Source organism: Schistocerca americana, chromosome 7 (genome assembly GCF_021461395.2).
Source record: "Schistocerca americana isolate TAMUIC-IGC-003095 chromosome 7, iqSchAmer2.1, whole genome shotgun sequence".
Lineage (NCBI taxonomy): Eukaryota > Metazoa > Arthropoda > Insecta > Orthoptera > Acrididae > Schistocerca > Schistocerca americana.
In genome coordinates this window covers 425,708,673-426,773,873 of record NC_060125.1, presented here as the reverse complement: position 1 = coordinate 426,773,873, position 1,065,201 = coordinate 425,708,673, and the positions used below count along the sequence as shown (strand labels likewise).

Genomic DNA, 1,065,201 nt, shown 5'->3' with positions numbered 1-1,065,201 from the left:
GTATATGACATGTCATTTCACAGGTGGCTCTCCCTTTGATAGAACATCTTTGCCAGTTACAGGGCTGTTATAAGCGGTGGTAGGAGGGTGCATAGGGCACATCTTGCAGTGGGGATGGTCACAGGGGTATGAGCCTTAGGGTAGGGAAGACGGGTGCTGTGAGGTGCGCAAAATCTCAGAGAGAATGGATCTCATTTCAGGGCATGATTTTAAAAAGTCATGGCCATGTAGAAGTAGCTGTTTAATACATTCCAGACCAGGATAATACTGAGTGAGGATTGGAAGTGATGGCCCGGGAAATCTGCTTTTGGAGAGTATTGCTGTAAAGACTCTGCATCCGAACAAATACACTTGCCTCGGATGCCAAGGCTGTATGGGAGGGAATGTTTGACATGGAAAGAATGGCAACTGTCAAAATGTGAGTACTGTTGTTTGTTAGTAGGTTTAACATGGACAGAAGTGTGTAGCTGACCCTCGATGAGGATGAGATCAACATCAAGGAAATCTACCTCTTTTCCTAGACCTCTTCACTTCTTTTTCCTTTGCCCCTCTTCCTCCCCCTTCTACCTGAAGGAGGAGCCACTGGCTCCAAAACCTTGCTTAATTATAACATTCTTTTGTGCATGTGGTCTGCTACTGTGTGGTGAGTAGATTTTTGTTCATCTATTTAATTTATCTCATAAATAATATTGTTTGGTAATATACAAAGCCAATAAGCCAAATTAAACCATTTGTAAATTGATTAAAAGTCATAATATCACAGGAACAGATTATTTGAAAGACTGGAGAAATTCATACTTCAAAATAAAAAATAATCAGTTGACCTCAACTGGCTTTTCTGGTGTTATTATGGAAATTATTTTGACTTTGAGCATAGTGGTTGTGAATTCCACAGTACATCAGCTATTTGCTTTTATTATTAAACACAAATGCCATTACAGAAGACGAAACACATAAGTGTAAGAATTCCAAAGTATCCTGGAGAGTCTCCTACAAAATGTTCAGCCGTTCGCTTTACATACTATTCTTACTGCATTATTCTACAGAGCCGATATGCGTTTGGTGTTGACTGTATTTCTCAAGAAGATCATGCTGTGAACAGTTCTGAGTTAAAGTCCCCCACCAATCCCTTTGCAAGTCAACATAGTGTGAGAGAGAGTTGTAAGTGCAAAGCAGCCAATACTGAGCTTTTCAGTTAACTTATCCATGTACTTCCAGTGTATGCTCAATGATCTCTACTCCTGATACCTTCATACTCGATTGAGTCAGCACAAGATTTTAGAGCTTTTTTTGAAATACCATAATATCCACAGTAGTCATCATTTTTCAGTGTCCTAATGATTTTTGTGATTTCTCTAACAGTTGTAAATGAAAAGCACAATGTTTTGTATGTTCTACAGCATTTATTTTACTAACCAGTTTCGAGCTTACAAAGCCATCATCAAACTTTAATTATCATTGTCAAAGAGAGAGAAATACTCGTGAACAACACTGAAAAAATATTATGCTTCGAGAGTGAGGTATGAACTCGAAGTTGAAGTCATCTTTAACAATGCAGTGCTAATGCAATTATGCATGTCAAAGTTAAACAATAAATGGATGTCAAGGGAACAAACCAGAAAACATTAACACTAAATTCAAAATATGTATGCCTTGTTAACAATTTAAATTAAACTAACCAGAATAAAGTCAACGTATGCCAAGAATAATGAAGAAAAGAGGTATTATATATGAAAAGAGATACAGAAATGGAATAAAAGAATTGACAATCATAATAAAATAAAGAAATTACAGGAAAAATGGGGGAACAGAATGGAACCCTGTGTGGGAGGTGTTGGAAAACTGTGAAGTTTAGAAGAGGGGAAGTATTAAGATGTGTTTGGTCATTTAATGTAAAGTCAGTACTGTGGGCGAGATGTTTCTTGATTTTCAGGGCTTTCAACAGATTTAAGTTTTTGGTCTTCGTGCTCAGTACATTTGGTGAGCAATTACTGAGCTATAGCTTAAACAATGAATCTATACTGATGTGAAAAGCACTTACACCATTGAAACAACATTAGTATCTAAATAAGAGGATAGATTACTACTGCTATACATGTGAGCTATCAGCCAAAGGCACCTCCTCGTAATGTAGAGAAAACACACGCAAAAAAAAACCATAGCCTCTGGCCACTGAGGCTAGACTGCGAATAACTGCGCCTGATGGGTGGTGGGGGTAAGGAGGCGGCTGGCGTGGGGGCAGTTGTTAGTGCTGCTTGTGATGGGGCCAGGGTATGGCTGCTAGGTGCCGTCAGGAAGTTTGCAGGAGATGGAGGTGGGAAATGGAGAAGGAAAGGAGTGGAAAAAGAGAGAGGCTAGTGGGTACATTGGTGAGATGGAAGGCTGTGTATTGCTGGAGATGGAGCAGGGAAGGGGACATGTGGGTAAAGGCTGTGGACTAGTGAAGGTTGAGGCCAGAATGTTATGGGAACATAGGATATATTTCAGGGAGAGTTCCCACCTGCACAATTCACGGTAGGAAGGATCCAAATGGCATAGGATGTGAAGTAGTCATTGAAGTGAAGAATGTCATGTTGGACAGTTGGCCAAGGTTTGTTGGCAGCCATTCATGTGGATGGACAACTTATTGATTGTCACATCCATGTAGAATGCAGCACTTTCATTGGAGCTTAGTTTGTAGATCACATGTTTGGTTTATAGGTAACTCTGCCTTGATAGGGTAGGTGAAGCTTGTGACCAGAGCCATGCATCATGCCAAATTTAGCCACCCAAACCCAGCTGCTGCCGACCGGTCAATCCTGCTGCCTCCACTGTGGGTAGCTGAGCTCAAGTGTACCAGTAACGAGGGGTGTGGGCCACGATGTGCCATCGAGGCCCATGGCTCATCAGATACCTGGCCAAGCCCGGGTGTCAACAAGGCTATGCAACCGGGAAACAGGAAGCGATGGGAAGGTGGGATTGACTGGTCACGCACATGTGGAATTGCTTTCTGAATCATGTGCACCCCTTAGAGAATCATGAAGGTTTGATATGCTAGGAACAGGACATTCTTGATCCTTTACAAAGAAAAATTACATGTAATATAAAATGATGGATGTTATACAAAAAAAGTATGTACCATAACATGGTAGTAATTGAATTCAAAGCAGATGGTTAGACTAAGCTTATCCATTATGGATGTTACAAAACCCGCGACTGTTTATCGAATATAAATACATAAAACTGCAACCAGCAACTTTTCTGAAATAGTTATTTATTCATTCCACGAAATGTTTTTCGAACTGTTTCAGGCTCATCTTCAGATGGTGTACAGGACATTACATTGCTATTTCAACCATAATACTGGATGCTGCCTCTGTGGCAAGAAGGTGGAACATGCTGTAATGCGTCGATATAAGTTTGGTTAAAAAATTTAGTTTTTTATTTACTGTGACAGTAAGGGCAGCTTTTGTCGGTACCAACCAGTCATCATGATGGAAGCAGACAGTTGGATATTAATGACAAAAACCTCACATACCGTCACAGTTAGTACAAAACTAAATTTTGGAACCAAATTGGCAGATAAACAATACTCATAGCAGTGCATGAAAGCATGTTCCGTCTTCTTTTCACAGAGTCAGCGCCCAGCATTATGCTTGAAATATCTATGTAACGTTCTGTACACCATCTGAAGATGAGCCTGAAAAGATTCGAAAACCAGTTCATGGAATGAGTAAATAACTATTTCTTAAAAGTGACAGCTTGCAGTTTTATGTATTTACCGATGGTTTAGCCCTAACGTTTTTATAATGCTTTACATTTCACATGTACCACACCAAAAGAAGAAGCTTTTGCACAATAGGTGGGTCAAGAATGCAATATTAAAATATTTTACACTTTTCTGTTAATCTAACTGGCTCAACCCTTCCTCGGAATTCGTTGAGGAGGATGCACCTGCTTTGCATGTGACATAACTGTGAAATCAGGAACCTCCAAACGTAAAGACAGTCTCAGATTGCTTTTGCTGTAAAGTTTGTTCCTTGATTTATTTTTTATGTATTCATAAGAAGGAAAAGCCTTTCTGCTCAGATATGTGGATGAGATAGGTAATAAACTTATTACCACTTTATGTGATAGCAATGGAAAATGTGTCTTTAAATTTAACCAGAAACTTATTGGTGATGCCCTAAGGGGCCCAGCATTTGTTTACTGAGCACGGGCTTGGTGACCCTGGGGTTCCTGAGCTGGGGACTGGAACGCGCCACCAGTCTTCTGTCACCAAAAGCTCTGGGCATGCTTCAGCGACCACCATGCGGCACGGTGGTGTAATCTTGTCTGTCTCAGGGAATGGGGATCTTGGCTTGACCACCTGGATCGCAAGGACAGAATAAACCTCAAAAAAAAAACCCTCAATCTCAAGGTCTGCTGTGCACTGATGAGACGCATGGCTGTTGAGGTGGAACAGTCTTTGGCGGGCACCTCTGTAGAACCTGCCACACCTCAGTTGTATAAGGCTTACTCAGCTGTGCGGGACTCTGAGTGGGCCCTTATTTCCCTAGCTGCTCGTGGGACAAAAATGGATCCTCCAAAATTTTCTTTACCCCTTCCCAGTGGAAAGGGTGGCCATGTAGCCAGTCCTGATTCAGTCACTAGTAACAGAATGCATGCTGTTTTGCATGATGTGTTTCTTATAGTTAAAAGAAGAGCAGAGATTTGGAAAAGTTTCTCCATTTAACATACAGAAAGACTTAGAAGGCATTGCTGGCCTCTTAAAATCTGTTAAGCACTTGGGCAATGGGACCCTGTTAGTTGAAACATCTAGCCCCCAACAAGCCAAGAACCTTCAGAAAGCTTAATGCCTCAGGGAGTATGCGATAGGAACTGAAATGCACACCACCTTCAACTACAGCAAAGGTGTTGTGATTTGCAGGGATCTAGTTGACATTCCCTGAGAAGAACTGAAAGCCGAATGGTCCCAGGAAAGCATTATTAGCATGCAACACATTATGCAACAGGTGGATAGCAATCTCATAAAATCAGACTCGTTTATCCTCACTTTTAACAGCAGCAAACTACCAGAGCATGTGAAGGCAGGTTTCCTATGCCTCAGTGTACGACATTATTACGCAAATCCTCTGCAGTGTTTTAAATGCCAGCACTTTGGGCACACTACTCTAGGCTATAAAGGAGAAACTTTTTGCGGGAAATGTGGTAAAGCCGCCCATGAGGGAGTTGGTTACCCCTCTCCTCCTGCTCTGGGGATCACCCTGCGTTGAGCAGGGACTGCAGAGTTTTCCTCGAGGAGCAGAAGATCCAGGAGATCAATATGACAAAACGTATCCTGTATGGTGAAGTCAAGAAGTTACACAAATCCATACAGCCACCCAAGCTCACTGCATCCTTTTCTTCCATTCTGAAACAGCCAGTTCTGAAAACTGATGCCACTAAAAAAATGATGGTTGCTACTATCAGCACTCGTAGTGCTTCAAGAATTTTGGAGTAAATTCTAGTACCACTCGGCCTTCCACTGCTTTAAACATCCGATATTTTAGAGGTGAGTGGGAGAAACGAATATGCCCTACTGTGCATTGCCTATTTGTATGTGCAGGTAAAAAAAAAAAAAAAAAAAAAAAAAAAACAGTTACGAGAAAAAGATGGACCTGGCAGCCAAATGGCGGCAGACGAGTACCTGCTGTACGCTCCACATAGTCTCCGTGTACAGGTAGAGAACAACAAGGAAACTTTATGTAGTATTCTGGGCTCTTTAGCGTCTCTGTTGATTGTAAAAAGACGAATGAACAATTGAATATAGATTTCTATGTTCATTCGTGTATTGGACTCGTTTGAGACTAGAGACTTTTGAATTACTTCAAGTCTTGGCTATGAACGAAGCAAGACACATGTATGCTATTTGAATATGTGTAAATGAGACTAATGTTTAAGGAATAAGTTAGCTTGCAGATGTTATTGTCTGTGAAAGTTGAAAATATATAGTGACTGAACTGAAAAGTACTTTACGAATATCATAATTATTTCAAGGATAGAGAAGTATTTTAATAAATTCCTTTAACCAGCTATAGTCTTTGGAGAAGAAGCTTTTGGGACATTGACGTAGCTGATTACCCAGAGAAGAGGATTGGCTACACACAACGTGCAAGTTAACTGAACTGAGAGACATGTGTGCTTTGCAACCCAGTACCACACAGTACAAGAGTTGTCAGTTCACGAGTAGATAATATAGGATGAAGTTTTGAAGGGAAAATAGCCAACTTTGACATTATAAATGTAAGTTGTTTGGTGGAACCATTTGAACTAATTAAAGATTGAGAAATTATCGAGAGTATAATTTCCGGAAACATTTCGACAGTTGCTTTTTCCGAACTTAATGATGCAAGCAGGGTTATGGACGACTTGTGCGAAGAATTCAAACTTGTCCATAACAAAGTAGAAAATAGAATAACTTTACCTACTGTTCTGTTTCCTAGTAAAGTGACAATTATTTTGTTGTGGGGAGGCTTTCACACAAAATTTAACGAGAAGTTTTGGTCCATAAGTACGAGGTGCATTCAAGTTCTAAGGCCTCCGATTTTTTTTCTCCGGACTGGAAAGAGATAGAAACATGCGCATTGCTTTAAAATTAGGCCGCGTTCATTGTCAATACGTCCCAGAGATGGCAGCACCATATGGCAGATAGAATTTTACCGCCAGCGGCGAGAATGAGAACTGTTTTAAATACTTAAAATGGCGACGTTTTCCTTACTTGAACAGCGTGCAATCATTCGTTTTCTGAATTTGCGTGGTGTGAAACCAATTGAAATTCATCGACAGTTGAAGGAGACATGTGGTGATGGAGTTATGGATGTGTCGAAAGTGCGTTCGTGGGTGCGACAGTTTAATGAAGGCAGAACATCGTGTGACAACAAACCGAAACAACCTCGGGCTCGCACAAGCCGGTCTGACGACATGATCGAGAAAGTGGAGAGAATTTTTTTGGGGGATCGCTGAATGACTGTTGAACAGATCACCTCCAGAGTTGGCATTTCTGTTGGTTCTGTGGACACAATCCTGCATGACGACCTGAAAATGTGAAAAGTGTCATTCAGCTGGGTGCCACGAATGCTGACGGACGACCACATGGCTTCCCGTGTGGCATGTTGCCAAGCAATGTTGACGCGCAAAGACAGCATGAATGGGACTTTCTTTTTGTCGGTTGTGACAATGGATGAGACGTGGATGCCATTTTTCAATCCAGAAACAAAGCGCCAGTCAGCTCAATGGAAGCACACAGATTCACCGCCACCAAAAAAATTTCGGGTAACCGCCAGTGCTGAAAAAATGATGGTGTCCATGTTCTGGGACAGCGAGGGCGTAATCCTTACCCATTGCGTTCCAAAGGGCACTACGGTAACAGGTGCATCCTACGAAAATGTTTTGAAGAACAAATTCCTTCCTGCACTGCAACAAAAACGTCCGGGAAGGGCTGCGCGTGTGCTGTTTCACCAAGACAACGCACTCGCACATCGAGCTAATGTTATGCAACAGTTTCTTCGTGGTAACAACTTTGAAGTGATTCCTCATGCTCCCTACTCACCTGATCTGGCTCCTAGTGACTTTTGGCTTTTTCCAACAATGAAAGACACTCTCCGTGGCCGCACATTCACCAGCCGTGCTGCTATTGCCTCAGCGATTTTCCAGTGGTCAAAACAGGCTCCTAAAGAAGCCTTCGCCGCTGCCATGGAATCATGGCATCTGCGTTGTGAAAAATGTGTACGTCTGCCGGGCGATTACGTCGAGACGTATCGCCAGTATCATCGATTTCGGGTGATTAGTTAATTAGAAAAAAAATCGGAGGCCTTAGAACTTGAATGCACCTCATAATCGAGTGAGGTTAATGTCAGATCCATTGGATCCAGGCGGATTCACATTTGTCACCCAAGGTCATTAACATTCTGTGTTAACTGGCGGAGTGAATGACCACTGGATCCCTAGTTGTTTTCGGTGTTTCTTCTGTACTATTTTTCCTACACTGAATTCCCTTCAAATCTTAAACTATTCTGTAATCTATTCTTGAATTCTTATACTGTCCTATTATCCACCTTTAGAGAGACATGTAAGTTGATCAGTTTTCTCTTGCTACTGCATCCTTGTCTTTACTTGGCTGACAAGAAATGGCTACTGCAAATCATTGATATCAATGCCATTCTGCTTCTTGTAGTAATGGCAATAAGTGATCTTATCACTATTCATGGTATCAAATGGGTTATGTGGGCTTCTGTTCCATGCTAAATTTTGTTGTTATATCGAGTCAGGACTGAAGCACCTATTACTGTTTTTGTAATATGCTCCTTAGATGCAGTTGGATTCCGATTTGATATATCTGCAATTACATCCACAACAGTCTGTGTTCTCAGTAGTCAGCTGTCAGTGCCCAATAAGTATTTAAGTCATCTTCATGGTCTGCCCTAGTCAGCGGTGGTCTCGAATCCTGGCATCAGCGTATAGTTAGGTCTTATTTTTGCCTAAGCTATTCTTTTAAAGTATTCTCTTATATAGTTAATCTATGTAAACTTGGGTGAAGATTAATAAACTGCAAATAATATTAGATTAATAGAAAATGGAATTTTATATGAATTATTATATAATTGATATCAATATAATAGAGGGAAACATTCCATGTGGGAAAAATTATATATAAAAACAAAGATGAGGTGACTTACCGAACGAAAGCGCTGGCAGGTCGATAGACACACAAACAAACACAAGCATACACACAAAATTCAAGCTTTCGCAACAAACTATTGCCTCATCAGGAAAGAGGGAAGGAGAGGGAAAGACGAAAGGAAGTGGGTTTTAAGGGAGAGGGTAAGGAGTCATTCCAATCCCGGGAGCGGTAAGACTTACCTTAGGGGGAAAAAAGGACAGGTATACACTCGCACACACACACATATCCATCCACACATACCTTGGTCTTTAAATATGTCTGCTTGTGTCTGTATGTGTGGATGGATATGTGTGTGTGTGCGAGTGTATACCTGTCCTTTTTTCCCCCTAAGGTAAGTCTTACCGCTCCCGGGATTGGAATGACTCCTTACCCTCTCCCTTAAAACCCACTTCCTTTCGTCTTTCCCTCTCCTTCCCTCTTTCCTGATGAGGCAACAGTTTGTTGCGAAAGCTTGAATTTTGTGTGTATGCTTGTGTTTGTTTGTGTGTCTATCGACCTGCCAGCGCTTTCGTTCAGTAAGTCACCTCATCTTTGTTTTTATATACAATTATTATATAATTGTGATGTTGTTGTTGTTGTTGTTGTTGTGGTCTTCAGCCCTGAGACTGGTTTGATGCAGCTCTCCATGCTACCCTATCCTGTGCAAGCTCCTTCATCTCCCAGTACTTACTGCAACCTACATCCTTCTGAATCTGCTTAGTGTATTCATCTTTTGGTCTCCCTCTATGATTTTTACCCTCCACGCTGCCCTACAATGCTAAATTTGTGATACCTTGATGCCTCAGAACATGTCCTACTAACTGGTCCCTTCTTTTTGTCAAGTTGTGCCACAAACTCCTCTTCTCCCCAATTCTATTCAATACTTCATCATTAGTTATGTGATCTACCCATCTAATCTTCAGCATTCTTCTGTAGCACCACACTTCGAAAGCTTCTATTCTCTTCTTGTCCAAACTATTTATCGTCCATGTTTCACTTCCATACATGGCTTCACTCCATACAAATACTTTCAGAAACGACTTCCTGACACTTAAATCTATACTCGATGTTAACAAATTCCTCTTCTTCAGAAACGCTTTCCTTGCCATTGCCAGTCTACATTTTATATCTTCTCTACTTCGACCATCATCAGTTATTTTGCTCCCCAAATAGCAAAACTCCTTTACTACTTTAAGTGTCGCATTTCCTAATCTAATTCCCTCAGCATCACCCGACTTAATTCAATACATTCCATTATCCTTGTTTTGCTTTTGTTGATGTTCATCTTATATCCTCCTTTCAAGACACTGTCCATTCCGTTCAACTGCTCTTCCAAGTCCTTTGCTGTCTCTGATAGAATTACAATGTCATCGGCAAACCTCAAAGTTTTTATTTCTTCTCCATGGATTTTAATACCTATTCGAAACTTATCTTTTGTTTCCTTTACTGCTTGCTCAATATATAGATTGAATAACATCGGGGAGAGGCTACAACCCTGTCTCACTCCCTTCCCAACCACTGCTTCCCTTTCATGCCCCTCGACTCTTATAATTGCCATCTGGTTTCTGTACAAATTGTTAATAGCCTTTCGCTCCCTGTATTTTATCCCTGCCACCTTCAGAATTTGAAAGAGGGTATTCCAGTCAACATTGTCAAAAGCTTTCTCTAAGTCTACAAATGCTAGAAATGTAGGTTTGCCTTTCCTTAATCTTTCTTCTAAGATAAGTTGTAAGGTCAGTATTGCCTCACGCGTTCCAATTTTTCTACGGAATCCAAACTGATCTTCCCCGAGGTCAGCTTCTACCAGTTTTTCCATTCGCCTGTAAAGAATTTGCGTTAGTATTTTGCAGCTGTGACTTATTAAACTGATAGTTCGGTAATTTTCACATCTGTCAACACCTGCTTTCTTTGGGATTGGAATTATTATATTCTTCTTGAAGTCTGAGGGCATTTCGCCTGTCTCATACATCTTGCTCACCAGATGGTAGAGTTTTGTGGTACCATGATGTATAATTTTACCTTTCTGATGTGATTTGTAGGGGAGGTTTTGTATTAGTTTTGGAAGGGGTGGGTAGTGTAAGTACAAACATGGCTGACAGAACGCACACCACACCTTCCAAACGACACTCACAGACAAGTGTGACTGGTTCTTCACCATTTGCCGTTCCATAGGGGTTGCTAAGATTTTTCTTTGGGGACTTCAAAGGTGAAGTAGTTGACATTTAACATCATACCTGCTCCTGCTCCTCTCTCAAGTACTGGCGAGTAGGGATCCTGGGGAAGGGGGGTGGGACAGGTTTCCTGTCTTTGGGGCTATCTTCTTTCTCTTCTTCGATCTTAGCAACCATTTCTACTTTTTCCTTTCTTACTTCTCATCTGAGAACCGATCTCTCTCTCCCTCTTTACACATGCATATACTTCTATCTCTGAAGTCCTTTTTATTTTCCATGGTTTCCAATAACCTTGAACTTATTTCATACAAGTAGGCCAAAGAATCAGGCTACACAAGCACACACACCATAACATGAAGATGCAAACAATGAAAATACAGATTAAAAGGATGTGAGAACCGCCAAGTGTTGTAGGGGGAAAGAATGTGCACATAGAGCAATATGCACTTATGATTGTTCATTGTGACGGTTCTATATTGTCTAGTTAGGGGGAAAGAATGTGCACATAGAGAAATAAGCACTTATGGTTTTTCATTGTGAAAGTTCTACATCGTCAAAAAACTATGATGTTGATAAGGAGCATAACTAATGAGCATAAGTCAGGGAGGAACTAATTGTGATAATTATTAAGGAATGTCTGTCTAACAAATATTCTAATGATTTGTAGTTTAGTGGGAGTCTAATAACCTAAGTAAACATATTATGTATTGAATGGTGTATAGAAACGTAGTATATACCAAGTATGTATAAGTCGAAAAGTAGGGGAGGACTCCGGGGACTAAATGAAGTAGCAAGAAGTGGAATTGAGGTGTGAAATAGACTTGTAACTTTACCAGAAAACATTTAATTGTAGTGTTCATAAAGACGCATACTAGAAAAAATGAACCATGAGGCCTACTCATAAAGGATAAGGGGGGCGCACTCAGCATATATTGGTTGAAAAGGGTAGATATCAGACCTAAGAATGGCTGACCTATATTGTACAGACAGGGGCGCCAAGAAGGGGATTGACGTGCACCATAGGAAAATAAAAACGGAAGGAGAAAGGGTACTCATAGGATCGACCTGTATGTGAGATATAGGTACTGTTTCTAGAGGGGAAAGGACAGTATCGTGTCAAAAGTCACAAAATTTTGTAGAAATTATTCTGGTAAGTTTGAATTCTATACTTCACCAGCATTATTATGTTTTATGAGTGGTAATAGGAACACTTTTATTTTGCCCAGAGTTCCTCCAGACTACAAAAAGTTTATAAATAATAAGACCATTGCGTACTAAAGAAGCAGTGCAAAGAATTGCAATAAAAAATATAAAGTACTCAAGTCTTAGGAACACCTGGAGTTTGCAGTTGGAAATTGAGACAGAATCCTAACGAATCCTAAATATTAGAAAAACTTACCAGATCACGATGGAATATTCGAGATTGATTTCAAAATATAGTGAGAGTAGAATATGTGAAAGATTAGCTAGAGTTTATTCTAACTGAGTATAAAGATCTATGTTGGAGTGTATATTGCTAGAATTGTATTTGATATAAATTTATGTAATGATTGCATAAAATATTGCATGTTCAATTTAAGGGGGGGAATATGTAGTGCTTCGAGAATTTCGGAGTAAATTCTAGAACCACTTGGCCTTCCACTGTTTTGAACACCTGATATTTTAGAGGTGAGTGGGAGAAACTAATAGGCACTATACTGCGCATCGCCTGTTTGTATGTGCAGGTCAGACAACAACAAAAAAAATAGTTCCAAGAAAAAGATGGGACCCGGCGGCTGAATGGTGGCAGACAAGTACTTGCTGTACAGTTCACAGACTCTGTGTATGGGTCGAGAAGAATAAGGAAACTTTATGTAATATTCAGTGCTCTTTAGTGTCTCTGTTGATTGTAAAAAGACTAATAAACAATTGAATATAGATTTCTATGTTAAGTCATGTACTGGATTTGTTTGAGACTAGAGACTTTTGAATTACTTCAAATCTTGGCTATGAACAAAGCAAGACACATGTATGCTATTTGAATAAGTGTAAATGGGTCTAATGTTTAAGGAATAAGTTAGCTTGCAGAAGTTATTGTCTGTAAAAGTTGAAAATATATAGTGATTGAACTGAAAAGTATTTTATGAGTACCGAAATTATTTCAAGGATAGAGAAGCATTTTAATAAATTCCATTAACCAGCTATAGTCTTCGGGGAAGAAGCTTTTGGGAGATCGACATAGCTGTTTACCCGGAGAAGAGGATCGGCTACACACAATGTGCAAGTTAACTGAATTGAGGGATGTTTGTGCCTTGCAACCCAATACCACACTGTCTCTTGTCGTCCGAAAAACGTGAGACACTAGCTCCTGTGTTTGTCAGTGCACTTGTATGTGCTGCTCCAGTTCCTTTGAAGCCTGCTCCCCCCCCCCCCCCCTGTCTTGTGCACCGCCCAGTGCTGCCACACCCCTCCACCACTTCTGAGGTAGTGGCTCCAAAGCTGCCTCAGACCAAAAAATCAAAGTCAAAACCACTCTGATAGATGGCTCCCATTATACAGTGGAACATGAATGGATTCAGGACACACATGGAGGAACTGAAAATCCCAGCACAGCAACACCCCCTGCACTTGTGTTTACAGAAAACAATTTAAAAGCATCTGATGCTCCTGTACTATGGCGCTATGGGCTATATCGCAAGGATGACCTGACTGGGAAAGGGCAAAAGGAGGGGTCGCCGTGTTTGTCAGCAATAGGCACCACTCCTCTGCTCTCCCCCTCGATACTGACTTGCAAGCAGTTGCATCTGAAATTCATACACATCAGAGGCTTACAGTTTGTTCTCTTTATTTACCCCCACCGTATGCAGCAGACTCTGAGGCTCTCACAGAACTTATGGAACAAGTCCCCCAACCATTTCTGTCCTGGGAGACTTCAATGCCCATTATGTCCTGTTGGGCTCAACCTCTACTTGCCCTTGGGGTCGAGTTTTGGAGAGCCTCCTGACATTTCGAGTCCTGCGCATCCTAAACATTGGTACTCTGACTCATTTCCATGCTGCTACTGGGTCATTCTCAGCCATCGACCTATCTCTCTGCTCTCCAGCCCTCACTGACTACGTTCACTGGGAAGTTATTGACAACCTTCCCATCTACATTCACCTACAGGATAGTGTGTTTCTGGAACATAAGCCACCAACACAGATGTTCGGAAGGGCTAACTGGACGCTGTTCAGCCAGGTGGCTGTGTTTGAGCACCATGACAGCATCCAGGAGTAGGTGGATCACGTCATGCATGTGATCCATCATGCATACCAAAGTCTTTCAATCCTCTTAAGAGGCGATCTTCACCTTGGTGGACAGACGAGTGCCTTTCAACCATCCAGGACAGGAGTCCAGTTCTTCGAAGGTTTAAATACTGCCCGACAATGGACAATCTGATCGCGTTTTGAATCGCAAGAGCCAAGGCTTGCCATGTCATTAAAGAGAGAAAAAACGGCCATGGAAAGAGTTCCTGTACTCCATCAACCATTCCAGGTGTTCCACAGAAGTATGGGAAGCATATCTGGAGGATTTCCAATACACAGAGCTGTTTACCGATAGCAGCAGTGCTGATATAGGAGTGCCTCCAAACAACACCCAGAGACATTGCTAAGACACTGGCCAAACATTTTGCACAGACTACTGCCAACGCAAGCCAGGATCCGGTGTTTTGTTGCTACAGTGTGACTGTAGAGAGAGAATTGTTGGACTTCAGGTCCAACAGTTCTGAGACCTACAACTCCCCTTTCGCCATGTGGGAGCTTGAATTGGCACTGAGTGAGACTTATGACACTGCACCCAGTCGTGACCCCATCCAGTACTGCATGCTTTGACATTTGCCAGCAGCATCTGAGGAAATCCTCCTCGAATGTTTTAATCTAATATGGCAGACAGGCAGCTTCCCCAACTCATGGAGGGAGGCAATTTTGATCCTTCCCTCATATCAGGGAAGGACCACCCATGTCCCAGTAGTTAACGGAACATCGCCTTAAAGGAAAGGCCATGGAGTGAATGGTTAACCATTACCTGGTCTGGTTGTTAGAGACCAGGCAACTCCTTAGGTGCTCTCAGTGTGGATTCCGAAGATTTCGGTCCACTGTCAACAATTGGCATTTTCTTCGATATCAGTAAGGTATACAGTACTACTTGGAGACACTGTATTCTCATACAACTGCATCAATGGGGCTTTCATGGTCACCTAACCATCTTCATACAATCTTTCCTGTCTCTGCGGTTTTTAGGACCTGAGTTGATGATGTGCTGTCTGATCAATTTGAGTAGGAGAATGTTATCCCTCAGGGCAGTGCTTTAAGTGTTACCCTCCTTGCCATAGCCATCAACAGTATCATGCCTACAGTAAGAAGTCCTGTACAGTGCTCCTTGTTTGTGGATGATTTTGCTGTTTTCTGTTCCTCCTCCAGTGTTGGAATGGCGAGCTGTCCATTGTAACTTACATCGCGGAGGTTAGAGAAGTGGGCTGCAAAGACGGGTGTTCAGTTTTCTGCGGATAAATGTGTGAGTGTTCATTTTAATCATTCTCATCGTGTTTTTAATTTGCCTCCCTTGAATATGGGGGACACCATCCTACATTTTAGAGACATAGTGCAGTTTCTGGACCTCATTTTTTACTCCATATTGTCATGGTTTGTGCACCTGTGAGATCTGAAAGCCAGAACCATGAAGGCACTATACATCATCAAGTGCCTTAGCCACAGGTCTTGAGGAGTGGACAGGGCACGTCTCCTCCAGTTTTATTGGGCTTTCGTGCATTCACAGCTGGACTATGAGTGCACAGTGTATGGGTCAGCGAGGCCTTCTTATTTGCGGATTTTTGACTCTGTCCACCATTAGGGGATTTGGCTGGCCATGGGTGTTCATCAGACCAGTCCTGTACCCAGCCTCTGTGTTGAGGTGGGGGATCTGCCACTTACCATCTGGTGCCAGCTCCTCATGGCGAGTCAGGTGTGTAAGTTCCTTGCAGCTCCAACTTCACCTGCACACCATACTGTTGCTTGTCCATGTCTGGAGCACCTTTTCTCCAACCATTCACAATCCACGAGGCCATTTGGGATCTGTGTGCAGCATGTGCTGGAGTCACTCGGTGTGGAGCCAGTATGACCCCAAATCCAGTGTTTTAACTGTCTGCCACCCTTGTTACTGGAGAGGCCCAGAGTGATTTTATGAGGTTCATTCAAATGAAACCTGTTAGTGTGTCTACCTTTGCCTTACATGTAAGGTGGTCCCACGTAACTATGGGTATGGTGATGCCATCTATTGGTAGAGAGACTGATGTGTGCACTGTTTGATGTTGCGTAGTGCCAGTGTGGTTTCATGCCAAAGAGAATGTGGTCACACAAGTTATCGTCCACTACCGAACATGCAGGGAGTAAGCAGGAACAACAAGGAGTGATTCAATTTTTGGCAGTGGAGGGAGTTGGAGGCTGTGAAATGTATCAACGGATGAAGGCTGTGTACTGTGCATACAGTCTGATTCATTCAAGTGTTGTGGAATGGTGCAAATGACTCACTGAGGGGCGCAAGTCATTGGAAGATGATGCTCATCCTGGATAGGCTCATTGTGTCATCACACCGGAAATGGTTGTGTAAGTGAATGCTTTGGTCTTGTATAACTGCAGAGTAGGCACCACCCACACCATAGTGCATCAACATTTGAACTTTCAAAAAATCTGTGCGCAGTGGGTTCTCCACCAACTGACCGCCGAACAGTATAATACTCGAATGGCACTGTCTTTGAATCATCTGCAACAGTATCATAAGGAGGAATACGACTTTCTGTCATGTATTGTCACAGGTGACGAAACATGGTGTCACCATTTTGAACCGGAAAGCAAGCGTCAGAGCAAGCAATGGAAACATATGCGACTTCACCATCTACAAATAAATCAAAGGCCATGCACACCAATTCTGGTAAGGTTACGATGTTTTTTTTTTTTTTTTTTTTTTCTTTTGACCACAAGGGCACACTGCTAGTTGAGTTTCTGGAACAGGGAATCAACATCAATGCCCAGCGTTATCAAGCCACTTTACAGAACCTCAGACGAGCCATCAAGCCAAATAGCCGAGGCATGTTGTCCAATGGTGTTATCCTCACGCATGATAATGCCCACCCACACACAGACAATACGGTGAAGATGACATTGCAGCAGTTTCGATGGGAAGCACTGGAACATCTACTGTACAGTCCCAACCTTTCACCATGTGACTTTCATCTGTTTGGACCTCTACAACAAGCTATTCACAGACATCGCTTCGCAACGGGTGACGAAGTGTGTGACTGGGTCCAGGCTTTGATCTGACAAAAGCCTACTAGCTTCTTCAAGGATGTAATTGACTGGCTAGTGTCACAGTGGGATAAATGTGCCAACAGTTTTGGCGACTATTTTTGAGTATGTGTACTGTGTATAACAACACTTTTTAGTTAATAAAATCATTACCATTACTTTACAGTAGTGACTGGGTTTCATTTGAATGCCCCTTATAGATCTGGTGCAGTGCAGGAGAGGGAGCACTCCTTCTTCCATTTTTAATGTGATATTTTCTAACATTTTATCTGAGCATCACAACTGTGTAGCTGTGTTTACGGATGAGTCTAAGCAGGGGTACTCCGTTAGTCACTCTGTTATCTTCCCGGATCATGTGCTCAAAGGTTAGACTGCCTCCAGAATTTACTGTCTTCGCTGTCTTCAATGCAGAATTATATGCAATCTTGCGGGCACTGGAACAGATGAGACATTCTCCCAGTGTCAGATTTCTCATCTGTTCAGATTCTCTGAGTGCCCTTCATTCTCTCCAACGTTTGTACCCAGCAGATAAAGAAACCCAGAATATCTAGGATACGCTCCTCCAATTATGACAACTGGGGAAGGAGGTGTCCTTCTGTTGGGTACCAGGGCACGTGAGAAATGTGGGGAATGAAAGGGCAGATCGAGCAGCCAAGGAGGCATGTCATGACCCTTAGGTATTTCGTTGTGCTATCCCCATGCATACTGTTACCTTGCTGTTGAGGTATAAAGTCCTGTGTCAATGGGAAGATGAGTAGCTGGAAGTGAGTGACAACAAGCTCCGTGTCATAAAGCCCACAACTCGGCCATGGAGTACTTCCTTCCAGTCACGTCGATGGGATGAGGTCCTCCTTACTCATGATGCTTCTGGCCTGCAGATCGCGGTGCGCCACATTTTATTGGACTGCATTTTATTTGTGGATCAGCAGACTGTGGCGGAGTTACTGGTGGACCTACAGTCCATATAATGATCAAACAAATGTGGTTCAAGTTTTAATGTTTTGCTAATTGTCCAACATTTTTAACAGAATGTCAGGGAGATGTTTTTAATGTGTCAACAGGGTGGCTGTCTCACCCAGGTTTTTTTGTAAATGGTCAGCCAGTCACATTTCTCTGTACTTTTCTTTTAGCTCATCTATGGTTTGTTCTCTCTGTGTTTTAATTTCTTGATTATCTATCTTCCCTCATAACTGGTTGTACTGCGTGTGTGAGTGCATGTGAGATAGAGTGAGTGTGTGGTCATTTTGAGTGCATGCATGTACAACAGTTTTAGTTCATCTCCACATTCATTTGTCTTAATAAGTGCACAGGCTATGCAGGATCGTTGCACACCTCTGTTTGTGACCAGATAGGACTAGATAGTGGTAGGAGGATGAATGGGACAGGTCTTGCATCTAGGTCTATTGAGGATGTGAGCCATGAGCAAGGAAGTTGGCAGTGGGATGGAATAGGGATTGACTAGGATCCAGTGTAGGTTCAGTGGACAGCAGAATACCCATGTGGAAGGAATGGGAAGGTAATTGAGTAGGATTTTCCTTGTTTCAGGGCATGATGAGAGACAGTCAAAACCCTGGCAGAGAATGTGACTCAGTTGCTTCAGTCCTGAGTGGCACTGAGTCAAGAGGGGAGTGCTCCCTAATGCCTGTAAGGTGGGAATGTGGTAGATGGTAGCTGAATGGAGAGACATGGTGCTGGGGATCTGTTTCTAAGGTTGGGAGGATAATTTTGGTCTGTGAAGTACTCAGTGAGACCCTTTAAATGTGAATTAATTGTGCATGAGGAAATAGTTGGTCATTGTGACATGGAAGAAGATTGTCGGTTTGGAATCAATTGGGTGTTCGAATAGGTAGTGTTCAATAGTGGCAAGGCCTTGGACATTAGCAATGTCAGGGTAGAAGGAGTTGGCATCAATAGTGATGACCAGGGCATCATGGTAAAGGAAAAGGAACTGTGGAGGGTTGATGATGTTGTATCTCAGATGGTCACAACAGTAATTCGTAGACTAGGAAATAGGAGACAGACCAGGGTGGCTGGGAACATTACAGAATATCTGAAGACAATCTCTAGCAAGATCCTCTCCTGGGAATGCAGAATCTGTAGTAGAAATAAGCTGATAGAGGAGGAGGAGCATAAGATCTGTGCCCTTCAGGTGCAGTTGCAACGCGCAAAGGAGGAACTAGATAAGTTGAGGAGGTTGAAGGGTGGTGGAGAATGGGAACTGGCAGTTGGCAAGAAGGCAGTTAGGAAGAGGAGGAGGAGGTATTCAGATAGTTACACTTAGCGTACATGCTATAGAGTGGCCAACTCTCAGAGCTGAGTGGAGAGGAGCTTCTTGTAGCTGTAGACGTAGGGAACATGCAGCAGTCCTCAGCAGTTAGGAGGCCTATGTCAGTTGCTAAGTCTAACAGAAAGAAGAAGGTTCTGCTGCTAGGTAGTTCACATGGTAGAGGTGTGGGCCAGCAGTTGCAGGAAGTGTTGGGGAGTGAGTACCAGGTCACCAGCAGGGCAGGGTTGGCTCAGGTGACTGACAGCGTAGAGGAGTTATGTAGAAATTTTACGAAGGAGAATCAGGTAGTGGTAATGGGTGGAGCAGGGAACAGTCTTGATGGGGATGGGGAATATGATGTAGGTGGTGACCTGGTAAAGATAGCTACTCAAACTGATGTGAATAAGGTGCATTTTGTGCAACTGTTTCAGTGTCATGATCGGCCTCATCTTAATGCAGCTGTTAGGTGTGTGAACATGGGGCTGGAGACGGCACTGATGGCAGAGGGCATGGGTAATATTTCAGTGGTGCCAGTTGGGTCTATCAGTAGGTCAGATTTCCCTAGGCATGGCCTGCACCTCAATAGGTATGGGAAGGGGAGGCTGGCAAAGCTTATAGATGACAATGTAGTGGGTGGTAGTAGGATTACTCATGGAACAATTCATGTGGTAGTTGGTGTTAGAACTGCACCTTTTTTAGATTGAAGTCAGCCGATAGTTATACCTGCTTAAAAGAAGTCCCTCTAACTAAGGGATCACCTTCAGAGGATGTCATGTTTCCAAGTAGAGAAGGAATTAACATGTTTCATCAAAATATAAGAGGTATTGGAGATAAAGTTAGTGAACTGCTTATAGATGTTGACTCTGAAATTATTGGTATATCGGAGCACCACTTAAATAATTTGACAGTTCAGAGGCTTCCTTTACCAGGATACAGATTAGCTGGCTGTTTTTCAAGGAGTTCCTTGCAGAGTGAGGGAGTGGCTATGTACGAGAAAAACAGAATTCCATTTGAGTCCATAGACGTATCGCGACACTGCACTGAACAGATATTTGAATGTTGTGCAGAGGCAGTTGATTTTAGTGAAACTAAACTTATAATTGTTGTTGTTTATAGGTCCCCTAACTCTGACTTCAGAGCATTTTTGCTCAAGCTAGAGGGGGTTCTTGATTAACTTTGTAAGAAGTACCAGAAATTACTCATACGTGGGGACTTCGGTATAAAGAAAAAGGATGTTAGTAGATCTCCTAAATTCATATGATCTGATGCAGACTGTGTTTTTTCCATCCATGGTGCAGGGAAACAGTAGTACAGCCATAGACAATATTTTTATTCATTCTTCATTACTAGATGGGCATTCTGTCAGTAAAAGGGTAAATGGCCTTTCAGACCATGCTGCACAAATTTTTACACTAAAAGGCTTTTGTACTAAAAAAAAAAATCACATACAATTACAAAATATGTAGGAAAGTTAATCCAACAGCAATAGAGAGTTTTTTAAGTCTTGTCAAGGAACAAGAGTGGCAGGATGTTTATAGTGCCGATAACATAGATGATAAATATAATGCTTTTCTTAACACATTTCCCATGCTCTTTGAAAATTGCTTTCCATTAGAACATTCTAAATGGGGTACTAACAGTAATAGGCAGCCCAGGTGGCTGACTAGTGGGATAAGGATATCATGTAGAACAAAGTGGGAATTACATCAAAATGTCAGAAGTAGTCACAATCAAGTTACAGTAGCCCATTACAAACAGTATTGTAAAATGCTTAACACTTTGCTGTCCACACACCTCATACAAATGTACTCTCACTTGGCGCTGGCAGTGCTAATTCAGATTACTTGACATTATTGGGACATTATAATATAAGTTTCACTAATCTCCTTGTTAGTTCTCATAAGTTCAAAGCCCTGTTCCCCTACTTTCATAAAATTTTGAAGATATACATATGTAAATAAACACAAAAATTTTTCGTTTCATATATTTGTTTATTTGCATTGTCTTTGGTACTTAGTACTTCTGTTTAGTATGATAAGCAGCTTAACAGTCTCCAAGATGTAATGAAACTCCACAATACTTGCACATTAAGTTTGTTGTTCTCCTTTTTCTGTTTTTGGAAAATACATGGCAGTTCTTTCATTTTCATTTATTTGTTTCAGAAATAAGTATTAGCTGGTATTGCTTTCTGTGACCGGTAAGTCTGTCAACCGGATCATGATGAGGTGTACGTGATGTAGTGGAAACCAAGTTTTGCTCAGAAGCAGGTACATGGTCTTTTATCCATGAATCAGACACTTTCAATAAAAAATCGTGAACTCGGAGACTCTTGTGGTCTGTATTGAAATATTGCCATATATGGAAAGCATTAAATAAGGTGCAATTAAAGAGGTACATGCAAACCTAATTTGACCAAATTATAGTTTTTCTGTATATAGGGTAATAACTCAAATAATGGTCTGCCCGATCCACTCCTTTCATGTATTTGTTGTAGTCTAATACACTTTCAGGTATTTTTATTGTGTAATTGGTTTTTCTACATTTTATTTGAGTGTCAGTCAAAGTGGCATGATGTATTGTAGAGATCATTCATATCATTTTAGTTTTTGAAGCTCTCCATACCTGCAGTTGTGAAATCGTCCAATACCATGGAAGCATCCCCATCTCCATCTCCTACAGCAGCGCAAAAAGCCACCAAATCTTCACCCTTGGTGGCAAAATCACCTGCTACACAATTGGCAGGCCAGAAAGAACAAAAGGAACTCTCCTGCGGAGACATTTTACATCCCTTCCACCAACAAACATCTGAGTCTCCATCTACCAACTGTAAAGGCAATAAGAAATCTTCCCCTTCCCTGACTTACAGATCATCTCCAACAGCGTTGCTGTGTGATTCCCTCACCGGCTGACCTCCATTTCACTGGTGTATGCCACCTAGTTTCTTTTGCCCTGTAGTCTGCAGGCCAGCCCAGACAGACTGCTGGTGCCTCCGTAGATTTCATGTAACTGGATCCTCCAGCCTGTAGAAGTGAGTCTTTGAAGGCTGGCACTCGCCAGCTGCTGAGGTGACTGTCATATGTTTGTTCCCTTCTCCTCATTCCCCATTATGCATCTCCTCCAATGGAATGTTCATTGCATTGGATCCAAAATTTAGGAATTATGGCTGCTCTTGGAATGACAGTGTCCAGTTGTTTTCTGCCTCCAAATAATGAACTTATGTCCTTGCGGCCACTTTGACCTCTCGTGTTTCCTTCAGCCCATTTTGACCTTCTCCCTGAGGACAGCGTTCCATCTCATTGGTGATGATATCCACAGCCAAATCATCTCACTGAACACCTGGCAGCAAGCTGTTCCGGTCCACATTTTCCTTCCTCATTTCACCTTTTCTCTTTGTAATATCCACATCCCCATGTCATTCACTGTCATCAGGGCAGACTTACTCCAGTTCATTGGTCAGCTCACTCACCTCTTTTTGCTGCTTGGTGACTTTAATGCCAACCATCCCCTTTGGAGCTCTTTGAGAACCTGTCCAAGAGCTTCCCTCTTGTCTGACCTTCTCAATCACCTCTGTGTCATCTTCATAACAGTGGAGCACCCACGTTCCTTTCAGACTCCAAGCACCTTTTGTTCTGTACTTCCCAGCTTGTCCATCACCTTGAGTGGTCAGTCTCTCTGACATGTACCTGAGCAAGCATTTCTACATCTACATTTATACTCCGCAAGCCACCCAACGGTGTGTGGCGGAGGGCACTTTACGTGCCACTGTCATTACCTCCCTTTCCTGTTCCAGTCGCGTATGGTTCGCGGGAAGAACGACTGTCTGAAAGCCTCCGTGCGCGCTCTAATCTCTCTAATTTTACATTCGTGATCTCCTCGGGAGGTATAAGTAGGGGGAAGCAATATATTCGATACCTCATGCAGAAATGCACCCTCTCAAAACCTGGCGAGCAATCTACACCGCGATGCAGAGTGCCTCTCTTGCAGAGTCTGCCACTTGAGTTTATTAAACATCTCCGTAACGCTATCACGGTTACCAAATAGCCCTGTGACGAAACGCGCCGCTCTTCTTTGGATCTTCTCTATCTCCTCCGTCAAACCGATCTGGTACGGATCCCACACTGATGAGCAATACTCAAGTATAGGTCGAACGAGTGTTTTGTAAGCCACCTCCTTTGTTGATGGACTACATTTTCTAAGCACTCTCCCAATGAATCTCAACCTGGTACCCACCTTACCAACAATTAATTTTATATGATCATTCCACTTCAAATCGTTCCGCACGCATACTCCCAGATATTTTACAGAAGTAACTGCTACCAGTGTTTGTTCCGCTATCACATAATCATACAATAAAGGATCCTTCTTTCTATGTATTCGCAATACATTACATTTGTCTATGTTAAGGGACAGTTGCCACTCGCTGCACCAAGTGCCTATCCGCTGCAGATCTTCCTGCATTTTGCTACAATTTTCTAATGCTCCAACTTCTCTGTATACTACAGCATCATCCGCGAAAAGCCGCATGGAACTTCCGACACTATCTACTAGGTCATTTATATATATTGTGAAAAGCAATGGCCCCATAACACTCCCCTGTGGCACGCCAGAGGTTACTTTAACGTCTGTAGACGTCTCTCCATTGATAACAACATGCTGTGTTCTGTTTGCTAAAAACTCTTCAATCCAGCAACACAGCTGGTCTGATATTCCGTAGGCTCTTACTTTGTTTATCAGGCGACAGTGCGGAACTGTATCGAACGCCTTCCGGAAGTCAAGAAAAATAGCATCTACCTGGGAGCCTGTATCTAATATTTTCTGGGTCTCATGAACAAATAAAGCGAGTTGGGTCTCACACGATCGCTGTTTCCGGGATCCATGTTGATTCCTACATAGTAGATTCTGGGTTTCCAAAAACGACATGATACTCGAGCAAAAAACATGTTCTAAAATTCTACAACAGATCGACGTCAGAGATATAGGTCTATAGTTTTGTGCATCTGCTCGACGACCCTTCTTGAAGACTGGGACTACCTGTGCTCTTTTCCAATCATTTGGAACCCTCCGTTCCTCTAGAGACTTGCGGTACACGGCTGTTAGAAGGGGGGCAAGTTCTTTCGCGTACTCTGTGTGGAATCGAATTGGTATCCCATCAGGTCCTGTGGACTTTCCTCTATTGAGTGATTCCAGTTGCTTTTCTATTCCTTGGACACTTATTTCGATGTCAGCCATTTTTTCGTTTGTGTGAGGATTTAGAGAAGGAACTGCAGTGCGGTCTTCCTCTGTGAAACAGCTTTGGAAAAAGGTGTTTAGTATTTCAGCTTTACGCGTGTCATCCTCTGTTTCAATGCCATCATCATCCCAGAGTGTCTGGATATGCTGTTTCGAGCCACTTACTGATTTAACGTAAGACCAGAACTTACTAGGATTTTCTGTCAAGTCGGTACATAGAATTTTACTTTCGAATTCACTGAACGCTTCACGCATAGCCCTCCTTACGCTAACTTTGACATCGTTTAGCTTCTGTTTGTCTGAGAGGTTTTGGCTGCGTTTAAACTTGGAGTGAAGCTCTCTTTGCTTTCGCAGTAGTTTCCTAACTTTGTTGTTGTACCACGGTGGGTTTTTCCCGTCCCTCACAGTTTTACTCGGCACGTACCTGTCTAAAACGCATTTTACGATTGCCTTGAACTTTTTCCATAAACACTCAACATTGTCAGTGTCAGAACAGAAATTTTCATTTTGATCTGTTAGGTAGTCTGAAATCTGCCTTCTATTACTCTTGCTAAACAGATAGACCTTCCTCCCTTTTTTTATATTCCTATTAACTTCCATATTCAGGGATGCTGCAACGGCCTTATGATCACTGATTCCCTGTTCTGCACTTAAAGAGTCGAAAAGTTCGGGTCTGTTTGTTATCAGTAGGTCCAAGATGTTATCTCCACGAGTCGGTTCTCTGTTTAATTGCTCGAGGTAATTTTCAGATAGTGCACTCAGTATAATGTCACTCGATGCTCTGTCCCTACCACCCGTCCTAAACATCTGAGTGTCCCAGTCTATATCTGGTAAATTGAAATCTCCACCTAAGACTATAACATGCTGAGGAAATTTATGTGAAATGTATTCCAAATTTTCTCTCAGTTGTTCTGCCACTAATGCTGCTGAGTCGGGAGGTCGGTAAAAGGAGCCAATTATTAAGCTAGCTCGGTTGTTGAGTGTAACCTCCACCCATAATAATTCACAGGAACTATCCACTTCTACATCACTACAGGATAAACTACTACTAACAGTGACGAACACTCCACCACCAGTTGCATGCAATCTATCCTTTCTAAACACCGTCTGTACCTTTGTAAAAATTTCGGCAGAATTTATCTCTAGCTTAAGCCAGCTTTCTGTACCTATAACGACTTCAGCTTCGGTGCTTTCTATCAGCGCTTGAAGTTCTGGTACTTTACCAACGCAGCTTCGACAGTTGATAATTACAATACTGATTGCTGCTTGGTCCCCGCATGTCCCGACTTTGCCCCGCACCCGTTGAGGCTGTTGCCCTTTCTGTACTTGCCCAAGGCCATCTAACCTAAAAAACTGCCCAGCCCACGCCACACAACCCCTGCTATCCGTGTAGCCGCTTGTTGCGTGTAGTGGACTCCTGACCTATCCAGCGGAACCCGAAACCCCACCACCCTATGGCGCAAGTCGAGGAATCTGCAGCCCACACGGTCGCAGAACCGTCTCAGCCTCTGATTCAGACCCTCCACTCGGCTCTGTACCAAAGGTCCGCAGTCAGTCCTGTCGACGACGCTTAAGATGGTGAGCTCTGCTTTCATCCCGCTAGCGAGACCGGCAGTCTTCACCAAATCAGATATCCGCCGGAAGCCAGAGAGGATTTCCTCCGATCCATAGCGACACACATCATTGGTGCCGACATGAGCGACTACCTGCAGATGGGTGCACCCTGTACCCTTCATGGCATCCGGAAGGACTCTTTCCACATCTGGAATGACTCCCCCCGGTATGCACACGGAGTGCACATTGTTTTTCTTCCCCTCTCTTGCTGCCATTTCCCTAAGGGGCCCCATTACGCGCCTGACGTTGGAGCTCCCAACTACCAGTAAGCCCACCCTCTGCGACCACCCGGATCTTGCAGACTGAGGGGCAACCTCTGGAACACGATAAGCAGCCATGTCAGGCCGAAGATCAGTATCAGCCTGAGACAGAGCCTGAAACCGGTTCGTCAGACAAACTGGAGAGGCCTTCCGTTCAGCCCTCCGGAATGTCTTTCGCCCCCTGCCACACCTTGAGACGACCTCCCACTCTACCACAGGTGAGGGATCAGCCTCAATGCAGGCAGTATCCTGGGCAACCACAGTCGTAGTCCGATCGGGGGATGCGTGGGACGAGCTGGCCGTCCCCGACAAACCCCCATCCGGACCCCCACAGTGATGCCCATTGGCAACAGCCTCAAGCTGTGTGACCGAAGCCAACACTGCCTGAAGCTGGGAGCGAAGGGATGCCAACTCAGCCTGCATCCGAACACAGCAGTTGCAGTCCCTATCCATGCTAAAAACTGATTTGCAAAGAACGTCTGAACTAATCTACAGAGAGCGCAAACAAATCAACAAAATTTAAACGGTTATTAAAATACAAGATTGCCTAGTAAATGCAGTAATGCTGCTACTTGCGCACTGCTGACACTGCTCGGCGGCAGAAGGAGACTACGCGAATTTGCACTATTCAGGTACTAAAACGCGATGCTACAACTCTCAAATACTATAATATGCCCAAAATTTATGAATTAAGCAATGCAAGTACCAAAAATACGCAAAGAAATTAAGAATTAAACTATGTAACAAATGAGTGAGCTAGGAGTATACGACTTGCTGCTGCAGCTGCTTATCCAACGGCGGCAGGGAGCACACTAACTGTGACCAACCGACACTGGCCGTTCAAAACAAAAACAGAAGACAAATGACTACGCAAATTTACACTATTCAGGTACTAAAATGCGATGCTACAACTCTCAAATACTATAATACGCCCAAAATTTATAAATTAAACAATGCAAGTACCAAAAACACGCAAAGAAATTAAGAATTAAACTATGTAACAAATGAGTGAGCTAGGAGTATACGACTTGCTGCTGCAGCTGCTTATCCAACGGCGGCAGGGAGCACACTGCTGGCTATCTGTTTGCTGACTCACATCCTGCCTGTGTGTAAACCCAACTGGTAGATTTCTAAGGGTGACAGGAGGTTTAACTCCTCCCTGGCTACATTCAACGAACAACATTTCACCAGCTGTGATGACCGGGTAGAGTACCTTATGAATGTTATCCTTACCAATGCAAACTGTTCCATGCCTTGCACTTCTTCTTTCATCTACATCCATACTCAGCAAGCCACCTGACGGTGTGTGGCGGAGGGTACCTTGAGTACCTCTATCAGTTCTCCCTTCTATTCCCGTCTCGTATTGTTCATGGAAAGAAAGATTGTTGGTATGCCTCTGTGTGGGCTCTAATGTCACTGATTTTATCCTCATGGTCTCTTTGTGAGATATATGTAAGAGAGAGCAAGATAATGCTTGACTCCTCTGTGAAGGTATGTTCTTGAATCTTCAACAAAAGCCCGTACCAAGCTACTTAGCATCTCTCTTGCAGAGTCTTCCACTGGAGTTTATCTATCATCTCCGTAATGCTTTTGTGATTACTAAATGATCCTGTAATGAAACATGTTGTTCTCCATTGGATCTTCTCTATCTCTTCTATCAACCCTATCTGGTACGGATCCCACAATGGTGAGCAGTTTTCAAGCAGTGGGCGAACAAGTGTACTGTGACCTACTTCATTTGTTTTCGAACTGCATTTCCTTAGGATCCTTCCAATGAATCTCAGTGTGGCATCTGCTTCACCAGTGATTGATTTTATATGGTTATTCAATTTAATGCCTACTCTCAGATAATTTATGGAATTAACAGCTTCCAGTTGCTGACCTGCTACATTGTAGCTAAATGATAAAGGATCTTTCTTTCTATGTATTCGCAGCACATTACACTTGTCTACATTGAGATTCAATTGCCATTCCCTGCACCAAGCATTAACTCGTTGCAGATCCTCCTGCATTTCAGTACAATTTTCCGTTGTTACAACTTCTTGATATACTACAGCTGTTGTTGTTGTTGTTGTGGTCTTCAGTCTTGAGACTGGTTTGATGCAGCTCTCCATGCTACTCTAACCTGTGCAAGCTTTTTCATCTCCCAGTACCTACTGCAACCTACATCCTTCTGTATCTGTTTAGTGTATTCATCTCTTCGTCTCCCTCTACGATTTTTACCCTCCATGCTACCCTCATATACTAAATTGGTAATCCCTTGATGCCTCAGAACATGTCCTACCAACCGATTACTTCTTCTAGTCAAGTTGTGCCACAAACTTCTCTTCTCCCCAATCCTATTCAATACTTCCTCATTAGTTATATGATCTACCAAGCTAATCTTCAGCATTCTTCTGTAGCACCACATTTCGAAAGCTTCTATTCTCTTCCTGTCCATACTAGTTATCGTCCATGTTTCACTTCCATACATGGCTACACTCCATACAAATACTTTCAGAAACGACTTCCTGACACTTAAATCTATACTCGATGTTAACAAATTTCTCTTCTTCAGAAACGCTTTCCTCGCCATTGCCAGTCTACATTTTATAGCCTCTCTACTTCGACCATCATCAGTTATTTTTCTCCCCAAATAGCAAAACTCCTTTACTACTTCAAGTGTCTCATTTCCTAATCTAATTCCCTCAGCATCACCCGATTTTATTCGACTACATTCCATTATCCTCATTTTGCTTTTGTTGATGTTCATCTTATATCCTCCTTTCAAGACACTATCCATTCCATTCAACTGCTCTTCCAAGTCCTTTGCTCTCTCTGACAGAATTACAATGTCATCAGTGAACCTCAAAATTTTATTTCTTGTCCATGGATTTTAATACCTACTCCAAATTTTTCTTTTGTTTTCTTCACTGCTTGTTCAATATACAGATTGAATAACATTGGGGAGAGGCTACAACCCTGTCTCACTCCCTTCCCAACCACTGCTTCCCTTTCATGTCCCTCGACTCTTATAACTGCCATCTGGTTTCTATACAAATTGTAAATATTCTTTCGCTCCCTGTATTTAACCCGTGCCACCTTCAGAATTTGAAAGAGAGTATTCCAGTCAACATTGTCAAAAGCTTTCTCTAAGTCTACAAATGCTAGAAATGTAGGTTTGCCTTTCCTTAATCTAGCTTCTAAGATAAGTCGTAGGGTCAGTATTGCCTCATGTGTTCCAATATTTCTATGGAATCCAAACTGATCTTCTCTGACGTCGGCTTCTACCAGTTTTTCCATTCATCTGTAAATAATTCACGTTAGTATTTTGCAGCTGTGACTTATTAAATTGATAGTTCGGTAATTTTCACATCTGTCAACACCTGCTTTCTTTGGGATTGAAATTATTATATTCTTCTTGAAGTCTGAGGATATTTCGCCTGTCTCATACATCTTGCTCACCAGATGGTAGAGTTTTGTCAGGTCTGGCTCTCTCATGGCCGTCAGTAGTTCTAATGGAATGTTGTCTACTCCTGGGGCCTTGTTTCAACTCAAGTCTTTCAGTGCTCTGTCAAACTCTTCACACGGTCTCGTATCTCCCATTTCATCTTCATCTACATCCTCTTCCATTTCCATAATATTGTCCTCAAGTACATCGCCCTTGTATAGGCCCTCTGTATACTCCTTCCACCTTTCTGCTTTCCCTTCTTTGCTTAGTACTGGGTTTCCATTTGAGCTCTTGATATTCATACAAGTGGTTCTATTTTCTCCAAAGGTCTCTTTAATTTTCCTGTAGGCAGTATCTATCTTACCCCTAGTGAGATAAGCCTCTACATCCTTGCATTTGTCCTCTAGCCATCCCTGCTTAGTCATTTTGTACTTCCTGTCGATCTCATTTTTGAGACCTTTGTATTTCTTTTTGCCTGCTTCATTTACTGCATTTTTATATTATCTCCTTTCATCAATTAAATTCAATATTTCTTCTGTTAGCCAAGGATTTCTACTAGCCCTCGTCTTTTTACCTACTTGATTCTCTGCTGCCTTCACTACTTCATCCCTCAAAGCTACCCATTCTTCTTCTACTGTATTTCTTTCCCCCATTCCTGTCAATTGTTCCCTTATGCTGTCCCTGAAACTCTGTACAACCTCTGGTTTAGTCAGTTTATTCAAGTCCCATCTCCTTAAATTCCCACCTTTTTGCAGTTTCTTCAGTTTTAATCTACAGTTCATAGCCAATAGATTGCGGTCAGAGTCCACATCTGCCCCTGGAAATGTCTTACAATTTAAAATCTGGTTCCTAAATCTCTTTCTTACCATTATATAGTCTACTGATACCTTCTAGTATCTCCAGGATTCTTCCATGTATACAACCTTCTTTTATGATTCTTGAACCAAGTGTTAGCTATGATACATAATAATAAGTTATGCTCTGTGCATAATTCTACCAGACAGCTTCCTCTTTCATTTCTTACCCCCAATCCATATTCACCTACTATGTTTCCTTCTCTCCCTTTTCTTACTACCAAATTCCAGTCCCCCATGACTATTAAATTTTCATCTCCCTTCACTATCTGAATAATTTCTTTTATTTCATCATACATTTCTTCAATTTCTTCATCATCTGCAGAGCTAGTTGGCATATAAACTTGTACTACTGTAGTAGGCGTTGGCTTCGTGTCTATCTTGGCCACAATAGGGCATTCACTATGCTATTTGTAGTAGCTTATCCGCACTCCTATTTTTTTATTCATTATTAAACTGACTCCTGCATTCCCCCTATTTGATTTTGTATTTATAACCCTGTATTCGCCTGACAAAAAGTCTTGTTCCTCCTGCCACCGAACTTCACTACAGCATCATCTGCAAAAAGCCTCAGTGAACTTCCGATGTTATCCACAAGGTCATTTATATATATTGTGAATAGCAAAAGTCCTACGACACTCTCCTGCGGCACACCTGAAATCACTCTTACTTTGGAAGACTTCTCACCACTGAGAATGACATGCTGCATTCTGTTATCTAGAAACTCTTCAGTCCCCATGCTGATTTCTACAGGGTAGATTTCTAGTCTCCAGAAAAGTCATTGTACTCGAACATAATACGTGTTCCAAAATTCTACAACTGATCGACATTAGAGATATAGGTCTATAGTTCGTCACATCTGTTCGACATCCCTTCTAGAAAACGGGGATGACCTGTGCCCTTTTCCAATATTTTGGAACGCTACACTCTTCTAGAGACTTATGGTACACCACTACAAGAAGGGGGGGCAAGTTCCTTCATGTACTCTGTGTACAATGAAACTGGTATCCCTTCAGGTCCAGTGGCCTTTCCTTTTATGAGCGATTTTAATTGTTTTTCTATCCCTCTGTCATCTATTTCGATATCTACCATTTTGTCATCTGTGTGACAATCTAGAGAAGGAACTACAGTGCAGTCTTCCTCTGTGAAACAGCTTTGGAAAAAGACATTTAGTATTTCGGCCTTTAGTCTTCTTTACCCTGCATTGTCCCAAACCCTAGTGCACTGTGGCATGCTGCGTGATTCACATGTGGAAACGTGCTCTCTGCACTTTGAAGCATCATCCTACAATGGCAAACTGTACTTGTTGTAAACAGTTGCGTGCGCAGCATCATTGCATTCCTTGGAATAGCAGAAAAGCTAGCTGGATTTCCTTTACTAATTCTTTTAACAGTTTAACTCCCTATTCCATTGTGTGGGGCAGCCTTCATCAGCTCTGTGGGGCCAAGGTATATTCCCTGATTTCCAGCCTGACCATAGCAAATGATGTCATTGTGGACCCTATTGCTATCTCCAAACATTTGGGCCATAATTTTGCAGAGATTTCAAGCTCCACCCACTAATCACCCTCCCAACCTCCCTCAGAAATGAGTGGAGTAGACTCAGATGATTCCCTTCTCCTCTCAGAATCATTAATGCTACAATACCGTCTTTACAACAACGAAGCTTGACCATGCCTCACCTCATCCTGATCTTCTGCTTCAGGGCTGGACGATGTTCACATTCAGATGTTGCAGCCCTTTTCTCTTGCACGCAAGCACTTTCTTCTTCATATTTACTGTTGCATTTGGGCAGACAGCACATTTCTCAGATGCTGGTGTGAAGCTACTGTCGTACCCATTCCTAAACTCTGGAAGGACAAACACCTTCCTTCTAGCTACCACCCCATTTCTCTCACCAGCTGTGTTTGCAAGGTGATGGAACATATAATTCATGGTTGGGTGGTATGGTAAGTCTCACAGTCTACTAACATGTACACAATGTTGATTTTGTGTGCATCGTTCTGCAGTTGACCATCTTGTTACTTTGTCAACCCATGTCATGAATAGTTTTCTACAGAGATACCAGACAATGACCATGTTTTTTGATTTGGAGAAAGCCTATGATGCCTGATGGATGACTGGTATCTGTATTTTATACTCATGGGACTTCCAGTGCCCCCTATTCGATTTCCTTCAGTAGATCTTAAAAGATCAAATTTCCAAGGCACATGTGTGTTTGGCCTTGTCGTAATCTTTACCCAAAAGAACAGAGTGCTTCACAGCTCCATCCTAAGCATCATCCTCTATTCTGTTGCCATTAAACCTATCCTGGACTATTTCTCACCAGGCACCTCCAGCTCCCTTTTCATCGAGGACTTTGTGACTTATTGTGGTTCTCTATTGACTTGTCTCCTTGAGTGGCATCCTCAGTGATGTTTCTGTAGTCTTTACTGATGGAGTATCGACAAAGATTTTTGCTTGTCCACTGACAAAACCGTTTGTATAAATTTCTGACAGCACAATGGATTTCTTCCAACATACTTACATCTTATGGCTGTTGCTCTACCATTCATTGGATCTACAAAATTCCTGGGGCTTATGCTTGATAGGAAACTTTTTTGGACCTCCAATGTGTCATATCTGGCTGCATGCTGTGTCTGGTCCCTCAGTGTCCTAAGTGATACATACTGGGGAGCAGATCAGACTACCCTCCTCCATTTACACCAGTCCCTTGTTCCTTCAAAACTAGACTATTGGTGTTTCGTTTACTCCTCTGCACATCTATCCATCTTATGCCATCTTAATAAAACCTACCGTCACTGAATATGTTTAGCCATTGGTGCCTGTTACACTAGCCTGGGTGAGAGTCTCTACGCAAAAGCTGCCAAATTACCACTGTCATACTGTTGTGCTGTCTTCCTTAGTGGATACTCATGTTGTTTGTCTTCCATGCCCGGCCATCCATCCTATGCCCCAATTTTCAATGACTACCTTGACTGCCAGTATGGGGCACACTCTTCTTCTTCTCTATTACTTCCTGAAGTTTGCCTCTGGCTATTGCTGCAGCAGCTTAACCTCATGCTACCTACCAAGTTCCGAATGGGTGTGAACCCTTCACCACCTTGGCTTCGTGTGGTGGCCAATACTCATCCTGGACTTCATTTGCTTCCCAAGGACACTACTTCAGATTTGATCTATTGCTGTAAGTTTCTCGATCTACACACACAACTTAGCAGTAGTACCTTCATGTACACTGGTGGCTCTAAGACTGACCTTGGTGTCATTGGCACTGACCATTTTTGGCATCAGCTTACAAACACTGCTCAGTTTTTACAGGAGAGCTCTTCAATCTCTATTAGGCCACCCTGTAAGTTGAGTGACACAGGCATTGTAATTATGTCGCATGCTCCATTCTCTCAGTGCCCTTCAGAGCCTCTGTGTGCTGTACACAGTCCTTCCCTCAGTGCAACAGGTTCAAAAAAAAAATTCCACTTGATCGCTGTTGAGGGAGCCACCATCATGGTCATGTTGGTTCCTGATGATGGGAGTCGGCAGGAAATGAGTCTGCTGATGCTGCTGCCAAGGTTGCAGTCCTTGTACTTCAGCCTACTAGCTCTTCCATTCCCTTGGATGATTTCCATGTTGCCACCTGTCAGCAGGTGGTGCCACTTTGGCATCACCTCTGGTCTTCTCTTCACAGGAACAATCTCCATCGAGTTAAACCTCTCACAATTTCTTGGCTAAACTTCTCTCAGTCCTCTCATCGCAAGATCATTTTAGCTAGACTGTGTATTGGTCACTGCCATTTTAGCCATTATCATTTGTTATTTGGTGATCCATCACCACTTTGTATTCATTGTCATCAACCTTTCTACGGTTCACCATTTCCTGATCCAATGCCATTTTTTAAAATGATTATTTCCTGTGTATGTTTGCCATCTGAGTTAATAGCCATTTTAATGAATGATGATGGACTGTCGATCACCTTTTACGTTTTGTCCATTGAAGCAATATGGCACAGGACATTTAACCTTTGATTAGGGATCTCTACTGTCTCTACAGCATATTTTGTGGACCTTTCTCCAACACTATGTCATTGCTTTTAGCTGTCTTTCCTTCCATTGACTGGGCTTAACATGTAGTTGCTTTTAACTTTTTTACTTATTGGCATTCTATGGTTATGATATCAGTGTTTATGACCTCAGTTGTTTTTGAAGAAAAAAATATTCCACATACAATAACATCAAATTATTAGTATCCTCCCAAATCAATTTTATTATACCACAATCTCAATTGCACCATATTTCTGTTAATTCACATCCTGCTGAGATTCCTTCTTTAAATTGTTGCCCAGGTGGCAAAAAACAGATTTAAAAATAAGTAACTGCAGGATAGAAAAAGAGCAATCACTTAACACTGACTGAGCCTGGTGCCAATCCTATACGATTCCACGAAGAGTATATAACATAACACTGTATGATTATCCTACTTATCAATATTATTATTATTATTTTCTTTTTCCTTTTCTGATCTCCCTCATTACTTGTACTGTATATGATAGTTACATGAAATAACTATTTTCTTTTTCGAGAATGTTTCTTAAACTTCATTATTCACTGTATAAAATTTAATGATTGCCAATGATAATTCTACATTTTATCTATATGAAAATATTTTACTTAAATAAGTATTCATGATTTTCTGCACCTGCAAACCATGGGATGTTAAATTTAATGCTGGTAAAAATTATTTGTTTTGGGGTTGACATTCTTCTTATTTCAACAAACATCTTACTTTTCATGAGACCACAATATTTCAAAAATTCTTTGTATTAAAAATTTTTGTGTTTTGAAAATGTTTAAACCTTAAAATGTAATTATTTTCAAAGTCTGGTGGCACAGTTATGTGGTCTTGATTTTTCAGTTTCCTGTTAGTTTATGAATTATCCCAACTAAAAATTTCACTTTCTACAAAATTTTTGGCAAACTTAGGGAATCTCCAAGCACATTAAACTGCTCTCACATAAAAGAGTACTGATAATTTTGTAATTTTCTAGTAATACAGCTGTTAGATAAGAAAACTTACTTCATTGCCATTTGAACCTTTGTGCCATTTAAATTTCCTACCTCTGTAAGTCTCAGTTGGAGTAAAGGTCAACTTGTGTCTGCCAATGGATATTGTGGTGGAAGAGCCATTGAAATCAACACTGAATGTTTTATCGTGGAATGCCAATACCATGTATGGACTATCATATGGTGCTGGAGAGGTTTTTGAATGGCATCATGTTGGACAAAACCTGTTTTTGGGATTGTAGCCATAGAAAAAGAATAGACACGGGGTAGAATATTCTTTTGAAATGTGGCTTGCAAATCTGTGAGCAAAGTTGTTGCAGAAAGTCCAAGCTTTAATAATACCATTTTATTTGTTAGTAAAGAACTCTTGTAGTACTCAGAGTCTGTGTCCATACCCTAATTCAGCTGTTGTTGCATTCATATCTTCTCTGATAGCTGTCTGGAGGCCTCGTAGGACAATAGGGAGGCTATCGGTCCAGTGCTCTGTGTGAAGCCTTTAATTGTCAGTAGAGCCATTCCACAAGACCATTAGTGGAAGGGTGGTAGGCACAGGTTCAAATATAGTTCATATCAAGAAATGCTGGGAGTACTTTAAAGATATAAGACTTGAACTGTTTGCCCTGATTGGTAGCGACGTGGAGAGAAATGCCAAAATGTGGAGTCCACTGAAAAGAAGATCATGGCTGCAGTTGCTGCCATTGCATCTTTCATAGGACAGATTTCAGGCCAGTGAAAGAAATTGTCTACTGCTGTCAGCCATTATGGTATCCCCCTGATGTAGATGCTCCTTACAGCCTTACAGTTACATATTGTAATTAATCACACAAGTTGTGCTGAATAAATGAATTTTATTTACGCGTGACATTTCATGACTCCGAGTTTCCAAACCATGTTCCAGAACAATAGCATTGCATGCTGGAAAAACTGAATATTGCACAGGAACAATAAAACATGTTTTATGTATGTTTCCACATCAACCACACTATGTGGAACCACTCATGAACAGAGTGGCAGTTAGGCAGCAACAACCACCCTGTGAAAATGGATACACCATTGGGAATCGGTGGTGACAGTGACTGATTTCAAACCAGACAGCCATCAACCATTTGTAACAGAGCACTTTACCAAACTACAGTTTCTCATTGGTAAAAGATCTGACATCTCAGCTTCTCCTTGTCATCTTGCACAGTGGACTACTGATGGCAATTACCTGTATACTGTAATGCATCCTTCATCAAGACTTATCTTACATGACTAACCTTACATCAAAACTTCAATTTTTGATATGAATTCATATGGAGATTCATTTTTGCTGATGTGAGGTACCCAAATGCAGGAGCAGATTTGTTATTATTTACAGCCTCCTACCAGATCTTCATAATCGACCCTTGGTTGACATTACAACACAGTTGTTAAGTCATTGGCACTTATGGCATAAAATTGATCACAGGTGATTCACCATTCAATGACCCACTTCACCAATCCTCTTAAGTCACCTGTCTGTTATCTGCTCTAGCACTGGTAAGAAGCTCAGTGGTACATCACATTGTCACCACACCAGGACTGCCAGTTCACACATTGCCTCATCATCTGCATCGAGAAAAACTAAAAACGGCAAGCCAAGAGTTCTCTTTTATGTTAACACAATGGATCTGTTGCCCATCAAATAGTCCCTAAGAGGAGTAATGGGTTGCACCAATGTGTCGACTACCATCAGCTTGATGTCAGAACAATACATGATCATTATCCTGTGCCACATATTGAAGACTTTGGTACGCGCATTCATGGTAAGTTTGTTTTCTCCACAACTGACCTCATCCATTCTTTTTATCATCTACCAACTGCACTGGAAGATATACCAAAAACAGCTGTTTGCACTCCATTCAGACTTTACAAATTTATTCAAATGCCATTTGGAGTGTGCAGTGGCACCCAGACTCTTCTATGAGTCATGGGTGAAGTAATTAAATACTTGGATTTTGTTATGTCTACGTCGGTAACCTAATTGTAATGTCATCCAATGAGGCAGATCATCTAACACTTCTACAGCAACTGTTCACTAGACTAAAAGAACATGGGTTAGTGATTAATCTGTAAAAATAGTCTTTGGAGCAATAGAAATAAAATTCTTGGGATACCTCATCGCTGCTGAAGGAATTCTGTCACCGCAAGACAGAGTAGAAGCTATTTCTGTTTCCCTAGCCCACTACAATATGAGAATCACACTTTTTCTTGGGCTTGGCAAATTTTTATGACATCTTGTGCACAATCATGCATTGTTGGCAGCACCTCTCTACAAAATGCTGAAAGGTTCACCGAAACCTGGAGACACACAGTACAGTGGTTCGGTGAAAAGAAAACATCCTCAGCCAGATTGAAAGCTGCTGTTGCGGAGGTTGCGCTGTTAGCTCATCCTCTTCCTGACACATCTGTTGCATTTGTGATGTAAACATCATCAACAGCAATTGGAGCTGTTACAAGGACATGTGCAACATAACTGGAAATGTTTAGCTTTCTTCAGCAAAAAAATTTCAACTTCACAATCAAATTGGCCACTGTATGATCACAGGCTCTGTGTGGCTTAAGCATGAATCAATGGGTTGAGCCACATGCTCATAGGTAGACATTTTATACTTCTCACAGACCATAAGCCACTTGTGTTCACTTTCCGTCAGAATGCATATAAGGCATCATCATACAGTTGTGTCATTTAGACTTCATTGCACAATTTACTATGTTGATGGTGAGCAGAATGAACCAGCAGGTGCACTATCTGCATTGACACCACTGTGAACGAACTTTATTTCATAGCACTTGCTGACAACCAGCAAGGAGACAGCAAATTGAAGGTGCACCCTGAAACATTATCAGGATTACAGCTCCAATGCATTTTGAACACCTGCCTTGAATGTAGCACTATACTACAACATATCAATGTCACAAGCATGACAATTTATTACAGCAGATTTTCTCAAACAAGCAATTTCCTCTCTTCACAGACGCTCTCATCCATGAGTAAGGGCTAATGTATGACTAGTTGAATAGTGAAGAGGGCCAGACTCCAGTCACTCTGGCCAGAGGTAGGGGTCATGTGTGCAAGAGGTGCGCTTGCTTGTGTGAATGTGTGTCCACTTCTGTTTTCTGAAGAAGGCTTTGGCTGTAAACTAATGTGTAACAGTGTTTTCATTGTGCCTGTTTGCAACTCAATGTGTTAGCTTTACAGTGAGTAACAATCTCCTTTTCACAATACTGCTATTAATCTTTCTTTTAAAAAGGCAAAAATTGCTGCCTGGGCTGTCTTTGGGACATTTATTTATTTAAAAAGGCTGTGGTGACACAAGTAATCAAAAACTAAAAGACAATCACAGAATGAGAACAGCATGTTATGTATTCTGTACTGCTGTTCTTTGCTCACTCTCTCTGTTTCCCATCCATGTGTCAGTGTTACTATATTGTTCTTGTAATTTGTTTGCCTTCACAAGAATTCAATAATAAATTGCTTTATTTCACCAGTATCAGTTAAACACTGTGTTTATTGTGGATAATGTTTCCACAAGTGGTGACCCCCATAAAAACAACAAATAGCAAGAAGCACATCAAGTGTGAACCTACAACACTGGTTACAATGGATGCCATTTCATTGGAACAGTAAGTGAGTGAATTGAATGGCATGACTACCAGTCTCCACTCTCAAATGTATCTGAACAGTGGAAATTTGTCAGGAATATGAAATTTAGTACAGCCAACATGCATTTCACTGTTTGGCTGCATTGCATCATCTGCACTGCATAGCAAAGTCATGATTCCACCACATATGCCACTATGGCCAGTCCCGTGTTTCAAAGTGCTGGAAGTTTCATTTGCTGCTTATGGTGTTTGTGGTGACAATATAGTTTTAACTTACCATTGATGCATAGGATGCTCAAACTCTTTTATTAGTATCAGACATTATTCACGTCACCCCCGCTGCATGTAAATATCAACATCAACGAGCATGTGCTTCAAATGCTTATAAACCATAGGACCTATGCATACAAGTTTTATATAATGACACTATTGGTGACATATTGCCCTTTGAGTTTTGGTGTCACCTTCGAATGTTAGTTATGGAAGATGAAGTTTCTGATGCAACCCTGTGCCAAGTGTGCCTTAACCAACTACTATTTACTATCAAAAGTGCAGTGATTTTCAGTAACAGCAATGACATGACTTCACAGTTGATTATTGCTGACAAAATGCACGGCATTTCACAAAATGGCAATATGTGTGTGGCATCTCAAACAGGTAACTGCATTGCAGTGATAAGTCTCACCAGACTCTACAAGAGAGCAGCAGCATCTGCTAGCAGAACAGATCTGCACACTCCAGCAAGTCTTAGGAATTCTCCAGTTGCAAAACAAAGAAGCTCATCCCACAAGGATGACTTGCAACAGCTGAAGGAGAAACAATCAATGGAGCACATGTGGAAGTGTCAACAACCAGTCACAGACTTGGTGTTGGTACCATTTATGCTTCAGGCAGTAGGCAAGGAATTGCACCTTCCTATGTGGTTACCCAAACAGCAACAGCAACCAGGTTTAGGTGTGACTGGATCCTCTGAGAAGAAGCAGCTATCTACCATCATTTACAGAGGAAATATTTACAGATCATCGAAAGTTTCCACTGCTTTCAACACTAGTTGCAACCAACCAATGGTCATCAGCAAGTCAGCCAAGGGATCTGTCTTCGTGCCCAGCATTGGCAATGTATATGTACATGAAGTCCTGGCACAACACAATGTCCTCTGTATTTTTTGTGTGCCATACCGGTTTTATGCTACAGACACTCATTCTTCACACACTTACCTCTTTCAGTCAGGATCAGATGTGAGTGCACTGCCAATGAACCAGGACAAACAGCTTTAGCTAATACCTGGCTTATAACTGCTGTTAACTCCACAATTCTTATCTTTGGTGAATGGACCATGGTTTTGGATCTAGGCTTCAAGAAACCATTATTTTCGTGCTAGCTGACATCACAGAGCCCCTTCTAGGTGCCAGTTTCTTGCACCTCTATAATACTAACATTTCCTTGCATCAGGCACATATCTGTATGGGTTTTAAATCTGATAACAAATTTCTTGGAAAAATAAACGTCTATTATACCTGGCGTTACACTTTGCCATGTGGCGAATCACAACACAATGATGTCCACAGGGCTTCAGCACCAGATGCCATAATGACAAATATGGATTCTAGTGGCTCTGGTCCTCACACCCACAACTACGCATTGGAAGATCTTCAAATTTTAGAGTGTGCTTACCATCCCTAAGGGAATGGTGAAAAAAGTGATATGTACCAAATTATGCACAAAATCTAAGAAACTGGAGGTTGCCCAAACTGAATCACAGAACTTGCAAGAAAATTTTCCTCCACTTCACCTTGCATCAACCGCCCGAGTAACTCAGGCCACAACTTTAATTAACAATCTCTGCTACCAAACAAATTACAAAATATTATATTCAGACTAATCCCAGTCCTCCTGGTGCCCTCAAGACTCACAGACTAACACTGGACAAAGCTGCAGCAAGCAATACTGAGTTTTATGAATTATTAACTGCAGAACTAATCTACCATTCTAACAGACCTTGGACATTGCCTGTACATTGCATTAAAAAGAAAGATGGCTCTTGGAGTCCATGTAGATATTATGCATGCAGGGCTAATTTGAAAAGATTTTTCCACACAAGTGACTTATCATTTGATGCCCAAACACCCCACCCTCTTCTGCTCCTTCTTCTTCTCCCTTGTACACTTTTGCCAGTATCAGTTTTTGCTACTAATTCGAATATGAATTGTATACAAACCTTGCTCTTGAGTGCACCTCTCAGTCTGGTGCCCCAAGAGACCACTAGTAATTGTGATACATCCTGTATAGTAATCTCACATTTGTAGTGCCCTTTGCATCCCTCTCAGCTTGGTGTTCCATGCAGTGGCTTGCACCACTTGGGCTAAAAAACCAGCCCTGTACATACATTACATGCACACACTATCTCAGACTGTTGCCCAGTGCCTAACACACAAGATTTCATTAGTGTGTTAGCACATGCGACGGACCTGGGTTTTAGACTGGCCCTGTACATGTGTTAAATGCACACACTATCCCAGACTATTTTCCAATGCCTAACACACAAGATTTCATTAGAGTATTAACAGGTGCAATGGAACTCATTGTGATTGTTTTAAAAAAAAGCATACCACCAGATTCTCATGGAATGCTTGGACATTCCTAAAATGGCTGTCATCTTTCCCTTTGAACTGTTCAAATACTAATGTTTACTGTTCAGCCTCAAGAACAAAACTCAAATGTGGTATTGCTTTGCAGACGAGATGTTACATGGACTACTTTTTCTTCTTGCATATTTAGATGATGCACTGGTGCTTTTGAAGGCATCCCTTGAATCCAAAAAGCATTCATACTTACTTTTTGATAGACTCTTGGAGTATCAGTTGCTGATTAATGAAGACAAGTGTATGCTCTAACAACAGAAGGTACAATTACTGGGACATTTGATCTCTTCATCTGGCATCATGCTACTGCAACATAAGGTTGATGCAATACAATCAGTACTACGGCCAGAAGATTTCCAGCAGCAATGCCATTTTCTGGAAAAGGTGCCAAGCAAGTGCCTCTCACCACTACACTATCAGGACATAATTCTAGTGCATGATAACCACTTACTTGGACCACAGAAATGCTAGAGGCTTTTGACAAGGTAAAGGCCTGCTTAAATGATGCTGTCCTCTTTGTGCACACATTCTGTATCTCTTCCCATTATAGTGGATGGCAGCCAAGTTGTGACAGGGGTAGCATTTCATCAACAAATCCAGGGTTTATGGCAGCCACTGTTATGTTGTTGTTGTTGTTGTTGTGGTCTTCAGTCCTGGGACAGATTTGATGCAGCTCTCCATGCTAATCTATCCTGCGCAAGCTCCTTCATCTCCCAGTACCTACTGCAACCTACATCCTTCTGAATCTGTTTAGTGTATTCATCTCTTGGTCTCCATCTACGATTTTTACCCTCCACGCTGCCCTCCAATGCTAAATTTGTGATCCCTTGATGCCTCAGACAAATGTCCTACCAACCGATCCCTTCTTCTAGTCAAGTTGTGCCACAAACTTCTCTTCTCCCCAATCCTATTCAATACCACCTCATTAGTTACGTGATCCACCCACCTAATCTTCAACATTCTTCTGTAGCACCACATTTCGAAAGCTTCTATTCTCTTCTTGTCCAAACTATTTATTTTCCATGTTTCACTTCCATACATGGCTACACTCCATACAAATACTTTCAGAAATGACTTCCTGACACTTAAATCTATACTCGATGTTAACAAATTCCTCTTCTTCAGAAACGCTTTCCTTGCCATTGCCAATCTACATTTTATATCTTCTCTACTTCAACCATCGTCAGTTATTTTACTCCCCAAGTAGCAAAACTCATCTACTACTTTAAGTGACCCATTTCCTAACCTAATTACCTCAGCATTACCCGACTTAATTCGACTACATTCCATTATCCTCATTTTACTTTTGTTGATGTTTATCTTATATCCTCCTTTCAAGACACTGTCCATTCCGTTCAACTGCTCTTCCAAGTCCTTTGCTGTCTCCGACAGAATTACAATGTCATCGGCGAACCTCAAAGTTTTTATTTCTTCTCCATGGATTTTAATACCTACTCCAAATTTTTCTTTTGTTTCCTTTACTGCTTGCTCAATATACAGATTGAATAACATTGGGGACAGGCTACAACCCTGTCTCACCCCCTTCCCAACCACTGCTTCCCTTTAATGCCCCTCGACTCTTATAACTGCCATCTGCTTTCTGTACAAATTGTAAATAGCCTTTCGCTCCCTGTATTTTACCCCTGCCACCTTTAGAATTTGAAAGAGAGTATTCCAGTCAACATTTTCAAAAGCTTTCTCTAAGTCTACAAATGCTAGAAACGTAGGTTTGCCTTTCCTTAATCTTTCTTCTAAGATACGTCGTAAGGTCAATATTGCCTCACATGTTCCAACATTTCTACGGAATCCAAACTGATCTTCCCCGAGGTTTGCTTCTACCAGTTTTTCCATTCATCTGTAAATAATTCGCGTTAGTATTTTGCAGCTGTGACTTATTAAACTGATAGTTCGGTAATTTTCACATCTGTCAACACCTGCTTTCTTTGGGATTGGAATTATTATATTCTTCTTGAAGTCTGAGGGTATTTCGCCTGTCTTGTACATCTTGCTCACCAGATGGTAGAGTTTTGTCAGGACTGGCTCTCCCAAGGCCATCAGTAGTTCTAATGGAATGTTGTCTACTCCCGGGGCCTTTTTTCGACTCAGGTCTTTCAGTACTCTGTCAAACTCTTCACGCAGTATCATATCTCCCATTTCATCTTCATCTACATCCTCTTCCATTTCCATAATATTGTCCTCAAGTAAATCGCCCTTGTATAGACCCTCTATATACTCCTTCCACCTTTCTGCTTTCCCCTCTTTGCTTAGACCTGGGTTTCCATCTGAGCTCTTGATATTCATACAAGTGGTTCTCTTTTCTCCAAATATCTCTTTAATTTTCCTGTAGGCAGTATCTATCTTACCCCTAGTGAGACAAGCCTCTACATCCTTACATTTGTCCTCTAGCCATCCCTGCTTAGCCATTTTGCACTTCCTGTCGATCTCATTTTTGAGACATTTGTATTCCTTTTTGCCTGCTTCATTTACTGCATTTTTATATTTTCTCCTTTCATCAATTAAATTCAATATTTCTTCTGTTACCCAAGGATTTCTACTAGCCCTCGTCTTTTTACCTACTTGATCCTCTGCTGCCTTCACTACTTCATCCCTCAGAGCTACCCATTCGTCTTCTACTGTATTTCTTTCCCCCATTCCTGTCAATTGTTCCCTTATGCTGTCCCTGAAACTCTGTATAACCTCTGGTTTAGTCAGTTTATACAAGTCCCATCTTCTTAAATTCACACCTTTTTGCTATTACAAACATTAAAAAAAAAGTCGATGAAAATTGTAGAAAAACTTCAGTAATTGCGCTAAAAATGGTTTTCTGCCTGTAAACTTCCTGATTCCATGTGTCACACCCTCATAATGATTTTATTGGATTTCTGTGGCTTGATGATGTGTAGTGTAGATCCAACCTATCCCTTTAAGGTTTGTTACATTATATTAGTTTTTAATGTAAAAGTTGTAAAAAAATCTTTTGTAATGGTATCAAAAAATGTTTTTATAATTTTATGTAACTGTAAATTTTGATGAAGATGAAGTGTATGGACATTTAATAATGTACCTATCATGCTGTTTGTTATGAGCCAGATTATTCCTGGTTGTTTCATCTCTAAGTAAGGGTCTTGTTATACGAATGGAGTTTTGGTCTGTGTGGTCATTTTTCACTTATGTAACTCATGTGATGGTGCACAAATCGTGGTATACTTTACTAGAAGTAAGAATGCCAATTAATGATTTTCCAGTGTTTTTCTGTAAGAATATCAAGTATCGATATGTGCATACATACACCACCTGTTGACTGTTCGTGTAACAGCTCGCTCTGCCATAGGCTGCTGGCCCTCTCAGTTTTTCCTGCGATGTACTTGGGCTATGATTGCACTTTCTATTTTGTTCACCTCCACTCTTGGTCACACAGTTAGTGCAATGGATATTTCGTATATTCTTTTTTATGTGGCTAACAAGTCAACATGGTGTCATTTCCCTAGGTGAGGCAAGTATTCTCATTGTATTGGTGGCACACATGCATGTTAATAAAAAATTTCCAAAGGTGTGTAAACTGATACTTACTACTTCTCATCAGTAATATACAGATTTGTGTAAAGTAATAAATTCTCTTTGTAGTGGCTTTACTTTTGGTACACTGTAGATCCAATGATGACAGCAAGATTCTGTCCAAATTGTGAAATAAAAATGCCAAGTGATCTTGGCTGCAGAAGATTTTCCTATTTAATTTGAATTTACAAGATGCATTAATCCTTTTCACATAGACACTTCTGCCAACTGGAATTTATCAGCCAGTTTTCAACAGACATTTTCCATATAAAAGGGGCAGACAATGTAGTAGCAGATCATTTTTCTAGGATCAATACTATAACTGTTGACATCAATTACAAACTACTCGTGGCACCACAGGGCACAAACATCCAATTGCAGAAACTTATCAGCAGCTAAAACATTGGGTTGGAACTAAAATGGTTACCTGTGGATAGATCCAAGACATTGTAGTGGTGGGACGTTTCCAAAAACTGTCCTCTCCTTTTTGTACCTCCTGCTTTTTGGAGACAAGTTTATGATTCTGTTCATGGACTCATGCACTTTGGGGGAAATTGTACTGTTTGTACAGTCACTGACAGATATTTGTGGCCGTGCTTTATGCGTAACTCTTGCTCACGGAGCTGAATCTGGCATGCCAAAAGGTTAAAGTGGGCTGCCATGTACAAATAAGCAGATATATTCAGTGAACTGACACAACATTTCAAGCATGTACACTTTGATTTTGGAGAACCTCCAGCTCTGGCAAAGGGCTTCAGATACATATTTATGGCTTCAATCATTATACATGCTGGGCAGAAACTGTGGCTATTTTCTGCGTCTCAGTGGAAACCGTGGTGCAAACTTCTTTCACCACATGGATTTTCTACTTTGGACGTCCCACCTACAAGACTATTGTCCAAGGATGATAATTTGAATTGGTTTTGCTCAATAAACTAGCCAATCTCTGTGGTTTCAAACACCATTATACTATCAGCTATCATCCAGCCAGCAATGGGGTGGTTGAAAGGTGGCATCATAATCTGAAATCTTATATAATCTGTCACAGCACTTTGTATGGATATCTATTGTACTTTTAGTGCTATTGGGACTACACATGGATGTTAAACCAGACACTAGAACTTCTGCTATGAAATTCGTTTATGGTGAACCCCTCTGACTTCAATTGGAGTTCATCATAGGGTACCCCATAGTAAACTATCATTTTTTCTTCAAAAAGTAAAGCTTTGTTCGTCTCTAAATTTCGCCACCATTTGCACCTTGGCATATGGACATGAACGTTTCTCATACATACGGATCTATGTGCATGTTCTCATGTTATGTCATGTACAAATACAGTCAGGGCACTTGTAAAAACCCCATACACTGGCCCATACCCCGTCTTGGTGCAAGATGAGCAAACGTAGAAGATCCTACTAAATGGTAAGCATGCCTACCTGCTGCCAGAAACATTACTATGGACCTGAATTACAACCATTATCCAACACCTACTCTGGAAGATGTGGGTGAGGCCAAGATGTCACCTTCATCTGAACATATGTAAAGGTTTTTTTTAAATTACCTCTACCAGTCACAAACTTTTTCAACTATTGTATTACTTATTTATTTCGAGGTAAACCTCATCTTCAGGCTTTTTAGCCATCTTTAGAACAAAATACATCACTGATTCTGCATATCAGGGATCTGATAGTTTGTTGGTATGTTTGTAGCAATTGATGTCTATGTCCATGTCATGTAATTCACATAAATAATGGGCTGCTGATTGTACACAGTGATGGCATCCCATTGTGACCCAGATGGGTTCCATAGGATTTACACCAGATGAATTTGGTTGCCTAGATATTATTGTGAGTTCACTATAATGCTGCTCAAACCACTGTAGCACAGCTCTGGCTCCAAGATGTGGATAATTATACTGATGAAATACAACATTGCCATCAAGGAAGACATCAAGCATGAAAGGATGCAGTATGTTTTCTATTACTACCACAGGTCCTTTGCAAGAGCAGGAGGATGTCTCCCACAGCGTAATACCACTCCCACCAGCCTGCATCTATGGCGTACTGCACGTTCCAAGCCACCATTCACCTTGATGACAGTGTTTGCAGAGACAACCATCGACCTAGTGTAACAGAAGTGTGATTCACCCAAAGAGCCTACATGTTTCCATTGATCAACAGTCGAACCCTGATAGTCCCGTGCCCACTGCAGTTGTAATTGATGACCTCATTGGATCAACAAGTTGCTGCACCACAAATAAGTACAGATGTGGATTTGGAGAATTCTTGTAAATTTCGAGCAGCTATAGCTGGAAGGTAGTAGTTAGGGGACCAACTGTCACATTGTATGGCATGTGCGGGCCATGTAGATATATAGCAAATGATTCTGCGAGGCAGGTTTGCAACACCACTTGCAGGCAAGAAGCCACATCCCAGTGGGTACTGTACACAAGTATGATGTAATCAGGGCAGCAAAGGGCACTGACATGGTGTGAAGAACCATGTGTTGCAGTTACAACAGCACCTAGTGACCTGAGTGTAGGGGCCAAAGTGGGCTGAGAAAAGCTGATGTAATTATTAAAGGGCACTCTACTTGTCATCTCCAGAGGAACTACATCAGAGGATAGGAGAAAGCCTGGAGGCTCAAATTAGGCAGACGTGTCACCAATCTGTCCACATCTAGAACTGAATAGAATAATGATTGTTTAAGTTGCAGACCAGTCACAACGAACTATGGTGATGGATATCAGTGGCCAATGGGCCCACTGAAACTACCACAAACCTCCACTGCACAGATGCAGCACACCTGTGGTGGGGCGGGCTGCACCTTGGAGCTGCATCAGCATGAGTTGCAAGAAGGCTGCTGGCCTCCATCTCTGGGTGACATCATCTGGCAGACTGCAAGCTGCCATCCACAGGGGCATGGCCGAGGCACAAGTTCATGGCCTCCGGGGTGCAAAGCTGTCTGTGGTCACTGAACAAGCTGCCCTGGGCAGATGTCTGCAGCTGATAAGGCTCACTACAGTGACAATGGGTGGCTGTTCCCCTTCGGCACTCTACATGGGAGTCCACGAGTTGTGCTTGTGTGCTTGAGAGAGCAGTCAGCCATGTCGTGGACTACCAGTGCAGCCAACACATGCAGAGACCACTTAGCTGTGGTGTGAGTGGGGGCTCTACATCTGCAGGGGTGTGTGACTAGATGCCAATGCAGCAGATACCAACATTGCCATTGGTACTGACCCACACACGCATGCCATGTGGCACCATCACCAGAATCAGTGAAAGGCTGGCTGTGTACATTTGGTGCAATAAAGTCAGTGACAGACTTCCTGGTGTTTCTCTGCATGCTAAGGCATGAGTCACTGCTCTCTCCCAAACCACACCTCTCAGTTGTTCTGACATATTACAAGCACTGAGTGGTTGTGGTTGTAACAATCTGCTGTAAGGAGGTGATTATTTTGCTTTCCAGCATAATAGATTGTTTTCATCCACATCCAACTCTATGTTTTGGTGAGAGAGTTGAGTGAGCCATAAGCCAAAACGTCGATGCAGCACAATTGAGAGGAAAATTACAGCATTGGCAGGGAGACGACAGGGTTGCATTGGAGAAATTGCTTTTGACATTCAGCAATTTATTCGGAATGGAGGGTACATTACTGGCAACACCAATTATGAAGCATCACATACCAATGGAGGGTAATACACCAGTGTTTAGGAAACCGTATAGGGTAGCAAGTCATATGCAACCGCTACTAGAGGAGTATATAGAACAACTACTACAGGATAGAATCATAGAGCATAGTGATAGTCCATATTCAAGCAATGTAGTTCTCGTACCTAAGAAGTCCATGGATGGTACAAGGAAATATAGGTTTTGTTGTGATTATAGGTTTCTAAATGCGAAAACTATTTCGGGTGCATATTCGATCCCGAATATCACGGACACATTGGGTAATCTGGGACAATGTAAGTATTTTACGATGATGGATTTATGGAGTGGATACCACCAGTTGGAAATAGCATCAGAGGATAGGGCAAAGACAGCTTTTAATATTCCTGGGGGGCGCTATCAGTATATACGCATGCCATTCGGGTTGAAGAATGCACCAGCAACTTTTCAGCAATTATTAGATGGGATTTTAAGGGGATAGAAACCAAAGACATGTATGGGGTACCTAGGTGACATTATAGTATTTTCGAAGGATATACCAGAACATGTATTACGTTTAAGAGAAGTCCTTAGAAGATTGCGGTCGACATGGTTAACATTAAGTTTAGAAAAATGTAATTTTGTGCAGACACAGGTCAAATATTTAGGTCATGTAATCAGTGTACAAGGGGTTCAAACCAATCCTCAGTTAACAGAGGCATTTCAAAATTTTCTGACATCACATACAATGAAGCAATTACAATCGTATATTGGGTTATGTTCATATTATTGTAAATTTGTAAATGATTTTGCTAAGATAGCCAAGCCGTTCACAAAGCTTTTAAAGAAAGGGGTTAAATTTCAATGGATGGAGGAATGCCAGCAAGCTTTCAAAGAATTAAAAATGAGAGTAGTTTCTGGTCCGGTGTTCGTGTTTCTGAATTTTGAAGAAGACTTCATCTTATCATGTGGCGCTTCAAATGGTTCAGTAGGACGTGTTCTGGGGCAAATGGTAAAGGAACAGGAGCATCCAGTGGTGTATGCTCCCAGACAGTTAAATAGGGCAAAGTGGAATTATTCCACAATGGAAAAGGAGATGTTGGCTGTAATATATGGAGTAATGTATTTTCGTTCTTACCTCCATGGTAGGAATTTTAAGGTCATGACAGATCATACAGCATTGAGATGGTTACTGGGACTCAAGGATCCTTTTAGTCAGTTAACACTGGGCTCTAAAATTAAGCGAGTTTGACTTTGAAGTAATTCATAAGCCAGGGAAGAAATATGGGAGTGCAGATGCAGTAAGTCGCAAGTCAGACGCATTAGAAGTAATGGGTAAGAGTGTCGTGTGAATGGCAAAGGACACAAGCAGAGGATGAGGAGTGCCAGAGTTTTAGAACTCAACCACATTCATTGTGGAGGGAAATTTGTTATGTAGAGTTACCAGATGTGGCCCAGGGGTAGTGGTACCAAAGAGTTTGAGAGAGGAAGTCTTAAAGCAGGCCCGTGATCATGTTCTTTCAGGGCATGGGGGTCATCGAGCAACAGAAAGACGAGTAGCAGAACATTTTGGTGGTGCACTCGGAGAAGGGATGTGGAACAATACATACCAAATTGCGTACCATGTGTGTAGCAAGTGGATGTGATGTGCAGAAGAATTCCATTGCGATGGTTACCAGAGGCTTCAAAACCTTTCGAATTTATCGGGCTCACCGTCTGCATGCCATATAAAAAAACACCAGCATGGAATCGTTATGTTTTAACTATAATTGATCACTTTTCATAGTTTCTAGCCATGGTCACAATATCAGACCAATAGGCAAGTATCTTAGCACAAGCTTTAGTCAATAATTGGTTATTGAAGTTTGGGGTGCCTGATACCACAATTACGGATCAGGGAACGAACTTCATGTCCGAATTAATGTCACAGTTGTGTCGGTTATTGAGAATCAAAAAATTACCGACCAGTCCATTTCATCCACAGGCGAATGGGAGAACAGAGTGAGTACATAAGACAATTTCAAAAATGCTAAGTTATTATGTGAATGGAAACCATGATAACTGGAACATTTATCTTCCGTACGTGGTATCGAGTTATAACACATTCGGGGATCGGAATGTCACCATTCGAGGTGGTCTATGGAAGAAAGATGCCATCACCGTTTGACATTCTATGTCTGAAATTGGGAGCTGGAGTGGACTTTTGCATGGACAATACGGGAAGTCTGAAAGATGGTACAGAAGGCCAATATGAAAGTGTTGGAAAGGCAGGAAGAACAGAATAAGTGGTTGAGACCTTCACCACAGTACAGGGTAGGTCACTGGGTACTGATCACGAATCCATATACATCCAAGGGAAAGACGAAAAAATTCTTGACAAAGTACCACGGACCATACCAGGTCGTGGAGATGATTTCGACTGTAAATGTTAAAATGCAGCTGCGAACAAAAACATCCATTATCCACATAAGTAGAGTAAAGCCTTTTAAAGGAATGGTGGATGGATTACCTCAATTACAATGAATTGACTCAATTGCAGAGGCTATGCAAAGCAAACAGAAGAAGGAGGTCGTGGCGGAGGGACAACAGCAGACGCATAATGTTCCATATGCGTTACAGTCACAGAGGGAGTAAATTATTATATGTGTAATAATGTATGGCATGTTACTATTTTTTTTTTTTTAATGGGTCAGATAATAGTTGCGTTTTTCTTGTTTGATTGTATGGAGGGAGATATTTTTTTTTTGTTTCTCAGAGAATTCGATAGGGGCAGAGTGAACTATTGGGAATTTTTGAGGATGTCCTATGATGTCGTAGTGACTTGTAGTGGGAAGGTGTTCTGGAGATATTACCAATGCAGAATGTTACATATTTGAGCTCCACATTACACCCAGAGTTTTTGTAAACATTGCATTCCTTTATTAATGCATGGCAAGGATCTACCATGGTACTAAAGTATTGGGACACATTCGAATGTTACAACAGCATCACATCAACAGAATAATGACAGCGAACAATTCAGCCACAGGGTGTGCTGTTTTTCTATTTTTCTTGAGTATAGCTTTGTGGAGAGTGTGGAAACGTGCACCATTAGAGGAGGTGCCAACACATCAGTTGCCTACAGCATGGGTAACAAGTGCAAACAGTGTATAGATGTAGAGTTAGTTTTAGTCTTCAGAATGTATATTTGTGAACAAGGTATGTTTACGCAGCCACAGGCCACATCTGTTATATTTCGATTTTGGGTGAATCTTGTCGAAAGGAGGGAGGTGTGCTGCACTAGGATTAGTCTTAGTCATAGAAAAGGGGATTTTTTTTTAATTCAGTAAAGGCACAGTTGGGTGATGAAGTCTGGGGCCTCTGGCAGTGTGTGGTAATAATCGGCAGCCAGTAGGCCAGGAAGGGTGAACATGGTGGCGTATTGCACATACGATTTGTTTGGTGTGGAGCAACAGTGAGGCAGGGAAACGTAAAGTTGCTTGAAGTTATTACGATGTATGAGGTGGAGCATTAGGCCAGAGCCAGGAGGGAGATGTGTCAATGGCTGACATATGGGAATTTATCCCTGCCATAGTTCCTGTCTTTCTCTTGACACTACATCAGAAGTGAAGGGAAAAGCAGTATAAATAGTCAGGCACTTTTAGCTGGAGGGGTGTGCCAGGTCAGTTGAGAATCAGGTTGGACCTGTGCTGGTCTACGCTTATAGGGGCCAGTCTGGCTACGATGTTGTAAATATTCTGTGTAATCTGTACTTTGTTTCCACGTACTTGTTTGGGCTGCATTCCACCTCCAGGGACACAATACCAGGGAGGGACAGAATGGCAGCCAGGTAATCGGAGACTGCATGGTCTGCCTGAAGGAGGGCAGTGACAATGGTCTGCAGCGGGTCCAGGATGGGCCATGTTCACTTCCCACTTGGCGTACCGGGATCGGGGCGAGGCGTACACTGTGGGAGGCACAGCAGCGCTGCGACAACATTAGGGACAGTGGCGGGTGTTGCCATCCGGCAAGCACCACTAGCGGAAACCTGCGACACAGCATCCAGGAGGACATGGGTTCGAGTTTGGTCCTGTCATGGGAACAGCAGCAACCCGAGGGCCATGGGTGACCAATGCATCCACCTTCATCTCATGGTCAGACAGAGCAGGCCAAACAGGGCAGAGGGTGGCAGCGACCGGGGACTGTAGCAGTCTCTGGAATCGCAAGCAACTACGTGACGCAAGACAAGATGCCTTGGCAATACGTGACGCAACGGCGGGCAACCAGGCAGAGAGTGGCTGACTCCCAGCTGAGTGGCCTTGATGATGGAGAGGCAACGTTGGTGTACCAGGAGTTGCTGAGCTGGCTGGACTCACGGAACAGCATTGCAGGCAGCATGCCAACACTGCTGCACCCATCGAAGTACTGTAAATTATGTGAATAAAGCAATGCTACTGAATACCACTGTATCATTCTGCACTGCCCCTCAATGCTCTTGAACTTGCTTGGCCTACTGACGAAATGTGGCACGGTGGGTCCTGGCTTCAGCTCGGCTATCTGTAGTCCCGGGTTCGACCATCCACACCCCACAACATAATGTATATGCCCTGTGAATATGAACATCCTATCTAATTGTTCCAGGTATATCAATTTTTCTGAACATTAGTGTAATAGTAACCTCACACTTTTCACAGATAATGCTGTTATCTATAATGAATTACTATCTGAAACATGCTGCACAAATATGCAGTCAGAGCTTGATAAGATTTCAAAGTGGTGCAGAGATAGGCAACTAGCTTTAAATGTAATGTAAAATTGCACACTTCACAAAACTTTGTAGGGATAGGCTCAGTCATGGGTAAAGCAGGTGGCAGACTTTGGTTTATTGCTAGAATACTGGGAAAATGCAATCAGTCTGCTAATGAGATCACTTACAAATCAGTTGTGTCACCCATCCTAGTTCACATCCTCAGTTGTGTGGAATCCATACCAAACAGGGCTAATGGGGGATATCAAATGTATACAGAGAAGTACAGCATGAATGGTCACAGTTTTGTTTGACCTGTGGGAGAGCGTTACAGAGGTACTGAAGAAACTGAATGGGCAGACTCTTGAAGACAGATGTAAACTATAGCAAGAAAGTCTACTTACAGAGTTTCAAGAACAGCTTTAAATGATGAGTCTAGAAATAAACTACAACATTCTATGTATTGCTCCCTAGAGATCGTCTGACAAGATTAGATTAATTACAGCATGCATGGAGGCATTTAAACAATCATTCTTCCCACACTCCAGACATGAATGGAATGGGGATAAGTCCTAATTACTGGTATGATGAGATGTACACTGTGCTGCACATTTCACAGTGGTTTGCAGAGTGTAGAGGTAGATATACATTACTGACCCCCGAACCTTTGGAAGTGGTAAGCTCACTGGTCAGTGTTATTGAAACACTGTATTCTTTCCCCATCTGCATCTTCTCAGAGGTGCATTAGGAGCTGGCTTCATGTTTATGGATGACAGCACATGATTACATCAAACTATGCAAGTGGAAGAGATCTTGGAATGAGATGATATTCAGTGAATGGACTGGCTTGCCCAAGCCGCTGATTTAAATCCCATGTAGCACCCATGGGATGAGGTGGGGGACGTATTGCAGTACGTCCACATGTATCGGTAACCATTCAACAGTTGTCAGCCACACAGGTGGAGGAATGGTATGCCCTGTCACAGGAATTCATTACCAATATTGTGGCCAGTATGAGAGCATGTTGTGGGAACATGTTGCAGAGTGTGCATTGCCATCCATGGTCACCATACCCCTTTTAAAAACCATGTCCTGCCATTTGTCATGTCCAGGGGCTATCATTATAGTCTAGTGAGTTCAGACTGATAACATTGATGTTACTAACAGGATATGAATTACAAACACTAAATTTAGTAATGTCCTATTATCTATTAAGAAAATTGGTGGAGGCTGCAGCATCAATACACTACTGAGAATGAAACTGTTAACATTACTTACAATTATTTTTATAATATGAATTCTAGAAAGTAAAGTTGCTTTCAGGTAAATTGTTATGTAGAGCATACCACCTTAAAGCAGTCTCCAGCAATCAGGCTTTTCTTCTCATCCCGTCTGGTAAGTCTCCCCTGATCTGGGTTCTGGGTGACTTTTCTAAACTGTGCCCCTTGATACTATGCTTATCAGAATTTCAGCATGTTGCTCTATCACCCACAAAAAGACAATGATATCATGAAGTTATACCAAACATATTGTCAATTTCAATGTCCACAGTAATAGATCCACAAACTACTGAAAAGTTTTGGATGCACTTCTCAAACCAAAAGCCATTCTAAGAAACTTCTATAATCCAGAAGGTACTAGTCTGAGAATCTGATGAGAGCCTGATATCTGTCTAGGGTGGGTTAAACATATAATTATATAAAATGTAATAACTTCAGAAATAATTGAGATTTTCATTGATGATGTATTTCGACAGTTATGGTAACTCAAATGTTTTTTTAGATACCTAATATGTCTTTGTATGTGTACTGTTACTGGCACAACAGACATCTAACCTGCATTCCACTTCTCTCCAAGTGTTTTGCAGCATTTCTGGCATAACATTTGCAGTAACTGCATGAATGTGACGGTACAGACCTGGCACACTTGATCCTTGATAAATCCCCACAGAAGAGAATCAAGTTATGTAACGTCTGAGCTTCTAGTAACCAAGCAATTGATGGACTACCTCTCACAATCCAGCCTGGGTTTCTAGTGGACCAAGCAATCGATAGCCTATCCATCTCAATCCAGCAATCTGGAAAGAAATCCCTCAAAAAGTTCTCAAAATTGCTTGGTGCACCATTTTTATTGAAAGATCACATCATGAGGCAGTTGTGGCACAGCATACAGCTCCAGTAGATCTGTATATGGTTTTTCATTAACTGTAGGCTCCATGAAGAAGAATGGGTCTACAACCCTATTCTTCAACAATTCACACCACACATTCACTTTCAGAAAGTCACATTCACACTATCAATACATGAAGAGGGGTGCTAAGAGGCAATTGTGCTTGTTTACTGTGCTGAAATGCAAAGTGCAGCCTCATCCAAGAAACAGACAAAATTGAGGAATGCCTCATTTTCATCCCTTTTTGCCAGAATGCCATCTCCCATGGCCTGTCCTCAGGCTTCATTCTGTGATGAGTTGCAGTTTGTATGCATGTAGGTGCACAATTTTGTATGGACTACATCATGTACTGTCGAATGAGGTAATTATAACTGCTTACTATTTCCTTGTCAGATTGACTTATAAGGGCTCTGCTGGAAGGATGCACTGATTAATTCAACAGTAGTCTCTGGAACTGCATGCTTGGTATAGTGGGATGACATCAAAAGCAAACTCCCAGTTTCCTGAAGCCACTTATCCCATTTCTTGATTGTTATGTAAGTAAGAACATCATCAGTTGGTCGCAATCCAGACTCATGGCGAAAACGACATTGCATCAGCGTAACAGACTATGCTTATGCTTCACGAGAGAAAGCACGTACAGAACACCTTCTGCTGTGGAGTCCACATGGCTGCTGATGCACATTTACATGAACAAACAACTACATGCGTATGGATGTAGTACCAACTGCCGCAAGCAGTTACTTAACTTGCAGAAGCAAAGAGCCAATAAATACCTCAATTCCATTTCAAGTTATTACATTTTATGTTATTAAGGGGCTCCAGAACGCCCTATACTTGCAATTTTAAAATAACGCTTATAAATTACATCTTTCCTCACAAAGTATTTGCGCTAGGGAGTTGAACTTTTTACAGATTATTTATTGGAATATGGGCTACAACTTAACACAGGGATTTTACAGAATTTTAGTTCAGTTATTAAAGTTGATTTTTTTTTCAATTGTAATGAAAATTCACAACATTTTTTTGCAATTTTTTATTTATACATTCAAAAATATACAGTTTTTTGGAAAAAGGCTGTGTTAAATTATGCGGAAGGTACTGTGTAACATTTACTGAAAGTTTGAAACAAATATGTTTGGAAGATCCTTAGAAAACATGTAATTAGGCCTAGTATGAGAAAATAAAAGTTTTGGGAATCGAGCGACAAAGATTGGATTAACTTTTTAGTGCATTCCAGGTCCATAGGATGGATTATCTTCATCCTCTGCAAACTCCTCCTCCAGCTTCCTCTTGTTCCTCCTCCTGTTTACTCTTGCTTGTATTTCTAGACTCTTTACAGCCCTGTCTGCAGCCCGAAGGCGTTCCTTGTCTAAAGCAAGCATCGCTCGTACCATGTTAGAACCTATCTTCATTCCCATATTTCTAAATACCTTGCACCTTACAATGTTGCCATCATTGAAAGTCGCAACAGCATCATACACACCAAAGTGAAGTGTTTCTATTCCAACAAATACAGTCTTGGGGATTCTCGACCATATAACACTATTTACACTTTCATTGGGGTTTTGAGTTTTTCCGTGAATACACTTTTTCAACAGTTCAGGTGCTGCTAAATCTCTGAAAATAGGTTTTATCACCTCCATTATTGCATGAGGCAGACTATGCTTATGAGTGTACACTTCACCAGTTAGCAATCCTATGTTATATTTACACCAACTGTCTTCTTCTTTGGGACACAAGCTATGTTGGGGATTTTCATCGGTTGAAGAAGTATGAAAAAAAAAAGAGCCCAAACAGCCTTCTTCATTTCGTCGACACTTTGTGTATTTTGCCTAATAGCCATTCCATAATAGTTCTGTATTTTGTCAATTACACTGTCAGTTAACCTTCCCTTCCCATCCAACCCTTTACCATCAGTGAGTTTTTGTTTTTTGTACGAAGCTTTCAGTTGCCGAAGTCTTGTTCCCATTCGCTTCTGTACATGTCCAATACACTCAAATTTCTGCACTACAACATCATCACCATAGGGCTTCAGTCCTTGAACATGTTTGAAACTTTTAGAATCACCGTCACCAAGGTAATTAACATATCGCACTTTATCACACGCCTCAGAACGCTGGAATATACTGGCAACACCAGCCACTTCCATTCCTCCACTACTGCCACTATAGTTAGCTTTGCAATTATTTTCATGTGTACCTTTATATTTTTGTGGACATCTACAATACTTTGATATTACTGCTACGTCTAAAACTTTCCCTGTATACATACTGGTGGCAGATACTACACCATGAAGAGAAGTGTGTCCCCGTTTATGCCAGGTACCATCGAACGCTGCAGTCAAATCTCTGTTACCATTATTTTCCATTACTGCCTCTTCCACAGCGTTCTTCATAGATTCTATACAAACATCTTCTACTTTAGACCCTATTAATTTATTATAGGTCGTAAACTTGGTTGGGAGATTTGGAAGATTCATGATGCCACAGAAAATTGCACCTGAAGTAGCACCCTTACCAACTGAACGCAAGGAATAAACAAATCTAATGTTGTGTTCGCAGATTTTGCTACCATTTTCTTCAGTTACAGTTACTGCAACACTGTTCCAAAAGGTGGTCATGTATGAACACTTATCACATTTCAGTTGTATTTCACTAGCAAGTCCTACGTGCTTTATTATGGAGAGTTCCAGACCAACTTCACTACAATGAATACATCTTACACAGTTTGAAAAAATTCCTTTGAGAACCGACATATCAAATATTTCATTCACATCCGATTCGCCCATAAAACATTCATAGCTTTCACTCATTGAACCAAGCTTCTTCTGTGAAGTATTTTCTTTCCCACTTTGACTGCTACGGGCAGGTGTACTTGAGAGGTTAGGTTCACTCACTTGGTTATCGTCTTTATTGTTTACAGTAATAACACATACCTTTGGCTTTCCAACATTTCTCCTTTTCTTAAAAGCCTTCAGAGGATTTCTAATAACTTTACTTTTACTCATTATTATACTTCAACAAAACAGAGACTCAAGAAACAGAATTAATTACGAATATTTTCGAGGTAACGACAGAGTAAATAAACATGAAACAATCGACAATCACACCAGCGATGTATATTGAACCATCACAGGTTAGCCACAACACATACTTTATCTCACATCACTAAAATGTACCTGATGAACACGGACGTTAATAATAACACCATTTCACAGCAGTTTAACAGCGCCACAGTGGGTCACGCCCATGTAGAAAACATTTCAAAAAAAATTTAAAAATAGTTGTAGTCTTCGGAATTGAATAAATTATATATCTATTAAAAGGTAATAGTCTGCAGATTCAGAAAACGCAAAAAAGTAAAAATTGAACTTTTCATGATTTTGAGCCTTTCGGGAGCCCCTTAAATGATTAATGCATATACCCTGTACTTGCAGTTTCCTAATTCATTGAATGTTGCATCAAAATGAGGCAGCAATCAGGGATAGTCACCCAGTTCAATGCTCACGTGTTGACACATACATTGGGTTTCCTTACAATTAATGTTTTTCTTGGACACAAAAACTATAGGAGGAACCAAAGGGCTAGAGCAGTGTTGAATTATCCTAGCATCCAGTTGCTGTCGAACACTTTCTCCAACTACTGATTATACATTATATGAAATTCTATTAGGCTTTTGCACCACCAACGACACACTCCCTGCCAGAATTTCGTACTGTGTTAAATCTGCGGCTGGTAAATACTGTCTTTCTTCAAACAGTCACATGAATTCCTCCAACATTGAATACAGTAGGATTCTCTCCAGTTCAGATAAATGTATTAATTTTTTCCAGCTGGTTTCTAAGGAGTGGCATGATTACATACTCTTCTTGGATTGGCAATGACTTGTGATTCTTTGCAGGGTGTTTGCTGCATCACTTCAAACCATTCAGAAATTGAGTTTCTCCCATCAGAGACCATTAATTCCCCGTTATTTTATGTAAAGTGGCCAGCACTGTTCCATGACGAACTACAACATTGTTTCCTCCAAAATTATCCAGGTAAATGGGGACACAAATTTTTCCATTCATGGTCTCTGCGTTAAAGAGACATCATCTTTTCTCAATCAAGAAGTGATCTGAAACTTTATACTGGCTGAGTGGGTCAATGAGAAAGATATCTTGGTAGCCTCTTGAATTTTGGTTGCCACCCAGAGAACTCTTCCCATTCCACCAAGCATGGTTTCAGGTGCACTGGCTTTCAAACCTATGATATGTGGTTTAGTGTATCTCATAGAATAGGCATCTTCCTGTGAGATACACTACTGGCCATTAAAATTTTACACCAAGAAGAAATGCAGATGATAAATGGGTGTTCATTGGACAAATATATTATACTAGAACTGACATGTGATTACATTTTCACACAATTTGGGTGCATAGATCCTGAGAAATCAGTACCCAGAACAACCATCTCTGGCCATAATAACGGCCTTGATATGTCTGGGCATTGAGTCAAACAGAGCTTGGATGGCATGTACAGGTACAGCTGCCCATGCAGCTTCAACTCGATACCACAGTTCATCAAGAGGAGTGGCTGGCGTATTGTGACAAGCCAGTTGCTCGGCCACCATTGACCAGACATTTTCAGTTGGTGAGAGATCTGGAGAATGTGCTGGCCAGGGCAGCAGTCAAACATTTTCTGTAATCAGAAAGGCCCGTACAGGACCTGCAACACGTGGTCGTGCATTATCCTGCTGAAATGTAGGGTTTCGCAGGGATCGAATGAAGGGTAGAGCCACGGGTCGTAACACATCTGAAATGTTCAAATGTTCCACTGTTCAAAGTGCCATCAATGCAAACAAGAGGTGACCGAGACGTGTAACCAATGACACCCCATACCATCAAGCTGGGTGATACACCAATATGGCGATGACGAATACATGCTTCCAATGTGCATTCACCGTGATGTAAACAGAACCTGGATTCATCCGAAAAAATGACGTTTTGCCATTCGTGCACCCAGGTTTGTCAATGAGTACACCATCGCAGGCGCTCCTGTCTGTGATGCAGTGTCAAGGGTAACCGCAGACATGGTCTCTGAGCTGATAATCCATGCAGCTGCAAACGTTGTCGAACTGTTCATGCAGATGGTTGTGGTCTTGCAAACGTCCCCATGTGTTGACTCAGGGATCGAGATGTGGCTGCACGATCTGTTACAGCCATGCAGATAAGATGCTAGTGATACGAGGCTGTTGGGATCCAGCACAGCATTCCGTATTACCCTCCTGAACCCACTGATTCCATATTCTGCTAACAGTCATTGGATCTCGACCAACGCGAGCAGCAATGTCACGATATGATAAACCACAATCGTGATAGGCTACAATCCGACCTTTATCAAAGTTTGAAATATGATGGTACGCATTTCTCCTCCTTACACGAGGCATTACAACAATGTTTCACCAGGCAATGCTGGTCAACTGCTGTTTGTATATGAGAAATCGGTTGGAAACTTTCCTCATGTCAGCACGTTGTAGGTGCCGTCACCGGTGCCAACCTTGTGTGAATGCTCTGAAAAGCTGATCATTTGCATATCACAGCATCTTCTTCCTGTCGGTTAAATTTCACATCTGTAGCACGTCATCTTTGTGGTGTAGCAATTTTAATGGCCAGTAGTGTACACGCATCTTTACACTGATATCACCTACAAATCAGTGTACAGGACCACCAAACTGGACTGTTTGTGGCATGAAGTCAATGATGCCCCGAGAGTGGCTGAGGAAATCACAGGAATACATCAAAATCCTGTCCCCTTTTTCGTAGTGCCGTAAAACTGGGCAAGTTTGTGATCGAAGTACTACTCTGTGACATCAACACATATGCATAACTACTGGTAAAGCAAAGAAAATACTCTACAAACTCACAAGCACAAACACAAGTGACAAAAGATGTAGGGCGTATAACTTTTTCCCAGACATCTGGGAATGTTTATGGGTGAATCATGCCAATTCCAGCCATGGCATGGTTTATTTCCTGAATGGGCATGGCCTATATTCAGCGCTTCTCACTTTCTGTGGATGGCAATTGCCAATGTGGTGAACATGGATCTCCTGAACACATCACACTGTACTGTGAGTGGTAGTCACATGAATTGTGAAAAATAACAAAAACCACAACAGAAGCACTACAACACACACTCAGGGGCTCACAAAACGAGGGCAAATAAATGAACTAGCAGACTACATCTGCAAGACAGACACACCATCTATAAACAAAGAAGACCTTACAGGCATTGTAGCAGATGTCAAAGAGACAACTGGGTTAGTTAGGATGAGGACTCCAGTACTATGGACTCTTCCAACAACAACACAGGGGACACAACACATGAAGAAGAATGTGTAGGCATCCAAATACAGGAACATTAAATGTAGATTGAACCAGAGAGACATATCTGCACTACTATATAAAGACAAGCCATTGTTTAACATTGTAACCAAAAATCTCAAAAAGCTCTGGGCTGATTTTCTTCAGATTTTTACACTTTACTCTAGTAAATGTTCAGGTAGACATAGGCTACACATTTTTTTAAATATACTCGGTATATAAATATATACTATATAAAGAGGACAGATGTCAAACTGAACTCCAACTGAGATATGGCAGTGCACAAATTGCCTCTATTTATATGATTTTAAACAATTACTGACATTGTTACTTATTAAATTTCTAGGTTTAACAATTAAAATTTTCACATACATCTTCCCAAATTATACAGAAATTTACATGAAATAAAAGTGGATAATTTCACAGAAAGACAGGAAAGAATCTGTTTCCATTAAGACCATAAATCACATGTTTTATCATTGCATCACTATATTTCATTAATTTCCATATATCATCTTACATACTTAAAGGATAATCATCCTATCATTTTCACATAAACAGAGGAATTAGTGTTATTGAATGAAACACCTAGTTTCAATTAATTAAATTTTGTATGAGTAAATTTTACATTTCTATATAGTCATAATTACAATCCCATTAACTAACACCAATTAAAATATAAGTATGCTTAATTCTGACTCAAAAATTATCATGTCATATTTCTATTACGGATAATATTTGTTTTCTTTAGTTTGAAAACATAAAAATATCCGTCTTTCAGTGATTAGAAATCTGAGACCTTTAATCATTAATTACTCCATAATTACAATAGCAATTTTATTCCTACAATGTGCCTGAAGTTTGTATAAAGTACAAATTGTGATGGTACAATAATTTTTAATCTAACATGTTTCCTTTCAGGAGGATTACCGGGTTGGTTGCACCAATAATCACACTCATTTAGCAACAGTTCATTTATTAACCTTAAGACATACAAGGATCACAAAGAACTGAACTGCTTAGAGTCCAAAGATGAACGCATACCGATGTTGGTGTCGACTTCATCTGCGCCACATAGCCCCCCCCCCCCCACCCCCCACCCCCACTGCATTACAGAGTACTCTCGAGAGGCGGGAGGGGGGGGGGGGGTGACTATGGCGTCGGCAGGAGTGGTCCACAGGAGCTGGACCACGGTCAGCTCGACAGCATCATCAGGGAGCTGTGTGGGTAGATGTCGTGAAGGAAGGTTCGGCCACCGAACCTGGAAGTTGTTGAAGCGAGCCGACCGTTGTACTGGGCATGCTGATCGTGCGGTGACAGGTAGGTTGGCGGTTTGCGGGTGGAACGGAGCGATGATGACGATGTCTCCAGTGGGTGTGGCAAACACATAGCATATCCAGGTCGAAATCGGACGGCAGGGGAACACATTTCTCCAGGTGACAGTGAATGGCGGAGGTTGTGTCATGAGCACTGGATGAAGAGGAACACACAATGAACAGCTCGACGTGGGGAGCATGTGGTCACCCGACAGAGTGCGTGAGACCGGAGTAGAGGGCGAGGTCGGAGGATGGAGGAGAGCTCGACAATTGGAACTGGAAATCACTCGATCGAGTGTGTAAGTCTGATGTGGAGGGAGCGGTCGGAGCGTTGTGAGCCATGACAGTGAGTGGCATGGTTGTGGCCTGAAGGGGGGTAGAAGAAGGCTCGACATGAGCAGGCTTAAGTCTGTTGAGAGAGACTGTAACAGCTGAATCTTTCATCTGGATGTCATAGGTGTTGTTTGACCACCAGAAAACTTGGTACGGGCCAGTATATGGAGGCTGGAGGGGAGCACGGAAAGTGTCATCTCAGAGCATGACGTACTCGCAACTGTACAGAGATTTCAGGATGTGAACCTTAGGGCGGGAATGGGTAGAGGATTGAGGGATATGGAGTTTGATGAAGTGTGCGGAGGGATATGGAGTTTGATGAAATGGCGTCTGACATGGTCCACGAAGGAAAGTAAGTCAGACTGAGGGAGAGAAGCAGAAGGGCTCACAAGTTCACCAGGGAGAACAATGTTCTGGCCGCATACGAACTCGGCTATTGTGCCTTTGAGGTCTTCCTTTTAGATCGCACGAATGTTGAGCAGTACAAGGGGAAGGGCCTCCATCCACAGAGAGTCATGGCATTGAAGAGCCGCCTTTAATTTCGTTAAACAGGTACATTGAATTTACAGTTCCAAACAGGTTTTAATTTTGTCTTTGTTTTGATACAGATATGTAATTCTTTGGTAATTTTATAGTTTTGTGTGGTGTAAGTTGTCCAAGATGTCGTAAAAGTTGGCCTGCCTTGTGCAGTTTAAGAAGTCCACACAGTTTAGGAGCTGCTGGGTTCATGTTGATCAAATACTTAGCTTCATACTCAGGTGATACGCTTTGCAGGTATTGGTTAAGTTTTTAATTTCTTCATTGTAGGTTTTGGGGTGATCTTTTGGTAGGAATTAGGTCTGAGGAGTTGTTTCACTTTCTTAAGATATCACTTTTGTCCATGAGAACCTAAGTACTACTACTACCTGCTTATGTAAGAATTTTCTTACTTTCGGTAATTTTTTTCTTTAGGTTCTTCAGTGTGTTCTGGTCCTCATATTGTGATGTTGGAATATGTAACTGGAGCCATTTTTGTATATCACGGCATACTATATACTTGATTGCAATATCATTCCTTACACTGTGTTCTATATCAACTTTTAAAACATGTAACTATTGTTTGGAAGGTTTATGTGAAGGGACATAATTGAAACCTTTTGCTAGCAATTCCATTTCTTTTGCCGAAAGAACTGTTTAAGGTAAATTTACTACTCATTCTGAAAAGTTTAGTTTGGTTTTTCTGGTTACGGCTGCCCTATGATCGCATAGGCTGTCTATTTTGTGCTTTCGGCATAAGTACATATCTTGGATTATGATACACACGTGTTCACGCATTTCGTTATCAAAAACGTCTAATTCATATGGGCTTGGAATATGTACGATTCACATGTGTATTACTTTAAGATGTGTACTCTCATTGTCCCTGATGCTGTACCGGTTTTCAGTTTCTTTCTTTATCCATGTAGACACTACGACCTTCATTGATTTTTTTTGCCACAGGAGACGCACTTCGTAACTTGATGCACACATATTTCAGTGTAATAATTAGTTTTTAATACTGTTTATTCAACCAAACATGTTGTGTTACCTTCACTTTTTGCTTGAGTAACCCGTTGTATATGATGGATAAAAGCCTTGTATCAGTGCCATTAATCTTATTTATGAATATTTTCCCTTTAGTTCATGGTAGGACAAATTAAATATTTAATACTAGCCCGTTACTTTGCGGGTGATATGCTGTGGTATGGATGCGCCAGATGCTGCAAATGTTACAAATCCTGTTGAACAGGGCCGACTCAGATTGTCTGCCCTGGTCAGTCATGATGATAGCTGGACATCCGAAACACGATACCCATGACTCGATGAAAGCTCAAGCAACGGTTTCTGCCGTAATACTGGGGAGGGGGACAGCCTCGACCCAGAGAGTTGTTCAGTCGATAGACCAGGAACGTAATGAAAGCCGTTAGAGGGGGAGAGAGGGCCAACAATGTCAATATGAATATGCTGGAAATGCCCAGGAGGGATTGAAAAGGCACCGAGGGGGGTGGAAGTGTGCTTGTATACTTTGCAGCATTGGTGCATGATGCAGGAGCGTGCCCATTGCTGGCAGTCCTTGTTGACATTTCTCCACACAAAGCGCTCCGCTACGAGACAGGCGGACGCATGAACACCGGGGTGGGCTAAATTATGCAATGTGTTGAAGACAACTCGACGGAGCGTGGTTGGGATGAGGGGGCATAACATGCCCGTACTGTCGTCACACCAGATCTCACCAGAAATGCAAGGGACGGTGGTGCGGACGAAGTGTAGTGAAGAAGTAGAGTCTGAAATCAGGTTTTGTGTTTCCTCGTCGGTGGGTTTGAGGTTAGGCAGTTCAGAGAGGTCTAACAGCGAATGGATGCCGTCGACTCGTGAAAGGAAATCAGCAACTATATTGTCAGCACCCTTTATGTGTCTGACATCGGTGGTGAACTGAGATATGAAGTCCATGTATCTGAAGCGGCGAGGAGGCAGGTCAGCTGGCGGGTTTGTAATGGCCGCAGCCAGGGGTTTGTGGTCTGTTAAAACGTAGAAAGGGTGTCCCTCAACGTCAGTCTTAACATGCTTAATCACTTCGTAGACTGCGAGCAACTCCCTGTCAAATACAGAATATTTCCATTGTGCATTGGTGAGCTTGCACGAGAAGAACTGCAGAGGCAAAGTTTGGCCGTCGATTGTCTGGCTAAGGACAGCACCGATGGCAGTATCACTCGCATCTGTGGTGATGAAAAGCTGCGCATTGGGATGAAGATGCGTGATGGTGCAGGCCTCGGCAAGAAGATTTTTGAGGGCAGTGAAAGAGTCAGTCATAGCAGGGGTCCATGGAACGGGCCGAGATCCAGAAGTGTTGGTGCCTGTCAAGGCATCCGTCAGTGGAGCCTGAATCTCTGAGGTAGATGTCAGCGATAATAATTAACCGTCCCCAGAAAGCACAGGAGCTCTTTGAATGATGAAGGTCTCGGTAGGTTTAGTATTGTTTGTACGTTCTCAGGGGGCGGTGAAATGCCATCAGCAGAGACCTGAAAACCAAGAAAAGTGACAATGGGTTGACGTAGCTGCAATTTGTCCTGGTTGGTCTCAATGCCTGCTGCTGTGAGAGTGTTCATAACAGTTTGCACATGTCGAATGTTGTCCTCGGTGGAGGAGCTGAACACCAGAATGTCATCAAGATATGCAAAGCAGAATTTTAGGCTGAATAGCACTTCGTTGATGAAGTGTTGCCAGGTCTGGGTTGTATTTTTCAGACCGAAGGGCATGAATCGAAACTGAAATAACCCTATCAGGGTGGTGATTGCTGTCTTCTCGATGTCTTCAGGTGCCATGGGGATCTGGTGGTAGGCCCATTTGCAATCAATGACATAGAACGTGGTCGCACCTGTGAAGGAACTGGTAAAGTCGGCAATGTTGGGTATGGGGTAGGTGTCCATAATCGTTCATGCGTTTAGTCGATGGTAGTCTCTGCACATGCGCCAGGACCCGTCTTTCTTGGGTGTCATATGTATGGGCATAGACCGGCTACTGACAGAGGGTTCAATGACGCCAGAGCTTAGTAGTTCAGAAATCTGATTTTTAAGGTCGGAGAGACACATGGGACAAAGTCGAAGTGGTTTACTGGAGATCGGGGGACCTGGCGGGGGGTGCTGTCTGCAAGGGGTGGGGTAGCAGCCGTCAGTTCAGGAACACGTGACGCTCATTGTGCATGCGCGCTTGTGTCCAGCCGAGTGTCAAACGCTGCCGTGTTAGGAGGGTGTGGCCCTGCGGAACTGTCAGTACGCATTATGGCAGTCTTGATAGCACAGTTGCGAGGGGTAGTGGGAGGTAAACACACAGAGGCTCGATTGCTGGGATTGCAAGCAGATTCGGCACACTTACTGACCTTGCTTTGTCCTTGTTGTAGTGTCTGTAATTCCTTTGCTGCATCGGAGAGCTGGAACTGTGTTTTGTGGAGCCGGAGGGAGAGCTCAAAGTTTTCCTTGCATAGGCGAGTGACATGTTCAAGCTTGATAAAGCACTTGTGTGTGGTTTCTTGTAACGTCATCGACAGAGACGAGCATGTACGGATGTACGGATGAGATGAGCCCAGACCGATGTGTCACAGGGGGTGGGGCGTTGGGGGGGGGGGGGTGCTCGACGGAGCACAAGGGAAGCGAGGTGAGTCTTGGATGGATGAAGAAACACGGTGTTTCACACTAGGTCCGGTGAAGGTTTGTGGTCTCGCAAGAAGTCAATGCCTAGTATAGGTTCGTCAATTTCACACACTAAAAAAGTTCACTCGAGTTTACAGTTTGTGGAGAGTGAGACGACGTGGGAAGTTGAACCCAGTTGAACCCGAGCACTGTAGTTTAGTTGAATTCATGGCTTTCAGTGAAGTATGATGAGGGTGGATGTTCGATGACGCTAAGAATGTAGGCAGCAGCAAAATATCGGTGCCTGTGTCCACTAGGAAAAGGTATCCCGACGAAATGTCTTTAATGCAAAGTCGTCCACAATTATGCGGTTGTTCCTGGACAGAATGGAGCACTGGGGGATGCCTGTCATATTGTGTGCAGGAGGCGGCACCTGGACCTACCTGTGATTGGCGTTTGGGAAGTAGCAGGGTGGTCTGCAGTTCCGTGCTGCCTCACCAAACCATGTGTGGAAGTAACAGTATGGGTAGTGCGGTTGCATTTCCTGTGGAAGGTTTGTTGCCAGTGGCGGTGGCCAATGTTCGGTGGCCGCAGCAGGTTCGGTTGCAGGAGGGGGTGTGACCATTGGCGGAGCCGGTGACATCCCAGATGCTTCTTTACTGCTTCCCGGACCGAGCAGAACGGTCGGCACACTATGGCCCCGGCCGCATCTGGATGCAGGGCGATGAGCCTGAACCTGAGACTTGTCAGGTAGGCAGTGGCTGGCGAAATAGAGCAGTGATGCATCGTGTAGCTTGTCAGAAATTGTCATTCTTTGCTTGACAGGTTCAGGAGACCTTTGAGCCAGAGCAAAGCGGATGCGAGGAGACAGTTTATCTGACCAGATGGCGAGGAGAGCTGTGTCAGAGAGTAGGTCGGCGCTGACCAGGGCATGTAGCCGTCTCCAGAGCTGGGAAGGTTTGTCACTGCCTAGTTGCTCGACGTGGAGCACTTGCTGTATTGCTGCCTCAGTTGAGCGTGCAAGCCAACGTAGAACTGTCATTTTGACTAGAGCGTACCGGGTAGATGAGTACAGGGCGTCGACCGGATCAGCAATCAAGTCCTCCTGGTCGTGCAGGTGGGTGATGAGGCACAGAAACCTGGTTGACTCATCGAGTTTGAAATGGTCGAAAACTTCATCCAAAATTTTGAACCAGGTTGTTGCTCTGTCGGGATTAAATGGCGGCAGCGTCAGTAAGCGTTGTAGAATGTTCGGAAGAACAGGTTGAGTTGAGTTCATCAGCGCACTGCCTGAATTGAGCTGTGGTTGCTGTAGTATTCCAGGAGAGTGTGCCTCCAGGAGATGTGGCAATGATGGCTGTTTGGGTGGCAGCACGAAGGTGACACATTGTGGTTGAGTGTGACCTGTTGAAACGCGGGAGGCCGACGCAGGTGAGACACCGTAATGCGTCAATTGTGGTTGTGGAAGCTCAAAACATTGCGGGTGTGTTTGGATTGGCACATCGCGGAAGACCGACGCAGATGAGGCACCGAGATGTGCCGAGAACAGTGGTGGAAGCTCGACTGGAGCCGGTGCGGGGGCGACAAGGGAAAAAAGTTCAAAGATTGAGAATGCGTGTTAGTCTGCAGAAAGCTCGACATATGATCAGAGCCAGGGCCACCTGTGTTGTAGGGAGGCTGCGGAGGTGCGGGCTGTCCTGAAGCACAGTGTGGGAAATGATGTCAAACGTGGGACGGAATGTGTGAATGTTCACTGTTCATAGTCACTCCACTCAAAATGGTGTGTGGATAAGGTGAGTGTTGTGGCACAAAACACTGAGGCGTAGCAGTGGTACGGAGGTGGAGGTCAGGTATTTGATAGCCGGAGTCATGCACACTCCTAACCTCACTTATTGTTGCAGGCTCAAAAACGTCTAGTGAAATCGGTGGAATCATCGAGTGAGAGGCATCATGTTGCAGTCCTGGTGGGTGTACATCGCCTGCACAATGATGCATGTATTACAAAATCCGGCGTTAGGCTCTGCTGGCTCTCCAGCAGGGATACAACTTCCTCAAATTCTGTCCTGAAATGAGATCCATCCTTCATGAAATCCTCCCCACTCCACCAAGAGGGTCTTTCTGCCATCCACCTAACCTTCATAACCTCTTGGTTCATCCCTATGAAATCCCCAAACTACCTTCCCTATCTTCTGGCTCCTACCCTTGTAACTGCCCCCAGTGTAAAACCTGTCCCATGCACCCTCCCACCACCACCTAATCCAGTCCTGTAACCCAGAAGGTGTACACGATCAAAAGCAGAGCCACGTGTGAAAGCACCCACGTTATATACCAACTGACCTGCCTACACTGTGAAGCTTTCTATGTGAGAATGACCAGCAACAAACTGTCCATTCACATGAATGGACACAGGCAGACAGTGTTTGTTAGTAATGAGGATCACCCTGTGGCTAAACATGCCTTGTTGCATGGCCAGCACATCTTGGCACAGTGTTACACCGTCCGGGTTATCTGGATACTTCCCACTAACACCAACCTGTCAGAACTCCGGAGATGGGAACTTGCCCTTCAGTATATCCTCTCTTCCCATTATCCACCAGGCCTCAACCTCCGCTAATTTCAAGTTGCCGCTGCTCATACCATTCAACAACATCTTTGCCTCTGTACTTCCGCCTCGACTGACATCTCTGCCCAAACTCTTTGCCTTTACAAATGTCTGCTTGTGTCTGTATATGTGTGGATGGATATGTGTGTGTGTAGCGAGTGTATACCTGTCCTTTTTCCCCCTAAGGTAAGTCTTTCCACTCCCGGGATTGGAATGACTCCTTACTCTCTCCCTTAAAACCCACATCCTTTCGTCTTTCCCTCTCCTTCCCTCTTTCCTGATGAAGCAACGGTTGGTTGCGAAAGCTTGAATTTTGTGTGTGTGGATGAATGCTAACAACCAGTATAGAAAACATGACATGTAAGCATATAAAGAACCAAATGTAGGTAAAAGTACAAAGCATAATGCAGATCAGAGTAATACACTTGACATACTGAAACATAGCTTAAGCTCCAAGTGTAATTGGTGTGTTAAAGAAACGGTTGCTGTCCAGCTGGAGCATCCAACCAAAGTATCTCCTATCTGACTTATGCCTTCCACAGACTAATCAGCCAACACTTATATTTCATCAAGACTGTGGTCATCAGTAACCATGCAGCCAAAAATCCACTAATAATACTATTGTCTCCCTAGGACAACAGCAAGCAAAATACTCCTGAATCTTATTAATCAAAAGCTTTCAAAGACAACACCAGATTTACTGCAGAGCAATGGAATTCATTAGAGTCAAGATAAAGTAAATAATAAGTAAATCATTGTAATTCATAGAATCTGTGTCATGTGTAAACTTCAAATAACGCGCTAAGTATATGCAATGTAATTTGTTGCTAAAAGTCTCCATAATAATCATACTGAACATTCAATCATATATGTATGAGGTATCTGAGATTTACATATCACTGAATAATTGTAATATCATAAATATGTGAAATAATACCAAATGTTATGCAAGTGACCAAGTTATACCATAGTTCCTGCTGATCAACTAGAGTATTAAGTAGACAAATACATGTGTATTATCCAGTTGGCTGTACTTCTCTTTAAAATTCATATTGTTGTCAGTTCCTGCCAGTATAGATGAGATAGATGCTATTTTCAAATCTGCCAAATCACTTCTTATACCTAGAGTTGATTTAAACATGTGACAAGACACTAAGTGTAAATGGTGCAAATAAGGAATGTAATACCTACGTATAAAGATGTTTAAGCAAATACTACATTAGCTGGGGCCCTTGTGCTGGCCAGACACATAGTACATGCAGAGAGTATTCCCCCCACCCCCCCTACCCCCCCCACCCCACCCCGAAGGTTGATCATATTCGTATATATGGCTTCCGTTGTGTGATGTTTCTTAAACCAATTAGCTTATGTGACTTTGGATAAATTAGCCTGAATGCATTTGGATGTGGTATCTCTAAGATTTCAAATGGTCCAATGTATATATCAAAGAATTTTTTTTTTTTTTTTTTTTGATAATTGCTTTTGACTTTTCATAACTTTTAGTCAACACGAGGTCTCCTACTTTAAATTGTGTAACTTTAAGATTTTTGTCATTTTTCTTCTTCCTCTTACTATGATATGCCTCCATTTTTTTTTTCACCACCTCTTCCCTCTCATCAGCAGTCAACTCTGCACCGGTTGGAAACTCAATCAATTCACTTAGTAAGTTAGTAGGTTTCTGATTGAAATGAACTTCATATGGTGTGAATCGAGTTGTAGTGTGTTGCAAGCTATTTAGAATGACTTCAAACTGACTTGGAACAGTATGTTCTGCACAGTCTACCAGTTTCCCTCATATACCTCTCTATAGGATTGTGTGATGGTGAATACACTGATATTAAAATGTGTTTGATGTTCTCATTGTTAATAAATTCCTTCCACACATGAGATGTGAACTGGCTTAACGTTCCTAAAATAGTCATTAGTAAAACACTGAATAATTTTTTTACTTGTAGCTCTTTTCAAAGAATACAGCTTTACCTGTTTTGAAAACAAGGTGACAGTAACAAACAAATATGTGTAGCCTTCTTTAATGCAGGGAAGTTGACCAAATAAGTCAATTCCCACTAGTTCTGACTTACCTGTGGAATTATGCTCTGCATGAAACCTTTATGCTTCTAGTTGGCAACTTTTACTGCCTACATCGAACACAAAAATTCAAACACTTCCTGACTCTCTTGGAGATATTAATCAAAGTAAACATTTCCCTGCATCTTTTGGATACACTTCATGGATCCACAATGGCCATAACTCTTATGTATATAGTTAATCAAAGTGTTAGTATATTGTCTGGGCCAACAAACCTTCCACTTATCTGAATCAGGATTACTTGTTTTAAATAAATTCCTTTAAACACTTGGTAATATTAAATTATCACATCCTCTCTTACCTAAGTAGCTCTTAACTAGTTTCCATGTTTCATCCTGATTTTGATTACATCTCAGTTGTCTACAGATTCTCGTAGTTTCTTTCTCTTCTTTAATTCCTTGAATGTGTTTGATCCTAAAGATCCTATTCTCTTGAATATTCTCACTAGCCAGGTTACCACCTACTGGTAATCTAGACAGAGCATCAGTGACTACACTCGGATCACCTCTAATGTACTGGATTGAATAGTCAAATTTCTGTAAGAAAACTGCCCACCTGGTAATCCTACTGTGAAATAGTTTGCACTCCTGAATGTAGCACAAAGCTTTGTGATCTGTGTATACAATGACTGTGTCCTACTAAACAATTTTGAAATTTTTTTAAACCCCCAAACAATGGCTAAAAGTTCCTTCTCAGTGACTGTATAATTTTTGTCATTCTTTTGTAAACTTCTTCTGGCAAAACTAATAACACAGTGCATCATCTCTCCCTCAACTTCCTTCTGTTGAAGTAAACTAACTCCTAAGCCATAATCATACCCATCTGTCATTATACAAAATGGTAAAGTTAAGTCTGGTCTATGTAAGATTTCACTATCGACAAGTTGTCTTTTAATCTCATCAAAAGCTGCTTGACATTCATCAGTACATTTCCAAATACTGTTCTTTTTTAAAAGTACAAGAAGACATAAAACATTTAAAGCTTGTGTCCTTATATATTTCCCATAGAACTTGATTAAACCATAAAATGACCTAAATTCCTTCTTTGATCTTGGCTTGGGGAAATCTGCAATGGCCAACAATTTGTCTTTATCAGGCAGAATTCCTTCCTTATTAATAATGTGTCCCAGAAACTTCACCTCTTTTACTCCAAATTTACATTTTTCCAATTTTAATGTCATACCTCCCTGCCTAAATTTTATTGCAATAGCTTTCAGAATTTCAATATGTCCGTCCACAGTTTTACTGACTACCAGAATGGCATCCACATAAATGATTAGTTTTGAAAGTAACACACTTCCCAGAACAAATCCAAAGCCCTGATAAATTCAGCAACTGATAAGTTTAACCCAAAAGATAATACACAGTACTGAAAACATTTCCCATAATAAAAAATGCAGTATATGGCTTAGAATTAGGTTCTAAAGTAATCTAATGAAATCCTGATGCCAAATCCAAACTTGTAAAATAATTTGCATCTTGGAATTTATATAACAATTCCTCCATTGATTCTGATTGGTCAGTTTCCTTTTCCAAAAATTTCCTGTTTAAATGTTGAGAGTCAAGTACTATTCTAATGCCACCATCTTTCTTAGATACTACAATCATAGGATTGCATTACTGACTGCTACTCCTTTCTATTATCCCTCCAACTCTGCAATTTCTCTAACTCCTTTATAACAACCTTCCTCTTACAAATAGGTACTCCATATGGCCTAATAAAAAATGCTTCATGTGGTCTCAGTTTTAACTTCCACATATAATCTTTCACCCTTCCTGGCCTGTCACTGAAAATGCTATTATATTCCCACAAGGATCTCTCCAAGTCACTTTTTTCATCCGTATTTAAATTGTCTGTTGAGTTAAGTTTGTCCAATACTAATTGAGAAAAGTATTCACTAACCACTTGGTTATCAAAATACTCATTATCATCATCTAAATAATTTCTGTCATCAAATACCTCCAATCCTCTTAAATTATTGCTATAATTTTCATCGAACATTATGTATAATTTAGTTTCACCATGAACACCAGATTTTGGATCAACAAAATTTAGCTTCATATGTAACCAATCAAACCTAGCATTATCTTTCAGTATCCAATCCAGCCCTAATAACATGTGTTCATTCAGGTCAATTATTACTAGATATCCTTGTTCCTACAGACTCCTCATTCTCTTCCAATACTTTCATTATCTTATCACTAATTAGCTTATTTTGATCCTCCTTATTGTAGCAATCATGTAATATCTTACTGACTTCAGTGGGTATCAACTGATTTTCACATACCTGTTTTTCCAGCTCCAAATCATCATATCCTATCATTCCATTTCTCATATCATTCTCTAGTACTTCCACATAGACCACACCATCTAATTTATCATAAAATTCAACATCAGTGTCAGCATCAGTAGTCTCAAAATACTCATTTGCAACATCATTTGCATCTACATGAGCCTCAACTTTAACTACACATGTTTCCACATTACAATCATTATCAAAAGTATCAGAACTTGTGTCAACGGGCACATAAACATAATTCAACTTAGGTATATGATCCTTGCTTTCTTTCACATATTTTTCAGACAACATTGAAGATTCATTTTCACAAAATAAGCTAACTAAACCATACTAATCAGCATCATCATAAATGTTACTAGTACTAAACACACAACCATCATCAAATGAGTGAGTCAAATCATCTGTACTAAGATTAAATTTATTTTCTACTTTACTAGTGTCTTCACCCATTTCCATCAGCATGTCCCAAAATGCCTTACCATAATCAACTCTGTTTATCTGATAATGATAGTGTCTATTGTGATGTGTGTGACCTGAACTTTGCCTTCCTCTTCTACCTCTAGCCTGATTCCTGCAACTGTTCTTCACCTCAAACTGACAGACATGCAATGAGGTGCTTACCTGTTTTCCTGATTATTATTTTCATAAGATCTGTTACAATTTCTCCTTTGATTACCCCTGCCATGCTCATTTCAATTATTATTATTATTACTCTGGTTGTGATAGTTGTTACCAAAACTATTATTACTTCCATTACCACATATCTGTTAATATTGTTCCTGTTGTTATATTGGTGATCGAGTGATGACCCCCCATTCTGAAAATTGTTCTCCCAAGTACAATCCAATTCATCTACATATTTCAGAAATTCCTCAATAGTGTCATCTGGTCCAAAAACAAGACTACATTGAACACAGCCAGGTAAACGCCATCTTGTGTAATCTGAGGTGTTGCTTCTTAATGCTGTAGTAGGTTCATCTTGATGTTACTGCATCGCCCCTCAGGAATAATGAAGTGGTAGAAATATGCTCCAGGAATTCATGTTCACAAAAGAGTTTTATTTTGCACGCTAGGTGTTCAGCAGCGAACTAAGACTGATCTCAAACTGCACTGAGCTGAATTAAGACTGAGATATGGCGGTGCTCAAATCGCCTCTATTTATATGATTTTAAACAATTACTGACATTGTTACGTTGTCACATCCTGAGCGTGGGTATTGCGAGGGATTGAGTGACATGGTTCGTGAAAGGGATTTAGACGGTTGACCTTAGTGGGTGGGAGACTTTCTGATCTGGCTAAGATGTGTAAATCCCCGGTGTGAAGGTACAAGGCTAGGAAGTGGGTAGAATTAAAGTCTTGCTCCCTTTAACAAATTGCAATTTATTCCGAATAATTACAGCTCACCCTAACTGCATGGTGATTGCATTCACAGGAAGGTCAAGTCTAATACAGAGATGGTGACTGATTCCACCATTCTGACTGTTTACTAGAAGCTCTGCAATACTTCCTACCGCCCTATGTCAGAGTCCCGCTGCTACGCCCTAACGCTCTTCAGCGACTATCTCCGGCTGCCTGCCTACAGCTCGTTCCTCAGCCCAAGTCAGCTGCTGCTATCATGCTGACTACTGTTGCTACCTGGAGCCCAACATCGAGAGACGAAGAACTACAAGACCGCAGAGCTGCGTGCTCCCGAGTTTTGTTAGCGTTCCCCCTTCGACCCTACCAGTGCTTGGCATGACGTAGCGTCGTTGGCAACTTGTCCTTATTTGGTGTAGTTAAAGTATTATTGTTGTTATTGTTCTTCAGAGGCTGGGTGGAGGGATAGGTGCATCTCCATATATGGTCACGCACTGTGTCTTGAGCCCTTCATTGGCTCCTTATGACATAGTGCTGTCCCCACCAAGGGCCCTCTTTCTTTCTCTCTCCAATCCCAGACCTCTCCCTCTAGCCAGGAATGCCTTCTGTTGATACTCTTAATTGATTGCTTATCATGAATCCCTGCACAGATCTTCATTTGTATCTGTTGGCTGTTGCTTTCTTATCAAGTGCCACTGCCTGACAGTTTGAACTTCAGCCTCGACTGACCCCTCGGCCATGCCCAGCGTCCAGCACTACAATTTTAACTCCTTCCTACATACTATTCTCGGTGTACTGCCTGAAAATGACTGTAATTAGACTTGGATTGTTCCTGCGGTTACAACACCTCCCCCGCCAGGGAAATTGGCATTACTCCTCAGAGTAGTGTCAATTGTGACTCTCTCATTTTATTTGGGTTACTTGCTTACATTTTCTTTGTTACATCAACACTTGAAAGGTTATTTTCTTTCATATACATTTGGTACACTTAATTCCATTAAGTTCTTCATTAGACACAATTATTTTATACATAGATAACATTTATAAAACATACATTTATCAAGGTACATTTTTTTTACAGAGCATTGATACAAACTACTATTTATCAAACATTCATTTATAAAGGTACAATTTCACAAAGCATTGATATAAAATACCATTTTCATTCAATGTTGGTAATTACAATTACATAGTAGGTATAGTTTCATAAAACATGGACAAAACACTAAACATTGACTACACCTTTTTATAAGACATTTTTAATACCTTTGGTATACATACCATTTATCTTTTGCTTTTACTTAGTGCTTGTTTCTGAACAGAACTGACTCTTCTTGGTTTTTCCCACATCTTTCATGTATTACCACATCTCCAGTTTCTTTATTAGTTTGTCTTCTACTTAAGCTAGTCTCTGGGTACTGATTTACAATGGTGTTTCTTATACATACTTTACCACAACAGTCACTGTCGCCAAAGTATTTCCATATGCTTTTGAAGCATTCTTTATAACATCTACAGTTTTTACAGCAACATGTTATTATAATAAAAATGACTACTGCTATAGCTACATATGTAGTTACTGAGTAATGTGTAAAATATCTGGAATATTTGAGTTCTTCCTCCTGCCTTTCTGCCATTCGCTGGACATCATCCAGTCTTTTCCCAGCGACTTTCAAATCGTCAAATTGTGTTATTACCTGATCCAATGGTAATTCTAATGTTATCATTGAGACATTTTTCTTTTCTTCATTTACAACACAACAATCAAATTCTAAATTAATCTGCTGTATTATATCTTTCTTTGCTACATTGCTATGAATTTGTTACAGTTTAGATGGGTCCAAATGCTCTGATTCAATGCGACTATTTTTCTCATACAATCTTCCAGAATTTCTCTTACCGGTTGTAACAATTTGGCTTCGCACTCCTCATGGTCGAATGTCAATAGCAATGTGAATGACTGTCTGCACAGTCACCTATTCTTACTCAGTTCCTTACATTTTAGGTCATCCGCAGAAAGTTTCGTGTACTGCCTTTTGGATTCATCTATCAGTATAAATTCTTTCTCTGGCTGTATGTATATGTATCTTCCCTTCATATCTGGGATCTCTTTTGGTAATGGGAGAACTCTGTACAGATTAAAATTGTTATTATCTATTAAAGGAATGTTAATTACGTACCTTAGTATACTACCGGAGATGAAAACATCTAAATCAATTATTCTCAATAAGAGGTAGCCTGAAGACTACGCGATAGGAACAGGAAACTTCACATCTTTTAGTTCATCCCATATTAAACTTAGATATTTCACAATTTGGACTGGATTAATGATGTGAGGCTGCAGTACTCCCTTTTGAGCATTTAAATGGCATTTATCATCTGCTCGTATTCCTCTTTGATTTGGCCAAACACTGCCGCTAGTTGTAATACTTGTTCTGTTACCGTGGCAAAAGATGCTACTCGTTTAAAACCCATATCTGTTTCCTTCATGTATTCCTTCATGAACCTTTCTAGTCTTTGCATGCCTGTCTTTAGAATGTGTTCATTTGACTCTAGTGTATATACTGTTCTTTTTACTCCTGCCAATGTGGCCCTTACCACTGCCACCTGTTCCTTAGTTGACCTCAGCATAGCGTCTATTCTTTCTTTATAGTACGCTGCGTCCACTTTGTTCCACGTTCTGAACACTATCTTACTTACCTGTCCGACAAAGTTGAATACTCCTCTCTTTCTTCTGGTTTCGTCTTTTGTGAGTTGTTGTACTAGTTGCTGCAGACCTGTGATCTTTTCCATGTGATGTGTAACTTGCTGATCTAGTACTCTACATTCTATTAATCCTACGTTTAGTTGTTTCAATGTTTCTCAGCACCTCTGTACTGCTGCCTTACCGTGCCTCTCTGCTTTCTGAAATCTTTCTGTTATTACATCTAGATTTACATATGTGACTATTCTCCATGTGGTACTGTATATTTCTACTTGTCCTATGTTATCGTAATATAGTCCTGATGAGCTTGGAGTTGGGGTCACTTTGAAATCATTCATTTCATACCCTGATGCAGCAAAGCTGTACGTTGTTACCACTATGATGAGTTGCACAACTTGCCATTGAGTGCCATACCTGAAATTTAAAAGAACTGTTTCAGCCTGTTGGCATGTACTTTGGTTTCCTTATTTCTCTTAACTCTTATTACTACATTAGGACCTTCACTTTTAACACTTCAAATGGACCTCTCCATTGTGAATCTAGTTTCCGAGATCTACCACGTCTCACTGACTTGTTGTGCAATAACACTTTGTCTCCTACATTGAATTATTTTGGGTTCTGTTTCAGATCATATTGTCCTTTACTGATTACCTTATTCCTTATAATCGAATCCCTAGCCACTCTGTGGGCTTCCTGCATTCTTGCACTTAGCTTATTGACATACAAATCATAATCGTAACTTACCTGCGGTGTTTCTTGCTACAATACTCCTGGTACATTACCCTTCCTTCCGTAGAGTAACTCAAATGGTGTATAACTTGTGCTTTTGTGTGGTGTAGTGTTGAACACAAAAATTGCATACGGCACCCATTTGTCCCATGAACTTTGATTGCCTGTTACAAAGTGTCTGAGATATTCTACAATTGTTCTATGGTGCCTTTCTAGTGCACCATTTGACTCAGGGTGGTACGCTGTGGTATTTATACATTTAATCTTCAACAATTTACATACTCTTTTAAACATGTCACTCAGAAACTTCGATCCTTGGTCTGTTAACAAAACTGATGGAATCCCATATCTTAGTACTATGTTTTCTACAAATGCTTCTGCTACTGTTTCAGCGTCTTGCTTGTCAATCGGGACTGCTAAGGTGAATTTGCTCAGGTCATCTTGGAATGTTAACATGTATCTTTTCCCTGTACTAGATACATCTAGTGGACCCACTATATCCATTGCGCATTTTGCAAATACCGTTTCTGCTGTGTCCTTAATTTCTAAGGGCATCCTGGTTTTCCTCTGTGTGTTTTTGTTCTTTTGACATGATGGGTACTTCCTAATGTAATTTTCAATGTCCCGCTTCATTCCACACCACTGCTTGTATGCTTTTATCCTTTCGAGTGCCCTATGCATTCCTTGGTGCCCTCCCAAGGGATTATTGTGCATCTCTTTTAATATATTCTCCTTTTCTTCGGGGCTAATTTCCTCACTGCTATTCGTTTCCTGGTCTATCTCACACGACACTTGCCCTTGCCACACGTTTACAGAACTCTGTTCCGCCTTTGCTTCTGCTACGGAGGTTCTTTCTGCCTCCACATTTCGCTTTGGACCTATCTCTTCCCTTCCTTCACGCCTTATCCGGCTTAACGCGTCCGCATTACTGTTTAGCTTTTCTGGCTTATATACTACCTCGTAGTCGTACTCTTCGAGCTTCAGACTCCACTTTAGGAGCCTCGAACTCAGATCCTTCACACTAAATATCCATGTTAGTGGCTTATGGTCTGTCACCACAGTGAATTTTCAGCCATACACGTATGGTCTAAACTGCTTTACCGCGTACGCTATAGCCAACAACTCTTTTTCCGTTGCACTATAGTTTTGTTCTGCTTTGTTTAGTGCTCTGGATGCATATGCAATGGGCAAGTCTTCACCAATCTTCTTCCCTTGTGATAACATGGCACCCAACACTATGTTACTCGTGTCCATTGTGATTATAAATGGTTTCGTAAAGTCAGGGTACTGAAGTAAAGGAGGATTTATTAATTTCTCTTTCAGCTCTTCGAACGCATTGTTCTGTCATTCTCCCCATCGATATTCTACTCCTTTCTTTAAGAGCTCATGGAGAGGTTTCACAATATTGCTGAAATTTGCAATGAAACATCGGTAATACCCTATCAATCCTAGAAACCCTTTTAGTTCTTTCGTTGTTCTCGGCTGCGGGAAGAACTTCACCTTCTCCCCCTTTGCCATATCTGGTGATATTCCCTTGTCAGTGATACAATGACCTAGGAAGATTACTTCCTTCCTCAAGAATTCACACTTGTCTGGTTGCAGCTTCAAATTGTGCTCTCGCAACCTGTTAAATATTTCCTGGAGTTTTTCATTACGCTCCTGCAGGTTTTTCCTGTAACATACTATGTCATCCAAATAGACAAAGCATTTCACACCTTGGAAAACTGCCAAGACTGTGTTCATCAGTCTCTGGAAACATCCTGGGGCTCCCTTCAGCCCCATCGGCATTCCTTTGTATTCGTAGTGTTGATAGTTGGAGCTGAATGCCGTTTTCTCTCTGTCCTTCTCGTCTGTCAATATTTGATGGTACCCGCTTGTGAGGTCAAGTGTCGAGAAGTACTTGGCTTGCCCTAATTGATCCAGGATTTCGGAGATATTCGGTAGTGGAAATGCATCGCCTACCATGATGTCATTTAATTGTCTGTAGCCCACTACGATTCTCCATTTCTGCTTGCCACTGGCATCTAGCTTCTTTGGAACTAACAGTAACAGTGCATTCCTTGTGCTCTTGCTTTTGACAATTATGTCATCCTTGAGCATCTATTCTATTTGCTCTTTTAGCACTTCCTTTTGCGCTTCAGGGATCCTGTATGGTCTAGCATTCACTACCTTCCCCGCGTGCTCTGGCTCAATCGGTATTCTGTGTTTCACTGCAGAAGTATAGGACAATTTGTCCCCTGGTAGATGAAACACATCTCCAAACTCCATGCAGCCTCTGTTAGAGTGCTCTTTTCTTTGATGTTCAAATGATCCATTCTGAGTTGCCTTCACAACACACTAACACGACTTTCTGTCTTACCTACGACATCAGTGCTACATTTTACTTCACGTACTTTCACGATTCTTTCTAATTCTTCCATTATTAACCTGACATTTCCTAGTCAAACTCTGTCCTCTGACACGTTCAACACACATGAGGGGGTACCCGTGGTCTAGGGGTAGCGTCTTTGATTCATAATCAAAATGTCTTCGGTCCCAGGTTCGATCCCCGCCACTGCCTAAATTTTGATAAATAATCAGCATTGGCGGCCGAAGACTTCCGGCATAAGAAGTCAACCTCATTCTGCCAACGGCCCTGTCAAAGAGGGCGGAGGAGTGGATAGAGGTTCAGGGCACTCTCTTGTCCTAGGGGTGGGAAATTGCCCCTAAAGGCGGAAGAATCAGCAATGATCAACAACATGAGGATGCAGAAGGCAATGGAAACCACTGCATTAAAGACACGTAATGTGTATCCACAGGACATGTGGCCTGTAATTGAAGAAGTGTCATGATGATCTCTCCATTGGCAAAAGATTCCGGAATAGTCCCCCATTCGGATCTCCGGGAGGGGACTGCCAAGGGAGAGGTTACCATGAGAAAAAGATTGAATAATCTACGAAAGGATAAAGTTCTGTGAGTCAGGGCGTGGAATGTCAGAAGCTTGAACCTGGTAGGGAAACTAGAAAATCTGAAAAGGGAAATGCAAAGGCTCAATCTAGATATAGTAGCGGTCAGTGAAGTGAAGTGGAAGGAAGGCAAGGATTTCTGGTCAGATGAGTATCGGGTAATATCAGCAGCAGCAGAAAATGGTATAACAGGTGTAGGATTCGTTATGAATAGGAAAGTAGGGCAGAGGGTGTGTTACTGTGAACAGTTCAGTGACGGGGTTGTTCTAATCAGAATCAACAGCAGACCAACACCGACAACGATAGTTCAGGTATACATGCCGACGTCGCAAGCTGAAGATGAACAGATAGAAAAAATGTATGAGGATATTGAAAGGGTAATGCAGTATGTAAAGGGGGACGAAAATCTAATAGTCATGGGCGACTGGAATGCAGTTGTAGGGGAAGGAGTAGAAGAAAAGGTTACAGGAGAATACGGGCTTGGGACAAGGAATGAAAGAGGAGAAAGACTAATTGAGTTCTGTAACAAGTTTCAGCTAGTAATAGCGAATACCTTGTTCAAGAATCACAAGAGGAGGAGGTATACTTGGAAAAGGCTGGGAGATACGGGAAGATTTCAATTAGATTACATCATGGTCAGACAGAGATTCCGAAATCATATGCTGGATTGTAAGGTGTACCCAGGAGCAGATATAGACTCAGATCACAATATAGTAGTGATGAAGAGTAGGCTGAAGTTCAAGACATTAGTCAGGAAGAAGCAATATGCAAAGAAGTGGGATACGGAAGTACTAAGGAATGACGAGATACGTTTGAAGTTCTCTAACGCTATAGATACAGCAATAAGGAATAGCGCAGTAGGCAGTACAGTGGAAGAGGAATGGACATCTCTAAAAAGGGCCATCACAGAAGTTGGGAAGGAAAACATAGGTACAAAGAAGGTAGCTGCGAAGAAACCATGGGTAACAGAAGAAATACGTCAGCTGATTGATGAAAGGAGGAAGTACAAACATGTTCCGGGAAAATCAGGAATACAGAAATGCAAGTCGCTGAGGAATGAAACAAATAGGAAGTGCAGGGAAGCTAAGACGAAATGGCTGCAGGAAAAATGTGAAGACATCGAAAAAGATATGATTGTCGGGAGGACAGACTCAGCATTCAGGAAAGTCAAAACAACCTTTGGTGACATTAAAAGCAACGGTGGTAACATTAAGAGTGCAACGGGAATTCCACTGTTAAATGTGGAGGAGAGAGCAGATAGGTGGAAAGAATACATTGAAAGCCTCTATGAGGGTGAAGATTTGTCTGATGTGATAGAAGAAGAAACAGGAGTCGATTTAGAAGAGATAGGAGATCAAGTATTAGAATCAGAATTTAAAAGAGCTTTGGAGGGCTTACGGTCAAATAAGGCAGAAGGGATAGATAACATTCCATCAGAATTTCTAAAATCATTGGGGGAAGTGGCAACAAAATGACTATTCACATTGGTGTGTAGAATATATGAGTCTGGCGATATATCATCTGACTTTCGGAAAAGCATCATCCACACAATTCCGAAGACAGCAAGAGCTGACAAGAGCGAGAATTATCGCACAATCAGCTTAACAGCTCGTGCATTGAAGCTGCTTACAAGAATAATATACAGAAGAATGGAAAAGAAAATTGAGAATGCGCTAGGTGACAATCAGTTTGGCTTTAGGAAAAGTAAATGGACGAGAGAGGCAATTCTGACATTACGGCTAATAATGGAAGCAAGGCTAAAGAAAAATCAAGACACTTCATAGGATTTGTCGACCTGGAAAAAGCGTTCGACAATAGAAAATGGTGCAAGCTGTTCGAGATTCTGAAAAAAGTAGGGGTAAGCTATAGGGAGAGACGGGTCATATACAATATGTACAACAACCAAGAGGGAATAATAAGAGTGGACGATCAAGAACGAAGTGCTCGTATTAAGAAGGGTGTAAGACAAGGCTGTAGCCTTTCGCCCCTGCTCTTCAATCTGTACATCGAGGAAGCAATGATGGAAATAAAATAAAGGTTCAGGAGTGGAATTAAAATACAAGGTGAAAGGATATCAATGATACGATTCGCTGATGACATTGCTATCCTGAGTGAAAGTGAAGAAGAATTAAATGATCTGCTGAACGGAATGAACAGTCTAATGAGTACACAGCATGGTTTGAGAGTAAATCAGAGAAAGACAAAGGTAATGAGAAGTAGTAGAAATGAGAACAGTGAGAAACTTAACATCAGGATTGATGGTCACGAAATCGAAGAAGTTAAGGAATTCTGCTACCTAGGCAGTAAAATAACCAATGACGGACGGAGCAAGGAGGACATCAAAAGCAGACTCGCTATGGCAAAAAAGGCATTTCTGGCCAAGAGAAGTCTACTACTATCAAATACTGGCCTTAATTTGAGGAAGAAATTTCTGAGGATGTACGTCTGGAGTACTGCATTGTATGGTAGTGAAACATGGACTGTGGGAAAACCGGAACAGAAGAGAATCGAAGAATTTGAGATGTGGTGCTATAGACGAATGTTGAAAATTAGGTAGACTGATAAGGTAAGGAATGAGGAGGTTCTACGCAGAATCGGAGAGGAAAGGAATATGTGGAAAACACTGATAAGGAGAAGGGACAGGATGATAGGACATCTGTTAAGACATGAGGGAATGAATTCCATGGTACTAGAGGGAGCTGTAGAGGGCAAAAACTGTAGAGAAAGACAGAGATTGGAATACGTCAAGCAAATAATTGAGGACGTAGGTTGCAAGTGCTACTCTGAGATGAAGAGGTTAGCACAGGAAAGGAATTCGTGGTGGGCTGCATCAAACCAGTCAGTAGACTGATGAAAAAAAAAAAAAAAAAAAAATTCCCATTTCGCACTTTTACTAAGGACTCAGGTATTTGTACCCCTTGTGCTATCTCCTGCCTTGGTATGACCATTTCTTTTTTGATTCCCCGTGGTACGTTTCCGTCCACTTTCAACAACATTATTCTTTCTTCTTGGAGCCCTATCTCCCCGCCTATTGCTGAATCTGCTTCTATCTCCTGTCCCTTTGGTTCTTCCTCTACTACTAAGGGTATATCTCACCCTTTTAGCCATATTACTTTACCGGCATAGTCATGCTTGTCTCTATGCTCTGCTAAGAAATTTCTTCCTACCAGGTCATTGTATGGAATGTCTAGTCCTCTGCTGTACACGTGAAATTTCTGTCTCACTTTTTTGGAGTTGTCTATGCTTAAGTGTATTTGTACCATGCCTATTGTGCTAATGGCTTCACTGGTTACACCTTATAACCGAAGCCTTTCTGCTTCATTGATTCTAAGCGTACTCTTTACCGGAATACTTGTTCTCTTGAGCTAAGACAATTGTGCTCCAGTGTCTATTAGTAGCTTCAAATACTTTTTTAACTCTACGCAGTACAATACTATCACATCGTCTTCTGTTGCACAGTTGATTACCCTAACTGTGGGTTTACCTATCGCAACAAGGCCCAACTGCGCAGCCTTCCCGGCTCTTAGTTTCTCTGTACCACCTTGCCGGTTTTACTCGATACTGGTACCCTGCCTTTTCTCCAGGCGTGCCAGGGCCCTTTGTGGCAATCTTCTGCATAGTGGCCCTGCCGCTTACACTTAAAACAGGCTACATCCTTTACTCTCGTACGCGGAACTCTGCAGTTCCCTGGTAGATTACACAGTGGGAATTTCCACTCTTGTAACCCTCCATCGGTTTCTCTGTGATTTCCTCTAAATTCCCTTACATCTATCAGATGTACTTTCTTAATCGCACCCAGCATTCCATGTCTGTGTGTCCCCACTTGTCGCACCCATAGCAAAAGTTTGTAAACTCTTTGTCCGTCATTGCTCGTACTCTACCCTCTGGCCTGTTTTTCCTACACTTGCTTGCTATGTGGCCTCTCAACCCACAGTTGAAACATTTCAATTCTTTAGTTTCTCTTGCACTTTTTACCACTTCCTTACTTTGGGTGAACATTACCCTCGGTGCTATCCCCGCTCTTTCATGGACAGTATTGCACTCTCTTCTTGCAGTGCCAGCTCCACTGCTGCTGCTAACGTAATTTCATCACCTCTGCTTCTCACTATTGTTTGTACTCTATCGTTGCTCAACCCCTGTATAAAGCAGGCTCTTCCTAAGGAATCAACCACTTCTATGGCACCCTTCAAGTTTTCTCTAGCCATAACTCTGTTTACTGCTTCTCTAAAATCTCTCTGCATTTCATCTATTTGGCTTGCCCACATTGCAATTGGTTCTCCCTGTCCCTGTCTTGCTTGGAAAATCTTACATGCGTAGCGGTCTATGGTATGCTTACTTGCATAGTTTTCTTCTAGAATGCGTTTCACCTCCTGCCACGTCCTGGTGCACTCACGCACCTGCAGTCTCGATCTGGCCTCACCGGTTATTTTTGCTTTAACGAACTTCAGTAACGTTTCATGTTCCTCTGGCTTTACTAGTTCAAATGCCACATCTACATTTTCGATAAATTCCCTTAAATCCTTTTTATTCCCTTTGAACACTTTTTAAACAATACATAAGGCTTCCTTCACTGTCATCTTACTGTTAGTGGAGGATGACAAAACTTCATTACTTTGGGGCATCTTAACTATGTTAACTCTCAACACTATAAAGATACAATATTCTTAAGACAATTTTATAAGTACCGCTTCTCTTGTGGTGCACCATCTGTTCTGTTGATCCGCTTTGTTCCGCGCTGCTCCACACTGTCCCGCACTGTCTATGTGCCCACACTGTTCCCTGCTGCTGTGATGCGTCGGCCCCTGTTCTGCTGGGCATTGTCAACCCCGTCACTCTCCTTGGCTGCCACTGCTATGGCTGCTGCTGCTTCTGCTGCTGCTCGTCTCAGACCCTCGTTCTCAAAAGCTGGCTGCTTAGGCACCTCTGTGCCTCGTCGCTCTGCATCGCGCTGCCACTGTCCTGTGTTGCCCTCCACCCACGAGGACTACCTTTCTGGACTCTGCCGTAGTGGGGTCGAGTCGTCACAACTTCCTGCCAATTGCCACAGTCACTGTAGCAAAATCTACTGGCTCCTACCTCCTATTTGCCTATACGCATTTGTGGTTCCCCACACCTGGCACCAAAAGTTTTATTTATGTCGCATCCCAAGCATGGGTATTGCAAGGGATTGAGTGACATGGTTCATGAAAGGGATGTAGCTGGTTGACCTTAGTGAGAGGGAGACTTTTTGATCTGGCTAAGATGTGGAAATCCCCGGTGTGAAGGTACAAGGCTAGGAAGTGGGTAGAATTAAAGTCTTGCTCCCTTTAACAAATTGCAATTTATTCCGAATAATTACAGCTCACCCTAACTGCATGGTGATTGCATTCACAGGAAGGTCAAGTCTAATACAGAGATGGTGGCTGATTCCACCATTCTGACTGTTTACTAGAAGCTCTGCAATACTTCCTACCGCCCTATGTCAGAGTCCCGCTGCTACGCCCTAACGCTCTTCAGCGACTATCTCCGGCTGCCTGCCTACAGCCCGTTCCTCAGCCCAAGTCAGCTGCTGCTATCATGCTGACTACTGTTGCTACCTGGAGCCTAACATCGAGAGACAAAGAACTACAAGACCGCAGAGTGGCGTGCTCCCGAGTTTTGTTAGCGTTCCCCCTTCGACCCCGCCAGCACTTGGCATGATGTAGCATTGAAGGCAACTTGTCCTTATTTGGTATTGTTAAAGTATTATTGTTCTTCAGAGGCTGGGTGGAGTGACAGAGGTGCCTCTCCCTACATGGTCACGCACTGTGTCCTGAGCCCTTTATTGGCTTCTCATGACGTAGTGCTGTCCCCACCAAGAGCCCTCTTTCTTTCTCTCTCCACTCCCAGACCTCTCTCTCTAGCCAGGAATGCTTTCTGTTGATACTCTTAATTGATTGCTTATCATGAGTCCCAGCACAGAGCTTCATTTGTATCTGTTGGCTGTTTGCTTTCTTATCAAGCGCCGCTGCCCGACAGTTTGAACTTCCGCCTCGGCTGACCCCTCGGCCACGCCCAGCATCCAGTGCTACAATTTTAACTCCTTCATACATACTATTCTCGGTGTACTGCCTGAAAATGACTGTAATTAGACTTGGCTTGTTCCTGCGGTTACAACAACATATTGAATTTTTAGTTTTAGCAATTAAAACTTTTTCATACATCTTCCCAGATTACATACAAATTTACATGAAATAAGAAGACAGTACATGGTAGTCTGATTTTCTTGTGTTAAGCAATGATACACATCCCAAACTTCATCGCACTAAAACATTTTTGCCATGTTATATTACAATCAGGACATGACATTCAGATTTACAGATCTGTGGAACATTCTGTCACAAGCCAATTGATACAAAATCAAAACTACAAGACTGCAACACTAAACTAGAGAAATAAATACAGAGACATTGTATATTACTAGAATTAAAAATTGTAAGTTTACATCCATAAAGTCACAGCTTCAAAATTTTCAAAAGAGATCAGGAAAAATTCAGAGCCTAAGTGTACAACGAGTGAGCTGACCCAAAAACTCACAAAATCAATCAGCCACATAAACCTAAGTATTTAAGGATATGTTGACTCATGAAAGGACAAAATAATTTTAAAAAAATTAGGGCTTAAGCTTACAATGTGGGGACTGTCCCACCTGAAACCAAACCACACCGGGTACAAACCAGCGAAAAATGTTTCGACAGAACAAAATTAATAAAGTTCATATCATATCAACAAGTTCAATTGTATGTAAACAGTAATTATAAGAAGCATCTAGCGCCAATCAACAGTTGTACGCTCTCCTTGAGTATACACACACACAGAGTCGCGATGACCAGGGGTGCCCAAAACAGAGTTAAGCATGAATCTGCCCACAACTCAGGTTCCAGTCAGATAGAATATTGCAGTACTCAGGATAAACAGAGTCATAAATAGCTTTGAATGATGACATAATCGAGTACCTTGGGGACCAGAATCAGTGTATGGAAGAAGACCTGTATACATCTTGTTATATTGTATATACTAGCAAATGTCTTCCACACTATTTGCTAAGTGTCCATACAAACTAAACAACCCTGTCTTTGTTAGTCTTGGCTAACATGATGTAAATGACAGAGGCTTGAGTACATTACCCAGCACCTATGAACTCTTGTAAGTTGACTGGTTCAGCAGGGTACTGTCATACAGCAGCGTGGAGAGTGGATCCACCCACATATTTCGTTTCCCTCCCTAGAATTCTTATCACATGCTCCAATGGATAGGTAACTTCCTGTCTAGCATTCACATCAAATCCTGAAACATTGTTTTGTGTACTAAATAAGCTGTTCAATACCTTCTTCACATCACACGGCATATGCTCTCATTACTTATATTGCAAAAGCAATTATGTAGGATTTACATCAGATGAGCTTAAAAAGTGTTCACATATGAAACTTTAATAAAAAGCATTAAATGCAATGGAAAAAAAGAACTAACAAGGTGATACACACAGATACATTAAGAGATACTATTCCTAATTTTTACAGTACAAATTATGAACATTGTCGCATTTCAAAACTGCAAAGGGATCTACTCATTTAGTCTCATGGCATATATGTTCCAAATTCTAAAGCACAAATCTATTACAAAACATAATTATATAGTGTATCACAGATTTAAACTCAGTCAATAGCTAATGCAGAACTTTAAAAATCACATCATCTTACATACTACATTCCTGACAAACAAAACAGAATTATATAGCCTTATGGATCTTCAAATGTAGTGTATATTTTCTTCCAGACTAGGGGTCATTATGCATCCATGTTCAAAGGTCTTGTCCTCTATACTAAAAATTAACAGTGCTTGGCATTTTACATACTTGCTTTGCTTACCAGTAGCTCATCTTATCTTAACACATACAATGAACATTTCCACAAAATTCTTACTATACTGGACCTTGTCTCTAAAGTGTTCAGATATACCACAAAGGCTGCCCTGTATCAATCAAACAGTTTCCTTCCCACTGATCAATCTTAATCTTAATGTAAGGACACCCAAAATCTGAATCATCATCTCTGTTATTAGACACTTCATGTTAAAGATCACCTTCCTTTTAGTTTCATCAAATGCTACATCCACACTGTTTTTACTGGGTTTTATCAGCTTCACTGGTATCATAGCATTACTTTGGTTACTCATGATTCTAGATATAGAAGGAACAGAATGAATGGATTACGTAGCACAACTAACATCACTTATTACAGAAGGAACACAAAATATGTTGCTGTCAAATTATACCTCCTGCTTAGATCTTCTTTCACTTCACTCTACCAATTTGGATACAAATTTTGACTAACCACAGCTAATTTATCCCAGAATGCGCATTTATCTATGTTATCATCAATCTGGCCCCAAACAAACTTCGAAAAGTTTTCACCTTTATTGTGTACGCTTACAGATAACTCACTTTTACTGTTTGGATCATTACTCTGCATGACATTAATGAAAAACTGCTTTGACTGGATTGGTATACCATGACTCTCACTCATGTCATCACATACATCACTTACCTTAACAGTATTGTCAACATCATTCAAAAATAACTCTGGAACTTCATTATTCTTAAATTCCACAAGTACCAGATACTCATCATCATTATCATCATCATATTCTTCCAAAATCACTTCATCAACAACATCATTAACAACACAAGTCTCATATCCTATATTCTTTTGCAGTAAGCTACCAGTCTCAGACTTACTAACCTCAGTTATTTTACAGCACTCATTCACATCCACATAAAAAGTACCACCTAATTCAGATCCAAGACAGCCATCACTTGATTTACATACATCATAAAACTGTTTTTTGACCAAGAGAAGAAATCATTAGTACATACTACATCAAAATTCTTATTACTCTCACATTCAGGTTTGTGATTAGTACCTACATCACCATAAGTAAACATGGTATCCCAAAGCTTTAGATCAAAACATAAATGAGAAATCTGATATTCCTTCTGTTCAACTTCAGACACCTGTGCCATATCATTAACACTGTTATTATTGTCTAATTGCAAGTGTAAATTGGGGCCCCTGTTCTTGTTGTGTTTCTTCGGCCCAAAACTGTGGACCTTCACTGAGGTGGACTACCATTTCACAAGTAGTTACCCCTATGATTATTTTTTCTATTAAATTGCCTGTAGTTATCCCCATTATTCTTATTCTGCTGATGTTCAAAATTTCTCTCTCTATTAACATTTTGACCCTGATAGAAGTTACCATTATCTCTGTTTCTGTACTTATTCCCATTGTGATTTCTATCATTTTGATTATTATGGTACATACTTCTTTCTACTGCCCTATCCAGCCTGTCAACATATCATAAAAACTACTCAAGACAAACATCAGGTCCATGTACCAAATCCCACTACAACCTTTTTCGTAATCTCCTTTTAAGTGCATCAATCAATGTCATTTTGTCAAATAGTTTGTCAAGGTGTGCTAATTTCTTAAGTTGATTCTTACAAAACTCTCTCAGAGTACTGACCCCATTTCTATAAGTAGGACCATTCAAAATTCATTTTTAATTCTCCCCTGTTCAGCTTCTGACCAATATTTATTTAAAATACTTTGATACATTTCCCAATGACTTAAATTTAAATTTACCCGAGACGAAACTTGTGAAAAAGTGGTTCCAGTCATATCTAAAAAATAGAAGACAGATAACTGAAATCTCACATATTTCAAGTTGCTCAAACTATATTGTAAAGTATACTTCAGACCCAAATTATGTAAATATAGGTGTCCCACAGGGTAGTGTCCTTGACCCAGTACTATTCCTCATTCACATAAATGGCTTCCCACAGAGCGTCAAGCATGGACAAACAATATTGTTTGCAGATGACTCAAATGTTCTAATCAGTGACAAATCACCAGATGCAGTGAAAGAAAAAGCCGAACAAACACTAAACAGTGTACGTGAGTGGGCATCCAATAATTAAAAAAAAAAAAAAATGCTGTTAACTTCTATGTCTGCAAAAAACCACACTATAACAACTTTAAGTTAAACGATGAAACTATAGAATGTGTAGACTACACAAAATTTCTTGGTATGCACTTTGACAGTCAGTTAAAGTGGGAAGAACATATTAAAACACTTAGTAACAGAATCGCTACTGCATGCTATGCTCTTAGAATTCTGACTGCAGTATGTGATACTACATGTGTCAGATCTGTATATTTTTCTTATATCCATTCTGTTATTACCTATGGAATAATATTTTGGGGAGTCAACTGTAAAAATATTCAAATAGTTTTCAAATTACAGAAAAGAGCAATTCGTATAATAACCAAGAGTGACAGTAGGGCTCACTGCCTTGAACATTTCCAAAAGCTGGAAATCGTAACTGTCCCCTGTGAATATATTTCTCAAAGTATTATGTATATAAAAAAAAGTATTGACTGCTATGTTAAAAATTCTTTAGTACACAGCTATGAAACTAGAAACCAATACAATCTGCACCTAGAGAGGAAAAATAAAGTTAAAACTCAGCAGAGCTTGTTGTACAATGCCGTTAAATTATATAATAAATTACTCCAAAATATAAAAGATATTGACACAATTGGAAAGTTCAAAACAAAACTAAAAAAATTTTTATTAAATAAAAGTTATTACACAGTAATGGACTATCTGAATTAAAACACATAGTGTAATTAAGCTGCATTGTAATACATAAGGAAAAAATTATAATATGAAATCCAGAATTGTGCAGTACTATAAGAAAATTACATAAGGATATAAAACTAATGTAAGATACCTTAAAAATGTGTGTAAATATTAATTTTATGTGTATAAATTGTAGGTATATTGTATTGTATATGATTTTGCTGACAAAATCCACACAATGTAAATTGTTACATGGATTAATAAAGAAATCAATCAATCAATCAGATCTTCACCTTCACGACATCTTTTAACAAATGTAGTTTTTTGATTGTCACTCATCCTTAACACATAACTATCTCTACAGTGGTGCAGAAAATCCACTGGATGTAAATTGTCTGATGGAAAACATGATAGGAATGTTGGCCCACACAATACCGGTACTACTGTTTGAATACTGATTTTTCTGAATGCAATTTTCCTGAACTGCTGAAATTTTTTCATCCAAAATATTTACATTAGTTTGCATATTGTTTTCATCATTTAAATTTTTTTGATCTAAACTGCTAAAGTTTTGTTCCATTTTTTCCGGTACAGCTTTCTGTTCAACACTGATGTCATTAACATACTTCGACTGTCTTGCAGATATGACAATTAACTCATTTTCCAAAACAATAAATTTATTTTCAAAGACATTAACTTTTTCATTCACACTTTTTAAACCTCTGACAATCCATTTTTTAGCTCCGAAACCTGATTACTAAGTTGGTCCATTTGCTCTTTCACCCTGTCCACTTTACTATTGTTTGCAGTTCTTATTTCAGTTAACTGATCGTTAACTGCACTAAATTTCCTATTGTTATCAGTCTTCATTTCCTTGGTGCACAGCAAGATGGCTCTGACATCTGTTTCATGGCAGGGCTTTCCATGAAAAGATATCATCCTCCCTTACAGACTTAATGATGGGAGATCTCACTTCTGATACTAGTTTATGCTGGTGTCAGCAAGTTTGTGAGGATATCTGAGCTTCCAAAGAAAACAGCAACAAGACAGATGGCTTAAGAGGTAAAAAGACACCCATAGTCTCCACTTCAGAGTGCAACTGAGCATGCCCTTTGGTCAGTGAATAAGCCACTATCCAGTCAAAAGAGAGATGGGTCATAGGGTCATGGTAGTCAATCAGTGATGGAACAGAGTCTGGAAATAGGTAGCAGGCAAAGAATAAGAGAGAGAGAGAGAGAGAGAGAGAGAGAGAGAGAGAGAGAGAGAGAGAGAGAAGAGGGAGATGGAGAGGGAGAGGGAGAGGGGAGACATCATGCTATGCTGAGACATGGGGCAAGTGAACAAAAGCCTCTCAATTGAGGGTTCACTTACATCCCTGCAGCCAGCATATGATACCTCCCCCATTCATTTCACTGGTCACTCAGATGCCACATGGAGAAACATTGTCAGCATCCTTAACAAGAACAAACTACTTTTATGATGAAGGGATGGTTGGATTAGGGCATGAGAAATTGGGAAATAGTACTAAAGTATTGGCTGTGAATTTAAATGTGAAGAAAAATTTTTCAATTAGCAATAAAATAATCCCAGTGGCTGGTGGTGGCTTGCAAACTTTGGCACCCTGCATCCAACCAGTGCACTTTCCATGCCAGTCACCAGTTGAGTGTGCAGCTAAGCCACTACATCTATCAGCTAGCCCTCATAGTTCCACACTTCGAACTGGATCTGGCAAAGCAAAGCCAACCAGTGGATGCCATTGCCATACATTCCAGCCAGAAACTGAGGATCCTCAGTTTGAGCCACATTGCCTGGATGTTCCTGCCAGAAGCATCAGGTTTCAGATGATGGCCATCATCCCAGCTGCTTAGCTTCACTGTATCACTGAGCTGACACATGACTCTCATCAGCAAAGGCACAACACTTCCAGCTGCTGAGATGCTGCCTTAGCATTCCACTGGAGACATCACTCACTTAATGTAGCCTCACCAGGTTGCTGGGCCACTTTTATCAGAGTGCTGTATGAGAGGCACTTAATAATAAAGAATGTTTTTGCTGAGTAAGCATTCTTTGCTCTGTGCCTACCATGGTACTGGAGAATCCACCCCTGCATGTGCAACACTGGCGTCAGAAGAGCCAGTACTTAGGAGTGACATTGCGAAACAACAACCTTCACCTTCACCTTAACAAAGTGAGTTGAAATGAGCAGTTTTGCAAGTGTTAGGATCCAGTGCACAGTGTCTAACTGCTTGAATAGGAATGTTGAACATTGCATCGGGGAATGCCCATGGTTAGCACTCAGAAGTAAGCATTACAAGGGTTCTGTAGCAGGATATATGACTGTGGCACTGGTGCTGGTTCCTTTCTCTTTACTTTTTTTATTATTATCCTACACACTAGTACTACTACCCTAGTCTCTCTCTCTTCCTTTTTTTTTGGGGGGGGGGGGGGCAGGGGGGGGGGGGGGGGGTAAGTGACATCCAAACATCTGCCACCCACAAATTTACTAAATGTTATCATGACTCAAACTGTCCTCCCAAACCTTGCTTTTACAATGAACTTGTTCAAGTTAATATTCTTTAACTTCTTTAATAAGTGAAGAACAGAGGGGTCAGTTTAGAAATAGTAAAATTGAAAAGCAATATTCTGACTTATCTTGTTTCTTGAAGCTCTATCCTTTTGTCAGCACAGCAGTATTGAGTTCCATTAGATTCCTGATTGGTGAAAAAATGATAGTGGATTCATGTAATGTTGAGTATTAACAAGAAAAATAAAGTCACAGATGTTCACATTCACTGTTGACCAATTTATTCTATATTTTCCAAATGACTGTCCCTCTAATAAACAATTACAGACACAATACAACATGTGCATAATACAAAACAAAGTTTCACGTCTCTCATCTTCCCAGCATGCACCTTTCAACTTCTTGCCAAAAAATACGAAGATAATACATTTATCAAAGAAACATTTTTATGTAGCAGATGAATTATTTATCAATAATCTTTTCAAAAGTTATTTTGAAGGATTATATTTAATAATTATAATGTCAATGACTTCAAATGAAATTAAAAATGGATAATCAAATTTTGAAATAACTCCAATACATGTAAAATAATTAAGTTTAAAAAAGATAATGAATCCAATATTATTCATGTTTGAACACATATTCTGGGTATATGTGTACAAAACAGCACTTTTGGTCTTGTCAGGATTTTATCGGTGCTAGTGTATGCTGTTTGGACTGAAAAATACACTCACTGGACATAATTCAACACCTCATACATGCCATATTGTGTGTATTAAAATATAGACTATCTAGATGACACATTTGTCTTTGCTAAGAACATGGAAGAGCATGCTTAGCCAATAAGTGGTTGTGAGTGGCATCAGCATATTCCATTGCAGAGGTTATCAGAGGCCAGAAGACTGTTTGAGATGATTAGTTTGGACATCTTACATACTTTTGGTCATATTCCAGCAGGGAATCACTATATATTAACAATAATAGGTCACTTTTAGTCATGATAGCTATTCCATATCAAGAAGACAACAAAGTGGCACAAGCCATGGTTAATAATTGGTTGTTGAAGTTCAGAATTCCAGAGACATTGTTTTTAGGCCAAAGAACTGACTTCATTTTGAAATTGTTTATGAATTCATAAATTAAGAACAATTGCATGACACCAACAAACAAATTGCAGAACGAACAGGGCACATTCCACTGCAGAGTGAAAATTTCATTCTGAAAACATCCCCTAGGCTGTGGCTAAGCCACATCTACGACAGTCACAGGCATGGTTAAACCAGGTGCTAGTTTCAAAGAAGTGATGAAAAACATCGTAAAATATAACTATGACAAGCAGGACAGTGTTGTAATCTGCGCTGGAGCTAAAGACATTTACGAAAACAATGCTATGAAAATGTATAAACAGCTCTTGAGTCTTTTGCTAGTACTGTCAAATACAATCATTTTACTGGTGAACTTTACCCACAGGCATGATTTACCTGAATGGTCATGTGTGAATAAGGAAATTCACAGAATTAATGCAAAACTTAAAAGTAGTTGTAGGCTATTCAGCAATGTGAAATTAATTGACTCAAGCACACTTGATAGAGAATGTTTTACGAAACATGGGCTTCACCTTAACAGAAACGGGAAGGCCAGGTTAGGAAACTTAATAAGGGAAGCAATTAAATGCAATTACAAAGTGACAGCCACTGAACTGGGATGGTATAAATCTGCAATAGCAGAAACACCAGCACAAACAGGAGCAGCATGCAAATGAACCATCCAAAAAACAGTAGCAACAGAGGAACCTACTACTGAACCAACATTAGCAGCAGCAGAACTAACAACAGAAGCAATAGTTACAGCATCAAAAACCAACCAACCAGAATCATTAGCAGTCACAGCAATGTCAGAAGCAGTAGTTCCAACATCAATAACCAAGCAACCAGAATCACTGGAATTCACTGCAACAGCACACAGCAGCAGCAGTGGTAATAGGAGCAGTCATCACACCAGAAGAAGGCAGCCACCCTTGAGAAGCCAGGATTTTTGCTGGGGCAAGACAGTGAACAACAGCACATAACAGGGAAACAGGTAAATGCTTGCAAGCAGAGGAATCTACAACAAGGTATGAAGTCTTGTAACAGTGTAATAGAAAATCCATCAACAGAGTATAAAGTCACAGGTCAGTCGGATTGTTCAAATCAGCTAAGAATTTTGAGTCTGAACATTCAGTGTCTTAAAAACAAGTACCTTGAACTTGAGGTGGCAGCAAATAGTGACCATATTGATTGTTTATGTGTTATGGAACATTGGTGCAGGGACAGTGAACTAAACAGCATAAACTTAAGCCAATATAAACTTGCCAGTCAGTACTGTAGGCAAAATGCCAAAGGTGGTGGTGTGTGCATTTATCTAAATCCCAAGCTTAAATTTAAGTTAAGATACAAGGCTAAACCATTAATCATAGAAAAGGATTTTGAGGCAGTAGCCATTCAGTTATATAGTTTAAAGAAGAAAATAATTGTTGCAGCAATTTACAGGTCACCATCTGGAGATACTGAAGTCTTTCTTAAGAATTTGGAAGAAATGCTCAACATTTTCTCAAATGAGAACTCTACATAATTCTTTGTGGTGACTTTAATATTAATCTATTGGTCCAGAGTCCAGTAAAAAACAAGTTTTTAGGCATACTAAAAAGCTTCAACATGTTCCCCCACATATCAGCTCCCACTAGAACAACAGATTCCAGTGAAAACCTAATAGATAACATCTTCTCAAATGTGGTCACACATGAAGTTGCGGTTACAAATGTGAATATAGGATTATCAGATCATAATGCACTAACCTTTAATCTCACTGCAACTCCCAAGGAGGAGGAAAATAAAAAGGAGTACAAACGATTTTTCTCTACTGAAAATTGTAATCAGCTCAAAATAATTTTAAAAATGCAGTTTGGTCAGAGGTCTTGGCACAAACAAACACAAATGATGCTTATAATATATTTTCTTCCACTTTTATGACATACTTTGAAATGTGTTTCCCAAAAGAGCTTTTGAGTTATAGATCATCTGGATCCAAAGGGACCTGGATTACACCCACAATTAAAAAGTCAAGTGAAACCATGAAATTACCAAGTTTAAAGTTAAAAACATGTCATGATCAGCAGTTTGTTGAGTATGTGAGGACATACAAAAAGACTTACCGCAAAGTAATAGCAAAAGCAAAATTATTAAGTAATGATAGATCAATAAGGCAGGCTACTAACAAGTCCAGAATGATGTGGAAAATGGTAAAAAAAGAAACTGGAGGTCAAACTAAAGAACAGGAAATCAATCTTAAAAATAATGAAAATGTTCCCATATAAAAAGATGCCATGGCAAACTATGTAAACAATTATTTTGTAAATATTCCCCTTACTTTAAGTAGTAAATTTAAGCAACAACCAACAGTGACGACTCCAATGGTAAATACCAGCATGATGGCAATCCCAACAGATGAGCATGAAGTTCTAAAAGTCATTAAATGCTTGAAATCCAAAATGTCCTCTGGGTTGGATGATGTACCTGTATCAATAATTAAGAAAATTGCTCCAGGTGTTGTCAAACCTACAGTGCACATAGCAAACTTGTCCCTTAGTGAAGGGGTATTTCCGGATAAACTTAAAATCTCTAAAGTGATACCTCTATACAAAAATGGTGACAGACATAAAATAGAAAATTACCGACCTATATCTCTCCTCCCAGCCTTCTCCAAAATACTTGAGGAATTAATGAAAATCAGGGTTACAAAATATCTAGAAAAACATAAACTAATAAATAACAGTCAACATGGCTTTCGAGCAGGGCACAGTACAGAAACAGCCATATTGGACTACACAACAGAAATAGTAAGAAATCTGGAGTCAAATAAACAGGTTGTTGGAATTAATCTAGATTTATCCAAAGCCTTCGATACTGTGAACCATGTAATATTACTAGAGAAACTTGAAGCAATAGGCATCAGGGGCACTGTTAAAAAATGGTTTGAATCTTATCTGCAAAACAGGTCACAAGTTGTTGAGCTGAGGTCACCCAACAATCTTCACAACTTTAAACTCATATCTGAACCGAAACAAATTGAAATAGGTGTTCCACAGGGCAGCATTCTGGGCCCATCGTTATTTCTAATTTATATTAATGATATACAGGCTCCAGACAGCTCAGCAAAAATTCTACTATTTGCAGATGACACGAGTATCATAATTAGTGATATAAAAGAATCATTGTGTACTACAGCAGAAAAAATGCTCTCATACATACAGTCATGGTTTTATTCAAATAAGCTGACATTAAACACAAAGAAAACAAACTTTATACAGTATGGAAGCAAGTGTCAAGGGGAAAATATGTGCCTTATGCTGGATAGCAAACAAATAGAAAAAGTGTGCACCACAAAGTTTCTGGGAATGCGAACTGACCAAGATTTAAACTGGAATGAACACAGTGTATATCTTACTCAGAAACTTAGCTCAGCATGTTTCGCCTTAAGAATAATATCCAAGGTAAGTAGCAAAGAATGTATTAGAGCGGTGTACTTTAGTTATTTCCAATCAGTTGCAAGCTATGGCATAAGTTTTTGGGGAAAAACCAGGTCAAGACTAAATGACATTTTTATTATGCAAAAAAGAGCTATTTGTATCATGACACACAGCCCACCACAAACTCACTGTAGACCCTTATTCAAACAACTAAAGATACTTACAACACCATCAATATATATTTTTAAATGCCTGGAAATGATCAGTAAAAGTAACTGCGATCTCCAAACCAACTCAAGCTACCATGATCACAATACAAGGCATTGTAAAGACTTCCACATTCCCTATGTAGCAAAAACTAGAAGTCAGAAACATGTTAGCCATTTAGGAATAAAGCTTTTAAATGCACTTCCATCTCAAATTAAGGAATTGAAAGGCAAAAATTATTTCCAGTGTGAAGTAAAAAGTTACTTGATGGAAAATGCTACTACAGTGTAAATGAATACCTGTCTCAGAGTGTGGATTGAAACCTGTACTTACTTTTTAAAAAAATTCAATCTAATTTAATTATGTTTTCAACTTCATAATTATGGTATTTAGGAACAATCTGTTAAATATCTGTAATACGTTTTGTGTATAAGACGTAGTTCATGATCTATAATTGTTTATCATGAGCACGTACTTTTGTTTTTGGGTAATAAGTTCTTGTACACTACTTATGTACTATGTGTATGTAATTTGTTTGCTGTTTGTATATGTTTGTCAATTTATTATGTGTATGTGTTGTTATGTGTTACGTGTAATCAAATGACAAATCCTATATCACATGTGTGATCTATTGGATGCTAAAATAAATAAATAAATAAATATACTTTGCAGGGCAATAATGAAGATATTGAGTCACTGTTACCTTACTGGGGTATCCTATTACCTTACACAGTAGCAGAGTACAATCCAGAAGTGCATGAGAGTGAGGGATTACCACCATATGAGGTTGTACATGAATGAAAGATGGCATCACCATTTCAGATAGTGAAATCCAGAGTAGGGAAAGACCATGGATCAGTGCAGAATCTTGTGAAATCTTTCTGGACATTACTGCACCACTCGCAAAAAGCAAACAAAAAGGTCACAGAGGAGTTGCAGGGGCAAATGGAACAATGGAATGCTAAGTTTCCTACATACTGTGTAGGGCAGTGAGTGAAAACTTACATTGAAAGGGGAAAAATTAAATAATTTTATGCTTGTTACCATGGTCCATACCAAGCAGTCAAATGACCTTATGGTAAATGTAAATTTGCAACTCTTTACTCGAATGACAGTCATCCATGTTGGGCACATTCGACCCTTTTCCAGGGACATTGGAGGCTTTACCTTCATTATCCGTGTCTGTCTCTCAAAAAAGGAGGAACCAGGTAAGAACAAAAAAGTGGATGACAAAGTGAGCAAGCCACTCTCACACAGTCTGTACATACCTATCTGTATGCACTAAGATCAAAAGACAGACAATCATTGAGAAGAGAGAAGGTTAATTAGATGGCAAGACCTACAGCAGATGCTAATGTTATGTGTACACCTATATCTGGTCCAACAGGGGGACTTCAACTAAATTTGTTCATCTTAAAGTAAAGGAGATCCTGTTAATTTAGTTAATTTATGCTGGACAGAAAGACTTTTGCATTGATGCCAGCAGAAGAACTGTGCCGATGTCAGAGAGAGCAGATTACAGTATGCCCCTGTCACAGAACACCCTCTGAAGAGCATATGCATATGAAATATTGTCAAACATTTGAAATGTTGCAATTTGGTACCAATTACTACGTGAATTACACAACAGTTAACATGGAAGTTCTGATTAGAAACCAAATAGACAGCTCATGACTACATCAGATTCAAGTATACTTAATACCCAGACTCTGTGATTGGTAGGAATATTTTTTGTTAACAATGAAGTCACTAATTAGCTAAACTAAACAATGGAAAATCCAGGCTGGAATGTAATGTTGTGGGACTAGTTGTATTTACTTAATTGCAAAATAAAAACACACTGTAACTCATACAACTCCTTTACTAGAAAATTAAACAACTGAACAGCATAAAAACAAATGAGGAAATGTAAGTCAGAGGCTGCGTCAGAGATAATAATTACAAATGGCAATCACTCGCACACAGCATTACACTGCATGTAACACTGCACTTCACCATGCAACAGTAATAATATAATGAAAGGTATAGCTGCTACTCACCATACAGCGGAGATGCTGAGTCACAGACTTTCTGCCACTCAGCACCTCTGTTATATGGTGAGTAGCAACTATCCTTTTCATTTAATTCTTTAATGACTACCAATGTTCACATTCTCACTGTATGCATTATTTCATCAAAGTTTGCAGTATAATAGACCAAGAATGTAAAATACTAGCAATATCATTTGTAATTAAAGAGAAATTGTGCAGACCTTTATTACAAATGAAAGCATATACTGATTTTCAGCAATATCATTTACTACTACTTATTTAATGAAAGAATATTTAATTTGTAACTCCAGTTTATGTTAGGAAAAGATGCAACTTATATTTTGTATCAGGAAGTGCCTAAATTACACAGTCCAAAGTTTATCTCTGTGCATTAATTTTCTATTGTAATTTTGTAAATTTGCATCTTAAAGAATGCTGCTGATTGTAACTAAAAGTATAAACAGGTGCAACAGCATTGTCATTATGCAAATTGTAGTCAGCTTTCAGAGAGTCAAGATGTAGTCAGTTTGTAACACCAATTGTTCATTGCTGCACACCACCTATGCAGCACTAAAGAATTCATTGCAACTCCTTAAGTTTCATTGATGATTTCCATGATGTGGCAAGATCGCTACAATTTCTGACAGCAACATATTATGGACAACAGGACATCAGCAGCAATGCAGATATGATCTAAAAGTTGAGTATTAAATTCTACCACCAAGTTTACATATCCAAGAATTTTGTTGACATTTTCATTCTTACTAGTTTCAATTAAAATTTTTGGTACCATCACATTGTGTTCTGTCCTTCATGGATGAACTTCTTTTATTATTCATTTTTGGTGATATTACTCAAAGAGGTTTCAAAGTGAAAATTACTATTTAGCAGTTTCAAATAACTGTACTTACTCACATTCCCCAGCAGTAATGTTACTTTCCTCTGTAGTGGTTACTGCCATTGGGATATGTGAAATTGAACTCTTCCTCCTGGGAACAGGTATGAGTGGATCCCCATGAGACATCCTTACAATACACCCATATTTTCAGAAAGTAGGATCTTACTGGGAGTATTCAGTGTATGACTCACTTGTAGGTGTCACCACCCCCTGCAAGGAGGGAAGACCAAGAGGAACTGAATGACTGGAGTTACAGAACAGTGGGGTATTTTAAATGGTACTCAATATGATACCTTGGGACTAAGATTTTGGCTGTCAACAGTAATAAAAGGGATTATGGCTCTGAACATAATGTATCCTCTGCCGTATCCATCTGATAATCCTTTAAAAATCCAGCCAGTGAAGAACCTAACTGCCTGAACATCATTGTTTATCTCACAGACTTAGCTCCCATAACCAGGTGTTAGCAGCAAAGTATGGGTGCCACAGTGCAGAACAGTTGTTCCAGCAGGTGCAACAGCACCACAGTGGATACCAGCTCTGAGTCATGGTAAGAAGAATGTCACTCTCAGTACTTACTTAGTCTTCCTCTGAAATTTTCGTCCTACAGCAAAGTATGCACGGATATGAAACTTCTTGGCAGGTTAAAACTTTGTGATCAACTGAGACTTGAACTCAAGACTTTTGCCTTTCATAGGTAATTGCTCTACCAACTGAGCTACCCAAGCATGACTTACGACCCATCCCCACAGCTCTACTTCCACCACTACCTTGTCTTGCACCTTCCAAGTTTCACAAACATTCTCCTGTGAAAGTTATGGGTCTAGCACTCCTGGAAGAAAGGATATTGCAGAGACATGGCTTAGCCACAGCATGGGGGATGTTTCCAGAATGAAATTTTTTACTCTGCATTGGAGTGTGTATGAATATGTAACTTCCTGGCAGATTAAAACTGATTGCCATACCGAGACTAGAGCTCGGGACCTTTGCCCTTCACAGGCAAGTGCTCTACCAATTAAGCCACTCAAGCACAACTCATAACGCATCCTCACAGCTCTGTTTATGCTGGTACCTTGTCTACTACCTTCCAAACTTCACAGAAGTTCTCCTGTGAAACTTGGAGGACTAGTGCTCCTGGAAGAAAGCATGTTGTAGAGACATGGCCCAGCCACGGCCTGGGGCATGTTTCCAGAATGAAATTTTCACTCTGCAGTGGAGTGTTCACTGATATGAAACTTCCCGGGAATGTTCCCGAGCTTGAGTCTCAGTCTTGCACATAGTTTTAATCTGCTAAGAAGATTCATATCAGTGCACAATCCACTGAAGAGTGAAAATTTCATTCTGGAACATCCACCAGGCTGTGGCTAAGCCATGTCTCTGCAATATCCTTTCCTCCAGGAATGCTGGTCCTGCAAATTTTGCAGGAGAACTTCTGTGAAGTTTGGAAGGTAGGAGACCAGGTACTGGCATAAGTAGAGCTGCGAGGATGGGTCATCAGTCGTGCTTGGGTAGTCCAGTTGGTAGAATACTTGCCTACAAAAGGCAAAGGTTCTGAGTTCGAGTCTCAATATGGCACAGAGTTTTAATCTGCCAGGAAGTTTCTTAATCTTAGTCACCACTTGTGTGACCCAGGTCCATCATCAGCAATGAGCCATCTGCCTACCCGTATCTCTCTTTGCATTACCTGCCAATCTAATGGATTCACTATAAAGTTTTCATAAATGTTGAAACAGTCTTGATGTGATCATCACCATATACCATGTGATGGAGAGTCTGTGGAGAAGGACAGACAACATTTGAAATGTAAATAATGATGCAAGAGAGAGTCCACTGCAGAGGCAGTGGGCAAAATGTAGATGCAATAGTATCGTGATGTTCATAAGTTCAGCAGCAGCCTGGAAATTGGAGGATGGAAGTGTCTCAGGGGGGAAGTGGTGGTGGTGGTGGGGTGGGGGGTGTGGGGGAGAAATGTTGTGACATCAGCTTCAGATAAGCCTTTGCAGTCAACCAAGGAGAATGTGCAGGCCAGCTGGCAGCTGGACACTGCAGTAGTGCTAGCACAGCACCCTGAAATGTTACAGTCTACTGTCTGTGGTAGACTGGATTATTTATTTATTTATTTATTACATGTGATCTGATGGTACACAGTGTGTTGCAGATGTTGGATAATATCCTTTAACATTGTTAACATATATTAACATAGGCCTATAGTATCCTAAGGTATTATATTGCTCAATGTTTTCAATTTAACACAAACAGCAAGATTACTGTTCTAAGTATTCATTTACAGAGTAAAAACAGTGACACAACAAATACGACTTCATGGCTTTGCTAAATTTTATGTTGTCTTCAATGGACTTAATACTAGTGGGAAGATTGTTGAACAGTTGGAGGCCCATATGGAAAGCTCCCTTTTTACACAGTTGAGTGATTGTATGTATAACATGCAGGTTTGTGTTTTTCCTGGTGTTGTGTTCATGTATTTCATTATTTTTTATGACTCTGGGGTCAGTTGGCACTATGTGGTTTCTGAAAAATTTTAGAGTCTCAAGAATGGAGAGGCAAGGCAGTGTAAGGATTTCCAACTTCCTGAAGATGGGTTTGCAAGAGTCTCTGGATTTGCTCCCAGTAATAATCCTCATTGCTCTCTACTGGATTCTGAATGTGCTCAGAGCAGTTGGAGAATTTCCCCAGAATATTACACCATATTTTAGGTGGGCTTGTATGTAAGCGTAGTATGCACTGGTTAATGTTTTCAGGCTAGCACATGTTTTCAGTACACTCAATGCATAACAGCCAGTACAAATCCTGGCATTTACCTTTCCTGTATGTGTATTCCATTTCAGGTTATCTTGAGATTACTACCTGTTGCAACACAACCCAGTGTTTCTACAGCCAGCTATATAAAAGGAGCCTAGCTCCTGTCAAAACACACCCAGCCAAAGCAAATGTAAGTGCTGCAAGCTCTTTCAGCAGCACATTTCTTTGATATCATGCATTCAGATTGTGCAGTCTCCATGCTATACATTGGTCAAATGTGTCGCTGAGCTATTCCAGCTGGCAGCAAACCCTGATGGTTCTGAGCTTTGAAGTGGATCTGCCTAGTTGTGGCTGCTCAGTGGGCAAAATCACCTGAAATTCCCGTCGGTCTCTGAGGGTCCCGAGTTAACTTGGGGCACCCAGATTTTCCTCCCAGAAGGCTCAGTCTACAGATGATGTTTGCCAGCTCAGTTGCTCAGTCCTGCAGCATCACAAAGCTGTCACATGACTCACACCAGCAAGACATGATGCTGTAAGCTGCTGTTGTGCTGCCTCAGCATTCCGCTGGGCACATCACCCACTGCTATTAGCCTCAATTGGCTTCTGAGATGCTGTATGTGTGGCTTGCGGAGTATGGATGTAGATGTATATGTATGTCAGAATGCTGTTTGTGGACCATTGAATAATAGAGAATGTTTCTGTTGAGTAAGTAAACTCAGTATTATCCACATCAACAAACATTGCCAGAGGTAAAAGAAGTGACAAGTAACATCTAAAAATCCTTGGATTGGACAGGTACTGAACCGAGACCTTTGGATCTGTAGTTATCACTGGGCCACTGAGCCACATCTAAAATAGTTTAATTTGTTGTGGATGAAGTCATTTTAAATTCTCTCTCTCTCTCTCTCTTAATGTAGGTAGGATGTCAAACAGGCCAACTTGGGGCAAGAGATTCATAAAACTTTAGTCAGCATGACCAGGATGGATTCAGGATTCACACTCATAGCAGTGGAAGTTCAAAATCATAACAAAATAAATTTTTTTACATGCGAAATTTCACCTTTTTTCACTTACTATTGGCTGCATTTGTTGTTATAGGTACACTTTTCTTCATAAGTAAGAGAGGTTCTGTGATGAATTTTGCACAGCATACAAACCATACTTACAGATGTGTGAAACTAGAATTTTCCAAATCTATTAAAAACTGTGGTAAAAATTGAGATAATTAACTATAAAATTTGAGTTTTTTCTAAACATGAAGTTTAAAATGTAACAGCTCATTCATTTTTTCATAAATTAAGTAAATTCTAGAGTAGCATGAATTAGTTTAAGGAAGCTATGGGAAACAAAATCTAAATGGACATATTTTACATCTACAGACATCAGAGCCTCCATCCTCAGCTTATCCAGAGTCTTCTGCAATGGAATAAGATGTTAATAAGTTGTATTAAGAAGAAAAATCAATTTATCATTTCATCAGAGCTGAGGGAAATCAGAGCATATTAAGTGTATTTTTGTTGAACCTTGCCAAGTTTTGTTCTTTGTTTTTGGTTAAATGTATAAATTTTATTTTTTATGTTACCTGGTTATTTATGATTGATAGTAGCAATTGTGCTGCATCCCATTTGTGATTTGATGGGAATATTTATGAAGGGAATTTCCTTGTGATGTTGCTTTACTGTTAGTTTGCAGTAGGGATACTGGCTAATTGGAGCAGTGGAAGTTGGTCTTTGGGTTGGTGTATCATGTAATTATATTTTAGCCTGTGATGGGAACCAGCAGATGACAAGTATTCTGTTACAGTACAATACTGAAAGTAAGTTATTTCATAATGTAACAGCCTAATGCTACAATGTTAATTTACGTTAGTGATCAGAAACAGAGTGAGTACAAGTCCAATGTTGAGAGTTGCATACATTAGAAATCAACCCCAGCTGACATGTCAGTGGTATACTGACTTACTTCCCTCCCAGTCTAGTTCTGTCAGTATAACAAGTCTGAGCATTGTGGCGCTGCACTCATGTCCTACTCATCAACTCATTTCCTCTTACTAAAGAACGCAGGAGTATTGGGATATTGCTATTGTAGTGGAACAGTGACAGCATGAAAATGACATAATCTTTCTCTCTCTTACATATATATGTATGTATTAAAACATAACAACATTCACTGCCAACTGCCTTATCAATATATTTATAAATAATAACTGTCATGCCCAACAGTTGTGTGACAATGCTGTAGCCCTCTGTTATACTTACAAACTCATGTACTCACTCCCCTTTCTACATTTGTATAGTTTGCTTGTGCCCAACAATAGACTCAAACAACAAGTTTTCAGTTAAATACACTGATGGCAACTACAAGTTGAGTATTCATGTGTATGGAGACAGTGAGTTCAGAAGTGATGTCATAGGATCCATTGATGAGTTTAAAGTGAATATATGGACCTCATTTCTGATCTGGAATTCATTTATCAACACTTGCACCTGCACACACTGTACACAAACAACATGAGGATCATGATGTGTGGTTTCCTTTTTTTTTGTAACACAATGTTTCATTAGTTTGCCTGAAAAACCGTCAGCATCCCTCCATAACATGTGAGACTTTGAGATCAGAAAAAAGTAAAATGATTTTTCACCAAAACCCTACTCCATGTTATCTAAGTAATCCTTCACTTTATAAATGTATAGCTTAACAGATACCTTTTATTTCTTGGTAAAAAATGTCCTTTTAAGCTTTAGATTTACTCCATCTCGGTAAATGTAATTTCAGTATAGATCTTGCTGTACAGTCATAGACAAAGCAATTTATGCAGAAATTATCAAGGTTTTTGATGTTTATAACTGTTTGGTAAATATACTCAGACGGTGTACAAGAGACATTCAAAAAGTAAGCGTATAAAGTGTATTTAAAAATTCCAGGATATTGTTGGTACACTTGTTGACAATTTTTCCATATCACTGTCATCCCGTTCAATGCACAAGCTATGGCACAAGTTCTTTATGTCTTCTTCCAAAAACTCTCCGGCCAGCTCCTTCCCCCACCTCAGAATCTATTGGTTGAAAATTTAATTATACTCACATGTGCCTTCAGGGAGCTGAAAAGATGATAACCTGAAGGTGCCAAGTCAGAGGAATAGGGAGGGTGGAGGGTGGTTCAAAATATCACAACCAAATGAATCTAAGAGCATCTTGGTGGCTAAGGCTATGTGAGGATGGGCAGTGTGGTGCTACAAGCACACTCCTCTTATCAGTGTTCCCCTCCTTTTGTTTTGAATGATCCTTTTATGCTTTTTAAGGGTCTCACAATATCATTGTGCACTGATAGTCTCCCTCTGAGGCAGAAATTTGACCAAAATGATGCCTTTTCAGTACCAAAACACTGAGGCCAGGTTTTTTTTTGCCCAAAATTGTGGTTTTGAATTTTTTGGCAAATGGGGAATTGGTGTGATGTCACTGCCATGACTGTCTTTTTGTCAAGGTGTGTAATGAGCCACCCAAGTTTCATTTGTCACAACAGAACTCAGAAAATCCTCACCTTCCAATACAAGTTGCTCAATAGTCTCGCAGGTGCTAATGGCCCAATTTTTCTTGTGCTGCTCTGTCAGTTGTTTTGGGACCCATATTGCATACAGTTTCTGGTATCTGAGTTCTTCTGTAAGTGTGTCATCTAAAATAGTTCTGAAAAGTTGTGGACACATCACAGAAACCTCACCCGCTGTCAGTCAACATCTTCACAAAGTTTCCTCATGTTTTGCACCAATTCATCACTCAAAATTGGTCTTCCACACCACTTTTTGTCATGAACATCTGTTCTGCCTCCACTAAACTCCCTATGCCATTTATACACTTGTTCTGTTCATTCCCCTTTCACTGTAAACCAATTTGATTTGTGAAAAAAATTTGGTAGTTGTCATCCACAAGTAGGAAGCAGATCACGGCACATGGCTCGCTTGGTGGGATTTCTTATGAACATACTTCATGCAGTCACACACTACAAAATGAGTTTACATACTACCGTGTTCCTATGTTGCTCACTCTGGTCAGGAGAATCCCCTGTACCCCTCAGTTTTGGCATCCCTCTTTCTTCAGACCTATAATTTACACATACACTCACATACATTCATTCTCACACTTACACCTGCACCACTATTCACAGCCTGGACAATGCGACCAAACAGAACTACGTGTACTCTATAGCTCTGTAGAAGGATTCACCCAAAAGCTAGCAACATTCTGAGCCTTGTTTATGTGCTTGTCGATCACTCAGTGCCCCAATTACTCCTTAACTTATTTATATATACTTTCATTAAGTATGATGGGTTTGGACCACATAAATGGTACCACATTCACAAAGAATACAAAGGCAATCTGATTTGAATGCTGTCTTTTACAAGGCATACATATTCCATAATCATGGATGGGGCAGGAACGGCAGACTCAACCCACACATCTGGAGAGTGTCTTATCTTGTGAGTCATCATGCTGCACCCTGAAGAAATGATGATGTCACAAAGTGTCGTTTACTAACTATATCTGAATATATGTGCAATATGCCATAACTATTGTTCTTGAACACATATAATTTAATGATAATTAATACATTCTCCACAGACAAATAAAAGATTTTTGTGGAGCCAGCTATATGCCGAATATCCATATGACCTACAGCTGTTATTTGTTTAGTCCAATGAAAGTCAAAAATACACTATAACCCCCTACATATCACTCACTTAGGGATCCTGAAGATAAGATTAGAATAACTACTGCACACACTGAGGCATTCAAACAATCATTCTTCCCATGCCCCATATATGAACGGAACAGGAAGAAACCCTAATAACTGGTATAGTAGGACATCCCCTCTGCCATGCACCTCACAGAGGTTTGCAGAGAATAAATGTAGGTGTAAACATATGTTCAGTGGGTGCATCGAAGCCAACAACTACAGGACAGCTAGGATGATTGGGTTTGTGGATCTTAGGAAGAAGGTAAAAGGTGGAGGTGCATAGTTTGAGTGGGAAAATACATTCTATGGATTGAGGTGTTAGTCCCCATAAGGGGCCTGAGGTTTTAAGGAGGCACTGCATGTCAGTTTTAATCACAGGGATGGGATCTTGACGGTAGATACTGTATGTAGCAGTGTCATACAGCTGGCATTGACCTTCACTAACATACTCCTGTTGGTCAAGTACTGCAGTGGTATATCATTAGTCTGCTGGTAATGATACCATCATTTGACCAATGGACAGACTCCCATATGGGCAACACAGTAATAAACATCCTGGTGCAGAGAAACAACTGAAAGACTTGAAAGCAAATAAGTCACCAGGTTCGGATGGAATCCTAATTCAATTTTACAGAGTACTCTAAGGCATTGACCCCTTACTTGGCTTGCACTTATCCTGAATATTTCGGCCAGCACATTGTCCCAAGTGAATGGAAAAAAGTGCAGGTGGCTCCAGTACATAACAAAAGGTAAAAGAACGGACCTGCAAAATTACAGACCAATATCCCTAACTTCAGTTTTCAACAGAATCCTTGAACATATTCTCAGTTTGATTATAATAAACTTTCTTGAGATTGAGAAGCTTATGTCCATGAAACAGCATGGTTTAAGAAAGCACTGCTCATGTGAAACTCAGCTTGCCCTTTTCCCACATGATATTCTACAAACTATGGATAAAAGGGAACAGGCAGATTCCATATTTCTAGATTTCTGGAAACCACATGACACACTGTTCCATTGCAGGCTGTTAATGAAGGTACAAACATATGGAGTAAGTTCACAGATGCATGAGTGGCTTGAAGACTTTTTAAGTAATAGACTGCAATTTGTTGTCCTCGACAGCGAATGTTCATCAGAGACAAGGGTATTGTCAAGAGTGCCCACGGAAGCGTGATAGGACCGCTGTTGTTGTCTATATACATAAAAGATTTGGCAGAGTGGACAGCAATTTATGGTTGTATGCTGATGACGCTGTGATGTAAGGTGAGGTGTCAAATTCGAGTGTCTGTAGGAAGAAACAAGATGGCTTACACAAAATTTCTAGTTGGCATGATGAATGGCAGCTGGCTCCAAATGTGGAAAAATGTAAGTTAATGAAGATGAGTAGGAAGAACAAATTTGTAATGTTTGGTTTCAGTACTACTAGAGTCCTGCTTGACACAGGGAAGCCGTTTAAATACCTGTGCGAAGCGATACAAGATGGAATGAGCTTATGAGAACTGTGGTAGGAAAGGCGATTGATCAATTGTGGTTTAGTGGGAGAATTTTAGAAAAGAATGGTCCACCTGTAGAAGAGACTACATATAGGATGCTGGTGCAACCTATTCTTGAGTACTGCTGCACCAGATCGGATTGAAGGAAGACATCAAACCAATTCAGAGGTGGGCTGCTAGATTTGTTACTGGTAGGTCTGAACAACACGTAAGTGTTATGAAGTTGTTTTGGGAACTAAAATGGAAATTCCTGGAGGGAAGGCGACGTTGCTTTTGAGAAATGCTGTTGAGAAAGAGACCCACCATTTGAAGTTGACTGCCGAACAGTTCTACTACCACCAACATACATTGCGCCTGAGGACCACAAAGATTACATTCAAGAAATTAGGGCTCTTACCGAGGCATATAGACATTGTTTTCTCTCGCTCTATTTGCGTGTGGCACAGGAAAGGACATAACTAGTACTGGTACAGGGTACTCTCCGCTATGCACCATATGGTGGCAAGCAGAGTATCCAAGTAGATGTAGAAGCAGAGGTATGATCTTCTTTGCTAGAAATCTGCATTACAAATGGTAGTTTGTGCTAGTTTTGAATGCAGTCTTGCCAAGAATGAAACAGTGTCAAATCTGAACAAAGTCTGTAACAAATGTATTTCCCTACATGTGTAGCAGCTGGAAGTGTATATGACATTGTTCTCCAATTTCTTAAGACTATAGCCTTTGGTTTACCAGGAGAACGTCTAGACTAAATATCCTGACCTTCAGGTTGAGGATTCTGCAGGAAGTGTTTACATGTATGGCACACCATTTTATATGTGCAATTGCCTCTAAAATGCACGTGCTGGTGGGTTTGTATACTGTTTTGAACTGAAGGACTGTGACTTTGTTAGTATCTTTCCTTGTGTCAGAATTAGGATTTATGAAATAGAGTGTGTTTGTTTGAAGTTTGTTTCATTGTTTCAGTACCCACGCCTACATTATACTCAGCAGGCCACCTCACAGTTTGTGTTGAAGGCTGCTTCTGGTACTACTAACTGTTTCTCCCTGCCTTGTTACAATCGTGAATGGAGCATGGGAAGAATGATTGTTGATAAGTCTCTGTGTTGGCCCTAACTTCTTGAATTTTCTCATTGTGGTCATAACAGAAAATTTTTGTGGGAGGATGTAATACGTTGCCCAACTCTTCCCAGAAAGCACTCTAAAAATTTTGCTAGTAAACTGCTCCGTGATGCACACTGCATCTCCTGTAATGTCTGCCAATGGAGTTTGTTGAGCATCTTGGTAATGTTCTCACGCGGACTAAAGGATCCTGGATGAAACTTGTCACTATTCGTTGGATCTTCTCTCTCTCTTCTATTAGTCCTATCTCGTAAGAACCCATATTGATGAACAATACACAAAAATCGGTCTAGTAAGCGCCTTATAAGCCACTTCTTTCATGGATGAGTTACAGTTGCTTAAGATTCTTCCTATGAATCTCAGTGTGGCATTGTTTTTCCTGCTGTTTGTTTTATGTGCTCATTCCACTTAAGGTTGGTCAGCATAGTTAGTCCCAGACGTTTTACGGCAGATTCTGTTTCCAGCAGTCTCATCAATAATGTAGTTGTAGTACCATAGTGACTTCATTTTCCCACATATATGCAATGAGTTACATTTATTTATGTTCAGCGTCAATTGCCAGAGTCTGCACCATTCGCCAATCCACTGCAGGCCATTCTGCAAATCGATACTGTCTTCTGGCATTGCTACTTTGTTATAGACAATTGCATCATCTGCACACAGTCTTACAGATCAACACTTTCTGCTAGATCATTTACACACACTGTAAAGTCAAATGAAGCAATGGAAACTCCAGGTAGGAATATCAACCATGTAGGAAAAGACAGATTGCCACTTACTGTACAGAAGACACATCAAGTTGCAGACAGGCATGATTAAAAACCACTCACATATAGCTTTGGGCCACAGCCTTTAACAGCAAACACACACACACACACACATTCCGGCACGAGATGCTGGAGTTGGTGGTTGTGTCTACGTGAAGTGTGTATCGTGTCTGCTGCAACTTGACTTGTCTTCTTTACAGTAAGTAGCAATCAATCTTTTCCTACATTATTGAAAGTACAATAAAGGATAGATTTTGAAAACTGAATTGACAGTTTACTATCACAAGAGTGAATTTGGTGGAATGTTGCATAAGGCATGAATGAAAGCACGGGGCAAAACTAATATTAATTGTTACTAGCTTCATTTTTCTATATCAGATGCATATGCTGGAGTAAAAAAATAACTGAGTACATAAATACATCCACAACGAAGAAATTCTGTTGGTGCTCTACCACTCTCCAAAAAGTGCAAGAGAAATGACATTAATGAGGACAGGATTTACTAGATTCTAGAAATAAAACTAGTACTAAATTTAACGGCCTTGCTGTGCTGGTACTGCGAACAGCTGAAAGAAAGGGGAAACTACAGCCATAATTTTTCCCGAGGGCATGCAGCTTTACTGTATGATTAAATGATGATGACGTCCTCTTGGGTAAAATATTCCGGAGGTAAAATAGTCCCCCATTTGGATCTCCGGGTGGGGACTACTCAAGAGGACGAAGTTACCAGGAGAAAGAAAACTGGCGTTCTACGGATCGGAGTGTGGAATGTCAGATCCCTTAATCGGGCAGGTGGGTCAGAAAATTTAAAAAGGGAAATGGACAGGTTAAAGTTAGATATAGTGGGAATTAGTGAAGTTCAGTGGCAGGAGGAACAAGACTTTCGGTCAGGTGAATACAGGGTTATAAATACAAAATCAAATAGGGGTAATGCAGGAGTAGGTTTAATAACAAATTAAAAAATAGGAGTGCGGGTAGGCTACTATAAACAGCATAGTGAACACATTATTTTGGCCAAGATAGACACGAAGCCCACGCCTACTACAGTAGTACAAGTTTATATGCCAACTAGCTCTGCAGATGATATAGAAATTGATGAAATGTATGATGAGATAAAAGACATTATTCATATAGTAAAGGGAGACGAAAATTTAATAGTCATGGGTGACTGAAATTCGAGAGGAGGAAAAGGAAGAGAAGGAAACATAGTAGGTGAATATGGATTGGGGGTAAGAAATGAAAGAGGAAGCTGTCTGGTAGAATTATGCACAGAGCATAACTTAATCATAGCTAACACTTGGTTCAAGAATCATAAAAGAAGGTTGTATACGTGGAAGAATCCTGAAGATACTAGAAGGTATCAGATAGATTATATAATGGTAAGACAGAGATTTAGAAACCAGGTTTTAAATTGTAAGGCATTTCCAGGGGCAGATGTGGACTCTGACCACAATCTATTGGCTATCAACTGTAGATTAAAACTAAAGAAACTGCAGAAAGGTGGGAATTTAAGGAGATGGGACCTGGATAAACTGACTAAACCAGAGGTTGTACAGAGTTTCAGGGAGAGCATAAGGGAACAATTGACAGGAATGGGGGAAAGAAATACAGTAGAAGAAGAATGAGTAGCTCTCAGGGATGAAGTAGTGAAGGCAGCAGAGGATCAAGTAGGTAAAAAGATGAGGGCTAGTAGAAATCCTTGGGTAACAGAAGAAATATTGAATTTAATTTATGAAAGGAGAAAATATAAAAATGCAGTAAATGAAGCGGGCAAAAAGGAATACAAATGTCTCAAAAATAAGATCGACAGAAAGTGCAAAATGGCTAAGCAGGGATGTAGAGGCTTATCTCACTAGGGGTAAGATAGATACTGCCTACAGGAAAATTAAAGAGACCTCTGGAGAAAAGAGAACCACTTGTATGAATATCAAGAGCTCAGATGGAAACCCAGTTCTAAGCAAAGAAGGGAAAACAGAAAGGTGGAAGGAGTATATACAGGGTCTATACAGGGGCGATGTACTTGAGGACAATATTATGGAAATGGAAGAGGATGTAGATGAAGTTGAAATGGGAGATACGATACTGCGTGAAGAGTTTTGACAGAGCAGTGAAAGACCTGAGTCGAAACAAGGCCCCGGGAGTAGACAACATTCCATTAGAACTACTGACGGCCTCGGAAGAGCCAGTCCTGACAAAACTCTACCATCTGGTGAGCAAGATGTATTAGACAGGCGAAATACCCTCAGACTTCAAGAAGAATACAATAATTCCAATCCCAAAGAAAGCTGGTGTTGACAGATGTGAAAATTACTGAACTATCTGTTTAATAAGTCACAGCTGCAAAATACTAACACGAATTCTTAACAGACGAATGGAAAAACTGGTAGAAGCCAACCTTGGGGAAGATCAGTTTGGATTCCAGAGAAATATTGGAACACGTGAGGCAATACTGGGCTTACGACGTATCTTAGAAGAAAGATTAAGGAAAGGCAAACCTACGTTTCTAGCATTTGTAGACTTAGAGAAAGCTTTTGGCAATGTTGACTGGAATACTCTCTTTCAAATTATAAGGGTGGCAGGGGTGAAATACAGGGAGCAAATGGCTATTTACAATTTGTACAAAAATCAGATGGCAGTTATGAGAGTGGAGGGGCATGAAAGGGAAGCAGTGGTTGGGAAGGGAGTGAGACAGGGTTGTAGCCTCTCCCTGATGTTACTCAATCTGTATATTGAGCAAGCAGTAAAGGAAACAAAAGAAAAATTCGGAGTAGGTATTAAAATCCATGGAGAAGAAATAAAAAGTTTGAGGTTCGCCGATGACATTGTAATTCTGTCAGAGACAGCAAAGGACCTGGAAGAGCAGTTGAACGGAATGGACAGTGTCTTGAAAGGAGGATATAAGATGAACATCAATAAAAGCAAAATGAGGATAATGGAATGTAGTTGAATTAAGTCAGGTGATGCCGAGGGAATTATATTAGGAAATGAGACACTTAAAGTAGTAAATGAGTTTTGCTATTTGGGGAGCAAAATAACTGATGATGGTCGAAGTAGAGAGGATATAAAATGTAGACTGGCAATGGCAAGGAAAGCGTTTCTGAAGAAGAGAAATTTGTTAACATCGAATATAGATTTAAGTGTCAGGAAGTCGTTTCTGAAATTATTTGTATGGAGTGTAGCCATGTATGGAAGTGGAAAATGGACGATAAATAGTTTGGACAAGAGAGAATAGAAGTTTTAGAAATGTGGTGCTCCAGAGGAATGCTGAAGATTAGATGGGTAGATCACATAACTAATGAGGAGGTATTGAATAGAATTGGGGGGAAGAGGTGTTTGTGGCACAACTTGACAAGAAGAGGGGACCAGTTGGTAGGACATGTTCTGAGGCATCAAGGGATCACAAATTTAGCACTGGAGGGCAGTGTGGAGGGTAAAAATCGTAGAGGGAGACCAAGAGATGAATACACTAAGCAGATTCAGAAGGATGTAGGCTGCAGTAGGTACTGGGAGATAAAGAAGCTTGCACAGGATAGAGTAGGATTGAGAGCTGCATCAAACCAGTCTCAGGACTGAAGACCACAACAACAGCAACTAAAATTAATAACCATAGGACTCCAGAAAACAGATGCTATGATATGAAGAGGAGTAAAATGGTTTCGCTACAGAGGCCACGCATCAACAGTTTATCTTTCCTCTTCTATTAAAGGACTTGTTTTGCATATCCCCATTCTCTCTTAAAAAGTCAGCAACAATCTGCTCTGTTTCCAGACAATCACTGTAAAATATTGCTACTGTTACATAATCTCCATACAGTCCCCATTGTGCACACAGAAGTTGCACCCAATGTGCCCAAATTACTCCTGATCCAGTATCTTTTATCACTGACCAGGCTGTTGGCTGCTTCTTTATTTGCCCCAAACCCTCATTATTCAAATTCTTAGTTAGTACTGTGATACCTCCTATCACTTGGTAATTACTGGCACTAGATTTCATAATGTGGGTGAATGAGCTATAACAAGTCTCGTGACTGCTTCCCAGGAAGAACTGTTGGATACATCCACCTTGCTGCCTGGTGCTCTTCTCTACACTCATTTTGATCTAACAGGTCATATTTCATTTTCATACTAAAGGAGCACTTTCAGATTGTACCCTATTTGTCCTTTCCCAGTCCCCTGCAACCAGCCCCCCCCCCCCCCCCACCCCTCCCCCTTCAAATATGATCTTGTTCTTATTTTGTGGCTCCATGTTCTGCTTGTGATATTTTCTGTCTTCCTGAAATTTTTACGTGCCTATGGGGAAGTCCAATTAAGAATTCCTGCTTACATCCTACATGAAATCAAACAATCCCTGTCCGACCAGGCTATAGCAGCTTCTATATTTATTGGGCAGACAGAGATAAATTAGTAAAAATAAACCACACTATAAGAGCACGCATTCAAAAATTGCCCCTACAAGACTCATAATTTACTCTCCCTTGTAAAGAATTACAAAATAATTAAACTTTTACCTGCTTATGATTTAATTCAAACAGCCAGATACTTGTAAACATCTTATTTCAAAATATTTTGCTCCACAAACAGAGCTGATTGAATTTACAATGTTAACTATACTTGACCTAAAATAACTAGGTTGATGTATCAGAGTGTCCAGTGGTAAAGGCCAGGCATCAGCCAGTAGTGGCTCTTCCTACAGCTCCACATGCTTGCTGTGTGGTATGTTTTATAAGCTACATGCAAGAACCTTACTGTGAAACTGAAGTTACAGCTGGTGAAGGGGGGAACGTAACTGGTGACACTTCCTGCCTCCATCCAGCCCTCTGGCCACTCATGTTTCTCAGTCACAAAGTTATTTGATACATGGTAAAGAAAGTTATGGTAGAATATAAATAATTTAGGAGTAAAGGAGAAAACTCACCAGATAATGGAAGTGTTGAGGCATTGAAAGGTACACTGATCAGAATGAAAACTTCGCTGGTCTTTGGAAAAATCCTCTAATGAGCAAGACCTCTCTCTCTCTCACACACACACACACACACACACACACACACACACACACACACACACCTGTACCACAACATTGTGCTGGCTGTGCAAAGAATGACTGCAGTTCAGCAAGTAGACTGGGGTGAGGAGTTATGTTGGGTGGGGTGGATAGAGAGGAAAAAGAGGTGGAGGGAGGGTCTGGAATAGGTGGTTAATGGCTCAAAGGGTGCCAGCAGTTGTGCAGGATAGGAATGCAGGAGGGAGAGGCAACAGGTGTATGGGCTACGGATGTGATGCACCAGAACCGAAGCCAATGAGTTCATACTGCGCACATTAACCACAATTTGGAGGAGTGGGTTGGGACGAGATACAGAAGACAGTAGGAGAAACTGTTGGGTAGACGGTGCAAATGCAATGTGTTAGTGGAGACTAAGGCCAGGAGGATTACGGGAGTGAAGGATGTTTTTAAGGATAATCCCATCTACGTAGTTCACAAAAACTGGTGTTGGGAGGAAGAACCAAGATGACTCTGTTTGTGAAGAAGTCATAGAACTTGAGCAATTTTGTGTGTGGTCACTGTTATTGGCCAGGCTCACATAAAATGTTGTGCAAGCTGGTATATGACATGGCTAGAGTAGGATGTGCTGGGTGGCTGATTTGGACAGGTTTTACAGTAGGGTCTTCCACAGGGATATGAGCCCTGTGGCAAATAGTTGGGAGTGGGAATGGCATAGGGGTGGATTAAGGTGTTGTGTAGTTTGGGTGGGTGTCAGAATATGACTTTAGGAAGCCTGCGAAGGTTTGTGGATAGGATGTCCCTTCTCTCCGGGCATGACAACAGTCAAAGCCTTTACTAAATCATCACACCCCCTAATCCTCCCACCACCACAAGAACGAGCTGCAAAGGAGTACCCCCCCCCCCCCTCCCCCATCACTCAGTATCATCCTGGAATGCAGCAACTTAACCATGTGTTTCATCAGGGCTTTGACGTTGTGCCCACAAATAAGGGACATTCTACACATAGCCCTCACACCTTTCCTAAAGTGGTATTCCGCCACCTACCCAACACCCTGGTCCATACCTATGCCACTTCCAAGACCTACTCGATTCATCCATCCAGCACATCCTAATCCGGTCCTGTTACAGATTTATCCTATCTCGTCAGAGGCTGGGTCACCTGTGAAAGCAGGTGCAACCCAACAGCCTCCCCTCTGCCATCCTGCACCTCCTTCCAATCCAATCCTCCACATCACCACTGTGCACTTCATGAACTCATCAGCTCCAGTTCATGCCCATCATACCCCTACCCCTGACACCTGCTGCCTCTACCTCCTGCATTCCTATCCCGCACAACTGCTGCCCCCCTCTGAGCCATTAGCCATTTCTCCCTAAGCCTCCCTCCCACCTATTTCTTCCCGCTACCCACCCCACATGACACAACCCCTCACCTCAGTCTACCCATTGCCATTGTGTGTTCAGCCAGCACAAGTGTATATGTATGTATGTGTACCTCAGCTCGTTAAAGCATTCATCCAAAAGCTAAGAAAGTTTTCATTCATTTTTTTTTGTGCACGTCAACAATTCAACACTCGTACTATCTGGTGCTTTGTCTCCTTTAGTCCCAAACTATTTACAAAGTTATTTGATTTGACATAAAGTACAATTCCTTTAATATAACACAGTAAGACAAATCTTCAATACAGTTTCATTCACTATGAGCACTGAATATATGTGAAGCAGTTTTAAAGATCCTACATGTTAAGGATGGTGAATTTTCTATACAGGTGCCAGAATGAAATTTTAAAGATCTTACATGTTAAGGATGGTGAATTTTGTATACAGGTGCCAGAATGAAATTTTCTTTCTGCAGTGGAGTGTACAGTGATATTAAACTTTCTCACAGACTAAAACTGTGTGCTATGCCAAGCCTCAAGCTCATTCTGGAAATATTCCCTAGGCTGTGGCTAAACCATCTCTGCTATATACTTTCTTCCAGGGGTGCCAGTCTGGCAAGTTTCGCAAGAGAACTTCTGTGGAGTTTAGAAGGTACGAGACGAGGTAATGGCAGAAGTAAAGCTGCGAGGACAGGTTGCGAGTTGTCCTGGGTAGCTCCGTTGGTAGAGCACTTGCTTGTGAAAGGCAAATGTCCAAGTTCAAGTCTGAGTCCAGGACACAGTTTTAATCTGTCGGGCAATTGAATATTTAGTCTACACCATTGTTAAACTATTTTTCAGTATCATTTCAAAAATATAGTTTTTACATTATATATTTAGAGATTGAATTTAATGGTTGGATGTACTTAGTTACCACTTGTATAATGAATAATTAACTGTGGAAAGTTCTCATGAATTTTAACTGACTTTTCTTTGTCAGTCTCTCTTTCTCTCTAGGGGTCAGCTGCCTAATGCCACTATTTATCTAAGTATTGTCTGCATTCATTAGGAGTTTGGAATGGTATGGGTACAATATTAATGTTTTTCTTTCAAATTTTTCCTACAGTTAGTGACATGAAAATATTTTTGTTTCTTGCACTGTTGCTTCATTTTTGTTTGAGGTATACAGTTTCTACTGTGCATGCGCCATTACACAATCCTCCTTAATTCTACATGAGTGCAAAAGATGACTGAGAACAGTGATTTGATGTCTGTACAATATTTGGAAAACCAATTACATTGGCAGAAAACTTAATTACACTGATTGACTGTTCTGTTGGATCTTGGTGGAATATTTTATAAATTGTGAACAAAAATACACAAGAAACTTGTGTAATATTCTACAATATTTGTTATTTATTTTAAAAACTGGTTTTCAGCTGTTACTCCATCATCAGCTTTGTACTTAATGATGCCATAATAGCTGAAAACCAATTTGTAAAATAAATAATAAATACTATAGAATATACACACTTGTCATGTGTTTTCATTCAAAAAAGATTGTTATGCCATATCCAAGACTTGGAAAGCTACTGTGTTACTTGTTAATAGTGTTGTAAGACATACTGAACTGAAATTTTGTTTACAAAGATATTCAGATTTGTGTAAACATGGAGCTTTGGTAATTTCTTTTGTAGAATGGAAGTCTTAACATTTCATTTCTTTGTTTGGGTTCCCAGAATCTTCCAATTATTGTGATCCACCTATGAAATAGCTATACAAAAGCCAAGACCCTGTATAGAGGATGCCCTGGGATGAATGCACAGTGTTTTGGGAGATGTTTTTAATAAACATAATAGTTAAATTAGCTAGTGGCATATCCTGAATGGTAGCTAAGACTTTAGTTGTATAAAAAGACTATCAAATATGACATCTGTTTTGATAAATTACTGTTCCTAATAAAAAATATGCTCAGGGGGGCAATCAAGAACCTCAAAGGCAATCTGAGAAACTTTGCACATTCATAGGTGATTTCATCATGCAACTTGGTAGAATTTTAATCAAACTGGGAACATACAGAAATATTTGTTCCGACCTTTCTCCCAAATATATGACTTGCTAGTACTAGTAGACAGATTGTTTGTAAAAGCTACATATACTTTGACAGAATTTGGAGCTGAAGTACTGACTCTCCATGAAGATAAGTAGTCTCTCTGGGAATTCCAGAAGGTGTAAGACTGATGGTGAATTAGAGGAGTGCTAGTTCTGCAAGGTTCGCAGGAGAGCTTCTGTAAAGTTTGGAAGGTAGGAGAAGAGATACTGGCAGAAGTAAAGCTGTGAGTACCGGGCGTGAGTCATGCTTCGGTAGCTCAGATGGTAGAGCACTTGCCCGCGAAAGGCAAAGGTCCCGAGTTCGAGTCTCGGTCGGGCACACAGTTTTAATCTGCCAGGAAGTTTCATATCAGCGCACACTCCGCTGCAGAGTGAAAATCTCATTCTGGAACTTCAGTTTATTTCTCCTTATGGCAATTAAGTATGATGACACTGCATCATGTTTCCTGCCTTACACCGTGTTATCACATTCTGGTGCACACTGTGGCAGTAATATTGCGATTGTAGGATTGCCAACATGTATGTATGCCAGTTAGCTTCTTGGATGTAACTAATATGCTCTGTCCATAAACCACAGAGTAATGTTTAATGGGAATGGAAAATTTAAAATCCAGAACTTACATGCAAATATGAAGTAATTAGATACAACACACTGAATGCCAGGATACCTTATGGCAACCCCTTGTCAGCATGTTCATACTTGACTAAATGTTACATTATGCTCATTAAATGCAATAAAACAAGATACTTGAAGAATATGGTTTATTAAAATGGTATTATCAAATGCCCATTTTCGAAAAGAACAAAACTTTCTGTACAATTTGTACTATTTTCATAGTCAGTTCGGTAAAATAGTACCACTTTAAATTTCTCGTATCAGAGATTAAAAGGCCAAGTGTTCTATCACAAACTTGAAACATGAGAATGAATACCATTTCACAATTAAATCTTTCACAAAAGTAATATTAAGTAGTTCCTACTGAAACACTCATTTAACTAATACTTACAATAATACATTACAAATACATTTCCAAAATCGGTCATTCTTTACATCATTTGCAAACACTGCTAAAAAATAAAGAGAGGTATTTGCTAATAAACTGTGTTTTGGCATTTCACACACTTTAAAAACTTGTTACATGTCGTGATTGTGATTTACAAGCCATTGTTGTACTGTGTAGCTAAGAGTAGAAATGTATGTGTATATGGTGATACACTTATACCTCTCCAACCAACTCCAACCAGTCATTACTTGATATATTATCAGTGCATTCTGTTGAAACAAATATAAACTCTAAGTACAAGTAATTGCAATCAGTTTTACAAGATGTGAATACACCGATGAAAGGACTCAATACACAAGTCGTTTCCAGGTATATTTATGACTGGATGCATTAAATTAATAACTCTTTCAAGGATTTAAACTGGCCTTCAAAAATGAACCCCAGTTTAAAACAGTTTCTTAACTTAAACTTCTGTTTTTCTGCGTGGTTGTTGAAAAGACGGACACTAAACATTAAATTGAAACAAATGGAACAGAAGCTATTAACAGCTGTAGCATGGTTCAACAAATGCTGCACAATACTTTGAGTGAGTTATGAACAGTCTTCATCTCTCTGCATTTTGAGAAAATGATTTTATTTTGTGTGTTCCCCCTCCACCCTCCCCCCACCACCCAAACATCTAATCACTGTTTAATTAAAATGGAAAAAAATGATATTTGGAAGAAATATCTTGAATTTCAGTCTCATGTGGAACATGTGAGATAAAATTAGCAGCTCAGTACCCAATAAATAAACTGTTTTCAGTGTGAACAAAATGGTGCCACTAATAATAGCAATAATGATAATGGTGGCTATGAAAATGATAATGATTATGATGATGATGATAACAACAACAATGGTACCAACAACAACAATAACAACACATACAAAACAAGTGCTCGTAATTGTGAAGAACTCTTATTCTAACAATAATATGGAACACATTCTTAAAAAATACTGCATTTTATTCATATTAAACAGAGTTCATCACTGAACATTGAATTCGCTATGCGGTATCCGTGAGAACAAAATTTATTTTATTTTGAAATACTTAACATATTGCACATCAGTATACTCACATAGCAAAATCAGTTGTTTACATCAAGATAACAGAAAACCTTTACTGATTTTGCAACATTTTAGCACACAACACAAATTAAAAAGCTGAATAAATGCAAATAAACGGTGGGAAAAAATTCATAATGCAATATAAGCCCATTAATATGGGACTATATAAATAAATATTCTAACATACTGGGTATACTGGCTTAAGGTCCATTAATGTTGTTATGTACTTTCATTTGTCTGATGTTAATGGATTGATATTGCATCTAGAAAGTTTGGTTAGATATTTTGAACGATAACAATGAACAATTTAAGAAATAAATGTTAGGTGTGTTTTGAATTTGAATTCTCTCAGTATGATGCATCATGCAAAAGCATGTTAACTTGTAACTGGTGAGCCTTAGTTCTGCTTCTGCCGCTTTTTATAATTTGCTGGACACATGTGTAAATCCACAATACAATTTATGCTTGATGTATCTACTTAATTACATTTGGTTTAAGACTCAGATTTAAATCAGTGACAAAAGAGATTTTGGCTGATATTAATTCTACAAACTGATCTAAGAGACAAAAAAGATGCTCCAGAATGGCAGAGAAAACAGCCATACATCGAACAACAACTGATTACTATTATAACATCTATGAGCATTTTCGTAGGTGTAAGTTCATTACTCACAATATGGAGAAATAAAGGAAGAAGTTATGGAGCACTATGATAAGACACAATACAAAAACAAGACACTGTACCTTGGTGTCTGTAGCACAGAGAATTTGGAGTATTTTTGACAAGTTAAAACTATGTGAGATATCAAGATTCAAAGCAAAGTATCTGCCTTTTATGGGCAGTGAACTACCAACTGTACTGTTAGAGGATGCCTCACAGTCCAGCTTGGAGAGGGCAATTGGAGTGCACTGATGGCATCAAGGTCAAATACTAGTCTGACACACAGTTTCAACTTCTTACCAATGTTTATTGCAGCATATACTGTGCAAAACAACACAAATATTTCACCTCTGTCACATTCTGATGACAGTCTGAATAATATTAAATATGTGATTTGCTGTTTTCACCTTGCATGGTTTAAAAGCCAGCTGTGTTTCCCAAGGAGCACCAGAGAGCCTGCAAAATTTGTAACTTACTGAACACAGTTGTCTTTTGTTTTAAAAAAATTAGCCAAGTCTCCCTACAAAATTAGGAACAAACTAAGATCAAGATATACACTATTGCAGTGCAGCAGGAAATGTACTTTGTTAACAGATGTATTTAGTTTATGCATTTTACTTTCCGTTATCAGTTTTGTTTATGAGGCTAATAGTCATTTACTTTCTCCCTAAGATAATGTTTGTTTTGTACTTTTTTTGGGCATTTTTAATATCATGTTATTTACTGGCATATCAGTGCCATATCAACATATATCATCGGGAAGGGATCAGACACAAGACAGAAAGAGAGAGAGAGAGAGAGAGAGAGAGAGAGAGAGAGAGAGAGAAGGGAAAAATGGGAAGTACAACATGCATTTTTTTTCCACTGGCTTCTCTCTCTTTTCAATCTTGGTCATATTTTATATTACATTTTAAATTCTTTAAGTAGAAACTTTCTCTTCTCAGTGCCACCAGTACATCATTTGACAAAATAATTTCATGAAAAAAACCTGACTGAGACTCAAACATTTTAATGTCATGTGACTAAACAGATGAAGCAATTCTTTACATGTAATAATGCTCAAAGTATAACAACCCACTAATTGTAAACCTGTGTTCCACTGCAACCATTCCCTATGTGTAACTGTCATACTTAATTAAAAATACAAGAAAAATTATATTATATACTGCACAGTGGATGTTTATTATATGTTAAAGACACCCACTGAAGTAGTGTAAGATGCATCACATACCAAGTAAACAAAAAAACTCTGTAATTTAAGAAATTACAGACAATCAAATTAGTGCCAAAGGCACTCAATAAAAGGCCAAGGCTGAAACAACTTTAATCATTTATTCAATGTCTGTTTTTCTGCAGGAATAAACAGAACAGATTAAACAAAAAGCACACACAACATAAATACTTAAACTTTCTATCAATTGCCAGTTTTTGTCAGCATGTCCTGTTTACTGCAAGTAACCCCATCAGTCAAGCAGTTCTGTATGCTTATTTTTCTCAAATCGCAGGATATCAAATGACTATTCTACATTGCATTACACATTTTTTAATTCAATTAACGAACTGATCTCTCATGTAAATTTGTATACCTTTACAATTTCCTTAGTGAGTTACATTCCATTCACAACTAAACTCTTCCTGATGTCTTTGGAGCATGGTTTCCTTCCTTTATACTAAATTTATAATCAGAATGAGGGGCAATTACACTCACATTAGAGAAAAAAAGGGTGGAAAAATGACACAAAAAGTTAGTATTCAGCATGAAAAAGCAATAGGTTTTAAGAAATGTTAAATGTAATAAGGGTGGAAGATTATAAATTCTGCTTTAAGGGAAAACTATTCTGTAAGTAATAACTGCTTCCATTTTTCACATATTAAATTTTTTATAGTCTGAAACATCAATTTTAAATTCTGACACACATATATGTTTGTTCACAACTGTTGAATCATTTTATGTGTACCAACTACAGCTCAAATAAATGTTCCATGTTATGACTGGACTCAATGAAGAAACTGTGTTTACAGCCCAGTAATCAATGAAATTAACACTGTAATATTTTGGACACAGATGAAATACTCTTTTCTTTTTTGTAACTATCAAAAATGCTCCTTTCACTTACTGGTTTTAAACAGTTACAACAAATAATACAATTTTCTTAACAATTATTAGGCCTATCATATCACCAGTAGGCTTTACAGTACTCAAGGACACTTTAATGAAAACTTATCACAGGTGTATTTACTACACAGTACAATTAACAATGATGAAACATATCCGGGAACAAAATGTCACATTTCATGACAAACATTAGCTTGGAATTTATCTTCATTGTATAATGTACAAGTATTATTTCAAAATGTTTGAATACTGGAGCATGGAAAAAAACCAAAGGATTTTAAAACTCAGTAAACATTTGACATCACAATAATCTTTGGGAGTTCTGAATAAAAAATCTTGTGAAATATAAGAGAACAGGTTGACATTGGGCAACTTCCTTTCAGAGGTGCACTGCTCCCACAAGAAGAAGAAGAAGAAGAAGAAGAAGAAGAAGAAGGGATGAAAGTAAGGGTGGCTGCAGTAAACTGTAGGTGTATTTTTGTAAAAATTCAATGAAATTTGTTGTATAACAACAATATGTAAATACTAAATAGGGTTCCTGAGAAATTGATGTTTTTAAATGAAATTTCTATTAAGTACATATCTGAATCAGTTACAAATGGACACCTCACATCCAGTGAACACAGTAAAATTGTGATGCATGCTAAATGAAAATGTGAGATCATTATTATAAGGTGACATAACTAAACTTGTTAAATCATAGTAACAAATTTTAAACAATAAATTGCAACTGCAACAATAACATTTTCAACCATTATCTTTTTTACAGAAAGAGACAACACACAACAAATTACACATAAAAAGTTACGCTACCATAAACTGAAACACAACAGTGTATGATACAAAATAGAAAACAAAAACAAGATAAAAAGCAGTCTAATCACAATTATTAATCAAGTTCCTCATGTCATTCATGTAAAGTAATGTGAGATTGCTTTTTTAACAGGTGGCATTCCATAATGACACTGTATTACATACAGAAGAAGAAAATGCTGTTACACAAACGCTGCTGCATTTTTTTACGAACTACTCACTCTCACCAGACAGAGTGAAGCATCTTAACTGCCTCTGTCAGGAGTCTGATAACAATTCACTGTTACTTCTGCTGTCTGGTGAGAAAAAAAGCAATCTTCATCAAGATATATACTGTAACTTTCAATGTATGCCCTCAACTTGGTGTCTTCCTTAGCAGGTACTGCCAATCTTGTCATCAAATTTTTCATATAAAAGCTAAAAGTGTGATGAAATGGGGAATGCACTATTAAAAAACCAGTTACAGCAATATGGTACTACATGCATTTGATTGCTGCAATCACAGTGATTAAAGATACCACAGTTCAAGAGTGCTGTTGATGCAGTACATACTGAATACCGTTACACATAACAGTGACTGATGCACTGTTTTCATATGCTCCACAGAACCCTAACTTATAGAGAGTGGTAAAATACTCTCTAATTTCATCGGAACACACGCAATAATTACTGCTTTGCAGTACTGCTACCACTCAAAAAAATACTTCAGGGAGCAGAGAATTACATCAAAACTCCTGTGAAACTCACATAAAGGCATTCACACAGTACTAAAGCTGATAAATATCAGCTACAGGAATAACCATCCTTAGTTACACACTTTTATTCAGCTCTTTTCTATTCTATTTGGCATCACTGTATAATCACCACAGTCACATACTAAGTACGTGTTACAGATGCCCATGTTATAGTGAAACTACATGCAGCCATGGTTGACTGATGATGTGTTTCCAGGTACTAGACTCCTTCATCCATGAATGGCTGCTGTCAGGAGGGGGCAAAGAATTCCTGCAGCTTGCGAACTGTGCTTCGGTCCAATGTACAGAGATCAAAATCAAAAGTCTTCTTTGTTATCTCATACTGGCCTGTTTCTGCAATAACCTGTTATGGGAAAAGAAAATTACTACTTGCATTCTTCACATAATATCTCAAAAATTTTTTAAAATGTTACAAAATGAAATTCATGATAAAACAGAGTGTATGAATCCTTCTTGTCTGATGGCCCCTGCGTTTTACGTTGGTGCATAAGTTCGTAGCGTTATTGTTCTGCACGTTGGTATGCCAGATGCTCTGTATTTATTTATTGATTGTAATCTTTTCTTTGTAGTTTACTGATGCTATTTGAGTTTACATACTGCTATTCTGTCATTTGGAGATAAAGTGACTAGAGCTGTGGACGCTAGAAGATGGACGCCCAAGTGAAGAAATTGGAACATTTCCGACATATTCTTTTGCTTGAGCTCAAAAGAAGGGTGACAGCAGTGTAGGAAGCCAGAAACACTTGTGCCATGTATGGGCATAATGCCACTGGGCAGAGCACAGCAAGAAACTGGTTTTCACATTTTAAGGAGGATCATTTTGGAATTAGTGACTCTCCATGCTCAAGAGGACTTCTAGGGTGTGATGAAGATCATGTGAGTGCATTAATCCACAATGATCCATACTAGTGTACTCAAGAACTGGTAAATGTGATAAACTGTGTAATCATTCCACAATCATGTGGCATTTGCATGCAATGAGAAAAGTTCAAAAATCGAGTGTATGGGTACTAGGGCTGTTGATATTTTTAAAAGTACTGGGAATCTAATATATCGATATTTTAGACATCATCATTATCAGCTCTCCACATATCGACAAAAGGTATTGTGACATATTGGCCTAAAAAAATATCGGCTGCACAATGCAAATATATTGCCGGTTTTATAGCTGTATATTTAAGTATTGATTTATTATTAGATATTCTGTACATCAATGTGCTGACAGCCTGCCTATACCCCTTAGAGCAAGAGTTGAGAGAAAAACATTTAATCTGAAAATCTGTAGGTTAATAATGGGACTCTTTACAGATAAAAACTTGTATTACAATATTTTTTTGGTCAACTGTTGTGTTGTTAATTAACAACTGTGTACATTGTGCATTGTCATGCAATATTTCATTTCAGGTAACCTCTCATACCTTATTTTCTTAATCTGTCATTGGCTACATGTTGAAATGATACTCTTAAATTAAACTGTGTGGTAAAGGTAAATGTTGCGGTTTCTGTTATTAGTGCCAAGCACCAATCACATCAGCATTTCCCCTCACATGTCCCCACTACCGCAAAGGCCAATCTTGTCATTTAGATTTTTGTTCGTCATTTTCAGCAACTGTTTTTTAAAGAATGCTGATGTGAAAAAATAGCAAACAAGTTGGATTCAAAATTGTTTTTTAATGCAACTGGTGTGCTATTTCATCACATAGAAAAAAATCTTGTTATTCCATTCACACAGCTAAGCACCCCCCCCCCCCCCCCATACAATTGGACTACTTCTTTTGTGCCACCTATATTTGCTTCAAACAGTCAAAGAGGAAGACTAGACATGATGAAAACTCAACATAAAATAAAAATATCGGCACTCAATATTGTCATATTGATGTCGACATATTGGGAAAGAACATTTCACTGACATATATCGATATTTTCTGGGGGAAATATCAATACATCCATATTTTATAAACAGTCCTAATGTGCACCGCATGCTCTAAGCCAAAATAAAAAAAATCAGCAGAGTGGCCATATGTGCATTTCTGCATGCTCATCATCAATTGGCTCGTGAACAACATTGACTGTTTCTAATCTGTATTGTTACTGGTGACGAGAAATGGTGTCTTTAGGCTAATATAAGGAAAAGAAAGGAACGGTTCAGCCCAAACAAAGCAGCAAATCCTCATACAAAAGCCACAAAAGATAATGTTATGCATTTGGTAGAACAGCAATGGTGTGGTGTACTAAAAATTACTCCCCCACATTGTAACCATCAATGCTGCCATTTATTGTCAACGACTGAGGTGTCGTGCTCATGCAATCCAAGAACAACAACCAGGAACAGTGTGTGAAGTGATGCTTCTCAACAATAACACCTGCCTGCATTCTGATAGACTGACAAAAAGCAATATACGGGAAATGAGTTGGGAAGTCATTTGGCACACACCTTATTCACCTGATTTCACACCCTCAGATTTTCATCTTTTCTGCTCTCTATTGAACAACCTTCAAGCAACATTTTTTCTGGATAAAAAAGCACTCCGAACATAGCTCAACAAGTTCACTGCCTCAAAACCACATGATGTCGACAGTCAAGGAACCAAAAAGTTAGTCCAGCACTGACAGACTGTTGTACATAGTGAAGGAGAATATATTGTTATGAGTGTCTGTTGTGTTTATTAAATTTATGGAAAAACACTATGAACTTATTCACCAACCTAATACTTTTACACGAGGCAGGCAATTAAGAGTGTTTAGGTTTCATCATGTCACTTACAGCATCTATAATATGTAACCAGCATAAAATTATAATTGTAGGTGATATTAATATAGATATATGGCCAAAGAGAAAAAATGTGATTCATTTGGTTTATTCTCTGAAGTTATTAAACTATTATTGTCTCAATGAAAAGCCCACCAGACTAAATGTGTTTCTGGATAATATAATTACTAATGTACAAGAGACACTCTTGAATGCAGATGTTACAGAACTGTAAATATCAGGGCAGTGGCTTCGATTGGAAAGCTCAACTCTCTATATTGCTGAAAGACATGTGAATATTGACTTCAGTGTAAACAATTATGACAGATCAGTCAAAAGAAATGGACTGGTCCCATATAATGCATAATAATAAAACAACTGATAAATGATTTTCCATTTTCCTAATAGAGATTAAGCACTTAGCAGAAAAGATGTGCCCCACTGTAATCAAAAGATATTACACTTAAGCATAATCAAACCAACAGTGGTACACCTCAAAGCTTAATACACTCAGGTAACTACTATTCATTATGAAAGATAAGTCTCACGCAACTGACTGGGACAGAAAAAATAAAAATAAAATAAAATAAAAAAACTGCTTAGTACAGTGCAAATGAAGTTTACATTAAATAAATTAAAGCAGTGTGGAATGTCATTAAAATGGAAATTAATAATACAAATAAGGAAAGCAGTACCTCTATTGACTGTGTTACACTCAATGAATATTTCTTGAATTCCACACTGCACATGGAAGCCCTGCTCACTCATGCCAAACAAACAAGTAAGAAATTTACTCAGAACCTAATCATTTTAAATAACATTCACAGATTGATACACAAAACAAGCAGTTCAAATAGAAGATTATTTTGATTTAGTAATTTCAAAACAAAGTGTGTAGCAAAGGAAATCAAAGTGCCATTTCTCTTACTGTGGAAGTACTAGATTAAGGAATTTTCCCAGAACATCATGTGCTCAAAACGTTACATTACCTATCTAAAAAAAACACCATCTGCAGACCCATTTCAATAGCACTTGTCATAGCCAAGATAATAAAAAATTGTATGCATAAATAGTAGAATGCAACAAAATTTTAAATGAACAACAGCTTGGATTCAGGTATCACCTGCCAACTATAAAAGGAATTGAAGCTTTGGTGAATAATGTTTATCCAGGGTACAGAAAAGGGTATCTATGTCTGGCACCCTTATCGATTTAAGCAAAGCATCTGCCTTAGTGTCACATGACATAATCTTCAAAAAGTTAAAATATTGTGGCATAGATGATAAATCACTCAGTCTATTCAATCTTATTTCAGCAAAGGGTTGACAGCTTATGTATGCATATATGCAAAGAACAGCAATACTCCCAATAAAAAGAGATTCTGTTATTGGACATTTCCTGTTTATTACCTACATTAATGAGTTCTCAAGTTACATACCGTGTATGTCTCATGACTCCACATGTAACACAACAAAAGAATCATACAGAAGGTGCAACATATGTGAGGTCTCACCTCACCCAAAACAAAATAGTGCGGGTGAGACAGTGCTTATAGAGGCTCAAGTCACCGGAAGACTAAGCGATGGAGACTGTTCTGTGTGCACACTTCCTACTTCCAATCTCTAGTGGCCAGCCTACAATGATACAGTTACAGTTGATTTAAGTACACATGCGTGGTGACACTATGCTTGGCATACTCACTCTTACACGCAATGGTGCAATCACTAGCAGCAGGATACAGAACAGCTCTCCCTTGTGCAAAGAGGGCACCCAGGCGACGAAGGAGAAGCTGGTGGCCTGATGAGACACACACCCATTGGATCAAGAGCAGCGGCAGCCGGTGCTGACAGAACGAAATGCCAGGTGGACACCGCAGCATAGAGCTGGAATGCGCAGAGACATGGGCATGTACAAGGGCACTGCACCCGTGTGGTGCTTGCACCTGCGAACCGGTAGCTTCCAGCTGTGAGTGTGGGCGCAACTGATCAAAGTGGCACTCCAGTAGCCTGTCGGCTGTACTGACGTCACAAAGATGGCACTCCGGTGGCAGACAAATATGACCGGTACCCACTTCGACCAGCGACCAAACCCTTCTGTCCACACCGGTGATCCCGGCGTGAAGCAGTTGGACGAACCCGACCGTGGCATGTGGGGCAAAGGTTGCTGTTAATGGTGTAGTGTTCTTGGCTGCCAGCCATGAAGCAACACAGCCGGGCCTCTGCTGCACCATAGGCATGAAGCAATGGCTTAGCAGAAAATGGATACAGGTGTCGTCTGGAGAAGAATCCACAAAAAAATTTTTCATTTGGGACTTGAACGTAGGCACTAGTCTTTCCAACTCAACATTTGATTGAGGGTGGAATGGCGAAGCCATAACAAGATGAATGTCGTAATGGGAACAAAACAATTGAAAGGTGTGTGAAACGAACTAGGACCAAATATTGTACACTAAGATACAGGGCAAGCCCTCAACAGAAGAACCCTCAAAAGCATATAAATTGTTATCGAAGCTGATGTTTGCACACACTGGAGTATGTAAGGAAACTGGGAAAATGCATCCATAACCAAGAGCCAATAGGTATTCAGTAAGGGACCTGCAAAGTCTACATGAATGCATTCCCATGGCTGGTGTGGAGTGGGCCACGGGAACAGACACACCATGGGAGCTGCCTGTTATTGGGTACACTGCTCAGAAGCCGTGAGAAAACAGACAATTTTGCCATCACCCTGGCCAAAAAATATGTCTCCTAGCTAACTGTTTAATGTGTGAAGCTCCCCAATGGCTCTGATGGAGAAGGTGTCTCGTATGAATTGTGAGGTTGAGACAAGAAAACCAAGGGTTTATGGTAAGTAATAAGGTGAAACTTGGAGCAGTACAAAAAAACATGAAATTTCTGGGAAGCACAGACTATGGGAAAAGGCAAATGCAACAAGTTATTCACAGCCGTCGGTATATCATTGCACTGGGACCGCGTCGAAACCGCTCTGTGAGGTGTTAGGCCCAAAACTATGTGCTGGTTCAGAGAGAATGTAGCTACACAAGGGGCCAAGAGTAGTTTGGATTTCAACATCTGAAAAGCACGTTCACAATCTGGGCTCCAGCAAGAAGGTACATTCTTGTGTAACAAGTCGTGTAACGGTTGGATCAATGTGGCCACCCCTGGCAGGAATTTGCAGTAGTAGGTTATCTTCCCTAGGAAGGCCTGAAGCTCCTTCAAGGATGACAGCCAAAGCATAGGTTTAGCAGTAGAGGTGTGGTCAGACAGAGGGCGAACCCCATCCCATGAGACCTCAAACTCCAAATAAACATAAGAAGATAGGAAAAACTGAAATTTCGTGAGGTTAGACTGTATGCCTGCTGACCATAAGGCAGAAAACAATGTGCAAAAATTTTTCAGGTCATTTTCCGTGGAGGAGCGCATGACAGCAATATCATCCAGATAATTAATGCAACCTGGGTTGAGCATAGTCAGTTGATCTAAAAATTACTGAAAAATAGCAGGGGCGTTAGCCACACCAAAAGGAAGGTGTAAATATTGATAGAGACAAAGAGGATCACTCAAAACCAGAACTTGCCGAGGCCCTTCATCCACAGGAACATGCAGAAACACTTCAGACAAATCAATTTTAGAAAAGTATGGCCAATCAATATTTTCACCAACAGTTCCTCCTGATGTGAGAGAGGATACATATCCACGATCGACTTTGCATTGACAATAGTATTGAAGTTTCCACAGGAGCAAAGTTTCTCTGACGGTTCTGAGTTACAACCTGTGGAGAAGACAATTCACTAGCCATAACAGGTTGCACGTACCACCACTAGAGATTGAAGCTGTGGCAAACCTAAACTCACATAGGTTTGAGAATTCAATTACATAACTGCGGCACCTGTGTCCACCTGTAGCCACACTTCGTGAAAAACACGTAGCTCGTTAAACAACTTGGGAGAAGTCACAAGCATTGGAGTCACACAATAACGTCCATGTCCACATCCTGAACAACTTTCAGCGAACAACACATTGAGAAAATGTGGCCTTTCTTTTGGCAAGCATTACAAGTGGCCCAGCGCTTACGGCATGCCGAACATTCATGCTGGACAAAATGGATTATGGAAACAGAGAATGCTGAGCTGGCACTGAGGTGGTTCAGGCTGCTTGGACCAAACTTGGGCTGCTTGGTGCCAGGCCACATGTTAACCACTGCCATTGCCACTTCCTCGTGCAGGCTATCTGTCATCCTAGTGTGTGCACTTGTGACACTACTCCCACATTGCCCCACACTTCAGTTGAGAAACTTCAAAAGACTGTCCTATTTGCAAAACTTCAACCTACGAGGAGTTTCACAGAGTAGAGCTTTCTGGTGCACTTCCTTGTCCGGAGCTAAACAGATAATTGTCATGCACCAATGAATCTGCATCAGAGTCATTATGAGCATCAGAAACAAACTGACACTTTTGACTACAGCCCTAAAATTCGGCTGGACAGTTCCTGTACGACTGGTTTGGTTTCTTACAGCATTGGCAGGCTTCAGTTCATGCTGCTATGACACGCGTTCATATCCAATCGTAGTTGAACAATAAACTGCACATATGATCAAAAGTAAGAGCTATCAGTTTTTGTAAATGGGCAAGCTGATACAGTAATTGATACACTTTAGGTGGAATCCACAAGAGGGATAAGACTGCACAAATTCGAGTCTGTCACAATGACCGCCAAAAAAATGCTGTATGAATCTTTTTCATAAGCTTCCCAATCCTCAGCTGAATCGTCATACGGAGGAAAAGTGGATGGATAGACCAGTGGAGTGGTATCCCATCTGTTAACTGAAAGTGACAAAGTGATCTCTGCTGAAGTAAGCTGTTCAATCACGGCCAGCAGCATGGCGTCCACAATGACTGAAACTGATGAAACTGCACTTAAAGACTGCACATACAGAAACCATCCCATCCTCTGCGCCAATTGTGTAGTAACCAAGAAATACATGAAACCGATCCAAGTAACACAAATATGGCTTTATTCATAAGTCTCTGAACAATAACAGAATTAATCCTCTTGTGCTTCCACATGTAACAAGACACAAGAATCATACAGAAGGTGCAACGTAAGTGATATGCAGAACAACTGAGATGAATGGTACAAACTAAAAGAACATAGTGATAGTGAGTCAGTGCTACTTCGTGTGTATATAGGCGGAAGTTGCTGGTATACGGGGCGGCAGAGACCGTGCTGTGAGTACGCTTCCTACGGCCCACGCTGATACAGTTGTTGGTTAACTTAAGTACACATGCGTGGTGACATGCACTCAGTGCACTCAGTCTCTCACGCACCAGTAGCAGGATACAGCAGTAAGAGTATACTACATACTGACGACATGACACTAATAATCACAGGTGAGGATTTACAAAGTATACTAACAATAGAGAAACAATCCAAATGACTAATTACTCATACGAATAAACCAGATAAAAGCAGAAGGAATCAGTTTTAATCCAAAGATAACTTAAAAACTCTCTTTGAAAGAACACACTAATTATCATAGTAGCAAACAGTTGTTAATACACTCATATTTTGCTTCCTTCCATTCCCATTTGCAATATGGAATGCTGCTCTGGGGTAATTCCCCAGGAGCTAAATATATTTTCAGAGGGCAGAAAAAGACTATCAGGTGTTTTATTATGATAAGCACCTATACAGTCCAGCAGAAATTGCTTCAAATGTCTTGGCATAATGACAATACCTACCCTGCATATTTGTAAATGCTTAATATATGCTTGCCGTTGGTGGGGAGGCTTGCATGCCTCAGTGGTACAGATAGCCGTACCATAGGTGCAACCACAATGGTGGCCAGACAAACGTGTGGTTCCTGAAGAGGGGTAGCAGCATTTTCAGTAGTTGCAGGGGCAACTATCTGGATGATTGACTGATCTGGCATTGTAACACTAACCAAAACAGCCTTTCTGTGCTGTTACTGTGAATGGTTGAAAGCAAGGGGAAACTACAGCCATCATTTTTCCCAAGGGCATGCAACTTTACTGTATGGTTAAATGATGATGGCGTCCTCTTGGGTAAAATAATCTGGAGGTAAAATAGTCCGCCATTCGGATCTTCGGGTGGGGACTGCTCAGGAGGTCGTTGATATCAGGAGAAAGAAAACTGGCAATCTATGGATCGGAGTGTGGAATGTCAGATCCCTTAATCGGACAGGTAGGTTAGAAAATTTAAAAAGGGAAATGTATAGGTTAAAGTTAGATATAGTGGGAATTAGTAAAGTTCGGTGGCAGGAGAAACAAGACTTCTGGTCAGGTGACTACAGGGTTATGAATACAAAATCAAACAGAGGTAATGCAGGAGTAGGTTTAATAAGCTACTACAAACAGCATAGTGTATGCATTATTGTGGCCAAGATATATACGAAGCCCACACCTAGCACAGTAGTATAAGTTTATATGCCAACTAGCTCTGCAGATGACGAAGAGATTGATGAAATGTATGATGCGATAAAAGAAATTGTTCAGATAGTGAAGGGAGACAAAAATTTAACAGTCATTGGTGACTGGAACTCGATAGTAGGAAAAGGAAGAAAAGGAAACATAGTAGGTGAATATGGAATGGGAGTAAGGAATGAAAGAGGAAGCCGCCTGGTAGAATTTTGCACAGAGATAACACTTGGTTCAGGAACCATAAAAGAAGGTTGTATACATGGAAGAAGCCTGGAGATACTGACAGGTTTCAGATAGACTATATAATGGTAAAACAGAGATTTAAGAACCAGGTTTTACATTGTAAGACATTTCCAGGGGCAGATGTGGACTCTGACCACAATCTATTGGTTATGAACTGTAGATTAAAACTGAAGAAACTGCAAAAAGGTGGGAATTTAAGGAGATGGGACTTGGATAAACTGAAAGAACCAGAGGTTGTAGAGAGCTTCAGGGAGAGCAATAGGGAACGATTGACAAGAATGGGGGAAAGAAATACAGTAGAAGAAGAATGGGTAGCTTTGAGAGATGAAATAGTGAAAGTAGCAGAGGATCAAGTAAGTAAAAAGACGAGGGCTAATAGAAATCCTTGGTTAACAGAAAAGATATTGAATTTAATTTATGAAAGGTGAAAATATAAATATGCATTAAATGAAGCGGGCAAAAAGGAATACAAACGTTTCAAAAATGAGATTGACAGGAAGTGCAAAATGGCTAAGCAGGGACGGCTAGAGGACAAATGTAAGGATGTAGAGGTACATATCAGTAGGGGTAAGATAGATACTGCTTACAGGAAAATTAAAGAGACCTTTGGAGAAAAGAAAACCACTTGCATGAATATAAAGAGCTCAGATGGAAACCCAGTTCTGAGCAAAGAAGGGAAAGCAGAAAGGTGGGAGAAGTATATAGAGGGACTACACAAGGCGATGTTCTTGAGGACAATATTATAGAAATAGAAAAGAATGTAGATGAAGATGAAATAGGAGATATGATATTGCGTGAAGAGTTTGACAGAGCACTGAAAGACCTAAGTCGAAACAAGGCCCCGGGAGTAGACAACATTCCATTAGAACTACAGATGGCCTTGGGAGAGCCAGTCCTGAAAAAAACTCTACCATCTGGTGAGCAAGATGTACCAGACAGGCGAAATACCCTCAGACTTCAAGAAGAATATAATAATTCCAATCCCAAAGAAAGCAGGTGTTGACAGATGTGAAAATTACCGAACTATCAGTTTAATAAGTCACAGCTGCAAAATACTAACGCGAATTATTAACAGACGAATGGAAAAACTGGTAGAAGCCAACCTCGGGGAAGATCAGTTTGGATTCCGTAGAAATGTTGGAACATGTGAGGCAATATTGACCTTACGACTTATGTTAGAAGAAAGATTAAGGAAAGACAAACCTACATTTCTAGCATTTGTAGACTTAGAGAAAGCTTTTGACAATGTTGACTGGAATACTCTCTTTCAAATTCTAAAGGTGGCAGGGGTAAAATACAGGGAGCGAAAGGCTATTTACAATTTGTACAGAAAGCAGATGGAAGTTATAAGAGTCGAGGGGCATGAAAGGGAAGCAGTGGTTGGGAAGGGAGTGAGACAGGGTTGTAGCCTCTCCCTGATGTTACTCAATCTGTATATTGAGCAAGCAGTAAAGGAAACAAAAGAAAAATTCGGAGTAGGTATTAAAATCCATGGAGAAGAAATAAAAAGTTTGACGTTCGCCGATGACATTGTGATTCCGTCAGAGACAGCAAAGGACCTAGAAAAGGAGTTGAACAGAATAGACAGTGTCTTGAAAGGAGGATATAAGATGAACATCAAAAGCAAAACGAGGATAATGGAATGTAGTCTAATTAAATCGGGTGATGCTGAGGGAATTAGATTAGGAAATGAGACACTTAAAGTAGTAAATGAGTTTTGCTATTTGGGGAGCAAAATAACTGATGGTGGTTGAAGTAGAGAGGATATAAAATGTAGACTGGCAATGGCAAAGAAAGCGTTTCTGAAGAAGAGAAATTTGTTAGCATCGAGTATAGATTTAAGTGTCAGAAAGTCTGTTTCCAAAAGTATCTGTATGGAAGTGAAACATGGATGATAAATAGTTTAGACAAGAAGAGAATAGAAACTTTCGAAATGTGGTGCTACAGAAGAATGCTGAAGATTAGATGGGTAGATCACATAACTAATGAGGAGGTATTGAATAGAATTGGAGAGAAGTGAAATTTGTGGCACAACTTGACTAGCAGTAGGGATTGGTTGGTAAGGCATATTCTGAGGCATCAAGGGATCACCAATTTAGTATTGGAGGGCAGCATGGAAGGTAAAAATCAGAGAGGGAGACCAAGAGATGAATACACTAAGCAGATTCAGAAGGATGTTGATTGCTGTAGGTACTGGGAGATGAAGAAGCTTGCACAGGATAGAATAGGATGGAAAGCTGCATCAAACCAGTCTCTGGACTGAAGACCACAACAACAACAATATATGCTAGGGAAAACCTGGAAATATTCAACACTTGATGTGAGGTGCATGTACACAATACCAGAAACAGTCACTTGTTGAATCTGCATTCCTCAAGATTTACTACAGTCTGTAATAACTATATACTTGAGCACGAAATTTTTCAATAAGTTACTTTACTCAACTCGTATATTACGACTACATAACTACAAGAGCGTATTACACACATGGCAAAATACAGTGAATTCTACTGAAATGAAGAGTTCCTAGAAGCTATCATTAAAATTTTTACAGTGTCAAAGTGCTGGAACAAATATGCATGAAAAGGTCATGCATAGAATTGAGACTGGGGGATGGGCGTTCTTGGTACTTGGTTCCTATCTGAGCTAGGAACATGAGGGTACAAATTTTTTGGTTTAACCCTGAATGGCAGCCATTTGTATAGCCATTCGAACATCTATTTTACTGTGTCTACGTTACAGTATATCACACTAGGTTTGGACAATGAACCAGAGCTGGCACCCACATAAATTGTGCAAATTGATTAATTCTTTTTGCAAAAGATTTCAGCTGAGCTGAAATTAATGCTTCACCAGTGGTGCCCTTTGTATGTGCACTGTTCCGATTTTATGTGCATAAACATGCAAATAAACACTTTTCCAGGCTGGTTTTGGCATGCGCTGCTTCTATATTTTAAACTTGTACGCATCAATTCAAACTTTGCATGAAGCCAAAACGAAATTTTTTCATCCAATAATCTTTATTCATTGTCAAGATATGACGTTTTAAAGTTGATCTAAATGTAGCACATAAAATTTATTCTTATACGAAATGAAAGTGCGGAAAAGGGTTAAAGTGAATCAAATAAATAAAAAAATGTGTTCTTACAATAAAACTGAAAACTCGCTTTCAAGAATCGGCTTCATTCAATTTTTCACCCATTTTTCTGGGATTTTTTTGAAGCCCCCCACTTCCACACTTTAAACTTGTATGAATCAGTTCAAACTTTGCACAAATATACATAAATGGCTAGAGTAAAAAAGAATTTTTAATCCCATAATCTTTATCTATTATCAAGATATGAGGGTTTAAAGTCAAGCTAAATTTAACATGTAGCATGTTTCCTAATGTAACTGAATGTGCAGAAACAGTTTTAAATAAATCAAAAAAATAAAAAATGCAATCCTGTGATAAAACTGAAGACTCATTTTCAAAAATCTAGCTGCATTCAGTTTTTATGTGAAAAAAAAAAAAAAAAAAAGTGAACATTCTTATCCATGCCACTTCTGTGTTCCAAATTTGAGAGAATTGGTTCAAATTTTGTAAGAACATACAAAAATACATGTAATTAATGGTCGTCTTGTTGTTTTGTGAAAGCTTTATCTATAGCTACAATATAAGTAACAAGATTAAAAAGACAATAACAAAACCCTCAATTGTTGCCCTAGTCAATAAAAATCTACACTGGTTGCCAACTTATGGTGGTCTAATGTCAAAATTATGAACAAAAATGAAAATGTTGCTACCATGTTACACAAAAAGTCTAATGCCTCCAGGGCAGAACCAGGGATGTAAAAGAAGGAACTAGACTACCAACTTATCTGGCAGCTTCAAAGACATTTAAATCAAAACATCTCAATACATTCACACTTTTTTATGAGTTTAGTCCTACTTCCGCAGTGTAGTGAGCTCTTTTAGCTACAAGGTGTTGGCACACATGTATCTGTCAATTTATATGCTAAAATCCCTGATCCTACAACCAAAATCTAAAAATTTGCTATTCATAGTACACATGACATGAAGGCATGTGTCATGTTATATGAATGATATCATAAAAGAAGGTTGTACACATGGAAGAATCCTGGAAATACTAGAAGGTATCAGATAGATTATATAATGGTAAGACAGAGATTTAGGAACCAAGTATTAAATTGTAAGACATTTCCAGGGGCAGATGTGGACTCTGACCACAATCTATTGGTTATGAGCTGTAGATTAAAACTGAAGAAACTGCAAAAAGGTGGGAATCTAAGGAGATGGGACCTGGACAAACTGATAAAACCAGAGGTTGTACAGAGTTTCAGGGAGAGCATAAGGGAACAATTGACAGGAATGGGGGAAAGAAATACAGTAGAAGAAGAATGGGTAGCTTGAGGGATGAAGTAGTGAAGGCAGCAGAGGATCAAGTAGGTAAAAAGATGAGGGCTAGTAGAAATCCTTGGGTAACAGAAGAAATATTGAATTTAATTGATGAAAGGAGAAAATATAAAAATGCAGTAAATGAAGCAGGCAAAAAGGAATACAAACATCTCAAAACTGAGATTGAGAGGAAGTGCAAAATGGCTAAGCAGGGATGGCTAGAGGACAAATGTAAGGATGTAGAGGCTTATCTCACTAGGGGTAAGATAGATACTGCCTACAGGAAAATTAAAGAGACCTTTGGAGAAAAGAGAACCACTTGTATGAATATCAAGAGCTCAGATGGAAGCACAGAAGGGAAAGCAGATAGGTGGAAGGAGTATATAGAGGGTCTATACAAGGGCGATGTACTTGAGGACAATATTCTGGAAATGGAAGAGAATGTAGATGAAGATGAAATAGGAGATAAAATACTGCGTGAAGAATTTGACAGAGCACTGAAAGACGTGAGTCGAAACAAGGCCCCGGGAGTAGACAACATTCCTTTAGAACTACTGGCGGCCTTGGGAGAACCAGTCCTGAAAAAAACTGTACCATCTGGTGAGCAAGATGTATGAGACAGGCAAAATACCCTTAGACGCCAAGAAGAATATAACAATTTCAATCCCAAAGAAAGCTGGTGTTGACAGATGTGAAAATTACCGAACTATTAGTTTAATAAGCCACAGCTGCATAATACTAACGCGAATTCTTTACAGACGAATGGAAAAGCTAGTAGAGGCCAACCTTGGGGAAGATCAGTTTGGATTCCGGAGAAATACTGGAACACGTGAGGCAATACTGACCTTATGACTTATCTTAGAAGAAAGATTAAGGAAAGGCAAACCTACGTTTCTAGCATTTGTAGACTTAGAGAAAGCTTTTGACAATGTTGTCTGGAATACTCTCTTTCAAGTTCTGAAGGTGGCAGGGGTAAAATACAGGGAGCGAAAGTCTATTTACAATTTGTACAGAAACCAGATGGAAGTTATAAGAGTCGAGGGACATGAAAGGGAAGCAGTGGTTGGGAAGGGAGTGAGACAGGGTTGTAGCCTCTCCCCAATGCTATTCAATCTGTATATTGAGCAAGCAGTAAAGGAAACAAAAGAAAAGTTCAGAGTAGGTATTAAAATCCATGGAGAAGAAATAAAAACTTTGAGGTTCGCTGATGACATTGTAATTCTGTCAGAGACAGCAAAGGACCTGGAAGAGCAGTTAAACGGAATGGACAGTGTCTTGAAAGAAGGATATAAGATGAACATCAACAAAAATAAAACGAGGATAATGGAATGTAGTCAAATTAACTCGGGTGATGCTGAGGGAATTAGGTTAGGAAATGACACACTTGAAGTAGTAAAGGAGTTTTGCTATTTGGGGAGCAAAATAACTGTTGATGGTCGAAGTAGAGAGGATATAAAATGTCGACTGGCAATGGCAAGGAAAGCGTTTCTGAAGAAGAGAAATTGGTTAACATCGAGTATAGATTTAAGTGTCAGGAAGTCGTTTCTGAAATTATTTGCATGGAGTGCAGCCATGTTTGGAAGTGAAACATGGATGATAAATAGTTTGGACAAGAAGAGAATAGAAGCTTTTGAAATGTGGTGCTATAGAAGAATGCTGAAGATTAGATGAGTAGATCACATAACTAATTGGTATTGAATAGGATTGGGGAGAAGAGGAGTTCTTGGCACAACTTGACAAGAAGAAGGGACCGGTTGGTAGGACATGTTCTGAGGCATCAAGGGATCACAAATTTAGCATTGGAGGGCAGCTTGGAGGGTAAAAATCGTAGAGGGAGACCAAGAAATGAATACACTAAGCAGATTCAGAAGGATGTAGGTTGCAGTAAGTACTGGGAGATGAAGAAACTTGCACAGGATAGGGTAGCATGGAGAGCTGCATCAAACCAGTCTCACGACTGAAGACAACAACAACACAATCGTCTATCGTGTTAATTTACTTGACGTGATGCATTACATTACAGGACTTGGGTATTAATACTAAAAAGTAAAAAAAAAGTAGGAATTTGTCAAGCTGATTAGATTTAAACGTCTCTGAAGCTGCCAGATAAATCAAGATGTTAGTTCCCTTCTTTTAGATCCCTAACTCTGCCCAGTACACATTTGACTTTTTTGTGCTAAGATAGGAATGTTTTTCGTTTTGGTTCTATATGTTTTTCCTAAGAGATAAATAAAATCTTTTAGTTCTCGAATAAGCTAGTTATTTTCTGTGTTATCCTTTGTGTATGTGATTCATTAGTATACAAACTTGAGTTCACTGCAAACTTTAACGAAGCCAATTGTATAAAAAAAAATCTGAAAAGTGGATAAAACATTCTAGTCTATAAAGAGCACAAAAACACTAATATATCAAATATGCTTTCAACCCATTCATCTACTGTGAATAGTTTATTTACAATACATCCCTCAAATTTTATAAAAGGGAGACGTAAAGTAATACAGGGTCTCTCAATCCCGTAAGGAAACAATTACAATGAGATTCCCATCTAATAATGCAAAAGATCTTTTTCTTTCCTATGTGTTGGCACAATGCACAGTTCAATCACCAAACAACTAAGTAAATTGTAACAATCATCAAAACACAATGGTCACTATCAAAATAGCTGTGTCATTGCACTGCTTTTACTCAGTGTCCTAAGGTGATACCAGTATTACACCTACTTCAGACAAATAATAAAAAAAAGATAGGTATCTGATGATCATGATGATGAATACATGTGATGATAATCAAGCAGCAAGTGCTCAATGTTTCAACACTATTATATTGACTACTGCTAGAGTCTGAAGCAAGGTAACAGTAGAGAGAGTAACATTCTTTACATTCAAACTTTTATCCAAACTCAACTCTACTTTCAAATGTTTTCAGCATATCTTGCTTGATAATTAATAATAATCTGGCTTTGATGCTAAACAATGTTTTTAAGTTCTTGTTCTTGATGTCTTGTTTACAATTGTTCATTATTTTGTTAGTAACTTACTAGCACATTTCATGAAACATTTTGCAAGCTATTATGTAAATCTGTCAGTAGGTTAAATAAAATACATTTCCAATAAAATTTTTCTGGGTTTATGACTGCATTGTCAATATATATAAAACTATCGATGCTTCGGTCCCTGATACAAGTGACTTTCTTCAGGGTGTATTTGTTTACTTCTACATATATTGACAATGCGGTCAACAAACACAGAAAATTTTTATTGAATGTGACAATGGCTGCAGAAGCCCAAGTTTATAAAATACATTTCCTCTATAAAAATATGGCTTCATGCTGGCCATTTACAAAATTGGATTTTTACTTTAATCTTATTGTACAATAATACTTAATAAATGCACCCCAACTGCATATAGATATTATTTACTCAGAAATGAATTTAACCATAACATCCCGTCGATCACTGAAGAAAGCTCAGGTCTCACCCAACTACAATAAGGACAGCAGATGCTATCCACAAAATGAGTGTCCAATATCCTTGACATTTATTTAATATCCTTGACATCTATTTGTTAGGACATATTTCAAGTTCAAATGTAATGAGGAATCTTGAGCAGAATGATCTCCTAAATGACTACCAGCATGAATTTAAAAAACAGCCAACTCGTGTTTTTCTCATATGACACCATTAAAGCAGTAAATCACAGCATCAGGTAGGTGCAGTATCTCTTTACTTTCGAAACAAATTTTATCAATTACCACAGCTACTCTTATTAACAAATATACAATTGCATGACATATCAAGTGAAATTTGCGACTGGGTTGAGAATATCTTAGTAGGGAGGATATAGCATGTTATCTTTGATGAAGAGTCATTGACAAAAGCAGAAGCAACTTCAGGAGTGCCCCAGGGAAGAGTACTGAGATCATCGTTGTTCATGTTGTATGTTAATGACCTTGCAGAAAATACTAACAGTAACCTCAGACTTTTCGCAACTGAGGTATCAGTGATCAATAAGGTTGTGATAGCAACTATGGTCATGGATTGTGCAAGGAATGTTAAGAAAGGTAGGAAAATATTTTTGGTTAGCAAGGGTGACAGGATAAAAATTGCAGAATATCTGAGTAGTTAGCATTAAGTATTCAGTGCCGAGGACAAAGATGTGGAGCGCATATGTGAGAAATTCAAAAGCATTGTTCAATATTCCTTAGACAAGTATGTTATGAGTAAGGTCTTAAGAGATGCAAAAGACCCACTACGGTTTAATAACTGTGGTAGGAAACTTTGAACATAAAATTTTGTCACAAATCTTAGTAAAAAACCATATGTCCATACTGGCACCAAAACGAAAAATAATAGACAGATAGCTAAAATACTGCTTCACCGTGAAAGATTGTAACATGGTTCCTCCTTTCAGTCATCGTATGAACGTCAAAATGGCAGATATTGAGATAACTGATCGCCAAACATAAAAGCAACTACACTGTTTAGTAGTGTGTAACGATACAAGTATCATTACAATACAACAGATAGTTCCAGGCCATGCAGTAAATCTTTGTCATAACTTTATTTATCATGATTGTTCACCAGGTATCAGATGATGCTCAAATATAGCTGGTAGTGAGGTAACAGTGAGCACCTAGCACAGCCATCTCTATCTAGTGGCTGAAGTATAGAACTACACACTGAATACAAGTGGATGAAGGGTGCTGCCACCTAAACAAAACAGAACAATCTAATCATTTACGACTATTTAGAAATGATATTGTTTAAATACTCAATTGTTTAACGAGTAATACATTTCATAAAATAGTTTTTCTATTTTTAAATATATTGTGACTATGTGAACAATTATGCGAGTGTTCATGGCTTTAATACTAAGTTATGAAGTCGAGGGGAATGAGTCAAAAGTAGCTACCAATGCCACTACAGTGTGTTTAGAGAAGCACAAATCCAAGTAAAAAGAAGTGGCTATATTTATTTTCCAATTTGGAAATAGTATGTACTGACTTGCTTACATACTACGCAACCACAAGAAACATTATACTGGCCCACACAGTAACAGTAAATACTACAATTGTGGAACCACTATTACTTGCTGCAAATTATTCTTTGGGTAGCATTACACGTATGGGATGATAAACTGAGCTCATCACCAAGTAAAAGACTCAAGTATAATTTCATTTGTGAAGTTTAATGTACCATGTAATAAGGGATAGGAATCCATCTTGTGAAAGCCATGATCAGTGACGAAATGTAAAAGTTAAGTAAGATATTTTTTGACATTTATACAAAGCTAAATGGCTTTAACAATTTACTAATTTCACTGAAAACTTTGAGTGAACCAATAATTCTTTCCTAAACTGTATAACTATAGCAGAACAATTTTCAAATAAATTAGCTGGTTCAATTATAGCACTGATTATTTATGGTGAATACATGGAGTAAAAACAAAAACAAATAACAAAAGATACGTGAAGACACTGTGTAGTAGATAAAGTCAACAAAAAGTTTGTGAATAATTTTGTATTAAGGAAAGTAACTACTGTAGTGGATACTGAAGCTACACACAAAATTCTATGAGAGATTTTTGCATGTGACGACCTTTGCTCTCAAAGCTATAAGTGCAGGCTAAAGGGTGTTGTGACTCGCCGATATTTCAAAGTGCCGCCACGCAGTTAAGCGCGTCCTCTACATGCGGCGCTGTCTGCCAGCCATGCAGCAGCCGCGCCACCTAAGCGGCCAGCCAGCCAGCGGCCGCTAGACTTGGACTCAGTGCTGATTTGACTGTTACAGTGTACACACGTCTTCCTTTGTTTACTTGATCTGTGACTTACACGTATTGTGTCGTCCAAGAAATATATTTGTTCAACTTGACGTTATAACAATTGGCGACGAGGTAGTGAATTTTTCTTTTTCATCATTGACCCACAGGTTTCCATGGCTATTTTAGAACAACTATTGCAAGGTCTCATTGAACAGCAAATGCTTCTCACATCTGCGATTCATGATTTTGTCGCAGCATCCAATGCGGGGCGTCTCTCATCGTCTCTACCTCCTTTTCCTCCTTACGATGAGACGGCAGAAGAATGGTCTGATTACGAAAAACATCTTCGACAGCACTCCTTGGCATTCCATGTCGCGGACGACCAAACATGTAAGTCTCTGTTCCTTTAATGGATTTCACCTCAAATGTATCGGTTGTTGTCGCAATTGGATTCTTTGAAAGATCCTGCGTCTTTGTCCTTTGCTGAAATGTGCTCACTTCTGTCCGTTTATTTTCAAAAGCATACGCATGTGGTAGCCACTCGTGTTGCCTTTTATCGTTGTCAAAAACAACCGAATCAATCCTATCGCGCTTGGGCTGCTGAATTTCACGGCCTCAGTAGAAAGTGTCAATTTGTTACTGAAGGTCACAAAGAATCCTACGCCGATTCCATGGTACGGGATTCTATTATCCGATCGGCGCCCGACAAAGAAGTTAGGCAATGTGCCCTTCAGTTGGCAAATCCGACTCTAGATGAAGTCCTATCTATCGCTCAGTCTTTTGAAATTTCTCGCGCAAATAGAGGCATGGGGCGACGTCGGGGAAATACAACCTCTGTGCGATGTTGACGAATCGTGTGGCATGTCCCTGACAGCCGACGTGGCTGCAGCGCGCTCCCAAGTGCAGCCTCGGCCTAACCATAAACAAACCTCTAAGAAACTGCAGCAAAACTCACGGCAACTTCCGCCATGTCCGCAGAGTTTTACGGAACATTCACGGGAGGATTGTCCCCAACATTGGGCCATGTGTTACAAATGCAAAAAGAAGGGTCATGTGTCATCTGTTTGCAAGTCCGACCGCATACCTGACATTCATGAACATGATGTTGATTCTGCTTCTGTGTTGTCCGTCAATGGTACTTCTTCCCTTTCTGGGAAGTTATTCCTCACTGTCCAAGTCCTTGGTCGGGATGTTCGCATGCAGGTGGATACTGGTTCTGCTGCCACCATCATCAATTCTCAGACATATCATCAGTTGGGTTCTCCAATCCTATCACTTGTCACTGGGCAATTACGGACGTACAATAAACAGAAGATTTCTCTCTTGGGACAATTTAATGCTGAGGTATCTTACAAATCCGTCGTTCGCACTGTTCCCGTATTTGTGGTCGACCATAGTAACACGGAGAATCTTTTTTGTTTTGATGCCTTTCGTGTTTTTGGGTTCTCCATAGATGACTCTGTCAATATCGTCTCTGATGCTATTCCTTATGCTCAATTTGATTCCTTGTCAATGACATTTTTGTCCCCTTTTTTCCCGTGCAAACGACTTTGAAGCTCATATCATGCTCAAACTCACTGTTCAGCCTAAGTTTTTTCGGGCTCAGACCATTCCTGTGGCCCTTCGTGATCGGGTCAAACGGGAGCTGGATCGTCTCACTGCTTCAGGGGTCTTGCTCCCTGTCACTTCCAGTGAGTGGTCCCCTCCTGTCGTTGTCGTTGCTAACCCCAATGGTGATATTCGTCTCTGTGGCAATTTCAAAGCCACTGTAAGCGCTCAATGCCTCATCGACACTTACCCTATGCGCCGACCTGAAGAATTGTTCACTGAACTTGCTTGAGGCCAGTATTTTTCTAAACTTGACCTGTCAGAAGCTTATCATCAACTTCCTCTCGACGCTGCTTCCTGGCAGTTTCTGGTCCTTAACACACCTTTCGGCCTCTATCAATACCAACGATTGTCATTCGGGGTTGCCAGCACCCCTGCTCTCTTTCAGCGATTCTTGGAACAATTATTGCTCCCTGTCCCTGGATGTATAAATTACATGAACGACATTGTTGGCACTGGCTCCACCACTGAAGAACATCTTCAGATTCTCCACACACTTTTTCATGTCTTACGGACTGCCGGTCTTAAGTGTAATCTTCAGAAATCAAAATTTTTTCAGGCATCTATCGCGTACTTGATGTTTCAACTCTCTCGGGATGGTATTCATCCGCTTCAGCAAACTGTCGCTGCGATCGATGCCCTTCCTCGCCCTACATCTGTTAAGAAACTGCAGGCCTTCATGGGGAAAATAGAATACTATGACAGGTTTTTACCATCTGCGGATTCGGTGGCTCAGCCGTTGCATCGCCTGTTGCATAATAACGTGCCTTTTCACTGGTCCGCGTCGTGCAATGCCGCTTTCCAGAAATTGAAGACTATACTGAAACTGGCCCCGTGCCTGGCCAACATCTTGTTATTGCCACGGACGCCTCTCAATACGGGGTTGGTGCAGTCTTTGCGCACCATTTCTCTGACGGTTATGAACAACCCATTGCTTATGCCTCCAAAAAGCTCACGGATGCCCAATGAAAATATTCTCAAATTGAAAAAGAAGCTTTGGCCATTATTTATGCCATTCATAAGTTTGGTGTTTTTCTCTATGGAACCAAATTTCGTCTTGTTACAGACCACAAACCACTTGTTTCCTTGTTTCATCCATCAACGTCGCTTCCCGACAAGGCTGCACACTGCCTCCAGCGTTGGGCTCTTCACTTATTTCGTTTCAATTATGAGAGTCTTTTCCGGCCGATGGCTCAACATGCGAATGCTGATGCACTGTCTCGCCTTCCCATGGGTCCTGATCTGGCATTCGATAGGGATGAACTTTTGTGTTTCCACATGGATGTAGCCGAGCAGCGGCTTGTGGACGGGTTCCCCGTCGTCGGGGACCAGCTGGCGGCTGCTACGGGTTCTGATCCTACCCTCTACCAGGTTTTACGCTGTATTCAGAAGGGTTGGCCAGATCGTCCGTCCGCTAAGACTTCTGATCCGTTGCGAAACTACTACGCTTTGCGTTACTGCTTCATGGTTAAGGATGGTGCTATCCTCCTGTCCACCAACATTGCTTCGCCGCATGTTGTGGTACCTGCGTCTCTGCATGCTTCGGTCTTGCGCCTCCTTCACCAAGGGCACTGGGGTGTCTCTCGCACAAAATCTCTGGCGCGCCATCATGTGTACTGGCCCGGCATCGACTCTGAAATCGCACACATGGTCGCTGCCTGCGGCCTTTGTGCGTCACAGGCCGCCGCCCGAAAGTCATCTTGGTCACCGTGGCCTTCGCCTGAGAAGCCCTGGGAGCATATTCATGCTGATTTCGAGGGACCTTTTTTAGGTACTTATTGGCTTCTCGTTATTGAAGCCTACTCTAACTTTTCTTTCATTGTCCGTTGCACGTTGCCTACCACCGCGGCAACCACCAATGCTCTAGCTCGCATTTTCTCTTTGGAAGGCCTTCCCTCTACTCTTGTTACTGATAATGGTCCGTAATTTGCCTCTTTCAATTTTGCGGATTTTTGTGCCCGTCACAACGTCATGCATGTCTCATCCCCTCCGTTCCATCCACAGTCAAACGGTGAGGCTGAACGACTGGGCTGCACATTTAAGGTTCAGATGAGGAAACTCCTGACTTCTTCTGCTGCTGATAATGCGCTTCTCCAATTTCTGGCTTCTGACCGTTTCACCCCCATGGGCGACCACAGCCCGGCTGAGCTCTTACATGGCCGACAGCCCCCCACGCTACTTCATCTTCTGCGGCCTTCCACCTCACGGCTGCGGGTGCCTTCGCTTGGCTGGTTCACTGCCGGCGACCTTGTATGGGTACGGGGATATGGCAGGCAGCCAAAATGGAGTCCTGGCCGCATCTTACGACACCATGGCTGACACCTGTATGAAATCCAGACGGACACGGGTGTTGCAGTGCGTCATTCGGACCAGCTTCGACCTCGTGTGCCTGCAACGCCTGTTCCGAATGCCGCTACACCACCTTCGGCTCTACCTGACACTCGGGATACTGGAATCTCTCATTACTCACAACACAATCCTATCACCTTCATCTCGGTGCCAGCACAAGAACTGACACCACCAGGAGACATGCCCATGCAGGAACCAGATGACCATCATTGGTCGGAGCAACTCTACTCTCCTCCTTCTCCTACAGGTGCCGACAAATCGCCCATGTCTCCTGTTATAATAACCGGACTTGCCGCAACAGGCAGATTGGGGCATGGGGCCCCAGCAGATTCGACCCCCATGTCTCCTGTCATCTCGACCCGTTATCATCGGGGACACTTCCGTCTGTACGGGAAGCCTTCTCCTCAAAACTTTACGGTCAGTCAAACAACACCTATGAACATTAGCAATCTACAGGCCACTTCCATCAAGACCAGTGCAAAAAATTCAAAGGGAGGAAAGTGTTGTGACTCGCCGATCTTTCAAAGTGCCGCCACGCAGTTACGCGCATCCTCTACATGCGGCGCTGTCTGCCAGCCATGCAGCAGCCGCGCCACCCAAGCAGCCAGCCAGCCAGTGGCCGCTAGACTTGGACTCAGTGCTGATTTGACTGTTACAGTGTACACACGTCTTACTTTGTTTACTTGCTCTGTGACTTACATGTATTGTGTTGTTCAAGAAATAAATTTGTTCAACTTGATGTTATCACAAAGGGATTGTATTTCTCAAAAGTGTAACTGCTTCAATACTGGTTATCTATTGCATAAAAGATCATGTCTGACTAGTTAGTGAAAATTGCCTTAAACTAATATAAGCAAATTCTATCAAGTTTACATCCAACATTGCAGACTTATCAAAACTTACCACCACAGTGGCTAAGCATCTTCAGTGCTTAGCAGGTTTTTATATTACGTAATACTGCAGTGTATGTTTGCATGATTAATGTAGTTTATCATCGAATATGTTTTGTTGCTTACGTCAGTGCTGAAATTTTTGCTGGGTGTTTTATAATTGTTGCTCATCCATAGTCACCAAACTAAATGTCATCATCTCAAAATTGGTTACAAGTAGTAAGTAGTTGTGCATACATCTTTTCTTTTATGGTATTGACTTTACTACAGTATATAAAAAATAGAAAGAAACATTCCGGATGGGAAAAATATATTCAAAAAAGATGCTGTGACTTTCCAAACGACAAAGTGCTGGTAGATAGAAACAATAAAAAACACACAAACACACACAAAATTCAAGCTTTCGCAACCCATGGTTGCTTCATCAGGAAAGAGGGAAGGAGAGAGAAAGATGAAATGATGTGGGTTTTAAGGGAGAGGGTAAGGAGTCATTCCAATCCCGGGAGCGGAAAGACTTACCTTAGGGGGAAAAATGGACAGGTATACACTCGCGCACACACACACATATCCATCCGCTCATATACAGACACAAGCAGACATATGTAAAGGCAAAGAGTTTGGGCAGAGATGTCAGTCGAGGCGGAAGTACAGAGGGAAAGATGTTGTTGAGTGACAAGTGATGTACGAGGGACGGCAACTAGAAATTAGCGGAGGTTGAGGCCTGGTGGGTAACGGGAAGAGAGGATATATTGAAGGGCAAGTTCCCATCTCCGGAGTTCTGATAGGTTGGTGTCAGTGGGAAGTATCCAGATAACCCGGACAGTGTAACACTGTGCCAAGATGTGCTGGCTATGAACCAAGGCATGTTTGGCCACAGGGTAATCCTCATTACCAACAAACACTGTCTGCCTGTGTCCGTTCATGCCAATGGACAGTTTGTTGCTGGTCATTCCCACATAGAAAGCTTCACAGTGTAGGCAGGTCAGTTGGTATATAACGTGGGTGCTTTCACACGTGGCTCTGCCTTTGATTGTGTACACCTTCCGGGTTACAGGACTGGAGTAGGTGGTGGTGGTGGTGGTGGAAGGGTGCATGGGACAGGTTTTACACCGGGGGCGGTTACAAGGGTAGGAGCCAGAGGGTAGGGAAGGTGGTTTGGGGATTTCATAGGGATGAACCAAGAGGTTACGAAGGTTAGGCGGCCGGCGGAAAGACACTCTGGGTGGAGTGTGAAGGATGGATCTCATTTCAGGGCAGGATTTGAGGAAGTCATATCCCTGCTGGAGACCCACATTCAGAGTCTGATTAAGTCCTGGAAAGTATCCTGTCACAAGTAGGGCACTTTTGGGGTTCTTCTGTGGGAGGTTCTGGGTTTGAGGGGATGAGGAAGTGGCTCTGGTTATTTGCTTCTGTACCAGGTTGGGACGGTAGTTGCGGGATGCGAAAGCTGTTTTCAGGTTGTTGGTGTAATGGTTCAGGGATTCGGGATTGGAGCAGACACCCTCGTACGCCAATCTATTTATAGATTGGCGTGCGAGGGGGCCATCCTGGTGCCCATGGCTGTTCCCTTTAATTGTTGGTATGTCTGGCCTTCGAAAGTGAAGAAGTTGTGGGTCAGGATGAAGCTGGCTAAGGTAATGAGGAAAGAGGTTTTAAATAGGTTGGCAGGTGATCGGCGTGAAAGGAAGTGCTTCAGCGCAGCGAGGCCCTGGACGTGCGGGATATTTGTGTATAGGGAAGTGGCCTCAATGGTTACAAGGATGGTTTCCGGGAGTAACAGATTGGGTAAGGATTCCAGGCGTTCGAGAAAGTGGTTGGTGTCTTTGATGAAGGATGGGAGACTGCAAGTAATGGGTTGAAGGTGTTGATCTCAGTAGGCAGAGATACGTTCTGTGGGGGCAAGGTAACCAGCTACAATGGGGCGGCCGGGATGTTTGGGTTTGTAAATATTAGGAAGTAGGCAGAAGGTAGGGGTGTGGGGTGTCGGTGGGGTCAGGAGGTTGATGGAGTCAGGTGAAAGGTTTTGTAGGGGGCCTAAGGTTCTGAGGATTCCTTGAAACTCTGCCTGGACATCAGGAATGGGATTACCTTGGCAAACTTTGTATATAGTGTTGTCTGAAAGCTGACGCAGTCCCTCCTCAGCCACGTACTCCTGACGATCAAGTACTACGGTCGTGGAACCCTTGTCAGCCGGAAGAATGACAATGGATCGGTCAGCTTACAGATCACGGATAGCCTGGGCTTCAGCTGTGGTGATGTTGGAAGCAGGATTAAGGTTTTTCAAGAAAGATTGAGAGGCAAGGCTGGAAGTGAGAAATTGCTGGAAGGTTTGGAGAGGGTGATTTTGAGGAAGAGGAGGTGGGTCCCGCTGTGATGGAGGACGGAACTGTTCCAGGCAGGAGCATTTTTGTAGTGTGTGTTTTTTATTGTTTCTATCTACCAGCACTTTCTCGTTTGGTAAGTCACAGCATCTTTTTTGATATATAAAAACAAAGATGCTGTAATTTACCAAACGAAAGAGTTGGTATGTTGATAGAGACAATAAAAAACACACACACAAATTTCAAGCTTTCATAACCCAAGGTTGCTTCATCAGGAAAGAGGGAAGGAGAGGGAAAGACGAAAGGATGTGGGTTTTAAGGGAGACATATGTCTGCCTGTGTCTGTATATGTGCGGGTGGATATGTGTGTGTGTGTGTGTGCGTGTGTGTGTGTGTGTGTGTGCAAGTGTATACCTGTCCTTTTTTCCCCCTAAGGTCAGTCTTTCCGCTCCCAGGATTGGATACTTCCCACTGACACCAACCTATCAGAACTCGGGAGATGGGAACTTGCCCTGCAATATATCCTCTCTTGCCGTTCCCCACCAGGCCTCAACCTCCGCTAATTTCAAGTTGCCACCGCTCATACCTCACCTGTCATTCAAAAACATCTTTGCCTCTATACTTCCGCCTCGACTAACATCTCTGACCAAACTCTTGGCCTTTACATATGTCTGCTTGTGTCTGTATATGTGCGGATGGATATGTGTGTGTGTGTGTGTGTGTGCGCGAGTGTATACCTGTCGCTTTTTCCCCCTAAGGTAAGTCTTTCCGCTCCCGGGATTAGAATGACTCCTTAACCTCTCCCTTAAAACCCACATCCTTTCGTCTTTCCCTCTCCTTCCCTCTTTCCTGATGAAGCAACCGTGGGTTGCGAAAGCTTGAATTTTGTGTGTGTGTGTTTGTGTTTGTGTTTGTTAGTGTCTCTATCAACATACCAACGCTTTCACTTGGTAACCACTTGGTGAGTAGATTTTTTTAGGTTTCCATTTACACTATATTAACAATAACTGATTATGTTCATTGTTATACAAGTAAAGGACTTGTGTATCAAGTTTGGTTGAAACCGCTCCAGTAGTTTAGGAGGAGATGTGGAATACATACACGCACACACACACACACACACACACACATGTTTATAATATGTATGGATTCATTATTTGTTGTTTCTAGAATTTTACTGAAATATCTCATGTTTGCAATGTCTGTATAAATGGCAGCATTCTGGAATATTTGACATTTGTATAAAGACCAAGTAAACAAGAGAAAGCAGCCATGAATGTTGACCCCATACATCAGGAGGTAAAAGAGAAGACTGAAGTTGTAGTGTAGTGATCTTAGGTAGCAGTCTATGCCAATAGTCGAACATGCCATGAAGAATGGATTCTGCCATCTCAAATTTATGCCACAACCATCAAATGATAACCCAGCATCTGACCAATGCAGGTACAACCAACTGCTCCACCAAGTACAACACCTAAAAAAAGTGACATTTTGGAAGACGGAGAGAAACACATCGGTAGTTTTCACTGGGGGCGCCCTGACATGTTGTATGTTACTTCACAGAGAGAGGACCAATGCCCGACAACTATTATGCTACATGACATCAACCACCACAACATTCCTGTTGACCCAGTCAACTGCAGATGATTACAGTTGATCTGTGGAACAAAGCCCATCAATGTATTCTGGGCAAGGTCCGTCTCCCACATACCATAGCTGTTCCCTATTATTGTACAGAGCTAGTAGCCACTCACCTAGCTGCCGAATTCAGGGAAACTACACGAGATGACCACCTATGGAGGTGAGGCTGCCACATACCATAGACAGACAACCTATCCAGTCACTAGTAGATTCAGGGGATTCTTTTTCCGTAATGTTGAATGGTTATCATCGGCAGCCAATGAAGACACTGTTCCATGATACAAAAGCAGTTGTGCTGAAAATTTCATGAGGAAAGTACATCCAATCAACAGGACCATGTACTGTAAGAATAAATATCAACAACAGAATGCAGCCTTTCAAATCTGTCATTTTATCAGAATGTAGCCATTATAAGCCATCACAGATTGTGGAAGATTAAAGGACCTTGGAAGATTAAAGGACTGTGAAAGATCAGAGCTCCAGATTGACAAAACTAGTCCAACAAGCACACATGACAAAGACTGCACTGAGTGATTGTTTGCTGTTGATCACATAGTTAGCTTATAATCTTCAATAATTCGAGTTCTAGTCATCAGAAAAAATGCTCAATTAAACTGTGGAGCTTTTCTGTCAAGATGCTCAGTTAAACTGTGAAGCTTTATTTATTGCAAAAAGCTTCTCATGCCCACAACAGAAATCTACGTGCCACCAACAGTTATAAGCACTGTAGGTTGGTTGGTTTAAAAGGGAGGGGGAAGGGGGTGGGGGTGGGGGTAGGGGAAGGGATCAAACTGTGAGGTCATCGGTCTCAGCACTGTAGGTGGTCAAGGAGAACTTTTGGATGACTGACTGTCATGAACAGCTACAACTAATTCCTATACCAGTCTCGGAGGGCAGCTTAGTCTCAACAACAAAGAATCGTGCTTTGCTACACATATACACACAAGGGGTGATGCTATAATTTATAGGATCTTATCTGATTAAGGAAAAAAATTGAGAGAGTATGAGATTTTCTGTTATTTTATAGGTATGAATCTAAAAAATAACACCATTTGATTAACAGGAAAATCCTGTACTAGCTTGATGAACAAGTGTACACTGTTGTGTGTTTTAGTAAAATTGAGTAGAAGGGTCATTTTGAGAATTAGAACTAGCTTTATTTTGCAAATGAAAGAAAAACAGCCCTCGGTCACTACTTTTAACAAATTAACTGGGTTTCAACACTGCTAGGAGTGTCTTCCTCAGAATTTAAATCAAAGAATGGTCTATAACATGTTATAGACCATTCTTTGATTTAAATTCTGAGAAAAAAAAATTAGCTTTATTTTGTATGAAGGTCTATTATGGAACACAGTCTTTTGCAGCTGTTCTATTCATTTGGCTGAGGTATTCTTAATGGGCTTCGTGTGGCGACAAGAGCTGTAGTGCTGTGCTTGATGTCATTGCAAGTGCAGCAAAGTGACTGCTGTGCCATATGTAGCTCCAAGGAATATCAACAACTCAAACATGATATACTGCAACAATGTCAACATACACAGAATCTTTTTGTAATAGCATTTTGTTTCGTTGGAGGAATGTCAGATTCTGAACTGAATGTAACCCCAACATAAAGAAACACAGAAATGACTAACTTCTTGCTTGATTCATTGTCAACATATAATAAATTCTTATTGTAATTCCAAGTTGTTGGAATACTGATTTACTAGACGTCGGCATCAAATCAAGATCTAAGAGGATTTCAATTAGTCAAGAGTTCAATGACTACTACTGAGCACACGTGTAGACTATTAGTAACACATATAATGTCAATTTTAGTACAATGTTTTCAAATCAGGAGTGGACAAAAGACAGAACCCTGTACCAACACTGGAGATCATCCACCAATTAGTTAGTACTTGCATATGGTACCACCAGCTGAAAGACAAATAATACAGGAATGAGTAGAGAAGGTGCTGCAAAGATGACATCACTAAATCTTCAAACATATGATGGACAATCTGCTTCAATACCTTAAATGGATGACGTGTCTTTGCTATCTGGATGACATTTTCATTTTTTCAAAGACAGTTAAAGAAAACCCAAGCCACTTGGAAATGTGCTGACCTGTATTCAGACTGCATCCAAGAAACTGCCGTTTTTTCACACAAGAAATAAAAATCTTGGAGCACCTAGGGAATGGCGATGGAGTCTGGCCCGATACAGAGAAAATAAGAGCAGTCACTCATTTTCGGTTCCTCAGCACACTCGTGATACGAGAAGTTTTTTTGGAATGTTCTGGCACTACCGGTGCTTCATACAGGACTTCTGAACCAAGGCACGACCCCTACAAGAACTACTGCAGGGAGCCACCAAATTTTCCTGGTACAAGGCACATGAATGATCTGGCCTTGCCCCTAAGGAGGTGCTAAATTATTCTTCATTTTCTAGCATTTTATGATGAGAATGCTGAGACACAATTTCATACATATGCTAGCAGTTTTAGAAGAGGGGCAGCTCTAGTACAAATTCAGGAAGGCGCTGAAAATTTGACAGTTTATGCTTCCAGAGTACTCTCCAAGTCCAAGATGAATTACCCCACAACGGAGAAAGAGTGCCTTGCAGTTCTGGCTGTATTTATTTGGCAAACCAAACATCACTGTGACAGACCAACATTCTATCTGTTGGCTGACTAGCCTGAAGAATCTGTTGGGTTGACAGGTGACATGGCTACTGAGCCTTAGCAGCATGACATCAGAGTGATGCACAAAAGCAGATGCAAACAGAAGGATGTCAATGACATTTCACAGAATCTTTTGGCAGAACGCAGCAGTGTGGACGAAATCTCAGTCATTGCTACATTAAATGACATTGTTTCTGAATTGTGGGAAGTCCAGCACTGCTGAAAACCACAGAAGTCTTGAAGGAGGAAGAATGGATCAAAGGGGAAATGGATCATTGTATAGAAGGAACTATGACCCAATTGGGCATGAATGGCTGCTTTTCATCCCGGCTCATCTACAGCCACCTATACTGAAGTTTTTCCATGATGCTCCAACACCTGGTTACCTGGGATTCATCAAGACTGTACATGGAATCAGATGTAGGTATAACTAGCCACATCTCTACTGATCTGTTACGACACTATGCGAGTCACTGTAAGGAATGCCAAAGACAGAAGCACAGACTGCAATTACCTCCAGGTCATCTAGTACCAATCCTGCTTGCAACACCATTCCACCGAACTAGAACTGACTTTTTATAGAGGTTCCCGAAGTCGACAAATGGGAAGAAATGGTTAATACTCTGCACTGCATACTTCATCTGCTATGCTATCACTGAAGCTGTGCCGACTATTGAAGCTAAGGAAATTGCGCAGTTCCTTGTAGAAGAAATAATTTTTGAAACATGGAGGACCCCATGTGCTGATATATGACTTTGGAAAAGTTTTCCAGCCAAAAGTAGCAGAAGAGGTAATTTATGGTCGCAACATCATCTACAGGATGAGGGCTGCCTACCTCATCTGCAGATGAATGTCCTCACAGAACTTTAACAAGACAGTAGCAAACATTCTCTCAATGTGCACTGATTCCAACCAGTTAGACTGAGATACAATATTGCCCGTTGTGATATTTAAATAGAATACAGTAAAATAAGACACTACAGGCTTCTCAACATTCTTCCTGCATCAGCCGCGAAGCTGAAATGACAAAGGATATTTTTTTTTCCATTTCAGATGGATGATACTCATCATGACTACATGAAACACTTCATCACCAGAACTGAAGCAGGAAACTGGCTTGCATATGGACTCTGCATGGCTTGCATATGGACCCTGCACACCAGGAGAAAGACAGAGCTCCACAATGCCAAGAACAAACCAGTGACATACAAGCCAGAAGAACTAATTTGGATTCTTACATCTGTATGGTAAGTAGGGCTACCAGGAGTGTTACCAAAGAGCTACTTTGGGTTGTATCATAGCCTTCATAACTTGTCAGATGTCACATTATAAGGCCGAGGATTATGACCGCTCGTCCAGAAGACAAAAGTATATAGACATCATCCATGTCATCCATATGTAGCCCTACTATGGCCCAGAAGTGCAGATCAACAATGGGAAGTTAAAGGAAACTGAAGACTCCCTAGATAATTGCGATGCTTCAATGGGAGGGGCTACCTTCAATGCTTATAACAGTGAAGAGGATGTAACAATATCACCAGAAAATGAGAATCCGTTATTCCTGCCATTCACAAGACCATTAACAAGACCTAAATCCATGATGCTGTAGCTGAAGCCAATGAGGATTTCTGAAATGGTGGGTCACTGTTTCCCCAGGAGAAGGAGCAATGCTGCGAGCTATGATGCACACAGGTGGCGTAGTGGTGGGTGCAGCGGGGATTGCCATTTCAAAACTGACCACTAGCAATTATTTGTTATTTAGTATTTATCGTTTCTGGAATTTCTTGAAATAGCTTATGTTAGTAGACTCTGGAAAATTTGATGTTTGTATAAATACTGGTATTATAGAATAGTTGGTGTTTGCATAAATAGCTGCACATTCTGTCCAGGAGTTCATTTCTGTTGTGGCTATATGATGGTGTACCGGCCACTGTGGCCAAGCGATTCTAGGTGCTTCAGTCCGGAACCACGCGACTGCTACAGTCGCAGGTTCGAATCCTGCCTCGAGCATGGATGCGAGTGATGTCCTTAGATTAGTTAGGTTTAAGTAGTTCTAAGTTCTAGGGGACTGATGATCTCACATGTTAAGTCCCATAGTGCTCAGAGCCATTTGAACCATTTGTATGATGGTGTCACTAATAAAAATGCTTTCAGTTCCAAGTCCTACAGATTTCTGAGTTGGTATATTAGTGATGTACCATGATCCACAAAGTATTTATCCCAGAACTGAATGAAAAAATTCAACATGGTGTGTCTACCAGCAGGTGTGAAATTCTGCTTAGTCATTTTCCGGTTTTTTAGTCAAGTTCAGTGGCACGCTCATAGTTGATACAAAGCAGCCTCAGATCGAATGTGGAGCCATTAACTAACTGGTACCAGGGTTTAATAAAAGAGATGGAAAGTTGTAACTGAAACAAAAAAAAAAAAAAAAAACATTTGTTTATGAGGAAAATTGAAGCTTGGTGCTTTTATGTAACTTTTTGACCTATTGAGATTTTGTCGTAGTAGAGAGTATCAGTAGGAGTTGCTGGGAACCAGCTGGAGAAAGTGTAGTGATTCTCAATGGATATATTTCCCAATCCTTTGGTCAGATCTCAGAATCATTCTGAAGGCAGTCAGACAGCTATAGTGTATTAATAATTGGTTCTGCAACAGTGACAAAGTCAACCCTGTCTCACATTGCAAAGCAAAGCAGGTGTCTCTAATTTAGACTGATTTTATAACTTTAGCAGTGATATGAATTTCTCCAGGTCCACCAATACACATTCTGGTAGTTAGTCTTTGCCAATAAATGCTTTGGTAGTTTGTATTTGGAGTAATACATCATATAATTGTTCTTGTTCACCAAGAGCATGTGGATTTTGGTTGTAAGACTTTGCATGACACCACGAACTCCCTAAGGACATGATGGAAGAATGTTTTGCCATGTCTACTTATTAAAAGATACATCTGTCATCAACCCGAAGATTGTTTTGAACAATAATGTGGTTTCTTGGAATGGTGCTATGAGAAGCAGCATGCCCTCAATTTTCCCCCGACATTTCAACTGCTTTACCCTGCCAATTATAGGGAGATCTTCAGGTTAGTGTGGACTTCCAAACATGGCACAGCTCAGCACTTTTCACATTAACAAACACTGTCAAAGGCGAAATAAATGATAAGAGACAGACAAAAATCCTTGGACTGACATAGGGCTGAACCCACATCTTTGGGCACATAATCTGGCAATTAACCACTGAACTCTGAATAATTAAATTTTCCTAATTTTTTCCTGACATGCACAACTGTAATGTACAGAAGGAAAATCTTACTGTTATTTTACTTACTGTTTTACAACAAAAGCTATGTGTTGTTACGTCACACAAAATGAATGGATTAGTATATCATGAAGTGTGGATTTTTTTATCCTTTGTTATATATACCTGCACAACTTTCTGAAGCTCAGCATTGTCTTCAAGGGTCATTATCTTTCGTTGGAGGTCACGCAGTTGAGAGACATACTCCGCTGTAAGAACACGTTCACTAGACTGTGTTTCTGGAGACACTATTTTGTCTTCAGGTGTTACACAAGGCTCAGGTTCTGGCGAATCCTGTCTTGGTAATTTCGGAGGTGGAGGTTGTGAAGTCTCTTCTGCAGTTGAAGCACTTGTGCTACTATGCCTTTTGCGCTTACGTTCTTTGCCCTCTTTTGGTTGTTTATCTTTTGCTTTTTTTGCAGCAGAGCGCTCACCCTTCTCCTTTGTGGCACGGTTTGAACCTGATTTTGCTGTAATAGCAGGGTCAGTTACTGCAGGAGAACTCTGTTTTGGTGAACCCGAGGATGGTGAGCTCTGATGTGGAGGAGGTGGTGGAAGTGGCGGTGGAGGAGGAGGTGGTGGTGGTGCAGCTACAACTTGCCGAGGTGGTGGTAAGACATCTTCTACCTCAGACAGATCAGATAAGGAGTCATTGCCCTCCATTTCTTGTATCAATGCATTCAATGGGCGCTTTGATGGAGCTGGCTGGGACGATGCAGTGTGATTCTGGACCTCAGCTTCTCCACTGTAGTTGTTGTTCCACTATGAAATAAAAAGACAACAATGTTAATTTCTTAAGTCAAATAAAAAATGTTTATTAAGTAACATGTAAAAGAAAGCATTTGACAAAGTTGAGAACCCTTTTAGGCAAAAGATTTACTCCAAATGACAATGATCTTTGTTTTAACAATCCTAAGTTTTGATCTGATGATTGCAGGGCCAAAGTGCCATGAGACATTTAAATGTATTAAGCAATTCATAAAGATTTATCCATACCCAAGTCCCTCCCGCTCCCCACACACACTGAGGGGTTACGGGGGGGAAGAGAATGGAGGTGAGTTAACAGTTTCCTGTAGTTGCAGGATGATTGCTGGAACTGTTTATGACAGCATGGAATAAGAGATTCAACATGCTCCTCTGAAGGGAACAATATGAAGGGCAGTCAAACAAAAATCGAACACCAGCCACACTGAGACCATGAAACGGTTCCATTCAAAAGTAATCAGCAAACGTGTTAAGATATTTATCCCACTAGAGACGAAATTAGCAACTCCTGTTTCGTAGAATGCAGTCAGCCGCTGATGGATCCACAACCACAACCATTCTTGCACTTCCTCGTCTGACTGAAACCTACGTCCACGCATGTCTTTCTTCAGGTTGCTAAAGATAATAAAATCCCATGGTGACAGATTCAAGCTGTATGAAGGATGCTGCAGCATTTCTCAAACAAATCACTGAAGCATAGCCTTTGTCCAATTGGCAGTGCAGGGCCAGGATTTATCGTGCAACAGGATGATTCCACTCAACAATGTTCCTGGGAGTTTCGACTTCAAGGCATGTCGCAATTTCTGCAAAATGTCTCCATAGTGCTGCACACTGATTGTGGTTCCATGTTCGAGGAACTCAATGAGCTGAGGGGTAGAGGAGGTCATCATGACCCAACTTCTGAGAACAACTTTGGATTTCTTTGGCAGGACAGAAGTAGGATGTTTCCAGTGCTGACTTTGAAATTTGCCCTCAAGGTGTTGGATGGAACCATGCTGTTGCACAATAATGACTGCCCCCACACAGCCAATTGGATGAAGGCTATGCTTCAGCATTTGGTTGGGAAACACAGCAAAATCCTCCATACAGCCCAGATCTATCACCATGCGATTCTTACATCTTTGGTGACCTGAAAAATGACATGCACAGACTTCAGTTTCAGTCAAACAAGGGAGTGCAAGAATGAGTGTAGTTGTGGATCTGTCTGCGGCCAACTGCGTTCTATGAAATAGGAATTGATTGTCTCATCTCACAGAGGGCTAAATGTCTTAACGCATGCGGTGATTACTTTTGAATGGAAACATTCCATGGTCCCGCACTGACAGGTATTCGGTTTTCATTTGACTGCCCCTTACGCAATCAGTCAAATTCAGACTAATCCAAGCACTACACTCCTCAACAAATGATAGCACTTGTGGGTAAGTTGTTTCAATATGTTGCAACGAGTCTCAGTCAAAATCACAGCTAGCTTCAACTTACTGCTGTGATTAGTTGCATAGTTATTGTGGTCAAAATGGAACCATGTGAGGGAAACTCATCTCTGTAATTAAAGTAGTATGCTGTAACTGAAGTAGATGTTAAGCCAATGGACCTGCAAAATGGAACTGTGTGACAAACAAAGTATTATATGACATTTGTCAGCAACAATGAGTTAGAAACTATGAGTTGACTACATGATTAAGGAGAACTGGTACATGACTTAGTAGGAAATTGCTGGCAGATGTGAAATATCACAACAGGGTTCACATTATCACATAAGTCAGAGCTCAGTGATTTGTATGGTTGTTCTTGCCTAAAATAAAAGCAACTGAAAGTGAAGATTTTTTTCAACAACACTGTGACTTTGAATGAAGCATGAGTTCACCTTGATAAAACTTTAAAGAAATACAATCAGCAGTGTGAACTGTGTGACGATGAACTCCATCTTCTGGAAACAGAAGATGGAGTTCTTCTGTCACATCTTAATGAAATTTGTTTATGATAGGCAAACGTATATCCAATCACCTGACTACTATGCTGAAAAATGAAAACAGTGCAATTAAAGAGGAAATCCTATGGAATTTTTCTGTGTTTCACTTAATAATCCGGCAAACACTTATAGTGTCCATACATCGGCATATTTTGCGATGGAACCAGAACATGAATTCACACATTTTTCTCGTGAATGATATACCAATATCAAATGGCATATGTTCAACAAGATGAGCAACTAGCACATACAAACTGTAACACCAATGAAACAGTTAGACAGCAATAAAGAACATTTTCAAATCGACTACACAAGCATGTTATAATCTTGGGAGAAAATCAAAACAAAAGATGATGATGCAGTACAGTAAAACTTAAAAACATACCGTCTTAGATGATGTGTTCTCTGGTGAAGGACTGCTGGAATCTTGTTTGGGACTGCTAGAATCCTGTTTTATAACATCAACAGCTGTTTCTGGCAGATTCTGTGTCACTACTTCAGTCTTTTCACGTTCTTTTACTTTACTTTTTATCTCTTTTTGTTTTTCTCTGTCTCTGTCTTTTGTGCTCTTATCTTTTTTCTTGTGCTTGTGCCTTTTCTCCTTATCATTACTTTCACTGTGCTTTGACTTTTCTCTTTCCTTCTCCTTTTCTCCTGATGGTTTACTAACAGGGTCTTTGGTAGGAATATGTTCTTTGTCCTTCTTCTTTGTATCTGTGGCCTCTTTATCCTTGTGTTCTTTCTGCACCTTATCAGTTGATGGCTTCTCACTACTTCCCTTACTGGCAGACTCATGTTTATTGGAATGTTTCTCCTTCTTTGGTTTTTCATCACGATTTTTCTTGTCCTTCTTTTTCTTTTCTGATTTGTTACTTTCTGTTGCTGATTTGGCATCTGATTTTGATTTTGTTTCTTCTACTGCTAAAGATGACGGCTTTTTTAGAGTTGTGTCATCTTTTAAACTCTTATGAGATGAAGAGGATGATTTTGTTGCTGCAGGTGCTGCACCAGGTATTTTTGGTGGTGTACTTGATGATGAGGAAGAGGGCTGCTTTTGAGAACCAGGAACTTGAGCAGGGTGGGATGAGGATTTTGAAGATGGTGATGAAGGTGGAGGAACTTTTGGTGACGTGTGATGGGATTTGCTACCATCTTTCCGATCTTTTCCTTCTTTCTTTTCCTTGTCCTTATCCTTATCCTTTTCCTTACTGCCTCGACTTTCCGATGAATGTTTTCCAGATTTTGAATGATGTGGTAGTTGTTTTCCACCCGTTGAACCCGGAACAGTTTTGGAACTTGGTGATATTTTGGGTGATGGAGCACTAGATGATGATTTTTTGGTCCCATCTGGAGAAACTTTACTGGAACTGGGTTTAATAGGATCTCCAAAAATATTGGAAAACTTCTCAGGGGGACGCAGATCCTGAAAACAAATTCAGAATGCATTATTGGATTAATCCATTAGGGAAGAAAAACACACACACAAAATTCGCAGTGTAATACTGAAATCAAATTTTACTACTACAAGTGGCTACTTCTGTGTATGTAAACATTCCAATACAGAGAGTTTATGATGTGAGGAAAAACATGAATGCACAAGGGAAAAGTGTTAATATTATACATTAAGAAATAAAATTTCTACAAAAATTTGGTGAGTGCATATTTGACTAAATTTAAGAACTGTCACCAATTAATTCACAGTTTGTCATTCAATCTTGACATGGATAAAAAATGAGTTATTTATTAGTTGAAAACACTGTCTGAAACAATGTACATGACATATAAAGAAAGAAATGCTGGTGATATACAAATGATAAATAACTATAGAGGAAACCATTAAAATAACAGTTCAGCGTGTTTCATGTACAGTGTTTCATTTAATTTTCCAGTAACAATAGTGCCCAAGTTGAGTATAGTGACCTGTTAACTTCATCAAAATCGAGGGTGTGGAGATTTGGTCCAGCAGGCAAAGAGAAAAGGAGGAGGGAGGGGGATTTGTTGTGGACTTGTCAAAAGTATACCAATATCTGCTTGCTATGATACAGGAAACCTACAGAAACTAGAAACATCTGATGTAGAAATGTTAGCCTATTAAGACACGATAAACTTCATAAGTTTTGAAAACAACCAGAACACATCTTTTACACAATTTGAAAAAAATCACCTACAGAAATGTGGAAAAGCAAAACCTCATCTGGGTGGGATGAAAGAAACACCTCTGCAATAAAGGGTGTGTATGATATCATTGCACTACCACTGTCGATTATTACACCCCAGTCTTTTGAGGTGGGATGTTCTCCAAATGTGTTGAAATATGCTGAGCTAAAATTGTGGTGTCACCGCCAGACACCACACTTGCTAGGTGGTAGCCTTTAAATCGGCCGCGGTCCATTAGTATACGTCGGACCCGTGTGTCACCACTATCAGTGATTGCAGACCGAGCGCCGCCACACGGAAGGTCTAGAGAGACTTCCTAGCACTCGCCCCAGTTAGACAGCCGACTTTGCTATCGATGGTTCACTGACAAATTATGCTCTCATTTGCCGAGAAGATAGTTAGCATAGCCTTCAGCTAAGTCATTTGCTACGACCTAGCAAGGCGCCATTACCAGTTACTATTGATGCTGTAAAACATGTACCGTCAAGAACGATGTTCACCAATTATGGATTAAAGTTAAGTATTCCAACAGATACGTACTATTTTTGCTAGTCTCATATCCCTGACCTGTTCCAGACTTCACGCCAGCCTACGTGAGCTTAAACGCGTGCCTTTCGGCTTCCTCCTAGTGGATTGGCTGTCTTGCCAGTCCACAACAAAAATCATTTCTCAAAAGTTGATCAACAGAAGATATGGGGAATTACTATCTTATCTCTCTTCTTCCAGTCTTGTGTAGAGTATTTGAAAACACTGAAGCAAAACAAAATCTAAATTTCTTACTGTAAATGGCACAATTTTCACAAACCAATTTGGATTGCAACAAGGGAAATGCGCTGTCAATACCATCAATAAGTTTACTCAGAAGATATGCTCCACATTAAATAAGATTAAGAAGCTCATAGGAGGTGACAAATGTATTTGATTCAGTGAGCTGCTCCATACTTATCCACAAATTACAAATGTACGGAACCAGGGACATTGCTTTACAATGGTTCAACTGTAATTTAATTGACAGGAAACAGAGTAATTGTAGTTCCAAATTCAAGCAATTATTCTACAAACTAGAAAACAATTTCCCAAGGACTCCCACAATGTTTGATATTGGATCCCTATCTGTTCCTTTCCTACATAAATGGTCTACCACTTGCTACAGATGCTCATTTAGCTTTATCTGCTGATGATACATCAGCTCTAATTGAAAACAAGATGTCTGAATGAATTCCAGAAAGTGTCAAAAATACTTCAGAAAATAATGAATCTTAGGTCCAGCAAAACTAAATGTTGCTAAAACCAAAAGTATGCAATCTGAAACCAAATCATTAGAATGGGGTGAAATAAAAATAAATTGCAATGATCAAGATATCACAGAAGCAAACCACACAGAGTTCTTAGGCAAAATCTTGATAAGGATTTAAACTGAGAGGTACACATTGACAACTCAGCATGAAAACTGAATAGTTAAGTTTTTGCAATATGTATTTTATCATGTGCCACAAACACAGACGCCAGAAAAATAGTCTATCACTGCTACTTTGAGTCGGTTATTTCTAATGGAATAATCTTCTGGGGAAATTCAGCAATTCTGATGGGAAAATTTTGCTATCATATTGAATAATTTATTGAGCACAGTTTTGTAGTTTGGAAAAGAGAATCACATAATTACTTTTTGAGTATGAAAACTACAGGATGTATCTGTGCAGTTGTATCTCAGAAATGTATACAAAATAGTGTCAACTTTTTTATTTCTCCAAAAAATGTTCTTATTGTAAAATGTGACATTTACTGTTAAATGTTACACGTCTCCTCTACATGAAAGCAAATTGTTTGAAAACTGTTCATAACAAGATTAATTAATCACATTCCACATCTATACTTTAGTGTGGCCAGTTGGAAAACTGAAAGCCAGTTATCTTGTTAAAGAGTCCAGTGCCTTAATCACCATTCCATCTTGCTTGGTCACCCACTCCCTTTTACCACTGAGCCTGATAAGGAAAGGAAAACACTCACACATTTGTAAGTGCAACACCTCTTGTTTGTCATAAAATCTTGAAAATACAGGAGAAAAATAGTAACCATACACTACAGTTTTATATCTGCGAAACATATCCATTATCATGTGGAGTGATGTAATGGAGTACATCGTGGAACAGTAAGTGTTTTTTTTCTTTTTTTTTTTCAATATTACATGCTAAAAATTGGAGTATAAAACCCATTAATATCAAATCCCCGAAAATTATGATAAACAACTTTCATGGTGTAGTTTAATACATTTAAACTACACAAAAAGCACATCTAATTAAACAAGAGTGGAAGTACTGAATTAGCACGATTATTAAATCACAGAAAAGAAATGAGAAAGAATTAATATATATCTACAAAAAATAATGTTTCTTGGGAATACAAAATTACATATCATACACGGCAGCATTAGTAAATAGTAAATGTGGACACTTCACATGTTCCCAGGTTACTCCACAGATGGAAAAAAATGTCCTGGTCTCCATAACTGTTTTGACCTAAGAAGAAACTTGGCAGTAACCATGTATACTCATGTCTAGAAACTTATGAATGCTCAAGATTTGGTGGCATAACAACTACAGCATTTTGAGATATTTTTTATTGCAGACTGAAGACTTTCACTGTTATTATATGTAAACCAATTACTTCTGTAGTATTAGTAGCTTGAGTAAAATGATATGATGGAGACACACATGCTAAAACTACACCACTATTAGCAGAAGCATACATATACACATATGAAACATGACTGACATTCAAAAAATTGCAAATTAAAAGCCACACAAGTGAATGGTTAATCACAAAAATACTTTGGGCGTAAAGGAGACCACTCACAAAAAATCAGAAGCACCAAGTTGTTGACAGGCATAAACAAAAGAAAAAGACAGAACTTGCTAGTTTTTGCAACACACACACACACACACACACACACACACACAAACACACACACACGCGAGCGCGCGCATACGTAAGTATGTACGCACACACACACCTGTGCCCCTACATGGAGGATGCACAATGCCAGAAGTACAGTTTGGCAGATGGACTAAGGTAAGGTGGGAGTTGTGTTGGGTAGTTGGTTGTTTTTGGGGGAAGGAGACCAGACAGCGCGGTCATCGGTCTCATCGGATTAGGGAAGGAAGTCGGCCATGCCCTTTGAAAGGAACCATCCCGGCATTTGCCTGGAGCGATTTAGGGAAATCACGGAAAACCTAAATCAGGATGGCCGGACGCGGGATTGAACCGTCGTCCTTCCGAATGCGAGTCCATGTTGGGTAGTGTGGGTAGAGGGAGAGAAAGGCAGGAGACAGGAAGAGGGGCTGGGGATGGGTAACTAGTGGCTTGCCCACTCGTGGACGACACATCTGCAATGACGCCAAATCCCTTGCTCAGTTTGCCAAATGTCTCCTGAGGGCCTTCACAGACAGGAACTAACCTCCAAACCCAGTCCACAAAAAGATTATTACAGGCCACATCTTTGCACACCCTAATCCTCCCATCACCCTCAACAATCAGCTAAAAAGGAACATCCCTCATCTCCAAATATCAACCTGGACTGGAAAGCTGAATCATATCCTTTGTCAGGTTATTGATATTCTAACATCATGCCCTGAAATGAGGGATACCTTACCCAAGATCCTTCCTACCCTTCCTAACATGGTGTTCTGCCATCCACCCAAACTATATAACATCCTAGTCCATCCCTACTCCCAGCCCTTGTCACAGATTTACTGTCCTGCACCCGTACTCTCTGCTGGAAATATCACTTTGCCACGAAGAAAAATGATCCTAATCCTACTCCTAATGGTCCAACTCCCCAAGACACTATCTAAATTGAACCCTGCCTGGAACAGTTCCGTCCTCCGTCACAGCGGGACCCACCTCCTCTTCCTCAAAATCACCCTCTCCAAACTTTCCAGGAATTTCTGACTTCCAGCCTTGCCTCTCAATCCTTCTTAAAAAGCCTTAATCCTACTCCCAACATCACCACTGCTGAAGCCCAGGCTATCCGTGATCTGAAGGCTGACCGATCCATCGTCATTCTTCCGGCGGACAAGGGTTCCATAACCCCGTGGTACTTGATTGTCGGGAGTATGTGGCTGAGGGACTGCGACAGATTTCAGACAAAACTACATACAAAGTTTCCCAAGGTAATTCCATTCCTGATGTCCAGGCGGAGCTTCAAGGAATCCTCAGAACCTTAGGCCCCCTACAAAACCTTTCACCTGACTCCATCAACCTCCTGACCCCACCAACACCCCGCACCCCTACCTTCTACCTTCTTCCTAAAATTCACAAACCCAAACATCCCGGCCGCCCCATTGTAGCTGGTTACCTTGCCCCCACAGAACGTATCTCTGCCTACGTAGATCAACACCTTCAACCCATCACATGCAGTCTCCCATCCTTCATCAAAGACACCAACCACTTTCTCGAACGCCTGGAATCCCTACCCAGTCTGTTACCCCCGGAAACCATCCTTGTAACCATTGATGCCACTTCCTTATACACAAATATTCCGCACATCCAGGGCTTCGCTGCGATGGAGCACTTCCTTTCACGCCGATCACCTGCCACCCTACCAAAAACCTCTTTCCTCATTACCTTAGCCAGCTTCATTCTGACCCACAACTTCTTCACTTTCGAAGGCCAGACATACCAACAATTAAAGGGAACAGCCATGGGCACGAGGATGGCCCCCTCGTACGCCAACCTATTCATGGGTCGCTTAGAGGAAGCCTTCTTGGTTACCCAGGCCTGCCAACCCAAAGTTTGGTACAGATTTATTGATGACATCTTCATGATCTGGACTCACAGTGAAGAAGAACTCCAGAATTTCCTCTCCAACCTCAACTCCTTTGGTTCCATCAGATTCACCTGGTCCTACTCCAAATCCCATGCCACTTTCCTTGACGTTGACCTACACCTGTCCAATGGCCAGCTTCACACGTCCGTCCACATCAAACTCACCAACAAGCAACAGTACCTCCATTATGACAGCTGCCACCCATTCCACATCAAACGGTCCCTTCCCTACAGCTTAGGTCTTCGTGGCAAACAAATCTGCTCCAGTCCGGAATCCCTGAACCATTACACCAACAACCTGAAAACAGCTTTCGCATCCCGCAACTACCCTCCCGACCTGGTACAGAAGCAAATAACCAGAGCCACTTCCTCATCTCCTCAAACCCAGAACCTCCCACAGAAGAACCCCAAAAGTGCCCCACTTGTGACAGGATACTTTCCGGGACTGGATCAGACTCTGAATGTGGCTCTCCAGCAGGGATACAACTTCCTCAAATCCTGCCCTGAAATGAGATCCATCCTTCATGAAATCCTTCCCACTCCACCAAGAGTGTCTTTCCGCCGTCCACCTAACCTTCGTAACCTCTTAGTTCATCCCTATGAAATCCCCAAACCACCTTCCCTACCCTCTGGCTCCTACCCTTGTAACCGCCCCCGATGTAAAACCTGTCCCATGCACCCTCCCACCACCACCTACTCCAGTCCTGTAACCCGGAAGGTGTACACGATCAAAGGCAGAGCCACGTGTGAAAGCACCCACGTGATTTATCAACTGACCTGCCTACACTGTGAAGCTTTCTATGTGGGAATGACCAACAACAAACTGTCCATTCACATGAATGGACACAGGCAGACAGTGTTTGTTGGTAATGAGGATCACCCTGTGGCTAAACATGCCTTGGTGCACGACCAGCACATCTTGGCACAGTGTTACACCGTCCGGGTTATCTGGATACTTCCCACTAACACCAACCTGTCAGAACTCCGGAGATGGGAACTTGCCCTTCAGTATATCCTCTCTTCTCGTTATCCGCCAGGCCTCAATCTCCGCTAATTTCAATTTGCCGCCGCTTATACCTCACCTGTCTTTCAACAACATCTTTGCCTCTGTACTTCCGCCTCGACTGACATCTCTACCCAAACTCTTTGCCTTTACAAATGTCTGCTTGTGTCTGTGTACGTGCGGATGGATATGTGTGTGTGTGCGAGTGTATACCTGTCCTTTTTTCCCCCTAAGGTAAGTCTTTCCGCTCCCGGGATTGGAATGACTCCTTACCCTCTCCCTTAAAACCCACATCCTTTCGTCTTTCCCTCTCCTTCCCTCTTTCCTGATGAGGCAACAGTCTGTTGCGAAAGCTTGAATTTCATGTGTATGTTTGTGTTTGTTTGTGTGTCTATCGACCCGCCAGCACTTTCGTTCGGTAAGTCACATCATCTGTGTTTTTAGATATATTTTTCCCACGTGGAATGTTTCCCTCTATTATATATATATATAATAGAGAGAAACATTCCACGTGGGAATGTAAGGTGTCTGTATATGTGCGGATGGATATATATATGTGTGTGTGTGTGTGTGTATGTGTATGTATGTGTGTGTGTGTGTGTGTGTGTGTGTGTGTGTGTGTGTGTGTGTGTGTGTGTGTGCACGTGCGCGCGAGTGTGTACCTGTCCCTTTTTCCCCCTAAGGTAAGTCTTTCCGCTCCCGGGATTGGAATGACTCCTTACCCTCTCCCTTAAAACCCACATCCTTTCGTCTTTCCCTCTCCTTCCCTCTTTCCTGATGAGGCAACAGTCTGTTGCGAAAGCTTGAATTTCATGTGTATGTTTGTGTTTGTTTGTGTGTCTATCGACCCGCCAGCACTTTCGTTCGGTAAGTCACATCATCTGTGTTTTTAGATATATTTTTCCCACGTGGAATGTTTCCCTCTATTATATATATATATAATAGAGAGAAACATTCCACGTGGGAATGTAAGGTGTCTGTATATGTGCGGATGGATATATATATGTGTGTGTGTGTGTGTGTGTGTGTGTGTGTGTGTGTGTGTGTGTGTGTGTGTGTGTGTGTGCGCGCGCGCGCGAGTGTGTACCTGTCCCTTTTTCCCCCTAAGGTAAGTCTTTCCGCTCCCGGGATTGGAATGACTCCTTACCCTCTCCATTAAAACCCACATCCTTTCGTCTTTCCCTCTCCTTCCCTCTTTCCTGATGAAGCAACCGTGGGTTGCGAAAGCTTGAATTTTGTGTGTGTGTGTTTGTGTTTATTTGTGTGTCTATCAACATACCAACGCTTTCGTTTGGTAAGTTACATCATGTATTATCATGTACATGTATATTCTTTAGCTCAAGAAAGGATGTACAGTTTATCCACATCATGACTATATGGGCCTCCATACTATCTAGCCTACTTAGCTAATATCATAATGACAACTCTCCATGATAAAATGAGAATCAATACCGGTTATTTGAATGCCACACAATCCTGAAATGCAAGTATCGTCCTTTACATATCTGCTTCTACATTGTGGTAGCCAGTTACATCATTCTGTGTTTCACATTATCGAATTTAATGAGATATTATGCCTACATTTCATAATGAAGAAATTGAATAGCTATTCTAGGCCCCAAAATGTAGCAGTACGTCTGTCAGAACTCATATTGTAAGGTATCCATCTGTTGTGTAGGTATGAAATGAAGCTAACCTTAATAACGCAAACAACACATTCTAAATCAGTATTGGCATTTGCACTGATAAGACAAACTTCATTCTAGTAGAGCAACTATAGTTTAACGGTGATAGAACATGCCCAATAGCAGTGCTAGGAACCTGTTCATATTCATACTGCTAAGTGAAGAACCAATGAGTAACATTACCCAATATCAAAACAAACACATTCAGTATTTCTAGGAGAGATGTAAGTTAAAATTGAATTGTCTGCTCTCTGACTTGATGGTAACATAATGGTCATCACAACATAGATGCAAATAATAATGTCATAGAAGTTATTGTGGTCTTCACTTCGAACAATTGTTTGATGCAGCTCTTCACATAAGGCTATCCTCCACAAGTGTTATCATCTTTGAATAACTAATGTAACCTACATCCTTCTGAACTGTAATCAAATCATTGGCTCCCCCTACATTTACCCTCCCTCCTCCAAACACACACACATTTCTCTTCATTACCAAATTGACAATTTCTTGATGCCCCAGAATATGTCCAGTCAACTGATCCCTTCTTTTAGTCAAGTTCTGTCACAAATTTCTTTTCTAACAAATTCTATTCAGTACTTCGTCATTAGTTATCTGACCTACACAACTAATCTTCAGCATTTTTCCATAACACCACATTTGAAAAGCTTCTACTCTCTTCTTTTCTGAACTGTTTACAGACTACGTTTTACTTCTGTACAAGGCCACACTCCAAAGCTTAAGACTTCCTAATACACAAATCTGTATTAGACGCTCAGAAATTTCTCTTTTTCAGAAATCGAACAATGGAAAATCCAAGATGAAATAACGACAGTATTATGCAATGGATAGACTGCTACTCATCATATAGAGGAAACGAGTTGCAAAGAGGTACAATAAAAAGATAGCTATACATTTGAGCTTTTGGTTTTAAGGCTGCCTTCTAAAATAGCACAACATACACACACATGACCGGTGTCTCTGACTACTGAGGCCAGACTGTGTATGGCCAACTGCTCCTAATGGGAGAAGCAACCATGGGTGGTGAGGGTAAGGAGGAGGGGGTTGGGGAGGGGGAGAGCAGGGGCGTGAGGGGATGGGAGGAGGTGGTCTGCTGCTTGTGAGAGCAGGATACGGCAACAACAGAGTAGGGGTGCTAAGTAGGGGAGGGGCGGTGGTGGTAAAGAAGAGAAGTAGAAGAGTGGGGGAAAGACTATGTGGTGCACTGGTGGAATAGAAGGCTGTGTAGTGATGGATTGGGACATTTAAGGGGATAGGTAGGTACATGACAGGAAGTAGGGAAGGTTGAGTCCAGGGGGGTTATGGGAATGTAGGATATACTGTAGGGAGAGTTCCCACCTCTACAGTTCAGAAAAACTTGTTGGTAGAAAGGTTCCAGACAGCACAGGCTGTGACGCAGTCATTGAAGTGAAGGAGATTGCGCTAGCAGCAAGTTCAGCAACTGGGTTGTCCTGCTGTCTCTTGACCTCAGCTTTTCGGTGCCCACTGAAGTGGATAGACAGCTTGTTGGTTGTCATGCGCATGTAGAAGGCAGTACAATGGTTGCAGCTTATTAAGTAGATCACATAACTGCTTTCACAGGTAGCTCTGCCACTGACACGACAGGAGACACCTGTTGGCAGACTGGAGTAGATGTTGATGGAAGGATGTATGGGACACGTCTTACATCTAGGTCTATTGCAGGGATATGAGCCATGAAGCAAGGACTTTGTAGCAGCAGTGTACTAAGGATAAACAAGGATACTGTGTAAGTTTGGAGGGCAGCGGAATAACACAGTGGGAAGAGTGGGAAGTATAGTGGGAAAGATAGTCCTTATTTCAGGGCACAACAAGATGTAGTCAAAACCCAGGCAGAGAATGTGATTCAGTTACTCCAATCCTGGGTGATACTGAGCCATGAGGAGTGTGCTCCTTTGTGTGTGGAATGTGGGAGTTGGTAGGTTTCTGGCGGGACATGGCATGGGACATCTATTTCTGTACAAAGTTAGGAGAGTAATTTTGGTCTATGAAGGCCTCAGTGAGGCCCTTGGTTTTCTGGAGAGGGACTGCTGTCACTACAGATGTGACAGCCATGGGTAGCTAGAGTGTATGGAAGGGACTCCTGATATGGAATGGGTGGCAGCTGTTGAAGTGGAGGTATTGCGGGTGATCGGTAGGTTTTATATGGACGGAGGTACTGATGTAGCCATCTTTGAGGAGGTCAATATCGAGGAAGGTGGTTTGTTGGGTTGACGAGGACCAGGTGAAGTGAATGGAGGGGGAAGGGGGGGGGGGCGGAGAGGAGAAGGTGTTGAGGTTCTGGTGGAATGTGGATGGGATGTCCTCACCCCCAGTCCATATCAAGAAGATGTCATCAATAAATCTGAACCAGGTGATGGGTTTGGATTCTGTTTTTAGAAAGGATTCCACTAGATGGCCCATGAGTAGGTTGGCATAAGATGGTGCCATGTGGGTGCTCACTGCTGTAACATAGATTTATTTGTACGTGATGTTATCAAAGGTAAAGTAATTGTGGGCACTCCAGCACTAAAACTAGCACTACATCTTGCCTCACCGCTACCTTAGTATCCCTCACCTCCTCACCCCAGCCTCCCACACCACTCACAGATTGCTATTCCCATGAGGCGCAGTTGGCTATACGCTGTCCAGTCTCTGCATCCAGACGTAGTGGTTTGTGTGTGTGTGTTTTCTACTTTAGAAGAAGGTCTTTTGGCTGGAAGCTCAAATGTATGGATGTCTTTTTGTTGTGCCTACCTGCAAGTAAATGCCTCCTCTATATGGTAAATAACAGTCCATCCTTTTCATGATAATGTCTGTTTCAGAAATGCTTTTCTTGCTATTGTCTGTTTGCATTTTATACCCGCTCTACTTCTGCCAATATCAGTTATTTTGCTGCCCAAACAGCAAAACTCATTTACTACTTTTAGTGCCACATTTAATCCTATTACATTCTGCAGCCCTTGATTCACTTTAGAAAATAATAAAGCTTCGAATAAAGAATGGCAGCTGGTCTCAAACTGAAATGGTGAAGGCTTGGCTGTTTCAAAATGGAATAAATTTCTCCTTTTTGAAAAGAACACAGTAGCTGGCTACACCCTGTCTTTTCTACTTCTTTGGCATAACAATGTCACAACTAGTACTCGCATTACACGAGATTCATTTTAGTTGGATTAGAAGGCATGACTTGCATTTTATAAATACTTAATGCCAAAAGAAATTTAAAAAGTCTTTGAATTAAATGTTTAAAGTGCAGATATGCACACAGCAACTCCTACTGCAATACTCTGCTGTATGAATAAAGTATTACTTTCTAAAAGCTGTCAGTAACAATGAAACCAAGTAAAATATTTACTTGATTAGGATCATCATTTTCATATTATATGTTATCCCTTATGTTCCATCATCATCTGCTCTTCTGCAAAGCACAATAAACATTAAACAGTTTGTAGTGGTATATGTAACTCACAGTAGTTCTAAAATCAGCCCAACGATACCACCGATTTATAGATCATTTCTAAGCTATGTTATGCCAGGTATTTCATTTGCTTTCAATTTAGGTGGTAACCACTTCCATAAAGTTCTTAGATGATACCATGTATTCAGCAAGTTGCATCTGCATTGTAGAGACTTTACTTGCACTTGTTTCAAATTTGATTTTATAAGTTTTCTTTGTTATGATGTGCTCACAATATGAGACCACAATGACTTATCTTGGGCAACATTCCACAAAAATATTTAGCACGCTGCCATGTTTTCTGATTTTCAACTGAGTGCTTTTAAAGAGACCTTTTTTAAACCTTGATACATTATTATTGTTGTTGTTGATGATGATGATGATGAGGATGGTGATGGTGATGAAATGTCATGTAGATATTAAGATCTCAACTGTACTGCATTTTAATTTTCACTGGATTGAGAAAGAACTGTTTGTAAGTTATCAAACTGATCAGCAATATCTTATAGAATTATAGGTTTTATATGTGCATATTCATATGTGTCAAGTGAGCATGGTGGTTAAGAGGGCAAGCCATTGGAGTTAACTTCTGGAGGAGTGATGTTCAAATCCTGTACAGTCATCCCAATTTAGGTTTCCATTGTTTTTCCCAAAATCACACACACACACACACACACACACACACACACACACACACACAAAGTCAGTTTCATTCGATGTGGCACTCCAGGTGATATTCATGTCGTCTTGAGGATGTTCTTACCTATTTAAGCACACAATTCTGACATAGAGGTCTGACTATTATATAGCTGGTTTGCTGTACCAATTTGTATGGACCAAAGACATGCCCTTGGCTATATCAATTGCAAAATCATTAGCTTGAAACTTCACATTCCTATCCTGTAACTTGTAGGTCATTATACATGCATTTTTCAGTTTCCTCTATTGATGTGTAAGCTAACATTGCCAAGACATTCCTTAACAAAAATCCAGCTACTATTTCCGTTAGATTAGTATAGGTCCATTTGACCAGGAGATCACATGCTTTTCTTCTTATGATCAACACTGTGCACCATCCACCCAGAATGTTCCAAACTGATTTTATTCCTGGTGTATAAGTGACATCAGTGCTGTCATTAAGGTAGCAGTTTGAACTAATATCTGCATTCAATCAGTAAGTTGTGAACAGGCAGTGCAGTCACAGTGTGTCAACACAATTGCGTCACAAACCGCAATGGATGGAACAGTTCCACATCAAGTGTTCAAGATATTCCCAAGAAAGTTTTAAAGACAAGAAAAGTGTGCAAAGTTTGTCACACACATCCTGACTCAGGAATAAAAAAACAATGATGCGTGGACACTTGCCATTACTTAACTGAAACGAAAAATGGAAGCATCTCTTTTCTGAGAAAAATAGTCATGGATGACAAGACTTTGTGTTATCAATACAAACTTGTCACAAAACAACAAAGTGAAGACTAGATCTCTGATGGTTTGCCCCGACTGAAGAAGGTGAACTGTAATGCGTGAGTTGAACATCACCAAGAAAGACTTTTATGACAGTTTTGCTTGGTTGTATGAACATTTTTGAGCATTGTACTCATATCGGGGGATGCTACATAGAACAGCTGGAGCATTAAAATTACCGTCTTAACTTTCCTCTATGTTTTTATTAATCCAGTTTTGAAACTTTTTGCTCTAATGAAGTACACCATCTTCTCGTCACTTTTCGTGATCTCAGTACAAGATAATCATTCAGATCTGTTGTGTACCAAGCAAGATGTATCAACAAGTACTGTGAGAGGCTGCCACCACACAGGCACAACTACTCGCCTGGTATCTCTCAGCACTGCGCAGCAGTTTCCATATGGCGTTTACAAACGACGACATCTTCTGCTTCCACACCACTTTCTCTGGCACACTGTATGTTCACTGACAGTGGGAACAGCCAATAGGGTACAAGGTCATCAGCGGACTACTTTACTTCAACCTTGTACTGATGGGCTGATGGTCTCCAAACACGATGTGCATCTGTCACTCATCAGTTTCACACCAACAGTTTGAAAGCTCACATCAGTGTCCGCAGTTAGCTCAGACAGTATTCCCTACCTTCCGATTTAGCAGGAGCTATTTATGGATAACTATGGCCAGCAACAGTGTGTCTGCGAGCCTTAATATCAGTGAGACTTACAATATTACAGACTGCCAAGAGACTCATAGTTAGATATCATTGTATAAGGTTTAGCGAAACAAGTGGCAAGCATCAAAGTGTATCATAGTTAAGTACCATTTCATAATGTTCCCAATAAATATTATTTGTGCGCTCCAGTATTAGGAAAAGGATAGATTGCTACTCACCATACAGTGGAGGGTTGAGTCACAGAATGGCACACCAAAAAGACTGCTAAAACAAGTAAGCTTATAGGCAAAAGGTCTTCTTCTGAATTAGGCAACATACACACACACTCACACAAACAGAACTCACACACACATGCCCACTGTCTCTGGGTGCCGAGACCAGACTGCGAGCAACAGTGCATGATAGGAGAGGCAATCTGGTTGGTGGGGGTAGGAAGGAAGCTGGGCTGCAGAGGGATAGCAGGGTAGGGGTGGTGGCTACTGCCACCCACCCCTACCCTACTATCCCTCTCCCTCCCCACCCCAGCCTGATTCCTACCTACCCAACCAAGAGTGCCTCTCTCATCACGCGCTGTTACTTGCGGTCTGGCCTCGGCAGCCAGAGACACTGGTCATGTGTGTGCAAGTTGTGTGTGTGTGTGTGTGTGTGTGTGTGTGTGTGTGTGTGTGTGTGTGTGCGTGTGTGTGTGTGTGTATGTGTGTGTGTGTTGCCTAATTCAGGAGAAGGCCTTTTGGCCAAAAGCTTACTTGTTTAGCAGTCATTTTGGTGCGCCTGTCAGCAACTCAACACTCCACTATTCAGTGAGTAGCAATCTATCCTTTTCATAACATTGCCATTATTCCATCCTGGATTTTCCATTATTGGTTAGTTTCTACTGTGTTGCCACATCTTTGTTGTAACATGCACTGTCACGGCAAATGTTCACTTATCACACCATGCAACAACCACTGTTAAGGAACTGTAAGAAAACATTTCTTCTGTTACTGTGGACGTTTGTGCTGAGTTAAGATTAGCATTCAGTTCCTACATTCATAACAATATCATTAGGTTTGCCAATTCCGCTCCACTTGACCACCACATGAATGTCCAACCTTTTATCGTTCACAATTGCCAAGCATTTGTAGTTACCTCCTGGTGGGTAAAGAAAAATTTTATGAGGGATACAACAAAAAATTGATTCTGGTTTGGTCATGACACTTTATTTAAAACAATCCTCACTATTAGGAGCATTTCAATTTAACTCTAATATTTATTTATAAGTAACCAATAATTGCCTAAAATTTTTGAATAAAAGAATTACTGCACAAAAGAATGCTGTGGCTGCCACAAATTCTGTAAGAAAAATATGATTGGTTGCTTGGTTGATTTGGGGAAGGGGACCAAAAAGTGAAGTCATCAGTCCCATCGGATGAGGGAAGGATGGGGAAGGAAATCGGCTGCCCCTTCAAAGGAACCATCCCATCATTTGCCTGAAGCAATTTAGGAAATCACAGAAAACCTAAATCAGAATGGCCAAAAATATGAATTACATTGTTTGAAATTTGCATGTAGTTAGTGATGATACCAAATTATCATAACCATCTACTTGCTAAGCATGGTGCATCTAGTAGTCTGACAGAGTTATTGCCTTACTATCTGATCACTGCTTCATCAGCATGCTTGCCAACCAAGTGGATAGACACATGTAATGTGAAGTGCATGTAAAACTGGTGTCAAGAATTTTGCTAACTTCTCAATTCATTTTGGAATTTCTTACATGAAATGGAAGTTGATGAGAGGCATATTTTTCTGTTTAGGTGATTTGCATCTGGCAAGAAATCGGCAACTTACAGCATTGTATTTCCTTTATCACAGGATGAAAATATCTGATAACTTATATCAATAAACACAGTCATGACTGCATGCTAATTGTGTATTTTTATTTTTGATGGCCAGCTTTAATCTTCTAAGAGATCATCTTCAGATCTTACATTCCTTGATGAGAGTAGGAACTACTGGCATGAAGCAGATATATCTGTGCAGGCATGGAGAAAACTGCAGCAGTGAGCAATGTTCTCCATGCCTGCACAGATGGACCTGCTTCACGCCAATGGTTCTTATTGTCATCAAGGAATGTCAGATCTGAAGATGATATCTTAGAAGATCGAAACCAGTTATCTAAAAATAAAAATACACAAGTTAAATGTGATAATGATTGTGTTCATTGTTACACGTTATAATCTTAATAAATTGCTGTTTTTCCTGGAACAATGCTCCAAAAAAATTATATCTGAGTTGGTAGATTGTACAACTAGTAGACATTTACTTGTTCTCGATCCACTTGACAGAGAGGGCAGTTGTGGGAATTGGGTATAGACTGTCATATGTCAGCAGCTAGTACACTCATTGCAAATGCCGGTGGAGAGCCCAGCCTGCACTCTGTGCCTATGAGAGTACACAATATAGCTTCAAGAATTTCAAGAGAATATACAACTGATTGTTTTGTGCATATTTCTGTTAGTGTCATCACAGTGATACCCCATATCTCTTCATCTCAAAGTGTGAGCATTGATAAAATTGTATTTCAGTTTATTTTAAATGAAACTCTTTACTGCGGTGTGTTAATAACAGTACATAATCTAGACTTGGCTCTTTCCAGACATTGTATCAGACACACATACACTTTCCTGATACATACCTCCCGGTTTATGAGAACATTGAAATACAAAATGCATATGACTCGATGCACCTTATAGCCAGAATGAAAAGTTCTTGCCTTTCAGGGGCAATGCTCTCCCAACTGAATACTGCTCGCAGAAGGTAATGATTTAGGTTTGTCATGCTATGGCAAGCAGTTTTAATTCTGCCACACAGGTCTATTCTGGCACACACTGTTTTACATCTATCATGAAAATTTACATTTCCTGGTGTAATATTCTAAACATGGGCTTCTCATTGAATTTCTCTTGAGTTACTATGCAAAAAGGCTGATGCTTTGATTACCGGAGAAGGAAATGTGCAACAGGTAGCAATTTGAAAGCATATTTTCCTAAAGGTGTTTCTTCTACAGTTATATCGATCTAAAACAGAAAATTATTTTGCATGAAACGTGAAGCTGTTGACTGCTACAACTTTTCCAAGGTTAACAATGTTTATCAAAGGCAACAGACTCAACTCTGTCACACAATTTTAACACATTATGAAGATATACCACAGTTTTAATGACAAATCAATTGGCAGCCTGAAGACCAAAGAAAAACTGTGGTGCATTTACAGTACTTTCGACTGCAGTCTGAAGTTGCTCTCCAGGACTATCTTATCAGGGCTCTACCCTGGCTTCAGTGCTGTTTTAAGCAGTTTCAGACTTGCTTGGAAGACAGCACTACCTACTAACAAATAAACAGCCAATATTTAATAGTCTTTTAACTTTTTTAATGGTAAATAATCAATAGCAAGGATGGCATTAATTTATAAATCAGCTAATTAATTTTTTAAAGTACCGCATGCGACTGAGAAGCTCTGATGCCTGCTAAGGTTGTGCATCTATATGTTAGACACTATCATTTGCTTCAGCATGCTCTATTGATTGCTCACACTTTCATTTGCGTGTGAACAGTACTATAGTACTATATACTCCTTCACTAAGTATATCATTCATATTGATTGAGAATTATTTGAAACTTGCCTGACCATTAAAAATAAGAATTAAAAAAAAAATTACATCCAAGTAGTTTCAAAAAATATAATGCCTGTGACTGTAAGCATGCAGAATAGGTAAGAATGGAATGAGGTAAAAAAATGTATTGCCAAAGGGAGCAAATCCATAAGCATTTCTGTTGGCCTCATAAACAAGCCTTCAACTGAAGGTATTACCTCCAAGCAGAAAACACTTAATGCTACGTAGTGCACAACTCATAACTGCTGGAAACATGCTAAATTCATTAAGTTTTATTAATGAGCTCTGGATGAATTATGTTTGCACACTTACACACAATGCTTTACACATAAGATGTGACAGAGTAACTTACTTTAACCTTGTGCTTCTTTGTTGCATCCCATCCAAGCTTGGATTTGCTGCCTAATGAAGGGGCTGCAGAGGACTGTTCGTCCCCTCCACAGGCAGGAAGTTTTTCTAATTGGGATCCAGGCTCCGTCCCTACACCTACCTGCAACCATCAGTTGTATCTCTACTTCCTATCTCAGATTAATCCTTCTGACCAGGTGCAAGGATTAGAGGCATGAGACAAAAGTGATGGGTTTCAAATTAAAACAGAAAATATATCTGTTTCAAATTAAGATAAGAAGACTTGAAAAATCTTAATCAAAATTATTCTAAGTGCTGTTATGACACATTTGCATATCATTTTAAGTGCTGTTATGTCACATTTGCATTAAGTATTGGATGCACCAAAAAGCAGCACTAAGTTCTTTGTCTTCTTATTACTACATCAAACCAAAAAATAATGATTACTATATGTGACTTTTGCAAGATATTAAAGGACTTGCAAGTCTCTAAAAATCAACTACTCTTGAGTCTTCTGGAACAATTAACAAAAAAAGCTAATTGTTTGCTTGTTTAATTGAAGAGGGAAAGACTGAAAATATCTGAAGTTTTATTACTGTTCAGCAGCAGACAGTTACGTAATATGATAAAATTTAGCTCTCACATAATTATACCCTATGCAGAATATGATTAATGGCATGAATGCTTCACATTAAAAACAGACTTTCACAACAATACATCTATCTTGTTAATAGCTCAAACAAAACACCCAGTAGCCACCCATAAATACTGAGTTTCATCAAACTAGAGATAGTGTCCTTTCTTCTTTAAATATTTTTCTCACTTGAAAGACTATAAATTTTAGTATATTCGGCACCCTGCATCTTGAACAGCACCTGCCAATACTCAGATAATAAGGAAAGTCTATTTTTGTCTGCAGTTTTGGACGATGGGCTCTAGCTTGAGTACCAGCAGAATACAAATATATAGAAACTGAATACTGGTTTTAAAATGCATGTAAAAATATTCTTACTATCACCTGGATATGCCAATTTCTTAACAATACATTCAATGGCAATTTTTCCTTCTTCAAAATATAAAATTCTACATCTGGATAGTTTCCTGGTTTTTCAAAACATCATAAGTAATGTAAGTGAAATGCAATAACTTATGTCCAACTTAACATATTCACATTTACAGGTAGTTTAATAATGTGCATCTTTAATCTCGGTTTTATTTCTAATGGACATCTGCTGCCATGCTACAGAGGAGACATGTAGAGTGTGCTATGATTTATGTACACGTTCACTCTGTATTTTTCAGCTGCTTTAGCATTTGCCAATTCAAGACATACTTCAAATCAGTTACGTAACAAGAAAAGTAGAATGAAAGACGGTATTTAGAATGTTAAAAACAGGTGGTCACTAAAATAATAGAATACATGAATGAATTCTGGATCACTTTTAGCCTAGTGTCTACTGCAATTACCTTTCAAATGCATATATAAAATTTGTGAATTGTTTCCAAAGCTACTTTTAAGCATTTGTTATACAGTGTAACACTTTGTTCTCTTGGTGGAAATGGAAGAGGAAACCTGTGTTGGGTTTCCTACTCCAAAACCAACCACAAAAGCTTGACGATGTTCATGTGCAATGATTGGAAAGGAAGTAGACTTGTGAGCTTTCCAATTCCATCTGTATATTTGTCCAACCAGAAGAAAGCTACCAATGTGACTTTGAGAGTAATGTTATCTTGGAATGCGGGACCTTTTTATGGAACAAATTTGTAGCATGGAATGCACTGATCACATAATCCATCCAAACAGTACATTTTTGTGAGAGTAACAACGTGATCATAGTAATAACATGAAGATGTGGTATGCAATAATTGTTACAAAATAATGGGACACATGAATGAAAGAATTAATGAATTACAGTGTTTCCTCAGTTGATGGACATGATTTTCCAATGTTTTTGGTCTACAAAAAGCAGACACTCTATGGTAAACAACAATCTCAATCAAAACTGCAAAATTTAATAATTTTTCAATGAACCAGTATTTTCTGCAGCAAATAGTTGTCTAGTTGTTGTTGCTTAACATACTCATCAGTGAAAGATTTATATCCTGAGGAAGTAGCATGTTTCAAGCAGAACCAATGTTCCACAAAAATTTCAATATTGGAACAAACATGGTTTGAAATACACAACTATAGTAAGTTGTCCTTGAATGGTTTACTTCCACCTCAGATCCCATTCTTACCAAAAACATATGTGTTGAAATGAAATGGATTATATGAGGGAATTGGTAAGATCCCGCCCTGAGGGCCCGAGAAAACTTTTGGTAGGCCATTCCAGCTGCCATAAAAGAAAGGAATTTATTGAGCACTTATTAAACTTTGTTCTTTCCAGGATGAAAATGAATAAAAATGAAAGTCTTGGACGAAGTACTTGTTGATGATACTACATGTTGTACCCTTTAGATGGCCAAAATACCTGAATACGATCTCTGATCTCTTTGCTCAATTAGGTTTATAGTTTGACAGAAATTATTTAAAAGAAAAAGCTTGAAGCATAGGTTAAACCAAATACTGCTGTTATGTGACACCATTCCAGCTTGTCAGATAACTCACTTAGCCACTAAGACACCAACATTATTTCGGACACTCCAATATCTGGACAGTTCTCCCCATTATTTTGACCTGACTCCACCGCATCACACTGAGTGTCTTTTCTAGATCAGAAATAACAGGTTTCTTTGTGTTTTCTATAAGATGTCAGGCATTTCAGAGGCAGCGGGCATGTGGATAACAAAGATGATGTGACTTACCAAACGAAAGTGCTGGCAGGTCGATAGACACACAAACATACACACAAAATTCAAGCTATCCCAACCAACGGTTGCTTCGTCTTCCCTCTTTCCTAACGAAGCAACCGTTGGTTGCGAAAGCTTGAATTTTGTGTGTATGTTTGTGTGTCTATCGACCTGCCAGCACTTTCGTTTGGTACGTCACACACACACACACACACACACACACACACACACAAATATCAAGCTTTCGCAACCCACGGTTGCTTCATCGGGAAAGAGGGAAGGAGAGGGAAAGACAAAAGGATGTGGGTTTTAAGGGAGAGGGTAAGGAGTCATTCCAGTCCCGGGAACGGAAAGACTTACCTTAGGGGGAAAAAGGGACAGGCATACACTCGCACACACACACACATATCCATCGGCACATATACCACGATATATCTCCTATCAACATACCAACGCTTTCGACTCGCACACACACACACACACACACACACACACACACACACATATCCATCGGCACATATACCACGATATATCTCCTATCAACATACCAACGCTTTCGTTTGGTAAGTTACAGCATCTTTGTTTTTATTTTGCACGTGTGTGTGTGTGTGTGTGTGTTGTCTACTTTAGAAGAACCTCAAAATTCACTTGTTTAGCAATCTTTTTATCACGCCTGTCTGCGACTCAAAATCTCCAACATATGATGAGTAGCATCCAATCCTTTTTGTAATATTGTCAATGTTAGAGTTAGTAAGAGCTGATATTTTTCAAGTTATCAAGATAAGTGTTCTTATGTATTTTTAAAATAATTAAAAAAATACCATTAAATTGTCTTGATCACAAAAAATACATTATTTTCCAATTCACTACTAGTTTCGGTTCCCAACAACTATCTTCGTATACATAAAAGTAATGCGAAACAGAAAACTGCCTTATGTTAAACTGACTTTAACAATCTTCAAGAAATTATTTCAAAGTAATGAAAAGTTAACAGTAATAAGATATCACTTATGGTAACAACCCTCTACGGAAACCGTAGGGTAGAATGCTGGTATCTGGTAGTATAACTTGCCACGATGTGAATAAATGCAAAATACCTATCACATCAATGTGAACAATGAAAAATTTTAAGACTTTGTTGGAATATAAATAGTAAAAACATACCATGCTCACTAATGAGCCAGATTTCAATACACTGTTAGTTATACCAACAAAGTTACAAAGTCCAATACTGAACCTATGAGGAAAGCAAAGCATATTCCTTCATCAGAAATAAGGGCAACAGACCAGCTTAAAAAGATTACTTAATTTAAAAACAGACGGATACGTGAAATGTAAAATATAAGAAAACATACCATGCTTGCTGAGAAATGTATCAGAGTACAAAGCATACACATACCCATTTCTACTTGTAAATATTGAAAATGTTAAATACAAAAGTACAAAAACTTGATCAAGTCTATTACCATTTGAAATCATTAGAACACTAAATTCTGTTTGTGCTTGTGACACCGTTAAAAAATTGGCAAAAATTACACTCAGACATACTTCTTAATAAGCACAGTATGTTTCTTTATATTTTACATTTCTCGTGTTCATTTGTTTTTAAATTAATTTATGCTTTTAATTTGTTCTAGTGCCTTCATTTTTAAGAAAAGATTATGTTCCGTTTTCCTCAAAGATTCACAATTACACTCTGCAGCTTCAGATATAGCCAACAGTTTTTAATCCGGCTTATCAGTGAGTATGATATGTTTTTATTATTTCTTTTTGCTTTTTTCTACAATATAATGAAATTGTTTATTATTCATATTGACCTGATACGTATTTTCCATTTATTTTTATATTGCTGAGATATTTTATTAGATGATGCCGTTCGGACCTACAATGTGGGCAGACAGACTTGACCACGGGTGATACGTTACAGCATTTAATGTTCATTACTCCAAAATAATGTATGTTTTTGAAGATTGTTGAAGTCAGTTTAACCTAGGACAATTTTCTGTTTCTTGTTACTCTCAATGATCTGAACATTGTTGTTTAGCAACCAAAACTAACAGTCAAATGTAAAGTAATGTGTTTTCTACGATGAAGAGAGTTAACATTTTTTATAATTTTTTTAAAAAGTTTTAGAAAATCCTTATCAGTTGCACCAAGAGCCTCTGCATGATGTAAAAACATGAGTGCAGTGCACAGTCATAGCAAGACAAATAATTAGACAGGTTTTTTCCATCAAACCATACCTGCTGAAAGGTATGTAAACAATATACTGCAACCATATTTCAAGGAACTAACAGCTAACGAAAAGACCTGGATTTATTCCATGCACACCAATGTGTCTATGACAGTATTACGGAGTGTTTTTGCTGATAGCACAGCTGTGAGAGCTGATACTAATTACACACCACTCTGAAGTGCTACATGGCGCAATGATTTTCTCAGCTTTCTTTCCAAGGCAACTTCAAACTTATCAAGTTCATTCTGGCAAACTGTCTGAAGAACAGGGTTGAGCATCACGTGGTAACTGCAGCTTGCCTACAGGGCATTGGTTCCCATACAACACTAGAGACAGCAGGTACAAAACACCCTGAATTCAAATGTCTGTTAACCAAGAGAGAAATTTTTAAATTAGTACTATCCTATTAAGAATTTTTTCTCTTTTCTTTTACCAAGTTCAACTTAAACTATCACTTCCCCATTTTAATTTCTGTGATACATTAAATTCCAATGTTCCCATTTTCTTAAGCAAAAATGTCTATGTTGTTGTTGTGGTCTTCAGTCCTGAGACTGGTTTGATGCAGCTATCCATGCTACTCTATCCAGCGCAAGCCTCTTCATTTCCCAGTACCTGCTGCAGCCTACATCCTTCTGAATCTGCTTAGTGTATTCATCTCTTGGTCTCCCTCTACAATTTTTACCCTCCATGCTGCCCTCCAGTACTAAATTGCTGATCCCTTGATGCCTCAAAACATGTCCTACCAACCGATCCCTTCTTCTGGTCAAGTTGTGCCAAAAACTCCTCTTCTCCCCAATTCTATTCAATACCTCCTCATTAGTTATGTGATCTACCCATCTAATCTTTAGCATTCTTCTGTAGCACCACATTTCGAAAGCTTCTATTCTCTTCTTGTCTACACTATTTATCGTCCATGTTTCACATCCATACATGGCTACACTCCATACAAATACTTTCAGAAACGACTTCCTGACACTTAAATCGATATTCGATGTTAACAAATTTCTCTTCTTCAGAAACGCTTTCCTTGCGATTGCCAGTCTACATTTTATATCTTCTCTACTTCGACCATCATCAGTTATTTTGCTCCCCAAATAGCAAAACTCCTTTAGTACTTTAAGTGTCTCATTTCCTAATCTAATTCCCTCAGCATCACCCGACTTAATTTGACTACGTTCCATTATCCTCATTTTGCTTTTGTTGATGTTCATCTTATACCCTCCTTTCAAGACATTGTCCATTCTGTTCAACTGCTCTTCCAAGTCCTTTGCTGTCTCTGACAGAATCACAATGTCATTGGCGAACCTCAAAAGTTTTTATTTCTTCTCCATGGATTTTAATACTTACTCTGAACTTTTCTTTCGTTTCCTTTACTGCTTGCTCAATATACAGATTGAATAGCATTGGGGAGAGGCTACAACCCTGTCTCACTCCCTTCCTAACCACTGCTTCCCTTTCATGTCCCTCGACTCTTATAACTGCCATCTGGTTTCTGTACAAATTGTAAATAGACTTTTGCTCCATGTATTTTACTCCTGCCACCTTCAGAACTTGAAAGAGAGTATTCCAGTCAACATTGTCAAAAGCTTTCTCTAAGTCTACAAATGCTAGAAACGTAGGTTTGCCTTTCCTTAATCTTTCTTCTAAGATAAGTCGTAGGGTCAGTACTGCCTCACGTGTTAGAACATTTCTACGGAATCCAAACTGATCTTCCCCGAGGTTGGCTTCTATCAGTTTTTCCATTCGTCTGTAAGGAATTCACGTTAGTATTCTGCAGCTGTGATTTATTAAACTGATAGTTCGGTAATTTTCGTATCTGTCAACACATGCTTTCTTTGGGAGATTTAAAAGCGAAAATTTAAACATTGTTACAAATAAATAACACTTATGTACAATAACAACTGCTGAATGAAGTGGCAGGGGGAGAGTTGCAAGTCGATTTCTCTACTATAGCTGTGAATACTAAATAAATAACAAAAGATGCTCAAGATGAAGTGTGCATCAATTGCAGGGCACAACCACTGCATTATACAGCAGCAGGAACGTGAAGCAACCTCAGTATGCCATTTTAAAAATAGCAATCAGGAATTTCATTACTAAAACTTGACTTTTGTAGGTCTTTGGAACAGAATGAGTTAAGAGAACCATTCACTATACATAAGAAGGAGTCAAAAACTGTTGAACTTACATTCTTTTTCAGAGAATAACAAAGCACAGGAGGGAATGAGATACTGCACATGAGTGTGCAAAGTGCATGTCATGCTATTAGAGGGGGTAGGAGCAGGCTGAGTACAATGCTCAACTCCTTCTTCCAGAAAAACAGATTGTTTTGTCTGTCAAGGTTGTTTTAATTTTCTTATTGAAATTAGTGATTTTCGTTCACCCAAAACATTCTCAGATTAATAGATAAAAATACAATAACTGATGAACATATACTCTACGATATGCAACACTGATATTATTCCAACTGTGCCAATCGAATTACATATTTTTGTGACTTTTTATAACGTTTTTATTCCTAACAAACCACACACTGTAATAAAGATTTCCCAAGAACAGAATTATCAACAAAGAAAAAATATGATCTATTAATTTTATAAATTTAGTTTTTATTCATATGTGGCACAAGTACCAGGTGCCACCTGCTGGTAGTTGACTTGTGTGCTATAAGTACAATGTAGATTTTATGTATGTATTTGAGTGGTGTCTTTTCTTTCAGATATGTCTGACAGAACAGACACCACTTATGATGATGTGTCTGGTGCATATATTTATATGAAATAGAGGACAGGGAAAGAAAGGGAAAGGGTGGGTAGGAATTCATGATTTCCAGCCACACGGAGCATTGTGGTGAAAGTTAAAAACTTGTGCTGGCTTTGAGTCCTGGTCTGGCACAAATTTTAAACTTAAGGCATTGCATTACAACAATATCCTGTGCGGCTGAAAGTCAAGTATTCCCACCCATCATTTTTTTCCCCAGCCTCTATTTCGTATAAATGTAGATTCTACAAGGCCACTATTTCATCCTATGAGGTAGCATGTAAATTTTTGCTGATATAAGACCTAGAAAGAAAGAAATGCCTCCTACTTTTTTCACCTTTCATTTATTTGGTAATGCACTTATCAAGAATTTTGCACACTTCCATAAACCACCTTCTGCAGCCCACTCCAGTAACAACATTCTACATCAATAGATGGTAGCATTGTATAAGATTAGAAAATGGCTCACACTGATGTATGTAGAGTCTGCATTGGATATGGTGGTAGATGTGCAGTAACCAATTTTTGTCGGAAGCACTTGATGAGTTCATTCGTTTGTTTAGAAGGGGAGGCCAACATCATTTGACTGCTTTCAACTGGTCAGCAACAACAGAATTGACATGCATGACCTATATCTTTCATGAACAATTTTACAGAAACTATAACGTAAAAAAATTCATTATTGCATTACTAGTATCTTTATAGCGCAGCTCCACAATGGCGCACCCATCATTTCATTAATGGTCATAGTTCTCATGATATTTTTCAATTTAAGTAAGACACTGTGCGAAATTCAAAAAAGTTTGCAATGAAACACAGGGGTTGCTATAATTTTGCATGTAGTGTATATTACATAAAACATTGCTGTGCATGAAATTTATATAACATCTTGAATTTTTCTTTAGACTTGGATGGAGGTCACTGTCACCAAACTTGAGAAAACCAATCTGATGTAGCACACTCATTTCTGATTGCGTGGGCCTGTGATAAAACTAGAATGAAATATCCACAACATCCCTCATATTTAATAAACTATTTGAGATATCAAAATAGGATTTTGGCAAACAACAGCATGGAAACAGGAGAGTATTTTGCCATTGGATTATATGCAAAACTTCATTATCGACTGTGTTAATCAAACTAACTACAGACTTTTTTGATGAACAAATATAATTTTTACAGGCCATAACTGGTGAAACAAGAAATGTAGTGAGATTTGGAACAGCATAAGTGAGGACATTACAAGTTTATTTTATTTATTTATTTATTTTTTAAACCAAGGATGTGCTTTTTCATAAGCTATTTTCCTTACTAGTCCTGAGTTTCTCACTTATCACAACTGCATCTGCACAGCATGTTAGTGAGGTGTTGTTGTTGTTGTGGTCTTCAGTCCAGAGACTGGTTTGATGTAGCCCTCCATGCTACTCTATCCTGTGCAAGCCTCTTCATGTCTGAGTAATTACTGCAACCTACATCCTTTTGAATCTGCTTAGTGTATTCATCTCTTGGTCTTCCTTTATGAGTTTTACCCTCCAAGCTTCCCTACAATACTAAATTGGTGATCCCTTGCTGCCTCAGAATGACTCCTACCAACTGATCCCTCCTTCTAGACAAGTTGTGCCACAAATTCCTCTTCTCCCCCGCATTCTACTCAGTATCTCCTCATTAGTTACATGATCTACCCATCTAATCTTCAACATTCTTCTGTAGCACCATATATGGAAAGCTTCTATTCAGTTCTTGGCTAAATCATGTGTTGTCCATGTTTCACTTCCATACATGGCTACACTCCATAAAAATACTTTCAGAAAAGACTTCCTGACACTTAAATCTATACTCGGTGTTAACAAATTTCTCTTCTTCAAAAACGCTTTCCTTGCCATAGCCAGTCTACATTTTATATCCTCTCTACTTCGAACATAATCAGTAATTTTGTTCCCCAAATAGCAAAACTCATCTACTACTTCATGTGTCACATTTCCTAATCTAATTCTCTCAGCATCACCAGATTTCATTCAACTACATTCCATTATCCTTGTTTTGCTTTTGTTGATGTTCATTTTATATCCTCCTTTCACTGACTGAATTACAATGTCACTGGAAAACCTCAAAGTTTTTATTTCTTCTTCGTGGATTTTAATTCCTACTCCCAATTTTTCTTTTGTTTCCTTTACTACTTGCTCAAAATATAGATTGAATAACATTGGGGATAGGCTACAACCCTGTCTCACTCCTTTATCAATCACTGCTTCCCTTTCTTGCCCCTCGACTGTTGTAACTGCCATCTGGTTCCTGTACAAATTGTAAACAGCCTTTCACTCCCTGTACTTTGCACCTACCACCTTTAGAATTTGAAAGAGAGTATTCCAGTCAACATTGTCAAAAGCTTTACCTAAGTCTACAAATGCTAGAAACATATGTTTGCCCTTTCTTAACGTATCTTCTAAGATAAGTCGTAGGGTCAGTGTTGCCTTGCGTGTTTCGTCATTTCTACAGAATCCAAACTGCTGTTTCCCGAGGTCTGCTTCTACCAGTTTTTCCATTCATTTGTAAAGAATTCGTGTTAGTATTTTGCAACCATGACTTATTAAACAGATGATATGATATCTGTACAATGTTTGGTTCTTGTGCAATAAATAACTGAAAGTGTTCTTGGACTCTATGTACACCCTGTACAATCTATCTGAAACTTTACAGTGTCTCCAGGCCTCCTCGACATATACAACATTCTTTCATGATTCTTAAATGAAATGTTAGCTATGATTAAGTTGTGCTCTGTGCAAAATTCTATCAGGTGGCTTCCTCTTTCATTCCTTACCCCCTGTCCATATTCACCTACTACTTTTACTTCTCTTCCTTTTCCTTCTATTGGATTCCAGTCCAACATGGCTATTAAATTTTCATTTCCCTTAACTATCTTAATAATTTCTTTTATTGCATCATACATTTCTTCAATCTCTTCAGAATCTGCGGAGCTAGTTGGCATATATATTTGTACTACTGTGGTAGGCATGGGCTTTTTGTCTATCTAGGCTACAGTAATGCATTCAGTATGCTGTTTGTAGTAGCTTATCCACTTTCCTATTTCTTTTAATTCATTATAAACCTACTCCTTCATTTACCCATATTTGATTTTGTATTTATAGCCCTGTATTCAACTGACCAGAAATCTTGTTCCTCCTTCCACCGAACTTCACTAATTCCCATAATATCTAATTTTAACCTATCCATTTCCCTTTTTAAATTTTCTAATGTACCTGTCTGGTTAAGGGATCTGACACTCCGCACTGCGATCCTTAGAAATCCAATTTTGTTTCTCCTATAACGATGACCTCCTGAGTAGTCCCTGCCCAAAGATCCGAATGGGGGACTATTTTACCTCCGCAATATTTTAGCCAAGACACTATCATCATTTAACCACACTGTAAAGCTGTGTGCTCTCGGGGAAAATTATAGCTTTAGTTTCTCCTTGCTTTCAGTCGTTCACAGTACCAGCACAGAAAGGCCGCTTTGGTTGATGTTACAAGGCCAGATCAGTCAATCAGACTATTGCCCCTACAACTACTGAAAAGGTTCCTGCCCCTCTTCAGGAACCACATTTTGTCTGGCCTCTCAACAGATGCCCCTCTATTGTGGTTGCACCTACGGTATGGCTATATGTGTTGCTGAGGCACGCAAGCCTCCCAACCAATGGCAAGATCCATGGTCTGTGGGGAGGTGACATTGTATAAATTCCACTGTGTTTTGGCAAAACGCTTCTCTGAAAGTTACAAATGTTAACAAGTCAGGTGAAAATAACTCGTTGTTTTTGTTGCACTTTCAGCGGTTTCTTTTTAGATACTAACCAAAACAGATACGACAGTAGATCTTTTTTCAATGGTCAACATGCAAGTGTGGGCATGGAGGGGCTCCACTTAATATTTACAAAAGGGCTTCAGTTTAGCAGTTTAGAATGGCACTCCCCTTCCAGCACTTGGCATTTTCCCTACAGCACCTGCCCGTAACTGCCACCACTACCACTTTCCCTATACGTGCCCTGCCGACTGCACATCTACCAGGCATGTTATTCTGTGTGTACTATATAAGACAGCATTTTATGACTGAATTCCATACTGCAGAAGATGAACTGCCCCATCACATTCAAGAAAGGCTGAAGAAGGTGCATGGAAATGCTACCGTGGACATCAGCAGCATTAGACAGTCAGTTCATCACTGTAGAAAAGCTGAAGAATGAACACATTTGGCTGATGCAACATAGAGTGGCTGACAAGTGACAGCAGTGCAACAGGATACACAATATACTACCCACTACATGAAAAACCTCAAGCACTTGAAAGCATGTCTTCATAGCTTTCACCCACCAAAAATTATGGAAAATGTTCTTCTTTTGCCTGACAATGCAAGACCCCACACCATTCTCATTACACCACTAGCATATTGAAAAAACTGGCTGGGAAGTCTTGCCCTGACCTAGCAACAACAGACTTTCATCTGTTCATCCCAATCCAAGATGTTCATTGGGGGTATCACTCTGAAGATTTAGAGACCTCGAAAAGTTTTGTGCACCAGTGGCTGAGGAGTAGGACTAATGACACTTACTGCACAGTTATACAAGCCCTTGTTTCAAAGTGGAAAAAAGTGCTGACAGATATGGTGACAAATTAATTGTGAACTTTGGAGTGGTTATCTTATGTGTATGGGATTTTCTCTCCTTGTAAAACATAAACAAAAAAACTGGAGACATTACTTTCTGACTGACCCTCGTAATTTGGATAGGTTACTCTGGTAACCGATGCAATCATACACATTCTGGTACATTTGATTTTAGATCTGATATAATAGCAGTGTTGCATATCATACAGTATATTATGGTTACTCATTTAATTTTTATCAATAGACAAAATGTACCACATTCAATATGCATTCACAAGGGAGCATTGTAGAGAGTTTTGTATCTTTGCATAGTCTCCTATATGGGGGACATAGTAATAGGCATCCTGGGGTGGAGAAGCAATTGAGAGTTGGAAACAAACAAGTTGTCAGGTCCCAATGGAGTCCAATCTGTTTTACACATAGTACCTTTTGGCGTTAACTCCTTACTTAGCTTGCATTCATTAAGAATCTCTTGTCAACCACTAAGTCCCAAGTGACTGGAAAAAGTGTAGGTGACTCCTGTATATAAGAAGGGTAAAATAATGGATGTATAAAATTATAGCCCAATGTCCCTAACATTGGTTTGATATACAATTCTTGAGCACATTTAAAGTTCAAATATAATAAATTCCCTTGAGAAAGAGAAACTTCTCTCTGTAAATCAGCACAGCTTAAGAAAGCATGCTTATGTGAAACTTAGCTTGACTTTTCCTCGTACAGTAGCCTGAAAACCATGGATAAAGGCCAACAGCAGATCCCATATTCCTCGATTGCCAGAAAGCATTGACACATGCAATAGTGCTGACTGTTAACGAACATCCAACCATATGGAATATGTTCTCAGATATATGAATAGCTTGAAGAGTTCTTAGGTAAGTATGTTGTCCTGGACAGTGACAAGAACATCAACAGGAATGCCCCAGGGAACTATGATAGGACCACTCATGTTTTTTATGTACATAAATATTTGAGGAATAAGGTGAACAGGAATCTGTAAAGATTGTTGATGATACTGGAGTGTGCGAGAAAGTGTTGTTGAGCGACTGCACGAAGATGATATAGATAGAATTTATATTTGGTGAGGTGACTTGCAGCTTGCTTTACACGTAGAAAAATCTTATTCAGTCTGATTGAATAGGAATACAATATTCGTGGTGTGCTGCTTGACGCACTCACATCAGTTAAATAACAATGCATAAAGTTGTAAAATGATATGAAATCAAATGAGCATGTGAGACTGACAAAATGGAAAGCAAATAGTTGACTTGGGTTTATTGGGAGAAATCTAGGAAAGTGTAGGTCATCTATTAAGGGGACAGCATTTAGAAAACTAGTATTACTTATTTCTGAGCACTCCACAAATGTTTGGGATCCAAACCAGGTCACATTAAAGGAAAACACTGAAGCAACTCAGAGGATACTGCTAGATTTGTTACAGGTAAAACCGTTCAACATGTGAGTATCATGAAGACGCTTTTTTAACTTCCTTAAACCGAATCCTTCGAAAACTTAAATAAGCGCTTTCCACCTTCAATCTTGGCAAGCAAAGTGAAAGCTCAGTCTTTTCTGGAATAATATCACACTGGAACACACAGATAAACCAACCTATCTGGATGTGATGTTGGATAGATCCCTGACATATAAACCCCACTGTGAAAAGATCCATCAGAATGTGGCCTTAAGAAACAATATTTTGGGGGAAGTCGTCACAGCAAATAGGGAGCAAAACCTATTATCCTGAGAACAACCTCCCAAGCACTATGTTCTCTACAGTTGAATACACCTGTCCGGTATGGCGACGAGATCCACCCACGCGAAGAAGGTCGACATGAGCCTTAATGAAACATGTCAAATCACAACAGTGTGTATGAAACCCAAGGCCCTAGCAAAGCTTTACAGATTTGCTAGTCCTGCGAGTCCCAGCTCTTGAAGAACATCTCAGGAATTCAGAGAGAGGCCCAGACAAACCACCAATCATCAACATCCTCTCTCTGGCACAGAATATGAGCCTGGGCGACTGAGATCCCAAAAAAGGTTCTAAAACAAGGTCAATGAAGAACAACCACCTGACTATCCACCAGCACTGGTAGTGACTGGAAGTTTCACACAAACTGGAAAACTTGTAGGACCCTGAACCGCGTATGAACAGGAGTGGCCCCAGTGAAAACAAACATTACCAATTGGACCCATGATAACATGGATGACACCAGCAGAGGTGGCTGAGTGGTTCTAGCCGCTACAGTCTGGAAGCGGGCGGCCACTACGGTCGCAGGTTCGAATCCTGCCTCGGACATGGACGTGTGTGATGTCCCTAGGTTAGTTAGGTTTAAGTAGTTCTAAGTTCTAGGCGACTGATGACCTCAGAAGTTAAGTCCCATAGTGCTCAGAGCCATTTGAACCATAACACGGATGACGCTAAGTGAGACTGTGGTGCTGTGCAAGACATGGAACACCTCCTGGCCTGTTAAAACTGTCCCTACAGAAGCAACCTCATTGATTTGTGGCTAGACAAGAAAGGAACTCTGGACACGACTCAATACTGGACTACTGAGAAATCAGCATTTGCGGATAATTGCAGAATGACTCTACTGCTGCCAACATACATAAGGACCACAAAGACAAGAGAAGAGAAATTAGGGATCATATAGAGAGATACAGAAGTCATTTTTCCCTCAGTCCATTTACGTATAGAATGGGAAAGAGAATAACCTGAAATAGTAAAAGACACCCTCCGCCATGCACTGTATTGTGACTTTCGGATTACAAACTGAGACATAGATGTAGGCTTGAGGATGGTTCAGGTGCAGTGAAACTGGTCATATTGAGAAGGAAATAAAAGCAATTGAGACAGACAACAAAATCTGTTTTACAACATGAATATGAAATTAGGTGAGAAGAGAGTGACATAAGGTTTTATCCCATCCCTGATGTTATTTGACTGTACAATGAGCAAGCAGTAAAGGAAACAAATGAGAAATTTGGAAAAGGAATTAAAAATCAGGAAGAATAAATAAAACCTTCAAGACTTGTCAATGACACTGTAATTTTGTCAATGATGGTAAAGGACTTGGAAGATCAGTTGAATCGAATTGATAATTTATTAAAAAAGGAGATTACAAGATGAACATCAACAAAAATAAAACAAGGGTAAGGCAATGTAGTCAAATTACATGAGTTAATGCTGATTAGGTACGGAGACACTACGAGTAATCCAGGCAGCAAAATAACTGATGATGGCTGAAATAGAGAGGATGTGAAATGCAGGCTGGCAATAATAAGGAAAGCATTTCTGGGTAAGGGTAAGCTGGTAATACCAAATAAAAATGTAAATGCTTAGGAGTATTATCTGTAGGAATTTGCTGGGGCAAGCCTTGTTCAGAAGTGGAATAAGAACAATAAACAGTACAGACAAGAGAATAGAAGCTTTCAAAATGTGGTACCACAAAAGAATGCTGAGGATTAGATGGACTGATCGGAACTATGAGAAGGTACTGAATCAAACTGGGAAGAAAAGAAATTTATAGCACACTTGACTAAAAGAAAGGATTGGTTGTTAACAGAGCACATCCTGAGACTCAAGGAATTGTCGATTTGGTACTGGAGAGATGTGTTGGAGGTAAAAATTGTACAGGGAGAGGAAGGTTTGAGTTCAATATGCAGGTTTAAGTGAGTGTAAGTGGAAGTAGTTATGCAGAGAAGAGGCTTGTGCTGACAAGCTAGTGTGGAGAGCTATATCAAACTAGTCTTCGGACTAAAGATTATGATGTTGAACATTAAGTTCATTTTTGGAAAAAAAAGTGAGATGAAAATTATTTGGACTTGTAATATATGCCAAGATTAAATGTCTCTTATGCTTTGTTTCACAATCAAATGCCCGAATCCCTGACCAGTGAGCACTCTTCACTCCAGCAAATTTTAGCTGTACAGTCTTGGAACTATACAGGTTATTTTACATAATTTGCAAGCACAGAAGACTTTTAAAGCTATTCTAGCTGACTGTGGTGAAGTGTTATGTTGGTTGGGGTGAGTCGAAAAGAAGATGGGGTTGGATGGATGGATGGATGGCTGACAGTTGGGAGGCAGACCAGCATGCAAATGATATAGGAACAAGGCACCAGTGATATTCCTCTGGCAAAACTAAGAAGATTTGCACAAAATGCACAGAGAGGTAAAGGAATGGACTGGGGGGAAAGACGGAACAGAAGGAGAAGAAGACCACAAGGAAGAGGGTGTGAGTGTAGAATGAGTTAAGTGGGTGCATGGGACAGAGGTGGACATTGGGTATGAGTGTGGGACAGGGGCTAGCAGATACTGAGGCTGAGAGGACTGCAGGATCAAAAGACAAGTTGTAAGGGCAAATCTCATCTACATCATTCAGAGATGCTTTCTCTGGGGGTGAGTGGAAGGGGGGGGAGGAGCAGGGGGAAGGACGGGGAGCTGACAATTCAGATAACATGGGTTAGTTAGCAGCCAGCTTGGTGCTGTGTTCAGTCACTAGGTTGGTAACTCTACTCTACGTCACAGTTTGGCGGTGACCACTCATTGGGGTTGACATGTGGTTGATTATAACACCTGCTTAGAAGGTTGTGCTAAAGTTACAGCATACTTGGAATACAGTCTGACTACTCTCACCCCATCCACCTGTAGAAGGCTCAGTGCAAGACTTGTCCTACTCACCCACCCAAAGCATTATATTACAGTCCTGTCACAAGTATATCATATCAGAAGCAGATGAAGCAGTGTAGGCAGACACACCACAAACTAGCTCTGTTGTAACTCAGAGAGGATATTAGCAAATTGTCAAGCAGATTAGATGGCCACTGTCACACTATGGAGAAGAGCAGAGTTCGCCACCTAGCCTCTTTCAATTATTTCAGTATTTGTCTGGTCTCAGTTGGGACAGATATTTTTTGTTTTTACTAATAACTAGATAAAAAATCAGTAAATCAATTTGCTACAATAATGGCACTGCAGTTTTTTTAAATGAGTAATGTTTATTTCTAAAATTTCCATTCCTTTGAAATATTGGCTTATTATTCAAAATAGGAAAAGCAATCAGTGCTATTTCAATAAAAATTTTGACAGTTAGAAATGAGCAACAAGCACAGGATATAAGAATTTGTACAACTGCTGCTGTGTGGCATGGCCTATTAGACAACACGTGTGCACACCTAGTCTATCATTACTGAGACAATAAGTCATTCATACTTTATAATAAAAATAGTACGTAGCTGATGTGTTACCAGCATCTACATAGTATGCCCTTACCTCCTTTTAGCCTTTGGAAGCTGACAACTTCAAAAAATGTTCTTCAACCTAAGTTTTCATCCTTTAGCACTATCACTAATCCCCAAACAGTGGTACAATTCTCAATCATAACATGATTGAGAATTGTACTGTCGTACTGTTTGTACAAAAATTGTATAAAAATGCTATAACGTTTGCAAAAGTCACCAGTTGGTGACTATATGCAAAAAAAGATAATATATAAATAAATAAATAAAAACAGAGTTACACAAATATTAGAATCAATAAGAGAATACTGGTGATTTTTTTGTAGTTTTCAACCTCTCATAATTTCTCGAGAAAAGCATCAAACGATAGACAAAGTTTTATTTTGTTTACCTATTTTATCTGATATTTTTATTCTACATATGTTGAAATGATAATGCAAGAATCTGTGAGAGTCCTAGAATTTTTCAGTCTTTGTTTGAAGTCAACATTTAATTATTGGAAATAATAGCAATAAAAAATTGAAAATTGGTTATTTCAGAAACCAGTTATTTTGAGCGGTTTCAAAAGTCGGATTAGATTGGATATGAAAAAAATTGTACAATCGAAAACCAGCTGTTTCAGCATTGACTGCCACCCCTAGTTCAATCCATACTTTTCCTACTCTTTAATCTCCTCTAGGCCCTGTCCTACACACACCTCCACTATTGTACCCACCCACATCCCCACTTTACCCAGATTACATTCACATAATCCTCCCCACAGTCTCTCTATTTTTCTGTTCCATTTTCATCTCTCACTTTATTCCTCTACTTCATTTAATGCTACATAAAATTTGCCCTGCCTGTGGCTATCCTATCTGCTTGCTACCATCCTTTCCATCTGTCAGTCTTCCCAGCATCGCTCCCTCCACACATCCTTCCTACCATCACCTAGTCCACCTAACACCCCCCTCCCCGCTTCCTGCCATTGTCAAGCTGTAGCACTAGTAGAATGTGTGTGTGTGTGTGTGTGTGTGTGTGTGTGTGTGTTTTACACTAGGGAACTCTGATGGAGGGCATCATTTAAAAGCTTAGCAACTTTTCCAGTCTTGTTTCCATAGTTACTGACTACTCAAAACCCAACACCTCAGGCAGTAATTACTTTTATTACTTCCAGTACTTATATTCCATCCATGACTTGCCAGTATCATAAAAAACAGCAACTATTATGTAAAAATAAATAAGAACTATATTATTCACAATCTGCACTACATCTACTCATGTAAATTGGATGCCTGATAATATTATGTGACACTGTTCATTCACAGTTTTTCCCCACAGTAGTGATTGGGGAGAATTCTTTGGAGAACACAACCACTGGTGTTGTGTACACACATAAAGCAGCTTCAAGCTTCAAAAATGTTTCAATATGTAGATTTGCATTAGACAACTGAAACCATGTGAATTTTAAAATTTTCCTGGCGAATTGTCTGTTCAAACAAATTTCGGGCCTGCAGCTGGTCGTCGTTCAATTCCTCACACGATATTTCAACTGGGCACCTGCCAGTCATCTTCAGGTGAGCCATCGCAGACTGGTGAAAACGTCCTCTGTTCCGCAACGCAGAGGGCGACTGAGTGCCGCTATTCCACCAGCAAGGGCACTGCCGGCGGGCAGTGTGGTTCATCTATCAAGTTTTCGACGCATGCACAGAATAGTTATAGTGCGCTATATATTGTGGAACAGAGGACGTTTTCGCCAGTCTGCGACGACTCACCTGAAGATGAACTGGCAGGTGCCCAGTTGAAATATTGTGCGAGGAATTGAACGACGACCGGCTGCAACCCCGAAATTTGTTTGAACAACTGCAAGCATTTTTATCTGTGCTGATACCTATATGAAACATGTTAAGCTGTTCCATGTACTGTATTTTAATAATTCTATTTTTTAGTATTTTCTCATGATATTTCTGCCATGTTCTACACCAGTTTTTAAATATTGTGTATGGATGATGAGGCCAGGCATTCTGTTTCTGATGATGTACAAAGGTAACACTATAATACACACAAAGATATTACCTGCAGCTGCTGAGTATGTCAGCAGTCACAAAGCCAAGTTAGTGAATACAAACGACAAACCGTCAAAAAAACTATATTACACGTAACAAAAATATGTACAGTAAACCCTGTATGTTACACTTCTATGATTATAAATATCAAAGATGCAGTATATACAACTGTACAGATGATAATCATCAGTACAATTACATATGAGTTCATATTCATCTGCTGCTATACTTCCTCTTGCTCTACTCCTCCAAATTGATACAGCACTAAAAACTGCTCAAAAAAGAGAAAGTAATGTGACAATAATGTAAAAGGCATCAGCAAAATTCTGAAATTTGAGCATACTGTCATAGAGCACCTTCTCTAATAGTTCTGTGGTTGTGGTAAGGAAATATAAGGGATGCAGAAAAATAGTGCAGCATACTGAAATGATAAAAAATAAGAAAATATTGGTATGGGTAACCCTTTAGTCATCGTATCATATTTAAATTTTGAAATTTGAGAAATACTCTTGGAATGTTGTTCTTCATATAATGTGTACAATAAAACTCAAATACAAGCCCCTACAATGGAAGGGGTTAATAGAGAACTCAAAATGTCATAAAACATCACAAATCAACTTCAAATCAAGATTGATATGTGCACAAAGAAACAGTTAATGCTACCAGGAAGGGCGTAAAACATGACGACATGACACAGAGGTTTAATTGGAACTGGTAAAGAAAAAGAAGTTTCCATGTACAGTCTGATTTATCCATGTTAGGAGTAAACCGTACAGCAGACATACTGAAAGTGTTAAAAATACTGCATCTGTATACATTTACAAGTGTAGTACCACAGGAATTAGTCATTTCACACAAATGCTTGTGGGTAAACAAGCTTTCGACAAGCGTATTTAATAGTATTTATTGAACTGGTACTCAGTTTTGTGCTAGTTTGCAAAAGGCTGCACCAATACGAGAGAGCAAGAATAAGAATAGCACCAATGGTTGCATGTTTGCTGACATACAAGAAAACAATACTGAAATTCTGCCGAGTTCTAAAGTGGTATACATTAATACAAATGGCCACTGAATATGTGGGGGAGAGAAAATTAAGTCTTAAAAGAGAGCTCAGGGAATATTTTGCATGTACCTTCATACCCACTGGCATTGGTATTGTGAAGATATGATTGCAGGGAGACTTAATGTTACACAGAAACAAATGAACAGTTTCTCTTTACATGTTCCATCTTTGAATGTAAATGTAAAAAACATTTTGCAGCCCGAATTCCTTATGAGCTTCCCTTCCCAAAATGTTTCCATAACTTTATAACATTCAAAATATCTGTCATCAATGAATCTTATGAAGGATCCCTCTCGGTAACAGTATTTGGTTCTAGATGACACAACTATGATATTATTCACCATACATTACAAGAAGTAACAAAAACTTGTTTCAATGCGTATTCACTACTCACTGCCTCCAGTATACGATTAGTTGTCAGATTTACTCAGTCTATTAAGTATATTACAGCTAGAATTTTCTAATTTGTAAAGTACGTCATTTTTACAATAACATGTGACCTGGAAACTCATAATAATCACTTAATAACACTTACACCACCACCCTTTATAAGCCTCCTTCGTAGTTCTTCACCAGGGTTTGGAAATGTGAATGGGTGTGTCAAGACCTTGTGGATGGGAGGACCTGCTGGTTGAAGGTGCAGATCATATTCATACCGGAATTTTTTTGGCTCTTCAGTGGTCTTGAAATAAATCTCAATTGGCAGTGTAAAGCCTGCATAGCCAGATTCCTTGACAGTGAATGGTGGTTCTTTCACGACTGCAAAAGGAAAACATCACTTGGATTGAAATGTACACAGATAATTCAAAAACTATAATGTAATAATTTTAAATTAAGTTCCTTTTTTTACATGTGTTTGAGCAGTCACTTGTTCACTTCGACAGAAGATAATTTTCCCTTCAGCTAATGTCAATAAATACAAATTAAGAAAAACATTGGTTCAAAGTGGACAGAAGTGTGTAGCTGGCCTACAACAAACAACAGTACTTAGAATCTGACAGTAGTCTTCCTTTCCATGTCAAACGTTCCCTCGCATACAGCCTTGTGATTCAAGGCAAATGTACTTGTTCAATACAGACTTCCTACAGCAATACACCATCACTCTCACCTTACCCTTCACTGGATGTAATTACCCCACTGGCCTAGTTCAAAAGCAGATTTCCTGGGCTGTTATGTCGAATTCTGGTGCTGCCTATCCTCCCAAAAACAACTTCGGAGCACACCACTTGTCATTTAGTATTGTCCTGGTATGGAAGGTATTAATTTGCTACTTTGACAAGGCCATGGCAAAATCATGCCCAGAAATGAGATCCATTCTATCTGAGATTTTGCCTACCCACCTACAAAACTGGCGATTTATCTGGTAACAGATATGCAACCTGTCGCTTTTTTATGATTTATTCAACCATGAACATTTTTTCGAGCCACTACAGGGTCATCATCAGATGGAGATGTTACAAGAACATTATGTTGTGGACCAAGTGTAGCTAGATGTAGTGCTGGTGAGTACACTGCCTTATGTTATCCATATCAGCTTTCTTCTTATAACATACATTATTAAGCTATGTACATGAATATACACAGTATTTAGCTACACTTCATTTTACCCTGCATCTAGATACAATTGGTCCATAACATAATGTTCTTGTAACACCTCCATCTCATGATGAGCCTGCAGTGGCTCAAAAACATGTTCATGGTTGAATAAATCATAAAAAGGCAACTCGTTGCATATCTATTATCAGATAAATCGCCAATTTAAATCACAGTCGCAGTTCATCATCCACAATGGTTATACTCGGTGGACATAGAATAGTTTTTTATCACCCTCCGAGTCTCTGTAATATTCTAATCAGACCCTATGCTCCTTCTATACCTATCTCCCTACCCTGCGTCTCCTACCCCTGTGACTGTCCCCACTGCAAGACTTACCCTCCTCCATATCTATACCAGCCCATAACTGGCAAAACAAATACTATCAAAGGGAGAGCTACCTGTCATGCTCTACAACATGACAGTCATGAACTCGGTGCCTCTTTCACCATATGTGTCACCTGGTTTCTTCCCCCCAGACAGCATTTTCCCAGAACTCTGCATGTGAGAACTAGCACTACATGTCCTTGATTCTCGCCACCCACGTCCACCACGTGGATTTAATTTACATTAATTTCTTCTATGTAATTATTCCTTTCTTCACTTCATTTTAGTTTTCTACATCTTTCATTTCCTTACCTGTCTATTTTTCACTGTCCCCCATCCCACCTGTGTTATGTACAGAGCACTTAGCTTTTCACTCTTTTTAACTCATACATGATGTTTTAGCAGCAATCACTGTCCTGCATATTAACCTGTCTTCCACCTTTAAGCTCTCAGGTTTTCAAATCTCATCCAGTGCAGTTCCCAACAATCAGTCTTTCCTTCTCATCCCTTCCCATAAGTCACCCCCCCCCCCCCCCCCGACCTTCAGCTCTGGGTGACTTACCTGAAATCTACTCCTTTTCCTAGACTTCTCCAGTCCTTTTCCTTCACCCCTCTTCATTCCCCTTCAATCCTTATGCCTGAAGAAGCAGCCGCTGGCTCCGAAAGCTTGCCTACTTATAACCTTCTTTTATGTGTGTGTTCTATCACCTTTTGGGTAGTAGATTTTTTTATCTAATTACACTGCATTGTCAAAAATTGAGTGTTTTTTCTTATTAAATTAGGGAAAAGAATATATACAAAAAGGAAATTCATGTGAGTAAAATAAAATTACATCATAGAATGGCTGTCAAGTGTTTACCTCCAGGAGGCAAAATCTCAGTACTGATGACACGTACATAGGGGCAAAAAAGCTTTAATCTAGCTTTGAGAACTAGGGGATTTGACGACATGCTCTTCCTTTCAAACCTTTCTCAGTGTATCTCTCTTCTGTTCCGAAAACTAGGATTTTTTTTCTTCAACTTTTAGTATTGTCTATCAGCAGTACTGGAATTTTGCCTCCCCAAAATCTAATATATTTAGTCACAAAGGTCCTACTCATTTCTGTTACCTATTGTGACAGTAGATAACCAACTGACATGAAAGTTACACTACTGAGCTGAATGACTGTTTTGTGGGGATCATAGGACATTTTATTGCAGCAACAAGAGCAAGACATAACATCTTTTCTTTTTGTCTTGTAATCTCACCAAACAAAACGTACAAGTGTCTGAGTAAAAGCTCAATGAACAGAAAAAAACAGTTAGTGATGTAATTCAAATAGCTACCTCAAGAGCGAAAGTGCAAGAGAATTTTAAGTGAAATGTTTCCATTCATTAGTCAATATACAAACATACAATAATGCTTTTGTTCTCATAGAAATAACTTAGCATTATTTACTGAAGATTTGTCTGGGTACTTTCCCCATGATTCCCATATATTCGTATGTTCTAGTGGAGTATTTAACTACTTAAAACTGGATAGATAGAAGATCTACTCACCAAGCATGGCAGAAAACACTCATAAAAGCCGGTCATAATTGGCAAGCTTTGGGAGCCAGTGGCTCCTTCTTCAGGCAGAAGGGTTGAAGGGGAAGAAAGAGAGGTGAAAGAAAAGAAATGGAGAGGGAAAGTTGCCCAGAACCACTGGTGATGGAGGACTTAACGTAGGGGATGAGAAGGAAAGACTGATTGTTGGGTACTGCATTGGATGAGATTTGAAAACCTGAGAGCTTAAAGGTGGAAGACAGAGTAATATGTAGACAGAGATTACTGCTTCGACATCATGCATGAGTTAATATGAGTGAAAATCTAAGTGCATTGTACATAACAGAGGTGGGAAGGGGATGGTGAAAAGTAGGCAGAAAGACAATGAAAGATGTAGAAAATTAAAATGGAGTGAAGCAAAGACTAGTTACAGTGAAGAAATGCTGAGACAGAAGAAATTAACATAAATTAAGGCCCGATGAGTGGTGAGAACCAAGGACCTCTTGTAGTGCTATTTCCCATCCATGGAGTTCTGAGAAAGTTGTATCTGGGAGAAGAATCCAAATGGTGCGTGTGGTGAAACAGGTGCCGAGGTCACAAATGTCATGTTGTAGAGCATGCTCCGCATCAGGATATTATGACTTGCCAATATACACCCTCTGCCTATGCCCATTCATCCTAATTGATAATTTGGTGGTAGTCATGCCAATGTAGCAGGCCGAACATTGTTTACATAACAGCTGGTATATGACATGTCGTTTCACAGATGGCTCTCCCTTTGATAGTATATGTTTTGTCAGTTACAGGGCTATTACAGCTGGTGGTAGGAGGGCGCATAGGGCGTCTTGCAGCAGGAACGGTCACAGGGATAGGAGCCGTAGGGTATGAAGACAGGTGCAGAAGGAGCATAGGGTCTGACAGGAATATTGCAGAGATTAGGAGGGCGATGGAAAGCTATTCTAGGTGTAGCAGGCAAAATCTGAAAGAATGGATCTCATTTCAGGGCATGATTTTAGGAAGTCATTGCCCTCCCATAGTAGCTAATTAACACATTCCAGACCATGATAATACTGAGTCATCAATGGTGTGCTCCGAAGCTGTTTTGGAGGCATCAGCAGTACCAGGATTGGATGTGATGGCCCGGGAAATCTGCTTTTTAACTAGGCTGGTGTGGTAATTACATGCAGTGAAGGCTGAAGTGAGAACAGTGATGTTTTGCTGTAAAGAGTCTGTATCCGAACAAATACATTTGCCTTGGATGCCAAAGCTTCATGAGATGGAACTTTTGACATGGAAAGAATGACAACTGTCAAAATGTAAATACTGTTGTTTGTTGGTCCATTTAATGTGTATGGAAGTGTGTAGTTGCCATTTTGTGAGGATGAGATCAACATCAAGGAAAGTGGCAGGGGATATGGAAAAGGACCATGTGAAATTTAATTGGGAGAAGATATTTAGAGATGAGGAATTTTAGCACATCAGCCTTACCATGAGTCCATATAGTAAAGATGTCATCAATGTATCTAAACAAAACTAGGGGTTGAAGACGGTCCAATAACAATGAATAATGTGCACCTGTAATAGTTTTACCCTTTTCCAGGTAGTTGATGAAGATTATCCCTTGCGCATCCCAGGAAAGCCACTCCAAGTGACCTGTGAAAAGGTTGGCACAGGAAGAAGCCATCCTGGTTCCCATGGACTTACCTCCGATCTGTTGGTATGTCCGTCCCTCAAAGGTGAAGTAGTTGTTGGTAAGTATTAAGTTGAATGAGGTGAGTAGGAGGAATGTCATAAGTTTGGATTCAAGTGGAGCCTGACTGAGGAAACATTCAGTGGCAGACAGACTACGTACATGGAGGATGTTGGTATAGAGGGAGGTGGCATCCATGGTTACAAGCAAGGTGTATGGTGGGAGTGGGATGGGCACTGATTTCAGACGATTTAGGAAATTGTTGGTATCTTTGATGTAGGAGGGGAATCTTTGTACAATGGGTTGCAGGTGTTGATTTACTACGGAACATATACATTCGGTGGTTGTTCTGAAGCCAGCAACTTTAGGAAGGCCAGGATGATTGGGTTTATAAATCTTAGGAAGAAGGTAAAAGGCATTGTTTGGGTGGGGTGAGAAGTTCACTGTATGTAGAGGTGTCAGACAGCTGGCGTGGACCTTCACTAACATACAAGGGGTGTTTGAAAAGTCCGTGCAAAGTCCAAGAGATGACACCTTATGTTTAGTTAGTAGCATCTTTGGAAAGAACACACACCAAGTTTCAGCCATATTGGTCTATTTCTTTGTGTTAGGCATTTGTGTGAGTCAGTGAAGTCGAGTGTTGTCAAAAAATGGACGAAAAAGAATTTCGTGTGATGACTAAACATTACTTTATGAAAGGCAAAATGCCTCAGGAGACTAAAGAGAAGCTTGATAAACATTACGGTGACTCTGCATCTTCGATTAGAACAGTTTATAAGTGGTTTCAAAATTTTCGGAGTGGCCATATGAGCACAAGAGATGCTCAACGTTCTGGACGCCCTATGGAGGTTATGACTCCAGAAATCATAGATAAAATCCATGATATGGTGATGGAAGACAGAAGAGTTAAGGTGCGTGAGATTGCTAGTGCTGTGAGAATCTCGAATGAATGGTTACATAATATTTTGCATAAACATTTGGACATGAGAAAGTTATCCGCAAGATGGGTTCCGTGATTGCTCAAGCTTGGCCAAAAACGGAATCGTATGAAGCGTTGCAAGGATGATTTGCAGTTGTTCAGGAAGAATCCGCAGGTCTCCAAGTGTCATTTCATCACTGTGGATGAAACATGGATACATTACTATACTCTTGAGACCAAACAAGTCTAAATAATGGGTTACCAAGGGAGAATCTGCACCAAAAATGGCGAAGACCTTTCCTTCAGCCGGAAAGGTTATGGCGAGTGCCTTTTGGGATGCGCAAGGGATAATCTTCATCGACTACCTGGAAAAGGGTAAAACTATTACAGGTGCACATTATTCATTGTTATTGGACCATCTGAAAACCGAGTTGCAAGAAAAACGCCGGCGATTGTACCGCAAAAAAGTCCTTTTCCATCATGAAAATGCACTAGCACACACCTCAGCAGTTGTGGTCACAAAATTAATGGAAATAGGATTCCAATTCCTTTAACATCCCCCCTATTTTCCAGAGTTGGCTCCCTCGGACTACTATTTGTTCCCCAATTTGAAGAAATGGCTGGAGGGACAAAGATTTTATTCAAGCGAGGAGGTGATTGCAGCAATTAATAGCTATTTTGCATACTTGGACAATTCCTATTATTTGGAAGGGATCAACAAATTCGAACAGCATTGGACGAAGTGTGTAAGTCTCAAAGGAGACTACATCGAAAAATAAAAAAAGGTTTACCACAAACATGTAAGTATTTTTTATTTTTGCACTGATTTTTCAAACACCTCTTGTACTCATTTCAGTCAAGTACCACACTGGTAGATTCTTTGTTTGCTGGATAATGATGGAGTCATCAGCTTGTAGAGAATGTAGAGCCTGGAGTTCTGCAGAGGACAGGTTAGGGTCTTGTTGTAGAGACCTGAGGAAGGGTTGTGAAGCAATGCTGGATGGGAGGCATTCTTGGAAGGCCTCTAAGGGATGATTTTGAGGTAGTGGTGGTGGATTAAGTTGGGATTTGGCCTGAACTGTCAGAGGCATGGTTCAATGTCAGGTTTGCTGTTGGAAGGGTTTTGGGATTGAGTTGTAAAGTGATATTTTCCACGAATATTACGTTTGAAGGAAAGTAGGTCCACCAAAGCAGCATGATCAAATGCAGGTTTAAGGCTGAAAGTGAGGCCCTTAGATAATACAAATAATTCAGGAGGGGAGATTGCTTTAGATGAGAGGTTAGAGACACTGTACTGTTGTGACTCATTCTTGGAATTAGGGGTTATTCTTGGTATCGGATGCAGTGGTGAAGGCTGTGGGATGTTTAGGAGGTTGGGCAAGCTTGGTTTGTAGGAGAGTAGTGATGGTTGGTGGTGTGGCTGTTTAGGTAGCTGCAGAGGGACAGGAAGGGAAACACCACTGTTCAGGTAATTCAGGAGAAGGTGGGATAGCTTTTTGAGGTGAAGTCTGGCATGTTGTAGCAGCTCGAAGTTGGCTTGGCAGATGATACCATTCAAGGAAACATGCAGATAACTGCAGAATTTTACAGAAGAAGAAATGTGGGCTAGAGTGGAAATTTGCTGATGAGGCATATATGTCACAGATTAGCCAGGTAAGAGCAAGAGATTATTGTATTTGAAACTGTAAGAGAGCCTGGTCCATCCAGAAACAGAGACTTTCAATGTTAGACCTTTTGGAGTAACTCCAAGGGACAAAGCCGTTTTCAAGAAACAGAATGTGGGATCTTCATTTTGATAGTGCAAGGGCATGTTTTCAGAAAGAACAGATATAAAATGAAACAACTTATGGTAATTCAGCCACTGGCGGAGTGTACTCCCGCCGAAATATCGGCAGTTGCTGTAAATATTACCTAGCTGAATTACTGTAAGTTGTTTGAAAATTGTATACGCCAGGAGAAACTCAGGTTTCACAGGGATATAAAATGAGATGGGATTCATTACGGCAAGAGAGGACAGTTTGGAGAGTTAGAAATCGTGGGGGTGGCAATAAGTAAATAAATAAATAAATATGCAGAGGATGGAAAAGACAGAAAAATGGAAGAAAAGCAAGGAAAAAAGTCGAAAAAATTAGAAAAATTCATAAGGAAATCATCAATAAGATGTAATGAGTGGGTGATCTATATGATACGAAAAAAGGTGATTGAAATAGAAAAAAGGAAAAATTCAATTTGAAAGTCAAGAAAACAAATTAAATTTTAAAAATTATATATATTATTTTTAGATATTTAACATCATCTAGGCATGCATAAGCCTGAACAGCTACATTCTTTCAGCTGAATATAATATATTGTGATGGTCCTGTATCTCGACAGTCATGGAAGGTTGTGTTACGAGAAGTGGGTGAGGTGAGAAAGGCAGCAGGGAAGTGGAGGGATAGGTTTGGGGAAGCCTGGCTGACAGCTGAGAGAGAGAGAGAGAGAGAGAGAGAGAGAGAGAGAGAGAGAGAGAGAGAGAGAGAGGAGGGGGGGGGGGGGGCGCAACAGGTTGATGGAGCATAGGAATGTGGCAATGATGAGCTTGTTCTGGATGCACGGATGTGGAGCAGTCAAAGCTGCTTGTCAAGAGGGGGTTCATTTTCATAAAAATGAGCATCTACTAGCCAAGGCGGCAAAGATACCCTCAGAGCCTGAGAAATATGACAACTTCAGAGTATATCCCAGGACTGTTTGAGACAGCCAAGCCTCTAGTTAAAAACTATCAAGAACAATACTTTCTCTGAAGAGACCACACATGTAGCAGACAAACATAAGTAACCAATTATTGGAAGACAAAAGACATAGTGGTCGAGACGAAAAAAACCTCGACATGAAATTAAACAGTAGATGAGTGTGGGCACTTCTCAAGATCCTCAGAGGTGATCCCACAAAACCTAAAAGCAACGTTTCAGAAATGACTGCAGATCAAATGTCCGGCCAACTGATGCTGAAAAGAAAAACTCATCAGGACTCGAGAAAACATTTTATGGGACATGGCAAGCAAAAACCATTTCCGCAAAGAAGAATTTTCACAAGTGTGTTTGAAATGGATTTCTCCAGCACTGAGCCCAACACGGCATTTAGTGTATTCAAACAGGAGGGTTCTGTACCTTGGAACGATAACACTGAAATGACTCTTGGACATGACGAATATCTGTGACGACAACTTGCAAATGCTGAAGATATGGAGGAGGGCAGTGGTGTCACTCTGCTGAAACCATTAAGAAAACCAAATGAGCCAATGATTTTCTCATGTGTATCATTACCGTGCTTTTAAAGGCCTTAAAATGAGTGACGGTCCACCACATCACAAACATCTTGGAAGAAAACTTCTTTTGCAAACAAGCTGATTTCAGACCCCGGAAATTGTGTACTGCCCAAGTCTCAAACCACACACAAAATACAAAGAATGGTTCGGAGGAAGAAGATTATGGAAGGGCCTACATTGATCTGACAGCTGCATTTGGCACCATCGACTACAGTAAGTGACTGATTAAGTTGTATGGTCATATGGCCTTTTGTCTGTTACGCCTGGCTGGCCCAAGTGATTCTACATCAGTTTCTGCAAATAAGGCAACAAGTGGAGGACTCAAGAATAGTATAATGTGTTCACAAATGACAAGTCAATGTCAAATCATATCAAGTAATTGTTACACCTCCCAGTACAGAAAAGATAAAAGAGAAACTGGTGCAGACTCTGAATTTAGTCAGACAGTTTTATGATGCTAACCATTTGCAGTTACACTCCAGCATGACACAGTTCTGACCTACCCGTCGACATCCCAGACATAGTGTGAATGGTGAGGTGAAACCTAAAGCACTGTACACAGTTCACAGATACAGACATGATTTTCCCAACATATGAGCTGCACTATATCAACAAAAAAATCTGAAATCTGTACCAGAAACATTACCTTTACTTTCCTGATGAGCAGGACATGGAGTGCCAATTCATAAAGGCATACGTCTGTTACAGCCGTGTGTGTGTGTGTGTGTGTGTGTGTGTGTGTGTGTGTGTCAGCTGTTGACTAAGCCTCTACATGGGAAGAAAATGAAGACTGCAATACATGAATCAGTGTGGATTGGTATAGGATACCTGAAGCTAATTATGGTGCAGCAGATGCCCTATGCCATATTTGAAAGGAAGAAAGGGACAGTGAAAGGAGGAAAGGTAAGGATTGGAACTTGGAATGTGAGGACACTACTGCAAGCAGGAAAATGCAAAACAGGAGATGAAAAGGAACAGATTAGATGCCCTTGGTTTGTGTAAAATGAGATGGGGAGAGAATGGGGAGATAGAAAGTGGAGCTGTTTTACTCAGGGGAAATCAAGAGTGGTGAAAACGGAGCAGGAATATTGATAGGGCAAAAGTTATAAGGTAATGAAGGTACAATATATTGATGGAAGACTGACGATGGTGTTAATACAGGTATATATGTCTACCAGCCAGCATAGAGATGAGGAAGTGGAAGAATATTATGAGAAAATACAAGAACTCATCGAGAAAGAAAATAGAAATGCCTGCGTTATCATCATGGGGGACTGGAACGCAGTGGTGGGTGAAGGAAGAGATGAAGATGAAGTAGGAAAATTTGGATTAGGAATAAGAAATGAGAGAGGTGAACTAGTAAAGAAAATTCACTAGCAGTAGGTAACACATTATTTGAACACCACAAAAGGAGACGTTACACAGGGATATCAAATTTGAATAGGGAAAGATATCAGTTGGACTACAACCTGATACAAAAAAGGTTTAGGAACTGTTTGCAGAATGCTAAAGCTTATCCAGGAGCAGATATAAATTCAGACCACAACCTAGTAATGGGAGAAATACAAGTGGTGAAGTTGAAAAAAGTCTGGAGAGGTAAAGCAAAGGAAAGACTAAAGATAGAAAGACTCAAAGACATAGGAAAGGCATCAGATTTGGAGAACAGATTTATGGAAAAATGGCAAAGAGGTAGTGCTGATGAAAGTGTTAATGACAAATGGATAAAATTAGGGAAGGACTCATGGACTCTGCCAAAGAAGAACTAGGAGTTACGAGTATCCGAAAGCACCAGGAAAGAACGGATAACAGAAAGCATGTTGAAAAAGATCGAAGAGCACAGAAAATGGAAAAGTGTAGAAACTGAAAAAGGCAAAAACAGGTACAGGAAACTGAATAATGAATTAAGAAGAGAAACCGAAGAAGCAAGGAAAAAATGGATGAAACAGAAATGCGACAAAACAGAGAAAATGGCGAAAGAGGGAAAGTGTGAAATGATGTATAGACTGGCTAGTGAGATAGTTTTTTAACATAAAAGAAAGAGGAATAACATGGAAATAGAAAGAGCAGATGGTACTCTAGCAGAAGAACCACAGGAGGTTTTGAACAGATGGCAAGAATATATTGAATGTCTGAATAAGGGGGATGAAATGCAAAGCAAAATTAAGGTTGAAGAGGAGCAATATGTGCCGGGGATTCACCACCTTGGAAGCAGAAGTAGAAAAGGTGTTGAAGAAGATGAAGAATAGGAAGGCATGTGGAATTGATGATTTGCCAGCAGAACTGTTGAAGAGTCCGGGAAACAAGGCAAGAAAAGAAACAGTCTACATCTGTAACAAGATATATGACAAAGGGGAATGGCCTGAGGACTTTCTTGCAACAGTTATGATACAATAGAGAAAAAGAGAAACACTAAAAAATGTGAAGAGCATCAGACCATCAGTCTAATTTCTCATGCAGCTGAAGTCTTGCTGAGAGTGTTGAATAGAAGGCTATATGGCAAGCTGGATAGAGGCAATGCAGAGGAACAGTTTGGATTTAGAAGAGGAAAAGGAACAAGAGATGCTATTGGCCTGTTCAGAACTGTAGGGGAAAGATATACGGAAAAAGGTAGAGAAATATTTGCTGTTTTTTTAGATTTAGAAAAGGCTTTTGACAGAGTTCAGTGGAACAAGTTGATGGATATTTTGAAGAGGAAAGGAGTAGATTGTACAGAGAGACGACTGATACAGACTCTATATTTACACCAGAAAGTAAGGATAAGGATTGGAAATGAAATGTCAGAAGGAAGCAGCATTGGATGAGGTGTTAGACAAGGTTGATGCCTTTCCCCACTGTTGTTTAATGCATACCTTGAAGAGATTATTGCGAAAGGCTTAGGTGGGAAAAGAGGAATGCGTATTGGTGGAAAGAGAATAGAATGTATAAGATTTGCGGAGGACATGGTGTTAGTGGCAGAAAGTGAGCGGAAAGTGAATAACATGCTCAAAGATCTGAATGAAGCTTGTGTGGAATATGGGACGCAAATAAACACAGAAAAAACAAAGAGTATGGTCATCAGTACAAGACACAGACTGTCTAATATTAAAATAGGACAATCTACCATTAGCCAAGTAAGTGCATTTAAATATCTTGGAAGCACAATAACTGAAGACTTGAGATGTCACCAGGAGGTGAATACTCGAATTGCCATAGTGAAGGAGGCATTCAACAGAAAGAGGAGACTCTTATGTGACAAATTAGATAAAGATCTAAGGAAAAGGGTTGGCAAATGTTTTGTCTGGAGTGTGGCACTATATGGGGCAGAAACATGGACGCTGAGACAAGAGGATGAAAAAAGGTTAGAAGCATTTGAGATGTGGATGTGGAGAAGAATGGAGAGGATAAGTTGGTGGAAAGAGTGAGTAATGAAACAGTATTGGAAAGTGTTGGTGAGACAAGATGTCTGCTGAAGGTTGTAAGAGAAAGGAAAAAGAACTGGTTGGGACATTCACTGAGAAGGGAGTGCTTGCTAGTAGATGCTTTGGAAGGATTGGTTTGTGGGAGAAGACTGAGAGGAAGAAGGCGATACAAGATGATAGACGACATAAATGGAAGAGGAAATTATGCAGACCTCAAGAGGATGGCAGAAGACTGGACAGCCTGGAGAACTACCATGTGAATACCTGCCTTTTGGCAGAACACTGATGATGATGATGAGATGCCCTACATGGTCTTCACAATGGACCTCCTCATGTGTGCACAGACATGAGGAGAGAACCCTCTAACAATGCGTGGCTCACAGCCATGAAAATATTTTGTGTGTGCGTGTGTGAGGATGAGGGAGTGTGGGGGATGGGGGGGACTGGGGGGGGGGGGGGGGGAGGAGAGGTGGAGGAGGAGGAGGAGGAGGTGTGAGTGAGTGAACTGGAGAATCTAATGCTTTCTTTAGGCAGAAGATATGAACCGATCACATTTGTTTTCTATATAGTGTGTGCCAGAATAACTTTCACTCATCTGGCTATTATGAATTTAAGTCTGCTCACTGATATTCGTATTTATTTAGTGAACGTAAAAAAACTAGACATTCTGGCAGATTTGTATGTAGCAAACCCAAAGCTTAAGCTAGGCTGTAATGAGACAATTTGGTTGTAAGTTGGCGAAGCCAAAAAATGTTAATGGAAGAAAACTAGGTGCTCTGAGGCTGACATGTAGTATAGCCCTATGTCTATGTTAGGGTAGAATGTAACAGTTTGGTAGTGAGTGGCAGAAAACTAGTTATGCTGACAGACTAGCCTGTAGCACAGCCCAACATCTATGTTAGGTTGGAATGTGACAATCTGTGTGTGAGTTGACACAGCTAGCGAATCTCAATGCAAAAATATGATTGCTGTAATACACCGATGTGCAACGTAGCCCAAGCTGCCAGAGATGGTGGTCATGTCTGCATGAGGTCTGCCTGCTTGTGTGTGTGTGTGTGTGTGTGTGTGTGTGTGTGTGTGTGTGTGTGTGAGAGAGAGAGAGAGAGAGAGAGAGAGAGAGAGAGAGAGAGAGAGAGAGAGAGATTTTCCTGCTCTGAAGAAGGCTTTGGCTGAACACTAATGTGTAAGCGTCTTTTCATTGTGGCTGTCTGAAACTCAATCTATCCTTTCCTTAAATTGCTGATATTCCAACCTGGAGCTTCCATTGTTTTATTTCCAATTTTGAAGAAAACTGTGTCAATGTGTTTGCATTCTAACCAAATGGAACAAAATACCAGCTAATTTATTTACAAACAATACAAAATTACAAACGAGTCTTCTGATTCACTACTGACAACCAAATCATGGTTCACTGTATTCAGTTCCCATCGTATCATGCAAATTATTACTAAGATCGACACCAACACAACAGCTGCTGCTATTGTGCATGCAGTTTTACACAGAGAGATAGATAGATAGATAGATAGAGAGAGAGAGAGAGAGAGAGAGAGAGAGAGAGAGAGATACATATATTATTTAAGTTACTGGCTCACCATTATGATAAAAATGTCATCCAATTCACTTTTCGATACAAGTATCGGAGAATAAAGTATAAACAAATTTGAGATCACATTAATACTAAATAATTATGTAAAGACACTTACCACGGATAGGTTTAGGAAACGTTTCATGCAAATGGAACACTACTTTTTCCACAAAATGCTGTATCTCAGCATTATCTGTACCTCGCACAAACACTTTCCAATCATGAGTGAAGCCTTCTGGTGTGCGTTTTGCACGAATGGATGCCTCATGGCCAATGTCAAATGATACTCGCACACACTGCTGACAAAAAGGAAATAATGTCTCATTAATGGGAAAAAGAGGTACGCCTTGTATACCACACTACATTGTCTCTCAGAAAATACTGACTGGTAGTGATGAAGGTACTGGCAGAAGAAAGTGCTGACCCTCAGTTTACTAAGGATTACTCTGACAAACAAACTGTCGTATTTTAGAATTCCCCACATGCTGGTAACAAATACCTCTCCATATGTACCACTAGAAGGCATTGTCTATTGTATAAATGGTTTAGTCCTTTTGTATTGATGTTATTGTCCTTGAATTTGATCAAACATGTAACATGCAAATAACCCAAAATATGTTCTTGTGGATTAGCACTTTCTTCCGTTGACTCTTTCAATTGTTCTTGGTAATCACATCAGATACAACTGTGGAACAAATATAATTTTTTAGTTACTACTAAGGGAAGTGCCCATGAATATCAATATAAATGAGAATTTATTAAATAGCTGTATTACATCAGTGTACATATAGATCATATGTTCATATAACTCACAGTGTGTTCTTTCTACTAGTCTGATGTCTAATAAATTGCAAAGTCTAGTAGGGTAGTCTTTACAGACTGCCTACTATCACAGGATAGATAATCTCTATTTCATAATTTGACTAATGTTGGGTTAGTAATGTGTGTGTTGGAAACAAAAAGGTCACAGGATCACTGTGAAAACAGAATATTTCAGTCAGCCTTTAATCTAGCTTCACCTCTAAATGATGTGAAAATTCATCAGGAATGACAGATGGTTTCAGCTTCAAGATTAAACTGCAGACTCCTATTTTATTACTGGGGTAGAGTATGCACACAAAAGATGGCAAAGCGGTGTCCAGATAGAAGATTTGCACCTGGCAACTGTGCCACATGGAATTATCATTATTATTATTACCTGTCTACTGGCTTTCTAATTGAAGGGGCATTAAACCATAAATTTTCCTTCCTGTATTCTATGTCATAAAATTATTTCATCAAGCAAGAAGCAATAGGCATAACTGTTTTGAAGTTTCGCTGATAGAGTGTTCCATAGACAGAAAAAAAGTCTTTGAAGCTAGTATTTTTATTTAAAAAATGCAGGGCTTTACAACATTACTGGTATGTAAGTTCTCTCACGAAAAACCTTGGCAAATAAAGTAATAAGAAGAGTACTAGAGTTAAACTGTAGCCTCAACTGATGATGATATCTGGAAGATAATTTGGAATGCTCATTACATTACTTTGAAGGCTTACTTTCAAAGTGACATGCTACAAAATGGGTGAAGTATTTTGTTATGTGCACAAAATTAAGGAATGGAGAATTTATAAGAAAAGTCATGTATGGATATGACTGTTACATTAGCATACATTACATGACAGGTTTCATGGTTTGCATACAAATGTGTCAGATGCTGTAAGTGATTTCTCACATGATTACTTAGCAAAAGCATTCACTTTGTCCATAACTTTATCCACATAATAATGGGGGTTTGTATCAGGCCTCTTTTAAGATACACGTTTTTGAAGGCCAAGCTAAAGAACAAATTTGTAACACAATTTCAAACCATTGGAGGTTACACAAAATACTTTACTGAAAGTTTAATGTTCTTAACTGACAATTTTAAGCTCTGGGATCCTCATCTGCATTGCACAGTGTTATCAATACAACACAACTGTTGCTTAAAATAACACATAGGCTACACAAGATCAAAGAACTTTCATTTTAAGCGACAATTCTACTGGTAATATTATGCCCTCCAAATGACTACCCCTGTGATCAAGACTAGCAATCAACATCTATGTCGCAGGTATTTGGTAGTTCAAGGTGTCATTTTTAAAATATATAATAGCCATGGAGTACTACTTAAAACAAATTAAGAAAAGGAGGAAGAGTACTGTTACTAAATGATAGTACAATGAAAACTGGAAGAGCCAAACAGAAGCTGCTATACATAATAAAAGAAGAACACAGTCCAAGGCTTAGGTCCTAATGTAAAGCATATAAATAGCTTCTCGGAATACTGTAACACATTAGAGAATGTTTCTGTATGTCCATCCTTTTGCCTGAAGGTCTGGGGGACTACAGCTGTTCATTATTGTAAGAAAATGGAACACCTACAGCCATCCTTATGATGTCCTCCATGTGTTGCTACAGTTTCGGCACCTCAATGCACCATCTCCAGGCATTAGTTCCTGAAGATGGTACGCTGAAGCTGGTAACTACACAATAAACATCTTCAGGCATTAGTTCCTGAAGATGGTATGCTGAAGCTGGTAACTACACAATAAAGGGCATCATAAGGATGGCTGTAGATGTTTCATTTTCTTACAGTAGAGAATATGTGAATATGAAGAATATCAGAACTAACAATCTACAGTCACCAACAGGAAAGGTTTTAAACTTTACCAAGTAACTGGCACACAGTAAAATTGGGTCAGTTGAACCTATTGAGAGGGGTTTTGATTTTTAACATAATAATACTGCAGCATGTGACATCATATGTGTGCGAACATAGATGGAACAGTACACTGGCAATTTTTGTTTCGCTTCTACAGTATTTTTTGGGATGTTCATTGTGTTTACAGATTTACTGGTAGTGTAGTTTGAGGTTTAGGTTAAGTACGAAGGTGATAGTTTGCTTGTTAGATGGTGTAGCTGATGAACAACTCTAATTCTTGGTATTGCAAATTTTGGATTTCAAGTAGTGGTTAATATTTGTTTTGATGATATCAAGGGTCAAACTTTTTTGAAAAGAACTAAATCAAACAAAAAATGAAAATGGCTATATTTTATTGAGTATTAAACATACTGTACAATAAGCCCCACTGGTATTTTGCAAACCTAAAGCACTAATGAACAGCAATTGATTATAGAATGGTAAGATGCAGAGCAAAAATAATTATAGTACTTGAAAGAAAATAGCTCATCAAGCTGAAAGTCAGAGCTATAGATTAAAAAAGAATTTAATTAATAATAATAATAATAATAATTTTATTGGCAATCAGCCTTTACAGCAGTAGATAACATCACACAGTCTTACAGTTAAACTTAATTATTCTAAACTTAAGATGGCACTAGGGAATGAAAAATGGGAACCAGTGTACAATGCAACTGAAGTGAATGAAAAATGGGAATATTTCTATAAGTTATTCAGTAACAGTTTAAATGAAACCTGTCCTTTAGTTAAAAAAGTAAATAAAGCTGTAAACCATTAAGCCGAGAACCTCCCTTCTGAAATTATTGAACTGAGGGAGAAAATGAAAGATTGCTATACACTTTTTAGAGATGCTAAACTACAATATTTCTCAACAAAATATAAACTGCTCAGAAAAAACATACAGAGTCCTTGACTAACCTAAAAGCACAGAAATATACCTCTGAAATAAGGAACTCTAGCTGTATCAGTAAAACTGCCTGAAAATAATGCATAAAGAAAGTGGGAAACAAAATTACTATGAACACAGCAACATAACATTAAAAGAAAATGGTGAAGAAATAAATGACCCAAAAGAAGTGTGTGAGAAATTTATACAAAAGCTCAGTACAGTTGGTACAAATGAAGATCATGTCAAGCCACAAAATTTTAGTCTTGGAAAATCCAGCCAGTCCTTTTATATCCACGGCATTACTGAGAGGGACGTCCTGGCAATCATATCAGCACTTTGACCAAAAATGTCTTGTGGCTGGGATGACATTTCACCTAAACTGCTAAAGGAATGCAGGTATGAATTGGTGAAACCCCTGACTCACTTGATAAATACCTCCCTCAGAAATTGAGTATTCCCTGATCTTTTGAAAATTACTGAAATCAGGGATTAAAAACTGACACTAAAAACTACAGGCCAATATCATTAACCTCAGAACTAGGTAAATTGTTAGAGAGAGTAATACTAAATCAAGTTGAATCATATTTCACCAAACACAATCTGTTTAACAACCTACAACATGGATTTAGAAAGGGGAGATTTACTACAACAGCAGTAGCATCTTTTATACATGAAATATTAAATAAGCTGGACAAAAGTGACAAGGTAATAGGCACTTTCCTAGATATGAGTAAAGCCTTTGATACTGTGAATCATACCATTCTTCTGTGTAAGCTAGAAGAGTGCGGGTTGAGAAGACTAGCCTAGAAACTACTTACCTCCTATTTGAAAGACAGGAAACAGTGTGTAAAGCTAACTTATCAAAATAATGAGCAGCTCCTAACAACCAAATCAAACTTCAGGACACTTCAATGTGGCATGCCTCAAGGAAGCACACTAGGGCCTTTTCTGTTCCTTGTATATGTAAATAACTTATTTGAACCCCAAAATTGCATGGTCGTAAGCTATGCTGATGACATATCCTTCATCAGCTCTGGCAGTGATATGCAGTCTGCAGCTAACAGTACAGAGATCAGTTTCAATACTCTGTCCGCATACCTTACAGCAAACAAGCTTCTTGTAAATAAAGACAAAACGGTAATAATGAAGTTCATTCACAGTTATAATGCTGCCATAACTGATACTGTATTTACATCCCCATTGGGTCTTCCATATGCAAATTCACATAAATTTTTTGGCACCATTGTTGATGAACACTTATTATGGAAAGAACATGTAGATAATATTTGCAAGAAAATCATTAGAAATGTGTATCTACTGAAGCGGGTCTCAGCCTTCTTGGGCCATTATACTTTAAGGCAAATATATTTTGGGTTAATTCATCTTCACCTTCAATACGGTATTGAGATATGGGGTGGGGCATCAACAGTTCACATAGATAGACTTTTTAGATTACAAAAAAAGGCAGTAAGAATAGTAGCCAAGGTAAAGAAGAGAGAGCCTTGTAGAGACATCTTTAGAAAATATGAAATTCTTACGGTGTACTCCGTGAAACAAAATCCTGAAGTTAATATGAGAAACAGTAATGTACAAAACTATGATACACGGGGAAGGGAAAATTTTCATAGAATTGTGACCAATAAAAAGGCAACAGACCACAGCTCACAGAGAAAGAGAGCAATTTTTTACAATGTACTACTCTGTGAACTCAAGAAAGTAAATCTAAATATGCTAAAGAGTAGACTGAAGCAATTATTAATAGAGAAGTGCTGTTACTCTATAGAGGACTTTTAAGGTGTCATGCCATCTTGGAAAACAGTGTATATAGACAATGTCTCCAATCTATCAGTGGTATGAAAGAATGTAATTATACACTGTATTGTGTGTACTGTACTATTGTAAGTATAAGCTAAATTGTGTTACACTATAGAGGAATCTACTTGTAGTGCCCTTTTGAAAAATAATGTGTACAGACATGTGTCTGATCCATATGTTGTTATGAAAGAATGTAAATATTTTACTATATATGTGTAATGTAATCTAAATTTTCCTGACAATGTCCAAAAACTCTTTGTTATATGGACAGAAAATAAATAAATAAATAAATAAATAAAAAGTATTTGTTTGAATGCTTGTTCAGGTAATTCTTGTACTGAATGTGCTACCTTATTAAATAAGTTGTGCCCCATAAGTTCACAGCTGTTCAGCGATTTTGATAGTCTGTGATATGGAGTATAAATACAACTCTCCCTCCTGTGTTGTAACAATGTACATTTTCTCTACATTTTGCTTCCTGTAACTTCTTTTTTGTTTAAATTAAAACATAGTATATGTGTAAGTTTGTTACAGTCACGATTTTTTTGTGCCTTATACTAAGAACCAGTAATTGTTCTAACAGCTTCCTTCTGCAGCATAAAGATAATGTACACACAACTAGAGCTCCCCCATAAAATAATACCATATGTCAGTATGCTTTCACAGAAGCAAAAATAGGCCCTTCTAACATACTTTTTGGGTACACAGTCCATAAGTCGCCTAAACATAAAAATTACTCTTAACAGCTCACCACTAATGTATTGTACATGATGACCCCAAGATAATTTATTGTCTAAATATATTCCCAAAAACTTACCATAACTAGAATCATCTGATGGATGCTTGCCTTTCAGACTAAAAACCATGTGCTGTGTTTTGTTATCACTGTACCGGACATTCTGAATGATGGCAAATCATTTATCATTGTAAGGAACAAAAAAAGGGCCCAGTATGGTCCTTGTGGAACACCTACCGTAACTTGTTCTGTACTTGACATATTCTTGTCAACACAGACAACTTGCCTACGGTTCTGTAGATATGATTTTAATAGTTAAGGGTGTTGCCTTCAGTACCATAGCATTCCATTTTTCCAGAAGTGGTATGTGCTCTACAGAGTCAAAGGCTTTAATTAGATCACAAAAAATGACTTGAGCAAAGGCTTTATCTTCTGACACTCGATGTATGTATTTCAGTACATAGTCTCCAGCATAAATAGTTGACAAGTTTTTCCTAAAATTATACTGTGATTCACTAATTATTCCTAGATTTTCAAAGTAAACAGGTAACTGTTGATAAATAACACATTACAGTTCTTTAGAAAAAGTTGGGACTACAGAAACTGGCCTGTAACTTGAAGGTGAGTCAGTACCTCCTTTTTCATACAGTGAAACTACCCTAGACAGTTTCAGCTCATGAGGAAAATATCCCTCAAATATAGGACTGTTTATACAATATGTTAAAGGATACATAGTACAATCTACTACTTTCTTTGATATATTGCAAGATATGTCACATATATCTACTCTGTCTAAAGGTTTTCACTGTTTTACTATTCTTGGGACGAGACTAGGTGAGACCTCGTAGTAAACAGACATAGCTGATGATTTGGCAACAGCATTTCTTACTTCTTCAACTGATTTAATACAATAATCATTGAATGTTTGGGGAAATACATTAATTTTCTTGTTTCTTTCATCTTTAGCAAAAGTATTTATTAGTTTCCAATACTGCTGAAACTGTGTGTTTTTTTGGCTTCCACAATGGCTTTTTCTATGATAGATTCCTATACTTAACATGGACTAATCTGGCATCTAACAGAAACTCCAGTTTTTCTAGAAATACACTGGTGATACCCTTAGGTGACCTGTACCAGGACATTGTCAATAACTTAAAACTATCAATAACTATACCAGTAGCTTTAAAATTCTATTCGTCCCACAAATACTCTAGATCCAACTTATTAATGGAGCAATTGAGTTACTCTTTCATATAGATTGCTACACCACCTCTTATATGCAAGTTCCCTCTCGATAGCCCACTGTTCATTCAAGGAAAAAATATCAAATTCTCTTGTCCAAAATTATTCACCAAAAATTCTTTCTTTTTTACTCCTTGAATGTTCAGGAAGCAAATCTTAATCTCAAAACTGTTATTCCCTTCAGACCGAATGTTTTGGCAAGAAGCTATAGTATCTTTCACACTACTTATCTTATGGGCTTCTTCATCTTGCTGCATCCCACTAAAAAAACTCATTTAGGCAGAGAGGAGACACTGTTTTCCACTTACCAGCAACACTTGACCTTGGTTCTACATAGTAAGATATGGCACTTAAAATTTAGCAGCACGATCAGTATGTCCTGTCACAGATTATACAAATAAAGAGGGAATTACATAACGAATGTATGAATGTACAAACCAAAAACTGTTGTGTGTATGAAGAAATCAAAAGCAAAATGTAAATGGAAATAAACAACTATTAAAGAGATGGTGGAAATCTCAAACAAATAATAACAGAAAGGTGATAGAAAATGCTGAATTACATAAAATTATTCAGATATGTCTTTGAAGGGACATGAGCAGGTACAAAGCAAAATGTGGCAAGAGAAAGAATTGGTAACGAGAGTATTAAGAAAATAGAACATAAACTTATATTGGACAGACATCATATTTCAACAGCTGAGAGAGAGAAAACAGGACAAGCATTCAAAGTTTTCTTTAAATGTTTATATAGTTCAAGGGACAACTTTGAAGCACAGACAGTTAATATACAGAAAATAACAATCTGGATATTATGTCAGAGGAGGTTGCACAGCCATTCAAGCTAGAAGGAAAGGAAAGACCCTTGGGGACGATTGTATTGGCACAGAAATACTTGAAGTTGGAGGCAAAATAATGTACAAGACCCTTGCAAAATTGTTTACAGAATGTCTGTGGACAAAGGTAAATCGACAAAACAATAAACAATGCTGTAACTGTTCTACATCACAAGAACGCATATTAAACATTTCATCCTTCTTTCCATAAAGTACAAGACTCTTATTACAAACATCAACAAATCTGTAAAAAATGTCACTGGACTTTACTGAAGCAAAGGAAAAAGCTACTGATGCTGAAATACATCTCACAGCTGTTACAGTTATATAACCATTACTTTGAAGAAAAGTACCAGTACTGTCTACACTAAAATTAAATTTAAACCAACAGACACACATAGACCAGTAACCAGGGTATTCTGTGCAGTTCCCTTCATTGCTTTATTGTTTATTCTCATTGGACAATATGTCATCTCCAAACTCTTGATCAATTTATTCCCACCTACCTATATCCATGATGTAATTAAAAAACACTGTTCAGTATAAACAAGTGAAGGGAACTGCACAGAATATACTGCTTACTGGCCTGTGTGTTTGTTGGTTGTATGCTTAATTTTAGTGTAGACAGTACTGGTACTTTGCTCAACGCAATGGTTGGATAACTGTACCAGTCGGGAGGTGTATTTCTGCATCATTACCTAGCCTTGAGAGTTTTAATGAAAGGTGATCTGCTGTCACTAGTTCACATCTCCAGTGCGGCAAGTTACATGTTTATAACAACAAAAATAATCAATTATATTACGTTTCTTATTTAGCTTTTCCTGTGTTTTACTAGTACCATATTTCTTAATTTTTGTGCGTGTTTTTCCATTTAAGAGGTTTAGTCTCAAATTTTGGAAGTGTAATTTCATTCAGTCTGTAGCACAGTATTTGCTCTCTTATTTTGTTTTGAAGACAAGTGTCCATTTCCTGTGTAAGCCAGTCAGTCAGGCCCTTTTTTAACTCTATGGATAAATTCAGGCGCTCTGTAGAGTAGTTTCATTTTTTCTGAACAGCCAGCCACACATCTTATTAAGGCTCAGCTTCCATTAGCGACACATTGAGACTGTAGCAAGTTACATATCTAAGTTTCTGTCTGCTTTTGTAGTTTACTTCTTCAGTCAGTGCTGCTGGCACGGGTAGGATGTGTGTACACTGTGTGTGGATGCAGGAAGAGCTGACACTGTTCACGAATAGAAGAATGCTAAGGTCAGCCATCTTCAGGCAGTGCTCTCTGGGTGTAGTGGTGGCAGAGAATTTGGCGCGTCACATGAAACACCCCAGGAGTTGGTTGGTTCGCCCGTGGGCTCTGCTGTCTAGGGCCTCCTAGTGTACCCGATGCATTGTATCCACTCTCACAGCCGGATAAATGGTCTGTAGTAATGCATTCGCATCCCTTGAGGTGGATGGCAAACGTGGCGGCTGACCTTATGGATTTGTCTATTTGACCTGTGAGTGAACATGTGGCTGTTTCCTCAGAGGGGGCTGAGCAGGCTCACATGGGCAGAGGGGTGCTAGTTTTCCGGAGCTCCAACATAAGGCAAGTTATGGAGCTCCTTAGGAAGATAGCATTCAGAAAGCCAGTGTGCACTTGGTATGCCTGCTGGGGGAGTGGGCTCATACGAGAGCATCCTTGACTATGGCTATCGAGCGTGCAGGGTGCAGTCATCTGCAAGTTGTGAGTCATGTCGATATCAACAACGCCTGTCACATGGCTTCTGACCCCATCCTCAGTTAGTGCAGGTGGCTGGTGGAGTGATGAGGCTGCTGGCCTCACACATGATGTCCACGTAGAGCTTGCAATTTGCAGCATTGTTCCCATAGTTGATTGGGGTCCTTTGGTTTGGAACCAAGTGGAGGGTCTCAATCAATAGCTTCGTCCAATCTGTGACAGTATTGGGTGCAGATATCTAGACCTGCTTTATCAGGTGGGGATTTGTAGTACTCCCTTTGACAGGTCAGGGGTGCACTACAAAATGAAGCAGCTACTTGGGTAGCACACTACTTGTGGAGTACACATGGGGTTACTTAGGCTGTGCGGTAGTTTGAGGTACTCTAATGAACACTCACATTTGACATGCAGAAAGGGAAGTCAGACCACATTCAGGGTAAAACACTTTAACTGTTAAAACTTTATCAGTAAATTGTCGCAGCATTCATAACAGAGTTCTCGAATTTGCTGCCCTCCAGGAAAGTTCTCTCACTCAAGACATTCTTGGGACCGAACATGAAGTACAAAGCTCTTGAGATATATAGCAAGCCATAGAATGTGTATCAGAAAGACACATTAGATTTCATAGGATGGGGAGTGTTCATTGTTGTTGACAAAAATATTGTCTCCATTAAGGTCAAAGTCGAATGTTACAGTCAAGTTATCTGGGCACATATAAACAGTCAATACGATACCAAATTAATTGTTGGATGTTTTTACTGGCCACCAAAACAACTGTGACAATTTTACAATCATTCAAAGAAATTCTATGGTCAGCAGCACATAAATACTCAGATCATGTAATAACAGTTGGAGGTGACTTTAACCTACCGAGTATTGGATGGAATATCTATGTATTCATTGCGGGGGAGGAGTCCGTAGCCAACAGACAGTCAGTCCTCAGAAGTTCTTTTGAACACATTTTCTGAAAACAGTCCTCCGCAGCTAGTTCGGCAACTCACATATAATGCAAATATGTTAGACAGTCTTGCAGCTACAAACGGGCTGGACTTTATTGACAGCATATGTATGGAGATGGGGATTAGTGAGGAAGCAAAGGCTGTGGCACTCTTGGTTCAAAATAGAACACACAAATGATGAAATGGAAATTTTAGCAGAGATTTGTGTGTCTGTGAAAAGTTCTATGTACAAAGCATACCACCGTCATACTTGGCAAAAGATCTGACCAAGAACCTGAGGAAATTCTGGTCCTATGTAAAATTGCTAAGTGGGTCTAAGGCTTCCATCATGTCACTTGTTGACAAATCCGGTGTGGCTGTTAAGACAGTAATATGAAAGCTGAAGTTTTAAATTTCACATTTAAGAAATTGTTCATGCAGGAGAATCGTGCAAACATATTGTCATTTGACATCGAACAGACTCTCACATAGAAGACACAGTAATATGCATCCCTAGAATACAGAAACAATGGAATAGTTGAAAACAAATAAGTCACCAGGTCTAGATGGAATCCCAATTTGGTTTAACAGAGAGTACTCTATGGCATTGGTTCCGTACTCGGCTTGCTTTTATTGTGAATCTCTCACCCAGCACAAAATCCCAAGTGACTGGAAAAAAGTGCAGATGACTCCTGTATATAAGAAGGGTAAAATTACAGAACCGCCAAATTACAGACAAATATCCCTAAGATTGGGATTGCTGTAGAATTCTTGAATGTATTCTCAGTTGTAATCTACTTAATTTTCTTGAGGCTGAGAAGCTTATATCCACAAATCAGTTTGGTTTTAGAAAGCCTCACTTGTGCAAAATTCATCTTGTCCTTTTCTCTTGATATACTGCAAACTATTGATGAAGGGCAAAAGGTAGATTCCATATCTCCAGATTTCTGTAAAGTGTCTGACATGATGCGACACTGCGGATTCTTAATGAAGGTACAATCATATGGAATAGGTTCCCAGATATGTGAGCAACTCGGAGGCTTCTTAAGTAATACAACTTCAGCATGTTGTCCTTGACAACCAGTGTTCATCACAGGCAAGTATACTGCCAGGAGTGCCCCAGGGAAGTATGATAAGGCATTTATTATTTCAAATATACCTAAATGATTCAACAGAGAGGAATCAGTGGTTGTTTGCTGATGATGCTGTGGCATATGGGAAGTTGTTGAAGCTGAGTGACTGTAGGAGGACACAAGACGACTTACATAAAATTTCTAGTTGGTGTGATGAATGACAGCCAGCTCTAAATGTAATAAAATGTGAATCATTAGGAAAATATAACCCAAAATGTTGAAATACATCATTAGTAGTGTCCCATTTGATAAAGTCACGTCATTTAAATATCTTGGCATTACACTGCAAAGCGATATGAAATGGACTGAGCAAGTGAGGATTGTGGTAGGGGAAGGCGACTGGTCGGCCTTCAGTTTACTGGGAGAACGTTGGGAAAGTGTGGTTCATCTGTAAAGGTAACTGCACGTAGGATGCTAGCAAGAATTATTCTTTAGTACTGCTTCAGTGTTTGTGATCCTTGCCAGGTCAGATTAAAGGAAGATATTGAAGCAATACAGAGATAGCTGCTAGATTTGTTACCAGTAGGTTTGAACAATATGCAAGTGTTAGGGAGAGGCTTTGGGAACTCAACTGGGATCCCTGGAGGGATGGCAACATCCTTTTTTACGAACACTGTTGAGAAAATATAGAGAACTGGCATTTGAAGCTAACTGTAGAAAGATACTACAGCTGCCCACATAAATTCAACCTAAGGACCACAAAGATAAAGATACGAGAAATTAGGGCTCATTTGAAGACTTAAAGACAGTCATTCTTCCCTTGATTTATTTTCAAGTGGAACAGAAAAGGAAATAACAACTAGAGGTACACGGTAAAATCTGCCAAGCACTGTATGGTGGCCTGTGGTATATGTAGCAGATGTATAAGGTGGGTAGATGACTTTAAAAAACACGTTTACCACAGAATACTGTAGTACATGGAAAGGTCTAGGGAAGGTGCTTATAGAGCAGTGAATGTGAAATTGCTCTTAATTTATAATTCAGTCACCCATTCATAAATTTTTATTCAAACTGATTTCATCTACATGTTTATTGCTTTCTGGAAACATGCCCTCTTGCATATCTAAAGCACGTCATATGCATTGACAACAATAATAGAAACAATTAAGTCGTGCATTGCAAGCATTTGACACACACTCATATCCACATATTAATTCAGATAAATGAAATTCACATACTACCGAAAAATGAAAATTCAACTGTGATTTTTATAAGTGTCACTGTCACTTCTTCTTCACTTTTCATGTTGTGACAACTGCTATGGAAAACTTCTCAATGGTAAACACTATTAATTTTTTACATTCACCTATATAATCTACAAAGTGAAATTCACTGTTTTACAGATACATGCCATTCCATAATAATAAACATATATCTTAAGGCTTGTATGTGTCTTGCATAATATGTGCATTTTGAATATAGCACAGAGAAACTAAAGCCTGTAAATTATTTCCAGTTCATTCTGAAAGTGACTGATCGTGATCTTTACATAAGCAATGTTCTGGTAAATGTAAATTATGTGGGAATAAAACTGTGCTTGTCAATTATTCAGTGTTTCTACTATTCAGTGAGTGCTCTCTTTAACTCCTAAATTATTTACATAATACCACAAATTCCCAAGTTCTCAGGAATTAAATGTGTGACCAAGTGAGGTATATTATGTCATGTTTGTGTAAAACTGACAAGAAGAAGGATAGGCCTAATTAGAGAAAAATGAGTGAAGATATCTTTCCTGTTACATTCCAAAAGATTTACAGAAGAAAAATGCAGATGACCTTGCTGCTGAAGAAATGCCTCCTGGTATGTTGAATGTCTATAATGTCTATTATTTTTTATTTCACTTAGTGGAGCACAGTAGGCTTTTTTCCCACAATAGAACTTTCCTGCTTGGATTAAATTATCAACTTGCTCAACTGTGAGCAGTATCCATAAAAATTGTCATCTTTCTCTTTGTTATGATGTCACTACTCATCCACTTCTCCTTCACCAAAAGAATAGTGTATACATATAATTAACCTATTGAAAAGAAGCGATAAATGCAAATTGTTATTATGCTATCCACTATGTTCCGAATGTTTTAATGATGTCCTGTGATCCAGTGTTGGTTGAAAATATATACCACTGCTCATCTAAAATACGAATGGCGAAAAAAAAAACAAAAAAATCAAAATTAGTTGTCACCATTAGATCTGAACTAATAGTATTTCGCGCACACATTTTTTTTTCATTGCTTTAGTCTACCAAAATGTGGTGGGGGATGCGTTATGGCTCAAAACACGGTTCTGAACAGACGGCCTGAATAAAAACTGAAACTCTGAACAACATGAAAATCATTTCCTTTTCAAAGTTTTTTTGTGTCACTGTGTAACTCTATCGCATACAAATTACACTGTCAGGTCGACTCTAAAGCAATCGCTATTCACAAGGCTCTTCTGCGGAACATAGTTGTCGCTGTGTTGCCTTTTACACCTAAAAACTGAAGAATTACTTTTATTGTGCCATACTTAACTAAACTGCCCCACTATTGTGCGATTCTGTCAGTACTGGGATTTAAAAGAGTCAATACGTAATTAATTTTTTTTTTACATTACTTAGGGCTGACGGGTCAAAAATGTAAAATCGTTACGACTTTTTTTGACAATATCTAGGAACTAATTCTTAATGTGAAGCTGTGCATGTATTTACCCGAAAAAGTGCCAGAATATAGTACAGGAAAAATCCAATCACGTGTATTCAAATTTAAATTTACGTAAAAGTAATTTTTATATTTCTAAACGCACCGAATATGCCATATCCTGTTTACACTGTTACTGAAAAGATCATTCTTGGCAGTCTTTGTATCCCTTGGTGAAAATTTCATGTAACAATTCATTACACCGTTGTTACAATCACATTGCACTTTTACTAACTAAAAATATTTACATCCTGCCGCCTGCAATAGGCAAGGAAATCATAACAACAACATCAACACGTAATACACAAACAAACCTCCCTACAACACAGAGCCGTTTTACTCGATTAAAATTTGGAGCGATAGTCTGTTGTCAACAGGTACGTCAAAGCTTCTCAAACAATCAACAAATGCTGCTCAGCTGTCTTGCGACGGTAGCACAGATCTTTGAGATATTAAAACTTTGAAATAACAAAGGAGAGTCGGTATTCGGTAAACTTCGGTCGGCGATATTTGGGAAAGAAGAGTTGTGTGGTGTTGCAGTAACCCATATTAAAGGTGTAAATAAATGACAGTATACAGAAGTGAGTCACTGGAGGCTGAAAATATTGTGAGACAAGAAGGTATAACGGTGCTTCATAAGCTGTCGTGTTGACTAAATTAGATTAAGCGAGTGTGTTGTGCAATATGGGTGTAAACTTAAAAGATGAAGAAGAAGTGAAGCAATACTTACATAATTTAGGCATTGAATATCGTTTTGGTTGCTATCAAGAAAAGAAACCAGAGGTATGTCATTTGTTGGGGGATTACTTAGAAGCCATCAAGAAGGATTTTGATAAAGCAGCGAAAGTGTATAAAACTAACTGTGATGACTATAATTTTGGTAAAAGCTGTCAGAAATTTGGAAATTATTCATTTGTTGGGAAGGGAAACACCACTAAAGATACAGAAGTTGCATTTAAGTATTATAAAAAGGCATGTGACCTGGGTGAAACAAAAGCTTGCTTTAATGTTGGCGTTTTAAACATTCTAGATACTAAAAACAGTAGGAAAGAGAAGGACTATGCTTTAGGGGTAGCTTCACTACACAAATGTTGTGATGATAACGACGCGCACTGTTGCTTTTATGTCAGTACTATGTTTTTACAGGGTCTGAAAAATGGTTTCATTGAGAAAGATATGGCTAAAGCTTATTCATTTTCATTAAAAGCTTGTGATCTAGGTAGCATGCAGGCCTGTGCAAATGTAAGTCAGATGTATCAGAGGGGTGATGGTGTTGACAAAAATGAAGATTTAGCCGAGAAATATAAGAAAAAAGCACTGGAATTGCAGCAACAGACATTCAAACAGCAGCAGCTGGAGTTTCAGCAAGGGACAGAGCGTGTGTAATTGAATGTTATGTAGAAGCAAAGCAGATATTTATCGAAATCAAGTACATACTTAATAAATAGGCATGCTGTTTCAAAACTTCCTAGCAGGACATTGTAGCACCTGTGTGATTGGGTTGCATATTGCTGGGCAGAATAAAACACAGAATTACTTTTGGAATATGCATTAAAAATGGACTACTCATGCTTATGGCAATTTGAGATGTACAGACAATAATTGTCAATAGATAGTATTCTTATCACAATATATTATCAGCTCTTTGTAGTTTCATGAAAACGAACTGAATGTAAAACATTTGTACTGCCTGTAAAATGTGGATTATTCGCTCTGGTGAATTTGTTTTGGGTTTCAGTAAGACTGTAGGAAACACAGTACCGCAACAACAGGACACATCTCTCTTTGTGTACTAATAATTGAGCATATTTGTTCTGTGTTGACTGTAACTATTGTCAACAGAGCATTATTCTAGACTGTCATGTATAAGATCTCTCTTTACACATCTGAATATCAAAAATGGATTATTTTTATGTTGGTGGCAAAAAAGAACAGAAAAATGTCTAGACCACACGTATTAGAATGTCAATGGAGGGTTAGGTATTGGATCTTGGTTGTGAGTGGATTTTTACTTATGATGGGAAAAAAGGTTTGTTTTGTTGCTGAATGATAGTGACAGGCTATCTACATGCACAGGTACATCAGTAGCCCTTGTAACTGTGACTCTTTGTATATCACTGCCAGCCATACACTGAGGCATGGTATGTTATTGTTCTTGCTAATTTCTCACAAGTGTTGAAATGCTATGCTCAGTCTTAGCAGTTTGTATCCCATATCACACTGCATTTGTACAGTTTTAATAGTGCTTTTCTTTTTTATTATTATTTTATCAAATTGCCATATTCAAGTGGTTCACATACTTTTCTTTTGTCTATTAACATATTATTTTGTGTCTTTGAAGCAGTGTGCTGCTTTTACAGAGGAAGCTTTAAATATGCATTTTGTAGTGAATCTATCATTCTAGTTTTGGATAATATGATATGACATTTACCTCCACCACCATTTGTTTCAAATCGTATTTTGATATTTACCTCAGTAAAGTTGTTATATTAATTATTAACATTTGGACATACTGTAGGCCTACAGAAATTGATTGCCGTTTTTGTTCATTTTTGGTTTGGTCTGTAATGGACCATGAAATGCTGGCTTCAAACTCTGAAGTCCAACTTCAGGAAAGATGTGGTTTACATTCAACTCTGTGGTTATTAATGGGATTTAATTTTCTGTTGGTCTCTGAACTTATTGGAATTAACAAAATAGTTATAGAGGAAGTAGTATATTAATTAAATAATAATTATGGTAGTTGGTGTTTGAGAGACTAAACTTTTTTGTCATTAGTCACTTTGAATGAAACCATCATCAGCATTCAACTTCAGTTCTTGAGGGAGGTAGCATGCCTATTTTACATGCCATTGACAGAAGAGTCCTGTCCAAATGAATTAGAATGTTATTGAAGAGAATATTGATTTCTTAGTTTCATATCTGTGTGAAAATAGAAAGTAGTGACAAAGACAGTGCGGGCTGAAATCAGTTTCATTGGAAGTATTTGCAGTATATTGATTGCCAACTGCATTTTTCCATAATTTCATTTTAGATTGATTGTGGGCTATCTTTAGAACATTTCTTCCTCTTTTATGATACTTTGCAATTAGATAACTGTTATCCTTTACCTGTAAAAGATGTAAGGGTGTTTGTTTAGAGTATGCTGACAAGAGTGTTTGTTTAGAGTATGTTGACAGTGCAACTTGTTCTTTGCTGTTGGAAACATGTAATTTGTTGTATTGACCTGTGTTTACATTTCATGTATTAGTCCAAAGCAGTCTGTATTTCCTACACTATGAAAGATAGTTGTGTATGAAATTAGAATACAATAAATCTATAAAGGCACCATTTCACTAGCAGGCAGCAGTATCAGATGTACAAAATGGTGAAGCCACACGAGCTTTCTGAATTTACTTTTCTTGGATCTGAAAAAAAGGGGTGAGGTGAGAAAAGGTGATTAGGAGCTTTTGAAGACTAAGGAGAAAAACATCCAGGAGCATGGATTGAGAAAATGACAGTGGGCAGGAAGAAATGAAATTTGTCAATAAAATGCCAACAAAACATTATATTTGAATGAATATATAAAAAGCTAAAAATGAGAGAGAAGATAATTAGAAAATCAAGATTGGACGTTATGGGGGCCACATGTTTTTTTAATTATGGCAGGCAAGAACAATGACAGCATTCTTCGTGCAAGAAGCTATGCATTGTCAATGTAGTAGACTTTTGTTAAAACTCGTTCATTCTTATTAGCAGTGGCCCACTTCTTGTTTTCTCTTCCCTATGTTTTTCTCAGTGTGGGAGCAGCACACTTCAAAAGCATGCAGGAGTGAGGACATTTGCGTATACCTGTTGATCTGAGTTCAGTGTTTTAATTATTTTTTTTTTAAGATATTACATTACCATAATGGGGTGACACTCACTGCAGGCTTTGATTGTACTTGTACATTTACATTCTGCAAAAACTAGTGAAGTGCTTGTCAGAGGGTGCTTATATTTTGTTAAATATTCCAACTAACCGTTTTTAACTGTCAGTCAAAATGTCATTAATATTGGTGTTGACATAATCAACAGTTAAACTGGAGATTGGCTTTAAGTTTTCTCACTTTAGGCTAATTGCAAATTATTTATTTCTTGATGACTACAGAATTATTATGCTGTTTTGTCTGAGCTGATTGTTATTTGAATCATTTCACTGTGACAGGTGTCAGAGCTTACGGATTGTGTGATAACTGTAATTGTATTGATATGCCTAAAATTTGTTGCAAAGACTTATAGACTTATGAACCTCTTAACTTCCATTTCTGTATTATTTGATTCTTACTCTTATATAAATTTCTTACACTTATGTTATTATTATAACATTAAACTGCTGATTTCTGTTGTATTTGTTCTGTCCTGTGAGTTTTTCTTCAGGGACTCTATTTGTACCATATCTGTGAGGGGCTGATGGGAATGTGTTACCTGTATGTTCCAGTTCACTGATTTAGCTAGCATAATTTTGAAGCAGGAAATAAAATGTAATTAAAGGACACACAGTTCAAAATGACCTATGTAAATGTATATTTATATAACTACCAAAGATTGTGGGTTGCTGTTTCACTTGTTGTTATACATGAGAATATACTTTTTTAGTCAGAAGATTGATTTTTTTGGAATAAAGATCATTCACAAAAGGAACTGCCTCATCTTTATGTACTACCTGATGGGTTCCAGTCCATTGCCCCATCCACTACCTAAAGTTATAAATAAAATATTTAATTAATCATGTTTATTGAGAAACATAGTCTACGTGATGCAAAACCAGAGCAAAAGCTTTAGGCACTAAAAAACACTGAACCACAGTAGACTGTGAAGAATAAGAAATACTATGACTCCATAACAATTCTGTAAGTTTAAGGAAAGAAAGAATGAAACAGAAGGGTGTCAAGAGCTGATAAAAGATGTTATAGGTTATGAGTTGACTCTGAAAACTTACACTCTAGGAGGTGTGCAACGACAAATTAGGGATTCTGTCATCTTCTCTCTTACATATAGGGAAATGAGTAATTCTGAAATCTGAAAGTTTTGATCACACAGAAATGTAAATACATTGCTCCTTTAAGTTATTTGACTAAATGTTGTAAGTGCAGGAGGAGAAATCAGATATTTCCCGGAATTTACTTCTTTATGACATAAGCAGTAAGGTAGAAATTTGATACCTGAACCACTGTTGTCATGATTTACATTTTTAAATACCACTAAATGAATTGATATAGGTATTATCAGCTGTTCACAATAAAAATAAAAGTAGATGTACTTGAAACAAAACCTGTCATATAGATATGAAGTTGTCATTCTTTTAGAATAATTTAAGGATAATTTTAAGAAGCTAAAAAATGAAATACATTTAATAGACACTATATTGAGTTACTGGATAGTGGAAGGAGTGGTTCTCAAACATATGGTAAACTACTAATCTTCTAAGACTGTTTTAGTGGTGCCATTATGGAAAAAGATATGTTAAAAGCCAATAGTCTTCATGCAAAAAGGGGGGGGGGGGCAGGGGCTAGTGTAGATAAGTGTGAAAGTTACCAGTCATCTTTGTTTGAAATGATGTGCTGAGTATGGCATAGATCAGTATAAACACAGAACATTTTAGAAATAATATTTTTCTAAAAGAAACCACAAATTTGATGTTGGAAATAAAATCCCGATGAAAAAGAGAATGCATTCAAAACACAAAAATAAACAAATAAATTTTTAAGGGGAAGTGTTGAATGAGATTCACTTGGAAAAATTAAAACAATTAACAGTCAAGATTTACATATGAGGAGTGTGCAGAAGTAGGTGAAATACGAAGATGGATGCAGACAATAGGCAGAAAAGATAGCTTTCATTGAAGATTGACAATGCTGTGCTAACCTTTAGGTTATGTTTGCAGTTGTAATGATGCTGAGTACCACATGCTGCTGTGGATGCTGCATGGTTGCTTTTTGGGGAACTGTGACCACAGTAACTGTGCCAATGAACACCTAAAATATGTATTATGTGGGTATCCTATCAATCAGCTTGACCAGTCGGTTGTAAAGGAACCTGCAGTTTAATTTGGAATGTGACTTGTTTCTACATTTTAAAGCTATACTATAGCTGAAAGTCACATTATCAAGAATAGGCCACAGATCAGGTGTATTTCTAACCTAATACTTTTCGATATTTGTCTTTAAGTAAGAGAAACTTCATTTCTTAACATGTGAAAGCGGGAAAAGGTAACAATCTGATGGACTTATATGTAATGCAAACACTGTGGCAATTAAGCTAACTATAATTACACTTCTTTTAAACCAAAACTCCATTTCAACGAGATAAAATAAAATAAAATCAATCTATTGTAGTGTGAAATGAAAAGTGATTTGAATTCATTTATTTTTTGCATGCAAAAAATAGAAACATTTTTAATGACACTGCAGTTACCTTGTAAGTGCAACAGATGATAATCATTGCCTGTAAGTGTATCACAAGAAATCCTATTTGTCATGTAGAATATCAGTCAAGTATATAACTCTTTCCAGCATTTACTGCCCTTCTCCATGACAGGTCCGTACCCATAAAGTAAGCAATCATTTTTCAGGTCTGTTTAGTGGTAGCCTTTTTTACTGTTATCCTCTAACTCATGAAAGCTGATTTTTCCAAATTGTGTCATTGAGTAACTATTTTTTACACACCATGCTGTGTTTTGATTGGCATTACGTCCTATGAAGTTGATCCTTTTAGTACTTTGGGGGGGGGGGGGACATTTAGCTGTAGAATTGTCAGATCTGGATTGTGCTTCAGGTATACTATAATTAGTTGTGGTTTGCTCATAATTCAATATTGACTGAAGATGTAAAAGAATTGTCATATGTAGCTAGATCACAGAAACAGTGAAAATAGTACCTTCATAGTTTTACATAGAATTGAGATCAAGCACTGTTGCTTTGGAAGTCTCAGTTTTCAGTGTGTTTATAAATAATAACTGATACCTTACAGACAGATATGTAGGTACTAGAAGGAAAAAGATAGTCGCATACTGAAACAGTTTGAGAAACATAACTTTTTTTCAGATGGTGCTTCGTTTCACCAACAAAAAATGGTCAGTGCAAAAATCTTCTCTTAGCTATTACTTTTCAGTAATTTGCAGACAGGAACGTTTGCTTTAATATTGATGCAGCTCTGCAGTCATCTTGCTTCCAGTTAGTTAACTTGTCCCAATAATCTTTCAGACAAGCCTTGCACAATTTTTTTTTATTTTATTTTTTTTTTTTAAATTTTTTTTATATATTTTTTTTTTTTTGTCTAAGATTTAATCCTTATGTTCTGAGCACCCTTTTATTCTCAGTGACCACTAATTTTTATGTCCTTAATTTATGAAACACCACAAAAAAAACGTAGTTTCATTTAGAATATATTATAATCGAAGGCTATATAAATCCTGTTATTGTGGGGCATGTAATCTTTTGCTACACACTGAAATGAAATTCATTATAAATAATCCATTACAACTTGAGAAGAACAGTGATGTCCATACTTACAACACTAGAGGGGAAAATACATGTATTACCTGTTATTAAAGCTGTCAGTGGTTCAGAAAGGAGCTCAATATGCAGCAACAAAAATCTTTCATCACCTGCTCAGTAACGTAAAATCTACATCATTTCAATAAATGAATCATTCAAATGATCTATGGAACATGTAACTAACTAATTGAGATAGGTACCACTATGCTCTAAATTGTAGGAGTGAGCAAGGTGGTGCGTAGGTTACCATACAACAGTCTCATTCTGATGGAGCAGGTTTCGTGTCTTCAACCGGACGTCTGGTAGATTTTTTCTGTGGTTTTTATAAATCGATTAAGTTGGATGCTGTGGTTATTCCTTGGGGGGGGGGGGGGGGGGGGCAGTCAACTTACTTTCCCACCCTTGAATGATGCAGACTTGTGTTATGTTTCTAAGTACCTCATCTACAGCAGAACATTAAACTTTAAACCTCCTTCCTTTTTTTATTAGTCAGTGATAAGTGGTTTATCTAAATCACTAAAGGTATTTTCCAGAGTGGCTCCACTGAAAAGGATCTTCCCAATCCATGTTCAGTCAGTCTCTAATTGTCATTGATGGAATGTTAAACTCTTACTGTTCTCAAATTGTGGCTGATTGTCACAATGAGTTGTTGTATTTGAGGTCTCATGTATATTTGTGTGGGACACATATATTTGTCACACATATTTGAGGTAGATTGGAATACATTTAACACAGTGTTCAAGTGACTTTTCATTTTGTTGGTATACTTCTGTACTCTCATTTATTATCGCTTTTCAAGTGTAACAGTTGAACAGCAGCAAACTTTTAACTCATTAGTAGATCCTTAATTGATACCCGTGCAGCTGAGAAATTAAAAAGTGAACAACATTGAAATTAAAATCTTGGTCATTGGGTTTTTCAGGCATCTGAGATATATAAGCAGGTTTTGTGACACAACTTACTGCACTATCTTTAATTATTTCCTCGTACATCATAATGAGAGAGTCTGTGTTAACATTTGAAGGCTGGAGCTAATAGTTAAACCCTGAGGCATGTTCAAGTGGCTGAGGTAATGAAACATTGTCAATAAAAGCCAGAGATTTGAATTCTGTGTATGTCTGGATATAGTTGTAATCTATTCACTGTACCAGTTTTAAATCTGTTCATTCATAATCTGTTCATTTGTAAAAAAAAAAAAAAAAAAAAAAAAAAAAAAAAATCTCCTCTGAAGACACAGATATACATGTATGAAATAGTACTAGAACCAAAGTAACAATAATTTATTTGTATTTTGTTTTTAGGAATTTGATGCAAGATGAGGTTAGTTAATGCAGAGAAATTGTCTCAGTTGCAAACAAAAACTGATCACATACGCAATATATGTATCATTGCACATGTAGATCATGGGAAAACAACATTAGCAGACTCACTAGTTGCTAGTAATGGGATAATCTCACCGAAGATGGTAGGAAAACTCAGGTATGTTACTTTTTTTTGAGAGATGAAGACATTTTTTTCGCGTAGAGTTCTACAGTTCAGATATCATTCATATCTTTATACTACCTACACAGTAAAGTATTTATTCTGCAAAATACAGTCAGTATTACTTGATAACAGTTTATATGTATAATAATAATTTACCACCATAACTATCATCAAAGTAAAATAGAAACAAAGTACAAAGAATGATAATAGGCAACCAATCATATGCACATGAATGGTGCACAGTAGCCAGACTTCAAAAACATACAGTTATGCAAATTACAATACACTCTCTAAGCAAAAAATATTGTTACATGCTAACAGTTTACAAGATTGTCTTGAGCTACTTTTTTTTACATAGAATGATTTATGCATAATTATGTTCAGTCAATCTGTTTATACTCTTCTTTTACATACATTGACTCTCTCTCTCTCTCTCTCTCTCTCTCTCTCTCTCTCTCTCTCTCTCTCTCTCTCTCTCTCTCTACACACACCATGTTAATTATAAATTAATAATTTATTTAATGAAGTAGAAACAGTAATTAAAAAGATGTCATTTGAGTTTGTGTTTGAAGTTAATAAGTATGTATTAAATTCTTTACATCGCTGGGTAGATGGTCAGTCATTTTTATGTCTGAATACCTCATTCTTAATGGAGTATATATATTACGAACTGTTTTCAGTATGTCCAACTATTTAAAGAGTTGTCTATAAGAGTGGACACCACTTTTTATCCTTATTACATGTACAACAAACACTTATTTCCTCAACGATGAGTTAACCCAGAATTTGATGCCAAATGGCATTAATAAATAAACATAGAAGCAAATAAATTTTTAAAATTTTCATCTCCAAAATTTGCAATACTTGCAGAGTTTAACACATAAAATAAAGGAAAGGCAACAACTCACCTATAGCTGACTGATGTGTGGTGCTGCCAAAGTATTCACAACAAAGTGCTAGAGTTTGAAGTGTTCATGAAAAGCAGTGAAGCTCATGTAATACTAGTTACAAAAAGCTCGTTGAAACCTGAAATTGATAGCAGTGAGGTTTTTGTGGAAAATTTGGGTGTATATCAGAAGGATAGGCCAATGGGAAATGAAAATGGTGTATGTGTCACTGCAGACAAGAAACTCAAATCCACTGAGATCAATATTAAAGCTACATACGAGATTGTTTGGACAAGACTCAGGGGTAGGTGTAAAATTATACTTGGATCCTTCTATCCCACCAGTCTCATTTCCGATGTAACTGAAAATTTCAGAAAAAACTCAGTACACTTGTATGTAAGTTCCCATCATACTGCAGTCATCAGGGGAGACTTTAATCATCTAAAAATTAATTGGGAAAATTACGGTTTTGTTAGCGGTGGGCATGATAAGACATCGTGTGAAATAAATGCCTTCTCTGAAAACTACCTAGAACAGGTAGTTATGAACCCCTCTCATGATGAGAATGTATTGGATCTAATGACAACAAATAGACCTGATGTCTTTGATGATGTCCACATTGAAACTGATGTCAGTGACCATGACGCAGTTGTGGCAGCAGTGACTACCGAAATACAAGGGACAACTACAAACGAACAGAAAGATGTAAATGTACAGTAAACTAGATAAAAAATCAGTGAGGAACTTGAAACTTTCAATACGAGACAGGAGCATGTAGAGGAACTGTGGCTCAAGTTTAAAAGAGTAGTTGACCATTCTCTAGATATGAAACTTCCTGGCAGATTAAAACTGTGTGCCTGACCGAGACTCAAACTCGGGACCTTTGCCTTTCGCGGGCAAGTGCTCTACCATCTGAGCTACCGAAGCATGACTCACGCCTGGTACTCACAGCTTTACTTCTGCCAGTATCTCGTCTCCTACCTTCCAAACTTTACAGAAGCTCTCCTGCGAAGGTAGAGACGAGATACTGGCAGAAGTAAAGCTGTGAGTACCGGGCGTGAGTCGTGCTTCGGTAGCTCAGATGGTAGAGCACTTGCCCGCGAAAGGCAAAGGTCCCGAGTTCGAGTCTCGGTCAGGCACACAGTTTTAATCTGCCAGGAAGTTTCATATCAGCGCACACTCCACTGCAGGGTGAAAATCTCATTCTGGATGATCTAGATAGATATGTACCCAGTAGAACAGTTCATAATAGGAGGGTCCCTCCATGATATTCAATCACTGTAAAGAAACAAAGATTGCTGCATAATAAGTGCAAAACAGAGCATAGGCTATAGTCTGAGAGATGCTAAATGAAACACATTCGGCTGTCAGGAGAGCAATGCGTGATGCCTCCAGTGACTGAAATACTTAACTCTGTTTTCAAATCTCCTTTATGAAGGAAAACCCATGAGAACTGCCCCAACTTAATCTTAGTACCATTGAAAAGATGAATGAAAAAGGTGTTAGTGTCAGTGGTGTTGAGAAACAGCTGAAATCAATAGATTACTGAAAATTTTATACGCAGATTTGCATCTGAATTAGTCCTTCTTGTAATTGTAATCTGTCTTAGATCCCTTGAACAAGAAACTGTGCCCAGTTCTTGAAAAAAAGCACAGGTCACACCCGTCAACAAGGGTAGCAGAAGTGATACACAAAACTACCGTCCAATATCCTTGACATCAGTTTGTTATAGCATCTTAGAACATATTCTGAGCTAAAACATAATGAGATATCTTGAACAGAATGACCTCCTCAATGCTAATCAGCATAGATTCTGCAACCATCAATCATGTGAAAACCTACTTGCAGTTTTCTCACATTACATACTGAAAGCTTTGGATTGAGACAGTCGGGTAGATGCAAAATTTCTTTATTTCCAAAAAGTGTTTGACTCGATACCATACCTGCACTTATTGTCAAAAGGATGATCAAATGGGGCATCAAGTGAAATTTGTGACTGGATTAAGGACTTTTTGGTAGGGATGGTGCAGCATGTTATCTTGGATAGTCATTTTTAACTTGATTTATTTATTCATCCAGGAACCAAAATGACTTAAGATTTGTGACGCTAATACAACAAAAATGCAAAGCTCAAAATATACATACATACAGAATGTATAAGTATACTTTTATGAGGATGGTTCTGGTGGTTAGCTGTGACCTTGATGAGGGAGTGTTGATTATATATGTTACCTGCCGGCATTAAAACTGTTAAAGCACCATGTTCAGGTAGCATACAACATTTATTTTACAAGAGCAAGGTATAACTAACTACTATGAACATGGAATAAACGTATGTCAGTGAACATTTAGCCGAACTTAAACACATTGAGGACTGTGTGATGTCACTATAATCACTGAAATGTATGATCACTCCACCACTAATGTCAAAGATACTTGGTATTGAAACAGACTTATTTCCCTGCTTGCAGTTTACTTGCTTCATGCAGTCCATTGCAGTATTTTGTGGACTGCTGTGAGCTGCATCTTGTGGCATTGTCGCATCTGCTACAGCACCCGTAAGTTTGGTTTCTGCTGAGTGTTGTGGCTGGTTGATTGTAGCTGAAGGTGACGCCATATTTTCAGTAGGTGGAGTAGCTGCATTGCCCATACTGATGGGGGGCAGCAAAATGTGGGCTTGAGGCGATCCATGGAGACTGTGGTGGAAGTGCCCATAATATTGATCTTAAACATCTTTTTCTTCCCTGCTGACCACTGCATAAGCTTCATAATATGGGGGTTGAAGTGGCTTGCACACCGCTTCGTACCAGACAAAAACTTGGTCATACATTGCTAGAGCCTTGAAAATAAAAGGGTGACGACTGAGGTTGGCCACATGGTGCGACAGGGCAGAGTTGTGGCCGCAGCTTCGAGACAATGTCAGATGCACCAACGCAGTCATTAGATTTGTGCTCAAGGAATTCACTTGCTTGCCATATTGTTTGGCTGTATACAAGATCAGCTACTGTAGCCCAGATATCTTCGTTGATGGATGCTTGAAGGCTTAGAAGCACAATGGATAATGTCTCTGTCCAGTGTTGCAAATTGTGGCATCTTAATGTTCCTTTCAGTGTCGTTCCATGAGTCCCTTAGCTGCAGAGTGGCACCCTAGTGTGGATAGACTTCATGTTTGGCAAGGTAACGGGTGCTTGAAACAAATAACACTCAAATTGTCAACTTTGATATGTGGCAGGTACAAAGAGGCATGCTGAAATCGGCAGTCCATCATCAAAAGAATGTGGTTACTGCAGTTTCAGTGGTTATATTACCCATAGGGAGTGCCTCTGACTGAAGCAGAAAGAGGTCAATGGCCGTAAGGCAGTAGTGAAACTCCCAGATGATGGCAACAGCTGAATTATGTCTAAATGGATGGTTGGTTGGTTGGTTTGGGGAAGGAGACCAGACAGTGTGGTCATCGGTCTCATCGGATTAGGGAAGGATGAGGAAGGAAGTCGGCCGTGCCCTTTCAGAGGAACCATCCCGGCATTTGCCTGGAGTGATCTAAATGGATGTGCAGAAATCATTGCTTATGTGGTAGAAGTGAGCCAGTTGCCACATTGACATATCAAGTCATTTTATTCCTCTGGCAAGTCGTGCACAGACGATTTGCAATCACCGAGCAATGTGGTGCAGTGGTTAGCACACTGCACTCGCATTCAGGAGGACTTTGGTTCAGTCCCATGTCTGCCTGTCCTGATTTAGGTTTTCTGTGATTTCCCTAAATCACCTCAGGCAAATACCAGGATGGTTCCTTTGAAAGGGCTTGGCTGACTTCCTTCCCCTTCCTTCCCTAATCTGATGAGACTGATGACCTCGCATTCTGGTCTCTTCCCCCAAATCAACCTCATCCCCCAATCCAACAATTTGCAAGATTCAGTGTACCATGGACACCTGGATGTGCCAACTTTTTTAATGACACGGTGGTTTGGTGTTGAAATTGCAGAAGGACAGATGATCACATCTTCACTACTGAAACTTCACAATGCATCCATATGTTCAGTAGTGGTACTAGAATGTGGTGGACATGCAGGCTGGTTGGTCGCTCCAGTAATGCGCATAACTCTGGATCAAGATGTTGTGACTTAGTGAGAGCTTTGTGGTCAATTGTGGTGTTAAACATCTTGATGTGAGAGAGGCATCTGCTGGAACATTCAAATAATCCTGAACACAAATAACATATGTCATAAATTTTCCAATGTAATCCAAGTTTTGCATCTGCCGTGGTGATGCCTTGTCTGGCATTTGATAAAAGGGAATTGACATTAGTTTGTACTTGGTGACTAAAGTAAACTGCTGGCCTTCAAGCATGTGGTAAAACGTTTTTATGGCAGCATACATTGTGTACAGCTTGCGATCGTATGTCAGCCATCCTTGTTGTGCTTGTGAAAGCTTCTGGCTGTCAACACTGTTCTATTTACTACTGTAGTATAGGGCTCATTGCTGTTACTGATGTGTCTACCATTAAAGTGAGGGGAGGCGGGAGGGAGGGGGCTAGGTGACAGAATGTGCTAACGGCATAGTTTCAGTGATGATAGTTTTCACTTTGGTGAAACCTGTCTCTGTGTTGCTACACAAGATTTGATCCTCTGGTTTTGGAACACCTCGTAACAAGTCATTTATTGTAGCTGTCAACAATGCATGGTTGTGCAGAAAATGGCAATAGAAATTTATTAAGCCTCTCATATTCTGACTGGCTCTGGGTATTTGACTGTGGCTTCATTTTTCTCTTGCGGCAGCTTTCAACTTTCTCTTGCGGTGGCTGAATTCCTTGGGTGTTGATGATGTACCCAAGGAATTGCACCTGTCACTCTGAATACACACTTCAAAGGGACTCATAAAAGATGTGCAGAGTGACGCATCTCCTGTGGTTTGTTTCACCTGCGTAGGACGGTCAGTGCAACGTGACATGGTTGTTTCCAGTCTTATTGCATGTTCAGATCACGCCGTGATCACCAAAAATGTTGTTTATTAGAGTCACCCTCAGGCAGTAATACTGTTAAAGAACCATACCAAAGTGGCATAAAACTTTTATTTTAAAAGAGCAAGGAATAACTAACCACTACAAAATGAAGAATAAACATATGTCAGTGAATGTATTACCCAATGTAAATACTTTGAACACTGTCTGATGTCGCTATAAATGTCGCAGCAACATACAATCACTACGGAACCATTCTGGCATTTGCCTGAAATGATTTAAGGAAACCACAGAGAACCTAAATCAGGATCACCAGATAAAGCGAACTCCATCCTGCTGAATATGAGGTTGTAATGTAATTGGGTAGATAAAAAATCTGATCACTAAAAGGTGACAGTACACACACAGTGATTACTGCTGAAACATTGTGCACGATTTAATAAGAGTGAGCCCTCATACTCAGGTATAAGAAGTTCTTCTTAGAGCAGTTGGGAAGGCAACAGTGGCATGATAACTAAGGTGGTGTGAGGTACCGATGACAGATGGTTTGTTAGGTACGGATATCTTGAGAAAGACCGCCTAAATTGTGGTCCTTCTCCATGATTGGCTGCTGCATTCGATAGTTGTGCACCAAAATGGTTATCTTCTATTATTAATATTTGAAAAATTAAACAACATATTTACTTGAATTTCAAATTGAAGCATATCTCAATAGTGTGCTGTCATTCCATTATTTCACAAATATTAATAATGAGCAGAATAATAAACAACTGCTAAACGAAAAGACAGATGAAGCACTTTGGAGATCTTCGGATCACTTCTAACTTCGATGATGGGCGAAGTGGTTTGGCTGGAAGATCAGAGTTGGTTCGGCAGTCTTGGCGGACGGCCATGTTGTCTGCTGCAGTGTCAGTTAAGACTTAATTTGCAATGTGCCATTTGTAAATGTGAGAGCTGGTTGGGAAGCCTCAGAGGACAGACATGTTGTCTACATGTTGTCTGCCGTGGTCAGTGTTAATTAAGACTTTATTAGCAAAATATGGTTATTTGGAACTTATAATTGAGAACAGTGTGGTGTGGTAGTAACTATGAAAATGCGCTGTTTGTTATTTTGTTGAAGAAGGAAAGTTATTTGTGACTCCAAAGTGGATTATAATTGTGCAGTTTCTTGTGTTCTGCTAATAAAGCTGAGTGGCATCTCGTATAAACAAACTGATTGAAAAATTAATTATTTCTAAAATAACAGTTCCTTGCTTAGAGTTTCTTACAGCCTTAAGATAACAGATTCACAACCTATGAGCTGTTTTCTGCACACTGTAGAAGACTGCAGCTTTGAGATGATTTGTTAGAACTTATGCCTTCAACTCAGGGTGGTGGAAGCAAATAGGCATCTCGCGTGTACTGCTATCTTAGTACAAATGAGATCAATGACACGTCATGTGTGGTAACACAGAGGAGGTATGAAAGAGAAATATTTTTGAGGGAAGGGTTTATCATATGCACGTGTTTATCTCTCCCTCTTCCCCTCTCTTTTTCAACTTGCTGTACAGAGACGGCAAAAAATAGACAGGTCAGAATATGAAAGATGTAGCAAACTAAAATGGAGTGAAGAAAGGAGCATTTACTATGAAGAAATGCTGAGACTCAGAAATAAACATAAATTAAGGCCGGTTGGGTGGTGAGAACGAAGGACATGTCGTATCATTGTTTTCTATCTACGGAGTTCTGAGAAACTGGTGTAATCTCTGTCTTGGATATTACCCTCTTCCTTCCCCTTCTGCTAGAAGTAGGAGCCACTGGCTCTGAAAACTTGCATAAGTATAACATTCTTTTATATGCATGTTCTGTCACCACTTGGTATGTAGATTTTTTATCCATCCAAATACATTATATTGTCAAAAATTGATTATTTTCGTTGAATATGAGGTTAATGTCTTAACAACTACACTGCCTCATTTGGCCAATCCTTTTTGGACAATGTTGTTTGATTTAAACACAATTTGCTCCAAATAATTTGTATTATAAAACACAGTTTTGTACTTCAGACTTCACATGCTAAGGACACCCACTGGTGACTTCTGGCCTATGAGTGTGCTGCTACGCCCCTTGTGCTAACACTAGTCTGTTCAGAAAATTCACTCTAAGCCCATAAACATGCAACTATGCCCCATGCATGTCTTCATGTTTTTCCCTCAGTCCACCCGAAAAACTGAGGCAGCATCCCATCATGATAAGTCAGATGTTGAGCTCAGGAGAATGACAAGAAATCACCATCATGGACTATGGATTTTAGCACATAATTTTTTGTGAAGCCATACTCTGTGGTCATGTATAACAATGTGACAGGTTGTTGTAGTTATTCCCTTTCATTACTAACCACTACACTGAGTCTTCTAGGTAATCTTTAATTGTGTAGTATTCAAGCAGTCACAAAAGTCTCAACAATTTGTACCACTTAATTGACCTTCCAGTAATTTTAACCCCTTAACTTAATGATTTTCCAAAATAATAATTTTTTTTATTAGTGGAAAACATTCTGTAATGAATGAAATTACGTGTAAACATATAAAATGGCTTTTAAGTCTCAAAATAATGAGTTACAAAATTTCAAAATCACCAATAATAAAATCCCAAGTATACTTGTGCACTGGACTTTGACTAAAATATCCTGAAACTTGAAGTCATTTTTTAGTTTCTGTGTAACTATGAAGTCTAAACCATGTATTTCACAATGGTTTCCTGTGAATATAAATATAGATGGCTTTTAAAGTTCAAAAGAATGAGTTACAAAAGTTTGAAGATCACCAATAATAAAATCCTGAGTATACTCATGAGCTAGACTTTGACTAAAGTGTCCTGAAACTTGAAGTCATTTTGTACTTTCTGTGTAGCTTTGAAGTCTGACCATGGATTTCACAGTGATTTCCTGTGATCATAAATCTTGGAGGAGCTGGCTGGAGCACAGTGGATGTATTGATCTTGTACCACTGGTGAGCACTTGTTGCTCAGCTGACGAACTGTCATCATTTTCAGTCTCTAATGAAACAACTTCACCATCTTCTTCACTTTCTGAACCCAATGTTAAATTCAGGATCATTATAGTAATCCTTCATTGAGAACATTTCCTAAATAACAAGAGAGGAGAAAGTCTGAAACCGCTTGTTTTCTTGTTGAATATCCGAAGATGCACACAATAAAGACGTTATGTAGTGGCAACCACCTCAACCAAAACACAACAGCCAGGTTACAAATGTAGTACCAGATGCTGTCTAGCAGCCAAACTCGTAACCGTAAGTGCTGAAATGGATATAAGCTGGGTTTTGTTATTTCGAGGGTCTCTTCTTAAGTTGCTCAAGTATACTCGGGATTTTAAGCTTTCATTAAAATAATAAAAATGAGACAACTCGGGGCTTTATGTCAGGGTTAAAGAATTTTTCAAGATGAAAAATTGTGTGGAATGTATTTGGGGTACACCTGGATAAAAACCTAAAATAGAATCAAAACACAGAGTGCTGGTGCATTTTCCACTCTTTAGGTTACAGATTTATAAAAAAAAGTATACATTCATCTAAAGTGAGCAGTAAATACTCTGTGTAAATGAGACAACTGCACATCGTTGCAGAGGCCACTTCAAAAACATTTTGCATTCTTACCTCCTTAACTGTGGCTGACTGCTATGGCAGTCCCATGCTGACCTGCTCCAGATGTTCTCAGCTGCTGTAGAAGTTATGATTCAAACTTGTTTACCATTTTCATCTCTATACTTTGACTGAAGCTCTTATTGGTGTACTTCCACAAGACTATGTCATTGACCTTAAATTCAGTAGTCAGTATTGAAACTTGTGGTATTGAAAGCTCATCAGATTTTAATTCTTTGCTTAAACTGGTTTGTGCATCTACTATTATGATTTATGTAGTTGAAACTGTTTATCAAGTTAAAGCATCTCACTCAAGAATGTAAATAAATATTTCCCACCTTTCCTAGTGCTCGTCCAAAGCACAGAATAAGAATGTATTGCATGATGGTAGTATTCAACACCCAGGGAGCAATAGTGCAGCATCCAAGGCTTGGCCGAAATGTCTCACTTGTTGCAGAAAAAGCAATAGCAGTATTTCTTGATGTTCATAAAAATCACTTTTGATTCACACAGGCATAATACCACAGAGAAATATAATTTTTCATATATTCCTTTCAAGGGATCTGAATGTTGAAGTAGATCTTGGTTGTTCTCATAAGCATCTTCTTTGTAAACAATCTCAAAGTGTTACAAATAAAGTGGTCTAGTTTTTTAGCAGGTGTGAACAACAGAAGTTTCCCCACAGTTTCTATGGACTGCACATTAACATTAATTCATAACCCTCCACATGGAACAACTTACTAGTTTCTTCTTGGCATGAACTGGTGCTGTCTTCTGTTAATGTATGAGATTTTAAAAATCTGATGTTATGTTGAGACATGGTAGTTTTTAGCTGTGTTGCATCATTCCATACATATCATTTCAAAGACTTTTGCTGTTAAATGTTTTTAACTGTTAAGAGTTTTAAAACAGTAATTGGAACATATTCAGCTATGTATATGACAACATAGTTTTTCAGCAGGTAGACGTGTCTGTTTTGATTATGAAACAGATATGGAAATCACTTGACTTGCTACTGAATTTCAGAGGGGGTAGGGAGGGGGTAGGGGGTGGGGGGGGGGGGGGGGGGGGGATTTTCTGTGGAAAGTTTTAAAAGCTTGATGTATGGCATCAGAAGTGAGCTTGAATTTTGTGTGTATGTTTATGTTTGTTTGTGTGTCTATCGACATGCCAGCGCTTTCGTTTGGTAAGTTACATCATCTTTGTTTTTATATATATAAACAAAGATGATGTAACTTACCAACCGAAAGCGCTGGCATGTTGATAGACACACAAACAAACACAAACACACACAAAATTCAAGCTTTCGCAACCAATGGTTGCTTCATCAGGAAAGAGGGAAGGAGAGGTAAAGACGAAAGGATGTCACTCGCACACACACACATATCCATCATTTTGAAATGAGATCCATCCTTCATGAAATCCTCCCCATTCCACCAAGAGCGTCTTTCCGCCGTCCATCTAACCTTCGTAACCTCTTGGTTCATCCCTATGAAATCCCCAAACCACCTTCCCTACCCTCTGGCTCCTACCCTTGTAACCGCCCCCAGTGTAAAACCTGTCCCATGCACCCTCCCACCACCACCTACTCCAGTCCTGTAACCTGGAAGGTGTACACGATCAAAGGCAGAGCCACGTGTGAAAGCACCCATGTGATTTACCAACTGACCTGCCTACACTGTGAAGCTTTCTATGTGGGAATGACCAGCAACAAACTGTCCATTCGCATGAATGGACACAGGCAGACAGTGTTTGTTGGTAATGAGGATCACCCTGTGGCTAAACATGCCTTGGTGCACAGCCAGCACATCTTGGCACAGTGTTACACCGTCCGGGTTATCTGGATACTTCCCACTAACACCAACCTGTCAGAACTCCGGAGATGCGAACTTGCCCTTCAGTATATCCTCTCTTCCCGTTATCCACCAGGCCTCAACCTCCGCTAATTTCAAGTTGCCGCCACTCATACCTCACCTGTCATTCAACAATATCTTTGCCTCTGTACTTCCACCTTGACTGACATCTCTACCCAAACTCTATGCCTAACAAATGTCTGCTTGTGTCTGTGTCTGTGCGGATGGATATGTGTGTGTGTGCGAGTGTATACCTGTCCTTTTTTCCCCCTAAGGTAAGTCTTTCCGCTCCCAGGATTGGAATGACTACTTACCCTCTCCCTAAAAACCCACATCCTTTCATCTTTTCCTCTCCTTCCCTCTTTCCTGATGAAGCAACCGTTGGTTGTGAAAGCTTGAATTTTGTGTGTATGTTTGTGTTTGTTTGTGTGTCTATCAACATGCCAGGGCTTTCGTTTGGTAAGTTACATCATCTTTGTTTTGCTAATAGAATTTTTGTATTCTTATTTGTTCCTCCTGTGTAGTCATCATCCTCCACTTTTTGAAACTTAGCTTTAACATTACAGCTAGAAAACTGAAATTTAGTGACTGGTTAACGTATTTTCAGTTAAATGTGAATGACACCACACCAAGTAGTAGAAATATCTTTCTGGGATATTGAACAATGGAAAATCCAGGGTGGAATGTAACAATATTGTAAAAAGGAAAGTTGCTACTCACTATATAGCAGAGATGCTGTGTCGCAAATAGGCTCAACAAAAAGACTGTCACAAATATAGCTTTCAACCAGTAAAGCCTTCGTCTTAGATGACAAACACACACATACACACTCATGCAAACACAATTCACACACACTTGACTGCAGTTTCAGGCAACCGAGGCCACACTGAGGCAGAGAGAGAGAGAGAGAGAGAGAGAGAGAGAGAGTGAGAGAGTGAGTGTGTGTGTGTGTGTGTGTGGGGGGGGGGGGGGGGGGCGCGCGCGACTCAGCCACCTCCGCTATGTGGTGAGTAGCAACTTTCCTTTTCACAATATTGTTTCTGGGAATTGATATGATGCTCATGTAAGAATTTCTTTTATTTTAGTGACTTATGTAACACAAATAATGAAAAAGAATGATGTTATATCACTCTCATGAGAGCATTTATACTTGCAGGTACATGGACAGTCGTAAAGATGAGCAGGAGAGGGGAATTACAATGAAGAGTAGCTCCATTGCTCTCCTGTATACTATAGGTAAGAACTACAATGTACTTGCATTTTTTCTGACACCACCTTGTTTATTATACGGAATAGTAGTACTGTATTAAAAAAAGAGAAAAGAATGAGTAGGTCAGCATTTAGGTTGCTATAATCGTTTATGCACCTGTGGCCTAGGTGTAGCATCTTTGATTAGTAATCAAAACGTCCTCAGTCTCAGGTTTGAAACCCACCACCACTTAAATTTTGATTAATAATTAGCACTGGCGGCCAAAGACTTCTGGCATAAGAAGTCACCCTCATTCTGCCAATAGCCTTGTCAAGGAGGGCGGGGGAGGTTCATGGCACTCTCTTGTCCTTGCAATGGGAAATTGCTCCTAAAGGTGGAAGAATCAGATGCAGAAGGGCAATGGAAAATCTTTCATTAAAGAGACATAGTGTGTATTCACAGGACATGTGGCCTGTAACTGAAAAAAAATGTCATGATGATCTCTCCATTGGCAAAAGATTCTGGAATAGTCTCCCATTCAGATCTACTGGAGAGGACTGCCAAGGGGGAGGTGACTGTGAGAAAAAAATTGAATAACCAATGATAGGACAATGTTCTACGAGCCAGGGCGTGGACTGCCAGAAGCTTGAACATGGTAATGGAGCTAGAATATCTGAAAAGGGAAATGCAAAGGCTCAGTCTAGATATAGTAGGGGTCAGTGAAGTGAAATAGAAAGAAGACGAGGATTTCTGGTCAGATGAGTATAGGACAATATCAACAGCAGCAGAAAATGCTATAACGGGAGTAGGATTTGTCATGAATATGAAGGTAGGGCAGAGAGTCTGTTACTGTGAACAGTTCAGTGATCAGGTTGTTCTTATCAGAATCGACAGCAAACCAACACTGACAGTGATAGTTCAGACTGTAGAGGAAGATGTGACAACATTGCAAGGTGAAGATAAAGAGATAAGAAAGTATATAAGGATATTGAAAGGGTAATACAGTACGTAAAGGGAGATGAAAATCTAATTGTCGAGGGGACTGGAAAGTAGTTGTAGGAGGAGGAGTAGAAGAAAAGGTTACAGGAGAAAATGGGCTTAAGACAAAGAATGAGAGAAGAGAAAGACTAAGTGAGTTCCGTAATAAATTTCAGCTATTAATTGCAAATACTGTGTTCAAGAATCACAAGAGGTGGAGTTATACTTGGAAAAGGCCAGGTGATACAGAAGGCGTACCCATGAACAGATATAGACTCAGATCACAATGTAGTGCTGATGAAGGGTAGGCTGAAGCTTAGGAGATTAGTCAGGAAGAATCAATACGCAAAAAAGTGGGATACAGAAGTACTAAGGAAAGACAAGATATGCTTGAAGTTCTCTAAGGCTATAGATACAGCGATAATGAATAGCTCAGTAGGCAGTACTGTTGAAGAGGAATGGACATCTATAAAAAGGGCAGTCACAGAAACTGGAAAGAAAAACATACGTACAAAGAAGAGAGGAATTTAGGAATGCAGAGATACTAGGCACTGAGGAATGAAATAAATAAGAAGTGCAGGGAAGCTAAGATGAAATGGCTGCGTGAAAAATGTGAAGAAATAAAAGAAGAAATGAGTGGCGGAGGACTGACTCAGCATATAGGAAAGTCAAAGCAACCTTCGGTGAAATAAAAAGCAAGGGTGCTAACATTAAGAGTGTAATGGGAATTCCACTATTAAATGCAGAGGAGAGAACAAATAGGTGGAGAGAGTACATGAGAGCCTCTATGAAGGCAAAGATTTGTCTGAGGTGATAGAAGAAGAAACAGGAGTCAATTTATAAGAGATAGGGGATCCAGCATTAGAATCAGAATATGAGAGAGCTTTGGAGGACTTAAGATCAAGTTAGACAGAAGAGATAGGTAACATTTCATCAGAATCTCTAAAATAATTGTAGGAAGTGGCAACAAACTGACTGTTCAGGTTGGTGTGTAGAATTTATGAGTCGATGACATACCATCTGACTCTCAGAAAAATATCATCCACTCAATTCGAAAGGCTGCAAGAGCTGACAAGTGCAAGAATAACAGTCATATTCTTAAAAAAACGTAATAATTTCTTTCAAGTACACTTACCGACACAGCTTTAAACTTCTTAGCCCTCCATGTAGCAATCATTGAAATGTGGCTGATGCATTCATCAAACAAATGGTCATTCTCTGATGTTGGTAACGGCATCAAGGGACTGTGAACACAGTCTTTTGCTGCTCCTCCAGCACTACCTCCACTCTTCATGTCTGTCATGGAAAAGTATTTACACTGACCCAAGTTGTCCAGGATCTCTGTAATATTTGCTATCGGATATGGATCTGTAATCATCTTAGCATTCATGTAACAATAAGTACGAAAGAACGTGTACTTTCTTGTCCTGTCTGAGGATTTTTTGGGTTCAATGACTACCAGTGCTCACCAGGGACTATTATGTTCTTCTACTGTACTAATTAATAAACTTTCCATTGTTGTTGTTGTTGTGGTCTTCAGTCCTGAGACTGGTTTGATGCAGCTCTCCATGCTACTCTATCCTGTGCAAGCTTCTTCATCTCCCAGTACCTACTGCAACCTACATCCTTCTGAATCTGCTTAGTGTATTCATCTCTTGGTCTCCCTCTACGATTTGTAACCTCCACGCTGCCCTCCAATACTAAATTGGTGATCCCTTGATGCCTCAGAACATGTCCTACCAACCGATCCCTCCTTCTGGGCAAGCTGTGCCACAAACTCCTCTTCTCCCCAATCCTATTCAATATTTCCTCATTAGTTATGTGATCCACCCATCTAATCTTCAGCATTCTTCTGTAGCACCACATTTCGAAAGCTTCTATTCTCTTCTTGTCCAAACTATTTATCGTCCATGTTTCACTTCCATACATGGCTACACTCCATACAAATACTTTCAGAAATGACTTCCTGACACTTAAATCTATACCCGATGTTAACAAATTTCTCTTCTTCAGAAACGCTTTCCTTGCCATTGCCAGTCTACATTTGATATCCTCTCTACTTTGACCATCATCAGTTATTTTGCTCCCCAAATAGCAAAACTCCTTTACTACTTTAAGTGTTACATTTCCTAATCTAATTCCCTCAGCATCACCTGACTTAATTCGACTACTTTCCATTATCCTCGTTTTGCTTTTGTTGATGTTCATCTTATATCCTCCTTTCAAGACGCTATCCATTCCATTCAACTGCTCTTCCAAGTCCTTTGCTGTCTCTGACAGAATTACAATGTGATCGGCGAACCTCAAAGTTTTTATTTCTTCTCCATGGATTTTAATACCTACTCCAAATTTTTCTTTTGTTTCCTTTACTGCTTGTTCAATATACAGAGGCTACAACCCTGTCTTACTCCCTTCCCAACAACTGCTTCCCTTTCATGTCCCTCGACTCTTATAACTGCCATCTGCTTTCTGTACAAATTGTAAGTAGCCTTCCGCTCCCTGTATTTTACCCCTGCCACCTTCAAAATTTGAAAGAGAGTATTCCAGTCAACATTGTCAAAAGCTTTCTCTAAGTCTACAAATGCTAGAAACGTAGGTTTGCCTTTCCTTAATCTTTCTTCTAAGATAAGTCTTAAGGTCAGTATTGCCTCACGTGTTCCAGTATTTCTATGGAATCCAAACTGATCTTCCCCGAGGTCGGCTTCTACTAGTTTTTCCATTCGTCTGTAAAGAATTCGTGTTAGTATTTTGCAGCTGTGGCTTATTAAACTGATTGTTCGGTAATTTTCACATCTGTCAACACCTGCTTTCTTTGGGATTGGAATTATTATATTCTTCTTGAAGTCTGAGGGTATTTCGCCTGTTTCATACATCTTGCTTACCAGATGGTAGAGTTTTGTCAGGACTGGCTCTCCCAAGGCCGTCAGTAGTTCCAATGGAATGTTATCTACTCCGGGGACCTTGTTTCGACTCAGGTCTTTCAGTGCTCTGTCAAACTCTTCACCCAGTATCGTATCTCCCATTTCATCTTCATCTACATCCTCTTCCATTTCCATAATATTGTCCTCAAGTACATTGCCCTTGTATAGACCCTCTATATACTCCTTCCACCTTTCTGCTCTCCCTTCTTTGCTTAGAACTGGGTTTACATCTGAGCTCTTGATGTTCATACAAGTGGTTCTCTTATCTCCAAAGGTCTCTTTAATTTTCGTGTAGGCGGTATCTATCTTACCCCTAGTGAGATAAGCCTCTACATCCTTACATTTGTCCTCTAGCCATCCCTGCTTAGCCATTTTGCACTTCCTCTCGATCTCATTTTTGAGACGTTTGTATTCCTTTTTGCCTGCTTCATTTACTGCATTTTTATATTTTCTCCTTTGGTCAATTAAGTTCAATATTTCTTCTGTTACCCAAGGAGTTCTATTAGCCCTAGTCTTTTTACCTACTTGATCCTTTGCTGCCTTCACTACTTCATCCCTCAGAGCTACCCATTCTTCTTCTACTGTATTTCTTTCCCCCATTCCTGTCGATTGTTCCCTTTTGCTCTCCCTGAAACTCTGTACAACCTGTAGTTCTTTCAGTTTATCCAGGTCCCATCTCCTTAAGTTCCCACGTTTTTGCAGTTTCTTCAGTTTTAATCTACAGGTCATAACCAATAGATTGTGGTCAGAGTCCACATCTGCCGCTGGAAATGTCTTACAATTTAAAACCTGGTTCCTAAATCTCTGTCTTACCATTATATAATCTATCTGGTACCTTTTAGTATCTCCACGGTTCTTCCATGTATACAACCTTCTTTCATGATTCTTAAACCAAGTGTTAGCTATGATTAAGTTATGCTCTGTGCAAAATTCTACCGGACGGCTTCCTCTTTCATTTCTTAGCCCCAATCCATATTCACCTACTACGTTTCCTTCTCTCCCTTTTCCAACTACCGAATTCCAGTCACCCATGACTATTAAATTTTCGTCACCCTTCACTATCTGAATAATTTCTTTTATATCATCATACATCTCTTCAATTTCTTCATCATCTGCAGAGCTAGTTGGCATATAAACTTGTACTACTGTAGTAGGTGTGGGCTTTGTATCTATCTTGGTCACAATAATGTGTTCACTATGCTGTTTGTAGTAGCTTACCCGCATTCCTATTTTCCTATTCATTATTAAACCTACTCCTGCATTACCCCTATTTGATGATGTGTTTATAACCCTGTAGTCACCTGACCAGAAGTCTTGTTCCTCCTGCCACCGAACTTCACTAATTCCCACTATATCTAACTTTAACCTATCCATTTCCCTTTTTAAATTTTCTAACCTACCTGCCCGATTAAGTGATCTGACATTCCATGCTCCGATCCATAGAATGCCAGTTTTCTTTTTCCTGATAACGACATCCTCTTGAGTAGTCCCCGCCCGGAGATCCGAATGGGGGACTATTTTACCTCCAGAATATTCAGTAAGACTGTACTTATGCATACTGAAAGCAACTTCCCTGTACCCTGTGGCACTTATCATGCAAACTGAGTTTTAATGCCTCTGTATGCAGTGTAATTGGCTCTTCCCTCATGAGAGGAGAACATTGCAGTGTTGCATCATTGACAGCAGCATCCATTTCCATTATTGGCTGTAAATGGTAGGCTATTCTATACGGCTTCTATTACAAAGCAGATTTGTCCCCAGTTGGAATCCTATGCTGTGTTATGGGTGTTGCCAGCAGTGGCCCATGAGGATTGAATAAACCCATGAACTCCATAAATAATTTCTGCAAAGCTATCCTGTCTTCCTCCTCAAAATCCTCAATTTTGGCATGTAATGCAGCTGTATCAACAATTTACTTATGGCTGAAGTCCACACATCATCTGTCCAAACAGTCCTCACCCAAAACATCCAAACTGACAAGTAGCAGTTCTTTTCCCAAAGTCACTTCATAGGTGTCAAAATTATCAACACTGGTAGGAACCACATATTTGTTACCTACTTCCCATATGCACACAATACTCCACCATATGAAACATTGTGATACATCTAATTCATCATTGGTTTTTAATGGCTGCACCACATATAAGATATTTTTCAGTAAGTCTGTACTTATGCGTACTGAAAGCAACTTCTCTGTACCCTGTGGCACTTATCATGCAAACTGAGTTTTAATGCCTCTGTATGCAGTTTAATTGGCTCTTCCCTCATGAGTGGAGAACATTGCAGTGTTGCATCATTGACAGCAGCATCCCTCAGATGAAAAAATGCTCTGCCGAGTTCCACAGTGCGCTACAAAAGATCAATTTTTTCCTGACATTTTGTTAAGAAATCTAACCCCAAGATTGTGCAGTACCCCATAGCCTCTTGGGTCAAAACTTTCACAATTTCTCTCTATTTGTTCCCACCTGAAAATTTAGTTCTGCTGAACCTAACGATTCCACATTGCTATCCCTAACCAGAGTAACCTATAACATGGAGTGTCAATCTTCTCATACACAGGAAGACCAGACTCGCCACAGACATGTGACCCCTGTGACGAATAAGCTCTTATGCTCTTTACCATTTGTTATGCCAACTATACAACACTCTGCCTCTGCAAACGTCTTCGTAGCATTGAAACTTATTGAGAACACCATCCAGCAGATTTAGAATCCAGGTTGGTGTTCACCAAGCAATTGCTATGTCCTTGCCCATTCTGCTTTTTTTTCTCTCTCTCTCTCTCTCTCTACAATCTTGCTCATGGTGCCCAACCATTCCATACTTATAACATTGTGATTGGTGATGTTGTTTCTGAATGTGGCCCACTGACCCACATTTATAGCATATTATGACCCTCGTCGTTGTGTCATGTGACTAGGGCCTCCCATCAGGTAGACCGTTCGCCTGGTGCAAGTCTTTCAATTTGATGCCACTTCGGCGACTTGCGCATTGATATTATGTCCCTAAAGAAGACACCTTTTTTAGTCCCACATCCCTGTCACCACAACCACTTTTTCTGACTGTGCTGCTACTCTGATGGCAGCACACACATTCTTGTGGTTTTCTGTATGCACCTTCCTTGAAATATTGGGTGGAAGACCCGTTAGAAAAACACCCAATGCTCCATGCTCTGTTTTCTGAAGAATAACTCTGTTTTCTTTGTCACTCTCCATCACACCATCATGTGGTAGGTCTGAATATTTATCTTCCTTATCATATCAGGAAAACTCTCCACCGATTCATTCTGCCTCTGAGATATGCCACTCAGCTGCTCATGAAAGAACCTTGTAATATTTTGCTTCATCAGCTAGTAGTTGGTGATGACTTAGAATGAATGCCTAAATTTTGTGGTATATATGATAGCCTGATCCACTGCTGTTTCTGCAACAGACATTTTGGCCCCTAAGCCAAGGCATGAAGCTCAGCCATTGAGTAACCATGATATCATGCTCCAATTCTTCCATCATATCAGCAACTTCGCAACTCTCCTCTCTGAAGTCTGTCTGTCTGGTTTCCACATTGTCAGCTTGCTACATACTGGTTCTTGCATACTGAATGCATGCTCTTGCCACAGGGCATCTAGTTGCAGAGTTGCCTGAAATGCCCTCCTTATGATGTTATTTTCCTGAGTCGTCATGAGCCATTTGCTTTGCTAGGCAGAATCATGGTGCAGCAGTAATGAAATGTGAAAATGTGCTCCTTTACGTTGGAGTACCATATGATATCCATAACTGAGGTTGTGATACACTGATATGAAGTGAATAGCTGTAAAAAGGAAAAAAAAGGTCATATCTTCAGGCAGCTGATACCGAGTTAATATGGAGTGTGAGAGGTGTCATTCTGATAAACTAACTATCTCTTTCTTCTCCCCCCCCCCCTCCCCCTCTCGCTCTGTTATGAGGTGTTTAGATGACTTACATGTTGCATGTTGGTGATTGTGAAATGATGATGATGACAACACAACTCCCATTCCCCAATCGGAGAAAATCTGTGACCTGGCAAGGAAGTGAACCTAGCTCCCTTTGGTTGACATCCAGCCACGCTGATCCTCACAGCTACCAAGGTGGACGATAGACTGACTAAGCAGTGAATATATATGACGAGAGCTGAACATACTCTGCCTGGTGACTGGGGGATAGGGGGAATGTAGAAGGGAAGGAGGAAACAAAATGAAATTTCACAGATTGAGAGGGTATGTGATGTTGTTTCAGTATTTACAAAAATCTAGTAAAAAAAACAAAAAAAAAAAAAAAAAAAAAAAACCTTGGCAATATGAGCCCACTTATTAGTATGATTTCCCACCCCCTGTGGCTGTGATGCTTGCACTGATTCAGTTGGGTAGTGTGTCATAAAGCCATTGTGTACTTCCCTAGGGCACACTGGCCCACAACTGTTGTAACTGGTCATTGACACACTTGATACTGGCGCTCGGATGTAGGTGATACCTGAGCTGGTCCTTCACATGTTGTACTGGGGATCTTGGTGGCTACGGTAGCATCAGTATCTAGCCTCGATATACTTCTTTCCCACATCCCTTCACTCTGTAGTAGCAGATACATGCTATGCAGTGTAAAGCAGCGTTGATGAAACCACTACCTAATACCTACCACAAAGAGGCCACGTAACTCGAGTTTAAAGTCAGTTCCTGAAAGTTCATTTTTAAAAAATTGGGTGTTCGGAGGATGCAGTCCACTTGCAGAAAGTATTTAAAATTAAATTGAATCTGCTTTTTATTCATATGGAAACACATGAAATGGCTATCAAGTCCGTATTTAATATGGTAATGCGCTATCATTCAAAGTTCACTGTCTGTACAACATAATTTCATTCGGGAAGGAGCCAGAATTTTTGCAAGTCTGGCCCAACTAATTATCGCATTCTAACAGTCACAGACCCACATCTATTCATGACTTAAACATTCAGTTGTTTCAGTGGTCTTCTTAGTAAGAAGTGCTAGCCAAAGTATTCCGTACAGAGCACAAAACATGCCACGCGAAATTGTTACTACAACCAGAAAGTTCACACACTCGTAACTTTCAAACTATTTAATTTAAAAACACCAAACTTTCATTAAAATGTTCGTACTCCAGTCACTTTAGTCATGAGGTATTTGAACTGCAATTAACTCACTATTCTTCATTTCCCAGAGTATTTTTATGGAGCTATCTAACATGGTGTTATCTGTAGGCTGGTTAGCAAGCGACTATCTTGAACTATTCTACTCACTGCCCCACTGCCCACTGCACTATATTCATGCGAGATTGGCTGTTGATCTAAATGACCAATCAGAATGTTCCTTTCAGATCATTCTCATGGCAAAACTTGACTTATCCAATCAATAATCTGATAGTAATTAATGTCATTAAAATTTCAATTCCTAGTATATTGTTTAATCAAAATAAGTGAAGTATAAATTATTCTCCAAATTGATAAATAAACCTATTCTGCCTCTAACTTTTATTCTGGCTACTTTTATACAAAAGCAAGCTCACACCGACATACTTCATCTGAATCATGGTTGCACCATAACTTTCCCTCAGTCTATTTGTACAATGTTTTATGAAAACTGACATATAAGTTTTAACGTATGTCCCACATACACTCTCTCAATCATTCTTACGCACTCACACAACAAAAAATAATCAAATAATAATTTTGACCGATTTTTGTATTATATAATGCACAGTGACTACGGTATTAAAAATAAAGTTCTAATTAATTGACTTTATGCACTGCTAAATTTGTAATGGCTTCAAATGATAATGAAAGTCAATCTGTATTTATTTCTGACTTGGTTTTAAAAAACAAGTGTCGGTTTTAGGACTTTTAGGTAATTTTCTCTGCCTCCGGAACTATAATAAATAAAAATCTGAAATTTTGACAGCACCGTTCCATTAATAACAAAAGGCTGTGTACCAAATTTGAACGAAATTAGATAATAACTAATATTGATTATTTGGATTTGTAGAGGGTATGACTCTTCGTATTGACCGACTGTTATGCTCTGCAGTTCTCATGGCAGGCAGCATCAGCTGCACTTGAGCAAAGTGAAAAAAAATCATAGCCATCCTGCAGCCACCATACCAAATGGCTGTGCACCTTACTGCAATGAATGTCATCTAATAATAACTTGCTACGTTACAATGATTCTGTCATGTGAGGGGTAATACATGGGGAAACATTACATACACTCCTGGAAATGGAAAAAAGAACACATTGACACCGGTGTGTCAGACCCACCATACTTGCTCCGGACACTGCGAGAGGGCTGTACAAGCAATGATCACACGCACGGCACAGCGGACACACCAGGAACCGCGGTGTTGGCCGTCGAATGGCGCTAGCTGCGCAGCATTTGTGCACCGCTGCCGTCAGTGTCAGCCAGTTTGCCTTGGCATACGGAGCTCCATCATAGTCTTTAACACTGGTAGCATGCCGCGACAGCGTGGACGTGAACCGTATGTGCAGTTGACGGACTTTGAGCGTGGGCGTATAGTGGGCATGCGGGAGGCCGGGTGGACGTACCGCCGAATTGCTCAACACGTGGGGCGTGAGGTCTCCAAAGTACATCGATGTTGTCGCCAGTGGTCGGCGGAAGGTGCACGTGCCCGTCGACCTGGGACCGACCGCAGCGACGCACGGATGCACGCCAAGACCGTAGGATCCTACGCAGTGCCGTAGGGGACCGCACCGCCACTTCCCAGCAAATTAGGGACACTGTTGCTCCTGGGGTATCGGCGAGGACCATTCGCAACCGTCTCCATGAAGCTGGGCTACGGTCCCGCACACCGTTAGGCCGTCTTCCGCTCACGCCCCAACATCGTGCAACCCGCTTCCAGTGGTGTCGCGACAGGCGTGAATGGAGGGACGAATGGAGACGTGTCGTCTTCAGCGATGAGAGTCACTTCTGCCTTGGTGCCAATGATGGTCGTATGCATGTTTGGCGCCGTGCAGGTGAGCGCCACAATCAGGACTGCATACGACCGAGGCACACAGGGCCAACACCCGGCATCATGGTGTAGGGAGCGATCTCCTACACTGGCCGTACACCACTGGTGATCGTCGAGGGGACACTGAATAGTGCACGGTACATCCAAACCGTCATCGAACCCATCGTTCTACCATTCCTAGACCGGCAAGGGAACTTGCTGTTCCAACAGGACAATGCACGTCCGCATGTATCCCGTGCCACCCAACGTGCTCTAGAAGGTGTAAGTCAACTACCCTGGCCAGCAAGATCTCCGGATCTGTCCCCCATTGAGCATGTTTGGGACTGGATGAAGCGGCGTCTCACGCGGTCTGCACGTCCAGCACGAATGCTGGTCCAACTGAGGTGCCAGGTGGAAAATGGCATGGCAAGCCGTTCCACAGGACTACATCCAGCATCTCTACGATCGTCTCCATGGGAGAATAGCAGCCTGCATTGCTGCGAAAGGTGGATATACACTGTACTAGTGCCGACATTGTGCATGCTCTGTTGCCTGTGTCTATGTGCCTGTGGTTCTGTCAGTGTGATCATGTGATGTATCCGACCCCAGGAATGTGTCAATAAAGTTTCCCCTTCCTGGGACAATGAATTCACGGTGTTCTTATTTCAATTTCCAGGAGTGTATATGTTGTACATTGTGTCATCAGAATTCCCTTAATCAGTATGGGCTTGACATGAAGTCATACCGAATAGCACCCCACACCGTGAACAACACTGCTTTGCCTCTCCAAAAACTGGAAGAAGAGACCTATCCCCAGCTCGCCACCATACTTGCCAACGATTGTCATCCAGGGTAGTGCAGATCCACGATTCATCACTGAAAACAGTACAACGCTATTTACCAGCAGTCCCGTCTTCCTAGTCATGATACCATTCAAACATAGTCATTTGTTCCATGGTACTAACAGCAGCGTAGGCATGGGACGATAATTCCCGTCTGGCTGCTGCTCGTTTTCATCCAGTGGTGCAGCAGGACACAGAATGTTGCAGGGAGTCCATTGCTTGATCTCAGATGGCAGACACAGATGTGTAGGAGCTACAGTGTTCGTGGTGCACAGTACATTGGTACTTCTGTGTGGTTGTCAGATGTGGCCAACTGAACCTTTACAATGAGTATGTGTGCCCTCATTTCCCATGCGATCCAGCACTGGGCCACTGTCACATCCAAATTCCCAAAAAAACTGGATGTTGCACAATTCAACCAACTGGCTAATTTGAGACTTGCAACGGGGCCCCTTTGAGCCTCTATCAGATGTCAATAACTCTGTCTCACACGAGAAGGTGGCCTCTCTGTGTCCTTTTCAGTGGTCTCTCAATATCTGACTCTGTTCACAGCCATTCTATACCCTAGTAGGCTTGGTAAAATCACTAAACATAAACAACACTAATGCAATGTGGTGACCATTCTATCTGTCAAAGAAAATTGCAGCTCTAATCATTTACATATCTGCCAGTGGTGTGTATGTGTATGAAGTTACATTGGCATCTGACCATGTCTTCTAGGTGCTTTAATTTTTTTATCATGAAGTGTATTTGTCATTCTTGAATTGTTGGGTATACAGTAAGATATCGTCATCTTCCTTGCATGATATTTCACTGACATGACTTTTGCCTTCGTCAAGTGCTACCTGAGACCAGTCGTCGATGCAACATGTCTGTAATTTGTAGCTTCTACCTTCCCATTCTGAGGACTTCTCATGCAGGAGCTGCAATCGGATGTCTGAACCATCTGACATTCCAGTTTCTGTCTGTGCCTATAGGCGCCACCCTTGAGTCTTCTGTTTTTGGTCCAAGCCAACTACTCATATTCCGTGTGCAATCTGTTCCCATTTGGGTTGTCCTGGGACATTCCATTGTTTTTAATAGATGTAGTGCAGGATATCACACTTAACTGAGCCGGTAGTCTGTGTCCCGATTGGTAAGACTCTCGGTCAGTCGAATATCGATAGACTTCCTCACTCTGCTGCCCCAGTACCTGGGCATCTGGGCCAGGATTCTCATCTCTTCATAGCTCATGAAATTATCACGTCCCAATCAGTGTTCAGCAATGGTTGACTTTGTTGCTTGTCACAAATGAGTTTGTGTTGTTATTCTTGTCATCTTATGTCAATAGTTCTTGTACTACATCTTTGGATTTAACTGATGGCTAAGTGCATGTTAAACTGCAATAATACCTTTTCATCAGGAATTTTCAAACATAACTGTGACTGACTGGTGATGTGCCATATTCTGCAATAGCAATGTACACATTTCCCATTTGATAATATCTGCAATCAATAGCCAGTATTGGAGCATCAACCTTGTGTTTCAGTATGGTGTATGATAATATGTTTATGTTCAGTGTTACTAAAATCCATATATTGAATAATATTTGAATGAAGCTGCAAATGAAAGTAGGTGGTTCATTGCATTTTCCTATATTTATATTTCCTGTATACTGATGCTTTAATCTTGTATGTAATGGAATTCTTGTGAGTTATTTGTCAGTTTTCTTATAATTTGTGCTCATAATTTACTAATGTTAATATTCTGTTGTTCAGATTGTCTTGAACTCATTTTATCTGTAATGAATCATTTTAAATCTGAGCAAAATTTATTTTTCTAGGTAAAGAAGAATTTCTTGTGAATTTGATTGATTCACCTGGCCATGTGGATTTTTCCCTGGAGGTTTCAACAGCTGTTCGGTTATGTGATGGAGCTATAGTTGTTGTTGATGTAGTTGAGGGAGTTTGTCCTCAAACAAGGGTATAAAAATTATTTTAGTCATAATTATTTAATATCACGTCATTTCTGTAGATGTTAACTTCCATTATTTGTAAGACTTTGGTCATATCGGTATCTTTCTACCTGTTGCAACATACACATAATTACCATTGCTGTTAGGATGTAAATGGCACATTGTCTTACTTCTTTGTGTTTCAAGACTAATTTAGTAGAATGGCATTCTTACAGAAGAATATAAAATGAATAATAATTAAATTTGTCAGAGAAGAAACTGTGGCAACTGGAGCAGAGCTGACACACACATTCCCTGTTTAACTATCTTTGTAATACATCTGTGACTCAAGGCATATGACGTGCTTTGTGACTTTGTCAAAGGCTTTGATTATGTTGACTATAAAATCATAGAGGTAAACTGCACTATTTATGGATTAAAGGCATCTCTCTTGCACTGGCAGAATCTTACCTTAAAAAGACAGAGAGAGAAGAAAAAACAATTACATTGGCAATCTGCGTCACAAAAGTGAGGCTAAACACAGGATGGCTGAACATAAAATTGTCTAATCAGAGGTCCACTCCTGTTCTTAAAACAAGTAATTGAACTCCCAGTAACTTTCAAGAAATGTCCCATGACTTTCATGTTACTTGGTAATGCAAACATACTAATTAAAGTCCCAAACTCAACCACAATTGGCACATCCCAGATGAAGGCTGAACAGCCCTATGAATGATTTACAGCAAACAACTTTGTTATTCAGTTTTAAATGAATAAAGATAAATTATTGGTAATGGAAATATACATTGATGTACAGGACTGCTGAGACAGTCATGCTCGGATGCCTAATCTGTGTACCTGCAACTCCTCCCTCATGCATTTCTAGTTGGAAAATCAGCTGCCTCTCTCTGAGCCGTTAGCCACCAACTCCCAGTCACTGTGCCAATCTCCCACCTCTCTCACCCTCTATCCATCCCATCCAAAACTACCCCCACCACAACCTACCCCACCTACCAAAATTCAGCACTGGCACTGTCTGTCCAGCCGTCACCGTGTGTGTGTAATAACCACAACAGAGACACATAACAGAGACTTTAGTTTTCAATAACATATTCTTTTTCACTATTTACAGGAGTCTGCCAACACTGGGATAACTTTTTGATTCCGTGATTGTAGAAATCATGTAGTTTGTGGCAAAGAACTCATCAAGCCATGTTAGGAGCACATTTTCACCTGGAAAGGAAGTTCTTTGAAATTTTTTCAATAGAGAGTCAAAATGGTGAAAATGTGAGGGTGCAAGGTCAGTTGGATAAGGTGGTTGTGGAATGACTTCCCAACCCATCTTCTGTATAGCACTTTTTGTCAGTCCAGAAGAATAAGAACAAGCGTTATCAAGGATAAGCATCACTTCATTCAGTTTTCCTGGTTGTTGTTCTTGGATTGCATCTGCAAGACGTCTTAGTTGTTGACAATAAATGTCAGCGGTGATGGGCTCATCTTGGGGAAGCAATTTGTAGTACACCACATCATTTCTGTTCCACCATATGCATAACACTATCTCTTGCGGCTCTTTGTAGGGGGATAGCTGCTTTGTTTGGGCTCAACCACGCCTTTCTATTCCTTAAGTTAGTGTAAAGAGATCATTTCTCATCCCAGTAATGATACAGGGTAGGAATGATTAGCGTTTTTCATGAGCAAATTGATGACAAGCAGGCAAAGATGCACATACGACCACTGCCAGTTTCTATGATTTTGACATAGAGCATATGGTACCCATGCACCTAATTTTTGAACCTTCTCCAATGCATGCAAATGTTGCACAATGGTGGAATGATCACAATGCATCACATTTGCCAGTTATTGAGTATGCTGATGAGGATCATTGTGGATAAATGTGTTTAAACAATCTTCATCAAACCCTGAAGGTCATCCTGAACATGGAGAGTCATTAATGTCAACACAATCCTCCTTAAAACGAGAAAACCATTTTCGTGCCATGCTTTGTCCAGTGATGTTATCCACACCCTATGGCACAAATGTTTCTGGTGGCCACCCCTGCTGTGCCTCCTCTATTGAACTCAAACAGAAGAATATGAGTATGTTGGAAATGTTCCAATATCTCCACTTGGCAATTTTTTTCTAGTGTCCACAGCTCCATTGTCTCCAAATGACAAATTGACAATATGTAAACTCAAATAGCAACAGTGAACTACAAATAAAAAATGCTAATTGATAAATAAACTCATAGCAACCAGAATACCCACATAGAAGACAGAAACACAATGAACGAATGCACCAGCCTAATACTTGGAAACAAAAATTCTCAGACAGCTCCATGGAATGCTACCTGCTTTTACTGTCCATCCTATCACAATTTTTTTAGATACCACATTAGGGAAGTTATGTCTGACAGATTTGAGCAGGAGAATGTTGTCCCTGTTGTGACTCGCCGATCTTTCAAAGTGCCGCCGCACAGTTACGCGCATCCTCTACATGCAGCGCTGTCTGCCAGCCATGCAGCAGCAGCGCCACCTAAGCGGCCAGCCAGCCAGTGGTCGCTAGACTTGGACTCAGTTATGATTTGACTGGTAAAGTGTACACACGTCTTACTCTGTTTACTTGATCTGTGACTTTCGCATATTACATCTTCCTTGAAATATATTTGTTCAACTTGAAGTTATAAAAGTCCTCCTAGGCAGTATTTCAAAGCTGGACCAATAAAAAATCAGTCAGTCAATCAATCAATCAATCAATCGTTCAGTGGTAAAACTGAACCAATAAGGAGCCCTGTGCAGTGTTTCATACATGTGTATGATTTTGCAGTCTTTTTGTTCCTCTCTCAGTCCTGCTACAGCAACTTGTCAGTACAAGTTCTGTGCGGTTCCAGATTCACTACAATCCAAACTGCCACTTGCTTTCCAATAGAAGCAGTTATTGCAGATAATCTGTGAGCAGTGGCGTCTGTTGGGATCTGTGCAAAGCAATATCTTGTGGCACATGTTGTGGGTCAAATACTAACATTCACCCTGGTTTGGAGTCAATTGATACCGTCAATATCTTGTGGCACATGGTGTGGGACAAATACTAACATTCACACAGGTTTGGAGTCAATTGACTCTTTGGCTACTGAAGAGGTCCAGAATAGTTTTAGACTTGGTATGGCATGTGAATAATAGCACTCCTGCCTATGTTTGTAATTCAATTTTTAATGAAATTTTAAATGAACACCTCAACTATGTAGCTGCAGTTATGGATTCCTCTAGGCAGGGGGATTGTCTTGGCTGCTCGGTGGTTATTTTCATGGGGATGTCCTCTAGAATTGTTTACAAAATAACTTTAATGTCTTTGATTCAGAGTGCAGAATTGCTTACAATTTTGAGGGTAGTGGTGCAGATGGGACATATTCGTGCTGAAAAATTTGTCATATATTCCAGCTGCCTAAGTGCTCTTCAATCTATTCAATGAAAATACCCAGCAGACAGATATGACCAGGACATCCAGGACTTACTTCTCTGCCTGCAAAGGCTGGGAAGGAGGAGCATTCTGTTGGGTGCCAAGGCACAACAAAATTCAGGGAAATAAATCAGTAGATGTGATAGTGAAGGAAGTGTGTCTTCTAAATCAGGTGGATCAATGCACTGTCACCCTACATACTATATCCTCAGAGTTGAGGTACAGGGTCATGCATCGGTGGGAAGAAGAGTTACAGGAAGTGACACTCAGTAAAACCAGCCACCAGGCAATGGTGTCCCTCCTTCTGGCCCTGACATGACTATAACCATGAAATGATCTGATATGACATGAAGTCCTCAGTTGTCATTGGGTAGAGCAAAGTCCAATGATGCATGGCTTCCTATTCTGGCAGGGGGACCCTACAGTGTGTAGTGCTTGTGGTGTACAAATTGCAGTACACCATGTTTTAACTTAATGTGTTTTATATTTAGACGAGAGGGTAGACGTTCTTTTACCAGCTGTTTTTCCCTTGATTTTAGGTAACAATGAGATGAATGTGGTACAACTTGTATGATTTTGTGAGATGTTTGACTTGCTCTCTAAACTTTCAAGAAGGAGGTTTTGGTGTGGTACTGGTATGCATGCTCATCTGGCCTTTGTAAGTGATCAGTCAGTAACATTTTCCGTGGTTTCTCTTCACTTTTGTTCTATAACTCAAACATAGTTTTAATAACACATTTTTAACATTGACTAATTTAAAAATTTCTTCATGATAGGGTATGAATGGGTAGGTGAATGTGAATGAAAATGGGAGATAGTGATGATAATGGTAAGTGATATTATATTTTAGGCATTTTTAGTCTGAAGTGTTTTAACAACCTTCCTAACACATTTTGTTTTCAAAAGGGCACTAATAACTTTGCTCTTGAGGACCTTAATTCACTCTCTGTCTCGGCTTACACAACTTCCTGTTGCTTACCTGTGGACTTTCAAACTGTTTTGAATTTGTTGTTGGCAGCAGGTATGTTCAGCCTGTGATTGGGCACCTTTATCTGGCTGTAATGCTTGCTTCAGGTGGTCAGGATGCAAGCCCATGTACATGTGCAAGAAACTAAAAAAAAAAAAGCTTATAATTTTCTAGAATTCCTTCTCATTTTTGAGACGCTTAGTTCTCATGTTACTTTTTTTCAAAAAGTTAGTTGAGATATTTGAAAATTATGTAGGCACTGTACAGTCATGTTAAAGTGACCGGCACCTATGTATGAAGTCAGTGTGCAGTAACCACTCACAAATGGCAGGTGGCAGCATTAGCAGTGGAGTGTGTATAAACAGTGCCAGGGGATGCAGATGGCAGTGCACTCATCGTTGTAATGCGGAAACTGTCTGATTTATCTGATGTCCAAAAGGGCATGAGCGTTGGCTTTCAGGCCAAGGGTGGAACCATTTTCCAAATAGCTAAGTCTGTTAACTGTCAGCATACTTCCTTGGTTAAACTATACCATGTGTGGCAAAATGATGCAATCCAAAACCAGTGCCGAGACAACTGTGGTGCACCATGGATCATAAATGACAGGTACGACATTGCAGTGCCTGTGTCATTTTGAATTATGCATGCATGTCCAAAGTAACAACTACTGCGGTGAGTGCAGCCATTATGAAATACATTAATGTATTTGCAATTGTGAAGATGGATAACTAGTTCTGGAGGGGACACGGACAACAGTGCAGTTGTTATTGTTGTCCAAAAGGGGCATGATCATTGGCTTTCGAGCCAGGGGTGGAACCACTTCATGTCCAAAAGAACAGGCACTGCGGTGACTATAGCCATTATGAAATACATTAAATGTATTTGCAGTTGTGAATATGGCTAACCATCAGCTTTAGAATGGTATGAGAACAATGAAAATTTGTGTCAGACCAGGACTCGAGCCTGGATTTCCTGCTTATTGCGAGCAGTCACCTTACCACTTGGTAAGCCAAATGGTAAGGTGACCACTCATGATAAGTGGGAAATCCAGCTTACCACTTGGTAAGCCAAATGGTAAGGTGACCACTCATGATAAGTGGGAAATCCAGGTTTGAGTACTGGTCTGGCACAAATTTTCATTGTCATCATCTCATTCTACAGCTGATGGTTACCCATATTCACATTTGCGAATACATTTAATGTGTAAATGACAAGGGCAAATGACAGCTGTGGAGAAGTGTATGGGTGAATGGATGTGCAGCTGTTGAGCAACTGACCACCAAGGTGAACCAAAGAGCTACCAACAGTATCTCCTCAATGACCATTCAGTGACTGTTGCTGCATTAGGGCCTTTGCAGCGTGTGCCTCGTTCATGCACCCATGCTGACTGCTATTCATCAGTGATGAAGGTTGGAATTTGCCTGTCAATAACACAACTGGAGATCAGCTGATTGGTGACAGGCGGCATTTTTGGATGAATCAAGGGCTATGCTCCATCGGACAGATGATCTTTGGCGTGTGCAAAGTGAAACTTCTGAGAGCAAATACCGTGCAACAATTATCAGAAGTGTTCGGACTGGGGAGAATTTGTGGATGATATCATGATTCTGGAAGGCATAATCTACATCTACATTTATACTCCACAAGCCACCCAATGGTGTGTGGTGGAGGACACTTTTCGTGCCACTGTCATTACCTCCCTTTCCTGTTCCAGTCGCGTATGGTTCGTGGGAAGAACGACTGCCGGAAAGCCTCTGTGCATGCTTGAATCTCTATGATTTTACATTTGTGACCTCCTTGGGAGGTATAAGTAGGGGGAAACAATATATTCGATACCTCATCCAGAAACGCACTCTCTCAAAACCTGGACAGCAAGCTACTCCGCGATGCAGAGTGCCTCTCTTGCAGAGTCTGCCACTTGAGTTTGCTAAATATCTCAGTCACGCTTACCAAATAACCCTGTGACGAAATGCGCCGCTCTTCTTTGGATCTTCTTTATCCCCTCTGTCAACCCAACCTTGTACAGATCCCACACTGATGAGCAATACTCAAGCTAAAAACTCTTCAATCCGGCCACACAGCTGGTCTGATATTCTGTAGGCTCTTACTTTGTTTATCAGGCGACAGTGTGGAACTGTATCAAATGCCTTCCAGAAGTCAAGGATAATGGCATATACCTGGGAGCCTGTATCTAATATTTTCTGGGTCTCATGAACAAATAAAGTGAGTTGGGTTTCACACGATCACTGTTTCCGGAATCCATGTTGATTCCTACAGAGTAGATTCTGTGTTTCCAGAAATAACATGATACGCGAGCAAAAAACATGTTCTAAAATTCTACAACAGATCGATGTCAGAGATATGGGCCTATAGTTTTGTGCATCTGCTCGACGACCCTTCTTGAAAATTGGAACTAACTGTGCTCTTTTACAATCATTTGGAACCTTCCATTCCTCTAGAGACTTGCGGTACACGGCTGTTAGAAGGGGGGCAAGTTCTTTCTCGTACTCTGTGTAGAATCGAATTGGTATCTCGTCAGGTCCAGTGGACTTTCCTCTGTTGAGTGATTTCAGTTGCTTTTCTAGTCCTTGGACACTTATTTCGATGTCAGCCATTTTTTCGTTCATGCGAGGTAATGTAGCAACACACACCTGCTTCTGTACTTGGGGAGCATGTTCATTGTTTTTATGGTTTGCTAAGTACTAGGATGAGTTTGCCATACTCCCCTGACCACCAAACTCCCCAGACTTAAACCCAACTGAGAATCAGTGGGACTGCCTTGATTGGACTGTTCACACTCTAGTTACTCAACCAAGAAATGTAATGCCACTGGCCATGGCACTGGAGTCAGCTTGGCTCCACATTCTTGTCTGTAACTTCCAGAACCTCACTGACTCTCTTGAAATATATGTTTTTGAACATTACAGCAGGAAGTTTTTACCTGTTGTCTCACATCCTCAGACTTCCACTCCTTTCTGTTTTGATTTATTTCTTGCATTATCGTTCCTCTTCTGTTCTTATAAATATACTTGCCTCATTATTTCATTTTGTTTGCTTGCAAATATACACTGGATCATCCAAAACATTATGAACATTTGCTTAATAATGTGTTAGTCCACCTTTGTAACACAATACCACAGCGATTCTATGTGACATGGATTTAACCATGTGTCATGGCTTTAACCATTCATCAGTTGGTTCCCAGAGGTACGTGAAGTTGCTGTCTACATGTGGGTCATGCTGTTCCTGTAAATTACGGCCAGTGGTTTGTGGATGTGGACCTTACGCCCAGTACCATCCCAGATCTGTTCCGTTGGTTGCAGATGAGGTGAATTTGTTGTCCAAGACATCAGCGTGAGTTCACTATCATGCTTCTCAATCTATTATAGCACCATTCTGGTGTTTTGACATGGGCAGTAAACCTGCTGAAAGATGCCATCACCATTGGGGAAGAAATCAAGCATGAAGAGATGCCTTTGGTCCACAGTAATGTTTACGTAGTCCATATCTGTCAAGGTGCCATCAGTTAGTACTACAGATCCCATAGAAGCCCAGGTGAATGTTCCTCACAGCATAATACTGCCCCCATCAACTTGTGTCCATTGTGCGGTGCATGTTTTTGATCAGCTTTTTGCCAGGATGATGCTGTATCTAGACATGGCCATTGACCTAGTGTAACAAGAAATGTGATTCACCTAACCAGGCAATACATTTCCATTCATCCACTTTCCAGACTTGATGACATTGTGCACACTGCAATCATAATTGATAATATCATTGGGTCAACAAGAGAACACATATGGGTAATCTGCGGAGGAGCATCATATTCTACAATGTGCTCTGAATGATGTGCTCCAAAACACTTGTCTGCATCATCTTTGTTCTCTTCATTAGATCTGCTGCAAATTGGCCCTTTTCCTGCTCTACAGAGCTGGTAAACCATCAACCTCTGTGTGCTGTGATGATGCATGGAGATCCAACACTTCATGGTCTACTTGTGGTTCACTGTCTTTCAACCATTTTCCATGACAGTAACCTGCAAACAGCTGACAAGCTCTGCCATTTCTAAGATGCTTGATCTGGATAACATATTATAATATCCTGTCCTTTATCAAAGTCACTTAGATCAGTGTGTTTCCCTATTTGTGACCCATGTCATTGTTGGAATGATTTCTCAATAATTTGTGCTCTGCTTATATACCTTTCTTATCATGTCACGTCTCTCTCTCTCTCTCTCTCTCTCTCTCTCTCTCTTTCTCTCTATCTATCTATCTATCTATCTCTACCTCTCTCTACACTTCTGTTTACTTTTTTTGCCCCATTTGACTCACTTACTTTTTTTTTCTTTTTTCCCCTTTTAACAATGTGATTTATATTTTTATTAATCTGTTGAAACTTCATGGTAAATTAAAACTGTGTGCTTGACCACGACTCAAACCTGCGACTTTGTGTTTCATGGTCAAGTGTCTACTGGGTGGCTTGTGAGGTGTGCTTGGGTTTTCAAATCAGTACACACTCCACTGCAAAGTGAAAATTCATTTTGGGAATTATTGTATTGTTTGCAGTTGCCATTCGTACTACTTTCTTTGTTGTGCTCAGTTAGTGCATTTAAACTTGATGTGAATAAACTATGTTTTTCCTTCCAGTTTTCTGACCATTCGTGCCAGTGTTATTTTTTGGCTTGTCCATCAATTTGTACTTTGTTACTAATGTTGAACAGGGTGGATGATCTGTTGTTTCATTTTTTTAATGTATTACTTTTGTACCTTTTTCTTTTGTGTTTGACTTTAATCTTTGACTTAGTGTCCATCTCTTTCTTATTGTCAAGGATGTTCTGAAATTTGAATCAGAACTTTTTATTTTTTATGACTTCATAATCTATTCCTGTAGCCTATTTTTCCTTTTTTTGTATCCCACCTTCATGCTTTGGAACTGATTTTCCAAATTTTCTCTAAATGAATATGTAAAGCACTTTCTTTGTGAGGTAAAGGTAAAGTTACACAGTCTGTTGATAGATAAAAGGCAATAAGTGTGTAATTGTTTGAAATATGGGTTAAGTAACACAACAAATTCTGGGATTTGATGCTGTCACAAACAAAATTTTTCTTTCTTAGGTTGCTTTGAGACAAGCATGGCTCGAAAATATTATTCCAGTTTTGGTGCTGAATAAGATTGATCGACTCATTCTGGAGATGAAGTTGTCTCCATTAGATGCTTATGTGCATCTGACACAAGTACTTGAGCAGGTATGTAATATTGTTACTAGCTTAACAAATGCTTAAGATATTAAAGAAAGTAAATTATGAGAACAAGCACTCAACCTTCAAGTAATATATGTACTAATTAATAGCAGATATAGTAATCTGCTTTTCCCATTGGTATTTATTCCCAAAGACTTCCTGTTCCTGGCCTTGGCACTATTTGGGGTAACCTAGGATGATAGGTAGGGGAAGAGTGGGTGAAGTGTTATGGGTGCAGTGCATGGTGTCAACATGGAAAATGTGATGGGAATAATTGCAACCTGGTGAAGTGAGAGGAGGTAGTGATGTGTTGTATGTGTAAGTTTAAGGAGCCGGAAGGAATTTGGGGGGAGGGGGGGTGGTAGTGAAAGAGTGGTAGACATTCCTCCACAATGTGGATGAGGCAGCAGTGAAACTAAATAGGGTGGAGAGATTGAGGTACAGGTGGATAGTCTATAGTAAGACTCTGAGGGGTGGAAGGGGGGGGGGGATAAATAGAATAGGGACTCACTTGGAGAGATAAGTATTGCATGAAATGTAGTCCCAGTAGATAAAACAGACAACCATAAACTGTAAAATGGAATGATGACAATGAAAATTTGTGCCATACTGGGTCTCAAACCCAAATTTCACACTTAAGCCTGGTGTCGCAAATAAATACAATCTTGCACTGCCTTTGTCATCAACAAGTACTATGCAACATTCCTTTGGGGAGGCATACTCCAGTTAAAATGTCTTCCCCCTGTGCGGGAATTACATAATGTATACGATTGCAGGTTGTGGCTCATAAACGATGATATATGGAAGTTTTGAGTCTGGCTGTGAGTCGTGCGTGCATAGCAAAAGTGGTTAAGGCAATCGCTCATCTGATGAGAGAAACCTGGATTCAAGTCCCAGTCCAGCACATATTTCCATTGTCGTCATTCCATTATCCAGCTGAAGGTGGTTTGTATTTGTAACTGCAAATATATTTCCTGTTTTTCATGGTGGCTGTATTTGCCGCTGTGCCTGTTCCTTTGGACTAGCGTGTATGTCCTAAGGAACACTGTGTAGTACTTCTTAACAACATGCACTGTATATTGCAAATAAGTATTGGACAGGGACTAGTGAAAGTAAGTCAGTTGATTTTAACACCAGAGGATATGTTTGAAGGCAGTTCTTATGTATGTAATTTAAAGAAACTGATGACCTATGTGTGTGTTCATGGTCAAACTGTGGCGAAGGACAGATTTGGCAACTGAATTATAGAAGAGTGCACATGGCCAACTTCAGTGCCTGCTTTACAAACCCACTTGTCTGGATCTCCCTCTCAAATTCTATGAATTGTGTAGGTAGGATCTATTCCATTTCTTGTTTCTGCATCTGTACACCACATAGTGGAGAGCTATCTTGACTCATTTCATTGTTTGTATTCCACCAAGGATTATCCAGTATGATCTTTATGAATGATAAATGCAAAAATATAAAGGAGAAATAATGGGGGATTAGTGCTAAAGGACATGGAATGAAAATGCTGTGATAGAGCCAGATATGGAAAAGCATGTGGTGTGTTGTTAGCAATGACGCATTGTAAAACAGTTTTATGTCAACAGCCCAGAAACTGAAGGACAAATTGAAGCAACTTAGGTTTACACAAGAAGACAGTATTTGCTGTTCTCAAGCAGAACAAGGTAATTGACTAGATAATGCTGTACAGACTCAGTATGTAATTTCATTGTTATTTGGAAGCATCGTACCAAAACATTTGTGTAGGATGTTGACCAATGTATGTTAAAGATTTCAGAAATATGAAATTTGTGTAGCTAAAAATTTTCGATAAACAGGAGCTTCATATATGAAGTCTCGATGTTAAAATACACTCCTGGAAATTGAAATAAGAACACCGTGAATTCATTGTCCCAGGAAGGGGAAACTTTATTGACACATTCCTGGGGTCAGATACATCACATGATCACACTGACAGAACCACAGGCACATAGACACAGGCAACAGAGCATGCACAATGTCGGCACTAGTACAGTGTATATCCACCTTTCGCAGCAATGCAGGCTGCTATTCTCCCATGGAGACGATCGTAGAGATGCTGGATGTAGTCCTGTGGAACGGCTTGCCGTGCCATTTTCCACCTGGCACCTCAGTTGGACCAGCATTCATGCTGGACGTGCAGACCGCGTGAGACGCCGCTTCATCCAGTCCCAAACATGCTCAATGGGGGACAGATCCGGAGATCTTGCTGGCCAGGGTAGTTGACTTACACCTTCTAGAGCACGTTGGGTGGCACGGGATACATGCGGACGTGCATTGTCCTGTTAGAACAGCAAGTTCCCTTGCCGGTCTAGGAATGGTAGAACGATGGGTTCGATGATGGTTTGGATGTACCGTGCACTATTCAGTGTCCCCTCGACGATCACCAGTGGTGTACGGCCAGTGTAGGAGATCGCTCCCCACACCATGATGCCGGGTGTTGGCCCTGTGTGCCTCGGTCGTATGCAGTCCTGATTGTGGCGCTCACCTGCACGGCGCCAAACACGCATACGACCATCATTGGCACCAAGGCAGAAGTGACTCTCATCGCTGAAGACGACACGTCTCCATTCGTCCCTCCATTCACGCCTGTCGTGACACCGCTGGAGGCGGGCTGCACGATGTTGGGGCGTGAGCGGAAGACGGCCTAACGGTGTGCGGGACCGTAGCCCAGCTTCATGGAGACGGTTGCGAATGGTCCTCGCCGATACCCCAGGAGCAACAGTGTCCCTAATTTGCTGGGAAGTGGCGGTGCGGTCCCCTACGGCACTGCGTAGGATCCTACGGTCTTGGCGTGCATCCGTGCGTCGCTGCGGTCCGGTCCCAGGTCGACGGGCACGTGCACCTTCCGCCGACCACTGGCGACAACATCGATGTACTGTGGAGACCTCACGCCCCACGTGTTGAGCAATTCGGCGGTACGTCCACCCGGCCTCCCGCATGCCCACTATACGCCCTCGCTCAAAGTCCGTCAACTGCACATACGGTTCACGTCCACGCTGTCGCGGCATGCTACCAGTGTTAAAGACTGCGATGGAGCTCCGTATGCCAAGGCAAACTGGCTGACACTGACGGCGGCGGTGCACAAATGCTGCGCAGCTAGCGCCATTCGACGGCCAACACCGCGGTTCCTGGTGTGTCCGCTGTGCCGTGCGTGTGATCATTGCTTGTACAGCCCTCTCGCAGTGTCCGGAGCAAGTATGGTGGGTCTGACACACCGGTGTCAATGTGTTCTTTTTTCCATTTCCAGGAGTGTAAATATTCTACAAGAGATAATTATAAAGCTTTAATTATCATCTCAAAAGACCAGTCTGCAATGATGAAACTTGGCAATGGTGTTAGTCCTCAGCATATTCACTCTTAAATGAAAATCATTTTTCCCAACAATGGAGAAACCTCATTGTCGAACTTGGCATTTTGGTTATCCAGGAAATGATTCAGCTCAGTAATCACCTTGGTGCCTTTCTGAAAATGCGTCATACAATGGTTCCTTCAACCAAAGAAAGAGGTAGCAGACACTGGGTGTTATGTAAGGAGAATATGAGGATGGAGTAGAGGGTGGAGGGTGAGACAAAATTTGATAGAGAATCGTCATGTATGACTGTTCTGGCACAATGCGCTGGAGTATTGTTGTGAAGCAGAAGCATGTCCTTTGACAGCTTCCCATGACATTTCGTGTGGACATCCTCCAGCAACTTCATTAGGTCATTTCAGTAGTATGCTCCTGTGATGGTTTCTCCCTCATGAGCATAATGTGTTAACAGTACTCCATGACAATCACAAAACACACTCAGCATCAATAACTTGCCAAGTGATGGTTGTGTCTTCACCTTATGGGTGCTGATGAATCCATGTTTCCACTACTTGCTTTGGTCCATTGCTTTGGGGTTGCAGTGGTACACCCAGCACTCATACGAGATGACAGGCATCAAAAGAAGTCATGTGTCTTGTTCTGCTGCAACATTTCTGCTGCTGTCTTAATCTTTGAACACCGGGGCCTCTGTTTCCCTAGCAATTCCTTGTTCTTCACATTGAGTTGGTTTGGCACTTCATATTTTGTCATCCAGACTTGGTTAACAACTCTGAAAGCATCTGCACCACCTAGCCTGTGCTCATAGGATGGTGCATTGTTGCTGTATGCCCTCACCAACTCAGCATTTTTGCTGCATTGTTCTTCACCTTCAAATGCAGAAAATGAATTATTGCATGATACTCTACTTTATCAAAGTGCTGCACCATTTTGTTACAGCTCTTCTGATGGTGTTGTGGCAAGGGGATTTCCATGTGTACAAGGACTGCAGATATGTTCCTGCTAACAAACATCAAATTAATTACATCATTTTGTTTTTTCAAGGTGGTTATTAAAACATTATGACAAGCCCTCATACAGTCAATTTATCCAACTTTTCACATCTGTGAGATGACTCCAAATAGTTATGAAGTGGTCACATAAATGCTTAAATCAATGATATTCTCTGTAATTTGAATGATTACTGCATTTTAATATTTTAAAGCAAGCAGAATACATAGTATAAAGCAGTTTGTCTTATTTGTATTATGACCCTCCCAGGTGAATGCAGTGGTGGCACAGTTGTTTACAACAGAAATCCTTGGAAAATCTGCATCAGATTCATCTTCTGTAACTATTGGAGGCCTCTATGACTGGACTACAGGTCTGGAAGATATTGATGACTCAAATATTTATTTTTCACCAGAGAAAGGGAATGTTGTCTTTGCAAGTGCAATTGATGGATGGGGCTTCAGGTGGGTATTTGGAAATGATGACAAAACATATTCACTGTTAAACTGTTGTTTACAGTAACAACAAAGTAAGTTACATGTTACATGAAACAGGAAAATCATATAATGTAATTAAGTAATTTGATTAATTTAACAATTTAAAAATATTGTGTTATTGTACTGCTCCTAATCCAGTAAAATGACCATTATGGAAAAGTGTAGGAAATGTACGCACTCTTCACTTGTAGCAAAAAAAAAGTGTGTGTTTGTTTTAGATTGATGTGTACTTGGCTAAAAAATTCACTTACTTTTTCATGTAGTTCCCTTTGAGGTCAGTGCACTTTGTGTGGTATTTTTACATGGATTAGTTCCATCCTTGAAGTGCAATTCTGCAAAATATCCACTTATGCATGTTGTATACCCTAAATTCCATTCGGACTTTTTCCATTGATAAATTTCTGTATGTTTGTGAGCAGGTTATGTGGGAATGGGAGTATTTCATTTGTAGTACATTGTGACACAGTTGGTAATAAATGTGGTGTTAACTTCTGTGTGCTCAGTCTATCTGGTTGTTCTGTCAGTAGGGGTAAGCTATAGGGAGAGACGGGTCATATACAATATGTACAAAAACCAAGAGGGAATAATAAGAGTGGACGATCAAGAACGAAGTGCTCGTATTAAGATGGGTGTAAGACAAGGCTGTAGCCTTTCGCCCCTACTCTTCAATCTGTACATTGAGGAAGCAATGACGGAAATAAAAGAAAGGTTCAGGAGTGGAATTAAAATACAAGGTGAAAGGATATCAATGATACGATTTGCTGATGACATTGCTATCCTGAGTGAAAGTGAAGAAGAATTAAATGATCTGCTGAACGGAATGAACAGTCTAATGGGTACACAGTATGGTTTGAGAGTGAATCAGAGAAAGACAAAGGTAATGAGAAGTAGTAGAAATGAGAACAGTGAGAAACTTAACATCAGGATTGATGGTCACGAAGTCGAAGTAGTTAAGGAATTCTGCTACCTAGGCAGTAAAATAACCAGTGACGGACGGAGCAAGGAGGACATCAAAAGCAGACTCGGTATGGCAAAAAAGGCATTTCTGGCCAAGAGAAGTCTACTACTATCAAATACTGGCCTTAATTTGAGGAAGAAATTTCTGAGGATGTACGTCTGGAGTACTGCATTGTATGGTAGTGAAACATGGACTGTGGGAAAACCGGAACAGAAGAGAATCGAAGCATTTGAGATGTGGTGCTATAGACGAATGTTGAAAATTAGGTGGACTGATAAGGTAAGGAATGAGGAGGTTCTACGCAGAATCAGAGAGGAAAGGAATATGTGGAAAACACTGATAAGGAGAAGGGACAGGATGATAGGACATCTGCTAAGACATGAGCGAATGACTTCCATGGTACTAGAGGGAGCTGTAGAGGGCAAAAACTGTAGAGGAAGACAGAGATTGGAATACGTCAAGCAAATAATTGAGGACGTAGGTTGCAAGTGCTACTCTGAGATGAAGAGGTTAGCACAGGAAAGGAATTCGTGGCGGGCCGCATCAAACCAGTCAGTAGACTGATGACAAAAAAAAAAAAAGTACATGGGATGGCTATTCAAATTGCTATAATCGTGTACATTATACCTGGATATGCACTGCAGCACCAGGTTGCTGGTATGCTACACTCAATTACTCACGCCAGCATCTGTGTGGGTTGGCCACTGAAGGCCACTCACGACTTATGCACATAGTGCAGCACCTGCTGCACCACGCACCAGTGCTGTCGTCTATATAAGGGCAGTGTGACAGTGCCCATGCTCAGATTGTGCTCTGGTGCCTGTTGTGCTGTTATAGTGTTGGTGTTTACTTGACTGTGGGTACATAAACTCTTGTTCTTGTGACCATACTGTTGTTTGTGTCTGGCATTGTGACACAGTTGGTAATAAGTGGGGTGTTAACTTCTGTGTGCTCAGTCTATCTGGTTGTTCTGTCAGTTCTCATGTCCATGGAGGCAGTGCTCAAATCTCTCCTTGAGCAGCAGTAGGCTCTTACAGTTACTATCATGAACTTTTCAGCCTTTTGATGGTGAAGGCTTCCATGCTGTTGGTGTACTTGTCGTCTTTTCCCCCTTACAATGAAGTGACCGAAGACTGGAAGGCTTACAAGATGCAGCTTTGGCAACCTTTTCTTGCTTTTAATGTCACTGATACAAACATGAGTAAGGCCGTGTTCTTTTCTTTAACTTCTCCTTGGATCTAACAGCTGTTGTGCCAGTTAGCATCAGTCAAGGAACCTGGGTCAGTTTTGTTCGACGAAATGTGTAGGTTGTCGTCAAATTATCATTGTAAATGTGTGCATGTGACTACAGCATGTATAAAGTTCTGTCAATGTCATGAATACCTCCAACACTCCTACTGGGCTCAAGTGGCCAAACTTCACAGCCTCAGTCGCAAATGTGAATTTGTTACTGATACTTGTCATGATTTCTGTGCTGTTTGTATGGTCTGTGATGCCATTGAAGGTGCATCAGTGTGTACTACGGTGTGAGAATCTATCTTTGGCTGAAATGTTGCATATTTCACAGTCTTTTGAAGTATCTCACGCTGCTGGTGATCAGATTGAGGCTTGGTGTGACATTGCCATGGTGGCTCCTGTTACTGGTTGTCAGGTATCAGTTAGTTGTCAGGGGGAGGACAACATAGCAGCCATACAACTGTGGCCTCTGCCTTGCACTGGACAACATTGTGTCAAACAACAACCACCTCAGCTCTCAGCACTCCTGTTTTGCCTACATGTTTCATGCAACATTACAGGGTCATGTGCTCTAAACACTGGGCGACTTGTAACAATGGCAGGAAAAAAGGACGTATAGCCCCTGTCTGTCACTCCCAGCCCTCTCCTGCAGATATGGACAGGGATGTCCATTGCTTCGAGTAAAAACAAACGTTTAAAATTTTGAACATGGGTGCACTCCAGCAATTGTGCATGCAAGAGCTTCAGTGGATTGGGAATAACAGCCAGCCAGTCGCAAAATACAGTTTTATTAAACCTTGACCATGCTATTGACAGTTTTTAAAACTGTCTTCTTCGGAACATATTGTGTTTATTAACAGGTATCGCAACATTGTAAGCAGAACAGATATGGTATCATTACAATAAACAAAATTACAGGAAATGCTTACAAATCATCTTAGTGAAACATACTCATATAGAATCACATTATATGTATCCAATGTGGAAGTTGATGACTGTCTAGTACAGGTAGTATCAACCATTTAATCATCATTTAAAGTACATGATCAAAAGTAGTTGCTTTCTACTGTAGAGCTTGGTCTTAAAATTTTAAAAATTTCACACATTTGACATTGGATCCAACAACATGTAGTGTGCTACTTGAAAAATTTGTATGTACAGGATGTTCAATTTATGTGAATGCATTGAAATATCTTGAACACAACACATTGGATCCAAAAAATACACTTTTTTTCATTATCTGACAGATGGCACTCTAATCCGAAAAATCAAAATGGGTAGAAAATCGTGTGTTTCTAAATGCTATTCAGTGACATTTAAATTAACATCTCACCTCCACAGTGTGAGGGTCAGACAGACAATTATATCATAATTTTTAATGGGACTACTCTGCCTGTTATAATAAGTTGTAGTTCAATAGACAGCTAAAATGGCATATCGAGCAGTCCCCTTTTCATTGTTCAGAGGAATACAGCATTGCGAATGGGGTTTCCCATTAAAAATTATGAAATAACTGCCTGTCCTACCCTCAAAGCATGGAGATGGGTCATTGGATAGCATTTTGAAACAATGGTTTTCTACTCATTTTGATTTTTCCGATTATAGCCACATCTGTCGTGAAAGAAAAAAAGTGTTCCAGATAAATTACATATTATTTTTGTAGAATCTGATTCTGCAACAGAAAATGGGGGTTCCCATTTAAGATTTCAAAGTTACCTCCCCACCCCCACACATGCAGTGGGGCGGCAGTCAAGTTTGGTATCATTGGACGACCCCCTCACAGATAGACATATTTCAACTGTAAATTGTTTGGATCTGAATCTTAGTTTTAGGGCTATTTCAATATCTTCAGACGAATTGAACATCCTGTATATATAACATTAAATAAAAAATATGGCTTCGATTCGTGTAGCGTGTGAGTGTCCCACGAACAGAATTAGTGACGTGCACCAACTGGCTGAAGAGTAGAGGCACTAGTTTTTGGTTGCCTCTGATGCATATAGCTGGAATGAGCAGCGTGTTTGATATCATAATTACATTTTCTTTACTAGAATTAACATATTAACTGAAAATTTTGAAAAGGGTGAGGGGAGGGAGTAAAAAAGTGTATTACTAAAGTCATGTGGCTACTATCAGAAATGCTGAGGATGCATTCTTAGACTCAAGCATTTACAAAATGATCTGCAGTGGCAGTCCCAGTTACTATAGTAGACAAACTGGTGGCGCAATCAAGGTGAGATATAAAGAATATCTTTTTGGGGAAGAAAGGTAATAATGTACACTATCCCATCTTTGAAGACCATTTACATGTTTCTGATCGTACTCTGAAGGTTTTAGAGGATACTGTAATCTTACACAAAGAAGTGAAACATTGTAGATTAGATTTATGGGGAGAGCTCGAAATTTTAAAACACTTAAATGAAAATTATGGCTACATCCTAAACAATCAACTTCTGCTTTCAAGTAGACATTTCCTAGAAGGCTTTAAACCTCTACTTCTGATCAAGTAGCCAAGTTTACTGTTCAGTGCTGGCCTCCATGTGGTGTTTGTTTTCCTCAGAATTCTATTTTCACTAAGAGTACATCTTTTATTTTGTTATTTTACAACATACAATTTATCATCCATAGTTACGTGGCTGTTCAACATTTTACCAATCATCCATATTAGAACTACCCACTTTTTTTTAATTTTTAGTGTGTTTTATTCTGCCTATAGCTGATTTCTAGCCATAGGTACACTACTTAGTGGCCTTTGTTTATTCATTATTTGAGCGTATTTTACAACACTCCCCCCCCCCCCCCCCCCCCCCTAGTGAGTGTATTTGTTCATACAGAATACTTTTTTAGTACAACCACTTTGTTTAACACGATGCTTCATGAGCAATGATCTAGCACTGCCCCCCCCTCCCCCCCCCCCCCCCATTCTCCTTCACCAATCTTTATTGTCTTTTAATATTTGCTGTTTGCCTATCACAGTTTGTACTTTTACAGTGTTCCCTTGTGTCTGGGGTCAAATTAATATTTCAGTATTGGATACATCGATAATATTTCCTAGGAGCATTTTTGCTTCGACACTCACACTTGTTGCAGTTGTGTATTCAAACACAAATGCTTGTCGTACGTTTTCATGATATTGACCTGAGCCTATGAGCTCTTTGTTAGCCACATGATTTTAATGGCACTCTTTGCTCCCCCTCTTCTCTCCTCTTCCAATCGTTTTGATTAATATGTTAATTCAAGTAATGAATATGGACTTTTGATATCACACATACTGCTCATTGCAGCTGCACTCATACAGGACACTCATGAATGCCATCTATCAGAGGCAACCTGAAAGTACTGCCTCTACTCTTTAGCCTGTTGGCACTTGTCAGCTTGTCATTAGTTCTGTATGTGGTACACAATTTGTCAAGTGGCACACTACATGTAGTTAGATCCAACATCAAATGTGTGATATTTCAAAAATTTTAAGACAAATCTGTCCAGTAGAGCACTACTACTTTTAAAGCATGCATTTTAAATGGTGATTAAGTGGATGACATATACATGTACTACACGGAGTCAGTGACTCCCACATTATCCAACGTGATGCTATGTGAGTATGTTTCACTAAAATTATTTGTTAACATTTCCTGTAATTTTGTTTATTGTAATAATACCATATCTGTTCTACACACAATGTCATAATATTTGTTAATAGGTATAATACCTTCTGAAGAAGACAGTTTTAATATAACAAAAACTGTTTACTGAAGTGTGAGTGATGGACAAAGTTCTCAGACTACAGGTGGATGTGGGTGTAGCTTTGACACTGCTGAACCCACAAACTTGTGTGGATTTGGGGACTCTGTCATTGTTTTCAGTTACTCAATGTTTGATGATTTACAACAAGGAGCATATCCCAATTTTAGGTCAATTTATGGCTCCCATCATATATAGATCTGTGATTTGATCCTTGAGCTTTATGGTAGCGGATGATTCTGGCATTGACAATTTGTTCAGTCTGGATGCTTTTTGTGCTTTTGTTTTTTCATTGCTGATGCAGTACACCTTGTTCCCTTATCACCAGTCAGAATCTCTGTGTTCTGAGTTTTTTTTTTTTTTAATTGTGTTGTGTCACTAATTTTATGGCCCATTTTACCTTGAAACATACAGCACAGCCACATTTTTTCTGTGTGCACTCTATTCCAGTGGCACTGCGCAATCAAGTAAAATCAGAATTGGACAAGCTGATGTCTTTGGAGTCATACAACCCATTATGTCCTGTGAGTGATCTACCCTCCTCATGATTGTTAAAGAACTGAATGGTCAGATTTTTCTCTGCGGTGGTTTTAAAGTTTCCATTGATGCTCAATCTATCATTCACGCCCACCCTTTGCTCTGTCAGGACAAGTTATTAGCCAAACTTGCTTGAGGCCAGTTTTACATCAAAATCGATTTATCTGATGTCTATTTATAAGTTGCATTGGATGAGGATTAGAAACAGCTCCCTGCAATTAATCGGTCCTTTGCGTTGTATTAATATCAGGGCCTCCTGTTCAGTGTGGCTAACACTTCTGCAATTTCTCAGCATTTTAAAGAACAATTGATGATATTCATTCCAGGGTGCATCAACTTTCTTAATAACGTCATCATAATAGATGCATCATGAACTTTTTCACGGTCATATATAGTGAAAGGTTGAAGTGCATCTTGACTAAGTTCCACTTTTTCAGTCATCCATTGAGTATTCGTGATTTGATGTTTCTTAGGATGGTGCAAAGTGCCTCACCCTTCCAAAGTCAAAGAACTCCAAGTATTTTTTAGGAAAATTGCCTACTATCCCAGGTTCATTCTGGATGCAGCCATGCTGGTCCATCCTCTCCATTAATTCCTTCACAAGGACATTTCCTTTCGCTAGATAGTGGCTTGTAAGTGTGCTTTCATGCTTTTGAAATCTAAATTGCATTCTATTCCTTGTTTGGCTAGCTTCCATCCTGCCCACCACCTCATCTTGGCTACACACGCCTCTCAGTATGGCCTCAAGGCCATTCTTGTATGTCACTATGAAGATGGTTCCGAATGTCTGATAGCATACACATCAAAAAAAGCTCAACTCCACTCAGCAGCGCTACTTCAAAGTTGAAAAGGAAGCGCTTGCCATAATCTGTGCCCTAAAAAAGTTTCGTGTATTCTTGTATGGGTCAAAGTTCCTTCTCATTACGGACCACAAGCCCTTGGTTTTGTTGTTTATTCCTTCTGCTACATTACCCAACAAAGCAACACATCACTTCCAGTGTTGGACCTTGCTCCCATCTTGCTACAACTATAAAATACATTTTCTGCCTACCACGCAGCATGGCTATGCTGATGCATGGTCCTGTCTTGTGATGGGGCCAGATCCTCTTGTGATCACAATGAGCCCTTTGTTTTCACTTAGATATTGAGGTGCAACATACAGTGGATACAATGGAAGTATTTGCTATTATGGGCTCCCAGATCACAACTACTGTTGCTGTTGATCTGATTTTGCACCAAGTAGTTCACTGTGTTCAGCTTGTTGGTTGGATCAACCAATTGACAGAGATTCCGATCATTTCTATAACTGCTTTACTGTCCATCACCACCTTTTGGCATTTGATGGTGGTATTGCCTTAGCTACAGATGGGTTGTTGCCCAGAGTTGTGATCATAGCCACCCTACGGCAAGATGTGCTTCAACTCCTACATGTGGGACATTGGAAGATCTCTCATATCAAGTTGTTGGCTCATTTACACGTATTTAGGCCTATCATCAAAGGTGACATTGTGTGTGTTGTTATGGCCTGCTCTCAGTGGACTCAACAACAGTGGACTTAACAACAGTTGGTACCATGGGTGATGCTCCCTCTGGGATCTGCACAGCAGAGCCCGTGGTAACCCGTCCATTTTGATTTTGCAGGCCCCTTCCTAAATTATTATTAGTTGTTGGTTGCCAATATTTTCTCTAAATTTCCATACATTATCTGCTGTCCTTCCATATCAGCTGTGGCTAAAGTAAGTTCAGTACCTCTAAAAAAAAAAATTCTGCAAAGGATTGTGACAGATAGTGGTCCACAGTTTGTGTCTCAGACCTATGATGATTTTTGCACTCGTCAAGGCATTCACCATGTGGCTGCTCCTCCTTTTCACCCCCTACCTAACATGAGGTGGAATAAAACGTCTGCTTCTTGAAGGTTCAAATGAGGAAATATCTCACAAACTCTTCCATGAATGACGCCTTGATGCACTCCACCAGCGAGACCCACATTGCGGTTCACCTCTGTCTCCATGGTCTGCCTCTGGGGTTTGACTGCTGAACAAAGTGGATTCCAGCTATGGTCCACAGCTGCTGCGGTTGCTGCCTCTTAAAGGTGGGCACCAGCAAAGGGCTGGTGGCATGCCACCACAATCAGCTGCATCCTTAAAGCATGGCAAGGACCAAGGGCCCACTGCCCCCTCCTTCACATCCTCCCTCAGTGCCTGTCCAGGCCTTGTGGGGTGCTCCTGCTGCAGAGGCAGACCTGCCCACCTTGAGGGTGTTGCTGCCTCCTGCCTCTCCTCTGGGGTCCAGTGCCCTGATGCATACTGCCAGCCCATCCCATGGTGCTTCGCTGCCACCTGCATTTACACTATCACCTGGGCTGACGCCTTTGGGTCCTTCACCATGGATGTACCTGACAACACTGTGTGAGTGACCAACACCTTCACCATCAGCACAGCTCCACCATGTTGAGGACCTGGACATTAAGATGCTATCTGTGCCCTTTTTGCTGGTTCTCCTTTATGGCACTTTGCAGGGAAATAGCCACTGCATATGTCTGCAGCTGCACGACGTGTCCCCTATTAATTAGTTTCAGGTCAGAATCTCCTTCTGCTGCTGCCATCACAAGCACTGACAGTTACAGATGCCAAGGATGTGTCATCAGTCACTCCAATACCCTTTCCACAAGGAGGTAGGGGTGCTATAAGCCTGTATGTCATACCTGAGTATGTGCCAAGTCCATAGTCCGACAACGTGCTACACACCTGTACTCCACTAGTGGCATCTACACAGGTTGGCCACCAGAGGCTTGTGCACACAGTCCGAAACCTGGTGCACCATCTACTGGAGCTCTCCTCTATATAAAAACAGCTTGGCTCGGCACACCACTGCACCACATGGCTTAGCTCAGCTCGGCGTGGCTCAGCACACCTGAGTTCCAAGGAGCACTGAATAGAGTGGTGGGTGTGGTGGATCGCAGTTTGGCTGAGCCTGCTTGGTCGATGGCCCCAGCCGGCCCCCCACTTCCAATGACTGGAGTGCTGGTGTGGCAGACCACCATGTGTATGAGCTTGCTCACATGATGGCCCCATCTGACCCGCTGCCTAGAACAACCTGGCCACCATCCATGGACCTTGACTTGAACGATGATTCCGGTGAGGATGACTTTATAGTGCATGGTGTACTCCCGGCCAACAAGAGGGCGCAAAGGATGACGGCCTGAGCACTGCAGCACCCAGATGGTGAGTGGCGCTAATGACCAATCTCCGCAGCATCAACTGGCACCAAAAAGGCACCCAAGAGGAAGAGGCAGCTCACTGTATCAATTTCCGGCGGCAGAAGATGCGCCACACCAGATGACAGTGTGGCAGGTGCAACCTGGACTACCGTCACATCTCGGCAGGCGGCCAGACCCAGGGCGACACCTTCCCCGCCGCCCAATGCTACTGCTAACCGCTACGGTGCGCTAGCAGACAAGGAGAAGTTGGAGCAGCCAACAGCACCCAAACAGACGGAGACCATGGCCGCTGCCCACACTGGCCACTCTGCAGAAGAAGAAGTAACCGCCTCCCCATTGGACACCACTTCTGGATGGTCACAGCGATGCCTGCTGCCCATAGTCTTCAAGGTGGCCAAAGACTACAAAGGTTTCCTGCAGCTTGTGAAGCAGTGGACGACTGCAGACTGCACAGTGCGAGCGGCAGCAGGAAACCTCTTGCGTCTGCAAGTCGCAAACACGGAGGATTTCATCAAGGTGATGAGCGAGGTGTCGAACCAAGGCTTGCACTGGTAGATGCACACCGTCATCCCCGAGAGGCTCTTAAAGATCACCATCAAGGACTTCCGCAAGGTGGTGGAACCTGAACTCCTGAGATACAAACTGGCAGAGCTTTACTTTAGCATGCACAATGTGAAGTGGGACAAGTCTCACATCACACACAAGGAGTCGCCGTCTCTGCTGGTGATTCCACTGACACATCGGAGAACAGGCAGCTCTACAAGCTAAAATGGGCAGCCAACACCATGGTCACCATGGAAAACATTAAGCAGAAGAGGGGCTTGCTGCAGTGCTTCCACTGCCAGGGGACAGGCCATGTGGCTCACCACTGCTCCTTCCCTGAGGAGTGCGTGAAGTGTTCAGGCGCCCATGTAAGCAGAAACTGTCCACTCCCAAGGATGCAAAAACCGTGGCTGAGCAGTAATTAGTCGCAGTTGCTTTCCAACAGGGGCAGCAGTTGCAGAAGACTGCTGACCACTCCCTCCACTGCTGTCTGTACCCAGGTGCAAGCTGCGAGGCAGCCAGCAACCACGAGGATGATGCCGGCAGCTGATGCTGTCACTTCCAGCCCCACTGAAGGGGGCAAAAGAAGACAATGTGCCCACACCAGAAAACATGCTTGCAAGATTAGTGCTTTGATCCCCCAGGGGAAAATCGTGCAAAGAGGAGGCCACATCGGCGGGTGGTGGCATGAGTGGCAACACACCAGCCATCAATTGCAACCCAACTGCACCCAGCCACAGCACTGCGTACACAGTGCATGAAGGAGAGCTGACAGCAATAGTCTCCACACTCTTTGCAGTGATCGAAAATGACTTGCACCTGGCCGATATGCTGCAGAGAGTTGCTGAGACAGTACTGTCCGCCACATCAGTGGCTGCCCAGCAGACGTCACAGTAAGGCACTCGCTATGCCGTCCGTGCCAGGAACAGCGAAGTAGGCCTGTAATGGGTTGCCACAGCTGACTGCCACACAGGCAGCATAGAAGAAAATAAATCCTGAGAAGGACAATGTGAAGACAACAAGACAACGAGAAGAAAACACCACACACCATTCCACAGAAGATCTGGAGGCAAATTTGGGACAGTCTACTAGGACTCTGCCTACCCAGGGGTCGGGTTGCCCCTGATAAAGCCTGGACATCCCACCACATCACCTATCCTCAGATTGTGCTGTACTGCTTATTGTACTGTTTCTGTGTTTTTTGTTTACTTGATTGTGGATAAATAAACTATCTTTCTTTGTGACCACACTATTGTTTATGTCTAACATTGCAACAGAGATAATCTGCACTTCAAATTTCGTGGTTCCCCCACCACAAAAGTGCCTTTAAGGTGAAAGGCAATGTGTTGAAGAAAGATACCTCTTTTTCCTTTTACATCCAGAACAATGTTTCCTCCAGTAATACCAGTTTCCTTGCATGAAATTTATACCAGTTAGTGTTGCTTTCCTTTGTAATATAAGTAAGATGAATTCATTTTGCATTTCTTATAAGCTTTTCGGCAGATACTTTATTAAAATTTGGTTAATAATTTATATATTTTTTATTTTAATTTTTTAAAAACAGGATTCTACTTTCTGATTTGATAACTTGTTTCATTTCTGAAGTGTTATGCACATTATAGCACAAACTCAATTATACTCTTTTTTTAAAAATGTTGAAACATTGCTTAGAAATGATATATTTGTACCACTTATTAAGACTTCTTATTATTCCATTCATAAATAATATATAACATGAATTATTGATGGCATGCCTCTGAGTGCACTGTAATTAGTGTAATCATGCTTTTGCAGTCCCTGCAGGAGAATAAGTGGGATTTTGTAACACATTCACAGATTACTCACTTGGGTAGTTGGCATTTCTCTTGAAGCGTGTGCTATTTCAGATTTGTCAGCATCTCTGTGCCACTCTCCCATGAGTCAGACAAATCTGTGACTATACTTACTATTCTTCTTTGTAGATACTTAACATCCCCTAGCAGTTCTGTTTGGTATGGGTCCCACACATTAGAGCAGTATTCTAGGATGAGTTGTACAAGTCTCTTGTAAGCAGTGTAGAATGATGACATTTTCCATTTCCTATGAATCAGTCAAAGTCTGCTTTACCTACTACGGAACCTGTATGATTATTCCAGTTCCTATTCCTAGAAACTGTTACAACCAGATATTTGTGTGAGTCAGATGATTCCAGTTGTAATTCACTGATGTTCTGTTTTTTGTTTGTGTTGTGAAGTACACAGTTACATGTACATTTAATCTTTGCACCATTTTGAAACCATATGAAGAGCTGACATTGTTTAAAGTTTAATAAGGAGTCAACAGTTAATGAAAGTGAGAAATGGTAAATGAAATGCATTTGGCTGTCGAGAAAGCAATGTGTGAAGCCTGTATTGTTCACTGTGGAGAAACCTTATCAGAAGACCTCTCATAAAATCCAAAGAAATTCCGGTCGTATGCAAGGGCTGGCAGTTTTACGACTCTACAACTGCTGTATAATCTTAAAATATAAATAGAACTTAAGTGCTATGAAGTATCTTGAACAGAATGACCTCCTCCACATCAACCAGCATGGATTTCTAAAACATTAATCATGCGAAATCCAACTCGCACATCTTTCACAACATCCTGAAAGCTGGGAATCAAGATTGACAGACAGATGCAGTATTTGTGGATTTATGAAAAGCTTTAATTCAACATCACTCGAGTGCTTAACAATGAAAGTAATATCAAATGGAGTATCAAGTGAAATTTGTGACTAGTAAGTGGTGTAAGTAGTGTCTGTTCTGTCAGACGAGTCTCACAGAACAGGCATCACTTGTAGATCATGCAGCTGGTGCAAATATTTATATGAAATAGAGGATGGGGAAAGAAAGATAAAGGATGGGTGGGATACCGGTGACTTCCACCCACACAGTGTGTTGTGATAATGCAGTGGCAAAAACAGAAACTTGTGCCAGACTGGAAAGTTTTCAACTTTCGCCATTGCATTACCACAGTGCCCTGTAAGGCTGGAAGACATGAGTTTTCGACCCATCCTCTCCCTTTCTTCTCCATTCTCTGTTCTGTCAGACATGTCCAGTATAACAGAAACCACACAGCTAAGTACATTTCTGTAAAAGTGCAGCAGTTCCTTGATGTTTGTTTCAGTGTAGATGCACTAATATCATCTGAACTCCTTCGGGATCAATAATTTGTGAGTAGGGATTTGGTGGATCAGGGGCACTGCATTGCATCATGTGATAAGTTGGAAATTTGAGTCAGTCGGGGTCTGCTTTTGGGTGACCGAAGCTGTTAAGACAACCACTTATGAGAAGTAATAAATCCCGGTTCAATTCCCGGTCTGGCACAAGTTTTCAATTTTCACCATTGGATTACCACAATGCCTAAGTGGCTGGAAGTCATGAGTCTCCCATCCATCCTTTCCCTATCTTTCCCCATCCTCTATTTCATATAAATTTGTCACTTGATTGAGGGTGTTTTCTTTTTTTTTTTTAAGTAGGGAAGATACAGTGTGTTATATTGCATGGAGAGTCATTGACAATACAGTTGTAACTTCAAGTGAATTCCAGGCAAATGTGAGGACCCTTGCTGTTGGTGTTGTATCTTGGTGACCTATGAGACAATATTAATCATAATTCAGACTCTTTGCAGATGTTGCAGTTATCTATAATGAAGTACCCTGTGAAAAGAGCTGCACAAACATTCCTTCAGATTTTGATAATATTTCAAATACGACTAACAAGGAATGTTGAACATATATAAAGGAGAGTAATGTGTATGGTCACAGGTTTGTTTGATCCATCAAAGAGCAAGTTCCACTCTTCAATAAATACTCTGAAGATGAAACTGATAAATGTCAGGCTCACAAAAAGAATGCTCAGTAAAGTGAAATGACTTTAGTGGATTAGTTTTCCTCTGTTTGTTTTATTTTTGAACCTGTTTGTTTTATTTTTGAAGCTTAACAAATAATAGGCATATTTTAAACAATGGAAAATCCAGAATGGAATAATGAGAGTATCATGAAAAGGATGGTTGCTACTCACTATAAAGCTGAGATGTTGAGTTGCAGATAGGCACAACAAAAAGACTGTCAGAAACTAAGCTTTTGACCACAACGCCTTCATTGGAAATAGACAAAGCCTAAACACACACACACACACACACACACACACACACACACACACACACACAAAATGACCACAGTCTCTGGCTGCTGCTGAGGCCAGAGACTGTGATCTCGTGTGTGTGTCCGCTATATGGTGAGTAACAACTACCCTTTTCACGATAGCCATATTTTTGTATACATTTTACAAGAAGTAATTTATTTTTAATATCTCACTGTATAATTTACTTGCTTTCTTCTGTACTGAGAATTATGTGAATTATCTGTTGCAGTTTACATGACTTTGCATCTTTGTATGCAAAAAAACTGGAAATTTCTGAGGATGAACTACTGAACTGTCTTTGGGGAGACTACTACCTCCATGGTAAAACACGTAAACTGATGCCTGGAGCTCAGGAGAAAGCAAAAAAACCTATTTTTGTGCAGTTTGTGTTGGAGAATATTTGGTCATTGTATGACACTATTATTGTAAGAAAGGTGAGTGATAGTTTTGTGTTTGCTGAATTAGTAATTTCTTTGAAGATATTTCACTACCTACATGAAGGCAAGGATGAATATTTTTGGGTGTTCAGTGTGATAATGAAAAGTTCCATAAGATTTTTCTGTATAGGTGTGTTTCTCACAGTCTTCAGGGAGCAGTCATTAGTTTCTTCACATATATTAGTTTCTTCATTCTTTCAGTCATTTATTCAGCATGTTCCATAAACCCCACCGAAGGGAGAACTCTCAGAAATGTGGAGTTTCTCCTCCTTGATGGGATCTGCTGAACACAGTGAATGAATGAATGAATGAATGAACTGTAATGTGTGAAGAAACTCTGATGGCTTTGGGAATGCGTCCACCCTAGGTGAAAGACTTTAAGTACTGTCTGATAATTCAAGATTAAACTTTTATGCAACTTGTCATTATCATACACACAAGAATTTTCATCCATCCTACCCTGCTGTAGAGACACTTCTTATAAAGTCTTTGAATATGTTCGCTCCTAATTAGGAAACCTACAACTTCCTTCTTTGTCACCATGACCAACTGTATCCTCATCCACAATTATTTGTCCTGTGAGGGCATCACCTACAAGCAAACCCGTGGTACAGCCAGGGTCACCTGTGTGGCACCACCCTGTGCTACCCTGTTCGTGGGCCATTTAAAGGAATCCTTCATAATCAACCAGAAGCCCAAAACTCCCGTGTAATTCAGATTCATTCGCGCCATCTTCATGATATGGACTGAGGATGAGGACAACCTACAGACATTCCTCCAAAGAAATACTTGCAGTCATACACCTGATTAGGACAGAAACCTGTGACATGCAGTGAGCCAGACAGTGGAGCATGGGGTTCTGTGCTGAACAGTCACAGACATTTGAAAAACTAGTGAACTAGTACCCAGTCTGATGAACAGAACTACACTGAACCATTTTGCCACACAACAATCACAGCACCAGCCTTTAAGCTGTTCTATGCCTTGAAGAGATCTGCCACCACATTGACACACACACACACACACACACACACACACACACACACACAGTGCACTCTGTCTGCCACCTGCAGCACACTGAGAAATTACAGTTTTCAACTTTTCCTTGGACTGACATGAGAAGACAAGGAAAATACAAAAATATGAATAAATTTTTATGACTCTTCTTATTATTACACTAGACACAGTCTTAAAAAAAAACTTTCATGAAATTTGGTAACCCTTATATTCTTCTATTACTATCACATAGTAGGTTATTTGTCTTTCCTAGAATCCAGCTCATATTAATATGGTACTGGAAAGTCCTGGGTGGAATACAGATAATGGAACAAGTTACAGGGCTAACAAAAACTACGCAAAGGGCTATATTGTTCTGACTGACTACATTGTTTTTGCCAGATGTATGCCTGTTGTGGCTCACAGTAAAGGAGTAAAAATATTAACCCAGTCACATGAAATGATGAGCTGTAATCGCAGAGAAAAAAGAAATGAAAGTGCATGGCTGTGCAGAAACTGTGGTGTTGTCCTACATGTAGAAGACTACCCAAACATCATATTAGCTAATACTAACTGATATTAATTAAATCTGATTTCACAGCAAGCAGTTGAGTATTTAAAATTGATGTCACTGGGTTAAGTGTATTTTGATCTTGTACACTACATGAATACCTTATGGAGTAGATAAATCGTAATTAATGTCTTAAGTGTGTGTAATTTTTTATTCCTTTCTTTCGTTTCCATCATTTGAATGGCTTAATGTTTACTGACATTAAGGTTACTATAGACAAGTGGACAAATTTAGTCAGTATTTTGAGGTGATGTGATAAAATACATAAAAGGTGTACAACTTTGCTTCTGCTGTTTTTTCCCCAACATTTGAGGCTTTAATGAAACAAATTGATTGCACATGTATCATTCAAAGTATTTTTCATCACTGGCCACTACTTTCTCCCATCTTTCGAGCAGTGTATGAATCCTGTGTCGAAAAAATTGTTCATCTTTTGAAGTGATCCATGAATCGACTCAATTTGTGACTTCTTCATGAGATTGTAAGTGTTGATCAGCCAGGTTATGTGCCATTTATCTAGGTGGGGTAGGACTTCCCATTTTAATGTTTCCAAGTACGTTTTGACCTCTTTTGCAACGTGGGGTCAAGCGTTGTCGTGGTGCAAAATCACTTTATCGTACCTCACGCTGTATTGTGGCCATTTGTCTTTTAATGGTCTGCTCAAACGCATTATTTGTATTTGATAACGAGCACCTGTGATTGTTTCACTTGGTTTTAACACCTCATAGTACACGACACCGAGCAGGTCCCACCAAATGCAGAGCATGATCTAGGAGCCGCGAATGTTCAGTTTGGCCGTCGACGTGGAAGCATGGCTTGGATATCCCCATGATTTTTTGCATTTAGGCTTATCATAATGAACCCATTTTTCGTCCCCAGTCACAATGCAATGCAGAAATCCCTTCCATTTTTGCCTCTGAAGCAACTGTTCACAAACACACAATCGCCATTTAATGTCTCTTGGTTTCGGCTCACATGAGACCCAAGTTCCTTCTTTCTGAATCATGCCCATAGCCGTGAGACATTTTGAAATGGCTTGCTGTGTCACTCCCACTAATCGTGCCAATTCTTCTTGAATTTGATGTGAGTCTGCACTCAGCAATGTCTCCAATTCTGCATCTTTGAAAACATTCTCTCTTCCACCACTATGCTGGTCTACGCCATTAAAATCACCGTTCTTGAAGCATTGAAACAACTCACAACACATTATTTCACTAATAGCATCCTTACCATATGTACTTGAGAGCATTCGTTGAGACTCAGCCGCTTTCTTCATATGGAAACAAAACAGTAAAACCTCCTGCAAATGACGAGAATTAGGCTTGTAAACTGACATTTTCAATCAAGAATAACTTTATGAAGCAGAAACAAATTGACTAATGTTTGAATGAGGTTATGTTGACAGAGGTCCAAACTAACTGCCTGACGTCTGCAATCTGTTTCTTTCGACCGCTACTTACTGTTGTCGCCACCTATCAGCAAACAGTGCAAGCAAAGTTGTACACCTTGTATAATTTTAAAAATAATTTATTTTCTGAATTTATTCAGCAGATTTTTCTTTTTCTTCCAGGATAAGGAACGACTGCAGAAGATTTGTGAGAGTTTGAATGTCAAATTAACGACTAGAGACTTGCGTCATACAGATGGCAAGGTACAGCTACAAGCAGTCTGCTCTCAGTGGTTACCTCTCTCTTCAGCTATTCTTGGTAATATAAATATTGAAATTCAAGCAGTTATCTGTAACATTATAATTCTTTTTCAAAGTAACAAACTTCTTGAAATTGCATTTGTGAGAAATTCCTTTCTTTTTCTACCATACATGATGATGAACAGTTGCAAAAAGGTGTAATTTTGGTTTAATAATCAGCTTCATACTGTACAACAGCTTACTGCAGTTGTTGGTTTGTGTGATACATAATGTTTTATTACACAACTGATATTCTTCAAGGTTATGAGGAAAAAATAGTGGCAAGTTTTATTTATATCATCTATATGTAGCCACATTTTTGTTGTCTCATTTGTATGTAGGAAATATGGTTACATATCTTACAGATTGCAGTGATATAACTCATTGTTATGTCCATAGTGTATTACAGTACTTTAATTACTAAGTCATTTAACACCGAATATTCATTTTTAGCCCAAGGATCTCATCCAGTTTCCTAGACTCATCACACTTTAGGCTTCAGGTTATGGAGTTTATTTGTATTAATATGTTTCTTTCACTCTTTCTTTTCTTAAAAAAATGATGTATATGTAATTAATTTCTTGTAATATGGAATTGCTGGCTAGTGCTTGTAGTGCTTACCTTCAGAAGGCAAAATGTGTAGTACTGCCAATAGATACACATAAAAGTAAAAGAGACACACTTTCTAGCTTAAAAAAGAATGGCAGACCACTCAGCCCCCAGAAGGAGGGAGAAGAGCGAACTACTTGTGGCGAAGAGGAGGTTCACCAAAGATGATGGATGAGGTGTCAGAACAGCTGGTCAGAGTGGTACATTGGTAAGCATTGTGTCAGAGATAAGGAAAGAGTGAGGAGTAAGGATGTATAATTATTTGTTTATTGTGACTTTTTTTTTTCTGTCCTGACTCTTAATTACACTATTCATCTCTTTTCCGCCCAATCTGTGTTTACTTCTCACTCTGTCCTTATATCTGGACTGGAGTTGGTACATTGCTTACTAATGTACCATCTCTGATCTGTTATCTCTGACACCTCCTCTTTCATCTTTGTCCAACTACTCCCTGACTACAGGTAGGTGTATCTCATTCAGGAGCTTGAGTGATCTGCCCTTCCTTTATAACCTTCCCAAACCTAGTCCTCTCTCATCACTGATGGAGGAGTGATTAGTTCTAAAAGCTAGGTAGTATGTCTCTTGTATTTGTATATGTGTCTACTGGCAGTACTACACATTTGGCTTCCTGAAAATGAATACTTATTTGATAGAATTAGTTACTCATCGAATGATAACATCTAGATGTTTTTGTATCATTAGTAATTGTACTGAAAATGTCCTAAATGCAGAATATATTAGAACTGATTAAACAAAAATTAACTTTTGCTTTGGGGAATAACTGTGCAACATATTTTTTGTTAAAATAAATAGAATATTTATTTACAAAATATGTTCTCTTTTATGAATTCTAACAAAGAGGGCCATCATAGCTTGATAGAAATACTTGTGTTTAGAAAAGCTGTCTACATAGTTGGATCTCATACCTCATCTAGTGTTGAGTGCTGAATGTTTGGGAACATAACCATGGCCTTACAGTGTTGGAGATGTTCCAGGATGTACCCACGTACAAAAATAAATTTTGTTAACAGCCTGCAAGAAGTCTTGTCCAACATAATGACAAAATGTACTGGAAAAGCTCCATTAAGTAACCTAAGTTTTCATTGAAGATGTAGGGCTAGGTAGGAAAGATACATCACACTATACTCTCATACAGAGACACATTGCAAGACATGCTAGCAATTTTGCTGGACAGAACATGCAAGAGACGGCTTCTGAATCATGTCATTATGTCACATGCGAAGTTACTGTTATGTAACTACGTGAAGAGAATGTAAGCAGTTCATGTTAAAATGTGAAATGCAATGGACTGAAATATGATTAGAAGAGTTATAAGTACCAAATAAATAATAAACAGCAGGTGTAGACCAATACAGGCCAGCAAAAAAGAAACAGATGCATGTAAAAAATGCAAAATGAAATGAAAAAAGAGAGATGCTTTCATGAGTCAGAATAACCATTGATGTGTACACTCTCCACAAAACTACAACCATTGTTTCAGTATAATTGTCATGTGAATTGGAGCTGTACCAAATGTTATTCTTGTGTTATGAGAAATAAGCTGAAGCTCCAGCTCAGATTTTTTTTGTAGTTATCCTAAGGGACTTCCTGCAGACTTTGAGTAGAGTTCTTTAAGAATATCACAACTGCTTATACTGCCATCTTTGAAAAGTTTAGCTAGTGCCTCTTTTTTTTATAGTCTCACAAATCAGTTGACCTATACAAGCATCTGTGTGTTTTACCTCTAAACATAAATCCCTGTCCATTTATTTTTGCTGATGGCACATCTGTACTTGTAAGTACTAGGCTACTTAGAACACTAGTTTAAGCTAATTGAATTAAAAGAAATATGATGAAAAACATTGAACATGGTTTGAAACTACACAATAAAAATTAAAACAGACTTTCAAATTACTCTTGGGTATGAATTTATGGAAGATTATTGTGTTATATCCCTGAGAATACTTCTGGGGAAAAACATTCATGTTCTTCTTGCATATACCATCCATCAAACAAATTAAACTGTACTAACTATACTGTTTGGTGTAATCAACAGTCATGAGATAGCTATAAAATTATGAGGCAGAATAAATAGTAGCTTGTTTCCAAAACCTACTATTTTAGCTTATACAAATTTTATAACAGGGGCACAATTGCATACCACATCACTAAAAATAGCAGGTTCAAGAGAAAAACTTGAATTTTATGGAGTAGCTTTAGCATCATATTGTAGGAATCGCCGATGAATGTTCTCACTGTTGAATTCACAAGGTGATAATGCAAAGAGTAACATTTATCTATATCTGCATCCATACTCTGGTGTGTGACGGGGGTACCATTTACCCTCTGAGTCATTTCCTTTTCTGTTCCACTTGCAAATAGAATGAAGGAAAACGACTATCTACATGCCTCCATATGAGCTGTAATCTCTGTAATGTGGAATGAATAATTTATAACCAAAAATCAACCATTTCAAAAATAGCAGGTTTTGGAGACAAGCTAAATTATTGCTGGTCATAACTTATCTTTTTTTGCTGCACTTACCATGGTCCCATTATATACCATTTGATCTTGTTTATCTCCTCTTGAAACTCCACTAACTTCTCTTTGGTTCCTAAAGTTAACAGTTTATTGCAGCCAAATAAAATTTGTAGTTAGTTAATTCTGAAAATATACAAACAGATGGCCTTTTAGTCTCTTAGTTAGTTGATTCCATGTTCTGTATACTATATTCACAGTAAACATTATAGCGTGGAACCCCCTAATTCTCTGACTATTCCAAGGGGTCAGCTACTTCATCAGCCAATATCATACCAGATTGGAACAACTGAACCAAATCTTTCACTGGGGCTTTACTATTTATCATTGTACCTGGGCATGAGACACATGCTACACACAATCCTTCCAACCTGTCTCAAAGTTTTTACCCTACTGCCTGTCCAAATTATGAAATATCTTGGTCCATTCTTACACTACATCTACTGCCAAATTCATCATAGCCCTTTGGAAGACGCAGCTGGAAGATCTGTCCGATACACCTTCCTACCACAGATTAGATTAGATTAGATTATTACTTTAGTACTTGTTCCATAGATCATGAGGTGTCTATAAAAGATATTAATTACACAAAATATTACATGACACTTAAAAAAATAAAAATAAATACACACACACACACACACACACACACACACACACACACACAAAATGCTTCCAACCTGACTCAAAGTTTTTACTCTACTGTATATATATACTACAGTGAAAATCCCTAGCTCTTTAAATAAGTTGTCTACAGGATGATCTTGGATGAGGTCCAGCAGTTATTCTGATTACATGCTTTTGTGCAATGAACACTTTTTTACTCAATGATGAGTTACTCCAGAATGTGATGCCATATGAAAGCAGAGAATGAAAATGGGCGTGGTAAGCTAATTTACTGAGTTGTATATCACCAAAATTTGCAATGACCCTAATAGTATAAATAGCTGAACTCAAATGTTTCAGCAGATCTTCAGTGTGTTTTTTCCAATTCAACCCCTCATCAATGCATACACCTAGAAATTTTGAATATTCTACCTTATCTACCAATTTCTGATTGAAGTCTATATTTATTATGGTATCATTCCATTTACTGTGTGGAACTGTATATACTGTGTTTAATGAGAACCCATTTGCAGAGACCCACTTAATGATTTTCTGAAAAACATTTTTTACAATTTCATCAGTTAATTCTTGTCTGTTGGGTGTGATAGCTATACTTTTATCACCAGCAAATGGTACCAGCTTTGCATCGTCATGAATATAGAATGGCAAGTCATTAATATATATGAAGAACAGCAGAGTACCCAAGACCGAACCTTGCGGCACCCCATTCTTGGTTTTTCCCCAGTTTGAGAGATCACCAGTTTTTTGCATATTATGTGAACTGCTTATTTCAACTTTCTGCACTCTTCCAGTTAGGTATGATTTAAACCATTTGAGTGCTGCCCATTCATACCACAGTACTTGAGCTTCCATCTAGAACTATTCCATGATTTACACAGTCAATAGCCTTTAAGAGATCATAAAAAATCCCAACGGGTGAGTTCTGTTTATTCAGAGCATTTAATATTTCATTAGTGAAAGTATATATACCATTTTCCATTGAAAAACCTTTCTGGAAACCAAACTGACATTTTGTTAAAACTTTATTTTTACAAAGGTGTGAAGCTACTGTACAATACATTACATTTTCAAGAATTATGGATAAGCCAGTCAGAAGAGAGACTGGGCGGTAGTTGTTGACATCAGACGTATCCCCCCCGCCCCCTCCCCTTTTTTTTTCAGTGGTTTAACAGTGGCATACTTCAGTCTATCTGAGAAAATACCCTGCTTCAGAGAGCTATTACATATGTGGCTAAGAATCCCACTTATCTCTTGGGAACAAGCTCTTATTATCCTGATGGAAATGCCATCAATTCCATGTGAGCTTTTATTCTTGAGAGAGTTTATTATCTTCCTAATTTCAGAAAGAGAGGTGGGTGGAATTTCAATTGTATCAAATTGTGTGGGTAAGGCCTCTTCCATTAACTGCCTTGCTTCTTCTAATGAACATTTAGCTCCTATTTTCTCTACAACATTTAAAAAATGATTATTCAAAATGTTTTCGACTTCCAGCTTGTTGTTTGTCAAGTTTCCATTCGCTTTGATGGTAATGCCATCATCCTGTACTCTTGGTTGCCCTTCCTCCCTTGTAATAATATTCCAAATTGATTTGATTTTGTTATCAGAGGCATTAATCTCAGACATGATGCACATGCTTCTGGACTTTTTAATAACCTTTCTTAATGTAGCACAGTAGTTTTTATGATATTTGACTGTTTCTGGGTCATTACCCTTTCTTGTTGTTAGATACAGTTCCCTTTTGTGGTTACAAGATATTTTTATTCCTTTAGTAAGCCAAGGTTTTTTGCATGTTTTCTTATAATTAGATTTAACTAGTTTCTAGGGGAAACAATTTTTAAATTCTCTTACAAGTGTATCATGAAATAAGTTTTATTTTAACTTAGCATTGGGTTCCTGGTACACCTTATCCCAACCTAACTGCTGAAGATTTTCCCTGAAAGTTCTAATTGTTGAGTCATTAACTGAACACACAACTTTGGAGGGTAGTTTTGATTTACAGAATGGAGCTATGTCATATACTGTAACTAGCTGAGCACCATGATCAGAAAGGCCATTCTCAACAGGACAAGAATTTATTTTTTTGAAACTTATCTTGGTCTATAAAAGTGTTATCTATCAATGTGCTGCTGTCCTTTACTACCTGAGTAGGAAAATCAATGACAGATGTCAAATTGAAAGAACCAAGCAAGACTTCCAGGTCATTCTTCACATTTCACTCTTTCAGTGAATCAACATTGAAGTCCCTACAAATAATAATTTGCTTTCCCCTATCTGACAGATAGCACAACAAGGCATCCAAGTTCTCCAGGAATAAATGAAAGTTTCCTTAAGGGGACCTATATACTGTTACAATTATAAAAGAGCCCTCCTTCAGTTTAAGTTGACAGGCACATGCTTCTATATGTTGCTCCAGACAAAACTTTTTTGTATCTAAGCTTTTTACACAGTGCTAACTTTTGACATATATGCCAACTCCTCCTCTCAACTTACTCTCTGTACTCATATGTGCAATTAGTTTATAACCACTGATATTTACCCTTTCCGTATCAGACACAATATGATGCTCAGACAGGCATAGTATATCTATTACATTATCAGATTCAGTGTCATCTAAACAAACCAGGAGCTCATCTACTTTTTTCTTTAATCCACCAATATTTTGGTTAAATATGGTAACATTATTATTTACTTTACTGTTGTGAGAATCTTGTGAGTTTTGGACCTCTTTAGCACCTGCCTGCCTGAACTTCTCATTGGACTCTGATATTAGTCTAAAAAAGAGGTACATCCATGAGTACTAGTGTCCCCCCTTATGTATTTCGCTAACTATCCTGCCAGTTTACCCTTCCCTTTCCTATTGAGGTGTAGGCCATGCCTTGTGAAATCCCCCCCGATCGATAGCCTCAACAGGAACCAATCCAATGTCTGACAGAGTGGCCACCCTATGTAACTGATCCAATTCCATATTTACCCTCCTGACAAAGCGGTTCAACTGGTGCTGATCATGCTGCATGAAAGGAGGCACCAACCCAACATTGGTATGGGTCGTTGCAGAGGCTAATTTCACCAGCTCACACTCAATACTGTAGCCCTGATCACTTCCAATACTGTTTCCCACTGCACCCACTATCATCACATGATCCTCCTTTGAGAAACCCTTTCACAAGGAACGTATACCCTCTACCACCTGGCTAAGACATGCACTTGGCTTGAAAAAGTTTGTGGCCTGGTACCTGTCACCTAATTTTTCCTGCAAAATCTGGCCCACACCTCTTCCATGGCTGCTACCTAGCAACAGAACTTTCCCCTTACTTTCTACTTTTTTTGAAACAGTTGGTTTCCTAGTGAGATTCTGTTGCATCTTAACTACAGCTACTTCTACTGGAGCCTCTTCCTCACTTAACTGTGGTAGCAAGGCAAGTCTATTGGTTGTGCCAATTGGGAAACTGTCATACACTGTTCTCTTTCTGTAGCCCCTGTTCCCAGCTACCACTTCCCACCGCTGTTTACCCTCTTCCCTCCTTAACCTTTTCAGGTCCTCCCTCGCTCTGTCCAAATCAGCCTGAAGGGCTCTACTTTTCTCCTCCTGTTCAGCTATTATCCTATCTCTCGAGCAAACCCTGCAAAAGAATGGAAGAGTCTCATTTGCTTCCCCAATTCCCACACTGCTACAATTTCCCTAATGAAACCACCTGTCACAACAGTTGCACAAAACCCCTGAACTAACTTTCCTCACACACTTAGTATCCATGGTAGTTTGGAAATTAGTTAAGAGATTTACTAAGTGATAATGGTAGTATATTAAATACAGAAGTAAAAGGACACTAAATATGTTGTGAAAACTAATATGTAAGTAAACTATTAGCAAATGCACTTAAATTTGTGGTATAACGCTAAAGATGCACATTCAAAAATTAGGCCCAAAGAGCCGAATGTAACCAAAACAAACTTTTTGCGATAACTGGAAGAATATGCAAATAAAAGAAAAACCTTTAATGGCAAGCTTGAAGAGCACACTTTTGTTGTTGTTATTTTCAGTCTAGAGACTGGTTTGATACAGCTCTCCATGCTACTCTATCCTGTGCAAGCTTCTTCATCTCCCAGTACCTACTGCAGCCTACACCCTTCTGAATCTGCTTAGTGTTTTCATCTCTTGGTCTCCCTCTATGATTTTTACCCTCCATGCTGCCCTCCAGTACTAAATTAGTGATCCCTTGATGCCTCAGAACATGTCCTACCAATCAATCCCTTCTTCTGGTGAAGTTGTGCCACAAAATCCTCTTCTCCCCAATTCTATTCAATACCTCCTCATTAGTTATGTGATCTACCCATCTAATCTTCAGCATTCTTCTGTAGCACCACATTTCGAAAGCTTCTATTCTCTTCTTGTCTAAACTATTTATCGTCCATATTTCACTTCCATACATGGCTACACTCCACACAAATACTTTCAGAAACCACTTCCTGACACTTAAATCTGTACTCGATGTTAACAAATTTCTCTTCTTCAGGAACAGTTTCCTTGCCATTGCCAGTCTACATTTTATATCCTCTCTACTTCGACCATCATCAGTTATTTTGCTCCCCAAATAGCAAAACTCTTTTACTACTTTAAGTGTCTCATTTCCTAATCTAATTCCCTCAGCATCACCTGACTTAATTCGACTACATTCCATTATCATCGTTTTGCTTTTGTTGATGTTCATCTTATACCCTCCTTTCAAGACACTGTCCATTCCGTTCAACTGCTCTTCCAAGTCCTTTACTGTCTCTGACAGAATTACAATGCCATCAGCGAACCTCAAAGTTTTTATTTCTTCTCCATGGATTTTAATACCTACTCCAAACTTTTTTTTTGTTTCCTTTACTGCTTGCTCAATATACGGATCAGATAGCATTGGGGAGAGGCTACAACCCTGTCTCACTCCCCTCCCAACCACTGCTTCCCTTTCATGTCCCTCGACTCTTATAACTGCCATCTGCTTTCTATACAAATTGTAAGTAGCCTTCCGCTCCCTGTATTTTACCCCTGCCACCTTCAAAATTTGAAAGAGAGTATTCTAGTCAACATTGTCAAAAGCTTTCTCTAAGTCTACAAATGCTAGAAACATAGGTTTGTCTTTCCTTAATCTTTCTTCTAAGATAAGTCATAAGGTCAGTATTGCCTCACGTGTTCCAACATTTCTACGGAATCCAAACTGATCTTCCCAGAGGTCGGCTTCTACCAGTTTTTCCATTCGTCTGTAAAGAATTTGCGTTAGTATTTTGCAGCTGTGACTTATTAAACTAATAGTTCGGTAATTTTCACATCTGTCAACACCTGCTTTCTTTGGGATTGGAATTATTATATTCTTCTTGAAGTCTGAGGGAATTTCGCCTGTCTCATACATCTTGCTCACCAGATGGTAGAGTTTTGTCAGGACTGGCTCTCCCAAGGCTGTCAGTAGTTCTAATGGAATGTTTTCCTGTAGGCAGTATCTATCTTACCCCTCATGAGATAAGCCTCTACATCCTTACATTTGTCCTCTAGCCACCCCTGCTTAGCCATTTTACGCTTCCTGTCGATCTCATTTTTGAGACGTTTGTATTCCTTTTTGCCTGCTTCACTTACTGCATTTTTGTATTTTCTCATTTCATCAATTAAATTCAGTATCTCTTCTGTTACCCAAGAATTTCTATTAGCCCTTGTCTTTTTACCTACTTGAGGCTCTGCTGCCTTCACTATTTCATTCCTCAAAGCTACCCATTCTTCTTCTACTGTATTTCTTTCCCTCATTCTTGTCAATTGTTCCCTTATGCTCTCCCTGAAACTCCATACAACCTCTGGTTCATTCAGTTTATCCAGGTCCCATCTCCTTACACTCCCACCTTTTTGCAGTTTCTTCAGTTTTAATCTACAGTTCATAACCAATAGATTGTGGTCAAAGTCTACATCTGCCCCTGGAAATGTCTTGCAATTTAAAATCTGGTTCCTAAATCTCTGTCTTACCATTATATAATCTATCTGAAACCTTCTAGTATCTCCAGGATTCTTCCATGTGTACAACCTTCTTTCATGATTCTTGAACCAAGTGTTAGCTATGATTAAGTTATGCTCTGTGCAAAATTCTATCAGGCGGCTTCCTCTTTCATTTCTTAGCCCCAATCCATATTCACCTACTATGTTTCCTTCTCTTCCTTTTCCTACTGTCGAATTCCAGTCACCCATGACTATTAAATTTTTGTCTCCCTTCACTACCTGAATAATTTCTTTTATCTCATCATACATTTCATCAATTTCTTCATCATCTGCAGAGCTAGTTGGCATATAAACTTGTACTACTGTAGTAGCCATGGGCTTTGTTTCTATCTTGGCCACAGTAATGCGTTCACTATGCTGTTTGTAGTAGCTTACCCACACTCCTATTTTTTTAATTCATTATTAAACCTACTCGTGCATTACCACTTTTTGATTTTGTATTCATAACCCTGTATTTACCTGCCCAAAAGTCTTGTTCCTCCTGCCACCGAACTTCACTATTCCCACTATATCTAACTTTAACCTATCCATTTCCCTTTTTAAATTTTCTAACCTACTTGCCCGATTAAGGGATCTGACATTCCACGCTCCGATCCTTAGAACGCCAGTTTTCTTTGTCCTGATAACGACGTCCTCCTGAGTAGTCCCCACCCGGAGATCCGAATGGAGGACTATTTTACCTCCGGAATATTTTACCCAAGAGGACACAATCATCGTTTAACCATACAGTAAAGCTGCATGCCCTTGGGAAAAATTACGGCTGTAGTTTCCCCTTGCTTTTAGCCGTTCGCATTACCAGCACAGCAAGGCCGTTTTGGTTAGTGTTACAAGGCCAGGTCAGTCAATCATCCAGACTGTTGCCCCTGCAACTACTGAAAAGGCTGCTGCCCCTCTTCAGGAACCACATGTTTGTCTGGCCTCTCAACAGATACCCCTCCGGCTATCTGTATCGTTGAGGCACGCAAGCCTCCCCATCAACGGTATGGTCCATGGTTCATGGGGAGGAAGAGCACACTAATGAATGTATTTAATCAGTTAATCTATAGCAAATGCACTAACATTGCAGTATAACACTAAGTATGCTCACTTGGAAAGTAAGGCAAATTCACGAAATGTAAACAAAATGAACTTTTCGCGATTACTAGAACAGTACACAAATAAAAGAAAAACCTTTAATGGTGAGCTTGAAAAGCCCCTAATGAACATATTTAATCAGCGGTATAATGCTAAAAATGCGCACTCGAAAAATTAGGCCTAAGCAGCAATAAGTAAAAAAACAAACTTTACCTACTCCAGTTTGGCCTCGGGGTTGTCCTTCATATCACAAGATCAAACCAGTCATATAATATACCAGATTTGCTGTAATTTCTGCACAGCATTTTATTTGAGCATGACTACCAACTAGCTGTCTAACCGAATGAATGATTCTTGCCAAGCTATGGCCAGGAGCAGAACTGACCACTCAGTAGCAAAATAGTTTAGTACATCTTTAATTTCAGTGGCTACTTCTCATCTAGTGCCATGAGATTTCTTCTCCACAACTTCAGCTTCTGTGGTTTATTTAGATGGGGTTTATGCTTGCAACACATTCTTTGATCCTTTAATCCTCCTGGCCTCAATCTCTGCTAGGCCTAGGCAGACTTTTTTTTAAGTGTAGTTCCATGAGTAGGACTAAAATAGTAATGTATTCACCGGTGTTAACACTAACCATGTACACATAGCCTGTGGACTGACTTGTTTCACATCATTTCAATAAATGAATCTTTCAGATGATCTATGGAACATGTAACTAACTAGCTAGCATCACACCCACCTCCACCCTTGCTCCATGACCCACTTCACCTGTCCTGCACCCACATCCACTTCTCCACATTGTGCCTCTTCCTGTATCTTCCCCTTTCAGTCCATCAGTCCACTACTCCGTGCACAATTGTGTGTGTGTGTGTGTGTGTGTGTGTGTGTGTGTGTGTGTGTGTGTGTGGGCGCGCGCGCGAGCGTGCGCTCATTTGTACATCCGTTTGTTTTTATCTATATTTTTGCTGTAATTTCAAAATACGGTTGTGTGAACTGCTGAAGTTCTGAAAAATGCTTTTAGTGTAGATGGATGCACATTGGGTGCTTAAAACATACAAACTGAACTAGTTCTGCCCACAGTTTTTATTAAGTTTTTGTTCATGTTTACAGATATGGTCTGCACGAAGTTACCTTCACCATCTCATCTTTCTCAGGAAAAAGCAGAAAAACTTATGTGTTCACACACACAGAGGTTTGACACACTTCCTGTGCCAACACAAGCCCTACGCTCTGCTTTTATGGACTGTAACAGCAGCAAGGAAGCCCCACTTATTGTTTTCGTGTCAAAAATGTTCCCTGTAAGTAGTCCCTTTTTTTCGTTGTCTTATTTATTTATTTATTTTTTTATTTGCTTTTTTGTGCATTACTAGTAGTGTTCATCTGCATATTGATTTTGCTGCTGAGCTGTAAAAATAAGAATAGCTCTGTTGTTGTCATTCTGTTAACAGCACTACTGTGTTTTTGTGAGTAGAGTGGGGTAAATTTTGTGCCAGTTCTGTTAGGTTTATCAATTAGTTCAAAATTGTTTGCATTTATTCTCTAAAAGTGCTGTGCACAAACAGTTTTGTGAAACATGGATGTAGTATTCTTATCCCTGGATCTTATTTTTGTTAGTAACAGAAGACCAAAGGTCTTTTGCACAAGAATCCAATATGTCATGAATCCTTCTTTGTCCTAAACAATCATTATGTTTATAGTAATGCAGTAATATTTTTTTGATGGTGCTATACATTTGAAACTTTAAAGAATTTGACTTCAATGAGCCATCTGGATCCTCCTCCCCACCACCAGCTTTTCTGAACTGCACAGATGGGAGCTATCCTTACAACACATTCTCTTCTTCCAGAATGATACTGACCTCAACCAATGGTAACCTACTGCCCCACACCCTCCACCCAACAGTTTCCACCCCCTTTGTCCTATTATCTCATCCTTATTCTCATTCTCTCACCATCTTTGTGTGCCGCCATTTGCCAACGCACCTGCCTGTCTTTTCCCTTCCCATTCCTCTCTTTTTTTGCTCTTTTTACCAATCCATCAGTTTAATAAGTCATGGTTGCAAAATACTGACATAAATTATTCACAGAAGAATGGAAAAACTGGTATGAGCGAACCTCAGAAAGGATCATTTTGGGTTCTAGAGAAATGTAGATGCTCAAGAGGCAATATTGACCCTGTGATGTATCTTAGAAGAAAGACTGAAGAAAAACATTTGCAGATTGAGAGAAAGTTTTTGACTATCTTGATTAGAAAAACCTCTTTGGCATTATGAATGTAGCAGGGACAAAATAAAGATTGCTGAAATTTATCTACAACTTGTACAGATCCAGGCTGCAGTCATAAAGAGTTGGAGGATATGAAAGAGAAGCAGTAGTTGAGAAGGCAGTGACACACAGTTGTACCCCCTGCCAACATTGATTAGTCAGTACATTGAGCAATTAGGGGAAACCAAGGAAATATTTGGAAAGGAAATTTAAGTTCAGGCAGAAGAAATAAAAACTTTTAAGGTTTTCCAGTGACAGTTTATCCTGTCAGAAATGGCAAAGGACTTGAAAGATTAGGTGAATGGAATGGATGAAGTGTTGAAAAGAAGTTGTAAGATGGCTGTCAACAAAGGCAAAACAAAGTGGAATTTAGTTAAATTAAATTAGGTGATGTCGACAAAATTAGATTAGGTAATGAGACACTGAAAGTAGTCAATGATTTTTACTATTTGGGCAGCAAACTAACAGTAGCTGAAGTAGAGAGGATACAAAATGCAGACTGACAGTAACAATAAAAGAATTTCAAAAAAAGATAAAGTTGTTAACAGCGAATACCATATTTACTCGAATCTAAGCTGCACTTCAAGGAAAAAAAAATTTCCCGAATCTAAGCCGCACCTGAAATTTGAGACTCGAAATTCAAGGGGAGACAAAAGCTTTAGCCCGCCCCTCCAAATCGAAACAGAGTTGGTCCATTGTAATATGAGACACAATTTAGGTCGAATGAAGTAGTTTGGTTGGAGTCGTAATCTTAGCAGTTAAGCTTTACCAGATAACCATTGCTATGCGTCAGGCGCTCTGTCCGTATTTATACAGGTACCATCCTTTTTCACGTGCTTCATCTGGTTTGAATAGATTGCTTATTTTTCTTTGATCTGATAAGTGCCATTCTCTTTGTTATAGGTGTTTAGGTCACTCTAAGCTGAAAATGCATTACTGTACTGTGTCATGCATTGTTGTCGCATTCTGATAATGAATGTTTACGGCCTGTCGCCGCTCGCGGCATGACTTGCTTTTGTGCACGCTACTGCCGCTTACAAAAAAAAAAAAAAAAAAAAAAAAAAAAAAAAAAAAAAAAAAAAAAAAAAAAAAAAAAAAAAAAAAAGAGAAGAATCATCTCATTAGTGAAACAATGGCAAGAGATTGCTATTTGTTGTTACTTACACCGCTGCTTTCTTTGATAATGATCAACAAGAACCAAATAATAGACTGCGTGTGGTAGATGATGTTCTGAATGAGAGTTTAGCGAAAATTTTTCTCCATTTGAAAATCTTTGCAGACACCTCTTTGGTATATTACATTCTGCACTGAAATTAGAATCATCTTAGATTTAAAAATCTAGTCAATTGTCGTGCTTCATTTCTGACTGTATCACTATTAGGCATAAGAATAATACGAATATAAACATAACATGATACATATATTCTTCCGCATTTGCTGTTGGCTCACTCCAGTTTTGAAGTTTATTAGGCAGACAGGATTTAAATGAGATAGCAGCAAACATGAAAGAATACATGGAAAAATGTTTATATTCGTATTATTCTTATGGTGAAGAGAATACTGCGTGTGATTCACAATTCATAAAAGTTCCTGTTAACAACCATCTCTTCTCACAGGTAGGAAAATATTCAGAACATAGAGTTGCCCATGTTGGCAAACATCCCAGTCTTGCCAGTCGGGTTTTCATAGTACATTGAATTGCTGCTACATTTGAAGATGAACAATATGGAATTTGTATTTACTTCGTTGGATAATGTATGAAAAGGCAGCGGTCGAAACTCGGGGCAGAGGAAAAAGCTCGTCTTCCACCTTTTTTGTTTTTAATTTATTTGCTGTCGCAGAAGTTTTGGCACCAGTATTTATTTGTGTGCCTGCATAGCATGCCTATGTAGTGCTTCATATATTCAACAGCAGAAGTTAGTTGTGGCGGCACCTACCAACATTTTTCAGAACTTCGGCTTAATTTGCACTCAATTCAAAGCCGAAGGCGGTTTTTTGGATTACAAAAACCGGAAAAAAAGTGCGGCTTAGATTCGAGTAAATACGGTACAAATTTAACTGTCTTTTATGTAGGTACTTGTGTGGAGTGTAACCTTTTAGGGAAATGAATCATGGACCATAAACAGTTCAGACACAAAGAGAATATGGTGCTACAGGAGAATGCTGAAGATTACATGGCTAGATCAAATACTGGCGAATAGGTACTAAACTGAATTAGTGAAAAGAGAGAGTGTTTCACAAGTTAACTAAAAAAAAAGGGATCATTTGATTGAACACATCCGGAGACATCAAGGAATTAGATTAGGAAATGAGAAGGAACAAGTTTGTTTGCGTGGCCATCTTCCGCAGCAAGGATATAAATACTTCGCATTTCGCCTTATCTTGTTCTGAGGCATCATCAGTGGGATTTATAAGGATACAGTTTTGTTAGTTTCAGATTATGAAACAGTTCACATCATGATCTTTTTGTAAGAAAGTAATTACTTATGATTTGCTGATCTGTGTTTCCTCACATCTGGTCTGGAGATCGCAATACCACTTTTATTACTGCCATATAAGCACAACTTTGCGTTCTGACCTCCTGCACACTGTTCACCATGTTTCTCATTCTTTCCTGTGGTGTACTATATTCTTTTGCCACTCAAAAATAACTATTTTGCCCGACACTGCTTCTCACAATGTAAATATTGTGACTCAATTATGTGTTTCTCCTCTTTGGCATGTTTACTTACTTGTTGCCAACCTAACAAAGTACGAAGTACATGTTCAAGACTAACTTCTATTCATGAGGTTTATACGAGGGCAGTTCAATAAGTAATGCAACACATTTTTTTTTCTGAAACAGGGGTTGTTTTATTCAGCATTGAAATACACCAGGTTATTCCCCAATCTTTTAGCTACACAACACTATTTTTCAACGTAATCTCCATTCAATGCTACGGCCTTACGCCACCTTGAAATGAGGGCCTGTATGCCTGCACGGTACCATTCCACTGGTCGATGTCGGAGCCAACGTCGTACTGCATCAATAACTTCTTCATCATCCGCGTAGTGCCTCCCACGGATTGCGTCCTTCATTGGGCCAAACATATGGAAATCCGACGGTGCGAGATCGGGGCTGTAGGGTGCATGAGGAAGAACAGTCCACTGAAGTTTTGTGAGCTCCTCTCGGGTGCGAAGACTTGTGTGAGGTCTTGCATTGTCATGAAGAAGGAGAAGTTCGTTCAGATTTTTGTGCCTACGAACACGCTGAAGTCGTTTCTTCAATTTCTGAAGATTAGCACAATACACTTCAGAGTTGATCGTTTGACCATGGGGAAGGACATTGAACAGAATAACCCCTTCAGCGTCCCAGAAGACTGTAACCATGACTTTACCGGCTGAGGGTATGGCTTTAAACTTTTTCTTGGTAGGGGAGTGGGTGTGGCGCCACTCCATTGATTGCTGTTTTGTTTCAGGTTCGAAGTGATGAACTCATGTTTCATCGCCTGTAACAATCTTTGACAAGAAATTGTCACCCTCAGCCACATGACAAGCAAGCAATTCCACACAGATGGTTCTCCTTTGCTCTTTATGGTGTTCGGTTAGACAACGAGGGACCCAGCGGGAACAAACCTTTGAATATCCCAACTGGTGAACAATTGTGACAGCACTACCAACAGAGATGTCAAGTTGAGCACTGAGTTGCTTGATGGTGATCCGTTGATCATCTCGAACGAGTGTGTTCGCACGCTCCGCCATTGCAGGAGTCACAGCTGTGCACGGCCGGCCCGCACGCGGGAGATCAGACAGTTTTGCTTGACTTCGCGGCGATGATGACACACGCTTTGCCCAACGACTCACCATGCTTTTGTCCACTGCCAGATCACCGTAGACATTCTGCAAGCGCCTATGAATATCTGAGATGCCCTGGTTTTCCGCCAAAAGAAACTCGATCACTGCCCGTTGTTTGCAACGCACATCCGTTACAGACGCCATATTAACAGCTCCGTACAGCGCTGCCACCTGTCGGAAGTCAATGAAACTATACGAGATGAAGCGGGAATGTTTGAAAATATTCCACAAGAAATTTCCGGTTTTTTCAACCAAAATTGGCCGAGAAAAAAAATGTGTTGCATTACTTATTGAACTGCCCTCGTACATTGTGTGTGTGTGTGTGTGTGTGTGTGTATGAGAGAGAGAGAGAGAGAGAGAGAGAGAGAGAGAGAGAGAGAGAGAGACTGTGAGGCCAGTACTGGATTTCAGAAAATCCCCCATGTATAAGCTTGCAGGATACATGTTAAAATTAGTCTGAAAATTTCAAAGTACAAGAAGACAGAACCATTAAAAACACTACACTGCTAATATAACAAATAAAATATATGAAAATCCCAGGCACAGCAACACTCTTCTCATTTGATATAGAAAGGATGTATTCCAACATACCAGTACCCAAAACAATAGAAATCATAGATAAGAACCTGAAAACTTATAGTCAACTCCCCGATGTACAGATTAAGGAAATACACACATTAATACATCTACATCTATACTCCGCGAGCCACCTTACGGTGTGTGGCGGAGGGTACTTATTGTACCACTATCTGATCTCCCCTTCCCTGTTCCATTCACGAATTGTGCGTGGGAAGAACGACTGCTTGTAAGTCTCCGTATTTGCTCTAATTTCTCGGATCTTTTCGTTGTGATCATTACGCGAGATATATGTGGGCGGTAGTAATATGTTGCCCATCTCTTCCCGGAATGTGCTCTCTCATAATTTCGATAATAAACCTCTCCGTATTGCGTAACGCCTTTCTTGAAGTGTCCGCCACTGGAGCTTGTTCAGCATCTCCGTAACGCTCTCGCGCTGACTAAATGTTCCCATGACGAATCGCGCTGCTTTTCGCTGGATCATGTCTATCTCTTCTATTAATCCAACCTGGTAAGGGTCCCATACTGATGAGCAATACTCAAGAATCGGACGAACAAGCGTTTTGTAAGCTACTTCTTTCGTCGATGAGTCACATTTTCTTAGAATTCTTCCTATGAATCTCAACCTGGCGCCTGCTTTTCCCACTATTTGTTTTATGTGATCATTCCACTTCAGATCGCTCCGGATAGTAACTCCTAAGTATTTTACGGTCGTTACCGCTTCCAATGATTTACCACCTATGGCATAATCGTACTGGAATGGATTTCTGCCCCTATGTATGCGCATTATATTACATTTATCTACGTTTAGGGAAAGCTGCCAGCTGTCGCACCATGCATTAATCCTCTGCAGGTCCTCCTGGAGTACGTACGAGTCTTCTGATGTTGCTACTTTCTTGTAGACAACCGTGTCATCTGCAAATAGCCTCACGGAGCTACCGATGTTGTCAACTAAGTCATTTATGTATATTGTAAACAATAAAGGTCCTATCACGCTTCCCTGCGGTACTCCCGAAATTACCTCTACATCTGCAGATTTTGAACCGTTAAGAATGACATGTTGTGTTCTTTCTTCTAGGAAATCCTGAATCCAATCACAAACCTGGTCCGATATTCCGTAAGCTCGTATTTTTTTCACTAAACGTAAGTGCGGAACCGTATCAAATGCCTTCCTGAAGTCCAGGAATACGGCATCAATCTGCTCGCCAGTGTCTACGGCACTGTGAATTTCTTGGGCAAATAGGGCGAGCTGAGTTTCACATGATCTCTGTTTGCGGAATCCATGTTGGTTATGATGAAGGAGATTTGTATTATCTAAGAACGTCATAATACGAGAACACAAAACATGTTCCATTATTCTACAACAGATTGACGTAAGCAAAATAGGCCTATAATTATTCGCATCTGATTTATGACCCTTCTTGAAAATGGGAACGACCTGCACTTTCTTCCAGTCGCTAGGTACTTTACGTTCTTCCAGCGATCTACGATAAATTGCTGATAGAAAGGGGGCAAGTTCTTCAGCATAATCACTGTAGAATCTTAAGGGTATCTCGTGTGGTCCGGATGCTTTTCCGCTACTAAGTGATAGCAGTTGTTTTTCAATTCCGATACCGTTTATTTCAATATTTTCCATTTTGGCGTCCGTGCAACGGCTGAAGTCAGGGACCGTGTTACGATTTTCCGCAGTGAAACAGTTTCGGAACACTGCATTCAGTATTTCTGCCTTTCTTCGGTCGTCCTCTGTTTTGGTGCCATCGTGGTCAACGAGTGACTGAATAGGGGATTTAGATCCGCTTACCGATTTTACATATGACCAAAACTTTTTAGGGTTCTTGTTTAGATTGTTTGCCAATGTTTTATGTTCGAATTCGTTGAATGCTTCTCTCATTGCTCTCTTTACACTCTTTTTCGCTTCGTTCAGCTTTTCCTTATCAGCTATGATTCAACTACTCTTAAACCTATGATGAAGCTTTCTTTGTTTCCGTAGTACCTTTCGTACATGATTGTTATACCACGGTGGATCTTTCCCCTCGCTTTGGACCTTAGTCGGTACGAACGTATCTAAGGCGTACTGGACGATGTTTCTGAATTTTTTCCATTTTTGTTCCACATCCTCTTCCTCAGAAATGAACGTTTGATGGTGGTCACTCAGATATTCTGCGATTTGTGCCCTATCACTCTTGTTAAGCAAATATATTTTCCTTCCTTTCTTGGCATTTCTTATTACACTTGTAGTCATTGATGCAACCACTGACTTATGATCACTGATACCCTCTTCTACATTCACGGAGTCGATAAGTTCCGGTCTATTTGTTGCTATGAGGTCTAAAACGTTAGCTTCACGAGTTGGTTCTCTAACTATCTGCTCGAAGTAATTCTCGGACAAGGCAGTCAGGATAATGTCACAAGAGTCTCTGTCCCTGGCTCCAGTTCTGATTGTGTGACTATCCCATTCTATACCTGGTAGATTGAAGTCTCCCCCTATTACAATAGTATGATCACGAAACTTCTTCATGACGTTCTGCAGGTTCTCTCTGAGGCGCTCAACTACTACGGTTGCTGATGCAGGTGGTCTATAGAAGCATCCGACTATCATATCTGACCCACCTTTGATACTTAACTTAACCCAGATTATTTCACATTCGCATTCGCTAATAACTTCACTGGATATTATTGAATTCTTTACTGCTATAAATACTCCTCCACCATTGGCGTTTATCCTATCCTTGCGGTATATATTCCATTCTGTGTCTAGGATTTCGTTACTGTTCACTTCCGGTTTTAACCAACTTTCCGTTCCTAATACTATATGCGCACTATTTCCTTCAATAAGAGATACTAATTCAGGAACCTTGCCCTGGATACTCCTGCAGTTTACCAATATTACGTTAACTTTTCCTGTTTTTGGTCTCTGAGGACGGACGTTCTTTATCAACGATGATAATGTCCTCTCTGGTAAGCTCATTACAGAACAAAATTACTTCCAATTCAATAATGAATTTTATTTACAAGAAGATGGATTACCAGTTGGGTCCCCGGTTTCAGAGGCCTTAGCAAATATTTTTGTAAACCACATTGAACTGATCATTTTCACAAAAATAGTAGCAAAAGAATACAACATATTATATTGGTTCAGGTATATGGATGACATCTTTTGCTTAATAGGTTAACCACAAACAAAAATTGAAAAACTACATACTGACATCAACAAGATACATAAAAATATAAAATTCACAGTTGAAAGAGAGCAGAACAACCAAATTAACTTCCTGGATATAACAATAAAAAACATAACAATAACCATATGTTTGAAATTTACCATAAACCCACAGCAACAGACATTATCATTCCCCAATCCTCAAACCACCCATACTGACAAAAGCAAGCAGCACTTCGACAAATGCTCCATAGACTCAACACAGTACCACTCACCAAAGAAAGCTACCAAAAAGAGCTGGACATAATAATGCAGATAGCACAAAATAGTGGTTGCAATAATCATACAGTCACAAAGCTAAACAATGAAATTAAAAATAAGATAAAAGCTGAAAGCACCAAACCACAGACAACAACACAACAGAACCAAAAACAAACAAGCAGTCCCATAACAACTACACATGATAATCAGAAAAAAAATGAAAGAAAACACAAGATGGTATACAATGACATCAAACACAAACTCACCCACAAAATCACCAACATTTTCAAAAGACAGGGAATAAACGTAGCATACACAACAGACAATTCTATACAAAAATACACTCCAAAACTGTCAATAAACAGATACATATACCAGAAAGCAGCTATATATCAACTACAGTGTAACACTTGTGAAGGCGTATACATGGGACAAACAGGTAGAACTTTTGATGTCAGATACAAAGAACACATGAGAGCCTGGAAATATGGGACAAACCACTCCACATTTGCAGAACACTTAAGAGAACATGACCACAAACCAACCACTACAGAAGATGACATGAAAATAATTAGGATCGCACCTACTAACCCTGCAAGAAAATCAACACATACAGAAAACCAAAGCAGAAAGAAAAACCCTGTTGAATGACCAAGTATACATGCCAATCGATTCATTATTTACACTGATAGATAAAATAATAGAACAACACTCCCAAAGAGAATCAATATAATAATACTGTCCAATGTAATAATAATACCACCCAACATTTTTACACTCATTTATCCAGAAACCCCTCCACAGAATATTGAAACGAAAAATCAAGTCCGCTGTCACCAAAGTTTTCAACCACTTGCTAACAGCTAGCGCAACACCATAAAATACAAACATACAAACCACCAACCTTCCCCATCCCCCTAAAAAAAAGGGGGGGGAGGGCACTTGTCGGCTTTCTCTCTCTCTATCTCTCATACACACACACAAGGTATAAACCTCATGAATAGAAGTTAGTCTTGAACATATACTTCGTACTTTGTTAGGTTGGCAACAAGTAGGTAAACATGCCAAAGAGGAAAACACATAATTGTGTCACAATATTTACATTGTGAAAAGCAGTGTCCAGCAAAATAGTTATTTTCGAGTGGCAAAAGAACATAGTACACCACAGGAAAGAATGAGAAACATGGTGAACAGTGTGAAGAAGGTCAGAACGCAAAGCTGTGCTTATATGGCAGTAATAAAAGTGGTAGTGTGACCTCCAGACCAGATGTGAGGAAACACAGATCAGTAAATTGTAAGTAATTACTTTCTTACAAAAAGATCGCAATGTGAACTGTTTCATAATCTAAAACTAACAAAACTGCATCCTTATAGATTCTACTGATGATGCCTTAGAACAAGATTAGGCGAAACGCGTATGGGAAGTAATGAGAAGGATGTTTGGGGGATAAACATTGTAGAGGAAGACTCAGGCCTGAGTGTGTGTATGGGAGGGGGGGCAGTGGGGGGGTGGGTGGGAGAGAGAGAGAGAGAGAGAGAGAGAGAGAGAGAGAGAGAGAGAGAGAGAGAGAGAGAGAGTGATTTCGTTTTTGAATCATAAGGTTTTTTTTACAGGTTTGGTGCCGCCTGCTACGAATTCCTCGCCTGTGCCAGTCTTTTCACCTCACAGTACCACTTGCAACCTATGTCCTTAATTATTTGCTAGACGTATTCCTCTCTCTGTCTTCCTCTATGGTTTTTACCATTTGCAGCTCCCTCTAGTACCATTCCGTGATGTCTTAACTGATGTCCTACCATCCTGTCTCTTCTTCATGTCAGTGTTTTCCGTATATTCCTTTCCTCATTGATTCTACAAAGAACCTCCTCATTCTTTACTTGTCAGTATCCACTATTTTCAACAGTCTTCTGCAGTACCACATTTCAAAAGCTTCTATTCTCTGTTCTGGTTTTCCCACAATATATATCTTACTGTCATACAATGCTGTATTCCAAATGTACATTCTCAGAAATTTCTTCCTAAGTTTGACACTAAGAGACTTATCTTGTCTATGAATCTCCATAAAGCAGTGCTAATCTGATTTTTATGTCCTCCTTGCTCTGTTCATCATGGATTATTTTGCTCCTAGGTAGCAGAATTCTTTAACTTCATCTACTTTGTGATCACTAATTCTGATGTTAAGTTTCCCACTGTTCTCATTCATGCTACTTCTCTTACTTTTGTCTTTCTACAATTTACTCTCAGTCCATAGTCTGTACTCATTAGACTGTTCATTCCGTTCAGCGGATCTTGTAATTCTTCTTCGCTTTCACTGGAATAGCAATGTCATCAACAAATCTTGCCACTTATCTCCTTTTACCTAGAATTTTAATCCCATTCATGAACCTTTCTTTTATTTCCAACATTGTTTCTTCGATGTATAATTGAATGTTAGGGGCAAAAGACTACATCTCCGTCTTACACCTTTTTTTAATCTGTGCACTTGTTGTTCCCTCTTGGTTGTTGTACATATTGTATATTACCCACCTTTCTCTGTGGCTTATGCCTATTTTTCTCAGGATTTTGAACATCTTGCACCATTTTACATTGTCAAACACTTTTTGCAGGTTGACTAATCCTATGAAATTTCTTGGCTTTCGGTCTGTGTTACTTCCATTATCAACCGCAATGTCAGAGATGCTTTTCTAGTGCATTTAACTTTCCTAAAGCCTGACTTATCATCATCTAACAAATCCTCAGTTATCCTTTCCAGTCTCCTGTGTATTTTTCTTGTCAACAACTTGGATGCATGAGCTGTTAAGCTGATTATGTGATAATTCTCATGCCTGTCAGCTCTTTCAATTTTTGGAATTGTGTGGATGAAAGTCTGATAGAATATTGCCAGTTTCGTACATTCTACACACAAAAGTGAATAGTCTATTTTGTTACCACTTCCCCCAATGATTTTAGCTCTTTTAAATTCTTATTTTAATACTGGATCACCCATCACTTCCCTCGTCATCAGACAAGTCCTTCCTCCTTAATTAGGCCTTCAGTCTACTCTTTCCATCTACCTGCTCTCTCCTGTGCATTTGAGAGGAATTCCCATTGCATTATTTATGTTACTGCCCTTGCTTTTAATTTTGACAAAGGTTGTTTTGACTTTTCTGTATACTGAGTCATTACTTGCAACAACCATTTCTACTTCGATTTCTTCGCATTCTCCATGTAGTCACTTTGTGTTAGCCACCATGCACTTCCTATTTATTTCATTCCTAAGTGACATGTATCTCTGTAATTCTAAATTTCCCTGGACATTTTTATACTTCCTTTTTTTGTCGATCAACTGAAGTATTTCTTCTGTTGCCCATGGTTTCTTCACAGTTACATTCCTTGCACCTATGTTTTTGTTTCCTACTTGTGTGAATGCCTTTAAAAATGTTCATTCCTCTTAAACTCTACTGCCTACTGAGGTATTCAATATCGTACTATCTATAGCTTCAGAGAGCTTTAAGCATATCTTCATTTCATAGTATTTCCGTATCCCATTTCTTTACACATTGAGCCTTCCTGACTAGTCTCTTAAACTACAGCCTACTCATCATTGTTACTAAATTGCGATCTGAGTCTATATCCGCTCCTGCATGTGCCTTACAGTCCAACATCTGATTTTGGAATCTGTGCCCAACCATGATGTAACCTAACTGAAATCTCCAAGTTTTGTCCACATATAACACTTCCACTTATAATTCTTGAACAGACTATTTGTTATTACTATCTGAAATTTGTCGCAGAACTCAATTAGCCTTTCAGCTCTCACATTCCTGCTACCAATCCCTAGCTCTTTCTTCTGTTCCTTCCCCTACAACTGAATTCCAGTCCCTCATGATTATTAGTTTTTCATCTCCCTTTATATACTGAATTACCCTTTCAATATCCTCATACACTTTTTGTATCTTTTCATCTTCAGCTTGTGGCATTGTCATGTATACCTGAACTATCATCATCGGTGTTGGTTTGCTGTCCATTCCGATGAGAACAATCCTATTACTGAACTGTTCACAGTAACTCACTCTATGCCTTATCTTCCAATTCATAATGAATCCTATTCCTGTTATACCATTTTCTGCTGCTGTTAATATTAACCTGTACTCACCTGACAAGAAATCCTTGCCTTCTTTCTGTTTCACTTCACTGACTCCAACTCTATCTAGATAAAGCCTTAACATTTCCCTTCCAGATTTTCTAGCCTCCCTAACAAGTTCAAACTTTGGACATTCCATGCCCAATTTGTAGAATATTAACCTTTTATTGGTTACTCAATCTTTTTCTCATGGTCGCCTCCCCCTTGGCAGTCTCCTCCTGAAAATCTGAATGGAGGATTAGCCCTGAATCATTCGCCAATGGAGAGATCATCATAACACTTTTTCAATGACAATGTGTCCTGTTGATACCCAAGCTCGGTCTGGCACACAGTTTTAATCTGCCAGGAAGTTTCATATCAGTGCACAATCCGCTCCAGAATAAAAATCTCATTCTGCAAACATCCCCTAAGCTGTAGCTAAGCCATGTCTCCGCAATATCCTTTCTTTCAGGGGTGCTAGTTCTGCAAGGTTTGCAGGAGAGCTTCTGTAAAGTTTGGAAGGTAGTAGACGATATACTGGCAGAAGTAAAGCTGTGAGGACAGGGCTTGAGTCATGCTTGGGTAGCTCAGTTGGTAGAGCACTTGCCCACGAAAGGCAAAGGTCCCGAGTTTGAGTCTTGGTCCGGCACACAGTTTTAATCTGCCAGGAATATCAGTGCACACTCCGCTGCAGAGTGAAAATCTCATTCTGGAAATATGGGATATAGTTAAGTCGGAGACAAGTAGATCAGAAATGAGGAGGAACAAATAGCTCTAAAAATAAATGAAGCCCTGGTAATAAATGCATGTTGTGTTGCAAACCATTTAAACAAGTATTTTGTCTCTGTTACTGTTAGCATGGGGTTGTCAGGTTCAGTAAATAATGCAATGGAATATCTGAGACCAATGCACACAAGCAATCTCAGTAAAATGGAATTGACACATACTTCACCCAAAGAAATAGACTCCATCATAAAAACCTTGAAGTCAAAGCATTCTAGTGGTTATGATTACATATCAACAAAGTTAATAAAAGAGTGTTCATGTGAGCTTAGTCATATCTTAAGTTATTTGTGTAATAAATCACTTATCACAGGAACATTCTCGGACTGGCTTAAATATGCTGAAGTTATACCTCTCCACAAGAAAGGGGACAAAGAAATGCCGTCAAATTACCAACCGATCTCACTTTTGTCAGCTTTTTCAAAAATCTTTGAAAAGGTTATGTTCAAGCGTCTACTTAAGCACCTTAGTGAAAATACTGTCAGACTCACAGTTTGGGCTTCTTAAGGGTTCTGATATTGAGAAGGTTATTTACACTTACAGTGAAGATGTCCTTAACTTGCTAGACAACAAATTAGAGGCAACTGGCATATTCTGTGACCTGTCAAAGGCTTTCGGCTGTGTGAATCACAGCATTCTTTTAAGTAAATTAAAAAAGTAAAATAAAATAGTATGGCATCACTGGTAGCGCTGTAAAGTGGTTTCAGTCATATCGTACTAATAGAAAACAAAGGGTGTCATTACGTAACACTTCAGCAGTAGGCAGTCAGACATCATCTGACTGGGAAGAAATTACATGTGGTGTTCCCCAATGTTCCATACTAGGTTCACTACTTTCTCCTGTTTGTATTAATGACATGTTACATGTTACATTACCAGATGCCAAGTTTGTCTTATTTGCAGATGATACAAACATTGCAATCAAATATAACTTTAGAAAGGGCAGCTAGTCAAATTTGTACTGACATTAATAAGAGGTTCATAGCCAAGTCACTGTCATTAAACTTTGAAAAGACCCACTATATGCAGTTCAGAACTTCCTAGTGTGTGTATAAAATATGACGACATGGAAATAGGAGAAGTTGAGAGTGTTAAATTCTTGGGATTACAACTTGATAATAAATTCAGTTGGGAGCAACATACTAACAAACTGCTATAGTGCTTAAACAAGTCTGTGTTTGCAATGTGAATGATGTCAGACATAGGAGATATAAATATAAGAAACTGGCATATTTCGCTTATTTTCACTCCATTATGTCATATGGTATCATATTTTGGGGTAACTCCACAAACTGAGAAAACATTTTTAGAGTACAGAAGCATACAATAAGAGCAATGTGTAGTGTAAATCCAAGAACATCATGTCGAAACCTATTCAAAGAATTGGGCATACTAACTGCAGCTTCTCAGTATATTTATTCCTTAATGAAGTTTGTTGTAAATAATACATCTCTTTTTCCAACTAACTGCTTGGTACACAGTATCAATATTAGGAATAAGAACAATATACATAAAGATTTAAAATCACTTACTCTTGCCCAGAAAGGAGTCCAGTATTCAGCAACGCATGTTTTCAATAAGTTACCAGCAACCATTAAGAGCTTAGTTTCAGACAAGGCACAATTTAAACATAATTTAAAAGAATTTTTGGTGACCAACTCCTTCTATTCCATCCATGAATTTCTCAACAAGTGCAGTTGACCATTTTAACGAAAATTTATTATACTTTAAGTTTTGACAATACTTGGTAGTAACAGCCAAATAACCACATACTGTGTGAATGGTGGGTGTATGGAAATCATGTGTAAGCCTTAAGTCTGTAAATAGTGGAAGTTTAATTTTAAATCTTGTACATAATTTGGCTGTTCTTAACTGAGGATCATTGAAATGAATAATTTATTTTAATTTTTGACAATACTTGGTTGTAATAGCCAAGAAACTAGCAAATGTCTGAATGATGGATTTAATGAAAACAGATGTAGGTATTAAACCTGTAAATATTTGAAGTTTAATTTTAATTCATGTACTTAATTTTAATGTTTATTGACTGAGGATAATTAAAATTAATGAAACTCAAATTTTTCTGCTTACATTTTTGTAATGTGTTTATCTGGCATATTCCACACCCAGGAGGATCCCCTCTTTTGTGGGTCTATGGAATGAATAATTAATCCAATCTAATCTAACCTAATCACCGAAGAATGCCCCACAACATCATACAATGGTAGACCAGAAGACTTCTTGCTGGTGACTCACATAGATTATATAAATACCCTGGATGTTTATTTCTAAAGTTTTATATTATATATATTGTTATCTAAATTCTATGTTTTTTCAGTCATATAGTGAATAAAAATAAATTGTTTTAAATGAAATATTAGTTACCATAATGTTTTCTTGACATTCTAGGTTTGTATCCGTGATTCTAATGACCCTTTTTTGTAATCTGAAAGTACTGGTGATTTCATCTGAGTCTTTTCAAAATATGACTCCATATTTAAATTGAGAACAAAAGTAAGCATGATAAACACTATTTACTGTTTTGTCACTGTACAGAATAGGTGTCAGATTTTGCTTAATTTTGCATTCAAATGTTCTGTGCACATATTTCAATTGAAATTCCCATGTAACAATAATCCCAAGACTTTAGTGTTTTACTGTAACTGACTGTTTCAAATGTAAGCTGAAAAATTGTGGTTAATTTAAATAATTCAAAATATAAACTTTTTAGGTAATAACACTATTAATTACAGGTGGAGAGGAAAAATCTTCCTGAAAACCAAGCAAGACCTTTGACTGCAGAGGAAATAGCACAACGTCGTGAACAAGCAAGACATAGACATGCTCAAAAATCACTTGCAGGTACAGCTACCTCATAATAAAACAGTTTCAAAATTTCAGAATCCTTGTTAGTGCTAACATCATACTTTAATAACTATGTATATTTCAGATTTGCACATTAGAAGGTTAATAATGTCCCAGAAAGTCTTTCAGAATTTTTGAACTGCTTTCTGATAGTCAAACTGATTTTCATGTAAGAGTGCCTAGACTTTCTTTTCAGTAGTTCGGTGTATTATTCTTGTCGGCAACTTGGATGCATGAGATATTAAGTTTATTGTGTGAAATTTCTCACACTTATCTGCTCTTACTGTTGTAGGAATTGTGTGGATCATCTTTTTGTGAAAGTCTTGATGGTACGTCTCCAGTCTCATAGATACAGCACACCAGCTTGAATCATTGTCTGGTTGCCGCTCCCCCGAGTGATTTTAAAAATTCGAAAGGATTGTTATCATGGCTTTACTCAATTGCAAGTCTTCCAAAGCTCTGTTAAACTCTGACTTCAACACTGGAACCCTTATATATTCCACATCAAATCCCATTTCTTCTTCCATCCTGTCATCAGATAAATCCTCCCTCTGGTAAATGCCTTGTGTGTACACTTTCCACCTGTCTCCTCTTTCTCCTCTATGTTAAACTGTGCAATTTCCATTGCACTCTTAATATTAATGTTTTTGCTTTTAATTACACTGAAGATTGTTTTGACTTCTCTGTATACTGAATCAGTCCTTCTGATCAGTATTTATTTTTTGAATTCTTCACATTTTTCCTGCAGTCATTTCACCCTGACTTTCCTGCACTTCCTATTTATTTAACTCCTTGGTGACTTTTATTGCCATATTTCTGTTTTTCCCAGGACATTTTTGCATTTCCATCCTTTTTCAGTCATTAAAGTATTTCTTGCATTATCTAAGGGTTCTTTGCAGTACCTTTCTTCTAGCTATGTTTGTCCAACTTCTGTGATTGCCTTGTTAGACATATCCTCTTCAACTGAGCTGCCTACTGTAGTATTCACTATCACAGTATCTGCTGCCTCAGAGCAATTCAAATGTGTTTCATCATTCTTCAATACTTCAGTATCTCATTTCTTTCCACATTTATTCTTCCAGATCCAAATGACTTAAACTTATCTACACTTCATCATTATTAAATTGTGATCTGAGTCTATATCTGTTCCTGGATATGGCTTACATTCCCATATACGATTTTGGAATCTCTGGAATTTTACCATGTTTGTGGGCCTTTTCCAAGTATATCTCATCCATTTGTGTTTTTTGAACAGTGTATTTGGTGCAAATACTCTCCCATAACTCTGTAATGTATTTCTTCTCCTATTGCTGCATTCCACTCCTCATGATTATTAAATCATTCTTGTCCTTTACGTGCTAAATTACCCATTCAGTATCCTCAGATATTTTCTCTGTCTCTCTGTCTTCTGCTTGTGATGTCAGCATGTATACCTGTAGCATTGCTGTTGGTAGTGGTTTGATGTCTGTTCTGATGAGAACAATTGTGTCACTGAATTGTTCACAGTAACTCATTCTCTGCCCCACCTTCCTGTTTGTAATGAATATCCTCCTGTTATACCATCTTCTGTTGCTGTTGATATTGCCCAACAATTGTATGAACATAAATCCTTCTCTTATTTTCATTTCACTTCACTGTCCCTCACTACAATTAGATTGAGCCTTTCCATTTCCTTTTCAAATTTTCTAGCTTCCCCACCACAGTCTTACTTCTGACATTCCATGCACAGACTTGTAGAATGCAACTTTTTGTTGGTTAGTTATTCTTTTCCTCATGGTTATTTCTTCCATGGCAGTCCTGTCTCAAAAATCTGAATGGGACCTAGTCCAGAATCTTTTGGCAATGGAGAGATCATCATTATACTTTCCCAATTACAGATGCCATGTTCCACCTTTTATGCAATGCTTTCCATTGCCTTGTGAATCCTTGTGCTATTGGTCATCGCTGATTCTTCTGCCTTTTAGGTGCAGTTTCCTGTCCCAAGGGCAAGAGGTTGCCATGAAACCCTGTCTGCTCCTCTGCCCTCTTTGCCAAGGCCATTGGCAGAATGAGAATGACTTGTTGTATGGAATGTCTTTGCCTGCCATTGATTGTGTTTTTATTCAGAATTTAAGCAGTGGCATGTTTCGAACTCAGGACCCAGTGTGTTTTGCTTACTAATCAAAGACCCTACCCCTAGACCATGGTCATTACCTAAGAGGAATATATACAGTCATGTCTATGCCGTAGCCGTGAACATCTGCATCGCACCCTCCTACCAACCAGTTTGTGGGCTACCTAGAGGAAACTCTTCTAGTGACCAATAGTCCCCAACGCCCTGTTTGTTCCTGGTCTAGATTCATTTGTGATATCTTCATGATCTGGATGCTGGGTGAAGACATTCTCAACTCATTCATGCACAGCCTCAACACCTTCTCCCCCATTTGCTTCACCTGGTCCTCCTCAGTCCGATTTGTTGCCATCATGAATGTTGACCTCCACATCTGTCTTTATGAAGCCCACTACCTGTCAACAGTAACTGCAATTTGATAGCTGTCAACCTTCCACACTAAAAAGTCTCTCTCATATAGTCTGGTCAGTTGTGGATGGCACATCTGCAGTGGCAAACTATCCCTCTTCCAGTATGCTGAAGGTCTTATTAAGGCCTCCAGTGATAAATTTTACCACCCAAACCTAGTCCACAGACAGATTTCCCATGCCATATGTACCCATATGGGCCCCAAATTCTCTAACCATTCCCAGCATCCCACAGCCATGGCTTTTACTTATCATTATGCCTCAAAATGAGGAATGCCCTACCCACAGTTATTCCCACCCCTTCCAAAGTGGTATTCCACTGACTATCCAATCTACATAATATACTAGCCTATACTGTGATTGTACTTACTGCCATTGCATTATCACATCAGTCATAGCCCTTTGGAAGACCCAGGTGCAAGACCTTACCTATATACCCACCCGGAACATCCTATTCTGGTCCCCTCACGGGCTTATCCTGTCCTATCCTATACAGTCAGATGCAAGGCCACATGTGAGAACTGTCATATTATATACTTCCTCTGTTGTAATTTTTACACAGCATTTTATCGGGGTATGGCCACCATCTAATTGTTCTCCCGAATAAATGGAAATCGCCAAACTGATGAGGAGCAGAGTTGGCCACCTAGTGGCAGAAGGTATTGCTGAGCACAGCATGCTCAATGAACAGGAAAACAAAATTTTGATCTTATGTATTTCTCATTTTTTCAGAGCATTATTTTCACTATATTTTTACTTATTTTTGCCTTTTAAACATAGATTTTTGTTGTTGATTGTTTCATGGCCTGAAGTAATACTGTACGTTATTTTATGATTTTTGTTGCAACGGTATTATTTTGTGAAGAGCAAAGCAGAGTCAGTTGAGGGATTACTGCTAGTGGTGTCTATCATACTCTCATGACTCAAGTATGTCCTCCCAATGCCTTTGTCCATTCCTAGGTGTTGTATAGAAATATATATATTTTCTCCTTTGCTTTGACTTCACTAAATCTGCCACAAAAGGGTTTTATATGTTACATGTTCCATATGCAGAACATTCTGACTAAATTGTTGTTCTTCACCGTTGTAACAGTCATGCTGTAGTAGTTATGAGACGGGATTCACATCCAAGGAGACTTGAATTTGATGAAATTTTTGCAAACACAATATTTCCTCAAAGAAAGCATAGCACACCAATAGTTACAGTCACTATAAAGATCTGTATGGTTCCTGCTATACTAGTTTGCCATCATCATTGTGCAGAGTATCTGGGGAGATAATTAAAAAGTCCTTGCAGTGCAGCCTAAAGTTATTTCCAGTGTGAGCATTCCATATCAAGAGAATCTAAGTATGTAGAAAAGAAGTCCAGTTGTTTATAGAGCAGCAAGGAGAAAATCAGAACAATTCACAACAGACAATGAACTGCATGAACTTGCTGGTACATCCACTTATAAATTGGTCTGCAGACCAACAGCCAAGGAAAAGCTACTATGATGTTCTGTCATGTGTACTCATTGCTCACTTGAATCATCACTTGTATGAACATTGGTGGACATGAATGCAATTTCTGTTGGCACTGCACTGTCTATGGCCAGTTGAAGGAATTTGTAAGACAGCCAAAATGTTTTGTGCTGACTGGAATACTTATGGGTTAAAATCCATTTCTGGCCATTTTAGAGCAAAGCTGAAGAGAAATTAATCTATAAGGACATAAAACTAAGGATTTGATAATGGGAAGTTCTGGTAGAATGTAAGTAATTTGGGACTGAAGGTGCCAACTCACTGAATATTAGAGATGAGTTCTTGACAGCTACACAAACAAGACTGAAAACATGCTAGGTTGTGGAAGGATCCTTTTCTGAGCTAGATTACACATACACAAACATGCATACTCACACACAGACACACACCTATATTGCTAAATTGTGCCAGCTGGCAACTCAGTCTCAGGACTGTAGTTCTGTTGTTTGACTGGTGTGAGGAATTGAAATGAAATGAAATGATCGTATGGCATTGTTGGCCAGGAAGCCCCGTGCTGGGGAGTTCAGCCACCGTATTGCAAGTCCTTTTTAGTCTATGCTACTTTGGCGACTTATGGGTCAATGATGATGAAAATGATGATGGAGGACACACAACACCCAGTCCCCTGCCAAGAATCAATCCCGGGCCCCTTGTGTGGTAGGCGGTGTGAGGAATTGTGTTGGGTGTAGTGAGCTAGGGGAGAAAGTCAGGGAGTAGGATAGAGGGTTGGTGAGGTATAGTTAGGATGTGGGAGTGAGAGACAGCAGGAGCATGGGATGGGAATGTGATATGGCCACTGACACTAGTGAGCTCATGTAGCACATAATGATGATGATGTGGAGGAATGAATTGGCAGAGAGTGACTGAACAGAGGAAGGAGAGACTGTAGGGAAGAGGGCTTAGGTGCAGGATAAGTGAAATTAGGATTCTGCGGCAGGGGATTTCCAGATGTTGAGCCCTGGACTATTACAAGAGTGAAGGATGTGTTGCAAGGACAATTCACATCTATGCAATTCAGAGGAGCTGCTGTTGGAGGGAAGGATCCAGATGGCATGGATTGTAAAGTAGCCATTGAAGTATGTTGTCCTCCTCAGTGTGTTCCCCCATTGGATGGTCAACTCCTTTTAGCCACAGTTTAGATGTGGCCATTCATGTGGGTGACAAGTGTCTGGTAGTCATTCCCACAAAAATGCTGTGCAGAAATTGCAACAGAGCTGATATATGACATGAGTGCTTTCGCAGGTGACCCACTCTGTGATAGGATAGGATAACTTGTGAAAGGACCAGAATACGATGTGCTGGCTGGGCATATCAGATATTCCTTGCACCTGGATCTTCTATGTGGATATGACCCATGTGACAATGAGACGAGAGTGGGTGTGGCATGAGGATGAACCAGGATATTGTGGAAATTGGGTGGGCAATGGAACAGCACTTTGAGAGGGGTGGATAGGACTGTGGGTAGCATATTCCTCATTTTTTAAATATAATGGTAAGTAGTCAAAGCTCCAGCTTAGAATGGGGTTCAATTGTTACAGTCCAGGGTGATACTGATGATGATTGGAGTGCTCCTTTGCAGCTGGTCCTTGGAAGTGGTTGAGCGATTAGAGGATATGGCATGGAAAATCTTTCAGTGACCTGGGCTCAGTGGACAATGCCTGTCTGTGCAGATCTTAGTGAGACCTTCAACATTTTTGGGTAAGAGAATTCTTATCACTGCACTCAATGGATGGCCAGAATATATGAAAGTGTCTTTTGACATTGAAGGAACGACAGCTATCAAAATGTAGGTGTACTGTTAATATGGACATAAATGTGACAACATCCAGTATGGTGACACATTGGACTGAGGAGGGCCACAGGAAGCAAATGGGGGAGAAGTGTTCAGGCTGTGGAGGAATGAGGATAGTGTTTCTTGACTCTGGACCTTGATCAGGAAAACATTGTCAATGAACATGAACAAGACAAGGGGGTTTGGAGTTTTTGGGGCAAGGAATGTTTTCTCTTGAGAGCCCACAGAAAAATTGGTGTAAGTCAGTGGTATGTGGGTGCCCATGGCCATTTGTTTGTATATCTTCCCCTTAAAGGAGAAGCAGTGTGTGTGAGGATCTAATTAGATATATAAGGAATGAAGTGCTATTCAGTTTCAATGGCTTGATTTGAAATGTTGCTTTATGATCTGTGCCATCTGTATCCTTCTCACCAAATCAGTTTTTCTGAACTGCTTTGATGAGAGCTGTCCTTGCATTGTATCTTTCATTCCTGTCCACAGTTTCCACTACACACCTGCCCCAAACCCACCCCTACCCTGCTTGACTCATTCTGCATCCACACCCGAATCTCCTCCCTCTCGCCCTCCAGTCTCGACATTCTCTGTTCTGACACCTCCTCCAAATCCACTATGTTGCCATTGTTGCACAAACTCAGTAGTGTTGGTACCCATGTCATATTCCTATCCTGCGCAAGTGCTATCACTTCTTCCTGCTTCCCACTCTGTGCACTTGCTGCCTCCCTTCCAGCCATCTACCACATCACAAACTTCGCTTCTATTTTGCACCTCCCTTCTCCCCTAAACAATCTAGGATTAATTACTATAATTATCAGTTTGATAGGATTCATACTAGTCATAATCTGTTGCTAATATACTTTACAGAAGTAACCAGCAGTGGTTGCTACTGCTTGTTATTGTGTAACTTGACTCATCCCACATCCCCAAAGGCTCTCTTTTATGATGGGTTTGATGGCAAAAAGAAAGGACACTCCATCACCTGACACAACCACCTCCCACCCCAGTCAAGCTGCAGAGCTGCATTCCTGGCACTGTGCCTTCAGCTGGCATTCTGTAACTATACAGAGAGAGAGAAAGAGAGAGAGAGAAGAGAGAGAGAGAGAGAGAGAATGTGTGCGTGTGTAAAAATGATTTATTTGTAACCTGGCAAAGTTTTCAGTCCTGTTTATGTGCCTTATGCTAACCCAATTGATTATTTCCTCATGCACAAAAATGTTATATATTATCCTATAAAATTGTGGTGGGAAAATTCAAAACTGATATCAGATTAGTTTACTTACATCCATTGTAGTGTACTGTTTCTCATTTGTTCCTCTTTCTTATGAGAATAAGTGAGGTGGTTCATAACCTGGAGTAGAATTTCACAGGTTTATCTCAGTGCATCTCTGTTGAACCATTTGTAAACTTTTAATGTTTTTGTGTGCCTATAATCCCTATTGTCTACATCTGAACATATGGAGATTCCCCTTCCTTACTATTTACTAGTGTACTAAATGCTTTGTATTCATAGATTTGTAGGACATAAATGCAGGTTAACTTCAGTGTCAATCTGTGTCATTTACTGAAGCTGCAGGCAACAGACTTTACTTCCAGTTACTTTTGCATTATGCTATCATTGGAATCACATTTTACAGTTTTTGTTTAGAACGAGTTTAACAGATCACTCTGTAGTCACCAGATTTGAACATACCTTTCCTTCTGTTATATAGCTAGAGAAGGCCGAAATGCACGCTACTAGCTCACGCAGGATGGCGTGAGGTCTGAAACAGGATACGTAATGAATGCTATAAAGAAAAGTACGTAGCTTCTGGAATACTTAACTTTAATCCATCATTTGTATACATCGTTCTTGATGAGACATGCTTCATACGATAACTATCAATTACTATGGCACCTTGCTAGGTCGTAGCCATTGACTTAGCTGAAGGCTATTCTAACTATCTTCTCTGCAAATAAGCGAGGCTTCGTCAGTGTTGCATCGCTAGCTAAGTCGTCCGTACAACTGGGGCGAGTGTCAGTAAGTCTCTCGAGACCTGCCATGTGGTGGCGCTCGGTCTGCGATCACTGACAGTGGCGACACGCGGGTCCGACATGTACTAATGGTCCGCGGCCGATTTAAAGCCACCACCTAGCAAGTGTGGTGTCTGGCGGTGACACCACACCTTCCCTTCCTCCTTCCAGTACCCATTACCCAGCCAACACCATATCAAGACTGGTATGATCCTTTTTCAACTTCACAGAGAACCAATCATCCCTTATTTAGGTTATTATGATGGCATCACCACTCCCAAAAGTATTTTAAAAATGCTGCCGACTCCATCTCTGGAAGTAATCTGTGTACCCCTTGTGCCTGCAATTAGTGTAATCTCATGGTCAGATGTGGGATTGCTTCTTAAAGTGTTAGCGTGTCGTATCTCTGAGGCGGGACATGAGAACCAGTCTAGTACATACCTAGGTGGATGTGGAAAACTGCTTATAAACCACATCACGTTAATCTGTAAGGTAGATTCTGGTGTGCCTCCCCATGTCGTGGAAGTGAGTACTTCAACATGCTTGGCTATCCGGGCGAGTTTCAACGTACCTTTATAAATATGTATTATACCACTAAATATAGCCATAATTTTATCATCTCCCATGCATTCACCAAGATGTTTTCGTAAGTTGGAAAGTTGTTTATTAGTATCCTCCCTGAAAAATATTTTTCAGTTCCTTCTTCCTTCCCTCTCTCTATCATTTCTAACTTCACTGTTAACTTCGTACCATGTTTCTTATCATTTCATGTAGTTTTGTGAACACTTAGACTTTTCTTCATAGTCTTTACACGTTTCATATTCTTTTATTGTGCTCCCTCCAATGTCATTGTCATCAACCTAAGGCCAAATACCAATCTTGCTTCCTTTATTTATTTGCTTTGCATATTATTTCCTGACTTCTGATCAAAGTTGTTGCATTACATTTTAATCTTACCTTTCTTGTTTCTGTAGTTTGTTGATTTTATATTTCTTTGCACAGAATTTGTTATGACTTAAAGTTTCTTTGACAATGAAGTCAGTAGATGAAGCAATGACTCATATGGGCCAAAAATAGGGAACATTAAATGGCAATGGTGTTTTGAATTTAACTGAATCTTTGATCCTGTGATGTTGTGTACAGTAAACATAGGTGTAATATAGAACATGTCAAAACAGAAAAGTTCATTATTATTTCCAAAGGACCAACCATTTTGATTACACCCTCTAACACAATTAATTAATGAAAAACAATATACACAAATTTAAATTTGTAGATACTCTATAACATCATAAAATTCATTTTGCTCCTGATAGTATTTGAATTGTTTTGGAAAGTTAGCATATTGTTTTGGAAAGTTAGTGTCATGTTACTATCATGCAGGTTTCTAGGCAGACTTCTTAGTAGCTTAATACCTGGTACTGTTTCAAACACTGTCAGATGGCAGGGTATACTTCATATATTGTTCTTTGTCTGTGTGTTATGAGTGTTTACATGTGTTGTGGGTGTTTACACTTGCATTTGTAGTCCACTCTGAGCTGTCTTTTGTGATGTATGCTATTATTTTATGTATGTACAAAGACATCTTACTGTCTAAATTGATATATGTGAACTGTGGAAACGTAAATCAATATGGGAAGTCATTTGAATTTCCTCCTTTTGTCTTAACTGCTGCTGTTGTGACTCGCCGATTATTTAAAGTGCCGCCGCGCAATTACGCACGTCCTCTACGTGCGGCGCTGTCTGCCAGCCATGCAGCAGCTGCGCCACCTAAGTGGCCAGCTGAGCAGCGGCCGCTAGACTGAGACTCAGTGTTTAATGAAATGCCGACTTGTACACAGGTCAACTTACTCTGTGACTTACATGTGTTGTTGTGTCGTTCCTAAATATATGTGTTAAACTTGAAGTTCTAACAATTGGCGACGAGGTAGTGGATTTCTCCTTTTCACCGTTGTCTCACAGGGTTCCATGGCTACTGTCGAGCAACTCTTGCAAAATCTCCTTGAACAGCAAACGCTTCTAACGGCGGCGATTCGCCATCAGCAAACGCTTCTAACAGCGGCGATTCGCGATTTCGTCGCGGCATCAAATGCGGGGCGTTTCTCGTTGTTGGCTGTACCTCCTTTTCTACCTTACGACGAGACGGCGGAAGACTGGTCTGATTATGAAAAACGTCTTCGACAGCACTTCTTGGCATTTCATGTCACGGACGAACAACCATATAAGTCTCTGTTCCTGTCCTGGATTTCACCTCAAATGTATCGGTTGTTGTCGCAATTGGCTCCTTTGAAGGATCCTGTGTCTTTGTCTGTTGCTGAAATGTGCTCACTTCTGTCTGTCTATTTTCAAAAGCAAACGCATGTGGTAGCCTCACGTGTTGCCTTTTATCGTTGTCAAAAACAACCGAATCAATCCTATCGCGCTTGGGCTGCTGAACTTCACGGCCTCAGTCGAAAGTGTCAATTTGTTACTGACGTTCACAAAGAATCCTATGCCGATTCCATGGTCCGGGATGCTATTATCCGGTCGGCGCCCGACAAAGAAGTTCGGCAACGTGCCCTTCTGTTGGCGAATCCGACTCTAGATGAAGTTCTCTCCATTGCGCAGTCTTTTGAAATTTCTCGCGCCGCTGGGGCACAAATAGAAGCATGGGGTGACGTCGGGGAAATACAACCTCTGTGCGCTGTTGACGACGTGTGCGGCGCATCCCAGCCGGCCGACGTGGCCGCAGTAGGCTCCCACGCGCGGCATCGGCCTAGCCGTATACAACCCACTACGAAACTGCAGCACAATCCCCGGCAACTTCCTTCATGTCCGCGGTGTTTTACGAAACATTCACACGAGGATTGTCCCCAACGTTGGGCTGTGTGTCACAATTGCAAAAAGAAAGGTCATGTGTCTTCCGTTTGTAAATCTGACCGCATACATGATGTTCATGAACATGACACTGTTTCTGATTCTGTGTTGTCTGTCAAATGCACTTCTTCCCTTTCAGGGAAGTTATTCCTCACTGTCCAAATCCTTGGTCGAGATGTTCGCATGCAAGTGGATACCGGTTCTGCCGCCACTATAATTAATTCTCAGACGTATCTTCAGCTGGGTTCTCCACTCCTGTCCCCTGTCACTCGGCAATTACGGACGTACAATAAACAGAAGATTTCTCTCTTGGGACAGTTTAATGCTGAGGTATCTTACAAGTCCGTCGTTCGCACTGTTCCCACATTTGTGGTCGACCAGAGAAACGCAGAAAATCTTTTTGGTTTCGATGCCTTTCGCGTTTTTGGCTTCTCCATAGATGACTCTGTCAATATTGTCTCTGACGCTATTCCTTATGCTCAACTGGATTCCTTGTTGACTACATTTTCGTCTCTTTTTTCTCCTGGGTTAGGCCGTGCGACCGACTTTGAAGCTCATGTCACGCTCAAACCCACTGCTCGGCCTAAGTTTTTTCGGGCTCGGCCCATTCCTGTGGCCCTTCGTGATCGGGTAAAATGGGAGTTGGATCATCTCACTGCGTCAGGGGTCTTGCTTCCTGTCACTTCCAGTGAGTGGTCCTCTCCTGTCGTCGTCGTTGCTAAGCCCAAGGGTGATATTCGTCTCTGTGGCGATTTCAAAGCCACTGTAAATGCTCAATGCCTCATCGACACCTACCCTATGCCCCGTCCTGAAGAACTGTTCACTAAACTCGCTGGAGGACAGTATTTTTCTAAAATTGACCTGTCAGAAGCTTATCATCAACTTCCTCTCGACGCTGCTTCCCGGCAGTTTCTGGTCCTTAACACGCCTTTCGGCCTCTATCAATACCAACGCTTGCCATTCGGGGTTGCTAGCGCCCCTGCTGTCTTTCAGCGATTCTTGGAACAATTATTGCTCCCTGTCCCTGGGTGTATCAATTTACATGGATGACATTGTTGTCACTGGCTCCACCACTGAAGAACATCTTCAAAATCTCTGCACACTTTTTAGTGTCTTACAGACTGCCGGTCTTAAGTGTAATCTTCAGAAATCAAAATTTTTTCAGGCATTTATCACGTACTTGGGGTTTCAACTCTCTCGGGATGGTATTCGTCCGCTTCAACACGCTGTCGCTGCGATCGATGCCCTTCCTCGACCTACATCTGTTAAGGAACTGCAGGCCTTCTTGGGGAAAATAGCATACTATCACAAGTTTTTACCGTCTGCGGCGTCGGTGGCTCAGCCGTTGCATCGCCTGTTGCATAAAAACGTGCCTTATCACTGGTCCGCGTCATGTGATGTGGCTTTCCGGAAATTAAAGACTATGCTGAAACAGGCCCCGTGCCTGGCCACTTATCGACCTGGCCAACATCTTGTTCTTGCCACAGATGCCTCTCAATACGGGGTCGGTGCAGTCCTTGCGCACCGTTTTTCTGATGGTTCGGAACAGCCCATCGCTTATGCCTCCAAAACGCTCACGGATGCCCAACAAAAGTATTCTCAAATTGAGAAAGAAGCTTTGGCCATCATTTATGCTCTTCATAAGTTTGGTATTTTTCTCTATGGCTCAAAATTTCATCTTGTTACGGATCACAAACCACTTGTTTCCTTGTTTCATCCATCAACGTCACTTCCCGACAAGGCTGCACACCGCCTCCAGCGTTGGGCTCTTTACTTGACCCGTTTCAATTATGAGATTCATTTCCGGCCGATGGCTCAACATGCGAATGCTGATGCTTTGTCTCGCCTTCCCATGGGTCCTGATCAGGCATTCGATAGGGACGAACTTTTGTGTTTCCACCTGGATGTTGCTGAGCAGCAGGTTGTGGACGGGTTCCCCATCACTGGGGACAGGCTGGCGGCTGCTACGGGTTCTGAACCTACCCCCTCCCGGGTTTTACGCTGTATTCGGAAGGGTTGGCCAGATCGCCCGTCCGCTAAGACTTCTGATCCGTTGCGGAACTACTACCCTTTGCGCTACCACCTCACGGGTAGGGATGGTGTTATCCTCCTTTCCACTGACACTGCTTCTCCGCGTGTTGTGGTACCTGCGTCTTTGCGTGCTTCGGTCTTGCGCCTCCTTCACCAGGGGCACTGGGGTGTGTCTCGCACAAAATCTCTGGCGCGCCGTCATGTGTACTGGCCTGGCATCGACTCTGAAATAGCACACATGGTCGCTGCCTGCGGCCCTTGTGCGTCACAGGCCGCTGCCCCGAAGTCTTCTTTGTCACCGTGGCCTTCGTCTGAGAAGCCCTGGGAGCGCATTCATGCTGACTTTGCGGGACCCTTTTTAGGTACTTATTGGCTCCTCGTAATTGACGCCTACTCTAACTTTCCTTTCATTGTCCGTTGCACGTCACCTACCACCGCAGCAACCACCAGTGCTCTCGCCCGCATTTTTTCTTTGAAAGGCCTCCCCTCTACTCTTGTTACTGATAATGGTCCACAATTTGCCTCTTCCGACTTTGCGGATTTTTGTGCTCGTCACGGCGTTACGCATGTCACGGCCCCGCTGTTCCATCCACAATCCAACGGTGAGGCTGAACGACTGGTCCGCACATTTGAGGCTCAGATGCGGAAACTTCTGACTTCTTCTGCTGCTGATGATGCACTTCTCCAGTTCCTGGCGTCCTACCATTTCACCCCCATGGGCGATCACAGCCCGGCTGAGCTCTTACATGGCCGACAACCCCGCATGCTACTTCATCTTCTGCGGCCTCCCACCTCACGGCCGCGGGTGCCTTCACTTGGTCGGTTCACCGCCGATGACGTCGTCTGGGTACGGGGATATGGCAGGCGGCCAAAATGGAGCCCGGGCCGCATCTTACGACACTGTGGCAGACGCCTGTATGAAATCCAGACAGACACGGGTGTTGCAGTGTGTCATTCGGACCAGCTTCGGCCTCGGGTGCCAGCAACGCCTGTTCCGAATGCCACCACACCACCTTTGGCTCTACCTGATGCTCGGGATCTTGGCATCTCTCAATATTCACAACGCAGCCCTCTCACCGTCATCGCGATGCCAGCACCAGACCGGACGCCAGCAGGAGACGTGCCCATGCAGGAACCGGAGGATCATCCTCTGTCAGAGTACATCTCCTCGCCTCCTCCTCCAACGGACGCTGATACATCGCCCACGTCTCCTGTCATCTCGACCCGTTATCATCGGGGACACTTCCGTCCGTACGGGAAGCCTCCTCCTCGAGACTTTACGGCGAGTCAAACACCGCCTATGGATGTTAGCCATCTCCAGGACACCTCCATCACGACCAGTGCAACAATTTCAAAGGGGGGAAAAGTGTTGTGACTCGCCGATTATTTAAAGTGCCGCCGCGCAATTACGCACGTCCTCTACGTGCGGCGCTGTCTGCCAGCCATGCAGCAGCTGCGCCACCTAAGTGGCCAGCCGACCAGCGGCCGCTAGACTGAGACTCAGTGTTTAATCGAATGCCGACTTGTACACAGGTCAACTTACTCTGTGACTTATATGTGCTGTTGTGTCGTTCCTAAATATATGTGTTAAACTTGAAGTTCTAACAGCTGCACCATCTGTTTCCATTGCATATGTCATATATGTTTAATTATCAGTGAAAATATGTATTTTCTGCATATTAGCATTGACTTAAAATTGTATCTGCTTGTTAGTGCTTCTTCAGTTTCTGGCTCTCATCTGCAGTATCAATGTCTGCCCATTTTCCTCTGTTATTCTGTTGAAAACTGGCTTGGTTATGTGACTCCTGAGTAAAATTTACAGTGTTGTTGTATACTCTGCAGAAAATTTCTGCTCTGTTACACAGCAAATTTCTTAAATTTGGTTTAGAGCTTGAGTTGTGTGATTTTCTTTCTAGAAGTGGATTCAGAAGGAATGAGGCTGCTAAGTGACACTGAAGCACAACAAACAAAGAACAAAGAGGGTACAGAGGACATTAAAGTTGAAGACACTAAACCTGGTGGGCAAGAAAGTGAAGATGTATTTATGGCATTTGCAAGGGTATATAGTGGTACATTAAAAGTTGGAGAAGATGTCTTTGTCTTGGGACCCAAGCACAACCCACAGGCAGCACTAGAAAAGGTGAGGAATATGTTGCTCTTTTTAAAAATATAAGCTATAATTTTTCCTTTAGGTTAAGTTCTTGTTTTTTTTCACATTTCTGAAATAAATACATTTTTAAACAACTGAGTTGGTGATAACTGTTGTGTTGGAGAGAGAGTGCCGCTGTTAGCATGGTGGATGAAGTAGTTCAGTGTGCTGTGGGGATGAAATGTTAGCAAACTTGTTATTGGCCAGATGCTTGGCAGTAGCAGTGGATAGAAGGGCCACAGTGTAGCAAATCACCAGCATTTCATTGCTTGACAAGAATAGTCTGTCAGCAACTATACCATCCAAGCCATCTTCAAGGTGTAGCATACAGAAGATGCTGACCCCCATCCCTTGCATGTACCTGTGCTCATTAGATACCAAAGAGCACAAGAATTAGAAACAGTGCAGAATCACAATTATTGGATGTGCATAACATGAAACAAGATAATATAGTCAGATAACTTAGTGTACATGTTGGTAGACATTGATGTCAGTGTACTCTGGCAGTACATTGCTCTCATGTGATTGCAAAGGAGATGTAATCACAGGATAAAATGCGGGCTCTGACATGTCAGCCATCATCATTCACCATTGAAGACAGGAACCTACAGCCTGATCATTTGCATCCATTTGTTTCTCTTCAGTATCACATAGACAATTGATATCCTCACCAGTTGGTGAACTGAGCTAGAATTATTTGAGAAACAGCCAAGGGTTGTTACATGTTCCTCAGACTCACTTGATCTTAGCCCTATTAAGCACATCTAGGATACCATCAAGTGGGATGAGAGTGCTATGAAGTCCCTCTGATCGATCTCTGTGAATTGTGATTGGTCAGTTGAACTGTCATGGATCATGATGGGTACCCAGTGTTTTTGGTGTCTAAAGGAGTTTGTGCTATGACATATTGTTGCTGCCATCAGAGTGGAAGGGAGTGGTACATGTTGGTGGATGGATGTGTCTAATTCAATTCTACATGCATATAATAACTTACATTTATTTTACTTGCATTTAATATATCCACATAACAAAGTGTACTTTTATAAAAACACTCAAAAAAAAAAAGCTTTATTTTAAAGAAGATACCAAAACAGACTACTCAACTCTCCAGAACTGGTACTCCCTGTCTATAAACCCAGCCACCTTTCTATTTATTCATTTGTTATTGTTTGACCATTTGTATGGAATTTTATCTTTATTTTTTTAAGTAAAAAGGTCACAGGAGGTGTAACCATGTGGTGTTACACAGTCCTATGTATCAGAGTGTCAAAGAGAAGTGATACTGCATACCTGTCCCATTTTTTTTATTTCTGAGTGCATTGCTAATATGCATTAAACTGATGAAGGTATATAGACTGTGGAACTTGACCATGTCTATAAATTTTCTTTACAATATTGTAGATCTATGGTAATCAGATTCAGAAGGATGTAAGTTGCATTAGTTATTCGAAGATGTAGAGGCTTACGTATTATAGAGTAGCATGGAGAATGGAGAACTACATAAACCAGTCTTTAATCACGTAGGTCTATAGTATCCAGGTTCAGAAGGATGTAAGTTGCATTAGTTATTCAAAGATGCAGAGGCTTACATAGGACAGAGTAGTATGGAGAATGGAAAACTACATAAACCAGTCTTCAGACTGAAGACCATGGCAAGAACAACAGATCTTTGAGAATAGAGTGACAATTTTAAGCATTGTTGTAAACAGTTTTATAAATTTTGACTTCACCTGTTTTGTAATATTTTAGTATGGGTACTAAGGAGTCCAGTTTTGAGTATCCTACAAAAAAATATGATCATCATCACCGTAATAGTTGACTATCAAGAAACAGATCAACTAAGACAGGGTACTATTCACACTTCTCAAAACTGAATGTAACACATCTCATATGTAATAAGAGGGAAAAAATGTGGAACTTTCAGAACACATTGAATATATTATGTGAGAAAATATAACTATTTAAATGGATGAAAGTACTTCATCTCTTAATTCTAGAAGAAAGAGAAAAACAAAGAAATAACATAAAAAGATAAAGTCTTCATATCCAGATTTCACAGCATTTGTGAACATGCTGACTCTTTGCTGTCTTCTGTGACTTTTATTATGCTTAATACCATATTTACCTCTATATGTATCTGAACAACTAGTTTTCATTGAAAAAGATGCAGGAGAAGTTTGCAAGATCAGGAGGTTAAACAATGCACTTATTGTTCAATGAAGTTCCACTTTAGGCCAGTTCACTTCATCTAATACTTTTCCTTGTAGAAATAACATCTTAGAAACTGCAGTGGCTGAAATGAAATCAATAATCTTGACACGGTTCAGTTGCTTTTTCATTATCTTATTTTATGGTAACCATTTTCAGCTGTGCTCTCTTCAGACCAGAATGTTATTTTGGTGGCAACAAAGGCAGCAATGAAGTAGCAGTTTCTGTATTAGGCACCAGGGGACTGTGTCAACTTGTCTTGTTTACACAGCTGACTAATATCCAGTACAGCAGACCACTATTTCGTTGGTGCCTGCACTGCCACTGCAACAACAATCTGGTCTGATGGTGGCATGGCTAAAACTAGTTACCAGAAAATAAAATAATAAAAAAGTGACTTTGTGTCAAATTGCTAATATTTATACAGTGAGTGTATTCCATCACAGAAGTATGATTCTGGAAAGTCTGTACACATCGTCACTGAATTCAAAACATTTTCAATCAGAAATTTCTTTGCATATGGGAATAAGAGGGGTTCAGTGTGTACCAAATCTAGTGTATTGGTTGTAAGTCCCAACATTTTGTATTTCAAATTCTTTTTTCTGAAGAGAGTCAGATTAGGCCTCTTCTGATGTAGTTTTTCATTGAAGTAACCCAGAAGACTTATGTAAGTCATCAATATGAAGAGTTGCTTTTGCACCTCTAGGAAACATTTGTTGTTTTCATACTTGATAAAATCAACTCAGGCATTTTTGGTGCTGGGACACTGGCCTCCATCAGTAGTGTAAGCATTACATGTACTAAAGTACATTTGGTATATTTGCCTCCATTGAATGTGGCTGAAGAGTTGGTGGTGGGGACAGTTTACTGCTAATAATGTGGTCCACACCAGATTTGCATTCACACATTTTAATTGCACTTAGATGTTGATTGAACTGCAGTTTATGGCAAATTGAATTTCATCTGTTTAAATTATGTACAGCTAAATAGCTACATACAGCTAAACAGCTACATACTACACTTGTTTGATGTCCTGTTATGCGATTGTTAATGTGCAATAACCTAACATGGGAGTGACTCGAAAGTTCACATGTGACAAGGTATGTGTAACACAGTCACTGTACAAAGTTCTTAAATCACTGTCCTTGAAGTCATAACAGTTATATTGATACAAAGATAATGTGCACAGCAAATGTAACTATTGGAAATAACACTGTTCACATTCTGATCGTGTTGTCACAATAAGCATTGGCCATTATTAGAAGATTAACACAGTTCATGAAATTAATTGCTGGTTCACAGTCAGTCACTATACTATGGAGCAAACTCACGGACATGAAATTTGGATAAATCGTCATACATGTTCTGATTTGTTACCTGTACTAAATCGTCTGCAGTACACTATCCTGTATTTTTGGGCCTATATTTTACTCCATTCAAACTCACCATGAACTAGCCTAAAATAGCTTCCAAACTGCCTCTTATATATATTTGCAGTAATTAAAACTAAAGCTGGCTGTTATTGATTGTTGCATTTTCTTAATTTACAGTTAAAGATTTATGTTTCTGCGTAACTGTATAGTGGATGGTGTAGCAGTAATTTTTAAGTTGATTAAAAGATGCACTGTCTAGCTGCTAGATAGTGATAACATCTGTGACAATGACCAAAGATAGTGAGACCAAAGATGATTATTAATGAGCAGTACACTGTGCGCTAATTAATTGGTAACTGACTGTCTGTGTTGAGATCTGAAAGAGACCAGATGCATATGATGGCCTGTGTAAATAATGTACACATGCCAAATATTATTAACCTTGTGAATGTATTAAAAAAAGTTGTGTGTGAAAATATAGTCAGCACAGTTTTGAAAATTACATCATAAAAGTACATTATAATAAATGCTTGGATGATTGCGAGGACCTGCAAGGATGCCAGTAATAATAGAGGGAAACACCAACATGCCACCACAGTGTCAAAGAGGTATAAGAAATCGTTTGAAGAAAGAACATAAGAACATTATAATTTTTATATCTATGAATTCACAACAAATTATTATAGTTCAGTTTTTTTCTTCATTAGTTTCAGTGACTATTCAGATATCCAAAACCCCTTCTTTATCCAATAATATATTCAAGAATAATCTTAAAAAATAATTTAACCCTTAAAATAATGTTTCCCTTGCCATTTCCAAATCCTTTTCTCATAATTTTACAATAGATATTAGTTTAAACTAGTACTTTTATATATTATAGTAATTTCTGTAGAATTACTCTGGCTAGTTTGCCTAAAAATTGGATTATATTTCAGTAAAAATATTTTAACTAAGTATGTTGTTATTACAGAATTAAATGAGCATGAATGGTATTAACATATTTTTGTAATTAACTGTACAAACATGATATTTACATGCATTTTTCATCTACTCTAACGGGAACTTAGTAATCATGTATACGTTCACTAATGGACAATGACAAGGAAAATAACCAAAGGAATGTGATAAATGATAAAGTAAGGGTTGAAGCCCTGAGTCAATATTTGGTATCTTTATATACTGTGGACATGTCATCTAGATGACCATATCAAAAATATCACAAAATTTGGAAAAAAATAGTACTAATTTGGAATGGGAGGGGAGGGGAGGGGTGGCATTGGGAGGGGAGGGGAAGGGGGAAAGAAAAAGGATCCTCTTGCTTTGTTGCACATTCATTTACTGTTCGTTTCTAGTATGAAACTGATACGCAAAATAAGATGGTTTCTTTAAAACTGATTCTAACATTGACAATAAATTTGTTTTAGCATTTGCTTTTGATCAGCAGCATTTTTGCATAAAACTGTGCCATAGTTAATTCGTAATTTTCACACTATTTTGTATGATATATCTGTTATGCTCAAACAAATTTCTGGCTTCCAGCCTGTCATTGTTTAATTCATTGCACAATATCTCGACTGAGCACCCACCAGTCAAAATATTGTACAATGCATTAAATGAGAACTGGCTGGAAGCCCGAAATTTGTTTAAACATTCAATTTGTTGGGAAAATTTTAAAATGCCAATGCCACATTGGGCACTTTTTTGATGGCTCAACACTGGAGACAGTTTTGGAACATCCTGCGCATGGATCATATTCAAATCTAGTTGTCTTCTTTTGAAAATGAAAGAGCAGATGATTTAGAAATCTCCACTAACTTTTGATTAACCTTGATTGATAATAAACTGTCCAGAACAAATAATCTTATGATAGTTTGTTAGGTTAGTTTATTCATTTCAGTGAAACATCCAGTGTAGGTACTTTGGTAAGCAATAGCAACAAAATTATCTGGAGATCAAGTTAACACTTGATTTGGTTATTATATATCATATATCAAAATAATAAAAACAGAATTTTGTTAACATCAGTGTCATCTCTGAGAAATTTTATTTTTGCCCTTATGGCTATAAAATATCCTTGAAATATAAGTACACATTTTTATATCTTTTCCTACATAATTTCTTTTATATTAGAAAACAGCTGCATTATACATCCAATTCTGTAGCTGTGCTCTGTGTATTCTGTATGTACTATTCACATTTTTGCCTTCATTCTGATTTCACAACTTCCAACATAACAATATTCTGAAATAAATTACAAGTTGGTATCTGTAGTTTTTTTCATATGTTGCTGACAGGAAGAAAACAAGGAAGAAGTGGATCCTAGTCTCACCTTGAAGGATTTGAAACCTGGGCAGCACTTAACAAGAGCTCAGATTGGTCAGCTGTACATTCTCATGGGGCGAGAGTTAATGCCTGTAACAGAAGCACCTGCAGGAAATGTAATAGGTATATGTTCTGGCTTCCAGGCTAATGGTTTCTTTACACACTTACTTTAGTACCTAGATTTCTCTTAATTTCGTTTATCAAGCTGTTGTATTCTTTTGTCTGCAAGGAGTATTATAAAGTCAGGATCAGTTTTTAGATGGTGGACTGCAGTTCCTTCTGTGGATGTAAGGTTAGTTTGCGTGTTTGAGGGATTTGGGGAATGGTGGTGTGGCAAGGTTTGAGGTTAAAAAATTATGGAAAGTTAACAGGAGGCGGTTTGGGGGCAATGGGGGTGAATTATGGTTGGATGGAGGAATGAACTGAGTCAGGCAAGGTTCAATATTGGTCTTTGGTTGAGTCTGTATACTTTGTCCGCAGGTAGGATTATAAGGTCAGGATTAGTTTTTAAACGGTAGACTGCAGTTCTTTCTGTGGATGTAAGGTTAGTTGGCAGATTGAGGGTGATGTTATACTCATTTGTGTGCTGTGAATTTTTCCTTTTTTTCTGTCCCTTTCTTTACTGTACTTTACTTGCGGAAGTATATAGTAACACCATTACCCATATGGTAGTACATGATTTTCCATAACGTTAACCTGATGGATAGACTGTAACCATGCAAAGCCTTTCGTATCCATTTTTTGTAGCTCATTTTTGGCCACAAGATTGCTAAATTTCTTTAGACTCAAAATGCAGGTCATACCTCTACATACATAAAGACAGTATGTGATGTATGAAAATAGATTTTTCTGATACTGGGAAGTCATGAATGAAGCACAAATAATAAGGATATATAAGTACCCACTCATCATACTATCAACTGAAAGGTTGGTGGTTCGAGCCCACCCGGGGTCGCCACCAACCATCTGCAGCATTGTCGACAGGACTGACTGCGGACCTTTGGTACAGAGCCAAGTGGAGGGTCTGAATCAGAGGCCGAGACAGTTCTGCGACCGTGTGGGCTGCAGATTCCTCGACTTGTGCCATAGGGTGGTGGGGTTTCGGGTTCTGCTGGATAGGTCAGGAGCCCACTACACCCAACAGGTGGCTACACGGGTAGCAGGGGTTGTGTGGTGTGGACTGGGTGGTTTTTTAGGTTAGATGGCCTTGGGCAAGTACAGAAAGGGCAACAGCCTCAAAGGGTGTATGGCAAAGTCAGGACATGCAGGGACCAAGCAGCAGTCGGTATTGTAATTGTAAATTGTCGAAGGTGCATTGGTAAAGAACCGGAACTTCAAGCTCTGATAAAAAGCACCGAAGCTGAAATCGTTATAGGTACGGAAAGCTGGCTGAAGCCAGAGATAAATTCCGCTGAAATTTTTACAAAGGCACAGACGGTGTTTAGAAAGGATAGATTGCATGCAACCAGTGGTGGCATGTTTGTCGATGTTGTAGTAGTTTATCCTGTAGTGAAATAGAAGTGGATAGTTCCTGTGAATTATTATGAGTGGAGATTATACTCAACAACCGAGCTAGCTTAATAATTGGCTCCTTTTACCGGCCTCCCGACTCAGCAGCATTAGTGGCGGAACAACTGAGAGAAAATCTGGAATACATTCACATCAACTTCCTCAGCATGTTATAGTCTTAGGTGGAGATTTCAATTTACCAGATATAGACTGGGACACTCAGATGTTTAGGACGGGTGGTAGGGACAGAGCATCGAGTGACATTATACTGAGTGCGCTATCCGAAAATTACCTCAAGCAATTAAACAGAGAACCGACTCATAGAGATGACATCTTGGATCTAATGGCAACAAACAGACCCGAACTTTTTGACTCTGTAAGTGCAGAACAGGGAATCAGTGATCATAAGGCCATTGCAGCGTCCCTGAAAATGGAAGTAAATAGGATTATAAAAAAAGGGAGGAAGGTTTATCTGTTTAGCAAGAGTAATATGAGGCAGATTTCAGACTACCTAACAGATCAAAACGAAAATTTCTGTTCCGACACTGACAATGTTGAGTGTTTATGGAAAAAGTTCAAGGCAATCGTAAAATGCGTTTTAGACAGGTATGTGCCGAGTAAAACTGTGAGGGACAGGAGAAACCCAGTGTGGTTCCAAAACAAAGTAAGGAAACTACTGCGAAAGCAAAGAGAGCTTCACTGCAAGTTTAAACACAGCCAAAACCTCTCAGACAAACAGAAGCTAAACGATGTCAAAGTTAGCGTAAGGAGGGCTATACATGAAGCGTTCAGTGAATTTGAAAGTAAAATTCTATGTACTGCCTTGACAGAAAATCCTAGGAAGTTCTGGTCTTACGTTAAATCAGTAAGTGGATCGAAACAGCATATCCAGACACTCTGGGATGATAATGGCATTGAAACAGAGGATGACACGCGTAAAGCTGAAATACTAAACACCTTTTTCCAAAGCTGTTTCACAGAGGAAGACCGCACTGCAGTTCCTTTTCTAAATCACCACACAAATGGAAAAATGGTTGACATCGAAATAAGTGTCCAAGGAATAGAAAAGCAACTGAAATCACTCAACAGAGGAAAGTCCACTGGACGTGACGGGATACCAGTTCGATTCTACACAGAGTTCGCGAAAGAACTTGCCCCCCTTCTAGCAGCCACGTACCGCAAGTCTCTAGAGGTATGGAAGGTTCCAAATGATTGGAAAAGAGCACAGGTAGTCCCAGTTTTCAAGAAGGGTCATCAAGCAGTTGCGCAAAACTATAGGCCTATATCTCTGACATCGATCTGTTGTAGAATTTTAGAACTTGTTTTTTGCTCGCCTATCGTGTCATTTCTGGAAACCCAGAATCTACTATGTAGGAATCAACATGGATCCTGGAAACAGCGATCGTGTGAGACCCAACTCGTTTTATTTGTTCATGAAACTGAGAAAATATTAGATACAGGCTCCCAGGTAGATGCCATTTTCCTTGACTTCCGGAAGGCGTTTGATACAGTTCCGCACTGTCACCTGATAAACAAAGTAAGAGCCTACGGAATATCAGACAAGCGGTGTGGCTGGATTGAAGAGTTTTTAGCAAACAGAACACAGCATGTTGTTCTCAATGGAGAGACATCTACAGACATTAAAGTAACCTCTGGCATGCCACAGGTTAGTGTTATGGGACCATTGCTTTTCACAATATATATAAATGACCTAGTAGATAGAGTCGGAAGTTCCATGCAGCTTTTCATGGTTGATGCTGTAGTATACAGAGAAGTTGCAGCATTAGAAAATTGCAGCGAAATGCAGGAAGATCTGCAGCGGATAGGCACTTGGTGCAGGGAGTGCAAATGACCCTTAACATAGACAAATATAATGTATTGCGAATACATAGAAAGAAGGATCCTTTATTGTATGATTATATGATAGCGGCAAAATCACTGGTAGCAGTTACTTCTGTAAAATATCTGGGAGTATGTGTATGGAACAATTTGAAGTGGAGTGATCACATAAAATTAATTGTTGATAAGGCAGGTGCCAGGTTGAGATTCATTGGGAGAGTCCTTAGAAAATATAGTTCATCAACAAAGGAGGTGGCTTACAAAACACTCGTTCGACCCATACTTGAGTATTGCCCATCAGTATGGGATCCATACTAGGTCGGGTTGACCGAGGAGATGGAGAAGATCCAAAGAAGAGCTGTGTGTTTCGGCACAGCGTTATTTGGTAAGCATGATAGCGTTACGGAGATGTTTAGCAGACTCAAGTGGCAGACTCTGAAAGAGAGGCGCTCTGCATCGTGGTGTAGCTTGCTGTCCAGGTTTCGAGAGGGTGCATTTCTGGATGAGGTATCGAATATATTGCTTCCCCTTACTTATACCTCCCGAGGAGATCACGAATGTAAAATTAGAGATATTCGAGCGTGCATGGAGGCTTTCCGGCAGTCGTTCTTCCCGCAAACCATACGCGGCTGGAACAGAAAAGGGAGGTAATGACAGTGGCATGTAAAGTGCCCTCTGCCACACACCGTTGGGTAGTTTGCAGAGTGTAAATGTAGATGTAGAGGTAGAAACAGTTCACAGGCATCTAGACAAGATTGAAATCCCATGAAATTTCATATGAATTTCCAGATGTCAGTAACTTACTGCACTACATTTTGGCACAGAGTCTTCTAGCCATCTTTAGGTGTATACTGATGAAAGTACACTAAGTTCCCCTATTTAAGACCTGGAGTGTACACAGTTGTCACTGCACATTTGTTGATAGAGCACATGCGCTTCTACTGCAAGTTCGTGTGTTGCCATGGTGAGAGCTTGCCTCATCAATATCACATGAATCATCTTCACATGGTCAAACTACAGAATGACACAGCTTTACAGAGCATGAAACTTTTCTATAACATGATTTGATGCATTATGTAACTAGAAACCACCGTCCCAACTGATAAGGGCCTCAGATAGTAATTTCCTCTGACTCGTTCATAACAGATTTTCAAAAGTATGAAGCTTAGATCTCAATTTTTGTTTAATTGTATTTCATCAAACACCCAGTAGAAATACAGTGTTTGTGATAGCAGATTTGCTAGCTTAGAGGATGTGAGTATGCTGCTGGTGTTCCACAACGTGCTCCTAAACAGCATGTGTCATTTGCTCTATATATGATTTGCTGCACTTACACAAAATCTAATAGACATCTGCCTCATGCAGATCTTGTCTTTGACTGATTCTAAAAGTTCCACGATTTTTAACCTCTTGTTTTCTTAGTACTCTGCCTATTTTCGTGAGAACATTTCCGATGTATAGTAGCTAGGTTCTTGTCTTGAAGGCATTATCCTCTTCCTTCTTGTGCTGTTTGCGTGTTTGTAACACCCTTTGTCTGCTGAGATGAATATCCACTTTCAAATAACACAGTTTTGAGGTTTTCCAGTTCAGCTTGCAGGTTATTTACATCTAAGATGCTATGGGCACAGTGAATCAAGGTATATAGAATCCCATGTTTGCTGGATGTTAACAGTTAATTGCCTGTAAATGCAAGTGTGTCTGAGTAGGCTTTCAAAATGCCAAATGTTCGAATGTACCATCACTCTTATGGTCAGCAAGATGCCTAAAATGGAAACAGCCTTCTTTCTGCACCTTCATAGTAAATTTTGCATTTTCATGTGTGGATTTTAGATGTTGAAGAAACTCTTGGAGACATTCCAGACCATGAGGGCCAACCTGCCGCCGTTGGATAAGCAGCTGCCAGCAGCAAGTTGTATACTCTTAGCTTACTTACTTGTTACATAGTTCAGTTCTTAATTTCTTTGCGTGTTTTTGGGTACTTGCATTGTTTAATTCATAAATTTCGGGCGTATTATAGTATTTGAGAGTTGTAGCATCGCGCTTTAGTGTTTGCTTCGTAGATTCTAACTTAAATTGCATGTGAGTTTCGTATAGGAGGTGTAATTTTGAGTTTTAGTTACTGTAATTGTAAATTCAGGCAGATTGTAGCGCAGTCGTTAGGCATTTGTACACTTTAGTTCATACATTCTTTGCGTGTTTCCCTTGCGTTTTCTAGGCACCGACTCGTGTTTCAGTAACTGTTGTTCAACATCGATTAGAATGGACAGGGACTGTGATTGCTGTGTTTGGATGAGGGCTGACTGCAAGCGGCGCTGACTTCGGTCGCGCAGCTTGAGGCTGTTGCCAGTAGGCACCACTGTGGGGAGCCGGACTTGGGTATCACGGGGATGTCAACCTCGTCCCGTCTGTCCCCAGATCGGTCTGCCGCTGTGGTTGCCCCGGTTGCTGCCCGCAGTGGGGCTGAGCCCTCGCCTGTGGTTGATTGGGAGGTCGTTCCAAGGCGTGGCAGGCAGCAAAAGACGTCCCCGGAGGCTGATCAGAAAGCCTCCCCGGAGCGTCTGACAAACAGGTTTCAGGCACTGTCTCTGGCTGAGCCAGATGCAGCTGCCTGCCCTGTTTCAGAGGATCATTCTCAGCCTTCAAGGTCCGGGCAATCGCAGAGGGTGGGCTTATTGGTAGTTCAGAGCTCCAATGTTAGGTGCGTAATGGGGCCCCTTAGGGATATGGCGGCTAAGGAGGGGAAGAAATCCAGTGTGCACTCCATGTGCATTCTGGGTGGAGTCATTCCTGATGTGGAAAGGGTCCTTCCGGATGCCATGAAGAGCACAGAGTGCAGCCAGCTGCAGGTGGTGGCACATGTTGGCACTAATGACGTGTGTCACTTTGGACCTGAGGAAATTCTCTCTGGATTCCAGCGGCTATCTGATTTGGTGAAGGCTGCCGGTCTTGCTTACGAGATGATGGCAGAGCTCACCATCTGCAGCATCGTTGGCAGAACCGACTGCAGACCTTTGGTGCAGAGTCGGGTGGAGGGTCTGAATCAGAGGCTGCGACGGTTTTGCGACCGTGTTGGCTGCAGATTCCTTGACTTGCGCCATAGGGTGGTGGGGTTTCGGGTCCCGCTGAATAGGTCAGGAGTTCACTACACTCAGCTGGCGGCTACACGGGTAGCGGAGGCTCTGTGGCGTGGACTGAGCCATTTTTTAGGTTAGAAGGCCTCGAGAAAGTACAGGGTGGGCTGCAATCTCAAAGGCTGCGTGGCAAATACAGGACGTGCTTGGATCAAGGAACAGTCGGAATTGTAGTTGTAAATTGTTGTAGTTGTGCTGGGAAAGTCCCTGAGCTACCAAGTGCTAATAGAAAGCACAGAAGCTGAAATCGTTATAGGCACAGAAAGCTGGCTAAAGCCTGAAATAAGTTCTGCAGAAATTTTTACAAAGTCTCAGACGGTGTTCAGGAAATATAGATTAGGCAGAATTGGTGGTGGAGTGTTTGTGTCTGTCAGTAGTGGTTTATCTTGTAGTGAAGTCGAAGTAGATACTCAGTGCGAATTGGTATGGGTGGAGGTTATACTTAACAGCCAAACTAAGTTAATAATTGGCTCCTTCTACCGACCCCCAGACTCCGATGATATAGTTGCTGAACAGTTCAGAGAAAATTTGAGTCTCGTAACAAATAAATACCCCACTCATACGGTTATAGTTGGTGGGGACTTCAACCTTCCCTCGATATGTTGGCAAAAATACTTGTTCAAAACCGGTGGTAGGCAGAAAACATCTTCCGAGATTGTCCTAAATGCTTTCTCCGAAAATTATTTCGAGCAGTTAGTCCACGAACCCATGCGAATTGTAAATGGTTGCGAAAACGCACTTGACCTCTTAGCCAGAAACAATCCAGAGCTAATAGAGAGCATCATGACTGATACAGGGATTAGTGATCACGCGGTCATTGTAGCTAGGCTCAATACCGTTTCTTCCAAATCCACCAGAAACAAACGCAAAATAATTTTATTTAAAAAAGCGGATAAAGCGTCACTAGAAGCCTTCCTAAGAGACAATCTCCATACCTTCCGAAATAACTATGCAAATGTAGACGAGATGTGGCTCAAATTCAAAGATATAGTAGCAACAGCAATTGAGAGATTCATACCTCATAAATTGGTAAGAGATGGAACTGATCCCCCATGGTACACAAAACAGGTCCGAACGCTGTTGCAGAGGCAATGGAAAAAGCATGCGAAGTTCAGAAGAAAGCGAAATCCCGAACATTGGCTAAAATTTACAGACGCGCGAAATTTGGCACGGACTTCAATGCAAGATGCCTTTAATAGGTTCCACAACGAAATATTGTCTCAAAATTTGGTAGAAAATCCGAAGAAATTCTGGTTGAATGTAAAGTACACAAGTGGCAAGACGCAGTCAATACCTTCACTGCGCAGTGCCGATGGTACTGTTACCGACGACTGTGCCCTTAAAGCGGAGTTATTGAATGCAGTTTTCTGAAATTCCTTCACCAGGGAAGACGAATGGAATATTCCAGAATTTGAAACACGAACAGCTGCTAGCATGAGTTTCTTAGAAGTAGATACCTTAGGGGTTGCGAAGCAACTCAAATCGCTTGATACGGGAAAGTCTTCAGGTCCAGATTGTATACCGATTAGGTTTCTTTCAGATTACGCTGATACAATAGCTCCCTACTTAGCAATCATATACAACGGCTCGTTCACCGATAGATCTGTACCTACAGATTGGAAAATTGCGCAGGTCACACCAGTGTTTAAGAAGGGTAGTAGGAGTAATCCAATGAACTGCAGACCTATATCATTGACGTTGGTTTGCAGTAGGGTTTTGGAGCATATACTGTATTCAAACATTATGAATCACCTCGAAGGGAACGATCTATTGATACGTAATCAGCATGGTTTCAGAAAACATCATTCTTATGCAATGCAGCTAGCTCTTTATTCGCACGAAATAATGGCCGCTATCGACAGGGGATCTCAGGTTGATTCCATATTTCTGGATTTCCAGAAAGCTTTTGACACCGTTCCTCACAAGCAGCTTCTAATCAAGCTGCGGGCCTATGGGTCAGTTGTGCGACTGGATTCGTGATTTCCTGTCCGGAAGGTCGCAGTTCGTGGTAATAGACGGCAAATCATCGAGTAAAACTGAAGTGATATCAGGTGTTCCCCAGGGAAGTGTCCTGGGACATCTGCTGTTCCTGATCTATATAAATGACCTGGGTGACAATCTGAGCAGTTCTCTTAGGTTGTTCGCAGATGATGCTGTAATTTACCGTCTAGTAAGGTCATCCAAAGACCAGTATCAGTTGCAAAGCGATTTAGAAAAGATTGCTATATGGTGTGGCAGGTGGCAGTTGACGCTAAATAACGAAAAGGTGAGGTGATCCACATGAGTTCCAAAAGAAATCCGTTGGAATTCGATTACTCGATAAATAGTACAATTCTCAGGGCTGTCAATTCAACTAAGTAACTGGGTGTTTAAATCACGAACAACTTCATTTGGAAAGACCACATAGATAATATTGTGGGGAAGGTGAGCCAAAGGTTGCGTTTCATTGGCAGGGCACTTAGAAGATGCAACAAGTCCACTAAAGGGACAGCTTACACTACACTCGTTCGTCCTCTGTTAGAATATTGCTGCGCTGTGTGGGATCATTACCAGGTAGGATTGACGAAGGACATCGAAAGGATGCAAAAAAAGGCAGCTTGTTTTGTATTATCACGTAATAGGGGAGAGAGTGTGGCAGATATGATATGCGAGTTGGGATGGAAGTCATTAAAGCAAAGACATTTTTCGTCGCGGCAAGATCTATTTATGAAATTTCAGTCACCAACTTTCTCTTCCGAATGCGAAAATATTTTGTTGAGCCCAACCTACATAGGTAGGAATGATCATCAAAATAAAATAAGAGAAATCAGGGTTCGAACAGAAAGGTTTAGGTGTTCGTTTCTCCCGCGCGCTGTTCGGGAGTGGAATGGTAGAGAGATAGTATGATTGTGGTTCGATGAACCCTCTGCCAAGCACTTAAATGTGAATTGCAGAGTAGTCATGTAGATGTAGATATAGATATAAAAGTATCATCAGTGTATCGCCAAAATACTGTTACTTTTAAAACTGCTGAGTCAAGTGCCCTCTCCTTAAAATCTTCCATAGGAAGGTTGGCTACCAGGAGAGACAAAGGATTCTCCATGGTGACACCATCAGATCATTTATGAAACTTGTTGTTAAATAAAATGTATGTCAAGGAGAAAGTGTCCTCAGATAATGCTGTTATGTCAACATAAAACCTGTTCCTAATGTAATGTAACAAATGAATCAACATACAAAACTTACCAATAAGTAATAGCTTCCCAGCTTAATTGACTTAAATCTGCTGTGTTTTAATGACCACCTCTGATTAGGTGCAAGAGTGATGGTACACTTCGACATTCGGTATTTTGAAAATCCATTCCTATAGATCCCTATTTACAGGTAATAGATGCCACTATCTGGCCCGAATGATGGGTGTTCTGAAGGCCTTAATTCATGGAGCCCTTACCACCTCAGCTGCTGGTATATTCCAAACAGAACAGGAATAACTCCATACTTTGGAGCAGGAAAATGGATATCTCAACAGATACAGAGTCATGCTAATGACACAAAAACGAAGAGTGCAAGGCCCTCGAAATAACAGCCTATATTGTAAACACATAAAATGTATCCACAGTTCTGAATATCAACTGCCTCTATCTGTATAATGGAATAAAAACAGTGAAAATTTGTGCCAAACTGGGACTCAAACCTGGGTTTCTCACTTCACCTAATAAATGGTCACCTTAACGGCGTCAGCTACTTGATCATGACTCAGAGCCAAACCCAGATTTCCATACATTATCAGCTGTGTGACATACCTGTACTAGAACATCCGATTAATTTTATTCCCATACAGGGAGGCATTTTATTTCTAAGTCACAGGCCCAGTATTGGCTGATAAATATGAAATTGCAGTGCCTGTGTTGTGAAGAAGTACGGTACAATGTTCCTTCATAAATGCGTGTTCGAAGGCAATTTTGTATTCATATATTGGTGTGCGATCAGCGCCGGTGAACAGCATGGGCGCCGGCAGCATTGAAGGTTGGTTTCAGCGTCGATGCTGGTGAACGGATTAGTAGGCAGCACCAATGAGCAGCAGCTGGCTCCATTCGCATTGGTTGCTGGTTACGACGTCCACACCCCCACAATGTATGTAGGGTTACTTACCCTCCACACTGGATTTTTGTCATCAAATAGATCTCGTCATAACTCCTCTTAGTCTAAACTGTTCAGATTTTCCTTATGTCTCCTCTTCTATGTTATTTATTAATTTTCACCCTTTTTACTGTTTATGCAAAATCCAACTCTGCGAAACAATTTCCCTGTCTTGTTGCTATGGCAACTCACAATATCTTCTTATCTTGATTTCCTTTCAAAATTCCTCTTTCTTCAAGTCCTGATCACGTTGGTCTCCACGTTCTAATGGTTTCGGGGACAAGAGAAGTAGTGGAAAACTGGATTGCGAACTTCACACTTCTCTTACTACAGTTGACTTACTTGAAATGTTTAGCTGATCCTCTTCTCTGGGCCCGCAGTTGCGCTGATCTCCACAACTTCTTCTCTGAAGAAATAATGCTGGTTATAGGGATTATAAAAGACTCTCTCTCTCTCTCTCTCTCTCTCTCTCTCTCTCTCTCTCTCTCTCTTAAAATAACTTGGTACCCTCATAATACTTTCAGTTCAATTCAGAGTTATTTTCATTTCCACAAGTTTCATGACCCATGGACCTTGCCTTTGGTGGGGAGGCTTGCGTGCCTCAGCGATACAGATGGCCATACCGTAGGTGCAACCACAATGGAGGGGTATCTGTTGAGAGGCCAGACAGACGTGTGGTTCCTGAAGAGGGGCAGCAGCCTTTTCAGTAGTTGCAGGGGCAAGAGTCTGGATGATTGACTGATCTGGCCTTGTAACACTAACCAAAATGGCCTTGCTGTGCTGGTACTGCGAACGGCTGAAAGCAAGGGGAAACTACGGCCATAATTTTTCCCGAGGGCATGCAGCTTTACTGTATGGTTAAACAATGATTGCGTCCTCTTGGGTAAAATATTCCGGAGGTAAAATAGTCCCCCATTCGGATCTCAGGGCGGGGACTACTCAAGAGGAGTTATCAGGAGAAAGAAAACTGGTGTCCTACGGATCGGAGCGTGGAATGTCAGATCCCTTAATCGAGCAGGTAGGTTAGAAAATTTTAAAAGGGGAATGGGTAGGTTAAAGTTAGGTATGGTGGGAATTAGTGAAGTTCAGTGGCAGGAGGAACAAGACTTTTGGTCAGGTGAATACAGGGTTATAAATACAAAATCAAATAGGGCTAATGCAGGAGTAGGTTTAATAATGAATAAAAAAATAGGAGTACAGGTAAGCTACTACAAACAGCATAGTGAACGCATTATTGTGGCCAAGTTGGACATGAAGCCCATGCACACTACAGTAGTACAAGTTCATATGACAACTAGCTCTGCAGATGATGAAGAAATTGATGAAATGTATGATGAGATAAAAGACATTATTCAGATAGTGAAGGGGGACGAAAATTTAATAGTCATGGGTGACTGAAATTCGAGTGTAGGAAAAGGGAGCGACGGAAACATAGTAGGTGAATATGGATTGGAGCTAAGAAATGAAAGAGCAAGCCGTCTGGTAGAATTTTGCACAGAGCATAACTTAATCATAGCTAACACTTGGTTCAAGAATCATAAAAGAAAGTTGTATACATGGAAGAATCCTGGAGATACTAAAAGGTATCAGATAGATTAGATAATGGTAAGTCAGAGATTTAGGAACCAGGTTTTAAATTGTAAGACATTTCCAGGGGCAGATGTGGACTCTGACCACAATCTACTGGTTATGAACTGCCGATTAAAATTGAAGAAACTGCAGAAAGGTGGGAATTTAATGAGATGGGACCGGGATAAACTGACTAAATCAGAGGTTGTACAGAGTTTCAGGGAGAGCATAAGGGAACAATTGGCAGCAGTGGGGGAGAGAAGTACAGTAGAAGAAGAATGGGTAGCTTTGAGGGATGAAGTATTGAAGGCAGCAGAGGATCAAGTAGGTAAAAAGATGAGGGCTAGTAGAAACCCTTGGGTAACAGAAAAAATATTGAATTTAATTGATGAAAGGAGAAAATATAGAAATGCAGTAAATGAAGCAGGCAAAAAGGAATACACACGTCTCAAAAATGAGATCGACAGGAAGTGCAAAATGGCTAAGCAGGGATGGCTAGAGGACAAATGTAAGGATGCAGAGGCTTATCTCACTAGGCGTAATATAGATACTGCCTACAGGAAAATTAAAGAGACCTTTGGAGAAAAGAGAACCACTTGTATGAACATCAAGAGCTCAGATGGAAACCCAGTTCTAACCAAAGAAGGGAAAGCAGAAAGGTGGAAGGAGTATATAGAGGGTCTATACAAGGGCAATGTACTTGAGGACAATATTATGGAAATGGAAGAGAATGTAGATGAAGATGAAATGGGAGATATGATACTGCGTGAAGAGTTTGACAGAGCAGTGAAAGACCTGAGCCGAAACAAGGCCCCTGGAGTAGACAACATGAGCAAGATGTATGAGACAGGTGAAGTACCCTCAGACTTCAAGAAGAATATAATAATTCCAATATCAAAGAAAGCAGGTGTTGACAGATGTGAAAATACAGAACTATCAGTTTAATAAGTCACAGCTGCAAAATACTAACACAAATTCTTTACAGACAAATGGAAAAACTGGTAGAAGCCGACCTCGGGGAAGATCAGTTTGGATTCTGTAGAAATATTGGAACACGTGAGTCAATACTGACCTTACGACTTATCTTAGAAGAAAGATTAAGGAAAGGCAAACCTACATTTCTAGCATTTGTAGACTTAGAGAAAGCTTTTGACATTGTTGACTGGAATACTCTCTTTCAAATTCTAAAGATGGCAGGGGTAAAATACAGGGAGCGAAAGGCTATTTACAATTTGTACAGAAACAGAAACCACATGGCAGTTATAAGAGTCGAGGGGCATGAAAGGGATGCAGTGGTTGGGAAGGGAGTGAGACCGGGTTGTAGCCTCTCCCCGATGTTATTCAATCTGTATATTGAGCAAGCAATAAAGGAAACAAAAGAAAAGTTCGGAGTAGGTATTAAAATCCATGGAGAAGAAATAAAAACTTTGAGGATCGCTGATGACATTGTAATTCTGTCAAAGACAGCAAAGAACTTGGAAGAGCAGTTGAACGGAATGGACAGTGTCTTGAAAGGAGGGTATAAGATGAACATCAACAAAAGCAAAACGAGGATAATGGAATGTAGTCGAATTAAGTCAGGTGATGCTGAGGGAATTAGATTAGGAAATGAGACACTTTAAGTAGTAAAGGAGTTTTGCTATTTGGGGAGCAAAATAACTGATGATGGTCAAAATAGAGAAGATATAAAATGTAGACTGGCAATGGCAAGAAAAGCGTTTTTGAAGAAGATAAATTTGTTAACATCGGGTATAGATTTAAGTGTCAGGAAGTCGTTTCTGAAAGTATTTGTATGGAGTGTAGCCATGTATGGAAGTGAAACATGGATGATAAATAGTTTGGACAGGAAGAGAATAGAAGCTTTCGAAATGTGGTGCTACAGAAGAATGGTGAAGATTAGATGGGTAGATCGCATAACTAATGAGGAGGTATTGAATAGAATTGGGGAGAAGAGAAGTTTGTGGCACAACTTGACCAGAAGAAGGGACCGGTTGGTAGGACATGTTCTGAGGCATCAAGGGATCACCAATTCAGTATTGGAGGGCAGCGTGGAGGGTAAAAATCATAGAGGGAGACCAAGAGATGAATACACTAAGCAGATTCAGAAGGATGTAGGTTGCAGTAGGTACTGGGAGATGAAGAAATTTTCACAGGATAGGGTAACATGGAGAGCTGCATCAAACCAGTCTTAGGACTGAAGACCAAAACACAACACATATTGGAAATGTTTCTTCAGAAATAGGCAGAGTACAAAAATCTTGGCACCTTTGTGATCAACCTAAGATGACTTTATTGGACCCGTATATGGCAGGTGTTAATAAGAGTCCATGTGGATGTGGCTGATCATATACAGGGCAAATGACATATCCTGTTCAACAGCACATCATGGAACACTATAGTTCAACCCGTGAATGATGCCAGTTTGTGCATGCCAAGGCAAGGACGGGAATGGCGTCTTTGACAATTACAAACGACAGTTGCGGTACATGCACGTGCTTGCTTTCCTCTTGAAGGAAGCATATATCCTGCAAATTGTCTCTCTTGCTTGTTTTTGCAGGATTTATCACTTACCGTCACCATCAGCAATGACAGCTTGCAACAAACGAAATAGAAAGTCACTCAACAACTCGCTACGATCACATTTAATGCTCGCATCAGCTGCAGCATTCAGAGCAGAGTGCTCAGAACACTACTGAATTCTCATTGGCTGTCAGAGTACGTGTGATGTAGGCTATGACCTGTACTTCAAACATAGTAGACTATTTTATGAATGAATCACAGGAAATACGACTCCCTGAGACCCTTATGTTTCGAGTTAGCTATTCCCTGTTAAATAACACATGGAATCCTGTTATAGAAAAGCTTTGTGCTCTGTGTATCTAGCATCATTCTTTAATTTTACCACATGAAGATGATGGATCTTATATCAAAGAGGCGAGATTTCACCACAAAGAGTGCTCACAGCAGTGCACAGACTTGCAGCAGAAGGACATATCCTTTAGCGATACATGTGTAGTGACGACTGGGTACGACATGCACACTCCAGGAAGGTCTTAAATAGCAGAACTTGGTGCACTTTCATCAGTACACACTGAAGATGGCTGAAGACTCTGTACTGAAATATAGTGGCACAAAGATAATGAGGTCTGTCAGTTTGCCTGATATTTTGTGGAAGAACCTATACACTGGGAAAGTTTTAAATTTCATAAGACTGAAGTTGTTTCTAAGCTTTTGGATACTCCTCAGAGCTAACAATTGCTATGTGATTCTTGAGTTTCTCCCAGCGTATTTGATAATCAAAATATCCACGGGTGTACTGCCAGTCTACAGTGCCCAACAGGCACAATATTTCGGCGATCATACATGTCGCCATCATCAGGTGAACTGACGGACTGAGCTCCTGTGCTGGTACAGAGATCCGTACACTATGGCTGCTCAGGGGGAACTGGGTTCTGTCGCGGCGGTGGCCGATTTAAATACCCTCCGCCCGCGGCGCACTCCCTCCACCGTCTGTGCCCCGCGCCACCGTCGCTAGGTGGAACAGATTGCGACAGCGTCTGAGATGACGTCGGTGTGATGGCTCTGTCCGCCATCGTTGTCACAACAATACGTTTGCTCGATTTAGTCTTGATTAACCCAATTGCTGGTTCCCAGTCACAGTTTATGAGATCATCATTGGTGCGAATTTCGATGGCCTCTCTAACAACTCTGACCCAGTATTGCGATGTCTGTACCAGAATCCTCGTGCGTTCATACTCCATAGCATGATTTTCCGACAAACAATGTTCAGTGACCGCCGACTTGCTCAGATACATCAGTCGAGTGTGCCTCTGGTGTTCACGGCATCGATCCTCAACGGTACGCATCATCTGACCAATATACGACTTGCCACATTGACACAGAACAAACCAAGGTCATCTTTGGCGCTCCCCACCAGTGCACGAGTTTTATTCGGAGGGCGAAACACAGTTCCGACCCGGTGTTTCTTCCAAATTCGGGCGATTTTCCCCGAGAGTGCGCCTGTATGTGGAATAAATGCAGTGCCTACCTCCTCCCTTGTGATTTCATCCATCTCTACAGGTTGTGCTGCAGTGGTTGGGCGGAGAGCACGTTGAATCTGCCGCTCTGAGTGCCCATTTTTTTGAAATACAGGTCTCAGATGTTCAAATTCCTGGGGTAGACACTCTGCGTCAGAGACAGCGCACGCCCTATGTACTATAATTATAAGTACCCCATTCCACTGTGAAGGGTGGTGGCAGCTGTCTGCATGCAAATACAGATCAGTGTGCATTGTCTTCCGATACACCCCATGACCTACAGTGCCGTCAGACCTTCTCTTGGCCAAGACGTCAAGGAAAGGTAATTTACCCTCCGTTTCATTCTCCAGAATGAATTTGATGTTGGGGTGTATGGAGTTTAGATGTGTAAGGAAGTCAAGGAGTTTATCCATACCATGTGGCCAGACGATGAACGTGTCGTCCATGTAACGGAAAAACCAAGTAGGTTTCCATTAGGACGACGACAGGGCTTCCTCCTCAAAGTTCTCCATGTAGAAATTTGCTACCACCGGTGAGAGTGGGCTACCCATGGCGACTCCCTCCGTTTGTTCGTAGTATTCTTCATTAAAAAGAAAATACGTGGAAGTCAAGACATGCCTAAAGAGTTCAATGGTCTTCTCGTCAAACTTCTGACTAATCAATTCTAGTGACTCTCGCAGGGGTACCCTTGTAAACAAGGAAATGACGTCAAAACTCACCATGATATCTGACTCATCCAACCTGAAGCTATCAAGGTGTTTAACAAAATCCACGGAATTACGGATGTGATGAGGGGATTTACCCACATAAGGACTTAATACTCCTGTCAGGTATTTGGCCAACAAATATGTAGGTGCCCTGATGTTGCTGACAATGGGGTGTAATGGTACCCCCTCTTTGTGAACCTTCGGGAGTCCACATAGTCTAGGCGGGTACCGGACCTTGGGGTCACCCTCCGGTAAATCTGCGTCCTTGAGAAGCGACCTCGTCTTGTTCTCCACCTTCTTTGTAGGGTCAACGCTGATCTTCCGGTAGGAATTGTCATGTAGCAGGCTCTGCATCTTATCAGTGTAGTCCTTATGGGAGACAACAACTGTAGCATTGCCTTTGTCAGCCAGTAAGACAACAATTTCAGAGCACTACCTCAGATCACGAATAGCCGCCCTCTCTTTACTGGTGATATTTGACTTCATCGGCTTGGATTTCGTCAACGCACGACAAGTTTCACGACGTATTTCCTCAGCTGATTCAGGCGGAAGTTGAACTGCAACCTGTTCAACAGCACTAACAATTTCTGTGACCGGAGTGAACTTGGGGCTGGGAGCGAAGTTGAGACCTTTCTGCAAAACCGAGACTGCATCATCACTCAACACCATGCCACTCAAATTGATGACAGTCTTGCACGGAACCTGCAGAGATGGTTTGTCAAGGAGACGTGAGAACTTAGCTGTTTGACGTCCTGTTGCCTTCTTATGAGCGGAATCAGCTGCATCCCAGGTGACACCATCAATCCAATCCCAGGAAGTGAAATTACTAGCCAGTTGCAAATGTAGTTTGCATTCTGTGCTGTCAAGTAAGTCTTGGATAGCATAGTCCAGGGTCATTAAACTAGCCCAAGTTTCCTGCAGTCACCTGTTAACGTATTCTGTCTCATTTTTGGGCATGGAGTGATCAAACAAATTTATTTGATTAACAAAGCATATAATATTGGACCACTGTGTTCCTCATTTTTGTTTTAATTTAGAAAATCAGTCAACTTTTTCAGTATTTGTGCTCATGTGTAGTTGTAATTGTAGTGTCGCTAAAATCTGAGCCACAGATGATGGCGGTTCATGCAGCTCTAGACAGGGATGGTAACTGCAGAGTTGCCACTTCCAAGCAACAGTTGTGGTAAGCACAAGCATGTGCTCCACATTTGACGGAAGTGTTTATATAGCAAATTATGTCTCTTCATGCTTGTGCAGAATTTATCGCTTACCACCATCATCAGCCATGATAACTCTCAGCAAATGGAATAAAAATTCACTTGACAGCTTGCTAGGATCACGTTTAGTGCTTGTGTTGGCTATGAAACTCACAGTAGAGCACTGAGGACACTACTGAATGCTCATTGGTTGCTGGAGGATGCGTGATGTAGATGCACAGAACAAGCCTAAACTTGACCACCATTGTTCATGTCTCCAGCTGAGACAGATGACAGTCCTTGACAAGTTTTAATGTTATAGTTTCTTGCTAGAGTTCAGCTGTGCACTTGCTGTGTAATCAAATTATTCTTCCATCTTCTGCTCAGGTATTACTCTGACAGCTAATGTACAAGCAGTAAACTGATACAACAAATGGAGGTAAGCTGAAGGTCTCGATGGGTATAGGATTTAGCCGAGTGCGAGTGTTAGACATTACACGTGTACACGTGAAGAAATTCTGCCATGAATTCACCCCAAATAGATGTCAGTCCTCTTGAAGTTTTGTAGATAACCAGAGAGTCCAAATGTTCTGTTTGTGTCACTTTTTCCAGGGTTTCAGCACCAGAAAATGTGTAGGAACAATTAGAAGGCGATTGTAATGTCAATTAACAAACAATTTTGTACAGAACTTATATATGATGGAAGTTACATATTAGCTTTCATTACAAAGCAGAGATACAATACAACTTAGAGGCCTCATATACCGATTCTCCCTTGTGAAGGTATAATAAGGGGAGATATCACTACAGACATACACTGTAGTTACAGAACTTAATATGTTGTCCTCGATAGTGAGTGTTCATCAGAGACAAGGGTATTGTCTGGGGCGTGATAGAACTGCTATTATTCTCTACATAAACTATGTGATCGAAAGTATCCAGACATCCTCAAAAACATATGTTTTTCATATTAGGTGCAGTGTGCTGCCATCTACTGCTAGGTACTCCATATCAGTGACCCAGTAGTCATTAGATATTGTGAGAGAGCAAAATGGGGCACTCCGCAGAACTCACGGACTTCGAATGTGGTCTGGTGATTGGGTGTCACTCATATCATACATCTGTACACGAGATTTCCACACTCCTAAACATCCCTAGGTCCTCTGTTTCCAATGTGATAGTGAAGTGGAAACATGAAGGGACACGTACAGCACAAAAACGTACCGGCCGACCTCGTATGTTGACTGACAGATACCGCCGACAGGTGAAGAAGGTCGTAATGTGTAATAGGCAGACATCTATCCAGACTGTCACACAGGAATTCCACGCTGCATCAGGATCCACAGCAAGTACTATGACAGTTAGGTGGTAGTCAAGAAAACATGGATTTCATGGTTGAGCGGCTGCTCATAAGCCACATCACACCAGTAAATGCCAAACGATGCCTCGCTTGGTGTAAGGAGCGTAAACATAGGACGATTGAACAGTGGAAAAACATTATGTAGAGTGACGAATCACAGTACACAATGTGGTGATCCGATGGCAGGGTGTGGGTATGGTGAATAACCAGTGAACATCATCTGCCAGTGTGTGTAGTGCCAACAGTAAAATTCTGAGGTGGTGGTGTTATGGTGTGGTCATGTTCTTCTTGGAGGGGCCTTACACCCCTTGTTGTTTTGCATTGCACTATTAGAGCACAGGCCTACATTGATGTTTTAAGTACCTTCTTGCTTCCCACTATTGAAGAGTAATTCAGTGATGGCGATTGCATCTTTCAACACAATCGAGCACCTGTTCATAATGCACAGCCTGTGGCAGAGTGGTTACACTTCAATAACATCCCTGTAATGGACGGGCCTGCACAGAGTCCTGACCTGAATCCTACAGAACACCTTTGGGATATTTTGGAATGCCAACTTCGTGCCAGGCCTCATCAATGGACTTCGACACCTCTCCTCAGTGTAGCACTCCGGTGAAGAAATGGCCTGCCATCTCCCAAGAAACCTTCCAGCACCTGATTGAATATATGCTTGCGAGGGTGGAAGCTGTCATCAAGGCTAAGGGTGGGTCAACACCATTCTGAATTCCAGCATTACCAATGGAGGGCGCCACGTACTTGTAAGTCATTTTCAGCCAGGTGTCTGGATACTTTTGATCATTGTTGTTGTTGTGGTCCTCAGTCCAGAGACTGGTTTGATGCAGCTCTCCATGCTACTCAATCCTGTGCAAGCTTCTTCATCTCCCAGTACCTACTGCAACCTACATCCTTCTGAATCTGTTTAGTGTATTCATGTCTTGGTCTCCCTCTACGATTTTTGCCCTCCAAGCTGCCCTCCAATACTAAATTGGTGATACCTTGATGCCTCAGAATATGTCCTACCAACCAATCCCTTCTTCTAGTCAAGTTGTGCCACATACTCCTCTTCTCCCCAATTCTGTTCAGTACCTCCTCATTAATTATATGATCTACCCATGTAATCTTCAGCATTCTTCTGTAGCACCACATTTCGAAAGGTTCTATTCTCTTCTTGTCTAAACTATTTATCGTCCACATTTCACTTCCATACATGGCCACACTGCATACAAATACTTTCAGAAACGACTTCCTGACATTTAAATCTATACTCGATGTTAACAAATTTCACTTCTTCAGAAATGCTTTCCTTGCCATTGCCAGTCTACATTTTATATTCTCTCTACTTCGACCATCGTGAGTTATTTTGTTCCCACTACTTTAAGCGTCTCATTTCCTAATCTAATTTCCACAGCATCACCTGATTTAATTCGACTACATTCCATTATCCTCATTTTGCTTTTGTTGAAGTTCATCTTATATCCTCCTTTCAAGACACTGTTCATTCTGTTCAGCTGCTCTTCCAAGTCCTTTGCTGTCTTTGACAGAATTACAATGTCATCAGCGAACCTCAAAGTTTTTATTTCTTCTCCATGGATTTTAATTCCTAAACTGAATTTTTCTTTTGCTTCCTTTACTGCTTGCTCAATATACAGAATGAATAACATCGGGGATAGGCTACAACCCTGTCTCACTCCCTTCCCAACCACTGCTTCCCTTTCATGCCCCTCGACTCTTATAACTGCCATGTGGTTTCTGTTTCTGTACAAATTGTAAATAGCCTTTCGCTCCCTGTATTTTACCCTTGCCACCTTCAGAATACGAAAGAGAGTATTCCAATCAACATTGTCAAAAGCTTCCTCTAAGTCTACAAATGCTAGAAACGTAGGTTTGCCTTTCCTTAATCTTTCTTCTAAGATAAGTCGTAAGGTCAGTATTGCCTCACGTGCTCCAGTATTTCTACGGAATCCAAACTGATCTTCCCCGAGGTCGGCTTCTACTAGTTTTTCCATTCGTCTGTAAAGAATTCGTGTTAGTATTTTGCAGCTGTGGCTTATTAAACTGATTGTTCGGTAATTTTCACATCTGTCAACACCTGCTTTCTTTGGGATTGGAATTATTATATTCTTCTTGAAGTCTGAGAGTATTTCGCCTGTTTCATACATCTTGCTTACCAGATGGTAGAGTTTTGTCAGGACTGGCTCTCCCAAGGCCGTCAGTAGTTCCAATGGAATGTTATCTACTCCGGGGACCTTGTTTCGACTCAGGTCTTTCAGTGCTCTGTCAAACTCTTCACACAGTATCATATCTCCCATTTCATCTTCATCTACATCCTCTTCCATTTCCATAATATTGTCCTCAAGTACATCGCCCCTGTATAGACCCTGTATATACTCCTTCCACCTTTCTGTTTTCCCTTCTTTGCTTAGAACTGGGTTTCCATCTGAGCTCTTGATATTCATGCAAGTGGTTCTCTTTTCTCCAAAGGTCTCTTTAATTTTCCTGTAGGCAGTATCTATCTTACCCCTCATGAGATAAACCTGTACAACCTTACATTTGTCCTCTAGCCATACCTGCCTTGCCATCTGTCGATGTCATTTTTGAAACATTTGTATTCCTTTTTGCCTGCTTCACTTACTGCATTTTTGTATTTTCTCATTTCATCAATTAAATTCAGTATCTCTTCTGTTACCCAAGGATTTCTATTAGCCCTTGTCTTTTTACCTACTTGAGGCTCTGCTGCCTTCACTATTTCATTCCTCAAAGCTACCCATTCTTCTTCTACTGTATTACTTTCCCCCATTCCTGTCAATTGTTCCCTTATGCTCTCCCTGAAACTCTGTACAACCTCTGGTTCTTTCAGTTTATCCAGGTCCCATCTCCTTAAATTCCCACCTTTTTGCAGTTTCTTCAGTTTTAATCTACAGGTCATAACCAATAGATTGTGGTCAGAGTCCACATCTGCCCCTGGAAATGTCTTACAATTTAAAACCTGGTTCCTAAATCTCTGTCTTACCATTATATAATCTATCTGAAACCTTCTAATATCTCCAGGGTTCTTCCATGTATACAACCTTCTTTCATGATTCTTGAACCAAGTTTTAGCTATGATTAAGTTTTGCTCTGTGCAAAATTCTACCAGACAGCTTCGTCTTTCATTTCTTAGCCCCAATCCATATTCACCTACTATGTTTCCTTCTCTTCCTTTTCCTACTGTCGAATTCCAGTCACCCATGACTATTAAATTTTTGTCTCCCTTCACTACCTGAATAATGTCTTTTATCTCATCATACATTTCATCAATATCTTCATCATGTGCAGAGCTAGTTGGCATACAAACTTGTACTATTGTACTAGCCGTGGGCATCGTGTCTATCTTGGCCACAATAATACGTTCACTACGCTGTTTGTAGTAGCTTACCCACACTCCTATTTTTTTTATTCATTATTAAACCTACTCCTTCATTACCCCTATTTGATTTTGTATTTATAACCCTGTATTCACCTGACCAAAAGTCATGTTCCTCCTGCCACTGAACTTCACTTATTCCCACTATATCTAACTTTAAACTATCCATTTCCCTTTTTAAATTTTCTAACCTACCTGTCCGATTAAGGGATCTGACATTCCACGCTCCGATCCGTAAAATGCCAGTTTTCTTTCTCCTGATAGCTCCTCTTGAGTAGTCCCCGCCCTGAGATCCAAATGGGGGACTATTAATCATACAGTGAAGCTGCATGCCCTCGTGAAAAATTACGGCTGTAGTTTCCCCTTGCTTTCAACCATTCGCAGTACCTGCACAGCAAGGCCGTTTTGGTTAGTTACAAGGCCAGATCAGTCAATCATCCAGACTGTTGCCCCTGCAACTACTGCAAAGGCTGCTGCCCCTCTTCAGGAACCACATGTTTGTCTGGCCTCTCAACAGATACCCCTCCGTTGTGGTTGCACCTACGGTACGGCTATCTGTATCACTGAGGCACGCAAGCCTCCCCATCAACGGCAAGGTCCATGGTTCATGGGGGGAGGATTTGTTAAATAGAGCTAACATAATCTGCGCATGACAGTATAAAAAGAAAGGTTAACTGATAAAACCAGAGCATGTTATTAAAGGTTCTATGTTAATAAATTGCTAAATAAAAATGGAAGTAAGATGGAAAATTATTCATCTGACTCACTGCCCTATAAGAATATTGAAATAATAATGAGAATAATGCACTACATTGGTATTGGAAGTATGAGAGTTGAACAGAAAATTTATAATTAGTACTAAAAGTAGACCTAAAGAAACAAATGATAACAATACAAAACTCTTTAAGAAAATTGCATTATTTTAAGTGTGAGAACTGAACAGAAAATTTATAATTACTATTAAAAGTAAACCTAAACAGGCAAATGGTAATAACATGAAACTATTTTAAGGAAAGTGCTGCAAAAAATAAATTGTTTCTCTGCAAAATAAAGACACAAAAATAAACACACAAACAAAAGATGCAAAAGAGTCAGCTTCTCGTCCAAGCCCAAAGTGGACAGAGGGCACATTGGTTCCACATGTTAGTGGTGGTACCTCGATAGCGTCTGTTCCACATGTTCGTGGTGGCTGAGTCAGTAATATTTCAGGCTAACAACGTGGTCTTATTTTGGAAATTCAAAGGTGAGCGTAGATTTCCTGCACTCTACAATTCACAACTTCAAATCTCAAAATGGAGAGTTTGCACAATGGATGCACTACCCCAAGTCATAACTTTGATGAGAATCTGCCATTGCATCTTGTAATGCATTGAGACTGAGGATTCCACAAAGTTCTACATTTGCAGTGGTGATGAAATGCACTGTACTGAAAAGCGCTCTAAGCTTAAGTTAAAAAAGAAGTACTACTTTGGAATGTTAAATGTAAATTCTCTTTTGAAAATTGGGTGACAGAATTAGTTGGAATTATTTCTAGAGAAGAACCATATACAAATTTTAGCAGTGCAGGAAACAAGATTCATAGATGAGAATGTAGTTGAATTGGCCACAGTGGGCAGGGGGGGGGGGGGGGGGGGGGGGTTGTGAACAGTGAAAGTAAAGAAAGAACTGTGAAACGCAATTGTGCCACTGCCGGCTACATCATCTACACTAGTCAGTGTTGGAGTTCCAACCCTCATTTTTTAGTCAATATAACAATGCAGTATGTCGACACTCAGGACCATCAATGAAGAAATAAAGCAGGCGAACATCTTACACTGTCTCAGCAAAGAGGGAATCAGGCCCAGTGATTGGAATGTCACTGCAATAGATTCCTTATCCCACCCAACGAACTTACCTGAGTTACAGGTGGTTTGGGCAGAATCATTATTATTCCGAATTCTTACCCCATATGGCCCTAATTCTGCAGTCCCTCATCAGTTCCATAAAAAGGACGTGCCTTACAACTGGACCACTGCTTGTGACCAGACTTTTACCCAACTGGAAACCTTGCTGAAATCTGCCCCTTGCCTCACGCCATTCTCTTCCAATTGCCCATTGGTTGTGGGCACCAAAGCATCTGCCTATGTTATTGGGCCAGTCTTAACACACAGGAATGAGGATGACTCCGAAGAATCTATAGCATACATGTCCAAGACATTGACACCCACACAGTGAAACTATTCCTACTGAAAAGGAGGTATTGCCAATAGTGTTTGCCATTAAAAAGTTTCATGTCTACCATTCTGGTATAAATTCTCTCTAATAAAGGATCACAAGAAGTTGATGGCATTATTCGGGCCACATTCCAGCCTTCCAGTGCAAACAGCCAATGCCTCCAACACTGGGTATTGTTCCTGAGTGCATACAATTATACCATCAATTATAAGCCCATGGAATAGCAGTCCAACACCAGTGCATTGTCATATCTACCATCTGGTCCAGACCCTGATTTTCACCAACAGAGATCCTCTGCTTCTACATTGATTCTGATCAGAAACAAACATTGGATGGTTTCCCCATTATGGTCGCTTGTGTAGCCACTGTGCTGTGCGACCGCACGCTGTGGCGGGCCCTCCTCCACATTACTGATGGCTGGCCAACTTACCTTATCCACCAGTTGATGACCAAGGTCATCACCTGGAAATATATTTCTCATAGGCTGTTGGTTGTAGATGATATAATTGTTTAGAACATTGAGACTGATGTGCATTAGGTGGTCACCTGGCAGAGTTGCACCAACAGATGTTAGCTTGCTGCACTGGGGACACTGGGGGATGTTCTACATGAAGGCGTTAGCTCGCTGACATGTTTGCAAGGCAGGGATAAGCAACAACATTGAAACTGTGGTCCATGGCTGCACAACATGTGCCCAATGCCAGGCAGCACCCCCAAAATCTGGCATTCCCTATCCTACCACACCTCCTCCCCCCGCCACCTCCTCTGGGAACACATCGATCTTGATTATGTAGGCTTGTTATTGGGATCAATGTGGTTGCTCATTTTGGATGCTTATGTTGTATACATGGCATCCACCATGACCAAACCCACCCTCACTACCTTGGCCCAGATTTTGGCCATCGAAGGATTGCTTTGCACGTTAGTCTCCAATAAAGGGCCACAGTTCATGGCGTCCACCTTCAGAGATTTCTGTGAGGCTAATGGCATAAAAAATATTTACAGCTGTCAAATCCTCTGCCACTGATTGACCCTCACCCTGTTTTTGAGCGTACAGTGAACCATGCCGATTATCAATTGTAGTGTCATTGAGCTACTCCACAGGTGGGAATTGTGGTCCCTGCTTCATCTTCTGATGCTGTGACCTTCAGAGCCATCCCAACATTACGCGCCAAGTGTGGTTATGTAGGCTCACCCCAATGCGAGTACTGAGGACTGGATGCTGTGATGGGAGTAAAGGCGCAGAGGCAGCGAGCTACTTTTGTCCAAACACAGAAGGGACCTGAGCACTGGGACCACAACCAGCTCTAGCCTCAAGTACAGACATTGAATCTGTCACCACCTCCTTCACCACCTTCTGGTGACAGTGTGATGCCATGGGTGGTATTCCTGGTGGTTGCCTGTGACTCCCCACAGTTCCACTGATAATACATTCTGCAACTTTGTGGATCTATGGAACCCCTGGCACACACATCACCAGTGATGTCCTGATGGATGCCACTGGCCACCCTCTCTTCCTGCAGTGGGCATTCAGTGGGAGCGGGTCTTCACCCTTATTGCTGTCCAGGGCATATTCTCCCATACACGCCTGTTTTTGGGGAAGAATCTGGTATCGAGCCCTGTGGTAGTTGAATGCCTGCCAGAGGGAATGGACCTAGATGGCTTAGTATTGCCACAGAGCTACTCTTGTCACATGGATACATTGGCCAATAGTATTCCTCGTGGGAAGTATAAATACAGCCTCCCAGCGAATGGGTAGTTGCTTCTGTACTCACGTCTGATATTATCAGTTACTATTATCACTGTACTACAGACTATTTTATAACAACCTCCTGTGGCAGTTGGTTCTTTTCTCTGATTACATTTTTGATTCTTCTCTCTTTGTTCTTGGCCACAGACATTGTTGAGGTAAAAGTTTTTGCTTTGCACCTCTTTGATGCATATGTTGCTTTAAGATTGTCCTAGTTTTGTCTGTTTCATCTGCTGTGTTCAGGTCAACTACCAAATGGTATCATGTTCTCTTCTGCAGGCAGCCCTTCCGCTTTGTGGCTTCACCCGTTTCTCTCCTAGGCTTTGACGTGCATGCTGATATCTGCCTGTTCACAGATATAGCAGTGATGGCCTATCACATCAATTTATACAAGAGCACAGTGTCTCTCAAGGAAGCAGTTTGAATCTGAATCTGTTTTTGATTGATATAGATAATATTATTTCTGTGATAAGGAACCCATTCAATGGTCCTTGTTTATGGATGATTTTTTTAAATTTATGGCTCTTCTTCCATCCTCAGTAACCACAAACAATCATATCCAACAGTTAAGATACTAGAGGAATGAGCAGAAAGCACATTTTAAATTTTCTAGTGAGATATCTGTATCTACTTTTTTAAAAAATCATTGACATAATGCTTTTAATGTAGCTGAATTGTGTGCAAGAGGCACTGTTTTAAATTCCAACAAATCAGTGAGATTTTAGAGCCTAATTCCTGATAAAAAGAGCTACCAATAAATTTTTTTTTTACAGGTATCAGTGGTTTAGAGGAACACATCCTGAAGTCAGCAACATTAAGTTCCACTGTTGCTTGTCCTGCATTTACAGAGCTGTTAGTGAGTGCTGCACCTATTCTCCGAGTTGCTGTAGAGCCAGCACACCCACAGGTGAAACCAATATACACTTCCCAAGTCTATACCTACATTATTTTTGTTCAAGGTAATTTTAAATTAGAACTGTGCAATTAAGACATGTCAGGTCACAGACAGTCACGATTAAAAGACACTCACATATAGCTTTCGGCCACATCCTTTGTCAGTACACACACACAAGCAAGCACACTTCACACACACATGACTGCCAACTCCAGCATCTTGGGCCAGAATGCAACATCATGTGGGATGCAAGAAGGGGAAGGGATAGTAGTGTATGAGTGGGGGGAGAGACGAACGCTGTCTGGTGGAGTATGCACGGACTTGATGTGAGTTGCATTTGTGTGTGTGTGTGTGTGTGTGTGTGTGTGTGTGTGTGTGTGTTTTGTCTAATTTTGACAAAGGCCTTGTTGGCCGAAAGCTAATTGTGTGACAGTCTTTTTGTATTGTCTTTTTGCGACTGCATCTCCGCTATATGGTGAATATCCTTTTCATTTTAAAGTGTAAAATTTGGGATTTAAAAATACATAATTAAACCATTCTTTCTAGGTCAAAAATTATATTAAATAAAGCATGGTTGTATTGTAAATTTAAAAAAAAATGTGAGAGGTACAATTAGTTAGTTAGTTTCATGTTCCATGGATCATTTCTTTGATATACAGGGTGTTTCAAAATGAACATCCCGGTTTTAAGGCGTTGTAGCATTTATTACGTTCAGCTTACAATTGTAAATTATACACCAACTGAAAGAGCAACTCAAACAGTTTTGTTTGTGTACCTGTGCGCAATGGGAAGAGAGTGGAATGACAGAGTGAGACTGAAAAACGTGTTTAACGAGTGTGAGTCTTTCACGCTTAGCCTCAAGAAATATCCCCGCGGAAAGTTTATGGGCCTTTCTTTTTCGGTGAATAAACTGTAACTGATGTTTCTTGTCTTCATGTGCTACAGCCGTGGCCCGTGCCTCAATGGGAAGAAGCTGAACAACACATTTTTATTTCTGAGCAAGATGGTGCTTCTCTTCACTGTTGTAACTCAGTACGCGACTGATTAAACGACGTTGTATCCGACCTGTGGATTGGGCGCAAGGGTCCAGTTGACACAGCATTTTATGCATGACCTCTACGTTCCACACGATCTGACGCTATCATGTGTATGTGCCTCCGATACTAGCTGACCTATCCGACTTTAGAAACAGTGTTATTGCAACAGTTACTCCTGACACATTGATCAAGGTTTCGGAACAACTCACCTATCGACTCGATGTGTGATCTGTGTTCACATTGAATAATTGTAAGAAAAACTGTTTGTGTTTCTCTTTCATTTGGTGTACTATTTATGATTGTAAGATGGATGTGATATATGCTACAAAGGCTATAAACCCGTGTATTCATTTTGAAACACCCTGTATTGTAATGATGTGGAATGTTATTCTGTTTCCCCAGAACATTTTTCCATATGACATTACTAAATGAAAATGTGTCAGCTTATGAATCCGCAATTTGCAATGATTCTAAGTGCAAATGTGGCTGAGCTAAGTTTTTGTAGGAGTTTCAAAATGTGCTTTTCACAGTTTCAATTTTCATCAATAAAGACATATAAGAATTTTAAAGATTCCACCCTATTTATTGTTCCGTCATCATGTGTTATACTTACCATTGACGTAGTACCTCTGGTCATGCAGAACTAAATGTGGTGTGTCTTTTTAAAACTGAGAGAGAGATCATTCACAGACAACCAGTCAGTGATACTTTTAAGAGCATTGTTTTTTATTTCTTCTGTTGCTGTATGTATACTCGAACTGATTACAATACATGTGGCATCTGCAAAAGGAATCACTTCTGCTTGTTGTATATTAGACAAGAAGATTGCTTACATACATGAGGAAGAATAGCAGACCTAAGTTTGACCCATGGGAAATCCCATATGTTATTTCTCCCTAATCAGAATAACCTCCACTGACTTCATTGGCTGAGTATCTAATTTTTTTTCATTAGATATTATGTTATCCATCTTAGGTAAGTCAAAGAAAATATCAGCTGGCATTATTTAATGTGTTAATGGTTTTCTCAGTGCAGAAACTTTTCTGAAATCCGAACTGTCATTTACAGAGGATATTATTGTTGCTCAGATGAGATAATGTTTTAGAATACATCACCTTCTCAAAAATTTTGGAAAATTATGTGAGTTGTAAAACAGGTCAGTAGTTATTGACAACTCTCTTATCATACTTCTTAGAGAGGTGTTTTACACTGGCGTATTTCAGTCTCTGTGGAAAAATGACTTGAATTAGTGATACACTATACATTTCAGATAAGGTGGCCTATTATTAGTATTTTATCCATCTTATTTAGCAACTGCAGTTGTATATCTCAAAATAATCAGCAACCATTTGCATAAAAGAAATTTAATTTCTTAAGTGGTTTGCATGTAAAGGAGGAGCTGCAGACAGAGAAGTGTTCTGATGAAGAGGTCCCAGTATGGGACTTTTAATTGTGTGAGAAGGATGAAATATTGTAGCATGAGTAGGAAATGTAGTCCCCTTAGGCATTAGATTGGGAAAGATGTGTAGATGGGAGACACAGTTTATTGAGACTTACTGTACAGAGTTTAATTACACTGGAAAGGTTACTAACCAAGAGGGTACAGGGCCGTTTGCTTCATATGCTAAACAAATGCAAACATTTAGGTGCTATAATATTAAGGATGAACTAATGTTCTTTAGAAATAAATGAAGTAATGTTATTATTAATAGGTTAAAACATATTTTTATAGGCCTAACATTAGAGTTGAACAGATAATGAACAAAACCAGGCATCTAAGAAATTCTTTGAGGAACAGGTGTCTGTGGAAACATCACAGCAATATGCTGTGTGCATCATACTCTTGACACTCACAAATAATGTGATAGTTATAACCTTCTGAAGAAGTTCTGAAGAAGAACACTAAGTACCTGAACCTGGTTAAGAAATTTAATGTAACTGGTTGCTGATTATTTCACTATATGACCTGTTATATAGGAACAAATATTTATTAGTCTGTTGGAAACACCATTAAATCCTGTTGAGCTTTTATTTGTGAGAGAATATATAATATTCTTCATTTCAGAAAGAGAAATTGGTGATACATTCATATGATTGAATTTTATGAGAGTTACTTTTCAACGTATTGCTGTGATATTTCTCTTGAACTGTTTATATTTTCTATTGCATTTAAGGAATTATTATTAAACATATTTTCTACTTGTCACTTATCATTTATAGCCCTCCCATTTAATTCGATAATGATATTATCCTGTTCTGTAGTGATTGTGCTGTCGTTCATTTCACTACATTCCAAATAGCCTTAAGTCTGTTGTCATGTTTGCTGATTTTTGACATAATGTGCATGTTCCTTGATTTTAATCACTTTTCTTATAAAATTTTGAGGTGAGTAAGTGACTCCATTAAGAGAAAACAACAATCTCAGAAATTGCCTCTTTCTGATGTCAAAAAGAAGATAGATAGATAGAAATCCTTGTACTTTTCATTCCACACATCCATAATAGCAACCCTCAGGGACATAGAACATTTCTTAAAAACAAAAATATATAATACATATTTACAAAAGAAGTGCTCGTGGTATCAAAGGAAAATTCTGTTGAGAAAAGTAATAAATTCTGAGACAGAATTTCTGGCGTAGAATTCATTGCAGGTGGTATGGACAGACAGTTTTGTGAACTAGTTCTGAAAACACTTTCTGAAAACTGAAAGCTATTTTGACAACCCCACACAGTGGAAATATTTTAGATGTATAGCTACATACAGGCCTAACCGTATCAACATTGCCACAATAGAGACAGGATTAAGTGATCATGATGTCATCAGAGGGAGGATAGTTACTTAAGTTCATAAACCCATCAACAAGGGCAGGAGAGTGTTCACTCTGGAAAGAACAGAAAAGGAGTTGTAAGCATTCTACTTGACAATGTATGGGCATCATTTGGTTCAAATACGATAGACATAGAGGGATTATAAGCAAAGTTTAAACTTCGAACACTGTTCACTGAATAATATATCTTGACTAGGAGTGATGGGTACACCTATGGCCTTTTAACATTGTTGCACCTGATGATGTGACTTTAGACTGCAAAACCAGATGTGTATCAATAAAACAAGGATTTGACTACCTGTCAGCAGATTCTTTTTAACACCATACCTTTCAACAGCTGTGAATGCACAGAATATAAAAAATAAAAAAAATCTTTGTAATAGTTTGAACTGATTGTAAATTGCACTCTGTACTGAGAAAGTATATTAAAAACAGAAAAGATGTACTGTGATTAAATAACAAAATTTTGAAAATGCTGAGGAAGCAGAGATTGTTGCACTCTTCGTTCAAAGAAAAGGATGTAGAAACCTCAACAGGCAACAATTACTAGAAATTCATGCATCTATAAGAAGTTTGATGTGCAGAGCACATAACAATTTCCATCGTTATAGCTAGCAAAAGATCTTGCTGAGAACCTGAGAAAATTCTGTTCCTATGTAAAATCACTATGTGGAGCAAACATTTCTAACCAGTCACTCAAAGACCAGTATGTTTTGGCAACAAAAGAGAGCAAAAGAAAAGTTGAAATTTTAAATTTCACAGTTAAAATCAATCACACAGGAGGTTTGTACAGACATATGATTTTTTGACTATATAAGTCACCACTTCTCGATGGAATCCCAGTTCCGTTTTGTGGAGAATACTCTTCAGCATTGGCCTCTTACTTAGCTTGCATTTATCAAAATCCTACCCAGTACAAAGAGAAATGATAGTTAAATGGACACTCTAGCTGCAAACAGGCGTTGATGTACTTCATTGGGTACATGTTGAAAACATGTGCCCCGACCAGGACTCGAACCCGGGATCTCCTGTTTACATGGCAGACACTCTATCCATCTGAGCCACCGAGGGCACAGAGGATAGTACGCCTGCAGGGACTTGTCACTTGCACGCTCTCCGTGAGACCCATATTCCCAACATGTCCACACCTCTACATTCGTAGTGCGCCTAATAGATGTTAGCCCGTCATACCCATTACTCGTGGCAGATTAATCTACCAAGTCCTGTATGAGTTCGAGAATAGCACGTGTGTTCGCACAAGAAGGTCAATGGCCGTGAAGCCATATTTTAACTATATATGACGGTAGTATCTGTCATTTCTAGCAAAGCTGCATGGTCATCTACGGTAACTGTTCTTTTGGGAACAGATACTACCGTCAAATATAACCAGTAAAAAGTCACAAGTGATGGGAAATTTTCTGGAACTCCCTTATTTAAGAAGGGTAAAATGATGGACCCACAAAATTACAGACCAATACCCTTAACATTGATTTGGTGCAGAATTATTTTGCGTATCCTGTTTTAATGTAATAAATTTCTGTGAGGCAGAATAACTTTGTCCACAAATTAGTATGGATTTTAAAAGCGCTATTCATGCGAAACCCAGCTTGCTCTTTTCTTACACGATTCCTGTGAGCCATGGATGATTGACAGCTGGCAGATTCCATATTCCTGGATTTCTGGAAAGTATTTGACACAGTGCCCCATTGCAGAACGTTAGCAAAGGACCAAGCATTTGGAATAGGTTCCCAAGTATGTGAATGGTTTGAGGACCTCTTAAGTAGCAGACCCAGTATGTTGTCCTAGATGGCAAGTGTTTCTTCAGAGACAAGAGTACTGGGGTTAGTAGTATTCTGGGAAATGTGATAGCACTGCTCTTGTTCATGTACACATAAATGAACTAGCTGATACGGCTGACAACACTGTAACGTATGGGAAAGTGTCATCATGGTACATGGTACTTTCCACCATGCACCTTATGTCAGCTTGCATAGTGTAGGGACACCCACTACCAAGTTGCTGAACATGCTGTACATCTTAACTCAAGGCACCTGAATGCCTGCAACACCACACTTGCTATTTGGATCCTCCTACCTGATACTAATTTCGTTGAACTCTGGGGAAGAGAGATTGTCCTCAACACATTGTCACCTACCATTTATCATATATATTTTTTTATTTATTGGACCTCATTATTTTCTTTAATGCTTTTATTTTTTATTTCTTTCTGTTTATTCTCCTCCCTCCCCTCCTTTTGTCTCTCTCCTTTTCCGCTGTCCTACTTCATTTCTTTAAGTCCTACCTATTTGTATTTCTCACTTTGTACTTATCATCTGTGGACTAAAGCTGGTGCAGTATGCAGCAGAGTACCATGTCAAACCTCCAGCTCTCTGTGACACCTCCCCATTCATCTTTGTCTACCCTCATTCTAACTACAGGTGTCCAGGTGTCCTGGGGTCTGAGTGACATGCAACTTTTTTTTAACCTTCCACAACGTATGCCTCTCTCCTCCCAAGGATGAAATTAGTAATTCCAAAAGCTAGGATTGTGTCATCACTTTTGTTCTTATATTCTATATTTCTATCAGCAGTACTAAACATTCTCTCTCCTGAAGGTAAGTCTTAGGGGACATCAAAACAAGCCTTAAGAAGATCCCAGCAGAGAGAAGAAACATTGAATATCTTAGAATTTTGATGAGGAACATGATGAAACCTAACATCTCAGAAGATTTTACCTTCAATTAATAGTCAATGTCTTTCACAAACACTCTTGATGTTGGATAATTTGGTTGCAGTGACTTACTACTACCTCCACATCCTGACCCTAGTCAACCTTTCTTTGCAGAGCTAGCCAATGTGTCATATGCTGTCTGTGGTATAATTCAGATGTGGCACCGGCGGAGGGGGGGGGGGGGGGCGAGGTACGGGATAGGCATGATGCTTTCCCATTTGTTGTTAGTTTTGCAGATCTTGGAGCTGTTACTTCTCATTGAAATAGCTCCTTATTTGGTGGTATCATGAGGCTGATTACACCTTGTTCCAGTCTTCCCACCCAGGAAAAATCCCAGGTGGTACTGGGAATTTAACCTGGATGCTCTGCTTTACAATCAGAAATGCTGACCACTCAGCTGCAAAGGCAGTGAGTTAATAGAAAGAATAAATGCCAAAAGAAGTCTGTGAAAAACCCCCTTACCAAATGAAGGGACAGTTGCTAAGGCAACCAGGAGTAGTTCACTTGGCACAAAAAAGGTGTTAGATGGGGAAAATTGTGCCGCTGACAAAGCTTAAGGCATATAACACTTAATTTTAACTGCATTATGTACAGTTAGTCTGTAGTTGTGTAAAAATCAGTACAAATGGAACTTAATATCACACTAGTAGAAAATCTGGTGACTGTTAAAGAAATGCACATTGAAATGCCACTTGCATGATTGTATATTTTGAATGTATAAAAATTTTTTCCAGGACATGCCAGCTCTAGTCAATGGCTTGAAGCTGTTGAATCAAGCTGATGCATGTGTTCAGGTATTTGTGCAGGAAACAGGTGAACATGTGCTAGCCACTGCTGGAGAAGTTCATTTAGACAGGTGCATAAATGATCTCAGAGAAAGGTGAGCCTCTTTTATGTATTATGTTTATCATGCTTAATATTTGTTCTAAATGATTAAAGGAAAATCTCATATATTAAAAAAATGCTGTGACTTACCAAGCGAGAAAGCGCTGGTAGATAGACACAATAAAAAACACACAAACAAATCTCAAGCTTTCGCAACCCACGGTTGCTTCATCAGGAAAGAGGGAAGGAGAGGGAAAGCCAAAAGGATGTGCATTTTAAGGGAGAGGGTAAGGAGTCATTCCAATCCCGGGAGCGTCTATCTACCAGCGCTTTCTCGCTTGGTAAGTCACAGCATTTTTTAAATATATTTTTCCCATGTGGAATGTTTCTTTCTGTGTGTGTGTGTGTGTGTGTGTGTGTGTGTGTGTGTGTGTGTGGTGGCTGGGTAAAAAAGAAGAAACACTGTGTTTGCTCAAGGTGGAACCTATACAGAAACAAATGTATTCATAAATAAATATGGACTCAAGAGTGAACTTCATTCTCAAGACTACAATTTAGTTTTCCCTCACGACTATATTTCACTTATGTGTGGCAAGAACTGAACTTCCATCTCTAATACAATCAAATCAAAGGGAATAAGAATTTTTTTATACATGATTGCCTGTGCTTTCCTACATTTCTTAATTAAAAGGTCTGTTTGCTGACAGAAAAAAGTAGCATCAGAAGCAGGAAAAAAGTTGAATCTCAACATTTAATAAGGCAAATGTCTTACTTCTGGAATTGTGATGTATGATGTGGAAAAAGAGAAGAAAAGAATTATTAAATAGAAAGATCGTGGAGATCCCACATCAAAGTGGGATGAAAACTACTACTATTATTGCCCTTTTTGGTGAAGATAAAGACATCATGTATTTGTCTTTAGACCTTTTAAAAATTTCTGGAATGTGTACACTTTTTTCACATTCCAAATATTAAATGCATTTGAGAAAATCTATTACACAACACACATTTAGTAGCATGCAAGCACTGAATCGTATAAAAGAATTTTTAGTGTTTAACAACAATGTGGAAAGGATAGACTGCTGTTCATCACATAGAGGAGGCACTGAATCCTAGAAAGGCTCAAAGAAAAAGAATACATCCTGTTTGTTTGTGCCTGTCCGCTTATGAGTGCCTTCTCTATGTGGTGAGTAACAATCTACACTACAGGTCAAAATTTTTCATCAACTTTCACAACAATATATTTTTGGTTAAAACATGGATTTTGTTTTGAAAATCATATTAAATCCCCATTCTGATAATAAAACAAATATAAACATGTAAATATTAAGTGCCTCTGTTGTGTATTTGACTGGTTGTTTGCATAGAGAGGTGCTAATGGGTATATACGACAACAGTGATATGCCTTTACCTAAGATGATTCCTTTCACATAGGATTCAGTCCTCCAGCTGTCTGTGCAGCAGTCAGTTCCCATTAGGTTACAGTACACTTTGTGCATCTATCACTGGTTTTGTATACCTAATCATGTTCTTACCATATTACTCCCTAATGAAACAGAAGCAGGAGACTGGAATTGAAAAAGAAGTTCTAATTGTAGCTTTGCATCAGGATGGCTGTACTAGTAGGACAATAGCAACAAAAATTGGCATAGCTCAATCTGCCATGGTGTATACAGTACAATGGTTCAAGCAAATTGGTGCCAATGCAAGTGTTTTGTGATATTGTAGACCCCAAGTAAGATCGTACAGAGACGATCGGTTCATATGTGTGTAGAGTAAACATCAGACAACTTGTACTGCAACACAAATATGCTATGTAGTAAATAGTGTGTGAGCAGCTCCAATCTCTGTCTCAACAGTGCAATGCCATCTTCACCAAGAAGGTTTAAAATGGTACACAGCCGCCAAAAAGCTTTTATTATCCAAACAAAATAAGATGAAAATATTGAAATGGGAACAGAAACATAAAGCCTGGAGTGTGCAGCAATTGTCCAAGGTGTTATAAAGAGATGAATCTAAGTTTGAAGTATTTGGAAGCCATTGTTGAATGTTTGTTTGTCGACTTTGTGGAGAATGCGTGAAGACTCAGTGTGTGACACTAATGGTCAAGCGTGGTGGCGGGTTGGTCATGATGTGGGGATGTTTTGTGGGTGATAAAGTCAGTGATATAGTGAGAATTAATGAGACATTAAAGAAGGAAGGATGTCATAGGATATTGATCAATGATTCAGTTCCATCTGGCAAGAGACTTATTGGTTGTGGATTTGTTCTGCATCAGGACAATGATCCAAAACATTTTTCTAAATTGTGCAGTTGGCATGTAAATAGAAAAGACATATGTGAAGAACTGAAGAATATGGTCTTACCAAGTCAGACACCTGACTTAAGTCCCATTGAACTCTTACGAGATGAAGTTGATAGGGAAGTCAGAAAACTGAGGTCATCAAATCTGGAGATCTGTGGAATAATTTACAGATGTGTTGGACTGCAGCATCTGCAAAAGCACTACAAAAACATATCTCCTGAATGCCAGGCATTTGTACAGCTTTCCTGATGGCAAAGAGTGGATACTTTGAAGAGGGTAAAATTTAAACCACATTTTATTGTACTTAATGATAGAGGGATAAAATATTCATTTTGATCATCAATTTGGTGTGTATGGTATGTTTGTACACTGAAATAAATTACATAATTTTTATAACAGGTGATCGAAAACTTTTGACTGGTAGTGTATCCTCTCCAGTAGTGTATCCTCCCTGTATTGTTGTCATTGCAGCACAGACTTTCCATTGTTACATTTTTTGATTTTGATATATACATAAATGGTACGTACATCCAGCAGCATTACAAATTTTTATGTTGGGATTAAACTGAGAGTTATTAGAGAACTACTTCAGTGGGTGTGCAAGCAAAAATTAGGTGTGACAGGTAGGCAGTGGACAACAGAAACTGTGTCAAAAATTGATCATTGGTGAATTACATAAATTTACATTTTGCATACATACATGGATGGAAATGCATACACCATACTCATTAGTGGCTCACACGCTGATATCCTGTTCATGAACCTGATGGTGTTGTTTGCCATTTACATTGTTTGGCTTGTTGATGAAGTATCAAGTGTGTATCTTCGTCATGTGAATGGCCGCAATGAATAATTATGAAATCTAGTATTTGGTCTGTGTCATGCTGTTGAGCACTGAAAGAAAAGAAAGGAAATGTAGGTAACTATAACATACAAGAGCAGGGCCTCAAGCCTTCACACTGTGGTGCAGCTGAATAATGGAAAATATGGGGTGTGGTTTTGTTTAAATAGCTGCTTTGTGCTTAATTAATCAGTTTCCATACTTAGCAGAGTGAGTAGTTTAGCACTAGTCTTAATTTATTGTTGTTCTAATGTACACAGCGAGCGAGGTGGCACAGTGGCACACTGGACTCGCATTCAGGCGGATGACGGTTCAAACCCATCTCTGGCCATCCTGATTTAGGTTTTCCATCATTTCCCTAAATCATTTCAGGCAAATGCTGCAGTGGTTCCTATGAAAGAGCATGGCCGATTTCCTTCCCCATCCTTCCCTAATCTGAGCGTGTGTTCCGTCTCTAATGACCTCGTTGTCGACGGGATGTTAAACACTAGTCTCCTCCTCCTCCTCCTCCTCCTCCTCCTCCTCCTCTAATGTACAGATGGAGCCTGCAGTTGCTGTTTCTACCAGTTACTACTGTATAACTTGACTTGATCCACATCACTGGTGACTCTCCTTCATGAAATGTTTTATGGGAAATGATGTGTGAATGAATGAATGAAAGTTCTGAATTCCATACATAACATTAGCACACATTCTGATGAATAGAATTTGTCCAATTTACTATTATGAAAATCCAACACTGTATTTCTACCATAAATTAGTGACCAAAGTCACAGTGGTAAGGAACTCACAGGAAGGATAATAGGAATATAAATAATATCAATATTTTTAAAAACTTTCAGAATGAAATGATGGTTCAGTTGGCTTTGTCAGTCCGCTGTTTCAAGTACTAGAATGGACTGGAAAGTGTAGGGATAAAATTGCAAGAAATAGCCGTTCCCTGTTTTGTTAAATTCCATAGTGTGAAAGGTATTTCACAAGTAGTTTTGTGGAATAACAAATCATTTGATATGAGGTGAAGATTTATGGTATTTGTATCAGTTATCCTAGGATTTGATGTCCACATGCTGTTAACATACACTAAAGTGAGATAGGGAGAAGCTTTAGAGCTCAAGCACAGTGTGAACTGGGTACCATGTGATCTATGTTTCTCTTACCTTGATTTATAATTTTTTTTACTCTACATAATAGCTTCAACTGTGAAACTAATTTAAATTGCTATATAACACAAAATATGAAAGGTACATACACTGCCCAATGTCCTAGATCATTTATCATTACTTTGGTACGTAAAGTCCATCCAGCCACAATTTCGTTCTTAATTCTAAAACTAAGGTTTTGTTCTCATCTCAAAATAATCTTAGTTTGCATTGACTGTGAACTAAAATTGAAGCTCTGAGAACATGGAGCATCATGAATTCAGAACTTTCTCACAGGCCAGGGTTAAAGGATTTTTAGGACACTTATACCAGATGATGCCAGTATTGGTTTTCTTACATTAGAAGCTCACTCTGTAAATGCACGGAAATTATCCAGTCCTCTTCAATGTCCAGGGGTGATCATGATGCATTCTATTCATTCTTTGATGGATTTGATTTTTTATAGGTATGCAAAAGTGGAAATAAGTGTCTCTGAACCAATAGTTCCTTTCCGTGAAACTGTTGTGGAACCACCAACAGTTGACATGGTGAATGAGGCCATAATAGAGCAAAGTAGTGCTTCTACGAAAGAAGTTGGTGCTGTAAGTAATTTCTGTTTATTGCTGTAGATCTACATTTTAATCAACTTTAATATTATGAAAAAGAAAAATTACTACACACCATACAGAGGAGATGTTGGGTCACAGACAGCCACAACAAAAGGCCTTTTACCTGAAAGCTCTATATGTATGGCAGTCTGTTTGTTGTGTCTGTCTGTGAATCAACATCTCCTCTGTATAGTGAGTATCAATCTTTTAGTTTTCATAATATTGTCAGTATATCATCCTGGATTTTCCATTGTTTGATTTTAGTCAACTTTGACTTTTTATTGGTTGCATCTGGAGAATACATCGATTTGTTCTATAGTAAAATAATGTTAGCTACAGCACTGTTTTTTAGTACATTCTGTGTAGGAGCTCAGCAAAGTCCAGTTTTTACTCACACATTCCTGACATCATTCCCATGCACTCAGTGCCGCCTTCTGTATCCCTACTAACCTCCGTAATATCCTTGTCAAGTTATAATGTTCACAGACCACCATCTCTACACCAATATTCCTATGCCTGCAATTTTTCGCTCTGTAAAACCTGTCCCATGCAAGTGCTCACAACCATTTACTCCAGCATCACCACTGAAAAAACCTACAATATCAAAGGCAGAGAAACGTATGAAAACACTAACATGTCCTGTTGGGGAACAGTTACAACTGAGCATCATAATAGATGTGGAAGTCACTGCTTCAGTTGTAAGCCTTTATTTTTAAATTCATGACTGGGTTTGAGCTAACAAATACTTATCATCAGGTGCAATTACTGAAAATAAACAACAGAAGTGTGCTAAAAAATAATCTTTATATCTGTATATGCATAAAATAAAGTGAATGAGGACTATCACATATAAAATTCTAACAGTGGTCAGGCTAGATACACTAGAAAGTGAGAAAGGAATACATCACAGTACCATGGCAACAACTAATAATAAAACAGAGAAACCACCTACGTGTAGATGCATGGAATAAGGTAAGTATTCTGGTTCTTGATGATGGGCATTTGTTAGCCAGAAACCAACTGTGACTTTAAAAATAAAATCCTAACAACTCAAGCAGTGATTTTCATGTCTATGACTACATGTGTTCACTGTAAGGCTTTTTATGCAGGGATGGCCTCTACTAAATTGAATGAGTGCTTGAATGAACACAGAAGATCTATATACCTTGGGGACCTACATACAATACCCAGTTGATGAACATGCTCTACAACATGACTCAAAATTACCTGAGCCAAAGAATGCAGTACAAGTTTCTCTGAATTCTGGAGAGGGAAAACTTGCTCTCAAACATACCCTCACAGCCCACCATGCTCATAGACTTAATCCTTGGTAACTGCTCCCTCCCCCTTTTTTCATTGATAGAATTTAATTATTTACTTATTTATTTTCATCTTTCCCTTTCTATATCTGTTTCTGGTTTTATTGTCATTTATTTTCCACGTGTCTCTTAGTTCTTAATTGCACTATTCATTTCAATTCTCATTTCTCACAATTCATCTTTACTCCTCACTTTGCCCTTGTATCATGTCTGAACTAAAACTGGCACAGTACTCATCATAGTGTATCTTCGACTTCCTATTCTGTCTGACACCTCCCTAATCATCTTTGTTTCTCCTCATCCTCACAACACATGGTCTCTCTCTCAACATGAGATCTCCTGAGGTCTAAATGTCTGAACCCTTCTTTACAAACTTTCTTTAACCTATTCCTCTTTCCTCTTTATGGAAGGAACTAACAGTTTCAAATGCAAGGTATAATTTTCATACTTTTAAATTTTGTACCTTCAGTACTTGAAATTTTGTCTCTTGAAGGTAGGTACTGAGCAGTCATTCTGTGTCCTCAAAATTTTGCAGTTTTATCAAATGAATACAATTAAATAAATATTTGTAAGGATATAATATAATATATTGAAAAAATACATGTATAGCAAATTAAACCCTTTTTAAAAGGAAGTTGCAACTATGTGAAAAAAATAACAGTAGCTTTTTTAGATTACTTACATTCCTGTGTAATGGGCTGTAAATTAATGAAGTTTTAATGCTGTATGCCATTCGAGAAACTTCCAAAATAGTTTCTGCTGCAATAGCCACATTCTTGAATTGTGATTAGTATGAAGCCAGAGTCATTTTACTGTTTCAGAATGAAGACGGATCTGTGGTAATCACAACAGCAAATAAACAGTGTACAGTGAAAATCAAAGCTGCACCACTACCAACTGAAGTGACACAATTACTAGAGGAAAACTCAGAGTTGCTCCGAGCTATGGACCATAGCTTAGCTGCAGGAACTTTATCAGGGCGGACCATTGAAACAATAAAACTTTTACGTAAGAGGCTGGAAGATGCTTGGAACAAGAAGGTTTGTGTTTTACTGTTAATGAATTCTTTACAGTAGTTTTGAGCACTGAAAATACTTGGATATTTCACAAGGAGATTTATGGTATGAAAATATTACAACAGGTGCATCAGTTATAATGTTTTTCTTTATTTTTTTTGAAATTTTTATTTGAAAATGCACTATTTTAAATCTCTGGTTCCTATAGTCCCATGTCTTCCAGAAATCTTTGTACATATTGGATCCAGTGTACTTTTGTTCTCCTGTTCACAAGAAACTGTATTATTTGTTATCCAACCTCCATGCTATATCCAATACTCCAGAGATAACTAGCATGGAAAGTCAGGTAGCACTTAACACATTTATTGACAACTGACACTGTCTCATGAATACAGAGTAACTTTATAACAACAGAAACATGACTTAAGTTCAATGGAGAATTGCAGAAATGAATTACACAACATAAGGTTTCTTCTTGACTTAAACATAATGTCCAAGAACACTCTTCTGAAAAGTAGCTTGTAAATTTCATCCCGCTTCTCCATGGTATTAGTCCCTATGGAATATGGAATTAAGTCCTGCTGAGAAAGCAGTGAAATATTTGTAAGTTTGAAATAGAGTTTCTACAGCCTGGACAAAGTATCGAACAGACACCAATTACAGCTCTTCAGGGAGCTGATCAGAATGCTGTCACGGATCCATGAAGAGAGCTGATTACCAGAGCTGCGAAGTCCCAATCGGTGTCATTGATGATCTTGGGTCATAGACTGTGGAGGTGATTACCAGAGCTGCGAAGTCCCAATCGGTGCCATTGATGATCTTGGGTCATAGACTGTGATGATCGTGACTTCAAGGGCCACTATGCTGAACTAAATAGACCACAATGTAGAGCTGCAAGTTTTTAATTGGCTGCCCTTGCAGCTTCAGTAGAACAAGATAGTTCCACATGCACACATCTTGTAGGATGCACACATCAGCGAATGTCCTGGATGGCTTGAAGCTACTACCCTCTGTTGGTCAGTCCTTTGAGATGCCACAGTGTGGCTGCAGCTGCATGGAGTGTGTTAGCTCGTGAGGTGTCATTGATGTGGCATAGCTGTCACATCATGACACTCCACTGGTCCATACTAGGGATGTGTCCAAAGAAACTGCTCCTTCTTTTCCTGGTGATATCCAAGATTTTACCTATCTGGTTACAGAGATCGTCATTTGCTTATATTCTATATTGACTGTCTCCTGTTCTTCGAGACTCCAATATCCTCTTGAGGATCCTTGATTCCACAAGTTTTAGTTTCTTAAATACTCTTACTAGGTTCATACTTTCTGCTCCATATAAGGCTTCATGGAGGATCACTTTCTGCATTGATAAAAATAAGCTTCTTATTGTAGTTGTACATACTTTGTATGCTAAATTCATTTTCTTTATTTGTGCTCCCATTGCTTCTGTTTCTGTCAGACCAGTTTTTATCCATCCTCCTAAGTTTTTAAATCTCCTCTCCTACTAAATTTTCCCTCCTCCTATTGTTGTCCATCTAGGAAATGCCTCAAAGTTTTGTCATATACACTGTCTTTTCGAAAGACTTAAGCCACTTGTCTCTGTAGTTGTGTGGTTTGGTTAACCATCTCTTCTAATATTACAATAAAAATATTACAGTATCATCTGCGAATGCCAGACAATTTACCCATATTCCTGTCTTCTTGCATCCCACTCATTTTCCACCCATTCCTCTCATTTCTCATTGCTATTACCTGATCATGTTATCAAGTACATATTTAAACAGCAAAGGAGAGAGTCCACCTACCTGTATGGTTCTGGTTTTGATCTTGAAGGTCTCCGAAAGCTTTCCTCTGAACTTGACCTTGGATGTTGTGTTGCTTAAGGTCTGGATTTTCCATCAAAATTCATCACCTCCAAAATAGTCTACTGCCTCGTAGGCTTTTTTGAAGTCTATGGATGCAACCACAAAAATTTTGTTGGAGGCTGTTATTCTTCCCAAATTTTACTTATAATATGTGTCCATTTGATTATCGTATTCTCATCAGCATACTTCAAGATTTCTGCAATGATCTCATCTTTCTCAGTGCCTTTATTATTCTTCAGTATACATGACACTCCTAACCTCTTCTACAGTTTGCACTTCTGAGTCAGGATTTGGTTATTTGTGGTTGTGGCTGAATAACTCAAATGACACTTCATTGTTTTGGAGCTCTATATTACTCTTGAATGTTCTATAAAAGTCTTTCATATTGTTCATTTGTAAGTCCGATTGCATTTGAGTTAAGTATTCCTTTTCATATTTTCTGTTGAGATTCCTGATAGTTTTGGCAGTGTTTGTCCTTACTAGATGGAAGTTCTGTAGATTTTCTGGTGTTTTCTGAGAGCATGAACCAATTTTATTTATTTACTTTTTGGCCACTACGTGTTTTGGCAGTTATACTATCATCATCTGGTGGAAGACTTCCTGTATATGGCTATTTGTACTGGAGAGTATTGAACAGTTTATTCCAGTGGCATGTCAGCTATCCAGGAGGTTATGTTGTGTCTGGTATATGCAAGATGTACAGAGTATGTGCTTCTGATGTGGAAAATTACATTGGCTTTTCATTCTACATTAACTGACAACCATGAATTTGTATCACTTATCAAATTATAATCAATAGTAATGGCTTTTAAATATGTTACATGCAGGTATTGTTGAAGGGTTTTGCATTATTAGCAATATAAAATCTGAATGTGAAGTGATTAACTCCACTCAACTGAAACAATGATAGAACGAACACTTGCTGCTCAAATATGTTTTAAATATGATGAAACTGACTGGTTTTGATTGCTAAGCAGTCATCATCAGAACTTTGTCTGGCTTGTTAGAAAGTAAAATGTCACAGTCATGGTGTGTAAATCTCTAAATTTCTAACTGACCATATAGAGGAGACATTGAGTTGCAGACAGGCACGATGAAAAGACTGCTATACGTCTAAGCCTCAGTGACCATAGGCAGTGGTCATGTGTGTGAGAGTTGTGCTTGTATGAATGTGTGTGTTTTCTAACGCAGAAGAAGGGCTTTTGACTGAAAGCTTAAATGTATAGCAGTCTTTTCATTGTGCCTATCTATGATTGAATATCTGCTTTGTATGGCAGGCACGATGGAAAGGCTGCTATGTGTTTAAGCCTCAGTGGCCAGAGGCGGTGGTCATGTGTGTGAGAGTTGTGCTTATTTGAATGTGTGTGTTTTCTAACTAAGAAGAAGGGCTTTTGACTGAAATCTTAAATGTATAGCAGTCTTTTCATGGTGCCTGTCTGTGATTGAATATCTGCTTGGTATGATAAATAGCAATCTACCCTTTTAATAATATTGTTGTTATTCCATCCTGGACTTTCCATTGTTTGTTCATTCCTGGTTCTGCATTATGTCTATAGGAGTAGAGTTAACACTATCAATAGGGGACATAGAAGCATGCTTCTACACACTCCAATATGAATAATACTAACACTAACAACAGAAGAAGCAGAAGCATGCTCAGCTTACACTTGTACATTTCTACACACATCTGTATACGAAGCACACTTCTGTGTCCTTTTTATTGATAGAAGTAGTCTTATTCCTACAGGTATGACATAAAAGCATGAACAGCAGTTCATATTATGTGACCAAGTTGTACACAGCATTGTTAATGTTATCGTGTAACAATCTGAATATTTCCTTGTATCAATAGTACAAAAATGTTCACAAAAACATGTGTGATTCAGTGTTTTGGTGAGGTACAGGTCTTACACAGAACATTGTAATCTACATGACTACCACAACAACTTACTTTATTATGAGGCCTTATTTGCATGAGGTAACTTCATAAACTTACATAAACACTTGTTGCTAATCATCAACATAAATTTGGACTTAATGTGTGATACAGTATCAATTACTTCCACTTGATCAGCCTATATGAGCTACCCTGATGATAAATGACTGCAGTTGACCTTCTTGCGAAACAAGCTGCCTGTATTGTTAGAAAATGTGGCCTTAGGAATTTTCCACACCACGTGGTTCGTTCATGGATGGGTTCCATCATACTTCAGTTTGGCCATATACCTGTTTGTCAATAAAACCTTCCCAAAATTTTGGTTAAGGCATTGAGTTGCGTGTGATATGCCCATTAATCATGTCAAGAAACAGGTCACCGTAACCCTATCCCTTTTGCAAGTATTTGTCAGGCCCTTGCTATAATTAAATTGCTTTGCATGCATTGGTGCTTGTAGCAGACATTTTGAGTGTCTCCTGTGACATGGGCAATGTACATCCTGCAACGCTGCAGCATGCAACTCAGCAACACTGTGTTGTAGAGCAACACTTACAGAAAAATTTTGTCTTGCTTTGACCCAAAGATCCTCCTCTAACATTTGTTGAAAATGTTAAGAAACACCCTTTATAGAAGGTAAAATATTCTAAAGCCAAGATCACATAACTTTCTCTTGGCAAACTTCGCTGTCATCTTGTGTTGTTTTGTGTTGTGGTCTTCAGTCCAGAGACTGATGCAGCTCTCCATGCTACTCTATCCTGTGCAAGCTTCTTCGTCTCCCAGTACCTACTGCAACCTACATCCTTCTGAATCTGCTTAGTGTATTCATCTCTTGGTCTCCCTCTACGATTTTTACCCTCCATGCTGCCCTCCAATGCTAAATTGGTGATCCCTTGATGCCTCAGAGCATGTCCTACCAACCGATCCCTTCTTCTAGTCAAGGTGTCCCACAAATTTCTCTTCTTCCTAATTCTATTCAATACCCCCTCATTAGTTATGCGATCTACCTATCTAATCTTAAGCAATCTTCTGTAGCACCGCATTTCGAAAGTTTATATTCTCTTCTTGTCTAAACTATTTATTGTCTACGTTTCACTTCCATACATGGCCACACTGCATACAAATACTTTCAGAATGGACTTCCTGACACTTAAATCTATACTCGATGTTAACAAATTTCTCTTCTTCAGAAACGCTTTCCTTGCCATTGCCAGTCTACATTTTATATCCTCTCTACTTCGACCATCATCAGTTATTTTGCTACCCAAATAGCAATACTCAGTTTCTACTTTAAGCATCTCATTTCCTAATCTAATTCCCTCAGCATCACCCGACTAAATTTGACTACGTTCCATTATCCTTGTTTTGCTTTTGTTGATGTTCATCTTATACCCTCCGTTCATGACACTGTTCATTCCGTTCAACTGCTCTTCCAATCCCTTTGCTGTCTCTGACAGAATTACAATGTCATCAGCGAACCTCAAAGTTTTTATTTCTTCTCCATGGATTTTAATACATTCTCCGAATTTTGCTTTTGTTTCCTTTACTGCTTGCTCAATATACAGAATGAATAACATCGGGGATAGGCTACAACCCTGTCTCACTCCCTTCCCAACCACTGCTTCCCTTTCATGCCCCTCGACTCTTATAACTGCCATGTGGTTTCTGTTTCTGTACAAATTGTAAATAGCCTTTCGCTCCCTGTATTTTACCCTTGCCACCTTCAGAATACGAAAGAGAGTATTCCAATCAACATTGTCAAAAGCTTCCTCTAAGTCTACAAATGCTAGAAACGTAGGTTTGCCTTTCCTTAATCTTTCTTCTAAGATAAGTCGTAAGGTCAGTATTGCCTCACGTGCTCCAGTATTTCTACGGAATCCAAACTGATCTTCCCCGAGGTCGGCTTCTACTAGTTTTTCCATTCGTCTGTAAAGAATTCGTGTTAGTATTTTGCAGCTGTGGCTTATTAAACTGATTGTTCGGTAATTTTCACATCTGTCAACACCTGCTTTCTTTGGGATTGGAATTATTATATTCTTCTTGAAGTCTGAGAGTATTTCGCCTGTTTCATACATCTTGCTCACCAGATGGTAGAGTTTTGTCAGGACTGGCTCTCCCAAGGTTGTCATTAGTTCTAATGGAATGTTGTCTACTCCCGGGGCCTTGTTTCAGCTTAGGTCTTTCGGTGCTCTGTCAAACTCTTCACGCAGTATCATATCTCCCATTTCATCTTCATCTACAACCTCTTCCATTTCCATAATATTGCCCTGAAGTACATCGCTCTTGTATAGACACTTTATATACTCCTTCCATCCTTCTGCTTTCCCTTCTTTGCCTAGAACTGAGTTTCCATCTGAGCTCCTGATTTTCATGCAAGTGGTTCTCTTTTCTCCAATGGTCTCTTTAATTTTCCTGTAGGCAGTATGTATCTTACCCCTAGTCAGATAAGCCTCTACACCCTTACATTTGCCCTCTAGCCACGCCTGCTTAGCCATTTTGCACTTCCTGTCGATCTCATTTTTGAGACGTTTGTATTCCTTTTTGCCTGCTTCATTTACTGCACTTTTATATTTTCTCCTTTCATCAATTAAATTCAATATTTCTTCTGTTATCCAAGGATTTCTACTAGCCGTCGTCTTTTTACCTGCTTGATCCTCTGCTGCCTTCACTACTTCATCCCTCAAAGCTACCCATTCTTCTTCTACTGTATTTCTTTTCTCCTATTCCTGTCAATCATTCTCTAATGTTCTCCCTGGAACTCTCTACAACCTCTGGTTCTGTCAGTTTATCCAGATCCCATCTCCTTAAATTCCCACCTTTTTGCAGTTTCTGAGTTTTAATCTATAGTTCATAACCAATAGATTGTGATCAGAGTCCACATCTGCCCCTGGAAATTCTTACAACTTAAAACCTGGTTCCTAAATCTCCGTCTTACCATTACATAATCTATCTGAAACCCTCGAGTATCTCCAGGCCTCTTCCATGTATACAGCCTTCTTTTATGATTCTTGAACCAAGTGTTAGCTATGTTTTGTTATGCTCTGTGCAAAATTTTACCAGGCAGCTTCCTCTTTCATTTCTCACCCCAATTCCCTATTCACCTAATACGTTTCCTTCTCTTCCTTTTCCTACTGTTGGATTCCAGTCACCCATGACTATTAAATTTTTGCTTCTCCTCACTATCTGAATATTTTCTTTTTATCTCATAATCTTATCTTATTTTATGTTATATTATGGTCTTCAAAAATTTATGTTATGAAACATAGTCATTTTGAGTTGGACCTCATGTCCAGTTGTCATGTGTAGATAAAAGTGTCGAGTGTAGATAAAATGTAGCACATAATATAAATGTTTGTCATAAATAAAATATTTACCATGTTTTACAGGCTGTAAGGCAATTTGAACTATAAGATACACGTTGATTTGTAATTAATATTTTTTTTTTTAAAATAATATTTTTACCATTTTTTAAATTAGATTGCATAGCCAGATTTTTTTTTAAAAAAAAAGAAAAAAAAACTTTATTTTATAAAACTGAACTGAACTATAACATCACTGAAAATTGTGATCAGAACTTTCTTCTTCTTCTTCTTCTTCTTCTTCTTCTTCAGCCTTGTCATCCTCTTCACATGTAATATGGTCTTCATTGCCATTGAGAGCTTTACTTATGCTGCATTTCTTGAAAGGTTAAACAATAATGTCTCCTCTCATTTCAGACCACGACTGTTTTATCCACTGACACACTTGTTTGATTGTAGGTCGTTTTAAAGCTCCCTTCATCATGAATTCGTGGTGGGTTTCATCCATCATCCATTTTTTCCATTCCTCTCTCATATGTACTTTAAATGGTTTATTCATCGAGACATCAAGAGGTTGCAATTGTGAAGTAAGTCTTCCCGGAATAACAGCAAGCTCTGTGTTTCCTTGTCTCAATTTCTCTAAACATGTGTGTCTGTTGACCTGCCAGCACTTTCATTTGGTAAGTCACATCATCTTTGTTTTTTTTATATATATATATATATATATATATATATATATATATATATATATATATATATATATATATATATATATATATATATATATATATATATATATATATATATATATATATATATATATATATATATATATATATAAACCTTTCCTTCTCTTCTACACTCTGTTAATCTATAATTTCATAACTCGTCCATCCTACCCTCGTCATGTATGTGAACAGCAACAACAACAACGGGTGGCATTTCAGAAAGTTTTGACTTTGTTTTGCTCTTGAAAATGATCATTAGACTATGTTTAGTACCATCAGCACAACATACAAGGGCAATAGAGTAGTGCATTTTTTCATGTCCACTTGTTTTTGTAGTTACAGTTTAAGCACCATTTATGGTAACAGTTCTGTTACTTGGCGCATCAGATGTCAGAGGAGTTTCGTCCATGTTTGCTATTTGGCTTAGTTCCACACTGGTTTTCATTTGATGTTGAGCAATAAAATGATGCAAAGATAATATTTTCTCTTCGTGCTCTTGTGGCATTTTCTGAGATATTTCGGTTTTGGTTCACAGGCTAAGTCCGTGACACTTCATGAACCTGTAGCACCAACCAACTCCACCATTAAAGTCTGTTAAGTTCCACAGTAGCGCTAGCTTATGAGCGTGTATTTGAATCATTTTTGTATTGATTCCAGTGCTGTTTTGACAGTGTCCTCGAATACGTTTCAATATGTCATCTTCTAGTTTTGGCCACTTTGCACTCAGTCTTCTGCACATTTAGTCTTCCTCATTGTTTTCAGTTCTTCTTGGGAAGCATGCCAATCGTGAATGGCTTTCTGTGTTCGAGGAAGGCCAAAATGCCACTCAGCTGCTCTGTTTCCATGTTCTTCTGCATATACTATTACTTTCAATTTATAGCCTGCATCATATCAATACCTTTTTTTTTTTTTTTCCATTACGAAAATTGCTACTAACAAAAATATTGTACTGGTACTGATAACACAAATCACTTTCACTTCAAGTTCACTTGCACTGTGGACTACAATGACGTGTTCTGGTTTGTGATGGCCTGGTAGGAAGGAGACAGTGTTAGCAAGCTTGTGGATCCCCACAACTCGTGTTCATCGCATCAGTGCACTGCTGCTGTCAGTTGAATCCAATGTTGCCAGATAGAGAGAGGTTTCCCGTGGCACTGAATATATGGTCATTTTTATGACTGGCAGGAATTTGAATCAAACACTGGACGTTTTTATATTAATTTTGAGAGTAAGATGCACCTGAATTTTGAAGGAAATTTTTCAAAGGAAAAGGGCGCTTCTTATAGCCCATAAAATATTGTAAAATCAAGAAGCACCTTCTGCACAACGCCATGTCCGTATACATATCGCTCGTTAATGATTGCTCCATCCTAAAAACCACAGAGCAGCACATCTATTAACATTGGCTAGAAATGTTTTAATCGCTGAAGCTCCATCATAGATGGTGTATGAGGTACCTTATATACACTCTAAGGTAGATCTTCAATGATTAGAACATGTCAAGCTAATGTTAACAGATGCACTACCATATGTTGTATTGTATACTGTGTTTTTTATGATGTAACAGTTATCTGTGTGTGCTACGTATATGGACATGGCCATGTGCACAAGGTGCTTCTTGATTTCAAATGTTTTATCTATCACAAGCCTTTATATTAATGTGCTACATTTTACTGGATGTCAACTTGGCATGAGGTCTAACCTTCAGAGGTGATATCTAAAAAGAACCCATTTCATAAAATAAATTTTTGAAGATCTGAAGATGATAGCAAAGTCGGTCAAAACCGGGTGTTTGTAAACAGAAATATTTATGTGCCTCAGGTTTGGAAAGTTTTTAGCTTCTATAAAGGATGTTTCTAAACGTTTTCAACAAATGTTACATGAGGATCATCTTGAGTGAAAACAATACAAAGTTTTCTTTCTGATTTTTGTGTGCCTGTTAGTGACTCAATGCTTCTGGTGTTCTGTGATTGGTCTCCTTTCTCCTAAAATACTTACGTTCTCCCAGTAGTTTACTACTATAGCCAATGAATTGGGCTACTGCTTTGTGTAAATGTGTAAGTACTATATAATTTACTTCTTCCAGTCTGTTGATTCTGTGTGGAGCCTTGGTCCCCGTCGCTGTGGTCCAAATGTCCTTCTGAACTGTGTTGCTGGCTACAACCACACTTCTATTTGGGATCCTACACCACCTTCAGAGGTGATATCTTCAGAGTCATACTCCAGGTCAGAACATGAGAGCAGTTTTGTTAATGGATTCCAAATGGCAACTTTAGCAGGTCCTCTCTGTGAAGAACCTATGATGGGGGTCTGCTTTGAAATTCTGGAATGGAGTATAAAGGCTTCTCCAGTAAGGTAAGTGTTATCTTATTACTAAATCACTTTGGATAAATTTGAGGTGATTTCTTCAGGCAGGAAAGTGACAATATTGTGATCCTTCCTTGTCCAACCAAGTCATTGCTTCATCTCTTATGACCCTGATGTTGAGAGGACATCGAACTGTAATGTTCCTTGAAACTTCCTGGCAGATTAAAACTGTGTGCCCGACCGAGACTCGAACTCGGGACCCCTGCCTTTAGTGGGCAAGTGCTCTACCATCTGAGCTACCGAAGCACGACTCATGCCCGGTCCTCACAGCTTTACTTCTGCCAGTATCTTGTCTCCTACCTTCTAAACTTTACAGAAGCTCTCCTGCGAAACTTGCAGAACTAGCACTCCAGAAAGAAAGGATACTGCGGAGACATGGCTTAGCCACAGCCTGGGGGATGTTTCCAGAATGAGATTTTCACTCTGCAGTGGAGTGTGCACACCTCCGGAAATTTTACCCAAGAGGATGCCATCATCATTAGCCATACAGTAAAGCTGTATGCCCTCAGGAAAAATTACGGCTGTAGTTTCCCCTTGCTTTCAATTGTTTGCAGTCCCAGCACAGCAAGGCTGTTTTGGTTAGTGTTGCAAGGCCAGATCAGTCAATCATCCAGACTGTTGCTCCTGCAACTACTGAAAAGGCTGCTGCCCCTCTTCGGGAACCACACATTTGTCTGGCCTCTCAACAGATACCCCTCCGTTGTGGTTGCACCTACGGTACAGCTATCTTTATCGCTGAAGCACGCAAGCCTCCCTACCAACGGCAAGGTCCATGGTTCATTGGGGGGCATGTTAGCTATGGTTAAATTATTCTCTGTGCAAAATTCTACCAGTTGGCTTCCTCTTTCATTCATTTTCCCCAGTCCATATTCACCTACCATTTTTCCTTCTCTTCCTTTTCCTACTATCAAATTACAGTCCCCCTTGACTATTAAATCTTCATCTCTCTTAACTATCTGAATAATTTCTTTTATTTCATTGTAGATTTCTTCAATCTCTTCATCATCTGCAGAGCTAGTTGGCATATAAACTTATACTATTGTGGTAGGTGTGGGCTTTGTGTCTATCTTGGCTATAATAATGCATTACCTATGCTATTATTAGTAGCATATCCATATTCCTATTTTTAATTCATTATTAAACCTACTCCTTTATTACCCCTATTTGATTTTATATTTATAACCCTTTATTCACCTGACCAGAAGTCCTGTTCTTCTGTCACCAAACTGCACTAACTCCCACTGTACCAAACTTCAACCTATCCAGTTCTCTTTTTAAATTTTCTAACCTACCTGTCCAATTAAGGAATCTGACATTTTACACTCCAATCCGTAGAAGGCCAGTTTTGTTTCTCTTGATAACAATATCCTCTTGATAGAACAAGAGAGATTAACTGTGAAATGCTAGGAGTAGATGATATTAAAAGCTTGAGAAGGCAGTAGTGATGAAAGGGGCAGCTGACAGGTCACAGACAGGGAGTAGAAGTCAGCATATTTTGGTCTCACGTTGGCTTCTGTTTTCTGAAAGCATGTGTTTTTGTAATCACCTGTGAATGTTTATCTAAGCAGCTATTTGATGAGTATAAACGTCATCATATACATTTGATGTAAGTTATATTTTGAAGAATATTATCCTTTAAACAAATCTAGTGCCCTCAGACAAAGAAATCTCTCACTTTTATGCAGTAAAAACTTAGTGACATGACAGGTCTCTGTTGTCTGTGAATACGACTAGAACGAGTAATAGAGTACTAAAATTGAATCATAAAACATGCTATAACACTGCTTTCCATGAAATATATAATCTGTAAGAAGTGGAGAAAGCACAACTGTTTTATTGATGTAGCAGCTGCATTACATACCAGTTTTATAGAATATAAATCAATTACAAAACAGATGTTTGTGCAGTTATACTTATTGCAATTTTTTCTTAATAGCTCAGATGTAACACAACCCTTTGGTCCATTTTCTGGTCAGTTAATGTCAGCAGTGAAGGAAGGCTGCAGAAAGGCATTTCAAGCCCAACCTCAGAGGCTAATGGCTGCTATGTACAAATGTTCCATACAAGCAAATGCAGAAGTGCTGGGTGAGTAGAATGAGTTCTATGTATACTGTTGCCCAACTAATCTTTAATATGAATTTTTGGTGTAAAGCAGATATTTCATAAGTTTTCTGTTCATCTCAAAGTATTGATGACTTGTTCACATTTGGAGCTTGCAAAATTTGTTATTTGCTTAATTTGCTATTCTTTTTAATGTCTGACTAGTTACTACAACTGAATTATAATTTAGTGTCAACTCTTTGATTTCTGTAGCTGTCAGAGTGTGCTTTCCCTAAGTGCAGTTGACTGCTACAGCACTTCAGTGTCAAAGTGCCCATGGCAGTCAGCCATTGTAAAAGTTTTGAGGTATACACTTGTATATCATGTAGCTGTGATGAAATAAGAGGTCCATTAACCACTACTGGTACACTCTCACCATTCACTTAATACCCACCAGTTGGTGATTCAGTTTACATTACATGACTTTGTTATCAGTTCAGTATCAGCAATTTCAGTGGACCCACATCAAACATTAGTTTGTTGTAAATCCAACAGATGGCATTTCAGTGTATATCCTGTAACTTCAGTCAAGTCTGCATTTATGTACTTTGCTATGAAACTGTATCATTGTTACAGACTGCAGTAAAGTGTGTAAACATTTTAACTAAATACTCCTAAACGGTCCCAGTTGAAAGCCTGGAACAGTTAAAGAATTGAGAAATGGTGAACACTTCGGAAATATTCATCACTGACCAAATGACAATGTAACACCTGAATTACTGTCACCAGATCTTACCTGTCACAGGCAGTGGGTAAAAGCCTTGTGGGAACAGGGAACAAGAATGAGTTGCAAATTAATAGAAATTAATTAAACATAAATAAATATAAATACTGCAACTACATAATATATCATCTCTCTCTCTCTCTCTCTCTCTCTCTCTCTCTCTCTCTCTATCTCTCTGCCTTTCTTTCTCTTACACACACACACACACACACACACACACACACACACACACACACACATACATTATGGAACAGTACTTTATAATAATTCCAAACTATCAAGGTGTAATGAATAATCTAATATAAGGTGTATATACAAAAAAAATGGCAATATGAAAAAACTGATTTAGAACAAACCAGTTATCAGTATTACAGTTTTTCTTACAAATTTAGCACAACATTGGCTACGCATATATTAGGTATATTACATGATATGTGTGTGACCAATAATATAGTTACTAACAAGGAAAACAGGCTATTTTTTATTCATTGTAATATCTAGCAATTATAAGTTGAATATTTCAGTTCATCAAAGATGTAAAAGTCTCTACACTCGTTTGTTGTTGTGATAATAACACATATTTAGAAAACTCTGTACTAATTATTCTGATATAAATAAGTTGATCAGTACTGGTTATAACTATTAATCACTGTAAAACTCCTAGGAATTTCCACTGACATTTGTGTACTGATGTACCATTACATCAGATTCACTATACTTCTCTGCTGGACTATTTGGTTAATCTCTAAATATCTTACATTGTGAATGAGGAACCTTGTGGAAATTTTCATATTGACAGAACATCCATAACAAATGGTGTTACTATAATTATCTTCTGGACATTAACACTAGCTCCAATTGAATTTTTAGGAGTCCATCACTTTCCTGCACATATTACGCAGCATGTTGATTGTGAAGGTGATTGTGGTGTCCTGTATGGTTATTACATTGTGACCACCAGGGCAGGTGTTGAGTTCAGCACAGCATAAAAACTGCCCAAAGAAGTCTCTCAGTTTTTCCATGTCATCCTTTCCATTAATCTTTCGACTTCATGCCAAGGGAAAGGTTTGATGTGCCGTACAAATCCTGAAATACCATTGCTGCTTGTTAACATCTGTATACAAGAGCGATCATGAAACAATTATATTTTATTTTGCTAATTCCACAAAATGTTGGCACGCATACATTAATTTATGTGATAATCATCATTAGTTCTTAACATTTACAGCACCTGCTCTTGTGAAATACTTGGGATTAACAGTAATGAAAAATGCCCTTACTCTGTATTTAAGCTTCTAGGAAGATGAAATGTTGATGGCAGTGAATAAAATTTCAGGCAAGAAACAATTATTAGGTCATCAGCACTCACTTTATTTCATTCTTGTCAGATACTGGCTTGTAATGCTTATGGAAGGTGGAATGGGCAAAGTAAGTCATTCTCAAATTACCAATAAACCCTTTACTAGTGGAAAGAAAAAAAAAGTGAAGAAAGTATCAGGAGGAAAACAGGGCGAAACTGCTTAGGTGACATCTGTCAATTATGTTAGTTATGGCAAGAATTGTAATGAGTTTCAATTTTGAGAATGCATATACAGATTAAGACACAAAGAAATTGCAGACAGTGGCTGCAAGTGGGCACTGATTTAAATCAGTGAGGAAAGTTATGGCTTCTTGGTCAGAGCATCAGCATAGTTAGCTGGAGACCCAACTTTGAAACATCTGTAGGACTAACTCTGCTTTTGGACATAGACTGTGTTGTCTCCTGCCAGAAAAATCTTAGGTGTTTACTGGAAATCAAAATCTGTTTGACTCGGCTTTTACTTTATCTCTAACGATCTGAACACTCATGGGACATTACATCCTAAACTCCCTTCCTTACTTCTTTCAAAACACAATAGCTTCTAAATGTATTACTACATCATAATGAAAACCTTTTTTATAAAAATAGATATGATTGTAGTGAATTGGCACCAACCAAAATAATAGTTATTTAATTCAGTACTATTAAGTTGTTCATTGGGCACCCTCAGCATTCTTTAAAGTTTAGTGATCAAAAATGAGACACAAAGATACTAGTATAGAATTATCTCTTCAGAACTACCTCACAGGTAGCACTGAAGAATGAACAGGCACAAATACAGCAGGAATCAGTTCTGCTGATGTTTAGAAAACCTGAAGATGTTGACCAGATGGAGTTCTTTAATATTTAGTCAGAACGCCTATATAACCCAGCTACATATACATCAAAAATGTGATCGGTTAATAGAATGCTGACTAATTGGCTGATGCCAGTTGTGTAGCAGTTATAGCTTACAACAATTGTGTTCTTTTCATAGTTGAATACAAACTGTCATTTAGTGAGGAGACAATAAGTTCATGGTTCAAGTGAAGCAGAACAGCTGACATTCATAATAGAAATAATTACAAAATTCATATATTTTACACTTGTTTGCATAACTGGTAAGGAGAGAGAGAGAGAGAGAGAGAGAGAGAGAGAGAGAGAGAGAGAGAGAGAGAGCAATGAATGATTGCCACAGATGTTTTTGTGTGTGTGTGTGTGTGTGTGTGTGTGTGTGTGTGTGTGTGTGTGTGTGTGTGTGTCGGGGGGGGGGGGGGGGGGGGGGGAAATTAATCAGTAATTTATCGGAAATTTAAGTTAATCATGTGGAGACCACTTCTTACCTTGACTCCAGCAATCCCAAGTGGTTGTTCAGATATATCAGTTGGTCTTGTTTTCTCAGTTACAATGCATGAACCCATTATTGGTTATTGTTGTTGAGGGCTCATGATAGCTGTTTGTTGAGTTATTTCAAGGATATCACGTATTTTCCTTTTGATGGCATTAGTCTGTTGTATTTATTTCAATGTTCTACCACTGCTTATGTGATATGCTTTTTGAGGTGTATGTAATGCTTATATTCTGGTAGATGTGTGCTGGTGGTGATTTTATCTCAGTGATGTAGATTAAGCTGCATTTGCACTATTCAGATACAGTATAACTGGTGTGCTGCTTGACACTGTCACATCTATTAAATATTTGGGCTTAACGCTGCAAAACAATATGAAATGGAATGAGCACAAGAAGCCCATAGTAGGGAAGGTGACATCAGTTTAATTGGAGGATTCTAGAGAAGTGTAGCTCATCTACAAAGGAGACCATGTATAGAACACTTGCATTACCCATTCTTGAGTACTGCTTGAGTGTTTGGAATCCCCATCAAGTCAGATTAAAGGATAACATCAAAGCAATTCAGAGGTGTACTGATAGATTAGTTACCAGTAGGGTTGATCAGTATGCAAGTATTATTCAAATGTTCTGTGAAATCAAATGGAAATTCATGGAGAAAAGACAATATTGTTTTTCAGAAAAACTACTGAGAAAGTTTAGAGAACCAAGATTTGTGATAAAGTGCACAACGATAAGGCTCCTACAGGGGCATATGGATAGTCCTGTATCCCTCAAATTTGTGAGTGGAACAGGAAAGGGAATGACTAGAAGTGGTTCAAGATATCCTCTGCCATGCACCCTCCTTTTAAGGAGCCCAACAGATCTGTGATGTTTTTACTGCCATGTTAGAGTGACATGCCGGCTATTTCACAGAGAATTTTTCTCAGAGTACATGCTGGTAAAAACATGCTACATCATTGTTCCACCTCTATTCTTTCTGTGGACATTGTTTGTTTTGGATGATTTCTGTATTATTACATACCTTCACACTGAGAAAAAAGCAACGCTGTGTCCTATTGTAGTTCCATTGTAAGGTGGAGTTTGTGTGCCGCTGTCTAAGATGTTGAGGGAAATAGTGGACTTATTCCTCCAGTTGATGCCAAATGGAAGTTTGCTAATAGCAAGGCAGTGAGTAATTTGTGTGCACTGACGTAGATTGAAAACTAGTTCCTCTAATGCACCTGATAAGCAGATATATTTTGTAAAGCAAGAATTGCTTCTGGCCATGTAAGAAACTGTTCTGTAATCGTAATGCATGACTTGTGTCCTTCTAAATGGTAATGGAGTCATGTTCAAGTTTCTTATATGTGGGATCACTGAATAGTTCTCGTTTTCTCCAATCATTGGCTGAAACAAGTAGGACAACGATTTTGCCCTTGCTTCTTGTATGGTAAATATCTTGCAGTTGTTTTCTCAGTTCTGCAGTAGTTCAAAGATAATCCTTGCAAATATTTTCTTCCAGCAGTTTTACACACACCAAAATTACCACAAATTCTGTACTGACTTTCTCTGCCTCAACTTGTGGCAGATGACATAGCCCTGTTTTCATTGATTCTATGATTTCTTCTTTTGAGTGACACTTAGATGTTGCTGTTCCTGTGGTGTTCAGTCTGAAGGGTGGTTTGATGAATCTCCCCACACTACCCCATCCTGAGCAAGCTTCTTCGTCTCTGCATAACTATCACAACATATATCCATTTGTGCCCACTTACTATATTCAAGTGTTAGTCTCCCTGTATAGTTTTTACCCCCTCCTCCCACCCTTCCTCCACACACATACACATTTCCTTCCAATGCAAGACTGACAATTCGTTGATGTCTCATTATCCTATCAACCTATTCCTGTGTCCAATAACTTTCTTTTCTTCGTAGTTTGATTCAGTACCTGCTACTTAGTTATGTGATCTGCACATCTACTCTTGAGCAGTTTATAGTACTGAATTTCAAACGTTTCTACTCTCTTCTTGTCTGAACTGCTTATCATCCACATTTCACTTCTGTACAAGGCTGTGCTCCAGATAAACATCTTCTGCAAAGACTTCCTAACCCTTAGATTGATATTAGTTGTTAATAAATTCCTCTTTTTTTGGCTGTGCTTTTCTTGCTGTTGCCAGTCTGAATTTTACATTCTCTCTACTTCTGACACTGTCAGTTATTTTACTGCTCAAATAGCAAAACTACTACTTTTAGTTTCTTATTTCCTAATTCCTTTAACATTGCCTAATTAAATTTGGCTATATTCCAGTATCCTTTTTTTGCTTTTGTTGATGGTCATCTTGTATCCTCCTTTCGAGATGCTGTCCATTCTGTTCACCTGCTCTTCCAAGTCCTTTGCTGTGTCTGACAGAATTACAATTTCATTCGCAAATCTCTAAGTTTGTGTTTCTTCTCTCTGAACTTTAATTCCTTCTACAAATTTGTCTTTGGTTTCATTTATTGCTTGCTCATTGTGCAGACTGAATAACATTGGGGGTAGGCCGCAACCCTGTCCCACTCCCTTCACGACCTCTGCTTACTTTTCATGCCCTTAAACTGCCATCTGATTGCTGTACAAGTTGTAGATAATCTTTCATTCCCTATATTTTATCTCTGCTATCTTCAGGATTTTGAAGTGTGTAACCTAATCAACACTGACAAAAACTTTCCCTAAATCTACAAGTGCTATAAACATAAGTTTAGTTTTCTTCAGTCTGTCTTCTAGGATAAATTGTAGGATCTGTATTGTGTCAGGTATTCTGAAATTTCTTGTGAACACAAACTGACCATTCGTAAGATTGGAGATTGGCTTCTATCTGTTATTTCACTCTTCTGTAAATAATTTAAGCCAGTATTTTGCGACCATGATTTATTAAACCAATGGTTTGGTAGTATTCATACTTGTCAGTGCCAGCCTTCCTTGCAATTGAAATTTTTACAGTCTTCCTGAAGTTTGAAGGGACGTTGCCTATTTCATATATCTTGCACTGCAGGTGGAGTAATGTCATCATTGCTGGCTCTCAGTAGTTCTGAGGGAATGCTGTCTGTCTCAAGGAGTATGTTTTCTCGTAGGTCTTTCAGTGCTGTGTCAAATTCTTCTTGCAGTATCATATCTCCTATCTCATCTTCTCCTACTTTCTGGTCTTTTTGTATAACATTGTCCTCAATTTTGTTCCCCATTTATAGACCCTCCATGTACTCCTCCCACCTTTATTGCTTGCACTTCTTTGCTTGGTAGTGGTTTGCCATCTCAGCATGTGATATTGATGCAGTTGCTTCTCTTTTCTCCAAAGAACTCTTTAATTTTTCTGTAGACGGCATCTATCCTTTCTCTAGTTATGTTTGCTTTTACAGCCTTGCATTTGTCCTCTAGAAATTCCTGTTTGGCCATTTTGCACTTGCTGTCAGTCTTATTTTTGTGTCCATTTTGCCTGCATCATTTTCTACATTTTTATATTTGCTTTTGACAAATAAATTTGATATCTCCTTTATTATCAAGGAATCTCTACCAGACTTTGTCTCTTTACCTATATGACCTGTTGCTGCCTTCTCTCTTTCATCTCTCAAAGCTACTCATTTGTCTTCTGTTGTATTCATTTCCCTTGTATTAGTCCAACATTGACTGATGCTCCCTCTGAAACATATGGTCCCTTCAATTTATACAGGTCACACCTCAATTTCCTCCCTTTATGAAATTTCTTCAGTGTCAGTTTGCAAGTCATAATCGTTAAATTATGGTCAGAGTCTTCATCTGGGCCCTGGAAATGTCTTACAGTTTAAAATCTGGTTTTGAAATCTCTGCTTTGCTATTATTTAATCAATCTCAAACCTTTTAGTTTCCCCATGTCTCTTCCACATACACAATCTTCTTCATGGCTCTTAAACCAAGTGTTAGTGATGATTAAATTATGCTCTTCACAAAATTGTACCAGGTGGCTTCTTCTTTCATGCTTTTCCCTCAGTCCACCTTCTCCTACAATGTTTTCTTCTTTTTTTCTTTCCCTATTAATGAACTTCAGTCACCCATCACAATTAACTTTTCATCTTCCTTAGCTATCTGAACAGTCTCTCTGTCATTTGTGGCACTAGTTGGCATATAAACTTGTACTACTGTTTTGGGTATTGGCTTCATGTCTATCTTTGCTCCAGTAATGTTTCAGTATGCTATTCATAGCAGCTTACATACATTCTTATTTTCTTATTCATTAGTAGACCTACTACTGCATTACACCTATTTGATTTTGTGCTCATATCCCTATACTGATAAGACTGGAAGTTTTTTTCTTCCTACCAGCACACCTCACAAATCCTCATTGTATCTACTTTCAACTTCTCTATATCCCTTTCGAAATTCACTAATCTACCTACCCTTTGAGGATATCTAACATTCTACACTCCAAGCTGTAGAATGCCAGTTTTATTTTTCTTCGTGAAAACTTCCTTCCAAGTAGTCTCCATCCAGAGATCTGAATGGACGACTATTTTATCTATAGCATATTTTACCCAAAAGGATGCTATCATCATTAAGCCGTGCCCTCAAGAAAAAAGTAACAATTGTAGTTACCCCTTACTTTCAGCCATTTGGAGTACAGTCGAAGCAAGATCATGTTGGCTGATGTTACAAGGCCAGATCACGCAGTCATCTAGACTGTTGCCTCAGTCACTGCTGAAAAGTCTGCTGCTCCTCTTCAGGAACCATAGGTTAATCTGGCTTCTCCACAGATACCCCTCTATTGTGGCTGCACTGGTGGTATGGCTATCTGTATCGTTGAGGCACATAAGCCTCCCCATCTCTGCAAGGCATTTAGGTATCACTTTTGAATTTCAGTTCCTTAGATAAAATTGCAACAGTTGCTTCATCGAGTGTGTTGATAAAAAGTTAATCTCAGTGTGTGGTCTGCCCATCTTGGGTTCATTGTTATTATTTTTGCTACTTTTCTTGAACTTTTCATTTTAAGCTGTCTGCAGTCACTCTTACTTTATTTATTTATTGTCTTTGTTGTTACTAAATGCAAGCAGAATTGCCAGAAACATCACCATTTGAACTGAAGTTTCTGTTAACCTGAAAACCACATGAAATACAACCTGGTGTTTGTACCTTTGCATTAAATTTTGGTGTCCACATATATTCCAAATGAAGTTATTCTGGAAGTAGTGTATCGGATTAAAAATGTTGTTTATGTTGATGAAAACTTGCAGCTGGTTGGCAACATTAAAATACCGCAACATTTTGATTAATGTCATACTCAATGTCTTCTGGTGAGATGTGAAAGATGTTCGTCAGTAATAAATGCTGAATAAGTCTGCATTCACATTAAGCTGTGCTAACATCATAATTAAATTATAAGAATTTGATTAACAACTGGTGAGACTATTTGAACTTACCTGTAGATCTTCTAAAACGCATTGGTCTACCACGGCGCCCGACTTCCTGTGCACAAGTCATCCCATATACTCTTATTCCAGGGACACTTGCGTATGTGGGCTGTTCATGTGGTACAGGACCCTCTGAAATTTGAAAATTGCAGATTGATTTAGCCTCATTTCTTTATATACAACCCTTGACTTCAAGTTTTTTGTACATGAGTGAATAAAAATTGGTCACACTAATGAAGAATTATCTTAAATCAGCATCTTCTTTTATTTTTTGGTATAATTAACAAATTTTTCAATATTTCAACAAGTTGTAAAACAGTTTTCCATTGTCTGGTGACAGCAAATGGCAGCCTGTGTGTTGGGAATAATCACACATAAGAAAAAGCTGGGCTCATTGTTGAACAGTTGTGTTAAGATCCAGTGCTGCTGTCTAATATTATGTCACATGATATCAGTAACAGGCCCATAATGAATATACTGCAGTGTGAATGCAATCATCGTTGTTACAACTGTAACCATCCTAAATGCTACATATTTTATTTGTTCATTTCATTCACATATTTTGTTCTGTAAAACTACAGGTGACTTCTTCTTTGTAGTCTAACAAACCATTCCTAATGCTAATCTACCAGGTAATTAGGGGTAATATTTTTAGATTATATTTTTTAAATCATTATGAATGAAGACCAGTCTTTAAATATGTCTGCTTGTGTCTGTATGTGTGGATGGATATGTGCATGTGTGCGAGTGTATACCTGTCCTTTTTTCCCCCTAAGGTAAGTCTTTCCGCTCCCGGGATTGGAATGACTCCTTACCCTCTCCCTTAAAACCCACTTCCTTTCGTCTTCCCCTCTCCTTCCCTCTTTCCTGATGAGGCAACAGTTTGTTGCGAAAGCTTGAATTTTGTGTGTGTGTGTTTGTGTTTGTTTGTGTGTCTATCGACCTGCCAGCGCTTTTGTTCGGTAAGTCACCTCATCTTTGTTTTTTTATACATATATATATATATATATATATATGAGGTGACTTACCGAACAAAAGCGCTGGCAGGTCTTTAGACACACAAACAAACACAAACACACACACAAAATTCAAGCTTTCGCAACAAACTGTTGCCTCATCAGGAAAGAGGGAAGGAGAGGGGAAGACGAAAGGAAGTGGGTTTTAAGGGAGAGGGTAAGGAGTCATTCCAATCCCGGGAGCGGAAAGACTTACCTTAGGGGGAAAAAAGGACAGGTATAATTTTTCCCACGTGGAATGTTTCCTTCCATTACATATATATATATATATATATATATATATATATATATATAATGGAAGGAAACATTCCACGTGGGAAAAATTATATATAAAAACAAAGATGAGGTGACTTACCGAACAAAAGCGCTGGCAGGTCGATAGATACACAAACAAACACAAACACACACACACACACACACACACACACACACAAACACAAACACATGTTTGTTTGTGTATCTATCGACCTGCCAGCGCTTTTGTTCGGTAAGTCACCTCATCTTTGTTTATATATATATATATATATATATATATATATATATATATATATATATACACACTCTCTCTCTCTCTCTCTCTCTCTCTCTCTCTCTCTCTCTCTCTCTCTCTCTCTAGATATCAACACCGAAGTAACAAAATTCATTAATATTGGCAAGTTCAAATATCTGAACTTAACCCCAAGATTACATTTGTTTGAAACTTCTTTACTATGTGGAAGGGTGGACATTAAAAGTAAACACATCAACAAAATGGAAATTTTTGAGATGTGGATATCCCACAGAGTGCACTGGAAATGAAACATTATTAAGTCTTTAAGAATGTCAGCAAAGGTTATTTAGAACTAGGCAGTATAATTAAGAAGAGAAAGATGTCATATTTAGAACATATGATTCTCCATGACAAATAAAAATTCTATCAAACTATTATTGAAGGCAGGATAGGGATTGGAAGAAAGAGTACATTTTAGCTGTGAAAATTAAGCAGTGGATGCAACTACATAATTTTCAGTCACTGATGCACACAGCAAGCAAATGGAGAATCAATGGAAAATGTGATTGTAAATGTTAATCAGTGAATATGCATTAGGCTGCTTCAACTTCATGCAGCCATATCTTCAACATTTCAGCACACCCTGCCCATCCTTTTGTAGAACTACAGCCATTGTGCTCACTCCTCAAGATTATGACCATAGATGCCAATTGTCTTTGTTTTGGAAGCAGAGCTGTTATCATCTAAAAGCAATATATGTGGCACATTATATTCTTAGTTCAAGTACATTTTTGTAATTGTTAATCTTTTTACTGTGTATGATGAATGCATAGATTATCTTGTTGGTGTAATGTCATTGTTGCACAGAATGTTACTTACCAAGCTTAGCTGGATCAGGGCAGCGACAGACCACTAAATAATGTGATTTTCCTGTCCTCACATTCTGCAATGCTAGCAATGCCCAGTCTCTAGGTGGCCGGCAGAGACGAATCTGACGAACTGGTTCACATGTCTTTGCTAGTGTGAGTGCTTTACGCTGCAATAAATTCATATGAGAATTGCATGATACTTCTACTACATCAATAAATATTTGTCAGTTTATTATATATAACAGGCCAGTTAACAGATTTTCTTTAGCACTGTAATAGCAACAATGATATTGCAAAATAAATAAAATGGGTTTCCATCATCTAACAAATAGTACAAAAGATACATGTACATGTGCTTAAGAATGTGGTTCTGATAAAAACTAGTAAAACTTCCATGTTTTAGAAAGGCTTGTGTGGTTTCTAAATGATATCTTAGCATTATACTGTTGTGAGGAGTTTAAATCTATTGAAGATGAAAACCTAATTCTACTGCAAATTGTGTGTGCAAAGGTGATGCTGATATTGCTGATATTTTTGCCCTGAATAGTTTTAAGACACTACATATGAGTCTAACTGAGATTAAGCATTTTAGATTGCTGGTCGGTACTTCAACTGTAACTATATCCATTCTGTGCCTCGTGGCATCATAGATGTTGAAACCAGACACATTGAAACTTTGTAAATCAGTTCGATTGGGTGGATGCTGATTTGCTTAGACTGAATGCATCTGCCAATTAGCTGTGTAAGCACTTTCTTCCCAAAAGCATTCAGTGCAGACCATGCTACATACGGTGAAACTGAGTGATGATGATACACCACTGAGTGAAAGTGCCTTTTTCCTGGATAATCCTACGAGCTGCACATTAACATATTCTGTTGAGCATTTTCTCAAACAAGTAATGAAAAGATGAAAATATATCAGGATGTACGGGATGCATAGGGGAAAATATCAGAATGTTTTGAAAATTTGATGGTACTCAGCATAACATAAAGATAATTCAAACGTTATGTATGGGGATGATACGAAATATTATTATATATTTATTTTGGTTTCTGCATTTCATGAAGTCTAACTTAGTGGTCATTACAATACTGGGAAGGGTATGACACAAAAGCAAAACACAAAAGGAAAAAGTTTCCTGTGGAAGGAAGTGTCATCAGTTTTCATTTACACCATGAAGAAAAATAACCAGAAAAAATTATAAAAGCAGAGAATCTGCAGCACTGCAGACAAAAATTAATGATAAACAGTAAGATATAATCAGTAAATCGCAAGTTGAAGTGATTTGTTTCATATTGCAGAAATTAACTAGTAATTAATCAGATCAATGTTTAAGTATGCTCAGAGGTAGTGGATGTAAAATGTATTAGGAAAGGAATGAAAAGCAGGAGAGTCACTTAATCCCTTAAAAAAGAGTAGTGTTACATATAAATAAAAGTAATATAAAGGTGGAATCCAAAATTTTCAGGACTGGTGCTGCCATCTGGAAAGTAGGAGTAGTAGATCTTTGCACCGCTAGGTCGTGAGAGCTGCATATCTGATGAGTCAGTGTGCAGAGTGGCATTCAACTGGGAGGACATGTTGCGTTTTCGCAGTGATTTCCTTAATACTCTGTGTTTGGTGTGTGGTGATTTTACGATGGGTCCACAAACAGATCAGCGCGTGAGTATAAAATTCTGTGCGAATCTCGGGAAATGTGCTACGGAGACCCTTGCAATAAATCAACAGGTGTTTGGGGGCAGATCATGCATGTACGACAAAGCAACAATCATCCCAGTGGAAGAGCCCGGGCTTTCCAAGACCCAAAAAAGCGAGATAGGTGAAGAGCATGATCATTGTTTTCTTTGATACCAAGGAAATTGTGCACAAAGAATTTGCTCCATCCAACCAAACAGTGAATTCCGCCTACTACTGTGACTTTTGGACAGCTCCATAAAAACGTGTGGCGACGATGGCCCGAACATTGGCATCAAGGGAACTGGCTGCTGCATCACGACAACATGCCCTGTCACACTACCTTGCTCATCTGGAACTTTTTGGCATAAAACAACATGGTGGTTGTACCCCACCCACCGTACTCACCAGATTTGGCACCTTACGACTTCCCGCTATTCCCAAAACTGAAATTCAAGTTGAAAGGCCATCAGTTCGACACTCTAGAGAGGATTCAAGAAGCATCAATGGCAGTGATAAACAGCTTCCAAGAACAGGATTTCCAGAAATCTTTTGACCAGTGGCAGAAGCCCTGGGACCGGTGTGTACATGTGGATGGGAACTACTTCGAGGGTGACCTGTATTTTTTTTTTAAGTTAAGGAAATGCTATCAGCAATACAATAAGAATCAGCTTAATTTTTCAAGGAACTCCTCGACAGAATAGAAGGAGTGACCCATGAGGAAACTCTTCAGTCTCTATTTGAAAGTGCGTGGATTACAGCTAAGATCTTTGAATTCGAGTGGCAGCTTATTGAAAAAGGATGCAGCAGTATACTGCACACCTTTTTGCATAAGAGTTAAGGAAGTCCGATCCAAATGCATGTTTGATTTCTGTGCTGAGAATTAACTGAGTGAAAGCTGCTTATTCTTGGGAATAAATTAATATTGGTAACAAGAAATGACAGTAAGGAATATACATATTGAGAGGCAAATGTCAAATTACCCAGACTTGTGAACAGAGGTTGACAAGAGGTTTGTGAACTCACACCACTTATTGCCCGAACCACCCGTTTCTGAGCCAAAAATATCCTTGGAGAATGGGAAGAGTTACCCCAAAATAAAATACCATATGACATAAGTGAATGAAAATAAGCAAACTAGACTATTTACGTGTCGAAGTATCACTCACTTTTGATACCATTCGAATAGTAAAAATGGCAGTATTAAGTCTTTGAACAAGATCCTGAACGTGGGCTTTCCACGACAGCTTACTATCTATCTGAACACCTAGAAATTTGAACTGTTCAGTTTCACTAATCATATGCCCATTCTGTGAGATTAAAAGTCAGGTTTTGTTGAATTGTGTGTTAGAAACTGTAAAAACTGAGTCTTACTGTGATTTAACGTTAGTTTATTTTCCACAAGCCATGAACTGAGGTCGTGTACTGCACTATTTGAAACTGAGTCTATGTTGCACACTACATCCTATACTATCAACCTAGGGTCATCAGCAAACAGAAATATTTTAGTGTTACCCATAATACTAGAGGGCATATCATTTATATAAATAAGGAACAGGAGTGGCCCCAACACTGATCCCTGGGGCACCCCCCCATTTGACAGTACCCCACTCAGATCCCACATCACAGTCGTTATCAACATTGCCAATAATGACCTTTTGCTGCTTGTTGCTAAAGTAAGAGGTGAACCAATTGTGAGCTACTCCCCGTATTCCATAATGGTCCAACTTCTGGAGTAATATTTTGTGATCAACACAGTCAGATGCGTTAGTTAAATCAAAAAATACGCCAGGCGTTCGAAAATTTTTGTTTAGTCCATCCAGTGCCTCACAGAGAAAAGAGAATATAGAATTTTCAGTTGTTAAATGACTTCTAAAGCCAAACTGTACATTTGATAGGAAATTGTGTGATGTAAAAAGGTCAGTTAACCTTACATACACAGCCTTTTCAATAACTTTTGCAAACACTGATGGCATAGAAATAGGTCTAAAATTATCTACATTATGCCTTTCTCCCTTTTTATAAAGCGGCTGAGTACTTTAATCGCTCAGGAAACTGACCATTCCTAAAGGAAAAATTACAAATATGGCTAAATACAGGGCTAACATGTTCAGCACAGTACTTTAATGTTCTGCTGGACACTCCATCATGATGGTGACCATTAGTCCAAAGATAAGGTTTTCAATTGATGACAGCACCAGTCCCAAAAATTTTGGATAGCACCTCATACATGTAAATAAAATTACAGATCTCACAAATTTACCTAAAAAAGTTTTGTATAATTTATATTTTTGTGTCTAATTGGTTAAAAATGCCCTCTCATCTCATTTTACATATAGTAATCTCTCATGTTTTATAACTATAAAGTTATGCAATACATTGGCTGATCAATGGGAAACAGTAGAGCCTCATTGGAGAGGATATTTCATCACAGGCAACATATTTTACAAAGAACTTTTTCATAGGTGCCATCTTACCTGTCCATTTTCGTCAACACTTATAAGTGGTGTTGTGTGCTGGTCATCTTCTTCAAGGCTGGCTGAGCAAGGTTCTGTAGGACATGCGCATAATGGCTGTGTCATCTTCAGGCGAACAAACACAGCATTGCATACCTACAAGCAAATTAAATTATTTCTATACAATACTTCCACAATTTTCCCCCTGTTTGTTTAGTGTAGCATCTGCAACAAATAACAAAATAATAAATATCAGAGGTCAATGTAGACATGATCTTAAGTGTGGAACCTATAAGGCACATTCTTTGTAATGATGTAGATGCTCCTCAGAACTTCAAAATACTATGGTTGGTGCATAATTTTGATAGTCAGAGGTCTAAACAATATGGTAAAAATTCTGACAGTTTTTCCTGAAATGTTAGTACATTAGAAGTTAAAAGCTTTTATTGTAAGCATATAAAAGTCATTGTAACCATTTCTGTAGAGACATGCCAGTATCTACATAAGTTCAGGTGAGAGCTCTTTGCTTCAGAAGCTGCATAAAACTCAAGTAAGGATTCAAAATATACCATTACACCATAATTATTAGCGGCAGTTGTCAACAAAATAAGTTACATGTATACCAGCTTCTGCATATCTTCATCCTTGTAGTCCATACACTTTATACCTAAAATGGCATGAATACTATCTGGCAGTTCTGTTGCCAGCCTAGATCCATTTTCCAGAGAGAGCACTGCTTAAAAGTAAACTATCCTGATGAGTGCTGAGGAAGGTAAACTGGATGCTGTGCAGTTGACGTGTTACAGCTGAACATTACGACAGCATTCAGGAGTAGATGGATTATGTCACCAACATGATCCACCACACTGCTGAAGCACCGACAACAAAGTTTTCATTGCAACTAATGAAGGCAGTCTATACCATGATGGAGTGACGAATGCCACTGTGCAGTCGTAGATTTGTGGATCTGAGTAGGTTCAACAACTGACCAATTGCAGAGCACTTTGCAACCTTGCAGATGGGGAGAGGTGACTGATACCCAGTTTCTGCTATAATGTGAAGTGGAAGCCCCAGACCAGCTTTTGAGACATGATCCAGATAACGACAGAATATTTTGCCATAGTTACCATCCATGCCAGTCAAGACATGTTCGCTGAGATAGGTGATTAGGCCTTCAAGGTTGCCCGTGCTGAAGTGCACCTGACCCTTCTACTTATGGAATTTGTATATAGGAATGTCTGTGACATGTGATACAGTGTGTTAACTGTAATGCGGCAGAGTTGCGAGGGGAGTGCGGGGAGAGGAGGAAGCAAGCATTGGCTGGCGGGGGGGGAGAGGAGCCGTTGGGGGGGGGGGCAAGGCATACGTACCAGTTGCAGTGCTGGCACTACAAATTGCACGTCATGCTTACACGAAAGCAGACGAAAGGCTTGGAAGTAAAACTCGCTTTAAATGTTGTTCGTAAACGAAACTGAAGTCGTCATGTGCATTAAAATATTCCCTTTTGCAGCATTCAATCACACGCAATATAATTTTGCGAGCATTGCTACGTAATACTGGTTTCCTTCTAACCGTAGGCCTATCGGTAGGGGTTGTTGGCGACTCTCGAGATGGGCCAGCAACTGCCTCTTCACTCATTTTGATAATATTTAGCACACTGCACAATAAAAACACGCAGAACAGTACAGCGCAAAACAATAATGAAGCAGACCACAATGGCTACCTTGTACAACACAGTCCGGTATGTAATGTTGGCAGCAGTTGAAACTGCTTGCCTACTGAAGCCTCCCGATTTCTACCGATTCAGGACTAGGGAGAGGTCTGACATCTAAAAGTTTACACACTGTGCACCACCTGGCGTTGGTAGAAACCAGAACAGCATATTTGCAACACCTCTCAGGTTTAGTTTATCTGGGAGGCAGGGTAATTTCCTGACTCATGGAGACAAGAGATACTACTGTGCCTCTTAAAAGCTGGGAAGGACTGTATGTACCAATGTAGCTATCATATAAATGCCTTCAACTACTGTGTAGGAAAGATCTTGGGCAGATGGACAACTGCTGCCCAGACATATTTCTTGTTGGATTCCATCTCAAGATCTTTGGCCAACTTTTGTATAATGGTGAAATGACACAATTTCAGAGACTGTACTGGTCTCATACAGTTATGATTTTGTATATATAGACAGAAGCAGTGAGTGAAAATTTGTAACATGGGCAGGAATCAAATCCAGGTCTCCTGTGTCTAGGCAGGTGCATTTGCCAGTAAGGCACATTGGCACACCAATTCACATAACTGCACGGATTACCCTGCAACACTCCCTCCTCGATCTAAATTCTCACTGCGGCCCCAGTTTACTTTAAATTCAGCCTTACACACAAACGGAATTGCCGAGGAATAGCACCTTGACATCGAACTAAATGGGGGATCCAGGCTGAAACCCAGGTGCAGGTACTTACACAAATGAAATGACATGATTTGAGAGACTGTACTGGTCTCATACAGATATGATTTTATTTATATAGACTGAAGCAGCAGGTGAAAATTTGTACCAAGGTTGGTAATCGATGCTGTGTCTCATGCATACTAGGCAGGTAGAGTAGCCAATAAGCAACCTTGGCACGATGGTTCAGCCTTGGCAATTCTGTTCATGTGCAATTGGGATTTAAAGCAGACTGGGACGGCAGGGAGAATATGGATTGAGGAAGGAGGCGTTCCTGGGTAATTTGTGCAATTGTGTGAACTGCTGTGCCAAGGTGCCTTAGTGGCTAATACATCTGCCTAGTAAGCAGGAGGCCCACATTAGATTTCCAACATTAGTACAAATTTTCGCTTTCCGCTGCAGTCTGTATACACAAAATCTTATCTGTATGAGACAAGTGCAGTCTCTGAAATAGTGTCATTTCATTTTTATAAGTACATGCACCTGGGTTTCACACTAAATCCCCCATTACATGTGATGCTGAGGTACTTTTCCACAACAGGGAGAGTCTCAGAAATTCTGTTGGTGTGTAAGGACGGCAGTAAGAATTTGGATAGTGGAGGGAGGCATTCCAGGGTAATCCTTGCAGTTGTGTGGACCACTGTGCCAAGGTGGCTTACTGGCTAACGTACCTGCCTAGTAAGCAGGAGACCTAGGTTTGATTCCTGGCATTGAGTACAAATTTTCACTTGTTGCAATACTCTACCATTGATAACCTATCCATTCTCATGTGACTTTATGTATAAGAAGCCTTTCTGCATTAGTATTGTTTTATAGGTTTTATGATTTATTTTTATATTGGGAAGGCTAGCAGTACTATTTGGAGATGTAATGTCTGGGGATAACTCTGTGAATGAGGCTTTTGAGGATGTCTTCCCATTTTTATACAGCCCTTCTCCCCTCCACATTATCTGAAATATCTCCTTGGTGATGTTCTGTCTGATCTCCTTGAATAAGAGATTAAGTCCCTCAATACAGTGTTTCAAGTGTGACTCTCTTTGCTGTAGTTGTTAATCTGTGTGTTATTTTAAATATTGTATTGGTGATGTCCATTTGATCTTTTTGAACAAGAGAACAGTCCCCTCAAGATACTGTGTTAAACGTCTCTCTCTCTCTCTCTCTCTCTCTCTCTCTCTCTCTCTCTCTCTGTTGTCTTAGTTTCTCTGCCTTTACTGCACCTATTAACAGTATAATGTCCTGTCCAGTGTTCTTTATTTGTAGATGAGTTCTCCATCTTCTATTATTTCTCTAGCCCTTCAATAACAACCTGCCAGCAAAAGCAATTATGAGATTGGAAGACTTAATAGAGAACAAAAAGTTTTTAAATTTTTTTGATTAGAAATCTATTTATATCCTTTTAACTGTCAGTGATCTGTTTTTAATTTAACTGAACTGCAGATGAAGGGCATTGTTTGAATTCTGAGGTTTTTGCATCTCACATTTAGTTTTAAGCTTACCTAGTTGGCACACCTTAGGAATCTGAAGGAATGGTCCCTCAGAGCATTGAATATTTAAAATGCAAACAAATAGAATTAGTTCTTAACAATTGCCAGCTAGCAACCTGCAGTTCTTATCTGTATGTTACACAGTAGTTGGGACAGGTCACCATCACAACTTCTATAGAGGCCCAGAATTGTTAAAGATATGATAGATGAAGAAAAGAAATTCTCTACATTTAACTTCTGAGTTCTACTTCACAGTAGTTTAAGTTAGTACTACGATTTTGTTGTAGCATGCAGAAGTGTAAAAAAGTAAGAAAACTGTATAGGCTGTTTAATCGTTTTCTCACATTGTTTTAAAGATTTGTCTGCCTAACAAATTTAGTGTTTATAATGCAGACTTATAGGCAATCATGAAGACAGTGAAGTACTTCAGGCCTTATTGTAGTAAGGAATTTCTCTCATGATTCTATTCTTTTAGTACCCTACAAATGCTGTAACAGCTGTACCCAGCAGACAAAGTGACACAAATGAACCAATACTCCATTACCCTTTCAAAGCAAGAAGATAAACCTGTATCATTCTGATAAATGCCAGGAATGTAAGGAAGTTGACAAACTGACACAGTAGCCCAAGAAGCTTGCAGATAGTATGGTATCTGACACAATGTGTGGTCCCCCCCTGCAAACTATCATATCCCTGTTCAGTATCTATGCATATACGGAAGGTGAAGTAGCTGGCAGTGAGAGATATAAGCCATGTATACATAGCTTCACACCCCATTAAGAGGTTTGCCTAGGATGTGGTGCTTGCAGCATAAAAAATAATGGTTCCTCCAAATTTTAACAGAATGCATATTACTTTTGACAAGAGGGCAGGGAGCCTACTGCCTATTTTAGCCTATGACAGTTATGGAAATTCCAGAAAGGAAGCAGTATATAAAATAACGGAAAGGCAATCACTCACTTACAGTGGATTGTTGTGTGAAGCACAGAAACACATAACAGAAAGCAGCATACACAGTAGCTTTTGAGCACAAGCTGTTTTTGTAGCAGAAAGTACACACATTCACACACACAACTAGACTGATAGCAAAATGCACACTCCCATGACCATGGCAAGACTCATACCATGGCCACATGAGTGTGTATTTGGGTGTCTGTGTGGTTGTGTGTGAATGTGTGTACTTTTGCTATATAAAGAGCTAGTGCTTGAAAACTAGTGCGTGTGCCATTTTCAGTTATTTGTTTCTTTACTCCACACATCAATCCACAGTAGATGGGGGTTGCCTTTTCCTTATTTTACGTATTAGCCTATGAAAATTATTGGAAAAAAATTATGGTATTGTACATTGTCCAGACTCCGTGTTTTTGAAGGTGAGATTTTAATATGTTTTGAGTGCACTTTTGAGTCTATAATAATCCAGTCCCATATTTCTGTTGTAATGTTTTCGATCCTTTTCTGTTCTGTTTCTCTTGAAACTGGCATTTAACATGATTTTGTGTGTGTGTGTGTGTGTGTGTGTGTGTGTGTGTGTGTGTGTGTGTGTGTGTGGTTTTTAGATAATATCATATTTTAGTTCCAGTGGCTTTTTTTAACTTTTAGAGTTTAGAATGGGCCCTACAGATGTCATTGTGCCCCAGCACATCACCATCATTATCATCTCCTTTCACAATCTCCCAAGATGAAACTTGTCACTTCCTTCCCATATCTCTATAGAGATACTGCAATTATTAATGAATGCAATCAGAGCATATATGTATGGTCCTGTGATTATGAGACCATATGAAGCATATAATTTTCATTATACATGAATGAAACATCATGTATGTGGCTTTTATTTGTATGGTTTTTTTGTGTAGAACATTTCTACGGGTTGCTTATTTTTTATATTTTCCACTTGCATATTTGTTTCAGTTTCATTCCATTATTGACCCTCTTTCACAATTTTTATTGCGATTCACTGGCAAAGCAAAATTTTGTACTTTCACTTTCATTTACAAGCATTTGTAAATGCATACATATAAGCTTCATATCAGATGCATGAAGAACCTTAACCACAAATCATTTCTGTGCTTAGTGAGCTTAGAAAATGAAAGTCATCTTTAGTGCTGCTCTGTTGGGGGCCATTGCTTAGCCTGCAGTCACAGTGTCATTGATGGTGGTGGATTCTACCGATGTCCAATGTCAACTGATCTTTTCAAATCAGTAAGACAGTACATGTGCAGTCACAATGCAGCTGCTCTCATTGCCCAAATGTACAGACTTTGGATGAGAATTGGTGAAATTCATCTGTATGTGAACACACTTTTACAACACAACTGTTTATTACAATAACTAAACAAAGTATATTTTTGAGAGAGAATATCTTAACAGCTTGATAACTGAAAACTGTCTGTCCTGTACAATATCTTGAGGAGCAGAGAAAAAGAGTTTGGCACAGCCATGCAAGATGAGGAGTTCATAGAGAGCCTCGGGTAACCACAGTGAAGTGGTGCCTTGTGAGCAGTGGTTGGAAGTGCAGTGGCATATGTGGCTCATGTCATAGATGGAACAACAACTCAGCAGGCAGTGAAAGTGACAGAGTCATGGCAAGTGGGGTCTGTTATGGAGACTTGAAGCAGTTCTTGATCTTCTGGAGTCTGGGATGTGTCTGGCATCCTCCAGACAGAGTATGGACCTTTGTAGCTGCCTTTTAGAAAAATAGATTGTGGTACCATGTAAGCACATGACCATGTGAACGTAAAATAGTGCCCACCAATCGCAGTGCTGCATGCTGCGACTCAGACATCACTTAGTGGTGGAGCTGGCATCCCGGAAGTTACAGCAGCTGTTGATGGCATCACTTTATACAGTGCCTTCTCTTGCCCATTTACTAAAAACCTCTTAGGTGGTGCAGGGGCGTTACCTGACCCACTAAAGATAGATGGAAGTGTGGTGGTCTAACTATGCTGGGGACATTTCCTGTTGAGAATTAAAATTTTACTCCCATACAGAGCTTCAGGATTCATCACCATGTTTTAATGTCTAGTCTTTGTGTATGTGGATATGCATCTTTGTTGTAAACGGCATGTGTTCTTACATACGCTCGCTTGAATTTTTGTAATCGAGTTATCACTGTTTCCTCTATTAGCCTTGTTTGTTCTATGACCTCACCAAAACACTGGAAGCAACTGACCATTTCAGTAAATGAGTTGCAAAAGCTAAGCAAGAGATGTTGTCATCTTTGTCCACTGAAGCAAAATAGGTTTTGAGAGATTTATATTTTTTTAGTTCTTTCTCCATTCCATAGGGACTTTGTCCAAGATGAGACTGAAGTGAATGGTGACAGTCCATGTTATTGGTGAACACCTGCTTTAATTTCAAAGGATTCTAATATTTCGTACATAAATTACACTTAGGACCTTGTGTGTGTGAGTGTTTAATTAATGAGGCTTACTGTCTTTTGGTCTAGTCCCTGCCCTTATAGGCTATCATACAGAGGCTATTGGTCAATCAAGTCATATCTTCTTGAAGTTGACAAAAGTATAAATGATTGATCAGTATCAAGTTGCCATATTATTTCAGTATTGTTTTTAGCTTGAAAATTTATTCTAGCCACGAGCAGCCTAGTAGAAAATTCGCATGGTATTCAAAATGGCTCTGAGCACTATGGGACTTAACAGCTGAGGTCATCAGTCCCCCATGGTATTCACTGATGTTTGTTTGTACTATGCTTGTTCTGTTTGAAGTAAACATGCTGAGACCGTCTTGCATGTGATTTAAAAAGGAGTGTTCCACCTGTAGTTATTTACATCTGTCCTGTTATCTTTCTTGTAGAGTGGGTGGATGATTGCATACTTCCGATCTCCTGTCAGTTTTTCTATGTGCCAAATATCTGTAATGATTTGTGTAAGTTCCTGAAGTGTGTTTTGCTGTAAGTTTGAACTGTTGACAATTAACAGACCCTACCCTTTTGTGTTTGACTTGCCTTGACAAGAGACAAAGCCGGCTTCCCAACAGATGAAGAGAGTCTGAGTGGCTAAATTTCAGTGAAGGACACCATCTCAAACTCATTTGTTAGAGGAATGGATATAATGTCCTCAGTTCTCCTTTGGTTCTGTCTCCCCTGTACAGTACAACTAGACCTAACACTGACACACTCTCACTGTCAAGTGGATTAGAAGTGACAGAGTCAGTAATTCGTACAGAACAGACAGAACCTACAGGGGAGGATAGTGCGGCTCAGACTGCTGTTGCAGAAGCAACGAAAAAACCATGCCAAATTTTAAAGAACGCAAAATCCCCAAGAATGGCAAAGTTTTGCAGAAGTTCAAAATATAGCTCGTACTTTAATGTGAGATGCTTATAATAATTTCCACAATGAAACTCTGTCTCGGAACCTGGCAGAAAACCCAAAGAGATTCTGGTCATATATAAAACACACCAGTGGCAAGATACAATCAATGCCTTCACTGCATGATAACAACAGCGAAGTCACTGATGACAGTGCCACAAAAGCAGAGTTATTAAACATGGTTTTCCGAAACTCCTTCACCAAAGAATACAAAGTAAATATTCCAGAATTCCAATCAAGAACAACTTCCAAGATGAGAAACATAGAAGAAGATATCCTCGGTGAAGCAAGCAACTTGAATCACTTAATAAAGGCAAGGCCTTCGGTCCTTTATACCAGTCAGGTTTCTTTCAGAGTATGCCAATACAATAGCTCCGTATTTAGCAATTATATATCACTGCTCGCTCACATAAAGATCTGCACCTAAAGACTGGAAAATTGCTCAAGTCACACCAATACCCAAAGAGGGAAATAGGAGTAATCCATTGAATTACAGGCCCATATCACTAACGTCGATTGGCAGTAGGATTTTGGAACATATACTGTATTTGGACAGCAAGGATTCAGAAAACATTGTTCTTGTGAAACACAACTATCTCTTTATACTCGTGAAGTAATGAATGCTATCAACAGGGGATGTCAAATTGATTCCACCTTTTTAGATTTATAGAAGGCTTTGGATGCCGCTCCTCCCAACCGTCTTCTAACCAAACTGCTTGCCTATGGAACATTGCCTCAGTTGTGCGACTGCATTTGTGATTTCCTGTCAGAAAGGTCACAGTTTGTAGTAATAGATGGAAAGTCATCGAGTAAAACATAAGTAATATCCGGTGTTCCCCAAGGAAGTGTTTTAGGCCCTCTATTGTTCCTGATCTATATTAACGACACAGGAGATAATCTGAGTAGCCCTCTTAGATTGTTTGCAGATGATGCTGTCATTTACCATCTTGTCAAGTCATCAGATGACCAAAATGAATTCCAAAATGATGTAGATATGATATCAGTTTGGTGTGAAAAAAGTGGCAATTGACCCTGAATAAAGGAAAGTGTGAAGTTATTCACATGATTACTAAAAGAAATCTGCTAAATTTTGATTACGAGGTAGGTCATGCAAACCTGAAGGCTATAAATTCAACTAAATACTTACGGATTACAATTACAAATAACCTAAATTGGAATGATCACATAGATAGTGTTGTGGGTCGAGCCAACCAAAGACTGTGATTCATTGGCAGAGCACTTAAAAGGTGCAACAGGTCTACTAAAGAGACTGCTTACACCATGCTTGTCTGCCCTATTCTGGACTGCTGCTGTGCGGTATGGGATCCGCATCAGGTGGGAATGATGGATGACATCAAAAAAAGTTCAAAGAAGGGCAGCTCATTTTGTATTATCTTCAAATAGGGGAGATAGTGCCATAGACATACGTGAATTGGAGTGGCAATCAGTAAAATGAAGACTTTTTCATTGCCACGGGATCTTCTCATGAAATTTCAATCATCAGTTTTCTCCTCCAAAGGTGAAAACATTCTGTTGGCACCCATATCATCACAATAAAATAAGAGAAATCTGCTTGCACAGAAAAATTTAAGTGCTTGTTTTTCCCGCATGCCATTCGAGAGTGGAACAGTAGAGAGACAGCTTGAAGGTGGTTCATTGAACCATCTACCAGGCACTTTATTTTGAATAGCAGAGCAATCACACAGGTGTAGATGTTGATGTAGAAACTTGAGGTGCTTTTGATAACTGTGATACACAACTCTCAAATGAGTTTGTTTTCTTTGCTCGAATTGGACAACATTCTCAGGCACATAATATGGACCATGAGAAACTGATAAGTCCAAGAAAGGAGGAGTTTTTGTCATCCTGAGGATGAAAATTAACATAGTCAGCATATAGCTCAGAATCAGTGGACTGTAACTGCATCTTTATTGGAAACTGCAAACTGGCAAAATCTTTATTGAAGTTTTAAGTGTAAATTATAACCTAAAAAAATAATTTATTCAATTGACAAGGGTAGTGTATCTTATGCTTAAAGTTTCTATAGTGGATCTTTTTTGGATTGTGGTAGGTGGGCATTAGCTGTTGTTGTTATTACAGCTTACTAGTATTTTATGCCAGTAAGGTGGTGATTCTGTTATACTAGGTGGTTTGCAAATATGGCATATGTGTTTCCATTTTCTTTGGGTATTAACAGTATCTTATTCTAAAATTTATGTTTGTGTTTCACACACATGCTGTGTGACTGTCAATGAAGTTTAATCAACATATGTCTGTTTTGCTGAATTTTTTTAAAGTTGTGCATCAACAAATAGAATGTTCTTTATCTTATATATTCATAAAACTTGTCTGGTTGTTCCATTAACTGAAGAAAGAGTTTACATTACTTGACATGTTCCTTTCACGACAGATATAGCTCATTCAAATGCCTTCAGCTTCTTTTTAATAGCGAAAGGCACAATGCAGCACTTTTCTTCAAGCACAGAAGCAGTGTGGCCTCCATCCTGCCCAAGGAGTTTAAAATACATTCTAACCTCATTTTGACCTAACTTAAAACTCCTTGATCCGGCCAGAAACTGATGGAGAGAACAGACTTGCTGTGACCAAGCTGTCAGCTGATGTTATTGGTTGGCCTATGGCAACTGCATCTGTTGACCGTTGTCTGTGCTGCTCTGAACCCAGCTGTAGGAGTTCAACAATTGAGTAGTGAACAAACCTGTTGTGTGGCACATTCTGGCAACAAGTAGACGTGTTGGTTATGTGGGTAATAGTGATACTTGGTGGGCTTCCCACTGCTGGTCCCTGACACCACCTGGAACACACACAGTATGATTTTAACTCTTAGCTTCAAGATAGTAGTAGCAAACATATTTTTCTATTATAAACTTCAAACAAGACCTTAAAAGTCAGCATACAATGAAGAAAGCAATAGAGAAGACGGGAAAAGAACAGAAATGCAAATGCTTCTAGGAAGGATAGGACACTTTTAAGACAGTGTATCAAGCATATCAAACAATGGAAGTCCAGAATGGAATAACACAAATATATTGAAAAGAATAGATTGCTATTCACCACAGATAGGAGGTATTGAGTTGCAGTCAGCCACAATGAAAAGATGGCTAAACATTTAAGTTTTTGCACAAAAAAGTTCTTCTTCAGAAATAGAAAATACATATGCATCCACACATGCTCAACTAACACACACATGACCACTGCCTCTGACTGCTGTGGCCCGACTGCCACATTCTGGTCACACCAGACAGCCTAGTATTTGCCTAAATGAGTGACAAGCCACCTAAAAATCACACTCAGACTGGCTGGTTTACCTGACAAACAGTAGGTAACTCACTGCGCAAATATTATCCAGGTCTGGCTCACGTCCCTTCCTCATAAGGTATAGGAGCAGATTCACTTTCTTCTTAACTGTTACCAGAAAAGGTGCTTGTACATTTTATTTATTTTTTTTTCCAGAATTTGGCTTAACCTGTGACTGTGTCTGCTGTGTGGATTTTGCTGCTTAGACAGGGTGAAATGTTATAGCCTTTAGATTGCTTTATAGTGTGTTTGCCCAGCACTTTCTTAGTTAACTCTAGGACCATTTTTCTTGAATTGCATTGTGTTGTCTTATGCTCTGCAAACCTTTGTATATTTTACTCACTTTTTCCCATCTTGATTAATGTAATACCAGTGTTCTGATATATCATAATTTGAAACATGGCCCAATCTAGTGACAGCAGGTGCTCTTTGAAAATCTCCGTTTCTGGCACATTTAGCCAAGTTTTCCTCCATTGTAGCAACTCTACTTTCAATGCCAAGGAATGAGATGAATGACAGTGTGATAGATTTTTTTTTTAAATTTCAAATGGTATTTTCTTTGGCAGTCAAAGACTAGTTTGATTGCCACTTGCCACTGACTGAAGGTCTTTTCTTGGTTCAGTAAAGCTACATGCAGTAACTTTTTTCCCAAAAGTATTTCTCAACTACGAACCATGTAGCATGGAAATGCTGTACTTGAGAGATGAAGTCATCAAATTTTACTTATTTAATTGTGCCAAGCCACTGGTTCCTTCATGGGACCATTATACACTGAAGAACCAAAGAAACTGGTGCACCTGCCTAATATCATGTAGGTCCCATGCGAGCACACAGAAGTGCCCCATCATGACATGGCACGGATTCGACTAATTCTGAAGTAGTGCTGGAAGGAACTGATACCACAGATCCTGCAGGGCTGTCCATAAATCTGTAAGAGTACGAGGGGATGGCGATCTCCTGAGCACAGCACGTTGAAAGGCATCCCATGTATGCTCAATAAAGTTCATGCCCGGGGAGTTTGACGATCATCGGAAGTGTTCAAGCTCAGAGGAGTATTTCTGGAGCCACTCTGTGTGAATTCTGGTCTTGTGGGGTGTTGCATTGTCCTGCTGGAATTGCCCAAGTCCGTCTGAATTCACAGTGAGCTTGAATGGTTGCAGGTTATCAGACAGGATGCCCACATAGGTGTCACCTACCAGAGTCGTATCCAGATGTATCAGGGGTCCCATATCACTGCATCTGCGCATGCCCCACATCATTAGAGAGGCTTCACCAGCTTGAACAGTACCCTGCTGACATGCAGCGTCCATGGATTCATGAGGTTGTCTCCATACATGTACATGTCCATCCGCTCAATACAATTTGAAATGAGACTCGTCTGACCAGGCAACATGTTTCCAGTCATCAACAGTCCAATGTTGGTGTTGTCGGATCCAGGCGAGGCCTAAAGCTTTGTGCCGTGCAGTCATCAAGAGTACACGAGTGGGCCTTCGGCTCTGAAAGCCCAAATCGATGATGTTTTGTTGAATGGTGTGCATGCTGACAGTTGTTGATGGCCTAGGATTAAAATCTGCAGCAATCTGCAGAAGGGTTGTACTTCTGTCATGTTGAACAGTTCTCTTCAGTCACTGGTCATCCGATTCTTGCAGGATCTTTTGCTGGCCACAGTGATGTCAGAGATTTCATGTTTTACCGGATTCCTGATATTCACAGTACTCTCGTGAAATGATCGTATTGGAAAATCCCCACTTCATAGCTACCTCAGAGGTGCTGTGTCCCATCACTCATGCGTTCATGATAACACCACATTCAAACTCACTTAAATCTTGATAATCTGATTTTATAGCTCCAGTAACCGATCTAACAACTGTGCCAGGCACTTGTCGTCTTATATATTGTTGTCTCTGTATTTGAATACGCATGTCTATACCAGTTCCTTTGGCGCTTCAGTGTACACTTCACTTCATCTGCAGCAAAGGTTATGGCCATTATTTTACAAAATTTTGCTTGTTCCATGCATACAAATAGTAAGTGAAACATTAATCACACTGCACTTCAGCAGCATCAGATCAGTGTGTTGCAGAAATATCATGTAATTACTCTGTTTCCTTTGAACCATTCAATTTGAAAACACTTCAAGGATTTACGTTCCCTCCAAAGAGCTGCATTGCGTTTTTTTTTATCGGGAACTTGTAGGACTTTGACAGAAGCCAATATATTTATGAAATTGAAACATAATGTTATTATTTAATCTACAATTGTTGCTCCATATGATTCACTTATGGTGAACTATTACTTTTGTGTACATGAAATAGACTGTGTATTTTTACTTCTTAAGTATTTTCAGATCACTGTAATTTTAATTTTTTTTTTTTTTTTTTTAAAAGCAGTAAATACAAATCTGTTATTCTGTGCACAAGAGTAATGGGCCATTAGCATGGTGCATGACAATACACAAGTTATTCATTAGTGGCCATGTGCCATTTTGTAGTTGGTATTCTATATTTTTAGAGTAAAGTTGAGACCACAGCTTGTAGCCACTGTAAGTGTTTGAGTTCACGCCATTATGGTGCTGTATTTTTAATACTTCCCGACTCTGAACAGCCTTAATGGTTTGTTAACTATTTAGTGGATTGTAATAGATGCTGTGAAATTTGTAGTTGGATTGGTACTATTTGATTCAGCAGATGATTACCACAATAGAAGCACAAAGCATATAAGGCTTGAGCTCACTTCGACGTGGTCATAACAGGGGCTGTCAGTATACTGAGTAGGGTTGGAGGAAGCTGTAATTTCTTGTCTTAGTGAAGTTATTGGATCACATATAAGCATTACTATTTTATACATATATAAAAATAAGTTACAGCTATTACATGTGTGTGTATGGTGAAAATGTATGTTAATTTTTCCAATGCAGGGTTGTAATGTTAATTACACAAATGAGAGTTGCTCAATTTTCTGGTGGGCAGAAATTAAAAAAATTGAGACTAGTCACCACAAATAAATAAATCATATAAATAAATAAATATTGGATGCAACTGTGATATGGGAAAAAGTTAGAACCCAGTGTAATGGAAGTGGTGTCTATGTGGGAGGAAGGAAGGAACAGTGGTTTATAATTTAACCTTCTCCATTTCAAATGTAATTAGAGTTGGCCCACAAATATGGGTTTGATAAGGATAGGGGGGGAAATCAGGAAAAGTGCATATGCCTACTGTGCATCTTACAAAAATCAGCATTATGGGAACATATTTTGAGCCTTGAGGAATTTTTAATCAAATGGGTCTATCTCTTGCTCTAATAGTAGGAACTTTCGAGAAATGTTCAATCATATTGCTGAATAGTTTTATTTTTTATTTTAGTGCTTACCATGTTTTTAATTTGCCTCGGGGTGTACCAATACTGCAATTGAAACTTACAGAGCTCCTTTTCATTGAGGGCATAAATCTTCCTTTGCTGCAAATGGTTGATTATATAGCAGCCAAAAAATTCTCTGTCTCTTAGATTAACAAATGACTTTCTAAAGAAGGCAAATAAACACACATAGAACTAAACTGATTAATTGTAATTTAATGCCAACTTTTAAAAAGGATTCCACGTGCAATTTATAAATGTTGATATTCAGTGTTGTCAAAAGAATTCGAGGGCAGTTCTTGTTTCATTTTTATCAGGTCTGTAAGTAGTGAAGCTGTTTCCACTCTGTGCCTAGGACAGCGATATTATGTTGATGAAATATTGAATTAACTGTGTGAATATCAGTCATTCATATTGTCCAGTGTTAATTTTGAGGTTCTTTTGGCAATGTTCAAGTTCCTTTTTCCTTTCATGCCTATTGCAGGTACTTGCTTGTGATCAGCAGACAACTCATATATCTGCATCCATATTCCACATATCACAATGAAATGCAGGGAGACAGTATTTCCCACAATATCAGGTACCGTATTAGGAAGCATAGGAAGAATACTGCTTCTGTGTGCAGCGAATTAGGATGGGTCGCACAAGAATATTTTAAGTAATTTCCTTTGTAGTCTGTCTGTATTTTCGCCAATATCCTACTACTGAACTGAAATCAGCCGCTTGCTTTACTTACCACTAAGCTTAGGTGATCATTCTACTTTATATCCCCAAATGTTTATATGAGTTGACTGATTTCAGTTGTAACTCATTGATGATGTTGTGATGTATTTACATTTTGTGAAGTGATGTGTACAATTTTACATTAGTGAACATTTAAATCTTGTTGCCAGTCATTGCACCACTTTGAAATCTTGCCAGTATCTGACTAAATATTTGTGCAGCTGTTATTTCCTCGATAGTACTTCATTGTAGATAACTGTACGATCAGCAAAAAAACTTAGTTTATTGACACAGAATACAGATCATTAATACAAAGCATGAAGAGTACGGGTCCCGACACACGTTTCTGGGGCACGCCTTAAGTTACTTGCAACTCTGTCGACGACTCTCTGTCTTGAGACAACATTCAGAAACCTCCCTACCAATAAATCGTCAGTCCAGTCACAAATTTTCTTGTGATGCCCATATGGTCGAACTTTTTTTTAATATGCTTTGATGCGGCATTGAGTCAAATGCTTTTCGGAAGTCAAGAAATTCTGCATCTAGCTGACTGCCTCGATCCGTCGCTTTCATGATATCATGTGAGAAAAGCGCGAGTGGGGTTTCGGTTGACCGACGTTTTCGCAATCCATGGTGTACGCTAAAGTTTCGATCGTCTCTCGTGTAAGTTTACTCGTGCCCAACAGTCATCAAACTTTCCTCTCGCTGACCCAGTGCCGGTTAGCGCGTGCCACACTGACCCGGGTCGCAGGTCGAGCTTGCGGCCTGCCCGGAATAGCAAACGAGCAGCGCCTCTGTAGGTCAGCCGCGGAAACTCCTGCGGGGATCCGTGTTAGCATGCTAACTAATGTTCTGTTTCTGGAATCTTATAGTGCAAGACCCGTTAAAATCAAATACCAATGCCGACGTCTCACAGCAAATGTCACAAGCATGCGCGGCTCTGTGTAAGAAAGTGGAAACTAGAGTTTCGTTATGTGATTGCAGTTTTTTCAATACTACTTGACAACAGAAACTCGCAGTGTACTCTTTCGTCATCCTTTTTACCTTGAGTCATTTACGTCTTCATCACCTGCAGTTCGCTGCAGTAACAAACAACAATCCCAATGCGCAAATTATAAAATTACAAATGTTACTTCTATAGCAAAAAGCTACGTTAGAAACATAGATGCATCTAATATTTCGATAGCCGTATGTATTTTCCACCTCATAAGAAGTCTCTTCTGCACATGGGTTTCTTTAATTCCGAGGCGTTTGCTCAGTACATTTCCTAACATTGATTTATTTATTACCTTTGATGAGAGTAACCGCGCGTCAACTGTATTGAGAGGGTGAGGGCACTATTGGTGGTGAGGGTGGGGCAATGGCTAATGGAGTAGGAGCGAGGGAAAGGGTGCGAGATAAGGTTTCTGCCCTCCTCCCGCCAAATTCACTTGAAGATGAATACAATCTACGGGCTGCGCAATCGAAAAATATTATGGTGCACGTCAGCAAATATGCTGTTAGTGTCGTGGCTGACGGCAATGTTTGCTTGCATATGTCGCATCCTTACAGTTAAACAACGTTAAACTCCAACCACATTCCGCCCTGTTCTTCTCAGTCTCTCCCCCTTCGTCTTATTTTTCAGTCCGTGCCGTGCTCCCTGCCCCCCCCCCCCCCCCCCCAATACAGAAAAGTGCTAATGGGTGCAAGCTGTGTCAGTATACGTAATCATTTCCGGATATTGCTTTTGTGTAAACGTATGAACAGTGGTTAAGACTGGTCGAGTCTGTTGTGTAGGCGAACTACGCAATATCCGCCTAGCGTGCCCCATTTTAGAGAACGCACGTCAAACAGACAAATATCCTAAAACATTCAACAAATTGGTTTTTTGTCCTGACCTGCATGAGTACTATACTGCCCAAAATAAGTTTTGCAAATATATTTTTATGGCAAAAATGTCACTCTCTGCACGTTTATGCACACAGAAAGGCCCTGCTTTTTGGTTTCATAAGGCTTACTGTTTCATATCCTATAGACGACTGAAATTATGATCTACAGAAAATCTGAACGCCAGGTCGTAAGTGGTCTCTTTTTCCAAATTAAAAGAAATTATTTCCCAGAATCTGGAAATTAGGCCCACATTTACTACTTTTAATATTAATGAAATGTTTCTCTTTGTAGAACAACAATGCAGTGACTGCCTAATGGCCCAGTAAGGGGTACTTTTTGCTTGCAAAAATCGAGATAGAATTTTTTTATCTGCTGTATGTAGTTGGAAGTATGTTGAATCCAAATTTTCGACTTCAAAATCCCTCGGGACAACTTTTTGTGACCAAAAAACCAAGAAATTCTGGCACTTGTTTCAGGTTTTCGCCAATTACTTGGAAACTAAGCATTCTACTGAAGTTTTTATCGTTGCCAAAATGAAAGAGCATTAAATTTTGCGTCGAATGACCTATTTAAATGTCAAAATCGGTGCAGCAATCAGTTGTCAAAAGTTCGTTCATTTTATCAGCTTGGCTAAAAAGTCGGCTCCAACGCCTGTGCGCTACGGTCGCAGGTTCGAATCCTGCCTCGGGCATGGATGTGCGTGATGTCCTTAGGTTAGTTAGGTTTAAGTAGTTCTAAGTTCTGGGAGACTGATGACCTCAGATGTTAAGTCCCATAGTGCTCAGAGCCAATCCAACGCCTGTAACTAAAAAACGGCTACTCCAAATGAAAAATGTCAAGTTATCAAAGGTGTAGAACATGTAATTTAAAGTTACAAAATCATCTATTTTTCCTCTCTTTGGCACTGTTAAGCGTTCATACACTGTAATGCCAAAGTAATTCCATGTTGTTTTTCTTTCACGTCAAAGTCATAAATGAAATGAAATTTCCAGTAGGAAGACTGCTCTCTAATGAGCACATACGTGTTCTTTATGTATATCTTTTTAATTTTCTTGATTCATGTGTATTTATAAGTTTTATCCATGCCTTAATTGGAAAGAATGGGTTGCTAAACTGAAAACAAAGTAATGGTATGGTCAACATGTAATGACATATTTACGTAAGAGTAATATAAAGATTTGTACAAATGAACAAATAAAAGGGCATGTCAGCATCAAAAGAACAATGTAAATAACAGAGATTAACATTTTTCAAATTTCTATTCCGTCGAGGTCGTTTGGGAGACTGCTGCAGGTCCCGGTCCAGCATCCGATCCGTCCTGGAACATACTCAGATCTCTTCCTCATCCTCGTCGAATCCAATTTCTGGGCCGTTCTTGAAATATAAGCCACAATAGTGTTTGCACGCCGAGGAGCAGTTCAGTCCATATTTGCGACATTTACGTACTGCTGTGCATCCTGTTTCGCATGTGCCGGAAACCATCTTCAGTAGTGTGTGTGGTGCCGCATCTTTCGTCATCATTACGGGAAACAAGTTTGATAAGTTTTTCTTCCAGCCCCACTGTCATGGATCAATTTTCTTCCCAGCCAAGATTGCACCTGATGGCAGGGTCGCAAATTTGGCACCTTGCTGCTTCCGATGCTGGCGGTAGCCTTTCATGTTTGAAAGATGTTCTCGGGGCAGACTTCACAAAAAGCTCGTACCTGAGCTCGCCGAAAGTCGCGCAGCTGGATTTCCCATACGGTGCTGACATTAGCTGTTCTCCTGCGTGTGCTGTTAAGTCATGAGGGACTGAGGGTTTAACAAACTCAGCAGCTTGAAGTTCGAGGCGTGGCTGTTGCTCCACAAGATTTAGTAATTTGCTTTTACCGTGTCAGACTAAGCAACAATTTCCACAATTAAGAAATCCACACCTTCTTCTGCCTGTAGCACTTGAGTACCTCCATCCTTAAATTTCCTCATGAGCATGAACATCAAGTAGTTGCGAGAAACTTCTCCTGTGCGACTACAGCATCTGTATCTTCATCGAAAAAGATATCTGATGAAGAACTTGGCGTCTTTAAACGACGAGATCCTTCAGAAGACTTTGTTCCCCTTTGCGAAGCATCCCTTGGGTAGACAAACATTCGGAAGTTGAAAGTCTTCTCTCCCGATCAGTGTTCTTGTCAGACTCCATAGCTGTGCAGGGAGAGACTGCCGTGATTCCTCCCATGGAACGGAAAGTATTCAAACCGCCAGTCGTGCAGATGATAAAATCGGCCTTATCAGAGATGAGCTGGATGAATCCTTCACTGGGAATGTTAGGATGCTCAGGTCGTGCCATCGTCTCAAATGTGGAAGCTTCCATATATTGAACTACTGATCCAATTGCACTAAGAACGTCGACAACAAATCTTGATCCGAATCTTTTGTACGTGAATGTACTGAGCCCAATCAATAATGAAGATAGAAATGACGGTGGTGTTACGGCAGAAATCACTGCATGTGACAAACCAACGCACATTTTTCCCATTTATCTAGAGTTAATCGTGTATTGTGTTTCCAAAATCAACTACTCAGAGAAATGGAGAAATGATTCAGGGATTTATGGTCCTTACTTTCCCCTCTCAGTCATTCGTGATTTGATCCTTTAACTCCTGCGAATTAAACTGGCACTCTTCCGATTGTTCGATGTATGAAGAAGTCATTTCCATTGTTTAATCTATCTGTGTGGATCCAAGGCTTCCCTGTTTTCCTCCACCCCTGATTGGCCGATAAAAATCCCTCTGACAAAATCTCTGACATTAAGCGTCTTTAGTACAAAGGCCCTCACCACGGCTATGTTCCAACAATTCGCGAGCCCAGTCACCACCTCATGTTTCAGCTACCCCAATAGCAGTATCCGTTAATTCGAGTTTCATCACTTTACGAACAGTATTCTGCTTTGCGTAGGGAAGTCTGCTAAATTTCTCCCAATTAGCAATAATTTTCTCGCCACAATGAAATCAGCGTTTATTAAAATCAAATACCTTCATGTATGATCGAAGATTGGACGCCGATGGTGCAGGACCTTTCGCCAAAGACGATCTAATCAGTTTTGGGCTGCTGTACTTCTTCTGACAGGCGCTGTGCACTCCAGCTTCAGCTAGACCAGTTAATAACTTACGACGTGCTGCGATTTTCTATCTTTACTGGATTGTAGTAGCGTTTCCAGTCCTTTCTGTTTCACTTTAACCACGTTACCATCTGCCATACATACCTCCATACGATTCGGAGCACTCATTTCAAATGAATTTACCGCACAGAAAAAGTAAACTCGAACGAGGGACGAGAGTTTTGCAAGACTCAAGGAGTTTTGAACGCGTCGCTCGCACTACACGGGAAGTAAGACTGGGCTTGGCTAATGATGGATACAATAACAAAGGAACGGAGTGGATGCCTGCCTCGGCTGTTTACGACATTTCAATCGTTGGTTGGTTGGATGATTGGTTGATATAGGGAAGGGGACCAAACAGCGAGGTCATCGCTCACATCGGATTAGGGAAGGATGGCGAAGAAAGTCGACCGTGCCCTTTCAATGAACCACCCCGGCATTTGCCTGAAGCGATTTAGGGAAATCACAGAACGCCTAAATCAGGATGTTTTCGGACGCGGGGTTGAGCTGTTGTCCTCCCGAAAGCGAGTCCAGTATGCTAACCAGTGCGCCAGCTCGCTCGGTCATGAAAATCTTGGGAGATCTATAGCTACCTCTATACCCGAAGTTGGGGCAGATTTATGTCTTCCTATTGGAAATTTAATTTCATTGGATAACTTTGACTTACAAAGAAACAACCGAATGGAATTACTTTGACTTTCAAGTGTATGAGCGCTTAATAGTGCTTAAAAATGAAAAACTAGATGATTTTGTAACATTAAATGTCATGCTCTAAACCGTTGATAGACTGACATTTTTCATGTGGAGTAACCGTTTTGAGTTACAGGCGTTGGAGTCGACTTTTTAGCCAAGTTGGTAAAAATGAACGAACTTTGACAACTGATTGCGGCCAAACGGCTGCACCGATTTTGACATTTATATAGGTCATTCGGCGCAAAATTTAATTCTCTTTCATTTTGGTAATTTCAGTAGGGTGCATGATTTCCGAGTAATGGAGAAAACCTGAAAAAGTGCCAAAACTTCTTGGTGTTTTGGCTACAAAAAGTTGTCACGAGGGATTTGGAGGACGAAAACTTATCTTTATAATTCACGTTAGACAAAATGAATGAACTGATTGGCTGCCCCCCCCCCCCCTCCCACTCGAAGCACACAGACTGAAAAAATAGCTTCGAGATTTGCTCTTCATTGGCGTGTCTGGGTTGCGAGGAGCACTGCTTGACACGCACAGCTTTTCTTTACGAAATTTGTATCGTGCGCACGAGTGTTTCCATAAGAACTCACTGAGGCAGCGACGAACAGTTGAAGTCGTGTTTTACGCATTTTTCTGTGCCTGTCTTGCTTAAAATCGCAACGAAAAATTTGCGGTTATTCTTTTTCCATCTAACACACTGTCTACCGTAAGTTAATGATCCTTGCCGATTACAACCGAAGTTTATAATTTGTTTGATCCTGAGCTATTTGCAACTTTTCATGTTCATGGGGAAGCTTGAAGCTCCACTCGTTGGACTCAAATATCTTAGAGTAGAAACATGGTTATTATAAAAGGATAGATGACGTTGGACTGTGAATTCAACTCCAGCTCAAAAGCCTCTGCCTAATGTTTAACCAATAGCAACAATTCGATGCAAGAATGCTTCACGTTCAAAGGCGACTAACTGTTTCATCAAGTCAGCGACGGCTATCCTTTTAAGTTTTTGTTCAGCAGTAAGTTTCTCGCCTGTCACACGATGACATTCTTCTTGAGCATTTGTCAAATATTAGCTTCGTTTTTCTGTTGACGTTTTCGGCCCTCCTGGTTACTTTAGTAATTACGATTTGTCACCATGACGCGCGATTTTTACAATTATTCTTATGGTCTTGGATAGTTGTTTATGCAGACTCACGCGACCACGTGAGAAACTGCACTACGATCCACCATTAACTTACCCCAAAAGCACGATCTATCCGAGACCCGTGCAGGCTCCATTTTTAGATTGTGTTACTTATAAACAGAGGACGCTAAGGATGAAACAAAGTAATTGTTGCTTCCGTGAAACTCCAGCCATTGCTAAAACAGCTCATGCCGCTTATGGAAACTTATTTGTCGTTCAGTTGATGGGTGGACAGTGTAAATGGCTCATGGGGAAAAAATGTCAATTTTTCTTCATTGAATTTTTCATTCAAGACTTTATTATCGCTAAGACGATATCGTGTTGCACGATCTAGAGGTAAGGAAGGTTGTATAAAAATATAAAAAATACTAACACATTTTTCGAAATCGAGTCATTGAATTATAGGGTGAAGTTAAGAAATGGTTATCGTTGCCGAGCAGACACAAATGGACATCCGTTAGGACTGACAAAAGTCACTGCGGAAATTTATGATAAAATAGTGACTTTTTGTGTTCATGACACGAACTTACTACCTCTTTTTATGCAATTAACAATGCTAGTAACGATATGCCCATCAATAAAGTGCAAAGAAATGTTTGGCGCTTTGCTGAAAAAGGAAGAATTTTACGGCAAGCGACCACTGAATCTATCCGGTAAATATTTGTCACCGAAAAGGTTTGACAGCGAGGTGTTAGGAGTAAGAAGAAAATAAAAGCCAAATAATGTGCCATACATTTTTAATTTTCTTCTGCATTTAACACCTAAAGGAATAAAAGAGAGAAATCCACCATTTCAGAGAAATATACGTTTAGTGTCCTCATACTGTGAATTTTAAAACGTGTGTATCTGTCTTTTTATCGACATGAGTGTAAAGGAAAATATATAAGAAAAAGTTTAAACCACTTCAACAAATAGTTTCATTCCATCTGATATTCCGTTTCGCGAAAATTGGATTTGTCTTGGATAAAAATCTGGCAATAGGCTCTGTTAGGAAATATACTAACACAGATATTTTCCGTGTATTCGAGATGGAGGCGGGTTCTCAGGTCCAAAACCCGATGAGCAGCTAAGATTTTGAGGGGAGTAAATATAAATATTATCTAGTGCTCACTACAATCGAGTTCTCAACAAATGTTTTCCAGTATATTCCGATTATTGTCTTAATATTGTTTCGGTATCTATACTTTATAGATTTAGTTAAATCCATAAAACTTGAACGCCTATTTTGTGTAAATTCACGGCGTGATGAGTAGAAGTGGATGTTATTTCTGAGACTAACATAAAAAAAGTATTTTACACTTGCTTTTGAGGAATCGTCTGGATGACATTGTACTAGAAATAAATTCAAAAATAGTTGTAATTCCCCCGTTCCGACCAAGGTCCCCGGGAGATTTCCCTTGGATGTAAGGCAAATGTTGGAAGAGTGCTAATCTCCTGCCATTTGTTCCCTCCTGGGAACCGCTCTGTGCCTGGTACATTGCCGTAAAGAACCGCGACTCTATAATGGGCAGGATGTCAAACAGCCCGCGCTAACACTTTGAGCGTCTGTAAAAATGTTCGTGGCAGGAAAACGTTGTTGAGTCCAATGACAGGTTATGAAAGTTGTTTGGGGAACTATAAAAATGGTTCAAATGGCTCTGAGCACTATGGGACTCAACTGCTGTGGTCATCAGTCTCCTAGAACTTAAAACTACTTAAACCTAACTAACCTAAGGGCATCACACACATCCATGCCCGAGGCAGGATTCGAACCTGCGACCGTAGCGGTCGCGCGGTTTCAGACTGAAGCGCCTAGAACCGCTCGGCCACACCGGCCGGCTGGGGAGCTATATTTTGCCACAGATCGGGCACAGTTTGATTCACTGGTAACGGTTACCTTGTGAGAAGCGAGCATCAAGCAGATAATCATCGCCCTGGTGGCAGTACGTTACGAGGTTAAAAGCACCGCTTGGTACCACAGTCACACACTGAGTGGTGTGAGCACAGAGCGGTGCTTTTAACCCCGAGACCTGTTGCCACCAGAGCAGTGATTATCAGCTTCATGCTCTTTATATGACGAGCGAAAGCGGTCAGATTATCTGTTCGTTTTATGATAAACTACAGCCTAGTGGCTGATTGCAGTAGCTGTTTTGACAGTAGTCGAATGTTCTCGATCGGTGTTGATGGCATTTTCGACGCAGTCAGCGTGTAATCTTGTATACTGTTCTAATGTTCTGTGTAGACTGTACTTGTAAACCTGCACAAATATTCAATTGTCTATCCGAAGCTTTTGAAACTGTTGTTACAGAGCATACAAAAGAACACTTTATTGCTAATTTAGAAACAAAGTCATTAATATGAATTTAATAGGGAATAACTCAAATGTGTACCAACGGCGATTTATCTTTGCTTATTGTGTCACCAGTAGGATTTTTATAGCATACTGCCCCCGTGTATCCTGAGTTTCATTTTCGTCTTGTTTACTCGTTTCAGTAAGCTGTGGATGTAAACCGTGTTTTGCGTCGGAATCTGCCCTTCGTTAAGCCTGTGTAACTTCGGATCAGGGTACGACTTAACTAATTATATTCTGCATTGTCAAAACAAACTGTAGCATAACATTTGAGTGTTGAGATGGCTCTATGGGTACGTTCCGAAAGCCAATAAATAAAAAAATAAGCTATAGTCAACTATAACAGACGACAATGTGTTCAGCGTCTACGTACTTGTAAAGAAACGCCGACTTAACACACAGCGTTAGAGCCGGAAGTAGTATGTGCAACTGAATTCGTAATGGTTTAAATTTGTTGATACGTTGCGCACTGTATTGAAAGCTGCGATTGACAGCTACCGGAGAAAAGTGAATATCGGTCCGGAGTCATACACCTTCCTTGTTTTATCGAAAGAGCTGCTATCCTCAGCCACCGCGCCAAAACTGTTCTTAGAGTGAAAATTAACAGGGAATCAAATTGTGCGCGACCTATAACCAGCTGTTTTATCTGGATATTAAGCAGTGTCTGCGTTTACTTGTTAGTTGGCTATTTTTGAGACTTTCACTCAAAGAGTGTGATCTGATCAATGGAGAAACGTCGATCAAACAATACGGTTACATGTATCTCTGTGTAAAAATACACTGCCGGTAAAAAATTAGTACATTGTTTTAGAGATTTTCAATACACACAGTATTTATTGTTGCATCAGCGCGTATGGAGTACATGAAATGATTGCATTTACAGATGAATAGCGCAAGTAGTTCTGAGGCACCAGATATCGAGCCATGCTGAAACACCAGTATTGACACGTGGTGTAGCCTCCACCGATGGCAAAGTAGACGCTGAATCTGGAATCCAGTCGATCGTACAGACCTGTTGGAACAACACATCTCTTTCCTGTCGCGAGAACGGCCACGGCAAAATAACAGGCCTAAGAACATTCTGCACGTACCGAGCGCTGGACACCAGAAACACAAAAGTTGAACGAGAGTTGAAGACCGTAAGGCGTGGGGTATGGCCAGAATGTCTTGGACGAATGCACTGTACGAGTCAGCGCTCACCAGGTCTACGTTTTAAGCGCAAACGACCATTACTTGGGTGCAGGTAGAATCTGCTTTCATCTCTTTAGACCACAGCGAGCCATTCCACCTTCCAGGTGATCCTGTGACGGCACCAGTCGAGCCGTGTACGTCGATGCTGTGGCATGAATGGAAGAGGGGGTAGAGATATACGTGTGCATAGTCCCACTGCTAATACCATTTCACAACAGTTACTGTTGACACATTTTGGCTCACAAACCCTCTTATCTGTGCTGTGGTAGCTGTACGATCCGCCCTTGCTACCCTTACAATACGACGATCTTGGCGGGCATGTATGCTGCGTGAATGTCCAGAAGCTCATCTACGGGTGTGGGGATGTTCACGTGCCCAATGATACCAGACTCGTTGCACAGTTGACACAGCACGCCCAACTTGTGTTGCAGTTCTCCGAAAGGAGGACCGTCCTGCCACTCGTAAGGCCACAATTTGACCCCTTTCGCTTGATTGACTGTAGGAAGCACAAATGCGTCTCCGTGGCGTGGTTGCCTCCTTGCTTCACACATTTGCATTCCATTGAGCCTTCTGGCTGTGAGCATTCCCTATCAAAGGGTAGACACAGATGGCGCTCTGGTAGCTATGCCACTACGCTGTCTGCTGCCGGACGACGTTGAAACCACTATCAGCACATCTGCTATCCCTCAGGTGGCATATACCGTCATTGGAACGAAATCGCCTTTCCAGGTGTACTATATCCCTCCCCCCCCTCCAGCCCCCAGGCACTTTACACGCAGTTTTTACTTTTAATGTCAGGTAGACGAATTTATACCTCGCACACGTAGTTTTTGGAGAAGTACAGAAAAGACTGCGTTTGGCGCAGCTGCGTGAGTGGGTCGCGTGTGACCATGTAGCGGATCAGAAGGCGGTGTGCGCCAGCCAGTACGTGTATTGTTTGTGCGGGGGAGGCTTGCCCTAGCAAAGCAGTCGCGTAGCCACAGCCGCGGGCCAGCGCGCGCCGCGCCACTACGTGCGCGTGTACGCTGTGCCACTGCCCTACCTTAGAGAGGCCCTACTGTGTACAGAGATGTACAGAGTGAACCAGAACTCCACCTACAGCTTGATCAGAGTTATTTACTGAGTATTTTGGAATAAGAAACCCGTGCTCTCCGGTGCCTCGACGCAGAGTGATCGTTAAATTTCTCACGCTCATTTCTCTTTGTATTTGTATTACACCGGAAATATCTGCACAATAGTGCAAATAGCGACAGTGTTCCTTTCACAACAGTGATAAGCGCTTTATTTCTCACCTTCAAGCTTCCATGCAGTTCTGCTCGGCACGACGACGCTAAGCTGAACTGTTCCCACAGCGTTGGCAACATCGCATTACTACTGTGTCCGTACGTGGGTTGCTGTTGCAGTGCTCAGTATTTTGTTGTACGTTTTATTCTCTCACACTTGTTTTGGAGCGTGTGTGGCATATTTTCTAGATCTCTGTGTATGAAAAATGCAGTACATCTGTACAAAGTAATGGGTACTATTGTTTTACGCCTACGTTATCACATGGAGGCCTTCACTAATCAGCCAGAGCATTATGACCCCCTACGCAATAGCCCGTATGTCCACCTTCGGTGGCTGAGTGGTTCTAGGCGCTTCAGTGTGGAACCGCGCGACCGCTATGGACGTAGGTTCGAATACTGCCCCGGGCGTGGATGTGTATGATGTCCTTAGGTTAGTTAGGTTTCAGTAGTTCTGAGTTCTAGGGGACTGTTGACCTCAGATGTTAAGTCCCATAGTGCTCAGAGCCATTTGAACCGTTTGAACACACCTTCGGCGCGGATAACAGCAGCGATGCGTCGTGTTGTGGAACGAATGAGACCTTGATAGGTTGCTGGAGAGAGTTGGCACCACGTCTGCACACACGTCCCCTAATTCCCGTAAATTCCGGTGAGGGGGCGATGTGTTCTGACGCCAAGTTCAATCACATCCCAGATGTGTTCGATCGGGTTTAGATCTGGCGAGATGGTGGTCCCAGCACATCAATCGGCATTCGCCACTGTGTTTCTCGAACCGCTCCATCTCACTCCTGGCCTTATGACATGGTGCATTGTCTTGTTGAAAAATGCCACTGCCGTCGGGAAACATAATCGTCATGAAGGGGTGTACTTGATCTGCAACCAGTATACGAGACTTATTGGCCGTCTTGGTGCCTTGCACGAGCTGCACTGGACCCATGGATGCCCATGTGAACGTTCCCCAGAGCATAATGGAGCCACTGTCAGCTTGTCTCCGTCCTGCAATATAGGTGTCAAGGAGCTGATCCCCTGGAAGACTACGGATTCGTGCCCTCCCATCGATATGATGAAGCCGTTTATTCTGCCTGTCACTAAAGTCTGATGTTAGTTCTGCCACAGTTCTCCGCCTGTCCAGTTTACCAGTTTGCCCAGCCTACGACGTCCGACTCCTCGAACACACGGCAAGTCGTGCAATTTGTGAAATGCTCGTGCCGAGACTCCGGGTGCCTTAGGTCATAATCAGAGACGGAATGACAATTATTTAACTATATGAAATAAAATCGTCAGAACTTCTGAACGGTTTGCGTTAGCACGTCCAAACTGCATGGGTGGCCGCAGGGCGTGACGGAAATTACTATGCGCGTGTATGGTTTGTTTTAGCGACGAAGTCCACTTTCATTTGGATGGGTCGTCAATAAGCAAAATTGGCGCATTTGGGGTTTCGCGATCGAAAAGTCTCTTCGCCCTCGATGGCTGACTGTGAACTGTTCAATGTCCAGTCGCGGAATAATCGGTGCGATATTCCTTGATGGCACGGTGACTACCGAACGCTACGGATTTGGAAGATGATTTCGTCCTCATTATCCCAAATGGCCCTTATTTCGACAAGTTGTGGTTCACGCAAGACAGAGCTCGACCCCATAGAAGCAGGAGAGTGTTTGATGTTCTGGAGGAGCACTTTGGAGACCACATTCTGGCTCTGGGGTACCCAGAGGCCACTGGCATGGTCCTCGATTGGCCGTCATATTCTCCGGATTCAACAGATAGTCTCCTTTTTGTGGGGCTGTATTAAAGACAAGGTGTACAGCAATAACCCCAAAACCATTGTTGAGCTGAAAACAGCCATTCAGGAGGTCATCGACAACATCGATGTTCCGACCTTCAAAGGGTCATGCAGAATTTCGCAATTCGTCTGTGCCACGTCATTGCCAATGATGGCAGGCATATCGAACATGTCGTAATCGAAATACGAATTTCTGTAGTGACGTATACGTGTTGAATAAAGTGTGTGCCCGCCGTAGTTTGTACTAATTTACTTTTTTTAAAAAAAGTTCAGTAATTGTCATCCTGTAGGTCGTACGCCTTCCCCATTCTATATACGGACAGCGCGCTCACTAATATTATATGCACTGTACTTGTGTGTGACTAGCAGTCATTTCTCGCCAGGTGACGCTGCTATTGCCTGGACGGGTTTGTATGATAGTAGGTCTGACTGATCAATGTACACTAACACAGATGTTTTCCGTATATTCGGGTTGAAGGTGGGTCCTCAGATACAAAACTCGAAGAGCAGTTAAAATGTCGAGGATATTAATTATTAATATTATCTAATGAATACTGCAACAGAGTTCTTAATAACAAATGTTTTAGAATATATTCCGATTATTGTCTTAATATTGTTTCAGTATCTATAGTGTATGGATTTGCTAAAATCCTTAAAACTTAAACGTCTATTTTGTATAAATTCAGAACGTATTAAATAAAAGTGGATGCCATCTCTGATATTAACATAAAAAATATTTTACACATGAAGAGAGAAAAATAATTTTATGTTTTGCAAAACGCTAATGCGTGAAAAGCGAATTTGCTTCTTTTCTGCTTGGACGTCTGCCGATTGACATATCCTAAATAGTTAATTATTCATCCCGTTGGTCCCGCTTAGGACCTGCAGGCCATCTTTAACATTAAAACATACGCTTTGAACTTCGTAATATAGTTGTAAGTTCTGTGATCTTGTCGGTACTGTAGTCTCGTGATTTCGAATAAAATTCTCGAGTTTTCGACTGCTGTTACCGTCGTCGTTTGTTCCACGTCATTGATCATTATATCGCAACATAACGATGGATTTTACAGTTTGGGGTGGGCTGGGGGGCGGATGTATGAAACACACAAGTAATTTCTATCGGGTAGGAAATTATTGGAGCTGGATTTTATGCTTTTACAATCGGAACGAGGTAGAACTTGTATGTGTACTTTCGGACTCCGCTGTTAAAATAAAGAAATTCGCACTAGCTGGAAATGAGGGAATCGATTATTTATTACCGCGTCCATATTTATGGTTAGAACTGTCTTCAACTGTAAAAGTTTAAAAAAGAGCTTATGGCCGTTTCCGACTTCAAGTTGCTGTCAGTGCTTCCCCAGTGGTACAGTACTCATCAGCAGGGAGATACCTATTCCTACAACGATAGTTTAACTCAGGCGGCCTGCTGGGGTGGCCGAGCGGTTCTAGGCGCTACAGTCTGGAACCGCGCGACCGATACGGTCGCGGGTTCGAATCCTGCCTCGGGCATGGATGTGTGTGGTGTCCTTAGGTTAGTTAGGTTTAAGTAGTTCTAAGTTCTAGGGGACTGATGACCTTAGAAGTTAAGTCCCATAGTGCTCAGAGCCATTTGAACCATTTTTTTTTTTTAACTCAGGCAGGCGGTAGGTGCATCTTCCAACTTGCATGTTTACTATTGCAGTGAAACATTTTCTTCGCACTCATTATCAAAGCCGGTCGTGCCCAATAAATTAAACTTTTGCAGTTGTGGTTGGCCTTCTTGTTTCACTTTTAATACACCATGAAATTTCAAAGTTCATTCACTCGCGCCAGTGGAGCGTTACATTATTTATTTACATTAGCGTTCACAAAAGACGTCGTTCACTAATAATATTTTTTGAATCTCTTTGACCTACAGGGGGCAGGGACTTGACGCCAATCAAATGACACTGTGTATTTCAGAGCACGCTTTGTTCATTTATGAACATTTAGTAATTAGCGTAGACTTCCTATCTTTAGAATCTAACTGGGGTCTTACACGCAGTAAACGTTAATTATTTCTTTACATTGCCATTGTTGTTTTTACTACAACATTCACTGACTTTTTACGGATGGCAATGGCCCATGTCACCGCCCACAATTGTTCGCGATTGGTTTGAAGAGCAGTCTGGACAATTCGAGCGAATGATTTGGCCACCCAGATCGCTCGACACGGGTCATAATTGAGAGGTCAAATCGTGCACAAACTCTTTGCACAGTCAACGCTTTCGCAATTGTGGGCAGCTATAGAGGCAACATGGCTCAGTATTTCTGCAGTGAATTCCAGCGACTTGTTGAGTCTCTGCCAAGTCGATTACTGCACTACGCTGGGAAAAAGGAGGTCGGACACGATATTAAGAGGTATCCCATGACTTCTGTCACCTCAGTGTATGCTTAGGCGCCCTCTCATGGGACATGAAAACTTTTATGGACGGGGACCTGGTGATGTCATAGTGTGGAATTTCACACTCCACTGTATTACGGAATACGAAAGGAAGAATCTGCCATCTTTGAGTTTTGTCTCGTTGAGAGTAGTTGTGCTTTTCGTCACAGGCACAACTTACGAGATCCCACTCTTGTATTAAGTCATATATAGTTTAAGTCGTTTGGTGGTTTTTATCCTATAGCGTACTTGATATGAATATTATCGGTTTCAGAGTACCAGTACATTAAGGATCTCTCGAAGACGCGTCGTTTTAGGTACTACTTGTTATAATTAAATGACAGGACAGTATGCAGGAGCAACTTGAGGCTTTTTCTATTTGATGTTTTTCGTGTTATAACTTGCGTGCTACGAAAGTATTATACATTGGCGAAGTATCATTAGCGCGCCGTTTTCGGTACACTCCGTCATAGTTTAATATCAAATAAAGACATTTTTAGTTACAGCTTTTTGGCATTGTATATCATGTAAATAATACGTCTGTCTCATACTGAAGCCGTAAGGTAGTTGATAGCGTCGTAAACTATCAAAATAAAGGTAGCACTTTCACGTCTGGTTATTTAAAAGAAAAAAAATAACCTTTTCTTTTCTTAAAAACTCTGTGCCTTTCTTACTGATTTATAGAAATGTTATCAGCAACAGTCGATGTTATTTATTATAAAAACGTATCTTCTGCAGTTCTTGATGCATATACCAACGATTGGAATATGTCCCCATTGGCGAGAAATCTTAATGTGAGTGCTAGTCTATGTCAGGAAGTAAACACTAGTTACACACTAGAAGTTTTTGTTAATTATGAAACTTCGTGTAAAAGATATAGCCTATAGTAGTCGACCACAATGTTATTGCACCTGAGAGTGAGGGCGCGTCGGTCGACTTGAGTTTTTATCGAGATATTTCACGAGGACACATTGAACCACTTGATTCTATACGCACGCCTGTCTTGAAGTCATTCAGAGTGCGATACAATTTCCGTTGTCACCACTGTCTTGCCGGCCAGTGTGGCCGAGCAGTTCTAGGCGCTTCAGTGTGGAACCGCGCGACCGCCACCGTCGCAGGTTAGAATCCTGCCTCGGGCATGGATGTGTGTGATGTACTTACGTTAGTTGGTTTAAGTAGTTCTAAGTTCTAGGGGACTGATGACCTCATATGTTAATTCCTATAGTGCTCAGAGCCATTTGGACCATTTTGAACCACTGTCTTGTTTACTGCAACGTCATCACGTATTTACGATAACGGCCATGAGAGGCCAAGACGATTAATATGTGGTCAGGTAGTACCTATATCTTGGTGTTATGGACTGTCTCATATTTGTATGTTGCTAGTAAAATACCTTTTACAGTGATGGTAAGCAGCTAAAAAAAAACCCTCCTCTTTCCTTGAAATGAAATTACAAAATTAACCTCGACCTTGAAACCTATGTGATGAAGTACATTACTTCGGTGTGATGGTAGACAGTACAATATCGGACTATGGAGATGCATGCACAAACTGACATTAGACACTCTATTTTCATTATATTGAATTTAAGACCGAAAATGTGATGGAGGTTGAGTTACCGAATAATTGCTGCTATTGCGTATCTCATATCGTTGTGTAGCGTGTGAAGTGTTCCTCTACCAGCAATTCGCCATCGACGAGCCGAGAAACTTCTTCGTGATTTTCTCCGCCCTTCTTCGACAATCGCTAACAGAGTTAATGCAGTTATTTTACACACGTCCATCTTCCAGTTGCAGAGCCGAGAACTGCCGCTGGTCAGCGCTGCTTCGCAAACCATGATGAGGAGAACGTTCCGTGAGATGTAGCATGCGGGACGTGGTTCCCGTCGTGGTTGCTGCACGCTCTGAAACGACCCGCTGCCTCTCATGGGAGATGCACCTCAACGTGATTTGTGACCTCAGTGCTCTCCAGCGGCAGTCTGCGGCATCTGGCGCGTACATCTCACAGTTTCTTTACGAAAATGGACGCACATGAAATAGCTGATTTAACTTTGTCCAGAGAAAAGCGGAGGAACTCGCGAAGAAGATTGTCGGCTCGTCGATGGCTTGAGCAGCGAACAATGCTGTACAGCGATCTGACATCCGTACTAGTAGAAGTTATTTCTTAACTCAATTGAATCTTCATCCCATTTTCAGTTTTAAATTGAACATAGTTTAAGTATAGTGTCTAGTGTCAATTTGCGCATGCGTAGTATCCACTTTCTCGAAGTTGCATTGACTACCATCACGCTGAAATAACGTACTTCAACACACAGAATTCAAGATCGAGATTCACTTTGTAATTTAATTTGATGGAAGAGGAGATTTTGTCGAAGCTGCTCATCATAACTGAAAAAGGTATTTACCGACAAGATACAAACATGAGACAATCCATAAAAGCAAGAGATAGGTATATATATCTAACACACAGTTCGTAATGGCAAAAGCTTCCAGCGTATAACTTGTGTTTAGTTTCTGACAAAGACTGGCTGTTATGTTAAGATTTCTGGCTTCTGGAGAGAGCAGTCCATGGCTTTTACAACAGGAACTACAGCGAATACATTATTTATAGTAAAATTAATAAGAAAGGCCTAGAATCTTTTAAAATACGAAAGGGGGAAAAATCCTGGAAGGAGGTGGACGCGAATTTGCTACCTTTTGGTTCACAGCTCGCGCAGTCCGGAACCGCGCGACTGCTACGGTCGCAGGTTCGAATCCTGCCTCGGGCATGGATGTGTGTGATGTCCTTAGGTTAGTTGGGTTTAAGTAGTTCTAAGTTCTAGGGGACTGATGACCACAGCTGTTAAGTCCCATAGTGCTCTGAGCCATTTGAACCATTTTTTTTTTTTTGCTTCACAGCTCACGACGTTATCATCTGAACTACGGCTTGAGTGTGTTACAGAGGCCTCCGTGTATGGTATATACTGCCTAAATACGGTATCTACTACTGACATTATTTGCTATTTAATTGTGACAAATTCCATCAAAACGACGCGCTTTTGTTGGATCATCACTGTGCCGTAGCACTGAAACGGTAAACTTTCATAGTACACGAGTTATAAAACTAAAAACATCAAATAAAGGAAACCTTTATCTGCTGGCATGTAATTATACGCCACTTTATTATAACGAATCGTAGCTGAAATGACGTGTTTTCATGAGATCCTCAGTTTGCTGATGTTTTGAAACAGCTTGTGTTCATACCAAGCACTGTACGATAAAATAACCCCACCAAATACGAATAATATATGGCGGCTCCTTAGTTCTGTTTGCAAGATGAAAACGATATCGCATCTGATTGACCACGTTCCTCTCCACGCGGCAAAAATCTGACATACCAGATTCCTCGTTCCACGCTCCCTAGTGTAATGGAAAGTGGAATACCACTCTGTGACGTCACCATCACCTCATCCACATACGTTTTCACGCCCCGTGAAGAACGAATTGGGCCCCAAGCAAACACACTGTGCCTCTCTGCAGTGGAGAGGATTGAATTGCCGTCCACTGGCATGAACCGTGGCGTGCGCGCCACTGAAATACCGTATCCCGTAGTAACGCACAGGGGTTAATTGCGCCGCGGTCGTGTTCTTCGGACTGCCTCTCTGCCGGTATTAAGAAAGAAAGCGGGGGAGGCGGGGAGAGCGAGAGGCAAATGAAGCAGCCGACTTGTAAAGTAGGCAAGTGAGTCGCACCGGAACGGCGGAGCATAACGGCTGGGCCGAATGCGGGCGGCGCCGTCTGCGGGGCTCGATTCCCAGTTCCGGGCAGCTGCGTAGTCCGGTCACCGGCTACAGTGTCAGGTGCTTGGGTACAGCTGTCGCCAATCCCAGCTTGAATACCACAATGGTTAACGGTATGCCCTCGCCTTCCTCTGACTTTTGAACTGGCGCACTCAGCCAGTTGCACGAGGACCTACAGTTTAACGTGAACCTCATCTCAAGGCACGGCTTGGCATTTTTCACAGTAACAAACATTGTCAGAGGTTCAAGACCTGATAAAAAATAAAAAAATAAAAAAAAATCAACAACACTGAAATCCTAGAACGGCCTAGGGACCGAATCGGGGATTAGCCTGGCACTTAACCACTTTATTTTAATCAAATAAAACTATATGGTTCCAGAGGCCTTTTCAAGACTCAAACATCTGTGATACATATATGCAGACTGAAAATTTCTACCGAGGTTGGGATTCGAACCTTGGTCTCGTGCTCACTAGACAGATGCGCTAGCCACTACGCCACCCTGGCACAGTGACTTTGTACAGCTGCACAGACTTCCCTAGCACACATCCATCTTCAATCCAAATTCCCATTCACACCTCAGCTCCCGTGATATTCCCTCTAAACTGGAACAACAATGCAGAAGCTCTCTAACAGTACTGGAATAGCACCCCATGCCAGGGTGGCGTAGTGGTTAGCGTATCTGTGTAGTAAGCACGAGAGACAGTTTAGAATCCTGACCTTGCTACAAATTTTAATTCGTCGTGTCGATCTGCATATATACTCCATTTTATTTTTACTGTATAAAACAGGTATAATTTCTGTTTTCCCACAGCAAAAAGTTGTATAGCTTTATAATAAGAATCAATGTTCAATCCACATTTTGTACAAATAATTACGAAACACACTGAACTGTCAGATCTGAGATATCGAAATATTATGTATCCCTGTTGGGTCTCGGCCCTTGAATCAGTAGTTGAGGAGACCAATGCGTTATCCATTATCCTTTTTTCTGACTTATTCATTATGGTTTTCTAACACATTTACATACTCTATCGAAACTAGGGTAAAAATGAAATAATTTCCAAAGTTTAGATCTCCGTATATGTAGACAGTTTTGGAGGAGCTGGAATATGAACCCAGGATTTTCTGCGTGTGAAGTAGCGTCTACTTCTCTTGCATCTTTTTGCGGTAGAACCTATACGATTTTAATGGAGTATGAAAATTAAAGACTTTCTTCTTAATGAAATGCTTAAATGTTTCTCCATAAAAATCGGTTTAGCTTTCTTTTACTTTTCATTTCACCACTCCAGCTTTCTCAAAATCTATTTCTAACAAGTTACCGATGTTTAGTTTTCAGACTACCATATTGGTGTCTTTGCCAGAATGCTATCTCTATGTACACTGGGAAATCGACTATTGATTACAGAGTTCTCATAATTTCTGAGTAATCACTTCATTGTGGTTTTATTTTGGTCGAGTAAAATTATGCATCTTGGCGTAGTTGGATCTCCATAGTAATTTTTTTTTGACACTTTTCATGAGCAGCGCTGATCTATTTCGCACCTATTTCCAGTTGTTGTTCTGTCCACGACAATCTATGGAGTACTGTATCTGTTAGCTCACATTTTAAACACTGGCCGCTTTCGCCCGTTCCTATGCGATACAATATTTCATATGTTGGTATCCTGTTGCTGACAACTGTATACCATACTGAGACATTAGATCTATGTGAATTCTGATGCTAAGACTGACCCATACTGATTGAGGGATAATTAATTTAATTGTTGACGGGCTCTCTGACTTCTGCCACGTTTCCATCAATCTTCTTCTTGTTAACTGAGTTTTTTGTGTGTTTCCTCCAATGTTACGTATTTCCAGGTAAAATTCTTTGATATGCTTTATCTTAAAATTCAGTTTGCTGACATTAATAGGGCTATTCGGAAGTTATGTTAACTATGTAATCAATAGTCGATTTCCCTGTGTGCATGGAGATAGCATTTTGGCAAAGACACCAATATGGTAATCTGGAAACTTAACTTCGGTAACTTGTTAGAAATATAATTTGAGGAAGCCAGGGTGGGATAATGAAAAATAAAAGAAAGGTAAAGCGATTTTTATGGAGCTAACAGCATGAAAAGAGGAGCGCAGCAACGAATTGCGTAATGTAATTTACAGTGAAACTTTTGTGATAAAGAGGCAAATAATGTGCTGCGTGAAGACTAAGGCTGCCATCATTGTACAGACTCCGCGGCGTATCCGACGTTTACTTAGCGTTGTTACCTGAACGGTGCAGAGTTGTTCTTCTGACCACGTCTTCAGCATTTTCCCTGCTTATTTAACCGAAAAAAATCGCATTTGATAGTAACAAGCTACATACTACCGTTCGCTGTTTCGACGGACTATTAAGTCGGCATAAAGTACATACGAGGACGTGTTGATAGTGATGATGATGATGATGATGATGATGATGTCCCATACACCGAGGAGCGTAGGGGACGATGCGGGAGACCCGCACCGCCGATTAGGCAAGGTCCTTGAGGAGGTGGTTTGCCATTGCCTTCCTCCGACCGTAATGCGGATGAATGATGATGAAGACGACACAACAATACCCAGTCATCTCGAGGCAGGGAAAATCCATAACCCCGTCGGGAATCGAACTCGATACCCCGTGCGCGGGAAGCGAGAACGCTACCGCAAGACCACGAGCTGCGGACGGTTGAAAGTAATGCCTCCGAATTTATTGCGTGAAAATCTTCAAACTTTTCGAATAAAACGAAAGTTATTAACATTCTGCATCTTTATACTTCATGTATACATATTTATTTCTCAACGTGTCACCCTGGCGACGAACAACAAACCATTTTGTTGAACCCTTCACTAGGGAATGTTTGACTTTGTTCACGGAGCCACAACTTCATCTCTGCTTGCATCGCATCATCACTATCAGAGTGATGACTTTAATGACCTCTGATGCGTCGTAAAGAAAAAAATTATTAATTAACTTGCTGTTTGACTTTGTCTCTGACAAAGATAAGACAGGTATTCCATTTAAAACTCTCTTTTGATTCTTTCTCCTAGATGCATACATTATAAAAATTTTATCTGTTTAATACAAACAATCTGTGAAAAAAATTTGACTATAGATGAACGTTTTTTCTTCGTGGCTGCTCTAGGGAGAGAACGGGTTAGGCACAGGATGAATTGGCGGTCTGAGGTTTCCGCTTCTCCGGTTCTCAGAGAAAAGTCGGAGAAAACTGCTACAACTCGCAATGAAGCCACCGTCTGCCTTAGCAGCTACAATATTCACAGTCGCCGTAAGATTTTATTTTCTGCAAACACTCAGACTGATAAGGTTGAACAACAGTGGCAGTATGTTATCTTCTAACAAACGGTCGCTTAGGGACCGTGTTGAACATACAAGCTGATGACGAAATATTGCGCGTTGTTCGGACCCTGCCAGCAGCAGATTCGCCCAGTATTGTTAGTTCGCGAAGGAATCACTATGCACTGTCATGCTAAACACACTAATAGTTTTTATGAAGGTCCGAGGATCCAACATCGAATAAAGGCTCGTAAACGATATTTACCTTCTTTTTTCCACAAATTCAATTTTTATTCTTGATAATCGCGATTACATGTTGACCTGTGTACTTCAAATTACTTCTATATTCAAACTTATTTCCAACAATTACAAGAAAACATAGATGCTCCTCTTTTTTTTCAGCAAAGAGCGCTGTCGTCAGAACAAAGAGCGTTGTCGTATCAAATTACGGTAGCGCTTCATCGCCGGTACACGTAGTCTGAATATTACGATCACATTACATTACGTAGTGACATTACAGGACTTCGAAGGTGTGCTGTAAGTTTTGTTAAGAGATGAATTTCGGATGGGGCCAAGTGTTGATGATATGGAGGATGGTCGATGACAGCGAACCCAAGGCGTCGGATAGTTGCAGATATCGAAGCGCTTGTGTGTGTGGTACCCCATGTGTGGACGAACTCTGCGAATTCGAAACTCGATTACAGCGCACTGTTTCTCACATAGTTATGTTCCGCTCAGTCATGTTACACACTAGATTCCGGAGCCCTCTAGCGGCAGAGGGTTGCAAATTGCGTCTGCGAAGTGGGAAGTCGACCGAGTAATATGCATGACGTGTAATACCTCAACCGATGCTGAGAAGAGAATAAAATATTCGGAGGCATTACTTTTCAGCATTCCCTTGTACGTCCAACCAATAAACGTAACTGCTTCAATATCTGGATGAGTTAAAAGTTTACGAATATTGACCTTGCAGAAAAATTCATTTTTTTCCCCTAAAAGCTGTTTCGACATCTTCCACTGTTACGATAAATACTTGAATACTGTTCCACTGTATTATGGGACACATTTCCTGCCGGACTATGGGGCATCTACAAAAGAATTTGAATGGAGATATAGTGAAGTAGAAATGCTGAGAAACCTGAGCTGGCTGGCCCTTGACACCGTACATCTTGCAAGAACCTGCTCAGTAAACGTCATGAATCGTCTCTCATGGTACAAACTATGAATATTCTTCCGTCTTTTCAGGTGCGCACTCCCATGCAGCTCGCTCAGTCAAAATTAGCAAATAATAGCTCACCCTGAAGCGTACAAGCAATTACGCTTCCTATGCTCACTCCGTGGACAGAAGGGGAAGAAACTTAAATGCATGATACGATAAAATGCTTTTTTTTTTTTTTCACGACGCAATTCATTGTGGTTCCTAAAGTGCGGGTGTAAATGTAAGCGAATAATGTGTATGACTCGCGAAAACACTCTCCAGACAAGTGGGTTTGTGTTCATTCGTTGGCGCAATTTATGAACCATCGAGATGGTAATGTTTCGATAACGGATCAGGGCGCGAATCGCGCCATTGTAATTTATCACCGTGATGGCGACATGAAAGACGAACATCGGCTATGAAGCTTATGTGATTGCTAATACAAAAAGTGTCAACTCACTCATCAATAGGCTACTTATAGTTTTATCGGCAGCAAGAGGAGGCCGCAAGAAATGTTTTGATGTCAAAATTCGACCTCTGTCGATTGATGAATATTTAAATCTTTTCCAATGAGCCCATTTGCATCACTGTGCGGTAGACTTTGCCGTGCCACGCTAAAAACATATCGGGCAGTATGGGAGCATTCTTGGAAGAACGCACGTTGTTACGGGCAGTGGTTAGTGGCCCCTGGTATTGTTTAGTGACAATGTCAGAGGCCACTTGTCCACGTGGAAAGTATCCTCGACCCCAGTGATCTTTGCTGATTATCATTGTAACTTGAACTCTTCTGTTGGCCCGTGTCTACGTAAAACGGTGTGGGATTGTGGGTCCACCGTGATGCAAATACTTTTTGTTTACTTGCTTCCCCAAACTAGTTTCAGCGGAATACCGCCATTATCTGTGGGTTTCTTTTTTCTAAAAACATGCAATACATTAAGAAAAAGCTTAATTACATTGTACTGTTTGGTTTCAGATATTGTGTGAATAATTTTATAGTAAATTTTTACTTTAAAGTCATTGCATACTTCGTAAGTTTGTTCCGTTTTTTCGGCGTACACATCTCATCTGCAAAGATATGAACGGCTGTTATTAACAAATATGAAAATGTGAACTTACAAACATCTGTGTGTTACAAATCTATAGTTGCTCTGAAGACACATAAAAAGCGTTAGTTTTTACCTTGGCAGTAGTTCATATATTACGCCATCTTACTGTTGAGATGCGTGTCCCGAGACATATCGCGTTCCCAGAGAAAATTTTGGAAGTTGTTGGGGGAATTCTGATGTCGTCTGTTTCTTACGGAAGTCTCTGTATGGGATGGGGGAGGGTGTGGGGAGTAATCATGCCTTCGAGTGTGTAAGTGTGTGTGAGTTCTTTGGGTTCTGTGTCCTACGTCAGTTCTTAAAGGAGTAAAGAGTATGTTGCTGCAGTGTTTTGTGTGTTCATTTATTACTTTTTTGCCTTACTCTATAGCCTTTTATAAGTGATAATTTTCTTCTAACGTTAATTTCTGGTGTAAGCTGTTGCTGTGTTTCAGGATGTGTAGATTAGTTTCGAGATCTGTGGGGCCGTGGTTTCCACTTTGTAAATGTCCAGGGAAACTGGAATTTGTGGTGTCACTTTTTAGAGCTCTCATAATTTGTCTGTACTTTGTTGGGAAGTTTCTACAAGTTTTTTCTATTTATCAAAAGTGTCCGAAGTTACATGTGAGTTGGTATATTCCTGCATGAGTTGCTGAATTTGTCTAGAATTCTTTCGTCTGACCTTACTCCTTTTTGTATTGTTTGTTCTGGAAGTTATTGGGATTCCTTGCTTCTTCATTATATTTACAATTCTATGTACCATTTTATTATATGTATGTTAATGTGTTCCATTTATTTCTTTTTTCTGACGCGGTGTGGTCTGCCGTGCTATCTGTGTGTTCTGCAATGTTTTTTTCAGTCACTTCGGTTGTGCACTTGCGTGGGTGGCCACTTTCATTACCTTTCATTTTTAATTTGTTTTTGAGCTTGTTTAACAGCAATTTTTTTGGTTATTTCTTGTTCGTATGTGTTGTTTTGAAGCACTGAGAGGTGTTCTGTTGCACCTGTGGAGCATGCATATGAAGCTAGCACATTTATGAACTGTCATGTGGTTGGATATGTTATTGATAACAGAGCTTGTGGATGTAGTATTTCAGTAGATGGAAAATTCATGTTGGTTGTTGTTTCTTGTTAGTGTGTGGTCCAGGGAAATTTGTTGTCTTCAGCTTCCATTGCGATGGGTGTATTATGTTGATGAATAGTGTATCTGTTCTATCCTAGTTTGCTAAGCCATTAAGGAATGACTTTCATCGCACTTGAGGGAACTTAAGAGGTTAAAACCTGTAGAGGAAGACATAAACTTGGATATATCCAACAAATAACCGAGGTCGTTGAATGCAACTGATACTCTGAGATGACGAGGCTGGCACTGAATTAGTGGAGGTCGCGTCAAACCAGTCAGAATACAGATTAAAAAGAAAGAAAGAAACGTCCCAGGAAAGTAGAGGCAGACGACAGGCTCCTGCTACCACCTCCCGGTACACTCACTCGGTGTCAGTCCCGTGCTTCCGCCAGCTTGTGGTGCAGGTGTGGCAGTAACTGTCGCGAGAGAGGCGAAATGTGGTTCTGCCGCGTAACGGTGAGGATCGCAGAGTTCAGCGCGCAGGAAGCCAGATCCTATCTGGTGATTCATGCGCCGTAATACCGCCGTTTGCGGCATTGTCCGATTACAGGGGAATAAATCCGAGCTATGAGATACGCAACTGCCCAGTAACCGGGCTGCATACACTTTCGTGAACGGTAGGTAGTTCACCTCAGCTACATCTTAACCATCCTCCTTTTCAAGCGATACAAAAACAAGGTGCACTCATGTCTGGTTGCTTTTCACCTGCGTTCTTAATTCCACTATATTCGTACCCAAACCTTTTAGGAAAGCCCGTTTCTGTGTAAAATTTAAACTTTTGCGCAGCTTTAATGGATCTCATGCGTGAGCAAGAAGGGTACTTATAGTAGCGAGTTCGCTCGCAAACGCCCATTTCGTCGCAGCACGCGGCAAGTTGCTCACTTTCTCATATCTGGTTGTGCTTCTCTGCAGTTACTATCTGCTCACCGACTACCCTTAGCCTTTGGCTTTTCTTTCTCGTATTTTGGCATTCCTCTTCCTTTACTGAGCGCGTGAACTGTGCTTGGTACGTTTAAGAAGAATTATTATTTTACAGCTTACAAGGGGACCTTTCGAGCTAGTTCTCTTCGATTTTCTCCGTATGTGGATTTGAAGCTCACTGCACTGCCATCAGGTTTCTAAAGCAGTACGGCCCAATTAAAAAATATCTCGAGCCGTTATTCGTGAAACACCAGGTTATTTTGAGCATGTTAGACAATCATTAGTTCGCAGATTCCAGTTGTGCTTTAATGTAGTCAGGTGACATTTTCAGCAACACCTCTACAAGTTGTCAGTTTGAACACCGTCCCTAAAGATCACCAGAGTCAAAACCTTCACGGACTCCTAGTGGGGAAACATTGCAACTGTGAAATTTGAAATTTTCGTAACAAAAACAAGTTATCTCCTCTAAACGCTGAAAAATTTTGTATACGTAATATTTTTACAGCCCGTAGATGCCACTAGGCAGTACAGTTGAAGAGGAATGGACATCCCTAAGAAGGGCAATCACAGAAGTTGGAAAGAAAAACGTAGGTACAAAGAAGGTAACTGCTAAGAAACCATGGGTAACAGAAGAATTACTTTCGTTGATCGATGAAAGAAGGAAGTACAGAAATGTTCAGGGAAACTCAGGAGTACAGAAATACAAGTCGCTGAGCAATGAAATAAATAGGAAGTGCAGGGAAGCTAAGACGAAATGACTGCAGGAAAAATGTGAAGACATCGGAAAAGAAATGATTGTCGGAAGGACAGACTCAGCATACAGGAAAGTCAAAACAACATTCGGTGAAATTAAAAGCGAGGTTGGTAACATTAAGAGTGCAGCGGGAATTCCATTGCTAAATGCAGAGGAGAGAGAGCGGATATGTGGAAAAGGTACATTGAAGGCTTCAACGAGGATGAAGATTTGTCTGATGTGATAGAAGAAGAAACAGGAGTGGATTTAGAAGAGATGGGAGATCCAGTACTAGAATCATAATTTAGGAGAGGCTTGAAGGGCTTAAGATCAAGTAAGGCAGAAGGAATAGATAACATTCCATCAGAGTTTCTAAAATCATTGGGGGAAGTGGCTACAAAACTACTATTGATGTACTAAATGTATGAGTCTGGCGACATACCACCTGACTTTCGGGAAAAAGTCACCCACCCAATTCGGAAGACTGCAAGAGCTGACAAGTGCGAGAATTATGGCAGAGTCAGCTTAACAGCCCATACATCCAAGTTGCCGACAACAATAATATACAGAAGATTGGAAAAGAATTTTGAGGATGTGTTAGATAACGTTCAGTGTGGCTTTAGGAAAGGGAAAGGCGCCAGAGAGGCAATTCTGATCTTGCGGTTGATAATGGAGACAATACTAAAGAAAAATCAAGTCATGTTCATAGGATTTATCGACCTGGAAAATTCGTTCGACAATGTAAAATGGTGCAAGATGTTCGAAATTCTGAGAAAAATAGGGTAAGCTACACAGAGAGACAGGTAATATACAATATGTACAAGACCCAAGAGGAAATAATAAGAGTCGACGACCAAATTCTAAGTGTTCGGATTAAAAAGGGTGTTAGACGAATCAAGTCTTTCGCCCCTATCTGTACATCGAAGAAGCAATGATGGAAATACAAGAAAGGTTCACAAATGGGATTAAAATTCAAGGACAAAGGATATCAGTGATACGATTCGCTGATGACGTTGCTATCTTGAGTGAAAGTGAAGAGAAATTACATGATCTGCTGAATGGAATGAACAGTATAATGGCACAGATCGTAGATTGAGAGTAAATGGAAGAAAGACAAAAGTTATGAGAAGTAACAGAAAGGAGAACAGAAGGGAACTTAACATCAGGATTGATGGTCACGAAGTAGATGAAGTTAAGGAATTCTGCTACCTAGGCAGCAAAATAATCGATGACGAACGGAGCAAGAAAAAAATTGGAAATTTGTAGTAAGGACTATGGGACCAAACTGCTGAGATCATCGGTCCCTAGGCTTACGCACTACTTAATCTAACTTAAACTAACTTACGCTAAGGCAACACACACACCCATGCCCGAGGGAGGACTCGAACCTCCGACAGGAGGAGCAAGGAGGATTTCAAAAGCAGACTAGCAATGGCAAAAAGGGCATTCCTGACCAAGAGAAGTCTACTAGTATTAAACATACGCCTTAATTTGAGGAAGAAATTTCTAAGAATGTACGTATGTTTGGAGCACAGCATTGTACGGTAGTGAAACATAGACTGTGGGAAAACCGAAACAGAAGAGAATCTATACATTTGAGATACGGTATTACAGATGAATGTTGAAAATTAGATGGACTGATAAGGTAAGGAATGAGGAGGCTCTGTGCAGAATCGGGATAGTAGGACATCTGTTAAGACATCAGGGAATGACGTCCGTGGTACGAGAGGGAGTTGTAGAGTGCAAAAACTGTAAAGAAATACAGAGATAGGAATACACCCAGCAAATAATTAAGGACTTAGTTTTCAAGTGCTACTCTGAATGAAGAGGTTGGCACAGGAGACGAATCCGTGGCGGGCCGCATCAAACCAGTCAGCAGGCTGATAACTTAAAAAGTGTAGCTGTAGGATTTCTTCTGTCACTTATTGTTTTTTTTTCATCTCGGGCAGTGATTTCGTATAAATGCCTAATTGCACGCTGGTTCAGAGCACATTACATTGTAGGTCCCCAGTAAATCGCTAGGTAAGTTAGTTCAAAGGACGGAGAAATACAGCATCGTTTTTAGAGCACTTCATAAATTTTTGGGTGACGACAGGTGTACCTTAACATAAAACACAGTGGATTTAACGGTTTTGTTTAGGCTCATTACTTAAAAGAACTGCAAACGCCATGAAAGTTTGGGCTATAGTCGTTGTCCAGCGCAGTTTCTATGTAACAGTAAGTTTCAATACACCGTACACAACGGTACGGAATGACCGTTTCGTTTATGAGGACTGTGCAACGATCATTACTTTTAAATGCAGTCTGTGGTATACTTTGAAACAAACTGAAAATTTAACCTTCGTAGCAGATACGTAGGAATCAACATGGGTAACGAAATCAATGACCATGTGGTACCTGTAAGCTCTGTTCCTCCACGAGATCCAAAAAGCAGTAGTCACCGGCGCCCACGTGGATTACGTGTTCCTTCACGAAAAGAGTAGACATAGTTCTGCAGTGCTACCTAATGGACAAATTACGAACGTACGGAATATCAGACCACCTGTGTGACTGGATTGAAGAGTTTCTAGCAAACAGAACACAAGTTTCTAGCGAACAGAACGTATCATTCTCAGCGGTGTGAAATCTTAGTACGTGAAAGTAACTTGGGGTGTACCCCAAGGGACTGTATTGGATCATTACTTTTCACTGTACGTGGATAAGTGACCTAAAAGGTAACGTCTAAAGTTCCATGAAGCTTTTCGCATGTGGTGTTGTTGTATACAAGGACGTCGCAAAGCTAGAAATTTGCAGCGAAACGCATGGAGACCTGCAGAGGGTCAACGCAGGGTGCAGTGAGTGGCAGTTGATCTTCAGCATCAACAAATGTAACGAATTGCGCATAAATAGGCTGAACGACCCATTGTTATATGATTACACGATTTCAGAAAAGTAATTGGAGGCATTCACACCCATAAAATATCTAGAATAATGCTTACGGAGCGGTTTAAAATGGAACGACCAAGTAAAACTAATCGCAGTTAAGGCAGATGCCAAACCGAGATTCATTGGAAGAATTATCATGAATTGTAGTCCGCCCACAAAAGAGGTATGTTACAAAACCGTCACTCGACCATTACTTGAATAATTCTCGTCAGTCTAGGGCCTGTACCAAACAGGACTTTTAGAGGAAATGGAGAGGTTCTAAAGAAGAGCAGCACGTTTCCTTACATGTTAATTCAGTAAGCGCGAAAGCGTTGCGGAGATGCATCTCCAGTGGTAGACGCTACGAGAGAGGCGTTGTGCATTACGGTGCGGTTTATTGTTAAAATTCTGAGAGCGTACGTTCGTAAAAGAGTCAGCTAATACAATACTTCCTCGTACACATATCTCGCGAAAAGCTCATGAAGGTAAAATTAAAAGACATTCCAACTCATACGAAGGCTTATCAGCAACCGTTCTCCCGTTTTACCATTCGCGACTGGAAAAGGAAACGGGGAAAGCCATAGTGCTACAAAAAGTCAGAAAGTACCCTCTGCCACACACCTTAGGGTGGCATGCAGAGTGTAGTAGTAGATGTAGATTAAAGCTGTATGCCAGACGTGGACTCCAACCCGGAACCCAGCCTCTCGTGGGCAATGCTTTTATCGTCTGAGCTATCCAGGCACGAGTTATAAGCTATTTTCGTATGTTCTATTCTAGCAGTGCCTCTCCAATACTTCCCATACTTCATTGAAGCTGTTCTACCTACACTATGTGATCAAAAGTATTCGGACACCTGGCTGAAAATGACCTACAAGTTCGTGGCGCCCTCCATCGGTAATGCTGGAATTCAATATGGTGTTGGCCCACACTTAGCCTTGACGACAGCTTCCACTCTTGCAGGCATACGTTCAATCAGGTGCTGGAAGGTTTCTTGAGGAACGACAGCCAATTCTTCACGGAGTGCTGCAGTGAGGAGAGGTATCGATGTCGGTCGATGAAGCCTGGCACGAAGTCGGCGTTCCAAAACATCCCGAAGGTGTTCTATATGATTCAGGTTAGGACTCTGTGCAGGCCAGTCCATTACAGGGATGTTACTGTCATGTAACCTCTCCGTCACAGGCCGTGCATTACGAGCAGGTGCTCGATCGTGTTGAAAGATGTAATCGCCATCCCCGAATTGCTCTTCAACAGTGGGAAGCAAGAAGGTGCTTAAAACATAATTGTAGGCCTGTGCTGTGATAGTGCCACGCAAAACAACGAGGGGTGCAAGCCCCCTCCATGGAAAACACGACCACACCATAACACCACCGCCTCGAATTTTACTGTTGGCACTACACACGCTGGCCATCGGACTGCCGCATTGTGTACCGTGATTCGTCACTCCACACAACGTTTCTCCATTGTTCAATCGTCCAATGTTTACGCTGCTTAGACCAAGCGAGGCATCGTTTGGCATTTACCGGCGTGATGTGTGGCTTATGAGCAGCCGCTCGACCATGAAATCCAAGTTTTCTCACCTCCCGCCTAACTGTCATAGTATTTGCAGTGGATCCTGATGCAGTTTGGAATTCCTATGTGATGGTCTGGATAGATGTCTGCCTATTACACATTACAACCCCCTTCAACTGTCGGCGGTCTCTGTCAGTAAACAGACGAGGTCGGCCTGTACGCTTTTGTGCTGTACGTGTCCCTTCACGCTTCTACTTCACCATCACATCGGAAAGAGTGAACCTAGGTATGTTTGGGAGTGTGGAAATCTCGCGTACAGACGCATGACACAAGTGACATCAAATCACCTGACCACGTTCGAAGCCGTGAGTTACGCGGAGCGCCCCATTCTGCTCTCTCACGATGTTCAAATGGTTCAAGTGGATCCGAGCACTATGGGACTTAACATCTGAGGTCATCAGTTCCCTAGAACTTAGAACTACTTAAACCTAACTAACCTAAGGACATCACACACATCCATGCCCGAGGCAGGATTCGAACCTGCGACCGTAGCGGTCGCGGGGTTCCAAAGTGAAGCACCTAGAACCGCGCGGCTACATCGGCCGGCTCTCACGATGTTTAATGACTACCGAGGTCGCTGGTGTGGAGTAACTGGCAGTAGGTGGTAGCACAATGCACCTAATATGAAATCGTATATTTTTGGGGGTTCCGGATACTTCTGATCACATAGTGTATGTCGCTGGACTACTACTACTGGAACAAACGCTATCGTGGAGAAACGGCCTTGTCACAACCTAAACGTTTTTCCAAAATAAATCTTTCACTCTTCAACGGAGCGTTCGCCGTTACCAAACTTCCTGGCTTCTCATTGACGTTTACCATAGAGATTTTCTTTGCGACGTTTTTTTTTTAAATAAAGAAGTGTTACTAGCAAGGAGTCTGGTTCTTTGTTCCGCTTCAACTTAGAGTGTACAGGTGGCCGAGTACTCCAATAAGAAAGCGAATGGTAGGCTGTAGGCTGTTGTAGTGAACATGGCCAAGAGGTGGCTTTGAGGTTACAGCTAAACGAGTCTCACAGTGGGACCAGTTTTTTCTCCTTGAGTGTTTTTGTGGCCGTAAATGATAGTTTTATGATTCCGTCAGCCTTAATTTCGACTCATATTTGCAGCCACATGTGTTGCGTTGTTTTCATCCTACAATTGCCTGAAGCAACGGTACTCTTCAATTCGACTGCGGAGAATGAGCAGTCTCCTAGTCTATTTATTGTGTGAAAGGATTATTCACTCAACGAAAAATTATTGAGAAGGCTTGGGAATTCAGTCTAGATGTCCCCCTATTATTATTATTATTATATTTCAAAAAGCCATATGGTAGCATACACCGACAGGCACTCCTAAATAATGAGGGAATTTAAAATACTCTCAAAGGTAGTCAGATTAGTTAATTAAAACGTGTATAGACGAAGCTTTATGTCGTGGAAAGATACCTGCTGGAGAAACTGAAAATCTTTTTTACTTAATCTCGTCTTAGAGAAGATTTGTTCGAAATCTAATCCACAAGACATCCAACTGTAGGAGTTGAACGTTTTACTAGACTTGCCTACGCAGATGACGTAACATTAAGGAGTAGATCCAAAAGTAGATGCAAAAGCATCACAGGGGCGCTGAGAAAACGGTATTACATTTTAATGAAGAAAAGTCAGAATATCTGGTCAATGGAATGGAAATACGAAGAGATGCATCTTTGGCTGTAGACGGATTCTCTTTCAAGACAGCTGACGGCTTCAATTACCTAGGGAGTCTTTTTTAGTGCTAACAATAGAACGGATATAGAAATAGATGGTCGTCTGCTAACAGCGAACAAAACAGGTTTTTAGTTTTATCATAATCTTAAAGAACGATCATTTAGTACTAACTTCAGAATCCGCACTTATAAATAGACTATCGTACTGGTTACGTTATAAGGATGTGAAGCACTAATATTTAGAAAGACAGATGAAGACAGAGGATTAATATTCAAAAGAAAAATACAGAAGAAAAGTTTTGACCAAACATACCACGAAATTAACATGTAAACTGTAACGTCGTCGAAGAAAAGATTGAACTGAGCTGGCCACATCGCAAGAATGACGGAGAATAGACTACATAGAATAGCAGTTTGCAGAGCAGTAGATGGAAGGAGAGGAAGAGTAAGACCTAGTATTACGTGGCGAGATAACAGCCTGGAGGACACAGCTAGGATGAACGTCAATGCCGAATGGATAAACTGTGCACTCGACAGAAAGAAGTGGAAGAAGTTCATAGAGCACACGTTTGATTGATAGGGGCTTTGCCACATACAAAGTAAAAGTAAGGCTTCTGTACACGAGGGAGCATTTAATGGGCTTGGTAAATTACACAACATGCACATGTTCGTTGTTTGCTATATAATAGCATTCTTGTTGACTTCGTGACCCACATGAGTTAGTCTGAGGCCGGCCACTGCACTTGTGACGGTTTTTAACTTTTTTAATCGTCTTGTGAGGATGAGAAGCAGATGTTCCGTCGAAATGTTGCACAGTTTTAACGACGCAATCGGACGCACTGACCGAGAGCTTCAGTAGTGCTATAAATTTTTCTTGCGCTTTTACCGCCGCTTTCGCGCGAATAGACGTGTAATTACAATGTAGGATACTTCCCTCTGCACCAGAAGTATGTGTAGTAAGCACTTGCGCAGTGTCCTCTTTACCAGGAGGCCAAGAAGACGGATGCACTGAATAGAACAGTATCTCCGCCGTCAATCTGTTGCAGCTTTGTTGAACTATTTTGTGCTCCAACATTATGATGTTCGTGGAGAAAACCAACCAAGTTACGGCGTTCGATAGTTCAAATAGTTCAAATGGCTCTGAGCACTATGGGACTTAACATCTGTGGTCATCAGTCCCCTAGAACTTAGAACTAGTTAAACCTAACTAACCTAAGGACATCACACACATCCATGCCCGAGGCAGGATTCGAACCTGCGACCGTAGCGGTCACGTGGTTCCAGACTGAACCGCCTAGAACCGCACGGTCACACCCGCCGGCCGTTCGATATTGTTCCACGTTGCCGACCACAAACAACATACAATCATACGGAGTATCTTCACAGACAGGCGATTGACTCGATGGATTTATATTGCTAAACAGTTAACCTGGTTCATGGTACACAATTTCCATTAGCGGTTTGCCTATCTAACGGCTTCCAGGGGCAACAAAAATGTGATTTTCATTATTTCGTTAATTAGTGACCGAATTTAAAATGCTATCATAATCTACTCATTAAGAGGTATAATCGTACGTTAAAGGCTTAACAAAAAAGTCAGCTATGTAAGTTAGAAATTCTATATAAGTCTTAGAGCAGCATAACTCACAGCGCGCAAAGTATCCAGATCATATTCATCCAGTATTTGAAAGTGAAAGCACTTAGCGACATCCAACAGTCTTTACACATAATTTCAAACCTTTTCGAAAGTTTTTCTCGTTGAAGCCCCCCACAAAATAATAAAAAGGAAAAAAAGTTTATCCATTACTACATTTTCGCTGTTCATACAATAAAATAGCAGCATCAGGCATTACTTTTTAATTTATTTCCTCTTTACCACAATAGATTAAGGAAAGGCAAACATACTTTTCTAGAATTTGTAGACTTAGAGAAAGCTTTTGACAATGCTGACTGGAATATTTTCTTTCAAATTCTGAAGGTAGCAGGGGTCAAATACAGGGAGCGAGAGGCTATTTACAATTTGTACAGACACCAGATGGCAGTTATAAGAGTCGAGGGGCATAAAAGGGAAGCAGTGAGTGGGAAGGGAGTGAGACAGGGTTATAGCCTATCCCAGATGTTATTCAATCTGTATATTGAGCAAGCAGTAAAGGAAACAAAAGAAAAATTGGGATTAGGAAATCAAATCCATCGAGAAGAAATAAAAACTTTGAGGTTTGCTGATGACATTGTAATTCTGCCAGAGGTAGCAAAGGACCTGGAAGAGCAGTTGAACGGAATGGACAGTGTGTTAAGAGGAGAATATAAAATGAACATCAACAAAAGCAAAACGAGGATAATGGAATGTAGTCTAATTAAATCAGGTGACGCTGAGGGAATTAGATTAGGAAACGAGAGACTTAAAGTAGTAGATGAGTTTTGTTATTTGGGGAGCAAAATAACTAATGATCGTCGAAGTAGAGAGGATATAAAATGTAGACTGGCAATGGCAAGAAAAGCGTTTCTGAAGAAGAAAAAATTGTTGACATCGAGTATAGATTTAAGTGTCAGGAAGTCTTTTCTGAAAGTATTTGTATGCAGTGTAGCCATGTATGGATGCGAAACATTGACGATAAATAATTTAGACAAGAAGAAAATAGAAGCTTTCGAAATGTGATGCTACAGAAGAATGCTGAAGATTAGATGGGTAGATCACGTAACTAATGAGGAGGTACTGACTAGAATTTGGTAGAAGAGGAATTTATGACACAACTTGACTAGAAGAAGGGATCTGTGGGTAGGACATGTTTTGAGCCATCAAGGAATCGCCAATTTAGTATTGGAGGGCAGCTAACCTACCTGCCCGATTAAGGGATCTGACATTCCACCCTCCGATCCGTAGAACGCCAGTTGTCTTTCTCCTGATAACGACGTCCTCCTGAGTAGTCCGCACCCGGAGATCGGAATGGGGGACTATTTTACCTCCGGAATATTTTACCCAAGAGGACGCCATCATCATTTAATCATACAGTAAAGCTGCATCCCCTCGGGAAAAATTACGGCTGTAGTTTCCTCTTGCTTTCAGACAAATGTATTTCCAAAATTTCGTTACTTTAATTACTTTTTGGTGCTGCGATTTTATTCCGTCAGTGTATATCTGTTTTATCAAACATTGTTGTTGTTTGTTGTTGTGGTCTTCAGTCCTGAGACTCCCCCCAGGGGATCCACAACTCTTTTGTGGATACGTGCGTAGCGAGCACGGGGCCCCGAGCTAATGTGGCCTTCCTTCCTTTCCGGGCTGCATACCTTCCCTTTCCGCATCCTTCCCCATCCCCTGTCTTCACTCCCCCCCCCTCACCACTGGTTCTTTCCTTCACTTTCTCCCCCTCTGGGAGTATGGTTTGCGCCTACGTCCGGAGACGGACGCTTGTAAATGTACCACATTCTTCTTCTTCCTTGCTTGTATGTCTTCTTCCTTCCTTTGTCCTTCTCTTTTCCTTACCTCTTCTCTTTACCCTTTTCTCCGCTGCGGCGTTTGAGACCCCCTCTTCTTTCCTTTCCCTTTCTCTTTCTTCCTCCCTGTGCGTGTCTGAAGGCCGACCCACGCACTTCCATGCGTAGCCGGTGACGGGGTAACGCGTAATTCCCCGCCCCGGGTAGACAGGTAGGACACGTACGTACCCCCTGGTAAAGGCCAGGCCCAGGGAGGGGTGATTACCCGAGCTGATACCTTCCGAAAGTGCCGATTGGTCCCTCCGTCCGTTTGTCGGGAGGTGTGACCTGAGGTGTGAACAATCACCTAAGGCGGGTGTGCCCTCGGTGAGGGCCCCCACAAGGGAGGAGCGCGCCATCGGAGACGCCGGTAATCATGGGGGATTCTTCCGCAATGGTTTCCTCACCTTCCACTATGTCTGCTCACAAACGTAAGTTCACTGAGTCTCAGCCACAGACGGTTCTTCCATCGTTGCCACAGTTCCTTGTTGTTTCTCGGTCTGACGAAGGTCACGACTTTTCCACGGTCAACCCTTTCATTATTCAGAAAGGTGTCGACGCAATTGCGGGTCCTGTAAAGTCTTGTTCCAGATTACGGAATGGTACCCTGTTGTTAGAAACACACAGTGCCCTCCAGGCTCAAAAATTGCTGCGTACTTCTCTGCTCCACACCTTCCCTGTCCGGGTGGAACCGCACCGTACCTTAAATTCCTCGCGTGGAGTCGTTTATACACGCTCCCTCGATGGATTGTCTGACGAAGAAATTCAGCACTACCTGTCTGACCAGGGCGTCCCCGCTGTTCATCGGGTTATGAAAAGGGTTGACTCGAACATCATTCCAACCCGCACTGTCTTCTTGACATTTGACAAAGTTCAACTCCCATCAAAAATCAAAGCAGGCTATGAGATAATTTCCGTTCGCCCTTATGTCCCAAACCCTACGCGTTGCTATCGATGTCAGCGGTTCAATCACACCAGCCAGTCCTGTTCCAATCCAGCCAAATGTGTTACGTGTGGCAAGGATGCACATGAGGGTGCTTGTCCACCTCCATCCCCTCACTGCATCAACTGTATGGGTGACCACGCTGCTTCCTCTCGAGATTGCCCCGTTTTTAAGGATGAAAAGCTCATCCAGGAAATAAGAGTGAAGGAAAAGGTGTCGACCTTTGCTGCTCGAAAATTATTCGCCAGTCGACAGCCCGCCGTGCATCAGAAAGGAAAATACAGCACTGTCCTTGCTTCTCCTCAGCCAACAAAGGAGGCGGCCACGCAGACTTGCGACCTCACATTTAGTACCTCGGTCGTCAGATCGGCCAGCGCAAAGATCGCCCGTTCAACCTCACCACTTTCGCCTGCCCACTCTATGGCTCACCCTTCGTCGGGTTCTGCTAAATCTCGAGCCCAAAAGTCAGACGCCAAGTCTTCGAAAAAAGAGCATTCTCGTGAAGAGTTTTTACGTACTGCAACTTCACAACCATCGGTTCCTCCTTCATCTAAACATCATACCTCCAAGAAGGCTACGAAGAAACACAGTTCCTCTCCTTCTCCGCCAAGGCGTGTCCCAACTACAGCACCACCTGGCGGAAATCGCCCTCGGCCATCTTCCGTGTCGCCGAGGCGCACTGCTGGTGGCCGGTCAACTGGCCGATCGTTGGTGGCAGGAGCTGCTCCTGACCAACCTATGGATCAGGATCTTCTGCCTTCGACTGAATGCCATTCCATGCTGTCGGTCGCAAGCTCTGAGCAGTCGTTGAGTTGACAGCGCCCTTGGTCACGTTTCTCCATTTTCTGTTGACCCTATGTCCATTATCCACTGGAATATCCGCGGCATTCGCGCCAATCGGGATGAATTGTCGATCCTCTTACGATCCTACTCGCCGGTCATCTTCTGTCTTCAGGAAACAAAGCTGCGTCCCCATGACCGCTTTGTTCTCCCTCATTTTCAGTCCGTCCGATATGACCTCCCCTCTGTTGAAGGCACTCCAGCCCATGGAGGACTCATGATTCTGCTCCATGATACTCTCCATTATCACCCAATCCCCTTAAACAGTTCCTTCCAAGCTGTCGCCGTCCGTCTTTCCCTTTCTGGATACACGTTCTCTCTATGTACGGTATACATTCCATCGTCTACACCACTGGCACGAGCTGATGTCCTTCATCTTCTTGATCAGCTTCCACCCCCCTATTTGCTGGTTGGGGACTTCAATGCCCACCACCCGCTTTGGGGATCTCCACATCCTTGTCCACGTGGCTCACTATTGCTAGACGTCTTCCACCAAGCGGATCTAGTCTGCCTCAACGCTGGGGTCCCCACATTTTTGTCTGCCTCCACGGCAAATTTATCTCATTTGGACCTTGCGGTCGGTACTGTTCCGCTAGCCCGGCGCTTCGAATGGTTCGCCCTTGATGATACACACTCGAGTGACCACTTTCCATGTGTCCTTCGACTGCAGCCTCAACTGCCATATATGCGCTCGCGACGCTGGAAGTTTGCCCAAGCCGATTGGACACTTTTTTCGTCTCTAGCGACATTCGATGACCGTCGCTTTCCCAGCGTCGACGATGAGGTCACACATTTTACCGACGTTATTCTCACAGCTGCGGAACGTTCAATACCACGCACCTCCGAATTGCCCCGGCGCCCCCCAGTTCCTTGGTGGAACGAGGCATGCCGTGACGCAATACGTGAGCGGCGACGTGCTCTTCGCATTTTCCGTCACCATCCAACTTTGGCCAACTGTATCCGATATAAGCAGCTCCGTGCGCGATGCCGTCGCGTCATCCGCGATAGCAAGAAGGCAAGCTGGCAATTCTTTATTAGCTCATTTAACACCTTCACTCCCTCCTCGGAAGTTTGGAGTCGGCTTCGACGGTTCTCAGGCGCGCCTAGTTTCTCCCCGGTCTCTGGGCTCACTGTCGCGCATGATACCTTAGTGGACCCCGTCGCAATTTCTAACTCATTGGGTCAGCACTTTGCTGAGATTTCGAGCTCTTCAAATTACCCGCCAGCGTTTCTCCCGAAAAAACGTGCAGCGGAAGTGCGACATCTCGCTTTCTCCTCTCAAAATCGCGAAAGCTACAATACTGTTTTCTCCATGCGCGAACTCCAACATGCACTCTCTTCTTCTCGCTCCTCCGCCCCAGGACCGGATGGTATCCATGTCCAAATGTTGCTGCATTTATCAACCCATAGCCTGCGCTACCTCCTTCGCCTTTATAATCGCATTTGGACTGACAGTACCTTTCCCAGGCGATGGCGGGAAGCTATTGTCGTTCCCGTTCCGAAACCTGGAAAGGACAAACATCTCCCCTCTAGCTATCGCCCCATTTCTCTCACGAGTAGTGTCTGTAAGGTTTTGGAGCGTATGGTGAATTACCGTTTAGCTTGGTGGCTGGAATCCCGCAGTCTTTTAACACCAGCCCAATGCGGATTCCGACAACATCGTTCTGCCGTTGACCATCTTGTTGCTCTCTCCACTTATATCATGAACAATTTCCTCCGGAAACGCCAAACGGTAGCAATATTTTTTGATCTGGAGAGAGCATACGATACCTGTTGGAGGACAGGCATCCTCCGCACACTGTTCTCTTGGGGCTTTCGAGGCCGGCTGCCCCTTTTTCTTCGCGAATTTATGGCAGAGCGCACATTTAGGGTGCGGGTGAACACTACTCTATCCCGTACTTTCTCCCAAGAAAACGGGGTACCCCAGGGCTCCGTGCTGAGTGTTGTACTGTTTGCCATTGCCATTAATCCAATTATGGATTGTCTCCTTCCTGATGTCTCGGGCTCCCTCTTTGTGGACGATTTTGCGATCTACTACAGCTCTCAACGGACCAGCCTTCTTGAAAGACGTCTTCAAGGATGTCTCGATCGCCTCCACTCGTGGAGCATCGATACCGGCTTCCGTTTCTCACCCAGTAAGACCGTTTGTGTTAATTTTTGGCGACGTAAGGAGTTTCTTCCGCCCTCCTTACATCTAGGTCCTGTCAACCTTCCGTTTTCCGACGTCGCTAAATTCTTGGGTCTTATGTTTGACAGAAAACTGTGCTGGTCCTCCCACGTTTCCTATCTTTCGGCTCGCTGTCTGCGTTCCCTTAACACCCTCCGTGTCCTGAATGGCACCTCTTGGGGAGCGGACCGAGTGGTCCTTCTCCGCCTCTATCGCGCCTTAGTGCGCTCGAAATTGGATTATGGAAGCATAGTCTACTCCTCTGCTCGGCCGTCTATTCTTCGGCGTCTCGACTCTATCCACCACCGTGGATTACGTTTAGTGTCTGGAGCTTTTTACACCAGCCCTGTGGAAAGCCTTTATGCTGAGACTGCTGAACCTCCGCTATCCAATCGGCGGGCAGTCCTTCTGAGTCGTTATGCTAGCCATTTGTCTTCCATGCCTGCTAATCCAGCCCATGACCTTTTTTTCGACGCCTCCCTTGATGTCGGGTATGCAGGCCGCTCCTCCTCCCTACTACCCCCGGGAGTCCGCTTCCGTCAACTGCTCCATTCCCTTTCCTTCCGCTTTCCTAAAACCTTCTTGACAACTTGGGGTACAGCACCGCCTTGGCTCCGTCCCCGGATCGACTTGCTCAGAGGCCTATGTCAATTTCCCAAGGATGGTACCCCTACACTTGTTTACCGTCGGGCATTTGCTGCTCTATGTGCACAAATGACGGAAGCCACATTTATTTACACCGATGGCTCGAAAACATCGTTAGGTGTAGGGGGTGCCTATATTGTTGGCGACACCCCAAATCACTTTCGGCTTCCCGACCAGTGTTCGGTTTATACTGCGGAGCTTTACGCTATTCTCCAGGCTGTCCACTACATCCGCCGCCATCAGCGGATACAGTACGTAATCTGCTCAGATTCTCTCAGCTCTCTCTTAAGTCTCCAAGCTCTTTACCCTGTGCACCCTCTGGTCCACCGGATTCAGGACTGTCTGCGCTTGCTCCACCTGGGGGGCGTCTCAGTGGCGTTCCTCTGGCTCCCAGGACACGCTGGTATCTGTGGAAATGAGGCGGCCGATATAGCGGCCAAGGCTGCAGTCTCTCTTCCTCGGCCAGCTATTCAGTCTCTTCCGTTTACCGACCTACGGAGCGGTTTATGTCGCCAAGTTGCTCATTTATGGCATGCGCATTGGTCAACACTTCCCCATAATAAATTGCGGGAAGTGAAAGCCCTTCCTTGCGCTTGGACCTCTTCCTCCCGATCGCGTCGTCGGGAGGAGGTAATTTTAGCTAGACTCCGGATAGGGCACTGTCTTTTTAGTCATCGACATCTTTTAAGCGGTGATCCTCCCCCACTCTGTCCCCACTGCTCTCAGCCGTGGACGGTCAGACACCTTTTAATTGAATGCCCCTATTTTAATCCGTTACGCTCCCATCTACAGCTATCGCCCGATCTCTCGTCGATTTTAGCAGATGACACGCGCTCAGCTGACCGCGTTCTACAGTTTATTAGTGACAGTGAAATGACGTCAGTCATTTGAAGCCTTTTTTTTGGGGGACAACCAACCCCTTTCTATAGTGGATTTTTAAGCATTCCTTCTGCCTTTAGTTTCTCAAATTTTATGACTTTGTTCCCATTGCTGCTGATTTTAAATTTCGTTTTTTTCCTGTTTTCTACGTCACGGGCTGGGCGCTAATGACCATAGAAGTTTTGCGCCCTAAAACCACAAAAAAAAAAAAAAAAAAGTCCTGAGACTGGTTTGATGCAGCTCTCCATGCTACTCTATCCTGTGCAAGCTTTTTCATCTCCCAGTACCTACTGCAACCTACATCCTTCTGAATCTGCTTAGTGTATTCATCTCTTGGTCTCCCTCTACGATTTTTACCCTCCACGCTGCCCTCCAATACTAAATTGGTGATCCCTTGATGCCTCAGAACATGTCCTACCAACCGATCCCTTCTTCTGGTCAAGTTGTGCCACAAACTTCTCTTCTCCCCAATCCTATTCAATACTTCCTCATTAGTTATGTGATCTACCCATCTAATCTTCAGCATTCTTCTGTAGCACCACATTTCGAAAGCTTCTATTCTCTTCTTGTCCAAACTATTTATCGTCCATGTTTCACTTCCATACATGGCTACACTCCATACGAATACTTTCAGAAATGACTTCCTGACACTTAAATCAATACTGGATGTTAACAAATTTCTCTTCTTCAGAAACGCTTTCCTTGCTATTGCCAGCCTACATTTTATATCCTCTCTACTTCGACCATCATCAGTTATTTTGCTCCCCAAATAGCAAAACTCCTTTACTACTTTAAGTGCCTCATTTCCTAATCTAATTCCCTCAGCATCACCCGACTTAATTAGACTACATTCAATTATCCTTGTTTTGCTTTTGTTGATGTTCATCTTATATCCTCCTTTCAAGACACTGTCCATTCCATTCAACTGCTCTTCCAAGGCCTTTGCTCTCTCTGACAGAATTACAATGTCATCGGCGAACCTCAACATAATCGTGTTCGGCAAAAGCAGATTTGTCGAAATCGCGGTGTTTTATGTGGCTTCGGTGCTCTGTTCAGCGTTCTGATATTGTTCTTATTGATTGACGCCACATTAAATACCGCGATTTCGACAAATCTGCTGTGACCGAACACAAGCTCACGAACAAACACACGATTGTGTTTGATGAAACGGAAGTATCATCCCGTGCATCTACCTGCATCTTGTGCTGTCAAAGAAGCCGTTGAGATCAGAATGTGTAACAACAGTTCCGAGACAATGGCTGCTAGTCATCCACCATCTAACGATATCAGCCTCGCCGCCAATGTTCTTCAGTCATAGATATCCACATTGTTCTTCAGTCATAGATATCCACATTGTTCTTGAGTCATAGATATTCACATTAATCTCTGGTAGGGTATGGAAGTTCTGTGTCATCGTGACGTCACAATTCGGCCAACTGAACCCTAATCTCCTGACGATGACGACTGAGGAAGTTTTCGGAAACTCGAAAGTGACAAATCTGACGCGGCAAGAACTCCGTGAACGATTTATTCCAGATGTGCATTGTGTCTCCGCCCAAACCCTGAGCGTACGTTGGTTTACCCTGAGTTTTGAACTTAAGGTGAACAGAGTTCAGAAGATACGGCGAGCGCTGAAGGGCCTGTGGCTGGCGCAGAGCCCCGGAGGGGCAAGGCCACGGCGGGTCCTTGCAGGAGCTGCCGACCGCGGGCGGGTACCGTTGGCCCGTGACGGCACTCGGCACTCGCGGAATGCCCTCCGCCTCCGCCCCCGCCGCCATGCTCTACTTTCACCGCGCCGACCCCGCGGTCACCGCTGCCCCCACCATCCGTGCGCGCAGCTCACTGTCAAGTGCGCAGAGAAATGCGACCGCTCGCGCGCCGTCCGCGGTTCGATTCCGGCCTGCGGCGTGACTTCCTTTTCCCTCTAGCCGGAGCGAGCGCTTTCTTTCACAGCTGTAGGTGTGAACATCCCAAGCGGTCGTTAAACAGTTGTTTCTGCGTGGTGAAAGATCCCTGCTCTCTCTCTTTCTCTCTCGCTCGCTCGCACGCTCGCTCCACCTGTACTAGAAACCTCAATGCATAAACGGGATGCCGATTGCATCAACATACGGGGGCATTTCCGCGACATGTCAGCAGTATAACTGGAAGGATCCCGCTTGTGTTAAACGAAATGCGTGCCGGGGCTATTCTCCGTTCCGAGTTCAATCAATTGCGAAAAGACTGAATAATAAAATCATTGTTACTGATGTGTCTGCACTTCTGTAGATACTGGAATTCATGCGGCTGTATTTCGCACATTTACGTGAAGATTTTAATAAGTAGTGCAAGACTTAATATTGTACTTGCCTATTTATTTACTTGTGCATTTGCTAAACGTTTTACTTTGTTGTCTTAAGTGAGCTGCGAAGTACACAGTCGGCGCAAAACCCCGTGATTGTGTGATTATTCGAGGGCTATTCGGAAGGTAAGGTCCGATGGGTCGCGAAATGGAAACGACAGTGAAAATCCGATGAAGCAGAGGTGTCTTGGGCAGTCTCTCAGTATGTTTGTCGATCGCGTCACGTCGCTCTTTTCAGTTCTGAATTCCTGTGATTGTTGAATAACCACTGGAAACAGTAACATCCATTAAAAATCTAAGCTTGTGCGTGTCTGCGTGCGGAGAGATTTAAGGTGGAATGATCTCTTTAACTAATTGGAGGGATAGGGATGGAAGATTGAGATTCGTTCCAAGAATGCTCATCAAGTGTAGTACGATAGACGTAGCTTACACAGCCTTCGTTCAAGTATTGTTTCTGAGCATGACGTCCTTACGAAATTGAATTATTCTTCTTTTTCCATGTCTTCATCTCTTTTCTTCACAGGATGAGCATGTTAATTTATGGAACTGGTAATGTGAGTGGAAGAGGGTGGCTGGATGCCCGTGCTGTAATTTTTGTGGGCTCTGCATTTATTGCATACAGATAACAATAGGCCTGTGATTTATTTGGACAAAACTCGAGTTTCACAAAACCATACAAACGAGTATATCTGTGCAGACTCCAAGGGCAACGCTGGCCCGAAAAACCTACAAATACTTTCGCATAGCGAGTATTGCTGTTTTGGGTGACGGGTGCAGTGATGAAAAGTCAGTAAGAGCTGCAAATATAATCCCTTTGGGCGATATGGAATATTCTCGGTCTTATTAAAGCGAGCCGTCGGAATAAGAACCCTGACAGCGGCATCCAGTTCCTCAAGCAGTGCCTCGCACTGAGTATCTCACAAGTAAATCCCATTCATGGATGACACGATGGAGTAATGGTTTCACAGAGGTTTCCAAATTAATTTTATTATTTTCTTAAGTGGGGTAGGACGTCAAACATGCCGACTTGGAGCAGGAGAGGCACCACAGGACATTTTAATTTCCGCTGTCTATACTTTTACAAATAAATTCATAAAACTTTGTCAGCATGACCAGGAAGGATTCAGAATTCACACTCATAGCAGTGTAATTTCGAAAACATAACGAAGTAATTTTTTTTACATGTGAAATTTCATCATTTTTTTCACTTACTAATGGCAGGTATGGTATGTATGCTGTGCAAAATTCATCGAAGAATGTCTCTATCTTTTGAAGAAAAGTGTACCTATAGCAACAAATGCAGCCATTAGTAAGTCAAAAAATGATGAAATTTCACACGTAAAAAAATTTATTTTGTTATGTTTTCGAACTTCCACTGCAATGAGTGTGAATCCTGAATCCCTCCTGGTGATGGTGACAAAGTTTTATGAATTTATTTGTAAAAGTATAGACACTGGAGATTAAAATGTCCTGTGATGCCTCTCCTGCTCCAAGTCAGCCCATTTGACGTCCTACCCCCCTTAAGAACTTTCCCTCTGGAAGTGTTCTACGAGGTCCACCAGAAAGTTAATTCATCAGCAACATTTCTCGTTGCACGGGCGAGACAGTTTCACACCTCTTACGGTGTTTTATTTTTTTTGTCTCGGAATACGTTTATGTTTTCGCGATAAAATATATATGTAATGTATTTATAAACTTCAAGAATATTCATACATTTTTTGAGTCCGAAAATGGTAGTGTTTCTGTTTGTCTCAACACCTGAAGTAAAAAACTATTTTTCTTGATAGTTTCTTGTAACATTAGTTTTTATTTTTTACCCTAACTACTCACAGTAACTTGCTTTTGGGAAGAACTGCACCATATTTCAAACTAAAAATAGAGATGTCTGCAGCTGGATTGTGTGGCCGAGCGGTTCTAGGCGCTTCAGTCCGGAACCGCGCTGGTGCTACGGTCGTAGGTTCGAATCCTGCCTCGGGCATGGATGTGAGTGATGTCCTTAGGTTGGTTAGGTTTAAGTAGGTCTAAGTCTAGGGGACTGATGGCCTCAGATGTTAAGTCCCATAGTGCTTAAAGCCATTTAGAGATGTGTGCATGTAAAAAAGCTTCCAAAATAGAAATTTTACTGGCCAGATCACAGCTGATATAAATTCTGAATACTAGTTTCATCTTCAGATATGTATTTCGAATATGTTACAAGGTGCATAAATATCATACGTAATTTCGAAAAAAATGTTAACTCAGTTTTACATACCATCTGATACGTGAATAATAAAGCTCCTACGTGTGGCACATTGCCACCTGGCCATTGAAACCACGGAGTTAAACTCTGAAATTAAAAATATTAAGTAAAAGAAAGCGCTGAAAAAAAGTTTGTGGTGACTTCACCGTCGTGCCTAAAATGTTTACCTCACAGAAAAGACACTCGCATGCAACACGAAGTACCCTAAAATAAATCGATAACTGTATCGGCAAGGCACAAGGGTGTCAAATACATCAGAGAGAGCATATCCACAGCTATCAGAAGTGTGTATGTTGATAACTTACTCCGTACTCCCGGAAAGTTGTCAAAAGAACTACATAATATTACGTAGTACTACCAAGTGGCAGTAGTATCGTACATAATAACATGTAATATAGGAACAACGTTAAGCTGTGTACAGAGTAAACCAATTTGTTTGCATCAACAAAAAGCTAACAAAATTATTGCAACATTATAGGTCATGCAGTATTTTTTTCCGATCATAATAATCGCAAAATATCTAGTGAAAGTAATTAACTTATTCGTTATGTTCGAAAAAGATGTGCCAGCATCAAAGGATAATATAATTTGAAATTAAAATACAGTGGCGACAATGTATACATACTCAAAATACAAAAATAGAGTGTGTGAAGATAAATGATGTCATGAATTTACAAGATCTTCGAGGTGATAGCAGAACAGTGTGAGGAGTATAACCATGCATGTTATGATATTGACAATATGCACAGAGAGTAGAGCTATGATTATCAGTAGTCAACATTTCACACCAGACGCAGTAAGATACGAGTAACAGCAGACCAATGTTAGACAACGTGAAAAGATCCTTAACAAATGTGTTAAGGCTGATGACATAATTATAACGTAAGCTATGGTAAAGCACGATATATCTCATAAAATGTATGATAATTACAGAGATGTAGGACTTTTTTCCGAATTTCTTTCTGGCATTTGAAACTTTCACTAACTTCAAATACTGCAAGACGGTGAGATGACTTCCATCTCCCTGTTTTCGTGACGATCACTATAGTCCCTTAGTTACTGATTTCTGAGGATACCGTGGACGATGTAAACACCTTTCGCTTTTCATTAGTGCGCTAAGTCTGCCTGACATAAAATTGATACCTTATTCCGGCTTTTTCTGTCACGGGCGGTATCTCATAACATTAGGTGCGTCGTGTCCATAGATCCTGGTCTAGTGGTTAGCGTCGCAGCCTCCAAATCGCAGGGCTGTGGGTTCGATTTCCGGTCAGGTCGAAGATTTTCTTAGCTGGGGCACTGAGTGTTCATGTTGTCATAATCATTTAATCGAATCTTCCTCGACGTGCAAGTCGCCGAAGTGGCGTCCGATAGGGAGGCTGGTACTAGGCGGTTGATCAACCCCAGACAGGGGGTGTCTCCTGCCAAGTAATACCGTACATGCGTTTGACCCGAAGTTCACTTTCACCTTGCGGTACTGTGTTGACTTTCCGTCTAGTGCAAACACGTTACCATTGGACGATGCTGCCGTCATCCTTTCCGTTAAGGTCCGATGACGTCCAGTGTGAATCTACCTTTAGGAGTCAGTAATGGAGTAATAACACACCAAGTGATCATTAACAGAAATGCAAATAAGTGAGGTAATCTGGGAAAAGAATTTCCTTCCACTGCAACTGAAAACAAGCTGATAAACAAAATGTTAAATTTGTGGCGCCTTCCATAACCCTACTATTTTTTCATGTGCTCAGTTATGCTGAGAAGCGTTCTTGAATACCACCCAGTTCTAAATATTCAATATTACTGAATGCGTGCTACTACAGCGGAACACCGCAGTCTTTTCACGTGTATACAGTTTTACAATTACTGTGGCGTGATTTTGCGAGAAGATAGGGTGGTGAAACATTAGAGCACTAATGTGCACATTATCTGTCGGCTGCCGCAAAGCCACCGACCCCTTCGTTAACCGCATCTGGCGCTGAGCGCTGTAGCGGCCCTCGCCTTGCGTGACACACACACACACACACACACACACACAAACACAAAGCAGACCCGCGCGTCGCGGTCCGAAGCATCCACGAGCGATAGTACCGCTACTTACGCCTTTCACTCCTCAGCTGTCGATAGCGCGAGCGTCGTGAGGTGAACGCCAACTCTTGGACCGCGCTACATCCGAGCGGCCGTGTAATGTATGACAGGGTGTACCACGTACCACTTTCTCCAAGCCTCCTTCCAGTTTCCCAGTTCCATTTAGGACAGTACGCATATGTATACATATTCTACTTATCGTCACGGCTCTGTTGAGAAATTTAATTAGGAGAGGGGGTGGGGAGGTAAAAGGAGAGAGCAGAAGAGAATGTGAATTAGCTGGTGGTGAAACAATATTGATCTAAAACTTATTAAGAGAGTCATTTGAAAGAGAGCGACTTAAAACTCTTATTTACATCCTGTTTTGTACGTTGCCCTGATGCGCCGAGATAGGTGACACCACTAAAAGTCTGAAAAGAATGGTAACGATATACGTGCACGCCTTTTTACAGTGTGAATCGGCTACAATACCATTAGAATAACTACACCTTAGTACGAAGCAACGAAAAGTCTTACCTGTAAGAACAATGTGCATGGCGTTCATACACGTAATCTATGTACAGCAGTAACAGTATAACAAATGTTTAGAACAAGATAAGGCTAGGTAATGTGCCCCTGGCTCGTGCTCTCGGCAGTTACAAATCAATACACAGTGCACACTACGTAGGCAATGAACACTTATCGTCTTGCGTTACTTCCAGAACGTCATTTACATCATTGACTATATTTCCCATTCAACTGATGCACTATTCAAACATTAAAATAAATGTTTGAAAGCGTTACAATTCTCTCTGTGTTTACAGGGACTGTGTCATCTGGCCTGTTAACCAATGAAATGTGCTTCTCGGGACTCTTTGACGATGTTTCGGAGGCTTAATCGAAGGATTCGGATTTTATCTGAGGCAGCCACTTTATTCCTTTTGAGACTGGTCCCACAGAGGTTCGCGCCATGGGCAGCTAACCATCTCTAATCGCGTCTTTTATTACGCTATCCCAGAAACGATTTTACCGTTTACTGATGGATATCTGGTCGGGTGCAACACGCTCTCCGTTTTGAGAGCGTGTTCTGCTATTACTGATTTCTCAGGATACCGTGGACGATGTAAACACCTTTCGCTTTTCATTAGTGCGTTAAGTCTGCCTGACATAAAATTGATCACAACCACACAGTATTCTGCATATTACGGGTGTTTTGAGGCTTATATCATCTTTCATAGGTCTCATGAATTGACCAATTTTTGCTGGAACTCTAAAAGCCGAATGGATTTTATGCCTCTTCAGGGGCAGCTAATATTTCCTGTCAGGTGCCACAGATTGGCAAAAACGCGAACTTCTTCATGGCCTTTTGATTTTGAAAATTTTCAGTTACTGTAGCCTTATTCCTCCAATACCTCCCATACGCTAAAAATATCTGACGACACCCTCAATAACGACAGCGGCGTGCCGATAAGCATAGCGGACGTGGCGGGCACTGGATTGTGCCCTGTGCCTTCACAGACCGTAGCACGGCTCTATAAGGACGCAAGTATCAACCACAGGGCAGTCACACCTTGACAATGACCATGGAGCACTCAGCCGAAAGCTAAAGGATATTTAACCACGTGATGCGGCTGAAAACTCGAGAACATTTTACTAACTTACTAAGACTATTTCGTAAGTGTAGCAGTGCGAGAACCTTCTCTTACTAATCAGTGGTGCAGTATGATGCGTAATTTGTCTTGCGCACTGCACATCGTTAAGAACGCATGGTTCCGACCGCGGACTTGAGTGAATTTTCGCGCGACAGTTTCGGAAACGGAATAAAGCAGGCACGGATACAGGAACGCGGATACAGGATTCCGTTCTGCATAGGGAAGGGAGCGCACTCCATTCCCGAAAATATAACTTGTCATCGTGCTCACTGTCCACGATTTTAATAATAATAATAGCAAAAAAATACAAGGTGTAACGGATATAAGTGCAGATATTTTTATACGTGGTACCTTAAATGTACACACATCAGTGTGTCGGTCGTTTTTTCTCTGCGTGGAGCAGTCTCACCACAAACACAACACAAATTTTACGACCTGATGTTTTCTGCACGGCCGTTATGCACCACTAAGTGGACTACGCCTGTCTGTATAGAGCAATCATTTTGCGTCCATGCGTCCGCACTTCAGCACCTGGCTTGCTGCCCAGGTGCAGATAAGCATTAATGGCTTGCTTTTGTCCCATGTTCTTGGAGGTACTAACTATCCAAAACCATACTGTAATCATTAGTCTGCAAATGAAGTAATTTCTGATGTGATGTTGTTCAATATATTGTCCTCAGTCAACAATAAAAATATCTGCACTTATATCTGTTACACCCTGTATTTAAATGTTTAATTTTATAATACTAATTTGTTTACGTCAGCACTGAGTTCATCGCTCTACCGTAGCACCCAAGGAATTGTAATTCGGAGAAATATAGCTCTGAGAGGCATTCTTATGAAAATTGGACTTTATTTAAGAACTGATACTAACAAACTCTCAGAGCATTGACTGGGTCATAATTTGCATAGTATAGTGTCCAAATGTGCATAGCCTTTATTAGTACTCCACTAAGCACTTCGATTAAGAACACAAGTGTGCCGACCATGGATGTGTGAGCGTGTAAGTGAGAGGAATGCTGTTTCCTTCCGTTGTTCCCACCTATGGTTGGGAGGACAGCCCTTCTTCTTTCGTTTTTTTTTTTCTTCAGAGGTTATTTCCGTTTCCTTAATGAAATGGAACACCTGCAGCGGTCCTTGTGATGTTATCTATTATGTGGCTACTAATTTCGGTGCTTCAGTGCATCATCTTCAGGCCTTAACTGGCGCTGCGGGGGTTAACTCCAGTCTTATATACGATTCATCAGTGTCCAACATCTATGGACTGGTTTTCCCAGACTGCTTCTAACGAGGATGTTGTGCCTCCAACCAGCATTGAGTTGTTAGTTGAGGGTTGAAGACACAACATCTTTGTTACAGGTAGTCTGCGGAAACCAGTTCATAAATGTTGGCCACGGATGTATCGTGTATACGATTGGAGTTAACCCCCTCACCGTCAGTTAAGGCCTGAAGACGGTGCAGTGAAGCGCCGAAACTGGCAGCCATATAATAAATAACATAATAAGGACGGCTGTGAACGTCCCATTTTATTACGTAAGTGAACGGCCGAAGTCCCACCTCCAATCAAAAGGATGGACATATAAAAAAACTTCCGTTTTCCGTTACTCAACTTTCTATGGTTTGACGATTTTAGCTCTGGACTCATGAACCATGTCGGTTGTGTTGTTGACACCAGGCATAGTCAGCCTGTGAATCTGCGTGTTTACCTGGCTGCAGTGTTACCAGTCTTTCCACGTGGGCAGTCCTCCTGAAAAATATCCCAAGTGAAACACATCTTGTAATTTACAAAATTCCTCGTCATCTTCTAGACACTTTACTTTTCATGCTACTTTATTCTCTGAAATTTAGCTGAGAAATTTGAAAATTGATGTAAGTAAAAATCTAAACGCTTCTGCTGAAATGTTGGGATGGGGCGATGCAGACCCCCATTACCACCAAATTTCCTTCCATCCCTCTTCGATCTGCGCCTGAAGTTTTAGTTCTTGTTTTACGTTTTTCATATTCTTATTGTTTCCAATTGTTACTCTTAAAGAACTGTAATGCGAACAACTATCTTATGAACGCGTCCAGTATTAAAAGGGAGAAGCAAGGGTAGTCATAAATTTTTAATTATCACCGCGAAAAATAAATTTACACGATTAATACTTACTTCATTTGCAGTTATACGTCTGCAGTCGTGGTATGTGATGTAATCCCCACGACAAAGTACCGTAGCACAGTACTGGAGGAAACAAGACAAAATGGTGCACTGCACCTCCATTTTATAAAAGGGCTGCACAATTTTGTTTTGGCTCGTCCAGCTACGCTTTACATTACTGTCGCAAGGAGTTTATATTGCGTACCAGGACGCCAGACGTGTGCCGCAAACGAACAAAGAATTAATTTCGTAGCTCTGTGTTTTCGAGGCGATAGTTAAATATTTCAGGGATAAAATCCAAGGACCGAAAATTATCTACATCTGGTACAAAAACAGACTGCAGAATCGAACGGCGTAAAGGGGAAATAGTATTTGAGAAGGGAATGAGAGGGGTTGTAGTCTTTCCACACGTTATTCGATCTATGGAGTGAGCAAGTAGTAAAGGAAACCAAGAAGAAATTTGGAAAGCAAATTAAAGTTCAGAGAGAAAATAAAAAATTTGTGGTTTGCCGATGACACTATAATTCTGTCAGAGACGGCAAAGGACTTGGGAGAGCTGTTCAAGAAAATGGATATTGTCTTCAAAAAGATTATAAGCTGAATATAACAAAAGCAAAACAAGTGCAATAGAACGTAGGCAAATTAAACTAGGTGATGCTGATAGTATTAGATTACGAAACGAGATGATGAAAGTGGTACATGAGTTTTTGGGCATAAAAATAACCGACAATCTCCGAAGTTGAGAAGATTTAAGATGTAAACGGGTAATGGCAAGGGAAGCGTTTCTGAAGGGAAATTTATTAACATTTAATATAAATTTAAGTGTCAGTCACTGTTTTCTGAAGGTATTCCTCTGGAGTGTAGCCTTGTATGGACGTGAAACGTAGACAGCAAGCAGTTCAGACAAGAAGAGGCTAGATGTTTTTGAAATGTGATGCCACAGAAAAATCTTGCAAATTAGAGGGTAGATCGAATAACAGATGAGAAGATGCTGAGTCGTTTTTTTTTTGGGGGGGGGGGGGGGGGGAGTATGGCATCACTTGACTAAGAGAAGGGATTGGTTGATATGTCGCGACCTGGGGCATCAAGGGATCCGCAATAGAAGGAAACATGTGAGGGAGAGGGGGACATAGATTGACTGTGGTAAGCAAGTTCGATTGGTTGATGGAGAGGCTTCCACAGGATAGACTATCTGGAGACGTGCATCAAACTGGTCTTCGGATTGAAGACCACAACAAGAACAGTCAAAACTTTACGAGTATCTCTGGTACGCTTGGAACTTTACCCAAGGGCTCTGCAGTACGGAGGAGCCAGTAAAACGGCGTACGTCTGAGAGATGCGGGGAGCGGCGGCGCGCGCTGTTGCTGCAGACGCCGGGATGAGCAGCACGCTGCGGCTGCCGCTCCCGCAGTAAGCTAAGCGCCGGGCTGCGACATGACATGAATATTTAGGCGTCCCGAGCCCGCTGTGCGCGACTAACGGTGAGCAGATGCCGCGCTGAAATGTGTGGGAACAGCGACGCCGTGCCTTTCCTGTCTCATTTGCTTCCCATGTCCGCAGGTGCAAAGGGTCAACGTTACGCATTGTCTTCCTCTATCTGTTACTCGAATCCGACAGCAGCTTGGGTTGTTCATTTTTCTGGGTTCAGTGTGGTCTACAATGGAGTTAATTATGCAAGGTCACACCGAACTCCACCTACAAAATTTTGACGTTTGTTCAGGAATACTTTCTGAGTATCGTGGCCTTTGTTATTCTGGATACATGTGGATCCATCTAGTTCGGATGAACGAGGTTCCACTGTATTTTGATATAGGACCCGTGCTCTCCGGTGGCTCGTTACGGAGCCATAATGTAATTATCATTTATTCGGTTTATTACCCCAATTACCTTTGTTTCTGTGAAAATACCTTCATACCATTGAAAAAACCGGCAATGTGCAATGACCGAAACGTACAACACGAAACATTGAGTAACAACTAACACTGCCGGAAAAACATGCCCGAGACGGAACACTGTAGTACCGGAAGCTAGCTTGAGGGGGGAGTAGTAATGCGTTACCAGGAGCAAATACCTTGAGAGACTGGTTCCAGTTTGTTTCCAAACAAGACAAACGGCGCATACAGCCCACATTCTCAACGCTGAGCAGATATTTTCAGTGCAACACAGATACAACGATAAATGTGGGTAAGAAATCAAGCTAAATGCATTGAGTCTTTAGCGAGCCACCAGAGATCACTGGTCCCTTACACTAATAAACTCAGGAAATAAATCTGAACAACCTCCGAGTTCGCCGAGCTATTTTTTCATGCTGAGGTGCTGAGTTGAGGTAGAGGGAAGATCCATAAATTGTGTACCATTATCTTCGTTCTGTACTGTCTCAACTTCTGCACAACTTAATTGCGCGTGGGTTGAACATACCCATATTGGACATCGACAATGACCCTTGACGTACTGATGATGTAGCGTGCAACATTCAGGATTGCGCAGACAGAGGTAGAACATATCACTGACAATATTTATTTTGACTGTATGGTATTTTTATGAAATTTAGATTGCGGTGATAAACTATATTTGAGCCCGGGGTCATGATTAGGTTGCAAGGTGGCGTTTCGGTTGTTTTCACTTTTGTTTTGCGTGTTCCGTGGATCATAATCGCGACGACTTGCTATGACGTAGAACGTTTCAATAGGTTTGCAACTAAACGGGGTTCTGTGTAAAAAATGGCCATTTTGTGGTCATGTATAGAATGTCCCTGTTTTAATCTTAATCTGTCACAAAATTATACAAATTTACCTTCGCCAAGTACAGTGGGTCTATTAGAAACATCTATAGAGTAGAAGTACTTACTTATCGGATTTCGGCCACTGATTCATGTCCGTCATTTTGATGGCATCATTCGTCAGAGCTGGCGGCTGATATCCACAGATTCAATATTTCTGTTTTTGTTGTTTTCAGAATCGTGTACTCAATGTGGTTGTACAGTGTATAAGACAATTTACTAGGGTTGAAACACCATCCGACCTATATGATCTGTGTTTGCGTGGTTTCCCCATATTGCTGTAGGCGAATAGACGACCGATTCCTTAAACAGTCATGGCCGCTTGAGTCCCCTTCTCTCTTCCGTTAAGCCCGTATGTCCCGTTTTGATTTTGACATCGACGAGACGATAAGTAGAAATAAGATAACAGCTAAGCTCCCTTTCTTTCGTAGTTGTATAGTGGCGACCGCACAGAGGTATGCATATGACACGCGAAAGGAGTAACCACCATTTTTGTTATGCTGTGTCGCCGACAAGGAAAGTGGGGCTTTATACTTTGTGCTGATCATGTGCGTAGTTAAGACTGACATGCAACACGAACAGGCACTTGTATAATGCATTGGAAGCAGGAACTGCTTATCTTGCGTCAGTAGTCGATTAGGAACTATTTCGTGTCTCATTTCGCGACAAACATTTTCAAAAATGGTTCAAATGGCTCTGAGCACTATGGGACTTAACATCTGTGGTCGTCAGTCCCCTAGAACTTAGAACTACTTAAACCTAACTAACCTAAGGACATCACACACATCCATGCCCGAGGCAGGATTCGAACTTGCGACCGTGCGGTCACGCGGTTCCAAACTGAAGCGCCTAGAACCGCGCGGCCACACCGGCCGGCTGACAAACATTTTCCAAACATACATCTGCATCTATACTTCGCAATGGGGAGAATATTTCTGGTACCACTATCATTGTCTCCCTTGCCCGACTTTTCTTCGAACGCACACACAGAAACACATAGCGTTTAACTTGTAGTGACTGCCACTGGAGTTTTTTTATCATGTCCATATCGCTCCTGGTAAACGATCCCGGGACGAAACGAACCGCTCTTCGTTCGAACTTCTGCATATCCTTTCTTACTCCTACTCAGCAAATGGAATACCGTGATTTCATTGTTTACAAGATTTGGAACTCTAACCTTCCTTCGTTGTTCTTAAGTCAATATATTCGCTTTGAAATTAAATTGTTAGTGTGTGTACATGTACACAGACGGAAATGGAAAGTGTTACACCATGAAGCACCAGTTTGACAGTTCTTGAGCTTTGTGGAGGTGTTCATCACATAATGGGCATTAAGTGATTAAACTTCCATTCCATTCGCAACTGATCTCCGTCGACAACATTAATACTAGGGGAGTTCGATAAGTAATGCATTACATTTTTTGCGAAAGCGGGTTGTTTATATTCAGTATTCCGATACACCTTCTTATTCCCCACTCTCCTGGTTACAAAACCCTGTTTTTGAACGTAATCTCCTTTCAATGCGACGACCTTATACCACCTTACTGGGAGGTCCTGTGTGCCTGCGTGGTACCACTCTACTGGCCGACGTCGGAGCCAGCGCCTTGCCGCATCAATAACCACCCAATCATCCACGTATTGCTTCCCGCGGAGTGTATCTTTCGTTCGGCACAGAAGACCCTTCGTTGCTCTCTGTCCTCTTCTGTTAGGCGGCGAGGAACGCAGCGGGCACACACCTTTGAGTACCCCGACTGGTGGACGTGTATGTCAGCACTACCAACAGAGCCGTCCAGTCGAGCAGCGAAGTGTTTGATTGTGATCCGCCAGTCACCTCGTGTGAGTGTGTCCACACGTTCCCATTTCACAGGAGTCACAGCTGTCTGCGGCCGGCCGGCACGCCGGAGATCGGGCAAGTTTGCGCGACCTTATTGTGATGACACACCGTGTTCACTGCCAGGTCTCCGTAGACATTCTGCAGAGCTTATGAATATCTGCGATGCTCTGGTTTTCCGCCAAAACGAACTCAATGACAGCTCTCTGCTTGGAACACGCTTCCGCTAAAGACGTATGGGCTACGTATGGGTCCACCACGTATCGGATCTTCATGAAACTATAGGGAAAGAAGCGGGAATATTCCACGATGTCCCACAACAAATTACGCATTTTTTCAACCGAAACTGACCGAGAAAAAAATGTGTTGCATTACTTATTGAACGCCCCTCGTCTAAGGCGTCAACCTCACGTGTACAATTAGGCTCTTGTGTTGGTTGTGGCAAGGAAGCAAACAAACATGTACTGTGTAAGTTCCGGATAATTGTTAGCGGAAGGCTGGTATGAAAGTAGATGTCTTTCCATCGGATTCCGGCTATTGCTTGTGGGTGACAAAACAGGGAATTGAACAGGCCAGTCAAGATTATCAATACATTCCTCAAGGCATTTGTAGCGCAATCTGCAGTGTTATGTCTTGCGTTTTACTCGCAGAATATGCCATTTAGTACGCTGGTCATGATACTGGCCATCATTCAGCTGTATTCAAGAATTACGGAGCCAGTTTTCATGTCCAATGGTTTCCTGCACCATCATTCCAGTAGTTAGAAGGGCGGGTCTCGAGATTAGTGGCTTCCTGTCGTATTTCACCTTGTCATACTTGTTCACGTTGGCGTCGATCTGACCACCACAGACAGAAGCGAGACTCAACACAGAATTGCACTCAGTGCCCCAGTTAAATGTGGCTCTGCACCATGTAGGACCCTGTGCTATGTTGTCAGCAGTAAACGACGCATGCCAGCTAGAGATCCACTCAATCCACCTTTGATTAATGACAGTTTGTGTAGACACTCTGCTTGTTGCATCTGTTCAGATTTCTGTTGTTGTCATACGTCTATTCATCAGAGCCAGTCGAGCAAATCTACAATATTCTCGTAGTGTAGTCCTTCTGGAAGGACCCATATCAACACGTCTCGCCACAGTGTTGTCCTGCGTCCATCTCTTCATCACTCTATCTACAGTCATTACGCTACAGCCATCTGTCTGTGAGATCTCTCAGTCTGATGACGGTAATGCCAATGCTTCGACCTTTCTCAAAGTCCGTTAGATAGGGATGCACATGCATGACTTCCACACATGCTGTATTGCGATGTTTGTCGGCAAACTTCCAGTAATGTTAGTCACACGCCAACACTAATCATTTACTCACACCATTGGCGGCCGAAGTGGCCGTGCGGTTAAAGGCGCTGCAGTCTGCAACCGCAAGACCGCTACGGTCGCAGGTTCGAATCCTGCCTCGGGCATGGATGTTTGTGATGTCCTTAGGTTAGTTAGGTTTAACTAGTTCTAAGTTCTAGGGGACTAATGACCTCAGCTGTTGAGTCCCATAGTGCTCAGAGCGATTTGAACCAACTCACATCATTCGACATCCACTGAAGTGAATTTTTATTTCCTGAAAACAAAAATGAGTTATAACATTTGATCGAAGTGTGCATCATATGACATGTTCCGTTGTGGTCAGAGTACTTCTGTATTCCTTACGCGGGGAACTGTAGAAGAAGCAGATCGGATCTCGAAGAGCTACAGAGGCTGTTGTGAATTACGAGGGCGTTCAATATGTAATGGAATACTTTTTTTCTGAGCCAGTTTCGGTTGCAAAGGTGCAAAATTTGTTGTCGGACATCGTGGAATATTCCCGCTTATGCCCCTGTAGTTTCATGAAGTTCCGATAGGTGGCAGCTGTATGTGTAGCCTTCCAAATGGCGTCTGTAACGGAGATGCGTTACAAGCAGAGAGCTGTCATTGAGTTTCTTTTGGCGAAAACCAGAGGCTCTCAGATATTCGAGGCGTTTGCAGAGTACCTACGGAGACCTGGCAGTGAACAAAAGGTCGGTGAGTCATTGGGTGAGGCGTCTGTCATCATCGCAAGGTCGCGCAAGCCTGTCGACCGGCCGCACACAACTGTGATTAGTGCAGTTGGAACGTGCGGACACTCTCCTTTGAGACGATCGACGGATCAGAATCAAACACCTCACACAAGTTTGTGCTCCCGAGAGAAGCTCACAAAACTTCATGGACTGTTCTTCCTCATCCACTCTACAGCCCGGATCTATCAACCTTCCGACTTTCATCTGTTCCGCCCTTAAAGCAAGCACTTTATGGGATGATGGGTAGGTTACTAATGCAGCTACACGTTGGCTCCGACATCGACCTATAAAGTGGCGCCATCCGGCCAAACAGGCCCTCCCAGTAAGGTCGCGTAAGGCCGTCGAATTGGATGGAGGCAGTGATGAAAAATAGGATTTTGTAGCCAAAAGAGTGGGAAATAATATGGGATATAGGAATCCTAAATAAAGCTAACCTGGTTCCAGAAAAAAAATTGTTGCAGTACTTATTGAACGTCCCTCGTACAAGCGACGAACATCAATGCTCCAATGAGGGCGTGCCTTGTCTTTTTGGAAGATGAAATTTTCGGAATCAACAGTCACCTGAAGTAACAACCACAACCGCAGTTCATCAGGGCAAGGGTACCCAATACAGTCTTCTCACAAAATGTAAACGCCAACGAAAACATTAACCTTCCGTGAATCTTGTTCATGCACCACAATTTCTTGAAGATGTTGAGTGCGCCACATTCTCACAGTGTCGCGATTAACCTTTCCAGACTAATGGAAGATTCCTCCGTCCCTGAATTTCAGCTTGTAGTGAGACGTTCATCCTCAAAGTTCAAATGGCTCTGAGCACTATGGGACTTAACATCTATGGTCATCAGTCCCCTAGAACTTAGAACTACTTAAACCTAACTAACCTAAGGACAGTACACAACACCCAGCCATCACGAGGCAGAGAAAATCCCTGACCCCGCCGGGAATCGAACCCGGGAACCCGGGCGCGGGAAGCGACGTTCATCCTCAAGCGCATCTTGTACTATGATGCAAAATCGAACTGCCTGGAACGTCAACCTCACCTCTGCGCCCCACGCCTCCTATCTCACCTAGGGAGAACTGAGAGAGAAAGTCATGCGTGACAACCAGGACGATGACGCGTCTACAGGTGGGGAGCCAAGCCCGTGTTAACGCCACCAAAATGTGGGACGAGCTGCCTGAAAAAGGTGACGCATATCTTATTTCTGAGAAGGTCGTCACCAAGTCTCCGGTGGAAAGTGCTGGATGGCTTCTCTTAGGGAAATCGTTGAGACCCTCACAGTTAGTTATTCCGTGCTACTCTACGGCGGACGTTTATATGCTCTGCCCCATGGAAGCCGGAACGACAATCTAGAGTTTTGCGAACCTCGGCACTACGCTGCACGGCAAATGATGTAAACAGTGTGTTCAACAACCGGAAATCGCGTTATGTAGCACCATGCGGTTTCCACACACATGTCATAGTGTCACTTCAGACTGTGCTTCGTATCTGAAGATATAGAGGTCTATGAGGAATTGTCTCCTCTTTCAGAAATTTCATAGAGTGACCTCTTGTGTGTGTATTACAAAATGAGTTCATAACTGATGATTCATACATTCATTCATTTCCAACCTAAATATAATTTTTAAATTCTTCATGAAGAAATAAAAACAATTTTCAAACAAAGTTGGTTGCCTTATTAATAAAGAAAATAAATTTTCTGAATGATTCTGCAGTCATTGTGGATATGATGTGAACAAAGCCGTCCATATCACTTAATATATGTCAGTAGGACTGCAATGGCGACTGCGTATAAAATTTCACCTTTGCCCGTCGGATTGTCTACGTGCAGGGGCACGTATGATAAATATTTGACATCTGCATGCTCCAGGCCTGTCCTAAGCCACACACCTTTTCTAAGTCACATCTTCCCCCTCCACTCCCCCTCCACTCCCCGTTCTCTATTTAATTTCTTGGAAATAGATGAATCAGAGACCTTCTAATCCAGTTGCGCTGCGGTAAACACACATATTTAACTCAACTAAACCTCATTATTTCATTGCCATGTCAGGTCGTCCAGTCACATTTCTCAACTCCTTAAACAACGAGTCTTTCTTCGAAACAGGCAAGGACGTTAAAACATTCTCGTCCATTGGTACTGGCAGCTACATATGTATGCATAGCGTCAGACGTATGCGAGCCATCGCCAATTTAATACGTTTTTCGACCCCTGTGGGCTTCAAATGGTCAGACATTGTGTAGTATTACTACAAATGATCCATTCGTTTTCAAAATTCTATAGTTTCCCAAAGTATTACGTGTACAAGTATGAGTGATGCGTGAATAGAACTGTAATCACAACGAGTTTGCATTGTGCTTACCTGTTAGCGTTGCTAGTGCAGGACCTTGATAAAATGACGCCAAAGTAAGAAAAGAGTTTTTCTTTGTAGGAATAACCGAGATATTTATCTGTCACAACAGTGCAGCGTGGATTCAGAAGTAATTATGGTAAAGAAACGCCGTATAAGCGGAGCAGTGTGCGTTGGTATAAACAGTTTAGTGATACTGGTTGTCTCTGTAAACAGAAAAGTACCGGCCGACCAAGTCTGCCAGGTGCAACAGTGGAGAGTGTCAGGGAAAGTTTAGGACGCAGTCCGACATAATCAGCGATCTGCACAAGCGGCGAACTTGGAATACAACAGCAAACTGCGTGGATAAGACTGCGACGGCAGTTACTTTTCAAATCCTTTCGTCTGCAACTCGTGCAACAATTAATACCGAAGGACTATTGCTGGCGACTTCAATTTTGCATCACAGTACAAGAAGCACTTGAGAATGAGGATGAACGACTCACTCAAGCTGAAATTCAGCGAAAGAGGAACCTTTTATTAGTCTGGAAATGTTAATCGCGACAGTGTGAGAATGTGGCGCACTCACCATCTTCAAGAAATTGTGGTGCATGAACAAGATTCGCGGAAGGTTAATGGTTTCTGCGCCGTGGGACATATGAAGCTGTATGGGCCGTGTAAATTTTGTGAGAAGACCGTGTTGGGTACCCTTGCCCTGATGAACTGCGGTTGTGGTTGTTACTTAAGGTGACTGTTGATTCCGAGAATTTCATCTTCCAAAAAGACAAGGCACCCTCTCATTGGAGCATTGATGTTCGTGGCTCCCTAAATGACGAACTTCCCCATCGCTGGATTGAGCGTAACGATGAAGATAATGTCGCTCTGTTCCTTTGCCTCCCCCCCCCCCCCCCCCCCTCCAGGGTCGCCTGACCTAACGTTTGTGACTTTTTCCTTTGGTGGTATATTAAGGGCTCAGTTTACGTTCCCCCACTGCCATGAACATTCGAACAGCTCAGGGAATGTCTCAGTGCAGCTGTGATGGCCATTGACAGGATGTAGCTACATCGGATGTGCAACGCACTTGACTACCGCTTGGACGTGTGTAGTATAACCAGCGGAGCACACCTTCAACGTTTGTAGAGTGTAAAATGCAAACTCGATGAGTTTACGGCTCTATTCATGCATCAGTCATACAGGGCATCCAACGAAGGAGTCCCTGAATTCAAAATTAAAGATCTCGTAAACTAAGATCGATAGACGAGTGCAAAAAACGATATGTCTATTGTGAAAGCTGTAAGAAGTTTATACAGAAGTTTCCAAATAATTCGAAAAGCTGCTAACAGATGACACACTAATCCCGATACGTAGTGCCTATAAACAGTGCGCCACAGCTCAGAGCGATCATCCTGTTGAAACGAGAAAGGAGGTTAGCGTATCGAAGGAAGACGTTGAAATCATGTATTCCATTTAACAACTAGTTTTTATGGTACTGGAATACCACAGGTCAGAACACATTTCTACACCTACAAGGCGCAGTTTTCGAACACGATTTAATGTTTCAAAATGACACGATGCGTAATCCATTCGCAGCCTCTTCACTAGATTCCGACGGACAAGCAGCGTGGGTGAAGATCTAGCGGGGAATATTGGCCCTAGGCAAATTGTAGTAACACCTGAAAATGTCGCCACGGTTTCTGGAATTATTCAGCAAAAACCAAGGAAATCCATTGGAAGAATTGCAGCAGAGGCTGATTTGAAGTGTTCCAGCACGCAGTGGACGAGCTGTACGACAGAGGACAAACTTTGCCACTTTGCCAACGAGATTCTCACAATAACTGATAATGAAGGATGTCGGTTGCATCTAGTTCACAGATGAACCACACTTCCACCTAAAGGGAGTCGCGAATAAATAAAACGCGATTCTAAGTTTCCGCAAATCCCTATTTGTGGGAATCTAAACCACTGTATTTTCCCATTATTATTTAGGCTGCGATGAATATAATAATTCCAATCCCAAAGAATGCAGGTGTTGACAGATGTGAAAATTACCGAACTATCAGTTTAATAAGTCACAGCTGCAAAATACTAACACGAATTCTTTACAGACGAATGGAAAAACTGGTAGAAGCGGACCTCGGGGAAGATCAGTTTGGATTCCGTAGAAATGTTGGAACACGTGAGGCAATACTAACCTTACGACTTATCTTATAAGATAGATTAAGAAAAGGCAAACCTACTTTTCTAGCATTTGTAGACTTAGACAATGTTAACTGGAATACTCTCTTTCAAATTCTGAAGGTGGCAGGGGTAAAATACAGGGAGCGAAAGGCTATTTACAATTTGTACAGAAATCAGATGGCAGTTATAAGAGTCGAGGGGCATGAAAGGGAAGCAGTGGTTGGGAAGGGAGTGAGACAGGGTTGTAGCCTCTCCCCGATGTTATTCAATCTGTATATTGAGCAAGCAGTAAAGGAAACAAAAGAAAAATTCGGAGTAGGTATTAAAATTCATGGAGAAGAAGTAAAACCTTTGAGGTTCGCCGATGACATTGTAATTATGTCAGAGACAGCAAAGGACTTGGAAGAGCAGTTGAACGGAATGGACAGTGTCTTGAAAGGAGGATATAAGATGAACATCAACAAAAGCGAAACGAGGATAATGGAATGTAGTCAAATTAAATCGGGTGATGCTGAGGGAATTAGATTAGGAAATGAGACACTTAAAGTAGTAAAGGAGTTTAGTAGGGAGTAAAATAACTGATGATGGTCGAAGTAGAGAGGATAAAAATGTAGACTGGCAATGGCAAGGAAATCGTTTCTGAAGAATGAAATTTGTTAACATCGAGTATAGGTTTAAGTGTCAGGAAGTCGTTTCTGAAAGTGTTTGTATGGAGTGTAGCCATGTATGGAAGTGAAACATGGACGATAAATAGTTTGGACAAGAAGAGAATAGAAGCTTTTGAAATGTGGTGCTACAGAAGAATGCTGAAGATTAGATGGGTAGATCACGTAACTAATGAGGAGGTATTGAATAGGATTGGGGAGAAGAGAAGTTTGTGGCACAACTTGACTAGAAGAAGGGATCGGTTGGTAGGGCATGTTTTGAGGCATCAAGGGATCACAAATTTAGCATTGGAGGGCAGCGTGGAGGGTAAAAATCGTAGAGGGAGACCAAGAGATGAATACACTAAGCAGATTCAGAATGATGTAGGTTGCAGTAGGTACTGGGAGATGAAGAAGCTTGCACAGGATAGAGTAGCATGGAGAGCTGCATCAAACCAGTCTCAGGACTGAAGACCACAACAACATAACAACATGCATCAAAGGCATTATTGGCCCTTTTTTCATGCGAGAAACGATCACTGGTTGACGTTACGTTGCCATTTTGAAGCAATTTTTCGCGACACAGCAGGCGTTGGAGGATCGACCAGGCACCGACTGGTTCAAGCAAGATGGGGCCAGACCACGTCGCACCGAACAGGTGTTTCACTTTCTTGGTGAATACTCCTTGTGACTACGTTGAAAGCACTCTCTACCGCGCCAGACGAGCCTGAGTCGGCGATCTGTGTGGCACCTGAAACCATTTCCGTAGACACACTATAGGATGTGATGGCACCTCCGTACTGCGAGTGGTGGACATTTCGAAAAGACTGTGGTGTGACTGCGAAGAGTGCTTGCAAAATAAGGGGCTAGTTATGCACGCTGACGCTGTACGAGTCGCACAGAGTCATCTGTCAGCAGCTCTTCGAACTATTTCAAAACTTCTGTATGACTTCTGTATGAAATTCTTATTGGTTTACAATTAATATGCCTTTTGTTGCACTCGTCTATCCGTCTTTGTTTTCAAGATATTTACTTTTGAAAGTAGGAGCTCCTTCGCTGGCCACCCTGTATTTGTACATGTAGTTCTTTGGAAAAATACGGAGCTTTGAAAACGAATGATTCATATATAGTAGCCTGATATTGTATATCAGACACTTAACATTCTCATTTTCTTTTAATCTTATTTACAGAGCTGTTGATGGTAATAGCCTAAACGACGCTATTAATAACGACATATATTATGTTACCTAGACGGCTTTACAAAAAAAAAAAAAAAAAAAAAAAAAAAAAAGAAAGCTGGACGCCACTTTCCGTTGTGAAGTAAAAACGAAGAGTTCAGTTAATGAGTTTCAAACGAAAAGACCAGGGGGAGTGTTGCGAAACTTAGACGATAGCGAGAACGGAAATGAAATGTGTTATTACAGGTGACTTTGAAGATCATAGAGATTGATCGAATAAAGATCGAAGACGTCCCAGAACGAATCAACGAGAGAAATGCCTAATGAAGAGCATGGTAAATAACAGAGACACAGTAGTTGGGCACATGTGATGACGTGAATCGTTCCTGAAAACTGTAGTTGAAGAAATGGTGGGAGAAAATAAGCTCAGGGGCCGGCCTAGGTGGGGGAATATAAGGCAGGTGATTGATTAAATAAGACACAACAGTTATAGTGAAATAAAGATGATATATAGCAAGCAAAAGACTGGGTAAGTCTATCAAATCAAATATGATGGTTGAGCGACCGAAAGAACAACATGAACAAGTACGAGGGTTGCCCAGAAAGTAATGTATCGCATTTTTTTTCTTCGACAGTTCTTTCTTGAACATAGTGAGAATGACACACACGAAAGAATAGTGTTTTATCTACACACCCTATTTTTCCGCGTAATCTCCATCCCGTTTTGTGGCCTTCCTCTAGCGTGAAACAAGGGCGCGTATGCCCTGTCGGTACCAATTCTTGTCCTGGTGGCGGAGCCAGTGCTTCACTGTGTGAATCATCTCCTCATCGTCATCAAAATGCTGTCAGAAATGACGAAAACTTCGCGCGCTCACTCAGGAGACTTCAAATAATACATATGTAAGGTTTCGCATTCGTAGCATTGTTTTCGAAGAAGAAAAAAAGAACATAAAAAGAAATGCGGTGCATTGCTTTCTGGGCAACCCTTGTAAATATTTCCTTCACAAAAGCAGTAATGACAACAACGTAGATAAAATTTGGTTACTTGTGTTATCCCAAGAACATGCACAGACAGCAATCTGCAGAAGTAAGACTGTTAAATTTTCGGCAGCGGCGGCTTTTTTTAAATTCAGTGCGCTAGACCTGTGCATACTGAGTCACGGAAGTTTAGTTGTTGGTGTGTGGTATCACGAAGGGAAAGAGAAAACAGGGAAGAAGTTGCCACGGTTCGCACGGCTTCCCCCCTTCGGAGGTTCGGGTCTTCCCTCTGGCATGGGTGTGTGTGTTGTCCTTAGCGTAACTTAGTGTAAGTTAGATTAAGTAGTGTGGAAGCCTAGGGACCCATGACCTCAGCAGTTTGGTCCCATAGGAACTTACGACAAATTTCCAAATTTTCCAGAAATAGTACGAGGGGCATTCAATAAATAATGCTACACAATTTTTTCTCAGCCAGTTTCAGTTTAAAAAAGGCGGAATTTGTAGTGGGACATCGTGGAGTATTTCAACTTCAGCTCCTATAGTTTCGTGGAACTTCCAAAAGGTGGCGACACCATACGTACCCTTCAAAATGGCGTCTAGAGAGCTGTCACTGAGTTTGTTTTAACGAAAAACCAGAGTGTCGCAGATATTCATAGGCGCTTGCAGAATGTCTGCGCAGGCCTGGCAATGAGCAAAAGCACGTTAAGTCGTTGTTCGAAGCGTCTTTCATCATCGCAGCAAGGTTGCGCAGACCTGTCCGATTTCCGGCGTACCGAGTGGCCCCACACAGCTGTGACTCCTACAGTGTTGAAACACGCGGCCACTCTCATTCCAGATGGTCGACAGACCACAACCAAACACCTCGCTGCACAACTGTACGTCTTTGTTGTTGTTGCTGACACAGTCGCTCATAAGTATGGATACCCAAAGGTGCGTGCACGCTGGGTTCTTCACCACCTAACAGGAAATTGAAACTATTTCAGCGTGTCCGTCGCCATAGAAATGCAAATGAACTTCAAATGCTCACATAAGTCTGCTCACTCGAGATGAGCGCATTGGACTTTTTTTCTTCTGCCACACTTCAGCCCGGAAGTCTCGCCTTTCGACTTCATCTGTTCGGCCCAATGAAGAATACAATCCGTGGGAAGCAGTGCGTGGATGACGGGAAATGGTTGATGCAGCAAGTTGTTGGCTCTGACGTCGACCAGTAGAGTGATACCATGCAGGCATACAGGCCCTCCCAGTAAGGTGATGTGAGGTCGCCGCACTGGAGATTATGCTGAAAAATAGGATTTTGTAGTGAAAAGAGTGAGGAGTAGTGTGATATATTGGAATCCTAAAGAAAGAAAAAGCCAACCTACAAAAAAAAAAAAAAAAGTGTTGAGTAGCTTAACGAACCCCCTCTTAGGTTTTCTGTCTGACAGCTAGTTGTCATTCGGAGGTTTTCCTTGCTACATTTAAACAGATACGGGCGCGTCGCGATGTGCGGCTTAAGCCTTCTGCGCTGCGCAGGGAACAATGACGATGACGGTGAGCGCGCGGTTTGCTCGCTGCGCACCGCGCGCGCGAAGGCAGCGACCGTTCCGGGTCTTGGAGCCCGGGACTGCGGAAGCTGCGGCGCTCTTGCAGGAAACGGACAAACAGTGCGCGCCGATCGCCCAACTTGACGGCTCTGGCCTGCGGCGATAATTGTGATGTGCACGAGTTTCTGCAGCTGATTACAAGTTATTGGTCGAATTCATAGAAGACCACGGAACATAAACCCGTAATATCACCATTTCGAAGTGTGGCGTTCGAAGATTCGAATTTGGTATACGCCTGTGTTCGTCTTCAATAACGTTATTGTTATTGGAGAACATGGGCACGTTCCCAATCAGTCGTAGATAGTAGATGTTTACTGTTCAGGTTTTACAGGCACTCCGACAGCAATATGGCATCATGTTCCTCATGCGACGTTAATCACATTGTCAAAGTGGTTCCGAACGAAGAGGTGCAGTGGCTACGTAAGGTTTTCGGTGGGCTATCGAAATCAGTTCAAGCGAAGGCCGCAGTGGTTCCTTTGATTAGACACTTTTTGAAGGCGATTGCATACAGCTGTTCAGTACTTTATGGCATGAAAGACACGCATCTGTCTGTATCAGAGGGTAAGAGTTGATGGTAGGGTTGAAGTGTGGCGCAGACCTGACGAAGGTATGGACCCAGGTTGTTAACAGAGGCACTGTGGAAGCCGACGATGGCTCCATAATGGCGCGGGCTGTGTTTACGTGGAGTGGACTGTGTGTTCTGATCCAGTTCAGTTTTGTGGTCGACGGAGCACCATGTCACCGTGCCACAGTTGTTCGCGATTGGTTTGAAGAACATTCTCGACAAATGGAGCGATTGATTTGGCCACCTGCATCGTCTCACATGAATCGCATCGAATATTTATGGGACATAATCGTGAGCGAACTCCTGTACGGGAACACTCTCGTAATTATGGACGGCTGTAGAGGCAGCGTGGCTCATCATTTCTGTAGGCGACTTCCAAAGACTTGTTGCGTCCATACCACATCGAAGTGCTGCATAATAGCGGGCAAAAGGCGATCCGACACGATTTTAGGAGGTATCACAAGACTTTCGTTCCTTCAGTGTATATATATAACTAAGTTGTCGCGCGAGAAGACGGTGAAACAGGTTACGCCTAAGTGAAAAGAAATTATGAAAATGGAAAGTGGCATTCTGCTTATTATCTGCATAACGGAGGCGACCTGCTCGGTTTCCGCATGGGCGCGGGATTGTGAGCACTCGCCAGCACAGGTGTGTGCGGGGCGGCAGCCGGTTCCGGCGGAGGCTGTGGCGCCGCGCCGGTGCCGCCGCGACTGCTCACCACGGGCCGGGGCGAGGCGGGAGCCTCGTTATACGGCCGCCACGCCGCGCTCCGCCAGGACGGCCACTAAATCACCCCGCGAGCTGCCGGGGAACCAGCGGGCGTCGCGCCTTAACGGGTCGCGCGCGCCAGTTCTGGGCGCCGGCTGCACCTGCGCCGCTCCTGCACTTCAGTCCGGGCGCGTCGCCCCAGCTGCTCACTCTGTCCACAAGGGAGACCCGAATCCAGTTACCTGTGCAACCGGTCGGGCGAAACCCGACTCACGCACTTCTCACGTCATACCCTGAAAGCCATGCTTTAACTCAGACATGTCCTGGATTTCTTGACTTCCGAAAGCATTTGAATCAGCTCCACGCCTTATCTTATTACTCAAAATACGATTGTACTGATTGTTGCTGTTATGACCTTCAATATGAAGACTGGTTTGATGCGACTCTCCATTCTGTCCTACACTGTGTAAGCCTCTTCATCTCCCAGTAACGTCCACAGGTCGTGGTCTAGTGGTTTCTGTGCCGGCCAGCCTATGGATGGTTTTTAAGGCGGTTTTCCATCTGCCTCGGCGAATGCGGGTTGGCTCCCCTTATTCCGCCTCAGTTACACTATGTCGGCGATTGCTGCGCAAACACTGTCTCCACGTATGCGTACACCATCATCACTGTACCACGCAAACATTTGGGGCTACTTTCGTCTGGTATGAGACGTTATCGCGGGCATCCATTGGTGGCCGAACCGCACAATAACCCTGGGTTCGCCGGCCGGAGTGGTCGAGCGGTTAAAGGCGCTTCAGTCTGGAACCGCGTGACCGCTACGGTCGCAGGTTCGAATCCTGCCTCGGGCATGGATGTGTGTGATGTCCTTAGGTTAGTTAGGTTTAAGGAGTTCTAAGTTCTAGGGGACTGATGACCACAGATGTTAAGTCCCATAGTGCTCAGAGCCATTTGAACCATTTGAACCCTGGGTTCGGTGTGGAGCGGCTGTGGGGTGGGTTTATTGCTGTGGCCTGTTGTGGGGTTCTGAACCACTGAGGGCTACGACGGCACGAAGCCTCCCCGACGTTTCTAGGTCCCCGGTCCAATAAACATTACTCACACACTTCGAAAGCTTCTATTCTCTTCATGTCTATACTGTGTATCATCCACGTTTCACTTCCGTATATGGCTACATTCCATAGGAATTCTTCCAGAAAAGACTTCCTGACACTTAAATCTTTACTTGTTGTTGTTGTGGTCTTGAGTCCTGAAACTGGTTTGATGCAGCTCTCCATGCTAATCTATCCTGTGCAAGCTCCTTCATCTCCCAGTACCTACTGCAACCTACATCCTTCTGAATCTGCTTAGTGTATTCGTCTCTTGGTCTCCCTCTACGATTTTTACCCTCCACACTGCCCTCCAATGCTAAATTTGTGATCCCTTGATGCCTCAGGAAATGTCCTACCAACCGATCCCTTCTTCTGGTCAAGTTGTGCCACAAACTTCTCTTCTCCCCAATCCTATTCAATACCTCCTCATTAGTTACGTGATCTACCCACCTAAGCTTCAACATTCTTCTGTAGCACCACATTTCAAAAGCTTCTATTCTCTTCTTGTCCAAACTATTTATTGTCCATGTTTCACTTCCATACATGGCTACACTCCATACAAATACTTTCAGAAACGACTTCCTGACACTTAAATCTATACTCGATGTTAACAAATTTCTCTTCTTCAGAAATGCTTTCCTTGCCATTGCCAGTCTACATTTTATATCCTCTCTACTTCGACCATCATCAGTTATTTTGCTCCCCAAATAGCAAAACTCCTTTACTACTTAAAGTGTCTCATTTCCTAATCTAGTTCCCTCAGCATCACCCGACTTAATTCGACTACATTCCATTATCCTCGTTTTGCTTTTGTTGATGTTCATCTTATATCCTCCTTTCAAGACACTGTCCATTCCGTTCAACTGCTCTTCCAAGTCCTTTGCTGTCTCTGACAGAATTACAATGTCATCGGCGAACCTCAAAGTTTTTACTTCTTCTCCATGAATTTTAATACCTATTCCAAATTTTTCTTTTGTTTCCTTTACTGCTTGCTCAATATACAGATTGAATAACATCGGGGAGAGGCTACAACCCTGTCTCACTCCCTTCCCAACCACTGCTTCCCTTTCATGCCCCTCGACTCTTATAACTGCCATCTGGTTTCTGTACAAATTGTAAATAGCCTTTCGCTCCCTGTATTTTACCCCTGCCACCTTTAGAATTTGAAAGAGAGTATTCCAGTCAACATTGTCAAAAGCTTTCTCTAAGTCTACAAATGCTAGAAACGTAGGTTTGACTTTCCTTAATCTATTTTCTAAGATAAGTCGTAGGGTCAGTATTGCCTCACGTGTTCCAACGTTTCTACGGAATCCACACTGATCTTCCCCGAGGTCGGCTTCTACCAGTTTTTCCATTCGTCTATAAATAATTCGCGTTAGTATTTTACAGCTGTGACTTACTAAACTGATAGTTCGGTAATTTTCACATCTGTCAACACCTGCTTTCTTTGGGATTGGAATTATTATATTCTTCTTGAAGTCTGAGGGTACTTCGCCTGTTTCATACATCTTGCTCACCAGATGGTAGAGTTTTTTCAGGACTGGTTCTCCCAAGGCCGCCAGTAGTTCTAATGGAATGTTGTCTACTCCCGGGGCCTTGTTTCGACTCAGGTCTTTCAGTGCTCTGTCAAACTCTTCACGCAGTATCGTATCTCCCATTTCATCGTCATCTACATCCTCTTCCATTTCCATAATATTGTCCTCAAGTACATCGCCTTTGTATAGACCCTCTATATACTCCTTCCACCTTTCTGCTTTCCCCTCTTTGCTTAGAACTGGGTTTCCATCTGAGCTCTTGATATTCATACATGTGGCTCTCTTTCCTCCAAAGATCTCTTTAATTTTCCTGTAGGCAGTATCTATCTTACCCCTAGTGAGACAAGCCTCTACATCCTTACATTTGTCCTCTAGCCATGCCTGCTTAGCCATTTTGCACTTCCTGTCGATTTCATTTTTGAGACGTTTGTATTCCTTTTTGCCTGCTTCATTTACTGCATTTTTGTATTTTCTCCTTTCCTCAATTAAATTCAATATTTCTTCTGTTAGCCAAGGATTTCTACTAGCCCTCGTCTTTTTACCTACTTGATCCTCTGCCGCCTTCACTACTTCATCCCTCAGAGCTACCCATTCGTCTTCTACTGTATTTATTTCCCCCATTCCTGTCCATTGTTCCCTTACGCTCTCCTTGAAACTCTGTACAACCTCTGGTTCTTTCAGTTTATCCAGGTCCCATCTCCTTAAATTCCCACGTTTTTGCAGTTTCTTCAGTTTTAATCTACAGTTCATAACCAATAGATTGTGGTCAGAGTCCACATCTGTCCCTGGAAATGTCCTACAATTTAAAATCTGGTTCCTAAATCTCTGTCTTACCATTATATAATCTATCTGATACCTCTTAGTATCTCCAGGATTCCTCCATGTATACAACCTTCTTTTATGATTCTTGAACCAAGTGTTAGCTGTGATTAAGTTATGCTCTGTGCAAAATTCTACCAGACGGCTTCCTCTTTCATTTTTTAGCCCCAATCCATATTCACCTGCTACGTTTCCTTCTCTCCCTTTTCCTACTGTCGAATTCCAGTCACCTATGACTATTAAATTTTCGTCTCCCTTCACTACCTGAATAATTTCTTTTATCTCATCATACATTTCTTCAATTTCTTTGTCATCTGCAGAGCTAGTTGGCATATGAACTTGTACTACTGTAGTAGGCATGGGCTTCGTGTCTATCTTGGCCACTATAGTACGTTCACTATGCTGTTTGTAGTAGCTTACCCACACTCCTTTTTTTTATTCATTATTAAACCTACTCCTGCATTACCCCTATTTGATTTTGTATTTATAGCCCTGTAGTTACCTGACCAGAAGTCTTGTTCCTCCTGCCACAGAACTTCATTAATTCCCACAATATCTAACTTTAACCCATCCATTTCCCTTTTTAAATTTTCTAACCTACCTGCCCGATTAAGGGATCTGACATTCCACGCTCCGATCCGTAGAATGCCAGAATGCCAGTTTTCTTTCTCCTGATAATGACGTCCTCCTGAGTAGTCCCCGCCCGGAGATCCGAATGGGGGACTATTTTACCTCCGGAATATTTTACCCAAGATGACGCCATCATCATTTAACCATACAGTAAAGATGCGTGCCCTCGGGAAAAATTACGGCTGTAGTTTCCCCTTGCTTTCAGCCGTTCGCAGTACCACAACAGCAAGGCCGTTTTGGTTAATGTTACAAGGCCAGATCAGTCAATCATCCAGACTGTTGCCCCTACAACTACTGAAAAGGCTGCTGCCCCTCATCAGGAATCTTTACTTGACGGTAACAAATTTCTCTTCGTTAGAAACGCCTTTCTTGCTGTTGCCAATCTACATTTTATATCCTTTCTACTTCGACAGTCATCAGTTATTTTGCTCCCCAAATAGCAATACTCATTTACCACTGTAAATGTCTATTTTCTTAATCTAATTCCCTCAGCATCACCTGGTTTAATTCGACTACATTCCATTATCCTTGTTTTACTTTTCCTGATGTTCATCTTATATCCTCCTTTCAAGACACTATCCATCCCTTTCAACTGCTCTTCCAAGTCTTTTGCTGCCTCTGACAGAATTACAGTGTTGGCGGCAAACCTCAAAGTTCTTATTTGTTCTCCCTCAACTTTAATTCCTACTCCAAATTTTTCTTTGATTTCCTTTACTGTTCGCTCAGTCTATATATTGAATATCATCGGGGATAGGCTACAGCACTCTGTCACGACCTTCTCAACCACTGGATACCTTTCATGCCCCACGATTCTTATAACTTACGTCTGGTGTCAGTACAAGTTGTAAATAGTCTTCTCTCCCTGTATTTTATCCCTGCCACCTTCAGAATTTGAAAGAGATTTTTCTAGTCAATATTATCCAAAGCTTTTCTAAGTCTAAAAATGCTATAAACGTAGGTTTGCATTTCGTAGGTTCAGTATTGCCTCTCGTGTTCCTACATTTCTCCGGAATCCAAACTGATCTTCCCCGAGGCCGGTTTTTACCAGGTTTTCTAGTCTTCTGTAAAGTGTTCGAGTTAGTGTTTTGTAACCATGACTTACTAAACTGGTAGTTCGACATCTGCTTTCTTCGGAACTGGAATTATTATATTTTTCTTGAAGTCTGCGGGTATTTTGCCTGTCTCATACATCTTACACGCCAGATGGAAGATTTTTGTCATGGGTGCTTTTCCCAAGGCTGTCAGTAGTTTTGACGAAATGTTGTCTACTCCTGGGGCCTTGTTTCGACTTTGGCCTTCCTGCGCTCAATCATATTTGTCCCGCAGTGTCGTATCTTCCTTCTCATCTTCACCTACGTCCACTTCCCTTTCTATAGTATTGCCTTCAAGTACATCGCCCTTGTATAGAGCCTCGATACACTCCTTCCACCTTTCAGCTTTCCCTTCTTTGCTTAGTTATTGTTACGCATTTGAGCTTTTGATACTCATAGGGCTAGTTGTCTTTTCTCCAAATCCCTGTTTAATTTTCCTTTAGGTGGTATCTATCTTTCCCCTAGTGGAATAATCGTTTTGGTATGAAATGAAATTGGTAATCGGACGGGGCATGTTATTGTGGCTGGAAAGCCAGTGACGCATGTTGTTGTAACTTGTGGCCTGCCCTAGAGAAAATTGTTGAGGATCTTGCTGTTCATGTTGTATATTAATTATTTGACAGACAGCCGTAACGTCAGACATATGGTACACTCGTCTACAGTAAAATACTACCTGAAAAAAATTGCACAAATATCCAATCAGATCTTGATTATATTTCAAAGTGGTGCAGATATTGGTAGCTTGCTTTAAATTACAGATATGTAAAACTGTGTACTCCACAAAAAGCTGAAAAGTAGTATCCTATGACTGTTACTGATCGATATAAACGATTTAGGAGATGATCTGAGAGACGTCGCTACCGGCACAATTATACCTGGCGGAAGTGCCTGTCTCTTCATGATCTTTGTTTTCGGAAATAAACAAGCCAATATTTGTGACCGCTACGATCGTAGGTTCGAATCCTGTCTCGGGCATGGATGTGTGTGATGTCCTTAGGTTGGTTAGGTTTAAGTAGTTCTAAGTTCTAGGGAACTGATGACCTCAAATATTAAGTCCCATAGTGCTCAGAGCCATTTGAACCATTTTGAAATCGCTATATATATTATGAAGTAAACAGCTTCATTTATTTCGTCCTTCGTTTTGTAATCAGAGAGAATGAAGAAACTCATTCCTCAGAGAGCGCGCATTTATGTGTAAATAACATCGAATTCTGTCGAACACAGTCGTTTTACATTCATAAGAAAGTCCCAGAGTATGTTAAAAACGCTAAGATAAATGAAAAACTAGCATATAGCGGAACGCGAAGAGTCTCCCTTCGGGTCTGTAATCCACGTCCGTATCCACTACGAAATGCCGAAGAGATGAATTTTCGTCTTTACTCTCGAATATCATACCATCTCCTGAAGACTTACATCGTTGATGCAAAATTAGCTGACATTTAATTGTAAGGGTGACGAGTTTGTGAAAAATCTTCAATGTACCGTTGGCGTGAAAGATTATACTGCAAGTTATAGTACAAAATATCTTAATACACCAAAATCAGTATAACGTCTGCCGAATCGAGTGACATGTGATTTTGACGTCACTTCCGTATTGTGAAACAGTCTCTGCAGATAAACGGAAGTGGTATAGTTCTGTCGTTGACACATACCCGATTTGAGCAGCCCTCATGCGTTCTTTGCAGATGAAATGCCGATTACCGTGTAGTAAAGTCGTCGGAAGATCAATACGAATTACAAAATGATTTGCACAAGATATCTGGATGCTGCAAAACATGGCAATTGACCCTCAGTATTAAAAAGTATGAGGTCGTCCACATACAGTAAGTACTAAAAAAATTCCGGTAGAATTTCTGTTACATGATCCGCCCCCCTATTAGAACCCACGACTGTGGAGAGCAACGAACGACCACCCTGAATATTTCTGATCTCTTGTGTTAACAACTCTATCACTTTTGGCATCGAAACCATGGCGACACAGCACGTAAGAACCTGGCAACTCTGACCTATTCCACGAACAGTGGACACACTTTTTTGTGGGTATTTTAAAACCAATACAAATAGGTATATTCTGGTAGGACATCACTGCGATAAGCACATGAATTTATGGATAAATACATTTTCTTTGTTTTTTTTCTGGGTCCAAAGTCTCATATTATTTTAAAAATAAGAATATTTTCCTCCTGCACTTCTGTGAAACATATTTATTCGCAACCGTGATTTCGGCCATTTATGCCATTCTCAATTCACTATGAAGTGCGCCGATGCGTATCCGTTCCTGTTGACAGGACACTGTCCTCTTGTCGACCATGTTTACATAATTATTTCAAATGGTTCAAATGGCTCTGAGCATTATGTGGCTTAACAAAATGGTTCAATTGGCTCTGAGCACTATGGGACTTAACAGCTTAGGTCATCAGTCCCCTAGAACCTAGAACTACTCAAACCTAACTAACCTAAGGACATCACACACATCCATGCCCGAGGCAGGATTCGAACCTGCGACCGTAGCGGTCGCGCGGTACCAGACTGAAGCGCCTAGAACCGCTCGGCCACACCGGCCGCCATAATTATTTCATATGCATAATAAAACAGGAGTCTGTGTCATCCATGAGACTCATATGCTGTTATGCATATGAAACATGTAAATGTGGTTTGCATGAGCACAGTGTTCCTTGTAAAAGGAAGGATTGTGCTTTGGCACACTTCATAGTCAGCAGTCACTTGAGAATGACATGGTAGGCCAAGATCGCGAATGTGAGAAAGACATTGAATGACTGTCCAGAAACAGTGTCATCATTTCGCTAAATACTCGTAAATGTTAATTTCATGTCGACACCTCGTTATACCTCACCTCGAACGCACTACTAGAATTGTCATTATTATTATAATTGCTCCGAAGGAACGTGATTCGCAGTAGTCGTACAAGTGTTTGGCAGGAGATTAGAAGAAGGAGAACAAGAAGAAAAAGAAATGATGAAAGTCAGTGCAGTACCTACAGACTTCCGTTCTGCTGCCCTAGCTGATCGCAGTAATGTCGCTGCTCGAAGACTGGTGCTATCGTATTGCATTCAATTGAGAATCCATATATATAGGCTGTCTGGTATTCAGAAGTGTCGTAAAACTATGAAACTAAATTTGTTGGAAACCCTTGAGTAGCGCATCGTACTGGAGCAGCATTTATTACATCTAAGTATTACTACAATAGTCCGAAATATAAACAAAACCAGTGACCTGTTTGGTGTATGCTCGCATTGTTCGGCTGCGTCGCCGCACTTTAGACTCCTATGAGGTCTTCAGTGTATGCATAATCTTACAATTCATGTGACGGCAGATGTAGGTGTTTAGGCGAAGGTGAGAAGCAGTTGCCTGGTGCTACAACGAGGACGGCTGTCGTGGTCCGTCGCGGAGAGGCCTCAGTGGAGCAAAGGGCGGCGACCAGAGCGGCGGGGGTTGGCCGTTAGAGGGCGTCTTTTTCCCGCGCTCTCCGCCGGAGGATCCGCCGTCCAGCGGTCTGGAGACAGGAAGCGCTCGCTGCCGTAAAAACAGCCGTGAAACACGCCCGTCAAGACAGCGGTGACCTCGCGCAGGGACACGACCGCCTACGACTCGTGCAACGATATTCGCAGCCTCTTGTTCTACCAGTAAATCCCCGATTCTTTAAACAGTCGAACTCCCGTGTGTAAAACAGCTTCAAACGTCTGATTACTTTACAAATAAGTTAATGTATTAAATATTTCATGTTAACCACGTAAGCGAGACAAAGTTTAGAAAAAGTTTAAATTTGTGCTTAAGATTTGTTTGAAGTCGCTAAGAGCTCCCTTTATCAGACACTGAATGAATGTACTCTAAGTAATTTGCGCTCCGTTTTAAGCAAAAATTCGTCTTCCACGCTTCTCAGTCAGTGTTTATGACGACATTTCTCCTGTTCTGTGCATCGTACAATGATATAATTTTGCGGGTACATTCTCTGATATATGTCGATAATTATCTATGTGTTGCCAATGGAGGTAGTAGCAAGGAGCCGGCCGGTGTGGCCTAGAGGTTCTAGGCGCTTCAGTCTGGAACCACGCGACCACTACGGTCGCAGGTTCGCATCCTGCCTCGTGCATGGATGTGTGTGATGTCCTTAGGTTAGTTAGGTTTAATTAGTTCTAAGTTCTGGGGGACTGATGACTTCAGATGTTAAGTCCCATAGTGTTCAGAGCCATTTGAACCTGATATTTATGCTTTACTGTACGAACAGCGAGAATGTTGTAAGCAGTGAACTGTTTTCATTATTTTGTGGGGAGTGTCAGCCATGAAAAGTCTCGGAAAAATTAGGTATTATGCGTGAAGTTTGTTGGAAGTCGCTAATTGCGGTCATTCTCAAATACTGTTAACATGGTCTTGGAAACGTGCGAGCAATGAATTACACTGCAACTGTGATACTTCTAACTGTGTTAAACCTTTAACATAAGTTTATACCATCTTAATGAGTAATTTACGACAGCATTTCAAATTTATAAAATCGGTCAATAATTACACGAAAAATAGAAAAAAATAATTTTACTGCCCCTCGAAGCCGTTAGATAGGTAACCTGCCACTGGGATTGTGCACTATGAATAAATCATGAACTGGATAAGCCGGTTGCTAATGTATACTCTTGAGGGGAAAAAAAAGACGCACCAGGAAGGAACTATCCGAATGGGGCGGAAATCGGTAGATATGGTATACATGTACAGACAAACAAATGATGACAATTTCAGAAAAATTTGATGATTTACTTAAGAGAAAGAGCTTCACTAATTGAGCAAACCAATGACGCGGTGGTGCACCTCAGACCTTGTGGAATCAGTTATTTGGCTTGACATTGACTGATAGAGTTGTTGAATGCCCTTGTGAGGGATATTGTGCCAAATTCTGTCCAATTGGTGCGGTAGACCGTGAAAATCCCGAACTGATAGAAGGGCCCTGCCCACAGTGCTGCGTCGTTCTCAGTTGGGGAAAGATCTGGCGACGCTGCTGGCCAAGACAGGGTTTGGCAACTACGAAGAGAAGCAGTAGAAGCTATCACCGCGTGAGGGCGGGCATTATCTTGTTGAAATGTGAGTCCAGCATGGCTTGCCATGAAGGCCAACAAAACGGGGCCTAGAATGTCGTTGAAGTGCCGCTGTGCCGTAAGGGTGCCACGGATGACAACCAAAGTGGTCCTGTTATGAAAAGAAACGGCATCGCAGACCAGCACTCCTAGTTTGCAGGCCGTACGGCGGGCAATGGTCAGGTTGCTATCCCACATATCTCTGGGGCGTCTCCAGGCACGTCTCTGGCCTGGAAGCGTATTGAGTGGAGGAAAATTGTCTTCACTGGTGACTCCCGCATCGAACGTACCCAGATGCCCAGGGAAGACGTGTTTGAGTACATCCCGGACACTGGAATATCAACCTAACTGCGGCCCGCATACGACCCGACACCCAAGAGTAATGGTCTGAGGTGCCATTTCTTTTTATAACAGTACCCATATGGTTGTCATCTGTGGCACACTTACAGCAGAGCTGTATGTAGACGATATTCTACGCCCCGTTTTGTTGCCCTTCACGGCTAGCCGGCCTGGGTTTTACGTTTCAGCAAGAAGATGTCCACCAGTTACTGGTCAGACGACCGGGTCGTCAAGACAAACTACGGGTGTACTCTTACTTTGCGGCTAGCAACTATTAAGCCCCTCCTTTGGGATTGTTAGAGATATTTCCAGCAAACCAACTGCTATTAAATTTTGTATACCCTTTTATAATCACGGTAGTTAATCACCGCATGAATTCCAGTTTAATATCTTAAGTGTCTTTTGAAATACACAAAATCACCTAAAACAGAATTTAGGACTTTACACCATAGGTAATTTCCTCATTGGCTAATGTGTTTTGCGTAAGAGACAACCGTGACTTCAACTGAATACTGTGCTAAATAAATAATTAACAGATATTTTGATTATAAAGCTACAATTTACATAATTTTTTCTGTTTCAAACAGTCCCTATTATATTATGTGTGGGCTGTTCTTATTTTCATTTGTTGTATTGCCTGAAAGAATGAGGGAGCGAATGTGGCATGTTGGGAAGTGTTAATCATCGAAATAGCTAGTAACTTAGTGTGAGTGAGTGCCAGACCTTCTTGTGTCACATTCTTGGGTGAATACCATGACTGTAAACTAGCCGGTACTTCAGGAACGTATTATTTAGTTAGGTCCTTCAGACGAGTAAAGATAACGTTATTTTTACATTATTTGCATTTTAGAATTTATTAAATTTAGGTTTTATGTAAACTGAATACGGAAGGGAGATCAGCAAGTGTATGAGTTGAACCAGGAAGCTGATTGGCTACCATTTTGTCCAGCCAGTCAGGGAAGATACGTGGCGCACTTTGGTGCCGGAAAATGATTTCGCGCCTTCATTTCTGGGAGACCGTGGCCCACTGTTGTGACCTGATTATTTTTATTAAGATTGTGGTAAATTCGTTTTATGGAGTGTCGGATGATTTCGTAAATTGTTATAACTAGCCTTAGAGATTTCGTGTTTTTTTAGTGAGTATTGAGGCTTCCTTTCGATGGGTGATTTACCTTGCAGTCACAAACTTTAGAAACAGTGCCGAACTCTGCCGTGGTCATATCACACGCGATTGTGTGTTGTTTTTCAACGTTCCGCCACCATTGTAGATGTGGCGGTTTCTCGATATAATCCGCTTAGGATCCTCTACCGTATGTTTTACGAGGGCGTGCTGATCAATCATTGGCTTTATGAAGAAAAAAATGCTTTTATGGGTTTGAAAATAAAATTTTTACTCAACATATCCACCCTGAGCTCAATACTTTGGTAGCATCTTTATTCCAGTTTCTTTAACACGTCTAAAAAAGTAAAAGAAAATCGAATGTGCTGCAAACCACTTATCCGCAGCCTTTTTAGCCCCTCAATATTCAGAAATTGTCTTCACTTGAGATGTTTCTTGAGGTTTGGGAACAGATAATAGTTTGAAGGTGCCAAGTCAGGTGAGTAGGGTGGCTGGCTGGCTCTGAGCACTATGGGACTTAACAGCTATGGTCATCAGTCCCCTAGAACTACTTAAACCTAACTAACCTAAAGACAGCACACAACACACAGTCATCACGAGGCAGAGAAAATCCCTGACCCCGGTAGGGTGGCTGATTGAGGATCTGAAAGTGAAGATCTGCCGGTGTTTGCTGCGTGATGGGCGCGTTGTGAGGAGGGGAATTGTGTTGGAGAAACAAGATTTCTTTTCTCAGCTTTCGTTAACATTGGAGACCAGTTCTTCCGTCAGTTTGTCGAAAAGTTCAACTGTACTTTTATGTTGTCATTAAGTAGGAGGATTCCATCTTTATGCCAAAAGAGGGATGCGAACTACTTGTCTGCTGATCTGAATGTTTCGAACTGCTTTGGATGTGGAGAAGCGCTCGCTCTCCATTCTTTGGACTGTTCTTTGGTCCCAAATTGAAGAAACAACTCCGTGGAATACGTTTTGATACAATCGATGAAGCTTCCAATGAGGTGAAGCGAGTAATCAGATAGCTCAACAATGAAGGTGCCCTATACGGAACACCGAAGTTGCCAAAACGTCGGGAAGCTGTCATAAGCAAGGATGTAGATTATACTGAAGGCCTGTAAAGGAATTTTGCAAAATAAATTATTTTCTTCAGTTATATCTGATCTTACAGAGTGCAGAACGTCTGAAATGGCCCTCATACCAGACATATAATCATAAATTTGTATGTGTGTGTTCACCGTTTTACAAATATACTTCACACTGCACTACTCGAGTGTCTTTCACTGTGAATTCTCTGTTTTCTTATACAATGTTCGCTTCAAATCTACACAGAAAAATAAAGACCGATGTTACTGCTACGGAATTACTATCACGTTTGTGTAAAGAAGAAACTTTAATGCCAACATCATAATTAATCTACATCACGTTAAGTAGGAAACGCCAGGGACATATTAATACCCTTCGTGGTTTTGACGGTAAAGACGCGGGACACCCTGCAGGAATACTCGGTTCATCGGTGTGGCCGGATGTTTGTTTCGCCTCACCACTACAAGGCAATGCTCGCTTGTTGAAGATTCCAGATTGCGGCGGGCAGTGTTTGTCTCGATTTCGTGACCGTTTCTGCTGCTGTGAGCATCGGAGCCGATACGGCAGATGCTTCCTAAGATGACGATGTTCTGGGCTAAAAAGTATAGCGGTCGAAACCGCAGCGCGTAAAAACGGCTGCTCCCTTTTCGTTTGAACCGCAGGTGGCCTCTGCCATGCGGTGCGGCATCGAGATGCCCCGCGCAAATTAAGCGTCGGCCGCGGCCGCATTCTCAGCGCTCGTGTGTTCGAAGCAGAGGTGTGCAGATTGTCCTTCCAGCCTGCCTGCCCCTATCTCCGCCGCAACCATTAAAGCGGCTGAGCCCGCCGCAAGCGAAACACAAAGAGTACATTTGTACCGAAGCACAGTGGTTAAAGCAGGCCATCTTAAGTTTCCGCAAGCCAGGCAGGCTTCACGAGACCCGTTCAGACTACTGCACGTGACAAATGGCTCTGAGCACTATGGGACTTAACATCTATGGTCATCAGTCCCCTAGAACTTAGAACTACTTAAACCTAACTAACCGTCCGCAGCTCGTGGTCGTGCGGTAGCGTTCTCGCTTCCCACGCCCGGGTTCCCGGGTTCGATTCCCGGCGGGGTCAGGGATTTTCTCTGCCTCGTGATGACTGGGTGTTGTGTGCTGTCCTTAGGTTAGTTAGGTTTACGTAGTTTTAAGTTCTAGGGGACTGATGACCATAGATGTTAAGTCCCATAGTGCTCAGAGCCATTTGAACCTAACTAACCTAAGGACATCACACAACACCCAGTCATCACGAGGCAGAGTGCACGTGACAACAGGTTGTGCTGCCAATGCACCGTGACTAGCCAGATGTGTGTTTGCGTAGGTAGTTTCACTGAAGCTCATTTGTCGTAACGGTGGGAGCAGCAGAATGAACAAACCAAATTTAAAGGAGATTGAGGAGAAATTAAGAATTGGGAATATGTACCAGTCACGAAACAGACCCCAAGTCCAGCAGGGTAAAAGTTTTCCTGTTTATGAGGCAGGCACAAATAAATAGGTAGGTGTTTCGCTATGAAGATTATGTTAAAAGCTATCAAACACTCATTCGAGTATGTTGCGACATTTTTCTAAATTTGACCCGTAGTTTCCTCCCTCCATAAATACTTTGAAAGAAGATAAAGACTTAGTAGCTGACAAGTGTTTGGAAATGTGTGCTAAGGAACTGAGATCATTTAGCAATATGTAGGCTTTCTAAATTTAAGGCAGACATTGACTGAAATAGGAAAAAAAATACGTCTCAGTGGATGTTTAAAACCACATTCTGCTAATATGTAGCCGGCCGGTGTGGCCGTGTGGTTCTAGGCGCTTCAGTTTGGAACCGCGTGACCGCTACGGTCGCAGGTTCGAATCCTGCCTCGGGCATGGATGTATGTGATGTCCTTAGGTTAGCTAGGTTTAAGTAGTTCTAAGTTCTAGGGGACTGATGACCTCGGATGTTGAGTCCCATAGTGCTTAGAGCCATTTGAACCATTTTTTTGCTAATATGTAACGTTGTGCGAATAAAGATTAGTATGAAAGAAAAGCTTCTTCTTTCAGACATGAATTTTTTAGATTAACATAATATGAAAAACGAACTTTGTTTGCTAAAATTCATCTGAGGAATTCAAAATGAGCTGTTCTGGCCATTTAGAATGAATTCAGCGAACCCGCAATACGCATCGTGGGAAAATTAATTAAAATTGTTATAACTAGAGCCATATTTGGCTGAAACATACTAAGGTTACAGACTTTAGGCTTCCAAAACCTTACTGTAGTTGGCGTTGCAGTGTAATACACATCTTCAGGATCTTATTTGCAAAGGATCTCTTCTTTCGGAGACGGTTCTGCTCGCAGCAGAAAACTTGTATTAGAGATGACGTGATGATTGTTCGAATTGAGAATAACCATTATGTTAAATGCTGGGATACTCTTTATTTCAGTATTTTCTGCCTAGTTTCGTTGATGGAAAGAGTCTTTCCCATTATGCGTTTCCTCACTGAACTTCGTGTAGTTTGCCGGCTCTGCCTGGGGAGTCACGAACCGTGTGGGATTTGCTGTCGACAGCACGTACGGTCAACCTGTGAATGGCCCCTTTATCACGCTGAAATGTTCTTTGCAGGCTGTGAGGCCGCAATCCCATTCCCATGGGCACGTCCTCACGCAAATAATTCAGAAGTGTTTTGCGTAATTTCTACAATTCACTGCCGTAGTCGAGACAGTTTTCGTGAAGTTCTGTTCTCTCTATGTTAGTTGATGAATTTAGGAAATTGATTTATCTTAAAAATATAAACAGCTTCACTAAAAACCATTCTTCTCTGGCCTCCCGTCGCCCACGCTCTTATAACCCCATCTTGCACCAAAATATAATAAGTATTAACTTTCTGGCAGATTCAGATTGTGCGCCGGACCGAAACTCGAAATCAAGACCTTTTCCTTTCGCGGGCAAGTGCTCTACCGCCTAACTTACTCAAGAATGACTCATAACCAGTACTCGCAGCAGTACAGTAGCTCATCTCCCACCTTCCAAACTTCACAGAAGTTCTCCTACGAAACTTTCAGGTCTAGCACTAATGGGTCAAAGGATATTGCGGAGACATGCCTTAGCCACAGTCTGGGTGATGTTTTCAGAAAGAAATTTTCACTCTGCAGCGGAATGTGCGCTGATATAAAACTTCCTGACGGATTAAAACTGTGTGCAAGCTTCATAGGAGAATTTATGTAAAATTTAGTAGGTAGGAGATGAGAAGGCAGGAGTAAAGCTGTGAGGACTGGTCATGAGTCGTGCTTGGGCAGCTGAGTTGGTAGAGCACGTGTCCGCGAAAGACAAAGGTCCCGAGGTGAGTCTCGGTCCGACAAACAGTTTTAATCTGCCAGGTAGTTTCATGTCAGTGCACATTCGGCTGTAGAATGAAAATTTCGTTCTAGATACTTTCAAGTGATTGGATCTGACCTGTCTGCTGCTGCCCATAGATGTTATAGTTGTGACGTGTGAATGTCTAAAGCAGCTCCAAATGCTCACCGTGATTTGGAGCAATCTTTCCGTCTGTCATTGAACGTTACTTTTGATTTTCTTTTCGTCTTATTGTAGCGTATATTAAGAAAGTGCGAGTAGGACTCACACAGTGAGGGTTCCGTACAGACTTAATGATGTATGTGGATGATTCATCCATGCCGGAAATCGACAATCTCGACGATTTTCGCCCGTTATCGATATCGATACTGGCAAAATATAGGTCCCGAGAATCTCCACAATAGTTCCCGAGAGTATCCCAGACATACCTGTACAGTACGAAGCGAGCAGGGAACTTCACTTTATATATACAGAGAGACAAAAGTTAATAAATTATTTCTTATTTACTTGCTGAAACATGATTACAACGTACATTTTATGTTTGTATGCTGTAATATTTTTGTGTTATGCTTTTGTCGGGTGATGAATGCAATGTAAGTTCTAATGGCGAAAAAATTATGGTATATAATTACAGTTGAACAACTGTGAAACTTGCTTTTTGCCTAATTTCATGATTCTAGGTCAATGAGACGTGCCCTATAGGTTTGAATGAGTGAACTTGCGAGTATCCGCACGTGTGACGTAAATGGCTATATCTTTTGACTGCACTGACTTAGAAGCTTAAATGTTCTACATCGCCAAGGTACCATAGACCTTAATGTGTGACGTAGGCCGGCCGCGGTGGCCGTGCGGTTCTAGGCGCTTTAGTCCGGAACCGCGAGACTGCTACGGTCGCAGGTTCGAATCCTGCCTCGGGCATGGATGTGTGTGATGTCCTTAGGTTAGTTAGGTTTAAGTAGTTCTAAGTTCTAAGGGACTGAGGACCTCAGATGTTAAGTCCCATAGTGCTCAGAGCCATTTGAACCATTTGTGTGACGTAAATTTGAGATTGATACATCCAAACGTTCGTGAGAAAAAAGGATCGTAACGGATGGACAGATAAACAGACGGATAAAATATGAAAAAAAGAATTTTTTTCGTGTGGTAGGTCTGTACTTACAGATTAACAGTTTTAGGATTTTTTCATTTAGTGTCACTGTGAAACCTTGCTTTTTGCCAATTTCATGATTTCGGATCCATGGGAAGTGCCCTAGTATCAAAATATGTGACGTAAATGACTCTATCTTTTGATTGCTTTGACTTAGAAGCTTAAATTTTTTAGACCACCAAGTGACTGGAGGTGCTCCTGAGAAATTCCAGAGAATTACTGAGAAGAAGGGTTCTTAATAGCCGGGCAGAAGACAGACACACAGACAAACACGGACAGCGAAGCGATCCTATAAGGGTTCCCTTTTTACCGATTGAGGTATGGAACCCTAAGAAAAGGCGAAAAATAGCTCTTTGTGACTGGCTGTGTAGATCGCCGAGCCGGAGCTGCTGCCGCTACCGCGCGCCCCTGCTAATAGCGGCCTGGCTGGGAAAGCTGAGAAAGCTATTCCATAGCTGATCAGTTCCGTGTCAGCGGCGGCGGTGCCCGTTCGGATGCTGAAAGACGCCGCTGTTTGTTCGGGCAGAGAGGCCAGCCGGTCACGTTCCGCTTGCTGCCGCGCCACGATGGCTTGGCAAGGCCGGTCGCTGCCCATTTCCTCCCGCCGCCTCCACCGCGAGTGTATAGTACGGCGTGCTGACCGAGCGCCAACTCACACGTCTTCCACGAAGTGTGACGAAGCCTTGTGAGACGAAAGCTCGCCGGACAAAGTATTAGAACACATCTTTTGAGACGACAATGGTCGCCTTGGAGAATTGTGAATGGCGTTGAACTGGTACCAGGCGATCATGTGACCCTCCACCGTTGACGTGAGTTATCGCAGTAACGTGCTGTATATGTGCCAGTCGGTTGTCCCATGACCGCACTGTGAATGAAGTTTCCCATTTTGTTGGAGTTTCAGTGCAGACTGCCCAATCCTCGAGCAATGGTGCACCCCTTGCAGCGTTGTAGTTCAGCGAAGACCAGTTGTCGTCCGTAAAAGATCTTAACCGACGTGAATAGGAGACGAGTGTCACGGCTTGTTAATGACAATGGGTTTCAAACCCGTCCGAACATTACGAAAAGAACTGCCTGAACGGACATGTGGCGTTGGCTACGTCACTAAAGGCCATTGCTTACAATGACACGCAAAAGTTCACTTCTTCGATGGACCGAACAACATAGAAACTGTGCAGTAACGGACTGGAGGCGTCCAGTATGGTCTAAATAGTCGCGATTTTGACTCTTTCCAAGTAATACCAGCCATCGAAGACACAGTCTGTATGTGACATTTGTTGTGCAGGTCTGATGAGGATCTGTGATGTGGTGGGGTGTTTTTCGAGCCATGACTTTCAGCCAACGAGTCAAGATACCGTGAACAAGAGCTAGTATGTTTATTACAGCATTCTCTGTTATCTAGTTTTGCCCGTCTTCTCTACGAGGGATGTCCAACGTTTTAGCTTACGTGGGACATATTGGAGGAAGAAGAATATTTTTGTGCCGTACATCATATACTTAACACTAGTACGCTGAGAGAGAGAGAGAGAGAGAGAGAGAGAGAGAGAGAGAGAAAAAGAGGGGGGGAGGTTAGGTAGAGAGATAAAGGGACGTCGGAGGTGTGGCGGGAGTTTCAAATTGAAAATAATAATTTTTATCAAAACATTACATAAACTTTTTTTTTCTGGTCGCTTGATAGTCGCTCACTTCTCGGGCTCTATTGATACTTGCATGAGGCCCGCGGCCCTCGGGTGGACACCCCTATTCTACATCATCATGAAGAGAATAGTGTGGAACCTCACGTCTTCCAAGACAATAGCCGTGTTCTCAGGACTGCAGGTTTCCGTTTCTGGTTTGACGAAAACGTAGGCACTCTATCGTATTTCGATTTTCAGACAGTTTCCTACATCCTATTTGAGGAATACTGGGCTAGTACCCGAGTCCTATCCCAGTTACACGATTTGCAAACATTTAGAAAACTTTCGCTCACTTCCGCGTGAATAACACATCACGCAGGCAGTTGGGGTACGGGTTACGCATATTGCGTCCGGCCAACCCTTAAATAATAACCATGCCGACCCTGTGCCGATGCGCGACAAAGGCACAAGGAAAAAAAGGAGTACTATTTCCTTTTATTAATAATAGTGCTCACACAATAGCTGTACATTTGTCACTCAGGCACATGTCTCTGCTTGATAATGGACGTCCTTGAGGCCGAAATCGGTCGTACTTTGTCAGCGAGTAAGTCAGTTGCAACTAGCGCTGTTGTTTTCGTCTTTAGCCTACATTTATTCAACGCGGTTGCAGCAAATGGAAATATTTTCAAGGCTTGCTCTGTTCGTCTGTGAGATCGAGAACCCCGTAGACAATAGCTCCCATGTAGATGCCGTGCTCCTTGATTTATCCAAAACATTCGAAACAGTTCCGCTCTGTAGCTAAGGAAAGAAAATACTAGCTTACCGAGTATCAGACTAGATTTGTGACTGAGTTCAGGACTTCGTATATACAGAACTCAGCACGTCGTTATCAGCTGAATGAAATCGGTAAATTTGGAACTAGCTTCGGGACTATTCCATTAGAGTGTTACAGGACCTTTACAATATATATACATATAATATTACCGACCAGTCCCGGCTTCGCACAGCCAGACGACATGACTGGCGCAGTGGTACTTCATTATATACACAAAACTTCCTCGTGAATCAGTCTACCTATTAACCAAAACCCTATCAGAGTCCCTGAGCAGCTTCTTTACAACAGCTTACCATTTTTCTGTGGACAGAGAAGACTAGTGATGGCCTGCTTAATCTACATTCAGTTTTATATGGCAGAGCTATAGGAGTAGATTCTCAAGAACACTGACATGCTGTTGTTGTAGGTGTGTATATCTACACGTCTGTGTACCCAAAAGCATTATTCGAGAAGAGCGGGAAAAATGTATAAAATTTTAAGGTCGGAAATATGTCCTTTTTAGTAACTGGGGAACTTCTCAAAGTCTGTGGGGCGCAACAGCGCAACATGGAGTTACTGGGTGAAGAACCCTGCAGTCCAGTTGGCATGCTGCATAACAGCATAACAATGTGTCAAACTGGTAAAAGTCGATTGTATTGGCCAGGCCGTGCAGTTTCGGGAGGTTTTCCACATTCACCTAGTCGAATGCTGGACATGGGTTACATTTCACCTAAACTTCCCAAAAAAAGTAGCTTTCAAAGCGCGTTTTGTTCATCTTCGGTTATGGCAATCAACATTAAATAATGGAGGAACAGAAAATAATACAAGAAATTAATGAACACGGTCTGATGTAACGTTTTGTATGCAAACAAAGTGTTACAGGTGGTATCAAAGTTGAACAAGCGTTTTTTAACATGCATTTCCTGTTTCTTCACTTTGAAGAGTATTGATGCGACATGTTTTTGCCAGCAACTCTTGTTGCTACCCAACAGGACCTTCTTAGACATTTTGATTTTTGCTATTTCAGGTTTTTAATTTTTATTGCCAACCTAACATTATTGTTACACTATTTAAAATTTTTTGTGATTAACTCCTTAGATACTCCACATTTTAAAATAAGGATGTAATTTGAGATCTTTTGTTGAAAAAGGTGGCATTTATATTCCTATTAATAATATAAAAAGATTTATTTCGAAATATGCTTACTATTTGGGTATCAAAGCAATCTACATTTAAACCATCGAGTGGATACCTACCACTCGTTTGAGTGTACTTGCTGGCTGTCATTTTTAGTAGTAGGGGCACGATTCATTTTCAGTCTTATCGAATCGATTATAACAAACATGGAGAAAATGTAATCTTGTGCGTACACCCATGACTGGTAGTATACACTGGTTTCTGGATGTGTTAGTCATCGACGTCAATAAAGTGTACAAACTGAATATTCATTTTCGACCATCATTTTCGTATGTCTTAATCCTCAGCGTAGGCTCCTCTGTTAGCTACTCAAGGTGAACCAGAACTCCACCGAAAAACTTTCAGAGGTGGGACAATGGACCGAAACAAGAAAAGAATGTCTGGGGAACATGGGATCTAAAATATACACGTTAAAAGCTATGAGCACTTGTTCGTCTTCGCTACTGTGAGAAACATCGCTTCTACTGGGAGCTCTTTGCTTTCCATATTTTAGAAGGAGGTAATATGGACCAAAACATGGAAAAAGATGTTTAGTAAACATGGGATCTAAAGTGCATACTTTAAGAACTACGAGCACTTTTCAGTAGGAGAGATGTGTTTCACACTATCGAATATGAACGAATGCTCTGGAGTGCTCTGGAGATATGCATTTTACAGCCCATGTTTACTAGACTTGTTTTAGTCCATACTGCCACCTCCAAAAGTTTGTCGGTGCAGCTCTGGTTCACCCTGTATAATGTTGACCCGAAGGGTTTGGGACACGCTGTAGATGCAGCGGAAGATGACTCCACTACTTTTCTGGGATCGGTTCCCAGTAGAGTGGGAAGAGGCAAGCGGTCTCGCCGTCCGTGCGTGCTGTGGGCTAGCGGGGCCCACTGCAGTAGCTGTCGCAACATGGCGTGCTGCAGAGACCCCTCGCTGGTTACGAGGCTTCGCAAAGTGTGTACTCGGCGACAAGTAGAGCGGCGCGCCAAGGCGCCGCATGTGTGTCAACCCGTCTCAGCTTGCGGCAATTGTTCGGCTCAGCAGCACTTTGTAGCGGTTAGGCGCATAATGCTGTTGCGGAGATCGCGTACACACTACCTGGTAGAGAGGCTATTCTTCTGCTTCCCATCCAGTCTTACTCGCCTTTGCACATTTATGCCCAGTTGTATTTACTGCGAAGTCACGGCCTCAACACAGCCAGCCAGAATCATGAAGTTCCTTCTACTGTAATAAAGAATTTCTCACTCAGTTTTCTGCATAAAACAAAAGCTGACAATACTGCATTTTCCTCTCTGATACCATCTACATTACTGGCCATTAAAATTGTTACACCACGAAGATGACGTGCTACAGACGCGAAATTTAACCGACAGGAAGAAGATGCTGTGATATGCAAATGATTAACTTTTCAGAGTATTCACACAATGTTGGCGCCGGTGGCGACACCTACAACGTACTGACATTAGGAAAGTTTCCAACCGATTTCTCATACACAAATAGCAGTTGACCGGCGTTGCCTGGTGAAACGTTGTTGTGATGACTCGTGTAAGGAGGAGAAATGCGTACCATCACGTTTCCGACTTCGATAAAGGTCGGATTGTAGCCTATCGCGATTGCGGTTTATCGAATCGTGGCATTGCTGCTCGCGTTGGTCGAGATCCAATGACTGTTAGCAGAATATGGAATCGGTGGGTTCAGGAGGGTAATATGGGACGCCATGCTGAATCCCAACGGCCTCGTATCACTAGCAGTCCAGATGACAGCCATCTTATCCGCATGGCTGTAACGGATCGTGCAGCCACGTCTCGATCCCTGAGTCAACAGATGGAGACGTTTGCAAGACAACAACCGTCTGCACGAACAGTTCAACGACGTTTGCAGCAGCATGGACTATCAGCTCGGAGACCATGCTGTGGTTGTCCTTGACGCTGCATCAGAGACAGGAGCGCCTGCGATGGTGTACTCAACGACGAACCTGGGTGCACACATGGCAAAACGTCATTTTTTTTATGAATCCAGGTTCTGTTTACAGCACCATGATGGTCGAATACGTGTTTGGCGACATAACGGTGAACGCACATTGGAAGCGTGTATTCGTCATCGCCATACTGGCGTATCACCCGGCGTGACGGTATGGGGTGCCACTGGTTTCACGTCTCAGTCACCTCTTGTTCGCATTGACGGCACTTTGAACAGTGGACGTTACATTTAAGATGTGTTATGACCCGTGGCTCTGCCCTTCATTCAATCCCTGCGAAACCCTACATTTCAGCAGGATAATGCGACCGCATGTTGTAGGTCCTGTACAGGCCTTTCTGGATATAGAAAATGTTCTACTGGTGTCCTTGCCAGCACATTCTCCAGTCCTCACCAATTGAAAACGTCTGGTCAATGGTGGCCAAGCAACTGGCTCGTCACAATACGCCAGTCATTACTCTTGTTGAAATGTGGTATCGTGTTGAAGCTGCATGGGCAGCTGTACCTGTACACGCCATCCAAGCTCTGTTTGACCCAATGCTCAGGCGTATCAAGGCCGTTATTACGGCCAGAGGTGGTTGTTGTGGGTACTGATTTCTCAGGATCTATGCACCCAAATTGCTTGAAAATGTAATCACATGTCAGTTCTAGTATAATATATTTGTCCAAGGAATGCCCATTTATCATCCGCATTTATTCTTGATGTAGCAATTTTAATGGCCAGTAGTGTAGCTGCCAGAAGACATACATTCTGTACATAAAGATGGTGTGAAATATAAATGAATTTTATTTGCGCATCTTCATGTTTTCGCTGCGCATTAACCGATCCATAAAATTTCGGCCATATACCTTTCGACCCTCCTGCGAGTGATCCATGACTGAAGCTACAGCAGTCGCGTCCGTCCTTTTAAAAACCGAGGGTCGCTCTGAACGACAATGGCGAAATTCTATCGTTGACTTCAACATTCTAGTACTCGGTAGCGAAGGAAGCAGTGGAAATTTGTTTGGCGGGGGATTCAAATAATCAAGTAGCGGGTTCAGCCTGCACAAATTGTGGTATCCGCCGTTTTCTTTGATCAGCTCGTAATAACGTCTCGACAGCTTAACTGTTATTGATGCATCACTATCGCCGGCCGCGGTGGTCGTGCGGTTCTAACGCTGCAGTCCGGAACCGCGGGACTGCTACGGTCGCAGGTTCGAATCCTGCCTCGGGCATGGATGTGTGTGATGTCCTTAGGTTAGTTAGGTTTAAGTAGTTGTAAGTTCTAGGGGACTGATGACCTCAATTATAAGTCCCGTAGTGCTCAGAGCCATTTGAACCATTTTTTTGCATCACTATCGAAGCAGGGATCGAGCGTCTAACCATAGATTGAGTTCAAAGTTTTTTACGGCAGAACATCATCTCTGATCCTTGTGTATCTGTGACCGGATGCGCAGTAAGGCGGTTCTTGAGTTTTAAAGGACGGGGACGCGAGTGCTGTAGGTTTAGTCTCTGGACTCAGTCCGAAGATGCAAAAAGATATACGTCGGAAGTAGCAATTGAAGGAATGAAGTTTCTGCGGATGCACCTCCGAAATATAATATATAATTTTAGATATATTCACAAGAAAACCCATTTTATTCGTTGTACAGTTTTGAATTTTGTTTTAAGCGACGTTCCTTTGCCTCTTCCACACGAATTCCATTTCAAGTTGTGCAGGCAGCCAATCTCTATCAAACGTCATTAGAGTTAGTAACATATACGATCTAAGGTACTCAGTATAATATTTCACTATGATATGTGTTGTGCAAGCTACGAGCACGACCATATGAACTGTGATTTGACAATCACCGGCGATCTTGTTCAGTGAACCCTCATATTTCTGCGGGGTAAATAGAATTCTATTTTTACTTTTTCATGCCTAGTTTTCTTTCACATATGAGAAATGCGATCACTCGTGCAGGCCAAGCTGTGGCCATAGAAAGAAACAGTTCTCACCAGCTTTTCGTCTGCAAGCAAGGTCGCTGAAGGATTTAAAATACGAAACGAAAACCAAGTATGAAGCATAAACCAAATAGGACGATCATTCTCATAAATCATCCTGCTTCATTTGATCTGTCATTACAGTTCAAAATATGCAGTATTTTGCTCTAATCGTAGGTGGTCAGACAACCACTGGAAGTGTAACCTCTGTGCGTTACAGCCCATTTCCCTAAGCGCTGTCATTACACGAACGGACAACATAGAGCGTGATTATCAAGGTCAGCACTGGGCGAGCTGGTACCTGTGGAAGGGGTATGCAAATACTCCGGACTTTCACAGGCGTTTGATGGCAGTGTGTGGTTAGTGAGTGATCTTGCAAAATGACAACTCTCGTCCCCATACGCATCGCAAAAATACGGGTGCCGTCGCTGAAATGGGATTCCAGGTAGTGCTACACCCACCGTATTCTCCTGACTTGGCCACTTACTCTGGGCTGCGAAAAAATATCTGTGCGAACATCGCTTCGCAAACTTCCCGGAACTGCGAGCAGCTGTCATGCAGTGGGTTCAACAGACTCCAGAAAAGTGGTTCGAAGAGGGTCTATTGAGGTAAAAGGAGCCAGGTCAGCAAAATACGATGGGTGCAGCAGTACCTGGAACACCATTTCAGCGGTGACAGCTGCAGGTTTCCGACCAATGTGGGGACAAGTGTTGTCGTGTTGCAAAATCACTTTTCTTGTCGGTGATAACTATCCATACAATGCCACCAATTGCATGTGAATATCTGAAGTGCTTCCATCCTCCTCACACAGAAATCAAGTCGTCCAGCGCCACCCTTGTTGATCTCCCTCCATGTTGTCCAGTCTCGTAATGGTAGGAGTTTAGTAAATGGGCTGTACCGTGCAGGAATTACACTTATAGTGACTGTCGTGCCATCTGCGTCTACACCAAACTGTTACATACTTGCAACAGTAATGACAAGTTGAATGGTGTACAATGAATGATGGGAAAAAGTAGAGTGTAAGAGACTTCACCCACTTCACAAACATTGCGGTCCCAACTAGACAACACGATCATCCCTGACTCGCTGCCTGAATCGGTACTCGCACTGGGTGGACATACTAAAATTCTGTTGCGTATATTGATTCGTGTCTTCAGCTCTTTGGCACAACAACTGTTACCATTTATACCACTTGGCTGAATACAGCAACGTGGACAATGAACTAGGCGGGTAAAGTTTCCTTCGCGCATCAGTTGCATCTGGCGTACGTATACGTCATTAGATACTGAATCTGATTGACATCTTCTTTTCTGAAGCGTTTTCCCCGTGTATATTACGGGCTCCGCCTATGCTCATGTTCTGGCAAATTTTATTTTATTTGACTTTGCGGCAGATGCCATAGCTGACGCCGCTCTCATAGGTAACCTAAGGGAGGCAATTTGTGTGCGCCACCCCTCTGTGAATTGTGTAGACTTTGTTCTGTGTATGATCATATTTTAACTGTTTGTGTATCGTATGTTCTGCGCGGGACCCAGCTCACTGTAGCATTTGCCTAAACGAGCGTGGGAAACCGCCCAAAAACCGCCCTCAGACTGGCCGGTGCGCCAGACACGGCCGTTAATCCGCCGCAAGGATTCGATCCTGGTGTGACTCACCTCCCTGTCTCGCAAGGCAGCGCGCTACGCTGTACGAGCAGGCACTGAACTTTACGAAAGTAGTAAATATGAAAATGCACCGTGTGAAGCAAGCAAAACGGAATAAATACGCCTAAAAAATGAGAGTGATAGGAAGTGCAAACTGGCAAAGCAGAAATGCGTAGAAGACAATAACGTTTCCTTTTATTATATTCCGACGTGATCACAATTATTTTTTTCAGATTAACTCAAACGGTCGCCTTCAGGTCCTGGAGGTGTTCGTACGTTAGTGATTGGACGTTCTCCTCCTATGCAGCAGTTGTATATAAAAATGGCTCTTTGACACGATCGAAACTTGTAATCTGAAAAGATACACTGATTGTGTCGGAAAATAATAAAAAAGCATTTTAACTATTTTGGGAAACTCGGTCTTCTCCTGACTATACTAATATAAGAACATAAATACAAGGCTGTGGGACCGTGCATGACTGTGAGAAAGATAGATGCGGCGTATAGGAAAATTAAGAAATTTTTGGAGAAAAAAAACAAGCATCTGTGTCATTATTAAAGGCTCAGGTAACAAGTCTATTTTACGCAATGAAAGGATGGCTGAAAGGTGGAAGAAATACGTTGAAGGTTTCTACAAGGGAAACAAGACTGAAGACAATATTATCGAATCAGAAGCGGCAGTAAATGAAGATGAGATGGTAGATACGATACTGCGAGAAGAATTTGACACTGCTCCGAAAGACCTAAGTCGAAACGAGTTCCTGGGCTTGAGGAGTAGACTGAATTATCTCAGGATCTCTGGCGTTCTTGGAAGACCTTGGGATGACGGAATTGTTCCACTTTATATGCAAGCTTGTGAAATACCTGTATTCTTTAAAAAGAAGGTAGCCTAATAATTGCTTTATCAAAGAAGACAGGACCTGACACTTGTGAATATTACTGAAGCATCGTCAGGAGTGCCCCAGGCAGATGCGCTAGTACGACTCTTGTTCTCTATATACATAAACGGAGTGAAGGAGAGGGTGAACAGCAATCTGCGAGTGTTTGCTGACGACGCTGAAGTGCACAAGAAAGTGTCTTCGTTGACTGACTGAAGGAGATACGTAGAGAGAAATTCTATTTGGTATAATGAATGGCAGCTGGTTTTAAATGTAGAGAAATGTGAGGTAATGTAGACTACTAGCATAAACAATTCCGTTATGTTCGAATGCGGTATTAGTGATGTGCTGGTTGACAAAGCCAAGACGATTAAATATGTAGTCGCATCGTACCAAAACTATAGGAAATGGAACCAGCACGTAAGATCAGTAATTGGGAACGCGAATGGTCGAATTTGGATTATTGGGAGAGTTTTAGGAAAGTGTGGTTCGTCTGTAAAAGGAGACCGCATAAAGGAACACTAGTGCGGTCCATTCTTGAGTGCTGTTCGAGTGTTTGGGATCCGCAGCTGGTCGGCTTAAAGAAAGACATCGTAGCCATTCAGAGACATGCTGCTAGATTTGGTACCGATATGTTGGATCAACATGCGAGTATTGCAGAAATCTTTCGGGAACTGAAATGAGAATCCCTGAAGGAAAGGCGTTGATATTTTCGCAAAAAACTGTTGAGAAAATTTAGAGAACTGACATTTGCGGCAGACTGCACAACGAGTCTACTGCCGTCAACGTACCTTTCGCGTAATGACCACGAAGCGAGATAGGAGAAATTAGACCTCGTACGGAGGCTTATAAACAGTCATTTTTCCCACGCTCCATATGCGAGTGGAACAGGAAACGAAATGACTAATGCTGGTACAAGGAAGGCCTGCCATGCACCGTATGGTGACTTGCGGAGTATGTATGTAGATGTAACTGTAGATGTAATAAGTCATTGTTGGAAAATACTGACACGAATTATATACAGAAGAATGGAAAAATTGGTAGGACTCAGGGAAGATCAGTTTGAGTTCCGGAGAAATATAGGAACATCCTGTCCCATACCGACCCTCTGACTTAGAAGATAGTCTGTAGATAGGCAAACCTACGTGTATAACATTTGTAGATTTAGAGAAAGCTTTTGATGGTGCGGACCGGAGTAGACAATATGAAATGCTGAAGGTGGCAGGGATAAAACACAGGGAGCGAAAAGTTGTCTAAAACTTGTACAGGAACTGGTGCAATTAAAGTCGAAGTGTACGAAAGGGAAGCAGTAGCTGAGAAAGGAGTGAGACTAGGTTCAAGTCTCTATCCGATGCTATTCACTCTGTACGTTGGGCAAGCAGTAAAGAAAACAGAGGAGAAGAGAGTTGAAGTCTAGGGAGCAGACAAAAAAACTGTGCAGTTTGCTGACGGAATTGCAATTCTTTCAGAGACGATAAAAGACTTGAAAGAGCAGTTCAGGGGGATGGATACTGTCTTGAAAAGATCTAATAAAATGAACATCGATAAAAGTAAAACAAGGATACTGAAATGTAGTGGAATCAGGCGATGCTGACAGAATTAGGTTAGGAAATGAGACTCTAAAAATAATGGATGAGTTGCTAGTAGGACAGAAAAAAAAGTGATGGGCCCGAAGTAAACAGGACATACGAGTAAAATGCTGACTGGCAATAGCAAGGAAAGCGATTACCTGGAAAGTAGTTTTATAGGGAAGAGGAACACGGTCCATAAGCACTTCAGACAAGAAGGGAATAGAAGCTTTCGAGATGTGTTGCGCCAGAAGAATATTGGAAATTAGATTGTAAGATCAGATATTGAATTTAACTGGAGAAAATAGAAATTCGTGGCCCAAGTTGACTAAAAGAATGGATGGTTCGACATGACACGACCTGAGGCATCAAGGAATTATGAATTTGGTAATGAAAGGAAGTGTGGTGGAGGTTGGGGGGGGGGGGGGGGGGTTGTAGAACGAGATGAAGGCTGGAATACAATAAGCAGATTCAGAAGGATGTAGGCTGCGGTAGTTATTCGGAGGTGATGAGGCTTGCACGGGATAGACTAGCGTGGAGAGCTACCTGAATTAAAACAGTTCTCAGACAAAGTACAAAACAACAACAACAACGCGTTGTCAGCTTTGTAAGAAACCAACAAAGGTGGGCGGTGATAGGTTTTTGCACTCTTTACAAAGGAGTGAGCTTCAATTTACAGCCGGCCGTTGTGGTCGAGCGGTTCTAGGCGCTTCAGTCCAGAACCGTGATGCTACTACGGTCGCAGGTTCGAATCCTGCCTCGAGCATGGATGTGTGTGATGTCCTTAGGTTAGTTAGGTTTAAGTAGTTGTAAGTCTAGGTGACTGATGACCTCAGATGTTAAGTCCCATCGTACTTACAGCCATTTTTCCAATTTACAGTTCTGCCCTCCTGGTTTCACTTCACTAATTATTATTTTCTGAAGATGAATGTGTTGACGAATCATTTCTCTTTGTTTGGCGGTCAGTGTTCTTTGTCATTGATATCAGTAGAAAGATATTTCCAGCCCACGCCTTTCAGTCCTCCTCTTCGTCTTGAAACAACGATTATACTTCTTTCTCAGTCGAGAATTTCGTAGCAGACTGAATATTTGTAGATGAGGTTCTACAACTTAGCTAAGCATTGTGTAAGGGACGCGTTTACAACGCAGTCATTCTCGACCTGAGAAGGAACTGCATTATTAACAACACTGTAGGCAACAAATTGATTCAGTAGTTATTCACTGTACTGCTAAGGGTGGTATTTTTATGCTCCAACCGTCTTGTGTTGCGTTGGTGATCTCTCAGTGATGCTTTGCCAGAATGCGACATCAGAACGAAGCTATTACTCGGCTGATCATCCGATGTAGTTAATGAAATTCAGCGAGCTAATGTGCACTCGCGGATACGGTGTATATACACTGTCGTGTCACATTAATGTGACCACCTGTCAAAAACCTGAATAACCACCTTTCAGACCGCTGCGAGACACGCAGGAAGGGAGCCAGTGAGGTTCTGAAAGACACCGACAGGGATGTAGAGCCGTGCCGACTCTACTGCCGTAGCCAACTGCGCTAGATTTCTCATTTGAGGATCCATGGTGCAAACAGCCCGATCGAGGTGGTCCTACACATTTTCGATTGGATTTAAATTCGGGGAGTTTAGTGATCAATTGCTCAACAGCTGCACGCTTTGGGTGGCGCCACTTTGCCATACACTGCGGCACGCGAGCAGTTTACAGACCTAGCCGTTTCGGAAATGCTTCCACCCTTGTCCCGAAAGCCAATGATCAAGCCCTACACTGTTGGTGCTACCATCTGCCGTCTGTGAGTAATAATTGGACGTGGTCGTCAAGCATAGGCGGTGGTCACATTAATGTATCTGGACCTTGTATATATGTAACAGGAACCAAAATCGAATAACTTTTATTAGATGTCAACTACAACAAGAGTGTCAGTTTTTGAAAAAGATAATAAAATGCTGTTGAACTACGTCTGGATTGACAAAATTAGAAAGAAAGAACGCAAACTTTAGAGCCACGTCGTCCGCTTGGGGTCTGAATATGTGTTCTAGTACTTGCTTCCAACATGAATTACCGCACCATAAGCAACCATAAAAGTTAAAAATAAACTCCGCTCGAACAGACCATGAAGGCCCAACGGTACCGGCCGGCAGCCGTGCCATCCTCAGCCCACTGGCGTCAGTGGATGCAGATACGGAGGGGCATGTGGTCAACACACCGCTTTCCCGTCCGTATGTCAGTTTACGAGACCGGAGTCGCTACTTCTCAATCAAGTAGCTTCTCAGTTTGCCCCACAAGGGCTGAATGCACCCCGCTTGCCAACAGCGCTCGGCAGACCGTATGGTCACCCATCCATGTGCTAGCCAAGCCCGACAGCGCTTAACTTCGGTGATCCGACGGGAACCGGTGTTACCATTGCGGCGACGCCGTTGGTACCAAAGCAACCATGCTATAAAAATTATCCAGGTCCAGAATAAACTGCTTAAAAAATTGATTCGATTTCAGCTTTTATCCTCAGCTTTATCGCAATTTGAACTACCCACCGGTTTCTTTGACGTCACTTGTACTGACGCTGGCTTGCTTGTATGTCGACTTTCCGCTTGGCCGCGTATCTCAGCCGCACTCTCTGCTCGCAAACAAATGCCTCTAAGTCCTCCCTCCCCTTGTTCTTTTTAGGAGCCTAGCGTGTTCTCAAGGTGGACTCAAGTTTAGCCTTACAACTTCACTACATCCATTGAATGTTAGCAACACTTATGACAAGTAAGTTCCTTTTCAGTGGGTTGTCACTGTTCTCGATTTCTTGAGCGGCAATTATAGCTTTCCCGAAATTATGTCTGGAGATTGTCGTTATGGACTTTTTAGATTACTGGCAATACTTTATCAAACTGTCACATCTCACATCACTAATGAGAAAACGTCCCCCACGAGATTTTCTGTCGTATATTTTGGATACGAACGTACTCGCTGGTAACAGTAGTTCCTAGAAAAACGCGCGTCATTTTTGGGGCATGCCTCATTACTTTGATTTACACTTCCAAGAGATGAAATAGTTGATTGGGCTAACGTAAATTGGGCGGGCTGCTTGCGCGGGGTACTGCCGTGACGCGGATGTTGGGTTAGAGAGAGAGAGAGAGAGAGAGAGAGAGAGAGAGAGAGAGGGAGAGAGGGAGGGAGGGAGAGAGAGAACTAACGCTGTGTACACTGGCGCACGCCCGTAATAAGGCACCCGGGCGTTCTTCTGCCGTTCATCTTGCTGCTTCCGTGTCACGTCCTCCTTTATTCGCCCTCCTTCGTCAGGCTCAGCCTTCCCAGTGGAACCGTATGCCATCAGATGTTCCCAAGGGATCCTATCAATATAAATGTGTCCTTATTTCTACATGGTGTAGTAATTCGATCTTTGATTACTGATCCGATGACCTATGGATCGAACAGTACTGAGATTTTAAGTAGTTGTCGTCCAGGCAGGCGAAGACTAGTTAAGGGGCCGCTACTGTTTTGCCGTTGGCCTAAAAAGAATAAGAGCGGGATGTTTAGAGGTTAGAGGTGAAGAGAACTCTCTCAACTTTACAGATGTAATGTACTCTTGAGAGAGAGAGAGAGAGAGAGAGAGAGAGAGAGAGAGAGAGAAAATCAGCTGTGATGATCGGTATTGGCATACAGTCTTACCGAGCGAGATGGCGCGGTGGTAGCCCACTGGACTCGCATTCGGGAGGACGACGGTTCAATCCCGCGTCCGGCCATCCTGATTTAGGTTTTCCGTGATTTCCATAAATCGCTCGAGGCAAATTACGGGATGGTTCCTTTGAAAGGGCACGGCCGACTTCCCTCCCCGTCCTTCACTAATCAGATGAGACCGATGACCTCGCTGTTTGGTCTCTTCCCCCAAAACAACCCAACCAACATTCAGTCGTCTTGATCTGATGATGTACACAATACTCTGAAATGTTAAATCACTAGAAATACTGATTCCGTTGTCGAAATACCCGATAAACGATACTCCAAAATAAAGAAAAGTATGTTTATACACTGCTGCTCTGGTTGACACGGTTACAAATGCATTTTAAATTATATAAGATATTCACCTTTCTTGTATAGAGGTGCAGAGGTAATGTGTAACTACAAAATCTGACAAAAGTTTAAAATTTTAATGCAACTGCAGACATGTCGTGATTCATCCTTGGGTGCTTCTCTTGGTCTACACACAACCGATTTTAACTTATTTTGAATTGGATGTAAGATTCTTTCAAATATGAAACAAGGACGTTGCAGGCCGCAGTGTCACAACCAGATGCGAATTACTGAAGATTTGTGGCGTTTAGATAATCTTCTTTGAACGAACTGTGTTGTTGTTAAAAAATTTTATATATGTGAAGTCGGATTTAGGAATAGTGTCGTCCCTCTTCCAGCTGGAAGACTTGCTGTACCTCTTTGCACTCCTTTGGGCCCTAATTCTTCAAGATAGAGATAAAGTGAGCCTCATAATTTAGTGTGTATTAGGGGCCTAATGTCACAGTTAACTTCATCAGTCGGTCTACCATTTGCGAGTTTTCGAAGTGTTGTTTGACTCAAAGTAATTGTACATGTTCACGTTTGCGTTCGCATTTCTGAAGAGATTTAAGGGTGTCGGTAGCATAACGGTTGTTGTGTGCTGCGTGGGTTAACACTGTTGCCTTCATGTGGAATGGTACAAAAGGGCAGTCCAGTATCACGAAATTTCGAACATGGAAAAGTAGCGCATTATTCCCCTGAGTCTCTTGAGCACATACCGACAACTTAACGTGACTTCGGTAATTACTACATTTGTAAGCAATTTACTGCCTAGATACCAATGCTCAGTGCTTACTTGTGCCATAGCTTTCGTAGTGGTAGAAAAGAAGCAGTCCCATGCGTGTAATGTGAATAGTGAACTTTTCGATTCTCCCTTAAGATGTTCGTTCCAGCAGCAAGGTTCGTTTCCAGACATAAACTGCTATTCCACATGATATCTAGTTGACCCCCGCTACGATTTCTCGAAATATGTTGTGTGAATTTACGAACACTCAGCTCTTGGATGAACGGTGGCAGAAGACGACAGAAGGTAGAGTACTCACGCTGGAATGGCCGTCATTTCTGGGTCGCAGTCCCTTTATTGGCAGTGAAAGGGTCCCCTTCTTTACGTTCCGGCATGCGGCGGCACGCTGCAATTACAATGGAGTGCACTGTTTTCGGGCGCTTCCTTTGCTGGAGACAAGGTCCTCGGCGCTTACGGTTTGTGGTGGTCGGGACCCTGTGCGTACACAGCGGAGAGACTCCGGAAAGGCAGAAGACCGCCGCCACGACCTATAAAGCCGCATCGGCAGGCTACCGGCGTACTGAAGAACAAACAGCAGGAGTATTCACGAAGTCGTCAAAGTCAGCGCGATTTCTCATATTGACGCTGAAGACCGGAAAAAGGCGCAGGTCATTCCCGTTTTCAAGTAGATTCATGGGATAGATACATTTGACTGTCAGTCTGTTGTACAATTATTCGTGTGTTACAGTTTGCTGCTCGCACTTTACCACCTGTCAGGATGCCTGAAATCTGTTTTGGAGGGATAAAAATGAGTTTAGACAGCGGTCGCGTGAAAAATCGCTCTTTGTTCGCCAATGAGAACCAGAAGGCGATGAATAGCAGAGCCCAGGTGGTGTTCCTTAACTTCGGGGGGATGGTTGACACAGTTCGGCTTAGTCGCCCAATAAACAGAATACGAGCATGCGGTATATCGGACCAGCTAGGTGATGGCTTGAGAACGTCTTCGCAAGTAGAACTCAGGACGTCTATCCTACCGAGTGAGGTCGTCGGATGTACATCAAGTAAACCTGCCTAAGGGATACAATCGGCTTTGAATATGTTGTAGTGTAGAGCAAAATAAGAAACACATGTTTTTTTATACGTGCCCGTATGGCCGTTAACGGGACGAAACACCATCTTGAAAAAACCGAGTTTAATATTTATGAACGAATACCGTTGAAACGGTAACAGATATGAAAAAGAACTACAAATAAAAGTTCTATGGCTTTCAGTGTACGTTACAGCGGTGCACTCAGACATGTCGAAAAAGTCCTTTTTTCGAAATCCATAGTAGGAGGGCGAAGGGGATTTAGAAAAGATCGTTCAGAAATGTTAATCTTGGTTTTTTTCTGCAAGGAGATGTTTCACACCTTTAACGGCTGTATTCTCAGGTTTCAAGGAGAAGTTTCACTCCTCTAAGCCGATCAAAATCGAAGTGTTTCCCTTGCGTAGGTTTACTTGTAAGTAACTTCGGACTTTCACCAAGGACAGTTGTGGTTAACGAAACGTATAAATGATCTGATGGAAATCGCCAGACAACTCGTAGATGATGCAAGGGAACTCGCGGTGTCATAAAATTGTTGATAAATGCAGAAAGACATGCAGAGGTCTAATTATTCACCGTCGAATGAAAGAAATATTCGTACTGCGCGTAAACAGGCAGGAACACAGTGCTATTCAGTTACTTTATAATCGACTGATCACAGGTGTCAGGAGCTATTTACAGTGAATCGAACACAGAAAATGGCGTCAGTCACCAAATAAGTTTGATAACGAACATAAAAGATATCAGGAAGCAAACCCTGTACCATAGAAAACTGATTGCTGTATGTAGGTGGCATGCTTGCACGCTTGCAACTACACTCGTCATAGGGCAAGCTTAATCTAAAACATGAATAAGGCTGGCAACACCGTAAGTAAAGAATAACAGTTAATTTGTTAAAAGTATGTACAACAGAGATATTCATCTTTAATCTTATCATAAGGAGCAGTACTGTACTAAAAGTTCGGAATATTGGTCTAAATTAATTCATTGTACGATGAATAATAAAAGTTCAGTCATAGTCCGCCGTGGGTTGACGGTTTATTACACTGCAATATTAATTAAAAAACGCCTTCAGTCACAAAATTTCGTGTTTCATTAACTACACGATGCATGACAGGAACATGCATTTCACATCATCCAAGAGCAAAAATAAATCATATATTAAGACATCTTACATCTGAGGATGGACCCACAGAGTCCGAAATGCATCGTGTGGTTAATAAAAGACGAAAATTTGTGCCTGAAGGCGTTTTTTAATTCGTACTTGCAGTGTGTTGAATACAGTCACGTTTGCAGCTGCAAAATTCGGATAAAACGAGACAGTTTTTTAGTTCATGCGCCGTGAACAGTTTGACACTCGGCGTCAACTGTACGATGATCACTCTTGATAGCTGCTGGCCTATAACTGCGGCAGCTGTAGATAACTGGTCGGCAACTGGTGATTTGCGACAACTTTCGGAGTGAATCTGTGCGTCCGCATTCATCCGCGAAGGGCGAAGCGTGCCCATCTGCGAACTATTTTGCAGATACTGAAAGTACTTTTGATATCAGCGCCTGACGGCTGAAGTAACTATTGGTGGATGGAGCGGACTATTTGTGAGTGGTACGTCGGAAGCATCAACAGGTTACTGTTATTCGTACCATCCGTATGGCCGCTGATCAGAACAGTGTGCGCTACGCTGAAAACTGCCTTTCGTGTTGCTCCCTCTGTAGGTACAGCAGCGTACCGTGTGGTGCGGTGGGCACAGCAGGTATCTAATTGTAGGAAAGGTAGATCGCAAGATCACAGGTAAAGTCATTTGAGAAGAATCCTAAAGAAATTTTTACCGATAAAGGAGGTAGTTTACGACGCCTGTCAGACATATTCTTGAGTATTGTTGATCAGTCTTTGGCCTATACAAATTAGAGTTAATAGTAAATGAGGAGATAGGACTGATCTAAAGAAGAGCATTACTTTAAATGCGAACATTTTAGGTTTGGTTTTACCGCGACTGTTTTCGAGGTCCAATGAAACAACAAGTTTACTATTACGAGTCGCAGCAACATATATACTGATTAGCAAGAACATTATCACCACCTACCTAATAGCCGCCCGCAGCTCGTGGTCTCGCGGTAGCGTTCTCGCTTCTCGAGCACGGCATCCCGGTTTGATTTCCGGCGGGGTCAGGGGTTTTCACCTACCCCGAGATGACTGGGTGTTGCTGTGTCGCCTTCATCATCATCATTCATCTCCGTTACGGTCGGAAGACTGTTCCAGTAGGAACTTGCCTAGTACGGCGGTGCGGGTCTCCCGCATCGTTCCCCTACTCTCCGTCAAGAAGAATGGGGCTTCATTTCCATACCTAATAACCTAATAGCCGGTCAGCACATCAATTGGAACTCGCCACTGTGTTCCTAAGATGCCTTCGTCGCCCTCCTGGCCTTGTGACACGGCGCATTATTGCTGTTGAAAAATGCCATTGCTGTCGGGAAGCATCATCGTCATGTAGGTCATTGTGCCTTGCACGAACTCCACTAGACCCATGAATGCCTACGTGAATGTTCCCTAGAGCATAATGGAGCCACCTTCAGCTTGTCTCCGTCCCACAGTAAAGGGGTCAAGGAGCTGTTCCCATGAAAAACAATGAATTCACGCCCCCCCTTTGGCAAGATGAAGATGGCATCGGGATTCATGAGACCATGCAACGCTCCGCCACTGCGCCAACACCTACTGGCGATAGTCACATGCCTATTTCAGTCGCAGCTGCCGATGCCGTGGTGTTAACATTGGCACTTACATGGGTCGTCGTCTGCGGAGGACCCATCGTTACGAGTGTTCGGTGCTCTCTGTGTTCATACAATCTTGTATTCTGCCCAACATTAATGTCTGATGTTAGTTCTGGCACAGTTCAGCCTGTCCTGTTTTACCAGTCTGCCCAGCCTACAACGTACGTCACCTGTAATGATGGGTGGCCACCCCACCTCATGACGGTTTCGCCACGCCTTGAAGACATTCACCACAGCACTCACTGAACAGCCGACAAGTCGTGCAGTTTTCGAAATGCTCGTGCCTAGCCTCCGAGCCATCGCAATCTCCTCTCGATCAAACTCAGACAGATCGCGCACCTTCCCAATTCTACACACGGACAGCATGCTCACCGATATTACATGCACCGTGCATATGTGTGACTGGCAGTCGTTCCTCGCTAGGTGACGCTGCTATCGCCTGGACGGATTTTTGTTGTTAGTAGGTCGGTGGTCATAATATTCTGACTGATCAGTGTATGTGATTTGTTTACGATTTTGGAGTAACCTGTGGCACTGTCTAATGGAGGAAGAGGCAAAAACAAAACAAAAAATTAGTACATGTCTCATAGTTTTAGGAAATCTTTCATTGAAAACATATATATTTCTGTTCGTCTTTTTAAAGATGCCTCACGAAGCCCCAGAATCTAAATCACGTCACATACATGCCGCATTAATTCACATAAATCCATCGGATGATGGGCGTTTAAACATCTAAAACACTTAGTGGGAATAAAATAAATTGTGACTAGTTAAAACTAATTTGTTTCAATTGAAAGGCAGAACCTTTCGTCACGGTCCCATTTAATAAGCTCGAAAATGTCATGGAGATTCTCTTGAAACTCCATAGCCAGACTCTGTAAGTTTTTCGTGGGTCATACGGATATTAACTATTAAACTTGCAGTGGCGTACATTGCAAGGAGAATAAGAGAACTTCCTCCCGTGTGCATCTTGCACAGTGATCGTGAAGGAAGTTCAGAGAATTTCTACCGCATGTAGAGGCTCACCGACATTTCGATCTTCACCCACATCAGTCGCAAATGGAAAAGTGATTATATCACAGTGGAACCACAATTACACTCCACCAGATGCATTAAGGCGATCAGGGAGTATATAAATGTGTATCTAGATACTCCAAACTCACGTAAGATATGATACTGCAACGTTTAGAATCAAAAACATAAAATAGTATATTCAAAAGAACAACAACCCAGTTCTGTGTTATGTTCTTGAGGAGTTTCCTTCACATATAAGATAATTTCCACAGTGAATTATCACTCTGCAGCGGATCGGATGCTTTTTTTGTAACTTCCTGGCAGTTTAAAACTGTATCGCAGACCGGGTCTCGAATCTTAGATTTTCGTCTTTCATTCATTCTGGTAACAGTCCCTCCGGCTATGACTCCGCAACATCTTTTCTTCCAGAAGTGCTAGTCCTGCAAAGATACAGGAGAAATTGTCACGTTTGGAATGTAGGAGCTGAGGTACTGACGGAAGTAAAGCTGTGAGGGCGGATCACGAGACGTACTTGGATAACTCAGTCGACAGAGGACTTTCCCGCGAAAGGCAAAGGTCCAAGGTTCGAGTCCCCCGTCCCGGCACACAGTTTAAATCTGCCCGGAAGTTTCAAGATAAGTACGAAGATAAAAGTGAAAGAAAATGCAAGACCGTATTTCTTCTGTCCCATGAAGAGAGGGAACTGTTATCCTCTGAAACAAACCAAGGCCGGAAAGAGCTCAGTCCTCATATATTCCTCTAGCTTTTATCGAGTTTAGTGCTGTTAAGGTACAGACCGGAGGACATGGCATCTTGTGAGCCAATTCAGTTGCTCGAGCCGATCTACCTCTGTAGTACTAGAATAAGAGTGTCTTTTTGTTCGAAGCGCAAGATCTTCTGTGACCCATTGTTAACGTCTTTAATAAAGGCGTTAGTAAAATCTGCTCTTTCGGAGAAAGATTTCGTGGCCAAGCAAAAGACTCGCGCTCTGGAGTACAGAGATTATCGTTTAGCTTTCGTGCATTTTTCCCTGTATTGTTGAGTTGGTAGTTGCTGTGTTTAAGTGAGACAGAGTGGGGTGAGCAAGTTAAATTTCCTTCCTATCATTAGGGAATTGGTTTCATTCTAACCCATAGTGAACACTGAAAAGTCAGATGAAAGGCAGAATGATTTCTACAACAAGGCCAAACCTTATTTCTCTCCTACGCGTTTGTAACCCAAGACCCAGCTCTTGTGAAGGTTATGACCATAGTTCGCCAGCTCTAACTTTCTAAATGAAAATGTGGTAACTTCCTTGTTGCGACGCTGATGCAAGTGCGAGACACTTCTCGAATATCACAGCGAGATTTGTCTTTATGTAAGCCACCCTGTTACATGAGGCACTCGCAACTCGAGGGCCATGTCGCTACCGCTGGTGCGCGGCAACATGGCGGTGCTGCATTGATAGGTGCAACTTAATGCGTGCTAAGGACGTGAGTTATGCCTACATACATGGCGCAGAATACGTCTGTAAAATCTCTGAGCTAGTTACCTTATCAGGTTTCTTGAAGGCACAATACAGGTAAGTGTTTTTTATATAAGGTTCCACAGCTGTTGTTAATTTCTTAGAGGAGAGAGTTTTCCTACGTCGGCTGTTAATTTAGTTTGAAATTAATCACTTTATTTTTAACAATTAGCTAATTTCACCACCCTGAGCATTACATCAATCAAAAAATATTGTTATGTATGCTAGCACAGTGACAAAAACCGCATAGAAGTTGCACTTTTTCCAGTATACGTCTGTGATACTTTGTCGTAACCTACCATGATTGTGCTAAATGCACTCATATGTTGCACTTTCTCCATAGTGATGTGTGGAGTATAGCGTGCTCGAAGAATAACAATCTTTATTGTGATGCAGGTTGATAATCCGCAAGGAGGCGCAAGTAGCTAATTCTAAGTAATGAAATAAAGCGTTCATTTCAAAACACAAGAATGGCTTACAGAGGAAAATGATCACCTTTACGAAATATAGGTTGGTGTTTGGGCGTATGTGCTTTAGAAAGTGTAAACGTTATAGAGAGTCGCGGTGTATTTGGGGGGAAAAAACGAGGTTAATATTGCTAAACAAATACTGTAGTAAGGATGGCACATAGCGTCATAAAATGGTGCTGCTTAACGGGGTGTACACATCCACTAAAATTCGTATTGCTTGCGACTGCCTGGTTCTAGAATTACGGAGGACACCTCTTTCGATTTTTATGTTTGTGGACCTTAGTAGGTATTGAGGGTTGGTAAGGGAGAACGCAATCATCCATAAATACTTTTAAGAGGCTTTAGTCAACTGCCATGACCGGTTTCTGGCCATTATGCCCATTTTCAGTTGGCTTAACAAGTGTGGCAATCTGAAGATGAGAACAATGGCCCCAAACCGCTCATGCTAGTAGAATACAGCTTCATAAAAGCATCTTTGGCTGGTAGTGGTCTCCCTCAACAATTGAACTGAATAACAAGCCATGGAAAAAAATGGTTCAAATGGCTCTGAGCACTATGGGACTCAACTGCTGTGATCATCAGTGCCCTAGAACTTAGAACTACTTAAACCTACCTAACCTAAGGACATCACACACATCCATGCCCGAGGCAGGATTCGAACCTGCGACCGTAGCAGCAGCGCGGCTCCGGACTGGAGCGCCTAGAACCGCACGGCCACCGCGGCCGGCACAAGCCATGGAGTTCAACAAAATCCGACCTGAAATAAAATAACACTGACAGTATTACTAGCTGTCTCAGGCTTCTCGTAAATGATACAGTTTTTTATGAAGAAATTTTGTCCTGTAAAAATTACAGCAATCCAGTTACTGATGGACGAAATATGAGCCTGATGCAAACACGGATAACTAGTTCTTAATGTAGATAAATGCAAAGGTTGCTATTCACGAAACGTGAATGTGTGCTACGTTTGAGTACATGATTAAATAGTTACAACTCGAGCCAGCCATGCTACTCAAATAACTCCGGTTACGGTATGTAGCGGTATGAAGTTGAACGACTACACAGGCTCAGTTCTAGGTGTAGGATACAAATTTGGCTTCACGTCATTGGGTTGATACTGCAGTTTGTGTACAAAAGAGATTTCATAAAACATATTTAGGGCACTCAACATAAATACTATTGAAAAGCATGGGATTCGTATCAAAGTGAAGAAACAGGGGAGACCGAGTGGATACCAACTGACATAGCGTTGCTGGATAGGCGATTAAGTGTAACAGAAATATTGAAAAATGTTGACTGCCAGGCACTTGAAGTAAAACACCTAACATCTTACGAAAATCTGCTTAGAAAATTTCAAAACCGAGCCTTCGTGGTAGACGTTACGAATGTTTTTCAGACTGTCTATCTTAGAGAGGGTAGAGATAAAATTTGGAAAACAACGGCTCGTACAGAGGCATACAAGCAGACATTCTTCCCATGCTCCATTCATGAATAGAATAGGAGGAACATGATACATTAAAATGCACCCAGTTTGCCTCACATTTTTCAGTGCTTTTCAGAATGTTGATGTACAGTAGCGCTCAAAAGTATTTTATAGAGAGCTTAGGTACAATTGCATAAAGATAAGTGTGTAATAGAAAAGACTGCCAGTGGATAGTTGAAAAGTGGGTAATTAAAATCCATTTAGTACAAAACTACATTTAGTTTAAACAAAGTTGTATTGCATCAAAACGGAAATAACAAATCTTTTTGCTCGAAAGTAATTTTCAGGTCTAAGTATGTAATAATAAAACAAAACTATTTTGGAATCTGAAGAACAAATCAGAATTTTGTTGTATACTACCCATGCGTTTTGATCACATATGCACATCTATTTGGCACTGAATCCACAAGCTTTTGTAATAGGACAGATAGAAGTTTTAACCATTCGAATGACAAATAAGGCAACAGCAAACATACTTGTTTCAGTAGCTTCTACGACGAACACGTCGATCCAATCCCTCCCAGAGGTGTTCAGTTGGATTTAGATCCGGGCTTTGGCTTGACCATTCCAAAAATTAGGTTTTTTGCGCTGAAAAGAAATTTTTTAAATGGCCGGCGGCTGAAATGTCCAGTTACGTGCTCTCAGCACTCCGTAAAACGTTAGACCAATCTGTAGCATTACATGTATGATGTTTATTGGCAAACTCTGTCCTAGTGTTTCTAGTATTCGAACTTATGAGTGGTTTACGTGATGGTCGTCTACCATTTTACAGTAGAGACGTGTATGTTCAGTGCGTGATGCTGCTCCAAGTCAACCCTAATTTGAACAGCTGATTTTAATGGATCAGCAGCTGACTGCTGCTCCCTCGTTATTGTTTTTCGAGGCTTATTGGCTACTGTTCGTTCATGTTTTGTCGTCGACTCCACACACTTATTAGTAGCTGTGATACGCCTAAGTCTCTAGCAACATTAGACTGCGGCTTTTTTGTCTACAAAGCGTGAAAAACATCTTGTCTGACACAAGCCGAGTATTCTTTGTGTTTTGACACGCTTCTAGTTGTCTGTACAAATAAACAAACGCTGTCTAAATGCTTAAGTCCCATCAGACCAATTTACAAAATACTTTTGAGCGAAAGAAGTAGATGCACGTACTTAATTGCCATTGTTGACCTTGCTTGTTTACTATGTATGTAACCACAACGGCGCGAAGGTCTTATTGGGGTGACACAGTGAAAAGTGCTTCTGCATGACGCTCCTAATCGACGCCAATGCAGTTCTTTCTTGTGATAGGTGTCTACTTTTGCAGTGTCGGTGTGCCCCATCGGGACACGGACCCACCTGGAGAAATGCTATGTTTCAGTGCGGCGTGAGACCGAGAAAGCGCAAGTCACGGGGATGTGAAAGAGGGCTCTGACTGCCAGAATTCTCCCTTGCTGTTTCGTACAGTTTAGCGACCTCAGTCCAGAGAAGTCGCTACGAAAAAAAGCGCTCTCGGTTTGGGGGAAGAGTGCTTTGGTTTGTGAATCACGTGCGGAACGCCGTTTGTTCCTCGTGAATGGGACGAGCCGAGCTGACTGTCACCCGGAACCGTTAATCGCTTCCGCTGGCGCCTCGCTGCTTGTGGCCCCCAGCACGCTGAGCAGCGGGCGGGCGTCGGGCGTGCGGCCGCCGTTCTGGGACATCTTTTCCTCTTTTTGTTGTGCAGGGAGAGTCGGCTAATTTTCGGGTAGTCTGCTACTGACATTTTGCACCGATGAGCCAAAACATTACGGCCACTACCCGTCGCTGGAATGAATGCCACTTGGTAGCGTTGCGGCCATTTGACTCGGTAAGGAAAGCACATAAACGGAGCAGAGACGAATGAGAAATCATTCTAACAACGATACGGGTATAAGTGCGGAAGTCCACTGACATAAGCAGCTTTGACAAAGGGCAGGTTGTTACGGCCCGGGAACGAGCACATCGGCTGTCGGTGTGCCACTGTCGGGAGCACCTGTGGAAGGTGGCTGAACGACGGTGAAAGCTCCACTAGGCGATAAGGTGTTGGCCGTCCACGCCTCATCACTGGACGTGGAGGTAGTAGGCTCTCCTGATGTGTAAAGCAGGAGAGGCGACGATCTGCGACGGACGAGACGACAAGAGTACAATGCTGCTGTAAGCATAAGTGCTTCGGAAGACATCGTTTGTGACAGTGGTCGTCAAACTTTCTTACTCACGAGTCAATTAATGATATTGTGGGGAGGCATATCGGGCCACTTATGTACCGATCTTATTATTAATTGATGTCCTACATAAATTAGTACGTTATGAACAACCAATAGATTAGCTATAGCAAGAGCTTAGTAAGTTGGCCGCTACCCCTAAGTACTGATCGCGAAAAGTCGGCACCATTCGGAACACTTCGTGTCGACTGCTCTCTGTTTCAGATTGCTGCCACTCTTAGCGACCCCAAAGTTATGACACTGTATTTGCCTGACGAAGTGTTCTTGTGTTGTCTGTGTGAGCAAATGACTAATTGATTAATAGCAGTAATCGCACCCATATATGCATCCACATCTGCATGACTCCTCTGCAGTTCACAATTAAGTGCCTGGCAGAGGATTCACCGAACCACCTTCAAGCTATTTCTCCACCGTTCCATTCTAGAAGAGCAGGCGGGAAAAATTAACACCCAAATCTTCCTGTGCGGGCTCTGAGTTCTCTTATTTTATTATGATGTTCATTCCTCCCTACGTAGGCGAGCGCCAACAATTTGTTTTCACACTCTGAGGAGAAAAATTGGTGCTTGAAATTCCATAAGGAGATCCTGCCGCAACGAGAAAAGCCGTTGTTGTAATGTCAGTTCACTATAGCATACCCATGGCACTCTGTCCCATATTTCGCCGTTGGACAAAACGTGCTGCCTTTCTTTGAACTTTTTCGATGTCCTCCGTCGATCCCGTCTGCACAGCAGTACTCCAAAAGAGGGTCTACAAGCGCAGTGTAGCCATTCTCTGTAGTCGACCTCTTGCTATTTCTCAGTGTTCTGCCAGTGAATCGCAGTCTTTGGTTTGCTTTACCCATAACATTCCCTATGTGATCGTTTTAATTTAAGGTATTCGTAATTGTAATCCCTAAGTATTTAGTTGAATTTACAGCCTTTAGATTTGTGTGATTTATCGTGTAACCGAAATTTAGTAGATTCCTTTTGATACTCACGTTGATGAATTCACACTTTTTATTATTTAGAACCAATTTCCACTTTACACGCCATACATATAGATTGTCTAAACCGTTTTGCAATTTGTTTGGTTATCGGATGACTTTATAAGGCAGTAAATGACAGCATTATGTGCAAACAATCTAAGGGATTGTCTCCTAAATCGTTTATGTAGATCAGGAGAACTAGTGACCGTATAACATTACTGTGGCAATTAAAGGAATTATGCAATATGAGTTAAGTGCACAAATGTTTGCTAAATGCTATGGATGTCATTTATCTTCTACTCATTGCGTTCCATTACAGCATCCCTGATTTAATTTCATAATCCTTATATACCGGACTTAAAGATCGGTTGCTGCCCGCATCTCGTGGTCGTGCGGTAGCGTTCTCGCTTCCCACGCCCGGGTTCCCGGGTTCGATTCCCGGCGGGGTTAGGGATTTTCTCTGCCTCGTGATGGCTGGGTGTTGTGTGATGTCCTTAGGTTAGTTAGGTTTAAGTAGTTCTAAGTTCTAGGGGACTGATGACCATAGATGTTAAGTCCCATAGTGCTCAGAGCCAGCCAAAGATCGGTTGCTGATCGGTACTAGTTGCTCACGCCCGTGCATTGTCAGTACTGGAAAAGACAAACAATAAGACATTCCCCATCTCATATCCTCTAAACCGGTAGTGGCCACGTTAGTTACACTTCTGCCCCTGAGCTATGCGGTCGAATTCACCAGTGTCATTTAAAATCAAGCATATATTAAAATATTACTGTCTCTGTAAGTCCTTTTGTGCGTTACTGAGCAGGAAAACTACTCTCTTAAGAAGCTCTTAACGTTTATGGATTCGGGTATTTGTTGCTGCATGCATATTATTATAAAGTACGGCTGGAATCGTGGGCAGCACAAATACTTGATTCGGGCCAAAGTTTGACGACCACTGGTTTCAGGGGAACACGTGAATAAGTGTCAGAAATCGATTGTTCCAAAAGATCTGTTGAAAGATGGTAAGCGTTACAAGGGCTTACCGCTGTTGTTATTTAAGCCACGCTGTTTAGAAAACAGACAAATTCTTCAAGATTTCCCCTTGTGTTCACGAACCAGTCCCCTTCACACACAACGTTGAAAATGAGGCTCCGCACTAGAAGACACCTACCTGTTTCCATGTTGATCCAACGACGTCCTCAGTGATCACTGCAGTGAGCGAAGGATCATCGAGATGGACCGTGGATCAGCGGAAAAGTGTGGCCTGGTCGGGCGAGTGACGGTTCAGGGTGGAACAGATCGGCGGTCGTCTGCGGACACGTCGGTATTCAGCTGGACGGCCAGTGCGGGCAATATAATGCTGTGGCGGACATTCAGGTGAACAGCTATGGCACTGTGGTTGTAACCGAAGCACGGTCGCAGCTGTGGACTACGACAACATTATTGCGGACCACTTACGTCCCTTCATGCATGACTCCGACGGCGACGGCATCTTCCAGTTGGGTAACTGCCTGTTTCACAAGGCCAGAATCGTGCTGCAGTGGTTTGAGGAGCTTGACATAAACTCTCGACGATGTCTTGACTAACAGATTCGCCTGACCTGAACTCGATGGAATACATCTCTGACGCTTCGCGCCAAGAAGCCAGCATACCGTAATACACCGGAACAGCGTCATCTAATGTCATATATATACTCCTGGAAACCTACTAAGGAGTACGTTTTGGCTAACCTATATTCGCTTATGTTAATAACCCTCGTGCCACAGAGCGTTATTATTTAAATCGGGTATCGTGATATAATAAGTGCAAACGTTTACTTTTTCATAAACAAACTGTTGTTTATTCAAACCACAAAAAATTCGAAAATGATTTTTTCAACAATATTTGGACGTTAAAGTTATCGTTTCCACATCAGCTGTTTATTACCTTATCTGGAAGGTTTTTCAGTATATACACGCGATTGGCCAGTTTCAGTGTATTATGCGAATTACAAATCAAAGTATAAATACCAAAAAATCCATGAAGTAAATTGTATCAAGAAGGTCTTTATTTCTGTACGTACAGCTACTTAAAATCAGTGAGTCCTTATACTTCAGAATATTCGCTCACGATACCCAGAGCTGCTTTATGAGGGACCATCAAAAAGCGCCAATAAGCTCTCATTATTATGGCAGGACAAGTAACCTTTATTGAACGGTGCACTACCATTCAAAGTGGCACAGATAGATGACACTATTTTTCAGTAAAAACACCAGATCTCTGTAAAGAACGATGTCAACGTTCTACCAATAGTTCAGTTCCTCGACGTTAGAAACCCGTTCCTTGGTACATGGAGCCGTACGAAACCCGCCGTGTGAACGGCCTCATCTCTTTTCCGCCAGAAGTTTTTTCAGCTTGGCGATAAGATGGAAATCACATGGTTAAAGAATTGAACTGTATGGTGGATGTTTCCAAACCGATAAAACGTTGAAGCAAAGCTTCTGTTGAAACTTGCAGGTAGATTATAAAGCTGTGTGCCGGACCGAGACGCGAACTCGGGAACTTTGCCTTTCGCTGGCAAGTGGTCTACTAACTGAGCTACCTAAACACGACTTACGAACCGTCCTCAAAACTTTATTTCCGCCAGTACCTGAACTCCTACCTTCCAAACTCCACAGAAGCTCTCCAGCGAAAATTGCAGGATTACCACTCTTGGAAGATAGGGGATGAGATACTGGCGGAAGTAAAACTGTGAGCACGGGGCGTGTGTTGTGCTTGAGTAGCTCAGTTGGTAGAGCACTGCCCGCAAAAGGCACAGATCCCCAGTTCGAGAGTCGGACCGGCATACATTCTTAATCTGCCAGGAAGTTTCCTATCAGCGCACATTCCGCTGCAGAGTGAAAATTGCATTCTGGAAACATCCCCCAGGCCGTGTCTAAGCCATGTTCACCAATATCCTTTCTTCCTGAAGTACTAGACTTGTAAGTTTCGCAGTAGAACTTCTATAAAGTTTGGAAGGTAGGAGATGAGGCACTGGCTAAAGTAAGGCTGTAAGGAGGCGTCGTGAGTCGTGCTTGGGTACCACAGACGGCAGAGCACTTGCCCGCGAAAGGCAAAGGTCCCGAGGTCGAGTCTCGGCCCGGCACACAATTTTAATCTGCCAGGAAGTTTTATGTCACCGCACACTCCGCTGCAGAGTGAAAACTGCATTCTGTAAGCTTGTGTTGTGCTCGCCATGTGGGGTGTTGCATTGTCGTACAGGAGAACAATGCCTTTGCATTTCCCACGCCTCTTGTTCATTATAGCCGTAAACTTTGCGTCTTTGTGTGCAGGTACAATGATCGCGGAACCCAGCGAAAGCACAATTCCCGATACTGCAGACGATCTAGGATATCGAATGAGCGTTGCTTATTGACATGCGTGTCTGCTGAGCAATATCCGCGATAGCTGTTCTGCGATTACTGCGAATCAGTTCCTCCATTGCGTGGACATTTTTGTCTGTAGTCGATGTCGATGACTTGCTTTCCCGTTCAGCATCACTCACGTCAGCGCGGCTTTGATCTTATTGTCGACACCATTTCACTACACCTGGACGCGACAATGCGTTTGGTCCATATACCGTCAGAATTGAATGATGAATCTGTGTGCAATTTAGATGTTTTGCCCACAAGAATCGTACTGTCCTGCGTACTTCAACTTTGGAGTACGTTTCCAGTTGCCACGCTATTTCACTCGCGCACTGTGGTGCTCCTGTTTCCCGTACCGCAGTAGAATTGCGTCTACAGAAAATCCAAAACTTGTGCTGTATTCTGACAATGCCCCATTCATGTTACGCAATGGTCTTAGCGTGGGGGCGACACGTGTAACTTACTTTATAAAGACTGTGCGTAAATGCATTGATTAAATCTTTGCAGTTGATAAATTACCTCTGTGGCAACTGATATGGAAAATATTTGGGTGGTTATAAGAAGGAATCCGACTGATGTTTTGCACCGATTTCATTATATAGATGAGGTTTGAGGTTGCTTTGAAAGTAAGAGTCGCTGCTGATAGCCCTGCATCAAAACAGTGCATTTTCCAAAGAGGAAGGAAGGAAGATTGGAGTATAGTGTCTCGTCAGTAACGAGGTCATTAGGGACTAGAGCAAAGATTCGAATTAGCTAAGGATGGGAAGGAGATAGAACGTACCATTTTCAAAGGAACTATCCGGCACTTAATTTAAGCGATTTACGGAAATCACGGAAAAACTAAAGCTGAATGGCCGGACGGAGACTTGAACCGTTGCCCTGCCGAAAACGAGTCTAGTGTACTAACCACTGCGCCACCTCTCTCGTTTGTGTTCCAGAAATCTCATTGTTGTGTAAATTGGAATGTAAAAGTGATTCTTCTCATTGATTTCCTTGCGAAAGGCTGAAAGTAACTGACAAAAACGACGCAAGTCTTCTGGTGCAACCGAATGGAAAAATACGCGAGACGAGGCCTGGACAGTAAAATGGAATAATTATTTTACTTCAAGACAGTGTACGTGTCCTCAAATGTGCTTTCATATTGGGATGTGAAATAGTAATTGTTGGAACATCTACTTTGTTTGCAGGATTTAGTACTCGCTTCCAGATGTTGTCTCAGATAAGGGATTTTATGGCTGGAAGACGTTTTTAGCCCATTGAGGCGGGTTTGGCAGCCACAGATTGTTTGCTGGCCTCCATGAATTACGCTTTAGGGATGTTACCCAGTAGCTGGATGGAGCACGGGCGTAGTGTTTTCACCTGCAGGACAGCAATATGGAAACATAAAAAAAACACAACACACTACCATGCCTAATATGGCGTAGGAAATCCGTTGTCATTCAAAACAGTTTCCAGTTGTCTGGGAATGCATAAGTACGGATTCTGTATGGTTTTAAAGGAAATCTTATACGATTCTTTGTGCACGTTAGTGGCAAAGTCAAATAACGATGATGGAGGAGGATAGCCATCACCGACTCTTTTCTCCAAAATAGACCACAAAGACCCAGTAGTATTGAGATATAGAGACTGTGGTGACCACGTATGATGCCACAGTTCAACTTTGTGATCGAAAAACCAGTCCTGGAAGATGTGAGCGGTGTACACACGGGCCCCGTCGTGTTGGAACATAGCATCAGCAGTGTTAAACAAACATTGTACTTTGGGATGTAGCTGATGAGCCAAAATTCTCCCATAATCCATGTCAGTAATGCGACTTTGTAGAGTAGCCATGGAGCCCATGGAATACTACGATATGGCTGCCCAAATCTTCTCTGAACACACGCCATGTTTTACTCTTGGAACGTAAACTCAGCAGAGGATGGAAACAATGCAAAACATGACTTTCTTCCATCGCTCCATAATCGAGGTTTTATGGTTCTGGCATTACGTTTTCCCGTTATCAATGATGATTAGTTTTTAAATTCTATCTCGCTTCGCAATTTCCCAACTTACGGACCTTTCCGTGTTGTTTTGGTGTTAGGGTACGCGAGTGCGACATTCAGTTCTGCAGTGACTTTTGCAGCATTCGTCTTCTTATTTTTCGCCGCAACTATCTTCAATGACTGTCCGTCACGCTCACACAACAAAAATTTTCGTCCGCGTTATCAGATAGCGGATGATGATTTCCGCTTTCCATTTATGCGGTATAAATCTTCGATTCGGTGCCCCTTGAAACACGAAACGCTGCAGCTACCTTGCTTACAGAAACACTCACCGTACACTATGTGATAAAATGTATCCGGACCCCCCCCCCCCAAAAAAAAAAAATACGTTTTTCATATTAGGTGCATTGTGCTGCCACCTACTGCCAGGTACCCCGTATCAGCGACGTCAGTAGTCATTAGACATCGTGAATCGCGAGAGAGCAGTATGGGGCGCTCCACGGATCTCACGGACTTCGAAGGTGGTCAGGTGATTGGGTGTGACTTCCGTCATACGTCTGTACGCGAAATTTCACCACTCCTAAACATCCCTAGGTCCACTGTTTCCGATTTGGTAGTGCAGTGGAAACGTGAAGGGACACGTACTGCACAAAAGCGTACAGGCCGACCTCGTATGTTGACTGAAAGATACCGCCGATAGTTGAAGAGGATCGTATTGTAACAGGCAGACATCTATCCTGACCATCACACAGGAATTCCTAACTGCATCAGGATCCGCTGCAAGTACTATGACAGTTTGGCGGTAGGTGAGAAAACTTGGATTTCATGGTTGAGCGGTTGCTCATAAGCCACACATCACACGGGTAAATGCCAAACGACACCTCGCTTGGTGTAAGGAGCGTAAATATTGGACGATTGAACAGTATAAAAACATCGTGTGGTGTGACGAATCATGGTATACGGTGTGGCGATCCGATGGCAGGGTTTGGGTATGGCAAACGCCCGGTGAACATCATCTGCCAGCGTATGTAGTGCTAACAGTAAAATTCGGAGGTGGTGGCGTTATGGTGTGGTTGTATTTTTTCATGGAGGGGCCTTCACCCTTTGTTGTTTTGCATGGCACTATCAGAGCACCGTCCTACATTGATGTTTTAAGCACCTTCTTGCTTCCCACTGTTGAAGAGAAATTCGGGGATGGTGATAGCATCTTTCGGCACGATCGAGCACCTGTTCATAATGCACAGCCTGTAGTGGAATGGTTACACGACAATAACATCCCTGTAGTGGACTGGCCTGCAAAGAGTCCTGACCTGAATCCTATAGCACACCTTTGAGATGTTTTGGAACGCCGACTTCATGCCAGGCCTCACCAGTGGACATCGATACCTCTCCTCAGTGCAGCACTCCGTGAAGAACGGTCTGCCATTCCCCAAGAAACCTTCCAGCACGTGATTGAACGTATGTCTGCGAGAGTGGAAGCCGTCATCAAGGCTAAGGGTGGACCAACACCATATTGAATTCCAGCATTACCGATGGAGGGCTCCACGAACTTGTAAGTCATTTTCAGGTAGGTGTCCAGATAATTTTGATCACATAGTATACGAGCACCAACAATTTGCCCTCGCCCGAATTCACATAATGCAGCCACAACTACACAGAACACTTTTCTGACAGCGACTGATGCTTGCAACGTATTGTGGGTACTACAAAGTTGCCGTTCGTCGTCAGATACAACAGCGCAACCTGCAGGGCTTGGCTAAGATTTGCATTTATATTCAAGAATCCATTTCTGGCGGTGTTCCGTTTTATTTCCAACCCCTGTAGCAGGGAACTGCATACCAAAATAGGTACCTGAGAAGCGTAGTGTCCCACTGCCAGGGTGGTTAAGTGTCCCACTTGTGATCGTCGTGTCTCCCCGTTACCCTCCGGCTTGCCTATACGTTATTCACTCGGTGTCGTCGCTGCCTGGGAGAGTCAACTTTGCTTAGGCGCCCGGCCCGTCCTGTGTCCTCCTTCCGGCGTCACCGCCTGTTGATAGCCGGCTGTTAGCTGCCGGTAGCCGGCCGGTCCCTGCTCGTCCCGCGTGGTCCAGCAAGTACCACGGCGGTCACCGTTCCTTTAAAGTGACGCAGTCACCAACGGGATTTAAAAAAAACCAGAAATATATTTTTAGTCTTGTTTAATGCTCCTATTATTTGACTGCAAAAGTCATTTTTCGAGTAGATTTTTAGTTTTTTTTTCTTTTTTTTTTCGTGACACATGGAAGCTAAGTGCTTTCACACTGTCTTGCTGAGAATTGACTACAGCACAGCAATAACTTGTTTCATAGATACTATCATGTCGCTTGCAAGAGAGATTCGTTGTTTCGATGTTTGCCAGCCCATCTGCATTATTGACTATCGTTTCTCAGCTCTTTTACCTTTGTTGGTTGTGTTTTTGTGATGCAAATGTAATGTTCTATTGTGCTTATGTGAAAAGCTGTAAGTAGAATGAACAGAGTAAGAAATTTTGGGTAGAAGCCCAGATTTCGTGGAAATAAATATGTACAAATAAACAATGAAGTTGTTAATTATTAACAGAGGGAAGAAAATAATGTTGAAGGTGAAGTTAGCCCGAGTGTCTGTTCTTCAATTTAAAAGCTTCTGGGTGCTTCCTGTGATCCATGGAGGTCCAAGCAGTCAACAAGCGTCCTGTGTACAGAATGTCTTGGAGGAAGCGGACAGTAAGGCTTATTAGGAAGTGGTACAAAAGAAACCATTTGGACCTACAGTAAAAATTAATAAACTGGAATGTATACTGGATATACGGAAGAGAATGGGATCACAACCTCTAAAGATGTGTAAGGAAAAAAATTATGTGGTAAAGGAGGCCTGATAAAGGTTGAAATAGAAAGAATCTGGAATTATTATGATATGGAAAATAGGAATAATGCGCTAAAGGGGGCCTGTCGAAGGATGAAATTGGCATGTTAAAGCAATTAATAATAACGATATACAAGCAATGAGAAGAGCTATCTGGGCTATATTCTTTTATAAAATTTCAATGAATGAGAAACCACAACATCACCTTTGCCTATGGGGACCCGACAATTGGAGCAAATTCAACAACCCAGATACAGCTGTAAGTAGAATGAACAGAGTAAGGAAGTTTGGTTAGAAGCCCAGATTTCGTGGAAATAAATATATAAAAATAAACAATTATAAGAATAAACATTGAATTCCAGAAACTATTCTGCCTACTGTCGAACCTATTTTCAGAGACCTTAGCCAACAACAGATCTTGAAACAGTATCTCCATCGTAAAACACCGAATTGAAATGAAAGATTGTATTTGGTCATTGGGCAATGCTGCCAAAAACTGTTCTTGTTAGAAAGGATTTACTAAGGTTTGGTGTTTACGATGAAAAAAAGAAAGACGTGTTAAATCTCTTGGGAACAAAGGAGGCATAGTAGTGAAAGGTGACTGAAAATCATCGATATGGACCGTATCTCTCATGCTGAAAGTTCTGTAGGAAATGCAACCAAGTAGGCCAGGATAGCCAGAAGATCAAAGAAAGTAAGAAAAGCACATGAAGCGATTGAGTCTGAGCCCCAGTATTGTTCTGTAATGTTTTAAAAGAGTGTCTGTATGCTAATATACTTCAGTTTCTTGTACGTAAAACTTCAACTCGCTTTACATTTTTAAATATTTTGGTATACTTTTCTCAATAACTAAGACTGATAAAGACATAAGACTTTCAGTATCTCTTGTTTTAAAACGATGATTAAACAGGTAAAAAAACGGACCTCTAATGACACCTAGAATAAATTTAAAAGCTGCAAGGTTTTTTTTTAAAAAAGGTTATATTTTTTTCTTTTAGAAAAAAAAACATTACTCATAACATGCATTGTATAAAGTCACAATTTTTATGCGATTTGAAGATGGTGTTTCATCTGTTTTGTACAAAGGTTTTGGGTCTTTATCTCTCTCAGTTTCTTCAGAAAGTGTACCTAAAGTTTGCTCTTTTAACATTGATTCCTTATGGGAGTTCCTTCCTATAAGCCAAAGGGACACAGTCACATGGGACGTGCGACACGAACAAGAAAGTTGTCTGCTGCAACGCCTCATGCGCTAGAAGGTCCAGCTAAACAAAAAAGCGTTTTCACGGTATGTAATTACCTAGTGGTCTGCTCTGCGTGTCTACTGCTTAAATTCCGTTTCCAAGACTATCAAATATATTAGTTCTTTTGTAATGATCACTTTATTTATTGGTATTCTACACGGACACTGTGATGCTGTATTACTTGTCCTCATGCAGTTTATGTGAAACCAAGTCGCCTACACGTATAAACGATCAAGTTATAAAAGCTGGATATCACGGACAGACCAACACAAACGTCACCTTTCTGTTGCCAGTGTTAATTTACTCGATTAAGACAAGTTTTTCCTTGAATGAGAAGACACATTGAGGCTCACCTCTAATTACATTGTGATTGCTTGTGCAAGGGAACAAGAACATATTTTTAAGAGTAGTTCCAGACAGATCGGGATCGCTGAATTGCATTCATTTCCTCGCACGGGTGGCTTATCGTTTAAATGCCATTGCGTGTTTATAGCAGATGTTTCATCCGTTAACTATTTATGAGACGAACAAATCAAACACTCCGCTGAGCAGGAGAGACAATTCCCAAATAACTTCTTGCTGTTTGTCGGGTGGGCTCCTCACTCGGTCGTTCGCGCATGGGCGAAGCACCTGAATACACATGAGGATGGGTCCATCCTATTCCGTCTAAAAGCGATCATACGCGTGAATCTTGTGCATGTGGTCCCGTCTACACGGTAGAGACCGGTAGATATGGTGAATCATGAGTAATCTTGCAAGATCGCACGGGCTTTAGAGAATGATTAGAGTTTGCAGTCGTGTCGACGACGACCTCATTAGAGACAGATCTCAGGCTCAGAATGAGAAAAGAAATCGGCCATGTCCTCATCAAGGCACCAATCCCGACACCTGCCGCGATTGGGGATAACCACTTAAGAAGTAAATCTGTTTGGCCGCAAGAGGGTAGTTCCTCCGAATGCGAGCCCAATTCCATAACCCTGTGGCACCTCGTTTGGAGTGTTCATTTCTGTCACTCGTTGATTTTGTTCGAGGTGACACATGACTGACCACTGAGAGACAACGCTAAGTTAATTTTGAGCATGAAAAAAAGAACTTTTATGAGACTTGAGATACATCGTTCCACAACTGGGTAACTGTGGCATAATAGTAAGAGTTTTCGTTTGTAGGGAAAAGAAGCGATGTTGTCAATCTAAGAAGACTGATTTTACAAAACATTAATACATGTGTTGAGACTTTGATTTGTTACAAACAGTTCGAAATATTAATTTTTATTTTCCGGGTCTCTATCGAAGAAACAATTGTGAAAGAAGTTTTTCCTTTTTGGTAGTTCCGTTAGAAAAAAACAACTTTTGCAATTGCTTGTTTTAAATGAGTGTTTGTGCACGATTTGCCTTTCAGTCTTTATCAGATTCATCGTGAGGTGATTACACTTACGACTGAAAACAACGGGAATAACACGTAGATTGTCGCAAACTTATAGTGGTGCTGTGGAAAGAAGAAGAATGCGAGTTTTGTTTTTACTGTAAGCAAACTACCTGCATTTCTGATGTTGGTTAGAGCCTTTACTTTATCAATGTCCCTTTTCCTAGCGCCTGATCATTTATTGCACATTTTCTAAGTCACGTCAATTGTAATAACCACCAAGGTCTACTTAAGATTTTTGTATGGGAATTGCCTGGAAAGAGTGACGTTTTACGAATTCTAGTGGTAAACCACAAGAAAAACGACTTGTGCTGTTAGTGAACTAGTGATCGATATCCTCTTCATCACTACCAGGACAAATGGAAGAATTAATGAGATCGTTACCAAGGAGGGACTTCTTGAATTGTGCATAATTGAAGTTAAAACGTTTAGTCATTTTGTTGAACTGTCGTGGCCATGGCCGTCTTCATGTCAACGGCGTACCGACAGTCAGGAGCTATTGCTGCATACTCTCTTCTGCGTCGTGTTGATTCACAATTCAGCGACACGCCACGTCACTGCTGCACAACACGTGCAATTTCATTACACAACACAGATGGAGGGCGTGCTCAGTAACATTCGACAAGTTACACACACACTTGCGTTTGCTCCATTAAAGTTCGTGCGTGCACCCGTGTAAATTCCGCTGCTTCTTCTAATACTTCGTCTGCATATCGTTCAGCCATCTCCAGAGTGAGCCAAACGACTGAGTTGCAGCACTCCCTCCGTTCCTTTAAATTCTCGGTCCGTGCCACTGCGCATGCGGCCGTAGATACACTGGCGCGTCACGGGGATGCTAGCCAGTTCCAGTAGCAGATGCTGCAGCAGAGGCGTTTTGCATCACGGTGTGGTGTACTATTAAAGTTCTGAGAGGCTTCTTTCCTAGGAGAGTCAATCGGTGTAGTGCTTCCTCCCGCGTATATCTCTCGAAAATGCCATGGAGTTAAAATTAGAGAGATTCGATGTCTCACGGAAGCTTACTTATAATCGCTCCTTCTGCGAACCATTCGCGCCAGAAACAGGGAAGGGGAGAAGTGTCAGTGGTACACAATCTACCCTGCGCCACACCCCGAAGGGTTCTTGCGGAGTACGCCTGTGGATGTGGATTGAGAAGTCTCATAAGCGGGGCAGGGCTTCCAACCGTGGTCAGCTGGGTGGACTTCTCAGGCGCCGAAGGCCACGGGCTGCGTCTCCGCGACGACCTGGGTGCAGCTTTCTGTTTGCTGCGTAAACGCCGGAATACCAGCGTCGGGCGGCGCCTACGTTGCGGAAGCGGTGCAGCTCTGACCTGGAAAGGTAGGAGACGGAACGGGCAGGTGTCGCGGAAGCGGCGGCGGCGGCCTACAATCCGACGACGTCTCCGCCTCCGATCAGCCGACTTCTCTCGCCTCGCGCAGGGCTCAGCCTCTGCGGCGGCACCTGCTACCTAGCCGCGCTGTACCGAGCGTTAGGCTAATGCCTCCCTCGCTCGGCCCACGTTTCTGAAGGTGAAACACGCCAAACGTGGTTTCTTATACGGTCGGTACCCTCTCGGAGACGAGTCGGTACATCACAGGAACGTGCCCGTGAATGGGATTTGCGACCGCAGTGCTCTCTATCAGCAGTTGTCGTCTATATCTGGCGCTCAAACGAAAACCATTTATTTACAAAAATTGGCGCGCGTGAAGTAGCTACGACATCTCTGTTAGCGATCATCGAAGATAAGTGGAGGAAATCGCGAAGAAGATTCCGGACACGTCGATAGGACAGCGAATTTTTGGTGGAGGATAGCTGCATATGTTACTTTTAACATTATACAAACACTGCTCCTCTTTCACTGGGTCTATTAGAGCGCACATTTGCTCCATCGTCCATATGCTAGCCGTATTTTTCTGTCTGCAGTATACACTGTACTGAACTGCGAAGGAATCAACCAGTGACGTCGACGGAAGGTGCATATTCCCTTGGGACGGTCAGCAAATGGAACACACTCACTCCTGAACGGACAGCCCTCTTAATATACGCACTACATCAGACATTCCATAATACACTTCTATGAAATTAAAGCGTCTGAATATTTTTACGTCAGTATCCAGATCTACATCAGTACTTCGCAGGTCATCTAACGGTGTGTGGCGGAGGGTACTTCTGGTACCACTAACTGGTCCCCCGTTCCCTGTTCAACATGCGAATGGCGCATGGGAAGAATGATTATCATTAAGGACCTGTATAAGCTCTAATTTCTTGAATTTCCTCGTAGTCATTTCATGTAGTGTGTGTGAAAGGAATTATTATGTTGTTCGACTCTCTTTGGAAAGCTATTCAAAAATTGACCGCACTGGCGCCTTGTAAACCACTTTTTAGGTAACGTAAATTTGAGTGAAAAATACTTACTGTTAGCATGGCCCCAGCCTACAGCCAAACAGATTCTGTCCACCACACTACAGTTGACTGAAGTCTCTTCAGTTAATTCCTTTTATCTTACGAAGCCCGAAAGATATTAACCACTTTACCTGGCATTTGATTATACCAAAGTGTACCAATAGCCACGCGCCTCTGATAAATTTTGATTGTGCCGGTGTCTTGAAACGGCATACTTTTATATCAAGCAAGTTATAATACAGAAAAGTACCAAATACGAAAGCCTTTATCTAGCTATATGCTGTTTCTCGTCATTTTATTAAAACTAATCGTATCGAAAACGAAGCTTTTCCGAGAGATTATCAGTGCCACTGCTTTGAATCTGTGTATATTTAAAGCGCGTTAGTTGCAATATAAAAATCGCCAAATACGGTCTTTACTGTAACCAAACTAATCCCGCATAATTTGGTTAAGTTCTGCTTGTGACGTAGAAGGCGACTTTGTATCCACGAAGCGGAAGTCTGACGCGTCTGTTCCAGCCTTTCGCGCTTGGGCCTCCTCTGCAACGTGAAGTCCCACTTTGTGACGTCGTCCAGCTCCACCACCACCACCACGTTCGCTTTCACATCTCATTTGAGGACGGCTTACGGATATTCGCTGGGAAGAAGATGAGGTTTCAACCGTCCTTCCACACGAAGCCGTCATTATAGTTTGGCATTTGTTTTGGTCGTCAACTCTAAGGTTGATTTGATGCCGTTCTACAATCGTGTCTTTCCCCAGATTTGTTCCTCATATCAGTATAACTTCTGTGCCCTACATTATCAACAATTTGCCCTACGTACTCATGTATAGGCCTCTCCTGCGAGTGTTCCTTTTCTGTTCCCTCAACTACAACTTTCCAGAATTGACTCACGCCCGCGGGACTGCTACGGTCGCAGATTCGAATCCTGCCTCGGGCATGGGTGTGTGTGATGTCCTTAAGTTAGTTAGGTTTAAGTAGTTCTAAGTTCTAGGGGACTTATGACCTAAGATTTTGAGTCCCATAGGGCTCAGAGCCATTTGAACCATTTGACTCACGCCGTAGTTAAGTGCCCAGCCACACTTTCTCTTCGATTCTGTATGTCCTTCATTATACAGGGTGAAAAGTATTTAAACCGACAAACTCTGGGAGGTTTTAGGGGACATGAAAACAAACACTTTTCCCTAATGTCATTTATTCCTGTGAGGATTATTTAAACCGGAGGAGGCTGTATTATGCTCATCAGTTGTTAGAGGGCGTATTACGCTCTTCAGTTGTAAGCAACTGCTGTCAACCAGTGTAGTAGTGCATTGTCTCTGTTTACTAATGGAGCGATACACCTGGAGTGAGTACACTGATATGGTTGGTGCGTACTACGTAGCGCACCACAACGGACGAGCTACACGGTGGGTTTATCAACAACAATGTCCTAATCGCCGTATCCCGCTTCATACGACCTTTGCTGCTGTGTACCAACGTCTACGTGAGACCAGGTCATTTTGCAGATTACCTGAACAGGGACGCCGTCGCACAGTAAGAACGTTGCAATTTGACGAAGCTGTCTTGCAGCATGTGGAGCGGGATCATTCAATCAGCACTTGTGCAATTGCACGTAACATGGGGACGAATGTAAGAAGAGTCCTTCGAGAACAATTGTTACGTCCATTTCACTTACAGCGTGTCCACAACCTGGAACCGGTTGAATATCCACCCAGAGCACAGTTTTCGCAGTGGTACCTGGAACAGGATGAAATGGATCCTACATTTCCATCCTCTGTGCCGTTTACCGATGAAGCGACGTTCGGGCGTGATGGGAGTCTTCAACATGCACAGTTCGCAAGTTTGGAGTGAGGATAACCCACATGCCACAGTTATTAGCGCTCATCAAGTACGGTTCTTCGTTAATGTGTGGGTCGGTGTTGTTGAGGACTGTTTAATTGGGCCGTATCTGCTACCTAGGCCATTAAACGGCAGACACTATTACAATTTTTTCGCCAGAGCATTGCCAGAATTTTTGGAAGACGTTCCGCTCCCTACAAGACAATGCATGTGGTTCCAACATGACGGGGTGCCGACATATTTCAGTCGTCTGTGCGTAGATTCCTGGGCCGACGGTTCCCAGAAACGTGGACTGGCAGAGGTGGCCCTGTACCATAGCCTGCTCGATCCCCAGATGTGTCCCCTCTGGACTTTTTTGCGTGGGGAGAGATGCGCAACCTTCTTTACGCAACCCCTGTTGCGTCAGAAGAAGATCTGGCTGCCCGGATAGTAGCAGCAGCAGGAACAATTCAGGATACTTCTGGGGTTTTTGCCCGTGTCAGACAGAACATGATCCGACGGTGTAGCCTTTGTTTACGTGTCAATGGAGGCATTTTTGAAAATATACTGCAATTGGAATTGGGTTGTATTAATGTGATGTCTCTCGGTCATAAAAAAAATGGAGAAGTGTTTGTTGGTTTAATTAATTTGCCGCAGAGAAATCTTCTTCTACCGGTTTAAATACTCCTCATCGGAAAAAATGACATTAGGGAAAAATATTTGTTTTGATTTCCCCTACACCCTGTATATTATTCTCTTTTTGTCTGTTGTAAAATAACGTACTGTACAGAGTGTCGACGTGTTGTCTCGGCCTGTTCGATCACCAGAACTGTCTCCAATCGAACACGCATAGGACATCATCGGACGACAACTCCAGCGTCATCCACAACCAGCGTTAACCGTCCCTCTATTGACCGACCAAGTGCAGAAGGCACGGAAGTCCATCCCACAAGCTGACAGCCTGCTCCTGCACAGCACAATGCATGTAGGCCTACATTTACTTGCTTGCATTCAACATTTTTAAAGCTATACCGGTTGCCAATGTACCCGCATTCCACATTTGCAGTGGCTTATGGCGCGCTTACCGCTGATCTTGCAATGTTAATCAGTTAAATATGTTACCTAGACAAATGTATTCCCGAAGCTTCATTACTCTACATTAATTATGTTTTTACGTAGCGATTTTTTCCCTTGAGTGTAGTTGTGCGTTAATGGTGATACAACGCAGCCGGCGTTTAGGCACCTCGTCGATAGGATGGATGAACGTACAGAAAGAGCGGCACAATGACGCTATACTGAGAAGTTCTCGCAATGACGGCGCAGTACTGCAGCTTTTCTCTCTCATTATCAGAAAGTGCTGTCTACACTGCAGTGTATCACTGTTCACAACTAACACTGCCGAAAAAACTAACCTAAGACGGAGCCAAGCAATACTAAACACAACCTTGCGGTGGAAGAGTAAAGTGGAGCATATCTCTTGTCAACAGCAAATACCGTGAGTGACTGGAACAAGTTTGTTTCCAAACAAGGCACACAGTACATGAAGTTGACATTTCCCCTGGTTACCCTGTATGTTTGTGTTAAATATTAATTCGTCTCCGTAATCAAATAAATGCGGTCTCTGTTAAACCAGTTATAGTGGTATTAAAATTTAGTTGTTCGAAAAAATGTCACCATTAATATTTGTCGGGTAAGGGGGTGACGACAGGTGTTGAGTTCCTAATCATCAGTCTACGCTCGAATATCTTTGGTAAAACCCCAAATCTTTCTGCAGCGTCCACTGGAGTGAGGAAGGCATGTGACAATGTTTTTGGACTTCCTACTGTCGGATGGAGGGATTAACCTCGTGGGCGGTTTGACGCTATTCGAGACAGATAGGCTATGTGCTGGTACCGTGACTCACCATCTCCCTTCCTTACATTTCATATTCCGTTATAATAACCCAACAGTTACTTCACAAACACTCATTGCTGTCATCCTTAAGAAACAGATACAGAGCTAACATCTCATATCCGATCGGAGCAAGTCAACGACAAATTACTTTTACCAAATTCTGCACAGTACAGCAGTACGAGTGTCTCTCAGTGTTCTCAACAGTTCTGTATCATCAAACACTTTTATTTGTTCATAAAGCAAGAACACAATATGTAACTTTCACGACAGGTGTTCTCTGCCGACTCAGTATTACTTGGAGCAACGAAACCATTAAAATATGCGACTACATAAATATACAGTTGCGGCCATGTGGAAGACGTGTATTGTCGTTTTCCTGCAGCAGTTATGAGAAAGGAAGTTCACATCCGGCTGGACAAGCAGCGATTACTAGGGTGCTGTTTATTGCCGTTACCACCGCCACGATCAGGTGAGTTCTGTCTCTCTTACACTGAGAGATGTACCAGGTGCTTACTAAGGCACGCGTCGGAAAATGGGAAAATGTGTGTGTGTGTGTGTGTGTGTGTGTGTGTGTGTGTGTGTGTGTGTGTGTGTGTTTCCATTAGAGACGGGGCTCTGGCCATGGCTCAAAATGAACATTCACCTCAGGTGACAGAAGAGACTAGCTAAAGTCATTTTGAATATTGCTGCTTTGTTATTAGAGTCTAGCGCCTTCAACTATTGCACCATCTTGCTCTTTGAATGTATTGTTGAAAATGAAGGAATAGTTTCGAACCTATTGACCTACCATTTGGCTAATTATGTGAGATTAAGTTCATGTTTAATTAGAGTTGCCAGTTCGCGGACGAGTCTCATTTGTGTATTTAATGGCTGACTTAGATTAACGTACATTAGTTAATCTACAGTTTTTCAGATCAGCTTACGTCCACATTCAAAAAATTTAAACGGATTTTATCAAATTGAGAACTGTGAGAACGCGCTAGACGTCCTGTGACCGTACTACTTCTGCTTGGAGAGCGAATCTTGTAATGAACGTATGCAACGATCGTGACGGAGACTTAGCGATTATAGACGTGTATATTGATTAGCACCAATTTCTACTATTGTTGGCGCCATTACGGTCTGTATTCATTCAAAGTCAGTTTTTCGACACAAATAGTGTCCGATCAATTTTATCTCCATTTAAAAGACGTGTAATATTTTCAAGGAAATAGAACATAAAAAGTTTAAGGTAAACAGCGTTTGTTTTTTATCTGGAAGGGCTTATCTGAGTTGTGAACAGTGAATATTTCCATAGGATTTTCGGACAAGATTTCTGGATGTTTCTCGGAGAATCTACATGCACGGTCACTGTATCCGGGGAATTTATAACCCATTACTATTTTGTGGAAATTTGCGTGTCCGGTTAGGATATCCATGTGTCAGCTGAGTTCTGTAATTCCACTAGTATGGGTTCCGAAGATGTTTGAAGATAAATACAATATACAGTTTCGGGCGATCGTATATTACGTAGCGGAGTTGCAGCTAACAGGCGAGATCTTAGATTAGTGCAGCGCCTTTCGGAAATTTTGTTAGCAGTTCAGAATCCACTGACCTCAGATCATTACCGATTAATTAAAGAACAACAGCTGAATAACAGAAGAACTAAATAAACTACTATCTGAACAACTAACTAAACAAAAAATTTTAATAATAACCTTAAATTCAAAGTTTTATATGATATGTGTGAAAAGGTTACTTACGTATCACCAAGAAGTGACTGACTATCCTAGCTGTCTAGGTCACCCTGACCAGTCATTGTGAACGAGCGGTTCTAGGCGCTTCAATCTGGAACCGCGCTGCTGCTACAGTCGCAGGTTCGAATCCTCGCAGGTTCGAATCCTGCCTCAGGCATGGATGTGTGTGATGTCCTTGGCTTAGTTAGGTTGAAGTAGTTCTAAGTCTAGGAGACTGATACCTCAGATGTTAAGTCCCATGGTGCTTAGAGCCATTTGAACCATTTAGGTCTCCGACGAAATTTGTAGAAATTTCCCGAAAATACTCAGTGTTTGACGATAGAGGTCGGAAGGAGCCATAGTTACGAGCTTAAATGACTCTTTAAATAAATGCGTTTCTAAGGGAAGTTAGTGCTGGCGGAAAATTTTGTCAAGGATCCGAACTTTGGAAAAATACTTGGCTCGTTATCCAAAGGCAGTCTTGTTCGGCTGCTAAGGAGCGTGGGTTGAGAACGGTGCCTGCCCTGTCGGACTGTGGTGAGCTCAACAACAGCCGTGAAGTTCAGTAGGTCATGCGGGAAATACAGTCAAGCAAGGTGTAAACGAATAGAACAAATATTCGAAGCAGCCCTTCCTATCAACTGAAATACACAAATAACTGTAACGAGTAGCTTTGACTGGTCTTTCTAGCACACATTTCGATGGGTTATACCTTCATCATCATGTTGAGTGAAATTAATTTTAAAAAAATGGCTCTGAGCACTATGGGACTTAACATCTATGGTCATCAGTCCCCTAGAACTTAGAACTACTTAAACCTAACTAACCTAAGGACATCACACACATCCATGCCCGAGGCAGGATTCGAACCTGCGACCGTAGCAGTCGCGCGGCTCCGGACTGAGCGCCTAGAACCGTCAGACCACCGCGGCCGGCTGAAATTAATTTACATTTGTATTAGCACCCACATAACTCTTGAATAATACATTACACGGATTTCTGTCCTCTTCTGCCAGACAGTGTCACAGGTTTTTCGTAAAAGTCGTTTTACTAATCTTCTATGTCTTATTTATTGAGATAAGTCTGCTTGATGATGGAGGTATAATCCTCCGAAATTGATAGTAGGAAGATTAATGAAGTTGACTGGTTACAGCAACCTGTGTTCACAATTAAAGCAATCTCTTATTGTTTTAGCTTAAGTTGTGGTTTTAGTAAGTGTCGAGGCATTTTTAAATCTCACACCCCTTCAAATTAGGAATCGTGTGAGCTAGTAACTTACAGGTGGTCTGCAGTTAAATGCTTCATGTATCAAGTTGACATTGTTTACAATTCAGGAACACAAAGCACAGTCTTAGGTGAACGTGCACTGTAAGTACCAACAAAATCCAAAAAGTTATTGGCTATTGAATACCGTATCTTTGGGGAATTGGTGTGATCTTTTCCCCACACTGTACAACAAACCAGAGTATGAAGATTGTTTCGCTCCAGTTTTTCATGAAGTTCCACTTTTATCAAAAGAGGAAAGCATAGTCTGCGTTAGGTATGTGATCTCCAGTTTAGAACACGGAGGTGGGAATTGCATATAGCGGCCAGCATGCCATCAGAGGAGAGGGTACCTAATGAAAATTAACAGTTAATACTCTCTCACGAATAACAGTGAAGCTGACAAACTCACTCCTCTATTAAAAGTGACAGCAGGATTCGGGCATGCTGCTGTATTTCCAGAGGCATGTCACCGCGCCTTAGTGGACGTGGCGTGTGGAACATGTGACGCGTCGCTGGCTGCGCGGAGGCGGCAGCTGGGAGATAAGTTTATGCTGCTAACGCTGCTTGAGCTGATTAAGGTGTATATCGTAGTTTCCTAAGTTAGTCGTACCACAACTTATTCCAAGCGCGTAACATGAAAGACAGCATTGTCGAGAATACCAGTAGTACTGACAGTAGTGTCTAGGAGTTAGTTTAAAACTCTCTGTGGGGAGTTCCTCTTTTGAGGTAATTGGAATCCGCCTTAGATGACTGTTAACTTAGGGGTCGAGGTGATCTAGTGGATGCGTATCATGACTGTTTTTACGAAGGAATTTGGCGGGAAAAACAAACATGAGTAAACCGCCTCCTAGAAAAAGTGCGCTAATGACCGCACAAGTCCTGCGACGGCGGCAAAGGGATTAGGTAATACAGTGGGGAAAAAAACCAGGTATCAATAGGAGACTGTGTAGTTCTAAGTGTGCTAGACGTTTCTGGAACTTGTTCTTATCAAGTAGATAGGGTTGTACTCGTAAGAACGTCCGCCCCCGGTAGCTGAGTGGTCAGCGCGACAGAATGTCAATCCAAAGGGCCCGGGTTCGATTCTCGGCTGGGTCGGAGAGTTTCCCCGCTCAGGGGAAGACTTGCACCCGGCGAACGGTCTACCCGACGGGAGGCCCTAGTCACACGACATTTAGATTTTTACTCGTAAGAACGGAAGCGGTGGTTCCTCCAAGGCTTAGAAATTCTTTCAAGCGTGCATCAGAGCATCTAAACTACATTTCTGTCGTATAATGTAATTTAACCTGCAATGAAAGAGTTGTTTCAAGTACACGTTTTGTTAATGAAAGTCTGGGAGCTGATTTTCTTTCGGGCATTGAACCAATACGCGCATTTAAAAGTGAAAACTCCATATTCAACGTTTATATATTTTAAATGGAACTGTCCACTGTGGGCTGATGCAGAGGTCTTACCCGAGGAAACTTAATGTACTGATACGTAAATTTGGAGAACGTTTAGAACTGTATACAAACCTTACTAAAACATTGCTAAATGCCTATAGTTTACTAAAATTAGCTCTCTGTTCGTACGCACAGGTCACCAAAATTCTGAAATCTCAGTTCTCAACACAATAGCGCCAGGTAAATACCCCATTTGTCGATATGGCTAGTGATCAAGTTGTAACGTTATTTTTGTTACTTGTTGTTAGTACCTTACGAGAAGTATTGTGCCTACCTGTTTCAACATTGCAAGTGAAATATCAGACGCAGCAACAATATAATGTGATCATGTCAGACGCTGCAGTCTTTTACCATTTATTATTTTTTTTAAAAAAAGTACGTCACTAGACGTGAGTCATTTTTTTTCATGTAACTTCAAGGTAGACGTAACTTAAACACACATTCTGAAAGTAAGAAATCAGTTAAGTATTAAGGTTTCATATTATAAAACAGACGTAAAATTATATTAAGTGAATGCGGTTATTTCTTCCTTACAAGTTTAAGACAGTGTTTGGTTGTTTCATCGTATAAAGTCAATCTCGTTTCGATTCACTATTTACCTACATACATGCTTTCTGCGTGTGGAAAATGCAAAGACTGCGTGAGTGGATGAGCCAGTTTTCAGTTCATAGGTAGTCAGCGTCAAATTTCCTTTTGTGGAGAACCGTTCTTTTCAAATTAACGTAATGGTTGATCAGTGAATTACATTTTTTTCCTATCGGAACTTGTTTGTGACTTATAGAGAGATGGTAAAAAAATCGGCAAGGTATTAGGCATTTTCGCAGTAAAACATCGAAATAAACAGGTGTGTTTCGAGGAATTCTGTCGCTGCGCATCATCACTGCGAAGAGAATAGCGGTGAACAGCCGAATAGACATCGAATACAACTGCTGGTGAAATCTTATTTTCCTCAGCCTCTTGAGGCCAATAACAATGACATTATGTGGCACATCCTGGCAGATTAATACAATATGTTGGACCAAGCTTCGAAACCGGACTATTGTGTTTCGTGGGCAGTGTTTTCACCGATTGAGGCGCGCAGGCACGCCTTGTGACCTGGGAAGCTTCCGACCCCGCTTCTTTTATTAATGTGGCATAAGTTTCAAAGCAATGTACACTCCTCAACGGAGTGAAAAATGCATTTTGGATGGCTTCGTCATCGTCTTTCAGCTCTCAAAAAACGTTGCAGACATATAGCTCAAACCCATAACCTCAGAGAACGACACCTAAAGGTAATTTTAACGTTAATTGTAAAGCAATGCCTTCGTTTCTTTCTCTCAATACATTCGTCCCCTTTTCCACACATATCAGTGACATAATACGGAAAATATGTATTAAATTATAAAATATAATATATGACTTGGGTTGGGGTTGGGTTGTTTAGGGGGAAGAGACCAAACAGCGAGGTCATCGGTCTCATTGGATTAGGGAAGGACGGGGAAGGAAGTCGGCCGTGCCCTTTGAAAGGAATCATCCCAGCATTTGCCTGGTGCGATTTAGGGAAATCACGGAAAACCTAAATCAGGATGGCCGGACGCGGGATTGAACCGTCGTCCTTCCGAATGCGAGTCCAGTGTGCTAACCACTGCGCCACCTCGCTCGGTATATGACTTGGAAATTTGTGAAATGCTGATGACTGAGATTTTCTGTTCTGGATGGAATGCGTCAACAATTACTTACGTTTTTTTAAAATCGAGAACTCAGGAGTGTACAGTTCTTGCGCTGTGAAACTCGCCAGTTGTTTCGCCTATCGATTACGATACTTTTAGTAAACGGAGTGATGTGGGAGGCGATTAGCGGCTATTTTGTTCCCACGGATGACTCGGTTTAGCATCCTGAAAAGGTGCGGCAGTGCTGACTGTGGCGGCAGCGGCTTGCTGTTAAGAAGTGCGTCCTGCAGTACGCAGACTCACGTGGCTGGTATGTGAGCGTGGTCCTGCCCGCCGCCTCACTCCCACGGCCAATTACATCGCGTCGACCACTGGAATTCACAATACAGGATTCTGCACGGAGTGTATAAATCTGCCTCCATTGTATCTTTATTAAATCTAATTTGCTGCTTATCATTTCCGAATGGTCACCGACAGTTTTCCTCATTGTTCAAAATCTGTCTGGGAACAGAGTCGCCACAGTTAGTAAAGTCAGCATCATTGAAGCAATTCGCAGAAACACTTGCTGGTAGGTTTAGAATCCCGCATCGCCGAACTTCAGCGTTGGTTGCTTCGTACTCATATGAAAGTCATTGGTCAGTAGTTCAGCCACTTTCGTTATGAAGTCCACTGATAGTTTCAAAGATCGTATCATCATCATCAGGTGGATGTCTGTTTTTCTTTTTTTTTTTACATCAAAGAGTGTACTTGTGGTGACCACGTGTATCGTGTAATTGGCAGACATTTCTGTGGCAAGAAGATTATGTGTTTGTTTTCTTGCAGCAGTGAAGAAATGATTAGCGTTATTTACAGCACTGCAATGTGTCCTCACATTACTGCATGTATCTTGAAGCTGTCGCCGGCCGCGGTGGCCGAGCGGTTCTAGGCGCTTCAGTCCGAAACCGCACTGTTGCTACGGTCGCAGGTTCGAATCCTGCCTCGGGCATGGATGTGTGTGATGTCCTTAGGTTAGTTAGGTTTAAGTAGTTCTAAGTCTAGGGGACTGATGACCTCAGATGTTAAATTCCATAGTGCTCAGAGCCATGTGAACCATTTGAAGCAGTCCACACGATACGCATGACAGACACTGCACATACGTTTGAGCACATTACCAGTATCACCGAAGTACTGCTCAAATTACAGAAAGACCATAAGATGGTCCTTAACGAAGAGCTTGAGATTATCGTAGAGAATAAACAGAACAGCCAAAATGCACTATATGATAAACTGAATCAAATGTTGTCAGGGTGTTTGAAAGTGTCCCAATTTTAGCAGTGTCATGCCAGTTAACTGCAAACAATATATATTAAAGAATGAAATTTTCACTCTACAGCGGAGTGTGCGCTGATACGAAACTTCCTGGCAGATTAAAACTGTGTGCCGGACCGAGACTCGAACTCGGGACCTTTGCCTTTCGCGGGCAAGTGCTCTACCAACTGAGCTACCCAAGCACGAGGACGGGGCGTGGGTCGTGCTTGGGTAGCTCAGTTGGTAGAGCACTTGCCCGCGAAAGGCAAAGGTTCCGTGTTCGAGTCTCGGTCCGGCACACAGTTTTAATCTGCCAGGAAGTCTTAATATATATTAAATTTAATATTAATTTAAGTACACGATGCAGTAAAGTAGACCTGTCAAAATCTACAGATCAATAGTACTGATTCGTATCACATTTTCGTTGTGTTTTAAAATAAAAATAATTAGTTTATTAGTAGTATAATATATAGAACTAAGAATTCCCTATCATTAATAAATCTCAGTATGTTTGAAGCGTCGCTCCAAAGTGCCCAGAATCTTTGTAACAGCTAACATCTTTACATTATAAGACTTGCAGAATCTTGTGATTTTGAAATGTGTATTGACAACCACTTGCGGTGCGATATAATAACCTGCACAAAATGTAAAAAAAAAAAAAAGGGTGAAGTGGCCATAAATCATCATGACGAGGAGAACACAGCAAGTGCCATAACCTGACTTCCCAGAAACTTCGCCCAATGGAAGAGGGGTCAGAATAAACGGACACGTGTCTTGGCTTAATCGTAAATATTCGACCGTTTCTGAGAAAACGACATTCAATGTTTTTGAGGACTGTATATGTCGTTCAGCACGTAATCACGTAAGTCGAAGCGTTGGCACAGTGGCTAACATCGAGGTTTCAAATTTTTGCGCCCTGCGTTTGAAACCCGATTATTGCTTTCATTTTATTTATTTTTTTTCGTCTACCAACCCATGTTACTACACAAATGTGTGAAACAATAATTAGTTATTTTAAACTGGTTTTAGTCAAATTCCTGTTGTGCATCGTGTCAGTAATATTGGTGGTGTTGCGTACCTGTTCCCGAGAAATGGATATCGGTCTGCTAGCAGGTATATCCACTTATTCCTGCAGCCTGCAAGGAGGGTTTTGAATTCAATCTATTCTGATCTACCCAGCTGGTTTTGTCGTTTTGAGGGAATCCGTAAGGGAGACACATCGTTCCCGAATCAGTTGTCAAAGCGAACAGACAGTAGTGGACCACTCACACACACAGTATACAAAAAATGTATGACATTTATTGTGAAACCAGTTGTAATCTTGCAATTAATATGACGCCCTTGTATCTCTTGATAGGAAAAATTCGTACAGTAAGTTTCTACGGAAATGGGTAGATAAAAAACAAAGAGAAAAATAAAATGAAAACAATAATCGGGTTTCGAATACGGGGCACAAAGTGCTAAGCCACGACATCAGCAACTGTACGAGCGCTTCCACTGAGGTAGTTACGTGCTCAACGGGATATGAAGCACCTCAAAAACTTTGACTGTCGTTTTCTCAGAAACGGTCGAGTATCTATGGATAAACCGAGACACTTCTGCGCTTACTTTGAGCCCTCTTCCACTGAGTGAAGTTTCTGGGAAATCGGGTTGTGGCACTTGCCATGTTTTCTTTGTCAGCATGGGGGTGGTATGACGCTGCGTACCTCCGATCTGCAATTGACTTACCCACCTACGATCCAGTCACTGGGGGGGGGGGGGGGGGGGGCTAAAGTTTACCGTGGCTTCTGAACCACGGTGGAAATCGGAATCCTTCACATTAACTGACTTGGTCAGATGTGACAGAAGTAATAAATAACAGACGAAAACCGTAGGACTGGACCGGGGACTGAACTAGAGACCTTGGATCCATAGTCTGGCGCTTTAGTATTGATGCAGCAATTTATGAAACACCTTTCAGTCTGTAAATCGTTTCTTCAGAAGAGCAAGATGACACATTACCTCGTTGTCACATAGCTATCTCTCAAGTGGACGACGCATGAGCATGTCACTAGCACAGTACGTGGGCTGATAACATCAAAATCCACCTGATGGTGACTATGTTGACGCAGACATGTCAGGTATTACGATTTGTCCGTAATCATCACAATGTTTAGGCTAAAATTACGGTCATACGGGAGCTGCTGCTAAAATTACGGAATTCGTTACTTGATTTATTTTAGTAGTGTGACAAAAAAATCGTTTTCGGCGCATTATTTTGTAAAGCAGTATATTTCAGAAGCAAAGCAATACCTTTTCATCATCTGTTTATCACATCATCTGTATAACATACACAGGCACTTCTCCAATACAATGGTGCCACGCTAACTTCACTACTGTGGGTGCGTAAGCTTGCAGTTATATTGCGATTTGGCGTACTGATGTTAACGCTGTGACGTCACAGTAGAGTGTAAACCAACGGAGTAGCATTTAAATTAACTCTCCCACTTTCTTTAGTCTCTTTCGCGCCTAAATATTTACTTTTCAAGCGTTACAATTAGAATTTTGTTGTCAATTTAAAAAAAGTGAGTTGGAGGGCTCCCGGACTCAGCTCCCCATTTATTGTCCCGGTTACTTTTATTTATTTATCCACACGTCAAGATCCGTAGGACCAAATTGAGGAGCAAATCTGCAAGGTCATGGAACGTGTTAGTACATGAGATAACAACATAGAAGAAATAACAGGTAAAACTAAAATGTTTATGAACCCGACAAAAGTCAAGCCATTAGTTTAAGTAAACGCAATCAACAATACAACAAGAATCAGCTTAATTTTTCAAGGAACTCCTCGACAGAATACAAGGAATGACGCACGAGGAGACTCTTCAGTTACGATTTGAAAGCGAGTGGACTACTGCTAAGATTTTTGAATTCTAGTGGTAGCTTATTGAAAATGGATCCAGTAGTGTACTGCATACCTTTCTGCACAAGAGTTAGGGAAGTGCGATCCAAATGCAGATTTGATTTCTGCTGAGTATTAATTGAGTGAAAGCTGCTTATTCTCGGGAATAAGCTAATATTGTTAACAAGAAATGACAGTCAGGAATATACATATTGAGAGACCAATGTCAAAATACCCAGACTCGTGAACAGGAGTCGACAAGAGGTTGGCGAACTTATCTCACTTATTGCCCGAACCGCCCGTTTCTGAGTCAAAAATATCCTTTCAGAGTGGGAAGAGTTACCCCAAAATATAATACCATACGATATAAGCGAATGAAAATAAGCAAAGTAGACTCATTTTCGTGATGAACGACCACTCACTTAAGATACCATTCGAATTGTAAAAATGGCAGCATTAAGTCTTTGAACAAGATCCTGATTGTGAGCTTTCCACGACAGTTTACTATGTATCTGAACACCTAGAAATTTGAACTGTTTAGTTTCATATGCCCATTCTGTGAAATTAAAACGTCGGGTTTGTTGAACTGTGTGTTAGAAACTGTAAAAACTGAGTTTTATTGTGATTTAGCGTTAGTTTCTTTTCTACAAACCATGAACTTATGTCATGTCATTAACTGCACTACCGAGCCAATGTTGCACACAACATACTTTACTACCAAGATAGTGTCATCAGCAAACAGAAATATTTTAGAGTTACCCGTGACACTAGAGGACATGTCATTTATATACATAAGATAAAGGAGTGGCCCCAACACTGATCCCTGGGGGCACCCGCCATTTTACCATACCCCACTCAAACCCCACATCACAGTTATTCTCAACACTGTGAATAATGACCTTTTGTTGCCTCTTGGTAAAGTAAGAAGTGAACCAGTTGTGTGCTGCTCCACGTATTCCGAAATGGTCCAACTTCTGGAGGAATATTTTGTGATCAACACAATCAAACGCCTTAGTAAAATCAAAAAAATATCCCTATCGCTCGAAACCTTTTGTTTAACCTATCCAATACCTCACAGAGAAAAGAGAATATAGCATTTTCAGTTGTTAAGTTGGTATCTTCTTTCCGAACTTGTCAGCTCTGATGTTGGGACGAGCTTCGGAACACGCACTGGAGTTAAAATAATGTAAAAGATTTATTTGGTGTATTACCTAATCTGTCTCAGTCCTTGAGACACTGTCCGTCATTTTTTATTAGTGGCCTTAGTGCACAAATACTTCGCTGGTGGCTACGTCGACTACGCACAGTTGCTGGACGACGAGTTGCCTTTATTTTGAAATCCCGCGCTTACCTGGGCGGTGGAGTTGGCTCTGGCGGCCAGCGCGCCGCAGAGGTCGGCGAGCGCCAGCAGGAGCGACAGAAGCAGCGGCAGCGGCCGGGGGCAGCGGCAGCGGCCAGAGCTGCCGGTCGTGGCCATGTCCTCGCGTAGACTACGGCCTCCGCGCTGGCCGCCGCTCCTCCCCCACCAGGGGCGGCCTCTGCCGCCGCCGCCGCCGCTGCGCCTCACAAAATACACGCGGCACGCCTTTCTAGGCCGCCGCCGCCGCCCAGTGTCTTATGGATGTCGCCGCTGAATTACAAACTGCTAGTCGTGATACAGCTGTCCGTATAAACTCTTCCTTCCACTCTACCACTTGAGAGAAGAACGCGGCAGGTGCCCTAACTCGATTTCCCAGACACTTCGCTCAGTGGAAGAGGAGTCAAAATAAGCGAACACGTGTCTCAGCTTACCCGTATATACTCGACAGTGTCCGTGAAAACATATTCAAAGTTTTCGAGGTAGTTTGCGTGCCTTTGAGGGAGTAAATGGTTCAACCGAATCGGTGACGGTGGATAACGTCGCGGCCTCACATTTCTGCACCCCCCGTTCGGAACCCGATTATTATTTTTATTGGAGACACAGATGAATTACAGACATTGGCCTGCGAGTAGGTATTGATTTAAATCAACGCTAAAAGTTGAATATTTGTGCCGGACTGTAAGTCGGACCCGCGTCTCCTGCTTACCACGCACATGCTCGGACCACTAAGCTATGCAGACACAGTGGTCGTCGCAACTGCACGTACTACCCCAGTACGCCTCCCGTCAGACCCAAATTCTCAACTTACCCACGCACTACTATCGTAGTGCCCCTTCCACGTTATCCTCATTACTAGCCGCATTTAGCTGATTCCCGTAAGAGTTCGAGCTTGGTGTGCATCCGCACAGAAGAGATAATTCTCCGTCCTCGCCTCGTGTGTGTTCTTTCGGACATGTTCGAAAGAACAGACACCATTTGATTTAAATCAGTGCCCACTCGCAACCATTGTCTGTAATTCCTTTGCGTCTTAATTCGTAGTGGCTGCTGGATAAAAGTGTTGGCTGTTCTTTCGGGCATGCCCGAAGAACAGATACGACTTACAAATATTACTTTATTTTTGTTTTTAGTTTATCTACCCATGTTTCTAACAGATTAATACACGAATGTTTTCCAATGTGTATTAAAATAACGTTGTCCTTATTCGAAAACTAATTCCATGGTGAATGAATTTAAAGTAAATGATTGGAAAAATTATTTGAATTGTTTTCGGTGAAATTCCTATGGTGTATTTAGATTCATAGTAAATTATAAGCGCCACTTTTCGGTGAAGTAGTCCGTTATGCATTGTTTGCTGAGAAATTATTGCCAGCGCGTGTAGTCTTCAGCAGTGTTAACGACGTTTCTTTGCCGAGTCATATTCTTACGAAGAAATGTCGCTATGGCAAACCTGCCTTTGCGCGATGCTCACATTGTTTGGAATTCAAGTTTGGAAACAGACGGTAGGCCGAAGGACTCACGTTAGGCAAACATGGGGGATAGCCGAACAACTAAAAATATAGGGTCTTCAGTTTGGCAGCCACTACTTGCATCGTACGGGAAGATGCCTTGTCCTGCAGCAAAGGGATCCGTTTCATCAGCTTCCTACTGCCACATTCAGATAATCGAGTAGCCTCCGGTTACGCTAGAGCCCAGACCAATAAGACATCGTCTTTGTACCAGAAGTTCCCGGGTTCGATTCCCGGCGGGGTCAGGGATTTTCTCTGCCTCGTGATGGCTGGGTGTTGTGTGCTGTCCTTAGATTAGTTAGGTTTAAGTAGTTCTAAGTTTTAGGGGACTTATGACCACAGCAGTTGAGTCCCATAGTGCTCAGAGCCATTTGAACCATTTTTTTTGTACCAGAAGACTTACGCCATGCGGCTTTTTTTGATGATTTTAGGGTGCTTAGTTTCTTCGATCGCGTGGTTCGTACTGAGGCGCTATTCCTTTGAATATTCCTCGCTTTTGTGATAATAACTTGGAGTTTTGCTTCATTCTGAGTCGCTAATCTAGTCATAAAGTCCCTTCCATCGTCAAAATGGACCAAAAGCGCTCTGGATGTCTCAATTCGTGCCTTCTTGTGACCTTTGTTGAGAGATTTCCGCAGCAATTTCGATGAAAGCTTCCTTATGTCTAGGTAATTCTTAAAAATTACACCAATACGCGTCCAGGAATTGGCGAGTACCTCGGCTATCCTTTTTGTGAATATTCGCTGGTCCTCAATAAAAATAATGGAATAAGCACTCTAGGCCATCAAGTTAAGGAGCAAATGAATGCTGCGACTGCCGTTGTGATCACTTTGTAGTCAATTTGTAATTGACGTCATGAATATAATATGACTTTGGTTTGAGAGATCAACTCGCTATGAACAGCGAATGTACACTCCTGGAAATTGAAATAAGAACACCGTGAATTCATTGTCCCAGGAAGGGGAAACTTTATTGACACATTCCTGGGGTCAGATACATCACATGATCACACTGACAGAACCACAGGCACATAGACACAGGCAACAGAGCATGCACAATGTCGGCACTAGTACAGTGTATATCCACCTTTCGCAGCAATGCAGGCTGCTATTCTCCCATGGAGACGATCGTAGAGATGCTGGATGTAGTCCTGTGGAACGGCTTGCCATGCCATTTCCACCTGGCGCCTCAGTTGGACCAGCGTTCGTGCTGGACGTGCAGACCGCGTGAGACGACGCTTCATCCAGTCCCAAACATGCTCAATGGGGGACAGATCCGGAGATCCTGCTGGCCAGGGTAGTTGACTTACACCTTCTAGAGCACGTTGGGTGGCACGGGATACATACGGACGTGCATTGTCCTGTTGGAACAGCAAGTTCCCTTGCCGGTCTAGGAATGGTAGAACGATGGGTTCGATGACGGTTTGGATGTACCGTGCACTATTCAGTGTCCCCTCGACGATCACCAGTGGTGTACGGCCAGTGTAGGAGATCGCTCCCCGCACCATGATGCCGGGTGTTGGCCCTGTGTGCCTCGGTCGTATGCAGTCCTGATTGTGGCGCTCACCTGCACGGCGCCAAACACGCATACGACCATCATTGGCACCAAGGCAGAAGCGACTCTCATCGCTGAAGACGACACGTCTCCATTCGTCCCTCCATTCACGCCTGTCGCGACACCACTGGAGGCGGGCTGCACGATGTTGGGGCGTGAGCGGAAGACGGCCTAACGGTGTGCGGGACCGTAGCCCAGCTTCATGGTGACGGTTGCGAATGGTCCTCGCTGATACCCCAGGAGCAACAGTGTCCCTAATTTGCTGGGAAGTGGCGGTGCGGTCCCCTACGGCACTGGGTAGGATCCTACGGTCTTGGCGTGCATCCGTGCGTCGCTGCGGTCCGGTCCCAGGTCGACGGGCACGTGCACCTTCCGCCGACCACTGGCGACAACATCGATGTACTGTGGAGACCTCACGCCCCACGTGTTGAGCAATTCGGCGGTACGTCCACCCGGCCTCCCGCATGCCCACTATACACCCTCGCTCAAAGTCCGTCAACTGCACATACAGTTCACGTCCACGCTGTCGCGGCATGCTACCAGTGTTAAAGACTGCGATGGAGCTCCGTATGCCACGGCAAACTGGCTGACACTGACGGCGGCGGTGCACAAATGCTGCGCAGCTAGCACCATTCGACGGCCAACACCGCGGTTCCTGGTGTGTCCGCTGTGCCGTGCGTGTGATCATTGCTTGTACAGCCCTCTCGCAGTGTCCGGAGCAAGTATGGTGGGTCTGACACACCGGTGTCAATGTGTTCTTTTTTCCATTTCCAGGAGTGTATTTCCGTGTAACCCCTCAGCTTCAAGCTCCCGCTTCCCCATACAAGTAGGGATTGCTGTTGTGCATTTTGAATTTAGGGGCCTCACTAAGGACTGTTTCTACCCCTTCTGATTTTAGTGACCTCAGTGTCATGGACGCAGTTAGAACAAGCAGAGATGCAATTTTTGATTGATCACACTTAATTTTGTGCTTGTTTCACTATTCTCATCCTGGGCCAATTTGTCCAAATTACGACTATGTCACTGATGTTGCGATGGGTACCTGCCGCACGCAGCTGAAACATTTTTAAAAACATGTGGGAAATACTAGAACGAAGCTGCCTTTAAGCAGTCGCTGCATCGCTTTAATATTTTTGGATATAAGAACAATATATCGTAGTTTCTCCTTATCTACGCCAGGCGCAACGAAGAAGCACCATGGCCGTTAGGCTGGTTTAACCGCATTAGGTTGCCTCGTTATAGAGGACCAATAATTGAACGAGGCCGGACGAGGTCTTGTCATCCGAAGTGAAGGGAAAAACCGTCTTTTATGTGTCCGTATATTTGAGTTCTTCTTTCGTTTCTGATTCACGGTAATTTTATTACATGTTTTCCAGATTTGTAAGAACATGATACGTGATGTTTAAGATTGACTACGGAAATAGAGCGAAAAGAAACTGGTTAATTGAGGCCCGTTTTCAAAATGGGAATGAGTTTGTATTTGATATATTAAGGATTTTTATTTGATATATTAAGGACGAAGTATCACGACTTTATACACGCAGTGCTATAATCGTCTTAATAAAATCTGCACAAAGAGAATGTGTGTATTGGATCATGAGATGTTGTACGGCTGGATGGCAGTCCACAATTTTGAGCCCACTCGTACACGTTCCATTGTTCGGAGAGAGACACTGTGTTGACAGATAACAGTTTTTGACGCACCGTGTTTATGGGAATCGAGTTTTTCATCCATCGTATTTCCGATATTTCAACGTCCAATATCCTAGCGATTTATTTTTTGCTCTGTTTTAAATTCAGTGTTTGGCCAGTATTCGCAGTGTAGAGTTTCTACTTAAATTGCGGACAGAAAAAAACATAACATCATTTTTACCATAGAACATTGTCTGGCGCCGTTGTAAAAATGACACTTTTATTTACCCACATGATGATGTAGTCACAGTTTGTTTGCCGCGAACCGATACGGATTTCGGCATCTGCAGAGACTTAGAGAGGCGGGTGAAACACGAACACTACTCTAACGGTCCGAACCATGTTCCAATAATTCTTTAAGCAATCTCTGAAATGTCGGCTCTTTACTTGGGCTTGCATAGATTTACAATCTCCTTCACTGTTTTAATTTAATCGACGCTAATGATCTGTGAATAGCGTCTTGCAATATTTGTGCGGATTGTGAAAATTCACCAAAAGCACTTTTCCGTTAGAGGATGTAGGAGATTTGTGAAATTAAGTGGCATGGAGACATTTAAAAAGAGAAAGAAATGTATAAACACTGACAGACTGTGGTCAACTCCTTCATTCACATATGTCTAAGTGAGTGTGATTTCTCAGTCCCTAACAACAAAGATGTCGATGATCTCGGACACACACACACACACACACACACACACACACACACACACACAGAAAGAGAGAGAGAGAGAGAGAGAGAGAAGGATAACAAACTCACTAAATTAGTTAGGCTCTCAAGTAATAGAAAATACTTCACTTATTGTTCAAAGCGTTTCGACCAAAAACATATCCGGTTTAATTTTCCAGTCGACAAACCACTGCACTGTCTTATGAGACCATCAGTTCATACAATTTACGTGGAATGGTTTAATGAATTTGTTATCCTTCTTTTTGAGTGTCCCAAGTCATCGACATCCGAGTCATCAGAGACAGATAAGTAATTTAGACAAACATAGATGAAAGAAAAATTTGTTGACATTGTCACCCAGGAGATACGCGGTCTGTTGTAAATTTTTTATTTGTGTTAGGGACTGAAAAACCACGCAGTCAAGATCACACTTGAAATATTCTTTGTTTGTATCGATTACTAGTTTCGGCTAACGGTCTAGCCACCTTCAGATCATAAAACATTCTTAATTCGTTTTGGTGCCATTACGCTTCACACAGCCTCAAAATCTTTCACACACTTACTACATCCATACAGGACATAATTAAAAACAGCTTTTTATCATTCGTGCTAGAGTAATTGAACGATGGTCATAAAACAAAGACGATATGCCGTTACAATTTAGTAACTTACACAATCAGTATTACAGTATTTCGTAACAGAGATCATCATATATATGTTTTAATGGGTATCGGTTGCCAAAACATATATGGATGATCTCTGCTACGAAATGATTGAAACACTGATTTTGTCAGTTACTACGTTGTAACGGCATAACGCTTTTGTTTTATGATCATCATTCAATTATTCTGGTCACGAATGATGAAAAGCTGTTATTAATTATATCATGCATGGATGTTGTCATTTTAAGAAAGGTTTAAATACTGTGTGAAGCCGTAATGGCACCAACACGAATCAAGAATGTTTTATGGTGTGAAGACGGCTAGGAATCAATCGAAATAAAGATTTCATGTGCGATGTTGACTAAATGGTTTGAGTCCCCAACATAAATAAAACATAGCTGAAAGATTTGGCCACAGTCTTAGTGATGGAAAGATCCTGGCATTCGGAAATCAATATGTCGATGATTATCGCAGGTTGAATCCCGCGCCGCGCGGAGTGGCCACGTGGTTGGAGACGCCATGGCAAACTTAATATAAGATATAAGTAGTGTGTAAGTCTAGGGACCGATGACCTCAGGAGTTTGGTCCCTTAGGAGTTCACACACATCTGAACATTTTTTGAATCCCGCCGCTCCCTAATGAGTGCAGCGTAGAGGCGTTGATTCACATATTAGCCGTGACTCGCAACAAAAAGTTCACTGGGCGAATAATGTCGAGTGAAGGATTTAATGTTTGGCTGTCACGATACGAGAAAATGCGTTTTATGTATCGAAACAGTGTTAAATATAAAACATCTTGTGGTTTTGAAGTCAGTACGTGATTCACTACTGAAGACGATTTTTGAACGAGGACGTCGTGGTCCCATTGAAGGTCATTTGCACATGTCGATTATCTCCCGGTATGGAGTCCACCTTCGTTATTGTTTATATTTCAGTTCCCGACGAAGTTGTAGTCCCATTTATCTCTTGCACTAATCGCAGTCATATATACCTTATCGTTATACAGGAATATGGCAAAGTATTTCCAGTCTAATAGTTCAGCTGTGCGATTTTTTCCACCCTTTCATTGTGACTGACTCGGCGAGTATGGCCAACTAGTCTGTTATGTGATATGGAAAATAGAAACGTTCCACAGGACTGCAATCCTCCTGAGCTCCAGCTACCGCAACGCTGTAAGCGAGCGTTTCCTACAGCGTCGGTACGCTCTAGTAAGCGCCCGTCAGCCTGTACTGTTGTGTACACGCTGGCATCATTGACGAGAGAGTATCGATCCCGGATTTGCGGCTCTGGGTTTCAGTGCAGTCTGCGGCACACTGATCTATTGTCCCTGCCCGAGGTGAAATCAGCTCAGTTTCCGTGCAGAGTGAAAGTTACTTTCATTCAGATGAACTCACTCTTGTTACGTTCACACTTGGCTGCCGCCGCAGTCACACCTACCACAGGAAGCAAAGAAAAGTCAGTACAGTAGCCAGAGATGGTCGTATTTGATAGCATTTCACTATTATAATAACGGATGACGAGAGCGTAGCTTTCCAATTGATGAAAAGATTGTCAGATCTCAGTCAGCGGAGAACTGATCTGAAACTTATTATTTACCCTTCTTGTATATAGAACAGCTGACAGTTCTTTTTGTAAATCCATTGAAGGGATTCTAAATTCACTACATGAAGAGGTCTGTCAGCACTGATCCACATGTACATGCAGGGCGTTGGGTAGTGATAATATTTCCCCCGTAGGGTGGCTTGTGGAGTATAGGCGAAGATTTCCGTCTGTGCGCACCTTTCGACCCTTCGATGCACGATGTGATCACCACGTATTAAAGGCACTGTTGGATTCTCCGAGGCACTGAGGCATTAAATACTTCTGTCAACTCCTGCGAAACCGAAGTGCATTCTTCCTGTACTTCGACGGTCTGTTCTTTTACAGTTATTTAAAAACGTTAAATGAGAAGTTAAACTAGGTAACTGCATCGGACACCTTTTTATCAAACCACCACGACGGTCATAGTCGGTTTTTCACCGTCAACCTCTGGTGGGTACTGTGATATAGATCTGTATTTTTCCTTGCCGTGTGTGGAAACTATTGTATCCACTTGAGAATGATGATGAAAACCCTTGAAACACGTGATGTTGGCCGTACATGGACGAAGCAAGGTTATTACAAGTGGTATTTTCCCTATTTCTATAAAAACAGCGGCTCTTGAAGTCTATATTCAGTGTGAAGTCCTCGTGACTTCTTTTTCAGACTCATAGAGAATTTTTTTCTGCATTGATATTTCACTCTGTAGCGGAGTTTGCACTGTGGAGAATAATCACTGTTATAAAATGACCATTGCTAGCAAAAATTCTGTCTAAACGACTTGTTTTTTCGAACCTTGACCAAAAAATAGTGGGTTAAATTCGATTAGGCGTGAATACATTAGATTAGTTTTACTTCTTGTTTTATAGACTCATTATGAGGAGATCCTCAAGGATGTAGATAGAATATCTCATAAAATAGGAATACATAATACATATCTACAAAACAATGTAGATATGCTAATGTTCCTTCCGTAGATCCTAAGCTTTTGGTCCTCATGGATGTGGAACAAATAAAAAAAAATCTTAAACGTATTTTCAGTGCTGACAAGAAACTTGTACAACGATCGTCAGAGGAAATCTTACAACACTTAATTACACTGATGACATTACTACACTGGAGATAAATAGAAGTAAGATTTTATGTAACGCGCACGTTATGTGATATTATTAATAGTATACAGAGCGATACAGCTGCCCTTATCGATGTCTTTTTATATAAACCTGTAATGATATATTTAGCCTTCAAAAAGGCCGCGCGATATTTGTGTATTCTCTCGCTACCTACGCGCGAACTCTTAATCCTACGGGGAAAAAAAAAAAAAAAATGAACAGCGCCTTTTTGTAGTGAATTTAATGTAGTTTAATTTTGTACTTTTATACGTTTTCGCAAGAGGCCGTAGTTTTTGCGTTATTTAAGACAAACCTACAAAAGTGACAGTCAAACGCGGTCCCACTGGTCAGGATTTCTAGTAAGTTGCTTATGGCGCTCCTCTTACCACTGCACGAAATCTGTTGCTGTAAGAATTATTTCCGTCATTGACCTTATTACGCTACTAGCTTAATTTAGCACTTAAAAAACAGTAAAATTGAAGTTTATGTAAATTTTTCCCAACATTCCACTGAATTTTAACAACTTGAAGTTAACAATTAAATCGTTGTATTCGTCAGGCCTTCCGACTACGAAATTATTGTGCTTGTAAGGGTTAAGTTTGGATCGAATTGTCAACGTAATATGTTTTAGCCTAACCTTTACAAAAGTCGTTTCTCTTTCATTACCCTCACGGACAGGTTTAAATTATTAATGTTGATGAAATAGGCTGACTGTGCTGGTGGCGTAATAGCTCACTCTATTGAAACAAAATGTCGAATATCGAGAATACTACGTCTTGTCGCAAATTTTTGTATAGTGGTAGGAGGGGGTGCCTCGAACAACATACTATAAATCCTGGCTGATAAGCTATGAGTGTGGTGGCGGAGGTTCGTTTAAAGGTTACTTTTGTAAGTTTTTCTTCATTAACTCGGAAGCCGTGGTCTCCAGCGAAACGTAGCCCAGTGCAAGATTTAATCACATTAAATTTCCAACGCATAGTTGGAGTTTAGCGAGTGAGAGAATATGGAAATCTTGTGTGTGGTTTTTGAAGGCTAGATATAAAATTGCGGGCTGCATCAAACGACATCGGCAGGGGCAGCTGAGTCACCCCATATATTCAGCAAAGAAATTCGTCAGTGGGAGGTAGGAAGAGTGGGCCAACAGTGAATTCTTTAGGCTCCTGTTACATTGAACTTTAGTAGTAGTTAAACTTTTAAGGCTGCTGGCATGTGTTTGAAAATGTGTGTTCCTGATCAGTGGACAGCTATGTGGACCTAAATGAATAACTTTAAATCGGTGTTGAGTTTATAGTTAGTGCAGCATTATTTCCATGAACTGAAATGTTGGTTTGAAAAAGAAATATATTAATTGTAACAAATTTCGTTAGGGAATAAAGATAGTGAAAAGCCCTAGTTAGTATCTCTTGTGCATTTAACTGCCTCTGCAGAACGTTGGTGAGTTCACATCAAAAACAATTCTTATTACATGTTTTTGGACTCTGAAAACCTTAGCTTCACTTTATGAATTACTCCAAAAAAAAAAAAAAAAAAAAAAAAAAAAAAAAAAATATGAAAATAAGATATGTATAAGGGGCGTTCAAAAAGAAACAAGCTGGAGGCATAATTACAGAAACCAGTGCCTGTATGTTAGAAGTATTGACCCTGGCTGTTGAGATACTTGTCCCACTGCGACACAAGGCGGTTAATGGCTGTCTCATAAAATTCCCGGGGCTGCGATGTTAACCAGTCCCGCACGAGTGCGGGAAAGGTTATGCTGACTTTCTTCTTTGACCAAATGGCCCCCTTCTGATTCACATCCTGCAGCACGAGACAACAGTGAACGCCTAGCGTTACGAGCAAACCTTAACCACCGCGTTCCAACCGATCAAATCAAAATGACCAGGCAATGTCACCCGTTGGGTCATTCTGATCCACGACAATGCAAAGCTTCATACAGCGAACAAAATCGCGGCACTCCTGCAGAAATTCAAATGGGAGATTCTCGGCCACCCTCCATACAGTCCGGACCTCTCTCCCTGTGACTAGGTCATTTTTGGTCCCCTTAAAAAGGTTCTGAGGGGCAAACGATTCACCTTGGACGACGATGTCCAGCTGTACGTGCGGAACTGGTTAACATCACAGTTCCGGGAATTTTTTGAGACAGCCATTCACCGCCTTGTCACAGTTGCACAAGAGTCTCAACAGCCTGGGTCAATACTTCTAACATACAGGTACTGGTTTCTGTAATTATGCCTCCGGCTCGTTTTTATGTGAATGCCCCTTATATAGTACTTCTTTTATTCGTTATCACTCTTGCCTGACAACATCTCGATTGCAGGTAAAAGTTTGATTATACGCTCCAGCTGTTCTGTGGCATGCTCATACCAGTTGAATGGCGATAGATGTGCGTGTTACATCGCCATTGTGGACAAAGTACCCGCTCAGTGGGGGAGCCTGGAGCGGCAGCGCTGGCCTGGGGCCGTTGAGCGACTAGACATCCGCTTTCTTACGCCTGCGTCCCGCTACTCAGGCACTAGAGAGCGCAATGACGTCGCCGCTAATGACAGTCACCTGGCGCCCTGGGGGGAGGCGCGGCCCTGCCGCGAGTGTACTCTGTCGACTCACGACAGTTTCTCCCAACGAGGCCCGTGCTGAGAGCACAGGCAGTGCGGTGCTGTTTACCAGCATCCCAGATACTGACGTCTGAGGGCCGTCTGCACCGACGTCGATTAAAAGTTGACCGCGGTTTAGCCAGCGCTTAACCTGTTCAGCGCAAAATTCGACTCCCTGAACACTGACTAAAATTACACCAAGGAACTGATGACAGTTAAAGTTGAACGAGGTCGGAGGCTCGTCTATCTTGAATTGATCGCGGTTACAATAAAATAAATATGTACTGTAATAAGATGGCGGCACGTTTTGATGTTTTAGACGGCACTGAAGTTGAAGAAATGTTATATCGTCACCATGTACTCGTAAATCCCACAGCAACCATATTAGCGTACTGGTGAGCTTTCGAAGTTTACGGCGGATAGGAAATTTGAAGAGAGATTTCGTCTTTCAAAAGAAAGAGTGTGGTTTTTATTAGGTCAAGTCAACGAGAGGTTGGAATTTTCTCCTTATCGGCATAACCCAACCTCGCGCATGAACAGACTTCTAATGACGCTAAGTTAGGGTGACCATTCATTCCAATGTTCTGTACAGGTTCCAAAACTCTCGGAGCCGAGGCTTTGTCAAAATTGTTTCGTGTACTTTTAAACTGCTTGTGAGCCATACGAATAAATAAATAAATCTGCGCAACGGTACAAATGTAGACTGTATGTCCTGTGTGTCTTTGTAGCAAACCTGTTCCATTCACCCACAGTACTTCCTGTTGACAACAGTAGTGCCCACTTTGCTCTTCGCCCTCAAGCTGGCACTCAGAACAGCTTGGTGCGATATGGCATTTGTCTTTCCGTCAGTGTTAGTGGTACTTCAACACTGATACAGACGCATATGGATAGATTTACTCATGAAGAGTTTGGCTATATGCATCTCGTGTGTGGGCGTGCTGAATGCAATGGTAGAACAGTGCAACGAAGCTACGTTGAACAGTTCTTACAGCAACCGGAACTCGATCACATACTTTTGCATCTGTACGTAGGCACCAACGAAAAACCTGTTTCATCCATGTTTTGACGATTGCATGTTTTACGCTTTTTCGCTGCTGTGAAGGTATGTTCACAGGAACGAAATTTATCTTGGATAAATAACAGAATAAATTGTTTTACGCTTAACCCGATAAGGTTTAAAAGAAAAAAACAACTTGATTATAGTAGGTTGGTTACTTGCTGTGAACACCCGAATAACATTCAAAAGCAGAAATGCGCGAAATGGTGTAAGCTATATCTGCTGAAAAGGATGGGGTACAGCAGTGTCAACGACTTAAAGGACCTCAGGGTTGAGCCAAAGATTTATAATAATATCTTCCGTATGGGTAAACTACTCTCACTTGTAATCCCCGCGAGCGAAGAAAGATACGTTAATGAGAAAGTCCATATCCCCTCACGAAACACTGTCACCAACACTGAAATTCTTTGCATCTGGGTCTTAATGTGAGTGCCTCTATATCGCTCCTTGATCCTCGGGGTTATCATGATCCGTCAGAAAATCAGGTGACAGTACAAGAATCAGGGCTCGGGGGCTCGTAGGCGTCTGGAAATCGTGTCAGTGAATCTTGTTTTTTTTCCCTCCATTTGCGATAATTGCTGCGTAATTATTTTTTATTAACTTCTTGTTTTACTGTATTGTGGATCTTTTTTTTCTCTCGACAATGTGCCGATGTATAAAGTTGAATGAATTCGTAATGGTGGCGTTCCATTTGCAATTTGAAATGCTGGTAAACGTACAGTGTAGTTGAAAAGCAGTTGGTGAGTCGAAGTGGATGAATTTTGTGTCGAAATCAATGAATGTTTTGTCAGAATTGTTTCGTATATTTTTATTTTTAGATATATGTACTTTTTTTATGTACAATGGCAAATATCAGCCAGAGGAGAAAAGATCGCATCTGTGTAGGCGACGTCCCGTCTCCACTACATCAGAAATGCTAAACATCATGAAAAGTATGAGCGTCTACACTGACGGAAAAAAAAATCACTACAGCAAGAAGTAGTTGTGCGACATAAACGAAAGTCGGTAGGCGTGTTTCTGTATCTGAAAGATGATCTCTGTTCAAATTTCGCGCCAGTCGTATAACAGTGGTACTAGTAGCATATCAGGGTTGCTCTAAATACACACTGTAAAGGTCGTGAGCGTTAATTACCTTCGAGATTGGACGTGGTGAGTTAATGTTGGTCAAGGATACCTTTAAAGCAACAAAGACGGCATTGTCAAAATCTCACTGAGTTTGAATGAGGTCATGTTATAGGCTACTAGTAGCTGGATGTTCCTTCTGTGATTCTGCAGAAAGGTTTAGCAGGAATCTAGCCAGTGTACATAATGGATGGTAGCGGTGGTCGTTATTGTGTACGGTCGCAAGAAAAGTGAGCTCTGGATGGCCAAGTGGCAGTATCGAGAGGGAAGACCATCGTGTTCGGCATATGGCTCTGTCGCATCGTTCTGCATCTGCAATAATTTGAGCAGTAATTGACACCACAGTGACATAAAGAACTGTTATATATCGAATACTTAATGGACAACTCCGATCCAGACACCGCGTAGTGTGCAGTCCATTTTTCCCAAACAACTCTATTTGCAACTTCAGTGGTGTCAAGCGAAAGCTCATTGGAGGGAGTAGTGGAGATCTGTTGCGTTTTCTAATGGAAACCGGCTCTGCGTCGGTGGCAGTGATGGTCGTGTGTCGGTTAGGAGGCCAGTTGAGGGCCTGCAGATAACCTGTCTGCGAGCTAGACACCTTGGACCTACACCTGGACTTTTGGTTTGAGGTATGATTTCATATGACAGAAGTAGCGCTCTCGTGTTTATTCCGCGTACGCTGACAGTAAAATTGTACGTCAGTCCGGTCACGCGAATTGTTGTGCTGCCACTCATGAACAGCATTCCAGGGGGTGCTTTTCCAACAGTATAATGCTCCCCAACAAACTGCTGTTGTGTAGCATTAACCGACTCTGTATTAACCGACCAAGTACAACAGGCTTCAAACTATATCCCACAAACTGACATCCGGCAAGTGTACAACACGATGCAGGCGCGTTTGCATGCTTGCATTCAACATTCTGGCTGTTATATAAGTGATTTATGTATCGGCAGTTCACATTTGCAATGGATTACCTGATGTTTCTGCGATCTTGCAATGTTAATCACTTAAATATGTTACCAAGAGAAACGTATTCCAGACATTTCATTACTCTACGTTAATTATTTTTTGGTGTTGCTATTTCTTTTTCTGTTAGTGTATTTTATTGTGCTTCGAATCCCGAAATGAATAAAACTATGGACGATATCGAGCAGTTTTCGAAAATTAGATGCTGAAAAAGACACTACAAAAAGAAAAACCTTTGGTTTCTAAAAACAATAATATACTATACAGGCTGTCATTGTGCGGTATGTAGCTGATAGCAGTGAGTTTTATCTTGAAATAGAATTAATGTATTGCAATAAAATCTAACGAGATCGGAAACACCGCCATTGAGATAGAAACGAGTACTAACCGGCATGAGGCGCGAAACTTAACAGAAATAACTTTAGAAACTGTATTTTTTAAATAGAATTTTATAATTAAAAAAGTGTGAAGAATCAGAGTCTGGTATTCGAAGAGTCTCTTGTTCGAATCTCTTTAGTAGCAATTTTTTTTACTTTTATTTAAATTCTATATGTGTCAAATGGAAATTAAAATAAATAAATACTGAGTCATAAAAAATATAAAATACTTGTAACACGAAAAAATATATCTTCGCCTCAGTTTAGTGTTAAACGTTTTTTACTATGTAAACAAGAATAGAATATTGCAATAATCATTTTCACGATACATTGCTTTTACGATGGAATATGTTGCATTCCGTATTTGTTTCGTTCTGCGGTCAGCTGTTATATCCGTCGCTGAATGAACTATTTTATTTCTTAAAGCAGGTAAGATTTACGGTGCATATAATACAAAATGAAGGAATGGTAATGTTCCAACGACTTCATATATTCTAGGACAAGAATTTAATGGTATTTCGAAGGTAATTTTATTGCAGTCGTGACGTTTGGAAATTTTTGGTAAGTTTCTATGGGACCAAGCTGCTGAGGTCATCGCTCCCTAGGCTTACACACTACTTAGTCTAACTTAAAGTAACTTATGCTAAGGACAACGCACAGATACCCATGCCCGAGGGAGGACTCGAACCTCCGATAGGGGGAGTTGCACTAACCATTGCAAGGCGCTCTTGACCGAGCGGCTACACCACGCGTCCGTGATGTATGGACTGCGATCTTGAAACAACTCTGCACTTGAGAAATAATAATTATAATAATGGTAATAGTGCAGTGAAGACTTCAAAATACTGCTGGGACATGCGTAGGTGGAAAATTAAAAAATATGTATCTTATTAAAAAGTGGATTCTCTAGAAAACCCTATGTCATAAAGAATATTCATGAGTAATTCTTTGCGGAATCTCTCAGATTTGTTTATTATTTTGTTATACGACAGTAGCAATTCTTATAACGTACAGCAAATTTTCAATCTGGTTATGTAGAAAATCTCAATGTAATTCCAAACGCGTTGTTAACACAGTACTGGACGTCGTACCCTTTCACCAGTAGCTGCGCTGAGCGATTGGCCGTCTGATAGTACGAGGATCGTAAAGCAGTCGCCATAAAGAACCCTTACGGCTGGAGAGTCGTCGACCGACTGAGCGCAGTGCTCGCGTGCCAACGCCCCGTCCCGTCCCGTCCCGGCTAGGCGGTGCGAGGTCGCCGTCGCGAGGTGACTCCACACAGTGTGAATAAGAAAGCCCGTAACGCTGCGCGACGGCGCGTGCCTCTAAATACACGGGCTGACAGCCCGCCGCGACGCTCTCCACGAGCCGTGAAATGAGTAGACCTCAGATGCGAGGCGGCCGGCCGGCCGGCATTAAGCTGAAGCTAAAGCTGGCCGTGAATCACACGCTAGTATAGATGGGCGCACTCGCGCGACTTTCTCTTTACTGCAGGTGAACACCAAGTCACCAGAGAGTCTTACCGAGCGTAGAAAACCGAGATAAAATATTGCTGCTGCTGTTGTTGTCTTCAGTCCGAAACCTGATCCAATGACCGGCCGCAGTGGCCGAGCGGTTCTAGGCGCTTCAGTCCGGAACCGCGCGACTGCTACGGCCGCAGGTTCGAATCCTGCCTCGGGTATGGATGTGTGTGATGTCTTTAGGTTAGTTAGGTTTAAGTAGTTCTAAGTTCTAGGGGACTGATGACCACAGAAGTTGAGTCCTATAGTGCTCAGAGCCATTTGAACCTGATCCAATGAGATTCCGGTCTTAATTAACTTACAGCAGCGGCAACGCGTGATCAGTACCTTCACCGCGCGATACCAGTGTTAATGTTACTGATGAGAGCGCCACTAAAGCGCAGTCACTAAACACGGTTGTCCGAAATTCATTCATCAAAAGAAGATGCAGCAAATACTCTGAGGCGACAAAAGTCATGGAATACCTCCTATATCATGTCGAACCTCCTTTTGCCCGGCGTAGTACAGCGGTTCGACGTGGCATGTCTCATAAAAATTCGATGGGTGGCCAAATTATTCGCTCGAATTGTCCGGAATGTTCTTCAAACCAATTGCGAACAATTGCGGCCCGGTGACATGGCGCTTTGTCATACATAAAAATTCCATCGTTGTTTGGGAACGTAAGTCTACGAACGTCTGAAAACGGTCTCTTAAGTCGCGGAGCATGACCATTTACAGTCATTGATCGGCTGAGTTGCACCAGAGGACCCAATCCATTCCATGTCAACGCAACCCAAACTATTATGGAGCCACCATCAGTTTGCACAGTGTCTTTTTGACAACTAGGCTCCATAGCTTTGTGATGTCTGCACCATACTTGAACGGAAATCGGAACTCATTTGATCAGGCCACTGTTTTTCAGTTGCCTATGCATCAACCGATATGGTCACGAATCCAGGAGAGGGTGCAGGCGATGTCGTGCTGTTAGCAAAGGCACTCACGTCCATCGTCTTCTGCCACAGCCCATTAACGCCATATTTCGCCGCACTGTCCTAACGGATACATTATTCGTACGTCTCACATTGATTTCTGCGGCTATTTCGCACAGTGTTGCTTGTCTGTTAGCACTGACAAAACTTGGCAAACACAGCTGCTCCCAGTCGTTAATTGATGGCCGTCGACCACAACGTTGTCCGTGATGATTGCTGAAATTTGGTATTCTCGGCACGCTCTTGACACTGTGGATCTGGGAATATTGAGACCCCTAACGATTTCCGAAATGGAATGTCCCTTGTGTCTAGCTCCAAGTACCATTCTGCGTTGAAAATCTGTTAATCCGTCTCGTGCGACCATAATCAAGTCGGAAACCTCACATATGAGTTACCTGAGTACAAATGACAGCCGGACGCTGTGGCCGAGCGGTTCTAGGCGCTTCAGTCCGGGACCGCGCTGCTGCTACGGTCGCAGGTTCTAATGCTGCCTCGGGCATGGATGTTTGTGATGTCCTTAGGTTAGTTAGGTTTAAGTAGTTCTAAGCCTAGGGGACTGATGACCTCAGATGTTAAGTCCCACAGTGCTTAGAGCCATTTGAACCATTTGAGTACAAATGAAAACTCCGCCAATCACTCAATCACTGTCCGTGTACACTGAGTAGCCAGAACATTATGACCACATACCTAACAGCCGGTATGACCACATCTGGCACGCATAATAGTGGCTATGCGTCGTGGCATGCAAGCAGTGAGGCCTTGTTAGGTCGCTGGGGGGGGGGGGGGGGGGGTGTTGGCGCCACATCTGCACTCACAAGTCACGTAATTCCCGGGGAGGGCGCGCTGAGCTCTGAGGCCACGTTCAATCACATCCTAAATGCATTCAATCGGGTTCAGATCTGGCGAGTTGGGGGGGGGGCGGGGGTGCAGCACATCAATTGGAATTCGCCATTGTGTTTCTCGAACCGCTCTGTCACACTTCTGGCCTAGTGACATGGCGCATTATCTTGTTGAAAGAAGCAGCTACTGTCGGGAAACAAGATGGACCTATGGATGCCCACGGGAATGTTCCCTAGAGCATAACTGAGCCGCCGTCAACTTGTATCCTTCCTGCAACAGAGGTGTCATGAGCTGTTCCCCTGAAAGACAACGAATACGCGCCCTCCCATCGGTATGATGAAGAAGGTATTGGCATTCACCAGACCATGCGATGCTTTGCCACTGCACCAACGTCCAAGGGCGATGGTGAAGTGCCCATTTCAGTCGTAGTTGCCGATATCGCGGTGTTAACATTGCCACATGCACGGGTCGTCGGCTGCGGAGGCCCATCGTTAGGAGTGTTTGGTGTACCGTGTGTTCAGACACACATGTGCTGTGCCCAGCATTAAAAGTCTGATGTTAGTTCCTCCATAGTTCGCCGCCTGTCCTGTTTTACCAGTCTGTCCAGCCTACAGCGTCCGACATCTGTAATGAGGCGCAGCCACCCAACTCCACGACGCATGGATATGATTTCAACTTGGTTTCACCACGTGTTGAAGCCACTAGCCACAGCACTCTTCGAACACCCGACAAGTCATGCAGTTTCCGAAATGCTCGTACCGAGTCTCTGGGGAGTCAGAATCTGCTCTCGGTCAAACTCTGATACATCGCGCACTTACCGCATTCTACACACAGACAGCACGCTGACTGATACAACATGCACCGTGCGTATGTCCGGTTAGCAGTCATTCCTTGCCAGGTGACGCTACTATTGCCTGGACGGGTTTATACAACAGTTGGTCGGTGGTCATAATGTTCTGGCTATCAGTGTGTACTCTGTGTACGTGATACTACCGCCATTTGTGTATGTGCATATTGCTATTCAATGACTTCTGTCACCCCGGTGTACTGCGGAACAGAGTTAAATGACTGTTTTTTCGAAACCTTACAATTGCCTCCCATTGCGATGCCTAAGTTTGAAATTTGGCTCTTCTGTCAAAGGTGCGTACAACCTTCCTCTGAAATGGTCCAAAAGCATGGCGCCCTGCAACTTCACCTTCGGCCTCGACGACGCCTCAAACAGTTGGTGTCAACACATCCGAGAAAAAGACCACAATCAGAAGACGATGTGACGTGTAACGTGAGTTATTGACATACCGGCACCAAAATTCTCTAAATTCTGCCCAAACCCCCCTGTGGACGTGTCGCATAAGAAGGAGGTCATCACAGCCCCTATTGCCCACATTGCAGCCTTTGTTTTGACGCAGTGCGTTGGAGATGAGAATAACGAAGCCCAGTGTTGAAATCACGCGTTTTTGTTATGGGCGGCCGAGGAAAACATTTTAGATACACCGCCGCTCAGAACTGATACGAGAAGGTCTGTGTGGGTTGCATAAATAGCTTCAATGAAACCACCCCTTTTCCCTGCTGCTTTGATTCCCATACACTTCACGGTCGAAAACGAAAGTTCGCAGTGAGATGGGCGACAGGAAGACGTTCTTGAAACTGTTGACACCCTCGGACGTTTCAATCATACTCTAAGTATATTGGGGGGCTGCAGCCCCGTTAAACATGATCTCACCCTTTGAAGTGCAGCACAACCGCAATTTTTGCTCTTGGGTACTGGTTGGAACCATTAGGGACCAAGCAAAACTATTCGACGAAATTTGAACGGGGTCTGAAGCAGCAGAGGGTCCTTAGGCTTTTCCAGCCCTCCTGTTTAGCGTCCTTCTGTGGTGTGATCACAGTTGTATGCGACGTTGAGACATGCGTAAATAAAACGGCAAAGGATCTCTCTCTAAGAACCCCTATTTCGGCAAAACCCTCGCCGGCATCCGTCCGTCATTATTGAGAATTTTGAAACTGAATGTGAACAGAGACAATCTGTGAAGCAGTCCAAGGCATCTGCAAGCAGCCAACTCCTTGACAGTGCTGCAGTTCCAGTTGCCTGCCTGCAAGCGACTCGGACTATTGTGTCTCTATAGACATTCATTTTTAAAATTCTCAGTAAAGATAGGTGGGTGCCACAGAGGGTTTTGCCAAAGTGAGGGTTCTTAGAGGTATCCTTTTCCGTTTTATTCACGCATGTGTCAATGTCGCAGCCATCCGTAATCACACCACAGGAGGACCAAAACAGGAGGGCTAGAAACGCCTAAGCACCTTTTGTTGCTTTCGATCACGTCCAGATTTCGTCTAATGGTTTTGAACGGCACCTACTCCTTCGAGACTGTGCACGAGAGCAAAAGTTGTGGTCGAACTGTACCACAAAGGGGTGCGATCACGTTTAATGGGGATGCGGCCCCTCAGTGTGCCCCTCAGTGTCCTTAGAGAAGGGTTGAAACGCCCGAGGGTGCTAGCAGTGTCAAAGGGTGTCAAGAACATCTTCCTTTTTCTCGTCACACTGCCAACTATCGTTTTTGGCCACGAAATTAGTGGGATCACCGCAGTAGGGAAAGAGGTGGTCTCATTGACGCTCTTTATGCCACCTCTTGAGGTTATTCTCGTGCCGATTTTGAGGAGCTGTGTGTCTGGAATGTTTTCCTCGGCCACACATGAGAAAACCGCGTGATTTAAACGCCGCGCTTCGCGGATCTGACCTCCATCGCAGGATCGCCAAAAGAAAGGGTGAAATGTGGGTAAGAGAGGCTGTGGCAATCTTCCCATCATGTGACACGTTCACAGTGGCCTTAGGCAGAATTGTGGTAGAATTTGATACTTATGTGGCACATTAAACGTCATGTGAACTTCCGAGCTGCGACCTTTTTCTCGCGTGTGTCGACACCTTGCTGTTCGAAGCGTCGTCGAGACTGAGGGTGAGGTCGCAGGGGGTCAAAGTTTTGCATCATTACAAATGAAATATAAGTTTGGAATGCGGGTCTCACGGGGAGCGTGCAATGAATAAATCCTTGCAGTCGCACTATCCTCTGTGCCCTCGGTGACTCAGATGGATAGAGCGTCTGCCATGTAAGCAGGAGATCCTGGCTTCGAGTCCCGGTCGGGGCACACATTTTCAACTGTCCCTGTTGATTTATATCAACGCCTGTCGACAGATTAGGGTCTTGATTTAATTACCATTTCATTAGAAATGAAGGTTGTACGCACCTGTCAGCCAAATTTCAAACTTATGCATCAGAATTACGTGGTTTCGAAGACAGTGATTGTTTAATTAAACACGGTTTTGCAAACGAGCCGTTCGTGATCTAACTGTGAATGTTTAGTCAGGAGCCGCCGCTAACATCATTTTGAAATATTGTCCTAGTTAGTGCAAATATACACCGAAGCGCCAAAGAAACTGGTATAGGCATGCGTATTAAAATGTAGAGGTATGTAAACAAGCATAATACGGCGCTACAGTCGGCAACACCTATATAAGACAAGTGTCTGGCGCAGTTGTTAGATCGGTTACTGCTGCTACAGTGGCAGGTTATCAAGATTTAAGTGAGTTTGAACGTTGTGTTACAGTCGGCGCACGAGCGATGTGATACAGCATCTCCGAGGTAGCGATGAAGTGAGTATTCTCCGGTACGACCATTTCACGAGTGTACCGCGAATACCGAGAATCCGGTAAAACATCAAATCTCCGACATCACTGCGGCTGGAAAAAGATCCTGCAAGAACGGGACCAGCGACGGCTGAAGAGAATCGTTCAGCGTGACAAAAATGCAGCCCTCCCGCAACTTGCTGCAGATTTCAGTGCTGCACCATCAGCAAGTGTCAGGGTGCGAACCATTCAACGAAACATCATCTATATGGGCTTTCAGAGCCGAAGGCCGACTCTTGTACCCTTGATGACTACACGGCGCAAAGCTTTATGCTTCGCCTGGGCCCGTCAACACCGACATTGGATTGTTGATCACTGGATACATGTTGCCTGATCGGACGAGTCTTGTTTCAAATTGTATCGAGCGGATGGACGTGTACGGGTATGGATCCTTGGACCCTGCATGTCAGCAGGAGACTGTTCAAGCTGGTGGAGGTTCTGTAATGGTGTGAGGCGTGTGCAGTTGGAGTTATATGGGACTCCTTATACGACTCTGACTGGTAACACGTACGTAAGCATCCTGTCTGATCACCTGCATCCATTCATGTCTATTCTGCATTCCGACGAACTTGGACAACTCCAACAGGTCAATGCGACATCCCATACGTCAAGAATTGCTGTAGAGTGGCTCCAGGAGCACTCTTCTAAGTTTAAACACTTCTGCTGCCCACCAAACTCACTAGATATGAACATTATTGAGCATCTCTGGGATGCCATGCAACGTAGTGTTCAGAAGGGATCTCCACTCCTTCGTATTCCTACGGTTTTATGGATATTCATAGACATTCGGCACTACAGGATTCATTGTGTCAATTCCCTCCAGCACTACTTCAGCCATTAGTCGATTCCATGCCACGTCGTGCTGCGCCATTTCTGCGTGCGCGCGGGGGCCCTACACGATATTAGGCAGGTGTATCATTTTCTTTGGCTCTTCAGTGTATTTCAGATTTAGACTTTTCGGTTCAGTCTCAATCTAATAGAGCTGAAATTTAATCCAAGGTCGTCGCTGGAGAATGTCGATCATGCGGTCGGGCTACTGGAACATTTTATTGCTGAAATAAAATGATATCTAACGCACCAATAATGTCCTAGTTGTATAGATCGAGCATGGCTGTACTTCGGCCTCTAAGATCGCCTGACCTCAGTCTTCCGGAATTTTTTCAGTCTACAGCCATCTCAGAAGTGAAATGTATAATATTCCCGTTGACACAAGGACTGGGCGGGCGAGTTGTACAGCCTTGTCAAAATTTACGATATGGTCAGGGGGTGTTTGAAAGAATGCGTAACATACTGCCGTGCCGAATGCAGTATTGCATCTAAATTCAATAGGCCAATGGAACACGTGCTACAAAAGATGCAAGTGTACTGTAAAGTGTGACATGTAATGTGGTGAAGCAATATTGTATTTCGTGTTAAGGTAGGGCACAATTGAAGTCTGAGCACAATTAAATTGGGACTTAATTGAAAAGATTACTCTTCAAATACATTGATGTCATTCTGAAGTCAGTGCCCGATCTTAACGACTAATTTGCGATCATCTCACAAATGGCATCTTTGCAGACTGGAACATTTTTGCTTCCATTGTCGTATACTTTCAGCCTTGTTAGTTTCCATTATTAATTATGAAACACCTTCTGAATATAAACTTACAAACATACACTACTCCACAATGCGAACCTTAGATCCGGCCGCTTAAGTCATGTTCCAGTTCACAGTAGAGCGCGTTATTAATTCGCTCTGTAAGAATGGATGGCGATCGCGGTTTAATCCCTTCGTGTTTATCCGTGGAGGCTTGGTGTTAACGTTAGTAAATTTATTGACGATGGAAAGGGGAAAGGAGTGACAGTGTTTGCGTAAAACGGTACGGCACGTTCGAGCAAAGTACTAAAAGTTGAAGAAGTCTACAAGAATTGAGAGAGTTACGATGGATTATTCTTTAATGATGCTGCAGACGGAATAGGTCTATTGTTGGCTTGTACGGACGAGCTTTCCAACGCTTAGTGTTCACTAACAAGAAAATCGTCGTATCCTTCTCCAATTGTCGACGTAGGCGTCTCTTCAGGTCATCATCTCATAATAAAATCCAGAACAGTTAACCTCGGAATGTGTTGAAAGTATACAGTCTCATGGATCGAGCCTTATGGAAGGTAGAAACCAATGGAGTTAAGATACTGGAGGCCTGTGGCTTGTTCTTCTGAAGTTTGCCTCGCGCGTTCTGTATGATTGGTGACGCTACTATGTCTGTTACGGTCTTCTCTAGCGCTGTTCGGATAGGTGTCATCTCATAGTTGGAAGGGAAATCCACGTCACTGCCGCGACAGTGAGTAGACGTAGCAGACGCAGTGTGCTTCCTATCTCCAGTTCTTTCGTATACCGAGACCGCCACGCGCAACAAACAGCTTCTTCCGGCTGTTACGTGTGGCGATGAAAATTGCAGCTGTCTCGTTCTTCTCTCGGAACGCGTTGTTTTTATGTGCACGTGAGAACTCATTTTGCTTTCGGTCGTCAGTTGACAATTTTCTTCATAATTAGACACGCCTTGGGCACATTTTGCGCAGCTAGGGGTAAGGGATGATAGCGGAAAAAATATGATACATGCCCGTTGCCATCGACCAAATGCTCCGGAGATCGTACAGAGTTCGTAGAGGATAGTGATCCCAACGCGTCAAAGCTACCAACCGTCGTTAGTTCAGAGCTGTCAAAGCTGGTTTACAAGCGTAAGTAATACTTCCAAATCTGACCAATTTTATCGTTTTAGTGACACAAATGATTTTGTTCGGCGTCGATGGGGAGAGATGTCATCATTTTAGATTGGTATTCTACCATCATTAGCAGGAAATACAGCTGTAAAATCTGTACACAAATTGCTGTATCTGCAGTATACGTCGCAATAAAGAGAGAAAAAAATATCTTCCACATTTACATATTAGTCGCAGTTGTCCAGTGTTGCAGTGATGTGAACATGATCACACTGATCTGATAGAATTACATTTTCGTACAGACATCTGAGTTTCAACTTTATCTTCGATAATGATAGAAGCTGAAGTAATAAATGAAAATTTGAGCCAAGGCTGGGACTTGTACACGGGTCTGCTGCGTACTAGGCAGATGGACTAACCACTACACCACCGTGGCATTGTGGCTGCCACAGCTTCTATCCTTATCGATGATCACATTGTTCAATTACGCTTTTAACAAGGCAGCTTACGGCGTACGACACGTTGTCGAAGATGACACGAAATGGAAACAAGATTAGGGTTTAACGTTCCGTCGACGACGATGTCATTAGAGACAGCACAAGTTCAGACTGGGAAAGTAAATCGCCCGTGTCATTTTTAAAGGAAATATTTCGGCATTTGCATGAACGACGTAAGGAAACCACAGAAAACCTACCGAATGCAAATTGAGTGTGCTAAATTGAAATGGTGCTTGGAGTCTTCATTCAGTCGTTTTACGTCCAAGACTGCGAGGCATATGGTTTAATATGTCCTTGTTACAAACTAGCCGAAGAAGACCTTTTCCCGCTCCAAACATATTCGATACGTGACGGATTTTCGTCGTTGTTGGACGAGAGAGCATGATACGGCTCTGAAGGCTGTCGAGAGGCATCCATTGTATACAATTTTCAGCTGTATTTTGCTTGTATGTGGAGTTCTGGAGCTGCCCTGAAACAGGAAGATAATACAGATGGAGAATTTATCTTATCTCTGTTCCTTCACTGTTCCCCGCTACAGAATCAAGCGAATCAGATCTACTTGGTGTATTCAATTGTAACACCTCCGATATTTTTCTCACAAACCACTCACACGAGAATTGTGATATTTATGTCGCTTCTCGACGAAATATCCGAGCAACTGTACAAGTTTTTCACAACGTTGACCCCCATTATTCCATTGCTGCTGCGAACACTTCTTTAGGAGCCTGGGTCGGTCACTGGAAAATCGCTGATGGAATAACGGATCGGCTGTTGAATTTGTGACCATGGAGTGTGTCTTTCATCGCTGGAAGTAGCTAAAAGGTGCTAGGAACCAGTTCATGTGAGTGGGGAGCATGAGAAATCACACCAGAGTAGTTATCACAAAGTAATGCGTTTTCTTGGTGAAAGAGCACACATGCTGCCTTTTTCGACGGTTTTTCGTGCAATTCTGGAAGGAGCTTGTGTTTGTAACATTTAGTAGAATGCTCCTGTCATCGTAGTGACATTTGGAACGCAGTGAGTGAGGATGACGCCATCGCTGTTCCAGATCATGGCCACCATCATGTTTTCAGCACTGGCGCTTATCTGAAAAAATTTTCTGATGGCGGTGAGAGTGTGTGCTTCCATTGGGCTGACTGGCGCTTCGTTTCAGGATTGAGAAACGGCTTCCATGTCTCAATTGTTGTCACAATCGGTGAAACGAAACTTCCATTCATGCCGTGTTCACATATCAACATTGCCTGGCGACGTGCCACACGCACAACCTTGTGGTCGCCTCCCGGCATTCATAGCACCCACCTGGCGGGCACTGTTCCCATTTTTAGGTCTTGTTTTGTTGGACTGCGTGCACACGTGCCATGGAAATGCCAATTTTGGAGGCGATGTGTTCAACACTCGATCGGCGATCCTCCAAAACAACTTTCTCCACTTGCTCGACCATATCGTCAGATCGACTGGTGTGAGGCCGACATAGTCTTCGTTTGGTGTCACAGACGCTCTGTCTTCTCTTAACTACCGCACCCACGAACTTACACTACACACATCCAACCACAATCGCCGCACATTTCGCTCAACTGACGATGAATTTCAGTTTGTATCAAGTCACGAAAACTCTTCTTCATTGCGCACCATGTTAGTAAACCACTCGCAGTACGATCTGGGTCATCCTTGTTCATTGCGTGTAGCAATCGTGGGATGTAGCACTTCCACTTTGCTGTCTTCAAAATTCGCCGAATACTTGAACTGACTTCCTTTCATCGAATGTAAGCCTTGCACCAGCCATGTTTACTCGAGTAACTAGGTGCAACTAAGAACAAAACACTGACTATCTGGCGACTGTCATCTGACAAAACAAAACAACGCAATACAACGCTTTTGTGACGATTGCCGGAACAACAAACTATTTCCAAAGATGAGACAACTCCGTCAATTAGTTTGCCAGTTAGGGACTTTTAAACAGTGGATACATTTTTTTGGACCCCTCTGTATTTCGTCCTGTCAGCATAATTTAGCTTCTTCAGTAGCATGTCATAGACTGGGATTCTGGAGGACGGCGTTTCAAAACCCGACTGGCCCTCAAGATTTAAGTTTTCAGCCGTTTCCCTTACTTGCTTAAAACAAATGCCGACACGGTTACTGCGAAAAGGACATCGTCTATCTCCTTTTCCCAACCTAGCGAATGCTTCCTTTCTAATGTTCTCGTCTTCGACGTCACATTAAACCTTAAACTCATTTACTTGCTTCCGTGAAATATAAATCAATTGCTGGGACATATCACCTATCAATTTGCCCCTTGGATCTACGTAATTACATTTGCGTAAATGTGAGTTCATTTCAAGACATCACAACTGTGATAGATATTTACCATACTTACCGCTCCACCGCGGTTCTTCGGATGGTTTATGTTGTTCTGGTTCGCATTCGATCTACTTGTCCTGCCAGTCGGAATCCATTACGTCTCCCTGCCCTGAGGACTTGGAGAAATTTCAGAATTCCTTCCTGCACGAACAAAGGAGTGTTCCTGCCGATCAGAATACAATGACTCTGGGCGCCCCGCCCGCCTTCTGCCAAGTACGGACTGCGAGATGGGCGACCTCCGACCTGCGCTGCTTTCTTCTGTCAGCAAGCCAAACGGGGCGGGAGGTACGCTGGAGATGGACGGGGCCCCCCAGGCGCTGGCAAGGCCGCAGCGCGAGGTCAGCGGCGCGCCGGGTCACCCAGGCAACTGCAAGTAGTCCAGTGGCGCGGCCCAAGTACGGCACACGGCGCCAGTCGCCAAGTGAGTTCTCGATATAGACTCACCGGAATAAATATTACTCACTTGGAGTGCTGTAGATGGTGCAGGACTGGTACGAGGCGCTCGTGTGAGCCTCCACTGCTGACGTGATCGCTGGAACCTGCTATTGCGGAGTAACCTCCCCCAAGAGGGGCGATGATTACACCGCTGTAGCCGGTTCCGACCACTTTGCCATTCAGTTTTTTCACATTTCTGGAATATTTTTGCGGAACATATCAGCGTTGTATCGCTGTGGGCCTGCTCGCAATTTCAAGAGCTTTCGAATGTCAATGAAAAATTTACACTGCCTGACAAACAAGTAAAGCACATTGAAGACGTGGTCGAATGTCAGATGTAACTTTGTACAAGTATACATCATCGGTGGTTATGTAAATTATAACAGTTGCAATTGTATGTGGCAGATAGGACAGTCATCAAAGTGCGTTAGTGTTGTTCGTGTTTAGTGTTGTTAGCAGGCCTGGCAGGGTATACAAAGAGCGTGAACATCGTCAGATGTTGAGTGATCTGTGTGAAGTCCTTGGAGATGCAGCCATCTCCTCCAGTAGTGGAAATCGGTAAAAGACATGGATATTTGCTGGAAAATTAACATTGCCGGTTGGAATAATCGTGAAAATTGTATATGCAATAATATGACATCCGGTAATACCGACAAATGTACTCAAATCGTACCGCAGTTGATGTCAGTAGTTCAGTGTATAACATCAACCGTGCGGATCATAGAGGGTGGAACTCAGTATATAGGCTGTTGGCTGTCTACAATGTTAGTGTGTGCCTATGTGCGTTTACTGCAAGTAGGAAGTAAGTACTATTTGTGACAATGCACATAAACCACGATTGTGACCATGCCACGCACAAAACAGTTATCATGCGATGAAAATGCAAAAATCGCTGCATACAAGAAAATGGGATTCTCTACTCTTCAAATCGCCAAAAAGTTGAACCATTGAAGTTCAGTGACTAATAATTTCGTTAGATTGGGCGCACGATATGGACAGAACGGCAAATACGGGCTAAGAAGAAAATTATTTGAGGCATCGAACGATTCCTTTTGCGCAAAGCAAGAGCCAAAAACCATAATTCTTCTCAACTCGTTGCTGATTTATATTTGTGAGTAGTTGCCGGACGTATACGACAAATTTTGCAAAATAATAAACATCTTGCATTCACGAAACGACTGCAGAAACTTGCTCTAACACCCAGACATAAACTGGCTAGGATGAAGTTTTCTGAATAATGTATGTCATGGACATCAGACTGGGATGAAGTGATCTCCAGTGATTAGAAGAACTTGCATTTAGATGGGCCGGATGGATTTCAGTGATATTACCATGATCTTACAACAGAGCAGCAGGTAAGAATGAGTACAAAGTGGAAGTGTTATGGTTAGCGTCACCTTTTGCGCTAAAGGTAAATCACGCATTGCTCCGCTGAACACTAGAATGAACTGTAACATATACACTGAGATGCTAGAAACAGAATTCATTGGGATGTATGAGGACCTAAGGAACGAAAGTCTAATGTTTCAACAAGGTAATGCATCCGGGCATCTTTCTGCTATAACCAAAAAGTGGTTTGAAGATAAAGCTATCGATGTCTTTCCGTGGTCTGCACGTAGCTCGAATTTCAGCCCCGTGGAAAACCTCTGGGGAATACTTGCATGGCTTGGTTATCGCAATGGAAGGCAATTCGATGCGGTATGTGAGCTGGAAAGAGCGATTCGAGAAGTGTGATCGACGATTTCACTGCAGGAACTACAAACTCTAACAAAATCAACGCCGAAGAGAATTTTTGAGATAAGTAGGAAGAACGGAGGTTGGACAAGATACCGACAGTCAAATAACGCAAGAGGACTGTGGGTGCCTTTACTCCAATTTTTATACAGGAAATCCAAACACCCTTTTTGCTACTCCTGTTATGAAAGAATCTAATTCCGTCATGATTGTGTATGTCTTTATGTGTCTACTATTTTCATATTAAATTCGACATTGTACTATTACTTCATAGTAACCCTGCATTTAAACTGATTTCCACTTCTGTATGAGACAGCGTTGTCAACACCCGACGGAGTTTGAAACGGGCCTCATTGTGGCCGGCTGGTCAAATCGTGCAGTATCCAGGTGAATGGGATATTCAGATTTGACAGTGGCTCGATGTTGGGTTACATGGGAATGTAGGGGCAAGTATACTCGTCGAGGTTCCGGTCGACCACGTCAGATCAGGGCAAGGCAGCATCGCCATACTGTGCACCAATCACCTCATAACGCCTTCACATCTGCCCCTGTCATCCGAGAAGAAGTAATGGACTTCCTGCAACGCTCTGTCCCATCCCACACCATTGACCGGAGACTAGCCGGACTAGCGAATTACCATCGTGTGCCTAGGTTTTAGTTAACACCACAACACATACGGCTGCATTTGGTATGGTGCCGTAACCAGGAAGCATGAACTGTCGATGAATGCCGTCGCAATGTGTTCAGCGATGAATCGCGTTTCTGCACTACCCCGGATGACAATCGTCGGCGAATAATTTTAGTGGCCTATGGAGAGGTCCAATGGTTCCAGTATTTTGGAGTGGTACAGTGGTGTTATTCCTGGCGTCATGGTAGGGGGAGGCATCGGTTATGACCTGAGGTCACGGATTGGTAGTGTTGAGGGAACTCTGATGGCGCAACAGTGCGTCACAGGCGTCCTGTGCTCTTACGTGTTACCTCTCATACGACAGTATCGTGTTGCCATTTTTCAACAGAACAATGCTCGTTCACACTTGACCTATGCTTCTATGAACTGGATGAGTGATGTTGAGATACTACCGTGACCGGAAAGATTCCCCGATCTGTGCCTGATTGAACAAGTGTGGGACCAGCTCAGATGTCACCTTCGTTCTAGTGCCAGCAAGCACGATGTGAAGGACTAGTTACAACAGTTGTGGGCCAGGTTGGGTACAACAGCTTTACGACCCCCTTCGCAACCAAGTTAGTGCATACATTCAGGCCAGAGGGGGTGCAACGTCTTAATGTTATTTGGGGTTATACTGCCAAGTATTTTTTGTAAATTCGACTCGTTTTTGTAATCATTGCGTAACATCACATACCCTCTCAACCCTAAAGTTTCATTTCGTTTCTTCGTCTCCTTTTGCGTGCTTCACCTTTTTTTTGCCAGGCAGTGTATTGACGAGAAACATCATTAGATTACTGATTTTGTGCACGTTATTTGTGTTAAGTGTGATATACAAACAGAATGAAGTGAAAATTCCAGTGCCTCGTGATGACTGGGTGTTATGTGATGTCCTTAGGTTAGTTAGGTTTAAGTAGTTCTAAGTTCTAGGGGACTGATGACCATAGATGTTAAGTCCCATAGTGCTCAGAGCCATTTGAACCATTTTTGAAAATTCTAGTTAATGGATGGACCTAGAACAGCGTTCACGTCGTTTTTTGAATGCTTTCGGTAATTACGTAAATGATCTTTGTTAATGTGAACGGTATATAAATCATCCAGGTCGTTGCTAATACGACACAAACAGAAAGTACCTGTAACTGTGCGGCGCACAAGGAAGAGTGTTTTGTCGGCATCTTAGCCCATTGGAGCTGTCAACGTACATCTACCGTCTCGATGGTACGACGCCTTGAAGCCAACAGGATGGGATTCCATCAAGATGGGTAATAATAATGACATGAACAGTAATTCGTCACCCATTGTTTGTGTTGCAAAAATAGACGAATGTACTGATATGGACACTGTTCATTACATTTTAACTACAAAGTGGTAGTTATTGCGGATGTCCACAGATACACACGTATGTATCCACGTCGGCCCAGACTTTTATCAACCTTACTGCGGATACTCTCAGCCGCGTAGACCTCTGGCTGTATCATTGGGTGGAAAGCATTTTCACGACTTACTTTCTGATGGATTTCTGTTGGATACGTAAACTCTTTCTTTCTGACTCTGTTTCCTACTGGAGAGTCCTATGAGCGTGGAAGCGACGCAGGAATGTTTCGCATGCTGCGAGTGTCACTGAGATCTGCCGCGTAAGATCCCAGGCATAGCGGCTATTTACCACCCCAAATTACTGCACTCGCGGAGACGTCTCCAAAAAGCATACGCGCTATCCCTAAATCTATGCTCATGAGCATCGAAGTCCGACTTGCGGTTTCTACCCTTTTGTGAGTCGCAAGGCATTGAAATGCATTGTTCCTTTGGGCTGAGGCTCGCCGCTTGCCGTTCGCATACCTGCGGTCGAGTCGACCTGGTTCCCATTGTAGCGCGTCCTTTTCGGTTCGGTGGTGACGGCAGCTGTGGAAAGACCGGACATAACGCCCGGAAGTTAACGCCTGCGCAGTACTAGCAACATCCGCGTGACGCTACAGGCTAACGGACCTAGGGAGCCATCTCCTGTCCAACGGCGAGGGTTACTCATCTGCGCCGCAAGGCCGCAGTGAGAGTGTGAACGCAGGGACAACGTCACTGGGAACTGCCCCACTACTTTGCTGATCGCGTAGGCTGTAGCAGGGAAAGTTCGCGGCGTCTGTCGGACCCCGATGCTGCTGACAAAATGACTGTCGTACAATCACAGACTACAAATACAAAGGTGTGAGTGTCGGTAAATTTTGTGCGTCTCCTATAAGTGATCAAGGTTTCACAGTCGTAAAAAACGCTAAGAAAATTAACCGAGTGATATCAGGCGCGGATTCGTAGGTGGGGAAGGGGAGGGTCATGAAATCCCCCCACCCTTCAAACGCTAATATCTGATTGTGTTATATTTTTGCATATATTAATTTCCAAATTTTTCAGATAATTTTTGGGGAATACGTTATCGTGGGAACCCAACTTCGAAAATAGGAAGAAGCTGAAAGGAATTACACGCTTCATCTAATACGGCGTATTTTTCAGTTGCGTTCCTGAGGGTCAGCCTGCCTGGAATGGTTTGCAGCCTGACTGCTGACTGATGTAGAAAACATTCCAGCCAGCTTAAGGCGCCCAGTCACAGACTGACCGCGCCTGCTGCCAATAACAAACCCGATACGGTTCGTGAGCCGACAGCAAGTTGAGGGAAGGCAAGAGGATAGGGAAAAGATGATCCACTAAGAAAAAAATATAACAGAAAGACCGACTTTCCCGAACGTAAGCGGAAACGATGGTGAGATACAGCCCTCCCCCATCCACCCCTTTTATATGCTCGTGTAGCCCTTGTCCGCGGATCTGTGTTCACAATTTTTAGAGTTAAGTGAAATATTGATAATAGTGAGTGCACACTTCTATTTTATTATTATTATTATTTAATGTTGAATATCGAGACAACTGTTTTCGTTCTGCTGGTTTTTCTGTATTTCTAACTAGTCTGCGTCTTATTGGGCCATCTTCAGGAAACAATTGAGTAGAGTCTGCAAGGGACACTAGCTAACCAAACTTTATAAGCAAGGATACAGTCCACTTGCACAGGATGTTGTGCAGCAAATTTAGTTTTTAACATTACAAATTACACTTTAGACAATGGACAGAGTAATGCACTATAAATAATTAAAATATACAATATTAAATTATTACAGGTTATATGGTTATAATGTCACAGTTTTGAGGTCTTCACATTGACTGAACAACTGTCAAACTGAGCATCTTCGTTTATGTTGTGCACCAAACATGTTTTTCAATCTCGTAAATTACATATTACGCATTGGACAGTATTAAACGCAATGATTAATGTATAGACTACTACAGTTTTACAGGTCTATGATTGTTTGTGGTGCCATAGTTTGTGAAGTTGTGACATTGGTTGAGAACTACTTAACTGAACATTAGTCACATATTTATTTATTTATTTATTTTTTTATTATTATTTTTTTTTAAAGGCTCTGAGCACTATGGGACTCAACATCTGAGGTCATCAGTCCCCTAGACTTAGAACTACTTAAACCTAACTAACCTAAGGACATCAAACACATCCATGCCCGAGGCAGGATTCGGACCTGCTACCGTAGCGGTCGCGCTGTTCCAGACTGAAGCGCCTAGAACCTCTTGGCCACACCGACCGGCCAGAGCCATTTGGAACGACCACATAAACTAAATGGAAAAAAGGCAGATGCCAAACGAAGTTTTAGTGCGAGAATTCTATGAACATGTAGTGCAGCCACGGAGGAGGTGCTTTAGAAAACCCTTGTTCAGCCGATAGTTCCGTATTGTTCTTCAGTCTTACCAGACAGGACTGATAGAAGAAATAGGGAAGATCAAAAGAAGAGCAGCGCGTTTCGTCACAGGTTCATTTAGTAAGTGCGAAAAGGTCTCGGAAGTTCTCAACAAACCACATTGGTGGACCCTACAACATAGGCATTGTATATCACCGTTTGCTTTGTTGTTAAAATTCCTAGACCGAACTTTCCTGGAAGATTGAGCCAATATATTGCTTCCTCGTATGTTTACACTATCTGATCGGAAATAACCGGACACCCCTATGTAATGCGGAATCGGGCACTAGATGTCACGGGAGGCGGGACCAGCCCGCTAATATAAAAGGAGGTGCGGAATATGGTGCTACCAACAGAGAACCAGCAACAGCAGAACGAGTCGGTCAGGAGAGCTGTGACTCGGAACGTGGGCTCGTCATTGGATGTCAGCTGAGTAACAGATCCGTCGGGACATTTCAACCCTTCTAAAGCTGCCGAAGCTGACTGGTGGTGACGTGGTTATGAAGTGGAAACGAGAAGGAACAAGCACAGCTGAACCAACCCCAGCCAGATCTCTCATGTACCGACGGACTGGAACCGTCGAGAATTGCAGAGGGCGGTTGTAAGAAGTCGTCCGGATTCGCTGGAGGAATCAGTCGTGAGATCCAAAGTGCTACTGCCAGTCCAGCTAGCTCAGTGACTGTGCGTAGGGAGTCAAAAAGGACGGGGTACAATGGTCTAGCAACTCCACATAAACCTCACATTTCTGTAGTCAGTGCTACCGCCTCTTTAGGTTGTGTAACGAGCGACGCGACTGGTCAGTGGATGTTTTTAAACGACGCATGTGGACTGATGAATCGCGATGCACTCTATAGCAATCAAATGGGATGGTTTGGATTTGGCGTATGCCTGGAGAATCTTACCTGCCGTTTATGTAGTGGGAACGGTGAGGTATGAAAGAAGTGGTGTTGCTGTATGGTGGTGTAGTCCGTCTACTGAGATAATGAAAACGCTAAATGCAGACGGATATGAGTAGATTTTACAGTATTGTGTGCTGTGGACTGTAGAAGAACTGTTCGGAGACGATGATAATTTGTGTCAGTGTGACAGTGTAGCCTGTCATAAATCAGCATCTCTGAGGCAATTGTCAGTGGGCTATTCATTCCAGAAATGAAGCGGCCCGCGCCGAATCCCGATCTCAACCCCATGGAGCTTCTTTGGTATGAGTTGGAACGTGTCCATAGCTCCACACACCAGAGTTTAACATCGGTACCTTCCCTGGTTTCAGCTCTTGAGGAAAAATGGGCTGTTATTCGTCAACAGATATTCAGACAGCTCATTGAAAGAGCCCCCAGCTGATTTAAAACCATTACACAGGCGAAGGGTACACACAGTCCATATCAGTGTTCACTAATATGTGTCGGGATACTTTTGATCAGGTAGTGTACCTGGCAAAAATACACTCCTGGAAATGGAAAAAAGAACACATTGACACCGGTGTGTCAGACCCACCATACTTGCTCCGGACACTGCGAGAGGGCTGTACAAGCAATGATCACACGCACGGCACAGCGGACACACCAGGAACCGCGGTGTTGGCCGTCGAATGGCGCTAGCTGCGCAGCATTTGTGCACCGCCGCCGTCAGTGTCAGCCAGTTTGCCGTGGCATACGGAGCTCCATCGCAGTCTTTAACACTGGTAGCATGCTGCGACAGCGTGGACGTGAACCGTATGTGCAGTTGACGGACTTTCAGCGAGGGCGTATAGTGGGCATGCGGGAGGCCGGGTGGACGTACCGCCGAATTGCTCAACACGTGGGGCGTGAGGTCTCCACAGTACATCGATGTTGTCGCCAGTGGTCGGCGGAAGGTGCACGTGCCCGTCGACCTGGGACCGGACCGCAGCGACTCACGGATGCACGCCAAGACCGTAGGATCCTACGCAGTGCCGTAGGGGACCGCACCGCCACTTCCCAGCAAATTAGGGACACTGTTGCTCCTGGGGTATCGGCGAGGACCATTCGCAACCGTCTCCATGAAGCTGGGCTACGGTCCCGCACACCGTTAGGCCGTCTTCCGCTCACGCCCCAACATCGTGCAGCCCGCCTCCAGTGGTGTCGCGACAGGCGTGAATGGAGGGACGAATGGAGACGTGTCGTCTTCAGCGATGAGAGTCGCTTCTGCCTTGGTGCCAATGATGGTCGTATGCGTGTTTGGCGCCGTGCAGGTGAGCGCCACAATCAGGACTGCATACGACCGAGGCACACAGGGCCAACACCCGGCATCATGGTGTGGGGAGCGATCTCCTACACTGGCCGTACACCACTGGTGATCGTCGAGGGGACACTGAATAGTGCACGGTACATCCAAACCGTCATCGAACCCATCGTTCTACCATTCCTAGACCGGCAAGGGAACTTGCTGTTCCAACAGGACAATGCACGTCCGCATGTATCCCGTGCCACCCAACGTGCTCTAGAAGGTGTAAGTCAACTACCCTGGCCAGCAAGATCTCCGGATCTGTCCCCCATTGAGCATGTTTGGGACTGGATGAAGCGTCGTCTCACGCGGTCTGCACGTCCAGCACGAACGCTGGTCCAACTGAGGCGCCAGGTGGAAATGGCATGGCAAGCTGTTCCACAGGACTACATCCAGCATCTCTACGATCGTCTCCATGGGAGAATAGCAGTCTGCATTGCTGCGAAAGGTGGATATACACTGTACTAGTGCCGACATTGTGCATGCTCTGTTGCCTGTGTCTATGTGCCTGTGGTTCTGTCAGTGTGATCATGTGATGTATCTGACCCCAGGAATGTGTCAATAAAGTTTCCCCTTCCTGGGACAATGAATTCACGGTGTTCTTATTTCAATTTCCAGGAGTGTATAATGAAAGTAAAAGGAAACTACAACGGAACTCTTAGAACTGATCGCACTAGCGTCTTGTGTGCTACATTCTTTATATGCATAACACTTTTCGTATCTTCTGTTCGCGTTTCCTAATACTGGGAATTCGCATGATCATCGCGTTTCATTTCGCTTCTTAGTCGTGTACTTAAGAGCCTACGCGGAGGTTTACGAACAATTGTACTTTCTGAGCTCCATTCGGTACTGGAACAAGTTCAAATGGCTCTGAGCACTATGGGACTTAACATCTTAGGAGTCCCGCGGTTCCGGACTGAAGCGCCTAGAACCGCATGGCCACCGCGGCCGGCACTGGAACAGGAAAGGGGTTGGGGGTGGGGGGAGCATACAAAGTTCCGTCCACCACACATTATAAAGTGAGTTTCGGAATATATCTGTACACTAAAATGTTCGATTTTGTGAACTAGGTGCATCGTGATGGGCGGTTCCCACCGAGACCCCTGTCTGGTCATAGCACTAGGAGTGAGTTGTTGTCAGTGGCAGAGGCGGAGGCAGCATCCGGCTCGGTCCGGCTGGACCCAATTGGGGGGGGGGGGGGGGGCGGCAGCGTCGCATTCCGTTCCGTGGCGTGCCTTTGTGGGCTAGACCGCGGCCTGGCCTGGCCTGGCCTGGGGCTCGGCTGCCCTGCCTAACTGTGACGGCAGTGGTGCGTCGCCGCACCGCCGCGCCCAATTGCGATATTCCTGTCGCGGGCCCAGCGGGACCCGCCCACTGCACCCGTAGCGCCCCGGCTGCGACCCCGTTACTTACGGGTAACTCGCAACTCATTTGCAACACGTGTGAGAACCATTTAGTTACATGAAACTTTCTGGCACATTACATCTGTATGCCTGAGCGGTACTCGAACCCCGAAACCTTTGCCTTTCTCGGACAATGCTCTTACCGACTGAGGTACCCAGGCAGGATTCACAACCCACCGTCGCACCTCTACTTCTGCTAGTATCTCCCATACATTCTGCATGCCTGGCGGGACAAACTCTCTGGGAAGAACGGTTATGCAGAGAACTGCCTTAGCCACACTCTAGGGGCAAGGTCCCGGGTCAGTTTCTCATCCAGCACACAGTTTTAGTCTTCTAGGAAGTTGCAGAACAGCACACACAGCGCTACCAGGTGAAAATTTCTATCTGGAAATAAGCCCCGAAATCCTTTCGTCTAGGAAGACTGGTCTTGTAAATGCAGGAGCACTTCTAGCAGAGAATTATGAAATTTTCCCACCGTGTTCAATAATCGATTATGGCTGTCAATGTTTTATGGTTTGTGTAGGTCTGACGACAAGCACCATAGAAGAACGTTGCGTAGTATGTCTACGCTGCACTCGCCTTTTGTAGTTCACGAAACATGCCACTGCAGTAAATTCACTACACGTGTGGTCATACTTATCTCGCAGTCTTTGCTGTATCCATAGTTGCAGGTCGATGGTGTCATGCGATGTTTGAGATGGCTTTGTGGATTATCACTTTCACCTGAGGAATCGTGAACTATTCAGCTTTGTTGTTGTCAGCACGTACGGTAACCCTGTCAGTTTGCGCCTTCTCCTGACCGATTGAAAGCTGTCCACCATAATCCGAGAAAATTATTTTATTGCGGCGCCTTGTCGCGTCATTCTTCTGGTGTTAGCCGTACCCCTCGTCAGAGACTTTTGAATCAAATTATGACTATTACCATTTAAAATGACACTGGAGGATAACTTTACGAAACATTCATTGGGTCGAAATAGGATACGAGAACCCTCACTGATTTTCGGTTCTGTTCACATGCAAATCATATCCATACAAATTATAAAAATGCATGTACACATGCATGTATTTTCCCCATCTCCTGCTAAACCACTGGACAGATTTCAACCGACTATGGTACTCATATCATATAGTGCTGTCTGGAAAGGACCATTGTGGAGGTAACAACCACCCACGACATGAAGATAGCCATATTTTTAGTCTTAAATATTGAGAATGAGAGGGCTTAGAGACTTGCAACAAACTTTACACATAATTTTAAATCTTTATGAATCTTTTTCTCGCTGACGGCCCCCACAAAATGGTGAAAGGAAAAAAAGTTTGTTGCTTACTACATTTTCGCTGTCCGTGCTGTAAAATTGCCGCATTGTGCATGACGTTTAAATTTATTACTTCGTTGCTAATAACTCTACTTGCAACACTTCTCGCCGACAGTAGCCACATTTGGCACCGAATGTACCTACAAAAAATACATCATTGTACGACGACGTTCAGGAGATAAGGCGACAAATACTGATATGTGAGAAAGAACTGTCGCATCATGCATAGCGTTTTAATTTATTACTTCTTTACCACTAACTCCATTCATGGCATATTTCGCAGACTGGATGTGCCTGAAAAATCATATTACTGTACAGCGCATATTTCAGCAGAGACGGTGTCATAAATATTGGGTTCCGTTATAATGAAACTACAGAGCGAAACTCGATAGAGATACAGGTAAAATATGTGTATTAACACGCGTGAAATTTGTTAAATACGTGTGAAATATATGTGACTTGTGCGTTTTCACGAAATCCACGGGTAAAAAGCTCACCGTGAACCTCTGGAACGATTTCAATCAAATTGGTACACGTATTAGTTACAATCTGAAAAGAAATACTGTAGGGGTATGAATTACTAGCCTCTTATTGGAGTGAGTGTGATAACGGTGGGAGAGAACGGAGGACGAGCAGATGGACAGACAGCGAGAGGGAACGAGGAGATAGGCACATACAGAGGAGGAGGATATGGTAGAGACAGGGGAGATGGAAATGGACAGAAAGAGGGGAGAGGAGGAGATAGACTGAGAGTGGTAGAGGAGGTGGTGTGGAGGAGGTGGACAGAGAGAGAGAAGTGGTCGAGATGGGCAGAGAGAGGGGAGGGAGGGGATGGGATGGTAGAAGGCTGGAAGAAATACGAGTACATACCCGGGTAACGCCGGGTACTCAGCTAGTTTACAATATATACACTGAACCGAGCTCCCAGGTAGTCCAGAGAGGCTACAAACATACATAAGGAAACCACTACACAAGTACCAAAATAAAAATTAAACAGAATATGCTTGGTACTTGGATAAAATGATTGATTTTGATTAGTGCAATACAAATCTGGACTTTGTGAAGACTTATTATCGCCAAAAGTATCGATACATTTTATCGATGTTTTAATTAAACGATAGAAATCAAAATATTGTCTTTTAGACGAAACGCGTTATCCATGTCGTGGTATTTCGATCTGCTATATTGCTCTAGGCTTCTTTTCAAAGAAAATATCAAGAAGTAGGTTGAGAGATCTCTCGTATCAGGCTTTCCAGGATTACTTCAAGAAAGCTGTCCCGCACAAAACCTATCGTGTCTTTGTGAGCAATATATGGTTCTGACTTTCTCACAAATTTTACCAATGTTGCAATAATTTCTACGCAAGAGAAAAAATGCGAAAACTTGAATGACACGATAAAAGCTGATGTAGTAAGTACACACAGATGAGTCGAAACATTAACGCCACTTGTATAACAGCGTGTTGGTCCAATCTTTGGAACACAGTACAGCAGCGATTCTTCATAGCATGAATTCGACAAGTCCTTGGTAGGTTTCCAGTGGTATGTGGCACCAGATGTCTAGGCACAGGTCACGCAGTTTCCGTGAATTACGAGCCGGTGGCTTATGGACGCGGAGCTGGTGCCCGACAGTGTCCCAGATGTATTCCATCGGGTTCATATCAGGCGAATTGTGACACAGACAGCTGCTGGAACATGCCATCGCAGTCGGGGAAGAGATCAAGCATGAAGGGATGCTGGTGCCCGACAGTGTCCCAGATGTATTCCATCGGGTTCATATCAGGCGAATTGTGACACAGACAGCTGCTGGAACATGCCATCGCAGTCGGGGAAGAGATCAAGCATGAAGGGCTGCAGGTAGTCCGCAATAATGTTCACGCGATCCGCCGTTGTCACGATGTCTTTACGATTCCGCGGAAGCCCAGGTAAATATCCTGCATGTCATAATACTGTCACCATCGGCTGCACCGTGAAGTGGTGCATAGTTCGAGTAGCCAATCGCCTGGATGATGGCATATTTGGGCACTACCATCCACTTCGTGTAACAAGGAACGTGAGTCACCCGACCAGGTAACTTGTTTCCTTTGACAGACGGTCAGCATGGGAACAACAAGGGGTCGTCTATTTCAGAATAACAATGTTCCCTCGACAGTGTGCTCCTAAACATTTGTGCCTGCACCAGCGTCGCCGTTGTACAGAGCGGGCAAGCTTCCGACGTGCACTTTCTTTGATGTGGCGTGGACGTCCAACATCTTTTCGCCGACTGGTGGTTTCACCGTCCTTCAACGCTTTCCAAAGGTGCTGACGAGAATAGCAAGTGAACTGCCGACCATATTCACTGTTGCATAGATGCTTGTTCCCAGGTGGAGGGCCATAACCATCTCTCGTTTCCCAAAGTCGCCTATGTCAGTGGTTGGTTGGTTTGGGGAAGGAGACCAGACAGCGTGGTCATCGGTCTCATCGTATTCGGGAAGGATTGGGAAGGAAGCCGGCCGTGCCCTTTCAGAGGAACCATCCCGGCATTTGCCTGGAGTGATTTAGGGAAAACACGGAAAACCTAAATCAGGATGGCCGGACGCGGGATTGAACCGTCGTCCTCCCGAATGCGAGTCCAATGTCTAACCACTGCGCCACCCCGCTCGGTCGCCTGTGTCAGTGGATTTCCTCATTCAAGTCTCTTATCGTTTCTACAATCAGTTCCCCATTCGTCTTTGTCCCGTTTATATATTTTTTTAACACTTCACGTGTCCGCAACTCCATCAGGCAACTTTTAATCTCGTGTTGGGCCATGGTCACAAATCTTTTATCTCATCATTTAAGTAAAAAGGCTGATATAAAAACAGAAGGATAATTTAAAGGAATTATCCAGCAATTATTTGTTGTACGCAAAAGTGTCTGCAATGTTGTATCAGGACCAACTTTAATTACACGAAAATTTAGATTGTGATGAACAAAGTGCCACGCTTCTGAATCAGTCGATTAGATGAGCAAGGGGTTTTCAAAAGAAAAGGTACGAAACAACACTGTGGAGTAGTTATTCAAAAGTAATCACCAGAGGCCTGAGCACAAGTATCCCATTGTTTTACGAGACGAAGTATTCACTGTTCCCAGAAGTCCTGTGGCTGTGACAGGAGCCAGTCCTCCACTGTGTCCTTCTTTACTGGCGCACTAAATACATAGGAGTTGCAGGGCGACATGTCCGGGCCGTAGGGTGGATGCTCAAGCCGCTGCCACTTGAACTTGGCCTTTACAGTTTGTGTGACCTGGAGACGTGTGGACCGTGGGCGGCGGTTATCACTGAAGCAACCGGTTTTTGGTTTATCTGGTTTTTTCCATGCCAGTTTAACCTGACTTATAAACTGCTCTAAATAACTGATTTCTGAAACGACCGATTTTCGGTTTTTTATTCCTATTATTTGCTGTAGTAAACGTAGAAATCGAACGAAGTTTGAAAATTTTTTTCGCTCTCAGTTTGAAGAGACAGAGAACGAAAATATTAAATTCATCATCATCATCATCATCATCATCAGCATCAGCTTTCGGCTATATTAGCAGGTCCTTTGCCTCTCCATTTTCTGCTATCCATTGCTTCCTTCTTAAGGCTGCTGTATGTTGTACCGTCCATCATGTCATCCAGTATCTGAAATCTCTTCCTTCCTCGCTTCCTCTTCTTTTCTACAAAACCTTCTTTCTTAATATATTTTTATTACATATAGAAACTGTCTTCTCTTTCCCACTCTTCATTTTTTACTCTGTCCAACTTATTCTTCCCATCCTCCGCCATGTCCACATCTCAAAAGCCTTGAGCTTTTCTCTGTCTTTCTTCCGCTCAAAGTCCATGTTTCAGCGCCATACAGAACACTCCATACAAAACATTTTATGAGTCTTTTCCTCAGTTCTCTGTCCACACTGCTGCAGAAAATTCTCCTTTTCTTATAAAATGCCTCTTTTGCCATTGCTATCCTTGTTTTAATTTCTGTGCTGCACTTTCAGTCGGTGTCTATCCTGCTTCCAGAATACTTAAAATTTTGCACCTGTGCTAATATTTTTCCATGCAGCATGATTTTTATTTCTTTATTTCCTCCTAGTGCCAATACTTTTGTTTTCTTTGTGTTAATTTTCATTCCATAATTTCGTCCGTTAGCTTCAATGGTGTCCACTAAATTCTGTAATTCTTTTCCCCCTGTGGCTAGAAGGACCATGTCAGCAGCAGTCCTCAAACACCCCACTCTTCTTTCTCCAATTTCTACTCCTTCGTCATGTAGTGAGCATTGGTCAATCATATTTTCCAAGTAGAGGTTGAAAAAGGTAGATGATAGACAGCGTCCTTGTCTTGCTCCTTTTCCTAGTCCGATCCAGTTTGTACTTTCTACTCTCACTTTAACTGAGGCTTTTTGATTCAGATATAATGAGTTTACAAGTCTTCTAGTTTTCCAATCTACTCTCTTGCCCCTTATTATAGTCGCGAACTTGTCCCAAGCCACATTGTCAAAAGCCTTTTCTAGATCGATGAATCACATATAGAGGTCTCTTTCTTTTTCAATAAACCTTTCTCCCAAGATTCGTATGAGCCTTATCGCATCTCTGGTGCCCGTATTGCGTCTAAAGCCAAACTGATCCTCGCCAAGATTCTCCTCCATTACTTTTTCAAATCTCTTATTAATTATTCTCAACATCATTTTGGCTGCATGTGAAATGAGGCTAATTGTCCTGTGCTCACTGCATATCTTGGTTCCTTGTTTTTTCGGTAATGGAATCATTACTGTTGTCAGAAAGTCCTCAGGCCATTCGCCACTGTCATATATTTTATTACATAACCTCAATATTACTCTTATTCCATCTTGGTTCAAGCATTTTAATATTTCTCCCGATATCGTGCCTGTACCTACTGCTTTGCCATTTTTCATTGCAGCTGTGGTAGACTTAACTTCTTCCACTATGATGGTTGGTTCTTTCTCGTCATCACTTACACTGTTGAGTGATTCAAGTTCCAGAGTTTCTGGTTTGTGATCTGTGTCATATAGCTCTTTTAGATATTCTTCCGATCTCTGGAGGACATCATCACGATCTTTATACACTACCTCCTCGTCTCTACTCAAAATGTCCATAGTAGCATTTCCTGCTCTGTTTTGATCCCATGTCATAGTCTTTACTCTCTTGTATAGTAAGTCGTATCTTCCCCCTGTCCAGTTCTTCAGTAGCATCACATTCCTCTTTTAGCCATTTTTTCCTAGCCTGCTCTGTTTCTCTTAACAGTTCATTATTTGACCTTCGATACATCTTTCTTGCCTCTTCAGAGTTCTTGTTTTTAAATTTTCTTCTCTCTTCCATCTTGGAAATCATTTCATGTGTGACCCATGGTTTGTTTTGCCCTTTTCCCTTATAGATATCCTATATTTTGCTGTCCTGCTTTAATCATTCTTTCTTTCAGCATTAGAAACGCAAGTGACAGAATTTCTGTAATTTGTTCTTTGTTGGATCTTATCTTCTTTAGATCCCACTTCTTCACCATGGTCGCCTTCTTCAGTTTTTTCATTTTTGTTTCTATTCTTCCATAACTAAGTTGTGGTCGCTATTAATATTTGCACCTGGTAATGTGTGCGCCTTCTTAATTCCATTCCTGTATCTTTCTTTTACCAGTACAAAATCGATTTGGTTTCTCTATGTAACCTCTACTGATTTCCAAGTGTACATCCTCCTCTCGTGGTTCTTAAACCATGTATTTGCCACTATCAGCTGCCTTTCCCTGCAGAAGTCAATTAGCAATTCGCCTTTATCATTTCTCTTGCCAAGAACATGACTGCTTACTATGTTTCCCTCTTTTCCTTTTCCCACAATGGCGTTCCAGTCTCTCATTACTATTTTGCAGCATTTTTTATTTTTGTCCATTATACTCTCTATTACATTGTTCGTTTCATCTGCAAAAATGGTTCAAATGGCTCTAAGCACTATGCGACTCAACTGCTGAGGTCATTAGTCCCCTGGAACTTAGAACTAGTTAAACCTAACTAACCTAAGGACATCACAAACATCCATGCCCGAGGCAGGATTCGAACCTGCGACCGTAGCGGTCTTGCGGTTCCAGACTGCAGTGCCTTTAACCGCACGGCCACTTCGGCCGGCTTTCATCTGCAATTTGGTCATCATGTTCTGAAGTTGGCATATACACCTGGGCAATCAGTAAATCTTTCTGTGCTCCGTCAGCCTTACACCACCCGGTCGTTTGCATAGTCCACATATTCCACACATTTAGCCAATTCCTTTGTCATAATCATTCCTACTCCATACATTCCTTTTACTTCTCCTCCTGAGTAGTACAATACATATTCATCTGACTGTTCACTGTAACTCTCCACATCCATTCTATCTTCCCTCAACAACTCCTACGAGGTCCACATGATTCTTTTCCATTTCTCTTTTAAAGTTTTCTAGTTTCGCTGCTTGTAGCAGAATTCTAACATTCCAGGTACCAATTCTCGTTTTGAATTTTTGCCTCCTTTCAAGTTGTCCGCCCCAGAGATCCGAATGGGGGACCTCAGGATTCTGATTTAACAAGAGCGGAAGCCATTTTTGTGCATAAAATGGAGACGCATAATCTGCGGTGGTATTCTGTTGCCTTCCGCAGTTCTGTAGGCCGCCCCTAACATGGGATTCAGACGCCTTTCGTAGCCGTCCGCTCCGGGTCAGACGCTGCATGAGAAGTAGAGGTTGGAAAATGAAAGACCCCTAGCCCTCGAAACTTAATAGCGTCAGGGTCGGAAAAGAACAAGAGTTGGCCGAGGGTGGCCAGATAGGAAAGATAAAAGTGAGGAGCCTGACATAAGTAAGTGGAAGCAATACCAGGACTCAGCTCGAGGTCCCGTGGTCATCAGCCATGTACTCAGTAGGTGTGAGTTCCTGGGGACATTAAATTCAACAGACTAATGAGAGAAAACTTAGTCCGTTTATCGTTCACTGCTTTTTTTGAAATGTGATAAGTGGTTGAATACTAAAAAAATCACCAGTAGTCTCCTGTTGAGTTTGGTTTTTTGTAACTCTACCCAAAAATCATATTGTAATCGGGGATGATACCATTATTTTGGCATTACGAATAGTCAGGAGCTACAAGCAGATAAAGGTATATTATTTAGAGACGGGCAGCAGATCAGCTACTTTCTATTTTTATTGTGTGTGACTGAATTTAATTTATTACTGTAACCATAATTTCCTTCCTCATTTATTATTTCATAGAAGTGGCAGATAAATCTTTAATGTTTGAGGGCAAATGAAGCGTTGTACTTCATTACTACGTCACTTCGTAAAAAAGTTTCCAGTCTAGGTTTGGCGTCATTCCGCAATACGACGGGTGCCCAGCGACAACAGCGAGAAACTACTGTATATACGATGTGGGAGAAGTCTTGTACACTGCACGTACAGGCGTACCTTGAGCCACGACACAGGGCAACAAGGACATCATTGTTTCGGCAGTGCTGTGCCAGTTCTTATGCCATGTGTTTGTCGGTCGCTTGTTATTAAAATAGCGCTGGTCGCTCTTCCTGTTTTCTATAATAACATAGTGTTTCAAATCTGCGCAAATTTTACGAATAAAAATTAGTCTCTTTTTTAAAAAAATGGTTTATTTACAACCGAAAATTTTGGGGACTGCTTCTATGGCTAATTGATATTTCGGTTTTTACTCGGTTATTAGAAAAAAATAAAAAAAACATCCTTTATAATCGAGACCAAACAAATATCTAAAAATACCGGTTATTGAGAACTAAAATACTAGTAATATCTACACTACTGGCCATTAAAATGGCTACGCCACGAAGATGATGTGCTACAGACGCGAAACTTAACCGACAGGTAGAAGATGCTGTGATATGCAAATGATTAGCGTTTCAGAGCATTCACACAAGGTTGGCGCCGGTGGCGACACCTACAACGTGCTGATATGAGGAATGTTTCCAACCGATTTCTCATACACAAATAGCAGTTGACCGGCGTTGCTTGGTTAAACGTTCTTGTGATGCCTCGTGTAAGGAGGAGAAATGCGTACCATCACGTTTCCGACTTTGATAAAGGTCGGATTGTAGCCTATCGCGATTGCGGTTTATCGTATCGCGACATTGCTGCTCGCGTTGGTCGAGATCCAATGACTGTTAGCAGAATATGGAATCGATGGGTTCAGGAGGGTAATACGGAACGCCGTGCTGGATCCCAACGGCCTCGTATCACTAGCAGTCGAGATGACAGGCATCTTATCAGCATGGCTGTAACGGATCGTGCAGCCACGTCTCGATCCCTGAATCAACAGATGGGGATGTTTGCAAGACAACCATCATCTGCACGAACAGGTCGACGACGTTTGCAGCATCATGGACTATCAGCTCGGAGACCATGTCTGCGGTTACCCTTGACGCTGCATCACAGACTGGAGCGCCTGCTATGGTGTACTCAACGACGAACCTGGATGCACGAATGGCAAAACGTCATTTTTTCGGATGAATCCAGGTTCTGTTTACAGCATCATGATGGTCGCATCCGTGTTTGGCGACATCGCGGTGAACGCACATTGGAAGCGTGTATTCGTCATCGCCATACTGGCGTATCACCCGGCGTGATGGTATGGGGTGCCATTGGTTACACGTCTCGGTCACCTCTTGTTCGCATTGAGGGCACTTTGAACAGTGGACGTTACATTTCAGATGTGTTACGACCCGTGGCTCTACCCTTCATTCGATCCCTGCGAAACCCTACATTTCAGCCGGATAATACACGACCGCATGTTGCAGGTCCTGTACGGGCCTTTCCGGATACAGAAAATGTTCGACTGCTGCCCTGGCCAGCACATTCTCCAGATCTCTCACCAATTGAAAACGTCTGGTCAATGGTGGCCGAGCAACTGGCTCGTCACAATACGCCAGTCACTATTCTTGATGAACTGTGGTATCGTGTTGAAGCTGCATGGGCAGCTGTACCTGTACACGCCATCCAAGCTCTGTTTGACTCAATACCCAGGTGTATCAAGGCCGTTATTATGGCCAGAGGTGGTTGTTCTGGGTACTGATTTCTCAGGATCTATGCACCCAAATTGCGTGAAAATGTAATAACATGTCAGTTCTAGTATAATGTATTTGTCCAATGAATACCCGTTCATCATCTGCATTTATTCTTGGTGTAGCAATTTTAATGGCCAGTAGTGTAATTTAATCGGTCGTTTTTTCGCATCCCTAGTATGAACGCGCGTTATTGTGGAGCAATCGAGGCCGTTTGTTCTTAAAGGACTTTCGTCTACCGTGGACGCGTCACTGCTAATGGTTTTCCCGTACTCGAGGAATTCGATAAGCACCCTTCACCTTGCCTGCTGAGCGCACAGCTTTGAATCTTTTGCGGGAGAGGTGACGACGCTACACTCGCGTCGCTAGGTGTCTCCCTACCTTATCCCAAAGCGGCGTATGTAAATTTCATCCGGTTTGATTACTACGTCGTTTCGTAGCTTTTCATTTGAACACTTATGTTAGTTATGGAATGCTTGTAGACGATCTTAAATTGACCAGAAGAGGGAGGAATTAAAGAGACATATGACAGCACCTCTTTGTTGCGCGGGGGGGAGGGGGGGGGGGAGAGGGGGTGTTCCGTTACCAACAAGCGCCACCGCCCCGTATTGCGCCCCGGTGCCTGCGGCCGGGCGCCGCGCTGTCTGCCGCAGACGTCCTCAGGCAGTGCGAGCGTGGCACGCCAGATGGCAGGCATATCAGCCGCGAGCCTCCTCCGCCGGCGTAGAAACTGTGCCTTGCGGTGCACGCGGCCGTCACGTCGCTCGCCACGTTTTTAGCCGCTCCCAGCCAGAGCGGACCGCGGACTTGCAACCGCAGCGGCCTTACTCGGCCTCAGCCCAGTCTCATGGTGTTGCTTTTTTAACCTCCCTCCCTCGTTCCCTGTCTCTCTCTTTCCTACATCCTCACGCAGCTTTAGAGTATTCCTTAGCTTTCCCACTTTCTGTGCTGTGGCCGTGCCGCGGTAAGACATAGAGTCGCACTTGGGAGGACAGCGGTTTGAAGCTTCGCCCGGCCTTTCACAGTTGTCCCCTATATGCCGAGGTGATTTCTGAGAAGAGGACGCGGCCAACGCCCTTTCTCATCCTTCCCTAGTTAGTTATTTGCATTTCTCGTATGTGTATGTGTGTGTGTGTGTGTGTGTGTGTGTGTGTGTGTGCGTGCGTGCGTGCGTGTGCGCGTGTGTGTGTGTCTGCGTGTGTGTGTGTGTGTGTGTGTGTGTGTGTGTGTGTGTGTGTGTGTGTTTTCAACAGCTGCTTCTAAGCGCGGTTCTAGGCGCTACAGTCTGGAACCGCGCGATCGCTGCGGTCGCAGGATCGAATCCTGCCTCGGGCGTGGATGTGTGTGATGTCCTTAGGTTAGTTAGATTAAGTAGTTCTAAGTTCTAGGGAACTGTTGGCTTGGTTCAAATGGCTCTGAACACTATGGGACTTAACTTCTGAGGCCATCAGCCCCCTAGAACTTAGTTTACTTAAACCTAACTAACCTAAGGACATCACACACATCCATGCCCGAGGCAGGATTCGAACCAGCGACTGTAGCCAGGGGACTGATGACCTCAAAAGTTAAGTCACATAGTGCTCAGAGCCATTTGAACTTTTTTTTTTTTTTTTTACACTGAACCATGTTGTTGTTGTTGTTGTTGTTGTTGTTGTGGTCTTCAGTCCTGTGACTGGTTTGATGCAACTCTCCATGCTACTCTATCCTGTGCAAGCTTCTTCATCTCCCAGTACTTACTGCAACCTACGTCTTTCTGAATCTGCTTAGTGTATTCATCTCTTGGTCTCCCTCTACGATTTTTACCCTCCATACTGCCCTCCAATGCTAAATTTGTGATCCCTTGATGCCTCAGAACATGTCCTACCAACCGGTCCCTTCTTCTTGTCAAGTTGTGCCACAAACTCCTCTTCTCCCCAATTCTTTTCAATACCTCCTCATTAGTTATGTGATCTACCCATCCAATCTTCAGCATTCTTCTGTAGCACCACATTTCGAAAGCTTCTATTCTCTTCTTGTCCAAACTATTTATCGTCCATGTTTCACTTCCATACATGGCTACACTCCATACAAATACTTTCAGAAACGACTTCCTGACACTTAAATCTATACTCGATGTTAACAAATTTCTCTTCTTCAGAAACGCTTTTCTTGCCATTGCCAGTCTACATTTTATATCCTCTCTACTTCGACCATCATCAGTTATTTTGCTCCCCAAATAGAAAAACTCCTTTACTACTTTAATTGTCGCATTTCCTAATCTAATTCCCTCAGCATCACCCGACTTAATTCAACTACATTCCATTATCCTCGTTTTGCTTTTGTTGATGTTTATCTTATGTCCTCCTTTCAAGACACTGTCCATTCCATTCAACTGCTCTTCCAAGTCCTTTGCTGTCTCTGACAGAATTACAATGTCATCTGAACCATATGCTTCGAAAATAGTCATCAGATATATGTCTACAACTGTGACAGAGATTGTTAATAAACGCTTCATGAAAAATATCATTTCTGTTGCTACCTGAAATTAATGTTATTCTCTGTTAAATTCTTTCCGCGCTGAGTAGTAGGTCAAAGATTTTTGCGGCCGACTACATCTGTCCTTACTGTTCCACACTAACGGCGAGTGCTGGATGGTGTACGTCAATTCTCCTCAAATGTAAACACCAGTCACGGATTAGGCCTTAGACCTGTTCCGACTGGCCGACTGCTGTCTTCAAGGCAGTACGAAGAGCGATATGTGATAGCCGGACATATGATCAACAAGCTGCCAATCCTTCTAGTCGTTATTGCCAGTAGATGGTTCCTGGTGACGTCACTGCTTCTTTGTTCAAGGCGCTCCTCTTTTGACCTCATGAGGCTGATCATGAGTGGACTCAGTTTCAGATCTTTCTACATCAGAAAAAAATTTGATTAGGTGCCGGGAATCGCACCCTGTAGGCCGCGACGCGAAAGGACTTTTTTTCATTTACAGATACAAAACACCTATATCAGAAATTTATATGTAACTCTTTTCTTAAAAATATGTTTTTATCTTATGAATCACTGTAAGGTACAAACGAACTTTTTCGTTTGTCTTTTCTGTAACAGCGACGTATAACACTTACGGTAATCTTCAGAGTCCGCTTTATTTATTTAACACTCATTTCGTCAGAACACTGATATAGGAACTGTCGCCGGCCGAAGTGGCCGCGCGGTTCTGGCGCTGCAGTCCGGAACCGCGAGACCGCTACGGTCGCAGGTTCGAATCCTGCCTCGGGCATGGATGTGTGTGATGTCCTTAGGTTAGTTAGGTTTAACTAGTTCTAAGTTCTAGAGGACTAATGACCTCAGCAGTTGAGTCCCATAGTGCTCAGAGCCATTTGAACCATTTTTTAGGAACTGTCTAATGGTTTGGTTGGGAGCATCTTGACATGAAACCTGAGGTTTACTCAGTGCGATCAATGTACGTAGGTCAGCAGATCCATTTTTAAGCGTAATATTTTGAATAACGCACTATGTCACACGTTGACTAAGTCTCCAGCAGAACCGTCGCTGACAGCATTTGACATCGGCGTCAACCAGTCCCGACTACGCGTAGGATTGCAGTGCTCACGCTGAACCTCGTCGCAGTTCTAAGCTTTTTGGTATCTAATAATAGCAATAGCCGGAACGTTGTAATAAATAGAGAAATTTTACTAAGCGATCTGTACGGTTTTATTGACAGAATAAAATGACTCGAAACTTTTGGAATGCAGTTGCGCATAGGAATGTTGAGAGCACGGCAAGTCGAAAGTAAAGAGCACCCATGTTTTGAACAGACTAACGGACGACGGTCTACTCTCTTTACTGATGCATACAGAGTACTTTGACCACTTTATATGAGGATTATAAATCGTCGCCTCTGGTTAGCACAAAGAAAAGATGATTATTGGAATGGCATCGGGGCGCTGGACAATATTGTTACTAAACAACCGAGCAATGTAGAACATTGAACAGTTGTTCAAAGAGCTCAGCTCCTATTCCATCTGCCTCGTTGACAAGAAGCACTTGCCGGAATGAATTTTCACTCTGCATTGAAATGTTCGCTAATATGAAACTTCCTGGCAGATTAAGATAGTGTGCCGCACGGTTATTCGAACTTGGGACCTTTGTCTTTCGCGTGCAAGTGCTTCACCAGTTGAGCTGTTGAAGCACGACTCATGACCCGTACTCACTGCTTTACGTCCGTCAGTATCTCGTTTCCTACACTCCAAACTTCACAGAAGTTCTCCTAGAAAACATACCCCAGGCTGTGGCTAAGCCAAGCCACCATTATATCCTTTCTTCCGGGACGGCTAAAAATGGTTCAAATGGCTCTGAGCACTATGGGACTTAACATCTGAGGTCATGAGTCCCCTAGAATTTAGAACTACTTAAACCTAACTCACCTAAGGACATCACACACATCCATGCCCGAGGCAGGATTCGAACCTGCTACCGTAGCAGTCGCGCGGTTCCGGACTGAAGCGCCTAGAACCGCTCGGCCACCGCGGCCGGTCCGGGACGGCTACGTCCACAAGGTACGCAGTGGGACTGTTGATATTTTTAAAAATATGGGGAGTCCGATATATCAATATTTTAAAAAACATTTTACCGGCTCTCGATTTTTCGAAAAGTTTCCATATACTGACCGAAAAAATATCGACGTATCAGCCTATGAGAATATCTGCTGCACATTGCAAATATACTGCCAGCTTTGGAGCTGTATATTTAAGTATTGATTTATTATTAGATATTTTGTACATCAGCAAGCTAGCAGCCTTTCTATCCCCCTTAGATCAAGAATCGAAAGGAAAACGGCGCAGGTTCACGCTTGGCGATAACCACATTGACCACTTTGCTACCAGCTGTAAGTGCATGTAAGCGACACAATAAAAGCTATCCAATGGGTCCGTCGTGCGATTTCGTTTCTACCAATGCCAGCGACCTAGCAGTTGTAGTGTGAAAACTGCATGGTGAAGCTAAACGTTGCAGTAAATGTTGATAGCACTGAGTGCCGATTACGTCAGCATTTCTCCTCACACGTCTCGGCCCACCGCAAAGACCAATCTTGCCATTTAGATTTGTGTTCATAGTTTTCAGCAACTGTTTTTGACGAATGGTGATGTGAAGAAATAGCACACTAGTTGTGTTAAAGATTGGATGTAGTGAAAGCTCAGACAATAGTAAGATTCCTTCACACAGTGAAAGTAAGGTACTACGATTTCAATAGAACAAATATTTACCGAAAATTGTGAAAAAAATAATATAAAATAAAAATATCGGCACTCGATATTGCCATTTCTAAATCGATATATTTCCGATGCATTCGACATTTTTTGGAAACATATCGATGTATCGTTCTCGATATTTTATCAACGGCCCTAGTACGCAGGAGAACTTCTGTGATGTTTGGAACGTGGCAGATGAGGTACTGGCGGAAGTGAAAGCTGTGAGGATAGGCTGTGAGTCGCGCTTGGATAGCTTCGACGGCAAAACATTTGCCCAGCAAAAGGCAAAGGTGCCAGGTTAGAGTCCAGGTCCGGAACACAGTTCTAGTCTGCCAAGTAGTTTCAAGGAACTCTTGGCGTGGTGGTTGACCTCGTAGTGGAGACCGGCCTAGTTACTACAGGAAAACGAAAAAACCCAATTTTCATTCATGTAAATTATATGAATGTCTGGTGTCCGTTGGTTCGAACTGTTACTGATTAACTGTCACAATTTATTTTCGTTTGCCGAATACGCTACTACATGGAGCACTTATTTTCTGACAGAGTAATTATATTATCATTTATAATACAAACTCAGCGACGGAAATGAAATTAACGTAAGCGCATGCTGCAGGGATTTACGCTGTGACCGCCGATAGTCACAATGTGTTTGAACATAAATAACTTATCACATGCTGAACTACGCCGTTGTTTACCAGCATTCATTGTATCATGTAAACTTTACTGAATCCTAAGAACAAAACAGCACGTATTTCGCTAGCCGTCCATGTAAACAAATTCAGTGTGTTGGAAGAAATTTTGAGTAAATTACTAGCGAAAAACATCCCATACCCCATCTCATTCATTCGCTCTTCAAAGCTCTAATTTGTAAACAGCTGTCTGAGATTTATTTCCTTACTACATTTCACTTTTTTGACGTTCGTACTGTTATAAGTATTTCTAAATTTGTCTGTTTGGAATTTTAACTTGCTTTCTAGTTAATGACGGTTACTATATTCACCTAATGTTGCACTACTTCGATTGCCAACTTGGTCATATGATCTACACTTACATCTGTATTATTATCTCCAATACACAGTTTACTACTCGGCAGAGGATGTGAGGCACCACTTTGAAACACTCGATCTCTACCATTAGACTGGAATAGCCTGTAGTAAAAATGCAAGCTCCGAGTCTCTTATTTTATCGCGCGTACTCATGTGGAAGACCACTCCTCGCTGAACAGTGTCAGTAGCCACTTTTCACACTATTCAGGAAAGTTCTCTTAATAATTTTATTATTAATTTTGTTCTTTTTTTGATTTCTTTTGACGAGAAACAGCGGCGTCATATGCAAACAGTCTAACAGAGATTATCAGATATTTTCTTAATCATTTATGTAGATCAAGAACAGTAAATCGCCTATCACCATTCCTTGTGGAACGCCAGACGTAAATTATGTTTCCCTGGATGTATTCCTGTTAATTCCTACGAACTGTGATCTTTCTGACAGGCAATGACGAACCTAGTCACAAAACCAAGACTATTGAAGCAAATTTCCGGCTTGCAGCCGGTCATCGTTTAATTCACCGCGCCTGCAGTCATCTTCAGGTGAGCCACTCACAACTGGGACTATATTCCACTGACATAAAATTTGATTAGAAGCAGCTTGTAAGAAACGGTGTCGTAATCTCTTGAAAACCTAGGAACGTGTAATGAATTTGAGATCACTTAACGATGACACTGATTACTTCGTACGTATAGAGTGTCATTTGTGCTTCATAAGAACGAAATTTTCTGAATCCGTGTTGTTTATTTTTCGAGAGATCTTTTCGCCGAGATGTCTTTGTAGGACCCCACACTCCTGTAGGGGTACTGGTGTTTTGATTGACGGTGCTACTAAATATTACTCTCTGTAGCTTGGCGAACACTGTGCTGATGCAATACAACTGCAGCCGAAATCAGTCGTTTGTTTTGTGGGAAGACACCTGTAATTAAATCTGTTTCCGACGTCCCCTCGTGGTGTGTAAATCGATATGACGGGATACGTGGATCCCTCTCAAACGTCACCAAGATCAAGCTGTATTCTGTAAGGTCCTTTGATTCTATCCGATTTTAAAAGATGTATCTTCATAGTCGCAGTCCAAGAAACAGAATGTCCCCTCAGAGAAAACCGACGTTCCAGTGCGGTGAGTCATGGCATATGCTCGCAAGGCTGTTGAGAATCCTTGAGAGTAACGGCCCCACAAAAAAAAAAAAGAACGAAAAGAGGAAGAAGTAACCAGCAGCGAGTAACAGGCCATTGCCAGTGCGGTGGGAGGGCAAAACATCAGAGAGAGCACAGCTGGAGCAACGCTTTGCGGTGTCTGGACCATGAGAGCAGCGCATCACCGCGGGTTTCGTTTCTAGCCGAGGGGCTCCTCTACTGGTCGCGGACTACGTTGTAGGGCAAACAGATCCTGGGAATTTCGAGGTCAGCATTGTATTTTGCGAAAGAACGTTTGTGTGAGACCTTTTGAAGTCCCTGATAGCTGTACATCGTGCAAACTATGTGTAATGTGTATCTCAGCGTCAATCGTTTTTGTGTGGACTAATTTGTTTTTCGTCTGAGACACAGTTGTCTAACTAATTGCTGATAAATAAAACCGTATTGACTTAATCTGAAGATTGGAAATAGTGGTGATCTCTTGACCATGTGGCTGAAATTATGATCTGTTTTAATACTTCGAATTTTTTTGTGCAAATGAACTAGCAAATATTGAAGAAAATCGGATGATTCTTTTCCGTGTGTTTCTTTGGTTTTATTATTTGAAATCTCTTATACAATATTGGCATGAAATCAACAAAGTAGTGTGACAGTGACGGTATCACTGCTTAATAAAACTGCGAAAAATTGTGTTTATAACTCCAACATTGAAATTAGCGTTATTTCGAAAACCTGAAGTAAACGGCGCTTATCTCAATAGATGTTGTGCAGATAAAAATAGAACGACTTGCTTATTATCTATTTCTCTGGTTATCGGACGACGCATTGATACTTTGGTACACAGATTTCTAATGTGTAAAACTTTCTCCTACGTGACATCCGCACGATTAAGTGAGTGAGTGGAAGGAATGGCTTGTTACAGCTGAAATGGTGCTATAGAATGTTCAAATTCTTATGGAGAGATGAAATAACAGGGAAACTGTTAAAGAAGAAGTGAAAAAATATTGATGGCAACTTTAAATATGCGTAAGTGCTGCTTAATGCGGTAGAGACATTTAACTCAAAACTGGTTGTCTCATCTGTAATGCAGTGGGACAGCGCTTACGTAAGAAACTGTAATCGAATCCAGAATGTGAGGTTCTCAAGTCTCGCTCCAGTTTTTCTGATATGAAAAGTTATTCATTTTGTAAATGCGTGTTTGCTAATAAATTCGATCGACATGACAAAGAACTATTTTCAATAAATTTTTGGCTGTAGAAACTAAATGCAAAACTGCAGGTTTTGACTGAGGCTGTCCGAGATTCAGCTAACAATTTCGAAGAATATTAGGATGATTGATTGTGCACTGTCGGATGTTCAACCTACCTCTTGATTCTGTGTCATGTATAAAATGGGTAAAATGTAATCAACGGTTCGGCTGAACAGCCGAATCAGTCAGCCGAGAAAGCCCGAGAAAAAACAATATTGGAATAATTCCTTTTTCTACTATTCTCGGTGTTGACGACACAGTCCATCCTCTTTTGAGGTGTCTCTAAAATCAATGGCGTCGGTCAAAATCTCAGAATAAATACTTAGCCAAAGAAAGTGATGAAACTGGTTCAATACACTAATCAAAAGCATTTGGATATTTGTTTGAGGACATTAATATGTGGTATGTCCAGCATTCGCCTTTATGACGGCTACGATCTTGCAGGGGACGCTTTCAACGAGATGGGTGAATATTTGTGCTAACATTCTTACTCAAGAGCCGAAATCAGAGAACGTAGTTATACTGGATACTGAGATCTGGAGCGAACTCGACATTCTAACTTACCCTAAAGGTGTTCCACTGGATTCAGATCAGGATTCTGGGCAGATCAGTCAATTTCAGCAATGTTATTGTGCATAAACTATTACCTCGTAGAAGCTGCTTTATGATAGGGTGTATTGTCGCGCTTTTTCTCAAGGGCAGTAAAGGGCCACACTCCAACCACGAAAAACACCCCATACCGTAACACCACCTCCTCTTAACTTCAATGTTGGCACTATGATGACAGGTAAAATTCTCCAGGCATTCGCGAAACCCAAACCGTTCCGCCGGATTGCAAGAGGGTATAGCGCGATTCATCACTCCAGCTCACTGGTTCCCAGTCATCAGATGTGCAGTGGCGTCGTTCTTTACACCGCCTCAGGTGTCGCTTAAGCACTGACTACGGAAACGTGTGGCTTATGAGGGGCTGCTCGGCCGTTGAATCCCATTCTTTTTAATTCTCTATGCATACTCATTATGCTAACTGGACTACTGATAGCGCTTTGGAACCCACTATCTATGCTCGGCGGTGCCTGCCCTTTAGAACATGAAGTCTGCCTGGTCTTGATTTAGCTGTGGTTGTTCCTTAGCGTTTCCAAATCTACATTTACATTTACATCTACATCTACATGGATACTCTTCAAATCACATTTAAGTACCTGGCAGAGGGTTCATCGAACTACCTTCACAATTCTCTATTATTCCAATCTCGTATATCGCGCGGAAAGAACGAACACCTATATCATTCCGTACGAGCTCGGATTTCCCTTATTATATCGTGGTGATCGTTCCTCCCTATGTAGGTCTGTGTCAACAAAATATTTTCGCATTCGGAGGAGAAAGTTGGTGATTGGAATTTCGTGAGAAGATTCCGTCGCAACGAAGAACGCCTCTCTTGTAATGATTTCCAGCCCAAATCCTGTATCATTGCTGTGACACTCTCTCCCATATTTCGCGATAATACAAAACGTGCTGCCTTTCTTTGAACTTTTTAGATGTACTCCGTCAGTCCTATCTGGTAAGGATCCCACACCGCGCAGCAGTGTTCTAAAAGAGGACGGAGAAGCGTTGTGTAGGCAGTCTTCTTAGTAGGTCTGTTACATTTTCCAAGTGTCCTACCAATAAAACGCAGTCTTTGGTTAGCCTTCCCCACGACATTTTCTATGTGTTCCTTCCAGTTTAAGCTGTTCGCAATTGTAATACCTAGGTATTCAGTTGAATTTACGACTTTTAGATTAGACTGATTTATCGTGTAACCGAAGTTCAATGAGTTCCTTTTAGCACTCATGTGGATGACCTCACACTTATCGTTGTTTAGGGTCAACTTTCACTTTTAGCACCATTCAGGTACCTATTCTAAATCGTTTTGCAGTTTGTTTTGATCTTCTGATGACTTTATGAGTCGATAAACGACAGCGTCATCTACAAACAACCGAAGACGGCTGCTCAGATTGTCTCCCAAATCGTTTATATAGATAATATCTACATCTACATCTACGGGATTACTCTGCTATTCACCATAAAACGCGGTGGTCTAGCGGTTCTAGGCGCTCAGTCCGGAACCGCGCGACTGCTACGGTCGCAGGTTCGAATCCTGCCTCGGGCATGGATGTGTGTGATGTCCTTAGGTTAGTTAGGTTTAAGTAGCTCTAAGTTCTAGGGGACTGATGACCACAGATGTTAAGTCCCATAGTGCTCAGAGCCACCATAAAATGCCTGTCAGACGTTTCAATGAACCACCTTCCAGCTGTCTCTCTATCGTTCCACTCTCGATCGGTGCGCGAGACAAACGAACACTTAAATTTTTCTGTACGAGCCCTGATTTCTCTTATTTTATCGTGATGATCATTTCTCCCTATGTAGGTGTGTGCTAACAGAATGTTTTCGCAATCGGAGGAGAAAACTGATGATTGAAATTTCATTAGAAGATACCGTCGCAACGAAAAACGCCTTTGTTTTAATGATTGCCACTCCAATTCACGTATCATGTCTGTGGCACTATCTCCCCTATTTCGCCATAATACAAAACGAGCTGCCCTTTTTTGTACTTTTTCGATGTCATCCGCCAGTCCCACCTGATGCGGGTCCCACACCGCACAGCAATGCTCCAGAATAGGGTGGACAAGCGTGGTGTAAGCAGTCTCTTTAGTTGACCTGTTGCACTTTCTAAGTGTTTTGCCAATGAATGGCAGTCTTTGGTTGGCTCTACCCACAATATTATCTATGTGATCGTTCCAATTTAGGTTATTTGTAACTGTAATCCCTAAGTATTTAGTTGAATTTACAGCCTTCAGATTTGTGTGACTTATCGCGTAATCGAAATTTAGCTGATTTCTTTTAGTAGTCATGTGAATAACTTCACACTTTTCCTTATTCAGGGCCAATTGTCTCTTTTCTCACCATACAGATATCTTATCTAAATCATATTGCATGTCGTTTTGATCATCTGATGACTTTACAAGTCCGTAAATGACAGCATCATCTACAAACAATCTAAGACGGCCACTCAGATTATCGTTAATATAGATCAGGAAAAATAGAGGGCCTATAACACTTCCTTGGGGAACGCCAGATATTACTTCTGTTTTACTCGATGACTTTCCGTCTATTACTACGTACTGTGACCTTTCTGACATGAAATCACGAATCCAGTCGCACAACTGAGGCGATATTCCATAGACACGCAGTTTGGTTAGAAGACGCTTGTGATGAACGGTGTCGAAAGCCTTCTGGAAATCTAAAAATATGGAATCAATTTGATATCCACTGTCGATAGCACTTATTACTTCATGAGTATAAAAAGCTAGTTGTGTTTCACAAGTCGATATTTTCTGAATCCGTGCTGACTATATGTCAATAAATCGTTTCCTTCGAGGTACTTCATAATGTTCCAATACAGTATATGTTCTAGGATACAGATAAGGAACAACAAAGGGCCTATAACACTACCTTGGGGAACGCCAGAAATCACTTCTGTTTTACTCGATTACTTTTCGTCAATTACTACGAACTGTGACCTCTTTGACAGGAAATCACAAATCCAGACAGATAACTGAGACGATATTCCATAAAGATGCAATTACACTACGAGCCGCTTGTGTGATACAGTGTCGAAAGCCTTCCATAAATCCAGAAATACGGAATCGATCTGAAATCGCTTGTCAATAGCACTCAACACTTCATGTGAATAAAGAGCTAGTTGTGTTTCACAGGAACGATGTTTTCTAAACCCATGTTGACTGTGTGTCAATAGACCGTTTTCTTCGGGGTAATTCATTATGTTCGAACACAAGATATGTTCTAAAATCCTGCTGCATAGCCCCCGCCTCGTTTTGTACTGACGGGTCCGCCTCTTGTGACAGCATTACGTAGGGTTGTCCGTACGCTGTTGATCAGATTGTGTCAAGCAGAGAATGTTGCATGTCTTTCTAAACAGCAAATCCAGAAACAGAAACTTCGAAGATCATTGATTTGGTTGGAATTGTATGATGCATTAAATGATTTTCCATTATCTAATGGAGAAGATGTGTAGACGATGCCTCTGTGGGAGTTTACAGTTGACAGCGAATCTACTCTGCCGACGTGAACACATTACGACACTATTAACTAAGCGGATGGAAGGAGGGAGGCACCTTACATCCGTAATTTCGTAGATAATATGTTGCACATCGGTTCCCATATGGATTTGAATATCAAAAATATGAAAACTAGGTTTTACATGGGGTATACAAAGTGATTATAATTGAAGTTAAACCTTCAAACCGGTGTAGAAATAACACCACCGGTCAGAATGACGTCAAATTGCTACGGAATGTTATCGGAAAAGGGGGGAAACGTATATCAGAAGAAAAATAAATAGTTTCAAAATGTAGCAATAGATGGCGCTGTAAGCATCATAATTTAATAGTGGTCGACTGCAAATGACAAATGAATCACACAACAATGCCTAAGGTGTACGTTTGACGTTAAACAAACTTTTACTACTCAGTGTGCATGGGTCTAAAGGTATGATACTGTTAGTTACGTAAGCCCCTCCACCACGATAAGGCAATATCACATCGGATGGGAAAAATCAATTTTTAGCTGTCCTGAGGCCAAAAACTTTATGAAAAGGATCAATAAAAGCCAAATCGGATTCTTAATATCCGTGTGACTGGCGCAAAACATGTTCAATATGCTATCTACCGTTTTCTGCAACAAGTTGAAATCGAGAAACAGCATGTTCCACAAATTATTGAGGTGTTTCCGGGGTCACGTGCAGATTGTGTTGCGCAATGCGTGCCTTCAATGCAGCTAAGTTTGAAGTCGGAACACTGAACACAACATCTTTCAGATAGCCACACAACCAGACGTCACACGGATTAAGATCAGGTGATCGGGGCAGCCAGGCTGTAGGGAAATGGCGGCTGACAATTCTAGCATTTCCGAAATGGCGCTCCAGCAGCTGCTTAACTGGATTTGCAATGTGCGGAGGTTCGCGATCTTACGTAAAAACGATCCCATCCACACATTCACGCTGTTGGGGAGCTGCAAAGACGTGGTTACGCGAAAGATCCTCGTAGTGCTTACCAGTGACGGTAAAAGTAACAGGATCGGAAGCATCTCTCTCTTCGAAAAAATATGGCACTATGATAAATGATGCCGTAAACCTGCACCACAAAGTGACCTTTTCAGGATGAAGTGGTACTGGTTGATTTGCGTGTGGATTTTCCGCTGCCCACATTCAACAATCCTGTGTATTGACATATCCTGTCGGATGGAAGTGGGCTTCGTTTGTCCACAAAAATCTTCCACGGCCAATCGTTGTCCACTTCCATGCGAGCAGAAAATTCTAAAGCGAAGGTCTCTCTTGCTGGTAGGTCAACAGGAAGCAACTAGTGCACATGGGTAATTTTGAGTGGATAGCAAAGAAGGATGTTTCGTAGGATTTTACGCACCGTGCTCATGGGTATGTCCAATGTTCGGGCAATTCTCCGTGCACTACACGTTTGTACACCACCACTCGTCTCCTCCTGTACTGCTGTGGCCAATGCTTCCAGTGACGTCGAATCAGTTCGTTTCCTCCCTCTACCAGGTTGCACAACAAAAGCACCCGTCTTTTCGAATTTCCGAATCATTTTCTCCAGACCCACGGCAGTCATCGGACCAACGCCTTTTTTCAAACCCTTCAGTGTCCGGAACTTCTGCAGAGCGACGTGTGCACAGTCATCATTCTTGTAACACAGCTTTACAAGCAGAGCGCGATACTGCATTGAGACAGTCATGACGAACGCCGCAGACGCGAGAGGAGGAAAAGCCCTGTATCCGGCGTGTTTATACCAACTTCAGTGGGTCGTGCGCATGACAGGTGTTTTCATTTATGTATTCTGACGCATACAGCGCCATCTACTCATCAATTTTCACACGACTTTTTTTTCTTCTGCCATACGTTTTCCCCCTTCTTCGATAATATTTCGTTGAAATTTGACGTCATTCTGACCAGTGGTGTTATTTCTGCAACGTTTTGAAACTTTAGCTTTAATTATAATCATCCTGTACATTAACTTATGATTATCGCAAAGAGAAATAAATTTGTTTTATTTGTTTGTAAGGCAGATGTTTGCAGACCTAGTACCACTGAAATGCCCGCGCCACACTACCGCAGCACGATGCTACAGGAACCAAAACAAAACAGCGCAGGTCGGAGTATTTGCACTCAAAAACCGGTCAAAATTATTTTGTGCTTTTCTCACAACATTTTCACCTAAACTACGTTATTTGACCTTAACTATATGTTTATTTAAAAAATATACAAACTTGACATTCAAACCACTACAATATATCTTTATGCAGTGTCAACATCCACTTAATCATCTTTCCCTTCCTCTATAGTTTCGTCGCTATCGTTTTCATCTAGTTGCCTCCTGAGGAAATTGGACACTTTTCTTATCATGCATTGGTCTACTACGACTTGAATAAGGGGTTTGAACATAGTGACAATCCGTGTAGTACATCTGTATTACAATCCGCACTTGAAAATTTACGAGTGAAATTTATTCTGTATTGCGGTATACGGTTGTTGTGCGGCTCAGCAGCTTTCTCTGACAAATGACCTATAATTAGAACTGCTTTAGATTTGACTTCGGCACCATGCATTAAAACTTTGTGAAGAGTTAGTGACATAGGATACAGGCCATACAAATCTGTGTACATTTTTACAGCTTCATTAGCAAAGACACGAAATTTCTCAGTATCGTTGTTTTTACTATTCGAAATAACTTCCAGGATTACATTGAATCGTTTAATTAAATCCGCATTGAGACCAGTGATTCGGGAAGAGCATTCTGGGTCGGCAAGAAATATTCGGGATGTGTCGCCGCTATTTGTATCCGCACATCCATGAAGTCACTTTCGAAAGATCTCAAAGCACGACTTGATCAGCTGGACATTTAAAAATTTATGCTGGTTTTTCTTTTATGAACGAAAACGTCTTATAATTTTCCATTAAATTGCTTCAAAGTATCGTACAAAGCTCTTCTGGTAAACATCTTGACTGTTCCCAAAAAATCTGCAACAGAATAAACAAAAAATTGCTGTGCTGAAGTAGTTTAACTAATTTAAGATTTCGCTTTGAATGAATGAATAAAAAACAAAATGGCGGATGAGGGTGGACAACGTTATTGTGTTAAACAATTGTCATCATTTCATGCCTGTAAAACAAATATAGCTCAACAAGATGTGACAGGTAACTAAAAATATTTAAATCTCGAGATATTAAGGTAACAAAAATAGCCACAGAAATACTGTTTATAAACAGTATTTTTTTATAAACGTACAATTTAAACATTAAAGCAATAAAGTTATGATGTAACATAAAGGAAATACCTTTATTTAGAATGAAATTACAATTAAATCACTAGGCTGCATACAGGCGTTGATATACGTCAACGGGGACAGTTGAAAATGAGTGCTCCGATCATATTCAGGAGGTGTTTTTATCTAAACTTAATCACAAAAGCGGGAGAAACAAATGTCACTATCAAGAGCGCACAGACGAGCGAATGTATTGTCCACTGTGTCTTGTTTGTGCTGACTTTGCAACAGGTGGCGTGAACGTGGAGGAAGGTTCTGGCTGCTAAAAGCCGGGCGGCTTATCGACCTCGAAGATTAACATTTTTGAAAATATTTTAAAGTAACTTGGCAATTTTGACTTGTTTTAGAGTGCAAATACTCCAACGTACAGCGCTTCCAATTGATAAAGTGGAGTATCGTGCTGTAATTAGTTTTCTGCATTTGAGGAAGAACAACGCTCCAACAGTCGATGTTGAGTTGGTGAAAGTGCACGGGGACCATCATGTGACAGAATGGTTAGGTAGCTCAACGCTTCCAATGTGGTCAAAGAAGTCTGAATGAGGAAGAAGGAAGTGGCAGATCATCTCTTTGGCAAGAGTCGGGAATTGCAAGAGAAGTAGATGACATGGTGTTCGAAGTCGACGTATCACAACTGAGGCCATAGTGGAAAAAATGAAAGCCAGTCATGGATCAGTTTCAACATCTTGCGCCACATTTTGAAACTGACAGAAGTCGTCACTCGCAGTTTCATGACTGGCCACGCTCATTTAAAAAGTCAGCCGAACCGAGACAGCGGCAGAAATGTTGTAGTTATGTTAGGCCAATCCAGATGACTTCTACAGCTGCGTAACAACCATGCACCAATGCTAGTAGTATCGGTGTTCCCTGAGACGAAGCAGCAAAGCAAGCGGTGGAAACGTGCGAACTCATCACAGCTGGAAAAGTCACAGATTCAACCATTGTCGGGCAAGGTGCCTTTGAGTGTATTTTGAGACTACAATGGTGTGATGCTAACAGACTGTCACAGGAGCGTCAGCGTACCACAGAAATTTCCTAATGAGATTACCGGAAACTGTTAAGAAGCTGTCCGCCGGGGTGCTTTTGCAACAGGACAACGCCCCAGCTCACATGCTGATTCTGTGGCCAATCAAATTTTGCCTCATCCCTCATATTCTCCTGTCATACCATTCAGTGACTTCTTCCTCTTTCCTCAGAGGGAGAAACCAGTGCGTGGCGAGTTCGTTTTCGAGGTGAAACGTTTCCTGAACAGCCAAAACACAGACTCGTAAAACCGAGGTCTCCACCAAGTGTCCATAGTTAGCAAAAATGTGCACATTGGAGAGTGAATATAAGAGAAGGATTAACACAATTGTCAGGTTTCATGTTAGCAACCTGATATCTTTCCGAGACGATAATTCAAATGTAATAACTACCCTTGGTATACCCGCGACGGCGAGATCACTAGTGTCGGAGCACAAGCTCAGGGGAGTGCAGGATGGGGAAGGAAGTCGACCATGCTCTTTCAAAGGAACCCTCCCGGTATTTGCCTTTATCTGTTCAGAAAAGTCACGGAAAATCTAAAGCCGGATTGCCATACGTTGGTTTGGACCTTCGTCCTTTATATAATGTGCTGCCGGTTTGTAATGCTAACGCATTTGATATACTTGGAGAAATTAGCTTGGTATTAGGTTTGTACTTGCTTTTACTGCATGATAGTACACCAGAGAAATCTTATTAAGAGTTTGTCTAATCTCCCACATCATACATCATCTGCAGAAATGAATCTCAAAAATGGTTCAAATGGCTCTGAGCACTATGGGACTTAACATCAATGTCCATCAGTCCCCTAGAACTTAGAACTACTTAAACCTAACTAACCTAAGGACATCACACAACACCCAGCCATCGCGAGGCAGAGAAAATCCCTGACCCCGCCGGGAATCGAACCCGGGAACCCGGGCGTGGGAAGCGAGAACGCTACCGCACGACCACGAGATGCGGGCAATGAATCTCATATACGAGGTGCCCAGGCTAGGGGTACACAAAACGATTTGTTTATATTTGAGTACCTTTTAAAATTTAAAACTTTATTTGTCCAATATTGTGCAAAGGAGCTGAAAAATTTTATGCATATTGGTACAGTTCAATGTGGGCACCGTTTGTAGCTCGACAGACATCAAAAAGGTACTCCACTTCTCGCCAGATGTTCATAAGCGCGATAGGTGTTACGGCCTCTACTGCGACGTAGATCATTTGTCTTAAATCGATCATATTTCGTACCCTGGTTCTGAACAATGTCCTTGATAAATCCCCATGCACCGAAATCCAGCAGAATCGTGTTGGGAGACTGATGTTGCCAGGCAGTGGGACCCCATTCCGATTCAACTCTCAGGAAACGTCCCATGGAGAAATGGTGGTAACATCCCCATGATACTGGAGGGGGCCACCATACTGCTGGAAAATGGTATCGGGTGGCATCTGTGAAAATTTTAGTTCATCATCATGTCACGATAGGTGTGCCCTGTCACTAGCGCGCATGTGCCACGCGACTCAGTCTTGTTCATGAACTGCTGAGAATCACATCTTGGAGCGTGTCTCTATCTATTGCGTATTTACCCAACAACATAAAATGTCGAGTTCTTTCGTTGTAGTGATCTGTTTGCGTATACCTCTGGACCGGACACCCTGTATATAATTCGACTCATGGAGCTAAACAGACTCCCATGAACACAAAAGTTGCGAGTTAAAATTATTTTCCTATTGAAATTCTCATTACAATTAAAATCAACAAAGGCTACGTGCACAAACCGTAATAACTATGTTATTTACCTATAGAAACCTGCAAATGGCCGTCCTCAATGTATTTAATATCACCACTTTTAGGATACAGTTGCGCCGAACGTTGTCTCTCTTTATTTTTCTTCCTCGCGTACTACGTTCACAAGGTATTTAAAATAGATAATCCGAGAGTATGGTGCCGGCCGGAGTGACCGAGCGGTTAAAGGCGCTACAGTCTAGAACCGCACGACCGCTACGGTCGCAGGTTCGAATCCTGCCTCGGGCATGGGTGTGTGTGATGTCCTTAGGATAGTTAGGTTTAAGTAGTTCTAAGTTCTAGGGAACTTATGACCACAGCAGTTGAGTCCCATAGTGCTCAGAGCCATTTGAACCAATCCGAGAGTATGTCTGTGAAATTTAAGAACTTCCCTTAGATCTAGATAGGTCCGCGAAAACTACCAGTTGACATGGAACAAGATGACTCAAATGGCTCTGAGGTCATCAGTCGCCTAGAACATAGAACTAATTAAACCTAACTAACCTAAGGACATCACACACATCCATGCCCGAGGCAGGATTCGAACTTGCGACCGTAGCGGTCGCTCGGTTCCAGACTGTAGCGCCTAGAACCGCACGACCACTCCGGCCGGCAATGGAACAAGACCACTACTATCATCAGCACGTTTACAATACATGGGCAGATTACTGGATACTTACCTAGCATATGGAATTAGTGTCCGGAGCTCTGTGGAGATACGTTTGTTGTTGTTGATACCAAGTGTTTCAGCTATAAGACAAAAAAACTAACTTTTTCCTCTTATTTGTAATTCAGCTCATTAGTATGTAGCTCTTAATTAACTCATATGCGTGATCACGTTACACTGATAACTGAAAATGAAGAACCGCTTCCTTTTTTAGCTGCTATTGTACGTCGTTGATACTGACTGGTTAGAGTTCATTATTTACAACGATCAGTTCTTCTTTAGCTGTGAAGCCATAGTTGCTTGCCTTTATTTTTCCATGCCCTGTGGATCCATGGCCAGTGGCGTAACACATGTTCCCTGAAGTTATCAGTTCGTGGCGCCACAGCTACTGTCCGAGATACTTGATCTCTCAGCTTGGGCACTTAGCGCCACAATGATAGCACATGGCCTTAGTCATGAGCTGCAGGCAATCAGCTATCGATTACAGCTCATATTCGCGCGATAAAAATGAAAATTATCATCTGTAAGAATTCCACTACACAGAAGGTTATCAGAGATTTGAAAAACTCTGAGAGAACGTGGTTACCGCAACACTGATCTACCTTTAGCTTACGGTACAACTGGGATCGTTATAGAAATGCATACATAAATACGGTACCCGATAAATTATTAGTCACCCTTTCCTTAAAAGACCGCACTGATCGGCTTAGAAGCTCTTTGATACGACGCTGTCATTTGATGCTCCAACACTGGCATGATGTTGAATGTGTTAGGCAATCGGTTTTATGGAATCAGCGCAGGAGAATAAAGTTCCCAGATTTATTGTTGTATCAACGAGGACAGTACAGTATGTCCACTAGGAATGATGTAAATGGTCGTAACTGACGGGAACCGGCGCCCAGCACGGCTTCAGTTTCTGACAGGTAGTGGCTTGTTGCGGTTGTTCACAGTAGTCACCTTATTGGATAACTGAAGATTGATCTTTGGCCATTTAAGAAAGTGAATGCGTTTCCTGAACGAGTCTGCGATTATTGTGGACTTTTGTAAATTAAAGATTTCTAGATCGATTAATGTAGCTCTTTCCATCATCATACCTGTAATTGAGATCAAAGGAACATAAGATTGAGACGTGATATATTACCAGGAGAGAAAAGATTTAAAAAAATTAGAAGTGTAAAATTTTTAAAAATTTCTCTCACCACACCTTAGAACCATATTTTACATGTTCTAAATTTTGGTAAGTGAATTTTTTAAAGTTTTTAATATTTTGAGCGCTGATAATGCATAATTAAGATATTTCATTCCCCTTAGATCTTAATCACAGATCTTATAATGCCAGTGGCCGAAACGTCTTCATAAATAAAGGAAGGTGTTAAGTAACAGGCTTAATCCACCAGAAATAAAAACTGAATCTCATGAAGTTAGTGTTCACAGTGGATGCCCTTTAGCGTTGCAGGATTTCAAAAAAACGTAAAACTGTATTCAGAACAAGAACAGAGCGATGTCGCTACATTTTGCAATCGCTGTTTGATATATACAGGGTGTCCGTCTTAAGAGTCGTAAGGCGCATTTTCCCTGGTGTTTCGGCAGGTACTTGCAATTTCGTTTCTGCAATGTGAAGCTGGAGTCAATCCAAACAGATACTCTTCATCAGATCTTTCACGCGACGCCAGCGTCGGTTTGATCCCTTCTTTGTTTTGTTTTTTGTTTAAATTAAAGAGAAATTTTACGTGTTAATTCGGTAGAGCGGTCTCAAATTAGTCAAGTGTGGTATGTGTTTTATCGATATCTATTAACAGGGACAGCGTAACACGAGGAATAAACAATATTCCAAGAGCGACAGCACCGCCTTGGCCTGCACTAACTGCTGCCGCCATGCACCTGCGCTCCTCATTCTCTGCTGGAGCTCTGGTTATTCTTCCTGTTATACTGTCCCTGTTAATACGTACCGGTAAAACAAATATCGCACGAGACTAATGTGGGATCACCGTGTAATGAGCTCGTAAAATGTCGCTATGAAAGGAGGAACAAGGCGATGTCGGGCCTTGCGTGTAAGACGTGATGAGTAGCATTTGTTTGGACTAACTCCAGCTTCACACTGCAAAAACGAAATTGCAAATGTCTGCTGAAATATTGGAGAAAATGAGCCTAACAAATCTTGGGGCAGACACCTGTATATGCCGGCCGCCGTGGTCTAGCGGTTCTAGGCGCTCCGTCCGGAACCACGCGACTGCTACGGTCGCAGGTTCGAATCCTGCCTTGGGCATGGATGTTTGTGATGTCCTTAGGTTAGTTAGATTTAAGTAGTTCTAAGTTCTAGGGGACTGATGACCTTAGAAGTTAAGTCCCATAGTGCTCAGAGCCATTTGAACCTGTATATACCTGCTGAATCGTTCTTGTAGATGAAGCTACGACAGTTCTGCTGATTGTCGGTCGTCCTGCAAGACTGAAGAACGAGCTTTTTCTGAATATTACTGCCTATTACCTACGGCAATAAGGTATAGACTTCTAGGGTTTGTAGAGGGACTTAGTGGATAAAGTCTTGATAAGGAACCCATGTCCGGAAATGTGCTAGTTGGATATAAAGTTTGAAGATCGAAACACTTTCAAATCTCCCTCTTCGCGGTGCAGTACGTAATGGGAGAGTTGTCGTCTGGCTATTACAACGGCTTCGCAATTAGGAATTGGCTGTGATGCACCACGGACGCACGCCATGGTTGGTGGAACGCGCGCACGCGTTTGTGTATGTGTATGAAAGCATGCCTCGCACGTACGCCTTGTGCAACGGAAAGGTGGCTCACCACGAGGAGCAGCTGCCGTAAAGCACAGAGGTCAGAGGTCGTTCTCTGCGCCGTGTGCATGCCTTGAAGCTGGAGATTTAAAAGTGATGCTATCTTCAGACTTATACTTATTTTACGTCCAAACGTACGTTTCCGGGCGTGAACTCCTTACCAAAAGTGTCCTCCCTAAATCCCCTGGAAGCACATACACAAGACAAGATAAAAAAAGGAAATAATCCAATGTCTGTACGTTCTCAGAAATGGAGCGTCTCACGCTTTAGAAGCCACGATCAAATCCTTTGATGCTGCCCGTGAAAAAGAAATACGATCTTGTTCTGAAGATTGATTCTCCTCCATTGCAGGCGTCATGGACAGTGGGCGTATCGTGGGCGGGAATATCGAGTACCACCGTGTAACTCGGTAGCGTCGTGTTTCACGGCTAGCGCGCCTCCAGCGGTGGGAACCGGAAGCTGACGCGACATCTCGACACGAAGTGCGCTCTCGTGCAAATCTTCACGCCCCGCCGGTATATTAACGGGACCACTGTTTGTTATTCTGTCACTCACAGGGTAATGCGCGTGACCTCCCTGCTGCACGGGGGGCGGGGGGGGGGGGGGGGATTCTCAGCGTAGATAACACGATGAAGCTCCAGTCGCTCGTAAACGACTCAATTTTTTTAATACCATTTGTATAACTGCAAATTCAGTGTGAGAAGGGAATCAAAGAATAAGGCTTAAAAAATTAATTGTTCTGTGTATTAAAAAGAGAACAGTAACAAAGGAGACAGCCTGTTTGAAAGTGCATATCTGTGAAACCAGAATCTGTTGCTAGACAACATTCAGTAACGTGTTGCCCCGCTCTGTAGCTGGTAACATGCTTGGGTCCTCCTTGGTGTGGTGTACCCAAGATGGTCGAAACGATGTTACTGAAGCTCCCTCCACTGTTTGACTTCGTGAGGTCAGCCAATGTGTCAGAAAGGTTCCTGTTAAGACGCATTGCAAAATCAAGTAGCCCGTCCATTTGAGGAAAGACGCCATTCCACCGGGCTTTATTAATTTCTTTCCACAAATTTACCTAGAAGAAAAAGAGTCCAATGCATGTTCAGTCTGTTTTTTTTTTTTTCCAGCGGATACCACACGCCTTTTAATTCGATTCAATCCTATCTCTTGGAGAAAGGTATGTCTTTCGATTCAATCCTATCTCTTGGAGGAATGTATGTACAAAGTGGCCGCTGTATGCTCGTGCGCTACCACCTTCAGAAAGCAACCTATTACCGAAATATTGACTATCGAGGTGAACAGTAGGATGAAGGGCCCTCTGTCTGTACTGCACAGCCTACTAACTATCCTCGTGAGAGATTTGAGGCCTCCGAAATCCTTACGTGGTGTCGGTTCAGAACATGATTGACCCACTCAACAGCTGAATCTGTAGGTCTGCATGCTTGAGAGGTGGATTAATATCTGCCTGCATCCGCACTCTTTTATTCTCTGGCGCCAGACATACCCTGCACTCGCCGGTGAAGAGAGCACGAAGCAATTGATGACTGTTCAGTTCCAGCTGTCCCCTTACCTACCTTCTTCACCCACCACGGTGCTGGTGGTATGCACTGCTGTTCATAATGGACGCCCAGAGGCCAAATTGATCGTGTGGAGACTTTGCGAATTGTCAGTTTCGACACGGCCTTTCCAGTTTTCTCCAAAAGAAGAGGAATACAGTTTTTTTTTCGCTGGACCTACGGACTATAATTTGTTGGTAATGGTTGTTATATGGTGCTGGTAATCGCGAGTGGCCATTACGGGACATATATTCATTCTTTTGTGTCTCACGATAGCGCAAATGATGTCAGTCTGGTGGATTCTAATATTGAGCAGTTAACTTCCAGTTCTGGCAACCATTCTAGCTGTAAAGTACCAGTGACATGAGCACATGGTCTGGGCTTGAAACGACTCTTCAAGACATACTGAACATCATACACAGATTGCATTTTCCCGTTCACTATTGGAGACACGTCACACACTAAGTGCTGGCTCACGTTTACCTCCTTTAAACAGGTGGTTGTAACTAGGGATTCATGTTATCACAGGAGTATTGAGAAAGAGGTTCCCGACCAAAATAACACAAACTATGGAAGTCATGAGGGATATGGAAAACTTTATTTTGTATAGTAAAATATTCCCTACGTTCTTCCGGCGACGTATTCGAATAAAAACTAGGGCTACTGACAATGAGTTCCATAATCTTCCTTAGGAAGAAATTATTGTCGTACTTCCGTCAGAGATCATTATATTATCTATGATGCTAGTGGTGGTGGGTTGGAATGTAAACAATTAGGCGAATTTCTTAGCAGTGTCCCGCGGTAGAGGACACGGGTCCATGCAGCATCAAGAAGATAGTCTCTGTCCCCATAATGTTATCGTTGCACATCCTGATGTTTACGGCCTCTTTATTGGAAGAGAGCCTGTACGTTGAAGCCTGGAGGAGGATTTTTATTTCAATAAATATAATTGTATCTTTGTCTGTGAAGCTTTTCTCAGCAGCCGCGTATTTTTCTAAAATAATGTGCTGTCAGTGCGCTGCAGACTAAAAATTCATTCTGGAAATAATGTTATAAATTTCATGTACCCTGAAGCTAAAACTGTTCTTATCCGAGCGCAGAATCTCTCTAATCTTTTTGGGTTTTCAGTGATATGCTTTGTCTGCCCAGGACCCTACATATTTTGTACACGAATGCCGTCGCGAGAAACTTCGTTCCCGCACTGGCTATACAAAGCAACTGGTCTCCTTTGAGAATCTAATTGACTTTTGTGTTTTTGATATTATATTCGCATGAGCAACGCCTTTAACGGACGGCAAAAGTTTCTGTGGTAGTTATAATCTTTGCAAATGTTGGTAACATGCACATGTTATGCGACAATTACCCGTTCACGATGTTTCTGCATGTAAGTGGGCGATGGCAGGTCTTTAAACGTCGTCCAAATACAGCTGAGAAGGTGGTAGACGACATTCGTAACAGTGAAGCAAGCGCGCCGGCCGACAGTTCAACCGAGGGATGTGCCACGATGATGAAAACTTCGTTGGTGTGCATTCTACTCTCACATGCCTGCAACTGAACATGATTGACTTAATGACCACTGGACATTTTACTTTGTGTTTCCATGTGATTACTGTTGACGTAAGCAAGTGAACGAGTTACGTTAACCTTAATACCGGCGCTGTGTGTTAGCACAGGAGAGCTAAAGTTAGTTTCGTATTACGCCTTTTTCTAAAATTTATATATATAATTGAGATTCATTATAACGACATCGTTTACATCGATAACCCGGCTATAACTTAGTGATTTCTGTGGTATAGCAATATGCCTTCTAAGGAACGTACTTCTCATCCTTGCTGAATACGACAAATGTATATGCGTGTACCTCGCGTTCAACGTCATTTTCAGCCTCAGTTAGCAAGATTTTTCAAGAATCAATGTACTGTAGAAGGAGATCTGTTGTTGTAATGTGCCAACTGCCATACTCTTCTCTCTACTCTTACGTCAACAATAGGTTAGTACAGATTCCTCCCCTCATTTTTACTCTAGCGCATTCGTACTACAGTATTGGTGACAATCACAGCACTCGTCACCAGTACACGTGATGACAGTTTCCATAACAATTTGTTAGAAAGTGCACGCATTTTAACACAGTATGGCTAGTAAAAGAAAAGTTTTGACGATGGAAGAAAAAGTGAACGTGAATCATGAAATCGTGAATGGAGCTGAAAAGGTTGACGTGTGTCGTCAATTTGGCCTCGTAAATTCCACAGTTCAATCGATTAGGAAGAACAGGGATAAAATTGCTACTGCACATGAACAAAATGGATCCAAAGTTAAGCGGTCATAAAAACCTGAACAGAGCGTCGTGGATGAAGTGCTGCTTAAGTGGTTTAAGTAACAGAGACGCGCCAATGTTCTCATTAGTAGACTTCTCCTTCTGGCGAAAACAGAAGAATTTGCAAAGAAATTAACAGATGAGGAATGTGTGTGTAGCAGTGGCTGGATTGGCAGATTCAAGCAACGTCACGCATTACTTTTGTCAAAGTGAGCGTGAAGCCACAGTGTGAATACTAAATCAATCCAACAATGGCTCACTACCGAGTGGCCTACAATTCGTGAAGGATATGTAGACTGTGATGTCCTTATTGCAGACGAGACTGACATTTTATTTAACTTGGCACCTGACAAAACTCTGAAATTCAAGAGCGAAAAATGTGTTGGTAGCAAGACATCCAAAGAACGAATAACAGTTCTGGTTCGTGCTAACACATATGGAACGGAGATGACAAAGTTGCTCGTTATAGGTAAATCAAAAAATCGTAGGTGTTTTAAGAACGTAAAAAGTCTACCAATGCACTGCAATGCTAATGAAAAGTGCTGGAAGACCTCTGAACTCTTCGAAGCTGTAACAAGGCGTTGCGATCGGGAACTTAGAAGTCATAAAAGGAAGATACCGGTTATTGTTGACAACTGTCCAGCGCATCCTGCATACTCTGGTCTGAAGAATATAAAGTCTGTTTTTCTTCCTGCAAATACGACAAGTTTATAACAGTCAATGAACCAAGGAGGAATTAAGAGTCTGAAATGCCACTATCGCAAGTTCATATTATTGAAAATGATACTAAGCATTGAGAAACAGCAGGATTATTCTGTTACACTGATGGATGCGATCAGATGCATCGCCAAAGGTTGGATTTGAGTCGCAGTCCAAATCATCAAGAACTGTTTCCGCCATGCGGGAATCACAACTGAAGGAACAGATGTCGCCGAAACTGAAGACACATTCAATGACACTCAAGATCTGCCGCTATCAACATTGCTGTCGGAAATTAACTGTGATATTCTCAATCAGTGCGACTATCAAATGTATGCAACAATAGATGATGACCTCGTTACAAACGAAGCGCAAACTGAAGATGAAATTGCAAATGAAGTGAAGAATCAGGGCAACAGTGACTACGAAGTGAGCGGGCGAGATGAAGAAGAAAGAAAAAAAGTGCCTATTCTTACTGTGAGTGACGCTTTAGGAACCATTAGAATTGTGACCATGTTTTAGGTATTTCAGAATTGAATTTTCACTCTGCAGCGGAGTGTGTGCTGATATGAAATTTCCTGGCAGATTGAAACTGTGTGCTGGACCGAGACTCGAGCTCGGGACCTTTGCCTTCCACGGGCAAGTGCTATACCGTCTGAGCACCCATGCACGACTCACGCCCCGTCATCACAGCTTTACTTCCGCCAGTACCTCGTCTCCTACCTTCCAAACTTTACAGAAGCTCTTCTGCGTACCTCGCAGAACTAGCACTCCTAGAAGATACGATATTGCGGAGACAATCAGTCAGTATCATCAAAGTAAGTATCAAGATACTCACGGAGAACACAGGAACTGAAACTGAGGGTAGCAAAGCAAAAGCAGAAATAATGGACTTCGTTATCAAATGTTCCTCTATAAAGGACACCAGGAATACTTTTCCAGTTTAAATCTCACCCCACTGCAAAGATGAGTGGTACGAAAATACAGGATGTCCCAGGAGGAGTGGGCAGTATTCAGAGACATGACAGGAATGGTAGTGTGGAGCAAAAAAAACTTCATATCGAACTACGCCCTATTCTGAATGATTTCCGATATATAACACACTCAATATTCATTTATTTTTGCACTAGAGGCGCGCATATATATGTCTTATCCTAATCGCTGCATCGGTCCTGCTAGTACAATTAACTGGGCACCAAGATCGCCAGACCTTACACGATTAGATTTATGTTACAAGGTTGTATGAAGTCTGAGGCGTACATATGGAAGATGAATACGCGAGATGAAATGCTTGGTCGCATCATGTACGCTGCTATCCTCATTAAAGAAGGCGCAGAGGCACTCAGACAAGCAACACAACATGGTCTCCCTATAGTGCAGAAATGCATTGAAGTTGACGGTGGGATATTCGAACATTAATTGTGAACTGTACACCAGCTGTGTACACTCTGCGATTCATCGTAGAATATTCCAAAAGTGTGTGGAAGACGTACCAAATAGAGGTAATAGTCAGTATCGCAGGTATACAAAGAAGAGCAACTGGAATGCTTACAGGTTTGTTTGGCCCACGAGAGGACATCAAGACAATGCTAAAAACCCTGAACTGGGAAGCACTTGAAGATAGACACCAATTATCGGTGAAAGCATACGTACAAAGGTTCAAGAACCAGTGCGTGAGAAATTTAATAATATATTACACCTGTCTAAGTAAGAGTCCCGCAGGGACGGGGAAGACAATATTAGACTAATTATAGAGCACGTGGAGGCATATTTGCCAAACTCCATATACATTTGCCACAGGAAGGAGTCCAAATACGAGGGCAGTTCAATAAGTAATGCAACACTTTTTTTTTCTCGGCCAATTTTGGTTGAAAAAACCGGAAATTTCTTGTGGAATATTTTAAAACATTCCCGCTTTGTCTCGTATAGTTTCATTGACTTCCGACAGGTGGCAGCGCTGTACGGAGCTGTTAAAATGGCGTCTGTAACGGATGTGCGTTGCAAACAACGGGCAGTGATCGAGTTTCTTTTGGCGGAAAACCAGGGCATCTCAGATATTCATAGGCGCTTGCAGAATGTCTACGGTGATCTGGCAGTGGACAAAAGCACGGTGAGTCGTTGGGCAAAGCGTGTGTCATCATCGCCGCAAGGTCAAGCAAGACTGTCTGATCTCCCGCGTGCGGGCCGGCCGTGCACAGCTGTGACTCCTGCAATGGCGGAGCGTGCGAACACACTCGTTCGAGATGATCGACGGATCACCATCAAATAACTCAGTGCTCAACTTGACATCTCTGTTGGTAGTGCTGTCACAATTGTTCACCAGTTGGAATATTTAAAGGTTTGTTCCCGCTGGGTCCCTCGTTGTCTAACCGAACACCATAAAGAGCAAAGGAGAACCATCTGTGCGGAATTGCTTGCTCGTCATGTGGCTGAGGGTGACATTTCTTGTCAAAGATTGTTACAGGCGATGAAACATGGGTTCATCACTTCGAACCTGAAACAAAACGGCAATCAATGGAGTGGCGCCACACCCACTCCCCTACCAAGAAAAAGTTTAAAGCCATACCCTCAGCCGGTAAAGTCATGGTTACAGTCTTCTGGGACGCTGAAGGGGTTATTCTGTTCGATGTCCATCCCCATGGTCAAACAATCAACTCTGAAGTGTATTGTGCTAATCTTCAGAAATTGAAGAAACGACTTCAGCGTGTTCGTAGGCACAAAAATCTGAACGAACTTCTCCTTCTTCATGACAACGCAAGACCTCACACAAGTCTTCGCACCCGAGAGGAGCTCACAAAACTTCAGTGGACTGTTCTTCCTCATGCACCCTACAGCCCCGATCTCGCACCGTCGGATTTCCATATGTTTGGCCCAATGAAGGACGCAATCCGTGGGAGGCACTACGCGGATGATGAAGAAGTTATTGATGCAGTACGACGTTGGCTCCGACATCGACCAGTGGAATGGTACCGTGCAGGCATACAGGCCCTCATTTGAAGGTGGCGTAAGGCCGTAGCATTGAATGGAGATTACGTTGAAAAATAGTGTTGTGTAGCTAAAAGATTGGGGAATAACCTGGTGTATTTCAATGCTGAATAAAACAACCCCTGTTTCAGAAAAAAAATGTGTTGCACTACTTATTGAACTGCCCTCGTATATGATGCAGGGGGAAGCACCCTCTTTTGTGCACTTCACAGTGGTTTGCAGAGTATGTATGTAGATGCGCACTGCTTTCACAGACAGTGCCCTTTTGGGTGTGCTATTCCATTGAATTTAAGTATCTAAATCGATTCACTCAATCGGAGGCATGCGTGAGTTAAATCTGGTTTAGAGTGACGGTTCAATTTTCCTTACAGACGCGAAATTCGCACTAATTATAAATGTCGTAGAGAAATTGATTACCTGAACTGTGGAGCAGTAACCTGGTTCGCGCTGAATAAAATAGAAGAAATAACAACATATATAAATACATAAAACTGTAACCAGTCACTGTTGTAAAATAGATATTTATTTTTCCATGAATCGGTTTTCAAACCTTATCAGGCTCATCGTCAGATGAGTTACATATCTATTCCAAGCTTAATGCTGGGTGCTGGCTTGCGACAGTATGGCGGTGTTTTTGAGTTAGTATCCATCTGTCTGCTTCCATTGTGATGGCCAGTTGTTACCACATCACACCCTTTTACACAATATGCATTCATATACACTGTGATAGCACAGCTCACAACCGTCTGTGTGCATGACATAGTTATTCCTTCACAGAGACTTCTATCTATTGATGTCAAGAGTTCACTTACAGGGAGACAGTACAAACCATTACATAATGGTTCTCGTCATTCTTCTCTACCGAAAATGTGAAAAGTACTAGCAGAGCACGGTAAGACAGTCTGACGCGCCATCAGCTGTACAATGCCACTGCAAGAGACAGCGACATCTGTAGCCGTACAAGACATGGTTTGTGGATTCCGTTCGCGCGATATGGAAGCAACATTTCTGCCGAGTGCGGACGATAGCTTGCCGAACTGTTGTCCAAGCAAATGGAAGGTTAAAGACAGCATTGTACCCGATTGTCCATTATCTTCATAAGAAATCTGATATATAGTTCTGTTTGTCTGATTACTTGAGTAATATGATAACTCACTGGCGTTCTTATCATAAGCTGTGTTTGCCTCATGTTGTCATCACGAGGAGCCGTATCGATCGCTCGTTAATCTGTTGTCAGTCGTTAGCAGTAGATAATGATTGATGGCAGTGAACTTGCGCTATCACGACGCTTCACTCGCCTGACACGGCCATAATACTTCTTTATTTCGTAGAGATATGCTGAGAAATGCGAATTTGATAGCAGGAATGCGAGAACGGGATTTCCGAGACGTACAGGGCACTCAAATCCGAATACTGCGTGCTGTGCTTAGAAATTGTAAGGCGTGACAAGTAATCCTTGCAAGTTTAGGTAAACAGTAAAAAAAGGTGGGAAACAGCCAAGTGCGAGAAAAAATATTGTAACTAATATGTGTTGTTGTTGTTGTTGTGGTCTTCAGTCCAGAGACTGGTTTGATGCAGTTCTTCATGCCACTCAGTCCTGTGCAAGCCTCTTCATCTCCGAGTAACTATTGCAACCTACATCCTTCTGAATCTTCTTAGTGTATTCATCTCTGGGCCCCCTCTACGATTTTTACACTCCACGCTTCCCTCCAATACCAAATTGGTGATCCCTTGATGCTTCAGAACGTGTCCTATCAACCGATCCCTTCTTCTAGCTTAGTTGTGCCACAAATTCCTCTTCTCCCTAATTCTACTCAGTACCTATTCATTAGTTACATGATCTACCCATCTAATCTTTAGCATTCTTCTGTAGCACCACGCTTCGAAAACTTCTCTTCTCTTCTCTTCTCTTCTCTTCTCTTCTCTTCTAAACTATTTATCGTCCATGTTTCACTTCCATACATGGCTAAACTCCATACAAATACTTTCAGAAACGACTTCCTGACACTTAAATCTATACTCGATGTTAACAAATTTCTCTTCTCCAGAAACGCTTTTCTTGCCGTAGCCAGTCTACATTTTATATCCTCTCTACTTCGACCATCATCAGTTATCTTGCTTCCCAGATAGCAAAACTCATCTACTACTTTAAGAATCTCATTTCCTAATCTAATTCCCTCACCATCACCTGATTTAATTCGACTACATTCCATTATCCTCGTTTTGCTTCTGTTGATGTTCATCTTATATCCTTCTTTCAAGACACTGTCCATTCCGTTCAGCTGCTCTTCCAGGCCCTTTGCTTGCGCGGTCCCTCCCGTCGGAGGTTCGAGTCTTCCCTCGGGCATGGGTGTGTGTGGTGTTCTTAGGATAAGTTAGTTTAAGTAGTGCGTTAAGTCTTGGGACCGATGACCTCAGCAGTTTGTTCCCTTAGGAAGCCACACACACACACACACACACACACACACACACACACACACACACACACACACACACAGGTCCTTTGCTGTTTCTAACAGAATTGCAATGTCGTCGGCAAACATCAAAGTTTTTATTTCTTCTCCATGGATTTAATCCCTACTCGGAATTTTTCTTGTGTTTCCTTTACTGCTTGCTCAACATACAGTTCGAGTAACATCGGGGATAGACTACAATCGTGTCTCACTCCCTTCTTCCCTTTCGTGCCCCTCGACTCTTGTAACTGTCATTTGGCTTCTGTACAAATTGTAAATAGCGTTTCGCTCCCTGTATTTTACCCCAGCCGCCTTCAGAATTTGAAAGAGAGTATTCCAGTTAACATTTTCAAAAGCTTTCTCTGAGTCTACAAAAGTTTTTAGGGTCAGTAATGCCTCGTGTGTTCCAACATCTCTACGGATTCCAAATTCCGACTTCTACCAGTTTTTCCCTTAATCTGTAAAGAATTTGTATTAGTGTTTTGCATCCGAGACATATTAAACTGATAGTTCGGTAATTTTCATACCTGTCAACATATTATTTCATGAGATTGGAATTGTTATATTCTTCTTGAAGTCTGAGGGTATGTCGCCTGACTCATACATCTTGCTCACCAGATGGTAGAGTTTTGTCATGCCTGCCTCACCCAAGGATATCAGTAATTCTAATGAAATGTTGTCCACACCCGGGGCCTTGTTTCGACTTGCTCTTTCAGTGCACTGTCGTATTCTTCACGCAATATCATAGCTCCCATTTTACCTTCATCTACGTCCTCTTCCATTTCCATAATATGCCCTCGAGTACATCGTTCTTGTATAGGCCGTCTATATACTCCCTCCATCTTTCTGCTTTGATTTCCCACCTGAGTTCTTGATATTCATACTGGTGATTTTTTCTCCAAATATCTCTTTAATTTTTCTGTGGGCAGTATCAATATTACCCCTAGTGATATACGCTTCTACATTCTTACATTTGCCCTTTAGCCCTCCCTGCTTAGCCACTTTGCATTTCCTGTCGATCTCATTTTTGAGACGTTTGTATTCCTTTTCGCGTGCTTCATTTATTACATTTATGTGATTTCTCCTTTCATCAATTAAATTCAATCTCTCTTCTGTTACCCAAGGATTTCTACTAGCCCTCGTCTTTTTACCTTCACTGCCTTCACTATTTCATCTCTCAAAGTTACCCATTCTTTTTCTATTTTATTTGTTTCCCCCGTTCTTGTCAATCGTTCCCTAATTCTCTTTCTGAAACTGTCTACAACATCCACCTCCGGCTCTTTCAGTTTATCCAGGTCCCATCTTCTTAAATTTCTACCTTTCTGCACTTTCTCCAGTTTTAATCTACAGTTCATAACAAATAAATTGTGGCCAGAGTCCACTTCTGCCCCTGGAAATGTCTTTCAATTTAATACCTGGTTTCTGAATCTCTGTCTTACCATTACATAATCTATCTGAAACCTTCCAGTGTCTCCAGGCCTCTTTTGTGTTTATATTTCTGTATGCACCTGACCAGAAGTCTTGTTCTTCCTGCCACCAAATTTCACTTATTCCCACTGTATCTAACTTTCACCTATCCATTTCCTTTTTTAAATTTTCTAACCTACCTGTCCGATTAAGGGATCTGACATTCCACACTCCGATCCGTAGAACGCCAGTTTTGTTTCTACCGATAGCGACATCGTCTTTAGTAGTCCCCGCCCGGAGATCCTAATGGGGGACTATTTAACTCCAGAATACTTTACCCAAGAGGACACCATCATCATTTAACCATACAGTAAAGCTGCATGCCCTCGGGATAAGCAAGGCCGTTTTGTTGATGTTACAAGTTGATGTCCAGACTATTGCCCCTGCAACTACTATAAAGGCTGCTGCCCCTCTTCAGGAACCACACATTTTTCTGGCCTCTCAACAGTCACACCTCCGTCGTGGTTGCACCTACGACACGGCTATTGCATCGCTGAGACACGCAAGCCTTCCCATCAATGGCAAGGTCCAAGGTTCATGTGTAATAAATAAAAAAAATACTTGTTTACTTGCAACTCTTAAAAGTTCTAGTTAACACTTATGCCTGTGAACGCCATATTTCCACGAGCATGATATTATCAATAAATAAGAAATTTTTTCTTTCAGTGTCACTGAACTCGTACCGTTTTAAAAAGAAGTATATTTGTTGTCAACAGACTACTCCGACGCTTCCATTTCGAGGAGTGGCTTACATCCATTCTCTCTCTCTCTCTCTCTCTCTCTCTCTCTCTCTCTCTCTCTCTCACACACACACACACACACACACATCTCGTAATCATTCCAAGGTGTGGGTACTCTAGTGCTGCTAATATTACATACCGTATCGAGTAATTCGTAGATTTTAATTTTCATACAGAAACATTTACACGAGACTCGCATATTATCCAATTTAGCAGTATTATCGCAGTAATAATTATGTTATGTTCAAAAATCCTCTGTTGGTGTTACTCTGCTCTATTCACAGCACGTGGGAATCTGGTGGCAACGAGCCTGTAGTGTACATGAGAAATGAAATATATAAAAATAATTCGGATGTACACGCGGCGTTGTAATCTAATAGCACATCGGCTCCCTTTGAAATTCAGTGATTTACCGAGAATCAGTTAATGTTTTATAACAAAATTATATTTAGATTTTTCTGTGTTGAAATTTGCCCATTAAAACAGGCTAGAATACTTGCTTTCTTAGAAAAGTGAACTCTTTCAAATTCTTAGATGTACGATGCTACACCATTTACATTGCAGTAATTATTCGCCATTCGAAAAATACTGCTTTGTTATGTACCCTCCCTGTGTTTAACAATGTGTCACTCTGTATTCTTGAGGTTAGAAGGGAGGAACCACTTACCAGCAGGATAGCCGAGAGGGTGATACCTCAGTTTGTTTCTAGAACGTTGTGATCTGCACAATCGAATGCTTTCCACAAGTCTCAGAAAACATCAGTTGGCAATGTTTTGTCACTTAAATTTTGTTTAAAATGTTTCAATAAATGAGAAATAGTATGTAACGTGCTGATACTCTTTTTAATCCCAACTGACGCTAAGTATCTTACTTTGGGATAGTTGTGTTACCTTTTACGGATACTTACAGTTTTCCAATACTTTTAAGGCGGAGATAATTATTGGTAGCAGTCTTGAAGCCATATTTTAAATGACACTGACAATAGTATATTTCAGCATGCCTTGAAATCTGTCTTGTGATGCACATGTAACTGACTTCGGTTTATGTATTTCAAAAATAGTATTTTAGCAGTTTACGCCAACGGAACGCTACGTAACCAGAAGCATATATTATGTCGACATAAGACGTACAAACGCATACATTGGCCTTGCAATATCAAAGTAAACTTCATACCTTTCGTTTCTGCTTCATGTACAGTTTCCTTATATCTAGGTTCAAATGGTTCAAATGGCTCTGAGCACTATGGGACTCAACTGCTGTGGTCATAAGTCCCCTAGAACTTAGAACTACTTAAACCTAACTAACCTAAGGACAGCACACAACACCCAGCCATCACGAGGCAGAGAAAATCCCTGACCCCGCCGGGAATCGAACCCGGGAACCCGGGCGTGGGAAGCGAGAACGCTACCGCACGACCACGAGATGCGGGCCTTTATATCTAGGTTTTACTGTCTTCTCGAGAGAACAGTTGCAGCCGATCAACAGCAGTTCTTCTGCAATCGGCAGTTCTTCTGTAGCTCGCAGCAACTTTTCACTAACTAACCGACGTTGGGAAATCTGCCGTCTTCCTCGCGGTTCTTTTTCTTTCTCTTTGGATAAAGGCTTTATGTTTAATTCTGACATAAACTCGAGTTTGTTTATGTACCGAAGACGAATAAAAATCAGCTTGTTTGATGCAAAGACAAGAGATAGTGCTTCAGAATCACACACATTTTAGGCCAAACGGAAAGAGGGTTTAATATTTGAAATTTTATAGATAGTAATGTCTTTAGGCGAAAAGAACACTGGCTCGGTTTGAGAAGCACCGAGGTGAGAGAAATCGTGGCTGCTGTAAGAATCTACTTATAGGCATCAGTCACGAGAAATGATTTAGTAAAATTGTGGAAAACCTAAATCGGGGTGTCACGAAGGGCTCTGAAGAACATTCTTCTTGTATACCTAGTAATCTAGTGTCGTAACCTTCATGCCACGATGCCAGTTGTGTCTACAACTATCTGCAACGGACAACATAATGGTCCCATAGTGAAGATAGGACTGAATTAATTACAGTAATCACGGAGGCACATAAACAGTCGTACTTCCCATAAGTCATGAATGAAATTTAATTTGTTAAAATTAAAATGAAGAAAGACACACTCCATAAATTCGTTGCAAAAGAACAGCGAATACGTTTGTTAGGTGTAGCGTAATGGTTTTACAAACAAAATAGATTTACCGTTTTGCCTAGCTATCGATAATAATCTAAAAGCAGAAGACATTGCCTCTGATTTAGACTGGAAGGTCCTTTGTTTAATATCTGTTACATAGTTTTGTCCTGTCCGTATTCGCTATAGACAAGACCTTAATTAAAAGGGGTGAAAACTTATAGCAGATAACAGTTTATGGACATTTAGCTGAGGTGAAATGCATAGATCATCTAAAAACACATGTCATTCTCAAGTTTTTCATAGGTAAATAGCTTTATAACACTAATATTTTGAAAGATATGAAGTAAAATGTTCATGATTAAAATTATATTTAAATATCAACACAGTTGCTGAATTCGCGGTGACGGATATGTCAACTATAATGTAATGTATGAGGTGTACGATACCTCGATCTTGGTATTTCTTTTAAAAGCAGGGCAACGCAGCGCCTTGCCGCAAATACCTTACTCTCCTGACCTCGACGGCGAAACCGGGAACTACGGCGTTACAGGCATCACCGCTAGGTGTCACGGTAACGTCCTTTCTTTCTCACTTTTGTCACGACTGTCATTTCATGTTGCCTAAAATGCGTATATTGTTTAAAAAAAGTTTTTGAGCGCTATTTTGCAACCGTGGAGAGCGTTGTAAGCCATTCAGCTAGAGCTTTCATACTATATCGACTGCGACTGAACGAGATTACTCAGGTAAAAGGTAAGGTAACGAGTTTTTTTTTTCAGTTAAAAAACGTACAGCGAATGTTGTAAAGTATGAAACAAATTTAATTGGCCTATCCTTTTTGACTGAGTTGAAATTATTCTCACAATAAGTGATTTTTTAACTTAAACATGTAATTAGCTTTTAGCTCTGGGCATTAATTAATGTGGAGAGATTAAATTAGCCATTGTTGAATATTTTCTATATAGTGATTTCATGAAATAAGTGAAATTTGAACTTAAACATGAAATCCACATTTAGTTCTAGGCATTAATGTGGAGAGATTAATTTAGTCATTGTTGATTTTTTTCCAAATAAGGATTTCGAGGAAGATGTCAGTAATCACCGATTTCACCCTTAATTAAAGAGGTGATTTTTCTGTGACATTTGGGCTTCTACGAGATGGTGTCTCTGGGACACCTATGTTTAGACCAGTACTTAAGAAAAAAGTCATTTGAAAATTTTAGTTTAGGTCGTGTAACGTTTATTTTTACAATTATTTAAGTTTGGTTTAAATACACTTTTGATTTCCAGAATGAGATTTTCACTCTGCAGTGGAGTGCAGAGCCTGTAGTATTTTACTTTTACCACATAAAATCAAATACTTTGTGCAGTTTTTTTTTAGATATTACGTCTAATCGAATTGTTATAGAACTGAGTTTTACACTCGGAAAATTTATATCATCTCTGTAGGAGCTTAATTTTCGCACAAAACTACCTTCCTGGTTTGAAACTTGCACATAAAAATTTCACTGTATAACTAGAAAAAGAAAGTCTCCAAAATTGACATTAAATGCTGATATCCTACTTTTTCGCTACCGCCACTCAGAACACAGCCGATTGTAACCAAAACCTAAGTACACTAAGTGATCAAAAGTAACCAGACATCCACAAAAACATACGTTTTTCATATTAGGTACATTGTGCTGCCACCTACTGCCATGTATTCCATATCAGCGACCTCGGTAGTCATTAGAAATCGTGAGAGAGCGGAATGGGGCGCCCCGCGGAACTCACGGACTTCGAACGTGGTCACGTGATTGGGTGTCACTTGTGTCATACGTCTGTAAGCGAGATTTCCACATTCCTAAACATCCCCAGGTCCACTGTTACCGATGTGATAGTGAAGTGGAAACGTGAAGGGACACGTACAGCATAAAAGCGTATAGGCCGACCTCGTCTGTTGACTGAAAGAGACCACCGACAGTTGAAGAGGGTCGTAACTTGCAATAGGCTGACATCTATCCAGACCATCATGCAGTAATTCCAAACCGTATCGGGATCCACTGCAAGTACTGTGACCGTTACGCAGGAGGTGAGAAAACTTGGATTTTATGGTCGAGCGGCTGCTCATTAGCCAAACATCTCGCCGGTAAATGCCAAACGACGCTTCGCTTGATGTAAGGAGCGTTAACATTGGACGGTTGAACAGTGGAAAAACGTTGTGTGGAGTGACCAATCACGTTACACAATGTGGCGATCCGATAGCAGGGTGTGGGTATGGCGAAAGCCCGGTGAACATCTGCCAGCGCATGTATTGCCAACAGTAAAATTCGGAGCCGGTGGTTTTATGGTGTGGTCGTGTATTTCATGGAGATGGCCCCCACCCCTTTATTTTGCGTGCCACTATCACAGCACATGCCTACAATGTTGTTTCAAGCACATTCTTCCTTCCCACTTTTGAAGAGCAATTCGGGGACGGCGATTGCATGTTTCAACGCGATCGAGCACCTGTCCATAATGCAGGGCTGTGGTGGAGTGGTTACACGATAGTAACATCCCTGTAATGGACTGGCCTGCACAGACTCCTGACCTGAATCCTATAGCACGCCTTTGGTATGTTTTGGGACGCTGACTTTGTGCCAGGTCTCGCCGACCGACATCGATACCTCTCCTCAGTGCAGCACTACCTGAAGAATGGGCTGCCATTCCCCAAGAAACCTTCCAGCACTTGATTGAACGTGTGCCTGCGAGAGTGGAGGCTGTCATCTAGGGTAAGGGTGGGCCAACACCATAATGAATTCAGCATCACCGATGGAGGTCGCCACGAACTTGTAAGTCATTTTCAGCCAGCTGTCTAGATACTTTTGGTTACATAGTGTATTTTATTGTAGGCTTGCCAACTGTCCGGTTTTTAATTAAAAACTGTGGCGTTCGGTCGAACCTCCCGACCGGACGTCAAAATTCCGGTTTTCGGTCCCCCTTAAATTTTTATTTACCAATTTAATTTTTTAAAATTTGTTGCGGAAGCCAAGTAATGAAAATGGAGTCTGTTAAACTTTTCAGTTTTGTTATTCCCTGGTTTCAATATTTTGTATCAGATTGTGTTGTAAATTGGGAGCATTGTGAATTTGTGACCACGAATTCCAATGTGTTTTAATATATGTTGGAGCATTAATTTGTTCTGCAAGCCTTGTCAAAGAGGTCAAACAGGCTTTGTATTTTTATTACACCGCGGGGTCCATTGTCGTCAAGTCATTTAAAGACCGCTCCAATAAGAACGGACTAGGAAGGACAGGCCAATAACACTTTGTATTTTCTTATCGCCCTATATTTCACTTCCACGTGGACAATAAGCTGAGTCACAGTATCAGTTTATGTCTATTTGTTCTTCTGCACAGTTACATTATACATCGAGAAAAGCAATAAACAAAACAACCCGAGACAATTATCACATTTTCATTTTATTATCGGTTTTGCAATAAAGACTTACTAATTTTAAATGTGGCTGTCGAACAAATGAACTCGCCAATTATACATATTGTTGCGGGCAGCTGATTGATGTAGTGAACTGTTTTGTCGTGGCCGTGTTAGGTGAACCGCACACGGCGTGCATATAGTTTAAAATTGAAATGTTTAAGAACGGCATTGTAGTGACTGTGTGTTACGTGTACATATGTAACATCATATTAAAGTAAGCTTCTCAAATACAGCACTCCGAAAACAAGGCCATGAGTGTCATTTCAATGACAAATGGCTACAAGAAACAGTCTTTTCTGAGTGACTTTCGAAACAAGATGACTATACCGGATATTGTGAAACACGCCGTGTACATTTTGCTGTGAAATACGACTCAGTGAAAACGGTATAGCATCATGCCAGTACCAAGACTCCTTTTTGATAAGGTGCAGGATGTGTTAAGAAACTCCGCTGCAGTACCAGCGGGAACTAGTAAGGAAGAGAAAGTGTCAGCAAAGAAACTAATATTAACACATATGGAGTAAAACATCATCTCAGTTGCCGTTCACAAGGCTGTGGAAATGCTCTCCTATCTCACTTTTAGTTTCAAGGTTCGAAACTGTCATCCGAAGTTATAGTAGAGAATATATTGGCTCCACATTCTCTGCAAGAACTTCCGAAAAAAAAAAGTTGGTACATCTCCATTCTCGACTGCATGTGATGCTTCAAATAAGCGAAATATGAAATTATTTCCAGTTGCTATCTGATACTTCGACCAAGAAATGGGAACGACTTAAGCTGTTATAGATTTTTATGAAGACGCTGAACAAACATCAACTTCTATAGCCAAGAAACTCAAAGAGAGCGTAATGAAGATTGGTGTTTGGGGATGGCAGCTGTTGCTTCTGGTGCGGATAACTGTTCCGTCAGGGGATGGCAGCTAGTTGCTTATGGTTCGGGTAACTGTTCCGTCAATTACGGGCGAAACCAACCTGTTTTCGTGAGGTTGAAAAAATGTTTGAAGCACCACACCTTTTTGCAGGACGTTGTCACGTACTCATACTGCATAATACTGCGATATATGGACTAAAACTACTGCCATACGATGTTGAATCATTAGTGGTTAAGGTATTAATGAGTTTCCTTCAAGGTGAATGAGATGAAGAACTTTTTTTGAATTCTTGCAGTCAGAGTACTCCAAACTTCTCCGTCATGTTCCTGCACGCATTGTGTGTTTTTTTTATTCTGCTGTAGATACTTTGTTCCAGACCTGGCCGTTGTTGAAGTCGTATTTTCTAAGCCAGGGTGAAGACAATACTGCCAAACTTATTTGGACATTCTGTAGCCCATGAAAACGACGGTGAAGTGTACGATGAAGTAACACTCCCAAAGATTTGCATTTATTTTGTTCACAGTATTATGCGTTCATTTAATACAACCTTAAACACGTGGAAAGTGATTATATACGGGTAACTGAAATATATTCTGTATTCCTGAAGTTGCGTACAGTCATTATTAGTAGACAAAGAAATAATTGCTTCGGTTCAAGGTATTACAACAGCTGAAAAAATATCGGCAACACGAACAAGCAAAAGTTGTCAGAGAAGCTCAGAAAGTCTCTACTAGGATTCCGGAATATCTAGAAAAATGGTTTGACTTCAGTGAAGGTGCAATTTTCAAGTTTAGCTCTCCGTTAAATCTTGAAGAGTCCCTTAAAATGGACAAAAATATGTGCACTGAATGACGTGTTGCCATTCATTAAGGACTTACCAAACTCAAACATTTCAGACAAATGGGTGACATTTTTTATGAAAGCACATAATTCGCTGAAAGTTGCCACCGTCCAATGCGTTTAGAGAGCGGATTTTCAGTGTGATGCAAAATATCTGTAGCGACGAAAGAAACAGACTGAAAGTGGAAATTGTAAAAATGGCTCTGAGCACTATGGGACTCAACTGCTGAGGTCATAAGTCCCCTAGAACGTACAACTACTTAAACCTAACTAACCTAAGGACATCACACACATCCATGCCCGAGGCAGGATTCGAACCTGCGACCGTAGCAGTCGCGCGGCTCCGGACTGAGCGCCTAGAACCGGAAATTGTAAAAGCTGAACTATTTGTGAGTTTTAACTACCGTATGAAATATGCTGAATTTGCTAAATTTGTCTGAGCCGACAACGGGAAAGAATTTGTTAAAGCTGTGAAATTAGAAAAGAAGTATAACTTCAAAATATAACTAACAAAGAAACTAGAGACTCGCAGAAATGGCTGGATTCGCGGTATTAACAGTGAGTATGGCGTTAAATAAATGCGTGCTTCCTGTTGTAGCAACTGTAGTGTATGTTTTTTGTAATGTGTTGTGAATAATAAGAATAGGATTAGTAATAATAATAACAGTAATATAATAATAATAATAATAATACATATTTGAATTGTCTGGTTTTGGATCCAGTTAAAGTTGGCCTCCCTATTTTATTGGAGAAACAAGAGGGTGACCATCATCATTGTCCTGCAGTACTCTCTGTGAATGATCCTATTCTTCACTAGCAGAATTGTGATCACTGGATATTGCAAAACCGTCGTCATTTTCGTCTATTTCTTGATCTGTGTCACTGTCATCTTTCTCCATCCACGGGCTAAAAATTTCATCAGACATAGGATCATTTGAAATTGAAACGTTCCTGCGAAAACATTTAGAATACAGATGCGAAGTTTACAAGGCACTGCCTAAGAAACTCTGATGCGTGTGAACAACACGTATCAACAACAAACAAAGAAGGCGATAACGCGATTTAAGGGCGGGGGGGGGGGGGGGGGGGTAGTGGGGGGATAGAAGCATTCCGCCAGAACTGACCTTGGAGAGCGAGCACGAAAAATTTCGTACGGTCTGAGAGAGACCACAGTAGTTCGTGAGTTAAGGGTTTGCCCACTAAGTTTTCTAAACGTTTTGGGATGGTATTTTAACATGAAATTTTATACAGCACCAGTCGATACTCGTAGTGACTCGGCGAAATAATTTTCTTGTAAATTACCATATTCTTCTTAGATAAAACTGAGACTCAGTGAATCAGAGTAAATCAGTGCTTCATGTCATTGGCGAGTCACCAACTATCTCGCGAAATCCTACACAAATAGTTTCAAGAACCAGTATGAAGTGAGGAATCTAGGAATATACTAGAGTTCCTTGCATATTGCGCTAGTAGGTACCGCGAAGACAAAGTTAATTGCAACTCGCCTAGAGTTATTTAACTTACTTTACTTTTTCGTGTCCGGAAACTACAATTTGTTTGCCCAATATTGGGCAATGTCCAATGCTTCTTCTTTAGCCAGCCATAGATCGTCGAGGGTGCATCTGTGCGGGCAGGCTGGGCATTGTAGGAGATGTTCCATGTCCTGTCGAGTGCCGCAGTCGCATTTGTCGTCATTTTCGTCCAACAAACCCCATTTGATCAGATTAGATTTCACAGGAGCCACCCCAGTTCTGATGCGGTTAAGCATTCTCCAGGTTTTCCAATCACCAGAAACGCCGCTTGGTGGGTCCTCTCTTAGTGGATAGTAGATGGGGGGCTCATCTAAGGCGCAACTTAGGAAACGGCGTCTGGATTTGAGTCTGCTGGGGCCACACTCTAGGCCAAATATTGAGTGACGAGCATCAAAGGTTTGTTTTAGCTTCTCGGTATGTTCATGGGCTTTCCTACGTGAGTCAGGGTTTGTGAAACCTGCGGCCCTGTAAAGATTTTCTATGGGGGTAGGTTTCATGCAGCCTGTCACTATCCTGCGAATGGACTGGGAAGATCCCTAATATGTGGGCCGTGCACTTCGCAGTCCTCCGCTCCTGTTGCAGGTCACTGCAGTCTTCTGACGTTGCTCCATTATTATAGGCAACCACATGATTTGCGAACAGTCTTACGGAGGTCCCTACGTTATCTATTAGGTCATTTACATATGTTGTATACAGTGACAGTCCCATAACACTTCCTTGGGGCACTGCTGAAAGTACCTTTCCATTTGCAGATTTTGTTCCGTTAATAGCGATGTGTTGAGTTCTTTTTGCAAGTAAATCTTGAATTGAGTCGCAAATCTGACCCGACACTTGGTAATGTTATGTTTTGTACATAAGACGGCGTAGCCTTCAACAAGTTGTGTGAATTCTTGTGTAAACTGCACCATTTTATCGCAGGTATGTTGACTGTACATAACTGTGGTATTATTGTAACGGATTTTCAAGCTCTTCCTTTAATGGCTGACGTTCATATGCACCAGCGTCGTCCAGTATGTCGTACAGTATGTGTATTCCTTCTTCGTTCTCTCTGGGGAAGTTCTAAAAACTTCTTCTAGGATTACTGTGCACAGTATTGACGATATGGAATTTCCTTTCTCAGCCCCGCTTTCAGTTCTGAATTTGGCACTATTCTGATATAATTTAGTGGAAACTGTAAGATTACTTACCTTATAAAACTAACTGGTGCTCTATACAAGTGTAGTAGGTGCATGAAGTCTTTTTCCGTACCAGTCGAGGTAATACATGTATCTGTTTAACGAACTGCACGCTAGGTTATATACAAATAATAAAAAAAGTTTTACATCACCCTGGTTCCCAGAAGTCCTGAAGATAGACGTTGACTGTTCATATTGTATCACAGGCACAGTCCCTTTGACTGCTCAGATATGTCACTAAACCCGCCCAAAGATGTAAACAACCATTCACGAGCAGCGCCTATTAGACGGAGAGGGTTGGACAGCCGATCAGTTCCGGTCATTCCACCAGGAAGGAGGTACACGGCGCGTGTTGTCTGTAGTTCAACAATGCCTAGACAGTCAATACCGCGGTTCGATCGCCAAGAAGGGCTCTCAACAGGGGTAGTGTACAGGCGTCTCGGAGTGAACCAAAGCGATGTTGTTTGGACATGGAGGAGATAGAGAGAGACAGGAACTGTCGATGACATGCATGGCTCAGGCCGCCCAAGGGCTACTGCTGCAGTGGATGACCGCTACCAATGTATTATGGCTCGGAGGAACCCTGACAGCAACGCCACCATGTTGAATAATGCTTTTCGTGCAGCCACAGGACGTCGTGTTACGACTCAAACTGTGCGCAGTAGGCTGCATAATGCATAACTTCACTCCCGACGACCATGGCGAGATCCATCTTTGCAACCACGACACCATGCAGCGCGGTACAGATGGGCACAACAACATGCCGAATGGACCGCTCAGGATTGGCATCACGTTCTCTTCACCGACGAGTGTCGCATATGCCTTGAATCAGACAATCGTCGGAGACGTGTTTGGAGACAACCCTACCAGGCTGAACGCCTTAGACACACTGTCCAGCGAGTGCAGCAAGGTGGTAGTTCCCTGACGTTTTGGGGTGGCATTATGTGGAGTGACATATTCCGCTGGTGGTCATGGATGGCGCCGTAATGGCTGTACGATACCTGACTGCCATCCTCCGACCGATAGTGCAACCATATCGGCAGCACATTGGCGAGGCATTCGTTTTCATGGACGACAATTCGCGCCCCCATTGTGCGCATCTTGTGAATGATTTCCTTCAGGATAACCGCTCGAATAGAGTGGCCAGCATGTTCTCCAGACATGAATCCCATCGAACATGCCTAGATAGATTGAAAAGGGCTGTTTATGAACGACGTGACCCATCAACCACTCTGAGGGATCTATGCCGAATGGCCGTTGAGGAGTGAGACAATCTGAACCAACAGTGCCTTGATGAACTTGTGGATAGTATGCCACGACGAATACAGGTATGCATCAATGCAAGAGGGCGTGCTACTGGATATTAGAGGTACCGATGTGTACAGCAATCTGGACCACCACCTCTGAAGGTCTCGCTGTATGGAGGTACAACATGCAATGTGTGGTTCTCATGAGCAATATAAAGGGCATAAATGTCGTTTATGTTGATCTCTATTCCAGTTTTCTGTACAGGTTTGGGAACTCTCGGAACCGAGGTGATGCAAAACTTTTTTTGATGTGTGTAATTTCTAAAATGATAGAAAGTACTTGTCTGACAAAGAACCTGAACCAATCAGAAGACATGTTAGGATGCCAGTGTAACTTTGTACTCGTACATACTATCGTCATGTGTGTATAATTAGTGTTGCAGTTCTCTGTGAGAGGTAAAATAGCCAACAGTTGTGGGCCAGCTTGCCTGAGGGGAGGATACAACGACTTTATGATACCCTTCCCAACCGAATCAGTGCATGCATTCTGGCCAAATGGGATGCAACGTCATACTGATAAGTGGGCTCATATTGCCAAGTTCTGTGTAAATCTGACTCGATTTTGTGATCACTGTAATAACATCACCCTCTCACTCCGTGAACTTTCATTTCGTGTCCTACTGCCTTTCTGGACGCTTCACTGTGCTTGACAGGCAGTGTATGGTTGTGCAAACATGAGTGTTTGAAGTGATCGCAATCCAGTTGGCTTGGTCACCAGGACATCTACCATCTATATCGTATCAATGCATATTTCGTGGTAAAAAATCCGATATTTATTATTCCTGAATGTCAACGAATATTTTCGAATGTTCTAAAATCTTCTAGAATGTTCTTGAATACTCGACAGTGTTTCAAGTCATCTTGGAGTGTTCATTGTTTTCGAATGTTCTAGAAATTTCCAATTTTCTTTAGCCTTATCGAATATTTTTGAATGTTTTGCGATGTACCTCAGTGTTCTATAAAGTAATGATTAAGTGAGTGACAGAGAATATTATTTCAGATTAAGATATTGTTGAATGCTTCAGAATATTTAAGAGTACTTAAGAGTATTTTTGAATTTGCGAGAGTATATTTGAACTTGAAGAAGTAACATATTGTTTTATGTTCATATCTACTCTGTTTGCAACTGACATAGATGATCTCAGAAAATAAAGACCAAACAAAGCCTGTTTTTCAGCTAGTTTAAAACTAAAAAAACTAACTTTGCTTAAAATTTGAAACTGAGGAAATACTTTTCTGATCCTTGTTATTCCGTTACATTTTGTGTCTAAAGATTATTCAATGCATTTAAATTTTCCTTTATGGTCATGATGTAAAATAATTTAATGGGACTTAAAGAGAGACGGCCCATGATGTAATCAGTGCTGATACACACCATGCTCGATCTCTTACGGGAATCAGAGAAATTCCGCGAGTAATGGGGATAATGGGCAAGGAATACTACAGGGTGTTACAAAAAGGTACGGCCAAACTTTCAGGAAACATTCCTCACACATAAAGAAAGAAAATATGTTATGTGGACATGTGTCCGGAAACGCTTACTTTCCATGTTAGAGCTCATTTTATTACTTCTCTTCAAATCACATTGATCATGGAATGGAAACACACAGCAACAGAACGTACCAGAGTGGCTTCAAACACTTTGTTACAGGAAATGTTCAAAATCTCCTCCGTTAGCGAGGATACATGCATCCACCCTCCGTCGCATGGAATCCCTGATGCGCTGATGCAGCCCTGGAGAATGGCGTATTGTATCACAGCCGTCCACAATACGAGCACGAAGAGTCTCTACATTTGTTACCGGGGTTGCGTAGACAAGAGCTTTCAAATGCCCCCATAAATGAAAGTCAAGAGGGTTGAGGTCAGGAGAGCGTGGAGGCCATGGAATCGGTCCGCCTCTACCAATCCATCGGTCACCGAATCTGTTGTTGAGAAGCGTACGAACACTTCGACTGAAATGTGCAGGAGCTCCATCGTGCATGAACCACATGTTGTGTCGTACTTGTAAAGGCACATGTTCTAGCAGCACAGTAGAGTATCCCGTATGAACTCATGATAACGTGCTCCATTGAGCGTAGGCGGAAGAACGAAACTAAAATGAGCTCTAACATGGAAATTAAGCGTTTCCGGACACATGCCCACATAACATCTTTTCTTTATTTGTGTGTGAGGAATGTTTCCTGAAAGTTTGGCTGTACCTTTTTGTAACACCCTGTATATTAATATTATGTGGATAAGCTGAGAATTTGGGTCTGACGGGAGGCGTGCTAGTGTAGTCCGTGCAGTTGCAGTGACGACTGTGTTCGGATGGCTTAGTGGCGAGAGTATCTACCTAGTACGCAAGAGACACGGGTTCGAATGCTGGTCCTGCCCAATTTTTTACCTTCCCCACTGATTTCAATCTATCCCAGCCTACAGTCAATGTTTATTATACCACTGTGGCTTAATTCATTTTTAATGCAGCGAAACAGTTCGGCACCCTGCGTTGTTTGCAATAGCAAGATCAGGGTAATACATGATGTAATGCAAATGTAACAGTATTACGCATGTGTATCACCACTTTTCAGGTGCAATGGATCAGTTTCATGAAGCGATTAGTTCCATAACCTATAATATCACTACGAACTATGCGTACTATCTTCCAATAAATGTTAATATATACCAGTTTCCATATAAAATAGAGAATTTGGATGTGCATTGGATTCAACTGCAAATAACAACTAGAGCAAATGCATTTAGTGTGTTCGTGTCCAACAAATCAAAAAATTCCAAGCAAAATTAACGTGCTCTCAGATCTATGTAGTGTATAATGGAAATCTAACTGAACTATTACCTAAGCTTATTTTGTGAGCCACAAACATTCCAGACTGCAGAACTTAGTCGGTTGTTGAGGTGGAATCGATATATATTATACAGTAAACTCCGCGGATAATTGGAACTGTCACAACCTCTGCTCTAAAAAACGCGCGGTAGTGTTGGTGGCAGAGCATATTTCTTAGTGTGTCATGTATTTAAAGTTTCCTTCCATTCCAATCATTGTGTACCACGTTTTTTTTTTTTTTTTTTACATAGGTGAGTTCAAATGTGATAATAATATTTTAATATAAACAGGAAGTGAATAGTAAAGACTGTCGTATAGAAATTGTTTAGAAGCACCTCGATCACTGATCGTTGGTACCATAGATAATTTATCTATTGACAGTACATGCTACATTTGCTTGCTGAAGAGAATCTGTCGCTCTTGCTGATGCTGTTGCGTCGGGGACAAGCAAAGGCTCTGTGGGAACTAGGTGCAGTTGGTAGTATGGTTATTTGGTTGAGTGTATGGGAGAGCAATAACAGAATATAGTATGAGGAACGTTGTGGTTACCAGATACAGCAGTTGAACTTGTATTAGAGTTTTATTTGATATACAACTCAGAGGAGCTACATTCCTTTTTTTATACAAAAAATAATTATATTCTATTTGCATATAATACATGTTAATGTAGTGACGTTTTTAAATACTTAATAACTAATATACTTGTTGGCAAAAGGCTTACAATAATCAGGTACAAAAGAAGATCTAGCATTAGTATGGTACACACTGTAAAGCACTTTGCATATGCTATACCCTTCTGGCAGAGCCTACCCACGGTCTCTGTCTGCAACCATTTTCCTGCCTCCCTCAATTGTTTTCGGTATTGTGTTTTAATTTTGACAGATCAGTGCTGTAGGAAGAAAAAAGAGATCATTGCTTTGAAATCTTGTCGCCTTAGCTCGTACATTACATAGTGGTAGACTTTCGTCGATTGTATGGAACTGTCGAAGATGCAGGAGCACCCAGAGTCAGTGTGTGAAACTTTAATTATTTTACCCGTTTACGACGCTCCATAATCGATCGAATCTTTGCGTGACGTGCAGCAACGAAAGGAAGTAAAAGTTCTCTCGTGTGTGACACTTATCTTCTATTAGGAATTCGGGTTCTCCTCGTAATTCCTACGCGTTCTCCTTTATTTTACAGTTTTCTATTGCAGAGTGTCTGGGTTTTGATCGTTTGATCCCTGTGTTCTCTAGGCTTTTATAGGGCGACCTTTACGTTTGTTGTATAGTTGTTCGTAGTGGCTGTGATGGGTGGGTGAGGAGAAGGAGGGACATTTAATTGTTTTTCTCTCGAAAAATAATTAATGTATCAGTAAGTACTCTCTTAACTTCCACGAGGTATTAACTGTTCATTGCTATTTGTACTATATTTGAAAGAGATTATTTGAATATGATTGTCGCCAAGAAGATCCTGAGACAGTCTGCGTGACATAATATTTAATTTTAGACCCCGTTTAGTCTGTAGTAGAGGAGCTTGACTGAGCCACTAACCAACCATTTTGAGGTCTTTTGAGAAAACTTTAAAGCAAGTGTGGTATCAAATTGTGTGAGTAAAGAGACATCACGGTGCCTCACATTATGAGGAAGGACATTTTGTGATATATCGTTTAGGTAACGAACTACTTACGCGGAAACTCTAATCCCAGTTGATCAATTGCATACGTACAGGAGGGAGCAGTTGCCGTCTTTCCATGGATTTCGATAAATTATTTACTGACGAGAACTTTTATAATCAAAGGCTCCATTGTGATTGGAATTATCTCTAATTTTGATTAATCGATTGTTATCTTGTCATTGCGGCACAAATATGCAAGACGCTTTTAACATGTACCTTGTTGCATAGCTACTAATTCCTCTCTGTAGATTTGGACGTTTTGTTTTTGATTTCTGTCAAATTATGTAGTTGCTACGGTCGCTGCAGAGGCTCTTCTTTACGCGCAAAATATTGAGTGGAAATGTGATTGTGAGCGTGTATGAAAGGTGTTTGTAGATGTCAGTGAACGAATTTTGTATTCTGCTGGTGTCAATAGACACTGAGAAGGGGACCTTGCGCACTACTCTGCCCTCTTCCATTTTCTGCATACCTAGAGGATCTGAAAGCAGTATCCAGACATCAGTTTTCTGAAGCAGAAAACTCGTAAACATCATGTCTGAAGAGCAGAAGATTTCAAGTGCTGTCAGTTATAAGACATTTGATAATGTTAACACCAGTAAACATTCGATTGTTTAAAGAATCGAGCTGCCATTTATAAAAAAAGCTCGAAACATCAGATTACTTTACTAATGAGTTAAACTGTTAAATATTTGACTTTCAGCATATAAGCGAGAAAAAGATTAGGAATTGTTTAAAATTATGAATAAAGTTTGTTGGATGTCGCTATTGCTGCCATTATGAAACACTGGATGTATACAGTTTGAGTAATTTGCGTTCCATTTTAAGCAAAAGGTAGTGTTTCAGGGAACTCAATATTAATGAAGTCATCTTTCCTGAAGTAAGTGCTCTGCAATTATATAAATTTGCGGGTGCATTCAATGGGTTATAGGGATCCTGTCTTGTGTTGGGAATAGAGTTACTATTGCAGAAATAATAACTTAAACTGTAACTTCTGTTGCTGAAGTTTGATTGAATGTACAGCGAAAATGTAATGAGCCATAAAATTTTTACTTGCGTCGCTTTGTGGGGGCGTCGGCAAGAAAAGTTTCGTAAAGGTTTGAAATTATGTTTAAAGTTTTTTGTGAAGTCGTAACTTTTCACTGTAAAATAGTGAGTGAGCGTAACCAGGGTATTTGCGTGCTGTCAGATACGCTGCTTCAAGACACGCAATTTCTAAGTGTATTTCTAGGTATAATTCTTGTCTTATTATGTTAAAATTTTAACATAAGGTATATATTAATAAGTATATTATGACAGCATTTTACGTTTTTGAATTCGGTCAATAATTAAGCGAAATATAGAAAATAAAATTTTTGTTGCCGCTGGAAACCTTTAGATAGGCAACCTGCAACTAGTAGCTGCTTCTAGGGTAGCTGGTCATTAATATAAATACCGTTGGTAGCGAAGTACGTAGGGAAGGGGTCTGACAACCGAGAAGTGCGTGGTCCAAATATCGCTAGTGAAAATATTTTCGTTGCTTCTCTTTAAATTGCATACTTATTAACAAGCAGAAATGTTAACAAATATCCAGTCATCTCGTTTTTAATAAAAATTATATCCTTTACGTTTAATTACTTACTCTCTGACAAGAATTTAAATTTCGAAACAGACATCTGAAACCCCTTATTATTAAACGAAAAAAAGTACGAACATGAAATGGCGTTCGGTCTCTTCGAATAAGAGTATTTTCTTTTTTGTTTAACGTATAGGACTTTTGCACCAAATTTAAACTGATTGTGATTGATGCCAACTGTAAACAATTAGTAATTAAAAGTGGAAAGGTGTTATTTTTATTAAAAATTACGGTATTATGTCTGTTAAGTAACATTTCTGTTTGTTAATAATTATGCAATGTAAGTAAAAGCAACGAGAACATGTTTGTAATCGTGAGATTCGAAGTAGCGACCTAAGAATTACGAGGATTTTGCGCTATGCTCTCATGTACAAACAACTATGTTTATACGTTAAAATTTTTTTGTACTTCACAGCTGTAGCGAATTGATGACCGAGCACTGTGCTTCAAGTACTATTAAAGTATGAAGAAAATCGAAGAGGTACAATCTGTAGGATCCACTTGTGAATTTGGTATTTCTTCAAGTAATGAGACCTATGCATTTTTTAACTGTTGCTTTTCTCGGAGCTGTAATGTCATCGTCAGGTTTCAGCCTATTTTGCGATGGGTCGCACGCGCATCTAATAGAATTTACTGCTCTTACGTCTACAGATAGATGAGGTAGTTACAGTGCCGCAGACTGGATTGAATACGGCAGTACTTTGCTACTGTGAACGTGTGAGAGATGTTATATAGTCTATTTGCTATCCTCAGGCGCTAAAAGCAACTCACACAGCGAGTTAGGGGAAGTGGAAGTCTGTAACAGGATAACTGGTCGTGGGGTGAGGCTTTGTTTGATGATACAGGTATTTTTCCGTAGCTGCATGTCACTTGAGCTGTCCTGTGGGTGTCGTGGACTGTTATCCCACCTAACCATAAGATTTAGCAACAGCTCAGGGAGGTCGGCGTAGTGCACAGGCGGCAGTGGCTGGGATGTGGCGGCAGGGCGGTGGACGGTGGACAGCGGCGGGCGCGCCCCGCGGCCTAGTCGGGCACGCAGAAGGCGCTGTAGGTGCGGACGGCGCCGCCCGCCGCCGCGACGCCGCCCGGGACGACGCCGGGCGCCGCGTGGTGGCGCGGGCACGAGTGCGCCGGCGGGCACACGCACAGCGAGCTCGTCGTCACCTCGTCGCGCAGCTCGGGCCGCTTCCGCGCCGTGAACAGCCGGCACGGCTCCTTGCGCGAGCACCGCAGCTTCTGCAACACCGCCGCGCGCCGCGCGCTACAGCAAAACACACACACACACACACACAGCGAATCTATTCTCTTCTGGCGGCGTAAGCCCTTTTTACACGAACAACTTGCTGGTCAAAATCACGGTGGGTGCGCTTCACATTCGCGTGTGTAAATCACCCGCCAACAACATCACGAGCGGGTCAGTGACGTCACTGATCATTTGAATGTACGGGACATGGCATCGAACGAAAACTATTGATACTTATGAGAAGTGTCGTAAGCAAACTATTCTACTCATAGAATTCCGGAAGAAAAATATGCTACCTTGAGGTATCGACACTTACGCTTGATAAAAAGATTGGAGTGAATATTTTGTATCGGCTCTGCTCTTTCATCCCTGTTTCAAATTTTCTCCGTAACAGGGAGAGAGAGCCGATTACTACAAGTTATAACTAGAATCAAGCAATGTTTTTCATTAAAAATGCGTTTGAAGAGGGGAAATGTCCTCAGAGTTATTTCTGATTACATGTGCCAACTAGTCGCCATCCGCGTTGTTGTACTAGGCTTATGCCGACTTCATCCCGAACATTGCTTTGTTGTCCTTCACTAAGCGTCGCGACTTCCTCCAACCTTTGATAGGACTTTCCTGGCCATTTGTAGCGCGAGCAACAGTTTAACCTGTACTCTGGGCCGCACGAGGAAACAAAATTTGATTTACCAAGGAAAATCGCCAAACAGCTGTATGTTTTGAGAAGTTATTTCATTAAGACAATCAGTTCCGGCATCTCAGTAATGCCATCTTCAGAGCCCTAAGCACTCCATAGATCATCAGTCAAATATATCGATACTTGCACATTGGAGCCAGTAGTATCTGGATTCCGCGAATTCGTTTTTGGAGTGTTTACTTCGACGACTTGACAATCACAGTTTGAATGATAATGTGTTCGGTTGATTACGAATCTGTGTAAAATTTTCGATGAACAGTTAACACCACTAAATTTCAGCCTTCAGCGCATTGTTTTTAAGATCGGACCATTGATAACGATGCTCGCTGTCAGTGCTGATTACGTGAAGGTGTCAGTTGGTCATTTCGACAGCTCCATTAAATGCATGCCCGTTCATCAGTCCAAGGACGCGAAGCAAAAGGTTGGAGACTGCAGGCCAACCCGCTCTGCGCCGCCATTGGATTCACCTCGTGACTAATTTTCTTCAGGTGTTTCCTAGTCTTCCATTCCTATTTTCCTTGCTTGAGCATTGTCCGTATTGTAAAACAAATAAGCTGTTGAACATCAAACTCTGCAGGAAGATGATATGGTTTTAGTTTGCTACCGTGATTCTGTTAGAAATCTATGGTGCATTTAAAAGGAAGGAAAACTACTTAAATTAACTTTTTTGCAGTAACTTTACTGATTCATCCCCTGCTTTGTGTTCCATGCGGTGTCGTTTTACATATTAATACATCTCGCGCTAACACACCTTTCACGATTTTCATTTGTCATTTGTCAAAAAGTGCAGCCGAGTCTCAAAATTTTAACGCTCCAAAGGTAAGTAGTTCATTCGCACATGTTTCTCATGCAAAGTAAACATTTTTGTTAAAATGTTATGTCCACAGCAATGCTATCCCTGTTCGTAAGAGAAGTTAGCACTGCTTCACGTTACCCGACACTGGCAATGAAGCAGATGGGAGGTCTGAGTGGTATGAAGACGGTACCCAAACAAGGATTTTTACCATATAGATCAGAATTAGTATTAATCATTCTTTGCAGCGGAATTTAATTTTGTTTCTTAACCAGACACGTTGCGTAATTACATTAGACACTTTAAGTAATTTTTAAGTAGCCTATTTTCGGCAGTCATATTGTTTTATATGCTGTATGGACCGCCGCTCTCGCTCGTTTCTACTACGACAGCGGTTCCATATTTAAATGATAGACACACATTTGATCACTCCCAGACCCACGGAGGGTGACGGTGTCAAATTAGGACGACAGGAGCAGATTTGAAAATGGCACAGGACCGAAATCAAATGATCGTGTAATATACACTCCTGGAAATTGAAATAAGAACACCGTGAATTCATTGTCCCAGGAAGGGGAAACTTTATTGACACATTCCTGGGGTCAGATACATCACATGATCACACTGACAGAACCACAGGCACATAGACACAGGCAACAGAGCATGCACAATGTCGGCACTAGTACAGTGTATATCCACCTTTCGCAGCAATGCAGGCTGCTATTCTCCCATGGAGACGATCGTAGAGATGCTGGATGTAGTCCTGTGCAACGGCTTGCCATGCCATTTCCACCTGGCGTCTCAGTTGGACCAGCGTTCGTGCTGGACGTGCAGACCGCGTGAGACGACGCTTCATCCAGTCCCAAACATGCTCAATGGGGGACAGATCTGGAGATCTTGCTGGCCAGGGTAGTTGACTTACACCTTCTAGAGCACGTTGGGTGGCACGGGATACATACGGACGTGCATTGTCCTGTTGGAACAGCAAGTTCCCTTGCCGGTCTAGGAATGGTAGAACGATGGGTTCGATGACGGTTTGGATGTACCGTGCACTATTCAGTGTCCCCTCGACGATCACCAGTGGTGTACGGCCAGTGTAGGAGATCGCTCCCCACACCATGATGCCGGGTGTTGGCCCTGTGTGTCTCGGTCGTATGCAGTCCTGATTGTGGCGCTCACCTGCACGGCGCCAAACACGCATACGACCATCATTGGCACCAAGGTAGAAGCGACTCTCATCGCTGAAGACGACACGTCTCCATTCGTCCCTCCATTCACGCCTGTCGCGACACCACTGGAGGCGGGCTGCACGATGTTGGGGCGTGAGCGGAAGACGGCCTAACGGTGTGCGGGACCGTAGCCCAGCTTCATGGAGACGGTTGCGAATGGTCCTCGCCGATACCCCAGGAGCAACAGTGTCCCTAATTTGCTGGGAAGTGGCGGTGCGGTCCCCTACGGCACTGCGTAGGATCCTACGGTCTTGGCGTGCATCCGTGCGTCGCTGCGGTCCGGTCCCAGGTCGACGGGCACGTGCACCTTCCGCCGACCACTGGCGACAACATCGATGTACTGTGGAGACCTCACGCCCCACGTGTTGAGCAATTAGGCGGTACGTCCACCCGGCCTCCCGCATGCCCACTATACGCCCTCGCTCAAAGTCCGTCAACTGCACATACGGTTCACGTCCCCGCTGTCGCGGCATGCTACCAGTGTTAAAGACTGCGATGGAGCTCCGTATGCCACGGCAAACTGGCTGACACTGACGGCGGCGGTGCACAAATGCTGCGCAGCTAGCGCCATTCGACGGCCAACACCGCGGTTCCTGGTGTGTCCGCTGTGCCGTGCGTGTGATCATTGCTTGTACAGCCCTCTCGCAGTGTCCGGAGCAAGTATGGTGGGTCTGACACATCGGTGTCAATGTGTTCTTTTTTCCATTTCCAGGAGTGTAGATGATAGTGATCGTAATACAGCTAAGGTGGAAAATGGAAACGTCTTTTAATAAATTTGCTGGCTCTTCCACTCGATATGGAAAAAGTTAATGAACTCGCGAATTCGCCTTTTATGTACGTTCTCAGTAAATTGCTGCACTACATTGCTCACAGGTGGGATCGCTGTAAGATTAAGCGCAATCGAGGACATAAAGTTAATGTTCCCTACATCATTTGCAGAATTTGTGAAATAATAGAGAAACGGGCCGATAACGGGCCATGTTATTCTATGATTTGCTTGTGTTGATTGATGCATACTGATCGTTTACAGAATAATAAACAGGAAAATGTTATAATTAAAATGGTTCAAATGGCTCTGAGCACTATGGGACTCAACATCTTAGGTCATAAGTCCCCTAAAACTTAGAACTAGTTAAACCTAACTAACCTAAGGACATCACACACACCCATGCCCGAGGCAACCGCACGGCCACCGCGGCCAGCTATAATTAAAAAAAAAAAAAAAAAAAAAAGAATTAATATATTAGTTTTCGCCATTATTCTTGTTGCAAGTGATTCACGAATTTAACAAAGTAAACATATTTTTCTGCTATACTGGAAAATCTACCAGTGTTTCGTAAAAGATTTATCTGTGGAACAGAAGGAGATGTCTGAAAGAATATATCTGGCATATCTTGCTAATTATCACTGGGATTATCTTGTCTTGTTAAAGATAAGCACACCAGGCATTCTCGCAACGCACAAACACAATGTATATTTACCAGCGTGGCAGTAGCTGTACACCACTTGACTGAAGACGCAGTCAGAAACCTAATAAATCTCCATACATCATGGAGAGGATTAAATAAATCTCATTTTAATTATTAGTATTTGGAGTTCATCTTTCAAGAGTCAATAAGGAAAGGGGCAATAACAGCTACTCTGTCTTTAGCGCCGGCCGGTGTGACCGTGCGGTCCTAAGCGCTTCAGTTTGGAACCGCGTGACCGCTACGGTCGCAGGTTCGAAACCTGCCTCGGGCATGGATGTGTGTGATGTCCTTAGGTTAGTTAGGTTTAAGTAGTTCTCAGTTCTAGGGGACTGATGACCTCAGAAGTAAAGTCCCATAGTGCTCAGAGCCATTTGAACTGTCTTTAGCATTTCTTTCTTCCATTACAGCCACAAAGAATTGCACCAAAATCTTTCATCCTTATCCTTTCAGAAGCTCCTGTGTGGGGTGCAAGATATAAGACGCATTGCGAAAACTTCGGTAAATAAAACCTAGTTAAGAGTATTCACTGTTTTAGTACTGGACGGATCATCATTCATAACTGTTAGTTAGTTCCTTTTGTCTCTCACTAACAGTCGCAATGTCTTAATAAAAGAAACGTATAATAGGTAGCGGGTGCAAGGTCTGCACAAAAAAGCTATTATGTGCTGTAGTAGAATATTTACTTCAGTAAAATTTTTTACAAGACACCCATCGGCTATTATATCATTGTCAGCAAACTTTGAAAGGCATGCCGCTAAGAGTGCGACACAACCAAAACGATATTGAGTCTTTCTCAGCCTTTTTTGGATCATGACCGGTGTGAGGCAGCGACAATACACATTCAGGGGAGTACACAATGATCAATAATCAGCGATTCCAGTGCGGCTACTTCGGCGACACAAGGCGCGCGGCAGCAATGGCCTTGTCCCTGTTCAGTGGTACTCGTTTCATGCAATTGAATTAGCCGTTTTCAAAGGCGCGTCTGTAGTAGTGCGACAGCTGACACCAAATAGACGCTGAAGTCTAATAGTATGCCATTTGAACTTGGATACTGCCAAGTAATAGGGTTTCTCCTTCCAGTCATCTCATAGGGGAAATTGTTCGTTGGCCACATTTCGGACTATCAAGCTGAAATACAATGTTGCACCTTCCTTTTCTAGGACAGTATGATCCTATTCTTTCGAGATTGTAAGAAAGTAAACAGCTATGCTACTATTACATAAAAATGGTTCAAATGGCTCTGAGCACTATGAGACTTAACTGCTGAGGTCATCAGTTCCGTAGAACTTAGAACTACTTAAACCTAACTATCCTAAGGACATCACACACATCCATGCCCGAGGCAGGATTCGAACCTGCGACCGTAGCGGTCCCGCGGTCTCGCGGTTACAGACTGTAGCGCCTAGAATACTATTAGATACTTATGTAAATAATGATATTTCTTTGAAAATAAAAAGGACATACAATGTTTGTTCAGGTAACACTTTTATTTGAGCGGATTGTTAATACATTATTGTTAGGTTAGTCCTAAACCCAAATACATCAGTGGAGCCAAATTAGTATGTGTGGAAATGAAATGTCGTTTCGCCTCTGATACACATCTTACAATGGCTCCTTCGGCCTCCATGTTACTCACTATAATCGTTACATACTCAAAGCGTTTTCATACAGCCATCTGTCGGGTTCGTGACGTAATTAACTTTTGTGTACTAGTAGTGACACTTCTTCAGCATAATATCATGAATAATTATCTCCGGGAAACCCTAACTATGGCGGGTGGCGTTCTCTCTCTCTCTCTCTCTCTCTCTCTCTCTCTCTCTCTCTCTCTCTTTCTTTCTCTTTCTCTTTTTACAATTGCTTGGCAGTTAGATACACTCGCACTTTTTTTGCACTGGTTGTGTGGTCTTTCGGTCCATTTATTATATTTTACACTATGTTTATTTTGCCAACATAAATTTGTGAAGGTGCCTGCCAATATAGAAACACAAAAGAACGTAAATATACATGTCGATCGACTGAAAAGTTCACAACACGCCAAATATTGTTTTATAATTTTTTTCAGAATCTCTCTAATTGAAAATGCCTGTTTACTAGTAATATGATTGTACGCAGACCAAAATTAAAAAAATCTGGAAAGTAATTGCTTCGTTGTTAGAGCTGTGGTCACGGAAGCTCACAAAACTTTCTTGACTCGAACCCCATACACAGAACGACTTATACGACAGCTAATTTAACCGCACAGTGCTGGAGTCTGAGGTCAGTAACTAACCATAGTTGGCTAGTAAACCAGTCATATAAACTGATGAATACACGCATGGTGAAACATTTCGCATGTCTCCTGGTTAATACACCCAGTAAGTTCACGACCTAGAGGAGGGAGGGGCTGGGTTTATTAGCCAGAATCCTGTCAGTTTGAAATAAAATCGATTCCTGTCTTGTGATAAATAGTGTTTTATCTCCAGTAGCATTCTGATGCTTCATATTGATATGTCGTAAGACTTCACAAATCGATTATGTTCGTTTATCAGCATTTTCTATTAAACTGAATAGCATTAGAAGCAAATAGTGCTGGCGACTGTCTGAGAGGTGTAGTTACACCATTGTCTTGGAATTATTTGGGAGCAACATTAATAAAATTGAAGTGACTGCGAAGATTGTGTGAAAGACGAAGACATACTTCGCACAATGACCGGAGTTCCGTACTAGGGACAATGTCTGTAACTCACTTGGAGGGGATACATCCGCACGGTCAGCGAGACCGTGCATCAGTAAGATGTAACTCATTGGATTCTGGTTCGAATCGCTATCCATGTCGTATCCAGTAACATCGTACCATGAATGAATATGTTTTGCACATTTATCACCGACAAAGATGCTTCTTTCTTGCATAATGAAAGCACCGTTTGACAGTAAATTTTGATTTCAGAGCACAGTTGTCCAGGACCAGATTTTACATGACTGCAGCATGCAGTCGGCGCAGTCTGTAAGCATTGCATTTTTTACATTACCACTCGTGTGAGGACAGTTACAGTCACGGACCCAGGTAGCTTGCTGCTCCACCTCTCCCGTGCTGCGGCTTCGTGGCTTTGTAACGAGACGTGTCGACTGTTCTTGCTTGCTTGCTCACGAAGGGACGTTGCAGATTCGTCACACTTTGACACAAGACGTGCCGTCCGTGACGGGAGACAGCGTGTGCTGCACGAATACGTTTCAATGTCTGCTGAGCAGTTTTCGCCGAAAGTTGAAGTCGAAGATGTTTCTTGTTGTTAGAGTGCTGAGCGCTTCATCGATCTAAATACGTTACTGCCAGTGTACTGGCACTTTATGAAACGTTTCATTTGAAAACGCGTAATTATTCAGGAAGTAAATTAAGTTTTTTTTTTAAAGAGGTTGTAGTGCTTTCTTCACAATGTTTTTTTCTCTTCTTAATGTTTCACCTGTTCTGTAACACGCATGGAGCAAGGTCACGGGGGGTTGAAATACCCATCTGACCGTCCGGATTTAGGTTACGCGTGATTTACCCAGATCGATTAAGAGGAATTACCAGCTTTTTTGCAATTTCAATGGCCAGTTCTTGCCCTACGAGAGCTTCAGCTCCGTCTCTAATGACCTCGTCGGCGGCGGAATGTTGGTTCCTGATCTTCGATTTCTTCCTGAAAGACAGATCTATCAATATCACAGAGTTGCCACCATACATGTTTCTCTGGCAAAGTCAATTGGTTCCATATCGAACTGGTATATTTCATGCATCTTTAAACTGTGCAACACAATACAAGATCTCCGAGCCATAGCTTTTGTTTTGCCATGTAAGCAACTAATCTCTGTTCGTGTACCGTTCACTCCTTCTGTTTATTCCCCCCCCCCCCCCCACGTTGCTGTACAGTCACCGTTCCCTTTTATATGTTGTCAAAATTTTACTAGGTCTGGAACAGATACGGAGTACATTAAAAATGTGCTGTTACTCTGTGCCTCTGGTGGAGTCGTGTAATGTAATTACCACTCCAGAAAGTCTGTCGTGGCAATATCTTTTTTGCACTCGATCTTCCTGTTGTACCATCGTCGGTTGTGGATTAATGCTCACTGCTGATGAATAATTCCTACGTACTGCACCTATCGAGCTACACATCGACTTCACTCTCTGATACCCACCAACAGATATGCAAACACACATTATACGTTCATATTTTTGTTTCATACAAACTTTCCCCGAAAGAAACGAAAAATAGTTCCAGTCCGCCGGTTCCATCCACGGTTTAGGGTAGGTAGCCTACGGTTCGGTTCTAAGGCCAATACCGTAACTGGTAACCCACTCCCAAATTTTTGCATTTGCTATCCTGTGTGCATCATTTAGGATTTAGCTGAAAACAACAGAGATCTACAATGGCCGAATGTCTAACAGCCCGCACTATCCTTCAAGATACAAAGTGAATCGTATTAAAAAAGAACGTGTGACATTTGCAAGGAATATAATTTATCTCTGTATGCTTCCGGACGTCCGTTAAGAGCTGGGGCGATGGCATCATGGATTGTCGTGAAAATAATGCACCCCTCCATCTCTGCAGAGCTATATCGACATCATTGGCTAATGGTAGCTGAACTGCAGGGGCAGTAGTCAACAAATAAGATGAATTCAATCTTAGTTATGAGAGGCAGTCAAATGAAAACCGAATTCCCGCTACAACGGTACCGTGGAATGGTCTATTCAAAAGTAAAAACGAGATGATCAATTCCTGTTTCGTAGAACGCGGTCAGTCGCTGACGGAACCACAACTACACCGACTCTTGCACTTCCTCGTCCGACTGCAACCGACGTCCACTCATGTCTTTCTTCAGGCCGCCTTGATATATAAACCACACGGTGAACGATCCGGGCTGTACAAGAATGTTACTGCGTTTCCTAACCAGATTGCTGTAGACTGTAGCGGAGTCTTCGTCCGACTGGCAATATGGGGGCGACAGCATTCCGATAGCCCTAGGGCAAATGGCAAAGCCAACAGTGGAAACATCCCACACCTCTCCCGCCAAAGAATTCCAAGCTGTTCACACAGGTTCCGGTAGCGTCATGATGACCACCTTGTTCGACTGCAAGGGCCTTCCACTCGCAGAGTTCCTCGAGCGTGGAACTACAATCGATGCGAAGCGCTATGAAGACACTTTGCAGAAACTGCGACGCGCCATAAAGTCAAAATTCCCAGGAATGCTGTCGGACGGAATCATCCTGCTGCACGATAACGCCCGCCCTCAACACCGCTGATCTAACGAAGGCTACGCTTCAGTGATTTTGTTGGGAAACACTGCACCACTTCCGTATAGCCCGGATATTTCACCGTGTGATTATCACAGGAGTGGGTGCAGTTGTGGCTCCATCAGTGGCCGAGCGTGTATTGCGAAACAGAAATTGATCATCTCGTCCCCCAGTGGATAAATGTCTTAACACCTACTCTAATAATGATTTACTAAAAAAATTCACACACTCTTTCACCCCCAAAGGAGTACATTTTTGAAAATGCTGAAACGCGTAATTCCTTATTTCTGACCGAGAAACCAGATACAAATTTTCGTGCGTCTAGCTTCAAAATTGCCTTAATAGCGAAATATTTTCAAAAAAAAGTTTACGTATTCTACTTCACCCCCTTAGAGCTACAGTTTCGAAAGATATCTTCTTAAACAACGACTATTGCATTAGTTCAGCACCCTCTGCAAATTTCAAGTGTCTAGATATTGCCGTTTATTTACAGAGATAACTCTAAAGGAAAAATATCCAGAACTCTTAACCATGGTACTACGTTGGTTAATCACGTACACTACCATCACGGCAGGTGGCTTGCAGGCAGTTCGCACTGGTGGGACACATTAGGTTTAAGGAAGATAAAATATTCCTCAGGAAGCCCATGTTACGGAATTCTACATGCATGACCCGGGCTAGCGTTACTTCTATACGAGTGAATCCCGATTTCTGGGGACAGAATGCTAAAGCTCTAGAACCGTATTTTCAGGAAACACTCACCAACCCATAATAATCCCGAACTTACCGCGCGTCAGCCCTAAGGTCGACAGGTGAGCTAGGCAGCGTTGTCATCCGCTTCCCCAGTCGAATCAACCAATGTGACCTAACATATCCACAGTACCAACCCCCTGCAGCTTGCTGTTGCTGAGAGGGTTGCGTAAGTCACCTACAACCTCACATTCATTCTGACGCTTCTGTCATAACTGCCACGTTTTTGATCTCATATCCGATGCTTCCTGCCGTCCTCTGTGTAAGAATTAATTTTAGCGTCGATGAATCGTCCGCAGCTCGTGGTCGTGCGGTAGCGTTCTCGCTTCCCGCGCCCGGGTTCCCGGGTTCGATTCGCGGCGGGGTCAGGGATTTTCTCTGCCTCGTGATGACTGGGTATTCTGTGACGTCCGTAGGTTAGTTAGGTTTAAGTAGTTCTAAGTTCTAGGGGACTGATGACCATAGATGTTAAGTCCCATAGTGCTCAGAGCCATTTTTTTTCGACGATGAATCCTCGATGATATTCACCCACTCACTCACGCGATTCACTTCAGCATTATCACTTACATCTGCGGTTTCTCTTACACCCTAAAATATTTTCTAAGTTCACTCCCAGATATCTTATTTGCTACTTCGTTCAACAACTGCCATTTGTCTTGAAGCCACAAATCTTCGTATGCTCAACACTTGAGTTTGGTATGGTCTGGTGTACCACTTTTGTCGGACGTTTCTTTATACTTGATGAAGTTTCAAGGTATGACCCATCGTTAGTTAGGTAGTTAATTATCCCACGAGATGGATTTACACGGTTACAATCGGCAGCAAGAACATCGAGTACCGGTTGGGTAGAACTCAAGTTCATATGCTTGTTCCGCTTATTAAAGTGAACGTACGTGCGGCGGAAACTTTAGAAGAGTTGACGTCTTCAGGCCCTGTGACCCTTTCTCGGAGAGTGCGCGCTTGGTACACGACTGTCCGCAAGAGGTGAGGTGATTCGAGGTGAGATTTGCCCCTCGAGTGCCGCCCGTGGAGCGGAAGCGCGCAATTTTCGCCGCGTGTCACTGCGGCCCGGGAAGCCGGTTTCCGGCGACGCGAGCGGCCCGCGTCCTCCTCCGACACACTCCCGCATCCAGGGCCCCGGTCCACGGCACTGGCCGTTATGTCCGCAAGCGTAGAGCGCGCAGCACAGTTCCCGGAGGACGAAAATCTAATTTCGGGAACCGATTTTCACTGACGTATTTACATGTAGACTTCGCTAGCCCGATCGCATATCGTTTTCCGAGTGTGTGCTGTTTTACACCAATACTGTTTGTAAGACAGCTGTTTCGATTTGGTCAGCACAATGATGTGGTTATCAGAATAGATAACGCCCATCTACGCAAATTAAACAGTGCGAAACTGTTGTAATATACGCAAATAGACAATGAGTATTATACTTGCGAAAAACTGGATTTGGGAGTCTAGGTAAACATTGTGCATCTCTTCCTAAACAGACGCGGGAAATGAGTGGCAGCAAATAGGATAACATGCGAAACAAGAAATTCACACGAAATAACACTGATTTTCACAAATCGAGGAGACAGCACTAAAAACACGATAACTCAAGAGGATACGTGTCTATCGCGTTTATGCACCTCCTGACAAAAAAAGTGAACTACCCAGACGGGAATGACGATACGAAATGAAACTTCACGGGTTGAGAAGGTACACTGAAGAGCCAAAGAAACTTGTACACTTGCATATCGTGTAGGGCCCCGCGAGCACGCATAAGTGCCGCAACACGACATGGAATGGAATCGACTGATGTCTGAAGTAGTGCTGGAGGGAACTGACGCCATGAGTCCTACAGGGCTGTCCATAAATCAAAATGGCTCTGAGCACTATGGGACGTAACATCTGTGGTCATCAGTCCGTTAGAAATTAGAACTACTTCAACCTAACTGACCTAAGGACATCACACAACACCCAGTCATCATGGGGCAGAGAAAATCCCTGACCCTGCCGGGAAACGAACGCGGGAACCCGGGCGCGCGAAGCGAGAACGCTATAGCACGACCACGAGCTGCAGACTGTCCATAAATCCGTAGGGGTACGAGGGAGCGGAGATCTCTTCAGTGTATATGATGTTATTTCAGAGATCACAACATCGAGTCAAATTTACAAAGAACTTTATACTTACCAGTATAACGTTGCACTCCTGTGGCCTAGATGAATGCACTGATTCGGTTGGGAAATGTAGTAAAAAGCATTTGTATCCTCTGCTGAGGCAAGCTGGCCCCCAGCTGCTGTAACTAGTCTCTGATATTGTGGATATCATCATTGAGACAGAGTGCTGATATCTGGGCTGGTCCCACACACCTTCCATCTGGGACAGATCTGGGGGTCTCGTTGGACGGCGGTACCCCAGCATCACGCAGACTCGTCACAGAGACACATGCCTTTTGAGGACAACCTTTTCCTGCTGAAAAATGGCACCGCGATACTGCTGCATGTGAAGTAACACGTGGCGATCCACTGTGTTCGTTACGCCCGTAGTGGTGTCAGAGCTCCGTCAATCACTGCCAGCCGTGACCTGAAGTCATACCCGGTGGCTCACCGCACCACGACGTCGATAATAACAACGTAGCACCATTCCCAAACACTGGAACGCTCTTGCATCTCCTTAGGTCACCATCATACTCGCCTCCCTGTCATGGCACCAATCCAAACGCAGCCGTTTGTGTTGTTGTGTTAACGGCAGCCTACACATGGGACGGTAATTTTATAGTCTGGCTGCTGTTAGTCTCCGACCATTGTTGCAGAAATGTTCTCGGATGGCAGACACAGATGTGAATGCATTACGATGTGCCCTGTGCACAACTGGGCGATTCTACCTTGTGGTGTTCAGACATGGTAGACAGAAATCTTGACGAGTGTGCCTCCCATCGCGTTCCCATACAGTCTAACATCGAGCCACTGTCACATCTGACTATCCCACAAATGTGGATATTGCGTGATTCGACCAGCCAGTCAAATGGAGAACCACCATGATGCACTTTTCAAACTCTGTCAGGAGCTGATGACGCTGTCTCACGCGAGTACGCGACATCTCCGTGTTCTTCACAGCGATCATTCAACATCTGACGCTGTCCATTCCGCCTTATGTACCGTACAAGCTTTACAACTACACTAAAAAGGAGCAATACTAATACAATTATGGCCGCGCCCTCGGTCTAAATCTTAGCTCTCATTCAGGCAAGAGCGAGCACTCACTGAGATTCGAGGCTCCATTGCGTGCTGATGCTCGCTTGCTGATGCTCGCTTTTGTGTGCAGTCGGGAACCAACTGGTTGATTTTTCCTAAGACACATAATGTGGGTCCCAGGGGAAATTGACAATATATGCTGAATTCTGTGAACCAAGCCCGCATTCGTTGACATCACTTACTCTCCCGAATTCCATTAAGTGGTAAATAATAGCACAAGACGTCCTGTCAGGAAGATTATCTGGCCAGAAGAGTGCTATTAGTGAGACAAAGGGGATCACTAATGAAAATGCCCACATTTGTGTCAAACGTCAATCGTTTTACATCGCAGATCAGATTTGATGAAAGGCTGCAGTGTGAAGAGAGGAGGCGTAGGTCCTTTGGACCGATGGGGATTTTTTGAAGTGTTTAATATTTGTAAAGTTCGGACTCAGTGGTCCACAATATTTGATATACTGAGTCTGCGAAAATGGGAAACTGGTAAGAATTTCCAAGTGCGTTCCCGTGCATGGTCTTGGAGCTTTGATCAGTTTTCCGAAAGTTGCAGGCGACTTGGAGCTTAGTAAGTGTGTGTTACTAAAAGGCGGGAATTACTCATTAGAATGAGAAGCTGTTACTACATTAGTGCTTAAGTTCACAGTGTTTTTCCATAAGTCTAATAAACACAAGAAATACACATAACAGAGACTGTAGTCATCAGTAATATATTCTCCTTTACTGTTTGCAATAGTGTCAACGCTGGGGTAATTTTTCGATTCCACGACTGTAGAAATCTCGTGGTTTTGAGACGAAGGACTCGTCGAGACATGTTCGGATCGCGTTTTCACCCGAAAGGAAGTTCTTTGAAAGTTGTTCGATAGAGAGCGAAGAAGGTGGAAATCTGAGGGTGCACGATCGGGTGAATGAGGTGGGTGCGGAATGACTTCTCAACCCACGTCCAGTATAGCGTCTTTTGTCAGTCTAGCGGTCGTTGAGTAGCATCACTTCACATAGTCTGCCTGGTAGTTGCTGTTGGACTGCGTCTGCAAGACGCCTCAGTTGTTGAAAATAAATGTAAGCAGTGATGGTTACAGCTTGGAGAAGCAATTCGTAGTACACCACACCGTCGCTGTTCCATGAGATACATAACATTAGCTATTGTCAATGGGCGCAAATTTTTGTTGGGGAGTTGCTGCTTTGCTTGGTCTCAACCATTCCTTTCTTTTCCTTATGTCACCATAAAGACACCTTTCTCGTCACCAGAAACATCACACTGATTTTTGGCTTAGAACACTCAGTAGCCATACACCGGATTTTTGAACGTTCCCTATTGCATGATGATCATAGTTTATCACATATGCCAGTTGTCGAGTACACTGACGTGGATCAATGTGAATTAATGCGTTCAAACGATATTCATCAAACCGCGAACGTCTTCCTAAACTTGGAGTCACTGATGTCAAAACGATCCTCCTCAAAACGAGACAACCATTTTCTTTCCGTGTTCTGTCCAGTGGCATTATCCCAAAACACACTGCAAATATTTCTGGCTGCCTCAGCTGCTGTGACCCCTTTGTTGAACTCAAAAATAAGAATATGTCAGAAAAGTTCCGATTTCTCCACTTGGCACTCGATTTTATAGCATCCACAGCTCTCCACTCAGTTTCTCCAAATGACAAAGTGGTAATATGTAAATTCAAATGTCAACAGAGAACTACAAATAGAAAATAACAATCGATAAACAAACCTATAGCAACCGGTACCTCAACGTGCAAAACAAAAGCGCTGTGAACTTATGGTCCAGGCAAATACTTAGGTGAAACTGATGTTTCATGGAAGAGACAGACTTGACAAAGTTGTATTCTGGACTGCCATGTCTTACAAACTCTGGCTAAAAATACCGTCTGACACAAAAGGGTATGTAAGCGATTAGAGCTGTAATTCGTTTTGACGATAGACCATCCACCAGAGTGCATTAGTGTTGTCGTGTTTGGTAATGTTACCAGGCCTGGAAAGGATTCATATGTGGTGTGAACGGCATCGGATGTTGAGTGATCAGTGTGAAGGATATGGAGAAACCGCGTAAAATATGAGACGGGGTCATCAGCACCTGACAGTTTGAAAGAGGTCTCATTGTTTGTCTGGTTGGTCGAATCGTACAGTATTGAGATATGTGGACTATTAGGATGCGACAGTGCCCATATTGGACTGCGTGGGCAGGCATACACTTCGTCAAGGTTCTGGAGGACCGCGTATGACCACCACAAGGGAGAATCGCCATATTGTGCTCAAGAACTTCGTAACCGCTTAACAATTGTGCCCGCCAACCGAGTAAAGTGCAACAACATTCCGTGTAATGCCGCACTATTAGTCAGGGACTAGCTGCAGTAGGACTAGGGAATTATCGTTCTGTGTGTAGTCTGCCGTAAATACCAAAACACAATCAGCTGTGTTTCGTGTGATGCTGGAATGTCGATGTATGCCGTCGCATTGTGTTCAGCGATGAATCGGCGTTGTGCAGCACGCTGGATGTCCATCGTCGGTACCGAGCGAGGTGGCGCAGTGGTAGCACACTGGACTCGCATTCGGGAGGACGACGGTTCAATCCCGCGTCCGGCCATCCTGATTTAGGTTTTCCGTGATTTCCCTAAATCGCTTCAGGCGAATGCTGGGATGGTTCCTCTGAAAGGGCACGGCCGACTTCCTTCCCTAATCCGATGAGACCGATGATCTAGCTGTTTGGTCTCTTCCCCCAAACAACCCAACCCAACCCATCGTCGGTGAGTATGACAGCGACCTGGGGAGAGGTCCCTTTTCTTCCAGTGTTTTGGAGAGGCTCGCCGGTGTTAATCCTGGCATTACGGTGTGAGAAGCTGTAGAGCCATGCCCGAGGCAGGATTCGAGCCTGCGACGTAGCGGTCGCGCGGTTCCAGATTGTAGCGCCTAGAACCGCTCGGCCACCCCGACCGGCACAGGATAATGCTCGTCCACCAGTCCACGTGTGGCTGCCAAGTGTCAGCATGATGCTGAGGTACTGCCGTGGCCAGCAAGACCCCAAGCTCTGTCTCCGGGAGAAGTTGTGTGGGACCAGCTCGGACGTCAACTCTGTCCCAGCGCCGGTATCCAGGACAAGGATCAGCTGTGGGCCAGTTTACCTCACAACGGCTTTATGACACCCTTCCCAACCATATTAATAGGTTCACCCAGACTAGAGGGTCTGCAACGTCATGATGATTAATGGCCTCATACTGCCAAATTCTGCACATATTCTCTCAACATGCGAAGTTTCGATTTGGTCTCCCCCCTCCTTCTAGAAACTCCTCTTTTTTTATCAGACAGAGTAAATATGATGGTTTTCCTTATACATCTGACGTTGGAATGAGTGTTTCTAGGTCTATTATATGTGTTGTATGAGTAATAAATATAAATAAAATTCAATACCGTGAAATGTACCGACCATATCTGAGTGAAACCGAGCGCGCACAACGGGGGAAGGGGAGGTGGAAAGGGCCGGGACTAGGGTGCGGTACTTACGCTCTGCGGAGAGCAGGCGAAGGCGTACTGCGTGGCGCGCTGTCTGCCCGCGGGCCGGCGGCTGCTCAGCAGGTAGACGACGGCGCCGCGCGGGCACGCGCAGTGCACCACCTGCTGCGTGCGGCCGCCGCCCTCCACAGACACCGACCACGTCGCGTCCCGGAAGAAGCGGCACCGCGGCAGCGTCCGCACCGGCTCGCACATCTGCCACAAAGACACCGTCCTCACCTCAGGCAAACACGTCTCGGGCGCATGCAGTACACATTTAGTCAAAAGACTCAGAAAGTCGCTACGCAATGTTACGTCATCTATAGCGATTTTGTTTTGTTATTTGTCATTTACGTCCCACCCCTCCCCCGCTTCCTTCAAAGTCGATTCTCATCGGATGTCAGAGAACGGAACATTGAACATAACTTTTCAGATGGTGGCTTCCCCACAGACCGTCGACGTTACTTTCAAAATGCTCGGGATCTGACCTGCGTGTTGTGTTGTCAGATACTGAGCCGAGTTATTATTTCTGTTTTATGCACAATACTTCTGCGACCGAGCCAGCCCTCCTCAGAATTTGCGAATGATGTTATTATGTGTACTCGCTTGACTGAATTCGAACCAGACTCTCAATGTTGTTGGTGTCGCGCCACCCTTTATACCCGAGTTCGACGCTGACGTCCAATACGCCCTTTCATGTGCTTTCGTTTTTCAGAAATCGCACTGTATTGCATGAAACGCACATTCTCTCTCGTGGATAAAGATAGCCGGCGATATTTTAATAAACTGTGCGCTGGACCTCGAGCCTTGTTTGAACTGAAACCTCCGCCCCTGTTCTTAGTTTTTGCGATATCTCTCTTTCGATAAATTCCGTAATTACTTTTTCCCAGGAACGTAACGTTTTGACCACGATACTGATCTCGTCGTATTTCATTTCATGATCATATTCTAGGGCCACAGCCGTTTGCTTGGTTATTTTTTGTCGACTATGTCGCTCATCTTCCTAGCACCTCTCATGCAGTGCTCTAATGGTTTCCCGTACATTACACAGTCCACATTTGCGTGAAATACGGTAGACATTCAGACTCCGGAGATCTACGTCATCTTTAACATTATAAAGAACCCTCTTTTACCTATCTTGTCCGATTATCCGTTATGAATTTTCCTTATTAATAAACTATACCGTCGTTGAAAGTTCCTTAATTCTGAGAATGTATTCCTAATTTGTGTGGGACGGTCCCTAATAACCTGATATACAACGTTCAGTCAATTTCAAGCCCCACCTAGTGTCAAGATACCACAATTTGGCGGTGACGTTCCATCCTGTTTCGTAACGTCCATTGTTGATTATTCAATAGATGTAATAAAATCGAAGATGATAAACAGATAAATTTTGGTGAGATCAAACAGTGATAAATTCATAACGTCATGTTAATGATGTAATTCTCTTAATTTTTTAACTGAAGAATCCTCGAAACAGGTAGTGACGAATATTAAGTATGTGACTGACTCAGAATCGCTTATTGATTTACATCAAACGAAATAGTTACATGGAAGTAGTACGAAGCCACACTACACTGAAGCGCCAAATAAACTGGTATAGGCATGCGTATTCCAGTACAGAGATGTGTAAACAGGCAGAATATGGCGCTGCGGTCGGCAGCGCCTATATAATACAACAGCTGTCTGCCGCAGTTCTTTGGTCGGTTACTGCTACTGCAATGGCAGACTATCAAGATTAAGTCAGTTTGAACGTGGTGTTATAGTCGGTGCACTAGATATGGTACACAAGCATCTCCGAGTTAGCTATGAAGTGTTGTTGATTTATCCATACGACCGTTTCAGGAGTGTACCCTGAATATCAGGAATGCTGTAAAACGTCAGATCTCCGAAATTGTTCTGGCCGGAAAAAGATCCTGCAAGAAGGAGACTAACGACGGCTGAAGGGAATCCTTGAACGTCACAGAAGTGCAACCCTTCCGCAATTTGCTTGCAGATTTCAGTGCTGGGCCATCGACAAGTGTCAGCGTGCGAACCATTCAATGTATCATCATCGGTATGGGCTTTTGGAGCCGAAGGTCCACTCGTGTACACTTGATGACTCCACGATACAAAGCTTTACGCCTCGCCTGGGCTCGTCAACACGGACATTGGACTGTTGATGACTGGAAACATGGTGCCTGGTCGGATGAGTCTCGTTTCAGATTGCATCGAGCGGATCGACCTTTGCGTGTGTGGAAACAACCTCATGGTTCCATGGAACCTACATGTCAGCAGGAGACTGTTCAAGGTGGTGGAGGCTCTGTAATGGTGTGCGGCGTGTGCAGTTGGAGTGATATGGGCTGATACGACTAGATACGACTCTGACAGGTGACAGGTACGTAAGCATCGTGTCTGACCAGCTGCATCCATTCATGTCCATTGTGTATTCCGAAGGACTTGGGCGATTACGGCAGGAGAATGCGACACCCCACACATCTAGAATTGTTACAGAGTGGCTACAGGAACACTCTTACGAGTTCAAACACTTCCACTGGCCACCAAATTCCACAGATATGAAGATTATTGAGCATATCAGAGATGCCTTGCACCGTGCTGTTCAGAAGAGCTCTCGACCCCCTCGTACTCCTATGGATGTATGGACAGTCCTGAAAGATTCATGGCGTTAATTTCACTCCAGCACTACTTCAGACATTAGTCGAGTCCATGCCACGTCTTTTTGCGGCAGTTCTGCGTGCTCGCGGGGCCTCTACACCATATTGGGCCGGTGTACCAGTTTTTTTGGCTCTTCAGTGTATACGTGCGCTATTGGAGGAGTGTCGCGTTGCACGACTGCGGGACAGCTGTTGGTCAGCTGTTTGTAAGTTGTAGTGAATGGCTATTAAGCTACAAGGCAGATACCAATAAGAAGAAGAAGAAGAAGAAGACCACCGAGACGTGGATTAAAGCATCTCAGAAATACCTTGAAAGATCCAACTCCCTGTAATCTCGCACATTAGAAAGGGACTTGTAGGCTTACACACTACTTATTCTAACTTAAACTAAGGGCAACACACACACACACACACACACACACACACACACACACACACACACACACACGCCCAAGGGAGGACTCGAACCTCCGACGGGGGGACCCGCGCGAACCGTGGCAAGACGCCTGAGACCGCACTGCTACCCCTCGCGGCTCCAGTGGTAGGATGTAGAAGGGCACGTAATTTTGTTGTGTAGGTAATATAGCCTCTTGTATCAACTGATGTATGAATCATGCGCTAAGTAGAATGAGGAAGCGTACCTTGTAGAGGCGAGTGCGGTCGCGGAGCGTGTGCCCGTCGGCGGGGTCGAGCGACTCCGGGCACTGCAGGCCCCTGGGACAGGCGCACTGGCGCTCCAGCCACGGCGCCGACGGCTCGTACAGGTCCAGCTTGGCGCAGACGGCGCGCGGCGGGCACAGCGGCAGAGGCAGGGCCGGCGAGGGCGCGGGCGACTGCGCGGGGGAGGGCGAGGGCGAGGGCGAGGGCGTCGTCTGCGGCACCTGCGGCGCACCACAGCGACGACCCGCATTGTAAATAAACTCGCTGCAAGCGTTCGACAACACCGCAACTCGCAGAAGGAAGTCACATTTCCCTTCTACTGTGTACTCATTGTGTCGCAGTTCCATCAGGACTGTGGATATGAAAAGTACAAATCGTGGCTTATGTTCACAAACTCACTATATTTATTCACCGGAATCAGTACACAGGTGAAATCGTTTTAAAAATATTTTCAGATACTCTCTGTAGTTCCTTTTCGGACTTGGTTTAGTGCTGCAGAACTGTATTCCTGGATGTCTTTAATTGCGTCGTAACGGTGTTCTTTCACTGCCAGTTGGGAACAACCAGAAGTCGGCTGGCTCTAAATCCAGCCAATACGGTTGGTGATCCAGCACTGCGATCTATTTGCTGGCCAAAAACACGTGCACGATCTTCGTTTGTTGGGTGGGGCGTTGTCGTGGGGGAGGGACTGTGTACCTGCCTCCCGGTATTCGGGTCGAATGTGACGAATTCTCGCCCACAAACAGAAAACTACGTGCCGCCTCGCTGCTCGACAGCCATTTTCCGACTAGTGTCAGACACATACTCCTACATTCGTGGCTAGGACGCCTGCTGCAACGGCTTTGACCTTCTGCATGGCTGCTATTGAAACTTCAAAGATAGTAATGCCGCAGCTCCAAGCGAGATAGCATTTCAATTTAAGAACTTCATACAGCCAGTCGTAACGGGACTAGGACACACTGTATATGTCGAAGTGAAGCTTATACGAAGGTCCGCTTGCTGTGCGATTTGAGGTGTCACTGTAGGCTAGTTTAATAATCATTATTTCAAGTTCTAAAAAATGGACACATCTGAACTAATATTTGTAATAAGACTTTTCGCCCCTGCTGTCGTCTAAACATTTGCACAGAGAGTATTAAACTGCAGCGCACACTCAGACATTGGCCTCGTCTTGCTATTATCCTGCTACTTTTTGCGCAGTATTTCACAGTTAACATTGATAATTGTGTCTCTGCGTGGCTCTTTTCAACAGATACCAAATACCTTGGTTAAATTTCGCAGCCCCAAGTCAATAATTTAAAGCCGTGTACCTATCTCTTAAGTATTGTCAAGAAAGCTTCCGAGATATGACTGGAGTGGAATGCGATCACCGCTATCAACTTGCGCGCAGCTTCCCAACTGGCCCGTAACAACTCCCGTCGATTATCTCCACACTAAAACAGCATTTCAGATTAACGTCAATACAGGAAAAAGTCCCACAAAAACAACGCACTCAAATTTGCACAACAACAAATTAAATTCATTGCCATCACCTAACACTAGCCAAGTTCGTCACTTTTATCCTACACCCCCTCAGATAGCTAATGCCACAGCATTCTGCTTTGAGTCCTCGTCTGACCGAATAAGTCCATGGTGGCTAATCCACAAGACTCGCTATATACTGTATGATCGTATGGCACTGATGGTCGGGAGTGAGCTCCTGGGGAAGTTTGGCCGCCGAGTTGCGAGTCTTTTCAGTTGATGCCACACGGGGCGACTTGCGTGCCGATGATGATGAAAAGACAATGAGAACAACACAATAGCCGGTCTCCGAACGGAGAAAATCTCCAATCCGGCCGGGAATCGAACCCGGGCCCGCTTCATGGCAATCAGTCGCGCCGACCACGCACATAAGGTGGTGGACTCCACAACTCGCTCAGAAGAGCCTTAGCAGAACACGACGCCTGCACACGGGAACGCACTTCAGAATGCTTTGTAATGTTTGCGTACTGATCGCGGACGATCACTCACTCACTCTAGAACTCAGAAAAAACCACTAGAGGGCCCACGAATTTTCATGTTACCCCTTCGAGAGCCATCGGCTGAGTCGTCGATCTCACGATCTTCGTACTGCTCCACGAAATTAGTCCAACAAATGAGTCTCTCAGCCATTCAGAGTCAGGACCACAATGTTAACATTCTCATTGTCCGTTCCCTGCTATTTACACCGCTTCCAGGAGGTGCTGCCTCCTAGCAGAGCATTAGGAACTTTTTCAGCAACGGATGTTGCAAACATTAACTTGGAGGTTCCAGACACAACGCATAGTGGAGGATTTGTGGAAAACCCTGTCTGAAGCAAGCCTCCTTCCCCCACAAACGCGATCCTGTCGTAGACAATGCCGAAAGGGAGAGTGCACAGTTATGGCCAAGTAATGGAGAAGTTATAATTTCTTTACATTAACTAACTTTTTTTCGTGGTAACAAATGAAAACCAAGTTACGAATTTTGAACGTATTTGATCAAGAGTGTTCGTAATAATAGGAAGTAGGAGTGTATGTGCTATAAAATACTCTAAGTTATAATTAACAGACTGACAAGAAAAGTTGTACAGTATTTTATAAAATGAAATGGCAAACCTGACTGATTTAGGAAAATGCATGAAGACTTTGAAGAGGTTTGTGTATAGGCCTGTAACTTAGAAGAGTTTTGCGTGTATAAGCAAGAAATGAAAACAGAACTAAATCTGCATCAACATCTACATCATACACCGCAAGCCACTTAACGGTGCATAGCGGGGGCTGCATCCGGTACTATTGCGTGATTCCCTCTTCCCTGTTCCACTTACGAATGGCGCATGGGAAGAATGGTTGTGGTAAGCCAGTGTATTAACTCTAATTTCTCGAAGTATCTCGTCGTGATCATTCGTGTGATGTATATGAGAGGAAGTAATACGTTGTCCGACTCTTCCCGGAAAGTGCTGTCTCCGTGATGCACAACGCCTCACGTGTATCGTCTGCCATTGGAATTTCTTAGGCATCTCCTTTACGCTCTCGCGCGGTAGAAGCGATCTTGCGACGAAACGCGCCGCTCTTTGTTGGATCTTTCTGTCTCTTTTGTCAGTGCTAAGGAGTCCAGTTTCATGAACTGTACTCAAGAATCGGTCGAACAACCGCTATGTAACCCACTCCTTTTATGGACAACTTACATTGTCTTAAGATTCTTCCTATGGATATGAGTCTGGCATCTGCCTTTTCTACTATTTGTTTTATGTGGTCATTCTACTTATGGTCGCTCTGGATAGTTACTCCTAGGTATTTTTAGACGTATACTGTTTCCAGCAGTTCGTCGTCAGTAGTGTAGTTACACAGTTGTGGGTTTCTTTTCTTCTGTATGCGCAATAAATTACATGTATTTACTTTCAGGGTCAACTGATAGAGCCTGCATCATTCATCAATCCTGTGCAGGTCATTCTGGAAATCAGTTCTTTCTTCTGGTGTTGCTACTCTATTATGGGTAACCGTATCATCTGTGAACAGTCTTAAAGAGTTTCCGACAGTTTCTACTTGGTCATTTATATTCATTGTAAACAGTAACGGTCCTGCACATTTGAGCTACTCCGGGGATTACCTTTGCATCTGTCGACTTTGTTCCGTTTGGAGCGACGCGTTGAATTGTGTCTCTAAGGAACTCTTGTTTGCTGTGGCAAATCTTGTCCGATACTTGATAAGCTCGTATTTTTTTCACTAAATCGCGGTGCGAGACGGTGTCAGGTGCCTTCCTGAAGTATCCATGTTCATTTTTGTTGATCAGACTTTTGTTCTCCAAAAACCTACTAATACGTGAGTGCAAAATATGTTCCATAATTGTACAACAGAGTGGCGTAAACGATATAGGCTTATAATTATGTGCATCTGTTCTTCGATCCGTCTTTAAAACGGAAATGATTTGCGCTTCTTTCCAGTCGCTAGGTACCTTTCGTTGCTTCAGCGATCTACGGTAAACTGCTGCCAGAAGAGGAGCAAATTCTTTCGCATAATCTTTGTAGAATCTTATAAATATCTCATCTGGTTCTGATGCCTTTCTACTACTAAGGGACTGTAGTTGCTTTCTTATAGCGCGATCGGTTATCTCAGCATCGGCGCCATTTCGACGTTCGTACGATGTTCGAAAGGAATACAGGATCAAAATTGAGACTGGGAAAGGTTTTCTTTGTAGAAGATTCCAAAAAGGCTATGAATGAAATGGATAGTAGAGAAGTAAGGAGAAAAAGAGTAACAGACAAAGAAATGTTAGACCAACCGTAAAAGGTAATGTTGCGGCTTAAATGCGAGACGTAAACATTGATTATCGTGTTACTGTGTGTTGCGGGCTATGAATTACATATGACTATAATAATACAAAACATTAAAGTATTCGTAAGATTAATGTTACTTCTTATTGAGCTCTGCAACTCTGGAAGAAGCCAGAACTGGTGGCAGTCTCGCTGGACTTTATTCTTCAGCATGCAGAATGAAGGGAAAGAAAGACCCATGCCAACGAAGCTCTTACAAGATGAGAGCTTTCCTTCTTTTATGTTGTTTACCTATTGGACATTAACGTGTTGTGTTTCATATGAGCGCGGAGTTTAGCTGTGTTTATTAGCAGAGGCTGTATTTTGTGCCCCTGGCGCGAGCCGGCGGGGCAGGTAGCTCCGGTGCTGGCTGCGGTTTCTGCGGGTCCGCTTCCGTTTCAGCAGGGCGCGCACGCCGACCGCAGCCCGACTTTTAAAACCCCCACACGCGATACCTTTACCGCCAGCCAGCCAGCTGCCGTTACGTCGGCCACGTGGACGTCGCGAAGGGTGCTCCATGCCACTCTCTACAGGAATAACGTATTTATTTATACAGCGTGGCCACTAATTTAGTGAATGTTCTACTGTGTGAGGTAAAAAACATTTTGCTATGAAGATGCACGCTGTTCCACGTGACGCAGCGCTACCAACATTTCAGAAACACGTAAAGTTTCGTATCCGAGCCCGTTAAAAATAAGTTTCGGATGAAAATTCCGATTCTAATTTTACTTGGGTCGTGGTTTTATTGCTTTTGAGTCTCGCCCGATTGGCAGATGTGGTGTGGGGCTGTTCTCTTCGCTGCTACAGACACGAGAGACGTCATGTGGTGGAAACAGGCTGGGTCTCATTTTGTCTCCCTATTCCGCGTTAAGTGAATTGTATGCGAGATTCACAATGCAGCCTGATTGTTGCGGTCGGAACATAATAGGTTAGTTTGGAAGGATGGCGAATTTTCAGTGGTGGTAGAGATTGTCCAGGACCTATTGGAAATAAACATTGAAAAATTCCTGGCGGAAACCAGCACTTTCCAACGGGCTGCTACGATCGGGAGACGGAAATGACCAACAAGAATGCCTGCATTCTGCTGACTGGGTGGAAGGTCGGAAAGTTCAAACAAAAGACGCACCACTAAGTAATTATGCAAAAGGGGCGGAAATAGGTAGATATGATTTACATGTACAGACAAACAAAGACTACAATTTCTGAAAAATTACATGATTCATTTAAGAGAAAGAGCTTCACAAATGGACCAAGTAAATAACGCGTTGGTCCACCTTTGACCCTGCGAGCAGTTATTCACCTTGGCACTGATTGATAGAGTTGGTTCATGTTCTCCTGAGGGATATCGTGCCAAATTCTGTCCAATTGGCAAGTTATAATAGAGTGTCAAAATCACGAGTTGTTTGGAGGGTCCTGCACACAATGCTCCTAACTTTTTCAAATGGGGAGAGACCCGGCGACCTCTCTGGCCAAGGCAAAGCTTGGCAAGCGCGAAGATAAACAGTAGAAACTCTCGCCGAGTGCGGGCGGGCATTATCTTGCTGAAATACAAGCCCAGGATGGCTTGTCATGCAGAGCAACAAAACGGGGAACAGAATATCGTCGACGTACCACTGTGCTGTAAGGGTGCCGCGGGCGATAACCAAAGGGATCCAGTTGTGAAATGAAATGGTATCCCAAACTATCACTCTTGGTTGTCGCGCAGTATGGCGGGCGACAGTCAGGTTCGTGTTCCACCACTGTCCAGGGCGTCTCCAGACACGTCTTCGCTGGTACTCGGGGTTCATCTCCAAGCAGGGCTCATCCCTGAAGACAATTCTACTCCAGTCAATAAGATTCAACCCGAATGTTCCCGATACCACTGCAAACGGTTTTGTTGGTGTACAGAGGTCATCGTAAGGGACGCTATGAGCTCACCCCGCTTTGTGTGAGATGCCTGTTAATGGTCCTTGTGATCACTGAAGCACCAGTTGCACGTCGGATCAGTGATAATGATGAATCCGGGGCTCTTAGTGCCACTTTGAAGATTGCTCGGTCCTCTCGTTCTGTCGTGTGTCTAGATCGACCACTTCCTTCTTGACGCTGTGTTCGGCCATTGTTCACCCATTCCAGCCAGCATCGTCGAATAGTGGCATCGCCCCTATTCAATCGGTTCGCCGATTACTCCCAACTGCTTCTTTGAGTTTATAAGCTCCCGTCTCCTTAGATTATATGGGCTAATTAATGATTATTTTGTTACAATCCTCTTGTTGTAGTTGACCGTGTATATCGAGACTTCGTTCATTGTTAAATGCAAGGGTGTGGTAGTAACTGATGGAGACACATTAAGAACTGGTAAAATTTAATTTATTTCCTTTATCACACTGCACAAACATAAACACACTATTATTCAAACTGTGTGCCACTAGTATTATACATAGAGATAAATCCTTCGCTACGCAACCGCCTTTGGCTCACGCAGCCTACACCTTCCACAGCCTCTCAACAATTGCCTCTGCTTGCGACTCTCTGCGCCACTGGGCATTGTCGCCCTCCAAAGAACCACCACTGACAGATACTACACACCAGTACCCTCACAAGTTCAACTACACGTCCTCTCTCAACTGCTGGCATCTGCGTTTATTGTTCACGCGCCTGCCTGCGACGCATAGTTACTGTCCAACTGAGTGCACGGAATGAAATTCGCAGAGACTTTATGTCCTGTTGTCGACATGTCCCGTGTTTACTATACTTATCAGCTGCGCGGTGAAATTGCGCTGCCGCGCCACACATCCATCCATCGGCCGCCAAAGTTTACAAATTTGGATTTTCCGTCGATATCTGTATAAACATCAATTTGTGATCAGTTTGCATATGTCCTTCGTGGTGCGTCGTATTTTTTATCTTTGAGCGTATTTCATACAGTATGAAAACTTACGAGAATTGGCAAATGTGTTTCTCATGTAGGAGCGTTTAGAGCTAAGCACTTTCTTCTGTCTTTTGTAGGCAGGTGTCCGACTTACAGTGTGATCGTGTATTTGGTACAAAGAAACCTGAAGTAAGTGGGAATAATTACTTATTTAAGGGAGCAGACGGCTTGGCAAGGTGCATGTCCTCAACCCGAAGGCTTTGTCCGGTTTTTGAACGACTTACTCTACCAGATGTGCAGTATAATATTATGACTGTCTTTGTCTTTGAGGTGATGAGCAGGTATCGAGGAGAGCAATGCTGAGTCCGTCGGCGGATGACAATTGTGTGACTGCCTTGTAGAAAAATTAAGGAGGAAAGATTTATAGGTCTCTTGCTAAGATGAGGCAATTGTTGCATCATTTTTTTCTGACAACAAGTTAGGCATCGCTCTTAACTAGGAAGAATGATTTGTGAATATGTACGAAGCAGATGTCAGAAGTAGGCCCTTATAGTTACTGAAAGTTCTTTTCATTAAAACTGGTCTACCGATAAGAAATATTTGGGTGGAATCGTCGAGGAATAGGGTCCCGAAATAGTACAAAAGCGACAGAAGACGAATGTTACAGTTTGGCATCCCTACACGCAAGTGGAGAATTGTCCACGCAAAAAACAGAAAAGAAGTAGAAGCAGTCTGGTGTGAAGTGCTAAAAAGATCACGGAAAACCCAAAACTAGATGGCCGGACGGGGATTTTGGACCATCGTCCTCCCCAGTGCGAGTCCACTGTGCGAGGCATTGAGGCCTCTCACTTAGTTTATCAGAACAAGGGACACGGTATTGATTTATCTGACGTGGAACAGTTAATTCGATAATGAAAGAATCAGTAGTATTATATCCCTGATATAGGTATGACAATAACTATTGCATGCCTCTTGTTGTTGGAAATCTTTGCACCGTTCTCCGGTACCTAGAAAGGCCGAGGATATGGAGTAGATGTTATGCAGTACTCGAATGTTGACAGGCTCGGGAGTGGTCTCGACAGCAAAGGCAGTACGTTGACAGTTTGTATGTATAACTATGTATAACTGAGACGACAATGTCTCATTCTCAAGATATTGAAGATAATGAAGGAACTATGGGATAGTTGCGTAATGTATAATTTTTTATTATGTACACACGACTGGTTTCGGAACAGTTAAAGTTCCATCATCTGGTGTCTTCTTCTAATCCTGGTGCCTACGTCTCACAGTTTCACAGGGTCGGCATGGTTAGGAGCAGATTTGGTAGTGTTAATTGAAGTGGTGGCCGGATGCCCTTCCTGTCGCCACCCTGTTATGCATATGAGGATGATGAGATGATGATGACAACACAAACACCCAGTCAAAAAATGGTTCAAATGGCTCTGAGCACTATGGGACTTAACTTCTGAGGTCATCAGTCCCCTAGAACGTAGAACCACTTAAACCTAACTAACCTAAGAACACCACACACATCCATGCCCTAGGCAGGATTCGAACCTGCGACCGCAGCGGTCTCGCGGTTCCAAACTGTAGCGCCTAAAACCGCACGGCCACTCCGGCTGGCAAACACCCAGTCCCCGGGCAAAGAAAATCCCCAACCTTGAATCGAACCTGGGATCCCGTGATCGTGAGGCAGCAACGCTAGCCACTAGACCACTACCATCATCCGGTGTGAACTGTGATAGTAAAAATGCTCTGTTACACGGTAGTGGGTGGGGATCCTCAAGTCTGAAATATCAGGTAAAGAACTATGAGGCTAAACATTTCTAAATTAAAACAAGTTAAAAGAGAGAACAAGACGTTACTTAATCAACTAGGTCATCCTCACACCAGTGTTGTCATGGAATCAAAGCTTCCGTGTCAAAAGGATAAACGGAACGTAAAAAAATCCGAAAAACCGATATCACGACCGGGCACTAAAAGTTACCTAAATAATGAAACATGTAAAATGCAATGAAATCGCTCGGGGTTGGGAAAAATCACATTTTGCATGGAATTACTAACTTAAATTCCATAACCACCCTCCCCCGTGCTGCGCAACCGGGAATACAAAACAGAAGAAACTATGTAATAATAAATATTAGCCGTGAGTGCTGAAACCGCATACGCCCCAAGCGCAGGCGCGATACGAAACAGACATAAGATTGGTGAATTGTTTAAAGCGTAGAATCGGGAATTAACAGGAGAAAGGTGGCGGAACCATCGCAACATTAGGAGGGAGCCGCATAAGGAAAAATATTACGTTAGATGGACACCTTCGTATGCATGGGAAATGTCAAGTTGTACTAAAATATTTTTGTGATACAGGTTTGTTCGTTCATCATTGTATTGAGAGGATGGGAATGAGGACGTCTTAAGATTCCAATTTCACCCATACCATTGAATATCCGACCTTTCTCTTCAGTATGTGAGAGAATTAAATTGTCGCTAACCTGCTGCAGCTGACGTTGGTTGTCAGTCGAATGCATTTGCAGAGCTGACCTGTAACTGGCCAGGTGTTTGTTCTTTAAATCTCGTGTAAAAATTCCTGCCTGTCTGGCCAGTGTGTCTGCTCTTATATAAATGGGTTTTATCACACTCAATGCGATACACTCCGGAATAGGAGGAAGGATCCTTTCTGAAGATTTCACGGCTCCTTAAAGTATTGCCCAAATTTTTTGTCGTGAGAAATGCTGGAGCTATGTTGGCTGACATCAGTTTCTTTCCAGTCCTCCCTCTCTGCCCGCCCCCCCCCCCCCCCCCCCCACCCGCTTCGCTGGTATTTTCTTATTCAATTTCTCGATCATAGACCCCGGATACCCATTACGCACTGCAATATAGTTGATGACACCGAAGTCCTTTTCGCGTGCCCTTGATGTGAGGGGGCACATTATTTAATATGTTTGGGAGGGACCGAAAGGCAACGGTTTTATATTTAAACGGGTGATTCGATGTAACATTCAGAGCTAAATCATTAGTAGACTCTACCTTGCCGCCATTAAAGCGATCTATAAGTCTAAATACGGCAAGATCCCGTTAATCTGATGTTCAACAGAGAAAGAAATCTGTCCAAGAAATGTTTTAAATTTGTTATGTAAATTGTCACACTCTTCGTTACTGTCCCCAAAAACAACAAAAATGTCAGGAACATAACGTTTCCAGCATACCACCTTAGCGGACTTCTCCGGATACTTCTTAAAAAACTCATACTCGAAATAAAATATTAAAATAGTGGCAAAACTGCATGTTAGGGAGCGGGGAGGGGACCATATGGCTAGACCTTGTTGCAGCCTGTACGCTTGGCGCCAGTTTTAAAATAATTAAAACTCAAGAACAAAGTTAAAATATTGACAACCTTCGTGATTTCATTCAATGGCCTGCCGCTAAATCTATTAAGGGGCTCCGGAACGCCCTATACTTGCAATGTTAAAATAACGCTTATAAATTACATCTTTCCTCACAAAGTATTTGAGGTAGGAAGTTGAATTTTTTACAGATTATTTATTGGAATATGGGCTACAACTTAACACAGGGATTTTACAAAATTTTAGTTCAGTTATTAAATATGATTTTTTTTTCGATTGTAATGAAAATTCACAACATTTTTTTGCAATTTTTTATTTATATATTCAAAAATATACAGTTTTTTGGAAAAAGGCTGTGTTAAATTATGCAGAAGGTACTGTGTAACATTTACTGAAAGTTTGAAACAAATATGTTTGGAAGATAGAAAACATGTAATTAGTATGAGAAAATAAAAGTTTTGGGAATCGAGCGACAAAGATTGGATTAACTTTTTAGTGCATTCCAGGTCCATAGGATGGATTATCTTCATCCTCTGCAAACTCCTCCTCCAGCTTCCTCTTGTTCCTCCTCCTGTTTACTCTTGCTTGTATTTCTAGACTCTTTACAGCCCTGTCTGCAGCCCGAAGGCGTTCCTTGTCTAAAGCAAGCATCGCTCGTTGTTGTGTTCGTAGATTTTGCTACCATTTTCTTCAGTTGCAGTTACTGCAACACTGTTCCAAAAGGTGGTCATACATTTCGGTTGTATTTCACTAGCAAGTCCTACGTGCTTTATTATGGAGAGTTTCAGACCAACTTCACTACAATGAATACATCTTACACAGTTTGAAAAAATTCCTTTGAGAACCGACATATCAAATATTTCATTCACATCCGATTCGTCCATAAAACATTCATAGTTTTCACTCATTGAACCAAGCTTCTTCTGTGAAGTATTTTCTTTCCCACTTTGACTGCTATGGGGAGGTGTACTTGAGAGGTTAGGTTCACTCACTTGGTTATCGTCTTTATTGTTTACAGTAATAACACATACCTTTGGCTTTCCAACATTTCTCCTTTTCTTAAAAGCCTTCAGAGGATTTCTAATAACTTTACTTTTTCTCATTATTATACTTCAACAAAACAGAGACTCAAGAAACAGAATTAATTACGAATATTTTCGAGATAACGAAAGAGTAAATAAACATGAAACAATCGACAATCACACCAGCGATATATATTGAACCATCACAGGTTAGCCACAACACATACTTTATCTCACATCACTAAAATGTACCTGATGAACACGGACGTTAATAATAACACCATTTGGCAGCAGTTTAACAGCGCCACAGTGGGTCACGCCCATGTAGAACACATTTCAAAAAAAATTTAAAAATTGTTGTAGTCTTCGGAATTGAATAAATTATATATCTATTAAAAGGTAATAGTCTGCAGATTCAGAAAACGCAAAAAAGTAAAAATTGAACTTTTCATGATTTTGAGCCTTTCCGGAGCCCCTTAAGGGTTTCGAGAACTATTCCACATATTTGGTATACATGTTGCTCACGTCAAAGGTAGCCATGTGCGGGTACCTAGTGGGATGTTGGTACACGGGCGCAGATAACACTAACAATTTCCTCGAAAAGACAGTACTAAAAACCGTACGAGTACCGGCCTGGGGTTGATCTACCAGTAGTGCCCAGCTTGTGTAACTTTGGGCGGGCAACCTGTTTGCAACACGTTACGCCGTGTTACAAGTTTTGCCGGCGGAATCGGAATCCACGGCTGCTGCCCGGGAGAACTGCGGCCAGCCAGCCAGCCAGCCAGCCGGCGTCGCCCGCTCCACTCTGCCCTGCGCTGCTCCTGCCCGGCGCTGCGGCAGGCAGCGGGCGGCTTTTTAGCCCGCGGCTTTTCCGGTCGTTTTTACCATCGCACGACACGCCGCGCAGCGCCACGCCGCGCCGACCGCCGTCTTACGACCCGGCTGGCGAGCTCCAGCCCGTGCCAGCCAGCGCGCCCAACACACACACACACACACACACACACACACAGAGAGAGAGAGAGAGAGAGAGAGAGAGAGAGAGAGAGAGGGGGGGGGGGGAGAATGTACCGGGTGATCAAAAAATCAGTATAAATTTGAAAACTGAATAACTCACGGAATAATGTAGATAGAGAGGTACAAATTGACACACAAGCTTGGAATGACATGGGGTTTTATTAGAACAAAAAAAAAAAAAGTACAAAAGTTCAAAAAATGTCCGACAGATGGCGCTTCATCTGATCAGAATAGCAATAATTACCGTAACACAGTAAGACAAAGCAAAGGTGATGTTCTTTACAGGAAATGCTCAATATGTCCACCATCATTCCTCAACAATAGCTGTAGTCGAGGAATAATGTTGTGAACAGCACTGTAAAGCATGTTGTGTTGTGTGATGTCCTTAGGTTAGTTAGGTTTAAGTAGTTCTAAGTTCTAGGGGACTGATGACCATAGATGTTAAGTCCCACAGTGCTCAGAGCCATTTTTTTTTTTTTTTGTAAAGCATGTCCGGATTTATGGTGAGGCTCAAAAATGGCTCTGAGCACTATGCGACTTAAGTTCTGAGGTCATCAGTCGCCTAGAACTTAGAACTAATTAAACCTAACTAACCTAAGGACATCACACACACATCCATGCCCGAGCTAGGATTCGAACCTGCGACCGTAGCGGTCGCTCGGTTCCAGACTGTAGCGTTTAGAACGGCACAACCACTACGGCCGGATATGGTGAGGCATTGACGTCGGATGTTGTCTTTCAGCATCCCTAGAGATGTCGGTCGATCACGATACACTTGCGACTTCAGGTAACCCCAAAGCCAATAATCGCACGGACTGAGGTCTGGGGACCTGGGAGGCCAAGCTTGACGAAAGTTGCGGCTGAGCACACGATCATCACCAAACGACGCGCGCAAGAGCTCTTTCACGCGTCTAGCAATATGGGGTGGAGTGCCATCCTGCATAAACATCGTACATTCCAGCAGGTGTTTATCAGCCAGGCTGGGGATGACGCGATTCTGAAACATATCGGCGTACCTCTCACCCGTCACGGTAGTAGTTACAAAACCAGCATCACGCATTTCCTCGAACAAAAATGGCCCGATAACGCTAGATGCGGTAAATCCAACCCATACCGTGACTTTCTCGTCGTGCAATGGAGTCTCCACGACAATTCTAGGACCTTCGGTAGCCCAAATTCTGCAGTTGTGGGCGCTGACAGACTCTCGGAGCGTGAAATGAGCTTCGTCGGTCCACAACACGTTACTCAACCAATCGTCATCTTCCGCCATCTTTTGAAACGCCCACACCGCAAATGCCCTCCGCTTCACCAAATCGTCAGGTAACAGTTCATGATGCCGATGGATTTTGTACGGATAGCATCGGAGGGTACGTCTAAGTGCCAACCAAACAGCAGTGCATGAAATGCCGGTGCGACGTGCGACTACACGAGAGCTGACTTCCCCGTGCATAGACGAACCCGCTACAGTCTCCCTGTCTCAGCAGCAACTTCGAAATCATTCTCGCCACAGCTACATTTGTCAACGGACCTTCACCCGTTCGAGTCCCCTTCCTATGACGATAGGATCGTAACACTCAACTAGCACATTCCCCATTCTGATAATACAGCTTCACCAAAAGCGCCTTTTCAGGTAACGTCAACATGCTGCGACTGCTGGCGCATCTGATTCTGTCTCTCATTACAGCTCCTTTTATACACGATTGTCATGCGTAGTTACTGGCGTTTTGCTGTCCAGCGCCATCTTTCGGACATTTTGTGAACTTTTTTTTGGTTCAAATAAAACCCCATGTCATTCCAAGCATGTGTGTCAATTTTTACCTCTCTAACTACATTATTCCGTGGTTTACTAAGTTTCCAAATTTATACTGACTTTTTGATCACCCGGTATTACATGTTTGTAATTGGACATTATATTCATAATACCATTATTCCTCACACTCCTGCACACCGTGCAATAGACCTTCCTAATCGTAGGCGCCAGTGGGCGCTAACTTCGCACAGGAGCGGTCGTAAACGCTTTACTTGTGCGATTTTAAAATGTGTAACAAAGTTAAAGTTCCCGCCTAATTGGAGGTTCGGTGTGGGATACGATTTCTAAATGCAAAAACTGTCCGCCCTATCGAAATTTTAGAGACACACAACGGAAGTTTACGGAAATGTGATAAATAGATCGTCACTTCGAAATGGTGTACGAATGAATATTCATGAACGGTCATAGCAGCCTTCAGCTGTGATCGACGAACTCAAATCAAGGACTTAGGAGAAAGTCTTAACTGGACTACGTTTCACTATTGACAAACTGAGATTGTTGTTTCTTCAAAGTTGTATATCAGTTGTTTACCAGACTACTTTGTATCCCGCGTCCGGCCATCCTGATTTAGGTTTTCCGTGATTTCCCTAAATCGCTCCAGGCAAATGCCGGGATGGTTCCTTACAAAGGGCACGGCCGACTTCCTTCCCCGTCCTTCCCTAATCCGATGAGATCGATGACCTCGCTGTCTGGTCTCCTTCCCCGAAACAACCAACCAACCAACCAGACTGCTTTGTAGGACCAAGCGGTACAAGACCAACCTGCAGACGTGGGGCCTTCGTGTACGGTCAGTGTTTTTGCAAGTGTGTTGTTGTGCAGACTAACAGCCATCTACTACAGCGTTATTCATTTCCAGGCGCATACGCCGTACTCGACGTGGCCATTTTCTGGCCAGCTAATGTATAAACTGGTGTCAGCTATCGATATCCTTTGTTAACTATATATTTTGTATTTCTGACACGATAATAAATACCGCTAACATCTCATACACCGTATCCAAATGGCCATTCGTAACTTCCGCCGATAATCACCACGACAAAACAATAGTTCAGAGTCAAAAGATTAAGAGAAAAAAAAAGCCATCTTCAAATTTCCACAGAGAAAATGGAGCTTAATTGTTTGAATTACACCTCGCCAAATTAAAACACCACAATTTGCAGGTAGCTTTTTGGCCCCAGGACCTCGTATAACACGCATCTTCTTATGAAGCGCTTTCACACTCACTCAAAAGAACCAGTCGCCCTGAAAAACACGGGAATGATTCAATGAAATGTCTTATGTCCGTGTATGATTCTCTCAGCTGTCGATTGATCACGAAGGATCATCTTCTCGAAATGTTTGTAATACAGCACAGAAGCTATGCCTCTGGCTCACACGACTTTTACACCCCTCCGTTTCGTGATCCCCTTATCGCTCCACAAAATTATTTAATATTTTTGACTTTCAGCCCTTATGAATCAGGAGTAAAAAAGATACGTCCCCATTCTCTCTTTCTTGCTCCCACGTATAGGGCTTCTTGTGAGGCCTTTAGAAATTATTCTGCAGTGTTTGTTGCAAACACCGATCGTCCTGGGGAATCTCTCGATCTTGAGTCAACCTCTTATGTCCAGACAACTGTCCATTTAGGAGGATTAGGAAAAGAAAAGGCCTTCAAGCTCAGGCTGAAGAAAGCCTTCTTTCCCAGAAACTGGCCCTTTCGTAGACAGTAGGCGCAGAAGTGCCCACAGGCGCGATCAAGAAATGAGATTTTACAAAAAATTTATAAGCGCAACAGAGACGAATGAAGCGACTATACCGGCCGAAAATTGAGAAATCCACTGATATAAGCAACTCTGACAAAACGGCAGATTGTTGTGGCCCAGCGCCTGGAAATGAGCATATCAGAAACTGCGAACCTGGTCCGCAGTTGGCGTGCTACTGTCGAGAGCTTCTGTGGGAAGTAATTCATATTGGAATGACAGCGACCTTCATCTTAAGCAGTATAACAAAAGCAGACAGTCTAGATTGCAACTAATATTCATTTACTCTGGTGACCGATTAAGCCAGACACGACCATCTTCAGACCACTAACTGTTTGGTGTCATGTGGAGCCGGTACGGGGAGCTGCTGTGCGTACCAAAAGCAGTTGCTAGTTGTATCTTTTAGTACACTTGACAATTCCCTGTACCAGCTAGACCTTTTAGCAAGCAGTTAGTGGTCTGAAGATCTACCGAAACCTATAATGGACTTATCGAAAGCATACCACGCGGAAATGCTTCTGTATTGTTTTCCAAAGGTGGACAAACACGCTGTTAACCAGGCGGTCGTCATGTTCTGGCTAATCAGTGCACGGGGTAACTCAAAAGTACGTTAACGCTTGAAAAGTCAATACTTTACTGAATAATTTTGGTAGAGACGTAAAAATTGGCATATATTTTTGAAATGACATACATTTTGAAACCAAAATATAGAACACAAAATGAGCAATACATGGCGCTTCATATGGTACCAAAGCAATAATTAGCATAACAGTTGATTTTTAGCAAAGGCGACGTTCTTTATAACAAATGCTCAACATCTCCGCCGCCATTCATGAGCAATATTTGTTTAATTATTCTCGTGTCAGAAACATACAGGTACATGTACATACATTTACACAGTTATGATTAAATTACTTTTGACCAAAACTTGGCCACTTGCAGTGCATTTTCTGTTGCTTGTTGAAGATCACCTTCTGTACAGGAGACTGGGCACAATCCATGGCAAAGCATGTGCTGAACTGTCTATTCTTCTCCACAATGACACCGAATATCATTTGGATCAGTGTATCCCCATCTTGCCAAGTAAACGTTTGATCTTCCAACTCCGGATCTCAGTCTATTCAGGGACTTCCAAGTTGTCCATTTCCCGTCATCGCCTGGAGGTAAAGCTTCGACAACTCTTTTCCAACCAGGGGGAAGGTAGCTCGTATTCCACCATAGTTGTAGCGTAGCTTTTTCAGCTGTGGTTCTAAGTTACTTTGATGTCGTAAGGAAACTTTTCCTTGACTTCAGTCGTTGCAGATGCGGTTCATGCCCATACAGAGGATGTGTAATTTCCTGTTCCACTGCCTTTCTTTCCATGTTCGCAACTATCTCTCTTCGAGCAGGTGGTGGTGCTACTCCTGCGAGGTCGTAAAGCCTTCCGACTCGAGTGGATTTCAAGCAACCTGGTATAATTCTGCAGCTTTCGTTGAGAGCTACATCCACCTGTTTGGCATAAGTTGAATTATACCAAACAGGACAAGCATACTCTGGCGCAGAATAGCATAGTGCCATTGCAGATATTTGGATTGTTTCAGGTTGACTACCCCACTGTGATACGGTCAGGTTCCGTAGGGGGAACTTTCAACTTGCATTTCATGTAGTGCTGTTTGAAAGTGAGAGATCTGTGAAGTGTCACTCCTAGGTATTTTGGAGTCTCGTAGTGTTCCAGTTCGACCCCCGACTATACTGTTTTAAACTTGCGAGCGGCTTCCTTGTTTCTCAAATGAAAGGCACACACTTGGGTTTTTAAAGGGTTTGGTTCAAAAAAATGCTTCTGAGTACTATGTGACTTAACATCTATGGTCATCAGTCCCCTAGAACTTAGAACTACTTAGACCTAACTAACCTAAGGACATCACACAACACCCAGTCATCACGAGGCAGAGAAAATCCGTGACCCCGCCGGGAATCGAACCCGGGAACCCGGGCGCGGGAAGCGAGAACGCTACCGCACGACCACGGGCTGCGGACAAAGGGTTTGGTTTAAGATGGTTTGTGTTGTAGTATCTGGATAGGACACTCGTGAGGTTGTTCTCCACTGATTCAAAATCTGTGCTCTGGGTTGCTAGAGCGATGTCGTCAGCATATAGGAAGCTCCTGGTGTTTGAGGCTATAGGTTGGTCGTTCGTGTATACATGAAACAGAATTGGAGCCAAAACACTTCTTTGCGGGAGACCATTCTTCTGTAGCCGAGGGACAATGTTATGAGCATCACTGTACTGCATATCTGTGGTTATGGTGAGAAACTGACGTCGGATGTTGTCTTTTAGCACGCCTAATAAGATCAGACGATCGCGGTAGACTTGCGATTTCAGGCAACCCCACAACCAATAATTACATGGATTGTGGTCTTGGAACGTGGGAGGCCAAGCATGACGGAAGTGGCGGCTCAGCACGCGGTCCTCACCAGACGATGTGCGCAAGAGAACTTTCACACATGTGACAATACGGGGTGAAGCGCCACGGTGCGTAGAGGTCGTACCTTCCAGAAGTCTTTTATCACCCAGTCCAGGGATGATGCGATTGTGTAACACATTGGCGTGCTTCGCACTCTTCATGCTGACATTTTGAAAAGCAGCGTGCGCTAAGCTAGTTGCACGTAAGATGTCGGTATCTTCGACGTCCGGCGACATCAGTACCCTCTCATCCACTTCACTGGACCGGTTGCGGTACGACCTGGAACACTGCACGTTGTTCGGAAGCTTACTTGGGCCCTTGGAGAAACAGGTTACTTTGTCCGTCCCCCTGCACCACCAGTTGACAGTATTGGACCGAGGGGGCCGCCGTGAAACCGACACCAGGTGGGTGCGGCTGGTTTTTTGTGCTCCGCGCGCCACCTGGCGGCGTAACCAGAGTCCCGAGTTGCGGCCGCAGACCGCGGGCCGGCCGCCGGCGTCTCCTTACGCAGGTGCGTGCCCCGCGCGCAGTGCGTCTGCAGCCAAGGCCGCGCCTCGCGGCCGTGCCTGTGCACCACGGAAGTCGCCGACTTCCACTGACGACCGGAGTCTTGCATTGTATTCTGGCGGCAGTTTGCCGGCCAGCAGATTTACCACTACGTTGTGCATGGCGTAAGATACTTCACTTTGTACCATAAATTAGGGCTTCTCCCCATTCCATTCGCGAGTTGAGCGTGGAGAGAACGGTTGCTTAAATGCCATTGTGCACAATGTTATTACTCTAATCTTGTCCTCGCGGTCACTACAGTTACCACATGTACGGGCTTATAGTATACTTCCAGATTCCTCACTTACAACTGATTCTTGAAACTTTATAAATACGCTTTCACGGTATAGTAGGCGGCTGTCTTCAAGCGTCGCGTATTTCAGACTTTTTAGCCTCTCTGTGACGTTCTCCCATGGTTAACAGTTTTACCATGTTTCGATGATACTGATTCCACAACATTGTTGTTCAATTAATGAAAAGCCTCCCCAGTTGCTTAATTAGAACTCCACGACCGGTTTCGGCTTTTATATTAGACCGTTATTAAGTGTATCTGAAGCTGCCAAATGTTAATGTGTAGTATTGTGGAACTACCGTAGACTATCATAAGTAGGGGTAGACTACTATAGTTTTGCTAGTAGCTGTGGTCAGGTAATATCGTAACTGCGTTACAAGCACGTTGGGTGTGTCGAATACGTAATGGGCGTTACCTCATTTATATCACTTTGTCTGCATTTGCGATCAGTGTCTTACGAGATACGCGGAGAAACTGGAACCGACGAAACCTCTAGAAACTGAGTGAGGATATATGAAAGTGAATGTAACCTACCGAACATTTATGTCCTACATAGTTATCCCCCTGCCTGTTACTTAAAATAAAGTGTTTGTAGCAAAGCTGAAATTGTAAATTTTTAATTCGTTTTCTTTTCGAAAATTGTGGTTCAAATGGTTCAAATGGCTCTGAGCACTATGGGACTCAACTGCTGAGGTCATTAGTCCCCTAGAACTTAGAACTAGTTAAACCTAACTAACCTAAGGACGTCACAAACATCCATGCCCGAGGCAGGATTCGAACCTGGGACCGTAGCGGTCTTGCGGTTCCAGACTGCAGCGCCTTTAACCGCACGGCCACTTCGGCCGGCAGAAAATTGTTGTATTAAACACAAAAAAATAATACAGATTTATTATATAGCGCTAGAAAACGCAATTTCCTAAAATAGTTAAAATTATAAAAAAACCACACAAAACAAAAACATATCAAAGATTTCATCAATACTTCGTCGAGCTTATATGAAACATGTTTCGGTTATTCATAAACAGCTTTCGCACATATCAATAATAAGATGATGAACGTTTTATGGAGTGCAAACTAACAACAATTATTATATAGATTCTGTTATGTTTGTCCGTGTAAACTGTACTTGCATCAAAATTAATTGCTTTCGTACATAAAAACGCAGAAGGTACGCGATAAACTAAATTTTATTATCTATAAAATGCAGTTTATATTTATTAAGGATATGAAATGCACAATGGACGAACTCTGAGCGATGCACGGTTCTAATTATGCGCTAAAACAAACTAACAAACAAAGAGAAGTCGTCGCCTCGCAGTTTCTCTCTCACAGATTCATGTGTGTTTCTTTCTCTACCAACGCTACCTGCACTACCGGTAAGACTACCATTTATTACGGCATCAATGTACTGTACGAAAACTACTGAACCGTAGTTTTGGTGGAGCGCCACTTTATTAATACCTAATATGATAGGTGTTAGGTATTTCTTTTGTAATAGGAGACGCTACACAATTCTTATGTATGCACGGTACTAGTGCAGAAACAGTATACAACATACGCTATGCTTTATAGAAGCAACGTAAAATGATAATAACAGCCACAGTCAAGTGGGTTTAAAGACGTCATTGGACGCGGAAACAGTAACAGTCAAGTGGATTTAAAGACGTCATTAGGTGTGAAACTTTTTTAAAAGCACTTGAATTTTACTGTTTTATGATTTGCTGTCAGCATATTATCTGAAAAACATGAAATACGATTTTGAAACACGTCAAATAACTCCCTTTAAGCTAAATATTGTTAAGAGTTTTAATGCATCGGATTTTACTGTTTTTATAATTGCGACACACCCATTTTGTCATGACGTCACTGAGCGCGAAACTTGAAAATTCACTTGACTTTCACTGCTTTTATCATTTGACACTGCTTTTCAACTGCATTAAGTAAGTTGTATACTCGTTCTGAACTGTTATTGTCCATTTGGGACCTATACGCATTGTCTCTTATCTTCTATTATAAAAATACATCTATATACCCGTAGTAATATATATTAACATTTGGCAGTTTCACGCCTGATAATGGCCTAATATAAGCACCAGAACAGGTCGTCACTTAAGACAGTAACGCCGTGATACGAAATAGATGTCACAACTACTTCCTCTACACAAACCATTTTTTGCTTCAGCTAGTCGAATGGACACTGCCCAGGGATGGTTCAGTAATGCACAACAATTTCCGTCTGCGTCCCGACGAAAGATGTCAGGGCTCGTAGGTTTAAATTATGTGTTTTATGTGCGTCTTTGTAATTTAGAATATTTTTTAGTTTTTCTGTCGGTATGTGTTACAGTTTCTCTCTGAAGAACGTGTCAGTGCTAGCGTATATATAGGACTTCTTATTTGTTATTAAAAACATTTTTCGCAAGGTGGAGTTTACGGAGCTAGTGTCATCTGTGCAGTTCTTCCGAGGTAATTGATAATGAATGCCACATTTAATCCCAAATTGCCTGAAGACATGTTTTCTAGCGAAAGTGTGTTCTGATGGTGGCATTCGTCTTGCTTTCTCCGAAGTGCTCCTTTTTAAAAGGTATGTACATATCTTCACTTTTTACTAACTGCAGCCGTCACTTGCTTTGGAGCTCAACTGGATGCTGACAGAATGTTCACAGGCTGAAACTGCAGTTTCAATATGGCCAATAACGCCAGTAGCTTTTCAACTGCAAACTGAACTTGAAAAGTAATCGCAGTGGAGCATAAAGGAAATGTGATCTGGAACTACACCACTGATGTCGACGCTAACGCTTGAAACGATCCTTCGCTTCGTCGTCAGGATTTCAGCGAATTCACACGTTCTGCCGCGGCCGGCACCCAGACGCTCTTAGCACGCGACGTATCGCTCTGAAGATTAACTAGGAATCCGCTGTCGATGGACGCGGATTAATTCTCAGCACTGCTATACTTCATAAAATTGTCTTAATAAGGGTCGCCAGCGCCGCTTTGTTCCGCGGAAAAGGATAATAGTCGTCAGTGCTCCAAAACCAATGATTGATGCGCTGCAGCTGTGTAATTGCATGTAGAAAGATAACAACGTCCGGACTCAAGAGTGGAGAACGTACAGTAAAGTTGCTGCCTCCTGCTAGCAACTCACTGAGATTATGTCCACAACGAAAAAAGCGGGATAACAATTCCAAATCAATAAGCCACAAGGCATCCAAAACACCATAGTCAAGCTTTCACGGAAACAAATGTTGTTTGTTAGATTCAATTAGGTCTTATCTGCCTGTTGGATAAACTGTCACCTCCAGCTAGTTCAAAATTGGTTCAAATGGCTCTGAGCACTATGGGACTTAACATCTGAGGTCATCAGTCCCCTAGGACTTGGAACTACTTAAACCTAACCAACCTAAGGACATCACACGCATCTATGCCCGAGGCAGGATTCGAACCTCCGACCGTAGCGGTCACGCGGTTCCAGACTGAAGCGCCTAGAACCGCACGGCCACCCCGGCCGGCTACCAGCTAGTTGATGGCTCCACAACCTGGTACCGGCCTCTCCCTACGAACCACGTACGCATATCGTAAACTGCACTCTTGTTGTCAACATTCGGAAAAAACTGACTTCTACCCACTAGAACACGGGGAAACGCACTTCGAAATTCTTTCAGTTTCCTGTACTGCCGGAAACACATTGTGGATCACGGTGAATCAGAAACCTCCGAACTCAGAAATCAGGATTGGTCGCGTAACAGTATGTCACCTGCGGACAGCCTTCCACTCCAACGGCCAGGAGGGCTGCCGGTCCGCTAACCGATTTCACGGCCGTCTCACAGCTTCCGAAAATACTTTAAACTTTCAGCCTCAGGAGCAGAAACCAAGCATTCTCATTGCTTATTTTCTTTTCTCTATAATGGCACTCGTCTGGAAGCGCCCCTTCCTACCAGGACTTTCGCGTGTTTTATTTACAACAGGTACCTCCCTTAATGGGCAGATGATTAGACCTTCATTAGACGCTCTCTGGCGTCCGACTCGTCTTCAGTCGCCAAGGCTCAGCATCGCCAGGAGCACCTCCGAAGATATCCAGCGGAATTCTGGGTGACACGTCAGGAACCGAAAAGTTTCTTCGACCATGGCCATACAACCCAGCAGATTTCGTAAAACCTTAATTTTTAACTAGTAAGCAAATAAGACAGTTCATACCAAGCAGAGTAATCTCACAATCCCAATAATATATCCTGTCAACAATAAGTATAAAAACAAAAAAAATGGCTCAGTCACGAATGTGAATACAACTTCAATCGTTTTAGAACAAAGCCATACGCCACAAGCATTCAGCTCTGCAGATAATATTGTAATAGGTAAAGAAGTCAAAGTGAGATAGTCAGAATACCCAGCTTGGTACTGTGAGGGTTAACATAATTTTTTTCGAGGTGACTACCCCTCCCACTTGTCGGCGGACCAGTGTACCGAGCTGTGGTGGCGCCTCTGAAAACGGCGCGACGGCGGGCAGGCCACGTGGGCCCCCACGTGCCCCGCGCGTGCCGTTGCGCAACGCAGCCACGGCGGAGGCGGCGGCGGCGGCGGCGGCGGCAACAGGTCGGGTGGCCGCCACGCTCCGGCGATCGGGTTACGGGGCGGCCGCCGCAGGTGCCCGCTCTGTTCCCGCTCGCTTGTTTCCTTTAGGGTGACAATCGAAAGCAGAAAACGCTCTCAGTTACGACGCCACTCGCGTTACAGTGCCGAGTCGCCGGCAGCTGCAGTCTCTCCGGGCCTTTTCCGATAGTAATTAATGTTTTGTGGCTCCCAGCCAGGCGCGAAACTTTCGATTCGACGTCCGCTTCAGCGGCGCGAGCTTCGCTGCTTGTTTTAACGACCGCCGCCTCCTGTGGTTTCACAAAACTGAGTGTTCTCCGTTCTCGATCTTTCCACCACAGGAAAATCATAGGTCACCGTGAATTGCACCAGGGACTCCAGCGGAAGTAGCTAGCAGCGGTATTCAAAATAGCACGAAGGTGGTACGCTCTTTTCGACGAAGCATGAAAGTAATACCTCTTTTTAATAGCAAATGTTTAACTTTACCACTACCATGACTATACGATACGCTGGTACAACCTGCCTTCGCAGCCGATGCAGGCTGCCATGGGCTACTTCGTGACGGCTTGTAAAATTTTTAAAGTCAAATACGATACACTCACCTTCTCCCGGAAGGCCAGGGGACTTGGACTTGACCAATGTCCGGTGTCGTGCTGCAGCCTTATATCCGAACACCACGAAAAAGCAGTGCTCGGACACAGGGAACTCGCTCATGCGACAACTCTTGGAAATTTACGCCCCGGCCTCCAACTCCCTGCTGGTGTCCGTAGAACACGTGGCACCTCTATTCTCGTGGACCTGAGCTATGTAGGACGCGCCGACCTCCTATGTATGCGCCCTTCACACCCAAAGGATTTTTACGTTCATTTACTGCGCGGCGTACCTTGTAACAACGTTGAGATCAAATATCCCTTAACGTGGTGGAGGCGGTGCGGCACAACCCTCATCGCATGTAGAAAATTCGCCACTGACCAGCGTTTACATGCGACTGGTTTGGTGGACACACTCTTTTATGCTTTACCTATCACTACGTGGACGATGGCATCCATCGCCTGACCTGCACTGGTGTTCGTGGAATCTGGACGCTGGAGCGGCAAATGTCCCTGTTTCCTCCACGCCTCTCCATATGTGGTCGGCACGAACGCTTTCATTCGCCCGGAGTACATGTGATTGCCTGCAGCCAAGACTTACAACGACAGTCTGAATCAGTGGGTGGACAGTCACTCACCTTTATGGAGACTGGGTCAAATCGCGGCTCGGTCTTTGGACTATCCTACAGAACGAACATGCGCTGATAGAAATGCGTCCACTCTACAGCGCCGGTTTCGCCAGTTACCTCTATGGTGTTTTGTGCGATCCCACTCTCAGCTGGAACGTGCGTGCCGCTATTGGCTCGACTGCTGTCGAGGGGCACTACTAGTACCCCCTTGAACTCAATTCAAGCCATCAGCGAGCGCAATGCTTGATACCGCACAGTCCTTGTTTTCCGTTTCCCCTCTCCCCTGCCTACCACAGCTGTGTCACATGTTGGAATTATATGATTTCGTGATTATATCTGAGTAACTCCTTCCGAGACTGTCCATTCATGTCTTCTTCGTTTGGTTGGTGGCGTTGGCGAGGCCGTGGCCAGGTCTCGTGTGGTAGTTCCTGCCCACTTCGCCTCCCGTCCTGTCATTGAGCTGGTGACGCCATACGTACTTATCTCCCATCATCCCTATCTTCCGTCCGCTTACAAGGAACTGTCAGTTTGCTCATTTGAATTTTCTGACTCGCGTGTTCCTTAAAGAAAAAGGGGGGGGGGGGGGCGGTCATTAAGGCACGCCTGTGCAGTGGCGCTCGACTCGGAAGTATGTCGCTTCGAATCCTGGTGGTGGCTGTAATTTTCGGTATCATTATTTGGCTGGCAAAGGTAGGAGACTTGGTGGCGTAAAGTTCTTTACCACTAGTCTTTACTCCAATGTCCTAGATTAAATTCTAAATCTCTCCGCAGTGCCACGTGAAGGGAGGTCGTGTGAAATCGTTAATGGTGATCCGTCCGTTGGATGGCGACGTTAAGCTTGGCGCCCCCCCCCCCCCCCCCCCTTCGTGCTATTCGAGAGGAGTAGGCTATGTGACGGCACCGGGTGGCACTTCTTTCTTGCATCACCATCATCATCATCATCCAACACATTATGGACGCATCCGTTACACTTACCAACACATACCTGCAAGGAAAGGGGCCAGTGGGCGTAGAGGAAGAATAACCTTTCCAACCAGTGGCTCAACCCACCCCGTGGGACATCCTGGCTAACAATGCCAAACGACAACGACTCGACCTCGATATTACTGCACTTGACCTACCTTGGCCGGCCGGAGTGGCCAAGCGGTTCTTGGCGCTGCAGTCTGGAACCGCGCGACCGCTACGGTCGCAGGTTCGAATCCTGCCTGGGGAATGGGTGTGTGTGATGCCCTTTGGTTAGTTAGGTTTAACTAGTTCTAAGTTCTAGGGGACTGATGACCTTAGAAGTTAAGTCCCGTAGTGCTCAGAGCCATTTTTTTTTTGACCTACCGTAGCCGTTATCGGAAACTTGCTGTGACGTTACAGTAAACAATTACAGCGCAGATAAAAGAAGACGCATCGCACTGTGAATGCTTTCAGGACACTTGCGCACGTACTGTCAAGTGGTGTAGCGTTTCCTCGTGAAATGTCATGTTAAAAACACACGATAAGCCGACCGAAGCGTCCTCATTCCCATATGCAATAATATTGTGGTCGACTAATATTATGATGTACTTAAAATGCCTTTCGAAGCTATTTTCGGATATATGGTTGTGACGTCCACGCTTCAGTCCGTTGGCCGCGGTGGTCTCGCGGTTAAGGCGCTCAGTCCGGAACCGCGCGACTGCTACGGTCGCAGGTTCGAATCCTGCCTCGGGCATGGATGTGTGTGATGTCAGGTTAGTTAGGTTTAAGTAGTTCTAAGTTCTAGGGGACTGATGACCACAGATGTTAAGTCCCATAGTGCTCAGAGCCATTTGAACCATTCAGTCCGTTCGAAGAATGATGTTATATGGAGTTTTGACAAGGCACACTGATACTAGAAGACATTTACTATTACATTACAGTATAAATAAAAATACAATGTAAGTAGTCACTAAATCTAAAGTTTTCATCTACGACGTGTTTCGGAGGCTTAGCTCTATTGTCAGATGTTCCGTTGTTTAGCTTAGGTGTACTGCTTACGCGAAACTAACGGTGTCGAAATATCTAGGATGTTTTAAGGTTATCAAGTTGATTGCAAAATGCATTGGTGGAACAGTTCCAAAATATTTCTTGCTTCGAATCCACGAAAAAAAAATTCTGCAGTAAAAGTGATAAACTTAAAAAATCCTAGATAATTCGTCGTCGTTGGTTTTTCACGAACAATGCATTTGAACTAAACACCGGAACTGCCACCTGATGATGGCGCAAAGTCTCAGAAACACGCCGTAAATAAAACGCTTCAATTTTAGCGAGTGATTGGGTTGTTTTTATTCATATTTTAAACAGACAATCACAGAAGCAGCCTACCAAACGTGTGTACATGTAAACTTTCCTATTACACGTGGAAACTCGCTGTACAATATTACCTGTAAAAGAAGTGGTGCCCATGTTTCGTTTGCATTCGGAAGGACGACGGTTCAATCCCGCGTCCGGCCATCCTGATTTAGGTTTTCCGTGATTTCCCTAAATCACTCCAGGCAAATGCCGGGGTGGTTCCTCTGAAAGGGCACGGCCGACTTCCTTCCCCATCCTTCCCTAATCCGATGAGACCGATGACCCCGCTGTCTGGTCTCCTTCCCCAAGCCAACCAACCAACCATGTTTCGTTTCAGCGGGCTTTAAAGTTGGCACCACAACAGTGATTTAACTGAAATCTGGTGCATTGCAACACGCCTTGTAGAAAGTAGGGGGTCGGCAGTGGCGCCAACAGTGTCAAAATAACATTTCTTACGTTTAAACTAAAGGAATAAACATATATTCTGTATACCAATCAGATTTATATTTCACCAGCTTGTGCGTTTCATAGATAGGTTAATACAAGAACAAAAATAACATTGGCAAATCGGAACGTTGTGAAAAGTAAGAAGTTTGGATGGGAAAATGTCAAGAGCCTACAGGATTCAACCTTTCCTGTAGTATTCTTAACTACCTTTGAAATCACATTACACTGTGCGGCATTCTGTGTTGTTATAGTCCAGTCGACGTTAAGTTCACTCCTGACAGTTGCAGTTGGCTGGGTGCAAAAGTTTTGCGCGCCCACTGCTTTCGCCTGCAACCGTTTGCACGTCGCAGTTGAAAGCTCGGAGTAGCGCTGTTAGCTATCAGAGTTCATCTTACGTCGACTCGACTGTGGACTTACTTGCAGCCACTGCTGGAAGTAAGCACAAGAACGCATTGAAAAAGATGTAGAATGAAATCAATTGGCACCCAAAACGTAACTGCTTCGGTTAGCGTACCGAATGAGTGTGTGTGTGGTTGTGTGTGTGTGTGAGTGAGTGAGTGAGTGTGTGTGTGTGAGTGTGTGTGGAGGGGGAGGAGGAATGTGGGGTAGCTTAGTGATCAAATATCATACCCTCCTTCCTGAGCAGCAGGCTTTTAAAATTTGTCTCCTGGCTGATTAACTTGCCATATGAATTCGTGCAGGATGTCTGCGACAACAATATAAATACTAAGCATTTCCTCATCGTCGCTTTTTGGCCGCTAGGTGGAGAGTCCATTCGGTGTTTTTTTTTTCTTTTCTTCTTTTTTTGCCTTTCGGATGTAGCCCATCCCAGGAATCCTGTGCACTAAACCTTCTTTATAAATACTGAAGATAAACGTAAAATCTATGATACAAAAAGTGTTTAGAATTATGTTTTGTAATATTGTAGACATTAAAATTTAGTGTAAACCTACTTTTAGCAGATGGCCTGTAGGGGGAAGGAAGGAGGAGTAGGGTTTAACGCCCGACCGAGGACCAGATCTTTCGAGACGAAGCATAAATTTGAAGCTGGTCTTGTCCTTTTGAAAAGGAACCATCCAGGCATTCGTCTTCAGCGATTTAGGGAAACCACGGAACACATAGGTCTGGGTGGCCGAGTTGGTACTTGAACCTTATCCTCTCGAACGAAAGTGCAGCGTCTCAACCACTGCGCCACGTCGAAGAAAACGATTTATTGACTCGTAGTCAGCACGGATTCAGAAAATATCGTTCTTGAGAAACCCAACTAGCTCTTGATACTCATGAAGTAATGAGTGTTATCGACAGGAGATGTCAAATTGATTCCATAGCTTTAGATTTCCAGAAGGCTTTCAACACCGTTCCTCACAAGCGTCTTCTATCCAAACTGCGTGTCTATGGAATATCGCCTCAGTTGTGCGACTGCATTCGTGATTTCATGTCAGAAAGGTCCCAGTTCGTAGTAATAGACAGAAAGTCATCGAGTAAAACAGAAATAACATCTAGCGTTCCCCAAGGAAGTGTTATAGGTTCTCTATTGTTCCTGATCCATATTAACGACATAGGAGACAATCTCAGTACCCGTTTTAGATTGTTTGCAGATGATGCTGTCATTTACCGTTTTGTAAAGTCATCAGAGATCAAAACGAATTACAAAATGATTTGGATAAGATATCTGTATGGTGCGAAAAGTGGCAATTGACCTGAATAAAGAAAAGTGATCCGCTAAATTCCGATTACGCGGTAAGTCACACAAACCTGAAGGCTGTAAATTCAACTAAAAATACTTAGGGATTATAATTACAAATACCCTAAACCGGAACGAACACATAGATGATGTTGTGGGTAAAGCAAACCAAAGACTGCGATTCATTGGCAGAACACTTAGAAGGTGCAACAAGTCTACTAAAGAGACTGCTTACACCACGCTTGTCCGCCCTATTCTGGAGTATTGCTGTACGGTGTGGGATCCGCATCAGAAGGGTCTGACGGATGACATCGAAAAAGTACAAAGAAGGGCAGCTCGTTTTGTATTATCGCGAAGTAAGGAAGATAGTTCCACAGACGTGATACGTGAATTGGTGTGGCAGTCAGCCACCTACATAGGAAGAAATAATCATCACGATAAAATAAAAGAAATCAGAGCTCGCACAGAAGAATTTAATTGCTCATTTTTCTCGCGCACCGTTCTAGAGTGGAGCGGTAGAGAGACAGCTTGAAGGTGCTTCATTGAACCCTCTGCCAGGCACTTTATTGTGAATAGCAGAGTAATCACGTAGATGTAGATGTTTGTTGAGGGTAACGTGGCTATACTGTTGCGACGGATATATTTATTTGTTTATTTACACGTCAAGTTGCGTAGGACCAAATTGAGGAGCAAATCTCCAAGGTCATGGAACGTGTCAGTACATGAAATTACAGCAAAAATGTAATAACTGATAATAATGAAGTGTTTATGAACCCGAAAAAAGTCAAGCCATAAGTTTAAGCGAGGAGTGACCCCTGAGGAAAATCTTCAGTCCCGATTTGAAAACGCGTGGATTACGGCTAAGATTTTTGAATTATAGTGGTAGCTAACTGAAAATGGATGCAGCAGTATGCTGCACACCTTTCTGCACAAGAGCTAGGAAAGTCCGATCCAAATGCAGGTTTGATTTCTGCCGAGTATTAACTGAGTGAAAGCTGCTTATTCTTGGAAATAAGCTAATATTGTTAACAAGAAGTGACTGTAAGTAATATAAATATTGAGAGGCCAATGTCAAAATACTCAGGCTCGTGAACAGGGATCAACAAGAAGTTTGTAAATTTACACTACTTATTGCCCGAACCGCCCGTTTCTGAGCCAAAAATATCCTTTTAGAATGGGAAGAGATACCCCAAAATATAATACCATACGACATATGCGAAAGAAAATAAGCAAAGTAGGCTAATTTTCGTGTCGAATGATCACTCACTCCAGATACTGTTTGAATAGTAAAAATGGCAGCATTAAATCTTTGAACAAGATCCTGAACGTGGGCTTTCCACGAAAGTTTACTATCTATCTGAACACCAAGAATTTTGAACTGTTCAGTTTCACTAATCATATGCCCATTCTGTGAAATTGAAACGTCAGATTTTTATGAATTTTATATTAGAAAGTGTAAAAACTGAGTCTTACTGTGATTTAGTGTTGGTTTATTTTCTACAAGCAATGAATTAAAGCCATGAACTGTATTATTCGAAACGGAGCCAGTGTTGCACACAACATCCTTTACTACCAAGCTAATGCCACCAACAAACAGTAATATTTTAGAGTTACCCGAAATACTAGAGGGCACATTATTTATTATCCCACTCAGACCGGAGGAACTATTTCTTGTTGCCTCAGGATGTGTCCTATCATCCGAAGCCTTCTTTCAGTCAGATTGTGCTACAAATTTGATTTTCACCTATTAGATTACTCAACCTACCCCAAATAACGAAAAGTGTTAGGTCATCAACGTGAGTGCTAAAAGGAATTCGGTTACACGAGAAAGCAGTCAAATCTAAAGGCCTTAAATTCAACTAAATACCTAGGAATTAAAATTACGAACAACTTAAATTGGATGGGACACACAGAAAATGTTGTGGGGAAGGCTAACCAAAGGCTGCGTTTTATTGGCAGGACATTTAGAAAATGTAACAGATCTATTAAGGAGAATCGCGAAGTATGGGAGAGAGTGTCATTGAAATGATACAGGATTTGGGCTGGATATCGTTAAAAGAAAGGCGGTTTTCGTTGCGACGGAATCTTCTCACGAAATTCCAATCACCAACTTTCTCCTCCGAATGCGAAATTATTTTGTTGAAACCGACCTACATAGGGAGAAACGATCACCACGATCAAATAAGGGAAATCAGTGCTCATACGGAAAGATATAGGTGTTCGTTCTTTCCGCGTGCTATACGAGCTTGGAATAATAGATAATTGTGAAGGTGGTTCGATGAATCCTTTTCCAGGCACTTAAATGTAATTTGCAGAGTATCGGTGTAGATGTACCCACTTTCTAAGTCCTTTGCTGTCTTACAGAATCGTCCGCCCCTAGTAGCTGAGTGGTCAGCGCGACGGATGTCATACATAACGGCCCAGGATCGATTCCCGGCTGGGTCGGAGATTTTCTCCGCTCAGGGACTGAGTTTTGTGTTGTCCTTATCATCATTATTTCACTCCCATCGACACTCAAGTAGCCTCACTAGCGTCAACTCGAAAGACTTCCACCAGGCGAACTGTCTACCCGACGGGAGGCCCTAGCCACACGGCATTTCCATTTCTTACAGAACTGGAATGCCCTCTGTGAACCTCAGGGTTTTCGTTTCTTCTCCCTTACGTTTAATTATCTTTCGAAATTTCTCCTTAATTTCCTGTACAACCTGCTCAGTGTACATATTGAGTAACATTGGGGATATGCTATAACCATGTCGCAAGCTGTGCCTGATTACTTCTTCCGTTCCATGTTGTTCGACGCACATAACTGCAGTCTGATTTCTGTACAAACTGTAGCTAGCTTTACATTTTTTATACCTTTTACCTTCAGAATTCCGTATCAACGTTCTCAAAAGCTATCGTTACACCGATAAATACTGTAAACATATCTTCTAAAACTGTCGTAGTGTCAGTATTGCCTCGCGAATTTCTACATTTCTCCAAGATACAAACTGATCATCCCCGAGGTGTGCTTCTACATTTTTCTTCCATTCATCTGTAACTAATACACGTCACTATTTTGCAACCATAATTTATTGAACTAATGTTTCGTAATATTCCCACCTGTCAACACCTGTCTTCTTTTGAATAGGAATTGTTATATTATTTTTGAAGTCTGTGGGTATTTCGCCTTTGTATGTTAGTTTTACAATTCGTGTATAAAATGCGTGTTAATTCATCATTACGCAACGACATTTCAGCGTTCTACACTTCCCAATGTAAGAAAGCTTGCTGTATGTAACTTACATGTAAATATGTTTCAAAGAAAGCCGATGGATTCATTGATTTTATACCAAACATTATTTACGTACATGTAAGGTAAATAGCGAAAAATTGTAACATTTACACTGTCCATTACCTTTTTGTCTCAAGGTAATTTTTACTGCTAACGGCCAATGGGGACCAAAGGTACTGAGAACCACAGCTGAGGCACAGCAGGATATGATTGGCCGGTGTGGTGCAGATCTGTGCTTCTGATAAATATCAACTTAAAGCTTTAATGAGACAAGCCGACTAGTAGCAGGTTGCGTGAACCCCACGCATACAAAGCGGCAGGGTTTAGAGACCCCAACTGCGGAAGACCCGGTCACGGACACACTGAGAAGCTTCTGCGAACCTTCGAAGATCGTCACGCCTTATTTGGAGCTTCCTGTGGTCCTGGAAGACTTAAATCTCGCAAGAGATTCTTGGGCAAAAAACTTGCCGAAGCTCCCAACGACTGACCTCCACTGTAGCTCGTATCCAGAGCGAGAAATTGGGGTGGAAGATTTAGTGTATCCTAAACCGCATCAGACCAGGCGTAGCAAAGTGAAGGCAAATGTGATCAAATGGGACGCTTTATAAATGAACGTGATGACAGATGTGATTTTGCGGAATATCGAGAATTGGAACATCACCTGACGTAACTGTCCCAGTAAATATACTCTTGATGAATTATGGCAAGGAAACATTGAACTTAGCTCAATTTTAGGATGAAAAACTCCGACCTCTGGACATGAAAAGGTAAAGTAAAATTACGTGCGGATGCCTGCATACATACAGACCTATAGATTGGCAAGTTGTCCAAAAAGGGTGGGCGAGAAATCACGTATGTTACAAATCACGAGTGACTGATGAATGACAGATTTCACAGTAACAAGTTTTCAGTATGTGAATGTCATTTGTGTCACAATAAACGACGAAAGGTATCACTCTACGCTGTGTGCCATCTGTTAACCGACATTTGTACTTCGTTCTAATAACCTTGTACTTTACGTTATCGATGTATAGCCTATCTGTGGTCAAATAAATGAACCTAGAAACCAATTTGCTCTGAGGAAAAAAATTATACTTGATGTACAACTGGCGGCATCACTGAAATTTTTCGCGACAGTGTAATGTTGATCCCGCTCCCCCCACTGAAATGTTGGTTGTGGTGATAGACTTACCTCTAGCGTAGCCCGAGGTCTAGGTTAGATTGAAGGTTGATGATTTGGTTGCGAGTTGGCGAAGCGAACGAATGTCAAAGCCAAATAGAGTTTGTGGTAACACATTGGTCTGACCTGTAGCGTAAGCCAGTGTTTACATTGGCGCCATATTTAAACACACACAACACACTTTTCATCATAAAATCTTAAACTGCGAGGTAAATTAAGGAAATGTATATTATATAATGGAAAAGGTCCCAACGAGTGTTTTGATGCGCATTGTACACATATATCATACATAAACAACGAAAAATGCAAGGGGAAGAGGTGCTACAATGTGTAATTTTTACCAAATTTTTGGCAATAGTGTTTTCCTAAGACATATTCGTATATTTTTTAACACTATAAAAGAAAGATAAATCTTTTCTGTGTATCTTCAATCTTTGCACTTAAGCTATTCGCGATGTCAGCTTTTAACTGGAAGATCCTTCTTCCCACACTTTCCACTTGCAAATCTCAACATTAAAGGAGATAAAAAAGTCTCTATTAATAACTGCATGACAGAAAATTTTGGGTCATTCGACGACTTTAACAAGAGAAGAATGGTATTTTCATTATTCGCTCATGTGTATTTCACATTTATTTATCATAATTTACAAACCGCATAATTACTTGAAAGACACGTTGTTGAAATACTCAATATGCACACTTTACAGGCGATAAAATATAATTTGCGTTGTCACAGTTCAACTGGGCAGATACACTGAAGCGCCAAAGAAACTGGTATAAGCATGAGTATTCAAGTAAAGAGATATGTAAACAGGCAGAATACGGTGCTGCGGTCGGCAGCGCCTATATAATACAACAGGTGTCTGGCGCAGTTGTTAGATCGGTTACTGCTGCTACAGTGGCAGGTTATCAAGATGTAAGTTGGTTTAAAAGTGGTGTTGTAGTCGGCGCACGAGCAATGGGACACACCGTCTCCGAGGTAGCGATGAAGTGGGGATTTTCCCGTACGATCATTTCACGAGTGTACCGTGAATATCAGAAATCCAGTAAAACATCAAATCTCCGATATCGCTGCGGCCGGAAAAAGATCCTGCAAGAACGGGACCAACGACGACTGAGGAGAATCGTTCAACGTGACAGAAGTGCAACCCGTCTGCAAATTGCTTGGAGAGTTCAGTGCTGGGCCATCGACAAGTGTCAGTGTGCGAACCCTTCAATGAAACATCATCGATATGGGCTATCGGAGCCGAAGGCCCACTTGTGTACCCTTGAGGACTGCACGACACAAAGCTTTACACTTCGCCAGAGCCCTTGAACACCGACATTGGACTATTGATGACTGGGAACATGTTGCCCGGTCGGACTAGTCTCGTTTCAGATTGTATCGAGCGGATCGACGTGCACGGGTATGGAGACAATGTCATGAATTCGTGGACCCTCCATGTTAGCAGGGGACTGTTCAAGATAGTGGAAGCTCTGCAATGGTATGGGGCATGTGCTGTTGGAGTGATATGGGACCCCTGATACGTCTAGATACGACTCTGACAGGTGACACGTACATAAGCGTCCTGTCTGATCACTTGCATTCATTCATGTCCGTTGTGCATTCCAACAGACTTGAGCAATTCCAGCAGGACAGTGCGACAGAATTGCTACAGAATGGCTCCAGGAGCACTCTTCTGAGTTTGAACACTTCCGCTGGCCACCAAACTCCCCAGACATGAACACTATTGAGCATATCTGGGATGCCTTGCAACGTGCTGTTCAGAAGAGATCTCCACTCCGTACTCTTCCACGGATTTATGGACAGCCCTGTAGGATTCATGGTGTCGGTTCCCTCCGGCACTACTTCAGACGTTAGTCGAGTCCATGCCACGTCGTTTTGCGGCAATTCTGCGTGCTCGCGGAGGCCCTGCACGATATTAGGCAGGTGTATCGGTTTCTTTGGCTCTTCAGTGTATATCAATTAGCAGTTATACTAGTCTTGCCAGTATCTATTAGTCGTTACCAGCTGTAATGGCCGGAATTTCCGGGGATGTTTAATGTCTATCACAGAAAGTGACTGACACTGTGCCTTGTCGAAACTCACAGCGAATGCAAGCCGCACAGAAAACTCCAATCGCTTTAAATCACTGGGTATCAACGGAACGCGAAGAATGAATACGGCATATCCCGCGATGATGATGGTCTCTACTAGGTTCGGCAATAGGTTCTTCACTACCAGCCTTGTTCCGTTGAATAAGTAACATCGGCAGCTAATCGATGAAGAAAAGAGTTTACGGTCATGTTTGTGTCAAATTCTGGAGGTTTTCCTTGCTCTTCCCGTAATTTAGAGACGTCTGATGGCACTATCTGCAAGACGGGTATTGATGCTGTATATTTTCGCGATAGCAATTACAGTTAGTTTATCACGATGTATTTGGTTTGTTATGTATTTAACTTTTCTTAATTATCTTCATTGCAGGCCGTGGGGGCCGAGCGGTTCTAGGCGCTTCAGTCCGGAACCGCGCGACTGCTACGGTCGCAGGTTCGAATCCTGCCTCGGGCATGGATATGTGTGATGTCCTTAGGTTAGTTAGGTGTAAGTAGTTCTAAGTTCTATGGGACTGATGACCTCAGATGTTAAGTCCCTTAGTGCTTAGAGCCATTTGAATCTTCATTGTTTCATGTGAATGTAGAAAGTTGAAGTAAATCGGCTAAGAACTTTTAGAAGTTTTTGGTAAGAGCCTTTCCCGTTTACGTATACATTTCATACATATATGTTTCAAATCAAATTACGGAATATTATGTAGAGACTGGTCTTCGTCTTGTCTTGAAGGTAAAATGTGCAAAATTTCACCAAGTCGGAATAAAACTGTAGATTTATATAGGGTACGAACAAACAGACACTATTCATATATAAGATTTGTGATTAGTCACAGTGTAACAGCTACTGTGACGACGATAGGTAACGTAAGGAACACAACGTTGGTGCAGTGCGGAAGGATGTAATATGCGAACTCGTAAAAAGTGATTTTAAACTGTGACAGATGGCAACTAAGAGTACCAATTATCGAAAAACAGCATTCACAGTAATCACTGCCTTCAGAATTCACAGTTTAGGCCATCCCAACTGTACAACTTCCCGGTTGACGCCGGCTGCGGCGAGAAGATATGCGGACCATTAGCGGTCGGGATTTGGGAGCGGGAGCCGGAGGGAGTAGCGGTGTCCAGCTCGGGCCGGCGGGCGGCGGCGCCGGCGGCCGCGGCCGCGGCAGGAAGTGACGTAGCAGGGGGCGCCGGTCGCCTGTTTCTTGTGGAGGCGCGGCGCGGCGCGCGGAAGTGGACCGGTCCAGCTGGCTACCTGGCCGCCGACGGCACCTGCGCCTGCGCCGGCGAGCGGCGCAGCATCCGGGAAGACGCCGCGCGCGCATTCCGACCCCTGATTTATGTTTTCCGCGCTCTTCTCGAGCGCGTCCAGCCGGATTCCAGTATAGCTCCTGCTGAAGGCCGCACTCGCATTCTTTCCCATGCACTGTCTAACCGTGCCAGACGCTTGAAGCTTCCCACCGATGCCTCGCTCGTCCTCCCCGCTCCTTGAGTGCGCAGGAACACACGAAGCGGTCGGATATCACTATGTTATACTTTTTCTGCCACCTGGGAGTCCCAAAGGAATGGAAAAAGGGTACAATTAACTATCTACAGAAAAAGGCAGCTCAACTGATATACTTGATCTCATCCTAAATCCATCACTTTGTCATTAACTGGATTGACGAACTTCTTCCGAGTCCAAACATTGTGGCTTCCGTGGAACAAAACTAGCTTTCCATGACTGTCATCGTCGTTTTCGTAGTCCATGATCGTATGGCACGAAACTCCCTCTCTTTACACTGTGAGGGTACTGTCTCCCCGAACTCCAGCGCCAAAGTCTCGAAGGTAGTTAAGGGATATATTCTAAATATTTTGGTATCGGGGATCAGTGGTGTCAGGTGATTCCTTACAGAGTCATTATACATTGAGGGCGATAGGCACATGTACAGATGGAGGTAGTATCGAGATCAGTGGAGTTTGCTCTGAGTTGTCAGTGCTGACAGACAAGCAGCACTGCGTGAAATAATGTGTGCCGTACAAAGAAAATATCCGTTAGGACATGGCGGCGAAATGTGGCGTTTATGGGGTATGGCAACAGACGGCCGACGCGAGTGCCTTCGCTAACAGCACGACGACGCCTGGAGCGCCTGTTATGGGCTCGTGACCATATCGGTTGGAGCCTAGATGACTGGAAAACCGTGAGTCCCGATTTCGGCTTCTAAGAGCTGATGATAGGATTTGAGAGTGGCGCAGACCCCGCGAAGCCATGGACCCAAGTTGAGAACAAGACACTGTGCAAAATGGTAGTGGTTCCATAGTGGTGTGAGCTGTGTTCACGTGGAACTGACTGGGTCCTGTGGTCTAACTGAACTGATACTTGACGGGAAATGGTTATTTTCGGCTGCTTTGAGACCTTTTGCAGCCATTCATGGACCTCATGTTCCCAAACAACGATGTCATGTCACCAGGCCCCAGTTTTTCACTATCGGTGTGAAGAACATTCAGGACAATTCGAGTGAAAGATTTGGCCACCCAGATCGCCCAAAGTGAATCCCTTCCAACATTTATGTGACGTAATCGAGAGGTCAGTTCGTGCAGAAACTCCTGCATCGGCTACACTTTCGCAATTGTGAACAGCTATAGACGCAGCATAGCTCAATATTTTGCAGGGGACTTCCAACGACTTGTTGAGTCCACACTACGTCGAGTTGCTGCAGTATATTGGGCAAAAGGAGGTCCGGCACGATATTAAGAGGTATCCAATGACTTTTGTCACCTCATTGTATGTCGTTTGATATCTTACTTTGTGTGTATAGAAGTTGTACCAGGAGGAATTGTAAACATTATGGGGTATGACAGGAACGATCATTAGAAGCAAAAAAGCCTAGTAATCATGGGCTCCAAACTGCACACCTTAAGCGTTATGAGCACTTGTTCATCTTCCCTGCTGTGGAACACATATCTTCTTCTGAACGTGCTCATGGCTCCTAAGGTATGAATTTTAGAGCCCACCTTAGTATGCGCCCAGTGCCTTGTTTAAAAACTCAGGATAATTCCGTGTTGACTACAGTAAATACCGATTTACTCTTCACCTTCAAATGGCTCTGAGAACTATGGGACTTAACATCTGAGGTCATCAGTCCCCTAGAACTTAGAACTACTTAAACCTAACTAACCAAGGGACATCACACACATCCATGCCCGAGGCAGGATTCGAACCTGCGACCGTAGCGGTCGCGCGGTTCCGGACTGTAGCGCCTAGAACCGCTCGGCCACATCGGCCGGCTGACATACGAAGAGCAATGAGGTAAGCAATTGGGTTAGATACACTGCAGGTATACCACATTTTCTTCTTTTTGCTGGACTTTATCTTGTGCTTTCACTACGTAGGTATGTTAGTTTTTGTAACTGGCAGTGTTAGTAGTAGAGAATGGCTGGGTACCGTTGCTGTCACCATTCCTCGCCGGTGTATGAAGGATGTGTAAGAACTTTCCAGCGAAACTTCTGTAGCGTACTCGAAACAACCTTGATACTTCATTCATCTCTGGCAATGTTTGTTGATGTGAAACATGGCGGGTAGCACTGTGCTTCGGAATCCACGTCAGTCAGTTCAGAGGTCGGAGGAAGGTAGCGGCATACCATCTCCAACAGGACCGTGCCCAGTAAAGCACTGTGGTGTTTAAAACAGTCGTCGGATTGATGACTGCTTTATGAAACTTAGTAACGAAAACTGACCCACTGGCACGATGAGATTGTGCGAGAAACAAAGAAAGGGGGGGTGGTAGTCGGGGGAGGGGACAAATTATAGCTCGCCTATGCGAAAAATGTTCTCGAACTAGCCCTGGGTAAACCTTCATAATAGCTCTAATTCCTCGCATTAACTCCTTGTGCTCATTTCGTGAGACGTATGTGGGAGGATGTGACATGTTGCCCGACTCCTACTGAGACGTACACTCTCAAAATTTCATTAGTAAACTTCTCCGTGACGCACGTCGCCTCACTTGTAGCGTCTGCCACTGAAGGTTGTTGATCACCTCTGTAACGCTCTCGCACCGAGTAAACGACTGCTTCGTTGAAGTATGTTAATCCAATGTGGTAAGGGTCCCAGGCTGATGAGCAATACTCGAAAATCGGTCGCACGAGAGTTTTGTAAACCACTTTATTAGTGGATTGCTTACATTTTCTTTTCCATTGAATTTTCCTGTCAACTGCTTTCCTATTGTTTGTTTTATGTAATCGTTCCACGTTAGGTCGCTCTGGATGGTTTAAGCTCAAGTATTTACCCATACTTCGGCTTTGCAGTGGTCTGTCAACAACAGTGTAATTCAACAGTCGTAGATCTTCAGATGTTCAAATGTGTGTGAATTCCTAAGGACCAGACTGCTGAGATCATAGGTTCCTAGACTTACACACTACTTAAACTAACTTATGCTAAGAACGACACACGCAACCATACCCGAGTGAGGACTTGATCCTCTGGCGGGAGGGGTCGCGCAATCCGTGACATGGCGCCTCAAACTGCGCGGCCAGTCGTATATCTCTTCGCCTCTGTATGCGCAATACTTTACGTTTATGTACATTGAGGGTCAACTGCCAGTCCCTGCACCGTTCGTCGATCCACTGTAGATCGTCCTGCGTTTCACTACAGTTTCTTCGCTTTGCTTCGACCGTAGAGACAACTGCCTCATCTGCCAACAGTCCCGTGTAGCTTCCTGTGGTTTACAGTAGATTATTATATAGAGTGAACCACAACCCCACCGACGAACTTTCACAGGTTGTTGAGAGATAACCTTTTGAGTGTTTTCGTACAAGTTACGCACAACCAACGGCGCCTCGTTACACAGTAATAAATTAACTATGATTTTACGCTGTGTTACCGCAGTCGCCGTTGTTTCTGTGAAAAAAGCTTCACACTAGTGAAAAAGCCTGTAATATGCAATAACGAAAACATACAACACAACACAGAGTAAAGCAACAATCCTCATAATGGTCAATGCTGTGATGGGGTTGCCGTTACTGCGGGAACAGCTCAGCATAGCTTCTTTGTACTGGCCTACCACTGCATTCAGTGAACCTATATATGAGGTGGATATCGGCCAACTCTTCTTATCAGTGAACCTGTTCAGAGTAGTGCTCTTTACCACTGTAACGTACAACTGACACTGCCGGAAAACAAAACTATAGACAGAATCGAATAGTGCTGCATGTAAATCTGAAAGAGATAAGACAACAAGGGAATTACTGTTCTCAATAGCAGGTACCATGAGCGAATGGAAAGAAGACACACAGCGTATACCGTTGACATTCGCGCTGTTGTGTGCTGTTTTTAGTGCAATGCAGATGCAGAGCTAACTGTGGCAAGAAATCAGTTTCTCGGTGGGACTCTAGTTCATATACAGGGCTATTAAAAATGATTGAAGCGATTTCATAAATTCACTGTAGCTCCATTCATTGACATATGGTCACGACACACTCCAGATACGTAGAAAAACTCAAAGTTTTGTTCGGCTGAAGCCGCACTTCAGGTTTCTGCGCCAGAGCGCTCGAGAGCGCAGTGAGACAAAATGGCGACAGGAGCCGAGAAAGCGTATGTCGTGCTTGAAATGCACTCACATCAGTCAGTCATAACAGTGCAACGACACTTCAGGACGAAGTTCAACAAAGATCCACCAACTGCTAACCCCAATCGGCGATGGTATGCGCAGTTTAAAGCTTCTGGATGCCTCTGTAAGGGGAAATCAACGGGTCGGCCTGCAGTGAGCGAAGAAACGGTTGAACGCGTGCGGGCAAGTTTCACGCGTAGCCCGCGGAAGTCGACGAATAAAGCAAGCAGGGAGCTAAACGTACCACAGCCGACGGTTTGGAAAATCTTACGGAAGAGGCTAAAGCAGAAGCCTTACCGTTTACAATTGCTACAAGCCCTGACACCCGATGACAAAGTCAAACGCTTTGAATTTTCGGCGCGGTAGCAACAGCTGATGCAAGAGGATGCGTTCAGTGCGAAACTTTTTTCAGTGATGAAGCAACATTTTTTCTTAATGGTGAGGTGAACAGACACAATGTGCGAATCTGGGCGGTAGAGAATCTTCACGCATTCGTGCAGCAAATTCGCAATTCACCAAAAGTTAACGTGTTTTATGCAATCTCACGGTTTAAAGTTTACGGCCCCTTTTTCTTCTGCGAAAAAAACGTTACAGGACACATATATCTGGACACGCTGGAAAATTGGCTCCTGCCACAACTGGAGACCGACAGCGCCGACTTCATCTTTCAACAGGATGGTGCTCCACCGCACTTCCCTCATGATGTTCGGCATTTCTTAAACAGGAGATTGGAAAACCGATGGATCGGTCGTGGTGGAGATCATGATCAGCAATTCATGTCATGGCCTCCACGCTCTCCCGACTTAACCCCATGCGATTTCTTTCTGTGGGATTATGTGAAAGATTCAGTGTTTAAACCTCCTCTACCAAGAAACGTGCCAGAACTGCGAGCTCGCATCAACGATGCTTTCGAACTCATTGATGGGGACATGCTGCGCCGAGTGTGGGAGGAACTTGATTATCGGCTTGATGTCTGCTGAATCACTAAAGGGGCACATATCGAACATTTGTGAATGCCTAAAAAAACTTTTTGAGTTTTTGTATGTGTATGCAAAGCACTGTGAAAATATGTCAAATAATAAAGTTATTGTAGAGCTGTGAAATCACTTCAATCATTTGTAATAACCCTGTATATAGGGTGTCCCAGAAATGTCGCGACAAACTTCGAGGAGTTGTAGAGGGTGTCTTGAGGACCATAGCGAGGATAGGAACGCGTGTTCGGAAACGTCATTAAATGATGCTACAGAGAGTCGAACTTACAGGTGACGGCGCCTGCCAGCAGGCTGCCCCTTCGACAGCAAACATGACTTTGTACACTGACGGACTGTAGGCAGAACCTGTCGCTGCCACGATCGCCAGTGGGGAAGATGCAGCTAGCTGCTGCATAGAAAGGCCTTGTTCCTATTAATGTGACGCTCTTTTGCCGCTGTGGATGGCGGTTTCAGACACGAATTTCCATTCGCAGTGTACTTTTCTCCTGGAACCCTCTAAATGTGCACTGTTAGGTATACAGAAGAAAAATAAACTACGGATGGAACCAGTACCCGAAACCGTCATCCACCAAGGCGATACAGCTTCGCATTCATAGCAGCTAGTTCCATCTTCTTCGCTGGCGATAGTGGCCATCAGCCGTGATCATTGAATAACAAACAACATTGCAAAGCGTTCCACCTACGGTCTGTCGGTGGATGAAGTCACATTTGGTGGTGAAGGGGTGATCTATTGCCAGGCACCAGTACCTATAACTTCGACGCTCTGTAGCGTTGTTGGATGACGTTTCCGGGAACGGGTTCCTATCGTCGATTTGTTCCTCAAGGCGCCCTCAACAAGCCCTCGAAGTTTGTTGCAACATTTGTGGGACATTTAGTAAGCAATGCTACACATTTTTTCTGAAAGTAGGTTTTTTTTTTTTTTTTTTATTCAGGATTCCAATACACTACATTATTCTCCACCCTTTAGCTAGAAAACCTAGTTTTCCAACATAATCCTCGTTCACTTCGATGGTCTTGCTCCACCTTACTGGGAGAGTGTGTACGCTCACATAATACCACTCTACTGGTCGACCACAGAGGCAGCGTCTTGCTGCGTCAGTAACATCCCAGTCATCCACATTTTGCTTCCTACAGGATGAATCCTTCGTTGGGACAAATAGGTGGAAGACGGAAGGTGCAAAATCCGGGCCTTAGGGTGGATCGGGAAGAACAGTCAAATGAAGTTATGAGCTCCTGTCGAATGTGTCACCACTACGACAGAGACGTCCAGTTGTGTAGCAAGGTGTTTGATTGTGATTCGTCTATCACCTCGGATGAGAGTGTCCGCACGTGCAGGAGTCACAGCTGAGCGGGCCGGCTGGCACGCGGGAGATCGGACGGGTTTGCGCTAGCTCGTTGCAATGATGACAGACGCCTCGCCCAACGACTCACCGTGCTTTTGTTCACTGCCGGGTCTGCGTAGACATTCTGCAAGCGCCAACGATTATCTGCGACGCTCTTGTTTTCCGCCAAAAGAAACTCAACAACGGCTCTCTGCTTGGAACACAACTCCGTTACAGACGCCATTTTGAAGCAACGTATAGCGCAGCAATCTGTCGAAACTTCATGAACTATAATCTGTCGAAACTTCATGAACTATAGGGACTGAAGCGCGAATATTCCGCTATGTCCCACAACGAATTCCGCATTTTTTCAACCGAAACTGACCGAAGAAAAAAGTGTGTCGCATTACTTATTGAGCGCCCCTCATGCTTTCACATCTGTCGATTTTATTTCTTAAGAGCAACGTCTTGATTTCTACCTGCAAAGTAGTCACGAATCCAGTCACAAATCTGGCACGATAATCATTTTTGCCTGTGAGTTTTCATCCTTCTGTCGATAAATGCTCCATCCAGTGGCATATTTGCTGAACAGATTGAGGCAACAAATAAACAACAGCGCGGTATAAAAAGAGCACGTGCAAATAGAGAGAGAAGAGAAGAAGGGGTCCGAAATGGGTCAGAAAGTGAGAGGCGGCGGCCGCGCGCTGCCCGGCGCGGTGCGGCGCCGCTTTTTTCGCCGCGGGTGACCGGATATCCTGCGCGCCACCCGCCGGGGCCGGCATTGCTGGTCCGCTCGCCTCGCCTCGCCTCTCCGGCCTCCGCCCCTCCCGCCCCCAGGAGTCCTGGCCACCGGCCCGCCGGCCGCGCGCATTCCGTTCTCACGCACCGTGGCGCGCTCCACGCACACGCCGCCGCAATCTGCGACACCGGTCTACGCCGCGCATGTGACCCCTCTTGGGACGACGAGAGGCTTATAACACAGCGGGCCTCCGCGCGAGAGACGCTTTTCAAGGAGCTTCGAATACCGACTGAGAAACAGCATCCTGTATCAGCCCCTGCGTCATTGCTCCGAAAACTGGCGTGCAGCGTTTTACGGACAGTCTGTTAGAAAGATGGCACCTGTTAATGGAAATTAATGTGAGATATGTCCACCCTTCGCCCTCAAGACGATTTGAATTCTCGTGGGGACGCTTTCAGTAAGGTGTCTGAATGTCTCCGGAGGAATGGCAGCCCATTCTTCCTCAAGAGCTGAAATCAGTAAAAGTAGTGATGTCGAACGCTAGGGTCTGGAGCGAAGTCGATGTTCTGAGTCATCCCAAAGTTGTTCTGTTGGGTTCAGGTTGGGCTCTGGTTTATGATCGGGTGCATTATTTATTTATTTAATCTGATGTGGTTAGAACCCTCAGGTCCTCTTTTACATGGGGCCAGGGTTTCACACATACAGTACATTTTTTAGATCATAGTTACCAAAGAAATAATATGACAGATAGTATTAAAATGATTTGAGTTCAAAATGACTCAAATGACTCAAATGGCTCTGAGCACTATGGGACTTAACTTCTAAGTTCATCAGTCCCCTAGAACTTAGACCTACTTAAACCTAACTAACCTAAGGACATCACACACATCCATGCCCGAGGCAGGATTCGAACCTGCGACCGTAGCGGTCGCGCGGTTCCAGACTGTAGCGCCTAGAACCGCTCGTCCACCTCAGCCGGCCTGATTTGAGTGTCTGTAGTCATAAATAAATAATACCGACTATGAACTAATAAAGTTAATACTGGCAGTACTAGTACTGTTGTTGCTGTTACTACTGATAGCCATTATAATAGTAATAATAATAATAATAATTATTATTATTATTATAAATTAAATGACAATAATAACAATAATGATAGCGGCAGATACAAAAAGAATTTATAGGTCTACAAAATAGATGTATTCTGATATAGCGATTTCTGGGGAAAGGAAACTTAAGGAGACTGCACCAGCTAAGACTACTGGCAAATGCGGATGATGTGGTCGGAAAGAAAGGTGCACAACGGTAACGAGAGTACACTGGTAACGGTTGCATATAGACACAACGTAATCCTTATTGTTCCTTTGATACGTATGTCATTAACTGTCTTTTGAAGCTGGAGATGTTATTCATTGCTCTAATATAATGCGGGAAATTATTGCAGAGTCGCTACTGAGTAGGGCTTTGAGAAAGTAACTGACCTATGGAATGGAGTTTTGTTCTGATGGGAGTGGGTGCTTCTTCTATGCTGTGCGGTCAAGAGCGTTAAAGTCGTGGAAGGATATGAGGGACAGTGTTCCTTGATAAGATAGTAGAGAAGACAGAGGGTACGGAAATCTCTGTGTTTGTCTGCGCGCAGCCAGGATAGATGTGCAAATGATGGTGAAATATGATCAAAGAGTCGAACATCAGAGGTACAACGAGCACATACATTCATAACATGTTCCAGGCACTGTGAGCTTTCCTGAGGAGGACCTTGCAGGATAACATCGCTGTAATCAATAATTGGGTGCTTAAGTGTTTGTATAAGTTTCGTTTTCAGGTCAAAGAGAAGGCATGGAGAGATGTTGATGTCTTCTTGCACATTGCAGTTACGTGCTCAGTACAGTTTAAATTTTCATGCATTATGACTTCTAGACTCTGTGCTCAGGGAGAGAAGCTGATATTTGTCCCATTTAGGGTTAACAATGCAAGAGATTCCGGATATTTGGACTAATGAGACTAGACTGATCAACCAGTGCCGCTTGGTTTGTTAATGGATTGAGCTTTAACCCTGTTTCATGCTGATACAAACATCCATTATCTCCAAACTGTTCCACTACTCACTTATTTCCATTACGTAGGGGTATTCGGTGACTTTTTCTCACATGGCTTACTTACACAAAAACACTCTGCAGACCACTGAAGCGCATGGCAGAGACTACGTTTTACCGTACCATACATACACTCCTGGAAATGGAAAAAAGAACACATTGACACCGGTGTGTCAGACCCACCATACTTGCTCCGGACACTGCGAGAGGGCTGTACAAGCAATGATCACACGCACGGCACAGCGGACACACCAGGAACCGCGGTGTTGGCCGTCGAATGGCGCTAGCTGCGCAGCATTTGTGCACCGCCGCCGTCAGTGTCAGCCAGTTTGCCGTGGCATACGGAGCTCCATCGCAGTCTTTAACACCGATAGCATGCCGCGACAGCGTGGACGTGAACCGTATGTGCAGTTGACGGACTTTGAGCGAGGGCGTATAGTGGGCATGCGGGAGGCCGGGTGGACGTACCGCCGAATTGCTCAACACGTGGGGCGTGAGGTCTCCACAGTACATCGATGTTGTCGCCAGTGGTCGGCGGAAGGTGCACGTGGCCGTCGACCTGGGACCGGACCGCAGCGACGCACGGATGCACGCCAAGACCGTAGGATCCTACGCAGTGCCGTAGGGGATCGCACCGCCACTTCCCAGCAAATTAGGGACACTGTTGCTCCTGGGGTATCGGCGAGGACCATTCGCAACCGTCTCCATGAACCTGGGCTACGGTCCCGCACACCGTTAGGCCGTCTTCTGCTCACGCCCCAACATCGTGCAGCCCGCCTCCAGTGGTGTCGCGATAGGCGTGAATGGAGGGACGAATGGAGACGTGTCGTCTTCAGCGATGAGAGTCGCTTCTGCCTTGGTGCCAATGATGGTCGTATGCGTGTTTGGCGCCGTGCAGGTGAGCGCCACAATCAGGACTGCATACGACCGAGGCACACAGGGCCAACACCCAGCATCATGGTGTGGGGAGCGATCTCCTACACTGGCCGTACACCACTGGTGATCGTCGAGGGGACACTGAATAGTGCACGGTACATCCAAACCGTCATCGAACCCATCGTTCTACCATTCCTAGACCGGCAAGGGAACTTGCTGTTCCAACAGGACAATGCACGTCCGCATGTATCCCGTGCCACCCAACGTGCTCTAGAAGGTGTAAGTCAACTACCCTGGCCAGCAAGATCTCCGGATCTGTCCCCCATTGAGCATGTTTGGGACTGGATGAAGCGTCGTCTCACGCGGTCTGCACGTCCAGCACGAACGCTGGTCCAACTGAGGCGCCAGGTGGAAATGGCATGGCAAGCCGTTCCACAGGACTACATCCAGCATCTCTACGATCGTCTCCATGGGAGAATAGCAGCCTGCATTGCTGCGAAAGGTGGATATACACTGTACTAGTGCCGACATTGTGCATGCTCTGTTGCCTGTGTCTATGTGCCTGTGGTTCTGTCAGTGTGATCATGTGATGTATCTGACCCCAGGAATGTGTCAATAAAGTTTCCCCTTCCTGGGACAATGAATTCACGGTGTTCTTATTTCAATTTCCAGGAGTGTATTAAGACTTCTTTCTTTCCCATTCACGAACGGGGCACGAAAAGAATGGTCAGTTGTATCATCCTGTGCGAACTGTTTTGCCTGATTCCATATGTGCTACCTCTACGGGTTAGATAAGTAGGAAGCTGAAGAAAGTTTCTGTTAGTGCGAGTCGATACTTGTTCCATGAAGTTCAAAAGTATTCAGGTATGTGCTGTGCACGTGTTTATTATGAAGTTTCTTTTGAAGACGAACTGCAATTCGCCAGCATCCTGTCATTGCGTAGCAATCTTCCATTTTGTTCTCTCACAAGTGAGCCTCGTTGATAGTTTCATTCCACAACTGTACCCTTTGTTACTCCAAATACTTTATGACATGACTAAATCTAGTTGTTACTTATTAATCCTGTAGCCAAAGGATTCCACTGTTTCATATTTGGTGAAGCGCTTACTCGCCAAGAGGCGAATATGATTAATTTAATGACAAGGTGACACCTTATGACAAGTTGGAAAAGCCGGTATTGGCACAAATTTTGAATTGTCACTTCAGATTCGTTCTAACTATCGTCGGGCTGCTACAACAGCCAATCGCACATTTCTTATTACGTCTTTGTATGAGAAACACAACACCCAGACGAAGAAAAGAAAGAAAACTTGAAAATCGGCTGTTCTATATCTAATCCTTTGGTTCTCTACAACAAAGAGTGTATTGCGTTTCACACGAAAGGTGGTTCTTCTTCCAGGGGACTTTCTCTGTCCTGAAACTAGTCATCACATGCTGGCACCTAGAGCAAAGAAGAAAAGTGGAGGTTAGTTTATAGATCCCTTTGATTGTTGTGCTTTCTGATTGTTACACCATGCCTGAGTTCCTCGATGATTTTCTCATACTCATCAATCATTCATCTTAATTTCATGCGACCTATATTGACAATATTACTTTCAATGTATGTTGCCTTACATTTTTTTTCTGTCGTAAGCGTACTGCAATTTAAGAGCGTGTTGCACAAAATGTGTTTGGACTTTATTGACAAATCAGCCTCAGTTGCTGTTCTGTAAATATTGCAACATCGTACATGTCTGCAATTTGATTGTTATACAGTAAAATGGTTTATGCCTGTAAATGTGGTGTACAATTTGATAACCTGTATTTAATCTATATGCAGAAACGTGTCTTGAGTGTAAACTTTACATAACTGCCAGTGATAAGGATTTTCAAACAAAGCCAAACGCATGTGGTGTAACTCTTAAACTACGGACCACTTAAGACGAAAACTATATACACTCCTGGAAATTGAAATAAGAACACCGTGAATTCATTGTCCCAGGAAGGGGAAACTTTATTGACACATTCCTGGGGTCAGATACATCACATGATCACACTGACAGAACCACAGGCACATAGACACAGGCAACAGAGCATGCACAATGTCGGCACTAGTACAGTGTATATCCACCTTTCGCAGCAATGCAGGCTGCTATTCTCCCATGGAGACGATCGTAGAGATGCTGGATGTAGTCCCGTGGAACGGCTTGCCATGCCATTTCCACCTGGCGCCTCAGTTGGACCAGCGTTCGTGCTGGACGTGCAGACCGCGTGAGACGACGCTTCATCCAGTCCCAAACATGCTCAATGGGGGACAGATCCGGAGATCTTGCTGGCCAGGGTAGTTGACTTACACCTTCTAGAGCACATTGGGTGGCACGGGATACATGCGGACGTGCATTGTCCTGTTGGAACAGCAAGTTCCCTTGCCGGTCTAGGAATGGTAGAACGATGGGTTCGATGACGGTTTGGATGTACCGTGCACTATTCAGTGTCCCCTCGACGATCACCAGTGGTGTACGGCCAGTGTAGGAGATCGCTCCCCACACCATGATGCCGGGTGTTGGCCCTGTGTGCCTCGGTCGTATGCAGTCCTGATTGTGGCGCTCACCTGCACGGCGCCAAACACGCATACGACCATCATTGGCACCAAGGCAGAAGCGACTCTCATCGCTGAAGACGACACGTCTCCATTCGTCCCTCCATTCACGCCTATCGCGACACCACTGGAGGCGGGCTGCACGATGTTGGGGCGTGAGCAGAAGACGGCCTAACGGTGTGCGGGACCGTAGCCCAGCTTGATACCCCAGGAGCAACAGTGTCCCTAATTTGCTGGGAAGTGGCGGTGCGGTCCCCTACGGCACTGCGTATGATCTTACGGTCTTGGCGTGCATCCGTGCGTCGCTGCGGTCCGGTCCCTGGTCGACGGGCACGTGCACCTTCCGCCGACCACTGGCGACAACATTGATGTACTGTGGAGACCTCACGCCCCACGTGTTGAGCAATTCGGCGGTACGTCCACCCGGCCTCCCGCATGCCCACTATACGCCCTCGCTCAAAGTCCGTCAACTGCACATACGGTTCACGTCCACGCTGTCGTGGCATGCTACCAGTGTTAAAGACTGCGATGGAGCTCCGTATGCCACGGCAAACTGACTGACACTGACGGCGGCGGTGCACAAATGCTGTGCAGCTAGCGCCATTCGACGGCCAACACCGCGGTTCCTGGTGTGTCCGCTGTGCCGTGCGTGTGATCATTGCTTGTACAGCCCTCTCGCAGTGTCCGGAGCAAGTATGGTGGGTCTGACACACCGGTGTCAATGTGTTCTTTTTTCCATTTCCAGGAGTGTATATAACAGCTCTGTAGAACATAGACATCCAAATACTCATAGATAGGATTTTGTTAAGTGAACAAGCCGCCAATAACAAAGGCGCGAAAGCAGCATATCGTAAGCAGAAATAGCTGTATGTAATACGAATTTTTTATTATTTGGAGACGATCTTCCTTGCTATATCTGCTAAAATAATCCTTATTTCCAGACAGAATCAGGTATGTGTTTATATTACTGCTTTAGATCGTCAAAACTATACCAGAAATAAAAAAGATTTCAAGAAACGATTAGTTAAGCAAATTGAACTAGGAACGTGTGAACGCGTTTCTGTAATATGAAAGTCCGTGGTGAACTGTAGTACAGAACTACCGAATTCATTAGAACGCATTCAGAACGGAAACGTGACAGCTAAGGAAGTGCTAATGTACTGGTCCTGCGGATGCTCACTTCTCTGGGCTTTTGCCCCTCCTTCCACTCCTCTCTCCCCCCCCCCCCCTCTCTCTCTCTCTCTCTCTCTCCCCCATTCACTCACTCACTCCCATCCGGGATACACTCCCGCCTCCTTACCTGGCGGAAAAGCGGAGGGTTCCCACAATTAGGCGTTAGGGGGTTGGGCCTCTTCCGCGTCCGTAGATTAACTTTTTATACACGTCGTAATAGATTACCCCCAGCCGCTCGGACACCAAGAAAACATGAATACAGGTTGTCGACAGGCGTACGGCACTGAAATGCTATGTTAACTGGCGTGCTCCGAACAGAGACGACCTCACACGCACGATCCGAGTGTGCGTAATTCCCTTCATGTCCCAACAAAGCGTTACGTAATAACTCATCCCAGGTAAGCTTAACACTCGCAGACAAATAAATGAAGAATCTCATATTGAATTTTTTTTTTTTCAATTAACACGACAAATTTTCAGTCCATCCCTGAACTCGCGTAGTTTTGCCGATGACATTGCACTGTTTACCTCTAGTGAAGATAGAATTCACCTACGAACACAAAACATTAAAAAGAAAATACGTATTCACAGTCGCGAATATGAACAGCCATCAGTTGCATAGTGGAATGTCTGCCATTATGCAACTGATAAAAAATTATAAAATTTATTGTACCATTGTTAACTAATTATCGACTGTGATGATAGTAAGTAAGCGTCTTTGTTCATTGATAGTAAGATTTTCTCCCGTATTCCTGTCTATTGGGAGCGTCTTCTCCTTCTCGTACAACCCCGTTACCGACTACACTTTAAACATCTAAACTCCCGTAACGGATCTTTCGGGGCGTATTTAAAATGTGTGGTGGTCAGAGACTCTATACCGCGACGTTGTATTTCGCCCGTAATCCTTAAGAAAATCACTTGATCTTGTTGGCAGTCTTTTAAAGTGGTTTTGTCGGGAACTTAGTGGGTGTACATTACTGGCTGTATCCATGACACGAGACAATCGTACACTCTGTAAATGATACATCGTCTTTCTGTTAATGAGTAGTGTGTAGCGATGCAGAGACGGGTGTGCGAGTGAGAAACGTCATTATGGTGACGGAAAAGCATCAGGAATTCTGCCAGTATTTTGCGCTTAATACCGTTCTCTTCTATTTTACTCTTAAGGTCATCTCTTTTGAAAGCGCCGGTAGCAGATGCGGAAATGGGCTCTGCCTGTTGTTGTTGCGAAAATACTAGTCTGTATTCTGCCTGTCGTACGACAGCATCTGTGAATATCTGGTAATTGTGACCTCATTCTTCACAAGCGGCTTCTAATCAAATTGCGTGCCTGTAGAGTATCGTCACATTTGTGCCACTGGATTCGTGATTTCTTGTCAGAAAGGTCACAGTTCGTAGCAACTAACGGGAAGTCGTCGAGTGAAACAGAAGTATCTGATGTTCCTCAAGGAAGTGGTATAGGTCCTCTGAGCAGTCCTCTTAGATTGTTTGCAGGTGATTCTGTGGTTTACCGTCTAGTAAATTCATCAGAAGATCAAAGCCATTTGCGTGTTATTTAAGATGAGACATCTGTATACAAAGGTCGAGCAAACTCAGCTAAAGAACTTGTAATAATGTGACGGAAAATCGAACAATGTAAAATCAAAGACGGTAAAATAAGTCTATATTAAACTGAGTGAAAGTACAAATGGGCACTTGCTGCTTATTGGGTTTTTCCCTGTATGACGACCGGTTTCATACCTTGGACGAATATCTTCAGATCATATCTGCATATAGAATTAAACTACGTAAGTAAAAGCGGTAATAATCAACATAACATACCAAACAATTCTATTTGACGCCTGCCAATATATTTTAGTATGTTGACGACTCCCAAGAATTGTGTGTCTTTTAATTCTTTGTTTCCCCGCGAATTTTGACGATGGTAGGTTTCTCCTCTTTTATACTCTACCGACACCACGAGCTACGTTTTAATTTACATTACGTTCATTCTGCATTTTATTGTGCTCATGGATTTTATCCTATCAGACGTGGATTATCATGTGCTGTTCGGGCTCGTCTTTGACAGAGTTTTGGAGCTGTTTTATTGGTCATGCACGGTTCGGATCGGATGCCCATTGCTGGTTCATCTATGATTTTGCCAAGGAGTAACATATTTTTATACGCATTTGCTCCGTGGAAGTCGTTGCTCATGAAGTATTGGTTTTTTGAGTACATCGCTTTTCTGTGCACTTTGTTGATTTATTTGCGCTTTTATGTATGTAATATCATTCTATGTACCTGAAGGTACACCTCCAGAGTATGAAACATGTCGTCATACAGGGAAAAACACAATAAACAGCTAGCGCGGATTTGGACTTTCAGTCAGTTTAATATAGACCATTTTACCATCTTTGATTTTTAATTTGTTTGACTGTCCACCGCATTATGTACAATATACCTGTACGATGCAAAAAGTGGCAATTGACACTAAACAATAAAAAGTTTGAGGTCCTCCATATGACTACTGATAATAATCTGTTAAATTTTTTTGTTTGATAAATAATACAAATTTAAAGCTTGTCGATTCGCAAAATAGTTACGGATTACAATTACGAAGAATTTAAATTTGAGCCATCACTAAGAAAATTTTGTGGGAAAGCGAACTAATAACTGCGTTTTTTTGTGGCAGAACACTTAGAAGGTGCAACGTAAGATAGTGCCTACGATGCGCTTGTCGGTCCTCTTCTGGACTATTTATGTACAGTTTGGGATTCTTACCAGGCAATATTGACGAAGGTCATCGATGAAGTTCAAAGAAGAGCAGCTCGTTTTGTTTTATCGCGAAATGCGAGAGATAGTGTCAAGGGTGGTTATTCTTCTGGAAAACTTGGAATTATCAGGGAATTACATTTTACCCGGAAAAATCAGGGAAATTTCAGATACTTCCTAAAATCTCAGGGAATTCTTCTTCTTAACCTAGCATTGAAATTGAATTTTATTGAGCTTTATAAACCACAAATTTTAAAATACCTGATATTCAAAGTTTGTTAATTATGTGAATATAAATTATCGATGTTTAAAAACTGAGAGGTTAAGCTATTGTGTCTGCTGTATAGCTCATCAGAGAGGCAAGGAATATCACTGTTGGGGTGTGCTGCCTCTCACCCCGACGCTCACCATTAATTCTTCCTAACATGCTCTTCCTCCTCACACCAGGAATTCTCAGGGATTTTTGTTCTAAGTTTGAGGAGCCACCCTGTGTCATGAATACGATGTGCAGTCATTAAGACGAAGGGGTTCTTCGTTGCGGCGAGATCATTTCACGAAATTTCTGTCATCAACTTTCTCCTTCGAATGCGAAAATATTTTGTTGATGCTCACTTACATAGGGAGAAATGATCGTAGTAAAAAGATAAGATAAATCAGAGCTCGCACGGAAACATTTAAGTGTTCATTTTTTTCCGCGTGCAATTCGAGAGTCAAACTGTGGAGAAATAGTCTGAAGATGGTTCGATGAACCTTTTGCCAAGCACTAGAGTGGAAAATGCAGAATAATCATGTAGATGTAGATTTTGCTCATTTGACCGCAGTAATAATTAAGGCCAGAGGGCTGACCGCCTGCCTGTGAACTCCACGGCCTGTTTCTGCATCCAACCTTGGGAGGAGAAATTCCTGACGAGGATGTCGGTAGAAAGTTGAGAGCAAAACAAGTACCGCAGTGTATGAATATAGTGCAGCTGGTCAGTGTACAAATATCGCTAATGTAAATATCGAAGATTTGTACATGCGGACACGGCTCGAAAGTTAATACAGCTTCGTTCTATCGGAAAGTCATTACCATTTGGAGGCTTAACATCGTTTGCAGTTTCTTAACGACGCGTATTTTACCTTTACGATGTGATTACTTTGACTTGGACTACTAATTGTAGCACCAAAAAATTATCTGAAACGATCTTGGGTATTAACAAACCGCTTTAGTCATTTCTTTTTAGATTAATAATGCTTTCACGACACTAGGAGCCACATTTTCAGGCGAACATCTGCGTAACAATAAATGAAAAAGAAATAACAACCTGAAGACATCCATTGATTGATAACCTTAAAATGTTTTCTGAATATTACCAGATCAGTGGATGTCTTGAGTTTGTTATTCCTTCTTGATTTATTACTAAACAGATCTTCTTCTGAAGATGTGGTTTCTAGTGCACTGAAACTGGTAACGAGCTAAAAATAAATGACTAAATACAGCTGAAGCGTTTTATTAATATCCAAGATGATTAGTCATAGTTGTGGTTGTCTTATCTACAAGGCTGTCTATCTGAAACGAATAATGGCGTTGACGTGCAACTCAGAGAGTTGAAAACAGGTAAGTGTCCCAGTCCGAATGGAATCCCAATTAGATTTTACAGAGTATACTCTTAGGCGTTGATCGGTTAATTAGTGTGCATTTATCTCGAATCTCTCGCCCAGAGCAAAATACCGAGCGACTGGGAGAAAACGTAGGAGATTCCCCGACGTAAGAAAGGTGAAATATAGACCCGCAAAATTGTAGACCAACATTCTTAACAGCGGTTTGCTGGAGAATCGTTGAGCATATTCAGAGTTCGAATATAATAAATTTCCTTGAGACAGAAAAGTTTCTGAAGCTTTCTTTAAGTGGTTATCTACAACTGATAAATATTTGGAAAATATCATTTTTTGTGACAATTTCGGTACTTGCTACCTTCACAGGAGATACTGCAAAGCACAAGAAAAGAGTGACATACGTATCTGGTTCCCTGCAATCTTACGACATGAAAATAGGTACAAAAAATTGAGATTTCTCAATACGTACACAATGTACGTCAATTGGTCAAAAATAAGTCTCTGCCAAATACGGCAACTTCAAACATGAAATGTGTCTAATTATGACGATGCTTGTTTCGGTAAATTTACACGCTAGTAGTACTATGCAATCGGAGTGTGATAATATGGACACAATTAATCTTAACATCATATGACTAATACAGTTGATACGTAGTCCACAGGTCGTAGTACAGTTCAAAGATAAAATTACTTTATTGAAAGACATAGGCATTACATATTCATCAAAGAACATCCGGCTATAGTTATGTGTCGCCGGTATATCTACTGCGTTATTCTGTGACCACTGATGAAATGAATAAACTTACAAATTAAGAGGGTGACTGTTCGCGATGCGGGCATGGATGTGTGTGATGTCCTTAGGTTAGTCAGGTTTAACTAGTTCTAAGTTCTAGGGGACTGATGACCTCAGCAGTTGAGTCCCATAGTGCTCAGTGCCATTTTTTTTGTTCGCGATGGTGACAAGGGTGTATTGCCCAGAAAATGTGTGCATACAAAACTAAATAAACCCTCAACACAGGTATTTTTCGCTCACAACTGGAGGTATCTACAGTATCATAGAGAACACGTAATACATATGAGTATTTGATTACTGTAGATTCCTCCAGTCGGTGAGCGAAAAACACCTGTGTTGAGCGTTTATTTAGTTTTGTATGCAGTTGTGGCGTGCATCTTTGTGTAATACACCGTTGTCACTTTTGCTAACAGACACCTGGCTTTTTATTCACTTCAGCTCTGGCCAAAGAATAATACAGTAGATATACCAGCAACAAATAACTATATTCTGATATTCTTTGATGAGCATTTAATGTCTACTTCTTTCAGTATTGTTATTTTATCTTTGAACTCTCTTTTGACCGGTGTGCTACATATCTATCGAGTAGTGTTTTCTTGCGTAGATAGTGTTTTGACTGAGCTTGTATTAGTTATTAGATGTTAAGACACACATTAGATGTTAAGACACACAAGTGTGTGCTTGTACCACACTTTGACTGTGTAACTGTACTACAGTGGAAACTTACTGAAACAGTCGTCATGATAATTAGTCACATTTTATACTTGTTGTTACCGTATTTGCCAGAGATGAATTTTCGACCAGTTGATGTACATTATGTAACTATTACGATGCCTCAAATTTTTGTAACTACTTTCATGCTGCAAAATTATGGGAAATGACACACTTGTGTCATTCTTGTCTTGTACCTTGCAGTATGTCCTGTGAAGATGGTAGCTAGCACCGAAACCGGGAGCGAACAAATAAAACTGTACAGCTGTTGACAGAAAAAATGATGGTTTCACAATAACCTCTGTCCACAAATCAGCGTGGAGTTAGAAAACTTCGCTCGTGCGAAACTCAGCGTGCTCTTTCCTCGCGCGATATCCTGCGAACCGTGGATGAAGGGGAACAGACCGAGCCCGTAAGTGTTTGACATAGCATCACGCTGCCTACTGTTAACGAAGGTCCAAACGCAAGGTGTAGGTTATCCGATATGTGCGTGACGCGAAGACTTTTTAAGTAATGGCTTCGTGTACGCTGTCCTGTCCGACGAGTACTCATCAGAAACAAAGGTATCGCCGAGAGTATCCCAAGGAAGCGTGATAGGACCACTCTACAAAAACGGGGAAGTGTCATCGTTGAGTGACTGTAGGAGGAAACACGATCACTTAAACAGAATTTCTATTTGAGGTGATAAAAATGGCAGCTTGCTTTAAATGTAGAAAAATGTAAGTTGATACAGATGAGCAGGAAAAAACAATCCCGTCATGTTGTAATACAGTATTAGTGGTGTGCTGACTGATGCAGTCACGTCGATTAAATATCTATAACACCGCAGAGAGAGATGAAATGGAACGAGCACGTAAGGTCCATTGAAGGGAAAGCGAATGGTCGACTCCGGTTTTTTGGGAGAATTCTAGGAAAGTGTAGCCCATTCATTAACGAGGTTGCGCACAGAGCTCTTGTGACGTCCATTCTTGAGAGTACTGCTCCTGCTTTTGGGGTTGCCACCAGGTCGGTTTAAAGCAAGACATCGATGGAATTCAGAGGCGTGACTGTTGTTACCGGCAGGTTTCATCGAAACGTTAGTTTTACGGAAATGCTGCGTGTACTCAAATGGGAATCCGTGGAGGGAAGAAGACGTTCCTTTCGCGAAACAGAATTGAGAAAGTTTAGAGAAATGGCATTTACTGATAACGGCAGAACAATTGTACTGCTACCAATGCAAAGACAAGACAAGACAAATCACGGCTTGTACGGAAGCAGGCAGACAGTCTGTAAGCGGGCTTTGGGCGTCTTTCGGATTTATCCGATGTCTTTCTCTATGGCGACTAAAGACTTAAAATTTCGCTATCATTAATAACATGTAGTTTCATCGCAGCCTACAGCTAACACACATAAATTCATACACGAACTCTTAAACCGCTGCCGAAAGTACTTACGTGTAGATTTTTGCGTTCTTTCGCTCACTGATTACGTGCTGTTGGCATTCCTGCCGTTGTACGTCCTCTGTAACACAGTTATGGGGCGAATTTTACGCAAAGATAAAAGGTTGTCAGGTTATAAAGATTTTAATATTTTGTTGTCGTCGTTACTGAATTCGACTATCTGCTTTTTTTATAGAAATACTAAAAACGTCCACACCCGCTCTTGCTACCACCTGATGCGCTTTCCGCCAACGCACTGCTTGCCCAGTAGCAGTCACGTGCCCCAAGGATATACTCGTCAGCTCTCGGCTCGTTGGATAAGCGGGTGGTGGTGGAGGGAGGGGAGGGGGGTTTGCGAAGGGTGCTTACAAGTCGTTAATCACTGAATTTGTGAGTAGAACAAAAACGATAATGACTAGCACTGGTGAAAGGTATCCTCCGCCATGCGCCATATGGTGGCTTGCTTAGTGTGTGTGTGTTTGTGTGTGTGTGTGTGTGTGTGTGTGTATATGTAGATACAAGGTATCCCAAAACCATACGGTCAGAGTTTGCAAGCTGTAGGGTATTCTAAACTATTTGAAACAAAGAAGTGATAAGGTCATAAATACTTCAGGCGGTACAAGATCTTCACTGAGTAATGCATTTTTGAGGTGCCTGTTTATAATTCTGCCCATGTTTCATGACAAGCCACTGATGCAGCATGGACGTTTTTGGCTGCACCTTCCTAACAATAAGTAATTGTCTGACTGTCGAAACTACAGTATTACTCGTTACAGAATCTTACATTTAAAGTATGTTGCAGCAGTATGTTGTTGCGGAATGCCCGTCTATCGTATAGACTATAGAGAAACATTTTGAAACTATTGTATTCTTAAATTTGTCGTCGTCGAGAGTTACGTACGTGAAACTGGGTCGTACAAGCCCCAGAATACTGACGAGTATTGTCGGCAAAGAATCGGTTACACAGTAGAATTTGACAAGATAGTGTTCAACTTGTGAGAGATTTATCAGTTGGGATCTACGAGGGGCGTTTGAAAAGTCCGTGCAAAGTCTGAGAGATGGCATCACCGGCCCATAGCATCTTTGGAAAGAACGCACACCAAGTTTCAGCTATATTGGTCTATTTCTTTGTGTCTGGCATTCGTGTGAATCAAGGAAGTCGAGTGATTGTCAAAAAATGGACGAATAAGAATTTCGTGTGGTGATTAAACATTACTTTATGAAAGGAAAAACGCTTCAGGAGACTAAAGAGAAGCTTGATAAATATTACAGTGATACTGCACCTTCGATTAAGAACAGTTTATAAGTGGTTTCAAAATTTTCGGAGTGGGCATATGGGCACAAGTGATGGTGAATGTTCTGGACGCCCTGTGGAGGTTACTACTGCAGAAATCATTTATAAAATCCATGATTTGGTGATGGATGACAGAAGAGTTAAAGGTGCGTGAGATTGCTAGTGCTGTGGGCATCTCACATGAAGGGGTACATAGTATTCTGCATAAACATTTGGACATGAGAAAGCTATCCGCAAGATGGATTCCGCGATTGCTCACGCTTGACCAAAGACGACATCGTGTAAAGTGTTGCAAGGATGGTTTGCAGCTGTTCAGGAAGAATCCGCATGACTTTAAGCGTCGTTTCGTCACTGTGGATGAAACATGGATACATTACTATACTCCTGAGACCAAACAACAATCTATACAATGGGTTACCAAGGGAGAATCTGCACCAAAAAAGGCGAAGACCAGACCTTCGGCCGGAAAGGTTAGTCTTTTGGGCCGGCCGAGGTGGCCGAGCGGTTCTAGGTGCTACAGTCTGGAACAGCGCGACCGCTCCGGTCGCAGGTTCGAATCCTGCCTCGGGTATGGATGTGTGTGTGATGTCCTTGGGTTAGTTAGGTTTAAGTAGTTCTAAGTTCTAGGGGACTGATGACCTCAGAAGTTAAGTCCCATAGTGCTCAGAGTCATTTGAGCCATTTTTTAGTCTTTTGGGATTCGCAAGGGATAATTCTCATCGACTATATGTAAAAGGGTAAAACTATTATAGGTGCATATTATTCATCATTATTGGACCGTTTGAAAACCGAGCTGCAAGAAAAACGCCGGCGAATGGACCGCAAGAAAGTCCTTTTCCATCACGACGATGCACCAGCACACACCTCAACAGGTGTGGTCGCAAAATTAATGGAAATAGGATTCCGACTCGTTTCACATCCCCCCTATTCTCCAGACTTGGCTCCCACGGACTACTATTTGCCCCTCAATTTGAAGAAATGGCTGGCGGTACAAAGATTTTGTTCAAACGAGGAGGTGATTGGAGCAAGTAATAGCTATTTTACAGACTTGGACAATTCCTTTTATTCGGAAGGGATCAACAAATTAGAACAGCTTTGGACGAAGTGTATACGTCTAAAAGGAGACTATGTCGAAAAATGAAAAACGTTTACCCCAAACACGTAAGTAGTTATTATTTTTGCACGGCCTTTTCAAACGCCCCTCGTATCGACGTGCCGGTGAAAAGCGCGCTTTGAAGAATATGCAGTGTAGAGTTCTGGTCGAGCACTGATAAGTAATGGTTTTATGACTACACCTTTAGAACGATGCATTTCTGACCATTGTTTATTTTTTTCTATTTTGTTAGGTTGTTTAGCCGAGCGGTCTAAGGCGGTGCAGTCATGGACTGTGAGCAGCTCCCGGCGGAGGTTCGAGTCCTCCCTCGGGCATGGGTGTGTGTGTGTGTGTGTTTGTCTTTAGGATAATTTACATTAAGTAGTGTGTAAGTTTAGGGACTGATGACCTTAGCAGTTAATTCCCATAAGATTTCGCACACATTTGAACATTTTTGTTAGGTTGCTTTTCACCGCCTTGTGTATTGAGAACATCAGTGCTCAAATTACGCTTCCTTGGGGTACACCTGATGCTACTTGGGCTCATTGTACTTGACGCTTTCGCCTGTCAGTATCTCAGTCATAAACAGTAAAGTCTCTCGGAGGAAAGAGACTATTAGTGATTGCTGCAACGGGAAGCAGAGGCAGTAAGTAACCGACCAGCGCCTCGCCGTGCACCGGCAGCTTCCGCAGCGGCACCTGCGCGCCGCCGCCAGTGCCGGGCAGGCGTGGAGGTGGTGCGGTGCGGTGCGTGACGTCGCCAGCGGCAGGTCGCCGCACCTGGCCGGCTCCGCTGCGCTCCGCGTGGGTGTAAACAAGGGCGGCCGGGGCGACCGGACGCACCGAGGACGGCTTTTTGCCGCAACCTGTAATGACAGCAGCTGCGCCCACGGCCCGCGGAGCTTTCACTCCTACGTGGCGGAAATCGGGACTCCCCGCCACGGCGCGTAGCGTGTACGTTTCTCTCTCTCTCTCTCTCTCTCTCTCTGTCTGTCTCTCTGTCTCTGTACACACGCCGCAGACGTCGTTTGTAGCACGAACTGTACCTGCATCATGTGATGACACAATGCGCATATACACATGCCGGTAGTACCGCGTACACAAGATGCAAAAGTTCAAGGCATTGGCGGAGCTGTCGTTTGTACTCAGGTGATTCATGTGAGAAGGCTTCCAACATGATGATGGACACTCAAAGGGAATTAACAGACTTTGAACGCGAAATGGTAGTTGGTGCTAGACGCGGGGGACATTCCATTTCGAAAACCGTTAGAGGATTCAATATTCCGAGATCCACAGTGTCAAGAATGTGCCGAGAATACCACATATCAGGCATCACCTCTCACCACGGACATCGCAGCGGCCAAAGGCCGTCACTTAACGACCGAGAGCAGCGGCGTTTGCATAGAGTTGTCAGTGCTAAAATGCTAACAGACAAGCAACACTGCGTGATATAAACGCAGAAATCAGTGAGACGTACGACGAATGATGAACGTAAGTGTGATGTGCTGCGAATACATGGAAAGTAAGATCGTTTAACATGTAGCTACAATATAGCAGGTCAGCAACTGGAAGCAATTAATTCCATAAATTATCTGGGAGTTCGCATTAGGAGTGATTTGAAATGGAATGATCATATAAAGTTGATCGTCGGTAAAGCAGATGCCAGACTGAGATTCATTGGAAGAATCCTAAGGAAATGCAATCCGAAAACGAAGTAGGTTACAGTACACTTGTTCGTCCACTGCTTGAATATTGCTCACCAGTGTGGGATCCGTACCAGATAGGGTTGATAGAAGAGATAGAGAAGATCCAACGGAGAGCAGCGCGCTTCGTTACAGGATCATTTAGTAATCGCGAAAGGGTTACGGAGATGATAGATAAACTCCAGTGGAAGACTCTGCAGGAGAAACGCTCAGTAGCTCGGTACGGGCTTTTGTTGAAGTTTCGAGAACATACCTTCACCGAGGAGTCAAGCAGTATATTGCTCCCCCCTACGTATATCTCGCGAAGAGACCATGAGGATAAAATCAGAGAGATTAGAGCCCACACAGAGGCATACCGACAATTCTTCTTTCCACGAACAATACGAGACTGGAATAGAGGGGAGAACCGATAGAGGTACTCAAGGTACCCTCGGCCACACACCGCCAGGTGGCTTGCGGAGTATGGATGTGGATGGAAGAAGGGATATCCGTTAGGACAGACCGAGCGAGGTGGCGCAGTGGTTAGCACACTGGACTCGCATTCGGGAGGACGACGGTTCAATCCCGCGTCGGCCATCCTGATTTAGGTTTTCCGTGATTTCCCTAAATCGCTCCAGGCAAATACCGGGATGGTTCCTTTGAAAGGGCACGGCCGACTTCCTTCCTCATCCTTCCCTAATCCGATGAGACCGATGACCTCGCTGTTTGGGCTCTTCCCCCATACAACCCAACCCAGCATTAGGACAGTGCGGCGAAATGTGGCATTAATGGGATGTAGCATTAGACGACGACACGAGTGCCTCTGCTGATAACGCGACATTGCCTGCAGTGCCTCTTCTGGGTTCGTAGCCATATCAGTTGCACCCTAGACTAGTGTAAAACCGAGCCTGTTGAGATGAGTAAGTATGGTGCAGACTCCACGAAGCCATGGACCCAAGTTGTCAATAAGCCACTGTGCAATTTGGTGGTGGCTCCATAGTGGTGTTGGCTGTGTTTACATGGAATGGACTGGGTTCTCTGGTCCAACTGAACCTATCATGGACTGGAAATGGTTATGTTCGTCTACTTGGAGATCGTTTGTAGCTATTAATGGACTTCATGTTCCCAAACAACGATGGAATTTTTGTAGATGATAGCGCACCATGTCACCACACCAAAGTTGTTTGCGATTGGTTTGAAGAACATTCTGGACAATTCGAGCGAATGATTTGGCCACCCAGATCACTCGACGTGAATTCCATCGAAAATTTATGGGACGTAATGGGGAGTTCAGTACGTGCACAGAATCCTGCACCGGCGATTATGGACGGCTATGGAGGCAGTACGGCTCAATATTTCCGCAGAGGACTTCCAGCGAATTGTTGACTCCATACCACGTCGAGTTCCAGCACTACGCCGGGCAAAAGGAGGTCCGACACGATATTAGGAGGAATTCCATGACTTTTTTTCCTCAGTGTTAATTTAAACTGTACAGTCTACTGTGAAGCGCTAGGCTGGGGTTACATCACATTTTTTCCGCTTATTAGGGCTGCTTCTACTCCCATTCACGCATGGAGCGTGGGGTGAATGGTTGCTTGGATGACCCTCCGCGCGCTGTAATTAGTCTAATAGAAGGAGAAAGAGATACATACAAAGGCTGTGGGGCGTTACTTAGCGCTCCTTGGGCCATACTAACACTAGCCATATTTTATGTGCTCGTTCTGCGGTTGTTGTGAAACCGAGAGAGTTCGTGTTTCGTTTTTAAGCTACACAATTTCCAACTTTATTTTCAGAATCATGTCGGCCGTTTGCTCAGGGTATAAACGCACGTACATATCTGTAAAGATTATGGTACATATTTTTACACTTGTTCTCTATCTGAGCTGTATTTTGTGCGTATTGATGCATTTGTTTACTGTTTCATCCCAGTCCTCCTTGGCATATTGCTTAAGCCAAGTGATATTCCCAAAATTTTGTGGCAATTAAGAATCTTGACAAAGGTTTTCAGTACACTTTGTAACATATCCAGAACGTCAGGAGTTCTTGTTGTGACAGAAAACATATTTACTGAAGGCAGGTAGTCAACTACGTCTTTTTTATATGAGTATTACAAAGTAATTTATTCAGTTTTTGACAGCCATAATAGGCATTACTCAGTACCTGTTTTTGGCGCTTTTGTTAAATTTTAAATGAAGTATGCTAGAACATAAGGAAATATGCATTACGGACAGAAAGACCTTTAATTTCTTTTCAGTACATTGTTACTTGTTTTAAGTTATAACTTCAAATTATAACAGAAGCCGTTTGTACGGAAAGTTAAAAATTCCAGCGTCTTACTCTAGCAATAATCGTGTCGTCCTTTTATATATGAGTAGCCATTCTGTAAAATTTTGATCTGTATACTAGAAGAAGATAAGCTGATTTAGGAGAAAGACAGTTTAGCTAGGGTGTGTTTTTAAGTATTAATTTTGGTAACTTACGGTTACTTTCCACATTCGACTGACTGGATCGATTAGGTTATATTTTACGCCATCCATAAGTCAGAGTTTTCGTTTTCGGCCCAAGTAAAACACAATTTATTTAAAATCTCATAATCATTTAACCACTTGTTACATCCAATTTATATAAAAGCAGACTTTCTCTACAATGTTTCTACCTGAAATCTCTGTTCTTCCCAACTTCTGCGTTGATGGTGGAATTTTTCTTTATTGAATATATTTTAAGTATAGCAAAGGCTGTACTAATTAGACCACACGAATACTGATCTAAAACCGAATCTTCCAAACGGTGTCTTCTGATTGTGAAAGTCACACAATTTATCGTTTGCAACTACAGCATTTGCATCTGTACGTTACAGTCGCTGCTGAAAGATTACGTACAGGGGTTGGTCAAAAATGTGCAAAGACCCCTAGAAATGCACGCTTGAGCCTAAATGCAGATGCTAGCCAACCCTGCGCAAATTACGCTGTTGTGTCAGACCACTAACGGTATCTGTGCTACGTCCTTAATATGTCGCAACTGTCCATCGTGGTCAGAACAGTGTTGTGTACAGTTGTAAGTGCATTATGTCAGAGGTAAGTAAACTTGATGGTGGGCAAATTGTTGTTGGTCGTATGGTGGATGCTTCCGTAGTTGAGGTAGCTGAAGTTATTGACGTTTCAAGAGGCACCGTATCGAAGATTTACGCTACGTACAGAGAAAGCGGTAAAACGTCATCCACTAAGTCACAACGCAGACGAAAGTGTGTGTTCAGTGATCGCGACGGACGGTCGTTGAAGACGATTCAGACAAAAAATAAGAGGACGGCAGCTGCAAAAGTCACTGCAGAACTGAATGTCGCACTCGCGAACCCTGTCAGCAGCAAATCAATACGAAGGAAGCTCTAAAAGCATGGAATTGCAGGACGAACTAAAATTCCAAAACCACTCATCAGTGATTCAAATGGCTGTGAAAAAAAAAAAAAAAAAAAAAAAAAAACGTGCCACCCAAGCCATAAAAAAACCTGGACTATGGAGCAATTCAAGAACGTAATTCGGTCGGATGAGCCCTGTTTCACACTGTTTCCAACTTCTTGCTGAGTTTACGTCCCAAGAACGAAACGAGTGGTTTTCGGCGATGATTTGGCCAGCCATATCGTTGTATAGAATGGTCCGCATACTTGCTCTGAATGGTACATTACTGCCAAGGATTATGTGACCATTTTGGCCGGTCAGGTTCATCCCATGGTACAATGTTTGTTCCCCAGTAGTGATGCTTTGTCCGAAGACGACAGGGCCCGTGTTCATACATCTCGCATCGTCCAGAGCTGCTTTTGTGAGCACCAGACTGTACTGTCGCATCTCCCCTGCCCACCACAGTCAACAGATCTCAGTGTTATCGATCATTTGTGCTCTGCTTTCGAGAGAAGGGCGCCTAGTCGCTATCCACGTCCATCATCGTTCCCTGAACTTGACTCTATTTTGCAGCAAGAATGGTATATGATATCCTAGAAAACCATATAGGCAGGACCTGTATTTATCCATTCCGAAACGACTGGAAGCTGTCTTGAATGTCAACGGATTTTCTACACCGTATCAGGCACGGTAATGTGCTTTGTTTATGATTTTTCTGTGTTTTTGTCCACCCCTCGTATATCACGTGTTCCTTTACTCTAACCGGCGGTAATTTTAACTGACGAACATTAAAAGTGAGATGTTAATTTGTAGTTACTTGACACATTGTCTCCCACTGTTCCAGAACACGCCCATTTATTTTGACAGCGTAAAACATGGCGGAGAAAAGCTGAATTAGCCTCGCCGTCGTCGCTGTGTTCTCTCTCTGTGGTATTCAATCTCTTTGGTCTAATCTTACCTTTTCCAGAACACGCCCATTTATTTTGACAGCGTAAAACATGGCGGAGAAAAGCTGAATTAGCCTCGCCGTCGTCGCTGTGTTCTCTCTCTGTGGTATTCAATCTCTTTGGTCTAATCTTACCTTGCGATCTGTACAGGAGCGAAACGCAGGAGTGTGCACTGCATTCCTAGATCCCTCACTTAAAGCTGGTTCTTGAAACTTTTGAAAGTCGGCTTCCGAGGAATAACTGACGTCCACCTTCAGGCGTCAGCCAGCTTAGGTCTCCCAGCACTGAAGTGACGCTCTCCCGCGTATCCAACAAACCTGTGACCCTTAATGTTGATCTCCTTTGTTGGTAGTATTTGGTACTGCTCCCACAACTTGATCAATTTTGTATGAGTCACATAGGTGTTTTGTAAGGAGACTTAACTGTAGGCTGGTTGCATTTTCTTAGTATCCTACCAAGATGAACCGTTGTGTGCCACCTTTGTTTACCTACTACTGAGCCTGTGTGATCGTTCCATTTTATACGACTACAAATTATTTCACCCACGTATTTCTATGAGTTGACTGATAATAACTGTGACTAACTGATGTTGTAGTCATAGGATAGCCAATATGTCATTTATTGACTACGTGCCTACATATCATTGCTTTAATCATTAGCTCTGATGATGGTTGCAAAGCCGGAACCGTTAATCAATTTTAATGAAGTAACGTATGAGCAAGACATTGACTGTTATGATTTAATCGAAACCACATAGACTTTAACGCGTCTAACGTAATTTAACAAGTCACAATAAAACATTAGACATATTTAATAAGTGTTCAACTTTCACGGAAGTTTACTCATTGACTAACGAACCTAGTGACTGACATGATTGTAACTCAGAGCTGACTGACTTTGACTTTGTTTGCAGCGCATATTTGAAGACGTGAGTAAGCTTGTTTTTTAACACTTTGTATGAATAGAGGGTAATAACATATTTAGTAATAAAATAAGATACAGGATGATATGTATATACTTTAGAGATAACTTATTTTGTTTAACAATGGCATAAATATTCTTTAATTGCCAAAAGTCATATATTCAATTTATGTAGTAAAATTTTGGACGTGAAGTTTGCCAAGATTTTTTTGAAAACATTGATTGTAATTGAAATATTTCATTAACTAACATGTTATTGTAGTAAAATCATACGTGTTTAGAAATTTAAAACTCGGAGCTACGATACTCTCACAGTGGATTTTCAAAAATATTGCTTTCTAAGATTCGAGCATTCTGGAATCCATCAGTTTCGAATGAAGATAACTTTTTAATCAGACATTTTTCAGAAAAGGGAATATGTTTCTTAGAAACAAGAAAATGAATGCTTTCAGATAAGGTAGGTCAATTGTAAAACAAATTTTGCAGTCCTTGTGGTTTTAGTGAATTGTAAGGTTTGAATATTTCATTGAAGAAAATGTTTTTGCAACTACTTACACAGTAGACGGAGGATATGTATTTCGTCTGTACAAAGGGAGGGAGCGGTAATAGGCCTATAGCAAGTGCAGCAGTTTTCAAAGCTCGTGACAGTCTACCCCCCCCCCCCCCCCCAGCTTGCGTAGCAGAATGTCGAAGTAAGCCCTTCAGCCGTAAGAAATAGCGCCGTCGATAGCAAGTTCAACCGTGACCGAAAACGACAATGAAGGCTGGGGCCACGCTGGCTGTAGGATACAGGAAATCCTCGGCCCCGACTCGCAATGCGTTTGCCTGTATCGTCGCAGGCGAGAGTGGAGCAGACGCAGCGAATTATTTACGACGGAGCGGGCCGCGTGTCTGTGGTAGCGGCAGTTAGAGTAACGAGCTAATGGCGGCCGCTTCCTCCTCGCCGGCCTGCCGTGGCCGTCCCCGTGCTCGCCCGCCGACTGTGGGCCGCTCGCTGCCCGCTACCGGCGGCGGACTCGCCTCGTGAATGAATGATGCACGGAGTCGCCGCACTGACCGTCCAGCGAGGACGTGGTATGCGTAGTGCCGTTAATGGGCACTGGTCCATGAAAAGGTAAAGATGCCATCAACCCGAAGGTTGGTTTGAACGCCACGGTGGTTTACTAGGAATAGTCCTCTTGAGATGACATCCGTTGCCTTCCTTTGATTTTTCCACCCACTTATTCAGCCAGTTACTGTATGACCCACAGCTTAATATGGCCTCTAAACCACGTGCACTTTGGTATTTTTCACATTAGCATAGGTGAAAGAAGGTGACAAGTTACTGATAAAAGTCCTATGATACAGCTATAAAAAAGAAAAATTGAATCATATTTTCCTTGTCCTTGTCAATGTTTGGAGTCAAATGTACCACAAATAACCGGCAAACATTGCAACAATAAAAAGGGCAAAGCTGTCGGAACAGTATAGATGTACCTTAACTCAGCAAGTAAAAATCACGTAATGGAACTAAAACTGGGCTTGGCATTCATTATCTTGCAGTGCATTCTAAACACATTTTAAGACAAAATTTTCTGCTGCCGTTTACGACGGCTATATGACTTAAGTGTTTTTCTTTGTAGTTAACAATTCACGTGATATAAGGGGTATCCGAGCTACATGAGACACCAAGTAATTTTAACAGTAACGAAAGAAAAGAGAAATCACCAACTTCTCAGAGTCCTCGCTTCAAGATATGGCGTGGACCTCATAGATCAAGGTCCGATTGCATTGCTGCCCGTCTTCCTCCTCCTCCTCCTCTTCCTACCTCCCCCCCCCCCCCTGCTTTCCTCTTCCCTATATCCCCCCCACCATAATACTGCTACTGCAGGTAGCTCTGTTTGAAAATCTGTAGACTGCATTTTCATTTTTATGCGCCATGATGTTTCGCGGTGGTCTGTCAGTCGCTGTTCGATCACGAGTTCTTGAATAACTCTTCTTCGTGGACATCTCAGTTTCCGACTTGTAACATCTCATTTACTGGCCGCTCCTTTATGTTCTCTCTGTGATTATGGTCTACAGCGGCGTCGGTTGCTTGGGGGGGGGGGGGGGGGGGGGGAGGCGGCTTGTTTCAGCCAGAAGTTGCTGGGCCAATCTTCCCTTAATCCTCCTAAATTAGTAGTGGGCTGGGCTTATGAAGCCGGCTCAAAAGTTGAATATTTCTCTAAAATCCTCACAGGAAGCAGCACTTTATAGGATGGTTATAAGGCAGTGGGAAGTAGGAAATCGAATATCAAAATTCCTACGTACTGCTCCTGATTCTAATTGGCTAATTGTTAAATAATTTCGTGCAGCGGTTGTGAGCTCCTGAAATACAGTTGTTAACTGGCAATGGTCGTGGACCGAGCGAGGTGGCGCAGTGGTTAGCACACTGGACTCGCATTCGGGAGGACGACGGTTCAATCCCGCGTCAGGCCATTCTGATTTAGGATTTCCGTGATTTCCCTAAATCTCTTCAGGCAAATGCCGGGATGGTTCTTGTACAGGACACGGCCGACTTCCATCCCTATCCTTTCCTCATCCGATGAGGCCGATGACCTCGCTGTTTGGTCTCTTCCCCACAATTAGTCCAATCCAATCCAATTGTCGTGGAGTGTAAACGCCGTGTGCCTTCTGGGGAGGAGGCGGTGTTTTCTGTTTGTATTTTAAAAATCGGGAGCAGGTGATACTTCGTATTGAACCAAATTGTTTCCAGAAGTACGGAAATTTGAGATTTCCGGAAGTGCTTTACCGTGCGCAGGCGAGGGCTTCGGGTTGAACTTTCGTAAGAGTTCTCGGCGACTGCTGCGATTATTGAGCGTGGACATATTCCGTAGCAAGAGAAACCGGAGCAGAGCGTTGAGCCATTAGCTAGCTGGAGGTGGCTTTGGATACAGGTGACGGACTTGGCTAGGATTTATTCGTGCCAACAAATTTGTTTCCGTAAACATTTGAGATTGATATTTTTTAATAACTCTTTCCCTGCTAACTTTAAACTGTATTCCTGTTTTATTGTGGTGATCATCAGGAGAGTTGCGTGGCGTGTAGCCAGTTGGAACCAGTGTACTGAACATACTCCAGTCCAGTGGTGAAATCTTGGAATCTTTCCTGAAGATAGTTTGGTAGCTTGAGGGCTTTTAGTTGTTGACTTTCGAGTGACGGAAGTTTATTCCTGTCTCGCGGGATAAACTGTGGCTAGTGACCCTTATTTAGATTGATTTGATAGTGTAGGGTAGCAAACACTTACTCCGGGTCCGCTAATAAACATTTCCAATTAAATCCATGGTACAGTTATGCAGCGTAATTTGTCACGCGCGGCGCGCTTCGCCAAATAGTGCGTCTATGTAGCTCGGGGTCGCTAATTCCATTTCACGCGACACCACGTATGGTACGAAGCACGTAGTTACTGTGTCTTCAAATTTGTAGTTGCTTCCATGATAAACTAGTACTAAGAATTACAGACATACTGCTTGCCTAAGACCTCCGTAGTAGGAGTCACAAAAATGTGAACATTGTAAGATGTTGGGAATTAGGTGTATAATTCAACTTTAAGTTGGCGACTAGATGTTTTGGTATATACTCTGAATGTGAACGAGAAGTGATAGAGAAAAAGTGTAAAATCTATTGAGAATGTGTTAAGTGTATGAGGCCCAGTTCTCACGAGTTCAGTGTCTGAACTCTCTGCTAGGTGTCTGCAGCTACACGCTTTCGTTATTTAGTTTACAGCCCGGTTCAAGGGTTGCATATTAGATCTCAGCAAACCAACTAATGTTGAGTGTGCACTAGTGAGTTTCAGAATAATCCTGCAAAATCATTATTTGGGCGTTGTAACGTATCAGTTCATTTAAATCGTCCTTTCTTCCGATCTTAGGGATATTTTGTTTGATTACTATATCGTCAGATTCTTTTCTTTGGAAGACAGTTCGACTAACATAAGTTCCCTTTCGAAAAATATATATAGTTCTTTACGTGCTGTTGAAAGAACGGGCGCATACAACAGAAGTCATTTACAGGGTTTTTACTATCCTCGAAGCTTTATTTTTAAGCTCTGTGACGTGTTTCAGACTCCCTATAATTTTGTACAAATGCCATTGTACAAATGCCGTTTAATGTTATTTGTTTCGCTTCGTAGGAACATTCTTAATATATTGCTTTGCTGCTTTGTATAAGGATGGGACTAAGATTTGGAAACTCATTTGCAAAAACTCCAATTAGACTTTATAGTGGGTTCTTGACGTAATCCCTGAGAAAATGTGAAGCATCGCTGCGAGGCAGGGACAGAGGGCAGCAGCTCGATCGTTTCACGCCAGGACGCTTGCCATTATAAAGCAAACAAACTGGTTCGGTAGCTTGTTCATCAAGGAACGACTAAACTGAGCTCTGTGGAACATGGTAATCCATTATCTACAGCATTTTAATAATTTTATATGTGTACGAAGTATGTGAGTGATCATACAGTGTGTGTGACGAAACGTACATCAGTTAGACACCATGAACCATGTTTCCAAGATGGCTATATCTGTATCTGTTCTGTGAATTCTGTGTCAATTATATTATATTTAAGATTTCCCTGGCTTCCCTGAATCACTTCGCGCGAATGCCGGAATTTTTCTGTCAACGAGGCGACTGCTTACTTCTTCCCATATTCTGGTACAACAGACTTAGTGGTTCGTCTCTAAAGACCCTCTTACCATTATACCTTCAGGCTGAGATCATCTGCTCGCGGTTAAATCGATATCAGCAGGGTCCCTACTGCAAAAGCAGGCTGCTTCGGTATGTATCGGTCGTATATTGCGCAAAGGAGTGCAGCATGTGATCTCAAGTTCAAGACGCAACTGCCAGACGAGTACATCACAGGTAGATACGCATCGCCGCAGTAGCGTTATGTTTCGTTCGGGAGTCAGACTGACAATAGGATATTTTGCATTCACGGAAGTCAAGCATTCATCCCCTTTCGAGATCCACAGATTGGTCATTTGGTGTGCTGGGAAGTCGAAAGCTGCAGTGAACATTCGAGCAGACATCGATATAGAACTGTGTAATGCTTTAATACAGGTAACACGGGACATTTCAGGAAGCTCTGCTAAACCCTAGAACCACGTGCTCTCATTTTAAAATCTAATTTCTTTCTTTTCAAACAATATTTTGCATGTCCTGTAACTTCCGTTTCATTTACGCTGCTCCTTCACAGCGTTAAAATTTAACAGGTTGTCTAAAATACATCCAGATACAAGTGAGGTCATACTACCTTACCAGTAAGTCATTTCACAGAATCGAATCGAGTGTACTATTTTAACTCATTCTATGAGAAATAGTTGAAACAGTACGAAAATAAAACAGCTCTCATCATGAATTGCTGTAGTTGTAGGTGCTACTTAAGACGCACAAGTTGTGGCCGACTTGGTAAGGCATGTCGGTTCCTGACAAAATAAGATGACTCAATGGGTTCATGTTCTCCCTCCCCTCCCCTCCCTCCCTCCCTCCCTCCCTCCTACCTTACCAGAAATTTATGCAATCTCGCAGAATTACCACGGAAAGAGGAGATCATTACCAATCCAGCTTCTCATGTGTGTGTATGTTAGACCACTTTCTGCTCTGTGCAGAAGACGCCTAACATGGTCGAACGCTGTAATATATAGTCATAATTTTAAAGCTTATGAGGACATAAGAGAACAACCCTACGGGCACAGCTGTGTGTTTACAAATGTGCAATGGAGCCTTTCATTACTTAAAAACAGTAGTGTATAATGGCTTCCTTATCTTCAAGCAGCGATATCTCACTAACTTCCATAGCAACTGTAATTCTTTAATTAGGCACACAGTACAGTTCAGGAAGCTCTGCCAAACCCAATAACCACGTGCTCTCATTTTGAAATCTAATTCCATAACGTCGGCATGTAGAAACGTTTTGCAACCACTGGTGTCGACTACGTTTCTTTTCATGTTTTTACTTCCATTTTACCGTTCATTTCTCTCTCTATAGCGTACGCACAAGTAGCCGCGAGAGTAGAGATGGCATAACGCAGTGGTCACTGCTGGAACAAATTTGCTTTTCATAGTCAGACTAGTCGTCAACAAAGTAGTTTTTCTTTCCGAAAAGTTAAATCGAAGGAATAATGTTTAATCGATGGCGGATTTAAGAAAGACCTGGCTGTTTTACTGGCATAGGATGTCTTTAGGACTACTGCAATCAAACCACGAGTAAAAATTGCAAAGATCGGCTCGTGAATGGCAGTTATACTGTCAGGCATTTGTTTTATATAAATAATTTCCGAAATAACACGATTCACGAGTTGAAGGAACGCAAGCACTAAGTAGTGTCTTCACTTCTTTTTTATATTCAGAATTGTTTTACTTAACTGTAATCTCAAATGGGAAATGCTCCTTGATCCACCTGGACAAAAATTGAAAAAGTAACGTCTCAACCACCCGTGGGATATCGTCACGACTTGAAGCAGTAGACAGAAAACGGAATTATGACAGTGGGTCATTTCGCATTTAGATACTTACCAGGTCGAATGGTCTAGCGACTGAGGATGTATTTCCAGGATTTGTTCAGTTACTTCAAAAGTGTTACATGTGTGCTATCCATTTCAAATAGGCAAGCCCTTGAACCAAGAGAAGTCTTATGTTGCAATCTAAGTAATTACTGAAGGCTGCAAAAAGCATCTTCACTTGTCTGCACACGCAACTTAATGCGCAAGGTAAGATTAGATCAAAGAGATTGGATACCATAGAGAGACAACACACCGACAACGATGAGGCAAATTCAACTTTCCTCTGCCATGTTTCATGCTGCCAAAATAAATGGGCGCGGTGTAGGACGGTGGGAGATGATGTGTCAAGTAAATACAAGTTAACATCTCCCTGTTAATGTTCATCAATTACAGGCAGATGTGAAATTACCGCCGATTAGAGTGAAGAAACACTTGATGTACGAGCAGAGTCGAAATACTTACGGCGCGCACGTAAATATTCACCCCTTCCTTCTGCACTCCGTGAACGTAACAGCAGAGAAATAGTCTTAAATTAATTCAAATCATCCCCTGCCAAACACGTGTGAGTTGCTGAATAGTGCTGTAGGTGTTATCACATAAGCATTTTACAATACTGTAACCGATTCGTGCCACCCAGTGGTCATCTTACACCGTCAGTGGTTAAAAAGGGGAGGCAACGAATCATTATAGAATGTATAAAATAATAATAACTATTACTATTTTAAGGTTGCAAGATGAACTAATTGCTTTTATGTGGTACTAATATTTTTTTATTCTATTGTGTTACAAATTTGTGGAGATGAATGTGATCATTCGGGTAGACGTCTGGATTGGGAGTGTGTGGCTGGTTGATTGGATCCCGTGAAGCTTAAAAGTGGGGATATGCTCACCTGTAATTGACCTGGTTCTGAATGACCAGTTACAGTTCAGAATATCTCCACTGTTAAGCTCCACTTGTTCCAAACAACCAGCCACGCACATCCACACCTCGATCCCAGTCATCACATTCATCTCCCAAAAACTTGTACCTCAAAAGAATCGTTATTATACCTTACGTTTTTTTCCCTTACGACCTTTAGTATTCCATTCAGTCAATTTGAACATTTTAATGTTGTATGTTTTCGCCTGGAACTGCGTTTCATAATATTAATGTTGTAAACTGTAATTTAAGACTGTAATTCAACATGTTTGAGGCACAACGCAAGTGTTGAGGACTCGATTTGATATTTCTCATGTTAACACCAAGACCAAAGATTCTGTGTGTGTTGATGGTACCTGTTTCTAATGTCTGGTTTCCTACACACACTAGTGTGTCTCTTGGACGCTAGTCAGTTATTTCCTGACGCTGGCCCAATAAATGGCAAACTCGTCCGAAGTAGAAGATATGAGTATACGTAAAGGAATTACAGACATTGACTGCGAGTGGCACTGACTTAAATCAGTGGGGAGGGTTAAAAATTTGTGCCAGACTGGAATTCGAACCCGGTTCTTCTGCTTACGAGGGAGTTGCTCTGACCGCCTTTTTTCCGTTGCATTTCTTCGGTTTGGACGTCCCATGACACCCGTTCAAGTTCATTGTTGATCCATTCACTCTATTTTTTATGACAGAGGGCAGCTAACCCTTTGACGGAACACGCTGAGCTACCGTGCCGGCATACCATTGAACCATCCGGACACGGTGATCATTGCAGCTATACGGACTAACATAGCACGCCTCACGTCAGACTGAAATTCTCAACTTATCCTACACACCACTAATTTAGTGCCGCTTGTGTATTATTCTCATTACTCGCGGCATTTCGCCAATTCTCGTAAGATTTCGAATCTGGTGTACATCTGCACTCAAGAGATCATTGGCCGTCTCGTCTTAATTATATATATATATATATATATATATATATATATATATATATATATATATATATATATGTGTGTGTGTGTGTGTGTGTTAAATATTAGTAGAAGAATAACGCAGTTCGCTTTATTTTCAGCCTTAAATATGAAACTGTTGTAACAAGCAGTGGTTCAAATGGTTCTGAGCACTACGGGACTTAACATCTGAGGTCATTAGTCTCCTAGAACTTAGAACTACTTAAACCTAACTAACCCATGGACATCACACACATCCATGCCCGAGGCAGGATTCGAACCTGCGACCCTAGCGGTCGCGCGGTTCCAGACTGAAGCGCCTAGAACCCTCGGCCACTACGGCCGGCGAAAAATCCACAGATATGAATAATAATTAAATATTATTCTTAATAATAATAATGTATAATGACTGATGGTTTCCTCTTTTATACCTTTTGGCATTTTAAAGTTGACCACTAACTGGGCGAAACCAGTTGCGAGAATGTGAAATGCTCTTGGAAATGTATCTTGCAATAAATAAATAAATGAAAGTACACAGTCATTCAACCCCTTAATCTGCATGGACTGTATGTAACTTTTAGGAAGAACGGACACCTCTGTGGTATAAAATAACTTGTGAGTGAAGACGTTGTCGTACGTAGTCCTACGGGTAGAACAGCAAACAGCTGTAAGGAATGCTGAGGTAGTACAAACCACAAGTGTTGGCACGAGACATGGAGCACTGTCACCGCGTTTAGCGTCCGAGACGTCAGTTGCTCGTAGGTTGTGGGACGCCGTTAGGGTCCGGCGGACGTACTCACCGCGCGGACGGCGCCGGCCATCTCCATCAGCAGCGGGAGCAGGAGCAGCGTCATCACCACCAGCGGCGTGGTCGGGGGCATCGCGGGCGCGGCCGTCTGCGGGGGCTGCCTGCTGGCGCTCGTGCTTCTGCTCCGTCGTCGTCGTCGGCGGCGCGGGTTCGCGCGCGTGAATGGACCCGAGCGGGCGGCCAGGTGCAGCCCGGGCAGCGTAGCTCTGGGGGTGGGGGTGGGGGGACCCGGGGAGCGCCTCGGCTCGGCTCGCCTCGACAGACGGACCAGCGCCGCGAGCCAAAAGGAAAAAGCGGCCGCGGCCGGCCAGGGCTGAGGAGGCGAGGCAGGGCAAGGCGGCCGCCTCTCCCTCTCCCACTCCGCTCCCACTGCCGCCGTCCATTCATGAGGCCGAGCCCGCCTGTACAGTCGCGTGGGCGCACCAAGGACTACTACTACCGTGCCGATACTACCGGCCGCAGCACGCGCCCGCGCCCCGAACCTGCCGCTGGCGGCCTGCCAGCTCTCTCACAACACCACGTACGCACGTGGCGGGCGTCCACTCTTATAGAGGCGCGTTTACACCCGAGCGAACACAAACGCAAGAGCAGTCGCTGGCAATTCGGCCGAGTTCGCTACCCTTCCCTTTTTCTTGTGTGCAAAACGATCTGTCTGCGTGGGGACCGCCCGTAAAGCTGGAACGTTTCTTTACTACGTCCTTCCGTGATGTCATGCCGTCGCGCCGCGTCTCACGGGAGAAACCAGTGGGTCAATGAATGGAAAATTTCTAGTGCGTCTACGGCGACGTCCTGAAATGAGTACATCTGTGCCCTCCGAGCTCAAAGTGGCATGTTCGTCTGTACACCGCAAGGCAGCTGACAGTGTGTGAGGGAGGGGACTTATTGTACCGCTGTCACTTTCGTCCAGTTTCAGTCACAAATTGTATGCGAGAAGAACGATTGAACGATTCCATTTGATCTCTGATCTCTCCAATTTTACTTTACGGCCTTTAGGCGAGATATACGTTGCCGGAACAATGATTGGTTACCTAAATCCTTGCATCCACACATACAGACACGTCCAAAAAAATGTATCCACTGTTTAAAAGTCCATAACTTGCAAACTAATTGTCTTATTTTTGGTGAAAGTGTAGCTTAAAGTCCAACTTAAGGATATTACTGTAGGTGTTCGAAATGGTCATCATTATCATCCACACACAAACGATGCCGCCGACCTGCAGCACGAACAACTGATTGCAACGTGTTCAGTTGGATATTTGCACATGAATGTACGATGGATTCTCGAAGTTCATCCAATGTGCGTGGCTTTTGTCGATAAACGACGTCCTTTAGTGTTGCCCACTAGTCCAGAGGAGTTAGGTCTGGGGGACTTGGTGATTCTCCACAGCACCTCTACGGCCTATCCATCTTCCTGGCAGATTTTCGTCGAGATACGCCCTAGCACGATTTTGGTAGTGGGCTGGGGCACCATCTTGTTGAAAGTATACTCTTCCGTCTCCATTGTCTCGGGTGGGAGGTAAAATGGATGTCTGATACTTCTGAAGATACAACTCAGCGGTAACTGTGCCGTCAAAGAAGAATGGCCTAATCAAACCCCGGTAAGGCAACCCGCACCACACATTTACTCCTGGCAAATTCAGATTTGTCTACAAGGACGTTCGTATTTTTGACGACCCAATAGGTGCAATTGTGGCCATTTACTGTACCATTGAGTTTGAAATGTGTATCATCAGACCACACAATCACATCTGCAAACTCTTCATCGTTGCGCACCATGTTAGTAAACCACTCGCAGTACTCCGAATACGATCTCGGTCGTCCTCGTTCATTGCGTGTAGCAATCGTGGGATGTAGCACTTCCACTTTGCTGTCATCAAAATTCGCCGAACACTTGGGCGACTCACTCCAGTTTCACGGGCACACTGTCTCACAGACTTCAGTGGTGCCCGAGTGAATTGTTGTAACACACGACGGGAGTTTGCTGGACTTGTTACTGTTGCGGGTCGCCCAGATCGTTGTTTGTGTACATTTTTAACACAGCCTTCGGCTTCAAATTTGTCTTGAATGCGACGAATCGTTAAACGTGTCGGTGGCTCTGTTTGATACTCATTTCGTCATTGCCGTTGTACCTCATTAATGTTTTCGTACTTAAAATACCACTTGAAAACTGACTTCCTTTCATCGAATGTAAGCCTTGCGCCAGCCATGTTTACTCGAGTAACTAGGTGCAACTAAGAACAAAACACTGACTATCTGGCGGCTGTCATCTGACAAAACAAAACAAAGCAATACAACGCTTGTGTGCCGATTGCCGGAACTACAAACTATTACACTACCAAAGATGAGACAACTCCGTCAATTAGTTTGCCAGTTATGGACTTTTAAACAGTGGATACATTTTTTGGACCCCTCTGTATTATAAAAGTGGATGTATGTATACGTATGTTCCACATCTCCTCCTAAGCCACTGTATCGATTTCAACTAAAGTTGCTACACATACCATGCTCATGAGGCGCAAATACCCAGGCTATATTCATCCAATATGAAACCACTTTCTGATTTGCAACCAGCTTTACATATAATTTCGAACGTTTACAAGACTTTTTCTCGCTGGCACCCCTTAAGATATAATGACAGGAAAAAAATATGAACATTTACTACATTTTCGTCATGTATACACCAGAACTGTTTCATGCGGCATGACCTTTTAATTTATTACTTCTTTAGTACCATATTTGCGACACATTTTGTAGACAGTATTCACATTTACCACTGATTGAACATGCAAAAATATATCGTTGTAGGACATACAGTTCAGGGGGTACGACGTCATAAACATTGAGCTGTGTGGAGGCGAAACTGCAGGGCAAGGTTCGCTAGAGATACAGGTGAAATATCAGAATAAATATGTGTGAAGTATGTTTAATGTATGCGAGCAAAACTGCGGGTAAAAAGTTCCTCCTTAACCACTGGCTCGAGTTCAACCAAAATTCGTACACATATTACTTACTATCTGGAAAGAAGTAATATGGGGGCAAGAACCAGCAACCTTCTACTGGAGTGGGTGTGATAACGTTTAGAGGGAAGTGGGGGAGGAGGAGGAGGAGGACAGAGAAGGGAAAGATGCAGAGGTGGACAGAGAGAGAGAGGACAGACAAAGATGGCAGAGATAAGGGGGGAGGGCAGACGAACAGAGATTGGGGTGTGGTCAGAGAGAGAGAGAGGAGAGGCAGAGATGGCAGAGGTAGGTGGGAGATGGAGATGAATAGAGATTGAGGAGGAGGAAATAGACTGAGAAATGGAAGAGGAGTTTATGAACAGAGACATATGGAGGAGGATACGGATGAGAGAGAGAGAGAGAGAGAGAGAGAGAGAGAGAGAGAGAGCGAGCATGAAGGAGAAAGAGATGAACAGAAAGCGGGGAGAAGAGGAGATGGACAGAGAAAGAAAACAGGAGGACCTGGACAGTGAAAGGAACGTGAAGGAGATACTGTGGGGAGGGGGAAAGAGGATGTGGACTTCTTGGTCTGAGAGAAACTGCTTTTGTTTGAACATTATGTCAAGTTTGCATGCTGTACTGATGATTATTTTTAGTGGCGTTAGCAGAAGTGTAGTTGCACTAACAGAATAGCATGCACACGGTAGGAGAACACCAGCTTCAACATATACTGGCACTGAAGAAGTCTCAATAAATTGACGCCAAATACGTCTGGCAAAACGAAAATTGTATTTGTTCAGTTACGCATAGACATATCCATAAAATCATTAATATAATATTACCATCCACTGAAGAAGATATGCAGATCAACAACATTAACAATGCCGTAGCTCTGTTTTCAAAATTTTGTAATATCTTGTCTTTTGTAACAGTATACGTCGCATCTCTGTAATTACTGTTTGTTTTGTGTAACGCAGTTTTGTGTCGATAGGCTATCAAGTTTCGCGTGACATTTTATATCAGTCACAACTCCGGCTAGATACCACATCTTGTTTAGTCTGTTGTAAGCATCTGTGTGTTACTGAATCAAAATATTTTCGTAAGCCGGGACACAACAAATTTATCTGCTTACCTTTTGTGCACCGCTGTCAGGACCCTGTGTGAAAGGCACACGTGGTATTTAGCATGATCGCTGTTTGTTCATCGGAATTAAACATTTCAGCTCTGGTTTTATTTCTGTCCGGGAAGGTCCTTGGGGCATTCACAAGAAACAGGACACTAAATTTTCTTCCAGTGGTAGTCTAAACATGTTACTACAATTCTTAGGGTGTCGAGAGAGGTCTAGCGGGGGCACTTTCCTACATTACCTATTAAAGGCTTCGTACAGCACCCTTCCTGTAGCTAAACGTGTATCTGTTGCATCTGCCTATCTAATCTTTTACAATTTAGTTTGCACCTGATGTTTTTGTACCACGTGGAATCTCTATCATCTTTGATTTATTTGCAATGGATGTAGTTTTGAAGAGCCCGATCAGCTGTTGACCTCAACTTAAGCTACAGTGCCTTCCATATTCCCTGCTGGCGTAAGTTATTACAGTTCCCATCAGGTAGCAGTGTTGGGCCCCTGATTACTCAGTTTATTGAAGATTTATCCGTTTCTCCCTATTTTTGCACCATATTTACAGGGCAACCGCTGTCGCTCCAACTGCATCATGATCGTAGATTTCTTTCTCCTTGTGAGCGTGCCAACGGCGTCACTTACCCTAAGAGACTTAACATATTTCAGCAGTAGGTGTACATCCAAATTGTTTTTTTTTTCAGTTTTAGAGAAAGGCTTTAAAACATCTTTTAGTGCCTGAGCTAGTTAAAATAACGTTCAAATTTATGCTGTGACTGAGGAACGTATTTAGTCTAATACTATGCAGAAAGATGTATATGCAAATTTTAGCCTACCCAATAGTATTTAATGTTGCACAAACAATTCCACATATATTTAATTTAATTTTCTACAGCTGCAAATACATCAGATTCAACCCCAAAGTGCATAGCCTTCCAGTAAACAATTTGGTTTGCTTCTAAAGGTGTCACTACTCTCAGTGTCTGGTCGTTGTCAACTTTAGGTAACGAATGCTATGTGAGACCTGCTGCTGTTCATATGTGGTTCAGCTTGTGTCATTTTCTGCAAACATTTGAACGGATGGAGATCCTTTGGAAACACACTGCATTTCCCAGTCTCTCACCAAAGAAACTACTACACATAGACAGTAATGTTTATTTCAGTTTAGGAGATAATTTGAAGTGTGAGATCCGCAAGTTTAAGCAGGCACTTTTTTTCAGTCGCTCTTGAACACAAAACTATAAGGACGGCTGATTAATATTAGGTGTGATATTTTTTGGAAATTATTTTCTGTTTCACTTGAATTACCGTTTTTATTCCGTCAAATATCAGACTGAGACCCTGCTTGTGGTAGAAATAGCACATGAAGTGGGTGTAGGCAGGAAATTGAGCCAATATTACCTCGGAGTAGGCCTACCAATCGCTCTTCCATAGGAATTGCATTAATAATAATGGGTCGAATCTTCAATAATTTAATTATTTATGTTTGAATAATGCTTAAAATAAACTGGAAAATTTGTTGGAACATTTGAAACTCTCTGTAAAGTGATCAGGATAATTTTTGAGCTGCTTTTAGAGTTAGTGAACATATCTTTAGTATAGACTTCCCGCATTCAAAATGTACATCTATGCATCCTCTTCGTTTACGCCAGTAGCAGCATTTTTGGCGAACAACAACTGCTGTTACTGTCGTCAGATGACGCGGAGGATATAATTTTCACTTCACAGCTGTGCACTTAATAAATTCACCTAACCAGGGCCGGTGTAGGCCCAAGCGAAAAACCGTACGCCAAGCTGGAAGGAGCACGCCGTGTATGATAATTAGCAGCGAAAACTGACATCTGTGAAAGTACAGAAGGAGAAATGTTCCAGTAAACATAGGTCCCAGAACGATAACGGCGAATGTGAGAAACCGAGGCGTCACTGACTTCAGAGTCAAATACTGTTCTAGTTAGTACATATATGTTTGAAAGGTAAACATTCCGATTAAATCGCCTTATAATCGGACTCCAATTTCACTTAAGGCGTATCTTTCTTTGCGCAACGCAGTAATTATACGAGCGGAGTTCAATAAGTAATGGAACATATTTCTTCTCTCGGCCAATTCCGGTTGAAAATATGCGAGATTCGCTGTGGGGATCGTGGAATATTTGCCCTTCAGTCCTTATAGTTTCGTGACGTTCCGATAGGTGGCAGCGGTATACGTAGCCTTCAGAATGGGATCTTTAATGGAGGTGCGTTTCAAGCAGAGAGCTATCATTGAGTTTGTTTCGGCGGAAAACCAGAGCAACGCTTGTAGAGTGTCAGCGGAGACCTGGCAGTGAAAAAAGCACGGTGAGTGGGTGGGGTAGGTGTCTGTCATCATCGCAAAAAGCTTGCGCAAACCTGTCCGATCTCCGGCACACAATTGTGACTCTTGCAGTGTTGGAACGTGCGGACACACTCATTCGAAGTGATGAACGGTTCACAATGAAACACCTCGCTGCGCAACTCGACATCTCTATTGGTAGCGCTGACACACTCGTCCACCAGTTGGGGTACCCCAAAGTGTGTGGAACTGATGACCTTGCAGTTTAGCCCCTTTACTCTTCAAACCAACCATCCAACGAATAGAAGGTGTGTGCAAGCTGAGTTTCTCGCCGCCTAACAGAAGATCGTAAAGAGCACGAAGTACCGTTCGTGTGAAATTGTTTGCGCGTTATACGAGCGTGGTCATCACGGCGACGATCTTCTGCGACTCTGAAGGGGTTACTCTGTTTGATGTCCTCCCTCATCAACGATCTACTCTGAAATGTATTTTGCTACTCTCAGGAAACTGAAGAAACGATTTCAGCGAGTTCATTGCCAGAAAATACAAACGAACTTCTCCTTCTCCGTGACATCGCAAGGTCTCTCACAAGTCTGCGCACCCGAGAGGAGCTCACAAAACTGTTCTTCGCCATCCATCCTACAGCCCGGACCTGGCACTTTCAGACTTCCATCTGTTTCGCCCAATGAAGGATGTACCCTGCAGGAAGAAGTACGTGGATTGTGGGAACTAGTAGAGTGGTACCATGCGGACATATATAGGCCCTCCCAATAAGGTGGCGTAAGGCCCTCCCATTGGACGGAGATTTTATTGAAAAATAGGATTTTGGAGCCAAAAAACAGGGGAATAATGTGATGTATTGCAATCGTGAATAAAATCAACCCGATTTCAGAAAAAAATTGTTGTACTACTTATTCAACTCCGCTCGTATTTTATAAGAAAACAACTCATCCACTATTACTAGAGCCCAAGGTATTCTAATTCTGAGGCAGCTTTAGGCGGCGTGAGGGATTGCGATGCGGGGGCATGCGACATGTCGCTTATGTTGAAAAATGTTTTCTAACCGAAGATACCTTTAGCTTTGTAGTAAAGGCTCTAGGGGAGCAGCAGTGTTCCAGCTTTGAGGCTGCAGCGTGATATACCCTGAGAGTGGTTAGACAGGGTTTCGGATGCTTAGGGGACGTCCATTAAGTACGTGCGGTTTTTTCCTAATTTGGATCCTCTCCTCCTCCCTCATGATAGGATTTAATTTGATGTGGTAGGATCCCCCTTCCCCTCGCGCGAAGGCTACCATATAATTTTTAAATGATTAAATTTATTTGGTTTGTTCGTGTTCTTGCTTCATGCCAGTAAAACTACCTAAAGCGTATCTTCTACGTACTACATTTTTTTCAGGGGAAATTACAGTCGAAAATGATAAATACGTTTAAGGTGCAATATAACGAGTTTAATTGAATTGGCCAAGTTTTGACACAAGTCTATGTTGAACTCAGTAACATCGGCTTTACACTAAGGTGACAAAAATCATGGGATAACGATAGGCACTTATACGGATGGCGGTAATATTGCGTGCACAGGGTATAAAGGTGAGAAGGTTTACGACATATTTGTGGCCGCACGACGGGAGTTAAGTCTTTGAACGCCGAACAGTAGTTGGAGCTAGACGCATGGGCATGGGACATTTCATTCCGGAAATCGTTAGGGAATTCGGCATCCCGAGGTCCACAGGGTCAAGAATGTACCGAGAATACCAGATTTCAGGCATTAACCCCTCACCACGGACAACGCAGTGGCCGACGACCTTCACTTAGCAACCGAGAGCAGCGGCATTTGCGTAGAGCTGTCAGTGCTAACAGACAAGCAGCACTTTGTGAAATAACCCACCGTGGTCTGGTCAGATGAGTCTCGATTTCAGCTGGTAAGAGCTGATGGTAGTTTTCGTGTGTGGCGCAGACTCCATTAAGCCATGGACCCAAGATTTCAACAAGGCACTAGGCAAGCTGGTGGTGGCTGCGTGATGATGGTAGCTGCGTTTACATAAAATGGACTGGGTCGTACGTGCCAGCTAAACCGATCCACCCAGATCACCGGACACGAATCCCAACGACAATTTAAAGGACATAATCGAGAAGTCAGTTCGTGCATAAAATCCTGCATCGGCAACACGTTCAAAATTATGGACGGCCATAGACGCGGCTTGCCTCAGGATTCCTGCAAGGGTCTTCCAAAGACTAGTTGAGTCGATGCCACATCGATGTGCTGCATGACGATTCTAGGAGGTATGCTATGACTTTTTTCACCTCAGTATATATGCGTTTCACAATATTAGGACTGAAGCACAGACTGATTCACAGTGCTTTCGACGTCACTTGTGCGGCACTTGTTGCAAATTGGAGCATCCCGGGCACACACTCGCCTAAAGCAAACAGTTCAGTTCAGAGAGGCGTTAAAGACTGGTGGGCACTTTAAAACCTATCTGTGCTCGGGATGAATTTTATGGGACAATAAATGCTATCCGTTATAATGATATATATATATATATATATATATATATATATATATATATATATATATATATATATATACTGTCTGACTTAAAGCAGGTTTGCCGGCCGGAATGGCCGAGCGGTTCTACGCGCTTCAGTCTGGAACCGCGCGACCGCCACGTCGCAGGTTCGAATCCTGCCTCGGGCATGGATTTGTGTGATGTCCTTAGGTTAGTTAGGTTTAAGTAGTTCGAAGTTCTAGGGGACTGAAGACCTCAGATGTTGAGTCCCATAGTGTTCAGAGCCATTTTAGTTAGGTTTTTCTAGGGGACTGATGAACTTAGAAGTTAAGTCGATAGTGCTCAGTCGCATTTCAGAATGCTGCTCGTGCTGTTTTGCCGGCCTGTTTGTCTGAGTTGACCACTTTCGCTTCCTGCATACGACAGTAGACAATGCTGCCGGATGTGGAAGACACGGCAGCTTTCCCGAGCGCGGCAGCCAGCAGATGCGATCCCAGGTGGCTATCGACGCGGGCACGGGCAGAGGCAGACGCAGGTAAACAAAGCCGGGCCGCGCGTTGAGTCACGGCGTTACTCACGAGGCCCTCGCCGCCGCCGCCGCCACCGCACTCATTGCGTGCGCGCGCACAGTGGAATCCCTCATTCCAGGAAGCAGCGTCACGGTCATGTTGACTCACCGCCGCTACAGCGCATCTCTGTACACGGCGCTGCACGCATTAAGGATCACGCGACCCGACCTGAGCCGAGCTGTACAAAGAAGTCCTAACAAGAAATGGAGTCCGTCCTGTTCCAGGGAAGAATTTGAGGCCTGCGGGAACAGATGGGCTCAAGTGCTCATGCAGGCATTACGCACCGTATTCTGAACCGTTCCCCCGACTTGTCCTAGGCGGTGCCGTGGCGTTGTGCGAAGGTTCAGGCTCCTCCGCGCCGCCAGGGTGCACGCGTTGCTAGTGATATGAGCTGCACGAGGCAAATTCCGGATCGTGTTGTACCAATGATTTACAAGAAAATTTTAATTGGCGGTCTTATAAGTCTTAATGAAGGTTGCAAGTCTCTTTAACCTGCGAATACCAACGCTAATCCAGTACCAACGATAAATGCCGCGGGCAAGACTCTTGTTTATCGTATGTATTCGTTACTGACTAACAATTACTCCACGAATACTCAAACGCAACCCGCATCGGCGGAACGCATAGAAACATAGTGGAACTGACTTAAATGGTTCTCACTTGGACGACAGCGATACGACGTACCCGTTTTGTCGACCGGCGCAACACTGAGTGCAAGTCGCTCCACGCAACTTGTGTTAGTTACATGTTCCATGGATCATTATGCACGATAGATCGTAATGATGTGGAATGAGCGACTTACATTCATATCACAAATTAGTTTGTACATACGGTTACATTCTGAACATTTCTAATTTTTTGTTTTTATAAAAAGATAATAGATACACGGATGTGGATTAGTAATTCCTACCCACCACCTTGTACATGTATTACTGTAATACAAGTTCTTCTACGAAATAGGAGTTCTCAAGTAGAAAATTTCTCAGTTTGTTTTCAAAATTTGCTTTGCTGTCTGTGAGACATTTTACATAAAGTAATCAAAAATTATTGTTGCAGTGTTGCGCACCCCTTTTTGTGCTAAAGATAACCTTAATATGGAGTAATAAATGTCATTTTTCCTTCTTGTATTGTAATTACGTACGTCATTGTTTCAGTGGATTATTTACAACTAACTTCATGAGAGAGTAAATACACTGTGAAGCAGTAGTCAGAATGTGCAACTCCTTAAACAGATGTTTACAAGATGATCGCGTTTGACCACGACATATTATCGTCACAGACTTTTTGCGCAATGAAAACTTTCTTTCTTAAAGATAAGTTTCTCCCGAACATTATACCATATGACGTTATTGAATGAAAATATGCAATATCAGCTTACCGATTTGTCTCTGTCTAAGATTTGCGATGATTGTAAGCGCAAATGCGGCTGAACTAAGTTGTCTTAGCAATTCTAAAGTGCTTTTTTTTTTTTCAATATAAGTTATCATCAATATGTACACCTAAGAATTTCCAAGTTTCCATCCTATTTATTATTTCCTCATCTTGTCCTGTACTTATCCCTGGTAGAGTACCTCTATATGTACAGAACTGAGTACGTTGTGCCTTTTTAAAATAGAGGGTGAGATCATTCGCAGAAAACCAGTCAATGATATTTTTAAGAACTTTAAGATTTCTTCTGTTTCTGTATGCGTGCTTGGACTGATTACAACACTGGCGTCAACGACAAAAAGAACTAAATCTGCTAGTTGTATATAATACAGAAGGTCGTTTACATATGAGAGGAACAATAGCGGACCTAAGATTGAGCCTTGGGGAACCCCATAACGTGATTTCTCCCCGCTCAGAATTATGTCGCCGAACTATATTGGTTGAATTACTGAGTACAAACTTCTGCATTCTTTCGGCTAGATATGACATTATCGATTGGTTGGCTATACCATCGAGGCCATAAAACATCAATTTATCTAGGAGAATACTGTGATTAACAGAGTCAAATACCTTGGATAGGTCCCAGAAAATACCACCGGCGCTATTTTATTATTTAATGCTTCTAAAATCTGGTAAGCGAATATGTAAATGGCATTCTCACTAGCACAAACCTTCTGAAACCAAGTACTGTTGTACTATACGCGGCGAGGGAAACTTAATGTCATCTGATGTGGCTAAAAAATATTGTTTTAGTAGATGAAGCAAAACTATATTCGTCTATGTAGCTCGTTCCCAGTAAAACTTTTACTTTTTGCGTAAAAAATTAAAAACCGCTGTTTTGGCATTAGCTTATAGCCTGAAATTACAACTTGACGACGAAGTGGTTATTGTCCTTAGTTATTGTGATACTTCGCAAATATGTAAACCACCCTACATATTTTGAAAAGTTTACTGTGAAGGGGATAGTCACTGCCGAGTTAGGTTTGACGAGTTTTCGATCTTAGACTGCTGCTCACGAACTGTAGGTAACATATCGAAATTGTTTTTAACGGTGGAAGGTTTCCATTCTCGAGAAGATACGCGAGATTTATTTGAGGTTTTCCTCGATGAGGTTGCCAACTACTAGTCACGTGCGACGCTATTGCCTCCCGCTATTGCGTGCTATGCGGAATGCGGAGCTGAACTGCCTCATGTTTCTTTTTTAGTATGCTGCCGATACAAACCGAAGCTGGCAATGAAAAGGCACCGGGAGTCATCAGCTGACGATGCTGACCAGATATTTCTTTCAGTCTGTGCCCTCTGATTTCAGGAAACTTCGTGACTGGCAAAAAGGAGATCTGAAAGCTAAATTCCTGTTACTTCTGAACGAGCAGCAGGACGAAGCCGAGATTCTTGTTGTTACTGTGGGCTTCTTTTACTTCTTAAAACCCATTATCTACCGCTACACAGAGTTCACCACCCACTGCTACACCATCCATTGCGACTCATCCCATTTCGAATTGAGCAGGGTTTCTTCTGAACACTCCTTAAACTGACTCATATACTTCGCGAAACTGAACGGTTGTAGAAGTGCTATCTTAGGTTTATTAATTTGTAACCGTTATTTATGTACAAGATATGTACCAAATTAAATGCCGGCCGGAGTGGCCGTGCGGCTCTAGGCGCTACAGTCTGGAGCCGAGCGACCGCTCTGGTCGCAGGTTCGAATCCTGCCTCGGGCATGGATGTGTGTGGTGTCCATAGGTTAGTTAGGTTTAATTAGTTCTAAGTTCTAGGCGACTGATGACCTCAGAAGTTAAGTCGCATAGTGCTCAGAGCCATTTAAACCGTTTGAACCAAATTGAATACAGTACCATACTAGAGAGGCGACAACGTGTTTACCAAAAACGCAAGCAACCCTCCTTCGCAACCGCACACTGAAACGAGGAGAATACTTCTGAGAGTTACGCGATGATTTGGGTTGTCCGTCGCACGAGATTAGCATTTTTAACGCCATTCACACATTTTCACCAACGTACCTTATTGTAAGGAGTAGCTTCTCAGCAGAAAATACAGCAAGTCGAAAATTTGTGTCCTGCTTTGTCAGAGTAGCTGATACTGGTTGCTACAAAAAGTGGCAGCTGCCTGAACTTATTCTGCGGAATTAGTGGAATTTGTTTTCGTGTTGAGAGACCTTTCGAAGAACCACAGCCGAACTGTGTTTGATAATTGTAGCATTGTACGGGTGCACTCAGTAACTCCTTGTTTATTTCAGCTTTTTGAGTTTTTGCAGCGCTAAGCCACACTAACGTCTTCTTCAAACAAGCTCACGATTGTAATTGAAAATGAAGTAGAAACGTGATTTGTGCTGTGTTGTTGCTTGTCGTATGGCTAGTCGCATCGCTCATCGTATCGTCTCGGTGGGAACACAAGTATCGTACCGATAACCGTCGCGTTGCGCGACCTTTATTTCAGTGCGATACTGTAGTGTATGTGTTGTTCAGAGGTACGATGTAGTGCGTGCGTAACCGAAGGAATACTGCATAGTACCTGTGAACAACACAGACACTACAATATCGTACTTATCCGTAGACACCGTGCAAGTAATTTAAATGTGTCACCTGTAGGGGAATATCCATAATAGATGTACGAGTACAGGTTGTAGACACATAGTTGATGACATGTGGAAGTTTGGATCTGGTCATGAGTCGTGCATGGATAGCGAAATGGTTAGGCGACAGCTCTCGACAAGCGGGAAATCCGGGTTCGAGTTCCGGCCCGGCACCAATTTTCATTGTCGGCATTGCATTATATAGCTGATGGTTTTCCATATTTGCAGCTGCGAATACATTTCATATATATATATTGGAATGTGTCGTTTCGCATAAAGTATCGTATCAGTGTGAACCGCGCCTTAGACGGTCAACACTTGTATCCTGTAAAGTCTGAGAGAAAGGAAATTCTACGGAACCAACAATGAAGTTTAGCAGGTGTGTACTTTTTACCTATGAGTAACCATACAAGAAGTACATAGAAAGTGTAGAGGATCGGGCGAAAATGAAAATTCCTGTACCGTCACAGGTTCGGCATCTGTGAGACTGACGCCCGGATACTCCATGTTCAATAAAAAATAAGGGCTTTTATAGGCTAGGATCTTTCGTCTTCACCTTCTGCAGAGGCAGTAGTCGGCCACTTCCACGTGACAAACATCCCAGAGCATCGCGGAACCATGTGAAGTGTCTGCCTTAGTGTGTGGTCGCAAGGGAGGGTTGTTACCTTTTTTGGTCTGAACGATAACAGCGGTTGTCGCCTGTACGAAATTTGGTGGGGAGGAACTAAGTATTCCTACTTCTATCTAGCTGGAGTGGGGTCGGCTCTGGTCAAAAGCTTTCACTCAGCATTCCAGGCGTAGGAGAAACGCTGAGCTACGAATTCGCTCGAGGGCGAGTTGAACCATGTGCTTACAGCGGACATGATACGAGTGGGTCACTGTAAGCATAAAAGGTGACCATGAGAGGTCCAACGGGTAAGATAACCGATGCTTTCAGCGGCAGGAAGGGAATTGTACCCTGTGGGACCCGTAGGAGTCGCATCTGCAGCTAGAGCATGTGATTTCGCCTCAGTTTCTCCGACGTTAGTACTGGCAGCTGTTGTCGTAGACCACAGCTCAAAAGGGTACCGTTTCGGTACGACCTTACTTGTATGTTTTTCGTCCCGCACGCAGTTACTGCCAGACTCGGGCCAAGTCGGTAGTTTAGGCACTCCTCCAATTTTGCCCGCAGCGGATTCAAAGTAACTGAAATGTATCGTTACTTGCCATTCTTTTCTGCGCATTCGTACCGACATTTTTATCATTTCATTACTTGCATATTTAGAGAGCTTATTACCTAGTATTTTAAAACTGTTTACAGAGTTCCATACGGTAACATAAATTGTTCCATCATTCTAAGCAAATGTTGATTCAGCAATAAAAATCGAAGTAATGGTAAAGAGTTAAATAACGGAAACGGAGGATGTTAGATAAGATTGTTAGTAAATGGTTGAAACTGAAGGAAGTTTAAAGATGATAGAAAAGATTAGAGATGAGCCACGATAGGCCACCGCGGGGGTTGGGGGGGGGGGGGAGAGGGGGGAGGGTGTACCTCGAAAAGATGTGGAGCCATGCGACCATCGCTGGTTCTCGTTGTTATTGTGCTACTTCTACTATACACGTTTTACGTGACACTACCTACAGTAACCTGTCACGGCACATATACTAAGTGACTAAGTCAGAGAAATCGTTATCATTATAGTCTGTGTAGTTTCTTGGACGATATTCGCCGTCTTCTTCTGAAGTGTCTACCATGTAGACTGTTTGCTGTTTCTTGGGCCTCTTTTCACGTCCATTTTGTCATTCGTTTCTTTATTGCAGATGCAGGGCCTTTGGGATCGAGTCTACGTGCAGTTGATTTCTTTACATGCTGTTTCGTCTCTGATCGCGTTGTTCAAGTCCTCGTATATGTATGTACCTTAGTCGACTGGCCTAAGTGAGAAGTGAGCAGTGTATTACGACGTGCTCTGGGAGCCTCTCTCTCCGCAAGAGCTTCCTTTCCTTTTCCCGATATAGATGCTTTGTGGGCGCCTAGTTAGTAGTTCTCGTAATCCTCCAGCTTCTTAGTCTCTGTGGAGTAAGTAGTTAGTGACACGGAGTATCGAATAAATTTTATCGCTCACGTCTTTTGTTCCCCACATGCAATTTGTGTCCGACTCGGGCGGAGTCGGCGCTATCCGTAATCCTCTAATTCCTTCTCCTAACACGCTACGGAGTCCGCCGTACAGCAGCTCGCTGGCTTTTCGATGGCCCACAGTGTTAAACAAGTATTTTAACAGGGTTACAGCGAGCCGCCGCAACGCAGCTGCTGCCTTCCGTCGACCATGTGTTGCCGCTCTCTGCCACTGCAGATTTGCCGTGCACGTCTGTAGTGGCCTACGTGAGGCAGTGACGTCCTGATTGAGTTCGGAATTATTCCGATATGGCGACAAGTTCAATTCCTGCAGTTTCAGCTGCACAGCTATGGTGACTGTTCATCAGTACATTGAAGAGAAAAATATCTTCAGGAAAGAGATCCCACTCAAACGCCACGTTTACGATCACGTTTTTACCCACGACGTAACAGGTCAAAAAAAAAAAAAAATTGTATGTAATGCCACACCAAACTCAAACACATCAAGTTTCTACAGAAGCAAATTTAGTTTATTATCTTTAAGTAATCCACTATATGTCCATCTATCCCAACAAACACGAGTTATGTAGCAGTTCCACAGTGTAATAAAACCACTTGCGCAGTAACTAAGTGCCGCGCGGGATTAGCCGAGCGCTCTAAGGCGCTGCAGTCATGGACTGTGCGGCTGGTCTCGGCGGAGGTTCGAGTCCTCCCTCGGGCATGGGTGTGTGTGTTTGTCCATAGGATAATTTAGGTTAAGTAGTGTGTAAGCTTAGGGACTTATGACCTTAGCTGTTAAGTCCCATAGGATTTCACACATATTTGAACATTTGATTTGCAGTCACTAAGCCATAACTCTACAAAACTTGGAAGAACTAATAGTTTGCGCCGCCCGTACACGGGGTCACATTTGCAGACTCATGTAAGCTTTCCTTTTAGTGGCAGAATAACTTTACCTAGCACTGTAGATACTAACTATAACTTTCAGAACCATAAAACAGTTATATACATTAAGTGTTCTCCAGAGGGCCCACGACTCGCCTAAAAGAGTGGCTGCCGACCGACGTTCATCTTACACGATCTCCAAGAAATTCTTTAAATTTTTTAAACATTGAGGCCTTTCATCTTCCCCATTCCTGACTTGCAGAATGATTGACTTTTGAGTCAAATGCAAGCTTCTTCACTGATAATTATCAGATTATAATCCTCTTTTCCCCGCCAATACATTTGTCTGGGATTCTTGCAATATTTTTACAAAAAAAATTTTTTCTGGAAAAATACTTGCTATTATGGAAAACATGTCTAACTTTTAAGAGAGCGAGGAGTGCCAAAACGTTTAGTGTGCATCGTTGGTCTCCGCTCGACTCCCTTCCAGCGGACAAGGAGAAACTAGTCCATGAGCTCCAGATTGACAGGCAAGGTCAAGCCACGTAGCCACGGCCCAAGGCGACTCTTGTCGACACCAGCTCTTACAGTGCTAACAGCCGAGATCACATTCCCATGGTACGGCCATCTGCTGCGGCAGATACAGATAGAAAGTAAATCCCTGCCCCAATTAAAATCAGAACCTGATAGTTGTTTCTCCGAAACATTATCTTAATAGGCCTCCCTAAAATTCACAGAAGCTAGTAGCTTGTGAGAATGATATATCTACCTCTACGCCTCTACGTCTGTATTCTGCAAACCACCTCATGATGTGTAGCGAAGAGTACTTTGTGTACCGTTTCATCTCCCCCTTTCCTGTTCCAGTCACGAATGGTCTGCAGGCAGAACGAACTGTCAGATCGAATCTCTCTAATTTTACTGGCATGATTTTTCCGCGAGATGTACGTGGGGGGAAGCAGTATATTGGGGTTTACTCTTTTACAAACGTACACTCTCATAAATGTAACACTAAACTACGCCGCTGCGCAGAACGCGTCTCTCTTGTAGCGTATACCACTGGAGTTGGCTGAGCGTCTGAAGCCGGCCGGAGTGGCCGTGCGGTTAAAGGCGCTGCAGTCTGGAACCGCAAGACCGCTACGGTCGCAGGTTCGAATCCTGCCTCGGGCATGGATGTTTGTGATGTCCTTAGATTAGTTAGGTTTAAGTAGTTCTAAGTTCTAGGGGACTAATGACCTCAGCAGTTGAGTCCCATAGTGCTCAGAGCCATTTGAACCATTTTTTCGAGCGTCTGAACCTGTAACGAAACATGCTGCTCTTCTTTGGATATTCTGTGTTTCCTCTTTCAGTCCCATCTGGTACGGAACCTAGATTGACGAGCAACATTCAAATATTTGTGGAAGGAGGATTTTGTGAGCTACCTCATTTGTGAGTGGACTACACTACTTGAGGATTCTTCCAATGAGTCTCAGTTTAGCATTATCCTTCCATCTGCGATTAGTTCTATGTGATCGTTCCACTTTAAATCACTCCGTATATATTATGTATGCAACTGGTTCCAGTGATTGTTCTGCAATCGTGTAATTGTAAAGTTACATACTGCTTATTTATGTGGAAAATAACTACCAGTCTCTGCACCTGTTGTTATTCGTGTTTAGGTCTTCCTAAATTTCACTACAGTTTTCTAGCGTTGCGACTTCTCTGCGTACAACAGCATAATCCTCGATGAGAGACACGGAATTTCCAATGTTATTCAATACGTCATTTACACTGAGATGACAAAAGTCATGAGATACCTCCTAACAGCGTGTAGGTCCTTCTTTTTCCTGGCATAGTACAGCTTCTCGACATGGCATGAACTCAACAAGTCGTTGGAAGTCCCCTGCAGAAATATTGAGCCACACTGCCTCTATAGCCGTCCATAATTGCGAAAGTGCTGCCGGTGCAGAATTCTGTGAATGAACTGACCTCTCGATTAAGTCCCATAAATGTTCGATGGGATTCATGTCGGGCGATGTGGGTGGCCAGATCTTTCGCTCGAATTGTCCAGAATGTTCTTCAAACCAATTGCGAACAACTGGGACCCGATGACATGGCATATTGACATCCATATAAATTCCATCGTTGTTAGGAAACATGAAGTCCATGAATGGCTGCAAATGGTCTCCAAGTAGCCGAAAATAACCATTTTCAGTCAATGATCGGGTCAGTTTGACCAGAGGACCCAGTCCATACCATATAAACAGTCCACAACATGATGGAGCCACCACCAGCTTACAGTGTCTTGTTGAAAACTTGGGTCCATGTCTGCGTGGAGTGTGTTCCACATTCGAACCCTACTATCTGCTCGTACCAGCTGAATTCGAGACTAATCTAACCACGGCACGGTTTTCTAGTCGTCTATGATCCAACCGATATTGTCACGAGCTCAGGAGAGACGCTGCAGCCGATGTAGTGCTGTTAACAAAGGCACTCGCTTCTGTAGCCCATTAACGCCGTATTTCGCCATACTGTCCCAGCGGATACATTCGTCGTACGTCCCACATTGATTTCTGTGGTTAGTTCACGCAGTGTTGCTTCTCTGTTAGCACTTACAACTCTACATAAAAGCAACTGCTATCGTTTCTTAAGTGAAGACCGTCGGCTTATTTGTTGTCCGTGGTCAGATGTAATGTTTGAAATTTGGTATTCTCGACACACTCTTGATACTGGGGATCTCGGAATATTGAATTCCCTAACGATTTCCAAAACGGAATGTCCCGTACGCCAAGCTCCAACTGCTATTCCCCGATCAGAATGTGTTGATTCCCGTCGTGTAGCCATATTCACGTCGGACATCATTTCACATGACTCACGTGAGTACAAATGACAGCTCTGCAAATTCACTGCTCTTTTGTACCATGTGTACGCGTCACCTGTATGTGTGCATATCACTATCCTTGGAGTAAGCCCGAAATTACTTTAACGTCTGAAGATTTCACTTCGTTAAAAATGACATGCTATGTTCTGCTTGCTAGGTACGCTTCAGTTCAATTACACGGCTTCTCTGATTTTCCGTTCGCTCCGTTCGCTCATATTTTGTTCATTAGGCAGCAGTGTGGAACTGTATCGAATGCCTTCTGGAGTCAAAGAACACGTATTCAACCTGGGCGCCGGTATACAGGGATTTGTGTGTCTCGTGGATGAACAGAGCGAGCTGGGTTTCACAAGGTCTTTGTTTGCTGGATCTATGTTGATTCGGTTCTCAGAAATGTAATAAAACATATTCCAAGGTTGTACGACATACTCACGTCAGCGATAGAGATCTGTAGTTTAGTGCATCTATTGAACAGCTCTTCTTGAAAACTGGGATGACCATCGCTTTTTTCCCACCACCAGAAACGCTTCCCTTCTCCACCGATCTACGGTATAGTCGTACTGCTGCTTTCGCATATTCAGTGTAATACCGTATTGAAGCCCTGCCAGATCACTTAATTCGATATCTGTTATTTTGACGTTTTTGGGACGATTTATAGGTGGAACAGCAGTATAGTAATCCTCAGAGAAAGGGAATTTAGTATTTCTGCCTTCTCTGCATCATTCTCCGTTTCGATGTCCTTAAGGTCGTAGAGTGTCTGGACAGATGGCTTTAATCCGTTTACTGATTTAACGTTAAGACCGAACGTTCTTAGGATTTCCTGTCAGATCGACAAATAGAATTTTACTTTTGAATTCGTTGATTGCTTCACGACTGGCTGCCCCTTCACTCTATTGGCTTTGTTCATGGTCTGGCGGTAATTTGAACCAATAAAATCATCTCGGGCATCACGTATATAAACTCTTACTAGCTATCGGCCCAGGGATTATCGGCCATTGCCAGGTGTCAACTGAGTGCCTTGTCGTAGAATCCTTGCAGTGCTTATTTTAAATACATCTTCAAGTTCTTTACGTTTTGTTTAATGTGTGATTTGAGCACTGCATTTGGTTTTATCGAAGACTTATTCGCCATTAGAGGTAATACGATGATTGGGCTTCAGATCACTTTCGGGGCATCCTCATCCAATTTCTCTTTGGTCTCCCACAAACACGTAAAGTGAATGTCTATATCAAGGGTGTGCAGCCTTTTTGATTATCTGGGCCACATTGGAAGAAAACGAGTATTTTTGGGCCGCACATAATATACTCAACACTAACAATAACTGTTGAAGAAAAAAATAAAAACAAGAGTGAGAAAATAAGGAGGAACGATCGGAGTCTTTATTACAGAAAGGCAAGACAGAATTAATTTGACACATTCTGTATGAGATTTCATTAATAATTGCATATATGAATTATTACAAATTATAGAATTAATGTGAAATCTGGCTTTGAATTTGGGAAACTCGTATATTAGTATCAGACCCGATCAGAGTGGTTGCAATTCTCAGGGTGTTCTCAATGTTTTCTGTTTTTATGCTTTATTGTTTTAGTCTTGAAAATACCTGTTCACAAACGTACGTGAAAGCCCATTAGAGAGACGTTCATGTTGAAATGTGTTTTTTGTGTGTTGCAGTGGATGAAATATTCAAATTAAACTTGTTACAACAGAATTACGGCGCTGTTGGACAGCAAACGTAGGCAGTAATTGCAATATGTATGACGATTTCTAATTTCTGTCAACTTGTAATCAGCCGAACTTCGGTGAAAAAGGTTCTTTATCACAACTGTACAGAAATAACACAGAATTTTCTTGTATTTTCATAACTTAATTTCATTATATGTCTATATATCTCTAGTTTCCAGTTGCAACTGAATTAGACTTAAGGTAAAAGACAAGGTCGTGAGTTCTATCTCTAATTTTTTTTTTGTTGTTTACCGGTTGTGTGACAGATTCTCACTTTAGGCCGCATGCGGACCACGGGTTGGATAGCCCTGGTCTATATCCTCCCTTCAGAAAGGACACATTTGGCTCTTTTTCTCAGCCTTGTTCAAACGGTGCTTAGCTCTATCTTCAGTGACTTCGACGTTGACGGGATGTTAAAATGAAACCTCCCTTTCTCCATTCCAAGAGAGGATCACAGCGGGACGGCTTGACTCTCACACTGGGCGAAATGGAACGCGAGCGCTACAGGTTTGCCACCAGCGAATTCACGTCGTGTCACCCATTGAGCCTAACGAGACGCTATTGAGACTAATCGAGCAGCAACAGTTGAGCTCCGAGACGGCAGCAGAGCCATCCGTGCTGCTAACAGGGACGGAGGGAAGCGACCAACCAGGGATCGCTGCAGTGACACTAGCAAAGCGGACTTCGTAAACAGCTCGCTAAACAATTACGATTCTTGTCAGTTCATGCCAGCCATGTTCGTCCCTCGGCCTGAAATTTACACGAGAAACAATGCATTTTACCTTGCGTCTGGACACGCAGTACTTTGAAAACTGTTTTCAGTTCGCACTCTTAGTCTAATGTCCTTGACAGTGTGGAAGAAAAGACACGTGTCTCCTCATAACGACTTCTAATTACTGAACTTCCGTAAGTGCAATTGACAATACAGCAGCAAGGTAAGTTGAATCTACTAACCACACATTTTTATTAATCAATGGGCCACCACCGATTTCGTCGAACAGTTATTGACTTATGATGGAATTTCATCACGTCGATAACTTTGTACCATTTCGGCACTAAGAACGATTTAGCTTGCTTGTATTAGCAGGTTTTACACATGTTACTCTATTAGAGAAAAAGTTAAGTTTTATCGAATTGATGGCCTTACAAACAGTTGGTTCGAATCATATTTCACAAGCAGGATGCAAGAAATTATACAGAATCCAGGGTTCAGTTGTGGGTCCACTCGTATTCCCTATATATGTGAGTGGCCTTTCACTTGAAATTCATCAAGCAGAAGTGATACTTTTTGCAGACGATACTAGTATTATAATAAATCCCATTAGAGAGAAAGCAACAACAGAAATTGTTAATCATATTTTTCAAAGTTTTATTAGGTGGTTCTTTAAAAATAGACTCACCCAAATTTTTGAGGAAACGCATTATGTTCCCACCTGTACAGCAGATAGACAATTGATGTACCGCTTGAACAGGAGTGAGTAAACGGGGTAGAATGCTCCAAATTTTTGAAAACTTAATCTGGAAGAGACGTATTACTGAACTGCTCAAACTGTTAAGTTACTTTTGCACTTCGTATAATTGCTATTCTTGCAAACAGAAGAATACAGCCAACGTATTTTGAATATTTTCACTAAGTAATGTCTTATGAAAGAATTTTTTTGGGTAACTTATTACTTAGAAAGAAAATATTGGCAGCATTGACAGCACAAAAGAGATCAGTAAGAATAATATGTAGATTGAACTGCAGTCACCTTGTAGTAGTCAGTCATTTTAACTCCGCCCTCACAACATACAGGGTGTATCAGGAGAAATGCTCAATATTTGGGGATATGACAGGAAATATCATTCGAAGCAAAAACATCTGCTAACTGTGGGCTCCGTAATGCAGCTATGAGCACTTCTACATCTTCGATACTGTGAAATAAATCTCTTCTACAACAAGCTCTTTGCTTTCCATATTTTGGGAAGAGGTAGTATGGATGAAAACAATAAAAAATTGTGTAGCAAACGTGGCCTCTAAAATGTGTGCTATAAGCACTAGTTGTATAGAGGAGATGAACAAACGATCATAGCTCGTAACGTATACATTTTAGAGCTTACGTTTATTGGACTTTTTTTCTTGTTCTGGTCCTATACATTTTAGAGCTTACGTTTATTGGACTTTTTTTCTTGTTCTGGTCCTTACTAATTCTTCTCAAAACGTAGAAACCAAACAGCTTGCAATAGAAGAGATTTGTTCCACAGTATCGAAGATGAGAAATGCTCACACCTTTAAAGGTAAAGCATTTTAGACCCTTGTTTACTTCACTCTTTTGCTTCGAATGATCGTTCCTGTCATATATATGAATATTGACAATTTGACCTGGGACTCCACGTATGTATTCGCCAATGAAATTCGTCATAAATAATCCACGACATTTTGAGGAGACCAGTGATATCCATACCTACAACGCTACAAGAAGAAATGACTTTTATTACCCAATATTATAACTGCCAGTGGCTTAGGAAGGAGTTTAATATGCATCAACATAAATTTTTCCTCATTTGCCGAGTAACATAAAATGTTTTATCGGTAGCAAAACAAATTTTATATCTAAACTAAAACCAGTTTTTCTGGACAATTCGTTCTATTCCAGAGACAAATTAATTTAAAATCTTGTAGCTGTACAAATATACTTTTAAGTATTGTTGCACGAGTAGAGAGGAAAAATATTTTCAAAATATGTTAAAATGTTCAAATGATTGTGTAAAATCTTATGGGACTTAACTGCTAAGGTCATCAGTCCCTAAGCTTACACACTACTTAAACTAAATTAACTTGAGGACAAACACACACACCCATGCCCGAGGGAGGACTCGAAACTCCGCCGGGATCAGCCGCACAGTCCATGACTGCAGCGCGTTAGACCGCTCGCCTAATCCCGCGCGGCAAATATTTTCATTAATGTTAAAAGTAATCATGTATACATATTCTGTAAATTGAATCCTTCCACATCATTTTGGTGTAAAAAATGGTTCAAGAGATCTATAGGACGTGTAGCTAACTAAGTTACTGAGTACTTGAGAGAAATAATATTCGCAAGGATCAACGAAACTGAATTTGAAAGCCTGACTCAAAAATAATTCTAGTAATGAAGTAAGAAATTTGCGCTTAGATGTAAGTTAATGGCCAGTCGGAGTGGCCGAGCGGTTCTAGGCGCTACAGTCTGGAACCGCGAGACGGCTACGCTCGCAGGTTCGAATCCTGCCTCGGGCATGGATGTGTGTGATGTCCTTAGGTTAGTTAGGTTTAAGTAGTTCTAAGTTCTAGGGGACTGATGACCTCAGAAGTTGAGTCCTATAGTGCTCAGAGCCATTTGAACCATTTGTAAGTTAATGTTAAAATGAAATTACATGCAGAAGATTTAGTACAATCTTATTGATTTGGTTGAACATTAGTTTAAGAGTTGCAGTTAAAAACTTTTTTTTCCATAGCAGTGAGCTGCGACAAGAGTGTCCAAACAGTGAAAACTTCGCATCGTTCTGAGTCCAGCTGACGAAAGACAAATCAGAGAGTTACATTGCCCCCACCATAGTTTAATGTTTTTATTGTTTACTTGCGTCAAAAGTTAATTTGGCCCATATCTTCACTTATCGGACAACTTTCTTCCTAATGCTTTATGTTGTGGGACGTCGGCTATACTGAAATTAAATACCAAACACGAAGTATAAGAAATGTCGTCTTCTCGTTGCTCAGACGTGAGACTTGTTTCTAGGCGTGCCAAACTTGTTTCCACTTCACTGGAAATTTCTAAGCCTTTGTGGGGCTGGCGGGCATTTCCGCTGCGCACAAAGGCTGCTGTCTACAGGCCCCTCTTCCCGTGACCACAGGCATCTAGGTGGCCAATAGCGCCATCTTTTCCTCTTCGCTCTGAACACTCAGATAAAGTAGCTCCTTCCGGAAAATGTCACAGAAATTACAGCCTGAAATTCGGTTTCGTCACAGAATACAAAAGTAGTACAACAGGTTTTCCAGAGGTTCTCTCTATAAATAGTAGAGAGAAAAAAGATCCTCTTTTGGGTAACAATTCACCCTTGTGCACGAAACCATGGACTGTTGTGCAGATTCTGTTCTCAATAACCTGGAGGAGAAACGAAAAAATGTGATAAATCTCATTTACAAATGTAAGTTGAAAGACTTGCTTGTAGCACACACTTTATATTTTTTTCGTTTTGTAAATTGAAACGCATTTTCCTGCTGCAATGTATATTTATTAATGTTGCAGACGCGTTTCCTGTTTCACATTACGGCGTTCCGTGAATCTGATCTGCAACAATACGGTTTGGTTTTTATATGCGACACTATCGTTAGTAGGTCTGAATAAAACACAATCGTGTTTTAGGTAATAATTATTGGAACGAAATTTGGGCTATAACGTTTTATGCCTCTCATGGTGAGTGACATATTCATTACAGTGTTAGTTTCTGTAAGGCCTTCTTTACATCGTTACATAGCTTGCCATTTCCCACGAAATAACGTTTTCTGGGGCTCTAATCTACATTCTGCAAACTATTGTGAAGTGCATGGCAGAAGGTACTTGCCATTGTACCATTTATTAGTGCTTCTTCCCGTTCCATTCACTCAAGGAGTGAGGGAATAATGATTGTTCAGCGATGATTGTTTAAAAGCCTATGTGCCAGCTATAATTAGCTTAATCTTGCCTTCGAGATTCCTACGGGAGCAACACGTAGGCTCAAATGGCTCTGAGCACTATGCGACTTAACTGCTGAGGTCATCAGTCGCCTAGAACTTAGAACTAATTAAACCTAACTAACCTAAGGAGATCACACACATCAATGCCCGAGGCAGGATTCGAACCTGCGACCATTGGGGTCGCTCGGCTCCAGACTGTAGCGCCCAGAACCGCACGGCCACTCCGGCCGGCCAATACGTAGGGTCTTGTAATATAATCATGTATTCGGCACCTAAATTTGATTCTTAAAATTTTGTAATTAGGCTTTCTCGGAATACTTTGCGTCTGTCTTCAAATATCAGCCAATTTAGTTCATTCAGCATCTTCATGACCCTCTCCAGTAGGTCAAACAAACCTGTGACCCTTCATGTTGTTTACATACATTCATGTTGTTTGTATTCATTCAGTGTCTTTCTTCTGTTAGTCCTACTTAGTGCGTTTCCCACGCGTCGAAGCAATGTTCTAGGACTGATAGCACGAGTGTTTTGGTAAGAATCTCTTTTGTAGACGGATTCAGGTTCCTAGTCCTCTATTGATGAACCTACGACTGAGCGTGTGTGATCGTCCCATTTCATATCCCTACAACTGGAACACAGAACTATTCGTATGAGTCGACAGATTCTACTTGTGACACATCGATACTGTAGTCATAGGATACTATGTTTTTCCCCCCTTTTGTGAAGAGCACAATTTTACATTTCTGAACACAATCCACAATCTTTGTACCCCTTCGACATCTTATAAAGACTTAAGTGAGTATTTGTGCAGATTTTGTCACACGGTACTTCTTTATAGATAACTTCATCATCTGTGAAGAGTTTGCTGTTAATATTAGTATTCATCTTGGAGTTGAAGCTTTTCTGTCCTTGTTTGCTTACAGTTAGATTTGTTTTTGGAGAGGGTCCACATTGAACAAAACACAATTTTTATTTTTATTTTTCGGAGATGTTTTGCTGATTTTTTAAAATATCTTTCTATAAAACAGGAAAGTGGTGTTTACTACTTATACACACACAAATTTGAGTTTTTAACACAGTGTTTACATATCTGAAAAGCATACAAAGTTTTTTATACGTATCTAGCTACACATGGTGTGGATTTCTTGCATTCTTATGTTACTTATTGCAGTTGTTTTGTTTTCCAGTTTTTCATCTGTAACCATACAGAACTTGATGTAGAACACTTATTTACTTAGAAATTTCATGGCTGGGGATGATATTGTTATGCGTCCCATTAGCTAAGTCTATGTGGAAGAAGTGTGTGTGTGTGTGTGTGTGTGTGTGTGTGTGTGTGTGTGTGTTTACGATACGTTTCATTTACTTTTTCTGGTTTCCCCGTTATCTTCACTGTGAAGGCTGCGCTAAGTAACTTGCACTGTCACACATTACAGACTACAGAAAGAAGATAGCGGACAGGTGAACAGTTGAGTGTTCTCTGGACGGGAGTTTTGAATCTTTGTGAAGTGCATCTGCTATTGTGTGTGTATGTGTGTGTGTGTGTGTGTGTGTGTGTGTGTGTGTGTGTACGAAGTTATCGCACTGGGCTTTGTGAGGTAAAAATAAACTGCGTTTGATTTGAGTGTACACCAAGAAAGCGACAGAATAGTGGGGTGTGAGGAGAGGGCACTGGAGCTGACGCGTGGTGGTGTTTGTGTGTCGACAGGCAGGATGTACGCGGTGCTGGGCCGGCGGCAGGGGCGCGTGCTGCACGGTGACATGACGGAGGGCTCCGCCTCCTTCACCATCGAAGCCGTGCTGCCCGTCGTCGAGAGCTTCAACTTTGCCGCCGAGATCCGCAAGCAGACATCCGGGCTGGCCAGCCCGCAGCTCGTCTTCAGCCACTGGGAGGTCAGTCGACACGACGCAACACCATACCACGCTGCCCGGGTTTAGCCACACCGTTCACAACTTCCTCCATATTACGCTGTCCTTATGGCTACATAGAATTCGTCAAATTAGTCAAGCTGGCATTGCGTGTTCCTCATGGCAATTCAACTTTGGCTCAATTCTGGATTGTAGACATCTCCATAGTCGTAAACTTCTTATCCATTTTGTATTGATTTTTAATATTTAGGCATCGGATTGTTTCACGGATAGCAGTATCACATCTGTACCGCGCATTTGTTGTTAACGATGATCATGTGTCTTAACGAATGCGATCACATTAAATTTCTTGTCTGAAAATATATGTTACTAGCGACGCGCTGCAGCTACGCACTTGTAGTACTAAGTATCTACGGGAGGACAACTTATTTATAATATGTAATGATATAAACAAACCATTCACGTGAATCATTCATTGTATGAGAATCCTTACGGTAGTACCTGAGAATAGCTACAGTTGATTCTACAATTACCCTTCACAAACACCCAGAAAAGTGCAGTGAGAGTCTTTAATTTGTCATATGTGTACGTATACCTAAACCTCCCTCAAGAGCCAAACCATTTCAAAAAGCCTACAGCAAAAAAATGGTTCAAATGGCTCTTAGCACTATGGGATTTAACATCTGTGGTCATCAGTCCCCTAGAACTTAGAACTACTTAAACCTAACTAACCTAAGGACATCACACACATCCATGCCCGAGGCAGGATTCGAACCTGCGACCGTAGCAGTCGTGCGGTTCCGGACTGAGCGCCTGAACCGCTAGACCACTGCGGCCGGCAGCCTACAGCAGCTCCTGAATTTAGTTTTCACATACAGCTAGAGAAAAGGGGGACTTTATAATACGTATACTTCATAGTAAAGATGTGCTGTTGTCTGGAGTTGTGTCCGCTGTTTTTCCCACAAGATACTGCCTTGTCTATCATACGAGATCGTAGCTTCAAACATAGCTGTGAGCTGTCATTCCAAACGCCAATTAAAAACAGAAGAGATACTGATACATATACAAGGTGAGTCAGGAACAACGCCCCTTTCCAGCTGGCGATTGTGTCTGTGTGTGCATGCGCAGGTCTTCAGTGACATGGAAGTTGGAAATTTGTGGTAAGGTCTTATGGAACCAAACCGCTGAGGTCATCGGTCCCTAAGCTTAGACACCACTTAATCTAACTTATGCGAAAGACAAAAAACACACACACACACACACACACACACACACACACACACACACCCATGCCTGGCGGCATTTCAAGGGAGTGGGAAATTCAGTTACGATGGAGAAATGGAGTATGTAAGAGTTTGTGCTCGTGATAGAGCTTTAAAGTGAAACGACGTGAATTGTAGGGAGCCAACGAGCTTTTCAGAGATAAACCATTGCAGACGCGCCCGGATGGCCATATCATAGGGCACAGAATAGTGAATTGTCGCCGGTATGGGTCTGTGCTCCTGAACGAACCCGAAATTTTTGCAACAGTTCTCCTTTGTGTATTCTGTACAGTGTATGTAACTTTTTGCCCATAGACGCAACCACCTTCTCTCTCTCTAATGTTATTTTGCACTCGTAAGAAATGAGGCAATACAACACTGTACAACTCAATGTCAACTTGTTAACTGGCACTGTGCTGGGATGCACGCAGTGCTTTATAATTATTGTAAATGCTGTACCAATGAATTTTGCAAAGAATGCCCCAATGAATTTTATAAATCCATTTGTAATTTGTCAAAATTGTTAACAGAGATAACTTTTATGGTTTAAGTCGAGAACTCATAGATTTGAAAAGTGACATGTTTATGCTTGGTTCTCATCTTTGGGATCGGTTTGTACTAGAAAATGGGCTTATAACCCGAAATCTAGGTCGTACAGTAATAATAAAATTTGCAAACAATGCTAGAAAAGTGTTTCGTTTAGGTAATACAACATACTAAATCCTTGTAAATACATATCGATAAAACGAATATCGCACTAGACTAATTTTGGACCACTCTGTTGGATTGACACCTAAAATTCCACTTTAAAAATAATCTTCTTCGTAACGGGCGCCTCATGAAAGACGTGACGAGCAGGATTTGTCTGGCCTAACGCCAGCTGCAAGTTGCAAAAATCTGCCGAAACACCGGAGAAATTGTGCCTGATGACTTTTTGGAGAGACATGCTACATCAAAATGCAGTGCACTCTTATTCTTGTTCCAACGTTAAGTTTTTGTTGTTGTTGTTGTGGTATTCAGGCCGAAGACTGGTTTCATGCAGCTTTCCAAATTAGTTTATCGTGCGCAAGCCTTCTCATTTCTGCGTAACTACTACAAGCTACATCGTCTTCAACATGCATACTGTAGTCAAAACTTGGTCTCCCTCTACAATTTTTTATCTCTCACACTTTCCTCCATAACCAAATCGAACATGCTTACTGCATTAAGCCTTGGCCCTTTTGTCAACTCTTTATCCTACAGAGACTCACAAGATGCAGCTCGAAACAAATAAAAACTACTCAAGGTACCAGAAAGAGTGATACGTAGGCACACACTTAACAAAACGAGGCGACACCAGAAATTGGCTGAATTGACAGAAAAACTCACTTCTACCCTCTTTGCTTACAGAAATTTCTCTGAATGCGTTGAGCTGGGGATGCGATTGCGAAATTCATTTGCATACCTTCACTCCAGACGAAAGTGATTGCCTTAAATGTTAATATTTTGCAATTACAAAGGGAACTCCTCATTCAGTGTGTGATTATTTTTATTATGAGAAGTTGATTGGAATGATTTGCGTTGAATTTTGGGCGCCAGTGGCCGTGGTGCTGCATGAATAAATCGAGCATCTCCTGAAATACAAACACGTATAGAGCAATTAGAATGCTGGGGATTTATTTAATTCAGTCGACCAGGTCATGCACGGACTTAATTGAAATTCAAACTGTTATAAATGCTGATACGTGTTTCCTTCTCAACGGTCGTTTTACGGTCGATTAAACTCGAGTGAATTTAAAAGTCGTGAACTGGAGTAGTCTTGCATGTAAAATATGTCATGATCTCTGGCAGTGTGAGGCTGCTGCTTATAAACAGTTTCCACTTATATCCATCTTAAGGCTCAAGCTCATTTTTTGTGTCCGTGTTTGATTTTAAACAAATATGTTTTAGAAAAACTTTCGGTAACACACGCAGTTTTCTTTACTGCTATCACACACACACATTTAAGCGACATTTCACTGTAATCGGTGGGTTCCCAGTGTTTTCTTTCTAGTAAATAATGTTTTTCATCTAACTGTCTGTCATCTGCAGTTTTTGTGAGTTTTATGTTATAGTGCACCTATGAAGCAGCAATTACAAACACACCGTGTACCGCTGTAATACACTTGTGGAAACGTTTATGCGAATGCGTGGCGTCTGAGTTCTTTCAGACGTGTCGGAAAGAACAGACACCACGCATTCATGTAATTGACTCACCTCTATGGGCAACGGAGCCACAGCCATCGGTGCAGACGTATATTGACGTTTGGCCGTGAGTGGGAATCTAAAATTAGCGAGCGTGGAGGACGCGGACGGGGACTGCGGAAAGGTGACGGTGCGTGGGAACATGGTAGTCCGCGCATTTGCGGTAAAAAAAAAAAAAAAAAAAAAGCGCAGGTGACGCCTGTATATAAGAAGGGTAGAAGGACGGATCCTCAAAATTACAGACCAATATCCTTGACATCGGTTTGTTGCAGGATTCTTGAACATATTCTCAGTTGGAAAATAATGAATTTCCTTGAGACAGAGAAGTTGCTGTCCATGCATCAGCACGGCTTTAGAAAGCATCGCTCCTGCGAAACGCAACTCGCCCTTTTTTCACATGATATCTTGCGAACCATGGATGAAAGGTATTAGACGGATGCCATATTCCTTGACTTCCGGAAAGCGTTTGTCTCGGTGCCCCACTGCAGACTCCTAACTAAGGTACGAGCATGTGGGATTGGTTCCCAAGTATGTGAGTGGCTCGAAGACTTCTTAAGTAATAGAACCCAGCACGTTGGCCTCGATGGTGAGTGTTCATCGGAGGTGAGGGTATCACCTGGAGTGCCCCACGGAAGTGTGGTAGGTCCGCTATTGTTTTCTATCTACGTAAATAATGTTTTGGATAGGGTGGACAGCAATGTGCGGCTGTTTGCTGATGATGCTATGGAGTACGGGAAGGTGTCATCGTTGAGTGACTGTAGGAGGATACAAGATGACTTGGACAGGATTTGTGATTGGTGTAAAGAATGGCAGCTAACTCTAAATAAAGATAGATGTAAATTAATGCAGATGAATAGGAAAAAGAATCCCGTAATGTTTGAATACTCCATTAGTAGTGTAGCGCTTGACACAGTCACGTCAATTAAATATTTGGGCGTAACATTGCAGAGCGATATGAAGTGGGACAAGCATGTAATGACAGTTGTGGGGAAGGCGGATAGTCGTCTTCGGTTAATTGGTAGAATTTTGGGAAGATGTGGTTCATCTGTAAAGGAGACTGTTTATAAAACACTAATACGACCTATTCTTGAGTACTGCTCGAGCGTTTGGGATCCCTATCAGGTCGGATTGAGGGAGGACACAGAAGCAATTCAGAGGCGGGCTGCTAGATTTGTTACTGGTAGGTTTGATCATCACGAGAGTGTTACGGAAATGCTTCAGGAACTCGGGTGGGAGTCTCTAGAGGAAAGAAGGCGTTCTTTTCGTGAATCGCTACTGAGGAAATTTAGAGAACCTGCATTTGAGGCTGACTGCAGTACAATTTTACTGCCGCCAACTTACATTTCGCGGAAAGACCACAAATATAAGATAAGAGAGGTTAGGGCTCGTACAGAGGCATATAGGCAGTCATTTTTCCCCCGTTCTGTTTGAGAGTGGAACAGGGAGAGAAGATGCTAGTTGTGGTACGAGGTACCCTCCGCCACGCACCGTATGGTGGATTGCGGAGTATGTATGTAGATGTAGATGTAGAACACTGCGTCCGGGTGGTGCCGCCGGTGACACAGCTGCCTGGTTAGCAGGAGATCCCAGGTTCAAGTCTCGGTGTGACACGCATTTTCACTCGTCGCTGCTGATTCCACATAAACTCCCGATGCAGTTGATATCATCAGTTCCTTTCTTTTACTTTCCTTGCTGCCCCCTCCACCTTCAATTCACATATTTAATGGAAACGCTGTCCCTTCGGTCCGCTCGGCAAGCGCTGGTCGGTGACTGACCTCTCGTCACACACACGACCGTATCTGCCGAGTGCGCGCTGCGCTACTGTTTTTGGAAGTAAGGAGTTAGCAACCGTACGCCTCTCATTTGAATATCTTCATACAGAACACGCTTCTCGAACCGGCCTATTTTCTTTTTCACCTCTCCGTACCGAGTTCCCCATGTTACACCTGTGCTTCCCAGTCTGTCGCCCAACTCCCTCTCTTCTCTCGCTAGGTCGCCAGATAATGGTATTTATTTAACGCTTATCCTTGTGATTAGCTGGAATCGTCCACTGATTCCCTTCGTGGTATTCCATAGTACGATCTTCCGCTCAGACGCAAGCAAAATATGTGCCTTTCACAGATATTTTTTTTTTTTTTTTTTTTGTTACGGTTTCCTCTTACTTCACTCTGTGTATAACGGTCAACTTCTAGTCTCCATTGACTTTAGTTGTACACTGGTCAATAAATGTATAGGCAAAAATTCTGCGAATCCTAGCATTTTTTGCGGATGAGTTTCCTTGGTCCGCTGTTTGAAATGATATTCGGTTAGACTGTAGACTGTAGCTTTACTGCCGGCCGGAGCGGCCGAGCGGTTCTAGGCACTACAGTCTGGAACCGCACGACCGCTACGGTCGCGGGTTCGAATCCTGCCTCGGGCATGGATGTGTGTGGTGTCCTTAGGTTACTTAGGTTTAAGTAGTTCTAAGTTCTAGGGGACTGATGACCTAAGAAGTCAAGTCCCATTGTGCGCAGAGCCATTTGAACCATTTTTTGTTGCTTTACTCTTCCGTATACAAGACAGATCAAAGTACATAAACAAACGAGGTTCGGTCTGACACGGAAGAAGCTTGTCGCTCCCTGACACCAGCTGCTTGACATCTCGTCCACAGGTTGTTTAGAAGGCACATTGAGTTGTGCATTCAGGAAAATTAACAGTCGTTTGACGCTTGACTTCAATAAACATGCTGCAACCGGAACACACATCTGAACACAGACAGTAACGTACAACATGTTGCATCCACTCCTGACGCTTTTGGCCGTCTCTAGCTACCTTATCAAAACTGATAGAAATTTGGTTTACATTGGTTTGTACGCAGTTGGTTTAAATACACCAGATAAATGGTCGAAAACATAATTTTGAGTTTAAAAAAATTATAACTAGTTCCTCTACCTTTCTGGAAAATACGGTTACTCCAAAAAGTATTCGTATGATACATGAATTTATGTTCAAGGATGTATAGATACTGCAAAATTGTCAGAATGAAGTAAAACAGAGACTTGCACTTGTTTATTATACAGTGGAAAGGAAAATGTGATAAAGAAACTCAGATTTATGTTTACATAAGCATAGCAAACATTCAGAAGCAAAGATACGCAAAGTACGATGCAAAATAAGCATTTGTCTGCAATACTGAATATGGCGCTCTGTACATAGAATGTTATCGTTAGTAGTTAATAGACGCTCCTCTACAGTTTATAATTTCTTGCTTTGTCCTTGACATGGATTTCACCAAAGATTTTGTTGTTTTCACTGTAATTTTATTTCATTCCTCTAGTAAAGCGTTACTTGATCATTTGAGTGTCTGATGATTCCTCATATTTTTGTCGCATACGTTCCACAAATACTCTGTTGGATTAATGTATCGTGGTGGTGTCGGCATCCAGCGGGGAGTGTTAAATAACAGTCACAGCCGTTCATGGAGAGCTGTGTGTTTCGGATCATTATCTTATGTGAAAATATAATCTCCAAAAAAAGCTCATGCTTTTAGCACTTCTGTGTAGATGTGTTTTTGGCTGTTTATGTAAACCTTGTTCTCCATAACTCCATAAATAAAACACAAATCCCCCACACCATTTGCACTCAGGCAACCCCTAGAAAAGTTCTGAGACTCCTCCACGTTTAAGTGATGCTGTTATATTTCTCTCTACAACTTAAAAATTATATTTTCTCCACACTGTTAGTCCCCCATTTGACTTAAGCAGCTCATATCGACTCTCGTCAGTAAATACAACCGTCTTCCATCGGATTTACATCCTGGCTTCCTTCTGTCCATTTTACTGGTTGGTTGGTTGGTTGGTTGGTTGTTTGGGGAAGGAGACCAGACAGCGTGGTCATCGGTCTCATCGGATTAGGGAAGGATGGGGAAGGAAGTCGGCCGTGCCCTTTCAGAGGAACCATCCCGGCATTTGCCTGGAGTGATTTAGGGAAATCACGGAAAACCTAAATCAGGATGGCCGGAGACGGCATTTTACTGGTGTTCAGCTTTTATACCCAGTTTTATAACGTATATTTATCACACACCATGCTGAAACAGACTTTCCAGTAAGCATTTTATGTGCGGTTGCAAGCTTTGAAACGGTTAGTTTTGGATTTTTCGCTGTTTTTTTCCATCTGGAGTAGACTTGTAAGAAGAACGCTTCGTGATTGGTGTGTTCCGATTAAGCCTGCGTCTTCCCTGTAGTGCCATGTCTGCCCATGATTTCTCCGATTTCTTGATACTATTTTCCTTTTCGAAACAACCTGATGAAGCAGATTTCTCCATCTTCTTTGTAGTTTGGCGACGCTTTCGACCCATATTACTGAAATATAACTCAAAGGCTTTGAAAACAGAGGGGGAACATTCACTGCAATGGATGAAATATAGCCCGCATCTCGTGGTCGTGCGGTAGCGTTCTCGCTTCCCACGCCCGGGTTCCCGGGTTCGATTCCCGGCGGGGTCAGGGATTTTCTCTGCCTCGTGATGGCTGGGTGTTGTGTGCTGTCCTTAGGTTAGTTAGGTTTAAGTAGTTCTAAGTTCTAGGGGACTGATGACCATAGATGTTAAGTCCCATAGTGCTCAGAGCCATTTGAACCATTTTTGGATGAAACATAACTTCATAAGGAAAGGCAGAGGTATATGTGACACTGCGGCACCATACCTGGTATTTTGTTTACTAGACGAATATTCGTTTGACATCATGTGGGACATAATTTTAAATAATGTGGATTTTTTCACAAATTAAGCAACATATGAACCCAAACAGAATTTTATTTCTAAATGTAGATATTAACCGTTGTAAGGAAATAGTTATTGTCCGTTTCTAAGCTATATTTTTATGATTGAGCTTGTTATATTCTGTGCGCTATGGTCGGACGGATACTTTTTGTAGTTACCGTAACTAAATGAACTATGTTCATAATTCTGCAGAAAGAGTACCGTTTCTTACGTTTACCCGTCTAAATGAATATTCTTTTAACTTATTATTTTGTAAGTTAGGAGGAAAACACCTTAGCTGAAATACTCTGTATGTTTGCCTGACCACAGCGAATCAAGTAGTACGGTCTCCATATTTGCATTCAGGTTACGCGACGCCTGTGCCCGCCATGTTGGGAGACTTGATGTGTGCCGATTGCCGTCCTAACGGAACAGCGGTACTGGCAGGACATAAACGGCACCTGTTAATCTCACTGTCCAACGACCATAACATTCCGTCTCTCTAATGCCGTCCGTGTTGTGTAGTCACTGCGATGCTGCCCTGTAGCATACCTTTGGGTCAATTCAGCCACGGTAAAAAGAAGTATCTTCTCTTCAGAAGCAGGCAGTAAGAATATTATCTAAAGTTGATAGCATAACATTTTGCAGAAGCCTCTTCAGGTACCATGGGTTTCTTACGCTTGCGTATGAATGTATTTCCTTTCTAATGATAGTTGTGGTTCATAATAAGAGCAAATTTGCGATGAATTGCGAAATTCACCCCCAAAATTCTAGAATTGTTAATAATTTCCGTATAAACTATTTATATCTGTACAGGGTTCAGAAGTATACTAATGCTGGAATCTGTAAATCTTGAAATAGTCAAAAGTAAAATAGCACCTTATTAATCACTTCAATTAATGTCGAGTAATGAAATTTCGGGAATACATTTGTCTAGGTACCGTATTTAAGTGACTAACATTGCAAGTTAGAAGGTAAATGTCAGATCGAGATAAGCTATTGAATTGTGAAATGTTGGTACATTAATAATCGGTGTAATCCCCAGAATGTTCAATGCAAGCATACATGCATTGTGTCGGACGGATGCCAGGTGTCAGTTTATGAGATAGAGTTCCATGCCTGTTGCGCTTGGACTGTCAATACAGGGACGGTTAATACTGTTTGTGGATGACACTGGACTTTTCGTCCGATTATGTCCCATATCTGCTCTATTGGAGACAGATCTGGTGATCAAGCAGGTCAGTGCAACATCTGCACACTCTGTTGAGCGCGTTGGGTTACAACAGTGGTAGGTGAGCGAACGTTATCCAGTTGCAAAACATCCCATGGAATGTGTTCATGAATGGCAGCACAACAGGTCGCATCGCCAGACTGGCGTACAGTTCTGCGGTCTGGGTGCGTGAGATAACCACGAGAGTGCTCCTGCTGCACTACGAAATCGCCCCACACCATGACACAACGTGTAGATCCAGTGTGTCAGATAGGTTGGTGGCAGTCCCTCAACTGGGCTCTTTCTAACCAACACACAGCCATCACTCGCACCGAGGCATAACCAGCTTTCATCGGAAAACACAACAGACCTCTACCCTACCCTCCAATGAGCTCTCGCTTGACACCGCCGAAGTCGCAAATAGCGCTAGTTTTGTGTCAGTGGAATGTAAGTTAGAGGGCGTCTGACTCGGAACTGTCCTTAAAGTAACCGATTTGTAACAGTTCGTTGTGTCACTGTGGTGCCAACCGATGCTCAAACGGCTGCTGCAAATGCAGTACGATGTGGCAGAGTCACACACCGAACACGATGACCTTCCCTCGCGGTAGTGCCACGTGGCCATCCAGAGCCTGGTCTTCTTGCTACCGTCCATTCTCGTGACCACTGCTTCTGCCAGTCGTGTTCAGTGGTTACTTTCCTGTCAAATCTTTCTGCAGTATCACAAAAGAAACGTCCAGCTTCTCGTCGCCCTATCACACGACCTTGTTGAAACTCAGTGACGTGCTGATAATGGCATCGATGTCGCCTGGTAAGGCATTCTTGAAGAACAATAATTTACCACGTCCAGTCTCAAAGGTAACTAACGCCCACTAACTAAAGCAAACCTGATTTCCGTCCTCATAGTGGAGCCACTAACGCCACTCTTATGCGACTAGCATGACATTTTATTAATCATTATCTTTCAGAAGTAGAAAAGCGCGTACCAACATTCACTTATTTCGCACAACTTTTTCTTCGTGTTGCGCTTTTTTCCCGCTAGAGTGTATTTACACAGTCGATAGCGTTCTGCAGCTGTATAAAAGCTTTGTTTGAAATATTGTATAAAACTGCTGCTAAATTGTGTAACAGGAAAAGCACTAGCTTCTTTCAGAGTAGCTGCTTGATGCTTAAATCCCGTAATGGAGGAGAACCTCCGAGGATATGGAACGTGTGAAATTGTTAATCACTTTACAGAAACAGACACTTCTGGTTAATTCTGTAAACTATAGCGATAACCACTTGAAACTATTGCTAATCAAATACTTTAAAAATATAGTTACCTAAAGTAATCCAGGAGTCAAATGCCCGTGATTATCATTTTGAGAAGATTACCGCACTTGCAATCTGTTGTTTCTGTACTTCAAAGAAGTAGTCTCAAGTAGCTGTCACCGCAAATTGATGTAGAATTTATCGTTTTTCATACCAGTGATCAATCTTTTCAGTGCTGTAGTCTGTGGGTCGCAATATACTGGGTGGAGAAAAATTGTGTCACGAAATTTTAACCCTGGATATCTGGTGCCAGTAGGAACCAGAACTACTAATGTTGTGTAGCTCGACAACGCACAATTTTTAAACTCGCCGCCACACGCTCCAATTGGCCGTGGGACTGCGCTGTTGCCGTTCGTCGGTTGACAGGCAGCGCCACGGTTGTCGGTTCACTCATAAAAATGGTTCAAATTGCTCTGACAAGGGAACCTCCCCATCGCACCCCCCTCAGATTTAGTTATAAGTTGGCACAATGGATAGGCCTTGAAAAACTGAACACAGATCAGTCGAGAAAACAGGAAGAAGTTGCGTGGAACTATGAAAAAAATAAAGCAAAATATACAAACTGAGTAGTCCATGTGCAAGATAGGCAACATCAAAGACAATGTGACCTCAGGAGCGCCGTGGTCCCGTGGTTAGCGTGAGCAGCTGCGGAGCGAGAGGTCCTCGGTTCAAGCCTTCTCTCGAGTAAAAATTTTACTTTCTTTATTTTCGCAAAGTTATGATCTGTCCGTTCGTTCATTGACGTCTCTGTTCACTGTAATAAGTTTTGTGTCTGTGTTTTGCGACCGCACTGTAAAACCGTGTGATTAGTAGACGAAAACATTTGATCGCAAGGTCATAGGTCAACCGATTCCTCCACAGGAAATCACGTCTGATATATTCTATACGACATTCGTGACGGCATGTGCGTCACATGACAGGAATATGTTGTCGACCCACCTAATTTGCACACTTGGCGAATGGGTAAAAAGATTCTTCTACCTTGCCCGATCTAGTTTTTCTTGTGGATGTGATAATCACTCCCAAAAAAGTGATGAAAACATAAGAGTTAGTCACATAAACTGGAAATAAAAAATTAAAGTTTTCACCCGAGGGAAGACTTGAACCAAGGACCTCTCGTTCCGCAGCTGCTCACGCTAACCGCGGGACCACGGAGCTGCTGAGCTCAGATTATCGTTGATGTTGCCTATCATGCACGTGGACTACTCAGTTTGTATATTTTGCTTATTTTTTCATAGTTACACGCAACTTCTTCCTGTTTTCTCGATTGATCTGTGTTCAGTTTTTCAAGGCCTATCCACTGTGCCAACCTATAACTAAATCTGAGGGGGGTGTTATGGGGAGGTTCCCTTGTGAGCACTATGGGACTTAACTTCTAAGGTCATCAGTCCCCTAGAACTTCGAACTAATGAAACCTAACTAACCTAAGGACATCACACACATCCATGCCTGAGGCAGGATTCGAACCTGTGACCGTAGCGGTCGCGCGGTTCCAGACTGTAGCGCCTAGAACCGCTCGGCCACCTCGGCCTGCGGTTCACTCATAAAAACGTCCCTCGCCCCGTCACGTGATACGCACACGTGTCTAATAGGTCTTTTTGTTTGTCCCGCGGCCAATCGGAGCGCGTGGCAGCAAATTTCCGTAGTACAAAAATGTTGTTTTGTCGACCTACACAACATTAGTAATTTTGGTTCCTACTGGCATCAGCTATCCAGGGTTAAAATTTCGTGACACAATTTTTCTCCACCCTGTATAAATGAAGGAACGAATGAATATGCCATATATTAACCTTTCTTCCCGGTCCATATACGAGAAGAGCGTGGGGAGCATCTCGCGTATGCTCCTGGTCAGAAGTATCAGCAGACTGCTGCGTTATGTGGAATCGATCGCTGGGTCTCTCGAGAGGTGTACAAAAAGAGACGAACATTATCGTGTTATTACAAGAGGAGCAGTAACAGGGGAATGGGTCATGGTGAGGAACGTTTGAATCATTATGACAGTGCGCCCTGACATAAAGCAACATTTGTGAGGCAAAGTTTTGTGGACAACGTTCCGCAAATGGTCTGGTCTGCCCAGAGTCCCGACGTGAACCCAATAGAACACGTTTGGGATAAGTTAGAACTTAGATTTCGCTCCAGACCATAGCGTCCAACATCAGTACGTTCTCTGGTTTCGGCTCTTGAGGAATAGTGGGCTGCCATTCAGACACCTCACTGGAAGTGTCCTCAAAAGAGTTCAAGCCGTCAACAGAGGCGAAGGGTTGACTCACCCCATATTAATGCCCACTATTAGGTGCCCAGATACTTTTGATCAGATAGTGTACACGTGGTGTTATTTGACCGTATTTATGCGCACGCTCGTTAGAGGATACGCACGTAGGAGGCTGAAGAATTTCGTAGTTTCTTTCATAAATAATCCATCTTATCAATTTCTCGCGAGATATATGGCGCATTTCGGTCAGTCATTTAATCTTTTTCGATATTTGTTGTTGCACTCTCTTCCAGTGAAACGAGGCAGTGACTGTTTGCACCCCACTTCGTCGTAGATGATCGGTCTCCCCTGTTAGTTGGTCCTGATCATGGTCACATACGCTTGAGAGAAACTCAGGTTGAGATGTATTTGTATTTCGTATACAATATATTTTGTAGACTAACAACAGTTTTCAAGTGTGGGATCGTAGTCTGCCATTTGCTGTATCTACAAATAAACCTGCATAGTCGCTCAGTTTTGTGTGTTTATGCACTGTTGTTGCTGTTGTCGTCTTCAGTCTGAAGACTAATCTGAAACAGCTCCCCACGCTAGTCTATCTCATGCAAGCCTCTTCATCTGCGCATAACTACTTCAATTGTTACTCTCAAGCATATGTATGGTATGGGTGTCTCTAGCTGGAACTCATTAATCCTTTGGTCAGAGGAGGTCACGCTTTTACGTTTTTTTTTTTTAATTACAACTTTTCATTTGCCTTCATTGAGAGCAAGTTGCCAATAGTTCCAGTAGGCTTATATTTTGTCGACATCAAAAGGATATTTCTGGGATTTTACCGGACACAATTACCTTATAGATACGATTGCATGCAATATTACCTGCTTAGACACTGATGGATAACAGAAACGATCCTATTAAACTCTCGTGGGCTATACTAGACATTGCTTCTGTCTGCAAGTAACTCTCTGTCTCCGACAACGTACTGAGTTGTGCCTGTTAGCAAATTTTCGAACCAGTCGAAAACCTGCTTATACACCCCTATAGGAACATTTCTTCAGTAGAACGCACTTACATCATACTGAAACAAAAGTCAAGAAACACTACATCAACACATTATCTGTTTCTGTGTCTCCGAGTAGCCGACATATCTAACCTATATTCCGTTTTTTTTTCTGTATGTGACTTGTACTTTCTTGCATTCATGAAGAACGTCTTCCTGACAAAGGAATCTGAGCTAAATTACTGTTATGAGGTTAACCAATCCAATCCAAGTTCTGTATCGGAAGCCGCAGGGACAGTGCGTGTTCTTGGGTCCTTATAGACTTTTTGTGATTTTAGGCGTTTTTCAACGCCACTAATACCCATAGCTATGTGACTTAGCATCGATACACCTTCTGAATTACAGGATGATTTTTTGAACCGTGTACAAACTATAGGCATTGATCGATCAGAGGATACGAAACAAAAAAGATCTCACGAACTTACGTCCAGGTATGGTTTCCATACTAGATGATGATGTGGGGTGCTCAACTGCGCGGTCATCAGCGCCCATACGAAGTCCAGTTTTGACGCTATCCAAGTTTTTCACAATGCAGTCTAGCCACTGTCACGAATGATGATGATCAAATGATGAGGACAACACAGACACCCAGTCCCCGGGCAGAGAAAATCCCCAACTCGGCCGGGAGTCGAATTCCATGCTAGAGACCATTTATTCAATCATACATTGTCACAGAGACTGCGGTATAATGTGCGCTGTGCCACGCAGCCACAGTTAAAGTATGTGTTGAAAATTGTTTCCATGTGTCTCAACGCATGCGTGTACGCGCTGTAGAATGTTCTGTCTCACACGTTCACATCGGCAGGCTGCATCTGATCAGTGTCAAAGACAGCATGAATACACTGCTCCAGTGTCTCCTGATCTGGAATGGGCTCTGCATACAAGATACTTTTGAGATGAACCCATAACCAGAAATCTCACAGGTTGAGATCCGGTAAATGAGCAGGCCATGCAACTGGACCCCCACGTCCGATCCGTCGAACAGGAAAGACACGATTGAGATGCGTCCGGACGTTAACGGCGAAGTGGGCTGGAGCACCATCATGTAGCAGCCACATAACCCTTCGAATCATTAATGACACTTCATCCAGCAGGGGAGGCAAAGTCACCCGCAAGAAATGCCGATAGTTCCGGCGTGTTAGGCGACATGGAAGGAAGACTGGTCCCAAAATACGGTCGTCAATTATCCCGATCCGCACATTCCGGCTGCACCAATACTGATGATTCGTTGTCACTATCCATGGGGTTTCTGCATACTATCCTACAGATGACTGTTATTAGAGTTGAAGATACCACTCCACGTAAAGATGGCCTCATCTGTGAATAGGATGGATGACACAAATCCCGGAATCGTAGTTGCCTGGTGAAGAAACCAGTGACGAAACTGCTTCCGATGTGCAAAGTCTGTCGCTAATAAGCCCTACACACGCTGTAAGTGATAAGGGCAGTAACAATGGTCATAGAAAATATACCACACGATCGTCTGCCTTACCCTATACTGGCGGGCCTATTGCCTGATACTGACACGGCGCTCGCCTTCCACAGTGTTATATTTTCCTCCAAGTCTGGTTCCGAACATTTCGGGTACGTCGTCCACAATTTCCTGCTTCCTGAAACGACGCTGTCTCAGACAAACGGTGAAACACGTTGCAAACATTGAATGCTGTAGTTGTTGTCGGCGGGGGTAAGACTCCTTATACAACCTTGCTGCCCGCCGCCTATTACCATTTGCCATTCTGTAAGTGAACACAATGTCGGCAAGCTTCGAATACGGAACGACTGTGTACAACGCTTTATTAATCCATTACAAGGTGGGCTAGCAAGAGAAGTGAATCGGACACAACATTGCCAATTGCTATGGCAGGATAGGACACTAGGGCATGACGTAAGAGGAACAGTATCACCCTCTAGTAAGAAGCCATGCATACTGTAACTATGGCTACATGGTGCAGCGCGTATTAGACCGCAGTCTCTGTACAAAGTATGATTAAATAAATAGTCTCTAGCATGGAAACCATGCATTTCCGGACGTAAGTTCATTAGACCGTTTTTGTTCCCTATCCTCTCATCGATCAGTACCTAGAGTTTGTACACGATGGAAAAGTCGCCGTGTATAACAATATTCATTGGTTATGAGAGAACACTTAAAGTCGAAATTCTATGTTTCCTCTTTTGTCATGCTGTTTTTTTTATCTTTAGGTTCCAGTTTCGCACATAGGTGTGTAGAAACTAGTTTTTGTACCACTGATAATCTTAACAGATGACTAAAATTTCTAGAGTTTTTGGCAGGGCTCCTGTAATAATATTTTGCCGCGGTAATAAATTGATGGCCTCAGGGATGACCGCCTGGTAGCCTAGTGTGTTTCAATTAACATCTACTTGCCTGCGAATTTGTTTTGTATCTGTTGTGCAGTAGGCATAGACTTCAAATTATGTTGCGTAACCAAATAGCTAGCTGGAAGGTAGTGTGTAACGATCGACCTAGAGACTTAGTGACGTTTAATTAAAGCCAATGAATTATATTGTTTTCCTTTCGACGTTGACTAATTTTGATTTTGCGGAGAATATGGATGGAAGTTGATTCAGTTGTAGGTGTATGAACTGTTAGCGGCATCTGTGTTGCAGAGAGTATTTTTGTGGTGCAGGGGTCTTCATCTTTGACTTTGGAGCATAGAGAAATTTAACTGTCTCTCAGGTCAAAGCGGCACTGGCGACTTAATTAGGCTAATTCTTAAGCGTAGCAGGCAGAGGATTACTCCGGGCCCGCCAATAAACGCTTCCGATTAATTATATGGAGAGATACGTCGTGTAATTTGTCTCGAGTGCCGGATAAAGGTACGAATGTGTGAATAGTACCCGTGGCCGCGATTAGACTTCGAACGATGTCACGGAAGCTCCGAAATACAGACGAGAAGAACATCTGAATGTCTTAATTTTGCCACTCGTTTGGGGCAGTTCTTGAGGCCTATAGAAGAGAATTTTGGAGCTCTTTATAGAAATATATTTTCCTGGCTGGACAAATTCGCTTGTTTTGAAAAATCCTAGTAGGTATTCCATACACAGTCAGCTACAGTGATAGCCGGCCCTGGTGTGCAGTGCACAGTTGGCTGTCGTGTACCGCAAACTGAAGTCTGTGCGGCTGTTGCAGGTGATCGACATAGACCCGTTCTGGCGGCCGAACACGGAGGAGGAGCTGCTGCACTTCGGGGAGAAGGCGGACTCGGGCAACCGCGCCCGCCAGTACATGGACGCCGTGCGCCGCCGCAAGGGGCTGCCCGTCGAGCGTAAGATCGTCGAGTTCGCCGAGAAGCAGCGCACGCTCTCCAAGAACAAGTAGGCGGCTGGACTGACAGCCGCACGTGATCGCCTCGCGGCGCTAAAAACAGCCACCGGAAACGTATTATACCATACATGTGTTGTTTTCTTTTTTTATGAGCTTTTTGTACGAGAAAATAACTTTTAAATAAATATTGCTCAGCTTATAGATTTTTATTTCTCCCCCTTGACAAGAACAATTGTTGTAAGTAAAATAACTTTTTCGGTCCTAGCGGCAATTATTACTCTTGACCGATATCAGTGCTTTACGCACATCGTCAAATACAAAATTCTTGGCTACCAGTACCACATCAACGAGAACTGCAGAGTAGCATAAGCATCAGACTCTGACTCTTCATCTGCACAAGAATGCAACACTTCGCTGTAGTCGTTCCTTTTCTGAAACGACGTTACACCTTTAGGGTGTAGCATTGTAGCACCACTGGAATTTGAGAGTTCTTGTGATGCCTTTTAGAGTTACTGCAGCGCCAGTAGCGAAGGGGGCACTCGCATTTCACAACAGAACTCAATATTGTAACGTCTTGTACCAATACCGCACATGTAAACTCTTGCAGTACAATCTGGAGACGTTAGCCTCATGATTATGTCGACGATTCAGACCTCTAGAGATGTCTTCTCCTATCGGCTCATCGTGCTCTTCCCTGGATATGAATCACACCGACAATAAACTCTTAAGACAACACAAACGACGCACCACGAAAGAGTTATCGGACTGGGACGGAAATCGGTACATATGCCGTACATGTACAGGCAAACAAATGTCCACAATTTCAAATAAAATTGTATGATGTGTTCAAGAGAAAGAGATTCACAAATTGAGCATGTAAGTAACATATTATTCCACCTCTGGTCCGTATACAAGCAGTTATTCGATTCGGCATACACACGTAGAATTGTTGTATTTTCTCTTGAGGCATATCGTGCAAAATTCTATCCAATTGGCGCGTTTTGTCGTCAAGATCCCGAGAAGGTTGGAAGGCCATGCCCATAATGGTCCAAACGTTCTCAACTGTGGTAAGCACGAAGATAAGCAGTAGAAACTCTCGCCATGCGTAGGCGGGCGTTATCCCGCTGAAACGTAAGTCAAAGAAGGCTTGCCATGAAGGGCAACAAAACAGGGCGTAGAATATCGTCGACGTACCGCTGAGCTGTAAGGGTACCGCAGATGACAACCAAATGAATCCTGCTGTGAAATGAGATGGCACCCTGTACGATCATTCGTGTTTGTCGGACCGTATGGCGGGCGACAGGCAGTTGGGTATCCTGCCGCTGTCTGGGACGTCTTCACTGTTCATTGGGGCAAACAGACAGAAGCACCCTTACGACGGAAAGCATACTAACCGACCCCAAACAGTTGTTGGACTTAATGATGCAAGTATGTACACGAGGAGAAGAACCATTTGACATGGAAACATTTATGCCTACCATGTCAGGGCACACGGACAGGCATACTTCAACTATGCTCAAACTGTTAGCTAATGCCACGTATACGTTAAACACCCATGGCATCGCTAATGAATATTCTTCAACTGAATGCAAAGAGGAGCAAGGAAGTTAATGAAGAACTCCCCAAAATAGTGAAAGATCTAAATAGATATACTGTGTCTAAAGGATCCATACACCAACCAGGGTAACCTGACAATCTTACCGGCAACTGTGATAACCTTGCCCGGTAGTCAGCAAGGCATCAGTTTCTATATTAAATAAACATGTAAATATTGTCAAAATAACCGAATTATATGATGAACACTTGGTAACAATTGAGCTTTCATACCAAGGAGATAATTGGATCATTGACTTCACTGTATGCCCAATATAGTCATTCCATAGCGCCATATGCAAATTATACAAAACTAATAGCCGAATATGCACAAGGTAAAAAGGTATTCATATGCTCGGACATAAATGTCAGGTCAACCCTGCAGAATTCAAATACAACAGACGACGGAGGATGCATGATAAACGACTAATACAGGAAACATGACTACACGTAGTTAACATAGAAGGGAACATACCAACATACAGTGGACATGACAGATCGAAAAGTCATGTAGACATCACACACACAAATAACGCTGCCAGAGAACACATAACGTACTGGAAAGTACAAGACCACATTACTGTCAGCGACCATAACGCTATCACTTTGACACTAACAAGACAAAACAACATATCCAACACAGTTCACACCCGCCGCTTACTATTGCATAAAGCTGTATGGGAGAGACTAAGGGGAATAGTACAAGATGGAAACCTTGAAACTATCAACGGAAGCATGACTTCAAGACACACATGATTACCGATCTCATCACAAAATACATCCATGCCAAAAACACTGAGCACAAAACGCAGGCTAACACCATGGACAAATAAACTGACTAGACTAAAACAAGAATCCCGAAGAGCGAGATGACTATACCAACGGCCAATAGCAGACAGAGATAGACAAAGAAGACTGGAAGGACATAAGCTCGTTAAAAACCAACACAAAAATGAAATGTTCAGAACACGCAAACAACACTGGAACAGACATGTGGCATCGCAAATGCAGACAAACATATGACGGGGAACCATACAAAATAACTACTGAAAAAATAAAGAGCCCATTAGATCTGGGAACGCTAAGACAGTATCACGGTGCGATGACAAAGATATGGAGACAAACAGCACAATTCCTGCTGCACAAGATCCTACCTGATGATATCATCAACACTGACACACCAACAAACAACACTGTGAGAGGAACTGAACGCCACGGTCACGTGTCCCTATGCATAAGAAGAGGGGGCGATAGCAATCTCAGAGCTCAAAAACAAGAAAGCACCTGGACTAGGGACCAGGCAGAATTCATTCAGAAGTATTAAAACAGTTGAACCACAGATCACCCCATTCCTTACAACTCTGCTAAATGACGCCCTACAGTTTGGATGGTCTCCAAGACAGTCGTAATAAAGAAGGCAGCCGACAGGGATCCATTAGATCCTAAATCATATAGGCCTATGTGTCTTATAGAAACACTTGCCAATGTCCAGGAAAAGCTCCTGTAGCAGGCATTTACAGGGGCACAGAGCTCTCCATGGCCTAAGCTAACACCAATTCCAATTCAGAGAGGGAAAGTCGATTGATGATGCCATCAACCAAGCGTTACAATTTGTCAACAACACGAAGGCTAAGTATGCAAGGGCAGCTGTGATCGACATTATGGGTCCCTTTGATAATCTTTGTTGGCTCTTAGTGTTTAAGAAACTCAGGCAACTGGAGGTACCTGAAACACTATATGGCAGTCTATTGGACTACTGAAAGAACAGAATGGTCGAATGGAAAATGGGCGGCCGAAAAGTAATCAAACGAATTACAAAAGGCTGCCCCAAAGAGTCGATCTGTGGTTACATCTTCTGGGACATCACTATCAAACACCTCCTGCAAGTACTGGAGGGAACAATAGCGATAGATGGAGTTGTCACATATACAGATGACCTTTTGGTCGTAGTGTTTGCTAACGATAGGTCCCAGCTGGAAGAAAAAGTAGATGGAACACTCAAAACAATTACACAATGGTGCCAGAACAATGAACTCAAGATAGCCAACAAAAAAACAACATACACTTCACTGAAAGGGCCTCTCCAGAGAAACCCTAGTGTTAAATTAGGGGACACAAACACTAATCGATCAGTCACCACATGCTATTTTGGCGTACATATAGAAGAAAAACAAAATTTCCGTGAACACATGCGCATCGTCACAAACAAAGCAGAAGAAATACTACACAAACCGGCAAGACTAAATTCAGAACAATTAAAACTACCCTTGTCAGTTACACGGACATACCATTGTGCTCTCTTCAAGTCGGTACGTAGCTTCGCCGCCAGTACATGGACTCACAGGCTGAGCCTATCAACGAAACGGACCCTCGTCAGACGAGGACAAAGGAGTAGCTTACTTTCAGCACCTTCAGCACCACCTCAGCGGAATCACTCTGTGTGGTGCTCGGAATCTATTCAACAGACATTAAGATAAGATACAGAGTGGCTATTTACTGGCGTAAGGTGGGAAAGCAAGAACCAGGTTCGAAAGATCAGTGGAGTACCAATCGACACGAAATGCCAATTTAAAAATTGGAGGATTAATATCGGTCAAGGTGACTGGAACACAAGTGATAAGAGCTGCAGGCTACACCAGTTCTTTCCCGCTGTAAGTGAGAGACTAAAATTCAAACATGTCGATCCCAGCCACAGTATTGCCAACTTCTTAACAGGACAAGGCCCTTATCAAACGCACTTAACCGCGTGAGTCTGAGGCAGACACCAACATGGACATGTGGGGAAGAAGGCTCTCCAGAACACATCATATTTTTCTGCGGTCAACATACCAACGTCAAACACACATTACGTTTAAACCTCAACAATATTCAAGATACCATACACGCAATGCTCATAGACGAAGACCATTGGACCATGTTAAACACACTCACTGACGTTGTATCCAAAGCGACCTATAGAGAGTATGTCTGAGCCAGACAATGAGCCAATACGCAAAGACGGTAGGAATCCACAGAGTGGAAAACAGCTATGATACCGACATGGAATGAGGTGATGATATTGATCCCGACACAACCATAAATAAAATGAAGAAATTCTCTAAATAAACAACACTGTATCCAAGAAGAAAAAGAACATACTGACAACATATTGTAAAGACAATTGTTAGAGGTTAATGTTTAGTTATTTGGGAGTCTAGAGTAGATGTTAGATTTAGATGAAGAGCTGTAATTGGCAGTTGGTGGCTTAATGGACAATTCCACTCACTGTCATACACATTTGGTGAAGGAACATTCTTCCAGTATCATCTTTCCTCTTCTGATGCATTCTCCTTAAAAATATGGTTATGGTTTATATTTCGATTTTCATAAATGTTATTTAGCTTTTATTTATCCATCTTAAATGCAAGAATCTTGTTTATTTTAGAAAAAAATTCCGAATTTATAATATTTCTTAAAGTTTTGATATGTCATAACCTCTTCTATGTCTCCATAAACTCGTATTTTCTATTCATAAATAATTAATTTTAAGATTTTCTTTTCTTAATTCCATTTAAGTCTATAAGTATTTAAAGCTGCAATATTATTAATCATTATTAAAAATAAGAAATAACAAATAAGTTTCACATTCTGTACATATACGATATTCTATTGTGAAAGTACGACCTGTCTTAGTAACAAGGCGACAGGTCACTTGTAAATGGCAGCAAATAAACAAATAAATTAATGTTCATTGGGGTCTGGAATTTCATTGACTGGTATAGAATTGTCCTCAGTGATGAGTCCCGCTTCGAATTGAACCCCAATCCCTCATAGCGCTAATGCCTCTTCCTAAAATCCATGCACCACAACTGAGACTGCGAGCTCTCAGCCAGAAGCACACGATTTTACTTTCTGCCTTGCATCAAATCTAACGAAAATTCAAATGAAAGTTGCGGGAAAGTATCGGAAAGTGTTTCAGAATTTGCTATGGAGTACCTTATGCCACCTCAGTGCTGAGTGGAACTAGCGTGAAAACAGGTTGTAGAGTACAATGCTGTTGTTTGTATCTGTAGTAATTACTAACACCTCTTTTATTTCGTGGGCAGCCGGTGTGGCTGAGCGGTTCTAGGCACTACAGACTGGAACCACGCGACCGCTACAGTCGAGGTTCGAATCCCGCCTCGGGCATGGATATGTGTGCTGTCCTTAGGTTAGTTAGGTTTAATTAGTTCTAAGTTCTAGGGGACTGATGACCTCAGATGTTAAGTCCCATAGTGCTCAGAGCCATTTTACTTCGTGAATTGTGCAAGGTACTGAAACAAAGATTTTTACAAATGATAGTGGAGAGTGGGGGCGCAGTTTTGTTGTTTGGATAATACTCGTAACTCATGTATCAGTCAAGATATTGAAGTAGTGTACATAATTTTGAAATGGAACGGTATATTTCTAACGCCACTGAAAGCTGTTGAAAAGATGAATACAGCAACAGAGTAGTCGTTAATGTTGCCATTGAAACGTAAGACCAAAATATCCAGGATATGTGCTAAAACTGAAACGGACGACGGTCTGAGACAGCTATTGCTCTGTAAACACCTCCAAGTGGCATTTTTTGCTATGCTATTCTTTCATTATATACTGCTAAGATAAAATGTATTTCCTTTTGGCCCTATTTATATGACGTAGATACAGGGTCAGCTACAGTTGCTGTATATGGAACTATACGCTGTAGCCTAACAGATGCGACATAGAGAAACTATTTTAAATTATGTACTTCATCATGTGTAAGTCAACAGTTTTTGTGGAAACAAGTAAAAAGTCAAAAGGATTGATACAACGACGAGCGTGGACCGATAGTAGTTGCCCAGTGTTTTTATTACCCCTCTCCACAATATATCATCCAAAACAAAAGTCTGATATTTGACCCTATCCCACTTAATCATAATTGTGGACCGGATGTGCTAATTGCTAGATGGGCAGTTGTCCTATTGGATACAGAACGAAAACAATACAATGATTTATGACCTTCTCCCTCTCCTTCACCCTCACTCCTAAGTAATCATAACTGGACCCCGAGGTGCCAAGATGGCGGTCTAAGATGGCGAACTAGCCCACTGTGCTCCCCTATGAGTGATTACATCACAAGCCAAGGGAAGTGTGATGATCCCCAACTCCTAATTAATAATAATTGCGTCCTATTGGAGTGGATATACAAACGAAAATAATATGGGCCCCAGTTAATCATAACTGTGCCCTGAGAGAATTCTGGAACTTGTGATGTTAGGTGACATATGTTGGAAATACGGACGTTCTCCTGTCATTTGATGCTGATACAAGAGCTGACATTGGTATGCACAGCGGAATTAGTAAATCTAACAATAATGGTCTCGCTGCGCCGTCAAGTGTTATTTGGAGCATTTTATAAACATTTCTGTCTCGCCTGGCCTCCTTATTTGGCCTTCTGTGTTCCGGGACACATATGGTAGTCCAATCCAGGGGAATGGGAGAACACGGCCGCATGTGCGGCAATTTTGTGTGTACCCACAGCTCTGAGTCACTCCGGCCAGGATGGGGGGACAGTTCCATAGTGGGCCTTGTAGAGAGGACACCCAGTGGACATGACTGCTGGTCACGCATCCATCTTGCATAAGGAACACCAGCAAGTCAGTCTATCTCATATACTTGTGCCTTTGTCTGCTTCAAACCCTGGCCATCCTCTACCAACACGAGAGTAACACTGAACACAACATCTTCCAAATAGCCCACAGCCAGAAGTCACACGGATTATCGGGTGATCGAGACAGCCAGGTTGTAGGGAAATGGCAGCTGATAATTCTAGCATTTCCGAAATGGCGCCTAAGCAGCTGCTTAACTGGATTTGCCACGTGCCGAGGTGCACTATCTTGCATAAAAATGATCCCATCCACACATTCACGCTGGTGGAGAGCTAGAATGACGTGGTTGCGTAAAAGACACTCAAAGCGTCTCCCAGTGACGGTACAGGTAGCAGGACCAGAAGCACCTGCCTCTTCGAAAAAATATGTCCCTATGATAAAAGATGCCGTAAACCGGCACCACACAGTGACCTTTTCAGGATGAAGCGTTACTGGTTGATTTGCGTGTGGAATTTCCGTTGCCCATATTCGACATTCTTTGTATTGGCGTATCCTGTCAGATGGAAGTGGTCTTTGTCTGTCCACAAAATCTTCCACGGCCAATCATTTTCCACTTCCATGCGCATAAGAAATTCTAGAGGAAAGGTCTATCTTGCTGGCAGGTCAACAGGAAGCAACTCGTGCGCATCGATAATTTTGGATGGATAGCAAAGAAGGAAGTTTCGTAGGATTTTACACACCGTGATCAGGGTATGTCCAATGTTCGGGCAATTCTCTGTGCACTAAACGTTTGCACACCACCACTCATCTCCTCCTGCATTGCTGTGGCCACTGCTTCCACTGACGTCGAATCAATTTGTTTCCTCCCTCTACCAGGTTGCTCACCAAAAGAATCCGTCTTTTCGAATTTACGGATCATTTTCTCCAGACCCCCCCCCCCCCCCATGAACCATGGACCTTGGAGCGCCCCCCATGAACCATGGACATTGCCGTTGGTGGGGAGGCTTGCGTGCCTCAGCGATACAGATAGCCGTACCGTAGGTGCAACCACAACGGAGGGGTATCTGTTGAGAGGCCAGACAAACGTGTGGTTCCTGAAGAGGGGCTGCAGCCTTTTCAGTAGTTGCAAGGGCAACAGTCTGGATGATTGACTGATCTGGCCTTGTAACAATAACCAAAACGGCCTTGCTGTGCTGGTACTGCGAACGGCTGAAAGCAAGGGGAAACTACAGCCGTAATTTTTCCCGAGGGCATGCAGCTTTACTGTATGATTCAATGATGATGGCGTCCTCTTGGGTAAAATATTCCGGAGGTAAAATAGTCCCCCATTCTAATCTCTGGGCGGGGACTACTCAAGAGGATGTCGTTATCAGGAGAAAGAAAACTGGCGTTCTACGGATCGGAGCGTGGAATGTCAGATCCCTTAATCGCGCAGGTAGGTTAGAAAATTTAAAAAGGGAAATGGATAGGTTAAAGTTAGATATAGTGGGAATTAGTGAAGTTCGGTGGCAGGAGGAACAAGACTTCTGGTCAGGTGACAACAGGGTTATAAACACAAAATCAAATAGGGGTAATGCAGGAGTAGGTTTAATAATGAATAGGAAAATAGGAATGCTGGTAAGCTACTACAAACAGCATAGTGAACGCATTATTGTGGCCAAGATGGACACGAAGCCCATGCCTACTACAGTAGTACAAGTTTATATGCCAACTAGCTCTGCAGATGACGAACAAATTGAAGAAATGTATGATGAAATAAAAGAAATTATTCAGATAGTGAAGGGTGGCGAAAATTTAATAGTCATGGGTGACTGGAATTCGGTAGTAGGAAAAGGGAGAGAAGGAAATTTAGTAGGTGAATGTGGATTGGGGCTATGAAATGAAAGAGAGCCGTCTGGTAGAATTTTGCACAGAGCATAACTTAATCATAGCTAACACTTGGTTCAAGAATCATAAAAGTAGGTTGTATACATGGAAGAATCCTGAATATACTAAAAGGTATCAGATAGATTATATAATGGCAAGACAGAGATTTAGGAACCAGGTTTTAAATTGTAAGACATTTCCAGGAGCAGATGTGGACTCTGACCACAATCTATTGGTTATGATCTGTAGATTAAAACTGAAGAAACTGCAAAAAGGTGGGAATTTAAGGAGATGGGACCTGGATAAACTGACTAAACCAGAGGTTGTACAGAGTTTCAGGGAGAGCACAAGGGAACAATTGACAAGAATGGGGGAAAGAAATACGGTAGAAGAAGAATGGGTAGCTCTGAGGGATGAAGTAGTGAAGGCAGCAGAGGATCAAACAGGTAAAAAGACGAGGGCTAGTAGAAATCCTTGGGTAACAGAAGAAATATTGAATTTAATTGATGAAAGGAGAAAATATAATATGCAGTAAATGAAGCAGGCAAAAAGGAATACAAAGTCTCAAAAATGAGATCGACAAGAAGTGCAAAATTGCTAAGCAGGGATGGCTAGAGGACAAATGTAAGGATGTAGAGGCTTATATTACGAGGGGAAAGATAGATGCTGCCTACAGGAAAACTAAAGAGACCTTTGGAGAGAAGAGAACCACTTGCATGAACATCAAGAGCTCAGATGGAAACCCAGTTCTAAGCAGAGAAGGGAAAGCAGAAAGGTGGAAGGAGTATATAGAGGGTCTATACAAGGGCGATGTACTTGAGGACAATATTATGGAAATGGAAGAGGATGTAGATGAAGATGAAATGGGAGATACTATACTGCGTGAAGAGTTTGACAGAGCACTGAAAGACCTGAGTCGAAACAAGGCCCCGGGAGTAGGCAACATTCCGTTAGAACTACTGACGGCCTTGGGAGAGCCAGTCCTGACAAAACTCTACCATCTGGTGAGCAAGATGTATCACACCGGCGAAATACCCTCAGACTTAAAGAAGAATATAATAATTCCAATACCGAAGAGAGCAGATGTTGACAGATGTGAAAGTTACCGAACTATCAGTTTAATAAGTCACAGCTGTAAAATACTAACACGAATTCTTTACAGACGAATGGAAAAACTGATAGAAGCCGACCTCGAGGAAGATCAGTTTGGATTCCGTATAAATAATGGAACACGTGAGGCAATGCTGACCTTACGACTTATCTTAGAAGAAAGATTGAGGAAAGGCAAACCTACGTTTCTAGCATTTGTAGACTTAGAGAAAGCTTTTCACAATGTTGACTGGAATACTCTCTTTCAAATTCTAAAGGTGACAGGGATAAAATACAGGGAGAGAAAGACTATTTACAATTTGTACAGAAACCAGATAGCAGTTATAACAGTCGAGGGGCATGAAAGGGAAGCAGCGGTAGTTAAGGGAGTGAGACAGAGTTGTAGCCTCTCCCCGATGTTATTCAATCTGTATATTGAGCAAGCAGTAAAGGAAACAAAAGAAAATTCGGAGTAGGTATTAAAATCCACGGAGAAGAAATAAAAACTTTGAGGTTCGCCGATGACATTGTAATTCTGTCAGAAACAGCAAAGGACTTGGAAGAGCAGTTGAACGGAATGGATAGTGTCTTGAAAGGAGGATATAAGATGAGCATCAAAAAAAGCAAAACGAAGATAATGGAATGTAGTCGAATGAAGTCGGGAGATGCTGAGGGAATTAGATTAGGAAATGAGACACTTAGAGTAGTAAAGGAGTTTTGCTATTTGGGGAGCAAAATAACTGATGATGGTCGGAGTAGAGAGGATATAAAATGTAGATTGGCAATGGAAAGGAAAGCGTTTCTGAAGAAGAGAAATTTCTTAACATCGAGTATAGATTTAAGTGTCAGGAAGTCATTTTTGAAAGTATTTGTATGGAGTGTAGCCATGTATGGAAGTGAAACATGGACGATAAACAGTTTGGAGAAGACGAGAATAGAAGCTTTTGAAATGTGGTGCCACAGAAGAATGCTAAAGATTAGATGGATAGATCACATAACTAATGAGGAAGTATTGAATAGGATTGGTGAGAAGAGAAGTTTCTGGCACAACTTGACTAGAAGAAGGGATCGGTTGGTAGGACATGTTCTGATGCATCAAGGGATCACCAATTTAGTATTGGAGGGCAGCGTGGAGGGTAAAAATCGTAGAGGGAGACCAAGAGATGAATACTCTCTTTGAAATTCTGAAGGTGGCAGGGGATGTAGGTTGCGGTAGGTACTGGGGGTACTGGGAGATGAAGAAGCTTGCACGGGATAGAGTAGCATGGAGAGCTGCATCAAACCAGTCTCGGGACTGGAGACCACAACAACAACAACAACATTCTCCAGACCCATGGCCGTCATCGGACTAAACGGCCTTCTTTCAAACCGATCAGTTTCCGGAAGTTCTGCAGAGCGACGTCTGCACAGTCATCAGTCTTGTAATACATCTTTACAAGCAGAGCACGATTCTGCATTGAGACAGTCATGGCGAACGTCGCAGACGCGAAAGAAGGAAAAGCCATGCACGCAACTAGTTTATACCAACTTCAAGGCGTCATGCGCATGACAGGTGTTTTCATGTATATACTCTGACCATACAACACCATCTGGTGATCAATTTTCACATTATTTTTTTCTTCTGCCATACGTTTTCCCCTTCTCCGATAATATTCCGTTGGCATTTAACGTCATTCTGACCAGTGGTCTTATTTCTACAGCGTTGTGAAAGTTTAACTTTAATTGTAATCACCCAGTTGTATAAGTCCTCAAATCCTTAATTTTTTTGAGTACTTCTATGTATGACTTCTTTTCTTTGCTATTCAAGGTAAATGTTGGTATGTTGTATTCCCCAATCACATCCAGATTTTTCCATACAGTATTTTTAAAGTAATTTGTAAGGCTTGCCTGTGCTTCTGCAATGGCTTGTTCACTTTCGAATTGCAGTTTGTACTCCCCTCTTCAAGCCAGTTGTTTTCGCCAGACTTTTTTGACTTTGATCTTTCCAATTCCCAGTTTCCTTTTTCGTAAGCACAATACAATAATTACACTTAAATGAGTAATTTTTTAAATAGGGGATGGTGTAAGTGGGTACAATATGTTGGTTCATTTTCTTAAAATGTGTGCAAGAACATTATATGTGGAAACCATTTCTAATTTGACAATATCTGTACTTAATGATATTGTGGAAAACAACGTCCTGGATTGGGAAAAATATGTTTTTACAGTTTTAATATAACACTGTTTGCCTGTATCAAGTTTGTTGAATTCTGTCTTAACAATTTCCACATAGTTTACATGTAAATAATTAAAATTATAGACAGAAAGAACACAGTTTGTAATCTTTTCTCGGTCTTGGTTGTCTGGAAGGATCACATGTACATCAGTCAACTTTTGAGTAACTTTTCTTCCCCAGAACAAAAAATTGAGGAATATCGTTAAACACAACACAGCAACTTTTCTTTAAGCTACCTAATAATTTGTACCATGTAGAAACAATTGGCACAGAGTTCAGCATAGGATATTGTAAATACTGTTTTTTGACATTTCATACATTTCAGCAGTCTTCCACAGGATCAAACACACCATCGATTCCATAGCTTTAAGTCATTGCTTCCGGTCTGCTAATACCATGTTCTTTAGTCAGGGAAGATGTAAAATTTTCCTTTAGGTGGATATCAGGACACTAAAAATTGATAAGGTGGTTAACAAAATCTTTGTTCCCTTCTGGACTTGTGAATTGACATTTAAAGTTGTTATATATCTTTGTAAAACAGTTGGAACTTGTCCATGTTAAACTATTGCAACTTTCTGTTCATTGGTTGCAATCACATTGCAATTTTGTTGATAGTCTTATTGCAGAAAGAAGATGTGCTTTGATGTTAAGTAGTCACACATTTCCATTTTGTTAGAAATTTCAGCAAAATCTTGCATTATATCCAGGTCTACAAAGAAATAGTCATCTAAAATAGGCATCTATATAAAGCTGCTGCAATATACCAGGTGGCTCACCCAGTGGTACTGTCCATTAACAAATAGCCACCTACGTGAAGCTGCTGCAATATCCCAGATGGCTCACCCATTAATACAGTCATTTTAATGTTGGCCAATTCTACTTTATATTTATTGTATAGCCCCTGGATTTTTGTGTTTCCTTATGGTTTCCATCTGTTCCATGCCAATTTTTTCCAGTATGTCCCTTGCAGCTACATGGTCATTCCCATATAGGAGAAATGGTATTTCCCTTGAAACCAAGTCTCACAGCAGCAAGCCTTGACAATTTTACTGTACAGAGAATTGTCAAATACAGTACAAATTGTCTTCCTTAACATTACAGATTTGACTTTCTCTAATTCTGCAGTCCACTTGATCACAGATTTTAAACATTGTTATGTTGTCACAAAAGGGTTCCATAATGGATGGAAGTACATTTAAATTTTTCTTGCTAAGGAGTTTGCCATTTTCAGTGTGTTTAGTATATAATTGTAATTAAAAAGAGTGTCCAATTTCTATGATAATAACCACATATCAAAGAATTCACTGGTTTGTGTCATTTTCTTTCCTAACAGCTGAGGCAAGTTTAGCACTTTGGAGCGAGACATCTTTAAACTTTCTGCCACCACAGAATATTGATCAGGTATGGTTATCAAGGGTATTATACATTGTAAAGATCCAAGACAGTGAAACTTCGAATCAAATGGCCATAATGCTACTTCTGGTTATACCACATAATTTTATAAATCTGGTGTGTGCTATTCATTAATTCTACACAGTTAAAAAATCGTTAGGTAGTGTATGTGCACGTAAAATGTGTGGAAACAAAATAATTTTTAAAAACATTCAATTATTTTTAATATGAACTTCAATACACGTACAACTAGGGTACAGAGTCACAATGTGCACACAAAATGTATGCAGATTGCTTAGTGTAATACACAATTATGATTACAGACCTTTGACTGCAAACAAAAATGTTCAGTCCTCTCTCTTCAAAATAAAATGTCTGTATAATTTACCAAAATATGTAAGATTTTGTGTAAAAAAGCAAGTGACACTACTGTCATAACTTAACTGTTGTACAGCAGTAAACAAAAGAGGCATGGCTTACATAATGGCACTACTCAAGAAACTAACAGATTAACAGCATTTGTCAATGCGTTTAGTACCATACATTAAACATACATTAAGAAACCCAAAATTATCAGTTTTATTTTTCATAAAATGGAGAATCTATCTTACAGCTTGAAGTAAACTTCTCAGCAAGAATAGTTCAACATTTTTACCAAAGTAAACAATATTATTCTCACAGCTAAGTTGTCTGTATTATTTGTCAAGAACTCGTCTTAGTTCTGTTAAAACTAACGTAAAAGTCATTCAGTCATTATAATGACTCCATGATAGGGTAAACATTTTATCTTGCATTACAAAATATTTGCCATCTTTTGCTTACATATGCTATTGCACAGTGGAGAGTACATGACACTTCACCCCATACATCACCATTTTACAGTAAAACTGTAACAAAATATTTTACAAGGTGTCAGCTAATAGATTGCAAATAGTATTCTCGGTTTTAGATAAGCATCGAACAAAATTGTGACACTTTGCACCATACACCATGCACCATGCACCATACACATCAAAATTGTAGGTAAATATTCTGCAATACACATCCAGGTACTTGACATGGCGCTCAGAGACTGTTTGTCGATCATTCCACTTTTAAATAGCATTTGGGAAAAAGGGACACCCAAGTCTTTTCATGCCTCTTTTTTACTCTTTATTCTATTACAATAGTTGTTTTATCCCTATGTAGGATAGAGTCAACAAAATATATCTTTATACAACTCTCAAGTCTTAACGGAAACTGTAGTTGTAGTTATGTGCATGATTAGACCAAATATCACATAACAACTGCATTCCATCACCTTTTTTCACCTGTAGCCTGATAAAAACTATATGAGTCATCATCACGAACCAAGTAGTACTGACGAGGAATTTTATGGTTGATACTGTTTCCATTAGCAAAATAGAGCTGTAAGAAATCTCTTCGCATAGTAAAGCCTTTATAGGGTTCCTGATGTTATCCACTGTAAACAGTAACGATCCTGTAACTCGAAATTGTGGTTATATCTGCCGATTTGCCCGTTTTTATTTTAGTAGCTTAGCGCTCACTGCTTCGCTCATGTAGACTGTATGGTCTGCAGAGATTTTTTTGTTTTTATTTAATCGAATTTTTATGTTGTCTACAAACTGCAACACGTACTAAGGCCATATAAGCATAGCCTTTTCCGAATGTACTTCCCGACCAAAATGCTATTCTGTTAGCTGGAGTCCAAACTTTGTTAATCATGCCTTTTGCGTTCTTGTTGAGATATTTCCATAGAAACTTTCATATCATAACAAATATTTCTTTATACCTAACGGAGAAATGAAATACCAATTTTCATTAATATAGATTTAAATTTTTTTTAATGTAACGAAATATTTTCTTAAAAATTATAAACCCTTACTGCACTCCCTTAGGAGCTGAATGTCCAGAACCAATGAAACAGGTATTTTTTTATTTCCAAACTAGAAGTCAAATACCAGGTGTCATAGATGTAGCTTTAAAAATCTTTTAGTAGTTCTTTGTTAATTATTTAGTTTCAAAAAAACTTTAACCCACTATTTCACCCCCATAGGGGTTAAATTTCCAAAAATGCTGAAACACGTGTTTCGTTATTTCTTATAGAGGAATCAAATACGACTGATGACCTCAGATGTTAAGTCCTATAGTGCTCAGAGCCATTTGAACAATTTGAATCAAATACCAAATTTCGTAGGTCTAGCTTCAAAATTGTCTTAGTAGTGACATTTTTCAAACAAACACTACACGTATTTCACCCCCTTACGGCTGGAATTTCGAAAAATATCTTATTGAAAGACGCCTACAGTATAAGACCACAACTTCTCCACATTTCAAGTTTGTATCCTTAGCTGCTTGGCTGGGCGATGTTGAGTCCATCAGTCGGTCAGGATTTGCCTTTTATACACAGAGATTACGATGTAGAGGGAGCACAAGCGATAATTAGGTAGGTATGACGAAGTAAGTCGACTGTGTTCTTCTCTGAGGAACCATCATATCCGGCAGTTATCCCATACTTCACAGCAATACTTTAAAAGAGGACTGGTAAATGTAGAGTACTTTGTCTCTTTAGCAGACTTGCTGTACTTTCCAACTGTTTTGGGAATAATACACGGTCTTTGGTTCGCCTTCCATGAGACCAGCCAATTGTGTAGAGGATAGTATGATATCTCGTCCAGAAGAGTATGTTCAAATGGTTCAAATGGCTCTGAGCACTATGGGACTCAACTGCTGCGCTCATTAGTCCCCTAGTACTTAGAACTAGTTAAGCCTAACTAACCTAAGGACATCACGAACATCCATGCCCGAGGCAGGATTCGAACCTGCGACCGTAGCGGTCTTGCGGTTCCAGACTGCAGCGCCTTTAACCGCACGGCCACTTCGGCCGGCAGAAGAGTATGTAAAGATGTCATTTATACACGAAACATACAGATTTTGATGTTGCAATCTTTGTATAGACAACGGTATTGTCTGGTAAATATTTCCAGTTCTATTTACTGTAGGCAGTAACAACCCTATAACGACCCGAAGCTTCCAAACTGTGGTCTTTCAGTGTATTTTTCTTTTATACTCAAAGCAGAGATGTTCTGGTCCTTAAGCAGAGATGCTGATATCTTCTATTGACGTTTCTTTTTTTTCCGGCAGCAGTTTACATTCCTTCTTCGTGACGATTGTTATAACCAAATATTCTTGATTTTACTTTTTGATTTCGGCCTTTTGCGTCTCCATTGGTAACAATGGAACCTTGAGTGTTACTTGTTGTAGGTAGTAACAACACTGTAACAACCATTTGACTCGAAATTACCATTACATCTGTCGATTTTCGTCTCACATTTGTGACTTTTTTGTTCTATAGCGGTGAAAAAATACACAGGGCTAACGATTGACGCTATTGATAATGAAAATACGTAAAGACTGTTTCTGTAACATTACAAAACACACACGTATGGCGCTGCAAATGATCTGACTTACAGCTTAAAGTGCACCCCTTGATGGGAATAATTTGATGTTTGTACCAAAGTAAACAATGTTATTCTCAAGTGTAAACTGTCTATATTATTTGTCAAAAACTTGTATTAGTTCTACAGAAACCGATACTGAAGTCAGTCATACGTTATAACCCTCCCAGTATGTTATTTATACATGAAAAATATTAAGCAGTGTATAGTTATTACTAACATAGATGGGAGAAGTTTATATACAATCCCCAATTGACAGTAGGACCTAGTCTTAATGGTAAGAACGAAATCTGTGTTACTGAACTGCCTCTATTTACTATTCTCTTTAGTAGATTTGCTGCATTTTATAAATGTTCCGCTAATAAAACGCAGTCCACAGCGTAACTGCTACACCTGTGGTGGTAAAGGATGGATGGGGTTCAAAGGGGACAAAGATATAAGTAGATGAGATAGGGAGACTGCGTTGCAAGTGTTCATTGTTCGTTGCTGGATGCACGGCCTGTTGGTGTATAGTGCTGCACAGATACGTTATGATGAAGATTACAAATGTGCACGATCGCAGTGAAATTGTGTTCTGCATATTCTTATTACACACTATGAATCATGGTGAGTTAAGCCCTAGCGCCCCTACCGTACAAGGCCACCATCCAGAATCAATTTATGCGTGATTTAAATGAATACACAAGGTTAATCCTCTGGCTGTAATCCACATTATTACTCTGCGGGATCATATTCTTAATGATTTTTCCTGTAATAATTCCAATGGATGATTTGTTTGAATAATTTCACTGATTTATCTGTGTCAAATTTAGATGCCTCATGAATAATGTATGTTTCTATAGGGGCTGAAAGCAACAGTACATTAAAATCTAAGGTAGTGTACAAACACTCTGGTGGTTAGGCAGCAACAAATGAATGCTGACAGGCAATTAATTTCTCTTTATTCATTACCGAGCGCCCAGTACATTACAGTTGTTTGGTTTCGTGCGGTATTAATCAGTTGCAGCTAGTACAGTCGCCGTGTACTCTTTGATCTCCATCCACATAGTCTTCAGAGTTTTTATGTATCATGACCGCTAGTGTTCGGAATGTTTCGTGTATATTGAAAAATCAAATGGTCCATGGTTGCTCTCTACATTTAATTATAGTCTGGGCTAGCCTAATCACAGCTAGAAGACAACTAATTATTCACTTCTTCAAAGAGAAATGTCATTCCTAGCCAGGCATTTAATTTCTTTTTATGATACGACTCAATGTGCCAATTTCGTTTAGCCATCTGGCTGAGTCTCGAACTGGGGTACACGCTTTGGTGTCGTGCATAAGATAGGAAGAAGGAAGTATTGTGGTACATATTCATCATATTTATATTTGCTCTGGAACAACTCGAAATTTTTTACATACACATTAAAGTGCAAATACAACATATCAGATACGGATTAAGTTTCTACTTACACATAGAAACAAAACAGAGTACAAAAAACATTCATTATTACACCAGCATGTTGTTTGAGAAAGTAGTAGTAAATTTAAAATAGCTAGACTGCTTTTCCTTCTTACAAGTTATAGTTGAAAAAACTAGAACTCAAGAATAGGAATTTTTTTTCATTTTGAGAGCTGTAGCAGAGAAGAAAAAACCACAAAGAGTCCCTGGGTCATTTAGTTTTTTGTCCGTTGGAAGTATTAAAACGTAATATTATCCACTTAAAAAAATCTGGTGATTTATTTGTTAATTTGAACAGTCAAAATGTTTGTATTACAAGTCGAGTCGACACTTCAATAACATTTTTTTCTTTTTTATTGCGGCAGCACTATAAAATTGTGGCATATCTGTTATATACTACTGTTTAAATAGAATGTAGACGGAAATACGTAAAATTGCAAGTAGAGTGTTAAAATACAATTATTATCGCGCAAGGGTTCAGAGACCCCTAATAAAAATAACAGTTAAATTCTTGGCGTAATGCACCGTACTTATTTACGCAAAACAGCACACTGCTGTCGCATGGAAAGGCCAAAACTTACGAAGGACGAACTGTTGGCTCAAATGTGGACTGTTTCATTTGTCTTAAGCTGCCTCGGCTGTATAGAATGCCAGTGAGTGATATATCCTGACTAGGAATAACCATTAATTTTAGCGTTTTTTGATCACAGATCGTGGCGTTATAGTTAGCTATCATATTTTCGTAATACTGCTCCAGATACGTTTCAGATCGTCCCCTTAGCTCTTAAACTCTTTTTCATTTCACGTTCAGCTCTAGTAAAGCTGCTCTATGACTGGCTCGAGAGTTGCTGCCGATACGAACTTAACAGCGATCTAATCGTTTCTTACTGGGATACTAACGCTGGCATCGTTGAAGAAAAATGCGCAAAATGAGCGCTCTGTGCTTTTCTACACAGTTCCTTCGTTCACTCAGTAGTGCAGTCCTACTCATCGCCCGTCGAACGACGAAGAACATTTCGAACAGTATGTCCATGCAGTTGAGTATTGACGAATTTCTAAGACACACGGTGACGTTGTTCAAGGTTCACTTTGTTGTTTCCTCTTGAGTTTTCTCTTCTCCATCCAGGGAGTTTCTTGATCCTCAGCAGAGCCAAAAATTAGATAGAAAATGTACGGTACTGCAGAGATACCCATTGCCAGATAGAAAACGTATTTCCACTGCTGTACCGTTTGCTGAAACACAGTACAAAAATAGCCATTAATATGAGAATTACGTACACACTGAAAAGTTTTTGTGACTGATGAGGAGAGCTCCCCAGGCGTGGGATCGACTTACGGTTATTTAGGTTAAGATCCGAGGTATCATATACTGTATCCGTTCACCCTTTTGGACCCTCATTTGCAAGTAATTCAAGAAAAAAACTCGGAATTTTGTGTGACGTTCAGTAATGCTAAAAAAGTTAAATTAAATAGTCTAGTTGCAGGTGTAATTCATGGGATAGTAGCTTCACATGCAGGAGGTTGTGAGATCAAATCTCACCAGGTTCAGTAAATCTTTTTATTTTAAAATCTTTATCAAATGATTTGGTCGTCACTGTTATTCATTTAATTGATTTAAATGTAATTTTTTATTTCTATTCCCTTGTCCCGCCACTTTAATCATAATATCAACTTATTCGTTTGCTCTCATTTTCCTTCCTATCATTCTTTTTCCACTTGAAATCTTTGTTCATGTGGTTTTAATAAATTTTATGTTTTAATTTCGATCTAAGTGTTTTTGTTTTACTACCCTGTTTTTCCATGCACGTTGTATCATGCACAGTACATTATATCTATTTCTCATTTAGTTTGAATTTCGTTATACTTAAAACCCTTCTTTCATTTACATGTTCATCGACGTTATTTTATCCATAGTGCAATAGGTATTTAGGTTGAGTTTGTATGACTATTAACATGCAAACAAAACTACACATCTGGTAACGAAAAATACATTTTTCACACCACTGCACAGTCAATATAAATGGATTTTTGGTCTCTTTTTTTTAATTGATAGGTCGGAATTTTCAAATAATTGAATATTACAATAGACAAGTACAATTAAATTCATATTCACTAAAACTGGAAAAAGAATGATATACAGAAAAAATGAAACAAATGAGAAAATTTCATATGGTGATTTAAGTAATGTGACAAAGGAATACAATTACGAAATTACATGTAAACCAATTACTTGAATAAAAGTAATGATATAAGTCATTTCGATAAAAATGTAAAAATAAAAAGAAAACATTAATGCACTTGACGAGATACGAACCCACACCCTCTTGCAGGTGAAACTATTATCATACCCATTACATTACACAACCGTATTACATAATTTTATTTTTTTTAATGCTATCGAGCACCACTCAAATTCCGCAATTTTTTCGTCATTTACTCGCAAACGAGTGTTCACCAGCGTGAAGGGCTGCAGGATGTGATACCTGGGATCATAACGTATATCGCCGTATATTTGGTCTCAAAAAGTCGATCCCACCGCTGGGACCTCTCCTAACGAGATATCTTTGCTAAATAAATTTTTTGAGACGGTGTACTAGGAAACTGCTAATCAGTTTAGAGTAGCATGAGGGCGCATATATATTTTATACAAATTCTTATGACAAGAACTGAATAGCTGTTAGCTGTCCAGCGGTGCATAGATAGAATTTAGAATGTAATTTGCAAACAGGTACATCACAAAATAAATGAAGGTAAAAGAATAGGAAAAACTTACTGATAGGCGAAAAACGATTTTGAACAAGAAATATGCAAGAAATGTCCAAGTGAACTATGATGAATATCAGCACATAATAAAATGACGCTGACAGTAAGTGGTAAGTATCATTTCTGCGTCCACAGATTTTCCTTAAGAAATCATGAGTGGTCAGTTTGGTGGGTAAGGCGAAGTTATGAAGAAGATTGGAGAATTGAATAAAAATTAGTTTTGGGTTTGCAGAAACGTAGAAATAAGTATCGGAGAACAATGTGAAATCAGGCGATAGGCTACCAGCTACGTCATTCGAGAAATAAAGAACGTTTTGTTGTAGAGAGATTTTCATTCCTTCACAAATGATTTGTACATGGGAGAATTTGTCTGATTTCGAGGCCAGTTTAAACTGTCTCTCTCCACAGCATGTGATTGCTTTGGGATTCAGTCAGTGCTGAACAGCGTTTTCCTTCATTTTGGGAGTTGAGGTAATGTCCAACAGCTTTTGTGGCGAATTAGGCTTCGTTATACGATGGATTTCCGTCATTGTCTCGGGCAAAACAGACAGGAAGTCAGAAATGAAGAGTACCAGCGCCTCGCATTGGCTTCGCATGGATGGCACTAACGATCTCTAGCCGGACAATTTGTTTGGCGTGACGTGACACACACACACAAATTCCTTGTAACTCATTCTGTCTATTAGACAAAAGCGTGACAAAGTCGCTATGGTAGTTCCTGAGGTTGTTAGCCGTCACATACAGACAGAAAAAATTGTCACCTCAGTGTACTACAGCTGTCGGTGGCCGAGAGGCATGCAATTAGCAGTCAACAAAATCGTTGACCATCCACCCAAACACGTGAAATGTCTCACAGGTAGCAAATCCAAACAAAAATTACTTCTTCTGGAGAAATACATTACATCTATTCTATTAACGAATTTTAATTGTATGCATAGTACAGTAGAAAAAATTGGTTTACTTCTGATCTTCAAACACTGGAGTCACATCATACACAATTGTATTAATTATGGAAGAGTGTGATGTGAAACCCCATGTAGACAATCCACCGCACCAAAGTGCGTAAGCAGACAATCGGATTCTGGAGAGTCTGCATCATTACAAAGAGAAAAGTCGGAGTGTTTTGGAACCTCAAGTACAGAAAACCAAGTTACATAGCTAATTTCAACGTAAATTCTCTTCTAAAAACTGGAAAATTAAAACATCTATAGACACCGCTAAGAACCACAAAATTCTTATAACGGCCAAACAAGAAACTAAATACTTGGGTGAAAGCAATTTTGATTCTGAAGACTTCAGAATAAACAATGATAAGGTAGGCAAAAAAAATTATGAAAAACACACCGCACTTTGCAAATGAGCTAATAATAGACAAAAATATTTTAGACTGGTATCAACTTTGAATCACAGTCCAAAAGACTCTCCACACCTACCTCCTTATCTGCTAACACAGTACGCACCATCGTGAATGCACAAGCCCCATAAATGAAGATAATAGAAAGGACAAAGACAAGATGGAACGTTTTTTGGGACCAGCTCTATGATGTTGTGCAAAAAATCCCAGAAAAACACAATGTCTTCTTCTGGGGGACTTCACTGCTCAGATAGGGAAGGAGAAGAAATACGGAAAGTTGTTGGTAACTACCCAGCACACAACAGGATTAACCAAAATGGCTTTAGACTAATAGAACTTCGCCAAGCACACAACATGATTCTTAAATCCAGAGCCTTTAAAAAGCTACCTTGAAAACGGAAAAGATTGGTCTCAATAAACTCACAAATAGGTGAATTCCAACTTGATCACTGAAGCTCCATACAGAAATACGGAATTTCAAAGTTCTCAGAGGAGCCAACATTGATTCTGCTCACTACCTTTCCAAAATAAAACTCAAAATCATCCCAAAAAAGGAAAACGGAACCAACAACCCAAAAAAAGAAAATACAATCCAGAAAAGGTATTAACTCCAAGGAATTAGCTCCATAACAAAAGCCAGTCAGAGTGGCCGAGCGGTCCTAGGCGCTACAGTCTGGAACCGCGCGACCGCTACGGTCGCAGGTTCGAATCCTGCCTCGGGCATGGCTGTATGTGTGATGTCCTTAGGTTAGTTAGGTTTAAGTAGTTCTAAAAAGTTCTAGGGGACTGATGACCTCAGCAGTTACGTCCCATAGTGCTCAGAGCCATTTGAACCATTTTTTTCCATAACAAAAGACATGCAAAACCAAAACTGGGTTCAAATAAAAGAGTGCCTAATAAGTAAAGCCGAACAATTAGTTCCCAGACCCAAAGCCAAAAAGCAGGCCTGATGAACAGAAGTATGTGACAAACTCCTTGAGTAAAAAGAAAAGTGCGGCAAGAGTGGAAATCACAGAAAAATGAACGTAACAGACAAAATTCGTAGATTTAAGAAAACTAGTGATCAAAAATATCAAAAGAGTGTAAAAAGCCCAATAAGACCAACTCCGCTTTCTGATCAATGATGACTTCATCAAAACCAACACAAGGAATTTTTATAGGACTTTTAAACAAAAAATGGCCAAACATAGCCCTCCAATCCCACAGCTCCAAGACAAAAACGAGAATATTGCCCACAACAGGAATAATTGCAAAATATTGGTAGAATATTTTAGAAACATTTGAAAGGTAACTTGTTTGTACTATTTAGCTCATTGAGAATATTGACAAAATTTAGTGTACTAATAACATTTATTTTACCAAACAAGACATAAATTATACTAAACAATTTATAGATTGAATTCCCTAAACAACTAACAGATGATTAAACACTCCAATGGGTGACGCCTGATTGGCAAATACAGTGTAACTAGATGATCAGTGAGTCAAGTACTCTCGCCCTAAAAACGTGGATAACGCAAACTGAATTGATCCGATGCTGAGCAGACTTTGACTGATCAACTCGACTGAAGTTTCTCTACGTAGATGCAGCTGAGAGCAAGTGGCGATTGAGATCTGTACACCCTGACAATGCCAGGGCGGCAGTAAGTTACCCTGTTTACTTCGTGCGGCGACGTGACTTGCAGCTGGCGAGATGTGTGCGGCGGAGGAGGTGAGACGTCGAGGCGTCACCTGTGAATCGATCACTGCCACAAAAGAAGTGCAAAAATCTCATAGTCTAGAGATCAGGCAGATGGATCGCAATTTACCCTCCCCTGAAAACACGGTAGATTTCAGCGTGCGACACACCTGTTTGCTGGTCGTACCAAGGACCAATTTGACTCACTTATACGACAGAGTGCACAAGGATACCAAACGTCAAGACTGGTAAAACAAAAACGAATAAGTGTGTACTCAACAAACGAGTAGTCCGTGACATTTGAATTCATGCTGTCAATACAGTAAGAACTTCACCACAGGCTCCCCAGTCTAAACTATTCGCAAGTGAAATCAGTATCTGGACAGGCCCCAAGTACCAACCACCAGAAGGGCTTACCAGACCGAGGTCCTGCACTTGAGTACTTCCCATATATCCAGAAAAAAATTCTGTTTTCCCTCAAAGTGCACGAACTACATCGCCTTCACATCGTCTTGAGCCAATCACAAGGCTCTAGAGGCGCTAAAGCTCCCCTCCCACACGACAGCACAAACTCATGTCACCAGGGCAGGAGTTAAGAAACCTGCATCTCTTAAAAAGAAAGAAACCGCCAATTACTGGCTTTCTTAAGTTTTCACAGAGGTGGAAAAGGTGATTTTCTCTGAAATCATGTCTCATGTCCCATGGCAACAAGCGAACAGATACAATCTCAAAGGTCTTCATCGAAATCGCCTGTGTCTTGGAGCTTGTTAGTCTTAGCTATGAGGTGTAATAAAGATTCCATTCCTAAACGTTTCTCAGGCGCCAGAATTTTCTTATACAACAGGGGCAGCTGAGGGAAGTGGCTCACTGGCCTTCTTGCAATATCGATGAACACGAAAACATGTGAAGAGTGCCCAGCCCAGTCTTCTACTGGCGCCGTGGCAGGTATCTCGGCATTGTTCTACTGGAGCCCTGTCTTGACGAGGGGATGCCCTGTCTGTCCTGTATGGCTATGGAGCTGTCCGGCAAGATTTACTAAGGGATGGGCTCGCCACCAATGGCTTTCAACTCCCAACAAGCCGTTTCTATGAGCTAAGAATCATAAAAGTACCTCATGCTTTTAGCACCCTACCAGGCTCCATCAATGTCTGCTCAGGCCATTAACTTTCTGGACTCTCACTTATGGTGTGTCAGATTGTAACAAATCTTCAATAATTTTCCATATGCGAAAAGTGGGTGGGAGAGTAACTTGTCCTCTCTCACATTCTCAGCTGTGAAGAACTCACAGAAAAAATGGACTTTAAGGTCTCAACAATAACCAACCTTAACTCTGAACCATCCTCCTCTGAGGAACTACAGACAGTCATTTCAAATCTCGAAAACTATAAAGTCTTGAGAGGAAACCAAATCACAACTGAACTATGGACTATCTAAAAAAAAATCTTTGAAGAAATATGGAAAGATGAAAAAATTCCAGCTGAATGGAAGACGGCCCTCATCCTACCACTCCATAATAAACAGTCGAAAACAGACCACAACAACTACAGAGGTTTCTCAATCCTAGGTGTAACGTACAAGATATTCTTTAAAGTCCTACTAAACAGGGCAGAACAACAATTAGACCATCAGCTTGGAGAATACCAAGCGGGTTTCAGGAAAGTACAAGACCTAAACCCCAAAAACTTCATGGTGTACCAAAAATCAAGAGCAAAATCATATGGTATCAGTCTCATTTACTTTCAGAAAGCATACGACTCACTAGACAGGGAATCCCTCATCTTTTTGCTAAAAGAATTACACATAAACAACAAAACCACAAACTTAATCAGAAAACACAAACTCCAAAGTCAAATTCATGGATATCTCTCCGACCCCTTTAAGATAAATATTGGTGTATGGCAAGGATATCGACTCTCTCCACTGCTGTGTAATTGCCCCCTAGAAAATGTAGAGAGAGAGTGGTACACAAAGATCCAGAGTGAAATCCACCTAGGAACGAAACAGAAAATCATCAATGTCAGTTATCTAGCCTCTGCAGATAGATAGCACTACTAGCCGAGACATGGGACAAAGCCAAAGAACAAACCCTCGGCCTACAAAAACAAGCTGACAAAATCTGTCTCAAAATCTCCTTTGAAAAGACCAGGATAATGACAAAATAAAAAAATCCACCAAAACACTTTAAAGAGAGAGAATAAAAAAAGAAGATCGCTAAAGACTTCAAATATATTCAAGAATGGATCAGCTGGAATGGCCTCGAGAAAAGGACAACAGAATCTAGTAGAAATAAAGTTGAACTGGCTTTCCAACTTACCAAAAAATGACTCGTAATGAAAAGTCCCTGCCATGGAATGCAAAAATTAGACATTACAATGCAGTAATCAAATCCTGAAGCCCTACATGCAGCCGAAACATTGTCCATCACCAATCATGGCCCAGTTGAAATGCTGGATATCAAAGAAGGGAAGATATTGAGAAAAATCCTTGGCCCCAGACACCACAACAACGAACAAATTCACATAAAAAAGGAACCCTTTACGAAACTACCAAAAAAACTCTAAGACAAAATGAGGAAAACAGGAATAGGTTTTTATGAACACGTACTCAGAATGAACGCAAATAGATAAACAAAATGGTTCTTACTACTTCTGCAACAAAAAAACACCCAACCAATTTGGTTTAAGAAAACGGAAATGAACTTGAGAGAACTTCAAATTACAGAAAATATGCTTATGGATAAAACTGAAAAAAAAGACAAGAAAGAAAGGCTCCATGTCAGAATGAAGACCAAACGGTCAATACAAATCACTGAAGAAGAAAGATAGCAGGATCAGAAAGAAAATGGTTCAAATGGCTCTGAGCACTATGGGACTTAACATCTGAGGTCATCAGTCCCCTAGAACTTAGAACTACTTAAACCTAACTAACCTAAGGACATCACACACATCCATGCCCGAGGCAGGATTCGAACCTGCGACCGTAGCGGTCGCGCGGTTCCAGACTGAAGCGCCTAGAACCGCTCGGCCACACCGGCCGGCCCAAGATCAGAAAGAATGAAACAATATTGGGCTAATAGAAAGGCATAGAACATGAAAAATTGATCGATTTAACGTACCGCAAAGTAGGGTGAAACGAAATAAGAAGAAGGAGAAGAAGAAGAAAGCATATTGCAATAGTAGTCAATGTCAAAAACTAGTATATTAATTTTTGTTGTTATTTTTAAGTCCTTGTAATGTTTCAGAAGTTTAGTATCCCGTATAAGCTAAGCTTGCTGCCATAACAAAAACAGATCACATATATAAAGTTCGTAAAGGGCCTTACTTTATATAATTTAGTTGGAAATAGTGCAAATGATCACTGAAATATGGAATTAACTAAAAGAGAACGGAAGCTTAGGTGCCTCGAATATGTTATTCTCTTTCCGAATGACCCTGTTTCAGAAAGTGACGTCACTCACGATAAGAGCGGCTGAACTTACCCGTCCCGAAACAAAGGCGCCGGTGACAATTGGCGTTATGATGCCGGACACGTTGGCGCCGGTCAGCGCGAGCCCGGCCGCGCCGCCGTACGAGTGCGGGAAGAGGTAGAGGTGGTTCATGTAGGAGCCGCCGTACACGGCGCAGCGGCACACCATCGTCAGCACGAACAGCACGATGATCACTGTGACGTCACAGTCGACCAGCGTCACTCCCAGCAGGCACAGCGCGCTGCCGACGCACGCTGTGGATAAAGGAACCAAACACATTCTGTGGCGAAGCTTCCCAAGTGACGCTGTAAGTTTCTCAGATTTGGCTGGAATGTACTGATAAGATGTTTGTGTTCATTGGAACGTGGGTGAAAATTTAACTTCACCCATCACAAACGATGTTTCTGGAAATCCTCCAACTGTTCCAACTTCGGTTTCAAGAATAAATTTACTGCACCCGTTAGGTTTATTCATGTGTAGCACAGGATTTCCAAGAACTTAATCTCATACTCGAGTACTGAGTGAGCTTACATATTTTTTGACTACGATCTGTTGTGCAGTTCTCTTTCGCCAAAATCGACTATTTACATATTTAGGTTATCGTGTAATCAAGCAGAAATTCACACAGACTGTCTTTTTTTACATTAATTAATAACGTGGTAGCATGTTGTAACTCAATAGAGTCATATTTCGCCCGCGTCTGCGTAGGTTGAGAATTAGTGGTAGAACTATTTCGTATATATATCCTAAGATGGTATCTGTTCTTTCGGACATGTCAGAAAGAACAGATACCATCAGTGACCATGCAGCTCGTTAGAATGAAATTACAATGAAATGAACACCCTTAGCTACTGACCGGCGTTGACATACGTCAACGGGGACAGATGAAAATGTGTGCCCCGACCGGGTCTCGAACCCGGGATCTCCTGCTTACATGGCAGACGGCATCCTGATTCAGGATGGGCATAATGATTCCAGTGACCAACTTTGTTGGTAGGGATTCCGTAGGCCACCCCTTCAGGATATGTGGCTGATGATACAATGCTTTTGACGGCCATCCATTGAATCGCGTAATAAATATTGTCAGTTGCATGGCTATTCTTAGAAATTTTCTCGATTGTTGGTTGAAATTCATTCATAGTAACTGGAATGCATACCTCTGATTTCGCGAGGGATAACAGATTGTGGGACGCTAGTGTCCACAAAATCTTTTATCCTTCTTGTGATGCTATCGGCATATTTCATTTTTCCAAATCTGTTAACTTTCCACCATATACGTATATAAGCATAGTAGTTGTGAAGGGACAGAGCAAAACCGAAGAGTCTCTTCTACATTGTTTCTAGAATAGCATGACCCTAGTGTAGATGAGTTAGTACTTAACTACTTTGTAATGTAATAATGCTGCTCTCAAGTAACAGTCTGAGAAAAATCCAGATTCTGCGATCTCGCAGTCCATTTATTGCAGGGGCGGTGGACAGTTTTCCTTGGAACTGTTTTAGAAACTCTTCCGTCAAACGCGTGAATGAACCAGCCATTTAGCCTAAGCCCTAGTTCGGGTGAAAGCGGTATTTCATTGTAAAGTACGCTCTGGTGCATGGCGAACTGCGTAAATCCCCTGTATAATCAGAGTTTACCTGAGGGTATTCAGTATGTAAGAAAAAGATACCAATAAATTTTGACGGTCTTGAGGAATAAATGATGAAGAGGAACCCATATACGGAAACGTCATCCAACAACGCTACAGGCTGTCATACTTGCAGGCGGTGACGCCTGCCGCTACGCCATCCCTTTGACAGCAGACATAAATTTGCACGGTGACGGATCGTGAACTGATTTCCTCTCACTAGGCCTGACGGTGTCCGTTACTTTAGATGGCTTCCAACGCGTCCACGCCTTTCACAACAACGCTGCGGAGCAGTAGTAGTCAACTTGGTCCCTACCGCCCACTAATTGGAATTCCTGATTTCATAGTGGGCTGTAGGCGGTTGGGAGTTAAACATATTTTCATCAAGTTTTCCAAAAGATACTGATAAAGTATTTCATAAGAAATTATTGTCAAATGATTTAACTTGCTGCAGCTCTCCTTTATAAATTTTATAAAGTTACTTTCCTACTTCATAAATCATCATATCTGTGAAACTGATGGGCGGTTAGAAGCTTTTACTACCAACAGAGACATAAAGGTGGGCGGTGGGTGTAAGAGGTTGATAATCCATGCTGCAGAGAGTTTGCAGCCGAAGGTGTGGTCTAGCTACAGGCGTTAGCCTCTATGACTTCGACGCCCTATAGCTTTGCTGTATGATGTTTCAGGTCTTGGTTTCTCTTTAATTTCAGTCTACTCTTTATCACTACCAAATGGCGATCCGAGTCTGTATCTGCACCTGGGTAAGCCTTACAATCCATTATCTGATTTCGGAATCTCTGTCTGAACATGATGTAACCCAGCTCGAATGTTCTCGTTTCTCCAGGCCTTTTCCAAGTATACCTCCTCCGCTTTTGATGCTCGCTTTTACTGGATGAAATTTATTGCGGAGCTCAGTCTTTCTCCTCTCTCAATTCTAACACTGACTCCATAAGTATCCCGTAACTCTGTCTTCCGTTACTCCCCCTGTTAACACGTTCCAATCCCACATGATTATTAAATCATAGTCAACCGTTAGATACTGAACTCAACGTTCAATATCTTCATGTACTTTCTCTATCTGTTCCTTTTCTGCTTCTGACGCCAGAAAGTATATTTGAACTATCATTGATGTCGTTGGTTTGCTATCAGTTCTGGTGAAAATAACCTTGGTTTCTCGTACACAGTTGATTCTTCATGACACCCTCTTCAGTCTATCGAAGTTTGTTGGTATCGTTTTGTTACAGTGACCGTAGCCTGTTTTACATCTCATGAACAAGATGGTGGTAATCCTTGTGACGGCGCAGAACAATCCATAGAATTCTTCACTTTAAAAAATTTTTTTAATTCATCGATCTTCTAACTGGTTTGACGGCGCCCGCCGCAAATACCTTCTTGTACTGAACTCTTCATCTCAGAGTAGCACATACAACCTACGTCCTCAATTATTTGTTGCTTGTGTTCGAGTCTGTATCTTCTCCTACAGTTTTTACCCTGTACAGCTTCCTCCAGTACCATGGAAGTTATTCGATGATGCCTTAACACTAAACCTGCGACCCTGTCCCTTCTTCTCGTCAATGTTTTCCATACGTTCCTTTTTCGCCGATACTGCGAATAACATTTTTATTCCTTATCACCCCGTCTAATTTTCAACGTCTTGCTGTAGCACTACATTTGAAACCTTGTCATTCTTTTTTTTTCGTTTTTGCCACAATCCATGAGTCATTACCATACAATACTGTGCTCCAAACATCCATTCTCAGTAGCTTCTTCCCTAATTTAATGCCTATATTTGATAACAGAAGATTTCTTTCGGCCAGGAGTGCCCACTTTGCCTGTGCTAGTACACTTTTTATGTTCCATTTACTTCGTCCGTCATATGTTATTTTGCTTCCAAAGAACCAGAATTGCTTCATTTTGTCTACTTCGTGATCAGCAATTCTGATTTCAAGTTGTACCGCTAATGGCTTTTCTGCTATTCCTCATTAATTTAGTCGTTCAATCCATATTCCGCACACATTAGGCGGTCCATTCTATTTCACATATCCTGTAATTTTTCTTCACTTTCACTGCGGATAACAACGTCATCAATAAATCTTAACACTGAGATCCTTTCAAGCTGAATTTTAATCCTACTCTTGAACACTTCTTAAGTCTTGTTTCTATTACCAAGCGCAACACGAGATCTGCCTTTGTGGTGTGTTCACCTTTCCGAAAACCAAACTGATCGTCGTCTAACAGACCTGAATTTTTTTTTTCGTTCTCCTGTATACTGTTCTTGTCAGAAACTTAGATGAGTGAGATATGAAGTTGATTCTGATTAGTTCTCGCACTTACCTGCCCTTGTCTTTGGGACTGCGTGGATGACATTTTTCTGGAACTATTATATCTCCAGCCACATAGATTCTACACAACTTGAAAAATCGATTGGTTGCCCCTTCGCCCGATGATTTTAGAAATTCCGATGGAATGTTATGTGGCAGTTCTACCTTACTTGATCTCAAGTCTTCCAGAGTGTTTATACGTTCTGACTAATACTGGATTCCCTACGCCTTCCATACAGATTCCAGTTTCTTCTTCTATCACGTCATCAGACAAGTACTTCCACCCTTGTAGATACCTTCAAAATACTCATTCCGCTTACACACTCTCTCCCCTGCATTTAACATTGAACAGTGGATTTTCCATTGCATGCTAAATGTTGGCCCCAATGCTTTTAGTTTCACCGAAGATTGTTTTCAGTTTCATATGTGCTAAATCAGTCCTTCAATGACTGTAACGTTTTCGATTTCTTCATTTTTCCCTACAGCCATTTTAACTTGACTTGTCTGTACGTCATGTTTATTTCATTTCTAAGTTACTTATATTGGTATATTCATGTCTTTCCCTGAACATTTTTGTGTTTCTTACTTTCGTCGAACAAATGAAGTGTTTCGCCTGTTGACCAAGGTTTCTTCGCAGTTACCTTCCTTTTATCTTTATTTATTACTGTGTCCAGCTTCTGCGACCGCCCAGTTTAGAGATGTCCACTCCCCTTGAACTACTGTTAGAAGTAGTGTGAGCCTATCTACATGTTCGGCGCCCGTACGTGGTGCATTTATTTCCACTGCAGGGACTCCAAGCTCAGGAATTTAGAAGACCCGCCGCAGCTTCTTTGGAGCAGTTACAGTTTCTCTGTCCAATTGAAAAGTACGTTGCTGAATAATAACCGCTGCTGAACAGGAACGTTTTCTCACCACACAGTTCACTGGACGGACTAGCACTTATAAATACCAACCGTCTGTTTTCCCAATGTAAAACGTCAGACACCAACAAAACATTCACGACAGGCGTTGCAATTGGATTACTCGTTGACGCAGCGAAAGTAACTGATCAGCCATATATTGGCAGGGCCTTTGCAGCTTATCTCCAGGTAGAACTATCATATTCACTCCCACAGAAAGCATCAGTTTTTACGACGGAAGCTCTCCAGATGGTGAGACCACTTGGGCTGTACGAGATCCTGATCATAGCTGGATCGTTAAGCTCTCAAACCCCATCGCGAAAGAAACACAACAACGAATAGTTGCACACTTAATGCGAGAAGCTATAGCCGTATGGAACTCCACTGAACCTTCTTTGGATATCAGAATACGTATGCATTCACTAATGAGAGTAGGCTGATCTCCTCTCAAAGGATACAGCGGACGACGGGCATTTGCATAACCCCGATTTTAATGCGCCTGTGCGCGTCCCTGAACTTAAAGGGAGGCATACAATACTCGCAAAGAATAGGAAGAAATATGAGTCCTTACAGGCTGCCACTATTTTAATCTTACAACCTGCTCTTTCCCAGAGAGCTTGGTTACGGATTAGAAAGGGCGCAGACAACATTTTACTGCCGTCGTAAAGATGCTTTTTCATCACGAAGACTTCATCAGTCACCTACAGAGGATAAGCGTCAACGAATCTGATACTACATCGTTCGACTGAACAAAAGTAGATGAGGTAGTTTTAGTGTGAGATACTAACTACCTTCTGCAAGAGAGTAAGCAAGCTGAATCACCAATTTTCATGGGCTTTAAGAGACTGTAAGCTCCACATGTAATACAGTGTATGCTCTCACATAGGACCACTGGATTGTGTTAGGTGATGGCGTCATACTTGTGTATTGTTTGACAAGTATGCCGTACAGAAGCCATCGTGTAACAAATGTGGCACAAAATAATTTTAGGCCAGCTTAGTGTATCAGTAGTGTCCTGCACCATTTCTCCCCTCAGTAATCTAAAATAATTTGTATTTATTGTCAGTTACAACGTACTGATTTTTCTGTCAGCCATTATGGGCTCTGCGTGCCCTGTCGCAACTCTTTTTTAGTAAGATTTATTCCCTAAGTAATAAACTGCTGGCTGCATGATGTGTATATCAAACACCACTAAAAAAAAGAAAGCCTCTCTCCCAGACAATCCCTCACTAAGACTCGCTACTATCGTTGTTGGCATGGAGGAAGACAAGTTTGGAAGCGAGGGTCGCCACTTTAATTATATATTGATCTGTAAAACTTTCCCCAATTACAGTGCTTAACATCCCTCGCATTATTTCACTTACTGCATGGTCTAACTATTTCCTTTATTAATATATATATATATATATATATATATATATATATATATATATATATATATATATATATTAGCAATTCCAGCTGCAAATTATGACAGGCGATAGCGAGTTTCTATCGTTAAATGATCATCTTCAATTCTGATTAATCACGAGCTGCGAAAAATCAAAAATTGTGATAGAGCTCAGTCATAAGCTGTAAAATAAGATGAACAGAACAATAACAAATTTCTAAAACCATTCAATGGTATTCAACGATGTACCCGAATACGTGGCTACCCAGATCACGTGAGATTTTTGTGGTCTGGGGTGGATACCGCTGAATGTTCTTTCTGTGTTACAACTCATGCTACAGTTCTTTTACATAACATTTTTATTTTTAACGGCTCGTGATTAATCAGGTCTGTTGATGATCAGTTAAGTGATATAAAGTAGGTAATGCTGGTTCCACTCCATTTTGCTTGTCTGAAGCAACAACCGGATATAAAATTTTTTGAATGAAAACGGTCTCGGTTGCAAAATGCATTTTGTTAGTTACCATTTGCGACTATTTGCAATTGAGACTATTATTTCAAAACTATACAGTCGGGGATATCTACATCTACATCTATGAAAATACTGCGAAGTTCATGTAAAAATGCATAGCAGAGGCTTCATATCACAGGTTTGACCATTTCTGGAACAGCACATGGAAAAAATGAGTACCTAAATCTTTCGTGTGAGCTATGATTCGTCTCATTTTATTACGATGCTCCTTTCTGCGTTTGTAAGTTCGAGTCAACAAAATATTTTGAGGAGAAAGATTATGATTGAGATTTTGTGAAATAATCTCGCCGCAACGAAAAACGCCTTTGTTTTAATGATGCCACCCTAGCTCGGCCATCATATACAGAACGACCTACCGTTCTTTGAACTTTTTTGATGTTTTACCTCAGTCGTATCTGGTAAGGGTAGCGTATCATCCAGCAATACTCCATAAGAGTATTGTTTCTAACAGCAAGTCGTCGACACATGCGAAAGAAAGGCCAGAGCTCAGAAGTTCATGTAATGGGTAAGGTGGGTTACTGATGTTACATTGTCACCAAATTTCACTAAAATTCTGCCCAACGCCACCGTGGAATGTCACTCGATCGGAAGGTCGTCATGCATTCCCTTTTCCACGTTTCAGCTCTTCTTTTGACACCACTGTACTGGAGTTAATCACCGCGACGCCCAGCGTTGAAACGACGCGATTTGCTTATAGGTAACTGAGGAAAACATTTCAGACACACCGTCGCTCGGAATCGACACGAGAAGGCCTCAGAGAGTGGCATAAAGGGCGCCAGTGACTCCACCCCTTTTTTTCAGGTGTTGATAAATATTTCGCAGTCGAAAACGGCAGTTCGCAGTGCGATGAACAACAATACGACGTCCTTGGCAACACTACTGAAACCCCCCTCCCCCCTGCCCCCCCCCCTCCCTCAGATGATTACACCGTGCTCTAAGGACGTCTTGGGCCTCCAAAGACAAGCAATGTGATCACAACCCTTGGAATGTAATGCGATCGCAAATTTTGCTTTGGTGTACAGGGTGGAACAACTAGGAACCGTTCAACATTCGACGAAATTTGAACGTGATCCAAAGTAGCAAGTGTTTTCATGCTTCATCAGCCCTCCTGTCTCTCGCCCTGTTGTGGCGTGATCACGGCAGGCGCAATATTGACACATGCATGAATAAAACAGCGAAGACCCCGTAGTTCAGCAACACTCTCGGTGCCACCCACACACCCTTGTTGAGGCACATTAATGATGTAACTGTGCAGTGATAACACTGATGGATTCCTAGGTGCCTGCAGACAACCATGTGACACCTTTCAGCTTGAGTGGCATTATACTGCTCCTCTAGCACCTGCTTGCGAGCATGTGGAATCTGGGCGATGTCAAAGGTGTTGACTGCTTGCAGGCGACTAGGAATCAAGAGTTGTTTATGTGCAGGTAAATTTTTAAAGCGCTCAACGAAGGTGCATGTGTGGCACCGAGGGCGTTGCCGAACTGGGGGATATTAGAAGGACCATTTGCCATATTATTGATGCTTGTGTCAATGTTGTATCCACTGTGATCACGCCACAGGATGGTGTGAAACAGGAGGCCTGAAAAAGCATAAACACCCTTTCCTACTTAAGATCACGTTCATATTTCGTCGAATGGTTGTAGTGGTTCCACCCTGGTCACCAGAGCTCTACACTCTAAAGTGTACGATATCCATAAAGAAGTGTTGAATCGTCTGGGAGAGGGTGGGGGAGGAGTGTCTGCAGTGTCAAATGTTGCCAAAAACGTCGTCCTGTTCCTATTGCTCACTGCACTGCAAAATACCCTTTTCGACTGCGAAACATGTGGGGATCAACGCCCCAAATGGAAGGGTGGTTCCATAGACTCCCTTTATGCCACCTCCTGAGGCCTTTTCCTGTCGATTCTGAGCGTCGGTGTGTCTGAAACGTTTCCCTCGGTCAGCTATAAAAATCGTAAAGGTGCCGAAAGAAGGACTGAACTGTGGGTAAGAGAGACTGAACGACCTTCCCGTAGGGTGACGGCCCAACAGTGGCATTTGGCAGAATTAAAGTGAAATTTGCTGCCAATATGGCATCATTAACCCATCTTACACGTCACATAAACTTATCTCTGGCGCTTCCTTCGCATATGTAAACACCTTGCTATTTGAAGCGTCGACGAGACAGAGGAGGATGTTGCAGGGAACCACACTTTTGCATTGCACAGGAAAGTTTTAGGCACCTTTGAGCCAATTTTCAAACATTAGCGTTGCAACTGGAGCTAATTACGGGGTTTCGAAGAAGTAACCCTCTCATTGTGCTGAGCAGTTTAGATTTATTGCGTCTTCTACAGTAATGTTCAGGCAATAAAACGGAATCATTGGTTCTACTTCTCTCGTATCATTTTGTATGTGACGGTCCCAAATGAGATAGTTTATAATGGTAATAATTGGTATTTAGCTGAATCGACACCCACAAAATTTTTATTTATCGTGTAACTGAAATTTAATGGCTTTCTTTTTAGTACTCATGTGGAGAAACTTACTCTTCTTGTAGTTAGAAGTCAATTCTCACTTTTCGCACCATACATATTCTTGTCTAAACAATTTTGTATATCTCATGACAATACTTCGTCTATCTTTATTAAAAAGCCTGGGACTTAAGCGGATTTCTTCCGTCTTTTTATCACCAGTTTTCAGTAGGTCACTGCGTCCACCAAGACTGCACTATTTTCAAATTTCATCACTCTCATTACTTCCAGTTATGGTCTGTAAAAGCAGATATCGTATTTTTTTTCAATTTTATGAGCGTCTAGTGCACAGAGTAGTGTTTAGCTACAGTAAAGATTTTCTGTCCTATGCGACTAGCACCCCTTACGCATAGCTATTTTTTAGTCTTCATGCGGTTATGCCCACGACGTCATGTTGTACCCGCTGCAGTTTTTGTCTAAGTGGTCACGAAACTGACCTATCCCACACCTGACCAAAGTGCACCGTATCATTGCGCGCAGTGTCCTATAGACAGGAAGACCACGATGTGTTGTAATTGGCCACAGGTTAGAGCAGTAAATGTTTGTATTTCCTTGAGGCTGAAGCCAAGCGAGGTGGCCTAGAGAAGTCGCATACAGAAGGACGACAGTTCAAGTCCCGTCCGGTCATGAACTTTAGATTTCTATGGTTTCCCTAAAGCAAATAATGGAAATTCGAGACTGGTTAAATTTCCTCTAACGAAAAATGGTTCAAATGGCTCTGAGCACTATGGAACTTAACATCTGAGGTCATCAGTCCCCTAGAACTTAGAACTACTTAAACCTAACTAACCTAAGGACATCACACACTTCCATGCCCGAGGCAGGATTCGAACCTGCGACCGTAGCTGTCGCGCGGTGCCAGACTGAAGCGCCTAGATATACCAGGCCGGCCTTTCTTTTAACGGCTGCAGCCTTTATTTCGCAATATCTATTATTTCAGATGTATCATTTTCGTTATCAGTATATCTGAGGCACTCTACAGATGTCACTGCAGAAATCAGAGTGGCAATGCTTTAAACGTCAGCTTGATAAGATGATTTCAGTTCAGTTTTAAGCAACTTCAGTTACCAGATGTTTCACGCTTTAGGGAAATAACGAAAAGAGTTATGAAATAGAGCGGAAACTGCTGTTATTCCTTGCAGTATCAGCAACATTCGCTTCTGTTGCTATCGCATTGAGTACAGATATCCCCCAACGTATTAACCATGAAAAGGGAGAAACAGTTAAAAGAATTCAATTTCAAAACATCCAAAAAGCGTATGTTAAAAGTTCATGTATTTGTAGCTTTCCGTGTACTTAGCTTATGACTTAAATCTCGATATGATTGGAAAATAACATTTAACCAGTTGCAGAATTAAACGTTTATTTATACTTTACCATGGTTTCAACAAATATAAGTTTGTCTTCTTCAGAAGGAAACTGGACTCGGAAAAACCCTTACTGACGTAAACAGGTGTTGAAGCCATAAGGCTCTTACCTAGTACAATGTGCGTGTCACCCGAAAACAGACCATAACCTTCAACATCCGTTTATGTCAATAAGTGATTTTAAGTGTCCATTTTCCTTCATCACACAAATTATATTCTTCGAAACCATGATAAGAGTTTAATAAACGTTTAATTTGCAACTGGTCGGCTGTTATTTTCGAATCCTATAAAGTTTCTGCGTGCACCGTTGCTGAAACCTAACAACATTTAAAATTTAAAAAGAAATATATGATTTAAATATTTTGAAATTTAGTTTTCTGTCAGGATAAGGAAAAACGTACAGAAAAATTTAGTGCTTATTCGGCATTCAATTGAGAAGACAACTTTTTATTTATTTATTTACGGAGATAAATTCTTATAATCTAAAGCACTGCGAAGAGAGACTTACCAACTGCATCCCAAATCCTCATCGTATTGATAACACGCATTCCCTTTTCCGTAAACTTTTGCGTCAGAAAACTATATACACTGCAGCTAATCCAACCAAAGAGGTAAGGCAGTGCAGATATGAGACCAGCCTGGAAGAGCGGAAGGTTAATCATCAGCTGTAACATTTTATACCTCCAGAGCTGGGTGAAGTACAAACGAATAGTATCCTACTCACATCGTCAATGTCATAGTGTAGTATATTTCCAACATAAGTGGGCAGTTCGGAGAGCAGAGTGTAGTTGACCCAACCGGTGGCGAACATGATGAGCACATGGGCCCACATCGGTACGCTTGTCAGGATCATTGGCCACGGGTTCCCGATCAGATCTTTCTGTAAAATTTAATATGCCTCATGATTGTAACATTTATCTCTAAAATTCATAGGTACGAGATTGGTTCTAGTAAAAACCTTTGAATGCTGCATGTTGAGAAAACGTTATACACACTTAACTGAAACATACGCTGAGATACCACTTCATTATAACTAGTAGGTTGCCGGTCAAGACATTCACATAGTGTTCAGTGATATAATCATTGCAAATAACCTGTTCAGTAGCTCTTATCTGGAGTGAGAACCACAAGGATGTAGAATAAGTAAAAGCACTGCATTATAACTATGATGAACTACTTTTGCACATAATATAAAACGGCGATTGAACACATATTGTGCACGTAATTTGTCAAGGACACTTAGAAAGACTGGAATGTGTTGTCTTATGTAATTAGTAACTAGGCAGCTACTTTTAATAGGGTTGCAACTTTTATTATATTATTGCTATACAGAAAATATAAAACGCAGAATAACATAGCAACAACAACAAGAGCTTTTCTCAAAAAGACAAATATGTTAACACTTAATAGTGATTCAAATATTGAAAATACTTTCTGCATCTCTTTGTGTAGAGTGTAGCTTTGCATAAAAATGAATCGTAAACGGTAAACAGAGCACTGCACCCGTGTGGGGATGGCGATTGACCACTAGTTGCTCCCTACCTCTCGCTTCCACATTGGCTAGCACTCGCTGACTGCGACTCAAACCAGTGGTTAGTTGCTTCACAATGCAGAACGAGATGCAGAGGAATTCATCCTGCGCGCTCTCCAATTTTGAGTTCCCAAGGATATGCAAGCAACACATGCGGCTATGCCATTAAGCCACGTTTACACGACGACAGTGGGTTGTGCCACTCGTTGCGTGGAATGAGTTGCACGCAAGTGATTTCATTTTTTACTATAGACACGGTGACACCAGTATACACTTCAGTTTCGTCGTCTTGTGGGTCCCTGAGTCGTGTCTGAAATGAAAGTGTTGGCAGCTGCACGTCGCACGAGTTGTGATGGAGTTAAAGCTTGTTGCGTGGAATCGCTACATAAGAAAAAAATTAGAAACGTGTTTCGATTCATGACTAGATGAAGAAAAGGCCTCAGTTCGGTTGCCCAGCATCCTTGATGAAATAATTTACAATGGAAAATCCAAGAAGTTATTTTAATTATCTTAGAATGTCACCAGAACTGTTCACGTTTCTTCTAAATAGAGTTAATTATGTGATAAGGAATAAAGGTACTGTAATGCATGAACCACTGTCGCCAAAACTGAAATTATATATCATATTGGGTGCATTACAATCGAGAACACTCGTCATGCTATAAGATAGGGTTTTAGTTGGTGATGACGCTTTTTCATTAACACCAATAATTATTAACATTAACAGTAATAATTATTAACATTAACAGCAATAAATATTCGAAGCAGGCTGCATTAAGAAGAGAATGGTTTGCAAACTGCTCTCTTGAAGATAGATCTGTCCAGTGGCAATATTTCAAAATTCTAATACATGTGAATGGGAGCACTGCAGCGAAGTTTTAAATAGATGAATATTGAATAAAGAATGCAGCTTCTTGAATTTGTACAGCCTTCCCTCCTGTCAACAATATTCCTTAACAAAGAGTTGGCCAACTCGAACGATGGTATTTTAGTCTTGTAGACGAGAGCATTGCCACAGCTAGAATTACACTTGCTTATATTTCTCTTAATTCAGTTGGACATGTGCTCCTAACTCAATAAATTTTGTCCTCCAGCTCAGATATTGTCAAACCATCTAGGTTATGATAGCACATGAAGGTCTGAGGATCAGCAATATTTTGCCTATTTTTGTAATCAGCACCACTGAAATCCCACAAACACGTATGCAGTGCATAGATATCCAAAACGCAAACATTATTCTCCGTTCCCCACATCATATTTCAGTTTGTCTACACTCTACGAACACACGTAACCTCAAAACTCATGCAACTAGTATCGCAAAAGTTGGAACACGCCGCAGTGTTTAGTTTCACCGACGTGTTGCGCAAACGCACGGAGCCCATGCGCAGGGGCCAGTAACGAAGTTGCTTGCAACCTGGTGTCGTCATGTAAACTAGGCTTTAAACGAATTACGTCCCACCAGAGTTCCCCAAGTCCCTCCAAACCCTTGAACGCCACGTACTCCGTTTCACGTTCCGCATCCGTTAACCCTCTACATACATATTCCTCAAGCCACCCTATGGTGTGTAGCTGAGGACACCTGTACCATTACTAGGCATTTCCTTTCCTGTTCCACTCGCAAATGGAGCGAGGGGAAAACAACTGTCTATATGCCTTCATATGACCCTTAATTTCTCTTTCTTTGTGATCCGTAAGCAAAATGTACATTGGCGACAGTAGAATCGTTCTACAGTCAGCTTCAAACGACAGTTCCGTAATTTTTTCTGAGTTGTGTTCCTCAAAAAGAAAGTCGCCTTCCTTCCAGAGATTCCTATTTGAGCAGCCCGCCTCTGACTTGCTACGGTGTCTTCCTTCAGTCCGACCTTTTGCGGATCCCAAACACTACAGCAATACTCAAAGAATGGGTCCCACTAGTGTCCTACATGCTGTCTCCTTTACAGATGAACCAAGCTTTCCTAAAATTCAGGGACTAACTGAAATCCACCATTCACCTTCCCTACTACAATACTTACATACCCGTTCCTTTTCATATCGCTCTGCAACAGAAGGCCTCGCCTCGATACACTGCTGGCTATTAAAACTGCTACACCACGAAGATGACGTGCTACAGACGAGAAATTTAACCGACAGCAAGAAGATGCTGTGATATGCAAATGATTAGCTTTTCAGAGCATTCACACAAGGTTGGCGCCGGTGGCGACACCTACAACGTGCTGACATGAGGAAAGTTTCCAACCGATTTCTCATACACAAACGGTACTTGACCGGGAATGCTTGGTGAAACGTTGTTGTGATGCCTCGTGTAAGGAGGAGAAATGCGTACCATCACGTTTCGGACTTTGATAAAGGGCGGGTTGTAGCCTATCGCGATAGCGGCTTATTGTATCGCGGCGTTGCTGCTCGCGTTGATCGGGATCCAATGACTGTTAGCAGAATATGAAATCGGTGCGTTCAGCAGGGTAATACGGAACGCCGTGCTGGATCCCAACTGCCTCGTATCCCTAGCAGTTGAGACGACAGGCATCTTATCCGCATAGCTGTAACGGATCGTCTAGCCACGTCTCGATCCCTGAGTCAACAGATGGGGACGCTTGCAAGACAACAACCATCTGCACGAACAGTTCGACGACGTTTGCAGCAGCATGGACTGTCAGCTCGGAGACCGTGGCTGCAGTTACTCTTGACGCTGCATCACAGACAGGAGCGCCTGCGATGGTGTACTCAACGACGAACCTGGGTGCACGAATGGCAAAACGTCATTTTTTCGGATGAATTCGGAGTTTGGAGACATCGCGGTGAACGTACATTGGAAGCGTGTATTCGTCATCGCCATACTGGCGTATCACCCGGCGTGATGGTATGGGGTGCCATTGGTTACACGTCTCGGTCATCTCTTGTTCGCATTGACGGCACTTTGAACAGTGGACGTTACATTTCAGGTGTGTTACAACCCGTGGCTCTACCCTTCACTCGATCCCTCCGAAACCCTACATTTCAGCAGGATAATGCACGACCGCATGTTGCAGGTCCTGTACGGGCCTTTCTGCATACAGAAAATGTTCGACTGGTACCCTGGCCAGCACATTCTCCAGATCCCTCACCAATTGAAAACGTCTGGTCAATGATGGCCGAGCAACTGGCTCGTCACAATACGCCGGTCACTATTGTTGATGAAGTGTGGTATCGTGTTGAAGCTGCATGGGCAGCTATACCTGTACCCGCCATCTAAGCTCTGTTTGACTCAATGCCCAGGCGTATCAAGGCCGTTATTACGGCCAGAGGTGGTTGTTCTGGGTACTGATTTATCAGGATCTATGCACCCATATTGCGTTAAAATGTAATCACATGTCAGTTCTAGTATAATATTTTTGTCCAATGAATACCCGTATATCATCTGCGTTTCTTCATAGTGTAGTAATTTTTATGGCCAGTAGTGTATTTAATCGAAGTGACTGTGTCAAGCAGCACACTGCTACTGCTGTATTCGAATATTACGGGCTTGTTTTCCCTGCTCATCTGCATTAACTTATATTTTCTTTATGTACAGAGATAAGTGCCATTCGTTAAACCGACTAAAAATCTTATCTAAGTCAACTTGTATCCTCCTACAGTCACTCAACGACAACACTCTCACGTACGCCACAACATTATCAGCAAACAGCCGCAGATTGCTGTTCACCTTGTCCGCAGGATCATTGATGTGTATAAAAAATAACAGCAGCCATATCACAGCTCCGTGGGGCACTCCTGACGATGCCTTTGTCTCTAAAGAACACTCACTGTCAGGACAACGTTACTAAAGAAGTGTTTGAGCCACTCACATATTTATGAACATATTCAGTACGCTCGTAAATTCTTTAAGTCTGCGGTAGGGCACGGTATCAAGTGCTTTCCGGAAATCTAGAAATATGTAACCTGTTTGTTACCCTTCATCCACAGTTCGCAGTACATCATGTGAGAAAAGGGCAAGCTGAGTTTTACACGAGCGATGCTTTCTAGAACCATGCTGATTCGTGAACATAAGTTTCTCAGCCTCAAGAAAGTTTAATATATTCCAAGAATTCTGCAGCAAGCCGATGTTGAGGATATTAATCTATAACCATGTATGTCCGTTGTTTTGCTCTTCTTATATACAGGAGTCACGTGCCCTTTTTCCAGTCACTTGGGACTTCGCGCTGGGCGACAGATTCGCGATAGATCCAAGCTAAGTAAGAGGTCATGCTCTTCGTAAAACCCAATTGGCACTCATTCAGACCTGGCGACATTTTGCTTTCAACAGTTTCAGTTTCTTCTCTACGCCATGGATGCTTATTATTATTTCGTCCATAAGGGAGTCTGTTCGATGGTCAAACGACGGTATGTTTGTACGAAACTCTTGCGTGAACGATTTCTTAAATGCGAAATTTAAAACTTCCTCTTTCTTTTTGCTGTCTTCTTTTGCCACATCAGACTGGTCAACGAGTTACTGGATATAAGCCTTAGGCCCGCTTAACGATTTTACGTAGGTCCAAAATTTTCTCGTATTCTCGGAATGATCTTTTGCTAAGGTATCACGGCAGAAGTGATAGTATGCATCGCTCACGGATCTTTTTACAGACGCACGAATCTCAACTAACTTTTTCCAATTATCGATTGCGCGTTCTCTTTTGAACGGAGAGTGCAGAAGCCTTTGCTTCTTCAGCACTTTACGAGTTTCGTTGTTAAACCACGATGGGTCCTTAATCCACTTATTCGGCCCATACTTCTCCAGAGCACGACTTACAGTCAGTTTAAACTTTGCCCATAATTCCTCTACTGGAACTAAATTACACAGCGTATATGACATCACTGTCTAAATGGTATGCTAACAACTGCTCTTTCTAGCAGAAATACTCTTCTAGTCTTTTTGATTGATTTATTAGCTCTGGTAACCATGTTGGCTACGATACTCACTAATATCTCTCTCTTTACTAATGCCGTCGATAAATTCAGGCCTGTTTATAGCTACAAAGTCTAAAATATTTCGGTTGCGTGTGGGCTGTATAATTAACTGCTCAAGACAGTTTTCGGAAAACGTGTTCAAAGTACTTCGTAATACTGTATGTCTGAAACCCCTGTAATGAATCCAAAGGTATCTCAGTCTATACGCTGTAGGTTAAAGTAGCATCCAACTCACAATGTATGATCAGGTTACTTCCACGTTGCTGACGTTAGATTGTCTTTGAATGACTAAAACTGTCACAGGGAAATCGAGTGGCGAGTAAAAACGTCCAACAATTAATTTGATTTCATCTAGGCCTGTTAAAAACGCGAACAGCTAACGTCACTGTCATAATGAAATCCGAACTCAATAGAAATATTATTGTCAACTGCTATGAATACTCCCTCTCCTATGGCGTCTAATCTCTCTTTTTCGATATACTTTCCATGAATGGCTAATATCTTAGAGATTTCTACTTTGGATTTCAGTCAGCAAGCCATGTTCCGAGAACATGAGTGCGACGAAGTTTTTGGAGACCAATAAATTCGGGAACATTTTTTTGCCTTCTCCACGTGGATCCGCTGCCTTCTCCTCAAATCCCCACCTCTCCCAGCTCACTTCGAACGTCTCCGCATATCCTACACTGTCCGCAAACTAGATTCTAATAACCCTAATGTTACGAAACTTCCTGGCAGATTAAAACTGTGTGCCAGACCGAGACTCGAACTCGGGACCTTTGCCTTTCGCGGGCAAGTGCTCTACGATCTGAGCTACCCAAGCACGACTCACGCTCCGTCCTCACAGCTTCACTTCTGCCAATATCTCGTCTCCTACCTTCCAAACTCTACAGAAGCTCTCCTGCGAACCTTGCAGAACTAGCACTCCTGAAAGAAAGGATATTACGGAGACATGGCTTAGCCACAGCCTGGGGGATGTTTCCAGCTGTGAGGACGGGGCGTGAGTCGTGCTTGGGTGTTCAGATGGTAGAGAACTTGCCCGCGAAAGGCTAAGGTCCCGAGTTCGAATTTTAATCTGCCAGGAAGTTTCATATCAGCGCACACTCCGCTGCAGAGTGAAAATCTCATTCTGGAAACCCTATTGTTACCCAATGATCACGAATCCCGGTATACTGCCGCGCCTTTATAAACATACCCAACTGCCCCTGCACCTACGCACACTCGGTATCCGAACCCTGTGCTATTTCACCGACTCCCTCTCCCAGATAATCAGATCCACCCCGACATTAAGCCGTCCTACAACCTAAAACTCTTCCCCATCCATCCTACTCCACACCATGGCTCCCATCTCCTTTTTTCTTTCCATCTCTCCCCATACCTTTCCTCTTGATATCATTGCTCTATCCACAAACCAAGCTACTCTTCACCTAGTGTCTTCTCACATTCCACTCAATAACCTACCTCCATCTCCGTCGTTTCATACCCTTTTAGGACCCCCAGATAATTTCTGCAGAGCACATTCTCTCCTCGACAAATACAGTGCAGGTCCTCCACAATTTAAGTGAAAGTGTAGTGCTTTTTTCTTAGAAGAATGTCAACTCTGCAATGTGGTTTTAGAATGTATATACGAGAGCAGCAGCCTTTACAGTAGTTGCAGGGGCAACAGTGCGGATGATGGACTGATCTGGCCTTTTAACATCAACCAAAACGGAATTGCTGTGATGATATTACGAACGGCTAAAAGCAAGGGGAAACTGCAGCCGTAATTTTTCCCCAAAGTATGCAGCTCTGTTGTATTGTTAAATGAAAAAAATCTTCTTGGGTAAAATACTACGGACTTAAATCAGTCCCTCATTCGGATTTCCGGGTGGGGACTACTCAACAGAATATCGTCCGGAGAATCAAAACTGGCGTTACGCGAATGGGAGGGTGGAATGTCAGATCCCCTAATCGGGCAGATTGGTTACAAAATTTAGAAAGGGAAACTGATCCGTTGAAGTTATAGTGGAAATTAGTGAAGTTCTGCGGCAGGAGGAACAGGACTTCTGGTTACTTTAATACAGGGTTATAAGTACAAAATCAAATAGAGGTAATGCAGGAGCGTGCTTAATAATGAATGAGAAAATAGGATAAGAAAATGGGAACGCGGGTAAGCTACCGAGAAAAACATAGTGGACGCATTGTTACAGCCAGGATAGACACGAAGCGCAAACCCACCACACTAATACATGTTTATATGTCAACTAACTTCGCGGACTATTAAGAGATTGAAGACATGTTTGATGAGATTAAAGAAATTATTCAGATAGTTAAGGGATACGAAAATTTAATAGTAAAGGGGGAATGGAATTCATCAGTAGGACAAGGAGAGAAGGAAAAATAGTAGGTGCGTGTGGACTGGGTGAAAGACGAAGCCGCGTGGAAGAATTTTGTACAGAGCATAATTTAATCATCGCTAACACTCGATTTAGGAATCATGTAAAAGGATGTGTACTTGGAAAAGAACTGGAACACCGGAAGATTTCAGACTGATTAATAAGGATAATAGAGAGATTTCGGAACATGATTTTAAATTTTAAGACTTTTCCAGGGGCAGATATCGATTCCGATCACAATTTATTGGCTATGAAAAGTAGACTAAACCTGAAGAAATTGCAAAAAGATAGGAAATTAAGGAGATGGGATCTGGATAAATTGAAAGAACCAGAGGTTGTAGAGTGTTTCAGAATCAGGGAACGATTGACAAGAAAAGGGGAAAAAAATACAGTAGAAGAAGAATGGGTAGATTTGAGAGATGAAATAAGTGAAGGTAGCAGAGGATCAAGTAAATAAAAAGACTAGGGCTATAAGAAATCATTGGGTAACAAAAGAGGCATTGAATTTAACTGATGATAGTAGAAAATATAAACATGCAGTAAATGAAGGAGGCGAAAGCAATGCGTCAAAGCAATGAGACTGAAAGGAAGTGCAAAGTGGCTAAGCAGGAATGGCTAGAGGACAAATGTAAGGATTTAGTAGCATGTATCACTAGGGGAAGGATAGAGGCCGCCTGCAGGAAAATTAAAGAGGCCTTTGGAGAAAAGAGAACCAACTGTATGAGTATCAAGAGCTCAGATGGAAAACCAATCCTAAGCAAATGAGGGAAAGCTGAAAGGAGTATATAGAGGGTCTATACAAGGGAGATGTACTTGAGGGCAATATAGTAGAAATGATAGAGGACGTAGATGAAGATGAAATGGGAGATATGATACTGCGTGAAGAGCACTGAAAGACCTAAAACGAAACAAGGCCCCGGGAGCAGACGAGATTCCATCAGAACTACTGATAGCCTTGGGAGAGCCAGCAGTGAAAAATTCTTTCATCTGGTGTGCGAAATATAAGAAACAGGCGAAACAGTCTCAGATTTCAAGAAGAATACTGTATAATAATTCCAACTGCAAATAAAGCATTTATCGAACTGTCAGTTTAATAATTCGTGGTTGCAAAACACCAACACGAATTCTTTACAGAAGAATGGAAAAATTGGTAGAAGTCGACTTCCGGAAGATCAGTTTGGATTCCGCAGAAGTGTTGGCACACGCAATGCAGTACTGACCCAACGACCTAGAAGGTAGGTTGGTAATCCTACGTTTATAGCATTTGTAGACTTTGAGAAAGATTTGGACAATGTTGACTGTAATACTGTCTTTGAAATTCTGAAGATAACAGGGGTAAAATATAATGAGCGAAAGCCTGTTTACGACTTTTACTGAAACCTGACGGCAGTTATAGAGTCGAGTGGCATGACAGGGAAGCAGTGGTTGAGAAGGATGTGATACAGGGTTGTAGCCTGTCCCGGATTTTATCCAATCTGTACATTTAACAAGCAGTGCAGGAAACCAAAGAAACACTTGGGATGGGAATTAAAGCGCAGGGAGGATAAATAAAAACTTTGAGGTTTGCCGATGACATTGTAATTCAGTCAGAAACAGCAGAAAGAGCAGTTGAACGGAATGTGTAGTATCTTGAAAGGAGGATGTAATATGAACATCAACAAAAACAAAACAAGGATAATGGAATTTGGTCGAATTAAATCAGGTGATGCTGAGGCATTTGGGTTAGGAAATGAGACTCTGAAAGTTGTAAATGTGTTTTCCTATTTGGGAAGCAACTAACTGATAATGGTCGAATTAGGGAGCATAGAAAATGTAGACTGGCGGTGGGAAGTAAAGCGTTTCTGAGGAAGAGAAGTTTGTAAACATGGAGTATAATTTTAACTATCAGGAAGTCTTTTCTGAAAGTACTTGCATAGAGTGTAACCATGTGTGGTTCAAATGGCTCTGAGCACTATGGGACTTAACTTCTGAGGTCATCAGTCCCCTAGAACTTAGATCTACTTAAGCCTAACTAACCTAAGGACAACACACACATCCATGCCCGAGGCATGATTCGAACCTGCGACCGTAGCGGTTCCAGACTGCAGCGCCTAGAAGCACTCGGCCACGTAACCATGTATGGAAGTGACACATAGACTATAAACAATTTAGACAAGAAGAGAATAGGAGATTCTGAACTGTGGTGCTACAGGAAAATGCTGAATTTAGATTGGTCGATCATGTAACTAATGGGGAGGTACTGAACAAAATTGGGGAGAAAAGAAATTTGTGGCAGTACATGACTACATGGAGGGATCAATTGTTAGAACACTTTCCGGGACGTCAAAGGATCATCAGTTTTGTACTGGAGGGAAGTGTGGGTGGTAAAAATCGTAGAGGGTGACCAAGAGATGAATACAGTAAGCAGGTTCGGAAGGTTGTAGACTGCAGTGGTTATATGGTGCTGAAGAGGCGCGCAAAGGACAGATTGAAGACCACAACAACAACATGCGTGGCCATACTGGAAAGTAATGCCTCCGAATTGATGTGATTTTTAAATAAAACAAACTTTATTAACACACTACATCTTTATTCTTCATGTGTACATATTTTCATCAGTTTGCTGCTGGAGAGCTCCGAATTGTAGCGTGTAACAGAGCGGCGTGTAACGCGACTATGTCGATGCGCGAGAAACAGCGAACGCCGCTGTCAATGGAGTTTCAAATTCGAAGAGTTCGTCCATACTTGGAGCATCCTATCCTTCAGCATGACAATGACAGACCACACACGAGCGCTGCTGCATCTGTAGCAGTGGGTCGCATTGACTTCACTGTCATCTATCATACTCCATACAGTTCCGTATTAGCTCCAGCTGATTTTCATCTGCTTTCAAAACTTAAAGAACACCTTGGAGGACTTAGCTTTGATAGTGATATAGCGGTGTAAGAAGGGGTGGGGTTGTGGCTCTGTCAGCAGAGTCAGTGACCGTATCCACAAACAGGTCATTCGTTGGGAGAAACTTGTTCGTCACTTGGGTGACGATGTTGAGAAAAAAATACGTACAAAAAAGAAATAAGGCCGCTCGGGGTAGCGACGCGGTCTTAGGCAAGTTGCCATGTTGCGCGCGGCTCTTCCCATCGGAGGTTCGAGTTCCCTTGGGCATGTGTGTGAGTTAGTTTAAGTAATGTGTAAGCCTAGGGACCGATGACCTCAGCAGTTTTGTCCCATAAGAACTTACCACAAATTCCTTATTTTCAACAAGAATTAAGGTGGAGAGTGTTTATAAAGTTTGTTTTTCGCATATAAAATTTGGAGGCATTACTTTTCAGCACGTACTCGTATTTTTGTTTTCTAGCTTTTAGTCCTCTGATTTTAATTTTTAAAAAAGAGGACAACAGTATCAATGTTTTTTATGCAGACGCTAACAAAATTCACCGTTTTTATCATTTTCAAAACCATCAGTCAACTTTTCACCTTTGTTAATGTTTGTTTCACGTCATTGTTATTTTTCTAAACAACTATCTGGTACGCAGCGGAATATTATACCGCTGACAGCCCCTCATCATATGAGGCGAGGGGGATAAAATAACAGTAAAGAAAAACTAGGCGAGGTACTGTTGTTCATCTTCGTCAACATCCGCTAAGGAGTGTAAAGTTTCTTCGCCCCTTCTCTCGCTCATTTCAGCTGTGTGAACAAGCGGATAGGGCATGCGCCCGCAGCGCTCTGATAAACGCTACAGACAAGAGGAGAGTAAAAGCGTTTCAATTGTCGCTCTACATTGATGCTGAAGACTAGATAGGTAGATCGTGTAGCAAATGAAGAGTTACTGAATCTAATGGATTTCGAAAAGGAAATGCATCAAACCAGTCTTCGGACTGTAGACCAAACAACAACATCCACTTCTGATCTGCTACTACACGAGTAACTGTTGCATGAGTGTTTTGGTTAATCATTTTGTAAATGAGAGTCATGTATTAGCACAGGGAATGAATAAGGCTTCCTAACGACCCCTCTACACAGACAACAAACGTTTGTAAGTCGAGAATGCTAATGTTCTATCAGACTACATAATAATTGGGCAAATAAGTTACGTTTTTAATTCAGATTTGAATTTATGGCGTATTTCAATATCTTGTCATTACTGTTGATAACTTAGCAGAAATTTTCAAACAGAAATAAAGTAATGAGTTTGCAACCACGGACGAACTTACTTTTATATTTTTTATACTGGTCGCAGTGCGTTTTGGTGGCAAAGTGCTGAAGTACTACATTGTGGGGTCAGAAGTGGTGAAGTCGTTTCCTGGTCAGTTCTAGGAATTTAATCTGTAATTTATCATTTTTTTCATTTATGACAGCATTTATTAATGTGAAGAATGCTTAATTGTACCGTGGATTGGAGTTCACATTAAACTGCTGGTTTCCCTGCAACTGGGTGGCTGAGTGTTTAGTGGACGGAGGAAGCCACACACTTACCACCTCCAATAGGACCATGCACAGTAACGTACCGTTGTGTTCAAATCAACCTTCGGGCTGTTTACAGTTCAATTACAACTTAACTGTTTGCCTTGACTAATATCGAGGAGTAAATATACTGACAATGTAAGCGGAAGACTCCATAGCTCCCTGACGAGATCCTACGGGACATTCATGCATTAATAGATTTAGATTTGCAGCAAATCATTGTGAAAGAACTTCATGGTCAGTAGCCTAGTAGTTCAGTTGCCTGTGCACATTCGAGTGTGATGGACAAAGGAAATAAAGCAATCGATCAATGTTTGACTGCCTCAGACGTTTGTGTATTGGTATATTCAAAGATTTCACTTGTACAATGTTTAAGAGATTGAATGGTTAAAGTCTATCAGTTTTATTGTGCGGCTGGTCCCGGCGGAGGATCGAGTCCTCCCTCGGGCATAGGTGTGTGTTTGTCCTTAGGATAATTTAGGTTAAGTGGTGTGTAAGCTTAGGGACTGATGATCTTAGCAGTTAAGTTCCATCACTTTTCACACATATTTTTTATCAATTTTAATGACAACACAGGAAAACGGCGAAATGTCGAAAACAGCTAGCGTTGTTAATAGTTTTTTTATCAATTTTAATGACAACACAGGAAAACGGCGAAATGTCGAAAACAGCTAGCGTTGTTAATAGTCTAGGCAAACACAGCATTCTGTGAATGGTATGCATCAAACGACACAGCACTGTCACCCACCGACCATACAGTACGTAACAACCGACGCGGGTTAACTGCCGAAACGAAATCTCCGCTAGGCGAGAGATTACATGCCAGTTGAAGTGATAGTGTGTGTGATTGATTTAGTCGGGCATACGAGTTACAGATTTTGTTGTCCTTCGTGATTTGGTATATCGCCTGTGTGCTATGTGAGAATGATGTATGTTATCGCAGTAAGGAAGAGGACCCTGCATAGTGCTGACACGTATAATGTTGCGGACGCCTCGCGCAGTAATCCAGATTCGGTTTTCAGGCACTGCTCAGCTTCGACCAGTACCGTAGCTCTTCTTTTTAGCAGTGGGAAGTAAAATGGCCTCAAGTCTAGGGCACGGAATTTGAACACAAGCCCCCTTAATTCTTTCTTTCTCTTCGAGTGATACGAGTGATTAAAGGATGTCAAATGAAACATCTTTCAGCCGTCAAGTTTCCAACCTTATTTTATTTGGCAAGCGTTTAGCTACGCCACCTTCAGGCCCCTCACCGTCGTTTTGGAAGAATCTACCACGGTTGTGATCAAAACAGGGGGCAGCAATACTGGTATTAGTAGATTTTTGCTGTAGTGATGGTTGAAGTGAAAGGAAACTTTTAGATCTAGATAAAGTAGTAATCCTCCTTCACTGTGTTTCTTGGTAAACTGTCCTCTCCCGTATAGCATTCACTTTATCAACAAAATCACAGCATTCCACATTAGTACTGTTGTACAGTAGAAATATGTCGTATCTGCACCATATTACAACTCCACTAGCATAGGTTAGAAGCAGAGCACAAATATCATTTCAAACTTAGTCATAAATACACTGAAGAGCCAAAGAAACTGGTACACCTGCCTAATATCGTGTAGGGCGCCCCGAGCACGCAGAAGTGCAGCTATACGACGTGGCATGGACTCGACTAATGTCTGAAGTAGTGTTGGAGGGAACTGACGCCATGAATCCTGCAGGGCTGTCCGTAAATCCGTAAGAGTACGAGGGGTGGAGATCTCTTCTGAACAACACATTGCAAGGCATCCCAGATATGCTCAATAATACTCATGTCTGGGGAGTTTTCTGGCTATCGAAAGTGTTTAGACTCAGTAGAGTGCTCGTGGAACCACTCTAAAGCAATTCTGGGCGTTTGGGGTGTCATATTGTCCTGCTGGAATTGCCCAAGTCCGTAGGAATGCACAATGGACATGGATGGATGCAGGTGGTCTGACAGGATGCTTACGTGCTTGTCAGCTGTCACACTCGTATCTAGACGTATCAGCGGTCCCATATCAGTCCAACTGCACTCGGTCCACACAATTACTGAGCCACCACCAGCTTGAAGAGTCCCCTGCTGAAATGCAGGTTCCACGGATTTATGAGGTTGTCTCCGTATACGTACACGTCCATCCGCCCGATACAATCTGAAACGAGACTCGTCCGACAAGGCAACATGTGTCCAGTCATCAACAGTCCAACGTCGGTGTTGCTGGGCCCAGGAGAGGCGCAAAGTTTGGTCTCGTGCAGTCATCAGGGATACACGAGTGGGCCTTAGGCTCCGAAAGCCCATATCGATTATGTTCAGTTGAATGCGTAGCACACTGACACTTGTTGATGGCCAAGCACTGACATCTGCAGAAATTTTCGGAAGGGTTGTACTTCTGTCACGTTGAACGATTCTCTTCAGTCTTACAGGATCTTTTTCCGGCCGTAGCGATGACGGAGATTTCATGTTTTAGCGGATTCCTGATATTCACGGTACATTCGTGAAAAGGTCGTACGGGAAAATCCCCACTTCATCGCTACCTCGGAGATGCTGTGTCTCATCGCTCGTGCGCCGTATATAACACCACGTTCAAACTCCCTTAAATCTTGATAACCTGCCATTATAGCAGCAGTAACCGATCTAACAACTGTGCCAGACACTTGTTGTCTAGTACAGGTGTTGCCTTCGGCAGCGCCGTATTCTGCCTGTTTACATATGTCTGTATTTGAATACGCATGCCTGTACCAGTTTCTTTGGCGCTTCAGAGTATATTAGCAATGCAATACGACAACGGGCACCCCATGGCCAGGCCGTGCTTCTGAATGTATTTACGGTCCCCAAACCTCGGATAACTGGAGCTGAGCAGCGTACTGAGGAGCTTGAGGACGTCGTCAGTCTGACCTGCGGTGCATCTTCAGTAGCGGTGTAGAGTCGAAATTCACAGCCTGTGTAAAAAGTTTCGGGACTGCTTTTATTGCTGGCGTATAGGTGACGTCAGCGCAGTAACTACGGTGGCAGCCTGAATTAACAAATGTGAACAACAGATGTACAGTACGCAGGGCCACTCAGTTGTGAGAGGGCACTGCTTATTAGTGGACATGCGACCGTAGTGTGTCCATGTTGTTGTGTCACAAATCTCAGTGGAGTAACAACTGTAAATAAGCGTTGAAAATAGTTAGAAAAAAAAATAAAAGTGTGTGCAAAGTTTGTCACGCACACCTTGACTCCCGAATTAAAACAACGATGCGTGGACGCCTGCCCCGACTTGCTCGAAACGCAAAACGTGAGCAGTTCTTTCCTAGACAGGAGTCATTACGGCGGGATACTTAGTGTTACCAGTACGAACATACGTCAAAGTACAGAAATTCACCTGAAGCGTTAACGTTTTGTCGACATAATCGACATTTAAGCCAATGTGATGCGAGGATTGAGCAACATCCCAAACAAGGACTTTTCTGACAGTTTCACACGATTCTTTCTGTGCAATGTATTCAGGTGGGTGGGAGAGAGGGAAGGGGTGAGACGTTATGTAGAACACCTGAAGCGTTAAAATCGCCGTCTTAATTTTTCTCTATTTCTTATAAATCCAGTATCGAAACTTTTTGTACTGACGGAGTACGTTTCATCCAGTACGATTACTGTCTGTGCGTAAACCCAATCATTCCAATAAAAGAGAGTAACATTTGCATGAAACTTCGTTTTCATTATCTTCCACGACACCCGCTAGAATGGCCACATCAAATGGCCGCCGTCGGAGTGATGTCGATTCTGTTTAAAACACAAATCTCATAAAAGTCGTGCTTACTACTACTGATGTCGTGAAACAAGATTTCACCCTGTTCCGTAGAAATGTATCTGATTTGTAACACATTTGGTTCACCTCTCCAGAAGATCTGGCATTGCAAAATTTCGGGAAAAGTGTTTTAAACCGCCCGAGACAGTGTTCATAGCGGAATGCAGTCTCTCTCACATAGTATTATGACTTCTCTATCATTTCTTCCTGCAAATGTGTTTGTTTTCGCGACGTAGGGACTTGTATCTGGTAGCGTAGTATGTATCAGAAAGGCGAAATTCCCTTAGACTTCAAGAAGAACATAATAATCCCAATTCCAAAGAAAGCAGGTGCTGACACGTGTGAAAATTGATGAACTATCAGCTTGATAAGTCACGGTTGCAAAATACTAACACGAATCCTTTACAGAAGAATGGAGAAACTGGTAGAGGCCGACCTCGGGGAGGATCAGTTTGGATTCCGTAGAAATGTTGGAACGCTTGAGGCAATATTGAGGTAATAGGTTAAGGAAAGACAAACCTACATTTATAGCATTTGTAGACTTAGAGAAAGTTTTCGACAGTGTTGACTGGAATACTCTCTTTCAAATTCTGAGGGTGGCAGGGGTAAAATACAGGGAGCGAAAGGCTATTTACAATTTGTACAGAAACCAGATGTCAGTTATAAAGAGTCGAAGGACTTTGAATGGAAACAGTTGTTGAGCAAGGAATCAGACAGGGTTGTAGCGTATCCCCGAGTTATTCAATCTGTATGCTGAGCAAGCAGTAAAGGAAACAAAAGAAAAAATTGGAGTAGGAATTAAAGCCCAGGGAGAAGAAATAAAAACTTGCCGATGAAATTGTAATTCTGTCAGAAACAGCAGAGGACCTGGAAGAGCAGTTGAACGGAGTGGACAGTATCTTGAAAGGAGCATATAAGATGAACATCAACAAAAACAAAGCAAGGATAATGGAATGTAGTCAAATTAAATCAGGTGATACTGAGGGAATTAGGTTAGGAAATGAGACTCTTAAAGTAGTAAGTAAGTTTTACTAGTTGGGAAGAAAAATAGCTGATCATGGTCGAAATAGGGAGGATATAAAATATAGACTAGCAATGGGAAGAAAAAGTGTTTCTGAAGAAGAGAAATTTGTTAACATGGAGTGTAGATTTAAGTGTCAGGAAGTCCTTTTCGAATATATTTGTATGGATTATAGCCATGTATGGTAGCGCAACATTGACAGTTTAGACAAGAACAGAATAAAAGTTTTTGAACTGTAGTATTGCAGAAAAATGCTGTAGATCAGACGGGTAGATCACGTAACTAATGAGAAAGTACTGAAAAGAATTGGGGAGAAGAGAAATTTGTGGTAAAACCTGACTAGAAGAAGGGATCAGTTGATAGGACACATTCTGATGCTCAAGGGATCACCAATTTAGTACTGGAGGAAAGTGTGGAGGATAAAAATCGTAGAGGAAGACCTAGAGATGAATGCAGTAATCAGATTCAGACGGAGGTATGTTGCAGTAGTTACTCGGAGATAAAGAGGCTTGCACAGGATATAATAGCATGGAGAGCTGCATCAAACGAGTCTTTGGACTGAAGACCACAACAACATCATCAACAACAGGGTAATTAATATATTTCGATTTTTAATGACGGCAATGTCTCGAATGTATTATTCGGAGCTCGTGGTGGCAGAATTCAGTCCGCTTAAAGCCTGTCACCAACAATAACCTTGTTGATATCGTGACTCTTTAGTGTTGATTTGAATAATATAATGGGAGGAAGGCTCACGGTTGTGAGTTTTTACGTTGATTCACAAACTAAGGTGCAGAGACGAGTAAACTGAAATAATCCGTGATGAAAGGATATTAAACCGCTACCATTGTGAATTAATTTATGACCATATTTTTTGTTTTGGAAGGCCAGCTTCCGCCATCAGGTTTGGTAACGTGAAAAACTTGTCAACGTTAGCGCGGCTGCATGAGGCCATTTCGCGTTGTCACTGGTTTTGTGAGGTACTATTTAATGGGCACATTCTGGTATGCCTAAAATATGGCCGCATCGTAGACAGTTTGTATGTTTTCCTTTTGCGTTCCGTTCCAAAACTTGTGAGTTACCTTGGTTGTGCATGGATGGGAACAGATTAATTTCAGTCTTCGCTGGCTCACCTGAAGATGTCTGGCACGTGCCATTATGAAATATCGTGAATGGTGGGAAACAACGACCGTCTGCGCTCCCGAAACGTCATCGACCGTTCAGATCACCGGGAAAATTTCACCACTCACATTACCACACCTGATGAGGTAATCTACTGGAACATGTAGTGTGGTGAATATACAGCTATTAATTTACAATGACAGAGGCTGAATGTTCCTTTTACCACTGCTTACTCTCAGCTTTCACGTCTTTTCAAAATGGATAAGATTACGCTCCTCGCTTAGCTGCGATATCATAAATAAATGACACACCCTGTAGAGGTATTTATCTGCTGATACATTTTATCATTTGTAATGAATATATTTTGCGTTATCTAAATTGAAGAGCGAGATAATCACATACAAAACACCATGTTCTTATCCAAGGTAACTGTTACGTAAGTTGCCGCTTGTGTACCATGATTAGCTTTTCAAGGGTGCCAGACATGTCCGTCAGATAATCTCATGGTCGCTCTGTTTGCGAAAGCTGTTTTCGACCTTAAAACAAAAACATTTTTTATTGAGACGTTATCTACGAAATACAACATATTAATAACTAACTCTTCTTTGGCTCTAATTTTATGGCCATTTTAAACCTAAAACTAATCTTAATCTTCAGAGTTTAAGTTTATTTCGTGTAGATTTCAAACACTGTCGGCATTACTGTCAGTGATTTGAGAAAATGTAAAAACAAGTGCATTAATTCTAGAACATAATATGTTTCGTAACCGAATATCAACGTACTTCAGCTAAAGAGTTTGGTGAATCAGTGAAACGAATTAAGAAAAATTTGGTTTCCGATAGTGACATGTCGTGATTCTGTTTTCCTACTGAGATAAGCATCAAATCAGAGAAGTTAATTGCAGGAAGCCCTGCAGATTGGGATTGTCTTTCGAGGAAAACATTGAATCGTCTTTCCACCTAATATCTCTTCTTTGCCGCAACTAAGTGCTTGTACTACACTGAAAACTCGGAGAAACAATTTTCACATTTGTCCTCCGTTTTCTGATTCATTTTACTGGTCACTCCTTGAATGAGACGACAATAATGACACGTAAAGTTATTTAGTCGTCGACTATGCACTGTTTAATGCAGAATGAAATGCTTTTGTCGCTCGTCAAAAGTATTCTATTGAGAATTTCACACTATTCTCCTAGAGAAACGTAAGTATTATGATATCAGAGATAGTTTTCATCTTATCTAATTAAAAGAATATAGTATGAAACAAACTGCTGTTAGTTCTTAAAAACTAGAAAGAAGAAAAAACCTTAGGAATTCTGACAACTATTTTAGGAGACATACAGTCATCAATGTCTTTTGACGTTATCACCGTTTCTTCCTTTCCTCATAAAAAACGGTGGGCAAAACTGGAACGTAATACTAGGCCCAAAAACAGCTTCTATCAAAGAGGATACACATGTAGTCAACAACCTGCTAGAGTATATTAAATGTGTTTTGAATGGTATAGTCGTGTTTTAGACAGAATTAAAGATATTGCTGTGGGCAGTTCCGTGAACTACAGGTATAATGAGTATTTTCACAGAAACTGTTAGAAGCAATGTTGTATGTTATTTCGTCACTAATATAGTCGTTGCAACATGCTTATATTTCATAATGTTAACTCATATATTGTGTTGCACATATATAAAATTTACTTTCTTGACTTAATTGTATGTCCCAGAGATTTCTCTACGCGGGATCCATGGAACACGACGTACGCTATGTAAACTATAATGGTTGGACATAGACATGAAAACACCGCAAGAAATACATGCTTGTAGATAAATGCAGATGTTAGCCAAGCCTGCGGACTGCGTTAAACCATTAACGGCACCTGTGCAGTGTCCTCAACACGATGCATATGCCAGTCGTGATCAGAACACTGTTTTGTGTAGTTGTGAGTGTGTTATGTCGAAATCAAGTGAATTCGAACGTGGGCGTGCTCGTATGCTGGGTGCTGCTGCAACCGAGGTAGCCGAAGTGTTTGGTGTTTCAAGGGGCACTGTATGGAAGATTTATAACACATAACAGAGAAAGCAGAAGAACATCATAGCCGCGCGGGATTAGCCGAGCGGTCTCAGGTGTTGCAGTCACGGACTGTGCGGCTGGTCCCGGCGGAGGTTCGAGTCCTCCCTCGGGCATGGGTGTGTGTGTTTGTCCTTAGTATAACTTAGGTTGAGTAGTGTGTAAGCTTAGGGACTGATGACCTTAGCAGTTAAGTCCCATAAGATTTCACACACACACACACACACACACACACACACACACACACACACAAAAATAAAAAAAATAAATGGTTGAAAAGAGGTCATCAGTTCCGTATAACTTAGAACTACTTAAACCTAACTAACCTAAGGACATCACACACATCCATGCCCCAGGCAGGATTCGAACCTGCGACCGTAGCGGTCGCGCGGTTCCGGACTGAAGCGCCTAGAGCCGCTCGGCCACCACGGCCGACCGAAAACGAAGTGGACTATGGGGCAATGGAAGAATGTCATTTGCTCGGGTGAATCTCGTCTCACACTGATTCCACCTTTTGGCGGAGTTTACGTCCTAAGAGTGAAACACGGCGGGTTCGGTGATGATTTAGGAAACCATACCGCGGTATTCTAAATGATCTCATTGTCACTCTGCAAGACCACTTTACTGCTAAGGATAATGTGGCCATTTTGACTGGTCAGGCCCACCTCATGGTACAACGTTCGTTTCCAAATGGTGACGCCCCTGTTCACACAGCTCGCATCGTCCAGGACTGGTTTTGTGAGAGCGAGGACGAACTGTCGCATCTCTAATGCCACAACACTCGCCAGATATTAAATGTGTTTTGAGCCTTTGTGGACTACTTTGGAGAGAAGGATGCGTAATCGCTATCCACCACCACCATCGTTACCTTAACTTGTCACTATTTTGGAGGAAGAATGGTATAAAATTCCCTTGAAAACCATACAGGACTTGAATTTATGCAATCAGACACGGCTGGAAACTGGTTTGAATGTCAAGGGATTTTCTGCAAAGTATTGGGCATGGTAATGAGTTGAGTTTTTGGTGTTTCATATTTTTGTCCACACCTTGTACTTCAATATCTTTCATGCTCTCTTACCAGTAGGACAACTATTTGTAACAGATGGTCACGGAGATGAAGAACAGTATGTTGCACGCTATTTGCTATCCTGGTTCCCAGATTAATCAGATCTTACTTGTCACTGAGCACCCACTTAGAATATGACTACTTGCTTGTAATTATGGAAATTAGATTACTTATGTCTAGATATTTGGTGTTACTTATTCGTTGTCATATATCGGAACTAATGGAACACATACTGAAACAAACTGTAGTTTTCCTGCGGCTAGTTCAAAAATGGTTCAAATGGCTCTAAGCACTATGGGACTTAACATCTGACGTCATCAGTCCCCTAGACTTACGGGCTACTTAAACCTAACTAACGTAAGGACATAACACACATCGATGCGCGAGGCAAGATTCGAACCTGCGACCTAATAGCAGCGCGGAACCGGACTGAGGCGCCTAGAACCGCTCGGCCACAACGGCCGGCTCCTGCGGCAAGTGGAGCAACGCATATTTAAGTGCGTGCTCATAACATATTCGTCGATTGAGTGATAAGAGATACAACAATTAATTACTTAAAAAAACTTTTTTATACTATACCTTATCATGTGCGTCAGGATCCTTGTCACTGCTTTCTATACGATTGCGTTTCGTATTTTCTATTATGTATGTCTTCTCCTTCTCTGAGACCCTGGGATGAGATTCTGGGTCGTCATATACAAAGTAAACCCAGGGGAGAATTAAAAATGTCGTTATACCACCATATATGTAGAAGACGGAACTCCATCCCAAATTCTTCACCATTGTTCCTGACGAAGCCATAGAAAGCACGGTACCTAAGTAGTTTGCTGCAACAGAATAGGAAATGATTAGTTTACATCTTCCATTTACGAATCACGATGGAAATGATAGTAAACTGAGATAGGATATATTACTGAGACAGTTAAACAATGCTGATAAAAATCTTAATGTTCGATTAGCAGTGAGTTATCTCTATACGTCCATGAAATATTTCTGATAATGTTTATAACATTTTATATTTTTTCTGACTGTGTGTACTTTGCACGGATTACGTCGCTAACTAAAACATGTGTACGGGATTATAGCCACATGTAGTTCACTTCTTTATGCACTGATATTACTCAGAGAGTAGCACTTTTTCACTCACCACTGATGATGAAATCTTATATGTTGTCGTGCTGGAGAATGTTGTCTAGAATTGACCACTCGTTCAACAGCTTAGAAGATCAAACGTCCTTCTAAGCTAAAACTTGATTTCAGACTGGTATGGCAGACAAATTTAATTAGTTATAAAATCTGAGATTTCGTACAATGCAGGGAAGAACTCAATATATCAAGTGTAGACTAGGAGGTGCAAGTGTTTATAGCGGGCGTTAAGGCTAAAGTTTCTTATAAGACTGAAGGCCGAAATCATTGACATTCATATAGCGTAGGATTTAGGAGTATATACTGTGTACCAACTTATCGAAATGCCTCGAAGAAAACGATCTATTCATACGTGAGCAGCGCGGATTCAGAAATTACCGTTCATGTGAAATATAACAGTCCCTTTATTCACACGAAGTAACGAGTGATACCGCTAGGGGATCTCACGTGATTTCATATTTCTAGATTCCCAGAAGACTTTTGACACCGATGGTCACATCTAATCAGTTTCCCTGCCTATGAAGTACAGTCTTAACTGCTCCACTGGATTCGTGATTTTCTGTAGGAAAGTTCACAGATCCTAGTAACCGACGAAGGATCATATAGTAAAACCAATGGTATATTTGAGATTTTAGAAGGTACCGTTATAGGCTCTCAGGTGTTTTTAAACGAATTAATAGACGGTCTGAGCAGCCCTCTTGGATTGCATAGGGTGCTGTCATTTGCTGCCTAACAAATTTATCGGAAGATCCAAATGAATTACAAAATAATGTAAACAAGATGTGGTGCGAGAAGTGGCAGTTTCTTCAGTACTTTAAAAAGTGTAAGGTCATCCACATGGGTACAAAAAAATTACGGTTATATCCGGTTACACGAAAAATTTCACAAATTTAAAGGTTGCCAGTTCAGTTAAATACCTAGGAACTACCACTGCCAATAACTTAAACTGGAGCCATTACACAGAAAACGTTGAAAGGACAGCGAACCAAAGACTACGTTTTATTGGCAGAACACTTAGATAAAGCAACGTATCTGCCAAAGAGACTGCCTAACCCGGCTTGATCTGCCTCTTCGGAGTATTACAGTGCCTATGGGATCCTCACCAGATAGGATTGACTTAGAACATCCGGCGGGATACTTCCGCAATATTACAATCTTCAACTTTCTCCTCCGAATTCGAAACGATGACTCTCACTTACTTAGGAAGAAATGTCCAATGTAATAAAATAAGAAAAATCAGACCTCGGGCAGATATATTTAGGTACTCATTTTTCCCACGTGCTATTCAAGATCCTTTGAAAGTGGTTTTGTGAGCCCTCTACCTGACACTTAAGAGTGAACTGGAGAATAATCATTTTGATGCAGATGTAGACGTTGTACTAAATTATACTGAGCCTTAATTAAACAATCCATTATTTTGATCGTACCCCAAAGGCTGACGATACAGTCAGGTTAGTACATCAAATAAAGCTATCTATGCACTTTCAGCATTGCAGCGCGTCAGCAATCGTAAGTATCGGAATGATTATGAAAAATCCGCCTCGATTGCACAAACTACCTGGTGTTTACCTAGGTTTCAGCGTGGGTAACGACGTCTTCTTCAGAACAAATATAAAAACAGCTTGCCTAAATAGGCATAGTCAAGGGCTAAAATCAACACCTACAGCGACAAGGCCCCATAAAATTTTTTACAAATACACGGTACATGTGTACCAAGTCAAAATTATTACTTATCTCAACCCTGTGTGTGCTGCCTCGCCCCAGCCAACGTACGATGGTCACAGGCTCTCCAGGCTGAGTTCGGTGGAGAGCCTGTGACCATCGTACGTTGGCTGGGGCGAAGCAGCACACACAGGGTTGAGATAAGTAATATTTTTGACTTGGTACACATGTACCGTGTATTTGTAAAAAATTTTATGGGGCCTTGTCGCTGTAGGTGTTGATTTTAGCCTTTCACTATGCCTATTTAGGCAAGCTGTTTTATATTTGTTCTGAAGAAGACGTGGTTACCCACGCTGAAACCTAGGTAAACACGAGGTAGTTTGTGCAATCGAGGCGGATTTTGCATAATTATTTCTATCTATGCACGCTGTGCAGTCATTTGGGGTTTTTGTAGGTCCATAAAAATGCTCCTCCTCGTCAGTTCGGAATTGGGTAGTATACTCTGACTAAAACAACTTACAAGATCAGTCTTAAGGCAAGAAGTTTATCTGTGCTGTTTATTGTCGTAACCGATGGATCGTTTTTGCTGGTTATGCACTGCCACAACAAGTGGAGTCGAAACTGTGATCGGAGTACATTCCTGTTTCAGTCCAATTCGTATTCGAAAACACTGTGCGGAGTTAACACTCTTCAAGTATAATCTAGCAGCTGTATGAAAATAGTTTACTGTATTCCGCACATCTTCGACAGATTAGTGATCAGAGACTTTCTAAGGAGTTTTAGTCAGAGTGTTCTACACAATGCCGAAGTTTTGAGGAAGCGCATTTTATGGGCATTGTAGAGCCCGCGTCCACAACAGGCCTCCGTTAGATGGTAAAAATGCGGTCTTATTAGGCGAGGAAACGTCGCTACTCGCCCCTGCAAGTTGGTCACTTGATATCGCCCCTATGTCGCACAGATGTTCATGTGTTGCATGCACTGGCCGGTTAGTTCCCATGTCTTCTTCATTGTACAGCTTCCTGTGGATTTTCTGGGCTGTTTCTCTCAAAGGACTTCCTCACGTTCATCTCTACACACTTTTCTCTTTTTCTAGCATTTTGTTTTACATTTCTCTGATTTTTCTCTGCTATGCACACTGTGAGCATTGCGGTCTCATTTAAGTATATGGCCGAAAGGGTCATCCTACAGGAATTGTGAAACGAACCCTATCGTCCATGACCGCGTGCCACAAAGGGCGCCAATTCACCACGAGATGGGGACGTCCACAGGCGTCTATTGTCTATTGAGGCCTAAGCGCTGCAGTGTGCGAGTGAGACAGACGAGAACCTACGTCATAGGGAAACCCAGTAGAAGACTTTTGTGGCCAAAGAGACGTAGCAGTGTTAAAATGGCGGACCTAAGGTCGGCCATAAAGGGAAACATTTATGAAAACTATTTAATTCTGTAGTACTGCAGGGAACAAGCCACAGTATTTTAATCTGCCATCCTCCATAAATATTCATGGTGAGCCCAATAAAACTTGAATATTGATCATATCCATAATAGTTTAGGATTTACTGTTAAAGTGAAATTAACAAGTTTTGTAACAAAGACCTGAATGCTAAAATCTGAACGCTTTGGTCAATCCTAACGATCGACATTTAAAATAGAAGGGCATCATCAGAATGACAAATGTTGTAAATATCAACTCCGTAACTTTATTTGTTTAAACGATATAGTAAATTTAAATTATCTATATTTTCATTTAAGCATCAGATCATCATTTCCTCCACACAAAACACATTGAACGATGACAGCATGACACCTTATTGAAGCATTAGGTAATAGAACATGTGTTGTAAATTTTAGTGCATAATAGTTACTTTTATTCTTTATTTATCAGAAAGCACGTTGGTGCAAGGCTACTGGCCGTGACATTCAACGCTAAGAAGGAAATAGTATTGGTTTTATGTAAAAGAATTTAACGTTTGTTATGCAATAGATATTAATTTTACTTTATTTAGAACGTGACAGTGGTCAAGCTTTGATTATTTAAATATGTTAAAATGTAAAGTAATGTAGAATAAATTGTAGCCAATCAGATGGACGGCTTCGAGGTCAGTGCTGGTGGAGACGTGAAAGCGGACGGTCGGTCTTTAGGCAGCTAGGAAGAGAAACGACTTAGAAACTTTCGTGTTGTATGGTATCACGGGACTTTGTCGGGTTAGCAGGCGTGCGCCTGGTGTGAACCCTAACTTTTCGTGAAGGTAACGAGGTGGAATATTAGACTTCTATTTCGCGATGAGATTGTGAACGAACTGTGTCAACTGGATATGCGCTCGTGTGTAATAGTAATTCTAAATAGTCCACTTTCGCTATTAGTTTGCTTTCTGAATAAACATTATTCTAACCAAATCGCAACTGTGTGGCCTACATCATTTATGGATCGTTAATTTAATTCCCGATATTACTATTACTGTTATTATATGTTATATTAACTTTGTATTTCGCAAACTTGCCGTCAGCCAGACAATTAAACCAAAGGATCACAAGTGTCTAATTTAGGGCGTGTAATGCGAACTTTCGGATGTTAGCTCACAACACTAAGCCCATTACTATTATAAGCTATTACGGAACACTCATCGCCATTGATTTTTAAGAATCTTACCATTAATACCATATATGTTTGGAATAAAGATTGTCATCATTCCTGCCAAAGGAACGTTCAACGACAGTTTCTTTTCGGTATTGAAATATGCTTGCCATGTACTTTCGTGAAACTTCACAGTAGAATAAATAGAATGAATGATGGCAAATGATGGATAAAATGTCTGAAAGAAATCTATTCTCTAGGCAAAAATCCCTATAGGATCTATAAGTACCAGTCTCCAGTTATTGGCCGTAAGATGTCTCCCAAGAAGTTAAAAAATTTAAATAAACTATTAGCATTCTCATCTACTATTAAAAGGAAGCTCCAACAAATATCAGAAACATTTCTACGAGAGGAGCAATGCCGATGTCGTAAAGGCAGGCCCCATGCACATGCATCGTTTGTTTTAAAATATCTGATAGAAAAGAGAAGAGATTTCAAGAAAGCGATACTTCTGTTAGAAGAGAAGACAGTTCAAGAAACCATAATTTCTTCTGTTCCTAGGCTATGAGGAGGTCTATGATAAGATACGCATGTTGAAATTATGGGACATACTCACTGATTACAATGTATCCCTAAGGTTATTGAATGCTATTAAACGACTTTACGTTAACACTAAAATTAGTATAAACTAACCGTTATTGACTGAAAACCAAGGACTAAAACAAGGGTGGGGTCTTTCACTAATCTTGTATATGAACAAAAAGTTTTAGAAGAATGTAAGTCTATAAACCCAAAACGGATGGACCTGGGAAGGAACAAATTTATTAACAATTTTTTTTTGCAGAGGATCCAATTCCCCTAGCAGGCAGTAAAAGCGCTTTACAAGAAAGTGTTTAAATCGAATAACGTTTTAGTAATACTTATAAAATGGTTACATCTATAAGAAGAGCAAAAATAATGGTAAACAGTAAAACAGTAGAACAGGTAAACTCGTTCAAATATATCGAGACAGATGTATCAATCTGCAGAACTATTTCAGATGTGGTTCAAAATATGCAGAAACATAACGCTATAAATGGTTATGTAAGCAAGTATCTTGGTAGAATACGAGGAAAGAGATAACACTAAACCCACACAACGTGGTGGCTTAGCGTGCTCTTACAAACGAAAGTGAAAACTAGATGTTAGGACGAAGAATTGAGGCTTCTGAGATGAAGTTTCTGAGGTAACTTCTTGAACTAATGTTAAAAGAGCGCGGAGTGAAGATATGAGGCAAAAACTTCACGTCTAGACGTAAAAACAGAAGATATTAGATTAAAAAAAAAAAAAAACGGTATGGCTACATCAAAAGGCTGTTACCTGAGCGCCTGCATTGAACGAAACTGCAAAATGGTACATAGGGAGGCAATGAAGAGAAGACAACAGTTTCGTTACATTTCCTTAGTTTCGAAACTGGCCAACATACACTCCTTGAAATGGAGGTAGAAGAAGTAGTATTCTCATGCCTGTTGATGTATTTCTTTGTTTAAACGGTTATTAGAACATACTTGAAATACGAAGCAGACACGCTGTAGCCTGTATGGATCACTACAATCGTATTCTGGGTGCGCCCTTACTGGGCGTGGTACGCCGTTAGCTCCCTCTAACTAGTGGAGTGGCTAGTTAGCCAGGTTGAGGACTACATTTTTTACACACAAAGTAAAGTCAGAGTGGTACTCGTTTTACGCGAGAAAATAAAATACTAAATTAAACATCAAACCCTGTGGTACTAAACTCGATCTTCATCAAACTCGTTACTTGGTTACACCTGGACATGGTCTACGTCGAATTTAGAATTTTCATTGTTTGAACATATTTATTATGAAAATTAATGTTCATTTAAATGTACGAAAATATAAAAAATTGTTTACAATGATTGAATTACAGCCCTAAAGCGTAGGCAGCGAATGTAAGAAGAAATGGACAAGTAAGCTCCGGTGTCCGGGTTTTATATTTAGCGTTCGTTTCATTTGGTTACTCCTTTGTGAGAACAGCTGCTTTCTGTAGCTACGCCAATTACGCATTACGAAGCGCAGGAAATTTCTTACTGTGCGGAGTGGTGCAACGGCTAATGTAACGGATTCGTATTCGAGACGAGCTAGTTCTAATTTCCAACTGGCGTTTCTTCTTTGGCCATCATCTGTCCACAGATGAATGAAGGCAACTTTTATATTCTTCATTTTCGATTCTATATTGTCAATTACCACTGTCTTACAGCAGTCATTTTGATTTCATGCAGCCACCCTTCAGGGGACTCCGGCCCCCAACGTCAAAATTGAACCATCATTTTAATTTACCAGCTGCACTATGTGGCCATTCCATTTTTCTTTCAGCCTGGTAATTTTCTCGAGAATGTCTGTTACCCGTTTTGATCTTCTGTTGATTTCATTTCTGATTTTGTCCCTGCGGCTACAACACAGCATCCACCTCAGCATTGGTATTTGCGTACACTGTAATTTATGAGACTCAAATTGTTTGAACCAAAGATTCTGTACGGTAAGTTTTTACTTATAGGGCGCAGGTACAGCAGATGTTCATTTCCAGCTGGTACGTCTTCTTTGGTCAGGATGAACAAAAACAGTCAGGAACCTTCTCGATTCAAATCTATTCTTCAACGAATATCTGCCTTTTGGTTGGCTTTCGCTAGCTGAGTTTATGGCTGTGATAGATATTTTCTGAGACGAATTCAGTAGCTTAATAATAAATTTTGACAAGGTGGATGTCAGGGCTCACAGTTCTAACCACTTAAAACCAAACACAATGCTTTTGAAATAGTTTCCGAATAATCAACCAACGCCATAAACACAGGTCGGGCCATTCAGGCTTGTTGAAAACTTTGTTTAAGAACGACCTCGAATAACTAGTCTGATAGCTCAAAAGTGAAAGGTATGAGGCGTTCAGTAGGTAATATCACACTTTTTTTTTGTCGACCAATTTCGGTTGAAAAATACAGGATTTGTTGTGGGTCATCGTGGGATATTCCCGCTTCAGCCCATATAGTTTCATAAAGTTCCGATATGGGGCAGCGCTATACATAGCCTTGAAACTGGCATCTGTAAGGGAGGTGCGTTCCGGCGGAAAACCAGAGTATTGCAGATCTTCATAGGTGCTGCTAGAATGGCTACGGAGATCCAACAGTGAACAAAAGCACGGTGAGTTGTTGGGCTAGGCGTCTGTCATCGTTGCAACAAGGTCGTGCAAATCTGTCCGATCTCTCGCGTATCGGTCGGCAGCACGCAGCTGTACAGTGTTGGAATTCGCGGACACTGTCATTCGAGGTTATCGACTGATCATTAGCAAACATCTCGCTGCTAAACTGGACGTCTCGGTTGGTAGTACTGACACACTCGCCCGACGGTTGGGGTACCCAAAGCTGTGTGTCAGTTTGGTTCCTTGCCGCTTAACAGACGATAAAGAGCAACGAATGACCACCTGTGCGGAATTTCTTGCACCCTACGCTGATCGTGACAGTTTGTTGTAGAACGTCGTCACAGGTGGTGAAACATGGGTTCACCACTTCCAACACGAAACAAACGGCAATCTATGGAGAGACGCTACACAACCTTTCCTCCGAAGAAATAGTTCAAAGCCGCACCATCAGCCGATAAAGTCGTGGCGACGGTCTTCTGGGACTCCGAAGAGTTAAGGCCGGTTCCCACTAGGGCTGCCGCGCGTCAAAACCGCGCGTCAGCGGCGTGGTTGCCATGGAAACGGCGTCAGCGGCACGGCGCAGCGGGCTCTGCGTCGCGGTTTGACCATGTCGAACCGCTTCCGCTGCCGCGTGACGCGCCCCAGGTGCGCGCCGCCAATCACAGAACGCGCTGAGCGTGACGTCAGGTACGCAACCCCAGGCCACAAGAACTTTCGCAGAACCGCTGGCGCGGACGCGGCGGCAGCTATGAAATACTTATCATCCGATTCCAAGGAAACTATTCGGTAGAAAAATTTGATTCTTGGGCATGTTACAGCCTGATATCTTCTCTCGATAAAGGGCCGAATTTCTTTTCGATATTCGTCGTGGTTACTTGCTGTATCGCATTTACGTAAACCTTTACACGAAATTTTAATGAGTGTGCAGAGGTAAAAACGCATTGCGTGGACTTAGCGTACAGTTCATTTTAGGTAATACATTATTGCGTATGAAATTTAGTCAACATATCGAAATTGTTTTTAAAGCTGAGAGCAGAACGATAGCTATCACCGTTCTCGAGATATTGAATGATATGTCGGCGGATGGGCTGTGCGGTGACCGTGCGCGGGTCGCTCGCGACGCGACCGATACTTCGTCCTGCTCGTCGTAAACCATGTGGTTGTATCAACTGCAAATTTCGTAAACGGTTTAGAAATTCAAAAGTGTTTTTTTGCAAACGATAACTTGTAAAAAGTCATGTATTTCGTCACATGATAAATATCCAAAATCTTTTTATCTACCGAGATATGAAAGAAACTACAGTTTTTCGGAAGGGATTGATGGATTTTTTTAAACGGCATTTAATAGCATGTGGAATTAGAAGTTAAACCGAGACTAATTTACTGGTATGCCATAAGATGTAATTTGCTAAGTATCTACAGCTATTGATTATTTCCTTTGGAAGTAACAAACGTTTTTTTCATTATCCAGTGTACTTTATTGGTTCAAGACGCATTTCGCCTTTTACTTTAAGGCATCTTCGGTGGATTCTAGAATGATTCAGTTTTGTTTTGATATGTGATACTTGCGGATTATAAAACAGTTCACATCTTTTTTACGTGAATAACTGATTACTTACAGTGAATCGAGTTATTCGCAGACATCTGCGTTTCCCCTCACCTGGTCACATGCTGTAGGTTGAACTAAAACTTAGATTATGGAACATAAGCACATTTTCATGTTCTTTTTTTTTTCTTCTGTCACTAGCTGTAGACATTTTACAGAAAACACTGATTTGAAGTCGTAACTACAGTGTGTTCACCTCATGTCCCTTCCTGTTTGGTTTGTTTATGTACATGTTGCCAACCTAAAGAATTATATGCTGAAAACTAATGTTTGTTTATTTCTGTTCTCCTTATATCTGTATGTGTGTGTGGCTAGCCAGTGATAGATATAGAAAGTTGAAAGTGAATGCAGTACTTGTCAGACAGTGGTTGAAAGATTTAGTGTTCAGCTGATTTCAGTTTTGGTTTAAATGTTTTGTGGAGGAGTGCATGGAAGAGTAAATTCACTGCTTACATTAATAGATAAAATAGTAGAATAGCATTTCAACAGATGATTATTATCAGAATACTATTACCCAACCCCGTTGTCCTCACTCTTTGATGCCTCATAATATGTCCTGTCAACTTACCCCTCTTGTAGTCAAAGTTGTGCCATAATTTCCTCTTCCTCCTCTATTTAATTCCGTATCTCTTCTTTATTTACACGATCCTCATATCTAATCTTCAGCATTCTTATTGATCACCACGTTTTGAAAGCGTCCACTGTCTTCTTGACAGAACTGTTCATCGCCCACGTTTCACTTACATACAAGGCTGCACTCCACACAAATACCTTTGTAAAATAGTACCCAGTCATTAGAATTTATATTCGATGTGAACAAATTTTCTTTTTCAGAATGCTTTTGTTGTTATTCACAGTCTTCATTTTATATCCTCTCTACTTCTGCCTTCTCAATTACTGCTTCCCTTTCAAGTCATTGAAGTCTTAGAAATGCAGTTTGGTTTCTGTACAAGTTGTAGATAATCTTGTGGCCCTGTGTTTTATCGATGACATCTCCAGAGTTTCAAAGAATGTTTTAATTAAGATTGTCAAAACCTTTCTCTAAACATGCAAATGCTATAAACACAGTTTCGCAGTTCTTCAGTGTGTCTACTTAGCTAAGTTGTAGGATCAGTATTGCCTTGCGTGTTCAGACATCTCACAGGAATCTTAACATTGTGCTTATGTTAGTTTGTACAACCCCTCCCCCTCTCCTCTCTACATATTCCTTCCACTTTCTAGCCTTCTCTCATTTGCTTAGTTCTGGCTTTGCCAAATGAGTTCTTGACAGTTGTTTCTCCTTTGAGCAAAGTTTTCTTTGTTCTTTCTCATTTTTCATTCCCCTATGTTTTCCAAGAGCAAAATGGCATTGCAATTTTGGACTTTCTGTTAACGTCATATTTAGACACTTCTATTTCCGATGGCCTACTTTATTTGCTACTTTTTTATATTTTCCCTTGTGTCAAATTTAATATATCACGTTTTATCTAACGATTTCTACTGTACCTTTTCCCCGTTCACGTACTCTGCTGCATTCACCACTTCTTCTCTCAAAGATATCCATTCGTATTCTAGCGGATTCCTTCCTCTGTTTCAGTCAGTCGTTGCATTACGGTAACTTTAAAATTATCGAAAAACTGTGGGTCTTGACTTATTCAAGTTCCATTTCCTTAATTTGCTATCGTTTACAGTCTCTTTAGTTGTAAACCGCAGCTCCTAACCAATAAATTATTGTAGGTTTGCGTCTGCACCAGGAACTGTCTTAGAATTTAAAATCTGGTTTCGAAAACTTTGTTCCAAAAATATATTATTCTTTCATGATTCTTGAGCAAGGTGCTGGCGATGATTACATTATGCTCTGCGCGAAATTCTATCAGGTGGCTTCCACTTTCATCCCTTCCCCCAAGCCTTTGTGTTCTTACTGTTTTCCTGTACATGCTACCGTAACACATTTTAAATTTTTGTCTCGCTTAACCATCTGAATAATCTCTTTTGTCGTTCATTGTTTCAATGTGTTAGGATATAGTGAACAATGAACGGTAGTCATGAAATCTGTTTATGGTGAAATGAGGAAACATGAATAATGAAATATGTGAAAGAGTACAATGTTCAGAAAATGAAAAATTGGTATGTCTTCACCAACTTCGTCTTTCCTTCATGTAGGTGTAAGATATAGTTATTCAAACAGACCGGTCGTTTCGGTGGGTCCCAGCCCGTACCTCAGTGGCTGTCCGTCATTGGCTACCGCTAGCGTCTGCCGCTTCCAGGTGGGAACGCCAATTCCGCGAGCCGCCGCGTCAACGCGGAAAACGCTTGCCGCTGCCGTTGCCGCACGCCGCGCTGCCGCGCTCTAGTGGGAACCGGCCTTTATTCTGTGTGACGTCCCATTTCATGGTGCGAAGATCAACTCTGAAGTGTATTTTGATACCCTCAGGAAACTGAAGAAACTATTTCAGCGTGTTCGTCGCCATAAAAATGCAAACGAGCTTATCCTTCTCCATGACAATGCAAGCCCTCACACAAATCTGCGCACCCGAGAGGAGCTCACAAAATTTCCGTGGATTATTCTTCCTCATCCTCACTGAAGCCCGGAATTCGCATCTCCCGACTTCCATCTGGTTGGCCTAATGAAGGATGCACTCCACGGGAAGCAGTGCGTGGACGATGGGAAGATGATGAAGCAAGACGATGCCTCCAACATCGGCTAATAGAGTGGTACCACGCGGGCATATAGGCCCTCCTAATAAACTGGCGTAAGACCGTCGTACTGTACACAGACTATGTTGAAAAAAATTGATTTTGTAATCAAAAGAGTGGGGAATAATATGGTGTACTGGAATCCTGAATAAAACAAACATACTTTCAAAAAAAAAGTGTTGCATTACTTATTGAACGTCCCTTGTACATTATAGATCTCCTAGTTACTAACAGATCAGATTTTTAGAGAGTGTACCAGTGAGAGAGGGATCAGCGACCATAATGCTATTACAGATACAATGGTCACCAAAGGCAGAAATATTTTCAAGACAGCGAGGAGTACTTTTGTTTGGTCGAACTGTTTGAAAGTCAATACCATTTCCTTTAAAGAATGACTAGAAAACATTTAGTTCAGATTTGGCAAACGCAGAACAATTGTAGTTAAAGTTGGAAGACTTTATGAACCACGGTCTGGCTAAATACTCTCCAAGGCGAATAATAAGAGATAGCAAAGACCCACACTCGTCTAACTCAAGATCACTAACGATACTAAATAAAAGAAGCAGCATATGCATCTGTAAACTTTGAGGATGTTGATATATATATATATATATATATATATATATATATATATATATATATATTTCAAATGGTTCAAATGGCTCTGAGCACTATGGGACTTAACTTCTGAAGTCATCAGTCCCCTAGAACTTAGAACTACTTAAACCTAACTAACCTAAGGACATCACACACACCCATGCCCGAGGCAGGATTCGAACCTGCGACCGTAGCGGTCGCGCGGTTCCAGACTGTAGCGCCTAGAGCCGCTCGTCCACTTCGGCCGGCGAAGCCCTATTTTAGTGCTGGCCGCTCTAGTGAGTAGGTTGGGTGTTGGCTATGCTACTGAGTGGTCTTAAATAGCTCGCTGTGAACAGAGATAAAGCTACAGAGAATGATGAACTTTGGAATATGATTTGGTAAAGATTAATTTCAGAAGTGAAGATTACCAGGTACAGTTGTTGCTGCACTACTCGATTGCGGGTAATTATGCGTTTGAATAACGCAAGCTTTTAGTAGGATTTTTTATTTATTTGTCTGGGTTATTTAGATCATTGTTCAGACGAGAGTAAGTAAAGTTATCAATTCTCATGGCTCGCACTCAGAAGTTAGAGGTTTTTACCACTCCTTCACCATTTTCATTAATTATTCACTTGGCCGGATAATATTTGTTATTTTTTGTGACGATGATTATAATAATTATACAATGATTTTCAGCTTTTGCAGTACAGTCTTTCAAAGGTTTGTTTCAATTTAATTATTTTGCAATTTCATATTGCATCACCGTATTCTCATGGAAGAAGTTAATGTTTTCTGATTAGGTGCGTCACCGCTCTGAACTTTGCGCAGCACAGTAAGAACGAAACAGGAGACCTTTTTAAAATAGTTGCATGTCCTTGCATCTCCTTGCATTGCACTGCGCAAGTCCTTTCTTCCTTATTTAGCCTGGTTGGTGCTGTGCTGCATATTTTACGTTGATTACTTCGACCAGTACCAACTTCCCGTTACGACAGGTAAGCTATAAAAATTTGTTTTACAGTCACTTTAGTTGCATATTTACAGTTACCTTTGCTTTTCAAAATTATTATCAGATTCAGTTTCGGCAAGGATCAGTTCAGTTTTCATTTCATATACAGGCAGTTTTAGTTCACAGTGCAGTGTTACCTTTCCATATGCAGCATTCAGTGTTTGAGATTTGTTTAGTCAGAATGCTTACGTAAACTTAATAGACTTTTTACAGAAATGTTTTGGTGTATCATTCTTTCAAAATTGTTTTGGTAATTTTATGTGGCATTTTTATTCTGTTAGCTTTGTGTGTTGAACTTGTAAGTCTGTGACGACACGCATCTAGCACTGCTCACTCCTGCACAACACGTAGTTTCATAGGACAGTCTGCTTAGTTTACATTTTTGGTTTTCTAATTAATTTTTTGCGTTAATTAAAATACAGTTATGCAATTTCAGTTTTGGCGCCTAAGAGTTTCCGTAACTACACCACTTCCACTGTTTCGCATTTCACACAGATACACTAGTTATAAAGAATGACAGTCCATGTTTAGTTCACAACAAATAACATATTTCTTTTCTTAATTAAAGATGCAATAAACTACCAGGCTCGATAACAATACTAAACACGAACAACACGAGCGCACTCTGGCGGTCGTTTTATACATCACAGAAAGTTGTAAGTGAAAACATTTGAAGTGTGATGCTGTCGAAATAAGTTAAAAGTTACATATAAAGATAAAGGACGATTCTAAAACACACTTTAGTGAGACATCTACTATAGCTTGCAGAAAAAGCTAACATGATTTTGTAAGGAGCAATAGAGAGTAAAAAAAGTAGTGGCAGGAAAAGACTAGGATATGCAAAGGGTATAAAGACTATTGGATGTGGTAGTTCTATAGAGATGAAAACATTGGTGCAATGTAAGAAAATGTGGAAGACAGCGTCGAAAAAGTCTAAAGACTAATGGGGTTAAAAAAAATAGAGTCATATCGGCTTAAATTTTTCCACTTGTCATCTTCGACTGGAACGCTAAGGTGGGAAATGATGCACCATGCACAGTCCACGACTCATCGCAACTGTCTTAAGCAGGACAACTGTACAGTTGGATTTAGATTTGAAATGAATCACCAACCAAATTATTATCGCTTTGGAGCTCGTGACGCTAATGTTAAACCCTACGTGGTGCTTCTGCGCACGTTGAGATCCGACCTTTGTACAAAACGAACATCTGCCGTGTTGTGTTACGGACCTGTACGCGACGATTCAAGCCAGCTGCTGTGTATTATCGCAGGATGTCTGCAGACATGTGTCCAAGTGCATCGCGTGACGCACCTGCTGAGCTGTTTGCGAAACGGAAGAACAACATTACCTGCAGAGAACATCAGGTCATCAATGGATATAATTGGTATCCAACTCAGCTGCATTCTAAATATGGATGCTTTCTCTTGGCTAGAGGTAGATCCCCTCCTCTCCATATGTCCCCCTCTCTCACATCCCTCCCGTCGCCGCCTCCATTCACTTTGTAAGAGGACGCACAACAGAGAATGAAGTTATATACAGACTTTACAAGTCAGTTATCTCCACTCTTGATTATAATAAACTACACAAACCCACTGAGTGTAGATATACTAGGTGCGCTTGATAAGTAATGCAACATTTTTTTGTTTTCTAGCCAGTTTCGGTTACAAAAATGAAGAATCTGTTGTGATACGTCGTGGAATATTCCTGCTTTATCCCCTACTGTTTCATGAAGTTCCGATAACTTGCGACGCTGCACTTATCCTTCAGAATGGCGTTTGTAGCGAAGGCGCTCCCCAAGCAGTGCGTTTTAACTGAGTTTCTTTTGTCCGAAAGCCAGAGCATCTCATATTCATAGGTGCTTGCGAATGTCTCCGGAGACGAGGTAGTTAACAGATGCATGGTTAGTCGTTGGGCGAGGCGCCTGTCATCATCGCAGCAAAGTCGCGCAGACTTGTCCAATCTGCCGTTTGACGGCCGGCCGCACTCTGCTACGACTGCACTGTTGGAACGTGCGGACACTCTCATTGGAGGTGATCGACGGATCACTGTCAATCACCTCGCTGCCTCATACGAGTCCACCCACCCGAGAAGAGCTCACAAAACATCGTTGGACTGTTCTTCTTCACCCACCCTACAGCCCAGATCTCGCATTTTCCGATTTCCATCTGTCTGACCTAATGAAGGAAGCAATCCGTGGGAAGCAGTACGTGGAAGGTTGGGAGGTTATTGATGCAACAAGACCTTGGCTCCGGCGTTGATAGGTGGAGCGGTAACATGCGGACACACAGTCCCTCTCAGTAAGGTGGTGTAAGACGATTGCAGTGAACGGAGATTATGTTGAAAACTAGGGTTTTGTAGTCAGAAGAGTGGGAAACAATATAGTGTGTTGGAATCCTGAATAAAACCAATCCACTCTCAGAACAAAGTGTGGTCAATTACTTATTGAACCGCCCTCGCTGTCGCTGTGATTGTAAAAGCGTGTAGGTCAAATCAACGTACAGAAATGGAAGTGGACCTCATACACAGAACTACCAACGTGTATCATTCACATCTATTTGCAACAAAATCCTATAACATATCCTGATGACAAATAGTATGACCCATCTGGAACGAAGTATCGTTCTCCATGGTCATTAGCATGGCTACATAAAACGACGGTCATGCGTAAATTTTCTTCACATACGACACCAGTTCCCTGTGGTGTTTCTTCACTTTCCAAAAACTCTTGATTCACTCTCACACGACACCACACCCCTTACAGAAAATATGGTTTTATGGGGTATCTAGCTCTGCTGAGAATACTTTCAGTGAGACGTCTGGAGGTCTGTGGAGGAATGGCAGCCCATTTTTTGTCAAGAGCAGAAACCAAAGAAGGTAGTGATGTTGGAGGCTTGGGTCTAGAGCGAAGTCGACCTTATAACTCACTCCAAGGCCGTCCCATTAAGTTCAGATCGACACTATCGGCAAACCAGTCCATTGCTGGAAAGTTATTGTCCACAAACCATTGCCTCACATGTACAGGTTTTTAATAGGCTGCACTGTCATGCTGATACGATCATCGCCTCCGAATTGTTCCTCTGTTGTACCCAAAACACAATACTGTGAAAAGTGTACGTATCCCTCCGCATTTAGCGTTTTCTTAAGCGCAATAATGGGACCACACGCTAACCACGAAAACATCTCCATAACGCAATACCATCTACACCATACTTCAGTGTTGACACTATACATGTTGACAGATTACCTCTCCAGGTATTCGCGAAAACCAAGCCCGTCCATCGGATTGCTACAGAGTACAGTGTGATTCGTCTCTGCAGATCACTCGTTTCCGGTCATCCACAGTACAGTGGCGTCGCTCTTTGCACCACCTCACGCTTCGCGTAACGCTGACTACGAAGTGTGTGTCTTATGACGAGCTGCTCGACCACTGTACACCATTCAGAAACAGATCAACAACAGCTGACTTGGGCAGCTTTAGATGGGTTGAAATGTCCATTGCTTTTCCGTAATTTTGAAAGAGGAGTTTCATAATCCGCCGAGTGAGGGGTTGCGTTGGTTAGGACACTGGACTCGCACTTGAGGGCACACCAGTCCAAATATCGACTGGCTATCCAGATTTAGGTTTATAATGGCCTTCCTAAATTGATTATAGCTAATACTAGGACGGTTCTTTTCAAAAGGACACTCCCGGTGTTATTTCACTCTTCTTAATTAATACGAGGAGTGCTTTGTATCTAATGGTCTAGCTATCAGCTAAGCTTCTTTTGAAACTCACACTACAAGCTGAATATTGTCGCTGAAACATACTAGGCGTGTTTAAGCGTCGGAGACTTTTTACTGACGCGAGGTATTCTCCCGATGGCACTGACAAAAAACAATAATAAGAGAATTTCTACCAGCAGGTGGCACTTACCACATCTGTGAAATTATCGGGAAAAAGGGGACATCAATGAGGATCTCCTCATACGATTCAAAAGTCAATCGTTCTGCGCCTCAGGCCTGATCCGCTGAAAGGCTTCATTGTCTAAACATTTTACGGAGTTGCCTGTTAACTCGCGAAGCCTTCCTGGGTTGAGGACGGCCATCCGTGAGCCCTCTGGGGTAGAAGTGGTGTGCACAGAATCCCTCAGCTACAATATCTTTATTTTCCGTTACTTTATCTGTTTATCATTTCAGTCTAAATAATACTTTCGGCAGCAATCATTCAGGAAACCATCTTAAAGTGAGCAAGTAGTAGGTAGAGACAGTTTGTAGCATGCACATGCTACGTGCTATGAATGAATAAATCACATGATCCGATATCTGACATCCACAATATCAGACATGTCGAACGATAAGCACTCATTTCTCTTTTGAGTCGCATTTCATTTGGCAACTTTGGTCTCATCTCGTGGTCGCTTCCAAACTCCGCGTCTTGACCCATTGTGGTGACCCGCAGCAAACCATTCAGAAGACTGATGACACAAAAACGTTTGCGTCTGCAGTTCGCTGGCCAATAATTATTATTACGGACATACGCTGGACGTATCGTCATACTGGGAGAGATGGGGAAAATTGTCGAATGTGATCACTTTGTTGGTCTAGGTATGGGGAGACATACCGTTGCATCGCTGTGTTGTTTTGAACACGGGACACTCACCGGTCAATGACTGTGACACTGTGCCCCTTCCCCATGAGCGTCTTTTCAGGCCTGGCCCTGTCTTCATTTTTATGAATGATAATGCGCGACCGCATCGAACTGTGTAGGTGGAGGAGCTCTTGGAAACGAGAGGATATTCGGCAAATGGACTGACCCGCTTGCTCCCCCGACCGCAATCCCATCGCGCACTTGTGGCATACGTTGGGGAGACTTATTGCGGCACGTCAACATGCTGCAACGACTATATAGTGATGGAAACAACCGAATGAAAACAATCGATTCAGTCGATTGATGGGAAACAATCGACACATTCGGTTGTATTTTGCGTAGAGGTTAAATTATTCATTCATTTTTTCGAGTGGAACCAGACTATGTCAACAACCGAATGAAAACAGTTGATTCAGTCGGTGGTAGCTTTACGTGACGGTTGCATTATTTTTAGAGTGATATCAGTCTGTGGGAGCAACATAATGACAACAATCGATACAGTCCCTTGTAATTTTGCGTATTGAGAAGCAATTTGTGTAGTCTTCCTGTCGGTTCTACCAGTCAGTTGAAATGTGACCTTTCATGCTGTTTCTCCACACTCGTCGCGGCGAATTTTGGACTGGTTAACCATCCTGACAAGAGTTCCTGTCGTTCCCTCTGGAACATAGGGATGTGACGAAATTCCTCCACCTGGTACGATTTCTAGCAAGCCTCTTCACTTCAGATTTTCCCATCCCCTGCAGCTTCTCTCTCGATCGTACTTTTCCACTTCTGTTTGGGACAACCAAGTTTTCTAGCTCCTTGAGGGTTCCAATCCAACGCCTCCCTTTCAACAGCTCCATCTAGTTTCCTCAACGTATGCCCAATCAAGTTCCATTTTCTTTCCTTGCTTTGTATATTGATTGGTTGCTGATTTGTCTCCCTCCAGAGATCTTCATTTGTCATTATATCTGGCCATCTCACATTTAAAATATGCCATATTTTGCAAGTGTATCCCACACGACTCTTCGATTGGCAGAGTCTTTCGACTCTTTTCAAAGTCAATGAAGGCAAGGCAGAGGGTGTGTTGCCACTCCGCACTTTGTTCCAGAATAATTCTGATAGTATTGATAAGGTTCACACAGCTTCGATGCTTTCTAAAACCCGCATGCTCTCTCCTCAGTTGTGCTTCCACAGAATCCTTAATGCGGTTTAAAATGATCCTCGAAAGTACCTTACACGGTACTGACAATATCGTAACAGTTGTTGCAGTTAGTAACTTCTCCTCTTTTGGTTGTTGTTGTTGTCTTCAGTCCTGAGACTGGTTTGATGCAGCTCTCCATGCTACTCTATCCTGTGCAAGCTTCTTCATCTCCCAGTACTTACTGCAACCTACATCCTTCTGAATCTGCTTAGTGCATTCATCTCTTGGTCTACCTCTACGATTTTTACCCTACACGCTGCCCTCCAATGCTAAATTTGTGATCCCTTGATGCCTCAGAACATGTCCTACCAACCGGTCCCTTCTTCTTGTCAAGTTGTGCCACAAACTCCTCTTCTCCCCAATTCTATTCAATACCTCCTCACTAGTTATGTGATCTACCCATCTAATCTTCAGTGTTCTTCTGTAGCACCACATTTCGAAAGCTTCTATTCTCATCTTGTCCAAACTATTTATCGTCCATGTTCCACTTCCATACATGACTACACTCCATACAAATACTTTCAGAAACGACTTCCTGACACTTAAATCTATACTCAAATGGCTCTGAGCACTATGGGACTTAACTGCTGTGGTCATCAGTCCCCTAGAACTTAGAACTACTTAAACCTAACTAACATAAGGACAGCACACACATCCATGCCCGAGGTAGAATTCGAACCTGCGACCGCAGCGGTCACGCGGTTCCAGACTGTAGCGCCTAGAACCGCACGGGCACTCCAGCCGGCAATCTATACTCGATGTTAACAAATTCCTCTTCTTCAGAAACGCTTTCCTTGCCACTGCCAGTCTACATTTTATATCCTCTCTACTTCGACCATCATCAGTTATTTTGCTCCCCAAATAGCAAAACTCCTTTACTACTTTAAGTGTCTCATTTCCTAATCTAATTCCCGCAGCATCACCCAACTTAATTCGACTACATTCCATTATCCTCGTTTTGCTTTGTTGATGTTCATCTTATATCCTCCTTTCAAGACACTGTCCATTCCGTTCAACTGCTCTTCCAAGTCCTTTGCTGTCTCTGACAGAATTACAATGTCATCGGCGAACCTCAACGTTTTCATTTCTTCTCCATGGACTTTAATACCTACTCCGAATTTTTCTTTTGTTTCCTTTACTGCTTGCTCAATATACAGATTGAATAATATCGGGGACAGGCTACAACCCTGTCTCACTCCCTTCCCAACCGCTGCTTCCCTTTCATGCCCCTCGGCTCTTATAACTGCCATCTGGTTTCTGTACAAATTGTAAATAGCCTTTCTCTCCCACCTGTAGAATTTGAAAGAGAGTATTCCAGTCAATATTGTCAAAAGCTTTCTCTAAGTCTACAAATGCTAGAAACGTAGGTTTGCCTTTCCTTAATCTTTCTTCTAAAATAAGTCTTAAGGTCAGTTTTGCCTCACGTGTTCCAATATTTCTACGGAATCCAAACTGCTCTTCCCCGAGGTCGGCTTCTACTAGTTTTTCCATTCGTCTGTAAAGAATTCGTGTTAGTATTTTGCAGCTGTGATTAATTAAACTGATAGTTCGGTAATTTTCTCATCTGTCAACACCCGCTTTCTTTGGGACTGGAATTATTATATTCTTCTTGAAGTCTGAGGGTATTTCGCCTTTCTCATACATCTTGTTCACCAGATGGTAGAGTTTTGTTAGGACAGGCTCTCCCAAGGTCGTCAGTAGTTCTGATGGAATGTTGTCTACTCCCGGGGCCTTGTTTCGACTCAGGTCTTTCAGTGCTCTGTCAAACTCTTCACGCAGTATCGTATCTCCCATTTCATCTTCATCTGTATTCTCTTCCATTTCCATAATATTATCCTCAAGTACATCACCCTCGTATAGACCCTCTATATACTCCTTCCACCTTTCTGCTTTCCCTTCTTTGCTTAAAACTGGGTTTCCATCTCTTTGGGTATTTTCACGATAATACTTCGTTTCTAATCTGTTGGCAGTTTCTCCTCTCTTTGTACCTTCTCTAAGAGGATGTACAATACCTCGACAGTGGTGTCCAACTCTGTTTTCAGCATCTCAGACGTTATATTATTTGGTCCTGGTGCCTTCCCATTCTTGATCTGCTTCAGCGCTATCCGAATTTCTGCTTTCGTGGGTGCATTTACACCAGTGCTGGGACGAGGGTCATTGTATTCCGTTTGTTCTTGTTCTTCTACCTCACCTCCATGGTCTCTATTTAGAACTTCGTTAAAGTGTTCCTTCCAACTACGTGATTGATCTTCATGTGTAATTAGTATCTCACCTTTCTTATTCCTTTCTGGTCGGTTCCTCTGGAAGCTTTTCTCTGAGAGCATCTTAGTGATATCATATAGTTCTTTTACATCCCTCTCCGGGCTGCCTGTTCTGCTCTATCCATATCCTGTGGTCTCTGCTCACACTCCTTTTCACTTCCTTATCTGCTGCTCTATAATCAATTTATGCCTGTGCTTTTTGTTGTATGGTTCTACTCCGGTTTACTCTTTCCTTGGCCTAATTTCTATGGGTGATCTTCCTACAGGTATGTTCGGATATCCAATCTCCCCGTAGGCGATTTTTAAGGCCAAGTTGTCTCTCACTCACTTGCACAAAAGTATTCTTAACTTCTGTTCACATTTTCTCCATGTTCTTATCCTCAGTCATCACCAGTTCCAGCGCCTGGAATCTATTCCGAAGTTACAGTTGGAACTCCTCAGCTATCTGTGGATCTTTCAGTTCACCTACGTCGAATCTTCTATTCCTCGGCTCGAATTTCTTTCTGGAAGCCACAATCTTCATTCGGAAACTGGCAGTAACAAGATGGTAGTCGCTACTTGCGTCTGCTCCTCTTCTATTCCGCACATGTTCCAGGCTCCTCCTGAACTTCATGGATACTGCGATATAGTCAGTTTGATTTTCTGTAATATGATCAGGGGATACCCATGTTATCTTATGATATCTCCGATGAGGAAACGAGGTCCGATCCTAGCAACTGGTGACAAACATTTTTCGAGAAAAAATACTTCTGAAAGTATTGTTTAAGAAGCAAGTGATTAAGTTACAGAACAGCCTGTAGCGCAGTAGTTGCTCATTTGTTTTGTTTTGAAAGCAACCGTCCGTTCATTTAGTAAGACAGTCAGGCTCCAGCTCTCGGCTAATACACGTCTACAGAGCGTAAGGTTAAGTGTTTCTTTTCCTCTGTGTTTTCCACGTAGTATAGTTACTAAATTTCTTGCCCGTTCCTCTGTTTAAGTGGTTTAATCTCGCGTTTTTGTAAATGTAAATTAATTCAGTCTGTAGTGCAATAGTTTCTCACTAAAAAGCCAGTTACATAGCTCATTAAAGCATCAGCGTCCATTGGTCACACTTCATGAGGGTAGCAAGTTGCATATCTAGGATTGTCTGCTTCTATAGCTCACTTCTTCAGTTAGTCTTGCAAGAGTGGCTAGGATGTGTGCATGCTGTGTGCGGACGCAGGAGTAGCTAGCAGCAGTTCGCGAACAGCTGAACGCGCTGTTGGTTGCGGTCAGTCAGCTTCAGGCTGCACCCTCGGGGTGTAGCGGTGGCGGAGAAAGCGGCGCGTCGCATGTGACACCTCAAGTGTCGCTTGTTTTGCCCACGGGTTCTGCTTCCGAGCACCGCCTACTGCATCTGAAGCAGTTGATCCGCCCTCACAGCAGGGTGAATGGCGGGTGGTTACGCGTCCTTCAGCAGGGTCCGAGCAGGAACAGAGGGAAGGGTTTACTAGCTGCTGGGAGCTCCAATGTTAGGCGCGTTATGGAGCCGGAGCCCCTTAACCAGATAGCGTTCAGGGCTGGAAAGAAAGCCAATGTCGGTATGTCTGCCAGACGCCGCATCCGAGGTGTGGAGGCGGCCTGGACTGCGGCCATCGAGCGTGCAGATTGTAATCGTCTGCATGTTGTGGCACACGTCGGCACCAACGGCGCCTGTTGCATGGGTTCTGAGGCGGTCCTCAGTTCGGACAGGCGGCTGGCGGAAGTTCGTGTGAGTGGCTTGAAGACTTGCTAAGTTACAGAACGCGGTATGTTGTCCTGACAGTGGGTGTTCATGAGAGACAAGGGTTTCGTCAGGAGTACCCTCGGGAAGTGTGATAGGACTGCTGCAGCGCTTAAGGTCCACGAAGATAGGATACGAGAAATTAGGGCTCATACCGAGGCCTAAAGACAGCCGTTTTTCCCTCGCTCTACTTGCGAGTTGAACAGAAAAGGAAATGACAAGTAATGGTACAGGGTACCCTCCGCCACGCACGGTGACTTGCGGAGTGTCGATACAGATGTAGATGACATCGGAAAAATTGTCCTATCTGCTTTCTGTTCACGTCACATCACCATTTACCGAAAGACACTTAATCGGTTTGGGTGCAAGCTGTCGGGAAAAAGACATATAGCTTCAATGTATCTAACAAGGGGAAGGCCTCAGACACGGCCAAACGATTCGGCTCAGATTTGGTAGGTCGCTTGTGTACAACCTAAAACGAAGGAATCTAAGATATTTTTGGTCAACACCGCCGCGTTTTTTAAGAAAATCACCCCTAAAGGTTATGACGAGCAACCGACTCAGAATTATCGGGATCGATAGGTAATTTTAAATAGAGCATGTTTCATCATCAGGTATGGGGTCGGAAAACGCAATCTTTTCCAGAAATCGAGGTAAGAAACCTTTACAACTGCTGCTTCTGTACCCACATGGTAAACGCTTTTTCGCTGATAGCACCCCGGCGGGGTCAGGAATTTCTTCTGCCTAGAGATGACTGGGTCAAGTGAGTCTTTGAAGGCCCCTGCGCATCTCTTGTTCTCCGTTTGTATGCTCCAAATAACTTTGAGTTTGGACAGTTATGAATCAAATGACAGAACTGCCATTCTAGTTAAGACAGTCAATTATACATATGTCTGTGTTTTGGTTGTATGTTTCTGTCTGGACTAAAGAGGCTATTGTCAGTTTACTATTTTTTTCTATTTTGTAAGCTTACAAATGGCAATATATTGAAATGTGTTCTTCAGTCTATTGTAGGATACAATTCGTGTTGAAACAGTTCCAGCACTTCATTATTTTGTTTCTGTGCTTATGTACATAAATGGTTGTTTTAATAAAGGAAAAAGAAAATAGCACCGATAGCGCAACGGCTGAGGTAACTGGCTGGGAATGGGAGAACCCGGGTACAAATCGTGAAGAAACCGCCCGGGTGTTTTCCTTTTCGTTTGTATTTTTCCGTATCTCAATTGATAGAGATAGGAGGGTTAATAAGGTAAGTAAATCAATAAGGAATGATGATAATAAGGTAGGCAAATAAATTTCTCAAACCTCTTGGGAAAGTAAACAACTAAAATGATACTCCAGGTCACTTTACAATGGCTCTTCCAGTCACTGTTACGTGTCCTCACTATTCTTCGAACAAATAGATGGATGGTACTTGTCATCTAAACATTCGAAACAAATATACTCACGGCACCAAGAACATCTAATGAATGCAATCTTTCGACAGCTACACTGTTCCTTCCGAAGAGTCGGCGGAAAACAGACGTGGTTTACATTTAAAAATACGTCTTTCTCGGTAATTAATTTTGATGCGTACCACGCATACGATATCACTGCCTGAAAAATCGGTGCTGAAAGTTGGTTATGAATTGTGCTGTGAATAGTTATTGCACCCGTGCAGTTGTGCAATTCCCGCTGGGTTTCCAGAAGCACACTGCAATTCTGAAGCCTGGAAATAAAGTTTTTAATCTGGCGATAGAAATAAACATCACACGGTTGGCATACAGGTGTGCAGTTTGGCGGTATTACTTTTACTGTGCACGTCGGCTGACCCTCGCCATCTATAAACGTTGTGTCATATATTGTAGTATTAATTTTTCCACTCCAGGAACCCAATATTAGATAAAACTTGGTATCAGAAACGTATGGTTTTAAAACACTCCCAAGAAATGTTCTGTAAATCGCATTCGTCAGTTTCCCGGATCTAGAGCAGGTAATGTAAACAGTTTTCAACGAGTCGGTTAAACGATTGACCTCTTCTATAACCCGAGGACCAAATGAAACATTCGTTTCTTGTAAACACAGGAAAACCTTAGGCAACACTTTTGCAGAGGCTGTGATGGCATATTCCGCCGTGTTCGAATGTGTTAGTTTGTTTTTACTACTAACTGCGACAAGGATTTTTTCTCCCTTATGCGATGACGTGCGTCGAATGTTCACCCGACACTCGCATCCTGTTTGATCGGTGTTGATCACGTAATCACGATTAAATCCGGTCATAAGTGACGCCATTTGCGTGCTGAAAAGAGCCGCCACTTTCTGTATATCTATTATATTTTGTACCTCCTTATGAGAGACGTATTTAGTGACGTGCCGTTGACGAATTTTATACTCCGATTTGAAATTTATTGCCCAAGATAATGATGCAGCAAACGTAAAATCCTTGTTGGCCGCATACTGAAGGGCTGCATCTGCAGCCCACTCCTGAAGTATTCTCGTTGTTACATTCTCGTTAAGACAACCAGATTCGACAAATCTGTCGTATATCCACTTATTTATCGCCTGGTATTTGTCGTATCTTGTCCCTCCTTTAACGAAATCACTTTCCCACAATTTCAAGTCGTTCTTCCTTTTCAGGGCTGTTGTTGCTCCATTCCTTTGTAGTGTTTGTAAGTTCCAATTTGGATGATTCCTGGCTAGCGCTTACTTTTACTTCAAGGGGTATAGCGCCGTAGTTCAGTCGTTTAGTAACTGGTTCGTAATACTCATCGGGAACAGATGAAGCACATATTCCCAGTGACGTGGAGATTTCCAAAGTGTTATGACCATTTTGCGATTCACTAGAGGGGATATCTCCCACTGAATCACCTTCTGCTTCGTCTTCATGGTATAGTACTTCAGTATCAACAAAAGTCATTTCGTTCGTCAGCTCCAAAAATCGCTCGACGATAGCCGCTCCTATCAATCTGGAATGCCGAGAAACAGAACTGCCTGCTTCCGGTAGTGCATTGATAATGCATCTGTCTTGCAACACTTTTACAAACCAAAACACAGCGTCGGTAACTACCCGCTTGCCATCGTCTGTGACAGGCTCCCAAGTATATATTACAGGGCTAGTCGAAGGGTGTACATCCTCTATTATTCAGATTAAGAAACTGAAAGATATGACACAACAAGCAATAACTAGTTACTACGGCATAAACAGATGAGCTAATTACTACAAACTACATACAGTACTCGTTATATGTTACTTGCGGAAGAACACTGTATTCATTCACAAAACGTATTTCATTCGGTGCATTAACGATGGAAAAATAATCACTATATGTATCCACGAGGTTCGCGGCAGCCTAATATCGGAAAACAACTCTTTCCGATTGACTTCTATAAGGCTCGTGCTGGACACCTTCACTCTTCCAGGTTCACAACTATGATGTGACGAAGAGGCAACTGGGACAACATAACTCTCCCCGTGTGCATTCCGTCCCGTGCCTCGTTGTAAACAAGCGTCGCGCAGTTGGCTATCTGTGATCCCTCGTGAAGAATTCGCAGCACCCTTATTCGGAGTTGCTTTCATGTGACAAGGCTTAGAAATTTAATACTTTAATAACTCACGGCGTTTGGGAAATTAGTTTGCCTACCTTATTATTAACATTCCTTATTGATTTACTTACCTTATTAACCCTCCTATCCCTATCGATTGAGATATGGAAAAATACAAACGAAAAGAATAACTTCCGCGAGGTTTTTTCGAGATTCGAACCAGGGTTTTCCGATTCCCAGCCAGTTAGCTTGGCCGTTGCGCTATCGGCGCTGTTGGCGAAAAGCGTTTCCCATGAGGGTACAGAAGCGATAGTTGTAAAAGTTTCTTTCCTCAATTTCTGGAAAAGTTTGCATTTGCGGACCCCATACCTGATGATGAAAAATGCTCTATTTGCAATTATCCATCGATACCTCCAATTTTGAGTCGACTGCTCGTCATAACCTTTAGGGATGATTTTCTCAAAATTGCGGGGGTGACCCAAAATATCTTAGATTCCTTCGTTTTAGGTTGTACACAAGCGACCTGCAAAATTTGAGCCGAATCGGTTGGCCGTGTCTGAGGCCTTCCCCTTGTAAGTTGTAAAAGTAATTATTCATTTACGTAGCACTAGCTATATTTATGTAGCACTAGTTTTTAGACTTTTAAAACAAACTAAAGTTTGATAGTTAACGTCAGAAGTACGAAAAATTCGTATTTAAGTAAACAAATATATGAATTTTCCAAAGACTTTATTTGTAGAAGCACGCTTTTCATTTACCTCTCTTTGAAATAAAATACGTTATTTGTCTCTATAAAAGTTGGCAACGCTAGTCATGGCTGAAATTCGTCTGCAAAGTCTGAATAAGCGCTTAAGTGAAATCTCTCAAGTCTGGAGGCTGGGTGAAACTTTCGTATTACTGACGAAACTGCCAGAGATTTGTCAGTCTGTTGTCTGTCATTCGGAGAATGAATGAAAAACATTTAAGTAGCTGACGTGGCTGCAGAATATACTTTCATTCGGTTTGTTTCATTCGCCTGAAAAAGCCTACCGAAAGAAAAATCAATCGACTGACCAACCAAATGTTAAGACCAGTCGTTGTCCCATCACTTCCAACGACCGTCCGGCAGATGTCAACCGCCCTGGTGGGATATAGACCGCTCCAACACAAGAACTTCTTAGCAACCTTGAGGCCAGCATAAGAGCACGATGCTAGCATGCAGTGCAGTCCGTCATGAGCACACACCAAACAGTGATACATCATGCGGAAGTTGCTGTCGTCATTAAGGTTCGCGCATCAGTTTTTTGCATATTCATCCACCAATGTCTTAGGGGTAATATTTTATTTACGTCATAGAGAAATTCTTGAATATAGTCATTTTTACAGAAAAACCATCTTCTATTTTTTTCATGACTTTCTCTACATCAAAATAGGTGTTTCTTGAAAAAAAAAAAAAAAAAAAAAAAAAAAAGAAGGCATTATATTGAAAATTTCTCATTTGCTGTTCGGATCACTACTACTAAATACCGTGTACGGGAAGTTTCGATAGTTTATTGTATTAGTACACTGACCTGAGAAAACAGCTCCTGTTAACCTCTGGCGCTCGTGCTCGGGGAACCACTTTGCAAAAAGGACGTGCATTGCTGGTATCACGACGCCCTGCAACATGAACACAGAAGTTACCTTACCATGAAATGGGACATTCTCGTTACACACACAGGAACAGTGTTCATGTGTGGAAGTAGTTTCGTCTGGAAACCAAGCAACTCGCTACATAAGATATAGAAATGTAAACGCTGCCGGAAGTTAGCTCCCGGACTTCCAAGTGTTTCGCACAAGTAGGAACAGTGATATCTTGGAATATTTTCCAATGCTACTGTAATCCTGGCCATTAAAATTGCAACGCATTGAAGGTGAAATGCAAGAAACGTCAAATTGGCATCAAGTAGACGCTTTGTGGTTGGCTTTAAAGAATGTAATGGATATAAGTGCAGATATTTCTATTCGTGACTGACAAGGGAACCTCCCCATCGCACCCCCCTCAGACTTCCCCCCTGCAGGTCCGGGATAAGAATACGCCTGAGGTATTCCTGTCTGTCGTAAGAGGCGACTAAAAGGAGTCTCAACCGTTTCGGCCTTCCATGTGATGGTCCCCCTTGGGGTTTGACCTCCATTTTTCAAATGGTTCAAATGGCTCTGAGCACTATGGGGCTTAACATCTGTGGTCATCAGTCCCCTAGAACTTAGAACTACTTAAACCTAACTAACCTAAGGACATCACACACATCCATGCCCGAGGCAGGATTCGAACCTGCGACCGTAGCGGTCACGCGGTTCCAGACTGAAGCGCCTAGAACCGCCCTCCATTTTTCAAAATTCTACAGAAGTACGAGCCTTTTGGGGAAGGACGCCTTACATGGTGTATCACTGGGCCTCAGTGCACTAAGACCTTGGCACTCAGCGTTGTAACGGCGTTGTAACCACACCCACTATTCCTCAAATTGGGCCTAAACGCTTGATGGGTTGCACAAGTTACGCCCATAGTGCATCCCCATCTGCACCTCTGATCATGATGGACTTTCCATGGCACCCAAAATCCAACACAGTAGCCAGCCCATTGTGGTGAGGTCATCATGTACCCTCTAGGTTGTAGCCCCCTGACAACACAGGGATCGTACTGCTGATACCTGAGCTGCACCCTCCCCACGTCGGCCAAGGAGTAGATGCCCGTCTCCTTGGGGCATCAGGACTCCCGGCAACGGTCATCCTGCCAGGTGGCCCTTGCTGAGGCTGGGTGGCGCCCGTGGAGAGAGCCCCTGGTCGGAGTGGGTGCTATCGGGGCGGACGTTTCGCAGATGAAACGTCAACATGTATCAGGTCGCTCTGCGGCCGAGTCTTTTAAAAAGAAAGGTACTGTCTCTGGTTCTGGTTCTCCTGCCCTTTCCCCCTTGGCCACTCCCTGGGAGGAAGGACAGGCCCGCCAGGTTGGGGCGAAGTACTTACCCCGCTATTTAGTCTGTTCTCGGACCGATGGGGGAACGTTCGCCACCTCCAAGCCCATGTTCTTTGTCCAACACATCGAGGACATCTTTGGGGAAATCGAGGCTCTCAGTAAAATGCGTTCGGGGTCCGTTCTTATAAAGACCGCCTCCGCCACACAGTCGGCGGCGCTCCAGGCGTGCGACCGACTAGGGGACATCCCAGTATCCATTGTCCCGCATCTGGCACTGAATAGGACGCAGGGGGTTATTTTTCATCGGGACCTCCTGCTGCAATCTGATGAGGAGCTCAGGGCCAACCTGGAGCGCCGAGGCGTGCATTTCGTCCATCGAGTTCAGCGCGGCCCCAAAGACCGTCGCATCGACACCGGAGCCTTTATCCTCGCCTTCGAGGGGACGTTCTATCAGAGAAGGTAAAGGTGATGTGCTACCGGTGCGACGTGCAACCTTACGTCCTGCCTCCTATGCGCTGCTTTCGGTGTTTGCGCTTTGGGCAAATGTCGTCACGGTATGAGGCTGAGCCCCTTTGTGGCGATTGTGGACGTCCTCTTTGTGAGGAACATACATGCACCCCACCACCTCAGTGCGTCAATTGTCCTGGCATCCACTCGCTTAGATCTTTAGACTGCCCCACGTATCAGATGGAGAAGAAAATTCAAGAATTAAAAACTTTGGATCGTCTCTCTTATTCTGACGCCAGGAAGAAGTATGACCACCTCCATCCCGTGACGTTGACAACTTCATTTGCCTCAGTCGTGTCCACTCCTTCCACAGTATTCTCACCCCTATCCTGTCCCCCCTCCACCTCCTCACCCCATCCGAGGTCTGTGCCTCCGCCTCCCAAATCCCTCCCTTCCAAGTCCTCCTCCCTCGCGGCCCCTGCCCCCTCTGCCCCAGGGGCCACCCTTCCTCCTCCTCCCCCTCCGCCGCCTGAGAAGCGATCCTCTTCTCAGGCGTCTATTGGGGAAACGATCCGGACCCCGGCTTCCGAGGTCCAGCGTTCCAAAATGGACCCCGCGCGTGAGGACCTTCTTCGGGTCCAGCCCAACATCCCCGTGCCTCATCGGACTTCCAAGAAGGCCTCCAAGAAGAAGTCTTTATCCCCCTCTCCACCCTGGCGCGTTTCGTCTGAAGCTCCATCCGCAAGTCGCTGCTCCCGGCCGTCCTCAGTTTCGCCGGGACGCTCTGCTGCCAGGTGTTCAGTTGGCCTCTCGTCGGCGAATGATGCTGCCCCTCCTACGCAACGCGGGAAAGCGGCCACAGCTGGCGACGACTCGATGGAACAGGATCCGCCTCCCTCCGGTTGTAGCGTTGTTCCCTCGAAACCTGGCCCTCCGCGGCCGTCGAGGTGACCCGCTCTTCACCCGTTTCGTTCCCCCTTTTTTCTGACTAGCGATGGCTTTGTTACATTGGAACATAAGAGGTATTCGATCTAATTGGGAGGAATTACAACTGCTCCTCCGCCTGCACTGCCCACTCGTCCTTGGTCTCCAGGAAACCAAGTTGCGCCCAACTGACCGTATTGCTTTTACCCACTATACCTTGGAGCGCCTCCCATGAACCATGGACATTGACGTTGGTGGGGAGGCTTGCGTGCCTCAGCGATACAGATAGCCGTACCGTGGGTGCAACCACAATGGAGGGGTATCTGTTGAGAGGCCAGACAAACGTGTGGTTCCTGAAGAGGGGCAGCAGCCTTTTCAGTAGTTGCAAGGGCAACAGTCTGGATGATTGACTGATCTGGCCTTGTAACAATAACCAAAACGCCCTTGCTGTGCTGGTACTGCGAACGGCTGAAAGCAAGGGGAAACTACAGCCGTAATTTTTCCCGAGGGCATGCAGCTTTACTGTATGATTCAATGATGATGGCGTCCTCTTGGGTAAAATATTCCGGAGGTAAAATAGTCCCCCATTCGGATCTCCGGGCGGGGACTACTCAAGAGGATGTCATTATCAGGAGAAAGAAAACTGGCGTTCTACAGATCGGAGCGTGGAATGTCAGATCCCTTAATCGGGCAGGTAGGTTAGAAAATTTAAAAAGGGAAATGGATACGTTGAAGTTAGATATAGTGGGAATTAGTGAAGTTCGGTGGCAGGAGGAACAAGACTTCAGGTCAGGTGACTACAGGGTTATAAACACAAAATCAAATAGGGGTAATGCAGGAGTAGGTTTAATAATGAATAGGAAAATAGGAATGCAAGTAAGCTACTAAAAACAACATAGTGAACGCATTATTGTGGCCAAGATCGATACGAAGCCCACACCTACTACAGTAGTACAAGTTTATATGCCAACTAGCTCTGCAGATGACGAAGAAGTTGAAGAAATGTATGATGAAATAAAAGAAATTATTCAGATTGTGAAGGGAGACGAAAATTTAATAGTCATGGGTGACTGGAATTCGAGTGTAGGAAAAGGGAGAGAAGGAAACATAGTAGGTGAATATGGATTGGGGCTAAGAAATGAAAGAGGAAGCCGCCTGGTAGAATTTTGCACAGAACACAACATAATCATAGCTAACACTTGGTTTATGAATCATGAAAGAAGGTTGTATGCATGGAAGAACCCTGGAGATACTAAATGGTATCAGATAGATTATATAATGGTAAGACAGAGATTTAGGAAGCAGGTTTTAAATTGTAAGACATTTCCAGGGGCAGATGTGGACTCTGTCCACAATCTATTGGTTATGACCTGTAGATTAAAACTGAAGAAACTGCAAAAAGGTGGGAATTTAAGGAGATGGGACCTGGATAAACTAAAAGAACCAGAGGTTGTACAGAGATTCAGGGAGAGCATAAGGGAACAATTGACAGGAATGGGGGAAAGAAATACAGTAGAAGAAGAATGGGTAGCTTTGAGGGATGAAGTAGTGAAGGCAGCAGAGGATCAAGTAGGTAAAAAGACGAGGGCTAGTAGAAATCCTTGGGTAACAGAAGAAATATTGACTTTAATTGATGAAAGGAGAAAATATAAAAATGCAGTAAATGAAGCAGGCAAAAAGGAATACAAACGTCTCAAAAATGAGATCGACAGGAAGTGCAAAATTGCTAAGCAGGCATGGCTAGAGGACAAATGTAAGGATGTAGAGGCCTATCTCACTAGGGGTAAGATAGATACTGCCTACAGGAAAATTAATGAGACCTTTGGGGATAAGAGAACGACTTGTATGAATATCAAGAGCTCAGATGGAAACCAAGTTCTAAGCAAAGAAGGGAAAGCAGAAAGGTGGAAGGAGTATACAGAGGGTCTATACAAGGGCGATGTACTTGAGGACAATATTATGGAAATGGAAGAGGATGTAGATGAAGATGAAATGGGAGATATGATACTGCGTGAAGAGTTTGACAGAGCACTGAAAGACCTGAGTCGAAACAAGGCCCCCGGAGTAGACAATATTCCATTGGAACTACTGACGGCCTTGGGAGAGCAAGTCCTGACAAAACTCTACCATCTGGTGAGCAAGATGCATGAAACAGGCGAAATACCCTCAGACTTAAAGAAGAATATAATAATTCCAATCCCAAAGAAAGCAGGTGTTGACAGATGTGAAAATTACCGAACTATCAGTTTAATAAGTCACAGCTGCAAAATACTAACACGAATTCTTTACAGACGAATGGAAAAACTAGTAGAAGCCAACCTCAGGGAAGATCAGTTTGGATTCCGTAGAAACACTGGAACACGTGAGGCAATACTGACCTTACGACTTATCTTAGAAGAAAGATTAAGGAAAGGCAAACCTACGTTCCTAGCATTTGTAGACTTAGAGAAAGCTTCTGACAATGTTGACTGGAATACTCTCTTTCAAATTCTAAAGGTGGCAGGGGTAAAATACAGGGAGCGAAAGGCTATTTACAATTTGTACAGAAACCACATGGCAGTTATAAGAGTCGAGGGACATGAAAGAGAAGCAGTGGTTGGGAAGGGAGTAAGACAGGGTTGTAGCCTCTCCCCGATGTTGTTCAATCTGTATATTGAGCAAGCAGTAAAGGAAACAAAAGAAAAATTCGGAGTAGGTGTTAAAATTCATGGAGAAGAAATAAAAACTTTGAGGTTCGCCGATGACATTGTAATTCTGTCAGAGACAGCAAAGGACTTGGAAGAGCAGTTGAATGGAATGGACAGTGTCTTGAAAGGAGGATATAAGATGAACATCAACAAAAGAAAAACAAGGATAATGGAATGTAGTCTAATTAAGTCGGGTGATGCTGAGGGAATTAGATTAGGAAATGAGACACTTAAAATAGTAAAGGAGTTTTGCTATTTGGGGAGCAAAATAACTGATGATGGTCGAAGTAGAGAGGATATGAAATGTAGGTTGGTAATGGCAAGGAAAGCGTTTCTGAAGAAGAGAAATTTGTTAACATCCAGTATTGATTTAAGTGTCAGGAAGTCATTTCTGAAAGTATTTGTATGGAGTGTAGCCATGTATGGAAGTGAAACGTGGACGATAAATAGTTTGGACAAGAAGAGAATAGAAGCTTTCGAAATGTGGTGCTACAGAAGAATGCTGAAGATTAGATGGGTAGATCACATAACTAATGAGGAAGTACTGAATAGGATTGGGGAGAAGAGAAGTTTGTGGCACAACTTGACCAGAAGAAGGGATCGGTTGGTAGGACATGTTCTGAGGCATCAAGGGATCACCAATTTGATATTGGAGGGCAGCGTGGAGGGTAAAAATCGTAGAGGGAGACCAAGAGATGAATACATTAAGCAGATTCAGAAGGATGTAAGTTGCAGTAGGTACTGGGAGATGAAAAAGCTTGCACAGGATAGAGTAGCATGGAGAGCTGCATCAAACCAGTCTCAGGACTGAAGACCACAACAACAACAACAACAACAACCTCGGAGCGGTCTGACCTCACCCCTGCAGACGGTATTCCAGCTCATGGTGGGGTCATGTTGCTCGTTCGGGACGTTGTCTATTACCATCCCATCCCATTGACCATCCCACTCCAAGCAATAGCTGTCCGTATTACTCTTTCTGCCTTTACTTTTTCTGTTTGTACCGTCTACACTCCATCGTCATCCGCAGTTAGTCCGGCTGACATGATGCACCTGATTGTTCAGCTTCCTCCGCCGTTTTTATTGTTTGGCGACTTCAATGCCCATCATCCCCTTTGGGGCTCTCCTGCATCCTGTCAGAGAGGCTCCCTCTTGGCGGATGTCTTCAACCATCTCAATCTTGTCTGCCTCAATACTGGCGCCCCGACTTTCCTCTCAGACTCCACTCAAACCTACTCCCACTTGGACCTCTCGATCTGTTCTACCACTCTTGCCCGTCGGTTCGAGTGGTATGTCCTTTCTGACACCTATTCGAGCGACCACTTCCCCTGTGTCGTTCGTCTTCTGCACCACACCCCATCCCCACGTCCTTCGAGCTGGAACATACTGAAAGCTGACTGGGGGCTTTAGTCCTCCCTGGCGACATATCCGGACCACGATTTTCTCAGTTGTGACAGTCAGGTCGAATACCTCACGGCTGTTATCACCAGTGCTGCCGAACGTTCCATTCCTCATACTACCTCTTCTTCACGTCGCGTTTCCGTCCCCTGGTGGAATGAGGCTTGTAGAGACGCTATCCGTGCTCGACGACATGCTTTACGCACCTTTCGCCGCCATCCTACGTTGGCGAATTGAATTGGATACAAACGACTCCGAGCGCAATGCCGTAGAGTCATCAAAGACAGCAGAAAAGCTTGTTGGGCCTCTTTCACCAGCTCCTTTAACAGTTTTACTCCATCTTCTGTCGTCTGGGGTGGCCTGCGCCGGCTGTCGGACATTAAGGCCCACTCCTCGGTACCTGGCCTGACTTCAGGTAATGAGGTCCTTGTCGATCCTGTGGATGTCTCCAACGCCTTCGGCCGCTTTTTCGCGGAGGTTTCAAGCTCCGCCCATTACCACCCTGCCTTCCTTCCCAGGAAAGAGGCAGAAGAGGCTCGGCGGCCTTCCTTCCACTCGCTGAATCTGAAAAATTATAATCCCCCCTTTACTAGCGAGAACTCGAACGTGCACTTGCACTGTCCCGGTCCTCTGCTCCAGGGCCAGATGCCATTCACGTTCAGATGCTGGCACACCTTTCTCTGGCAGGCAAAAGCTTCCTTCTTCGTACCTACAATCGCGTCTGGACCGAAGGTCAAGTCCCCATGCATTGGCGTGACGCCGTCGTTGTTCCTATACCCAAACCCGGGAAGGATAGACACCTTCCTTCTAGTTACCGCCCCATTTCTCTTACAAGCTGTGTCTGTAAGGTGATGGAGCGCATGGTTAACGCTCGGTTAGTTTGGATTCTTGAATCTCGACGGCTACTTACCAATGTTCAATGCGGCTTTCGTCGCCGCCGCTCCGCTATTGACCACCTTGTGACCATGTCGACATTCATCATGAACAACTTTTTGCGAAAGCGCCAAACGGTAGCCGTGTTCTTCGATTTGGAGAAGGCTTATGATACCTGTTGAAGAGGAGGTATCCTCTGCACTATGCACAGGTGGGGTCTACGCAGCCGCCTGCCCCTTTTTATTGATTCCTTTTTAACAGATCGAAAGTTTAGGGTACGTGTGGGTTCCGTATTGTCCGACGTCTTCCTCCAGGAGAACGGAGTGCCTCAGGGCTCCGTGTTGAGCGTAGCCCTTTTTGCCATAGCGATCAATCCAATTATGGATTGCATTCCACCTAATGTCTCGGGCTCTCTTTTTGTCGATGACTTCGCGATCTACTGCAGTGCCCAGAGAACATGCCTCCTGGAGCGCTGCCTTCAGCGTTGTCTAGACAGCCTATACTCATGGAGTGTGGCAAATGGCTTTCGGTTCTCTGAAGAGAAGACGGTTTGCATCATCTTTTGGCTATATAAAGCGTTCCTTCCGCCATCCTTACATCTCGGTCCCGTTGTTCTCCCTTCCGTGGAAACAACTAAGTTCCTAGGGCTCACACTGGACAGGAAACTTTGTTGGTCTCCGCACGTCTCTTATTTAGCTGCCCGTTGTACACGTTCCCTTAATGTCCTCAGAGTTCTTAGTGGTTCATCTTGGGGAGCGGATCGCACTGTCTTGCTTCGCTTGTATCAGTCCATAGTCCGATCAAAGCTGGATTATGGGAGCCTTGTCTACTCGTCTGCTCGGCCATCCCTCTTATGCCATCTCAACTCCATCCACCATAGGGGGTTACGTCTTACGACCGGAGCATTCTACACTAGTCCCGTCGAGAGTCTTTATGCTGAAGCTGCCGAATTACCATTGACCTACCGGCGCGACGTACTGCTTTGTCGGTATGCCTGCCGGCTGTTGTCAATGCCCGACCACCCCTCTTATCCGTCCTTCTTCGCCGATTCTCTCGACCGTCAGTATGGGTTGTATGTGTCTGCCCTGCTGCCCCCTGGAGTCCGCTTTCGTCGCCTGCTTCGACAATTGGATTTTGCCCTCCCTATCACCTTCAGAGAGAGCCCGACACCACCTTAGCTCCAGGCTCCGGTTCATATTTATCTCGACCTCAGCTCGCTCCCGAAGGAGGGTACTCCGGCTGCAGTGTATTGCTCACGGTTTGTCGAACTTCGTGCGCGACTTGCCAGTCACACTTTTATTTACACTGATGGCTCCAAAACTGACGATGGTGTCGGATGTGCCTTTGTCGTCGGGGCCGTCACCTTTAAATACCGGCTCCTCGACCAGTGTTCCAGCTTTACGGCCGAGCTTTTTGCTCTCCATCAGGCCGTTAAGTATGCCCGCCGCCACCGCCATTCATCGTATGTACTCTGCTCTGATTCATTCAGTGCTCTTCAGAGCCTTGGAGCTCCATATCCGGTCCATCCCTTGGTGCAACGGATCCAGCAGTCCCTCCATTCCTTTGCTGAGGATGGCTCTCCTGTCAGCTTTCTGTGGGTTCCCGGCCATGTAGGAGTGCCTGGGAATGAGGCTGCTGATGCTGCAGCCAAGGCTGTAGTCCTCCTGCCTCGGCCAGCCTCCCATTGTGTCCCGTCATCTGACGTTAGTGGGGTTGTTTGTAAGAGGCTTGTGTCCTTGTGGTGGGACACTTGGTCGTCACTTCAAGGAAACAAGCTCCGGGCAGTAAAACCTTGCTTGGACAACCTCCTCTCGACCATCTCGGCGAGAAGAGGTTCTTCTGACCAGGTTGCGGATTGGGCATTGCCGGTTTAGCCACCGCTACCTGCTCTCCGGTGACCCAGCCCCGCAGTGCCCTTGTGGTCATGCATTAACGGTGCGCCATGTTTTATTGTCGTGTCCCCGTTTTAGTCAATTTCGTGTTGTCCTGTCTCTGCCATCTACTTTACAGGATATTTTAGCGGATGACGTTCGAGCAGCTGCTCGTGTTCTTCGTTTCATTACTTTGACTGGCTTGTCCAGAGACATCTAACTCTTTCACTTATTTTATCTGCATCTTTGTAAGAACTTTCTGGTGTCGCCCCCCCCCCCCCCCCCCCCTTGAATTTTACTAGATTCTATGTGCTCTAACAATTGTGACTGCGCGCTAATGACCTCAGTAGTTGAGCGCCCTTAAACCCCACACACACAAAAAAAACCCCTCAGACTTAGTTATAAGTTGGCACAGTGGATAGGCCTTGAAAAACTGAACACAGATCAATCGAGAAAACAGGAAGAAGTTGTGTGGAACTATGAAAAAAATAAGCAAAATATACAAACTGAGTAGTCCATGCGCAAGATAGGCAACATCAAGGATAATGTGAGCTCAGGACAGCCGTGATCCCGTGGTTAACGTGAGCAGCTGTAGAACGAGAGGTCCTTGGTTCAAGTCTTCCCTCGAGTGAAAAGTTTAATTTATTATTTTCAGACAATTATTATGTGTCCGTCCGTCCGATGCGAGGTTACTGTGCCGTAGCATGGAGACGCTACACCTAAACAAACATCGAAACACACGACGTCAGTCGACTACAGCGCACGGAAGAGAGTATTCCTGGTAACGAGGCTCCCTGGCTGGCAGTTGACTGTTCGCTACTTTGGACGGGAGTGCATTAAATACGTGAGATGTATTCCGTGAGCAATATGAATCCAGCAAATATAGCTCGCGACTTCAATAACAAGGCCAACGAATATTTTCCGAACTGTAAGGAATCGGAATGTTCCTTAAGGGATTGAACGTATAGAATATATCAGACGTATTTTCCTGTGGAGGAATCGGCTGACCTATGACCTTGCGATCAAATGTTTTCGGTTCCCATTGGAGAGGCACGTCCTTTTGTCTACTAATCGCACGGTTTTGAGGTGCGGTCGCAAAACACACACTAAACTTATTACAGTGAACAGAGACGTCAATGAAGGAACGGACGGATCATAACTTCGCGAAAGTAAAGCAAACTTTTCACTCAAGGGAAAATTTGAACCAAGGACCTCTCTTTCCGCAGCTGCTCACGCTAACCACGGGACCACGGCGCTCCTGAGCTCAGGCTATCCTTGATGTTGCCAATCTTGCGCATGGACTACTCAGTTTGTATATTTTGCTTATATTTTTCATAGTTCCACACAACTTCTTCCTGTTTTCTCGATTGATCTGTGTTCAGTTTTTCAAGGCCTATCCACTGTGCCAACTTATAACTAAATCTGAGGGGGGGGGGGGGGGGGGGGTGCGATGGTGAGGTTCCCTTGTGAGTAAAATCTGCTTAACAACATTACATCAGTATTCACGTCATTAGCAGACTAATAATTATAGCCGTTACAAGTCGTATGTTTTTAGCATAGTTAGTACAGTAAACCAATGTACGTTTGTTTTTATGAAAGCATGACAAACCGTCTGATGATGAAATAATGAAGTGTGAACAGTTCGAAACCGGGAACGGTACTTTTTCAACAAATGAATCTAAAAAAAAGTAGCTCGTTGCTGTACACCATCAACAATCTTCCAGTCAAATATCACGCGATCTGGTAGTGGGACAAATCGAATCTCAATGGGGCGAAAAAATTGTGAGGGAATTTTCAGTTCCGGCATTTGCCAAACAACCAACGGCAGCCTCGCGAAATACTTGGTCCGACTGCGCAATTGGAGCAATCTTAATTTATTTCAAATGTTGTAGAAATGATAGAGAAAGCAGATAAAAATGAGACGGGAGAAATGATATTGCGAGCAGATTCTGACAGAGCACTGAGAGACCTAAGTCGCAACAGGCAAGACGGCGATGACCACATTCCTTCAGAATCACAGACGTCCTTGAGAGAGATACTAAGAGGAAATTATTCTGCCTGGTACACAATTTATATGACAGGAGAAATACCCTCACACAGTGCCGAGTATTAACTAACCGTCATTTTAATAATTCATCTTTGCAAAATGCTGACACGAAAAATTTACAGAGCTGGAAGCTGACCTCAGGGATGTGTGGCTGCATTCTGAAGAAATGTAGGAACACACTAGGAAATGCCACTGACTAAAGTTGAAAATTAGGTGGACTGATAAGGTAAGGAACGAGGAGGTTCTGCGCATAATCTGAGAAGAAAGGAATATATGGAAAACTCTGACAAGAAGAAGGGACAGCATGATGGGACATTTGTTAAGTGCTAGAGGGAGTTGCAGAGGGTAAAAACTGTAGAGGAAGACAGAGGTTGGAATATACCGAGCAGCCGGCCGAAGTGGCCGTGCGGTTAAAGGCGCTGCAGTCTGGAACCGCAGGACCGCTACGGTCGCAGGTTCGAATCGTGCCTCGGGCATGGATGTTTGTGATGTCCTTATGTTAGTTAGGTTTAACTAGTTCTAAGTTCTAGGGGACTAATGACCTCAGCAGTTGAGTCCCATAGTGCTCAGAGCCATTTATACCGAGCAAATAATTGAGGACGTAGAAGACTGATGACTATGTACACACACACAAAAAAAAAAGAACCTAAACGGTGTGGTCACGAGCCCAGGACATGAGCAGCAGGCGATGTCGTTCTGTTAGCAACGGCACTCGCGTCGGTCGTCTGCTGCCTTAGCCCATTAACACCAAATTTCGCCTCACTGTCCTACCGGATACGCTCGTCGTACATTCCACAGTGAATTCTGCGGTTTATACCTTGTTCACGCGATACTACCACCATCTGTATAGGCGCGTACCGCTATCCTATGACTTTTGTCGCCTTATTGTATATTTCTGTTTATGTACGTTGCACGTTTTTACGCTACAAATAAATAAGCGAATGATTGTGAAATACTTACCGAAGCTATTCCGACGATAATACGAGAAACCATGAATACGACAGGTCCACCGTACGCGCAAACCGGTCCAAGAATGGTGAAGACCCCCGCGATGAGGAGTCCTAGCCCGTACACCCAGCGGGCGCTGAAACGCGCCGCTGCGTACCCGCCGAGTATGTTGGTCGCTGCGTAGCCGTAGTAGTAGGACGACAGGATGTACCCCTGCATCTTGTCGTCCCAGTCAAATTCACCTTCCTAGAACATGAGAGAAACAACTGCTATTCTAAGATATGTGCATCCGCAAAATCTCTCCGCAGCGGTGAGCTCCACGGGTGTCACCTTGCGGAGCGCGTGAGGTTGACAGCACATTGATGTCGCTGTATAAGCTAGGGGCCGGGATTCACTGCTAGTGGCTGCGGTTTTGTTGGGTGATGGGATTCAACATCATTAAAATTAAAACAATGAAATTAATTACAATTAAATACAGTGTACTGACCAATATTACAGTAGGTGTTGTAAATTTTTTCCTACTTCTTGAAGATACAGTTCAGTACCTTCACATTTACTTGCAAACGCTCTTACCAATATTTCACGTGTAGTCGAATGCAGGTAATCAATTATCGCTGTCTTCAGTTCATCTATTGTTTCGGAGTTATATTGATACACAAATACTCTAGCCCCACAATAAAGGAAATGTTCTGGAGGGGACAGATCAGGTGAGTGTGGGGGTCAGAGACCTTCCTAATTGTTCCGTCACCAAAAATTTCAGTTAAAAGCCGAAGGGACTGGTGTGCTGTATGATCAGTAGCGTTGTCTCGTTGGAAAAATGAATGATCGATCTCATTTTCATTCAAATAAATGGTTCTGAGCACTATGGGACTCAACTGCTGAGGTCCCTTAGAACTTAGAACTAGTTAAACCTAACTAACCTAAGGACATCACAAACATCCATGCCCGAGGCAGGATTCGAACCTGCGACCGTAGCGGTCTTGCGGTTCCAGACTGCAGCGCCTTTAACCGCACGGCCACTTCGGCCGGCTTCATTTTCATTCAGCAGGGCAATAAATGGATAAATTATCTCCGAACAATAGACGTCGGAAGCGACGGTAGTATCGAAAAAGATCGGCCGTATCATTCACGCTCGAGTTATGCCAACACACACTTCGATTTTTCTCTGTGTGCAATGGCGTTTCTCTTAAGGCACGTGAATTTTCTGATGACCAAATTCGTGTATTTTGGGAATTAATGTAGCCAGATAGGTGAAATCAAGCCTCATCAGAGAAAAAGGTTCTACCTAAAAATCCAACCCCATTTCGGTCAACAAATCGCTGAAACCGTTCACAATACGCTATTCGTTTCGCATGCTCCGTACAATGTAATTGTTGCAATCAGTAATTTCATCAGGATACATCCCCAGTTCTTTGGTTGTGGCCTTTATGTTCTGTCGTACGAGAGACTTTAGCCTCTTGAGATAATCTCCTCACTGATTTTGTTGGACTTCACAACATGATGTCGAAAATGTCGTTGAGTCTCCATCCTGTCAAAATTGTGGGCCTCCTGTTCAAGGTGCGTCATGAAATGAACTTGTTGTCTAGAATTAGCGAATTAAATAACTTCATTGTCACGATGTGGACACTTCGAAGTAAGAAAACGCAATCTAAATTTCCACCTCAAATGCTCCGTAACGTTTCCTCCTCCACGGAGAACCACTTCCAATAAAAACGCTCTCTCTGCAGTACTACGCATTGTCACTACTTTCAGCTTGCACATGAAGTGGACAGTAACATAAGTAACAGCTGTAAAGCACTCACACCACCACTACCCTCACCCTACTATTGCGGGTCCATGGAACACGCTTCAGGTGAGACTCGAATGTGCTGCCAAGGCGAGACATGCGAGGGTCGCCGCTGCGGAGAGGCTTTGAGGACGCACTGTATTAGGTTCCTTATTTTTGAGAACTGTCTGATGTTCAAACACTTTCTACAGTGATTGGGGGAGGCTGTTAATGTGGTAGTTGAATAGGAAACTAAATTCGGGATACCGGAGACCGCTTCTACACTGATGGCCATTAAAATCGCAACAGTATGAAGCGACATGCAACGAAAGTCAAACTGGCATCAACTTTATTACATGCTTGATTTGAAAATGAGTGTCACTTCAACAGAATGGCACAAAACAGGTAGGACAAAGTTCAAGAACATCGCACGATATGATTTAGATGGATATGTGCTAAGCAAAATTCTTAGGGTTATTTTAGAAAGGTGCCGTGAAAGTAAGAAGATCTCCACTGCAGATTTAATGCTAGCGAAAGCCTCACAGACAGACGAAAACTGAAGGAGGGCTAAGCGTGAAGCATTCAACCAATTAGAAAATGAAACCTTCTCTACAGACATAACAGAAAATCTTGAGAAGTTTTGGTCTTATGTCAAATCAGTAAAGGGATCGAAGCCATCTGTCCAGATTCTCAGTCATCATAATGGCATTGAAACAGAGAGTGACATGAAAAGCCGAAGTACGGAACGCCTTTTTCCGGAACTGTTTCACAGAGAAAGATCGCGCTGTAATTTCTCCCATAAATCGTCGCACGAAACTATAAAACGACAGCTATTGAAGTGCTCAAGAGATAGAAAAGCAACTGAAGTCTCTCAACAGAGGACACTGAACCTGACGGGATATCAAACCGATTCTACACAGTGTATGCGAAAGAGCTTGCCCGTCTTCTCGCAGCCGTGTGCCGTAAGTCTTTCGAGGAGTGAAGTGTTCCTAATGACTGAAAAAGCTCACATGTCATTCCCGTTTTCAAGAAGGGCTGTCGAACAGACGCACGAAACTAAAGGTCTAAATCTCTGAAGCTGGTCTTATGCAGAATTCTGTAACATGTTTTACGCTCGTGTTTTATGACATTTCTCAAGGCCAAATACATCCTATAAAGGAATCAACATGGATTTCCTACAGCAGCGGCCTTATGAATTCCAGCTTGCTCTATTCATCCGGGAGACCCAGAAAGCAGTAGATGCAGGCGTTCAGGTAGATGCCGTGTTCATTGACTCTCGTAAGGCATTCGATACAGTTCCATACTGCCGTCAAATAAACAGCATACGAGTGTACTGGAAACCAGGCCAAATGTGTGACTGGACGGAAGAATTTATAGCAAACAAAAATGGCCTGTTATTTTCAACAAAGAGAAGTCTTCAGACATAAAAGTAACTTTGGATGTGCCTCAGGGGAGTGTTATAGGACCATTAGTTTTCACAAAGGGAACAAATGACTTAGTAGATAAGGTCAGAAGTTCGATGGGGCTTTTAGTGGATGATGCTGTTGTATACAGAGAAGTCTGGAAGGAAGAAAATCGTAGTGAAATGCAGGTAAACTTGTAGACGATTGAAACTTGTGCAGGGGCTGACAATTTGCCCTCATCACAAACAAATGCAACGTTTGCGAATACGTAGACAGTAAGACCATTTACTGTAAGATGAAAACTACAATCAGAAGAAACATTTATTTTTGTGAAATATCTAGTGCCGGCCGCGGTGGTCTCGCGGTTCTAGGCGCGCAGCCCGGAACCGTGCGACTGCTGCGGTCGCAGGTTCGAATCCTGCCTCGGGCATGGATGTGTGTGCTGTCCTTAGATTAGTTAGGTTTAAGTAGTTCTAAGTTCTAGGGGACTGATGACCACAGCAGTTGAGTCCCATAGTGCTGAGAGCCATTTTTTTGAAATATCTAGTAGTATGCGTAAGGAGCGATATGAAGTGGAACGACTGCATAAAATTAATTCCTGGTAAGGCAATTCTCACACTGAGATTTATTGGAGGATTCTCAGGAAATAATGTAGTCTGTTAACAAAGCGAGTAGCTTACAAAACACTAGTTCGACCAATACGCGAATTTTGCTTGTTAGTAGCACTGGCAAATACGTTCTCGATTATTTGCTGGATGTATCCTAATCTCTGTCTTCCTCTACAGTTTTTGCCCTCCACATCTATCTCTAGCACCACGGACATCATTCTCTGATGTCTTAACAGGTGTCCTATCATCATGTCCGGTCTCCGTGTCAGTGCTTTCAACGTATTTCTTTCCTCTCCGATTCTGTGCAGAACCTCCTTATTCCTTACCTAATGAGTCCACCTAATTTTCAACATTCGTTTGTAGCACCACATCTCAAATGCTTCGATTCTCTTCTGTTCTGGTTTTCCCACAGCCCATGTTTCACTACCGTACAATGCTGCGCTACAAACGTACTTTCTCAGAAATTTCTTCCTCAAGTTAAGGCCTATGTTTGATAGTAATAGACTTCTCTTGGTCAAGAAAGCCCTGTTTGCCACTGCTGGTCTGCTTTTTATGTTCTCCTTGCTCAGTCCGTCATTAGTTATTTTGCTACCTAGGTAGCAGAATTCCTTAGCTTCATCTACTCCGTGACTGTCAATCCTGATGCTAAGTTTCTTGCTGTTCTCATTTCTGCTGCTTCGCATCACTTTCGTCTTTCTTCGATTTACTCGTTATTTCAATCACTGCTTCTTCGATACATGATTGAACAGCAGGGGTGGAAGACTACATCCCTGTCTTAGACCGTTTTTAATCCGAGCACTTCGTTCTTGGTCCTCCGCTCTTATTGTTCCTTCTTGCTTCGTGTACACATTGTACATTAGGCGTCTTTCCCTGTAGCTTACCTCTATTTTTCTGATGATTTCGAACATCTTGCACCATTTTACATTGTCGAATGCTTTTTTCAGGTCGACAAAACGAATAAACATGTCTTGATTTTTCTCCAGTCTTGCTTCCACTATCAACCGGAACATGAGAACCATCTCTCTGCTGCATATACCTTTCTAAAGCCAAACTGATCTTCATCAATAGATCCTAAATTTTCTTTTCCATTCTTCTGTATATTATTCTTGTTTCGTTACAGGTTCGTTTAGTAAGCGTCACGGAGATTCTCAGCTAACTCCAGTGGCAGCCACTGCTAGAGAGGCACCCTGCATCAAGGTGCCATTTGCGAATGAAATCCCGAGTGCGTATGTTCCTAGAGAGTCAACCAACATATTTCTTTCACCTTTGTACATCTCGTGAAAAGACCATGAAGATAAAATTAGAGAGATTCGAGCCCACAGAGAGGCTCACCAGCAATCGTTCTCCCCGTGAACCATATGCGACTGAATAGAAAAAGGGGGAAGTACTCTCCACCGCACACCATAAAGTGACTTCGTAATATAGACGTAGATGTAAAGTAACGCCAAATACAATATGAGTAGATGCAAGGAGTAGCAACGAATTTATTACACAGAATTTGTATTTCAATGTTACTGTTTTTGAGAAATTTGTTTTATGCTTCACATAAGTTTAGCTGCATATGACGGAATTCGGTAGGGGCAAAATTGCCCGTATGGAGACTGTAGTTTAGTTTTACACGATATAGCTGTTCGCTTTGGTCGCACGCCCACGATTGTCAGACCAATATGGGATCGATGAGTTCAAGAAGGCTATACTCAACGCCATGCAGGTTTTCAATAGCCCAACGTGACTAGCGCCCGAGACGACAGGGATATTATGTTTGCTCGGTCGTGAAGGATTGTAAAGCCTCATCACATACCATGACCCATGTAAAGGGCTTGGTTGGAGCAAGACAAGACTGTCGGCACTGCAATCATCGTCGCGGCTCCCTTTGACGCGATAGCGTGGAGAGGCGCGCGCACAGCGCTCCAGTCGAAAACAACACCGACACAGGAGAGGCACCAGTTCGTATTTTCAGAGGAGTCTTGCTTCTGCATACGGCGAGGATATCAAACTCAAAAGGAGACATGGGTTTAAGTTGAGGAGGTCTGCAGAAAAAAAGTACTTCAAATTCAGTTTTTATTTATTTAAAATAATACGGTAGAAAACACGAGGACAAAGATAAACGTTTTCTTCCTTCTCTTCTTGTGTTATTGCCTTCCATGCCTCAGGAGAAAACTTATGCACAGTAATTACTGTCAAAATTAACGCAAGTGAATGTCTGAAATTTTAGATCCAACACGAGATTTACGTCCTTTGATAACCTAAAATATCTGCGACAGACTATACTGACTAAGACTAATTTTGCTCTAATGCACAGCAGTCAACTCTTCTATCTATCAAAGCTAACGCAGTTGCTCCACAGGTCCGATTGCAGCGCATTCTCAAAGGAAGAATCTACAAAACACCTAAATGGGGTCTTGTTTTACACTCATTTGGCCTATCGTGTGGTAGACGCCTGCCATATCTTCACCGCTAGTTAGGTTTTGTACACGTGCGTGTAAGGGACACGATATTTAGGACCGTTTCATTGGCTGGACGTGGCGCACAGGGAACCTTTATGGGCGCACACATATGGGCTGCAAGTTTGACACCCTTGACATACAGTATGACGATGGTCATATCTGTGTGTCAAGGCTGCGAGGGGAACGAACGTTGACGGATTGTATTCGTCATCATCATATGGGCCTAGCACCTTGCGTGAACGGTGTAGGATACGAGGACATGAGGGTGTACAACACAATCACCTCTGGTTTGAACAGTAGGCATTATATTTTCGGAGTGTTAAGACTGCTACCTCTGTCCTATCTTCAAGGTCTCTATGACGTGATCGTTCAGCAATGTGACTCGAGACTGTATGTTGATTGTGCTTCCATGAACTACCTCGATATAGAAGGTGTTCGACTGTTGCCCTGGGCAGCACTTTCTCCGTACCTCTCGCCAAGAGATTAGCATGGTACCACTCGCCAGCCACTATGGTTGATGAACACTGGCATTCGAGGTGTAATGGGTCGAAGTGCAGATATCTCTATTGGTGACTGAGCACGGTGCACTAAACAACATTACATCAGTATTTATGTCATTAGCAGACTAATAATTATAGCTATTACAAGTTGTATGTTTTATGTTGGTTAGTACTTCGAAATACATGTGGCAAGAGCAAGTCATTAATGCTTATTTTCCCCTGTGTCATTTCAACTGGATCCCCACTGGGCCACAGCCGTTGTTGCTGCCTGAGATCGCAGCTCTCTATGTTACATTTCGTGTTCTGTATTCTGACAAATAGCCTACAAATGTAGTCGCTTGTGCTTCCGACTATTTTGTACATGCACAAAAACAAAGTAAAATTCGTTGTTTGCTCTATCCAAGTGTTGCAACTTCAATAGCCGATAATGTAGCATTTGGCTCAGTGTATCGCATTCCACCGAAAACCCGTTGTTGGAAAGTCAATTGCTCAAGAATTACTGCAAAACAAAGAAGTAATGTAGGAACATGTAGTATACAGGTTCCAGCTCATGTGAGTTTGGTATACTATGATAAAATGGACGAGTTGGCGAAGGTAGCCGGTATGTATGGCTCCAAAAGGAACATCACTGTCTTGCCCTCCGATTTCTAGATACGTTTACAGAAATAAGGAATGGTCAAATGATTGGCAACATAGAACAACAATTTTCTGCAGTCCATCTTCCACTCTGTGTGCTTTTGAAAATTTATGGCGAGCTAGAAGCTATATACACACTGGTAAAAATGAATATCAACCGTTGTCCAACTTATTCCCACTTACACTACCCGGTGGTCAAGTACAGTATTCTTTATAAATGACAGGCGAATGAAGAAATGTAAACCACTTGATGCAAAGCTGCAGTTTTTTCGAAGCAGAGGAGAAAAGCTTACTCAAAAATCTTGTGATAATGAAGGTGCTGTGCAGGTCGACTGGCCTTTCTAAGGATAGCGCGAGTTTTTGTTTCTAATTCCAAAATTTTCGACGGTACAGTCTACGTCATGAGTAGAATTACACCGAGCGAGGTGGCGCAGTGGTTAACACACTGGATTCGTATTCGGGAGGACGACGGTTCAAACCCGCGTCCGGCTATCCCGTTCAAGGTTTTCCCTAAATCGCTTCAGGCAAATGCCGGGATGGTTCTTTTGAAAAGGCACGGCCGACTCCCTTCTCCATCTCTCCCTGATCCGATGGGATCGATGACCGACTCAACCAACCAATCGAGTAGAATTACTGCTTCAGCAGAGGCTGTTTGCTTCCGTAAAATTCGCTGCCCGACAAGTCCCTTTGCATCGCATTTGAATGGCCAACGGGGAGAGTGGTAGAGGACTCACGTGTTGGCTGCAGGACTCAGATAAGGACGCTCTCTCTGGTTCTGGGCTCCAGCTGGGCATGATGTGTAGCTTCCCTCTGCTGATAGCTTTCGGAATTTATTCCGACACAACACAACGTCTTACAATAACCACCTTGACTGGCGGAGTGGCCGAGCGGTTTGAGGCGCCATGTCACGGAATGCGTGGCACCTCCCGCCGGAGGTTCGAGACCTCCCTCGGGCGTGGATGTGTGTGTGTTGTTCTTAGCATAACTTAGGTTAAGTTAGTTTAACTAGTGTGTAAGTCTAGAGACTGATGACCTCAGCAGTTTGGTCCCTCAGGAATTCACACACATTTGAACATTTGTCATTGTACCCAGGGCACGCCCAGTTGCATTACATAGTGGGAGAATACAGAAACACGATTAAAATCCTAGTTTTATTTCGAAAAAACACTCTCTTTGGATGCTTACATCTTTGATTCTCCTGACATGATCCGCAGACACCTGCACAGTGACTCTTCCACCAAACGTGCCAGTGTTGATTGTTCATGAGGATATCCAAATTATGTATAAAGCATTTTTCGATTGTGTACAGGACTGTTTATAAATTATTTTGTATCATTAAAATTTCAGACTTCAGTAACACATTATTAAATTTCAACACCTGGGCTTTTTTATATTCTTTTCTGGTTACAGTTTGTGTCACTTGGATACTGAAACACGAACTATAATTGCTTTTCAGATTCTTTTTCTTTTGATATTTTTATGTAGATTTTTTAAATAATTGTTCCAACGTTTTGATTGTACGTTTCGATAAACGCAAGGATAATAATTAAAATATGGGTCTTTACTGTATGTTATTCTTGTCGCTGTGGTTCATGAAGGAGGCAGCTGTTTCCTCCTCAACAGAGAACGCTACGATCTGCGTGTATATACATAGTGGTATTGTCCACATACATCATTTGCATTAACTCGGAAAATTATTCGAACATTTAATGAATTCACCGGAAACATATGAGAAGGTGCAGTAGAGTCAAACGTGCACTTATTGCGCTTCATCTCTAATGACCAGGCTGTCAACGAGACATTAATCTTCCTTCCTTCACATTCATTACTGCTGAAATCTTGAGGATGATTCTACGTCTTCATTTGTGTTCAGTTTTCTCTTGCTATATGTTCGTTAATTAATTACGTGTCATAACTTTATCTATGATAGGGCACAGATTTCACAAATCAGGGTATGTTACACACTACTTGCAACAGAAATCCGGTTGTAAAAAGAGCGGTCACCTTACAAGTGATCTGTTAAACCAACAAAAACAGTACAGTACGTGAACCAAAACGAACTTAAGCACCTAACCAGAATATCATAGTTGTGGTGCCTAGCTGTAAGTAACTACTCTCTCTCCGAGAAAATTAGTTTCACACTAGTGCGTTCCTCTTTAGTGGCGGTATTGCAGCGTGCATTTTTATAAGTTAAAATATAGATAATGGCTGAAAAAGATGAAAGTATGTACTTGAGGAACATAAAAGTATAAATAAATACAGCCTAAGTGCCAGACTTCCGCCTTTCTTTAACAGACTTAGGGTTCTGATGCCCACAATGAAGAAGTTGTGCTAATACTATTATTTTTAAGAAATATAAGCCATTTCGCTTCAGTGCTCTCTAAATGGCCACCAGCTACAAACATATCATCACGTACACACAGCCTATTGATTGAGTTGTTCCACATGCTTTCGGTAGATGTGATCTGCGGTACATGCAACTGACTTCTCACTGTTATCATATTTTATGTTTTCCGTGCCGTGGTGTACACTTTGTCTAGGTTTCTTGACATCCGGCGCATACCTTCTTGCGTTTAACGTTGCTGTATGTTTGTGATTTGTTCTAAGACATGGTATTACCCATAATTATCGTTGCCAAGTACCTCTGTGATTGATTCGCCGGTGCTGGTGCCGTCTGGCAGCGGACACGTGCTGGTGTCAACTGCGCCACCTGTTGTGTGGTTCACCATTCCGCCGATGGCTACGGACAAGGTCACCTTTAGGACGTACTGGAAAACTATCCCCAGGAACCCGAGGACTCCAATCACAGCACGCAGTGGAACAACAGCTGTAAGAAAAAGACTTTTATGAGTGTTGCATCCACAATAACACGCGTGAATTACACAATCCTGTGTCTTTGCTATCTATGAAATTTTAAGGAGGAACTGACAATGCATGTACACTTTGTTTATTTTATTTAAATAGGAAGATGCAGTTATTACTGATATGAAAAATAGTGAGCAGATGCAAACGTCCCAAAATAAGTTAAGCTTAAGTCAGTTATGGTTTCAAGTGCAATTTTTTTGGGGCACTGTGGATTCATAGGTTGTACAGAGTTTCAGGGAGAGCATAAGGGAACAATTGACAGGGATGGGGGAAAGAAATACAGTAGAAGAAGAATGGGTAGCTTTGAGGGATGAAGTAGTGAAGGCAGCAGAGGATCAAGTAGGTAAAAAGACGAGGGCTAGTAGAAATCCTTGGGTAACAGAAGAAATAGTGAATTTAAATGATGAAAGGAGAAAATATAAAAATGCAGTAAATGAAGCAGGCAAGAAGGAGTACAAACGTCTCAAAAGTGAGATCGACAGGAAGTGCAAAATGGCTAACCAGGGATGGCTAGAGGACAAATGTAAGGCTGTAGAGGCTTATCTCACTAGGGGTAAGATAGATACTGCCTACAGGAAAATTGAACAGATCTTTGGAGAAAAGAGAACCACTTGTATGAAGATCAAGAGCTCAGACGGAAACCCAGTTCTAAGCAAAGAATGGAAAGCACAAAGGTGGAAGGAGTATATAGAGGGTCTATACAAGGGCGATGTAATTGAGGACAATACTATGGAAATGGAAGAGAATATAGATGAAGATGAAATGGGAGATAAAATACTGCGTGAAGAGTCTGACACAGCACTGAAAGACCTGAGTCGAAACAAGGCCCCGGGAGAAGACAACATTCCATTAGAACTACTGACGGTCTTGGGAGAGCCAGTCCTGACAAAACTCTACCATCTGGTGAGCAAGATGTATGAAACAGGCGAAATACCCTAAGACTTCAAGAAGAATATAATAATTCCAATCCCAAAGAAAGCAGGTGTTGACAGATGTGAAAATTACCGAACTATCAGTTTAATAAGTCACAGCTGTAAAATACTAACACGAATTCTTTACAGAACAATGGAAAAACTGGTCGAAGCCGACCTCGAGGAAGATCAGTTTGGATTCCGTAGAAATAATGTAACACGTGAGGCAATACTGACCTTACTACTTATCTTAGAAGAAAGATTGAGGAAAGGCAAACCTACGTTCCTAGCATTTGTAGACTTAGAGAAAGCTTTTGACAATGTTGACTGGAATACTCTCTTTCAAATTCTAAAGGTGGCAGGGGTAAAATACAGGGAGAGAAAGGCTATTTACAATTTGTACAGAAACCAGATAGCAGTTATAAGAGTCGAGGGGCATGAAAGGGAAGCAGCGGTTGGTAAGGGAGTGAGACAGAGTTGTAGCCTCTCCCCGATGTCATTCAATCTGTATATTGAGCAAGCAGCAAAGGAAACAAAAGAAAAATTCGGAGTAGGTATTAAAATCCATGGAGAAGAAATAAAAACTTTGAGGTTCGCCGATGACATTGTAATTCTATCAGAGACAGCAAAGGATTTGGAAGAGCAGTTGAACGGAATGGACAGTGTCTTGAAAGGAGGATATAAAATGAACATCAACAAAAGCAAAACGAGGATAATGGAATGTATTAGAAATAAGTCGGGTGATGCTGAGGGAATTAGATTAGGAAATAAGACACTTACAGTAGTAAAGGAGTTTTGCTATTTTGGGAGCAAAATAACTGATGATGGTCGAAGTGGGGAAGGTATAAAATGTAGACTGGCAATGGAAAGGAAAGCGTTTCTGAAGAAGAGAAATTTGTTTACATCCAGTATTGATTTAAGTGTCAGGAAGTCGTTTCTTAAAGTATTTGTATGGAGTGTAGCCATGTATGGAAGTGAAACATGGACAATAAATAGTTTGCACAAGAAGAGAATAGAAGCTTTCGAAGTGTGGTGCCACAGAAGAATGCTGAAGATTAGATGGGTAGATCACATAACTAATGAGGAGGTATTGAATAGAATTGGGGAGAAGAGGAGTTTGTGGCACAACTTGACAAGAAGAAGGGACCGGATGGTAGGACATGTTCCGAGGCATCAAGGGATCACGGATTTAGCATTGGATGGCAGCGTGGAGAGTAAATATCGTAGAGGGAGACCAAGAGATGAATACACTAAGCAGATTCAGAAGGATGTAGGTTGCAGTAACTACTGGGAGATGAAGAAGCGTGCACAGAACAGGGTAGCATGGAGAGCTGCATCAAACCAGTCTCACGACTGAAGACCACAACAACAACAACAATAATGGATTCACATAATTGTGACGATACAAGTTTTGGCGTTATAAAGCGTGCCTGACAATATGGTATAATAGATATAATATTGTTTCTTACGTCTGTGTTTACACATTGCACCCTATACTCACGGGTCTTCCCTGGTATGACGTGGTCCATATGCCATCTTGCAGCCTAATGTCGATTGTATTTTTATTGTGATATGATCTTGTTGTTTGTACGTTTACTTTCTATTTGAGTGATGTTGTAAAGTCGTTTTTGACAGCTTTCTTGACAGCTTCGGTTGCAGAGATGCTGTATATTTACTATGGAATTTCTGTTCCCGCTTCAAGATGACATAGGGACACTTCATACCAGCTAATACGTAAACATAAGGTGCAATATGTAGACATGGAGTAACGTAGACGTAAGGAACAATGTTACACCTATTTTACCATCCTCACAGCTACACTTGATAATGGCAAAGCGCCGAAACGTGTTCGTTTTGTAACTTGTATCACTACGAATAAGTAAATAAATAGTGCTGCAAAAAGTTTATTCTTAAAATAAAATAAATCGTTCTTCGAACTCATACAAGCTGCGGGCCCAATGAAAGGAAAATCTTGAATACAACATCAATTACGACTGTCTAGAACAACATGTTTTTCACATTTAAATGGTATGGAACATGTGACAAGGGAAGAGTGCGACCTCGAACGTACAGAACCTCACGATAATATGATTAGAATATAAATCGCTCGTCCCAAAATCAACCATATGCGCTTTTGACATAAAAAACTGTGCACCTTGCTGTGAGAGACATTTGAATGATTATCCTTTCTAGATCTAAGAGAGGAGCTTTGGTAACGAGAAGAAACAAAGTATCGACATGACAAGACTACAACCACACACATTTCTATGACGTGACTTGTTGCTCTAGCCCCCTCTGTTGAAAATAATTACCCTAATTGAACGACAAATTTTTTCTACTGACACGAAAGTGCTGCACAACTATTCCGTCTTCAAAACGGTGGTGATGTGAGATTTCAGTGAAGTGGTAAAAACAAAATGGAAGAGAACGTTATGCATGTCTGACTAAAGCTACATTCAGCATCACTTCTGCATTCAAGCTGAAGCGCCACTAAGGTTTTGCATAGTTAAGTCAGATTCTGAAGTCTTCCCCTGGTAACTCGTGAGGTGAGCGAAGCAGCAACAGCCAGGTGGAATTCCACCAGGGAAGGACTGCTGATGTTGCATGTAATATGGTCAAAAGATAGAATTGACCGCTACAGACCGTAAGAGCTGGCTGTCCAAAGTGCCAGTGCAGCAGGAGGACGTCACATGGAGATATGGGTACCATCATTGCACTGACCATGCAGGGTGGACTAAAAAGGCGCAAGTCAGACCCAAGAATAACTATCCAGTACACTGACTCTGCAAAATACACCTGCCCTGCTCCTGAAAGGTGAAGTCTGGACACATTTCGTCTGCAACCAGGGTGGTCAGAGAAGTTGACCAGACTAGAAAAGTGGGCCCGATGATGTCACTGCCACCTCAGAGTAGCAAAGCACACGGGTCATCCTCTTATAAATATTAGTCCTGTTCTGGTGGAGGACTTACCACGTTTACAGCAATCCATTCTGGAGGTTGGACCTATGACGGTCTATTTTCAGCACATCTAGCTGTCTGAAATCTGTGTTGGAATAGCAAGTGCTACCTTGGGTACATAGCTGCCGTACATAGCAGCTGGGGTATACAGCTCCGCCATCTGAGTAAAAAAATGGGGAGTTGTGGGCGCTGTCATCCAGTGGCCCTTCTGATGGCCTAAGCACCGGGTCTAGGGAGCAGACCATCATCCGCTATCGTGGTGCCGTACCACTGCTGCCGCCCTCCTTGTTCCTGTAGGCAGGCTTCGATGCCGCTGGAATTTATCCCACTGGGGAAGTCACAGTGTAACTCAGCGCGACTATAAGCACTGAAGAGATGGTAGGTGCCTGTTGGAGAGACGTCTGTGGTGCGACTGAGCGTGCCCTGGTTACCCACTTCCTCAAACTGCTAGCAACTGTGGGGAGCGCGGGCAACAGCTCCATTACGGCCTGGCTTGCGAACCCGTGGCGTTGGTGGGCGCTGATCCCACTGTCCCTCTCCCACCGCGTCAGAGAGAGCGCGCTGCGCACTGGCGTCAGCACATTCTGGTGTGGCGTGTGCCATCTCCACCCCGCCGCCATTTATAGCCGTCGGCACACGGACCGTGCATCCGAACGTTGAGCGTGCCAAGTTTCTGACATCATAGCGTGAAATAGCACGTTCGGGAGTCTTTCCGAACGTGCAGAGCGGTATCTAGCATGTAAGATATTCTGAGCGTGCGTCTGAACGTTGACCAATCAGATGGCACAACGCCACCTACGTCACATGCACGCCATCTCATCTAGATCTACATCTACATCTACATGATTACTCTGCAATTCACATTTAAGTGCTTGGCAGAGGCTTCATCGAACCACAGTCATACTATCTCTCTACCATTCCACACCCGTACAGCGCGCGGGAAAAACGAACACCTAAACCTTTCTGTTCGAGCTCTGATTTCTCTTATTTTATTTTGATGATCATTCCTACCTATGTAGGTTGGGCTCAACAAAATATTTTCGCATTCGGAAGAGAAAGTTGGTGACTAAAATTTCGTAAATAGATCTCGCCGCGACGAAAAACGTCTTTGCTTTAATGACTTCCATCCCAACTCGCGTATCATATCTGCCTCACTCTCTCCCCTATTACGTGATAATACAAAACGAGCTGCCCTTTTTTGCACCCTTTCGATGTCCTCCGTCAATCCCACCTGGTAAGAATCCCACACCGCGCAGCAAAAATATAACAGAGATCGAACGAGTGTAGTGTAAGCTGTCTCTTTAGTGGACTTGTTGCATCTTCTAAGTGTGCTGCCAATGAAACCCAACCATTGGCTCGCCTTCCCCACAATATTATCTATGTGGTCTTTCCAACTGAAGTTGTTCGTAATTTTAACACCCAGGTACTTAGTTGAATTGACAGCCTTGAGAATTGTACTATTTATCGAGTAAACGAATTCCAACGGATTTCTTTTGGAACTCATGTGGATCACATCACACTTTTCGTTATTTAGCGTCAACTGCCACCTCCCACACCGTACAGCAATCTTTCCTAAATCGCTTTGCAACTGATACTGGTCTTCGGATGACCTTACTAGACGGTAAATTACAGCTTCATCTGCGAACAACCTAAGAGATCTGCTCAGATTGTCACCCGGGTCATTTATATAGATCAGGAACAGCAGAGGTCCCAGGACGCATCCCTGGGGAACACCTGATATCACTTCAGTTTTACTCGATGATTTGCCGTCTATTACTACGAACTGCGACCTTCCTGACAGGAAATCACGAATCCAGTCGCACAACTGAGACGATACGTTATAGGCCCGCAGCTTGATTAGAAGTCGCTTGTGAGGAACGGTGTCAAAAGCTTTCCGGAAATCTAGAAATACAGAATCAACTTGAGATCCCCTGTCGATCGCCTGTCCCTTCAGCATAGAGCAGTGAGTTGACATATTGGCATTCAGTTCAAGCCTATACGTATATATGTAGTTTCTGAGCACCAGCAAATTGAGAATTACTCGAAAACCCGTTGTTAAATGCGTGATTCGTTGCAATAAAATAATGAGACATCATATTCGTGGCAAAAGAATTATTGTAACTTGCGAACTATGAGAGTATGTCATTTGAAGGTAGCGACACACTGAGAATCCACCAGAAGCACATTCTTCTTGGTACAATTTGTTATAATTAAATTTCAGTTAGTAACATAGCTACAATTAAAGCATTTAGCAAGTGACAACATCTTAGAATTGGCCATAAATGAATTGGTGTCACTTTAGCGTAGTGAGTAGCTATCTGCTGATGGTTCACGTCTCGCAGAGTCTAAATATCTTTTTCCTAACATTCGCGTAATAATAGGTTCTGATGCTTTATTTATTAGACATTTATTTAAGGATCTAGGGATATTCACAGTAGCTTCTCAGTATATATACTCTCTTATGAAATTTGTTATTAACAACCAAACCCAATTCAAAAGTAATAGCAGTGTGCATAACTACAATACTAGGAGAAAGGACGATCTTCACTATTCAAGATTAAATCTAACTTTGGCACAGAAAGGGGTGAATTATACTGGCACTAAAGTCTTTGGTCACTTACCAAATAGTATCAAAAGACTGACAGATAACCAACAAGTATTTAAGAAGAAATTAAAAGAATTTCTGAATGACAACTCCTTCTACTCCATAGAGGAATTTTTAGATATAAATTAAGAAAAAAAAGAAAAAAAAACAAAACAAAAATATTAAAAAAATAAAAATAAAAAATAAAGAAAAACAAAAAACACAAAAAAAATAAAGTTGTTATATTAACTTAAGTATGTTGTTAAATTAACCTAATTATGTCATGTATTGGAAAATTCGACTCGTTCCACATCATTACGAAATATCGTATTCATGATCCATGGAACTAGTATTAATCTAATCTAATCTCTGAATCTAATCTAGTTTAAGCCTCATTCTGCCAACGGCCTTGTCAAAGAGGGCGGAGGAGCGGATAGAGGTTCAGGGCACTCTCTTGTCCTAGGGATGGGAAATTGCCCCTAAAGGCGGAAGAATCAGCAATGACCAACGACATGAGAATGCAGAAGGCAATGGAAACCACTGCATTAAAGACACGTAACGTGTATCCACAGGACATGTGGCCTGTAATTGAAGAAGTGTCATGATGATCTCTCCATTGGCAAAAGATTCCGGAATAGTCCCGCATTCGGATCTCCGGGAGGCGACTGCCAAGGGGGAGGTTACCATGAGAAAAATATTGAATAATCTACGAAAGGATAACGTTCTACGAGTCGGGGCGTGGAATGTCAGGAGCTTGAACGTGGTAGGGAAACTAGAAAATCTGAAAAGGGAAATGCAAAGGCTCAATCTAGATATAGTAGGGGTCAGTGAAGTGAAGTGGAAGGAAGACAAGGATTTCCGGTCAGATGAGTATCGGGTAATATCAACAGCAGCAGATAATGGTATAACAGGTGTAGGATTCGTTATGAATAGGAAGGTAGGGCAGAGGATGTGTTACTGTGAACAGTTCAATGACCGGGTTGTTCTAATCAGAATCGACAGCAGACCAACACCGACAACGATAGTTCAGGTATACATGCCGACGTCGCAAGCTGAAGATGAACAGATAGAGAAAGTGTATGAGGATATTGAAAGGGTAATGCAGTATGTAAAGGGGGACGAAAATCTAATAGTCATGGGCGACTGGAATGCAGTTGTAGGGGAAGGAGTAGAAGAAAAGGTTACAGGAGAATATGGGCTTGGGACAAGGAATGAAAGAGGAGAAAGACTAATTGAGTTCTATAACAAGTTTCAGCTAGTAATAGCGAATACCCTGTTCAAGAATCACAAGAGGAGGAGGTATACTTGGAAAAGGCCGGGAGATACGGGAAGATTTCAATTAGATTACATCATGGTCAGACAGAGATTCCGAAATCAGATACTGGATTGTAAGGCGTACCCAGGAGCAGATATAGACTCAGATCACAATAAAGTAGTGATGAAGAGTAGGCTAAAGTTCAAGACATTAGTCAGGAAGAATCAATACGCAAAGAAGTGGGATACGGAAGTACTAAGGAATGACGAGATACGTTTGAAGTTCTCTAACGCTATAGATACAGCAATAAAGAATAGCGCTGTGGGCAGTAAAATTGAAGAGGAATGGACATCTCTAAAAAGGGCCATCACAGAAGTTGGGAAGGAAAACATAGGTACAAAGAAGGTAGCTGCGAAGAAACCATGGGTAACAGAAGAAATACTTCAGTCGATTGATGAAAGGAGGAAGTACAAACACGTTCCGGGAAAATCAGGAATACAGAAATACAAGTCGCTGAGAAATGAAATAAATAGAAAGTGCAGGGAAGCTAAGACGAAATGGCTGCAGGAAAAATGTGAAGACATCGAAAAAGATATGATTGTCGGAAGGACAGACTCAGCATACAGGAAAGTCAAAACAACCTTTGGTGACATTAAAAGCGACGGTGGTAACATTAAGAGTGCAACGGGAATTCCACTGTTAAATGCAGAGGAGAGAGCAAATATGTGGAAAGAATACATTGAAAGCCTCTATGAGGGTGAAGATTTGTCTGATGTGATAGAAGAAGAAACAGGAGTCGATTTAGAAGAGATAGGGGATCCAGTATTAGAATTGGAATTTAAAAGAGCTTTGGAGGACTTACGGTCAAATAAGGCAGAAGGGATAGATAACATTCCATCAGAATTTCTAAAATCATTGGGGGAAGTGGCAACAAAACGACTATTCACGTTGGTGTGTAGAATATATGAGTCGAGCGACATACCATCTGACTTTCGGAAAAGCATCATCCACACAATTCCGAAGACGGCAAGAGAAGACAAGTGCGAGAATTATCGCACAATCCGCTTAACAGCTCATGCATCGAAGCTGCTTACAAGAATAATATACAGAAGAATGGAAAAGAAAATTGAGAATGCGCTAGGTGACGATCAGTTTGGCTTTAGGAAAAGTAAAGGGACGAGAGAGGCTAATAATGGAAGCAAGGCTAAAGAAAAATCAAGACACTTTCATAGGATTTGTCGACCTGGAAAAAGCGTTCGACAATATAAAATGGTGCAAGCTGTTCGAGATTCTGAAAAAAGGAGGGGTAAGCTATAGGGGGAGACGGGTCATATACAATATGTACAACAACCAAGAGGGAATAATAAGAGTGGACGATCAAGAACGAAGTGCTCGTATTAAGAAGGGTGTAAGACAAGGCTGTAGCCTTTCGCCCCTACTCTTCAATCTGTACATCGAGGAAGCAATGATGGAAATAAAAGAAAGGTTCAGGAGTGGAATAAAAATACAAGGTGATAGGATATCAATGATACGATTCGCTGATGACATTGCTATCCTGAGTGAAAGTGAAGAAGAATTAAATGATCTGCTGAACGGAATGAACAGTCTAATGAGTACACAGTAAGGTTTGAGAGTAAATCGGAGAAAGACGAAGGTAAGGAGAAGTAGTAGAAATGAGAACAGCGAGAAACTTATCAGGATTGATGGTCACGAAGTCAATGAAGTTAAGGAATTCTGCTACGTAGGCAGTAAAATAACCAATGACGGAAGGAGCAAGGAAGACATCAAAAGCAGTCACGCTATGGCAAAAAAGGCATTTCTGCCAAGAGAAGACTACTAATATTAAATACCGGTCTTAATTTGAGGAAGAAATTTCTGAGGAAGTACGTCTGGAGTACAGCATTGTATGGTAGTGAAACATGGACTGTGGGAAAACCGGAACAGAAGAGAATCGAAGCTTTGAGATGTGGTGCTATAGACGAATGTTGAAAATTAGGTGGACTGATAAGGCAAGGAATGAGGAGGTTCTACACAGAATCGGAGAGGAAAGGAATATGTGGAAAACACTGATAAGGAGAAGGGACAGGATGATAGGACATCTGCTAAGACATGAGGGAATGACTTCCATGGTACTAGAGGGAGCTGTAGAGGGCAAAAACTGTAGAGGAAGACAGAGATTGGAATACGTCAAGCAAATAATTGAGGACGTAGGTTGCAAGTGCTACTCTGAGATGAAGAGGTTAGCACAGGAAAGGAATTCGTGGCGGGCCGCATCAAACCAGTCAGTAGACTGAGGACAAAAAAAAAGTAATACTACAATATTTGACGTTATGTAAATATAAGTTCACCTTTTTTTGAGGAGTGAATTTGTTCGATTGGCTTAACGAACATGACAGCTTGCGCTACTTGTATAAAGTTATATGAATATTGTGTCTCCATATAAGTATACAGGGTGGTCCATTGATAGTGACTCGGCCAAGTATCTCATGAAATAAGCGTCAAACGAAAAAACTACAAAGAACGAAACTTGTCTAGCTTGAAGGGGGAAACCAGATGGTGCTATGGTTGGCCCGCTAGATGGCGCTGCCATAGGTCAGACGGATATCAACTGCGTTTTTTAAAATAGGAACGCCGATTTTTTATAACATATTCGTGTAGTACGTAAAGAAATGTGAATGTTTTAGTTGGACCACTTTTTTGCTTTGTGAAAGATGGCGGGATCAGGGATTTTTCCTGTCTCGAAATGACTGGATGTTGTTGTGTCGTCTTCATCATCATCATACATCCCTATCACGGTCGGAGTAAGGCAACGGCAAACCAACTACGCTAGGACGTTGCCTAGTACGTCGGTGCGGGTCTCTCACATCGTCCCCTACGCTCCTCGGAGTATGGGACCTCATCATTATCATCCTTTAAGTGGTCACTCCCCACCCCTCCCACCCTCCTCTACCTACGTGGCCCGATGTGTCGTCTTACAATGTCAATATTGGTTCTTAAGCAAAAAAAGAAAAAAAATTGATGAACGCAGATCCAGATGTTGATCTCGACGACCTACCACCATCATCTGATGTAGCGTCCTATGTCACGAGCGTTACAAAACGGTCAGTACTAAACGCCACACTAATTACATTTTTAGACGATGATATTGATACGTCAGTATCAAAACCTGCTTGTTGCCAAGCATGTTGTAATGTAGTCTTGTACTTCGGAGCAGAAAGTTGAATAAATAGCACGTAGCAAAGTCTGATGACGAAAGACGATCGCGTGACTTTACTTTGGATTTTTCCCACTTTAGTCTTGCAAGATTAGCGGGTCTTCTCATTAAGCGCTTATATTACCCAAAGAAGTACACATCATTAAGTTAGAAGTATTGTGTTATCTTCGATGTGTTTTTGGTCCTATTATATCGATATTTTGTTTCTTTGCATTGCCCAAGTTCATCTCTTAGACCTTGAATAGGAGATAATTGATATGTCTCTCGTGGTTAGATCCCCAGTTTGTAAAGCTCCCTTACTTCTCTTTGTATTAACGTTTACGGATATAGGATACGAGAATGGTATGCTTTGCAGAAAGAATGCGCTTCATTGATAAAAGAACCTGATCATGTTGCCAAACACGAACATGTGACCCATTTACGTTGGGTATTTTAAGTTCCTCACTTTAAGTGGAAAAATGTCAGTCTGACGAAAGAGTATCAGTACAATTTACATTACTTCGTTCTATTGACCTTTGGCGTGACACTGTCTAGGATCAACTGCACTTGTACTATCAGCTAAGATTATTCTATTTTTAAGCTGAATTTTCTAATGTACGAAATCAGTAACGAATCTGCAAGGGTAGTGTTACACCGAATGGGGCAGAATCGATCGCAGAATAAACGTCTGAAGCTACTACACCGTTGTTGTTATTTTGTAACATTTTGTAAAAAATGGTTCAAATGGCTCTGAGCACTATGGGACTTAACATCTGTGGTCATCAGTCCCCTAGAACTTAGAACTACTTAAACCTAACTAACCTAAGGACATCACACACATCCGTGCCCGAGGCAGGATTCGAACCTGCGACAGTAACGGTCACGCGGTTCCAGACTGAAGCGCGTAGAACCGCACGGCCACACCGGCCGGCCATTACAGATAAATTGAAGGAATTCTGCTAACTTAGAACAAAATATCATATTACTGACGAACCAAAGAGGACATAAAAAGCAGAGTAGCTTATTCAAAAAAGGCATTCCTGGTCAAAAGAAGTCTACTAGCATCAAATAGTGGCCTTAATTTAAGGAAGAACTAGCTGAGAGTCTGCGGTTGGAGAAAGCATTGTATGGTAGTGAAACATGGACTGTGAGAAAACCGGAACAGAAGAGAATCGAAGCGTTTTAGATGTGGTGCTACGGAACAATGTTGAAAATTAAGTGGACTGATAAGGTAAGGAATGAGGAGGTTCGCCGCACAATTGGTACAGAGAGAAACATTGGAAAACATTGACAAGAAGATGGAAGAAGCTGTAGGACCCGTTTTTAAAAATTAAGGATTAACTTGAGTGCTACTTGGGCAAGCCGTGGAGGATAAAAACTATACGGGAAGTCTGAGATTTGAATAACTCTAACACATACTTAAGGGCTTTGTGCGCAAGAACTGCCATAAGCCGTAGTGACTGGCTCAGGAGAGGGATTCGTGACGCGCTTCATCAAACCAGTCCGAAGACTGATCATAAAAAAATTGCTATTACTAGTACCGGTTGCTGCAAGCGTCAGAGACCACCACACTTGAGAATGTGGAACGAGGTCGCAGATTTCAAATCATATCTACAGTCCCACATTATACATTATTTTTTATTTACAGCCAGTGAATTAATTTTGAAACGTGCAATCTGTTCACGAATGGAGGTGCTTCCAGGAGGCGCAAGATGACACATGAAAACAGTAAACAGTACATTATACAACTTAAATTGTAAGGAAGTCCTTTGTTTCCAGGTAGTACTCGTTTATCAACTCAGTGGTTGGATTTACCACTTTTCTGAAAACAAGCAAGAATACGTAAGAGTACGAGGAGTGGAGATCTCTTCTGAACAGCAAGTTGCAAGGCATCCGAGATATGCTCAATAATGTTCATGTCTAGGGAGTTTGGTGGCCAGCGGAAGTGTTTAAACTCAGAAGACTGTTCCTGGAGCCACTCTGTAGCAATTCTGGACATGTAGGGTGTCGCGTTGTCCTGCCGGAATTGCCCAAATCCGTTGGAATGCACAATGGACATGAATGGATGCAGGTGATCAGACAGCACGCTTACGTACGTGTCACCAGTCAGAGTCGTATCTAGACGTATCAGTGGTCCATATCACTCCAACTGCACAGGCCGAACACCATTACAGAGCCTCCACCACCTTGAACAGCCCTTCCTGACATGCAAGATCCATGGCTTCATGAGGTTGTCTCCATACCCGTACATGTCCATTCACTCGATACATTTTGAAACGAGACTCGTGCGACCAGGCAACATGTTTCCAGACATCAAGAGTCCAATGTCGGTGTTGGCGGGCCCAGGCGAGGTGTAAATCTTGGCGTCGTGCAGTCATCAAGGGTACACGAGTGGGCGATCGGCTCCGAAAGCCCATATCGGTGATGTCTCGCCGCATGGTTCGCACGATGACACTTGTTTGTCGCCCAGCACTGAAATCTGCAGTAATTTGGCGAAGGATTGCACTTGTGTTATATTGAACGATTCTTTTCAGTCGTCGTTGGTCCCGTTCTTGCAGGATATTTTTCCGGCCACATGATGTCGGAGATTTTATATTTTACCGGATACCTGATATTCACGGCACACTCGTGAAATGGTCGTACGGGAAAATTCCCACTTCATCGCTACCTCGGAGGTGCTGTGTCCCACAGTTCGTGCGCCGACTATAGCACCACGTTCAAACTCAGTTAAATCTTGATAACTTGCCGCTGTAGCAGCATTAATCGATCTGACAACTGCGTCAGACACCTGTTGTCTAATATAGGCGTTGCCGATCGCAGCGCCGTATTATGCCTGTTTACATAAGTCTGTATTTGAATACGAGATTATTTGGCGATTCATTGTGTACGTGCAGTATTACATTCGGAAAGTGTGACACTGGAAGCTGTGTTTTGCTATTGGGGATTCAAATGAAGACGCCATAAGTAAAGACGGTATAAAGTGTAGACTGGCAAAACCAAGAAACGCTCTTCTGAAAAAAAAAAAAATATGTTACCATTGCATGTATATTTTTCTAATGATCTGCAAAATGTTATTTACTTGATCGGGAACCAGTTTGCATGATCTTACACTATTGACAGGTAGTCTGTAAAAAAATAAATAGTATTTTGCATCAGCAAAGTGTTACCGGTTAATATTTTTGTCGTAGTATAACAAGCACCAAGGAAAAATTCAGTGAAATTTAAGTGTTGGGAAGTCTGTTATGAAAGTATTTATCCGAAGCGTAGCCCTATATAGAAGTGAAATTGTGTGAAAATGGACAGACAAGGTCTGCGGTGTTGCAGAATAATGATGGACAGATGGGTACGTCGCATAATTAATGAAGAGGTACTGAATATTATAGCGGAGAAAAGAGTTTCATGATGTAACTCTAATGGAAGGATGGATAGACTGCCAGAACATTTCGTGAGGCCCTGAGGAGGGAGGGCTAAAAGTAGCCGCGGGTGACCAAGACTGGAATACGGCAAACAAGTCGAAATAGATGTCGATTGTCGCAGTTATGCAGAGATGAAGAGGCAGGACAGACTAACGTGAAGACTACACCAAAAAGTCGTTGCGCCGACGACTTAAAAAATCTTTACCTCGACGTTGAAGGAACCTTAGACTGTAGCCCTCCCTCCTTGTTCCCGTGGCTTATTACTGTCACGATAAATATTGTTTGTCATTCTGTAATGTCCATCATAACTAGACTATCAGTTTTCGCTCTGAAATGCCCATAGTCGCGTTAGGCGCTATGGAGCTGCAGTTTCACTGTAGGGCAAAGCCGTACACCAGTATCAAAACCCCACAAGTTTCTCACAGCGCTCTTTTGGATGTTCGAGCTACGTTGATTTGGCATTCAGTATTTACAGCCTGAAGATAATGAGATAATGTGATGCCTATAGTCGGTACGTCTCTGCGTGGCGTTTTCTATGGATCTAGTAGCGTCTTTCAGAGGAACTGCAGAGCCTTGTAAGTTCAACTGCTTACGTTTTAACCCTGCAGTGAAGACCCTTTAAATGTAATGTAATTTCCACCTTGCTTTCGTGGTCTAACGGTTTTACAAACAGGAACGCAGTATAACCAGAAAACAGGTAACACGACGATTAACACTCTTCCATACTGCCGCAGAAAATAACGAAGTTCTGTATAAATCCAAAACAGATTTGACTGTGTAACATGCTCCACATTTTCCATAAAAAATGGCCTTACTTATTCGTTAAACATGTGCGACAGTACCTACCAAAACACGAACAGATTTCTCATAGGAAAATGTAACAGAAATAAACAAAAAATTGATTCCCTAAGATTTTTTTCGATGTGTGGAATAGCCCTTGTACATACTCTGCTTTATCAATGGACTACACCCTTTTCTTACTCTTTTGGTGCTGTGATATGATACTGTGACGCAGGGTTTTCAGTGTGTACAAGGAATGCAGATATGATCATGAAAACATACAAACAAATTAAGTAGACTTTTTACGAGATGAAAATTAAAATCCTTATAACTACCCGTCGTAGTGATATGATTACCTGTCTTTAATTAATCCCTCTGGATTACAACAATCGGTGAAACACCTTCTCCGAGATACAAGCGTAGCGATTGATGCCATAACCGTGCCGGTGTCTCACTACTGTTGCGAAATAACACTCCTGGGATTTCACAATGTCAGATATAATGGCTTACGGAAGAAGAAGATTTCTAATGTCAGGCCGACTGATAATGTTATCTCAATCTCAGCATTGTTGGATTATGGAATGACGTGATAACTCTTCAGCTGCACTTCAGCGGGATAATTCGTCATAACAAAATAAATGAAATAGCAGTAACGCAACCAAATGAAGCTTTTTTTATATGAGAAAAAGTGCCAGCACGGCTATAACCTTCAAATGTCTTTATACTGTCACACGACTAGTTTCGGCACCACATTACCGCCATCCTCAGGCCGCACGACTGACTAAGAGTATTTGATTTCCTTGGCGCATTTACTGTGGGATCCTTGTTACTAGCACACGTAAGCTGGCTTTCGCCAGGAGTCTATACTCGACACCGTGTTGTCTCCAATGTCTTTTTACTTTGAGCAATAGTTAAAAATAGTGTTTCAAGGACCCTTCGAGACGTACCTCGAAGCTGAAGATAAAATCTGAAACCGCTTTTTTTAAGTGTACGAGTTAGTATACAAACGCAAAAATCAGTATGCTGTAAACCATGCTTACATAGAAAAGAGCAGGCATCAATGTAATCTATAATGTCGATTGGAACTGCTAAATATCAAAGTGGAGTTCGGAAAATCAATTTTTATAAATATCTCTGTGTAGAATATTCTGCAAATTTCTTCTGATAGTAAAATTTACACAGTAATATCAGGAAAAGAATTTAAATTGAAAAACAAAATCATTTAAAAAAATAAAAATAAAAACTAAGCTAGCATGAAAGTTAGTAAGTGGGGCTCAATGTCTGAAGATGGTTTGGAAGAACGAAGGAAAGACTTCCAGAAATATACGAGTATTACAAAAAAAAAAGAAAAAAATCACATGAGACTAAACACCACTTTTTTGAAAACAGAAAGCACGTGGCAAAGTTAACCAGACAAAGAAGGAGAAAACACACGGGCGAAAAACTGGACTCTATTGGAAAGAGCTTCAAATTGCACGACAGACATGACTTGAACAGGACTGCATGGAAAATTTCTGGCTACGCATAGCACTCATCCAATGGTTTAGAAAACAGAACTGTAAAATTGCTCTGACAAATCACGACATCTCCACAGATACATCTCTGTACCATTAAACCGTTCGCTACTACCACCGACATTTCTCACTGAGAGAATCTCGGCCAACTCTCTCCTGCAATTTGCAAGTGTATAATAATATCACTGCCCACTCCTCACAGCGAGACCGTGGAAACCCAAATGAAATTATTACAAGGAGGAGTAACAAGAAGAAACAGGAGCAGTGAGGGAATAACAGGCGGAATGAAGAAAATATCAGGTTTATGTATGAGCGGAGATGTCTACAATTAAAAAAAAATATATCTACAAACACAAGGATCAGACATTACAAGGCAGCGGTACAGTATGCGGCCGAGACGATAATACTGGAAAGATATGGTGCGTAACAATTAGGGAAAGAAGAGAGAGAAATAGTGAAGAAAGTGTTGGGCCTTATAGGGTAGTGAGAGACGGATTGGACCTGTACTTGATTATGAGGACAGTATCAGGAGAAATCCGACTGAAAAGAGCAAGGTTTGCGGGATATTTGATGAGGATGAATATAGACACAATGACGAAAAGACTATGGGATACAATGGGGAGGGCAGTAGGAAAGACAGGAACCAAGTGAGATACTGAACTCTGGAAGTACTAGTCTGATTTGAGGACTAAGGTGGAAGGAAAAGAAAACTGCAGAAGCGAGTACCGATCAATATGCCAGAGATCAGCGATGAGAAAGGATACAAGGGTCACTACTGGAACAGAAAAGAGAAGTGGATACTGAAGATCTCGGCAGAAGAGTGGGAGAGAAGAAGAAAAAGGACGAAGAGGTTCTGGGAGGAGAAGAGGAGAATGCAACCTATGAAGAGGCTACCCATGGTTCTACAGAATCCATAACGGAAGGAGGAGTTACTGTTACAGAAGATAGTGAGTGCCGAAACGTGCTAGTTACGAGAGGTGTTAAGGGATTGAGAGTCGTGAACATTTTGTCACTTCCAAATGGTCGCAGTCATGTTGAAGGACGTTATTTTGAGTTATGAGGTGTATTCGATCAGTCTGGAGTAAGTGTATAAACATTTGTCTTAATGTTATTGACTTTCGAACACATATTTCGAGTTGTGGAGAACGGTTTTCGAGAGACGTGAGCAAGTGTGCACTTGATGTCTTAGTGTGATGTATCAGTGAAAGAGAAAGTGTACGTTAGATGATAATATTTCATGATTGTGTGAACATTTATTTCGTTAATCGTGTAGTGGAGTTTATATTCAAGTACGTCATTAAGTGGAACTGTGAGTTATGCAACTATTTTGAACTGTACACGCCAGACGAAAAATGCTTCTATACTGCAAAACCACATCTATCAGGCGAGATGAACAGCGGATACCAATTATCATTATGAACACGGCAATACATGTCAATTCATTGCTAGACTGGCACGTCTTGTGTATCATTCATGACTGATGAAGTTATTACTATTTGGACTCCATTCCTATCAATTATTAAAACGGTTAAACGTTTGCAATAAGTAACGTGAGTGATGGGCAAGATTGTGCCATTTACTTTAATATTAATTCCTTGTCTTTGCTACTAGCTGTTTTGCATGTGCTATTTTCCGTATTTCAACTGAATCCATGAGAAGCCAGGGTAGGGACAGAGGCTCAGGCCAGTGACGTAGTGTCATCGGGCCTCTCTGGGAGTTTGGGTTTGGTTTTGGGAGAACAAATAGAAAGAGTGTGGCGAAGCATCTACTATTGGAAGGCTCACACAGCAGCCACAGACATTGCTTGGGCTGGGCGTATGGGTGCTGCAATCTGGCAGTTTTTCACATAATACGCTCTGCGCAGCAGGGGGTCCAGGGTTACTTTCACGTAAGTTATATAATGCAGCGTAACAAAAGCTGCCCTCTCGCAGAATCTCAGGTTCTACAAGCAGTGCCATCCAGCCAGAAAACATTATAAAGGAACTTTGTTTTGAGCTGACAGGGGAAGTCAGTAACATTTATGGATCTCTGCTTTCCGCGAGAAGTGATGACACTGCATCGTGGAAAGTAATTACTTTCTCTCTGTAAAGCGATGGGCCGACTTACCAGCGCTACCTTATGCGGGGTGAACAACGACCCGTCTAAGAAGTTGTTAGAGCGCTCCTCATTGGTTAATCTTCAAAAAATAGCAGGGAAAGGAAAGTCAGGATGGAAGACTCTGAAAAATGGCGGACGTGGAGACTAGCTTGTTGGTTGAAGTAGGAAACTTAGCTGAAAAGTGAGAGTGCAAATCAGAATTGCTTAAGAAGAGCACACGTGGGCGTGAAAAGGTTGTTTAACGTTGTAAAAAAATTTGCTAGGAGGGGAGACTGTTATCTTGTTAGCAAAAATACCATTGGCCGGCATTTTGCAGAGACTTTTTTATTGGCGCATGGGAATTGTGTGACGATGCAGAGACGAGAAAGAACTCAGTGCTGGCAGAGAACACTTCAGGTGGAGGCACAAAGTGATACTCTTGGACTGGGAACATGGGAGAGCTGTAGAGAGGGGTTATTCTAGTTATTGAAAGCTGATGTGTTGCAGTCTGCAGCACATCACGGCGCTCACAACATTCGACACTACTGAGTACAGAATACGGTGAGAAACTGGCACTTGAGGAAGCAAGGTACGAGAGTTACCGAGAGATGATAGGCATAGTGTTAGGGTCGATTATGTTCCACGAATCTGATGCTTTTCTTGGGTCACTAAAGGCTCATTCATCACTCGATCGGTGGTGTTATTTGCATGTTCTAGTTTTCCATTTTTCTTAGGGATTCAGGCCATCACTGTGATTTCACCGTGGATTTATCTTCCCGTAACTCATTCGAAATGGCTCTGAGCACTGTGGGACTTAACATCTATGGTCATCAGTCCCCTAGAACTTAGAACTACTTAAACCTAACTAACCCAAGGATATCACACAACATCCAGTGATCACGAGGCAGAGAAAATCCCTGACCCCGCCGGGAATCGAACCCGGGAACCCGGGCGCGGGAAGCGAGAACGCTATCGCACGACCACGAGCTGCGGACATAACTCACAGTTTTATTCCATTTATCTAAACTTTCCAGTCTTTTCCGAGACATTCAAGTCTTAGATTAGTGCTATGCCGTGCCGATTTTTCGAATTCTATCAGTTTCTTCAGATTGGATAGAGCCTGTAATGATTTCTTATTTCTCCAGGAAACTTTATAATAGCCAGGAATTAATGTGGACCATTGTTTCATTTCAAAGATGATCACCCTGTTTATCTTTTGTGAGGTGCAACCCCCATGTCTCATGTTTACTAGAGCCTGTCATTCAAGTTTTCCATTATGCGACACCTTTTACTAAATGCACATGAGCCCATGGAAAGCGATCTGACCATCAGGCGCTCCAGCCGATACAGATCAAGAAAATGGTTCAAATGGCTCTGAGCACTATGGGACTTAACATCGGAGGTCTTCAGTCCACTACAACTTAGAACTACTTAAACCTAACTAACCTAAGGACATCACACACACCCAAGCCCGAGGTAGGATTGGAACCTGCGACCGTAGCAGTCGCGCGGTTCCGGACTGAAGCGCCTAGAACCTCTCGGCGACCGCGGCTGGCGATACAGATCATTCTGACACCAAATGGTTATGTCAAAAGTTCAGATATACTTTCACAATTGCATCAACTGCTACTAACTTACGAATAAACGGTGACCAGTGCAGTCCACATTTACATATATTATTTCTGTTTTCAGTAAAGAAGAACTCTATTATACCTACATGTGAATGTCGTTTTACTGATCTTGTAAACAAAATTAAGTACTCGGATGCACTGGAACACTCGAACAAGATCACAGGGCTAATGATATAGCGACAATCTCATAGGTTAATATATGGACAACGGTCACAAACGCCGGCCAGAGTAGCCGAGCGGTTCTGGGCGCTTCAGTCTGGAACCACGCGACCGCTACAGTCGCAGGTTCGAATCCTGTCTCGGGCATGGTGTGTGTGTTGTCGTTAGGTTAGTTAGGTTGAAGTAGTTCTAAGTTCTAGGGGACTGATGACCTCAGCTGTTAAGTCCCATAGTGCTCAGAGCCATTTCAACGGTCACAAACAACATTATATAGTGTGTGTGTGCGTGCCTTCTTCCGTGCGCACATATGTATGCACGAGTAACTATCTAACTTCTGTTGGGCCACTTTCAGAGCTCTGTACAATGCATTCTCAACTTGTTTACTTCAAAGAGTAAAAGCACAGAGCTAATATGACATCGGCAAATATCAAGTTGGCTTCTGTCCAGAGTGCTCTTGTGTGGTACAGATCTTCAGTGTGAAAATAACACCGATATAATAGGAATCACCCGTTGGTTTCGAAGTATTTACCAATAGTGCTGCTAGCGCAGTAACTGTGCGTAGGAGTTAAAAAGAATGGCGTAGAATTGTAGAGCAGCTCCTCATAAGCGGCACATTTCTGCAGTAAATGCTAAGCGATGCTGAAGGTAGTGTAAAGAGCGGCGGTACTGTGCAGTGGATGACTGCAAACGAGTGATCTGTAGTGATGAATCACGCCGTGCCCTGTGGAAATCCGATGGAAAGGTTTGGGTTCGGTGAGTGCCTGGGGAACAGTACCTGTCATGATCTGCAGCGTCAAGATTGTACTAGTGGACGAGGTGATGTTACGGTCTGGAGATGTTTTTCGCGCTAAATTTTGTGGTCCCTTATTGCGCTTAAGAAAACGCTAAACGCGGAAAACTATGATCACATTTTACAACATTGCGTGCTACATACTATAGGGAAACAGTTCGGAGACAATTATTCTTTGTACTAGCATCAAAACGCACCTTGTCATAAGCCAGCATCTCTAAGGCAATGGTTTGTAGACAGTAACATTCCTAAAACGGATTAGCCTGTCCAGAGTCCCGACCTGAACCAAACGGAATACCTTCGGGATGGTTTAGAACGTCGACTTCGCTCCAGACCCCAGTGTCCAACATAGAAACGTTTTCTGATTTGCGCTTTTGAGGAGGAATAGGCTAACATTCCTCCACAGGTATTCAGACACCACACTGAAAGTGTCCCCCAGCAGAGTTCAAGTCGTGCTAAAGGCGAAAAGATGGACATACTCCATATTAATGTTCACTAATAAGTGTCCGGATACTTTTGACCAGGTAGTGAACATTACTACCACCGTTTACATTAGACTTAATCAGGATGATGAGAAACTCAAAACTGAAAGCCAGGCAAAGAGAATTCTTATCACTGTAGCTATTTTCAGTTTTTTAAACTGTGAAAACGAAGAAGCAAAAAGTATTAATGAAACGTACCTGAAAGACCTTCGTTTTGATTATGACACTGTGCTGTTTGCCTCTAGTGCAGATACATTACAAAGCAATAAATGGACATCTCAATGGAGGAAATTTCAAAGCAAGCTTCAGAAACCGATTACAAAAAAACTATAATAATGTATAACTAACATTTTCAAAAGCATGGAGAACAAAACAACAATGATGTTACAGGACTGTGACTTTTTTGTTTTATTTAGCCTAGTTGAAGATCATATGTCAGTTGACAGCAGTAGATATAAATGGATTAAAAATCGGTTAGGATGCTTGTGGTAAACAAAAGAGGATTTCCAAAACAACGCTTCCGACAGGTCTGAAAAGGAAAGTTTACAATCACTGTGTACCTCCAGTTGTGGCAGCGGAAATGGAAGTCAAAAATAGAGCTAGTCACCGAGCAATAGAGAGATGCACAAGTTGGGAACTGCCACGAGAGACGAGAAAAGAAAGAAATGAATCAGGGGGCAGACTGGAGAGGAAGACAAAACTATGACGAAATGGGGACCTGTGGAATGTGCAGCAGGCCAATGTGTGGAGAATTTATCACGGAATTTCTTTGCTGTATTCCAAGAAATAAGAAAAGCGGCAGAGTACGACGACAAATGTTTGACGGACGGACGGCACTTCGCTTCCGCAGCGATCGATGGCGATTGGAACGTGGGGAGTCAGGAACGCTTTAGCGCCATCACTGAATAGGGGAGATAGCCACACCGACGCCCGACATCGCATCCAGCGCCTCCCCTTGCCTTTTTGTCACTCCTTGTACATATTTGATGAAACATCAACATCCAATAAAGCATTTTCAACTTTTAAAATGTCGCATAACGGACAAAGTCTGAGGAAAAATAGGACACTTCACTGTAAGTCTTGCACTGCCGAATGCACGCCGAGTATTCACCGCAAGCAAAAAAGAAAAATAAATGGGTACAATGATGCAAGTAAAGAATAAGGGCTACATTAACTGCAGCAACAAATGACATACACTTTTAAACACAGACACAAGTCGTTTCCTCATATTGGAGTACAAATCGTTTCCTCTGAATTGGGCATGGATGTCCTGTTTAAGAGACTTACTGGAATCTTTGCGGCCCATGTTGGAGGAAGATACGCCGCCAGATATCACACTGCGTGCTGTGTCAACTATGTGAGCGTTGTACGTAGAGTCCCTTTCAGTTTATTTGCCTTTTATATCTTATCAGCACGTAATCAATCTAGAGCTGTCAAATTCCTACCTTACCTCAACAGCAGAATCTGTGTATGAAAATCATTGCAAACAGCTGAAATATTGAACATTATTGGCCTTCATGATTACCTGTCAGTATCTAATCACTATGACACATTGCTACGTTGTGTTGCGTGGGACTCGCTGCCTACAGTTACCTTGTCTTACATGTAAATTATACCACGTGTGCTTTGTAAGGTCGGCTTTTCTTAGTCAGTAGTCTTTCGAGTGGTAGATATCCCTATTCTGTACTATTCTTATTACCTGTTCCTCATCTATAGCATTCTCATTAATCTGCTTAATTTATTATGTTATCTTTGTCTAGCTCTAGAAGTTTCCCCTCTGTTGATACTTCCACCTCAAAGTTCACTGCGTCTGTATGCATTTGAAGATGTCGCACCAAGCCGAACATTTTTCTGGAGTGGGTTTTAAAAAGGCTATAGCCTCAATTTTTCTTTCAAAACATCTCTGTTTAGCACTTTCTCTATGACTTAATTTTTAACATCCTTCTGTAGCTGTGCTCCAGACATATACAACCATAGACTTCCTCCCATATTCCATGACCATATTTGAGACTGGTGGGGTTTAATACTGTAAACGAATGAAGCTTTCTTTTCTTTGTCCATATCACTCTGGTTCTGATATCATTGTTGACATGGAAATCTTGTGTCAGTTGGCTTACTAGTTCTGAGAATTATGTGACCTCTTGTAACCTATCCTTCTCCAGTTCTATTATTTTCCGTCACTATTTTTATTTTTCTCGTACACTACGGAAATGGAAATAGTTCGAAGGCGAAGCACCAGCCCAGCCCAGACCGTGTGTTAAGTAACTGAACGCCGGCACAGTGTGGACGTGCGGTTCTAGGAGCTTCAATCTGGAACCGCGCGACCGCTACGGTCGCAGGTTCGAATCCTGCCTCGGGCATGGATGTGTGTGATGTCCTTAGGTTAGTTAGGTTTAAGTAGTTCTCAGTTCTAGGGGATTGATGACCTCAGATGTTGAGCCCCATAGTGCTCAGAGCCATTTGAACCAAGTAATTAAACTTTCATTCCATTCAGAACTGACATTCATCATCAACATCAGATTGAGGTGTGACGCCCACAGCAGAAATACACTCTTGTATGTGAGGAGTCCTAGTCGTACTACTGGACAAAAAATTAAGCACGCCCAAGTCTGTCGTGGAAGGACTGTGCACACAACCTCAGAGAAACACACGTAAGTTATATACATATTTATTCAGCACCAAATTATCAACAAATAACAGTCTAGACAGTTTACAAAATTTTCAAATGAAAGTGACGTTAGCACAACGAACGTCATCGCCTCCCAACAAACAGCTCCAACGGCCATACTGACACACATACATTAAAAAATTACAAAATGTACACGCGCAAAAAATCATTCAACATAATTAAAAGGAAACCAGCTTGACACTTATTTAGCCAATGTTGAGATGAAAATCAATTAAATTACGTGAGTTTAAGATCCAGTAAAAAAACTTAATATTCCAAAAAAAGGTTATACCCAGAAGAGCCAACCAAAAAAAAATTAATAGAAATTCACTTTCTCTTAAGATAGAATGTTAACGCTTGCAGCTTATGTAAACCGTGTTGGCTCAGTACAATCAGCTGACAGAGAGCGACAAGGCATTACAAGCTAGCTGTAATGTTTCGTAGAGTGCTTCAACCGTCATAACAATTTAAATTCAAAATTAAGCACAGAAAATTTAACGCCACTAAAATAAGAGTCCAAACACAATAAGAACATTTAAATGGTATTGTTTCAGAACACTCGTAATGAATTTTAGACTTTTCACCATCTATTTTTAAAACAACAAATTCTTAAACCGACAAAACCTTAGGGCTTCAAAGCTCAAACACACACCTGAAAGTTCAGAGCCCAAATGTGGTTCTTGCTGTAGTGACAGTGATAAACTATTTGCATGCAAAAGTGACAACGCGTCCAACTGCCAGAGAGCAACCGCACAACTCCAGCAGGTCTTCCTCCCAATCACAACAACAGCAGACTCGGCTGTGCAGACACTACTCGTGCGGCGTCGCATGTAGCACTGCCCGCAGTCGGGTCCCAGAGACCACTAAGCCGGGCCTTGCGATCGCCTTTATTTCCACAGAGTCTCAACACTATCACCTCCTAGCAAGGAGGCAGGGTAGCGTGGCCTCAAACGCGGCCCGATGTATTTGAAATCGATCACGGACCAGCTCTGTATGAATTACACTGAGGTTAAAAAGGTCATAGGATAGCTTCTTATACGTGTCGGACCTCTTTTCCTGGCCGTAGTGGAGCAACTCGACGTGGCATGGACTCAACAAGTCGTTGGAAGTCCCCCGCAGAAATGTAGAGCCATGCTGCCTCTTTAGCCGTCCGTAATTGCGAAAGTATTGCAGGTACAGGTTATCGTTCACGAACTGACCTTTCGATTATGTGCCATAAATGTTCGGTGGGATTCATTTTGGACGATGTGGGAGACCAAATCATTCGCTCTAACTGCGCAAAATGTTCTTCGAACCAATGGGGAACAACTGTGGCCCGGTGATATGGCGCATTGTCACCCATAAAAATTCCATCGTTGTTTATGAACGTGAAGCCCTTGAATAGGTGCAAATGGTCTCCAAGTAGCCGAACATGACCATTTCCAGACAATGATCGATTCGGTTGGATCAGAGAACACAGTCCATTCCACGTTAACACAGATCACACTATTATGGAGCCATCACCAGCTTGCACAGTGCCTTGTAGACAACTTGAGTCATGGCTTCGTGGGGTCTGCACCACATTCGAACCCAACCATCAGCTTTTACAAACTGAAATCGGTTTTCCAGCTGTCTAGGGCCCAGTGCTGTTAGCAAAGGCACTCGCATTGGTTGGCTGCTGCCAAAGCCCACTAACCCAAAATTTTGCCGCACTGTCCTAACAGATACGGTCGTCGTACGTCCAGCATTGATTTCTACGATTATCTCACGCAGTGTTGCTGGTCTGTTAGCATTGACATCTGTACAGAAACACAACTGCTCTCGTTAAGTGAAGGCCTTCGATCACTGCATTGTCCGTGGTGAGACGTAATGCCTGAAATTTTGTATTCTCGGCACACTGTTCACACTGTGGGAGTTGGAAAATTGAATTCCCCAACGATTTACGAACTGGAATGTTCTATGCGTCTAGCTTCAACTACGATTCCGCTTCTCTTAATTCCCGTCGTTCGGCTGTAATCATGTCGGAAATCTTTACACGTGTATTACGTGAGTACAAATGACAGCTCCGTCAGTGTACGGCACTTTTATACTTTGTGTACACGATACTACCGCCATCTGTACATGTGCAGATCGCTGTCCCATCAACTGTCACAGGGTATAGCATGGAATTTCTTGCAGTGTGCGCCGGTACATAGCGGTTGTTGCCGAGTGTAATTGCTCTTCTAAACAGCATCCCATACGAGCAGACCAGTTGCGTCTTTACCTGAGGTCACTCGTACTTTAGGTACTTGGGCTATGCACGGCTCTGTTTAAAAAGAATAGCTCGATGTAATCATAGGGTCGAGGCGCTGACGTCTGCTTTCATGCCCTGTAGCTAATTCTCTGCAAATAATAATCTGTAGCTTTGATCATGCAGTCAAACAGTCTATGCATTGTCTAGAACTGCAAATTAATAAATAAAATAAAAGATGAATGAATAATTTAATAAAAAGGGTTCTACCCTAACGTCTGTAACTGGTGTAGACGACAGAGAATTATGTCGAGTATTATTTATTCAAGAAATTACATCTCAGATAAACGGAGATTGGTCCAACGATATTCAGTTAAAATACAGGTAGGGAAATACCCTTATCCAATGCAGTAAAGCTACGTTAAGAGCGTTAGGAGAATAGTAGCAAAATCCCCAAACTAGTCATCAAAGACTCGCGAAAACTAAGTATGTTTCGTGATCACAATATATCAAATATTCACCAGCTCAAAACGTTCAGAGTTCAACATGATGATTCACAAATTAACACACGCTGTACAAAGAATAGTAATACATGATCTCTCTTTCTTCAGCTCAGTAATATAAGCAGAAAAAGTTAGAGTCCCTTTTTGGAACGCATTCACATCTCTGGAAAGTCCCTTCAGGAGCTAAGATGTGGTAGCGGCTGTTCACCGCCCAGAATCAGTCACCTGTACTACAGAATCACGCACGTTGCCTCAGGCAGGTCTGCCTTCTTCAAGAACTCGACATGTAGTGTTCAGAATCGCTCCCTTGAGCACTTCATTAGAAAAGTCCGTCTCCAATTGACTCCCGCAGTGTTCCGTCACTGTCCAACTCTCATTGGCTAAACGCCATCCCCATCAAAATTACATCTTTCTTTAGCCCTACAGCCATGATTTGACTCACCTGACCACTTTCCCCCACTAAACTAATATATTATAACAATATTTAAATAAAATAAATGTTATAAACATTTGGTTACATTCAGACCAGCCGGCCGAGGTGGCCGAGCGGTTCTAGGCGCTACAGTCTGGAACCGCGCGACCGTTACGGTCGCAGGTTCGAATCCTGCCTCGGGCATGGATGTGTGTGATGTCCTTAGGTTAGTTAGGTTTAAGTAGTTCTAAGTTCTAGGGGACTGACGACCATAGATGTTAAGTCCTATAGTGCTCAGAGCCATTTGAACCATTTTGAACATTCAGACCATTTACAATAAATACAAGCAATAGATGGTTCATTAATAAATATGCGAGCATTCTTTTGCAAGTATGCTCACGTTAAATGACAAAGAATTGTCGTTAAATATAGTTTCAACAATTATTTTGGCCTGCTTGGCAGAAGTGTCTTTTGGCATTCTTTTGGAACGGTGGTGTCCGCTAACATACGCAACTGACCACTTTCAGATTAGCACTGTTGTTTTAATAGCACTTGCAAGCAACTTTTAGATAAAGCTAAAGGCAAAACAGTAAACTATTCATTAAATAAAAGTACAAATATGACAAAATATTAGTTGCTCATGCTACATTCATTTGCCGTATAAACGTGGAAAATACGTTGTACTTAGAAACATCTGCGTAGTGAAAGAGACCTAGAAGACGTCGTAAATCAATAAATAAAATACATACAGATACAGGGGATACCAAAATAATGTGGACAGCGGTAGTAATGGGATGGCTGTGTTTGACGATTAACAAAGCAGTGAAGCACGTGTCGTTCTGGTTCGTGCGTTTTCAGTACGGGCAAGGCATCAATGCAGGCTGTTTACGAGTAATTCACACTTCATATTTGCATTGAGAGGCCGAGTTCGACGTGCAATGAAAGACCTAACAGAGTTCCACAGAGGGTAGATTGCGAGGGCCGATTAGCTGGAGCATCAGTAACCAAGACAGTCAGCTTATTGAATGTTCCATGATCAACTGTTTCAGCAGTCATGACATCCTACACAAAACGTGGAAGGACATCATCGTGTAAACGTAAAAGTGGGCGCAAATCAAAAGTAAATGGCAGAGATCGTCGTACGCTGACACGAATTGTGTCAAAACAATACAAAACTACAGTGGCTAAAGTGACTGCAAAGCTTAACAGCCACCTTCGAGACCCCGTATCTACCGACACTGCCCGCCGAGAACTCCATAAAGCGAATATTCAGCGACGAGCTGCTATACTGAAACCATTAGTGACGACAACCAACGCAAAGAAGCGTAAAACATGGTGTCAGGAGTATAAATCCTGGACGGCTGATCAGTGGAAACACATCATATGGCATGACGAGTCAACGTTTCCTTCATTTCCAATATCGGGCTGGGTTTACGTCTGGAGAATGCCAAATGAAGCCTACAATCGTGATTGCTTGATTCCAACGGTTGAGCATGACGGTGGAAGTATGTCGGTGTGGGCAGCCATATCATGGTATTCTGCTGGTCCCATCATTTCTCTGAAAGGCCGAGTTGCAGCCAACGTTTATCTGAACATTTTAGGTGATCAGGTGCATCCCATGATTCGGCCCAACAGTGATGCCATATTTCAGAACGATAATGCACTCATTCACACAGCCAGAACCGTACAACCGTGGTATGGGAGCATACAACTGAACTTCAGCACCTTCCCTCTCCAGCACAGTTCCCGGACTTGAAAATTATCGAACCCTTGTGGGCGGTGTTGGAGCGCAGATTAGGGAGAAGATTTCCGCTGCCTCGCCGCTACATGTGTTAGAAGAGGTTCTGATCGAAGAGTGGCATAAAATTCCACTGGAGACTATAAAATCATTAACTGGCAATATTCCAAGAAGAATCGCAGCTACGTTACAGGCAAGTGAGGGTTCACCACCTAATTAATAAACCATTCCAAAGTAAGTACAAATGTTCACATTATTTTGCCTATCCGCTGTACGCAGCTTTCAGGGATGATAGCTATAGTGCAGTGCTGTCATCTGAGATTTCGTTTGTTGATATAGCATGAAGCGCTTAAATGTTGTTAATTCAGAGCTATATCGTGTAAATGTTTATTCGTTGTGGAATATTAACTTCTAGAGTTTTAAAGATAATGAAATACTGTTGTGTCACTGGATGCACCTCATTTATCTGAGATGGCAAATGTATTGAGATTTGCATTGACATTTGATGTGAGTTATTGTCGATTGTCAAAGAGCTGTAAGACGCTATCTTTCAGTTTGTCTCAAAGTCCACCATTGTAGGGAGCATAGCTGGCCCTCCTAAGCGATCGACGCGTCGTCCAAAATTCCAAGCACTGGGATTTACCCACATCCGGTCCTCTGCTGTCGCCCTGACACCTGGCTCGCCTGGAGTGGTCGCCCAGCCGGAAGCCGGGGACTGCCTCGGCGCGCCCTGACGAGGAGAGGTCCCCAGCGGTGAGATAGACTTTTTGAAACGGCCTATACGGTGATGTAGGTTGAGAGCCCAGGTATCACACAATGCAGCCATACATCCTAGTGGGCCATCGTATGCGAATAATTGATGAAGAAAAATTAGAAATTTTGCGCGACACTCATTAACTTTAAATAAGTTTTGAAGTGTAGGCCCGCTGCATGTTATAATGGACATTCATTTGAAGGTGGTTGCGTCTTCCACTCTTCTAAGGTGCACTAGTCGTTTTGTATTTTTTTAATTTTTATCGAAATGACTTCAATCATTATTTTTACCTCGTGATGGCTGGGTGTTGTGTGATGTCCTTAGGTTAGTTAGGTTTAAGTAGTTCTAAGTTCTAGGGGACTGATGACCATAGATGTTAAGTCCCATAGTGCTCAGAGCCAGCCATTATTTTTATTCAGTTAGTTTAAGAGTAATTTTTTATTTCTATTCTTTTGTCACATTTAATCACCATACGAACTTTTTCATTTTTTCACTTTTTTCTTTGTATCATTCTTTTTCCAATCAGAATTTTGGTGAATATGAATTTAATTATATTTATCTATTATAATATTCAATTATTTGAAAATTCCGATCAGTCGGCTAAAAAACAAAAGACGAAATAATCTATTTATATTTATGCAATGATGTGACAATGTATTTTTGCTACTAGATGTGCAACTTTTTCCACGGTAATCGGCATACAAACATTTAAAACATAACCTAAATACCTATTACGCTATGGAAAAATAACGCAGATGAAAATTTAAATAAATCACGGATTTATAAGTAAAACAAAATTCAAATAAAATGAGTAATAGATGTAATGAACGCAATAATGTGGACGAAAAATCAGGGTAAAGAAACAAAAGAAATTAAATCCAAATTCATACATAAAATTAACTAAAAACACATGAACAAAGATTTCAAGTGTAGGAAGAATGATAGGAAGAAGAATGAGTGCAAATGACGAAGTTGGTATTTTGATTAAAATTACGTGACAAAGGAATGGAATTATAAAATTACATTTAAACCAATTAATTGAATAAAAGTAATTATCGAAGTCAGTTCGATAACGATTTAAAAATATAAAAGTTTGGTGCACCTGACGAGACGCGAACCCACAATCTTCAGCAAGTGAAGAAGTCATCCTGTCCATTACACCCCGCAGCCAGATTGTACCTTGCAACTTTTCAATCCTGTTGAGTGTCACACAAAATTCTGAAGTTTTTTTCGTCAAGTACTCGCAAACGAGGGTCCATCATGGTGGATGGCTGCATTGTGTGATACCTGGTACCTTAAGCTACATCATTTATAGATAGCTTCAAAAAGTCGATCGCAGCACTGGGGACCTCTCCTTGTGAGACCTGGATCCGCTAGCGTCCAGCCATACCACAAATATACCTTACCTCGTATTCTGGGCGGCCGATTAGCTCGCCAAGATATGCGTAACGTTAGAAATGTCTGAAACACATACTGTGTCAGTTCAGATGCGCTTTTGTCTGGAGGATCGTATGAAAGCTTGCATCTTCTAATCGCATGTCAGATATCATCTACAGGTGAAAAAACGGTGGACGAGACAGTTCAGTGACAGATCCGAACATTCCCTTAGGTATTTGTGATGTGAACTGCAGAGTGCGGTCTTGGATTATTATACTGAAATATGCCATTTGATACTACACTCATTTAGGGGACAACAAGATTTACAATTCTTGTCACACAGAGATGAGTATACAGCCGACATTCGTCATTTCCCAAATCAGTCCTGACGTCATCTGCAATTGCTCCGACATCATGATGTTTTCTCTACCAGTGCTACCAGTACTACCGATAATGCTACAAATTACTACGTTATTTATGTACTGTACCGAAACTATGGAACCGTAGTTTTGGTAGATCGCTACTCTATAGATGACGCATAGCAACATCTCAACACAGCCTCCAGTAATCTCGTTCTGACGATTCGTGGTGACACGCTGCCTGTAACCATTGTCTGCATTTCAGCTGTTGTCATCCATCTGTTCGTCAGAGCTATTCGAACAGTCCTAAGATCCTCTCGTGTTGTGTTCCTTCAGGTAACATAAGTGTCTATTCATCTTAGCATACTCCTGTCCCAGGTCCAGCTCGTAAACAAAATCCGAAAGACGGTGACAAACGTCCGTGCACGTCCTGTATGCATGCACTGTTGCGATCTCGAACTAAAAAGTTCCACTAATGTTAGTTGCAACCAACGGTCATACCCCAGTGATATCAGATGAGTGGAGTTAAGCCCTCCCTGCCTTGACTGACAGCTGGATGGATGACCGTCCGCGTCTGCTGAGCGCTGTTGGCAAGCAGGACGCACTCACATCTTTTGAGGCCAGTTGAGGAGCTACTTGATTGAGAAGTAGCGGCTCTGGTCGCGAAAACTGACAACGGCAGGAGTAAAGTGTGTTGACCACATGACCCTCCATATCCACGTCCAGTGACACTGGGCTGAGGATGATGCGGTGGTCGATAGGTACCATTGGGCCTTCAAGGCTTGTTCGGACAGACTTTTTAATGTTAGATACACTCAGCATTCACCACGTACGCACACCGTCCTTCGTCTGCCGGAACTGCTTTTTCTGTACTGAAAATAAGCTCTAGGACTACGTCTTTGATTAGTAATCACCCAGGATGTGGCTAAGCCATGTCTCCGCAATACCCTTTCTTCCAGGAGTGCTAGTTCTGCGAAATTCACAGGAGAACTTCTGTGAAGTTTGGAAGGTATGAGACGAGGTACTGGTAGGATTGAACCTCTGAAGATGGGGCTTGAGCCGTACTTGTATAACTGAGACGGTAGAGCACTTTCCCGCGAAAGGCAAATGTTTCGAGTTCGAGTCTCGCTCCGGCACGCAGTTTTAATCTGCCAAGAAGTTTCTTGTCAGGGCACACTCCACTGCAGAGTAAAAATCTCATTCTGGAATCAAAACGTCCTTGGTTCTGAATTCGAACCCTGCCTCTGTTTAAATTTTGAATAAAAATCATCAGTAATGGCGGCCAAAGACTTCCAGGATAAGAAATCATCTTAATTCAGCCAACGGCCTTGTCAAAGAGGGAGGAGGAGCGGACGGAGGTTCAGGGCACTCCCTTGGGAAGGGAAACTGCCCCTAAAGGCGAAAGAATCAGCAGTTAACAGCATGAGGACGCAGAGGGCAGTGGAAACCACTGCATTAAAAAGAACAAAGGATATCCACAGGACATGTGGCCTATAATTGAAAAAGTGTCGCGATGGTCTTTCCATTGGCGTAATCCCCCATTCGGATCTCCGGCAGGGGACTGCCAAGGCGGAGATGACAGTGAGAAAAAGATTGTACAACCAACGAAAGGATAATGTTTTACGAGTCGGGGCGTGAAATGTAAGGAATTTGAACGTGGTAGGGAAGCTGGAAAATATGAAAAGCAGAACGCTGAGGCTCAATATAAATATTGTAGGGGTCAGTGAAGTGAAAATGAAAGAAGACATGGACTTCTTGTCAGACGAGCATAAAGTAATATCAAGAGCAGCAGCGAATGGTATAACGGGAGCAGGATTCATTATGACTAGGAAGGTAAGGCAGAGAGTGAGTTACTGTGAACAGTTCAGTGATAGGGTTGTTCTCATCAGAATCGACAGCAGACTAAAACCACCAACAGTACTTCAATTATACATGCCGACGTCGCAACGAGAACGTGAAGAGAGAGAAAAAGTACTAGTATAACAAGATATGGAACGGCTAATCGAGTACGTAAAGTAAGATGAAAATCTAATAGTCATGGGGAACTGGAATACGGTTGTAGGGGAAGCAGTAGAAGAAAGGGTTACGAGAGAGTATGGGCTTTGTAGTAGGAATAAGAGAAGAGAGACAGTAATTGAGTTCTGCAATAAATTTCAGATGGAAATAGCGAATACTCTGTTCAAGAACCGCAAAACAAGGATGTCTACTTAGAAAAGGCTGGGAGATTCAGAAAGATTTCAATTAGATTACTTCATGGTCAGGCAGAGATTCCGAAATCAGGTACTGGATCGTAAGACGTACCCACCTGCAGATACAGACTCTGATCACAATTTAGTACTGATGAAGAGTAAGCTGAAATTTAAGAGACTAGTCAGGCAGAATCAGTACACAAAGAAGTGGGATACGGAAGTACTACGGAATGAGGAAGTACGCTTGAAGTTTTCTAACGTCATAGTTAAGTAGGTAGTTCAGTTGAAGAGGAATAGAACGCCTCTAAAAAGGGGAGTCACCGAAATTCGAAAGAAAAACATAGGCACAAAGAAGGTAACTGCGAAGAAACCATGGGTAACAGAAGAAATACTTCGGTTGGTCGATGGAAGAAGGAAGTAAAAACATGTTCAGGGAAAGTCAGGAATACAGAAATACAAGTCGCTTACGGATGAAATAAATAGGAAGTGCAGCGAAGCTAAGGCGAAAACGCTGCATGAAAAATGTGAAGTCATCGGAAAAGAAATGGTGGACTGACTCAGCATAAAAAATTCAAAATAACCCTTGGTGACATTTAAAGCAAGGGTTGTAACATTAAGAGTGAAATGGTAATTCCACTGTTAAATGCAGAGGAGAGAGAGCGGATAAGTGGAAAGAGTACATTGAAGGCCTCTGTGAGGGGAAATATTTATCTGATGTAATTGAAGAAGAAACAGAAGTCGATTTAAAAGAGATATGGGGTCCAATACTAGAATCAAAATTTAAAAGATTGTTGAAAGACTTGAGATCAAATATCTCAGAAGGGATAGATAACATTCCATCAGAATTTCTGAAACAACTGGGAGGGGGGGGGGGGGGGGGGGATAGTGGAAGAAAAAAACATTAATCACATTGGTGTGTAGAATGTAGGAGTCTGGCGATATACCATCTGACTTTCGGAAAACCATCTTCCACACAATTCGTGCAAGATCGGGCAGGCGACTTTCAAGTAAAATGCCTCCTGTGTACGTAATATACATAATGAACGTGTGAGTACTGCTTGTAGACACTTGGTTGACGAAATATGGAAGTTTGGGTCTGATGGTGAGTCGTGCTCGGATAGCCAAATGGTAAGGCGGCCCCTCGTGATAAGCGGGAAGTTCGGATCTGAGACCCGGTCCGGTACAACTTTTCATTGCCGTCATTACAGTTGCTGGCAGTCCATATTCGCAACTGCGAATACGTTTCGTGTATTCGTAATGGTTGTAGTCGCCGCCGTGCCTGTTCCTTCGTACATGCGTGCATGTCCAAAGGAATATTAAATCGTAATTCGGAGTAACACAAGCACTGCAATATCGTACCAGGAAACCTGGTTTTAGGCGAGACGTGGATACCTGGCAAAGGGGTGAACCCTCGGCGCTGGGACGTATTAAGTGTCGTCAACCTTGCAGGCGTAACTTCACGACGCGTCATTTGATGTTAGGGACGAGTCAAGGACTCGTCCAGAGAATGATGGTGGTCTAATTTTGATTTTTGAATGTGTGGACAAATCTTTCTCTTGAGTAATTGGATGCCGAATGGAGAAGTGCTGTGTGTATTAATTGATGCCTTTTTTTTTAAAAAAAAAAGGCCAAAAAATGAGCCTACAATGATTTTTGGCCTATTATCAGTTACCAATGTTTCTAGGAATCCCTCTATTGAAAAAATTTTTGCCTTGCTCTGGACAGTTTGACTGTATGAGATTTTCAACATGTGGGAAACATAAGGAAATCTGTACTTGCGTCACTGACTATGACCCAACTACGGCCCCAAAAAGGTCCAGCAAAATGCATGGTGTCGGCTCATGGGAGGAATCGGTGAGGTAGTGCAGCATGGTTGCTTTGGCAGGTGGCGCAAACTGCAACCATCTGCATGATGGTGATATCAAGGCCCCGCCAATATGATTGCTGGCAAGCCAACCTTATGGTAAGGACGATACCCTATGCCCCTCATGGATTAGGGCCCGCACCCATTGTTCTAGTGATGTCAGAATAACCACCATGGTGCAGTGCTTCTCATTCTGTAGAAGTAACACTAACACACCATGGAGGATTGAATGCTCGTGTCTCCTGTGCCAGTATTCCCGGATTTCTGGGTTATTGATGTGTCCTCAGTCGGAGGCCCACCCCACTAGACCAGGAGAAGAAGTTCCCTGGTGACTGGCTCGTCTATGGAGTATCTGGCCACCAGCGTTGGGTCCAACGGGGGGCTGTCAATGCTTCTTCTGCCTCGTTGTCGTAGTGTTAATATACCTCTGGGTTCTCATCAAATTCTAGATCCTGACCTCCTGGTAATAGGAACAGAGGTTCACCATTAGCATGTTTTGTGGGGAAACAGAATTGGATGTCATAGTTATGTGCAGATAAAAATAGAGTTCACCACTGTAGGCAGAGAGCCTTCTCGGTGGGGATGGATGTTAAAATTCCTTGTTACTAGACGGAATTGTCGAGAGTAAAAATTGTAGAGGAAGACAGAGACTGGAATAGATACAGCAGATAACTGAGGGCATAGGTTGCAAGTGCTACACTGAGATGAAAATATTGGTACAGACGAGGAATTCGTGGTGGGACACATCAAACCAATCAGAAAACTGGTAACTAAAAAATATGTAATCATGTAATTTTTTTTAGGTCAAAGCTAATGGCATGTTCCTCTTTTTCAGTTGGGATGCAGTTTCTTTGAACTCTTTACAGAGTCTTCGGGATGAAAGAAATGTGTCACTTCACTCCATTGATAATGTAGGATAAGAGTGCTCCCACTTCATAGTCGGATCCATTTGCCACTAAAACGAGAGGGTGGGATGGATCATATGCAGTGAGGCACATGGATGGCGAAAGGCCTTCTTAACCTCTCTGAAAGTGGCACATGATGGTAAGGTTTTCACATCCCCTGTTAACCCCATTTCACCCCTTATTTTGACGCCTCTGCAATGGAGTTCAGAATTGCGACATCTAGAGTTGAAATCACTCGGTTTTCTTATGGGTGGCTCAGGAAAACATTCAGACACATTGCGGATCAGAATCGACACGCTAAGGCCACAAGAAGTGATGTAAAGGGCGTCAACGAAACCACACCTTGCCTTGCAGCATTGGTACCCACACATTTCAGTTCACAGTGCAATGCGCAACAGGACGACGTTATTGACTACCTTTCTACTGCTGACACCTCTCCCCACCTCTGGACGATTCAACACTTCTCTAAGAATGCTGTGGGTCTGCAACCCTAATGAATTTGATCTGACCTCTTTGGAGTGTAGTGTGACCACAGTTTTTGTCCTAGTGTACAGGGTGGATCAACAAAGGCCCGTCCAAAACCATTCGGTGAAATTTGATCGTGATCTGGAGTAGCAAGAGAATGTTCGCGTTCTTTCAGCCCTCCTCCTTCGCGCCCTCCTGTGGCATTACCATAGGGGTACAACATCGATACATGCAGGAATAAAACGGTAAAGGGTTCCTCCAAGCCCCTCAGTTCGTCAACACCTTCCATGACACCCGTGCACCTTTGTTAAGCACTTTAAAAACGTATCTGTACTGAGACTTCCACACCCACTCAACTGGCTGGCGCTTCGCTCCTTCTCTAGTACCTCCTTGTGTTCATGCGGAATCTAAAGAAAATCGAATAGGTTGCCTGCTCACAGGCGCTCGAGCAGCGACGAAGCGGCACTCAGCTGAATGGGTGACGAAGTCTCTGTAAGGGAACATTTTTGAAGTGCTAAAGGAAGGTACAAGTGGGGCGATGAGAGTGTTGTCCAACTGGCAGATCTCAGAGAGATCCTTTGCCATTTTATTCATTTATTCACTCACGTCTCAACGTTGTAGCCCTTTCTCCTCTCCTATCTGTGATTAAGCTACAGGAGGGAAGCATAAGCAACCTTTGCTATTTCAGTTTCCACCAAGTGGTTACTAACGATCCTTAACGGTTCCATGCCCTACACCTCTGCAAAAACTGCGGTCGCGCTATACCCCACGCTCAGTGGGGTTGCAGCCCACAATGTCCTTAGAGAAGGACTGAATAGTTGGGGCAAGGGGACGGGGAGGAGCTGTCACCGGTGTTCAACTTTTCAAGAATGTCGTCCTGTTACTCACTGCACTGCGAACTATTGTTCTAGACTACGAAATGTGTGGGAATCAACGCCCCAAGGAAAGACATGGTTTCATTGACGTCCACCTGCTAAGCCTTTTCGTGTAGATTTTGAGCAGCGATGCGTCTGAAATGTTTTTCTCGGTCCCCCGTAAGAGAATAGCGCGATTTTAACGCTGGGCGTCGCGGTTCTGATGTCCATCACAGAGGCGTCAAAAGAAGGGGTGGAATGTGAGTGACGGGGTGTGTGATGACCTTCCCATCGAGTCACACTTTCACGGTGGCATTGGGCAGAATTGTGGTGAAATTTGGTGGCAATGTGACATCATTATCTCGCTTTACACCTCACGTGAAGTTTTGAGGTCTTCACGTTTTTCGCACACTTTGCTATCTGAAGCGTGGCCGAGCCCGAGGGTGACGTGGCAGGGCGGCAGACGTTTGCACCATTGCAAAAGAAGATTGGAGCCTCGTTTGAGCCAAATTACAAACTTCTGCGTCGCAGTGGGAGACAATTACGTGGATTAAAAAAGTGAACCTTTAATTGTTCCTCGCAGTGCTGTTGGACGGAAGAGCATGCGTAGTTAAACGTATGTATCACAACCCATGTCTGGAGGAATTCGCTTTGAAAATGCGTATGAAAGGTTTTTCACTCTTCAGTGTCTTCTACATCTGTACCAGCACTCAGCAAACCATAATGAAGGTCATGGCAGAAGGAAATCCCCATTGTGCCACGTATTACGGTTCTACCCTTTCCATTTGCGTGTGGGGCTGGAGATTAACCATTGTTTAGATGCCTTTGGGAATGTGCATTAGTAGTTAGTGTAATCTGTCTTAACATTCTCCACGGGAGCGATACTAGAGGTTATTAAAAATCCGTTTCGCGGGAAAATTGGTTCAAATGGTTCAAATGGCTCTGAGCACTATGGGACTCAACTGCTGAGGTCATTAGTCCCCTAGAACTTAGAACTAGTTAAACCTAACTAACCTGAGGACATCACACACATCTATGCCCGAGGCAGGATTCGAACCTGCGACCGTAGCGGTCTCGCGGTTCCAGACTGCAGCGCCAGAACCGCGCGGCCACTTCGGCCGGCCGGGAAAATTGGCATCTAGTTCCAGTTCAGTAGTTCAAGTTTTTCAACATTTCCTCGAAACCCTCCCTAGAGTCAAACCAACCTAATATTACCACTGATTCTGGAAATATTCCGTAGGGAACTGACGTAGCCATGTCCCTGCAACATCCTTTCTTCCAAGAGTGCTAGTCACGCAAGGTGTTTGGGAGAACTCTGAAGTTTCGAATGTACTGGCGGGTGTAAGGCTGTGAAGACGGGTCGTGAGTCCTGCTTGGATAACTAATTCGCTAGAGCACTCGCCTGCAAAAGGAAAAGGTCTTAGGTTCGAGTTCTGGCCCGACACACACTTATAATCTGCCACGAAGTTTCATTCTGACTTCTTTTTTGAACATTGTGAGTCAGTTGGTCACCTGTTTTTAAAGTGATCGGTCAATATATGTCAGGCGCCTATATTTATTGGCACTATGTTTTTTTAGGAACGCGTATTGAAAGTAAGTAGTTCTCCCAACACCACAGTTTGTTTTTGGAGACTCTGGGGCAATAAACGTACTGTGAGGCTAATGTATATGAGAGGCCACTTGTACATTGGTATCTCTGTCCATCATATATCTTGACTTGTTTCTTTTCCCTAGCGTTATCTGCTATTGTATTGCAACTGCAACTAATTCTGGAAACACTAGCGATTTAGAGATACCAGAAGTATGAAACAAGGAGAACTGTCTTTTTCACAAACTACGTGTGTAACGCGAAGTATACTGATGATTTGCTCATTTAGAGATAACTGCCACGTAATACAGATAACACTCATGTCGCGTGAGAGAGCGGAATAATACTGCGCACGTCGTTGTTGGATTACATCAAACTTTGTATTAGCTGCGTTGGTGTCTGCAATTTGCTGGGTGGAAAGGAAACGAACGAAGAAAGGAATTTGAAGCACCACCATCAAAGGACGCCAAAGTAGGATAAATAGAGGAAGGATGGGAGAAACACGACTAGGGTCTATTTCAGGATGTATAGGATGTTTCACAATGTTTTAGCGATTTCAATTTGAATAACACATAGTCTAATAGTTGCAAAATTGAACATTTTACAGAAGGTACAACATTTATTCAAGTTTATTTATCAAACACTACATCGGATAAATGACGACCATTCACGGTTACGCAACACTTGCGGCGTTTCACCCAGGTTTGTACACTTTTTCATAACTGCTGGAGGAATTCTGGAAATTTCATCGTGGACTCGATCTTTTAACTGTTGCAAGCTTCTCGGCCGGTCGGAGTACACTCCCGCCTTCAAATAACCCAACAGGTAAGAGTCTGGCAAGCTTAGATCAAGCGAGCGAGGCGGTCGTACAACGCAAGCGCGTTTGGAAATTATGCGGCTACTAAAAGCTTTGCGGAGAACTTGCAAAGTGTGTGGCATGTCGCGCCGTGTTTTTGAAACCAAGTTTTCGTAATGAAGTAAGAGGGCTTGCCTGTAAACTGCTCTGCACACCTTCGATGATCTCGGAAGTTCGGACGATTTTCCGAGGGTCGGTTAACTGTCAGTTCCAGGCATTAGCAGTTGCACGGAAGTTCTTATTAAGTTCAATATTGTTCCACGATCAGAAACAGAACATCGCTGCTGCATCTTGAAATGCTTACGAAAGAGATGTTGCACCTGCATGACAGATTCACCGTAGCGAAAATGGCACTACATCGCGAAGCACGAAGTTGCTTCGATAAGCACGATAAGATTACTGAGCTGTGTATGGGATGTAATTCGACACTCTGCATTACTAACAGACTGCGCCACCGTCCGTGTACTTGATTTTCTCGCGCGTTATTCAAATTTGAAATTGTGAAATAACCTTTACTTGCGCGTTCCTTAACGCAGGCAAGGAAACGCGTTGTCGTCTGAATGGGAGAAGTCGCGTGTGGCTCCACAACGGAGCACCTTTGGGCTTTGGGCGCTATTAGCCAAGGGACACAAGGGACTTGTGACGTCACGAGTGGCATCGCTACCTGCCGGAGAGTTCGGTGGGTTTGGTGTCTAGCGTGTTCTCGACAGTGACGGGAGCCTGTTAGCCGACGGCATCCAGCGGCGCCACTGATCCACCGGCTGCCGGGCCAGGCGACAGCTCTGTACACTTGGAGTTGCCCAAGACCGTCACGAAGCATTGCAGAGCCATAGAAATTAAAATACCGACCTAATATCGTGTAACAGCACGTTGCAGATATGCATAACAATGTTCATGTCTGGAGCGTTTGGTGGCGAGCGTAAGTGTTTAAACTCAGAAGAGTGTTCCTGGGGTCACTCTGTAGCGATTCTTGAAGTTTAGGGTGTCGCATTGTCCTGCCGGAATTTCCCAAGTCCGTAGGAATGCACATTGGACATAAATGGATGCAGGTGTTCACACAGGATGCTTACGTACGTGTCACCTGTCAGACTCGTATCTAGACGTATCAGGGGTCCCGTATCACTCCAACTGCGCACGTCCCACACCATCACAGAGCCTCCACCAGCATGAACAGTCCCCTACTGACGTGCAGTGTCCACGGATTCATGATGTTGTCTCTGTGTACGTACACGTCGATCTGCTCGATGCAATCTGAAACGAGACTCGTCCGACCAGGCAACATGTTTCTAGTCATCAACAGTCCAATGTCGGCGTTGACGGGCCCAGGAGAGGCGTAAAGCTTGGTGTCGTGCAGTCATCAAGGATACACGAGTGTGCCTTCGGCACCGAAAGCCCTTTCGATGATGTTTAGTTGAATTGTTAGCATGCTGACACTTGCTCATGACCAAGCATTGAAGTCTGCAGCAATTTGTGGAATGGTTGCACTTCTGTCACGCTGAATGATTCTCCTCACTTGTCGTTAGTCCAGTTCTTGCAGGATCTTTTTCCGGCCGCAACAATGTCGGGGATTTGATGTTTTACCGGATTCCTGATATTCACCCTACACTCGTGAAGTGGTCGTACGGGAAAATCCCCATTTCATCCCTACCTTGGAGATGCTGTGTCCCGCCGCTCGTGCGCCGACTATTACACCACGTTCAAACTCACTTAAATCTTGATAACCTGGCATTGTAGCAGTAGTAACCGATCTAACAACTGCGCCAGACGCATGCGTTATATAGGTATTGCCTACCGCAGTGCCATGTTCTGCCTGTTTACATATCTCTGTATTTCAATACGCATGTCTATACCAATTTTTTGGCGCTTCAGTGTATTGAGCTTATTAGTCAAGGTACGTTAGTGGCGCCACCTTCCGCTCGATGGACCTGCTCGCTCATGTGATACGTCACTCGAGCCGTGCTCTCAGTCCACACTATCCTTCAATAACTTGTTGCTACAATATAGTGAACATCGTGTTTTTTGCAGTGCGTTACAACATTGCTATTCTTTTAATTAATAAATAGATATGGTGAAAATCTAAGGAGAAAAACTGAGAAGTGAGGGAAATGATTAAACTGTTTGATAGCAAAATAAATACAGAAGACCTACTTTCTGAGATTGAAGGCAAACCTGCAATCTGGGATGCCACGATAGAAGCACACTCCGACAAAACAGAGAAACTGAGTTCTTGGTACGATATCGTAAATAATCTCTTTCCAGTATTTGAGGAGGAACTTGTAAGCGAGAAGATTATTTTAGATGAGCTTACACTAATTTCACTACCTCAACATCGTCAAACTGTGTAATACAGTTCTCAGGTTAAACGAGTAATATGTTAGGTTGCTGAATAAGTTCATAGCGGTTTTCCATAAAGAGACACATAACAGAGAATTCAGCCGTCAATAATACACTCCTGGAAATTGAAATAAGAACACCGTCAATTCATTGTCCCAGGAAGGGGAAACTTTATTGACACATTCCTGGGGTCAGATACATCACATGATCACACTGACAGAACCACAGGCACATAGACACAGGCAACAGAGCATGCACAATGTCGGCACTAGTACAGTGTATATCCACCTTTCGCAGCAATGCAGGCTGCTATTCTCCCATGGAGACGATCATAGAGATGCTGGATGTAGTCCTGTGGAACGGCTTGCCATGCCATTTCCACCTGGCGCCTCAGTTGGACCAGCGTTCGTGCTGGATGTGCAGACCGCGTGAGACGACGCTTCATCCAGTCCCAAACATGCTCAATGGGGGACAGATCCGGAGATCTTGCTGGCCAGGGTAGTTGACTTACACCTTCTAGAGCACGTTGGGTGGCACGGGATACATGCGGACGTGCATTGTCCTGTTGGAACAGCAAGTTCCCTTGCCGGTCTAGGAATGGTAGAACGATGGGTTCGATGACGGTTTGGATGTACCGTGCACTATTCAGTGTCCCCTCGACGATCACCAGTGGTGTACGGCCAGTGTAGGAGATCGCTCCCCACACCATGATGCCGGGTGTTGGCCCTGTGTGCCTCGGTCGAATGCAGTCCTGATTGTGGCGCTCACCTGCACGGCGCCAAACACGCATACGACCATCATTGGCACCAAGGCAGAAGCGACTCTCATCGCTGAAGACGACACGTCTCCATTCGTCCCTCCATTCACGCCTGTCGCGACACCACTGGAGGCGGGCTGCACGATGTTGGGGCGTGAGCGGAAGACGGCCTAACGGTGTGCGGGACCGTAGCCCAGCTTCATGGAGACGGTTGCGAATGGTCCTCGCCGATACCCCAGGAGCAACAGTGTCCCTAATTTGCTGGGAAGTGGCGGTGCGGTCCCCTACGGCACTGCGTAGGATCCTACGGTCTTGGCGTGCATCCGTGCGTCGCTGCGGTCCGGTCCCAGGTCGACGGGCACGTGCACCTTCCGCCGACCACTGGCGACAACATCGATGTACTGTGGAGACCTCACGCCCCACGTGTTGAGCAATTCGGCGGTACGTCCACCCTGCCTCCCGCATGCCCTCTATACGCCCTCGCTCAAAGTCCGTCAACTGCACATACGGTTCACGTCCACGCTGTCGCGGCATGCTACCAGTGTTAAAGACTGCGATGGAGCTCCGTATGCCACGGCAAACTGGCTGACACTGACGGCGGCGGTGCACAAATGCTGCGCAGCTAGCGCCATTCGACGGCCAACACCGCGGTTCCTGGTGTGTCCGCTGTGCCGTGCGTGTGATCATTGCTTGTACAGCCCTCTCGCAGTGTCCGGAGCAAGTATGGTGGGTCTGACACACCGGTGTCAATGTGTTCTTTTTTCCATTTCCGGGAGTGTATATAAGAATCTTCCAAATGGTGTAAAAAGTGGAGAAATCGGAACACTTATTACATATTCTTCTGTTTAAGTTCAGTATAGATGTGACAGCAGCGAAGAAGACGGAAACATTTGCGCTGTGTATTTGCCATTAGACAGGGCATAACAAGAAAATGGTTTTCTCATTTGAGGGGGAATAGTTTTGGCATTAGTGACTCTCCACGTTGAAGAAGACTTTCGGGATTTATTGAAGATCGTTTCAAAGCTCGAATCCACAATGTTCCACGTCAGTATACTCGAGAATTGACAAATTGGATGAACTCTGATCATCCCACCATCGTGTGACATTTGCATGCAGTGAGGAAGGTCCGAAAAACGGGTGTGTGGTTACCGAATGCTCTAAGCCAAAATCACAAAAATCAGCAGGTGGCCATAAGTGCAACTCTGCTGGCTCGTAAACAAAACCGACCATCGATACTGATGAACAGAAATGGTATCTTTATGGCAACACGAGGAAAAGAAAGGAAAGGTTGAGACGAAACTTCCTATACAACGGCCTGCGCGCATCCACAAAAGATAATGTTAGGCATCTGGTGGAACAGCGACGGTATGGTATACTATAAACTGCTTCCCCAATATGTAACCACCGCAGCTGCCATTAATTGTCAACAAATGAGACGTCTTCTTGCAGACACAGACCGAGACCAATAACCAGGGAATCTGTGTGAGGTGATGCTACTCCACGATCAGACCTGTCCGTATGCTGCTACGCTGATAAAGCGCAGTATACAGTAGTTGGGTTGGGAAATCATTTCGCACCCAACTTATTCGCCTGATCTTACGCCCTCAGAATTCCACCTTCTCCACTCCCTATCGAACAACCTTCAAAGAACTTCGTTACCGGATGAAAATACGCTCCGAACATGGCTCGACGAGATCTTCGCCTCAAAATCGCATGATTTCTGCTGTATCGGAATCGAAAACTTTCCCCAGCGTTGGAACACTGTTGTAAATAGTGATGGAGAATATACACTCCTGGAAATGGAAAAAAGAACACATTGACACCGGTGTGTCAGACCCACCATACTTGCTCCGGACACTGCGAGAGGGCTGTACAAGCAATGATCACACGCACGGCACAGCGGACACACCAGGAACCGCGGTGTTGGCCGTCGAATGGCGCTAGCTGCGTAGCATTTGTGCATCGCCGCCGTCAGTGTCAGCCAGTTTGCCGTGGCATACGGAGCTTCATCACAGTCTTTAACACTGGTAGCATGCCGCGACAGCGTGGACGTGAACCGTATGTGCAGTTGACGGACTTTGAGCGAGGGCGTATAGTGGGCATGCGGGAGGCAGGGTGGACGTACCGCCGAATTGCTCAACACGTGGGGCGTGAGGTCTCCACAGTACATCGATGTTGTCGCCAGTGGTCGGCGGAAGGTGCACGTGCCCGTCGACCTGGGACCGGACTGCAGCGACGCACGGATGCACGCCAAGACCGTAGGATCCTACGCAGTGCCGTAGGGGACCGCACCGCCACTTCCCAGCAAATTAGGGACACTGTTGCTTCTGGGGTATCGGCGAGGACCATTCGCAACCGTCTCCATGAAGCTGGGCTACGGTCCCGCACACCGTTAGGCCGTCTTCCGCTCACGCCCCAACATCGTGCAGCCCGCCTCCAGTGGTGTCGCGACAGGCGTGAATGGAGGGACGAATGGAGACGTGTCGTCTTCAGCGATGAGAGTCGCTTCTGCCTTGGTGCCAATGATGGTCGTATGCGTGTTTGGCGCCGTGCAGGTGAGCGCCACAATCAGGACTGCATTCGACCGAGGCACACAGGGCCAACACCCGGCATCATGGTGTGGGGAGCGATCTCCTACACTGGCCGTACACCACTGGTGATCGTCGAGGGGACACTGAATAGTGCACGGTACATCCAAACCGTCGTCGAACCCATCGTTCTACCATTCCTAGACCGGCAAGGGAACTTGCTGTTCCAACAGGACAATGCACGTCCGCATGTATCCCGTGCCACCCAACGTGCTCTAGAAGGTGTAAGTCAACTACCCTGGCCAGCAAGATCTCCGGATCTGTCCCCCATTGAGCATGTTTGGGACTGGATGAAGCGTCGTCTCACGCGGTCTGCACGTCCAGCACGAACGCTGGTCCAACTGAGGCGCCAGGTGGAAATGGCATGGCAAGCCGTTCCACAGGACTACATCCAGCATCTCTACGATCGTCTCCATGGGAGAATAGCAGCCTGCATTGCTGCGAAAGGTGGATATACACTGTACTAGTGCCGACATTGTGCATGCTCTGTTGCCTGTGTCTATGTGCCTGTGGTTCTGTCAGTGTGATCATGTGATGTATCTGACCCCAGGAATGTGTCAATAAAGTTTCCCCTTCCTGGGACAATGAATTCACGGTGTTCTTATTTCAATTTCCAGGAGTGTATTTAAACACGTGTTCGTGAGTGTCAAGTTGGTATCTGAGAAATGTTAAAAGTTATTTTTGATATCGAAATATGTAAATCTCAATGCAGGGCACCTGAACTATTTGAAAATATATTTTTGAAAGGAAATATGTGAAGCTCACGCTACACGATGCAAAATCCACACTAGCTGGTACGTCGAACAATTCGTTGTCGAGAAAGCAATCCGTTTACAATGAATCTTACATACGCCATGTGACTGGAAATCAAAATGACTCAGTTTAAAATGTTGGCACTGAATATTGCTAACCTTTATCTTTAGTCTTGCAAACAACCACTGTACCAGAACTGTTATTGTAATTACACAGCAAATGAACATAAAAATTAGTGCATGTAAATTTCTGACAAAATTGCTGAAAATTCACAAGATAGCACTTTACTGAAATCTTTTACTGGTATTAAGCCTCTGAACTGATAATAACATTATTTTCACAAATACACTCTGCCAATCACTGTGCCTTAAACAGGACATTAACTCTGGTAGTAATTAAATTTATTGGCCTACCTGTGTGCACGGGACACTCAACTGCTCTCCAACTTTTTGCAATTAGGAATAATGATATGACTGTCGGAAATCAAATTCCATCTTTATCTTTCCTACTTGTGATGGGCAATGGATGACGCTATCTTACCAATTTTTATAAATGCATCTCAGTACACAACTCACAACTCACGATGCGCAATGTGAGCGTCCAAAGAGAGTCTTGAAAGTAAATGAAAATGGGGAACTAATCTTAACTACTGATAAATGAGAAGAAATAGTCCAAGTTTAACTGTGCTTCGTTAAGATACAGCAACAATACACCTTCTCTTAAAGTTATAACACATAGACAAGTTAGCAAAATATTTCTTAGCAACTCTCCTGTGTGCAACTGTCTCCCTTGACAATTGTTTCAACTATAAGACCAGACAATATGCTTTATTATAAAATTTCTACAGCAGACTTCAACCATAGGCAATGTTCTAACAATGAGAAGCTACACAGTTACAAATATAAAAAAACTGACTTATCTTAAGAGTTGGCTTTTATCATTCTTCTATTGATGTAATAACATTTGCTCAATATCTTTCCTTAAAACATATTATGACTTACTCTGGCAAAGCAAAGTTAACCTCTCTGACCAACATCTCTGGTCCCAAACATAGTCTTACAAAGACTACGATTACATATTACAGAGGTGGAGTACATTTATGAGATTTCAAAGCTTCATTTACATTTATGACAAATGTTCCTGAAAAGCATCATGGGAAATAGGACAGCACCCTTCCACCACCACCCGCCCTCATATTAAATAAGAGTTTTTCAGACTGGATTTTGGTGATACAACAGCAGGAGGCACTCAAAAATTTTCTAAAAGAAACAATCACGAAACCATGGTACAAAGTGTGTGGTTACAAATACCTTGGGTGGGTGACACGTATACATACTACCAGCGAATAGATACAAAGTGATACAAATGTGGTTCATAAGTTGAAATACGTGTAACAGTACATACATGCAAGCCAGTGTACAGTCTTCCAGTAATAAGTCATTTTGTATATTTGTCGTGATACAAAAAGGTGGCGTAACAAGATATTTGCTGTGGTAAATCAGTAATCTAGTCAGTCAAATACAGTGGCATAAATACATGCAGTTTTACAATAAGGTACATAGCATTACAATGTCATTACGGCTTTTCTGAAAAAGTTAAAAAACCTTTAAAGACAAGTGAGAATTCCTGTCAATGTAAATGGAGGATGAAAGGTACACACATTTCATGCAACATCGTACAAAATTTTACGAAACTTTTACAACTGTGAGTCCAAATGTTTGAGAAAATCTTTTGAAGACAAACAGTATTCTAGTCAATTAAAATAAATTGATAAAATACATTATATTTGCACTGTGGTACAAAACTTAATAAAGTAGTTACAATTACTGTTCGAATGGTTAAGAAAACCTTTTGAAGAAAAGTGAATATTCTTTTCAGCTCAAATAAAGCAAGAAAGATACAAACATTTAGAGTATGGTACAAAATTACTTACAGTTGTCTGTATAAAACTATTCAGAAAACCTGTGAGGACAATGTCATGCAATGGGTGGAAAAAAAAAATCACAGCTAAATGTCACACACATCACTGTTGTCTCTCTCTCTCTCTCTCTCTCTCTCTCTCTCACACACACACACACACACACACACACACACACACACACACCCATCACAGTTGCACCAACATGGTAGTATGAATACGTTTGTGGGGCAGACTCAGGGAGCATAGTACTTTGCCTTTAGTTTCTGCAGGGGAAAAAACACAGAGCTCAAAGTAAGTATGTTAGACAGACTCAGGCAGTACGAAGTGTCTTTCACAACCTCCACTGACAACCCAGAATCTGAAGAGCTACGATCATTGCTGTAGAAATGCTATAATGAGCAGTGTTTCCATTGGTCCATTGTTCATAACCTGAGACATTTACATTAAGCTTTGTGTGTACATGTTAACCAAGATGATTTCCCATATGCCTCCAGAATACATAAAACAAATTTACAAAGGAATTAGATAACTAGTTACATGCATTTTAGAGCCAGTGTGTATTGTCCTGAAAAACATGGTAATTTCCTGTACATGAGCCTTATTCAAAAGTACTTGTCTGATATATTTAGCAGTAGACATGGTTATTTTATGAAATGGGCATCATACACATTGCATATAAGGCTTGTCAGTAAAGCTTTGGCATCAATTCAACCAGTTACATAAACGTAAACAATTACTCATAAATGAGGTATCAAATAATCTTGAGTACATATCTCAACTTTTAAAGCACTTCACATAAATGAAAAGACGTGGATCCAATTTCTTAAGTTACTTACATTTATCTGGTAACTACAACATACCTGACATACAATCACCAAAATAGCTGAAAATTGTATACACACTATTCATATAGAAAACCTTATTGGAGTACAGTTAATGCCAGTCATGCAACATCTTAAAATATTGGAGTTAAAATCTTCGTATAACATCATCTTAGCATTTGTCAGATTCACTGATATCATAACTGATACAAAATCGTTGTCTTTCTTGGTGATAAAAGAGTAACATATTAATTATATTTTCATTAACGAGCTGCAAGCTGAAAATTCAAAGATCAAGTGTCAACCACAAACTAGCTTTATTATCTATTGAGTACATCGCTTTTAAAGACTTACATACAGGGCACAGTTCTGACAGAAAATGTTCATTTTAAATGTATGTTCCTTCTTGTTGCAAGTGCTACACAGTGCATCTGTAAATTTAATATTAGACCACATATAATATCATTACTGAGACAAAAATCTTCCTTTACCCTTCATTGCCTATCTGAAACAATAATCCATAAAAACATACACATAAACCATCGCTGCTCAAATAATATCATCTTCTACTCATTATTGGCTTCCTGAAATACTTATTCTTAAAAACATCTCTTCACCTAGATACACATCATAATTCAGTGCATATTATTTCTTCTTTAATGCTCATTTTGAGTACCATTTATATTATTGAATAATATCAGCATCTTATTTCATCACACAAATATAGCTACATAATAATAAATCATTTCTCACTTTCGACCTCAGCATTTTCTACATAAATCTCAACAAATCCAGCTTTGCCTGCCTCACATCTTACCCAACACAATCATTGAGCAAACAACATGAAACAAAACCTCTGAAAGCTTAATTTTTCCTAAAAAAAAAGGCATGATATTTGACCTTCTTGAAGAGCTCAAAATTTTTGTTAACAAAATACAGCGTCTGACTACTTACCCAATGACCAAACTGAACTGAGAAATAAAATTTTCTTTCAGAATTTTGAAGACTTACTACTTCAAAACAGGTAATCGATAAACCAACCCTATCCTTCTCCCAGCACTCCCATCCCATAACAATCCCTCTATCCTTTATTTTAAACCCTACTACGTGGCATCATCACAAATATCCTATCACAGAATAAATCCTGTACTATACCTCTAAATGTCAAACCCCTCTACTGTTAACATAAATCAGTGCTTTTATAGATATTACCTTTAGCTGATATAAATAGAATCTGCCTTTACTAATATTCCAGGTCACATAATTTAAGAACAGAAATAAGTCAACAGTTCATTTGTAGTTTTGTTCTTGTTTTTAAATATAAAGTTCACAGTCCTTTAGCTGCAATAAACAGACTCTGCCATTACTAATATTCCAGATCATATTAATATAAGAACAGAATAAAATCAGCGGTTCATTTGAAGTTTGGTTCTTGTTTTTAAATTTAAATATGAAGTTTATGGTCATACAAACAACTGCAGTTGATTGCAAATACTAAAACTCTTATTATTTTATTCCTAGGCATTCACGTTAATGCAAATCTTGCCTGTATTACATTTTAGCATATGAATAGAAATAAGACATCAAATGACTTGAAGTTTGTTCTTGTAGTAATTTATTACATATTTATTTTATTTTGGGCATTCATGTTAATGGAACTTTTGAATAAAGTATTTGCCCATATATCGACTTTAATACATGGAAACAGAAACAAATGATATCTCTGAGCAAAATAGGCCTATGTCATATCTTTGTGTCAAGATCTTTGTAACAAGTAACAATTGTATAGCATATGGAGGATGCTTGTAAAGTTTCGTTATCACAGTGTATATGCACACACATAGTGTGAAAGTATGTGATGTGGTATGAACTGGTCATCACAATGGAAGCAGACAGATGGATACTAACACCAAAAGCCGCCCATACTGACGCAGTAAGTACAAAAAAACATTTTGGATCCAAATCGATAAATACTCATAGCGATGCAGTAAAGCTTGTTCCATCTTCTTGTCACAGAGGAGCACACAGCATTATGCTTGAGATAGCTATGTAACTTACGGAAAACCATCTGAAGATGAGCCTAAAAAGGATAGAAAACCAGTTCATGGAATAATAAATACCTATTTCAAAAAATGACTAGTTGCAGTTTTATGTATTTACATACCATACCCTTTCTCTGTCATTCTTTGCACTATGTCCAGTTTTATGGAATATACATATTCATTTGAAGTCGAAAGGTCATTTTCTGTATTTTGAGTAATCAATAGCTGATGATTGTTAGCTTCATATAACTTTTTTCAAATGTCGCAAAATGACATAAATACAGTAGATTTCTGAAACATCATTCACAAATTATCAAACGTTCATAGCAAATTACATTTTATCACCAGTTAGGTAAATAATTTCTTGTAGTGGAAGGTCAACCAATCTCAAAATTTAATTCACTATACTTACACTAGGAATGTAGGAGAGAGTTATTTACATTTATTATGTAAACAGGACAGTAGACGAAGTGGAGTGCACCATGAAATAAGAGAAGAAACAGTAACATCCAGCTCGATGCGGCATCAGCTGCCAGTTGATATATCCATCAAAGAAAGAGTGATCCTCTACCTGATTTACTCATTTTTCAACAACATGAAGTGGACTGTTGTAAGAACTCACAGCAGGTTCAATGACACCTGGAGCTAACATGGACTGGATCTCATTCTTTTTCTTTATACCATTGGAACGGCATATGGCCAATAGCTTGAGTGGAAGTTTGTGATTTTGACGAAGGTAAGACTTACGAACAATTGATGTCTTCTTCCTGTTTTGTAGCCCAGTCCTCGAACTGCAAACATATTAGCTTTGGTCTGAGCAACATTACAGTACAGAATGACCATGTATACAGTTAAGAAATCGACGCCCAATATCAACTATGTTGTGAAAAGAATCACGATTAAAAAGTTGACAGATAAGTGATGAACTTGTCAAATGAAATCCAAACGTGTTTGGTTACTAACCTCTACAGTTTTACCAGTAATAACACCCTTAAGTTTGGTTCGTAGCAATGGAAATGTTGAACAATAGTTGACCTTTGACATTTACTGAAAGCTGGCTCACTGATAACCGAAACAGAATTACCAGAGTCTACTACTACTGTTATAGAAACCTGTCCAAAATAAACTGACACTATAGGATGAGTAATGATGTTCTGACTATCTCCTCTTCTGACAAGGTGTCTCTAATATCACCAAACTGGACAAAATTTATTCCTCTTTCCTCCGAATCCATGTCACAAAATGTTTTTCCTAAGAAAGTGTCGCCAAAGTCCACTATCGTATCAGTGGTTTTGTTCCCTACTGATTTTGGATATACATCTGTTTCACCTTCACTATCATCATCTGACTATGACGTGTAATTAGTTACTCAATCAAAAATACTGATTTCCCTTAAGTTTAATGCCTAGTCCTCAACAGTCTGTATATTAACAGCATTATGATCGGTTTAACCTAACATCGTTTCCTCATTTTGGATACTAATAGGTTCACACCGTTAATTTTCTTCTCTAATTGGTTCACAGTGCATGATTTTTATGGTATAAATGGAGGAATTCTCTGTATCGACAAACGAGTCGTTTGTCGCATTTGCCTTATTTATTACAGGGTTGAACTCCTCATGTACATCTTGCCTACTCTGTTTCATCACATCTTTGAAGCGCTTAATTTTTTTCCTTAACAAATTCATTAACCTCCTCCTTAACGCTTTTGAACTCTAACGAGAGTAGTTGCAAAAGATTGTTGTCCTCATCTTTGGCACAACTACCGGAAGGAGCAGAGACTGGCTATGGGTGCAAAACCTGAATCTTGAACCACAGGAGCTGACTGATGAGACAAATTACATCCTTGGTCAGATGATGATAGTGAATGTGTAACAGATGTACATCCACAGCCAGTAGGGAACATAACTAATGATATGGTAGTGGATTTTGGTGACACTTTATTTGGAAAAACATTTTGTGATAGATTCTGTCTAAATCAGAAACCCCAACTGCAATTTCTTGTTCTGTGTTTCATACCGAAAACTTACCCCAATCAATCCTGTCAGGCATTGTCCTACCTGTCTCAGTTAAATCAGTGTTTTGGGAGGATCCCTCTCCAAATGTCCGTTCTCTGTCTACAGAATTGCCAAAAGTTACATCAGCTGCAGCCCTAGCATTTGACCTAGCTCTGGTACCACTTGAAATTTTAACGCAATTACAGCGATATAGCAAACTAAAAGGAAATCTCGGACACACTGAAGATCTACACTACACAAGTAACTACTAAAAACACTTCCTACGAATATCAATGAAGGAGAAAAATATTTAAGTTGCCACTGACAGAGTTTACTCTGCAAATGCATGTTAAGCTTTTGATAGTATTACTATACAGAAAATGCCTATACTTCAGTGAAGGACACACAGTAGACTGTGAGCGAACTACCAATGAATAACTTTAAGCAAACAATAGAAGTGTGGCTCAAATGTACGCCATATTACTCACTTGATGAGTTTGTAAACAGTGACAAAAGAGATATGCTACATGAAACAAAAAACTGCCATATGAATTATACCTATATGTTTGTGACAGTAATGTGCCAACAAAGACTTTTACATGGATATGTAAGATGTACCATAAATATATCTTGATACTATTGTATATTTAAATGTTTTGATGTATTATTATTATTATTACTATTGTGAATGAATAATTGTTGTATTATCAATATTACTTTAGCATGCGTATCTGCTTGTCCTGCACAGGCACAATTATGTACAGTAGTAATTATTGCAATTTTAAAAAAAATGTATTGAACACACTGAAGATGCCAATTGTATGGAAAACATACTGAAAAGCAAATAAAGATTCTATTCTGTCCTGTTCAGTAGTACACCCCAACAACATTCACTATCTATCTGACCAAGTAATATTTACGGATTAAGTAGACAAGAACACTTTCAAATTGGAGTATATGAATCAGTAAAAGAAAAGATCAATATCAGAATCATTTACTCTGAGCACACACATAACGCTTCAAAAGCATGAAAATGTAATGATCCCACTTACACTACACTATGCATAATTCTTGTCACAAATTAGAGGTGAAAATGCAGATAATAAAAAAAAAGATTCCTCCTCAAAGAAACTTTAATTAGAGAAAAAAATTTATCTTTAGTGTTGCCTAGTAAAAAAGTATGCAAAACAAACTGTGTTGCTGTAATGGCATATAGTGTATAATTACTTCAGTTATTATGTAACAAACCTTGAAAGTAATTGCTAAGTCAATATCTGTGATTGAAATTTTAATATGTACATGGTTGGAAAACAAAACCATTCCTTTTTCTTCTTTTTTTTTCAGCCATCAGCCTTCTGACTGTCTTCATGCGACCGCCACGAATTCCTCCCCTGTGCCAACTTCTCCATCGCAGAGAAGCACTTGTAACCTACGCCCTGAATTGTTTGCTAGATGTATTCCAGTCTCTGTATTCCTCTACAGTTTTGTCTTCTACAGCTCCCTCTAGTATCATGGAAGTCATTCCCTGACATCTTAACAGATGTCCTATCATCCTGTCCCTTCTCCTTGTCAATGTTTTTCACATATTCTTTTCTTCCCGATTCTGTGCAGAACTTTCTCATTCTTTACCTTGTCATTCCCGATTCTGTGCAGAACTTTCTCATTCCTTACCTTGTCAGGTCACCTAATTTTCCACAATCGTCTGTGGCACGACACCTCAAATGCTTCGATTATCTTCTGTTCCGGTTTTCCCATAGTCCATGTTTCACTACCATACAATGGTGCTGTCCAAACGTGCATTCTCAGAAACTTCTTCCTCAAATTTAGGTCTATGTTTGATACTAATAGACTTCTCTTGGCCACGAATGCCCTTTTTGCCGGTGCTAGCCTGCTTTCGATGTCCTCCTTGCTCCGTTCATCATTGGTTATTTTGCTGCCTAGGTAGTAGAATTCCTTAACTTCATTTACTTCTTGACCATAAGTTTCTCGCTATTCGCATTTCTGCTACTTCTCATTACTTTAGTCTTCCTGCGATTTACTCTCAATCCATATTCTGTGCTCATTAGACAGTTCATTCCATTCAGCAGGTCCTGTATTTCTTCAATTTCACTCAGAATAGCAACGTCATCAACGAATCTTATCGTTGATATCATTTCACCTCGAATTTTAATTCCACTTGTGCAAACCTTCTTTTATTTCCATCATTGCTTCTTCAATGTCCAGATTGAACAGTAGAGGCGAAAGACTACATCCCTGAATTACAGCCTTTTTAATGCGAGCAGTTCGTTCTTGGTCGTCGCACTCTCATTATTTTGTCTTGGCTCTTGTATATATTTTATGTTACCCGTCTCTCCAAATAGAGTACCCCTATACTTCTCAGAATTTCGAATGTATTGCACCAATCTACATTGTCGAACGCTTTTTCCAGGTCGACAAATCCTATGAATGCGTCTTGATTTTCCTTTAGGTTAGCATCCCTTATCAACCGCAAAGTCAAACTTGCATCACTTGTACCTTTACTTTTCTTAAAGCCAAACTGATCGTCATCTAACACATCCTCAATTTCCTTTTCTGTTCTTCTGAATATTATTGTTGTCAGCAACATGGATGCACGTGCTGTTAAGCTGATTGTGCGATAATTCTCGCACTTTCCAGTCCTTGCACTCTTCGGAATCGTGTGGATGACATTTCTCCGAAAGTCTGATGATACGTCGCCAGACTTATATAATCTACGCACCAATGTGAATAGTCGTTTTGTTGCCACTTCTCGCAATGATTTTAGAAACTCTGATGGATTGTTATCTGTCTCTTCCGCCTTATTTGATCTTAAGTCCTCCAAAGCTCTCTCAGATTCTAATACTAGATCCCTCTCTCTTCTAAATCGACTTCCGTTTATTCTTCTATAACATAGGACAAATCTTCCCCGTCAAGTCTTCACTGTACTTTTTTCACCTATCTGCTCTCTCGTCTCCGTTTAACAGTGGGAGTCCCGTTGCAGTCTTAATGTTACTGCCTTTACTCTTAACTTCACCGATGGCTGTTTTGACTTCCGTGTTTTGACTTCTCATCAGTCAGTCCTTCCCACAATCATTTCTTCTTCGATATCTTCACATTTTTCATGCAGCCATTTCGTATTAGCTTCCCTGCACTTCCTATTTATTTCATTCCACAGCGACTTGTATTTTTGTATTCCTGAATATCCCTAAACATTTTTGTACTTCCGTCTTACTTCTGTTATACATGGTTTCTTCCCAGTTACCATCTTTGTAACTATGTTTTTCTTTCCTACTTCTGTAATTGACCTTTTTAGAGGTGTCCATTCCTCTTCAATTGAACCGCCTATTGAGCTTTTCGTAACTGCTGTATCTATAGCCTTAGAGAACTTCAAGCGTATCTCGTCATTCCTTAGTACTTCTGTATCCCTCCTCCTGCGTATTGATTCTTCCAAACAAATCTCTTAAGCTTCAGCTTATTCTTCATCACTACTACATTGTGATCTTAGCCTATATTTGCTCCTCGGTACACCTTGGATCTAGTATCTGATTTCGGAATCTCTGTCTGATCATGATGTAATGTCACTGAAATCTTCTCATATCACCCGGCCTTTTCCAAGTATACCTACTTCTCTTATGACTCTTGAACAGTATATACACTATTACTAGCTGAAATTTATCACAGAACTCAATTGCTCTTTTTTCTCCCTCGTTTCTTGTCCCAACCCATATTTTCCTGTAACCTTTCTTTTACACCTTCCCTATGACTATTAGGTTTTCATCTCCCTTTACGTGCTGTATTACCCTTTAAATAGCCTCATACACTTTCCCTGTCTCCTCATCTTCAGCTTGCGACGTCAGCATGTATACACGAGCTATCGTTGTCGGTGTTGATTTGCTGTCGATTCTGATAAGGACAGCCATATCACTTAACTGTCCACAGTAACACACTCTCTGCCCTACCGTACTATTCATAACGAATCCTACTTCCGTTATGCCTTTCTCTGCTGCTGTTGATATTACCTTGTATTCACCAGACCAAAATTCGTTGTCTTCATTCCATTTCAATTCAGTGTCTCCTACTATATCTAGACCGAGCCTCTTCAGATTTTCTAGCTTTCCTATCAGTTTCAAGCTTCTTACATTCGATGCTTTGACTCGTAGAACGATATCATTTCATTGGTTATTCAGTCGGCTTTTCATGGTCACCTCCCCCTTGGCAGTCCAGTCTCGGAGATCCGATGGGGGGCTATAACGGAATCTTTTGCCAACAGGAGCGCATTATGACATTTTTTCAATTACAGGCCACTTGTCCTGTGAATACACCCTATCTGACTATAATGCTGTGGTTTCCATTGCATTCTACATCCTCACGCCATTGATCATTGCTGATTCTTCCGCCTTTAGGGGCAGTTTCCCAACCAGAGGACAAGAGAGTGGTCTGAAACTCTATCCGCACCTCCGCCCTCTTTGACAAGGCCGTTAGCAGAAAGAGGTTGACCTCGGCCGCCAATGGTGATTATTAATCAAACTTTAAGAGGTCGTGGATTTCGAACCTGGGACCAAGGACGTTTTGATTACTAATCAAAGACGTTGCCCGTAGACCACGGGTGCAGGACCAAATCTTTACCTGAATGCAAAAAATTAGCATACTACCCTGTAATTACGCATCCTGTCAGAAAAGGCCAACAGGCGAAAGTTTTTTGTAGGCCTATATTTAAACAAGTGTTAGTGAGTGTCTAGTTGGTGTATGAGAAAAGTGTAAATCTTCTTTTTGATGTCGAAGTATGTAAATCTCAGTGCAGGGCACCTGAACTATGTGAAATTTTATTTTTGAAAGGAAATATGTGGAGCTCCCGCTATACCATGCAAAATCCACACTAGCCGGTACAACAGACCGTTCTTATGGAAGGAAGCGATTTGTTTTGAATGAAATCCAGATAAGCCATCTGACTACAAAACAAAATGACTTTGTTTAAAATGTCGGCCCTGAATATTGCTATTCTTTGTCTTTGGTCCTGCAGACAGTGACTGTACCAGAACTTTTATTATAATTAGATACCAAATGAACGTAAAAATTAAGTGTCTGACTTTCTGATGAAACTGCTGAAAATACACAAAATAGCACTTTACAGGAACGTTTTACTGACATTAATTCTCCGAACTGATACTGATAATATTTTCACAAATACACTCTGCCAATTACTGCGCCTTAAAGAGAACATGTACTCTGATGGTAACCTAGCTGAGTGAACAAAACGCTCGTCTACTCTGCAACTTGTTGCTATTAGGAAGAGTCATGAGATTGTTGAAAATCAGATTTAATATTCTCTATTTGTGATGGGCAATGGAAGACGGTATCATACCAATTTTTATAATTCTTCTCAGTACACAACTCACGATGTGCAATGCGAGTGTACAAAGAGAGTCATGAAAGTAAATGAATATTGGGAACTAATCTTAACGACTGACAAATGAGAAGAAATAGTCCAAGTTTAACTGTGCTTCGTTAAGCCATAGAAACAGTACACCTTCTCGTAAAGTTCTAACTCCTAGAAAAGTTAGCTAAATATTTCTTAATAGCTCCTGCGTACAATTGTTCCCCTTGACATTATTGTTTCAACTATAAGACTAGACCATATGCTTTATTTTAAAATTTCTACAGCAAATTTCAACCATACGCAGTGTTCTAACAGCTGCATAGCTACAAATATAAAAAGCTGAATTACCCTAAAAGTTGACTTTTATCATTTTACCATTAATATAATCTCATTTGCTCAATATCTTGCCTCAAAACGTATTATTACAAAATCTTTTTTAAATAATGCTGACTCCACCACATAGCAGCCAGCTTCCATCCCATTTAAACCACCTGTATTTCCAGACTGTCCAACACACTCTGCTACTGCTATTGTCTTACTTACTCTGACAAAGCGAAGTTAACCTCTGTGACCCTCGTCTCTGGTCTCAAACACATGTTTACAAAGAATATGGTTTTATCGATATTACAGAGTCGAATACATTTATCAAATTCGCAGCTTCGTTCACATTTATGGCCAAAACTTCCTGAAATTCTTCATGACAAGAGGACAGCCCCTTTCACATATTCTAGCGTCCACTGTTCCACTCACTATCCCCAAATGAAAAATTGTAAGGAACTTAAGCACCAACCAAATACGTTTGATCGTTTCTCATTTTTATATGCTAGCGGCTTTTCCATACGACGTCGCTCTGTTAACTGACTATTTCGCGATGAGAACTAAGCCATTATTAAGAAGTGCCAATACAAGTTGCTTGATTCACAAAACCTCTGGCAGCTAATGGCACCAATCGTGACGTCACGAATGGCATCACTAGTGTCCGTCGGGTAAGTCTTGTACGCAGATAACAGGCTATTATGGTGACGGGTGCTAAGATAAATTCAGTAGTTCTTCCTGTCTTTGCAGTCGCAGCAATATATTTCGTATCAGTGATCAAGATGAAAGGTAGAAAATGATAAATGGATGGGCAGTGGTGGGGGGGGGGGGGGGGGGGAGGGGGCGAGTGAGCAAGCGTGAGACATTTCTTTGCAAGAAACTTCGCTTAAAGGACTAATATTCGATCCTAAATTGCGAATGAGCGAAGATAATTATCAATTCTTACTGTCCCTTTTACACGCTCCTAATTCTGAAGCAAGTGGGCAGAGAACAACGCCTATCAAATAAAATTAAACATATTTTGATACGTAAATATTGCGATTTCTAGCATAATTTATCCATCAAGTTCTGATGGCATCTCTTCTTGGCAGTATTATTAAAGCAGAGTTTTTATTTCCGTTGTACTGTCCCCCCAGTTGTTTGTAGTCTACACTCTTTTAAAGCACGGCGTGCTTCTTTATTTCTCTTGCTTGTTGCCGTATTATTTTGTGGTATTTGTAACTAGGTTTGCATGCATATAAAAAATTTCATGGCATGTAGGATGCAGAACATTATGTATCTTTAATAGACATAGTCATCAACACAGCCCATAGATTGTAATAGCACTTTTGCTATTCACGCTACACTTTCGGATATCTCGTTCAAATTTGAGTTTTACTTGATGATCGACTTGGCAGTGAAGATATTCTATTTTGTAAGAAGTAGTATTCAGGTAGATATACAGGTATACCAAATATATGTCTGTGCAAAGACAGGCAGCTAGTTCTTAAAGCAGACGAATGTAAAGAAGTGCCCTGCACGAAACACGTAGGCGTGGCATTGTAACAGTTTTCACTAATTTTCTTCGTTACTATTGACTTCCTGCTGCTATTTTGTACTTCGGTGGCAAAACTGTATTTGCAATATACGTACACTGACGGAAAAATATCGCAACACCAAAAAATAATTACTGCAGAATAATGAATGCTGATACATTAATAACCAGGGTAACCAGCAGAATTCTGAGAATGGAAGCATGCAAATGTTCATGCATTCTTTTGTTCAGGTGTCCGATGTCAGTTTGTGGGATGGAGTTCCGTGCCTGTCGCTCTTGATCGGTGAGTGCAGGAACGGTTAATGCTGTTTGTGGATGACGCTGGGGTTGTCGTCTAATAATGTCCCATATGTGCTCGATTGGAGACAGATCTGGTGATCGAGCAGGACAAGGCAACATGTCGACACTGTAGAGCAAGTTGATTACAACAGCGGTATGTGGGCGAACGTTATCCTGTTGGAAAACACCCCCTGGAGTGCTGTTCATTAACGCCAGCACAGCGGGTCGAAAAAGCAGATCGACGTACAAACTTGTAGCCAGGGTGTGTAGGATAACCACGGGAGCGCTCCTGCCGCCATATGAAATGGCACCCCATATCATAGCTCCATGATTAGGTCCAGTGTGTCTAGCATGCAGACAGATTGGTCACAGGCCCTGAACTGGCCTTCTAAACAACATACGGCCATCACTGGAGCGGAGGCAGAACCAGCTTTCATCAGAAAACGCAACCTTGCCCACCAATGAGCTCTCGCTTGACACCACTGAAGTTGGAAACGGCAATAGCTTGGGGTCAGTAGAATGCACGCTACAGCGCGTCTGTCTCGGAGCTGTTCTTGAAGTAACCGACCTATAACAGTTCGTTGTAGCACTGTGGTGCTGCAGGTGCAGAACGATTAACCATAACCAAACGCTGAACACGATGGTCTTATCTCTCTACAGTGCAAGATGGCCGTCCTGAGCCCGCTCTTCTTGGGACCCTACATTGCTGTGACCACCACTGTCAGCAATCATATACAGTGGCTACGTTCCTGTCAAGTTTTTCTGCAGTATCGCAGAACGAACATCCAGCTTCTCGTAGCCTTATACGCGACCTTGTTCAAACTAAGTGAGATGCTGACACTGCGGCGTCTTTGTTGCCTTAAAAATAATCTTGACTAGCATCAACTTACCATGTCCACTCTCAAAGACAACTAACGCACACGGCCGTTATAGTGTGTATTCAAAGCACGCTTGATCTGCATCCTTATAGTCAGGTTACTAGCACCGCTCATATGCGACTGGTGCGAAATTTGACTAAACATCATCTTTCAGATGTATAAACACATCTACCAAGTTTCGTTTATGTCGTACAACTCGTTCTTGGTGTTGCGATATTTTTCCGTCAGTGCATATACACTCACCAAAAAGAATTTTGCATCACCGTGATTCCGAGGGTTCCGTAACCTGTACTTAAAATTGGTATAGAGGTCAACATAAACACCATTTCCTCCCTTTTTATTGCTCATGAAAACCACACGTTACATGTTGTACCACCGTACAGCGAGACCCTCAGAGGCGGTGGTCCAGATTGTTGTACATCCAGTACCTATAATCCTTTAATACCCAGAAGCATGTCCTCTTGCATTGATTCATGCCTGTATTCGTCGTGGAATACTATCCACTAGTTCATCAAGGCACTGTTGGTCCAGATTGTCCCACTCCTCAACGGCGATTCGGTATAGATCCCTCACAGTGGTTGGTGGGTCACATCGTCCATAAACATCCCTTTTGAATCTATCCCAGGCATGTTCGATAGGGTTCCTGTCTGGAGAACATGCTGGCCACTCTAGTCGAGCGATGTCGTTATCCTGAAGGACATCATTCACACGATGTGCACGATCGGGGTGCGAATTGTCGTCCATGAAGACGAATGCCTCGCCAATATGCTGCCGATTGGTTGCACTATGGGTCGGAGGATGGCATTCGCATATCGTACAGTCGTTACGGCACTTTCCATGACCACCAGCGGCGTACGTCGGCCCCACCCCAAAAAAAGCAGGAAACCTCGACGTTGCTGCACTCACTGGACACTTCGTCTAAGGCGTTCAGACTGGCCGGGTTGTCTCCAAACATGTCTCCGACGATTGTCTGGTTGAAAGCATATGCGACACTCATCGGTGAAGAGAACGTGTTGCCAATCCTGAGCGGTCCATTCGGCATGTTGTTTGGTCCACCTGTACCGCGCTGCATGGTGTCGTGATTGCAAAGATGGACCTCGCCAAGGACGTCGGGAGTGAAGTTGTGCATCTTACAGCCTATTGCGCATAGTTTGAGTCGTAACACGACGCCCTGTGGCTGCAGGAAAAGCAATATTCAACATGGGCGGCCTGAGCGAGGCATGTCACCGACAGTTCCTGTCTCTCTGTATCTCCTCCATGTCCGAACAGCATCGCTTTGGTTCACTTCGAGACGCCTGGAAACTTCCCTTCTTTAGAGCCCTTCCTGGCACAAAGTAACAATGCGGACGCGATTGACCGCCTAGCCATGGTTGAACTACAAACAACACGAGGCGTGTACCTCCTTCCTGGTGGAATGACTGGAACTGATCGGCTGTCGGACCCCCTCCGTCTAATAGGCGCTGCTCATGCATGGTTGTCTACGTCTTTGGTCGGGTTTAGTGACATCTCTGAACAGTCAAAGGGACTGTGTCTGTGACACAATATCCACAGTAACGTCTGTCTTCAGGAGTTCTGGGAACTGGGGTGATGCAAAACTTTTTTTGTGTAGTTAGTCCAAATACACAACACTGACACATGTAAAATTTACAGACTAGAAACATCTCCTTGTCGTCAGAGTTCTTTTCAACGAATCAGCCAAATGTCTCTGCAGTCTGGAATTGGGACAGAGGTATTCCCAGTAAGGCATATTTGAAAGCGGACTTCCAGTTTCGACGTTAGCCTGATAACCAAGATTAGCTCCACAAAAATCTTGGTCGAGACTTGGGGTTTCATTTCTGGGACAATGTCAATTGTCAAAGACAAATATCAAAATTTAGTGTACGTGTTTGTTGTAGTTGTGTGTGTCGGGTTATGTGTCCTGTGTGAGAGCTGATGCGTTAGACGTATGACTTTACACCGTTCTCCAGTCATTAGAGCCGTGTGTTTCTGGTCATCCAAATACTAGGCGATGTGGTAGTGGGACAGAGGACGTTCTCTGTCGCCACATATAAAAGAAAACGGTCTGACGCATTCACTGATTCATAATCGGACAGCGCAAACCACCAAGCATAGAGACTTGAAATTTGGAGAGGGTGTTGAACTTACACTTCAGGCATCGTTTAAGAAGAGATTTTTCGAAATTCCATCCCTAAGGGGATGAATCATAGGTTGAAAGGTTCTTTTTTAAAAAAAATATGTCGCTATTAAGGCAATTTTGAAGCAAGATTTACTAAAACTGGTATTTTGTTTCTCGCTCAGAAACAAAAAAAAAAAAAAAAAAAAAACTATATGTTTCACCACTTTTGTAAATTCAACCTCTAAGGGGGTGGAATAGTGAGTGAAACGTTTTTTTTGAAAATAAGTCATTATTAAAGAACTACTTAAGGATTTTCAAAGTACATCTTTGGAAATTGGTATTAGATTTCTCTGTCAGAAATAAAAAAAAGAAACATATTTCATCGTTTTTAGAAATACAACTCCTAAGGACTTGAAATAGGGGACGCAAATTTTTATGAAAATATTTCCTTGGATTAAAACATTTCTAAAGCTAAATAGATGAAAAACTGATATTTGACTTCATCGTCAGAAATAATGAAACATGTGTTAACGGGATGAAATAATGAAACATACGTTCGAGGATGGAAGTTTCTATAGAAATATCACCACAAGAACTCAAAACGTAGGATTAATAATAACCTCTGACTCAGAAGGACATTTGGAAAAAACCCTGCTTCTATGGCTTTCATTAGTGTGAAAAGTTTAGAAGATGCAACTTCTGAACAAAATCAAAGAAAGCTATTATCAGTCACCACGATTAGTCGGCTTTGTCAGAAGGCATAGAAAAAGAAACGACTCATTAATATATTAAATATATAATAATAATAATTATTATTATTATCATTACTATCGTTAATAACCATTTAGTAGAATGTTAAAACACAACCAATTTTCATGGGACTCTTTGTCTATTTCTTTTCTCTTCCCAAAAACCTCTCATATATTCACTGTGTTTCTTCTTGCTCTCTTCTGTACACTTCTTTCCTGGTTTCTTCTCTTTTGGTGTTTTATCGAATTTCTGTTTTCTGATTTTTTCTCTGTATTTTTATGTTTTTACTTGTTCTGTGGAGATATTTAGTTTCTTGAGGTCTTCCATGTTTTCCTTTGCCCAGTTAGTTTTAATCGTATTACTCATCACTATGTTAAAAATCTTCTCGATCAGCCTATTTTCGTTCATCCTATAAATGTGCGCAGTCCTGTTTTCTGTATAATCTCTCCCAGGTATTTGAAATTTTCTACTTGTGCTATCTTTCCATACTTTGTTACCAATGTGTTTCTGTCTGTGGATTTTGTGTCCATGTGCTGGATTTTTTCATACGAAATTTGTAGTCCTGTTTTGGCTGCAATTTCATGTAGTGTCTCTAGGGCTGCAATTTCATGTAGTGTCTCTAGGGCTTCTTTTCTGTTATTTGTTGTGATGGCTATTTCATCGGTAAAGGCCAGACATTTTATGCTAATAGTTCTATTTTTGCGTCTCCCCATCTTTTCCTCATGAGCTCCTTTGTCCCATGTCCTGATTATTTTTTCTAATACTGCGTTAAATAAAATGGTTGACAGGACATCTCCCTGTCTCACTTCTGACTTGACTTCGAACAGTTCGAGAACTCTCCCATGAACTTCAGTTTGTATTTTGTATTTGTTAATGTTTCCTGGATTAATTTTCTGGTCTTGTTGCCTATCTTCATTTCCTCCAGTGTATTGAAAAGTGTTTCTCTGTCTATGGAATCGTAGGCCTTCTTGAAATCAACAAATGTTATTGTGTGGTTTCGGGACTTTCTCGTTGTTAATACTGTTCTCAGACACCAGATCTGTTCACTGCATGATCTCCCCTTCCTGAACCTTGCTTGGTACTCTCCAATATGTGGCTCCATTTGAGGTTATAAGCAATTTAACAGACCTTTGGATATAATTTTGTAAGTATAAGCATATAATATATATTTATATGTAATATAATTATATATATATTAATTACAATTATTAAAATTATTTAATTATAATTATGTATATTATATAAATTTATTATATTTATGTATTGCGCATATTTAATTATGATTACATATAATATAATATATGTTTATAAATAATATATAAATTCATAAAATTATTTTTGTTATAGTTACTTCACAAACGTGAGCGAAGCAATGATCGCTAAGCTAGTTGGGTTTAAATGAGAGGGACTTACCAGTACCGGTAATTGTCTAATAAAATAACAATGAGTTTAATGTTGCTGGGACACTTAATTGCATCGAAATTATCTGCATTTCGTTAAGGGATCATACGTTCCTATAATCTACAATACAAAATCCGTTTTTGGGACTCTGTCTTGGACTTACTAACGGCTTCTAGGGGCAACAAAAAGTTCACTTTCAGTATTTCGAGTAATTATTGGCCGAATTTAAAAATTTAACATGCTATCGTAATCTTGTCATTAAGAGTAAGTTTAACACGATAAGTGTTGCAATTAGAAACTAAGTACTTGAAGCTGAAGGCGCTCAAATATTTCAACTTCGTTCATCCATTGCTCGAAAATGATAAGATTTAGCAACTTCCAACAAACCTCACACGTAACTCCAAGTCTTGACGAAAATTTTTCTCGCTAACAGCCCCTACAAAATGATGGAAGGAAAAAAGTTTATCGTTGGTTACATTTTCTCTGTTCATTTCGTCAAACTTCAGCATGTGCCATGATGTTTAAAATTTTTATTTCTTGACTACTAATGCTATATATATATATCAATGAATGCACCTGCAGAATTAAATCTCTGTATGGAGTATAGTTCAGGACCTTATGACGTGTCAAAAACTAGCTTCTCCTTACATTGATGTGTAGTAAAACATCAATATCAGGCGTGACGTTTTACTTTATCATTTCTTACTACTAATACCATTCACAACACATTTTGAGTATAATATCTACATGCATCAGTAAATGCACCTGAACACAATATCACTGTACCGAAAATAGTTCAGGAGATACGACGTCATAAGTAATGAGATGCGTGAAAAACGCGCTTCTGCTTAAAATGGAGCGCAATTTGCCGATTCTATATTTATCGTGCATAATGAAAGCATTTAGCGACTTTCAACAAAGTTTAAGCATAATTTCAATCCTTTTCTAAAATTTTTCTCATTTACATGCTTATTGTCAGAATAGCGGAATTAGATTGCTATTAGGATTGTTGTAGAGCATTAGGAAGAGCTCGTGGCAGGCCTCGGCCAGTGCTTTATAGTGGTACCACCTAAAAATAGAAGTGTCCGATTATTTAACGTTCATTCCTCCACATTTTGGAATGAATCAGCAATATCATCATCATGTTCCTCCTCTAGATTGTCAGGAATAGAAGAACTGGAAATGGACGGCCGCGAACATAAGTGCGTTTTCTTCATGTTACTGAGCATATTTTCAGTAGGAACAAAATTTTTCCATGAGCTGCTCTCCTCAGACACTGGCTGGCAAACAAACATCCGTTCACAGTGGACGTGAGGGGCCTGTTACTGTTTTTCACTTTTATAAGAGTCATCTTACTGAAAACTCTTTCACAATCATCATTTGAATCTGGAAAGGATAAACATTAGAGCGTAAACTTTGATAGGGTCGGGTATCCACTCTCGCCAAATAAAGATTTTACATTAAGTACGTTCCCCCAAGATACGTCCACTTCTGAGTAGTTCTTAACATTTTCGTCAATTTTTACGATAGTAAGTATCCTCCAGTCATCATCGATTTGTTCTAGACGCTTATCATCATCTGGAGAGACTATTCTTGGCAATTTTGACATAAGTGGTGTAAGAGAGGGAGATTTTTTCTTTGCTTGAAAGATCCCTTTTAGGCGTCAAAACTTCAAGCAATGGCAATACGTCATCATCGACATTATACCTCTTTTTCAGTTCTGAATACCTCGTCTGCATGAAATCTCTATATCAGCGGTAAAAGTCTTACACGGCATCCTGTTCATTATAAATTTCTGGTTTCTTAACTGCCTTCAGAATTTCAACTTCTAAACACATTTGGCTGTCAGGAAGAAACTGCGACCCGTTGTTGGTGTCAATGTCAATCAGTTTATTGGTTACGACATACTACCGTTCAATGTATAAGGGTCACTCCAAAAGAAATGCACACTATTTTTTTAATCCATCTTTTATTCTACATGTTTCAAAGTTTTACAGAGTGTAGATACATCCTTTAGGAACAATATTTTCATTTCTCCACATAATTTCCATCCCTCTAAACTGCCTTACGCCATCTTGGAAGCAGCGCCTGTATACCCGCACGGTAAACTTCTGGACCAACCTGTTGGAGCTACTGTTTGGCAGCGTGCACAAGGGAGTCATCATCTTCAAACCTTGTTCCACGAAGAGTTTCCCAAAGAGATGATAGTCACATGGAGCTAGGTTAGGACTGTAAGGCGGGTGTTTTAGTGTTGTCCACCCGAGTTTTGTGATCACTTCCATGGTTTTTTGATTGACATGTGGCCGTGCGTTATCGTGCAACAGCAAAGCACCCTGCTTTTGCCAATGTGGTCACGACTCAGTCGAGCTTGAAGTTTCTTCAGTGTCATCACATGTGCATCAGAATTTATGGTGGTTCCACTTGGCATGATGTCCACAAGCAAGAGCCCTTCGGAATCGAAAAACACAGTAGCCATAACTTTTCCAGCAAAAGGTGTGGTTTTGAATTTTTTTTCTTGGATGAATTTGCATGATGCCACTCCATTGATTGCCTCTCCGTCTCTGGTGAAAAATGATGGATGCATGTTTCATCAACTGTCACAATTCTTCCAAGAAATTCACCTCCACCATTCTCGTACTGTTCCAAAAGTTAGCTGCATACATTTTTTCTTGTTTTTTTGTGAGCCACTATCAACATCCTGGGAACCCACCTGGCACAAACCTTTTTTAACGCCAACACTTTCAGTATTCTGCAAACACTTTCTTCCCCTATCCCAACGTAGCGTGACAATTCGTTCACTGTGATGCGTCTGTCAGCAGTCACCAATTCGTTAACTCTACACATTGTCTGGAGTGTGTGCAGTACGAGGCCTGCTGCTGCGAGGACAGTCTTCAATATTGCCGTGCCCGCTTTCATCACGTAACCTGCTTGCCCACAGACTAACTGTACTGCGATCGACGGCAGCATCTCCGTACACCTTTTTCAACCTCTTGTGGATGTTTCCCACTGTCTCGTTTTCACAGCACAGGAATTCTATGACAGCATGTTGCTTCTGACGAACCTCAAGTGTAGCAGCCATCTTGAAGACATGCTGTGATGGCGCCACTCACGGGAACAGGCTGAACTAAGTTTGAAAACAAGCAGGAAGGATGTATCTATACACTGTAAAACTTTCACACATGTAGAATGAAAACTGTATTCTTACAAAGATAGTGTGCATTTCTTTTGGAGTGACCCTCGTAGCAAAGCATTTTCTTGTACTGTTCTATCATCTTTACATGTAAGTCAATAATAAAAACTTTACCACACTGGAAATACTTACTCAAATTGTGCATTTCGTTGAAATATGGGCCAAAAATAAATAAAATAATTTTAAAAAATTCTCATGAGCGAAATAGAGACGCAAAGCATTCCAGTGGTTTAAAATTCTCATTACATCGGCCCGCAAAGACAAGCATCTTGTCTGTGATGGATGCAACAATTTAGGAATTTTGACATCCAAAACTTTTGAAATTCATGCAGTTATACCTGTCTCCTAGCACTAGCTTTAAAATGGTTATGAATGTTTCTGAACACAACGTCTGCGACGAAATTCACAAGCTTCACTAGCACATGTGCGAAGCGAGTGACATATACATTTGAGAATAATTAGTCCAGGACTTTTTCAGTTAATCCAGTAGCAACAGAGTTCCTTGACCTCAGCATAGAATTACAGGCATCAGAAGCAAATCCTGTAATATTGTTTTCAGCAACGCTGTGCTCAGAAAATGAAAGCATTAGATTAGAATAAAGGTGTTTAGTTGTTGCACCTTCGTTAGCCTTGTCATACTCATCCTACTTAAAAATTTCGCACAGTTGCCAAAATTTACTTTCAATTTTATTTGTGTCTTTATCAAAGTACCTATCCACGACACACGACGTTTTCACAGACCCTGCGGCTGTTGGCTTATCAACAAGAACATTGAATTTTGTGTGTCTCAGTTGTTCTGCAAGTAAGTTCTTATGTCTCTGTCCTATCGCCTCCTTCACGATCTGGGAACATTTACAGCGACGCAAATGTATAGCGTCAGCGAATTTAGAATCTGGAAAGTAGCTCTTAACTATGCACTCCAGGTGACCTGTGACACTGAAAAGACGTTTGTGTTCTGCTACGAATCCTGCTAATTTAATTTCGGTAATGTGAGCCTGGTTATTCAAAGACGCATCAACTGTAGATGATTTTACAAATGTACTCAAAACTTTTTTGATATGATTTTCACTTTTCGAATGTTTTAACATATCCCAATTCAGATACAAAATTTACATTACGGATTCTACGTCTAGTCCTTTTTAGAGATCGATTCAACAGTGCACGACCAACCTTTAAATTCAGGATTAGTTTCCCAGAGTTTTCTATATTTTTGTGTTCGCCTCTTACATTTAAGCACGCCATTCGTAGATTTTTTGGGAGTACTAGGACCGCTATCACTGTCTTCTGTTTTCATTAACACAATTTTGCACTACTTAACACCTTACAAATTGCTCAATGTCCTCACCTGAGACAACAAGTTAACTGTAATAGTTTTCACCTATGTGTTAGCACCGCACAGGATGTAAAGCACTCAATACGCTGAATTCGTCAGGAGACTCATCTCGGGGAATAACCTAACATACGGAGATGCAGCGTGGTGAAATTGTGGAATACCACGGCCGGACAGACCGGCATGTAGGATGCTCAAAATCGTATTTACGCAATAAACTGTCAAAAATGAAATACACCATTAAAATTAAAGTAACAGTATTTCGAAAGACCGTGCAATAAACGTGCGATTCGTAAGGTGGATCGTATCTTCGTGTACCGTTTTAAATTATTATTGTACATGTACGATTCAGATCGTGTGGTTGGCAATGCTGCAGAAAATACACAACATTCGCACATATAGCATAAACACAATACAGCAACTTTACCTAGTACAACGAACAGTATATTCCCAGAAAAAGATTAAAATTTCGTGTGCATGATTGTTGTGTACGTGCTAGACAGCATTGAAACATATAACATAACTACAACACATTAATTATGCCTAGTGAAACGTGTACATGTTACTCAGCATTCGCACATAATGTATACCTACAACACATTAATTATGCCTAGTACTTTGAATTGTACACACACCAAAAAAATTTTTGCACCACCCCAGTTCCCAGAACTCCTGAAGATAGACTTTGACTGTGGATATTGTATCACAGTCACAGTCCCTTTGACTGTTCAGAGATGTCACTAAACCCGTCCAAAGATGTAAACAACCATTCATAAGCAGTGACTGTTAGACGAAGGGGGTTCGACAGGCGATGAGTTCCAGTCATTCCACCAGGAAGGAGGTACACGCCTCGTGTTGTTTGTAGTTCAACCATGCCTAGACGGTTGATCACGTCCGCATTGTTACTTTGTGCCAGGAAGGGATCTCGACAAGGGAAGTGTCTGGTCGTCTCGGAGTGAACCAAAGCGATGTTGTTCGGGCGTGGAGGAGATACAGAGAGACAGGAACTGTCGATGACATGCCCCGCTCAGGCCGCCCAAGGGCTACTACTGCAGTGAATGACCGTTACCTACTGATTATAGCTCGGAGGAACCTTGAAAGTAACGCCACATATTGAATAAAGCTTTTCGTGCACCCACAGGACGTCATGTTACGACTCAAACTGTGCGCAACAGGCTGCATGATGCGCAACTTCACTCCCAACGTCCATGGCTCTAAGCACTATGGGACTTAACATCTGAGGCCATCAGTCCCCTAGACTCAGAACTACATAAACCTAACTAACGTAAGGACATCACACACATCCATGTCCGAGGCAGGTTTCAAACCTGCGACAGTAGCAGCAGCAACATCCATGGCGTGGTCCACTTTTGCAACTACGACAACATGCAGCGCGGTACAGATGGTCCCAACAACATGCCGAATGGACTGCTAAGGATTGGCATGATGTTCTCTTCACCATTGAGTGTCGGATACGCCTTCGACCAGACAATCGTCGAAGACGTGTTTGGAGGCAACCCGGTCATTCTGACCGTACTGTCTACCCAGTACAGCAAGGTGGAGGTTCCCTGCTGTTTTGAGGTGGCATTATGTGGAGCCGACGTAAGCCATTGCTGGTCATGGAAGGCGCCGTAACGGCTGTACGATATTTGAACCCGACCGATAATGCAACCATATCGGCAGCATATTGGCGAGGCATTCGTCTTCATGGACGACAATTTGCGCCCCCCTCGTGCACATCTTGTGAATGACTTCCTTCAGGGTAACGACATCGCTCGACTACAGTGGCCAGCATGTTCTCCAGACATGAACCCTATCGAACATGCCTGGAATAGGTTGAAGAGGGCTGTTTATGGACGACGTGACCCACCAACCACTCTGAGGGATCTACGCCGAATCGCCGTTGAGGAGTGAGACAATCTGCACCAACAATGCCTTCATAAACTTGTGGATACTATCCCACGACGAATACAGACATTTAGCAGTGCAAGAGGATGTGCTACTGGGTGTTAGAGGTGCCGGTGTGTACAGCAATCTGGACCACCACCTGTGAGGGTCTCGTTGTTGGTACAAGATGCAATATGTAGTTTTAATGAACAAAACAAAGGGCAGAAATAATGTTTATGTTGATCTCTCTTCCAATTTTCTGTACAGGTTCCGAAAGTCCCGGGACCGAGATAATGCCAAACTAGTTTAGATGTGTGTATATTCCCAAACATCTATTAAAAAGCCGCCGTGGTTATAGTGTACATGCTTGTGTCAATTATACCTAAACTTAAAATTTGCATTGCGAGATTATGGTGTACATGCTTGCTTCTGTTTAAAAGCATCAAGCTTTTTTTTTTTTTTCTTTATTGAGTTTCGATTCCCCCGAAGGGGGAGGGCTGGCAGCAGCTTAGTGCCCGCTCTTCAGCCTACAGAATTTGTTTTAAAACGATGAAGATAATAAATAATAAAAGCAGGCGTAAAATCGATGACTTAAATGGTAAAATGGCGTAAAATCGTGGAACTTAAATAGACAGAACAAAGGGTTGATGATGCTAATAAAATACATATGAAGAAGACAGGTAAAAGAATAGACAGACAATTAAAAAAACACGGCGACAGTCTGGTTCCTGTTCGCAAGAGATATAAAATTTACACCCAGCGACAGCATGGTTTCTGTTTGCAACACTTTGGAAAGACGAACAGCACTGACCATTCACTTGAACACTGCACTATTAAATTGGCACAAATGTGATATACCGCAGCTGAGGGCAGATATGGGGAACCTGGACAGATGACGGGAAAGGAAAGGGGGGGGGGAGGAGGGAAGGAGAGGAAAAACGAAGTGTGGGGGGAGGGGGGAAAGGAGCCGATGGAGGATGAGGACCCATAAGAGGGGGGCGGGTGATGGGCGATGCGAAAGGGAGCGGGGAAAGGCAGAGGATGGGTATAGAAAAGGACTTGGGGGGGGAGAGGGGAGGCAGAGAGAGGTTAGGTGGGGAGAAAACAGGATGGAAGGGGGGGGAAGTGGGACCCCGGGGAAAGGACAGCGGAAAGGAGGGAGGGGTGAGGATCAGAGTTGATAGGAGGGATAAATGGAGGGACAGAGGTCATCATCTGGGAGGGGGAGTTGATGGAAGCCACCTTGGGAAAGGAGATGAAGGGTGTAGAGATCGAGGGTAGGGGGGACAGAACAGTAAAGGTGTGGCAGAGAGCAGGGATTGGAGAGGAGATGAGCAACAAGGCAGTGAGGGGGATCGAGGTGGCGGGAGGTGTAGAGGATGCAGATATGTTCGAGGAGTAGGAGCAGATGAGGGAAAGGAATGAGGTCGTATAGGATCCACATGGGGGACGGGAGGCGTATACAGAAGTGCATAGCGCTCGAGGATCTGGAGGGACTTACAGAATTTGGGGGGGGGGGGCACATATCCAGGTGGGACTAGCATAACAGAGGATGGGACGGATTAAGGATTTGTAGGTATGGAGGATGGTAGAGGGGTGCAATCCCCATGACCAACCAAAGAGGAGTTTGGGGAGTTGGAGGCGGTTGTGGGCTTTGGATTGGATGGAGCAGAGATGGGGGATCCAGGTGAGGTGATGGTCAATGGTGAGGCCAAGGTAGGTGAGGGTGGGGGAGAGGAGGACAAGATGGGCGCAGATGGTAAGGGAGAAATCCAGGAGCTGGAAGGAGCGAGTGGCACAACCTACGATGATTGCCTGGGTCTTGGAAGGATTGATTTTCAGGAGCCACTGGTTACACTATGCCGCAAAAAGGTCAAGATGATTCTGGAGAATGCGTTGGGACCATTGGAGAGTAGGAGTGAGGGCAAGGAATGCTGTGTCATCGGCATACCGCAGGAGGTGTACTGGAGGGGGGGGGGGGTTGGGGCATATCTGCCGGGTGCGGGGGGGAGGGAGGGGGAGGGGGGAGACAGGGCCCTGGGGCGCACCTGGAGGGGAGGGGTGGAAGGTGTGGGAATTAGCATTATGGATGTTAACGTAGGAGGGGCGGCAAGCGTTACGCAAGCAACAAGTAAAAATAATAAAGGTTCCAGTAATTTTGCCTGTGAGAACTTTTCTAGATAAATAACTTTTTTATGGAGTATTAGAAGGTAGTCTATAAACTTTCTGTTAATTTCAAATAAGAACGCTTTATACACTATGAACGTACTTGCGACGCAGCTTTTTTTTTCAGTGACAATGCTCGTAGTGACTAAAAAAGTTGGCAAGGGAGTTTCTCCTGCCCGACGACGTTCAAAGAGGGAGAAGGATGCTATGAGCTCTGCCCTTGCTGTGCGACACACCTCAGTGTGACGACTGTTTCTTTTTAGGATCGCAGAATTCGCTTCTAATATTATTGATATCTGTTAAACAAGTTATGAACGGCTATAAATCTTAAGTCTTTGAAAATGAAATCTATGTAGTGTAGTTAATGACAAGATATTCAGTCGGGATGGATACTAAATTCACACAAAACCGGTTTTATTAGAATAAAATAGTCTATAATTTATTGATTGAGGCTGACAATGAAATCGATGTGTTACACTATCAAGAGTTTGCTTGTAGCACTTGTTCTTCTTACCACAACACTATTTGTTTAAATAACAGTTCAAAAGATATTTCCCGTTTAACACATCACATACACACGCCCTTCGGCAGTTCAGGTCCTTCTAAATCAGACAGTATGAGCTGTCTTTAAACCAAAATCCGCACCGATAATTAATTATTGATGTACTATATTGTACTTTTTTGTGCGTCACGTGCACGTGCATCCAGTACAATAAAAGCCATTGCGTGTCTCTTGACTCCACTATTCTAAAACTGCCTCTATCTCCTCTGCCTCTCAGCGTTATATAGGCAGGACTGGTTTAACGTACAAGCATAGCTGTGCAACGTTAATCAAAACGTTAACTTCGCTAATCGTTAATCGGTTACTAAAAAACCTTAACTGCATTAAACCTTAAAGCGTTACTTTACAGGCGATTTATCTAAATTTGAAGTCGATCGTTAGCGCGTAATAACACTCTGTGGCTGTAATGAAATAAGCAAGTGAATCAAATGTATTACCGTTGCTTAAATATAAATTTTAGGTTGGGGGAATATGGGTGGGACACTGAAGATGAATAAAAAATGGTTTCATCAATTAATCATTTACGTTTATAATTATTTAGTTATCAGTGTTAAATTTTAATCGTGTGCACTCCAACGCTTCATGCGTTCTGGTCCTTGTCAGGATGTAAAAAGTGAACAGTCAAGCCCAAATAACTTAAAACTGTGAGCTATCTGGCAGTCAGCTGTAGTTGGCAGGCAATCGATTTTGCCAGTTAAAGTGAAATAAGTTATGACTGATTAAACCATCTCGTTATCAAGACAGCTGTAAAGGACTCGAGACTTAGTGATAAATCACTTATCAATGGTAAGCAATGAAAAGCTCGTAAATCCATTTTGTTAAATTTTGCCGTTGAAGCAAAAGCTTTCTTAAAAACAATATAAAGTGATACAGAAAGGTACTACTTGTGTAAATATTGCAGGAATCTAGTTATTGACAGATTAGAAAAATCCATCCATGCATCTCTCTTTGATTATGGAGTTACTGGTTGCTGGAATTACGAGTTTTCACAGACAGATGGAGTTACGAAGTTTTCATTGCCTACCATCCATATTACACTTCGTAATTCTCGTAACTATTGCAGCAAAATCTAAAATTATTAACTTTTGCTTTCAGTGTAATCACATAATAACTGTAACAAGTATACTGTTAAAACGATGTCTGTCTGTAATCTATATTTTAAAAGCCCTGAACAAGAACGACCACACTACCGTTCACAAATTTAAAAGATAAGATTTTCTTTGTTGCCAAAACGAAACTTTTTAAATTAATGAATCGTACTCGTCAAATATTCGTAGGTATATTGATTTGAATTGCAATGAAAAAGTATATACTTACTTAACAAGATGTTGCTTTAAACGAAAATGATCATCAACACTGCATCTGACTAGTGTTGCCTTCTAAACTGAACTTTTTCTTTTAAAAATTCATATCAGCTTCTCAGATAACTTCGATTTGATGGTTTATAAAAGAATCATATTCGTGACAAAAGTTTATTATGGATTGGTCCACACGAACTTGAGACACACCGCTGCCAACTGTTGCTTCTCTGTCGTATTCGTTTACACAGATTACTGCTACTGACTCTGCTTTCGATATCTGAAAGCCAAAGACTGTTTTTGCTTTTGGCTTTCCTCGACCAGATCCTGCCTTCACTGTTTCTTCGAATTGAACGTACGGGTGATTCGTACATGTTGTTTCACATTGTTAAGGCTCGAAGTATGAGCCCAAATTGTTGATTTTTTAGGCAAGCACCATATGCAATCGAAAAGTATTTGTTAACCCGATTTGGATACAAAATTAACGTAATCAATCAAATGAGACCACAGATTGATATCAGTTTTAGAGCTAGAATTGGCGAGGAAAGCGTTTCCGAAGAAGAGAAATTTATTAACATCGAGTATAGATTTAAGGGTCAGGAAGTCGTTTCTGAAAGTATTTGTATGGAGTGTAGCCATGTATGGAAGTGCAACATGGACGATAAATAATTTAGACAAGAAGAGAAGAGACGCTTTCGAAATGTGGTGCTACAGAAGAATGCTGAAGATTAGGTGGGTAGCTCGCATAACTAATAAGGAGCTACTGAACAGAATTGGGGGGATGAGGAGTTTGTGGTACAACTTGACTAGAGGAAGGGATAGGTTGGTCCGACATGTTCTGAGGCATCAAGGGATCACCAATTTAGTATTGGGGGGCAGAGGAGAGGGTAAAAATCGTAGAGGGAGACCACGAGATGAATACACTAAGCAGATTCAGAAGGATGTTGGCTGCAGTAGGTACTGGGTGATGAAGAAGCTTGCACAGGATAGAGTAGCATGGAGAGCTGCATCAAACCAGTCCCTGGACTGAAGACTACAACAACAACAGAGCTACAATCTGATTCCGTGCTTTAGTCTCCAAAGTTAGCCCACTAACAAAAAGTAGTACTTAACGCGAAATCAGTAAAAAAACGATCATCAGCCAACGCCTACAGTTATTCTTGTTCCCACTCACTGTTTACCTCAATTGTGCGCGCCACAACTTAGCCACACTTACTTCACCGGAACTTGTCAGGACATGATTTCCGCTGGCGGCGTGGCTCATTTTTGTCATAAATTGCAGGTACTTGATTAACAATTAACGGAGGCAAAGAAAATTAACGGAAGTTAATGTCCTTCAAAAGTAAGTTAAAAGTTTATCAGTTTGTCGAAAAGTTAACGTTGTTGACTAATGGTTATCGGATTAGTGGCCGCTCGGTGGGTCAAGCTGAGTGGGTCGCCGCAGGCACCCAAGTGATAAATCATTTTGCGTGATATAAAAATGTCATATGCAGGATGGAATAATGATAATATTATGAAAAGGATAGATTGCTACTCATCAAATAGGGGAGACGATGAATAGCAGACAGGCACAGCAAAAAGACTACTGAACACGTATGCTTTCGAGTAGAGGGCCTTCTCCTGATATAAACATACAAACACATACATTCACACAAACGAACGCAGCTCACACACACATGACCACTGTCTCTAAGGCCGGCCGAAGTGGCCGTGCGGTTAAAGGCACTACAGTCTGCAACCGCAAGACCGCTACGGTCGCATGTTCGAATCCTGCCTCGGGCATGGATGTTTATGATGTCCTTAGGTTAGTTAGGTTTAACTAGTTCTAAGTTCTAGGGGACTAATGACCTCAGCAGTCGAGTCCCATAGTGCTCAGAGCCATTTGAACTGTCTCTAACTGCCTGGGCTTTAAGTGTGTGTGTATGTTGTCTATTTCAGAAGAAGGCCTTCTGACCAAAAGCTTAAGTGTTTAGCAGTCTTCTTGTCGTGCCTGTCTGCGACTCAGCATCCTCGCTATATGGCGAGTAGTAATCTGTTCTTTTCGTAATGTTGTCATAAAAATGTGAGAGCGTATTTTACGGACTATAAGGCGCACCTTAATTTTCAAGCGATGTTTTAAATAACATTTTTACCATTTTTATTATAATACAGCAAACCAAGACTAAAAAAATTATTATTTTATCAAGCCGAACTGATCTTTAAAATCGCTGAGAAATTGTGATCTGAACTTTCTTCTTCCTCTTCGTCGTCATCGTTGTCCTCTTAATACATAAAATGGTCCTCACTGCCATCAAGAACATTCTTATGCTACACTTCTTGAAAGATTTAACAATAATGTCTGCTCTCACTCTGCGTTGGTTGGTTGGTTTGGGGGAGGGGGGGGGGGGGGGGAGGGGATCAGACAGAGAGGCCATCAGTCCCATCGAATTGGGGAAGGACGGGGAGGGAATTCGACCTTTCCCTTTCAGAAGAACCATCCCGGCATTTGCTGAAGCGATTTAGGGAAATCACGGCAAACCCAAACTGGATGCCGGACATGGGTTTGAACCGGCGTCCTCCCGAACGCGAGTCCAGTATGCTAACTACTGCGCCACCTCGCTTGGCCTCTCACTCTAGACCATGACTGTTTTATCCACTGGCACACATGTTTGACTGTAGGTCACTTTAAAGCTCCCTTCGGCGTGTATTAATGTTGGTTTCATCCATCACCCATTTGTTCCATTCCTCTCCCACATGCACTTTAAATGGTTTATTTATTGAGGTATCAAGAGTTGTGAAGTACGTCCTCCAGAAATAACATCAAGCTCTGTATTACCCTGTCTTAATTTTTCTTTCACATGATTCTTCAAATGACTACTAACTGATGTAGCACAAGAAGTAAACTATTCTTCAATAAAGCAACTTTCCTTCTCTCCCGCACTCTGTTAGTCCACAATTTCATACCAGCCTCCTCCATCCAACCCTTGTCAGTACGTGAACAACAACACCTGGCTGTACTTCAGAAGGTTTTGCATTGTTTTGCTCTTGAAAATGATAATAAATTAAGTTTAGTACCGTCAGAACAGCAGGAAAGGACAACAGTATAGTGTATTTTGTCATGCCCACTTGTTTTTATAGTTACTGTTTTAGCACCTTTCAAAAAAATAGTGCAGTAATTCGGCACATGAAATGTCAGAGGAGTTTTGTCCGTATTCGCTATTTGCCGTAGTTCCATACTGGTTTTCTTTCGATGCTGAATAATAAAACGATGGAGAGATAATATTTTCTCTTCATGCGCTTCTGAAATATTTTGGTTTTGCTTCATAAAACTATAGCAACAACCAACTCCATCCTTAAAGTCTCTTTAAGTTCCACTCTAATGCTAGTTTACGGGCGTGTATTTGACTCATTTTTGTGTTAATTCCAGTGTCATTTTGATTGTGTCCATGAATCCATTTCAATACGTCATCTTCTAGTTTTGCCATTTTGCATTCTGTCCTCAATTTGCTTATTTAGTCTTCCTCATTTTTAGTCTGTTCTTATTTACTAGCCCGCCAATTGCGACTGGTTATTCCTGTTGGTGGAAGGCTGAAATGTCGCTCAGCTATTAATTTCAATTTATAGCCTGCAGCGTATGAATACTTTAATTTTTTTCTCCGTTATAAAACTAGCTGCGGCAACGGCCTTGCCACAGTGGATACACCGGTTCCCGTGAGGTCACCGAAGTTAAGAGATGTCGGACGTGGTCGGCGCTTGGATGGGTGACCATCCAGGCTGCCATGCGCTGTTGCAATTTTTCGCGCTGCACTCAGCCTCGTGATGCCAATTGAGGAGCTACTCGACCGAATAGCAGCGGCTTCGGTTCTAGAATACCATCATAACGACCGGAAGAGCGGTGTGCTGACCCCACGTCCCTCCTATCTGCATCCCCCACTGAGGATGACACGGCGGTCGGATGGTCCCGGTAGGTCACTCGTGGCCTGAAGAGGGAGTGCTATGAAACTAGCTACTGACAAAAATGTTGTACTGTTACCGATAACATAAATCACTTTCAATTCTAGTTCACTGGTATCGCAGACTGCAGTGACACATCATAGGCTAGACAGTGTTATGGGTTTGTGATGGCGGGGCGGGAGGGACACAGTGTTAGCAAGCTTGCGAATCCCCCGACACTCATGTTCGTTACATCGGTACACTGCTGCTCCCATTTGAATCCAATATTGCCAGATAGAGACAGGTTTCCCGCGATATCGAATATCCGGCCATTTTTAAGACTGGCGGGAATTTTAAATCAGACACTGCACCTCTTTATATCAATTTAGAATATAAGACGCACCTGAATTTTGGAGAAGATTTTCCGAAGGAAAATGTGCGTCTTACACTCCGTAAAATACGGTAGTTACCTTTGTAAACACCCTACACGTCATCACGTAATTTATCTTCTGTATATTATATTTATGACAAAAGTAAAATGGTTGTGACTGGATATTATAGACCTCAGGGCATATTGATTACTACATTGCAACTGCCCATCACATAAAATTACAGAGCGCTTCGCCAGTGCTCAGTGATACGGTAGACTTTCTCTGCGGGCACAGCATCACGAGCCACAGCCAGCTGCGGCGCCTCCCTCCTCTCCCCCCACACTGCGTGGCCAACAATGACACACAAACAATATGGTAGCAACATTTGTTCCAGACCGCAATCGCTATGTTCAACGCTTGTCTAGTACTTCTGTGAAGTTACGACGCATTTTTACTGTGTTCATACTAACGAACAACTGACGAAAAAAAAAAACACTGGCGAATACTATCTAAAAAGAAAATCACAAGAAAGGGAGGAATACTAAAAACGAACTACTGCCACCATACAAAATTCCATTACGTTGCCTTCTACAAGCAGAGAAAAATTTTGCGAAGCTGCTATTTCTTCAAATATCATTACAGTATTTATTTATTTATTTAGCGTATGGCGCTACACACATGGTTTACACTTATTACATTATGAAATTATATGATAAAATACTCTATAGAATACATAAGTGAAGGATACATATTCAGATAAAATATAATACATAAATACAATAAAAAGTAACATCACAGCAGATATTTTGCGCTACACAAGTCTTCAAATTCTGACGTCCAAATTGACGATCCATTCGAGGCAGGGCGATGTGGCGTTGAAGAAGTCAGCCCGACTATCCTGGTAGGCTCTTAATTCACAGTCCTGGGCGATGTACTGTGTTTTTTGGTTAAGTGCCCCACAGTCATAGCTAGGACTGGGAAGCTTTCCCCACTTGTGTAGATTGTGTGCACATAGTCCATGTCCTGTTAGGCTTTTCCATAGCTGTCGTGGAAGTTCAAAGCTCTTAGGTTTCTCTGATGGACCGGTAAGTTCACGATTGTCAGGGGAGGCACTATCACTCCAGCTCTCGTGCCATTTAGTATCCATGCTGAAGTTGTCAGCTGACAGTTGTTGGGCCAGTCTTAAAGAGGGATTTCTGGAGCGGAGTCGTGTTCTTTCCAAAGTTGGGACATCTTCATGGATAGGAAGTAGGTGGTTATTCATTATTTTTGTGTATTCCTTCATCAGAGCTTCCTGTCTTCGTAGGGAGGGTGGAGCTATATGACTAAGTGTTTGGAGCCAAAATAGTGGGGTAGGCCAGTTATGGTTCTCATAGCAGCGTTGAGCTGGGTGTCCACTTTGTTTATATGCTTGCTGGTTAACGACGCTGGTGTACAGTACTCAGCTGCAGAGTACACTAAGGCGAGTGCAGAGGTTCGTAGTGTGTCTGCTGCTGCTCCCCAGTTAGTGCTGCAGAGCCTGTGAATGAGGTTGTTCCGTGAGCTTATTTTATTGGACGCATTTTCCAGGTGTCTTTTGAAGGATAATGTCCTATCTAAAGTGACCCCCAGGTACTTTAGATATGGCTGATATCGCAAAATGGTTCAAATGGCTCTGAGCACTATGGGACTCAACTGCTCTGGTCATCAGTCCCCTAGAACTTAGAACTACTTAAACCTAACTAACCTAAGGACGTCACACACACCCATGCCCGAGGCAGGATTCGAACCTGCGACCGTAGCAGCAGCGCGGCTCCGGACTGGAGCGCCTAGAACCGCACGGCCACCGCGACCGGCGGCTGATATCGCAGTTGACTGTTATTCATATGCACCTTCAGCTCATGTCCCGCCATTCTGTTGTTCAAATGAAAACAGCTGACTTCGGTCTTGGTGGGATTTGGTATTAACCTCCATTTCGTGAAATACTCATGCATTTTGTTTAGGTCAGTTGTGAAGATGTTTTCAGTGTCTTTGGATATCATCAGCATAGCTGAACTTCCTTGAGATGGTTTCAGGCAGGTCAGAGATGTAAAGATTAAAGTGAACTTAGGTGATGACCTCCCTACAACTACAACTGTCTCTTCAAGAACTGAACCATTGCCGGAGAAAGTGAGAGCTTTTACTAATTACTTGTTTATAAACTCAGTTTCTTGTTTCTAAAAATTACGAACTTTGTATGAAAATTGAAATTTATTAGCGTAGTTCTTTATTGTTAGAATCAGCAAATAATTTGTTATCAAATAAGTAAAAGTAACTTGATTTTCAAAACACGAGGACTGCAGTAAACTCTCGACTTCATGCCTAGCGACCATCCAGCCTTCAGAGAAGTAGAGGTAGGGGTGTAAATATGGAAGGGTGTGGGTAATGTGGAAATGTCTAGTATCTGGCCTGCAGAGTGATGCACTATAGCGGGGCAGCCAGAAATTGTTGCAATAGTTTCTATTTGTCACGGTAGAGGGTTAGCAGGCAACTGAGCAACAGACGCCGTGACAGTGATGCAATTCACGTTCGCACATTTTCTAAACCTTTTTCGAGATAAGTTGTGGTATTACATTTATCTACATACTTTTTACTTATCTTTCTTTACGTCTGAAGGCTTGTAAATGGATGTGTATAGAAGGTTTTAGCAGTCCTTCGTCAACCTTAAATGTGTAGTTACTTAATATAATCTACCGAAATTTAAAATGGCCATAGTGTAGGTAATGTGGAAGCATACATACGATGGCATTGTGGAAACGTTTCCACAATACCAACATCAAATACATTCCAGAATGAGATTTTCACTCTGCAGCGGAGTGTGCGCTGATATGAAACTTCCTGGCAGATTAAAACTGTGTGCCCGACCGAGACTCGAACTCGGGACCTTTGCCTTTCGCGGGCAAGTGCTCTACCAAATGAGCTACCGAAGCACGACTCACGCCCGGTACTCACAGCTTTACTTCTGCCAGTATCTCGTCTCCTACCTTCCAAACTTTACAGAAGCTCTCCTGCGAACCGCAGGACATAACCGCAGGTTCGCAGGAGGGCTTCTGTAAAGTTTGGAAGGTAGGAGACGAGATACTGGCAGAAGTAAAGTTGTGAGTACCGGGCGTGAGTCGTGCTTCGGTAGCTCAGTTGGTAGAGCACTTGCCCGCGAAAGGCAAAGGTCCCGAATTCGAGTCTCGGTCGGGCACACAGTTTTAATCTGCCAGGAAGTTTCACATCAAACACATTGCTTCTAATACGGTTTGCGTCTGTTTCTAGATGCCACGAAAGCTAACTCATCGGAAACCAAGTGCTGTTGTGAAGAAGTGGGATGTTGAAAACATGATTAAGGCTATGATAGCCTTAAGGGAAAAGCAGATGGGGTTAAGAAGAGCAGTAAAAGCTTTCAGTGTACCTGAGACGACACTTCAAAAGTTTGTGCATAGTGATATGTCACCTGAAAAATGTGTTTCTTTGAGACTTGGACATAAGCCTGTACTGCCTGATGCTATTGAGTAACAGTTGGTACAGTATCTCAGTGAAATGGATAATCGCTTCTATACCCTTACCAGATTAGATGTCAAGAGAATGGCATATCAGCTATCGGAAAGAAATAATATTAATCATCCTTTTACTTCAAATGCTGCAGGTAGAGCTTGGTTTGACCTTTTTCTTAGATGGCACAAAAATAAACTCACAATCCACAAACCTATGGGGACTTCGTTCTCGAGAGCAAACGGGTTCAACAAAGAAGCTGTAGACACGTTTTTTGACACTTTGGAAGCTGAGTACAGTAAACACTCCTATAGAGCTGATCGTGTGAACAATGTGGATGACACTGGGATCTCTGTCGTCCAGAGCAGAATACCACATGTAATTGGACTGAAAGGTAAACGTCAAGTAGGTGCCCTCACATCAGCAGAGCGAAGATCCCTGGTGACTGTCATATGCTGTATGAGTGCTGCCAGTACTTTCATACCACCAATGATGATTTCCCCAGGAAGAACTGGACTGATACTCTACTGAAAGGAGCACCACCTGGAACAATTAGTAAATGCCATCCTTCAGGCTGGATTCAAACTGAGTTCTTCACTGACCACTTCATTTCTAAGGCACATCCCTCAAAAGAATCTCCTGTGTTGTTAATTCTTGATGGGCATAACAGTCATGCCAGAAACCTCCAAGTTATAGAACGTACAAGGGAGAACCATGTTACAATGGTGAGCATCCCACCTCACACCTCTCATAAAACTCAGCCACTTGAAAAAACCTTTATGGGCAATCTAAAATCCTATTACGCTGAATATGTTCACCAATGGTTGCAGCACAGCAGCCGGCCCTTAGGACCAAAAGACATATCTGAGTTGTTTGGGAAAGCCTACCTAAAGTGCCAGACTGGCTCTATTGCTGCAAAAGGATTTTTGAAGACTGGAATTTTCCGATGTGACAGGACTGTTTTTGCAGAAATCGACTTTATAGCTGCCACGTCGGCTTTAGATGAGGCCAGAAGTCTGAAAGGCACTTATGAGAATCCAGCATCTCCAGGTGGATTAGTGATCTCAGACAAGAAGACACTCAGAACGCATTCAGACCTGTGACAACTGACAGTCCATGTGAAGATGGCCAAAGAGAAAGCAGAAGGTCAACATCGTTGTCAAATACCTCATCGAACATGTGTGTGTCTCCACAAGATATCATACCAATCCCTCCTCTAAAGAGGACGGGTTTCAACAGAGCTCGTAAGCCAGGTTCATCAGCCGTTTTGACATCTTCGCCTTACAAAACACGCCTTGAAGACTCCTTACTGAAGTGTAAACAGAAGCCTCCAAAGGCACCGGCCAAAAGCAAGAAAAAACGTGAAGGTCCTCCTAGAAAAAAAATGGCATAAGTTATCTGAGAATTCAGATGAAAAGCCCAATGCACCAACTGTCTCTTCAGGCGAGTCAGATTTGGATCTCCCAGTTGCGGAAGAAAAACCTACTGAAGAAGATGCCATTTGTATTTTTTGTGGGGGCGCATTTTCCAAAGACGTTCGGGGAAAATTGTGGATTAAGTGTGTAGTGTGTGAGGAGTGGAGTCACTTTTTGTGTGCCGGACATGAAGGAGATATTTACAAATGCGAATTTTGCAAGTGAACTTCGCTTATGAAGCATTTTTCTATTACAGTTGCGTTTAAAAATATTTTTATATAATTTAAATTTAATATAAAATAAAATAGTTCCAAACATTTTTAATAGTTTTCGTTTGAAGTAGTCAGTTGCCCACAAATTTAAGGCGTTTCCACATTACCCGCACTTCTTGAAATGTTGATGAGTAGTTGTGAAAGCACAAAATGTTTTTCAATTTTTAACATATTTAGTTTTTGTGTTTCATAATATTACATTAATTGCTAAAACATTATGAATTAGCTTTGGCTAATTTTTGAAGCTGAAAGAGAACATTTCTTTTATGCAGTAAAAACAAACTGGGTTTCCACATTTACACCCCTATCTCTACAGATTTTTAAAGCATTGGAAGCGGGTGCCTACTTCGATCGCTCAACTACCGTGTGAAAATCTGTTGCATAAGGAAAAGGGTGGATTTCCTTCATGTGTCATGTCCATTAATTCACGCTTCGTGTTACTAAGTTAAAGGTTGTAACATTCATCTTAAAAAGTGTACGGCTATTCTTGGATTTGGTTTTCTGTAAACAGTTTTAAAATGTAGTCTGCAGTTTATTAGAATAGGTACTAGCTTGTACTAATAGATTAGAAAGTGTGTATCTGAGCGGGTTTTATTGAATAAAAACGCAAAGAATTCCGCACAATATCGTTTTGGGGGCGTATTGTCCGTGGTCGATAATAGCTAACGCTTTCTTTCCACCATTTCGCTGACATGTTTGGTTCGCATTACTTGAAGTATTTTCCTTCACACGTTTGACAGTGCTGTCATTTTAAACTGTTTCTCTTCACATTTGTGGCAGTCCTGACCTTAGACGTCAGCGAAACGCCACGAAACTGTCGGCAACAGCCAGTTCCTACGAAACGAATCTGCAGGGAAATGTATATAGAAGAGCGAAATCCTGGAAGGTTTTATTTAAGTAAGACAAGTTTTTACTGGTACATTTGGCCCAGTTACAGAATTTTACCCTATCTCATAATTTTTTTTCTTTTTTTGTTTTAATCCAGCCTGCTCTTGCGTGATGTTATTCCATTTCGTAAATAGTCCTTTCTATGCCGACAAGAATTTCCATTGCCCCTTGACGCCCCTGTAATGTATTATCATCCATGCTGTACCATCCCACCCAGTTTTCTTTAACACTTTTAGTGACATCCAGTTCTTTTCGCCCTTGTACTTCATACAAAATGTCAGCGTTTTGGAAAAATATTTATTGCAACGTTCTCAGTTGCAATAAATGTTTTTTAAAATACACAACTGCGGCATCTCTCACGACAATACATGGTCTGTCATCAAAATTGTGTTAGTTTTAGGGTCATAAAACATCTTTCGTGCGTAGAAGTATTTATCATTACTAAGTAATAATTTATGGTGTTATACACATCAATTTTCATATGAAAAATATGACGAAGTTAGTTACCAATACATAGTTTCTGTTACTGTGATAGATCGGTGATCTGTCGCAAGAAATCGTATTTAAAACAACGCAGCAGACTTGTCCAGGGAACACTCTGACTCAGCATTGTAGGGTCATATCGGCCATCACATCTGCAGCTCGTGAGCGATATCAGCACGTCACGCAACGGCCACAGATAATGTTTACAGGAAACCACTTAAACTACAGCTGTGTTTCAACACGACTCGAACTTTTCGAACAGTTTACGTCACAGTTGGGGAAATCTCGAGTTCGATCTTTTGACCGGCCTGCAATCTAGTGACTTTTGTTGATACTGTCACGATTCGTCTTAGAGTATTTAATGGATTGTTGATTTTAATAACAAAAATAACTGGAAACACAGACTGGATTCAGTCAAGTAACAGTTTTGGAGGACAACATTTTTGTCTTTGTCTGTTAGTTTTGCTTAAAATCAGCATAAATGTTTATACATCCATACATACCGGTACTGAATGAGAACTTTTAAATTTGTTTAGATACAATAGGAGTTTGCACAGCGGTAGGATTTAATGCTGTTTTCTCCAATGTTACACGAAATTGTTCAATTTCTAGCAGAGCCATAGCTTATTGTTGTGGCTATTTCGTAGTTTCTTGCGTATCCCTTGCACTTGTGCCGCGCGAGTCAACTGTTGCGTGATTTTCGGAACAAGCTCGACACTATATCGAACGCTGCGGCGTATCGGGAAACCTCAAGCCTTTTCTGTTTGCTCAGCCCAAATTTTACCCTTACTTTGGTCTTGACAAGGCTAACATTTATATAGTAAACTGTTCTGAGAGAGATTGTATCCTCATTACACAAAAAAATAGGTTCGGATTGCCCTGACAGAACAAACATGCTACATCATTTCATTGTTAGTTGTCGTCCGCAGCTCGTGGTCGTGCGGTAGCGTTCTCGCTTCCCGCGCCCGGGTTCCCGGTTTCGATTCCCGGCGGGGTCAGGGATTTTCTCTGCCTCGTGATGACTCGGTGTTGTGTGCTGTCCTTAGGTTAGTCAGGTTTAAGTAGTTCTAAGTTCTAGGGGACTAATGACCACAGATGTTAAGTCCCGTAGTGCTCAGAGCCATTTGAACCATTTTTGTTAGTTGTCACGAGGCAGCATATAGATGGCACCCTATTGTCAGTTTCCAGCTTGAAGTGATGCCAGTGCTTTCGTCACCGTTGAGTTGTTTCAGCGGGGGCGTCAAAAGTCATCAATCTGCGTTAACAAAGAAAGAACTGGTGAAACCAAATTAATATTAGCAAAAAGTAAGAGTGATAATAAAAGACCATTTCACATATGAAATGAATATTAAATTATCGACATTATATCTTGTCTCTTAGTTCTGTTTTCCTTTTCAAAACCTGAAGTCTATTATACGTTGTAATTTAGCGTACGAACTAATACTGTGGAGAATTTTATGATGCGGAAGGATTTGCAGACGCCAGCACGTATCAGAGAAAGGAGAAGCTTCTCCAATGAAAAGGGCATCGAGCTTCTGTGAGTTGTCATTTATGTTGCCATCATTCAGCAATATAAGTAGGAAGCGTTTCTCGGTTTCGCCCGAGATGTGTGGACAAATCGTCACTAACCACTCTCTCCACACACATGCCTTAGGTATTCATGAGCACACACGCCTTATGGAGAACTGTTGGAGCAGGCAGCAGTACGTTCCCTGAAAACCATCTGTCTTGTTTGTCAATATTGATGTTATTTGTTCAGGTCTTTGACAAATAACGTGCAGCATTACAATCTGAGTTTGTCAAACTTTACTTCACTGAGAGAACAGTTCTCTTCATACTGTGCGTGTAGTAACATTCTTTGAATTGATAAATTTTTAATGATTTGTTGGAATTATTTCGTCCTCATATTGAATAAAAGGATATATTTTACTAAAATTTATTCCTTTAACCATAACAGACGACATGGTTCCATTTGAACCACCTAGGATTTTCTAAGTTCGTGAAATATGCATAGTAGCGACATCTGTAGGCCACCCTTTACGTCTCCAGTAGGTGCTATCCTCTAGCAGCTCCAGTATGAACTACTTCATTTGTTTCAAATCTTACAAGGGAACCTCCCAATCGCACCCCCCTCAGATTTAGTTATAAGTTGGCACAGTGGATAGGCCTTGAAAAACTGAACACACATCAATCGAGAAAACAGGAAGAAGTTGTGTGGAACTATGAAAAAATAAGCAAAAATATACAAACCGAAGAGTCCATGCGCAAGATGGGCAACATCAAGGAGAATGTCCGACCAGGAGCGCCGTGGTCTTGTGGTTAGCGCGAGCAGCTGTGGAATGAGAGGTCCTTGGTTCAAGTCTTCCTTCGAGTGAATAGTTTACTTTATATATTTTCGCAAAGTTATGATCTGTCCGTTCGTTCATTGACGTCTCTGTTCACTGTAATAAGTTTAGTGTCTGTGATTTGCGACCGCACCGAGAAACCGTGCGATTAGTAGACGAAAGGACGTGCCTCTCCAATGGGAACAGAAAGCATTTGATCGCAAGGTCATAGGTCAACCTATTCCTCCACAGGAAAACCCGTCTGATATATTCTATACGACACTGGTGACGGCATGTGCGTCACACGACAGGAATATGTTGTCGACCCACCTAACTTGTACACTTAGCGAATGGGTAAAAAGATTCTTCTACCGCGCACGATTTAGGTTTTCTTGTGGATGTGATAATCACTCCCTTCACTATCTAAGTAAAGTAATTATACACATTCAGGATCACATTTTAAATGAACTTAAAAGGGCAACATACTACGCAGTCATTTTAAAGTGTGCTCCTGACGTGGGTCACAAAGAACGAACGTCAGTAGTCGTTCGTTTTGTTCTGGCAGAGCCTTATCAAAGAACATTTTCTGGGCATTATTCCAGTTACAGACCCTGCTGGTGAATGTCTAACCGATGTTCTTCTAAACGAGTTGGGAAGATTCTTTTAAAAAAATGTGCAAGGCCAAAGATACTATAACGGTTCCAATATGAGTGGGAAATTATGAGACTTCAAAAAAGGATTAAAGACCTTAACCGCCGACCATTTTTTGTTCCTTGTGTGGCTCATTTGTTAAAGCTTGTCGTGAATGATATGTCCTATTGCTGTCAACTTTTTCTATATTTTTTAAGAACTTTTCAATTTCTATTCTGCATCTATCTGTCGATGGAGTATTTTGAAGGAGCACGTATCTAATCTGACTGTAAAAAATGTCAGCGGTACCGTTTGGTAAAGCTGAATATATGCCTTGGAGCCTCTTAGGTACTACATTGAACAAGCGTATAGTGCTGTTTATGAAGCTAACGAAGATTTTAAACTAGGTTTTTTGGAATAAACATCACCACTGGTATTGCAAGAAAGCTTCAGGAATTCAGATTTCTTTGTTGTGCGGTGGTCTGGTATGAAATTATGTTTAAGGTCAATCAGGTAAGCAAAGCTCTCCAAAGAACTACTGTTAATCTGCAGAATGCTGTCGACCTAGTTGAAAGTGTTTGCAGTTTGAAAGGAAGATGAGACGGAAGAGAGCTGTAATAGCGTGATAACGGATGCGAAAGTGCTTCCTGACAATTTTGGATCTCATCCAGCCTTTGAAATAGAAAAGAAAATTCGTTCAAGGCGAGTGAAGAAGCAGTGAGTCTTAACGATGAACCTTCCGATGACGGAGAAGCAGAACAATCCTTTAAGGTAAATTTTTTCTGCCCTATAGTCGACACAACTATCTGCTCACGAACGGTAGATTTGAGCTTATGAGTAGTAATAACACTAGCGTCAACATTCCGTACGATATTCTGCAGACGTGGGATGGTGGAAAACTAAAAGCTGCTTGCGTGACTCTTGAGACTGTGTTAAGTGATGGAGAGGAATGTGACATCTTTGGGAAGGAGCAATATGAAGTTTTCATCTTAAAATCCATTCTTCATGATGGTGCTCTCCACAAAGCTCATTATCTTATATAACGAAAACCGAATTTTATTGACTTTTTCTCAATACTTTCGTAAACTAACGAATCCTCTTGACTTTACCAATATCTATAGCTAGAGGTGAAAGGAGTTTTTCGAAACTGAAGTTGATAAAGACATACCTGAAGTCAACATTATCTTAAGAACTATTGTGCGGACTGTCAACTTTAGCCATTAAAAGCGATACGTTAAAGCCAATAGATTCAGGTTCTATTTTGAAAGGTTTTGCTAAGTTGAAGACAAGCCAAATTTCAATATAATATTTCTGTCTAAGGAAAAATTTGTGATTCTATTTACTGAGCAGCTGTAGGATTTATACCTGACTTTATTAAAAGAATATTTCTCTATCAGTAAGTTTTACCATGTTTATCAATTTGCAACTATTTGCATGACAAATTTACTAAAATTTAGTTACTGTTCTTGCTTGTGACTCTTCTTCAAATGTGACTTACAACTTACTCAGTTAAACAGTGCCATACTTTTAACAACTCATTTCAAAATTAGATCACATTTCTTTTAATTCTGTTCAACGTTTTCCGGTTAAGAGTGAATTAATTTGTAGGTTATAGAAATATAAATTCCACTGTGAGACTAAAAAAATTACAGAAATTTTATGTTTTCATTCTCTCTGTCCAGTTTAATAGACAGCACATTTTTATTGAAGTTAGAAGAATGTGATATCTAGTTCTTACTTCTTATATTAAAAACTTCTAAAGACCTCAAGAGCTACCTTAAAAAAAAAAAAAAAAAAAAAGACCACTCCGTCTACAGGCCACAAGTGGCCCATCGGGACCATCTGACCGCTGTGTCATCCTCAGAGGAGAATGCGGATAGGAGGGGCGTGGGGTCAGCAAACCGCTCTCCCGGCCGTTATGATGGTACTCTTGACCGAAGCCACTACTGTTTGGTAGAGTAACTCCTCAATTGGCATCACGACACTGTATATGAATTGTTTCTTCTTTTAGTATTTAGCACTAGAATAAGATTCAGAAATTCAATATCTGTTAGAGAGGAATGTCTGCGTAGTGCACAATCTAAAATAAAGAACAAACTTTATTTCACAATCACTAGATTTAGATTTATTTCTAAAGGTCTTACCAAAAGCCTAAGGAAAGGAAACTAATCTGTGTGTGTGTGTGTGTGTGTGTGTGTGTGTGTGTGTGTGTGTGTGTGTGTGTCTGCGTAGGGGATGGGGGAGGGGAAGGGGCGTCAAATTATTTGCCACTTGTGTGGAAAAATGTTCTCCATCTAGCTGTGTATGTAGGTATTAATTTCTCAGGTCATAGTACTTACATTATATAAAACATTCATGTACAGTATTTTATACATTAATTTACATACGTTGTGGAAAATAAATGGGATCAATGACAGAGAAGAAAAAGAAAAAAAAAGAAAATTCCGTCACGGTATCCTTTGACTAAAGGATTACTGCTACTTGATTAGCATCGATTAAACAAATATTTAGGTGTAATAAAGTGTAGAGATATGAGGTAGACAGCATTATATACAAGGTGTTACAAAAAGGTACGGCCAAACTTTCAGGAAACATTCCTCACACACAAATAAAGAAAAGATGTTATGTGGACATGTGTCCGGAAACGCTTAATTTCCATGTTAGAGCTCATTTTAGTTTCGTCCACCTAGGCTCAATGGAGCACGTTATCATGATTTCATACGGGATACTCTACCTGTGCTGCTAGAACATGTGCCTTTACAAGTACGACACAATATGCGGTTCATGCACGATGGAGCTGCTGCACATTTCAGTCGAAGTGTTTGTACGCTTCTCAATAACAGATTCGGTGACCGATGGATTAGTAGAGGCGGACCAATTCCATGGCCTCCACGCTCTCCTGACATCAACCTTCTTGCATTTCATTTATGGGGGCAGTTGAAAGCTCTTGTCTCCGTAACCCCGGTACCAAATGTAGAGATTCTTTGTGCTCGTATTGTGGACGGCTGTGATACAATACGCCATTCTCCAGGGCTGCATCAGCGCATCAGGTATTCCATACGACGGAGGGTGGATGCATGTATCCTCGCTAACGGAGGACATTTTGAACATTTCCTGTAACAAAGTGTTTGAAGTCACGCTGGTACGTTCTGTTGCTGTGTGTTTCCATTCCATGATTAATGTGATTTGAAGAGAAGTAATAAAATGAGCTCTAACATGGAAATTAAGCGTTTCCAGTCACATGTCCACATAACATATTTTCTTTCTTTGTGTGTGAGGAATGTTTCCTGAAAGTTTGGCCGTACCTTTTTGTAACACCCTGTATTCTTCTTATTATTATTATTTGCGGATGGATCACTTAGGACCACGCGTAATCAACATTTGTTGGCCTTCCTTTTCACCCAGTATTCCTTCATAAACAACGAATGGGCTAGCTTTCGTTGCGTAGACCATGTATGTCGGTTAGTTTTTCTCTCTTCTTCCTCAAAACCCTGTGTGTTTGTGATTTTTCTGATTTCATTTCTATCATGTAGATTTGGAGACCCTAATTCTCTCAGGTCTTTTTCCGCCTGTTTTTACCAGTTCGGTCTTGTAGTTTTGTTCTTTAAAAATGTATGGATTTTGTGCGTTAACCTGTTTGAGTCCATTCTTTCTAAGTGCCCCATGAATTGGATTCTTCTAATGCGCATTGTGTCTGTTATTTTGGATATATTTATATATATTTCTGCATTGGGTTTTGGATAATGTACCCCATCTTTAGTTCTTGCTCCTAGGATTTTCCTCATTATCTTACGTTCTTTCACTTCTAATTCCTCTTTTAGTGTTCTGTGTTGAAGGTTTAGTGTCTCAGATGCGTAGAGAGCTTCGGGTCTAAGTACTGTTGTGTAGTGTCGTATTTTGCAGTTCCACGAGAGTCTCTAAACGCCGTCTCCATTTTTTGGACTCTTGATCTGACACATTTCTTTTCATTACAATTTTCTGCAATCCATTCACCAAAATATTTAAATTCTTTTACCCGAGAGATGTAGTTATTACCAATTTTGAGATCAGAAGGTGCATCTTTGACGTCAGTCATAAATTTTGTTTTTTCAAATGAAATTTGTAATCCTATTTTAGCTGCTTGTTCTTGTAATAATTCTAGCTGTTTCTGTGCATCGGTAATTTCTTGTGTGATCAGTGCCATGTCATCAGCAAATGCTAAACAGTGTAATTCTATGCCCTTATGTCTTGGTCCCAGTCTGTGCGCTGGTGCACCTGCTTTTTTCCATTCTCTAACAACTTTTTCTAGAGCACAATTGAAGAGCAGTGGGGACAGTACATCCCCTTGTCGTACTCCTGTGTCTATTTCAAATTCTGCGCTCAATTTTCCCATAAATTTTACTTTGGATTTGGTCTCCGTGAGTGTTTCTTTTATGATGTTTGTTGTCTTTTGATCTAGTCCAAATTCTGCTAATACTTCAAAAAGGAATTCTCAGTCTATGCTGTCATATGCTTTTTTGAAGTCGACAAACGTGATGACATAACTTTTGTTTGAAGTACTATGCAAATATTTCATTGAGTTTTTCAAGTTAAGGATTTGTTCTACGCAAGATCAACCTTTTCTGAACGCACCTTGGTATTCGCCTAGTTTTGAATCCAGCTGAGGTTCTGCGCGGTTTAGTAGGGCTTTAGACAGAATTTTGTATGCTATTGACAATAAATAGCTTCCACGATAGTTGTTGGGGTCTGTTTTACTTCCTTTTTTGTACAGAGGATGTATGATTGCAGTCTTCCAATCTGTGGGGATTTTTTCAGTTTTCCAGATTTCATGTATAATTTCTTTGAGTTTTGCAATAAGATTTTCTCCTGCATTTTTCCATAGTTCTGCGATGATTTGGTCTTCTCCTGATGCTTTGTTATTTTTCAGTGACTGAATTATCTCTTTAATCTCTTGTAAACTTGGCGGCTTTGAGTCTGGGTTTCGTTTTGTACAATGGAACTCAAATTTTTCTGCAGGCTTTTCACAATTCAATAATGTAGAAAAGTATTTTGCAAGAATTTCACAGTTTTCGGTGTTGGTATGAGCAATTTCCCCATGGTCTTTTTTGAACTGGAGTGATGGAGGAGAGTACTTTGTTAATTTTTGTTTGAATACTCTGTAGAAATTTCGGGAATTGTTTTTCTTGAAATCATTTTCTATGTCTTGCAATTTTTTGTCTTCATGTTGTTTATGGACTGTTCGTATTGCTTTTGTGACTGTTTTCCTGGTATCTTTGAGTTCTTCCAGGGTCTTTTGATTTTTGTTGCACAACCAATTTTGCCACGCCTGTTGTCTGAGATTTGTCAGTTGGTCACACTCATCTGTCCACTATGGGTGTTTACGTGTTCTTGTTTGCGGTGCTACAGTTTCAGCTGCATTTAAAAGTCCTGCTTGCAGTTGTTGCCAATTTTGTGGTTTTAAGTTTTGCGTTTCTTTTGTTAATTGTTCATTGCCATTTATCTTTTGTACATCATATTTACGGTGTGGAGATTTCTTAGTGAATATTCTTTTTTCTGGAATGACATCTAGGGAGAAATTTGTTGGGTAATGGTCGGAATCTTGATCTAGTCCATTAAGGACTTTAAGTTTCATGATTTCTGCTGTATTTACGCGGGAGATCATTACATGATCCAACTGATATTCACCTAGTAATGGATTAAGTGAGATCCAAGTTTTCGTGGCTCTTTTCTTGAAAAATGTTGATTTGAAAAATAGGTCATGTTTTTTGCGGATTTCAATTACTCGCATGCCATTCCGGTTGGTCTGTGTATGCCTTGACCATTTACCTACCCAATATCGATATTTCTTTTCTTTACCGATTTGTGCATTGAAATCACCCATAAGGATTTTGACATGGTTATTTGGGATTTTTTGGAGAATATTATCTAATTGGTTCCAGAATTCTTCTACTTCTTCTATTTTGTTTTTGTTAGTGATGTTAGTTGGTGCATGTCCATTGATTAGGGTGTATATCTTATTAGCTGATTTTATTGTCATCGTGGAGAGCCGACCCGAGTAAGATTTGAAAGTTGCGACTGAATCAAGTATTGATGTATCTACTATAAATCCAGTTCCAAATTGTGGATAATTTGCCATGGCTCGTTTTCCAGGTTTTCCTTTGTATATCCTGTATCCTTCCGAATCAAAAGGATTTTCATCTGTATATCGTGATTCCTGAAATGCAATAATTTTGATTTTACGTTCTCTGGATTTGTCCAGGATGTTTTTTAGTTTTCCCATTTTTAAGAGAGAATTTACATTAAAAGTCATTAGCCAAATTCTATATTTTGGTTTGATTTTGTTATTACAGGGTTATGAGGTACTCCGATTTACCTCCATGCACACTTCTGTGGTCTCCCCAGAATCCGAATAGACCACTTGCGGTTTTTCAACCGTGGGAATTGACCCACTGGGGTAATATGTCTTTGAAGGTGCTGTATCCATGTTGATTTAATTGGACTGGGTTTGTAACTGAAATTGAGATTTCAGTCTGGTTAAGCTCAGAGTGCCACTTCTGAGTTTTATAGATCAGCTGCCACTAACATGTGGAAAAGACGCTGTAGGGTTACCGCCACTAACCTGTGGAACCGTCGTGCCCTTTGTCCAAATAACCTTGGACGATAGCTTTTATAGTATTCCAAAAAGCAAGGTTGCCTCTTCCACCAGTTCCGCCGTACCGATGATCTTCATCTCCGCCTTCACTGCCATTGAGGTCTTCACCGTGTCCCTGGCAAGGGGCCCTCACGAGGTACTATCACCCAGGCCAGGTGAACCAAGGTTTTTTTATGAGGTGTTACTCTTCCCCTCCTCCTTTTTCAACCGGGCTTGAGACCGGCTATAGCGGAGTTAACACCCTGTATATATATGAAATAAAATACTGAAACCGATTGTGAATGAAGAAGTATTTATTAGCAGTTCTTGACTGTTGAATTATGACGTTTTTTTGAGTACTTATAAGCTATGGGGCACCGAGAGGCATTTCTGCGAGGGTGTGGTGGGTATGGTCCATGCTGTGCTCCAGCTATGTGGGGGGGGGGGGTGATAAATCTTAATAGGCTCTGTGGAACGAGTTGTAGAAATACCTTTTTCCGTCGTTTTGTTCTGTTTCTTACGGGAGCGACTGGGCAAATAGAGAGGTAATGCATTTGTGAACGATGTCACTGATCTTAGTTACATGAATATTGTATTTACACAGGGAGCAAGGATAAATAGCTTGTAAGTAAGTAATTTGTTTTTGATTTGGCTGCACTGCGAAGGTTTTTGTGCTGTTATTCTTCTGTGGTAAATAAAGACTTGAGACTGTAAAATAAAGAAGCACGATCCTTTATCAGCGAAAGTACTGTGATCTTAAAAAAAATCTGAAGTTTTGAAAGAAGGAGATATGCGGTTTAGGATCTTGTAGATTCAAAAGAGTGCTTTCTGGAATATGTGAAGCTGTATATATATAAGCCAATAAAAGTATATGAATTTATAACTTCCCTTCAGGTCAAGTTCTCTAGTCGCCGCATGTGTTTATGACAAAGTCATGGCTGCTATGTTTGTTACATCACGTACTGCAGTAACGATTGCTTGGATGCTTTGCTCTTTCTAGAACAGTGTTACATTTTTTAATTATTTAACGTAAATAGGTAAGCACTTGCGTCGAATCAAAATGACACAAAAGTAGATCTTTTGCCTCTTCGAAACTTTCAGATGTAATGTATTTTCTTATATTGGCAACATGTTGAGAATACTGTAATCAGAGTCACTTATGCTGTGTATGACAATGTACATAACAGTAAGGAGAGGTGGGTTTCAGAGTGGAGCAGCACCTGCCAGTGTAGGAAAACTGGACTGGAGCAGAAATGATTAGTGAACAAGTAATACAGCATACAGAAGATTTACACAACTTGTATTTCTCCAAACATATAAAGGCTCATTACAGATAGTGCGGCAAGGAACAGAGTCCACTTATTTCAATAGCAACAACAATTGTGATGCAGCCATAAGTAGAAGGCGTCTGCATATCTTTATGTAGTGCTGTGGCTCCGAGTGCGAGTGAGCTATGTCACTGCCACCTGCTATCCTATATTCCGCTGCCAGAGGGCGCTCAAGGTATAGAGGTGCCAGAAGTGTGGCTCAGCGGATATGCTTCATTGGGTCCACTGGATCCCGCACGGCCGCTATCAAGGGAACTTTCCGCACGGCCGCTATCAAGGGAACTTTGAATTCCGTTGCTATGACGACTGTGGGGTGGTATCGATATGTAGTACTACTGTTGTTGGTGTTATTGTTTCATGTTATACTTACATGGTTGTATGTCTGCTCCAACATGAGTGTTGGCAGGTATTGTTCAAATATTGTGTGTGACACTGATGTGAGTATTTTCTGCTAAAAATCTGCAGAAGATCAAAATAAAATATTTATTCATTCTACATAAGTAAATGGAATTGTTTACAAATATTTTTTATCATTTTCTCATCTCTTAGCTATAAGGATGGAGAGAAGGGATTTCTTTTTCCTTGATGCAAAATACTTGAAAATTCTTACAGAACTGCATTGCAGTTACGATGTTGATGATGGATGTGTGACATATTTGTCTGAGCTTGAATGTGAGGAGCTGTCTGATTCTTTAGAAACTATAGAAACCAGGGGCGCTGCTGAAACTTCGTTGCCTGCGTTGTGCGATTTCTAGTTTTTGTATTAGTTAAGTGCTATTTTAGAAACAATTAACCATGCTCAAAAGTACTTAAAAATCTGTAGAATCAGTTTTGGAATGTGTATTATTAAGATTAGACTGTAGATGTTTTCCAAAGACAGGAAAAATTATTTAGATGATGAAACATTTCGATTTGCGAATGACATATGTGATGTGATCGGCATTCCTGTGGAAAAAGTAAAAATGCCAGGAAGAAGAAAATGATGTTTGGAGAGAAGGCTGCAGACGAGACGCTGACTTTGCAACAGGAACATAGGTCAGTGTTAGAATGTGTCGACAGGTATCTACAAGAAATAGATAAATGTTGCAAATCCATGGAACATATATCAGATCGTCTTGCTGTTTTAGAGTCCAGCAATCTGATTACAACCTCGTCAGCGGAACTTACCACAATTGTAAAAAGTTTAGTTGACAATTATTTCTCAAGGTAGTATCTTAGCAGAAATTTCACACCTAAGTTTTACGTGCAAGCTGCCAAAGTACCAAAAGAAGAGTGTCTTGGTAAGACATGTTTAAGATTCTAACAGCTCGTGGTTGAATATCAGTTTTCTTTGTCTGTTTCCAATCTTATAGTGACGTCAAGATTTTTCTTAGCTTTCTGTTTTTCAGCAGCGTCATGTGAGTTAAGGTTACCCAAAATAATCCTAATTAAGAACTATCTTAGATCCATTACGAGTGAAGCACGAATCTCTTTGTTTTGGAAATTTTGACTGTCGAAAATAGTGTAGCTAAAGGTATCGATTTTCATAGCGCAGTTTCAAATTTTCAGCAGAGAAAGTTAGAAGGAAGAGATTCTAAGTTAAATATTTAAGTTACTAAGAAGATCTCTGGTTTTTTATTATTTACAGAAATACGATTTACTAATTTGTTTATATTAATAAAAACGGTATACAAAATAGTTAACATCATACTTTGCTTACTTAGCCACTCACATCCCAAAATTGTTCCCCTCGGCCCAATAAATTTATATTTTTGTGAGGTTGATGGCGATTGAGGGGGAAGGGGGTGAGAACTTGAAACTCCACACCGGTTGCCCAGCCGCCTAGCTACGTCATTGGGGCACCACCCTCACAAGTCAGTTGAAAGTTCCCGGAAAATCAAAAGTTTGCGTCGAAAAGAGACTCGAACCCGGAACCTTCATCTTCCACGGATAACTGCCCGGCAAAAGATTGTAGGTACGAGTTCCGGTCTGGCACACAGTTTTAACCTGCCAGGAAGTATCCAGTCAGTAGATACGCCACTGCAGAGTAAAATTTCATACTGGAAACAATCCCCTAGACTGTGGCTGTGTTATTTTTCCGGAACTCCTTTCTTCCAGGAGAGCTAGTTCCGCTAGGTATGCATGAGGACTTACGTGATGTTTGAAATGTAGGAAAGAGGTACTGATGGAACAAAGACTGTGAAGGCAGGCTACGATTCGTGCCTGGGTAGCTAAATCGGTAGAGCAAAGACAAGGGTTCTTGGTTCGATTAACAGTGCAACACAGTTCTAATCCGTAATGATGTTTCATATCAGTGCACACCCTGCAGCAGAGTGAAAATTCATTCTCGTCTCACTGGACTGTTCGACTGCAGAGATACATTAACAGAAGTGGTAAAAGTTCTTAACTGACAGAGAAACGAATTAAGACGCCGTACATCTGCTTAGAAAACTTCAAGAACAGTCTTTTAGGGCAGAAACTGAGAATACTCTTCAGTCTGCTACGTATTTAACATACATATGAAACTAGGCAGGTAACACCTGACACAGAAGCGACCATGCAGTCATTTTTCTCCACGGTCTTTGCTTGAATGGAACTTACCTTAATATCTGCCACAATGAAAAGCACCCTTTGAAACACGTTTCACTGTGATCCGCGCACCGTGCACAAGATCCAATCACATTAATGTGGTCGCCGTCTTTGTTGAATGTTAACTTGCAGTATTCACTCACAGACGGCAGGTGGTAGCACTAACAATGGAGGGTATTTAAGTGTGTCGGTGGGAGGGGGGAGCGGTAGGACGTGGAAAACAGTGTATTCGTTCTCGTAATGCGGGAACTGAGCGATTTATCTGACGTACAAGTGGGCATTTGTTTTCAAAAGTTTTATTCTTGCTTGTTTATTCACTTGTTCTTTGTATTATATGCAAGTTTTGTTAGACTAAATGTTCTTTCTGCAGTAATTTGATTTAATTATCAAGTGATTTTGGATTTAGCAATTGATTTAGTATTGGCATAATTCGTGTCAGCAGCCGCGGTTATACGATTGATACAAGTGAATATTATTGGTTAAAACAGTTGTTTATATTTTTAGGGTTAAAATATAAATTTGTAAGGTGAAATGTTCAAATTTATTTGTAGCTCTTTTCATGAATCTGTGAAATTTAAATAATAAACTAGGATTAGATACCCTATTATTTTAAATGTTAATTATATTTCCCAGGCTACTATTAGTTAAGGTCTTTAAACCCAAAGAATTTGGCGGTATCTCATTCCATTCAGAGGAACCTACCCCATGATTGATAATACACGATTTACTCTACTTAATTTATTTGTTTGTATATCTCCGTTATCAGAGAATCTTTTTAAGTTATAATGCTCAAGATTTATAATTATAAAATATTTCAGGTCAAGGTGCAGCTTATAGTAAAGAGGAGGTGGCTTACAATAGATATTTGTTTATAACGGATTTGATGGTGAAATACTGTTAATGAAGGTGGATTTGATGGTAATTTAATTTATTTAATTTAACTGATATTGGCTCTGAGGTGTGTACACATCACCTGTCGCTCTCATTATTGACTATTCTATTTTATTATTTTAAGGTAGCTTCAATTTAGATGAGATAAGTTGTAACATAGTAGATGTACTGGAAAGTGTATCTAGGAAGAGTTTCAAGACATAACTTATTAGTAAAGTGTTTCACTTACACTGAAAATTTTTCTGTCCAAATCAGGATTTCTTGATTATTTATTTTATTATATTTATTTTTTGTTTATTTAATTATTTAATATAAATAATTTTGTTGAATTTTGTCTTAGTATATTTTGTAGAATTGATTTTTTAAATTGTAGTTTATTGGTAATGTAAGTGTTTTATGAAAGATTATTTAAAATTTTTAAAAGTAGATTTTATTTATTGTACCTTTTGTATCAGGGTTTACCAAAATGTTGGTATTTATTTTACTTGTCTTGATTTGGATTGATTTATAAATAATTTATAGTTAATGTACCATAATTGTTATTAAATTATTTATAGAAATGAGATGTTAATCGTTTCCTAAGATATCTAGTTTCTTAAGAAAAAATTCAATTTTTTGAAGTTAATTGTTTTTATTTAATTTTTTAAATATAAATATTAACTTATTTATTCTTTAAGGGATAAGCTTTGAAGTTAATAGCCTACAATTTGTTTTATGAAATTTAATAGTAAGCTTTAAACCAGCTATCTTTAAGATTATGTTTTAGTTCATTATTTTTTATTTTGATTTTATAAATGTTTTAGGTTTTTTATTAAGATTATTAATTTAATTTTTGTAATAATGATAGAATTAGTATATTTACTTGTATATAATTTTTACCTTGTGAATTTATTATAAGGAACTAGGCAAAATTGATTTCCGCCTGTTTATCAAAAACATGTCCTCTTGAAAATACTTTGAGGTCTGGCCTGCTCACTGAGCAGATTTTTGAAGAGCTGCGGTATTTTGACCATGCAAAGGTAGCATAATCATTAGTCTCTTAATTAGTGGCTGGAATGAATGGCTTGACAAGAAATCAACTGTCTCTTGATAAATTTTTGAATTTAACTTTTGAGTCAAAAGGCTTAAATTCTTCTTTAGGCCGAGAAGACCCTATAGAGCCTAGCATTTTACTTTTATATAGTTTTTTGTTTGTCTTTCTATATTTAATGATGATGTTTTCTTGGGGTGACATGAAGAATAAATAAACTCTTCGTTATTATATCATTTATTTATGTTTGTTGTTTTGATCCATAATTTATGATCATAAGATTAAGTTACCTTAGGGATAACAGCGTAATTGTTTTTGAGAGCTCATATCGACAAAGCAGATCGCGACCTCGATGTTGGATTAAGAAAAATTTTGTGTGCAGGAGTCCAGTGATTAGGTTTGTTCGACATTTCAATTCTTACATGATCTGAGTTCAGACCGGCGTCTATCCTAAGATTATTAATCCATATTAGTACGAAAGGACCATATGGTTGAAATATTTTTTATTATATTGATTAATATTAACTAGATTACTATTTTGACAGATTAATGTGTTGAATTTAAAATTCATTTATGTAGATTTTTTCTACAAATAGTACTGATACTTTATGATTTATTTATGTTTATTTTGAATTTTCTTTTATTAGTTACTTGTGTTTTAATTAGTGTTGCTTTTTTAACTTTATTAGAGCGTAAGGTTTTAGGTTATATCCAAATTCGAAAAGGTCCAAATAAAGTAGGATTTGTAGGGGTTCCGCAACCCTTTAGTGATGCTATTAAGTTAGTTTGTAAGGAGCAGCCAATTCCTATTATATCTAATTATTTACTTTATTATTTTTCTCCTGTTTTTAATTTAATAATTTCTTTGGCTGTTTGAGTAATTTTCCCTTACTTAACTTATGTATGTTCTTTTTCTTATGGATTTTTGTTTTTTTATGTTGTACTAGATTAGGTGTTTATACCGTTATAATTGCTGGTTGGTCTTCTAATTCATATTATTCTTTATTAGGTTCTCCTCATTCTGTTGCTCAAACAATTTCATATGAAGTTAGTTTGGCTATAATTTTACTGTCTTTAATTATTTTAATTGGTAGTTTTAACATGTCTGATTTTATAAATTATCAGTTTTATTGTTGATTTATTATTATTTCTTTTCCTTTAGCTTTAGCTTGTTTTGCTTCTTGTTTAGCTAAAACTAACTGTACTCCTTTTGACTTTGCCGAGGGTGAATCTGAGTTAGTTTCAGGGTTTAATATTGAATATGGTGCGGGAGAATTTACTTTAATTTTTTTGGCTGAGTATACTAGAATCGTTTTTATAAGAATATTATTAGATTTAATTTTTTTAGGTGGTGATTTTTATTCTTTTATAATTTTTATTAAGCTTGCTTTTATATCCTTTGGCTTTAGTTGAGTCCGGGGTACATTGCCACGTTTTCGTTATGATAAGTTAATATTCTTAGCTTGAAAAAGTTTTTTACCTTTATCTTTGAATTTTTTTATTTTCTTTGTTGGTTTAAAGATTTTATTTATCTCATTTATGTAATGAAATTTTTTAAGAAAAGTTAATAGAAGAGTTAAACATCTAGTTTTATGTTTTCAAAACATATGCTTTTCCTAAGCTAATTAACTTATTATTCCTTTAGTTGTCTCATGTGGTTGCAACATGGACATTAATTAAGAAGTATGTAAAGTAGATGATTGTTAAGATTTGTCCTGTTATAATATAAGGTTCTTCAACAGGTCGTTTACCAACTCATGTTAATAAGCATACAACAACTACTATAATTCAGAATAAAATCTGATTAATAGGATAGAATTGAATACCTTATAATGGTGTTTTATTATAAAATGGTAAAATTATTAAGATTCTAATTGATAAGAATAATGCAATAACACGTCCTAGCTTATTAGGAATTGATCGTAGAATTGCATATGCATATAAGAAATATCATTCTGGTTGAATATGGACTGGGGTTACTAACGGGTTAGCAGGTACGAAATTATCTGGATCTCCTAGGAGGTAAGGATTAATCTAGCACAGTATAATTAATAATGATGTTATTAATACAAATGTAATAGAATCCTTGAAAGTAAAGTATGGGTGAATTGGAATTTTTTCGATATCTCCATTTAGACCTGAATGGTTATTAGACCCTGTTTGGTGGAGAATGAATAAATGAATTGCTGCCATTGTGCCAATAATAAATGGTAGTACAAAATGGAATGTAGAAAATCGATTTAATGTTGCGTTATCAACAGCAAATCCCCCCCACACTCATTGAACTAAATCTGTTCCTAAATATGGGATTGCTGATGATAAATTAGTAATTACTGTCGCACCTCAAAATGATATTTGACCTCAAGGTAAAACGTATCATATAAATGCAGTTGCTGTAACTAAGAATAGAATTACTATACCAATTATTCAGGTGTGTATGTATATGTAAGATCCATAGTAAATTCCTCATCCTACATCCAAATAAATACAAATAAAAAATACTGAAGCTCCATTTGCATGTTCGAATAATTCAACCATTATTTACGTCTCGGCAGATGTGTACTACACTACTAAATGCTATTTCAATATTTGATGTACAATGTATAGCTAAAAATAGTCCAGTTACGATTTGAATTACCAAACATAACCCTAGTAGGGAACAAAAATTTCATCAAAATGAAATATTTGTTGGTGCAGGTAAATCAACTAAAGAGTTATTAATGATTTTAATTAAAGGATGTCTTAATCGTATGGGTTTATTCATTAGTAAAGTATCTGATTTTACGAATAGGCCCCTGGTTAATATTAATGATTTTAACAACTGCTAATAGTGCTAAAAAGAAATAAATTATTATTAATATTGCAATAATGAATGTTGGTCTGTTATATAATTTTTCTAAAGATATTGTTATTTCTTGATAATTGATTCAATTATCAAGATTTATAGTTTCAGTATTCTTGAAAAAGTCTATAAATATTGTTATATCTAAGATAATTAATGTTGATATAATAAATACCTATATTGTTAAGGTAATGATTATGGTAATTGATTTAGGTTGAAATATTTCGTTTGATGCAAATCTTGTAATATAAATAAATAGAACTAATATACCACCAAGAAACGTTAAAAATAAAATATATGATAATCAATATCTTTTCATTATTGTTGCTGTTATGAGTCCAACTAAAAAAGTTTGTAGGATAATGAAAAGCATTATTGATATCGGGTGTCTTAATTTAATAAAATTAATATTCATTATGTTTGATAGTGATATAATTATTATTTTGATCATTTCAGGGGTTAGTTTATTTAAAATATCGGTTTTGGGGACCGATGATGGAAGCTTTTCCACCTCTGAAGTTTTAAAAACGGGGGCTGGACATATTTCCGGTTTACAAGACCGGCGTTTTTTTTAAACTATTAATACTAATGTTTATATTCTCTGTCCTTACTTCTTTATTGGTTTATTTTGCTGGTGTTTATGTTTTTTCTTCTAAACGTAAGCATTTATTAATGGTTCTTTTGAGATTAGAATATATTGTTCTTTCTTTATTTATATAAATTATTGTTTTTCTTATTGAGTTTGATTATGGTTATTTTTTCCCGTTATTTTTTTGGTTTTTTCTGTTTGTGAAGGTGCTTTAGGGCTTTCTATTTTAGTTTCAATAATTCCTTCTCTTGGTAATGATTTTTTTAATTCTTTTGGTTCATCCTTATGTTAAAGTATTTATTTATAACTATTTTTTGATCCCTCTTTGTTTGGTTAATAATTGTTGATGGTTGGTTCATTCTTTAATGTTTCTGTCTAGCTTTGTTTTTATAATTTGTGTTTATTCGTATGCATACTTGAATATAATTAGAAATTATTTTGGTATTGATTATTTTTCTTTTAGTTTGATTTTGCTTTGTTTTTGAATTTGTTCTTTAATAATTACTGCTAGATGTTCAGTTTATTTAAGTTCTTATCATTCTAATTTTTTTGTCTTTATGGTTTTAATTTTAATGATTATGCTTTATGTTCGTTTGCTAGATTGAGTCTTCTTTCTTTTTATATTTTTTTGGAGGCTACATTATTTCCTACTTTACTTTTGATTTTGGGTTGAGGTTATCAACCCGAACGTTTACAGGCTGGTGTTTATTTAATTTTTTATACTTTGGTTGCTAGATTACCTTTATTATTGGTTTTACTTAAAGTTTATGATTTTTCTAATACTTTATATTTTACTTTATTGGTTGATTTTGGTTCTCATTATTTTATATTTTATGTATTTATAATTCTTGCTTTTTTAGTTAAGATTCCAATATTTTTGGTTCATTTATGGCTTGCTAAGGCTCATGTTGAGGCCCCTATTTCAGGTAGAATGATTCTTGCTGGTGTTTTATTAAAGTTAGGTGGTTATGGTATTTTTCGTGTTATAAAGGTTATTTCTTATCTGGGTTTAAAGTTTAATTATTTTTGATTATCTTTAGGTTTATCTGGTGGGGTTATTGTTAGATTTATTTGTTTTCGTCAGGTTGACTTAAAGTCTTTAATTGCATATTCTTCTGTTGCTCATATAAGAATGGTTATTGAAGGATTGGTAACTATGAATTGGTGGGGTTGTATAGGTTCTCCTTCTTTAATGATTGGTCATGGTTTATGTTCTTCTGGGCTATTTTGTTTATCTAATATTATTTATGAACGTTTAGGTAAATGAAGATTATTAATTAACAAGGGTATAATTAATTTGATACCAAGAATAGCTTTATGGTGATTCCTTTTAAGATCATCAAATATAGCTGATCCTCCTTCATTAAATGTGGTAGGTGAACTTAGATTATTAATTAGAACTATGTCTTGATCTTCTTTTAGATTTTTTCTTTAATTTTTTTTATCTTTTTTCGAGCTGTTTATACTTTATATATGTATTCCTATTCGCAGCATGGTAATTATTATTCTGCTGTTTATACTTGTTCTCTTGGTTATTTTCGTGAATATCATCTTTTACTTTTACATTGATTGCCTTTCAATATTCTTTGTTTAAAGGGCGAATATTTTTTTTGTTTAGGTTGCTTAAGTATTTTAATTAAAAATATTGTTTTGTGGGATCAACGATATGAATTTTTTCATCTTAGGCCGCGAATTTATTTTCTATTTGTTCTTTGAGTTTTTTTTCTTCACTTTTTTCTAGAACTATAATTTTTATTTTGGGTATTTATTATTTAATAATTGATTATAGAGTTTTTGTTGAATGAGAACTTTCTAATTTAAATGATTGTATGGTTGTTATGACTTTAATTTGGGATTGAATATCTCTTATTTTTATGTATTTGGTTATATATATTTCTTCTTTGGTTATTTATTATAGAGAGGATTATATATCAGGAGAAAAGAATATAAATCGTTTTATTATTATTGTTTTAATATTTATTCTTTCTATAGGTTTTTTAATTATTAGTCCTAATTTGATTAGAATTTTATTAGGATGGGATGGTTTTTGTTTAGTTTCTTATTGTTTAGTTATTTACTACCAGAATGAAAAATCTTATAGCGCAGGTATATTAACTGCACTTTCTAACCGTATTGGTGATGTTGCTATTTTAATTTCTATTGCTTGAATATTAAATTTGGGTGGTTGAAATTATATTTATTATTATGATTTTATTTCTAATTCTTTTGAAATATAGCTTATTACTATATTAATTGTTTTAGCAGCTATAACTAAAAGAACTCAAATTCCCTTTTCTTCTTGACTTCCTGCTCCTATGGCTGCTCCTACTCCTGTTTCTGCTTTAGTTCATTCTTCAACTCTTGTTACTGCTGGAGTTTATTTATTAATTCGTTTCAGGCCAATATTAGATACTTATAATTGTGGTTGATTTTTACTTTTAATTGGTTGTATAACTATATTTATGGCTGGGTTGGGGGCTAATTTTTAATTTGATTTGAGGAAGATTATTGCTCTTTCTACTTTAAGACAACTTGGTTTAATAATAAGAATTTTGGCTATAGGGTTTCCAATACTTGCAATTTTTCATTTATTTGCTCATGCTTTATTTAAGGCGTTATTGTTTATGTGTGCAGGTTCAATAATTCATAATTTAAAGGATTCTCAGGATATTCGTTTTATAGGTTCAGTTGTTAATATTATACCTTTAACTTCAGTTTGTTTTAATGTTTCTAGTTTGTCTTTGTGTGGTACACCTTTTTTAGCAGGGTTTTATTCAAAGGATTTAATTCTTGAAATGGTTTGTTTAAGATGAATTAATTGTTTTATTTTTTTCTCTATTTCTTTTCTACTGGTATAATTGCTTCTTATTCTTTTCGTTTGTTTTATTATTCAATATCTGGCGATAATAATTTTTATTCTAGATTTTCTTTTGATGATAAGGGTTATTATATTTCGTTTGGTATAATTGGTTTATGGTTTGTTGCTGTTTTTGGTGGTAGTCTTTTGTCTTGGTTAATTTTTCCTATTCCTCATGTGATTGCTTTACCTTATTATTTAAAGTTTTTAACTGTTACTGTAGTTGTTTTAGGTTCTTATTTGGGTTGTCTTATTTCTAATTTTGATTTTCCTCAAAATTTATTTTCTTTAAGTATACTTTCTTTTGTTAGATTTGCTGGTTCTATATGGTTTATACCTTTTCTTTCAACTAAGTTTATTAGATATATTCCTTTAAAATTAGGTTATTATTCATCTAAATCATTTGATTATGGTTGAGGTGAATTATTTGGTGGTCAAAGTTTATATAGACTATTTATTTATTTAATTGGTTATATTCAGGGTTGATATGATTCTAATTTTAAGATTTATCTTTTAACTTTTATTTTTTGAATATTTGTTTTGGTGATACTATTTTTCGTTTATTTAAATAGCATATGATAGGAGCGTGACACTGAAGATGTTAAGGAAGTATTTTTACTTTTAGGTCTTTATAAATATAGATATATTATTTTTACAGTGAAAATATAATGTTTTATTTAAACTATATAAATTTTAGAAATGTTAACGGAGTTTAACCGCTAATATAAAAAGTTAGCAGCTTTCATATTGGCTTTACATTTCCTTAATTGGAACTTTATAGTTCACTTATATTACTAACAGTATTACGCCTCTTTTTGGTTTCAATTAATAAGAATAAGGGTATTTTATTTTCCAATCTTCCAGGTCGAAACTGACTGCAATATTTCGATTCTTATTCTGTTTAAGGTTGATTGATTATATCAATACTTGTGAATGCAACCCAAATGTTATAGTTAACTACAACCCTTTATTCTGCTCATTGTAATGCTCCTTGATTTCATTCATGGTATAGTCCACCTAATATAACTAGGATAAAAAATATTGTTGACACTGTTCAGATTATAATGTCTGAGGTTTTGAAAATAATTACAATTGGAAGGATTAATGCGATTTCTACATCAAAAATTAAAAAAATTACTGCGATTAAGAAGAATCGCAGTGAGAATGGTATTCGTGCTGATCTTTTTGGGTCAAACCCACATTCAAATGGTGATCTTTTTTCTCGGTCATTAATTAATTTCTTTGATAATGTTGTTGCAAGGATTATAACAATTATTGGGATAATAAATCTAATAAAAATTGTTGTAGATAGAATTAGAATTGTTTTTCTTGATTTATATCAAGCTTTCTGATTGGAAGTCTAATGTACTATTTATACTAGAAAAACAATTATCTACCTCATCAATACATAGAGATGTATAGGAATAATCATACTACGTCTACAAAGTGTCAGTATCATGCTGCTGCTTCAGATCCAAAGTCGTGTCTTGTTGAGAATTGGTTTATTGAATGTCGAAGTAGACATGTTGATAAGAAAATTGTTCCAATAATTACGTGTAGACCGTGGAATCCTGTTGCAACAAAGAATGTTGACCCATAAACTGCGTCTGCAATGGTGAAAGGTGCATCTCAATATTCGTATGCTTGAAGTATAGTGAAATATAGTTCTAGTAATACTGTGAAGAATAGTCCTTATAATGCTTGAGTATGATTAGATTCTATTAAACTATGATGTGCTCATGTTTCTGTTACTCCTGATGCCAAAAGAATAGCTGTATTAAGTAATGGAACTTGTATAGGATTAAACGGTTGGATTCCTATTGGGGGTCATAGTATTTCTAGTTCAATAGTTGGTGCTAGTCTTCTTCTAAAAACTGCTCAGAAAAATGAAACAAAGAATAATACTTCTGATGCAATAAATAAGATTATTCCTCATCGTAATCCAATTGATACAAATCCTGTATGTAGCCCTTGATATGTCCCTTCTCATATTACATCTCGTCATCATTGGATTATACTTAGTAGGGTAATTCCTAATTCAATTACAAATAAGTTAATGTTAAATAGGTGAAATCGTTTTGCTAATCCTGATACTAGAACTATTGCTCCAATTGCTCCTGTTAACGGTCAAGGTCTATAATCTACTAAGTGGAATGGGTGATTTGAGTGAGTTGTTAACATAGGTTTAGTATACTTCTCTAGAATATAAAGTTCTTAAAATTGAGAAAACATAAGCTTGAATTATTGCTACTGCTTATTCTAGAGTTAATGGAAGTATTTGTCCAATAATTAATAGTGAAATTAAGTTTATTGCTATAGATGGCCCAGTATTTCCTAGTAATGTTGATAGTAAGTGTCCTGCAATTATATTTGCTGCTAGTCGTACTGCTAGTGTACCTGGTCAAATAACATTTCTAATTGTTTCAATTAAAACTATAAATGATAATGCAGGAGGTGTTCCTTGTGGAACAAGCTGTATAAATATGTGATTGGTATGATTAATTCATCCAAATAACATGAATCTTAATCATATAGGTAGAACGATTGCGAATGTTAATGCTAAATGTCTCGTTCTAGTAAAGATGTAAGGGAATAATCCTATAAAATTATTAATTAGTATTATAATAAAAATTGAGATAAAGATGAATGTTGTTCCATTAAATCATTTTGGTTCTAGTAATGTTTTAAATTCATTGTGTAAGGTTAAGTTCAGTTTATTTCAAATAATATTAATTTGTGATGGTGTAAGTCAAAACATTTATGGGATTAATAATAGTCCTAAGAATGTTCTAGTTCAATTTAATGATAAATTGAAACTGTTAGTTGATGGGTAAAATTTTGAGAATAAGTTTATCATTTTCAATTTAATTTTTTTATCTCAATTGTTCTTTTTTCTGCTCTTTTACAAGATTTGGCTTAAATGAGAAAAAGTTTATTTGATTAAATATAATTAATGTAGCCGAAAATATAATGAATAGCGAGAACCATATGAGAGGGGATATTTGAGGGATTTGGATTAAATTTCCCCATCAGAATTAGTCGTTGATTTACTATTGTTTGGTTTAAGAGACCATTACTTACTTTCAGCCATCTGATGTATTTCAAGGTGTACTAATTGTTTAGTTATTTTAGATTGACACTCTAATGTTATATATTTTAACTAACTCCTTAGATTATTTTAGATAATCACTTGATAAATAAGTTTACTGAAGTTCTTTCAATTACAATGAATCTGTGGTTTGCTCCACAAATTTCTGAACATTGTCCAAAGAATAATCCAGGTTGGTTTATTGTAAATGTTCCTTGGTTTAGTCGACCTGGCGTTGCATCATTTTTAACTCCTAACGCAGGAACTGCTCATGAGTGTAGAACGTCTGATGCTCTTGTTAATACTCATACTTCTGTATTTATTGGTAGAATTGTTTGGTTATCTACATCTAGAAATCGAAATCCGTCATTTTCTAGGTCTTGTTCTGGTGTTATATAAGTGTCAAATTCTACGTCTATAAAGTCTGAATATTCATATCTTCAGTATCATTGTCGTCCAATGGTTTTGATTGTGATTATTGCATCTGCTGAATCATCAAGTAAATATAATAGTCGTAATGATGGAAGTGCAATAAAAATTAGCGTAATTGCTGGTAATGCTGTTCAGATTGTTTCAATTAAGTGTCCATGAAGTATGTTTCGGTTTGTATGTGCAATAAATAATATATAACTTAGGGCATAACCTACAATTACTATAATTAATAATAATACGACCATAGTATGATCATGGAAGAATGATAGTTGCTCCATTAATGGTGAAGCTCCATCTTGAAGGGATAAATTTGATGATGTTGCCATTAACGAATTTTTCTAATGAAAGGTCAAACCTTTATTTGTAGAGCTTAAATCTACTGCACTAATCTGCCATATTAGAATCTAGAAATTAATGGTAATTCTGAGTAACTGTGTTCTGCAGGTGGGTTATTTTGTAGCCATTCTGTTGAGCTTCTTATATTAACTCTAAATATGATTGCTCGGTTTGTAACCATTCTTTCTCATATAATTACAATGAATATAATGATTCCTACAATAGAAATTGTGGACCCAATTCTTGATACTACATTTCATGATGTATATGCATCTGGGTAGTCTGAATATCGTCGTGGTATTCCTGCTAACCCTAAGAAGTGTTGAGGGAAGAATGTTAAGTTTACTCCAATGAATATAATTGTAAATTGGATTTTTAATCATGTATTATTTATAGTTAATCCTGTAAATAGTGGGTATCATTGAATAACACCTCCTATAATTGCGAATACTGCCCCTATAGATAATACATAATGGAAGTGGGCTACTACATAATATGTATCATGTAATACAATATCAAGTGATGAATTTGCTAATTCTTATCCTGCTAATCCTCCAATTGTGAATAGAAAAATAAATCCTAAAGCTCATAATAATGGTGGATTGAACTTGAATTTAGTTCCATATAGTGTGGCTAATCATCTGAATACCTTAATTCCTGTAGGTACGGCAATGATTATTGTTGCTGATGTAAACTATGCTTGTATGTCATTCCTACTGTGAATATGTGATGTGCTCATACAATAAATCCTATTAGTCCAATTGATAATATAGCATAAATTATACCTAAGGTTCCAAATGATTCAATTTTTCCTCTTTCTTGACATACAATGTGAGAGATAATCCCAAATCCGGGTATAATTAAACTGTAAACTTCTGGGTGTCCAAAGAATCAAAATAGGTGTTGATATAAAATTGGGTCACCCCCTCCTGCAGGGTCCAAGAACGATGTATTTAAATTTCGATCTGTTAATAGTAATAGGTATTACTATAAAGAAAATTATTACAAATGCATGGGCTGTAATAATAACATTATAAATTTGGTCATCTCCAATTAGAGATCCTGGTTCACCAAGTTCAGCACGAATAAGTATTCTTATTGATGTTCCTACTATTCCTGCTCATGCTCCAAATAGGAAGTATAAAGTACCAATGTCGTTGTGGTTCATTGAGAATAATCATTTTTGTGGTAAGATGGCTGAATTTTAGGTGGTAGACTGTAAATCTACTTATGAGATGTTTTCTCTCTTACCATGTTTTAGGCCTTATATTCAATTATGATTCTAGACTGCAATTCTAGAGGTGTAAAATTTTACTAAGGCCTAAAAGATTATTCTTTTAATTATAACTTTGAAAGTTATTAGTTTACTTAACTTAAGTCCTTAGTATAATGAAATTAAGGTTGATGTTGAGATCAATCCTATTGTTGAAATTATTACTGTTATAGGAAGAATAATTCTTGATTTTTGAGACTTTATCTTTATAGATCATGAATTTTCTGTGTATGAGATAATTAGGGCTGAAAATCTAATATGTATGTAGTAATAAAGAGTAATTGTAGTTAATACAACCATAATGGTTATAATAGTTGTTATGTTGTTTTCTGTTAATGATTGTATTACAATTCATTTTGGTAGAAATCCAAGAAATGGCGGTAAACCACCAGGGGATAAGAGAGATAGGTATATTATGAATTTAATTTCAGTTTTTATATTTCTGGCTGAATAAATTTGGTTTATAAAAAATAGGTTTATTTGCTTAAATAATAAAACCATGATTAATCTTAATAGTGAGTAAATAATAAAATATAGTTCTCAGATGTTTTCTCTGACTGTTAGGGATCTAATTATTCATCCTAAATGTCTAATTGAAGAATATGCTAGAAGTTGGCGTAGAGATGTTTGATTTAAACCCCCTATTGCCCCAATAATAATTCTTACAATGATAATTGTTCAAATGAAATTTCTTAGTTGAATACAATAAGATAATACCATTATTGGGGCAATTTTTTGTCATGTTATTAGTGTTAAACAATTATTTCATCTCGAAGCTCCTATTACTTCTGGAAATCAGAAATGAAAAGGTGCAGCCCCAATCTTTAATAATAATCTAGATCTGATTATTATTGATGGAATAAATTCTGTTTCTCACCCTATTGGATACTTTATTTGAATCAGGAAAATTGAAAATAATAGTATTGTCGATGCTATTGCTTGGACAATAATTGGTTTGAGCATGACGGTGTACCACCCCGCTTCTCAAGTGCTTTTCGGAGACATCTCAATAGACTACATGGTGAAAGATGGAACGGCTGAGATGGTCCAACCACGTAGCCGCCGCGATGGACGGATTTAATTCCTGCTTGTGGGGCCGTGTGTGAAGTTCAATTTACGTGACTCCTGCAGAGACAGAGGGAGATCTGCTGGCACCACATCTGGCCGCTGCACTGGAAATAGGAGAGATACCAGGTGGGATGAAGAGTGTGTACCACAACATGCTTTGTATGTACAACGTCTGTAACAAGTTTGGTGATCGCCACGTCGAACCGCTGTTGTAATGGATCAGAACTGTTCTGTACATAACTTTGTAACTGAAATTCTGGGTTCCTTCCTTGTTTTGGAATAATGTAAACCCGTAATGTTTAAGATTAATACAAACAAGTGTGCTAAATTGATAAATGGATGTATCGTTATGTTTTCTTTCGAATTGTTACCTAACGATTGTACTGCTCTCATCTAATTCAATTACTCAAGCAGAAGTGCATGAATTAAACATCTGAATTGAAATCATCATAGAGGGGAAAAGGTATACATTTCCAGACACGGATTTATGTTCAAAATATTATGTACTCACTCCCCTCTACATGTCCTTGAAGTTTGTAACGGGAATTTCCGAACATCCTGTATACAGATGGCGTTCTCAACATTCAGTGTATAGTGTGTCAAATCTGACGTACATTAAGAGACGTCACTCGCCTCCAAATATGTGCCACGTCACGTGAATTATAGAGACGAAATACGCAGAGTTTTAATGTAATCATGTTGTTATTGTTGCCTAAGTATTTTTGTATATGTGTTTAGATATCCAGATCGACGAACAGAAGCAAAACCTATCAACTGTGAAATGAAACCGAGATTGGGCAGCGCCGATGGCGGAATCCAGAGATAGTCCACCATCGCAGATACCTCACTGCTATATGATGCTGCAAGAGCTATTTTCTGCAATGTGAACATTATTGTGAAGTCAAAAAATCGTTCTATTTTATCTGTGGCATGGTTCCTGGAGATTTAGACATTGTCAGACAGCTGAGTCCCCGTTTCGCCATTAGACGCAGCAGATCGTCCGACGGGAGATAATATTGGTAACAAATAGTTCTGAGCATTATGGGATATTGGTAACAGTTTGCCGGGATCGTCAAGTCTAACTGCTCAGAGAGGTCGCAGTTACCTTGTTCCGAAATTTGTGCGGCTTAGGAAATTTAGTAGTCTACCTAAGCGTGAGCTTCCATTCGTTAAATTTTCATTAATTAAGCTGCGAATGTGGTTATGTGGATTAGGGAGATCGTGTATTTGAGTTAGGAGCTGGTGCAGTCACACCACTTATTGTAAACGCCTGAAGTGGTTGAGCTTTAAATTACCATTTAGTTGCAGTAATTAAAGTGGCAGTTGCACGTAGATTTTTTCCTTTTTTTGTTAATTTGATTCCGTTCGAAGGGAGATAATTTTCTGGTCATTCCATCATACGTGTAAACGTATACGAAGTGTGAAAATGATAATTAAGTTTTTATCAATAAACAGAAAGATAGGCGAGATTGGCAAAGGAAGTAAAACTTAAAAACTCATCTTCTAATTTTGTAGTGTGTGTCAGCGTGTGCTGTGAGAAGCAACAAATTTTAAGTAGTGTTGATATTTGTCGTGTTATTTGGAATGTTCTGTTATTGATTATAGCAATACGACCAAATATTACGTACAGGTTCTAGTTGTTTGAAAGAGATTCACATATGAGAAACTATTTGCGAGTACACTTCGCGCATAACAGTATTTTAAGCCATAGGTATTAATTACTCTTTGTGTTACATCAAACAAACTCGTGTTAATTAAAAAGATAAAACTTGAGAGTTATTAAAAGGGGTCATATTTACTAGGAAGTACCAACTCGTAGAGATAACATCTTGGACCTACTGATAACAAACAGACCCGAACTTTTCGAATCTGTATGTACAGAACAGGGAATCAGTGATCATAAGGCCGTTGCAGCATCCCTGAATATGGAAGTTAATAGGAATATAAAAAAAAGGGAGGAAGGTTTATCTGTTTAGCAAGAGTAATAGAAGGCAGATTTCAGACTACCTAACAGATCAAAACGAAAATTTCTGTTCCGACACTGACAATGTTGAGTGTTTATGGAAAAAGTTAAAGGCAATCGTAAAATGCGTTTTAGACAGGTATGTGCCGAGTAAAACTGTGAGGGACGGGAAAAACCCACCGTGGTACAACAACAAAGTTAGGAAACTACTGCAAAAGCAAGGAGAGCTCCACTCCAAGTTTAAACGCAGCCAAAACCTCTCAGACAAACTGAAGCTAAACGATGTCAAAGTTAGCGTAAGGAGGGCTATGCGTGAAGCGTTCATTGAATTCGAAAGTAAAATTCTATGTACCGACTTGACAGAAAATCCTAGGAAGTTCTGGTCTTACGTTAAATCAGTAAGTGGCTCGAAACAGCATATCCAGACACTACGGGATGATGATGGCATTGAAACAGAGGATGACACGCGTAAAGCTGAAATACTAAACACCTTTTCCCAAAGCTGTTTCACAGAGGAAGACCGCACTGCAGTTCCTTCTCTAAATCCTCGCACAAACGAAAAAATGGCTGACATCGAAATAAGTGTCCAAGGAATAGAAAAGCAACTGGAATCACTCAATAGAGGAAAGTCCACTGGACCTGACGGGATACCAATTCGATTCTACACAGAGTACGCGAAAGAACTTGCCCCCCTTCTAACAGCCGTGTACCGCAAGTCTCTAGAGGAACGGAGGGTTCCAAATGATTGGAAAAGAGCACAGATAGTCCCAGTCTTCAAGAAGGGTCGTCGAGCAGATGCGCAAAACTATAGACCTATATCTCTTACGTCGATCTCTTGCAGAATTTTAGAACATGTTTTTTGCTCGCGTATCATGTAATTTCTGGAAACCCAGAATCTACTATGTAGGAATCAACATGGATTCCGGAAACAGCGATCGTGTGAGACCCAACTCGCCTTATTTGTTCATGAGACCCAGAAAATATTAGATACAGGCTCCCAGGTAGATGCTATTTTTCTTGACTTCCGGAAGGCGTTCGATACAGTTCCGCACTGTCGCCTGATAAACAAAGTAAGAGCCTACGGAATATCAGACCAGCTGTGTGGCTGGATTGAAGAGTTTTTAGCAAACAGAACACAGCATGTTGTTATCAATGGAGAGACGTCTACAGACGTTAAAGTAACCTCTGGCGTGCCACAGGGGAGTGTTATGGGACCATTGCTTTTCACAATATATATAAATGACTTAGTAGATAGTGTCGGAAGTTCCATGCGGCTTTTCGCGGATGATGCTGTAGTATACAGAGAAGTTGCTGCATTAGAAAATTGTAGCGAAATACAGGAAGATCTGCAGCGGATAGGCACTTGGTGCAGGGAGTGGCAACTGACCCTTAACATAGACAAATGTAATGTATTGCGAATACATAGAAAGAAGGATCCTTTATTGTATGATTATATGATAGCGGAACAAACACTGGTAGCAGTTACTTCTGTAAAATATCTGGGAGTATGCGTACGGAACGATTTGAAGTGGAATGATCATATAAAACTAATTGTTGGTAAGGCGGGTACCAGGTTGAGATTCATTGGGAGAGTGCTTAGAAAATGTAGTCCATCAACAAAGGAGGTGGCTTACAAAACACTCGTTCGACCTATACTTGAGTATTGCTCATCAGTGTGGGATCCGTACCAGGTCGGGTTGATGGAGGAGATAGAGAAGATCCAAAGAAGAGCGGCGCGTTTCGTCACTGGGTTATTTGGTAACCGTGATAGCGTTACGGAGATGTTTAATAAACTCAAGTGGCAGACTCTGCAAGAGAGGCGCTCTGCATTGCGGTGTAGCTTGCTCGCCAGGTTTCGAGAGGGTGCGTTTCTGGATGAGGTATCGAATATATTGCTTCCCCCTACTTATACTTCCCGAGAAGATCACGAATGTAAAATTAGAGAGATTAGAGCGCGCACTGAGGCTTTCAGACAGTCGTTCTTCCCGCGAACCATACGCGACTGGAACAGGAAAGGGAGGTAATGACAGTGGCACGTAAAGTGCCCTCTGCCACACACCGTTGGGTGTCTTGCGGAGTATCAATGTAGATGTAGATGTAGATGTAGAAGTGACTACAAAGTGGAGATAAAGTTAAATGAAATTACCGTTAATATTTTAGTAATAAGAATTCTACATCAGAGATGCTATTTACACAACAGTGGCATCTGAGTTAGAAATTTTATCGTATGTTTAGTCAAAAAAAGAAAAGATGCGTTTTTACACTAAACAACAAGATTCGAGAAATAATTACATACAAGTGGTATTAAACCAATTTAATCCGAGTTATTTTAACAAGTTCTGCAATCAGTAATAGTATATGAGAATAAACCGACAGTCTCCTAACGTTTGCTGCATTAATTAAACTGAATTACGCAGTATTATCGTAGTGTGAAGGTCTGAATTTGCATTAATTACAGTGGTTTTCTATAAACAAGAGTTTTGCTATAGTAATTAAAAGGGTTTTCGAGGATAATTTCCAAGAATATTTGCCTATAAAAGTCGGGGGCTCCAAACGATAGATATCGAACTTCTGATTGTAAATCGATCACGCGACTGTAGTGACAGGCGTTATGATAAATTATTTGTGTGTGTGCTAGGGAAACCTAAACGACTGATGTCGGTAGTGAGATGGGATGTCTGTGTCGTAGATTGCCTTACTTTATAGAATCTAATTCCTATTTTATGTAATGTAGAAAATTGTTTGATGTTTTGTTCAAAATATGGACTTATAATGGATGACGAAAGGATGGACTGTGTAGACTGCATTGGGGCGAAGTCTATTCCTCTGATAATGAAATACCTTTACAATTCCATTGTGCAAACTGTGGTAGATGAATGACTAGCAGGAAAAATACACGGTTTGACTATTCATAATTATCGACCCAGACCAGCATAATTCTTGTATCTTGCTGGATTAGGGATTACACCCCGCAAGCAACAGCATCGGAAACTGACTTATGTACCAATACCGTGTGCGACTATTTCGCGTTTTGCAGTGTGAGATGTAATAGCGACGAATGACAGTGTACCGACTGGTTGAGCAAATAAAGTGGTGAACGAGCTGCACATAGCAAGAATGAAAATCAGAGAGGACGACCTTTAAAGAAATCGAACGTATTAGAGTATTCGGTGGTATATGACGAGAGTCTCGGAAGCGCTTTGTGGTAAGAGTTTTCTCCAGAGATAAGGCAACTTCAGTCAGTTTGATAAAGCACTTTGTACTGCCCGGTAGCAAAGTGATTACAGACGTCTTTCAGTCCTACAAGACACTGAAAGCAGAAGTATTCTACCACGAGTTCATGAACCATTGTGTAGAGTTCGTGTCTTCCGATGATCCCAGTGTGAAAGTGTGCACACGCAGAACATCGAGCAGCTGTGGAAGTCTGTTAAATCTTCCATCAAAAGAGAAGGACGTCCAGGCGAAAGAGACCAACTCTATTTATTTCAGCAGCTGTATTTCCATAACTTGCGGTTGCAAGGAAAAGTTGACGCATGTGACACTCTACCCATATTTTTGCGTGACGTAGGCACATATCCAGAGTCTATCCAGGTTACAGAAAAGGGAATGCTTCGTGTAGCATGCACATCAAATGGACTTCCTCATGACAACAATGCCGACGACGAGTGAGGTAAGTTTTTTCCTTTGTAATTACAAGTATTTTATCCAACGATCTTTTTTTGTCATTGCTGTGGTGACCACTATAAACATGCTCATAACGCCTGCCACTACAGTCGCGTGATCGATTTAGAATTGCATGTTCCATATCTATCGTTTGGAGCCCCCGGCCTCGTAGGCAAACATTCTTGGAATGTCTACTAATTTCGTAATGTGTGTTAACGTGTGCTATGAGAGACAACAAATTTTAAATAACGTGGATATTTGTCGTGTTATTTGGAAGGTTCTGGTATTGATTAAATATATAGCAATACGACCAAATTTCAGTACAGTTTCTAATTATTTGAAAGAGATTCACATATGAGAAACTATTTGCGCCTACGCGTCGCGTATAACAGTGTTTTGAGCCAAAGGTATTAATTATTCTTTGTGTTATGTCAAACAAACTCGAGTTAATGAAAAAGGTAAAACTTGAGAGTTATTAAAAGGGGTCATATCTACCAGGAAATAACTCCAAAGCGGAAATAAAGTTAAATGAAATTACTGTTAATATTTTAGTAATAAGAATTCTACATCAGAGATGCTATTTACGCAATAGTGGCATTTGAGTGAGAAATTTTATCACAACTTTAGTCAAAAAAAGAAAAGATGTATTTTTACACAAACCATTAAGACTCGAGAAATAATTACATGCAAGAGATATTAAAACAATTTAATCCGAGTTACTTTAACGAGTTCTGCTATCAGTAATAGTACATGAGAATAAACTGATGGTCCCTTAACACTTGCTTGATTAAATAAACTGAATTACGCCGTGTTATCATAGTGTGAAGGTCTGACTTTGCATTAATTACAGTGGATTTCTATTGAGAATAACTTTGCTATAGTAATTAAAAGGGTTTTTGAGAGTCTTTGCAAATAATAGAACTGCCATTAAAGCAATACTTTTGATAATACATTACGTAATTGAAGCTGTTATGTATACATTGTGTGTAGGTTTGAAAGTGATAATACTGGTACCTTGTGTTACTGACTCTTCAAATCCTTGTCAGTCGCTAGAGACTAACCGAGGTTAAGAATAATAGTTAAAGTCATCACAGCTGAACTAATCTGAGATCGGTTAACTTTTTGCTACGTACTGGACACTGTGAAAGTGGTTGAATGCGACTGCGCATCACGTATAAAAATTATTTTAATTGTGCTGGGTATATATATGTCAAATAGAAGCGCGACGAGTGACATTATTGTAATCTGCTGATCAATAAGATTACTTACGTAGAGTTACAGCGTAAGCTATTCCTAGCTAGCAAGATAACTTTCGATGCCAGACAGACGACATTACATACTTACCTAGTTGAACTTTTGACATAGTTCAAGCGTGTGACGAATTCATTATTGCCAGCTGAAATTCCTTTCATTCCTACTTTCTTTTAACGTTAAAGTGTTTGCATACTTTCTTTGTAACATTTTTACATCGCTTCAAACGAAAATTTGATCCAGAAGTAATTATTTTGTCAGTAAAATCGGCAGTCGTAGACGCCAGCAGCACGAAATCCATATTTTTGCTTTATCCTGCATCAAGTATTCTACCCTTCACAGATGACCAAGAACTTCTGAAATAACGTTTTAAACGTTCCCACAGTATTTCGTAGTGCCAAATTGTAGATGCAGTATTGTCATGTAATAATTCAGAGTGCAACATCATTACGAAGATAACCGAGCAACGCGCCAATCTCATATTTTCTGGTTCTTCTTCGTTCTGTAACGTTTCGTATTATTTTTCTTGCAGTGCTTACAAATACTAAATACAATCCTCTGTAGTTTTCAAAATTATTGTCATGGAGTTATGAAAATAAAGATTATTGAGGAATTCAAAGTCAATAAATGTGTGATCCGCCATTGTAAGCGATGTTACTGGCCAATCGATTTTCTGTTTGTCTTGCTTGATAATAGTAAGAAGAAGCGATAGTTAAATTGCCTCTAGACGCCAGTATTATTGCTCATTATTTCCGGATGTGCAGTAATGTTGAAAGTGTCCGGTTTACGATTAGAGGGTGTTCACTAATGTTGAGCACGTGCAAAGGTTTTGTGTTCTTTTGCGCTACCTGTACTGATAGTAGTCCTTATTCGCAATTGCGGATTCATTTAATGAGAAATATTGTGTCATTCTTGGGTATTATTGACAATATTCTTGCCAGTTGCTACGTGCTTCGTTTGTGTTCGTTGTTTTGTTTATCTACTAAATAAAATTCCAAGCAAGAAGACATATCATTCTTATTACAGTGTATCGAAATGTACGAATGGGATGCTTACATAGATGAATACCAAAACTGGAAAAATGAGCATGATTCTTGTAAGTCGCTGGTTACATAACACATTATAATTAAATTGGATTTGTAAGATTGGAGTATTCGAAAGAACTGCCAGTGGCAAGATGTCGCAGCATGACAGATAAACGCTGACTTGCTGGAACTTCATAATTGCAGGGTGTGGTTTTTGTTCGTAGTGGTAACTATTTCCGGTAATGTATCAAATGTTATACCATCAATGTATAAAGAGTTCTGACAGTCATTTGTCTCTTTCAACCTCTATTCTGTCTACAAGCTTTCGTGAAGGAATTTTTGATGCTCCTTATATCAATTCGTCTTCCATCTTTCTCCTTCTACTTACAACAAAGTAGAGCAATTGCCACAGCATTGGCAGCTTCATCGTCCAATATTTCGAACCAGATTAAATATTGCACAGTCTTATTACGTGTTTTTGCTGTGTAGTTTAGGGAGAACTTCAGTAATATTACAGAATATTATTGCGCATCACTACACATGTTCGAACGTGGCGTTACATTCAATTTTGGCAGCTACTTCGTGTTTGTTTTGCCGATATGTAAGCTTTTTTTCCGTGCGGAATATGAAAGCATGTAATTTTTAATGTTTGTTTGCCGTTTAATCAGCGGTAGTACTGTAGACATAACAACGACATTCCTAATTTTCACAAACACCTTACCTTATATAAAAGTGATTTTCACATAGTAATAGTAACCTTAATGGCTTATTTTGCGATGGTATTTATTTGCTGAGATGTTGGAAAAACAATGTTTTCTTAGGCGGAATGATGCTCTCTGATCAATGTTATTCAATAGCATATGAAGAATGCAGTGATGGTAAAGCTTTTTTCATTTTTGAAGTGAAACATTATTAAGTGGAGGTTTATGTTTGTCATTCCAGCGGCATTTCAGCTTTGTTATGTGGTTATATCCAGTATTTCAACACCAACCTAATAATTTTGCAGAAGCTAGACATATAGCAGTGTGTGTAGTTTTACCACACAATAGCCAGTTTCTTTACAAAGCATACAGCCCTAGTATAAATAACGGAGATGAAAATGACAGGTCTGTAGGCGTGTGACTTATTAACAACAACTATCTACTCATATCTTCAGTTAATTTCATGTAACAAAAAGAACCGTTTCATTTTCTTTAGAATTATTGCCTTTCCGTTAGACACATAAGGCGCAGTGTATTCTAAACAGCAGCGAAAAACACCTATTTTGCAGTAATGTTGGTGTAGAAATTATCAACTGTATTCTGGTTTCAGTCTCCAAATATTTTGTAAGCATTAATAGATGCACAGCAACATGAAATTATTATGCTACTGGTGATCCTGTTCATTTATTTTGTTATTTTAATCATAGTATTTTCTAAGGAACGTTAAATTATTTTTCTGTGAATAATCTTCAAAACAGTCTTTACAATAAACTTCCTTTAAAAGGGGATGGGTGCATTAGTCATAGTCTTGTTACAGATTTCAAATGATGCAACATCTATAGAATTTATGAAAGCACTGCCCCTTACATGTTTTGCGACCTTAAATTTCTTTCCACTTGGCACAAGCTGTGAAATACTGAACTTTCATTTTTACATCACCTGTAATTAAAACATTTTGCTGTGGATCAGTGTTTTTCATTACAATTACGAGTGGTTACTTACGTAAGGTAAACTCATTTACTGCAGACACAGCTACTACATTAACCCTTTCCAGCCCAACTTTTATTTACTTGTGGGAAAAAATATTTTTTCGCGTATTTCCCTACATAATGATTGTAATAATATACAGGGTGATTCAAAAAGAATACCACAACTTTAAAATGTGTATTTAATGAAAGAAACATAATATAACCTTCTGTTATACATCATTACAAAGATTTTTTAAAAAGGTTTTTTTTCACTCAAAAACAAGTTCAGAGATGTTCAATATGGCCCCCTCCAGACACTCGAGCAATATCAACCCGATACTCCAACTCGTTCCACACTCTTTGTAGCATATCAGGCGTAACAGTTTGGATAGCTGCTGTTTTTTCTCGTTTCAAATCATCAATGGTGGCTGGGAGAGGTGGCCAAAACACCATATCCTTAACATACCCCCATAGAAAAAATCGCAGGGGGTAAGATCAGGGTGTCTTGGAGGCCAGTGATGAAGTGCTCTGTCACGGGCTGCCTGGCGGCCGATCCATCGCCTCGGGTAGTTGACGTTCAGGTAGTTACGGACAGATAAGTGCCAATGTGG

At 41.6% G+C, this 1,065,201-nt stretch overlaps 5 protein-coding genes across 6 annotated transcripts; 2 read left to right on the top strand and 3 right to left on the bottom strand.

Annotated features, from left to right (window-relative positions):
* Positions 1–127,376: 127,376 nt before the first annotated feature.
* On the bottom strand, positions 127,377–236,265 carry LOC124622239 (protein AF-9). 2 transcript variants are annotated; one of them, XM_047147892.1, is made up of 7 exons: positions 236,042–236,265; positions 221,361–221,538; positions 207,439–207,662; positions 186,127–186,264; positions 167,221–168,258; positions 164,228–164,863; positions 127,377–130,090 (listed from the first exon to the last, which is right to left on the bottom strand). In XM_047147892.1, the coding sequence occupies exons 1-7, from the start codon at positions 236,051–236,053 to the stop codon at positions 129,977–129,979; spliced, it is 2,340 nt and encodes a 779-aa protein (XP_047003848.1). In that variant the 5' UTR covers positions 236,054–236,265; the 3' UTR covers positions 127,377–129,976. The 2 variants fall into 2 exon arrangements, with proteins under 2 accessions (XP_047003848.1, XP_047003849.1); XM_047147893.1 differs by lacking the exon at positions 186,127–186,264.
* A 119-nt stretch (positions 236,266–236,384) lies between these two features.
* LOC124622526 (elongation factor-like GTPase 1) lies at positions 236,385–826,733 on the top strand. Its single transcript, XM_047148257.1, has 20 exons — positions 236,385–236,555; positions 244,754–244,931; positions 257,429–257,508; positions 270,993–271,132; positions 280,638–280,769; positions 285,358–285,551; positions 300,215–300,419; positions 303,560–303,695; positions 315,654–315,841; positions 332,275–332,383; positions 347,027–347,250; positions 353,135–353,285; positions 380,770–380,903; positions 388,220–388,365; positions 393,062–393,197; positions 395,344–395,562; positions 405,447–405,715; positions 407,664–407,812; positions 809,087–809,271; positions 826,400–826,733. The coding sequence occupies exons 2-20, from the start codon at positions 244,768–244,770 to the stop codon at positions 826,586–826,588; spliced, it is 3,150 nt and encodes a 1,049-aa protein (XP_047004213.1). The 5' UTR covers positions 236,385–236,555; positions 244,754–244,767; the 3' UTR covers positions 826,589–826,733.
* LOC124622527 (cytochrome c oxidase assembly factor 7 homolog) lies at positions 236,549–239,807 on the top strand. The gene has a single exon (XM_047148259.1). The coding sequence runs from the start codon at positions 236,620–236,622 to the stop codon at positions 237,319–237,321; it is 702 nt and encodes a 233-aa protein (XP_047004215.1). The 5' UTR covers positions 236,549–236,619; the 3' UTR covers positions 237,322–239,807.
* On the bottom strand, positions 408,889–438,903 carry LOC124622528. Its single transcript, XM_047148260.1, has 6 exons — positions 438,800–438,903; positions 434,111–434,206; positions 423,159–423,293; positions 419,017–419,173; positions 416,641–416,763; positions 408,889–409,637 (listed from the first exon to the last, which is right to left on the bottom strand). The coding sequence occupies exons 3-6, from the start codon at positions 423,261–423,263 to the stop codon at positions 409,561–409,563; spliced, it is 462 nt and encodes a 153-aa protein (XP_047004216.1). The 5' UTR covers positions 423,264–423,293; positions 434,111–434,206; positions 438,800–438,903; the 3' UTR covers positions 408,889–409,560.
* Positions 826,734–845,078: 18,345 nt separating the features above from the next.
* Positions 845,079–962,637, bottom strand: LOC124622497 (sialin-like). Its single transcript, XM_047148214.1, has 9 exons — positions 962,569–962,637; positions 939,311–939,495; positions 929,322–929,555; positions 916,733–916,820; positions 887,991–888,238; positions 865,809–865,964; positions 865,593–865,722; positions 854,453–854,694; positions 845,079–846,412 (listed from the first exon to the last, which is right to left on the bottom strand). Exons 1-9 carry the CDS (start codon positions 962,585–962,587, stop codon positions 846,257–846,259), a joined length of 1,458 nt encoding a protein of 485 aa, XP_047004170.1. The 5' UTR covers positions 962,588–962,637; the 3' UTR covers positions 845,079–846,256.
* Positions 962,638–1,065,201: the final 102,564 nt, after the last annotated feature.

Bases quoted from the DNA above. Each gene is read 5' to 3' on its own strand.
- LOC124622239 (XM_047147892.1), bottom strand. The intron at 186,265-207,438 runs GTAAGTGTTATT...TGATGGTTGCAG, and splicing joins GGCTTATAAAGGGTGGTGGT to GTAGGTGTAGGGACGGAGCC. The intron at 130,091-164,227 runs GTATATATAACA...TTCCCATAACAG, and splicing joins AGCTTCAGAAAGTTGTGCAG to GTTATTGCAGAAACAGGCCA.
- LOC124622527 (XM_047148259.1), top strand. From the start codon at position 236,620: ATGGGTGTAAACTTAAAAGATGAAGAAGAAGTGAAGCAATACTTACAT.
- LOC124622526 (XM_047148257.1), top strand. From the start codon at position 244,768: ATGAGGTTAGTTAATGCAGAGAAATTGTCTCAGTTGCAAACAAAAACT. The intron at 395,563-405,446 runs GTTTGTGTTTTA...TACTTCTTCCAG, and splicing joins AAGATGCTTGGAACAAGAAG to TCTGTTGATTCTGTGTGGAG. The intron at 809,272-826,399 runs GTCAGTCGACAC...CGGCTGTTGCAG, and splicing joins TCGTCTTCAGCCACTGGGAG to GTGATCGACATAGACCCGTT.
- LOC124622528 (XM_047148260.1), bottom strand. From the start codon at position 423,263: ATGACACAGCCATTATGCGCATGTCCTACAGAACCTTGCTCAGCCAGC. The intron at 416,764-419,016 runs GTAAGTAACATT...TTCAAATTTCAG, and splicing joins CCCTGATCCAGCTAAGCTTG to AGGGTCCTGTACCACATGAA. The intron at 409,638-416,640 runs GTAAGTTCAAAT...ATGGTATTTCAG, and splicing joins GCGTTTTAGAAGATCTACAG to GATTTGTACGGCACATCAAA.
- LOC124622497 (XM_047148214.1), bottom strand. The intron at 888,239-916,732 runs GTCAGTGTACTA...ATTCTGTTGCAG, and splicing joins AACAGGAGCTGTTTTCTCAG to CAAACTACTTAGGTACCGTG. The intron at 846,413-854,452 runs GTAAGTTCAGCC...ACTGTGTTTCAG, and splicing joins GCGCCTTTGTTTCGGGACGG to CAAACGGTACAGCAGTGGAA.